This window comes from Pseudopipra pipra, chromosome 9 (assembly GCF_036250125.1).
Source record: "Pseudopipra pipra isolate bDixPip1 chromosome 9, bDixPip1.hap1, whole genome shotgun sequence".
Classification (NCBI taxonomy): Eukaryota; Metazoa; Chordata; class Aves; order Passeriformes; family Pipridae; genus Pseudopipra; species Pseudopipra pipra.
This window is the reverse complement of record NC_087557.1, coordinates 18,206,048-19,319,487: the sequence shown is the minus strand read 5'-3', so window position 1 is coordinate 19,319,487 and position 1,113,440 is coordinate 18,206,048. Positions and strand designations below refer to the sequence as shown.

At 45.3% G+C, this 1,113,440-nt stretch overlaps 24 protein-coding genes and 12 long non-coding RNA genes across 100 annotated transcripts; 20 read left to right on the top strand and 16 right to left on the bottom strand.

Moving 5' to 3' along the window:
- Positions 1 to 6,681: 6,681 nt before the first annotated feature.
- LOC135419018 (uncharacterized) lies at positions 6,682 to 13,233 on the bottom strand. 7 transcript variants are annotated; one of them, XR_010432780.1, is made up of 3 exons: positions 10,701 to 13,233; positions 7,985 to 9,631; positions 6,682 to 7,800 (listed from the first exon to the last, which is right to left on the bottom strand). It is a non-coding gene; the product is annotated as an uncharacterized LOC135419018 (long non-coding RNA). The 7 variants fall into 7 exon arrangements; XR_010432782.1 differs by having other exon boundaries at positions 6,682 to 7,687; XR_010432778.1 differs by having other exon boundaries at positions 6,682 to 8,064; positions 8,622 to 9,631.
- On the top strand, positions 13,103 to 169,626 carry ROR1 (receptor tyrosine kinase like orphan receptor 1). 3 transcript variants are annotated; one of them, XM_064664979.1, is made up of 10 exons: positions 81,259 to 81,428; positions 86,279 to 86,346; positions 119,717 to 119,788; positions 131,225 to 131,512; positions 132,578 to 132,608; positions 154,999 to 155,126; positions 156,253 to 156,570; positions 158,469 to 158,714; positions 162,835 to 163,046; positions 166,662 to 169,626. In XM_064664979.1, the coding sequence occupies exons 3-10, from the start codon at positions 119,746 to 119,748 to the stop codon at positions 168,084 to 168,086; spliced, it is 2,691 nt and encodes an 896-aa protein (XP_064521049.1). In that variant the 5' UTR covers positions 81,259 to 81,428; positions 86,279 to 86,346; positions 119,717 to 119,745; the 3' UTR covers positions 168,087 to 169,626. The 3 variants fall into 3 exon arrangements, with proteins under 3 accessions (XP_064521047.1, XP_064521049.1, XP_064521048.1); XM_064664977.1 differs by lacking the exons at positions 81,259 to 81,428; positions 86,279 to 86,346 and adding an exon at positions 13,103 to 13,343; XM_064664978.1 differs by lacking the exon at positions 86,279 to 86,346.
- A 48,686-nt stretch (positions 169,627 to 218,312) lies between these two features.
- On the top strand, positions 218,313 to 311,555 carry CACHD1 (cache domain containing 1). Of its 3 annotated transcripts, XM_064664963.1 has the most exons (27): positions 218,313 to 218,768; positions 249,893 to 249,955; positions 258,321 to 258,469; positions 268,061 to 268,167; positions 276,727 to 276,853; positions 278,998 to 279,142; positions 280,685 to 280,901; positions 284,477 to 284,626; positions 285,714 to 285,947; positions 288,238 to 288,387; positions 288,914 to 289,037; positions 289,541 to 289,658; positions 290,490 to 290,658; positions 292,965 to 293,107; positions 293,897 to 294,078; positions 295,541 to 295,651; positions 298,615 to 298,737; positions 300,312 to 300,411; positions 300,522 to 300,638; positions 301,931 to 302,091; positions 303,087 to 303,173; positions 303,387 to 303,503; positions 304,618 to 304,769; positions 305,161 to 305,322; positions 306,323 to 306,400; positions 307,568 to 307,669; positions 309,923 to 311,555. In XM_064664963.1, exons 1-27 carry the CDS (start codon positions 218,559 to 218,561, stop codon positions 310,159 to 310,161), a joined length of 3,837 nt encoding a protein of 1,278 aa, XP_064521033.1. In that variant the 5' UTR covers positions 218,313 to 218,558; the 3' UTR covers positions 310,162 to 311,555. The 3 variants fall into 3 exon arrangements, with proteins under 3 accessions (XP_064521033.1, XP_064521034.1, XP_064521035.1); XM_064664964.1 differs by lacking the exon at positions 306,323 to 306,400 and having other exon boundaries at positions 218,317 to 218,768; XM_064664965.1 differs by lacking the exons at positions 307,568 to 307,669; positions 309,923 to 311,555 and having other exon boundaries at positions 218,317 to 218,768; positions 306,293 to 306,327.
- Positions 285,608 to 287,105, bottom strand: LOC135419011 (uncharacterized). The gene is made up of 2 exons (XR_010432775.1): positions 287,043 to 287,105; positions 285,608 to 286,090 (listed from the first exon to the last, which is right to left on the bottom strand). It is a non-coding gene; the product is annotated as an uncharacterized LOC135419011 (long non-coding RNA).
- A 4,085-nt stretch (positions 311,556 to 315,640) lies between the features above and the next one.
- Positions 315,641 to 322,001, bottom strand: LOC135419010 (uncharacterized). The gene is made up of 2 exons (XR_010432774.1): positions 320,860 to 322,001; positions 315,641 to 318,832 (listed from the first exon to the last, which is right to left on the bottom strand). It is a non-coding gene; the product is annotated as an uncharacterized LOC135419010 (long non-coding RNA).
- On the top strand, positions 321,815 to 350,159 carry RAVER2 (ribonucleoprotein, PTB binding 2). Of its 8 annotated transcripts, none has more exons than XM_064664975.1 (14): positions 321,815 to 322,116; positions 331,651 to 331,717; positions 332,703 to 333,172; positions 336,689 to 336,880; positions 337,854 to 337,980; positions 338,937 to 339,019; positions 342,215 to 342,319; positions 342,591 to 342,702; positions 343,758 to 344,005; positions 345,342 to 345,453; positions 345,822 to 345,970; positions 347,401 to 347,487; positions 348,078 to 348,200; positions 348,615 to 350,159. In XM_064664975.1, exons 1-14 carry the CDS (start codon positions 321,961 to 321,963, stop codon positions 348,750 to 348,752), a joined length of 2,169 nt encoding a protein of 722 aa, XP_064521045.1. In that variant the 5' UTR covers positions 321,815 to 321,960; the 3' UTR covers positions 348,753 to 350,159. The 8 variants fall into 8 exon arrangements, with proteins under 8 accessions (XP_064521045.1, XP_064521040.1, XP_064521039.1 ...); XM_064664970.1 differs by having other exon boundaries at positions 321,868 to 322,116; positions 343,785 to 344,005; XM_064664969.1 differs by having other exon boundaries at positions 321,868 to 322,116; positions 343,782 to 344,005.
- Positions 350,160 to 350,321: 162 nt separating this feature from the next.
- Positions 350,322 to 401,876, bottom strand: JAK1 (Janus kinase 1). Its single transcript, XM_064664966.1, has 25 exons — positions 401,732 to 401,876; positions 373,877 to 373,955; positions 372,854 to 373,052; positions 371,169 to 371,292; positions 366,697 to 366,847; positions 365,381 to 365,544; positions 364,956 to 365,289; positions 364,264 to 364,437; positions 363,702 to 363,859; positions 362,982 to 363,105; positions 361,746 to 361,932; positions 360,318 to 360,424; positions 359,051 to 359,197; positions 358,011 to 358,098; positions 357,423 to 357,550; positions 357,059 to 357,194; positions 356,513 to 356,664; positions 354,905 to 355,055; positions 354,304 to 354,398; positions 353,946 to 354,138; positions 353,605 to 353,729; positions 353,015 to 353,187; positions 352,520 to 352,637; positions 352,168 to 352,278; positions 350,322 to 351,693 (listed from the first exon to the last, which is right to left on the bottom strand). The coding sequence occupies exons 2-25, from the start codon at positions 373,880 to 373,882 to the stop codon at positions 351,592 to 351,594; spliced, it is 3,447 nt and encodes a 1,148-aa protein (XP_064521036.1). The 5' UTR covers positions 373,883 to 373,955; positions 401,732 to 401,876; the 3' UTR covers positions 350,322 to 351,591.
- An 11,354-nt stretch (positions 401,877 to 413,230) lies between these two features.
- Positions 413,231 to 416,101, bottom strand: LOC135419006 (uncharacterized). Of its 2 annotated transcripts, none has more exons than XR_010432772.1 (2): positions 416,009 to 416,101; positions 413,231 to 415,593 (listed from the first exon to the last, which is right to left on the bottom strand). It is a non-coding gene; the product is annotated as an uncharacterized LOC135419006 (long non-coding RNA). The 2 variants fall into 2 exon arrangements; XR_010432773.1 differs by lacking the exon at positions 416,009 to 416,101 and adding an exon at positions 415,748 to 415,986.
- Positions 416,102 to 417,186: 1,085 nt separating this feature from the next.
- Positions 417,187 to 429,331, top strand: AK4 (adenylate kinase 4). Of its 4 annotated transcripts, XM_064664962.1 has the most exons (7): positions 417,326 to 417,422; positions 417,683 to 417,789; positions 418,873 to 419,091; positions 423,889 to 424,008; positions 425,282 to 425,481; positions 425,765 to 425,883; positions 426,695 to 429,331. In XM_064664962.1, the coding sequence occupies exons 3-7, from the start codon at positions 418,932 to 418,934 to the stop codon at positions 426,807 to 426,809; spliced, it is 714 nt and encodes a 237-aa protein (XP_064521032.1). In that variant the 5' UTR covers positions 417,326 to 417,422; positions 417,683 to 417,789; positions 418,873 to 418,931; the 3' UTR covers positions 426,810 to 429,331. The 4 variants fall into 4 exon arrangements, with proteins under 4 accessions (XP_064521029.1, XP_064521028.1, XP_064521032.1 ...); XM_064664961.1 differs by having other exon boundaries at positions 417,683 to 419,091; XM_064664959.1 differs by lacking the exons at positions 417,683 to 417,789; positions 418,873 to 419,091 and having other exon boundaries at positions 417,187 to 417,422; positions 425,309 to 425,481.
- Positions 429,332 to 430,940: 1,609 nt separating this feature from the next.
- DNAJC6 (DnaJ heat shock protein family (Hsp40) member C6) lies at positions 430,941 to 475,452 on the top strand. Of its 4 annotated transcripts, XM_064664957.1 has the most exons (20): positions 430,941 to 431,187; positions 440,355 to 440,484; positions 453,659 to 453,809; positions 454,620 to 454,669; positions 454,755 to 454,903; positions 458,589 to 458,711; positions 461,151 to 461,284; positions 461,921 to 462,115; positions 462,468 to 462,585; positions 463,304 to 463,383; positions 463,563 to 463,756; positions 463,850 to 463,930; positions 464,590 to 465,030; positions 466,596 to 466,748; positions 468,184 to 468,252; positions 468,957 to 469,091; positions 470,738 to 470,998; positions 471,489 to 471,634; positions 472,186 to 472,362; positions 473,266 to 475,452. In XM_064664957.1, the coding sequence occupies exons 2-20, from the start codon at positions 440,472 to 440,474 to the stop codon at positions 473,365 to 473,367; spliced, it is 2,772 nt and encodes a 923-aa protein (XP_064521027.1). In that variant the 5' UTR covers positions 430,941 to 431,187; positions 440,355 to 440,471; the 3' UTR covers positions 473,368 to 475,452. The 4 variants fall into 4 exon arrangements, with proteins under 4 accessions (XP_064521027.1, XP_064521026.1, XP_064521024.1 ...); XM_064664956.1 differs by lacking the exon at positions 440,355 to 440,484; XM_064664954.1 differs by lacking the exon at positions 430,941 to 431,187 and having other exon boundaries at positions 440,280 to 440,484.
- Positions 475,453 to 475,867: 415 nt separating this feature from the next.
- On the top strand, positions 475,868 to 481,394 carry LEPROT (leptin receptor overlapping transcript). The gene is made up of 4 exons (XM_064664951.1): positions 475,868 to 475,988; positions 476,262 to 476,337; positions 477,137 to 477,323; positions 478,648 to 481,394. Exons 1-4 carry the CDS (start codon positions 475,973 to 475,975, stop codon positions 478,762 to 478,764), a joined length of 396 nt encoding a protein of 131 aa, XP_064521021.1. The 5' UTR covers positions 475,868 to 475,972; the 3' UTR covers positions 478,765 to 481,394.
- A 132-nt stretch (positions 481,395 to 481,526) lies between these two features.
- Positions 481,527 to 524,269, top strand: LEPR (leptin receptor). 6 transcript variants are annotated; one of them, XM_064664917.1, is made up of 19 exons: positions 481,527 to 485,789; positions 497,885 to 497,943; positions 500,340 to 500,642; positions 501,606 to 501,723; positions 506,618 to 506,823; positions 508,834 to 508,979; positions 509,615 to 509,759; positions 511,768 to 512,064; positions 512,220 to 512,340; positions 514,983 to 515,182; positions 516,028 to 516,176; positions 516,423 to 516,582; positions 516,673 to 516,755; positions 517,326 to 517,542; positions 518,272 to 518,454; positions 518,970 to 519,065; positions 519,451 to 519,553; positions 520,188 to 520,263; positions 521,853 to 524,269. In XM_064664917.1, exons 1-19 carry the CDS (start codon positions 485,758 to 485,760, stop codon positions 522,654 to 522,656), a joined length of 3,498 nt encoding a protein of 1,165 aa, XP_064520987.1. In that variant the 5' UTR covers positions 481,527 to 485,757; the 3' UTR covers positions 522,657 to 524,269. The 6 variants fall into 6 exon arrangements, 4 of the variants coding, with proteins under 4 accessions (XP_064520987.1, XP_064520989.1, XP_064520986.1 ...); XM_064664919.1 differs by lacking the exon at positions 481,527 to 485,789 and adding an exon at positions 485,803 to 494,455; XR_010432764.1 differs by lacking the exon at positions 481,527 to 485,789 and adding an exon at positions 496,657 to 497,783 and having other exon boundaries at positions 520,146 to 520,263; positions 521,853 to 521,907.
- A 621-nt stretch (positions 524,270 to 524,890) lies between these two features.
- Positions 524,891 to 534,523, top strand: LOC135419002 (uncharacterized). The gene is made up of 2 exons (XR_010432770.1): positions 524,891 to 525,551; positions 526,650 to 534,523. It is a non-coding gene; the product is annotated as an uncharacterized LOC135419002 (long non-coding RNA).
- Positions 534,524 to 535,479: 956 nt separating this feature from the next.
- On the top strand, positions 535,480 to 734,282 carry PDE4B (phosphodiesterase 4B). Of its 6 annotated transcripts, XM_064664929.1 has the most exons (17): positions 535,480 to 535,789; positions 560,938 to 561,049; positions 562,847 to 563,082; positions 673,124 to 673,318; positions 675,294 to 675,330; positions 675,416 to 675,486; positions 679,501 to 679,550; positions 705,287 to 705,399; positions 720,996 to 721,089; positions 725,061 to 725,239; positions 725,692 to 725,790; positions 725,929 to 726,093; positions 726,711 to 726,810; positions 727,634 to 727,788; positions 727,888 to 728,010; positions 729,504 to 729,686; positions 732,273 to 734,282. In XM_064664929.1, the coding sequence occupies exons 2-17, from the start codon at positions 561,008 to 561,010 to the stop codon at positions 732,636 to 732,638; spliced, it is 2,208 nt and encodes a 735-aa protein (XP_064520999.1). In that variant the 5' UTR covers positions 535,480 to 535,789; positions 560,938 to 561,007; the 3' UTR covers positions 732,639 to 734,282. The 6 variants fall into 6 exon arrangements, with proteins under 6 accessions (XP_064520999.1, XP_064521001.1, XP_064521000.1 ...); XM_064664931.1 differs by lacking the exons at positions 535,480 to 535,789; positions 560,938 to 561,049 and adding an exon at positions 643,229 to 643,527 and having other exon boundaries at positions 562,999 to 563,082; XM_064664930.1 differs by lacking the exons at positions 535,480 to 535,789; positions 560,938 to 561,049; positions 562,847 to 563,082 and adding an exon at positions 578,961 to 579,599.
- Positions 572,079 to 573,200, bottom strand: LOC135419000 (uncharacterized). The gene is made up of 2 exons (XR_010432768.1): positions 573,053 to 573,200; positions 572,079 to 572,255 (listed from the first exon to the last, which is right to left on the bottom strand). It is a non-coding gene; the product is annotated as an uncharacterized LOC135419000 (long non-coding RNA).
- Positions 652,809 to 658,649, bottom strand: LOC135419001 (uncharacterized). The gene is made up of 3 exons (XR_010432769.1): positions 658,477 to 658,649; positions 655,220 to 655,317; positions 652,809 to 653,381 (listed from the first exon to the last, which is right to left on the bottom strand). It is a non-coding gene; the product is annotated as an uncharacterized LOC135419001 (long non-coding RNA).
- Positions 658,659 to 660,831, top strand: LOC135419003 (uncharacterized). Its single transcript, XR_010432771.1, has 2 exons — positions 658,659 to 658,757; positions 659,997 to 660,831. It is a non-coding gene; the product is annotated as an uncharacterized LOC135419003 (long non-coding RNA).
- Positions 734,283 to 745,726: 11,444 nt separating the features above from the next.
- SGIP1 (SH3GL interacting endocytic adaptor 1) lies at positions 745,727 to 800,486 on the top strand. Of its 8 annotated transcripts, none has more exons than XM_064664909.1 (23): positions 745,727 to 745,894; positions 746,258 to 746,302; positions 759,184 to 759,247; positions 762,152 to 762,176; positions 764,922 to 764,978; positions 765,435 to 765,489; positions 766,401 to 766,576; positions 771,358 to 771,382; positions 771,766 to 771,817; positions 773,138 to 773,223; positions 774,610 to 774,702; positions 775,965 to 776,039; positions 777,896 to 778,339; positions 781,270 to 781,391; positions 782,250 to 782,376; positions 785,771 to 785,830; positions 790,896 to 791,007; positions 791,378 to 791,533; positions 791,904 to 792,036; positions 792,328 to 792,530; positions 793,364 to 793,428; positions 794,504 to 794,668; positions 795,078 to 800,486. In XM_064664909.1, the coding sequence occupies exons 2-23, from the start codon at positions 746,293 to 746,295 to the stop codon at positions 795,098 to 795,100; spliced, it is 2,328 nt and encodes a 775-aa protein (XP_064520979.1). In that variant the 5' UTR covers positions 745,727 to 745,894; positions 746,258 to 746,292; the 3' UTR covers positions 795,101 to 800,486. The 8 variants fall into 8 exon arrangements, with proteins under 8 accessions (XP_064520979.1, XP_064520984.1, XP_064520980.1 ...); XM_064664914.1 differs by lacking the exon at positions 745,727 to 745,894 and adding an exon at positions 784,924 to 784,983 and having other exon boundaries at positions 745,997 to 746,302; XM_064664910.1 differs by lacking the exons at positions 745,727 to 745,894; positions 785,771 to 785,830 and adding an exon at positions 784,924 to 784,983 and having other exon boundaries at positions 745,997 to 746,302.
- A 935-nt stretch (positions 800,487 to 801,421) lies between these two features.
- On the top strand, positions 801,422 to 803,869 carry DYNLT5 (dynein light chain Tctex-type family member 5). Its single transcript, XM_064664950.1, has 2 exons — positions 801,422 to 801,720; positions 802,199 to 803,869. Exons 1-2 carry the CDS (start codon positions 801,478 to 801,480, stop codon positions 802,400 to 802,402), a joined length of 447 nt encoding a protein of 148 aa, XP_064521020.1. The 5' UTR covers positions 801,422 to 801,477; the 3' UTR covers positions 802,403 to 803,869.
- Positions 803,870 to 803,875: 6 nt separating this feature from the next.
- INSL5 (insulin like 5) lies at positions 803,876 to 806,382 on the bottom strand. Its single transcript, XM_064664948.1, is given in 3 exon segments — positions 803,876 to 804,168; positions 805,414 to 805,606; positions 805,608 to 806,382. Coding segments are annotated over 3 exon segments (534 nt in total). The 5' UTR covers positions 805,716 to 806,382; the 3' UTR covers positions 803,876 to 803,935.
- Positions 806,383 to 807,530: 1,148 nt separating this feature from the next.
- On the bottom strand, positions 807,531 to 821,740 carry DNAI4 (dynein axonemal intermediate chain 4). Of its 5 annotated transcripts, XM_064664922.1 has the most exons (17): positions 821,616 to 821,740; positions 820,410 to 820,578; positions 819,411 to 819,484; positions 818,794 to 818,903; positions 818,461 to 818,617; positions 817,125 to 817,264; positions 816,178 to 816,336; positions 815,508 to 815,672; positions 814,475 to 814,719; positions 813,188 to 813,274; positions 812,365 to 812,516; positions 811,579 to 811,736; positions 811,292 to 811,413; positions 810,590 to 810,688; positions 809,919 to 810,145; positions 809,020 to 809,173; positions 807,531 to 807,676 (listed from the first exon to the last, which is right to left on the bottom strand). In XM_064664922.1, the coding sequence occupies exons 1-17, from the start codon at positions 821,723 to 821,725 to the stop codon at positions 807,632 to 807,634; spliced, it is 2,373 nt and encodes a 790-aa protein (XP_064520992.1). In that variant the 5' UTR covers positions 821,726 to 821,740; the 3' UTR covers positions 807,531 to 807,631. The 5 variants fall into 5 exon arrangements, with proteins under 5 accessions (XP_064520992.1, XP_064520991.1, XP_064520993.1 ...); XM_064664921.1 differs by lacking the exon at positions 807,531 to 807,676 and having other exon boundaries at positions 808,856 to 809,173; XM_064664923.1 differs by lacking the exons at positions 807,531 to 807,676; positions 821,616 to 821,740 and adding an exon at positions 821,464 to 821,597 and having other exon boundaries at positions 808,856 to 809,173.
- LOC135418998 (uncharacterized) lies at positions 814,713 to 819,399 on the top strand. Of its 2 annotated transcripts, XR_010432766.1 has the most exons (3): positions 814,713 to 814,990; positions 815,881 to 815,948; positions 818,349 to 819,399. It is a non-coding gene; the product is annotated as an uncharacterized LOC135418998 (long non-coding RNA). The 2 variants fall into 2 exon arrangements; XR_010432765.1 differs by having other exon boundaries at positions 815,881 to 819,399.
- Positions 821,741 to 821,866: 126 nt separating the features above from the next.
- MIER1 (MIER1 transcriptional regulator) lies at positions 821,867 to 857,293 on the top strand. Of its 7 annotated transcripts, none has more exons than XM_064664938.1 (14): positions 821,867 to 822,060; positions 822,204 to 822,296; positions 835,907 to 835,931; positions 836,784 to 836,929; positions 841,730 to 841,897; positions 844,398 to 844,530; positions 846,351 to 846,415; positions 846,724 to 846,796; positions 848,769 to 848,920; positions 849,485 to 849,566; positions 850,345 to 850,439; positions 851,121 to 851,248; positions 852,915 to 853,054; positions 854,201 to 857,293. In XM_064664938.1, exons 4-14 carry the CDS (start codon positions 836,831 to 836,833, stop codon positions 854,524 to 854,526), a joined length of 1,461 nt encoding a protein of 486 aa, XP_064521008.1. In that variant the 5' UTR covers positions 821,867 to 822,060; positions 822,204 to 822,296; positions 835,907 to 835,931; positions 836,784 to 836,830; the 3' UTR covers positions 854,527 to 857,293. The 7 variants fall into 7 exon arrangements, with proteins under 7 accessions (XP_064521008.1, XP_064521006.1, XP_064521010.1 ...); XM_064664936.1 differs by having other exon boundaries at positions 821,867 to 822,119; XM_064664940.1 differs by lacking the exon at positions 836,784 to 836,929 and having other exon boundaries at positions 821,867 to 822,119.
- Positions 857,294 to 857,649: 356 nt separating this feature from the next.
- SLC35D1 (solute carrier family 35 member D1) lies at positions 857,650 to 867,129 on the bottom strand. The gene is made up of 12 exons (XM_064664949.1): positions 866,885 to 867,129; positions 866,452 to 866,485; positions 866,290 to 866,376; positions 865,839 to 865,906; positions 865,293 to 865,364; positions 864,538 to 864,606; positions 864,158 to 864,260; positions 863,496 to 863,588; positions 861,201 to 861,268; positions 860,767 to 860,845; positions 860,483 to 860,565; positions 857,650 to 859,916 (listed from the first exon to the last, which is right to left on the bottom strand). The coding sequence occupies exons 1-12, from the start codon at positions 866,992 to 866,994 to the stop codon at positions 859,808 to 859,810; spliced, it is 975 nt and encodes a 324-aa protein (XP_064521019.1). The 5' UTR covers positions 866,995 to 867,129; the 3' UTR covers positions 857,650 to 859,807.
- LOC135418999 (uncharacterized) lies at positions 864,237 to 864,809 on the top strand. Its single transcript, XR_010432767.1, has 2 exons — positions 864,237 to 864,345; positions 864,505 to 864,809. It is a non-coding gene; the product is annotated as an uncharacterized LOC135418999 (long non-coding RNA).
- A 483-nt stretch (positions 867,130 to 867,612) lies between the features above and the next one.
- IL23R (interleukin 23 receptor) lies at positions 867,613 to 887,763 on the top strand. Of its 2 annotated transcripts, none has more exons than XM_064664926.1 (15): positions 867,613 to 869,571; positions 871,108 to 873,526; positions 874,472 to 874,765; positions 874,879 to 875,002; positions 875,849 to 876,036; positions 876,228 to 876,373; positions 877,047 to 877,206; positions 877,815 to 877,897; positions 878,159 to 878,375; positions 880,004 to 880,201; positions 880,602 to 880,685; positions 882,511 to 882,561; positions 883,154 to 883,250; positions 883,686 to 883,776; positions 884,443 to 887,763. In XM_064664926.1, exons 2-15 carry the CDS (start codon positions 873,469 to 873,471, stop codon positions 885,058 to 885,060), a joined length of 2,409 nt encoding a protein of 802 aa, XP_064520996.1. In that variant the 5' UTR covers positions 867,613 to 869,571; positions 871,108 to 873,468; the 3' UTR covers positions 885,061 to 887,763. The 2 variants fall into 2 exon arrangements, with proteins under 2 accessions (XP_064520996.1, XP_064520998.1); XM_064664928.1 differs by lacking the exon at positions 867,613 to 869,571 and having other exon boundaries at positions 869,604 to 871,718; positions 871,910 to 873,526.
- A 43-nt stretch (positions 887,764 to 887,806) lies between these two features.
- IL12RB2 (interleukin 12 receptor subunit beta 2) lies at positions 887,807 to 911,458 on the top strand. The gene is made up of 16 exons (XM_064664952.1): positions 887,807 to 890,926; positions 894,066 to 894,131; positions 895,161 to 895,484; positions 895,925 to 896,039; positions 896,255 to 896,430; positions 896,627 to 896,766; positions 897,481 to 897,625; positions 899,456 to 899,538; positions 901,822 to 902,038; positions 902,648 to 902,848; positions 903,888 to 903,989; positions 904,068 to 904,223; positions 904,708 to 904,845; positions 905,545 to 905,632; positions 906,259 to 906,358; positions 906,624 to 911,458. Exons 2-16 carry the CDS (start codon positions 894,074 to 894,076, stop codon positions 907,149 to 907,151), a joined length of 2,571 nt encoding a protein of 856 aa, XP_064521022.1. The 5' UTR covers positions 887,807 to 890,926; positions 894,066 to 894,073; the 3' UTR covers positions 907,152 to 911,458.
- A 60-nt stretch (positions 911,459 to 911,518) lies between these two features.
- On the bottom strand, positions 911,519 to 928,197 carry SERBP1 (SERPINE1 mRNA binding protein 1). Of its 4 annotated transcripts, none has more exons than XM_064664943.1 (10): positions 927,731 to 928,197; positions 924,405 to 924,564; positions 923,278 to 923,415; positions 923,066 to 923,161; positions 922,410 to 922,484; positions 920,134 to 920,311; positions 916,959 to 917,006; positions 913,877 to 914,050; positions 912,881 to 912,919; positions 911,519 to 911,947 (listed from the first exon to the last, which is right to left on the bottom strand). In XM_064664943.1, the coding sequence occupies exons 1-10, from the start codon at positions 928,089 to 928,091 to the stop codon at positions 911,891 to 911,893; spliced, it is 1,326 nt and encodes a 441-aa protein (XP_064521013.1). In that variant the 5' UTR covers positions 928,092 to 928,197; the 3' UTR covers positions 911,519 to 911,890. The 4 variants fall into 4 exon arrangements, with proteins under 4 accessions (XP_064521013.1, XP_064521014.1, XP_064521015.1 ...); XM_064664944.1 differs by having other exon boundaries at positions 923,066 to 923,137; XM_064664945.1 differs by lacking the exon at positions 916,959 to 917,006 and having other exon boundaries at positions 927,731 to 928,196.
- Positions 928,198 to 929,209: 1,012 nt separating this feature from the next.
- Positions 929,210 to 934,960, top strand: LOC135418985 (uncharacterized). Its single transcript, XR_010432762.1, has 3 exons — positions 929,210 to 930,641; positions 931,315 to 931,383; positions 932,115 to 934,960. It is a non-coding gene; the product is annotated as an uncharacterized LOC135418985 (long non-coding RNA).
- An 8,995-nt stretch (positions 934,961 to 943,955) lies between these two features.
- GADD45A (growth arrest and DNA damage inducible alpha) lies at positions 943,956 to 945,979 on the top strand. Its single transcript, XM_064664904.1, has 4 exons — positions 943,956 to 944,117; positions 944,198 to 944,299; positions 944,373 to 944,586; positions 945,202 to 945,979. Exons 1-4 carry the CDS (start codon positions 944,074 to 944,076, stop codon positions 945,313 to 945,315), a joined length of 474 nt encoding a protein of 157 aa, XP_064520974.1. The 5' UTR covers positions 943,956 to 944,073; the 3' UTR covers positions 945,316 to 945,979.
- Positions 945,980 to 948,195: 2,216 nt separating this feature from the next.
- On the bottom strand, positions 948,196 to 966,982 carry GNG12 (G protein subunit gamma 12). Of its 2 annotated transcripts, XM_064664906.1 has the most exons (4): positions 966,898 to 966,982; positions 958,706 to 958,763; positions 949,778 to 949,894; positions 948,196 to 949,220 (listed from the first exon to the last, which is right to left on the bottom strand). In XM_064664906.1, exons 3-4 carry the CDS (start codon positions 949,871 to 949,873, stop codon positions 949,095 to 949,097), a joined length of 222 nt encoding a protein of 73 aa, XP_064520976.1. In that variant the 5' UTR covers positions 949,874 to 949,894; positions 958,706 to 958,763; positions 966,898 to 966,982; the 3' UTR covers positions 948,196 to 949,094. The 2 variants fall into 2 exon arrangements, with proteins under 2 accessions (XP_064520976.1, XP_064520975.1); XM_064664905.1 differs by lacking the exon at positions 958,706 to 958,763 and having other exon boundaries at positions 966,898 to 966,969.
- Positions 966,983 to 976,767: 9,785 nt separating this feature from the next.
- DIRAS3 (DIRAS family GTPase 3) lies at positions 976,768 to 978,263 on the bottom strand. 2 transcript variants are annotated; one of them, XM_064664902.1, is made up of 2 exons: positions 978,156 to 978,263; positions 976,768 to 977,661 (listed from the first exon to the last, which is right to left on the bottom strand). In XM_064664902.1, exon 2 carries the CDS (start codon positions 977,574 to 977,576, stop codon positions 976,980 to 976,982), a length of 597 nt encoding a protein of 198 aa, XP_064520972.1. In that variant the 5' UTR covers positions 977,577 to 977,661; positions 978,156 to 978,263; the 3' UTR covers positions 976,768 to 976,979. The 2 variants fall into 2 exon arrangements, with proteins under 2 accessions (XP_064520972.1, XP_064520973.1); XM_064664903.1 differs by lacking the exon at positions 978,156 to 978,263 and adding an exon at positions 977,901 to 978,007.
- Positions 978,264 to 983,575: 5,312 nt separating this feature from the next.
- On the bottom strand, positions 983,576 to 1,011,588 carry WLS (Wnt ligand secretion mediator). Its single transcript, XM_064664901.1, has 12 exons — positions 1,011,391 to 1,011,588; positions 999,669 to 999,941; positions 993,004 to 993,128; positions 992,348 to 992,509; positions 991,370 to 991,506; positions 990,850 to 991,018; positions 990,575 to 990,672; positions 990,011 to 990,074; positions 989,578 to 989,721; positions 988,199 to 988,282; positions 986,638 to 986,791; positions 983,576 to 985,768 (listed from the first exon to the last, which is right to left on the bottom strand). Exons 1-12 carry the CDS (start codon positions 1,011,494 to 1,011,496, stop codon positions 985,659 to 985,661), a joined length of 1,626 nt encoding a protein of 541 aa, XP_064520971.1. The 5' UTR covers positions 1,011,497 to 1,011,588; the 3' UTR covers positions 983,576 to 985,658.
- An 18,687-nt stretch (positions 1,011,589 to 1,030,275) lies between these two features.
- On the bottom strand, positions 1,030,276 to 1,035,161 carry LOC135418980 (uncharacterized). Its single transcript, XR_010432761.1, has 3 exons — positions 1,034,836 to 1,035,161; positions 1,030,945 to 1,033,819; positions 1,030,276 to 1,030,362 (listed from the first exon to the last, which is right to left on the bottom strand). It is a non-coding gene; the product is annotated as an uncharacterized LOC135418980 (long non-coding RNA).
- Positions 1,034,372 to 1,045,866, top strand: LOC135418979 (biotin-dependent 3-methylcrotonyl-coenzyme A carboxylase beta1 subunit-like). Its single transcript, XM_064664898.1, has 13 exons — positions 1,034,372 to 1,034,561; positions 1,035,120 to 1,035,399; positions 1,037,400 to 1,037,596; positions 1,038,474 to 1,038,652; positions 1,039,356 to 1,039,436; positions 1,040,387 to 1,040,565; positions 1,041,292 to 1,041,484; positions 1,042,474 to 1,042,565; positions 1,042,753 to 1,042,909; positions 1,043,672 to 1,043,794; positions 1,044,200 to 1,044,345; positions 1,044,643 to 1,044,724; positions 1,045,659 to 1,045,866. The coding sequence occupies exons 1-13, from the start codon at positions 1,034,387 to 1,034,389 to the stop codon at positions 1,045,740 to 1,045,742; spliced, it is 1,968 nt and encodes a 655-aa protein (XP_064520968.1). The 5' UTR covers positions 1,034,372 to 1,034,386; the 3' UTR covers positions 1,045,743 to 1,045,866.
- A 7-nt stretch (positions 1,045,867 to 1,045,873) lies between these two features.
- LOC135418978 (retinoid isomerohydrolase) lies at positions 1,045,874 to 1,065,800 on the bottom strand. 7 transcript variants are annotated; one of them, XM_064664893.1, is made up of 25 exons: positions 1,065,684 to 1,065,800; positions 1,064,904 to 1,065,169; positions 1,064,045 to 1,064,189; positions 1,063,320 to 1,063,438; positions 1,062,799 to 1,062,929; positions 1,062,120 to 1,062,167; positions 1,061,850 to 1,061,990; positions 1,060,510 to 1,061,376; positions 1,059,741 to 1,059,913; positions 1,058,817 to 1,058,993; positions 1,058,414 to 1,058,599; positions 1,056,588 to 1,056,721; positions 1,052,753 to 1,052,835; positions 1,052,254 to 1,052,404; positions 1,051,854 to 1,051,961; positions 1,051,623 to 1,051,764; positions 1,050,817 to 1,050,964; positions 1,050,467 to 1,050,548; positions 1,050,147 to 1,050,279; positions 1,049,885 to 1,050,024; positions 1,048,872 to 1,049,001; positions 1,047,905 to 1,048,019; positions 1,047,714 to 1,047,808; positions 1,047,514 to 1,047,625; positions 1,045,874 to 1,046,815 (listed from the first exon to the last, which is right to left on the bottom strand). In XM_064664893.1, exons 1-25 carry the CDS (start codon positions 1,065,783 to 1,065,785, stop codon positions 1,046,664 to 1,046,666), a joined length of 4,080 nt encoding a protein of 1,359 aa, XP_064520963.1. In that variant the 5' UTR covers positions 1,065,786 to 1,065,800; the 3' UTR covers positions 1,045,874 to 1,046,663. The 7 variants fall into 7 exon arrangements, with proteins under 7 accessions (XP_064520963.1, XP_064520961.1, XP_064520964.1 ...); XM_064664891.1 differs by having other exon boundaries at positions 1,047,714 to 1,048,019; XM_064664894.1 differs by having other exon boundaries at positions 1,047,714 to 1,048,019; positions 1,061,116 to 1,061,376.
- Positions 1,065,801 to 1,113,440: the final 47,640 nt, after the last annotated feature.

The window sequence follows — 1,113,440 nt, the reverse complement described above, 5'->3', positions numbered from 1 at the left end:
TGAATGTGGACAGTAAGAGCCTTGGAATAATCAGATTTGCAGGCATTAATGTGCAATGTCTTATCCAAGGGCACAGAGAGGGTCACTTTGGAGACAGGTGTAGCTGTTTGATGTTAGCTGTGTGAAAACAATGTAAAGCTGCGATTATTAAACACTCAGAGGGACCACAGAATTTAGATTTGCACCAATGACCATCTGATTTGATCATAAAGAACAACTGGAATTGCAAATAATGGAGTTTGTAAATTGTGTTAGTACCCTAAAGCTGCTCCATAAAATGATCTAGATCAGGGTTAGGGGTAAAGAGAAAAGAGGAGGTGTTAATAAAGGCTAAAAGCTGAGGTAGAACCCGGGAAAAACCTGTGCCTGAGGTTGGGAGAGCCGTGTTTTCCATGCCTGCCCAGCACTTCCCTTGGCAGGATGGTGTCCTGGAGGTTTCCCTACAGCCCAATGCAGAGCAGTAAAGCAGAAAGCTGGATTAGTGGGGGGGAAACAATTTGGCTGCTCTAATTTAACTTTTAAGCATTGGGTGAACAAGTGACCCCAGAGTTTATGGTTGGCCTCTTGTTAAAGCAGGTCAGTCCTGGGCTCCTCCTAATGGAACCATGAGCACTGCTCAGTCAAACTGGGCTAAAAGCTGCTCTCTGCCCCTGCTGGGGCTGACTGCTGCTAACAGCTCTCTGGTGACACCAGCTCTCCTCTCCTGGGGCTCCTGACTTCTTTCAGCACCTTCAGAACAAGAGGCAGAGCACCAGGGGAGGTTCAGGTTGGATATCAGGAGGAATTTCTTCATGGAAAGGGTGGTCAGGCACTGGAAGGGGCTGTCCAGGGCAGTGCTGGAGTGCCCATCCCTGGAGGGATTTAAAAGCCGTGTGGATGCGGCACTTGAGGACATGGGTTAGTGGTGGCATTGGCAGTGCAGGGTTAATGGTTAGACCCCATGATCTTAGAGGGCTTTTCTAACCTTGGTGATTCTGTGATTCCATGGCTGCAGGCCAGAGATCTCTCCTGGGGTAGCCCGGGCGGATTTGCCTGTGGGGTCACTGAGCAGGATGCAGCTCTTGGCAGCTGCCCCAGTGCTAGCAGTCCCTGACCAGACAGAAAGGAAGGGACAGTGGCTGGTGGTTCAGGATAAACAGTGCAGCTTTGGGTACAGGAGACTTCTGAGCTTCAGTTAGTCCTGATTTTCTCAGGAAACCCACTTTCCCAGTCAGTGACTGCAGGAGCGGGAGCGCCGTCAGTCCACGCAGCACTTAATGGGCCACCTTTGCCAAAGCTGTGGCCACAGAGGGTTTGCACAGACCCCTCTGCAGCTGGAAATTTGCATGAAAAATTACTGCTGCTCTTTCCTTGCTTCTCTCCAGGCCAAAGCACAGGACTCGTGTCCCAGAGGAGCCCAATTAGATCCAGATGTGTGTCCAGCCTATGTTTTAAGCTTTACCCCGTGGTTACGTAATGCAGGATCTCATGGCTGCAGTTTCACTACACAGAAAGGAAAAGCCATCACAGGAGCTGTCTGGGAAGAGCAGCCACAGCTGAGCCTGGAGCAGAGCTCAGGGGTTCCTTGTCCCATCCAGGGGTTCACGCAGAGGTGCCATGGCCAGAAGTGGAGCTGGCAGGAACCAGAGTGTCCCAGCACAGGGGGTGATGGTTTTACTGCACACGCACCTTGTGGTCCAGGCAGAAAAGCTCTAAATCCTGATTGTCTGTAGGATCTTCCATCCTAGAAGAGACTCTCTAGATGGCAGCATTGGTAAAGAGTCTCCAGGCTGTCTCCAACCGAGCCAGGGTCTTGGCACATCTCACTCCAGTGTGATTTCACCAGTAATCCAGGGATTCAGTCACAATTCCTGCATCTCTGAAGCACTTGGTGAGTGCACCGGCTGCCCAGCTGAGCCCTAAGTGTGGACTCCACAGCACAAAGCTGAAACCCAGCCTGACAAACCACAGGTCACTTTGAGACTGGCTAGAACAGTTCAGGGAGATGCTGCACAGTGCTGTTATTGGTGGGGTAATTCCATGTCATAAATCCAAAGTCTAATCCCCAGATCTGCAGCATGCAGAGTTTGGGGCAAAATTTCCAGGTACCACTGAAAAAAATGTGTTATTTGGTATGTTCCCATCACAGCACTGAGAGCTGTGCCCAGGCTCAGGTGGGGACAGTGGCTGCAGGTGAGCTAAACAAATTATCAAATCCAATCAACCAATTCTCATTTGTTCCCTCCATGTTTTCACACATTGACCAGGGACATGGGACCATCAGCACATCCCAGTGTCTCTGCACTTTCTCCACCATCAGAAGGGCTGCTCTCATCCCTTCCCTTAGTGTTCCTCTGCACTCCCCACCTCTGTGAGGCTCTGGAAAAATCCCAGAAATGGTGAAGTGGGACCAGCAAGGAGCAGGATCTGGATAAGGAGCAGGTCAGGGAAGCCTGGCAAGAACGGGATGGGATCAGGAGCTGGTGCTGGGATGGAGGTGGGAGCAGTGGGAGGGGTCTGTATGGAGACTGGAAGGGATTAAAGCTCCAAAACAGGGAGGGATTTGGTTTTACTGCCTTTGTTTTCACAGGTTGTGATTCCCAGCCAGAATCAACAGGGATAACAGCCCCATTCCCCAGTCTGGGAAATGGCTTTAGAGGTCAGCACAGAACCTGCTGCTCACAGCATCCCACCTGCACTTCAGTTCTGGAAACTCTCACTCTCCTCTGTGGATGAACACTCAGCTACACACACACAACTTGATTGCAGGGAACAAATTAAGTTTTAATTAAGATGAGGAATCCTAGCAAGGAGCAACAGTCCAGGTCTGAAATTCATCCAGGCTTGTGTGACAGTGTGTGAGAGGAGCCAAGGCTGCAGCTGTTGGGATGGTTCATATGGCATCTGAGTGATGTTGAGATGTTCCAAGGGCTGGAGAACCTCTGCTATGAGAGAGCTGGGGGTGTTCAGCCTGGAGAAGAGAAGGCTCCGGGGAGACCTTAGAGCCCCTTCCAGTGCCTAAAAGGGCATTGGGATGAAATGGGATGTTGAAAAGGAATTCTTGGCTGTGAGGGTGGTGAGGCCCTGGCACAGGTTGCCCAGAGAAGCTGTGGCTGCCCCATCCCTGGAAGCATCCAAGACCAGGTTGGACAGGGCTTGGAGCAACCTGGGATAGTGGAAGGTGTCCCTGCCCATGGCAGGGGGTGGGACTGGATGGGTCTTAAGGCCCCTTCTACTACAAGGCAGAGGCTGGTGAAAAAATCCTTCCTGTCCCCAGGGTCCCTCCTCCACTCTTTCTGGTCGTGGTGAACCTCCTGCATCCACAGCACAAAAGAAAGAAGGTAAGTTGTAGAGGGAATAAAAGGCAAAGAAAGCCCTGTGTCACAGTGAGCAAGTGTGCAGAGCTTTGAATCATTTGACTCCATGTTTATCCAGCGCTCCTGGGAGATGAGGGGAGCTGGAGGGAAGCGGAGGAGTTTAGGAAGTTCACAAGCAGAGTGCTTGTGTTGTTTCTGGCACAAATTCCCAGTCATGTGTGTCCCTTCACAATGCCATTAACCCCCCATGGTGGGGCTGGGAGATCTTCGGGAATGATCAGCTCCACCACATCCATGAGGGAGGACTTGGACAGTTGCTCCTGGGCTGCCCAGAGGAGCTTTGCCTTCTCCTCTGGGGTCAGCTGCCTGCAAAGAGCCTTTCTGGGTAAAAAACTAGAGACAGGGTCTACAAATCTGTCCTGTCCCTGTGCAGCCCCAAGATAAAAGTGTTAAAATGCTCTGTAATTACAGTCAGCCTCAAAGAAAAAGCTTTATGAGGGCAGGAATCAGCAGCTCAGCTCTTACAGTCCGTGGCACAACATGAAAGAATGTGATTTTTAAACAATGTTGTGGTTTAATTTGGCTCAGGTGTTTCTCCCTTTGCAAGAAATTCCAACTGTTTGAGAGTTTGGCCACTGGAATGACAGAGAAAGAAATACATATACATATAGTTAAATTATGGTCCTGCCTAGTTCGGGTACCTACATCACCCAGGGTGAAGCACAGCCTTCTCCAAAGCAAAATGAAAGCATCAGTGATATGCTCCATCTTAGGCTGAAGAAGTTAATTAGTATGTAGGTGTTATTTAAATATCTAAATTGGAGTTTATTGGAATGCTAAAATGAATATAGCCCAGTTAAGTGCCTTTTTCACCTGAGCTCCCACCAGTTCCAAGAGGTCAGAGCACACCCCACACTCACTGGTTTATAGCTTTGAGTGTCCTCCTGATAAAATTGTTGCTTTAGTGGAAGGTGAATTGTTAGGTTTTATGGAGAGTAGAGAAATTCAGTGTAAATTGAAGCCCTTTATTTTCTACTTTATTGCAAAGCAGAAACGTGTGCCACGTCCAGGGGCTGTTCCTCAGTGTCTGGCTCGCAGCAGCAGGTGGGACAGTGCAGCTCCTGGCAGCATTTCAGGCAGTTACTGCTGATAACATTTATGGCAGTATGAGCAATGTAAGACATTTTATTTTTCTGCTTTCTCAAAATAAAAAGAGATGGAATAGATCAGTTCAAATTAAAGAGCAGCAGCAGTGAAAGTAGACATCAGTGGTTTCAGCTCCCCAGCTGCACTGGTGAGCTCTCTATCAGGGGGAATCAAAGTCAGTTTTTAAGCAGCTCTTGGATGTTCAGCTTTGAACTGGCTCTTGTAGGTATCTTATAAAAAGCAGCTGAGCTGCATTTTTCAATTTTAGGTACAGGCCTTGAAAAGCCAGAGTAGCTGAATGTCCCCATGTATGTCTGGGAAACTTACTGTGTGTGGAAGAAGGTACAGCAATAGCTCAGCTCCTGTAGAAATAACATAGTGCTGATTTCTTCTGCCATTACAGCAAATTGCTGCTTGGTGTTTCATGGGAATGGTTTTGTAGATGCAGGGAAATGCAACAGATTCCTCTCACTGTGCACTAATTCCTGCACAATTGTGCCCAATGGTTTGTAGCTCAGCTTGCACACGGGATCCTTCATCTGAACTTCTGGAGTTTCTTCTCTCCTTTTTCCCTTCTTTGTTTCCAGCTTTTCCTCCTTTTCAGCCTCCTTCACAGTTTCCCAACTTGCCACCTCTGTACACAATATGTTTCCCCTCTAGACTTCCTTTCTCTTCTGCAGTACTGTGGGAACTCACGACTTCAGGATCAGTATTTAACATCATCTACGAGCCCTCCTCTGGTCCTTACTTCCAGCACTGATTAAATTCCCTTTGTGGAGCTCCAGTTTGGGTGTCCGAGGAGTTACTGTACAATCAGGTGGAAAAGAAACTCCATAAACCCCAATTTTCAGAGCTGGTAAAAGCAAGTTATAAATGAATCTGAGAAACAAACAAGATTCAAACAGAGAAAAAAAATGGAAGAGGCTCCATCGTGAGCTGGATGGGTTAAACCTCACTTGTGGAGCAGCTCCATGGCCACAACCCTGCACACCCCCCAAAGATCTTCTGAAAAGTTAGTCTCCCTCAAAACAACATTTGAAATGTCCTTCAGAAACAAGTTTTGACACCATTTTTTTCACTTCAATGATGATTACCATTATTTTAAATCTCTGTGGAGAGCCTGTGAGTGATGGCCAAACACAGAAGGTGCTGATGCCAAAACCAGAGAGGATGTATCCGTGGTGGGAGAATACACAGGCAGGAAAATTCCAGGGAATTTTCCTAACAGCAAGAGACTTTGCTAAAAGTTATTTGATGGAATTTTTGCTGGAGTACTCTTGAAGACATCTCTAATTTTTATGCATTTAAAGCTCTGTAGATTTTCACTTTAATTCACTCCATAGAAACTGCTACAAATGTAAAGAATGTTTCAGCAACATCTTTTAGCATAAACGATGCACTGGAAACATTACAAAACGTGAAGTATTCAGTTACATCCCGGGGTCCCATGGCTTTTATTCCACATACAATGAGATGTATGAGGCCTGAGAGGTAAAGGTTAAATTATGGATATGTATTCAGCTTTTCAGAAGGCTGAGAAGCTGTCAGGCCCTGCAGCCCCTCTCACATGAAAGGCTTGTCAGCACGTGTTGCCCAGATCGGTGGGAGATCCACACTGGAGACAAGCAGACATGTCAGGGGCTGAAAGGACAAAGAAGAATAGAACTAGTAGGGTCTATAAACCCAATATAACTTGTGTTTGTTCCCTAACCACTCCAAAACAGAGGCCAACTGTTAACAGAGGCAAAGCCAACTCCATCTTTTGCAGGCTGACAAATGGTCATGTAAGTTACCAAATAACCCAAGACCTCGGGATTAAACTTCTCCAATTGTTTTCACATGATGCAACTTTAAATCTTGCTTTTGAGCAGTATTAAATTTCCTTTCATTCCCATAAACTTCAGAAAAAGTTGACTGCTCTCACATTTCAGACTGTGACCCAGCTAACTTGCACTTTTCCCCTCTGCTAGTCTGGAGAACAGAATAATGAAATTCAGACAACAGTGACCAAATGTTGTTCCGTAGAACTTTCCTTTTACAAAACAGATGAATACTCCTGGGCTCCAAAACACTGCAGGGAACAAAACTTTCAAACCTTATGGAAATAAAATAGTAAGCCTATGCAGTGACTTCATCTCCTTTATCAGATCAGAGGCATTTTCACTGGAATTGAAATGGATTTAAAAAAACCCACCAACTCTAAATAGAGGAAAAGAATTAAAAAATCCCACTGAAGCCATTACTGAAATACTGCTTTATTTAAAAACCCCACACCCATGTGAGAAAAAGCTAAATTTCACAGAGCTGTAGAGGGAAAAATACATCTCCATCATCCTCCTAGTTGACATAATTCTTTGTTGCATATAGAAGTGTGCTTTTAGAACACAGGAAAATAAATATTTCAGAGTTTGTGATTAAAAAGGTGATAAGCAAATGCACTGTGTGCTGTGATTGGGACAAAAGGCTATAGAAAGGGACCACAGACACTGTGGGGAGGTTGGAAGGGTTGGAATTTCTCCCTGGAGGTGCTGAGCAGTCTCGGATCTCACCGAAACCCCACCAAGTGGGTCCCCTCAGCATCCTCCCAGACTGTATTTATACATCCCTGTATTTACACAACCAGAAATACCCACTGTGCTGCTGGTGTGAGTGGAATTGCATTCATTCAAAGCCCATTGCAAATTTAGCCACCAGAGTCAAAATAAAAGGAGCCAAATATATAAATCCAGCAGACGAGGTTTATGGGGGAACTAACCCAAACATTCAACATCAAGATTTAGTGCAGCCAAATGGTTCTAAGTAAAGGGGGTCCCTTACATCATGTTGGGTCCTGGGGGCATAGTCTCAGTTTTAGTGGCCCCCTAAACTCATGCTGATAGCAGTAAAAGTTTTACATGCAAAATGAGTGGAAAATACGAGATGGGAGATAGTACAATATCAGGCTATAAACCCCATACCCAAACCCCATAACTTCCATGCAAATTCCACCCAGGGATCCCCGGTTCAGTTTGTCTTAACTGAGAGTCTTAAGGGTGAATTGAAATGTTGTTGGAATAAAAAGCTGTTTAAGATGCCAAATCCTTCACAAAATCCCTGGGTAGACTGGTAAGTAAATACACTGTAAAGGCAGATGCAGAGGCCACCTTGTGAACCTGTTAAAGCACCAATCTTGGATCTGTTGTTCTCCTGCAAAACTTGATGTTCTCCTTCCTCTAACAACTGAAGGGTTTTACTGCTTCACGTGCCTGGCCACAAAGATGAGAACATTTAGGAGGGTGGTGAAATCTCCCATGTTCATCCTGACGGTGCCTTAGCCCTTCCCTGCAGGACTATTTACTCCCACTTGGGCCGGGGCTGCCTGCAGGTGGTGTGATCATGGATTACTGAGTGGACTATTGTTCAGTTTTCTAAACTATTGCCTTAATAGCCTCCTCCCTGAGTCGGGTTTTTTGAGGATTGGGTTAGTTGATTCCTTTTGGAAAAAGCAAACAAACTCTGCGTGAGGAACTTTGAAGTTAAGGAGGAGTTTCACCTGAAATTACCTGAGACGTTCTGCAAAAGGACAACCAACCCAAACTGAGCTGTAAATCCATTGCCTTCTTTCCAAGGCTTCCCTCTGGAGCTAATGAGAAAGACAGAGATAAAATAACTGTAACTCTTTCCTCCCAAAGGATGACTACAAAGCTCAGCATGTGAAGTGTAAATACCCACACTGTGTGACTTACACACTTCTCCCTCTGACTGCACCACGTCTGCTCGTTAAATTAAGGCCTTCAAAGTGCACAGTGGAGCTCAAATGTAGGGAAATGCTGGAGTGCCAACACACAGTTCCAAAAATAAAGTAATAACAACAACAAAAATAAGGCATAACAAGCGTGCCAATATTTGTATGTGCTATTAAGTAGTTGCTGGTGTTTGTGTCCCATTCTATCACCCTCATTTTTCCAGAAGGGTGACATTACGTGTTATGAAGGTCTGTAATTTAAGGATGTAAAGAACAGAGTCCTCCCAGTGTATATACATATACATACATATATAAAAATAATTCCAGTGTAATACACATATGAAAGAATTGTGGTCTGTTTCAAGGCTTTCCTTTTATATTTTCCATACTCTCCTGCCAATTTTCAAAGTACTCCCAGACCACAGACTGAAGTAGATGATCTGAACAAGGCTGACCTGCACCTCCTGGTGCTCCCTGTGTCATTCCTTCCTTCAGCAGTGCTCTCTGCCATGTTCCCTAAGGCTCCCTGATCCTTTGCTTTCCTCTTAAGGCAAAGGAAAAATGCAGCCTGAGAAAGAGACGGAGCTGTTGCAAAGACTGGCACAAATGCACTGCTCTAACCTGCTGCCCCTGGCAGGGGATGTGTATCCCACTACCTATGGACATACCTTGGGCCACTCCACGATGACCTGCCTGATTCCAGCAGGGAAAGCCACGGACCAGCACTGGATTTAACTCAACTAAACCATCCCACCGAGCACCATCCATTATCTCCCTGTCCTTGGTGTCTTTTCTTAGTCCTGCTGCAAACACAAACACTGAAACCAGCCTTAATTGTTAATGGTGTCCTGTCATATCAACCATTTTTCATGGACCTGTAAACAAAAGGAAAATGATCCTTTTTTTGCTACAGGATAGTGCAAAATTTTTCACATGCACATTGGCCAATATCTGTATTTCTTAAGCTGACTTTTACAGGACACCTATCACACAGCACAAGGCATGTCTGTCTTGTATGTGCCTGTTCTCTATGCCGTGGCTAATTTCTTTTAGGGAATTCAGATTTATGTTCATATCTCCTGTTCATTTTAAAGAAACATGTTATTATTTGTATTGCACTTACTCCTGAAATTCCACTAGAAAATGAAAAACACATCCAGTGGAAAAGTCCTCACCTAAGTTAGAGAGAATCCCTTTTCTAAGGAACTGAGTGTAAGATATGTCTAAATCTTCCATCTTTTAAAAGTAACAGCAATTGTTCTCCATCTTATAATTTAAATATCTACAGTGAAATCAGATTTACACATGGTCTTTTCATGGATGCACAGATTCTAGTAATCCATGGGAAGTTCAGACCTCACTTCAGGTTGCACTCTGGAACCCTGGACACACTGGTGTAATTCCAGTTGAATTTCAAGTGGGCGAAGGATGACTGATATGGCTTCAAATGCTGGAATCAAGAAATCTGGAACAGATTAATAGGAATATTAGTGAAAGATGGAAAAGAAAACAAGGATTCTTTTATAATGTGACATGATACTTAAGAACACACATTGTCAGTAACTACAAATGTGAAATGTTTCTCTTTTATTTTGCTGTACTTCTGACACGATTCTCTTACAATACTTTGCTTATCATCCTCTTGTGAGGTTTATTGTACTTACAAATCATTCCCAGACAGCTTCTTTGCTATCTTTTCATTAAACAAAAAAAAAAAAGAATAAAAAAGTTTTGTGTGTAATACATTTTCCCTGCGGGAACTAATTCCACAAAGATATTGACTACAGGCCTTTCGTTGTTTTAAAATATGTGGACATGGACCAAATGGTTGATTCTTCTCCCCAGAGTCACCTTCTAGAGCTTTATCTGTGCACTCCATCTCCAAAGCCACGTAGGAGAAACCCTGATTTGTCCTCCCAAGCCAGTGCTTGTCCTTACCTTGGCTACTTTTTGCCATCACTAAGGATTCTCTGTGCTATCCATTTTTTGGTGTTCAGGCTGTGTCCACTCTATTCCTTTGTTCAATATATTTTTAGTCCTTCCACTGTGGGCTGACAGACTGCAGCATGTTAAAGCAGGGAGAATATTTGTATTGATTTCCAAAGGCTGCAGATTGAGAGCAGATGTACCATGCGCTCCCCAAACGTATGGTTTAACTTTCATTTCTGTGCTGTGCTGAACAGTCTGAGCCAGGAAGTGATTTAGATTTGCTAATTGCATGGACTTTGGTAGATTTGCAGCTAAAAATAAGTGGCTTGTTTTTTAATTATAAATGATTTATCCTCTCACACTGCATGTAGCTAAATGAAAACTTGGAGAATCTGCTTTTAGTTTCTCCATCTGCCACAGCGTTTTTTGGTATCGTTAGGCCAGGAGTGCCCAACTCAGAGGGATCTGGATCTCATGGACATTTCACTTCATTGCACAACAAACAGAGAGGTGAAGGAAACACTTTTGTGTTGCAGCTGAAGAAGTGTAACAGCAGGTTGCTGCCAAAAGGATAACTGAAGGCCCTGGAGAAGGGTCCCACTTGCCTTTGCTGGCTCCAGCACTCCAGCAGCTGTGGGGAACTGACCCAGCTGGCTCATCTGGAGGAACATCGCTCCTATTTTCTCTCATCACAGGTTTAGTTGAATGGCCTTGCCTGGGTGAACATACAGGAAACAAAAGAGATTTTTCCTTGCTGTTAGATCAGTCAGAAGTAACGTGAAATGTCACTTCAGAGGGTCAGGGCAGGCAAGCCTGGGCTGGTGCTGCAGCAATCCAACCCCAGCTGCACGGCCTGACCTTCCCACTGGCACCAGCTCCGGTATTCCCTGTCTACATGATAAGTGTCAGGACCCTGAGGGCTCTCATTGCTCTTAATGACTGACCACCCTCAGCTGGGGCCTCCAACCCCACCCTTGCCCAGAGGCTCTCTTTAAGCTCAGCTCTGACCCCCCTTAGCTCCTGCCTAGGAGGGGAAGTCTGTCACTCCCTCATCCCTGTGCCTGGCTATGGACCCTACTGGGCTGGACACTGAGGTGTGGATGGGCTTCCCTGCTTGACCTCAGACCTGCCTTATCCCTGCAGACCTGCTGGAATGGATTGTGAGGAGTGGGCCCTGACCTGTAGCTGACTTCTCAGCGTGATGTCAGACCTTGCCTGATGATCCAGACTCTTGGCTGGACCCAGGCCTGCCTTGTTCACCTCAGTTGGGAGTAGTGGTTTAAGGACCTAAATTGGCAGAAACACAGGCACCAGCAGCTGATAGTTCCTTCCATGTGTCATATCAGATCCTAGAACAGTATCCAGTTTGGCTTACCTCTTCCATTTAGTTCATGTCTGTGTATTGGTGAGCTTTCACAAGGAAGTGGATAATCTCTCGTCCTTGCCCTCCCTGGTGTGAGGAGGAATATGTGTATGTGCGAGGAGAAGGTAGTTCCAGATCTCAATCTCCATCACCAACATGCAGCCAGATGCTTATCTGGGTTTCTTCCTCCTCTTGAAACTCTATTAGTGTCTGACAAGAAATACAAGATTCATATGGCACAAGGCAAGCCTAAGGGATCTGATCTATCAGGAAGTGAGAAGGAAATTCCTTTAATCTTGTCCTTGTTTCCACTCTGCTTATGAGCTTTTTATTAAACAGTTGCTGACTTTTGAAATCTTAAACCTAATCTAAGCATCCCGGGAATGTGATCATTCTCCTGAATGGAAAGTAGTTATCACTCCTGGAGCTTCAATGAGCTTTGGCAGTGCCCTGTCTCTTTTTCAGGAAGGGTTAGGAGAAATCAGTCTATTCAATATTGATTTCACTTAGCCAAAATTCCACCTCTGCTCTGGAGACAGGCTGGGAGAGCTGAGGGTGTTCACCTGAGAAGAGAAGGCTCCAGGGAGACCTTGGAGCCTCTTCCAGTGCCTAAAGGGGCTCCAAGAGAGCTGGAGAGGGACTTTGGACAAGGGCCTGCAGGGACAGGACAAGGGGGAATGGCTTCCCACTGCCAGAGGGCAGGGTTAGATGGGATATTGGGTGAGGGTGATGAGGCCCTGGCACAGGTTGCCCAGAGAAGCTGTGGCTGCCTCATCCCTGGAAGTGTCCAAGGCAAAGTTGGGCAGGGCTTGGAGCAACCTGGCATAGTGGAAGGTGTCCCTAGACTTATGAGTTCCTGACTGACTGTAAAAATAGGAGATATCCAGTAAATCTGAAATGTTGCGAGGGGAAAATTAGAAGCTTTTAACTATCAACTCATGTATGAAGAACAGTGGAGAAATCATTTTTCCGCACCGCTGGCTCTCAGTTTCTTTGCCTGTTTCAATGGGAAGACTCTAAAAAGTAGAACACATCCATAGATCTCAGTGGGATAAACTTAAATCATGTAAGACTGATCATCTGCCCTCCCCATAGCCATGGCTGTATCTGGGCAGTGAGTGATGCCCCTTCCAGGATGGAACAAAACTGGATGGACTCTGCCTGGAAAAGTTTAGATTTGTTGGACACTAGGAGAATTTCTTCATGGAAAGGGTCGTTAAGTATCCCTGGGGCTGCCCAGGGAGGTGGTGGAGTCCCCATCCCTGGAGGTGTCCAAGGAACGACTGGACGTGGCACTCAGTGCCCTGGGCTGGGCGTCACGGTGGGGATCGAGCGCAGGCTGGACTCGATCCTGGAGGGCTTTTCCAACCTCAGTGATTCCGTGATTCTGTGAAAAGCGTTTTCCCCGCAAGTGCAACAATCCCACGGACTGCAGTTACTATCTGCGGAGCAGCCCCTTGGGAAGGGATGATATCCCCAAGTGCCGTCTTCCAAGCTCGGCTCCGAGGACGGGCGGCCCCTGCATGGCGCCCCGGCCCCGCCGCTCCGAGGGGGGACAAAATGGCGGCGGCGGCGGCCGAGCGGCGCGGGACAGGAGGGGGCGCTGCGGGCCCGGGCAGCGTGGGGCGGGCGGGCGGTGACAGCGGGAAGGGGCTGAGGGAGGCGGAGGTGGCGGCTCCGCGCTGCCTTCCCCGCCCGCGCTCCCTTCCCCGCCCGCCGGCACAGCGCGGGACGGAGGAGCGGCGGCCCCGCGGTGGATGCGGGAGCAGCGCCGGCTCAGGAATGCAGCAGCCGGGCGGCGCGGACCGGAGCCTCCCGCTGCTGCTCCCGCTGCTCCTGCTGCTGCGCGCGGGCAGCCGCGCCGAGCCCGGGGACGCCACGCAAGGTAAGGGGGCACGGCGGGGATCCCGGGGCGGGATGTGCCGAGCGGCGCCGAGCCCGCGGTGCTGAGGGGCGAGGGCAGCGCAGCCCGGCGGCCCCGCCGCCTCCCGTTGACGAACTCGGGGGCTTATACTCGATCTGGATTTAATTGCTTCGTAAAAAAGCTCTTTCCAAGTGTTCGGGCCGGTAACTATTCCCAGGCGGTCCCGCTTTGCGGTCCGTGATTGATGGTGCCCGAGGTGTGTTATCACACTTGTGACTTGTGCTTTAGATCCAGCTCGGGGGGGGATGTTTTGCCATCTCGCTCCCCTTGTATCCCTCCAAAATGTATGTCTGTTTATTTATCTATTTATTTATTTTTACCGACAGCCTCTTCGGTTTGGTTTTAACGACTGATACTTATCCCGCGATCCCTCTGTTTTATCGGGGTTCTGGTTTCAGCCTTTTTTTGCCAGTGATTTACGTGTAGAGGGTAGCGTAGCACATGCATAAAGGGACCTCGGAGTTGGGATAGCTGGAATTGGGCAAGGACTCAGTCCTCGGGGCCAAGTCAGTAAAAAGTGAGCAGTGTTTTTGGACGCCTGCATGAGAATTTCAGTAAGAGTTGGATGTTCGTGAACTCCGGCTCCTTAAAAGTGTTTTATGGTGGGTACTTAAATCACGAGCCACTTCTGAGAAGTCCTGGGTGATAATATGGTTGTATTTAGTATTTCAGAAGGCGAAAAAGTGAATGCTAAAGAGATAAAGCTGATTGAGTTTCAGTTCAGAACTGAAAAAAAGCCAAAATTTAAGCCAAGGGATATTGCAGATATAGTGGGATAACTGCCTTTAAAAGTTGGTCGTAGCTAACGGATACAACCCTTGTCGTATCCCTGTGCCTGAATTTCGGTGTTTCAGGGTGTCCCTAATGATACCATTACCTGGGACTGTGTGTTAGGAGTGGATGTTTGAATGACTTCCCGATATCCCAGTCTCCTGCTGCAGATTCAATGGCTGGATGAGTTCTGGCTTAGCGTAGGAATTCTTCATGGCATCTCAATGGGAAAGTTTTCAGAAGTTGTTTTCTAGTGTCCCCAGGGAATGCTATGTGTGCTTAACAAATAGCTATATTTTTTAAAGGGAAAAAAAAGTCCTTTCCCCCCCCCGTTTTTCAGATAATTTCAAAACCTTAGGGTCATAATATGAATTTTTGTGGGTTTCTAAGAGTCTGAAAGAGAAAAAAAACCCCATGAACATAAAGCAACTGATCTCATTGGGTCCAGAACTGGCCATTTCTTATTTACTGTGAATTCTGCTGGGAAACATCTTTCATTGTATGAATTCATCTTTATGTGTGACTTAATATAGTCATTGTAGTACAAGTTGCACCAAGAGGGGTTTCAGCTCAACATATGAAAGATTTCCAAGATGAGACTGGATAATCTCAGCTGGGCTCCCTTTCCCTCATGAGGTTGGACAAGGTGATCTTTCCAGTTCCCTTCCAACCTGGACTGTGATCTGTGACTATGTACAGTTACTTTCCACACTGAAGTATTTCCTGTATTTTAAGTAATATCTCTGGCAAATGCTTACAGTGTTGATTCATGGGCAGATCAAGTAATTTATTTTTTAATAGATAGACATCTATCACGTTACAACCACACACTGTGTTTTCCCCCAAACTTGTTAAAGATCTGCATTTTGTGAAAGAATAAGGGGAGCTGAACATCTAACACTAATTAAAAAACAAAGAAAGAGAAAGCCACCATAAAACTTCTTACAAATTTCTTTAAGGTAACTAGAATGGTTGGGTAAACAGATTCTGCAGCAGACATACAGAACCCTTCAGTCCCTGCCTTTTAAGACTGATATTTTTAAAAACAGAATGTGGACCACTGTCTGCTGGTGCTCCCTTTTTGTCCATGAGCAAAACAACCCGAAAAGCGCGTTTTCCCTTGTACGTTCCCACTGTCTTTAATGCTCTTCCCAAGGTGCTCATGGGCTACCCCAAGTGTTCTGAATTAAAGCACAAAGGTAATGTCAATATAAGCAACAGGAACTCTCCACTTGGATGTTTTTTGCAGTATGTGACTCTGGATATTCCCAGTTCAGCATTATTATTATTATTATTCCAGATCATGTAACTTTGTGAGGAGTCACAATGGAAGAATCATTAATAGTATAAAAGCATTTTAAAAGTGTGTAGTAAACCCACAGATCTCTAGATCATGTTTTAGATTATAAGTACTGCTGATTTCCCTGAAACTTGTGAGATAAAGTTCCCCAGCTCTTGATTAGTCCCTGTGGTTAATTGTTTCATCCCTGGGTCACAGGCTGCTGGTTCAGCCACAATCCAGGAACGAGTTTACAAACAAACAAAATGCTTTTGTTGCCTTAAGCCTCTTAGAGGATGAGAGTAGATGTCACTGTTTGAGTTTGTAGTCTGGTATTTTTTGACAAAAGTGGCTTGAAGTATCAGCAAATTATCTTCAGGACACCATTTCTTTGTTTCTGTAATTAACATCTACTGCAACTGCAGTGTTAATTATGTACTCACAGGGATTTAAAGCACTGCAAATGAGAGCTGGGCAGGGGAGTGTTTTAAAGTTTGTGTTTGGATTTAAGTAGGCAAAGAGAGGGGGGGGAAAAAGAGTTTCCCTGAGGTGTGACACTGGATCCCACTCTTTGGAAACAGATGTAGAAATGCAGAAGTCTTCTGAGACTGAAAAGAGCACCTCAGAATTGAAAACTCTTTTAAAACGTCTCTAACTAAATGCAGCTGCTTTGCACACAGCGATTGTCTTGCAAGCCAGAAATATGTAGAAAGTTAACTCGCACAAAAGAAAAAGTGTAAACCTTTTCTTCCCCCAGCCCTGTAAAAAACCCCCTCGGTCATCCTCAGTTGCGAATTTGATGTTCACGGTTGTGCGTGTTTTGAAATGTTGTATCGTAAGGAACAATTTTTAGGACTCTGGCTGACTCTTGAGGGGGAGTTATTTTCTGCTGCAAAGCCCTGAGGTTTATCTGCTGTGTCAGAGTGATGTTCTCACCTTGCTGCGGGTATCCAGGTAATCTGTGCCCGTGCTTCACAGGGGAAATTGCTCCCTGAACCAAAGGAATTTGGGCAGCCCTGGCACAGCTGGAGAGTCTCACACCCAGCCTTGTGGAGGTGGAGGTGTGACAGGGATAACCCAGCTTGAGTTTTGACAGTGACTCCTACGCCTTGGAACACTTAAATGAATATCAGATGAAGTTATTTTATTGTTAAGATGCTGGTTTTGATCCAAATTTCTGCTCTTGAAAATCAGCAAAGTGAGGGCTGTGTCTTAAAACCAGCTCGCTAAAGCTGAGCTTAAAGAAATTAATTTGGGGCTGGGACAGCTCCAGACAGTTGAATAGTTAAGTGACTTCGTAGGGCTTCTTCCATCCTGGTTTCTTTTTCATTCTAATTGTGGAGATATTGAAAGTCAAGGAGTCAATCCATTTTTAAATGGAACAATAGTGAAATGAATGTGAGAGCAGTTGTCTGTGATTCTTTGGAAAGAATAACAAAATCCTGGTGTTAGCTGAAGGATGCTTCTGTAGGTTTGGTGATTGCAGTTTTACACACTTTGTGGTGAAAGAAATGGTGTAAAATACCTGAAATTTTACATTTGGTGTAAAATTTCATTTGGTCAGGTGCTGCAGGAGAAGTTACAATTTTTTCTGTGTGTTTACAAACAGAGTCACTGCTGTCCCTGCCAGGAGTGTGGCATGTGAGAGGCTTGGACATGTTTAAGGTCATTTAATTGGCCTGAAAAGACGATGCACAGGAGGGCTATGGAGTTTGCTAAGGTGGAAAAATAGAATAATTTCAGCTTAAACAGATACCACTGGTGTGTTATATAATAATAAAGCTCTAAATATTACTAGTATTCAATAGTACAGTTCTTTTAGGTCTCCCTGGGAATATAATGTAAAATAAAAGAACTTGCAGATATTTGGAATCTAATGCGATGTGATATTGAAAATGATGCTCTGCCAAAGTCAGGCAGCTTGGGAAAAAGAAGTAGCTTGGGAAAGGAACCCTTTAGTGAGGGAAAGCAATAAGGCAGACTCCTCAGCATACTTCCATGCCAGCATCCCGTAGTGAGGAAGATTGCTTTCCAGGATCTCCTCCTGAAGTGGAGACGTTGGAGTGCCACTGTTTCCAAGTAAATCTGCACAGCACTACATGAAAGGAAATGGCTGGTGGCTCGGGAAGGGAATCCTGTGGCGCGTGTTGGTGGGATGGAGACAGACTTGGAGGCTCATTATTAGATAGGATTTCTGAAGAAATAACGCGGAGTGGTCACCAACAGGGACAGAGAGGCAGGCACTGCCCTGGAGGAGGAGCTGACAGGTACAAATGAGCTGTGGGGCCAGGGCCCTGTTCCAGCAGGGCTGTGTACAGAGCTGGGCTCTTTCTACTGTGTTTCAACAAGTCATTACCTGGAGTTCCTGCCCAAGGCAGAGGCAGAAGAAAGCTCAGGTCAAGTCTGCTTTGTTACATCTTTTGAGTTTCACAGAGTAATTGTGTTTGAGATCCTGCTCTAACAAAGCCCTTTGGAGAGCTGTGTGGAGGCTGTGCCTGTGTGGTCAGAGTGTGCTACAGAGCACCTTCACAGGAGGGCAAGAACAGCAAAGCAGGGGCTCCTGCAGGCAGTGTCCTGTGTCACTGCTGTCAGCAGGGACTGGGCAGTGTGGCCCTGTGGCTGGGGCAGGCCACTTTGGTGCTGCTGGTCCAGGCACAGCTTAACCCAGCCGGGGCTTTCTGAGACTTCTGGTCTCTTCACTCTTGTGACCAGTGACAGGACTCGAGGGTATGGCATGGAGCTGAGCTGGGAGAGGGTTAGGTTGGATATCAGGAAAAGATTCTTCCCCTGCATGGTGGTTGGGCACTGAACAGGCTCCCCAGGACACTGGTCACAGCACCAAGGCTGCCAGAGCTCGAGGAGCGTTTGGACAACGCTCTCAGGGACAAGGGGGGATTGCTGGGGTGTCTGTGCAGGGCCAGGAGCTGGACTGATGATCCTGATGGGCCCCTTCCAACTCAGGATATTTTATCATCCTGTGATGTCACATTGGAGACAGGGATCCTGAACATATTTGTGGTGTTTTGGGAACATTGTAGGCAAAGGAGGTCTATCTGGCCTGGTCAGGGAAAGTTAAAAAAAAAAAAAAAAGGCAAGTCCCTGTATGTGGAGGCAAGGCACACTCCCAAAGAACTGGAGCAGAAGTGCTGATAACTTTGTGCAGATGTTGCATGGTTTTTATAAGCTCTGCTGATGCCCTGATCTGGCCTTACAAAGCTGTGCTTTCACTCACTAACAGATATTTGGGCCCAGCTTTATGTTCAGGCTTTGCCATCCCAACATTCAATGGGGAAGTTTCATAACTAGATGAGTTTTTGAGAAAAGCTAGTGGAGGCTCCAGGGGAAGCCTGCATTTTATTAAAAGCTTTTTTTCAATCTGCTCAGGTCACATGTTGAAACCGATACTGCACAAGGGCTTCCTGTGACCTTGTGCTCCTTTCCTCCAAGGGGTGTCCCTTGTGTGTCCTTCTGTCCCGTTCCCAGATGCTCTGTCTGTCTGCAGCAGAGCTCTGAACATCTGTGGATCCGGGAAGAGCTGGAATGGTGGAGCTCTGTCAGAGCACAGCAGCAGGCCATGGGAAATGGGAAGATGGGAGATAAGCACGGAAAAACGTTCGGCATCTTTATAACCTCCTCACACATTCCCTCCACAGACTGGGAGTATGCTTTTCTTACCCTCAGAATTTGAGATTATCTATGGAAGGAATATGCACTTCCACATTCACAGTGTGAACATTCCTCTTCAAAGACAGCTGTTGTGTCCCCCTCTGAAGGAGGTGGCCCAGTCCCTCCTGAAGATGTTAAGCCAAGCTTTAAAGGACGGATGGTGTGTGATGAGCTGTCTGAGAGTGTCCAGCGTGGCTGGTCAATACAGACCACCGGGGCTACTCCTTCAGGGAAACTGCCTCAGTGTGAGAAACATGCTGGAAAAGGAGGGATTTGGGTTTGTGTGGCCTTAGTTTCAAAACTCATGAGGACCTTTAGCTCTTACCATGTTTATGTCCGTGTTTGTGGAATGTGGAACTTGGAGATGAAATTTTTTTTCTTCCTGTTGAAGTCGGTTTCAGTAATTCTGCCTTCCAAGATAAGGGTCATTGTGAACAGAGCAGCCTCTGAGAGAAAACAGAAGCTTGGCCAAATGATAAAAAAAAATTAAAATCAACGTTAGAACTAAGACTAGATTCATTTTTAATCAAGTGAAGTTCTCTCTGCAAAGCTTCTTTTACCTCACCTCTCTTCATGGAGAGGGATCATCCTCCTCGTGCAGGGAATATCAGTCACCTGTGACACCTCTAGAGAGTTCATGTATATCTGAGCACTGTGGAGTCTACACTGTATTACAAGGGATGTTACCTCTCCCAGTTTTTCCTGTAGTAGGTGAGTTATCATGGGTGAACATCTCTTCTCCAAAATTAACTTGGCTTCAGATAAAAGGAGGTGTCTTTGTAATTGTTTTGTTTACTCTGAAGCAGTTGATGTGCTGTATAAGTAACAAGCGTTCTATGCATTTTCATTTTAGGATTTTTTTTGTATATGTTAATTATTCATTCCATATGTTTTGATTTTTCTTTCTAAAGCACATTATCTCTCTGTGAATTTCCTGCAAATCTGTAGCATGATGGAGACATCCCTTTTTCTCCAGGACGTGCTGAGTGGAGAGAGCACCACGTTGAGCTCTGCTTTCAGTGTGTTTCACCTAAAATGACAAGAGGTCATTTAATTCCCAGTTGATTGTCAGGAAGATGGATTTATATCATTAAATGCTTTCAGGAGGCCAGGGAATATCAGTAGGTGGATCTTTGCTGGCATCTCTGAGCCTGAAACACTTCATGCTCACGATGGGACGTTTTTGAACTGAGGGCCCCTGACTTTTACATTCACTTTTCTTGGCAGCCTGTCAGAGCACAAGTCTGGCAACCTTTGTAAGTGAGATGCAACAAGCCTCACTTATTTTAGCTATTGCTCTGTCACTGTGTTTTTAATTTACTGTAATTTAATAACTGACACAATGCTGGAATAAATAAATGGGCTGTGAACATTCTCATAGACCTTGGAAGTCCAGCTCAGGGCAAGATTTAGCTTTTAATTAACACTGTCCTTGAGATTTATTGTTAAAATTGTATCCTTTTAAATAAGTGAGTCTGAAGTTGATTAAGAGATGAATAATTGAAACCTGGTGTGGGCTAACAGGCTGCATTCTAGTGGATGCAGCAGTGGAGGACCACTGGAGCTCTACACTCCTTTCTCCCAGGTTCTGGGTCATTCCCCTGCCAGACCATGAGTTGGATGTTGTTGTTACCCTTTCTGTGTATGATTTGTTGCTCCGTGTTGAAAACGCGTGTTCTTCATACCAGTAAGAACAGTAGCATCTTACATGTGTGTAAAGTAGGCTTTTAGAACAGCAAAGGGCTTTAGGAAGGGCTTTGAACACCCAGCTAAAAACTGTTGGAGGGGTTTTGCTGCTTTTAGTCCTCACTGCCATGTAAATTCTCCAAAAAGATGCCCAGGCAAGAGAAGAATCTGTAAAAGAATCCTCTCACTATAGAGGAATCTTAGGCATTAGCAAAATTCTATTTCATCAGGGACTAAAAGAAGATGTTCTCCTGCTTTTCTTGCATTACACAGGGAGAAATGATATCTGATTTGCCATTTTTCCTTGGAGAGTCTGTTTGTAGGATGTGATTTATGTTCTCGCATTCTCTGTGATTTTTTTTTTCAAACAATCTTTTTTAAAATTCCAATGAGTATTTCTAACTTACAACTGGTGCTGTAGTGAACCCTGAGCAGTAGTAAAAGGTTCACAAAACTTGGGAGTGTTTTATGTGCCGAACTTGGACATTCCATATGGACTTTTCTCTTAAAATTCGTGATCTCTTACTTTTCATAGCAGCAAATGTGGTCCTGATACGAGGAGCTCTGTGATCAACCCTTCTCATTTCAGGCTGAAAATCTCCAGGGAATGTCAAAGTCAGACTGATTTGGTTTGTTTTGTTGGCTGAGCTATTCAGGGTGAGACAGATTAAGTTGGACATTAAGCAACTGGCCCATTCCTTCCTCCCTGAGCTGATTTTAATGGGGAGCCACATTTATCACTGATCACACTTGTGTCTCTGTGGTTCTGTAGATCTTAATAATTCAAGTTGTTTGATCTGTCTTGCAAATTTAAAAAGTTGATAGCTGGTACTGGGGGGAGGAGGAAATGGTCTTCTCAGTGTCGACAGCAGGTACAGTGAATTTTCAGTGAACTCGCTCAATAAAGGAGCAGAGACCACCTGCAAACTCACTGCTTTTCCTTGCCATAGGCCCTTGGGGGGTGACAGAATCTCATGGTGAGTGCCACAGGTGGGTGGAAGTGGCTTCTGTAAACGTGGGACCTCTACAAGGATTTTTGGGAACCCGAACATCAAAGGCTGCTCTGTTGGCATTTGTGGGGCATGTTCAGTTCTATCATCCCAGGCCATTCTGAAGATTTTGGTCTCTGGCATATTTATCATGAAGTACCTCTGGTATAATGGTCCCATCCAGCTTTAAAAATCCAGAGGTAGCTCCAAGAGCAACCCCTTTTTCAGGAAGATTTTGGCTGAATGCAGCACCAAAGTCTTAACTAGTTGTTCTTCCAGTAGATGAGTGAAGCTGTTGCCTCAGGCATCCCAGACCATCCAGCAGGGTCACAGCAGGGACAGCAATGCTTTGGGAATACCCCAGTTTAGGGTTCTGCAGAGGTTCCTGCATTAGGTGGTGTTTATTTTTTTGTCAGCTCTACAGAAATCCCCTCCCCAAACCCTGTAATTGTCGGATGTTCTGTTATCCTGTTCCTCCTGCCAGTTATTATCTCCCGAGATTATCAAGGGTAACTTCACATGGACTAATTGTAATAACTGAAAGGGCCCGAGGGCAAGAATTCAGTCTCGGTGTTGCAAGAAGGGGATTAGGTGTGTATATGTTCTGTGTAATTTGTGTGAGGTGTCTCTGTAACATCTGTCAGAAGAACTGTAAAATCACTTGAAATGTTGCAAAGGATAGATATGTGGTGATAGGAGGCTCAACTTTCTTCAGCTTTTGTTGCATTATCCCACTGAAGCTGATTTAATACACTTTTTTCTCCCCTTGCCTGTATAAGCTGGTGTCAGGCTCCTTGAGAAGGCACTTATGTTCTTGAAGGATTATTGTGCTAATTTAGCTTTCATTTCATCAGGTATTAAGGCTTGATATTATCCTGCTATTTGTAACTCTGCTCTTACTGTAAATTACTGCCACCAGAGATGGCTGGGGATTACAGTGACTGAGGTGCAGGAAGGAAATACTAATTTTTGATCTACTTGCTTTGTTCTCTTAAAGATCCTACAAGTGGTTATGGGCTCAGTCATTCACTAATGCTGATTAATATAATTTGAGCAGCAGAACCTGGCAGATTTTCTGCTTGGGTCCTTTGAAAATACATGTAATGAATCTTTTAGTAAATGTAATGGTCAGTTGCTTTCAGTCAACTGCAATATTTCCTGTGTGAAGGGATCCCTGCTCCGCTGGACTGGTGATGGGAGGTTCTGTCCTGTCAGAAATAACAGGCTGGATTCATGGCATCTTCTCCTTACAAATATCTTTTTCTCATGATCAGTGTTTTGTGTGACCAGCACTGGATTTGTATGTGTTCTGTAGTATTCCTGGGTTCCAAGTTGTTTCTTCCAAACTGTAGCATAATAAGTAATCCAGGTGTCTGAAGCTAGTCAGCATATCTGCTTTATTTAAATAAGGGGTAAAGGTGAGTTACTTACCCTTTAAAAAAAGTCTTAATTTTGGCCTGAGTAGAATCACTCTATAAGTTTTCTTAGGACTTGTGGGTAAAACAGAGCCACTTTCCATGTGAAAGTGATGATGTGCCCACCTCTTGTGTGGGATATTATTGCTCTAAAAGAACTCAAAGTATGAACTCATTCCTGCTAATGATGGTATTTGCTCCTTATTTTTAAAACCAAATCCACTTTTTCCCATAGAAACTGCTTTTGCTGCTTTGTTTCCAGACACACTTTGTCCAGTAGTGAGCCAGGGGAGTCCCCTTACAGTGCAGAGTGTCCTGGAATATCTTATTCTGCAGATCAGGGGAGTGCAGTTCTTCCCTTTGACTTTACTGGGACTCAAAGTACAGGTGGGGCTTTAAAGACTTTCCAAATGTCTGGTGGTACCATGGAGATGGGTTTTTTATGTGGGAAAATTGGCAAATGGGGCCAGCTTGGAGTTCACGTCCCAGAGATGAGAAATATCTGCTGCAGAACGTGTGAAATTGGAATACTTGGGATTTTGTCTTCAAGCAGGATCTAGTGTTGCCTTTGCTTCCTGCCTCAGGTGCCATGGGAGGAGGGATGGCTTTGATCCCTGCTGTGGTGTGGGGCTGGCTCAGTTTCCAGGGATGAAAGACAAGTGTCACTTCCAGCACGGGCCATGTGAGCTGTTCTTCCACGGAGAAAAACAGTGCTTGGCATGCAGGAAAAGTAGCTGCTCAGAGGGGATTGGATTTCTCCAAACAAAATATTATTTGCATGACTTTCATACCATAATAGGGTTAAAATGACCAGTCAAATGGTTGCACTTGTTCCATATTTGTTCTCGTGCCATCCACCAACCTAATCCATAATATTCTGCTTTTTTCCTCAAAAAATCTATACTGGGAAATTAAAAGGCATCTTATCTGCCTTTTGTATAGAATTCAGTCAAATCCTAATGAAAAGATACTGCTTGTTTCTATGAGAAATATTTCTCAGACTGAATGTGGGACTTGAAATAAATTCCAAATTTTAAGTCCATTTGTACGTCAGGAAAACATTTACAGTATTTGATGAAACCTGTTGCTGTTTGAGACAATATTTGTTCCTGAAGCCCATATTTAGTAACTGCATGTTACTAAATAGATAATAGTTCTCTGAGCAGGAACTTTTCACATTTTGGAGGAATATAAAGAGGTAAAAAAAGGAAGTGGTTAATGCTATGCATTTAAATCAGCTCTGTTGGTTGGGAAACCACTCCTGGTTTAGTCTCTTACGTGGCTTTTTTGGCTTTTATTAGTTTTCTCATCACTGTATAGAGTTCTGCAGTGACTGATTTTTGTCTATGTAGGAGAAGGATTTTATAATCTTCAGGATTTTTCTGTTTTGCCTGAATCTATCAAACATTTATTCAGATGAAGTGAAATGGAAAACAAGTGTCTCTTTCCCCTTGCCCAAAGTCTGATCCTTGCTTGAGCTGGGCAGAATTTACTGGTTTGAGCCAAACTGGGAAACATTTTGGATACTTTGTGTTCATTCATCTTTGATGTTTGGGATTTGGGACTTCAATGGTTTATTTTGGATATAAGCCCAGTGAAAATGTGCTGGAAAAGGGGTGCACCTGGCAGGGGAGCCTCTGACAACCCTTTTCTGATCTGCACTAACAGGTTCTGTCTTGGGCCAGTTTAATCTAAGATATTTCTTGGTTTCCATGGCATTTCTGGATACTGGTGTGTCTGAAGATGCAGGATACAGGAGGGTCACCCCTGGAGAGCACAAACGTTAAATATTTGGGAATTCAATGCTAGTGCTGCTTGCCAGGGTGGATTTTTGTTATTTTCTCGTGTTTTAGTGATGAACTTGCCCTCTGTGGAACGGGATTGTTTAAGACTGGGAGGCCAAACGACCTACACTGGACTTTGGGAGTTACACAATCAGAAATACTGAGAGATTTGAAAGCATCTTCCCACAGCGCAGCTGCTTTTCCACTCACATTCTTTCAGGAGTTGCAGAGCACACTTGGGACTGTGGATCTGCTCTGATGGATCATTCCTATTGGCAGCTCCAAGTCCTGAGGGGTTGTTTGGTTTCAGTGTATTCTTGTGTCAGCCAACAACTGCTCCGAAGGTTTCTATTAACATCCCTTTAATTTTGGGACGTGCTTTGCTTAACTGGGGCTTTGAAGTCCCAGGCAGATATTTTGAGCAAACCTGTTCTTCCTTACGCTGATGGAAATGCAGAATAAATGCATCCTGTGACTGATGCTGGTAATAAATTGTTGGAGAGCCCAAGATTTGAAAGCTTCCAGTTCCTTTGGTTCAGCAAGAGTCCACATTTCTTGACTTTCAAGCACACTGCAGGTCTTGCCTGCTCATCTGAGCTGCTTAATAAAGAGTGGGTGGAGGGCCCACTAATGACAGTGCACTTTCCAATGCTTTTTTTCTTTTTTTCCATTTTTTAGTGAGTGGGGTTATTAAAAAAATAAATAAATCCATCTGGCCCACTTGGAGCAGGATTGCACATGTTCACGTGCCCAACCTCTGGAACGGGATCAGCAAATGAAAAATCTGCAATATTATTTGGTGTGGCGGCTGAAATGATTGACCTGTTTTTCCTTCAAAACCTTTGCTTATATTAGAAGCTTTATATCTCAAATAAAATTAGTTTTATGGGAACTGGAACTATACTTGTGATGGTTTAGTTTAGAAAAGTAATGTCAACACCCCAAAGGATTTCTGGGCTTTGATTTTCCCAGTGTCCAATGGAAGCCTTCGGTAGGGGCTGGATAATGTCTCATTCTGACTCCTGTTGCTGCACACTGAGAAGTGTCTTGACAGCTTCCAAACCAATAATATCTTACTTATGTTTCAATATATGAATAACAGCCCAGGCTTTCTAGAGATTATCTTGTTGTACTGCAGTTCTGTGACATGCTGGAGCCAGATGAATGGAAATCCTGCAGCATTTGGAAGAAGGGGAACGTATCCCTTTTAGAAACTTGTGTTCCAGCAGGGATGTGCAGCGACATTAATTCACTGAGCCAGGGTTGTGTTCTTTTAATTAAGAGGTGCAGTGAGCAGAGCACATGATACTTCTTCCTCTTCATGCTGTTTCTTTCCTCTTTTCTAATCTCTGTTCTCCAGTGGGGTTTTTTCTTCCTGGTCCTTGGGAATATTGTATTTCCAAAGTGATCCCCTGCTGACTGTTCTGAGGTCTGTCTAAGCAGTTTCTTCAGCCCTGATTGAAAAGAAGTTGTTCCCTTTGATTCCTTAAATAATTCCATTGCTGTGTGTGATCAGTGCCTTTGTGGTGGAAGAGCTGCCAGTGTCCATGTGCTGTGGTGATGTCTCATCCAACTGGGATGTGTCCTTGCACATCCCTGGCTTGTCAACCCAGCCCGGGGACTGTGTCAAGGAGTCTTGGCAAGGAGAGACTTCTGGGGAGGCCATTCTGTGCAAACTGGTGCTGGAAAAGCTAGAAAAGGCTCTGCTGCAGATGTTTGGTCATTCCCAGCTCCTGTGGCAAGGTCTGGTGTTTTATCAGCCCCAGCAAGAAGTGAGAACTCCTCCTGTTCATCCTCTCACTGAGGAAAAACACCTCAAGCTGTTACCTCCTCCTTAGGGCTACTTTGTTTTCCCCTCTCCTAAAGGCTCCCTTGGCCCCACTGCCTGTGTTTGCCTTTTTCCCTGGACTGACAGCGAGTGGTGCTAATTTATTCTTGTCTCGAGGAAAACTTCGAAAATAAGAACTCTCCTTTTAATTTAATATCTGCTGGTTCCTGCATTACTGTGGTGGCAGAATGTGAAGTGTTCAAACTGGGGACATCTGTGTTTGTTCAAGAAACAACAGGAGATGCAGAGGATGGAAAATAAATGAAGTTTGTTGAGGCACAAGGCACTGGCAGGATAACTTGAAGAAAGTGTTAAATAACAATCCCTGCTCGAGGCCCCGGTCCAGCAGAGCACTTACACATCCATTGTAACTGTAAACACTGCCGCTGATTTAAGCGGGACTAGTTCTGTGTTTAACGTTGGAGCCTCGCCTGAGTGCCTTCCTGGACCAGGGCCTAAGTGAGTGAGACTTGGAGCTGGTTTTCATTTACAGGAGTGAGACTTGAAAGTGAGACCTGCCCGGTGCTTAGTGGTGTCCTGGGGCATCGGGGAGCTCAGAGAGGCTTTTTCGGACTCTGTCCCTGCTGCTGCTTTTCCTGCCACTTGCAAATGTGCTGCTTTTTCCTGGCTTGTTTTCCTGCTCACAAGTCAAATGTGAATCTGGAAGATGCAAATAATTCCCTGCATGCCAGGGCAGTGGTGGGACTGGGCATGTGTTTCAAGGGCCTCAACCCAACTTGTGTAGTGGAAGAGGGGGAAGGAGCAATAAAAGCAGTGATGTAGAGGCAGCTTTCTACTTTGGTGGCATTAAATACCTGTAAAGTTCTTAGTTTTACCTAAGGACACAGAAAACTCTAGGTAAGGTTTTAAAATACCTAGATAATCTGTATCTTTTTGTGAATCTTCAATCCAGTCTAGAAGAGATTCTTAAGAAAACAGGATTGTTTCAAGCAATTATTTCCATATGACTTTCATTCCTGGGAGGAACTTGCTTAGTGGGCTTGATCCCACAAACTGTTTCTTGCAAGTTTTCTTTGCTCCAGAGAGCTGAGTGCTGGCTCCAGAGGAACCTTCCCTTAGGGAATGCCCCTCTGCTGCAGGTTTGCCATGGATTTACTCCACAACAATCCATCCCCTTCCCAGTCTGTGTGAAGCTGGATAGTAATGTTTACCCACCTGTGTAATACAAGTTCAGATCCTTGAATGAAAGGCCCTACTGTGCAAAACTACAAGGTATCACTATTGAGGGGAGGGGTCATTCTGTACCTGCAGCTTTGGACTATTTACAGGGAATGCAGGGAAGTTTTTGTTAGTGAATAGGTGAGGGGTAGCTTGTTTGCACTGCTGCATGGAATTGCTTTGAAAAGAAACAATATTAAGAATAATGCTACAGTTGTCACTGTCTTAGCATTGGTGAAGATGTGAAGGACAGTTTTCTAATCCTTTAAGTGTGGAAATTCTGCTGCTGCTGTTCCTGTTGCATATTCCTGTTACCGAATATTCTGCTTCTGCCTAAGATGCTGTCTCTTGGATTAATCCACTCCTGGACTGTGTGTCTGTGTCATTTCTGACTCTAAATGGCAACAGCAGGGTGATGAAGGGGAGCTGGAAAAGTAAAAAGGTTGCAAAAGCTGGATGATGAAAAGGAATGAAGATGAGAGTCCAATAATACTTACAGAATAATATAATTTTTATTGTGTTGTACCTGTGGGGCCTGGACAAGGTTTATGCCACACTCCAGGTGGTACAAACACCTGTGAGGAAACAGGCTCCTTTCTCTGGTACCTTCATAGTTTAGGTCTCAGTGGTGGTGATGCCAGTGGTGAAGCTCCTTTGAGTCCAGCAGTGGCAGGAGTTTGCCTCTCTCCTCAATGTACACGCAAGAAAGACGGAGGAAATTTGTGATGAGAACACACAGTGATGGGACAAGGGGGAATGGCTTCAGACTGAGAGTAGGTTTAGATTGGATATGAGAAAGAAATTGTTCCCTGTGAGGTGGTGAGGCCCTGGCACAGATTACCCAGAGAAGCTGTGGCTGCCCCATCCCTGGAAGTGTCCAAGACCAGGTTGGGCAGGGCTTGGAGAAACCTGGTCTAGTGGAAGGTGTCCCTGCCCATGGCAGGGGGTGGATAGAGATGATCTTTAAGGTCCCTTCCAATCCAAACCAGTGTGTGATTCTATGATTTTATATGATGAAGTGTTTGAGGAGGAACAGAAGCCTGGAGCAGAGATTTGACCAAAAGTCACACAACAGGTTAAAAATAAAGCTCAGGCTCTCCCAAGCTCCAGCAGCACTTTATGAGCTGCCCAAAACACTTCTGAAGAAGTCAATGTAACAATACAGAAAATTATGAAATTAGCAGGTCTTCTGTTAATCTTCAGTCATGGACCAGGGAGATGTGTGTGTACAGCACTAAAGACCCCTGGAATTGTTCCTACAGAAGCCTTAGGTCAGGAAATACACCTGACAAAGCCCTAATTTGTAGACCTGTGTAAAACACCTTTTCACAAGGCTTTGTTTCGTATTCCTGTGGCCATATCTTCTGACAAATTCTCCCGGAGCTTTATGTGCACAAACTGTATGGTTGTTTTGGAAAATGCAAGTCTGACCACTGTAAATGGGTTTATATTTCCAACAGGGCAGTTATTTAATTTCCTGTTGGAAGTCTGCAAATGTTGGCACTGTTCACTCCTTGGCAGGGAGCCAGAAGAGAGCACAGTATCATTAACAGGCTGCAGCCCATGTGAGGTTTCTTTTGGTTTCATCCAAACTTTGACTGGACTATAACAAAATATAATTTTTGATTGCACTTCATAAAAGCAGTCAAGGAGGTCAGGGTGAAAAGGGGTGTCAGGATGTTCTCTGGCATGAGAACAGCTTTTGTCCTTCCTTACCTAGTCTTGTGCTAGACTAATCCTCATTTTGCTGCAGATTTAATCTCACTTTGTAGTTCCTCATTAAAGCACCACAATATGAAGGCTGAGGTGTGATCCTGAAATTGGCTCTTTTCATATGAACATATTTCCCAAGGCAGTATCTTCCTTGGGATCCACATACACCATCCCTGTGGAAGGATGAGTGCCAAGGGCTGAGCCTCCAATAGTCACAGTGAAAGTCCTGAAGTCACCCAGGTGCATTCCCGAAGGATTCCTCAGCATCCAGAGGACTGACTGTTTGGAAAGTGCTATCTTTAGAGACAAGTGCTCAGGAATTATTTGGAAAGGAAAGCCTTATAAACAAAAAAGGTATTTTTGTTCAGAGTTTGTTTTAAATACACTGACTTAACTCTGGAGAAATGAATCAGACTAGTTTAGTGTGGAAACACATCATTTATTTTGGGTGCCTGATGGAGGCTCTATAGCTGATGATGCTTCAGGCAGGACCATTTCCTCACATGGACCTTCTGGTGCCCCATTTCTGGTGCCCAGCTGGCTCCTGGAATTCTCCGTGTCAGTGTGGTTTCCACTGGGCCTCGATATCTACAGCTTGAATTAAAGGGAGCCAACTTCAATTTTCCTACTTTGAAAGCAGCAATTTGTTGAAAACAAATGGTCAGATGATGTGGGAGGCTCTTCATCACTGGGAAGCCTTTAAATCAGGGCTGACTTTGGGAACAACGTGCTCCCAGCCGCAGTGGGATGTGCACAAGGATTGCTGGATGTTAGGAATTGCGGCGTGTGTCATGCAGAGGATCAGGGTTAGGATTATTGTGGTCTCTCCCAAATCTCACATAAAGCAGTACTTGAGTGTAATCTGTTTGGATTTACCCTGTTCTGGGCTGGAGCAGCTGGTTTTCCTCAAGGAGCCGGGTATGGAAGAGGAGGCGCTCGTGGAGAAACGTGCACAATTTATACATTAAAGTTAATATTTGCACTTGCTTTTCCTGGCTTAGGGAAGCTGGAGTAGGTAAAGTGTGTGATAGAAAGCAGAAGAAGGATAAAAAGCAGGTTTTGAACACCTGTCATACCTTGGGATTGTTTCTTGACTGATATTCTTGGCTGCTGAGAATATGTAGCTCAGGCCACTGATATGTGTTCAATCAGGATGGGGAGGACCCAAATAAATCTCGGTGTCAGAATATTCTGTTGTTTTTTCTCTGGGTCCTGACAAACCCGCAGAGCAGCTAAAGGAAAAAAGCACATACATACAAACATGTAAAAAATGATGTGCCTGGACTCATGTCCTGCAAACATGTACCTTCATATTTTTGTGATAACTTATTTAATAAGATCTTTAGGGGGTTTTTTTCTTTTTAGTCTTTAAACAGATGAATGCACTTATCTGTATTTCCATCATCTCCAGTCAACCTAGTGAGTGTTCTTTCCATATGGTCCTGGAGCTTCCAGCAGTAATAAGTGTCCAGGGACACGAGACCCTTCTGGTCCTTTACAATTCCTTCTGGGTGTAAAGTTTCATGCAGAAAATATGGTTCCTGTTGCAGTTTGGCAGGCACCAGAAAAAAGCAAATCTTTTCAGTGTTCCATCTAAAAGAAATATAGTGAGCTCAATATTTATTTCTTTGGTGATAGTATGAAGAAGTTGTCAATTTTATTTTAATAGTAGTTTTGATCACGGGATCTCAGAACTGTTTGTAAACAGTTTTTAATTTTTCACTGTCTTGCTGTGAATGACGTATTTTCCCCTTTTAGATCCATGTAGAGGAGCACAGGTTAAATAGTTTGTTTGAGATCCCACAAGAGAACCCATAGCAGGTCTGGGAATAAAAGCTGGGAATCTATTCCTTCACATGCCTCTTTTACCAAAATTTCAAAATCAAAGCATTTTTATTTATTAATTTATTTTAAGGTAGTATGGGACTTTGTCTGTGTGTGACATATGCAGCCATCTCACATCCATTAACCCTTATTCCTGAGCTCAAACTCCTCAACCACTGTCTCCAATCCTGCAAAAGCTTTCTGCCATCCCACCACCCACCTCCCAGGTGTGTGGATTTGGAGAGGGGGGGAGCAGGATGTTGACAAAAAGAAATCATCAATTTGGTTTTGAAGTTGCTAATTATTTCAAAATTGTTACCTTCATAAAATAAATGCATTTTCTGACATTTCCTGAAATTGCTCAACGTGGGATTGAAATGCTCTTTCCTCAAATATAAAATGACCAAGTGCTTATAAATTTGCTGTCTTGACTTTGGAAAGTATTTTAATTAACCATCTTGAATGATGGAGTTCAAAATCCTTAGGAAGTAGGGATAATATAAAGGTATTGTGATTTGGTAAAGACTAAAGTTCATAAATAAGAAAGATCCTATGGGAAGCAAATCTGAAGAGACAAAGTATTCAAGGGAATCTCTAGTTATTTGAAGAGATTATTATTATACTTCTGATGTGAGGAGGTCCTCTTAGGATATGGGAGTGATGGGTGTGAATAAAAGAGAGGTGGAGACCCCAAATAGAAGAGGTTGTCATCTAAATTCCATGAATGAGATTGCCAGAGATGGGTACAAAATTCAGGATGAATACAGCAACAAAGTCAGAAAAGCTGAGGCACAGGATGGAACTAAAGCTCTGAGTGATAATGAGGGAAGCAGAAAAAGAGAAAGCCAAGAGAAATGCTGACTTGGGATTGAGAGCACAGGAAACATCCTGGATAGTGAAACCAAAGGCTTAAATCTCTAATACTCTTTTTTTTTTTTTTTTTGTGCTGCCCTGAGAAACCCAGCAGACACCATGAATGCAAAGATGTAAGGGCTGCAATCTCAGACTAGAATAGGAAAAACCTTTTAGGGAATGCTTGGATAAACTAGATGTTTTAGGATTTCTCCTGACGGGTCTTTAACCTCAGTCCAGGTCAGTCTCACAGTGAGACACTGTGCTGATGGGGGCAAGCCTAGAAAATTGGGAATGGAAAAAGGACAAACATAAAACCTGTTAAAAAGGGAAGTGTGAAGGATTTCAACATCAATCTGCTTAACAACAGATAAATTGTTTGCAAGCAGCTGGAAGGTAACAAGGAGATTAATAGCAAGTTAAAATGATTTTGTCAGGGACAAATCACACTTGATCTCTTTTCCCCTTCCAGCTATCCATGGAGTCCTGTGGGAACACGACATGAGGTATCTGGAGTTCTGTTACCTTCTGATGTCACATCCCCTGTGCCATTCCCACGAGTCAGAGACAGACATGGGGGCTGAGTAAAACTGTGAAAAGGCAGAACTGGAGTCATTCCATGCCAAGGATTGCTCTTGGAGTTTGCAGGAAAATAACTGGAAAGCCTTGGGCCCAGTGATTTGGTGCTTCTGGTGGCAAACTGGGAAAGGGAGGAGCAGTTGTGCTGGAGGGACTGGAGAGGTGTTGGCAGGCAAGTTTCAAAATGGTCTTTCTAAACAGAAGAAATATGCAGAGGTGGAATAAGTGCACTGCATTAAACCTTTGAAGGAGTAATCACAGAACAGGAGTGTGGTTGGGTTGCAGCTCTTCAGAAATGATTTTGGAGTTTTCATGGAGCAGAAGCAGAGCCCAGCCAACAGTGGTGCTCTGTGAGGAGAAGCAAACATTGTGTTCAGCTGCACCGACCGCAGCAGAACTGGGGGGGGACAAGAACTCATCTGTCCCTCTGCTCAGCATGGGAGAGACCTCAGGAAGAGGAATATGGGCCTGGTTTTGGGAGGCATGTCTTGGGAAAAGTGTGGATCAGCTGGGGAAAGGCCAGTGAGAACAGCAAGAATCACAGAGCTAAGAAAACATGACCTGTAAGGATGGATGAACTGTGGTTACATCACCAGAAAGAAAGAGGTGAAGAGAAAAAGGCAGATGATGCAAGTTACTGGGATGTAAGATGTCACAGGGAGGGAAAAAGCAGCTTATTCCCAATGGCACTGATTGCTGGGACAAAATGTATTTGACTTAATTTAAAACAGAATAGATTTAATTTAGATATGAGGGAAAAAACTTGCCAGAGTAAGAAGAATAAAGCCCTTCAAAGTCTTGAGAGGCTGTGAGGGCTGTGTTTTTACAAGAAATTAGGTTTTCATCTGTTAGAACATGTTTTGGGGAGGGATATGGCAAGAGGACTCTGCCCCATCTATAACACCTTGGTTACCTTGGTGACTCCAAAGGGATCCCAGAGAAACCAGCTTCCCTAAGCTCCATTTAATGAATATTTCTTGCACCTATTTATTCAGGCCTTTACAAATATACTCATTAAAAAGCAGTAATAGTATCATACCTAAATTGTTTCTCACTGCAGACCTGAGTATAAAATGTTTTTTGATATGAAAGCTCACAGAAAACAAACATTACTCAGACCTGAACTGTAGTACTTGATCCTGAAACCCTCTTCTGTCCTTGCTCCTGGGAATTCCCATAAAAAAGGGTGTTTGTGCAGAGCACATCTCGTGCTGTGGGTGGGATTCACCTGTGGTGTTTCTCTAAAAGCCTATTCATCTTTCCTCCTAACAAAGTACATTTCTAGTTCTGTCCAAGGAGATGACAAATACGTCTCCTTTATTAATCACATGAGTCACTTGAGAACAGCAAAACATCAAACATTTTGAAAGGATTGAGTCTGTCAGGATCTCTAATGTTTTCTCTGTATCTGTGTAATAGTCTTTGATTCACTTCTGACTTCCCAAGTAGTTCCAAGTCTGCCAAGAAGCCTCATCACTCGACACCAGCCCACAAAACTGGATAGACTTGGGTTCACTGTCGTTTTGAGTTAATGCACCAGTGATGAGTCCAGGCCAAGAGCAGGAAAAAAATGTCTTTTCCAAAGTTGTGTGAGCCATTAAGAGGGGGAGCTCTGCTGGGACTAGTTTACATATAAGTTAAATACCAGATATCGGGGCTGTCTGTACTGAAAAATAAGTAGTCTGTCGTTCTACAGAGAACAGAGGCCTGTTTCTCTCTGTACATGTGTCTAACTCACAATTTAGGCCCCAAAGGATGTGTCTGTTGAAAAGAGAAGGCAGAGATTGCCAAGAAAAAAAGGCATGCCCTGCTCAAATAACAAGTGTTGCTTTCCTCTTTCTCCTTCCCCCCAAAACACATGTAGACACAGATTGCCCTCCCGCCTTTTTTAATACTCAATTTTTTATTCAAGTGGACTGACCTGTGGTCTCGGGGGTCTGAGGGCTATGTTTAGTTTTTCTTCCTTGTTTTGGAAACCCCAGCAAGGTTGTTTTGCCACAGCAACCTCCATCTCACATCACCCTCTTTGTGCTGCTGCTGTTCTGGAAGGATCAAGCTCAGCCTTTGCATATTTATTAATTAGACTTCAGGTGGGAAGTTTTGTATAATGGTGTCAGTCAGTTGTGCCAGCATGTCGTTGTTTTCCAGGATGCAGAATGTCTGGATTTTATAGAATCATGGAATCCTCATAATGCTGCTCCAGGGGACTCGGGGTCACCTGGCCCAACCTCCAGCTTGGAGTCAGACTGTTTTCCCTTCTATATGGTATTGTCACAAAGGAAGGAAAAGGGATTTAGGCAACAACAAATAGATACTTGTTCATAAAAACCACCCAAACCTGGCTTCTGATGTTTGGCTGAAAGGAACCTGAAAATGAATGTACAGAGCCAGGTCAGGGGGCTGTGTGGGAGCACCCCTTTAATATTATGTACAGAGGGCTGTATATATATTATATATATTTTATATATTATATATATTATAGGGAACACACCTATAATGTTATATACTGCTGTGGAAAGGTAATGCTGCAAAAGTTTTCAACAAACTGGGTGAAACCTTAGAGGAAAAAATTGAAAATGGATTCTGTGCTTTTATTTAGGGCAAGAGCAAACCTGTTGCAGTTCAGAGGGGGGATGTTTTGTGACCCCAGCAGGGCCAGGGTGTTAGTCAGAGCAGTGCAAAGGAAGCCATGACTGTAAATAGGAGGGAGCCAGTGCAGACCAGGAAACCTCCAGAGTCTCCTAACAGTCAAATCTGTTGGATGGCCTGAATAATCTTGCAAGAGAGGTTATTGAAGCTGCAGTGCCTGAGGTGTTTAAATTGGACTGGGCAGAACTGGGGGGGATTATGTTTCTGGCAGCAAGTCCTGCTTGGCAGTGCTTGGATGTACAGGTTGGTCCAGCACCTTGGGAAGTCAATGGGAGCCTTTGAGCTCGGTCTGGATCAGACCCTTCCTGACTGAAGATGCATCTTCTGTTCCTGTGGTCTCTGTCTGGTTTAAATGTCAGTGCAGATTTTCAGGTTTCCTTTACTGGAGTTGGGAATGAGAGATAGGGCTAAATTTGCTGCCGTTATTTAATGATCTCAGACCTTAGAGAGTATTTTTTAATATATGATTGATAGAGATGGGAATGTATCTTTTTTCCCTCTCCTGGCTTTTCATAAACATATTCTTAACCTGCACCTATTTCATTAATACTGAAGTTGAAAGATTTTTCTGGTGGGTTTTTTTATGTTTTTTGTTTCTCTGCTTAATGCAAAGTCCCTGTAACAGGAGCCTTGGTGGTCTTGAAAGAACCCCAAATCTGGATTTGGTGGATAATGTGTAACATAAATAGAATTAGTAGCATGTGCTTGTTTGTGTGTTTGTTTTCCTAAGGGAAGAAGGTCTGCAGTGACATAGGGCACACCAAATCCACAGGAACTGTGGTACATCCTTAGGTTTGGTACCTCAGATTGTGTAACTGCCCTTAGTCTTCACATTCCAGAGGAATAAAGAGCTGTATTTTTAGTCTCCCAGATTTAAATAACACAGTATGATCCCCTGATATTGCTCAGTCTCTGTGGGAAACAACTGGGGCATATTGTGTTTTTCCTCCCTCGTTTCCTTGCCATCTGCAGTTAATAGAATAATAGTGGGATGCCTGTGCCTGGATGTGGCCACCACACTGGAGGGGACTTTAAGGGCCTTTGGCTTTGCAGTGCCCATATCTCAGCACATCAGTTCCTTAGACAATGGAGTGAGTTCCTCATGGATCCGTGAATCCCTTCTGCTGGCACGTGGCAGCCGCTTGGCTTCTTGGCATAAAAATCTGCTTCTTAGGTATTTAAAGCTTTCCTCTTAGAAATCAGCTTTTGTTAGAGTTTATAGAAGTCTTTGGTATTAGAGCCCTCTTTCTTTTTTTCTTTTTCGTTAAGAAAAATTACTTCAATCTATAAAACCATATTTGTGTTCCTAGAATTGTTTGGGAAAATAGCAACTGATTTTTTGTTGTTTTGTCGGGTTTTGTTGGTTTCTTTGTCATCCTCTGAGCTTTGGCACTGCTGAGACTTTACTACTTATTTTTGTGGGAAGTGGGAAGACACTTTTTCAGTCCTTGCACAGCACGGTGCAGCTGCACAGAAATGGAGACAGCCTGGACTCCTCTTCTTCTGCCTTCCCAAAATCCACAGGGCACATTTGTGGCCACCATTTTGGATCCTCTCCTGAAAATGAATTCTTTCCCACAGCCATTTAAGCTTTTCTAAATGTGTTTTTCCATTGGAAAGATACATTTGGACACTGAACATGTGCTTAGAGTGTTGTCTTAGCTGAGTATAAAGGAGAGGAAGAAAGTATTTTAACTGGGCACAGCAGGCTCATTTCTTCTTTCCCGGTGGGAGCGTCCTTGGAGGCTCTGTGTGTGTGTGTGTGTGTGTGTGTGTGTGTGTGTGTGTGTGTGTGTGTGTGTGTGTGTGTGTGTGTGTGTGTGTGTGTGTGTTCATCCTCCTGGATGGCACTGGGGAAGCCAAAATCTCTGCATCTCTGAGCATTGGGATGCCATAATGTGACTGCACGGAGCCAAACGGTGGGTCATTCAGAGTTTCAGCCCAGAGGGAAGGTTGTTGTTCAGGGCAGTTCCCTCTCTGTGCGGGTGTTTCTTTGCTCACAGCACAAGGAGGGATGGAGATGCTTTAGTCCCCATCCATCTTATTAAATACTGCTGAGCAGAACCAATGCTGCCCTTCAGAACACTGGGAACTGATTTCCATATTGATTTTTGGATAAGACACCATTTTTTCCCGTCTTCTGGTCCTCACTGTAAATACCCCAAACCCTTATGATCCTTGACATCATTTTCCTCATTAATTCCTTCTGAGGAAGGCAGTTTTTATTGCTATTTTTTTTACTGCTATTTTCTTGTACAGTTGGGAAATGAATACATGGACAAGTTAAATGACTTCGTGTAGGCTGACATTGGACAAAGAGATAATTATGAAAGGATCAAACCTTGAGCTCTCCTTGCTCAGACAGGTACTGGAGCCTAGAGGGATGGCAGAGCTTCTCCTGGTGAAACCATCTCATCCTGCTCTCACCATACTCCAAGCTGCACAAGGACCTCAACCCTGTTCCCTTTCAGGGTGGGTTCAAACTCTGGTTAAGAAATCCTCATGCACATGTTTAGATGACAAATTATCTGGATTTACTTTTTATTGTTTTTTTTTTTAATAAATCTGATTTTAGTTGGAAGCCTTGAATTTTCAGCAACGTCTTTGTTGCAGTACTTTTAGAAGGTACTTGTCCTGACACTGTGTCTGCAGTGTCAGGTACTCAATTCAACTTTTAAGTGTGACATGGCAAAAAATGCTGGGATATATTAAAGTCAAACCATAGACATGAATTAGTGTTTATAGAACGATTTTTAATCAGCTGTTCAGTACTTAACATGCAGCACCAACACCCCAGTCCTTCATGGGCTGTGCTTGAAGCAATTTTTTCCTGCATTTTGGGTTAACTATTCCTGTTTTCAGTACTTTGTGTTTTACATGCAATGCAAAAGCAATGAATTCTTCCCAACTAGTTCTAAGCTGCTCTTACTCTGGCAACACAGAGTGGAAACCCTCATTGTGTTTGTGACTCAACTTTGTGCAGTTCATGTCACTGCACACGCTGTCAGGTAATGCTCTGATTTCTGGGCCAGGTTATCCCAGATTTTAAAATAACTGGCCTGTACATGTCCCAGAGCTTGGAAGTTAATTTTGGCAAGCTTGGCACAGGCAGTGGGTGTTTGTGTCTGTGGCAGCATGAAGGGGGTTAATGCTGGAAGAGTCCACTGGCTGTGGAGGGAACTGACCTGCCCTGGCTGGAACAGCAGGGAACTAATGGAAGTTTTCTGCTCTATTCAGAGCAGGGTAGTCAAGCATCTGAACTTCCCACCAAACTCTGTTTTCTATTGTACTTTTGATGCCAGATTTCTGTAGCACTGGGCTCCAAAAGACAAACATCCCTCCAATTCCAGCCATACAGCATTTAGGCTTAAAAAATTAGAATAATCTGGAAGAATACCAGTTTTACTTAAACAGACTGAGGGAGAGGGGCTTTGCTTTGCAACTAAGACCATTCACTAAGTTTCAGAATAGAGTATGTCAATAAATACAGCACACTTCCACTTGTGTGCTGAGATTATGCTGCTGAGTTAATCTGATCCTGGTTTTCTTTAGGAGTAAAGCTTCCAAGTTTAGACTGGGGGGAATGTAATTTTTATATCTTTAAAGCTCCTGTGGTATTTTGCTGTGCCACAGCAAAAGCAGAGGACCTGATTTCTGCTGTCAGCTTCTCACTGCTGCTGCTCACTTAGTTCAAGCATTTTGCATGAATCTCCCAACCAAAGAGAAAATATTTGACTTCCATGTTACTGAAGCCCCAAGCTCATTTTCCTTAGTGTTGTTTCCCTGTTTGCTGTGTACGCTTCGCTTTCAACCCTAATTTTTTAAAAAATAAAAATAGACAAAGAAATCTGCTATAAATTTGCCATGGAGAGAGGAGGATGAATTCTCTGTGCCTGGATATGGAGCATGGAGGTGCAGGAACATTTTGCCTGGAGCAGGACAACCAGACAGACGCTCCATAAAAACCTATATTGCCTCTGGAGCTCCAAGTAACTCCTACCGCAGCCCAGAGAAGTGATTGACGTGATGGAGGGGGGGATCTGAGCTCAAATACTTGGCAGGAACAAAAACTGCCTTGTCCTGACTTTCTGTGATCCCTCAGTTGGAGTCTTTTGGAAAACCATAAGGATGGAGACCCTGTGTTGAAAGACTGGCTGGTAAGATATTGTTGAAAAGAGGCAGGGGGAGAACAGTTTCTGAAGAATTTGGGGCCCTGTTGATCCACAAACTCTGTTGAAAAAATGAGCCGAAGCAGAAAGTCCCCAAAGGGTTAAATGGAGGCAGGTGTTCAGGGGACATGATAAACCAGATCCTTTCAGCTCTCCAGAAATATCCCATTTCTGCTGTGGAATGGGGAGAGCAATGAGTCTGTGCACCTCTTTATACCTAAATACTTTCAAAGGGCTGATTTAGTTTCCCTGTTAGCTGTTGTAAATATTCTCATTATTAAAAAAGAAAGAAAACAAGCTTTCATCTGAGGGACAAGTCCTTACTGATTAGATGGGGGGGATTTTTTTTATGTAAGGAAGAGTTAATTTGCTTGATAGCAGTGACCCTACATCAGGACAAGCCTGGAGCCTTCCAGATGAGAATATCAGGATACTAATTGTGCTGTGTTTGAATGCACTTCAACAGGAGTGTTTATTTTAGGCTACAGAAAGTTTATCTTCAAGTGAGCATGATAAAAGAATATCCTTTTTTCCTTCCCACCTGAGCTGTCCTCCTTTCCTGGAGCAATGTGCAGGATCTGGGCTGAGTTCACTCTTTCTGTGCTTATTTTACATACAACCTGTTCTCTGTTGTCTCCTTATTCTCCTTCCCCTGTTCCAGGCGTGGAAAACTGAAGGAATCAAATTCAGGCTTGTGAGGGCTTCTCCCTTGTCCTTCCCTGCCCTTAACACGTGTCTCCAAGTTTCACTGGACATCCTGAGAGTTTTGCCACATGGCATGTGGGGGAATGCTGGTGAGGTTAATGGGACGTCAGGAGAAATATTAAAAATCCTGATTTATATTGGAACATCTGGCAAATCTTATTTCCAGAACCTCTTCTGGTCTGTAGGTGAATCCTGAAAAGTCTTAAAACTTGATAGGATGTTCTTTGAACGCTGTGGGATCTGCTCTGTCCTTCACAGTATTGTCTCCCCTGTCTTGGCAATTATTTGGTGCTGTGTACTCAGAGCTGATTTTGGACAGAGCTTGTTTGGGCTTTATCTGACATGACACATTATTTCTGTTGTTTTCCCCTCCCCTTTCATTTCTCCAGCACTTTTAGAGTTGCTTGCATTATTTTCCCTTTTTTAGAGCAGGTAAAAAGACGTAGAACACTCTCATTTTTTTTTTTAAATGGATATAAGATATTTGGAAGGCCTGACTAATTTTTTTTTTATTTTTTTACTGTAATTTATTTAAATGTGAAATATTACTGCACATGTTAACATGAACAAAAGATCTCAGGAATTTTTCATTTACCAGAATGAATTGAATTTATCAAAAGGCCCTGACATCTCGAGGCAAGCACGATGCCTCCTTTGTGTTCCAGCCTCTTGCTGGCTCCGAGCCACGGGGCTCTGAAGGATCGTTTTCACCCGAGGCCTCTTGTAGTTGGAGGAAATCAATCTTGTGTGAGACAAAATGCCTGAGCTGGAGGCTTGTCCATCTCCAGGAACTTCAAACTCCTTCGCTTCCTTTCAGGGACTTGGCTTGGAGGCAAAGGCTGAGCTCTCCTCTTATCCAAGAAAAATGCACAAGCCTTGTAAAGATGCTTTCTCCTCTGCCTGGATGTCTATTGAGCTGGAAGGGTTTGACTTCTCCCTGGAGTAGGGAAGATGTGGGTGGCCCTGAGCGGGGATGAGGCTGCGGAACAATGGGCCCATTGTTGGGGCTGCTCCGGGAGGGAGCTCAGTGTTGCTTTAACATGGTGCTTGTGTGGCTGGTGGGCTGGCCATGCCGAGCCCTGGCTTTTTGTCTTGGAATTATAACAGGATCAGCTGAAGGTTTCTCCCTCACTGCTGTTAATCAGTAACATCCATGTGACAGTGTTCAGGCCGCTCTTCGTGTGCGAGGGGAAGAATCCGTGAAAAACAAGTGTGGGATCAGAAAACCTGTTTTCCTAGGGAGTGAATTTGAGGTATCAGCATTTCAGTGCTCCCTGCATTACGATTAAAAAGGAATAATAACAACAGCAAAAATAAAACATCCACCTTGAGTCTCACAGCCCGTTGCACTCGTGTGAGGCCCTGGTTTGTGCAGCTGATGGTACTGGGGAGCTAGTGCTGGAGAGATGTCCTAGAGACCAGGTAACCCCTTACACCAGAGCCTGGAGTATGGATTCAGATGGGCTTTGCAGAGTGAATTGGCTCAGGCCTTCTGTAGTTACTCCTTTCTCCTTTTTTTCCTTTTTAATTACAACGTATTTAATCTGGGAAATCATTTAATACAGACTTCTGATTGCTATTTGTAATTCCTCTCTGCTGTCGTGTTCTCTGCTCAGGGTACAGGCACAGGGTGGGATTGTTGGGGTGTCCTGTGCAGGGCCAGGAGTTGGACTGGATGATCCTGATGGGTCCCTTCCAACTCAGCACTTGCTGTGATTCTGTGACCCTGTGGTAAGACACTTGACTGAAGGTCTCCATGGAAGAAGCCTTGGGGTTTTTTGTTTTGAGAAAATCTGTACTTTGTTCTGTTTCCTCACAGCTGCTTCTTGCAAAAATTCCTTCTAGTTGGTATTAAAATGAGCAAATACAAAGTCTGGTTTCTTTTTGCTGGTTTAGGTTTTACCTTATAAATCATCTGTTTGGAGCATATGGAATCTGGACTGATGTCCAAGGTGGCACACTGTGTACACATTGCACAGCTGTGAGTCCATGAGAGGGGAAATCTGGATGTCACTGCAGTGCAGGTATCCAGATATCCAGCAGGTCTGAGACTTCACACTTCCTTGCCAAAGTCCTGCTGGATGAGTTGCTCAGTGTTGGGTTTTGGGGGTGTTGCTGTGAGCTGCTCTCTCTGCGTTTGGGTTTTGTTTCTCAAGTTAGGTAAGGCTAAGCAGCTGCTGCTGCTGGAGGCTTTCAGAATGAGTTTGAAGGGGGTAGAGATGGAAAGGATTTTTAAATTAAATATTTTTAAATAGTTCCAATTTGATTAAGAAAAACATACACATAATTTGGAGGTGACTCAGGTAGGTTTGTTATGTTTCCCATAGCAAAAAAGTGAGGACTCATCTCTTCTCCAGTGTTTGTCCTGCTTATTTTTGTTGGACCTGCTGTTGATGACCATATCTGCAGGATAACTGGTGGCTTTTCCCTGTTTGGAGTGGGAAATCACTCAGCTGCAGACTCATTTCTCTGCCTGTTCACTGAACTGATCCTCTTGAACTGTACAGCAGAGTTGTGTCACAGCACCTGCCCACCATGGCTTTTTCTTGGGCTATTTATTTCCAGAAGAAAACAATGGATACACTGGCTAAATGAGCAGGAACATGAACATCAGCAGTGCATTATGTGATCAGGGTTAAATGTGATTGTGTCAGAGCAGTTGGGCACAATGTCATGCACTGGGACCTGTTCTTTCCTTCCTGCCGTTTGCACTTGTCCAGCTGCAGTGCTGGGTTCATAACAACAGAGCCAAGAACTTGCATGGTGAGGTTGCACTTTTTAAGGCGTGTTGGAACTCCAGGTTGAAGCCTTGGAGTGGTGGGTGAGCTCTGGACTTTGCTCCCCACAGCAGAAGGGGAGTGATGGCTTGGCCAGGACAACAAAAGGAGTTGTTGTGCAGCAGCTCCTGCTCCAGGCACATGACACAATTTACCAACACACAGCCTGGTTTTAGCACTTCTAATGTCAAGCATAGATCATCATTAGTCTCACTCCAGCAGCCTATGGATTTTCCTTTCCTTTCTTTTCTCCCTGAAAGCTGTGAGCGGCTCCAGTAATTCTGGAGAATAAATCTCACTCCATCAAAGCCCGGGCAAAAGGCCTGTTTGTCTTTGGAGCCCTGGCTGGGCTTTAATGCCTGCAAGGAGTCAGGAGTGGCTGCATTGTGCTTCCTGCCGTGGGGGCACTGGGATGAGGCACATTCCTGGCATTATTTTCCAGTGATTAGATCTATTAAGCCACGAGGACAGTCCTTGTTTGTTGAGCTGATTCATAACTTTATTCCTTCCCAAGGAGCTCATTGATTTGATGTATTCTGTCAGGAGCACAGGGCTGTGGAAAGAACTTGTAAGCACATGGAATTCCAATGACTTTCCATAAAAATCAAGTGTGTGCTCACAGCCTCTTGGGTGATTCTCCAAGTACTTGTTCCAAAGGATTTGAACTGGGAAGCTCCAGGGGATAGAGATGCCATAAGTTGCCTGTGTGTCTCTATAAAGATGCAAATATGCAAGTGATTTTAAATGTCCCACATTGGGGCTTTTGCTGATGTTGTGTCAATGGGAAAAAATAATTAATAGTTTTTAAAGACAGTATTTTAAAGTGATGCTACAAATGAAAGTAATGACATTGTTTTGAAACTTTTTACCTAATAATGCTACAAATAGTACTGAAGGTGACAGTAGTTACTACCTGTGCTTTTCCTTATTTATTCAATTAAAAAAGTGGCAAGAATTCTGAAATCCTCAGAATGATTTGGACATGCCTTCCTTTCTTGGAAAAAACCAAATTGACGCTTTCAGTTAATTTTTCTTTACATTATTCACATTGAGCTTTCAATGTATAATAATGTGATTTTGTTCCTGTCACTTGATCAATTTGTTATTACAGATGCTTGTATTTAATTATTAACCACTGCTTGGATGTTGTTTGTGTAATTAAGCATAACTAAATCCAGATCTGTTATTAGTTACTGATAAACTCTGGGTAACACACACAGCTTTGTATGAGCCAACAGTCGCAAAATCTGAATTTGTAATGTTCAACTTCATGGAGTTTTCCTCACTTATAAACTGTTTCTTTTCTTTCATAGAGAAAGGAAGATGCGTAAAGTCAGTTAATGCCCAACTCTTATGTTCAGGTTGAATGACTTGCTGTAGATGGTTTAAAGGGAAAGTGAAATATTGAGAGGTTTTTTTTAAGCCAGGAAAGTACCTCTTTATTGTAAAATAAGACATGATGGGAAGGAAGCTATTTTTTAAAAATTATCTTTAAAATATTTCTGTTTTTTAAATTCTCTTTGAAACAAGAATTAATAATACACGATCCCATGACTCCCTGTACAAGTTTCGAGCTGGCTTCCTGCCAAGTCCCCCGAAACTCGACAACAAGGACCCGCCTCCCAGAGAGGGAAAAGAAGAAAAACCAAGCAGCCAAAGCTATAGCAAAAAATTATGTATATATATATATATGTATATTTATATATAAGACAGATACACGAAAGGGGAATACCACACACCGGGGGGGGGAAGGGGGGGGGAGGGGAAAAAAAAGGAGAAGGACAAAAAGGGGCAAGGACCGAACAAGTCAAACAGCCAGTCGAAGGCAAACTAGCAAAAGTCTCACCACTTCCCTTCGAACAGGCAGGATGGCCAGACGCGGTCCTTGGCTCTCCCCTCACGCGTGGCAGATAACGGCAGTCACTGTAGGCCTCGGCTCCAGATAAGCCCAACCGAAACAGGGACCCACCGTTCTCGAACCTCGCCGGAGAGGAAAGAGGGCGAACTCTCTTATCAATGCCTTATTTATACCCTGGGTTACGTAAAGGAATAGCATGGAATACTTCCTTGGTCACCTTCCTAGTTCCTTCCTGGTTACAAGCTGGTTTCCAGGAAGGCCTAGACTGAAACCATCACATTCTCCACCCCTTATTCCATACTATTTCTTTACGTAACACCTGTATATTGTGTTTGTCTCTATCCCGTACATATACACATATATATATATAGTCCATGTTTATTTTTTCTCGAAGGTTGTCGTCTGTCATTGAAGATCAGCACCACCAGCAACTCGATTTGTGTTCTTGGCCCTTTCGTCATAATCACAGTTCCGGTTTAGGGCTGGCTCATTGGTTTGGGCTGTGTCATCATCGGCCATCCTTAGATTCTCGTATCAGCTTTGTTTGGGTCTCTCTTTTTTTTTTTTTTTTCCGTCTGGTGTCTGGTCTCCTGTAAAATACAACTCAAGGCACAGAATTAGTTTTTTCCCAGGCTTAGGTTTCCTTGAGGCACACATTGGACCTCTCCATCCTTCCTCATAACCCACCAAGTATATCCAGGCCCTTGAGCAAAGACAATCCCACGAATGGGTTTGTCTTGGCCTGAGGGAGGAGTGATCCAAACGGCCTTACCTAACATACCTTTTAGATGGATCGCTGGAACTTTGTCTCCATCTACAGTGTGGAGGGACTCTGCTTGGGCAGGACCAGCTCGGTTGACAGAGCCTCGGGTGTTGACTAGCCAGGTGGCCTTGGCTAAATTCTTGTCCCAATTTTTGTAAGTTCCCCCACCTAGTGCCTTTAGAGTCGTCTTCAACAGTCCATTACACCTTTCTACTTTTCCTGCAGCAGGTGCATGATATGGAATGTGATATACCCATTCAATACCATGCTCCTGTGCCCAAGTGGCCACTAGACTGTTTTTGAAATGAGTCCCGTTGTCTGACTCAATTCGCTCTGGAGTGCCATGTCTCCACAGGACCTGCTTCTCAAGGCCTAGGATGGTGTTTCGGGCTGTTGCATGCGGTACCGAATATGTTTCTAACCATCCGGTGGTTGCTTCCACCATGGTAAGCACATAGCGTTTACCTTGGTGGGTCTGTGGCAATGTGATGTAATCAATCTGCCAGGCCTCTCCATACTTATACTTCTCCCAACGTCCACCATACCACAGGGGCTTCAGTCTTTTCGCCTGCTTAATAGCGGCACAGGTCTCGCAATCATGGATAACTTCAGAAATGATATCCATGGTTAAATCCACCCCTCGGTCTCGTGCCCATCTGTGAGTGGCATCTCGGCCTTGATGACCGGAAGCATCATGGGCCCATCGAGCCAGAAACAGCTCTCCCTTCTGCTGCCAGTCTAGGTCTACTTGTGACACCCCTATCTGTGCAGCTCGGTCCGCTTCTCTGTTGTTATTATGTTCTTCATTAGCTTGCTTCTTGGACACATGGGCATCTACATGGTGGACTCTCACATTCAGACTCTTCGCTCTGGCAGCGATGTCCTGCCACAAGTCAGCAGCCCAGATGGGTTTTCCTCCACGCCTCCAGTTCATCTTCTTCCATCGGTCTAACCATCCCCATAGAGCATTGGCTATCATCCACGAGTCTGTGTAGAGGTAGAGTCTCGGCCATCCTTCTCGTTCGGCAATGTCCAGGGCCAATTGGACGGCTTTGAGCTCTGCAAATTGACTCGACCCGCCTTGACCCTCAGTAGCTTCTGCCACTCGTCGGGTGGGACTCCAAACGGCTGCTTTCCACTTCCGGTTCCTTCCTACAATACGGCAAGAACCATCAGTGAAAAGGGCATAACACCTTTCTTCATCTGGCAGCTGATCAAATGGCGGAGCTTCTTCAGCTCGGCTCACTGGCTCTTCTTCTTCTTCTGCCAGACTGAAGTTCCCACCTTCAGGCCAATTTGTGATAACCTCCAGAATTCCAGGGCGATTTGAGTTTCCCAATCGTACACGCTGCGTAATCAAGGCGATCCACTTGCTCCATGTGGCATCAGTGGCATGATGCGTAGGGGGTACCTTCCCTTTGAACATCCAGCTCAAGACTGGTAATCGGGGTGCCAGGAAGAGCTGTGCTTCAGTACCAATTACCTCTGTAGCTGCTCGTATACCTTCATACGCCGCTAAGATTTCCTTTTCCACAGGGGTGTAATTAGCCTCAGAACCTCTGTAGCTTCGGCTCCAGAAACCCAGTGGTCGCCCTCGTGTCTCGCCAGGCACCTTTTGCCAGAGGCTCCAGGAGGGACCTTTATCTCCAGCTGCAGAGTAGAGTACATTCTTTACATCTGGTCCCGTTCTAACTGGTCCAAGAGCCACGGCATGTGCAATTTCTTGCTTGATCTGCCTGAAAGCTTGTTGTTGCTCAGGACCCCACTGGAAGTTGTTCTTTTTACGGGTCACAAAGTAAAGAGGGCTCACAATCTGACTGTATTCTGGGATATGCATCCTCCAGAAACCTATTGCTCCCAGAAAAGCTTGGGTTTCTTTCTTGTTTGTGGGGGGAGCCATTGCTACAATCTTGTTGATTATGTCTGTTGGTATCTGGCGTCGTCCATCTTGCCATTTCACCCCTAGGAATTGGATCTCTCGGGCAGGTCCCTTGACTTTGCTCTTCTTGATAGCGAAACCGGCCTCGAGGAGAATCTGGATGATCGTCTGTCCTTTTTTGAAAACTTCTTCTGCTGTATCCCCCCATACAATGATGTCATCGATGTACTGGATGTGTTCGGGAGCCTTACCCTTCTCTAGTGTGGCCTGGATCAGTCCATGGCAGATGGTTGGACTGTGTTTCCACCCCTGGGGCAGTCGATTCCAGGTGTATTGAATGCCCCTCCAGGTGAAAGCAAACTGTGGCCTGCACTCTGCCGCTAAGGGAATGGAGAAAAACGCGTTGGCTATGTCGATGGTGGCGTACCACTTTGCGGTCTTGGACTCCAACTCGTATTGGAGCTCCAACATATCTGGCACGGCAGCACTCAACGGTGGCGTAACTTCATTTAAGCCACGATAGTCCACAGTCAGTCTCCACTCTCCATCGGATTTACGCACAGGCCAGATGGGGCTGTTGAAGGGTGAATGGGTTCTGCTGACCACCCCTTGGCTCTCCAACTTCCGGATCATTTTGTGGATAGGGATCACAGCATCTCGGTTTGTCCGATACTGTCGTCTGTGCACAGTTGTTGTGGCTATTGGCACTTCTTGATCTTTAACTTGCAGTAATCCTACAATGGAAGGGTCTTCTGAGAGGCCAGGAAGGGCAGACAATTGCTTGGACTCCTCTTCAATCACCGAGGCTATACCAAAAGCCCACCGGTACCCTTTCGGGTCCTTGAAGTATCCTCTCCTTAAGTAGTCCATGCCAAGGATGCTAGGGGCTTCTGGCCCCGTCACAATGGGACGCTTTTCCCATTGGTCTCCCGTCAAGCTCATGTCTGCCTCTACCACTGACAATTCTTGAGACCCTCCGGTCACTCCAGAAATAGTAACAGTCTCGGTACTCTTATACTCCGAAGGCATTACAGTACACTGGGCTCCAGTATCTATCAAGGCCTGGTATCTCTGAGGATCCGATGTGCCAGGCCATCGAACCCACACAGCCCAGTAAACTCGGTTATCTTCTTGGTCCCTCTCCTTCTCCTGGCAGAAGGCAGGGCCCCTCTACTGGTCTTGATCAGAGCATTCGTCGTCAGAGTTTGACTTTGACTTCTTAGACTTTTTACCGTTGTCGAAGCGGACCTCCATCTTCTCGTGTTTCGGCGATCGCAGTTTCTTTTCTAAGAAATCTCCGTCTACTACATAGACAACTTTCTTGTCAGTCTTCTTTCGCTTCAGCTCCCTCACTCTAGCTTCAAGCTTAAAAGTGGGTTCACCATCCCACTTCTTCATGTTTTCTCCTTTACTACGAAGGTATGCCCATAGTTGGTTACGTGGCCAACGCTTAGAGTTCTCTTTCCTTTGACTTGTGAATGACAGGGACCGTGAGCGAGATCGAGACCAGGATCGAGGTCTAGGCCGAGGTCGTCTTTGTCGGTCCCGCCATGATCTTCCCATTGGCCTTTCCTGGTAATCTCTATACCTTCTGTCCTCTCTTTCTCTAAGGTCGTCCTCATATCTGGAATATTCATAATCTCTCTCCATTCTTTCCCTATCATAGGGGTGTCGGTATAGAGGGTCGAAGGGGTCTTCCAGATTTTCCTCTATGCTCCTCATCCAAGCACACATGGTGTCCACACTTGGTTCATCCATCTTTGGATGATATGCGGTTATCAAGCAATACCTATATGGTTTAGGGGCACCTTGAATTACCTTCTTCCACATTGGTTGTGTGCAAGGAACATTCTCGGGAACTTGGATGTCATAATATTCTGGATCAGAGTAGACAATTTCCTGCATGGCCAATTCCCGCAGGTATTGGATGCCTTCTTCCGCAGTCCTCCACCTTCTCGAAGAACTCTTGAGGGACTCCTTAAACGGGTATTTCGCCCTCACAGCATGAAGAATTCGGAGCCAAAGACTGGATGCCGTTTTCTCCCTTCCCATTTCTTGTTCTATCTTAGGGTCTCGGGCAATGGATCCCAGTTGTCGTGCTTCATCACCTTCAATTATGTGACTATCAGCTCCCTTGTCCCAGCATCGCACCAGCCAGGCGAGGATTTGTTCACCAGGCAAGCGCATATAATCTCTCCGTAAATCTCTAAGCTCTCTTGTGGTCAGTGATTGTATAATTTCGCTTTCTCGCATTATTTCTTGTCCATCTCTCCCACGTAGAATCTTTTCTACCTCCCTCTTTACTCTTCCGCTCTTACGTGGAACCGCTCCTGCCTCCTCCCTGTATCTCTCACGTGGAGATGGAGACTGGGCATGCCATGGGGATAAGCTTCTATGTTGTTCATGGCGTGGAGATGGACTTCTACGCCGTTCATACCGTGGGGACGGACTCCTACGTCGTTCACGCCGCGGAGATGAACTTCTACGTCGTTCACGCCGTGGAGATGGACTTCTACGTCGTTCACGCCGTGGAGATGGACTTCTACGTCGTTCACGCCGTGGAGATGGACTTCTACGTCGTTCACGATACCCAGCCGGTGGAGGTAGCGAGTAGTCTCTCGGGTGCCAAGATAAGGGCTTCTTCCAATCATCCACACCTCCAAGAGAAGGTTGGGTCTGGAGGGGTAGAGATAATTCCCCCTCCAATTGAGGGGGATGCTTTGGCTCCTTCTTTGCGTCCTTTGTAACACTGAATTTGTAGTCAGGATATAAATCATCAAGCGACAATATACCACCGGCCATTTGTGCTGTTGCTTTCTTTTCTCTTGGTGCTGTTCTGTATTCCTTTGGGCGTGCCCCTAGTTCTTTTGGACGTGCTCCTTCCCATGTAGCCGTTTCTTCCTCTCTGGTAGCTGCTTCTTCTCTTCCAATCGCTCCTTCCTCAGTCACAACCACTTCTTCCTCTCTTGCAGTCGCGCCTTCATCACTTGCTGTTGCTCCTTCTCCCATTGCTGCCGCTCCTTCGTTCACTACATCCTCTGTTCCTTCTTCTTCTTCTTCTCTTTCTTCTGTGCGTTCTGGTTGCGGAGATGGGTCCGTAAGTTCCTCGATCTCCCTTACCCACGTCTTCTTCTTCTTTATAGGGGCAATGATGATCTTCCGGTTCTTAGCTTGAGTCCCGGTTCTAGTGGACTTAGTAGAAATGTCATTGACTTCAAGTTGTGTTTGGACCCCAACTTCTGTGGACCTAATAGGGACATCACTGGTTTCAAGTGGCGTGGTTTGGGTCTCTGTGTCGACCTTAGCCCTCTGAAGGTGGTCTATGGCAGCTCGATAAGCATTAGCCAGGCCCCAGCACAAAGCGGAGAATTGCATATTCGGATCTTTGTAGGAAAAACACCCTTCTGCCAAACAGTGGGCCATCTCACCAGAATCAAACATTTGTTCTGGTGTGAACTCCCAATTAATGGGGGGTGACACACGTCCTACTAATCTACCGAAATCTCCCCAAGCTCCATGCCACCCGGGGACTGGCCTGTCTGCAGCCCTTTCCAAAGTTCCAGCGAATCCCTTTGAGGTGTGATCTTTCCTACAAGAGGGAGAGCAACGGAACCCCATTCTTCCAAGTTTAAGGAGCACTTCCAGTACCTTTATCAATGACAGTACTGTTGCAATAAGATTTATATAGTAATTAGAGCCGATTTTAACCATGGGGATCTCCTTTACCAAACCTTCGATGTCAAAATTAAAGGATGGAAGCAATTCGTTCCATCCATCCTCAAGGTCTGGACGTCTCCCTATAGAGTAGCCTAACACAGGTGTAAAGACGGCTAGAATTATAAGACAAATTAATGAAATAGCCATTGCTTTTTGTTATTATTTCTTCTTGATCCCAAAACAAACTTTTGTTTTATATAAACAAAGTTTCCTTGGCTGTTTTCCCAGACTCTGGCAGTGTTCCCAGACCTGTTCCCAAAACAATAGATTGGCTTGCAAAACAACACCGAGCTTAGCTGTCTTCCTGGAAAATGTTTATCAAAACAAGCCAAACTTAACCAAAATATCCCACTTCTGACACCAAAAATGTTGTACAAGTTTCGAGCTGGCTTCCTGCCAAGTCCCCCGAAACTCGACAACAAGGACCCGCCTCCCAGAGAGGGAAAAGAAGAAAAACCAAGCAGCCAAAGCTATAGCAAAAAATTATGTATATATATATATATGTATATTTATATATAAGACAGATACACGAAAGGGGAATACCACACACCGGGGGGGGGAAGGGGGGGGGAGGGGAAAAAAAAGGAGAAGGACAAAAAGGGGCAAGGACCGAACAAGTCAAACAGCCAGTCGAAGGCAAACTAGCAAAAGTCTCACCACTTCCCTTCGAACAGGCAGGATGGCCAGACGCGGTCCTTGGCTCTCCCCTCACGCGTGGCAGATAACGGCAGTCACTGTAGGCCTCGGCTCCAGATAAGCCCAACCGAAACAGGGACCCACCGTTCTCGAACCTCGCCGGAGAGGAAAGAGGGCGAACTCTCTTATCAATGCCTTATTTATACCCTGGGTTACGTAAAGGAATAGCATGGAATACTTCCTTGGTCACCTTCCTAGTTCCTTCCTGGTTACAAGCTGGTTTCCAGGAAGGCCTAGACTGAAACCATCACACTCCCAGTGTACAGCTGGCAGTAGCACCAATTTCCTGCTTTAAGGATTGGCATAACTCACCTTTCCCCATGAGCAGTGCAGTGGTTGGAATAACTCAAGCCAAGCTCTTGGATAGACTCATCCTGGATTTCCCTGCCACCGAATCCCAGCAGATGCCTCCTGTGAATGTGTGATCCTGAACTTAGTCTGATCGAGGCATAGAAATTATTTTTCCTGAGTTTTTTGGGAGTCCCTGGGGCACAAAAATTGAATAAATATTTGCCCCACTCCGGGGAGGTTTATTGCAGTTTAGATTGTCTTAACTCTGGGACTCAGGAGACTCCAGTCCAACGAACTGATGATACTTTGAATTAACCTTCTGAGTGTCTGTCAGCAGGCAGAGCCCGGCCAAGGTGGCTTCCCTGGACAGATTCTTTAATTGTGGTCAGTTCTGGATACTTAGGATTTATGATCTGTTCATGAATGCTTTGGGAATGGTGCTCTTTCCTTGGCCTGAGTTTGTCCACATGTATCAATGTTTGGAAGATATAAAATAAATGGTCGAGATGAAGCATCTGCGACGTTCTCTTGGAAGGACAAAGGGGAGCTCTCGTTCACATTGGGGGATGTCTTTAAAGCAGATATTGAGGTTTGCACAGTGGTTATTGCAGCTTGTGCTCCAGGGGCTTTCCAGGAGCCTTTGCTTCTCTTTGAGACAGAATTCCACGGGGAATCTGTCTGTTAAAGGGTTCAGGTTTTGTAGGGATGACCTGAGGGTGGCAGGATGGGAAGGATCTTGTGCTGCTCTAAAAGGAGATGAGCCAGGAGACAGTTTGGGGAATTTCGTGCTGAAAAGGGAAAGCCATAATGTCATTTTTATTTAGCTGTGATCAAGGGAGCAGGTCAGGTCTCCAAAGGGATGGTACCTGGAGCTGCTGCTGTCACTCAGGGAAAGGCCACTCTGGGTTTGTGAATTCAGAGGTGCCAAGGTGCTTCCATGACAAAAGCAGGAGGCTGAGAGTTGTTAATGGGAATGGAAGAGCCCATTTCCCCTCGGTGAGGTCTCTGCACAATGGGTCGTTAGGAGCCTCCGGAAAAGAGGTGGAAACTCCTCCGAGTAGTCTGGGACAGTGGCAGATGTGCTGATCCACATCAGTGGGTGCCAAAGCCAATTCCCTGCTAAGGAGCCGTTCTTCCCTGTGTGTTGGTTGGTTGTGGAATTGGGAGGCAGGCACAGACCTGCCAGACTGGCCCAGGGCCTCACTGAGGGAGGGATGGCCAGGAGACCCCACCTGGGAAACACTGTGAGGGACAGGGTCCTCACAGGGTTAAGAACTCCTTGAGCTGGAAGCAGGTTATTTGTTTTAGGATTTGATGGAAGAAAATCTGGTGCACCAAGAATGAATGAAGGATGCAGGGATACAATACACCCTCTGTAGCAGATCGGGGTGGAAGGGGGCAACTGGTTCTGTTTGGGGAACAGTAAGAGCTGTTGGCTTCCCGATCCATTAATTTGTGCTGGAAAATGATCTCAGCCCGGCAGAAGGACTTTCTGCAGAAGGCATTAAGTGGCTCAGGCTGGATTCCAAAGGCGCTGTTTGACAGAGCCTGACGTGGGGGCTCTGGGAACGAGGTGATGTAAGTGTGACTCAGCCAGGCTGGGCTCTGCAAGGCCTGACCCGAGCGGGGCCTTACAAATGTACAGTAAATTGGCTGCTTTAGGGCTGGAAACAGTTGGGTTTTTCAAAGCAAGAGCTGTTTGTGTAGGATTAGGGCTTTGATATTTCCCAGTTATTCTGTTTTTCTAAGCTTTGAGCATGTAATACCTGCAGAGCCGTGTTTGTGCAGAGCCAATCTGATAGTCATAAACCAACAAATGCAGCAAAGGGAACCCTTTGGTTCCTCGTGCAAGGATATAATATTTCATATAATCTTCATGTGCACTTCCAGGGGAATGGAGGTAGTTAAAGATCAAACTCTTGTCTCCCTCTAATAACCAACACTGATAAATAAGCTCTTAAATTGTAGGGAGGAAAGTAGTTTTTTGTAAGAAATGTGCATTTCATTCAGAACTCTGAGGCCACTGTAGCTAGAGAAGAGATTTCCTTCTAAAGTAGGATTTTCTCTCTTTTATTACCCACACCCTTGGTGTGTTGCAGTCTCTTGGTGGCAATGCCTTGTCTAAACCAGGGATATTTTATTACTTATTTAAAAAAAACTGTCGCTTGAGTTACTGAAGGTATGGCTGGAGTGAGGAGTCACATATTTCATTTGAAGCTGGTTACTTTAACTTTAAAAATATTTGTCTAAGTTTTCATTTGGTTTCTTGCTTATTACATAGAAGTGACAGTAGTTTAATTAGAAAACCCAGTTTGTATTTATGGAAAGTTTTCACGTGGTGTCTTTTGTGAAAGCTGAAGAATTCTAGAAGGAACACAATGTTTCCCACAAACTATACATCTCCACAATTCCCCAGTCTCTCAGCAGCTGGATTAAAAAGGGTTTTCATAGGAATTATGTGTTTAATTAGGGAAGGGAGCCTTGGCAGATCTTCTGACTTTTAGTTCATTTTAAAGTCTTCCAAGAAAAAAAAGAAGGGGAAAAAAAAAAGAAATCAATCCAATTTGGTTTAATTGTCATGTATAAATTAAGAACTCATTTTTTTTTCCACTTCACAAAGATATCTTCTCTGGCCCCTCTTGATGGATTGCACAGGGCAATTACTTCCAAATGAGGAGTGTGGGGTTGGAACCAGGCTGGAATTCTGCAGTGGGTTCTCATGGTCTCCCAGAAGGCCTCACGTGGATCCCCCATCGCAGCCCTGCGGTTTCACTCCCCAAGCTTTGGCCTCTCCAGTTCTCCCACAAGGCCATTGCCCACCCCAGAGGGAACTTCTTCCAAAATCTCCAACCCTCTGGAGCGTGGGCTGCGAGTCAGGAAATACCTCACAGGACATTCCCGCCCGGAGTGTCCATCCTGCACGTTCAGCAGGAGGCAAGGCCAAACTCTTCCAGGCTCTGGTTGGGGGTCCTCCACCACCCTCTGCCCTTTTCCAACTGCTAAATCATTTTGGGGAAGAGAAATATATTCCATTTGTACCAGTTCTGCGTGGGAGAGGATTAGTGTGACAAGATCACAATAAATGGCTTTAAACCACAACAATTTAATGCAAGAGCACAAATTGCCTTCCAGTTCCTTCTATTAAGTTTAAAGTCTTGGTAACAATTCTGAAACAAATTGGGAAGAGAGGAGTTGAGATGTTTTAGTGTCTTCCTGGGGAACCACACGGCAGATTTGAGCTCCAGGATTATGCCATGGCACACTAGACTTAAAAAAATAGATACAGAAATAGAAATAGAAGAACTAGAAAAATAGATATACAGAAATACAGCAGCCTCATTTTCAGCATATAGTGTTGAATACAGCTAAGGGTGGGCAATTCTTCTTATTTTTAATCTAAAATAGAAAAGTTCTAGTGCTTGTGGAGGTTTGTAGCCTCAATTATGAACTTTGCAGCTGCCTCGCTGTCTCCTCTTTGCCCTCAAGGAGCCAAAATGTTCCACTGGTGGATTTTAGTGGATCTGCAGAGCAATTCTCCCTGTCTGTGCTGGATGTCTGACTAAATTTGGTATGTATCTTGTGGGCTGGGGCAAGTGCTGGAAGCGATTAGGAGGCTGAACAAAAAGCTCCATTCAAGGCCCATCGCCTTCCTGCCAGGGGAATCCAAGGATCAGAACTGGAAAATGGGGGGTGGGAGACTGTGGCTGCCACAGCCCAGGACTTTGAAAGGTGTCTAGAACATCCACTCACTTCAAAATGTTGCTTCAGTGGTGTATGATTAATTTGAAAAATGCACCAAGGCAGCCCAATATAACATAGACATCTCTATCCAATTAAATCCAATTGGACACTTTTAATAAAGTGGAGTTGCAAGCTGGTAAAAATTTTCTCTTGTCACTCAAAGTTAGGACAGGAAAACATTTTTCTTTGCCTTGAAATAGCTGTATTTATTATATCTGACCTGTTTAACATTGCTGGTTTTACTTAAGAACTAGAAAGAAACAAACGCTTTTCATCCTTTGGTGCCTTTTTTGTAGCATGAAATTGTTTTACCAAGAAAAATAAGGTAGAAATGGTTTCCAAAACACAGCCCAGAATAATCAAATATTCCTTTTTAAAAAAAAAAAGATAAAAATGAAGCTGGTTAATCCTAATAGTTTGAATCTGTTGCTCTGTTATCTCCACTGGGTCTGTGCACGAAACTGTTGGAAAACTTTCATTTTGTCAAAGTCTTTAGTTGCTACTTCTGTGATATCAACACAAGTGGGAAGATGAAAATTCTAATTTAATCCTGGGAAGTTTTAAGTAGAAAATTATAAGGATTCATTTATAAACTAGAGACTGAAAAATGGGATTGCTTGGCACTAATTTTATATTGAAAATTATAATAAATGAGCAACATACTGATTGTAATAATTCAGTCTGTGACTGCAGGGCTTCTGACAATCTGTTGTAGCTGGAGGGAATCGTTTTTCCCATGGGATGAGCAGCAGAATTTCTAGGAATGTGATCTACTTGCTGGGTGAAAGCACCATGAACATGACATGTGGCAATCGATTTTATAATTGTTAATTATAAATTACAATTGTAATTATTCATGTCCATGAACAATGGTAATTGACTTTAACTTGGATTAGTTTTGTTCTTGTCATTGTTGTCTGTCTGACACCGTGTTTGCTCTGCCAGGGCCACCTTTGCTCCAGGTGTGAATTAGTGAATCTTTAAGTGATCAGTACCTGACCCCACAGTGTTTCTTTAGAACAGACACAGAATATTTTGGTAATTTTAATAATTTTCAGGACGGTGCTGAGGCAGATGGTGGGGTTTGTGTTATTTTTACTTCCGTCTTTTGTGGAAATAATGAAAAACTACTCAGGGAAAGCCCCCTCCTGCTTAAGTGAAAGGTGGGTTTAATTTCTTAACAAGTTAATAATTAATGACTTGGTTTCTGGCTGAGGACTGTTAGTGAAATGTGCTGTGAGGATCTCCCTGACTGCCCACAGCCAAAGCTGGGCTCTGTAATGGGTGTGGAGAAATGAAAAGCATCTGCCTGGTCCTGGATAAGTCAGGCCTGGCTTTAAACTCCAGCACAAGCAAATGATGTTAAAGGGGAGCTCTGGGACCTGCTGATAACCCAGTGCTGAAGCAAATTTCCAGATTTCACTTCTCATGGCAGTGGTATTCCAGGATTGCTTCATGCTTTTTCCATTTGGAAATAAATATATGTTTTCCTGACTGTTCCTGCTCTCAACTTTGGCCAGTTACAAATTTTAATTCCATAATGTGACTGGAGTCACAGAATCCCAAACTGCTTTGGGTTGGAAGGGACCTTGGGGACCATCTTGTTCCACCCCCTGCCATGGGCAGGGACACCTTCCACTACCCCAGGTTGCCCCAAGCCCTGTCCAACCTGGCCTTGGACACTTCCAGGGATGGGGCAGCCACAGCTTCTCTGAGTAACCTGTGCCAGGGCCTCACCACCCTCACAGCCAACAGTTCCTTCCCAGTATCTCATCTAACCCTGCCCTCTGGCAGTGGGAAGCCATTCCCCCTTATCCTGTCCCTCCAGGTCCTTGTGCCAAGTCCCTCTCCAGCTCTCCTGGAGCCCCTTTAGGCACTGGAAGGGCTCTAAGATCTCCCTGGAGCTTTCTCTTCTCCAGGTGAACACCCCCAGCTGTCCCAGCCTGAGCCAGAGATTCCACCAAACATCAGAAATTTGCTATTATCATCCTGAAAACATCCAAATGCCAACACTGGTATTAAGTAAGTGTTTAAAAACTAAGCCTGACCCAAAGTCTGTTGGGTCAACAGGGAAGACTCAGTGAGTTTAGTGGGCTTTGATCAGTAAAGTACAATCCATCAGGGGATTTCCATGCTATTGTTTTTCTCTTCTGTTGGGTTCACAGAGGAAAAAGGGTTTGATAGTGACAGGAATAAATCTGAAAGATGAATGGAGGGGAAAAGTGTACACAGGCTGTGGGATTGCTCCTGTTCCAGCACTGCAGGTGTGGGGCTGGGATCCTGTAGGATCAGCTGGAGGATGGAGAGGGAGGTTCTTTTGTGTATCTGTCATTTGCTCCCATTAAACTGGTTTGAAGACAGTTTAGAAAGAGTTCAGTCCTTGGCAAGAACACTGAAAACCAAACAAACCCAGGAAGCTCCGTTTCCCACTGCCGGTGTCTTGTACTGTCTGTCAGGCCGTGACTCCCGACTGGAATCCTGTGCCAAAGACACATGCAGGGGCAGGTTCTGGAATAATGGAGACTATGCAGTGGAAATCTGTCTGCACATGGGGCAAAAACCAGTGAGAAGAACTGTCTTTTGACTTCTCTTGGTGTACCTGCCGTGTGGTAGGGCTTCTGTGGAAGCACCATTTTTGTGCTTCTCCTTCAAGACTTGCCTGGGAAATGTCTTACTGCAAAATAAAATAAAGCAGCTGATACAGATAAAAAGCTTGAACTAGTGGTTGGGAAGTGTGGAGAGTCTTATTAATGCCTAGCAAGTTGTCACGGATTTTGTCTCCTGTTTCAGGGTGACTTCCTTTAACTCTGTTTAAAACTTTTTAAAAATTATTATTTAACTCCCTTAAATTCTGTTTATTCCTGGAAATATTAATAATAACATCATCTCTTTTTGGGGTGTTCAGGGAATGGCTGGAATGTGTGATACAGGGCAGGTGTGGGCTGGATATCCATTTATATAGGCACCATACAGTGTGTGTATATTTATCTATCTATCTATCTATCTATATATAAAAGTGACTCTGCCTGCAGAGTTACTCATGAGAAGGGATCCACAGGAGCTGTGTTGGCATGCAAGGAAAAGGTATTTTTCCTCTTTCCAAGCTGGCAGCCTTTAGTGACTCACTTCAAAGGGAAAACCAGGTCTTTATTCCTGTATACCATTGCCTTTCATCCCTCTGCTAATCCATAGGTTTGGGAGACTTATCCTATGACTAAACCACACAAACTGGTATATGATACAGAAAAATGCAGAGGAAGGGGGAACAACCACCAAAAAGAGAATTTGAAGGTTGCAGTCCTGTAGGAGGATTTTATTTCTGCCTTGAGATAACTTTTCCTCATTTTGGTTGAAGAATGGAGATGGAAAATATCATGGAAACTTCCTTTGCCTGATAACAGAGCCTTTGATCCGAGCCCCCGTCTGTGCTCAGAGTTCAGTCTGGAGGGGTGAGGTACAATGAATTCCTCATCTTTTTGGGGAGCTGCTGGATCAGGGACTGAGCAGGAGCAGTGACTGACAGGGAGCGACACCCTCCTCACTCACCTTGCAGCTCCTTCCTTGTGTGTCCCTTTCCTGACGTGGTTTTCCTCGTTTCTGCTCCTTTCTCAGAGCTCTTTTTCCTGAGCTTTTCCTGGGGTTTGTGTTTTTCTGTTGGTTCTGCTTTGTTATTTTGTTGTTTTCCGAACGAAACGCTCCATTTCACTGGAGTTAAAAACTCCCTCTTTGCTTTGGGAACAACCACAAGCGGTTCAGACCCTCCCATGGGAAGCAGCACATGGAAAACCACAGTCACTTGCTTTTTTCCACAGCATGAACCTCCTCAATGTCACCTTCAGGGAATCACCCTCGGAATTCCCTGTGGCATTTTACCTTCTCCTGGAGGTCTCACATCAAGGCACTGACCTGACCTGACCTCTGCCACCTTCTTTGACCCCAAACCATCACAGCCTCAGGTGTTGTTATTGCAGGAACACCTGTGACAGGCATTTTTTTTCCTACTGGAAAAAATATTTGGCTTTTTTTTTTCACACCCATTCCATCTAAGCCCCATATTTTCATCATTCCAGAGGTAATGATTTGAAATTACTTAATTTTGCTTCCAAGGATAGCAATCGGGATTTAATAAAGACTCACTTGACAGAATTTACTGCCTCATCATATGGTATTTTTAGGAGAAGTTTAAGTTCCTGTGTAGTCCAAAAAGTACAAGGTGAGGTCATGGCATGTTTTATCCTTGTTCCAACTTGTTAGGAAACTCAGGATTTTAAAGGCTGCTTAGAAGTGTTTCTTATTGTTCTGTGCCTCTTGAAGTTTGCTGGCCAGTAGGGGATCATTATACCTAGTATAATACATTATATTTTTTATATATGTGTAATATATATGTATGCAATGCATGGTGGCAAGGCATTATTAACCCTGACATCTTATTTAGAGTGCCAGTATTTTTTTCCTATACTGAAAACAAGGTAAACAATGAGCAATGTTTGGAAAGTGTATTAAAGGCCTGTGATTTGCATTATCTATACATTCAGTGTCTTTCAATATTTCTGGTGAATAAACCTAAAATCACAGAGCAGCTTGGGCTGAATCATGAATAGTTTGAGTTGAAAGGCTCATAAAGCTCATCCCTGCCATGGGCAGGACACCTGCCACTAGACCAGGTTGCTCCAGCCTGGCCTTGGACACTTCCAGGGAGGGAGAGAGAAGCGAAATCCAGCTTTGCCATTGGATCAGGATGCTCAGAGGTTGAGTACTTTCTGTCTCATGGGCTTTGAGGGGTTAAAATCAATTTGCTGAGTGATAATACTTGAGGTTAATGATATTTCTTGAACCCTCCGTACCGTCAAGGAAACCTTCTGGATGTGTCCCGTGTTTCAGTGCAAGTCCATATTGTCCCTAATCTGCTTCCAATAATACAGCTTTTTCTGCTGACAATGGATTAGGGAGGAAGGAGGCAGCTCCCCAGTGATTAAATGACACTTATTCTCGTGCTCTTTATTCAGCTCTTCCCCTGCTCTGACAAAAGGTGCTTTCTGTGAATGCAGAGCAGCAGCTGTGCAAGTAAAATACTGTAAATTCCTGATGCCTTACAGAGAATCTTGGCTGAAACTTTGGAGTCAGGGAAAAAGTCCACTTCTTCATTAAAAGCAAAGTTTTCTAGGGAATTTTTTTTCCATTTTTCCTTAAAGTTTGTCACTTGGATTTTAAATTCTAATGAAAGACTGAAAACTATTTGGAAAAATTTCCATTATTGCAGGTTATACATGGGAAGAAAAGTGTTTCCTGCCCAGTCACGATTTCAAATTGCACTTCCACAATTTCACAGCAGTCCTTGTTCCCTGAGGATTTTCACCAAGAACTGATGTTTTAATTAGGCATTTGCAAGCACACCAATGTTTGCATCAGTTTTTATCTGCTTCATGAGCAGGAATTCTGCTGGGTTTGTACATTTAAGGTGTGTTTGAAAGCTCTGCTCTTGCCATGGTTGGCACCGTGATTTCCTCAGGGAATGTGCCGGAGCACTGGCTCCCATCTGATCACTGGGACAGTGATTGTGGCTGGAGATAACTGGCAGTATCTTTAATTAAAGGGCACCCTGCCAGTCCCCAGAACAACTGGGGCTGCTGAGAAATCCTGTCTTGGGCTGTGCTTGCCCACACTGTGCTTCCAGGTACGGCTCCTCAGGACCTGTGTTCACAAAGGATGTGGCAACTTTTCCTTGCTCTTCAGCTCTCCTGTGGTTTCCATTCTGCTGTTCTCATTGTAACCCAGGATTTTTATCCTTTTGCAGCAGGCAGGGAGAGTTGTTGCTTTAGTTTCCAGTGCTCCATCAGGCCTGTGACCGTAAATAATCCGTGGTGGAGCAGCAATTACACTGCATTTCCTGGGAAACTCCGGCTGCCTTTGCACTGGACACACATCCTCAGCGCTTGAGGGATTCCTAATTCCAGTCTCTTTTAAAAAGCTGCAAAGAGACAATTTTTTCACTGGTTTGTTGTTGTTATTTAAGTTGATTCCTTATTTAGACTTTTGTGCTTTCAAGGGACTGCAAATTAAAAGCAGTTCGAGTCAGGAATGTGTGTTCGCTGCAGCTTTGGAACACGGATGGAATCCAGAGTTTATGGCTCTGAAAGCATTTGCCCTCTTTCAAATGTTTCTAATAAGATAGAGGGTGGTGATTTACACCTCTGGAGATATTGAACTGCTCTCCAAAAATGCTGTTTGGCTCCTAAAGAAAGTGAGCACTGGTGGGCCCGTTTTTGGGAAAAGGACCAAAAAGCTGCTGTGGTTTCATTGAGACTTGAGCAGTAAGAGAATTGCTGATTTAACACTTTCTCTGCACACCACGATGGATTTGGGATCCACGAGCTGGGAGTGCCTGGAGAGGCCAGAGGAGCAGAGCCCTCGCATGACCCGTTTCTCCTCCCGCTCCAAAGGCGTTGCTGTAGCAGGAAAAGAACATTTGGCTCTGCTCCCAAAGGAGGGATTTTGTCTCTCCACGAGCTGATCACACTCAGCTGCAAATCTGGGGGGCTGAGGCTGTGCCTGGGTCACACAGCTCGGAGGAACCCCTTGATCCCCACCCTGCCTCCATCCCGACACTGCCGGATCGCAGTTCCCACATGGGATAGAAGACCCTTGGAAAGAGTGAGCTGGGATTTTTTCATTTGTTTCTCTATATTCCTATAAAGCAGGGTGTGTAGCCCTGAAGGGCTCAGGGGTGTGGTCCAGCCTAGCTGCGAAAAGGGAAGCAGGGATAGGGAAAGGAGAGAGAGAAGGGAGCAGGATGGAATCTTGTATGCTCATCAGAAGAGGAAGGACTTCGAAAAGGCTGTTTTGGAAGAGCTGCTAGGAATAAGAAACAGTGTCTTGGGAATCTGGGATGTGTTTCTTAGGGTGATATAATGTGTTTTTTTCTGATATATAGTGGAGAGTTGTGATGTTGGTAACCCCATCCCTGTGGGACAGTGCTGCTTCCACCCCACGCTCCTGACTCCTGGAGGTTATCCACTTACATGTGCAAATCCTAGGATGTTTTCCCATTCATTGGACTGGAAGAACTGGGGAGAGGAGGCCTGAAGAGGGCAGGAGGAGGGTCAGGTCTGCCCTGGGAGCGTGGTTCAAGGTTTAGTCAGTGTGATATTTCCTCTTTCTGCGGGCCAGGGAACACCTGTGTTTTCCTTTCAGTATTCCAAGGGACAGCTGATGGGTCCTACTGTTTTTAAGGGAATCTTATTAAAGCCCATCTGCATGCACTGGCTTCAAGGGGTGCACACAGGGCCATGGCTGATAATTTCAAAAAAATTCGGATGAGAACTTTTAACAGAGCATCTGTCCTGGAGAGAACTCAGGGCTGATCTGGAACATCAGCAAGTTTTGTGTCATCAAGTGTTAAAGCACTTCTGGACCTTCAGGGCCAGTCTCTTGTTTGGAGGTTATGTTTCATTTCAAAGGACAAACACTGTTCTTCATTTCATTCTTTGTTTCGTATAAAGCTGGGTTAGAAAGCTGTAAAATTACATCTGTGATTTTCTCTCCTGGATCTTTTTCCACTCCTCAGGACTTTAATGGGAATTGTTGCTCCCAGGGCCATGTTGCAGCTTTGCTGGAGTGTCCCAGCACCTCTTGGCACAGGTTGGGAGCTCTGGAGGTGGGTCAAAGGGAAGCACCACAGGCAGTGCTGTATCCACATCCTGGAAGCAGCTCCATGAAATCTGCAGGGGCACAAACTCAAGCAGAGAATCTCTGTGATCCACAAAACTGGGAATTGCTGACTCCTGCTCTCCCCCCTGGATTGACTTGTTTGTGTTTTTGAAGGATTCAAATTGGAGTTGTGTGGAGAAGGATGATGACCACTGAGGGAGGGCCTTTAAAAGCTGTGGGATTGCTCAGGGTTGCAGGGAAAGCCAAAGCTGTGAAATTCCCTGTAAAGGGAACGGGCCCTGACTCGGGACAAGCTGCCTGGGGGGTGTGTGGAGCCATGGGCTCCTTACGATGCACAGTCCTGGGAATGATGTTTCCAAGCTCTGGGCTGCCCTTTAATCTGCCAGGTGGGCTGAAGGGAAGCCAGGAAACTGGAAGTCTGAGGAGCCACGGCTCCAAAGTGTCTGGCTCAGCTTTGGTTGCAGGCTCTGGCTCCACATCAGCTCCTGGTGGCGAGCCAGGGAGTCCTGCTTCCCATACCCCCGGGAGCTGCCCTGGAGGGGGGCCATCCCGGCACTGGGAGCTGTGGGAACTGCAAGGCACTTTGCCAAGGGGCTGGGATGGAAAGGCAAATCCCCAGTACCATCCCAGGGCTGGAGGGGTTATTGTCAGCAAGGGAGAGTCTGTTCAAATGTTGCAGCACTGAACCATCTCCAGGTGATGTTTGGAGTGTGCAGGTTTGTCATTGTCTGCTGGAAGCTCACTCTCTGAAAGAATTTCTGGTCAGCATTTCTAAAATCCAGGGATTATTTTCCTTTTCAAACAAATTAATTCTGTTGATTAAAGCCTTGCTTTTGTAGGAGTTAAATCACCTTATTTGCTTCCTTTGTGCCATTGTTGCTGTTTGTTATTCAGAATTTCTGGTTAGTTTTCCATAGTAAATGTCCGGGAGGGTGATCAGTACATCTTTCATATGCTGGAGTATAAACTGTCACAACATGAGGAAAACTTGGTTCCCACGGAAGTCAGGACAAATTTCAGACAAATTAACTTTACTGCAGCATACCAGGAATAGAAATTTAGGCCTTGGTCATGTCATCATGTGGCTTTGTAATGGAATTTAGTCCTTTAAAACATGTTGATTGGATTGTGACACGTTCTTCTTGAGCAATGTGGTCCCTGTCTTCCTTTCATGCTCCTTTAGTACCCATCCTGATTTTCCTTTCCTCATAACTAAGCTCTAAATCCCACTTGTGCCCATCATGTCAGTTGGTGTTTCTTGATGGACATTCTTGGTCCAGCCCTTTGGGAGTTTTTTGGTCTCACAGATGCTTTTCCTAAGAACCCTTTTCCTTTGCCTGCTTGTTGTTCCAGGTAGATGGGAATTTTATACTGGATTTCTCTGAGGTAACATTCTGTCCTCTGTGTTTTTTCCCTTTTGGAACACGTGGAGAATATGGAAAAAGGAAGAGAAATGGGAGCGTAGCAAGAATCCAACTGGGATTGTTGCCCAGGCAACAATCTGTGGGCAGGCAGATGAACAGGCAAATGGTGTCCTAGGGTGGGAGCTGATATTAATAGTGGAGCAAGGACAAGACCCCTGGAATTCTCTGCACAGCTGTGGTTTATGGTTCTGGAGACCACCACAGCTCTGGACAGGCTCCTTGGTGAGGCTGCAGACACAGCTTGTTCAGTCAAGCCAGTGGAATGTTACTGCTCTGGATGAATCCAGCAGTTATCCTCAGAAATGCCAGGGAGGCAGGGAATGCGACTGAGGCACAGATTAATGCTGATGCAAAATGAAATTTGTCTAAACTGGCCATCAGCAAACTTCAGTTCATGTTTTCAAAGTGGAAGAGCTGTGAGGCACTGGGATGGCTTTCCAGCGGGAGAAGTTTGGGCAAGACCCGTAATTAGCTCACGATGGCACCGGTTCAGTTCCTCAGCAATAAGGAGACTGTGCCCAACCACCCTCCATCCTCCAGCATTCCCTCCTCCAGAGGTTATCCCTGGCACTCCCAGCATTCCAGCCACAGCATCCCTGGTGCCAGCAGCCCACCATTCCTGGCGCTCCTCAGTGAAAGGACGTTTGTGGGGCTGATTCCCGGCTGTTTTCCCTCTTGGCTCCTTTGTGCAATCCGTGCTCATCCCAGCCAGCAGCTCCTGTCAGATGCCTTGCCAACAGCAATTGTGATCTTAACATTTCATGCCAGGTTCATCTTGCTGTCCTTGCAGGGTAAATGAGCCTTGTGTGCACTCTAGAGTGCATCTTTCCTTTTGTGGGGCCACAATTAATTGCAATTAACAGGCAGCCTTTGTCACATTAATATTATTATTGCTGTGCTCTGCCTGTGCTGGCACTTGGGCAATGGCTGACAAATGTCAGGCAAATACAAGTGTAGCCCATTGCTTACTGGGATTTTTAATGTATTTTAATCACCTGTTTGCCTTGGCAAAAATGTATATTTTAGATATTCAAATCAGTGGGAAAATAAACTGGTAACTTTGTTTAAGTATAATCTGACATCTGTTCCTTTCTTCTTTTCTGTTCAGCTTCCTTCATTATGCTTTTCCACAGCTCCCTTTGTTCTCAAATATGTTAATTTTTTGGGTTGTTTATACCATAGACCTAAAATGGGGATGGTAAAGAGTTGTTTTAGAACTTAAAGTTGCTCTTATTATCCCCAAAGCCAATTCTGCCACCACTTGTACACGTACAAACAGTTTGTGGGCGAGCAGAGTTACCAACTTCAGGCCTTTCCAGACCAGTGGAAGTTTGTGTGGCACATCCAGGGTGACCATCCAAGTGGAATCTCCGTGCTTTTACTGGGAAGCAGGGGCATAGCAGCTGGTGGTCCACAGGCAGCTTCCTTTTCCCAACATCTGTTGGAGCCGTGGTTGGACTGCACTGAGCAGCGATGGCGAGATCCCAGTGTAGGGGTAGAATCACAGAATCCTGGAATGGTTTGGCTTGGAAGGGACCTTAAACATCATCCAGTTCCACCCCATGCCACGGGCAGGGACACCTTCCACTATTCCAGGGTACTCCAAGCCCCGTCCAACCAGGCCTTGAACACTTCCAGGGACAGGGAATCCGCAACTTCTCTGGGCAACCTGTTGCGTACCACCCAGATCCTGTGTGATTTTCCCCACGGAATCATGAGCACAGCTATTTACCTAAAGTTCTATTTAGAACAAAAAGCTCTTTTTATTATTCCTCTTTTAATGTTAGTTAAATAATAAATAAATAATGTTAAGATGGTCTTTCACCATCCAGCAGGAGGATTTCCAAGATACTTAAATTGTTCATAATTTACCACCCTGTATAAAACGAAGTGGGTGTTGCCCTCTTGATCCCAAGTGGGCTTTCCTACCCCTCTGAATGGTGCCTCCTGTAGTTCCCCAAAAGTGCCCCCATTGGAAATAAGTGTTATTTAGGAAGAAAAACCCAGGAAGACCCTTGTGAGTGCAGCCTTCTCGTCTCGGTTGGACACGTGGTCAGGCTGGGGGGACACGGTGCTGAAGGCTGGAGATAGAAAGGATTTCAGTTCCTGTGACTCCTGATGTTCACAAGTACATGTTTCTTTCAAAATTTAGGAGAAGAAAAAGTGCATTTTGCCTCTGGAATGCAATTCCCTCTCCCCCCAAAGAGATATTTATTCAGAAGCTGGAGCGGGTCCAGTTCAAATGTTGAACACTGAGCCCGTACAGAGCCATCCAGCACATGTTCATCCCCGTGCAGGTGCAGGGGGAGAGGGACTTTGGGCTGGAGCTGGGTTGAAATATGACTTTTACCTCCATGTTTGACATTTTCTTGCTCTTTTATAAGGAGTGATGGAAATCTACGTTTTTCCTCCTTTAATAAAACCAACTTCTCGCTCGTTAAAGGTGCCAAACTGACAAGTGTGGAGACTGAGGTCTTGTGTTTACCCAGAGAATAAGCACAGCATGGGAAAGCTCCAGGACAGGCTTCCTTCAGGTGCTACCTAAGCCTTGACCTGGGGAGGAATTCCTCCATTCCCATCACTGCTCCAGCTTTTATATCCAGACACTGCCAGGAGGAGTCAGTTCAGGCGAGTTCTGGTGGTGCTGTTGCTCCTTTAAGAGATTTTTGGACCTGCCCAGACCACCCCACGAGCTCTGGAGGGAGTGCAGGAGGCAGAATAACCTCATCATCTTCTCCTTCACTTTGTACACACAACACTGAGCACGTCTTTGATGGACCCCAGGTGAAAATTCAGGGCTTGCCATGAAAAATAAGGAGCAGGAAAAGATGACTAACTGAGCACATACAGGGAGAAAACCTCAACCGACGCCTCGCTTTCCTCCTCTGCTCCCCATCACTGGTGGATTTGTCCTGCACAATTAGGGAATGTCTGGATGTGTGTGTTTCAGGGCATTAATAAATAGTGCCCTTGCATTAAGTGGGGTCTGGGCTGCATGTCCCAGAAAAAGGGAAGGGGAGAATCTCAGGGTTAAGTCCAAAAGTCTTTGCACTTCTCTCATTTTCACAGCAAGAAAAATTCAGACAGTTTAACTTTGGAGAAATACATGGCACAGAACCTACTGGGTCATCTCCAAAGCCAGTTTGTAATGATTGTCCCACTTCCAAGAGGAGAGATATGCAAACACTCCAGTGCAACAAATCACTTAAGGATATAAATTTATATGTAATAGTAATACTGCTGACCTCAGAAATTTAACTTGGCAGTGAATGTTGCTGTAGACAACATTTTCATCACTGCCCTATCCTATATCCCTTTTTTTTTTTTTGGAATATTACTATTTCTGTGGAGAAATAAAGTCTTGTGATGAAACTGGTAACAGTGAGATTGTAGCATGATAAACAGCAGATTCCTTAAACACAGATTTAGATAAAGTAATACTAGAAATGATTGATTTTGTGGGTTTGCAATAAATAGTGGACTCACCAGCTGCTTTTCTTACTGAAAAACACTCTTTTTTTGGGAACACACCCTGACTGTGCTGTGGGTCCGTGTGAGCACCCTAGTCCTGATACCCTCAGTGAAGCTCAGTCCTACAACTTTCCTGCTAAAGGGACAACTGGGCTGTAAAACCAGATTTTATCCACATTATATTAGGCAGGAAATGCTCTTGGGGAAAATTTGTGTCAAGGAGATCCTGAAGGACAAGAGTCCTGTGCGTAACCTGACACACCTTCTAGGCTTCTCCAGTCAGGGAGGATAATTTGCTTCTGGGAAAAGGTTAAAATGTCAAACTGGGACAGAGAGGACATGCAGAAAGTAGTGAAATATGAAGATGGCTTTTAGAATGCTGAGCTCAGGCTTTTGGTGATGGAGCACAGGATTGTGCTAGTGGGGCAGGAACTTTCAGATAAAGTTTCCAGACGTGATTTCTGCTTTAAGGCGTCGCCAGAACTAACATTAAACAAGCTGAAGGATAGGTCTGGGTTTTGATATCATCTTGATATGTGATGTTATTAACGTAACTCTTAATCTCGTGTCAGAGCAGAGATAAAACCCCTTTGGATCAGGATCCCCAGGAAACTGCTGAGCTGGGGAATTTTAGGTGAGTGACTGTGTCACACTGGGGAAGGGAAAAGCAATTGAGGGTAAGAGGCTGAGACACTTCAGGGCTGTTACAGGTCCCATCTGGTGAGAAATCACTTTTTTGGCAATTTCCAAGAGATAGTACTATGATTTCACTCCTCCATGTCTGTCACCACATCATCCAGTGTGGAGAGCAGCACAGAGGAATGTGAGACATGAATTTAACTGCTGAATTTAGCATGTTCGTGCAAATTAGCTTAAATATACTTTCACTGAAATGGTTGTCTAAGTTCATCTTGGTTTGAAGGTGAATATTGCCCACCTTTTGGTGATTACATGGGAAAAATGTATTTTTTGGTTTGGTTTCTGTGAGTTTCTCTCTGTGTGTGTGTTAGTCACTGCTGGTTCATGTGGCAGTGACCCAGGGGTTTCTTTTCTGTGACACCTGCTTTGTTTGGCTTAGTCTTACCCTTGGAAGGTAAATTGCAGAGATGCACCAGTCTCTCAAATTCTTCTGCATCCAAACATTCACCATGGAAACCATTCCTGCTGCTGCTTAACAGGGAAGAAGGAGGGGAGGGGTCCTTTTAATTAGGAGCCGTAAGGATTCCTGAAGTCACTCATGTCTCCAGAATCCACATATTTTGGGAGAGCACTGGAAAGGCCTTTTCAGTGCCTGGGCAGATGGGAAACACCTTCCAGGGGTGGCATCCAGCAACGTGGGATTGGGATGGCACCTGTGCTGCTTTCAGACGAGCAGAATGGTGACAAACAGGACAGTAGGAACTGAGTAGTTATTCCATGTGAAGTTTGCATTCTGTGGACAGCTGTGTCAGGCATCATCACCACCTCAGTCCCAAGCTGGGAGCAAAGGGTGTCCTCCTGTGAGAAGCAATTCCCAGTAATCCCTGCTAGTACCCCATGTACTGGTGGTGTTTATAGGGTGACACACAGAGGTGGAACTCAGTGACACTCACACTTTGCAGGTACAGGCTGGATTGTCAGTGATGGAGCAATGCAGGGACTTTTCCATCACACTTGAGAGTGTTGCAACAAACTTCAATCCCAGTGATTAAGTTGTTTTCTGTCTTCTGTTACTCAACCCACCTTATTTTACTATATTAGAATATTTAGCTTGAGTAAGTCATACTGAAGGTTAAGAAAAGGTAAGAATATGAATTAAAAGTTACAAAAATGGGATTGTCCATTTCTCAATTTGTACAGAAGTAGAACATCTATAATTTCTTCCTCCCATCAGTTTATATCACCCAAGGAGTAAAATGCAGCATCATGGTTTAGCCTTCACAAATCCTGTTTGATTCAAAATCCTTCACAGAAAATTGCATTTTACTTAGTGTTTGTACAGTGGGCCTCTAGTTGTGTGGGGGGGAATGTGAAGTTCCAAATCAGGAATTCAGCTTCAGCCAACAGGAGCTGTTTTCTTAATTCTCTGTGCAGTAAGTTGGTAATTCCTGCTTTGGTGCCTGGGATATTATCTTCAAAAGATAAGTATTAATGGAAGTATTTATTATGATTTATAATTACTAGGAGCCAAAGGAGAGAAAATGAGTGTTCTTGAAGTGGTTCTTTATTGTACCTCTGGAAGGAGCAGGATGTGGTGGTGGCAGTTCATACTGTGCAGGGAAGAGCCATTTCAAACAGTACAGATAATAGCACAGGATGCTCAGAATTGTTGGATTGAGCTGCACATCAAAGTGTTTGAGCTTTTTCTCTCCCCTGACCAATGGTTCCTGTTCTGCCCAGTTCTGGGGGTCCATTAACCCTGAACACATTTCTCCAGCACCAGTTTCTCCAGCGGTGCCGAGTCTCTGGTGTGACTTGTCCAAACACTCGGCTCTTCCAGTGAACAGCTAGATTGTCACAAGGGCAAGTTGCACAAACTGGGGTCCTGCCACTTCCTAATGATCCTCGGGGTCAGGAGGCTGATTTCTCAAGAGTTTGGACAAAAATGCCCTGCAGAAAAAGGATATTATTTAGAAAGCTCTGCACTTCTGATGTGAGAAAGGAAGATTTTTTAATCCTCTCATATGTGTTTAGTAACCTTATTCAGATTTGTTTCCTGAAGGTTTTTAACTCCACTTTTATGCTTTGTCACTAACAGCTTCTTTCTTATTCCTTCCTAATGCATTTTTTTGAGGGAACTGCACATGAGGATGCTGCACTTGGAATGGGCTCACTTGTGTTTTCCTGGGGAAGAAACAAGTCCTGTGAACAGTCTGGTTCTTGTACTTTGGATATTGATAATTACTGATCGGAGTTTGTTGAACACTTTTTGAGATATCTTTGATGAAAAGATGCTGGAAACCAATGCAGAGATGGGTAAAATAGAGTATTTGGCTGTTTGTTACTAACTAGTCTTTTACTCCTGGATGACTAAGTTATAGAACAGGCTCTCTTGTTTCAGCAGGATCCATGGAGCTCAGGAATCTTTGTGTGCTGGGAGCAGGGAAATCTCATGAACCCAATGTGTGCAGGTCCTGTTTAGGTCCATTTTGCCTTCTAGTGACCTTTCAAAGAATTCCACGCACCAAGTTCCTTTCCACAGCTTTGCCCTGAAGTGCAAAGCCACATGTTTTAGGTGAGGTTAAGCCATCAACAGCTTGTACCCTTAACCCTTGAGTTCCATTTCTGGGACTGGACATTTTTATTGCACTGTGTGTCTTGCTCTACTACCAAAAAGAATTTAAAAGGTCGATACAAGCACCTCTTGAATAGTGTTTTTTTCAGCTTGTTGATTGCTATTTGTTCCAGGTGCAGGTTGGGATTTAATTCGTTATTGAATGCATTTCATAGCCCTGAATGTGGCAAGTGCTTCTCCTGGGGGGGCTTGACCACATTTCAGCCCATCCAAGGAAAAGGCAAGTGCAAGTGCCTGGGATGTGGGATTTCATGGGCCAGTTGCTCTCCAGCTTTTATTTACCAAAATTGTCCTGGTGGTTACTTTCTACCCTGCCAAGCTGCAGCATTTGAGGAGCTGTGCAGTGCCCCTAAGAAAACACAGGGTTTGCTCTAGTCAGTGATTTCCCTGTCTCTGAAGAAGTGCCCTCTCTGGACCTACTCGGAGTAGTAGATCCTACAACTGATGTAAAGCAGTGGCACGAGCTGATTAATGGCAGGGCTCAGCAGAGCTGACGTTTGGGGTTACATTTTTTGAAAGACACTTCTGAAATTGAGCCTCTAATGTTATTTTACAGCCTTTTTTTTATGCCTTGAAATTCCTCGAGCAATACAGAATGTTATTTTTCCTTTTTATCAAATTTTAAGGGTATTTCAGCAATTAAACTTGGTGCACTGCAGCCAAAACACATAGTACAGTTGGGTTCTTTGGCTTGATAGATGGCAATTCTTCCTATGTTAGAACAGAGCAGATATTGCTGTGTTTGGCACCTTGTGAAAAGAAAATTCCAGAAGAAGATGGGAAAAATATGCAAGATTGGGACAATTTTTGACATGTCAGTGGATGGTGAATATAAATTGTTGTTCTGCTGGTGAGGATCCATCTTGTACTTCCAAATACATCCTGGAAGATGTTCCACCAAGTGCCTGCTTTCAAATTCAGTGCTGATCCTGGACTTGCAGATTTGTTGTTCGTGATCTGAAAGAGGAAAGATGGAAATGGAATATACTGGCAGTGATTATCCAGTGTGGCCCCAGAGCCAATCTGTGCATAGATAGCACATGGAATGGGTTTTTTTTCTGGAAGCTTGGAGTTTTCCAGGCAGTAGCTCACTCTATGGGCTAATGCCTTCTGGGTAGTTTGGACAGGGAAAACAATATGAGACTAAGATGCTGTTGTGTTTTTGGGGGAACCATGTGACATTCCTGCTTTTCAGCAAACATTTAATTAGGATTTGTGACTCTCAGGAGCTGCCTAACAAGCCAAATAGTTGCTGGATTTAAGACTCCCTGAATACTCCTTTGAGCCACTGGAACTGCCCCAGTGCTGTGAAACCTGAGGGTCAAAATTGCCTTCAGAAAAGTTCCCAAATGCAGAATTGTTAATGTCCAGTGGTTAATCCCACCTGTTAGGAAATCTCTCCTCATCCATAATTTTCAGGTGATTCCTCTGTTGCATCCTCATGGGCAGTGACAGGTTTGCTGTCAAAGTCAGGGGCAGCATTTGGGCTCCTCAGTGTTGGGAACAGGCAGGAAGCAAAGGGAATTAATGACAGTTTGAGCTCTGAGTAGGAATTCTGTGGCTGGTTTAGTTCCTTGGAGTCCTGCAGCAATGCTCTAACACTGGGTTTAATGTGGATTCAGTACAAAATTTCAACGTGTTCGTTGTCAGAGTATTTAGCTGTAAATTATGATCTCATTTAAAAGGCTCCATTTCATGTGTAGTTCTTAAAAAGCCCCAAAATTGTCTTTAGAAAGCTATTTTTACTTATTGCTTTAAATAACCATGTTTCCATGCTACACTCCATAGATGAAAACCTTACTGAGGAACTCCAACAAGGATTTCACTCCCTGTTACACCTGCATTTAAAAGTATTGTTAAAGGAAGTGTCTGGGGAGCTATCCCTGAGGGATGACTCCTGGAACCACCTTCCAGGTGCTGCCAGGGGGTTTTGGGAAGTAGCTGTTGAGTCTAGTCCAGAGCTGTTGGTGAATCCCAGTTCCTGTGGATGACTGATGACACAAAGTGAGTTTGGAGTTGTCTTAATTCCATGTTTCCTTAAACAGCTCCCATGGCCATGTGGCATTGACCAGACTACCTTTGGGAGCAGGTCTGGAAATGGAGCTTTCATCTTCCTCAGCCCTCCTGGGGAAAAATGAGGATGTTAATGGAGCAGTACTTAACAAAGCTAAACTGCTGCAACTTGTGCTTTTAATCTATCAGGGATAAAAATGTGCCTTTTTTTGGTCAGGACTGAACAGTTTCCCAGAACCAAACTTCAAAAAAGCAAGAGTTTAGCTGTCTAGAAAACAACATATGTATGTTGTTATACAAATATATATAGACTGTTATATAGAACATATAAACATGTAACTTCAGGGAATAACTTCAGTGAATATATGAACATTTATATCTCTGCTTTAATGGAACTGCCAGCAGAAGGAATCGTGAGTTCTCCTTAAAAATCCCACAAACAGAAGGGTAAATTTTAAGGCTAAATTTAAGAGTAAATTTAAAGGTAAAATTTATATTGCCTGAGATATGGGGTACTATAATATCCAATTAAAAGATGTCATGTGTAACATTTTAGGTAGAAATTTCTGGCTAATTGGCAGTGAGTCACTAGAGGATGTTTTCCAGTAATCATCCACAAATTAAACCATTTAGTGATTTTGGGGGTTATATTTATTTTTAAATTTTCAATTTATTTTACTTAATTTTATTTTTATCATTATTTTTAAGGTCAGGCTGCAGTTGGAGCTCTTCCGTGGTTCTGTGCCCAGCACAGCCTGGGTAGGTAGAACTGCAGAGCTCTCCATAAACAAGCTGTCAGGACTGTTTGGATAAGGGCTGGGGAAGGGACAATAATGAACCAAGTGTACAACACAGTATGAAAAGCCAAGTTTTCTCAGACCGTTTATTTTTAATGGGGTTCCCCAGATAGAAGGTGCTTTATTGTCTGTGATGCAAATAAACACAATGAGTTTGCAGGTCTGAGTCATTTACAAAATATAATGAAATATTGGATATTCCTTCAAGAAAATCCAGGAGAAAATTAACTGTATAGGCTCTGATTAAAAGGCTAAATAAAGGCTGGAATTCCCTGTGGTTTCTTTAGGAAGTGGGTAAATACAGCGTTGTGCAGGTGTGAAGGGGATGTGGCATCCCAAGGACATGGGGCTGTTGGGAAAGGCTCCAGCTGCCCTTTCTGCCAGTCCCCCTGAGCTCAGGGCTTGGCAGGTCTGGTTTTTATCATTTCCTCGCGTAGACTAAATAGAAAGAAATCCCAAATTAATGCCATCTTAATCAAAAGAAACAGTAAGAAGTTTGCTGTGTTACTAAAACCAGGCCTTGCTGTTGTGACAAATGACCTGCCCTGAAATCCTGCTGCTTTCAGGAGCCCACAGTGCAGGTGTGGGGCTGGGAATGCCCACGGTGCTGTGGGCAGGTTTGGGCTCCCTTTTCCAGGGCTGCTCTGCAGAACATCTCCAGAAGGTGTGGGGGAACTCTCCAGCCTCTGCTCCTGACCAAGGAGTTTGGCTTCAGGGTCGGTCCTGTAGTGCTCACCTGCTCTCTGTGTTCCTTGTATCCCTGTTTCCTTGCAACTGGTTAAGGAATGAATTTAGCTGAACCAAGTCTAATGCACTGTATATCCACTTTATCCACAATATAACTCCTGGGTGATTTCTGTTTGAATTTGTCCATATTATTTTTCTACTCTCTGGTTGGGTGTTAACAAGGGACTTATAACCCTGTTTGTGGCAGTGCAGCCCCACAAGTGCTTGGCTGTTACTTTCAGTTTTAAAAACGGATGAAGTAAAATAATAATAATAAATATAATCATAGAATCATTAAGGTCGGAAAAGATCTTTAAAATCATCAAGTCCAAGTGTCAACCAACACCACCACCATGTTCACCATTAAACCATGTCCTCAATTGCCACTTCCACATGTTTTATGAACACCACTGCCCTGGGCAGCTGTGCCAGGGCTGGACAACCCTTTCCATGAAGGAATTTTCCCTCATATCCAACCTGAACCTCCCCTGTGCAACTTGAGGCTGTTTCCTCTCATCCTGTCCCTTGTTCCCTGGGAGCAGAGCCTGACCCCCACCTGGCTCCACTCTCCTCTCAGGGAGTTGCAGAGAGCCAGAAGGTCCCCCCTGAACCTCCTTTCCTCCAGGCTGAGCCCCCCCAGCTCCCTCAGCTGCTCCTGGTGCTCCAGACCCTTCCCCAGCTCTGTTTCCTTCCCTGGACACACTCGAGCCCCTCAATGTCTTTTTTGTCATGAGGGGCCCAGAACTAATACAATAATCTTCTAATATTTCTGGGTGGCCAAATGTGAGATGTTTCTTTTGTTTTAAGATGTCTGATTTCTTCTTGGCAATGAGGACCAGTGGTACCAGTGAGCACAAGGGCACGTTGCAGGGACTGTGTTTGGTGGCCGTGGCCCAGGTGTTCATCACACAGAGCCATCTGAGGCATCCAAGTGCTCCTCAAGTACTAAAGATTATGTCCTCAAGCAACCCCAGCACAGAGTATATAAAGGAAAATGCTCCTTTCCACCACCCTCTGCTTCCAAAGGGTTTTGGTTTTGCTGCACAGAGCTGGTCCGTGGAGAGAAGTTGCCCTATCCAGCTTTCAGAGTTGCTGTTCTGTTCCTGCTACACCTTTAACTGCCTTGGAGAGGAGGAGGCTCCAGGGAGCTCATTGCTTCCAGTGCCTTGAGGAGGCTTGGAAAAAGGAGGGAGAGGGACTTATTTGGGCAGAGAGTGACAGGGCAAGGGGCAGTGGTTTTAAAGTGGAAGAAAAAAACGGTTAGGTGGGATACTGGGAAGGAATTCTTGGCTGGGAGGGTGGGGAGGCCCTGGCACAGGTTGCCCAGAGCAGCTGTGGCTGCCCCATCCCTGGAAGTGTCCAAGGCCAGGTTGGACGGGGCTTGGAGCAACCTGGGCTAGTGGAAGGTGTCCCTGCCTATGGCAGGGGGTGCAACAAGATAGGTTTTAAGGCCTCTTCCAACCCAAACCAGTCTGGGATTCCCTGATTCTCTCCAGTCTCTCCATTCTCTCCATCCTACCTTCCTCCATTCCTGTTGGTTCCTCTCCGGTGTCTCAGCCACAGAAAGGATTGAAAGGATGCTGCAGTGGGATGCAGCTCCAATAACAAATCACTTGTGGAGTTTGAGGTTTGGATCTCAGCTTGGATCCCTCATCTTTTTCTTTGAGCAAAGTCCACAGCTGAGAATTGGCATCGAGTAGATTTTTTTAGAGATGTAAAACTTTTAATGTGGAACCAACAGAAATTGTAAAAATAATTGTTAAAACACTGAAAAAAGAGATTCACTTTGACTCAGAGTATTTTATTAGAGCAAACCAAACCATCTTGCTTGGTTCTGGCTGTTTTAAGTTTTCAATTGTGTTCAGCAACAATTCGAAATGAAAGGTCATTTCAGCTGAAATAATGACTCTTTCCCTGAAGCCATTTAAAAAGGATTCAGAATGGTATGAAGCTTTTGTTTTTACATAAACAATTCATTAAGATCAACATGAACCTGCAAAAAAAAAAAAGTGCCATCAATCAACATGTGTTTTTGCTTTAAAAAACAACGAAAAAAAAAAGCCAAGAGATGTGGGTTGATTATTTTGCACCAGCCCAGATTTATGGGTGGCTGTAAATCAGCTTCCCCCTCCCAGGTTGTAAAGGAGTGATAATGCTGCTCTTGTTCAAATTCTGTATTTAGATAGCAAAGGGTCTGCTGCAAGAACTGGATATATCTGAGGGGCCAGGCTGGATCCTGCTCCCAAATATCCATGGATAATGGGAGGAAGCAACACAGCCAGTTCCCTTCGGAGACGGCAACTGCCAGATGACAGAACCCAAAAGAGGCCTTTTGGAGGCTTTATTTAATGAAAACAGTGCAAATGGTGAGAAATGTGGTCTCTCTTGATTCATTGCCTGGGCAGCCTTCAGCTGGGAATTAATTAATAACTTTGGGAGGTTATTTTTATAAGCCTTAAGTAGCAGGATATTATCTGGTCTGTCCCGGGGCTTCACCTCCTCGGAGCAGTAGCCAGGATGTCTGAGAGGGCTCGGAGGGCCTTGTCCCCCCTCTCAGCCCATCTGGTCCCTGGATGAGCTGTGCTGGGAGTGGGCTGGTCTTTGAAGTTTGTTTGGAGTCCTGTCTAGACTCCCAAAAAATTCCTTCCTCCCCAGCTTTGCTTTTCTATTAAGCAAAGCTAAAAACTTTTTAAAACTCTTGCCTCTGAAAAAAAAAGTCATTTCTCATGCCAGTACCAGCTAAACTCTGGGAGACAAAAGCTTTTGGAATTCATGTGATGGCCCCTAAACTGCCTTTTTTTTTTTTATAAACCCACCCTGAAGGACTTCCTTTGCAGGCAGGAATAAAATCTCTGTACCTGTATGAGGGCAACCTGTTTTCTTTGGGTTCTATATGATAAAGAAACACTAAATTTTAGAGTTTTGCTTATTGTTTTTTTAAGATAACATTCGTGGTTAATCTCACAGATACTGGAGGAAGATAAGTTTTATTGCTTTAAAATGTGCACGGACACCCACTCTATGGCATTGCTCAGTCATTGCTCATTTTGTTAAAATTTGTTCACATAGCCAGAGATATTTTGGGTTTTTTAATCATAATGAACTGAAAAATTCAGAGTCAACTGTAGTATTTTCTTTTATAGATGGCTACTGTTGATTTTCCTTTTAATGTTTTTTAGCTTTTATGTGCAGTCATTATTCCTTGAGGTTAAAGCTTTTGGTGTTTATTCTACATTTATGTTTAATCTGAGTTTCAAAGTCCTGCAAATTATGAATGCATTTCTTTCAACTCAGTTTTCTTTCCTAGAGACCTCTGTGCTGCTTGGAGCTGATCTCCAGGCTCACACTCCTTGTTGCAGTGCCCATATTCTTTTTTAAAAAAGGGGTTTTGTGAACAGGCTGTGCAGGTTTTGCTCACTTGAAGAATCGCAGAAACCACGGGGAATTTTGGTAGAGCTTTTTATCAGGCTGATCCACTGATCCAGATTTCTCAGAAGCTCTTTTTGACTTCCAGGATGTGCAGAAATCATGGTAAATTTTTGAAGTTAATTCTATTTGATATCTATTTAAAATGGCTGTGAACATTTCCTGACCCTTCACATGGACCGTGCTTGAAGCTGGCACGAATTTCATCTCAGAAATCCCATAAGAGATTTACTTTTCTTTTCCCCTTCCCTTTTTCTCCCCAGTCCAAACTTGTCCCAGGTCCAAGGACAATGTTACTCCAGTGGAACACAGGATAGAGGATTCTGAAAGCCTAAAGCACGTGCAAGGCCAGTAGATTATTGTTGGTTTTAGTTTCGTTTGCAAAGGTGTAAAAGGCAGCAAAGGGATTGATCCTCATCCCTGCTACCAAAGAGGATCCACAATTTTGTGGTCACCTCTGTGCCTAAATTATTTGGAGAGAACAAGTCCCTAGTGGGGCTGCCTTATGGTGGAAATCTGATCACAGAATCCCACAATTATTTAGGCTGGAAAAGGCTCCAAAATCATCGAGTCCAGCCTGTGCCCGATCCCCATGGTGTCACCCAGCCCAGAGCACTGAGTGCCACGTCCAGTCCTTCCTTGGACACCTCCAGGGATGGGGACTCCACCACCTGGATGCTCCTGTCCCATCTGAAGCGAGGGAGAAAGGAGTTCCCGTCCACAGTGCAGGGTGGGGAACTTCTCCCCAGTGTTTCATACCTGACCTGTCTCCCCTGGGAATGTAACCCTGCCAGGGAATGTAACCCTGCCAGGGAATGTAACCCTGCCAGGGAAGAAATCCTTACTCCAGCATTTTCAAAATTCCCCTTTCAATTAAACTGCTTTTCTTTTCCCCAGTTGACTCCTTATCTTTCCTCCAGCTTCTCTCACACAGACTTCCCAGGTGGCAAAATCTGACTTTCCTCTTAATCTCTGAGGTCAGAACAAAAACAAGGCGACTTCTTATTTTGGGGATGACTCAGTAACTGGAGAGTTACTCAGCTGGAAGTGAACTTGCCAGGGAAAAGCAGTTGAATTCGCTAACTTTGGAAAGGTGTTTTTCGTCATGGAATGGGGGGGGCCAACCCAGCGCTGCCAAGTGGGAAAGAAGTTTTGCCAGAGGGAAAATCTAATGTTTCTCCCAGGTTGGGCTCCCAGCACAGCTCAGGCAGCTCTTCACCTGTGCAGGGAGGGGGAACTCGGGGCAGGATGTGGCACAGCACCCTGGGCAGGACCAAGATCCCATTTCTCCCTCCCTACTTCCAGGGATCTTCCTCTCTGAGGAACCAGTGGACACTGTATCTTTACAGGGGAAGGTACCTGGAGTCATCCTTTATATCCCAAACGCTCCTGTGAGTCCTCAGGGACCAGCTGGGCTGGCCTTACTCCTGCTTAAGAAACTCCTTTTATTGTTGAGAGATACATGGAAAATGGGAGCCTGGCAAACCCAAAACAATCCAAGGGAAAAGAAGGGGTGGGTTAAACCCTACACTTAAGGATAAAAAATTCAAACTTTATTTTTACAAAATAGGACCATTTAAATAAGAATATTTTCATCTTGAAAATCTACAGCATTGAGATTTGTGAGAAAGATTGATTTATTTTCGATTATTTTTGTAAATAACTCCTATAGGTTTGTAGTCTGGCTTATTAAACCGATTCTGTCTGGTTTGATCTTGTAAAAAAAGAAATATAGTAGTAGTAGGACACATTTGTAGTTAAAACAACTGTTTTATGTCTTGCTTTTGGGTAAAATAGAGAGTTTATTAGATGTGTTGTATTTCTGCTTATCTGGTGTGTCAGAGGCAGGGAGTTGTATTTTTGGGTGCATGTAGAGCATGAATTTTCCTTAGGACTGTTTTCCAAATTGCTTTTAAAGAGGTCTCAGAGGTAAATGGGGGGTCCAGCTTTAGCCTGGACTTCCCGGGGGTGGGATTTGGCTCCTCTTTCCCTGCCCTGTGCAGTTTGGTGTCTCAGTGACTGTGGAAGAAGATCCTCCTGCAGCAGCTGCTGACTCAGGGAATCGTGGAACCTGCTCTCAGCGTTGTGCTGATGTGGTGTTCCAGTCATTAAACACAAAGGATTTGGGATAGCAAACACATGGGCCGGAATCTGGAATCTCCCCTGGGTGTCAGACACAATCTCCCTGACATGGAGCGCCCCGGGCTGTTGTGTCAGGTGATGTCACCACCCGGTGACATGATGGGCTGTGACAGCCAGCCCCAGGGAGGCACATGCCAGAGGGGGAGCTTGGGAGGGGGAGCTGGATGGATCCCATTCCTCTCTCTTGGGTGAACTGTGCACGGAAAAGTCTTGGCCAGCGATTTCTGCTGAAAGCTGTGTGGGATCCCAGCCCTGGAGCTCTCTGGGAGCTGCTGTTGCTGTGGGTCACTGAAAGGTATTTTTGGACATATTTTCATCTAAAAGAGCAGTTCTTCTGGAAGAGACATGTGAGATGGGGGTGACACTTGTTCACACAAACACACATCAAAAATCTGTTGTGGCTTTGCCAGGAACTTGGCACTTTGTGCAGTGTCCAAGGTCCAACAAGCAGACCTTGGTTGCTGCTTCATGGAAACACTGGAGGATTAAGAAAAGTGACAGCAGAAGTGTCACATTGCTTGTGGACCGAGCTCTTTCACCCAGACTTTGTTTCTGGTGCCTGTGTAACCTGTACCTTTAGCCTGGAGGAAAGGAGGCTCAGGGGGAACCTCTCACCCTCTTCAACTCCCTGAGAGGAGAGTGGAGCCAGCTGGGGGTTGGGCTCTGCTCCCAGGGAACAAGGGACAGGATGAGAGGAAACGTCCTCAAGCTGTGCTGGAGAGGGTCAGATTGGACATGAGGAGGAATTTCTTCCTGGAAAGGGTGTTCAGGCATTGGAAGGGGCTGCCCAGGGAGGTGGTGGAGTCCCCATCCCTGCAGGTGTCCAAGGAACGACTGGGCGTGGCACTCAGTGCTCTGGGCTGGGTGACAAGGTGGGGATCAGGCACAGGTTGGACTCCATGATCCTGGTGGGCTTTTCCAACCTTAATTATTCTATGATTCTATAATAAAATGATGCACAGAAGGTAGAAATCAGATGAAAATGTAGATGGGAAGGAGCCTCTGGAGGTCACCTCACCTGACCTCCTGTCAAGGCTGACTTCACAGTGGTCTCAAGTGGCCCATGAGTGGTTCTGTCTGGTGTAAAAAAAGATGGAGGTGCTCCAGCCTCTCTGGGCCCCTGTTCAGCCATTCCTGACAGAAAAGATATCCCATTCAACTGCTGAGGAAAAGTGACCTTATGGTTTAAGGGCTGACTCCAGGGATTCCCATCATTCCTCATACAAACGCATCCACCCTGTGACCTGGGTAAGGGTCTTGATTTTCCTGTGCCTCTCTGGTGCATCTGCAAACATGATGACAACACTTCATTCCTTTCTTTGTACCATCCATTAAGCTGCAAGTTTGGGAATTGTGTGTTAATGTGTTCAGACAGTGGCTGGGGCTTCAGCAGGGATCCTCAGGTAGGACTCTGATGTGAAGTGACAGCAAAGGGCCCACAAGACAAAAAGCTGCACAAATATTTCTGAGATGATCTGAAAATACCCCAAGTTGTTCACAAGGTAAATGTCAAATACCTCAACTGCATGTTCTAAATGAACCAAGTTGCTCCTGCTATAGATGTCTAAATATCTTCCTTTTTTTTATCTGTGAAGTTTCATCTCACTGGTGATTATTAGGAGTGTTAATCCTTCTTACTTCCCCTTGCAGCTTTCTAAGGAAGCTGGTGTTCAGGCAAGGAGGGAAAAGATGCAGTGAGCTTCAGGTTATTGGGAATACAATAGTATGGAAGTGGTTTTGCTTTATATAGGGAACTGCTAATTGGGTGTTAGGGGCTGCTAACTTTATAGTCTTGTAAAACTGCTGCAACTGAAGCTGCCACTTGTATAAAGTCTCCAGGGGGAAAGGCAAGTTTTCATGTCACTCCATGGAAAAGGTTAAGAAACAAACAGAAAGAACAGTTGTTTTGGTGTTTGTGCTTCAGCAATTCACTGGTCTGTGATTTAAACAGAATTTCAGGCAACCTTGTGGTGTTTGCAAACTGGTTTTAAGTGCTCATTCTGAAACAGCAGAACAAATTTTAAAATGCCATGGACTTAATTTGCACGTGACCAGACCCAACTCAAGGTTCCCATTCCCTCTCCCTGTTTTCAGAGAGCCAGGAAGTTGAAATTCTGCAGAAAGGTTATTCCAGCAGAACCCAGAGTTTTTATTGTGGGCACAGACATGGGTTCTTCCAGAAGAGGCTGTTTCACAGAATCATGGAATCCTGGAATGGTTTGGGTTGAAAGGGACCTCAAAGCCCATCTCATTCCACCTCCTGCCATGAGCAGGGACACCTTCCACTAGCCCAGGTTGCTCCAAGCCCTGTTCAACTTGGCCTTGGACACTTCCAGGGATGGGGAATCCACATCCACAAAAATCTGTGTGTCTGCCTGGAGCACCCATTTTGCTCATTAGTTGATTCCCAGTGAACTGTCATTCCCAGGAGAGGGCACAGTGGAAGTTCTGCTTGGAAATGCTGTTTCTCATCCTGTCTGGATCCAGTTACTGATGTAAAACAGTGTCAATATTTTCTACCCTCAGAGGTAGAAAGAGCCTGTTGTTTTAAATACAGACCACTCATAGTTTCCCCTCCTTTTTTCTTGCATAAATAACAGGAATAACAGTGAAAGGGTCTTGAGGGTTTTTAGAAATCAGATCTCTCTGAGAAAAAAAAGCATCATTTCCTTAACTTCTGAGATGTGTTAAGAGTGTATAAATCTGTGTATTGGGCCTTGAGGGACTGCACTGCTGGACTTGTGCAGGTGCACACGGTAGGAAAAGCAATAAAACACCCGAAGTGCTCAGTACTCTGGATTTATTCAGATCTATTGCTCTGTTTTCGTGGATGGAAACTGCACCACCAAAGATGACCCACCTCCTTGGAATTGATGGAATGAAGGGCAGTGTGTTTTGTGCGTGCTCAAAATGTGAGGTTGAGAATAAACCATTCCTAGGTTTAACCTTCATTTTTTTCCTGAGACAGACCCTGAAGGTGTCATTTTTATAAATAAAGCAGTATTGTTAGAGGTGTTGAGTGCTTCCCTCTCACTCTGCTTCCAGGGACACTGTGGTTTGATATGGAGTGGCTGATCTTTGCAGCCCTGGAAATGTGATCCAGGTGAATCTTGGTGATTTATGGCCTTGAAGTGACACTGCCAAGTGTCTTACGCTCAGAAAGAGAGAAAATGCCTTTAGAAAATGGGTGTGAGGTGACCAGTGCTCCCCAGGTGACAAATGTCTGTGTGTCCCTTTGCATTTGAGAAATTAGGAACAACTAAATGGTGCTTTGTGTGGTGGTAAAATGGTTTTGTGCATTTTTGGGGGAACTCCCCAAACCATGTGCTGCTTCTGGGCACTGTCCTTGATCCTGGCTCAGGTGTAACCCCCCATTCCAGAGCTGTGGAGGAATGATGCCATGAGCAGATCTCACATCTGTAAGGATGGTCCTTCCAGCCCCTCACATCTGTCTGGCACAGCACACCGGAGGGAGGAGGGAGGTTTCCTGTCCAAGCTGGAGGTGAAAGTGTGCTTTTCCCTTGGTTATCCAAGGATTCCAGTGGGACTGGGAGTTAGGCTCTGCATGACTTAGGTTAGCAGAGCCAGTTTGCCTGCAGCACAAAGTGGAGACACAGCCTTGGCTGGCTCAGGAAGGGTCAAACATCCTGGTCAGGCTGAGTTCCTGGAGCCTCCTGAGCTCCAAATCCCTCTGGAGCTGAGGGAAATTTTCTCTCCATCAGTTCTGCAGGCAACAATAACTTTCCCATCAGAGCCCTCAGCCTCCTTCCCCATCTCTTCCCTGCCTCAGAAGTGCCACTCCTTGGCCTCCTGCCAGATGTCCTGGGAGAAGGAGGGGGGAAATCCCACTAAATGATGCTGGAATTATTCTTAGTCGGGAAGGAAATGAGTGATTAAGTGTACACGGGACTCACGAGTGGCCAACACATTATCAGTGCTGGTATTTCAACTATGTCCAGCACATGGATGGGGAGAGAGAAAGTATTTCCTGATATCTGGCTCTGCCTTTCTTCTGGGCTGATCCAGAGATAAGGGCCGTGCTCTGAGGGATCCCTGGGTGGGAGATACTAAGATTGATTAGGTCTAGGACTGAGGGAAGAGGTCAGAGACTCGCAGTACAAAGCTAAACTTCAACTTTGATAGCTCTCAGGCTATGCTTTTATGTTTCCCCTCCTCAAAAATAGCTTTTATATCTACAAAGAGATATTTAACTCCTTAAGAAAAGCCTATTTGCAAATTCAAGCTGGAAACTCCCCCCCCCCCCCCAGTAACTGTGCTGATGCTTTAGCTACAAATCTTATGGCTTTGTAATGACATTTAGTGACACTTGAATGTCAGCTAAACCACCAAGGTGATGAGCATCCCACAAAGATCTCCTGGTAATGGTGGAATGACAGATTTCCTCTATATTTTTATTTATTTCAAACATTAAACAGAGATAGTTATGTGTTTAAATAATTTAAAGTAAATAATCATTTTAAATAAATTAAACTATGAGGGCCTGTATAAAGATGGGAAAATGGCTCTTCCAGGTCAGTCCTCCAAGTCTTGGGCAATAAAGTGAGTAGATAATTAGTGAGCTCTATTAAGGAATTAATGTGTTTAGTGGAGTTCAGACTTCCTGAGCATTCCCACAGGAATTCTGTGTTGCCATTGTCCAGATGTGTTGTTCCCAGTCCTGCGTGAGCTGGTGATGGCAAAGCCTGGGTTTTAGCAAGTGCTTTTTAACTGACTTTAGGTTTGAATTCACAATTCCAAAAGTAGGTTTGAAGACCGGAGGAGATTTCATAAGTTGACCTGTACATCACTGAGAGACAGTGGAAAACCACTGCCAGCACTGCCCAGATGATATCTCTGGGCTTTTATGGATTTTCTGATACCGAATCCAAGTGTGTTGAGCTGGTTTGTGGTTCCTCAGGACACAGCCTGTGGTGCCAACGTGTCTTGCAGGAATAGTTGTGCCTGATGCAATGCTTTGGCTCCATGTCAGGCTGCACTTCTGAGACATCTAAACCATTGTCAGAATCGACAGGAACCTTTCCTTTGATTTTTGAATGAATAATTCTTAGCAACTCATCAGCAAACCATACTTGTAGTACACAGGGGGCTCTGAGCTGAATTCATGTTGTTGTCATATCTGTCTAGGGAAAGGTTTGATGAAGAGGATCCAAGAAAGTCTATTGGAGAGTAGGAAGTAGTCTACAGCTAATGAGGTTTGGAATCCAGAGCTTTAAATGTGTGTACTGAGTGATGGGAAGTGCCTTCTGTGGACGGGCATGGCTGGAAACGAGGAAAATTACTTTACCAGTGCGAATAATTTCCTGCTGTGCTGCTTATTTTAATATTGTGGAATACTAGGGAGAGTCCTCTACTGTCACTGAAAAGTACCAGGTGATTTGGGAACATTTCTGTGTCAATGGAGCCGAGTTTCCATGGTACAGACACTGCTAATTGCAGTACTTAGAAGCAGGAGTTCCCTCTGGAATACCTGTTCTGGCAGCCCTGGGAATGCCATCGCATCTTGCTTTGGCATCCTTTGGTCTCTTGTGGTTTTGTTTGCTTTGCATCTCACGTGCCTGTTTATTTCCCAGAGCTGTGTAGTTGTTTATCTGGATCATCGGGAATATCCAATCTGTTGACATGTAAATACAGCAGCTGTTATTTGTAGGGCTTTTGTGGTCGGTGATCTACAAGTTATTAGAGGTGATAATCTGTGCTGTTGTGCTCACATGTGTAAACTAGATTTATGTATGGTTTAATGGGTCTTATAGATTAAAAAACCCAGTAGAGATTAGTAATCAAATGATACCTGGTCTAGTGGAAGGTGTCTCTGCCTATGGCAGGGATTTGGAGCTGGATGAGCTTTAAGGTCCCTTCCATCCACCCCATTCTATGACTCCATAATGCAAATAAAAACCAAGTGATCAGATCCCTGACCTGATGCTACTGGAGCTCTGCTCACAAACAAGTGTCACCTGGGAAGGTAATATTTGGGAATATATATCCTTGTGGAATGCAGCAGTCATTTGACTGGAAGTGGTTTGGGATGCTGTTTCCCAGTCCTGAACCCCAACTCATGGTCCCTTCTGGAGTGGTGGCTGTGGCTGTGCTGGGCTTCTGCAGGGAGATGCTGGGAAAGGTGAACCACTCTGACAGAATTGGCTGATAGAATCCTTAGGTTTTGCTGTCCTGCAGCAATCTCTGAAAACAGGGGTACGAATGAGAAGCCCTCGAGTTGAGGTCAGGCCTGCAGAGCGAGGACCAAGTGCTGAACTGCGCTGCTGAAGCCAAGTTTTGTAGGCAGCTTCTCAGCTTTTCCCTTTCATCCATTATCTTTCCCTCGGGGAGATGAGTCAGGGAGGTGGATGCTGCTGATGTGAATCAGGTTTGTGGGACCGGCCCGCAGAGCTGTGTTTGCAGGGCTGTTAAATCCCGGGATCGTTTTGTGGAGCAGCGTTAAGGATCACGTTGTTGCAACATGTTAAATTGCTTTAAATATAATCAGCCTTCACATCATGCCTCGGGTTGATCATTGCCATATTTGTAAAAGCAGAGCTGAAGACATTTTCTTGGCACGTCCCAAACTCCATCGCACAGCCCGTAACACGATCCCGGATTGGAAGGGCTTTAGGACTTTGAGGGAAATGAACCCTTGGAGCCTCAGCACGGGGCTGAAATGGGCAGGGATGTAAAGACTCTTAAAGCAATCTCATGCAGTAATTGCACTTTGTTGAACTAGGTTTAGGTGATTTGGTTTCTCAGACCTTTCAGGTTCCATTCTGATTATTTCAGTGACACAGCAGAGATAACACTAAGTGGCTGCAGTTTACTTTTGCTGTTAAACTCTGCATTTAAAGAGAGCTCACAGGTATGCATTTGTTTTTTTTAACACTTGGCATAGCCAAAAATGCACAGCCTTGATAAAGACAGGATGGCTGAGGTGGCTGTTCATTCTCCAGGTTTCTGTATTTGTTTTTCATCCATCCCTGGCAGATCCTGCAAAGGGAGAGCTCCAGCTGGCTTGGGAAGTTCAGCTGTAAAAGAAAAGGTCTGAGGTGAATACACAAGATTATTGTGCTTGAAAACCTCAAATCTCATTTGTCAGCTAAACACAGTATTAGAATTAAACTATAAAAAATATTGAAAGATAAATATTTCAGCAATATCACTCCACTGAGGGAACCTTTCAAATCCCTCCGTTATTGAACACCACCAATAGGTATTTATAAAATGCCACGTGGATTTAAACAATGAACTCAGTCATTGCATGAGGAGCTTCTGGGATCCCATTGTTCCCAGCCATGACATTATTTTGTAGGTAACTATCAAGTTTCAAAGCTATTAAAGGTTATTCAGCCCCCTCTTCCCTCCCCTCTGCAATTCTCTCAGCAAGTTTGTGCCACTCCACAGTCCCTCTTGATTAGACTCTGTTGAGAAATGTGGAGGTGAATGATCTTTTTGTGTTCCTGGCCACTGGGATGCAGGAGTTGGGAAAGCAGGAATGAAGGCTGATATTGCCCCAGCGGGTTGTTGTTAACTTTCTGAATTCCTGGCTTAGGACAGCGTGGGTTCAGCAGATCCTTTGTGTTTGCTTCTCCTTGGAACTTTGGGATGGAGTCTCTTCCCTGCCTGGGTGAGAGGGCACTTCTGTAGGAATTCTTCTGGCTGCTCGAGCTGCAGCCACTCAGACAGGAGAGTTTCGGATTCCAACCAGTTTAATGTTATTTTTTCCCCTCCTGAAACACATAACAGGATCTTAAAAGGCAGCTTTTTGGTGAGGTCTCAGGCCTTGATTCGAGACTCAGATTAGCAGGTAGATGATGAGCACAGAGGTCTGTATAGGAGGGCACCAACATTTCTAAACTAAATTACAGAAGCGGGAAAGAAAACTGAGATTATATTGTAGTCTTACTAATGCCTTTAGAAATGCCTAAAAGTGATACATATAAACTATAAATAAACATCAGCTATATATATTCTCATCATGCTCTCATGCTTCACATTATACCTTGGGTTGATACCGTGCTATAAATAAATATAAACTATAAATAAAGTGATACATATGAACAATAAACAAACCCCAGGGAATGGTTGGAGCTGTGTCAGGGAAGGTTAGGTTGGATCTTAGAAAAAGGTTCTTCCCCCAGAGGGTGGTTGGGCACTGAACAGGCTCCCCAGGGCAGTGGTCACAGCACCAAGGCTGCCAGAGCTCCAGGAGTGTTTGGATGATCCTCTGGGACACCTGGTGTGACTCTTGGGGATGGTCCTGTGCAGGGCTGAGAGTTGGACTGGATGATCCTTGTGGGTCCCTTCCAACTCAGCATATTCTGTGATTCTATATGTAAAATATCCTGAAACTGATTGCAGAAAACACATTTTTCCTGTTTTTCCTTAAAATCATTTAAAAGACTTCTCCAAACTGCCTGGAAGGTCTGAGAAACTCGTTTGAATGAAGCAGAGCCCCAAAATCAACACCTCTCACTCAGCCTCAAGCACAGGCAGCAAGGGCTCAGAGAGAGGGAAGGGCTGCATTATCTCACAGTATATTTGTAATTATTGTGTTCCAGCCTTTGCTAATAGTTACCACACAGTGTCATTGCAGATGCCACGTTCTCCCCTCCAAGTCTGGAATGGCAAACAGCTCTGTGGGAACTGCTGACTCCCTTGAAGTGGGTGGTGTTGGATAGTAAAGGGGAAAACCAAGAGAAGAGAGGAACTGTTTTAACAGAGAGTCCAAGGGAATGATGGGTGAAACTGAGAAGTGGAAAATACAGAGCAAGAGTGAGGAATGAAATCCTTAGTGCAGGATTTTGTAGCCTCCAGGATTAACTATGAAAGTAAGTGGTGGGAACTCTGTGCTTGGGTCAGCTGCAGTAACATGGAATAAACTTTTCAGGGTGCAGTAGGGAATAGTGTTGGATAGGTAAGAGGCAGGAGTAGATGGAAATGCGAATGTGATTGCCCAGCATAGAGGGGAGAGTTAGACTCAGACTGGTCCACTGAAGTCTCAGTGCTATTTAACTTCATGCTTGTTGCCAGGTTAACCCAGCAATTGTTGATTAAACAAAATAAAAAGTGTTCCTCTGGCCAGGTCTGGCCATGTCACAATTTTGGGGCTTTTTATAAGGTGTTAAATGGGATTCTGACATCGTGTGTCGTGTAGGGCTGATGGGCTGGGAGAGCCTGAGGGTCTGACCTACATCCCTGGTTGTGTCAGGACAGCAGGCTCATGTGTCTTCCAGGCTTTCTGACAATTGGAAGGGCAGTCAGCCTTCCCAAAGAATTAATCTCTGTCCCTCTTTCTCTCTCTTCCCCCTCCCCAAGATTGAAAGAGAAGGGAGCCAAGGAAAAATTTATTAGAGCACAGCAGGCCTGTTTCTTTTTTTTTTTAATGTTAAATAAGCGTTGGATTTAGTTAAAATATGTTTTTGTTAAAATGGAAGGTGATTTAACCTCCTCCTTCCCAGCAGCGAAGGATCGACACAATGCCTGTGCCAGTGCCAGCTGATTTGTTGGTTTTAGGTTAAAAATCACACATTTTCATCTGAAGGTGGAGTGGCTTCAGCCCCAGAACTGCCATTCAAAAGCAGATGAGCTCTTTAGCCAGCAAAAAACAACCGTCAAAGTGGGTGGGAGTCAAACTGTGGAGCATCCAAACCCATGTGGTGGGGGGGGGTCCTGCAGATCAAAGGCTGCTGGAACCCTTGGGACATCAAAAGTCAGCACCTACACCACGGCTCCTCCAAAAGCAGCAGGAAGGAAGCAGGACATGTGCTCCATTCCTTCCCCATTTTTTTGTGGAACAGCGTGTTCCTTGTAGGGAAGTGAAACCAGGATCCCTGTCCTGTGTGCTTTGATCAGGGTTTGCTCATTATATGTCTCTGTGTCATTTCCATGCACAGACAACACTTGGAGGCACATTTTCCATCATTCCTCTCTTTATTGTTAGGCAGGACAAGTGTAGAAACGTCTATTCCACGTAAAACCATATCAAAAGCTGAACAGAAGAGTTGTCACCTGGAGGTTTGCTCCTGAGCTGACAGACAGCCCTGGAATTAATGGGATTGGAGGAACGGACAGGCTCTATGAAAACCAAACCCCCCCCTTCCCCGGCCCCTGCTGTGCTCCAGCTCTCCAGGAATCATCCCTGCCACCAGCAGGTATCTGTGATAAGGACACCAGTGCTCTCTGGCCTCCTTTGGAGCCAGCATTCCCCGTCTCTTGCTGGGTCTCTGCTGGATCCAGGGAATGCACACTGCTCTTCCCTTGCAGTTTCTGACCAGGTTTAACTATTCCCTTCCCCCAAAATTGTGCAGCCTGAGCAATGTGAATAGAACCCAGGACGAGCACATGAGCCAGGGAAACCTGCTTCCCTAGGGATTTATGCCTTACAGCATCCACCGCCAGCTCAAGTGGAATTGAAGTGGAATTGGAATTTCACATCTGGAGCATTTAAAAAGTGCTTTTTGCCATGTAGACCCTGTGGTGGCTGTAAAGGCTGAGCTCAGGGTTCTGCCACAGGATTTCTCCTTTATCCACCCACCTGCAGGGATTTACTCACAGAGCCCTTCTGCTCACTGGGGAACACACACCCAACCCAGAGCCAGCCCAGGAGGGATTCAACAGGGCTCCTTTGAGCAGTACAGGAAAAAGAAATTCAGCTCCATTTTCTCCCTGTGCTTTCAAATGCCTCTTCTTCCTCAGCCATATTCCAGGGAAGCTGCTTCCCTTCCCTAGCCAGCCGTGCTCTGCTCTCTATCCCATTCCCTGGGCTGAGGAGGGCAGGCCCTGCCTTTCACTGGCTCAGCCTTCATCATCTCCTCATCACATTTTCCAGCAAATGACTTTGTGTGTGCTCGTCCCTCTCCCCTCGTGCATGGAAGGAGCTCCCTGTCGGTGTCTAAGGGGCTATTCCAGGAATCCTTCCTTCCAGCTCTGCTGTGCTGGGATCCTGACAAAACCAGCCTTGTTATCAGTGGGGCTGCTGCTGGGCACACTGACCCCACTGTTCCCTGAGGCTCCAGCTCTCCGGGTCACAGGGGCTTCCTAATTCCTGCTGGCAGAGAAGACAAGGAAGATTGGAGCTGCTTAACCCCTCCCCCTTTGGATAAGGCACAGGAGGGAAAAGCAGCAGTGCAGAGGTGGATTATTATGTCCTGTTGTTCCTGGTGGGCACAGAGGAGAAGGGAAAGTGGCCATTTCCTTTGGACGTGTGTTATGGCATCCCATTAATCTGAAAAAAAAAAAAAAGGGAATTTAAGTCAGGAGATGAAGGAGCATTCAGTGTTTGGGGCACTTCTTGGGGAAATAACACTCTGGATTCAATCCTGAAGTCTCAGTGAAACATCTTAATTTTTTCAGTTCTCGTTGACTCAACAAGATATTTAAAAATTGAATTTTTAAAATTACATGAATATATTTTTAAAACTGTCCAGGCCAGATCATTTTGACATGAACAGCCTGCAAGAAGTGGTATTTAACCCAGACTTCTCAAAACCCAAATCAAAACAATTCTCGGCGAGAAAGAGATGAATTGTTATTAATTGCTCTGACTTGTCCTTCTTTTTGACTTGAGTCCCTCTGTGGTGTGGCTTTGCTCCCTAAAATCCAGCATTTTGGAGCAGCCAGAGGAAGCAGCTGCAGGATAGTTTTCCCAATCCAGGAAACAAGTTCAAATAATCTCAATATTTATCAGTCAATGTTAGGAGAAATTTATTGGCAAGTTTAACTTAAATTATGATCGATCCATTCTCTACCTGTTGTTTCTCTTCCTGTACTGTGTGCTTTTTCTTTCCTGAAGGTATTAAATAGCTACATAAATCCTGGTAATCCTTCATTCATGGGATTTAAGGCAAAAAAATCCAGGAAGAAGGTTGTCAGGAGAATGGACAGTTATTTCCAGAGTATGTGCTGCAGAAAGCTCATTGTTAGAGGGTTAGAATGGCTTTTGCCACGTACCAGAATTACCTGAAAAGGTGGTTTATTGTAACAACTTTTGCTGAAACGTTTGACTACCTGATTTGGGTCTCACAGCAAGTTTTTGTCAGGTAGAAAAATAAACATCCTCCTTAGTTAAGGAGAGGTTTCTTTTTCTTAAATGTGAATTATTGCCCACTGGTGTGGGCAGCCTGGAAAGCTCTCTTAGGGTGGAAATTAATGGCCTCAGGAATTTTAGTGATGCTTGACTATTAAAAAAATGATGATACCACTTTTCTGGAAGTTTTGCACATGGCTTGGGTTAACACTGGGATTCTACTTTGGCTGTGCCATTGCTGCAAATCTGGGAAGCACTTGGAATAATGACCAATGGAATTCCTAAGGATGCCTTGCATTAATAGGGCCATTAAGCAAACAAATCTGAATAATTGCAGGAAGCCCATAATGTACTTTATGAACTCTCATAGAATCATGGAATGGTTTGGGTTGGGAGGGACCTTAAAGGCTCATCCCATTCCAACCCCCTGCCATGGTAGTTCTTTCCCAGATTTGTACCCCAAAGATCAGTGATTTAATGAAAAGTCCTTTATCTCTGTAATTATGCTTAAAGTTTACAGAAGGTCAAATTGAAGTCTGGCATTTAGTTTTATTCAAAGAAGCCTCAGAAGGTACTTTAAAAGCCTGACCTGTCACCTAAAGTTGGAGCTGAGCTGCCCTTTTCCCTCTCTGGGACAACCTCAGTTAAAACAGATGCTATAAATAAAGTTATAGCTCTGAGCACTGTAAAGTGTGAAAATAATTCTTCCCATCTCTCTCCTCTGCTGGGCACATTTCAGGGGAAGATTTATTATTCCACAGGTTTTTCCCCCCATAAATCTTTATTTCCTAGAATGTTTGTTGTGTGTACTTCTTTGAAGCTTATGTATGAAATGTGAAGGAAATAATGAATAGAATCCCAGAAAAGTTTAATTGAGTATCTCTGAGCTGTGCATGGGAGGCAGCTTGGACAGAGCTATCCTGATTCCAAGCCAGTCAAAATCCATGGAAAAGCTCCTATGCCTTTGCATCTTGGCTCACAATTCTGGCTTCCCACCTTGTTTCCAGCTGCTAAAGTGCATGAAAAGAAGTTAAAAATACATCAAATAGTTCTCTAACATTATTTTTTCCATGTAAGACGCTGCCTTAGTGGCCATTTGGGGCTGTGGGTGGTCCAAGACTGTGTCTACTGATACCACAGGCTGTGCTGGGGGGAAACTGGGAGGCTCTGGAGTGGATCCTTTCCCATTTAGAGACAAGGGAACTGTTCAAGGAAAAGGAGTGGCGAGTCTCAAGCAGCTGTGACTGGTCTAATTGTGCTAATGTGGAGGGAAGAAAAAGAGGGATATCCTAAAAAGTGAATTTTAACTTTGAAGGACAGAATACAGCTTCAGCAGGTGCTAATGGGTGGAAGGTGTGATGTACTGAACACCTTGTGCAAGGCTCTGTGGGTGGGGTGTTGTCATGGTTTGAGAGGCACCAGCTTGCAAAATACAGATTTCAATTTCAGGGAATCTATTTAAACTGTTGCCCAGAGGAGCTGTGGCTGCCCCATCCCTGGAAGTGTCCAAGGCCAGGTTGGACAGGGCTTGGAGCAACCTGGGCTAGTGGAAGGTGTCCCTGCCCATGGCAGAGGGTGGAACAGGATGAGCTTTAAGGTCTCTTCCAACCCAGACCAGTCTGGGATTCTCTAATTCTCTGAAATTAGTAGAGAATCCTCTGATTTCAGCAGAACTGGGGTAAAACTTCAAATTCCCTTCAGTTTTTGAGGAAGGGGAGTGCTCAGCCCCCCTTGTGCCCTGGGAGAGCTCAGATCAGGAGGGGTAATTGGTGGGCAGTGCTTTTAGGTCCATCATTTTGCTTGAGCACTGCTCCATCCCTTCCCCTTCTGTGTTTTATCCATTCAGATCATGGATTCTGTTAAGCAGGGAGGAATCTTATTCCTTCTCAGCGTGGTCCCTCCAGCCAGCAATTCCTGGTGGGAGCAGCAACAGGGATATTTCTCGAGCCTTGTCTCAGGAAATGCCTGACAAAAGCCAGCTGTGGCAGTTCCCAGCTCACAGGATTTCTGAATCATGTATCAGAACAAAACACAAGGATTTGGGATAACTCTGAACTTTGGAAAAAAGTTTGATTCTGCTCTAAACTTGAGCACTGGTGCTTTACTTTCTGGAATAAAAGCCCTGCCCGTGAGCATCTGTGAACTCTGCACAAGTTCAAAAACCAGAACCAGACCCTCACTTTGTGGCTTCAGCCCATCTTTCATTCATTAATTTCTAAAGTATTTTATGGCCTTGGTTATCTGGCTGCTTCCTGATGCCTTTAACAGCTTCCTCAGAGCAAGTGAAGGTAATAAATTTACAATCACCATTCTTAGGGAAGTCTTAAGCAGAGTCACTTTCTTTAAAATAAAATAAAAAGGAGTGGGGTTCTTTGTTTGATCTTTCTGCTGTCTGGCTGTTGGTAGGGAGACAATGCAAATAATAATTGTGGCTGATGAAATGTATAGGAAGAAAATTTGATAATTGGACATGCAGAGAAATGTATGACCTGGAAGATCCTGGATCAGTCTCAGTGTTGAGCTTGGGAAGCGTATTCCCAGCAGCATTCCCAGCTCAGGGCCCTCATAGCAGCACAACTTGTTAATCATCACACCATCACACTGGCCAGAGTGCAGCCATATAACTCAGGCTTTTGTGCTGCCATGGATGCTATCTAAGCATTCCTGGAACAGTAATTTCCTTTTTGACCTCCATGGAAACAGTCATAAACCAATTCTGAAAATGTCAGGAGAAACTGCATCTAATGGTGGGGCTTCAGCCAAAGAAAACATACTTCAGTTTTGAAGCATTCCCACCAAAACACTGGAATCCTAAAGCTACTAATAGGCTGTGCATCAGTGCCTGAGCACTTTACCATGACATTTAATAAATGTAATTCATATTCCAGCTCTCCTGAAAAATGGGACATCCCTGAATCAATGCCCACAGCAACAGTGGGTGTCCTTGTGTTTGTCTTTTATAATTTGGGAATTTTTTGGCTTTTGGCAGCAGGAAAAGAAGATTCCTTGTGATTTTTCATGGATAAGTATTCTCTTGAATTTCAGGTCTCTTGTGCTTTAGTGAACTTGAGGAAGGGGAGTTGGGACTGTCACATGTGCCAGGGGAACAGTTGTGACTCACTTGGTCACTTACCCAAACCATTCACTGCAGTCGGTTCTTGGTGGCTCAGGAGCCTTTGGGTCTTGTTCCCTTGTGTCCCATTGGATCCAGTGCTCAGTTCTGTGACTCCGTGGAGCAAAGTTTTCATGTTCTATCAAACTGGGTTGCAGTGCTGGGAGCAAATAGGGTCATTCCTGGCCTTGTGCTGGGATTGTACAATGGGGAGAGGTGGCATGGTAACCATGAAATCCTGGAATGGTTTGGGTTGGGAGGGACCTTAAAACTCATCCCATTCCACCCCCTGCCATGGGCAGGGACACCTTCCACTAGCCCAGGTTGCTCCAAGCCCCATCCTACCTGGCCTTAGACACTTCCAGGGATGGGGCAGCCACAGCTTCTCTGGCCAACCTGTGCCAGGGCCTCCCCACCCTCATAGCCAGGGATTCCTTCCCAATATCCCACCTAACCCTGCCCTCTTTCAGTAATGCAGGACACTGCCTGTGCTGGGACATGCTGGGCTTCCTCCACTGCTGTAGAAGTTGGAACATTGGGCTATTGATGGCCTTGGAGTTCTGAAGGTGCTCATTCACTTTCTAGTAGGAAACCCTGTGAGCTGTTCCAGAGCAGTGCCAGGGCTGTGAACAGCTGGATGAGCTGTTGGATGAGCTGTGTCTGCTCCGAGGCGGATGCACATCAATGATCCAGTGGGGCAGACTTCAAACGGCTCAGGGGGAGCTCATGCCAACACTCAGAGTTCAGCTGCTTATGGAAAGCCTATCCAAGCATATCAGATGCATTTGGGCTGGAATTTGGACTGTGGATCTTTCAGGATTAAGCTCTCTTTGGTCTGCTGGAGGACAGTAATTCCTGTTTCCAGCAGTGCTGGAATACCAGGAGAACAGGCGCCTTGGATGTTTGCTGAGATCTGAGTTCCCATCCCAAAGATTATTCCCTGGAATCAAGTTGTGCTGATAGATGAGGGAACAGAGCCCTGAACCACATTTTGTTGGTGCTGGGTATGACTTTTCAAGGTTTTGATTAAAGCCGGAGTCGGGGCTTTATTAGAACCAGCTCCCACAGCTCAGTTTATCAGAGACTGTCCCGTGGGCTCCTGCCCTCACCCAGGTTCCTTCAGTTCCTGGGTGTTTCTCATTGTCTGCATCATCTCATCCTGGAATACTTTATTTTAATTCATACTTGGTCCACAGAGCGTGGAAAGCCTTAAAAAAATTCTACTTGAACCTATTTGGACAATATTTAAACTCCACTTTAAAACCTTCTGGATTTCTTTAAATATTCCACCTTTCTTAAGCTTTTCTGCACTTTGGAACACGCCACCACTTTGAAAGATGCTGCCTATTCATTTTACTTTTATAGTTTTATTTTACTAATATTTTTGTTTAATTGGGACTGAGCTAATTCTCAGTAACTGATACAGATATCATTTAACTCAAGTGGGTGTAAACTTTCCCCCTTAAGACAATTTTAAAATTATATTTCTAATCCTCTTATCTCTCCCCCATATCATCCATCTTGCTTGTAGGTTTTCTGGAGAGAATGATTTAATTGTGAATGAATTCTTTACATTTGGATTTGTTTATTTTGAAGGGAGATAAGTTATCTTTGTCTGCATGAGAGACAGCAATTAAAATGTTTCTAATTATAAATTTGACAGTGGTGCAATTCCAAGGACTTCACTGACTGCTGGGGTAGCAGAAATAGAATTGGTGGAATCTTGTTGGAGAACTGATGAGCCTGTGAATTTGAACATTGTGATGAAGTGATATGGAAGGGAAGAGTAACAGAACTGCAGGAATTGTGGAATAAATTGTGACAGATTGTTGTAATCCTGTGTGTTCACACGGTGGGAAGTAGGAATCTAAATATTCCTTTTTCCCATGTGGATACAGACCTGGTGTCCGTAGGGAGTTGTACCCCATGTCCTTGGCATGGGCATTTTCCACCTCCCAAGGATGAGCCAACGCAGTATTGTGAGGGCCCCACATCAATCTTCTCCCACTTTTCCCACTTTAAGAGCTGTGGTTTCATTGGGAGCCTCTTTTGAGTCCATAAAAGGTTTTTCCATCTGTGCTGCCTTGCTCTGTGCTGCTGGAAGGGGCTGCTCTGGCATTTGGGAGGAAATCCCAGATTTCCAGGTTTCCCTGATGTTCACAGGGAACCAACATCCCACCAGCAGCATTTACAACCAAAAGGTCTGGAACAAAGTGGGAATCTCCAGTGTCCAGTGAAGTCCAGCCCACATCAAGGCTTTCCCTGTGAAATCATGTATTACAACACATTCCTGGCTGTTTCCCTCCAATTTTTCCAAGTTATTTTTCAGCTGTAGACACTGTTTTTTGCTGGTGCCATCATTCCATTAATTCACTGGACACATTCTGATAATCCCTCCGTTCCAAGCTTGGGGAGGGAGCAGCTGGAACAAGGACTGTCCAGCAAAAGGTCTTCCAAGTTTCCATGTTGGCTTCACTAGAAAAGGAGGATAAGCATGACTGCACTGGCAGTTGGGATTTACTACAACGGGAATTTCCAGCCATCTTCTGGAAAAATAACTGCAGGATGTTTTGTCTGCTTTTACTGATGCACCTTTAGGAAACTTTGAGCCTTTCCAAGGGGGTGATATATTAATTACATCCTTAGATACACATGGTTTCTTCCTCCAAAAAAAGAAAACATGGTCAGTATTTGTATCGTTAATGGAAAAGGAATTTAAACAGGAACTTTTTGGACAAACTGTGTGAAGGTCTTCTATAATCAATATTTTTTTACATAAACAAGACCCTAGAAATAACTCCCACTTGTAAATATGAAGAATTTTGGAAGAGAGGCGCTCGCCATTTGTGGCACAGCAGAGAAGGTCCATGAACAACAGCCTTGGATTCACGCATCAAAAATTCAGTGCGTGGGGAAAACCAGGAAGTATTAATGTCAGAGTTTAATGATGCACAAAGTAAATCCTATCTTTTGCCAGTAATCACTTGGTGGGCTCCAACTGCAATGTGCTTCCAAGGGCTGATGCTGAATTTTGCCTCTTCTCACCAATAATTGCAGAACCCTGGAGTGGTTTGGGTTGGAGAGGACCTTAAAGATCATTCAGTCCAACCCCCTGCCATGGGCAGGGACACCTTCCACTATTATTCCACCATTATTTTGATGGATGAGTAGTATGTTTTTATCAAATAGGAAGGGCTGTATATTAATATTTTCAATTCCCATAGTATTTTCATAACAAATACACTGTGAGATGCTCATAAAACAGATAAAGAAGGACAGCAATTCACAGCAATTCTTCCCTTAGAGCTTGGGGACTCGGGATCACCTGGTATCCTTGGCATTTGGGGCTGGGATTTTCTGGTTCTAGTCCTTTTGTGATCTGAACCCTCTTACAGTAAAGCATTTAAGCACAAACTTCAACCTTATTAAAGTTACTGATGTGTTTAAGCAGTAACTGGGCCCTGCAATACATTCAGGAAAAATGGTTTTGAGGCTTTTTTGTTGAAGTTTGCCTGGGTACACAGCACATTAAGAGTGTGTCATGCCCCACTCCATGTAATTAACATTCCTGTTAAGATTCCTTTAAAAGTTCAGCAATATGGGATTCTTCAAAGGACTGGCCTTCAACCTTTGACCCCTCAGAGTGTTTCTAAGGAGCTACAAGGATGGATACACTTCAACTATTCTGAGTTGCTCCTTCCACAGTAAAATGTGTTTTATTGATCTGAGTGGCCCAAGAGAGTCTGTTTTCTGGGAGAAAGAGCATCAAAAGGGACTTTGGTGACTGATAAAAGGCTCTGGGAAGGTTTTTTGGGATAGGTATCTTCCAGCTGGAGGAGGGAAAGGACAGGTCTTCTCACCTTCAGGGTGAAAGACCTTCTGCTTCATCTGTGCTTCAGGGAGTGCCTAAGATTGGGGTAGGGCTGCTATTCCTCGCTTCCAGAAGATCTTCCATCCCTGGAAGTGTTCAAGGCCAGGGTGGAGCAGCCTGGAACAGTGCCCATGGCAGGGGGTGGAACTGGATAAGCTTTAAGGTCCCTCTCAGCCCAAACTGTTCTGGGATTCTGTGATCCTCCTCTCAGTGATGCTGTAGGAAGGTGACATTTCTCTGTGACATGAAGTACTTTTAATGGTTATCATGGCCCTCACGAGGGGTTATGAACTCTCCACATCCTGAAAAATAAGAACAAGCAACTCCAGCACTTCCAGTCTCACAGACTTTTCCCAAAGAACGGTGCTGGAAGGGGCAGTTCCATGGATCTGATGGACTCAAACACATAAAGAGCAGTGGGGTGACATTTTCCTGCATTTGGATAATCCTCCAACACTGGGCTAATCCAATATTTTGGTTCAGATGGCTGAGTTTTTTCCCCTTTCCTATGTGAGCGAATTGAGCCCTTCTTAAATATTGACATTAATCTCCTCAGTTGGAAGCAAACCAAGCTTCTGTATTTCTTATCCTCCCAGATCGTCTGTACTTCAGCTCTGTTTACCAAATTGCATCCCCATAAATCCTGTAATTCCAGTTTGCTGTGATATTAATTTATTAGTGCACATGCATTTTCAACATCAATTAGGCTCTATCTCAACAGACATAATTCTCCCTTCAAAGCATCCAAAGCTGTGCAGCTCTTGGGTTTCCTCATCCCCTCCCCTCCCTCTGCCTCAGCTCAGCTTTGAGGCACCACAACGTGGATCTGTACAGAGGCAAAGAGGGGGATGAGAAGGATCAGGGTTATTTTGGGTTTCCTGATATTTTGCTGAAATGGTCCAGAAAGTGGTTTGTGTTTGTAGGAAGGAGCTTGAAATTATGATGAAAGTGCAAACATCTGACTTGGAGAGCAAAAGAGAGCACTAGCTTTCAAAATGTCATCATTTTAAATCAATTTGAAGATTTTAAGATGGAGAAAGAGCAGTAAGTCTTTACTTTTTTAAACCTGACCAGCAGGAATAAATACCTACAGATGTGCACATCTTCATTTAAACCCCGAGCTTCCCACTCCTCCAGACATTGCCATTAAGGGAAAACCATGCCAAGTCTTTATTTCTTCAAATGGTAAATGGCACAAGACTATTTCATGAAAAAGATCTTCATCCCAGATCTGCTCCCCCTGTCCTCATATTGGAGGGGAAAGTAATGGGAAGGGAGAACTGCTTTAGTGAAAAAGAGTTAAGTGCCTTCATTTGGTTCCTTCCGTTGGGTGGAATATAAGTGGGGCCTTGTAAATGGAAAATAACTTCTTTTTTAGGTGACCTGTTGCAAACTGGAAGTGCTGGTGCAGTTTAAGAAATGCTTGTCACTGATGCAGAGGGGGAAAATGAGAAGCACATGGGACTTGGAGCCGAAATTTGAGCCAGTTTTCCCCCTTTCCACTGTGCCTGGAGGCGCTGGGGTCGCTCCGCAGGCAGGATGTGCTTTCCCATTTTAATGTGGAAGTCGGAACATTTGCCTTGTAATTCTGGCCAGGATTAATTATAATTTAGTAAGATTTATAATAATTCCCCCTGTTTTTTTCACTCAGCATTTCAGAAGTTTTCAGTACTTGGTCGCGGAATGAGAAAGTCCCATTTTCCCATTTTTTCCTTACAAACTGCAATTGAAATCATTTCCACACGTGGTGAGTGAGCCTTGCAAGTGCTGGGAGGGGATTCCAGAGACAGAAAACCCCTAAAATTTTTCTCACTTGCTTTTTTTCCCCCCAGTTACCTACTCAGCTTAGCCAGGGCAGCTCTGGATCCCGTGAAATGATGGAAAGTTTCTTACAGTCCATCACCCCTTGGAGATTTATTCCACAGGAATTCCAGCCTCCCTTTTATTCTTATTTTTCCCTAATTTCCCCCTAATTTCCATATATATTCCCTCTATATATAGTTCTATATATTCTATTTCTAGATATATATTTCTATATTTTTAATTTAAATTTCCCCCTTCTTTTTATGTTATTTTTTACAATAGTTATTCTTTAGTCTTTTATTAATTCAAATGGAAGCAGGGTGATTTTTTAGAAGTCCCTTTCCATTGAGATACCTTTCCATCTTGCCCCACTAAACTGCAGCACAGATGTTAAGCACATTTAACTGCACAGTCAGCCTGTGCATATTTTTAACATAACTTGTCTTGAAAATATTTATTCAAGCCAAGACAACAGAAAATTAGAGTAATTTGATTGCTCAGGCTTAAGGAATAGATTACTACTGTTCCAGATGTAAGGAACAACACACTACTTACCCTCTCTAGGCTGGAAAAAAAGGCTTTGGCTCCTGATTCTGACCATATTTGCTATTATGTTCCCAATAAATCTTTGAAAAATTGAATACCTTGAAGGATTTTCAGTTTCAACTTTTGCCAGCCAGCATTAGGAGAATTTCATCCCCCAAATAAGCTCATTAGGAAGGGGTTCCAAATCCCCCCTGCTCCAAGGGTGCAGTGTTACCAAGCAGAGTTATAAATCATCTTTGCTGGGAAATGAGGGTGCCAGATATCTCTGGGGCTGGCTTGGCATTGGCAACACAGGGCTTTGAGCAGTCAGTGCTGATTAAGTTTGAAAGTGAGGCATTTGGCACAAAACTTGAATAATCTGGTTTGCAGGTTGGGTTTTTTTTCTTCTCATCTTCAACTAACTCTTGTTTAGATTTGCAATTATCACTCAGCCTTTTGGACCTGCTTTTGCCGGGTTTTTTCCCCTCTCTTTGAATGATTTACATGCAATTATGGGTTTTTTCCCCCTCACTTGGTGTGATTTACATGCAACTACCATTTTTATGCTTGTTCTTTGTATCAGTCACTGTGTTTCTGAATGTGTAGAAATATGCAATAGGAAAGCAAGCTGGAAATGCCAACTGCCTTCCCAGGATTTAAAATACATGTTCCCAAAGCTTGTGGTAGGAACTGATTGTACGATCAGTCTCATTTCCTGGGTACCATTTTCATTTAATCTTTTATTTCTGGTGGTATTTGCTGTCAATGATTTGTAAAGGGAGGATCAAGGTGGAAGGTCACTTATTGTTAAAGAAAGGATCATTCTCTGGTGTTTCCCTCCAGTGTGTTCATCCTTTCTCCATAGGCTGCTCTGTTTATTTGGAAGATTATTTTTCAAGGCTTAGCTTTCTCTTTTTTTTTTTTTTCCCCTGACCTTCTTCAACAAAAAATTGTCTGTCAGGGTTTTTTCGGGAACATGTGACTTAATGGATTCTTGTTACAGATCTCCCCTCTCTGTCCCACCAGCTGACTCTGCTCCAGTACATGGAGAAGAAGAGATATAAACCCCTTGGTTCACGGTCTGGTTTTCCTTAAGGACCTTATTAGTTTAGGATGAAGATGAGCATAAGGAAATAGCTTTCAAATTGCTCTTGAACAGCTCCCTGGGTTTGAAATTCCTTCCTTAAACCCATCCTTCTTTTCTATATTCTGGACAGCAAAGAATGCCAGATTTCCACTTCTCTTTCTGCAGTAATGCCATGTATTTCTCCTGTCAGAGTCGAGTGAAGGAGTCATTCAGTGGGGAATTAAAGCACTGATCCCAATCCCTTTTCGACAAACCCTGTGCCTTCCTTAGCCTGGGTGTAACTATGGATATCCTTAAAGCCAGGTTCAGCCATCAGTGTTTGGGAAGAACAGCACTTTGAAATGTGGTTCCCCGAATCTGAAGTCATGAAAGCACAATCTGTAAGTGGATGAATGTTTCTGGGCTGCTGACATGGTGGGAGCTCTAAGAGTGTGTGCACTGGAACTGGAGTCTGGGTGAGTTGTCTGAGATTTCCTTCATTCCTGTCCTTCCACGTTCATCTTGTGAGGAATACAAATGTTTGCGTATAAAGGTCTTGGGGAGCTGAGTTAGTGCTGAAATAGCAGCACCTTGTGTCATTTTTCACATAATAGCTGGGATGGAGCAAAGCACCTTGGAAAGGGAACTTGAGCTCTGCTGCTCAGTGTTAACTGACAGCCCAGTGCAAACAAAGCTCTTCATTTTCCCCATTTGTCTGCTTTCTAAGCTGCCAGAGAGCTCTTACTAGATCTCCAAGCATGCAACAGGGAGAAATGCTGGGATTCTAGAGTTGCTGAGTACACACCCCCGGTGCCACAGTGTCCTTGCCCTGTGCCAAAGCAAATCTCACAGTTCTGGAATTCTTCTCCCCAGTGTTTGCATTGAGGAAAACCTTCAGCGTGGCTGAGCTGCTTCTGAGAGCTCAGAATCTCCACAGGGTCCTGCAGTTTGTCGAGGTGCCACCGGCAAACACCGTGGGCTTGGATTTCATTCCGTATCATCCAACCCTCTGGAGCAGGACTGGCCATTCTGGCTCGTGCCCTGGGGCAGTGTCTGCTGCTGGTTCTGCTGATGTGTGAAATTGGGTTGTGTCTCTTGGGTCAGGCAGAGCTTCTTCATATCAGGAGGTTCTTCATGGGCAGGAAAGCTCCAAACCAAGAGTCAGCCGAAGACCCGGGGCCGTGAGCCCACAGCACCAGAGCAGGTCACTGCTCCAGTTCACAGAATCACAGAATCCCAGGATATGCTGAGCTGGAAGGTCCCACAAGGATCATCAAGTCCAACCCTCAGCCCTGCACAGGACCATCCCCAAGAGTCACACCAGGTGCCTCACAGGATCATCCAAACACTCCTTGAGCTCTGGCAGCCTTGGTGCTGTGACCACTGCCCTGGGGAGCCTGTTCAGTGCCCAACCACCCTCTGGGGGAAGAACCTTTTTCTGAGATCCAACCTAAACCTGCCCTGACACAACTTCAGGCCATTCCCTGGGGTCCTGTCCCTGGTCCCCACAGAGCAGAGATCAGTGCCTGCCCCTCAATTCAGTAAGTCCTGCCTTTATTTTATGTCTGCAATCTGCCAAACTCCCAACTCTTTAGGCCCACAAACGTCAGGAAGGTGACTCTGGTGGCTGCAGAGCAGGGCTTTGCCCCTCTCCTGCATTGTGTAAATAAACATTCCATTTAATTAAAACCTGGAGCCTGATGAAGTGGCTGCAGTGGGTTGTGTGCAGATGAAAGGGGCTGCAGGCTGTCAGCGTGTGATGGTTTAGAAGGGCTTTCAAACATTTCTGCCCCTTTCTTTGCTTTTACTTTGCTCTCTTTATTTTCATTGCTTGTAAGTTGTAGAGCAGTTGGGAGCTAATAGCTTTGTAAGGCACTTGTGCTCCACTTGTGCAGCTCTCAGGAGTGCTCAGCATTTCCTAATTCAGCGGCAGCTTCATGGGGGACTTCAGTGAAGCACCAACAAAACCAAGTGCCTCTTGAAAAACCACACTGCTTTCTCTGGGGTTTGCTCTGTTTAATTCACAGTTCAGAGAATAAAGGAGTAGCATCATCGAGTGATGATTGAAAGAGTTAAAATTTCAGCACATTCCTCGATGTCTGTTTGATCCCGGTGTCACCAGACAGTCCTTTCAAGGGGACATGCAAATATTAATTTGTTGTTAAGAGTTAATTGCTAAGGAGAAATTCCTACTCAAATCAAATACATTCCTGGGGATATTGCTATTTTCTCTTACTGTTTGTGGGTTTTGCTCTGTGTTTAAGCACTCAGGGTAGGGAATCTCCTCCCTCCCTCCAGCCTAGCTCTTTCCCATCCCCACTGACACTTGGTACTGCTGGGACTTTCTTCTCAACCCAGCACATGAGATTCAAATTCTACCCCACTGTTTTCTGCTGCCTTCCAAGTGTTCTGCAGTATTTTTGTATTTATTTGTTTGAAATGTAACCCCACCTGCGCTGCTTTCCGTACCTACATGCTAAGATCTCCCAGATTCCAGTGTTTATCCACTTAGAGCAGAGACCAGGTTCTGAGATCAAGTGTTCAGATGTATTTGGTTTCTTTCTTTTAAGGTCAGACTGGGAAATGTAATGTCCAGGTATCACAGGATACTTGGTTTATTGTGGATTTTTACCTGGTTTATCCCAGGTTTAGCTGGTCCTTGCCCAGAGAGGAGCTCTGTCACCTAACGTCAGTTATTTCCAAATTAATCTCTTGGATTCACACAGCCCACAGCAAGACAAATTAGTGCCCAATTCTATCCCTGTGCCCAGCTTTGAATGAGTATAAAACTGCCCACAGATGCAGAAATATGTTTAATAATTAATTCCTGCCTGGAAGGGATAAAACAGAGGTTCTGCTCATCACTAATAATAAATAACAATTGTATTTATTGCTTTGGATATGACAGTGCAGGTGACTAAAACTCCAGGCTAACCGTGTCTTTGAAGGGCTCAGGTAGAAGTGGATGAAGTTTGGTGCAATAACTCCTTGGTTTTAACTAATTTGAGTTTGAAGGAGCAGCAAAAAAGATGTGATTAGTAAAAATATGTGTTTGTCTGAGTCAGCCATGCAATTGAAATGCAGTTTGTTAGTCAGAGCTTCTGGCCACAAGAAATGCTTCTCAGGGAACACTGAGAACTCCCCACAGGCGAGATGTTTGGGATGTGACCCTGGGTGAGCAGGATTTTGTTTCCCAACCCGACCTCTGGGCCTGTGTGCACATGGTGTCTCTGGGAATATGTTTGTGTACGTATCAAATGCATCCAGAGCTCTAAGGCAGTAATGCCAGGAAACCAAAATCACAGGGCATGATTTGCTCCGTGGTTTGGAGGGAACCACATCTTCTGGGAATTCCCACCTTCCACATTCCAAGCCCAGGCATTGCAAAAAAGACCCGATTTGCTGAGAAATGTGGTGGAAAAAAGGCACTTTTGCACAATTGGTACTTATGGTGTGTCTCAGTTTGCTCTGAGAGGATGTTCCTTTGTACCATCTCATGGCCCCGATGTGGCAGGAGGAATTTGATCAGGATTATAACCAGGATATACCTGTCTGTGGAATCCAGTCCTGCTTTATTCACATCTTTTTGTGAATATGCCTCCTATTGCAGGTCATTTGTCATAAATTGAGAGTACTTATGATCGATTGCAGACTCCTTGTCCCTGGAAGTGTCCAAGGTCAGGTCGAATGGGGCTTGGAGCAACCTGCTCTAGTGGAAGGTGTCTGTCCCCGCCCATGGCAGGGAGTGGAACTGGGTGGGCTTTAAGTCCCTCCCAGCCCAAACCAGTCTGGGATTCTCTGATTATCAATTTGGATTCCTGTGAGAATAGTGAGATTTGCCCCATTCACAAGCTTAGGACTGACCTGAATTTCCCAGTCCCTCCAGACTGAGTTGTTCCTGTTCCAGAGGAGTATTGGCACTGAGAGATCTCTTGGTGGGAGAGAGAGAAACTCAATCCTTTTGCTCTTGGACTTGCCAGGAGGTTTCCTGTGTCTGCTGGTTGTACTCTCTGTGTTTGGCTGCTGGGAGCTGGGCTGAGCTCAAGAAATAAAATGTCATTATCAAATCAGGTAACCCACAAAAAAATAATAAAATCATGGATTGGGTAGGAAAGGACCTTAAAACTCATCCAGTCCCACTCCCTGCCACGGGCAGAGACACCTTCCACTAGCCCAGGTTGCTCCAAGCCCCCTCCAGCCTGGCCTCGGACACTTCCAGGGATGGGGCAGCCACAGCTTCTCTGGGCAACCTGTGCCAGGGCCTCACCATCCTCACAGGGGGGAATTTCTTTCTAATCTCTAATCTAAACCTACTTACTTCTGTTACACCCCTTCTGAGTCTTTAATAGCTGAATTTTTCAAAGATTATTATAATGCTCTAATCTGCCATCCCTGGCCTTACATAAACACAGGGATAACAGCAGCACACAAACCCCCTGTCAGAGTCAATCAGTTTGGGAATTTGGGTAAGAAAATACACAACTTGGCAGTACTGTGTTTCAGGGGGATTAAAGACATGACCAAACCTGAAATAGCATCCAAAATCATTAATTGTTGCTAGATTTTCTGAGTATCTCAGTAAAATCTGGATTAGGTTCAAATATTCCTCAAACATCCATGTTTTAAATAGTGGAAAGTTTTTAGTCTTTTAATGCCACAGGGTAAGTTGGTTACTTTGGTATTTTAATTTAAACTAAGCAGGTGTTAGGTTGTGATATGTGACCAGAATCATGAAAATGATAAGGAAATTGCCAGAATAAAAAAAAATCACTATTTCCAACATTTTTCTCCTGTCTCTGATGGAGTGTTTAGTTTTTGTGTATCAGTGTTCTGTATCTCTTAGGCAGAAACCCTCCTCCCAAAACTGCAGCCACTCCTCAAGAGATAAAAACTGCAGTTGAACATGGTCTGTCTCCATCTTTCATTCACAATCTCCTTTGGTATCATGGAGATTTTGGGGTTTTTTGGTAGAACGGAGTCTAGGACACGATGGTCAGTGGGGCAGAACAGAGGGTGTAGCTCCTGGCAGCATGAGGAAGGGACCTGGGAATGAACTTGAGGAAATTTGAAAAGCTAAACAGCACAAAAATTTGGCTTGACCACAAGGAGTGGTTTGGGAACTCATTACAGATGAGTGGAGAAAAATTGGAGGAGCAGCCTGTAAATACTCGGTGTGAAATGAAGGAGAATTCTCCGGGACATTCCCCTATCCCAATTTCCTGGTGTCATGTTTGCTTAGAAGCTTTCTAGGGGAAACTGTGTTTTCCTTGACTTGTAAATAGTCTGTACAAAATATTTCAAGTGTGTCTGGATGCTCTCAGAGCTGCCTGGTGGTAATGAACCCCCAGGCAAATTTTTCCCTGTAATGAGTATGGGAGCATTTGAACTCAGCAGAATCCCTGTGCTCGGGCTTTCTTTGGCACAGAGTCGCTCTTATCACCTGCTGAGCCTGATATTGCTGCAGTCCTTTGGCCTGGAGAACAAGGAATTAGGAGCAGCCACGCAAAGCCTTGGCACAGCTGGGATTTGCAGCTACTGGGGGAACAGTGGGGCCACTGGAACTTCATGTGGATGTGCCGTGCTCAGCGTGTTTATTTGGATTGCCTTCCCTTTCAGGGGGAACCTGGATCCATTTCCAGGCTGAAAATAGTTCCTTAGAGCAGGCAGTTGCCACGGCTTTGAAACATAATCCCCGTGGCTCTGCAGTAGCGTTACACCAAATGCTGAGCCTCTTGTTTGTTGAGCTAATAAAAAAATCATCAGTGGTTTATCCTTCCATGAGGCTGCAAAAGCAGTTAAAGCCCAACAAGGCAAGCCTGCCCTGCTCCTGTTGATGTTCTATTGTACAGGCTGTTAACTTTTACAGACTGTGGGCTTTGCTTTGTGGCAAAGCCATTCCGGGGTCATGGAGACCACAGACATTTGTGCTGCTGGGGGCAATTAAGGTGAAGGCTCGTGAAGGCTTAATTATGTTGTTTAGAAGTGGCTCTTTAGCACCGGCCTTTCTTCAGCCCTGACTGTGCTTTGGGAAGTGCATAAGGATTGCTGCATAATTTAAGGATTCAGGAGGTTGATTTCATCAAACCTTTGGATTTGGGGGCTCTTATTAAGCTGCCAGCATGAAGCTCGTGGTGCTGAGGGATGCAGGGTGGTTGGCAGTCCCTGGAACATCCTTTGAAATCATGAGAAATCTATTGCAAAACTCTGCTTAAGTCACCGGTGAAGCAATTTTAAGATACTCCCAAGTATAGCAGTGAAAAGTTAATTTTGGATTTAGTTTTTCTTAATGTTAGAGAGTATCAGAATCCTGGAGATCTTGATAAACCTTGGATTCCGGAAACTTTCTTCTAATAAATAAGTTGTAACTAAATCAGTACATTAACTCGTTCCAGCAATGAAGGGATTAAAATAAACCTCTGAAACACTGATGTAAACCTTTTGTGCAGCCTAATTACCTGTATAATTGCTTTTGTTGGCTGCCGTGTGGACAGCCCTGCTGCGGAGTGCCACGAGGGCAGGACAGGGACAGCCTGTGTCGTGTCACCGCTGTGTCTGAAACCCAACCCCGAGCCATGAAAGGGGACTTCAGTCTTCACCTCCAGAGACCTCTCCTGGGGCTGCTAATAAACCCAAATTAGCTGGAGGGTCGTGGTTTGGGTTTGGTCCCTGGAGGATGCTGTGCCTGCGTGTGCCGGAGATGGAGGGATCCGGGTCAGGATCCTGCCCCCGGCGCTTCCCTCGGTGCTCCCGCTGAGACCTGGGCTAAGCCCAGCTCTCCACACGCACGCGGGGCAGCTCTTACAAGTGTCAGCTGGTTGACTTGAAGTAAAATTGAAGAAAACAGCCTTTTAGCAGAAGAAATTAAGTTTTAAATCCACCTTCTAAAAGGCACGGGCTCTAGGCCTGTCTGAGATCAGGCTTGTGTGGGTTTAGACCAGGGTGTAAGTTCCTCTCAAACAATCAATGTAGCTCAGTCCGGACTTGGCCAAAGCATCCAGCTCTGGCATCAGTTAAATATTTACATTCCCCCCTTTTAATATAAATTGTGCCCTATTAGCATACGTCTCACAGTGTGTCCTTGTGTTTCAGCCTCTTTCTGCATTTGGCAGTTTGTACATTAATCAACATCATGTAAAATCCGAGGCATGAGGCTGGAGCCGTCAAAGGGGCAACATTTACTGTTCCATCATGGGCAGCCAATAAGTCATGTTGCAATGTCTGCCTTGTAGCAGGAGGATATGGCATAAAAAGGAGCGTGTTTACACTGGGGAGACTTCTGTGTATTTAAGGAGTAATTGTTTCAGGCCCTTCCATTAATTCATGAGCTGACATGGGGACGTTTTTCGTCACTGCAACAAAAATAATTATCCAGCTCGAAAAGTAGTAATGGATTTGCACATGGCAGAGTTCTGCTGTAATTTTCTGCCCAAGTTATAAGGGTTTAATTGTAGATTGCTGGGAGCCTTGTCCCTCTCAGTCATTCCTGGCCCTGAGGTGCAGGAGTTACGGTGTGCCGCGATTTATGGGGGATGTAAATGATTTCTTGTTTGCCCTCTCTGTGCTTGGCTGGGTTCGCCTTCTTTAAAGCTTTTGTGGGTGGATTTAGTGCAGTGGCACTGATGGAAGCCAGGGACAAGCCAGCAGGTGCAATGCAAAGCCCTGTCCAGGCACTTCATCCTTCGTCTGCAAACACATCTGTCCCCGCTGTGCACTCGTGGGCACTGCTCTGTCTGCTGCTTGGGGAGATAAAGAAATGGGAACCTGTGCCAGTAGGGAGGCAGAGCCCAGAAATCCTTCAGCATGGCATCGATACCTTCAGGAAAGCAAGCTTCCATAGTCACTGTGGGCTGTGGATCACTTGGAGTCACAAGGTCTTTGCAGGAGAGACTCTGCTGGAGGGATCTCGACACTCTTCAGACTCAGGGCCTTTTATGGGGGTTCTTAGGGAAACCTCCATCTCAGACAACCCAGATTGCCCCCTAAAAGTGCCTAACAGGGAGTGCTGCCTCCTTCCATTCCTCCCTGGACCCTTCCTCACCGTCCCTGGCACTGAAGTGTCCTCACTTAACAGTGCCCTGGGACGTCCTTGTCCTTCTTCATACCCTCGTGATATGACGATGGGTTTTTGTGACTCCTCTGTTTCTTGGCACATCCACTTGCCCCAGACTAGTCCCATCCAGGAATTTCTTGCTGTCACTGTTAGTTTTTTGTTTCCTTCTGTTGCAATTTCCTTTGGGTGCTTCCCACTTCCACTTTCCCTCCTGACTTTCCCAGTCTGACATGCCCAGAAGAGAACAGCTTAGAGCATAGAAACAAATCCAGTATTATTTCAGGTAGGTTTGGAGAGATGGGAAATTTGCATTTATTATGCAAATTCCCAACGTTTGTAGGTTTGCATGACAAGCAGCTGTGCTGTGCTTCCTTCCAGGTCATAACTACAAAAAGTCAGTCAGACTCTGATTTCCGTATCCAACAAAACCTGAATAATGGGCAAGAAAACAGTGTGTTCCTCCAGTGTCTTCCTTCCACATCCCTCGTGTTTCAGATTAAGCAGAGTACAAATAATTCTTCCTAGAAGAGCATCGAGGTCCTGTGAGTTTGTGCAGTGCAGGATCGTGCTGGGTCCACCTGAGCAGTGGTTTTCTGCTCCCGAGCTCCACGTCTGCTTGAAGTGCCTTGAAGTGCCATTGTAGCCACATTTCTCCAGTTCAGAAGCACAAAGACCCGACTGTGAGCTCTGAACTGCTGGCATTCATCCAACTGGCCATTTCTTTTCTTCCCTCCCTGTCATTAAAGCCGTGGGTTGCTCCAGGGTGCAGTGTTTTGCTCTTCTTAAGTGGAACTGTTAACGACCCAATTTAGAGCCACGTAAAGTGCACCCAGATTCCACAGTGACTTCTAAATCCGTATAACAGTAATGATAATCTGTAATTAATAGCTGCAATCAAAAGGAATTGTAGTTCAGTAATTAGAAATTTAGGATTAAAGTATTAGCATATAAAAAAGGCCTCTTAAAAAGCTCCTCTTCCAAGAGATGGCTCTGATCCCGCGGGAGAAAACAACTTTTAACTGATATAACCTGAGCCAAAGACCAAGTTACTAAAAATACTGACTTGTGTAGTCACTAGGCTGCTGCCAAAACATCTGAAGGTATTTTAAGAGCTTGCAGACACTCACAGGTAGCAATCACTTAATTTTCTGATGATATTAATATTCCAGAACAAGTCTGAAGAACGATGTGTTCGAGAATTAGTTTAATCCCCCCAGTAGCCTTTTGGGGTGGGGATTACTGGTATCCTGCACAGGAAACTCCAGTGAGTGCCCACCTCTGAGCCAGAAGCTGGTGTATCCTCATGGAATAGAGCAGATCTGCAGGATAAGGTACGGCAGAGGTGTCAGGTGCATGAAGCACTCTTGGCTTTCTGCCCTGAAATCAGGGATTCTTTCTGATGATGCATCATAAATGGGCTAATCCTTCCATTCATCTCCAGCCCTGGGGAGCTTGAGGATTTTAGAAACACTCCCAGGCAGAGGTGGGTGCTGATGAAAGTGCCAATAGTGGTGATGAGGTGCTCTGATAGATGGAACAGGCTGGGATATAAATTAAGTTCCTAACAATTTCCAGTCTTGCACTAAATTAAATCATCCTGCTGCACATCCTGCTGCACATCTCCCTTTTGAAGCTGGAAATTAATGTCTTGTAAATTTGAAATCCACAGAGCTTAGTTGTTCACTGGTATGACAAATTCTCAAATCCAATGCTGATTATTAACCTCTCTGGGCTATCAGTAATGACACACTGCAGGTAAATAACAGGTAGATGTGTTGGAGGGTTTTAAATTCTAAGAATGTGAACAAAATGAACCATTTGAAGGTTATTGGGATCCCACAACATCATCTCTGCGTGGAGCAGCCTGGAGAGCTCCAGAGGGTCCTTTTCCAGCAGAAAGTATGTTTTGGACACCACAGTGACAGTTTTGAACTCTGAGGGAATGATGTACATCCTGTGAGGAGCTGGGGGGGCTCAGCTTGGAGAAAAGGAGGCTCAGGGGGGACCTTGTCTCTCTCTGCAGCTCCCTGACAGGAGGGTGGAGCCGGAGGGGATTGGGCTCTGCTCCCAGGGAACAAGGGACAGGACAAGGGGAAATGGCCTCAAGCTGTGCCAGGGGAGGTTCAGGTTGGACATCAGGAGGAATTTCCTCGTGGAAGGGGTGTTCAAGCATTGGAAGGGGTTTCCCAGAGAGGTGGTGGAGTCCCCATCCCTGGAGGTGTCCAAGGAATGACTGAATGTGGCACTCAGTGCTCTGGGCTGGGTGACAAGGTGGGGATTGGGCACAGGTTGGACTCGATGGGCTGGGAGTCTCTTCCAGCCTCAATGATTCTGGGATTCTGTGGTCTGATAAACCCTTATCTCCTGGGTCTGCCAAGGCAAGGTTTTGGCAGCACAAGCTTTGCCTTTGCTTTTTCAGCCATGGAGTAACCAGGTGGAGCACAGCACTCTGGTGTTAAGCTTTTGAAGGAGAAATGCCATCATGCAGCATCTCATCTTGCTTACCAGGGAGATCGTTATAAAGGCTGTTCTGGGGTAGATTTATTGCCCCAGAATATTGAACTTCGAAATATTTGAAACAACAACTTCACCTGAGCATGGAAGGGGAAGTCTCTTTTCAGAAATATATTTTTAACATGAACTATCTGCTGCAGTATACACATATAAATATATATATATTCTCCTTGAGAGACACCTGCCTTACTCAAAGAGCAGAAATGCTCTCAATTTTTCCCATCTTCCTGCAGTTTTGCCACATTCAACTGATTGAAGTATTCCCAATTCCCACCTCCTTTTGAAGCACATTCTCATGCAGACATGTCTCCTGACACGCTGAGATAATGATGTCATGACAATCCTTTCACACATTAAAGGTATAAGCAGAATTTGAGATAAATTATAGAAATTTCAGGCTGGTGCCAGCTTTGAGACAGACAAGAAAATTAGTAAAATGAGGTAAAATCCATTACAGTCTGCAGAAAGTATGTCTAGATCTCCTTCAGCAGCTCCGGGGTGGGCTGTGGAGAGGCTGTAACTGGTGATTGCAACATGGAATATCTTGAGAGATCAGATGAAAACCTGTGGGGAACTTACAAAGGAACAGTGAAACAGAGACTGCAAAAGGCAGAAAAGGAAGATGAGGCAGATAGGGTGAGAAGAAAAACAGCCTGGAGGCAGATCTGTGGGAAGATCCTGGAAGAGATCAGTCAGGTAGGAACCAGACAGGGAGAGAGATGAAGAGTCGGTCTGGAATGTGCAGAAAAGCAAAAAATACTGTGCACTCGGGATAATTAGCTTTTCTCTGAGTTGTATAACTTTATCAACAATTCCTCTTTTCTTAATGTTCCACCCAAGTAGGATCTCTGTTTCCTAGAGATTTTTCTTCACCTCTTTGAGGGGTGTTGATGTTTCCAGTAGATCTGCTCCCATAAAATGTTTGGCCAAAATAGTTGTGCCCGTGTCCCCTGTTGAGCTGTCCTGCCCTGACCCTTCTGCCAGTGTGGGATAACTCCCCTTTGTGTCTCTAGTGATGTCTTGCCCAATCTTGCTCTCAGCGTCTCAGGAAATTGGGGTTTTATCACTTCCTTAGGCAAATTCCTTCATGGAATAGCAAAACTCACTTAGGGTAGGCTTTCTGCTCAGACTCAGAAAGAGACTTGCAAATGGAAAACTGTTTTTCTGTAGTTTAAACATTCATTTTGGATAGTTTATCTTATTACTCAGACTTTGAACTCCTTTTTTGCTGTTTTGGTTATCCTGTAGTGAGATCTGAATTACATGTGCTGCAATCACATTCATTTTTGTATCAGGAAAAATTAATTACTCCTGATTATATGTATATAATTATAGAATTAGGGTATATAATTAAGGTATAGAATGACCCACTGGTGGGATATAAAGTAAGACAGAGGGAGCCCATTAATAAAACACTATGAATTTTTTATTTGCATGGTTTAAGTGGACTTTTCTTTGACCTTAAAAAGATGAGTTCCTGCAAGCCTGAGGATTTTAATCTCTGCTTCCTTTGCTCTCTGCTTTGTTTCTGTACAGCAGATTTATTCCACATTAAACTCTTCATTCATTTCTGGGTTTGGTGTCATCTCAGTTACCTTCCTTCTTCCCATTTTGGCTAAGACTGCCTTTAGTTCATGTTAAAATACATTGCACAGAGAGGCAGCTTTTTGTAAACTGTATCGAAGTTTATTTAGTCACAAAGGCTTTACAAGGACTGACGTGTGAAATTCACTCCACACTTATGCAATCTGGTCATAAAATCAGCTATTAGCCAACTTCTCTGTGGGGAGTGTGTTTGAATACACTTGACTTGGCTTTTCACAGGGTTCTAATTGTCTGTTGTGACTTCTCATTAACTTAAAACCAATGTTTCTTAACAGTCAGAGAGATTTGAACAGATAATTATCTTTCCAAGTGTTAAGGATAAGAGTCATCATTCATCTGCAATGATTCCATATATAAATAAAATCTTAACGGGATAATGGCTCTCTCTGCTGCTCACATTTCTCAGGTTGACTCTTTTCCCAAACAAGTTCAAGTTCAAGCAGGGCATGAGGGAATTTTTTAAGGATTAAGGCTTAACTTTTAAACTCTTCATTCAAAATTCAGTTGCAATATTAATGGGACAAGAGGAAATGGCCTGTGCCAGGGGAGGTTGAGGCTGGATATCAGGAGGAATTTCTGGACGTGGCACTCAGTGCTCTGGGCTGGGTGACACAGTGGGGATCGAGCACAGGCTGGACTCGATGATCCTGGAGGGCTTTTCCAACCTGGATGATTCTGGGATTCTGGGATTCTAATATTAAGGAGATTTTTTCCTCTATTTTTTACTGGTGACAGCAAATGGACAAGCCTGTTGCAGTGCCCCCAAAACAAGTTGCTGTGTGTAAATGCCGTTTATGGGATTCACAGACTAAAGGGAGCAGTTGGTGGGGGTTTAAAGGTCAAGGGTGTGAGTGAAGTGGGCAGATGGGCCATTGGAGGGATGGATGCTGAGCTCTGCTCCCTCCTCTCCACACCCTGGGTGGAATAGCTGCAGGTGCCTTGCATTCCATGTGACCTTCCTGGTGCTCCAGCTCTTGGACCCACTACACATGGTGAGTCCCAAAAGGGAGAAAAGTCCTACTCATTCCTGGTTTTTTAGACCCATTTTCCTCCTGGAGACATTTACTGAGCGAGGTGGATCACGGATGAGTTTGCTGAGATGAGGCTCTGATCCTTCCCCCATCCATGACTCATCCCTTTCCGTGGCTGGCTGGGAGTCGCCTTCTCACGGAGCGCTTCCTACCTGGCCTGGAGTTACAACAGAGCTTTTCCAAGGAGAGGAGTCACTGCTGTCACTTCCATGCACAGCAGTCCTGAGTCAGCACAGGTAGAGATTAAATCTGGGCATGTCTTGTGGACCTCTTTTCTGGGAGGCTTTTGTGTTCTGCTTTGATTGGGTGATATGTTCCTACACGGTGTAGCTGCTCTGAATGTTCCCTTCAGTCAAATAAAACTTTTACTAAGGGCACAGTAACGCTTTGCTCTTCAGTCTGAGCTTTAATTGAGGGATATCAGAAAATGCCCAGTTGTCAGCCTGGAGAGTTACCTCACAAACAGTGACGTTTGGTTTTCTAATATGGTTTCCTTTGTAGATGAGATGATGGACATCTGCTACGTGAGATTCACTGTGATGTTTTCAAAGCCTGTTTAAGAAAACATCAATTTGAACACTCTGGAGTTTTAAATATCAAAATACCTCTGTGGTCATAGCATTGTTAGTACTTTTGTTTTGGTGAATGTGTTGCCTGTTTGCAGAATATGGTTCTTTTGTGGGCACTTAACACTAAAATATTGCCAGGTGAACAAAAGTACCTATGGAATATATATTGTCCAGTGCCAAATGTGAATGTGTGAGTGGTGGGAATGATGTAACCCATTATTTGTGGGTTTGAGCAGTGCCCTGTGACATAAGGGATGAATCAGTTTGGTTTCAGCAGGGGCAACAGCACCTCAGATCGCTGTCTCTGAGGGGTTTTCTCACAGGCCTATAGGAGCTGCCCCATTTTTGGGTGGGAGAGATGGAAAAATCAGGACGTGGGGAGGCAGGAGACTGAGCATCCAAACCTTGGGTACCAGCATTACACTGACCAGGTCCTGGTCAGTGTTTGGTTCTTTGTCACCTCCCCCCATCTCAGCTTTATCCTCAGAGCAAACCCATAGACCTCGGTGTCCTGGATGATCCTGGTCACCGTGAGGGTGACACTGGCACTGGATCCACGCTGTTTTCCGTGAACCCTGCATGTTTAGCCAAGCATTCAGGTTAGATAAGAAGCTCAGCTGTTAGTTGAAAGTCAAGAACGATGATTAGCTCAGTTGGTCAGAGCATGGTGCCAATAACACCAAGGCTGTGGGTTTGATCCTTGTAGGGCCATTCATTTGAAAGTTGGATTCAGTGGGTCCCTTCCAACCCAGAACGTTCTGTGACTCTGACTGCAAGGTGCTGAGCAGTCAAAGGCTGGACTCCATGATCTTAGAAGTCTTTTCCAATCTAAAGGATTCTGTAACGAGGAGGGATGAACCCAGTGGGCCAAAATCTCAGCTTGTGTGAAGGGGTGTCCCTGGCTGTTCCACTTGACCTGGGCCCAGGATCTGTCCCCAGCAGTGGTTCCTGCCCTGTGTATCTGCACAGGCTGGGCTGTGTTTGGAGGTGAGTTATAGTGCCTTCCAATTGGTGTTTACATTGGAAATGCTTGCCAGAGTGTTAAATAAGCAGTGCTACCAGGTGGGCTTGTAAGCAGGGCCATATTTGTAAGAAGTGTGGTGGCTGTGTCTGAACCGAGCGGCTCCTGCATTTGTAACTTGGTGTTCACAATGTTCTCGGGATTTTTTCATGAGATAGAAAGTTGCTAGTGGGTCAAATAGAGGCAGAACATCTTTGCATATCCTTGCACTGCCACTTTTTGCAAGTGAAATCTGGGAATAAGGTAAAGGGCTGGTGTCAAAGTAAAACGAATACACTTCAAAACATTCCTGGTCTCACCTGACACTCAACCCCCGACTCTCTGTACACCTCTGGGACAAATGAGATCACCCAGCACTGGGGACCAGCCAGGGTGTAGGATTGGGCTGCAGGATGGTGCTTTGTAGTGAATCTTTTCACATTGAGCACTGCTTGATTTTATTTTCAAATTCCCTCTCCTCTCCCACGTTCAGGGCCGTATCCAGCATCGCTCTCCTCATTTTTGAGGTCAGGTTTCCTGGGGCTGGGTGGACACAGGGAATTAGGAGGTGCACTGCTTTTCCATGCCATGGAATATGTGTGCACACCCCTTCTTCCCACTCTTTCCACCATCACTCACTAAAGCTCTTAGATACGGTCATTAATCCCTGGAGCCTGGTGGGATGTGGCAGCTGCCATGGATGGCCACAGTTCCCAGAGTCCTCCATGGGTGTTAGATGAAATCATCCATGTTTGAATACAGGGAGGTGTTTTACCATGACCTAGAGCTGAGGCTGTACATGTGCTGGCAGTTCCCTTAACACCATCCTCCCTGCAGCTTGCTGATTGCATGTTAAAATTAGGTAAAAATACAAGTAAAAACTGAAGTCCCCATTCAGCTTTTGCTTGAAGTAAAGAATTATCACAGCAATGAGCAAATGCTGCTGGTGTTCAGATGAGTCTGTCCAGCCCCTGTTTAAGAGAAGTTTTCATAGATATAGCCCTATTGTGTTCATGGTTTGCAGGATTAAAATTGCTTGTAAATAGTAATAGATAACACTTTGAGAAGCCTCATAGCTTTGGTGTTTTCCTCACACTGCAGAGTCATTCTGCCTCTGTAAAACTCGTGGAGGGATTTTAAGGTGGGCCAAACACATCCCAAGGATTGGCTGCTTAATTAGCACAAGGCCTCCCAGTGAACAGTCTTGCAAAACAAGCTCCAGCACTGGCGCAGTGCCTTTTTCCACTTGGCTGGTCCTGCTGCCCATCTGTCTCAGCCTGCCAGCATTTTAATAGCTGCTGCTCTTCAAATAATGTCCTTACTATGCCAGGAACTTTATTCCTGATCATGTAGGATCGACATATTTAACACCATCTCTTGTTTTTTCTCTTTTTCCCTTCCAGGGGCAAATTCCTCAGTTGTTGCTGATTTCATGCCCACATCATCATGGAACATCTCCAGTGAATTAGATAAAGGTAAGAGGACACAAAATACATAGAAGCACCTGAAATCAGATTGGAAAATCCCAATTCTTGACCAGATCAGCCAACAAAGGGGTGAGGGGGCATTTAAGATAAAGCTCATTTGCCTTGTAATCCTTTGGCATTTAATTACATGTGGTTCTGTGATTTCTGGAGATTGCTGTGTTTGTTTCTTGTATCAGTAAAATGTTCCACATGGCAAAAATATTTCAAGATGTGAGTTCTGTTGGTTTATGAACTGCTTCACTCGTTTTGTCTGGTGGATGTTAGGCTTTGGACTCACAATTCACAAGCACTGGGCAGTCACTTTGCCTTGGTGTGTTTATTGTGAAATTTTGAGGCTTTTATAATAGAGGGAGAAATATCTTTGCAGGTGGGGATTATGTGTGACTCGGAGCTCTGTGAAGGGTATATATTGTAAGAACAGGGATGTATTTCTCATTCCTCTTGATTGTGTAAATGATGCACCACTAATTATTTAAGCCAAATTGCTCAGATTCCTCCAGCCCTTATTGCCAGGCAGTGGGTGCAGCTCCTGAGTCAATGTGGTCTTTGAAATGGTTCTGATGAACCATTCCAGTGGAGTGCAATTTGTCAACCACTCCTTTCATTTGCTTCAAACTTTACCGACCGTTTACTCTTTAGCTGGAGATTTCCCATAGTGGAATTCTGCCACAGATGGTTTTTCCAACTGTTTTTGTCTGTATTTTGTTCATGTTTTTTTGAACATGTGTTCATAATGCTTTATGTTTATGCATAAATATGTTTGCTGTGCTTAAGTATGAAGAGAATATGTGGTTCTGAGTACTTGAGGTTGATTCTTTCACATCTGCCTTCCCACTGGGGAAGGAGCAGGACTTTCTGGTGACCCAGGACACAGTGGAGAAGACAAAAGTCAAAGAGCTGGTGCTTTGTGGTGGGACAGGGAGAAAAGCTTCTAGTCATTAAGCAGAGAATTCCCAAATCACAGCAAATTGCTGAAAGAAGGTGTTGCCAGACTGGAAGTCTTATCCCACTGCAGGGATTCATCCAGGTGCTCGTGGCGGGGCCGGACTGTGCTCAGGGAACATCCCAAAGCTGCAGAGAGGTGAAGGCAGTGGTCTCCCCAGACAGGATCTTGGAATGGTTTGGGTTGGGAGGGACCTTAAAGCTCATCCCCTTCCACCCCCTGCCATGGGCAGGGACACCTTCCACTATGCCAGGTTGCTCCAAGCCCCATCCAACCTGGCCTGGAACACTTCCAGGGATGGGGCAGCCACAGCTTCTCTGGGCAACCTGTGCCAGGGCCTCCTCACCCTCACAGGGTAGAATTCCTTCCCAATATCCCACCTAACCCTGCCCTCTGGCAGTGGGAAGCCATTCCCCCTTGTCCTGTCACTTCATGCCCTTGTAAAAAGCCACATTGGAGAAGAATTTATTCCTAATATCCAATCTTAATCTACCCTCTTTCAGTGTTTCTTTACTTGTTTGGCAGCTTTCTTTGGTTTTTCAAAAAGTAAGAAATAACTAAGTGTCCTAGAAAATGCAAGTTAAGGCCACGAACGCTCCAAATTTGGAAATTGCAGAGAGAAGGCAAAACTTTGGACAGTCAAAGGAGAGCTGACACTTCCTGTGCCAGCTGATCCTGACCTCTCCATTAATAACTGAACCATTTTCCACGTTACTTCCACGGCACCTGTTCCTGAGCTCTGTATATTGTCAGAAACAGGTAAAATGAACTTCCAGGCTCCTAATCCACCTGGAATGCAGCAATTACCTCTGACTGGGCTGAATCCTGCATTCCTGGGGGATTACCAGCCCCTTTGCTGGAGCTGATTAGCATTCAGGCTGCTGTCAGCTCCCACACCTAAACACGAATTTACATATGGGATTAAAATGCAAAAGCTGAGTCAGAGGGCGAGTTCCCCTCCCAGCAAAGTGAGGCACACAGGTTTTGTCTTGTCTGGGAGAGAGCAGGGGCTTTAATGTGGGAGCTGCTGCTTCTGCTGAAGGTCTTGTATAAAGCACATGCTGACCTGGGGAGTTGAAACCTCAGAGGAGAAAATTAGGTGTGCACTTAGTTTCCATTTCTTTTGCAAACAAGCATCTCAAGGAATCAACATCCACTTGTCTTTGCTGCACTCAGCCAGGAGGTCATGCAGTAAAACTCAGTTTAAAGCCTATTAAGTTCACCACATGAAAGTGGTTCCCAGCCAAATTTCCCAATTAAATGGCTGCCTGCACTAAGTGGCTCCAACTCTACCTGCTGCCTTTTGGAAATGAGCATCTCCACTATATCCCATGTGTTTGGGAAGGAGGAACAGCTCAGAGTCTTGATAATAATATTCTGCATTTTGAAATAATGACTTAATCTGCTGCTTTCCCTCGCTCTCAGTGAGTTCTGCACTGATTATCTTACAACTGAGCCCTATTCAGGTTTCAATTTCTATTAAATAAGCCAAATCGACAGCATTAAACAGTTGCCTGTTTATTCTTTTTAGCAGGAAATGAATTTAAAAGAGACGCAGCCACCCGTGAAGAGCTGTTGAAAGCAGCGATTGATGGGAGGGAGGAGGTGGTTTCTCACCAAAACCTTAAAAAAACAAACAAACTGGGCATAAAAAATAAAGAAATAATCACTTTTAAAACAGGGGGGATTTAGCTGTGAGCATTTCTCTCTCTTTTCCCACTGCTAAACCACAGGGTGCAGAGGGAATGCCACGAGGGAAAAAGAGAAATGAAAATATGATTCAAGAGATATTTAATTATATAAGGAAAATTAAGTGAACTTCAGGGGAAAGAGGGGGCTCTGGTGGTAGGAAAAGACCCATTTCAGGGGGTCAGTGGCAGGATGTGAAGCCTTTCACCCCCAAGTTGCTGGTTGAGATTCTCTCAGGCTGAGGGAACCTGCAGCTTCAGATTTACTATTGGCTCTTCTTTTCCTTCTTTAAAAAGGTGAAGAGCCCTTCCTTCAACTGCTTCTCTTCCACAAAAATGATGGTGGAAGGGGAGGCTTTTCCTTCCCTCAGACCTGGGTTTATTTACAAAGAAATAGGCCTGAATTTGAGTGAGAGCCTATTTACGTCTGTACAGTGGAGGAATTGTTTGGGATCTCTCCATCCTTAGGCTAAGATAATATTGGAGTCTTTGCCAAGAAAGAGTCAGCTGTGAAATATTATTTTCTTTTGACTGTGAGTGGGATTCAACTTCAGTGACTGTTGGTTCTGCAGGACTGATAAGAGAACGATGGAGTCGTTCTCCTGGCGGGTTCTTCTGATCCCCCCATTCCCACCTGCAGCCTCCTCTGGAGCTTGTTCCATCATGGCCATGCCCAAGGATGTGTCCTGGAGCTGAGGGCATTGGGGCTGGAGTGCAGCTGGAGTGCTGGTACCTCCTCCTTCTCCTCCTCCTGGCATCTTCACTTGGTCCTTCAGCTTCCAAAGAAAACTATTAGTGTGAAGTTTTGCAGATGCTGCCTGTTTTCCTTTCCCTTCCATGGCCTTTGGCAAACAAGTATAAAACTTTGGAATGGTTCAGGGCTTGGGAGCCATTTCCATTTACAGATATCTGTGATCCCAAGCCCGGGATTTGAGCTCCCAGCACTCCCAGCCTCTCCATGTGGCACAGACCTTGCAGTCAGCACTTGGCAGTCCCATGGTGCTCCAGGAAAGGCAAACATTCCCTGGAGAGCTTGGCAGCAGGAGTCGGGATTTTACAAAATGCACCCCAGATCACTCAGTAGTTTAAGGTTAATCTGGGATTTATCCTTAATATTCAAAGGCATATCAATACAGGGATCACCTATAGCAAGCATCCCCCTGGGATGGTCTGGGCATCCGCAGCAGGAAATAACTGTGGAAGGTCAAAACAAGGAATGGGAGAAGTGCAGCATGTGGGAATGTGTCATTAACTTCCTAGAGATCCTTGTGTGGGCAGAATGTTCCCTGGCAGGGTGGGCTGGACCATGGCTACAGCACAAGGAAGGGTCTGCGGGACATCCAGGTGCTGAGGGACCCTTTGGGTGTGCGATTTCCCAAGGGGAAGCTCTGCCATCCTTCCTGACAAATCCAGGCTAGAGCTGCCCCTTGGAACATCTTTCCAGGCAGAGAAATGACCTGGCTTCGAGTTCTTGTAGGGGAGATCTTTGTGATCTCCCAGGGAGAATTTGACTCTTAGGCAAACTACATCTTAAACAACATAAACAAAACCAAACGTGGAGAAAACCAGGTGGATCGGTGCCTCCTGCCTTTGGCCCCAGCTCTTTGGAGATTTCCAGATTCTCCTTTGAAATCACTGCATGTGAATTCGATCCGTGTGGTGAAAGGGGAAGAATTACAGCTTTCACATTCATGCACAATTTACCTTTTTATTTTCCTTTATTATCTGGGGGATATTGGGTAAATCAAGGTCCCCTGATGGGGCTCAGGATCCTGATTCGATTTGTGGGGTCCCGTTAGTAGCGAGGCAGTAAATTACTGCTACTTTGTTTGAACATTTTTTTAGCCACAGTACATTAGCTCCTTTTGTTTGCTTTTCCACTGACGGAGTGTATGGTTTTATTTGAGAATTTGTGTTTCTTGAATGTCTCATTTATAAATAATACAGGGTGTGAAATTCGAAGGTCACAGAACACAACCCGAAAAAGAAACCCTGAGTTACTTGGGGCATTCATGGCAAAAATCTTTCACAAAAAGCTTCACTTAGGTTGGATTTTTTTCTATAAGCTGTGTGTGTGCAGTGAATATTGACCATTATCCATAAGGTAACTATATATAATAATCTTTTCCTGGCTCATCCAGCTATCTTTGTTTATTTGAAAGATTGATAGATCAGAGGGTCAAGGGACGTGTTTTATTGTACATTTCTGGTCCAAATTTCCTGACATTTTTGGTTTTAAAAAAATAGACCTTTAAAAGGCACAGAAAGGGCTAATAAGAACCAGATCCTAAAGTGATGCTATGTCAAAATGTCAGAAATAACAGCTTTTCTTTGACTCTACAGCATTAATCTTGAGGCACATACCTTTCCATGCACCCTCCCTTTAATGCTGCACTTTTCTACGTGGCTCTTTACTGCAGAGCAGCTTCTAAAGTGACAACAAAATCCCCTGATGGTTTTCAGTAGTTGGGTTTATAGCTGGATGTGGACATTTGTTTACCTATTCCAAATCACTTTTTTGGGGCGATAAAGTTTAGAGGCTTCCTACTTGTGCTATAAAACTGGTTCCTGAGTAAAGAAAAGCTTCATTTCCCCTCTCCAGATTGGAGCGTCAAAGTGACCTCGGAGACATTTGTCCTTAAACCTCAGAGTTTAAGTAAAAGGAGAGGCAGATGCCACCTCTCAGATGCACATGAAGAGTTCACAGTGCCGTGGAGGGGGACGAGTTGTCCAGTTCCCATCAAAGCAATAGAATTCTAGTTCCAGGTCATTTTTTGGAAGTCTGGTTTCCCTCCCTCCCTGTGGCCCAGGGCTGTATCTAAGCTGTTAATTATCAGAAAGCAGCAATTAGTCCTGAGAATCCCAAGCACGGTGAGTGTCACCCCTGGAGATCTGCAAAGCTGGATCGAGCCTCAGGCAGCCTGTTTGGGTTCAGGGAGTTATCCTGGGTGGCTCTGAGGCCTCTGGATATGTTTGGGAAGAGGAAGCCCAGCTTCTGTGTGCATCCCAAATTGAGTCCTGCACACACATACCACTGAGGAAACTCCATGGAAATTTAGCTGGGCAAACAAAGGCATGGAAGGTTTCCTTTTGTCCCAAGACAGTTGTCACTGAATATCCCACACCATTATCTGGACTTCTTTAGTGTTGATATTCTTCATATGGGTCACCAAATCATGGGTTGAGTGTGGCATCTCTTCCTCTGCTTTTATTCATTTAAAATAAGTGAAATTCCAGCTGGAAGTTTTCCTTTTGCCCCTTTGAATAGCAAGGATCTGGTGATCAGACCCACAGATTGGGAGTTGTCTGTGTGTTATAGGCAGATCAAGCAATCAGTGGTCAATCCTTTTTCCAACAAAGAATTATGTGCCCTGTCTATGGCCGCGCTTCCATCAGAAGTCCTGCTGGTTCCTTCTTGAGCTCAAAATTCCAGCAGACTGAACATATGGAACAGCCAGCAAGCCCCTCCAGTGACTTCAGGCTGGATGGGCTTCACGTTGTTGATTTTCTCCAAAGACAACTGGAGATTTTCTAATTCCATACAGAAAATTTCCAACAGGCTGAGCTCAGTGGTGGTGCCGATACTTGTGAGTATGGGACACTTGTAAGTGTAGCATCAGACTGGACTCTTGGGGATAATCCAGAGCGCTGGATGAATGAAAATGCTGCTTTCCAGGCTAAGATATTAAGTGGGACAGAGTGTGTCAGACCTTCCAACATGCCCAAGAGGCTCCTTCCTTTTTTAGATAGAGGTTTTCTAACTAATGATAACTCTTGTGTTATCATTCACTAAACAAATCTGTCTTGCAGTCACTGACTGACACATTTTTTGGCATTTCTTCTTTCCAGTGCATGGTATGACAGAGAACCAGGGAACTGCTAGACCTTTTGGTTCACAAAGTTAATTCAAGGCCAGGTTGGATGAGGCTTGATCAGCCTTGTCTAATGGAAGGTGTCCCTGCCCATGGCAGGGAGTAGAACTGGATGAGCTTTAAGGTCCCTTCCAACCCAGACCATTCCAGGATTCTATAAATGCCATAAGCAGCCTGTTGGACTGGTATCCCACCTGCCTTATTCCAGCCAGGTCAGGTGGTTGCTTTATGTGCTGCAGTGCAGGTTTGAATTTTCAAATCCAGAATTAAACAAGTTCTCCAGTCCAGCAGCTGGAAATGGTTCCCCACAGCTGCAGGTTTGCTTTAGAAAAGGTCTGGAGATGCTCCTTTCCAGGGAGGTGTGTTGTTACCCATCTGTAATGGAACTAACTTGGTACACACCAGTCTCTGGTGCACCTGGATTAAAGCTGTTTTAGGCTTGAACAGAGACTTTAATTTTAACTTTTCTTTGAATATTCTGAAAGATCAGAAGGGCAAAAAGAAAAGGATAAGTGAAACAACAACTCTTCTCATAAAATGACCCTTTCAGGGTCTAATCCTGCATCCCCTTCGTGCTTTAAACACCTTGTGAAATCAGAAACATGCAGCACACACGGTGCTGGGGGGGATAAAGGTCTCCCTGTGGCCAGCAAAATCCCCTGCAAGCAGAGAGGGTGTTACTGCCCTAAGATGTGTCTGTGGTAATTTAAGATAGAGTAACCATGTGGTCACACAGGAGATTAACATTCCTTGGCCAGCCAGGACGAGCTTTTATTTTGAAAGCCACCTGGGTTCCACTTAAAAGTAGTAGAATATTTGAGGATTTATTACACTGGGCAGGCTCCTATTTAACAATGTCAAGACAGAGCTGTGGAAATCCACACACTTTTCTTCTTCTGAGACACGCAACTCTCTCCATTTCATCCTTGCACAGCTGTTGCTGCTCTGTAACATCAAACCAGCAAAAAGTTTGGCCATGAAAGATACCTAATATTTGGGTTTTATATGCAGTGTCTCCAATTTATGTGCTCAGAATCATGAAGATGACTTATGATGTGTTGTGTTTGCCTTGGCAACGGCTCAAACCCAGAAATATATTTCAAGCTTGGCTTTCCAGATATTATCTCAAGTCATTTAAAAGTTCATTATAGGGCACCCGCTAGTGCTGCTCCAGTAAAGGGGCTGTCAGCATTTTTCAAGGGTTTATAACTCAGCCATTAAAAAAAAACTCTCTGTGGGCTGAAACTTGGCATTAGGGGTCTGGGCCCAGCAGTAAATTGTTTTTACAAATTAAAAAAAAATCAGTTGGACTATTATTAAATTATAGGTGGGCTAAATTTTATTTAGAGCTCTTTACTTCTGTAAATTAAATCATTTCCCAAATGTTTTTATAGAGTGCTGCTCTTAAATATGGATGGGCTTTTGTTATGTGCTTGAAACCCTGAGATTTAACTTAAAATATAATAACAGCGCTTATCCCACCATAGCACTTTTCACCTTCAAAGTGCTTTATGAGCATTATCTCATTAATGTCCATAGCAGCCTCCCCATGATGTAAGAGGGATTATTATCCTCGCTTTATAGCTGCAGAGATTGAGCCAAAAGGTTTAAGGCTGTTTTTAAAAGGCCTTGGTTGCATAAATCCCATGTGAGCTTTGATTGGCTTTGGGTGTCTACTTCCCTTTGGCTCCTCTAAAAATCACAGCTGAAGTGATTCACCCAAGACTACTCAGAGCCAGGATTAAACTCAGACTTTCCAAAGGCCAGTGCCGCTGGACTGGTTCATTCTCAGAAGTGCAGCAATTACTTTGTCCATGAGAACCATCTTGTTTCTAAGAAATTATTCTTTAGGTCAGAGGAAGTCAACTCTGGGCATCTGGGGAGCTCCTTGAAGGCAGAGAGACTGTCAGGTGAAATATGGGGAGATAGTTTGGTTGCTCCAAGCCCTGTCCAACCTGGCCTTGGACACTTCCAGGGATGGGGCAGCCAAAGCTGCTCTGGGCAGCCTGTGCCAGGGCCTCACCACCCTCACAGGGAAGAATTTCTCCTTTGATGGGCTTTGGTAGCTGAGAGTTTGACACAATTAATAAAAATAAAACTGGGTTTCTTTTCGGCCCCTCAATGCCAGGGAAGGACAGTGATGGATGTCTTTTGTGCATGCCAGGGAAGGAATGCTCGTAATTCTATATGTCTCAGTAACATCCAAGGGTTTCTGGGAGCTTGTTTTTGATCCCAAAGTTGCTTTATCTGTGAGAAACATCTTCTCATGAAGCTTCCAATGGCTTGAAACCTGCCCTGTTTAAATCTCATCTCAGGTGAGCTGCTTGATCTGATTTATGATTCAGGTGCTGAATTTATGGGTTTGAGGATTAAGCTAAGCTGAATTTAGCAGATGCATTTTGTTTTGGTGTTTCTGTAGTGGCTCAAGGAGAAAGGTGGAGAACAATTAGAGAAGTCAGAAGCTAGAGAGAAGTTGTCCCATAGCTCTTGCATTACAGCCCTTATTTTTCACCGACTTACGGTTGCTACTGATACCTTAAAATCCTTTTCCAGCCTTTGGAAACCTGCCCTACATTCTTACTCCTCTATTTGCCTCTCTTGTATTCCACAAGACCCTTTTCCCTGTTACACTGTGGATGTCTGGAGCAGCCTCTGAAACATTATCAGGAATTATATAAATGGCTGTGGTATAGAAATGTTACATTGGGTAATTAACTGCGGTTCTCCAGTTCCAGGCTGTTAGTGGGACTTTATTAAACCCAGATTGTGGAGGGAACCCAGGCTGACTTAAACTGTGCTTCCCAGGGAGGTTATTAAGATGGCAAGTCAGAAACATTTCTAGCCTTGAGATGGAGCTTGGAGAATGATTCCGGGGAGCTGAAAAGCCAGTCTGACACCCTGGAAAGAGCCATTGAGCCCTGTGGTCTGTCTGCACCCAGGGCTGGGATCTCTGCCCTTTTAACCCCATACACACATTTCCTAACTAACTGGATCCATGGGAGCATAGAAACAGCTGTATTTGCATCGAATCATGGAATTTTTAAGGTTGGAAAAGACTCTCAACCAGCACCACCACGTTCACCACTAACCCATGGCCCCAGGTTCCACATCCACATGGTTTTGGAACACTCCCAGGGATGAGGACTCCACCACTGCCCTGGGCAGCCCGTGCCAATGCTTGACAACCCTTTCCATGAGGAAATTTTCCCTAATATCCAATCGAAACCTCCCCTGGCACAACTTGAGGCCGTTCCCTCTCATCCTGTCACTTGTTACCTGGGAGAAGCAGTTTCATACCTGCACATATATGTGGAAAGAAAATTACGTGGCAAGGCCGGTGTTTGTCCTCAGTGGCTCCTGGGGACCAGCTGAGGACAGGAATGCCCTGTTCAAAGTGCTGTGCAAATCCAGGGAAGCGCTGGCGTGTTCGACAGATGGAATACAAAGGGAAGAGATATTGCTCTACACAAACCATAATGAAGGGAGTAGCTGGTAAAGCCATGATTACAATAAGTAATTAGGGAAGTGGCTTACTCCGGTGAGTTAGTTGGCTGAGCTGGTTCTCTGCATGCTGCAGGGGTTGTGCACACCTTTAGGAAAGCTTGTTGCTGGAGTGAATGGTGGGTGGACCTGAGAACGGCGGAGCGGGAGCAGCACAGCACAAGGTTGTGAACTCCCCACCCCTGGAAGTGCTCAAGACCAGGTTGGAGCAACCTGGTCTAGTGGTCCCTGCCCATGGTAGAGGACGAGAATGATCTTGAAGGTCTCTCCCAACCCAAACCATTCTGGGATTATATGACTCCAAGTTCACTTACTGATACAGGCTTTTCTTGACCTCTTGGGCTGACTCTGAGAGTGCAGGAGCTGGATACAACCTGGATTTCCCATTCCCTGGCTGCCCTGCTGAGACAGCCAGGGTCTGATAATGCTTTGGACCACTAATGACCACTGATAGGTTTGAACCTCTGACATGGAGATGAAAGCCTGAGCGTCCCATTCACCGATCCCAATCCCTCCCACTCTTTGCCTTTAGAGGATTTAATTAAATGTTGAATACAGTTTACTAGAAATAGGCCTCTTCCTGAAGGATGCAGAGTGAAACAGCCCTTGATAGGAGAAGGCAATGCTTGGGAATGGATTAGAAGAGGTTAATTTTGATTTAATATGATATTTTAAAAATCTGATTTAATTTTGCATAATTTTGATTTAATTTGATTTTTTGATCATGAGACCAATTTCAGGTTGAAGATAAAGTTTAGTGCTCTTAGCAATGGACATACTGACTGAGAACAAAGTCTTCTCCTCTTGAATAGGATCCTTATTCCTCATATTTGCAGTTAGTGATTACAAAGTCATTGATAACACACTGTCTGCACTTCTTTGTGAGTCAGTTAAAAATGGCTCCAAGACAGGATCAGAGAATCCTGGAATGGTTTGGGTTGGAAATGACCTTAAAGCTCATCCAGTCCCACCACCTGCCATGGGAAGGGCCACCTTCCACTAGACCAGATCGCTCCAAGCCCTGTCCAACCTGGCCTTGGACACTTCCAGGGATGGGGAATCCACAATCTCTCTGGGCAACAAGATCTTCACTTCTGAGCAATTAATTTCATATATTCCTATATTTTGTGGATCCAAACATGAGCAGAGGCAGGTCTGCATCAGAATGAGCAGCTGGAGCTCTGATACATGTTTTTCACATTTACTGGTTGGCAAAAAGAAAAAATAAAAGCCAAAAGAGAAGCAGTGTTACCTCTTTTTTCTGTGTTAAATGAAGTCAAATTGGATGATGTTGAGAAAGTAGAGGGAAACCTGACAGTGACTTCCTTTGTTTCCCTTCAAAGACGTTCAGAGCTTTCTTCAGAATGACATTCCCTGCTCTGGATCTCTTTATCCACCTTTTTTCCTCTCTGTGTCACAGATTACTTCCTGACGCTGGATGAGCCCATGAACAACATCACCACCACGCTGGGCCAGACGGCAGAGCTGCACTGCAAGGTCTCTGGGAATCCCCCTCCCACGGTCCGGTGGCTGAAGAACGACGCTCCGGTGGTGCAGGAGCCCCGCAGGATCTCCTTCCGTGCCACCAGCTACGGGTCCCGCCTAAGGATACGGAACCTGGACACCACGGACACCGGCTACTTCCAGTGCGTGGCCACCAACGGCAGGAAGACCGTGTCCACCACCGGGGTGCTATTTGTGAAGTTTGGTGAGTTCTCTCTTTGGAAAGCACTGGGAAAGGTGTGTTTGTCCACTGAAAATGAACACACTGATGTACTAGTGTCATGGAATCATTAAGGTTGGAAAAGCCCTCTAAGATCAAGTCCAACCATCAGTCGTGTTCACCACTAATCCATGTCCTCAAGTGCCACATCCACACATTTTTTGAACAGTTCCAGGGTTGGTGACTCCACCACTGCCCTGGGCATCCTGTTCCAACCCTTTCCATGAAGAAATTTTCCAGAATATCCAGTCTAAACCACCCTTGGCACAACTTGAAGCCATTTCCCCTTGTCCAGTCTTTTGTTCCCTGGGAGCAGAGCCCGACCCCCACCTGGCTCCACCTCCTGTCAGGGAGTTGCAGAGAGTGAGAAGGTCCCCCCTGAGCCTCCACTAATATGGTACCTGACTAGATTCAGACCAGAGGGGAGAACATTTTATTCTCAAGTGCCTGAGTGACCTTTGTCCCTCATGAGTGAGAAATTTCAGCTTGCACAACAGACTGAGGGCATGGTACTGAGATACATAGGTACCTGTCAGGTAAAATAAGCACTTTTTCTTCCAAGTATATGTTGAGATAACTGCCTTCAAAGCTGAGAAGATTCCAAACAAGAAACAGGTTTAGTGTGTCTTCTCTTCCACAGTCGGGGGAAATAACTTACTGAGATGAAGATATTTGCACAGAGTGCTGCTAAATTCTCTTAGAAGCGGGACACAATGAATCATCTGTGTGATGAGTTTCGTAGTCTTTTTTCATAAACCTCCCGCATTTTCTAATTTCTGATAAGAAATTAATCCTTAGATGTTCTCCTAAGGCAGTTTGGAATGGGGGCTGAGTTCCTCACCTGTTTATTATCCTCCTCTTGCAGCCCATCAGTGCTGCAGGATCCAGGCTTGTCTGTGGGCCTGAGGAGCTGCCACTCCTCTGCTCAGCTACACGAACCACATCCCACATGACAGACTGTTACTTTTATCTTTTAAAAGCTTTTCAAAAGCTTCCTGTTCCCACCTCACCATAACTCATCCCGCTGTTTTTCTTCTGTCACTTTTCCAGGTCCCCCGCCAACAGCCAGCCCAGGATCCTCGTAAGTTGTTTCATGTCTGTTGTATCTATTCATTAATCTTCCATTTCAGCAGTCAGAAGTTCATTTGTCATCCTGTGTGACAGGAGCACTTTTACATTCTGCTTTAAGTCAGATAGGATGGTAATTTATTATAACTGAATTATCTGTCTCGTAGCTGTATTTTCATATTGTCATGTCAACTCCTATTTCTTATCCTAGACTTCTTAATTTCCAATATTATTGCCTTTAGATCCTCTGGTGCCTTCAGTCCTTGAGCTGATTTCAGTGCACTTCCAGGTGCTTCATGCATGTCACAGCCCAGTATAGAAAATATTTATCGCTACAAGTAGATTTTACTACCAAGGGGCTTCTTACTGATTTTAAGGGGACTGCTGGTCGTAAACTGTGTCTGTATCTATCTGTACCTGCATTAGTAAACTGTCTTAAACCTGACTTTTTAAAGATTGAGTATGTGGGCGGGAGCAGTGGCTGTTGGTACAGCAGCTCCCTGTTTCCTGGAGCTCAGGTTTGGCTCCTGCTGCTGGGGCTGAGCACTTGCCACGTTGTATTTTGGCAGTGGAGCTTCTGTCTTCGGCAGGTTTTGAGAATATACACTTTTATCTCTTGTTTCAAAACACATTATCAAACTTACTCACCTTTTGTAGCCCCTCATTGTGTTTCAAATGTGATTTTCACTTGTCCTGGAGTTTGAAATGAGTTTTGTGATGGTGTGTCCAGCTTATTCACATCTCATGTGTGGAAAAATAATGAAAATCCACCTCTCCTGGTGAGGGTGAGAAATACAGAACCAACTAAAACACAAAATGAAACTCTTAATATAATTACAAGAGATGCAAAAACTTGAGGATTTGAACATTCCTGGCTCCTTATGGAAGATCTTTCCCAAAGCGTTGCAGAGGATATAAATTAGGAGGAGCATCTGACCACAAAAGGACATGCGAGGATGCCCTCTAATGGAACATCAGAAAATGTGGTTTGTCTCCCCTTGTGAAGGTGCCTGACAAGGAGCTGGAGTTTGTTTTGGAAGGGGAGCTCTTTGCTGGGATTTCAGCTCCATTTTGTGATTGTTCTGGGAGGAAATCACGGTGCCTTGGGGAGCGGGGGCTGCTGAGCTCTTCAGCAGTTTGGAGACTTAATGAATGAGGTGAGAAGATGAGAATTTTGTGTCTGCTCCCACCTAGTTTGGGGTTTCTGAAATTTGTGAGGTTGAGCAAGACATCCTTGGTGGTCAGAAACCCACGTGAGCACAGAAAGCAGAGCTGTGCTGGAATTTCACTGTCCGGGCTACTCAGGATTGCCTTGTCTCACTTTTTAAAACAAACTACATTTGGGAGCCTTTTTTCCCATTTTTATTTTCTGGCAGGATTTGAGGGTTGCTTTGCGCCCCTGCAAAAAAATGAAATACCACAACTTAACCAGCTAAAATACAAACACAATGAGAAAAGGTGAAAAGAAAGTGAGATGTCCTCTTTAATTTTGATTTTATAATCGTGCCTTATAATTTTGTAAGCATAAAAGATATTTAGTCACACTTCATTACCCTGGGAGGTTGTGGCTCTGCGTGGTGAGAGGTCACATTGTGCTAAACATTGGAGGGAAATACATCCAGAGAAATGAGCAGAGGGATCTGTTTTACTGAACAGAGAACATTTACATTCCTCTAGAAGCCAATCAGATTTAATCTAGGAAATCAGAGAATCAAGAAGGAGTTTATGACAAAGAAATTACTAACTTGGAACTTGTTTTAAATGAGTGAAAAAACGAGTCCATGTATGTTTTTTGAACCTCATTGATAGCATGAGTGCAAGAGCCTTATGGATACAGGTTAGGCCCAGTTGTGGGAGGGAAAATTGGAAATAAAGGAGGGAAATTACCTCAAAATCTGGTCCCTGCTCTTTGTTGTTCCTTCCATGCGAACAATACCCTGAATATTGGATTTTGTGGCCTTCTCAAGCGTAGCCTTCTCCCTGTACAAGTTCACAAATGAATTTGTAGCTATGCAATTAATTGATCTGCTTTTATCTGTGAAAACCAACCCCAGTTTTCAAGTTCTCAGGTGATAGATTAGTCCCCTCACCATCCTCCCTCCAGGGATGGGGAAATAACTTCCTTCAGGAATTGTCCTGGAAGCTGCGTGATAAAATATCTTCCTGCCATGTTTTTGAAAGTTAAGTCATTAATCCTGGTGCTGTGGCTAAACTGGCTGTGGATCCATGGGTTCAGCTGATTTTCATTCCCTAGAATACATGGATGGGAATCTGTGTCTCCTCCTTGCTGTGCCGGTGGGGCCGGTGCTGCTCGGAGCACATGGACGCTCCCTGTACATCTGGGGACATATCAGAGTGGTTCAGATGAAGGCTAAATCTGGAAAGCACTTCGGAGGATGTTGAGGAAATGAAAACTTGTACTTGCATAGTGTTTGTGCCTTATCAGCATCAGCTCAGAACAAAACTGATGGCAAGTAGCAGCCTTTTCCGTGGGCCTGCTTTTCCCATGTCCTCTTTATCAGCCTGCCAGGAGGGGAAGGTTCTGTTCATTTACAGATTTAATTTGAGGATCATGTTTTAAAAAAAATCCATGTGCTCAGCACTTTTTCTTGGCATAATTTATAGGAGCAGAGCTCTGCACTGATGTGAGAAATAGATGGGCCAAGTGTAGCTTAAAAATGAAAAGGTTAAATGGTGACTTCTGTAAAAGAAGGCAGGCAGTGCTAGATAATCAAATAATTCATGTGTATGTTACATGTTTCTGCTTTTCCTAAGCACTGGTAGAGTTATCCAGAGCCAAAAGTCTGATTTGACAATCAGTCTGAAGCAAATGAAAGAAAATCCAGCAGTGCTGTCCCTGAGAACGTGAGGAACCCAAGGTATTGCTGGGGTGGGAAGCACTGCCTGACCTGAACGTCCTTCCTTTAACTCTCCCGTTTCTGGCAAAGGTCAGCTGTAAACCCTTATCTGGGGGTTATCACATGCCATTAACCTGCTCTGCTGCTCTGACTTAGCTGGAAGAAGCTTCTTTTGCTTTAAAAAAAACCCCAACAACTCCCACTCCTGCTTCATAAATAAATCATTATTTTATCTCGTGTTGTGCCGGAAGGTGCCACAGATCCAGTGCCAGCTCTAAGGAGCTCAGTGAGCTGTGGGGAAAGCAGGAATGCCTCTGTCCTGCACTCCGGATGCATGGCCAGGAACCAGCTCTGGCTCCCAGACTCCTGGAATAGTTTCCATAAAGTGGATGGTGTCAAGGGCACCTCCACAGCAGGCAGGAGTCTGGGAGGGGCACATGGGGCACAGGGCTCTGGCTGAATCTGGGTGTAAAAGGCCACCATCAGCTCAGATACCCCCTTCTTTTATCCATGGGATTTATGAATGTGAACTCCAATTGGATTAATTTAATAATTTGAAGATGATGAAAGAGAGCATTTAGTGGTTAACTCATGTGTACTTGTGCATCTTTCTGTGCATGTCTGTATATTGTGAATACAAATATATTATAGAATGGTTTGGGTTGGAAGGGACTTTAAAGATCATCTTGTTGCAGGGACACCTTCCACTAGCCCAGGAATATGCACCAGTCTAGCCATGGCTTCTAAAAATGTCTTGAAAGATCATAACTTTAACATTATTTTTTAAGTTCTTGTGCTTCACATCATTGTAAAACTCACTTTATATCCATGATATATCCACAGCAAGGTTTGGTCCTTTAAGGACATAGCAGTGTGTATCTTCACCTCAGGTCACAAAACAGATCGAAATCAGAACAGGCTGAGATCAGAGCACAGCAGATTCCTGGAGATGAGAGAATCTGATGTAACAACTGAGATACTTTGGCCTGGGAAATGGTTGTGTGCCCAATCTTTTCCATTATTATTATTTTTGTCTCATTCTATATTGTCTCCTCTTCCTGGAGCGAGGGCCCTGTGCTTGCCCTGAGCTTCACCCACTGCAGGAGAAACTCTGGGCACAAATCACTGAAATTAGAGGTGATGGAGCACAGTTCAAAAACTACCACAAGAGCTATAGTGGGAGAGAAAATTAAACCTGCAGTTTACATGATCTGGTCTAAAAATGAGCTGGAAAAACCCTGCTGGAGCGAGTTCCAGTGGGAAGAGTTCAAGAAAATGATCTCTGTGTTAGAAAACCACACACAGTTTATTGTGTCATGAGCACGTTCCAAGAAGGTTTAACCTGCAGGTGAAGTAGTTCACTCAACAACACAGACTTTTGACTTACTGCAGTGGAAACATCGGAAAATCAGTGTGGCGCGTCTCGGGAGTATGCTGTGAGTTCACAAGGCATGATGTTTTAGGTTTTAAAGGAGAAAAATGACTGGCTCATCAATATTCCTGCTCTTGGATGTGCAGTGGTTGCTGTGCAACAGCGGGAATGTTGATCAAACTGGATGTGGATGTCATGGACTGGCACCTCCCGAGCAGAGAATATAAATTCCTTGTGTCAATATTGCTATGAAACAGTCCTTTTATTCTTAATAGAGCCTCTTGTATATCTATAACCTTTATTTTCTTTATTTAACCACTGGGAATGAGAAGGGGAGGAAAAGAGAAAAGAGGAGATGAGAGGGCTGTAATTTTAAGGGGCACTCGATTCATAAATTCAAATGGGGTTTATGATTCCCAGAAATAGCTTGGAAAACTTGTGAAACCTCAACCCTCCCAGGATTCCCCCATCTTCTTTTTCAGTGATTAGGATTTTTTTTTATTATTTTTTGCTTGTAGTGAAACACATGTGGGTTTTTTAATAAAACAGATCTTTATGCAGTGGCTCTGCGTGGCTGGATGTCACCATGGTCCCTTCAATGAGAAAACACGTAACCACTGGCCAGCATCCAGGAGAGACCTGGCCAACTGTATGACTGTGCATTTCAGAGAGTAACAGAGAAATTTTGGCCATAGAAGTTAAAATTTATAGAAGAAAAAAAGCCAATAAAGAGGCAAGAGCAGACTCATCCTGAGACTGAGCTCCCAGCCCACAGAACCCAAGGCTCTGCCCCCAGGAGGGTGCCAGGCTTGACCCCGAGAATCTTGGAGGTGTTTTCATTTCCAGTCCTGTACCATGTTTTTGACTGTCACAGAAGCTCCCCCCCTGCTGTTCAGTGATGATGGAAATTTTGGATGAGTACTGAACACAATTCCCACGAGTTTTGGTGCAGTATCTTTTATAGCCCCGCTGTGCGTTGGTGCAACAGCTTGTACCTGTGGCCTGTAGGATCTTAGACACAAACTCGAAGTGGGATATTCCATGTGGAGGCCAATATAAATATATTTGGGAAGAAAAAACCCACGTGGTGCAGAGTTGGAGTGTGAGTGGCTGATGCTGACAGAAACCATGTCACATCCTGCTGCATTACTTCATCCCAGTGAAAATAATACTCCCTCAGTTTTGCCAGGGGCTGGGAGTCAGGTTATCTGCTGTGAGCATGTCAGGGTGGAATGGGAATGTTTCCAGGGAAAGCTGGCCTTGTCCTCTTCACTTTGGTCTTTGATCTGGGGCACACTTATCTGTTATGCCACTGTCTCACCTTTTCCCTGGTTCTGATTATTCTGCTGCAGTTTGCTCTGGGACATTCCTGTGGCATCACAGGCAGTGAGGTGGATGCTGAGGCACCAGGGTGTACAGGTTTTTGGGAGTCAAGCTCTTGGACTTTCCTGAGTGAGCAAAAAGAAATAAAACCTCTGGGTAATTGTAGTACAGAATTTAGGAAACCATATTTATGTCTTGTATTAAAGGAATTGGCTCCTATTTTGGTGTATTTTATCTACCTCAGGGTACTTACGTAGCTAAATATACCCACAGTCTGGGAATCCCGGGGTCCTTTGCCTCTTTACCTTCTCTTATCTCCCAGAACACATGTGGGAAACTGAGCCAAAGTGAGATTAAAGGTGTGTTTCTGTGGCCTGGAGTGAAGCTGTTTGTTCTTCTTCAGATGCAACTGAAGTGCCACTGGTCACTTTGGCTGGGTTTGACATCCTGGTGTGATGGGCCCAAACCACTGCATGAGTGGCCTGTAACAAAATAAAGGATAGAATCATGGAGAGGTTTGATTTGGGTTGGAAGGGACCTTAAAGCTCATCTTGTTCCATTCAGGACACCTTCCACTATCCCACATCGCTCCAAGCCCTGTCCAACCTGGCCTTGGACACTTCCAGGGATGGGGCAGCCACAGCTTCTCTGGGCAGCCTGTGCCAGGGCCTCACCATGGCCACAGAATTCCTTCCCAAAATCCAGTTGTTCTTTGCTGTGGCCCTGCACCATCCACATTTCCATGTGAGCAATGCTGCAAACACCCAAGTTCTTTGCCATGGAGCTCTTACTAATAAAGTGGCTTAAATTGTATTTTGTTATGCTGGTAAGTCTGTGGAAAAGAAACTGGCCTGTGGCTTGGGGAAGGATTGACCTTAGAAAGTGCTTTTGACTTTTAAAAGGGTATCTGATAAATATTTTTGCAGATTTTAGCTGAAGTGTTCCCTTATCTGCCTGCAGTGCAAACAGAAAGCCCTTCTGTCTGCATGTGGCACTGTATGGCACAGTGTGGAGGCAGAGTTGTATTATCTGAAAACAAATGAATTACAGCCATGTCAATATTTTTTTAAGTGGGGAGGGAGAAGGGACTGAGGTACATTATACTTGGATATGGGGAGCCAGATTTCCCTAATGCATTTCAGTAACACAAAGGAAAAGACAATGTGCTATTTAAGAACTGGATTTGTTTTCCTTCTGTGCAGGATCACCCATAGCAACTACATATGTGGATAAATGTTTGGTATAGAAATGGCCCTTGTGGAATGCTTCAGTCAGTACTTGAAGGGTATTTGGACTTCTGGTTTTTTGAGATTTTAATACAAGCAGTTGCATAGTCAGTAACCCCTGATGTGGCACATGGGATTTGTGACAAGACCCCGAGAGATTGGGGGAGTTTAGTGCTGAGGGTAACACTGAAAAATGCATTTATATTGTCATTATATCAAGACTTTGCTGCCTTTATTTATATATCAAGACCTTATTGCCATTTTTAACACTGTGGGTGTAAGAACTTTTCAAATCCCACTCAGGATCCTGGTTACTGGTTGGACTTGATGATCTTGGAAGTCTTTTCCAACCTTTAGGATTCTAAGTGGGCTGATACTTAAAGTACAGATAGAGGATAGAGTTTCCTTTCTTTACCTGAATATCTCAGTTATCAGTGTTTCTACAACACTAAAGAAATCCTGTAATTACATAATTTGACATGAGTTACCGACTGTGTGTGTATTTTTCTGGTTTATTTAAAAAGGAGCAAAACAAGGATCATTATGAAGTTTCTCACATTGAAAAAGGAGGGAAAAAATCAGGAAAGTCTGAAAAGTTGCATTGCTTCTGCTGATCATCTCCTTCATGGAGATATTCTTCAACTGTTGTAAAAAATAATATTATTTTCTCAGAAAATTCTCAGCACATTCTCACTTGAAGCGAGGAAGACACTGGCTCTGCTTCAGAGCAGAGGTAGAACCTGGTTTTCCCATATTTCATGTGGTCATTCCAGGTGACAACTGTTTTGAAGCCAACCCAAAAATTCCTTGTGGAGCTGCTAAAACACTGCAGCAGCCATTTGGGCCAAACCACTGGGTTTGTGTGAAACATTCCAGTTTTCATGTTTGCTCTTTGAAACAATTTTGATCAAAAAATTCTCATTTAGCTCTAATCATAAGGGCATTTTTGAGGGGCTTAGACATGTTTTTTGGAGCCCAAAGGCTGTGAGAAAAGATGTGACAATATTACAGTAACAATGAATTTCACCCATCCTGGCCTGGGTCGGGTTTCAGTCCTGTGAACAGAGCTTGGCTTTGTGCTGCTTGATTTTGGAAAGGACTTGTCCTGAATGTGTGTCTTGTCCTCAAATGAAAAAGTGATGGTTTAGAGTGTCCCTGATTTATATGGGATTAGACCTGATTTATGTTATCCTCAAGACACCACCAAATCTTAAAGTTTCTGGCAGAGATCATGGATCTGTTGTTTTATTTGTATACTTATACAACCCAGTACCTTCTTCAATGGCTCCTCACCAAAGAGTTGCTAAAGTAGAGATGGGTGCTGTTATTCTGGGGACAAGGGTCATATTTTACAGTGTAAAATACATCCCAATCCCAGGCTTTTGGAGCTTTCTGTTCTATTTTGGAGGGTTGCTGATCTATCTTAAGTTAAAAAGTAAAACACAACAAAAAGTAAAGGTCTGGAAACCAACTTCCTTGATTTCACAGTCACCCCAAGACTTTGGTGTTGCAGGAGAACACATTGCTGGATTTTCTCTGGTCCCCATTAGCACTATTGTCCAGTGTGTTACTTCTGGGGAGGAGTTGTAAAGGTCTCTGGAGGGAAATAATTCTCTAACCTGTGTCATGTATTTATGGTATAAAGTGATTTCTAGCTGTCTTGGAATGAGTTAAATGTAATTAAGTCAGAAAACTGTCTGGTGAAATTGTGACTCAGTTGTCTTTATTAGGATTTTCTGAAAGAGAAAATTGAACTTCTCTCACACAGAGCAAGTGTGTTTCAGAGTCCTCTGTGGTCTTGTTTCACTTCAAAACCTGCAGCATCTGGTGGCCCAATGTTGTTCTTGTGTTTTTCTGGAGTTGGGAGTTGGTGAGTGTAAGGGGTGGAATAAAGAGCCAGTCACACGTTTCAGAAGCCAGTTAATGTCTGAGCTCATCTCTGAGGTACAGGAGGTTCCCCTGTGCTGTAAAGCCTTTAATTAGAAGGGAAATCCTATTTAAAGGCCCATAATGTTTCTGTGGTCGCAATAAAACATCTTGTGTAATCGGGTAATAAAATCTCAGTGGGCAAATCTCAATCTCGTTCTCATTTTGTTCTTTTGCTTCAGTGCCCAGCTGTTGTTGATATTCCTTAAGCAAATCCTGCTCCTTGCAGTTTGCGCTGATGGGGAACCAAGGAAAAGAAGAGCAATGAGGGATGTGTCAGATCCTAATGGCTCAGCTCTGGGCACAACTTCAAGCAGGTTTTTGGTTTATCTGCCAGCCTGGCTTTTCAGTGGGCTGAAAACGGAATTAAGATGAAATACTTGAAACATTACAGTAGTGCAAGCTCTGGTTGCTTGTGGCAGGAATTATTCAAGAGAACAAAAACTGGTAATAATAATAACAGTTGCAGTCTTGCAAACAAAGTGTGGGTCCTGGCAGGGGAGGCAGTGGCTGTGGCTCCATGGGATGGGGTGGTTTCCTGTCCTGGGCTCTCTTTCACCCACATGAAAAGTCATCTCTGTGTATATGTAACCCCCTTCTTCCCACAACCCCTTTCCCATGGGCAGTTTAGGCTTCTCCTCCCCCTTCAAATGGACTCAGTGCCGAGCCTTTGATTTTTTTCCCTGGTGAGACATTCCAAGGCTGGGATCCAGAGCCGTGTGCTGGAGCACTGCTTGTCCCTCAGCTGGGAGCTGGGCTGCAGAACTTCCTTTTTTCAGAGAATCACAGAACCCCAGAGTGCTTGGGTTGGAAGGGACCTTAAAGGTTATCTCATCCCACCCCCTGCCATGAGCAGGGACACCTTCCACTATCCCACGTTACTCCAACCTGACCTTTGACACTTCCAGGGATGGGGCAGCCACAGCTTCTCTGGGCAACCTGTGCCAGGGCCTCACCACCTTCACAGGGAAGAATTCCTTCCCAATCTCCAACCTAAACTTACTCTTTTTTAATTTGAATCCATTTCCCTTAATCCCCCCTGTGTACCTTTAGATCTTCTGATAAATGTTTCAGTGATTGTGGGCTGTTTCTCCTTTGACTCTGGATAATGTCCCACCTCCCTTGGCCTGGTGTCCTGCTGGGAGCCAGCTCCTCCTCTCCCAGGGGAGGATGAGTGGGGGCATGCTTAAAGGGGTCTGTCTTGTGAAAAACACTTGAAAGTCAGCAATTAAAAGGGACATCTTTGGCAGTCATGTAATCATCCAGTGTCAAGGGTGTTGTGAGCCCCATGATGAGGCAGCTGAGAAAGCCCACGTGAAACTGGAAGGAACAACCCTCATTCCTTCATGAAAGGACATGTCAGTCATCCCAAGCTCAACTTAAGAGTTTACTCCGGGCTTCCACCACCTGTAGGAGAACCAGTGTTGGGGCAAGTGTTTATTCAGTCAAGGAAAAAGATTAAATTTGGGAATAACTCTGTATTGACCCAAGGTGTTTCCATTACTGCAACACAGTGTAAAACCTTGGCAATGAGCTTTCCTATAAGGATAACATCACTGCTCAGCCAACCTGTGTGGAGTTACTACTCACTCCCAGTCTGTGTAACTTCATCACACTGTCATTAAGTGCCAGGGAGAAGATTATTAGGTGTTACATTATTTATCCTGATAATTGAAACCACTCCTGACGTTTCAGCTTTGGCCGTTCAAAGCAATAACCCTTCGACTTCAAATACCAGGAAGGGAGTTAATCAGGGATTTCTGAATGTGTCAAGTTTATTGATCTTGTTAACAGGAAAATATGTGTGGTTACCTGGGTGAGGAAGGAAAGCAGTTATCATCTGAGCTGGGATTGGTTGGGTGCTGTCATTGATGCCTGAGACAACAAAGATCAGTGTTAAACAAAAATTAATGGCAAATGTTTCCCTGCCATAGTTTTCCAGCCAAATTTCTTGTGTGGGTAAATTTACCTTAAACAAATAAATTTCCTCTCAGTCCTGATTTTGCTGGAGGTGAACGGGCACAGTCTTTTGCCACAGTTGTGCCCAGCAATTAGCACCAAGAACACTTTGCAAACCAATCCCCTTTGAAGGTTCACAGCTCATTTAGAGATGGGAGGTTTTAGAGGTGAGGAGTCCACTAGTGCCACTAGAGAGGCTGTAGGGTGTGTCATGTTCCAAATCTGGTGGGTTTGAATTAACTAGAGCACATACTTGGGGGAAAAAAGTGTCATGTTGATTTTGCCTGTCTTTAACTTCTGAACATACTTGTGCAAATGCCTCTAGAAGGTTCTAAATATACAGCCACTGTTATCTTTACAACCCAGCTCTTGACTTCACCAAAGCCAAAGTGCAGCTGAGAGGTCTCTTCTGTAGCCTCCTGGGAATTACTCCCAGCTCTGTTACCACTTGAAATCCTTGTTTGGGCTTCATTTCAGCCATTCCACTGCTTTGTCTTGGATATATAAAGTCATCAGATTTGGAGCCACTTGGGTCTCCTCAGGATGTGTGTGAGTACCAGCAGTGCAGGGGCTGCACGATGGGCGTGAAGAGCTCATGGAGATGTTCTCTTTCACAATTCCTGGATGGAAGCTGCCTTGACCTGCCTATGTTTGAAAGATTTGCCTTTAGTAGGTGCTTTCTAAGGCCTTCTTTAGCTGCTTTTGGAGTAGAAACTCTTTTGTTGTATTTATATGACAAATAAATAAATAAATCCCTTTAATTTCGTGTCATTGGTGACAGTTCAACCACTTCCATCTTGAGACACACAAATACCAATTATAGCAGAAACTCTTAATCTTGGACTTATAAGCATCATAAAGCCTCTTCTGCACTGTTTGGAGCTATGATGAGGAGCTGTGACTGTGTCAGTCTGGTCCCAGCTGTATGGGGATGAACCCAGACTAACTCCATGGGTTTCTGTGGAGCAGCTCTGAATTTTTACCCCAAGAGTAAGACAGGAGTAAGACAGGACTATTAGTCCATCCTTGGCCTATAAGACACTTTTATGACACAAAACAGGCAATCATGGTCTTGCCAAAATGAAGTTCCTTGGCAGGATAGAAGGAGCAGTGGTGTGGAAATGCCAGGATTTCCCTTGATTTTTGACTCACACACGATGCACAAATTGCTTTGCTACATGGATTGTGCCTTTAAATGATGTTTGGCTTAATCCTCATTTGATTGTTTTATGCAGTTGTAAAATACATGTTTTCTATGACAAGCCCATGATAAAAGCGAGTATTGATATGAACCAGCATTTCACCTACTCAGAGATAAAAATATTAATAAAGTACAACTGCCAGGACAGACTTTATTAAAACAAGGTTCTAGAAACAGTTCTGTTATCTTAAATAATATTTTTCTAGTGAGGAAATGCATTAATATCATGCATTTCATGCATTTAAGCTTATCAATACCAATTAATTTCAGATTTACAGCTGAAATGTTGGTGTCACAGCTCAGCCAACCATTCCATGTAGGAAGTCTGGCAGACAACAGTCCCCTGAATATAATTTGCATCAAAGTATCCAAGTAATCCTGTGTAAAATGTCTTAGATATTTGTGAGCCATTCACAGTGGCAAGTTAACATAATTACTTAACATAATGCAAAATTCAATAGAATTACTATTCTCAATTGCTGACTCATTGGAATAATAAAAAAAAAACTAAATAAAGCAATTGGGATAATTTGATGTGTTGGTAAATATCAATAAATTGCATATCCTAATATTTAGGCAGGTCCAGGAAAAAATGGACCTTTCTGCCACGTGAATCGAAAAACGTGGTGCTTGTTATGGGGGCTGAAAAGTGATTTTTTCCCCTTGAATACCAATTATTGGCTGTAAATGAGCTGCAAGGGGATGTTATTTTACATGTTTTTTACAAACACCCCACTGCAAAGAAATTGGGGGTTTCTTCGGGTGGCTTAGAGAAATTATTTAAACTTGTAGAGTTTTGAAGGGGTTGGCTTTGCAAAAATAGATGGTTTCATCTTTATTTACCACAACAAAAAAAGAAAAAGAGGTTAAAATGTCTTTAATAATTCCTTTAATGCTGCTGCCAGAAAACAGGCAGGAAGATGTGTTGCAACATATTCACTCTTTGGGGATAACAGCAGGAACAAGTGGTGACTGCCGTTTTTTTTTTTCCCAGAAACTAAAGTTTTGGAAGGGATTTGGCCCATTTCTGAGCAGAAAACCGCCAATTTTACATAGCAGGATTTGTAAAAGCAGGATTTTTAAAAGCAGGATTTCCAGAATTAAGGGCTTGGCATCCTTCTGAAGGCTGACCAAAATATGAATGTTTGGGCCCTAAATTCTGAATATTACAGCCCAGCATTCTGCAATAGGACTGCTTTGGTCCCAGGGTGGGTACTGAAGTGTGGTCTGTGCAGCCTTGGGAGAGAGGTAAAATGCTTTTAAAGAAAACAAAGAGGTTCTCCCTGCCTTATCCAGTTACTGCCAAGGAATGAAGGCACAGCTCTTCACTTCCACTGGAGCATATTGTCACTTGTGTTTGTTGTCTTAGGAATGAGTTTCTTATCTGCAAAACGATCTTTTTCACCAGCCATTCCCAGTTTAATCTGACTCCTGATGCCCTTTAGCAGACTGGCTGTTCCCAGCTGAGGAGCTGCTATTTATGTGTGTCTGTCAGGAGCACAATTTATGACAGACCTGCGAGTTCTGTGGGCTTGAGATGTTTTCACAGTTGTTAGACCTGACCAGTTATTTCAGTCAGACCAACTGCTTAAATCGGGTTTGGATTTACCCCCAGCCCAAGGTGGAGGTTGATGCTCATAAACCCAGCAACCCCCAGCAGAGAAAACTGCCCTGTTCCCGCCTCGACATCATTCCTAGGAAGGTTGGTTGGAAAAATACACTACATTTTTTAAAGGAGTCTGGAATTCCGTAGAATCATAGGATTGTTACATTGGAAAAGCCCTCTAAGGTCATCAGGTCCAACCATCCCCCAGCCAAGGCCACCACTAACCCATGTCCCCAAGTGCCACATCCACACGGCTTTTAAATCCCTCCAGGGATGGGAACTCCACCACTTCCCTCTTCCAGGACTGGACAACCCTTTCCACGAAAAAAGTTTTCCCTAATATCCAATTTTGGCCCAACTTGAGGCCGTTTCCTCTCATCCTGTCCCTTGTTCCCTGGGAGCAGAGCCCAACTCCCACCTGGCTCCACCCTCCTGTCAGGGAGATCTTTTTGTCTGTGAAATAAAAAGACAAGTAAAACACTAATTTTTGTAAGTTTGGGCTCATGGTAGTTACTGTTATTTTTATAGTAATTGTGGGCTCTGGTAGTTATTGATGGGTGCAAATTTTTGGTCAAATAATGGTTTAACCGAGCTAAAGTTATACATATTATTTTTAATTAACTTGTGCCCAGGCATGTGTTTCACTTTGAATTCAAGTGTCACATTTGGGAAGTCTGTTTCTCATCATGCTTAAGGTTAAAATATTAGGTCACCAGAAGAAAGAACTATTTGAGGCACATAAGACAAATTAAATGTTAGAAGGAAGGAGAGGGGAGGGAGGAACAGAAATAAAGCTGTGACTTCAGAAAATAAGGTAAAGCAGGAAAGAGTTGGTGAGGGATGAAATGGGCTGCAGAAGGTCTGAAACTCATTTTGTAGTGTTCAAAATTACAAGTTTTTGTGTGGGTTTGGAACAGTTCAAAGCTGTACTTGCAGTGTCCCGAGGCCCAGGAAGAAGCAGGATGTTGCTTTCTGGAAGAACTCCTTCCAAAGCAAAGAACAGTCTGCAATAGTTTTAACCAGATCTTTGGAGAATGGGAAGTTTGGATGTTCTTCCATTGGAGAGAAAGAAAAAAAGTGCATAGAATGGAAAAATAGCTTGAAAATAAATATAATTAATATAACAAATAATAAAGATAATATTAATAAAGTTTTACTATATCTACATATTCAAAGATGTAAAGTTGCCCAAATTATATGGTGTAAAGGTGTTTGCATCTTGCTAAGAGCAACTTTAGAACATTAATACTTTTATGTTTCCTTAGACTACATTCACCCTGCTGATGTCAGGTGCCTTTTTTCCCTGGAATTAATACTATTTCAATCAAAAATGAGCATCACAGAAACTGAGAAAACACTTGGGAATACCCACATTTCAATAAATGTGTCACTTAGGTTCAGATTAAATTGTAGAAGCATATAATCTCATACAGTGTAAAATATTTTTTAAAAGGTTTCAGCAAGTCAGTGAATTTGTCATCTTTTTTAATAGTATTTCCTCTCTCTCCCCTGCCTGTCTTGTTTAGTGTCCAAGGTGCAGGACATGGATGTGGATGGGATGTGCTCCAGTCCCATCCATCCTCTCCCAAGGCCCATCAGCCCAACGTCCCTGTGGGGCCAAGGGCTCTGGTATCACTGAGGGCAGAGCTGATTTATGGGGTGAAGCTGATGGTCATTCCATCAAAACCTCTTTATCTGGAGCCTAATGCCCGATGAGAGGTGGATAAAGATGAGAGGTGGATAAAGACCGTGTGTGTGAGATCCCTGCAGCCCCAGGGGGGAATCCAGGAGGAGGGAGTGTGTTTTCCTGGGCAGCACAAAGGTTTGATAGAGGAGGCAGAATTTAGTGCCTGGAATCTTACCCTGCTTGACTCCTCTTCAAAAACATCTCAGAGTTTTTTTCCCTCTGCATCCAAAAACTTGGAGGAGCCGACCTTCCAAAGGTAGCCTTAAAATAGCTTTGTCAAACCAAATATAAGTGTGGGGAGTTTCCTGCCATTTCCAGAACTCTTAGGGGATGATTTGCAGTTCATCTTGAATAATGATGTAAGAAATGTGCCAGGAAAGATCCAAGTGCTTGTCCAGGGTTGTTCCCTAACCAGCTGCAGCTGCTGAGCAGGCACAGCACCCTCTCCTGCAGGGAATGCCCCTCGGCTTTGCAGGAGTTTTCTTAGCAAAGAGATAATTCAAGTGTTTAGGAGGAGAAAACTAGTGAATCTCAGAGCTCATTTATTTAATTTTGATCAGTATTTAGATCAAATATTTAGAACTCAACTCTCCTTAAAGCAACACCCTCCATAATCCTGGGTTTAAGTTGGAAATTTGGAGGTGCATGACTTGGTGTTAGGCAGGACCCTTTGGAGCAACTCTGGAAAAAACACAGGAGTGTCCCTCTGATCCCTGTGGATCCCTGGATGAGCCAGGATGTGGGGACCTGAGCTCTGCTCACACTTCTGTCCTGCACTCCTGGTTTTCCCTGGAGAGAAGAGTATAAAGCACTTGGTTGTGTAAAATTGAGCTTTTCATTCTTGTCATTATTATTTTCTAGGCAGCTCTTTTCTCCCAAAATGAGTTGTTCTGATAGAGACACTAGAACTTCTTAGGATGCCAAAGAAAAATGGGCAGTAATTGCTTGGGATTGTCCTTGCCAAGGGATTCATTGAAGGAGAGATGGATTTTATGGAGCTCCCAGGGCTGTGGATGCTGCCAGGCTGCCAGGACGGGGTTATCCAGCCCTGAGAAATGCTCAGACTGATATGTTTGAGGAACTGTAGGATTTGGAGGGGATCAGGAAATTTCATCTCTCCCAGTTTTAGTGTAGAATGGCCCAAATGGCCTCAGGTCTGGGTTGGGCCACCTGGTGCCAACTCATGTTCTAATCTGTTCAAAACAGCATCCCAAACCCACAGTAATTTTGGATGCTTTATCCATCATGTAAAGCATACATCAGTCTGGAATATGAGGTAACAACTAATTAAAGTAGTTACTGAGGCAGATCATATTTGCATATTGATATTTTTTAATCACAGAGTCCTAAAGTGGTTTGGGTTGGGAGGGGCCTTAAAGCTCATCTCATTCCAACCCCTTGCCATGGGCAGGGCACCTTCCACTAGACCAGGTAATTATTATTGTTGTTGTTGTTGTTGTTGTTATTATTATTATCATCCAGTGGTGCTCATTATGATATCAAAGGACACCATTAGGAATTTTTTACTTTATGCCCCTGCTTTCCTAGTGAACCCTTTCACCTCTGTGACTTTAAAGGGGTGTCAAACAGTAATAGTTTGTATTACCCAGAACTTTCCCTTCAGTTACACAGTGACGTGGAAGTCTGGGCAGTTCTTTTTGCAAAGCCCTCACATTGCTGGGATATTATTATGAACCAGAGCCAATATATTCCCATTTTCAAAGCAAGGCACAAGCTTTTTGCTCTTTGGAAAATATGAGAGAATAATATTCATCTGTTTGCTTTAAGGGATATCTGCCAAGTGAAAACCCTTTCATTTGATTCTGTGTGAAGCTGGAACACAAGTATGGAACAAAATCTAATTTATTTAACAATGTAAGAATAATTTATGCAGCATGAATGGGGATGCATTGGTTATATGTAATCATAAAAATAATTTATTGACACACCTTTTAATTAGTGGCAGAGTTTTCTAGAGTGTGTTTCTTCTCTCTGTGCTGTCACCTCTCAGCATCCGTTAGGAACAAAAATGCCCTGAAGTTACACCCTCCATAACCCACGTTTAGGTTGTAAATTTGGAGTAATTTTGGTGTTAGGCAGGACTCTTTGGATGCAGCTTTGGAGAGGGCACAGGAGAGTCCTTCTGATCCCTGTGATGTGCCGGGGTGTCGGGACCTGAGCTCTGCTCACACTTCTGTCCTGCACTCCTGATTTTCCCTGGAAGAGAAGAGTATAAAGCCTGTGGTTGTCTGAACTAGGCAACATTGGCTCCCTTTTCCCATCAGTCCGTTTTCCCATCAGGACTCTGCTGTTGTATATAAATTATTTAGATTAACAGCTCTGACTAGTTCAGTGCTATGGTACTTTGGGGTCTTTTAAGCAAGACAAAATGCCTTTCACTTTGCAAGTGAAAAGAATGTCTGGAGACTCTTCACACAGAACCAAAGCTTTTCCATCTCCACTTGGTAGATCGTGGAGATGATACAGCATTTATTTGCTTTTGCTCTTCAGATTGGATCATGTCCACAAACCAGCCTGGCTCTGCACACACACCTTAATCCCTGCTGGCTTTAAGGCATCTTCCAGTGCCACTGGGCCATAGGATGTCCTTTCTGTGGCTGATTTTTTTAACCCCTCACATTCCTCTGTTTACATTGCTGTCACTTAGAGATTTACTTAGCAAAATAATGGTGATCCCACCTAACCAACCTGCTGACAGACCTAAGTGGGAGCTTGAGTTCTGGCAGGATGGTGTTGGAACAGGGATCAGAAGGGAGGGCAATGCCCTTGATACTCAAAGCATTTGGGACTTTCTCTTGCCTTGTCCTATTCATTCATTTGTCCATTTTTGCTCAAGATATCAAAATTAGGCCTGTATTCATGATTCTTTCTTGTTGGGTACTCACTCAAATCCTTCTTAAAGCAAAAAGGGGAGAAAAGACAGAAAGAAAGACAGAAAGAGGGAGGAAGGGAAGGAATGAAGGAAGGGAGAAAAACTACACACCACCTCCATGGGGTGTGGTAGAAATGACCACACAATTACACCATCTTTGGAATATGTATTTTTAATATGTTGGATTGCAAAAATAAATACAACATGATCTCACAAGGTTCAGTTTTTCTGTTAATATGTTAAAGCCTGGTTACAAACCTTTTGCTAAATTAAGTTCTAGTTCCTGCCATGGGCAGGGATGCCACTTTCTATTCCAGGTTGCCCCAAGCCCTGTCCAACCTGGCCTTGGACACTTCCTGGGGTGGGATGGGGCAGCCACTGCTTCTCTGGGCAGCAGATCTGTCCTGACATGGCCCTGTCACTGCCTCCTCTGAGATCCCAGTGGAAACTCAGAGGTTTTGGGTGTGGACTCAGTCTTCTGTAAATTTTGTGCAATCAGATACTCAAAGACACCTGAGAATGGTGTAAATTTAATCCTCTGTTCTGTTATTCCATGAAGCCAGAAGTGTTGTCACAGGGGGAACTGCAGTGGGATCCGAGAGCAATGGACAAGCTCCAAGGGAAACATCAAGGCTAGAAATATTTAAAGCATCAAACAGAAAACAGAGTGGAAATCAAATCTTATAGGAAATAATCTTAAAGCCCTACAGTGCTGTATCAGCTGTTGGTCATTAAGATCCAGCACTTTCCTCTGTCTTCTGTAGCCTTCACTGAACGGTCTCCGGGGCTTTGAGGGGTGCAGGCAGCAGGAGAAGTGTAAGTCAGTTGAGGGGCAACACCCAGACCCCAGAAGCTGCACTGTGATTAGGCTGGAATTGTTCCTACAAGCTGGCATCCCTGGTTTTGACCTGCTGACTGCTGTCCTCTCTACTTGAGCCAGAATTTACTCAAGAGATTAAGTCCATCCACAGTCAGAAACCCCTCTGGGCTTGGATTGACTTCCATTTCATTAGGACTTAATCATTAGGACTTAAGCTTGTCTGTAGATGTTAACACAATAATTACTGAATAAAACCTAATCTACATCCTGTTGGAGCCAAAGGGACCCTTCCTTTTGCTGTGGGAAGAACAGGATCAGAACCTGAAGCAGGTACACACTGGAGCAGGGATGCTGTGATTTGCTTACACAAAGCAGGTGAGGGATGCAAAAGATGGACATTGAAAGGAATCTGCAGCTGAGCATTGATCCCAAGAAATTGATATCTGTGTTTAAAGCCAAAGCAGCTGCCTCTTGGCAGCAGGAGGTGGGGAAAGTGTTTAAGCTGTAGGAGCCCCTGCATGCTTCTGTTTGCTGTGTTTGGATGGGACATCTGGTGAGTAGAATCTGTCCAGTGGGAAAGGGTCTTGGAGAGCTGGTGACTGCTCCCCAAAACCAGTGTGTTGTGGGCAGTGGTGGTTCAGGGAGTGCCTGCTGGCAGCTGCACTGGCAGCAGCACTGACTCCAGGGAACAGCTCTGGGTGCCCATCAAGGACCAAAGGGATGCACAGGGAGTCCTGAGATACTAAATCTTAATGTTTCCATCCTGAGCCATGTCATGGAAAACAGTGCAGGCATCAGGGAAACATCAGGAAGAGATGCAGAGGCAACAGGGGATTTCATGAGACCTTCAGCAGCTGACAAAGGGTGACACAGCAAGGGAGCCAGGGAGTGGCCTTTGTTCATTGATGACATTGTGCCAATACCTTCCCCACAGCGATGTGTTACTGGCCTGGATCAGGAGTCCTGATGTGGGAGCTGCTGTTCTGATGCACGTCCCAGCCCAGTACATCCCTTCTTTTATCACCATGACCCAAAGCTCTGGGAGCAGAGACCAGGGGACCACATTCTCTTGGGTCTCAGGGATCCTCCTGTCATACTTTGATGCTCCAGTTCCTTTCCTTTGATTTATCCTTCTGCCCCATTAAGGAACTGATTTCCTAAACAATTCTAAGTAGTGCCTGCTCTGTAGGAGTTCCTAATCTCCTGTTTTCCCTCTGTGAATTCCCCTGGCATGCAGCCCTAGGGCAGAGGTGCTGGAATCCAGGCCCTTCATTTTAAATCTTCACCTTCTGAGGTAATCTGCAAAATCCTGCTCCTCGGGGCATTCCCATCCAGGTAAACTGGTGTCCCAGCTCACTCCTAATCCTTGCTGTGTGCAGCTATTGCAGTTAAACCTCCTTCCGTTCAAAGGTGAGCCTTTGTGTAGTCCCTGAGTTAAATTCCATAATAAATTTAGCCTGGAGAAAATAATAAATGAATAACAAATGAATAATTAATTATATCCTGTTGGGGGATTTGGTGGATGTGGTTTGTGTCCCTGGTTACATCTCAGAGTATCTTTGTTGGCTGAATGCAACACATTAACTGAGGCATCTCAACCCACCATCGGGCTGTTAATGACGAGTTTAATTGGCAGTTAAAGGTTGTGCTTTTGCAATCCGTGTGCTTGGGAACATCTTGGGAACATCATCCAATGAAGCCTGGCCCCCTTCCCATTGATTTCTCAATTGTAAGATGCCTATGGAAGGAGGTTTCCATCTCTCCCATCCCTCTTTCCCACCCCCCTGTCTTCACACTCATAAATTACTGTGGTTAATTCCTGGTGTTTGGCTTCTCCCTATGAACTGGAAAGCGACGCTGCGGGAATCCCACAGGCTGCTCTGGAGCTGGTAGCTCGGGAGTGCTGGGAGATGTCTGGGGTGTCCTGGAAGGCAAGCCTAGCCCTTCTTCCCACTAATCCCATTAGCTGGTCCTGGCTGCTGTGACAGGGACCAGCCGCTGGCTCTGTGAGCCACGCACACAATGAATGGGCCACTTCAAAGAGGATAAATGGAATTTGCATTTCCAAGCTCTCACAGCCAAAATCTTCAGGAGGGGATGAAAGTGCCTTTTGTTAAACTTAATGGCGGAGTTGATTAAAAAAGCTCTGATTTTTCCCTATTAAGGCATAGGGTGATTCCACTGTTCCTGGGGGAGGATGAATTCTGCAAAAAAAAAAAAGCACACAAAGAAAGTAACCTGTTGCCTCCCCAGCTGTCATCATACGTAGGGATATTCCAGTATCCTTTATCCAATTTTGAGAGCCATATAGGAGCTGTCTGGGGTGGGTGTGAATAACAAAGAAATTATCAGCAAATTTTCATTAGGCGTCTCCTTTTGCCGGGACCTCAGCAGAGCCCGGGTGTCTGCCCAGAAAATGGATCCCAAATATCTCAATGCAGAATGCCTCCACCTGGATTCTCAAAGCAAGGAAGTAAAAGGGCTGATTCATGCACCTCAAAACACCCCTAAACCCCTCCATTGAGTGCCAGCACAGAGCTGTGGATTATCTGTTCAAAATAACCAGGTCTTCAGAAGTTTAGTAATTTCCTTTCTTTGCTTTGTTTGAAGAATATTGGCAAATAATTTCACATCTGGATTTATGTATTAAAGGTCTCCTGTATTGCCTAAAACAAAGCACCTAATGAAAGAAATGTGTCCATTTAACTCCTGTCTTAGCCTTGGTTCTGTTTCATCACTAAATGTTACCACACATGGAAGGTTGAGGGAACATTTCCTATTTCAAGGGTATCAGTGCTGGGAGAGTTTGCATTTTCTATACACACTTTAAATTCTGTCTCTGCCTGCCGTATTTATCAATATGAAGTGCAAGTTTGGTTCAAAAATAGAAAACAATGTGTTAGCTGCTTTAAATAAACATAATTTTTTTTTTCAGGCAGTTTATGGTTCTTTTCTAATCAAGGCTGGGTGTATTCTTGAGTAGAACAAGAATTATGCAAAAAACATTAATTTCATACAACATGAATGTATATTTTGGCTGAGCTGAAATGCCACTAATACTTTTTACCAGGCCAATGAAGATTTTTTAAAATAATAAATATTCAAGATCTTGTTGAATATAAGGAAATAATCCTTATTATTTTCAGCATTTCACAAAGAGTTTTCAGTGTCTCACGAAGAGTTTTCAATATCTCGCAAATGAACCTAAAGTTAATAGAAGGAAATAATCCTCATCTTCACTTTGGGCTGGTTGGTGAGACACTAAAAACTACCTGCAGCAGTGTGGGAATGTTTGAATGTTAAACTCTCCAGGGCACAAAGCCCGTGCCAAGCAGTACCTAAAGACCAAATAATCCCCTATCCAAGATCCTTCCTGGAAGGGACGGCGGGTCCAGAACAAATCGTGAGCACAAATCCCGGGAGCCCCTCGCCTCGGCCCCTCCCAATACAAGAGGCAGCTCCCTGGGGGGACATTTTGTTGCAGAGTTGCCTGTGAAATGTTTCAGCCCTTTGTGTTCCTGATTGATTTCAGGGATGAGTATGAAGAGGACGGGTTCTGCCAGCCCTACCGGGGCATTGCCTGCGCGCGGTTCATCGGCAACCGCACCATCTACATGGAGTCCTTGCACATGCAGGGGGAGATAGAGAACCAGATTACAGGTGGGTAAACAGCACATTGGCTTCTTCCCCACAGAGCTGTCTCTTCCCAAAAAACTGCTAGAGTTTTGTAAACAGCAATACCATTTTTATTTGCATTTTATTCCCTCTTGCCATGAGCTTCACCCTGGACTCTGCCTTGCGTGGTGTCCGTGGAGGGGTCACCTGGAGAGTGACAGTCTGAACAACTTTCATGCCTCTACTCCTCCAGATCCCCCAAAAAACCTAAAAACTGATTTTTCAAGGAGAAGGGTCTGTGTATTTACAGCTTCTGGGAGGCTCATAGCCAGGCTACCTTGTTCTGCTGTTACCCAAACAGATTTTGAAAGCAAAGGGAGATCAGAATTAGTTGATTTTATGTGGTTGAGATCATTTAGGTGCTGAAAAAGGCTGCATAAAAAATCCAGCAGGGAGTGTTCTTCCTTTGGATTTAGTAAAGAGCCAGTTTTCATTGTTTTTGTGGGATATGCTGATGGGAAATTCAAAGAGAGGCCTCATAGATATCATGATACATCTATTCTTTTTAATATAATTTACTCCTGGCCAGGTCCCAGCCATGGTAATCATCTTCTCTATATTCAGATTTTTCTCTTGCTGTCAGATTATCCCAAATTTTTCTTCTCCTTGGAATGTTCTTCCTTTGTCCCCAAACACTGTCAGCATCACAAAAAAGGCTTCTGCATTGCCCCCAAGAAAGGCCAATGGTTTTTGTACAGCCAACAGTTCATAATCTCACAGCATTTAGTTTGAAGAGTCTTTTGGGATTGTATGAAAGTTGTCATCTTCCACAAAGGAACTGGTACTGTCATCCTGCAGCCTGCAGGAATTTGGGTTTTACCTGTTGGCCAAGAGGCATCCAAGTATTACAAGAATTTGCAAACTATTAGAAGTTATTCGGAGGGGAAAAAAAAAGAATAATTGGCTTAGCATTAACCCTGGTTGAAAACCAGGTGTATTTTCCTTGTCAGTGAAATTAGCATCATTAATAACTTCTGGTGTAATCCATGATGTGTGTTTCTGGAATCATCACCTGAACCTCTGAGAATAAAAGCTGCAATGGGAAGTGAGGCAAGAGCACAGGAACAGCATTCCCAGCAGTTTAAGTGCAGTCCCTGTGTGTGTTTTTCAGCTGCCTTCACCATGATTGGCACTTCCAGCCATTTGTCAGACAAGTGCTCCCAGTTTGCCATTCCCTCGCTGTGCCACTACGCCTTCCCCTACTGCGACGAGACCTCCTCGGCCCCAAAGCCTCGGGATCTGTGCCGGGATGAGTGTGAGATCCTGGAAAACGTCCTGTGCCAGACAGAGTATATTTTTGCAAGATCCAACCCCATGATTCTGATGAGGTTAAAGCTGCCCAACTGTGAAGATCTTCCCCAGCCAGACAGCCCCGAAGCTGTCAATTGTATCCGGATTGGCATTCCAATGGCAGATCCCATCAATAAAAGTAAGTGAAAAATGTCTAGTTTTCCATGGAAATATAACCTAAAGAACTGGCGGTATAAAAATAAAGATATAATATTATTATGTATTTTATAACATAATTATATTATTTATTGTATAATTATTATATATACTTATATATTTTATAATGTAATCTATAGCATATAACATATAATATATAAATAGAAATATATAATATAAGTAAAATACTGCTGGGTAAAGATTGGCTGTGAGGGTTTGTGCATCCAGGCTGGAGCTGATGCATCCAAGTTGGAGCTGGTACTGGGCTTTGCCAGCTCCCAGGTGCTGTCCTCTCTTAATTCCCAACTCCAGCACTTCTCTGCCAGCTAGTCCAGGGTGTAGGAATTCAGAAAGACTTCTTCAGGTAATTTCTAATTAATATGAAATTTTTCTAATTAATATAAAGTAGGAAACCCTGAAGTGTAAGCATTTGCATGCTGAGGAATGTGGGTGGCTTCATCCTCCCTGGCCTCCCACTGCAGCCCTTGCTTGTCGAGGGGAATGGTTGTAGGGGCTGGATCCATGGCTGTCCCTGCCTAAGCCAGCCTAATTTTAGGCACTGGCTGAGCTCACTCTTTGATCAGGCTGGGCTGCAGCCTGTTCACAACCCTTACACATCTGAATAGTCAAATATAAAACATGGCTCCCACAAATTCTCCACCTTCCTATGAAAATAATGGCTGCAATTCAGGTTCCCACTGTAGTTTTTATTTCTTTTGTGTATCTTATATTAAAAACGCTCGGCATAAGCTGTTTTCATTACAGAAGCATAAGCTTTAAATCCTCCCAGGAATGTGAATGCAAAGCAGGCCCTGCATTAGAGCCGCAGCAAATTGGGAGCCCGTGTTCCCAAACTGGCTTTTCCCGGCCCTGGGCCAGCAGCAGTTTGCTGAGGGATGCTGGCAGCTCATCCCCCCGTGTGCTGCATCCATCTGCCTTTCTAGCATTGTTGGGTTTCTGTGACCAGGTTTTGGTAGCATGGGGGCTACCAAAGCAGCTTCTCTCTTCTCTGAGAAGCTGCTGGAAGATTCCTCCATGTCCTGCAGAGCCAATGCCGGCGGCTCCAGGATGGACCCACCGCTGGCCAAGGCTGAGCCCAGCAGGAATGACGGCAATGCCTCTGGGATAACATAGCTAAGAAGGAAAAAAGTTGTGGGGCAGATGAAGATTGCAGCCAGAGAAGAGCAGAGTGAGAACATGTGACCAACACTGCAGACACCCAGGGGCCAGTGAGAGGCCCCTGCTGGAGCAGGGTCCTAGCAGGGACCTGTGACCCACGGGGAGAGGAGCCCATGCTGGAGCAGGTTTTCCTGGTAGGACCTGTGGCCCTGTGGGGGACCCACACTGGAGCAGCCTGTGCCTGAAGGTCTGACCCCATGGAGAAGTGACCCACACTGCAGCAGTCTAGGGAGAACTGTTACCCATGGGATAGACTCACACTGGAGAAGTTAGGGAAGGACTGTCTCCCGTGGGAGAGACCCCACAGGGAGCAGGGGAAGGACTCCAACTCCTCTCCCTGAGCAGCAGCAGAAAAAAGAAGTGACTGTGATCCCCATTCACATCTCCCTGCACCACTGTGGGGGAGGAGATAGAACTTAGAAGCATGGAAGGGTGGAGGAAGGTGTTTTTAAGGTTTATTTTACTTCTCATTATCCTGCTCTGATCCTGTTAGTAATAAATTTAATTAATATCCCCCCTTTGAATCTGTTTTGCCCATCCCATGATGGTGATCAATGAGTGATCTCTCCCTGTCCTTAACTCATGAATCCTTTGTTGTATTTTCTCTCCTCTGTCCAGTTGCAGAGGGGAGTGAGAGAGTGGCTTTAGGGGGTCAACCCACCACAGCCACCAACCATTGCTTTGGCTTATTTTCCTTTCCAGACCACAAGTGCTACAACAGCACGGGGGTGGATTACCGGGGCACGGTGAGCGTGACGCGCTCGGGGCGGCAGTGCCAGCCCTGGAACTCACAGTACCCCCACACCCACACCTTCACCGCCGTCAGGTACCCCGAGCTCAACGGGGGCCACTCCTACTGCCGCAACCCCGGCAACCAGAAGGATGCCCCGTGGTGCTTCACCTTGGATGAGAACTTTAAGTCCGAGCTCTGTGACGTCCCGGCATGTGGTAAGTGCTGACCTGTTTTATGTTTCATTTTGGGACAGAAAGGGGAATGGTTTTCATAGAATTTTCATAGAATATTCTAAGTTGGAAGGGACCCACAAGGATCAAGCCCAGCTCCTATGTGAGTGGCCCATATGGGGATCAAACTCCTGACCCGGGTGTTATTGGCACCATGCTCTAACCAACTGAGCCAGCCTCAGGGTCACGTCCTGCCAAAGGGGAGGTCAGGGAGATGTGCACAAAGTGTCTTTTTTGAACTCATGAGAAAAGAGGTGTAGGCAAGGCTGACTGCAGTGTTTGTAATTGAAGGCACAACATCCCTGCTCCAAGGAGACCTTTGAGCACTTATTGCTCCTGCAGCTGATAAAGTGGTGCCATGAAAATAATTTCCCAGGGAATACCTGCACATTGGCAGCCCAAGAGTCCCTGACTTTCCAGGTTGCTGTTGCAATCAATGCAACTCCTTAGCCCAAATTAAGTCATAGAATCAAAGAATCCTTTAGGTTGGAAAAACCCTGTAAAGACATCGAGTCCAACCATTCCCAGCACTGCCAAGGCCACCACTAACCCATGTCTCCAAGTGCCACATCCACACGGCTTTTAAATCCCTCCAGAGGTGAGGACTCCAACCTGACCCTCCCCTGGCACACCTTGAGGCCATTTCCTCTCACCCTGTCCCTTGTTTCCTGGGAGCAGAGCTTGACCCCCACCTGACTCCACCCTCCTGTCAGGGAGCTGCAGAGAGCCAGAAGGTCCCCCCTGAGCCTCCTTTTCTCCAGGCTGAGCCCCCCCAGCTCCCTCAGCCACTCCTGGTGCTCCAGACCCTTCCCCTTCCCTTCTCTGGACACTTTCCAGCCCCTCAGTGTCTTTCTGGTGCTGAGGGGCCCAAAAATGAGGAGAGGGTTCGAGATGCATGTGATCCAGCCCAGACTGTCTGCCTCTCCCCTGATCTCCTCTTTCAGTAAGAACATAATTTAGATCCCATTTTGGCATTGATTCCCATCTTTTCATTAATTGGAAAAGACTTTGGAACAGGCTCAGAACATGTCTCACTGCAGGAATGTTCATAACCATAACCAGAAAACATTTAATTTGGTTCTGGCTATAGAGCAGTAACATCAAAGGTATCTCCTTTCCAAGGGGAAAGAGAATATTACTGTGACAATTTGTAGGCAACATAAAATTTTGTGTGAAACTTTTTACTCCGAGTTTCCATAACATTTCTGGATACATTTCTGGCATGTCCATGGAAATATGTGTATTTTTTTCTTGGCATGTTATCAATATTGTTACTTTTACATGCAGATAAAACAATTAGGAACCATTTGTTTAGGTCTTCCATCCACTTCCCCCAGGTCTCTGAAAAGCAGACTCAAATGAGAGCTGAATCTCCAATTTTTGTTCGTTTTGCAAAATCAAAATGCAGGTAGGGCAGTTCTGTAAACACGAACTTAAAATACAGCTTAGAGGGCCTGGCAAGATCACCTCTATTTTTCAAACAAGGTCTGAGCTGTGTTGGCAGTGCTGGTTTAACAATTGGACTCGCTAATCTCTGAGGGCTTTTCCAATCTCAACAATTCTGTGATTCTGCTTTTTGGTTTTAATTATCAAAACCTCTCACCACTGCCTTAACTAGTCCTCATTGTGCAGCTGTTATGTGGCTTTATTATTCTAAAGACAAACAGAGCTGTATCAGGTGAGTAGTAATTTAATTGTTAAGTGCTAATCTGCATATTAAAACCAGAGTCCTGTGTGGGACTTGCATTCTGCTGGCTTTGCACTGGCTGAAAGAGCCATTTCAGGCACATTTTAATCAGCATTGTGCATTCTGCCTCACCAGGACATGCCTAGATGGGAAATGGATTTAATTAGGGTGGCTCCCAAGAAACCTATTAACCTAATGAGGCTTCACGGCGGGGGCTGCTACTTAATAAGAATAATAATTCCCTTTGACTGGAGTAGCCCAGGTGATGAACTGGTGCCCAGGTCTCTGCCTGCCTCGTGCTGCTGCTTTCTTTTCCTTTCTTCAACTGTATCCCACGAGCTGCCATAGATTTGTTTCATATAAGTTTGTCACCCTGATTATAGGGAGATGTGAAACACAGAGTAATTCGAGCATGAGGCTTAGCAAAGAAGGTTTTGAAGGAGGGGGGAAGGGCAGTGATTGTGTGTCTGTGCTGGAGAGCAGCAGCTGCCAAAGAAACCCACGGTGGATCCATGCTGGACTTCCACTGGAGATGGAGTGAGAGCACACTGGGCACAGGGAGAAGGTCATGGGGTCATTAGTCCTCTCCTGTTTCCCAAATGCTGTAGAAATACTTGGTCTACCTCTTCTCTTAATTAAAAAACAGATGGCACAACTTAATCTAAAAAGAAGGGTCCAGGAGGAGTGTGGGAGGAGCAGGACAGTGGGAGCCTGTGAGAGGAGAGGGGGAAGAGGGCTTATGCAAAGTGACATCCAGAACCATTTGAACTTTGCCTCTGTCACAATTTGAGTCAAGCCCAAGCTTCAGATCAAGTTTGTGTTTAATTAAGTGCATAAAAGATATCTGTGTGGGCCGCTGAGCACTTGGACAAATCCACCCTGGAAAACACCAACAAACAAAGTGGAATGACCCTGTAGAATAATAAAACATTCCCCATCGTGTCAGAATCCACTCAGCCTGATGCTGCCACAGGCATTCCCCATCTCCCTCATAAACAACCAGGCTACAGCCACCAGTCCTGCAGCTCAGGGGATCCTCCAAGTTCCCTGGTGTGTTAATCCGTGTGTAATGATACCCTAAGCCTCAGGAATGCTCCTGGGAAGCAGCAGGGCAGGGCAGGCGTCAGCAGAGCGGGCGGTGGAAGGTCTGTCCTTGTCAGCACCAGCGGGTGCTGTGTGAGCTCCTTCCCAAAGCCTCTCCCCTCCTTCCCTCTGAGCAGCATTCCCTGGGAAGCCAGAGCCAGTAGTGCCTGATGTCTTGGGCAGTGGCAGAAGGGGGGTTCATGTTTCTAAAATTAGTCACTGGGAAGAGACCTGAGTGCAGAGGGAGCAAATATTATGTGGAGCATTCACACTATGTCAAATCATCCGGCTTCCCAGCCTCTTCCAGATCCTTCTCCTTTATCCCTGCTCTTGCTTTCCTTTCACCTCACATTGCTGTGTCCTTTATGCCAGTTTTTGCCACCCTGCTCAGCTGACACTCAGTATAGAGTTGGTAGAGGGGTGGGTTTTCCCATTAGCCTGTTAATCCTATTAAGACCAAGTCCTCGGGAAGATTTATTTTAGGATTACACTACAGCTTTTGTCTGTGTTTGGACTTTTTGAACCCCTTTCCTGACTTCCTGGGGTAAACCCCAGGACTGTTTTCTCTATTTCTTGCCATTTCTGTGCATTTCCTCCCACTTCCCGTGTGATCTCCCTTTCTTCTGCTCTGGAGTCCCTTATTGTTCTGCTTCTGCACCTAAAACTAACTAGGAAATCAGTTTTCAGCTGCACATGCTATTTGTTCTGGTGCCCTGGGTGGCCACAGAAATGCTGGGAGGTGCTGAGAACAGGAGGCTGGAAGTACCTAGGGGGATAAAACTATCCTTTTTTAATAGGTCCCCACATTTTTATTGGATTAAGGAAACTATAGCACCAAAACCTAATATACATATTAAAATTAGGAGTCTGCAATCCCACCAGAGGTTTTTTTAGAATTATAGAATGGCCTGAGTTGGAAGGGACCTTAGAGATCATCTAGTTCCAACCCCCTGCCATGCGTAGGGTCACCTTCCACAAGCTTCTTCCATAAACTACTTTAGGAATTAACTTTTCTATGGATCTGTGTTAGGCCAGGACTCTGTTTCACCCCAAGCAATGGCCACCTCACTTCATTCAGCTGCTTCCTGACCATCAGCAGGTTTGACCAGGCCGGCTGCTGGGAAATTGTTCTTGGTCATTTTCGGTCCTTACAGAAATGTTACTCCACCAAATTATTTTTTCTCTTAATATTAAGGAAATAAAACAGCATTCAAGGTGAACTGCAGTAAAATAAACTGGATGTTTTATTTTTTTGAACACTTGAGCCAGGGATGTATTTGACTCTGTGGGGTGTTTCAGCTGTTGTTGGTTTGGGTTTTTTTTTTTCGGAAACAGATTATAAGGATTCCAAGGAAAAGAATAAAATGGAGATCCTGTATATCCTGGTGCCAAGTGTCACCATCCCCCTGGCCATAGCCTTGCTCTTCTTCTTCATCTGCATCTGTCGCAACAACCAGAAGTCGTCGTCCCCTCCGGTGCAGAGGCAGCCGAAACACGTCCGAGGGCAGAACGTGGAGATGTCCATGCTCAACGCCTACAAACCAAAGGTAATTCCTGCTGTCTGGACAGGCAGGGAGGGAAATGCCTCCAAAAACTTGGTGCTGAAATGCTGAGCTGGTTTCCAACTTGTGATTTCTGTGATTTTTGTAAGGGCTTTCCTCAGCAGCAGCATAGCAAGTGTGGGCTGTGGAGCCAATTCCTATGATATTCTTGTTGTAGGAATATAATTCCTGATATAAATCCCATGCTAAATTCCTACAATAAATTCATATATTTATATTATTTATTATTTATATAATTTATATATGTCCTATAATTTATATAATTTCTATTCCTATATTACTTATAATCCTATAATTTATATAATCCCTATATTTATTCAATTATTATTTATTTTTAATTTATTAGTTATTATTTAATTTTTATTTATTGTTCTTAATTATTATATATTTTATTAATTTGTATACTTTATAAAACTCCTACATTAAATTCCTATAATTCCTATATTAAATTCCTGTAATTTGTCCTCATCTGGACAAATAGGAGCTGGAGGGTTTTTTGTGATAAAACAAGCAACCCTTTCCTGAAGCATCTCTAAAATGCCTCATTTAAGTTGGAGAGCAGTGTTGATCAAGACGTGGTTCAGCATTTCCTCAAGAGAGTATTTTCACGGGTCTGCTGCATCCATGTGTCATCTTTCACTCAGCTGAAATCCCTTTGGAAAGACTTGTTCCTTGTTTTTTCAGGCTTTCATTCTCTTAGTTAAAAAGATAAATGACCAAACCAGCTCAAAGCTCTGCCTGCAGCTCTGGCCAACGTGGCTCTTGCTGCTGGTGTTTGGCTTCACTTTAGTCCCAGGTTCAGGAAGAATTTTTTCAAATCATTTCAGATTTAAGCCTGATTAACCTCGTGCTCCTTGTTTAGTGGCAGGATGTGCAAACCTGTGTCACCCTCTCAGGGCTGTAACTGCCTCCTGCCATCTACAGGCAGAATAATGCCCTGGGAGTGTATTCCCCTTGTTTTTCTCACCGTGCCAAGTCTCTTGGACTGGCTGATCCGTGTGGGTCTTTCCAGCTCAGGATATTCTATGGCTCTTCAAGAACTTGATGAACTTTGTTCTTTCAGAGTGAAAAATCTATATTTACAATTAATTAGAATAGAAACTGTGCAGACTGTGGTGTCTGAAACAGTCAGGCATTATTTTTGATAGAGAATGACAAAGCAAAATTAATTCCAATTTGGATTTTATTGAGTTTCAGCAGTGTGAACTCTGACCTTTAAATATTGCTAGAGTTGGTTTTTCTTCAGCAGTTCTAATAATTCAGCATCAGGAAAGGTTACACTTAGAATTACAGAATGGTTTGGGTTGGAAGGGACTTAAAAGCTCATGTCATTCCAGCAGGGATACCTTCCACTAGACCGCGTTGCTCCAAGCCCTGTCCAAGTTTGGTGTTATATTTTAGCTCCTCAGTCTCCCACACATACCAGCCCAGTGAATTGATCCTCATTTTCCTTCAAAGTTCTTAATCTCAACTGTTGTGTACAGCTTGGAGTAGCTTTATATCAAAATGTTGGTAATAATACAAAAAAAACCCCATTTCATAAGTGTCAAAACTACATCTTGCATCCAACTTCCATGGAATATCTCGTTAAATTTGGATTTGCTTCTTGCTCCCTTTTCTAGTAGATATTTTGGAGACAATCCTGGTTAAATTGAAGATAATGGGAATATCAGCATGATTTTAATGAGGTCATAATTCCCACCCATCCTGCTGACAAACACAAAATGGGAAAACAACTTGCCTGGAAATGTTTGCAAATATATAGACCATTTGCTTTTCTTTTTTATTTTTATTTTTAAGTCATGTGCTGCAAAAGTTTTCCATCGTATTTGTGCTAATTCTGGATTTTCCCACTGAGAAACCCAGCTCTCCCTGTCTCCAATGTTTTGATTGCCTTTCAAACAATATTTTAAAATAAAGGAAGTGGAATCTTATTTTTAAATAATATAGTATTAATGTCAACTTTGGGGCAAAACACACTTAGGCTTCGAGCTCCAACTGAGGGAGATGTTTCCTCAGATAAATAGAAATGTTAGCATTTCCTCCAGTTAGAAGGGATTTTAATTGCCTTCAAAAAATATAATAAATTAGGGTTCTCTTGTCATCCAGCTAATGAAGAGGGGGAGGGGTTGGGCTTCCCTCTCCCTGCTCCCCCTTTCCTTTGGCCTCCCGCCTCTTGTGTATTTTACACTTCCCTACATTTTAGACACCCATGGATGACAAATACTTGTCAAACAAAAACTGAGCAGATTTATAATCACTCCACTTGAAATGAGCCCTTCCTGCCAAAACTTTATGACTTCATTTTCTTCCCTAGTTTTCCACTCTGTTGGTTCAAACAGACGAACCCAGGCTCAGGTCAGACAGAGGTCATTTCACTTTCATTACTAAAATATAATTTACAATATACCAGACCTAAACAAGTTTTAGCCTAAAGGATTTGTGTAATATAAACCATCTGTTCCTCAACAATATAGCTAATTTCCTGCCATCAATGTACAGTCTACTGACTGACTGCTTAAATGGCTTTATTATTATCATTATCATTATTATTATTATTAATGTAGCATTTGTCTAAAAGTCATAAGTGATCACTGTGATTTGAATTAATTTATGCTAAAATGTCGTTTTTCTGTGATTATTTTAAATCCCAGTTCTCTCCCATATTGCCACTGTAAACCTGCTGTTATATGATTTGAGGAATGCAGATGCCAATGTTTACACTGATTTACAAACCCCAATTTAGATCCCAAACTCATTAGCCTTAAATTACTACCTGTGGCTTTACTGAGGACCCTAAAGAGTGGGTTTGGGTTTGGGTGTTACAAGTACAAGTGGAAGTTTATGTCTGAGAATAACACAGCTTCTTTATGGCCTGAGAGTGAATATCTGCAAACAGAATAACAACGGTGTTTAGAAGTTTGCCTTTCTTTTTTGACCACTCTCTCAGTTTTCCAGGTGACTCTGTCCTCCATGTTTCAGGATGGAACGTTCGGTCAGGTGTGAACACAAAGAGTCTGTGCTGTACCTGGAAGGGTTAACAGCAAAGTCAAGGGAGAATTGGCTACAAGGACATAGTATAAAAAAAACAGGGTTTTTTTCTGCTAAAACTTTAGGCCCTAGCCCAGAAAACACTTGAGCATGGACCTCTTAAAGTATGGGAATTGCCTCAATTCCTGAAATTAGTCACATTCAATTTGAAGTACAGGAATGCCCAAGGCCAAGTATATAAATGCCAGTGCTGAAACGCTGATGGTTCCTGCATGTATTTGCATCTAATACTTACTTCTTGTACCTGATCCTGTGGGGAGGGTAAGAAGGAAACCTCAATTACTTTTTGGAGCACAGTGCACCGAGGTGAGGTGGTGCTTTCCTGATGCTGGGATCCTGGTGTCCCTCAGGCTGTGCCTGGCCCAGGGCTGATGCTGTTGCCCTGACATCTCACAAGGCCAAGCAGGAACATTGGCAAAAGGGTTTGTGGACCAAGGAGCTCCTGTGTTTGCTTTGGCTTCCAGGCATCTGCACAAAGAGATATTTTACTGAAAAATGTGTTTCCAGTCCTGTTTTCCTGATGTGTTCCTGCTGTGGTTTCTTTACCAGAGCAAAGCCAAGGAGCTGCCTCTCTCAGCCGTTCGCTTCATGGAAGAACTGGGTGAATGTGCCTTTGGGAAGATCTACAAGGGACACCTCTACCTCCCCGGCATGGACCACGCTCAGCTCGTGGCCATCAAGACCCTCAAGGACTTTAACAACCCTCAGCAGTGGGCAGAGTTCCAGCAGGAGGCCTCCCTGATGGCCGAGCTGCACCACCCCAACATCGTGTGCCTGCTGGGCGTGGTGACGCAGGAGCAGCCCGTGTGCCTGCTCTTCGAGTACATGAACCAGGGCGACCTCCACGAGTTCCTCATCATGCGCTCGCCCCACTCCGACGTCGGATGCAGCAGCGACGAGGACGGGACCGTGAAATCCAGCCTGGACCACGGGGACTTCCTGCACATCGCGGTGCAGATCGCGGCAGGCATGGAGTACCTGGCCAGCCACTTCTTCGTCCACAAGGACCTCGCCGCTCGCAACATTCTGATTGGAGAGCAGCTCCACGTGAAGATTTCCGACCTGGGGCTCTCCAGGGAAATCTACTCGGCAGATTATTACAGAGTGCAGAACAAGTCCCTCCTGCCCATCCGCTGGATGCCTCCGGAGGCCATCATGTACGGCAAGTTCTCCTCCGACTCGGATATTTGGTCCTTCGGAGTGGTTTTGTGGGAAATATTCAGCTTTGGGCTTCAGCCTTACTACGGGTTTAGTAACCAGGAGGTCATAGAGATGATCAGGAAGAGGCAGCTGCTGCCATGCTCCGAGGACTGTCCCCCCAGGATGTACAGCCTGATGACGGAATGCTGGCACGACCTGCCGTCCCGGCGGCCGCGCTTCAAGGAGATCCACGCCCGGCTGCGCTCCTGGGAGGGGCTCTCCAGCCACACGAGCTCCACCACCCCCTCCGGTGGGAATGCCACCACCCAAACGACTTCCCTGAGCGCCAGTCCTGTCAGCAACCTCAGCAACTCCAGGTACCCCAACTACATGTTCCCAGCCCAGGGGATACCTCAAGGCCAAATCGCCGGGTTCATCGGCCCCCCGTTACCTCAGAACCAGCGGTACATCCCCATCAACGGATACCCCATCCCACCGGGATATGCTGCTTTCCCAGCCGCCCACTACCCCCCACAGGGCCCTCCCAGGGTGATCCAGCACTGTCCTCCTCCCAAGAGCCGCTCTCCCAGCAGCGCCAGCGGATCCACCAGCACAGGGCACGTCACCAGTTTGCCGTCGTCGGGATCCAACCAGGAAGCAAATATCCCTTTGCTATCCCACATGGCAATTCCTAATCATCCAGGGGGGATCGGGATTACAGTCTTTGGAAATAAAACTCAAAAACCATACAAAATTGACTCCAAGCAGTCTTCCCTGTTGGGAGACTCCAGCATCCATGGACCCAATGAATCCATGATTTCGGCAGAGTTGTAAATAAACGGGGCCTTTGTAAATAGAACTATTTACAGCACAAACTAGAAAGTCGTAGAAAAGATTTATATGCAAATATTTTATTACAGATTCCTCTGGTTGTTGAACAGACATTGCAGGAAGTATCTTCTGTGAAGTTTCACTACTTGACAGGATGGGCAGAAACAACCAGGGACAGATCCTTGTGGTGGGAATACTCAGCCTTGGCAGCGGACGTGTCGTTTCTCCGAGTGCCACTGACAATTCAAAGAGGGGAAGGGGGAATTTTGTTTTTTTCTTTAAATAAAAACATTTTATTATACACTTTTTCACAGCTTTTTAAACCTCCAGTGTGGTTTAAATCACAGAAACTTTTTTTATACTGAAAACATATTTTAATATTTGTCTCTTTTTTTAAGGGATGCAAAGATTTGGAGATCCACTGGGTGTGCAATTTCAGTGCCAATGGGTGGTAAAATATTTGTAAATGTTGCAGTCGAGGATTATGTTTCAAATATGTGATCTGAGAGCTGAATAAATCACTTCAGGTAGGATTTTGGTCCTTCATTAAGTTGGGAGTCTGAGCTCAGATTCAGACCAAAAACCGTCATTTCTCTGACAGCACAAATGCTCGAGTTATCAACTTGCAGCCTACAAAACTCATCTGCTGCTGGCTGCCAAAGACAGATGGAGTTCTAAGGAATTGCCTTAAAGGAAGTGAAGTTAAAGGGTTTTAATTTCAGAACCTGAATCAACTTCTTCAAAAATAACATTTCATAACCTAATCATTCACACAGAAATTTTATCTCCTTTTGTTGCTATGCAACTGTATAATGGAAAAGCTCCCAACCCCAATTTTATAGATGACAATCAGTTTTCCCTGGAATATTTATTGTGTCATTTCAGTGACTCTGACTCCAGTAACCCTGGAAAAAAAGGGAGACTCACATTCCATCAGGCAGCAAATCCATCGATAGCAATTGTGTCTAATAATGTGAATTAGTGTTGACTTTCCACTTAGAAATACATCAGTTGTGTAATTGCTAAAAACCCATTCAGGTACAACCAATCCAGATTCTTCATTTGAAACCACTTTAATGAGTTACACACGTGCTGTGTACGGTACAGTTTTCCACAGACTCTTTTTTTGTACTGAATAGTATTTTTATTGTACACGAAAACAATCTTTTGCTCAGTTGACAATGTTGTATAATATGACTTTGTTTTTATCTTTTTGCACAAGAGTGTGAGGATGTTTTGTACAGCAGAAGTGAAAATACATCTCTGCATTTTATATCTTGGTCTGTTTCTTTTTATTTTTAACCTGATGTAGATGTTCTTGAAATATATTCTGGTGATATTCAGCCACTACCTTATACAAATATCTTTCTTTGTTTTCATTGCATGCTTTTAATCACTGTATTACTTGATGATTGATTTATTAATTATGGGCATTTCAATTAGGCAAGCATGAAAATGTAATAACAAAGGCTATTTTATAATTAAGATATGTGCATTTTTGTATTTCACATGCCAGAGATGATATTAAACACTGATTATTTTATGCTGCTGTTTATTAAAACATTGTTTTACCATAAACATACCGGTATTTCCTCCATCTTGGGGTAAGGTACTTGAAATGTTTTGTGTTCATCAGGGAGTAACATGTACTCACAGGTTAAGAACAGTAGGTAACTGTGTAGTAAGGACTTTGGTGTCTTTTGAGGTATTTTATGATCCTGAGGTATCAGCTTCATAGGGGTTGAATTTACATCTGGATCAGTAATGGAAATATGTTACATGTCAGCTAAAACTTGGGTTTGACTGAAGATTCAGACAAGGACAAGGGGGAATGGGTTCAAACTGAAAGGAAGTAGGTTTAGATTGGATATTAAGAAAAAATACTTGGCTGTGAGGGTGGTGAGGCCCTGGCACAGGTTGCCCAGAGAAGCTGTGGCTGCCCCATCCCTGGAAGTGTCCAAGGCCAGGATGGACGGGGCTTGGAGCAACCTGGGATAGTGGAAGGTGTCCCTGTCCATGGCAGGGGGTGGAACTGGATGAGCTTTAAGGTGCCTCTCAACCCAACCCAGTCTGTGATTCCATGGCTGAAAAAGATGCTGAGATATCAAGATCAGTGATCTCAAAGTACTGGCTCATCCCTGCCAAGGAACAGCCTTCACGGAGTGACTGAAGGGAATGGAAGGATCACCCTCACCTGGCTCCCATGGGATTGACCTGTACCAGGTAAGCTTTGCTGTGTACTTCCATACTTGGTTTTAATGCCCTTGATGGGAAGGAATAACCTCATCCTTCATGGAGCAGCAGTGGGATCATAAAATAGTCCCTCACACGCTTTGTGGTTTTATGTTCAAACCCACTCACAGCTCAGTTTGGGCTTTTCCTTTATTTCAAAGTAAGCTGGGTCCTTAATGTTAAAATATTTTTAGACTCACAGATGTGAACCAGCTCTGAACAACACACCTGCAAACTCCTGGAAAGACCTCTCCCTGCCCTGCCTTCCCTCTCCCAGCAGGCAAAATTTGGGAACTGTGAGGCTGAAATCACAGTCTGGCTCACACCTGATGCACAGGGAGCAACTGCTGACCCAGGAAGGAAGGAATTCATCAGAGAGTGAGGAATTAGAGGGGAAAATCTGAAAAATTGTTAGATGTGGAAAATAAGTATTGCCAGAAATAAAGGAATCACTCCTCAGTTGGGAATGCAGGATGAAAGCTGGTTTTGTGGCAACTGAAGGAGGAGGGAATATTCCATATTTTAATGCTACATACCAGGATCATCATCCCTTCTTCCTTCAAGGGGAGAGGACAGCCAAGGCTGTTGGAAATGCAACAGTCTTGGCTGGATTGAGAAGCTCTGGAGGACTGGAAATAAAGCTGGATAAACACTGTTTAGTGAACCTTCAGTCTGGAGAATCTCATCCCCTCCAGCTCAGTTATGTTTCTGCAAAAGAGAATAAATATTTGCTGATTTAAAGACCACAATGCAGAGCCTGAAATGGAGATTTGGATCCTTTGTTCCCACAAAGGAGTGATTAGGTTGGGTTTCTGCATTCTCTGGATTGAAAGCAGAAGGTAAAGCACAGATCTGCTTGTGCAGAAATTTGGGCTGGAAAACTCAGAAATCATCAGCATATGTTTATCCAGAGCATGAGAAATTGTCCAGAGGGAATCTGTGATTTGCTTTGAATGAATCAGGTTATCCAGGAGGTTGGAAATACTCTGTTACATTTCCTTGTTCTGTAACCTGCATTCACCAGAAGAACCTTAAAATGTCCCCGTAACTCAAACCACTCCTGACAGTGAGGGAGGTGGGATGAAAGCTCTCCAAGTACAAACACATGCTGTTCCCCATGGATCCAGTGCTCTGGAATGTGTGCGTACCTTCAACATCCATTGGTTCCAGTTACTGCTTATTCATCAAAAGGAATTTGGCTCGCTGGCAGGATGCACTTTGAGGTGCCTTCTCAAAGTGGGGTCATGTATCCAAAGTAGACCTGGTTTACAGTTTGGGTTGGGAGGACCTTAAAGCTCATCTCCTTCCACCCCCTGCCATGGGCAGAGACACCTTCCATTATCCCAGTTTGCTCCAAGCCCTGTCCAACCTGGCCTTGGACACTTCCAGGGATGGGGCAGCCACAGCTTCTCTGAGCACCCTCATAGGGAAGAATTCCTTCCCAATATCCCATCTAAATCTACCTTCTGGCAGTTTAAATCTCACTAAAGGCCAAGTTTTGGGGAGAAAATTCTCCTCATGGTTCCTTATGTCTTGGCAGAAACCTGAGCTCCACAGGAGCCTTTGCATTGATTTTCATGGTGCCGGAGCCAGGCTTTGCACCTTCTGGGGAGTTTTTAGGAGTTTTAATGGACTTGATGAACCCCTGAACTTTCAGGCTGGACCTGTGAGGAATTTGGTGGTGCAGCACAAGATGGTTCTGGTGCATCCACAGTGTGTTATAAAACAGGTTCCCAAGACAGTGAAAAGAGACATGCTGAAAAGAGACAGTTGCTCAAAAGAATATTTTTGTACAAAAAGTACAGGCTTTTTTTGAAAAGTACTACATGGAAAAAAAAATCAATTTTTCATTTGCAGAAAATAATTACAGCATCTTTCCTGTATGTTGCAATATTTTAAAGAGCATTTCTTTGTGAATTCATCATTCTGCAGTCAGGGAATGGAATGAGCAGCCCTTTAGCTGCTGCTGCTGCAGAACCTCTGTGGAAAAACCAGGCAACTGGGCTTCTCCCTGCTGCCCAATCCCTGGGCCTGGAACCTCTCAAAGATGTGATGGCTGTGGAATCCAAGAAGCAATTTTGATCTTGCTGTGGGCTATCTTTTATAGGAGGAGCGAATATTGCCCCTGAGTGGGTCACTCTCCAGCCCATCATATTCCTTCCTGTTTGATCTCCCAGAGATTAAAGTTCAGTGTGTTTCAGGGCAGTTTATATTGCTGAGGTAATATAAAATTATTAAAAACAGAGAGAGAGACAATATTGTGACTGCACATCAAAAGCTCTTTAAGACAAAGGAGGGAAAATTGACTTGAAACTGGAATTATTAGAAGCATCTGTGATGTCCTTTATTTCCCATTTAACAGTGCAACACATTGTGGAATGGTGTCAGACTGTTTCTATGCCTTAATTTTCTGATTTTTACCCTAAGCCCTCTGCTTTATCTGCTCCTGCAGAGGGAACAGCAACTGCTGGTTAATGAGTTTTGACCCTAAGACACAAAGGAACGTTCTCCAAACCTATAACCTGTGTGAAGAAGAAGCAGCAGCAGCATATTTTTATGCTCACTTGAGAAATTTAAAGCAGAAATATCTATTAGATTCATAAGGATCACATGAGTTTATAAACCACAAGTGGTGCTTGGAGTAGAATGTGCATCTCTTTGTTCAGACCTGGGGTAATATCTATATAAACCCCAATGGTTTCAGGAGGTATTTCCTACTACTTTAGGTATTTTCCTTACTATTTTAACTATTTCCATAGTTTAAAAAATCCAGTAACATTTTAGAACAGTCACTGACAGGAACCGGGGTAACATTTATTTCCAGTCACCTTTAATGTAAACACCAGGGAGGTTATTTGGGTGAACCCCAAGCTGTGGAAGGCAGAAGTGCTGCCTGCATGGGATGGTCTGTGCTCCATGGATCCCCATGGAAAGAGCAGTGCCAGGTTCCTGGGGTTTGGATGCTCGTTCCCAGCACAGCTGTGGGTGGTTCAGCCCCTGGCCAGGTGGCCAAAGCCACTGGGGAATGAGCAAAACATCTCACCTGGAAAAAGCCACCCTTTAATGTGAGCTCAGCTGCCTTCACTCACATCTTCCTGCACTTGGACTGGGGCAATTCCAGCACAAATCCAGGCTGGGGAGAGAATAAATAGAGAGCAGCCCTGAGGGGAAGGACTTGGGGGTGCTGGTGGATGAGAAGCTTAATGTGCTCTGGCCACGTGTCCTGGGCTGGTCCCACAGTGTGGGCAGCAGGGGAGAGGGGGAATTCTGCCCCACTCAGGTGAGACCACACCTGCAGTGCTGCCTCCAGCTCTGGCAACAGCACAAGAACGTGTGGAGCTGTTGGAGTGAGTCCAGAGGAGGTCAGGGAGATGCTCCAGGGGCTGAAGCCCCTCTGCTCTGGAGCCAGGTTGGGAGAGCTGGGGGTGTTAACCTGGAGAAGAGAAGGCCCCAGGGAGACCTTAGAGCCCTTCCATTGCCTGAAGGGGCTCCAAGAGAGCTGGAAAGGGACTTTGGACAAGGGGGAATGGCTTCCAATGCTGAACTCCAGGTTCCTGCTGGAATGACCATCCCACAAGTTTCCATCTAAACCTTTGCTACTCCATCTCTACTGCTCCTCCCATGTGGTGGCTCACCTGGCTTTGCATGGTTTTGGGCTAAGCATGAATAGAATAGAAGTCCTCTGTTCCTCACAGGATCTATTAGGACAGCCAGGTCTGGGCACTGACTCAAACCTCCACGTTGCTGTAATTCCTCCTGCATCGTGCCGTGATCCATTCGGACTCCTCTGGAAGCAGGTTAGGGGGACAATGGCTGAGCAACGTGAACCTGACCATGGTTTACTGTCAATGTGCTTTTCTGTACATTTGGGCAGCTGTTCTGTTGTTTTCTGTCCTGCAAAATGTCTTTGCCAAGGCGTTAAGGATATTGCAGGACAAGGAGGAGGAGGAAATGAAATAGCTGGGTTTTTAACATGGTTCCACACAGTGATGCGAATTAGTCACTGTGAAATGGGAGATCTTTTTCCTCTGGAAGGTCATTGCCTTTTCTCCTTCTCTTAGAGCAGCTTGTGGAGCCTAATAATTCCAGGAATTCCCATTAGGAGTTCAGGCTGCTCAGAGGGCAGCAGGTCCCAGTGGGAGCAGGAAAACCCCTGTGACCAAGGTCTGTGCTGAGGGTGGCATGGTATAAATCCACCATCAGTCCCAGCTCTAAAACTGTGTGTCTTGTATGCCAAAATTTCAGGAGGATAAAATCCAGGGAAACTAACTTAGGGGTGTGGAGAAGGCACAAATAAACATGGTCTGGACACCATATTATGGTACAATAGGAATCAGTGGCAGAAATGGAATAATTATTCCAAACTAAATTGGCATAAGGTGTGTCCTGAAAGAGGGATATTTTTCCCAAATATAATTGGCATAAAATGGATCAGACATTGCATAAAAGTTAAAATAACTTGTACCCAGTAAAAAAGTAATTTTATGCTGACAAAATTTCTGGTCCCAAGGAAACGCCTCCCTCAGCAGCCAAGCCATGAGGGTTGCACAAGGAGCCATAAATCTGGCATTTCCCAATTTCTGAGAGCTCAGCATTGCAGCTGAAATGCTGCTCCTTTCCAGTAGCACTGTGTGGGCAAGTTCTTCAGGATATAATGTATGGATTTATTTTCTTATCTGGTCATTTATCTCACTCCTGAAAATATGCAGATGGCTCAGCAGAGCAGAATCAGAACTTAACGCTGTTGTTGGTCTGTATCCTACAAAATCTGCTGCTGGGCTGGGGCAAGGGCTGTCAGGGTGCAGTGCTGGATCATCCCGTGCTGGGGCAGAAAGAAGGGATTGTGTCCTGTTTCTCCCATGTTCTGCTATTGCAGCAGCTGGCAGGGGTGTGGGGAGAACCTGCTTTTTTTGCTGCTGTTTTCCCTCTTGAATTTATTCACTGCTGGCAGCTTTGGGAGGGTTTGTGCAGCTCTGAATAAAAATGGTGCTGTTCCAAGTGGCCTGTGGAGGATGACAGGAACCCAGGTGGTGGTGGTGTCCAGCTCTTGGTTTGATCCTGCAGTGATTCCAAGCACTTTGTCTGTCACTGACATGAGATGGGAACTCCTCACCATGGAGGAGAGGAGGACACACTCACCAAACTGTCTTGGCAGTGACCAAAGAGAAAAACAGAACCATTGAGGTTGGAAAATCCCTCTGAGCCCATCAAGTCCAACCATTCCCAGCACTGCCAAGGCCACCACTGACCCATCTCCCCAGATGCCACATCCACATGGCTTTTAAATCCCTCCAGGGATGGGGACTCCAACAGTGCCCTGGGCAGCTGTGCCAGGGCTGGACAACCCTTTCCATGAAAAAATAACATCCCCAATATCCAACCTGACCCTCCCCTGGCACACCTTGAGGCCGTTTTCTCTCACACTGTCCCTTGTTCCCTGGGAGCAGAGCCTGACCCCCACCTGGCTCCAGCCTCCTGTCAGGGAGCTGCAGAGACCCAGAAGGTCCCCCCTGAGCCTCCTTTTCTCCAGGCTGAGCTGGTAACTGGAACCCCAGAGAGGAACAGGTGAATTCCTGGAAAATCAGAATGGAGGAGAATGAGGAAGGAGACAACCATGGGGATGTGACTGTCATGGGTCACCTGGGTAGTGCTGCCATATCTCCCTCTGGGATAAGAAGCAGGGACACCTTCCAGGTAGGACTTGCTCCATGCTGCTGTTTATTTTATCAGTGCATTTGTCATCAGCATTTGCAGGGCTGAGATACAAGAGGCTGGTAGGAACTGTTGAGCTTTGTTCCAGCCTGGCCATTAAATGTCCAAAAGCCTTGAACAAATAGAGAAATTTGAGCAGTTTCTGCCAGGACGGATTTTTTTCTGGGTAGAAAAATGGGAACATATCAGGGAAACCAGGCAAACATCCCATAGATAGGAAGCCTGAAGTTTGAGTTGTTTAAAAATACAAGATACACAGAGCAAACAGGGATGGTCTCTGGTTCCTTTAGTGCCTGGCAACAAAGGTGTCCTCTTTTGGAGTTACACAGGATCTGAATGTTTCCCTTTGTGCCATGGATCAGTTTGGGAGGCCATGGATAGACCTTCAGAAGAGCAAAGAAAAGTAACATTTCACTTGTGATCAGGTAAGGAAATAAATGGAGTTTCCATGTCCTCTGTGCCAGAAAATAAGATATATTTTCTGTAATGGCTGTGACTTTTAGAATACAAACTCCTGGGGCTGTTCCTCTTAGCAAACAGGAATCATTCCTTTCCCCTCCTGCACTTCTTCACCAGTGGCTCTTGGCAGCTCCTTCCCTCTGCTGAAAACAGCTGATGACATGAAGGGCTGGGGCTGGACTTGTCACTGGTGCTAATTTTCAGATAGACCAAGGGAACTGCTTCCTTTGATCTTTGGGATTTACACTCCATTATCTCCTGGAAGTCAGCTGCTCCAGAGGCATGGACCCACCAGCTCTCTGCACTTCAAAAAGGCCTTTAAAGCAGCTGATAATTTTACTTTTAAGTTTTCTGGGCTCTCATATTGTCAAATCTTGATCAGGAGTGTTGGGATGGGTCTTACGATCAGTGATAAAGTGTTGGTTCATTTGCCCCATGGGTCTCCATGGCTTAGGTTTATTTACTGTTTTTACTGTGTTTTTGTTTCTAAGACAAGTTAATTCAGGTATTTTTTTCTTGGAGCACTCTTTGCCTTTCTTTCTGTCCTCATTTCCATCATATTAAATGATACTCTCCTCTCCTATGTCCCCTCAGTGTAGCAGGGTTTTTCCAAACATTTTCATTGTAATTATGATTAAAACAAATTTAAGGTCATATATAATTTATGGTTGTCTACTGGGAATTAGAAAAGAATGAGGGGGGAAATCGAAAAGTTTTTCCCCAAAGTTAAGAGGACATTGTGATTATTCTGACCAGAAAGCAACAAAATAGAGCAGTGTAATTTTAGTAATTAATATGAAATCAGGGATTTGATCCCTTACATAGCCTTGTTCATGTTTCTTTAGGTGATGTTTTCGAATCCAGTCACAGAAAATGCAGAAAATGGACAGAGCAGAAGTGGTGAAAACCAATATACCTTTATACAGGGAAATGGGTTTGAAATGTCTTTGAAAGAGTCTGCACCCAGAAGGTAACACCATTCCTTTTTTATTTATCCATAAATAAATAGTAATATTTTAAAAGTTTATTTAAATATTTTAATAAATAGAATAAACAAATTATTCACAAATAAATGTTAAGAATTATTAAAACTTTCCAAGCAAATTCTAAAACCTGTGAATTTGGATATTGGTTTAATTTTAATGAACAGGAAGTAGAGTTTTGAAAGCAAATATGTGGCAGGCCCTTACAAAGGGTGCAGTGGGGAATGAGACCCAGAGTCCTGGAGAGCTCAGCTGAGAGAAAACAGGGAGCTGGGAAGTTCTGATGTTTTCTCCCTGACACACCAGCTGGTTTCTCCACCCTCCAGTCCAAGCACAGCCCAGCCACTCCAGAAATCCTGGCTTCATTTCAAGGAAACAAACAGAAAACAAACCTCTATCCCGTCAAACCAGGCAAAAAGCCCCATCCAAGTGTCTCCTCCACTGCTCAGATATTTCTGGAATGGAGGAGAAAACCTTCTGTCCCAAAGGGAGGTCCCAAAAAGTCCTCCAGCCCCAGAGAAGCCCATTTCTGCTGTTCCTTCCTGGCTGGCCCTGAAGTCCTGTGGCCAGGAATGCTCTTCCATGGTGATTCCCAGCAGTGCCACACTGGTTCCCAGCACAGGGAGCTCTTCTCCAGGCTCTTTACAGGATGTGTGTGGGCTGATGGATCCCAGAGTTTCTGTTTTACACTGATCAGCTGCCAGAAGGGATGTCCTGGGGGGAAAACCTGGTGCCAGAGGTCTCTGTTTGCTCAGCAGGTGCCAACAGGAAGAGGGAGGAGCACGTGTGGATCCATATGTTTTGTTACAGTGGCACAAAGTGTCCCAAGTCTGGAGATCAGGAAGGTATTGTGAGGGTGGTGAGGCCCTGACACAGGTTGCCCAGAGAAGCTGTGGCTGCCCCATCCCTGGAAGTGTCCAAGGCCAGGTTGGATGGGGCTTGGAGCAACCTGGGCTGGTAGAAGGTGTCCCTGCCCACGGCAGGGGAATGGAACGAGATGGGCTTTGAGGTCCCTTCCAACCCAGGGTTTTATGGTTCTGTGAGGCAACCCAGTAACTTGTCAGTCTGCCTTGACCTTTAGAGGATATTTTCTATGTTCATGTTTCCTGCAACTTTTATTTTTGTAGTGGGGTAAAACAGTTCCTAAGTTTTGTAGTACCCTGTGATAGGAAAGGAGGGCAAGTTCCTTCTCTGTTACAAAGCCAGCACAGCTCCATTGACCAGAAGTAGCTCATGCCAGTGGGATCTGGATGAGAAAAGTCTTAAAAGCCCCTGTTTTCCATTGTAGAACTTCCTGGCATTGGGAAGGTCTGTGTTTCTCCACTGAGGCATCACCAGCCAGCTCAAGGGTCTTCTCTTGGCTGTGCCAGGTGACAAATCACAAGCAACATTCTGCTTTCACTGCCACCATTTCAGAAACACCACCCTAAATCCAGGGTGGCTGGGGCTGTATACCAAAGAGAGCAATTATTTTCTTTTTCCTGTGAATGAATTTTCTCAATTATTTAATTTCCTATGGAGACATTTGGCAAGAGGTTCCCCCCCCCCAGCCACTGCCAGCAACTCTTGTTCCTAAATGAAACAAGTTCTTGGCCTACAGGAGCACAGCCAGGAAATTAGTCATTGTTGGGCCAAGTGATATTTTTATTTGACCTAATCAATGACATTTATTTCAGGCAATACATATTTTAAGGCCATTTATTATATTAATAAACAGCATGGGGAGAGCAATGAATTCACTCTAAGAAAAACAAGATCCTGGGTTGTTTTTATGATGCTTTTCTTTCTGTGCTGCTGGGGTTGGATGTGGCATCACTCCTGAAACATTTCTGAAAGCAACTTCCAAATTAGCAAATGGAGTCACATTTTTGTCCTGGTTCAGTTGCCTTTGCTTCCCTCCCGAATTTGGCAGTCCTTGGCCTGCTGACAGTTTTCTTAAGGACAAGAAGTTCTCAGCCTGGGTAATTCTAGTGCAGTGGATTCCTAACACAGGCTATTTCCAGACCCTTGCAATGGGGATGTGTCTGGGACACTAAGGATAAAATCTTGACCCTTCTGAAGATTAAATCCCAATTCATGTTGATGGAAACGGGATTTTTTGGCAGAATTTTTGCTCAGGTACAGAATCAGTTTGATTGCAAACCCCAAATATCTTCAGTTTATCTTCAAAGTCTGGTTGATCTCTTGTGTTTTTGATGGTCAGGTACAACTTCCATTGGTTTCATCATGAATTCCAAGCATGGAATGGAAGGAAATTGGGGTTTGTAATGGAATTGCTTCCTTTTATGGACACAGCTTTAAATATTGCTAAAAGCAAAAGGCCTCTGGCAAAGAGCTTTTGACATTTTACAGGACTACAATGGCAAGGTTGGAAGGATATCAAAGACACAAAAATGTTGATCACTGAGCTCAAGAGACTGTGTATGTTCATAACTGGTGTCTTCCTCTGCCTTTCATTGTTACTTCCTAAAGGATAATAGACAGGAGTGGGATCACGGGGGATTTTGTAATTCAGACAGTGGGGATTCAATGTTTTGTTGTGTAGAACATTGCTTTGGCCCAATATGTTGTGTTTACACTTTAATCTTCCTCCCCAATCAATTATTTTTATGGAAGCAGGAGTAATAAGGATGAGATAACACAGAGCTCCAGGAGGGCTCCAAGTCAGACAGTGCTGGATGTCCACACGGAGACAGGAGTCCTGGGAGAGTTTGCCAGGTTTCTGGTGGGGGCCAGCAAAGGGGATCCAATTTCTGATTTTCCTCCTTCCCACAAAAACATCCTGCTAAAGAAATGTTCAGGGTTCTGAGTTGTTTCAGAAGTGTGGGATGGTGGCAAGGATTGTTCCAGGTGGGATGAGATGAGCCAATGACTCCTGTCAAAAAAGGGAAGAATTGTAGAATTCCAGACTGGTTTGGGTTGGGAGGGACCTCAAAGCTCATCTCCTTCAACTCCATGCCATGGACAGGGACACCTTCCACTATCCCAGATTGCTCCAAGCCCTGTCCAACCTGGCCCTGGGATGGGGCAGCCTCAGCTTCTCTGGGCAGCCTGTGCCAGGGCCTTACCACCATCACAGCCAAGAATTTCTTCGTAAAATCCAATCTAAATCTCTCTCTCCTCTTTTAATTTAAAACCATCCCCCTTGTTCTGTCACTACCTGCCTGTGTCAAAAGCTGTTCTTCCCCTTTTTTAAAGCCCCCCAAATACTAAAAGGCTGCAATGAGGTCTCCCTGGAGCTTTCCCTTCTCCAGCCGGGATAACCCCAGGGTTGTTCAGCCTGGAGAAAAGCCCATTCCCAGCCCAGGAATGGGCTCCTTCCCATTCCCAGCCCTGGAGAAGGAAGTGGCTCATTCTCTGCTTTGCCTGTGGCTGGAACGAGCTGACAGAAAGATCCCGTGGATGCCAGAAGTGTCCTGAGGGACTGGGATCGTGGGATCGAGACTTTGTGACCAAAGCTGATGGTTGGGGACAGTTTGAACCTCCCGGTCCCGCCCCTTCCCTGCCCGACCCTGCCGTGTCCCGGCTCCGGAAGCCAAACCGGGGGAAACCTATCCTTTTTTTATTTTATTTCCTTGGTTTGCTGATGGCTTCCCTGTCAGTTCTCAGCAGGATCAGATGAACCCCAGGGAGGGATAGGAATGTGTGTGGACAAAAGCAGGAGAGAGGTGAGGTCGTGAGCCCAGTTAGGCTCTTTTTTAGCTTATTTTTAGCTCTTTTTTTCTCATGAAACTGAGAATTGCTTTACTTTACTTAGGTTGTGGTTTCTCCCTCTTGGTTTAGTAAAAGATAACATAGGTATGGAGTGTATCCAAGGCAGGATCCAGGCCTATGGAGTGAGCAGCCTGGGCAGTGATGGGATGAACCACAAAGGAATTATAGTTAAACAGGCCCTTTCCTTCATTTATTTTCAGTGTTTGTGCAGTAACTTTGAAACTAAGGCTGAAAACTCATGCAAAAATACCAAATGGATCTTGCAAAACTCGACTTAATGGCAAAAATATGTCTTCCCTTAGCTTTATAAATGATTTTAAACAGAATTTTATTTTCCTTGGAGTAGAAGGGAAGGGCAGAATATTAAAATAGTCTTTGCTTTTGCTTTTCCCAGCAGTAATGAACAGACAGAGAGATTTCTTGTGGAAGTCATTCCTCTTGGGTTTGTGGGGCTTTGTGTACCCATTTGTTTGTGCCATTTGTCAACTATTAATAATATTAATACTAAAACAATTAAGAGTTTTAAATCAATTTAATTATTTTCTTTAGTGAAACTTATACAAGAGCCTGTGTTAACTAACAAATTGTTTAATGGCCAGAAACTCCTCCCTGCAGCTGAAGATGTGATCAGGGTTCTTAAATTCTACTCCTAAGTTCTCCTGGGGCTTAGTTAGTGAGGAAAAAAAATGTAGGGAAGTTGCAAAGCCAGGGTGCTGCCTTGTGTCTCAGAAGGGATTGGAGTTTTCCTCCTTCTTATTTCCAATGTGGTAACTCTCTAAAAGTTAAAAAAGTCCGTTTTCCCTTTGAATCCCATTTATTTTCAACATCAGTTAGAAAGGAAAGGAGCAATTTATTGGATTTGAAGGACAACACGTCCTGAATTCAATACGGAGTGTGTAGTAGAGCACAGGGTTAATTTTTCTTTGCCATGGCTTCCATGGGTTGATGTCCTTTAACAGAACTCCTTTGTTTGATATGTTTGATAATTGTTTCATTATGCAGTGGCACAGCATCCTACAGGACCCTTGGAAGTGCTGCCCTGTCCCTTTTTGTTCCCAACAGCTCAGGAATCCTGGACCTGCTTTAGGAGTTTGACTTCACCTCCCAGGACAGGGATTATTTTCCTTCCCCCCATTCCATTCCTAAGAAGCAGAGAGGAAATTGCAACTTTCTGATTTTTAGGGTATGAGGCCGTTCCCTGGCGATGGGGAATGGCATCATCTCGGTGCCACCTGGTGGCAGCAGATCATGGGATTTTGGGAGATTCCTGCTTGCCTTTGAACCGCTGAGGGAACAAAGGCAGGTCCCGGCACTCGGTGCAGGTTCAAACACGGGGTTGTCTCGCATTTTTGTGTTGTTTTCATTTCCTCAGTTGCAAACAGCTCACAAAACACGCTTGTTTTTTAAAAGCTTGCGGTCTGCTCTTAACTCCTGGCACGGGATTAGAGAGGAGAGAGGCCAACAATTTGCTGACATAAGTGCAGCAGCAGCAACCTTCATTTCAGGGTTGTAATGAGGCAAATGAGAACACTTAAATGTGTTCTCTTCAGAAAATGAGACCTCTAAATTCAATTACTTCTGTAAAAGAGGGTTGAAATACAGCTTGGTTTGGTATAATATACTGTTCACATTACTGTGAGCACTTTGTTCAGTTTTTACATGTTCACTAATTATGGTGGCACAGAGTCAATTTTTACATCATTAAATCAATGTAAAGCTTCAGGGATGAGTGATTTGGCGTAACAAGCAGTTTGGTGCACATGATCTTTGGAAGAACTGAATATTGTAAAAGAGATGATGGTGAAACACAGGGAATTGGGGATGTGCAAGGTATGAAATACCACGTGGGGAATCACAGGACAAGAAGTGGAGTGGATCTGGAAGTAGCACTTAAGCGGTTACGGTAGAGACTGGAAATTTGGATTTCGATGGTGGAGGACAGAAGTGGGACTGAAACCCACATTTTCAGAGAGCTTCTTGAACAAACTGGGGGGACTGTAGTGCCAGGACAAGGGGGAATGGCTTCCCACTGCCAGAGGGCAGGGTTAGGTGGGATACTGGGAAGGAATTCTTGGCTGTGAGGGTGGTGAGGCCCTGGCACAGGTTGCCCAGAGAAGCTGTGTCTGCCCCATCCCTGGAAATGTCCAAGGCCAAGCTGGACAGAGCTTGGAACAAAAATGTGCAGGGTAGAAATGTATTTATATATTTCAGATATTTTTTAATTTCCCTCTATGGTGTCACTGGAATTCCCAGCGTCCGGAGCCTGCCCTGTGCTCCCTAAACCCTCCAAAGATTGTAAAACACAGGTAGAATTTGACGTGGGGTTTGCTGAATTCCTTAAAAACCAGAGGTGCTGGGATTTTATTGCATGTTCGAAGCTTGTTTGCCATCTTGTGGCTGCCGAGAGAAAGGAGGGACCGGCTGCTCTATTTCAGTGACTCCTTGGCTTCGTTTCATGAGGTGTAAATTAAACATCTCATTAACAACGGGATATTTAGGAACTGTTTTTCTCCGCTACAAAAATTACCATTCCAGGAAGCATGAAAATACAAAATATGCTCTAAAAGTCAAGGCAGAGTGGCAGCCAGTTGCTGGGTTGCCTTATGGAATCCCTGAATGGTTTGGATTGGAAGGGACCTTAAAGACCATCTAATTCCACCCCCTGCCGGGGGCAGGGACACTTTCCACTATCCCAGGTTGCTCCAGCCTGGCAGCAACAGCTGTAGTTTGCATTATATGACATTGTCTGAAAGAAGTGTATTGTATATTGATTTTATCCACCAAGTTTTTATTTACAGATCCCATCTTTCTGCTCATGAGGAACCCCCAAGATTCTTAGAAATGAGCAGGATAAAGCTAAAAAACCACCCATCTCCAGGCAGAGTCAGTGCCACATAAATTAATTTCGCCTATGAATATGTATGACATGATTTCCCCCTCTTTCTTTCACCACTGTAAATCTGCCACAACTTCATTCTCTTTTAATGCTATTGGGGGTCTTGAATCACGTATTTTAATGTTGTCATTTGTGGATTTAAATGTTCTTCCACCAAGGGGAAAAAATCCTGTTGGAAATCATGGACAGAGTCAAATGCCACAGAAGAAAAATCAGTGTTGTTATAAATAAATGTGCAGCTCTCCAATATGTTAGTGATGGTCACAGGTTATTTTTATTACCTATTCAGAAGTGAAAATGTTAACAATTTATTATCATTTCTGCAGTGAGAATTGACCTGCTCTAAACTGTCCTAGTTTGGCTGGAGTTTGTAGGTTTGATTTTTCCCTACTGACAAAAAGGAATTGGTATCAATTTCAATCTCAAATATGTAGAAGCTTTACCTAAATAGAAGCGATTTAAATGAAAGAAGAATTGGGTTCTACATATCACAAGTCAGGAGGTGGGTTACACACTTTTATTTGCATAAGGTTTTACTTTGAAATTTTATTTCATTTTTTTTCCAAGAGAGAAGAAAGAACAGAAATAAAGTTGTCATGTAGAGAAGCTGTTGGAATACAGCTGTTACATATTGATTTTAAATATGTATTACTTCAGGGGAGCACTGGTAATGGCTCTCCAAGCTTTATCTTTGTCTGCTGACAAGGGAATCCTCCTGGTATTTCTGATACAGTTTACTTTGACCCAAACCAACATTGCCACTGTAATGCTAAATAATACAAATTGCACCACACCTGCAAAAAGGATGATCTTGACCCAACTCTTTAGCCTTAACACTACTAAACTTCTCTTATTTTCTTTTTTTTTGCACAGTTTGGGCATACTTGTTGTAACATATATGTGAATGTAAAATCAACATTTTCCCAAACATTTTTAGCAGATAAATCATAATTTCCCCAAAGGTTTTTAGCAGATAACTAGTCTCATGGAGGATGGAAATCTGATTTATTTTTACTCAAAATACTTATAATTTTGCTTGGGAAGCAGCAATCCTTTTTCCTATTTCCTCACCATCTTTTCATTCAGTTTACTGTAAATGTATGTAGCAAGTGTTGGAACTTGATGGACTGGATGCAATATTATAACTCAAACATTGACACAATGAAAATGATATTTTTTGTCAGTACCTTAAAGGGGGGGTTTGGAACTCAGTGATCTTTGAGGTCCATTCCAACCCAAACCATTCCATGTTCTTCATAAGTGCCTTGGGCTGTTGTTTCATAACCTGCAACGTTTCAGCCACATCTGAAAAATATAAGTTTCCTAAGCTCTTTGTTTTCCCTCTCTTTAGTATACAAAGCAAGAGTTTAGTGGTTTGAAGCATTGTGATTTTCTAACATTCAAAGTCCATGACATCATTAACTGGCTGCAAATTAGTCAGAAAAAAACCATTTAAAAATAGCAGCATTTTCTCAATAGGTCTGTTCCTTGTTTGTATTGGAGCATCTGGGCTCACTTACCCGACAAAACCAAATTATAACACTGTTAACACAGCAGAGCCCTCCAGCTATAAAAGAGCAAATGGGAATCCTGCTGACAGAATTGTTAATATTGATAATGCTGGGAGTGGTGGGAGGGAGATTTCACCCACTTGCAGCACAACATTTTCAGTGAGAGCCTTGGAAAGACACTTGATTTGTGACAGGTTAAAAAGCAATTGTCCAGAATAGTTTGGAAGAATCTCTATGGTTTGAATTCAAGTAGATTAGCGGTCAGACTTCAGGCAGAGCTGTCAGACAGATGAAAAATGGAGTTTATTACATTATTCTGCAACTTGTTATACAAATACTTCCCTATTTATAGCACGTGAATCTCCATGTTCCTTGTGTGTTCCTAGCAGATGCAGTTTCATGGATCATGACAAATTTGGACCTGCATTTAAAATGAAAAATATGTTTTGGCTTGGTTTAGAAGCCTCCTTTGTGCCTTTTTCCTGCTGTACTTTGTTTCCTTCAGTCACTGTTGATCTTCCTGGTTTCAAACCATGGATGTGATGTGCCCAAGATCCTCTTGGAAAGGCAAAGAGCCCATGAGGATGGACATGAGAGCCAAGGGCAGTGATGGGGGATGGACATGGACAGTCTGGTAGCCTGGATTAATTGTCTGCCAAAAGATTACAGGATTAAATTTGGGACACTGCACATGAAATTTCCTCTCAGTAACATGTATCTTGGTGATTTTTATGCCTGTGAGGATGGTCCTGAAAGACTAAAAACATTGGACGTGTGTCTGCAACTGCTTGCAACTGGCATCAGTCTCTAGGAGCACAGGATGGGAGGGTGGATAATCTGTCACCTCCTCGTGGCTGTGCCGCTGTGACATGACCATGGGCAAGTTATTTCACCTTTCTGAGACTTCCTCCTCATTGGACCCATCTCTTACCTCTGAGGGCAGTAAAATCTGGGCTATCATTTGTTTCTGGGATGTGCTTGGTGTTCACAGCCAGTCTGAAAATATTGCCCTGTTTCTGAAGCAAAGCAGGACCTTCAGAACCTATCAGTAAACTCACTCTTGCAATACATGAGGAATTATGCCTGGTGTGTTATAACTCCATTGTGGCACCTCCTTAAATGGGAGGAGGGATGATGCTGCATCCTGTACAGACCTACAGAGGTGCATCTCGGAAAACTAATACACATTCTTGGTCTAAAAGAGTCGTTCATGATCAGCCAGCACAGAACAGGAGCCAGGACTGGCCAGGTGGTGGCTGTGCAGGATCGAAGGTCAGGGCACCTTGGATGGTGCCTCTCCAGGAACAGTTCAGAGCCAGGAATCCAAAGAGTCTGTAACTGAGGGGGGGTGGAGTTTGTACTCAGTCTGGCTGCAGGTGATATCACTTTAAAGCTATTAACCATGTGGAAAATTAGCTTCAGCTACAAACGCCTTGCGTCCTTTCCAATGAAAATCCAGCTCTGGATTTTCCCACGTACAGGGCGATGGGACAGAGAACTGCCCTCCTTTAAACTTCCTTCACACTTCTTTACGAGCTCCTATCTGTGACCTTTGCTTCCTAGAACATGTTACAGGCAGAGTGAGCTCCAAACCCTGTGCCTGCAGTGGGGAAAGGCAGCGTTTGTCACACGGGGGGTCATTAATGAAGATTTTTCACTCACTATTTGTCAAATACCTGTAGAAAAATTACCCGGCTGCAGATGCCCTCCGTACCCGGCTCTGATTTACTTGCTGGGATTCCAGGGGGAATTCCTGGCCTTTCCAAGAGCTGCAGAGGGCTGCTGAGGAAGCTTCTCCTTCTCCTTCCTTTTCCCCTAGATGGCCCTGTGGCCCTGCCCGGGACGCTGCTCCCGGCAGGAGAGAGGGATGCTGCCTGCTCTCAGGAGCTCCTGCTTGGAGTGTCAGCTGCCAAAAGCTTAGTTCTGCTTTGAATAGTCTATGGAATCATAGAATCACAGAATTGCTTAGGTGGGAGAAGTCCTTTAAGATCACTGAGTCCAACTGTTCCCCCAGCACTGCCAAGGCCACCACTGACCCGTGTCCCCAAGTGCCACATCCACATGGCTTTTAAATCCCCGCAGAACTCCACCACTGCCCTGGGCAGGTGTGTCAGGGCTGGACAACCCTTTCCAGGAAGAAATTTTTCCTAATATCTAACCTAAACATCCCCTAAAACTCCTCCTAAGAAAACTTCTCAGCTTTTCACCAGGAGATGTGTGGTCTCACCTGAGAAGGAGGAAAAACCCCTTCAACTAACAGTGACATTTCATGTTAAAGACACATTTCAAAATAGCTTAGAAGGAGTTAGTAAAGTGGAGAAGTTTGTAGTGAGACCAGTCTTGGGGTCAAAGATGACAATAAATGGTTTGTTACTCCTGGTAGCAACTTCCACTGCAGAGTGTTTGTCACCCCATGTATTACAGTGCCTGTGTAGGTTCATGAGATGTTCACAACAAAGATGTTCTCCTTTTTATAATTCTGCTTTTCCTAACACTGGAGATGACCCCTCTCAGAGCTTAGGTGACTTCAAAGTGCTGCCTTAGCTCAGCAGAAAATCCCGATGGCAAGGGATTGCTGCAAGGCTTCCTTCCTGCTGATCCTCTTCTCACTGGGGGTGTCCCGTGGTTCAACATCCGACAAGCAGGTTGATCAAAGGTATCCAGTGAGAAACAACGTGACTGGCTCAACCAAGGGGTGAGAGAATGCAAGCTGAAAGATCTCTTTTATCTTGAGCACACTGTAAAATATGTTAATAATTTAGAGCATCCAAGGACAAAAAGATAGCACTTGAAAGGGAGGTGAGAGAATGGCCCAAGTTTATGAGGGTTGTTTGCAGAGCTGCTAAATCAAACAAATCTTTCATTTGACTCTGAGAATAAGAAAGAGGTGTGAAGCAATTCTTAATTAGATTGATGCCCAAGGCAAAGTGCTTTATGCTGAAATTGGGCTGCCTGGCTCTTTTGTGGTTAGGTTTCTTTTTTTTTTTTAAATTATTTCTCTTAAATAGAAAATAAAATAAGGAATCATCCTAAAATCTCGAGGCTGGGTCCCTTGTTTTGCTGGTGTGAATAGCCCTAAAAGTTGCAAGATTTGCCTTGAAGTGAAGCCCAGGCTGTGGGGACTCTGTTCCTCCCCTCCCTCTGCCCCAGCTGAGCAGCAGCAGGGCAGGAGAGGCTGCACTGCTGTTAAGGTGAAGCTCCATTCTTGTGCCAGGGAAACTCTTAATAGAGCTCTGGGGTTGCCAGGAATGCTCCTCAGATGCTCTACAGAAGCCACGTGGCCTTCTTATGGAGGCCCAAGTTTTGGGGCATGACCAGGGAGGCAGTTCTTATGTTTTATTTTGTTTTCCTGAGAATAACATTCCCTATTCTCCTGACAGCAACAGCCTAGTGATTCCCCATATGCCATCCTGAATTGGCTTTTTAGGTCCCCACTCCCCCCCAGATACCTTCCACAGGTGTATCCCTTCTGCAGGAGATGGCTCTGAACCTTTAAATCTGGCCAGTTTAGCAGCTGCAAGCACAGAATGCAGGAGATCTTTCCCTTGCAGAGCTTGCTGTGAATGAAAATACCATCTTTCGGTGTGATGGGTGAGTTAAGAATGATTTTACATCTCCTTTAGCTTTTGTGTGTGTTTACTCATCCCCTGGATATAGATAAAGCTGCTTCTTTGGTGTATTTGAGTGCAGTAGTTTGAACAACCTGACTGCACACACTTCCCATGGTTAATGAAAATCTATATCAGCAAATTTACTGCACATTTATCAGCAAATGTAATACTACAGATATATTGTCCTGAGTAGGGTGGGGGACCAAAACAAGCTGCTCATGGCAGGGCAGATGAGCCTCCCAGATCCCAAGCCTTTGAAAGCTTTCCAGCTATTCTCCCATCCCTGCTGGATGCTGTGGCTCTGATGATTTCCGTGTGTGTGCAGAGCAGGGACAGCTGCAGTTTAAAATGATGGTGCATTAATTGTTAAATAACATCACTGGGCTCAGGAAAGGCGTGTTAGTGCCACACTAAAGCCACGTTAATTTATCGTGATTAATTGCACCAGGAATCTCAAACGAATTATTGATTGGGCTCTCATCACCCCAACAGCTGCCTGTCATTACTGCTCCTGGTGGTTTGTGATAACTATTACCCTTGTCATTCTCTGGGCTAAAGCTCTGTGATGAATCATAATCTACATTCCCACAATGAACAGATGCCAATTTTCCTGCTTTCCATGGTCAAATGAGGAGGTATTAAAGTTCAGTGTAGACATAGACTAAGTAATCAAATAATACTTAATGTGTTGTTAAGGACTGAAGAATTAAGCTGTCCTGAAAGTACAACCAGGCAGGGGGGTGAGTGTACCTATCACACAATGGTTTGGGTTGGAAAGAACCTTAAAGCTCATCTTGTTTCACCCCCTGCCATGGGCAGTAACACTTTCCACTAGACGAGGTTGCTCAGAGCTCTATTCAACCTGGCCTTGGACACTTCCAGAGATGAGGCAGCCACAGTTTCTCTGGGGCTTTTGGAGCGGAAAGGTTCTGCATGTTGAGCTCAGCTTTCATTTTACTTGCCTTGAAGTCAATATTCTGCTGTGTGGATCAAGTCTACACAGTAAGGCACTGCTGGGAACATTCTGATGTAGGATTTGTTTGTGCTTACATCATTCTTTCTCTTTGGAACAAGTTGCAAGAGCCTCTTCTCCCACTCTACTCATTGACAAGTCAAACCTCATGCTCGGAGTGGGCAGAGGAATGTTTTATCTTCACTCAGAGGCACAACAGACACTAGCATACCCTTATTTTTTATCTGTAGGTTTGTAGGTTAATGTTGACTCAAATTTCCTATTCCTGGTGCCTCTTGCCTGGCAGTCACTTCCTCTGGACACTTCTCTGGGGATGTTGGTGAGCGAGCTTTGTTCCAAACACTATAGGAACGACTGGGAGAGATGTGATATGTGGGGATTATAAAGCCCTGAGAGGGTATGACTAATTGCAATGACAGGGCAGAGCTGGTGGATTCATTGCAGAGAAATGAAATAGCACATTCCACCCCACTGTCTGATCAGCTGTCGGCACATACAATGGGAAAGAAAGGCCAGATCCCCTCCACAGCCAACCAGCCATTCATCCTGGGAATTCCACCAGTGTATGTGTGTGCAGCAGGAGAAGCCAAGCTGACAGAATGGCCACTGGTGATTGATTAGTGAAAGGAAAAGAAAAATGCTGGAGTGGGAACAAGGGAAAGCACCTCCTTGGGGCAGGTATTCCTTGTGCCTTGATGGATCCAGCATAGTTTGGCCTGGCCCATCATTCTAAATTGATTTGAAGTAAAACTCATTTAATTCTTGCAAGTCTCAAATTAGAGGGAAAGCTGAAATTTCCAGTGGCAACACATAGGAAAATACTGTATGCTTTGCTAAGGAAAACATCATCGCCAAGGCTGAAGCCAAAGGAGGTGAATTAATTTATGGTCACTGGAAAAATCGAAACCATTACCTAAATGCTGCAGAAATTGACTGTACCAGTGATGGTACCATTCCCAGACTGTCAGTGTCAAACCCAGAGCAACAGAATTACTTGAAGTTTTTGTGTAATGGAATGTAGAGAGTTAGAGCTGCAAGGCTGTGACCCTAGGCAGAAAACAATCAAGATGTTGGGGAAATCAAGAGTAGAGACCAACTTGGCAGCATCTTCCCCTTTCCGTGTCTGACAGGCCAAAAAGAGCTCCTGCTGAGTGCTAACAAGGGGATCAGTGTTTGTGACAGAGCCTCACACAAAGTTTGAAAACATCTAAAAATTGAATGTTATGATAGAAGATAATATTGTTACCTGCAGTGAAAACAAAGGTAAAGGAAAATTCAAATGCAAATATTTTGCTGAAAGATGCAATTTCAGCTTAGCCCAAATGGTTGGTAAATCTGCATTAAATTCAGTGAGTGCAGCCAGTTTTCTGTCAGGATGTTGAGGGGCTGCCATACTCCAGTTAGGAAATAAATGCAGATAAATACAGTAATATCATCCTGCCCAGGGCCATTCAGGTCCGTGAGGGCTGTTGGTTGCAAATCATCTCCATCCTCACTGGCTCCATGTCTTTTCCCCACACCCTGCTTGTGCTCTGGCTTTCGAGACAGTGTGGCTTGGATTAAGAAATAAATCTAATCAGGGATGCTGGAAGGGAACTGTTGGTACTGCAGGAGACACTGGGAAGAGAGCTGGGCATGATGTGCTGGGTGGAAAGTTGGGGCCATGGACACAAACCTGTTACAAACTCTGTTATTCAGCTGTTGCTCACAGTACAACTTGATTTTATTAAGAATTTAATTCCAAGGCGCTTGATTCACTTTTAAAATTTAACTATTTAATTCAGCTATTTCAGTGTATGTGGTTTTGATTTACCATGACAGCTTGATAAATTAAGGAAGCAAACCTCAGTCTCCCATAACTTTTCCCTTCCCACGTAAGCCTGAAAAAAAGGAGGAAATTAAATATCTAAAGCTTTCTGTCTCCTCTGCTGTGCAACAATACTGACACCTGCAAACCCAAATTCTACCCAATGGCAGATATTTTAAAAATTAATTTATATCTGTTGCAGTAACTGGATCCTAATTGGTGTCAATGGCTGTATTTGCATTAACTCCCAGAGCAGTTTCAGTTCTCCCTCTCTGTTTTGGAAGATGCACCGTCATCTCTTAAGGAGAACAGGATATCAAAGAATCCCTGAATGGCTTGGGTTGGAAGGGAACCTTAAAGACCATTTATTTCCACCCCCCGCCATATATTCCTGTGCTCAAAAGCAAATGACAAAGCACAGACCTCTTCTTTTTGCAATCAGCAGCTGGAGGCCAGTTGGTTTCAATGAGAGCCAGATTGTGCCCAGATGTGCTCAGAGAGCTGGAAATGGAGAGTTCTCCTCGCTCACCCTCCACATCACCACGGCAGGGCAGGAGAAGGGTCCTGTGAGCTGAACACCAGAGCTTTCAGGGCTGGAGTCTGTCCTTCTTGCCTCTCTGGCAGGATTTGGCTGGCAGCCCTTGGCTTATCGGCCCCAAGCCCTGTGCCTGGCAGCATTCACTCAGCATTATCCTCACTGCCACAGCTGGATGCTGCTTCCCATCGGGAAGGAAAGGCTCTTACTTTACTTGATGCCTCCAGTTGTCATTATCAGGGACACAGAATCACAGACTGGTTTGGTTTGGGAGGAACCTCAAAGCTCATCCAGTTCCATCCCCTGCCCTGGGCAGGGACACCTTCCACTATCCCAGGTTGTTCCAAGCCCTGTCCAACTGGGCCTTGGACACTTCTAGGGATGGGGCAGCCACAGCTTCTCTGGGCAATCTGTGCCAGGGCCTCACCACCCTCCCAGGGAAGAATTTCCCCCCAGTCTCTAATCTAACCCTGCCCTCTGTCAATTTAAATATCCAGTTGTTTTGATCAGGTTGCCGTGGCCGCCTTCGCCTCTTGATTAAAACCTCGTGCTGCCAGGAGCCCACTCCCCCACCCTGAAAAGGGAATTTGCAGAGCAATCAGAGGAACTTCCACTGGTATCCATCTGTCTGAGACCCAAAGCCTTGCAAAGGAAACCCTCTGTCATGAGCTATCTCCTGTCATTTCAAAGATCCCCCAGATTTATCCAGCTACACCTTCCATCCAGAGATCTGAGAGTGGTTTGTTTTTGGGGAAGAGATTTATAATCTCCTGTGAAAACTGAGATGTGAGCTTTGTGTTGTCATTAAGGAACATGCATGGGAAACCAGGGAGCTGAGAAACTTCCATTCATCTTGCCCTAGCTAATGCTATTTAGTACTAGGCTTAACTAGTTACTCAGACTAATGATAAAACTACATAGAGAAATCTATATAGAGTATTATACATTTTTATCATGCTTTATTTTTTATTGTGGATTTAAAAAATTTAGATTTAGAAATTTAATTTATTTTATTTATTGATAATTTTGAATTACTTAAATATTTAAATCAAGTAATTAATATTTAAATAATATTTAATTCTGGTAGTGAAGTAGCTCTTTTGTAGCTGTATTCGTTAGATGTTACTAACTATACAGTGGACCAGTTGTAGAACAAACTGACTTCTACAGGTTTTCTCACTTGTAAATCAAAGTTTGTTGTGATATCCAAGTATGACAAAAATAATTTGCTAGCAATTAATGTAGAGGTACATTAGGTGATGACATAATAGTTGGACCAAGTCAGATCTATCAGTTTTGTCTTACTATTTCTAGCCTTTAAGGAAGAGCAGTTATTCAAGATTTCATTATCATTTTTTCAAGTCTCTGATCTATTCCTGAATAGATCTGAAAAGTTAGGATTACTTTTGTTTTTGCAAAAGAAATACAGACAAACGCACTTTAATGAAGACACTCCTGTATTTTGAGATGAGCTACTCACTCCTTCAGATCATACTCCACAGTTGTATAGATATTATAACATAATCTGGTATATCTGAGGGGAGTTTGATGCTCCAGGAGCTCAGGCATTGTCCGTGGATTACCCACAGCATTGTCTGTCACTGACAGCCTTGTCTGGGTAAGTGATATTAGGCACTAACAGGGAAAAAATGTATAAAATGAAAAACTATGATTATGCTCTTCATCTCTGAAGTAGTTTAAATAGTATCATTCCAGCCTGAATATGTAATGTGCCATTAAAATCTCATAACAGGATTAACCCATCACTCATAGACCCTGCAAGAATAATTTTAAAGGAAGTTATTTATATGGAGTAGCCAAGACACTGCACTTTTTACAGGCACATAATGGAGACTGGAGGATGATTTATGCCAAATGGAAACAATTCCTCATAATTGCATGAAGTACTTAATATTCCATCTCCGCCCCCACGAACAGGAAACTGTCTGGGTTTCAATTTATGGTTAATTTGTAATAATCAGATATTAAATCTATCATGTGTTGCATTCTGGAATACAATGAAGCCTTTTCCCCTGGGAGTCTCATTCCAAACCCTCACTCACCCCGGCTGTCAGTAGCAAGATTTCCTTTCCTCACATCATGTGCCTCTAATCAATCAGTCTGTAATCAGAAGTTGCACAGTTAATTCAGTTAATATTTGGAAACAAAATCCGTGCATTCCCATCTCCAGCAGAACAAGAATTCCTGAACGTACAGAAGGGGAAAACACTTAGTTTGTGTTGCAAACTGGGAAGTAGCAACAGGTATAGAGCAGGGCACTGGGGGCTGTTGTTCACAGTGTCCTTTTCCAGCAGGATTTTGGTGTTATATCAGAGCAGGAGAGGCTGGATGTGGAGCAGAAAGTGCCAGGTGTGTCTCCAGGCTCCCACTTCCAAGCACGGCTGGAAGCTTCAGGCTGGAAAGGCACGACTTACCCAAAGATCAGTGGGGATCTGTTCTGTATCCAGCATCAGTGTCAGAGGAATTTGCCTGGAAATTGGTTTGTTACAGTGTCACGTTCATTCTCTAAAGCTTAAGGGTCTTGGCTTGAGCTCTGACTGAAATCCCACAAACTTTAATTTACTGGGATGGCCTGAAATTGGGATTCTGCCCTGCAGCAGCCCCTGACATTAACCAGCTCCCCACCATCTCTTCTTACTGATATAATTACAATCTGAAATGCTGCCAGAGCACACGTGCCCAAGAGGGGGCAAGGAACTGATTTTGGAGGCTGTAGAATGTAAATAGTTAGAAATATCAGAGCTGGAAATGCATGGTTTGGGCTCATCATTAAGAGGAGAGGCACAGGCTGGCATTGAGGTCTGTGAATTTATCTTTGCACAAGTGGAGGAAGAAAGCGAAAAGCAAAGATTCTTTCAATGAGATCTGAAAACTAAAAGCCCCGGGAGCTGTGCAGAAGGAAACAAGTCTGCTCTGACCCAAGGCTGACACAACAGGCTTCCTGCACAGGGACACCACGGGGATGTTCCTGCAGACTCTGGATGTTTATTCCAAGCAGAATAAGCATGGAGCCAAGACTGGAAAAATCCACCATAGATGTTTTGTGAGAAATGGAAATCCTTCCAACCTGCTCTGGAGCGAGACTGACTCCCTGCATAGTGAGGATGCTGCAGGGAAAGGGTTAATGTGGGAGGGAGATGAGCAGGGCTGGTTTGAGGTGAAAGAGTTCACAGGAAGGCTTGACCAAACAACAAATCCTTTGTCCTCGAGTAGAAGAAACCCAGAGCTCACTCAAGGCACGTCAGGCTGCTCAACTCCTCCACCAGCACCTGCAGATTATCCCGGTCTGATGGAATGATGATGGTGATCTGTGAGGTGCAGGACAGGGGTTGCATTTTTCCCTTTTCCTCTAAGAGCTGCTAACATCCTGATCACACTGACATGATGCATGCAAGTCAAATAAACCATCCACAGAGACAGGGGGATTTATTTTGGTGAAGTTTAGGAAGAAAAAGGGCAATTCTGCATAAATATCAATTTATGAATGACTCTTGTAGAACCCATCAGAAGACAACCACAGTGTTTTGAACTGCCGCAAAGAGCAAATGTGTCAAATCTCTCCTATACCTTGATTTTTCTAGGTCACAGAAATACAGGCTGAAATCTTAAAGGTCATTCCTGAACTTCCCTTGGAAAAGCCAGACAGAGAGAATGTGCTTGGCCACAGTCAGAGAAGTGATTTGGCTTTTTCAGTGAATTCTCCATGAGCCTGGAGATACCAAAAATGTCTGTATTATTTATAATCCCCTGTGGAATCTAACTAGGCTAAGAAATATTTTCCTCTCATCTTTCGATTCTTCCCTAGAAAGACACTTCCCAGACATTTAAGCAGATTTTGAGGATGACAGCTAACTGCAATCCAGGAGTTGCTGCTAATATTGAAGCACTGCTTGATTTTAGAAAATATCTGAAGGAACTGTTAAAAATCCAGTAAATCTTCTTGCTTTCTCTTGGATTAATGAAATACCTGGAAAAATAGCTTTGCAGCCATGGCTGTGCTTGCAGACAGGCTCTGGCTGCACAGCAGACAGTTTCCCTGTGGCTTTCCAAAGCTTTCTCCAGGCTATTCCATCAGCCCAAAGCCTCCTGCATCCCAGCAGTGGGCTGGGACTTGGAGCAGGATGTATTTTATATTGGCATTGCACAGGAATTAGCAAGAGCAAGTTCGTTAGAGGGAGTCTTATGAAAAGAGCTTGAGATGCAGCTGAATTAGAGCTCCACTACTGAGCACATACACGTTGCAACTCTATTTGCCAGAAATCTGGGGGAATGCTTCCCTCCAAGCACAGAATTCCTGGAAGAGAATGGCTTGCAGTAGGAGCCTGAGCATCAGGAATAAAATGCCCAGGATTGTTGCATCTTTCCTTTATCCCTCCAAGCAACTCCTCTCCCCAGAGACAGGCAAGTGATGCATCTGCAGTATTGATTACATGGGACATGGGGCCTCATTTGTATTGCCTGAATCCAGTAGGAATCCATCAGGATTCATAATAATGTGGTCCTTTTCTCATCCCTCCCTTTGCTGTTGCCCTGGTGACTTTTCCAGCCCTAGTGACTGACCCAGGCTCTGTCCATCTGTTAACATGGTTTCCAAAGGCTCTGGTTGTCCCCAGGAAGGGAAAAGCTGAACATGAATCAGAAATACAGCTGTTGTCAGCAGACAGGACTCATGATGAATGAAAACTTAACTTCTCCCAGATGCTCTCCTATTCTTTCCAGTTTCCCCATCTCCTGTGCTTTGCATTCATCGACCCTTTCATCCTGCTGCTGTTTGAGGTGGTGCCTATGGCCAGGAGAGCTCTCCCAGTTTGGATAATGGATGTTGACAGGGAACTGAACACTCAAGGCAGAGATTGAGCCCACGGCCAGGGCTGGAAGTTTAATGGTTCAAAGGTATCAAGAAGGCCCCTTCACAAGGGGATCATCTGGAAGAAATTACAATCAGAGGTTTAGGCAGCTGGTTGGCATGTTTTAAGCAGGTTGGACAGAGCAGGAGCAGTAGTGTAATGGTAAAATTGCCCTCAAATTTTGGGCTGCTCTTGTAGATGTCAGGGTAGAACCTTCCTGGCCAAAGGGCCTCCTAAGAAACCTCCTCAGAAACCTGCTGTCAGGGTTTAATTCCTCATGAGAGTTCAATAGTAAAGCTTGGAATCAGAGTCAATCTTATTATTTTGTTGATTTATGTTTTTCCATAACACACGCAGAAGCAGTTGCTAGAACAAAGGGTGGTATTTATAAATGGTGGAAATTAAAATATACAGGGATGCATATGTAGCTAATCATGTAAAACATTGGGTTTGTATTAATGTATTATATGATATAGACCAGCGTGTCTATATATATTTCTAGGCAGAAATCCTTCCCTGTGAGGGTGGTGAGGCCCTGGCACAGGTTGCCCAGAGAAGCTGTGGCTGCCCCATCCCTGGAAGTGTCCAAGGCCAGGTTGGACAGGGCTTGGAGCAATCTGGGCTAGTGAAAGGTGTCCCTGCCCATGGCAGGAGATGGAATAAGATGAGCTTGAAGGTCCCTTCCAACCCAAACCCGTCTGTGATTCTATGATTTCTTTCCTTTTTTTCCAACCACTAACCTTTCAGTGATGCTTCCCTTCCCCTGCAACTCTCCCCTTTGCCCTGGCTGATCATGGGCTGCAGGTTGCCTTGTTTCCTTGTGGGGAAATCATGTTTCCAATAAGGAAGGCTGACTGATCCATCAGCTGGGTCTTGTCCTGCCCAGTGGGCTGGCTCTGAGTGCAGCAAAATATCTGAGAGCATTGTGCTGTATTTCTTTTCCCCAGCTTTTTTGCAGATGCACCCAACCCAGAATGTGATCTCAATTATTTTTGTCATCATCAATGACAGTTGTGATTCATCATCCAGTTTTGTTTTCTTGCACATAATAACTTCTCTGGGGCAGAAATGCTCTTCAGCTGCACATCTGTCAGCAAACCATGGCTCTTTAGCCCAGAAAACAAAAGACCTTCATTTATTCTTTCTAACAAAGACATTTTCTAAAATAGGCTGTAAATATTTAGGATGAGTTGTGTTGCTGTGTGATCTTTATACGCCCCCCAAATATCTCTGTCATTATGGTCTCTACTGGAGAACAGATTGAAACACAAGCTCTGTGTGCCATTAAAGAACCAAGTAAGAGCTTCAAAACACTCTGAGGATGTAGAGGGTGGTTGTTCTTAGAGCACTTTAAAAGTTCAACTACTGTAGCTTGACTATAATTGCTGTGTATCTACTCAGATAAATAATAAGCATTTTAATGGACAAAAGAAATGACCTAAAAAAGCCCAGTGTGTTGCCTGGGCTGTTTTATAAGAGCTGGAGTTCCTGAAGGCCTGGCTGGCCAAGCTCACATTGTTTCCAGCCAGCGCCACGTCCCTTCCCTGTGTGTGCTGAGGTCTCAGGACAAGCACAGCCAAGTCCCAGCAGTTTTCCTCCTCCAGCACATCTCTGGGATGGGACGTGGCACTGTTCTGCTCCAGCCACAGTGCCCTCACCCACGTGGTCTGGAAGATTTAATATGTGGGAACTGGAAAAAAACACCCAAAAGTTAATTGGTTTTAAACATGATACTGTAGGAAGAAAAAAACCCCCGTGAATATTCAAAACATGGCAAAAGAACAGGTTGACAGTTTCTATTTAAATAAAATGTTGTGGCTTAAATAATTTGGAGTAAAGTCAATAATGAGACATCAGTGAGTAAATGCTGGGTCTGGGTTAGAGGGAGCAGTAGGATCCTGTGTGGTTTTTGCTGGGTGATGCCACTGACACCCCAGGGACATTAATTTGAGATTGTGGAGAGCAGAGTGGGACTTACTGGATGGGATTTATATGATTTTTTTTTTTTACTGCAGTTGGCAAAGTCAGTCAACTCAAATATTTTCCAGTGGAAATTAGATGTTTTCTTGTCTAAGCAATTTAGAAAAGCCTGTTTTCTATCCATTGGTAATTCTTTTTTTTTAAAGACAAATCAAAATTTTATTTTGGTTTCATTGAAAATGGGAAGGTTTTGTTTGGGAAACACTGCCTCAATCCCACTGGGGAGCTGGAACTGCCATCTTTCCTGTGTCCATCTTCCTGATTGGCCTCCCCATCCCACACTGGTGGCTGTACAGGGAGGAGACCCTGGGGTATCTGACAGCAATACAGCCTAAGTTTACTTACTATGTTTTTTCTAAGTATCTAATATGAATTCCTCTTGCTGTGAATTGAACTGATTTCTTCTAGTTTTTTACTCAGTAGGCACAAAAACCAGTTGATAATGTTCTTATGTAAAGTAACCTCTGAGGGTTGTTACTTTCTTTTATCTGCCTTCCATTTTTTGTGTGCAGCAAAGTCAACATTCCTCAGCTTTCCTCATGGATCTTATTTTAGGAATTTATTATCATTTCTCTGAACCTTTTTCCAGTTGTCTGTGTGGGTGCAGAATAACTCTATCCATAGAGATATGACATTCCCCCTTGGAATTAGATTGGCCTCCTTGGCAGGCCAAGCTCTTGCATAAATATTACAGCAACACTCTGCTCGTGCCTGGCTCAAAAGCGGGATCAGTGAGTAGCTGCTCTCTGTTGCAAAGCTCCCTCCTCCTCCTCCTCTCCAAGATACTCAGAGTCACTTCTGGTCTCTTCATCCTGCGTTTGCCTTTGGGGAAGTGTTTGCACATCAGGAGCAGCCCAGCAGAGGGGGTGCAGATCTCCCTTTTAAAAGAGGGTTAAGGGATGGTTTGCAGCAAAATGCAAATTGCATTTGCATTACTGGCTTTCTGTTCTTGTACTACCAAAGTTTCACTTTATAAAACAGCACTGGATCTTCACACATCACCCAACAGTTGCTGTCACCCATGTGAACATCGAAATATTTGCTTTGTTGATACTGGGAAGCAGAGCAGAGATCCCTCATCAATGTTTAATCAGTGCTTAATGGGGCAATATTCCCTGTGACCTCTGATAGTGCTGCTTGAGCAAGAATTGCAAAATCCAGCCCTCGGAGAAGAGCTCAGTGACAGGGCTGGTTCTTATTGTGTGTCAGTGACATAAAATTTATAAAGCAGCTGAGAGCAGAGGTGAGCCTGAGGGACACGGGCGTTTGGAACCTTTTCCAGAGGCCAAGAAGTAATTGCAGGTTTTGGATACATTCCTCCCAGCAAAATACTCCCAGCAATAGAGCTCGGGTTCTCAAATGTTTCTTCTTTTGTTCCCTGGGAGCAGAGCCCGACCCCCACCTGGCTCCTCCTCCCTCCTGTCAGGGAGTTGCAGAGAGCCAGAAGGTCCCTCCTGAGCCTCCTTTTCTCCAGGCTGAGCCCCTCCAGCTCCCTCAGCCACTCCTGGTGCACCAGACCCTTCCCCAGTTCCGTTCCCTTCTCTGGACACGCTCCAGCCCCTCAGTGTCTTTCTGGTGATGAGGGGCCAAAAAATGACCCCAGGATTTGAGATGTGGCCTCACCAGTAGAGGGGAAATTGCCCACATGCACTGCAAGGATGGTCTGCATCCTCAGCATAGAAATTTAGGGTGTGTCTCCATTTTAAAGGTGGACTTACTGCTCGTTATTTATAATGGTTCCTCTATGGAATGGGAATTCCAAGCTTTCTGCCAGCCAGTAATAACATCTTGCACTTTTAGGGCACCTCTTGTCTGAAGATCCGAAAGTATTTTTAAAACGTTAGGTAATTATATGTGACAACACACCTATCAGGGAGGGAGATGAAGGGATAAAGCAGCAACAAACTTCCCCAGGCACTGGAATCAAACCATGGTTTGGCTGGTGCACAACCAGGCAGGAACTGGGTGTTTAACATGATAGGGAACAAAAACTCCTAAGGATGGAGTTTGAGAGCTGCATGTTAAAATTAAAGTTTATCAGGTGGCTTTGTGACATCTTTAAAGTCGTATTTGCTGTGCTGTTTTCTCCCTCCCAATTAAAAGGAGATAAAGAGATGTCAGGATGGCATCTCCCAACCCTAGTGGGGGCTCAAAGCTTCCTTCCATGAGGAAGACTCTTATTTTTGCACAGAAGAGCTGACTGTGCTCATCCCTCTCTGTGGCTGAGGTAGGTGAGCTTGGGGACTCTCCTCACTGAGCTCCAGTTTGAGAAACCTCCCCCAGACCTTTCCTTATTGCATTAGGAGAGTGACTCTGAATATTATGGAGCTTCACAGGGCTCAGTTCAGATTGAACATTCAGACATGGATCAACTTTGCTTTCCAAAGACATTTCTTACAGAAGGTGTTGCCCCAGCTTACAAAACCCCAAATAAGCAGTTTGGAGCTCTGGGTACTAAGATGGTCCAAAACACACAACACCAAACATAGTGAACACAAAACAGAAATAAAACCCAGCCTCCTCACCCATAATCATAAGCTGTACCAAAACCCACCCCAACCACTGCTCTGCCCCAGCACTTGTTTTCCATCCACATACAGGCTTGGATTCCACTTCCCCAAAATTCCCCATACCCCCCAGACCAGCTCTGCACTGTGGTTGCCTCAGGATTGTGTCTGATTTTTTTTTTTTTGTGTGTGTGTCTGGTTTTTTTTAATTTGTGTCTGTGCTTTTTTATTTGTATGATTTTGTGTGTGTGTATGTGATTTTTATTGTGGGGTTTTTTTATTTGTGTGTAAGATTTTTAATTTGTGTGTCTGATTTTTTTATTCATCCTGCTATTTGTTGCCAGGACCACAGAAACACAGGAATTGGGGACCAGGAGGGACTGTGGGCTCAGGGAGGCCAAGCCCCTGGTTTTGCAAGGACCACATCATCCATCTCAGTGAGCAGGGTTTTCTTCCATTATCCATCCTTTTGGGTAGATATTCCAAAACACCATGTCCTGGTGGCTAGAGATGGTCTAAGCTCCTGTCTAGATGTCTTTGGTCAATTTTTGCCCATATGATCTTTGTTCCCAAACACAAATAACTCTTCTCTCCTGCTCCCTCTTCTTTCCTTGGGTGTCACCTTCTAGATGCTCTTCCTATTTTTATCTGTTGACCTCCTGCAAGTTAGAGCTGAGTATTTTCAATGCATTTACAGCACCTGCTCATGATGTTTTGAGAACTTCAAGGCTTTTTTGGAGAGGCCCTGACATTGTGCCTCCCACGAAGCACATCTGCAGCTTTGCTGTCTTCCCACAGTCATATCAGTTTCTTTCAATAATTTATGGATTTTCTTCCATTTGAAAATGTGACCAATTTGCCTGAAAGTCAGACAGATTAATTTAAAAGTGCCAAGTCTGTATGTGCTCAGGACTGCACTTTGGATGGCCCATGGGGCCACTTCCCAGCACAGGCTGGGTTCCATCTCATTATCATCTCATTGCATCACCTTGGTCAGTAGATGTGCCAGGGGTGATCCAGGCATGTTTTTTTGATCCTTCTTGTTTTCATGGTCTCTGCAGGATATATTTATCTATAATCATAAAGGAACTCTTATGAGGAGTGGCTGAGAGACCTGGTGGGGCTCAGCCTGGAGAAAAGGAGGCTCAGGGGGGACCTTCTGGGTCTCTGCAACTCCCTGACAGGAGGGGGGAGCCAGGTGGGGGTCAGGCTCTGCTCCCAAGGAACAAGAGACAGGATGAGAGGGAACAGTCTCAAGTTGCACTAGGGGAGGTTTAGGATGTAAGGAACCTTAAAGATCATCTAGTTCCACCCTCTGCCATGGGACGGGACACCTTCCACTAGATCTGGTTGCTCCAACCTCATACAACCTGACCTTGAACACTTCCAGAGAGGGGGCAGCCACAGCTTCTCTGGACAACCATCCCCATCTAATTCCTGCTGAGCTCTTTGGTCAGTCCCATGGCTCTGTTTGCTCCAGGACTCAGAAATCTTCCCAAATAGTCTACTCCAGTCAAACCAGATGAGCCAGAAACATGTGGAAACCTCTGGTACCTGCTGCAGGCCTGACCAGATCGTGGCAGGACGCCCCGGCACGGCAGTGACTCCCAGGGGGGCTTTGTTCTCCAAAAAATAGAGCAGAGGGAGGGCTTTGAAGCCACCAAAGCTCAAAATGCAGACTTCATTTTAATGAGATTATATCATCTTCTGTGCTACATGCCTTCAAATGTTGTGACTTTACTTACATACTTTTAAATGAATTTTTCCTCCCCTCTGTGGGGCCACTGACCTCCCCAACCATATTGCCTCCAGATGTCCAGGAGGGAGCAGGGAGGGCAATCCTTGTGAGTTCCTCTGGCAAAGTGCTGGTCCCTCTTGCTATGTTGTATTTTCAGCCAGATTAAATGAGTATCATCACAGCCTCCATCAGAAAGGTGGTCCCACCACCTCCATCCCTGGCTGCTCCTTCCCTTTTCACTTTGAGCCATCTTGTGAAACAAATCAGGATCTAAATAACTTTTTTTTTGTCCCAGTGGTTTAAGTTTAACCCAGAGGGGTTGTTTTAAGTTGGATCTGGGTTATTGAGGTGACCTCCACAACTGCTGGCCATGGCAGGGACCTGCAGGGCAAGGAGAGGTGTGTGGACCCATGTCCTCTGGGCTGGTGGCTCTAGAGCTGCATAAAGCAGGAGAAATGTTGGCTGCCATGCAGAAACCCTCAAAAAGCTTAAAAAAAGAGAAATAGCTTAAAATCCAGCAGGTGAGAGAGCCCTGTGCCTGCTTCCATCCTGCCTTGTGCAACATCCCTGGGTAGCAGAAGTTTGCCAACACAGGGGTTTTCCATGGGGTCTTTTTCTGCATCAGTATTCCTGGTTGCTTTTTTGTTTCCTCCAGATGGGCTACAATAGTTTCCTATCTTCCTTCTTTGGTCTTTTTATCTTTTATTTCAATCCAAACATTTTCTGTGCTTCTTGCCAAACTCTATATTGTATCACATTCTTTCCTCCTTCAGACACAATATCCTCCTTGACCCAGGCTGGCACGTTTCCACCTGCCCTGTTGTGTCTATTCCTTCTACAAATTCTTATTTCAACATTAAAAGCAAAGCCAGAGGGATGTGATATCCTGTTGTCCATCATGCCAGTTACATAAAGCGTCTCTTGGACATCACGGGGACAAATTCCCTTTCCCTAAAGCTCTGCAGTGCCCAGGAGGGCTGGACTGAGACCATCCCTTTATTTTGGTACATATTTTTGTTAAGCATCCCTTTTAAGTGAATCATCTGTTTGCATGTACACTCAATCTCTGTTCCAGGTTGACTCTTGCAGTTGTGTACATCTGGATGTGCCAAAAAGCACATTTTAAACTTCTCAATTGTTTCTGCTGAACAAGCCAGGACAGCATTTAATTGTGTGGCTGCGCCTCTGTCTCCCAACTCCCCTGACTGGAGAGCAAAATTATCCTAATATTTATTCTACTTTGTTATTTCTTATCTTCAATGGCTAGAAAAAAATTGTGAAGACCCTTTTGAGTATTTCTATGCACTTCTTCAATTTTTCTAATGTCATCTCTGCATACTTGGGTCTTTTGAGGTAAAATACATATAACGGTGGTGAGGCCCTGGCACAGGTTGCCCAGAGAAGCTGTGGCTGCCCCATTCCTAGAAATGTCCAAGGCCAGGTTGGATGGAGCTCTGAGCAACCTGGGATAGTGGAAAGTGTCCCTGCCCATGGCAGGGGGTGGAACGAGATGAACTTTAAGCTCCTTTCCAACCCAAACCAGTCTGGGATTCTATACAGAAATAAATGAAGTGAAATCCTGCTTCTGAAGAGTATTTGTGGTACTGATGGTTCTGTCTCACCATCATTTCTCAGCAGATCTGAATTCCAGGTGATGGTCCCATACCACCATGGTCGTTAATTTAACAGATTGTGCTGGATTTGCTCTCAACATTTCTGTTTTCTGGTATTTTTAAAAATGTATTTGACACAGACAACCCAAAAGAGAAATGAAAAGTAAGCAAAGTATTCTATTATCTCCAAGAAAAAAAAAGTGAAAGTCTCTGCTGATAAGTTCAGACTAATTTGACTAATAAGTCAGAACTAATTGAAACAAATCATAAACTGGAGTAATTTACTCTAATTTACTATCATTTCAAAGTGAGTGCAAAGATGCCTTGGAGTAGTTAGTCTGGTCCACAGGCTTGTGAGGGGGTTTTTGAGATTAATGATGTGCAGGGAGGAAGAACCCAGTTTGACTCTTGATATTTATGAATATTAATGAGTTTGCACTGGTATAATTTGGACAACAATTTGATATCTATGTAGCATATCCTTAACATAGAGCTAGTTCCTCTAAGTGAAGATGCACTTAAGCTGTCCTTTTTTGTATAATTATTTAAAACATTTTTACTTTGCACAAGCTAAAATTTTTCTTCCACAGAAGAGCCTTTTTCACCTGGGATAATTTGGGTCTGTTTGGAGTTAGGGAAAATATTTTAATGTTATCTGAGCAGCTTGGAGTCGGGGTCTGATTTTAACAGATACTCTTTCTACAAGAGAAATGCAATTGAAATTTGCTTAATTGCTGAATAATAGATAAGAGAAGTGAAGGAATTAATGCCTTTCTAGACTCAGATCCAAAGAAGCACCAGCTAAAAGATGGACTGTGATCTGTGGCTTTGCTCTGATGTGTCTGAGGCTGTGCTATCCATGGCCCCATCTTAATTCGTCATTCCCACTGGAAAGCAGGCAAAGGGTCTGCTGGGAGATCTTTTCATTGCTGCTGTTAAAAAAGGCCATTTTCTTTGCAAGCCATTTGTCTCTGCCTTGTTTCTAACAGCAGGAGGGGTGGCTGCACATGTCTGTCATATTTTAAAGGGCCACTGGTGATAAGATGATCAAAAGAAGGCAGTTTCCTTGCAAGCACTTGAGTCCAACACGACGTGTCTATCCAGTACAACAAATAAATTATTCTACTTTTTATACCATCATTTCCACTGAGACTGTAGGGTACAAACATATTCTGCAGAATGCTTGCAGTGGTTGTGCAGTGTGTTTGAGTGGATATCAGTTAGTTCTCAGGAACATTTTGTAAATGTCACCTATTCCTCTACCTTTGATGAAACATTAGCAGTCAATTTGCAAGAGGCTTTGTGCAAGTCCCCACCAATTTTCACAGTGCAGAAACATTTATTTCCTCTTCATCTGTTGGTAGGTAGAGACAGGTACCTGGAACTGCCCACTCTTCATGACTCATATAAAATAATCTCATTTTGCTTTGATTAGGGTGAAGATCATCTCCACCAGTGGAGTTCCTGAGCCCCCTCAGTGACAGAATGACATGCTGCGTGGGTGGGGGAAAGCAGCAAATGTGGAAAACAAGAGTTAAAGGAAAAAAATATTTGTGTCTTCAGTCTTTCTATACCTTCTGCAGCATATGAAACATGCAGGTCACAGGGAGCCTAAACTGTGAGCCAGGGGGTTAAATGTAATACAGCTCATCTTTGAATAACAAAAAACTCTTCCATGGTGGATTTCTTATGGCCCTAGTATGATTTTAGGATGGATGGAGAACACAGCATGATTTAGCTCATCAAACATTCACAGCAGGAAATAAGGTAGGTTTTCAAGCTGGGATTGAGACAAACCCACAACCAATCCAGACTTTGTGGTTGCCATAAGGCCACTCTACATCTGTGGTGGCCACACTACAAAACAGAGCCTCTGGGCTGGAAAATAAGGAGTCTTTTCACTTGAATTAACGAGGATGCCACACTGAGCCTACATATCATAGAATCATAGGATAATTTGGGTTGGAAGGGAGCTTTAAAAGTCATCTAGTCCAGCCCCCCTGCAATGAGCAGGGACATCTTCCACTAGACCAGGTTGCTTAAAGCCCCATCCAGCCTTGAACACTTCCAGGGATGGGACATCCACCTCTTTTGGCAACTTGTGCCAGCGTTTTACCACTCTCACAGTAAAAAAAGCTCTTCCTTATATCCAGTCTAAATCCACTCTCTTTTACTTTCATGCCATTACTCCTTGTCCTACTGCAACAGGCCCTGCTAAAACTTTGTCCCCTTCTTTCTTACACGCCCCCTTCAAGCGCTGGAAGGCCACAATAAGGTCTCTGCAGAACCTTTTCTTCTCCAGCCAGAACAATCCCAGCTCTCTCAGCCTTTCCTCCTAGGAGAGGTGCTCCAGCCCTTTAATTATCTTTGTGGCCTCCTTTGGATTTGTATTTTTGGTACATTTTTTATCTTTAATGGTAAAATCCCATATTATTCTTGGATAGGATGTCCTTCCTCCAGGGCCTTCAGACACCTCCACAGCAAACGTAGATGACACTTCCAAGGGAAGAGAAATTATAAGCAAAGTCAAGCTATGATTACAGAATGCATTTGCTGTCAGCAGCCAATCTAACAAATGAACCTTTTAAAATGTTATTATTGATCTTTTCTACCCTCTGACCCTACTTTTGTCTTCTTTCCTAAGAAGGGCTGCAAGTAATTCCGTGGGACACTTAAATGCAATCCTCTGACTAGAGCTGTTTCATATGTGTTAGATCCAACCTTCAGGATGAAGGAAACTGGAAAAAAAAAAAAGGTCTGTTTCTTTACCATATTCAGCTGTTCATTAGGTGATGGAGCAGAAATCTGTGATAAGAATCAGAAGGCAAAGCCAAACTGTTAAGTACTGTAATCCTGATGATGGAAGAAAAAAAAAGAAAACCAGCTGGGATGTTTCAGTCTTTGTTTCTTTAATTAAGTCTAGACTATATTTATTGTGCAGCTCGGGAATATCTGGAAATATTTACCAAATTGCATTCAGACTATGGTGTCAATAATCAAGTTAAAAGAATGAGAGCAGAATGGATTTAGGAAAGAAAAGAAATCTCTGATTGGCAGATCCATGTTGTTTAACAGGACAGCATTAAACTTCAAAGACAGAAAAGTTGTTTCTTCCTAGTTTGCAAAACTTATTCTCACCAGCACTTGTGGTTGCCATGAAACAAGAATTTTACATCCCAAACTCCAGAGAAGTGATGGGGATGAGGAGATTTTATTTCTTGCCCTCTTGGCTTCATTTAAAAGATAGATTACCGAGTTTAGCCTTCAAAAGGATTTCTTCAGCAAATCTCAAATAGTGGAAGGGAAAAACCAACCACAAAGTTTTATGATCTCTGGTCTGAGGTGGATTGTACACAATTTCAGTTTATTCCTACATGTTTTCTTTTAAAGTCTGTCATTAATAAAAACCCTAAAGCTTCAAACCTATAACGACTTGTGAATGTGTCTCACTTCAGGTCAGAGGAGCACTTCAGATGAGTATCCACAGCCCAACAGTGGCAGGATCCGAGTTTTCTGTTGGTACTTGCTGTAACAACAAAGAAATAGCAATGGGCAAAGAGCAAGCCAAAAAAACCTGTGGAGGCGTGGAATTACACCCAGTGTTCATCAGATATGCAGAGATCACTCTCCTCTCTGCTTGTTCATTGACTGCAGCACTTAAAACAACAGTTTTGGATGAGCACTTCCATAGATAGGACCTGGCATCAACACTGACAGTGACATTTACTGCTGTTTTCAAGAGAAAGCTTTAAGAGCAGGTAAGTGACTGGATGCTCTGGATTCATACCAGAGGAGCATGTTTTGACTGTTATTTAACTAGCCTGTAAATGAGCTCTTTAATTAACAGGTAGACCAAGTAATTTAGAATATGCAATTATATTCTGAACACAGACATAAAAACTGCTCTCTTCGTTGGCTTCTTTCTTTTTTTTTTTTTTTTTTTTAATTCAGGGATACTTTTTTAGTTGATCAGCCAAAAATTTTAAAGTCTGAAGTGAGATCAAAATATAGCCAAATTATAGCAAAGAGATATATCATAAAAATGTAGTAAAAGCTGTGACAAACCAAAAGACAGCAATGTAGTCTGAAGAAATAATGACCAAAAAAAGACAGATATATTGATTTTCCTGAATTTTGGTGCTTGTTTTACAATCTGTCACTGATTCACTCTGATAACATTCCCCAGAAGGTAGCAAATTCTACCTTTACTGTCACATCTTGCAAGATAGAGATATTCAAGCCAGTGTTTTCTGGCTATTGGAATATGCATTTCCTTTACTTCTTTAAGTCCTAATGAGTGGCCAGATTCCAAACCACTGAGCTGGATACACTGAAAATGTAACTACCTGCAGATGTTGTCATTTAGGCATTTATTTAGGTGCACATTAGGTATTCCTAAAAATGTAATAAAAGAAAATTTCACTTATTGACTGGCTAATTTCAGTGACTATAACCAGCTCAAGGTGTTCCCAGGGCCATGGTGTGGATCTTGTTGCAGCCCTAAAGAATTCCAGATGTGCTGAGGCAGAGGAGGAGCATGGTGGGGGTTTGATACCAGGCACAGAGGAGGGTATTCATTAGGAGGGAAAGAGCCTTGGATTTTGGCCTTAGTTTTTGGAATTGCATTTTAATTGATGGTTGTTGAAGGTAAAATGCAGAAGAGGAGCAGAGCCTGGTGTCCAGGCTTGGAAACTTGGCTGCTGGGTGATGTCCCTGGCTGAGGTGGACACCTCTGGGTGTCTCCTGAGGAGGTGGTGATGCACCACAGAGTAGATTATCAGTGATTATCGCAGTGAGGGGAGCTCCACCCTGCTGAACTTCAGAAAGGACTTCCCAGAACAGTGGGAGATGGAGAAAGAGACCCAGGTGCTGCTGAACATGCAATCCCCAGTCACAGAAACGCTGCTCAGCGACCTCCTCCATGAGTGGATCCCTCATCCAGGCAGGCTGGTGGAACCTGTTAGACAGCACACCCTCCCTGCTTGCTTACAGCTCTTCCCAAGCTCTGTTTATGTGCTGGATTTGGGAGGTTTAAAGCCCCGGTGTGTGGGGATGGCTGTGGTGGCCAGGAGGGACACACTGCTCCACTCCCAGGAGCACACTGCCTCCCCTGCCTAATTAGAGAGTGTGTTCAGGGAGACAAAGATCTTGTCAGCCTGTTTACAAAGTGCTCCACAAACCATATCAGGAGGTCTAGCAGGAGTTATTCCTTCTCCCTCCAAGCCCTGGGTGTCAGGGATATTAATAGCAGTGCAATACCACGTTTAAAGTGTCTGCTCAGCACGTAGAGGGAAATTCAGATGAGGGACCTCAAGGAATTCCCATGACAGGGACAGCTGTGATATATTCTGTTTCCCAAGAGGCAGGAGAGAGATGGGTGGCTCTCGTGTTCTCCTTGTCACCACTGTTAATACTTCCATCCAACCCATCTCACTGTGACAAAGTGACACTCTTTTGGTCCTGTGGGATATCATCCTCTTATGCCCTTACAAAGTGCTCACGTTTGTGTTCAGTCCTGTGGCAGGACATGGAGAAAGGATAACCACACCTCGTCACAAGCTGTGAGTCCAGGGTGGCATGGATGGTACACCAGAAATTTTGCTTTACTCAAATAATCCAAATCAAACTATTTTAATTTCCAGAATGAAGCCAAAGGAAAAAAATCAGTGCTATAAATTCCATGGCATCAACATGAAGATAAAAGAAGAGATGCAGCAGGAAGATAAAGAGATTAGAGGATCAGAATTATTACAAATATTGCCAGTAGCAGTGCCTGTTCCCAAGGCTCCCTGCCATTTCCCAACGGTAAGATCCAGGTTTTCAGGTTGAGTAGTGTTTCTTTTTTCCCTGTTTGTGCTGGAAAGCTCTGAGCTATTTTTCACTTCGGGCTCCAAGATATTTAGGCTGAAAGGTTCAGCCATTTCTACAAACGAGGTTGCAGAAAACCAAAACCAAAGTTGTTTGGTTGAGAAAAGAGAAAAGCTGAGGTTGTTTAAGTTTTGCCACACTGGCCAAGACTGTGTTCTTTGATCCACTTGTGAAAATCCAAATTTTGCCTACTTATGAGTCTCTGAAAAACTGTTGCTTACAAATAATCAGTAAGTCTTCTCTGGAGTCTGGCAGCTCCAAGGGTGGAAGCATCCTGTAAAAAGTCAGTGATTATCAGAACTAAGGTAGAGGTGCATGTTTTTCACATGACCAGTAAAAAGTTTGATGCTGAATTCAGTGGTCCAATCCTGTACTCTTTGTGACCTGAGACACATGATGTCAACAGCTATTGGAGCCTCGTGAGGGTTCGTGTGGTTCCTGAAGGTTTAATGTGGCATCTGCTGCTGAGGGAAATGTGCACTCAGTCCAGTGCAGGGCACTGAGGATGCAGAATGATATTGAAATTGAAAATAAGTTAAAAAAGATAAGGAGGAGGCATTTGATGCTAGTTTTGGAAACATTTTTCAGATTATCCTAAAATTATAGAAAAAGTACAAGTAACATAGTGTTTTGATTTGAGCAATAATCTCACTAGCAGTACCTTTCTGTTCATATTTGCTCTTTCCATTGCCTGTGTGTAGCTAAAATACAAAATAAGAAGAACCATGGAAGAATGAAGGGATCAAAAATGGGAATTAGAAATTTGTATCCTTTGTTTCACAGCAAGGGCATGTCCTTTCACCCATAAGCATGAAAAAGTGCTTAGTAATCCATATGGTCTTGATTCAGGAGAGAACCATGGGTATCCAAAGAATTCCAGAATATCCAGCGTGTTTCAAATGGAGTTTGCTTCTTGTGGACAGTTTGCTTGGGTTACTGCCTGGTGAACCATGAACCTTTGGAATAATCTCCCCAGGCAAGTGGTGAATTCCCCATGTTGGATGCTGGGCCACCTCGTCTAGACTGTGCTTTTGCCATGAAAGGTTGGACCAGATGATCCTTGAGGTCCCTTCCAACCTGGCATCCTATAATTCTGTGATAATGGAGTTCCCCCCTGAACTGTGCTGCTAAAAGAGGTTATCCCAAATATCATATGGGCAAAGGAGACATGCTGAAGTAAGGAAAGCTCACCAGCAACCAGGATGAGGTGGTGAGCCTGTGGAACCACAATTTCTGGAAAAGGCTCCAGCACACTTTCCTGCTGTGTGGGAAAGCACAGCCAAAACCTTGGTAATGTTCAAATGTGGTACAGCAAGAACAGGATGAACACTGACGTCTGCTGGGGCTGGTGAACTATTAACACCTGAACAGGCTGTCTCTCTCTCAGGTAATTATGTGATTATATAAAGGTCATGACTTACAAATTGTCATGGACTGCTGGACTGGTTTAAAAACTGGTAAAGAAGCCACCATGCCATCTGCTTTTATGGTCATAATAATCTGAAACTGTTGGACTGCAGCTTTCCTGCGCTGTCTAGTCATCATTTCTACACTTGGATAAATTGTGTCTATTGTTTTTTCCTGTATCATGAACTTCTGTTGTAGCACCAATCTCCCACAGTGGTTTTTTTCAGGAGAAACAAGATGTTCTGAGATGCTCTTGTGCCCGGACCCTGAATAACTAACAGGTAAGAAAATGCTGTAATACCAGAAAGCTATACAGGGAGAGATTTCTGGCTTTGTATCCCAATTTCTTTCTCTGAGGTTTTCAGGAGCAGCAAACCAAGATCCTCATGCCCTTCTATCAGCTTTCAACTCCTAACCTACCCCTTCCTCTGGCTGTCTCTTCCTCATGGCAGGGATGCCTCTGCCTCTCCCCATGTTTAGCACTTTCTTAAAAATTTCAGCCCTGCAATGTTGATAGTTCGAAGCTTAGAGTTTGTTTTCTTCCTGACATCATCACTGGTATATTTAGTACAAAATTTCATATAAATTAGAGAGCACAGCAGTTATCCTGTGTTCAGCTCTGCTGCTCACATCAGGCCCCTTCAGCTGAGCTGTGCAGCTGGGCACAATGCTCACTTTGAAATCCCACACCACACACGTGATGGCTTTCATTAAAAATATTATCTGGTGCTGATGGGGCCATGGAAAGAACTCCCTCATAGGCAAACTCACAGACCCGGCTGGGGAGGGAGGAGCCCAAGGCATTTTTTCCATTTTCATTACTGGTTGTAATCTATAGGGGAATGACTGATTAAGTGGGCAGATGTTGCTCTGAGTATGAGATAAAAACTTGGATTTTAGAAACTTATAGATCCTAGCATGTGATACACGGGCACATATAAGGAGTACAGATCTAACAACAGGGTTATACAAATTCACTCCCAACCAGGAATTAGTGAAATATGTTCAAGGAACCATTATTTCTGACATATAACACAATTTGGCATCTGCATACAAGAAAGCAAGGCTTAGAGAAGTGGTTTCCAGACACATTCATCAATTACTACTTGAAATATTCCACACTAAATCAAAGAATGGGAGTTGCTACCCTTGGCTTAATCCTGAAGTGTCAGTGTGCAATATGTAACTCCCAAGAGTGAGCAAAGATCAAACTTATTGGGAAAGCAACATTTGTAGCCAAAACTAACACAAAGATGTAACTTGGAGAGGAAACATTTAAAGGCATAATGAGAGGATTGGGAAACTAAACATGAAAATCAACAAGGGGAAATGAAGCCCTCAGACTTGGCCTGTGTGCTGATGACCACAATCTAATTAAGGCAAAGGGGTCAGATGAGAAAGTAAAACAAAGCACATGAATTGGGAGATACAGGAGGAGGATTGTAGCAAACCAAAACTTCCATTTTCATGCAAACTTTCATTTTCTCTATTTTTAATCTGGATTTCTACCAAAGGATTAAGTTTAGTCTTTGCTTTGAGGTTACACATGAGAGCCACAAAGAGTTTCTCAGTTCCTTTCTTGGTGAGGGACTGGGTGTTGCTCCATCTTTACAAGGGTTACTGGATGTACAGTTTGCACATGACCAGTTAGTGAAGGGCTACAGACTGAGACAGAGGATCAGGCAGAAAGGATGAGACTGCCAAAATTTCTTATAACTATCTTATAACTTCTTGGAGGGTTTTTTGCATTGCTCGCAGCCTTGAAGATCGGTGTCATAGAAGTGCCACTTCCTTCAAGGAGATTTTCCAAAGGTCCAACCATGTGTTTTCAATGTATGGTGCCCCTGATTTGCTGGGAGAGCACAGGGATGTGGCACAGAGTGAAGCAAGAACATCCTGAGGGTACCACAAAACAGACCTCTGTATTCATGTGGATCTGTATATTCAGTTAGATCACTTTGCAGATAAATATTTAATTTATATTTTGAAAAGCAACTTTAGAAGATATATCAATAATGTCCTGATCCAGAGGGAGATACACAATTAATAAACCATGTTGAGTCATACACTACAGAAATAGTGCTTTTCTCTGGGGCCATCACATGCACCAGCTATTCTGGAAACATCTCACTTGTTCTGTTTCTCAGCGTTGCCATATCCTGACCTGCTCGGCATCTCTGTGTGCTGCTGTCAAAGCAAGTTTACTCCCACCATGGTGCTGGGATTTATATCTGACATATGTTCCTCCTCCTTTCATACTCCAGCACTTGAACTCCAGGTTCAGTTTTTCCATGCTCTGTAAAAGAAAAGGGATGTATTTCTAGCGTGGCCACATTTTTGCAAATCAGAGGCTGCATTATTGATGCCTGAAGGCTGTTTGCAGAGCAGAGCCTTCACCTCTTCATCTTATGGATCCTTTCCCTCTCCAGCCTCCGACATGTACACTCCACTTTTGGGGATGCCACAACCCAAGCAAGGGTGATCCTCCTCTTCTCCAAGGCTTATTCCAAAGCAAAACAACAGGATGAGGGGAAATGGCCTCAAGCTGCGCCAGGGGAGGTTTAGGTTAGATTTTAGGAAAAAATTATTCATGGAAAGGGTTGTTAAGCCCTGGCATAGGCTGCTCAGGGCAGTGGTGGAGTCACCATTCCTGGAAGAGTTAAAAAAACATGTGGATGTGGCACTCGAGAACATGGTTTAGTGGTGAACTGGGTTGATGGTTGGACTTGATGATCCTGAAGGTCTTTTCCAACCTAAACAACTCCATGATTCTATGATAAGAGGAGACAGATTTAATCCACAGCTGTGTCAGCTCAGCATGTGAAAGACTAGCCTGGTTTGAGAAGGTGATAAACACTGTGTTGTCTAAATTGGCAGCTTTGACTCATGTCCTGTGACTCCAAAGATCGTAGAATCTGAATTTTGGGGTCTTTTTTTAGACACTCTCTTTTCCCCATGGCACTTTGAAGGGAGCTTTTTCCTCTCTTTCATTAAATATTTTGACATGTGAAAGTGAGCGTGTGTACAACTCATTTAGAAACAGCCCCAGTGGTGGTTGTAACTCTGCATCGGGTCTGCTTCCCACATCACGGAGCAGCTCCTCTGTGCAGCAGGGTGGAAGGAAGGGTTGCTCCTGCTGCTGTGCTGGAAGCTGGTTTGCTCCTCTGGGAAGGCACAAAGCATATGGGAACTCCAGGAGGAGTCCAGGTTTGCCTTGAGGGCTGTAGAATAAATGAGTTCAGGTTGTACATGAAAATGTTAAACCTGTTCAGTCAGTTCCCTCGCCATGAGCAGGATCCTGGGGCTTAGGAACCAGAAGGACAATTGCCTCATTCATTTCCTGAGGTTAGTTTGTTAAAAAACACCGAAGACTATTTGTAGCATTAACCTTGGGATTTCATGATGGGATGCAGGAATGGGGTGACTTGGAAATCCTTGGAGCTGCTAATGCAACTGGCTACTGACTGAGCTCCAGCTGTGACCTTGATGTGATAATTATGTAACAGAGTTTACAGATATGAAGTTCTTTTTTCAAACATGCAGCTATAATTAGAAATATAATACAATTTTTAAAAAGTGTAGTTTAGCCAAGATGTTGAAAAACCACTCGGCTTTTCACTATAATTTAAAACCTTTGTGTCCTGTACTAGTGAATCTAATAAAATAACATAAAATGTAATACGAAAATGACCAGTGCTAAGAGTGAATTTGGCTCAGCTTTGCTTCTCTCTCTCTCTCTCTTGGACCCAGGGAAAATATTCCAACAGAACTCCAAAAGCTTCAGCACAATGGAATGAAAAATCCTTTTCTTTAAGGCAGCAAATGCTGCTTAAACTTTGGAAATATGAGATACCAATTAGGCAGCTTTGAGAGGCATCATTTTGGTTTGGATTGTTTTGGCTAAACCAGAAATCCTCCTCAGAAATACTGAATAAAAATATACTATATTAGACCCATAAATCACCTAAATGAACAAAAGCCAAGGATAAACTGATACAGCTTTCGCATAGTGAGAATTATATTTAATTCACTGAAATCAAATTAAAGAGAGTTTTGCTGATGTCCCTGGGAGATGCCAGTGGATACTCCCTGCCCTGCAGGAGAAGAGTTTCAGGTCTGACCCAGCTCCCATCCTTGACAAAGTGGGATGGGGAATCACTGCTGTCACCAATTGCTGGGAGAAGTCAAAAAATCAACCATTAAAGCAGATAGAAACCACATTTCAAGCAAATAGGAGATGCTTATAATAAATAATATGTTGTGTTAATGCCTGAATGAATTGTTAACTCATGGAATTTACTGCTACAGGACATGAGTGGCTCCAGTAGGAGTGAAGTGGGTATTGAATCCGTCAGAATCTTTGGGTCAGATTTATTTTGAAATGACATACACCCTGCAGGGTTATGACATAAAATAGAGTTAATTACTGAAGAGTAAATCCAGAGGGTATGTATTTTGCACATGCCTGGTATTTGGCTTCTTGGACTTGTTGATTGCTGGGCAGGAACCACTTCCAGGTGCCACATAATGGGAATTAGGCTTTTTTATTCCTCATATGTCTTTCCTAATACAACCCAATGTGCACACAATGCTTCTGTTCTTAACAGTGAGGAGAGAAGGTGTAAGGAAGACAAGGCTGCCCAGAGAAGTGATGGAATTTCATCCCTGGAAGTTTGCAAAAGGTGTGTGGATGTGGCACATGGGGACATGGTTTAGTGGTGATTACAGTGGTGCTGGGTTAATGGTTGCACTCGATTCTATGATTTTAAGATGCTGCTACATGCCACTGGATGCAGGGATTGTCATCTGCTTGCCCGCATGGAGCTTCCAGGGCTGACAGGGTTATGAGCAGAGGTTTGGAATGGGGTTTCTCTGCATCATCCCCAGCATGAAGTGACAGAATGAGGGGGCATGGCTTCCCACTGCCACAGGGTAGGGTCAGGTGGGATACTGGGAAGAAATCCTTCCCTATGAGGGTGGTGAGGCCCTGGCACAGGTTGCCCAGAGAAGCTGTGGCTGCCCCATCCCTGGAAGTGTCTAAGGCCAGTTGGACAGGGCTTGGAGCAACCTGGGCTAGTGGAAGGTGTCCCTGCCTGTGGCAGGGGGGTGGAACAAGATGAGCTTTAGAGAAGTCCTTTCCAACCCAAACTATTCTGTGATCCTTTGATTGTCCTACTCCAAAGGGGATGTTTTTTCAGGGGTCTCAGCTTGTTATCTCCTCTGTGCTGCCCTTCCCTGTATGGACATCTCTGTGTGTGCCATTGGGTGGGTTCAGCTTTGCCAGTTCCTTTCATTTATTTATTTATTGCCCATGTCTGTTGCATGACAAACATTTCCTCAAGGCTCGTTGCTTGACACGAGGCCGAGCTGTGTGGGGCCACCTGGGGATGGATGGCTTTGTGCTCCGGGTTGTGAGAGACAGGGACATTGAGCACCGGTTTAAGATAAAATAAAAATTAATTAAAATTTTAAAAAGGGATAAAAAAAGTTTTTAGAAAAGTAAAAAAAAAAAAACCCAAACCAAAACCAACCCCAACCCCAAAAAAACAACAACAAAAAACCAACAACAAAAACAGTTTAAAGAAAGGAAAAAAAAGAAGGCGGAGCGCTGCCTTTGCGAACACTCTCCCGGCCGATCCAACACGCACCGGTCCGTGTCCCCAGCCCGTGTCCGGGGGGCACCGCGGCCTCCGGGGCGGGGCTGGCGCGGGGGGCCCGGCCCGGCCCCCGCCCGCAGCGCGGCGGCCCCAGACACCTCCTCCCTCCCTCCCTCCCTCCCTCCCTCCCTCCCTCCTTCCCTCCCTCTGCCCGCGGCGCCTCCGCTCCGGCCCCGCCGCTCCCGCTCCTCCTCCGCGCCGCACTTTGCGTCTCTCCTCGGCCGCCGCCGCCGCTCGCAGCCGGGCCGTGTGTGCGGGGCCGTGTCCGCGGAGCGCGGTGTGTGCGGGGCCGTGTGTGCGGGGTCCGCCCGCCCGCCGTGCCCTGCATGGCCGCCCCGCAGCGCTGAGCCGGGGAAGGCGGTGCCGGCGGCGTTCCCGCGGCGCTCCCGCGGCTCTCCCGCAGCATGGCGCGGGGCGGCGGGCGGCTGCAGCCCCGGGCCGCCGCTGCTGCCCCGGGCCGGGGGGGCCGGGGGCCGCTCGGCCTCCTGTGCCTGGCGCTGCTGGGCGCGCTGGGCGCCGCCGAGGCGGAGTTCTCCATCCTGGACGAGGCGCAAGTCCTGGCCAGCCAGATGAGGAAACTCGCCACCGAGGAGCTGAGGGTCGTCACCATGCAGGTATGGCCCGACCCGGCAGGCGGCTCGCCTGGTTTTCCCCCCTTCCTTCCCTCCCTCCCTCCCTCCTGCACACGCTCTTCCCGATTCCTGCCTTGCCGTTTCTCTCTCCATTCCTTTCTTTCTTTTCTCCCCCCCCCACTCCGCCAGTTCTTTTCTTCTTCGCAAACTTTCCCTCCCCCCTGCGCGGGCTGCTCCTTTCCCCTTGGCTCTGCTCCCCCCCGAGCCCGGCTTTCCCAGCCCTGGCTTCCCCGAGCCCGGCTTCCGTCAGCCCGGCTTCCCTCGGCCCCGTCTCCTCCCAGCCCGGCTTCCCCGAGCCCGGCTTCCCCCAGCCCTGCTCCTGCGGCTCCCACAGCCCGGCTTCCCGGCCCGCAGAGCCGCCCGGCCGAAGGGGAGCGGGGCTGGAGCGACGGGGGCGCGGACAGGCTCGTGTGTTATTTGCAGTTTACACAATAGAAACGGCAAAAATCGCCCCCCGCAGCCCCGGAGGAGTCCGAACCCGGCTTGGGGCTGAGCCGCCTCCCGGCCGAGCATCCCGCGGGCAGCTCGGGGAGCCGTGTCCTGCCCGAGAGCTCTGAGCTTCCCGGCCCCAGAGTACGCCCGATAAGTTTATTTAGATGCTGAATTCGCGCCTGAGGTTGGGGGAATGCGGTGTCGAGGAGCTTTTTGTTGTTTCTGGGGTGTTCTGTGAGGGGCTGGTGGGACTTGCAGGGAGTGCTGGTACCTGCGGTACAGCAGCGGCTGCCCACCCTCTCCGAGGGGGGAAAAGTGAAATCGGATCCCAGGCAGCTTTCAGGGGAAGGTATGGTCAGTAGCAAATGCAGTTTTAAAAGCCTCCCAAATTGAAAAGGAGACACTTTCATAGGATCAGCGGGGGTCTCTACCCAAATGGCCTTTTATCTTCTCTAAACTGGCTGCATTCTCTCACCTCTGGACCATCATTGTGCTGGGCGGCCTCCTAGGGCTCGTTTTGTCCTGGGAAACACTGAGCTGTCTCTTGTCCTTGATGCTAAGAAGACAGGGATTTAAATGACTTCACTTAACAAGGTACATTATTGATGTACTGAATTCAAGGAAGTCACTTTTTTCCCCCCTCTGCCGTGCATATACATGTATGTATTTCCTCTCAAAAGATGTAAGCATAATCCTTTGCTTTGGTGGAGTCTCTGTTAATGCAAATCAAGTCAGTATAATTGCATTGCTAAATCTGTTTCTGGTGTTAAAAAAAATCTAATATGATCATCTCAACAGGTATTGTCTTTAAAAAAGTCACTTGTAAAAATATACCTTGTTACTGTGCTTTGATACACAAGCTGACTTTATGATGAGCCAGGTTTTCTTTCCTAGAATTGTACCAGTGATCCAAGTTTGGGAACAATCTGGATGCCAGTGCACGGGGATGCAAATAATGTTAAAACTGTTTACCATTAGCTGAATATTGAGGGCCCCAAAGAAATTTCATGTGGTGAAACTGGTAGTTAAACCCCCTTTCATACTGAGCTCTATTTTTATATGCTTCATATTTTGGCTGTCTGAACTCCCATCACGCTAATGCACAGCCTGTCCTTTGCTCCCCCCTGGAACATTATTACAGCTGTTTAAGATTAAAAACCAGTGGGAACAAATCTCCCCTGATTTTAGAAGCTTCTTTGCTGACCTCCTACAGTAGAACAAAAAATGTTATGATACGTGTCACTGCAGCCCTTAAAAGCACTGGATTTTAAGGCAGAAATTTCCTAAGCCTGCCCAGCAGGGCTAGGTGTAGCTAGCACAGAATTCCCCTTTTTCCCACTTGTTCAGGGCTGTTGGTGAGCGGTGGTGGCCTGGGGGGCACCTGGTGCTGGGTGGTGGGTTACCTGTGCTGCTGGCACAGTGGGGATGCTCAGCATGTCATGATGGGGCAGAAGGGAGGGGTGTGGGATTTTGGAAGGAGAGCAAGGGCACTTTTGGGCTTTACTTAGATGTAAATCCAAGGACGTTTTCCTAGGTTTAGGGGCTAACGTGGGGGCAGGGCCCAAATGAGGATCTAGTGAGAGGAAGTTGCGGTAGCGAGAGGGAGGGTTGGTGTCCAGCCATTAGTGAGCTGCGGTTTTATTTAGCTTCATAAACTGTAGAGGAGGAAGCAGCAGAATTTAATGCTTCCCTTTCGTGCTCTTTTCATGCTTTGGTCCTTGCCAGTTGTGGCTCCCACATCTGCACATCCTGGTAATAGGCAGGAGGTGGTGTCACACACATAACCGTGGGAAAGGGAAACGGAGGAAGGATAGGTCTGAGCCAGAGGTGGGCAGGAAGCATCCAATGAGTGCAGGAGCAGGTGGAAATGCTTAAATAGAGTGAAGGTGGGAGGTTGGTTGGGGTGTGTTTTGAATCTGGAAAAAGAGGGAAATGTGGACGGAGCCTCCAGAAGCGCAGGAAGGGAGGATGAGGTGGAGTTTCCAGTTTGGACACTAGAGGAGCAAGTGGAAGAGGTAAGAGGAGAACCATGGAATCTGTGAGCCTTAAATGCCTGTGAAATGGGGCAGGGAGTAATGACCATGGAAGTTGTGAGATAGAAAATAGATTAGATTTCTGCAGGAGTCGTCAGTGCTATAAATGAGATCCGTCCCCTCTGTGCAGTGTCTACTTCCTGCAATATATTCTTCTTTGACCAGTGCTTCATGTAATTAGTCCAACAGCAATAAGGACTTAGTGTTTCGAGTAAAATCTCATTATTTTTCATTGTTGGGAGGAGTGAAGTACATGTACATCTGTGCTGTAACAGGCTGAAGCTACTGGAAGACTGAGGATGAGAGAGGTTTCTGGTGCCCGCCAGCATCAGTCTGACAGTTGATTTTGGCACTCACACCACTGCTTTCTGTTTACAGGGACTTGCATGAGTGTGGTATCTGACTGTTACCTTTTAAGTAGTGCTTTGTTTTCTTGCCCACAGAAGTGCTCTGATTTCATTTATGAATTTATTCCTTGAATGGTACTGCACAGAGCAGCTGGTAATGTCTAGGTGACAACTCATGAGTTACATCATTTGCTGAATGTGTTGTATAGCAGCTTAACAGTTTCTTATTTAAATTTCCAATTAGAATATGCATATTTGTACCACACAGAGTCTTCACTTAGTGAGGACACATGTCAGGCGCTGCAGTGTGTGGTGGGTTCCTGGGTGTCTCTGTGTTACCGTTCTGGGTGTTATTTCTCCAGGAGTGGTTAAACACAGAAAGTTTATCGATTGTCTGACTTCCTCTGTTGCAGTGATTAATCATCGTTCCCACTCTGTTTGACAGTTCTACCAAATCCGCAGTTAATGATATTTCTGTGTCTTAATATCACCAATTATTTCCTTTCATGCATCAGGGTACGTACACATGCTTGTGTGGGTTTTTGCCAGAAGCAGTCTCACCACAATCTCTTCCTCTTCCCTCTTCCTCCTGTGGGACAGAGCATGCAGGAGAAGGTGCTGGTTCATGGGTTGTGCTGCACCTACAGCCACCTCAAACCATTACCTTCTTTTTTCGGTAGTTAAGCACTTACTGACAGCATCCATATCATTCCAGGGAACACCTTCTGGCAGCAGGCTGCATCCTTGGGATGCAGCATGCAATCACACCTCCTCTTGCCAGCCTGAGCTGCTGCATTCCTTGTCATTCCTCAGTAGGAATGTAGTCACATCTCAAATAGCCCATGGCATCACTTGCCAAGGGCTGGAGCTTGGTCAACGAGCAGCTCTAGTGACAGTCCTGGAATGTGTTCTCCTGGGCAGAGCTGACACACTGCACCAATTAAAAGTTAAGTGTCCTTTTATACTAAAATTATAACTAAATTGGTGGTTGTGGTGTGACCTGATCTGCCAGTGGAGTTTCACCATCCCTGTTACCTGTCTGATCCTGGCCTCTCTGACCTGGGTGGAATTACAGAGCAAGCTGTTGGTTGAAACAACTGAAATTCTTTAGTCGGGAGACAAAGGCAGGAAAAGAATAAATCAGAACTTTTGTGAGTGTTTTGTTTGGTTTTTGGCAAGGTTTACCCTCTAAATCTGCACGGGGTGCCCAAGGTGAGGACTGTTTTTGGATAGTGAGGGGCAGGGTAATGTTTCCATCTCCAAAACAGGGATATAATACTTGCAGCCAGAGTTGAAAGGATTAAGAAATGCTTTGAAGATGAAAAGCATTAAGTGCCTCTATAACTTTCAAAATGCTTGTTGATGTTTCTGTCCAGATAGTAACAAAAGTTGTAGACCCAGAGGGCCTTGAATATTTTTGAAGGCAGCTCTGCCATCTTAATCCTTTACCGAGAAGGAAACATGTTTTCTCATTGTTACTGATCTTGGAGGTTGGAATAAAAAAAAAGAAAAGGCATTTTAAATCTGAAAAACAGCAGTTTTCCGGTAATTTTTTCCCTATATTTCTTAATATTAATACTTTGTATATTAATACTATATATACTATAATAATACATCAGGTGATGTAGTGATGTGTAAAATAACAACCAGCTTAGTACAGACTTCTGGTTGATTGGCAAACATATTATTTATTTATTTATCTTACTAACTGTTTGTCTGGCCATATGTTTTTCAAGAAGAACAGATTGTGCATGACAGGGAGATGGGGACATATCCAGAGGTTTATATAGGGTGAAAAATCCACGTTCTTTGAAGATTTCAGGGTGGTGGCAGAGAGTTGCAGTCACCAGAACTGTCCATTTATTTAATCCCTTTGCAGATGAACGCTGACAGAATACAGTGTTATTTATTTTTTCTAATGGGATGGTTTTCTGGCTAATGACAGTGGATTTAATACTTAGAAGAGTTAAATCCCACTTGAGTTAAATCCCATTGAAATGCCAGAACCGTGGTTCTCCATCTCCAAAATCAAGGGTTTCACACAACTCCCCACTTATTTATATGGATATTTATAAATAAATCCGTTGGTGACTGTGAGGTACTTTCACAGCAAGTGATGTAAAGCACCGGGTATGAAACCTGGACCTTGGGCACCCTCAGCCAAATCACAGCACAAAAAAATATTTCCCTTCTTTTTCCCTATTATTTCCAGCTTTGTTCCCAGCTTGTGAAGCTGAAATACAGTAGAAAAATATAAGTAAAGAGTGCTGGTAAGTGTTTGGCTATACCTTTTTAGTTTTTTTAAATATTATTTGGCAGTAATATGTGCTTTAGTAGTAATTACAGAGCAGAAACCAGCAGAGTAAAACCTCATCTGTTTTCCATGATTATGTCTTAGTTTGAATCCAGCTTCAGCAGCTTTATCCGAGGCCTTCTGAAAGCTCAAGACTGCAGCAGTTTTTCATCCTTTTCCACGTGGATTCCTTTTTTTTCTGGCTTGAAACATTTCAAAGAGGCAGCGAGAGGTCCTGGTGGAAGGGCAGCGGGAATGGGAGAGCAAATCTGAATTTTTAATTAGGCTTTGAGCTGTTCCTTCAAAGTGTGAGGACATCCTTAGTAATGTACGTCTTGTTGCATCAGCAGAGCCTGACATTTCACTTCAAACAGGGAAAATGCAGCTGGCCTGGGCAGATAAAAGTTGCTGAGAGTGGAGCAGCAAGGTGGGTTGGCAGATAATTAGTTGTCCCTTGCTCTGCCTTTCCTAAGGATCCTGCCAGTCCTGGCGTGGGCTGGAGGGGTTTTAGCAACAAGAAATCCAAGGACGCTGGGAAGTGATTGGGAATCTCTCAGCTGTGGCAGGGCTGATAACACGTGTGTTAAGAAGGCACAAAAGTAAATACAGCGTGTGTTAGCTCATTTTTCTTGGCTTAATTCAGCAGAGGAGGAATGGTTAGAGGGGATCTGAGCACAGCAGAGAAGCTGCTCTGCTGCCATTGCCTGGCAAGGGGAGAAAAAGCCTTGCTGTCAAATACTATCAAGAGCTTCATCTTTCAGACAGAAAGGCACAATGTGTTTGAGATGGAAAAAAATGTGAAGTAAAAGATTTGTGTGTGGGTTTCCCAGTGATTCTTTTATATCCATATAATAAAAGGGAGTATTAAGTATAAACAGATTTTTTTTGTTGTTGTTTAACAGTTGGTGGGTTTTGCTTGTCAATTATGGGTGAAAAATTGGCCCAGAAATGCTTGGAGCCTTGGCAGTTCAGTACCCTCATGTGTGGAAGTACCCAGCTATAAGGAAACACCCCAAGTTTTTGTATTTCCATTGTCAGGGCACTCCATAGATTGAACTGGGGTACAGGACTACCCAAGCATGAGCCTGGCTTTGTGTGAATCCTGGAATAGCTCTGAGCTTGTGGGGGCTTTGCTGGGAACTTTAACAAGGGTTGGATAATGTCCCAGGAATTATTTATTTGTATGTAGTTGAATGGAAAAATACTAATTTGTTTTTTGTTTTTTGTTTTTTTTTTCTGTACATGGATAATATAACTTAATAATTGAAATGTAAGTAACTTATCTGATGTGTCAGCCTTTGTTTTATATGTCAAAAATTTTGCTGAGATTTTGACTACTACCTCCTGTATCATAGGCCTAATGCAGAATGAGTGTAAAACCATAAAGTACTGAGGGCCTGCATTCCCATCATTTTCCTGTACTTTACTGTTGTTCAATAACATGGTGTGTAAATGAAATCTGAAAGGATATCCTTCTGCTCTCTTTTCCATGGAAAACAGAGTTTAATAACGTTAGTACTTACCCAGTATTTGTTGTGAAGACTTGCCTTTCTGACATAAAATTAAGCCAAGTCATGGCCTGAATCTCGTGCTATGCATCCTTCCCTGTACAGAAATCTGTACAATTTCTGTACAATAGTTTGTCTAATTTAGCAGGGAAAATCTATGTTGACTTTTGAAATAATCATGGTGCCACAAATCAGTAACACTCATTTCCAACCCCATGAAAAGTGTTAATGAAATCACTTTTATCAACGGCCTCTAAGGTCTCTGTAGAGTCTCCCAAGTGATTTTGCAAAAGTATATTTGCACAATTACAGTAATTAGTAAAAGCAAACTATTCCATCTCCCCTTACCAGCTTCCCAGTCAGAAGCAGCTGATAAAACCAGCTTTTCGTGGTGCTGTTGCCCTTTGAGCACAACTTTGACTGTGTGATTTGAACCAGTAGAGCAGAAAAACCCTAACACCTTTTTGATAAAAAACCTGTAATTTTCCTTTCAGCATGTCTGCAGAACTGTCTAGCCAATGCTCTCTGTCCAGTTTTGACCTTCCTTTGCACATATTCCTGCGATGCAGTAGGAATTTCTGGCTATACTTAGGATCATCACAGGTGGGAATGAGGCCAGGGGAAAAAAAAAAACTTTAAAATAGACACATCTGGAAGTTGCCATAAAAAGTTTCTAGAAGCTGGAAAGCCTTAAGCAGAATTTCTTGTGTGTTCACCCTGGTGGGGTTATAAGAGTATTTGTTTGCCGTTTTTTGTGGATTTCAGACCAAATTACATGTGAAGATAAGTTCAGCTTGACAGAGATGATGTGATGGTACCATACCAAAGAGCTGAGGTGCTGCCACAACCTCTCTGATTCAGTCCCTGCTTCTCCTCCTTTCAGCAAAGGAAGAATTAGAAACATTTCCTCTTTGGCTGTGCTTTCACCTCAAAAGTGCTATCAAACAAAACCTGGGGAGGTGTTTGTGGTGATGGGGAGAAGGGACAGACTCCCAAAAATAGCTATGGTAGGAGCCTGTTGGCCTGACCAGGCTCTGAGCCAAGGTCACAAAGGGCTTACCAGCCCTTGGGAAGACCATATGGAGAGCCAGGAGGGCTTTTATTTGTTGGAAAATAAAGGAACCCCAAATTGTGTGGACCAGGAGCATAGGGTAGGATTTGACAGTGAAATGAATGGCAAGGTAGCAAGAGATCTTGGGTTTAACCAAATCAGAGCACTCTGCAGCAGCTCTTTCCCAGCAGCTGTGCCACCATGAGGATCAGCTGTGTGATCCCTGCGTGCTGGTGGGTATTCTTTGTCCTTCCCCTGTGCCACGTAATGGTGGATGGATGTGAAAACTGGTTGGACAGTGCTACGGCCACAGGGAGAGGTTTCCAGCTGCATCCAGATGATGGTGTAGCCAGGGACCATTCCATGGCTGCTCTGTATCAGGTAGTAGTGCAGCATGGGATGGATCAGCTCCCTGATCCCAAAACCTGGCTGCTTTGTGAACGGGAAAAAGCCCAAGTCCTCAGCATGGACTGGTCATGTTTGACTTGCTACTAGGAAGAGGAAAATGCGTTATGGGATGGGTTTTGGGCTGAAGTGGATGCTGAAATGGTGTATGTGTTGGCAGGTGTCAGGTGAGGAGCCCTTTTTGGGAATACTCTACAACAGGCTCTGTGATATGGCTGCAGAATTGTGTGCTTTGTGGGGGCAAAATCAAGTTTGCCTGAAGTGTTTGCTTTCAGTGGTAGCCTGTCCATTGCAAATCAACATGTGGGAAAATGCTGATGGAAGATTGGTAGAGAAGGAAATCACATCCAGGATATTTTTATTGCCTCCTTCATGGTCAGTGAACAAACATGTTATTTTTCATCTTTTTTTTTTTTTTTTTCTGGTACGGGACTTTTAACTTTTGATTCTGGAGAAGTAAACACTGTTTGGAGGATAAGAAAGAAGCAGGATCTCTCATCATTGCAAGGAGTGTAAAAGGAAGGGGAAAATTCACTTCAACTCCATGGATCCTAAATTGCAGTTCATGTTTTGTTAGTGCTGGAGGCTGAAGCCAGTGTTTGATCTGCAGGTTCAGTTCCCAGTTGCCAACAGCTGATGTGGTCAAACCCTCATGGACCAGTGTATTCCAGAGAGGCCAAACCAACATCTTGGAGACACAATTTTTGTGTTGTATGGAAGGATAAAATAGAAGGATTTGTAATGTGGGGATAATACATTTAGCAGGTTTAACAATGAAAGGATATTTAATTTAAATATGGTGTAGGTGGTTCAACTTCCTTGGGCACATTGTTTCTGTAATATGAATTTCATAGTTGTCTTCTGTTCCTTTTGCCCGTGGCTCTCCAGCACTGCCAGGTGTGATGTGGGATATATTCCCTTGGTCTGGCTTGGTGGAGTTCAGCTACAGAAAAAAGTTTACAGGGAAAACTGGTGCAGGCAGGAAGACAGGAATAAGTACTGGGGATGGTTGTGTGTCACATTATGCAGCAGTGGTCAGGAGTCTGTTTTTAAACCGTAAATTCCAGTCTTTGATCTGTTCCATTAAAATTAGAAAATGTTATTCCTGGATACACAGTCTCTTGTGTCTTCCTTGTAGGAGGAAAAAAAAGGAAAAGAAATTAATACTCAAATATGTTGCAGGAGGAGGATGAAAATTGCAAACTTCTCAAATTTCTTTAGCTTTTGATGAACTTCATCAAGGCTGAGGTTGCAGATACAAAGCTAAGGGCATTTAAGTAGCCAACCTTCTCTTGTGAGTAATTTGGGAAAACATGAAGTCTTATTTTGCATTTTTTTATTTTTGACTGAAATGTAACTATAATTTTAAATTATAAAATTCTGGCTTTTCCTTTTGAATTCTGCTGCTGATCTATTTTATGTAGCCCTAGATCATTTCAGTAGCTACTCTGAGGGATGTGCTTGATGCTCTTAAAGTTGTTAAATTCAGTTAGTTGCTAATCCAGCTGTTCTTGGAAGAGGAAGCTCTGCTGTGCTGAGCTCATGCTGGGAACAAGGATTTTATACCAAAAGTTGTGTTTGGTTTCTAAAATTTTATATACTGACATACTGATGATACTGTATTTTCATTAAAACTACTGGATGCAAAGCCAAAATTAAAATAACCCCAACATAATCATGATAAGAGATAAATGGCTGGTCATTTCTAATAAACAAGTTGTTTCTGTTTGATAAGAAATTGAATCTAATGAATTTTAAAGTATTGATTCACCGTGATGTCCTGTAAATATAATTTTGCTTCCTCCTTTTTATTTATGTATTTATTCAGCAAGTGGTTGACTGTAAGTCTAGAAATACATTTAAAAAAATATGTTCTGGTAATTGCAACCTCAGACTTTGAAATGCTGCTTTTTCCTACATATCCAAGAATAGAAACTCGGCCTCCAAAAATAAATGAAACCCAACATCCATTGCCATGGTTTTCAGTGCTTGAAATGGTGGATTTCTCTTTGAGGAGCAGAGGTGCAGCAGCTATTTCGGGAAGGGAAGATGTGGAGTCAGGATGAAATGAGTGTAGACCTGCTCTGTGAGGGCTCGTCTGAAACATAAGACCTGCTGGGTGTGCTCTCTGCTCCGTGTGAGTCGTCTGGACGATTTAACAGAGCTGAAAATTCATGATAAAGAAGAGGAAAACATAAGTAGCTATAAAGAGATAATGGTAATTAAAAAAAAAATAGTAAGAAATGCATTAATTTGGGATTCTTTGAAAATGTACTGAAAGCTGTTGTCCTTGATGTGCATTTAGTGTGGGTGAATACAGTGTAGGTCAGGCTCATTCCAGGCCCTTACCTGTTTTTTTTAATCCACAAAAAATGTTACTGCATGTTCAAGGCCTTTGACCCCAAACCTTGACTCGTTGGGAAGCACAGGGAATTCCTGTGAAGTTGTACTTCAAACTCTCTTGTGAAGACCAAAGGTGCAGCAGAGCTGGATTTCTGCTGCCTTCCCACACCCCTCCACCATTTCCTGGCCTCTAGTTTGCTCGGTTTTTGTAATTTTTGCCATTCCCTGTCTCCTGGCTTTCCAGTACCATCCATGTCCTGGAGACTATTTCAGCACTGGCTGAGCACTTGGTCCCACTCTGCATGACATGTGTGGGACTGAGGTGGTTTGTTGGCAGCTCTGGTGTGGCAGGTGGCCACAACTCTCTGATCAGCACAAGAAATGGCATGGTTGTAACATCCCCTGAAATTTTGATGGAAGATATCCCAGAGAGACTTTCGTCAAGGACATGGAGTGATAGGAGAAGGGGGAATGGCTTTAAACTAATAGAGGGCAAGGTTAAATGGGATATTGGGAAGGAATTCTTGGCTGTGAGGGTGCTGAGGCCCTGGCACAGGTTGCCCAGAGAAGTTGTGGCTGCTCATCCCTGGAAGTGTCCAAGGCCAGGTTGGATGGGGCTTGGACCAAACTGGGATAATGGAAGGTGTCCCTGCCCATGGCAGGGTGAGGAATGAGATGAGCTTGAAGGTCCCTTCCAACCCAAACCATTCCATGATTCTCTGTGCCTGGCAGGGAGCTGGATGGGCTCCTAAGGCTGTGAGTGTGTAGACCTGAGGATCTGCAGAGCATGGTCTGCATGACAAAACCCAGCAGTTTTGCAACTTTCCACTCTTACTCTGTGTCCAGGAGGAACTGGATTGGAGTTTTGCCACTGCTGCTGGGAGACAACATTTCATTTTGATCCTGAAAATAGATTCGCAGCCTTTTTGGGATTCTTGCTCAGAAATGAAGTTAGAGCCAGTGTTAGCATCGGCCCCAAAGTCCAAAAATATATTTAAAGTATGGAAGGCTTGCTATAGCAAGTCTGTGGCTGCAGTGTGGCTTGAGCCAGCCCCTGCAGAGGCCGGAATGCAAAGCTGGCCCACAGCCATACAGACGCCGGGGAGGATTGTCAACTTGTGGCCTTGCTTTGATGACGCAGAAAGAGAAAAGACAGATTCTTTTTTTTTTTTTTTAAATTTTTTTTTGCCTTTTGGTGGACAGAAAATAACTTTCACAGGGCTGGCAGGAATCTCTATCTACCTTAGTTATTCAAAATCTCAGGAGATGCTGAGCCCCTGTGGGCAAAAGAAAAGAGAGGGAAAAGATGGAGGAGGAGGATAAAGTGGCTATTTACTGCTTTGGTGTTGATAAGAGCAGGAGCAATGCTCAGGAATGGCAGCTCACCTGTTCATCCTGATGCCACAGTGAAAGAGCAGGATCTGCTCTATTATTTTTATTTTTTTTTAACTTTCCCATTTCCAACCCACCAGAGCAGCGATGCCACTCTGCTCTGAGAGATGTTTGGTGCGGGAACACTGTGAGGGCTTGAATCATCCTTTCTGTTTATCCCTGTACAGTGCTGAAGGCAGACTGGTCATGGCCTGAGGTGCCTGTGTGTCACCAAATAAAGAAATTAAAGCATTAAAAAATAGAAAATACACCTTCAGCTGCAGTTGTGGGTACCAGGCCTTGGAGTGTTACTGCAGAGGAGCTGTGAAACATTCCCAGCTACTCATTTCAAACCCCAGTTTTCTAGTAATAGACTTAAAAATCTCATTGTGTAGTTGAGTTAGTGACTGAGTCTTCACTTTATAATCTCTTTATAAAATGTATGCACATTACCAGGACGTATTTAATAGACACACTGCCCCCGTGAAAGGGAGCTTTGTGGGACGAGCCTTTTGTGCCTTTCTGGATCTCTCAGCAATTCCTGTGGAGCTTCCCAAGTCTGGCTGACACCGAGTGGCAGAGGAAAAGACCTTCTCCTTTCAGCTTGAGTGGAGAATAATGGGGAGCACGATGGGAGAGGGGGAGGGACCCTGCTCTGCTGTGGGCACACACCAGCCCGGCATTGAACACTCCAGTTCCTCCTGCCCCCAGCTGGGGCTTTGCATTTCCAATGACCTCGGGGCTTCTCAGGAAGCACAACTGGGTTTGTGGCAACAACAGGACCCCGAGACCACTCTTCTCAGCCCAGGTTGTAACTTTATTTCTAGTTTAGGCTGCAGGTTTGTCTGTAGTGACCGCTTACCACAACAGCATTTTTTAATTTATTATTTTTTAAATTGAGATCTGATGTTGTCTTTCATCTTCTACTTAACCTCTCAGCTAGATTTTGGTGTGCTTTCTTCCTGTCTGTGGTTCTTAGTGGCAAAAAAGGTTTTCATTCTCAAAACTGAGGCTGCAAGGTTGTGGATGTGTTCAATTTGACCTGGCAAACATCTTTACAAGAACAAGAATCTAGAGGACGTATATTTAATTTTCCATTAGCAAAAAGAGTTAAACCTCAACAAAAAAAAAAATCCTGGAGTTCTCTGATAAAGCCATCTTTTGCAGTTGCTGCTAATTCATCTAGTGCTCTGTGGGGTTACAAGCAGAAAGAACTTCACCTCCTGCAAAGACACCAGAAAATGTATTCCAGTTTGGAAACCGTGGAGTAAAGATGAAGTAAGGGAAGATGACTAATTAAAAAAAAAAAAAAGCCACACATTTAATTAGGATTACAAATTGGATAGATGTGAGTCCTTTGGAGTAGGGTTTCTAATTTGGTCAGATCATAGAATCACTGAATCATTAAGGTTGGAAAAGCCCTCCCAGACCATCGAGTCCAGCCTGTGCCCGATCCCCACCGTGTCACCCAGCCCAGAGCACTGAGTGCCATGTCCAGTCATTCCTTGGACACCTCCAGGGATGGGGACTCCACTACCTCCCTGGGCAGCCCCTTCCAATGTCTAATCACCCTTCCTGTGAAGAAATTCCTCCTGATTTCCAGTCTAACCCCCCCCCCGGTCTATCCCTGGTGGGAAAGGTGGTTGTGCTCTGTGTATTATTCCATGCTGGTTGCTGTGCAAATGCTGCTCACGTATTCCTAAGAAAGCATCCAGGTGAGGAAGAGCTCGGAGCTGCTGGTGATTGGGAACCTCCAGACAGATGTGTAGCTCACCTCTGCTCCTTGCCTTGGACACAGCTGCCTGTCTGATCCCAGGTGTGTGCTGATGGTTTTCTAGCTGCTGTCACAGCTGGAGACTCCATCATATCAAGAAAGAGCAAATCAATCTGTCTGGCTTGAGTGGAGCTTCTGCAGGTTCCCCAAGGGTAAAGCAGTTGGTTGTGGGGTGGCTGAGGGTGAAAGCTGAGGGCTGGACTACACTCAGGTACCTTCAAAGGGGTGTGAAGGAAATTAAATTGGAAAATGCTGCCAGAGGAACATCGTGCCCAAAGTTAGAGTGAAACAGGTGAAAGGCAGGGGTATGGGCTCTGTGTGCTTTTCTTGTTTCGGGATAAAACAAGATATTTTGCAGAGATGTCATTAGTCTGATTGAGAATTTCAGCTTAAGAATTGAGAAAAGCTTTTTGAGCCAAATCAACACCATTTTGCCAACAGCCTCAGCATGAGCTCGTAGCATTTCTGTGTTTAAAACTAAATTAAGCCCTTTCTAGGTGTGCTTGTAAAGGGACGTGTTCCAGGTACTCCTCTCAGCAAAAAGAAAGCTCTCACAGAAAGTGATATCCTTGATTTAATTCCTCTCAAATTGTATCTGTCTTTCCCTGTTTACCCCCCATTGCCTCTGTGTTTAATAAAATGGATTAGTTGGGTATATGTGCAGCCTTCTGGTATCTTTTCCCCTCCCTCTTTTTTTTCATCAAAACAGAAGAAAATCTGGCAAAGGACTAAGGCTTTCTTAAGTAATTGAGAGATTTTTATTTCTTTTTAATTACCTTTATTTATGACTCATCTTAAGGATAAAAGCTCCCTGGTTTGTGAACTTTCCCAGTTTCATTTGTTTTTAAAGTTTTGAGTACTATCTTTGGTTCATTAGCTAGAATGAACTTGGAAATTCTAAGAGGTAGAGGGTTAATTTAAAAGGAAGTAGGGATTTGTGTCCTGCAGGGTTCAGAACCGAGATGGCAGCACTGGAATCAGAAAATAGCCATTTTTCCCCATGATGTGGATCTACTGAAATTGGCAGTTTTCTACCACAGAGTGTCCCTTTCCCACATTTCTCCTGATTACAGTTCCTCCAAGCCATGCTGTTAATAAAACGAGCAGTTGTAACTCATTTATTATCTATCTAAATTAATAATCCATTTTATTGTTCCAGCACTGCAAATCCCACCTTTCAGTGACCTTTCCATGCCCACGGGCTCATGGCACAAACGTGATGTTTGTTACCTGTAACCTCAGGCAAGTGGTTGAAATTTGTAATTTTTGTGCATTTGGTGTCTTTCATGAGGTTTTTAGTGGTTTTACCACTGAAGTGCAACTCTTCTGTAACAGTGAAATTCAGTGAGCTTTGAACTGTGGACTTTGAGCTGTGAAAGCAAGAGGGAATTGAGGTTGTTGGTTTTTTAAAGGAGGTATTTGGGGTAGATAAAGCATCTGAAACTCAGTGGTTTGATAACAATCTCCTATATAATTATCTAACACTTTTGTATCCTGCTTGCTTAGTGAAATACTTAGAGAAACACATCGTGGTAGTACTGTGCACTGATTTTTTTTCTTAATAATTCTTCATTATTTCACTGCATATTTGCTGCAGGTTTTGTGTTCTGCACATGATTTTGAGTTTTTTAGGAGAGAGTTAGTTGCACATTGAATTGATAGTCATGTTCCTACTTGGTCAGATGAAGATTTCTCCTGAGGAATAATGTAATTTTCCTTTTCACATAGCTATTGCGTGTTCTGCAGGCTGGGATAACAAATACTCATTTTTTTTCAACAGAAAAAAACCTCACTATTATTGTTATTACTATTTTATTTTTGGTGACTGAAAAACTGAACCAGGAAATGACCCGAGACACAGTTTCCATGACACCCTCTCACTTGAATCCAGTTTTCAAGAAGATGAAAGGCCAAAGCAGTCTTTTGATAGTGAGCAGCTAATTGGGTGGCTGATAGAGGCAGGTTTTTCTCTGGGAAAAAAATAAAGGAGAAAAGAAGTGGAACAGCTGTGTTTTGGTACATGGGTATAATCCCAGATAAAACTCTCCAAGGGCAAGGAAATACAGTAATACCTCAGTGAAAAGAAAATTAAGAATTTTTGGAAGCATAAATGTGGCTTTTTTGGGAAGCTTATGTGTAAAATAAAAATCTACTGGAAGAAGTGCATTAATAAATGATGGATTTGTAAGAATATTTGGATATTTGTAATATATAATATTTGTTATATAATGTATGTGTAATCTCTGCAATGAACAGGCTTCCAAGACATGGCAAAGGGGATAAGTACTTAAATTAAGTAAAATACTTAGCACAAGGACTTTTTTTGATAAATTACTTGAATCTCAGGTCTGTTTTGGATTTGAGGGATAAATCCTGAAGGAATCCTATGAAGTTGAGCTGCAGACTGAGCTGTGACTGCTGAGGGTGCAGTTCCTGAGTTAAGTGGTGGTGTTTGCTTCTTCTCCTGGCTTCATTAGGGTTTTTCTGTCCAGATGAGAAGACAATTACCTTGTGTAGTGCGCTTCTTGCCTCTATTCATGGGTTACCTTTGTTTTCCCCTGAAACTTTGAATACCTGGAAGGGAAAGCTGTAGCAACAGTTTGAGATCACTGCTGTCTTGGGACCTTGTATGCTTTCCATGACCTATTGGTCCTGGAAGTGTTTTCAGCTGATTAGTGCTATTTCCATGCATTGTTTCTCCTTCTAAGGTTTTCGTGCAGAATATGCCATCTAGATTGGCATAATTCAAACTAAGTGAAACAGTTTGGTTTTTAGGTTTAGTAGAGTAGGTTTAGATTAGGTGTTGGGAAAAAATCCTTCCCTGTGAGGGTGGTGAGGCCCTGGCACAGGTTGCCCAGAGAAACTGCAGCTGCCCCATCCCTGGAAGTGTCCAAGGCCAGGTTGGATGGGGCTTGGAGCAACCTGGGCTAGTGGAAGGTGTCCCTGTCCATGGCAGGGGGTGGAATGAGATGAGCTTGAAGGTCCCTTCCAACTCAAACCATTCTGAGATTCTATGAATATGAAAGCAAGCCTTTTTTTGGAATGCAAGAGATTAGGATCTCCCTAATGAAACCTAAGCCAGCAGTCCCTAAACTTCCACAAAGACTTTGGTGGTTTATGAACCTAAAAATTTGCTAAACAACCAATGGAGATGGGTCTGGAGGAGTTGAAAGACCTTTTCACCACACCATGCTGTGCTCATAGCTTCTGCAGTGGTAAGGGAGCAGCTTGTTGTCTGAAGGGCTGCTTCAACCTGAGTCAATAAACCACTCTAAAACCAGCTTGGCTGCTGCTGTCAGGCAGCTCTGTTGGCTTCTCATACGGATATGTATGGACAGACTGGGGAATGAGCTGCTGGAAAGCAGTGCAGGAAGGGAGCTGGGAGTGCAGCTGTACGTGAGTCAGCAGTGCCCTGGCAGCCAGCAGGGCCAGCTGTGTCCTGGGGGGCATCAGGCCCAGCATCAGTGGTCGGGTGAGGGAGGGGATTGTCCTGCTCTGCTCTGCTCTGCTCTGCACTGGGGTGGCCACTTGGTCTGTTCAGCTGGAGGAGACTGAGGGGAGACCTCATTGCAGTTACAGCTTCCTTGGGAGGGGAAGAGGAGGGGCAGGCACTGATCTCTGCTCTGTGGGGACCAGGGACAGGACCCCAGGGAATGGCCTGAAGTTGTGTCAGGGCAGGTTTACATTGGATCTTAGAAAAAGGTTCTTCCCCCAGAGGGTGGTTGGGCACTGAACAGGCTCCCCAGGGCAGTGGTCACAGCACCAAGGCTGCCAGAGCTCAAGGAATGTTTGGATGATCCTCTGGGGCACCTGGTGTGACTCTTGGGGACGGTCCTGTGCAGGGCTAAGGGTGGAACTGGATGATCCCTGTGTGTCCCTTCCACCTCAGCATATTCTGTGATTCTGTGAAGATCTTGTTGGAAACAGCAGCATTCCCACTGCCAGTTTTCCCTGCAGACTGAGCCTGGGGGCTGCTCGTTAACTCCCTGATTGTGAGAGAGGAGCATGTAAAATTAATACATGGAGACAGGGACACGGTCCAGCACTGTGGGAGTGCAGGTGGGATGGAGCAATGGGCGGGAATTTAATGGACATGCTCCTTGGGAATTTAATGGACATCCTCCAGGAGCCTGGCTGTCCTGTGCAATTCCAGAGTTTTCTGCTGTAATGATCCCAGTGGGTTTTCACCGGCTCTCTCTGCTGAGAGAGCCTTTAATATTGTGAGAATTTTGGTGAGTGTCCTGTGTGAATTTTGAGAGAGGTGTTCCTTGCCTTCAGAAATTGGAAGATATTTCATTATTTATGACCAAAATGTGGTGTTTGCTGGTACTCCTGTGAGGCTGTGCAGTGTCAAGAGTGTCATTTCCCAGGAACAGTGCCTGCAGCTGCAGAAACTTCTGTGCACTTGGAAATTTTGAAATTTTCAAATCCAGTCTCATGCCGGTGCTGTCAAAATGGAGCTTTCTTATGGCACTCCTTTTCTTTAAAGGCTGAAATTTTAATATTGATCCCAAAGTATGTTTGCTCCAAAAATAGTCATTCCATGTGCATTTTGAGATGCTGAAATAAAATAAAGTCAATTTGCTGGTGTGCGTGGGAGGCAGAGGGTGGAGTGTTCCTGTGCAGCTGTGACAGCCCTACAGGCTGTCCCTTTCTTGTAACAAATCTCTTTTATCTGAGATTAAATGAAGTCCACCTGAAAGCAAAAAATAATAGCAAGGTGTCTAGAAGCAGTAATTTAATTCTAATTTTGAAATTCATGGCAGTTCTGGAATAGATGCTGTTGCCAGAGCCCTGCTGAAAATGCATTTATTCTCTTAAGTACTTTATATGGAAAATGTTTAGCAGGCAGGAAATATGGAAAATTTTTTTTTGGCACTTTTTTCCTGTTTATCTTCAGAACAGGCAGTACAATAACTGTTTAGTAAGGGTGTTTGTCTTAAATTGAGGTAAAGAAAAATGGTGTTTTAAAACTTGCCAGTTTTAAAGATGGTGATCATTGTGTGCAGTCTCAAAGAATTCATCCTTTAGTGCCTTCTCTCCTTGGAAACATGGAATAAATACTCAGAACTCTTTGGGTTTTTATAACCCAAATGTATGTTTTCATTAGGGCTTTGTCAGCACTTGAAGCTTTCAGGGTTGAATTTTTTTGTTTTACTTGGGTTTTGTTGTTTTGTTTGGGTTTGGTTTGTTTTCCTCCATCTTTCAGGCTTGTTTTAGTGCTTGAACTGGACATGCCAAACTCTTAAAGTAACTTTGTAAGTTGTAAACTTAAAATGCCACTGTCACTTATTGAATGATAATATTATATGATTATATTATCATATATAATATTATGTGATAATTATATTATTACTGAAGCTGCTTATTTTGTCCACTCTTTTGACAAGGAACTCTTAGAAATCTAATTCAGGAACCTTCTTTCCCCCACTTCCTTTTACTCTTTATGCATTTTATAGCTCTATTTTGGGAGTCTCCTGCTCTTTTTTGGTTATTTAAGTGAGAGGATCACTGATAAAATAACAGATTAGAGTAGGAGACAGGTATTACAGCTGGAATTACCTTTTTAACTATTCAGGTGAAAGATGATTTGTGAAGAATATCTTCAAAAATAAAAATGAAAGATGCAAGAGGTCAGTGTTACAGCATCTTTTTTTCATTGCTTTAAAGGAGGTGCATTTTATACAAGAAAAACTAAACCAGAAATTTTGCTGATAACTTTTTTGGGGCTGAGCAGGGAGGATTGTGTTGAGTGAGGTGATTAGAGAGGGTAGTAGGAGGGTGCATATTTAATTTTGGTTTGGGAAAAGGGATCTTTGAGTTGTTGGCACTCTAAGATCAAGCACCTAAACCTTTCAAAACCCTGTAGAGCTGACAAACCAAACCAAACTAGGACTCCATCTGGAAACACTTCATTCTCCGTCTGAACGCTTCATTCTCTGTTTTGCCAATGTAATGAAACAAGAAATTCCAACTCCTTTTAATTGTTAAATTTTGTCCTGTCAATGCATTCTAGACTTTGAAAAGGTTTTGCTCTGATTATCATGCTTTGAAGAAAACCTCTGTGCCCTTCCTTCTCTCAAATCACTTTTCAAACCACTTTTATATCAACGATAGTGGAAACGGGATGCAAATATATGAAAAAATACCAAATTAATATAAGCAATTAGTGATTGCTATGTTTATCAGTTAAAATACCTTCCTAAACTGCTGTAAAGTTCAGTAATTCTCATTTATCTTTGATGATACGTGGCTGACCTGGTTTATGCTGCATGTTTGGGGAGGATTTGGTTGGCATTCCACGTTTTTGTAGGATGATGCAGAGGTCTCCTCCTCGTAATTCTGAACATGTGGAGCAGAACACACATTTTTTGACTGGATAACTTATGTTTTCATTAGATAATGCTCAGACTGGAAACTTCACATTGTGAATAAGAGTGGGAGTGCAGTGGAGGAAGGAGCAGGAGGGAGCCATGTCTGGCACATGGGGACAAGGGGCGTCACAAGGGCAGGGGTGGCACCTGGAAATGTGAAAAAACCAGTGTGAACTGGTGGCAGTAGTTACTTCATACTTAGTGGTATTGTTCTAATTGCCACATCATGATTTGTACTTAATTTTTACTTCAAATTTGATTTCAGTTCTTCCCACTTTTACTTATATACAGCAAGATACAGCAGCTGCTTCTTATTCTTGTATTGCCACTTATTATTCAATTTGCAAGCACAGAGAGAAACAGGAGCTCATCGTATTATTTATAACCCTGATTTAATGTGCTATGAGACACTGGAGAAAGGGCTTTACCCTGCACAGAAAAAGGGCTCTCAGAACTTTCAGAACTTAGTTCTGAGAAATTCGACATTCTGTGACTTCTTCCTACCCCTGAAATTCATGCTCTGACTTTGTCTTATGGTGCTTTATCTCTGTTTGAGGATGAACATCACTTTTTGGGATCTTTTGAACTTTTATATTGCCTGATGCTTTTGATTTTGGAACCTTGTCTTTGTGTCCTTGTTAGGAGTGAAAAGACATAGGAAGAATAAAAATCCAGCTGGGGAGGTGAGACAGGAGCTATTTTCAGTGTAAGTCTCTCAGTTCTCAGGGTTCCTATAGCAAAAACCATGTAGTGAAAACACACATGGAAAACTTTTGGAAATTAAAATACAGATTTCATGCTGAAACAGAGAGTTTAAGTTAATTGGTGGGTATCAGCAATTTATTAAAGTTAAAATTTATTCATTAATTTGTTAAGATCAATTATCAGTATCAGCATAATAAACAATTTTCTGCCCTGTAAGTCTTTTTTTTCCCCCCTTCACTCCCTGACAGTCAAATTTTGACACCAGTGTAGTAGTAACTGTGTGAGACAACAGGAATATTTATTCCCTGAGTAGCATTAATCTCCTTCAATTCTACATTAATGCCTTTATTTCTCCTTGGTGCTTGAACTCGCTAATCCTGATCCCAAAGTGGATTATGGGGTCGTTTCCACGTATTCAGAGGGACGTGCAACACACAGATAATTGCAGAGAAAAGCCAAAGAAAGGGAATTTATTGAGTTGTGGAGCTGGAGGTGGTCTCTACACAGCCTTAAATCCTTAATTCCATTGCAGCTTTGCCACTCGGTCCTGTTGGAATCGTGCACCAGATGATTTTTTAATTTGAAAACTGCTTTGACTGATCCATATTTTATGTGCACTGAAGCATCCTCAAATAGGAGTGGATGGTAGGAAACCTTGAAATACTATGAAACATCGAATTTCTAATTTCCAGTGCAAATATGTGCCTAGAGACTCTTGATTATTTTTAATGAAGATGACACTACACATGATCAGCACAAGAGCTTTTTAAATAAGAGAGTTCATCCAAGTGGGATCTTCTGAAGGAAATCACAGCAGAGGTTTATTTTGAGTAAAGGAGCAGCCTTTTCCCCAGAGGTTCCAAAATACTTTATTTAGACAAAGTTAAACACGACTCGAGATGAAAAAAGAGGTCAAATAATTCTCTTTGTTTTGAAACAGAAATTGGTTTGATTGTGTTCATTTACCAGGAGCAGTGGAGTTTGCTTCATGGTTTGTCAATATTTTGTGAAAAAACAGCTTGTAATAGTATTTATAGAAGGAATGAAAAATAGTAATTGCATCTGTCACTGTTTGAATTTTAACAGTGTGTGTGCAGGAGTCCTTTTTGATCTTCTTAGTGGGTACCACCCAACTGTCAATGACATCACAGGAGGAAAGGAGTTAAAACTACCACTATCAATTTCCTGTTTTGTTTTTTTTTTTTCCTTGAAAAGCTGGTTCCCTCTAGTTATAAATTCCTTTCCTTTATGTGTGGATGTTTTTGATTTTCTCATCAAATGATTAACCTTCTGTACTGAGTATATTTTGCAAAGGCTTCTTATAATAGGTGCTACCACATGGTAGTTAGTGCAGGTCTGCTGGGGCTGGACGTGGTGCATTTCTCTCTTAAAAACTCGAGAATAAATAGTGGGAGATGTGGGATAACCCCAGAAGAACACTCTTCCTGCAGTGACTCTGAGGATGTATGGCTTGAATGGGAAGCCACAGGAATTTGGCCACATGGCCAAGAGTTTCTCTTACATTGAATTAGGTGGAAAAAGCTTTTCCGGTGGCCAAGGAAACTGAAAAAACCCTGCATTGTAACATGAGGTGTCACCTTCAGACAGGTGATATGCCTTTAAAGATTTTTTGAGGGGAATTCTTTCAAATTTCAGCTGCTAATTTGAGGCAAGCATTTCCAGTCACAGAAATCAGTCAGTGTTGTTAATCAGCAGCTCATCAGAAAGAGCACATACTCTGATTTTTAATTAGAGTTCAGTCTAATTTCTTGCCACTCAGTGCGTGAAAGATAAATATATTTATAATAATTTCAGCAAAGCTAATTTTTAGAAGGTTGGAATCTTTGTCTTTAACTAGTTAGGAAATACTCTTGGCTGTTTATTCAGTAATAGTGAATGATACTTGTTTCAATGGTGTATATTTATTATATTTATTTAAGAAGACAAAAAAAGTAGCTAATATTCAAATAATTAGAGCAGCAATTAGAAATTCTGTTTTGTGATTTTTTTCACAAGACTTTAATGCTATTTAATCATCTTTCCTTGAAATATGATTTATGCCAAAGGTGCTGCTGTGGCAAGAGAACAAGCAGGGCCTGAGCCCTCTCCGTCCCAGCAGCCGCCTTGGTGGGACCATCCCATCTCACATGCAAGGACCTCAGAGCCCCCCCGCTTGGCTCTGCAGTTTGTAAAACAATGAGGGGCAAGATAAAGGACCCTGCTTTGCCCAACATCTGATGATTTTTTGCTCCTGAAGGCTGGATTTGAAATTCCTGTGCGATGGCTTGGCACGAGTGCTGCAGAAAGCACTGAGGCGAGGTTTGCTCCTCTTCAGCGCCTTCCCTCATTAAATCTGGAGCTTTCTCTCCCTTTTTGGGGTTGGAATCTACTCTGTGCTTGATTAACACTGGAGGTTTTGTGAGAGTTTCGGTTGTTGGTTGCTTTTTGGGTTTTTTACTTGCTCCTCTTTCATGTAAATGATGTCTTGCTTTTTTTCCTTTTTTAATTAGAAGAATAAATGCTGGCATTCAAGCACAAATTGCTTTGAAGTGCTGCAGGAATTCAATTCATGAGCTTCCTCTAGTCTCAAATCTTTAATTTTTTTTTTTTTTTTACAAACTGATAACATCTAATGGCTCTGCTCATTCCAAAAGATTACATTCGTTTTCTGGGGCTGCCCTACCTCCTCCTGCCTCCTGAGATAACAAGTTAAACATGAGGAAGAGCAGTTAATCACCCAGCTCCCAGTTGAGTGTTTGACCAGGGGTGACTCATGCTGGACTACAGCTCCCTGAAAGGGCCAGGGAAGAATATTCCTGGGGACCAAGTGACTTCCTTCAGCAGGAGCCAAAGGTGGATCTCTGGATGCTGTGGAAAACTGGTTGAGCAGTTTCTTCTGGAGATTATTGCCTTAATTATTTGCTACTTTGCATCCTTACGTTATTTTTTGGGCTCCAGGATGCAGTGTTTGGTTGTGCTGGAGATATGTTTGTTGGTGTTGGTGGTGTCAGGTGGACTTCTGGCTCATGAAACATCACAGGGAGAAGCTTATCCATTGGTGTCCTCACTCCCTGAGTTCATTCCACCCCTGTTTTGGTAGCAAGGGGAAAAATATCCTATTTCCAGCGCTGCTTGAGGGGTAGTTCTCTTTTCATTAGCACTGAAGTATAACAAAATGCTGTTTCCTAAAGCTTACAGAGACTCCCAGGGGATTTCACATTTCAAGGTCAAGAAGAGTGCAGATTAAACTGACTCTTCTCTGCTTTTCTAAGGGATTGGTGATTGACCCGCTGCTTAAATGTGGGGTCACAGCTCTGGCACTGGCATCGTGTCCTCAGGGAATTGGAGAGTGGCAGAGGTGGGACAGGACATCCTGAGGTCCTCAAGCCCTGCTCAGCCAGGACACTTCTCTTGTTATTTCTGGATCATTTTAAGCCTTGGGTCAGTTTGAGATGTAACAGTTATTTGAAAATAACTTTATATCCAGGTTGGAGGGAATGATTAAAATAATTAATGCAAAGTGTTTATCTTCTGGAGTTTATTTTTTTAACTTCGTTTAAAATTCAATTAAGAAATTAAACCTCATAACAATTTAGGAGTGCACACAGAGTTGCTCCCACTTCCTTCTGCTTGGAAAAGGAAGTGTGGGGATTATATCAAAGAAAAATAATGCAAATAAGGTGTGTAAACAAGTGACCTTAAAACTCTTCTACTTATTAATACAAATACTGTCATAGGAGAGTAACCTTGTACTTTTTATTACAGACACTGACTCACACAGGAAGGTAATTATGTCCCGACACTCTTTTTCAGGTTACTACTCATCTATTATTTTCTCTGACAAAAGTGTGTGTGTCTTGGTGGAAACACCTGCAAACTGTGTGTTAAAGCTTTAAACTTTGGTGTCAGTAAGTGCACTGTGAGACAGCTCCTGCTCTGAAGTGCTGCTGCAGTGCTTCTAGGGAAGGCTGATGGGGTATTTATCGTGTGTATGTTGATGGTTCCTGCTGAGAGATCCTGAAAAATGATCCTCTTGGACATTTAAAGAAAACAGTTCTGTGATTACATTACCATCAGCCCATTCATTTTATGCACAGACGTTTAGTGTTGTGATTTATGATCTACAAATCCCTGTATTTAAGATTGTCTTCTTGGATATTGTTTTTTTCTGATTCAAGATCTCTTTATCTCAGTCCAGCCTTAGTGTTCCTGTGTTTCTCCAAATAAAACCCATCACCTTCTGCCTTGGTTGTGTTAAACTGATCAGGAAGTAAAATTAGTGTGTGTGTGTGTGTGTGTGTGTCCCTTTATGTTTTGGGTTTGTGTGTGTGTGTGTCCCTTTATGTTTTGGGTTTTGTTTTTTGACTTGACTGTAAAATTACACAATCCTAGCTGGATAAATTGATCCCTGTTTGTCCTGCATACTTGCTGTATACTGAATTCATGACCAAATTGGACAAGCACAGGAATTTACACTGAAATGGTATCAAGGCCTTCTCACTCCAGGATTGCATCTATTTACAGGTACTTGGGCTGCTGCTTAAACGTTTTCCCCTTTTTAGTCATGAGCTTGAAAGCAAACCAGAAAAATGAAACCAGAATTCTCCCAATAAATGCTCAGATTTCTGTTCTCTTTAAAGGGAAAACAACAAGATGCAGTGACATGAAAACAGTTCAGTAATCAAAGAATTCTCAACCTGAAATAACCCATATAAATATTTTACGTTTCACATCCTAGAGGTTGGAATGAGGAGTAAGTGTAGGGAGAAAAAATCCAATTCCATTGAGAAGCTCATCTGCTTTGTATTTTAGTGTTGGGTAGCATGACTTTCTTTTTTTCTGAAATGCTGCCATATACATTGTCATGAGAATAACCTTAGTCAAGTTACATTGGCTAAATGAATAATCTTTTTACCATGTGGAACTAATTTTCTTGGGGTATTTTCCCCTCTCGCTTTTTTTCCCTTCCTCTTCTCTGGGCCCTTGAAAAAAAGAAGACAAAAAAACCTGCCGGTTCTTGATTGCATTTTTGGCAGTTACTCAGTTTTCCATAGTTTTGTCTCTTTGCAAATGCCTGAAGTTTTCCAAGGGAACAAGTTTATAAGAATTGTGCTCTACTTTGCTCCTTTTCAAGCAGTGTCACACCTATTTATCATCTCCCCTTCCAAAGGCTTTTACCTCCCACAGTCTATATACAAATGCCAAATGTGATGTTTTTTACCATGAAAATTAAGATTAAACCTGAATCCCAGTTCTTCTGTTGTCCTCTGTGATGCACAAAACATCTTCCAGTGCTGCATGTGGCTGAAGGTGATGGCAGCTTGAGTCACAAAATAGGGAGTTGGTAAATAATCTCCATTAAGATAAAAATTGGGAAGAAAGATGGTGTTTTCCTGCTTAAAACCTTAAATATTGGGGAATGTGTGCACCCATAAAGGTGTGTATGAGCATGTGGAGATACATCTCTACAAATGTCTATGTCCTGAGTGCCAACAGATTCTGTGCTCTGTTTATGGAAAAGTTGTGTCTGATGTCTCTGCTTTTTCTCACAAGTGATATTTTTCCACATTCCAAGTAATCTTGTGTAAATTTTATATGTAAAATGAGCAGAATCACCTAAATGAAGCTGCCAAAAGAGGCTTTCAAACGATGGTGTGGTTTAACAACACTCCCACAATGTGGATAACTGAGCACAGCCCAGCTTTGCCCATTAGCAGTGACTGAAGATCTTCTCCCAGCACAATGAAGATGCCAGGAGAGGAACTGGGCCAGGACAGCAGAAATATAAGCTGTATGAGTTTTGGCATTTCCTCACTTTTTAATGGAAGCTGCTGCACGTGGTGCCTGACCCCTCTGAAAGCACTGACCTGAGCTCAGCCTGTGAGCTTGGCATCACATTTCTCCTCGTCTGCCTCTGATACAGGTATCTGTTGCTGCTTGACAAATAATCTAAAGAAAAAAGCATTGATTAGTTAAATCCTTTCTGAAAACATGTTCTTTTTTGAAACCCACAGGAAGAGAAAGCCATTTGCAGTGTGGTGTTGGAATATTCCTTTTGTGCTCATCCCACTGAGTTTGCCTTTCGCTATGTTTTCCTCCAATTTACTTCAGTTTCTTACATGGATAGTGTAAATTCTTGGAGAAAAACATGAAGCATGTCCTCGATCTCCTGGGAACCCACTATTTAATGTTTCTTGGTTTTAGGAAATGGTAACAAAACATAACACGATATGGCTTCAGACACTGCAAAAATAAACTCCAGACAGAAGCCACAGGTTTCCCTGAAAACAATCCCACTCGGTGAGTTTCATCAGAGAAAGGATTTGTTGGATATTTGTTTGCTCACCACTTTTGAAAACATTAACCTTTCAAATAGGAAACAGACCCTGGTTAGGAGCTGCCTGAAGTTTAAGAAAGATCCCAGCCCTGCTGAGCTAATGCTGTATTTTACACATGTATATTTTGCTACTGCACTTCTGTATAACTTTTTAAATATTATTGTTTTTTTTTCATCCTGTCATTACCTAAATATGACAGGTAACAGAAATCTATGCCCTAAACCTGCTGAAAGATGTTTTTTTTTTTTCTTTTTTAAATCTCTTGTAGTATAGATGGTAAAGCAGCTTTGACATATTTACAGCTCAGTGGCTATTTTGCTAATCCTGGATTTGTTTTTCCTGGTTCACTTTGTCTCTAAAAATGTTATTTTTGTCGATGAGGAGATGGATTCATATCTCATCTGGCAAATAAAGTGATGTGCAAATGGTTGACTGCTCTGCAGAGCAGTTGGCACTTGTTTTTTGTTGGGGACCTTGGAGATTTGGGGCTGGTGGCTTTTTCTGTTTGTTTTGATGCTGTGCTGACAGGCAAACTGGAGCTTTTTGAAGTGTTTTCTCACTGCAGTTCTTTGCTGCTGAGTTAATTTTAATCTCAAGCAACTGAGGGAGCAAGCCATTTAATATTTTACTTTTTACACTAAGCTTGGTTTAGAATCATCTCCCAGATCTCAAACTGAGTTGCCTTCAGCTTCAGATGATGAATAAAAGTCTCTTAAGCCTTGTTTTGGGACACCACAAAGCTAAGCCTGAGCTACCCCCTTATCTCTGGCTGGCTGGGAAACCTGACTCCATTCTACCGGGAGATGTGGGTTTGGGTGCTGGGCCCATCCATCACTGTCAGACCCCACCTGTGCAAGGCATTAGACCCTGGTGGACCAAATCTTCCCTGTCCCAGCCCCCTGCCCTTGGATCCTCTCATTGCTTCCTGATGTGTCTCACTTACCAAATATTTGTCCTGTTGTAAAAGCTAAAATTGAGGCTGGTGGCACCAAGAGCAGTTACAGTCATTGAAGGGGATATCGAGGTACCACAGAAGAATATTTTCTAGGAAGTTGCAAGTGCTTTGACTCAGAGAAGTAATTAAAGAGCTTAGGAAAGCAAATGTTGGCAATGTGTGTTTGTAAAACAAAACCCCTGCTTTCTCAGGACTCCATGCAGGCTGTGATCATCCCCTGCAGGCTCACAGGGACACAGCTTGGCTCTCCTCTGTGTGTCCTGGAGCTGTCATGGATCACCAGGAATCCTGTGGCAGTCCCTGCAGATACCATGATTTTGTCTTTTTAGGCTTCTGTTTGTGTAGCTAAACACAAGTGTTGAATGAGGGAAGGGGAGGATTAAGAGCAGGAATTATGTGCCCAGCAAAAAGATTCAGGTGTTGCCAGAGGCACAGAGGCCCTGGGGATGGTGCAGGGCTTTGTGCTCAACCCCTGCCAGCACCACTAAGTTTAAACCTGATATAAAGCTGCAGGTGACAGGTACAGCCAGGAGACAAGTGTTATTTCTCTCCAGTGTTTGAATATTTTAAAAAGAATATCTGTAAAATTATAATAAGCTTAAAAATGTTGTTGATAAAAAATTGAGGGGGGAAATGAAAAAAATGAAGTAAAATGTTGTTCAGGGTTTGAGGTGGTGTGTGATGAGATGTTGGGAGTGATGGTGGGGATGGGGGTGGCTCCATGTCTGGTGGAGCACTAGCTTAGTGGGAAAGGCTGGATGCTGAGCCAGCACAGTGGTTGCAGCCTTTCTGCATTGAGAGAGCGAGTGGTGATGGGTTATGGCAAATAATCCCGGGAAGCATCTCATTAAACACGTGTGGAATTGTTCTGCTGGAGGGAGCTGATCCTGCTGCCATCTGCTCAGCAGAGCCAATTAAACAACGAGGGGTGGGGAGAATGAAGATGCTAATGGGCTGCGTAAATGCAACGGGCAAGATCTAAATATTTAGACTGTTGTAAGTTTGTGGAGCTGACTTTTGGGTCTGTGAAGTTACCTCAGCTTCAGCTGAGGTTGCCACTGATTTTCTGCTTAAAGTTACATCACTTTTTAAGTTGGTGAAATTGCTTAAATACAACAGGGAGGTATTTTTTGTTTTGGGTGTAATTCTGCATTGGAATTCTTGAGTAGGGAGCAGATATCCTGAGTAGGGACTGTACCCGGGCAGGGCTGAGCTCGGGGACCTCAATGGGCGACAGATCACGTTTGGGTGGATTCCAAATCCTTAATTAATTTTAACTGTTGGTTTGCTCATTATCTGTGCTGGCACTTTAACCGAGAGTCTCCTGTCCACCCCCCCCTCCCCCCCCGACATGCACAGTGCTTTTAATTAAAAAAAATATATTGTTTAAAATTGTTTAAAATATATTAGTTGAATTCAGAATCAAGCACAAATAGGTTAAAAACCTTATTAGTCCAGTGGCCAAATAAATTCGTGCTGGCACTGGGACTCTTATATAATGTTCTCTGGCATGATTTTGCAAGTTCATAAACACAGCTACGTGTGAAAGGGGTGGAGGAAGGGTCAGCTTTGTGTTGAGGACAGAAAGCCCCATTCTCAGTAGCTGACAGTCTATTTCCTCCTCATTCCTTTTGATGTCTGGAGATTTAAATGCTGCATGGAGAGAAAAATTCAATTCATTTAAAACATTTTGCATCAAAATGACATGCTTTAATGTATTTTCTTCTGATGTTTAAATTATCTTTTCATCTCATGAGGGAGAAAAAAAAAGCCAACATGTTTGTAGTTAAAGTGCCCAAGCAGAACTTTAAACAAAGGTCTGGATGAAGAGGAAGTCTCAATGTACTAAGAGTAGATGCCTTTTTTTCCTCCCCTGCCCCCCCTTCTTGGCTCTCTGAGACTTGTAAACCAAGGAGATTTATTGCTGCCCTTCCAAAGGCTTCTTCAGAATTAAGAGTTCAAATTTTTGGAATTCCTCAAGTCCACAGGAGGGAGAGGGATAAAGGGAAAGTGATGATGGTAAGTGGGAGCAGAGCACACCAAAGGATTTTCCAGGCTGGTTTGGCCAGTTATAGCTTTAGTAGGAGGAAATCAGCTGAACCTGCTTCAAAAAACCTCTTGGAGTCATGGAGCAGTGATGATTTCACAGCTAAGGGAGAGACTCAACAGGGCCTTTATGAATCACTGTCCTTCGCCAGATGTGATGTCATGTGTTTGACTTAACACTAATAATCCATTCCATCAGTGAAATCCCAGCTCCCCTTGAGTCTGATAGAGAAATGTCTCACAGCCTAAATAACCTCAGGATATTACTGTTGCATTTATTGATAGTGAATAACCAGCACTATTGCTGTTTTGCACGACACTGTTCTCTGAAAACTCTGCTGTATTTTGCAGCTATTAAGACAGATGGCAAAGGAATATTTTAGGGACATTGTATGTTTACCAGTGGGGATAGCCCAAGCTGCCCTTGGAAATGAGAAATCTTGCAAGAGAAACTTAAGTGTATCAGGCAAACTTTTCAGGGATTCCAATCTTATTTTTCAGTCTGGAAGCTGAATATTAACAAGATGTTGAGTGTTTTTTCCTCCACGTACCCAGTGCAAAGTAAACAGAGATGGCAGTGTGGCTGTCACCTGTGGAAGCACTCCTGTCCCTCTGGGAACTGATGGGGAGCTTCCCCAGGGGAGGAAACAGCTCTCACTTCTATCTTCTGATACATCCATTTTTGCCATTAGTGAGGTTGATCTGGTTATATTCAAAATCGGGTCTCATTTTCCTTTTTTCCAGATACCAAATATGTCTAAATTTGGCTCACAGCCTCTTGTGTTAGTTGGAAACAAGTACTTTTAAAAATAGTTGTCTTGGGTTAAATATTCAGCAAGAGAAGGGTCACAGTTTGCACAGCAGTAGCTTTGTGATACTGATTTTAGCACCTTATGTCAGTCTGATAAATAAATGGATGTTTTGGAAAAACCCTGTTATGTGCTTGCCTTTAAAACCAATGCAGATCCACAGATACAGATGGACATGATTCCCCTTGGGTAAACCTGGCATTGGAGACTCCCTAGGTCCTTCTCTGACCTGATTTCCTCCCTCATTTGCCTTTTGGAGCTTGTTTAATGTGGCATTTATAACAAAAAGTCTCTTACACATCCTTTCCGGTTTTTCTTGCAGAGGATATTCAACTCCTTTGTGTACACAGAGAAAATATCGAATGGAGAAAGTGAAGTTCAACAGGTGAGTCCAAAAGTCCCTTCCCAACTCTCACTGTGTCACCAAGGCAGAGTCAGCTTAGGGATTGCAGTTTTGCCTGGATTTGTGGCCCTTTCCTAACATCCAGCACATCAGATAACAATCAATGGAATAAATATAAATGGAGATGGCCTGTGTGGGCTGATGATGCATTTGAGAGTTTTGAATTGCCATGAAAAGGTTTTCCATCTGTTTTTTGTGGGGCTGTCCCTTGGAATCAAAAGGACCCTCATGTAGTATCTCCCATTAATTGACAGGCTTTCGTGTTGAAATTGTCTCTTTTAAAATTGATGTAATTCAGAGCAAAACCACTAATGTCACTGTGAATGTGGAAATGATGTCGATTGCTTTTTGGAAATATGGGACAGCCACAGCCTTGTGCATAACAATTGTGGTTGTGGGGCTTTTTAATTTTGTGAGGGCTTATGAGTACACACTTGAGCATTGAACTCTTCAGTTTAACATTGAGATAATACATCTCAGCACAGGCCTGCTTGCATTTTAATATGTGTGTATTTTTAAAATTAATTTTGGATCCATTTAAAAAAAGATAAATCGATCATCTTATAGGCTTCAGGAAACTGAGGTACTAATTATGTTCACAAGTGCATCCCTTGTGGTAAAGGCGATGGGTTTTGGTCAAAGAGGTGGCTGCTGCCCTGGAACAAAAACCCAGCTTTTCCTTCCAGTTTAAGCCTAGACTCACTTGCACAACCTTCAGCAAGTAACCTGACCCTCCTGGACCCCTATCACACCAGTTTTAATGTTCAGTAAAAACAAAAGTGCCTCAGAGTGGGGCTTTCCCCAGGGAAAAGGGAATTACTCCGCAGCAGTGCAGACAGCCCGATTGTGCATGAGGGGTGTTGCTGGTTTCCAAGAGCAGATCAGTGCATGGCATGTTCATGGGCACTAAAACTGGTCATGTAAAATAGAAAAAAATTACACTCTAAGTTGTGCTTATTGTAAATGGTGAAATTTCCAGTCTTTTTAAATACTTTTACCAAGGAAAAGTCAAAGCAGAGCTGATTCAAATGGGATTGTGAGGGTGGGTTAGGTTGGAAAAGACCTTTAAGGTCATCAAGTCCAACCATTCCCCCAGCACTGCCAAGGCCACCACTGACCCACGTCCCCAGGTGCCACATCCACATGGCTTTTAAATCTCTCCAGGGATGGGGACTCCACCACTGCCCAGGGCAGCTGTGCCAGGGCTGGGAAGCCCTTTCAAGGAAGGAATTTTCCCAAATATCCAATCTAAATGTCCACTGATACAGGTTGAGGCTGTTTCCTCTCATCCTGTCCCTTGTTCCCTGGGAGCAGAGCCTGACCCCACCTGGCTCCACTCTCCTGTCAGGGAGTGGCAGAGAGCCAGAAGGTCCTTCCTGAGGCTCTCTTCTCCAGGCTGAGCCCCCCCAGCTCCCTCAGCCGCTCCTGGTGCTCCAGACTCTTCCCCAGCTCTGTTGCCCTCCAGCTTTGGCTTCCCTGTAATCATGCCCAGGTGGGTGCCAGCATGCAAAGGGACCATGAGATTGTAATTGTCACCTGACTTTAAAAGTTTAAATCCCAAACCATCCTGACATCTTTAAGGAAGGGTTTCCTGGCTTTGTGTCGTGTAGGGCAGCATTTTTCTGGAGTAGTTCTGGGTGGTCTGAGCGCCGCAGAAGGGCCATGTGGGCTGGATTATACGTATCAGATGGCTTTTGAAAGCCAAAAGTGTTTTTGGGAAACCAAGAAACTGGATTAAAACTTCTTTGAAGTCCCAACTATCGATTCTCCACTTAGCAAAAGACTCTGCTTGTTCCCCAGTGCAGATGTCTGTATTCAGCCTAAGTAGATATAAATAGCTGTCTAAACACTGGAGGTTGTGTGATGGATTCGGAGCTGTCAGAGGAGAAAAATGAGGCCCTGGTGAAGCACAATTACTGTGGTTAAAAGCTCAGCAGTGAAATGGATAGAGGAATAATTGAGCACTTCTGTTTCATTAATAACCAGATCTTTTAGCCCTAATGAATCACCAGCAATATAACTGGAGTTTTATGAGTGAGAGTAGGACATGGAACAGGATCGTCTTGAGCGAAGGCAAACAAATGTAAGCAAATGAAATCCCCTGCCTCTCATTCCTGTTTTTGTAATTCATTAACATTTTCTTAGCAACTGATACCCAAAGGCAATTAATTATGGATTTATGTCAGCTGGGATTTTTTCTGGCAGACCAGTGGATTATTGTGGGGGTGGTGTTTTTTTTAATACCAAACTGTGTAAATAATGACTTTCAATTTGTTGAGAAAGTGAAAAACTCCAGCTGTTGGCCTTCAGGCCTAACTGTTCAATACCCTTGGCTTCCTTCGTGCCACACAAGAAGCAGTTTACCTGTTGACATTGAACTGGTTACACTTTTAAGGTCTGCAGTTATTACTATTGTACCTGACAGATAAAACCTTTTTTGCTTTGAATAGGTTATTAAAAATTGTGTGGCCATTGCCAAAAATAACTTGGATTCTTTCCCTGTAAGTTATTTCAATATCAGAGAACTCGCATACAATATGAAAATGTAATGGTGTGAGTTAGTGATCTAAATAAAGTGGAAGAGGGGTAGTTTTCTTAGAGAAAATCTAGATTAGCTGATTTCAAGGAACTGTGTGTTCAGCATCCTGCCAGATGTCTGGTTTCTGTGGTGTGGAGAGTAGGAAATGGGGCTCCATGGAGCAGAAAGGACAGAGAAATGATCTCGAGCAGGAGTAGATTTCCCAGTTTTGGGGAGAGAAGTTGGAGCACAGCAGCAACAATCTCTCTGTGCAGAGAGAGATTTGTAATAACTCCTTGTATTTTTGTCTGTCCCAACAAGGTGCAGGGTGTTCAGACCTGGTTGGTGTACACTGGGTTGGGTTGAATTTTTATTTAGTTTGTTTTGGGTTTGGCAAAGAGCTGTTGAACTCTTTGGAGAGGAAATATATCTGTAATATGCTGAAAAACCTCCATTTGGCTGTTGAGCACATCTTCCCTGGCTGTGAAAAGTGGGATGTTCACACCACGTTGAACTTTACATCGATGTAAAGTGATAAAAGGCAATTACACTGTGTTTAATGTACTTCCAGAATGATTCAGGAATTTGGCCCTTTCTCTAGTTTCTGTTGTGTACCGTGTTTGACATCCTCCTTGGAGTAAGTCTGGGGAAGCTTTGCCAAAGTTACTGGCCAGTAAAAAACCTCAAATGAGTCTTGGTCTCTTTGAAGAAATGCATATTGGAAAGTAGTTTCCTGTATCCTGATTAAGTTTATTTTCAGTATCACTCAGAAAAGTAGGAATGGGGACTTTTCACAAGGGCATGTAGTGATGGGGCAAGGGGGAATGGCTTCAAACTGAAAGAAGGCAGGTTTGGATTAGATGTTAGGGAGAAATTGTTCCCTTTGAGGGTGGTGAGGCCCTGGCACAGATTGCCCAGAGAGGCTGTGGCTGCCCCATTCCTGGAAGTGTCCAAGGCCAGGTTGGACAGGGCTTGGAGCAGCCTGGGCTGGTGGAAGATGTCCCTGCCCATGGAAGGGGGTGGAACAAGATTATCCTTATTGTCCCTTCCAACCCAAACCATTTTAGGATTCTGTGAATGGTTTGAATCTGTTAAAGCAGAGGTGTGGGAAGAAGCTGAAGGTGATTCTGTGATCCTTACTTGAGTCACATTGCTGGTGACCTGCATGCTCTTCGGGAATGGTACAGAAGCAGTGGTTTAAGAGCCTGGCACATTAGGAATAAATATATTAAAATTTTCTAAAAAAGAATCTATGGATGCACAGTTGTGATACAGCAGGAGGAGTGCCAGGTGGGTATTGGAGAGAGGAACTTTTTTCCAGATTTGTCTGGTTGACAGAGGGGATTTAAAACTAAAAATTATAACTAAACTCTTCCATTTATAAGCAATACTTTCTGAGGAGCCTGACAGTGTTAAATCCCTGGCTGTGAGTCCGTTACGGCATCCGTGCCTGTCAACCCCACTGATGCATATTTTATATCCAGTCTTGAAAACATGAAAAATACCTTGGCTTTCAAGCTACAGCCAGAAATAAAACCTAACCTTGGAGCTCTGCTTTCCCTCAGAGCTCCCTGCAAAGGGAAGACTTCAGAGCTGTGGAGCTTCGAGGGGGGAAGAAGCTTTAAAAAAAAAAGCTTGAGGGAACTATGCAAATGAGGCAAATGTCTCTGGGAAAATTAGAGAACCTCAGTGATGTTGTGATGAAAGGTTGTCAGTGGAGATGGTGACAATTGAAGTGCATTACCCATGGGTGCTGCAGTAATAGAACCAGGTGTTACCGTCCAACCTGTCTGCGAAGCCAAAGGCTTTGGCTGCCTGCCAGCTGCCAAAGGAAAGATTGAAAAAATAGGGCTAATGGCTGCATTGTTTGGAGCCAGCACTCATGGCTTATTGTTTTGTTTATTGAAATTAGGAAGAAAATACAGAAATCTGAAAAAAAAAAGAGGAATGCCAAGTGAGGCTTCCCGTGCTTTTGTTTTTAAGGTGAGGTGAATTCACTTTGTGAATCAATCAGAGATGATAACATTTTATGCCAATCTCAAGGTATCCAAATTTATTTAGTCTCCATTAAAATGCGTGAATTGGATCATTTTTGGGGGAGCAGGGAATGTCTGTCACACTTGGTACCCACCCAAGGGTGGGATATCAGCAACCTGCCCCTTGTGTGTGCCTGATTCAGGACACAGCTTTGCATTTTGCCTTAAAAATGTTTTAACAATTACTTTAGAATAGTTTAATAGTTCACTGCTCTGTCCTTTCATTATTTGTTATCTCTTTCTCTCTGCCCCTTTGAGGCTTTGTAACCAGAGTGGGTCTGGCATCCATCAGTATCCAGCGGCTCTTCAGCTCCAGGCAGTTTAAAAAAAGCAGAGTTTATGTTGGATAAAAAGTTTAGGGTTTTATTTAGAAAGAGGAGAAGGTGATTTAAGCCTGCAGCTTTTATTCTGACAGGCTCTAGTAATGAGTGCATCACTTTGCAAGCTGAATAAAGTTTGGGAGGGAATGATGTGAGTGTGCACATGTGCATGTGCAGCCGTGAGGAGCTGGGAAGGATGGATTGTTTTTTGCTGTTGTTTTAATCACTGAGGGCTGGAATGCCTGTTCACTGTCCTGGATTTTGTGCTCCACTGAAGCCCAACTATGGCAGAAAAATTAAGTTAGTTTCGTTAGGCTTCATCTGGATAGCACTTTTCAATTTGATGATTTAGAACCATTTGTTTTTCGTAATTTTAGTAATTTTGTCTGGTTGGTGTGTTACCCTTAGTTTCTTAACATAGTTTATTCATTGTAAGCAATTTTCAGTAGAAAATTGTTTTTGGATCATCTCACCATTGGTGACTTATTTGAGTTTGCTGTTTTTAAGGTTGTTTGGATTGTTGGGAGTATTGTCTTGCTATCAGAGAACAGTATTTTTAGAGTTCTTTAGATTAAACAAACTGAATTCTTCCAACTGTGCTTCTGTCTATGGGCAGGGAATGGATGTCTGTGGAGCTCTGGGAGGCTTCAGGTCCCTCGTTGCTGACATGCACTTGACTCTCTGCCCCGACCAGAGTGTTGGATCCCATTTAATAAAAGTAACGTAACGACTTTGAGCCATTCAGAGGTTTTTCAGTGGGTGATGCAGTTTAGGAACAAAGCATTTGCTTCTTGTCAGCTTCTGAGGTACAGGATCTTCTGAAAAACAGATTTGTCAGATCCTTAGACTCGGCACAGCAGGGTGAAATTCAAAGGCTGGGGGGTGCTTTTATCGTTCAACCTCGAAGGTGAAAAATCATCAACACCGAAACCTCGTCTTGTACAGCCTTCATTTATCAGAGACCAGCCGTGATTCCCAACCAGAGGCCTTTTGTTCTGAGGCTCTGTGTTGGTTTTATTACTGCTAATGATGCTCATATGGGCCTTTTTTCAGCAAAGTTAAGCTCTCTCCCCTTTTCATGATTTCAGGTAGAAAAACCAAGAAAAAAATGTACAGATTCAAATATCTGGTTTACTTTGTGCTTAAGCACAGCCATTTCATTTGCCTAAACTTAGAGAGAGACTTTGTACCCACAAAACTTTAATGGAAATTTAGGAAATTTGGCTTGTGTATGTTTGAGACTCTGCAGAAGAATCTACACATTTGAGTACAGCCAGACAAAAAGAAAGTTTACCGTAAAACAGCTTATTATCTAACAACTGGGAGCAATTTAATAGTGTTAGATGTCTAACATGGAGCAGCCCATTAGTAGTCCTCTGGTGCCTTGGCAATAAATCATTCTACAAAGCTAATTAGGTATAATTCTGCAAGTCATTTGAGCAAGGTCCTATTAAAACCTGTGCTCCCAGGAGACCTGTCATGGAGCTGCAGCATTCCCTGGGAACAATGGAGGCAAAGGCAATGCTGTATCAGAGTGGGCCTCGTTGTTCACATAACAAAGTAAATCATGACAAAATGTCCTGTTAGTAATAGTTAGGAAAGACATTTGTTAGTCCAGGGGATGTGGAAAAACCGACGGCGTTTCTCGGCACTTGTAGTGGCTCCGTTAAATCATCCCTGCAGAGTTTGGGGTGTACAGGGAGCAGGAGAGGGGAGTAGTGTGGAGTAAGGAGCTGACTTAGCTCTGGAGAAGTTTGCAGAATTGCAAAATGCAGTGTTCCTGAATATTCAACACCTCAGTATGTTGCTCAGAGATTATTCTTTTTCATTTAGGATGTGTCTGGCTGATGATTAAATATAATAGAAGTACTGATGTGAAAAGGGTAGAGAATGTGCAGAGCAAAAAAAAAAAGCCTGATCTGTTTTATTAATTTCTCACTTTGATGAAAGACTAGGAGCACAAGTCTCAGTAAATGTTTCTTGTAAAATCTGACGCTTCCTCCTAACTGTGTTTACTGTCACGTTTGCTCAAGGAACAGCCACAGATTTTTCCCTTCCAGTTTTCCCTGGCAGAGTCATTAGTCAGGCTCGTTGGGAAGGGCCTAATGAAGGAGACACCAGTGAGCTCTTATCTGACAGCACAGTGACTTCAATGGGCCTGTGATGTGTCCCAGCAGGCTCTGCCCTTGTTAACACCAGGAGCCTTCCCACTGCTTGGAGTCTGCCTGGCGTGGAGAGAGCTCTGCCTGCAGAAAGTCCTTCAAATCACACACCAGCCAGCTCTGATACTTGGAAATACTTGTTCACAAAAATTTGTTATTTTTACTTTTATATAAATTCTTTTAAGAAATATTAAAAAGAAGGGCTGAAGTACCTAATTTTCTATTTCTAAAGTTTAATTCTTTTAAAAGGCCTGAGAATTGCTGGGGAGGGACGACAGTGTTTGTTTTCACTTTCTGAAAGGAGAGAAATTGGCTCTTACAATAGTGTAACCTCTAAACCTTATCCTTATTTATAAGTGGTTGCCTTCCTCAGAGGGAATTCTGACAGCAGAGGGCTTCAGGAGGAATTTCATTGTTGCGAGACTGTTGTCATTATTTTCTTTCTGTTATATTATAACATCAATTAGAGATTTTTCATTTTGTAGTTGAGGTTTGTAGTTGAAACTGTTGTAGCTTGTGATGAGGCTCACTGAGCTGAGAGATCAATGAAGAAAATCATTCAGGTGATGCTCAGCCAAGAGCCTGTGAAGCCTCCCAGGAAAGCAGCAGGGATTACAGCAGAAAAGCAAGAGCTGGGATGGCTTATTTTGCCCAAATCTACATGAAAGGAGTAATGAAATACATCTGCACAGATCCACCTGATTGAGGAAGCTGTTGATGGACAGAGAAATATTCATGGCAGTATTTGGGATTCCCTGGATCCTGAGGTTGCTCTGTAAACAGATTCAGTGCAATGGGAGATTTGCTGTTGTCTGCTCCTGAAGCAGCAGGAAGGTTCTGTGGAGGTGATTGCTTCTCTAACACTATTATTTGGGCTTTCCTAGAGCTTCATTAAGTTGACCTGTGGCCTGTTTTAGTCTCCATCACATCCTTGTCAGGCCTTGGAGCACTTCAGTGCTAAGCCAGTAGTACAGGCAGAGTCATCTCCAGGTGTCGGTTCTTAATGAAAGGGAAGTTTGATGCAATGGAAAGTACACTTTTCATACATGGAAAACTCTTTAAGTTCAAGCACCCACTTCTAGATAGTAAATGTATTTTATCTTTTTACCTTTACTGCTTTCTGTGGCCAGTATTATTAGTTACTTGATTTGCAGTGCTTGAACCACTGAAATAAAAGTCCAATGAGCAAATCAGACAACTATTACATTTAACACATGCAGCTTTTACTTTCCATTGATGTTGGTTACCAAGAAATGAGTAATATAGAGAAAGTGACTTAATTTTAATATTTCTTTTTACTTCTTTTTGCAGTTGGCAAAAAAAATTCGAGAAAAATTTAACCGTTACTTGGATGTTGTGAATCGTAACAAGCAAGTAGTGGAAGCATCATACACTGCTCATCTCACATCACCCTTGACTGCCATCCAAGACTGCTGTACTATTCCACCATCTATGATGGAGTGAGTATTAAATTCTGAAATTACTTATGCTGTCTCTTAAAAACAAAGAAAAATTACGATTTCTTTGCAAAATAGCCTGTATTTTCTGCTATTTTTGATAACTGAAAAAGGGAGAAGGCAGAACTCCAAAGGTGCCTCTTACCTTGTCCTCAGATTCTTTTACATTTCTACCACATCAGTGTTTAATGAGAAGCTTTAAAGAAGAACTGGGAATCAGCTGGAAACAAAAAAAAAAAAAAAAAAAAAAAAAAGGAAAAAAATTTGTTCAACTCTTCACAGTCTTCTATACAAAATGAGTCTGTCTAAATCCAGGATACCATTTTTGCACTGAGACACTGCTTGCCTTGAATAATTCTTCTCAAGCTGATCATGGGATCATTTTTTTCTCCTTTGAAGCATCCAAAATCATGAGTTGGTCAGTACATCACATGCTAAGAATGCTGCTTTACAGTTAAACAAGTTGACATGCTGCTGTTTGATACAGAGGCTTACAGAAATGGAGCATATTGCTTGGAAACTGGATTTGCTCATGTTAAATTTGTTTTGTTTTTAAATACAGGGGTTTTGAATAGTCTAAATCTGGGCAGTTGGTTGTGTTTAATGATGTTTTATTATACTACCTATTTGCAGAATAGGCACTTAGGTTTCCTAGTTGTAGGAAGGTGTGATAGAAGGTCTGATTTTTCCAATAAAAGGGTAATAATTTTTTCAGTGTTCAACATTTTAAACATTTAGTTCCATATGCTCTTGAAAAGAACAAGAGTAACTTAACATTTCATAGAGTCCTTGAAACGTTTGGGTTCGAAAGGACCTTAAAAATCATTTCATTCCAGACCTTCCACTTTCCCAGGTTGCTCCAAGCCCTGTCCAACCTGGCTTTGGACACTTCCAGGGATGGGGCAGCCACAGCTTCTCAATTTATGGAAAGTTTATGCAAACTTGATTGCAGAGTTTTAAAAGCATCTCCCACCTGGATATTGTGATCATATTTTGAATTCTTCCACGTTTTAATTTGTGGACTAACTTGCTCCAGCTATGAGGAGGCCTGCACGTGTGGGACATTAAATTGGACATGCTATTGCTGATAACAGCTTATCCTTGATGTTTAAAATGGGTGTTTTAGTTGGGCAGAAGAGTGCTGGCGTTAGAGCAACGGTAATTATAATATTTTGCTTTGGAGCATTTGTCAGCTGCTGCTACAGAAGAGGTCACATGGAAAAAGATTTGTCTGTGCTATTTGCTGTTTTCATGGGATACTTTGCTTTAGATTGTGCCTTGAAAATGTGTATGTCCTTAGGGCTGTGACTTTCCTTCAGGGGGGTTGTGAAATACTTGTGTTACAACTCCTTAACTGTGTGTTCTTTTTCTTGGTGTTTTGTCATGTGGCCTCTTCACTTGAGCAAACACTTGGGGCAAGAACAGTGTCAGGAGCACGTTGTCTTCAGGGTGTATTTTTAAGGTAGATTCGAGGGCCTGTCCCACAGTGTTTAAGGCTGTTTTTCACATGGTGTTCAGCCTCTAAAAGAAACATTTGAAAATCTGATGGCACTTCATGCTGCCAGGTGATTGTTCCATCGGCCTTTTACATTGCTGTCCAACTTATTGACATTCCATAGGGAATGCTGCAAGTTTGGATTGGTTTTGGAAAAATTAACTTGTGAGGGAGATGCTGAACTATTCTGTAGAGAAAGGAATTTTTCTTCAGGTTTTTTTTTAATGGCTTGTTATCTTCAGTTTGTATTTGTTGTTACCATTAACAAAATTATCCATTTGTGGCCTTGTCTTTGCTTGTCTTTATCTTGAAAATCCAAGCATTGGCTTCAAAGAAGGTTTGCCTTGTTGCTTGAGATAAACTGTGAGACTTTGACACCTGGTGACTGTAAATAAATGATACAAAATAAGACCTAACAAAGCACCAACTGGGTTATAACATGAACCTGGTATTTGACTTGCTTGTTTAGTTGAGTAGTAAGATATGACATGGAAAGCAATATTTATGTTATTGCCATTATGTGGTGCTGGATTTACAGTGAAAAGCCCAAATAAATAAGTTTTCATGTGACTGATTGCAGTCCACAGTGATTAGTTCTGGATTAAAATTACCAGCCTGACCGTGTTTTGGTTGCTATATTGTACCCAACATATACTGGTTTATGTAGTGTAAGTACAGCAGTTGTGTATGTGTTCCCCCACCAGGGCAGGTTTGTGCAATGAAACTGCCTTGTTTTGGACAGTGGTGAAAAGAAATAAATTAGAATATGCAACACCAGCTAGATGAGGCAGTGCAGTTGGTGGCTGTTGAGTGGTTTTGGCAAGGGACTATTCCCTAGGCCGTAATTCCACAAACATTTAATCATACAATTATGCTCATCTGGTTTACCAAAGAGTCTGAATATGTGCTTGGGTAAAGGAAAATTAATCACACGCCTAAGTACATGTGCAGGGGAGGTCAACAGAGCAGGGACTGTGTGTTCCTCTCTAGATTTTGCTGATCCTTTCTTCAGATGTATCAGTTTGCATTTTCAGTTCTACTTAATCAAGGTTTGGGAGTGGCAAACCATGGTGACGTGGAGGGAGAGCAGAGCTTTGAGACATCTCAGAGTGGTTGGTTCAGAGATCTGGTACCTGCCAAAGCATCTGGGCTATATTTGTGTCCAGGTTGGAGCCTGGCTCCTTTTCCCAGGGAAGTGCTCAGAGCAGTTGGGAGGAGGCACTGCTCCAGCCAGCCAGACTTAATATGGATCAAGTGCTCCAGGCTCTTAGCAAAACTGATGGAAGATAAGGAAAATGGATGTCAAGTGACATGCATCTTCTAATCCTCCAAGAAATCTCTGCTGGAAAAATAAGGCTCTGTGTCTCCTCAGTAACAAAGGCTGCTGAAGGAGCCATGAGAAACGGATTTCATGCTGTCTCCAGACATTCCCTATCATGATTGAATTGGGTGGTCATTTACAAGACAATGTTTTAATTAAAGTGTCTTCCTCCTTAAGAGGATAAATACCTTTGTGCACAAGATGGTGTCTCCTGGTTTTCATGCCTAAAAGCCCTTAGTAGGTATTCAGGAAATCTTGGAACTGAGATGGGCTAATGTGCAGATGGGGCTGTGACAGAGTGTCAGCAAGAGGGCAGGGAAAAGAATAAAGAGTGTTTATTTATCAGAGGTCCTGAGCACCTGCAGCTTCCCTGCACCTGCAGTGGGAACTTATGGGATACATGTCAGTTGTGAGAAGTGTCTACATAAGGATTTAAGAAATGAGTTTTGGGAAACAAGTTTGGAAGCATTAGCTTTGCATGGTCTGACATGTGAGTGACAGCTGAAGTAGCTTTATTCTTAAATATGGTGTTGGCCTGGATGACAACAAGTAGATAAATGGGTGTTGTATATCAAACATTTGCAGAAGAAATAAAATAAAACTCTTTCCACACAAAGGGTAAGTCTGACACGTGGGTAATGTTTGAGTCATCTACCTGTTACACAAAATGCCTTATTTAGGAAAATCTGTGATTGGTGCTAACTGGCTCTTTTAGGAGGCTTCCAGAAGTAGCAGGTTATAGTTCCAGTTTGCCAGGTAAGTCCAAGTTGTGTTTGCATCATAAGTACCTGTGAAGATACAGTTGCACATATGCCCTTTACAGAACTGGGACCGTACAGGACAAACCAGTGGTTTCTCAGCATAGCAAAGCCCTGCATGGCTGCAGTGAAATTGCCTTCCCCCAAAAAAAAGAGGATTTAAGTTATTAATCAGATGCATTTGTAAGGAAACATAGAACTGCCTATGCAGCTTTTCCAACAAAAAAACAGACAATGCTTTAAAGGAAGACAAAACATTTTCCCTAACCCAGCCTCGATCCTTCTCCTCTCCTGCCCAGTTTTGAGACACATTGCTCTGATGGGCTTCAGCATTTCATGTCCGTGGTGTCCTTGGTGAGAGAAGGCAGGAAATCCAGTTTGCTTAAGTTGCCTTCGACTTGGATTTGAACAGGGAGAGAAGGACAGAGTGGCAGCTCTGGAAAGCCACCCCCTGTGTTGTCACTGCTGTGAGAGGGGGCAAATAAAGCTGTACCTCCACACTGGACATGGATACACCTTTGTACTGGTGGAAACATCCTCTGTACTCTTTGCTTCTACCCTGAAGGACAGAAATGAATTTCACTGCTGGTTTTTTATGGGAAGTTGTCACAGGTCTCCAAACCCATCTATTTAGAGTCTCATTGGCATCATCAGTGTTCCTGCTCTTGCTCTAAATATCCACGTTTCAAGGCAGCTGGAAATCTATTTTTGCTTTTATTTAACTATGCTGATAAGAGCTCAGGGAATGCATTTATCTAAATTTCTGAAAGGAAATGGAATAGAGAAATGTTTGTTGGTAAAACAGGCTCCTTGGCAGTGTTGCATTGCAAACATTAATAGGGCTGTTTGAATAAGTGAGTTTACAAACCTATATTTGAAAATCATTTACTCCCTGACTGTGATACTGCCTTCAAAAGTGGTCTGGTATTTTCTTTCTTTTTTTTTTTTTTTTTAAACAGATGGTTAAATATTTGCTAATGCAGTTCAATTTTATCACAGCTCTTTCTGTGTTTATCTTTCCTCTCCCGAGCAGTTAAGTGGGAGATAACGGGAATCCCATTCAGTTCCTTCTGTTGCTGCAATATCTGAAGAGCTGCACTTCCAAAGGAGAAGTGGGTGGGCCACTCTGAATGAAATTTAAGATGTATTTGCTGTTCTTGCAGAGTATCAGGCTGCAGTAGAAGATGTAGGGAGTGTACATAGTCTTGGCAGGACCTTGATTTGTCCATAAACTGCAGCAGGTATTTAGGAAATTGCTCTTCTGGACTGTTGCTTTACTTCTAATGTAGCCAAAAGCCTCATGAAAAGGTGGGTTTCGGAATAGTTTCTGTTACTGGGTTGAATCCTTCTTCCAATAATACACTTTATTTACTCCTGAGAGCAAGAATGTTTGGAGTTTTTCAAGAATAGTTGAAATAATTGAAGCAACTTTAATGCCTTGCCAGAAGAAATTGGTTAACTGAACCATCAGTAGCTTTTTTGCCCAATTTATTAATAAAAACATTGTTTTCCAGCATTCTGTTTAGATGCAGTGGGGACCATATATTGAAGTATTTATGTAAAATAGGAGGTAAAATCTTACCCTGCAATCAAGCAAACAGGCCTAGTTGTGGATTTCAAAGGAACTGCTGAATTTTGAACCAACTTACATAATTTCATTTGCATACTGATGGCAGCTTAAAGGGAAAAGGGAAAGGGGGGAAAGAAATGAGTGTTAAAACAACGTGAACCCCTCAGCAGCTGCTCAAGTGCCATTTTTATGCACAGCTCGCTAAACTGAAACTGTACAAAAGAGGCTGATTTACAGTGTAAATTCAGGCCGAGCACAATCCAATTGGAGCTCACTCGAGCCCTGGTTTGATGTGAGATTCAAAGCCCCTGCAAATTTATTTTATCTCCTCCACTTGCTGATCTCCTGCCCGTAAATCCTGTTGAAGGAGAATAAAAATGAGCGCGGCCTGATGGGAATTGAGTGTGTGAAGTTCAAAGCAGTTTGTACATCAGAGCCAACGTCAATCACATGAACATCTTGCGAGCCAGGCAGGGAGCGGGTTCTCCATGGGGAAGAGATCAAAGTGGGAGTCGCAGCTCTGTTTGCTCCCTCGGGATGCGCCTTCGATCGGGTCTTCATTAAAGCGAATCCAGAAGGAAGGGCTTGGAGAGAGGCAGGGAAAGGGGGATGGGGTGAGCAGGCCTGGCTTGGAAGTGAATTTCAGCCAATGTCTTCTGCTTGGGTTTAAATAAGTACGAAATTATATATAAATGCAAGGGTTTGTTGTGTTTTCATTGGGAAGATTCTGGAGTTCCCAAGTGTTGGATGTGGTGTTGTCACCTAGAACACTTTGGGCCAAATCTCAGAGAAGACCTTGGTCAGCCATCGCTATTTTCGTCCACCTTGTAGTCGTGCTCCTTGCAAAAGTGGTGGACGCTGGTAAAATTTAGGGAGACACTGGTGAAAAATGAGGGAAGACACTGGTAAAAAATTACAGAGACATTGGTAAAAATGAGGGAAGACACTGGCAGAAATTTAGGGAAACACTGGTAAAAATTAAGGGAGACGCTGGTAAAAGTTTAGGGAGACAGTGATAAAAATTTAGGCAGACAGTGGTAAAAATTAAGAGAGACAGGTGAAAAATGAGGGAAGACACTGGTAAAAATTGTCTCTGAGCAGAGAAAGGGTGCTGAGCAATGCTTTTCTTCAAATATTAAAATACATAAATTTATGGGCTTTTTAACTTCTTCCAAAGCTAGTGATGGGAAGGTTTCTATGGTTTGAAATTAGTGTGGAAAATGTGCAAGGTATGAATATGTTGTAAAGGTAAAATCGGTAGTTACAGCCAAAACTATAAACATTTGCTGTAAGTGCAACTTGGCAGTGCTGGGGCTTTAGTTTTAATTGTGAATTTAATGGGGAAGATGCTCAAATATATTATTCTGAATTAAAACAACTTAGAAGCACCCAAAAGAAAAACATGGAAAATTCTCCAGTGTAATTAAAATGATGGCAAATATTACAATGTAAGCTTGCCACAGCGCTGCCTCTGCCCAGTTCCTGGTCTTGTTTTTCTAAGGATGTGCACTTGTGATGGGAACTGATCTCCTCTCAAGGTCCAGTGGCAATTTAAAAATACACTTCATTGCAAGGTGCAAAAAGTCAATTTTAAGGCAAACTGCACCTGAAAAGAAGTTTGAAGTAGATATCCCACCTTAGCTCAGTCTGGAGCAGCCCTTGCTCTTGGATGACAGGTCTGTCTGAGGGCTAGTCTTTAATTTATGTGGCTTAAAACAATTCTTCATATTTTATTTATACCACTTTCTCATTAACTGTATTTCCTTTTGCTACTCGTGTGCTGTAACAAGAAGGAGGAATGAGATGTGCTGCAATAATTTTCTGCTCCCTTTTCCCAACTCTGCTGCAGATTATTTAGGCATCCATGTCTTCATCTTCCTGAGGGGTAACACAAAACTTGCTTATGAGAAAAGCTGAGGACTTTGTTGATTTTTGCATTAAAATGCTCCAATGAAGAAATGCAATGTAAATGGGGGGTTTATACCTAAAACTCTGATCCTCTTGGCCTGTGGTGAGGGGTTTGGGGCTGCAGGAGCTCCAATGGAAGGGAAGTTGGGGGTGATAACTTTATTTTTGCCTTCCTAGAAGGCATGGCAGAGTCAAACCTGATGATTTTGAATTCAACCCCAGTATTTACTGCCCATGCTCTGAGACATGAATAATGTTAGTTGCTAACAAGGTATCGTGTTGCCATTGCTAATGGATTTTGATGGGAGCACTGGGACAATTTGCTTACATCCTGAAAAGTCATTATTTTTCCCTCAGAGTTTGTTCTTTAGTGTTGCTTAGAAATATTTCTTTAGCATGGAGATGTTTAATTCACAGGTTTTTTGGTTTTGCCCCAAGATAAACACGCTTTTTGTGAAACCCATCCATTATCAATCAATCTCAGGCTGGAGATTCTTTAGCCAACAAAACATCAGCAGTTTTGCTCGCTTGGTAAGAGCTGCGATTTTTTTGAAGTGGTTGCATTTTAATGGGGATGGGAAAAGCCATAGCCTGGCTCTGAGCACTGCCTTCCTGCAAAATGTCGAGGCTTTTCCTCGATGGAGAGGACTTGGGAGAGCTCTCAGGGAGCAGGTGCCAATAATGTCAACAAGCAGTTCCCAGTGGAGTGATGGGCCCGTGCAGAGCTCAAAGGCATCACAGTTTGGCTGCTTTTGGTGTCTGACAGAGGATCATTCCTGATCTCACATCCTGGGAGAGGGGGTGCTGGTCAGGAGGGTCTGTTTCTCACTCTCTCTTCCTTGCTGTGAAGAGCCAGGATAATGCAGAAGATGAAAAGGGACTATTTAGAAGAGCATGCAGGACAAAGAGGAATGGCTTTAAGCCGAAGGAGGGCAGGGTTAGATGGGATATTAAGAAGTTGTTCCCTGTGAGGGTGGGGAGGCCCTGGCACAGGTTGCCCAGAGAAGCTGTGGCTGCCCCATCCCTGGAAGTGTCCAAGGCCAGGTTGGACGGGGCTTGGAGCAACCTGGTCTAGTGGAAGGTGTCCCTGCCTGTGGCGGGGGGTGGAACAAGATGAGCTTTAAAGAAGTCCTTTCCAACCCAAACTATTCTGTGATTCTTTGATTGTCCTACTCCAAAGGGGATGTTTCTTCAGGGTTCTCAGCTTGTTATCTCCTCTGTGCTGCCCTTCCCTGTATGGACATCTCTGTGTGTGCCATTGGGTGGGTTCAGCTTTGCCAGTTCCTTTCATTTATTTATATATTGTCCATGTCTGTTGCATGACAAACATTTCCTCAAGGCTCGTTGCTTGACACGAGGCCGAGCTGGTGTGGGGCTGCTCAGCCACGTCCCTGCAGAACGAAATGATTCTGAATTGGGCTGAAAGAAAGTCTTTTGAATTAGGAGAGGTTTAGTTTGCTTAAGAAGACTCTCTTCATGTGGTTACAACTTGAAATTTCCTTGTGGTAACCAGTTCCATCTGTCTGTGGGGTTTGTTCCTGCTAATTGTTGTTTCAAGGGGACGATTTAGAAGTGAATCGTTTTATTGTCTGTGACTACAAACCAGCCCTTACAACAACCACTCTAAGGGCAGAACCAGATAATCAGTGTCTTCCCATCCTTACCAGGCACCATATTGGTTGAAGTAGTTGGAACTCACTGGTTTTGTCTTGATGGTATTGAACAAACCCCTACTCTGCCCATTTTCTCTCCAAGACTTGTTTATTATCAGCTTTCACACCACAAAGGCTGGTTAGAACTCTTTGTCCAGAACAGGATGTTATGCAGACTTCAATTTGTTGTCATTTCATAGGAACAGAAAAAATGGCAGAAAAATTCTTTGGTTACAAATAAATAGGTTTTTTGAAGTACAAGAGTAATCACACTGTCTAATGTCATCAGAATATTCAAGGTCACAGAAATGTTATCAAATAAAATTTGCCTATGTAAATGACACAAAACTGCATTTAAGTCCTTGTAAGCTTTAGAAGTTTTCCCAGTTATAAATAACCCTTTTTATTTAAATTTTTTAAGGCATTGGTTTAATGATATTTTATAGTTTTCTTGTTAAAACTATGCACTAGAATACTTTTTGCATTAGAGTTATGAATGTATTGAATTATTTAACCAAAACAAAACTTCAGACTGTAAAATTCCTTCTGCTGTTTGGAATGTAAATCCTCAAGTTTTTGTACAGAAAACAGGTTTAAAATTGTTCTGTAGAATCCCAGACTGGTTTGGGTTGGGAGGGACCTTAATCTCATTCCTCACCCTGCCATGGGCAAGGACACCTTCCACTAGACCAGGTTGCTCCAGCCTGGCCTTGAACTCTTCCGGGAATGGGGCTGCCACAGTTTTTCCTGGACCCTTAAAATATACATAATGCTGGAGTTTCTGAAGTACTTATTTTCATTAAAATATTAAAAATAAATGCTTCCTTTGTAAATACTGTGTAGGTTTAATAGCTAGAGTTCAGTTGGTAATCCTGTTGTTGTCTTTTCAGATTTGATGGAAATTTCAACACCAACGTTTCCAGGACCATCAGCTGTGACAGACTTTCAACCACTGTCAACAGCAGAGCCTTCAACCCTGGACGGGACTTAAATTCTGGTAAGTAGGAGACTTTGGGTTTTTTTCCTTCTGTTGTAAGGGGGTGTTTTTTTCCATTAGACTTGAACATTTCCTTGGCACAGAGAATTTGCATTGATTGCCATAGCAACAAGCTTTTATTTCCCCTTCAAACTGTCACCCTGCTCTTAATTTGAGATTTCATGATTGAAAGATGATACCTCAAGTAATGCCCTTAGTCTGAGTACTTGATAGAAATGTCATGAAGATTTGATTCCAGCCCACCATGGATAATTTTGTTGTGGTTTATGCACATTTTAGTTCTTCCTTCTTTTTTTTTCCAAGGCATTTTTCCTTCCTAGGCCTGTCTGCTTTGGCATCAGCAGTGTCAGCTGCTGGAGGGGCCATGCCAGGAAGTTTCTCTGATCTTCTTAGCTGAGTTCAGCTAATGTGAGGCTGCATTTGCAGTGATATGCAAAAACTACAAAATACAGGGACATCTTAAAATATTTCCTTTCTTTGTCTTGTCAGGGTGTTTCTTGACACATTTACAGAGCTAGAAATATGCTTAGACTCAAAATACCTATGACTTATCCCTGAAAAATTCAGCCTTTGGTCCTCTGGTGCAGCAAGGTTTGCTTTTTTTGCATCTTAATCAGCCTGGATTAATACAGGGATTTGAGTTGGTTTTAGTCATACTTTTGTCCAGCTTTTTCATCTTACTTTTCAACTTTTTATGGTGCCTAAGGGCTGTAAATTAGAGAACACTAATAGACTTTGGTTGTGGATTTAATTTTGGGAGGTTTTGTCTGTTAATTGTTGGGGGGGAAGTAATGCAGACTTGGGATGTTTTTATTTTATTTTAATTTTCATGCGTCTTTTGGAATAAACTTGACTGATGAAGTGGCAGAGCTGCCATTCCACCCTCACCAAGCACAGAGCATTTACATATTTTGCAACAAATTGGGTGAAAAAACCCCAAAATTTTATAACCTCCCTTACTGTGTCCCTTCTTATAGCTTTGCTTTTTGGATTTTTAATGAAATGTAAAAAGAAGTAAAAACCAAAAGCAAAATGAACAGATTCTTTTCCATCCCACCCACTGAATTCCACATCTTGGATGCAGGTGCTGGCCAGGCTGATTTCCTGACATGCATCTCATCCCCATGATTTGTGTGGTGTTTTCCACCCTAAAGACAGGCAGTCTTTGTTCACTCCCTCTGATTTGCTGGGCTTTGTTTTACCCATCTCTTAATTAAAAAAACAAACCCAAACAACTTATTAAAATAATGTATAAAATCCCATGCAGTGATTAATCAAAATAATATCTGAAAGCAAGTTTACAGGCACTGTTGTAAAAGCAAAGCATTGAATGAATCACTTAATGTTTTTTATTAAATAAAAATCTTTTTCTACTGCAGGAGATGGATGTAAAAAAAATATTCAAGAAATATTTCTTATTTTTGAGTGGTGAAAAACAAATAAGTCATAGTTTCCTGTAACCATTTTTTACATTTCTGGTTTGAATTCTTACATAAATAGAGTATGTATTTAAGTTTCTTGCTGTCCTGGCTCTACAGTGAGACTCAAGTGCCTCCTCTTCCCTTGCCTCTGGCTTGAAAGCTTCCTGATGAAAGGAGAAGCTTCAAAAAATGGCATTGGCAGGAAAGGGCAACAGAAGAGAAGAGGGAATTGGAGGGAGAGTAAGAACAGGGAAGTGCTTCAGGATTTATTGACAGCAGACTCTCCTCCAGCTTTACTGTTACAGAAACACAGCCCTGGAGGGAGATTTATATTAGTGAGAAAATGCCTGGGATGGAAGGAGTGGATTGATGCAGAAAAATGAGATGGAAACAGGGTTTTTTGAGAAACCAAAGTTGATCCTGGGTACACATTCAGTGAAATGAGAAGTGAAGTTTTCTGTAGGTGAGGTACAATACCCTTAGGCCTCATCTCCTTATTGAAGGTGTTTGAAAGTCCGTGAGATCATCACAGAGTCACAGACTGGTTTGGGTTGGGAGGGATCCTAAAGCTGATTCCACCCCTTGCCATGGACAGGGACACCTTCCACTAGCCCAGGTTGCTCTAAGCCCTGTCCAGCCTGGCTGTGGACACTACCACAGCACCGCTGTGGTTGATGACAGTTCCCACCTTCCCTTCCCTGGTCCTCTGTTGAGAACATCTCAACCATGTGAGCTCCACCAGCCTGTCCCAGAGCAGGGACTGGTGTGGCTTCAGAGGCAGCTGCTGCCAGGAGAGTCAAGCAGAATGAAGCTGGTGTGGAGCTGGACATTGCCCATATCCGGAGCACTGTCCCTGTGTGACTGCAGAAATATTTGGGGTTTGGGATGAACTGGATGTGGGAAGGTTTCGGGAAGTGAGGTTCAGTGTTTGTTTTGTGGGTCAAGGATATTTTGTTGATTGTATCTGTAGCTCTTGCTTATGTAGCCATGGGCCAGGACCTGCTGTGCCAAAAAATCAGTCTCTTCCCAAAGGAATTCTTGGTCTGAGATAACAGTTGGTTTGGGGCACACTGTGGATATAAACAGATGGGGGAGCAATTTTGGTTAGAAGGATGGAGTGCTGTCAGTGCAGCAGCATCCTCACAGCTGGGGAGATGTTGCTAAGTTAGAAATGCTTTCAAAAGTACTTACTTAGTGTCATCTATCTCTTGAAACTCTTAATTTTATCTTAATTCATCAGTGCCCCAGTTCTGTGGAACCACTTACCTTTCAGGGTCCACTTGGGGCAGAGCCCTGGGTCTGCACAGGACCTGTTTCTCAATAAATCTATCGACATACGCACATTAAACTAAAACAACCTGTGAAAGAAAATTACAATAAACAGGAAAGAAGTTCCTCTAATCCCATATTTTTCTTTCTTCTCTTTAAAGTGTCTGCATGCAGAGCTGGTGAGGAATATTTTTATGCTCTAAAAAGCCCAAGAGTTGTGGCACATCTGGGTGTTTTTATTGTGTATTTTTTCTCCTGCCTTGCTTTGCTTGTTTTGACTTAGAGGCAGGATGGGAAGCCACAACTTCCCCAAAATGATATCATACAGTCCTTCCCACTGGATGCAGCGTGGTGGGGAGGACCCCACATGCATCATCTCCTAAAGAAGGGGTTTGAAATCCTTCTGCTCCTCCAGCCCAGAAACAGGAGCTCTTCTCTAGCTTTCTTACAGTTTCCAAACCAGCCTGGCCTGCCCATCATCCAGGCTGTCTTCCTGAATGAGTTGATCACTTCATTCTTACTTCCTGAATGAGTTGATCACTTCATTCTTAACGGGAAAGAAAAAATTCCCAGGAGTCTCTCTCTCTTCCCACACAAGTTTTGCAGTTTAAATAATCCAGCCTCTAAAAAGCTCTGGGCAAAACATAAATTTAAACCTTGCTCTGCTCAACCTCCACCTCAATTCTTGAAATGTTAATCTTGGCTCAGCCTGTGCTCACTGTAAGAAAGTGGGAGCAGAGTGGTGAAGTTGTAGGTGTTGGAAGGGAATGGAATTTGCACCGCAGACTCTGGGCAAGCCACAGGAGCAGAGCCTGGGAGAGCCCTTGGTGAGGACAGCAACCCCCAATTCTAGTCTGAACACTGTGTTAAGAAGGGTGAGTGGAGTTTATGAAACTTTCCAAGATCATTTTTTTTTGCAGCACTGTTGTATTTATTATAATAAAAAGAAAATAAACACTTGTGGGTCTCTTCCAGCTCAGAATATTCTGTGACTTGGATTAATTTTAGGGAAGGGATGGAGAAGGAAGAAGTAGATATCTCTTTTCAACCTTTAAAAAATGCTTTTAACACTGTTTTTTCTTTATATTAGGTAGCTTTTTTTTAATGTCTCAGAAAGGTTTTATCTCGGTTTAAGTTCTGCATTCGGATTACTTTTAGCCATTACAACAAAGTAGATAAGGGGAAAGTCTTTATTCTTCAGATGGAATCACAGGCTTTGGTTAGTTAAAGAGATCTGGGATGAATAGTCCTTTATTTATTAAGGGACAAAATCTTACCCAGAGCCCCAGTGCATTATGTTATCAGATTCCTTTGGAGTTTTTTTCTTTTTGAATGAACAAGAAACCAGTAAATCTTTCTCCTTCTCATCCTTAAGAGTGCTGATAGGTCTGTTCCAAGCCAGGCAGCTTCAGCAGAGTGCTCCTCCCCAGCAATATGCAGAGATGGCACCAAGTTGCCCAATAAATTTTGTCTGTGTTTTATTTGAGGTGTTGATCATTTAAAATCTTAGAATCATAAAATTCCCAGAGATGGAAGGGATCCACAGGGATCATTGACTCCAGAACAAGCAAAGCCTTGGTCATGTTCCTTATATTGCTGTACTTTAAACTGATTTTGGGTGAGTTAAAATAGCTGGGAGGTATTTGAGCAGAGGAGTTAATACCCCTCTTCCAAACCCTTTTAATCAAGGAATCTGGTCTCATTCCTTAAAATGAAAGGTTTTTTTATTACTTTTCCCTTCAGAGCTCCTAAGAATTGAGCTGGGCTCTGTCCTAGCTCATGCCATCAGCAGAATGTTAATTGTGTTTGAGCTGCAGAGCTTTTATTCCTGGTGAAAACATATGAGCTGGAATAAGGTTTGACTCGGAAAATCCTGGATGAGATTTGTAGGTCTGGAGAGTTAGAGAATGTTTTTACTTGTACAATAAACTGTTGTTTCTGGGGAGCACTGAAGTATCTTCATGATGATGGTTTCTAATGGAGATACTTGTCAGAGGAGAATGGACAATTAAACTTTCCTGTTTTTTGTGGGATGAGAACCGTGGGGTCAGCAGCTCATCAAATGTAATGCTGAAGAGGAGGGCTCTAAGAAACTCTTTTATAATGAGCAATTATGTTCAGTAGTTCCCTTTTTTTTTTTCCCCTGACTGTTTGTGCTGTTCTTTGAAGATTAATTAGTTAATGATTTGACTGTGCTTTGAAGATGTAAAGTGGTATCTAGAAGTGCTAAGTGTTATCATATCGCATTCCCTTTGAAGTTTTATAAACTCTATCACACAGAGCTTTCTTCCTAAAAGTCCTTTTCGCCTTGTGAGATATTTATAATTAGAGAGAATGATCTTTTCAACTGCTGTCATGTTAATACTTTCCAACTTTTCAAGTCTGCAGTAGGATTTGGGGTCAGATAGTGCTGCATTGGAAGTGGAGGGGACAGAGGTTTCTGAGTGACTTGGCAATGCCAGCTTATGGGCAGTCTGTATCCAGAACTGAGGAATTCCATTAAGATTTCTGTGTTTATAATGCTGAGACTCTTGGGTTCCTCCAGGTGGTGTGAGGTCAAGGCTGGGTCTTTATTTAGTGGTGATGCTTCACTTTAGAAAAGCAAAATGATCGTATGTGCTCAGTAATACAAAATCACAGAGTCATAACCACAGAATCCCAGACAGGTTTACGTTGGGAGGGACCTTAAAACTCATCTCATTCCACCCCCTGCCATGGACAGGGACACTTTCCACTAGCCCAGGTTGCTCCAAGCCCTGTCCAACCTGGCCTTGGACACTTCCAGGGATGGGGCAGCCACAGCTTCTCTGGGCAACCTGTACCAGGGCCTCACCACCCTCACAGCCAAGAATTCCTTCCCAGTATCCCACCTAACCCTGCCCTCTGGCAGTGGGAAGCCATTCCCCCTTGTCCTGTCCCTGCAGGCCCTTGTCCAAAGTCCCTCTCCAGCTCTCTTGGAGCCCCTTTAGGCACTGGAAGGGGCTCTAAGGTCCCCCTGGAGCCTTCTCTTCTCCAGGTGAACACCCTCAGCTCTCCCAGCTTGTCTCCAGAGCAGAGGGGCTCCAGCCCTTGGAGCATCTCTATGACCTCCTCTGGACTTGTTCCAATGTGTCCACATCTTTCCTGTGTTGGGGGCCCAAGATGTACTTTGGATTAGAATAGGGAGGTGGGTACCTTATCATACTTGCACAAATGAACCTGACCAGAAAATGAAAAATAAAATTACTCTTTGAGTTAAGATGAGAACTAAAGGTTTTTCAGCCATGGCTTATCTGCTGTGCTCATAGGAAAAAGAGAAAAAAGAGAAAAACAAGCAGAGTTAGGATAAAATTGGTGGTCTCTGGGGAGGGTGTTACTGAACTAACATACTCAGTGAAGGAAATACGAGCAGAACTGTGTGAAAAGGTAGAACAGCAGAGAGAGGCACTGAGGCTATAAAGAGTTTGAGTTTCAAATCCAGTTGTTTTATGGGGAAAATGAACACTTTTAAATCCAGATACTGTCGTGGGGAAATAATACAGGTTGTGGCCTTGTGGGAATGACAAGTTTATCTTAATATAGCAAGGATTAAAAAAATTAAACCTCTTAAATTATAAACTCCTTTATTTTAATACTGTTGGTAAAATTCCACTGGACAAGTTATTTCATCCAGGCGTGAGTGTTCACGTGTCAGATTTGAAAATACATTTTTCAAGTTCTGTAACTCATAACAAAAACTTAAATGCCAGAAATTCAGCCTCTTTATACAAAAACAACTGCCAGACTTCACCTCTAGAACTATGAAATCCTGGTGACTGGACATAAAAAGGAGAATTTAAATGGTTTATAGTCTCATGGCCCTCCTGCCTGCAAGGCATTGCCATCCTGTGAACCAGCAGTTCAGATGAAAACAGGATGAGCGCTTTTAGGGGGGGAACGTGGAGAGGAATCTCTGCTAGTCCTTGGTCCATCAAGGCACAAAATTCTTCAAAGCCACGCTCAAGTGAAGCTGCATTTTTGCACAGAACCCTACAGTCCCAGCCCAGGACTTCCACTGGGACTTGTAGGCACTGTGGGAATACAAAATTACTGTGGCAAAGAGGAGTGGGGAAACCCCAAGACAGTGGTTTTTCCAGAGTAATTCCCCTGAGCTGAATGTGGTGAGAACATCGTGGCCACAGCCAGTCTGGGAAACCTGAGTAAGTGCTAAACTGTTGGGGGTGTTGAACTGAGACTGTACTCAGTGTGGATATTTTGTTGTAGAGTGTCTGGCTAAGGTTTGAAATGTGCCCTGCAGTCATTTCCAACCCAAATATTGGCATATTTGATAATGCAAGAGATCCAGGAGATGAAACTGGCCTATTTTCAGTTTAAGTCCCAAGGGGAATGCTCAGCAAAAGGTGAAGCGCTGGAAATCAGAGCCCCCCTCTGCCAGTTCTCTAGTTCTGTAATCAAAGAACATGAGAGGAGAAGTGGCAAGGAAATATTTTTTTTTAATGCATTTGAAGCTGATGGGATGATGATCCACTTTAACTGTTAGCTTAAAACTAAAAAATTCAAACATTTAGGCTTTATTTTCATTTTGCTGCAAGCAGAGATGGTATTTTGCCCTGAGTGGAATATAATCCTGTTACTGCCGTGGTGGGAGAGGGTTTGTACCTCCCATGCTAATGACTTCCCATTCCCTCTCTCCTGGATGTGTTTTTCCTTTTGTTTTAAGGGACTCAGCAAACCTAGTATCACTGGTGATCCCATGGGAAGAACACCAATCCCTTCATGTCTCCAGACTGGCAGGGAGAGCAGACAAGGTCCATGCTCCAGGTGGCAGCTGGGACATTCCCATCGCATTATGAGGCAGAAATCCCAGTGCCCATGGGATTTATTCCCTGAAAATGGCAGGGGAGTGGAACAAGATGGTCTTTATGGTCCTTCCCAACCCAAACCATTCTGGAATTTTCTGCCACCTCTGCCTCAAGTGATTCAAATGTGACTGACCCCATCTGGGCTGCAAGTGCTCGGGATTTTTGCAGTATCTGAACACTCTGTTGGCCTCATTTGGTGTATTAATTATTATCTTTTTAAGTTCTTAGTGCACGTGGTCTTGGCCCTGGGGTAGGTGCCTTATTTTGTTGTTGGGTTTGATGGTGTTTTGTGTTTTTACTAATCCAGTCAGTTTTGTCATATTAGTAATATGTATTTTTTAAATTTCTTCTATTGATTGTGTTAATTGGTGCTTCCTCAGAGATTATTTTAATAAGAAAGCACATTTTAAAGGTAATGAACGTGGCCTATAAACAATAGGAGTGTTTGAGATCTCCACCCTGTGATTGTATTCTGAGCTTGGTTTCTACTTGACTGCACAACTTGGGAACATTTTTGCTAAGTGTCCATGTAGACGTTTTCAAACAGAACTCAGAATATATAATGTCAACAGGTTGGGTTATGTTTTGGAGCTATTTCAGTATAAAGAACACATGATTTTTTTAACATTAGGGCAGGGGGGTTTTCAGGGAAACTATATTGACAATGTATTTATCATTACATGTAGATGTAGGTGTTTACACATATTATGTATAATGGCCTTAATCTCTTCCTTCCTTGCGTTGGCCTTCTTGGAACACAGTTAAACTGCAGAGATTCAGGAACTGTCATCACATATTAAGCAAAATCTGTCAAATCCAGTGTTTAGTTTCCAAAAGCCTTCAACTGTTTGCAAATTGGATGTGAAGCTTTATCAGTCCTCAAGTAGAGCAACTTTTATTCCACGTTGTGATCCTGATTATCCTTTTCCAAGCACATACAAGAGAGGCCAGGAATAACAATAACAATACCTTCAAGTTTTGCCTTTGTCACTCTACTTAGTTTTTAATTTTTCCTCTCCAACCTCCAGTTCTTGCAGATAACCTGAAGTCTAACCCAGGAATTAAATGGCAGTATTTCAGCTCAGAAGAAGGGATTTTCACTGTTTTCCCAGCCCACAAGTTCCGGTGCAAAGGCAATTACGAACACCGCAGCAGGTACGGTCTGTCTCCTTCCAATTTCCTGGGAAAAGCACTCAAATTGGATTCCTCAGGCACTGATTTTATTCCAGCATTGTGCTTTGCCAAGTTGACAACATTCATGAGTAACTTCTAATGGAGTCCCTTGGGTTTTCTTAGGTTTGTTTTTTAAAGCACAAGTTTTCACTTCTAAGAAGCTTTGAAGTAAAATAAAATTACAGGTTCCTCACCTCTCCCAAATCAAATAAGCTGTAAATAGCAGTGACTTGGAAAATGTAGGTCAGCCTGTAGGGAAAATTTGACTTATATTTGACTCATACTTGACCCCTGATAATAAAGTAGCGAACATGTATTCTGCTGATTTGGCAGGTGCATCGCTTTGGGGAGGGGGGTAGAAGGATGAGAGACAGGAAAGGAGCATTTTTCCAGTCTCCACCCCAGGCTCAGGTGGCACATCATGGATAGCAGGGAAGCAGCAATATTGGAAACTTCCTTTTTCTACTAAAAAAATGTCAAAAAAAGGATGGCAGGGTTTTCCTGCTTGGGGGAATACTTCTGTTCTGTACACAGGATGCCAAGCAGTTGAGGTGCAGTATTTTTCCCTAGTTTTTACTGTCAGTACCATGGGACTGATAAAGGCTCAAGGCAGGAATCTTCTGAGAAGGTGAGGTGGTTTTAGTATCTCTGGTCACACATTAGCCAATTGTACTAGTTAATCAGTCTGTGCAGAGGAAGAATCAGGACATCCAGGGACATTTCCATACCAGGAGTGCACAGAGACTAAGGAGAATTTTGGTTACATGTCAGGGTTGAGCAGTCAAATGTTTACAGATGGTATTTTTATGTGCCATCAAAGCTCAAAGTGTCTGAGCTTGATCAGGTTTTCTGTGGCCTTGGAAATGTGCAATCCTTTGATGTGAGAATGGAGGTGCCCCAGTCTTGGTCAGAATTTAGACACTAAAACCATTTTACCCAAGTCACTTAGTGTGGGTTGTAGTTTTTCCATAGCTAAATAAGGGATATCTTTTTGGTAATATTTACTTCAGAGGGTAGTTGGGGTGAATTAATTAGTTAATGCTCCACTGCTTTGAAGATCAAAGGCCCTGTTTCAGTTCTAGGTATGAATACAGTGTAGAGCTGCAGGCTGTTTTACAGTTAAGAACTGATTTGTGCCACTTGTTTGTAGCAGTGCCTTGTCTAAAGTCTTTTGCATTTCCTTACCTCCTAATAAGATTTCTGTGGCTGCCTTTGATATAATAAAATTTAGATCCCCAAACTCGCACTTGACTGTAACAAGTTTTGAGTCTGGACTAAAGAGGAAAGAGGCTCATCTTTCTTTGTGAATCCTTCCTCCGTGCTGAGGATCTTCCTAATTTATTCCCGGTTGGAAGCTTGGCATGAGAGCTTGCGAACGCTTTCACACATCTCTCAATATTGAACTGGATCTGAGCACCACTTCCCTGAAAACATGGGTTTTGATGTTAGCACAGACACGTGGCAGCACCAAGAGCCCTCTCCAGTGTTAACTCACATTGGCCATGGGGTGTAAAACTGGGCAGATCCAAGGGGCTGTGGAGCATGGCCTATGTAAGAGTCATTCCAGGGTACCAGGAGAAACCCCTTCCTTGGCCAGAGGCATTCCCTTGTTACAACAAACCAAACACCCTGGGCTAATGAACTCCTCACAGTTGCACAGGTTTTTACTTGTCATGGAACCAGCACATACCCACTATTGTACTTACTTTCACGTGTGAGTGAAGTTCCCAGCACCCGGGATTTATCAGGAGGCTTTTCTTCCTTGTCAAAGCTTAATTCAAAACTTGATGTGAACTGCTGCAAACAGTGATCCCAAACACTGCTGCTGCTTCAGCAAAATTGCTTATTCCTGGCTGAAAGCACTTGCTGTGACAAAGGGAGATGGACCTCATTTAGATTAAAAAATCAGGAAGAAATCAGAAGGAGGGTGAGAGCGAGGGCCATTTCTGTGTGTTCATGTTCTCAGTTGGTTTCCCCATAGAAGTTTTCATAAAGGCAAAAATTCCTGTTCTAATTCATTGTTTCTTCATTGTTCTTTGGGTTTTTTTTAAAATTCTTGACTGTTTTCACTTTAGTGGAAATGGCAAGGTGTCTGATGACAGTGGTTGGATTGTGTTCTCCCTCAGGCCCGTCTATGTCTCGACTGTCCGCCCTCAGTCCAAGCACATCGTTGTCATCGTGGACCACGGGGCCTCTGTCACAGAGACACAGCTCCAGATTGCCAAGGATGCTGCCCAGGTCATCCTGAGCTCCATAGATGAACATGACAAGGTGAGGCTTCTCCAGGCAAGGAATCTTCCTTGGTTTCAGCCATGCTCCGAGTTCTTGGTTGTCATCCAAAATGGTGATTTTAACTCTATGTCCATGGTCTCCTTGTGTCTGTGGTCTGCCTCTGATGGGTGATGGAGGCTTGAGCTCACCTCTGGAAACCTGTCTACTGCAGGGGAAATACTTGGGGATCCACAGGGTGGGAAAAAGGTGAAAAGCCACTGATCTAAGGCAAAATCTTGTATCTGAGTAAGCTTTAAAGGCTCCTTCATCTCAGCAGAGACTTTAGGTAACGGTCAGTGGTGTGATATAGTGAGGAGGACCATGCTCTGAGCCTGATGACTTGTGAAGTTCTAGATTGCTTTGAGCAACTCATTTTACCTCTGAACCTGTATTTTTTTTTTAATTGAAATTATTTATTCTGCTGTGATACTGGGGTGAGCTGAACATAATTAGGGCCAAGAAATCTGGATTTTATTTCTTGCTCTGCCACAGATACTCACTTGGCAATGAAAAAGTCACTTCACCTGTACTTTTTTTCAATACAAATTACAGCCAGGGGCCTAACAGGTGCTTCTGTAGGACCACAAGAAGTCTCCAGTTTAGTTTTACTTTTAGTAATTCTCTGCTGGTGGGACCTTGATCATTCTTTCTGCTTGGGTTTTCTTTTTGGAGTAGGAAGGGAGTTTCAGTCAAATCAAGTTGAAGAACAAGTGATGATAATCTTGGCCTCAAGTCTTCTCATTAACAGTATGGGAAAATCACTTGTAACTTGTGCTTTTTGAGGGATTTAATATTGTAAAATAATGCTTATGGTTCAGCAGAATTAATAGCACTTAAGTGTCAAAAGTGTTTGCCTTCATACAGACAATACACTTAAGACACAGATTACTGGGTCAGTAGCTCAGTGGTTATGAAACCTGTTACACAGGTATATAATTAATGCTTAATTCTGGGACTGTCTTGCATCAGTCATAATTTATAATGAATTATTCCACTGAATTAATAAGACTGGTGTGTTATACGTATATTAATGCAAGTGTTACCACTACATGCCTTAAATTATTTACAGGATAAAAACTGATGGCAGAGTTGGCTTGCTTGGATTGAAATGTTAAAACAGCAAAATGCTTTGCCTGTGAAAAGTTCTTAAGGGGGTTGTTTTTTTTTTTTTCATCTTCTCTATGCACTCCACTTTTCTCCAGGCACTCCAGGCTTTCCTGAAAATAGCTTTCTGCTGGCTTTCCTTTCAGTTATCCCTGGCTCACTCAGGCTCCTGCCCAGAACAGTGTATTAACTATTGTGTAGGAGCAGAGCCAAGCTGACTTCGCCAGAGAAACAAAGAGCAAAGTCTCTTTTCCTTGAATCCACCATAAGTCTAATCCTTTTCAAATTTGATGGATTTATGCCTCAAGCATTTATTTCCTAACAATTGGGTTTTAAACCCACGGAATCTCTTCAGTTGGCTTATCATTGTGTTCTCTATATCAGTGCTTTAAGAATCCTAAAAGGAAGGTAATCCCATCGAGTCTCTTCTCTTTCAAGATCTCCGTGTTGACCGTGGCAGACACAGTCAGGACCTGCTCCCTGGATCAGTGCTATAAGACATTCCTGTCTCCTGCCACCAGTGAGACAAAGAGGAAGATGTCCACCTTCGTTAGCAGTATAAAGTCATCTGACAGCTCCACACAGCACGCTGTGGGATTCCAGAAGGCTTTCCAGTTGATTCGGAACACGAACAATGGCACAAAACTCCAAGGAAGTAAGTCCCTTGTTGTGCAATCCTGATTATTTCTGAGGCTTGCAAATATCACATTCTCACTTTGACTGAGGCCAAAGGAGTGTAGTGTGCTGAATATTAAAATAAAAAGGGGAGGGAAGCACGTGTTTTTGTTAAGTGGCATTTCCTTGATCTGGAATCCGCATGAGCTGAATGTGGCCATTCCCTTTTCATGTGTGCCACTTGCTGACTTGCTTTTCCTTTGAACTGAAATATGGAAATGCAGGATTGAATTGTCTGACAGCTGAATTATTTCCCAAATGTGTATTTTGGGGGGTCAGGGGTCATTTCAAGGAAACTTCCTGCTTCTGCAGGTTCATTTAATTATTGCTGGAACGTATGTCTATAGATAATGTGCTCAACTGGAATCCTATGGAAGTGGCCCTTTCTTCTCAGGGAAATGGGTTTTTTTTGAGGATACCAACTATGGGGTTTATTTTATGGAATACCAAGTTGTCCTGGCTAAATTTTCCTTCATCACAGAATACCCTCGTGAACTTTGCGTACTCATTATGAGCTTTCTCCTTCCCGTTCCCAAGATGGGGTTTTTCTGTGTGTTTTTTGTAATGGGGATGTGGTGAAAGATGTGGAAAAGATGGATGTGGAATTGAGTGCCACATATGCTTGCCAGGAAGCTGTGGAAGGCAAATTCTGTGCTCCAAGTGCTCCTTGGAGCTGAGTAACATTAGCAGTGCCACAGTGGGGTGGGGGAAGCAGCCAGATCTCCATGGGGATAGTCAGTTTAGATCCCACAGCCTGGTGTTGTGCCTGCTCCAGTGAGTGCAGATCCTTCAGTTTCCCAGAGGACACCAGCCCAGATGCTGTACAGAACAGGAGAAAGAGGAAAAGTCCAGGAATTAAAGTGTTTTGGAAAGAATGAGGAAATGCGCTCCCAATCCATGTGATTTTCTTTCTGTTTGTGAAACAGTGTTTTTGCTACAGTTCAGCCAAATGCTGAACTTCAGGCCATTGGTACAGTGAGACCTTTATCTCACTGGGCACTACTTCTAACTGAAGGGTAGGGCTGGCAAGGGTAGGATTTTACCATCCTCTGGGAAAATGGTGAAAGGGGAGCAACTCTGTCAAATAGAAAATAAACAATCCGAAGCTGGCTGGGATAGGATGCTTTAGTCAGCAGGAGTTATTCCAAGAACATCAGCTGTAGAGTCTTGCAGCATCCTCCTACATATCTACATATCTCCTATATATCCCCCATCCCTGAAAGTGTTGCCCCACTCCTGGAAGTGTCCAAGGCCAGGTTGGACAGGGCAACCCGGTCTCATGAAAGGTGTCCCTGCCCATGGCAGAGAGTGGCACAACAGGAACCTTAAGGTCTCTCTGAGCCCAAACCATTCCATGATTCCATGTTTGTCACTGTTTATATATTATGATTAGAAGGTTTTGGCATATTCTTCATTAAGTGAAAACACACATTATTCTGGGGCACAAGTACAGAAAGTTAAATGCAAATGATTTGGATTTAGGTTTTCTCTACATGTGAAAGATTGTGAAGACCTAATATGCATATAGCACGTTTCAGAATTCCTAGGGTGAGGCACAATAGGTTTGAGAAGAGGATGTTTATAACACATGTCTCATTTTCTGGTAAATAATCTTTACATCTTTTTTAAAAAAGAAAAATAAACCCAGAAAAAAATATCATTCATTTGCCCGCTAATTTTCTAACATCCTGTTCCCAGAGAACAATGTGTGGGTGTGTCAGGGAAGCTGTTGAGATACAGCCTCAATCCCAAATTCACACTGGAAAAATTAGAAGGGAACAACTAGTGTGAGATGGGAGAATTGTGCTGTTGAACACATCTGGATTTCTTGCGTTATTCCAGTTCCTATTGCAGTCCTGCTCAGCCAACCCTCATCCCAAAGTGTGAGAAAATGCTCTGCCACGAGTGCCAGCATTCCCTGAAAACTCTTAAGTAAATGAGATGTGTCTGTTGCATATGTACATATATATATATATTTAATTACATTTTATATACAATATATATATTTATATAAATATAATGGTGCTCTGAATATAAGGGCCTTTTCCAGCTCTCAGAAGTGCAGTGTATCAAATAGCACAAGATGATCAGCTGTGGAATGATAAGATGCCCAGTTGACTCTGGTCCGTAATGCAGACTTAGGACTGGTTTATGTTACTCCTCCTAGCAGAGCTTTGAGACTGCAGCATCATGCCTGACTGCAGATCCAATATCTATGTTGTAACCTAGGAAACACAGCAACAATTTTCCTTAAACTCCAGGCAAAGCTGTTTTAATACGTGACTTTGCTTTTTTTCTCTAGTTATAGCCCTTAAAAAATTAAGGTAGAAATTCCCCCAAATTAACGGCACCTCTTGTTTATATCAGAATCCAGTTCTGGCTGAAATTCTTTTGAAGTCATGACGACAAAATGCGCAAGTCAAAGCATTCTTACCTATTTAAAAACCAACACAGCAAACCCACCAAAGAACCCAGATGAGACAACAAAGTTGAGATATGACCAACTAACCCAGTGCTTTGGATTATATGTGGTGCATGATCCCTACCATTAATTATATGCACAAACCACTTTTAATCCTGAGCTGTATGTGATGAAACAGGTTGGGGTGTAAGCAGGGATTTGAATTGACGTGTTCAAAGGCTCTGAGGCAGGACTTTGGCCAAGAACATCCTCAGCCTGAAAAACGTGTTCCAGTTCATGTGCAAGGAGCCAGGTCACATTCCCAAGTGTTCCGCTCTAACCTACTCCATAGGAAGGCACTGGGTGAGCAGCTCCAGGCTTTAGGATTCCAGGGTGGGAGGAGAAAAGGGGGCAGGAGAGGAAACTTGCAGGGTTTTTGCTTTTGTGAAGCTGGACTTGCACGCTCCTGCCTGGTGGCAGCCAGGCTGTCCAGCCTGGAGAAGAGAAGGCTCCAGGGATACCTTAGAGCCCCTTCCAGTGCCTAAAGGGGCTCCAGGAGAGCTGGAGAGGGACTTTAGACAAGGGCCTGGAGGGACAGGACAAAGGGGAATGACTTTCCATTGCCAGAGGGCAGGGTTAGGTGGGATATTGGGAAAAAATTCTTCCCCTGTGAGGGTGGTGAGGCCCTGGCACAGGTTGCCCAGAGAAACTGTGGCTGCTCCACCCCTGAAAGTGTCCAAGACCAGGTTGGATGGGGCTTGGAGCAACCTTGGATAGTGAAAGGTGTCCCTGTCCATGGCAGGGGATGGAACTGGATGATCCATCCAAGGCCCCTCCCAACCCAACCCATTCTATGACTCTAAGCCAGAAGGTGCCTGTGGGGTCTGCTCAGGAGAAACAAACCCCAGTGCTCCTGGGTGGCTGGAAGGCACCAAACCAAACAGATGTTTGGTAAGTGCTAAGAATGAAAGTTTAATAATTAATGCTGTAATTCATAAGGCTGCTGGGTGTTTATCCACTGTAGATCGCCGTGACTCTCACACATGAAGCTGTTGGCACTGTGTGGCTGGGAGCAGATTAAGGGCTCTTAGCACATGTCTTGCCTGAGTTAAAAACCTAATGCACTTTCTGCTGTATCTGTGATTCTCTTTTAGATACTGACATGGTCATCATTTATCTCTCAGCTGGGATTACATCAAAAGACTCCTCTGAAGATGATAAAAAAGCTACTCTACGTGTCATCAATGAAGAGAACAGTTTCCTCAATAACTCAGTCATGATTCTTACTTATGCTCTTATGAATGGTGAGAAATGGTTGTGATTTCCAGTGGATGAACATTCCCTGTCCTTGCACAGCTTGTTTATGAAACTCATTCAAATGTAATCCCAGGCCTTATTGGGAGCAGTTTGTTATGGATTTTGGCACTTAGAATCTAGAGGCTGAATCCAGATGTTCCTACTTTGGTATATATATATGTGCCACTATATGCTTATGTATCCCAGTGCAGCTGCTCAGGATATAAAATATGGTTGCCTGAATTGTCTGGTGGCAACCAGACTGAGTTAAATTTGATAATTATTGCAACTGTAAACCTTCCTGCCACTGCCCTGGTTCCTGGTGCAGCAGAACGGAAATACTTGTGACTTCTGTTTAAGTCCTTAGCCAGGGAGCATAAATGTGACATCAGACATAATCTGAAATGCTTTAATAACCTGGGACCCAATTTAAGAGTGAAGTTAAGTATGAAAATCACATTCCCAGTAGTTTGGCATCCTGTGCTTCTTCCAGGAAAGCATTTTCAGCACAAAGGCTGTTTGTTATATTTGCACATGGACTCTAACCAAGGAAACTAAAGCTTAAGCTAATGTATGATTTGATTGTAAATTTAAATACTCATTTGAGACTCCTACGTGCAAAAGGCTTTGATTTGTGCAGGAATTGAGCCTGGGACTTGTGTAAAATGTGAAACTTTAATGTTTAAGCTGAAGAACAAAGCCTGTTATCTCCAAGGGTGGGTGAGACGCTCCTGGTCCTTTCTGTGGGCGAGCCACCGGTGGAGAACAAAGAGCTGTCCTGTGGATTTATGTGGCACATAAGTCTTTGTTAAAAGATCTTTGTTTAAAGTGGGGATGTGAACAGCATGGTAAATTTTTTCACTGTGCAACAGCACATGAGAGGCAGTCTTATTTAATTTTGTGTTATCTAATTACTCTTCCTAAAACCAGTCTTTAGGCACTTTACCTTATCACTTAAATAGTGATTATATAGTATTTTCAGTCCTACAGGATGTATAACTTTGCTTTTATTTACAGTTATTTGGAGTAAGATACAGAAGCCTTGATGGAAATTCTTTTGTCTGCTTCCTTCTGTTTCTTGCATCTGTGTTTCAGAGGGGGTGACAGGGTTGAAGGAACTGGCCTTTCTGAGGGACCTGGCAGAGCAGAACTCGGTGAAATATGGGGTGCCAGACAGAACAGCCCTTCCTGTGACCAAGGGCAGCATGATGGTCCTGAACCAGCTGAGCAATCTGGAGACCACAGTTGGGAGGTTCTACACCAACCTCCCCAACCGGATGATCGACGAGGCCGTTTTCAGTCTGCCCTTCTCGGATGAAATGGGAGATGGTGAGTGCTGACATTGGATTTGGGTATAAAAACAGAAGGGATCAGCTTCCCTTGGCTTACATCTTCTCAAATAGTGTCACCAAGTGATGTGCTCAGGTGTGTTTCAAAGCCTTTTTCCAGTAGGATTTTCATCTGCAGAAGGTCTAGTTATGAAAAAAATTTTTGATTCTCAGGGTGAAATTTGTTCTTATGTATGTGTACATACACAGCATTAGTAATTTAATTTGTGGAGAGAAATTCTTTGTACTTGAAGGAAACAGTCTTGTGAGATTGAAATTACATCCATCACACCCTGTACCATTGCAGGGTTCAATATTTCAGTACTTGTGTATGGCTTGGGGTCTCACAGGTAGATTTAGGGGATTGCACAAATCCCCAAATCCCTATAGTGGAAGAGACAAAATGTTGTTATTGTTGGAGCTTCCCTTTCCTATGGAGCCATCAACATGACTTTGGAGTCACCCTTCCTGCTGGAGTTCCCTTTATTCTGTCTTTGCACCCCAAGCAGTGGCTCTTCACAACCAATTTATCATCCATTCCCTGTGTCCAGGCTGTGGAGATGGGAATGCTGGGTATTGGCTGTCACATTATGTAAGAGTGGGATGGAAACCAGCTTAGCGAATGGCACAAGGAGAGATTATTAATTATTGTCCAAAACTGGCCATCCTTAGCCCTTCCTTTAGCTCCAGCACACTTGGTCTGCCCCCAGCGCTGGGCAGAGGAGGAAGCCCGAGCTGGCTGGTGCTATCATGGCATCTAATTTTCAAGTAAAAGGAAAGATCCATACCTTAAAATTAGATGCCATGATAACAAAAACTGTGTGTTCCACCACTCGTCCAGTGATCTCACCACTACATCCAGTAATGGAGAGACTGAAGGCGTAGATAATTGTAGAGACTTCTGGGAGTGGACCAGCAGGTGGGGGGTGACGTGTAGAAACGCAGAAATTAGACAGTTTAATTAATGCTGAGGGTTAGCCTGCACTGCAGGGTGATTGTTTTTGGGTTCAGGAGGTTCAGCAGCTCCCATGGTGCTGGCAGAGCTCCCTTGACTGTACACACCCCCAGCCATGGGTCCCACTGCCTGAGCTAATACCTGCTGAATTGCCATCCCTTTCCCTTTGGGACTGGTGCCCTTCCTGCAGCTCAGTGGAAGGTCAGAGTTTTAGGGTGTACCCCTGCTAGTTCTAGGGCAGCTCACCTGACCCTTTTCTAGCACTGCTCCAGTGCTCTGGGAAGAGATGTGACGTCACAGGGATGTCTGGAAATCCATCAGTGATTTTATATTGCTTTGACAATTGAACAAATTCAGTATTTCTTCATTCAGGACTTTGTATATTCTTAGTCTTGTCTTGTATTTAGGATTAGTTGAGGTTATGCTGAATAGTTTTCAAGGGCTGCTGAGTTTAGGTTCTGTTGAGTCCCAAAACAGACTTAAGACTATTCTTCTGAGTCAGAACTCCTGCTCCTTCCTGCATTTCCTAACCTGAGTTATTAAGCTGTATTGTTGCCCTCTCCCAAAGCCATATCCAAGCATAATTGAAAATTTGAGCAACCGAAGGATTAGAAATGGTGCAACAGAGAAGGTTTGTCTTGCAAAGATTTCCAACTTAAAAGCTTATACATGCAAATGAATTTTATATTGGGTTGAGGGAAGAGTTGCTGAGTTTCCAAACAGCAGTGGTGTAGGAAAGAAGAGTAGTAAGGTATTGCAAAGTACCTCAGCCGTGAGATACATCCCAAAACATTGTGTAATTATGGGTATGATTCCCAGTACAATGGCGATACTGGAATTTAGTTAAGCAGAGCAGGTTTAATATTCTGAATATGCAATTAGATGAGCAATAATTCATTCCTATTGTTGCTTTACAAGCACAAATTTTCTTCCTTCTTCCTCCCCCTATTTTTTAAATTACTTTAAATGATGTTAAAGGAACAAAATGCCATCTTGGCTTTTCATGCAAATGTATCTTATCTGTAAGGAATCCACTTGTAATCCACTGTCAAAGCCCCCCAAACATTAATTGTGGTGTGTGTTTTAATAAATTGATTAAATGTACTTTAGGTCACTATCAGAAACACAGAAATTATCTAATTAAGGAGAATGGTTATCAACAGCCAGACATGACAGACAACCTGCTGAGCTTCCCTGTCCATATTCCAGCAAGGAATACCACATCAAATTTAATTGTGTAACATTTGGAAATTTTAAAGTCCCTGCTCTGTTCCCTCTAAAAATAATTAACTAGATAATATTGCTGATGGTTTTATGTTGTTTCTGTCATTCCAAGGCTTGATAATGACTGTCAGCAAACCGTGTTACTTTGGGAACCTGCTGCTGGGGATTGTTGGAGTGGATGTTAATCTTGCCTATATCTTGGAAGACGTCACCTATTACCAAGACTCCTTGGGTTCCTACACGTTCCTCATTGATAATAAAGGTAATTTGGCTCAGATAATCCCTTCTAGTCCCACTGAGGTCATTAACCACTGAAAGGAAACTCTGAATCCTCATGTCTCCAAATAGTCTATAAGTACTGAATGATAATACTTATTGACAGATTAATTGTATGTTGTTGGTTAGTTTTGCCTGAGAGTTGCTGGAGACTTCAGGTGGTTTCACAACTTGAAATGTCTGTCCTGGAGTTTGATGCAGAAACACTTGATGAGATTTTCTACATGTGTGACATCCAAGTTTTTCTGTATGTGCAGGGAAGGAGGAAGAACTGGTGTATATGTGTGTTCAGCTCATTTCCTCTCATCCAACCTCATTTTATGGCTTAGTTCTTTGAGCCGTGTTTCATTTGCAACTTCTTTGATGATAACATTGCTTGGCCACTGACATTTGTTAAATGCAAAACCTCTGTGTAGTTACTGTATATTCTTTTTTTTCCCCCTACAAATACCCATCCTGGGCTTAGTTGTTTTACTGCATTCAACATTTGGGTTTGTATCTTTATTTTTTAGGCTACACTCTGATGCACCCATCCCTGACCAGGCCCTACCTGCTCTCCGAGCCCCCTCTCCACACGGATATTATCCATTATGAGAACATCCCCAAATTTGAGCTGGTGCGCCAGAACATCCTCAGGTGAGGAACTGGGATGCAAATCCAAACATGAGCAGTGCTCAGAAGTATTGCTGGAGGAATTTTAAGAGAATGGAGGGCAGAGTTGCTTTTCCTACAGTATCTGAATACTTGGATGGAATTTTTTTGTTCCCCAATAGTTCTGGTTTGGTTTTTCCTCCAACTTTTTCATTTATCTTTGGGTGTGTAGGCAGCGATTCCCACATCTGATCTGGGGGATACTCCTTCTAATCTCTCCCTTCCATGTCAGGAAGATTTTTCACTGTTTTATCCGGGTTTTTCTTTATCCTTTGCCTGATCAGAGTATGTGTGAGCTCAAAATGTGGGGGTACACGAGTGCATTTTCAGCACACATACACTTTTCTTCACCAAGGACAAATAACAGTTAATTCCTTCAATTCTTATGATATTTTTATAAATATACAGCTGAAGGGTTTTCCTTAAGTGGTAACAGTTTTGCTCAGTGTTTAATAATAAAATGCTGAATGTTTTATCTCCCACTGCAGCATTCCCCTGGGCAGCCAGATCATCACAGTTCCTGTGAACTCCTCACTGTCTTGGCATGTCAACAAGCTGAGAGAGATTGGAAAAGAAGCCTATAATGTCAGCTATGCCTGGAAAATGGTAAGGGAAAAAAACTAGGATGGCACAGAGTCAGTTTATAGCTCTATTACCAGTTGTAAGAGCTTTAGGAGAGCTCCTAGCCTTCCTTTCTTCAGCTTGGAACATATCTGAACACTAATGTTGACCTTGGGATTAAAATGGAATTTTAAGGTTAAATATAATCCAGGTGAATTTCACCGATGCCAGAAATAATTGGCTGTTTCTTTGTGCCAACAAACTCAAGAGAGTACTTGTGGATCATTTCACAGCATTAAGTTAAATCCAACCTAAAAGATTAGGCTGAGCAGTTTTAAGAGATTAAATCTGTCATTGTTTAACAGAAATTCACACAGGAGGGTATCTGGACCTAATTTTCTAATATTGTAATGTTGCATTTAATATCAAACACCCTTTGCAGAGCAGCTGGAACACTCCAGGCTTTGCTAGTCTGGTTATTGTAGGGTCCTTAAAATACACAAACCAGTAAAACATGTGGCACATGCAACACATGGAGTGGAAAGGATAAAATCTTACTTTTGGGAGTTCATTTGTCTGTACTGTCCATAAAGGGAATACCAGTGTGTGTTTATCCACTGTGAACCTGCAGTCTCTCCTCTGTTAACGATACTTCAAAAAATATCCATAAAACAGTGTTACAAATTATTCATTGAGCAACAAAAGGAAGGTCTTATTTAGTTTTCTGGAAAAAAAAAAAAAAAGATTACAGTATTTTTATTTGGTGTGTTAACTATGGCAAAGTGGGTTTTGTACAACTTAGTGGCTCCAATACATACAAGTTCTGTACATCCTCCACATTTTGTTTCTGTTTGATGACTTGCTCATGTTTTCCAGGTCCAGGACACGTCCTTTATCCTGTGTGTGGTGGTGATACAGCCAGAAATCCCTGTTAAGCAGCTGAAGAACCTCAACACAGTGCCCAGCAGCAAACTGCTCTATCACCGGCTGGACCTGCTGGGCCAGCCCAACGCCTGCCTGCACTTCAAGCAGCTGGCTACCCTAGGTAAGGCTCTTCAAGTGGTCTTGACCACCTCAGAATCCCAGAATTACTTAGGAAAACACCTGCAAGATCAAGTCCAACCTGTGCCCGATCCCCTCCTTGTCACCCAGCTCAGAGCACTGAGTGCCACGTCCAGTCATTCCTTGGACACCTCCAGGAATGGGGACTCCACTACCTCCCTGGACAGCCCCTTCCAGTGCCTGATCATCCTTTCCATGAAGAAATTCCTCCTGATGTCCAACCTGACCCTCCCCTGGCACAAATGGAGGCCGTGTCCTCTTGTCTTATCACACATGGATGTTTCTGCAGAGTGTGGCAGCAGAAAGTAAAACTCTTCTCACAAAACACTGGAAGTACTCTCCTCTTGAGAGGCTTTTATTTCCAAGGCTGGCTGTCCAATCAGCTGTTACCTTCTTATAGCTCTTCCTTGATCATAGTTGCCTGCTCAATGCTGAGCACTTACATGGATGAATGAGTGGGGCAGATCATCAGAGTATGAGATAAATGCACCGTGAGTTTTGCTCAGAGTTCCCAGAAATTGGAGTGGGGACAGTGAGAGATGTCTCACCAAGCTTAAGCTAAGTCCCCTTCTCTTGGCTGTAAAGCACCTTACTGACAAGTAACATAAGTAGGATGAAGCCCTGGCCTGTTGTGCGGGACTGACATTCTTTTGACTTTGGATTTATTGAAGTTTTTCACTGCCAAAAGCATTTAATGCCATTGAAGTCAGAAGTTAAGCCTGTTGGGGGAAATGAGGACTTCAGTGGTGTGATGGATTCCAGACCCTCCTTACCTGCTTAAAAATTCCCAGGTTACTGGAACATTCCTGCTTTTGATAAGCTGAAGTGGTTGGTTCTGCTCTACCTGAGTCATTTCATTGCTGGAAAGAGGGAGGGTCTCCATGGCAGTTCTAATGTCTGGGAAGGATAGAGAAATTAAAAACCAGAATTTATATTAAGAACATAGAGGATTTTTTATATAAACATCCTAAGTTGCAAACTTTAATATTTAGGTATTAATCTTGGGAGGTTTGCTAAAATCTGTGCTGTATTATAAGAAATTCTGAATTAAGTGCTTTTGTTTGTAGCAGGGTTTGAAGGTCTCCTGGTGGATTAGTGGCACAGTTGTGAGACTTTCCTTAGCTATTTGTGGCCCTGCAATATAACTGAGATTAGACTGGAGGAGTTATGGAGGGACTTGACAAACCTATGGAAATTGCTTTGCCACTTGTTTAAGATGCAGAGATTTCATTTTCTTTAATGTGGTGCCTAGTCTTGATTATCTTATATCCAGAAAGATATAAATGGAAAATCTCCAAAAAATGCAGTACTAAGCTGTCAAGTGGAAAAACTTCATGCAAGCAAAACGCAACCCCATCAGAATATTTGATCTGGGAAGCAGATGAAGGAGCAAAGCAGAAGTTTGTAAGTGATGGCTGCAGCACACATGGCTGCTGGATGGGGCTATGTTTTAGAGGAATGTGACTAAAAGCAGAACATTTCACAGACCGCACTGAAATTTTTCCTCTAGATACCATTCCTCACAGGGAATTCGGGTTCCATGGGTCAAATATTCATAAAAGACCTTCTCAACCTTCAGCCCTGCATTGTCATGACCATTTCTCCTTTTAAAAAGAAAAAGCTGCCTAGTTTTGCAGATTTTGCGCAATGAAAGTTTGCCTTCTAATTTGTTCTGAAAATCACTCCAGGCAGCTGCACTTTTATTGGGGAGCTGCCTCTTCTGCACTTGTAATTCTCCAGTTGTTCATTGTCTGGGACTGAAAATGCTCATTTTCGTTTTCCTCTGCTATATGTAACCTAAACACAGATAATTACTGTCTTCTTCTTTAGCATAAAATCTTTCCTTAAGGGAAAGATTACAGCTTCTGTAATCTTTCCAAAAGTAGGAATTCAGAAGCTGTTTAGACTTTGAGAACAAGGGCACTGAAATACCAGATAACACACGGAGATCAGAGTAAGTGGACTAATGTTGTGACTTCTGTATTTTGAAGCAGGAAAGTTAGTTCATGTGCAACTCAAGTGACTGGGGAGACAACTGTGCTAGGAAGTGCTCTGGTTTGGGTGGAAAACTTCACATTTCCTGCCTTCACTCACAGTCCACAATGACCTGAGAGTGGAGGAGCAGGCGGAGGAGTGGACAGTGCATCAGTATAACTCCTTCCACACGTCCTCAGCTGGGACACCACATCAGAGACCCTTTTGTGGTACCAATGTCTTCACTATGCAACATGTGCAATGCAACATGTGTAATGCATCATCCTTAAATTTCTCATGCTTTGATGTTTTTAGAAAGCCCTACAGTGATGCTCTCTGCAGGCAGCTTCTCCTCCCCCTACGAGCACCTGAGCCAGCCCGAGACGAAGCGGATGGTGGAGCACTACACGGCCTATCTGAGCGACAACACGCGGCTCATCGCCAACCCCGGCCTCAAGGTACAGCCTTGGGGTCACCACTCTGGGCAGACCTGGGTCACCATGTCCCACACCTTTATATAATCACAGAATCTCAGACTGGGTTGGGTTGGAAGGGACCTTAAAGCCCATCTCATTCCACCCCTTGCCGTGGGCAGGGACACTTCCACTAGACCAGGTTGCTCCAACCTGGCCTTGGACACTTCCAGGGATGGGGCAGCCACAGCTTCTCTGGGCAACCTGTCCCAGAGCCTTACCACCCTCACAGGGAAGAATTTCTTCCCAGTATCCCATCTAACCTTGCTCTCTGGCAGTGGGAAACACAGGTTGGTGCCAGGGCCTCACCACCCTCACAGGGAGGAATTTATTTCCAGCATCTCATCTAAGAATGGAGAGAGGAGGAAGAGGACTTATTCACCAGGAGGAGCGAGTGTGAAAATTTGATAAGCAGCTCTTGAAACAAACCCTAGAAAAACTAAAGCCACAGTAAATTTTTAGCAGAAATATCTTTGTATTCTTAAGCATATAAACGAGAAGTTTCCTATTTTATGTGCAAGCAGAGCATTATTTATATTTACTTGAAATGAGAAAACAAACTCTAAAAGCCACAGAGATAACGACAACAATATTTCATAATAACAAGCTTTTCCTTTGCTTGGAATGTGCCGGATCCGTGTGGTGTGAGAAGACTTTAACCAAGTAATTGAGTTTAGATGATCTCCGATGGCTCTTGGGGAAGCCCCGCCAGCAGCTTATTATCTTTTCATGCAAGTCTTGGAGGAACCCTGCCAGCTCTCCTTTGTTTTGCAGTTCTCTGTCAGGAATGAAGTAATGGCAACCAGTCACGGCACCGATGAATGGATGACACAGATGGAGATCAGTGGCCTCAACAGTTACATTGTGCGCCGTTACATAGCAACCCCCAATGGGGTGCTCCGCATTTACCCCGGCTCCCTCATGGACAAAGCATTTGATCCCACCAGGAGACAATGGTGAGTTTTTAGGGTCCCTTTATCAAAGCTTTGCAGGGCAATAACGAAAATATTTGGAATTGATTTCGTAGCCTGAGGGGTTTTTTTTTTTTTTCATTTCACTCGAAATGTTTCCATCGTGTACTTAAGCACTTTGCTTAAGTGCAGCCAGTTAAAACATTTATTGGTTCTAATTTCAACCCTTTTTATTTTAGGTGGTAGTTTGTGTTGCAGATCCCAGCTATGGCAGATGGGAACATAAATATTCAGCAAATGAGCAACCCCTTCAGGGATTAGCTGATTCGGGAGTGTTTTTGGCTCCTTGGGCCATTTTTGGTTGTAAATATTTTAGTCTTTTTGTTTGTTTATAGTGGGTTTCCTCACTGATTTAAAGGAGGGATTTGCTCTGGGTGTTAATTATGCACCAGCATCTGATTAGGGCAAATAGTTGTGTACATTGGGATGGGAGCCTGAGACCGGAGAGGGCTTGGAGAGTGTTCCAGCATGTGGGATTTGTGGGAAAGACCTGGCCAGGTGCTGCCACAGTGTGACAGTAGGAAAACACAAGCCACCACCAAGTCCCAACCCTCTGGCAGCTCTCCTGACCTGTATTTTCCCTGAAATAATCCTGCCCATAGTTCCTGATGAGCTTTTCTTCAGGTTATTTACCTTTGCAATCCCTTGTCTCCATTTTAAAAGCTCCCAAATTATTTTCATTATTGTTTTGGGATTTGGTTTGAATTGGATTTTCTTTTACATGTCACTGACTTTCTTAATCCATGGTTTGAAAAAACTCTGTCTGCAGCATGAAATGGTGTCTTGGGTTTTATATAAAGCCAAATTTGTAGTGTTTTGGAAAGAAGATGCAAGGAAAACACTGGGAATAAAGTAGAAGTGAGTTAAGCTGCTCATGGATTGATGCACTAGGGTAGAGAAAAGCTAAGTAATCACTTTTTCATACACAGAAGTGTTTCCAGCAGTTGTATAAACTTTCTTATGACAGTAGGAAGATATTTGATGTGATTGTGGCTTATTTTGTGCTGACAGTGAGTTTTAAAAGAGATTGTAATTTGTAATCACTGTCTGACATATTTCTGCATTTTCTTGCATCAATTCTGTCATTTCTCTTCATTTTGCAATATAATAATTTTGCCAGTGTTTGCTTTGAGTGTGAGACTCTGCTGGCACTAAGTCAGATGTTGTTCTGGGGAACAAATGTCTAAAATTACATTAATATTTGCATGCAGAACTAAATCGAGCTTTTTTTAATGCAGTTGGATGTACTGGGGAACCATTTGGTCTGGTTTAGGTACTAATTGTGCTTAAATACTTATTTAATATTAAGAAACATTAATTTGGTGGGACATTGTTCACAGTGTGAAGAATTCAGTGTCTGTTTACTTTGGCAAAATAAAAGATACTGTCCTAAAGTTACAGTAATCATTTTTCACTTATTATGAACATTTCTTTTGGCTTCTCTTAGGTACTTGCATGCAGTGGCTAATCCAGGACTGATTACCTTTACTGGGCCCTACTTGGATGTTGGAGGGGCTGGTTATGTTGTTACCATCAGCCACACAGTCCATTCCTCCAGGTAAATGGTGTTGGAGGTTTTGTAAGGCAAGAAGATTCCCAATTATCAAGATTTGACTTGGGTAGGAGAGAAAAATACTGGGTGACTCCTGTGTGTTCAAGAACTGAATAAAGGGCTTTTGGTGCAATATAGTCTGACCTTGTATAGATCCAGTGTCAATAGTATATTGAAATACTGTGAAAAATACATCCTATATGAATATATAAATTCTGTAGCTTTATTGATATACATATAATATACAGCATAATACAGAATAATAACAGCCTACAGAAAAAAGGGATTGATTAGTGAGAACATGCTCGTGGATGAACATGAGATAAGATACCACGTGTGCATGACCAAGAACTGGGAGGAGAAGAAGGATTGCTTTCCTTAGGCAGTTTGGAATGTGTTCCCTCTCTGCTGGTAGTTAAATGCTTCTCCATCAGGGCTGCTAATCTCTAAATTTCCTGAAGTTACTCACACTTACACTTCTGAAGTTGTAAATACCAGGGTGATGTTTGGAAAGGAATAAGAAGTGAAAGCAGATCCAAAAGGAAAGAGAAGTCAGGCCACAAATGGGCTTAATTAAAAAGCTGTCCATACTCCAGAAATTGGGGAGCTCTACCTGGGCTGTTTAAATCCAGGACTTTCTGAACAGGGTGCCTTTGGGGTCAAACCCCACATACAGCTGAAGGACCATCACAACAGATGTTGATAAGTTAATTTTGGCAGGAGAAGTGGGGTCAGTCCAGGAGTTGGACTGGAGGATCCTTGTGGTATCAACTCAGGATACTCTGTGATTCTCTGAAATGACCTTTTCCTGGAGGACCAGACTGGTTTTGTCCCAGTTTCCTCCTGGCCCTAAGGCTGAGGTTTGGGATGTAGGATGTTTAAAGGAGGCCAGTTTACAGAACGTGTACCAAACATTTCTATCATAAACTCTGCCAAGTTTCAGGAAGAGTAGTTAATTTTGATTTTTACACGTTGTTTCTTGTAAGACTTTCACTGTGGCTTCTGCACACACCCCATCCAAAGCCCACAAGTACAAAGTACTTCTAATGTACTGGCAAACACAGATCTCAAAGCCAGCAGAGCATGGGACATTGCCTCTCTACTCTTCCCAGAGATTCCTCTGCCCTCTGTGGGATTTCCCACCACGGGACATCTGCCTGTGTGTTTTGGCAGGAGCATTATCAACTCCAAAGCCCTCGTGGTGCTTCTCACAGAGGAATTTACTGAGGGGAAATAAGCACTTTTGGAAGTAGAGAAATGCAATTAATCACAATTCTGATTTTTATCTAACAGGAGATGGTTTACTTGGCTTTAAGTACTTAAAGCTCATGTGGGTTATTAGAACATGATTAAAGAACGGTTAAACAAAGTTTGGCAGATGTGAGTGTGATTCCTGGGTAAATATGACCTCTGAAGCTTATAGTCACATGCAGTTCTAATCCCCAAAGAGGCCTGAGTTAAAAATCCAGAGGGGTGGGGGAGAAATCCATGGCGTTAACAGGCATTTTGGCATGAGAGACTGCTGGGAGGGTTTAAATACCAACATCAGTGTGTCTGGAGCTGACACTTACCTCTCATTCCCGTGTCATGTATATCTTACTTCTTTTTTTAGAGGCTTGGAATAGAAGATTTATGTAAGAAGTTGTTTAATACAGTTGGTATCAGCAAACCAGAAGGACTTAATGGTTAAAAATGAAGCTCAAATATTTACAACCTTCCTTATGGCTTTACGTCTGTCAGGACAGAGCAGGAACTTGAGAGCTTGATGCCCTGTCACATACAGTTAAATGTATCTGTGCTGCTTCCTGTCATCCTTTTCCCTTTCCTTCTCCACGAAATGGGTTATGTTAACAATAAATTAAATGCAGGTTTTTAAAATCTATGTTTATATACCTACAAATTAGATCTGACTACATCTCCACTGTACCTCTTGAAAAGCAAACAAACTCCAGTCCAGTAAACAGAGCTGGGTTTACATGGATAAGGGGTTGCCAGAACTCTGCTTTGTATAGTCCAGCAGTGCCTTTCAACATCATCTTTTTCAGAACGTTTTTATTCCTGTCTTCAGAGTTAAAATTATGTAGAAAAGGAAATTTTGAAAAGTAGCAAGTCTCCTTGGTCATCAGTGTAAGGTCCACAGAGGTGCAAATATTATGCCCTGAGATTTGAGGAGGAGCTGATCCTTTTGTGTCCTTCAGGGATGAGAGGGGACTTGGTCTGGCTGTGTCCTCTGAGTCCTGCAGGGAGAAAAATTGGAGAATTTGGGTGCTGAAAATGGAGGAGAGAGAAATTCCCTCCTCACTCAGTCCAGCTGCAGGTTGCTGCACATAACCCCATTGTATGATCATTTTCATAACCTGCCCTAATAAGTATTATTTTCCTTTATTTTCTGCCTAAGATTCATAATCCCTCTTACACTTTGGAGTTTTAGGGATTTAGCACAATGTCTATGGCAGCTTCACATTCAGGTCCTCACCTGGGGGCTGAGTAGAGAGGAGGGTGCAGGTAACCCCCCCAGCTGGTGGGGATTTGGGTACTGGGAATGCAGGAACTGTGTCCTGCCTTCATTTGTGAGGGTGGGCAATTTTTAATCCTAACTTATGTTCCTAAATATTAAATGTCTGTAGGTGGTAGGGGGTGTATGTTGAGTGGAGGGAGAACAGCCTGTGGGGAGAAGGGTGTGATCCAGTCCCGGGCTGTCTCCTGCCTACTCCCCGTGCTGGTTGTATGAAGAGGAATTTATGTGGAGAAACTTGAGGATTTGCAGCAAATTCCCAGATTCTCACTGTTCCCTCCTTCACAGCTGCTCCAACTGTCCATTCCAACATGAGCAGGGTGAGCTCATCCACCACGGAGGTGTGGATGTGCCAGGGAAGCCAGTCCCCTTTCAAGCAGAGCACTAATTAATTAAAACATTAATTAATACAGCCCTGAAAGCCTTTCCCCCTTTTTTCCTCCCCTCTCTGCAGTGCACAGATGTCCTCAGGACATTCGGTGGCAGTGATGGGCATTGACTTCACCCTGAGATACTTCTACAAAGTCCTCATGGACCTGCTGCCTGTTTGTAACCAAGATGGGGGGAACAAAATCAGGTAAAGCTGTTCCTGCCAGGCAGGAAATATCTAAAGTATTCATTTTCTTTTTCTTTAACCAGATGACCCAGAGGTTCTTTCCAACTTAATTTATTCAAAGATTCTGTTACTTTCAGTATGTGTTCTCTGATTTTGAGTAAAACTTGTACTTGTCCTTCTCATAAAGATTACATGGATGCTTTTGTTATTCAAGATCAAACTGCCATCAGCTAAGTAAACAGTCTGCAGGATTATAAAAGCAGAAGATAACTGATTTTATTTTTTTTTTGGTTATATTTAGACTTCACTGAAATTCTGGGGGAAAAAAAACATTCTTTATTAAATGAACACACTTCCCAGTTCTTCTGTTTGTTTTAATTTTACCTATTTAGTTACTGTGAGCATGTAATAATGATACAGTATCTTTAGTTATTTTAACTATAGTTATTAAAATATACTTTTGTTAGCTTTTCCTCAGAAATACATAGCACAGCACTAGTCAGAAGAGGTCTGATTTCATCTGGAGTATCTAATTTCATTCAGATCCCTGTGTATCTTAGTTGTTCCTTTCTATCCTTTTTTGAAAAATCACGTGGGGGGGGGTGGGGTAGACTCTGGTTTGGCTCTGGAGTGATTTGATAACATGGTTTGGACATTGTTGTTGGTTCTTTGTTTGCTTTTAAACCTTAAATTTGGGAAGGGAAGTGGTTTTCTGTCATCCTCCCAGTTCTTTTCTGGTTTGGGTATTTTTTTATATACTTTATGGTGTATAAGAAAAATAAACCAGGATTTCTGGTTTGGCATTCCTCCCTCCCAGTAAAAAACAACTGGTAATCAACAAGATCAGATCTTTATTCTGTTCCTACATTCCCTAAATGAGGAATTTCGAGCATATTGTTCAATGTTAGACCATCCTAATATAGATCTAATGCTTCTGGCCTCTGGGTGAATGCAGGTGTTTGGGTTTTTTAGAGTATCTCTACTAAGCTTTTTCTCTCTGCAGAGTTCTGGGGTCACCATGAGCCCAGTCATTCTCCTGTTTCCTACAGCATCTTCCAGGAAAAAGGGAAAACACACCATTACTACGTGCTTTCTAATGCAAACCCCCCCCAAAAAACCCAACTCCAAGTTTTCCTGACTGCTCTGTACACTTAAGGAGTGATTTATCTCCCCCTTAAATTGAATTCTGAAGCAGGAGGTCATTAAAGGGGAGTGTGAAAGCTCTGTTTAATTAGTCACATAGTAGATTAATAAACTGTTAAAGCTTTCCAAGTTTGTTATGCTTCATTTCTTTCTGGATCTTCCCCAATCAGACAATCCACTGATGGGTTTTCCTTTCTGGTTTTAATCAGCTTCATTTCCAAGTGTGATGGTCCAGGCTCGCTGGAAGAGTAACAGATGGAAAAGCTTCAGGGAAATACCCGACACACTCTTTAGAGACACTTTGCAGTGAATTTGTTTGATGACCCTGTTCTTTTCATACATGGAAGCCTTTAAAAGTTCCTCCTCTGGCTGTAAATTGAGGATCATGTTTTATTTCACCCTGTTTCTCTGAAGGCCTCATGGGGGGCTCTCACTGTGTTCATTGTGGACAGGTGCTTCATCATGGAGGACAGGGGGTACCTCGTGGCACATCCCACCCTCATCGATCCCAAAGGACATGCGCCTGTGGAGCAGCAGCACATCACACACAAGGTCTGGCTCCTTTTCCTCGGTTTATTCCCATAATTTCTAATTTCTGAGCTGCAGAGCAGCTGCTGTTTGTGTCTGATTCCAAGGCATAAAGTCCCACATTTCCCTCTTAGGAGCCTCTGGTAGCAAACGACATCCTGAACCACCCAAACTTCGTCAAGAAAAACCTCTGCAACAGCTTCAGTGACAGGACAGTTCAGCGGTTTTATAAATTCAATACCAGCTTAGTGGTAAGTGTGTTTTTCTATTTTATTTTGCTTTTGAATGTACTTTGGTTGGGTTGGGTTTCTTTTGGTGGAAACAAAGCCTTGCCAGGATCAGCAGGCGGGGCCGGGAGCCAGCCTTCCGTGTGGATTGGCCTCTGCTCCCCTCTCCAAACACAAACCCAGCGCAACTGTGCTCACACGAGGAGCCTGTTGACACACAGGGCTTATGGATGTGATCCTTGGCCAGCTGTGGTTGGTGTCTGCACAATCTCAGCCAGCATCATGAAAATAAGGGCAATTCTCTGTTGCTGGGTGAGGATTTTCCACCAATAATTTGGATTTTTTTGCTTTGCATCCTCTGACTTGACCTCTGGCTTCCAGCTCTGACTAGTGTCACATCCTCCTGTGAGGTCTTTATTAACTTATCTTTTTGTTAGGGGTCCAAATAAATCCATTTACTGGTGCAATGTAGGTAAGCATTCACAGAGTATCATTTATGAGTCTGAATCCTGAATGTTTTGTGGTCCCTGTGAGTTGTGTGTGAGCTTTCTCTTGTGCTCAGCCACACTGAGGGGTCTAAACCAGGGTCTGTCATCCCTCACAGCACCACACATCCATGCTGGCAAAGTCACTCCAGAATTATTCCAAAGATGTTAAGCTCTGTGGGAGAAGCTGCTCTTGAAATAATGCCTTTCAGTTGTTACCGAGAGAAGGTGGTGGGAAATAAGTGTCAAAAATATTTGAAAATCATGTCAAATACACTGATTTATGTCAGCTAGGCTTAAACATTTTCAGATAGGCTTAAACGTTTTCCCCACACTTGAAATGCAAAGTAGGAAGTGTGTTATTGTGAAGGAAATTGCGGAGGTTGGTACAAAAACTTCAGACAGTGGCATGGAAAAAGGAATCAGGAATGAGTCTGATCCCAGCAGGACAGTGCTGGGGTATAGTTTTTATGGCACATGTGCCAGGAAGTTTTCAGCATGTGGTGGTGGTACCTCCCTGTCACAGCAGAGCCTCTGTGGAGGTCACCCAGCCATGGCTGGTGCAGTGGGGACAGGTTGGCAAACGATGGGAGGGAGTGAAATGTCACCTGCTGATGCCATATCTTGTAATCTTCACAAGGAAATCATATTCTTTTCTATCTTCAGCAAAGTCTTTTCACCCAGTAGTACCTTGGAAGCAAAACTCAACAGGTTGATGAACACTTTTATGAAGCTGACACTCCCACACATTTGTGTTTCCTTGGAAGAGGGAGAGTCTTCAGCTCCCTAAACCAACGTTTTACACCACTGACACTCTTTGTTTTTCTCCAGGGTGACCTGACAAACCTTGTGCACGGCAGTCACTGCTCCAAGTACAGGCTGACAAGGATCCCAGGCACTAATGCCTTCGTGGGAATCGTCAATGAGACCTGTGACTCTCTGGCTTTCTGTGCCTGCAGCATGGTGGACAGGCTCTGCCTCAACTGCCACAGGTGAGCAGGGCATGGAAGGAACAGGCTGGTCCAGGAATTCACTTCTTCCCTCCTCCTTGATTCAAGGTTTACAAAAACTCATTTATTTTATAAGCTAAATCAGTGCAAAACTGAAGGCAAAATAAAATAGTTGCTTTGCCTGTGCTCTTTGTAAGAGGCACAAGGACTTGGGGTACCTCTAATCCTTACCAGGTTGTCAGAGTATTTAAACCAGGGTAGTCTGTTCTTGAGATCACAGAATCACAGAATATATGAGTTTGAAGGGACCCATAAGGACCATCGAGTCCAACTCTCAGCCCTGCACAGGACCATCCCCAAGAGTCACACCACGTGCCCCAGCGGATCATCCAAACACTCCTTGAGCTCTGGCAGCCTTGGTGCTGTGACCACTGCCCTGGGGAGCCTGTTCAGTGCCCAACCACCCTCTGGGGAAAGAATCTTTTGCTGAGATCCAACCTAAACCTGCCCTGACACAACTTCAGGCCATTCCCTGGGGTCCTGTCCCTGGTCCCCACAGAGCAGAGATCAGTGCCTGTCCCTCCTCTTCCTTTCACGAGGAATTTGGGATGTTTGGATAGGTAATGTTAAAAGACCTTGAGAAATTTAGTGGTTCAGAGGCAGTTTCCTGTTGGCCAGGCCCTTTCTTCTGGCATATTAATGTCCATGATTTTATGTGGACTGACATAGTTTTTCTTTAAGGGGATCCAGAAGATTTTGCCTACACTATCATTACATGTTTGTTGCACTGGCAAGAGGGATCCTTCCATCTAGATCTGAGGCTTGGCCAGGGGTTTCCTGCTTTTGGAATTCCAGAGGCAATTGTCATGACGTTGTCCTCAGTCCCAGTGCAGAACAGAGCAATCCCTGTTCCTGGGGAAGGAGAAGGGTTACTTAACAGCCTTCTCCATGGGAACTGCTGTTCCAGAGCTGTGCTGCGGGGTTAAAATCCTGATGCAGTGTCTGATGGGGTTTCTGCGTGTTTTCTGCCCCTGAAGGATGGAGCAGAACGAGTGTGAGTGTCCCTGTGAGTGCCCACTGGAGGTGAACGAGTGCACCGGCAACCTGACCAACGCTGAGAGCAGGTGAGAGCAGATCCCCAACCATGGACAGCAGGGACCACCTTAATTAACAAATCACTGCCGTGTCCTGCTGACTTACAGGTGACACAGCATCTAACAGGCAGTATTTTTAGTATAATTAAGCAGATGATATACAACTGGAAAAGGAGGTGTTTTTAACTGATTATACTTTGCCTGCTTTTGTGATACATGGCTTTGCTTCTTGCCCCACTCCAGAAACCCGAGCTGTGAAGTCCATCAGGAGCCCATGACGTTCACAGCCATCGACCCGAGCCTGCAGGATGCCCTCCCACAGTGTATCAACACCCAGTGCAACCAGAGGACAGAGAGTGGGTAAGCTGGCCTTCTCCATCCCTCAAAACACACTGCTGTGGAAATAATCCAGTGGAAATAGCTCTTCCTCACATGTTTTAAAGAAAACAAAAAGAGAAAGTGTCCTGGTTTTAGCCAGGTAGAGTTAATTTCTCCTCAGTAGCTGTTCCAGTGCTGTGTGGATTTGGAATGAGAATGGTGTTGATAAGACTGATGGTTTGGGTTTTGCTAAGTTGTGTTTACCCCAAGTCAAGGAACTTTTTCTTGTCTCATGCCCTGCCAGTGGGAGGGGGCATAGCTGGGACAGGTGACCTGAGCTGACCACAGGGATATTCCACACCATGGAACCTCCTGCCCTGGAAGGCACCGAGCTGGGTTGGGAAAGGGAGGGGTCTGGTGTCAGTCAGCGGGTGGTGAGCAATTGCACTGTGCATCACCTCTTTCCTTTTTATTATCATTATTATTATTTACCATAATGATTGTATTTGACTTTATTTTCAATTATTAAACTGTTCTTATCTCAACATACAAGTTTTACTTTGATTCTCCTCCCCATTCCACTGCAGGGGGGGCTGAGGGGGCAGCTGCATCGAGATTAATTTCCTTCTGAGCTTAAACCATGACAGAAGGAAATAAAAAGTAGGATGCCAGAATGAGGTTCTGCTCCTGGCATTGTGTGGAGAAGTTTGAGGGCTTATTTTTGCTACTTCTGAGTAGTCTCCAGGCACCTGAGATGGCCAGAACACGTCATGCTCTGACCAGACTTCCCAAATCCTTTCTTCCATCCTCCAAAGGCTGCAGAAAAAAATTGGCCAGACTTCACCACACTGAGAAATGTTTTATTGCAGGAGTTACAAGGAGGAGTTCTCCCTTTGCTCAGGCTGAGTGATGGAAGAAAAAAACAAAGCAGACAGACTTGAAGGTGCATGTTGGAGATGCAGCTTCCCTGTGTAACTTCCCTTGTGATACTTGAGCATTTCCATGGAAGTTTTTTCTGGCTAAACATTACGTACATGAGGGTTTTGGGGTGATTTTGGTCTCCCTCTGTCTCGTGATTCCCAAACAGGCTGAGCTTTGCAAACAAGAGGCGTTGGATTGGAAAGTAACTGTCTCTTCTTTGGTTTCTAATGCTCAGGGATTGCTTTGGAGTGTTGGACTGCGAGTGGTGTATGGTGGACAGCGATGGGAAGACCCACCTGGACAAGTCCTACTGTGCCCCTCAGAAGGAGTGTTTTGGTGGCATTGTAGGAGCCAAGAGCCCGTATGTGGATGACTTGGGAGCAATAGGTAACTTGGCCTTTCTGAGCAGGTGCTGCCTTTAACTGCTTGTATTCCATAACATGCACTGTCAGTGCAGAACATGCTTCACATGACATTTATATCTTGGGCCAGTGATAAATCAGCATAAAAAATGCCTCAGGCAGTAAAGAAGCAGCAATCAGGCCTGTTGTTGGTATTACATTTTTGAAAATACTGATGTGTAGCTACAGGTGCCTGTCTTTAGGATGTATCCTTTAAGATGTATCCTCTCTGAATTTCTTCTCCTATTCCAAGTGTGTGCAGCTGAGCACCCAGAAGCCCTTTCAGAGCTTCTCTAATCTTTCATGCTGTTGATTTAAACCTTTGTGCAGAGCATTTATGGTGGGGGGGTTTCTCTGTTTTGTCCCTTTTGCTTTAGGAGATGAAGTCATCACTCTGAACATGATCAAGAGTGCCCCAGTGGGCCCAGTGGCTGGGGGCATTATGGGCTGCATCATGGTGCTTGTCCTGGCCGTGTACGCGTACCGGCACCAGATCCACCGCCGGAGCCACCAGCACATGTCCCCGCTGGCTGCCCAGGGTGAGCACTCAGGAGACACAAATAGCAGGCTGGGAATTGAAAAAAACCCAACACAACAAAAACCCATCCAAAAAAGCAATCCCCGAGCTCTTCCCTTGGTTTCGGTTCGATGTTTCACCCTGTTTTATTTCACTTTTGGAGCCCATGGAGAAGCCAGGCCTGGCCCTGGGTGCTGTGTATTGCTGCCCTCTCCTGGGTGCAGCCAGACCTGCTGCTGCCCAAGGAGTGCTCAAAGCCCTCAACATGCAGTTCTGCTCAGGGAGATAAATTAAGCTTCTTCCGGAGCTCAAATGCTAATCCCACCTTCCCAACTCTCTGCCCCTTGTCACAGCAGACCCATTGCACATATTTAGTTCTGCCCAACAGTGCTGCTTTTGGAAGTGACACAGTTTTCACACCCTTTTGCTTGGTCTGTTTGGGATGTATCTTTTTTCACTTGTGTCTCCTGCTTCTGGTCTGTGTGATGCTCATGGAATGTCTGTGCGTAGATAGATAAAACCACTGAAGTCTGAGAGAAAACTGTGTTGGGAGAAGGGATACTGGTGGAAAGATAAGATATAAGGGTGAGAACACCTCCCTGGAAGTGTTCAAGGCCAGGTTGGATGGGGCTTGGAGCAACCTGGTCAAGTGGAAGGTGTCCCTGCCTATGGCAGGGCATTGGAAGGAGGTGATCTTTAAGGTCCCTCCCAACCCAAACCATTTTGTGATTCTAAGTGTGATCAGGGCTCATTACCTCTATATTTGATTATGCCCCAGCTCTGTTTTAAATCAGACAACTTTCTTCAGAACTTCAAAGCTGGTTCCTTTCAGGGGGAGGTGGGGTGTGTCATTTTCCTGGTATTCCCAGCCCCATCTGTATTGGAAAAAGAGCACCCCCAGCTCAGACCATCTCTTCACACACAAAGTGCTCCCACTCTGTTGCCAGGGTGACAGTTGGTAGTAAGATGATCCAAAATTTTTCTCTTAACAGTTGCATTTTTCTGTTTGTAATGGTGTGTAGAAATGTCAGTGCGTATGTCCAACCTGGAAAATGATAGGGACGAGAGGGACGATGACAGCCATGAAGACAGAGGAATCAGTAAGTACCAAACCACTCTGCTGTAAAAAAATGTTAAACTAAAGGAGCCATTTGTTTTTTAATACTCTAGAATTAAAAATATATGAGGAAGCCCTGTGCTGAGCCACAGTAGTAATGACAGAACAGTGTTTTAACTCAAACTGTAACATCCAGTGCACCTTTAGTCTCTTGCTGAAAAATGACATTTTTCACTTTTAAAAGATTATTCTCCATTATGTGTGGAGGAGCTTTGCCCCTTACACCCCCTGGTCATGACCACTTCCAGAAGTAACTCTGATCAGCTTAAAAATTGCCATTGTGACAGCACAGGGCATGGAAAACTCTCCTTGTTCAGCCTTGGAAAGCAGAAGCCAAGTCTGGCAAGTATGGCCAACAAACCTGGCAGTAAATCTTCTTTGCATTGATTTTGGATGCCCAAAGCTTTTTGCCATTTAGTCAAAATGGCACTTTACATGATCCTGGTATGCTGTAAGCTGAGCTGGTCCACCTAAACTCCAGGAGAGCTCCAAGGTCAGACCAGATTCCTCTCTCTGGGCCCTCACTAAAACAGTACTCAAGATTTGAAACTGTGTCAACACTCAAAGATGGAAAAATAAGGATTCTGAGCTTCATGGCTTGCATCTACTGCTTCTCCACGTCCCTTTTAGTTTTGTTTTGAGTCAGCTTTCAGTGCTGTCACAGGTTCTTAAGCATTGGCACAGTAATTCTCTAAATTCTGTTAATCCAAGGTGAATGAGTTTGGCTAGATCTTGATCTGTTCCACATTTAAACACCACTCTTTACTCCTCCTCTGTCAGTGACCAGTGACTGGACCCCAGGGAATGGCCTGAAGTTGTGTCAGGGAGGGTTAGGTTGGATCTCAGAAAAAGGTTCTTCCCCCAGAGGGTGATTGGGCACTGAACAGGCTCCCCAGGGCAGTGGTCACAGCACCAAGGCTGCCAGAGCTCCAGGAGTGTTTGGATGATCCTCTGGGGCACCTGGTGTGACTCTTGGGGATGGTCCTGTGCAGGGCTGAGGGTTGGACTTGATGATCCTTATGGGTCCCTTCCAGCTCAGCAGATTCTGTGATTCTTTTAAGAAGTACTGCAGAAGAATTAGTTACAGAAAGTGCGTTCCCTGCTCAGTGAGACCCTTGGTTTACGCCCGGCTGTGTCTGTGTGTCCGCAGTCAGCAACACGCGGTTCATCGCGGCAGTGATCGAGCGTCACGCGCACAGCCCCGAGCGCCGGCGACGCTACTGGGGCCGATCCGGCACCGAGAGCGACCACGGTAAGGCCTTGGATCACTGCCCTGGCCCCACAGAAATCACTGGGGTGACCTGGGTTCCTTCAGGTGTCTGGCACATTGCAGATAAGGCAGCCAAAACTCAAACCAAACAAAAATCATTCTGCTGTGTTGCTTCACGGTTAAACAGTTCTGACACTTGGTCTGTTCAGCCCAGGGAAGAGAAGGTTCTGTGGAGATCTGACAGCACCTTCCAGTATCTGAAGGGGCTACAGGGAAGCTGGAGAGGGAACCTTTATCAGGAACTGTAGTGATAGGACAAGGGGAATGGCTTAGATGGGATATTAGAGAGAAATCGTTTCCTATGAGGGTGGTGAGGCCCTGGCACAGGTTGCCCAGAGAAGCTGTGGCTGCCCCATCCCTGAAAGTGTCCAAGGCCAGGTTGGACAGGGCTTGGAGTAACCTGGGATAGTGGAAGGTGTCCCTGCCCATGTCAGGGAATTGGAACAAGATGAGCTTTAAGGTCCTTCCAACCCAAATCATTCCATAATTCTAAGATCTTCCAGCACCTTTAAGCAAATACTGATCACCGTTAGGTTCAGGGAGTCTGGGTATGTCCCTGCTGCCCTGAGACTAAGTCTCTTTAAATCTGGAAAGCTGTTAGAAGGGTGTAATGCTGTTGACTCATGAGGAGGCTTAACAGAAATTAAGAGGAGGGTTAGACAAGTCTGCACAGCTGTCACCTCTAGCTGGGAGCCATAGTGGCTGGGTATGTGACAGCAGACCTGTTCCAGTATTAAACAGTGGTTGCACTAATGGAATTGCTGAGGGACAGGAAATCCAAAGGCCAAAGCCTTGGAATGTGGATGAACAGATGTCTGTGAGCCAATCTTGCTGTAGGAGGAATTACCCTGGATTTGGGGCCAGATTACCTGTGCTGAGGCAGATTTGCCAGATTAATGCTCCCTTTGCTCCATTTCTTGCAGCCCTAGGAAATCCTTCCCATCTTTTAGTCCTCCTGTCAGGGTCAGCAGGGGAACTGTCCTACCTCCATCTGAAATGTGTGCCGCTATTTTTAGTTCCTGTAATTCCATCTTCTTCAAAGGGCTGCCCAGTCTCCTTCCCCAATTCCTCCCTGCCAGTTAGAAGCCATGACTCAGAGCATGGGAAATGAGAGCCAGCTTTGGGTGCTCAGCCTGCTATTTTTAACGCTCTTCTTTTAGGTGTCTCCAGCTGAAAACCTGACCAAGATGCTCAGAAGCACCAGTGGTTCCTCAGTTTTTGAGAAGGATTATTTTTCTGTTTAAAGCAAGATATATTTCCGTTTAAATTGCACTTGTGTTTCTCCATTTAGAGATACTGAGGTGGATTTGTTTGTACTGCAGGCTGGAAATAGCTGGTTTCAGTGATAAATCCAAATCTCCCAGTAACTTGAAGCACCTGTTTCAAAGGAAAGGGACCTGTTAGGAAACAGTTTCCTGGCTGAGCCTGCAAGGGTTAGCTGTTAGCTGCCTTTCCAATGACATCATTTCCTTAGGATATCCCAGGGAATGGATGTCTCACCACTCCTGATCTGTTTCTTTTAACTTTTTAGACTCCAGTAGCAGATATTTTAGCCAAAAGAGAGCCCTGAGTTAATTGCACCACGTGCATGAGTTCAGTGGGAAGTGTCAGTACAGTTTGGCTTAATGGACCTGCTGTTTGAAACCCTTCCCAGGAGGATTCCATAGATTTCCTTAAGTATGGAAAGCTCCCCAGCATTAAACACACGTGCTTGGATTTTGCCAACCGACCCTCACAGGTGAAAGGTGCTCTCATCCTTTTAAAAATTAAATACTAAGATTATAAAACACAATGATGTGAAGAGATTCTGCTGCTTCCAGATACAGTAACTGGCAATCCAGGAAAGGTGTAGATGGTAGGAACAGAGGTATGTGGGAGTGGATCCCACTTATTTCTTGTCTGTTTAAAAATCCAAGTAATGTCTAAGAGATTTTTTTGGGGTGGTATCTTATGTTTTGGTTTTGAAATCGGTGCCAACAATTCTGCTGTAACAAATTGCTGAACACATGGTTCTTGTTACTGTTTCGGGTGGTACAGACCCAAAGATGGTGGCAGGGAAAGGGACCCATTATAGACTTACAGGAGGGGAAGGTTTTGTTTTTGTTTTTCTGTTTATTAAGGAAAGTAGTTTTATTGTCTCTGTAAAGCACTCTGTGTCTGGTTCCATGAAGGGTGCAGCAGTCAGACCTTTTAGTCTCGCTTTTAACCCTCCGTGCTGCCGATTCATTTCCTTAGGCTACAGCACGATGAGCCCTCAGGAGGACAGCGAGAACCCTCCGTGCAACAACGACCCGCTGTCGGCCGGCGTTGACGTCGGGAACCACGACGAAGACCTGGACCTGGACACCCCCCCCCAGACAGCCGCCCTGCTGAGCCACAAGTTCCACCACTACCGGTTGCACCACCCAACCCTCCACCACAGCCACCACCTGCAGGCTGCGGTCACGGTACACACTGTGGATGCCGAGTGCTGATGGCCGACGGCGCGAGGGACGGGACCGCTGAGCAGCTCAGGGGCTGTGCTGCTCCCCTGGGACAACTTCACTGACTTCCCCAGTAAACTTAGGCATCAAAGCTTTACATTTTTATAAATGTAAGGTTGGCTCTGAACTGGAGACGTGCTTGATGAATGGACCTGCCAAAACATTGAATGGAATGGAGCAGGAGGCACGTTAGACCTCCAGGAGCGGGGCCGTGAGTTTATACAGCAGCTGGAGCTTTGTGCTGAGCCAAGAGGAGAGAGAGAGCGCTTAAAAGAGCCAGAGATGATTTGGTTTCCTTAACTGGAAGAGCAGAAATCTGTGCAGCTGAAGGCTACAGAAGTGCCAGACAGAGCAGGGGGGAGGGCTGTTGGTTTCTCTGCGCGTGGAAAGTTCCCTGCTCCGACATTGCTGTATGGAACCTGGGACAATGCATCTCAAGATTTTTAAGTAAAGGATTATTTTTCTACTATTTATTGAACTTCAGACTTTGGGGGGAGGGAGGGAGAAAATGTGTTAGCAATTCTCAACAAGCACCACATGCATCCTGTGATGGTGAAGTGGTTCTTCTAAAGGAGACACATCTGTTCCTTATTAGCTGATGTTCATCCAGTGCCCCACTCTGCAATGGGAAAATGAAGAAGTCCTTTCTGACTCGGTGTTTACATTAGGAATGCTTTCTTTTCCACAATGGTTTTCTGTAAATATTCCAACCTGATTCTTATTACAGTATTGTCTTCCGATTTGCAGAGGAGAAATCCTGTACTCCATAACTAAAATTCTGAAAGTTCTGCCCATAAATCTCTCCAGCTTTACCTCTTTGATCATCCTTAAAGGATTCCTGTGTGGAAGTAATAAAGAATTTATTTAGCATTAGTTGCCAGATAATCCCAGATGGAATCTGTGCCATTCTCCTGTTTCTTTAGGACACTGTTGAGACCAGAAGTAGGGATAAACCAGTGTTTTGTAAAACTTGGGTTACTGTGGAAGAAATCTTGAAATCATCATGAGAAGCTGCTGCTGTTTGTCTGGAATTTTAACATTGCTTGGTAATTCAAACAAAGATTAATCAATGTCTACAACACAGGGCATCGTAATTATGAATTAGTTTGAAATCAGTGTTGTATTTTAGATTCACATTTTGTGATTATGAGGATATAAAAACACTCTTGCACTGTGCATATGATAAACATCCATTTATATGTAGGTTTTTTTTAAAAATCACTTGTTTTAATTAATATGGTACTTAATACTGTATTATGTAAAAATTGGTTCTTAAACAGTACAGTAAAATAACTATATGTGTGATACCAGGATACCCCTTTATACTATGTATAAAATTAAAATCTCTAGTGAAATAAACTGTATATAAAGTATAGATCTGTGAATAGTGGCTACATGGAAATGATTCTGTCTCAGTTTCCTTTTCTGGCTGAAAAAGTGCTGTAACAGGACTGAAAATTCACTCAGGTTCCTCTACTTTTACCAACAGCCTTGAGAGATCTAAACTTTGCATATAAATGACAATATCGATGTAAGTTTTAAAGCCTTTTTTTTTAGCTTGTTGGTCATTATTTAGGAAGCGAACATTTCTGGAAGTGGTCAGCCACTGCACAGACTCACCAAAGCCAAGAATTTCAGGGTTTTCTTTTCTTATCTGCTCCTGAAAGCTCCGTGGCTCTGGATTTGCCATTCTGTGTTTGTATAGGATTAGGTGGAGGATTTTTGCTGACCAGGCAGCTGCAGAAATCTATTGAGCTCTGCTTTGTGCTCTCAGAGCTCTGCATCTGATGCCCTGTGTGTCAATCTCTAGACCCAGCTTGCTAGAATTTCTAATTTTATGTCCAAAATCATACTGGATGGTGGATAGTGAACAAAGTGGCTGTTTTGTCAGGTTTGCCTTCAGAAGAAAATGCATGATTTTAATCTTGCTGCTAGACAAAGAACAACAAACACAGCCAGGATGCGGAATGTTTAAGCATGAAGGGAAAATTGCTTTCAGCATAGAAACGGTTCACCTCTGAGTTTTAATAAGAGTTTGAGTGAAACATCAAACAAGACGTTTTGTGGGTTCTTTTTGTCCTGCAGAACTCATAAAGTTGTTCTCTCTAAAATTCAGGCATAAATCAGGGAAGTTCTAGCAAGGACATTATTTGTTCAGCTCTGTGAACCACAGGAGGTGGAATTCAGCCCAAAGCTGTTCCCACATCACAGAAGTGTCTGTGGCAGGTGAAGCCCAATTTAAGTTATATTTTGCCCATCTACAGACAGATGAATGAGTTTCACTCTGCAGATGAAGTTCTTCAACTTAAGTATTTGCTCCCCAGTTGCAACTTATGTCATGCACAGAAAATACAAACTGAGGAAAGAAGAACACACCTTTGGCTTGGTCTGTTCCAGTGCTGATGTTGATTCCAACCAGGTAAGTCTGTGGAGCACATTCATAGTGAGAAGCAGGTCATTAAGTCCAGCTCTAATTAAACTGCACTGTTAAATATATATGTATAACCTGTGTTTGTTCATCCACATTGGCATATTATATCTCTGCTATGTTTTCTAGTGGGACAAGTAATTTTTGACCAAAATGTATCAGAAATATTATCAATAATGATGGACTTGGTGATCCTTGTGGGTCCCTTCCAACTCAGAATATTCTGTGACTCTACACTGGAAAATGGCATAATATTAATTACTTTAGCTACTACAATACTGTATCAGTAGAGATATTTTTTCGTGGTTCTTCACATTCCATGCCAGCAGAAGGTGCTTGCAGGGTTCTGTTGCAGCTCTGCCAGAAATGCAGCAGGTTGCAGAACCTCTTGGAAGTCACAGCAATAAATCCCCCCTTTTCCCTTAAAAGCTTTTCTGGAGCTGCTCCTCGCTGCTCTTTGGTCACTTTTCCTCTAGGACATACAAACTGGATCTGAGGGGTCTGACAACTCTGCTTAAACTTGAAGGTCATGAGAAGAGCCAAACCTCTTGCTGTTAAAGAGTAATTACAGGGAAAACTGATTTAGAGGTGTGCCAAATCCCATCTCCAAATGCTGACAGCTGACCTTGTCCCAGCAGGAATGCTGGGAAAGATATGATTGTTCATTTAAACCAAAACCTGATAATGGGTGTAATTAGCGTTATAAGAAGCTGCATGATGGCTCTTCATTTTTATTGCCTGTGTTGCTGCCATGGCCTTCCCTCCCCATCATTATTTTACTGTGTTGACTGAGGAGCAAGATCATAAAACAAGCAGTTAAACCCTGAATCCTCCTTCCCTATAACTGTTCAGATTTTATAACCATTAATTTTCCACTTATTTCATTTTTGCAGCATAGATGTATTAATTTCCTGTAGGTTTTCTCTTATTCTTGTTGAAAAAAAGGTTCTTTTGAAATGAAAACAAAAATTGCCTTTGATTCGTGATCATTAATGTTAAATTGACTCGATGCTTTCCGTATTTGAGCACTGAAAGTGTATTGATTTTTCCCATATTCAAGTAACCTGCTGCCTGCCCATGGAGAAGCTGTTTATATGGGCAGAATACATTGCTTGGAAATGGATTGAGAGGATTTGATCATTTGAGATGATTTTTTATTTGTTTATGCCCTTGCCTGGATAAAAAATGTGATTTGGAAAGATGAGTCTGTTACAAATTGCCCATGAACATTTTATAAGGCCACTTAAGCCATGAAATATTATCTTTACCCTTGCCCTTGGCAAGGAGAGAGAAGATGGATAAGAATTCAGGAGAGGTTCACATGCAGCAAGAGTTGTGACTATAACTGGTCAAAAGGAGACCTCGGGCTTTCAAAGGCTTTATTCTGTACGGTGACCCAGAAATGGGGATGAGGAGAGAAAGTGCATTTGTCAGAGGACAAATTATGAGAGTAAACTGGCAGCAAATATGGAAAAGGGAGAAAAAAATAGGATGCAAAAGTCCTGGATCAAGTTAAGAGAGTGCAGGTAATCCAAAAGGCTGTTTGCAAGTGCAAAGATTAATTTGCAGTGTTCATAGCTCTTGGCTACCCATTTAATTTGTTTTTAAAAGAGAATTCCAGCTATGGCTGGGATTTTCAAAGGAGCCTGCACTGGGCTGTCAGTGATGTTTGGAATATTAATTCCCACAGCAGTTAACTCGGTAACTGTTGCGTTGTTTTGCTGTACAAACCCCCCCTTTGCCAGGCACCAAAACTGTGAGAAGGGAACATAAGTGCCATGGAATATTTCATATTCCTTATTTGCAGCCCTCTGGCGCGATGAGAGGTAATTATTTTCTCTGCTTTGTGCTTGAACTGAGTCACGGAAGGACCTTGGCCCAGAAGGGCTGGTGTTCCTGAAGCCAAGGCTGCAGTGGAATTTCGACACTCAAGTCCAAGAGTGAAGTCCTCCAAGCCCTGCCTCGTTAGTGAGGTGCCAAACACAACTGCTGTGGGTGCCAGAGCCTGCGCAGAACCGGTTCCACCTCGGGAGAAGAGCCCCATGGAACAGTGGATACCACTTTGGATACCACTTTGACTTGAGCAGAACAGAAGCAGGAATTTGATGGCAGAAGTGGAACGTCTGAGATCTGGAAGTTTCTGCCTTCAGCTCAGAGTGGCCTCATCTAAATGCTGTGGGAAAATTCACTGTTATCCCTGGGCTGGTTTCCTTGGTGGCAGCAGTGGATGGGCTCGCTCTGGGAACTGGGAGCCATCAGGAACAATCCTGCTTGGCTCTGGTTTATTGTCAATTTTTATAGCTGACACTGGCAATTGCACCAGGTTCCTGGAGCAAGTGCTCTCCGCTGTGATTGTCTCTGATGGAACAACAGGATTGATAGCAGGGAAGAGAAACTGCTGACCAAAAAGCCAGGGCAGGAACCTTATACCTCACCCCTCACCTGGCAGGAGTGCAACAGCTGCTCCACGTACAAAGGGAACCTTGGCCTCCAAGAATGTTGAGTCAGCAGTTTGCATGAAAAAAGGTATAGAATCACAGGAGATGCTGAGTTGGAAGGGACCTACACGGATCATCGAGTCCAACCCTCAGCCCTGCACAGGACCATCCCCGAGAGTCCCACCAGGTGCCCCAGAGGATCATCCAAACACTCCTGGAGCTCTGGCAGCCTTGGTGCTGTGACCACTGCCCTGGGGAGCCTGTTCAGTGCCCAACCACCCTCTGGGGGAAGAACCTTTTTCTAAGATCCAATGTAAACCTGCCCTGACACAACTTCAGGCCATTCCCTGGGGTCCTGTCCCTGGTCCCCACAGAGAACACAGAAAGGGGTTTGCCACATCCTTATAAAGCTGATGGTCTGTCTCTCCTCTAAACCCAGGCACTGTTGCACCACTTGAACAACTGGCTCAGACTGCCAAGTATTTCCAGTTTGGCCAACACTGATGGATTTTGCTAATTTTAAAACTCTTCCACTGCACTCAGAGGTAATGAAACTAGGCAGACACCCCAAGATGACCTGGCACTGAGAACAGGAAACTGGGAATGCAGTCAAATAGTTTTAATACACTTATTTTCACTTTTCCAGCATTCTGACACTTTGATTCCTTTGCTCCCAATATCAATTCTCTTGGCATAATGTATGCAAATCACATGCAACTGGGTGAGATTAAGGGTTGAGTAATTAAACAGCATTATCTAATAGCTGCAAATAATAATAACCTCGTTAAGTGTGTTTATTTCCATTGCAGCAGAACCAAGGAAATCTCCAAAAACAAGGCAAAATGGGTTGCTGCCGTAACCTCAGCCAGGGAACCTGGAAAACAGGAAGGGGATGGATTTATTTTGCTCCCATGAACATGGAGAAGTCAGACACTTCAGTGAGTGTGTTTATGGCAAAAAGGCATATTGGATGACAGTCTCTATGGAAACCTTTTTATAACTGAAGGGCAGAACATTTGAAAATCTCATATATTTTTTGGGAAGGTTTCACTTGCATTCCCTCCTTTAGGCCAGTTTTCCATATTTAACAAGTTTTTCCGTATTTAATAAGTTAGAGCGTTTTTAAGGACAAAATATTGTGGGGGTGTTTGAAATTCCAACCTCTGCTGGCAGGGATAAATCATGTACTGGTTTATCTTATCCAAATTAATTGCTGCACACTCCCAGGACATCCCAGCTACTCAGTTTTCACAGCAAATTTTCTCCAAGTTTATAATTAGCCAGATCCAAGGAGTTGTAAATGAGATAGTAATTGAGATGTATTTATTTACCCTAAGGAATGCTTTAACCCATTATTATAATTTCCCTATATTTTAATGTGAAATGATTTTACAACTCCCTGTGAACTATCACTATCAGTTTCCATTTCCTAGAAAACTGGCCCTCTTAGGGAATCTGAGACAGAATGGTTTGAAACTACCCTTTGCAGCACATTATTGGGCTGGCCAATAAAAATACTTTGGGTAGGAATGTGGGGCTGTACTTGCTTTTGCCAGAAATCCAAGGAACATTTTAATTTTTTTGAAATAGCAAAATTGCCAAAGTGCACTTTGTGCCAATAAGTTATGACTAAATTTGAAGTTGAATGAAGAAAAATAAAGCCTATGAGGGAGGAATGGTGATTTAAAGCAGGGAGGGCATTGATTTAGGAGAAAGAACCCAGAGGTTCCCTTAGGCCATTCATTGAAGAGAACTGTACTTAAAATATTTGTTTGATCTCCTTTTCCTTTGTTCTCAGTTGTTATTCAAGAATTTGGCTTCGATTTGTGGTGGTTTGTTTTAATATTTACTCTCATTTTGCTGCCTTTAAATACAACCACAGAGATTTGCTAATGATGCCTTAGGCAACAAAGGTCATAAATTGTACTGCAAAGACCACGAGTCCCAAAATAGCCCATTACAGTATGGCCCAGTGTAATGATTTCCTTGGAATAGTTACTCACTTTGCAAGTTATAGCTCTTACCTCCTCCATCTCTTTATTATTTACTCACAGACCACTGAGTTACAGGATGGAACCTGAGAAGAAGTTCCCAACCAGGCTGTTCCTGAGATAATCCATCATTCCTAACACTTAGGAGCAGTGTTATGGCGAATTAAAAGCTGTCAGGTTCCACTTTAAAAGAAAATGTTTGGCTCTGGGCACAGTCACTTGAAGTGTTTTTGTATGGAGGAAAACCGCAGGAGTAAAGAAGCATCCCATGTTTGGGCATGTTACTGCACTATGGAATGGTGCACTGAGATGTCAAATGTATTGAAATTTGTTGGGAAAATGGGCAAAGGAACTTGTTTTGGCACCTCTGGTGTATGCATTTGTGAGATGACTGAGCATCTGGAGGATCATCACCCAACTAATTACTGGTGTTGACAACTGAATCTACATCTGTTGGGTTCAAAATTTCAGTGTCTTTATGAAACAAAAGGAGCAGCTGGAGCAGGAAACAGTGGGCACAGTATAAAGAGAATGGGATTGTTTATGTTTTGTTGACATGAAGTGGTGCTGGTAATCCATGATTTTTATGGAATATACAGCAACTGATGGATTCCACACCCTCACTGCAGGAAACACCAATCCATGTGGTTTCAGATTATATGAAATTGTTTAATTTCTCTTTCATATAAGCAATCACTTACCTAAAGAGCCCACAGATACATTCCCTGTATCTCAAATACATGGGAACATCAGGCTGGGTCTTAGATCCAGCAGATGTTCTCAATTTTTGGCTTTTATTTTATCTGTACAGATCTGAACTTGTTTGTACTTTTGAAGACAGAATCATAGAATCCCAGACTGGTTTGAGTTGGGAGGGTCCTTAAAGCTCATCTCGTTCCACCCCCTGCCACGGGCAGGAACATCTTCCACTAGACCAACCTGGACAATGATGCCTGACTGCACCTTTAATTCCAAAAGAACATTTGTGACACAATTCTAACATACTCATTCCATAAAAATTTATATATATATATAAACGGCTTTTATGACTTCAAGGCTGCAGAAGCAGGAGGAAATTAATCTTTAGCTTAGAAGAGCTACAAGAGCAACTGCTGTGGTTAATTAACAAGGAATTTAGTGAATTGAATTAAATTAAATTAAATTACTACAAAGTGGCTTATCTGTGTAACAGCATCAGGTCAGTAGCACAACTAAAGTTACATTTGCTGTTCTGCTGGAGTGTTCTGCTATTTTTTCAATAGTGCTTTTTTGCTTTTGCTCTCTCCAGGTACAGCTCTTTTTTTTGGAGACCTGCATTTCATCCTGAGTCCCACCATCTCAGCATCTTCCTGAAGGTGTTTCCCACTCCTGCAGGTGTAGCAGCACATGGGTGTATGTGAGAGGTTCCCTAACCTGTGTCAGTTCTCACAGCATGGGTTAGCAAGGACTCTTTAACCTTACCAATTTAATTGTGTATAAAGTATTTAATTGTGTATAAAGTATTTTACTTTATGGTTTCCTAATTTTGATTGTTCTTATATTCAGGTAGCTACTTGAGGGTAGTGCAGGTCAAAACAGGGCTGATATTTGGGTTCAAGAGGGAATATTTCCTCAGGCCACTTGGGTATTGGTGCCTGATTTTGGGTGCCATGAGGTGGTGGTGGCTCACCTCCTTCTCCATCTTCATGAGTTACCTCCATGGACAGTGGGAATATCCTGGATATTTCCTGCTCTCTTCACACAGCACTTTGTAGCTGCCTTTTAGTGCAGGCAATTCCTTTATTGACTTGTGGAATGTCAACCACCTGTAAACAGAACAGAATGTGAACATTAGGAGGAGAAACAAATTAATACTTTGACCTACCAAATACAATCTTTTTAAGTATATATCTCTAAGCAAAAAAAAAATTACATTTCTTTGAGTATATTCTTATTTTCTATAGTTTCTCTGGAACTCTTTACAAATCATATTGCACGAGTTTTAGTTTTGCCATTAATATCAAACTATTCATTTCTGAACTATTTTTTTTAGCAACACACTTTATCTTTGCTGGCTTTCATTTAGGACCTGCAGCCCATAAAAAAAGACCAGAAAAGGCAGTTTTTGAGAGGGTAATTGCTGTGGGTAGGATTAATGATCAGTGGTGTACAGGTGAAGCAGTGTCCACCTTCAAACTGGAAAAATTAATGGTAAAATTAATTATTCTGCTTTAATTCTTTCATTAGCTTCACTAAATTTGATGATGTTTGAGTAGATTCGTGATTTGCACTGGAATAGCTTAGTCTGATTATTATTTTTGGGGAGATAGTTACATGCTTCAGTATTTCTAGGAGAGGAGTATTCCTTTTTTGTGATCCCAGAATAATTTACATGACGTAATTGATGATAAGCTTCAGACAAGTTTTGAGGAGACAGTGTATAGCATCTCTACTTAAATTTCATCGCTCGACCTGAAAATCAGTTTGTAAAGTTACTAGCAGGTATGTCATAGTTTTAAAATGCATATCTTCACCTGAAATTTTTAAAAATAGCAGGTATATACATATTTTTCAGTCACATTTCTCAAAGAATGGTGACCTATAAAAATCTTGGTTTTCTAAAAATACAAAATTATCTTTATATCAGATCTCCACTAATAATTTGTGATTATAACTTTTTCTGGTTTTGGTTTAATTTTGAAGGTGAAGCTGATATTGTTCAGGACAGGCTGAATTTAGCAGTTTTCAAATTCTCCTGTGACAAACACATGAACTCTTTACAAATGTCCTGCACACCTCTAATTTCAAAAAAATCATTAAAAAGAATGCAAATATTGAAGGAGGAGGGACATAACCTGTTAAAAAATCATGGAAAAGGAATCCCTTGATTAGAAGCTTGTCAGCTGACAATTTTTTTAATAATACACCAAAAAGTACTTCGATTATTGTTTGCTCAGCAGTTTTAAATTAATTTTAGAACTAATGCAGGTCCAAGATAATTCGTAGTCTTAACTTGCTTTGTTTTGGGCTAAAGCAATTTCTAAAACCACTTATTTGGTGGAGTTTTTTAATCTGCAACTGATAATTATGTCTTTGAAATGGCACTTTAAACCTAATCAAGAATTATCCTTCGGAATTAGATTTTCGTGATAAGAACTCAGTCACATGCACTCAATTTAACTCCGCATTTTTTTCCAATTTCCTTTATCAGACTTATTATTTTTCAGGTCTGGATTCTCTTTTGCCTGTTCTTTGTGGTCGGCCTCATGTCTAAAAATGGATACAAATATTTAAATTATTTTTTATTCCTTTATAGCAATGATGACAACGTTAAGAGCTAAATTTACTGTATTGTAAATGACAAACGAGTAACTGTGCTAAAGGAGAAATGGATTTTCCAACAGAACAACCTATTTTATTTTTTAAAGGGAGTGCTGACTAATGTACTGAAATGTTTCTACAGACGAAGATGGGAAAACTTATTTTATAGTGATTCCCAGAAATATTGCCCTTCTCTTGGGACATTGGGCTCCTTTTCATCACAGGTCACAGCCCTGTGCCTGCCCAGCCACCAGGACATTGGGCTGTGCCACACGAGGGGGACTTGGGCCACTAGGTTTTGGTTTACTCATTTTGATGGATTTTAATTAGTTTGGTACGTTTCTGATGAAGAATAAAATTAGGACAAGATCATCTTGGGCCATTGTGCCTCCTGACCTCTGATGGAGCACTTGGGTTCATTTGGGATTAGAAGTTGGACTAGATCTGAGGTCTTCTCCAGCCTAACTGATTTTGTAGGATCTGCTCAATTTTGTTGTAAATCCATATTTCAGTCCTTCAGGTGGATCAGTACCTAAGGAAGGTGTCAGTGATGGGGATTTGGGGAATGATTCCTGCTGGGTGAGGTGACCCAGATCGAGCCTCAGTGAAGGAGAGGGACAGTGCCCTGGTCTTGGCCTCCATCAGGATGGATCTTAGGGCAATTCCTCTCATAACAGAGCCTCAACATTCCTCCAGAGCACTCGAGTTGCTCCCTAAAATCCATGTGAAGATGTGTTACTGTGGGGGTGGAATGAAGAGAAGGTCCTGGTGGACAACCAGCTGCCCCTGAGCCAGCAGTGTGTCCTGGGGGCCAAGCAGGGCAACAGAATCCTGGAGTGCATTAGGAAGAGCATTGCCAGCAGGTCAGGGAGGTGATCCTGCCCTCTGCTCAGTGCTGTGAGGCACATCTGGAGTGCTGTGTCCAGTTCTGGGCTACTCAGGACAGTGGGGATGTGGAGCTCCTGGAGCAGATCCAGTGGAGGCTACAGAGATGAAGGGACTGGAGCATGTCTGTGACGAGGAAAGGCTGAGGGAGCTGGGGCTGCTCAGCCTCGAGAGCAGCCACTGAGAGGGGACCTCATTAATGTGTATAAATATCTAAAGGGAGGTATCAGAAGATGGACCAGGCTCTGCTCGGCGGTGCCCAGCAACAGGACGAGGGGCAGGAACTGATGCCCAGGAAGTTCCACCTGGACATGAGGAAGAACTTCTTTGCTGTGCAGTGACTGAGCACTGAACAAACAGTCCAGAGAGGGTGTGGAGTCTCCCTTAGTGGAGATATTCCAGAACCCTCTGGACACAGTCCTGTGCCATGTGCTCTGGGATGACCCTGCTGGAGCAGGGAGGTGGGACCAGACGAGTCACTGTGGTCACTTTCAACCTGACGCATCCTGTGCTTCTGTGAAATTCCCGTTTATCCGCATACACCCCCGGGAGCTCCGTTACAGACAGCGCCAAGCTCGCCTGGAGCCTCCCCCCGCTGCCCCGCGTCGCTCCCTCCTCAGGGGGCCCCGCGGCCCCGGCGGGGGTCGGGCCGGCCCTGCCGGGGTGGGCGGCGGGGGCTTCCTCAGGCTCCCCGGGCGGGGCAGGGCGAGGGCGGCTCCGGCCCCGCGCTCCCCCCGCTCGCTGCAAGATGGCGGCGGGAGCCGAGCGCGGCGCGGGGTTGCCCGCGGAGCCGCCGCCGCTGTGCCCCGAGGAGGTGGCGAGGCGGCTGGAGAGCACCCGCCGCGAGCTCAGCAACCGCCGCAAGATCCTGCTGAGGAACCTGCCGGCCGAGAGCAGCAGCCAGGTACGGCCGGGCTCCCCGCAGCCGGACCGCGGCGCGGGGGAGGGAGCCGCGGGGCTGCCGCTGCTCCCCGCGGGGCTCGTGGGCTGCGGGTCGCGCCAGAGCTTTCCGGCGCCGGCTGTGCCGGGGCTTTGTTACCGCCCGTGCCTGCGGGGAGCGGCTCCGGCTCGGATCCGCCGCCAAAACCGGAGGGCGACGCCGGGCTGGCCGGGCGCGACCCGCCGGGGAGAGCCGGATCCGCGCCCCGGGGCGTAAGGGAGCGACCCCGCGGGGCTCGGTGTGAGGCGAGCCGGGTGACGGAGCACCTGCCGCCGCCAGGTGGGGCACTGCAGCACGGCCGCCCGCTGGGCGAAAGCGATGCTGAAAGCCTTCAAGTCTGGCTTTTTTTTCTTTCTTTTTTCTTTTTTTTTCTTCCATTGTGGGGTGAGCCATGTGTAGTCAGGGAAAGCGGTTTTCCGCAGTCTGATGGTGGTTTAGGAAAATTCCGCTCGAATTACTGCTGTCCGTAGGAGAAGATCGCTGAACTCTTCAACCGAGTGCTGTGAGTCAGATGTTGAGGTGATTTAGCTGCACAGTCACTTTACCAGTTCCAAATACACAACTTGATGCACAAGTATATAAAAAAAAAAGTAAGTGCAGCTTTTGTTCTGTCTGCTCCTCGTGTCTCTCCCTGCTCTCTAAAGCACAGGTGGTTTTCCTACCTGCGGGTAAGAGCAGCACGTGCAGACTATCGGTTTCTCCATAACTCCGGGAGAAAGGGACTATTCATCTGGGAGAGAATCTTTCAGCAGTCGGTGTAATCCAACCCACAGTACCCAGCTTGCACTTAATGATGTTTAGTTCTCTGGCTGTGCTGTAGTGTGGTGGTAGGCGTTGAGAGCTTTAGGTTATGACAGTTTTGTTAGGATGTTTTAGTCACCTCTATTTATAGCAACCTAATGACCTGATCAATAGCAAACTCACAACGTGGAGAACCCTGATAATCTTCATCGTCTCTGCAAGAAGCCATTGCGTGTCATGGTGTTGACAGAGAGGACTTACTGATGTGTCACCAGATGCTTGCTGTGGATATTCAGGGCAGGCTCACTCTGTGACACTCCAGAAATTCTGTTACTTGCTCCCATTGCACACAGAAGGTACTTCATGGGTTGGTTAAAGGCACATCTCACCTGTATGAAAGTCGCTGAGTTTGGCATTGCTTGATCAGACAAAAAAACCCCAACATTAAGATCAAATTTGCCAGCCACATGGTTTTCTGGAAGTTTCCCGTTTTGTTTTGGTGACTTAAAAGCAGCACTTAGATGTCTTTTTCTACAAATGTAGGGTTCTAATGTTGCCTTGTAGAACAGTACCACCATGTAGAGATCCTGAAAAACAGTTTAAAAGATGTTATTTTAGTTTTTAACATTGTTGAGCGACTGGTGTTGGCGCATAAAGGCAGAAGAGTTGTGCTGTAGCGAGAAAGTTTCTGTCCTGGAGCAGTTTTGGGAATGAGAGGTATGTTTGTGGTCAGGCACGTTAAGTCTACCTGTGTATTTGGCTGTCATGCATTTCCAAAAATTACCATGAAATTTAACACTTGTTGCAAATTAACACCCTTGGTAAACACTGTTTTGTCTTCTGTTTTCTTCTGGAAATGATTGGTGAGCCAAGTGAAATCAGTGAAACTATTTCTGACCTGGCCAGTTTATTCACCGTCAGGAGGGAGATGAACATGGTTGAAATGCAGCCAAGTCTCCCAGAATAGGTTTTCATAAATGTAGCTATTCATCTCTAATCCTTGGGGTGTTGGCTTTGCTGCCATTCGCTGTTGTTATGTGAAAAGTAAGGCCAAGATTTACCACAATAGTTTTCAAGTGAGAAGTTACTGTTCTGCTCATAGAGATTGGTGTAGATACTCAGTTTTGTAAGAAAAACCCCATGCTTTTTATCATATAAAATTATATAACAAATAAACTCCTCTGCCAGTTGTAGCTACATATTAACTTTATTTATTACTGTACTTGCAATCTTCAATTACCTTTGGAGTTCCGCCCGTGTTAAACTGAATTAAAAAACGTCTTAAGGCCATGGAAGAAATGTACCTTAGCAGTGAAGTTTGTGACCCAGAAACAGGGTTCCACAGGTTTGTAATCTTAGAAACCAAAGAGAGAGATCTCGAAGTGTCAGAAGTGTTCAGTGCTTTAGGTGCAGGTGACTTGTTGAGGGACAGAGGTTGCCCATGTTTGAGTCTTGGCAAGTGGGATTTCTCCCTAAACGCATTTGGCAACATGTATGTTCCTAAGAAAATCCTAAGGAAGGACAGCCTGAAGAAAGCACTTTGCAGTCTGTCACACTACTAAGTCAGTCAATGTTCCCTTAGGAGCTATTTTCCCTCAGGAGCTATGAGTGTCAGTATGGAACAAATCCAAAGGGAGAACAAATTAAGTCTAACTATGTCAAGAGCATTCTTCGTTGGGCTTTATAGCTCAACCTGCAAATATGAGTTGCAGGATTAGTGTTTGTTGAGGCATTTCTCTCATTACAACCCCGGAAAGGTTCTTTTGTGACAAATCTGTGGTAGACATTGTTACATCTTCATTGTTATTGAAGGCAAAGTCTCCATTTGCTGTTTAGTTGGCAAGTCAATCGATTTTGTACTGAGCTATTATAGTGAAGTCTTCAGAGTTGTGAGTTATTTCCCCAGACTCACCCTCATGAGATTCTCCAGCACAGTACCTGAACTGTGTGGTGTGATAATGATCTGGGAATGCTCATAGGCTGGTGCTGACCTCCCTAAATCTCGAGATGAAGCCCTGTTGGTGTCTGTAGCAGTGACTACTGTCTTAAAACCAGAGTTCAGTACTGAGTGTGGAGTAGGCTGTGTGGAGGGTCACAACAGGCTTTCCTGTTTCTCCATGGAGCTTCAAGAACGTTGCTCTGCATTCCAGCCTTCACGCTCTGGAGCAATGATCCTCTCTCCTCCCACAGCCTTTGCACAACACGCTCCTCCAATTTGCAGTTCTTCTGGCGAGGGTGGGGAAGTGTCTTGTGCTCTCAGCAGTCATTGTTTTATGGCTTCATTAGGGCAGGGCAGTGATATGTGATGTTTTACAGTTAGACAGACGTTGTCCTGTTGGTGTTAGTCTTTTTGAAAATATAAGATAGTGGGTCTGTTCTTGTTAGCATTAATATCCTCTGATGTGGTGTTGTGGTAAGGCTGATGTTTGTATCAGGAATCTTTGCCAAGAGACTTAAAAGTAAACATGGTTGTAGTAGTTCCTTTTATTCTGATCAGCGCTTGGCAATGAATCAGCAAGCTCTTGGTTGGGAGTCTCTTGGATTCCCTTGTTGTGTGAGCATCTCCCTGAGCCATCATCTCTGATCAATCATCTAATGAATTCCAATAGCGAAGCAGTCACATATGATGTTGAAAGTGCAGAAATTGCAAACAGAAGGTCCTTGGAACTATCACAAAACTGCTCTGAGTGCTCTGGAGGCAGAAGGACTGCTCTGGGCAGAGGGAGGGAAGGAAATAATACCTTCTTCTCTCCTTCACTGGTATAGAGATGCCAAGAACCTCAGGATGACCAGAGTCAGTGAAGTTGTACCTCACTAAACTGGAAGTTTCATTTTGCTGGAGTTTGTATGGCTGCAGTGGTTTTACCAGCTCGTTCACTCCCCCACTGCCCTGATGGGGAGGAGAATGGGGCCAAAGCAAAGCTCATGAGTTAAGAACAGTTCAACTATTGAAATAAAATAAAACATAATATATATAAAATTAATCTAAGACTAATAATCAGCTTCTGTTTCTTTTGTTTGTTTGTTTGTTTTTTGTAATTACCCCAGTGTGTTAGAAGAATTGCTTTTGGTTTTCCCCAAGTAATTTTTTTCAGTGTTAGTGGTTCCTTATTTGTGGCTGATGAACTTCATAGGAGCAGTGGCTCATCCCTGCGGTGCAATCAGCAGGGTGGTACCTTGGCATACCAGTTCCTATCCCATGGACTTCCTGTTAGAAAAACTAGACCTTGGGGGTATCTGTTTTGCTTATCATTACTGAGATTTATATCAAAATCACCAGTGTTCTGTGCTAAGGGCTGTTTGCTTTTTGCATCCCCTCTTTGCAGCTGAGAAGCCAGTAAAAGATGCACTTGCTCCCAACCTTTTTTTTCTGTGCTTGATTATCCCTAAATGCCACTGTGTTACATTTGTTCTTTAAGCTGAGGCTAGAAAATAAATCTTATGGGGAGGATGCTCTACTTTAATGTAGGACATGAAACAAAATAGGGCTGGTTAATTATTTTAATACCCTGTGGTTCTCCTTGGGCATGACAGAATCTATAGAATGAGGGAATATTGAGGTGTTGATAAGAAATTGGTGCAGTCCACCTGGGATAGGGATTTATTTTGTGTTTTGGAACCTGATGTACCCATCCAGTGTTTTCATGGGTGTCTGTTCCTGATCAAAAGACAAATCACCACTTAGAATGACGCTATTTCTGCTGGGGCTTTGGGGTTTTTTCTCGCTTTCTCCCAGGATTAACCATGATTTTTCCTTGTTCCGTTTTGATGGAAAGCCTTTAATGAAGTGTGATGATTTGAGGAAGTGCTGTCTCCCAACCTGTTGTAAGCCAGACCCTCGAGTAGAAGGAACCTTTGTGTTTTCGTTACTCCTCCGTCACACTGACTGAACACGAAAGGCACACTTGGTGCAGAGTGAGCAGCTCTCCTGCCTTAGGATGTACATACTTTTTGATTTTCTTGCTTGCTTTGCTTTGCTTTGAGCCCTTGCTGTCTCATGTTACCTCTTTCATTATCTTTTTCCTTTTTCATTTAGCTCAGTATACCCAGGATGATGGAATTAATTTCCAGTCCCATAGTGTTCCTCTTACCAACACTAATATGTCTCTGGAAGATCAGAGAAATAAGTTTTTCATTCCACGTCCATCATAAGTTTATTGAGAAACTGTTGATCTTCTGTCCTAATGTTTTCTTCTATTACTTTACTGAAGATCTTTGAGGGTTATGATCTTACAAAAGTCAAATCAATTCTCAAACAAAAAGTTTTGCCTTAAAGGCAGTTTATGGCCTGGAATTCCAAGCTTGAATTTATTTCAGGTTTCATATTTTGGGACTGTGAAAATGGAGGGGGAATATGCTGAGGTGGAACTGGGTGCCTGGGCAGGTTGACATCTGCTGCACCTCTTAGACTTGATCCTACAGCCATTGCTCCTCTGAGAACTTCAACAGTGAAAAACATTTGACGATTTGTGAAGGAACAAAGTATACTGTATGGTTTGGTGAGCCCAATCTTTGAAAGGTTTCTTCTTAGGAGCAAGAGAGGGTTTATCCAGCAGTTGATGCCTAGGTGAAATTTTGAGACCTTCCTCTGCGGTCAAGAGATGGTTAAAACTGCACTTTATATCCATCCTTCTGCCTTGTTATTAACCCTCTTGGTGCTGTGTGCTCCACTTCTTGTCTCCAACAGAGTCTCTTGAGTTTTCCCCACAGTAACAGATTATTATTTTAAACTGTGTTGATGTTCTCATGCTTGCTACCTGTTTTTTATTTTATATTTTTATATCTGCAGTAAAATCCATGTGTCATGTCCTGGACTCAAGATTTTGTGGTCTAAAATTTGAATTAAATGAACACCCCATTATATCATTTGTAAATGTAAAGCTTTTTTTTTTTTTCCTGAGAACTTCTCCTTTCCTGCCCTGCCTGCACAAATGAAAACAAGGTCTTTTTCAGTTCTGAGATGATTTAAAACTTCTTGGTTGGCCAAATAGCTACTTAAGACTTAATTGATTCTCATTTCAAGAATATGCATGTGAAGTTTAGGCCTGTAGCTACTCAGTGAGAGCCAAGTTATAGACCAGGCTTGTCCAGTGTTTATATTGGAAACTTCCCTAAAGTTCACTGCACAAATCTGGCTAGGCACTCTTAGAATTGTTAAATATTTTGTTGCCAGAATAACACAATTATTACATTTAGTATTACGTCTAGTTTTACATCTAGAGAGAGAAAAATGCTTGGCTTTAGGGTGCTGTAGGCTTTATATAATGGTTTATTGTTCCAGGTGAGGACTGAGAATTTCTGGAATATTTTCCTCTTGCACTGTGAGATCCTGGGTAGGAAAAGCTGGTTTTATTAGAAATAATACACTGAGCTTTGCTAATTTGATAAATAGGGCACATGTGCCTGTGAATGACTCCCTTTCTCATTTGTGTTTAAAACAATGCAGGTCCTAAAGCACAAAGATCCTCTCTAAGGAAGGAATTCTTTCCATTTCAGAGATGAAAGTTTCAAATTGAGAGTGTGTGGTGAAAACTCACGTTGCCAGTTTTTCTGTCCAAGACAAGACAGGACAGGCCAAGAACCGAAGTGTTTCAGGATCACATTCACAGTAGTAAATAATTAATTTTTTTAAAGTATGTTCATCTTATATTTGCTAGTAATTTCTCTTAAACTCCCTTTAATATATTTGGGTTTACTTTTTCTGCTAATTTTAATGTATGAACTGAATATATTTTCTAGTTAGGATTTTAATTTTTGCTGATTATAAGATTATCTGCTTTTAAGAACTGTGAAGTTTTAAGGGGCTGTATAGTAGTTAAGCATTATTGGTTATATTTCTGTTCCACGATCACAGAATCCCAGACTGGTTTGGGCTGGGAGAGACTTTAAAGCCCATCTCATTTCACACCCTGCCATGGGCAGAGACACCTTCCGCTATCCCAGGTTGCTCCAAGCCCTGTGCAAACTGGCCTTATTTGTTGTAGAAACTCCATAGGATCTGTGACTGCAGTATATCTACCAGATAGCTTAACATATTTGCTGTCAAATTATTATATATTATATATATATTTTGTATAATATATATATGTCCAGTGTGTGGCACCCAGCGCAGCTGAGCCTTCAGCCCATCGTAGGCTTCAGCCCAACGTGTTGGTAGATGTTTTGATTAGACTTAATAAGATGCAGTTAAATCAGTGTTATTGTGGCAGTTATCAGTCAGTTTTTGTAGATTAGTAGATTCATTCATTTACTGAAGAGGAAAAAATCCTTTAGGAGAAGCAGTTTTGCAAACAGAAGGTTCAGATGTGGGCACTGCGAGCGTGGACAAGGTGGTGGCACTGGGGATGGCTCACTTGTGGTACCACCACTGGTGTCACTCCTGCTTTCCTAAACCTCAGGAGTTAAGGCAAGGCAAGTGCTCCCCGTTGTTTCCTGGGGGTGCGGAGCCGGGATCCTTGGAGGAGAAGGTAGGAGCTGCCGGGAGGTTGGGGAACGGGAACCGCGGCTGTTTGTTTGTGCTGTTCTCAGGGAAACAGCCCTGTGCTTACATTCCTTGCAAGTTAATAGGGTCGCACCAGAGAGTACACCTGACTTGGATGACCCTTTTCTCCTCCCAGAGTAAACATTCCCTCCTAGCCCAAGTTTGGATCAGAGGGATCAGCTGTGTTGAGTACTGAACCTGGATTGGAGCAGGGTGAAGTGTTCCTGTTCCTTTCCCTGACAGTACTCTGAGCTGTGGGGAACAGGACCTGAGAACATCTACCAGACCTGAGTGTTGGGAGATATTGGAGGTTTAAGTTTACAGAAATGCCTGAGTTCAAAAGCCAGCTCAGCGAGTAGAAGGACCTCAGTCTAACGCAGATATTTACATCTGTTTAATTTAAGGAGTACACATTTGCCTAAGAGCTGGCAATGATGTGTTTTACTTCTGTAAATTGTCACAAACGGTGTTTATGTGAAAAATGCTTTCACTGAAGCACTGCACAAACCCAGTTCCACAGGTGAAGGTCTGAGCCCTGCCAAGGGCCCAGGAAAGCACAGGAACAAGCACCTTCCTGGGAGAGCCCTTTGCACAAACCTGGCAGTGTTTGCAACTACCTGTGGAAAATGCTGTTGAAATCTTTACTGAAATGTGTTTGCTTAAATTAGGTTTTCATTTTAAATCTTCCTTATGTTCTCATCATTTTTTACATGAAACCTCATAATTATCCCCAAAGAAATGTTCAATACAGACTTTTCTTCCTCTCAAAGTTTCAGGCAGTAACTGGGAAATCATGTGGAATCATCTGATTCACAGATGACTTTCAAAACAGTGTTCAGAGCTGTTTGAAATAGTATTTCCTGCTACCTAATCATCATAAAAAACTACCAGTGTTACTCTTGTAAAATAATACAGGAAATGCAAAAGGCAAATATGTTCCTCTTCTAAGTAGGACAGAAATAACTTTTTTTGAGTTTTCAGTGCCACAGTACAGCTGAGCTGCACAAAACAGCACAGAAAGTGTCTTCTTAGTTTCTCATGACCAAGAATGAACCATCTAATTCTCTTTAGGGAAATGTACACAGTCAAATCCCCTACCTGGCTTGAATCTTTGGCATATTTTGCTTTTCAGAAACCACATCTTTATCACCCCTGATTAGAGGAGGTCTGGTAGCTGGAGAAGTGCTGCCATATTTTATTAATGTAGTATTTGACAGCTGTTAACTAGTGAAACCAGAGATAGGTGCTCGCTTGACTAAAAGGTGTGCACCTGATACCCGTCACAGAGAACCCAATTAACCTTTAGGCTCCATATATTGAATTACCAACCTGGCTGCTGGAAATTGGCTGCAAATAAACTTTCAGACAAAGCTGGTTTTGCTTGCTCAAATGGTCTTTTGCTATTGTGTGTGGAATTTATCAAACTAAATATATATATATAAATATGTAAATATATATCTCCAGGTTACTCCTCATGGTTTGTCCTTGGGGGTAAAGAATGTTCATCTCTGCTTTCTCACCACTAAACTGACAATCATTTGTGAGTTTTGTGGGGCATGTACACCTTGGTTTTGTTGGGAATAGCTGTAGCAAGCTGGTACACACCTCTTACACTTGCTTTACCCATCCCTCCCACTCCTCTCTCCCCATTAAATAGTGGGAGCAAATAACACTCTTGGGATCGATTCTCCACTGAGCATCTGCACAGTAACTGATAGAGGATACTTTCCAGGGGGTATTCTGGGCACAATTATCGGCTGGGTGAAAGAATATCTATTATTAAAAGAGTGAAAATCTGTTGAAGTGAACTTGAGCAGTCACAGGAAACTAAAGCAACTGTTGGATTTTGGGCCAGCGTTGCCAACCTTCAGTAAACCGTGTGATGTGATGCTGCCGGTATTTCTTGTCTGTGTGGTATTTTAGCTATGCCAGTTGTACTCCAGAGAAACTGAGGGGGTTTTGCTATTTAATGAACTGTGATGTTATTTGTCTTTAGCAAAAGACAGTTGACAGGACGCCCTTTTGTGTTTATGTGACCTCACAGAGTGAAAAGTAAATTAATCAAATTCAGTAAGCCAGTTTTTTATGGGAGATAAAAACATTGCTGCAGTAGTATAACCAGCTCTTCTAGAAACAAATATTTGATAGTGTTTCTATGGTGAGATTTTCTGTTTGTTGGGAAAGTTTTTGATTTTGTTTGAAATGCAGATGAATTTATACACTTGTTTGGTCTGGTGACTTGTTTACCTGATGCCACTTGTACTTTTCTCTTGCAGGAAATCCACGACTTGTTTAAAGATTATGAAATCAAGTATTGTTATGTAGACAGAAATAAAAGAACAGGTAAGAACTTAAAAACTTCCAATGATAGATGCTTAAATTCTGTGAGGAACATCGTCTGCAGTGTATGAAGTCATCAGCTTCTCTCCTGTCAATCACTTGGGCTCTTTGTCCCTCAGGGCCTCTGTTGGTGGCTCAGTTTGTCACCTTTCACCGAAGGCTGTGGGAAGTTGGAAATTTAGTGATGTTGGCCAGAAGTGAGTTGGTTCACTATGGTCTCCCTTAGTGAGTGTCTCTTTGGGACAAAACTAGCACCAGCTGTCTGAATTCCCTTGGAAAACTGATCCTGAGGCTTCTCTTGGGACAAACCATGTGTGCCTGAGGGGAAAACATACCCAGATGCTTTTGCAATTTGCCCGTGTCAGAAAACACTTTTTCCCTGTGAGGGTCACCAGGTTGCCCAGAGAGCTGGTGGAGTCTCCATCCTTTGAGATAACAAGAACCCATCTGGACGTGGTCTTTTGGTGGTTGATCCTCTTTGAGGAAGGGGTTGGACAAGATGACCCTGCCAACCTCATCCAGTCTGTGATTGTGTGAAGTGTTTTATGGGCTGAAAACCCAAAAAGGATCTAATAACCTCAAAGTGAGAACTGGAGGATGTTGTCAGCAAAGATATTCAGTAGTATCTGTAATGTGCTGACTTCAGTAGAATATTTAGTAGTAAATAATAGCAAATAACAGTCTAATAGTAGAATAGTAAATAATAGACTAATAGTAGAACATCTAATTTAGTTCCCCAAGTATAAAATTTTGTTGGGTTACATGTAGTGGTGTTTGTGTTTCTGTAGCCACTTTTTGAGTTAATTGCTCTTGATGTTCAATTGATAATTCCAGCCTTTAGACAGATAAGCTGTAATATATATTTATCTATTGCATCTTTGGGGTAAACCTCAAACTCTTATTCCTTTTGGGGCTTTCAGGGGGAGGGAGAGGTGTAGTAAGTGCCTCTAAAGCTATGGGAGGTATAACCTGTGTTGGTCTCTTGCAGCATTCGTTACTCTGTTGAATGGAGAGCAGGCTCAGAGCGCCATTCGGAAATTCCACCAGTATTCCCTGCGTGGAAAAGAGATATCTGTGCAGCTCCAACCCACGGATGCCTTGCTGTGCATCACTAATTTGCCCATTTCATTCACCTTGGAAGAGTTTGAAGAACTTGTGCGTGCCTATGGCAACGTGGAGAGGTGTTTCTTGGTGTACAGTGAGGTCACTGGCCATTCCAAGGGCTATGGCTTTGTGGAATACATGAAGAAGGACTCTGCTGCAAAGGCCAGGCTGGAACTTCTGGGGAAGCAGTTAGAGGAGAGCACTCTGTTTGCACAGTGGATGGATGTGAACCAGCTGACCACAAACCTTATTCACTCCAAGTGCCTTTGTGTAGATAAATTACAAAAAGACTGTGCTGACTCAAAAGAACTGATTCAAGCTTTCTCCCTGAAGTACAAACCTGTGTTCTGCCAGGTGGGTTGGGTTTCTATCTTATGCAAAATCAAGGTTTCACTCTTGCTGTCTTTGGCTTTTGTTTTTCATAGAACTGGTGAATAGTTGTGCATCCGCAGTGTGAGATGTGATACAAATGCTTTACTGGTATGGGTTTGCAGTGATGCATATTTGGGAATTCTGCAGGATACCACTCCCATGAAGTGCCAGTAAAATGTTAGTAAGACATTCCCTCCTCATGTAATTTATTGAAAATAATTTTATTTTTGAGAGCTTTAAAAGTGATGGTTTTATTGCTTTTTAAAGCCAGAGTGTATGAAATAGTTTACCTGATGAAATATATATATGTATATATGGATTTAATGAATATATTAAGAAACGTCTGCAGATATTTAACCTGTGTTTTCCCTAACTGAGGAGGATACAGACTTGGCACCTCATAGTGCTGGGCTTGCCAGGTGTGGAAGTGGTACATCTGTAGGAAAGTTTGCAGGTACAGAAGAGGTAGATCCTTACAGGCCTTTGTAGTGTAAATACTTTCTTCTTATCCTCACGGCTTGCGAGATACGAGACCACAAATAAATGTTGTGGTGCAGACAGAGTACCAGAAAGAGGCAGTGGAAAGAAAGCTTTCCTTGTAGTCACACAGTTGTGATTTCCATTACTGGGTTGCTTTTGTTGGTTTTTTTTTTTTCCTTAAGTCTCTCGGAAGGCTGCTCAGGGATTGGGAGGCTGCTCAGGAATTAAGGGATAAGAACCCAGAGATTCCCAGTCTGAGAACAGAAGGACCATCAGGCTGTCTGGCCTGACCACCTGCAGGCCACCACATCCTCCTTAGTGCTCTTTTCGAGCCCCAATAATTTGTAGTTGGCCAGAGTAAATATCCTTAGACTTGCTCGATCCAAATATACCAGGAGATCAATAAATTGAAGGTAACTCTTTCCAGAAACTGCCCATCCTGTGCTATTTTGAACTCATGTCTCTTTTCTCAGTTGGATGTATCTGGCTTCAGCTTCACCTCACTGATAACTAAATTGAGGAGCTTTTACTCCCTATTATTTTCTTCCTGTAAGAAGGTATTAAATGCTGCAATCAAGTCTCTTGCTCAATCTTTGTTTAATTAGCTAAACAGATTGATCTCTTTAAGTCTTTTACTTCAGGGCTTTTTTTCCAGCTGTCAGATAATCTGTTATCAGCTCCTCCAACAAATTTCCAACATCCTTTTAAAAATTCTGAATTTCAAAGAATACCAGGCTTCTCTGATAAAGGTGGGTTTCACTAACAGGATTCTGCTGTGCAGTTAGAGGCACTTAAAAATTGATTTTTACCTCCATAGTAATACTTGGGTCACACCTGCAGTAGGTAAGAAGAGTCAGTTTGTGTCTGCATCAATAAATGGCACTAAATACATATTTGTGTAAAATCAGGAGGGAGGAGATAGGAAATAAATAGTTCAAATTTGATAGATGCAAAAGGGAAGAGGGTGGATGAATTCTCATCACCAGTGCTAATTAATTATGAGTGAGGTGACCCAGAAATTAAGGACAAAGAAAAGAGGAGGAGGAAGACTCAAGAAAGTGTGAAAAAAGCAAGGAGGGGGATGTAACATGAAGGGTAGAGATATAAGGGGAAAATTAGGAGAGGACAGAGCAGCAGAAACCTTGGTGGGGAGGGAATTTCAATAGAAAATGACTGGGAGAAGTGTTTTTGTCTGGAAAACTCCTTAGCATACCTCTTGTGCTGCTTTCATGGCTTAGTTCTGCTCATAACTCTGATCAGTATTTCATCATGTAAATACAATCTTTTACCTGAAATATTTAGCTGACCTCACAGAAAAAACTCTGGTTTATTTAATTTAATTTAATCTTATTCATTTTATTTCATAAACTCTGGTTTGTTTCATCTTATTCCACAGTTACCATTTATTTCTATATCAGTTTGATTTTTCCTCTATTGACAATAGAAATATTCAGTCAGGAAGAGCTGAAGCCAGACACTTACACGTGGATATTAGGGAAAATGGCTTTTCCTAAGACTTACAGGAAAGTGTTTTGTCCTTTGCTTCAACAAAATGGACCAGAAAACCTTTCAAGAAGGTCTCCACTGTTATCTGATAGGGGCAGGGGTTTTTTTCTTCAGTCCTGTTTGCTTGGGAAGTTTAAAAATTCCTGAATTCTTTGCAAGAATATTGGTAGCTGCAGTTCCACATGTTAAGGGAGTTTTTAACTGTGTTTCAGTTTCACTGAAAGCAAAATATGTATGTTCCGTGGCTTCAAACCTGTCTTTTCACAAGTACCTCAGGTCTTTACCAGTGCATCTAAACTGATATTGAAGTAAAATACAAATATAAAATATAGACACACTCACATTTATTTAGCATAAACACATCTGTGTGTGTATTTATGTATCAATATGTGTATTCTCCAGAGCTCTGGCTTTAACAGTGCCAATAAACATCTGACCACCCCCTTTTTCTTCAAAAGCTTTGAAATTTAATTTTCAGCTCTTAGTGTAAGTTTGTAGGGCTTCACAACTGGGAACAGGTTGTTTTCATCCAATGAAATCTAGAGATTTCCTCTCTTCCCCATCAGAGCTGGTGTCAGGGTATCATTTCTATTTGTTTTGGGACTGGAGATTTTGGCCTAAGCTTCATCCCTCCCTTGTCACCCTCTTTTTTTGTTGAATTTAAATCTGCTCATTCTGCTATAAAACTCTACTAACAAAGGCCAGAGCACTGTGTGACACGTAAGCCTGTTTCCAGTCTGCTTGATTGATCAGTCTGGCATCTTCTCTTGGCAGTAGACACAACCACAGACTTCATATTCTCCTAAAAGGCACCAGATACTGGTGGAATTTGCATTGTTGCATGTTTCAGCAGCTGCCCCGGAGCTTGATGAATGACATTTTGATTATTGCAGGCTTCAAAACTGAAGAATAATGAGTTTATAATTCTTACCCTGCAGAATAAAAATTGGTGCAGCATCCAGCTGTATTTACAGTTTGCTTCTGATTCCTCCTTTGTTCTCTATATATGTGTTAAATACATTTTTTAGCTGAGGTTCTCCGTGAGACCACAGAATCAGCTAGGTTGGAAAAGACCCCTGAGATCATCAAGTCCAACCTTTGACATGACACCACCTTGTCAACTAGACCATGGCACCGAGTGCCACATCCAGTCTCTTCTTAAACACCTCCAGGGACAGTGACTCCACCACCTCCCTGGGCAGCCCCTTCCAACGTCTGATCACTCTCTCTGTAGAGAATTTCTTGCTAATGTCTAACCTAAATCTCCCCTGGCACAGGTTAAGACTGTGCCATTTAGATTGGAGCGGAGGTGGGAATTGAAGTAGATAAGTATGAATGCCAAATGTCCTATGAAAACATGGAATTCAAGTTACAAGAAACACTTTTGAGACAGGAACGTCCTGGTTTGGGTGGGCATTGATCTCGGTATCAGCTGGGAAAGGTTTTGGAAGAGGTAAGTGGAAATGCTGCAGGGCAGTCCCTGGAATTGGCCCTTTTGCTCTGTTGTTGCAGTTTGCCCAGGATGAGGACGGTGGCACCGGCGACTTCGCCGTGGTCGAGTACGAGAGCGCAGAGCAGGCGGAGAAGGTCCGGGAGCTCACGGATGGAATGACCCTCAAAGGGAGGAGAGTCCAGGTGTCCTACTGTGCCCCCGGAGCACCGGGAAGGAGCACCTTGGCAGCACTTATAGCAGCACAGAGGATGGTGAGATACCTGCACACCTCTCCTCAGGATGGGTTGGACACTGGATTTGGGACACGGGGATTCAGCTGCTTTGCTTCAGGAAAGGGAGCCAAGCTTTCGGAAGCGTCAACATTTTGAGTTGCTTGGAGCAACCTGGTCTAGTGGAAGGTGTCCCTGCCAATGCAAAGGAGTAAAATGAGATGATCTTTAGGTCTCTCCCAACCCAAATCATTCCCTGATTCCATAATTCTGTATAGTCAGTCCAGTTCAGGCTCTTTCCAGGGCAAAGCATGGACACATAGTGCCAGGAAGAAGGACAAAATATGGCCATAAGATATCACAAAGTTACACCTACATATCTCTGGGATTTTAGTAAATTTAATTTTCTGTGAGAGGAATCATTCCAGTTCAAAACAAAACTAACTGGAAGTGCAGTTGTTTGACAAGCTAAAACTTGGTTTAAAACAGAGAGGAAGAATTTGTCAGTTTTAAGATAAATTTCAAGGTAGTAGAAGAAATAGTTTAATTTCATGCTCAGTATAAAAGAAAGCTTTTTGCACCCACGTCTTATCAAATTATTTCCTAGAGAATTGGCTGTGATAAGTGTTACATGGAGGTGTCTTAAATGCAGAGACACAGTTTCATCACTTCAGCCAAGTCTAAACCACTTCTTTATAAGGAGATGAGTAGTCTGCTATAAGTGAGTATATGATATTCATGCCAACAGTGCCTCTCTTACTCTCCTTTGTTGATAACTCCATTTCGGTTTAAGGAAAAAAAAAAGGTATGTCAGGAGAAATAATATGCTTGAAGTTCTCTTGAAATAGTTTGTTAGGTGTTTCATTGGAAGGAAAAAGAGCAGGAAATAGGGAAGGAAATGTTTTCTTCTGTGTCAAATGAAATGTGTACACTGACATCACAAAAGTTTGAGGGATTTACATATATTCTTTGTTTTCTCCTGCCTCTAACATTTTTGTATCTCTCTTCATTGGAGATGAGGAACAATAGGAAAGGCTTACTCCCAGAGCCAAATCCAGTGCAGATCATGAAGAGTTTTAATAATCCAGCAATGTTGCAGATGCTGCTGCAGCCCCAATTGCGTGGCCACGCTGTTAAACCTGGTGAGTTGTTTTAAAACAGAATTCAAAACAGAAACCCTGTTCTTAGTGGTACAAGGCTTTCAGCAGAGAAGTAGAAATTCTGTTTAAAACCTGTGCAGACTGTTTCAGTGTGTTTGAATAGACAGTTTCACATTTTATGAAAGCAAAAGCAAGAGGTGGTTTGCTATGCTCTTGTGTTTGGGTAGAATTTAGTGTTACCTACAGATGTCTTTGTATTAAATCTGTGACCTCTGAATGTTTATAGCAGAAATGGGTTTAGAAAGGAATATCCTCTGCAAGACTTTGGTGAGTTGAAATCTGATTCTAGATTGAATTTTGCAGCCCGAGTCTTTCTGCTGTTATTCCCAGCGTAAAGCTTTATTCACCTGGATGGTGCCATAGCTGTGCAGAGCATTTCATAACAGCATTAGCCAAAAACATTTCTGTCTTCTCATTAGAGGGGTGTGAATAAACACATAAAACCCAACATAATTGCATTTTAAATGGTGAAAATATTAGAAACAGGACCAGGTAATTAAAAGAGTCAAGTGGGGGTCAGCTAAGAGTATGTGACACAATCTACTGACAGAAGATACACAGAAAGGGTGTGTGAAGTGACCACTTCAGTGAAGGAACACTTCAGCTAATGCTGAATTTCAGAGCACTTCAGATAATGCTGTGGCCCTGCAATGAGCTCAGGCCTTGCTGCATCTTCCAGGGAAACTCATCTCTGGAGGAGCACCTGGAGAGCACCTTTGAGCTCTCAAATGCTGGGAATTGCAGATCAAAGCTGGGGGTATTGAAAAGTTTCATAACCCTTTCCAGCCTAAATGAGTCTGTGATTCTATTATAGTGACCTTTGGTACACAGGAAAATTTCATGGAAACCAAATTTAAAATTACAGAATAACTCTTACAAAGATTTTTCTTGCCTAACTTGTAAAATACTGCAATTTTTTTTGTGTGTTTGTGAAACAGTTCTTGGAGCATCTGCAGCTTTACCTCACCTTATAAATTCGGCAGTTGGCCCCCCTTTTTTGCAGCTGAACAAAGTTCATCAGGTATGTGACAAAAGAACTTTCATCCAAATAGGTATTTGGGAAGATCTCAGCATGAAAAATCCTCTGCGAGTTGTAAGAACTTACACCTAAACTCAGGTGTTCTCATCAAAGCTGTAAGGAAAGCTCTGTGTTTTGAGGTGGGCGTGTAAGAGCAGGCTGTGCTTACTATCCAAAAGTGAGTTATTTAGTCCTAACTGAGCTTCTGATTTATTAACACCTGCAAAGGAAGAGAAAATTTGTCATTAGTGACAAAAACTCCTCTTTAAATTTGATCTCGAGGAGTTTGGCACATCCCTTTCTTTTGCAACTGCTCATACATCCTTCCTGTAGAGACTTGATTATTTTATCTTATTCAAACCAACAAGTTTATCTTCATTTTAAAGCTTGCAGGGACCAAAATGTGCTACATATGCCATAAAAATAGTGAATTGCAGATGTTGCTTCTTAGTCATAACCCTCCCTAATGTTATAAGCTGTTTAAAGTGTTCAGAGTGCCTGGAATTCCAGATGAACACCAGAATTTCTGAAAGTTGCTGTGAAGGATATTTGGGATGAGTTTGCCCTGGAAACTGGAGATGGGAATATGCATCCACACCAGAACTCCTCCTTGCTGGGTGCACTTGGCCTTGAGCTGAGGTTCTGTCAGGGATTTCTCCAGCTCTGCCAGAAGCCAAAATTCAAATTTAATATTCATGGCAGAGATTTTCATAAATGTCTACAAGGGGTTGGAGTTCAATTGCTTTGACTTACTATTTCTGATGTTTCAGAAGTTCACATTTAAAAACTAGAATCCCCACAAACATTAGTTATTTCTGCTGTTTTTTTGGCAAACACAGGCTTACAGATCTTAAAAAGACCAAACTAAAATGCAGAGATATTCCTTATATTAAGTATATTTAGCCTTTCTATTTTTTCTGCTAAAAGCTGGTAGGTGAGTGTATTACTTCTGAATAAATGCTACTTAATTTTGCTCCATCAGCTGAGCTGCTTTTGTGCATATTAAAAATAGATAATTCTTTCGGGTTTTTTTTTTATTAAAATGACATTTTCAGTTGGTGTGTTTAGTTACTGCTGCTCTGTCTTCAGCCTTGGAGAGTCTGTGCTTCCTTGGAAGGCAATGTGAGTGTTTGCTGCTCACAGCTGGAGACAGGCCTGTTTTACACAGTTAACAGTGGGATTGATGATGATCCAGTGGTTTTTGGCTCTGGAGTTGTGCAGCCAAACAACTCAGTATTTTCTCTGTACGGAGACTTACAAGTCTAATTCTCATCCCGGGAGCTTCCTGTCATTTAATCAGCTCCAAACCTGCTCTGGTAGCCTGAGTTTTATTGTCAGTGGTTTGATTATCCCAATTTCTTCTATTAGACACATTTTTCTGGTTTTAGGTGGACTTATTTTGGACTATTCTCTAAAGCCAGAGAACCAAGTCACTGTTTTTATTGTCTTTAAGTGTTGTCACAAACTAGAGGAACAGGCACCTTTCCAGACACACTGATTCAGCTTCCTGCATGTCTTGGGTTTGTATTTTGTATTCGAGGTTTTATAAAGAAGAAACGGTAATTTAGGATGATTATGCCAAAACATTTAAAAAATAATTAATAAAAATGATTCAGCAGAGGGGATTTGAAGGTTATTCATCCAGTAATCTTTCGACTCAAGGTAGCCTTTCAGCTTATTTAATTTGTCTTAGTTATAAATAATATTGCCAAAATAATACATTTTAAGCTTTCTCAATGGTGTTTTCCTCAGTCATCCAGCAGTTTTTAAATCTTTGTTAACCCAGAGACTTTCCTTTGAGGATTCTGACCAAACTTATTTTTCCACTCTTGTGTTTCTCAAAGTTTTACAATTGGAGTGATAAATTTTCTTTGTTACGTAGCCAAGTTTAGAAGGAACAGTCACTGGCATTGGAGACAATAAGCAGCCCTGGATAATTCCTACTGGAATTCACTAAGACAATTAAAATAGCAGCTGCATAACTAATCTAGATATGGCACATCTCTTTTTTAAAAGGCACATTTCTGAGTCCAGACGACCATATTAAGGGTTTTTCCCAAGGGATTTAACCCTTCCATACAGAGACACAACCTAGGATTGAAAATACTGGTGAGGTGTTACGCAGGAGCTGCCTTCTTTTGGGGTTCCACCTTCATTCCCTGGTTTTGGTGATCTTTCCTATGTAGGAGACTTGATAAAAAATGAGGGAAGCTGTGCTTGTCCTGGTTTGACACAGTCAGTGTCCCATAAATCTATTTTTGCACCACTGTACAAAAAGGTTTGTAGAACAACCTATATTTTACCTGGCAAATCATGCTCAGGAGCTGCTGCCAGAAGGACAATTTCAATAAAAAGCATACATCATTTTGTCTTTTCAGGTTTATTTTAAGCCACTGTGCTAGTCAGGGCACATAATGCTGAATATATCAGTAGCAGAGTCTAAACATGATGCCACAAAATTATTAATTAAGTGGGTCAATTCTGGTGAGAAACTGACCCAGAATATTTTGAATTAAAAATATTGATATTTTATGGAGTTTCCAATCTGTAAGCACTGTGATTTGTAAGCTTTCTAATGGCTTTGGAGCAGGATTTCATGTAGAGAGTTGCCAGTAAAAAAGGGAGGGGGAGAAACGTATCTGGATATTCCTCTTTGGAGGTAAAGATACTGTGAAGCAGGGGGTGAAAGTCACTCCCAGTCCCAGCAGAGGCCTGTGAAGGTGGAGGTTGTGGATTAGAATTGCAGTGCAGGGCACAAAGCAAATGCTATGAGACAATGAAGCCCTTTTTCACAGAGCTCAGAACTCCCTGAGCTCCTCCAGGCTCATCTTACTGGCACTGGAGGTAACTCCAGTCCATCCAGTCAGGCTGTGGGGGCTTCAGACACACTGAGCCCTCCCTGTTGGCTTTCCCAGGGGCTGCACTGGGGTCTGGGCTGTGTTTGGAGATACTTTGAGCCTTTAGAAGCCATCCAGTGGTTGTGAGGTGAAAAAAAAGGCTGGGTGGTCGAGAGCTTAAACCAACTTGAAATAACTTTCTATGAGTGAAGCAAAACTAGTTGTGTGGAGGGAATTGTTATTTTCCTTTGCTGAATTAACTCAAAACTTAAATTCCTTCAAGTAGTAACATCTGAAAATGTTTCAAGAGTGTTCTGTTCTCCATGACTGTCATCTAACACTTGTTTTAATCATTTCTCAGAGCTCAGTTCTGGGGAGCACATCCAACCTGCTGCTGCAGAGCCCTGCCCACCTGCCACTGCCCCAGCAGCAGCTCCTGAAGATGGAAAACATCCAGGCTAACAGTGTAAGGTCATCACTGGAACTTTGACTCTTTGGACAGTCTTAAAACTGCTGAAACAAATAATTTTTTCATTGAGTGTCCCTGCCTATGAGAGGGGGTTGGAACTCGATTATCCTTAAGGTCCCTTCCAACCCAACTCCTTCTTTGTGTCTATGATCCAATATAATTGAACAGTTTAGTGTAGCTGAAAAGATTAACTGAATGTGAAAGGTATAAGAAATAGCTGTGGACAGATTATTTTATCATTTACATAGTTTTTTATTCTTCCTTATAGAAACCAGGTTTGCTGGGAGAACCTCCAACAATGCTCCTCCAGACAGTGCTGGGAATAGGGATGATGCCAGCAGTGAGCTCAGGAATGGGAACCCGAGGAGAAGCTCTGAAGTGTAAATAGCATTTTGTTTTGTACCAAATCAGTAGAAATGCTCAGCTTGAAATGATGCATCTGACTGGCTCCCTCTGGACCAAAAGCAACGGAGTTTTAACATTCAGTCTGTGACAGATGTCAGTTTTAAATGCAAATTTCTGTGCCAGTGATGCCCTTTATTTTCATGAGGAAAGCCCAGTTGTGATACTGAGGGTGTTCAGACTGGAGAAGAGGAAGCTTCAAGGAGACTTAGAGCCCCTTCCAGTGCCTAAAGGGGCTCCAAGAGAGCTGGAGAGGGATGTTTGGCAAGGGTCTGGAGGGACAGGACAAGGGGGAATGACTTCCCACTGTCAGAGGGTGGGGTTAGATGCGATAATGGGAAGAAATTCTTCCCTGTGAGGGTGGTGAGGCCCAGCACAGGTTGCCCAGAGAAGCTGTGGCTGCTCCACCCCTGAAAGTGTCCAAGGCCAGGTTGGATGGGGCTTGGAGCAAGCTGGGTTAGTGGAAGGTGTCCCTGCTCATAGCAGGGGATGGAATGAGAATGAGCTTTAATGTCTCTTCCAAACCATTCCAGGATGCCATGATCTCTTTTGTTTCCTCCACTGAGCCCTGTATTGTGCAGTCCTAGATGTGATCTGAGTAATGGTCATAACCAGGAGCAAGGAAAAGGTTGCAAGGTGGGGAGGAGGCCTCTTCTGAATATCTAGATTTTAATTTTGGAGAATACTTTCCAGCTCTTTAGTTAAAAGAATTTTTACTGGTGCCAATTGAGGTGGGGTTTCCCCCTCTATTCCAATAGAGGATCCTCTAGGATGTTGTTCCCAGTTTTTCTGAAAGTGAAAGGAAACACAAATTATCACAGTGAATGTTTAGAAGAGCTATTTATTTTATTAAATAGAGTTGTTTTCTTCTGGGATGGTAAAAGAATAAAAACTACCCTCACAATCCATGTCCTGGGACAGCTGGGAAATAGATCTGTAGCTGGTCTTCCCATCACTTGGTAAAACCCCCAAACAAAACGTGCTGATAAATCTCGTGTAACAGCAAAGTTTCTCCATTTATGGTTGGCTGCAGCATCTAATCTGCCTCCAATTCCAGCAGCAGCAGGGATGGGCATGCTGCCATTCTTCCCGAATCAGCACATTGTTGGACAAGCCATCCCAGGGCAAAATAATGCTCCAGACAAACCCTCTCCGGGCGAAGCCGTTGTGTCGGGATCACAGCCTTATCCTCAGACCTTGACAACCCTTCCTGCTGGAGCTGTGAGGGCTGGACACACCAAACAACAGAACCAGCTCAAAAGCACTGACACAAATCTGGGGGTAAGGAAGATTGAACACAAATATTTTCTTTCTTTCTTGCATATGGATTTTCTCTTTATTTTAAGAGTTAAAGGCAACTTAGTGCAGTTCTTCACCAGATCACAGGATCATCCATGAGACATCTTAAGGTCATTTCAGTAATGAAGAATAGGGAGAGAACAATGATGCTCTTTGGTGGTCCAAGTGACTTAACAAAGGAATCTTCACAGTGCTGGAGGGTTTTTTTTTCCATGGGTTTGCCTCACAGTATTTGATGATGAAATTTATCTCGAGGGCAGTGTCTCTTTTAAAGGCTGAAAACTGAACTTGTGGTTGAATTTCGTGGCTAATCAGGAGCAATTCTAGTGTGTGTGTGTGTTTGCATACATATAGAGAAATATAGATATATTTGTGTGTGTATGTAAATTTTCCACTTCTAATCCTTTCCTCCTTAGCCCCAACTGACATATTTTTAGTCTGTATTAGTTTTTTTATATATTATTTATTCCCTTGGAGAACAATGGGATTCAAGTTGAACCAGAATGGTCTGGTTATTTCAGAAGTTTTTTTTCTGCCATTAACAGAATTTACTTTTTTATAATATACATAAATACTTTGACATTTATGGGGAAATATATTTGTAACTCAGATTATATCCAGTGTCGGTATCTGTTAGGCAGCTTTGACAGGTTTGTTCCTATTTTAGAAAATACACTTTTCATTTTTGAAATCATTTTTTACTGTAATGAAGTGGAAATTTATATAGGTTTAGATACAAAATATAGGGTGTATGAGTATACATATAGAAAATCGGTGTTTTATTTCAGCATTTCATTTGGTTCAAAGGAAATGTGAGCCAGTCCTGACACTTCATTTCCACTCATAAACATTTTCCCCTTTTAAGTCCAGGCTTACAAATGGACTGATCAGTGGGATGTGTTGTAATGGCAGATTTCAGACAACATCATCTCTCCAGGGCTCATTTGTCCTTTATTTCCCTGTGTCTCCAAGTGAAAAGAGTTGATTTTGTTTTGGCTGTCTTTAATGCTCACTCCCAGCATCTGGAGTTGTTATGATGATTATTATTCCCTTACTTGCATATAAAAGGTTTTCTGTTGTTTGTTTGTTTTGTAATGTCCTTTAAGAACTTGCAGTCTGAAGAGAAACATTCCTACAAAATAATTTGGAAGGAAAAAGCATAGGCAATGTGTCCAGATCGTTGTCTCCAGGATTTATTTTAAAAGTTTTATTTCATAGGGCTAAGTTTTTTTTTTCCAAACCCTTTTGGGACATTTACCTTATTTCTGACAAATTTGATAAAATATAATGCAAACTGCCCTGTCCACTTGTTTCACAGACTCCCTTGAAAAAACAGACTTCACTGCTTGGGGAACCACCAAAAGAAATTCGTCTGAGCACCAACCCCTACTTGAATTTGGCAAGTGTGTTGCCTGGGATGTGCCTGCCAGGTAAGCACATGTTTCATGGCTTTAATTGCAAGTTTCCACAGCCAGAGTGTGGCAAATGTTTACTCTGTTTGGCTGGTAAATCCAGTGACCACAAAATTTGTCCTCAAGGGAATCTTGCAGTCTGTATTAAAATTTCAGTATCCTGATAGTTAATATTTCGTTTGGGAAGGGTAAATTCTCAGAGGTAATGGGCTTCCTGGTGCAGACAAACTTGTAGAAGCCTTTCACTTCATAGTAGCACTGATTAGTTTGGAGTACAGCCTAATGTGAAGAGGCAAATTTCTGGCTTAATCCCAGAATACAACCTAATTTGTGTGTTTTATACAGCCCGTGTGTTTGTACAAACTGTGTGTTCTTTGTGTTCCCAGCAGCAATTGCCAGCAAAGCCTCCAATCCACAGCAGCAGACTGGCCTTCCAAACAATGTGGTGGATGCTGCTGTGTCTCAGGGAACTGCATCACAACATGCAATGGAGAACTATTTCAGTTACTCTCAGCAGCCTGGGGAGTACACACAGGTACGTGTTTTGCAGCCTGGTTTGTCCCTTGGAGCTCAGCCAGCAGGAATTCTGGCAGACATCCCTGAGATCCCTCCCAGAGCTCCTCATTGTTTTCTCTGTGTGCTCCTGATGCACTTCTTGGCACACGTGTGGCCTGACAGCCCTGAGTGCAGCTGGACAGCTCTGCCCAGCATCATGAACCACTCCTGGGCTCCCTGCACCCAAACCCACCCTCCTCTTGAGACTGAACCTTTTCACTGGCACTTCATCTCTGTCAGTGTTCAGGATAGATTTAGCACAAAGTACATTCCCTGATGAAATCATAACCCTTGGAAAATTGCTTCTTGAGAGCCTGGGCTCAGGGCAGTCACTACAAAAATGACTTCTTATGACTTCTACCTTGGCTTTTGTCTGTCTTCAAAACTCTGAAGTTTTTCTCTTTCCCTTCCTGAGAAGCTTTTAAATCTTTTTGAGCTTTGGCTGGATCCCAGAGAGGAGTGTTCTGCCTTCCAGCAGTTCCTGCACAGCCTGGGGAATTTTTGCAGTCTCTCCAGCTGGTTTCATTGCATGGGGTGTCTTCCCATGTGCCCCAGAGCATGGCCATAAGGGGGGGAGTCTGGGGAGTGTTGCAGGCTGAGAGCAAGTTCCACAGGCATTGGGACACTGATGACCAGACCTGCCTGGTCATCTGGTGGCCTAAAGGGGCTCCAGGAGAGCTGGAAAGGGATGTTTGGCAAGGGTCTGGAGGGACAGGACAAGGAGGAATGGCTTCCCACTGCCAGAGGGCAGGGTTAGATGGGATATTGGGCAGAATTTCTTCCCTGTGAGGGTGGTGAGGCCCAGCACAGGTTGCCCAGAGAAACTGTGGCTACCTGGAAGTGTCCAAGGCCAGGTTGGACAGGGCTTGGAGCAACCTGGGCTAGTGGAAGGTGTTCTCCCCATCCCTCCAAGCAGGGGGCTTGGAACTGGATAGTCTCAAAGGTCTTTCCAACCCAAACCATTCTGTGATTCTATGATTCTGTGAACATTTTGTTTTAACCTGATTATGGGCTTTAAATTTATTTATGTCTCCTGGAGGTAGTTTCTAAGCCCAAATCTGTAAACTACTATCCAAAAAAATCAGCAGTACCGTACTGTTAGTGTTATCAGTGTTACCTTGACTACCACGAAGGACTCAAATGGTGTCACATTGCTGCAAAAATGCCACATGTCACCATCCAGCCCTATTGCACTGTCTGCTCCTTCCATGTAACAGGAATTATTACACTGTACCTGCATTACTGCCAGGGCAGTGGTGCCTTGTGTGTCTTTTAAGCACTTAATCACAGTTTTAAATGTTTGATTTGAGCTTTATCACTTGTATTAAATGTGTTTTGATGCATCTTGGAGAGGTTTGAGGCTGTAAGAATTGTAGACAGCCACGGGAGAGGATTTTTCCTCCTTTATAGGAGGCTGTTCAGCAGTGGTATCATTATGCTCAGGCACATCACTCTACCCAGGCCAGAGTGGATGGGTTTGAAAATGAAGCCTCTGAGGTGAGAAATACCTTTATTTTCTTGCTGTTTCCACTGGCTGTTTCTCCCATGAGCTGTGAGGCTGCTTTAGACACTGCTTTGTGTGCTGGGAGTGGCTGCTGCCCTGGGGACCCCAGGAATGGGGGGCTGGAGAGCGTGGGATGAGGGGTGCTGCATGGTCACCTGCTGCAGGGCAGCCCTGCACTCCCTGGGATTCATACTCAGATCATCCCCTCTAAAAGCCTACAATCCAGTTAGCTGTAAATTCAGGAATATAAAAATACTCCCACCAAGAAACAGCCCACTATAATGGTATTCCCAGTGTTGAATTTCTGAATATTGAAGGACTGTTTCTTGCCCCAGCTGAGGTTTCTGTGACCAAGGAGAAGGGCACTCTTTTAAGGAATTATGTAAAGTAAACTATCCCCAAATCCCACATTTTGCTCAAGGAATCACTGCACACCCAAGCTGCTGTGAATGGCACCTCCTCTTAGTGGGACTCAGGTATTTTCATACCTGCTGAGTGCTCATCACTATAGCAAGTAAAAATGAACGATTAAACTTATTTTCTTTCCACTCCTGGTTGATCCTGGATCCCATTCTGCATTTAGGAATCTACAGGTGGATCTTACCCAGACTACAGTACCTGCTTGCAGGTTGTGCCTCCCCTTTTGAGTGGAGCCCAGGGATCCCAGCAGGCATCCCAGCTTCCTCCCCCAAATCTGTTCCCTAAGGTGAGAGGAGATGGAGCGGAACGGCTGCAGATGCTTCTTACTTGTCTTGTGCTGCCACCGAGTGGACTTCGGCCCACAGCAATCCCAGGCAGAGCTTTCCCACTGCATTCCTGCTCCTGAGTTGCTCAGGATTACACACAGTTCCTGGTGGGTGTGATAAGGGGTTGGGCAGGATGTGCCAGTGTCAGACCCCCTTATAGCCCCCAGGTGCAGGGGATCAGTGCATTTATGAGCGGTGGCTCTTTTTAGGGAAAGGGCACAAGCACTGACTCAGGAGCTGGACCTTAAAGCCGATGGAGTCAGGCCTTGGGAGTCGCTTCCCAGCTCTTGGTCCTTGGTAATTCCCAGCCTGGAGTGTTATTTATTGACAGTGTTTGCTGTGGCTCATGTCACTTGTTCTCTTCTTGCCCTCAGGTGACTCCAGCCCGGAGTGAGAAGCGCAGCTCCTCGTACCTCATTTCCTCCCCGGAGCCCGGCCCTGTGGAATTCCCGGCTCCGGGATCCACAGTGCGTTACACAGAGTCCTCCCTCAAAAAAAAACGTGTGTATTGAGCCTGGAACCCTCCCTCCTGCCTGGAGGGGACAAGGCAGGCCTGGACCTCTGCTATTTATTGCTGCCTTAACTCCACACACGTCATCCTGCTCCCTGGGTGGTTGTGGTGGCCCAGGAGGAGCCCCCTCTGTCACGGCACATCCAAGGACACGGTACGTATGTGAGGGATGGCTGGTCCTTGGTGGTCTCACTTTCCCTTGGGACAAGAGGGGACAGTGTTGGCTTTGTCACCTGCCCCACAGAGCAGCTGAGGGCCAGAGCACAGTGACTTGGGAGCTGTGGCAGCTCCACCAGCTGAAAGCAATAAATCCCTGAGGAAGGAAAGCTGATCCTTTCTCCAGCCCTCAGGCTGAGGAACTTAAAAGAGGAAGTCTTGATAGTAATTATTTTGTATTTTTTTAACTCAGAATGTGTGGGTTTTTTCCAACCTGACTTTTTCCAGGATTAAGAGTTCTGCATTTACAGCCTTGGCATTTTTAATATTTCCTCTCAGTCCTGGAATGGAGCGATACCAAATGTACTCCCAGAGCCTCGGTGATGTTCTCAATAAATGGCTGGTAAAAGGAAGATGTAATACTGTGCTGCCTTGGAATTTTCAGTGGCATTTGGATAGGTGACAGTTGGACAGTGGAGTAACTTTTATCTGCTTTTAGGCTGAGAATCTGCAGCTTTTCCTGGGAGGCAGTGATTTCCAGTGTGTGGATGTACCCGTCTAACACAGGGGGTGTGGTGAAGCCCCTCCTCCTTCCACAGGTGTGTGGGACAGCTGAGCCAGGTGTGTCCCAGCTCTTCCAGGGCCACCCACAGCCATTGTTTCCCAGATTGAGTGTATTTTCCTTTTTCCCTTCTTTTTTTTTAAGACTTCTTATATTTTTAGCTTATTCATTAAGAATTGTTCTTTTCTGCTGTCAGTCTTTATAGTTAAAGATTAGCAATCCGTACTTTTGCAGTCGGTGTTGAGAGGTAAAGGAGGAGCCAGCCCTCATTCCAAGGAATCCTTGGAATCCCTTGCCTTGGAATCATGCAGCAAATCCATTTGGACTGAGTTCACCGAGGCCACAACCTTCCCTACTCTTCCTAGTTAATACTGAAGCCATTTTTCAATAGTGATTTTTTTTAAATAAAAAAAAAAAGTTTTAAACTTTGCCTTCCAGGCTTTGGGATGTGATCAGGATCCGTATTTTCAAAGCTTAAAAACAAAAAATTCCAGTCACAATCCCTCCTCCCTCAGCTGCTGGGCTCTGGAACTGGCCCACCCTTTGTGCACAAACAGAGAACAGGAGCCTTTCTGGGATTCTACCTGTATGTATTGATAAATTCACTTGTAATATTTTGTTCCAACTGTTTGTATATGCAACTTTCTCAACTTGTTACACTTTTCAATGAAAATAAATTGTCGGTACATATTTAAAGTGGTTTTCTGTGGGAGAAAAACTGTCCTGGACTACTTCAGTCAGGTTAGGTAGGGAAAGGTTGTTTTTAAACATGTTCTGACCACTATTCATGTGGAAGTTTTATTTGAAAAGCTCTTTCTCTTTTTAATTTATGATTAAAAAGGTAGGCACATGGAGAAAAAAAAAAGTTCTTTAATAATTTGTTTGTATAAAGAGTAACAAAGTGCTTACAGATTTAACTCAGCTTCCTACGTGACATACAGAAACAACAGGTAACACTGTAAAAATAAATCTGACCTCGTTGGAGCTCATAATTACAATTTGATATGTATATATTTATATATATATAAAGACATCTTCCTATTATTGCCAGAACTGAGTATCTCCTCAAAGCATTTTCAAACTGTGGTAGGAAAACATTATAGCCCAAATTTAGGGTCAGCAGAAGGTTCCAGTTAAACCACTGTTGGATGAAGCCTGAGGGGTCACAGCCAAGAGCTGCTCAGAGGGAAATGGTCCCATGGGCTCTCCTTGGGTACCTGCACATGGGCTTGGGCTGGGAGTCAAATGGTGGTTAAGGAATATGTGTCCCAGGTGTTCCCGGGGTGCTCAGGCCTCTCTTTTCCTTTAGACAATGACCCTCAGGTTCTGCACATGGATTTGTTTCTTTTCCATCCCCAAGTGTGTCATTAATCCCTTCCCTTCCTGTCCTTCACCCACAGCATGAGCTGAGGAGCAGCATCACGCAGCTTCAGTGGGCAAGGTGTGTAATGGGGAGGGGAGACAGGAAAAGCAAATCTGTTTATCCAAAAACTTCACTGAAATGCACAGCTGTACCCACCCCTCCACTCTGTCTTGGTTGGTATTTTTGAACACAACACTTTTTTTTTAAATACATGTAAGAGCTCAGAACTGTGGCCTGGTGGGTTAAGATGAGCTGAGAATTTTAGCTTTGCATTTTTATGCCAGTTGTTTTTTTGTTACTAACATTTAAGTAAGTGCACATGAAGAATATTTGTCAGGCAGACTTTAAAACTGCCTCAAAACTCTGTAAAATTATTAAATGGCTGTATTGTGCCTTCTTATATGCACTGGCTCAGGTTTGAGATGTGAGAGCTGGCACTGAGAACTGCAGTGGGTTTTCTCCCCACACAGTTCACACCATCACATCAATCAGGGCAGTCCCAATTGTGGCACAACCATCATCAGATAAGGATAAAACTGCCCTGCAATAAAAGCAGCAAAGGAGCTGCAGCTCTTGTTCCTCCCAGACCTTTAAATCCATTTGATCCAACTAAAATTCAAAGGAAAACTGTTGGCAAAAGAATCCTTTCCCCACATGGGCCCAGTCAGAGTACAAATTACAGTAGTTAAAAAAAATGAAGAGCCTTGGCCATACGTATTTTTGATGCACATTAAGTACTGACAGTATAAAAGAAATTAATTACATTTTACTCATAATTGTTTCAAATCCTTGGATCAAGTTGTGGAAGGTCGTGCGCTCATCGTGTTTGTATATCCAGCACTTCCTCATCAGCTGGTCCACCTGGAACAGGGACAGGGACATTTTTAAAGGAGAGGAACATCTCATTGGGTTTTCCAGTAAAGAAAGAGGAGCAGATTCCCACTGCTATGAACAGAAACACCTTGGGTTGGTCAGGATCAGTAAGGACCCAAACCACAGGGGTAAGCTGAGGTCTTAACAGCTTCACTTACAGGTGTGCTACACACCCAGAAAGGCTGTATTGCAAAAATTAGAAGGATTCCAACTGAATTTTCACGGATACAGGTATTACAGCAACTCCTTAACCCCTCTGAAGGGACATCACCAACTTGGGTATGTTAATATCAAAAACCATCTTAAAATAATGCTTCCAAACCTTGGAAATGCCTTTTTCACAGCATAGCTGAAGGTTTTCCTACCAGAGTGGCCAGGCCTAGTTAACCATGGACCTCTGGTGTTAATTCAGTGTCCAAGGACATGGCTGTGGCTCCAGGCGCATCCGTATCTGTCCCTTACCTCCTCTGGGCAGGTGGGTGGTCGTGGCAAACGCTTGTCGTCCTGCAGGACACGCACCAGCCGTGCCACCGTCATCTGGCCCTGCGTGGGGCCGATCATCTTCAGGAATTCCTGTGGGAAAAGTAAGAGTCAGCTGGGCATCCCTCAGCCAGCACAAAAAAAGAACCACAAGGGTGGTTTTCCTAAGATAAATCAGTCCAGTGGAAGGTGTCCCTACCCATGGAAGGGGGAATGATGAGCTTTAAGGTCCCTCCCAACCCAAGCCGGTCTGGGATTCTACAATTCCACCTTTTTTTTCCCAAAAATATTAAAATTATGGGATTTCAGCAGCCATTCTGTCACAAGCACTTACTGCCATGGGACTGGACTCAGAGTCACAGTAGGTGAGCAGTTCATAGAGTGTCACCCCAAAGGACCAGACATCTGAGGCAATGTAGAACTTGCTCTGCAGCAAACACTCCGGGGCATACCTGGGGATCCAAGGGACAGCATTATTAAAGCCAGCTCTGGAGGCACATTCCATGTTTGTAGAGTCCTTGTACCTTAGTTAATGTGGGATGCCAAGTAAATAGTAAAACGTAGCAAATAAGGTACAATTGTTACAACTCACTGTGAAACTAAAGGAAACGAAAACCAAAACAGTGGGAAAATTAAGTGCAGGAAAAAATAAATGGCACAAGAGTACAGTCTACCAGGTGCCTTTTCCATGTTCTCATGGTGTATCTTTACTTGGGCCTGTTATAAAAACAGGAAGAACCCTGAGGATGCCCAAAGCCTGAGGGCACAGGAGCAGAGCAGGCGGTGCCCTGCCCAGCGTGGCTGCAGGAGGGGGGTTGTGGGGCAGTACCAGAACACGGGGCTGTCGCGGTCGTCCTTGACCGTGTAATATTCCTTGTCGGTCTCAATGGCCTTGGTGAGCCCGAAGTCCCCAATCTTCACCCTGTTCTCACTTTCCACAAGGACATTTCTCGCTGCCAGGTCACGGTGCACGTACTGACAGGAGCCCAAGTAGTCCATTCCCTGAGAGAAGAAAGAAAGCCTGTCATCCTTGGTCCTCCAATATTTTAATCCCTGTTTTTCTGCACTTTGTGCTTCACATGGTCTGACCACGCTCTGCACTCACGTCTCTTCCTCCCTTTAGACTTGCACCTTGCTCCTTCCCTCTTGCCAACCCACACTCCAAGTGCTGCCCTCCCTCCTAATACTCCAAATTCTGCAGCAGGAACAACTTTTCAAAACAACTTTTAAGCAAGGGAACGTTCTAATTATTCCTCCTCTGATCTTTGTGCCAGTAGCACCCATAGCAGGGGAGAGACTGCTTTAGGATTCAGGTCCTTGGGGACAGAAAAGGAGAATGGGTTTGTTCCTGACCTCTTTTCCTCTTCACTCTGTTAAATTAGATATTAAACTGATCCAACAGCTCTGGTCCCAGCTCACCTTGCAGATCTGAACCGCGTATCTGAGCAGCTGCTTGAGATTGATTTTGTTCTTGTTCCGTGGGAGATACTCCTTTAGGCTCCCAGAGGGAAGAAATTCCATGATGAGCTTAATCCCGCTTCCTCCTAAAACCAGAGCATGTTTAGTTTGCACACATGTGACGCTTCTCAGGCCATGAATACCAACAGCTTTTGAACAAGCCTGCAGCACTGGTAGCTAAATCCCATCACTCTACCAATCCAGGAGAACCCATTCCTGGCAGGACATTTAAAAAATGCTTTATTTTCAAAGGAAAACCCTTATGCTTTCAGTGTATGCTTTTAATATTCTACACAATTTACCATCTTCTGTGCAGATGCCCTTGTATTTGACGATGTTGTCATGATAGAGATTCCTCAGGATTTCTATTTCCTTCTTGAGGTCAGCAATGTGGTTCCCTCCACTCTCTGGCTTTAGGGATTTCACTGCCACTTGCTCCCCTGTGTTGTCACCTTCTGGGTCGTATCTGCAGAGTTCAACCTTGCCAAAGTGGCCCTGATTGGGAGAGAAAAGAGCATTATTGGGAACACTGTTCACTGACAGCAACACTAAAGCACTATTTTAGGTGTTTATGATCCACATCTCCTATGACACAGCACATGGCTGTGGGGACATACACATACACACTGATCTGTGTTCTGTGTCTGACATTCCTCTTACCTCTCCCAAATCCCGGATTCTTTTCAAGAATCGTTTCTCAAAGAGAGTGGGATCGACCTCAGTAACGGGCTTCTTCTCTGACACAATATCAGGATCTAGGAGTGGAAAAACATGGTCAGAAAAAATCTGGACAGAAAAAAATGGTTAGACAGATTCCTGCATGGACACCTCGGTCTCAACACCCCAAGGCATCCTTGCTCACTTCAGTCTACTGCTGTTACTGTGCCTATCCCACTGTCACAATTTTCCTGCTTTCTGACAGGGAATTCCTCCATACCTACAGTCCAGTCTATCCCTTGCTGATCCTCCCTCACTTTGTGGGTTGGTTGCTGGGTCTGCTTCCAGATCAAGTTTTCTCTGGGTGTACTTCCCACCCTGTAGTAGTTACTCGGCTTCCCTGAGTATTTACTACATCTACAGACATGGTTAGTCCCTGTTGCAGGGACACAACACAGCTGTCAGCACAGCCAACAGGGAAGACAGAAGTCAGGTGTCCAGTTTAACCAAATAAATCAGCCTTGGGTTGGAATGAGATGATCCTTAAGGTCCCTCCCAACCCAAACCATTCCAGGATTCCATTATCCCTACCCCGATGCCTTACTTTGCTCCTCCAGTTTGTTGATGTCCCTCATGATGGCCCTGAAGAAGGGTCTCTGGTGGGGGTCATAGTTCATGCACTGTTTCATCAGGTCTGCCAGCTCCTTGCATGACGGCGTGGCCAGCACAAAGTGCCCCTCGTAGAACCTCTCCTTCTGCGGGCACAAACAGACACTCCTGAGTGAATTGTAGCCTCAAAACCTCAGGATTCTGAGCTGGGAGAATGCTTGGACTCAGGGATCTAAGAGGTATATTCCAACCTAAATGATTCTGTGATTCTACGTTCTGCATCAGAAGACCATTAAATCCTTAACTTGTCGTGAACTTTGCCAAGGAAATCCCCCTTTTCAGCTGGAACTCTGATCTCCTACCAGTAGAGAATTACTGTTGTGCTGCATCTGGTGGTGTTTGGAGCAACCACTTAACACACATGAAGTTTTTACGCTTTTTTAAAAGATTTCACCTTTCAGAAGTTATTTTCTGCCAGGTTTGCCATGTTCCTCATGTACCAGGACAAATGGCCAAGGGGAAACACTTGCCAAGGACACACTGGCTGCTCCTCAGGAGGTACCAGCGCCAGGGCAGGGGGAATGAAGGGTGGTTTTGTGCATTCCCAAGCTCTGTGGAGCTATCCCACATGCAGGAAGGGGGCTGGAGCCAGGGCAGGGAGTTCCTGATCCAGCCTGGGCAGTGACTCAGGCACTCGGACATTTCCTTCTCTGCCTTGCTCCATCACATTCCCAGCACAGCAAAACTTCCAGAGGCAGAAAGCACATTTGGAACAGATGCAATGAACAAAAACTGCCAGCAGAACAGCACAAGATATTTCAATTATTTAGGATTCAGAGTGAACCACAGTGGTGTCCCACAGGAGACCACCCGGAACTGGTGTCTGAAAGAAACAGGAGCAGAACTACAGAGCTGACTGGGAGAACCTCACTCAGCTTCCAGCTGGGCACAGGGGTTAGAAAAGGCTGGGAGAGCTGGGGGTGTTCATCTGGAGAAGAGAAGGCTCCAGAGAGACCTTAGAGCCCCTTCCAGTGCCTAAAGGGGCTCCAGGAGAGCTGGAGAGGGACTTGGGACAAGGGAGAATGGCTTCCCACTGCAAGAGGGCAGGGTTAGATGGGATATTGGGAAGGAATTCTTGGCTGGGAGGGTGGTAAGGCCCTGGCACAGGCTGCCCAGAGAAGCTGTGACTGCCCCACCCCTGGAAGTGTCCAAAGCCAGGTTGGACGGGGCTTGGAGCAACCTGGGCTAGTGGAAGGTGTCCCTGCCCATGGCAGGGGGTGGAACTGGATGAGCTTTGAGGTCCCTTCCAACCCCAAACAGTCAGGGATTCTGTGAAAAGAACCAGTGTGAGCACATCAGAAGTTGTGTTCAATCGTTGCTGTGCTCCAACAAGGTCAGGCTGAAGCAATAATTAGCAATTTTTGATGTAAGGACAAGAATTCCTGCTGCAACCTGTGGCAATCCAGATGGGATCAGCCCCTTATCCAGTCCAGCTGAGCTGGTTTCCTGTGAGCTAAAAGAACTCAAACGAGGTTTGGAAACTGAAGTGCCAAAGGGGATGGATCTGAAATGCCAAAGCAAAGTTTGTGTAACATGGTTTTACCTCTGCCAGTGTCTTGTCTTTCAGTGGAATTTCTCCATTGTAGCAGATTTCCCACAGGGTTGTACCAAAGCTCCACTTATCTGCTGCAATGCTGAGATTTTTGGAGTCTTCAACACACTCAGGTGCAATCCAGGGAATTCGCTCAACACGTTCTTGGATAAAACACAGGATCCACATTGTGGGGTGAGTATCAGGAGTGGAAAACCAGCCTTCAACTGAATTAGTCTAACAGCTGCTTAACTAAAATAAACTGAAGCTGCAGTATTTGTCCAGTTTTGGGGAAATGTTGATTCTCAAATCCCTGTTCCCAGAAGGATGTTCCTATGGCTTTTACAAGGAGCCATCCAGAAACAGATTCCTTCTGTCCTATCTCATGGGATGTAACATGTTTTTTTAAGAGAAATTGATACTCTAAGCACCCACTGTGTAGTTTTCAGATCCATAAAAGCTGATAACTTCTATTCTAGAGCCAGTTCTGGCTGGTATAAATGATATTTCTTCCTTTCCCCTTCCCCACCACACTAGAGATCCCATTCCTGGCCATACCTTGCCTGGACAGCACTGTGATGGGTATTCCTGGGTCGCTCAGCTTTATGAAAGGACCATATTCAGTATCAATCCCCTCTCTTGCCAGAAGGATGTTTTTAGTGCACACATTCCCATGGACCAAATCCTTATCCTCCTACAGAAAAGTTGGAAAAGAACAGTGAGTGCTCCAGCATATCCAACCATGAGGGATCACTGTAATATACTCCAAACTGAAATCCAAGAAGCTTGGAAAAAACTGGAGGAAAAAAAGGAAATGAGAAGTAGGGAAACATACTGTTCACACTTAAGCACTTGTATTTTCCTGGGTGGAAAATCAGGCTGCAGCAGCCCCCGGCAATGCCTTTGCCAAGGTGCCTCTTACCAGGTAGCTCAGGGCACTTGCGAGTTGTTTGGCGACTTTGAATTTCCAAGGAGTTGTCAGGACTTCACTTTTCCGACGCATGAACAGATCCAGAGGCCCAAACTCCACAAACTCTTCAACCATGATATCTGCAAAGTCAGGGGCACCAAGTCAGTACTGCAATAACCAGTGTCTGGAGTCATTTCATGGGCCTGTCACCGTGTCCCCTCTGCTTTCAGTGCCCAGAGTCCACATTAAAAGCCTGAGTGGCTTCATGTAGTAAATGAACAGTAAACCCAAACAAAGCATTTCAAAGCCCACAGGGCAGAGCCTTCCCAGGGAAAAACCTCCTACCAAAAGGCTGGTTTGTATCGACACTGTCACTGTCCCTCTGGCATTCCAGCCTTAGAGAATCACCCGTATTCAAAGACAGTGTTGGAAGGGGAGACTTTTTAACAGAAAGGACTTTGCAGCTGCTTTGCTGTTCCAATTCCACTCTTGAAAACTCAAGAGGCAGAGCTGCCAAGCCCATCTCCCCTGTGCCAGGGCCAAGCTCAAAGACTGCCCTGTCCTTCCCAAACTGCTCCTGGGAATGTTTCCTGGACTCACTTTCCACATCCCGGATGCAGACGCCGTGGAGGAGCACGATGTGCTTGTGGGACACCTGCCTCATCATGCTGGCTGTCTCAAAGAAGGCCTGTGGGAAGGGGACAGAGGTCAGCACTGAACTGCTGCTCCTGGTGCCAGCATTCCAGGAGTTTAACGAATCCAGAGCATCAGGGAACAAAACCTTGTATAAAATCACTGTTTTTAGCCACATGAACAGTGGTGGGGATGTGCCATCCCACTGCCTAAAACCACGAGCTGTGCCTTCAGCATTTTCCCACCCCCAACCTCTTTTTTAAAGACTTTTCAGAGTTATCCACTGTTGGAAATGATATAACTTTCCTAATCAATTTTTTTAATTACTGGTTTAAATTAACTTTTTAATTAATTGTTTTAATTAACCGTAAACAGTGTATTCATCATAAGCAGTGTAATTTTCCACTTTAGGCAGCACATAGCTAAAGTTTTTTTCATAGCTATTGTTGAAGTTTGATTGGAAAATCCGTGGAATTTTAATTTTGCTAAACTAACCCAGATAAGCTCCAATGAACAAAGCCTGGGGGAGCTGAAAGCTGGACACCTGGAATGCAGAATTTATAGCCCTCCAAGGATATGTTGCAGTAACCAGAAGATAAAGAAGAGACTTAACAAAGACTAACAGAGACTAACAATTCAGCGTGTGCTGGAAACTCCCTATCTGGGAAAAAGATAATAAAAAGAAAGAAAATGTGGACTAATTAGCAGGAGAAGTGAGAAATCAATAAGCAATAGAAGATAGAATGCTAATTAATAAAGAGAATTATGTCATTTAGAAGCAATAAACACTCATTTCTTTGTTTGCTAAAAAGGTGTAAATAGGTGAAAAGTTCTGAAAGTCTTGTGCATGTAAGTGGAGCCACTTCCTAAGTACCCAAGCCTGGAGTAAAGTCATACTAGTTCTAATTTCTAATCCTAAAAAAAAAATAGAGTTTGATTTATCCTGATGTTTTCAGCGACAACACAAGGCCCAGTATTTGCAGGACACACAAAAAGGAACAACTTGCCAAGGAAATATCTCTGTGGCTGGGGTCCAAGACTTTGAGCAGGACTTTAATCTCTTTTTCATTTTGATATCCTTCGTTCTCATCATCCTTGAGGTTGAGCATCCCTGAGTAAATCTGTGTTCTCGTCCCTCTTCCAAGGTGTTCACCCTGAGACACAACACACCAAAAGTTTCTCAGACACGGAGCAAACAAGGGTAGTTTTAAACAAATATTTGAATCTGCACTTTACTCTGTCTCTCCAATTGATTGAGCTACATCCAGACTTAAAATTATAACAGTGAGAACCCAATGTCAGTTCAGTTATTCTGTACTTGAATGATCTCTGAGCATCCTCACCACCTAAACTCCTGGGATATTCTACCTCCAGAAACATCAAACAGGTTGCCTGTGATTTAACCTTACCAGACTAAACAAATGAATAAATAACAACTGGCCTCTTATTCACAATGAGCTGCTGTTGAGGTTATCTTTAATGTGTTTCCAAAAGTTAGAGGAAGTAATATTTCAATGGAATGCTTTGTTTAGGTAAGTAATTTCCTCCTCAGTAACAGAGGATTCCACTTGAGGGTATTTTTGCAGGAAGCCTGAATGCTGACTGTAAATATAGCCATCCAAAAACAATCACCACCATTTCTATCCTGCACACTCAGTGATGCAACTAAAAAAACCCCCAAACCTTTTTATTTAACAGAAGAAGACAATGGGATGATTGAAGAGCTCTTTTTAGAAACATTAAATCTGATTTGTGCACTCAAGCCACTGTGTGTTTGCTGAGGTTTATTCAGGTGGATCTGCATCACTGACAGTGAACAACAATCAGAAAATTTGGGGAAATTTAGAACACAAAAATCTGAATGCTCAGATTGTCCAGAGATTTTGAATACTTCACCTTTTTTACTGTGGGACGTTGTCTTAAACCTCAAGTTGCCCGTTTCTCTGATAAGTCAGACTTTAAAGAAATACAGCCACATTTAGCAACAAAACAGCTCTTAAAACTTTCGTGAAATGACCTTAGAAACACCTGTTTTACATTAGAAAACCGCTCAAATATCAAGTTGATTTCTAGTGAAAGGTCATTTTTTTTTTCACACGAGGACATACAAAAATTTGGATTCTGCAATCAGAGGATTTAATAAAGATTCCAGTGAAGTTTTGCTGAGGAGAAATAGGAGTGGCAGAACCAACCACGATGGGGTGACTTTGTGTCACGTGACTGGGACCAGTGGCTGCCACAATCCAGGATTCCAGGAGCAGCCCAGACACCCACCTGCAGGATTTCTTCCTTGCGGATCCAGTGGAAACTCAGCTGCCCCATGGAATAAGCAGGCTGCCATTCTTGTGCCTTCTTGGTTGCAACCAGCAGGTTGGAGATTTCTGGAGGGAAAAAAGAAACTTTGACCTGACTTCTGCTCATCATTCAATAGAGAATTCACTAAAGCACAGCTACATATTTATAGTATAAACACAGTGTTAATATTTGCAATATTGGGGCTGAAAAAAGCAACTGAATAGTGTTTTCTGCACAAAGAAAGACTGAGAGAGGCAAAATCTCTGCTGTCCATGAAGTAAAATATCCCCCACACTCCGTCCTGCCAACAGGTACATCTCCTTTCCAGTGTGTAAGGAGTAGCTGGAGTCTCCTCTCTTTACCCTCATCAAAATTCCTTGTGCTCTGAGAAACGCTCACAGTCTGTTCCCAGAGCACTGGAATTAAACTGGGGAATGGGAAATGAACAGAAGGAAAGGGCTCAAAAACCCAGTGCTTCCTCCCCACTGCTTCTGGTCAGGGTAGATGCAGAAGTTTTGCACATGAATTTTGACCTCCAGGCATTATTTATTATGAGATGATGGATTTGGATGTGTGTTTGCATCCAGCATTCCCACTGCTGGGAGCAGAGCATGGGTGCTGGGGCTAAACCATCACCTGGCACTTTGAAACCATCAATAATAACCACACACTGCAAAAGCTGCTTTATTTCTGCATCCCCTAAACTTCTTAGTGAATAACCAATTAAATATATTCAAAAAGAAGGAAAAAAAAACAGGGAAGAGAGAAAAAAGGAACAGCACTAAATCCTGCTGTACTTAATGTCAATGAAAAGCTGAAGTGGGCACTCAACTCCCTGACCCATTTTATTATATATTATTCCAAACACAGTCATCAAAATGTAACCAAAATGTCAAATGTCAAAATGTACAATTTCCCCCTGCTCCAGATAATTCCCCATGTTCTTCATGTGCTCAGTGTCTCTGCAAACCCCTCAGAACATCAGGTATTACCGTGGCTCAGTTCTTCCCCTGGTTCTAACAGGAAACCATTATCTGATCAACACAATCACACCACTGTGTTTCCTCTTTCACACAAAATTCAGCTGCAAGACACTGGTAGTTCAGAGCAAACAGCTTCAGTAAGTGTTGGCATCAAGAGTTCAACAAGTGCACGATTGTCCCAGCCCCTAAAATGTGGCCTCACAGATGATTTCCTGCCACAAGGCTGTTCTTGCCATCACTTGCAGACCAAAAGCTGCTTCATGAAGATGAATTGAGTGAACAGCAGCTCATAACGAGAGCAAACAGCTCCAAACCAAGGGTTACAACCCTCCTTTGCCACAGCACAAACTGAACACACTAAGAATCTCTCCTGTTCCTGGAGGTTATTTTCTTGCAACAAAAAAATTCTTGAAGGCCAGGTTACCTCTTGGTCTGGGTTGGCAGCACCTCTTCAGTGTAAAGCTGATGTTGTCTGTCCGAAGGATTTGTCCTTTCAGGTGATCCATCAGCTCTTTTAAGGATGCAAAAGACTTGTTTGAGCCGTGGAGGAAGTACCCTCCTTTCTTCACCTCAATCTGGAAGTTCTTGTACTGCCCTGAGTTATTTATCACCTGGGATTAGTGAGAAAAAGGGAAAAAAAGAAAGCAAATATGTTTGTAAAGGCATAAAAGCTTCCCCAAACCTGTGCAATCACAAGTAGGAGCAGTTAATCACTTGCTCCTAAGGCAGGGTCCTCTAATCAAAGTGCAACAAAGCAGGACAAGACCTAAAATTCCTGTAATCTTCCAGTCCCAGGAAGGCTCATAACAACAGAGCAGAGCAGCAACATATAGATGCAAGCCCCTCACAAACCCAAATTATAGCTTTGGTGTTTTAGAGCCCAAGAATATGCAGAAGTTCTGCCTCTTTTGGAGGAACTTTCTCTTCACTTGGTCAAGAATTGCAGAACCTGGACCACAGTTTCAAAATCTCAACTTAAAAATAGCAGAAGTCCCTTTCACAACCCACACTGTTCAACCACTGAAACAAGATTTCAGGCTGTTTTTTGAGACCTTCCAGTTTCATTCAAAGGTGGTGAGGAAGAAAAACTTAACTTTTGGACTAGCCCATCTCAAGACTTTTCAAGGTCTCCCCCCTACACCTGCTCCCTCACCTCTCCCCTCCCAAAGCTTCACAATGAGCCTGAATGTTTTCCAAGACAAAATTCCTTTCCTGCCTCACTGCCTCACTGCCCTGTCTGTTGGAAGACTGTGCTGATCAGCTGGTTTTTTTGCAAATATCATCAGGAGATGAACCCACTATCAAATATCCCTTCTTGACCTCAATTAACATTTTTCCCTAAGAGCTTATGTGCATTTTTACAATTATTATTCTTGTGTGAACACTCTAAATATTCTCCCAAAATATTGAGTCAGGCTCCCAGCTGAGGCCAGTGTGGGAACAGAAATAAATCCATATAATTAAGTCCATGTTCAAGAAGGTTCTCAAGGGAATTGGAACCATTCAAGGTAAGTTGCAGTGACAAATTCTCTATGTCATTCTCACACCATATGAGTTTTAAATGCTTAATTTCCATCATGTTTTATTGCTGAAAGTGGAGATGTTCTGGAGTCTTCAGCTCATTATCAGATTCCTGCTGGGAATGCCACATCTGACTTACCTCTGAGCCTTCCAAACAAGTCACTGTCATGAGGATGTGGTTGAAGTTCGTGCAGCTCCATCTCAACACGTATGTTCCCACCTCATTCCCTTCCTGGCGCAGTTTGTTGATGGCATATTCCGTGCTGGAAGGGAATGTTCCATGAGGAAAAACAACAAATGAGCATCCAAAATATATTATTATTATTATTATTATTATTATTATTATTACAGAATCAAACCAGTTGGAAAAGACCTCTGAGCTGCACGGAGGAAAGATTTATCAAGGGGAAATTCTGCAACCAACATATGGTGCATATGGTTTTCTACATCTTGCATCTTAAACATAAAAGGAAAAGCCAAAAGGTCGGTAGAAGGGAAGACAATTCTTTTAGGTATTTAAAAAACCCAAGGCTTTGTTCATTCTTCCAAGGACTGCCAGGGTCAGTGTAGACACACTTCAGCTGTACCTAAAATATTCCCATCTGTTCATAGCCACTGGTGAAATAAGTCACAAAATATGCCCTTGGTGAGGAAGATTTGGTTTTATAGATGAATAAATTTCTGTGGAGAGAAAGAGTGAATTTTTTCCATATAATCCTTAACAAAACCAAGTTGCTCTACAACCTTCTGGCAATGACCAACCATCCAAATACCAGATTTCCTCCACGGATTCCCTATGCAGCAGCATTAGAGGACTAATTATCCAAGTGGAAAAATAAAAGTGGCACATTTTACTGACCAGATGGGCCCATGGCAGCCGTTTTTGATGTTGTGCTCAATGAGTGGAGGAGCCACATCTGTGCACAGGTAGTGGTGGGCGTCTGCTGTGAGCCTGAAGTAGCCGTCGATGAGGGACGTGAAGGACAGGGCCTCGTCGTGGGAGGACAGCTTCAGTTCCTACAACACAGAGATAGCCTTGGAAAGAATCCTTACAGCTCTCTTAAAGCGTTGCAGGAATGTTTAACAGCCAGATTTTTGGCTAAAAATTGTTCTCTTCAAGGAGCCAACACTGATCATTCCCTATCCTCCCCACTTGTTACAGGCTGGAAACTTCCATTCTCCAGCATCCCAAGTTCTCCTCTAATCCACAAGATCTGGAAGGGAAACTCTTGTGCCAGTGTAGAGAAACAACTGTACTCACCAACTTCTCATGGGCACTTTTGCATCTGTCCAGTGTTAAGGGCAACATATTTCAGTGTCATTTACACTAAAAAATGTTCCTCAAGGATGTGTTCACCTGCTGCCCAACCACCCCTATGGCTCCCCATGGAAGAGAAACCCATCCCCGGTGTGGTTCTTACCATCCTTTTGTTGTCCTGTTTGTTGATGCTGACTGTAGACTCCTTAATGACAATGTGGGTGATTTCAGGAAAATAGGAAAAATTGTTCCATGACTCCCGAAGTTTGTGTTTTTCTTCATCCTTTTTGGTTTTGCCATCAGATTTTTTCTTCTTCTCTTTCTCTGTCTGTACAGACTGCAAATACATTTTGGATAAAAGTATAATAAGAAAAGTGGGGTTTTTTGTTGCTTTTTGTTTTTACTCTAAAACAAAACTTCATTACAAATTCATTACATAATTATATAATAATTTATAATATATGGAATATAATATAGAATATAATCCATTCAAATATATCTAATAAAGCTATTTAATTTTTTAATGCTTTTTGAGCTGTGTCTGGTCTGGCAGATAAAGTAGAGTCTTTAATTTTCCTGGTAAACAGGTTGCCCACCAAGGTTGTTCAGGGTCCATCCTTGGAATTTTTCAACACCTGGATGAATAAAGCCCTGAGCAAAGGTCTGATCTCAAAGCTAACCCTCAACAGGGGGTTAGACTGGACACTTCCTGAGGTTCTCCCAACCAGTATAACCCTCTAATCCTATAGAAGTCCTTTCAATAAAAAGTTGATCTGCAGTGTCTGAAGATAATTTTTAACAGTTGTTATGCCCCCAAAAGAATCCTCTAATTCCCAGTTATCACAGGGTACTTACACTTGGCTTGAGCCTCCACTGAATTCCATTGTTTCCTGTTACCATGACTTCATACTTCTCATTGTCTCCACAATTAAATCTATTTATTTCATTCTCAGAAGAAATCAGCAAAAATGAAGTCTCAAAAATCTCTGCTCCGTAATGTTTAGTCAAGGTCTCCATTGTGGATAAATATTTCACTTTCAGGTCCCGTGGGGACACGCTGCTGTCACAAATGGTTTTGTTGTTAAACTCTTTAAGGAAATGCTTGAAAACATTATTTATCCGAATCCTGGTTAAGAAATTCCTCTGTCTGATGGTCTTGTTCAAACTTTCAGGAATATACTGCTTGTAACTAGAAGGAAAAACAATACTAGGAGTTAAAACCCCTCCTGGAAGAGAAAAACAGCAGCACCAACAGTAACAAAGAATTTATCCAAGCTCACCTGATATCCTTGGGAAGCTCTGGAAGCTTCACCTTCTTGTTGATGGCATAGTGGGAGATTGCCAGGACAGCCATGCCCAGACATTCATTCTCAATTTCATGAACCTCTTGTTCATTTCTGGGGTCCCGGATCGGTGCCAGGCCTTTCACTAAGTCATACTGACCCTGAATAGGAACAAAAAGAGTAAGTTTCCAGCTTTGCTCTTTGCCACTTTGTCCATGAGCCAGCAAAAGGTCAGAGATCTCCCTGAGCAACAAGAGCCTCCCAAGACTCAAACCCATCCCCTTCGCTTATACATCAGCCCACAAAAAATCCCCTTTTTTTTCAATTAACCAAAGAAATCACCACCTCTGTCCTCTTCCAGCCCCTTCAACATTTGCTTTCTTGTCTCCAGTAACTACTTTGTGTCTCTGCTTTATCACTGCCCTTCCCTATCCAAGGTCTCCATGGACCTCATGGGCTCATCTCTAAGCCACATAAAAGCCAAGCCTGCAAAGTCTGTGCTCTGCTTTGCTCTGGGACAGCCTGAAATGGATTCGGTTACCAAAGAGCAAAGATATTTCTGTTGCCTTATTGCATTAGTGTTCCTCTGGTATTTTCTTTCATTGTGGTTTCACAACTACATAACAAGGATTCACTGGAGCAGCTTCATGTTGTCCCTTTTTTTGAAGGATAAGATCAGGTTTCAGAGTCTGAAAATTCTGCAGTAACTACACTCAGAATTAACAGTACATGAGTTATGTACATCAGTGCATTCAATTTACTTATTTCATAAGCCTCCATCAACTTGAATCTTCCCATTTTTTTGTGAAACCAGTTTTTGGTTTGCAAAACCACTTGGGACAAGAGAAGAAAAGTAAAACTGCACATAATCAGGCAGTGGGACATTGGGATTATCAGTCAGTTTTTATCTATGTTTTAACACCCCACAAGAAAAAAGACTCATTAAAAGGACACAGTACTGCCAGATGTATTTTAGCTTTATGATTTAATGCTGCTGCTGTTCCTCTATAGGACTACAAGTATTAAAGTTACATGTAGATGTTTCACAAAAGGTAACTGAATTTATATCCAAAATTACTTACTATTAAAAGAAAGTACCTATAAAAATATAGACATTTTTTTCATACATTCTGCCTATCAATGGATTGTTCTTCATGCAGCAAATTCTCTTCTCCCCACCACACAGAAGCACAGAAAACTCTTATCAACACTAACAGGTACATTATATGTATTTTAGAAGTTTGAAAATAGGTCTTTCAAGCAGTCCCACAGTTTTTGTACAATGTCAGAGATACCTGCAAGTGACCCCTTACCTGTGCAAAGATGTATTCCAGGGAGAATCCATCAAGAATTGGGGTTCCTTCTGGAGCCAGCTTCTTCTCGTAGGCCTTTGCCTTCCTTGGGCAATGTCTCCACACCGAGGGCTCGCTCTCACTGGTCCCGTGCCAGTTGGTGAAGTAGTATCTGGCAAGAAAAGAGAAATAAACTTTGCAAACTCCTGGGGAAGCCCTTCTTTTACACTAGATACAGATTTTGAACTTTGAAAAGAAAATCAGTTAAAAGGCAAAATCTGTCAATCTTCTGTTTAAATGTCACCTTAAGTGCTCCAGAGCCTGGCCTGAGGAACTGGGGAGAAATGATCATATATCTATATAATTATTATTAGAGGAATGGAGCACCTCTCCTATGAGAAAAGGCTGAGAAAATTAGGATTGTTCAGTCTGGAAAAATGAAGGCTTTGAGGTGACCTAATTGTGCCCTCCCAGTGACTAAAGGGGTTCCAAGAGAGCTGGAGAGGGACTTTGGACAAGGGCCTGGAGGGACAGGATAAGGAAGGACAACCCTTCCCACTTCAAGAGGGCAGGGTTAGATGGGATACTGGGAAGGAATTCTTGGCTGTGAGGGTGGTGAGGCCCTGGCACAGGTTGCCCAGAGAAGCTGTGGCTGCCCCATCCCTGGGAGTGTCCAAGGCCAGGTGGGAGCAACTTGGTTTAGTGGAAGGTGTCCCTGCCCATGGCAGGGGATGGGACTGGATGGGCTTTGAAGTCCCTCTCAACCCAAGCCACTCCATGATTGAGACAGACAGCAAGACAGGCAGATAGATAGACAAATAGATATAAAATGCTTTAATACAAAGTGAGGCCTGAAATCAATGTTTACAAATAGGAGAAGTCACATGCAAACATGTTTTAAAATATGTGACTGTATTTTAGTGACTTGTGTCTGACCAGAATTGGAGTTCATGGATAAAGCTCCAGTTCTGGAGTGGTCAAGGCTGGTGTGTATCAGCCTCAGTGCAGAGTCAGGATCTTAAAAGCAGAAACACGATTAGTACTTTTAGTTAAGCACTTGTTAGGGAGAAATACCAACACACAGTTGTGCCAAAAAACTCCTGACAAGGACTTTAAAAGCCTTCAGAACTCCTTTGATTGAAGCCTGAAAAGCAGAGCAAAGCAAATCCTTCTGCCTCCAGGAAATAACTTTGTTTCCATATCTCCTGTGTAAGATGAGTGATAATTAATAACTCCAATGCTTTTGTTATTTCCTGAAAATAATTATGGGCATGGTATTGTGTATTGTTTGTAACTGAGAGGAGGATTTGATCCTTTTCCTATTAAACTGCACTGATTGAGACAACTCTTACAAGTTACAAAAACAATTAGAGCCCCATTGTTTGAGGAACTGTATAAAGGAGAATCTCTTCCTTGAGGAGACCAATGGATTTGCGGTGAGGAGGGGACAGACTATTGCTATTCCACTTCCAGAAACAGGAACAGGAGCACAAGTTTTCCAATTCCAAAGTCCTGGAAACGAGCTGGAAAGGAGACTGTGTGCTCCTGAATTTCAGGAGCAGGGCTCAGCCCTCCTTTAGAGCATTTTAGTCCAGGGCACGGGTGAAAGCCTGGAAGAGGGATTTCAGGACTCAGTCCAGGAGGGTCACCCCTGGGAAGGTGCAGCTTTGCACCTGGCCAAGGAGTGGTGGAAATGCTGGAAGAGGGACCTGCTGTTCTCTCTCACCTACAGCAGCTCTGATAGTCCTTCTTCCAAGAGTTTCCAGAAACATGGAGTGGTTTGGGGTGGAAGGGACCTTAAAGTTCATCTCATTCCAACTATTCTGCCACCTTCCACTAGAAAGGAATAAGATCCCTTCTCCACACCAAGAAACACCATCCAGCTATGGAACAGTTAAACTCCTCCTCCATCAGCTCTGTGCTGATTAAAGCAGGATATTACAAAATACTGTAGTTTCTCATGCTGTAGCTTTTTTTTTTCTTTTTTAATTCGAGGCAAGTGTAAAAAATACAGGCAAGTTACAAAGTATAAAGCAAGTCCTTTTAAAATATTATCAGAAGTGTAGCAGTGTAGCAGCAGCTGACACTGATTTGAGGAGGATGGGAAGTTCACACCATCAGAAAACAATAAGCTTTCAGCAGTGTGGGAAAATCAAACATCTAAAAGCATTTCAAACGAGTCACAAACATTCATTTTAGAGATATAATTTCAATAGGACAAGACTAGAGCAAATTTATCAATGTACTGAAATTACAGAAATGAGGCTGCCAATTTAGTTTCTAAATTATTCTATACATTTAATACACTGCACTGTTAAATAAGCCCACATCATTTTTCTTTTTCAGAGGAATTCTGCCTCTGGCAGAGCTCAGAACAAACAAGATTCATTTAGAGAACAGTTTCACAACCCTGTTGCTCACAATCTTGCAGCACTGCCCTGCTCTCAGTTCAGATGCCCAAGCCAAGACACACAATAAATGAGAAAAGAAAGAAAGGAAAACACCACTTCACCACTACACTACAGTGTTTATTCCTGAGGAGATAAGAATCTTTAGATTTTGGTGCTTAACTCTTTCTTAAATGCATATGAAATGATGTAAAATACATATTTTTGGCCCAAATTTTGCCAGTTTTGACACATGGAGTACAAGGGACAAAAGAGATTTCCCTGCCAAACTTTAAATCCCAACTGCAAAGCTTAAAAAAATAAACCACCAGAACTTTTAATTATAAAAACCAAAGTATTTTCCACAGCTTCATCCTACAAAATGGTACAACAGAAAATTTTCCAGAAAATTATAAAATGGTACAGCAAAAAAACTGTCAAAAAAAATAAAGCTCAGCATAGACTAATTTTGTCCATGTACCCATAATTATTTTCAGGGAATAACAAAAGAACTGGTATTATTAATTATCACTCATCTTTGGGTTACGAACAGCCAAAGATTTACAAGAGGGAGCTGTTTAAGCAGTTTTAAGAAAGGTGGTATTACCTGCTCTCATCACTCACCCACAGCTGGAACATATCAATACCAAACACCACCAAACACAGCAAAACCTGGTTTTTAAACCAGAATTACAAAGTGCATCATACTTCTCATGAGTGGATTAAATCCCCACAACTACACTTTTAAAACAACACCTTTTTTACTGAGAAAAACAAGGAGTTTCAGGGGAAAACACTCCAGGTTCACATGACACCAGAAATGTTGTATTATTCAGTCTATTGTTAAAGTGAGTGATCTCAAAGTAAGAAAGGGCTCTCAATGCTCTCTAAGAGGCCATTAGAGTCCTCAGAACCTCATTTAGAGTCACTCAATTCCATTATTGTGTGGTGTTTATCTGCCCAACTTAATCAGAGCTGTTTAAATCCGAGATTAGCCAAGGTTAAGTCATTAATAGCACTGATAGACTGTGCTAGAGAAAAAAGAAAAGACTACGGTGTCCTCTTCCTCTTCCAGAAATAAGGACTGGGATTATGATTATTTGAAAAGCAAAGACCTTTGATGACTGTCAGTAATTTTTCCTTGGAGCAGTTCATCCAACAATAACAATTCCAGTCTGGCAGAGATAAATGGAAACACCTACAGTCCAAGGATCAGCAAAGCCTTCAGTTTGTATCTCCCTGTATCCCAAATTGACCCTGGGTGTGAGGATTACATTTTAAGGCACAGAGGGAATATTATTGAAAAGTTTATTTTCTTACAGTTGTGTCTTGAAGAATTGACAAAAATTATCTGTTGACTTGCTTTAGGAAAATGGGTAAAGTTTCTAAATTAATTATTCCTGTAAGCAAAGTTTATTTTATATATTTTTCTCCTATGTTATACACTCAAAGCTCAAATTGATGCAAGAGGAAAAGTCAGAATAAAAACAATATTTTTATTATTTTTAAATGTAAAAAAGGAAGCATAATGTGCTAGTAAATAAATAATAATAAAATTAATAATAATATAAATAACATAATATAAAAATAATAGATTGTGATTATATAATATATAAACACATGTATATCACTATGTATAAGATATAATATAGATTATATACAAATATTAGTGAGTAATAGTAAATATAAATAGTAAATCGATATAGCAAAATAAGTAAACATTAGTAAAATTCCCATCTCCTTCACCAGGAATACTGTTCACTTGGAGCACTTCAAATGGAAACCAAAACATGAAAACACTGACATAAAAACCCCAATGCTTTTGAGCCAATTTTTCAATTTAGCTTTTAGCTTGTTCACTCCCAGCTTTGTGAATACGAGTTCTTGTCCTTTTTCAACTCCTGGGCCTTTTTTCAAGGTTAGACAGCAAAGATGAAAAGAAATCAGGAGATATTTTAACCTTCTGCTGTTCACCTCTTATCTAAGCCGTGCAAAACAAGTGGCTGCTTTTGGTTTTGCTTTCCTGCTCCTTCAGGGAGCTCAGGAAGAAGAGTTTGGAGCATTTAAATGTGGTTGAGGATCATTTTTCAGGTGGTTTTCTCTTACCTCATGCGATAGTGGAGCCTGTAGGATGTTTTCTCATCGATTTTAAAGACCTGGTTTGGTGCATACCAGAGCCTTTTGTTCTCATCATACAGTGCAAAGAGGTTGTGGCACAGAGGAGACACAGCTGGCACAGAAAAATACACAAATGGGTGAATCACAAGGCCACAATGCACACACACACCCAAAATCCAAATGCAGAAAGCAAATATTTCAGGTCGAAAAGAAACTGAGACTAGTATATTAGAATATTCTAATATATTAGAAAGTTAAGGTTGAAGCAGAACCTGCACATTGGTTCAATCCTTCTGTTTTATTGTGTATTAAACAGCTACTTCCAATATGAAACTGATTCTGAAATTCTGATTTTGCCCTGAATTTGAGAGGAAATTACTTTTCCCACATCACAGAAATAGGTATTTTAACAAAACCACTCAGCAACAGACCCACTTTGTTTTATGAATGAATTTTGCCCCCATAGTTCAGAGAGGTTTTAGCAAACAAGCAGAATGTGCCATTGTCACATTCTTTGCTCACTCAACAGAGGGATTTCCACAAAGAACAGACTTTGACTTGTATGTCCAGGCTGACCTGCTTTAACCTTTGCATTTACATCATCCCAGAGAAAAACAGGCTGTGGAGTGTTTACAGGTCTGTTGTTTGAATTCCTTGCTCCTGTTTCCTGCAGCATCCACTGAAACTATTTCCATTGTGAACTGGGGAGAAGAGAAGCCAAGGAAATAAAATCTGAGCCTAATTACAAAGTTCACAGAAGGTGAGGTTGGGCAGCCACTGACTTGTGCAGGTAACAAGCAGGATACAGGTGCCATCATAACATTCCAGTTGGGATTTCAGCAGGGACCAGCATCACAGCCCTGCTCAAATGGGCAAGAATTTGTACTTCACTGCTGTGTGCAGTGGCATTAGTGAAAAACAAGAGAAGGTAGAAAGAATTCCTTTAAGAAAAGGTCATTTTAAGTAACTTCTATAAAGTTTTTAAACTTCTGGCAGAAATTACTGGGAGCAGCTGCACAGTACATGGGCTCCTCCATGCTGACAGAAATAGGTGGGTGGTTAAATACCCTTAACTTCAATTAAAACTATTTAAAAAACCACATCAGTACTTATTTGATGAGGTTTGTCCTGCAGATTCCACTCATTTTCGCCTTTCCAATGAAAGAGCGGCAATTAGGCAACTGAACTGAAGGGTATTCAATGTTCCAAGAATCCAGGTGACTTGGGAAAAGAAATCATTTTAAAGCTGCAGGAAAACTCCTGCCCAGTTCACCTGTTTACACAGCCAGATTCACCACTCCCATGTTAGCTGAATAACATTTAGTGTTCCATGGGGACACAAAATTGGCTTCAGGGCAGGAATTAACCTCAGAATTGCAAATATAAAAGTACAGTGGGTTGTGAGATAAACATAGATTTAATCCACTATTTCCTGGAGAATTACATATATTTTTGAGTATTTTGCTGAGTCACAGACCAGAGTGACACAACACAGGAGAGATCCTGTTTAAGAACTGACCAAACAGCCCCTCGGCAAAAGTTTTCATCCTAGGCCACAAAAAATGCACACTGCTTGTTTGTACAAACACTGACTCAAATGCAGAGGATGCATCACTTTCGATACTGGGAATAAAATCACATCAAATCAAATCAAATGAAATCCAGGTACTCACAACACCTCTGGGCAGCTTCAATGCACAGCTCCTCCGAGGTGAACTCCCCGCTGGTGTAACAAATGGGGTCTTTATCTTGCAGGTAGAAGAGGATTTCTAAGCCCTGATGCTGAACTTCCAGGTTTACTTCACTCTTCTTTGTGCTCCTCATCTTTGCACAGAAAGCCATGGCTTTGCAATCTTCTTTTACGTTTAGATACTGAAAGCAGAGGAAAAATAGTTAAGGAAAGGGTGAAGGAGAGTTTGAATGTTTAGCAGAACACAAATCCATCACTTAGTGAGGCCACTTCTTACTCTGATGGGCCAGGCACCACATTTCTCAAAATCTTCACATTGGGAACCTGATTATTCCAAACCAATGAGATGAAAAGTGAAAAATCAAATGTCACTGATTATTCTGTTTCTGGGAACTCTGCTCCAAATAATTCCCTTCTCTTCTGGTGGTTCCACAACTGTTTTAGAAGGTTTCTTTCTTACCATAAAGCACAAATAACTTTCACATCCTTAGGCACCTAATTGGCTAAAAAACAGCACTTGAGACTGGATAATATAAACAGTTCTATTTATGTTTCCTTTTTTAAAAAGTCAGCTTCTATTTTTACAGTCCCCTTAACAGCTAAATATTTCTCATTGTTTTGTCCCCTTTCACCCTTTGTGTTTTAAATTCCTGATACTTAATGAGTCATGGTGAAATAAGCTTTATTGCAGTTATTTTTTATTACTTCTCTCTCTCTCCAGAATGAAAAAGTATCACTACTAAGTAGACTTAAAGCAAAAGCTTTTAGACTGCCAAGAATGCATAAGAAGACATCTCTGACACAAAAGAAAATGCATTTTGCATTTTATATCTAGTGCTTAAATAGAAAGAGCCAAAAGGAAACAGATGATTTGGGGTCTGTGTTCCATGTTTTACTAAGTATTAGCTCAATTAACAACAAAAGCCCAAACCACCAATTCTACAGTTTATGACATTAATCCTCCCACTGAAAAACAAACAAAACCCAAACATCAAAACCAACACACCTGCATTTATGTGACTGTGGGATCCTCCACCCAACTGAAATGGACTGTCTGCACCTCTCCAGGAGCAACTTGATTCTGACTGAAAAAAAAAAGGGAACAATTAAAATTGTCAGGAATGGCTTTGTACAGTTTGAGGCACAAATTAAATGATCAGGTTGATAAAATGCCCTATGCAATCCAAGGGATCTTTACATTATTATGATTGAGATCTGGATCTAGTCTCAACCAAAGGTAGTCACAACAAGAATACACTGATTTCTTTTCACTCGTTGCGGGCACTGGCTGAGTTACAAACAAAAACCACATGGAAAGCCTTGGTTATCCATTGGCTTTTTTCCATATTTTCAGTTTGAGGTCACACTCATTGCAACCATCAGCTGGGACACCACGGGAACATTCTCCTCTCTGCTTTACCTCCTTCATGGCTTCCAAAGTCACTCCATTCTTCACATTTTCACCTACATATTACTAATGTAGGTCTTTCCTAGTGTCTATTGTTTCTTCCCCTTCCAGATTATCACTTAAATAATGTGTTTAAAATAAGCCTGACAGTACTGCTGGTTTGGTATCACTCATGTGAGGCTGAAAGATTCCTCCATTTCTAGTCTCCATCCCCCCTTTTTTCCTTCTCCCCTATCTCTGCCAAAATGTACTTAAAACTAAATGTGTTTTGTTTTTGCTTCAACAGTGTAAAGCCTTTAATCTGATAGAACAGACTTCAACAAATATTGCTTCAAAAGCCTTAGGCTCAGTCTGGAGAAACTCTGACACTGCCACAAAAGCTTTCCCTGTGTTTGGGAAGTGACCAAAAAACGTGATATTATCATAGAAAAAAATAACATTTAAGCACAGCACACATTCACAATTAAACTGCATGTTCCTTCCATCCTTGCCACTTGAATGCTAAATTTGAGTTTCCAGACACATCCCCTTGGCAATAATATGGGGAAGAAATAATTGAGAGCATGATTACTGGAACGTACAGACAAGACAGTAATTATTTCTGCACACCACCATGAAATTTAAATGCAAAAGGTTAAAGATATTAACTTTAATCTAATTGAAAACACCCCCTTTTAAATGACATATAAGTGAAGCTCTATATATTTTGATGTCTGTGTGGGCATAATATTAAAAAGATTGTCCAGATGTTTTAAAATGTGAGGGGAATATAAAACCAGTGCCTTCTTGCAAATTCATAAATCAAACATGCTGCTTTTCAACAGAGCCATCTTTGGTTTGGTTAATAGTTCCTACTCTTGTTTTTAATCACAGCAATTCCCATAGTCCTAAAAAAATCCTTAAATACTGCTTCATTTACAAAACACTTTGTGGGATGAACCAAACAAACCAACATCCAATCTCTGACTTATTATTTACTAACGAGTTTTCCAGATATTCCCATGCTCAGTGTCAGGAATTCCCATTTTAAAAATGCATCTCCATTTTCCAAAATGTCTCTTTTGACCAGGACAAATTCCTGCTGTCTCTCAGCATCCCTCACCAGACCTACACAGTAATATTATGGTATGGACAGGTTGAGGCCAGAAGAGCACTAGGGCAGCTCCTCCAGACTCTGTTGCAGCATCCAACAGGTAGAAATGTTATACAGATAGAAAATTAATTTTCATTGCTTTGCCTATGGAAAACATACTTAACTCAGGATGAAAACATACTTAACTCAGCCAAAAATATTCATAAAATGGTAAAACTGTCTTTACTTAAGATCTAATTTTTTGGAACTGGATGAATGTGGGCATTGTTTCATTGAGTACAGCTTTAGGGGTAGTTGTCTCCTATAGCATTTGTATATGAACTCATTCCCCACTGCCAGCAGTGAAAGGGCTTTTGCTCAGATGTAGAAGCTCACAGTATTGAGACCTTTTGCCCAGTATATTCATATATACATTAATCATAATTACTCCACTGGTCAATTCAGTACAAGCTTTGAGAACTTGTAAATAGTTTTTTTTAAGTGATTGAGAATTTTCTGACTCACTAAACTGTTTAATCTTAATAGAAGTGATACAGAGAACGTGGATGGCAGAGTGAGCAAATCCCCAGCCCAGGGCACCAGCAGATGGGGATGATGGTTCATCTTCAACAAGGGTTACAACCACAAAATCAGTGATTTGGGGCACAAACACAAAACCAGGCACCCACGACTGCCAAAACTCACATCTAATTCCTTTGGATGATGCCAATGAACAGATCTGGAGCCCACAGGCATTTTTCCTCACACACAGACAAAGACCTCACAGATTTTTGGTATCAAGGATGAAAAGTTACAAAATAGGGAGAGGAAGTTCTAAAGGCGGGTTGTTCTAAGTCAGTTTGGTTATTAAACTATTAAGACTTAATGAAATATTTGGCAGAGAATAATATTTGGTAAAAACTCAAGTTCCTGCCTATGACTTGCCATGGCCAAGATGTCCTTAGTAAAGGAAGAGTGGTTAAAGCCTAGGAGCTCCAGCATCTTTAAGCAAAAAACCAAATGCACAACACTATTAAATAACCCCTTTAAAATTTTGCATGCCTTGAAAACTAAGAAAAAGCAGATGGAGATATTAAATACTTCTGAAACTATTTGCAAATCTTCCTTGAACCAGAAGGAAGGAGCTAAGCTGCTGCTTGGAAGGAGGAGCCCTGGAAAGCCAGCCTTGGCTCCCAGGCCTCCAGTGAAGCTCAGACATTTCCACAAGAGAGAGAGTCCTCTCCACAAAAATACCCCACAACACAAAAAGAACTTGGCTTTAATAAGGAAACAGAGGATAAACTCATCAGCTGGGAGATACTGCAAATTGTCAGCTAGCTGAGCTCAAGCGAGGGCGCACAGTTCAGGATCCCCACCTGAGCACACAAAAAGATTTGTTGGGATTTTGTCCCAACCCAGCTTTCTTGCTCTGAGGACACAGTTAAATTTTTCCACACTTCCCAAAAGAAGGGCACTGTGAGGTAGAGCAGATTCAAGTAGAGCCTGCCAGGAGCAGGACCACCAGACCCCACAGACCCAACACCCTTTGGTCTCCCTTCATGAAACATTTTAACGGGCAGAGAAAAAATACAAAACACCCACAGGTTTTGAGAAGAACCCCCCAGCTGAGACCTGCTTGGATTTCAAATGCAGGTTTTGCTTCCTGCTTATTTTGGGGAGTTCTGCCACAAAAACAATACCTGACCCCCCACAGCAGCCCTGCTCCACCTCCATCACACTTCCACCATAAACAAAGCCCATGGAACCAAAAGGCAAAGATGGAAGGTCCATTTCAAGGGCAAAAGTCCCTAAAATACGAGTAGAGGAAAATCCCAGATAAAATCTGACCAAACCAAAACTCACTTTGAAGCACCATTTGCAAGTTCTTCCTCTTTTTTGCCCTCTCAGCCAATATAGTTTCTGGTTTCGTGACAGGGACACGGCCTGGGGATGTTTGTGATTGCTCAGGCTCAGACAGTAACAGACAAACTTTCCTTAGGCATGTACGGAATGTCATTTTTGTGCTATTCATACTTTATGTCAGCCCAAAAGCTCTCAATTCTTATTTTTTCAAACACCCTGCTCAAGAAACTTGTCATAGCCTTTACAGCACAGCACATGCATCTAATCCAGCATAACCTATTGGAGACTTATTGAAAATTTATATATATGATCACAAGCTATTTGTTTTCTACAGGACTATTACCAAATGTACAATTTATTTATTTTATTATTGTATTTACTTTATTCTTTTAGTCAGAGTGATCTCACCACATACTGTTCACCTCTGCCCCAAAACCAGAATTACTAATTCCTCTTGGGTTTTTCTATAGAATTCAGACTGTGATATGGCTGATCTATGTCATAAAATTTTATTTTAAAACGGGGCTGAGAGGGCATGGAATGGAAATTTTCATCAAAAATAGTTAATGTGCAGTAAAGTTCTTAAGAACTGAAAAACAGGGTGCACATGGTCGGGTGTTTCAGCCGCCTTCGTTGTATTAACAGATATTCTATATTTCCATTTTTAGCTCTGAAAAGCAGAGGAGGCAGAGTCCTGGTGTGTTCACTGACTTTGTACCAGCTTTACAAACCCACTCAGCTCACTGCTGCTCTATGAGAACTGACCCTGCTCGTTTCCTGTGCTTTTCCAACACAGTTTCAGCTCCTTCTCTGAATTTCGTGACGTGTCACCCGTGTGGGAAGAAGTTTTTCAGCCCTCTCAGAAAGCTGCATGTTAATGTGCCACCTTTAATGTCCTGGTGCAGAGGCAGCAACACGCACACAAACACAAAATCACATTTTCCTCTCTATTACTTGACCTTTCCAGACTGTTCTTCCTTTGGATATGGACTGGGCTTCTCTAGTGATCAACAATTTTTCATAGACTTGTAGAATGGGTTGGGTTGGAAGGGACCTTTAAAGGTCCAACCCCCTGCAATGAACACATCAACTAGATTTTTATAACCTGCTTCTAAGTTATAAATGTGTACTTAACTGTCTTTTATTCACAATTTCTGGTGCAATAGCAACTTCAAATGATACAATTCTTGAGCCACTTACAACCCTATCCAGGTAACAGTAACCAATCCTCAGCTAAAACAGTATCAATTTCCTTGAAGGCAAAGGTATCAAGCCTCAAGCCATCATGGAAACCTTCCAACAATGACATGATTTTTATGTAATTAGTTTTTCTTCACAAGCCAATTATCTAAAAAACAGAGCTTTATTACGAAGACTGAAGGGAGATTCCAGTTTTAAAGTCATTTACATGGACAATTTGTTTTTATTCCTGCCTGGACACTGCATTAATGATCCTTTTCCTTCCTTTATGTTCTCCTCATCCCTGTGCTGCACGCAAGGAGCAGTTTGCACCTCTGAGAAGGGATGGAAGTTCTCTGGCACAGAGCCATGTCATCTTCCCAGCAATGAAGCAGATCTTCAGGAAACGCGGCCTCTTCCCGGTGCCACCACACTGATTTAAGGGGTTTCCTGATGTTCAGCTCAGACGTGTGGAAAAACTTTCAGGAAAATCAGTCATTGTGGCAAGCACCTCCAAATCCATGTTTTCTTGCAAAAAAAGGGTTGGGGAAAGCTTGTTCCTTCTGGGCTTCCCCAAAGGTCACTAGAGCAGGATGTGGCAGGACTACACACATGCTCTGTGTACCACGTAAAAGCAAAAATTCCATAGAAGTGAATATAATGTTCCTCACTGGGAACTGGGGCACACAGGGAGTGAATACGGGGTCACACCCCAGCTCTGCTAACACACAGTAACTCTTTCAACTCAAGAGTTAAGCACAGTACTCAGGTCTATGAGGAGGTGCTGAAGCCCAGGGAATGGCTCTACCTTTGCCAAGGGAGGAAAACACGCTGTAGTTGTTGTACAGATCCATCAGAGAGGAAGGAGTGGAAAAGAACACAGAATGGAAGAAAAACCACTTCAACATATGAGACATTCTCTGCCCACTGGAGGACCAGAGCGGGCCAACGTCATCACACAACTCCCCATGCACGGACGTGGCAAGAGCAGCCACGTGGCTAGGACAGTGCTGGGGTTTAGGAGCACAAGGGGGATTCACTGTCCAACACTGTGATAGGACTTCCACATCTACCTTCCTCCTCCACAAAACCACCTCATAAGTCAAGGTCCCCTTGTTTCCTGAATACTTGGGAACTATCAGCAGTTTTCCTAAGCAGGAAAAGCCACCAGGAGGGAGGTGGAGCAGCTTCATCGTTCACACCTTCCAGATGAAGGTCTGTAACTGCAGAACAACTCCTCTCTTGAACCAGACTGGAATAAGAGAGGTCACCTCATTCTGTTCTCCCAAGCCTTAAAATCTCAGAGATCCCACCATGCTGAAATGTTTGATGAAGAAACTTGATCTCTGGGGCCTCGCTATGCATCTACAGGCTCCTGGAGCTCCAAGTTCTCCTCAAAACCCAAGTTTTATAAGCTACAGTTCATCCCACCTCCACCTTATTCACTTAACTGATTCCATTTGCTCCACAGGCTGTGCATGTGGAGAAGAGCTGAACTCCAGGTCCCATCCTGGCACCAAACTGTTCCACACTCCTTTATGCTGGGTAATTACTTAGAGTGTACCTGGGAGGGGGCTGTTTGTACCCCCCTGCTGCAAAACAGACACAATGAGCACCTCAATGATCCACTGGTGCTCCTCAAGAAGGAAATCCTACATTTTACTTGCTTTTAAGGAAAAAGCAAGCACAGATTTACTACGACAGCACCCGGATTTCCGATTGTGTCTTAGATCTTTAGTGAGAAACAAACCAAAACAAGCAACCAGCTGATATCTAGCAAAGCCAAGACTGGTGGGACAGCACAAGAAACATTATGAACACGTCTCTTCTGCAAATGAGTAGAGAAGAGATTAAATGAGTTGCTCACTTACCCAGGAAATCAGCAGCGGCAGCTAGCCTGGGTCTCCCACATCGCACTCTGCAGCCTCCAGCTCGACAGGTAGAAACAAGTTCCTCCAAACACCGAGTAGGAGAACTTCTCAGAGGCTTCAGCTTTCTAGTTTGGGGGTATGTAAAACGTGCAAAGGGGCTGAGACCTGTTGGTGACCACAGAGCCGCTGCACAGCTCCCCCACTCCGAGACTCGGCGGCTGCTCACAGCCCCCTCTACCAGAGCTCCCAGCTCAGCAACCACACACGGTCACTTCCCTCCTGCTTGGCCCTGTAGCCACTTCCTTGAGAGCAGCTAAAGATGTTCTGAACCTTTTTCATTTTCAACATGTAGCATAAAACGGAGACTCTTGTCCCGGTTGTCTCCACCCCCTCTTCCTCCTCCCCAGAGCTGGGCAGCACCAACTGCACACTACAATGGTGGCAGCGAAGAGGGGCTGCAAACAAGCTCCACCTCACCCCCTACACTACCCTCACCATAGAATCACAGACTTGTTTGGGTTGCAAGGGACCTTAAAATCATCTAGTTGCTATGCCATCAGCCACCACACATATGGAAGCCTCAAAGAAGGAACAAGCAACAGGGGAGGTTTTGCTACATTAAAATTTCTTTAACCCAGAGAGGGAACTTGCCCAGCATCATCCTGCTCTGGAGATGAGCTGCCAGAAGCAGTGCTGGCACCTCACGCAGAGCAGGAATTACTGAGGGCAAAGAGCAACTTCAGGTTGATCACAGCAGCTCTCAGAAGAACAAACTGAAATAGTGGCACTTCTTTGTGCTGGATCTGGTTTAACAAGAAGTGTCACTAAGCCGCTGCCATTTAGATCACTTCAAAAGGTCTTAAGGAGGTTCGAGCTATGTGGTCAACATCTACTGTGCACATGGCACAGGTCTTGAATCCCCCAGATGGCTTCTGGTAGTCTTGTGCTTCCTGTGGTGGCTTTGCACTTTGGTAAGTGTTTTTTGATGGTTTGCCTTTTTCTTTTTCTTTTTTAATGTGGTGAGAAGATATTGTTAAAGTTCACTCTTAAGGGCTTGCCATTTAAAACAAGTCCCAAATAAAAGTAAAAAAAACTTAATCAGGTATCTTTGTCCTGCTCAGAGCAAACCACCAACAAAGATATCCCCTACCTAAACACTCCTTTTATAACATAGTTGAAAACCACACAATTCCATAAGAAATTCATGGGCTTTGGACAGCAAGAGAAATTTGATCTTCAGAGTCTCTTACCCTCTCTGTGCTCTCTGCTCCTCTTTTATTAAAATCATCCTGCTACAAGGTTAATGATAGTGACTTGACTAAAAATATATTTTTTTTTTTGGATGCAACACAGTAAAAAGCTGAGATTTGAACTGCAGAAATCTGTAACGTAGCAGGTGCTCTGGTAGGGAAGGAGGTGCTGATTGTAACTGTGTAGTCCCATAAATCACCATGCAAAAACATCTCTGAAGGCCATCACTCATCTTTAAAGATCATCACACATCTCTAGAGGCCATCACACGAGGTAAAACAGAACAGGAATGGTGCTACAAGAAAGATTTCCATGGAACTTCACACCCAAGCTCAGATCACCTCTGGTCTTACCCCCAGGGCTTCAGGTTCATTTGGTTCAGCAAAAGACTTGTCTTACAAGTTTTACAGCTACCAAACAAAAGGGACCAACCTCCTCCTGTCCTCACCTGACCTCTCCAGGCCCCTGCAGAAGAAGCACCTTTCCTTCAGTCAGCTCATCCCAGGTCTCTGCTGTTGGGTGGCTGTGCTGTTGCCAACACAACTGCTGAAACCAAGAAACAAAAACATCCATCCTAGCAATGAATGACTTCCGTGTGGCACCTCTGTCCTCCAGGCACAACCTAATTCCTGGAAAACCTGCCACCTGGCTCAGTGAAACAGTAAGAGGAAGAAACGGGGTTTACATTTAGTTTTTCTCTCTCCTTCCTTTCTCCCAGTATCTGCAAAAGGGAAAATATGGCAATACCAACTATCTGCACTCGGTGTTCCTTGACTAAGGAGGAATCAAGGAGACTCCAGCCGGTCTCTCTGCACAGTGTGAAGCCCTACCATAGTCAAAAAAACACCCACTCAACTAGCTGTGCTTCCAGGTCTAGAAAACTAGAAGTGCTGGTCCAAAGAGCAGCTTTAACTCTTCCTCTGCAGCTGCATTATGATTTCTGCTGCACTGTGCAAACCACCACCTACATGTGGTAACAGACTGTAGCTCTCCTTTCCACGACTGCAGGAGTGACTCCAGCTTTCCCTGCCCATCCCACTGCCCACACCGTGCAGGCCACCACAGCATCCTGGACAGGGAGCTACTGATACCTGTGATTGTGGGGAAACTGCTCCTTCCTATGAATGGATCAATTTTTGTTGCTCGGGAGATCGTTTATACACAAACGTTCTCTTGCAAAAGAGCTGCCATGGAAAGCCACAACATCTGAGACCAATTTACAGAACAAAATGAGCTCTACAGCAGCGACACCAATGCCACCCAGAGCTTTGGAAATCACACACACTGACCTCCAACTAAAACCTGTTTGCTGGAAAACTAATGAAGGAGAGTTAGTACTAAATTACTGTATTTATTTACTGTTAACTACTGTATTTAGAGGAAGGTTTTGCTTTCTTAGATACTTGGCTTCATTCTTCTCACTATAGCAAATGGAAGTATGTCTGGAAATAAATAAAAGTTGCACCACTGTTCTCCAATGCTGAAGCAAGTGATAAATTGAATGTAAATGTTCTAACAATGGTGGATGTAGCAAGGAGGTACTATTATTGAAAAACTGGAAGCATTCAGATTAATTAACACTCTAATAAACAGTAAAGCAAAAAATAAATAAATTTATCTTTAACCACATAAGTGCACAAAAGACATGCTCAGTGGAAAGGGAACAATATGGAGTTTTCCAACCCAAAAAGTTCTCAGGGAGAGTTATTGGCCTACACTGGCTCAGTGTGTAAAGAAAAAATGTTTTAAGTTTAGAAAAGTGGGAACAGAGGAAGCAGCTCAGCACTTCATGGCAAGAAATGGACATCCCAAGGAAGAATCATAGAATCATGGAATCATTTAGATGGAAAAGACCTTTAAAATCATCGAGTCCAAATCTTCCAGCACTGCCAAGGTCACTACTGATCCATGTACCCAAGCATCGGATTCACACGGCTTTTAAATCCCTTCAGGGATGGGGACTCCAACACTGCCCTGGGCAGCTGTGCCAGGGCTGGACAGCCCTTTCAAGGAAGAAAATTTTCCTAGAATTCAATCTAAGCCTCCCTTGACACAACTTGAGGGCGTTTCTTCTTGTCCTGTCCCTTGTTCCCTGGAAGCAGAGCCCAACCCCCATGTGGCTCCACCCTCCTGTCAGGGAGTTGCAGAGACCAAGAAGGTCCTTCTTGATCTTCCTTTTCTCCAGACTGAGCCCCCCCAGCTCCCTCAGCCGCTCCTGGTGCTCCAGACCCTTCCCCAGCTCCGTAACCTTCTCTGGACTCACTCCAGCCCCCCAAGAGGCCCCTGACAGTTCCACCTCTGCCTCCACGTGTGACACCTGGGGACAAGATTGCTACACTGGGACACTAGAGCTGCACACTCACAGTGGACCTGTTCCCCACTGTGCTGCACCAGCAGCCTGACAGCTGCTTTCTCACATTTCACCACCCAATTAAATCCATTAAATAAATTAAATGCATTTAAAAGCACTAAATGCATTGAAAGTTCATCTCCTATTGGCCCTTGCCACCATTATGGAGACCAGAAAGCAGATCAGCCCCCAGAAAGGAAACCCAAAGTCAAATTGTGACATTGCTATTTGAAGCTAATTGTATTTTCAAGCTTTTAATTTAAGCAGCTACTTCTCAACAGCACAGTATCCACTGGCATGTTCGTACGTCTGTGCATTTTACAGAGAATGTGTGTGACTGGAGATGAGAAATATTTGCTGCCAGTGAGACATAATTTTTAATACAAGTGGGAAATGCAGTTCTTTATTGTCTGTCTGTTGGGATAAATACACCCAGCAATTACCTTTTGTTATTGACTGATCACCAGAGAACCCCTGTATTCATGGGTAGCTGTAAAGACATTTATCCCTATTAGCCAGAGGAAGGAACTGGGACTACTTAATTGACTTGTTTGAAGCAAAATGAGAGCAACACTCAAGTCCCTCTTTGAAGTCCATTTTATGGATTTTTTGGGCTTGTTATCTTCTCTGCTCACCATGCCCCTAAGGTTGGAGCTTCCTGGGGCAGGCAGAGGGTCAGCTCATCCACAAGGTCCCTGCAAGGACTGCTGTGCCTTGCTGGAGCCTCATCCCTAAGGACTTCATGTGCTTCAAACCCAAAGGTTTGAGGTGGCTGCAAATGTGTGGAAGAGAGAATAATATGGAGAATGGTGTTTAAATGGACATTTAGAGAAAAAGGATCACAGTGATAAAACCTGAAATCAGTCTATTTTTAGTCTCTGAAAAGCAATGAGGCACACAGTGATCTTTTCAAAGAGCAAAGCACCTCTTCTCTCAGGAATAAGCAGTATGGGAACACCTGCATTAGGAGCTTGCACTGCCCCGGGCTCACCTTGGCCTCAGGTAAAAGGGTTGTTCAAAAAGAAGTGGTGTTCAAAACAGGTTTTCCAGCCAGAGCTGAGAGAGGACCCTGGCAGTACCTGCACGTTGCCATGTTCCCACACATCTGGCTAAAGGCAGATGTTTGCCTTTGAGCAAGAGACTGTGTCCTCCTCTCACTGCCAATCCAGACAATTAACTCCAAGAATGCATTTTATCTTATCCTGAGACAGAAGTCTGAAGTAGGGCAGATGAGGTTTCCAAGTCTGTTCTCTGCCCGAGCAGGGATCTCACATCTGCATCTAAACTTGTCTCTTTAAACTGCAGATTCAAATCTGGAGAAGTGAACTCTCCTCCAGGATATACTTTGGTTTGCTTGCAATGACTTTTATATTTTCAGGCTTTAATGAATCCTTATTTTGCCTACTCTGAATCCTCATATTGTCTATCTTTAAAAACAGGAGCTAAGCCTAAATATTATCTGTAAAGATGATAAAGAAATGACATGGTACAGATTCTTTTTCTCTGATCTCAACTGCAACAAAAATTGGGAAAAAAAAAAAAATCACAATTTCTCACAGCTGCAGGCTCTTTTCTTCCCAAAAATCAAATACAAGTATTTGATATTCAGGCAGAAGCCACTTGAAACAAAGGAAGGCAGTTGATGAAAGCCAAATAAAGCTATTTAGAAGGTAGTCCCAGTCAACAACTTGAGCTCTGCCAATAACCAGGATCCTTTGGTGACCCAAAAGCAGAGCCTGAATTGGCTCCTTTGGACACTAAGAGAGCCCACATTCTCCATGGTTTCACATGGATTCTCCTTCAGAACACGGAACAGCCTGATGTTCTGGAGCCCCAGCTGCCAACTGCTGCAGTTGAAGTCTTATCTAAGACTTGTTTTCTGCTTGAAACAGAGGAACACCCTGTTGTTGTTCTGGTATCAGTTTTATCTCCTGAGACAACCAAAGCAACTGACAATTTAGTATTTAAGCACAGCAGACTCTGCCACAAGCAGCTTGTTCTGCAGGAAGGAACCTGAAAATCCAGTCCTGTCCTCCACCACCACCACCACGAAATAGTATTTCCCCAGCCTGCACATACTTGAGCTGATGATCTGAGCCCAGCACACGGTGCTTCAAGACACCATATACACAATTATGGATTTTTTTCAACCACCCAAAGCTCTAACAATTATTTCCAGCCAGTAAATTTTCACTGGCCAGTTTAAGTGTGGATGCTCTGGCTTGGAGTGGTGCGGTTGCTACAATTAAGAGGATTGCTGATGTGAGTCTTCTGTCAACTATGAGCTGTATCCCAGTATTGCCCTGTCAAGCAAACCAAATATTTACACTCAATTCATTCAATCTCTTGGACAAATACATATGCTATTTTTAACTAGGCTAAATAGGAGTAAATTTTACATATTTGCCTCAGAGAATTGTGTCAACAGTGGTTCAAAGGTGCTGAGACACGTCAGTGACTTCAGAGTACAATGGTGAGCAGTGGGACTTTGCTTTCATTTCCCTGGGGAGTCCTGCAGGGTTATGGATTTGAGAGTTTGTACTGCAGATTGCACAAATACCCTGTTGCTGATGGTTTGGTCCCATACCCAGACAGACTCTACTACACTTCCCATCTGACACAGAGGTGTGGTAACCACGGGATCTCGCCCTGAACAACTCCAACCTGGCACTCGAAGGACTTTCCTGCTCTAGAAAGTCTTACCCCTCTTCCAGTTTAACAATCCAACTTATCTCTTTACAAAATTCTGGCAGGGCTGAATCATCCCATGTTTATTTACAATTCACTGATTTCTCTCTTTTTAGAAAACATTTGCCAGTGCCATTTCTGCAGTTGCTGCCTGGTAACTTCGTGGTCTTTAACACCAGAATCATCCTCCTGTGAGTCTTACACAATGCATGGAAGCTGCAAAATACCCCAATTTCCAACATATACTCTTTATTTCAGAATAAGGCCTGGTCAAAGTAAAAAATTATGAGAGGAATACCTTTCCAGGTGTCTACCTCCATTCCCAGTACTGTCTTTATATTAGGAAAATTGACAGGAGCTCACTGTTTCTCAATTTCCAACTTTGGGCAAGAGCAGTTTCATAAATGTTTGTGGCCATTCCACTTCTCAGTCCAGTTATAATTTGATTTCAGCTCCCTAGAAGCTCAGAGCATATTGCTCAGCTGCAGCTCTCCCTCCCTCTCTCCCAAGAGCAGCTTTGGATGCAGGACCATTAAACTGCTGCTGTGACTCAATGTCAACAGATCTTTGGGCCTCTCCTGCTCTGAGGAGTGCCAGGATACCAGCTGCACGTGCCACAGCTCAGCCTTTCTTCCCACAGGGCTGATAACACAACTCCTCTCAGCTTCCACAGCTCCAGCAGGCTCAGTTTATCCACACTCAACCAAACAACCTCTGGGCTGAAGAACCAGGACCCCAAACCACCCTTCCCAGCTCAGGTGACAACAAGAAGCTCAAGGAACTTGGCTGTGAGCAGGAAATTTTTCAGCAGCAGGAAAAGTGACTTCCAGCCAGCAAATGGATTCCACTGCAAACATCCCAACCCACGGCTGCAGTGAATCCACAAGCCACTCTTGCATCTTCTCCTGCTCCTCACTCAGCAGCAGTAAACAGGAAGCCACCACTGAACTCCATCACACACACACCCCAACCTGCTAAACTTCCTTCTCCTTCAAACACAGCTGGAAATGTCTGTAAATAAGTAAAGAATACCTGTAAAGAAGGCAATATAAAGAAACGTAAAGAAAGGAGACAGGGCTGTACCTCACTGGCCATCAGAGCTCCATGTGCTGTTCTGGGAAGGGCAGCACCCTAAGGACTATGTAAATAATATAATATATATTATAACATATTAAATATCATTATATAATTATATATTATAATATAGTATATATTGTCATACATAATATAAACAATATATGTGCATTTGAAAACAGGGTTTTACAACACAAAAGCTGGGACTTGGATATTCCCTTGTGGCTAAACCTCTGGAATATTTTATTCATATATTAAATCACAGCCCTTATGAAATTATTGTGAACTCCTTCATTAAGATGATGAATAAAGATACCAGTTCTCAGGCAAAAGAGACAATTGAGGGGTGAATAATGAATGAGCTTTTTGGCTGACAAGGAACAAACCCTTTAATATATATTTAAATTATTCACTTCCTACAGGAACAAATAAAATCTACCTATATTATATTGGACCTGAACTTCGCAGCATTTCTTGAAGAGTCTGTAAGAATTTGTGTTAATAATCTGAAAAGAGAACCAGAGCGTGGACATTAATTACTGCATATCTGCAAAATATTTATTGCCTATGAAACAGACTTCCTGGTGAGGTAGAAAAGCACATTTAGGTACTACCAAGCTGCTCCTCACCACTTCAGATCTGGTTGTAAGGCCCGGCCCTGATGCCAATTTATCCCTGTAGGTCCAGAGGCAATGATGTGAATATTGGACTGCAGCACTTCTGGGAGCATCAAGCACACCAAGAATTATGCTAAGACCTTAAAAGCTCAGAAAAAGCAGGGCTGAAGACATCACTCCAAATCAATTGAATAAACTGCTGCCACAAAAAGTGGCTTTAAGAGCTTACTACAGCTTTTAACTACCTTTCCTGTAAAGAGCTTAGTACAGTAAATGTGAGTAAGCGAATATTAAAAATAGCTAAGCTGGGACAGTCTTGTTCAATGGCTTTTAGCACTGACTCAGACGTGTCTGACTCACCCAAAGCCCTCCTGGCTTTACTTTCCCAGTCTGGCTGTGACAGCTCCAGCTTTACACACTGGACACCACTGCCAGTCTCGAGACCTCTGGGTCATCACAATTCTCTACACGTCCTTTCAAACTTCAGTGATCATTTTTAAGAAAATGAGTCATAAGACTATGCTACAAAAGGGTCGAAAGCCAATATTAGAAAGGGCTAAAAATTAAGGATTTATCACTCTCTGAAAGTTCCACTGGCCATTACCAAGCATCTCACTTCAGAAACACTTTCTTACCCTCTCTCCCTCTCAGCCGTGGCCACACTGACTTACTGAGTTGCCCCTAAAACATCGAGTTACTGAGTTGCCCCCTAAGACACGGAGTTGCTGAGTTGCCCATTCTCCTTGGAAACCCAAAAGTTGTGCAGACAGTCTCTCTGAATGCAGTATCTCTGTCATTCTTCGTTCAACCTCCCCAAAAACCAGAGAAAAACCCTCCTAAAGCAAGTCTTCATCTTATTTACAGGATTTACAGGAACTAGTGGTCACATATAGGGAATTTCCACATAGTTAAGTTAGTAACTTTTATACTTTGACTGTACATTTACAGTCACAACAGAGAAGAACAGAAAAACCATTACAAAACCTTCAGAACAGATGTACAATTTAATCAAGACTAATCAAGCTAAGCAGATAGCAATTATAATCTGTTTAATATAACATGTATAGACACTATAGGTGGCAATATGTGATCCTGTATATTTTCTATATCTAAGTAGACCTCCAGAACTATTTATGTGCTCAAAAATCATATAAACCAAAGTCTTTGCCAGATTTGCAGCAATATCCCCCAACCCAAATAACTTAATTTTGATGCTTATGCCTTAAAAGAGATCTTAAGGAAATGACAAAGGGAAGAAGAGAGGCCAGTGGTAACAAATCATAGAGTTAATGTTATAACCTTATAGTTAATCATCACTTATATCCTTCAGAAGTTATGTCAGGTTTTTATTACACTGACAAAATACCAACAGTATGTTTTTTTGGGGTTGAGTGGCTTTTTTGGACATCAAGGGAAAAGAAAACACAGGAGGAGAATAACTCTCCTGAAACCTTTAAGAAAAATACTTCATATTTTATGGAAGTCACAGGTTGTTGAGTCTTGAACTACTCTATTAGGTACCTTATGCATGAATTATAATAATTTTTTCTCTGTCATACTGGGTTAGCCTTAAAAAAATACCCCTCTCTGCTCTCCTTTGCCAGAAAAAGCATAACATGACCAGTTTGGGTGAAGTTTTCACCGTAACTCAGAAGAAAGAGAGGACAGAGAAAAGTTATGCCCAGTCTAACCCATTTGCTAAACTATCAAACAGTATTTGCCTGCTTCCAAAACTAACAAAAGCCAGCAGCAATAAAGTCTGAGCTCAAACTGTCAAGTCGGAAAAACAGGAACTGTGCTCTAAAATTGGGGTTTCGTATTTCCCCTTTCGAACTTGATACCAGAACTAACAAAGACATTTTGTGTCTAAGAGACCATGAGACACAAAATTTTCTAAATTTTTTTTTCTGGTGGGGGGGGAGGGAGGTAAACTTAGAATCCGGTATTTGCTGCAAAGACTTGGTTCTAATTTAATTTTTCTTGTATTTCTACAAATGAGAAAATGCAGAGGAGTGAAAACAGCTGGAAAAGAAGGGCTGTGAGGGAGGTCCTCCTGTGAACCCCACAGTCAGGAAATTTGGAAAGACAGAGTGGGGAAGAAAAAGAGAAGGAGAGAGTCAAGTCTGAGGCACTTCAAATCACACCTCTCCCCCTTTTTTATACACTGTGATGAAATTGGCTGTTTTACAATTACAATTCCAAAGCCTTGAATTTCCAAAGCAAGAACTATGGAGAAAAGGAACTTTTATAAAGCATCTGGACATTTCATGATTTGCTCCAAGTCTGCAGCCAATTTGCAAATACCACAGTGCAGCTATTCTGGACAATAAATATTTAACTGCAGTAGGGAACACTCCATACAAATTCTACTCGGGGAAAAAAGCTTTGAGGAGCAAATCTGGCTGTTAAAGCACATGCAATTCAGGAGAAAATAATGAGAAATAAAAGCAGAAGGTGCACAGTGCATACACTTAATGCTGAGGACACCACAGCCCAGCTGTCCAAAATGGCTCTTAACTCTAAATTCTCTTCTCCATAAAGCACTTCCTTTTTTCTGTCCTTAAAAGCAATTAAATTTCTGAGTTAACATGCAGGAATCTTAAGAACAAAAGCTCTTTCCAATTTCACCATGTTGTTGGTTTATCCCCAGTCTTCAACTGTTCAGCCCTTACAATAACCAGCAATCCCACATCAGGAGTCACTCCTCATTTACAGAAGCCTCTGGATTTTAGGGAGGCTAAAACCCACTGCCCTGTCACTGTAATTGCCAGAACCTTGTTATCCCATGAAAAACCAACTCAAAATGCATCAGCATATTAAAAAAAAATAGTGCTTGAATAGTTTCAGAATTTAAAGGCCAGTCAAAAAAACTTGTTTTTTAACCTCACACATTGAAAGACTTTTAGTTAATATGAAATAAATATTAGTTTCACAAAGCAGATCTGTATTGAAAAGTTATCTTCGGACAGAACTCACAAAAATTAGTTACAAGTCATCTCTACTACTTGGTTTTTTTTTTTCTTTTTGAGAACAAATTATCTGTAATTCCTATGGTAACTTGGACATATCAACCCCCCAGCACTTCTCTGAAGCAATCTGGGAATTACCACATGAACTACCTGTTTTTCAAACTAGTAATCAAAATATTTCTGTGTCTTACAACCTGGAAATCTGGCTGCAACCAAACTGCATTTTTGTCTTGATATTTCTGTCCCAAGGTAAGATTGGTTCATTCTCTCAAATGGCTCAATCCACCCCAGTTGTACTTAACCAGAAATTAGAAAGCCAACACTTAATTTTATGTATGTGATTTCTGTGCATATGCAGTGATTATGTTTATATACAATGTTGTTTGCAGTTAAAAACCATCTTCTGCATCTCTCCATACCATCCTAGACACATGTAAAGAGAAGGAAAATAATTTCCCTCATTCTTAAGGGGAAATAAATTTTAAAAATATAGCGTGCTGTTGGTCTATTGTCTATTTTTATCCCCCCTTCAGTGTTCACTGTACAATTCATCTCTAGTAAATCTGAAATTCTAGTGGAACAAGACATGTAAAAAACATTCTCATGAGCAAATTCACCTGAATTTGAGCAAAAAGGCCACAAAGCTTTTCCACAAAATCACCATGAGTAGCATTCAATTCCTAAGACCTGCAAAGAGAGGGAAGTCTGTGTGGCACTATTTCCAATATCTAAGTACCCTTAGATATTCAAGAGAGATTCAGAAAAATTGCTCTGAATTTTTTTCCTTTGATGATACTAAAAGATCTGATTTGTTAAGTGTTAAACACACCAGAAATACCACACTGCTTTTTATTTTTGTCCCAAGAAGCTCTGAGCTAATGGATTGTGACCAGAAGTCACTGAAACCAGAGCAAAGGACTTCATTTAGGCTGCTTTAAACTTTGTTTTCTGCTAGTTCTCATCACATGCTTAAACTAAAATCCTGAATTATACAATCCCAGAGTGGTTTGGGTTGGAACGGACCTTAAAGTTCATCTCATTCCAACCCCCTGCTGTGGGCAGGAACATCTTCCACAAATGAAAAATGCCTTTGACAAAAACTCTGAGAGAGCCACCCTGCCATTTTAGCTGGGAATGATGAAAGCTTAATTAAGAATTATAGAAGACAAACTCACAATTTTTAAATCTTGGAGGTTCTTTTCTGTTTACTGTAATATGAGAGCAAACAGATGTGGCAAGAGAAACAGAGTAAGAATTCCAGATATTCCAGTAACAGCCATTTCTTTCTAGTTATTATCAACAGGACTGAATTCAATCTGGCAATAAATCCAACTATAGATACAAGTTAAAAGGTGCTAATTTTATTAAAATTTATTTATTACTAAAGCATTGCATCAAAAATACTCAAGCCTCTTAATCATGAAAGAACTGTTTGGCATACAAATTATTTGTTTTCTTAAGCATAAGATGACCTTTTGACTTATAAAAACCACACTGAGATCAAATTACCACTTTTCTTTTCCTCAAGGCAGTGCCTGTGACTTAAAACAAGACAGAGCCACAAAATGAAAGAAGAAAGAACACAGAACACAGAATTATTGCAAAATTAATTGGTCTGAGCCCCTCCATCACTCATGAAAAAAATACACCAGGTAATTTTTTTTAACTTCTGGAAATTATCAGGATCAAATGCAAATTAAAGCAGGAGACAAAGCCCAGCTGTAAACTAAGAAAATTCTGTGAGGCTCAGTATGCAAATTCCAAGCAGAGGCAAGTCTACAACAGCTTTGAGTCACCAGTTCATTGCAGAGCTCTGACACCTGGAGAACATCCACCACACTGGGCTCACTGACTTCTCACAAGGTACCTTCTCCTCCCAAACCTTTAAAAGACATTTTCTATCTCACTCCTAATTATGGATGAAACTGAGACAGAGGGGGGAAAGGGAATTACCTCATTTTAGCACATTTTGGAATGGGAGCAGAGTGCCATATCACCTACCCTTAAGGGTTTCATTCTAAATTAAGCCCTAAAAATTTAAGCGCTATTAACATAGAGATATAAGAGAGATATTAAGTTGTTTCTTAAGCCTTTGGTTGGGGATCAGCAAATTATACCTTAGTGCTTGTACACACCATGTAGAACAGCTTTATAGGACCATAAGCGTGCATTTGTTTAAAAGATACGGGTCATTGTAGCAGTTTTGCCTGCTAATTAACTACTCTCAGCTTTCCCTGTCTCTTAAAACTGAGCAACAACAGCAAACACCCTGAAATGGTGTGGGAAAGGTCATTTCTTCTAACCATACTGAAGAGAGAGGATTTTCATTTAAAGCATAACTCAGTCATTAGGAGAGACCCTAAAACATTTCTCAAGTGGCTTTGGCTGTGAGCAGATGCACATGCTTTGTACAGCAGAGCCTGGTGAAGATGGTACTGTTTTACTGGTGGTCATCAGTCTTCACCAGGAAAAAAAGGAAGCACACATGGTTTGGTTGTGGGGAGAGTGCAAATACCACCCAAATGGAACATCTCAAGTGGTCATGTGCATATCTGCCAGCTGTCTTGGCCCTAAATGCAGAACTAGTTCAGATTAAATTGCTTCCAAAATGTGAGCTGAAACATGTGTTAGGTCTTATTTTGCATGGTTCTGCCTGGCAAAAGTTGCAGTTCTGATAGAAAACCTTTGACTTTCAGCAAAATTATCAGGAAGAGTGGTTTGCATCTCAGCTGTACTTCCAAGGCTGAACTCACCAGAAAGCTTGGACAAATTCAGTTCTTTATGTAATTACTCAATGTCACTGATAGGTACCAATTTGTCTGTGCAAAACTGAACTTGTACAGAACTCTGGAGATAAAGCATATATGTGCACAAACAAGCACAGCAGTTTAACTGCTAGTTAAACTTTATCAAGCAAGAAATTTTTAATGGATTGAAGAAGGCCTGAGAAATTTGTTCATCAGAACAAAGCATGAAACAATCCCGAGAGGGGTTGTAATGCAGCATCCAGTTTCTCTCCCTACAGAGGCAGTCTTGCCACAGATTTACAGGTTGGCAGGTCCTGCCCCTGTCATGTAAAATAAACTCTCTAAGTACACAGAGAGGGTGGTTCTACATAAATGTCTCTCTGAGTGATAAATGACGCACAAAGCACATCAACAGGTACAGCCTGTGGTGCAAGGCAGGAGAAATGTTCTGTGTTGTACACTGGGTGATATCATGAGGTTAAGCTGCTTCCACTTTGATGAATATTAGTGTTCCTTAACACAGGATTTTCACAGCACAGTGTCCAAGTTCACACATCCCTGCAGGAAGCTGATGGGAGTCCCTCAGAGGAGCTGAGATGTCCCTCAGAGCTGGTTGCTCAACCCAAGGGGTGACGTGCCACGACACCCCGGCCACACTGCTGCCTCCTCCCTCTACACACACACCACAGACCAAGAAAAACTTTGGCTTATTTTTCACTTAATTCCACAGTAAACTTCTAAGAACGTGGTGTGATTAAACCTGGAGGTACCACAGGCTTTAAATGGAAGGTAAACATTCAGCTGATACCAACAAAAGGTGAAGAGTCAATCAGTCGAGTTAATTACACAGCCAAGTTAATATGATCAGCACCTCAGGTTTTAGCTGTTTAAGGCTGTGCTGGCACATGGTGAGCATTCAGGATTTAGAAGCTGCCTTTTTTTAAGCCAGGTCTGTTTGCTGATGTATCTTGCTTATATAGCTGTAACTTGGCGGGTTGTAAGTCACATGGACAGGAAGCTGAAAGGACTAAAACCCACAGGACTTTTTTTTTTTTTAAACTTGGCAGAAGATAGCTGTTTCTTTAGTAAAAATGCAGCTCCAAGTCAGCTATCCCCATATGTCCTTTCTCTTTACCCCATGTGGCTGTGACAGTGAAATCAAACCCAGGCTCTCCCCTATTAATCAATCCCACAACTGTATGAAAGTTGTTCAAGGACAGGAATTACTACTAAAACAATTGCTGGTATAAAACAACACAAGATGATTTTTTTCCACTTGATGCTGGTGGTAAAACAAAGGTTTCCAGGGGAGATTCCCAGCTGGCAAAGCTCATGCCAGTTCACTTGACTTTGGGTACAACATCCCCAGGGGTTTATCCTGTATCATCAATAACCACAACCTCAATTTTCCCTTCATGAGGGTGATGATGCAGCAGAAAGAATGCAAGGACAAGTTTGGCAATGACCAAAAACCAGGGATCGGACAGGCTCCTTCTCTCTGACCAGACAGCACTTTCCAGAATCTGGATGAACTCCTGACTATTCCCTGTCTTCAGGAGGGAGACTTCTGAGGCTTCTTACAGAGAAGTTATAAGGTTATAACACCATATCAGAAGCACATGGTGTCCATTACAGCCTGCAGAACTCAAATAGACTTGTCCATTAGAAAAAGTGGAAGGTGGCATGTACTGAGTGTGGCAATTACAGCTGTTACTTCAATAACTCCAGTACTTCAAATGCACCTTTCTCTTCCTTCAGCTTAAGTATTGAGAGCAAGAAAGAACGGTAGAAGATCCAAATTTAAAAAAAAACAGAATTTAATACAAATGCAACACAAACCAATAGCAGGAAAAAACAAACTGTAATATTTTGTTTTCAGAGAGGATAATTCCTGCAGAACAGAGTGTTCCAGCCCACGAGACAGAGCTGTAAAGGGTGAGAACACAGGCTGATACATAAAGGTGTGATGCACACAGGTCAGGCTTGCTGATCATTCTGGTTCCTCTTGAACTTTTAAACTCTCTAAACACACAGGCCCTGGTAATTTCAAAATTATTAGTGTCTGTTTTGCCAGGCTTTGAGGAAAAGTGAAATACAGAAATGTTCAGGAAGTGAAAGGTTATTTCTTGTGCATCTTCAGTAAACACGAAACACTGAGTGTACAAGACCTTATATAAAGCGAACTGCAAGTGCCAGCTTAGAGTTGGTTTTGATCAAAAACCTCAGAACTGAGGGTGGCCACACTTTTTCCACACAGGAGTTAAGATGTAAGAGCTTGACACCATAGGGTCAAAAAAACCAACCCATGCAAAACAGCAGATTCAAATATAAAAGCCAGAGCCTAAGGCAGCACTTAAATTAGGCTGTACCTTTAATTTTTTTTAAACATCTAATGCCCTAAAAATAATATATTAATAGAAAAAAACCCAACAAACAACACCAGTACAAAAAAAAAACCAACACCAAAACCAACCAAACAAAAAAAGAAAGCCAAAAAAACACAGAAACAAAATTCCTGCTTTGAATTTCTTATCATACTTTAATAAAATCCAGAGGAGTGCAGAGACAGGTATTTATGGATGGCAAGCAACAGGAAGTCATTTAGACTGCACAAATGCCAAAGTTTTTAAGGTTTGTTTTGTTTAATATATCTCTTTGTGCTGCTGGTGTCTCAAAATGAACAGAAAAGCTACTTCTGCCAAATTCACTTCCTGAAAAACTGAGTCCATACATATACAAACAAACCACTTGCAAGTGTTCCCTCTGCTCCCTCCCCTGTCCCAGTCATGGATCTGCTTCATTTTCCTTATCTAAAAGAGTAGAAGGCTTAGATCTGTCTTTAGATTGTCCTCAGGACAAGAAAGGTGGAAGGGTTTTTTCCCAGATGTAGCTTGAACAACAATTTTTTCCTGTTCCAAATAACATGAGTCAGTATTACCTCAATCTCATCTTCCAGCCAGTAAAATGAAGTAGTTTTAAAGATCTGAAGTGAAAGACAAATGAAGTTATTTTGCTACAATATACCCCAGATTGAAGGGCAATTATTAAGGGTATTTAGTATTTCAATACCCTGCTAAGCTGCAACTTAGCCTCCTGATGAGCAAACCAGATTCCACTCAGTCCTGGAATAGCTGGAAATGACAAGAAACACTGAAGGTACAGCTTAAACAGCACTTGGACTCCAGAACTGCTAAAATTTTGAACAATATTCATACAGTGGTGCCTCAAAAGCCAAAGCTCCTCTCAGATCCGCTTTGCAAACAAGGGACATTGTGTACCACAGTCTGAGGAAGGTGCAAATCGTCCTTTAGGGGTTTTCTCCTGGAAGCAAGAATAGCAGTTGTCAGGTTTTGCATTTCAAAGGGAATTAAGCCTTTGGAGACAGGGGATGGAATATAGCATCTGAGAGTGAGAAACTTGCTGAGGGAATAAAGAGACTGTGTAGACAAAGTGAGGCCCTGGCCAGTGACACAGCTGAGGTTAAACAGCTCCAAGGCTTCTGAGCCCATCTCGTGCAGCTTCATGTGCTTATCCCCCTGCAGACTGCTTCCTTACTTTTGTGTCCCCTCCTCCACTGCACACACAGGCGACCAAAGTCTGGACTCCTGGCATTAAATACTGAATTTATTTCATTTATTAGCAGTATCTCCTTTATGCAGCAGCCCCACTTCAAAGGATTACAAGTCCAAAATACGTCATAAAGCAAAGCAACCAGACACATGGATTTATGACTGATGAGTGTCTTGAAGCCTTGTAAAGGTTTATTCTTTACTAGCAAGCCCTTGGTGTTGCTCTGGGAGCTCCAGAGCTACAGCAGAGCAGTGATGTTGTATTTCCAGAAGGCTGTTTATGATCAGATCATCTGATCAATAACAACACCTAATTGCAAACAATTTTCCCACTCTTTGGCAGCTATAACTGCACTTGTTCACAATCTTACTCTGCAGGTTAGTTCCTCCTCAAACAAAAAATCCAGTTTCATTTTTCCCAGGCTTTCACCACCGTTCAGGGTTTCCATTGACTTCCAGTTGTTTTCCTCTAATCACTATCTTAGCTTTTACATTTCATAGGGGGGAAAAAGGAGTCTAACAGAATAATTCTATGTGCCAGCAGTTTCAAAGCATAATCCTAATCACAGAACATTCATGTCACTGCCATCAAACATCTCACCCCCTGTAAAAGGTATTGATATGCAGAGTAACTGGTACAGACTTTATCTGCCATGTTGACGCTGCTCTTCCAGTTTCCTGTAGCTCAGTTTTTCTGTAAGTTATGCAACTTATATTACATTTATATAACCAGCTCAAGAGAAAACCCCAAGAATTACTGGAGCCAGCAAAATTTTGTAGTTTTACAAGCGTGAAGAAAACTGTCAGGACCTGTTCCTTAAAAACCCACCTGTTTGCAACAGGCCATGACAATAAAACCACTAAATTGTACTTCCTCCCTTCTCCAATTTCAGTCAAGAGAAATTGCAACCATTTTGCCCAAGAAAAGCATCAGAAATCTCTTTTTCCAGTAGTTTGCAGCATTGTTTCAGTTTTTTTAAAGGGTCAGGTGACCGTGTAAAACAAATCCTGGATGGGATACCTAAAGTGCTGCTAAAGACAAGGGAACAGAAAAATCCCCCTCATCTGTCACTTCCTGTACTGCACAGAAACTGCAGCAATAGGTGGATGTGACAATTTAGCTGCCAAAAATCCCAAAATGCTGGTTTTTTGAGACTCCACTTCTCTTCTTGATGAAGTTCAAGCATATCTGCCTCACCCCACGAGCAAAACGGAGCAGTATCAGCCCATGAAAAAGCTTTACTGCAGAGCATTAACTGCATGAATTATATACTTGAACTGCCAAAGCCATTTTCTATCAATCCAGCAAGTGTTTGCCATTACCAACACCTGAAACCTAATTGCACTTTAAGTGCTTTAAAGATCGAGAGCAGCTCGTGTGTTTACAGGAATAATGCCCGATCTTTGTGGAATTGCAAACTCTTGGATGGGCTACAAAAGAACAACATTAATATTGCCAGTTTTTCATCCAGACAAAAACATTTTGTCATTTTTAATTGCTGTTGGAAACGAGACAAGCCAGGAACCAAGACCCAGCTCAGTCTTCCCTCCACAACCTCCCTTCCCAGCCTGATTTCTGGTTCAGAGATTCTCATAACAACCCTTTTCACGCCTCAGTACAAACCAGTCCTTAGGGTTTGCTTTTATGTGTGAAAGCTTTGACCTCTCAGACAATGCAAACACCTTCCTCTTTATGTAAACATAGAGCAGCTCTTTCTGCTGCAATTCACACCCAACACAGCTAGGGAGTCCAGGATTCTCCATGTGGGTTCCTGCTGTATTTTGAGCATAGGGAGTCCAGGATTCTCCATGTGGGTTCCTGCTGTATTTTGAGCATCTCTTCCTCGTGCCAAATCAGGCACCAGCAAGGCACCACAAAACCTGAGGGCAGTCCTGCAGGTGAAAAAGGTGTTTCACCCCCAAAGCCAGGGAGGATTGGGAGTAAAGCAGTAGGAAAGAGGTGAAGCTCTTCACAGGCATCACTGTCAGGATGCTGCCTGCGAAAACAGAAAGATTTTTCCGCTCTACACAAAAAAGGGAAGCTGGTTTCTCTGAATTCAGTCTTTATTTGCAAGAATAAACTACTCCAGAAATGTCTGTCTAAACTTACAGAATTAGTACCACTTATTCTTCCAGTCAAGAACTCTGGCTTACTCCCAGCCCCACCAAAAGGTAAGGCAAAAGAATTAAAGTGAAAATCGCAGACTCTGTCTGACAGAGGGAAAAATGAGTTTAAAAAGAACGTTGATTTTACCGTCTGAGTTTGGCCTGTGGCTGTTCAGGTGCACTTCAGCTTTTTGCTTTCCAAAGCTTTTGTACTAGATATTCTCTCCAGATCTTGCTTCCCATTTGTTTTTTTTAAATAAATTCATTGAACAGACAATTTGGGCACACAGAAACAGTTCAGGATTTACCTCTCAGAAAGGCCACTTTGCAATTAATTCTGATATATTTTCTCAGTGCAGAGCCTTCCAGGAGTTAAGTTGTTCTAGTTCTGTGTTTGTATTCTAGTGCAAATTTAAACCCCCTCGCCCTAGATTTTACAAGCTTTTCACTCAACCTTTCTCAAAGGCCAAATATTTGCAGCTTTGTGGTGTATGAGCATATTATAGTCTCTGTGCCATTGGGCTTTGGGGCAAACAGCTTGCAGATACTTTGATAAATAAGATATTTAACAACTGAATCACTAAACATGTACTGACAAAAATGGTTGTAAAATCAGCCTGTGATCACTAACTTTTAAGATCACAAATGACAGCAAGAGCCTGATGTGATCTGTTGTTGGCTCAGAAAGAGCAGCATGTCCCCAGCTGGCATTGCATTTCAAAGCACCTGTCTCGGTGTCACCTAAGGCATACCCAGATCAAGGTGCAACTTCCTGTGTGTTTTAAAAACAAGTGCCAGGAGGAAATGCCTCCCAGTCCCCTTATAAGGTCAAAACTCAACTTAATACTGAGCTGCAGCAGCCCAAATAAAGGGGTACCAAAGCACATCCATCCTGCTCAAGAATAAAACTACAGGGAATCTTCTACGAGCAAAATTGGGTCAACTGGAGTGAAGTTTAAAAAGCGACACAACTCTGAATTATTGCCATCTCCTGCCCAGTAAAAGAATCACAAAAAAGCCCCCCAAACTTTCTTGCACTACACTTATCTTCCTTCCAGATATACCTCAAAATATAACCCCTCCATCCCTAATTCATCAGAATAGCCACCCCCTTAATCCTCCTAAGCACAGACTCCATGTTTGTTTAAACAGAGCTGGGTCCATCCCCTCCTGCCACGCTGAGCCACTGCCATGTTGTCTTTCTGCCATCAATCTCCATTATTATTGAAGTGCTTCAGACTTTTGTGTCCTGGTTGTTTTGGGTTCGAAGGAACCTTAAAGATCCAACTCCCTGTCATCATCCAACACTGCAATGTTTCCACACATTCACACACAGAGCAGAATTTCAGGTGTCGGTAGAAGGTGTAAAGCTGGTTATCTGCTCCCCATCCCTGCGTGTCCCTCGGGGTGACGGATATCCAGCCCTGCATCGTGGCTGTCACCTCCCTTGGGGGTAAAAGATGTCCCAGAAGCGTCCCTTACAGAGGAACAGCTGCCAGACCGACAGCTGGACACCATCAACATTTCAAGCCCGCAGCTTGCCCAGCAGTGGGAGGCAGCGGGATCTCCCCTGGCACAGGGAGCTCGGGGGTCCGCGCTCACCCACGACCACCAGAGGACTTTTGAACTTCTTCCAACGCACCGGCGGCCACAACCGGAGCTGTTTCATTGCGGTTCCTCCTGTCACCGACCCGGCCTCCCCCGCCCGGCCGCGAAACGTGGCTCTGACACCCCTTCCCGGCCCGGCGCTGCCCGCACGGCCCCGCACCCTCCGGCCAAGGGGGAGCAGCGGCTCCGCAGCCGCATCGGCCCCCCGGGATCAGGGGAACCAGTGGCCCCGCACCCTCCGGCCAAGGGGAACCAGCGGCCCCGCACCGGCCCCTCTCCGATAAGGCGAACCCGGTGACTCCGGCCCCACTCCAGCCCCTCTGGCCACGGGGACCCAGCGCCTCCTGACTCCGGACGCGGCCGCCGGGAAAGCCCCGCACCGCCCCCGCGGCCATCGCGGAGCCTCTCCGGGGAGCGCGCCTGCCGCCCGCCCCGCCCTCCCTGCCCGGCTGCCCCCTGCCCGGCTGCCCCCTGCCCGGACCCACTCACCGTTCCGTGTGTCCCGGCGGGGCGGCCCGGCCGCGGCCCCGCGGGAGTCGGAGCGCTGCGGGATCGGGAGCGGGATCGGGAGCGGCCCGAGGCGCTGGGACGGAGGGCGGCGGTCCCGGCGCGGCGGCACCGCCCGCGGAGCATGCGCGGGGCAGGGCCCGCCCGGGGGAGGCGCCTCGGGCCGGCTGAGGGAGCGGCGGGAGGGAGTGTGGGTGTGAGGGGGTTTGTGTGTGGGGTCAGCACAGAGCCCGGGACGGCACCCGGGGGTTCGACAGGAGGTATCTAAAAACACACGGCAGTCAATACACTCATCCAGAGAAGCTGTGGCTGCCTCATCCCTGGACGTGTACAAGGCCAGCTTGGACGGGGCATAGCAGAAGGTGTCCCTGCCCATGGCAGGGGATGAAACTGGATGAGCTTTAAGGTTTCTCCCAGTACACACCATTCTGGGATTCTATGATACATATTTTGACAGTGCTTAGACAGTGCCAGATTTAGAATCATAAAATCATTAAATATCCTGGCTTGGAAGGAGGCACAGGGATCATTCAGTCCAGCTCCTGGCCCTGCACAGGATACCCCAACAGTACCACATGTCCCTGAGGGCATTGTCCAAATGCTTCTTGAGCTCTGTCAGCCTTGGTGCTGTGACCACTGCCCTGGGGAGCCTGTTCAGTGCCCAACCACCCTCCAGGGGAAGAACCTTTCTCTAATAGTCAACCTAACCCTCCCTTGACACAGCTCCAGCTGTTCCCTCGGGTCCTGTCACAGTCACCAGACTGAAGAGATCAGTACTTGTCCCTCCACTACCCCTCGTGAGGATATTGAAGACCCCAGTGAGGTCTCCCCTCAGTCTCCTCCAGGCTGAACAAACCAAGCGCCCTCAGCCGCTCCTCAAACGGCTTCCCCTCCAGAGCCATCCCCATCCTTGCAGCCCCCCATTGGACACTCTCTAATAATATAGGTTAATGTCTTTCTGCAGGGTTGTCTTTCTTACCCCAGTGCCAAGGCCATAGCTGTCATCTCCACAGATGCCCAGCGTCTGCTGTGTGGTCTGAGCTACCGGTGTGCTCAGATCATCTGTAAAACCCCACAACCCCATCTCCAGCCTCGAGCCGATGTGACAAGCTGGTGTAAACAAGTTGGTGTTTACGCCAAAACCAGGAGACACTCACAATCCTCCTGTCTGCACAGAAAAGAAACCAGTTTCTTCACTGTGGTTTCAAACTCTTGTCAAAGTCACAGGAAACGGCACAAGTGGAAGTAAAATCAGTCAGAAAATGATTCAGTTCAATGAAATCATCCCACCCCCTTCTCACACACGCACACATATCTGGCATTTTCTTCTGACAGAAGAGCCAATCTGCCACTGCCTTTTGGGGGAATTGTCCTAATAACTGAATCAGTCTTTAAAAAAACCCACCCTGATAAACGTGACTCTTCCCTATGTAGTGGTGGCTTCATGTAATTCAGACTAAGCACATTGATAACATCTTTTTATCAAGATCTTCCTGTGCTGGCAGCATAACGGTGTGAAAGGCCCTTTGCTGTTCTGAAGTGTTTACACTTCGATACAGCCACTCTGCCCCAGCTCATCTCCCTTGTGCCTCAGCAGTCCCGAGATTTGACCCTTTTCTCCAGGAAATCAACCCAAAGCTTTTCACCTCCCCCAAAGGAGCTGGGAGTTGGGTGCTGGTGGTGTGTGAGTGCATGTGTCCAGATGGTTGTAGTTTACAAATTAAGGATAGATAAGCATTGGTTACGTTTCCCTCCTCCCAAGAGAAATCAAACCAGCCCTTCCCCACGTGTTTCCACAGCTGTCAGGGAACCAGCAGAGCGTAACTTGGGTGATTTTGCACCATGTTTACCTTTTTCCTCAGCTACATGACATTGGGTCTGGATTAACCATGCGCTGTGGGAAAACACCAGAGTCTCACCCTGTTTCCATCCCTGTCATGACTGTAATTCAAGTTGGAAAAGAAGCTGAGGTTGGAAGGAGAGAGGTCAAACCCTGCAGATCATAGAATGATAGAATGGTCTGGGTTGGAAGGGACCTTAAAGCTCATCCAGTTCCACCCCCTGCTATGGGCAGGGACACCTTCCACTAGACCAAGTTGCTCCAAGCCCCATCTAACCTGGCCTTGGATACTTCCAGGAATGGGGCAGCCACAGCTTCTCTGGGCATCCTGGGCCTGGGCCTCACCACCCTCACAGGGAAGGATGTTTTCCTAACATCTAAGATATGTGTGGCTGTGCCACTGCTCCCAGGCCTGACCTTTTCTTCATCCCTCTCCCCCATAATCTGCCTGCAGAGGCTGCTTCCCTCGATTATCACAGAATTACAGAATCAGCTGGGTTGAAAGGGACCTCTGAGATCATCAAGTCCAACTCTTGATCCAACACCGCCGTGGTTACTAGACCATGGCACTAAGTGCCACATCCAGTCTCATCTTAAAAACCCCCAGGGATGGTGAATCCACCACTTCCCTGGACAGCCCACTCCAATGCCTGATTACCCTCTCTGTAAAGAATTTCTTCCTAATATCTAACGTAAACCTCCCCTGCCACAGCTTAAGACCATGCCTTCTTGTCTTGCTGATAGCTGCCTGGGAGAAGAGACCAACCCCCGCCTGGCTACAAACTCCTTTCAGGTAGTTGTAGAGAGTGATGAGGGCTCCCCTGAGCCTCCTCTTCTCCAGGCTGAACAATCCCAGTTCCCTCAGCCTCTCCTCATAGGACTTGTACTCAAGTCCCTTCACCAGCCTTTTTGCTCTCCTCTGGACCTGCTCCAGCACCTCAATATTCTTCCTGAAATTATTCTTGCCAGCCCTTTCCATGGCTGATAAAATCAGTTTTTCTTGGTGGGTTTTCATGCCCAGTAACACAGCGGAACCTTATTATTTATGCCTTACAGGCAGGATTCCTTTCCCAGCACAGCAACTGCTGTTGTGAATGGCCTTAAATCCTGAAGCTCAGCACTGGGAAGCCAAGCCAGGCCAATGAGGCGGCTGTGATGGAAGGATTGCATAACGGGCTTAGCTTGGGGCTGCTCGTGGTGCAGCTTTACCTCTGCCTCCATCTAAATCCAGAGCCCAGGACCACGCCCAGGAATGACCCAGGCTCCCAAAGGCCACATCGTTCAGTAAGAATTGAATTCTCACATGCCTCACTCTAAAAAACAGGGGCTGAGCTTCTCTGGCACTGAAATTGCATGTTCAGTCTCCCAGTCCTGACTGTTATGTGAGTTTTCCCTTCTTTTCCTTAATTTCTGGTGCCTGCTGATTTTTCCTAGTTCTTCTGTGACTTGTAACTGGGATGAAATCAATGCACTTCTAAAAATTACTCCAAAAACTATGTTAATAACAGGGGAGGATTTCCAACCTATACCCAAAATGGTCTGTGTTTAACACAACATTCCATGCTATGGGAAGGATGTAATTTTGCATTAAACCCCTTAAAGTAGTTTTCTCTAAGGAATTAATTGGATGTGTTTGTAGCTGAGTTTGTTTTCTTGCTTAGAAAGAGAGCAGGCTTGCAAAGTGTTGCAGAAAAGGCCTTGGATGCAAAATAAATCTTTATTTCCCCTCTAAGTACCATTCTGGGGTGTAGTGACAGATCTGAAGAATTATTTTGTATCTTACATATTTCTTTATTTTACAAATTTCAGGATGCACTTATGTACTCCATCAAAAACATGGCAAAATACAGAAGACTAGACCTGACTGTCTCGGTATTTGTAAATTAAAAATCAAATTAAATTTGAATTAACTTCCTCCTGTAGCCCTCTTTAAAGAAGGAGTAAGGATGGATGCACAGATTATCCCTTACTTTCCTGCTCTGCAGTTTGGTTTGCAAGCTTCCCCTTTGCCTCTGAAATGGAATGTTTCCACACTACTTTACACAGTATAAATGTTTAAAGGCTTTTTTTCCATGGCATTTCAAGGTACAGTGAGAGACCCTGCATACGGTAAAGTGCTTTAAATCACCGATGGCATCAGCTTGGGATTGACTAGACCTTTACAAAAACATGATTTAACACTATCTAAGTGGTTCCAGTTTGTCATTGATTTGTTCCTGGCAGTAATTCTGGGGCCTGGTTCTTCTCACTCATACCAGGGAAAATCAGGAGCAGGCAATGAAGTCAGAGGCACTGTGTGATGAGTAAAATAGGATGTAAAATTCCTTAACCTGTAGTAGTATTTAAAAGTATTCTGAGGATGACTCTGTGCTCTTTTATGCTTCTGCAGAGTGCCAGGTCAGTGCTGTTGAAATGAGAATTTATTTTTTAAATTATTTTTTTCATTCTCCCTGTGGAATGTGGGGAGCAGGAGGAGAAGCTCTGGGGCAGCACAGGGTCGGGTCAGGTGAAGGGGGTCACACAGCCACAACCTTGGGTGCTCCAAAGCATCCACTGAGTGAGTGCCCATTACTGGGTGTTGTTGGTCTTCCCATCAGCAAAGTGGATCCTGCTGTAGACCATCACCATGGAATATCTTAGAGCCTGTGAGGCCCCTGGGTACTGCAGCGGTGGGCCTTGCCACAGGAGCTGTATAAATAGACACAATAGTGCAAAAGTTCTTTCATCTGATCTGCTGCTGAATTTATCTTAAACTTCCTGTGCTCACAGAACACACATGAAACTGTGTTGGTGACACCAATTTCAGAGGGCTTGTCCCTGCTTGGAAAAGCAAGTGAGAGAATTTATTTTGAGACATCAGGAAGGTGTGAATTTCATCTTCACAATTAACTACGTCTAAATACGGTGCTCAACCCTTTTTTTAAGCTAAGTGGGATTTCTAATAATCTCAGTTTGGGGAAGGAGAGGTACTTCATGTCGATATTCCAAATGTACTCTGCAAAAAAAAGATTAGATTTTGCCCATCCAAAGCAGCCCTTGTTCCAAGGGTGCCGTGGAAGCTGCTGAAAGCCAGGCTGGAGGGGGATTTCCTGCGCAAGCACAGCGAGCTGGCACAGCCGTGTGGAGGAGGTGTGACATGGAGCTCCGTTCCCGACATCCGTGGCCAGGGGGATGGAATTCACTCAATTTGCTCCAAGCTGGGGAGCGTGAAGATGCTGTTGCCATGTCTCAACCTTGCATCAGGCGTGTTCATGTTGCTGCTTGTCTTCATCGCCTGTTTTTCCCATTGCCATCTTTCTGGTTCTTCATTGTCCTCATAACAAACCAAACCAACAGCTCTATTTTCATTTTTTTCCTCAGATTTCTCTGCTGAAAAATATCCCTTTAGTTCCCTTGCTGTGAAACAGAAACTGGGCTTGTGTAAAGAGCTGTAGAGCAGCTGCAAAGGATGGTGGTGGTGGTTGTGGTGGTGACTGTCCAGCTCCAAATCCTACTTCTGACTCTCTCTCCCCCGAAGTCTGACTCGTTCAGTGAGCACATTTTTGTTGTGCTTCAAGCAGACTAATAAAATACACAAAACAAATCAATTCTGCCCAGAACCTCAAATGCATTTTCTTCAGCTCATTCCCAGCATAGCCGTCTCCAGAAGGATGAGTTTGGAGTTGGCACAGTTCACAGGTACCCACTTGCTGCCTGGCTGCCTGCCAGTCACACCACTAGAGCCAGACAACGCTCTTGCTTATGTACTAACTCCATATATATATATGGATATTTATGGATATATATGGATATTTTTAGATATGGATATTTTCTCTGGGAGATATATACATCCCAGAAAAAGCTGTATGTGCAACAGTTGACTTTGACAAGGGCAAGTCTAGCACTGACTGATCTGGAGGTGGGTCTGCTGGTGGGCAGGGATGAAGCAGAGGAAGAGACGAAGCAGAGCAGTGACCTCACCCAGAGCAATAATGAAATGTTTTAGGATTGGAAATGCCATGTTTGGCATCAAAGTGTCCATCTTTCTGTAATAATGCACAATATTGATCAGGTCCCTCTTGGTCCACAGACCACAGAGCTTGTGTACATGGCTGGGGACATTTCCCAGGTCAGTGCCCGGCATCCCAGCGGGTGTCCTGTCTCATTCATGGGAACACACGTAACCCAGAGCACACAGCATTTCTGAAATCTTTAATCAATTACTAGAAATACAGCCTTGCTTGGACAACTTCCAAAGTTCATTCTCTGCTGCAGTTTCTCTCACATGCACTTTTGGAAATTACAATTCCTTGGTCTGGGTTACAAAGCTGCATTCTGATGTGGCGTTTGCCATATTCCTGCTCTCTCTGTCGTAAGGAGATAGAGAATTAGGGTTGTGTTTCCAGGAAGAGTTGCTCATAATGGCCCAGAGAGTTCAGAAATAAAAGCAAGATGGCAAACAAGCTACAAATCTGGAGAAAAGTGGACTTTTTTTCCCATTAAGAACAAGCAATATCACCACTAGGAAACCTATGGAGGTGAAGAGCAGTGTAGGGTTTTCTCTCATTTTATGTAACTCTGTTTTTTCTCATTTCCTCTGAAGCGAAACTGTATTTCATGCAGTTGTTTTAGAAGGCTGTGACATGTTTCTTTTAATTTAGCTGAGTTAAAGGGGTGAAAAAGTGAAAAGTGCATAGACTAAGAAGGCACTAAACAGACAATGTGTTACTCTAATAATTTTCAGATAAAACATCCACTATGGATTGTGATTAAAATGAGTTTTCCTTTAATGGAGATGCAAATGCAATTGCAGAAGCTTGGTACATTTACATCCAAAATTAATTAGGCTTCATTAGCAATAAGCCTCTGGAAATTTTAATTTAGAGAGTCCCCTGGAGCACTACATTTCAAACCAGAATGCAACAAGGCTTTGGATGCTTGAGGGGTGGTGTCGCATATTGTCTGGAGATGTGGTTGTTCTGCAGCAGGAGGAAATTATTCTCCAACATGATTTTTTTTATCACTCTGGGAATGTGAGCCAACACGTTTAAGGAAACTGCTTGCATATGAAATATGCCAGATCAGCAGGTAATTGTGACCACACATGAAAAACATGATCATGGAGCTTCTGACGTTGTCTCTGCTGATCTGTGTCCATCTACACCAGCACAGCCTTTATCCGCGTGCTTCCACAGGAAAATTACTGAGTCCTTCTCATCTACTTCCCTCTGGAACAATCGTTTCTGCTCTGGTGCTCCAAAACACTGACACCTTTTTGTTTGTGTGTTTTTGTTAAAGTCATGCTCTTTTTATTAAAAAAAAAAAAAAAAGCAGGAGGTGAGACTCCCAGTTATGGGAAACAGCCACATCTGTAACATTTAAACCACTAGTGCTCAGATCTGTTACTGACCTCACCTGCTTTTCAACCAGCCCTTTCTCCAAGGCTCTTTGCTACTACTAGACCCAAACTGCCTGTGCTGGTGCTGCCCTTGTGTGTGCAGCCCTCACCTAATTTTCATGAACTTCCCACCAGCATCAGCCCCAGGTTGGTCCCAGCAGCAAGGACAAGACCCATGGATGGTGTCTTCTTGGGTGTTGGGATGGGGTCCATGGCTGTTGTCCATCCACCAACACCTCTAACAGGAATCATTTGCTCTCTCACAGACTTATTTTTAGGTAGGAGGAATCTGAAGCTTGTGCAAATGTTTAAACACATGTCTCTCCTGCATTATTCAGTGTACTTTGCCTGCTTCTGGAGTTAATTAAAACGGAGGGCAGTCGATAGTGAGTTCTCACTTCACCGTGGGGAGGAGGCAGCAGGCTGTGCAGAGGGAGCACTGATAACCACCTGCCAAGGAACAGCCCCAGCAACCTCATCTCTTTCTTCCTTGTTTTCTGCTATGGCTGGAAGAGGCTTTTCCCACTCCCTGTGCATCAAAAATCTCCAGACTAAGCACAGAGGGGTCCTTCCTCTGGCTCTAGCAGTGTTTGGTCCCAGAAAGGCTGTAACATTTGCCCAACAATAAATGATCTTGTATAAGGGTATATTAATCCACACATAGATCCATGCCCTGCTCCTACTCCCGTGAAATGTTATGAAGAGCAAATTATGCACCAAGTTGCGCAACCTTGAGTTTCTCATCTGCCCATTTACAGAAGTGATTGCAGAAACTTTGGTACTGCACTACACTGAAACACTCATCTCCTAATGAGAACCTTTGTCCCTGATTACACACCAAATACAGTCACAGTTTCTCTTGGTGAATCAACCTAATGACAAAAATGCAGGGTTTACAAATAATCCAACAACTCAGTGAGTAGTTTTCTCCAGAATATGAGAAACAGGCAGAAATAGTTTATGCAGAAAGGAGAAGGGACTGTGTGTCCCCCTATTCACACAGGACTCCTGGGCACTATTTTTCCCAGTAACAGACAGGTGCACTTGCCATTAGTGTTACTGCAGGGAGTGTGAAAGGGCCCCTCACCTGGAAACAGGAACAGGAATGTCACCACAGTGCTCCCCTGAGAACAGTGAGTGGGAATGCAGCTCCAACACATGGAGCTGATTTTACTCCAAGAAAGTGAAAATATCCCCACAGGTGAGCTGAGCATATTTGTAATGAACGAGTATTGCAGAATTCTCGTTAAGCTCATGACATTTTGCAAGGTGCTCTAACTGAGCAGGTTTGGGAGCTGGAACACCAAAAATATACCTTTGCACCTGGAGAAAAGAATGTCACATGGCTGAGCTGGTGACATTTCTGATCACACAGACTCCATCACAGTCTTCATTTCACTTTGTCCAACATCTCCAGGCTCACACCGAGAAATTGCTTACCCTGACCTAAACTCAAGTTACATTCTGGTACATCTAATATTTGCACGAGTGGGCTGCTTGCTTTGTAAAGATGTTTAAACAAGAAGGTCTGAGTTAAAGTTCAAGTTCAAGTGTCTGCACTAAGCTGGAGACAGCAACTAAAATACAGTCTGATTTATAAGAGGCACTGTTGTACTTTGAAATGATGACTGAGTGCTTGAAGGTCTTTGGGAAGGATTCTTTTTATTTTAGTACAAATAAAACGAGGGTTGTTTTTTGTTGTTTTGGGGTTTTTTTAAGCATTTTGGGAAAGGCAATATCCTTACCTGGTTTCAAGGCTGAGTGCTGCCAGACAGTGGATGCCTTTTATCCTGCTGTTGTCAGAAGCTGATAGTGGCTGGCCAGCTCTGTTCCCAGCCAGCACAAACTTCGATCCTTAAAAGGCAGATTTGTGGATGAGAGCCAGGAACAGAACAGCCATTCCTGTCTGCAGCCCCAAGGAGACAGCGCAGGAGCACAACTGCTGCTCTTCTCATGCAAAATGTGGGTGGGAAGGTGACAGCCTCCAGATGGGAAAAGGGACTTTCCTGATGAAAGCGCCTGAGAACCGCTGGGTTAGAACAAACCCATCTGGAATGACAGCTGAGACGTGCCAAAAGAAAACTGCCTTGCCTTGGGATCAATCCCATAAATTACAGCAAGTTTTATCAGAAAACGGATGGTCCTCAGGGACCTTATTTCTGAGCCTGTATCACTGGATGCAGGTTGTTTATGTCTTGCTTTAACACGTTTGTGGGAGGAAGTGCTCTGCTGCCAAAACACACTTCGATACTTGCACTGTTCGTGTGCAGCAATATTTAGACGTAGCAAAACCACCAGTCTGCCCCTTCCCATATCAGTGGGAAGCTACAGGACAAAGAGATGGATTCTATGTCCACTGTGCTGGAGAGGGAGATAAATGGTAAATGTGAGTGGAGAGCTGTTGTTTTCAGGAACAGCCAGTGTTTCAGTTCCTGTCCCATGCCAGAGCTCGAGGCTGTGCTTGTTGTGACAGGAAACAAGAATCACGATGTGAAGCCAGGGGCACATGTCACCCCAGCAGGCTCTTTGCTCTCCCTCAGCAGCACCAGGGTGTGTTCAGTGCACAGAGCAGCTGTGCTAAACGTCCCTCCAAGCGAGAGGATTGGTCATTAACTTCAAACCTGATCCATAGCCTGGCAGGTGAGGGACCGTATTCCTTGGACCTGATCCATAACAAACCTTCTCTCTGCCTCTGAGCAGTTATCTTGTTTCTCATGGGAAGGAAAAGGATTTTCTGGTTTCTAGTAGGAGTCAGCACCCTGACTATTTCATCAGTGAACACCCAAAGCTGTCCCTGGGACGGCACCACAAGGACCTGGCTGGATGTCATGCTGCTTCCCGCTCAAAACCCCATGGTACCTGCTTTTCTTCCAGGAAAGGGGATGCCTATTTCCTGAGGGCCTGCTGGATCCAAAGCCAACAGCAGACACAGGCAGAAAGAGATGAAACCCAGACCTGGGCAGCCTGCAAGCTTACAAATGCTCCCAATCCAAAATTCCAGAGTTCCTCTTTTTTCCTATTCATCTTGTAACTGGAATGAGACCATGGGACATGGAGGAGGAGCACAGGCATGTTGCTGTTGTACAGCCAAATGTAGAGATGACCAGCTTTAATTTTCGGGATAAGCACATCCCTGCTCTGGTCAAGGGGTGCCTGCAGCCTTCAGAAAAAGGAAGCTGAGGGTTGACTCTTCTCAGATTTTAATCTAGAACTTAAACTCTTGGTAGCAGGATGTCTCTTTTATCATTTGCAGTTTCTGGTGTGACAGAGCCCTCCTCCAGAACCAGACTCGAACCACTCTCATAATACCAGTAATATTTTCCCCCCTCTAAGTGACGCATGTTGGCAAAATGTTCCATCACAGCTGCACAGCCTCGACCCCACAGGGCCCACAGGAACAGCCCCCAGCACGGGCTGCCCCCAACACCTTCCAGTGAAGAGCAGAGAAATAACAAACCAGCTCATTTCATCTTGCAGCTAATCCCTGTCCTCTCCCAGGAGCAGCAGCTGGGGCTGCACAGGGTAAAGCCCTGGAGGGTGATGAATCACCCAGCCCACAAGGAAGAGTTTTCTAAACACCACTGGGTCAATGACCACCTTAAACGTCGGGATGGGGAATAAATTGTGACCTCTAGAAGTTGCTGCACCAGCCCTGGCAGCCTGAGGGCCACCAGTTCATCGGGGAGGGGCGGGAAGCTGGGAAACAGAAACCGCATTAACGTCTCTGCAGGTCTCTTGATTACTTTATGCAAAAAACTTGGGATTTCACACTCCCACCACAACCCGGCCCGCGGGGCCCCTCTGCCGTCGTGTCCCAGCACTGCAGAGTTAATTCACGCAGCACAAACATCAGTCAGCAGCACAGGCTCCCTGGACAACTACTCCTTTCCAGGGATTTTGATGACATCGCTACAGAAATGACCCGGGAAATTCAGTCTCCCACTTACAGGTCAGAGAAGCCCCGAGCAAGGGACTGTCCCAGCTCCATCACTGAGACTCTGAAATAACCCAGGCCCCACCACATAGATATGTAAGAGTTACAGTAGCCAGCCAAGACATATTAAAAAGTACCTAAATAGGGCTCAGTTTTCTGTATTGCTACAGAGTAATTAATTCTGCTACCAAGTATCACCCACTGAGCTGCCCTTCTGCACTTTAATATTCACCACAGCACAGGACCCTGCTTTGGGAACCATTTTTGCAGACTCCCCAAGCACAGCATTTCTGGAAGACCTCCCAAGACAAAGTAGTCAATAAACAGGCAAACTGTGTAATATTTTATTCAGATAAATTGTATTTTTATGCCCAAGGACACAGGTAAAAGGAGCACACTCCAGGTGAGCAGGCTGTCGTTCCCGGGATCCCGTGAAGCTCAGATGGCTGCCATCCTTCAGTTATCACAGTACTGTACCTTTACAAGAGACAGCATCAGCACTGTGATAACTGAGCCAGGGCAGCCTGTCAGTCACTGCAGCCCCTCCGTGGCACTGCCAAGCCCAACAGGCATGTCCTCCACCTCCTCATCCCTCACGTCTCCCAAAAACCCCACATCACCCCTCAGGGGAAAGCATTTCACAGAGGCTTTGCAGCTGAGGTGTACTCCAGAAAATTATCCACATGACTGAGGTTTACTCCAGAAAATCATCCAGATAATTAGTGTTATCTTAATGACCAGGTTGGATTCCACAACACAGCTCAAAGTGTTTTAAGTAGCAGCTCCTTCTGGCCAAATCCACCCACGCTGGATTTAATGGAGACAGTGTAACCACACCTCTACAAAACAACAGGGGCACCCCTCTCTTCCACCTTAAATCCACTGGAGCCACACAGCAGCATTTGGCTTATGCTACTCAAGTATTGAATGTCATGGACCAGACAGGCAGGGAGTACCATGGCAGCCAGCCAGGTAAGTTGGCAATTTTAGGTCATAGGATCCACATTTAAAATTGGGAAATACACAATCCCACTGCAAAGTAGCTAAATTACAAGCTTCTATCAACCTATACTTTATCCTGCTTTGTTTTTTTTCTTCCCTAAAAACAGGCATTGCTGAAAACAACATGGAACAACTTCTACACCCCCCACTTTGCCTAAGGGAATCAGATACCTTAAGTTCTGAAATGGGTTTATAAAACAACAACAGTTTTACATTGTAAAAGTTAATATGTTACTAAGTTTCTTATAAAAGTTCATTTATGATGTGGATGGACTTGACCAGCACAAGTCGCTTTAATGTTTCCACCAGGAGGAAGCAGAAACTCCAGGAGTGGTTTTTTTAACACTAAATAACTCACCTGGCAAAGAACATGTCCTGAGACCATCATAAAGACTGTTTTTAAGAGAGAAATACGTAACATTTGCTGGATCCAGCCACCAAAATGGTGCCTTACAAGTCTGTAACTCCAGAGGGCAATGGAGAGACAAACATGGAATATCCAAGGAGCAGCACGCAGGGGAAAAAAAATATTTGTACATTTTAAAACAAACTCCAAACATACATTACATAAAAAGGGGACAGTCAACAGATTATGCAATACTGACGTAAGATGACACAGATGACTTAAACATGCATCCCAAAACTTGCAGATTTGCCACAGTTTGTGGATTAATCATTAAGGAATTGGCTGTTGGTAGGGAAAAACAACAAAGAATCTGCTAAAAACGATAATAAATTCTGTACATACAACTGTGAGTTCTGAAAAGGAAAGAAGCTGCATAGCTAATGAACCATTTGCTCTCACTTTGAGATGTTTTTACAACACCATTGGTATTCCAGGTGAAAAATTCTAATGATTTCAGTGGAATGGCACAAATGTAGGATTGGGAATCCTACATTTCACAGGCTGAGGTGATGAGAGAAGAGTCACTATTCTACAATTTAACTATGCTTTGATCACTGTATTCAGATTTTCCTCCGTGATCCAGCAGTTCCTATCACATCATTTAAAAGAAGGTGAACAATCCCAGCACCTTCTGGCACAACTACTGCTGGAGTTACACATGTATTCCAAGGGCTGGTGCCATTTTCTCTAGAGGATCCAGCTCTTACACCAATACAAACAGTTTGTTGTCTTGCATCTAACACACGCACACACACATACACTGATTTTTGCTTTGCTTCAGCCAAACTAAAGCTACACAAACCTGATGCAGAAAGGTTATGTAGGTTCTCCATTATTATCTGAAAAAAACACCCTTTTCAGCAAAACCCACATTAGTTTTGGAGTCTAGCACACATTTTTGTTCTTGTTATTGCTAAGGCATTGCATATTTCCATATGCTTTTTTTAAAAAAAAATCCTCTAGTTTCCAGTGTTTGCTGCCAGTTCTTGCCTTTGAAACCCTCCTAAGTTGGCCTGGCTGGGTTTTAAACTCCAGCTCCACCTCCTGCCCCTTTGGGGCTGGCGATTATACCTGTTTTTTCCACTTGTTTCACACGAACCAAAATTCCTTCAGCACCACACCGCTGGGATTGTGGATGCTCCCTGGCCACAGCCCCGAGGCTCGTCCCTCCCCACCCCTACGCACAGCTCGAGGATCCTCCAGCTGCTCTCACCCTGCAGAAGCTCGGGTAGAAAACCTGATTTCCATCTCGGTCAGCGCGATCTTAACACAAATCTCTGCGAGCCTGAAGAGGAGAGAAAACAAACAGCTCGTTACGAGCGAAGACGGTGACACGGCCGCGGCGGCGGGGCTACGAGGGGTGAGGGACCCCGGCAGGTCCCCGGGCCGCCACCGCCGCTCCCTCCCAAGTTTCCTTCCACGGCGCTTCCTGAGGTTACCTGGAGCCTTGGAACAGCCGCGGGACAGGACGGGACGGGATGGTACAAGAAGCGGCGCAGCCCCAGCCCCGCTCCCCTCGCCCCTCGCCAGCGCCGGCCGGGACCCACCCGGGGCAGGGGGGGCGGCGGCCCCGCCCGCGCCCACACCGAGAGCGCGAGTGCAGCGCGGGGCAGCTGCGCGGGCCGGCCCCAGTGGCCCCGCGGCCCCCCCGCCCGGCCCCCCGCCCCGCTCCAGCCGTGCGGGCGCCGGGCCGGACCCACCTGCGGGCCGGCGGGGCCGGGGCGCGCCATGACGCAGCACGGGCGGCGGGAGCGTGAGCGCCGCCATCTTCCCGTGTTTATGGCAGCGCCGCGCGCGCACGTGACCCGCGCCCGCTTCCGGGGGCGGCGCGGGGGCGCGCGCAGGAGGGGGGGGAGGAGGAGGGGTGTGTGCGGTGCGCGCCCCCGCGCGCGAGCACGGGGGCACCGCGGGAGCGCGGCCACGGCACGGCCCCGGCACGGCCACGGCACGGCCTCCGCGGTGTCCGCGGCAGCGGCGCCCACGAGTGTGACACGCGTGTGCACGGGCATGGCTGTGCACAGACACGGGGGAGAGCCCACCCGGACAGAGCAGGGAGTGACACAAACACGGAGTGACACAGACACACAGGGAGTGACACAAACACACACACTGGGAGTGACACACAGGGAGTGACACAAACACACACACTGGGAGTGACACACGGGGAGTGACACGGACACATGGAGTCAAACACACACACACGCCGGGAGTGACACACACACACGGAATGACACAGAGACACACCGGGAATGGCACACACACACGGAGTCACACACACCACCCGCGGTGGTCACACACACCAGCCCCTGAGCACCGCGGGCTGTACTTTGCGGTCTCTGTCTGGGCTGTGCGTGTGCGGCCGCGATCGCGCGCCGTGTATGTGCGACCATTTTCAGCCTGTTTACACGCTGTGCATCCTCTGCGGGCTGTGCATCCACAGGTTGTGCCTTCCCCGGCTGCGTGTTTGCCGGCTGTTTGCAGGCTGTACCTCCACAGGTTGTACCGGTACCATCGCGGGCTGCAGTTGCCGGCCGTGTCCGCAGCCCGTGCGCTCCCGCTCCGCTGTGTCCGCCCCGGTGGTCGCGGTCCCCCGCGGCCCCCCCGGCTCCCTGCGGGCACGGCCGTGCCGGGCGTGCGGGACGTGCCCTGGGATCCCGCGGAGCCGCTTCCATGGGCGGCGCGGCTCCGGGACCTCCCGCCGCTGTGCCCGCCCCGCGCCGAGCCCAGCTGAGCCGAGCCCAGCCGGGCAGAGCCGCGGGGGCCCCGTCGGGCCGCGGGGCTGCGCGGGCGGCTGCGGGACTACAAGTCCCAGGGTGCCGCGGCCCGAGGGGGCGGGCGGGCGGCGGGAGCGGAGCGGCCGCGGGGCTCCCCCCGCCCTGCTGATGTGTACGGGCGGTGCGGGGGGAGCGGCGGGCGCGGGGCCGGGGAGGCTGACGCGTGTACTGCCCCGCACGGCTCCGGCAGCCGGAATGGCCTCCAAGCTGCTGCGGGCCGTGGTGCTGGGGCCCCCCGGCTCGGGCAAGGGGACGGTGTGCGAGAGAATCGCCCGCAGCTTCGGGCTCCAGCACCTCTCCAGCGGGCAATTCCTGCGGGAGAGCCTCGGCGGCGGCGACGGTGAGTGCCCGCGGGGCCGCCCCGTCGCGGGGAGCGGCGGGACCGGGATGTTCCTGCCCCGCGCATCTTCGACGGGGCAGCGATGGCGATGGGATGGGGATGAGGACAGGGTAGGGATGGGGATGAAGATGGGAGTGGGATGGAGATGGGGATGGAGATGGGATGGGATCCACATCCCCCCCACACACACCCCGGATCGACCACAGGTTGTTTTCTTTCCGTGAATTTGGCATAGCTTATTCATCGCCTTCTCCCTCCAGCCTGAGCTGACGGAGCTGCCCGATAAAAGTGGGGTCTGATGCCGCGGGTGCCGTGGGTGTGCGACGGTTTTATCCCTGTCCCAGGTGATTAAGCTCCGGAGAGATCGGTAGGAATAACCCACCTGCCCGTGCACTGATGGTTAACGGCGGCGTGTATGTGTTATTAATAACTTCATCCTGCCTCAGGTGGCTGTTCAGGGATGGGGGAAAAACCTAAAGCGGTGGATGGCAGATGGCTGGAATGCTGGTGCACGCTGTGCCCGCACAACACCCACGGTGGGAGGGATGCATTGGGCACACGCATTTGTCCACAGGAGAAACCCTGCTGGGAATATTGCTTCGTGTCGTGGGGTGCTGTGGCCAGGGGCTGTGCTGTGCTGTGCCCTGTGGCTGGGGGTGTTACAGGCTGCTGGTGTGTGCTCCCCACTCCTTATGAAACTCCTTTCCAGAGGCAGGGAGTTGGAGGAGGTGGGTGTCAGTGCCCACCCCTGCACAGGTTACCCCCTCGAGACTTTTTTTTAGGGCTGGCAGCAATCCTGCCTATCCCGTGTCTGACATCCAAGTGCAAACCCCGTGGGAGATGGGATGTGCTGTTCCCGTGTCCCAGGCTGCTGAGGTGCTCTTGGTTCTGGTGAGGCTCTGGAGCAGCCGTGCTGCCCCCCAGCTCCTGCTCGAGTTCCTCTGCAGCTGCCATTAGGCAATCCCAGTATATTTCTTTTTCCAGCAGTTCCTTCTCTCCTTTGCTAATGTGTGAAAGACCGACCCGGGGGGGGAAGCTGACTCACTGGGCAGAGGAACGGTGAAACGGTGTGGAGACAAAACAAGCCAGAGAACATAGAAGTGATTTCCCTTTTTAGAAGGGTGATGAAAACAAGGAGAAAAATTAGGGAGGGTGAAGTTTTGGAGAGGTACGTGGTGCAAGGGCGTTGCACACAGCCCTGTGCTGGTCACTCATGTAAAAATATCCAGATTTCCTTTGGTAAATAAAAAGGACAATAATATTTCCTTTGGAGGGAGGTTGAAAAGTTGGAAAATCTCGATGAGGGCTTTGGCTGAAGCACAGAAAGATGGGGTGAAAAGCCAGCAGAGGTGCAGCGTGTGGAGAGGCGCAGCGTGGTGAGACCGTGCCCATCTGGGAACTTCCACAATCAAGTTCCGAATGAGTCACTGTCTTGAATTTTATATTTCAGTTAGTGCTCTTGCTGTAGAGCTTCTCTGGGGACACTGGAGAAGGAAGAAGGGGCTGTGAATGGAGTTAGCTGAAGGTGTTTCCCAAAGTGTCTCGCGTATATTCAGTATCCCAAAGGAAACAACACAGAGAAGTGCAGGGAAAATTACTCAGAAGGAAACCAGCCGTACGTGTGACATTTGGGTCCCACCTTTGACTCAGCCTCTGCTTACAGCTCTCAGTAAGCTCCAGCTATTTGCTATTTTTTTTTGCTATTTGCTTTGGACAAGCTGTTACATGACTGTGCTGCTGTGTGCCAGCTCTGGGGGAAACCAGGTGGAAGTAGATTCTCTTCCCAAGTTTATCAACTGTTCCACTGGCTTTGCATTGTGGGGGAGCTGGGGCTCTGCAATACCAACAGAATCATTACAGGCTCATCATCCCAGAGGGAGCCATGAATCCAGTGTTTTTAGAGAGTCAATGCACCAGGGATTTTCCTGCTTGCCAGTGCCAGACATAAAGTGGCCGTGGCTGAGGGTTCAGGCTGAGGGGGCACAAAGGGTTCCAGCTGCCAGAAGAAGCTGGAGAACCCAGCATGGAGAGCATTCCAGGCCCACTGCTGGTGTCCATGTTGGCATTCTCAGGGAACAAGGACTTCACAGCCAGGCAAAGCTGCTGAATGCGTGGCTGCTCCTGAAGGGCTCTAAGGTGTGCTACAGCAACCCTGAAGTGCATCCGCTCCTGCCCATGTGTCTCTTAATTAGAGTCTCTCAGTGAGTGGCTGCTCTGCTGTAGGAAAAGGCCTTTTCAACATTTTGGAAGTCTTAGAGGCTGTGTTTTTGGTGCTAGGCAGGGCTGCTGGAGGGTGGTGAGCTGTTTCCTTGGCCAGTACTTGCCCCGGAACCTTAGTGGTTGTCTCTGGTGCTAGTGGCATTCCAGGCTCCAGGACTGCAGTTAATTTGGAAAACAACTTAATTGGCTTTGGCTGAGAGTCTGTGAGTCTTATGTCTGCCCTACTGCTCCCTTTCAGGTGCTTTGTTGGAGGCAGAAGTGGTTCCTATCCCTTCCTCGTGATGGATTTCATTTGTTAGCATCCACCAAGGTACACACAAAACAAAATTCCAAGGGGGATGTGGGCTGGCCCCACAGTCCTTCTCCCACCTTTCCCAGTTTTTTTTGCTGGCAGAGCCACACTGTCCTGGTTGGTGGTCAAAGCTGAGCTCAGGGGATGCAGCCTGCTAGCCCTCTGCTTTTCCTTGGGGTCCCTGATATATCCCTGTGTGTGGGAGCAGCTGCAGTGCTCTGGCCATGGGGTCTCCCCCAGCACTGGCTGCTGCCCTCCAGGCAGATCCTGCTCTCCATCCAGTGTCATGGCCTGAATTTGGGGCCGCTCCAGGATCCAGCTCCCCAAAATGACATCCCGATGCTGAGGACAGGGTTGGAACAAGGCCCTGGATTCAGTATCTGTGTCAGGAAAAAGGTCCTGGGGTCCCAAAACTGGGGTGACATCTGGTGTGGCTTAACTGGAAAAAGGTCCTGGGGTCCCAAAACTGGGGTGACATCTGGTGTGGCTTAACTGGAAAAAGGTCCTGGGGTCCCAAAACTGGGGTGACATCTGGTGTGGCTTAACTGCAGTGGAGCACAGACAACTGTCACTGCCCTGTTCACACCCAAGGTTTCTCCTCTCTGTTAGTCCAGATCATGTTGCTGTAGCCTAAATAATAGGAAAAAAAACATGCTAAAGATTTTGCCATAGGGCAGAAAGTCCGGGGTTATCATGCAGGGTCTGGAGGCTGCCGAGTGCTGTGTTTGGGAACAGCCTCTCCTCCAGCCTGTCCTTCCTGGCCCTGGGAGGCTGCTGTGTGGATCGTGGCCTCGGGAGTGGGACACGTCCCTCAGGGCTGTGACTGTGTTGCTGTGATAAAGAGGGACAGATCAGGGCCACGTGGGGGAAACCACTGAGAGCTGGAAGTCCCACGAGTTAAAGGGCAGATTAAACCCATGGTCATTAGATTAATGGGATTAATCTCATGGGTTAAAAGGCTAGGTTTGAGCTCAGCACAAACAGCACCTAAGGAGCCCTTTGCTACCTGGAGTAACCGCAGAGTAATGCCTGCACCCCCTCTATGCACCCAGCCACAGCAATGGGGATTGGGTGCTGTGCTGTTCCACAGGGGTGAGTCCCAGCTCCTCGTGTTGAGGGACTGCGATTTTCCACCCTGCTTGGGAAGGACTGCCCAAACCCTGCTTCCCTGTGGCCTGAGGCTGGGGAGGGCTGCATCGGGGTGGTCTTACCTGGAGCAGGCTGGGCTTCAGGACTGACAGCTGGTGGACTGGGAAGGGGATAGCAACTGTTCAGCTTGGAGTTAAAGGCTGCCTGGAAGAAACTCCAAGGGCTGTGGCTGCTGGGATAATGCATTCCAGCACATCCTGGGTATTGGGGGTCTGGAGACTGGGCAGCTCTGCAGGTCCTTCATGTAAAATCCATGCCTGTTCCTCCTTAGAGAGGGAAGGGGTGGCAGTGCTGCCTGTGCTTTGGAGGAGGGAGAAGCTCCAGGAGCTTTCTGGAAGCAGTCAGCACTCTGTGCTGGTGTGTGGACCCCCACGGTAATGCATTCCATGTCCTCGTGCTGGTGTGTCCCCCCAGCACACACGGCAGGCACAGAGGAGCAGCATTCCCAACAGCAGGAATTGTCCATCACAGAGCAGTGGAGAGCTGACCACCCATATCAGGGGCGTGGGAAAGCTGCAGCCTCTGGGATGCAGGACTGTGGGCCTGTATTCCCAGACTGTATTCCCAGCCCCAACTGGGGCTCGGCGTGTTTTGGTTTGCAGCTCCAGGCCCAGCTCCAGCAGCCCTGCCGAGCCACAGCCGGTCCCTCGGATGGCCACCCCTCCTCGGGGTGACAACCAGACCTTCTGTGGCAGCTGCAGCTCTGTGGTCACCGGCTCTGCCCCAGGAGCAACCCTGCCCCGAGGACATTCCTGCCCTGGGAACATCCCTGCCCCCGGGATCAGCCCTGCCCTGCCAGGGAGCACGTTCCCTGCGAGCCTCTGGCACTGTGCAGACCATGTGAATAAATATCAAACCATGTAGGCAGATGCAATACTATTTCTGCCCTTGCAGGTCTCCATGCCGGTTGCATAAATGTATCATTTCCATCCGTGAGTCCTTTGCTTTCCCGAGCAGGATCACTGCCGGCAGCGCCGGTGACGTCTGGGCAGTGACAGAGAACTTGTCATTGAGAAAAGGTGTTTTCTGCCCTCAGTTCCTGGCAATCACTGTGGCCCTGAGCAAAGAGCTGCTCAGCAGGGCGAGCTGGAATGCCTTTGTGGATCAGAGGGAGTGGGATGTGATCCCGGTCCCTGCGGTGACTCAGCCTCGCAGGCCGGTGAGTCAGCGCCGGCTGCCTGCCCGTTCTGAGGCAGGTTGGATTCTGGATTCCAAAATTCTTGATTCTTGGCCTCTGGTCCAAGAGGAAAGGGGCTGGACCTCTTCTGGTGTCAGGAGAAGGACTTGTCACGCACAGTGGGAAAGAATATTTGCATTTTCCCAGCAGTTTCTTTGGATTTTGGATTCAACCCAGGAGCCCCACCTGCCCTGCTTTCCAGCCAGGCATCCTCTGTAGATCATTTTGGGAGTTCACAAGGTTTCCTGCACACACCCAACCCCACACTCCCAGGGGGATCTGTTTGGGCTGGTTTCTCCCTTAGATCAGATGAATTCTCTCCAAGAACTGTATAGCTTGCAAAAACCCCCTCTTGTAGCTCAGGAATTCATCCCACAGCCAGGTGCACGTGCTGCCCGCTTTGACATCTTGCTGCAGCCTGGAAAACCAGAGCCTGCCTCAAAATGCAGGATTCTGTGGCTTATTTTTAGAGAGGACTCATACTTTGAGAGGACTAAAATGTGCTGTCCTCACCAGAAATCGTGCACCAAACAGATTGCAAAATTGTTCATTTCTGGTGACAGCTGCTGTGGGAAGAAGAGAAGGTGTCTGTCACGTCCTGGTCCAAGGGGAAAGAGGCTGGACTTCTCCTGGTGGCAGGAGCAGGACTTATCACACATGGGGGCAAAGAATATTTGCATTCCCCAAACAGTTTCCTTGTGTCTCCGAGTGGCTCCAAGAAAATCACAGGCAAACTGTAATCATGGAATGGTTTGGGTTGGAAGACCATCTAAACTGGGGAGGTTGGAACAAGGTCCCTTCCAACCCAAACCAGTCTGTGATTCTATGATCTTCTAGTTCCACCCCCTGCCATGGGCAGGGACACATTTCCCGAGCCGAGATTGCTCCAAGCCCTGTCTAACCTGGCCTTGGACACTTCAGGGACGAGGCATCCAGGGCTTCTCTGGGCAAACCATACCAGGGCCTCCCCACCCTCACAGGTAGGAATTTCTTCCCAATTTCCCATCTAATCCTGCCCTCTGGCAGTGGAAGCCATTCCCCTTGTCCTGTCACTCCAGGCCCTTGTCCAAAGTCCCTCTTCAGCTTCTAGGAGCAGCTGAAGCCGAGTGATGCAGGAGCCAGGCAGAAGCCCAGGAAGGAGTGTTTACCTTGCAATTATACATCAATTATGTTCTCAAGGATTTGCTTTTGGGAATAACTTTCTTATGGGAGCATATCTTAAGTAGAGGCTCTGAAATCTTCAAGCCCTGTGGGTGGGAAGCAGGTTCAGTGTCTTCAGGACATTTCATACCTGTGCCAGTGTCATCTGTAACTGCACTGGATCCATTTCCTGAACCAAAGGAGCTCCATGTGTTGGCACATCCAGCTGGTGCCAGTGCCCCTTGCTCTGTCAGCCAAAGGCTTGGCTGGGATCACCATGTTCCTGCTCTCAGGTATCTCAGGTATTTCCATTTCTCCAGCACCAAAATGACCATGTGGCCCCAGCTACCAAGAGCAGCTGTGAGCAGAGCGATGGATGAGCCATTTGAGAGGACAGGCAGGATTTGAGGGGGAGCGATATTTTTTAACTGGAAATGTCATGGGGTTTTTTTATTGCTCTTGGGTTTTTTATTTCTTCTCTTCAACAGAAGTTGGTATCTTGGCAAAGCAGTACCTTGAGCAAGGCCTTCTGGTGCCCGACCACGTCATCACCCGCGTGATGATGACGGAGCTGGAGAAGCGGCAGGAGCAGCACTGGCTGCTCGATGGTGAGTCCCCTCTGGACAGGAAAATGCCAGCCCCCCTCAAAACATCATCTTGCTGCTAATGGTTTGGCAATACCAGGAGAGAGAAAAGCCAGAAGGTGCCTTTGCTGGTGGGGGGAGGGGAGGCAGGAGCCGACCTGCTGGCAGGGACATCTGCCTGCGGGTCTCTCTTCCCCCTGCCTTTGGCAGTAGCACGTGCATGTCCAGCTGAGCCTTTGGCACGCGGCCGGGAAAGGGAAAGGCAGGGAAACGGGATGGGTTGTTCATGAAGCAGAGCCAGAGAGCAGAGCAGAGCTGGAGACATGCCAAGGAAAACCTCTTACTGCCTCAACATGTGTGTGAAGTGGTTCCTCAAAGCCAAAAGCCACCTGAGGTGGAGGGGGAGGAGATGCTGAGAGCAAACAGGTAAGGCCAGGTGTCCTTTTCCATGGCAGCAGGGTTGGAACTGGAATCAAACAATCACAGAATCCCAGAAGGGTTTGGGTTGGGAGAAACCTTAAAGCTCATCTTGTTCCACCCATTGCCATGGGTGGGCACACCTTCCAGTAGCTCAGGTTGCTCCAAGCCCCATCCAACCTGACCTTGAACACTTCCAGGGATTTGGCAGCCACAGCTTCTCTGGGCAACCTGTCCTCAGAGGGAAGAATTTCTTCCCAATATCCCACCTAACCCTGCCCTCTGGCAGTAGGAAGCCATTCCCCCTTGTCCTGTTCCTCCAGGCCCTTGTAAAAAGTCCCTCTCCATTTTTCTTGTTGGCTCCCTTCAGGTCTTTAAGGTCCCTTCCAACCCAAACCATCTTGGGATTCTATGATTCTGAGCTCCTAGCTACTCACTGGCTTTTCCAAAGCAAAGGTACCACCCACCACCTTCAGAGGACAGGACCATTTGATCACAGTGTCCTTGATGCCCTCCATGTAAACCAGCAGCTTGTCCCTTATCTATGTACAGCACTTTGTTTCCTTCAGGTTTTTGCTTGTAATTCCAGCATTTCTTCCTGTTTTGCTGTTGCCTGTTCCCTCCTACTTGCCCCCAGCCCCCATGCAGGGACACCAGACACGTCTTTGCAGGAAAATCTGAGCCCACAACGACCTATGTGTCATATTTCAGGAGCTGGTGCTGTGGGAGCTATTTTTTATTGTAGCCATATGGTGGTGTCTGCCTTTCACACCACTTGTGCTACAGCACAGGGAGGAGCTGCAGTGGGTTTTGCAGCTCTGGAGCTGCGTGATGGATGGGTTTGGTTCCATTCTTGCTGCTTTCCTACCTCTCATTCCAGCCCCTTTACATTGTGGTGACTGCACAGGTTTTCCTCGCACACTGGGACAAGCCAAGGCTCTGGACAGGATCTGTGAGCTGGACCTGGTGATCAGCTTGAACATTCCCTTCGAGACGCTGAAAGATCGTCTGAGCGCCCGCTGGGTCCACCCGGGCAGTGGGAGGGTCTACAACATGGACTTCAACCCCCCCCATGTCCAGGTAAGAGCCCATGGAGCCAGCTGGGAATGATCCATGAAAGGAAAAGATCAGACAACCTTTTCTCTTCATGAGCTGGGATCCTGAAAAAAGCATTGAGAGAGCAATCCCAGGTAGCAGCACTGAGCACCAATTTGCCTGATGAGTTATGCTAAAGGTTAATAGGAATAAGGGATTTATGCTAAATGCTGTCCGAGATGGTGGATGGATGCAGAGCAGGATGAGGGAGCTCCAGTTGGATGATGGGGTGGTGGCCACATCCACTGATGGTGTTTCCCTCCTGCAGGGCATCGATGACCTGACGGGAGAGCCCCTGGTGCAGCGCGAGGATGACAGACCCGAGGCTGTGGCTGCCAGGCTCAGAAAGTACAAAGATGCTGCAAAGCCTGTAATAGAGTTGTACAAGTGAGTTGGACCATGAGAAAAAAATCACAGCATGCCTGCAAAAACAGGCCCAAGTGCTGTTTCACCAGCCCAGTCCTGTGCCCACATCCCCACAGCCCCAGGAGCCCCGGCACAGCCCCGGCAGATTTTTGGGATGCAGATCACTGTGCTCAGCAGCACAAGCCCAGCCTTTCATTGCAGCCAAGCCCTGGCCCTGAAGGGGCCTCCCTTGGAGGGAGTAGGTTGATCTAAAGGAATTCACAACTCCTGTTTGTCTTGCTGGGCTCCATGAAGAGCTTTGCCAGGGCTGGCAATGGGAGGGATATATTGGCTGTAGCAGAAGGCACAGATCCAGAGTGGTCCATGCCATGCAAAAATCAGTCCAGGGCCCTGAGGGGTTTGAGAGGAACATGGGGTGGTTGGCAAGAGGGCAGGAGAAGGACAAGACTCTGGCGCTGGCTCAGATGGGTCTGCTGGGAGCAGAGGAGTGTTTCAGGGCTTGTCCCCTGGTAGGTTGGGGCAGTTGTGCCCTGGCCAACTTGGGAATAGATGGATTCACATAGGGTGACAATCCACTGCTGAAAAGGTGCGAGATCCTGGGAGTGGTTTTAAGTGCAGAAATGGTCCTTGAGGGGCCAAAATCACCCTTGCAGGAGAGGGGGGAGAATCACAGAATCCTGGAATGGTTTGGGTTGGAAGGAACCTTAAAGATCATCTTGTTCCATCAGCAGGACACCTTCCACTAGGTTGCTCCAAGCCCCATCCGACCTGCCTCTGGATACCCCTGTCCGCGGGAAGGCCGGTGCTGACCTCTTCTCCCATCTCTTTCCAGGAGCAGAGGCATCCTTCACTCCTTCTCGGGCACTGAGACCAACAAAATCTGGCCCTATGTGTACACCCTGCTGTCCAGCAAGATCCCACCTGTTCTCTCGGACGAGGAGAACTAAACACTTCTGCCAAGGACCAGGAGTTCACTCCACCATGGATTTGGTTCCTCTGTGCAGTGCCAGGGCTGTGCTCAGATTAGGTGATGGTGTACTGGATGCCATGGGGGGGTGCCAGTATAGCCAGTGTCAGGGTGAAAAGATCTTTGTTTATAAGGTCAGATTTGTTAGAATAAGGGGTTTTTTCCTCTTTTGAGACTATAAATTATTCCTGCCTATGGTCCATCATGGATCAGTGATGCAGACCCAGGTAATGATCATTCCAGGTTTACACAGCTTGCCATGGTGTCCTTGCCACCCCCTTCCAACCCCCAGTCCCTGTTTGAGCCTACAATGTGCCATCCTGTTGCTCCACAGGACTATTTACTGCTGAGTACTCTCTAGGCTGAGTTTTCTTTCCTATAAATTATTTTATATTAAATTTATTTCTTAGAGAAATAAAGCTCTAGAAAGCAACACTTAGCCCAGTGGGAACTGGGGAGGAACATGGAAAATGTGTATACTACAAAGCTCAGAGATGTGAAGATCACATTTCCAGCATTAATATACATAAAAGAGGGAAAACATTGGAGGAAAAACACACACTTGTACTCCTTCCATAGAGAGAGATGAATTCCATGTTATAAAAAACTGCTGTACAGTCTGGTTTTTTGGAATGCTGTGAGACTGAGCAGGATCTGGACTGGGAATGAGTAGCACTCCTTTGTGCTTACCTTGTTTATAGCTTTTAATACTACAAGATAGTCATGTTATAAGAGTTTCTCCTGAAGATTTATGTGTGCTTCAGTTTTGGGGAGAAATCAACTCATTCCATCTTCTGTGCTGCCTTCATCCCTGAGGTCTCCTGGCCATGGGGGTTCCCTAAGCTGTTCCTGCTGTGGCTGCAGCATCCCTGGCTAAATGACTCCCTATCCATAAAATCCCAGAGATCCTTCCTTTCTTGGGATGCATCCAGGGGCTGCTGAGGTGTTTCCCCATGATTTACAGCACCATTGGAGTGTGTTGGGGCCGGGCAGAGTCACTTTTCTCAACTGGAAGTACTGTCACCCTCTTTGGTGGTGGGATGCAGTACCTAAGCAATGGGGACATTCCCCTTGTCTCCTCGAGTTGCCTTATTTTATAGCCTATATATTTAAGAAAAAAAAAAAGCAAGATGTGTATTTTTAAAGGTTTAAAACAAACAAAAAGCGCTGAATTTTAGCATTGTCATTTGGGATCTCTGCAGGGAGCTGCTGGATCTGCAGGACGAGCTGTCTGCCAGGGGTGCTCATAGGAGGGCACAAACCTGTCACTCCCTGCCACCTCTTTGATTAATTAGAGCAGCCTGGGCGTGTTTCTGCTGCTGGACTGTCACTGGGTTTACTTTTGCTTGGAGAGTGGCCCTGCAGCAGGAGAGGGGGAGTGGTTTTTTAGGGATGCATGGGCTCCACGCGTGAAACTTCAGCACACTCCCAGGTTTATTTATCGCAGCTGAGCCTCCTCTATCCTTGTGCTGTTGGAAGAGCTCCTGATGTTTGCTCTCTCTGTCAGAGCCAGCTTTGTCCTGGTGCTCTCCCACCAATGGAGCCAGAAGGGGCATCTTCCAAACACCATCACTGCCCATGTGCCACCTGCTCATCACCTGCCTGTGGGTGAAAGCAGTGCCAGGGGAGTGCTCCCACCCCACTCTGGGTGGGAATTTTCCAGATGGGAGCAAAGGGATTGTCAGGTTTCACTGCTGTCCCCAGGGGCCTTTCCTTTTCCCTGGAGCTCCCCTGCTGGGAGGCCACAAATCTTCCACCCCCCAATGAAATCCTCTTTAAGAAAGATTTTAGATTTTCCCATGACCCTCAGACGAAGGTCTGGGCTGGTTTTAACACAAATCTAGAAATAGCCAAAATGTGTGTGCTGTTTTCTTTCTAACAGCATTGGGCACGAGGGGAGGAGATGATGGGGGGTGGGGAGGAGTTTTTTAGGCTATAAAAGCAGCCTTGCCATGGTCTGTGGCTCTGCCAGGGCTGAATGCTGGGCAGAGGAGCTGCTCCCTCTTTTGCATTGCCCACCTTTTGTGTCTCATCCTTCCCTCCTGCAAAATTCCTCCTGAAGAGAGACTTCTCCCATGCAATGCCCAGTGGCAGGACAGTGTTCGCAGATGCCTTTGCCCCAGGAGAGCCACCTGAGTGCTTCTTTTCCAGGCTCTGAGGCCTATAGTAGGTATAGAAATCCCGTGACTGTGCATGTCCAGCCCTCGGGATGGATTTTTCTACCAGACCTGTTGTACGATGCATTTTCATAGACCAAATTCCAGCAGGGATGGGGTCCCATCCCTCCCATCCCCCTCACCCTCCCCTTTGGTACTTAACTGTGAATCTTAGACCTTTTGTAAAGTGACAGCAATTTTGTACTGACCTGAGATACTGTGTGGTGGGAGGAGGGTCTCCCCCCTGGAATGTCAAGCTGAGTTTTCTTCCTGGAGTTTCTTCCCGGTGAATCGCTGCAGCTCTGCTACTGCTCAAACGATGTAAATAAAGGTTTTCTCCTGCTGATCCCTGTGCTGGCAGTGTTTGTGTGTGAGTTATACCTTCACAAGGCTGGGTTTCTTTGTAGGAGCTGAGGAGGAGGAGCATCCCCACTGGAACATGGAAAATCCCCCCAGTTTTGGGCTTGGGAGCAATGCTGCTCTTTGAGTCCTGTCTTACAGCCAGGATACATTATTTGATATAATTTGATATACATTATTTGATATTATTTGATACAATTTGATATACATTATTCGATATAATCAAAAATATTGGTTAAAAATCCAATTCTGACAAAGCAGATGATGCCACTTCCTCCTGCCCTTCCATCCTGATCATAGAATCATGGAATCCCATATTGGCTTGGACTGGGAGAGACCTTAAAGCCCACCTCATTCCACTCCCCTGCTGTGGGCAGGGACACCTTGTTGCATAAAAAGTCAGGGTTTTTTTCCTATTTAACTTCTCCCAATAAAGTCCTGTAGAGCATTAGGCCCAGGGAGGCTCTGGCTGTTGCCTGTGCCCCGTGTAATCTGTCACGTGTGGTTGGGACTGGGAATTAGACACCCTAAGCTGAAGTGCCTCCTCCCAGCGCCACCAGTTCGCAGATCCCAGTGCCTTTTGCTTTTTCCTTTCATTCCCAAACAGCAGCTTGGGGCTCTCAGTTCCCTGTTTGGAGGAAGCAGAGACTCAGGAATGATTAGGAGAGTAAAACAACAGGGTGATAAGCAGTGAAGCTGCTGCCTGGGAGGTGAGAGAGCAGAGGCACAGCTGAGTCAGCCTTGGTGTCCCTGGGTGAAGGAGCCAGAGCCAGCAGGAGGGGTGTGGGTGAAGCCAGGGTTAAGGATCGTGGCAATCCAGAGGCAGAGGAGGGATATGTTGCCTCCATGCAGGTCTGCCTTAAGGTGTAAGGGCAGACAAACACAAGGAGGAAAAAGCTATATAAGCTAGAAAATGAACTCAGTCTAAAAACAAAAGTTTGGAGGTCAAAAAGCAGAGGAATATGCGCAGAGTCCCAAAATCTGGCTGGGACCAAAGCCTTGTTGTCAGGGGAGCTGGGGGCACAAGGGATGTGTCTCCATCTCTACAGCCTGACCTGCAGCATATGCTGGAATGCCTCTGGCCAGTCATCACCATCAATTGCTCCAGGGGAGCTTCAGGTTGGATATTAGGCAAAATTTCTTCATGGAAAGGGTTATCCAGCCCTGGCACAGCTTCCCAGGGCAGTGGTGGAGTCCCCATCCCTGGAGAGATTTAGAAGCCCCGTGGTTATGCCACTTGGGAGGTTCAGTGTTGGCCTCAGCAGTGCTGGGGGAACAGTTGGACTCTTATGGTCTCAAAGGGCTTTTCCAACCTAAATGATTCCATAATTCTATTTCCAACTGTATGTTTACAGCATCACTTACTGCTTGCCTGCCTGGAAGTGCCCGAGGTGTGCTTTGATCAGCACACTGCCCTTTTCCCAGCTCTGCAAAGCTTTAACGTGCCACATCTCTGCTGAATCCACTCAGCATGTAACCTTCTCCAAAAAAAAAAAAAAAAATTAGAGAAAAGGAAAAAAAAAAAAGCTGGCTGAGGTTTGTGCTGGGTGGCTCAGACCTGCAGACTCCAGATCCCAATCCATGCCACATTTTAGACGATGTGATATGTCTGCCTCCATCCTCATCCTTTCCTGAGTCTCTGTAATCCCAAAAATAACCCAGCAGGGCCCCGTAGCGTCGCGCAGTTCCCAGGCAGCAGCAGCGTCCCAACCCATGGCCGTCGCCCCGTGACCCGGGATTGCCGCGGGATGACGAGCGGAAAACCGGCGTGCGGGACGCGGCCGGGCTCCCCATCGCTGTGCAGGAGCCGGGAGAGGAGGATGCACGGGGCTGAGGAACAAGGTAAGCAAAGCTTCCATGAGATTTCCATGGAAGACCAGCGAGACGGGGCGCGAGCAAATTTGGGGATGTTGTTTACGGCACATTTGTGCTGAGTAATCACCGAGAAGACACGGTGGGATCCCGCAGCTCTGGATAAAGCAAAAAACCCCCCTGCTTTAAAGCCTGATTATATAATAGGGTTGAGGGAAGGAATTGCACAGAAAACTGCTTCTGCTGGCAGGGCAGCACCTGCTGGGAAGGCGCTGAAATTTGGGAAGGTACACCTGGGCATGGAGGGTTTGATAACCCTGAATGCCGCTGGCTCCGCAGACCTCGATAGGAACATGAGCATCTCTTCTTGCACCCCAAAATAGGGGTTAATGCATTTAGGGCTGTGAGAGCTATTTAGGCTGATTGAATTAAAAAAAGGTGATTTTTCAGGCTTAAAATAAGAAGTGTAATGGATTATTACTTATATAGCTTCTATGTGGACAGAACTGTCCCTCTTGCAGGAGAGAGGTTGGTGGGGATGTCGGTACAGAAATGCCTTTCGCTGCGAATCCCCCGCGAAGCTGACCTTCAACCCCCCCATTTTGTTATGCTGAGGCAAGCACGGAGCTGCATTGCCTTTAAAAACCCCTTTTCAGGCCAAAAAAAGAGATTAAATATGTAGCTAAATGCAGACATCCCTGCCTTTGCTGTGGTCCTGCTGAGCCAGCCCCAGCCGGGTGCTCTGGGAGGGGACAGAAGGGACAGGGTGGCTGTGGGGGCTTTCTGCCCCCTGCAGCTCCAGGTAGGTGTTTATCCCCCTTGGCATCACCACGGGAGCACTGTGACTTTAAACCAGGACATATTTCATGTCTTGCTGGTGTACTTGTGCCTGTTGTTACTATAGTCTTGTTTTGGATACTGCCGAGGAGAGGAGGAGGAGGAGGAGGAGAGGGAGGAGGAGGAGGAAGGTGAGGGATATTTCGATCAGGTGTGCAAACTCCAGACTTTATTCTCCTGCTTTTGGACCAGGGCCTCCATCTTCTGCTATCCCTCCAGCCGCATATTTCTGTTCGTCATAGCCATCCCTAAGGAAAAAAAAATAAAATCAGCGTACCCAGCAATTCCGGTGGCACAGGCGGCACGGCGGCCACCCGGGTGGCACTATATTTAGCCAGCCGTGACACAACCGCCTTGTTTGTGATCCCAGAAATGCTCCCAGCTGATAGATGCAGCATTTTGGAGTGCCTGCAGCCATTAAGGAGGAACTGATTTTGTCCTTGAGCCCGGTTTTTGCCGGCAGCGTAAGTGCCAATGTTTAATTGCTGACCCAACTAATCTGCCGTGCCGACGGCTTTGCCCTGCTGCAGCCTAATCCCGGGGCCTCTCACTGCACCCGTGGCCTGCCAGTGCTCAGAGCTGGGTTTTTGGGGCAGGATTTGCTGAAATCCATCCTGCTTTGCTGTAAAAATATGGTAGCAGCCTGTGGAGTACGAGGAAGAGGGAATCGTTGGATCGTGGGGATGGAGAGATTGGTACCCAGATGTGCCACCTAGGTTTTGGGGTGAAAATTGGGCTGTTGGGGCTTGACACTGTGGGTTTTACCAGAGCCCCAGCTCTGATCAGGTGGCTGAAAATCACCTTGTGAAGGGAATTAGCACCGTCAGCATGAGAGGGATGTAGGAAAGGATATAACCCATCCACAATGAACAGCTGGACCCAAAGGGGTGGCTACTCCTCTCCCAGAATCACAGAAATCATTCAGGGTGGAAGAGACCTATAAGATCATTGAGTCCAACCATCAGCCCAGCCCTGCCAAAGCTCCAGAGATGATGGGATGCTCCAAAGATTAGGAGATATCAGAAGCTGCTACAGAGCTTCTCATGGGGAGTCTGATCATTGCTGGATGTGTGGCATCTCATTGTGCTCAGATTTGGGGGAACAAGGTCTGGAAATCCCAGCTGTGCCTGTACCAGACAGAGATATTGTAATTCCCATCTGCCATAAAAATTAGATTATAGAAGATTCTTCAGGGATGGAGAAAGCAGCCGTGGGAAGCTCTCCACATTAAAATGCTATAAATAGTAGTTTATTATTTATATGAAAGTATAAATAATTAATGCATTATGCTAATATGTATATTAAGTTAATATTTTATAGTATTTTTAGTATTTTATCATAATTTTAAATATTATTATACTGAACTATAAACAATATTTTATGAGCCCTTACAGTAGTTTACATCCCAATAGTGTACGAGGCCCTGTTTGATAGGCACTTTAAATGACATATGGATTTCTTTCTACTGAATAAATCCTTGTCTCCAGTAGCCAGAAATAATGAGGATGGGAAATTATATCATTTACATCCCTGAATTATGGCTGGGAAGCAGAGATATGGAGAAATTGGGTATGCAGAACAAAGTCAGACAGGGAGACTGAGGCAAGGACCAGGATTTGCTCCAAACCCTCTGAAATGGGATTTTTGCCATGCAGGAAACTTGGGAATTTATTCCCTTTCCCTAATCATGTGTAAAGCAAAAAAGAAATGACCCAACACCCACTTGAATTCCTTTTCCAAGTAATAGTTTTCATAGAAAACTTTACAGATAGAGCAGTTTGCTCTCAACTAGCAGAGGTTTCCTTGTGGTTTGATGTCTGTGTGGGGGTCTCTTATCCAGGCATGGTGGGGTGGGATGCACCAGGCTCTCCTATTTCCTCTCGGCACACATTTCCTCCTGGAATTTCTTTTCCACCCTGACAGATTTTTGCAGGTATTTAAACTGAAGCACAACCACACACAACTCCCAGCCTGGGAGCCACACGGTGTAATTATTCCAAAGCCACGTGGTGCAGACCAGCCCCTGCAATATTGCTTTCTGCTGAGTCAGCATGATTCATCTGCGTGTCCATGGAGCTTTTGTGTCTTGAAGGCATTCCAGGAGTGCACTCCCAGATGAGAGACCAAGCTGTGGGATCCACAAGAGCCTGATTCAGTCAGTGCTGTGGGAAACAGCAAAGTGGGGTTTGTTACCTGTCCTGGTGTAAATGGGTCACCAGGAGAAGGATGAAGGTGTCCATCCCCAGCCTTATCCTTGCCTGGCTCCAAGGGGTTGTGATGTCCCTGAGGACCAGACTTCTGGCATCCTGTATCCAAAGCCATAGAAACCTGGAATGGTTTGGGTTGGAAAGGACCTTAAAGTTCATCTCATTCCACCCCCTGCCCTGGGCAGGGACACCTTCCACTATCCCAGGTTCCTCCAAGCCCTGTCCAACCTGGCCTTGGATACTTCCAGGGATAGGGCAGAGACAGCTTCTCCTGGCAACCTGTGCCAGTTGCAATCTATTCACACTCCAATGCAACTGGGTGTCTCTCCCCTTGAACCACATCCCAAACTGCAGAGAACCACGTGGATTGAACCACCACCGTGGGCGACAGCACATCAGCCTTGTGGAGTCTGCTTGAGTATCACTCTGGAAACCATGAGTGTTATAAATCTGAACCTGAACTGCCTCAGGATGGTGGAGATTGCATGAGCTGAGACAGACATAATTTTTAAATGTTTTATATTGCAGCCAGAACTACAAAGCCCCAATAATATAATTTTTCCCTTTAGTATTAGATAAAAATTGTGCTATCAAATTCTGGCAGATGGTAGAACCACATTAATAGGGAGGTGTTGGGTTTCTGGCCAACCCTCCTGTGCCATCAGATTCACCTGTACCTCCCCACCCTGTCCCTTATGACCTCTCTTCCGTATCCATCCAAGACAATCTGTCCCATTGAAACCTGGAGTAAGGATGTTTCCCCTGGCCCATTCCTCCCCTGGAAACTCTCATCCCATACATCCTAAAGTGCAATAACCATGGGAGTGGGTGAGGTGGGTGACAGTCTTCAGCATGTGTAGGCAGTGCCAGCTGTGATTTCCCTCTGTTTTCATGGAAAAACTCCTTTCGTTGAGGGATCCTTGTTTGGAGCTACCTGAGAGCCACGACCTGACCATTTTCATTGCTATTTGCTGCTGGAGCCTGACCCTGAGCACAGCAGCTGGAGCTGATGCAACCCCAGGACGACACTTGGTTGTATAATTTTTCTCCCTGTTTTTACCAACGGCTATTTTCCAATGCAAACAACACCCAATGCTCAGATTTTTCTTAGGATTTAACCACTTACCTCACAGTGAATGGGAAATGATGAATAAATGATAGTTAGGCCACAAAATATCTGATTTTTACCGAAATACCTGATTTTTGAATGGTTATACAGCCTCTAATTTTCCAACAGGGACTTCTTGAGCCAACAGTTCCTATTTAACGGCCTCTTATAGATCCATTTCCCATACATTTATCCTCTTTGTGAACCATGTACATTTTTAGCATCTCCAACAGCCCTTGGCAAGCAGTTCTGCAGCTCAGCATTGCTGAGGAGCCACGAAAATCCTTGAATACTCCAAAACAAAGTCTTGGGCTGGAATGAGTAAGTTGTGTATCATCCCTGACAGCACTTTAACAAGACTAAAAGCAGGAAATAAAAAATGTGCTGACACAGCACTACACTTGATGGTGTGGGCTCTCACGGAGAGGAGAGGATGGGAGAGAAGAGAGAGAGAGAGCTGAACACTTGTCACGTCCTAAGTCATCCTCAGTGGGGACACTTGAGCAGCTGAAGCTCCAGCTGCCAGCCAGGCACTGACATTGTGCTGGGTTTCACTGCAGCAAAGGCTCGAGGCTTCCTCTAATGAAGGAAAACAAAGGTTAAATTGAGTCTAATGCTTAAAACCAACTCAAACCATCTCAGAGGCCTGTTTGCTTTTTGTTAGAGATGAACAAGACAGGAAGACCCAGATTGGAAGTTCCTGAACATCATGGTAGGTTAATGAGGGATTAGGTCATTTAACCCACCTTCATTTCCACATGAATCCCCACACACCAGCCCTGTTTGCCCCTGGCACACCACATCCCACCTGGGAACACTGCACTGCTCACGGGCAGGCTGTGACAGCTTCTTATTCCTCCAGCAAAGCCAGGCAGGGACATATTCCTACATCCAGAGAAAGGGACCACATGGCCATCCTTGATTCCAGTCCAGATAATACTTATTATCCCCAGCACAAGTCCAGACACTGGTTTGAAATCATATTTCTGGCCCAGTACCAAGAGCCTGGACCCATTTTGCTGTCATATACCTGTTCCCAGAGGAGTGCAGGGGGATCGATGCTCATGGCACTGCCCAATCATGAATGGAGCCTCCAGATGAGAGGCAAGGAAATGTGATCCTTGCTGTACAGCTCACAAAACACATGGAAGGTGTCCCTGCCCATGGCAGGGGGTGGAATAAGATGAGCTTTAAGGTCCCTTCCAACCCAGACCAGTCTGTGATTCTGTGAGTCTGTAACTCTGAGGCTCTGAGGGCTCTGAGCAACCTGGTCTAGTGGAAGGTGTCCCTGCCCATGGCAGAGGTTTGGAATTAGATGATCTTTAAGGTTCCTTTCCCATTCAAACCATTCCATGATCCTGTGATTCTATGACTCTATGCACATACACCTGGACTTCTTGCAGAAACACCTTGCACAGGGAGAGTTCAGCACTCACAGTGGGATATCTTTGGAACAAGTGTTCACTATATCGAGTTTTAAAGGCATTGCTCCAGATATTAAATTAATTTTCAAGCTGTATTTTTAATTCTAACAACAGCCCCCCAGCTTAATTGTGTTCACAAAGAATTAAGAGTGTAATATTTCACCTGAACTGTTCAGCTAATTGGAGGAGAGGTGGAGAAAATGAAATTGCACCTCAGTACAGTTGATGCTTGATTACAGCTATGAAGAGAGACTGTACCCAGGAGAGGCTGCAACCCAGACAGAGCAAAACAGCGAGGTAGAGGTTGGCAAATCAATTTTTTCCAAGGTCAGTAACAGGGAGGGTTTGTATCTCTTGAGACCTGAGCAACACATAATCCTCCTTAGCATGTCCTTAATGTCTCCCCCAGCCCTCGTGGCCCCTGCCAGCCCTGCCACTCAATCATGGCTCATCTATAGTCTGTCGTGGCATCAGCCACCAATCAATATATCTGCAAGGAGGGCAATGAATAATTCTGAGGAGCTGATTCCCTACCTCTTCCTTCCTCACTTTTGAAAGTCATGTGCAGTTCAACACGTACTTTGATTGTGGTTTGGGTTCTTTTGCTGTAGCATTTTTTATACTGTAGATCTCTGAGAGAGAGAAACCACGTGGCCCTTCATGAGCCCAACTTAAAGGGAGAAATGGGGGAGAGAGGAATGTTGCTTTATATGTTCTCTTCAGCTAAACTTCCCATAAGGCTAGAAAACACATGGATAAGCACAGCTTCCACTGAATCTCACCCAACAAGCTTCCCTAATCCCATCTCCTTGTGTTTGTAGCAATGGCAATTACAAGCAAGGGTGTGACTTTGAGGTCTGTTTCCTTCTCCCTCCTCTGTCCCAAGGTCCCCCAGAGAGGCTGCTCTGTCCCCGTTTGGTGCTTTCAGAATCCCCTTTCTCCAGGCTGGAGCTTCAGGCTATGGCAGTGATTCCTATTTGGGGCTCCTTGGAAGGAAAGACAGCCATGACTCCCCAAAATCTGGGGCAAATGTGTAAGGAAATGAATTAATAATGGATTCAACAAGGAGTAACATTTTTTCTTTTTAAGTATAACTGTGCTCTGCCTCTCAGACATGATGGTGGCACGAACATTGGGTCAGGAAGGTTGAGCCAGATGTGCTGTGAGGCTCATCGTCAGTTGGGTACTGACAACAAGACTGTGGCTGGAGGAGTAAAAATTCCAGACCTCTTATGGTCCTCAGAGAAGGATGAGCTGTAATTTCTGCTGAAATGAACCTCTCCTCTTTCCTGTACCCTTATTCCATGAGAACATTTTCAGTTGGACTTTCCTTTTGCTGCCCAGTGCAGACAGACCCTTCCTGCTCACCAGTGAGAGATGATTTCTGGATTCAGGATACTGAGTTCTGCCTAAGCTGAGCTTCTGGAGCTGGTGGATAGAGGCAGAAGAGCATGCTGGAGACCATAGGTGATGGTTTAAGATGGGATAGGTTGTGCAAGGTTTGTGTTGTGCCAGATTCCCCAAGTCATTCCCTCTAACAGGCTGCTCTTCCTTCCAGTGCAAGTGGGCTTGGGTGCTCATGGAAATTTTACCCAGCCTTCACGTGCCTCCTGTTTTGAGAGGCTATTTTGTTGTGTTTAGGCTGTTATCTGCACAAGTAAAATGCATGAAAATCCTCCTGAACCCCCAAATTTCCCATTTTTAGCCCAGAGCACAGGAATTGTCATATCCTGAATTGACCAGTAGAGACAAACAGAGATGATCTCTAGTAAAAATCACAGAATTCTAGTATGGTTTGGGTTGAACCTTAAAGACCTTGTTCCAAACCCCTGCCATGGGCAGGGACACCTTCCAGTAGAGCAAGTTGCTTCGAATATAGAAAATAGCTCAGAAAATACCTGTGATTTCATTTTTTCTTTATTAGCTTGCTGCATGTGGGTGCCAAGAGGGAGTCAGACCCATTCCTACTATTAAGTGTTGCAATCCATGTTTTGCTCTGTACAGACTAAGGTATTGAGCCTGGTAATAAGGGGTAGAAAACTAAGAATCCCAACCTTGAGTTCAAGCTGTTACTGCTCCTGACTGCAAACATTTACGTCAGGTTAGTTCATTTCAGTTTGCTGCTTGTAAATCTGCTCGGGCTTTTCTGGGAAAATTCTGGGTCACAGATGTACCTTGTCTGCTCCGCAACACAAGATCTCAGGAGTTACATAAACAATAGCACATGACAAGGTATGGCTGGACCAGATGTCCACTGCCTCACAGGGTTAAGCAGAAAAGTTTAAGCCAAGTGTCAGTGATATTTCAAGTTATGGGTATTGCTACACGAGTGCTTAGAATCACAGAATCATGGTTTGGGTTGAAAGGGACCTTATTTGGTTGGACTTATTCCAATCCCCTGCCATAGGCAGGGACACCTTCCACTAGACCAGGTTGCTCCAAGCCCTGTCCAACCTGGCCTTGTTTATTGTTGTTATTATTTTAGAAGCAAATCCACAGTATTTTTCTCAGCAAAGGACTTTCCTTTCTGCAAGAGACTGATGGCATGCTCATGTCTAGATGCCAGGGCTTCCTTTAGCCTTTATTTTTCCTTATATTAAAACAAAATCCATTTAGAAGAGTTTAATAGTGGCCATTTCCTTTGGAGCATCACTTAGTTCCTCTGTTCCATGCAAAATGAAATTATGATCTACAAGCTCTGGCTGCAAAATGCAAACAAGCAAGATACAACTCATCAGTTGTCCAAAGCCACACTCTGTGTTAGTCTAGAATCTGTTTGCATGTGAACAACTAAAAATAGGTTGGTGAGAACAACAAAAATGGCTTAGCAGAAGGTGGTAGCTTCTTCAGCTGGGTGACACCAGTTTGAAGCCAGCAGTGGCACAGGCTGGGGCTCAGGATGCTGATGCATCATCCCATGTAGCCCATCATGATACAGCGCTGTGGTCCAGGACCCTCTCTGGTTACTCATCCAGCCGTGTTGTTAAACTGGACCAGGGATGCTCTTTAGGATTTTGAAGGCTCAGTGTAACACTGCTGTGCCATCCCTCCTTCTTCAGACTGCAGAACTGGCTGTGTCAGCCCGGAGCTCAGTGACCTTGGCCCGCTCCCAGGGAACGCACCTTTCCCTGGTGTGGCAGAAAGCTCTTAATGACGATCCCAGCTTGAGAACCTCCCCGTGCCAGCTGTGCAGCCCAAGGACCGCTCCGGGGAGCGGGCTGTGCGTGCCAGAACGCAGGGATAACCGCCCGAAGAAGGAAATGGTGTCAGCCCCGCACTTTTCCTTTCACCGATGGCTCGCAGCAGCTGGCGGTGGGGGAGGACGCGGCCGCTCCATCCATCGCAAGATGCTTCTCCCTGGAGCCGCGTCCTCCCCGCCCGCTTCCGGCGGGGCGGGGGGTGCGGGGGGGTCCGGTCCCGCCCTTCCCCTCCCATAGGGGCGGCCGGAGCGCTCTCCGTCCCCTCCCTCCATCCCTCCATCCCTCCTCCCTCCCTCCCTCCATCCCTCCCTCCCTGCTTGCCCGCGGCGCCGGAGCAGCTCCCGGCGCGCCCGGCTCGCCCATGAGCCTGCTCGGGAGCTACCGGAAAAAGCCGGGCGGTGACGGCTATGAATCCTTGCAGCTCGTGGACAGCGGTGCTGAGCGCGGCGGGGCCAGCGCGGCGGGGCCGGGGCCGGGCCGGAGCCCCGGGCGGCAGCAGCAGCAGCAGCCGCAGCCCCGCGCCGAGGGCGGCAGCACCATGGACAGCTCAGGTACGGGCGGGGCGGGCTCTGTCGCGATAGTGGGGGGGCCCCGCCGGCCTGGGGGTGGCGGCCGGGGACAATAGAGGGCCCTTTGTCCACGCGCGGGCGGTGGGATGGAGGGATCCAGCGCCTCACCCCCTGCCAAGGGACAAAGCTTGTTCCGAAGCTAAAATGGATGGGGTGCTTTGGGATCTTTCCCCAACTGACTTATTTCCCAGAATCATCCTTACTTTTTTTCTTTTTTTCTTTTTTTTTTTTTTTGCCCCCCTCCTCTGAAAAGCACTCGTCAAACTGAGTTGGATTAATTCTGGTAGATGATGCACTGCATGCACCATTTTTTTTAATCAGGGAGTAAAGGGACCAGATGGTCTTTATGGCTGGTAATGGGATAGAGAGCTCTTCACCTCTAAATCACAGGTTCAAATTTGCCTGGATGGCCAGGAATCGAGAGTACCCATCTGATGGATTTGAAGTGGTCCCTCGGAAGGAACTGGCTCTGGTCCTGGTTCATTGGCTGTGCATATCTCCATGAGCATTCACAGCCTTTGCAGAGAACTTCTAAATCTCAGACTCATCCAAGGAAACACCCTGTTTGGTTGTGGGAGACCACATATGATGTCCACTAGTTAGAGCAGGGTGATCTTGCAGCATGGAATCATAGAATCCTGGAGTGGTTTGGGTTGGACCTTAAAGCCCATCTTGTTCCAGTCCCTGCCATGGGCAGGGACACCTTCCACCAGCCCAGGTTGCTCCAAGCCCCGTCCAGCCTGGCCTTGGACGCTTCCAGGGATGGGGCAGCCACAGCTTCTCTGGGCAACCTGTGCCAGGGCCCCACCACCCTCACAGGGTTTGACCCCATTGCTCTTTACCCTATCACTACAGTTCCCGATAAAAGCTCCTGTACTATTCCATGAAGGACAGGGTGGGCCCAAGGCACTCCACAAGCACATCATCTTTGTTTTAATGTGATAACCTCTTCTCCAGGGAATAAAAAACCCTAATGAGTCGTGGCTGGGCTTAGGCGGGGAGAGTCTTACTTTGATTTTTGTTTTAATTTCTCTGTGATAAGACTCAGAATCTCAGACTGGTTTGGGCTGGAATGGACCTTAAAGCTCATCTCATTCCAACCCATGGCAGGGATGCCTTCCACTAGTCCAGGTTGCTTCAAGCCTCATCCAGCCTGTCCATGAACACTTGCAGGGTGGAGAGTCATGTTTTCCTCCCTCCCCACCCTTGCCATTTGAATTTGTTTTCAAGATTCTTTTAGGGCTTGTCTTTGTTTTTTTAACTTTTTTTACTCCTGGACTTCAGAAATCTGTTTGAATTTGCTGCCACAATATCTCTGCTGCAATTGCTCGTAATCACAGGATGTGCCAGCAGCTCCTTACTCACAGTAGGCTGCTGTGTTCCAGTGGTTTGGATTCTTCCATCTGCTGGGATGGTTAGATGTTGTGGGCAGTTTAATACCTATCATCAAAGCCATTATCTGGATGAGTTCTTAGAAGTGCAGGGACCGGAGACAGGAGTGTTGTGGGAGGGAGTGTTCACACCCAGGCAGGTGTCAAGCCAAGGCTTTGTCTCACATCATCTTGGTGTATAATCTCACTGTAGCTATTGCAGTCATTCTCTTTGCTTTCTTCAAGCCTGTCCTCTCCCTGCTGAGCAAAAAAAAAAGTGCTCATGGACAGCCAGAAAATACCTTTATTTACAGGTTTTGTGCAATATTAGGATTTCCACAATCCAGCTACTACGATTCTGTCCCAGAGCATTAATTGTATTAATGGCCTCTATCAATTTCTAGGATGTTCTTCCCTTAAACACAGGAGCTTGATCAAGGACTGTCTGTGGGATCTGGAAGCTGATGGTTTAGAGATCTGTATTAATCAGAGTTTGCTTCTTTTAATTCACTCTCACTGCCTAAATTTTACAGGTGCTGGAAACAACACCATTGACATTTAAGCAGCAACAAACGTGAGGCCTTAATGTGGCCCTTGATTTGTGTTTACAGGATACTTTTTAATACCTTCTTTTTTTAATAAGGACTTTTTGGTGGGGGTTCCTAAATCTTCACAAGAAATTAAAAAAACCTCTATGTTGAGTGTGATGCTCTGAACTCCATCCTTGTGTCTGCCTTGTTCATCTGAACACTTTATGCTGATAAATGTCTAATTTCTATCAGTTCACCGCAAAGCCATTTTTCTTTGCCAAGTATGAAATCACAAAAGCTTAAAGAACCACATCCACCCCTCAGGTGGGCTTGTGAATTCCAGTGATTTGGTAATTGAAGTTGCTCATGAGTGGTGGGACATGATTTATCTTTCATGCAGTCTGAAGATGGATGGTTGGAGTGGGAGGGGGATTAGGGAGCAGTCTGAAGATGGATAGTTGAGGGGGGGATTAGGGAGCAGTGTAAGAGAAAGACAGGAAAATAAGATGGCTGGGATTTTGGCTTAATAGAAGAAAGGAAAAACCAACACCAACCCCTGTGTTTTGTTGGTTTTTCTTTCAAGTAGAGAATAGATTCATATTATAAATACTTCAGAATCCTCCCACAAATGATGCCAAAGTTGAAACACCCAAAATGGGCAATGGTAGAGCACATTTCAGTTGGAAAAAGAGATCTGAATTCCTTGTGAAGGAGAAGGAGATAAACTGGTGACACAACAGTGGAGGGGAACTGTACTTCTGGGTTTTCGTGGGCAAGGGAGCCTCCTCTGAGTAGTTAGGGGTCAGACCCTGAAGGTGAAATTCTTGAGGTGCCCTGGCCAAATCTGAGCTCTTTATGTCCTTCCCAGTTGCCTGACTGTCCTTATGTTTATTTTTTCCCCCTGATTTTAACTAATGGTTTCCTGTGGGGTGGAACAGCTGCTGCCTGAGCTATCAAAGTGGCTGTTGGCAACTGAGGAGTGGAACAGTCTGGAGGTACAACTGTGTCACCAGAGGATGGGGGACATTGAGACCATCAAGCCCAATCATTCCCCAGCACTGCCAAGGCCACCACTGACCCATGTCCCCAGGTGCCACATCCACATGGCTTTTAAATCCCTTCAGGGATGCGGACTCCAACACTGCCCTGGGCAGCTGTGCCAGGGCTGGACAGCCATTTCGAGGAAGAAAATTTCCCTGATATCCAATCTGAACCTCCTTGGGTACAACTTGAGGCCTTTTCCTTTTGTCCTGTCCCCTGTTCCCTGGGAGCAGAACCCAACCCCCACCTGGCTCCCCCCTCCTGTCAGGGAGTTGCAGAGACCAAAAAGGTCCTCCTGAGCCTCCTTTTCTCCAGGCTGAACTGCCCCAGCTCCCTCAGCTGCTCCTGGTGCTCCAGACCCTTCCCCAGCTCTGTTCCCTTCCCTGGACATGCTCCAGCCCCTCAGTGTCTCTCCTGTTGTGAGGGGCCCAGAATTGATCCCAGGATTCAATGTGGCCTCACCAGTGCCAGGGACAGGGGGATGGTCACTGTCCTGGTCCTGCTGGTCACATCTCTGCAGTTAAAGACCATCCTCAGTGAAGTTAAAGAGTTGGACAATCAAACCTTCCTCTTCTCTCCCCACATGTTAAATTCCCTCTGCACCTGGGTGTTGCTCTCTGGGCACAGGAAACCGCCCTTTGCTGTGTGGGAGATGTGTGTGTAGGTTAATAGTGAGCAACTAGAGATGTTGGCTGGATGAGGATTTGTGCTGAAGGCCAAGTACTGGCAATTCTGGGGCAATTTGCTGCTGGTTTAGCAAATGTGGCTATATTTGCTGTCTCTGCAGTGACAGTACCTCACATGAGCTGAGAAAGTGGGCTCACGTTGGGTTTTTCTATTAATTTCTTTAAGCTAATGCAGAGTATTAGACCTTAAAGCATCCTCTCTTAATGCAGACTCACAGTGTCATAAACAGCTTCTTACAAGGAAAATAATCAGAGGTTACAGCTTTGCTATAACTTCCCAGTGCTTCTGATTATTGGCATAATATCCTTTTGGATTGGTCTTGCTTTGTGTGGAGAGGGAAAAGAAACAAAAGCCAGGAACCAAGAGGATGGTCTGTGTGGGAGGGGCTCACTGCTGGAAGGCAGGATCTCCTCATGGCTGGACAGGGAGCTGGCCCAGAGGGGCTCTGACCCTGCCATAGAATCTCAGAATGGTTTGGGTTGGGAGGGACTTCAAAGCTCATCTCATTACACCCCTGCCATGAGCAGGGAGACCTTCCACTATCCCAGGTTGCTCCAAGCCCTTTCCAACCTGAACTTGGACACTTCCAGGGATGGGGCAGCCACAACTTCTCTGGAAATTCCATCCCAGCCCCTCACTGCCCTCACAGGGAGGAATTTCTTTCCAATATCCCATCTAACCCTGCTCTCTGGCAGTGGGAAGCCATTCCCCCTTGTCCTGTCCCTCCAGGCCTTTCTCCAAAGTCCTTCTCTGGCTCTCTTGGAGCCCCTTTAGGCACTGAAAGGGGCTCTAAGGTCTCCCCCAGGTCGTGTCCAGTGGCTGTCTGGGAAATTCCATGGACTATGCTAGATGCAGTATAGGAACAGGATCACAGCACATGTTACTGTGTGTTACTGGTAACTGCCAGTTCCTCCAGAAAATGTGCTGGACTTGGGTTGAAGGTTTGAGAATGGAGGGAAGGGAGGATCAAAGAGAGACTTAAATTGAAGCTGAAGCTCACAGGACACAAAACACTGTGAGTTCAAAAAGCAGATTCCAAGAAGAGCACCAGTGTAGCACTGCTTTTGTCTCTTTATTTTCAAGTTGCTGGAAGTGCTCACAAGATGAGAAACAGGCAGTGAAGAAGCAATTTATTTGGGTTTTTGCTGTGGCATTCAATACTTTCTTAGCATTCTTCCAGCTTTCTTAGCAGCTGGCTGAGCACTGAAAGAAGAAGAGGTTCTAGGAAATAAGACATAAAAGTAACAGCAAGAATAGATGTTATGAAAGGGAAAAAATCTCTTTCTGTGCTCTTCTGTGGTGTTTATAATCTAGATAATATAGAAAATAGCTGTTGAACACTTGGGGGACAGACTTGCTTATGCTTCCTCAGGCAGAGTAGCTGCAAAAGAAAAGCATTTGAAATAAATTGCAGGTGTTGAAGTTGAGATTTCTTCAACTGTTTTACACTTGCAAACATAATCTCTTGTACTCTGGTGATTCCTTTTCACTGAGTCAGAAGAGAGACATCTCCATGTCACTGGCACAGAGACAAAGAGCGGCGCTGACAATGTTGTCTTGTGTTCTCTCCTCGCTGCATTTTCAAATGGGGAGGTTCAGTTTAACAACTCTTTTGTTTGCTTGGTGTGTTTTGGACACTTGAATGATTTGGTGTTGGCAGGAGTCTTGTCTTTTTTTAGTTGTTTTGACAGGGAGGAGAAGCAGAGAGAATGTCGATCAAACTCAAAGACTGATTTCATGGTTTGTGCTGGTGGCCCTGCCTGCAGTTTGTTCACTGTAGTACGAGCTTCACAGGGGCAAATACATAACAAATGGAACAAATTTGGCAGATACTGGGGGTAATTCCCTTACTCCCTCCCCTCTCAATATCACTGCTCTTCTAAAAAAGGGAGAAAATCCCCCTCTTTTTGTAAATCCTCTGCATTGTTTGGTTGATAGCACAAGCAGCACTCCTTAGTTACTATTTCTCAAGTAAAAGCAGAAATACCTTAATTCTTCACATTTCCATGAGATTTACATTTAAGCAGTCTCCAATGAACCTTTGAATAAAAAGCCTTGGGCTCATGCAATATTAGTTCTACAGTTTTGTCATAGCAAAGCACAAAAAGAGATTCCTGAGCTCCTCTACCCTGCGATGTGCTGCCAGCGGCTCCCAGCGCTTCCCAAGGGAGGTCTAGGACCCCATGTTGCCCAACAGCAGAAGGAACACACAGAACCATGGAATTGCTCACATTGGAAAAGCCCTCTGAGACTACCAAGTTCAACCCAGGACTGCCAAGGCCACTACTGACCCATGTTCCCAAGTGTCATATCCACATGGCTTTTAAATCCCTCCAGGGATGGGGATTCCACCACTGTCCTGGGCAGCTGGGCCAGGGCTGGACAGCCCTTTCCATGGAGAAATTTTCCCAATATCCAACCTAAACCTGCCTGTTTTGAGGCTGTTTCCATCTACTCCAGGCAAAAGGCCTGGATAGAGCAGTACCAGCTAATTGCTGGAAAGCTGCAGTAAAAAAACCAAACCCAAACAACAACAAAAAAACCAAACCCAAACAACAACAAAAAAAGCCCCAACTACTTCCTCAGTTGAATAAATTATTTAAGATGTGATGCCAGGGATGTGTCTTGTGCTGATTGCCAGCTTAGGATGGGCTTTAAGGTCCCTCCCAACCCAAACCATTCTGGGATTCTTTTCTACACTCTTCTGTTGGAGCTGGCTGCGTTCTGGGGGACTCACCTCTGGTGAATCCAGCTTTTCCCTCCTGCTCAAGAACTGCCGGGTCTTGTCTTCATCAGCTGCACTCTTAATACACTTCCTGCTAAACAGCCAAACCACACAGGGTTTGGGGATGAGAGATAGCACTGGTTTATAATCTCATGTGATTTGGGATCTGATGAGCCCTTATCTTGCATTAGGCTCCTTGGCTCATGATGCATCTTCTGCTTCCCTGTGCCCCTAGAGAGTCCAAACATCATTATAACCTGATCTTAAGCTTGTCTTTGTCCACGCTGAAATCAATTCCAGGAGCTTTAACCTTTTTTCTTGGGGATTACACTCCCTAAAGCAGCCTTCCACTTGCACAGTGGTTCCTTAAAGTGTCAGGATGAGTGAAACCTGGGCTTGGGGGTCTCGGTGATGGGATTATTCAATGATTGGAGGCTGTTCTGTTGCTGTTGTCCTGCAGTCCTACTCTGCATGTGTTTGGATGTTTGTTTTTATGGAATAACACTTCAAGATATCTGTGCTCAGCCTTGTAGGGAATCTAACTCTACTAGGAATCTGGGACAGTGGTGGAGGAGGGGACAGATGAGACTGGTAGCTAAAAAATAGGAAAAAAATGAGTCTTCAGGGGGGATGTGAGTCTGAGGAACTTTCCAAGTAATTTCTGCAGGTAGAAGAGGTTTCTTTTCCTGTGAATGCCCCTTAATTGCTGTTTTAGCAGCCTCTGCTGCTGCTGATTTCTCCCCAGTCCCTTTGCAAAACACCACCAAGTGACTGTTAAAGAGTTGATGTAATTATGACACTTGGGCAACGTCTGATCTAAGAAAGGATTCAAATGCCTGTAACAGCATAGATGGTTTGGAGAATTTGATTAAATATGATAAATCTTAGCTGTCCAGATGAGAGGTATGAGCTGGAAGGAAGGTTTGGGCTTCAGGACACTGAAGTTGTGCTCTTAAAACATAGTTAGAATCAGGGAATCACTGCTCTGGATTGGGAGGGACCTTAAAACTCATCCAGTTCCACCCCCTGCCATGGGCAGGGACACTAGATCAGGTTACTCCAAGCCTAGCTGGCAAATGAAGCCCTTGGATCTCACTGGATCCAAGGAGCCAGCTGCCCAGAGATTTGCAGTTAGAAACTCCTGCCACCCTGCCCCTGGACACAGGAGTTTAAACTCCTCCAGTGACGTCTGGATTGTTTTGCAATCCCCTGAGAGATGGAATGTGGGGAATGGCAGGAGTTGGGAATGCTGAGAGTACCCAGGAATCTGTGACTGTTGCTCTGCCTGGGTCGTTTTGGCTGTTTCTCCATTTTTTGCACACAATATCCCCCCATACATGAGGTACCTACACGAGGATCCTCCAATAACGGTTGCTGCAGGAATTCCTGCCCCAGGGCTTCTCCTCCTCCCCTCCTCACACTGCAATGCCAAGGGAAAGCCCACAAATATGATGATGGGGTTGTAGCAGCTTTCTATCCCTTAATGCTGGTGGGAAAGCACATCCCACATTCCCAGCTCTGCTGGGAGAGCTGCGTGTGGGAGGAACGTGAGCTGTGCTGCTTCTCCGCTGGCTGGCGGGGCTGATGGGGGAGGCAGAGGCACAAATAGTATCTTTTTTTTTGTTGAATGTTCCTTAAAAACAATCCAGGCTTTGTTGTTAAGGCCACAACAACAGCAGCCTCGACTTCTTTCAGCTCAGGGAACTTTAAAAGGGCCATTTCTGCCAAGGCACAGGGTGATCTCCACTGTGCTGCCCTCTCACACTGTGCCTGGGTAAGAGTCTCAGGGGATAAAACAAGCAAATAACCATTCCTTCCTCCCAAAAATAATTGTGAGGAGGGAGATTACTGCAGAGAGTAGCTAAAAACTTCCAGAAATGTGGAATTTGGGACATATAGACAGTAGCAAACAAGTTTTTTCTCATCGTAGTGTCAGGATCTTGTGGTACCACTGGAAGAGAATACAGAGGGGTATTTAATACTCCTGAACCACTATTTTGGGAGAGCAGGAGGTGAAGGCTTTAATGCTTTTCTACATGGCAGTGGGTGTTGGAATGAGGTGGGCTTTAAGGTCCCTTCCAACCCAAACCATTCTATGATTTTAAGGTAAGGAACAGGGAATTTTTATCTCTTTCCTCACTCCATCCCTAAAGAAAGCACAGGCAGTAGCTCTCTGAGCAAAAATATATAATTTGACATTGAAGGTACTGTTACATATAGTTTGGGCAGACTGAGGGAAACCTGCTTCCTTTCCTATGGTTTCATGTCTGCTTTTTGTCTGCCCTTTACAGGCAAAAAAGGTCTGTTTGCTCTTGCTAAGTAACCTGTGAAACACAGTCTTTCTCTGCTGATCTTCAATTTCTAGACGTCTTGCTTTCACCTCCCTGCTCTCAAGCTCAGAATTGCTTCATCAGCATAAATATTCAGACTGACAGAGTCTTAAATGCCTTTTAAATGTCGGCTCATTTCCTCCCTGGTTCTCTGGAGAGCTGGAATTCATTCCCTGTGGTTGGTAGGGTTTGTGGGTTGCCTGGGGCGTGGTTGGTGCTCAGGTACCTCCTCAGACAGACGAGGACCACAGTGTGCAGATTTTGCAGGGAAAGCTTCAAAATTAGGAGCTTCTCACTTGTTCCAACCAGTGAGCATCTCCATCAGCTGGTGGCAGTGTGTGACCCTTTGGTTCTGGTCCCTCTGTGGTCCCCTGCAAAATCTCTGGCTGCAGGTGATGGTGGCGGGGCCGAAATATTCCCCATCACTCAGAGTCACACCTGCTCCATTCACCCATTTCTGGCCCCAAACCCCAGTATTTAAAGCTGGACTGGCCCCAAATCCCAGGATTGAAAGCTGGACTGGTTTAAGTGTCTTTTCTTTTGAGGATAAGCACAAACACTACTCATCAGACTGCAGCAAGGGGATTTGAGGTGAGAGTTCCTCTGTGGGGGTAGGGAGGAGGTGGGTATTTCCCCTCTGAATACAGCACAATTTCTTTCCCTCTTCCTGTGCAGAAGATGCATTTCCTAGTCTGGCTGATACATACACTGATGGATTGGCCCTATTAAGGGAAGACAGCTGACAGTGGGTCTCTTTTGACAATAACAACAAGTATCAGGCTCTGTAAGCTCCCAACACCTCAGAGCTGTCCTGGGGAAGCACTGCAGGTGCTGGTGTAGCACCTGTGTCTTTGGTGAGCAGGTCATGGTAGGACAGCAGGCAGGGGAACCACCCTCAGCCATTCCGTACAGGAGCACCTCCCTCTGCACTCCCCTGGTGATCACAGCCTTCTCCTCTGGAGCTTTCTCTGCCCTGGGAAGAGATGTTCTCCTCCTGCACTGCACATCCTTGCCCTGGTACTCTGTAAAATCAGCCAGGAGAGCACTCAAGTGCTTTAATTAAGATTTCTATGCTCTCCAGCTCCCATCCTGTACAACACAAGGCTGATGCTGTCAGCAAGGGTTCTTTTAGCTGGAATCCCATCCCTTGGCTGCTGTTGAGGAAGGAGCATGCCAGGATGCTGCTATAGGATGTTTTAGTTTGTAAGGAAATGCAGCAGGTTGTTGCTGTATTTGGTGGCTACTGGAGGTTTATTCTGAACACAGAATAGTCTCTTCTCAGGGGAGGCATTGGGTCACAGCAAGTCCTTCCACCAGAACAAATCTAAACTTCACCTCATCAACCCAATGGATGAAGTTGCCTCTTGTCCACATCGCCCCAGTGACTTGAAGCACCTCAATGATGTCATCCTTGCCATCACTGAACAGGGCTGGTCAGGAAGAGGCCTCTTCGCAGTAGAACCCCCAGGTTAAAAGTTCTTGGGTTAAAAAGGAAAAGGCTGCTATCAGTAAGTGATCCCACTGAAATGTGTGCTACAAATACAGGTCAGAAGCACAGCTCTCACTGAGCCTTTTGAGGAGCATCCAACAACTGGGTGAACAAAGGGTTCTTGTTCTGCAAGGAACAAGGTGCCTCTCATTTACATAGAGGCTGATTCTCCATAGTGAGTCTTCCAGGCAGCAACTTCAACTCCTGTGGCAGCTCCTGCATTGATAACTTGCAGCAAACTATCTCCATGCAGATAAGATTATGAGCTCCTCTTCCTGACCTACCAGAGCCACAGAATCCTGGAGTGGTTTGGGTTGGAAGGACCTTAAATCTCATCCAGTCCCACCCCTTACCACAGACAAGGACTCCTTTCACTATCCCAGGTTGCTCCAAACCCTGTCCAACCTGGCCTGGAACACTTTCAGGGATGGGGCAGCCACAGCTGCTCTCGGCAACTTGTGCCAGGGCCTCACCTCCCTCACAGCCAACAATTCCTTCCCAATATCCCATGTAACCCTGCCCTCTGGCAGTTGGAAGCCATTCCCCTTTGTCCTGTCCCTCCATCCCCTGTCAAAGTCCCTCTCCAGCTCTCTTGGAGCCCCTTTAGGTGCTGGAAGGTGCTCTAAGTTCTCCTTGAGAGATGCTTCTGGGGCCTGTGTGGGGTCTGTGAGTTTTAATTTTGGCTTTGGTCACAGCATAAACAAATAAGCACCTGGGATGCAGTTCCTGGTGGGATGAAGGAGAAGGAGGGGGTGTCATGTGCCTTGGGCACTTCATTTCAATATATAATGTGCCCTTTGCTTTTGTGCTGAGGGAAAGAATTGTTTCCCTCTTCTGGGTCTGGTAGGAAGATTTTTCTGAGCAGGGAAATGCTGTTGAGCTGCTCACTCACCACCTGACCAAGCTCCTGGTGATCACCTTATCTGCAAGAGAAACCTGACCCTCCTTCCTGCTCCTCCAGAGAGGGAGCAGCCACTGGATCATCCCTTCCACCTCAGGGAGTGTCCATGGTTCTTCTTGTGCCACAGGTCACAGTCTCTGCAGGTTGGCCAGGGGTTCAGGGACAACTCAGCTGCTCTTTTCTCAGGACTTTCATTCTCAATAAGAGCAAACAAAGCTGTCACTGAGCACGGCTCGGGGAAGTGCAGTGGCAGTGGTGGTGATGCCTGTGAGGTGGCTGGTGTCCAAGGAAGATGTGTGGGATGTGGGGCTCAGCCCTCCCTGTTCTGGTGCCATCTTTCTTCATTAGCCATCCTTTCTGTTCCTCTGCTTTAGTGTGCACAGGAAACTTGCAATTAATGGATTCTTTTAGAAATGCAGTGACATTTTAATTCTCCCTGTTTCTCCTCCTCTCTCCCTTTTTTTAAATCTTCAGATGGATTTCTAAAGATTCTAGGTTTTCAGTACTCTTGAAGCCTTTCTGTCCTTTCCTACAGCACTTCCAACTGTAAGAATTTGTCCAGAGCCATCAGCCCTCTGATCCCTTTGTCCCCTGTTCCCTGTTCCAAGGTACCACCTTTCTGCCTTCCTTTCTGTTAAAAGTTGACCTGCAGAACTGAAAGTGCCTTTTGAACATCTCCTCCTCCTTCCATCCCTGGCTCTTCTAACACAGAGTAACATGAAAACAAACTTTTTGAGGAGAGATCTAACACTGATTCCATACTTCCAAGACGAGTTAGTTTGATTTTTTCTTTCTCTTTTTTTTTAATCACATTTGAAGTGAATACTTGCAAGTACTTTGGCAAAAGACATATCACTGTGCCTTGAGAAGGTATCTTCTGTTCTGAAGCTGGCAGAGTGCAGAGGAAAAGAGGTGGCCTCTAAATTTACCAGTCTAGCACAGGGGTGAAGTGCATGTGGATCATGACATCAGAGTGCATTAAGCACTGGGGAATAAATAACATCACTTTGCCCATGAATCTCCAGTTTAAGGATTTATTGATATCTCACTGCAGGTTTGAAAGGGTAAATGCCATTTAAATGGGTCTGGTAATCTACAGAGTAAATCAGTAGGAGCATTTTTAACGGGATTTTTTCATGTTTCTTAACATTCTGAATGCCTCTAGAATATTTCTTTTGGTGATGATGATTATTCGAACAATATTTCAGTAGTGTGTATCTAACAACGCTCACGGACCTGCTCTAGAACCAGACATAATGAGGTAACAAATGTATATAACTAATGTAGTTAAAATTTGTTAAAATCAAAATAGTTGAGGCCTAGTAAACAGACAGCAATTTTTTTAAGTAGTCAAGAGCTTAATTTGTAGTTGATAAGCAATTAAAATATCATTTTATCATAGAATGATTTGGGTTGGACAACCTTCAGTCATCCAGCTGCAGTCAAATGTATATTTGTATATACATAGTGTTGTATAAACTAGTGAGGGCCTTTTTCTTGTCCCTGTGGAGGTGGTTGTTGGTTTGGTCTTGGTTGTGACCAACAAATCAGCTTCATGCTGAAGAGCTACTCTTACGTTGGGTTGTCTGGAGAGGTGAGGGAGCTTAGAATCAGAGACTGGCTTGGGTTTGAAGGGATCTTAAAGGTCACAGAGTCACAGAATCAATTAGGTCAGAAAAGACCTCTGAGATCATCAAGTCCAACCTATGACCCAACACCACCTTGTCAAGCAGACCATGGCATTGAGTGCCACATCCAGTCATTCCTTGAACACCTCCAGGCTCTACCACCTTCCTGGACAGCTCCTTCCAATGTCTAATCACCCTTTCTGTGAAGAATTTCTTCCTGAAGTCCAACCTAAATCACCTCTGGTGCATCTTAAGACTGTTTTCTAAGCTCAACTGGCAAGAATGTGCCATCCCTCATCTCTGGGAAATCTTGACTTTGATGAGTAAACCCACTTTTCCCCTTGCTTGACAGAGCCCCTGTGAATATGTTGAGTCTGACCAGAGTAATGGGATTGTTGGCTCTGTGGGTTTGTTCCAATCAAGTGATGTTGCCTTTGATTTTGTTGTACTTGAAGGTGCCTCATCACCAGACATGGAGTCCAGCTATGGGGGAGGCTTGCTAGATATGGTGAAAGGAGGAGCAGGGAGACTCTTCAGCAATTTGAAGGATAACCTGAAGGATACCCTGAAAGACACATCTTCCAAGGTCATGCAGTCTGTTGCCAGGTACAGTACAGCTGAAGCAGGTAAAACCACTGGCTGCAAAGTGCCAGTCCCAGCTGCCACCTGAATAGCACAGCACAACTCCCAGGGAACACAATGAAGGAAGGAGGTGAAAATCACAAGTGGCTTCTTTGATTCTGTCTCATAATTGGTATTTGACCTCAAGGAAGCAGGAAATACAAAGTAAAACAATCTAAGCTTCATAGTAGATGAGCACCCCCTTCCCAGTGCAAGTGGAGCACTTGGTCTCCAATTCCTGGAGGATTCCCTGCGGGGTCCTACTCAACTACCACTTGAATATTTTGTCACTGAAAAGTGGCTCATATCGATGCCCTCCCTTGAGGCTCTACTTGCTGATGTTCCCATCACTAAATCCACCTTTTGAATCTAAGAAAGGGCTGAGGTGACTTTGGTGACTCTGCTGGCATGCTCCCCTGTGCTTGGCTCTCTGCCCACCTCCAAGGGATACGGGGCTATAAGAAATTAAAGAAACTTAATGCATGCAAGACTTCAGAGGCTTTGAGGGATCTGCAAAGTGGCAAACTACCAGAGATTTCTCCTGAAAACTGGCACTGAAAATTAATGACAAAAGGGAAAAGGGACCTTTTTTGCAAGTCCTTCAGTCAGTTAATTGCATGTGTAGAGAGGAAGGCTGGGTCACTGTCTGCAGGAAGCCATTTGCTCCTTCTTCTTAAGAGTTATTTTTAAGATCATTTTTCCTTGTTTGATAAGCAGATTTTTGTGGGAAAACACTTCTGGTTCCTCTAATGTGCTGCTTTTGTAATGTCTGTCTCCTGATTTGTCTTCTTTTAGCTACACTAAGGGGGAGCTGGATATTTCTTACATTACCTCAAGAATCATAGGTAAGTGCTGCTTAGTGAATAAATACAACCTGTGGTACCCCAGAATTACATAAAGACTCAGCCTGGCTTCTCCTTGCTTTCCTAGTGATGTCTTTTCCGGCTGAAGGCGTGGAGCTGGGATTCAGGAACCACATTGAAGATGTGAGGACGTTTTTGGATTCCAGACATCCCGACCACTACACCGTCTTCAACTTGTCCCCCAAATATTATCGCAGTGCCAAGTTCCACAACAGGGTGAGTGTCTCCCAAGAGTTTAACAGGAGGAAGGGGTGAAACTCCTTGGGAAAAGGGGCACCAGGTCCTGTTTCTGAGCACGGCAGAATGTAAGAAGATGATTAAGGAGTTAGAGGTGTTTTTAAGCTGCTGTGGTGGTTTTGGGGTTTTAGCTGATGCCTGGGATCACAGGGATTAAAGAGCTGGAAAGTTCAGGGCATAATTCTCATGTCAGAAAGAGGCACTGAGTGGAGTTTGCACTGCTCTGATCTCATACAGAGCTGTTAGAAGCTGCTGAAGAGAAATAAAGAATAAAATGAAAGGCCTTTGAAAGAAATTACCAGTATAAGAAGGTAGATTATTTTCATGTTGAACAATCCTGTGCTTTAAACAAGTAGGAGCCCTTAGCAGGCAAAGCACAGGACTGGAAACTAGTTCTAAGGGACATTTTGGCTCTTGTGACTTTAAAAACCCACCTCCACTCTGTGGCCCAGTTTCCCTCTCTAAAACCAGAGCAGCATTATGGGAGCATTGCGAGGCTCTGGTTCATTAATGGCTTTTAGAGGAAATCTCTATGAAATGCTACTGGTGAAATGCAAGATTAGATTTAATCTTTCCAAAAACTTCCTGTTCTTTCCTTCTCCCAGAAGGGACTGATGTGTTTTGGTTTTTGTTTTTGGTTTTTTTTTAAATTTCTAACTTTTTGTTGCCTTCAACAAAAAAGCCAAAAGCAGTTGCCAGGCTTAACCCTCAGTCAGGATAAATTAATCTAACCTATAAGCCTAATTTAATTTTAATTTGAGGTATAGCTGAATTTACCTTCAGCAATTGCTCTGATCACCAGAAATCACTCACTCATGAAGCAAATTTCTCAGAGACCTTCAGTAAACAGCCATGACTTCAAAGATGAATAAATGAAAAGGAAAGACTAATTAAAAGATATTAAGGGCTCTGAATCTTCAGTCTTGATTGGTTCTGGTGCAACACTTGCTGTTGGTGGGTGAAGGAAGATCCAACTACTTCTGAAAGCCCAGCTTTAAACTTCTATTGTTATATGATCTGTCTATAACTCCTCCAATCCTAAATATTACCTACTCAAAATCTTAGCAGGTGACTTTGTACATCACTCTCAAAACATGACCTGGTGTTTTGGAACCATTGCCTTGATTCTCACAGGAAAAAAAATGATGCATCTTTTAATAAAATATTGTACTTTCAAGTTATGAGCTAGGAAGTACTGATTCCAAGTATTTTACATGAAAATGAAGGTGCATAGCACAACACATGAAACATTTATAAGGTTGGACTTCATATATATTGTAAAAGATACTAATGGGCCATCAAGGAGGTGAAATCACCTTCAGAGTGTTTTCTGCTGTGGGTGAAGATGTCAGGATGAAACTTTTGAATTCCTACACTCTTTAAAACTGTTTTGTTCCTAAGATCAAAGTAGGTCACTCTGCTGCGTAGTGGCACAGGAGGGAGATGAATTAATGTCCTGCTGGGCTATTTTCCTGCCTGGATGTGGCTGAGTGGATCACAAAGCCCCAGGTGCCCAGTCTATCAAGGAGGACAAGGGACTATGAGTGGTTAGTGAGGCACTGGGAAAGGCTGTCCAGAGAAGCTGTGGCTGCTCCATCCTTGGGAATGTCCAAGGCCAGGTTGGATGGGGCTTGGAGAAACCTGGGCTAGTGGAAGGTGTCCCTGCCCATGGCAGGGGGTGGAATGAGATAACTTTAAGTTCTCTCCCAAACCAACCCATTTTATGACTCCTCACACTGAGACCTTGCTGTGCTCTGTTCTCTCTGTGTCCCCAACAGGAAAGGAGAGGAGAGCTCACATCTGCCTGAGGAAGCCTGAGCAGTTTCAAAACATGTAACACAAATATAACATTAAACAAACTCAAACTTCAAAGTCCCTGATGGGTCACATTCTTGGCACTTGCTGCCCTACTGTTCAAGTAAAACAAGCTCTGGCTGCTCATTCCCAGAGCTCTAGAAGAATTCCTGTTACTTTTCCCCAAGGTTGTGTGTCATGAGTGGTGGGGAGGTTATGTTTGATGTAAACAAAATGCTACATAGAGCGGATTTAATTTCCTAATTGCCAACCAACAGGCAGATGTGTAATTATAGGCAACATAAATATATAATTATGGACTGTTGGGAAATGTATATTATTTACTAGACAAGTGATAATGACTTTTCCAGATGCTTGACAGTGTGTTGGTGTGAGGTTTGTTCAGAAGATCATCAGTGAAAGGGTCATTGGTCATACTAATTCTAAAAGCGAAAATGAAGGATGTACAACAGCAGGAGTGAGACAAACCACAACTCTTGAGACAGGAGAGGGTGGGGGATGAGTATAATGCTGCAGAGAGGGTAAACAGGGAATGGCTATTCCCTGCCTTCCAAACTTCGAGCATGGTTTGACTCATTGGGTGGTTTCTACAACACAAACCTGCACTTGGTCACCAAGGGCACAGCTGAACTTTGGGATATTCTGGAGACCAAAAGCTTTCATGAGTCTAAAAAGTGATTAGATGAATATCTAGATATTAAATTAGGCAAAAGTCTATCAAATGTTAAGCAGAGCTCTGCCAGCAGGATGGATGCCTGGGTTAAGCAGTCCTGCCAGCTTGGCCTATCCCTGCATCCTCTGGGAGTCCTTGGAGCTGTCACTTGACACAACACACAGCTTAGTGGTTCTCTGGTTTGAGTCAGGATGCCTGGTTCTGCTCCAAGATGTTGTGCAGGTGTAAGACAGAACCTTGAGCACAAGTTTTATGAAACCTGGAGCTCTTCCTTCCTCTGAGAGATAAAACAGGTATGGGAACCATATGTGTGTTTAAGAACATCTGGGCAGATCATCTCCTTCCTTCCCTGTTCTCATTAAGCAGGATCCAAATGTCAGCCGAGAGAGAAAACCAGTTCTTTGTCTGAGGACAAGCCTCATGACATTTCTCCTTTAAATTTCTTCTAGCCAGAAATGCCTTTAAAAAAAAAGATATTTTGATTAAAACCAGATGAAAGGGAGGTGTCTGTCTAAGGCTATTTGATGTGCTGCTTGAGACTGCAAGGACTGTTCTAGAGATAAGTGTTATGACTCAGAACTAGTACATTGATGAATAGTAACTAGATATACTTTAGGATTTGTGGTTTTTCAGCTCTAAGGAGTCATTCATTTTTCTGGCTCATGTATTAACTATACTTACTCAGATATGATTTTTTTTTTTAACAGAAGATTCCCTTTCATCAGCTTAATATCTGTCACATTAGGGCTTGGGAATCCTACGACACAAAACGACTGAGAACAACAGATGCTCAGTACCCTTTGCAAATCAGAGCAGTAGTTTTTAGGGACACGTTGTACAAAGGCTTTAGATATGGCAGACATCAATGTGAGACTGGAGCATTATGAAAGGGCCACTCGAGATAATCTGACGTGGAATGTAAATTTTTAAAAATGTGCAGTCAGGACCAACACATCAGTTTTATGTTATTTGACTGAGAATGCTTTTTTGTTTGCCTCCTCATCATTCATGGAAATCACGTCGCAGAATTATGCGTGGGGAGAGATGGAGCAGGTTTCAAGCACATAACTGTAGGTTGTAAAAGGGAAGTAGGTTTCTGGGGAGAAAGCATTTGTAAAGCAGGCCTGGCTTAATGCTCTTACAAAGCTGTTTTTGTTGCTGGTGCCCTTCCTGCAGGTGTCTGAATGTAGCTGGCCAGTCCGACAGGCACCCAGTCTGCACAACCTCTACGCTGTCTGCAAGAACATGCACAACTGGCTGCAGCAGAACCCCAAAAATGTCTGTGTCATCCACTGCATGGTATGTACAGAGTGACCAAAAAGTCACCACATGATGAGCCATAAGTCATATTGCATGTTTGGAGTCTGTGTGCAAGGAGGGAGACAGCTTCTAAAAGAAAAAGGGATGTAATAAAACTCATAGAGAGGGACATCATCTTCCATGTGCAGCTGTAGAGATAAGCTGGGAGGGGTAACACTGAACAAGAAGCAGGAATGCAAAGCTGGAGAGGTTACAATTGTTCTAGCAGTGAACTGTAGAGGTGATGAGGAGCAAAAACGTTTGAATTTCACCTGAGAACCTACTCTAAGAGTTGTCAGGCTGCTGTGATTTGCCCAGTTGAACAGGTTGTCCAGAGCAGCTTTGGCTGCCCCATCCCTGGAAATGTTCAAGGCCAGGTTGGAGCAACCTGATCTAGTGGGTGGTGTCTCTGCCCATGGCAGGGGGTGGGACTGGATGGGCTTTAAGGTTCCTCCCAGCCCAAACCACTCTGGGATTCTATGACTTCACACTTTATTTTAAGTAGTCGCAGGAGAAAACGGAGCCTCCAGACTGAAGGCTGATGGAAATTGGGCAGAACACACATAGATGGCAATTCTGTCAGACTGTGAATCTGAGAATGTGGAAGTCTCTTGCTATCAGTACTTGTCAGGCCTGGCTGAAGCAGCCCAGCTGCCTTCTGCTGCTCTTTGTGCAGCGCAGCTGAAATGGTAAATCCCTCACAAGGGTTATTCAGCACAGGGCAAAGTGTAGATGGGCTGCAGGAGAGTGGTGTGATTCTGTAGGACTAATCTGTAATTTACCCCGTACAGCCTTTCATACTGACAGACAGCAATGCCCAAAAGCAGAGTTGTGTTCTGCTCCTGGAGCCTAAATTAAATCCAGGAGGCTGTCAGCCCTGATCAGCATAAACTGGGAGGAACGGAGGAAATGACTGATCCCAAATTGCATAGACCTCACATATGAGTCTGGCATTTCTGCCTTGCACAGCACAGCCAGAGGCTACCAGATGTAAATTCCCTTCAAACAGAGAGGATAGAGCACTTGATGCCTCCAGTCCTGGAAATTAGCTCAAGAATCAAATTCCTTTACTGTCCTTTGAGCAATGAATATCAGGATAATGCTGTAAAGTATAGGGAGTCCTTTCCAACACTAACAAGTCTGCAGAAGCCCACTTGGTTTATGTGAATCTGAGAGATCTTGTCAGAAGCAATTGAAGGGGCTAAACCTTAAAAAAGGGAACAGCCTGTTAATGTCAAGCAGGTTCCCAGGGTCTGGGTCAGCTCTAGCATGGCAAATCCTACAGAAAATGGCTGGAATGCCTAAAAGGTGCCTGAAATAAGAAATTGGTGAGGCCCTGGCACAGGTTGTCCAGAGAAGCTGTGGCTGCCCCATCCCTGGAAGTGTTCAAGGCCAGGTTGGACGGGGCTTGGAGCAACCTGGTCTAATGTAAGGTGTCCCTGCCCATGGCAGGAGGTGGGACTGGATAGGCCTTAAGGTCCCTCCCAGCCCAAACCAGTCTGGGATTTTATGATTCTGTATAACTTTTAACTTGTGTCAGACTTTGAGGGGGACTGCTTGCCTGATGGGGCAGTAGCTTTCCTACTTCTTCCTTGGAAATGAGTTTTGAGTTCTGGGATCTTCTGTCCCCTCTGACACGAGGGGGACATGAGCTGGGTGTCATGGTACTCTGGCAGGACTGAGCAGGTTCTCATATCCATCACTGTGCCATGAATATCCAGACCTGGATTTTGGTGGAAGGGCTTTTTCTTTTTGTTTGGTTCACCAGAGCTGGGATAGAGTCCACATGACTCATCACCTCCTACATTCCTGAGTATAGGAGGGACTCAGGGCACTGGGGATACACTGATTTTTTCCTGCTCTTTCTGTATTTTTGGTCCATCAATCTGACTCATCCTACTCATCATACTTTCATCCCTAATCACCCTGAAAAGCCCCATAGACCTGTTAAGGAACATTCTGTAGCTTGAGGGCTGTGGAGGTGTTTGGGTGAGGGAGCCTCTGGCTGGATTTTTTTTTATGAACTCTTCCAGGATAATTCTCTTAGACAAGTACCTGCACATGTGGGATGGGTGTACACTGATCCCTGTAGTCACTTCCAGGCTTATGTTTGAAATAATTGTAATATTACAGTTTGAGAGCAGCCATGAAACACCAACATTTGCAGATAAAATGTACTTATGGGCTTTAAAACCAAGCCTAAACCATCCTCAGCTTTGGCTGCTCCTTGGATATTACCTTAACTTTGATCCAGGCCAGTGTCACTCACTGAAGTCCTGGATATTAAACAAATGACACAAAACAGAAAAATCCTCATCAGCTGGTGGTCTCAATCCTAGTCGTTCTGGACAAATGATTTTTTATGATTTAAGGAAGAGCTGAAATTCTAAGGATTTGTCTGATACTCACACACTTTTCTCTCCCTGCCCCTTCTGACAGGACGGCCGTGCAGCCTCAGCAGTTCTGGTCAGCGCCATGTTCTGTTTCTGTCACCTCTTCTCTAGTCCTGGCCCTGCCATGCAGCTGCTGAACACAAAGAGACCTGGAATTGTACTGTGGCCATCTCACAGGAGGTACAGGATCCTGACTAAACTCTATGACGTGTATTCTTCATGGTAAAAACTGCCCAAGTCCCTGTCGTGTGTTTTGGCACTGTGTGCTCAGCCCCAGGCTGAGACAGACATTCAGACTCCACTTTGCTCCTCAGAAATAAGCAGTGAAGTGGTGAATGCATGCTGGAATAGGTTGTCCAGAATGGCTGTGGGATTGCTGTCCTTGGAGATTCCTGGTTGGGTATTACCCCAGCATATAATCCAGTTCTGAGATAGAGTTGGGAAGCTGGTCCTGCCCTGAGCAAAGAGCTGGAAAGGTGAACTTCAGCTGTCTCTTCCAACCTGATTTATCCTATTATTTCAGTTGAAGATGTCCCTGCCTGTTGCAGGGGGTTGGACTAGATGACCATTAAAGGTCCATTCTAACCCAAACCTTCCTGTGATGAACCTGTGGTTAACAGGGCCTGGGTGAATCCCTCTCCTGCGTCAGCCGCATCCTTACAGAAACAGAGGTGTGGGTTTTGTGCCAGCTGCAAGGATGCTGGAGTACATGGAGTACAATGGCACTTTCACTGGATTGCAAGGTAGACTTTGAGTATGAAATGGAAATTGGTCACCCGGGATGGCGATTTCAGCACTGGCTTTCTCTGCCTGCAGGTACATAGGATATATTTGTGATCTAATAGCAGACAAGCCCATCATTCCTCACTGCAAACCACTCACTATCAAGTCAGTCACCCTCAGCCCTGTCCCCTGTTTCAACAAGCAACGCAACGGCTGCCGGCCCTTCTGTGACATCCTCAGCGGAGAGACCAGGATCCTCACCACTGCCCAGGAGTATGAGAGGATGAAGTGAGTTCTGTGACCTCCTCCCATACGTAGGAGCTTCATTTTGCTGGAATATGTCTAATAAATTTGTCAGGCTGACTGATAAATGAAGATATTAATCAAAATTAATTGAAAGTTAGTGCTTAGTGTTGAAATAAAAAGCCAGAGTGAGTCTGAGGTTGTCATGTGGTGGGATTGTTCAGTGCTGTGTTGGTTTCCCCCCTGAAATAATTTTGTTTTAACTCACCCTAACACCAAGCAGAGCACTGAATGCTCCTTCTCCCTGCTTGCCCTGAAGGAGATGACAGTTTTATGTTGAGCCTGATGATGGGTGGGAGGGACCTTAACTGTGGATTTCCTTCTCTTCCCCTCAAAGAGAATACCGTGTGCAAGAAGGGAAAGTCCTAATTCCACTGGGAGCCACTGTCCATGGAGATGTCGTTGTTTCTGTCTACCACATGAGATCCACCATTGGGGGACGTCTTCAAGCCAAAGTAGGAGCTTGTTTAACTTCTCTTGTGTGGTAGAGGCAATGTGAGGAACCAAGAGGTGGCTAAACATAGGACCTTGATAATTTGCCTGATTATATGTTGGAAACCTTAATATTCAAGTGGCAGAGTGACCAGCGAATGTTTTTGTCTTCCTCATTTGTTACTGGTGCTGGTTGCTGTAGAGATAATATTTTCCTGAAGCCTCTACTGCAAGTGAAAGGCTCTTGTGTTTTCCTGGGGTACAAACCTGTTGCTCCCAAACCTATTTAAATTTAATTATTTATATTAATAACTAATAAAATTTACTTTATTTATTTCTTTTGTTTATAAATAAATAAAATAACAAATAAATAATTTCATTAAATGAAACTGTGGAAACAGCTTCATTTAATTGCAAAACTAATGAGTGGATCCCAGAAATAAAGGGAAGCAGGGACCTGAAGGCTATGAAGGCTTTCTGCTATGTGGAGGCTGCAGCAGCTGGGTTTAAGGCAGATGGAAATATTTGGAATATTTGGGAATATTGAGAAGGAAAAGCTCTGCTGCCTGTAGAACAAGCAGAATGAATTAGCTTATGCAGCAGTTAAGAATAGTCTATGTAGTAGCTGGTAGTAGGGTATACTTAACTAACTGCATATAAACAGCTATTTTAGTTTCAGAAATTTAAGCACTTGTTCAATCTGGTGCTCTGCAGGTTGGTTTTTTGTTTGTTTTTTTTCAGATGACCAACACACAAATATTCCAAATTCAATTTCATACTGGATTCATAGCCCTGGGAACAACCACTCTAAAATTCACCAAGTGAGTATCTGAAGTTGAACATTAATCATACCTGACACATAAAAGCCTTATGAAGGCTGAGGGAGAACAGTCACAGATGAAATATGAGAAGTCTCTGTGCCTGCATATATTGAAAGACTTTATATAGCTTACCAGAAATGTTCTTCCCTTTAAAACTCTACCACTCTTGTCCCCTTTAGGCCTGAATTGGATGCCTGTGACTCTCCAGACAAATATCCTCAGCTCTTTCATGTTATACTGGACATAGAAATACAGTCCACAGATAGACAAACTGAACTAACTCCCCCATGGGAGAACTTCACAACAAAAGACATCAATCCATCCATCCTCTTCTCCTCTCACCAGGAGCACCAGGACACTCTTGCTTTGGCAGGTAAGGGCAGCAGAGATTTATCCATTTACATGCTTACCTACAGGCTGAGCTTGGTTTAGCTTGATTGTATGTCTCTGGTGCTCTGTGCTGCAGGCAGAGGTCCCACGGATTCACCCCAGGATAACATCAGGAATGTTGGGCAGAGTGCATTCTTCTCCTCTCTCAGCTGGCAAGGTACACAGGCTTGGTCTTCAAAGTAAAATCTGCTTTGAACAAGATAAACAGCTTTTTTCCCCCCTCCTTGGAGCACAGAGTCAGGCTGAAGGATCCCATTGTAGCATGGCTTTCCCATTAGATCACAGTGTTGTAGCTGGGCACACCCTTATGTTGCAATTGAGTGGGAATTAATTTCCTGCAATGTCCTCTTCAAACATCGCTGGCCTGTGCTGCTGGCCTATGATGATTATGATTATAGTTCTAGTGTGAAGCTTCACCTGAGGCCTCTTTGATGCTAAAACTTTAAATAAACCTTGATGATAAAATTTAGGTTAATCTTTGCAAAGGAATCGTGGAATCATTTAGGCTGGAAAAGACCTTTAAGGTCATCAAGTCCAACCGTTCTCCAGCGCTGCCAAGGCTGCCACTCATGTCCCCAAGTGCCACATTAACACGGCTTTTAAACCCCTCTAGGGATGGGGACTCAGCCACTGCCCTCAGCAGCCTGTGCCAGGGCTGGACACCCCTTTTGGGGTGATATTCTCAGTAGCTTTTGGGGTGATATCCTGCTGTGATATTCTCAGTAGCTTTGTGTTCTGCTTGTAAGCTGACTTTTATGGGACCTTTGTGATGACACAACTAACAGATACCTAATTTTATTTTTAATCATCATTTAGATCAGAAATCTGACAAAAGTAGCTCTCACCCCACCTCAGAGGATCGAGCAGCGTTGGTGCATGAGGAAAGCGAACAGTCAGATGACGAACTCTTGTCCCTTTCCAGTCAGCACAGTAATGCCAGCGGTGACAAGCCCCACGGGACACCAAAACACAGCAAAAAGCAACAAGAACCTCCAGCACCACCCCCTCCTGAAGATGTGGACCTGCTGGGCCTGGATGGCAGCCCTATGAGCAAGAACTTTCCCTCACAGCCCACGGCTGCCCCCTCTAACTCAGACTTGCTGAGTGATTTGTTTGGAGGGCCGAGTGCCCCGAGTCAGAGTGGACAGCCTGCTGCTGAGGAGGTTTTCCATGTGGGGGGACCTGGATCTGTGCAGTCAACTCCTCGGCGTTCCGCGGCCTCAGCATCCCCATCCCCATCCCCAAGGGTGGGAGAAGGTAATGGTGGCTGTGCCACGTGGGACCTGGGGCATGTGCTTTGAGAACCCACTGGGTGAGAGGCTCTGGCCTCTTGTTTTCCTCTTGGGTACCCCCATTTCATGAAAATTAGGAGCTGTGGGGGATGCCAAGAGACCAGCCTTGGTGGTGCACCTTCGCAGTCAAGAACATGAACCAGTTTGTTCCCTAAAGTCTCTACTGGAGCACACCCAAATGTTTGGCGGCTCCTTACACCAACAGCCACTGGAGATCCTCAGTTTTCTCTTCCTATGTGTCCAATAATGCATATGAGGACCTTGTTAGTTTAAAAAAAAAAATCCTCTCAGGTTTTGGGTAGACCCATAGCACTTTGAATTTAATTTCTCTTTTAACTTAGTGGGTATGGAGCTTGTGATACTGATCCTGGACTAGGAAACACAGAACTTTTGTTTCTTCCAAGATAGACCAGGACCAGGCAGGCAGAAGGAACGGCTGGATAGATATTAGAAAGAGGGATCTTTCGGAGGGTTAAGTGAACAGAGGAAGGGAAAAGAGAGCAGAGAAGAATACAAGTTTCAGCGGAAGAAACTGGGTTGCTTTTACCTGGAGAAGGTTCATCTTGCTGTGGCTGTTGTAGGCTCAATCTGGGGCATTTGCCCAGGGGTGGGAAGGTCGTGCAGACACATCTCACAAGGCAGAGGTGCAGTAACAGATCAGGAAAATATTTATGGATATTGTCGTTGTGCTTTGTAGAGCCAGGATCACACAGCGAAATTGTTCCAAGCCAAGAAAGCAAGAATAAGAGCATGTGAGATGAGAGTAGTAATTGATTGAGAAACAGAAGTAATGAGTAGCATCATTAACACAGTGCACAGCTTGTATGGATTGTATCTCTCTTACAGTAGCATATATTTCATCTCTGTTCAGGATGCTTTTTACCTTAAATTTGTTGTCAAGTAAGAACCTGAGTGACTTTATAGGAGTTTGTTTTGGTCGGGTTTGTTGGGGTTTTCACATGAAAGAGAGATGACTGAAAAAACTGATAAAAAATGGAGTTTGAGAAGAACTGGATTTTTGTAACAAGTGATGCTCTGTAGAAAAGATACCAGTTATTTTCTAAAGCATTTCTAAAATTTTACCCTTTTACCCCCAACATTTGTAACCTTTGCCAGCCTGAAATCATCTTGAATTGCATTCAGCTCTTGAGAGGAAGCAGGAATTGCATCAGGGCACTAACTCCAAGCTCCAGGCTGTCCCTCACCATCCATTTATGTACTGGCAGTTTGTGCAAGTTGAAGTGTCTGAGTACTTAAATACTCACTTTGCTTGCTCCTAAATTCAACCCCTCTCTTTGGAAACTAAAGATGGGATCAGTGTGTTGCCATGACCAAGTCACGGGGCCCTCTAGGATCCCAGAATTTGGCTGGGGTACTGACACCCTCCAGTTGTTCCCCCACAGACTCACACTGCCTCCTGTTTGCTCTCTGCAGGTATTAGGTTTTATTCTCCATGTCCCAGTGTCTTTCCCCTGAAGCCAATTCATTGTACAAGTTAATAATTTAGTTTTCTCAAATGTGTTTTTACAGCCACTGCCTTTGATCCATTTGGAAGTAGCCCCAAGCAAGCTGGTCCCGACCTCCTAGGTTCCTTCCTTGGTTCATCTGCTGTCCCTGGGGATCCTTTCCTTCAAGCCACAAGAAGCCCTTCACCAACTGTGCACAGTGATCCCTTTCACATGGGTAAGAAAGAGAGGTTATTCTATATTTAAATAAATGTGAAATGCTGCTTTTAAATAGCCATGGAGCCATTAAGTACAAACTGATGCTCACCATAAAACAGCTCAAAACCACAGAAACCCCACTAAACCGGAAAGAGATTTTTTCTTCAGACTTAAAGCATATTCATCATTTTAAGTGTGGTAGGATGAGCCTAGTTTTGCTCAAGTCTTAGACTTAATTAATAAGCTATTTATACAAATGAAAAAAAAAGAGACCATGAAGAATGTCTGCTCTCATATTCCTGTGGCTATAAGGTCTCACTTGAACCAAACTACCATTAATTGACTAAATACAGCATGGTCTGCTAGAGAAAACACATATCCTTTGGTGATTTTAGTTACAGGCATCTACTTTCTTTAGATTCTATAGTAACCCTGACCAAATTCACAGATGAATTTGACTCTTATGTGAAGAGAAGGAATTTTTTTCCTTTACTGGACTTTCTTATCTTCGTTTGAAATGTTCCTTAGTTGTAACCTTCTCCCCTATGCCAAAATTTAATGTTATAACCTTCTCTGAAACACATTCAGAAATGGATTTGTTTGTGTCTAATCATCTAACACATGTCCTTTGGGTGAAACCATCTCCCTGGAAAGCTGGAATGTCCAAGGAGGCAGGTAGTGTGCTGCTGGCACTGCTCACATCCTTGCTTTTCCAGATTTGGGTACTCGATATTCACTCTGTGATTAAGACATGGGGTCACACTTGGAGCTGGCTGCACTAATGAAGGGAATTTCAATGGCATCTCAGCATGGTGAAGTATTAAATGACACTGCTGATATCTGTGGATAATGAAATGCTGCCAGGGTGAATGCCTTAGACATCCAGGCTTTATGTGAGACAGGGTTAAAGGATGGGCTGTGTGTGTCCTTTTTGGTTTATATCTGTGTGGGCTGCTTTACTTTGTTTGTTTTCTCTTGCCATTTTCATGTAGAATATTTCCTTGGTTTGAGATGTATTCAGCAACACAACCCCCCATGTGTTAGTTTGGTAGGAAAGATTTTATAAATAAGTATATAAAGGCTCTGACCAAAGTTATCATAATATAAGCACTGTAAATCTGTGTCCTTCCCCACTTACTTCTGGATAGCATGAGATCAGAAAAAAAACATTAAAATTGTAATGCCCATCATGGGGGAGAACTTCACAAGGGTGGACACAATACTGTGTCTCCTGCTCTTTGTCCCCTGCTCTTGGACTCATAGAATCCTAGAAGGGTTAAGGTAGGAAGGGACCTGAAACATCATCCAGTTCCAGTCCCCTGCCCTATTCAGGACACCTTCCACTAGAGGTTCATAGACCTTGCTCATAGAGTTCAAGTATCTTTTAGCAGACACTGGATTATGTTGGTTTTCCTGTACTACTTTGAGATATTTATATTAACCATTCTCCTCAGCTTCTAGCACTCCAACAGTTTCCATACAACCAGATGTTTCCAGTGGTTGGGACTGGCCCAACAAAGCAGGTATGTATCACAAAAATTCAGGGTGTTTAGCAAAACCAAACCCTAAGGAGCCCTGAGAGAGGTGGGGCAGAGAACAGGCTCCCTCTTTCTGCTGCTTAAAGCTTTGAGGAACACACCAAAACCTCAATGAATATGTCAGTTATGTCAGCTGAACTGCAGCAGGTTTGCTGTACCTGTTGTCCTGGTCTCCCAGCCATCCAGGTGAGGATCTGGCTAAAGACTTCTAAACTCCCTCTGTTCAAAAAAATCTGGGTTTGTTTCCTCAAAGCCAGGTAGGTGCTTGGTGAGGGTGTACATAGGTGTGTTTCATTCCAGTGCAGAGCCACCAGAAGGACCTGGGAAGTGCTGTGCATTCCTGGGATGCCACTAAATAGTTGCATGATTCTTTCTAATCTTGGGATTTGGTATGTCCTACCAAGGTTGCTTCCTGAAAGCTTTTAGTTCTTAAAATATATCCTTTTGTCATAATTACTCTGTCACTGCAGACAGTCTAGGGAACATTCCTGTGCTGAGCCTAATTGTGAGGGGGTGTGCAACTAGTCTGGGCCAACGCTGAGCTGAGGCTGCTTAGGAACCTGCCTCAGTTTTAATAGTCTACTAACATCATGTGATTGAGCACTGGGTAAGAGCTGCACTCGTGTCAAACAGGGGTAAAAAATGAGTTATGTTTTGTTTTATACATATATATGTCTTTTCCCTTTAAGGTGGCCTAGGAATGGGAAGTAAGTCTGCTGCCACCAGTCCTACAGGATCCCTCCACAGCACTCCCACGCATCAGCCTAAACCCCAAACACTGGATCCGTTTGCTGACCTGGGGACTCTTGGAGCAAGTTTAGCAGGTTTGCATCTCTTACTAAGTAAATAAAAGAATAAATTACCAGCATTCTTTTAGAGAAATAGGCTGAACAGCCTGGTATGTTAGGATCCTCTCAACCTACCTGCACACCAGTGCTGCTGTCAAGCTTTGCCTTCTGCCTGATTCTCTGGAAGCTCTCACAGATCTGCGGTTTTCTTGATCCTCTGTCAAAAAATCTGATGGCAATGTGCTGGGACCTCAGCTGGGACCTCCATGAATTGCAAAGCATAACTTCTGATGAGTCTAAAACACACTGGCTAAGGATGCTCTGTGTTCAACTCTGACTGGAGAACTGCTACTAACAGGCATAGGAGGAGAATTTGGCTGTTCAAAGCTACTGGGGTTCTAGAGGAATTGTTTCTTTCTAGACTTGACTCATTTTTGTGCTTTGTGAGGAAACCTGCGGAACCTCATTAATCTGCCTCTAATTTGCAGTATTTTTTAAAGGTGGAGTATTTGCACCTGGCTACAAAGGGCTGTTTGCTTGGTCGCTCAGACAAGCCTTTCTCCCTTGTTTTATCACATAAAACAATCAGCAAACCCTCAACTCCAGAGTTAAAAAGGCAGTTCTGAGAAATTATTGAAGTTTTCTTTAAGCCCCAGCATGTCAGCTTCTCTGACTCTGGTAAATAGATTTTTCTTCCCTTTGTCACTGCCCTCAGCTCTTTGGAGCCGTTGTGGTTTTGTCTGATGTTTGTTTTCCCCTTTGCGTCAGTACCAGCATGGTTCTGGAATTAGGTTTCCCAGTTCCCTCTGCTGGATCTCAAGCTGCTCTGCAGGAGCAAAATAAAAAGTCTGCCAAGACCCATGTTGGAGCCATTGAGGTGCTTTTAAAGCATGGATTCTGTAGGAAAGTTGGGGGGTTTAAAAACAAATGGCTTGGCATCCCCAGGACATTTAACCACATTTTGTTGTTCGTGACTAAGTCTAAAGCACTTAATGCAGTTTCCATGACACATTTCAGAGCTCAGAGTCGAGCGTGGATGTCAGTCTCAAATAATAAAACATTAACACTGGGTACCTCCCACCCCAAACAGAGCCAGAGAAGCATCCCCTAAGTAATAAGGTGCTGAAACACACAACTCTGTGGGATGGCATTACATCAGCACAGCATGAGGAGATAGAATTTCAACACGTCAGCTGGATGTTGGCACTGGCACAGGTTGCCCAGAGAAGCTGTGGCTGCCCCATTCCTGGTAGTGTTCAAGGCTTAGCTGGATGGGGCTCTGAGCAACGTGGTCTAGTGGAAGGTGTCCATGCCCACGGCAGGGGGGTTTGGAACCAGATGATCTTTAAGGTCCCTTCCAACCCAAACCATTCTGTGATTCTGTGTTGCCACCATGCACACAGAGCTTGACTCCTCGTTAGCTACACACAGCTTTCCCTGTGTTTCTGCAGCCACCCACTCCTCCAATTCCTGTACAATCCTCAAAGGCAGGTGCTTTCCTTTAACCAGCTCACTGAGCAATGACAGGGAATTTGAAGGGCTTTGCTTGATGTTGCAAAACCAAGTTTGTGGCAGAGCTGAAACCAGACACCTGGGGGATTTTGCTTAGATTCCCTTTTGGGAAGGCAAGTCAGTACCCTATTGGTAACACCCACCATCCCTCCTTTCCCTGTTCCCTGCAGGTGGCCCTTCCTTTGCCAGCAAGCCGACCACTCCGACGGGCATGGGCGGGGGGTTCCCGCCGTCACCGCAGAAGCCGTCGCCGCAGCCCATGGGCGGGAGTGGTTGGCAGCAGGGAGCTGGGTACACCTGGCAGCAGGCTCAGCCCAAAGCCCAGCCCAGCGTGCCCCACGCTTCCCCTCAGAACAAACCCAACTACAACGTGAGCTTCTCAGCCATGCCTGGAGCACAGGGCGAACGGGGGAAAGGACCCGCTAATGTTGGTAAGGGCCACGGAGTTCCACCCCACAGGTTAGCTCCTCATGTTGATATAATGCTCAAACACCTTTGCAGGTTACTTAAGCAAGTAAGTCATGTTGATCACTTGATGATATATCCTGTCCTAGACTCTAAAGTGTGCTGTTATTTAGGAAATCCTGTATTCCAAATGGCCTTCAATAATAATCCTGGAAATGTTCAAGGCCAGCTTGGATGGGGTGTGGAGCAAACCGACCCACGGGAAGATATCCTTGCCCATGGCAGGGTTTGGACTAGATGAGCTTTAAGGACCCTTCCAACACAGACCATTCTCTGATTCTGTGATACAATAATAATAATTCAAAAGTAAAATTAACCTAAAGATCTTCTATGGGAATCCACATGCTCATTAGCACTGGGAGATTTTTAATGTGATTGAGGGAGGTAGCCTGGGTAGAAAATCTGAGTTAAATACACCCATATTGTGATAACAACTTCAAATCTTGTTTTTTTAAGATTCAAAGCCAAAAGTGTCTGCAGATTTCGAAGATCTATTATCTGGTCAAGGCTTTAATGCTCACAAGGACAAGAAGGGCCCCAAAACAATAGCTGAGATGAGAAAAGAAGAAATGGCGAAGGAGATGGACCCTGAAAAACTAAAAGTAAGCAAAATTCTTGATGATGGTTTTACAGTCAATGTGTCATTCATCCTGAATAGATTTAAAACTTCAAGGTTACATTTCTGTCCTCAACCAGACCACATCAACAGTGCCTTACTCAGTGTTACTGTCTGGGCTGCTGGTCTTCAACATCACTCCAGCCCTGATTAGCAAGTACAGCTTATTGAACTAATCCTCTGCCTCATTAATCTTGCCTGCTTTGGAATTCTCTCATCTCTCCTCAATAAATTGCCAAACTGCAGATCTATTGAGAAGGGAAGGAAATTCAGTCTGTCCTGCTCTATGTTTGAAATATGAAACCACAACTTCTGACTATTCCATCTAATGACTGAAGTGTTACCAAGTCAGTATTTTTAGCAGGGACATAAAAATTAATGATCAATTAGAGACAGACAAATGTCTTCCAAAGGTTTTCTAAAGCATGGAAAGAAATGTAAGCTTCTCCTTGGAGTCATTGCTATTCAAATGAAGAAACTCTGTCCTAGTGGAATATCTAACGTAAGGCATAAATTGAGACACATTCCTTTCTCCAGGTTCTGGAATGGATTGAAGGGAAGGAGAGGAATATAAGAGCCCTGCTGTCCACAATGCACACAGTATTGTGGGCAGGGGAGACCAGGTGGAAACCTGTGAGTATGGCAGACCTTGTGACACCAGAGCAGGTGAAGAAGGTGTATCGACGGGCAGTGCTCGTCGTTCATCCTGACAAGGTAAGGCTCTCCTACTTTCACTTGTTCAGACATTGCTGTTGTTATAAAGTGTGGGGTATATTGCTTAATTTATTGTGCAAACAGCTTAGGAAAAGGCAGCCCATTATTTTTGATGATTTCTGAAAGCTGAGGACTCTCACCCCATCCCTGGAGGTGTCCAAGGCCAGGAACAAGATGAGCTTTAAAGCCCTTTCCAGCCCAAACCAGTCTGTGATTCTCTAACCACTCCCAGCCCCAAGATTGCTTGGTACCTGCTGCTCCAAGCAGCAGAGACTCAAATCTTCAGGTTTTGTCACCCTCACTTCGACTCTCAGCCATTCTTCTGGTGGACAACAGCCCACAATACCGTGCCTGCGAAAGGAGATTCAAATCAAACTCCTAAAATGGAACAGTCAGGTTATCTGATCACCCAGTTTGTGGTCTTGCTGCTTACACTTGCTGATCAGAGTGCAATGACTCCACCTGGGACAACCTATGGTGAGGACTTTTAAGGAAAGTAAGACCCTGAGAGTTTCAGGACAGTGGGCGAGGCTTGGGAAGATGTAGGCTGCCCCAAGGCTTGCAGGAATACTGGTTTTATCAAGGAACTGTGTCAGGTGGCAACTCTTCACCTTCAGTGCAGGTAAAAGGCCTCCTGCAATGCCTCTGTTACATTTACTATGCCCTTGGGGCAGTGCTTTGTCACACCTGGGGGGTTGTGAGCTTTGAGGACCAGAAGAGCCAAGATATTCTTCAGGTGTAAAGAAGGTAAGCAGCCCTCCAGAGTAGCTCATTTTTGTCAGGGAGTAAGTGTAAATTTGTGGAAAGTGAACAGTAACTGCTTGGGAATCTCCCTGCTCACATGTCAGCTGTGTGTGGTTGGATTTGGTAGCTGTGATATCCGTCTCTCTGTTTTTATTCCAGGCTACTGGACAGCCATATGAACAATATGCAAAGATGATATTTATGGAGCTAAATGATGCCTGGTCAGAATTTGAAAACCAAGGACAAAAACCCTTGTATTAGGTACTTTCTCAGTCTCCACTACAGACCCGTGCTAGTGCTTATATAGTCTTTTGTCACAAGTATCACAGAACAACCAAACTCCAGCTGGAAATTCAGAAGTTTCAGAAAACCAAGAGCCTAATACTTATCATGAAGAACAAGAGAAAGGTTTCCTAACACTTGTCTCAAGAATCCTGAGCTCAGAGGAAATCTGGCCACCTGGCTCACCCTACGAGAGCCTCGGGGTTACAGTTTCTTGTAACTTTCATATTTTTCTTTGGATTCCAGTGGGAAGAGAGAACACATACTGGGAAAAGGTGGAATTGTTCTGTCTCTGATACAGTGTAGCTGGTGAATTTCCTACTTTTTTTTTTTTTTTTTTGGTGATATGTGACATGGCAACACTTCAGTTGAGTTCAACAACTGATGGTGAAGCCCAAATTTCGATGTACTTTTTTTTTTCTTGGGTTTGGATCAAACTTCATCAAATTTAAGTGCTCAGATGTGGTTTAGACACACTTCTAACAGTCACCATTTGCTGCTTAATTGCTCATATAGTGTAGTCTACCTGAATAGAGCCAAAGCTGAATCCTGGGTTAGGTCAGCGTGGCAGCTGCCCACTGCTTTATGCATTAATCCTGTACTTCACCTCACAGTCCAGCAGTAAAAGAAGAAATTCCTCAGCAAGTGTCTTTTAAAGCAAGCAAAAAGTCATTGATGTTAAACAGCACCTGGTTTGTTAAACAGCAGATTTGGGGGGGAAGGGTGACCCCATGTTTGTAAAAGTGAGGAATGAGCATGTACTGCATTTCCCACCAGCAGCTTGAAACCATCAAACAAAAAAATATCAACAAATTAAAGCTCTGCTGCAAAGTTTTAGAAACTCCCTAGTCTATAGGTAACATTTCCCCTTCCTGAGGATTCAGAAGACTTTTCCCAGCCCCCTTGTATCACCTTTATGCCTTTATCAGCTTCAGAGCACTTGGCCAAGGCTCTTGGCAGGCTGCAACCTGTTGCAACTTCACCTTTCAGATCGTGGTGACCAGGTCTGATTTTTGAGGTAAATATAGTGCAAATTGATTCTCTTAAAAGTTTATATTGGACCAAAGCAGTAACATCACAAGGAAATATCTCTGATGCTAAAGCTGAAGCAGCTTTCCTAGTTAAAAAGCAAGTTCAAATTCAAACTTCACCCCAAATTCTGGCATTCTTTTGTAGAGTTACTAAAGGTAGCAGTTTATTTACCAACATGTTGTATCTGTATTTGAGGGATATTCAGCAGATGGGCAGGAAATTGTATTTACTGCTTCAGGAACAGGTTGCCATCTGATGTGAGTCTTTAAAGTTGGTGGTTTTTCAAGACAATCCACTACTTGTTGCACTTACATTTTCAAGTGGCAAAGCTATTACTGCAAAGACAGTGTGTCAAAGTACATTGCTTTCTGTATAAAACTCATCCTTTTGTTGTATTGGTCCATTATTTACTACCATTAACTGAAAATGTGAAACCAACACATAGGTCTCCTTTTATATAAAAGACCTTAAGATAATAGTAACAAACTGGATGTTATTTATTAATGTTTTGATCCAGTATGTGCTTGTCTTATTTAAAGAGATAACTGGAATGTGAATCATGTTCCTGTGATTTGTTGGTTTACTGTTTCTCATTCACATTTGTAGATATTGTGACCTATGCCTATATAATAAAAAGGATCTCATTACTATAACGTACTTTTTTAATGATGAAAACAACATTAGCTTTGTATGGAGTTTGTCATGGCACATAACTCTGGATACTCATCCCTTCACAACATACAAATCCATCATTAAACTTTATCTACCAAAAAAACCTCTCTGCCACTTAAGCTTTGATTACTTCCATCCCTAATGTTTTTATGGATGCATGAAAGTATTAGGACGTATGTATATCAAAATAGTTAACTAAAAAAAAAGTTCTTGTCATATCTGGTAGTGACAGAGGTTATCAATGTTCAGGTTTACTGTTTGACTCAATTATTGTAATTTTTGTAAATACGGTATATACTCAATGAAATTGTGACTGGTCTAAAACATTTGTACATACATTAAAGAGCTCAAATTAACATATTCAGGTATGTTTTGTGCTTGTGACCAGCCCAAAAGGTTAAAGTCCTACAACAGCTCCTGTGTGAGGGGTGGTGTGCCCTGGACAGGGGCAGTATTGCTGCTGTAAGTGGTCATTAATGCCTGTGGTTATCCATAGGTTGGCATTCCAAGTGCTTTTCCCAATTTAAGATGTTTTGGAAACAACTTGTCATTGCTGTACTTATGCTACTGTGCTCCAGAGACCCATAGTCAGGCAAGTCAGCAACCCCAAAATTTTCACTTGAAGCATTCAGCTGCTTAAGCCTGCTTTAATTAGCCTTCTTGGCTCAAAACTATTTAAAATTAACAATGAAAAACGGGAAAAAATCTGTATCAAAAGGGCCGCTCTCCTCTAAGCCCCTCGCAGGGGCCGCTCCCTCAGCAGACCCCGCCCCTTGTCGCGAGGGCGGGAACTTCTTGCCCCGCCCCTCCGCCTGGTTAACGCGGCGGTCACGTGACGGGGGCGTGGCCAGAAGGCGGAAGTCACCTCCGGAGGCCGGACATGGCGGGCGTCAAAGGTACCGAGAGCTTCTTCCCTCCCTCCTTCCCAAGGCTTCCCGCTCAGGGAGCGTCCACGCATCGCCTCAGCGCGGGAGCTGGCGGCCGGGAATGCGGGAAGGGATGCCCGGTCCCCGGGGAGGCGGTTCCCGGTCCCCTGTGAGGTGGTACCCGGTCCCGCGGGAGGGATGCCCGTCCCCGCTGAGGTGGTACCCGGTCCCCGGGGGGAAGATGCCCGGTCCCCGGGGGGGATGCCCGGCCGCCGCCTCACCGCCCGCCCTGTACCGTTGCAGCTCTCGTGGCCCTGTCCTTCAGCGGAGCCATCGGGCTGACGTTCCTCATGCTGGGCTGCGCCCTGGAGTACTACGGGTGAGCGGGCCGGCTGACTTCCCAAAGTTTCTCCTGCTTCGAATCTATTAATTGAGATGTTACTCTCGTTTAACTGAGCTGTTTGGCTCTTCCAGCAGTCCGCCACTTCCTGGCTCTTGACACGTGGCGGTTTGTTGTTATTAAAGGCCACTTCCTTAGCCGATATTTGCACTTCCATTAAAAAAAAAAATTATTGCAGACAGCTCTGTGCTGTCTCTGGAAACGCGGTGCCAGGTTGCTAAACAGCGATTTTTAACCTCGCACAGTCCTTTCCCTTAATTTTCTGTTTTTCTAAACCATCCTCCCACAAGGCTCCAGTTGGGATGTCCCCGCCCATGGAGGTTGGAACTAGATGAGCTTTTGAGTCTTTTCCAACCCAAACTGTTCTAGAATTCTGTGATTCTGTGTCTGTAACACTTGAAAACGCAGAGGAGGCTCCTGGGAGCCCTGACACAGAGATGGGAGTGCCGGGGTGTGCCTTCAGCCAGTTGGGTTATCCCTCTAATTTGGGAAGGCTGCTCCTATCCTGCTCACCTTCCTCTTCCCTCTGTGGTGAGGCTTGAATCAGCAAAGTGATGCAAATGTCAAACAAATTAACACTTGGTCGTGTGAGAGGGGTGGTTTCTGCTCTGTGAGTGCTTGTGCCAGGGAAAGTGAGGTGGGATTGCCACTTTTTGGGTGAAATCTTGTGGGTGATCCCCTTTTCAAACTATAAAGTGGGATTAGAGCTATTGCAATAATTTTTCTGACTGAAGCATCCATTTAACTGATTATACATTTCCTTTTTCCCCCTTCCCAGTGTGTACTGGCCTCTGTTTGTGTTGATATTTTACTTCATCTGCCCCATTCCCCACTTCATTGCCAGAAGAGTGAGTGATGACAGTGATGCTGCCAGCAGTGCCTGCAGAGAACTGGCCTATTTCTTCACCACAGGAATTGTTGTCTCAGCTTTTGGATTTCCAATAATCCTTGCACGGGTTGAAGCAGTAAGTTCTTGCTAATTTTTATTTTTAGACACCAGTTGCTGAGAATAATCTTTAAATGCACTGTTGCTGCCTGTAAATCCTGTCTTTAATTTTATTACTTGATGTCTCCAGATGAAAACAATCTGCTGAAGTTGTGTCAGTGCTGCTTTTTGACCCGAATGAAGGACTTGCATGACTGAAAATTTTTTAGCTGTTTTTCTTTGCCCTGGATCCGTTTTGGTCTAATACAAGATAACATCTCCTCTTCCATCTCATGCCTCTGTATCTCATGACCCTTTGCACCAGCTTCCTTATTTTTGTCTTGGAATGTCTGCTTTCTCCATTTAGGATGCTGAAAACTCGGTGACTGGAGTCCATTGTCAGTTAAAAGATAAAAGGCCAAACTTCCAGAACTGCCCTTCCTAGTTTTCAAAGCATTTCCCAAGCTCTTGCTTTGTCCCCTCAGAGTCTGAGGAAACTCTACTTAACTCCTGTTCTCTTTGCTTTCTGAGCTGCTCTTCAGGAGTGAGATTTTTGTCACATTTATTTGCCAGGCAAAGAATTCCTTTGTCCCATCTCCCAAACTACCCAGTGACTTTTTTGTTGTGTTGTTTTTCCCCTTCAGTCTTTGAGTTTTTCTTGAAACTTGTACGCTGAGTTTGAGTTTATTTTTAATGTCCAATTTCCCTGACACTTTTGAAATTGTGGATCTGGCAGCAGGAGCTGCCAGATAGAAGCAGAATGACCACGAGAGGGAACTCTAATTCACAGCTGTACCTTTTAGTGTTAAATGTTGCTTATTTGAGTAAAATCAGTTGGACAAATTGTTAAAAGAAAGGCTATTTACTTTTAAGACCATTTTTTTAATGCTTGTTAGTTATTTGAAAGGAGATCTTTTATTTTATTGCATGGCAATTAAAGGAGAGCACTAATTTCATAACATTTCTCTCTGATTTAGGTATGTTTTAATGATCTCTATGGCAAGTGGTTTTTTATTATTATTTTTAAAATTATTTTAGTTATTTTACTTTATTATATTTGTATTTTTATATTATTTATATTATGTATAGATTATTTATATTATTTATATATTTATATGATTTTCATTATTATTTTATTATTTTTATTTTGTTCTGCATCATAGCATTAGCCTGTTGAAGTGTTGTATTAGCAGTATGAGTGGCTGCTAATTGAATAATTAGCCACATAAATTGAATTATTTATTATTTGTCTTTTTCTGTATGCTTTTAGCACCTTCCTGTAGTGTTTTTAGTTTCTCTAATGCATAGAAATATCTGCCCTGGACTTTGATTTGCTTTGATTGTTCCATTTCCTTGCATTTCAGATCAAATGGGGAGCCTGTGGCCTGGTGCTGGCTGGCAATGCAGTCATTTTCCTTACTATTTTAGGCTTTTTCCTTGTGTTTGGGAGAGGAGATGACTTTAGCTGGGAGCAGTGGTAGGACTTCACTCTGGTGCTGGTAACATTTGCTATTTTACAGCCTTTCTTACCATACTCTGTGTAAATGTATAGATATTATAACATGTGGTGCATAAACATGTAGCTTTATCAGTCCATAATGTGCTTTTTTATGATGCACTTCAGCCAAAGGGACAGTGGTGACAGTTGGCTTAAAGTATTCAGTCAAATCTGGAATTACTATCACAAATTTGTCCTCTAAGTTTACAAAACAAGGAGTTTTACCTGTTTTTTCACTATCAATGCATTAACTTTTGGGTTAATTGGTATTAACTGATATCACATTGATACATGTGACACTGGTCAACATTCCTGTTGGGTTTTGAACCATGTAATCAAAGTAGAACAGTATAAAGATTATCCTAATTGATACTGTTCAACTTGATCAATCTTTCTGCCTCGATTAGGGATGAGTTAATATTTAATTTCATCTGATGGATTGTAATTTTGGTTTTTGTCTTGATAACATTAAATGAAACATAAGTTATGCCAACTCTCTTACTACCTAATGAAAGCAAAAGGAAATAACCCTGGTTAAAAATCCTTCTTTCCATTTGTGATGTTTATTTAAAAGATATTTTTCTCCCCACCAAGATACTCTGTGTCCCTATTCAGCGTAACAAATGGGGATATATTTGGGGAACAATATATTTTAGCGCTCAGAGCTGACATTACTTCTCTTATGAAGGTTCACAAAAGGAGAAACTGCTCTCAGGACACTTAAAATTACAATCTTGTGTTCAGTTCTTTATTTTTATGTGTGAAATGCCTGAATTGCAAAGAATTGAGTGTTCTGAGTAGGACTTCTTCTCATTGCTTTTAAAACAGACTTATTCAATTACTATTTTTTTGTCTGTAAAAAAAATGATTGTTACATAAAACACTATATTTTCAAATAGCTTTATGCTGATAAAGAGTCACATCATCACACTTAGAAAAGTAAGTTTTATTACTGTAGTTTTGTGAGAATAGATTTTGATACAACCCAGAGCAAAGGTTCAAAATGGATGGATTTTCTGTGAACACTCAGATACTGGGGACAGAAATCATTCTGTGGTCCAAGTACTGGAATATGGCTCAAGTAGGAATGGAAAATCAGGTTTCAGGAAGGTTAATTCCATGTTCTAAATTGAAATATCAGCTGTGTGTGAGGGGAACAGTTCAGTGCTGGGGAATGCTGTGTTTTATACTGAAGGGTGTCCAGGCTGTTGTTCTGGTAAAAGAAGAATTAACATGAAAGGACAGTTTCTCCTGGATGTTAATGGTACATTGGAGATATAGCAGGATATACTTGTCCAGATATATCTTAGTGTCTTCTTCCTGGCTCTGGAGGAAATCTGCTGGACCCTACTCCCATGGGAATTATTTGGCCTAATTAAAAGCCAAGTTCTTTGGAGTAAACATCATTTCCATGTCTAAGCCCTGCTTTGATTTTTGAAGAAGTTACCTTTTTTTCCTATAAAATGGCATTTTTTGCTCAAATTAATGAAGTGAAACAGCAACAATAATACCCAATTTAAGTGCCTGATCCTATAAATGCCCAATGCCATTGCTAACAATTCTATTTAACTCCTGGTGGATTAGAGTTGAACTTTGGAGTGGTTTTACTCCTTAGCATTTACCTACCAAAGGCTGCAAAACTACTCAATTACTAAGTTTTGCTTTCACAGTGGGGGGGAAAACCAGCTGAGATGATTTTTTCTTTCAATTAGAGAATGATTATTTGTGGAATGTGTTGTAGATGTCTTAAATATCAGTGTGCTGGTGGCACAGGGGGGCACAGGAAGGAAACAGGGACAATCTGAACTGAACAGGAGGAGCAGAAAGTGCAGCTCTGAAGAGAAATTGCTTTTTGCCAAATTATCCTGCTGTACTGTATTCCCTTGGTCTGGCTGGGGTTGGTGGGGACCTCATGAAACAGCAGGTGAAGGCTGAATGGAGAAGGCCATTGCTTTTTATTTTTATTCTTTTTGAAACAGTTACATGCACTAATCCTTAATGTGAACTTCATGCAGTTTTCACATGGACTTCTTACATTTAAAATTGTTTTTATCAGTGTTTAAATCATGGAAATCTTCCTTGGCCTCTGTAAGAGTAAATTTGCTTGAATCAAATAGGGTAAAAAAAAAAAATATTTCATTGCTTTTTTTTTTTTTAACCAGAACTTCACTCACTCACCCAACCCTGGTGCTCTGCTGGTCTGTACTGGGCATACTGTCACCATCCTCCAGTAGCAATTTACTGTGGTTTCTCTGAAATTGTTTTCCTATTTGGAAGTGAATACTATGTATCCAAAGTGCCTTAATTTCCATACTGTGCCGATTTTTTTGTGAATGTGTATCCATGGCTATATCACTGTGTTTCATAATGAGCTGAAAATCTGTGGCTGCATTTTATAAAGCTTCCTTGTCCTCTAATCCTGTTTCCTGTAGCTGGGAATGCAGTGCAGCTTTTGGAACTTTTGTAAACACTGTTTTTATCTTCTGTGATTGCCACGTTCTTGAGATCATGAAGTATTAAAACATGGACATTAAAATACATTCTACTTTTCTTTTTGAGTTGTCTAATAAAACTGACTTTTCGAGTTGTCTAATAAACATATCTGATGCTTAAGTGTTTGTCTGTCTTAAATTTCAAGAGGTGAGCAGAAAGATAAAATGTATCCAGTGGTGCTTTCCTGATGGTATAAGTGACAAACTTCAGAAGCCATGAAGGTGGAATTACTGTAGGATGTGTTGTAGAGGCTCTATTTAAATATGCAGGTAAATTATCATCACTTATCTCTTACTACATGGTAAATCTGTGAGTTTTTTAAAAGCCTTCCATAAAAAACATGGGATGTAAGGTAGTACTTGACCTCTTCCACTTTCCAGTCTGGACCCTGCCAGCACTGGTATGCAGGGATGCAGAGGGCATCAAAGCTCTCTTTCATTTCCAGGTCAGTTCTCCTGCAATTAAGGTGGTGAATATATTAAATTGGGTGATTTTGATCCCACCAGAGCTTGTGAAGGTGGAGCTTGCTCAGTTTTTCATCAGTTTCTGAGGTCCCCACCATCAGGAGAAGGCTGTGTCTGTTCTCAATAGCTGGAGCTTTCTGTTCCCAGCAGTACCTCGAGCAACCAGGCTTTGGAGAAGGTGAGTGTATTGTTTTTCACATCAGCAAGCTGCTGGATTGGTCCTGGTTTGGAAAAGGAATGTCTGGGAATACTGTTCTGAACTGCCCAGCTCACGTTTGGCACAGAGAGTCACTTCAGGCTCTAGGCTTGGTTCCTGAGCTCCCTTATTTAACCTGCTGCTGGATTTGTGAGTATTATCTTTGTGGTGTAACTTTTATTTCCTATCCCTCCCACCCTTGTTGTAGCTGCTTGTTTTTGTACTTAACAGAGATGTTTATTGAAAACATATGTTTAGCTGAAGGGAAAAAACTGTATAAGGGGGTGCTGGTCAGGCTGGCACTGGTTTTGAAGGCTCTTCGTTCCTCTAAGAAAGCTGGTAACCTTCCTAACTAGTTGTTATGACCTCAGGTAACTTCCTAAACCCTTTAAACAGACTTCAATCCCATAAAATGAATGTAAACTCATTAATACCCAGGAGTTACCCAAACAAACTGTCCTGGTAAACCACATATCAAATTGTATTGTTAAACTGACAACGATGTAAAGCTCTAAAATGATCTCTAACCCTGATCTCAATCCTTAACACAGCAGGACTTCTAAGATCCTACATCTTTCACTCTGCAGGGATTGTTTCTAGTCTCTGATAACGGATGAACAGACTATTTCATTAAGCCAGATGCTCACCAGGTACTAATGATTTGTTTAAGTGGCCCCTGCAATACATGACCAGTGTGTACTGGAGGGCTTTACAGGGAAGTGTCTCCCAATAAAATAGGTAAGGAAGCTCTGGCTGGTGAATTGTGATTAAATTTTAAAGATCAGCTGGGACACTCTTAGAGAAACATTTTCTCCAATGCCTTGTCCTTGTATTTATCTTGTCTTATTGTTTTGCTTTTGTCCTTTATGCTGAGGTTTGTTTGAGCTGTTTCTGGGTTATATTAAAAAATGGGTCACAGTTGTTTATTCCCCATGACCAGTATTTCAGCAGGAGGTTTTCTGCTTTTGGGGGGGGGGGGGAATTTTACTTCCTGTAGACTAATTCTAGATTGTAACAAATAGTCTGGATACTTCTCTTTCTAATGGACTGGTTGGTTGGTCCCTGCTTCCTCTCCCAGGAGGATGATCATTCCTTGTCTCCGTGTGCAGGAGACTCTTCCCACTGGCCCTAAACACCTGGAAGTGTAGATACTGCTGGGGAGAGGAGAGGAATTCTAAAAACATACCTGTTTTCTCCCAGAAAATTGTTGGGGAATAGGAAGAAGATTGTCTTCGAACTGAGACTCAACCCATGGCTTTGTTTAATAGAGAAATTTATGTGTATTGAACATAATTGTGCAAAATTACACATAGAACAGCCTTGCTTTTGGATGGTTGGATATAGGGAAGACCTTACTGTGGAATACTTAGAACAGGGCTGTCTGTTGAAATGGGGAATTTCAAATATGTAGTTCCAGCAGTGCTCCCAGCTGTGGTGCTCTGAAACCCTGAGATCTTCTTAGTTTTTTGCTTGCTGACAGCTAAACTGGCATTCACTGCCTGTGTTATATTGTATTTTCAATTACATGTTTTCCTGGAGAATGCTGATAAAATTAACTACTCACTTTTGTGGAGTTAAAAAGACAAACCACGTGCACAAAACCCCAGAAATCATATTCATGCTCAAGTTTCGTAGAGTTAATCTGAAATCTTTAAATGGAGTGCTGAGACAAAAGCAGGGGTGTTAGCATCTGGTAGATTCAAGAGTTCAGCTGAGGCTCTCAATGCCAGCGAATTTTGATTTTTATCACCTGCTTTGAGCTTCATTTTCCACTATACTGACTGGTGCTTTCATTTTCTTGGTCAATATGAATAACTGACAGCTGCTGCTTGGATGTTTTTGTTTGCTTGAGGATTTGGGAACAAGTTAAACTGTATTTATTGTGCCTTACAAAGCATATGCTTGGAACAGGAGGATTGATGGTGACATTTGTATGTCTTGCTTACCCTTTGTTGGGACTGTTTGATCTGGGCTTGGGATTTTGTTCCTCATTTTGTTGTGCCCAAGCCTGGGTCATATTGGGCATCCCAATATAACAGGAGCTTTTGTTACTGGTTTTCCATCTTTAAAAGGAAAAAAAAAGCCTTTCTACCACACAGAAACAAAAGCTGCAATAGTTGTTGCGATGGCTGCTGATCGAGTTTGGAAGTTGATGGGAATTTGGGATCACTGGGGTGGGGAAGGAGGGATGAAAGGCCTAATCCAGTTGTGTGCTGAACCCTGTAATGTGTGAGGACAATCTGAGTGTGCTCATGAGTCACTGTGGGACACACTGGCCCTCTTGTCTGGGGATCTCCTGGCTGTGTCTCACAGGATGTTGGATACACAAATCCCTATCTTAAACACAGGACACTTCACCCAGGAGAGGATTTAACAGCTTGTCCTTGTTTCCAGTAACACAACTCAGTGTCACCCTGTGTGGCCAGTTTTTTTATCACTAAATAGTGATTGCAAGGAGACGTTAAGATGTTTCAAACAACTGCATAATGATAAAACCATTTCCCATGGAATAAGTCCCAAAAGAGAACTCTGCTCTTAGTTTCATTTTAAAATATTAAGAAATACAGCATATTTTTCATGCATACAGGAAGTAAATTTTACCTTTTGAGTCAGGTAATAGAAACTGTAGCCAGTCCAGAACATGCTCTCTTTTCTCCCCATTCCTTCAAAGAAGATTGTATTTCTAACAAATATTTTACTGTTTAATTAAAATCTACAGCAGAAAATATCTTAGTTTTCAAGGATCTCGTAATAGCTGGACAGATAATCATTAGAAATAATTTCAAAATGCACAGCCTTTGGGAGTCTCAGAAGTGATGAATGTGCAAAGTTAATTAGGATTCAGCAAATATCCTCAGGGTTGGGATTATTCAACTCCCTTTGGTCACCTAAAGATCAACACAGGTATCTTTGTCCCTGTCTTCTTTTAAAGTGTTGTGCCCCATCATAGCTCTGTTCTCTTCATCTCCTTTTAGTAGTTTTAGCCCTGCAAGGGAAGCACAGAAGGTCCCAGCTCCAAGTGTTGAGCTGCAGCTCTGCCCTGACTCCAGCCCTCACCTGAACTCTTGGGGTTGCCCTTGGAACCCTCAGATCCCTGAACAAACCCTGGCTACAGTAGGGCCTAAGGGTCCCCTCCCTGCTCCTCCTTTAGCTAGTTCCACCAAAAACCAACCCAAAGCAACTGGTTGTCACTTCCCAGGTCCTCCGGAATAGGAGAGTTAATTTTAAGCTCTGCCAGTCAGTAATTCCACCATCCCAGCTTCCCTGCCCTGATGAGACTGAGCTGTTGTTACCTCTGGGTGTCAAGAGGAGCTGAGCCAAAGGCCAGCCCTGCATTCAGAACTCACAAACAGTGATTTCTGGATGGTATTAATGAGGCGGAAGGAGGGGAGGGCAAGTGGCAATTTAGAAAGAACTATGTCATAAAATCCTCATTAGTTCTGGATTGGAATTGATGACTGACTTCCAGTTTCTAATTACTTAAAACTGGTTTTTAACAAAAAGAGCCTCAAAATATTCAGTGTTCTTCTGTAAGGACTGACTTCCTCAGCTGCATCAAGAAACCCCTCTGAGATGAGTTTCCTTAACCAGGGAGTTGGGCAATTCCATTTCCTCCTTTGGAGTACTCTTGTCTTGATTGCCATGTCCTCCTTTGCCTTTTGGTGTCTTTGCTGTTAAAATCAGGACTTTTTTGTATCATAGAATCCCAGAATGGTTTGGGTTGGCAGGGACCTTGAAGCTCATCTCATTCCACCCCTGCCATGGGCAGGGACACCTTCCATTAGACCAGGTTGTTCCAACCTGGCCTTGAACACTTCAAGGGATGGGACAGCCACAACCTATAGCAGCATATAAGTAAGTGCTTCTTTTATATGTTGGTTTGTTGGTTTGGGTTTTTTTTAACACAACCTGGTTTAAGGATAAATTTGAGTTTGCATTTTATAACCACAGCACTGCCTAACTGTTAAAACTTAATCTCTCATCCAAGGGGGAGGCTTGGCCTTGAATTTGGGGTTGTGTTGAGGTGCTGGATGCAGAATTGTGTTGTTTGTAGCCACTTTTCTGTCAAACGCACAAGTGAAAGCAGAGGGCTTGGCTGGAAGGACAAATTCGTTCCACCTTGGAGTGTAGTGAGGATTATCCAGAGCCTAAGGAGAACAGGTGTATGGACAGCCTTGAGATTGAGTCCTTATTTCCTGAGGAATTGGCACATGCTCTTAAGGAATGTGCCTTTTGACATTGTGTATTAATTCTGATACAAATCCAGCATTACTAGATAAGGCCAGTAATCACACACCAGGATGCATCTCATTCATCTCCCAGTGCAACTGTCACAGCAGAAGCATCTGGATTATATCCCTGATTTGCCCCTGTGTAGAGAAAAATGTTAAAAATTCACCATTTATCTTCACTTAAAAGCTTAACCCCAAATCCCCTAAAAATCAGCAAAAAGCCTCCTGGTGGTTTCAGTGAATTCTGTCTGAGATCCTGCTCAGATGTGAACATGGAACAAAATATCTGACTAAAAATCATTGTGTCTACATTAAACAGAAAATTCTGTTTTCCTGCAGCAATTCACCTAAAAGACTGAAAAAACCAGAATATCTTACAGAAAAACTTTGCTCTTGGAAATCAGTTGTTTGAGGGTTGAATTGGACTAACTGATAGTGGTAGATTGATCATGATTAGTGAGAGGACTCCAGCATCGATAAATCAGTCAATCCTGAACTACACAGTGAGTTCCTTGTGCTAAATCTTAAAGGCTCTGTTAATTTTTAAAAGAGTTTTAAACTTTTCCCCTAGCTCTGATTTGGCATATTTGGATGGTTTTTAATGTTCTGTTTTAAATAGAAACTCTCAGTTGTGTCTTAAGCTCTGTACAGGGTAGAACAATTGTTATTAAATATAAAACCCTAAAGTCTGCTTATTAATTCTTGAAAGTAAGTGCTCTGGAAGGGTTTGTTCAAAAACAGTTTCTCAAAATTTGTGTACCTTGGAAAATGGCCCAGTTAGTTGAATTTTAGTTTCATCTTCTGTTCATACAGTGATTGATTCTGACAAGTGATGGAAGTCACAGTTAATGACAGCACTGATCCCTCTGCACCCTCCTTTTCCTTTAGTGACGAGAATAATTACACCTAAAACAGAAATAAAGCCAATTTTGGGGGATCATTTACAAACAGATCCTGAACTTTATGATTCTCTGCAGAAGGCTTTGTGTGAGTAAATCAAAGGGTAAAACCATCATTCTTCCACCTGTCTGTCTGATATTGCAGTGCCTGATGTTATTGTACCCAGCTCTTCTCAGTTTTGTGTGAGGTGGTACAGGTTACTGGAGATAATTGCATTTTCTGGTCTGCAGTAGGCAGGTAATGAGGAATTTTGTGGGTAAACTTGTTTTGAGGGTCAGTCAGTGCCTGTTTTCCTGTAGCACTTTAAGTAATCATGTTAAGTTGATAACAGTTACCTTTCAAATTGCAGTAATAGGTCATTCCTTGTGGCTGTATTTTTATTTGGAGCAGGATTTAGTCTATTTTGTTCCCATTTAGACATCAAAACTTCTGACCCAAAATGAAACCTTTTGGAGTTACTTTTATGAATCATGTTTGATAGTAATTTTTTTCTCCTTTAAGCCACATACAAAGAAACTGGAATTGAGGGAGTAAAAAGTGAGTATGTGGAGGGGGGAAAACTGATGCTTAGCTGGGTTTTTCATGGGTACCATATTATTAGTTCATGGGTGCCATATTATTAGTAGCCATTCAGATATCCTGTGGCCAGATCCATGATGGAATAACGCCAGATTCCCTTTCTGAAGGGAAAGCCTGTCTGAACAGAGTAATCAGATTTGTGTTTGACACTCTTCAAGTGGAGACGTTTTGGCTCAAATACCTAATCAATAAGGGAGACTCTTCATGTTTGGACATGGAGAGTATCTGTAAATGTACAAAACTGTGACATTTTAAACAGAGTGCAAGGCCTGGGATATGAGTGAAAGACTGGAGTATGTTCTGAATCGTTTCTGCTCTTGTCTAGTCTTGAGGTGAAATGAAAGTTCTGCATCCAGCAGGGCGTTTGTGTGTGTGGAAGGACTGAAATTTGTGTCTGCTCCCCTTGAGAGCCAGACTTCAAAGGTCTGGTGTTTGGTGGCGTCCTTGCCAAAGAACCCAGAGTGACAGAGCTGATCCCTTCCCTGCTTGTTCTTCTCACCTCCTCCAACATCAGCACTGACTTAGCCTTCACCTGCTTGTGCAGGAGCATGAGGCAAAGGGGGGTGGGACTGTCTGAGGAGTCGTTTCCCATGGGGAATTCATGTGGGAATTAAGCCATACAGAACACCTTCTCCATGTGCTACTCCCAGGCTAATCCACATGGCACCAAAAACTGAGGCTGTTATAACAGGGAGCAGCTGTCCCAGGCATTACTTGAGTGTGGTGCCCCTGCCTTACTGCTCCCATTTCTCTGCCAAGGAGAGGGCAATATTTTCAAAATCCAGTGTCCAAGTGCTCTCACCAGCCCCTAAGCCTGAGGGTCTGGCACCCATCCTGCTGGCAGCACCATCCTCTCCACAGGGACTTCACCCCTCTTTCGTGGGGACTCTGTCCCTGTTGACCCTTTCCCTCCTGTCGGAATCCCATGATCATCCCTTTGGTCACACTTCTTCTGTGCCAGCACTATCTGGACACATCATTTCCACCCTGGCAGGGTCCATTTGCTTGTTGTTCTTGCCTTTTCCCATATCTGCCCCTTCCTAACCCATTTTTTCCTGTTTTCTCACCACACACTCTATAACCTTTTACTTTTCTCCCATGCTGTTCCTTCTCACGCATTACTGTTTGTCCAGAAAATAAGTCATGCAGAATGTCAACATCTCACCATATGGATCCAGCCATTCCCCACCTTTTTTCCCCACTCTGTTTTTCTGATTTCCTTCCAAAACAATTGGCCACTTGCGTTGGAATATTCCCTGATGTTTTGAAATTGGGATCTGGCTCTGAGAAGTTACTGAGACAGAAGTGTCTTTGCTGCTGCACATGATGTCTCATCACTGCAGTGCATCTGGTTTTGGGATGTGTGTAAGATGTGCTTTCTAATAGGTCTTGATCACAGTGCATCTTATTAGGGATGAAATACTGCCAAGATTTTGGAGACTGAAACCCAGATTCTCCAGGGTTGATGCTGAATTACCTAAAATTAGTGCCTAAACTTGTGGTTAGTAGTAGCTGAAAACTGGGCACACTATGGTAGGACTTTGCTTCATTTTTAGGTAAAATGATCTGATTTTAGAGAAGAACAATGCATCTGAAAACAACCATGAAAGATGTGTGATGTTCTCTTATTTAGGATTTTTTTCCCTTTTAGAGTGGCTGGACTAGGTAGATGAGGATCCTTGTCCCCATTCTCTTAAGTTCACCAGTTTTCATGAAAAAATGGTGGCTTTTTTCCATCAAGTAGATGATCTTTAAGGTCTCTTCCACCCCCAACCATTCCATGGTTTTATATATATTATGGGCATGAAGTATCTAAAGTTTCTTTTTGGTGTTGACTGAAACTCATCACTGATATGAAGTAAAATCCTGTTTCCATAGCCAAAAGCACAAAAGTTTGAATTACACCATTTTATTGGGTGTTTTTTTCTCTGAGTGCATGAATGTCACAAGCTGAACTTCTGCCAGGTTTAGAAACATCTAAGTTGCTAAAAGGCCTAGGTTTTTTTTTCTTGAAGGCATTTATTCAAAATACCTTCTCATTTTCTCCCCCATTTATCTCTCTTGCCAGTTCTGTTCTGTGAATTCATCTCCTCTGGGCTCGATGACACACTTGAGAAGCTCAGATTGGTGCCAGGTTTTAGAAAGTGCTTCTGCAAATAGATTTCCACCACGACCCCCTTGGGGAAAAAGTAGTGGTATTTACTTTCTTCTCACTGTGTCTGAGTGGTGCTCTCATCCTGGTAGGGATTGTAGGGCTAACAGACTAAACAAGGCTCTTCTTTGGAATTAAAAGCAAATCCTGGTTTTCTCATGGTTATGACATCAGCAAAGCATAACTTTCCATGACCAGCAGCATTTGGGCTGTGCCACAGTCCCATCCATGCAGGTTTTCACTACAATCTGATTTAAGTGTGTGTTCAGCAGGAGGAAAAATAGAAGGAAAAAGCAAGTCAACCCACTGGAGAGGTGTCTGAGTTACCTTCACTCTTTGTTATCTTCTGCTCCCTGTATTTTCCAGCTGTAATTCCTGTGAGGTCCAGGCATGATCTCAGTTTAGTGGAATTGAGAACCCTGGGTGTTTTCATTTCTCCATCTGCCCCAAAGGGTCATGTTTTGCTATGTAAATACCTTCCTTCTTTAGAGTAAGAACAGAGTTTAACCATGAAAACCTCATGGAAAGTGTGGTAGGTCTTCCAGCACTAAACCAGGGCTCTGCAAGCTCAGGAGCATTAGGAGCTCTGTCTTGTTTACTTATTGTAGGGTTCATAAAGTAAACAAAAGGGTGGAAATAAAGCAGAGATACAGAAGCATTTCATAACAAATATACTGATAAGAGGCTGGAATAAAAATGGAAGAGGCAGCAGAGGAGAACTTGGAATGAGCTGTGATGCTTTGCCATTCTAACAGGCTAAAATAAAAGGTGTGGAGGGGACTGTTTGTCCAAGGAAGTAATAATAATCTGTCATTTTACCATGATTCCTACAGGAGAAAACTAAATTACAGCAGGACTAGAAAAGCAAAATTTGTCTTATTTCCTAGACTTGCAGACTGGTTTGGGTTGGAAGGAACCTTAAAGCCCATCCAGTTCCACCCACTGCCATGGGCAGGGACACCTTCCACTAGACCAGGTCGCTCCAAGCCCCAACCAGCCTGGCCTTGGACACTTCCACTGTTCTTTTTACATCCTGTTCTCCCTGGAACCAGGAGTCATGTTCCCACACACAGGGCTTAGTCATTTAAAAGAAAATTAGATCAAATGTACTTTAATTTCTAAGCTGAGAAGGAAAATATTTAGGAAAAAAAAGTTTATTAGAAAACAGGATTGTCATTTAAAATATTGCAGGAGTGAAGTACAAAGGTGAATGGAGCAGATGGGTTTTCTGTACCTCAGAGGCAGCAGAAGTACAATCTCTGATGTAAATGTTACTATAGTAACTGGTGTTTTTATTTAAAAGCCCAGTAAATAGATATGTCAAAATGGAAGTTAAACTACAGAGCCTGCTACTTGAAGGACCACTTTTTTTTTGTCCAACTTGTATTTTTGCTGCAATTTCCCCCTTGAATGCACTCAGCATCTTCTTCTTGCCAAATTACACTTCAGCCTTTGGGAAATAGGCCTCACTAATGGTGACAGCACTAATTACCTGGGACCTCTCCTGCAGCCATGAGAAGGCTTAAAAAGGGATGAAAATCCCCTGTAATGAATTTTCTATAGATCATTCCCTTCTGCCTCCTTTGAAAGCTTGTTTCTAGCAGCTAGAGCTATCTAACCATAAAAAGAATTAGGAATATGTTGTGAAATATTAGATTTTCCTTCTGCCTATTCCACTGGTGCAGCTGAATGGGAGAGAAGTGTCCCTTGGAACACTTGGAAAGCCAAGGGTGTTTAGTGCCACTAAGTTTTCCTCCCTTTCTTCCTTCCTCCCACTCCATGAGCAGCTGCTGTGGAGCTCCCAACCCAGTGCTGTTCCCTGGGGTGGCAGTTCTGCCTTCTCAAATTATACTTGGATTATAAAGTAATTACAGATCTGCATAAATGAAGAGTCATATCTTTATGAATATCAAGGTTTTATGCTTTTTATGCTCATCCTTTCCATTTGGAAAACTTCCCTGGGCTTGCTGTGGCATAAACTTGTGTTGGTTACTTAAAAGATGAGTAATTTTGACAAGGGCCTGGAGTGACAGGATGAGGGGGAATGGCTTCACACTGGAAGAAAGTAGGTTTAGATGAGATATTGGGAAAGAATTTGGCTGTGAGGGTGGTGAGGCCCTGGCACAGGTTGCCCAGAGCAGCTGTGGCTGCCCCATCCCTGGAAGTGTCCAAGGCCGGGTTTGGTGGGGCTTGGAGCGACCTGGAATAGTGGAAGGTGTCCCTGCTCATGGCCAGGGGTGGAACAGACTGGGCTTTAAGGTCCTTCCCACCCAAACCATTCCATGATTCTATGATCCCTGCATGCTTTTTGGAAGAGGGAACGTCCCCTCATAGCAAATTTGGAAAGTATCTAAACCAAGAAGTTCACTGGAGAAATGGTTTAAGGTTAATACAGTTCTGCAATATGAGGCAGGTTTTTCATTAATACTAAATTTAACCCCAAGGGCAGAAAAAGGAGAAGATCTTCTCATATTACACCTTGTTCTTGATGATGACAGAAAGTGAGTCAATGTATTGATATCCCTGTCTTGCTGCAGCACCTCTGCTGTTAAATGATGGGATTCGTTCCTTTGTGCCTCTAAGGTGAATCACTGTCAACAAGGTTTGGACACCTAACAAGGACTGATTCTGTCCTGGAAGGTAAAGGTGTGTGCTCTGAGAGTTTCTCCAGCCAAAGCAACACTTAAACCTTTTGTCCTTTCATGAAACGAGTCCACAGAGAACTTCTGAATACTGGGGAGGAATTAATCCTGCTCTAAATCAGACAGGTGGATTATTTTTGTTAAATGAATAGACTTACACCCCCACCTGGCTCTACCCTCCTGTCAGGGAGTTGTAGAAGAGTGATAAGATCAGCCTTAGTAGGTCTCCAGAAAAGATGATCTATGAAGACAGAAAGAACTGGACCTTAAGTTTGCACAAAGGATGATTGGTATGAGACAACAATGTAAGACACATGAAAGAATTCTGAAACGAGGAAATACCTGTCTTCCTATGTCTATGAAAAGAGGATTAAACTTTAGGAAGATTTAGTTTAGATATTAAGGGAGGAAAAAACCCTTTAAAAATAAATAAATATGCATGAGTGGAGGCTGCGTAGGGGTTTTTTTTCTGGTTCACTGAACTCTGTGGTACACAGGGAAGTGAAAAAAAACTTGCTCTGTGAAATGTTTAAGATGTTCTAACCTAAATAAAAAGGGGTTTTCTAGTGGTAGCTTTTGACAGCTTTTGCTTGTGCTGTGTAAGTCTGGGACACAAAAACTTCAGTGGTTTCCTAACCTCAGGCACAAGTTGTATGTGGTCAGATTTCCCAAACTGAGGTATTAGAACACAGAAACATTTTAAAAATAGAATTTATCAATTAAGAGATGGTGGTCATTTTAACAAGGAGCGAAATTGGCTGATGCTGCTTTGAGGAAATGGATCATGAATTACAGAAAGTCAATAAATAAATTAAAGCCAAGCAGTGGTTTTGTTCCAAGAACTGTTTACACCATTCAAAAAATAGTTACAGTCTGGTTGCTTGAGAAGAGCTTGCAGTAGGTAAATATAAATATTTTTCTCCATACCTCATGAAGCAGAGATACTGGTTTTGCATTTCTTTTAAAATAATATTGCTGAAAAGAAAAAAAAGTTTAAAAACCCCCTCAGCTGCACCCATCTGGGACTTATCAGTCTGTGCTTTGCTAGTTCTAAACTCTTGCTGTCTTTTCCAAAAGGATGAGCACAAGAAAGATTAAAGGTGCATTGAATCATTAAGGTTAGAAAAGACCTCCAAGATCATTGAGTCCGTCTTTTCTAGCAGGGCTCAGTCCTCGACTTTAAGTTCCTTGAAATAACTTCTGGGTGTTGTTTTTTAATTGCAAGTTCCTGTTAAATACGTGGTATTGCTTTACATGTATCAACCCTTTATTCATCAGGACAAACACTGAAGTACAGAAGGGCCAAAATGCATGTCCCACCGCAGTGCCTGGCAGCTCTTTGAAGGCTGGAACTTTATTTTCTTCAGTGAAGTGCTGTGCTCTGAAGGGGACAGGTGTTCAGGGAATCACAGAATGGTTTAAGTTGGAAAAGTGCTCCAAGTCCAAGTACTGCCAAGGCCCCATCAAGACGGCAGGGACTCCACCACTGCCCTGGGCAGTAATTTTCGCAATACCCAACCTGACCCTCCCCTGGCACACCTTGAGGCCATTTCCTCTCATCCTGTCCCTTGTTCCCTGGGAGCAGAGCCTGACCCCCACCTGGCTCCACCCTCCTGTCGGGGAGTTGCAGAGAGCCAGAAGGTCCCCCCTGAGCCTCCTTTTCTCCAGCCTGAGCCCCCCCAGCTCCCTCAGCCGCTCCTGGTGCTCCAGACCCTTCGCCAGCCCCGACGCTCCTTCCCCCGGCCCCCCGTGTGTGTGTGAGGAGCCGTGAGGGGGAGCGGGGCGGGCGGGGCTCCGGGCGAGGCGGGGCGGCTGAAGGGAGCGGGGCTGGGAGAGGTTGAGGGAGCTGGGCTGAGGGGACCAGGGAGAAGCTGAAGGGAGCCGGGGGAGGCCGAGGGAGCTGGCACTGAGCGATCGGGGTTGAGGGGAGCGCCCGGCCGGGGCTGGGCAGCGGAGCGGTGGCGGCGTCACTTCGGCTGTCGCTCGGTCGGTCGGGACTCCGGGAGCGAAGAGCAGGTCGGTGAATTTACTTTTTCCCCCTCTTGTTTCCCTAAACATCCCCCTGAGATTACCCTTGATCGCTGCCGGCGGGGGAGCGTTGCCTTCCTCTGGCAGAATCCAGATTTTAGAGGCAGGCACGGTGAACCCAAACCGGCCCTTTCCCTCCGTCTATTCCCCGAGATTCAATTCCGAAGCAAAAGAAAAAATCTCAGTGGATGTGGGCTGTGAATTCCTGATGCCGCAGGAGCTGTGATAGCCCGCTCTCATAGAAGAACACTTTGGAAACTTAATTAGTGATACAGCATTTATAAGCAGAGTTTATAATGAGAGCCCTTAGCTACCAAGTGTGGCTGTAACGTGGTATAACCCCAAAGCGCCAGGTAAGCGCAGGAGCTCTGCTTACAGCAGCACATAAGAAAAGACAGATACATGTGAAAAACCACGAGGGAAAGTTTTTATGAAAGTGAAGTCTCTCAGATTGTGTGTTGTGACTGTGTGCAAACTTCAGTGCTGTGGAGTGAAGATGCAGGAGCAAATGCTGCTGGATCTTGGGCTGGTGATGGGAACCTGCCTGTGAGCAGCATGAGTATCTGTGACGGGTATTTTTGGTACAAACAAGAGAAATTGTACAATCTGGAGAAACTCTTTGTAGTTTGGGACATTTTACTATTGAGTCTCAGGGGAGAGGCTCCACCAGCACTCTTGGGGCCTGATTTTGCAGCTGTACTTTTGCCTAGCTTGGGTTGCCTTGGTTAAAGTTTTAGTATTAGAGAGCAAAATTCTTCAGTGCAAGTCATACACATTTCTACTTTGTATGTTCCACTTACTGCAAACTCTTTATTAATAATGATATCTGATGTACTCAATGGCAGACAAGAGCAATGAAATTCCATACCAGGAGGGTCTTGCCCAAATCAACAAGACTGGGAAGCCCTCAGCACCCTTAAAGAGCAGATCAGAAGATGCTATGCAGAGACCATTATTGCTAAAATATTTTTATGCTTTATAGCGATTTTTTAAAATATTTAAAAACAGCTGTGGTGCAGCGCTTGCAAAAACAGTTTGTATGACTGCAGTGTTATGTTCCTGTTTGCCATTAACAGTCAGCTGTTGGTTTTTGGGAGGGTGGGAATGAGAAAAAGAGAGCTCTAGACCCTGTATGTGTATGTTACATTAGTTGGGGAAAAATAGGAGATCCTGGAAATTAGGTTTCTATACATTTCTGTAGGCTTTGAAATTCATCATTGGCTCATTGCAACACTTCTCATGTGATCTCTGTGTCCCTGTAAAAGTTGGTGAGGATTTTACAGCTGAGTTCAGTGGTGTTGGGGCTGTGCTGCTCTACTGTGTCTGGGATGGGTTGTAGGGATCCACCAGTGCCACCCTCAGTTCAAACTGGACAGGTAGACCTGCCTGGTTCTGCAATCCCCTCCTCACCTCGACCCTCTTCCTGAGGTTCAGAAAGGAGACATGCAGAAATGTGAGTTGTTGAGACAAGAACCTGAAGAAAAAGGCAGCTCCAGAAGGAAAAAAAAACTTTCAGTATATTTTCCGTGCCCAGTGCAGGTGTTTGTGGGTCCTGCTTGTTTCAGGCTATGCTGAAAATGTTTCCCATGTTGAAATGACAGTGGATTCTATGACTTCTCACTCGACCTGTAAAGAAAAATGATCTTATTTTGTTGCTGTTCTCCTTGCCTGCTTTTTGGTGTTAATCCAGTGTTTTTGTCAAGGCGGGGACTCTGCTTGCTGAAATGTTTTGTGCAGTGGTTGGCACAGAGAAGAACACACTATTTACATAAGAAATTGGAAAATTTCTTATACACAGCAGCAAAGTCAGTGGTTCTGGAACACAGTATTTTAAGATATATGTGTTAAAACAGACTCTGATTCCTTCCTTTTTATGAACACTTTCCCAGTTATGCATAAAATGGTTTGTTCTTGCTGTGTTAACTTACTCTCTCTGGGATAAAGCTATAGTTACAAGTTTTAATAAGTCTCCTTATTTAGCTCTCTGTTCCCTGTAACTGTTCTTGTAAAACTTGTATTCTTTCTTAGAGTGAAGTTAGAAATTCTGGCCAGTTCAATATTCTCACTGGAAAAGATTTTGGGAAGCCCTCTGTGGTGCAGTAATACATTTATTCTGGCCTGGGATTTATCTGTAGATATCTCTTTTTACCCAATTCCCCTGTAAAGTTTACACAAGTAAGATGGATCCCCACCTTGTCACCCAGCCCAGAGCACTGAGTGCCACATCCAGTTGTTCCTTGGACACCTCCAGGGATGGGGACTCCACCACCTCCCTGGGCAGCCCCTTCCAGTGCCTGAGCACCCTTTGAGCTTTCCTCTTTAATTGCTGAAAATGTAGCTTAAATGTACCCTGACTATAACCTGGTGAGTGGGAAGAAAAGTGGATGGGACTGAGTCATCTTGCAGACCCCAGTGCAGATGGTCTGTGCTGGAGAAATGGCTCAGCTCTGGCTCCCCCCTCCTTCAGCTGGAGGGGGGAGACAAGAATCAAGGGGGAGACAAGAATCCTGGAATATTGTCACTTCACTGGTCAGTTGTCTGCATATATATATATAATATTTATATATATATAACAGTACATGCAGCCCCAAACTGGAAGGCCAGTGGATTACATAACCTTGGCACTGACTCTTTTGGCTACATTGATGTTCTCAAGGAAACTGTTCTCAGAAATATTTAAGGAATGGAATACTTTGGAGGGATTCCCTCAATATAATTTCTTGCCCTGGCATTTGCTGTCTGACTTGAGCTGTAGATTTTACTCATCACTCAGTTCTGGTTAAATACAACAGCAGCCAAACTCTGTTTTATTCTGATATCTTCTATGGAGCTTTAAGCATAAAAATGCTTATATTTAGATTTTAACATAATTTATATAGCTATTGGATGAAAATAAAAAAGAACAAAGTATCTGAAATGAAAGAACAATATTGAAATAGTACTGTAAAATTTAGTGAAGTCTTCAGGGTTGAAATGGGTGCCCAAGTGCTTTTGTCTGCGCTGCACTTGGAAAATTAGGTATCCCTTGGACATTTTGGTTGTTTGGGTTTGTAGTGCCTTTCAGACCAAACCCAGAAGGTGAACAATAATCAGCAAAAGCCTGGAGGATTGAGGGCTCTAATGGTGAAAGAGCTGTGTTGGTATATAATTGATATTCTAAGCAAAGTTTTTTCCCTCAAATGACTTTCTGGCCTGTTCTTCCTTTCCCTGGTCCAGTGGAAGGTGTCCCTGCCCATGGCAGGGGGTGGAATGAGATAATCTTCAAGGTCCCTTCCAACCCAAACCGTTCTGGAATTCTGCGATTCTGTTTACAAAGGTGTGAGTGTCAAATTAACTGAAGTGCACCAAAATGAAACCCTAATGAAATAATAGACTGATAATTGTCAGCTCTCAGTTAATTTTCTGTGTGTTTTTCAGATCAGCTCTACAAAACAAGATGTATTGGCAAATCATTCTGACCATTCTTGTGCTGTTGGGTAAGTTCCTACAAGGATCAGTCTGTTGGAAGTTGTGTAGAATAAAGAGAATCACATTTCTGTTTCACAGTGGTGTCTCAAGTCATGCTACTGGATTAGTATCTTATCACAACATGCATCTAGAATGTACAAAGAACCTGATGTTGTCATTGTGTGGGATTGAAATGTTGACCCTCTCAGGGTTGTGCCTGTGTCTCTTACCCCAAAAAAGCAGTGAACTGACTTTTAAGCTCAGGAAACATCAGTAGAAAGTATGTGATAAGTCAAGAGACATTCAGATAAATGCCCCAGTCAGAATTTGCTAAGAGAGAAATTTGTGGGTGATTTGTTTTGTTACCCAAATAGGTCCAAAAGCATAAGGAAAGATCCCTTTTCCACCAGAACTGCAAAGTTTCAGTGTAGCCGAGGTGTCACTGAGTCTGAGCTCTGCCTTTTTAGGAGGCTGACATTCCTGCTTCCATGGGCACAGGGCTGTTAAAGGGTGCTCAGCTAACTGCAAATGTTGGATTTAATAAACCAGTTTTCTAACTGGGAAATGTCTGTAACAATATTGGCAGATGCTGTTCAGGGACAGCTGGTATTTGCCTCTCATTTTTTTACTAAAATAAGAACTTTTTGAAGACTTGACGATCATGCTCAGGGAGAAAGAAGACTTTAATCCAGTGAAGTTAATCTCAAAATTTGTGTCATCTTATATCCTTATAAAAGATGAATAAATCATTAGATTTCTGTATCTTTTCTTTATACATGTTTTTTATATATATACATCTTTTTTATCTTGCTATATATGTACTTTTATCCACTCAGTATCAAATACTGCATTGTTGACATTCTTTTAAATACTTTATGTGATCTGAACATATTGTGTACCTTTAATTGACAAACTTGGATGCCTCAGGGAGTTTTCCTGAGGTTTCCAAGCAGTTTGTCCTCTCTGATGGCCTGGAATGACTGAAAATCAGTGTATATGGGTTGACCATAAGCAGATAACCACAGCTGGCATCTTTAGCCCTGTTAACTCAGATATGCTGCTGTTCTGGGCTTCTTCTGGCTCATTTTAACTTTATTTTTTACATTTCTAAAGAAGTGGGAAGGAGCTGCACACATTTTGACTTGATAAGATTTAATTAATCCCTTGGGGTGTGATATGTGAGGGGGAAGTTGTTCCTTGGAAGGGGAGCTGACAGGCTGTGAATTGAGTGGTGTGTTGGTTGTTTGTCCTGCTTCATGGCACTTGTTTGTCCTTTTTAAATCATATATTAGGGACTAAGAGTCTGTTTGCTCTGCTGCATCCTCCCCATGCAGCCAGGAGGCATGTTGAAGCTGCTATTTACAGAGGCACAAACTCTGTTAAATGGGAGAGGAGGAAAGAACAGGGCCCTCCAAGAGTGTGGCAGCACAAAATCTGTGGAGAGAGAAAACTAAACACTTTAACACTCTGCATAATAACACACTGCATCTACTATTTTTTAAAACTTTTGTACTTTTATATTGTTTAGCTCATGTTTCTGTGCTATTAATCGAACAGTGCTAGAGAAATTCTGTTCTTTTCTTATTTTGGCCCTTGCAAGCATAGAGCATCAATTAATTTCTGTCTAATGAACTGCTTAAAATATTTATGCCCTTACTGAGCAAACAGCTAAGTGCAAAGTGCACAAATGACCCACATGCCTTTCTGTAACTAGGGTTTAATCTTTGAAATCATAGTGTTTTACAGTAAGCTGTTTCCAAAACCCACACTCTCATCATTCTCAAAATCCTTGGGAGTGGAATTCAAGTTCTGACTTACCAACAAGAGCTGCAAATGTGGTCAGAGCAATTTCATTTTGAAGGATCTGATGGAAAAAATTTTTCTTTTTTCTGCATCTCATTTCCCAGATAATGCACCCAGTCATACATCCTTGTAACACTATCCTCTGGTATTTAACAGTTCCAGTGTGATTATGTCTTATATTTACAACAGGATTTTTTTTTTTTCCTACAGAAATGGAGCTGTGTTATAGGAGCTGGAGTGAATGTGTTCCAGCACTCAGGGGAGATGAGACTCACACCTGTAAAGTGTGTGAACTTGGGTATAGGATTCACCATGTTTTGGATCAATATAAGCCATTTTAACCCAAAGAGGTTCTTCCCCTACAATCTTGGCCTTATTTCAAGAGGCTGAGAAATCCAAAGTTTAGGTGTTGTGAGTTTAAGCAGAAAGGCTGACATCTGTCAGCTGTGGCACCAGTTCAGAGGGGATGTTTTTAGTAATTGTGTCTGCAACTCATAGAATAGCCCCTGGAAACAGCCTGATTTTTATGTTGTGTGTTTCTGTATAACACCAACCAGTCCCTTTTCACTGACAAAATCAACTTTTTAATTTATTTCCCATATCTTTGCCTTTATGTTTGCAGACTTCCTTCAAATGGCAGTTGCCCATTGTATGGTCCATCCAGTTCCTCCCAGGAACTTTACATTACCCTGTGTGCTGCTGAATGAGACATCTTTGAGCCCTTTCTCTGCCGGAGTTGAGAGTTGGTTTGGTTTGAGGAGAGACCATCGTAGGACATCTGAAATCAAGCCTCTAATGAATGAAGAAAGTTTTCTGTGTTGCCTTTGGAGTGACAACAACATTGATTGTTCTTTGTACAGAGCGAGCCTGCAGGCAAGGAAGTTTATTCCTTCAGAAATAAATATCTCTGCTTCTCAAGAAATAGGTGGGTTTGGCATTCAAGGGCAGAAGTTACTTCTTCAAAAACAGGTTGGGTTTTTTTGTTGTTTGGGAGGAGAGGGGTGGGTTGTATTAGTGGGGATTCATTTTTATCCTGGGCACACAACACAGTGTGGTAAAATCCTTCCTCACAGAGTCTGTAGTGGAAGATGAAGGAAATTGTAGAGCACAGTTTCAAGGGGGAAAAAAAAGTTAGCTGCCTTTCTAGGGGAGTTCTGAATAAAATATGTAGCACTGCATATGAGGATATAAGCCCAGAACTTCAAAGGAGTTTACACACTATGAGAAATATTTTTTATATTTTTTAAGGATATGGGCTTTAAACTCCTTTAGGAGGTGGGGGAGATGGAGAGTGAATGGCATAATTTCTGCATGAACTGTGATGCATTAGTAAGTGTCTGTACATGGACTAGAATTATTTTTTCCAAGACTGTTTTTCTCCTGTAAACCCCAGTCTCAGAGGAACATACTGGCCTGCAGGAATCTCGTTGAGCTCAGTAGAGTAGAATTTCATTTTCCAAGAACTTCCCCATGGAACAAAAGACTCTCTGTTAAAGTGTGTCCCACGTGTTGCAGTTGTATGTGCACAAACCCGCAGCACAGCCACAGAGAGCTGTGCCCCTTCACAGCAGCAACACAGCAACCAGCAGCAGCAGCTTCATTTTTCTCCACCCTGCAACCTTGTCCATAAAGCCAGGTAAAAAACAGTCCTTCTTTAGTAATGCCAGTGCAGCAGTACTGCAGACTGGGAGCCTTGCAAGTGTCAAAGGGCATCTAATTCAATACAGATTATTCATAAACATTTGCACATTTGTGGTGCAACCTCACCTTCATGGAATATCTGTTACTTGTCCTCTCTTTGGGAGTGAATTTTATCCTGGCTCTTCAGTTGTGGTTTTATTTTGTTTTAATATAGGTCAGGGATGGGTAATCCCTTTCTTTTGTTTAGGTTCAAACTGGAACATGGAATGTTGGATTAAAGGCAAGCTGGACCTGTTAGTTTGTAACCTGCGGGTTTTGAGATTGTATTTGAGAGAGGACTTGAAGGTTAATCTTTTTTATGCTGGGTAAGTACAGACTCTGTTAAATTTAGCACTATTGACATTGGAAATCTGAAAGCATTTTCTAAAATATCAGCATTCCAGGTTGCAGCACAGTGGTAGCCCGAGTTTAGAAAGCAGATTATGTTATGTACCTTTGTCTTGTCTAAAAGTAATCTTAGGCAATATGGAAAATTTAGGTTTCTTTAAATGAGAAATGGTTGGAATGAAGAGTCTTCCTCCTCTGTGTTTTCTGTGTTTCTTAAAATGCTTTAGTGAAATCAGTGTTGACTTGTTAAAGTTTCTTTGCTGCTACAGTTTCTTACTTTTAAGGCTGCCCTCTTGGTTCTGCCTTTTATTTGCCTTTGACCATGATATTGTCTCTCTTGAAGTAATTATGGTGCTTAACCTGTAATACAGTGCCAAATGCTACTCTAATCCCAACAATGCCTCTGAGAGACACTCACCTGTGCAACTGTCACTGTGGTAAATATTCCCTGGAATGGTGATAGATGGAATCATCCTGGCTGTGGGTGGGCAGGTCTTGTGCATATGACCTGACTGATTTGGTTATAAAAGATCTGTGTGATTCCATGAAACCACACAGTTTCTTCTGAATTACTGATGGATTGGAAAGAATGGCATAAACACAGACACTTAATTTCTTTAGGAAGCAGGATAAACTTAAATAGCTGATTTAGTTGAATTTACAGGTGATATCTCTTACTTAACAAAACAGTGTCTTGCCACAAATGTCTTGCCACAAATCATCCCTGTAATCAGGGTAGAAAGCAAATGTATTAACTAGGAATAAGTATGGTTGGTTAGCTGACAGAATACTCTGAAGTTGAAATCAAATTTTGATTAATTTGGTTCTTCATTGCTTTGATTTCTGAAATACCATTACACGGGTGTTTATGGGAGTAAATCTGACTTTGCCTCTCTTCCATCCAGTCCCAACTGCAATGGGATAATCTTTGCCAGTGATCCCAGGGCAGTAATCTCTGTATTGAATTTTTTTGGTATGCCAAACATCCATGGAACAACAAATTGGAGTCCCAGCTGGGATGAAGAGGTTCTTTGTGTTATGAAGGGAATTCAGTAAGTGCCATGCAATTTAGGAGAGCAGGCCCTAAGGACTCACCAGAGTCCTCCTGGCATTTCTCTGTTTGATTCCTCTTTGCTGCAAAGGTGAGATACAGAGCAGTCCCTGACATTGGAGAACTTGTTTCACTCCCCAGATTCTGTATTTATATTTTTCCTTTAGGATCCCTGTGTGCTGGGAGAGCAGCTAGTAAAGCATTTCAGACTTTGGTGAGGTGACAGCTTTCCCTGTTGGCTTGCTGATACCTTAACATTTTATTCACATGAGCCAAAATACCTTGAAAACATGCCCAGTTTTAAAAATATGCATTCCTGGCATGTGTTTCTCCCTGGGAGTCAGGAGACCAAGCCAGAATTCTCATATACAGGACAGGCAGTGCACAGAAATAATGACCTAGAAGAATCCACAATAAAAAAACTTGGGTCCTTCCCAGCTTTTATCTTTTCCAGCATTAAAGAAATACCCTCTTATTTTGCACATCCACAGTATTCCTGCTTGTAAATGGTATCATTGGAATAGAAATATTTTGTTCTGCCCAAACCAGTGCCGTGTTCTGGGAGAGGCTCAAGCAAAGGTGATGATGGAGCTTTACCTTCCCCTTGGCTTGGATTTGGGAGAGGAAAGATTATTCCAAATTAGATAATTTAGATTAATTGTCTACCAAAAGTGATTGATCTTTCTAGGAATGCTGTAAACCCCAGTGGTTAATTCCATGAGCTGAAATGCCTTAGCCTTAGGGATCCCTTTGGAGTGACACAGATAAATGTTCACTTGGAGCACGGATTATCACTTGCCCTTTCAACAGATGGTGGTGTATAGAATGCATTCATATTTCTGACTTATTTGAAATACCTGTGGGGCTCTCCTTTAGTTCTGGGACTAGACTCCCATATTTTTGAAGGATAAACCATCCAACTAGCCCCAAGACTGGTGTCTTAGTTGAGTGCATCAGTCATACACTGAGCCTTCTTCAGCCAGGGAATATCAACCTTTCATTACAGATTTATCCTCCCATGAGCTCAGCAGCCATCAGATGTTCTGCAGTTTAACAGGGCAGCTTCTTCAAAGAAGGATTTTGCTAGAGCTGTTATGTATCAAATACACTGGAATATTTTTATGGAAAGTCCTTGAACCTTGGACAGCTCCACTGATTCCTATTAAAGGTGGCGCTTGCACAAACAGTATATAGAAATACTGAGAGCAGAATTACAATAGTACCTTTATTTCATAGCTACCTGCATGGGATGTACCTTTCCTGGAATTAGAGGGACTGTAGAAGTTCATGTATTTCTTCCTAAAATAGTTTTGACTTTTTATTTTCAGTTCATTTTTCCAATTGCAAGAATATGATTGAAATTCAGTCAAGACATTTAAAGTCTAAAAGTTTGCCATGGGGCCACAGCTTAATGTAGCATAAGTAAAATCACCTTCTGAAGTAGGGTTGAATAGTGCACCAAAATATAAAATATTTAGGAGGTGTTAAGGTGGTGACTAAATCTGTGACAGGGTTTGGAGTGGAGGAGGAAAGCAAGCCTTGGGCACGTGCCCTTGCTGCAGTATTAATTATTTCTGTGGTTCAGGGTATGCAGTATTTCATTCTTTTCCTTCTTCTTATGCTTTAATCCCATGTTTCCAGCTGAAAGTCACACTGCCTTTCACTTGTTTGAAGTTTGCCCCAAATTTCTCCTCTCACTCTACTGTGTGAGGGCACTGACCTCTCCTGAACTTGTGAGGGTTGATGAGTCAGTAGTACTGACTCTGGCACAACAGGGAGAAAAACTCTTTACCATTTTTCCTCCTGTACACCACTTTTTGGGTGCAAATAAGTTCATTTTGATGGTTAAAAATTGAAATAATGATTAGGAAAGATTAGAGGGTGGGGTGGTGGTAACCAGTTTCCAGATAGATCAGATCAAAGACATGGTTTGATGAAAAGACTACATTCTTATGAATTGATTGTGGCTTTTTTGAGACTAATAAAATCAGTGAGAAACATTAGAAAGCAGAGAAACTTAAAAGAAAATTCTGCAAAGTCTTTGAAAGAAGATTCAGGAGAAAAAAGCAGAGCCACAACTATAAAAACAAAATAATTCCAAGTAATTTCAAAGCTCTACGTCTGCCAGATGCCATCAGCATAATTCTTGTGTCCTGAAGTCTGTGAGCCCTGCTGAAAATGATTTTGGGAATGTCAGGGCTGGCTGGAGCATTAATAAACATAAACTACATCTTCATAGGAACTTGCATAACTTCTGGGCTGGTTACTGCAGAGCACAGTGCTGTGAGGGCAGAGTGGTGCTAAAAATCCTTGCTCCCAGCCTTAGAATGTCCTAAACCCAAGGGGGATGCACCCTGTGTGTGCTGATCAGTGCAGGATGGGGGGATGAGGCCCTGACTCCAGATGAGCCAGGAGTGACCCTGGTGGGGTTCCTGCAGGCCCAGTCTGGGCTTTGCATGTGCTCTTCCCATAATCCATAATTCTTCTGTTTTGGCCTTTTCCTTTTTAAGTAGGGCAGAGAATGGTAAGAGAAGCAGTGAATCATGCCCAGTCCCCTGTGCTTTGCACTCAAATAAAAGTACTAGATAGCAAATTGACTAAAACCAAAAAAAGCACAGAAAATCTTGTCCTTTCTTTTAGTTCTCTGCCCTCCCTGAATTCAAGTGTTCCAATGAGTCATGCCAGCTATAAAACTATTTAAAAAATGTACAGAAAGGTTCTTTTCTCTGAACTTCAATTTCTTTCTGTGAATTAGTAAAACAAAACCCTTACTGTACAGAAATTATTCCAAAATTACTTTGGAACAATTCAAAACAGAAGCTTTTTTTTTTTTTTTTTTTTTTTTAAGGATGAAAAGTCAAAAGCAGGAAAGAATCCAAAGTGGTTTAACTGTCAGGATTTGTCTTGGCTTTGCTGCTGTGAGAAGTTTGGCCACAAACTATTCACAGTCTTAAATCTCCTACCTTAGTGAGGCCTGTGCCACTGAATACCTGCAGGACTCCATAAACATGGAGCTGTGTTTGGAAGAGACTGAAGGATATCTATGGAGGAGAAATGAGAATAAAGAATACTTTGGGAACTGCTGGTTCCAAGGAGAGTAGGCTTAGATGGGATATTGGGAAGGAATTCCTGGCTGTGAGGGTGGGGAGGCCCTGGCACAGGTTGCCCAGGGAAGCTGTGGCTGCCCCATCCCTGGAAGTGTCCAAGGCCAGGTTGGAGCAACCTGGGATAGTGGAAGATGTCCCTGCTCATGGCAGGGGGTGGGACTGGGTGGGCTTTGAGGTCCCTTCCCACCCAAACCATTCCATGATTATTTTATTACTTGTAATGCTTAATTGTAGCAGAAGCTGGAAGGAATATGAAATTGTTTCAATATTATTTCAGTGCCTCATGAAGAGGAATTAGAACATAATCTCGAAGGAGAGGGTGCAGGGAGCTGCCAATTAGTCCACTGGAAAGTGAACTAACTTTGTGTGCTTGAGAAGGATCTAGGAATGAGACCTTCAGGGATCAGGAGCTAGTCTGACTAAACTACAGGTATCATCTAGTGTTGTAACACATTTGCTTTAAAGCCAAGCCTTAGGAATACTTTTAATGAAATCATGTTAACTACTTTACTTGGAAACCATTTCAAAAGAGAGAAGGAGCAAAGTCAAAGCCATTAGTTACAATTTTTACTTTTTTACTTTTTTCATCAATTAATATTATTTTTTATAAATAAACCTTATCTAGATGGACAAACCTCTTGAGATATAGAAAAAATACTGGTTTGTTTTGGTTCATGGTCTGTTTTGGTTCATGGTTTGTTTTCCCCTTTGTAGCTCAGAGCTGTCCCTGGGAAATGTGTCCACGAGCTCTCTCCAGGGGACTGTGAGGATTGCTCAGTGTGAGTGCACTGAGGATGACACATGTGAGTGTCTTGTGCCCTCTCTGAGGCTCAACCACACCTACATCATGTGGCTGAAGGTGCTGGTTGGTGTGACACCTCTGTGGTCACCTTTGATGTCAGTCAACCCCGTTGACATAGGTGAGTGTGACCTATATTTTCAATTGTTCTCAATGGGCAACAGCAGCAGGATGTCTCTCCTGGAAAAGAAGGGCACAGACAGGACAGGAAAAAGCTTCCTGGGATTTCTCAGCTCCTAATGCCTGTCTGGGCTCCAGTACAAACCAAAGTGAGCAGAGGCCAGGCAGTCAATGTACTTGTTATTTCTAATTCTTTCCTTTCTAATCAGGGCCTCTCTGTGTTTCATTGTGGGGCTGTGAGGGAGCTTTTCTGTCCATGTAGCTGAGGACTTAAAAACTGAGGGGAGAAAAAAGCTGCTCCAAAAGTTACTTAACAGATAACCCCACCTCTTTTCACAAGCAGCTTTGTTGTCCTGCTGCTTCCCTTCCTTATACATTCAACACCATCATTGTCCAAGTTGGAAAACATTCCTCTGTGTTTGATCAAGTTAAACTGTACTGACATTGTGAATTTGATATGTGTTGCTGTCCAATATGCCCAGTTACTGCAGATTTGGATGAATTCCATAAAGGCAAGGAGTCTGTCAGCTGTGTGGGGGGAAAACTGAAGTTTTATAAACTTCTTATTAATTTAAAAACTTATGAGTTTTATAAACTTCTTCCCAACTGATGTGCTTTGCAGACAGGATCAGTACAAAGTCTCTGGGTAAGCTAGTTTTGAAGAGGAGAGGTTGTGTTTTTCATCTGCTGCTTTTAAATTATGCTACAGGAAAAAATTAAAAATTCAAACTTGAGTCTGCCAGTATTTAAAATGACATAATTAGTTAGTTCTGCTTAGTGAAGTATGTTTTAAAAATGCATAATATTAGTATATGTTCTGCCAAGATTCAGCTCAATTAAAATTATTTTGAATGTAAAACTATGAATGCTTGTGTAATGTTTATTTTATTTGCTTATAGTAGAGCAGTGGCATCAGCAGAATAGAAATCATTATCTGTGTTCAGAAAGTGTGATCTGATTCATAAGAGTGTGATGTAAAAGCCTCTGACTTTGGTTTTCAAAGCTCTGCCTCCTCCCAAATCACTCCCTGCTGGGCTTCATGAATTTAATTGCTTTGAGATGGTTTATAAGTAATAATTAAATAAGATCTGACTTAGTGGAGTGGATTTATACTGAAAATAAGAACAGGTTTGTGGTATAACTGAGTGAGATTCCAGTAATACTGCTTATATGAGACACTCTAGAGAGCTGGAAACCCAGTGCAGATGGAACTGGAAGGGAACACATCCCCACTGCCCAATGGGAATGTTTTGGAAATGTTTTCTCTTCAGTTTTGCACTTGCTGCTCACCCTGCAGTGTTTTGTAGGAGCGAAACTGTGAATGAGGACAAGGCCAACCAAAAGACTGGTGATCTGTAAAGGTCTGAGAAACAGATAGAAGTAGGATCTGGGGTCCTTGCCTTTGTCTGAGGAAGTGGGACTACAATCCTAGTGATCATTCCCAATTACCCATCCCTTCCCCTCTCCAGAGAGTTCTCTCCATCCTCGTGGGAAATTTCCAAACCCTCCATTTTACTTTGCCCTAAGGTAGCTCTCCTAGAGACCTTCTTTCAGAACCATAATCACTGTGGAAGGATGGGAATATTTTCTAAATATATAGAGTATGTATGTATGTATGTATACAGTCTTTGTATGAGGACATTATTTTCTGTCTTCTGAGGAGCAGATTGATTTGCTCAGCTCTCCCATCCCTCTCTTACCCATCCCATCTTTTCAGCCAGGCAGGCTGGTGCTTGGTTGCTGGGAAGAGTCATGGCCCAAGGCAAGGAATTCATGTAGATTTAAGGCAAACACCAGGTGAAACAGCATTTTGTGATCACCAGCTATATAACAGTGGCAGGGCACGCTTTTCCAGTGATGCTACACATCATCAGTGTCACATAACAGCTGTAGAGCAGCTTGTGAAAACTGAGTTTAAAGAGAAGGTGTGAGAGGGAGTTTTGGCTCAGTAAAACCCAGCAATCATAGGCAATGAGGTTGGAGCTGAACTTATCAATGAATTTGTCTGCAGTAAAGCCTGAACCTCCTTTGAACCTGCATCTGGAAATGACAGAGGGAGGTCAGGTGAAGATGTGCTGGTCTGAGCCTGCACTGCTGCCATACCCTGTGCAGTACCAAGTGAGGATCTCTGCAAAGCCAGGGCACAGCACTTGGCAGGTGAGGCAGCTCCGTGCTCTTGGATTTCCCACAGTTTTCCCATGAAGCAGGGCAGATCAGGGGGCTCTCCCAGAGCCCAGCATTTCTCACAACCCTCCTTGTCTTTGAGTAGAAACTCTGGTGGGTTGAGGAACATGACAGGTCTGGTGGAGCTGGGTGTGGCACATTGCCTTTCCCTCAGCTGGGAAAGCTGGACTTTACATCTGTAAAGAGCCATTACACAGGGATGAAAGGCCCAATTCCTGCTGGGTCTTACAACAAACTTCCATCTTTCTGTTTGGATGAAATCCTAGATTCTGTGAAGTCTGAAGGCAAAGCCTTTGGCTTTCAGCAACCCCCAAATTCTATGATACATGTGTGTATGTTTAATATTTATAGATTTTATTAGTGAGTTGCTTTTTCTACCACACAACTGGCTCTGGAATAAAAAGCAGCCATTAACTGGCAATCCATAATGAAATAACTTGTTTTCCACAGAGTTATGCAACTTCTACCAGAATCAAATTCACAGTAAATTTAAAGAAGAAAGCTTTTTTACCCAACTTGCTACCTAAAAACTACTCTCTAGACTAATTTGTGTCTTTCTCTTTTCCTGTTTCATTATACAACAATAATGGCTTGTGATAATCCAACAGATGGTTCAAGTTGCTCTGGAAGCCTCACTGGCCATTGACAATACCCTACTTGATTCCTCTTACTTGGTTCAAGTGAGGTGCAGGAATCACCAGGGTCTGGGGTTCTGGAGTGACTGGAGCACACCATATGATCTCAGTTTGGGAGGTAGGTCACGTGCAGTGAGTAGTCTTTTGGAACAGAACAGATGTCCCAGTTTGTTTGTTTGTGGAATGAGTGGAATGTTTTGTGGTGTTATGGGCTGAAAAATCCTGTGGAAGCACTTTCTCCTTCTGCTCCTCTTTTGCCTGGCTTTGCCTGAGGCTCAGCTCTTTTCTCTGTGCCAGACTTGCATTAGGAGTTCTGGATAACATGTGCAGACTGCAGTGGCAGCTCGTGACACCTCCATGTCTGTGCCTTGCTCACCCAGCACCTGTTCAGACCCAGGAAAAGCTTTTTCCAAGAGGTTTTCCATTTCAAAAGACAGTTGGCAGTGCTGAATCTCTACTCGCTGCAAGATTTTTCTTCTAATGCTTTCTCTCACTTTGTAGCTGAACTGAACACCCAGAACAGAGCTCAATGTACATTTAACAACCCATTTAGGTGTGTAATGCTATGCATAAATTGACTTTCTGATTTTTTTTTGTTGGATTTTTCCATGCTTTGCTTAGGATTAACTGGAGATGTTTTGGCCTGTGCTGTCACAAGAATCCTCTGAACCATTCCATGCCAGAACTAATGCTTTACCTGAGCCCTTACATGGACATCTCTTACTGTGGCTAAACATGCCATGTGTGTGCTTAGACCAAGTACTGAGGAAAGAATTAGACTTTTGAAATGGAGCTTTTTCCCAGGAAAACTGAAAATACACAGACCCTTAAGGCAAATAAACATGATACACAGGATGCCTGATTATAGGTCTAGAGGCCTAACTGGCCCTTAATGTTTTGGATTTACATTTATATAGACATATAAATTAAAAAAAAAAAAAAAATATATATATATACTGGCTGACTGCTAAGGTAGGTTTTGTTTAAACTGTCTTCACAACTATGAATATAATGAGTGTACTACTGGGTAGGAAGCTTGGAATAATATATATATATATATATAACTTTGAGAATTTTTTAGGGGCGAATACACATTTTCTCTCTCTCACATATGTATATACTGATAATTTTCAGAGGTTTATGAGTGTATTGAGAAATACAGATTTAAAAGAGGTGCAGTAGTTACTGTTAGATTATTTTTTATTAATCCCATTTATGGGATGTGTAATTCTATTAAAAATACGTCTCATCAGCAGAATAATCCCAATGTGACAACCTGATGGCAGCAGGGAGGGGTTAATTTCTTCATGCAGGGAGTTCTAGTTTTTTACAGCTGACCAGCCTCATGTTCTGATTTATATTTAACATGAAAATCCTTGACAGTGACGATATCCTAAGTGTGCTGTGCTTTCTGAGCAGGCCTGTATTTGGGGGAAATTCTACAAATCTCTGAAGTGGTTCCTCAGCTGTGGAAAGTAAACCTGACCTTTTAAGGATTTTCATGCTGGCTTTGAGATGATCCTGGGCAAACTGCTCCATTCCAGCAGGTGTTCAGCACCTGTACCTCTCCTGAGTCCCTGACTGATGGAGGCTCAGCTTACACGTCTTTACATCCTTGGGAAATTCAGTGTCTTTATGCCTGGGTGAATTTTTGTACTGCTGCCACCATTTGGTGTTAATTACACTGCTGAGATTGTAAAACAAGTTTTTGAGACTTTAATCTGCTGACTTCAGTAGGAGCAGGAGCAGCAACTCCTGGAAAGATTTGTTAATTTTCTTATGTTTCCCTTGTGCTGCTGTGTGTTGCTTCCACTGTACCCTCCAGTGATTTTCTGCTCATTTCACTCATGTTTGCCTGGGGATATTAAAGTTTATTTTTATCAGAATTTACAAACATCAGTTATGGAGAGAGACAGTCCAAGGGTAATTTCTGCTCCTCTGCATTGTAGTTGTTAACAGTGATTAAGAAGTTAGAAGTATAACTGGATGATGATGATGATAATGATAATAATAATAATGGTGATGATAATAATAACTGTAATCGCTATTTTCTAGCTTTTATGTTTTCTTTTTGTTCAATTTCTAATCTCAACAGCTTTTTTTCCCCTTTCTTCCCTTTTCTGCAGCTGAAGTCCTGTACTTCCCTCCTCAGATCCTGGCCAGTGCTGGTTCTAATGTTTCATTTCACTGCATCTATAAAAACAAAAGCAAGATTGTAGAGCCCCAGGAGGTTGTTTGGTGGCTGAATTTAGCAGAAGAAATCCCAGCCAGTCTTTATACCCTTGTGAGCGATCGCGTAAGCAAAGTTACTCTTTTCAACTTGAAAGCAACCAAACCTAGAGGAAGTTTCTTCTATGACACATTGTACTGTTGTCACCAAAGTAGGGAATGTCATCCTAGATACGCTGAATTATATGTAGTAGGTAAGATTCCAGCTGGATTTTAAATTCTCCTTTTGGTGCATTTTAATAGTAAGGTCAGAATATTTCCATTTGAACTCCAATAGCTTTTATTGAGCATTGTTTTTTGTATAAACCATTGTATCTTTATTAATAAGCTTTCAATGTGTTTTAATTAGATATGAATATTAATATCACCTGTGAAACAGATGGATACTTGACTAAAATGACTTGCAGTTGGTCTGCAAACCCAAACATGTTACTACTCCCTGGGAGTTCCTTGCAGTTAAGATACTACAGGTATGTAGAGCTTTTAATTCTCTCTTTGTGATAGGAAAGCATTGCTCAAAATATGCCAGCAAAGAATTCTGAATACATGCAATTAGAAAATTCCAGTTTCTGTAAGCTGGATTTCTTCCAACTGGAACTCCAAAGGTGTAACTGTGTGTGCAGAAGGGAACCATAGATACCTGAGTATGTAACATACATCTGTTTACGTTTTTCAGCATTTTAAAAGCTGTAGATGCACTTTGGGAGCCGGCTCTCTTCAAGTAGTTTGCTTGGATCAGTTATAAAAATTATTCTGGTTGCTCATATTAACAAATTGTAAAGAAATAAGGGAAAAGCCCATTCACAGAGTGTCTGAGCACTGGAGCAATGGCCTGGGGGGCTGTAGAATCTCTGTCCCTGGAGACTCTCAGATCCTGACTGGATGGGGCCCTGGGCAACTCCATCTGTCTTTGAATTTAACCCTGCTCTGAGTTGGATGTAGGACCTGGGACCTCTTGAGGTCTCCATATAATCTTTGATTTTTCTATAATTCTGTTATCTTTTTTTCTATATGCAGACAGATAAAAATATAGGATGAAATAAATTCCTTTCAGATGGAAAAAATCTTGCTTAGAGAATCAAATCTTAGTTCATGAAGTGGATATTGCATCTTTGACTACAGCAATTCATAGAATCCTAGAATCCCAGAACGGTTTGGGTTGGAAGGGACCTCAAAACTTGTCTCATTCCAGCCCCCTGCCATGGGCAGGGACACCTTCCTCTAGACCAGGTTGCTCCAAGCCCTGTCCAACCTGGCCTTGAACAATTTCAGAGATGGGGAGTTCTCAGTTTTCCTCATGTTTTGTTTTCAGATAGTTTAATTTTGTCTGTCTTTTAGACAGAGCAGGAGAACTGGGATGTTGTGTGCAGCAAACACATTATTGTTTGCAAAATACAAACCTGATTATGAAATCAGTGGTACCATCACACTTACCTTCATTCATCTGCACAAATGTTGCTCCTGGTAGTGTTGTTTTACCATGAAACTAAAGAATCCCTTTGAGTTACTGATATATTGAGCTTGAGAGTTTCCTAGAACCACTTTAGTCTTTATATAAACAAGACAGACAGACAGACAACCCTTCCTGAGAGAAAAAATCTCCAATCTTACTGCTCTGTTGGACTGGATATGCAGAAATTTTGGCAAACTGCTGAGGGCCTAATCCTTTGGAAAGCCAAACTGTCTTCTCTGTTGGAGATAGGCTGAAATTTTGAAGTATCCTGTACCAAGGTGAATATTTCACAGGGTTTTCTGGACTAAAGAAATAACTGGAATGCTTAAAATTTCAAGTGAAGGCTTTTCAGGTAGGATTAGTGACTGGCTGACTGCTAAGGTAGGTTTTGTTTAAACTGTCTTCACAACTATGAATATAGTGAGTGTACTACTGGGCAGGGAGCTTGGAATAAAACCCATGCTGCTCTTGCCATGTTTTTTATTCCCACCTTTTCACTGTTCAGGTCTAGCTAAAAATGTTATTTTCTAGTAGGAGGTGATAATCTGTACATTTGTTAGTGTTCCTGCTAGATCAAAGAGTGACTTTAAGACTGCTTGCAAATGCTTCCCAAATGCTGGTGCTTACTGTGATCCTTCTTTTTGTTCTTTGTTTTTTTTGTTGTTTGCTCATAGTAGGATCTGAAAGAGGAGAAAATAAAATAAAAAAATCTTCTGAGTTACTGCTGCTGTTAGATTTTGCAGCTGAAATGCAGCCCTGCAGTGATGTGTGTGATGGTTTGGCTGCTGGAGTTTTGTTTTGCTTGGGTTGTTACTACATCTTCCTCTACAGTCAGTGCTGCCAACAGAAACAGCTCCGAAAGGATCATTGTGGGAGAACAGGGAATGCCAAGCTAAACCTCCAAAGCACAAGGCACTGCTTTAATCAGTATTAAACTGGACAGGAAGAGGAGAGATTCAACCAAGTGTAACTCTTGTGGTTCAGTTGAGTAACTAATACCCTCTCTGGCCCCTCTCACCACACCCTCTGAGCTGTGCACAAGCTGAGGAGAAATTTGAAAACTTTCCATTTCCAACAAGTTATCCAGGGCCATTTTATCCAGAAGCCAGTCTCCTCTCTTCTGTTGCCAGATGTGATAACCGTATTTTAAAAGCAGCCTCCAGAACTGATATTTTATGGGATTTCCATCTCCTGGAGACCTCACTGTACATGTCTGACTGGTCTGTGTGGCAGCTTTCCCCTGATTTCCAGTTGGTATTTTGGAAGTCATTCCTGACTGGAGTGAATTCTTGGCAGGAGATCTGCCTTGCTGTGTTTATTGCTAACACCTCAAATCACATGATTGATGAGTTTATGGAGCTGCTCTTGCTGTACCTGTTTCTTCTTGTCAGTCTCCTATCAAAACATTTTGCACTGGGGAGAGCCTTCATGTCCTGCTTTTTCCAGGCAAAGAGCCAAAGCTTTGAGGAGTGACACTGCAGTGCTATTTAGCCATTTAGTGCAGATTCAAGATCTGCCCAAATAATCATCAAACCCCCCAGGATGGTTCCAGTGACACTATTTGTTTTAATTACCTCCAGACTTCTGTTTTGTTGTTGCCATGAGCAGCTTAGAATTGCAATGTATCAACTGAATGTGGGGTTTTTTCTCTCTTTTAAGGAGCCAGATTTATTGTTCTGAGTTTCCAAGCCCATCTCCAGAATCAGAGGTGAAAGAATGCCATTTGCAGAAGAATCATTCCTACGAGTGCACATTTCAGCCTATTTTCCTTTTATCTGGATATACTCTGTGGATAGAGTTCAAGCACTTCCTAGGAACACTTGAATCCTCCCCAGCCTGTGTCATTCCAGCAGATGTGGGTAGGTTGAGGTTCATGCACATCTCTCTTCACTTGTGACTTTGGATTTCAGTCCTTAGATGGTGTAGTTAAAGTTTTCCACAGCATTTAAAATAACTTAAAGAACATAAAAACTTTGATATTGTCTTGGATTACATGTTATTTCCATACATTTTGCTTGGCACAGGAGCAAATTGTAACTGCACCAAATACCTGTAAAATTAAACATCCAGTTTTGCATGTTTATTTTCCCTACACAAAATACAAATGTTATATTGAAAAAGGCAGCTCGTTTTTTAATTAGGTAATTTTTGGTTATCTAACTTTTCATACCTCCTATGCCTTCAATTAGTTTCTATTTTGATAAGTAGGGCACTATATGTATTATTTACACAGTTATATGTTTATTTAAGATCATGGGGACTGTTCATGCTCTTTCATACTTACGCAAAGTTTCTTTTGTGACACACACAGCACTTAAATTTGTATAAATCAAGAGGCAGGAGCAGTGTTTGAGTGTTTTCAAAGACTCAAAAATGTGCAAATCACGGTTTATAATCTGTTCTGTGACTCAGAGCATTCATTGGGTATTTTTTAGACACAAATGTGAACATCTTTAGTTGTTTGTCCCAGGGCAGGGATGAATGCTGAATGCCAGCACCAAAATAACCTGTTGTGCCTTAAATTAAAATGAAACACAAGGATTATGTGTTTGCAGCACAGTCCTTCTTTCCTTGGAATTGCAGAGGCCACAACACGTTACCTGCTACCCCCAGGATGAGGAAAAAGTAATCCATGATGATTGGATTTAATGAGGAATGTCAGTGCAGATATTACAGCCATTTTTTTTCTCTTCCAATTTTCCAGTGAAGCCGCTTCCCCCTTCCAATATCAGAGCAGAACTCACCAGGAATGTGGGGCTGCTGAACGTGAGCTGGACAAACCCTGTGTTTACAAACAGTGATCTGAAATTCCAGATCCGGTACGCAGTGAACAGGGAAGACATTCCATGGGAGGTACTGTCTTTTTTAGTCTGAATTGGAGCAGGAATCACTGCAGTGTTGTCATTTACTGTGTAGCTGCTTTTTGTGGAATATTTGGCATGGAAGAAATCACAGGCATAAGCATTTGCAGTATCTAGCAAAGGAATATTACTGATTGTCTCACTTTCTCATTGGATTAATTTTCAGGGATTTTGACTCCAAGAGCTGCCTAAACAGACTTTTGCTCTTATTCTACATTTTTTTAACCTTCTGTCACAGCTCTATGAAGTCTCAAACACCCCAAGCAGCTCAGCTGTGATAGAAGTTGAGGAGCTCTGTGTGGAGTACGTTGTCCAGGTGCGGTGCAGGGAGCTGGATGGATCCGGGTACTGGAGCGATTGGAGCAGACCAGCCCAAACACTTGTACAGGACATCAGAGGTCTGTGTCCTTCCAGGGGCACTTTGAGATCTGGGCCAGTGTTTTCCAGACTGAGGAGTGACACTGTTCTTCCAAACTGTCATTTTGCAGCTCCCTTGCAAGGCCCTGAATTTTGGAGAATCGTTACCGAAGATCCAGCAAGGAGGCAGAAGAACGTTACACTCGTGTGGAAGGTGAGAGCAGCCACCATTTTGATCCAAAAAATGGCAAGAAATGCCAAAAAGGGAGTCTGACAACCACATGCTTCCCTGTGAGGCAAACTCAGGCAGTCATTGCTCATGGGACTTGGGATCTGCCTCTTGCTTGGCTAATCCTGGTGAATACTGGTTATACTACTGGGATGCAGTTGGAGATGGTTTTTCCTTCTTGGCTTTTAAAGGCTGAGGCAGGACAGAGGAAAAAGTCCCTCAGTGCCTGCTCACTCCTCTTTGCCCATGTTGTGTGCAGTTGGCTGCTCTGGGTTTTGAACCCTAAAAAATGTGTGAAACAGTGAATTGCTGTAGGAATCTAAAAGTTTGTCTTTCCTTGTTCTGGGAAGAGAGGGAATAAGTGTCAGCTCTCTGAGAGGCACAGAAGGAATTAAGTCTTTACATGGACTCCAGTGCCTTGGCTAAAAGGACAGGAGCCAGGCTACAGAATATATATATATTGGGTCATATTTTCTTAAAATTGGCACTGCCCAAATAACATTTGCTTTGGAAATGAGAGCCAGGGGAATGAATTAATGCCCATTTTTGCGACAGCCACTGATGAAGAACCACTCGTTGTGCAGCGTGAGCCGATACATCATAAAGCACCAGACACCAGGGAACACCTCCTGGGTGGAATATGTTGATCATGGCACCACCTGGTCTTTTCCGTGGACTGAGCACACTCACACCATCACAGTTTTAGCCATGAATTCTATTGGAGTTTCTTCAGTTAATTTTAATTTAACTCTCTCACAGCAAATGAGCACAGGTAAGAACAGCCATTTTGAGAATCACAAGGAATCATTGTGATGCTGTTTCTTTGTAATAAAATTCCCTCTGTCAGAATAAGAAATGTTTTATGGAGATACATTCAGGACCAAGAGAGCTGTTTGAAAACTGAAATTTCCATTGTATGAAAATCCTAATGATTTTTGGGTTGGGAAAAGAGTTGTCTGTCACTGGGCTGACTTCCCTCCTAACAGAATATAAAGTAATTAGTCAAAGAAAAATGAAATCCTACTGTAGAACTAATCTTTCATCTACTTTGTCTTGGGAACACCCAACATTCCTGCTGGGGAATGTTTTGTTGTTTCCAAAATGAAATGTGGTTGCGTTTCTGGCTGCTCACCTGACAGGCTGCCAGGGTGCAGAGTTCTCAGAGGTTTGGCTTGACTTCCTGAGTAGCAATTCATGGATTTGACTGCACTCTGCTGTGTTTAGTCCTGACAGTTCAGTATTTGCTGATAATTTTTGGTTAAGGATAAATAAGGAGGTGCACATGAGAATCGGGATATTTGATGTCTAAGAAATTTGATGTATTTAGCATTTGGGACTGGTTGGTGTAAACTGAACTTAGAGAGAAACATATCTGCTGATGTCAACTGAAGATCAGGCTTTATTAGGTAGGAGATAACTAAACAAGTGTTCAAGTGCTGAAATTTAGCAGTCCTGTATGTTTTATGGGATGTTGATCGTGGCTGTTCCCCCTGTTCCTCAGTGGATGCCGTGCGGTCGCTGAGCGCTTACCCCGTGAACAGCACCTGTGTCATTGTGGTCTGGACTCTCTCACCCCAAATCTATATGATAACATCCTTTGTTATTGAGTGGAAGAACCTTAACAAAGAAGAGGAGACAAAATGGGTGCGAGTTCCTCCAAATATGAGTAAATATTACATTTATGGTGAGTGTGCACTTGAAAATATAACGCATAATATGTTATTTTGCTGAGCTTTTGGAGTCCTGTTTTTATTTCTGATGTCTTTCATGGTAAGGACCAATAGACAAATTTTTGATGATCATTAGAGGATTGACTGTTTTAATAATCAGGTTAACAGAGTGAGGCTCAGGAGTGTGTTCATTTTGTGGCAATACAATAAAATTAGTTCTGGAATATTGAGTACAGAAGCTAATTAGTTTAGTATGTGCTTTTCATTTGCATTTTGGCTTTAACCTTAAAAGTTTTTACAGTAGATCCATGAAGATGTTAATTCCATGACAGAATAATGCTGGATTATCCAGGATGGATTAATAGTTTTAATCTTATGATATTAAAGTAGGGATCTATAAAGGATTATTTCCCTTATTGCCTTCTCTGGGTTGATCTGAACTCTGAACTGTGACCAGAGCCTCTGTGGAGGGAATTGTCTAAAAGTTGGATAATATTTTGGATTCAAATGTCTGATTTCCTCTTTCCAGATTACTTTATTCTGATTGAGAAGTACCAGTTCAGCCTGTACCCTGTGTTTGCTGGAGGAGTTGGCAGAGCCAGAGCAACAGATCAGTTTAGCAAAGGTGACTGACAGGATCTTTGTCCTTGTCTTTTATAAAATAGGAGCTTATAAAAGTGACCTTTAAATGCAAAAGTCTCTGTCTTACCAGAAAAAAATATCAGTAATGAAGCAATTGTAATGTAACTATAAACAGACTTCAGTAGCTTTAATTTGAAAACTCTGTGGGATTAGTTCAGTGAGAAACTAAATTCCTATTTAAAGTGATTCCCTCCTTTTTGTCTCTTTATTCTCAAGGGAAAGGTTTGTTGATTTGCAATGACACTGTTTATCAAGGCTTTTTTCCATTTAAGCAGTTGTTTCTATTGTGTGTTATTTCCCTGTTGCAAACTCTTTGTTCACAGACAAATTATTTTTCTGCATTATTATCTGAACTCCTTTATTTCCAGGTGGATTTGAAAATGAGAATAATGGCAGCCTCTCCGTGGTTCTGCCAATAGTTATTTCAACCTCTGTTTTGTTGCTGGGAGTGTTGCTGGTTTCACACCAAAGGTATGTTTTTTGTTGTCATCTATAAGTTCCAGGTGGTGCAGCTTCACTGGTCCCAGTCTGCTGAACTGGTTTCACAGAATCCCAGACTGGTTTGGGTTGGGAGGAATATTAAAGCTCATCCAGTTCCACCCCCTCCCATGGGCAGGGACACCTTCCACTATCCCAGGTTGCTCCAAGCCCCGTCCAACCTGGCCTTGGACACTTCCAGGGATGGGGCAGCCACAGCCTCTCTGGGCAGCCTGTGCCAGGGCCTCACCACCCTCACAGGGGAGAATTCCTTCCCACTATCCCACCTAACCCTGCCCTCTGGCAGTGGGAAGCTATTCCCCCTTGTCCTGTCCCTCCAGGCCTTTGCCCAAAGTCTCTCTCCAGCTCTCTTGGAGCCCCTTCAGGCATTGGTGAGTTGGGGTCATCCAGCACAGACTGTCTGTACCTTTGATAATTTGCAAAACTGCCACCTGCTATGTCACTTTTTTATTTCTTTATATTTTGCATTAAATTTCAGCCATCTATAATATCTAAAATGAATGTTTCATGGTCATAGTGCTCTGGATAAATAAAATTGCAGAGGTTCCTTTTCTGTACAGTACAGCCCCTATGACGTACCAACTCCAGCATTTACCTGACATTTCAGAATGAAGAAGCTGCTTTGGGAGGATGTTCCAAACCCCAAGAATTGCTCGTGGGCACAAGGAGTTAATTTTCAGCAGGTGTGTATTTCCCTGGTAATGCTGCTTCCCCCAGCCCGGGGATTCTGGCTGCTGTGAGTTCAGGACTGGGCTCTACCTGTGGGTTAGGCCAGACCCTGCCTAACTTCTGAAGGAAGAACTTGGAGCCTCTGGAGTCAGCAATACAGAGAGCTGAGAGCTGGAAAAGAGTCAGGACCAGACCCCAAGAGCTCTTTTGAATGTTTAAATTTTACACCAATTAGTGAATCAGTTGTAGAATCCCATGGGTGTAACGTTTATGCACCTTCGTTTGTATCAGCAAACAAAGTTTCTCCTGGTCCCAGAGTATCATCACTGAGACAATAATCCAAATTTAGGTCTGGTAATTCCAAAAGAGCACCTTTGGGCCATGCTTGAGCTTCCCTGTGGGTTTGGTTCTAGTTCCATCTGGTCAGCAAAGTCTGGGAGCTGGTGACCTGAGGCTGACTTTTCTCCTGAGTTTTATGGAGCAACTTTGCCTGTTGTTTAATGCAGTTTGCACCTAGCTCACACCATACATGCATCTAGAAATCCAGCTGTGTCCTGGCTGATACTCCAGAGGATTCCATTTCCCCAGACAATGGATTATGCATTGTATTTGATAAATATCTGACAGGCTTTAATGAGTGATGTGTCAGAGCTGACAGATGGTGGCCTTTGCCACACAACACCCCTGGTCCTTGGATGTGGTGGGTTTAATCTCTGTGGGCAACTCTATCTGTGTTTGCTGTGGTGCCCAGAGAGCAGATCCCGGGGGCTGGGATGAGGGAAGGAATATAAACATCTGTGTTCAGGATAAACCACCTGCCTCAGGCGAGCAGGTGTATGAGGGGGACACAAGGTTTTTTGGTTGTTCAAAAGCTCCCTGTTAATTTTGGTGATGGACTTGTGTGACAAGTACTGAAATCACAAGAAATCAGTCCTGTCACGCGAGGGCCGAGGCAACACTGATAGCGAGTTTGGAGTGGCTGGAAGCCCAAGATACATGAGTTGTACACTCTTTGCTATAATTGCACACTCCTCTGAGTATTTTGACATGTTCCTCATTGTTTTGGCAGCTTCCCTGCTGTAAAACATGGTTTGTTGATATACATAAAACCTGGTTTAGTCTGTTTTGTCCCGAATTCATTAGGAAATACATGTTTTTCAAGTGAGTTTTCCTTTGTAGCTCTCGGAGTGCTGGTGTTGCTGTCAGTTCATCCTGCTGTACACTCACCTGTATTAAGTAGTAGTAAATCCTATATTTCTCTGAAGTAAAGGTGTTTCTCTTCACTGCTGCTTAGATGGAGGTGTTCCAAAAATACTATGGACAGGCTGAATTTGACCCTGAATAATACAATCCTAGCAAGGAAAGTTACTTCAGCTGCCATATAAATTATTAAATCTGTTGAGGAAATATATTGTAGAGGATTTTCAACTATATGCTCTTGAAAAACAATGTGGGAACTTGATGTGGCAAAACTCCAGGGTCCTCAGAGTGCCCTGGGAATGCACTCAGGTGTTTGGATTTGTGATCCATAAAATCAGTACCTTGATACTGCAATAAAACTTTTAAGCAAGAGATGAACATTAAAATATCTCTTTTCTTCCAGCCTGAAACTTTTGAGCATCTTTTTACCAAGCACCCTGAAGCCACCTCATTTGAACCTCTCCTAGATGCAGAGATAGTGCTGGAAGACATCAGTGTCACCAAAGCCTCAGAAAAAGAAGACACACAAGATTTTTTAGGAATTGCTTCCACATTTCCAAACCCCCAAGACTCTGAACGTGACTCTGCTTGCTCGAGCAGCCACTTCAACAGCAGCAGCTCCTCCCAGAGCTCCCAGGAGGTGCAGGGCAGTGGAGGAATTGACCTCAAATATGCGACTGTTGTCGGCAACTCCCGATCCGATGGGCTTTGCGAGTGGAAAATGAATCCAAGGAGTTGTTTTGATCGATGCTTCTTAGCAGAAGATTCCACGGTTTCAGGTGCCTTCTCCAGTAGCACTTGGGAGGTGGGAAGTGGAGTGTTTCTGGTGTTCCCTGGCTCACCGGGCAGGCAGCCCAGCAAGACCCTGTCCCTTATCTCTTCAGAGGGATTTTCAGAGCCTTCTGACCATGACGATGCTTTCACGGACAGTCTTGAGCGGAGCCTGTGTTACCTTGGGATAACACCATTGGAAAAAAGAGAAAATGGTATTTTTCTAACAGAAAGTTCTGAGATGCTGTGTCAGTTCCATACAAGGAATCTGCTCACAGACACGGGAGTTCTTCAGCACACACCGACGGATGTCCATGGGTTTATCCAAAGTAGCCTCAAGCCCAAAGCCATGGTGCCATATGTGCCACAGTTTGGGATGGCTGCTGCCAAGGGAAAGGAGGCCACAGAGAAAAACTCTGCTGTCATCACACCATAATTTGAGACTACTAGTGGTTTTTTAGGTGTTGATGCATTCCCCTGTTTTTCCCTCTCCTGACTTCCTCCAGGAGCTCTCCTCTCTTGGAGCTGGGTTCTATATTTAAGTGCCAGGATTTAAGTAGGAAAAAATTCCATTCCTTGACCTGATTTTCAAATGTGAGGCCTTCCTTTAGAGATCTGATTTTCCAAGTTACCTCAGGTACCATGTTACCTGTTGCTGGTGCCTGTTAGAGGTGTTATGTCTGACGACTCCAGTGAAGAATTGGACTTGAAATCAGATTGGGTGCTGTAGACATTGAGGTGAGAGGCTTTGGGAGATTCCCAAACACTCCTCAAGGGCTCAGAAGGATTCAACACCATCCACCAAATGAACCCAATGCCTTTCTTGTACAGTCACTGACTGTCCTTTTGTCTTGGTGTGGGTTCCATCCAGTTCTGTAGCCTTGGGCTTCTCTCCATTTCTTGTTGTCCAACAGTTTTCCCCTGGGGAGAGCACGTGTATTGGCAGCACAGACCCATGCACACATCTTCTCTCTGTTTAGGAGTGAAGTGTCTCCTCAAACTGCATTCAGAGAGCTTGTTCTGGTTTTAGGGTTCACCTGGGGACCCCAAGGATGAGGGAGCAAGGAGTGACCTAATATGTAGACTGAAATATTTATATGGGAGGTGGTTTTGGGGGGGGAAGCTTCATTTCACTGGGAATGACTTGTGACACCAAGTTGAGCTGGATGTGGTTGGAAGGAAGGGGTCAAGCAGTGAAAGGCTCAGGGAAGCCTCAAGAAGAGGAAGAGAATAAAAATTCTTAAGTTTCCATTAGTTGTGGGTGTTACCTGGATAAACTGATGTTTGGAAGTTAAACATCCACACTTTTGTTGTTGAACACGAGATTCCAGTACAAATGGTACTACCATAAAACTGACATCTCTCCCAACCACTTTCCTAAGATTCTGCAGTAGAAAAGACGGGAATTTGATCCAAGGACCCTGTATTTTTGATCTTGTCTGAACTAACCTGTCTGTATGGACTTGGAGAAGTCAGTTTGCCTCCACAACCCTGCTCCACTCAGCCAGAAATCTCCAGGTGGGAGAAAAATCAGGTCTTGGAGAAGTCAGTTTGCCTCCACAGCCCTACTACAGTCAGTGGGAAAGCTCCAGGTGGGAGGAAAATCAGGTCTTGCATTCTGGCTGTATTTTCTGAGATAACCAGGTAAAAAAGCCCATACCTATTTGCAAGCCAAATCTGTTGTTTTTGGTTTTTTTTACTTCATAGTTGGTAAATATTTTTGTACATGTGCCTTTTCAGAGAACTATTTTGAGGAGCTAAGAAGTATGAATTTATTGTGTATTCCAAAGCTAAATCTCTGTGAAACTTAACAGAGGCAAAACCAAAAGTGCAAAACCCAGTGTCAATAGTAAAAACCAAAGTGAGTGTGAATTTAAGACCAGCTTAACACAAAACCCAGCTGCTGGTTTTTTTGGACAAGCTGCTGACCTGGCTCTTGTGGGCTGCTTTGTTTCTAATGTTGACTGTGATGCAGATCTGATGTTCTGGTTTCAAAAATATTGTGTGTGGCGAGGGATTAAAAGATGTTTTCTGTTGAGGACCCCAAAACTCGCTTTCACTGTGATTGGGGGCTGTGGGACAAACCTGCAGGTTCCTGCAGCATTCCAGGGGTAAAGCTGTGACAAGCACTGAGGGAACTGCTGACTTAGGATTTATCTGAGAGAAGGAATTCCCTCCTGCCGGCATGGGAACTTGATGTGGCACAACTCCAGGGTCCTGGGAATGGGCTCGGCTTTGGATTCTGCCTCTCCAGGGGGTTTGTCCACCAGATCCAACATCCCCTGGAGTGTGAAGATGTGGGAGGTGAGTGTCTGGAAAAATAATTTAGCTGTGTTTGAAGATCTTCCTTCTCAAGACGTGAAAAGCTCACGTTGATTTTAGCGCCCTCAGTCCTTACCCAGTAACTCTGTAAGGACAAGAGTAGCATTAGCTGTGGGAAGGATCAGCTGGGGGAACCAGGGAAGGCTTTCCTGGGAATGTGGGAAAATACAGGAGTTAACCTTCTGTCCCTGTCATGCAGGACTGTGCCTCCAGCTGTGCTCAGGAATTGCTCTGTTAGGAGGAGTGCATGAGGTCTTCCCTCGATGGATGGTGGTATCAGCACTTTTGGGAGTCCAGCCTGTCCTCCCACTGCTATCCCATGTTTTTTCCAAATGGCCAGACCAAATTCATCTGCTCTACAGAAATCCTGCTGTGGATGTCAGAAATACAGCAAATGTGAGCTGGTCTCTTCTGCTTCAGCAAAAAGAGATTTTCAGTGTAATTAGTGTAGAACCAAGTGACAGAATCCCTTCCTGGGGTTCCTGGTCGTGCAGGTGAACCCAGGTCCTGACCCACAGCTGAGGCCACAGCTGTACCAGTTTATCCCATAAATAATTCCTGAAACTGCTTCTCAGTCTGGCATTTTCATCCGGATCAAACGGACATTCGATCCCTCTCTTCACCTCTCTCTGCTCACATATAAAGCCAAAATCTGCATATTCTGAACCCACCATCTGCTGCGTCTGCCTTGCCCTGGCTCCTGTTACAGTTTCAGCTCCGGCTGCTCCTGCAGGCAGCAGCTGCCTTTGGGAGAGGAAATTAGGAGCTGGGACAAGTTATCTTGTTATTTTCCACCATTATTTTTTCCCCTCAACTTCATGTCAGTTTATTTGTGTAACACAGCTGAGTCCTTCCCGTGCTGTGGCGGATCACAGGGGTTTATTCCATGTTTCCAGCCAGCTCCTTCTGCCACGATGCAGCCACTACATGTGTTTGAGGCAGGAGCAAAATATCGTGGGAGAGATGGAGATGGGAAGGTGCAGTGCCTGGGCAAAGGTGGTTTTGGAAGGTAAGGTGATTTTTGTTATAGTCAGAATAGAAGCTCTCACTCATTTCAAAACAACTGTCCATGGGGCCCAAGGGACAGAGGAAGGAGCTGAAAGGAGCTCTGTAGCAGGAGCTGTCCTTGAAACTGGAGTGGAACAGAGCCGGGAGTTAGTGCTCACTGCCTCTCTTGGCAGGAGACCTGAGAAGTCTCTGCCAAGAAACAGGGAGAAAGTAGGGAACAGGGTCATGCTGGGATCTGCATCCAAGGAACAGGGTTCCTGGGGACAAAATGGGTTTCAGCTGATGCCCTTCACCCCTGGTCTGATGGGGTCTCCTCTGTCAGTGGCTGTCACTGGTGAGCAGGTGTTTGCCTGTCACAGTGAGCCATCACCTGGTGTGGGAGCCAGTCCTGCCCCAGGGTTTCCCACTGGAAAACTCGCTCATCGACATGTTGTTTTTTTTTTTAATTTGGGAAAACCCTTAGAGTTATACTTTATAGGGCTGGACCTGAGGAGCCCAGAGCTGCTGCCTGAGACACATTTTTCTCAGCTGTCTCTGGAAGTGTGAGATCCTGTTGTCCTGCAGTGCCCCACACTGTGCAACCGGGCACAGGGAGAGCTCAGAGGATCAGGGGCAGGTGTCTCTGCTTTTGCTTGGCTGGATGATCTCAAGGGTCTTTTCCAACCGAAATGACTCTGGAATTCTCTGATCTGGCTCATTTGTTGCACACACACCTGGTCCTGCTGTGTCCATGTGTGCAGGTGCAGCAGTAACTGATGGAAGAGCAGATTTCCTGCCCAAATCTTCCTCCATTGGTGCTGCTGGCACAGCACGAACCGCATGGAGTCGGCTCCGGGCTTGACATTTTCCTCCTGGATTTGAGTGGGATACTCCTGTGCTCAGACTCTGCAAGGTCTCCCTGTTATTTGGAGTGAGCTGAGGCATCGCTGTGAGCAGCTCCTGCTGCCCACAGTCACAGTTCAGGGACTGAAATGGCAACACAAAGCCTTTGAGTGCCCTGAAAAGCCACCCAGTCCCACGGGATGGGTTGTCCCTACCTCCCCTTCCCTGCTCCTGGGGAAGGACCCCCCATGTCCCCACTCTTTAATCATCCCTCTAGGCACTGCAGAGCCTGGGGGACAGGCCAGGCATGGCCACCTCTGCACTGGGAAGTGTGAAGGATCAATGGATCACTTATTTTGGGACACATGAGGAAAAGTCCTGTGATGCAAGTGGGCTTTGCAGCTGGACACTGGATGGGGAGAGAGATCAATGGAGGTGAGCAGTGAACACATGGAAAGTTGAGGTTTTTTCCAAGGAATACCCAGGTGGGTTGGTGTGGGCTGGTGGGGGTTTTTTTTGTGTTTATTTAAATAAACACAGAAGTAAGAAAATTACCCCTTTAGATATCTTTTTTATAGCCACCATCTCCATGACACCTCTATGAGCAAGGCCTGAAATCCTCACCTGCCTCCCCCCTCTGCATCACCCACTGCTGGGCTCACCCTGACCAGCTCCTGGGGAACCTGCTTGGAACTGGGAAGCCAATGGATAGCTGGGGATGGAGAGGCAGAAACAGGACACACTCGTTTTGTGTGTCCTTCTATAAAAAAACCCCTGATCAAACTCAGAAATTAATGTGCTGGGGTAAGAGTATTAATTTTTGGAAACTGCTAAGGTTGTCTGTAAAAATACTTCAGTATGATGCACTTCTGGAGGGAGTTTCTATAGTTATTTGAATACATATATGCAAATATTATGATACTCAAATATTATTTAAATAATAATATAATATACAAAACAGTTGCTTTTATTATCCCACTTTGTTATAATTTTACTGCAGTGAACCACCACTAACAAGTTATCCCTGCTTCTCTCTGGGACACAGGGACTCACTTGCTGTTGCTCTCCATTAACTCTCAGTGTGCCTCCTCAGTCAGGGTTTTATGATAATAACACAAAACTGCTTTTATGTCAGGGAGTTGGAACTAGATGACCTTTAAGGTCCCTTCCAACCCAGGATTCCATAATTTTAAAGCATGGAAGTGAGTGATACATCCTTCAAGTCATTACCCTGTGATTTTTGCTGTGGATGTTCCACATTATGTGTTCTCTGTTGCAGAAAAGATAATTAAAATGCAGGTTTCTGGTAGGAATTTCTGCAAGAGGAAGGATCCCGTTCTTCCAGTCCTCCTTCTGCTGAGAAAGCAATAGGAATTACTTTTATCAAGGTTTGAATTAAGTCCATAGGCCGTGTCGTGCATCCAGATTATTCCAACATGCCGCAATCAAACTCTGGGATTTCAGTGCTGACCCAGTGCCCAGATGCTGCAGTTGACAAGGACGTGGTGGCAGCGCTGTGGCTCTCACAGCAGAGCTCTGCAGTGCTGGCACCCAGCCCCAGCAACACCAAAAGGACCAAAAAATAGCTGCCTTTCAAGAAGAGCCAAACTGGAAAGACACAGAATCCTTGTGGATGGAAAACCAGGAGGTTTTGGCAGGTGCCATTCTGTTCACTAATGATTCCAAACAAAAGAAAAGGGAATTGTCTGTGTGAGACTCTAATTAATTACTACCCATCAGGAGCTGCTTATGCAAGAGCTGTCATCAGCAAAGCAGGGCCAGGCACTGAGAGACTCTCCCTAGGAGAGCTGAAAATCAGTCTTGATGGCTTCTGAAATAATGCAGCGTCCTGCTGGGAGGGAATGAATGGAAAAACAAATTACGAAGAGAGATGGAGGAAAGGAGATCCGGGGGGGGGGGGCTTTGAATGTGGATGGAAAGATGTGGCCAGCGAGGCCTCTGGGCTGTGTGGGGCCTGTGTGTGATAAAGGTCATGACAGTGCCCACCTCTGCAGTTCATATCTAATTAGAGGGTCTTGTTCGGCCTTTCTCACTGCCAGTGAAGTGCAGCCCCCCTCTTTCCATAGTCCTGGGTGGGCCCTTTCTGGATGCAAATGAAGCTCATTTGCTATCACTGAAAATTACTTCAAAAGCATCCATTTGTGCCTTCAAAGCTGAGAGGAGCATTAAGAACAGGTAACAAGCACAGAACTGCCTCGTGCTACTTCTACAAAGCTGTTTCTCAGCAGAGAAACTCATTTCCATATGGCACCAGCTGTGTCACTTGGCAAAGGAGAAGGAGCGACCTGGGCTGGTGGAAGGTGTCCCTGCCCAGGGAACGGGGGTGGAACTGATGGGCTTTAAGGTCTTTTCCAACCCAGACCAGTCTGGGATTCTATAATTCAATGAATGGACAGGGTTGGAAAACCAAGGACTAGAGTCCCTGTTAGTTCTCTCAAATCCAAGCTGGCAAGGCACATACACAGGTGGGCAGGATACCCAGTACAGGCTGTAAAGAAGCACTCAGAGACTTATTTCAAGCTTCAACTGATGACTAAAGAGCTGGGCTGGAAGAGCCTGGCACTGAAAGGATTATTTAGTCTTGTGGCTGCCTAATGTCAAAAGAGACCTGCTGCTGTTTGCATGAACAGCTTGTCATCCCTCTGCTCCAGCTGGGTGGGCATGAAAACACCAGCTGAGGGGCTGCTGCCTCAGTGGGGACCAACCTACTCCTCAACACTGGGACCCTGAGGGACCTGTGAGGGGCTCAGCCCTGATCCCTGTTTCTGCACCAGGTACCTTCCCACATACCCTGGAAATTCTTTCTGGCCTGGAGCAGGGACAGAGGTAGCTGCAGAGAGGTTTCTTCCAACAGCTCTTCCTGTTGGGTTTCTTTGTTGGGTTTCTTTTTGTTTTCAATCCACAGGATTTTGAAATGCACTCTGAAAGTACAGACAATGATTTATTTGCTGCTTTGTCTTGTAATGGTGCGGGTGAAGATTCTGGGGCACCAGGAGTGGCTGAGGGAGCTGGGGGGGCTCAGCCCTGAGAAAAGGAGGCTCAGGGGGGACCTTCTGGCTCTCTACAACTCCTTGACAGGAGGGTGGAGCCAGGTGGGGGTCGGGCTCTGCTCCCAGGGAACAAGGGACAAGGGGAAACTGCCTCAAGTCACACCAGGGGAGGTTCAGGTTGAATACTGGGAAAATTCCTTCCCATAAAGTGTTGTCCAACCCTAGCACAGCCACCCAGGGCAGAGAGTCCCCAGCCCTGGAGGGATTTTAAAACTATGTGGATGTGTCTCTTGGGGACATGGTTTAATGGTGGCCTTGGCAATGCTTGGAAATGGTTGGACTCAATGGTCTCAGAGGGTTTTTCTAAGCTTAATTATTCCATGATCTGTAATATTGTAACTGTGGGTCCTTTATTCTCTTTTCCTCATCAGTTGGATATGAAAATAGACATTGAATTAGGAGGGGGTGGAACACGATGAGCTTTAAGATCCCTGACAGCCCAAACCATTCCAGGATTCTATTCCATGCAGAATTCAAGCTTTAATGTCATGACTCAATTCCTTTTGTCTGTTACGTGTATTACTTGAGTTCGGATCACTTTATTAGATGAAACTTCAGCTGATTCCTTCATAAAATACCAGGACCTTTGCTGTTATGCAAGACAAGAACTGGAAAATATTGTTAGTGGCTGTTTTTTCACAGAATTCATCAACATCTAGACACAGACCCTCCTACGGTTTTATAAACTGGGCTGGGTACAACACTCGAGTTCCAGGCTGGCAGCCAGAGAGTCCTCACTGCCAGCAGGAGAATATTCACCAGCAACTCCCTCTGCAAGTGTCAGCTGGGACCCCCAGCACCACCTTAATCCTCTCAGGGATTGGGATCCTCCCAAAGAGCTCAGGGGAATGAATCAGCTCCGTGTCTGCCAGTCTTGTGGCTGAGGAGGAGGAAGAGGAGTGAAGTGCTTGTACTGATCCAAGGCTGTGGGGAAGCTGCAAATTGACATAAGCTTTTTCCTTCCTCAATTCTTTGCCTGGAAAAACCCACTTATCTTGTCTTCCCTGATAAAGTCAACACCTGATCCTTTCTGGGCACCTTTTGGGCCTGCCATGAAAGCTGTGGAACCCTGAGCTGAATCAGTGGAATGTCCACCTTCTCCAGAGCAGGGCACAAAACAATCCACCTATTTTTTCTGCTCTGTTGCATGTATTTTCCAGGACATCCAGCACTTCCCAGCTATGTCTGTGATGATACCCATGGCTAAGGATTCTCCTAATGCCCTTCCTCCCTCTTAGAACCCAGCCTGTAGAGAAAATTGGGAATCTGAGATCTCAGGAAGTGCTGTAATTCTGCACGGTTGTCTTTAACCAAAATATTCTGGTTTCCAAACTTATTTCAGAAGGACTAGTCATCCATGTAGTAATCCTTATTGACTTAGGACTATGATAAAACCTTTCATGCCACCACTGCTTCCCATCTCCAGTCATCCTGATGGCTGCAAGCTGCACCTCCATGCTGGTTTAGGAATGAGGAATTCCGGTGGTTGCATTCTGTCCTTGGCATTACTTTAGGGCTGCAGGGGAGTGCCTGTATTTAAAAGCTGCACAGCATTTTAGAAGATATTAAAATTAATAAATTGAGCTTCAGTGGTTTCCTAAGCTTTCCCTTTTCCCAGGTAAAGCTGGTTGGTCTTTGTTAGGGAAGCCAGTCTGGAGGCTGCCTGGACTGCTGTATTTATCCATTTACATACATGATTTGGGAATCCACAGCAGCCTCCTCATCCTGAGGAGAGGTGAGAGTGAACAGCCTTATTAGCAGCCTCTCAAATGAACTTTTGAAAGGGTAGGAAGTGCATCTTTCCCAGCACAGCTGGCTGCTCCGTGCATTTCTCCCAAATAAGTCCCTAATAATGCTTCAGGAAGCTAAGGAGGGCTGGAGTGCCTGCCCTGCACCTCATCCCTCCTTGCTCAGCTCTTCTCTCTCTCTTGAAAGCAAAAGCAACAATTCTTCTACTGCTGGTATGAAATGTGGAGGGTAAATCTCCTTGCCTGATCACAGCATCTGTTATTAATTTAATAAAATTATTTTAATTCAATTCTCTTCTATTTGATATATGTGAGCTTCTTCAGCCACTTCGGCTGCAGTGGAAGGACAGAGAGGGGAGCACAAACATTCCTTAATTCTGCCCAATGAATTAATTCATTGATCTCTTACAGTATCCAAGGTCTTTGTTTCCTTTCTCTGTTTCCATACTGTCCTTTTAATCCCTTAACACTCTGCAGCCTCCCACCAGTTTTCACCTGAATCCCCTTTTCTGGTACCAAAACTTTACCAGAAGAGGAGAGAAGATGACAAAGCCATTTGGGTTTGCTGAACTGAGGACACAGAGGGAAGCTGTGTGTGTGTGGGGGGGTACTTGCTGTCTTTGCTTGGTGTTGGCAGCACCAAGAAATCTCCTGATCCTCTCTGAAAAGAGGGATTTTGGAGAGAGGAGGACACAAAATGAAGAGAAAACCCAGAAAATTTTGCAAAAAACCACAAAATGGTGTCAGTGGAGGTTCTGGGGCTGCACTGCCTGTTGGGGTGGGGTGGGGTGGTGGAGGGTACAGGAACTTCCTTCTGCCTAAAATCAGCCATTATCATTCCAAACACATTTGCTTTTGCTTCCTTTCTCTTTTAATGGGAAATGTATCTTTGTACTGTTTTGACAGGGCCTCACTGAAGCCATTTATTCTATTCTGTACAAGCTCTCCTACCACATATTTCTCCAAAGGATCTCAGTGCATTAAGCAAAACGACAGACATCTGCCAGGTTATTTTTTTTCTCTCAGTCTCCTCAGGAAGAAAATAAAATGAATGCAATAGTGTCCTATTTTAGTAAGTTGGACTTTTACCCCGTCCTCTTTCACATATGCATTTCTTTATTTTTTTATAACAGAGAAAGCAAAGCCCAAGGGATGTACACTTCCCACGGAGCAATAATTGGTGACACAGTTATTACTAATATTTACTTCTTGGCTCACTCTACATCCTCAGGTTTGATCCAGAGGTAGTTCTACTTTCTGGACACAAAGCTGTACTATCCCTCCACTGAGGAGCAGGAAGGAAGGTATCACCAATATTCTTCATCCTACTAGGCAGCTTTTTGGGTTGCAACACAGCAGATTGAGAATCCTGCACCATAACGGGGCAGAAATGGTACTGATGGAAATGGTAACCTGGAAATGATGAAAAGCATCGCTTGGGTTGGTAAGTGAGAACTCCAGGTCAACAATGCATCCAAAAATACTCCTGAGTTACTGCCTGAACTGATCCCTTGGGCATCACCTCTACGGTGTTGGCACTTAAAGAATGGTTTGGGTTGAAAGAGATCTTAAAGCTCATCTAAACCATGATCTTAAAGACCATTTGCCTGACTATTGTGTATCTGAGAGCTCATTAGATGTCTATGGGGAATGACAAAGGCACTGACTGCACAGCATTGGTCAGTGTAAGTAACTGAGAAGTGACCTTTTCCCAAGGCTGGGAGGATCTCAGGCAGATTTATGGCCATTAAGTCCTTTAGGATGTTTAGAGCTTCTTGACAATGAAAAATTTGTGCTCCTGAGTGGCATTTGATAATTGTAGCACAGCAGTGTCAGAACTGTGAGCGCTGCAGATTTCAGTGTTCAGTTCTAGTGTGGATTATGAGTGCTCAGGGCCTGTGGAATGTCTTAATGCCAGGGATGACTTCTTGGAGTTGACTTGGCAGATCAGTGGAGGGATATAAGAATAACACGAGCCTGTGATACAATCACAGCATGAGCTCTGAGGAGTTTTTTAATTTCATCCTCCTGGTATCAGCCCTCGCTACCAAGTTTCCAAGAGGATGTCAGGCAGCCAGAGGGCTGGAAAGAGAGGAGGAACACTTAGGGCTGCTGCTGCCAGCTCACAGGCAGCAGTAACAAGCAGGTCCTCCCCACCAGGGTGAAGCTCTGCTGTCTGTTCTCAGGCTTTGGAATTTCATCCATGACCATAAATCGTTGTCTAAACCAGGATTACTGATGTCTCGTTGCCAGGGAGTTAAAATCTGGGATGTGCTGCCTGGAGGCTGTGCAGGATGAAAAGCAAGACTTTCATTTTCCTGGCTTTGTAGTCTAGAAGAATTTCTTTTAACCATTTGAAAATTCTGTCCCTTAACTTGTATTGTTTGGTGCTTACAGTTAAGAGACAACTCTCCTAAATATTCCATACCCAACAACCAAGGACCTGCCTGAATCTAAACCCCAAAGGTTAAACCTGGAATCTAGGGAATGATTGCTGAACTGACTTCTCTATGGAGTTTCACAAAGTTTGACACTGTTGCACACCAGACTCTCAACCACATTTCTCACACCTGACTCTGTCCAAGGCAGCAAACAGAGCAGGGGAAAATATCACCGCTGCTCCTTCAAGTCATTGAAATGCTACAAATGGAGGGAAATGTTGGGAGTTATATTTTATTGGCAAAGGAAAGGATGAGGTGATTAAGTTATAACAGTGCAAAACATTCAGGAGAAATACTTTTCATGGCTGTAAAGATTCCAGCACTTCAGCATCATGTGCTCATGGAGGTTGTCCTTCTTCTGTACCCTTGTTTGTAATATGAAGTAATAAAGGAAATTCAGTATATACCTGAAATCATCATTTGAATTAGAGTTGTTGGCAGTCTTACACATTTTTTTACACATGTACAGAAATAAATTTGCCTTTGGGAGGGGGAATTGAAATTTGATTGATAATTACTTTTACATTTTGTGTATGCAAAAAGAAACTCCTGTATATTATAGAGATCTATCAAGCAGTTATTAACTCTTAGTTTTATTGAGCTGGACAGCAGGACAGACAATCTTTTCTCCTCTTTATGTTGTACAAAACTTTCATTCAATATTGTCCTTTTACTGCATAAAGACTGGTTTATCAGGGTCTGGTATGGTCTGGACTGTGGGTCTGTGGGATACAAGGCCATAGGATGGTACTTGAGCAGGAATTACAACACAGCAGCCCTTCTGTTCAGTTTTCAGAGCCTGCAGTCATTAATCCCTGGAAAAAATCAAGGGGCTGTGTGTCATCCACAAATAACCAGTTTAACTCTTAATTTAAAAGGTTTTATAATGAATGGATTTTATTTTTCTGTTCTGGACTCTGAGGTTTTGGGAGCTGGGGTGGGTTCTTTAAGCCTTTTAAATGCTGCTCCTCAGCCACAGAGACTGGAAACTTCCTCTTTTAACATGTGAACCAAGTTCTTCACATTATTACTCCAGAAACTTGCCCTTTGATGAAGACATCAAACACCCAAAGATCTCGCATGACAGTGAGGATCAAACAGGAGTTCCTGCCATAACGAAACCATATGAGTTCTCCTTATCTCCCACATCAGGGATGTTTGGGGGTGGTGTGACCATCACATACAGACATGGCACGCTCTGCCATTGCATCTTAAAGGTACAAGCAGCTCCTGTTCGCCAGCCTGGCCCAGCTGTGCCATCACGAGTGTCCTGTCGTTTGTACCTTGCAGGGGGCTGGTGGTCCCTCTGTGTGTGGGGTGTCCTCTGTCCCTGCCTTTGAGCATTGCCTAAGGAGAGCCCTCAGAGCTGCTCCCTCCCCTGCTCTGCCCCTACGGATGCACATATACTGATACATTTGTGCTTTATTCCTGAGTGATTCCATAGCACCACAGACTGATTTAGTTTGGAAGGGACCTCAATGTGGACGTCGTTCCCCCCTCTGCCACGGGCAGCGATGCCACCCACTAGACCAGGTTGCTCCAAGCGCCATCCAGCCCGGAATTGTGCTGGATTTGCTGCAGCCCGTGTGACAGAACTCACCTTGGCCCAGCGGGCTGCGGGCCAAACTCGGCCGGCGGCCGGAAGGGGGTCCCTGGACTGAGGGGAGGACACGGGGCGGGCGGGGCCGGGGCCGGACCCCACCCGGGGCAGGGCCAGAGACTGCGGCGGGGGAGGGACGGAGAGAGCGGGGAGGGAAGGGAAGGAGCGGTGTGGGGTGGGAAGGAGAGGAGCAGAGAGGGAAGGAGCGGGAAGGGAAGAGAAGGAGCAGAGCGGGGAGGAGCGGAGCCGAGAGAGACGGAGCGGTGCAGGGAAGGACTGACAGAGCGGAGCAGGGAAGGAAGGAGCGGAGCGGGAAGGGAAGGGAAGGAAAGGAAAGGAGCGAGGAGGGAAGGGAAGGAGCAGAGCGGTGCGAGAAGGAGCGGATCGAGGAGGGAAGAGAAGGAGCGGATCGTGGCTGAGCCGAGCCGCCGGCGCAGCCCCGCGGTGCCGGCCCCGATCGCGCCTTGGAGCCGCCGCTCCGCTGCCATTCCCGCGCCATGGAGCGCTGAGGGGCTGCGGAACCTGCGGCCGAGCCACGGACACGCCGCCGGGCCGAGGTAAGCGCTGCCGGGGCTGGGGGGCCCTGCCCGGCCCTGCCCGGGGGTCCCGGCGGGTCCCGGGGGTCCCGGTACCTGTTACGTGCCCGGGGTTGGGGAGCGCCCCCGGCGCGGGGCCGATGGAGGAAAACGACTGAGTCACTTGTGGGGTGTTTCGGTGATTCCAGTAAGTTTGGTCCTATAGAATCACATGGCGTTAAGAACTGATAGTTTGAGGGGGAAAAAAAGGGGGGGCCGAGGGGGGGGCTTGTGGTTTTCTGGAGAGCGAAGATGTACTTATTTGTTGATTTTACATTATTTTATTTCTAGTCTTTCTACATTTAACGGATATTTTAGCTGTACCTCTATATTCCTTCTGTTTCTTTCTATAAGCTTTCTATTCCAAATTTCTGTTGGAATTGCTCATTTTATCCTGAACCTGTTAAGGTCCATTGAATCGTGTGCCCAGGATTTGTGTCCTCCAGCACATGGGCTGGGGGCTGCCATGGCCGGGTTCCACCTCCAAAACAGGTCAGCCCTCGCCCAAAGCTCCCGAGCGATCTGCAGCCTTGGGTCCTCCTGAATCCTGGTGGGATCAGCCCTCCCGATGTTCATCTCCCGGAGACATTTCCCCTCCCAGGCTCTCCAGCTCTGCATCATGTTCTCTGACATGTGCTTTGAGTCAGTTTGTTTTTTCTGCTTCTCCTTTTCTCAGTTCGGTGCCTGGTGGGAGTTGTGAGTTTAGGGAGGATGTGGAAGTTGAGTGTTTCCTTGGTGTAACTCCACATCAGCTCCACGGCAGCAGCTGCCTGCAAGCCCATGGAGCAAGGAGAGCTGCTCCTTTCCCCCCTTGGGGTGCAGGTTGAGGAGTGATAACTCAGTTCTGATGTGCAACAAGCTATTCACTGTAGATCTCTCGGGGTAGGATGTAACCATGAAGGTATTGGGTTGCTTTGTGTGGTGCTCAGCATGTGTTGCAATAGGAAACGTCCCAAGAGATCACCTACACTGGGGAGAGAATTCTTGAGGGATTTGTAAATTTTTAGCAGAATTCATACAATGCTTTTTATCTTTTTCCTCTGAAATTCTGATGTCAGCAGCCAATAAGGTGAATTTGCGTGTTGTAAAGCCAATGAAACACAGAACTTTTTAGACCAATTTGAGAAAGATGCTCGTTTGCTGTGTTCCTCACTGGTCCAGAAAGGGTGGCTGGGTTATAAGTAAATCTGTGATATATAAATCATCTGGAATCTAAAGCTTTTTCATACGAGTGCTTTTCTAGTGCACTTTTTAGGTGTACTGGCTGCATATGGCAAATTATTCATTGTAATTATGTTTCTCTTATCATCTAATCTGTTTTAATAATTTTCCATGTGCCTCCTCAGCTACTCCACGTACAGCTATATCACCCTTTATCCTCATCTTTAGACATTTTAGATTCCAGTAAATAATTTTCAATGTAATGCTTTAATGGGAACCTGAAGTAAAATGTGAGATTCAGCCTTGTTTGCTGCTTCTTCCAAAATCATATTCAGGTTTTTCCTCAACCAACCCTGTATTTACTCCCCAGCTCTTTTCACGTCACATGGAAACCTCTCCTTATTCAGCATTCAAATCCTTGCTCCAGAGCCTGACTTATCCAGCAGGAAGCTTAGACCAGATTAGCTGACTAATCGTCTCTGGGAACACCAGTCTCGTTTAAAAAGTCATTACAATCAACTCTCTTGAATTCCCATATTTGAAATGAATAACCATGGATAGATTTGTGAAATCCTTCCTAAAATGGCAATTTTAAGTGCTGATAAGTTTGTTTTACCCAAACACCCCTTCCTTGGGGTGATCTGCCCTGGTATAGATGTGGGAAGTCCTTACAAAGTGAGGAAAATGGTGAGAAAACAATGCTTAGAAATACCTTTAGTCGTTTATATTAAATGCCTCTTATGCAAATAAAGCATGTAAGACTTTACACTGGTTCCATCAGTAAGTAAAATAGTAAATTAGGGCAGTAGGATAAATCCAACCTTAGTAGATGGAAAAAAAAGTATTAGAAAGGTGTAGGACAAATAATGATGGGAAAGCACTCCCATAACCTTAATGACTGTTGCAAACAGATGTGTGTCTACTTTAAATATTACTTCTAAAGCGAAGGGATATTAATCTGCTGTTATTACTCATGCTCTGGGTGGTTTTTTTTTGCCCCTGTATTTCCCTGAGTTGAGAGAATTAAAATAATTTGTCAGCTTCACTCTCAGCTTCTTGCTGCTGCAATGTTTTGGTTTCAGGCAATGCAGAGGAATGGTTTAAGTGGTGTAGGTAAAACATTTTAGCTGGATTTCTTTAATTATGAAAACAGCTTTCAGCTTGAAAAGCTTGTTTTTACAAGAGAAGAACAAATTGATAGGATCATGTTCCTTGCTAAAAACATCTAGGAAAGGCTAGTTTCTCTTTCCTCTTAGTTCTCTGAGTGTAAAATGCAATTGGTTCCATTAATCTAGGAGGCCTTCATGCCAGTACATTCCAAATAGTTTAAGGATATAGCCCTTATTCAGGTTAACAAGTTAGAGAGAATATCATGAATGATACAGAGAAAGTAAGTTAAGAACCTTTTCCCTGGTCATGCAATAGAAAAACAAGTAGGTGTGCAGCATTCAAGACTTTTAATTTAATTTTTTAACTTAATTTAATTTTTCATTAGATGTCCAATTAGACCAAGGGAATACTTCCCAGAGAGCTCCTCAAGCACAGAGCTTGAATCCAAAATAATTACTGTAAATCACAGAGGTGTCCAGAAGTCTGAGAAACTTTGCAAATACTAAAAAGAAAATTTTGGAGAACAGTAATAATAATAAAAAAGATGTAACTGGTTATCCCTCATAGCTTAAGCCACTGTCTGAGAAATAAGACTTGGAGGAAACTTTCTGGGAGAGCAGATTATTCCATGTCTGCCTGCAGTGGGATTTCTTGCACATCTGGTGTTACTGTGTTGCAGCATCTGGTGTTGCTGTGAGTGATGAGGGAATAGATGAGTGGATGGGGAGGGATTAGATCTGTGCCTCTTCAGGTGCTTACAAAGTGTAATTCTGGAAGTGCACATGTGCACTCTGAGTTTGGCACTTCCTTGTGTTTGGCCACTTAATGGTACACTTTGTTTATTCATAAATCAGGGGAGAAAGAGCCAGAAAATCCCCCTACAGTTGTCTTTGTTCTCCCTTTTTTTTTCTGTCCATGTGGGGGTTTTGTGTGTGTGGATTGAGGGATTTTTTTTCCTCCCCTCCATCCATCTCTTTCCTGAAATTTCTCTCCTCTTTGGAGGCCAAGCAAAGAAGGTTATGGATATTTTTACCCATGAGGAACCAAGGCCTGGAAGAAGTAAGGACAGTCTTGGTGGTACTGAAAATGTAGGTTGGGAATTGGGACAGTGTAGAGCAAAGGTATTGTTTAGAGTGAGTTTTTTTATGTAGTAAAAAAGTAGCTTATTTGGGGTAGAATTATAAAACTTGGTACCTTATGGGCTGAACATCTTTACTGTTAAGTTGTTAAAGAGTTGAGAGACGGGTAAAAGTTGTGCCAGCACAAACAAATGGCTTGTGATGGGCTGTGGGATAGTGGGTGAGGCTGGGCTGGGTTTGGTGTTGGAGCTCAGGAGGATGTGAGTGGGTGATACAGAGTTACCTTTGACTCCTGTGAAGTTACAGTAGGTTCTGGTGGGGTGGAAGGAGCTCAGAGGTGCAATATGGCATAAAAAGCCACTGGGAAAGGGATGGGATCTGTCACAAGTTTAGGTGTTTCTCCCCATGTGTGGAAGTGCTACATGTAGTAGTGTGGCTAAAATTAGGGCTGGCAAGCTGTGGGTTGATGACTGTTCATTTCTGTAACACCAGTAAGGGCTGATACTAACAGGGGGGTGCCTTGAAGGAGAAGTCTTGACTAGAGGGTAGTTAAAGCCACAGCCCACTCAGGTTGAGTTTCTCAGCATGGATTTGGAAATGAGAGCACCAATCACACCAGAAGAGCTGAGTTATGGTCTTTAAACTGTGGCTGAAGCCAAGCAGGCAAAATGCCTTTTGATGGGCTCTGAGGATGAGCAGCCTTGCTGAGCTGGAGTTAAGATCCAGGTTTCCTTTAAAACTTGCTGTGGTTCTATGATTCCCTGTTAGACACTCAGCTTTGTGAGCAGTGATGTAGAGGCTGCTTTCCTGCCAGCAGGAAAGGTTTTAAGAGCCTTCACTCCAGGAAAGATTCCATCCCATACTGACCCTTTCTTGACAGTAAACTGAGCCATTTGTCCCTTGTCTTTCTGGTGTTACCTTTTGTAATAATTGTGTGTCAGCCCCTTTAGTGCCCTACTCTAGAAATTCCTTCAAACCAAGCTGTGGAGGCCATCCTGGGGTATCCAGAGCCCAAGGAATATCCTGTCTGGGTGCTTACAGGAAAGAGGAAAAAGGATCAAAAAGAGCTGCAGGCTTGAATTTTTGTATCACTGAAGGCTCTAAATCCTTATTATTGCCCTTCTGAGGTATTTTCCTCGCTGTTTGCATTCCATGCTCTGAAAATGAAAGTACTAAGCTGACCGAGATTTTTGAAGTTTCTTTTTATAATTGAAACACCAGTTAACTCAAAGGAGATTTCCTTCTCAGGTGCTTAAAGCCTCTGAGATTTCACTGTGGCTTGACCAAGAAATCTTGTAGCATTTCTGTTTTCTTGTGGGCTTCAGGTGATTGGATGAAGTGCCAGTATTCCAGTGTATAATGTACTCTCTCATATATTACATTAGTTTCTGGTAGCAGAAAAGCAATGGAGGCCACCAGGATCTTTTGCATCAGAGAAGCTGAGGTAACTGGTGTCCTCTTTGTTCCTTGGAATGTCAGGAGTGTTGCCTGGAAGAGGATGGAAAACCTTCTGTGGAAGGTCTGGGCCGTGTTCCAATGGGAGCACGAGGATGCAAACTGTGAGATGACATTTTTGAGGAATACTTTGAATGTTGTTTGCTGCAATGCACCTCATTTGCCAACAGCTGCCTGTTGAGAACGTTCAGCTGACCTGCCCCAGCTGCTAAATGGTTAATATGTACCCATTTGCTCTCTAATTAATTTGCTCTCTGATAATACCCTATGTTTGACCTGATTTAAGCAGCAGATTTTGCAGGGAGTGGTGGCTGTTTGTGGCACGATCTTTGCCACAGGGTTGGGGAGCAGCACAGGACTAGAATGACACAGAACAGGTAATAAAAGGCTGACCAGAAGAGTAACCACACAGCAGGTACTAATACCTGCTTTATCAAATAATTTTCAGCTCTCAGGAACTAGGACAGGGATTGTTCGTGTGATGTTTGCAATGAAAGAATGGTTTTCACAAGGTATTCAATGCAGAGCTTGTGAGACAACACCCTGTTCTACAAGTGAAGAAGTAGGAAGAGAGAAAAGGGGAAAGAAAGGTCAACTAAAATAAATCCAAGGGAACGATATGGTCTGGAGGCCTACACAGAGCCAGGCAAAACAGCAGAATGGGGAGCAGCAAATAAGGTGATGCCACGGCATGGGTTGGTAAGTCATGTCTGCAAGAGAAGTCAGCTCTGCTCTCCTAAACCCAGGAATAAGCTCAACCTGTTGTAGAGCCAATATTCATGAGGTGGTTGTGTGTTTTTGACAGAGGTACCTCAGGGCAGGTGCACACGGCAGCCACAGAGAGCTCACAGAGGATTTTCTCCTCAGTATTCTTTCATATGTTTTTCTTTCATTACAGTGTTTCTAAACTTGTAAACAAGAAGCTGACCCTTTCCTTTCCTAGAATAGATAACCATCATATTTTCAGTTTTGATTTTCCCTGGAGTCCTGGTGAACTCAGGTGCCACTGACACATAAAACCAACAGTGTTTTTCCTGGGAACCAAGTCAAATAAAGTGACTGCCTGCAGTACAGAAGAAATCTGGGAGTTGTTGGGAGCTGTGGTGTTTTCTCACTGACGTGCAAAAATCAGGTTTGGTACCTGTGGCACGTCAAGAAAAATGAGGAGAAATTTCCCTTGATGGAGGAACCTTCTTGTTGCTAAACAAAGATCACCCTCTGAGACACACAGATTGATCTGGATTGAATGTTTTCTGCCTGTCAGATGGGCACCCAGGGACAAATTACTCCTGAGCATTGGGGGAAGGATTAGTACCATGCTCAGCTCAGAAAATAAATTCTTGCAATTGATTTTTGTTTCATTCATGCTTTTGTAATTCAGTAATTGCTCAAGGAAGCAATAGGCTACATCCCACTTGAATAAACAGCACCAAGAAATCTTCTGAAATTGCCAGAGCACTCGTTAAATGTGAAAGATAAATCTGGAGTGGAGCTCCTTGCAAGGGGGATACTTTCAAGAGTGCTTATAAATAGTGAGAACAGGAACTTCAGGAGGAGAGGAATCCAAAATGATTAATCCTCGGGAGTAACCACTGCTGAAACTCCAAGCCTAAATAAGAAGCAGAAAATAATCCAACAGCACAAGAGCTCTTGAGAAGAAAATAAGTATAAGACATATGGAAACCTTCAGGGTGAAGCTGCTCTGTTTGATGGGATTCTGTTCAAAGCAAATCATATTCTCAGGATGCACAGTGTGCTCAGGAATACTAATCACAAATCTCCCAGTGCCTGAGTGTGGTGCAGGAGCTGAACTCACTGCTGCCTATTTTGGTCATGCCACTGGAAGAAAAGATGTCCATGGAGAACATTTGCAATCCCTTGGAATCAGCTTCAGCTTCAACTTCCCTTGCATCAGCTTGGAAAATTGTCACTGCAATAGCACAGGATTCTCCCATTTTTCATCTGGGAATAGGTGGTCATGGTCTGAGTTCACCAGCCATGCTTGGGCAGGAGCAAAGCACATTTGGAAGGGGTATATTAAGTGTCATTTGGAGCAGCTGAGGGCACTTAGTGTGTTCAGCTGGAGAAGAGCAGACTGAGGGGAGACCTCATTGCAGTTACAACTTCCTTGGGAGGGGAAGAGGAGGGGCAGGCACTGATCTCTGCTCTGTGGGGACCAGGGACAAGACCCCAGGGAATGGCCTGAAGTTGTGTCAGGGCAGGTTTAGGTTGGATCTCAGAAAAAGGTTCTTCCCCCAGAGGGTGTTTGGACACTGAACAGGCTCCCCAGGGCAGTGGTCACAGCACCAAGGCTGCCAGAGCTCAAGGAGTGTTTGGATGATCCTCTGGGGCACCTGGTGTGACTCTTGGGGATGGTCCTGTGCAGGGCTGAGGGTTGGACTGGATAATCCTTATGGGTCCCTTCCAACTCAGCATATTTTGGGATTCTGTGATTCTTCCAGAACTTCTCATCTTCCCACTGAGGAAAACTCTCTCAGTACATCTTTTGGGATTCTCAAAGGAGAGCAGAAAACTTATCCCAGGTTGTCATCCTTGATAGTTTTAGCAGCTTCTTGAGGAGCCTTAATGATGAGGTGCCAAGTAAGAAGAGCAGAGCTGGGGGATCCCGTCCTTGGCTGCTGATCCTGAGGATTTCATGGCAGGTTCTTAGCTGAGATAACTCCAAACCAGGTACATCATAGGAAGCTCTAGACCAAGGATCTATTGCTACCATTACAATGAATATAATAGTTGTTAGGATTCCCTTCCCACTGATTCTTCCCAGGTGTGCCAGGCTGGGAGAAGTCAATGTGCCTCAGCTGGTTTTGTGTCACTTTTCTTCTTCCCTTCGTTCCTTTGTCTGCCTCAATTCTGCATTTCCTTTCTAGAATTCATCCCAGAATTTCTATCCTAAGACCTCTTCACTGCACCTTCCTAATGAATTATGTATGTATGGAACTTACAGACCTTTGGGTGAAAAGCATTTACTAAAGGGAAATACTTGGAAAAGCAGGATGATTAGAAGCCTGGCACTTCTATAGCTCCTATTTTCTCATTCTGAGCTTGTCCTTTGCTTTCAGCATATACAGGATATTTTGGGATTCTGAAATCCCCTGCTGCTTTTGGTAGAGTTTGAGGTGTTATTTGTGTGTCCAGTGTTCCCCCTGTTCCGTAGGTGAATTGTTCCCGTGTATTTTTTCCATTTTTCTTATTTCTGGCAGAGCCATGGGACCATTGTGGTTTTTTTCAAGCTGCTTGTGGGTCACTGATGAATCAATTAAATTCTAAATGGAAGATTTTAACTGCCTTTTCTCAGAAAGGCAAGAACAAGGCAGTGTTCAAATAAAGTCAGGCACAAGAACTGTAAAAATAAATCATTGTTTACTTAATGCTTGGTTTCCTTCTGGAGCCAATTGGCATATTCACAGAAAACCAGATATTTTTAAAAAAGGAAAAATGACTAGAAGGAAGTAAAAAGACACATTCTTTAGTATCTTCCTTGTTTCTTAATCATCCACTATTAGTGTAAAACTATTTTATACTGTCCTGGTGTGTGACTCCTGTCATGGAATATTTGGAATGAAATTAATTCCTTAGTTCAGTTATGTGTAGTAAAATTTAGGAAGAATTTGGTAAGCAAAAGATAAGGTATTTGTTTATACTCATGTAAAATAGAGAAGCTTTATGATTAAAAAATAGTAACTTAGCTCTGAGTAGACCCTTACTGACTTTGTGCACATCAATAGAATATACTGGTGAATTTTCCTAAATTAAATATTGCTGTTCTTCCGTGCCCTGAGGTGTTCCTGTGGTGGACTTCGCTTGTTGCTCTCACTATCAGGAGGAATTGATGCTGACTGTGAGCATCATGGGTTATTTATAAAACAAGGACCAAGCAGGAGACACCTTCCAAACTCCTCCCGTGGAATGGCTCATGCTTCCACGTCTCTCTTTACCCGGAGGAAGCACATGCTCCTCTTCTGCTTCACCTTAGGGCAGTGGAAATGATGCCTCATAAAGATGAGGTACCTCCTTATCCTTAAGGAAACTCATTTTCCATGCTGGGATTGATGCATTAGAAAAGGCATTTGCAGTCAGCCCCCCCCAGCAAATTCCCTTCTTCCTTCCCATAATTCACTCTATATTTAGGCTGCAATGAGGTGCAACCCCTGGAGTAATTTTTGCTCTTGCTTTTTCCATTTTACTCTACAGAGATCTGTAATCATTTCTTTATTTGATAGGTCTTGTGACTGCTTAATGGATCCAAGACCTGCTGGTGTTGGTGGACACCAGCACTTGCTTCCCAGTTTAGCACTGTAAAACCAGTAAGTGAACTGAAATGGGAGTGTTTGGATCAGAGTTCAGCTGTTGGGTCTGGGCTCAGCTTTTTTTGCGTGGGTTAGGCTGGGCAAAGCTTTGAATTTGGTTTTTCAGTGCTGTAGCTCTGCCGAGCTGCTGTTTGGTACTGACACAGTGCAGGGAATTTTCCTGGTCTGCAGATTGGCTGTGGGTTTGGGAAAACATAAGTGATAGTTATAAAACTAGGGATAATTAGAATCTCTAGTGGAAGGTTCCCTGCTCATGGCAGGGGGTGGAATGAGATGGTCTTTAAGGGCCCTTCCAACCCAAACCAGTCTGGGACTCTGTCATAAAACCATCTTAAGGTCTATGATTCCATTATAAAACCAGCTTAGCTCTACCTGCCCCATCCCAGATCCATGGCACTCCCATCTCTAATACTTCAGGATAAATACATCCATGTTTTATTGATTATTCCCATCGCTTTTAATCCAGAGCACATTCAGTCTCTCTCTACATTAGTTCCAGCTACTTTGTGGTTACATAAACCAGATTTTCTTTGAGAAATCTTATACTTTTCAGGAAACAAAGCCTATTTTGAGTTTCATTATTGATGTTGTGCCTTTGGGAGCGAACAAGTTGTGCCTGGATTAAGTGAAATGCAGTCCTGTGGCACCCACAGCTACTTTATACTGGTTTTGACATCAGACATATGAATTTTTTGTAAGTGTGGTTACAATGATTGGTTCTTAAAGGGTACTCGTAGGTGTCTAAGAACTGCACTTCTTAATCAGAGTAATTAAATTCATAAAAATTAGTCATTTGAGATTAAAAAAAATGCAGACAGCATAAAATCGTTCCCCCCGTGTTCTTGTATTTACCTGTGCATCCTTGGTGACTAAAGCACAGGGCATGTTTTTACACTGTAAATATAATCAAAGTTATAATTTCCACAATTTTTTTTTTTTATATAAAATAGCTGGAGAAGATTTCTTTCCCTGTTGGAAGTCTGTGGGCTCAGATCATCTCTCCTTTTTCTGCAGAGGAGGGTGAAAGGAGTGTTCTCCATATGTCTGGGGGGTTAAAATTATCCCGAGTGCTGTGTGGTGATGGTTCTGCAGATGAGCTCAGTTCTGCAATCCACACCTAAAATTGGGAAGTCTAAATGGAGAAAGCAGCAGGAATGTTTCATTCCTGAGTGGTTCAAGCTGTAGGAAGTTCAGGTTCTCCGTTGCACCCTGTTGTCTTCATATTTATGGTCTAGCCCTTTGAAATGGGACTTTTTTCTTTCAGTGAGCAGGAGACAGTTTCTAAAAATAAGTGTTTAAAGTGATATTGTAATTTTCATTTATTGACTCTCTGGCTATCTGCCAAAACTTCAGTCAGAGACCTGCAGTCATTTTTAAGGATTCACAGACTGTCTTTCAAGCCTGTGAGAGGGAGAAGATGTGTTGGCTCCTGTTGCCTCAAACTGTGGAGGAAGGAAAATAGCCCACACCTAATACCTGCTCCTATATGGACATACAGCAATAAATTTGGGAGAAATTCCTTACTGTGAGGGTAAAATTCAGGTTGCCCAGAGAAGCTGTGGCTGCCCCATCCCTGGAAGTGTCCAAGGCTGGGTTGGATGGGGCTTGGAGCAACCTGGGATAGTGAAAGGTGTCCTTGCCCATGGGGATGAGATAAGCTTTAAGGCCCCTTCTGACCCAAAGTATTCTGGAATTCTGTGATTCTGTGAGGCCAGTGCTGTTTAATCCCTGTGTGAATGGAACAGGCAAGTGCCCTCCTTCCCTGCCATCCAGACTGAGGAAGCTTTTCCATCCTCCCCATCCCACGGTGCCCCCAGGGGAAGTGAAGTCTCCTCTTTTCTCCTCTCTTGGGTAGAGGTGGCACTTGTGATCTCCAGCTCCACAGCCAATACAACAGAAAATGAAAGGGGCTCGTTCTACTCACTGCAACACATCAGGACCTTGGGATTTTCCTTGAGTTCCTTGCATTTTCCTGCCGCAGAGGTCTGGTCATACCCTGAGGCTGTGAAATGCAGACCTAATAAATTAGATTCTGATTCTCCTTTACTCAGGCTCTCAGTGGCTTTGCTTGCAAAGGGCTCAGTCTCTCTCTTATGGGATGTGTTAGAAATGCTGCTCCCAGCCAGGTTCTGAGCTGTTCTGTGCTCTGTGTGTACTGTAGGAAAACAGCTGAGGGGACATATTTCGCAGTTTTATTTTGGGCATCTTGTTTGTTTTGAGGAAAAAACCCCATTTCCTTCTATTCTGAGTTCTCAAAGGAAGGAATATGAGCATTTCCTTATCTCAGTGGAAGCAGATTTATAAGGGGAGCACCTGAATGTTGGAGCTGGTTAGGAATGAAAGAGCCTTTGGAAAGAAGAAGAGAAGCAGTGATATAGAGCCTCCCCCCAAGTCCTGTATGAACAGATTAAACTGAATGTAATTAATAAGAGAAGAAATCCATTAAGTTGTTATAGTAACTGGGGAGCTAAGGTTGAAAATGTATGATCTGAGTGACTCAGCTCTGGGGGAAGGGATCTGAAAGCCCACACAGAGCTGGCAGCTTGCCTTTCCTGGGGCCCCTCTCTGTCCAGGCCCCAGGAAGCTCCTGTGGAGGCACCTTGCATGGTCAACGCTCTTCCCAAACCCTTAAGACAAGCTTATTCTCCCTGCTGCACCCTACACCTCTTGTTTATCTGCCTCTCTGGTGATCCTTGAAGAAAGTTGGCAAAACTCACCCAAAAGAAGTGATAGTGGGAGCAGTGCCAGGTCTTTCCAAGAGGCTCTTCCTAGTGGGGAATAAGGAATCTGTGGGTTCTTGTGTCCTGCAGAGTAGCACCACCTCATTTCTGGAGATCCCTTGGAAGGAGGACATCTACTGAATTTATTCCCTATAATTTATGTGGGACCTTACACAAAAAAGTACATTGATTTGGTTGACCTCATTAAAAACTCCTCGTGTAGAATGTGGGAAAGGGTTGATTTATTTGTGTATCTGTGTATTTTCATTATTTGCAGCCCGTGTTTTCTCAGGATGCAGCTGCTTCCCCAGCAGTTCATAAACATTTACCTGCTTCCCTCCAGGTGTTTATGTCAGGGAATGACGTGGGTGAATGGAGAGCAGTACAGAAATCTGGGATGTTTATTTTAGCTTGGTGGGAAGATGTCTCTAGTGAAAGATGTCTCCCCCAGCCCATGGGGCTTGGAAGGAGATGATCTTTAAGGACCGTCCCAAACCATTCTGTGATTCTGTGTTTCCCAATATATCTGGTTCTCAATATTTAGTTCTGCATCCAAAATTAATAATAAACCTTTGCAATAGCAAAGGCTTGTTTTTTCATAGTTCTCATGATTGTGTGTAGCCTCTGCCTTAGGAATAACCAAGGTTTTGTTGAGCAATTAATTGCCTAATGGCATCTCTAAAGCTGGAAGTAATTTGCTAACGTTATGCTCTGTGTTGATCTGAAAATCATTAGGAAATGACTAGTGGTTTATTGCATCTGTTCAGTTAAAAATTAGTATTAAAAAGGGTAAGAATTTGGATTTATTAAAAAAAAATACAGAGGTAAGAAGCTGACTGTTGAACAACCTGTGGAGATTTCTCTGTACGTGTTTGGTCCGATTTCTCAGCTTCAGTTACTTCAGGTTTATGTAGGATTTATGTGCTGTAGGTAGATGTTCATTTCTGGTGAAATTTAAGGATGTCCAGCTACTTAATTTTGATCCAAACCTAACGTTTTATCTACCAGCAATTAAGATGAAAAGTAATCAGGCTCCATTTACTCACTAGAAAGGTCTGTTATCACTGAATTATCTTAAGGTCCCTTCCTACCCAAAAGCATTCTATGATTCTGTATTCATACAAGATAAATGCATGTATATTTAACTGTGCCAAAATTGCAGGTGAATATTTGGTTGTAGTAAAGAGTTCAAGAAAATACTCTTGTTCCTTGTATGATATGGGATTCTTTGATCTGCTCCTCACAGAGTGACAAGGACAAGGCGAAAAGCTGATACTTTTTTTTTTTCCTTAATAATTATATTCTCCAACTGTAAGAAAGATGATGATATTTTGCTTTAAATTTGGTAGAGAGAATAATCCCTGCTGTAAACCTGGTCTAGTGGAAGGTGTCTCTGCCCAGGGCAGGTGGTGGAACCAGATGGGCATTAAGGTCATTTCCATCCCAAACCAGTCTGAGATTCTATAATTTTGTAGATTGTTTGTCTTGTGGCATAAAAAGATCATTTCATGTCCACATCATGCTGTTGTTTTGCACTGGAACAAGCTAAACTATCATATTTTTCTACTCTAAACAAAGGCTACTTTAAAAAAAATAATGTACTGAATACCAAGTATTTTATTTCTGGAAAGAAGATACATGAGGGAATACATGAGCATCTATGGCCAAGAGAATTGCCTGTTTTAAAAAGAACTCAAATAATTCAAATACATTCTTTTGCTTTGTGGCAGCAAAGGTGAGGAACTGCCTTTTACCACCAAATTTTCAAATCTTTTTAGAAGAGGAATATTAATTGGAGTTTCCAGCCTCCTCTTCAGCAGTGGTTGAGCTTCTCTTGCTTTATAGGCCAAAGACAATTATTGCATCTACAGATACCAGTATGCTGACTTTGCACAGAATCATGGTTTGGGTTGGAAGGGACCCTAAAGCCCATCTAGTTCCACCCCCTGCCATGGACAGGGATGCCTTCCATTATCCCAGGTTGCTCCAAGCCCCGTCCAACCTGGCTTTGGACACTTCCAGGGATGGGGCAACCACAGCTTCTCTGGGCAACCTGTGCCAGGGCTTCACCCCCCTCACAGCCAGGAATTCATTCCCAATATTCAATCCAAATCTATCCTCTTTCAGCTTAAAGTAATTTTGACATTAAGACTCCCTTTTCAGTTGCTGTAATTGCTGAAAATTGCCCTCTGCGTGCAGAGAAATAGGAATTTTCTGGATGTGACCAGGTTGGGATTCCTCTGACCACGCTTCGAACAACCTGGGACTGTCATACATCCCTATATTTTGGACTTTCCAGTTCTGCAGCTCCCTTTGCACCTTTACCATTGAATAATTTGGACATATATTTGAATTTTGATGATAATTTGAAAAAAAAAAAAAAAGCGCCAGACTTTTTGTGGGGGCACAAAAAAGGACTGAGACATGGAGCTCATCCCTGTGAAATGATAATTCCTTGCTCCAGAGCACTGAGATGCTGCAAGAAGGGGTTACTGAACAGGGCTCTCTTCATTAATTGCCCTCTTTGAAGTGTTTGAATTGGATAAAAACTTTCTAAAGTGTTCAGCAAGAGGCAGACACCGAGTGCTGGCAGTATCACCCCCCCATAATTAAAGGTTTGAAGAGTTTTTAATAACCAGGGAAAAATTACAATGAGAAGTTTGAAGCAAATGTTCACTTTCACCTCAGTTAACAGCACTTGATTTTGGAGCAAATTGCAGAGTGAGCTGAAGTATTCTTTCATTTCTTTAAAAAAATGCTGATAATTTCAGCCTGGAATCTAAGATAATGCAAATATTTTCCCAACAAGCAAAATATCAGATACTGACGAAAAGAAAACAGCAGTAATGTAAGGAAACAGTAACATCTGCTTTGGCTACAAGTAAAATCCTGGAATAAGAAAGCTTAAATATTCCTATAAATAAATTTTTTTCCATAAACCTCCTGTTATAAATTAGTGTTGTCATAGATGCCTCTTAAAATATATGAAGTGATATATTGTAACAGATGTGGTCTTAACCAGTGGCTGGTAGAAAATGTGTGTGTTTGCAGAAAATGTGTGTGCAGAAGACCAAATGCTTTTCCTTTTAGTCTTCATTTTCTTTTTTTATTGGATGGGCAGACAGAAATTTCTTTCTGGAAATTGCAAGCGTGGAAAAAAACCCAGGATAAATCAAGTTTGTAGTTGATCATCATGCCTTTAATACTCCCAATGGCTTTGCCTTTGCAGGTGAGATGTGGAGTTGAATTGGAATTATTCTCTGCTCCTGGATGAAAAGGGGCCTTTCTTTAAAGGGATGATGTGCATGTTCCAGGGTATTTTATAAAATTTATAGAATTTTTGAGCCAATGCACCAGAGCAGGGAATGATTATTCCTGTACTTAATAACAGAGCTATTGCTGCACAAAATCTGTGATCTAAGAAAAGAAATCCTTCGTATTTCATTAACAGAAATGCTACTGCAGACAGGCAGTGTTAGAACAATAAATTGTGTGTGGCTGGGTGCTGTTACTCTACAAGTAACCTCATTTTGTCCTCATTTAGCAGCACACAGAGGTCTCTCCCTGATTCCGATTTCCCCGTTCCTTGGACTCCTTAGAGGGCTGTCTTTCATGAGCAGTCTAGGATGAAGGATTTATGGAAATGCAGTTTATCAGCTGCAGAATCCTTGTTCCTGGGGAAGGGGGGACAGGTGAAAACCACCAGCATCTGTTTGCCCTGGCACAGAGCCCCGTTTTTCCCATTTATTTGGTTTTTGTGTGTGCCTGTGGTCAGAAGAGCTGGTTACCTGGTCTCTGTGAAAGCATTTACTCTAATTGGCCATGGGATAGGTTTGGCCCCTGGCAATGAAATTGTTTGTTGGGTGGTGTTTCCTGGCCCACAGGGCTGTGTTTCTGAGGACCTACCTGAGCATCACTGTCTTGGACAGAAAACCACGGGGCTGCTTCATGGAGAGCTCCTTTCCCAGGTGCTGTTTGAAGATGCTGCTGTGTCCTGCTTGTTCAGCCCCTCATATCCCGTTTTATAAGTCATCTGCAAATCATGGAATGGTTTGGAAGGGACCTTAAAGCCCATCTCGCTCCACCCCTTGCCATGGGCAGGGACAACTAGACCAGGTCACTCTTTTGCAGATCTCAGCTTTAATTTGGTTCTCCAGGGACCTCTTGCTGTCCTGATTTTTCATTTCATCTTTCCCCACTATTCTTTAGTGTTTTTTTCAAAATCAAAGGCAAGGTTGGGAATATTCCTGTGTTACAAGGCTTCTGGAGGATGTGTTCTTCCAAGGATGGTCTCTATTTGTAGGCTTGATTCTGCTCTTCTGAGCTTGGAGTCATTGTGTGTCTTTGCTGCACGGCTCTAATATTAGAAAGAAAAGTGAAAGGAAAAGAATCCTTCTTGCTGCCTATTTGAACTTTCCTCTTCCCATAAAAACCGCAGGGGAAAGAGAGATCTGAGGATCTGAGAACATTTCCTCTTGGAGCAGAGCAACTTCTGGGTGAGTTTAGAAAGAAAAGAAGTAAATCAGGGGCAGGAAATCAAGTAAATCAAGGACTGCATTAGCTGGTGGTAACATGGTAAGTTTCCCCACACTGTTGATCCAGCTAATCCCAAGGGATCTGCAGCATTTCCCTTATCTGTGGAGCCCAGCAAGGCTTTGTGCATTATACTCCTTTCCCAATAAAAACACAGAGGGAACATGAAGTCTGTTTTTTAAAAAATCAGCTTAAAAATCTAAAGGGGGAAAATTTGCCTGGCGTGCATTTTCTGGGGGTTTATTTTTAAACTGATTTTTTTTTTAAGCATCATAATAATTGTTCTTTGCTCTCTGAGTGCTGTTCAGCTGCTTTCCGAGGAGTGGGAGGCTCTGCCAGTCGTTTGCACAGGGAACAAGGAAGATATAAATTGCATCCTTTAATAGTCTGCTTCACTTTTCTCAGTAATTACCTTGAAAATCCTTCTATGGTAGGTAACACTATTAAATGAGCCCTTTGGTGCTGTCAGAACTGATTTTTAATTTAATTTCATTTGACCACAGTAGTAGAACTGTTTTAGATATATAAGATCTAAAAATTACTAATACAGTCAGGAAATCAGAATAATGTTTCCTGAAATCCTTTCTTCTATTAATATTTGCCTAGAAGCTTCCTAAAAATATATGATCATATTTTCCAGGGAAAAATACTGCTTGTATCTCAGGTGGGTTCTGCAGAGGCCTAACAAAAGCAAAATATTGATTTTCCTGTTGTAACTGAAATAAATGAAGAGCAATGACAACCTGGATAACCCTCTACTGGAAATCGAAGAGTTACTGCAATTTCTGGAACAGATTGACTTAGTTATTCTCAGCTTTACTGATTAGGTTGCCAGAGAAAAGATGAGTCTTTGCAATCCTCTTAACCTTAGTGATATCTCGGTAAGGAACCTCCTAATGAAAGTTAAGACACTGTTTTAATAAGGATAATTTACCCAGTGGTAACATTGGAGTTTTAAAGGTGATTTTTTTGGTCCTGCACAACTTTGACAGAGCTTTCTCAAGTATCTACAAAGAGTGTCCTGCCTATTACATTCACCTTTATAATAAAAGAACTGGTTTAATTTAATATTGTAGATAAATTTGCAACTTTATCCCATGGCACAGATGCCTGATGGCTTAAACCAGCAAACTAATTTAGACTTGGTTTGCATGGTCAGCCTGTAATTCACAGGTTGGCAATTAGGACAAAGCTCAGAACAGCCTTGGAAGAAGACACATTGGAGGAATCAGTTCTCCAGCTGGATAATGTTGGTAGGTCTGAGTTAGCAAAGTTATTTTATAGGAGAATTGCAGTGATAAGAAATAAAGCTGGTTACACCTCTCAGGGCAAATCTGCCTCCAGCTCTGGTCGCAGCACAGGAAGGACATGGAACTGTTGGAGTGAGTCCAGGGGAGGCACCAAGATGCTCAGAGGGCTGGAGCCCCTCTGCTGTGAGGGAAGGCTGAAAGAATTGGGATTGGTCAGCCTGGGGAAGAGAAGCTTTGGGGCGACCTAATCGTGGCCTTCCAGTACCTGAAGAGAGCCTGAAGAAAAGATGGAGACAGACTATTTCCAAGGGCCTAGAGTGACAGAACAAGGAGAATGGCTTCCCACTGCCAGAAGGCAGGGTTAGATGGGATATTGGAAGGAAATTCTTGGCTGTGAGGGTGGTGAGGCCCTGGCACATGTTACCCAGAGAAGCTGTGGCTGCCCCATCCCTGGAAGTGTCCAAGGCCAGGTTGGATGGGGCTTGGAGCAACCTGGGCTAGTGGAAGGTGTCCCTGCCCATGGCAGGGGGTGGAAGGGTCCCTCCCAACCCAGAGCATTCCATGATTCTATGAAATCCTTATTTTCTGAGACAGTTTTCCTGGGTTACAAGCAGTTGTGCTAATAGATGCCCTTGCTTTTGTTTTGCATAGTGCTGTGAATTCTTCTCAGCTTTTTATGAAAATTAGAACAGATTGGGTTTGCTGAGGAGGAGTGATTTTCTCGGAGCTGCCATAAGCTCTGCAGACCAGTTTAGTTGTTCCTGTTCACAAGAAATGGGGAAAGGTCACTGAAAAAACACAACTGTTTCTTCATGAAATAAGTAGTAAAAAGGGACTGTTTGGGAAATTCTTAGGTATGTATTTTTGGGAGGCTGTGTCCAAGAAATTGGACAGAATAAGGGTGTTTGAGCAGCTGGGGGGGCTCCTTCTGGAGAAAAGGAGGCTCAAGGGGGACCTTCTCACTCTCTGCAACTCCCTGACAGGAGGGTAGAGCCAGGTGAGGGTTGGGCTCTGCTCCCAGGGAACAAGGGACAGGACGTCAAACTGTACCAGGGGAGGTTTAGATAATTCAAAAAACAATTTCACTGCACGAGTGGTCAGGCTTTTGAATAAGTTGCCCAGGGAGGTGGTGGAGTCACCATCTCTGGAAGCATTCAGGGGACATCTAGATTTGGCCCTTGGGGACATGGTTTAGGGGTGATTATGGTGGTGCTGGGTTGATGGTTGGACTGGATGGTCTTGGAGGTCTCTTCAAACCATGATTCTGTAGTTCTGTGGTCACAGAGCTAAACATTTAGGGCTTAATACCAAAATTGGTGAAAGGAAAAAAGGTGCAGATAATTCTTCTGTGGCTCAAGATGTGTGTGCCTGTGGTGTAAAAAGAAAAGGGTGAAATCCCTAGAACTAGTTTTTCAGGGGGATGTAACTTGTGCAGAAACATTTGCCTGGGATTTCTTTGAAGTTTTATTTGTTGGATGTGCAGCTTGTGAAGGTGCTGCCTGTCTGTCCCTGCTGTGCCCATGCCACACTGGCCATGACCTCCATTCCTTTTTTGTAGCAAACTGACCACCTGAGCCATCTGAGGGCCAAGAATTGCTCTCATATTTTGTATGTGCTGGTTTTGTTTAAGGTAAAATACAAACTGTTCGGGTACCAGTTGCTGTTTATACCTCGACTTGCCTTTGACCAAGTGTCAAATCCATGTCAAATCCATTTTTCTTTCAAGGAACTATATGAAATTTCCAAGCTTTTCCTTCCTTTCTTGTTGCCCAGGGAAGCTGTGGCTGCCCAGTCCCTGGAAATGTTCAAGGCCAGGCTGGACAGGGCTGGGAGCAACGTGGGATAGTGGAAGGTGTCCCTGTCCATGGCAGAGGGTGGGACTGGATGAGCTTTAAGGTCCCTTCCAACCAAACCATTCCATGTTTCTGTGTTAAGTAGGAGCCCATATATTTTGTTTGGGAGAGCTAAACCTGAGATTGTAATTTTTTTTGAAGACTGTCACCCTGTCTGAGTATGTGCTTCACCCTGTGAAGTTTCGATGACCTTTAAGAAGAATCCAGTTGTTTGAATCCCAGCTCACAAATTATGTAATTCTCTGTGTGATCAGATAATCTCCCTCATGCCAGCCTTCCCTTAGCAAAGCTTCTCTAATCTTTCACCATTCAGGTGTCTGGGTTTATCTCTGATCATCCTCAGGTTCTGCAGAACCTGTAAGAATCAGCATTTTGTTGGTAGGAAAAAAGTCCTGCCCCAAGAATGTGTGTTGTGGCCCTGGCAGTGAGGAAGAAGCAGGTGTGGGACTGCAGGAAGTGCTGTGTCATCTGAATTTCACTGGGGTTTGTTTTGTTTTTCACTATCTTTCAGTCTTTGTGCCTTGCCTTCTTGAAAAGTGGGAGGAAATGAATTTAGAGTCTGAAAGGAGACAGAGAAACAGCTCTGCTTGCCAAAACCTTCTGTTAATCTGAAGACCCAGCACTACAGGAGCAGCAAAATGTAAACCTGGCCATGTCTTGCCTGTGTTTCATGGGAGAGGAGGATCTCTAGGGATGAGAGGGTCAATCAGCTCCTTGTACCACTCTGTGGCTTTAAACCTGCCCATGCAGAAGCCCAAATGTGTGGGAAAACAGCCACGTGGTGAAATGTGTGTCTCCCATTCCAAACCATACCAGAACTTGCACATTAAGATGCCTTTTAGGAATTTCTTTAAATAGTGGATTTCACACTGGATGAGGCTAAATAGCTATTTTTTAACCAGTGTGTAGGAAAAGCAAGCTCTATCTCATGCATCCCTGTGTCTTTATCCTCACCCCTGTCCACTGCCCATTTTTAACCCTGTTAATTCATACCTTGGCTATCAGGCTTTATCACTCTGGAACTGCTGGAGTATTTACCAGCAGTTTTGAAACACACAGTCATAGAACACAAAAAACTTGAGGTGGAAGAACTTGGTGTAAAAAGAAATCTCATACCCTGCCTATATTCCAGCAAAATGGATTAGACCCAAGTGCAGCACTGAAAGAATATTTTTCTTTGCAATTTAATAACAAATTCAAAGCTTTGCTGCTTCTCAGCATTCCCTGTTACCCACATATAACCAGCCACTGGGATACAGTTTATTTTTGGAGGTTTTGGGTGGTGGAGAGCAACTCTGTCATAAAAGATTGCGTGAATTACAAAATGTACAGGAGAAAAACAACTCCGAGTGAGGCTCTCTGGAGTGTTTTTATTTGGTTTATTTTCCCTTGTCCCAGGTGTCAGATCTTTTATGTAAAGGCACAAGAAAGAGTGAGTCAGATTTTAATAGTAACTTAGTCATGACTAAAGGAAGTGTTCAATTTTCTTGGTGGGCTCTTCAGAAGTGCAATCTACAGAACAAAACAAAAGATGGCTTGTAGAATTATTCATATTCTGGTTAAATTTGCTTTGGCAAATCGATAAATATTTATAAAGGGAAGGAAGTTGTGGTATGAGAGGACTCAGGCTTTCACAGAAATTATCTGCAAGTCAGTCTGGTCCATCTCTCTATCTCTCATGTCCTGGTGTTGGTTCTAATACTAAAGTTCAGCAAAATTTAGGAGACATTCTTAGACTCTTATTCTTTCGGATTTGTTTTCCCAGAGAATGTGTGGATGTGGCACTTGAAGACATGGTTTAGTGGTGAACATGGTGGTGGATTGATGGTTGGACTCATTGGTCTTAAAAGTCTTTTCCTACCCTAACGAATCTGTGATCCTAAGAAGTTTTCTTGAATACTTATGAGTGTTTTTTCACTTCATTAGGTATTTACTGATTTATTGATGTTACTTTGTGAACTGACATCTATTCAGGAGGCAGATACAGTGTGAGCTGGTTTGTGTTGGAATCCCAATGTCTGCACAGTTGAACACTCAAACTCGTGCTTTATTAAGCACAAATCAGTTGTGTGCTTCATTCTGCTGTTGATGTAACTGCCTTTTTTTTTTTGTTCTTTCTATGAATTTTCTCCACATATTACAGGGGAATATGTATTTATTCTTGTCATGTTGTCTGTGCATACATACCACTGTCATTGTCATCTTTACCTGCACGATATCTGGGACAGTATCATCCAATTCATTTTATAGCAGGGCTTTTTAGTTTCTCCTAGCTGTTGAAGATTGATAAAATCATTAAACTTATTCTAGAATTTTATTCTGCTGATGTAGCATGACTTTTATGCTGCTAATAGGACAGTGACTCTTGGAGGCAGAAGGCAAATGTTTCACAATGAGAACAATCAACCACTGGAATAATTTTCCCAGGGAAGCAATGAATTCCCAACACTGGACACTTTTAAGGTTCAGCTGGAGAGGGTGCTGGGCCATCTTGTCTAGACAGTGCTTTTGCCAAAAGAGGTTGGACCAGGTGATCCTTGAGGTCCCATCCAACTTGGCATTCTGTAATTCCATGCCTTTTCTCACACCTGTGAGGTCATCTCATTGTACTGTCGATCTAAACCATGGGAGGTTTGCAGAGATGTAACATTGCCATGCTCTGTGCTGCCACATGTCAGGGTTTTAACAGCCCTTCCACTGCTGCAAGATCTAAACCCACCCTGAGTGCTTAGAGAGTGTCCAGAGGAGGGCAGTGGAGATGGGGAAGGGCCTTGAGCGGAATAACAACAAAGATGGGGAAGGGCTCTGAGGGGAGCTGTGTGAGGAGAGGCTGAGGGCACTTGGTCTGTTCAGCTGGAGAAGAGGAGACTGAGGGGAGACCTCATTGCAGTTACAACTTCCTTGGGAGGGGAAGAGAAGGGGCAGGCACTGATCTCTGCTCTGTGGGGACCAGGGACAGGACCCCAGGGAATGGCCTGAAGTTGTGTCAGGACAGGTTTAGGTTTGATCTCAGAAGAAGGTTCTTCCCCCAGAGGGTGGTTGGGCACTGAACAGGCTCCCCAGGGCAGTGGTCACAGCACCAAGGCTGCCAGAGCTCCAGGAGTGTTTGGATGATCCTCTGGGGCACCTGGTGTGACTCTTGGGGATGTGCAGGCTGAGTGTTGGACTGGATGATCCTTGTGGGTCCTTTCCAACTCAGCAAATATGGTATTCTGTGAGATGTGTGGAGGCTGTTGTTGGAAGGAGAGGGCTCTGTCAGACCATAAATCTGTTTTTCCAACTCTGGCTCTGGTGAGTCAGGGATGGATGCTGGGGGGAGATAGCCCTGGGGGGAAGTGTTGCAGAGTCCTTGTTACCTGTCCTTTGCTCCCTTTTGTGGATCCTTTTGTGGAGGGAAGCTGATCCTTTTGTGGAGGGAAGCTGTTGGAGTGCTTTAGAAGACAAATCCCTCAGCTCTTTTCCTTTGAATCCTCCAGCTCTGTGTGCTGGCACTGCTGAAATGGCAGTGAGTTTTGTCTGGCATGGATCTGAGCACTGGGAATACTTTGGCTGGGATATGAGTGTGTTGGATGGGTGAACCCTAAGGAAATGAAAACAACTGGAGGTGCCTGTGCTGCAGCCAGAACTGCAGGAAGACAGCTACAGCAGTGTTAGAGCTTTGTGTTAGAGTTTCCTTTGAGTTTGTTTTGTGTCCTATGTTTTCTCCCTTTTTTTCTCTCTGCTTTCAAGGGAATCAGGTTTGTTGTGGCACATGGAAGAGCGGATGAGCAGTTGGCTCCTTGAGACTGTGGTGTCCTCAGACTCAGGGGCTGTGCCTGAGAATTATAGTGAGCTTTGTCCTGATGCCTTTTTTTAATTTGAAGAGGTAGAGGTGCAAAATAGATGGTGTTTACCCTGGACACAGGCAGAATTTGTACCCTTGGTGGCCCAGTTGTGTTGTCCTGGAAGCCAAGCCAAGCTGCCATGTTTGAGTGTTCAGACTCCTGAGTTCATTGTGGGGTGGGAAGGTTTTGTGCAACCAGCATTTGCTGTGTAAGATGCTTTCAGTACCTGCTGCCAGGGCTTTGAACCTCATAGGAAAAGCAGGTGGTGCAGGTTCTCTGCTTTCCAGGACCCTGGCTGCTGGCAGTGGCAGGGAAGACGATTAGGTGCCTTAATGTTCATGCTATGTCTGCTCCTCATCAGCTGATGGTGGCCAGGGTCTGGCAGCCCTGTCTTGCAGGAGGTCTGAATTGCTTGTTGCTCTCCTGAAATTGCACTGCATGGAGAGGTGAATGGAATACAGAAAAAGAGTTAAACCTCTGTCCAGGGAGGTTGTGGACTCCCCATCCCTGGAAGTGTTCAAGGCCAGGCTAGATGGATCTCTGAGTGACCTGGTCTGGTGGGAGTTGTTGCTGCCCATGGCAGGGGCTGGAATGGAATGGGCTTTAAGGTCCCTCCCAGCCCAAACCATTCCATGATTCTACAAAACCCCTTGGTTTCTCAAAGTGAACAGCGTGTTAGAAATCTGACATCACCAAACCTGAAACTGTTGCACAGCTTTTTGTGGTGGCTTCAGCAATGATGTTTATGAACAGGGGCCCTTCATCCGTCTTCAACCTCAAATAAGAGATTTCCAAGAGGTTTTTCCCCTTCCAAACAGGAGAGAACATAAACCAGCACACAAAAAGTGGCACTCCAGCTCTACCTGTTCTTTGGGGGAAAAAAGGAAAATACAACTCTGTGTTCTCTCTATATAATCTTGAATGCTGCTTTTTTCTTAGCACTAAACCACAGCAATAAAAAGAAAGGGCCTGGGAACACTCCAAGGGAGGTTATTCCCATGTGCTGCTTTCTCCTGCTGCTTCAGCTGCTCGGCTGAGCTTTATTCCCCTTCTCATTCCTGCTTTGTTCAAGGTGGCTGCAGTGTCACCTCTGCAGAAGGCTGTGATTTAGTGGCTGGAGTGTGTGTGGCAGTGTAATAATAAATAATGTTTGGGAGTTGTCATTGAATTTTAGAATCACATTACAAGTGCAAATTTCTTCTGTGAGAGCCACCTTGAGCTGTTCTTGGAGACCTTCTGTGCTGTACCTCTGAAAAGGGGTCAATTAAAGACATTTTAGAGAAAAACCTGTTAGCTTTGATCCCAGATTACTGGGCTGGTCTCAAGGCTGGCTTAGATTGCAGAGCCTTAGGAATGCTGGTTGCTCTCAACATGATTTTGCTAAATATTGAATTGGCCTTTCACAGTTACAGAGCTGCACTTGCAGAACATCTGCTGCCTGTGTTTTATGGAAAACCAGTCAGACAAGAGGAAACAGCCTCAACTTGCACCAGTGGAAGTTAAGATTAAATATTATGGAAAGTTTTTTCATGGAAAGGGTTGTAAAGCACTGGAACAGGATGCCCAGGGAAGCTGTGGAGTCACCATTGCTGGACGTGTTCAAAACATGTGGATGTGGCACTTGAGGACATGGTTTAGTGATGAACATGGTGGTACTGGGTTGAGGGTTGGACTTGATGATCTTAAAGGTCTTTTCCAACCTTAACAATTCCATGATTCTGTGAAAATGGGCAGCAAGTTATAAATCAGCTGTGATGGTGATGGTTAGTTTGTCATCAAAGCCAGTTTGTTATTCAGAAATATGTTTTTTCTTTCAGATTGCCCGTCTGAAGAAACTGGATTTAACAACACGAGCTTTTTATAACGGGGTGCACTTCAATCTTGATAATGAAGAAAAGCAGAAGTGTCATGACAGTAACTGCAGATGAGGTGAGTTTCTTCTGAAGATGTTTCATTTTCCCCAGTACTTCATGAAAACGATAAAAAAGCTGTTTTTGTCTTATTTCAGAAATATGAGCTGATTCTGCTTTGAGCGCTCTTTGATAATCCTGGAGGATTATTATTTAATAAGCAGAAAATAAGCATAGCATATTTAAAAATGAACAAACCAACCCCCATGACAGGTTTAGAGGAGTCTTACATACCATATACTCTGTCTTTGGTCAGTGTAGTGTGGGCAGCCAGCTGGGAATGTTGGTGTGACTTACAGAATATCTGTTCTGGATCCCACCTTTACTCATATGCTGCACTTACATGCTTATGAGTGTTCCACTGTCTCTCCCCACTGCAGTTGCTGAACACTTAATGTGATGATAAATGTGTTATTCCATCTCTACGCTTTCTAATCATCATGGTAATCCCCTATTAATTAAACTCCAGTTCCCATTCTCTGGAGAAATGTATCACTTTGTAATGATGGCCTGATAAACAGTCTTAATTGGCCTGTTTGTCACAGCTGAGGCTCTCAAAAAACAGGAAATCACGTGGAATGTAAAGGAAAACACAGTGGAGGAGCTGAACCTAAGAGTTAGAGTAACCTGTAGCACTCCTCCAGTAAATAAGTGTTTATTTTGCACTCTTAGAGCATGTCTTGCACTGCTCATAGTCAGTTTACCTGAGCATGAGGCTGAGTTTGCTCAGTCCTCACTGACTTTAATGAAAACAGGCATCTGAAATCTAATGGGAAGCTGAAAAACTCCTCTGGACACTTCTTGAATAAAAAAAAATAATTAAATAGTCCTATGAAGACTATTAATAAGGGCAGGTTGAGTCAGATCCTCATACAGAAGGCAAGGCTTTCCTTTCTGGAATTCCTAAGAGTGTTTTTGACCTGATTTTGTGCAGTGGAAGAACCTGTGAGGCAACAGAGGCCTTTGCAGTTCATAGAACCACAGAATCATTTAGGTTGGAAAAGACTGCCAAGATCAAGTCCAACAAGCTGTTCCTGGAAAATTAAACCTCACTCATTTTCTCTGTAGTCCCCCAGTTCTGGCTGGAAGAGCACAGTTTGTGGGGAAAATGAACCAAGGGATTTGGGGAGATGGTAAAGTGGGTTTGGAAAGGTCTGTGGAGAGTGGAAAGAGCAGGGTGGAGATCAAAATTCAGAGGGAGGTAGAAAAAGAAGATAAATGTGGCCATAAATATATAAATATATGTATATATATATATATATACACATATACACCGATCAAAATAACCCTCCAGCTTCTATTGATAGCTCATCACATGGAATACAGAAATAGTCTCGTTTATATTGGACAGCTATATTTGAGTAGCTAAATTCTCTGGGTGAGACCAAAACTGACAACCAGCCCTCTTGCAGCTCTGTTCTGCTGCAACTTCTCGCTGCGTTTGAGGAGACTGACAGCTAGCTCTGTGATCATGGGGATGCTTTTAAATAAAAACCTGTAGAAACTAGAAGAGGAAAAACTGCTTCAGTTGATCAAAACCTTTTTTGGAGACTATTTCTACCAGCAATGTCAGACATAGGGCAGAGTGCTTTTCTCTGAAGGGGAAGTGTTTAATTACATTAGAATGAAATGTTGAATTTAGTTGAGACAAGTTCTGAATGAATTTTCAAGTGCACTCACAACTTGATAAAATAACACAGGGCTCTCAGACTCTGCCAAGCCTTCAGAAGAACAACTGGAGAAAAATTGCATGTGTTTTATCTTCATGGAGGAAAACATTTGTTTGCAGAACTTCAACGACTTCTTGTCTCTACAGAACTCTCTGGATTACCTGGAGTGTGGGCTGAGTAAGTCCTACAGCACTTCCACCCACGCTCTGGGCATTGACCTGTGGAGAGGGAGAAGATGCTGCTCTGGTAATTTGCAGTTACCACCATTGTCCCAGAGACAGACAGAGAAGGCCAGGACACCTGACAGAGACATTGTCTGTAGACCGACAACTCTGCCTCTGCTGACACCTCCAAGTATTGCAATCACCACTTACCAAGACTGGTAAGTTATTTTCTCTTGTAAATCTCATGTAATTGTGGTTTTATTACCTTTTTAAATTTTTTTTTCCCCTGGAGTTGGCTTCTTTCATTATTTTTTTTAAGATAGATAATTATCTATGTTAATCAGTACTGTTGAACTCTACCAGTTGGTTTGTCATCCATGTAACTTTACAAAGTTATTGCTTTATCTTTGAAATTCTACTTCTGTTAAAATCCCTGGTGAAACTTTTGTGTCATAAATTCTGATCTTGGCCAGAGGATTGTGTTACTAATTTTCCACCCACACAAGAGTTCAGGATGGTGAAAGATAACAGATTGAGGAAAAAGGCTTTAACTCTGGCTATTTCCTGTCCATGTGTTCGAAAAAAGACTTGAAAAAAACCCATTTGAATCTAATGTTAAACTCAAGTCCCAAAGAAACCATCAGAGAGCTGATTACAGGGGACTTGCTAAGAAGTGAGTTCTTAAATAGGAACTGGTGTTAAGTGCCAAAAAAAAGGAAATTAATCTGGAGTCAGGAGAGGAGGCAAAGCCCTGAGTGTCCATGTGTTGGAATTGCAAGGATGGATTTAATGGCAAAATAAGGTTGGCTGTCCTGCTTGTCATACAAATCTTGAAATGACATTAATGCAGCCTTACAACCTGTAGTTTCAGCTTCAGGTGAGCTTTAGATTCTAGTTTATAAATTTTCCACTCTCAGTTTTGTTTTCTGATTGCAAGACATGTTCACATCATTATTTCCAACTTGGAATCTGGTTTTAGCTTCTGTGAAGCTCAGCACTTTTCAGTATGTGTTTGAACAATTACAGAGGACATCCCAAATTCATTTGTTAGAGTCCTTTAAAAAGAATGTTCCTGTTGAAAATAGGATTTATAAACTCTGCACTTGAATGAATAGCTGAGGTACAGAAATCAGGGAGGAATTAGCAGGAGCTTTTTTTTTGTTCAGGTTTTGTGCTTAATTGCTGTGATAAATTTAACCAAATGAGTTATCTAATTTTAGATGGATTGTGAATTTTGACGATAAAAGGGTTGGTTTACCTTTGGGAGCATTGTCCAAGTGTTCCCTTGTGTGTGTGTGCAGCAATTTGCAATCCTGACAGTGAGGCCATTGAGAGCCTCTTTACAAGGTGGGATGGGAAGAATAAGATCTTTGAATACACATTAGTCCCTGATTTAGGAGAAATGCAAGCGAATTGCAATGGATTTATCATTAATTTCCTTGGAACACAAGGGGGCATTGCTGCTCCTCTTTTTCAGTACAGCAGAATCGATGGATGAGGATCTTTTCTTGAGCTGGGTGTGCTCCAGTCCCAGAGAAACCCCTGATAACACATTCTCAGGTTATTGCTATTTCTTCACTGTAAAAATCCCAGTTTACTGAAGGGACTGGGAGTTGCTGGTCAGTGTGACTGGTGATTCAGAGCTGTTCCAACAGGACCTCACCTGGAATATTGGGGCAGTTTGCGGCACCACAATATAGGGAAGATATGAAGCCATTAGAGAGTGTCCAGAGGAGGGCAATGGAGATGGGGAAGGGCTCTGAGGGGAAGCCGTGTGAGGAGCAGCTGAGGGCACTTGGTCTGTTCAGCTGGAGGAGACTGAGGGGAGACCTCATTGCAGTTACAACTTCCTTGGGAGGGGAAGAGGAGGGGCAGGCACTGATCTCTGCTCTGTGGGGACCAGGGACAGGACCCCAGGGAATGGCCTGAAGTTGTGTCAGGGCAGGTTTAGGTTGGATCTTAGAAGAAGGTTCTTCCCCCAGAGGGTGGTTGGGCACTGAACAGGCTCCCCAGGGCAGTGGTCACAGCACCAAGGCTGCCAGAGCTCCAGGAGTGTTTGGATGATCCTCTGGGCACCTGGTGTGACTCTTGTTACACCGTGTCCTGTGCAGGGCTGAGGGTTGGACTTGATGATCCTTGTGATTCCAACTCACATATTCTGGGATTCTGTGGTTCTGTTTTTGCATCGCCCTCACCATTCTGACCAGTGAGATTGGCTGCTCTTACAGCTGGGCAGGAGACTGGTCTGAACTTTTCCATTTTCTGTTTAAGTTCTAGTCATTGAGGGTTTTTCCCTAGTTTAGCGCTGATCCCTACCCATGCCAGGCAGTTCCTTCCCTATGCAATTCCCAGTTATTTGGGGCCTCACCAGACTCTCAGGGAGCACAGTCATAGAACCACAGAATTGTCAAAGTTGGAAAAGACCTTTAGTATCATCAAGTCCAACCTTTAACCAGCATCACCATTAACCCATATCCCCAAGTGCCACATCCACATGTTTTTTGACCCCTCCAGGGATGGTGACTCCACCACTGCCCTGAGTAGCTGTGCCAAGGCTGGACAACAGTTCTCATCAAGAAATTTTCCCTAATAACCAACTTAAACCTCCCCTGGCACAGTTTGAGGCCATTGCCTCTCATCCTGCCCCTTGTTCCCTGGGAGCAAAGCCTGACCCCCACCTGGCTCCACCCTCCTGTCAGGGAGTTGGAGAGAGTGAGAAGGTCCCCCCCCTTATGACTGAGATGTTTTTGGAGCAGGATCTGGTCCCCAAACTCTTTGGGTTTCTACATCATGGCTCAGTTCTGCATGAAGTACACCCCAGACACAGGTTAAATTTGTATAATCCCGGTATTTGTGGTTGCCTTGGAACAGCTTTGGAATGAGATGAGCATTAAGAGACTGAGTGAGTGGGCAATAAAGGAAAATTTCAGTGTGGATAAATATAAAGTGATATCACTGAGCAGGAAAGAATTGGAGCTGAAAACCAATGTTGCCCTGCAGGAACAAGATCCTGGATGTGGGATAGAAGTCCAATAGATGTGCAGTTTGACAATCTGAATGGAGAAGACTTATAAGCTTCTTTTGCCCAAATTTTGTTCATATTTTCATAAAACTTGTTAAAATGTTTTCCACCATCCTGCTCCATATTTGATAACTAAAGCTTTGTGATAAGAAATCTGGGCAAGAGTGAAGAGAGAGGGTGTGAAGAATATATTTGTAGCTACACTTAGAGCATCCAAAATAGTTCTCTTCCCTATTTTTTTTGATACTTTCCAGCTCCTGGGATGGGTTTGAGAGCTGGAGGCTCATTTCCACTCTTTCCACACATTTTATTCAGGTGTGTGGAGATATTTTGACAGTTTTGCAGCAAGTTTCTCTGTTGAAACAAAAATAAATTCTGTGATGTGTCCCAAAGCATAAGGAAATAAAGGCTTTAAGAGTTATATGAAGAGTTGATATGGTTAATATTAAATATTGGAGTTTTTCAAAGCTTAGAGGTTCTGTTAAATATTTAGACTGTGGTATTAAATGCTTTATTAAATACATGTTTGTGTGACTGTGAATTTGCCATTTGTCCATGAGCAGATCTACGGCTTGTCTCTTCTGAAAGAATTTTATTGGGCAGGTCAGAATTTAAGAGGAAAATACTAAAGGATTGATCCTATTCTCCACATCCACCTCAAAACCTTCCTGGAGTGTGTTTTTCAGGTGTGCAAGTGGATTATGACGAGGGTTGATGTATTGAGTGGCAGCTCTGCTCTTGTATCTGCTCCTGTAGTACTGCTCCTTGTTCTCCAGATGGTGATCGTGGGCAGCAAATTAAATGCAACGTCAGAAACTAAATAAAACAAAAAGTCAGTGTAATTTTGGGCAACTGAAACCTTCAGCAAAAATGCTGAGTTCAGCCAGAGCCGGCACGTAGTCCCTGGGAAACTGTTGGTAATTAATTGAGGGATAGATAAGATGGGAATTAATTGAGGGATAGATAAGGTGGGAATTAATTAAGGGGTAGATAAGGAAAGTTAGAATGATAAATTGGTGGAGATTTGCATGGAGAATTAAAAGGATGACAAAATTATTATTGCTAGTAAACCAAGCAGAAGGTAATTTGCCCAAATATTCCTTTACATATTTGAAACCTGTAAATCCCATGGGATAAAAGGAAATATTTGGGATAATAGGAAGCTTTAACAGGAATGGTGGGATGAATCCCAGGAGTTCAGAAGGAGATGATGCTTTGGAGAAGTATGGGGCTTTTTTTTTAATTTTGTTTTGTGTTTTAGATGTTGTTTCAGACCGTGGGATAGCACCCTGTGAAATAGGTTAAAGTCTTATTTCTTAGATAATTGCAAATTCAACTAGAGAAGAACTGAAGGAATATCCTGCAAGCTTGGAATAGAAAAAAAAATAATAGATGAGCTGGCTTCCCATATGATATGAAAAATAAAAACTAGAGGAAAAAATACTTAAACCCACATTTTTAGGTTTTATACCGATATTTGAAATTATTTAAAACACAGAATGGTTGAAGTTGGAAGGGACTTCTGGACATCACCTGCTTCAAAATGTTAATTATTTCCATAAATCCCATCAGTTTTCATGGTAATGAAGCAGGATCAATTATTCTGATTGAACACACTTCATGGATTTCAAAAGCCTGCATCACATTTCTGTGGGGCATTTCCTTACCTTGGAAAAGGAGGTCAGCTCTGCTCGTCAGAACATCTCATTTATTCTGTGGGGGAAAAAGGTTTTAATTATGCTGTGCATAATTAAAATAATATACATTATGGTGGAAAATGTATATGAAACCTTTGTTTTGAAAAAGGCTTACTGTGATTTGTCCTAACGATATAAAAGGTGTCTTTGAAGAGATCTTGAAACAGCCCTAAAGGATTTTGCTTGCTCAGTGACTTTTTTATGGTTTTAGTAGGTAAAAATATTACCTGGTCCATTTAGGGATGGTGAAAATATTACCTGGTCCATTTAAGTATGGCTTACTCCTGGTGCTGGACACTGGATTTGGTGGGAGCTTGGAGTGCTGGGGATCCCTCAAGATAATCCCTGAAAGCTGAAAATGTTCTGTTTGGAGGTTGTTCCTACGTTGTCTGCAGGTGGATCAAAGAAGTTACATAAAGAGGCTTAAATCTGTTTGAGCCCACCAAGGTGGGAAAGGAAAATCCCTTGACTTTATTGTCAGTCATTTTAATACCTCCCAAAGATGTGGCAGAGGAAATGCCAATTTAGAGAAATATCTTCTCTAAAATATTGCTATTTTTTCCCTTGGTAAGATGTAACCCACTAGAGAATATCCCATCCTTGCTGACTTTTTGGATTAGTGGTTCTTCCTGATGAGGATCAGTCAAAGAAATCCAACTAAACCATGGTGGTGTTGGCACCCCCGGGGAGCTACTCCCCTGGCTCTGGTTTGGGGGGTCACTACTGGACCCCCAACCCCATCTAATATTATGCAACAAATCCTGGAGATCTGTTTATTAAAATAAATCCCAGGAATCCTTTCTGTTGGGAAAAAATAGTGGGCAACCCAAATATCCAGAGGTCAGTGCTTGCCCATTGTGGGGGTGGTCAGTACAAATGCCAACCTGTCCAAAAAGGGGCTGCTGCACAGATAATTTGTGCATCTCTGACTTAGCCCTGGAGTTATTTTCTGAGCTAAAAATACCCAGATAAGTGTTTTGTCTGCCTATATTTAGACATTGTCTGTTGCCATCAGTTTTTGAAGCTCTCGGATCTTCTTCTCTGTTGGCACATTTTTTTATTTTCCTGTTTTCTTGAAAGCCTAAATAGAATAACTATTATTTGTATGGGATGTAGTTAGTATAGAGGAATTTTGTTAATGTTGGATTTGTCACAGGTTTTGAATTAAAATTATAATTATTCGATAAATGTCTTTTTGTACACAATTTATATTTTATTCCTGTAATATTATCCTTGAATTCATTTCCGCTTCTTTTAGTCAAAATTATAACATCCCCCTTTGGTGTGAATTGCAAGGTGAGCCCAGTAATTTTATTGAGGATGATTCTGAAGTTTGGTGCTGCAAGGTTTGCCTGGAGATGCAAGTCTTCAAAACAGAGGTAGCTGTAGGCACACAAAAAAGGCTTTTCATGATTAAATTATAATTATATACCTCAATCCAAAATGCGACAAGACAGCTTGAAATGTATGTGGAATGGAAAAAAATGAATCACTCTTAATCAGCAAAAGAAAAAGAAGCTTCTGAAATATTATGTTCAAACTTCATCCTCCCAAGAATATAAAATAAATGAAGATTATGGAAATACCGTTGATAGAAAAGCTGAATCAGACAATAATTTGACATGATTTTCTTTTAAGCTTCTGACTAATGATAACTTCATTTGAAAGGCAAGATCTGACACAGTTTGTTGTGTTACCTGGAGAGCTCCAGGTGGTTCTCAGCTGATCCGTGACATTCCATCCCTATAAATGTCCAAGGCCAGGTTGGATGGGCTTGGAGCAACCTGGGCTAGTGGAAGGTGTCCCTGCCCATGGCAGGGGATGGAACTGGAAGAGCTTTAAGGTCCCTCCCAACCCAAACCATTCTATGATTAGATAAGTTTTTGTTCAGTATTTGGACTCATTCCTCCAGAATAACAAGTGACAGGACAAGAGGAAAAGGCTTCAGGTTGCACCAGGGGAGTTTTAAATTGGATATTAGGGAAATTTTTTTATGGAAGGGGTTGTTCAGCCCTGACATGGGCTGCCCAGGACAGTGGTGGAGTCCTCATCCCTGGAGGTGTTAAAACCATGTAGATGTGGCACCTGAGGACAGGATTTAGTGGTGAACATAGTGGTGGTGCTGGTTGATGGTTAGACTTAATGATCTTAGAGGTCTTTTCTGACTCTTAACAGTTCTGTGATTCTGTGATTTCCCTGGAAAAAATTCAACCAAATTCACTTATAAATCACGTTTCTAAATAGTTGTAACCAAACTACTGACTCAGTTTACCAGATTACTCATGATCTGTATCCACCAGGCACTGGGGGGGTCAGATGCCTTTAGACCTTCTGTTACATGTTTTCAGCAGCTATGTCAAGACTTCCTGGAATATTTTTAAACTTCCATTTTGTAGCAATTCCCTCCTGGGTCCTTTGAGCACAGACCCTGCAAACACTGAGAGTGTCACTGGGATGAATTAGGGGGACGAGAACATGGTGTTGACCAAGGCCAACAGCAGAGGACGTGTTCTTGCCCTGACTGCTGCTCCATGGGCTCGTTACCCATTGTTGGACACTCTTTCCATGAAGAAAAACATGAGACTTGTTATAAACTTGGCCACAACCACCTCCTCTCTGACCCTGTTTTTATTGGCACTGGCAGTGAGCTGCTTTCTAGGATTTTTGGCTGGGATTTTATTCCTTTAATTAAGCCGTAATGGACAAAGCTATGTGGGAATCCTGACAATTGAGCAACTGCATTTTCTGTTCTTTCCCAGCACCAAAACCTGAGGCACCTGGCAAAGCTGGAGGTTCCAACCCTGCTGTTGAACAGGAGATGGAGTGAGCTTTACCTGTCTTTGTCAGGAGTTCCTTAGGGAAAAATAACTATAAATAAATGAACCTTGTAAACATGGTACTGTTTAACCTGAGAGAGATGATAAGGTGTAGTTGGTCTGAAACACAAAGAAATCCAAATAACTGGCATATAAACTGTTTTGTGAGTCAACTGCTGCAGAACTAAGAGGCTGGAAGAGCAAAATACAAAACCTAAGCAGACTTGGATTAATGTGGACTTTTCTGTTCCTGCTCAGCCACCACAGGTGAGACCAATATCAGAGAAATATGTGGGCTCATGAAAATGATTTAAATCCTTTTGCTGAAAGGAAGAGGGCAGTCCAAGGCTAAGCATTCCTTTTTGTCCCCTTTCCATTGCCTGTGTGAGTGGGGGTGCTGCCAACCAACCCAAACTGTAGCTTTTCATGGGAGTGTGTGGCAGGATGCAAAAATGACCTCATAAAGTGGGAGCCTGAATTGCTTCTACAGGATTATCGTGCAGCAGTGAGAACATTGCTCTGCCAGAGCAATATTGATTTTTTTTCTTACTTGTCACTGTTTTACAGAATCACAGAATCATTCAGGTTGGAAAAACCTCTCAAACCATCGAGTCCAACCATGCCCCAGCACTGCCAATCCCACCACCAACCCATGTCCCCAAGTGCCACATTCACATGGCTTTTAAATCCCACCAGGGATGGGGACTCCCACTGCCCTGGGCAGGCTGGACAACCCTTTTGGAGAAGAAATTTTCCCCAATATCCAACCTAAACCTCCACTGGCACAACTTGAGGCCATTTTCCCTTGTTCTGTCGTTTGTTACCTGGGAGAAGACATCAACACCCATTTTCATTTTACATGAAAATTACAGATAAATTTGTAATTTTATAACATCTGTTATAATGTTTGCATTTTTTATTTAGCAAGGACTAAGTTACACTGGGTGATATTGGCCAGTAGCTGTGGTGCCCATAGTTGCCTCTGGCTATGGGCACAGAGTGACTCAGCACTGTGGAGAGCAAAGCCCTGATCAGGTGAGCAAAGCCCTTATTTCACAGAATCACAGAATGTTCTGAGTTGAAAGGGATCCACAAGGATCATCAAGTCCAACTCTTAAGTGAATGGCCCGTGAGATGATGAAGCCCACAACCTTGGTGTTATTAGCACCAGGCTATAACCAACTGAGCTTATCTCAGGCCCTGACTTGGTGAGCAGAGCCCTGATCCTGATCTCTGCTCTGTGGGGACCAGGGACAGGACCCCAGGGAATGGCCTGAAGTTGTGTCAGGGCAGGTTTAGGTTGGATCTCAGAAGAAGGTTCTTCCCCCAGAGGGTGGTTGGGCACTGAACAGGCTCCCCAGGGCAGTGGTCACAGCACCAAGGCTGCCAGAGCTCCAGGAGTGTTTGGATGATCCTCTGGGGCACCTGGTGTGACTCTTGGGGATGGTCCTGTGCAGGGCTGAGGGTTGGACTGAATGATCCTTGTGGGTCCCTTCCAACTCAGCATATTCTGGGATTCTGTGATCTGGTGAGCAAAGCCCTAATCCTGGCTGTCAAATGCAGGTGACTCATGGGAGATGAGGTGTTTAGTCACAGGCAAATTCCTGGCAGAGGCAGGTGCACCTGCTGCTGATCACAGTCACAGAAGTGAGTAAAATGAATAATAACACACTGACAAATCAAACAACAGCCTGGGGAGAGCTGAGCCAGCCTGTCCAGGCCAATATATTTTTAGAGATTCCTTCATACTGCATCTCTGTAGGAACATAAAGCCTCTTCTCAGCAGGATGGGTGAAATTTTAACACTTTTTTCCATTGGCTTCTCTTTTCTCAGGAGTCACCCCGAAGGTCTCTGCCTGTGAGGAATAAATTGGCTTATTGAATTAATTTGTAAAATATTAATCTATAGCTGGGAAATGAGAAAATAATCATAAGTAATACAGATTGGTCTGACATATGTGATTACTCACTATGGATAATATAGAAGGCATTTAAATGTTCTCTGAGAATAAATCAAGCACAATTAAAGTTGCTAAGCAAATTCCCATCTTACATCATGCCTCTTTGGCTTATATAATTTTATAATAAGTGTAAAAAAATATACATTTGTAAATATATAAATGATAGAAATATAAGTTTAAATATAAAATATAAAAAGTATAAGTGAAATATTTTATTTTCTCAGATGTATCTACTAAGAAGTAACAGTATAAATACCTGTAAGAAAAAGTAGCCCAGTAAGAATTTGTATTTTTTTTGTTTAAATACTAAAAAGTGCAAGGAAGCCAGATCAATCTTGTCTTGTGTGCGGTGTGATTTACTATGGAAAAACTGTACCAAATCCAGTTTAGGACTAAACAGCACGTGAAAGGCACCAGGTTTACTGTTATTACTGACTCTTTCATGCGTGTTCTGAATGCAAATAATTTTCCTGTGGGAGAGAACACCTTGTAGAGCTCTGCTCAAACAGTGCAGTGACCTGGTTGACGTAGATGACAGAGTCAGTGTGAACAGATGAGCATCCAACCACTCAAAACTCTCAAGGTGTCTTTCCTAAAGATGGAATTCAGTTTTTGTGACTAAACTTAAAAGTATTCTGGAGTTTCTTGACCTTGTTAGAGGTAGGGAATGTTTTAAAGGGCTAAAAACTTACAGAATCATATACAGAGGCTGCAAGTACTGGTTGTTAAACCAGAAATTAATATACAAGCTGCCTATTAAATGAGGAATAGTCTTGTTTAACGGCAACTGGATGCTATGGAATGGGAAGAGCTCAAAAGGTGGCCTTTTATTTAGAGTGAGTCCTGTCCAACCTCTGCTGAGCTCATAGGGGTGGGTAATGTCATAGAATCACAGATTGGTTTGGGTTGGGAGGGATCTTAAAGCTCATCTCATTCCACCCCCTGCCATAGGCAGGGACACCTTCCACTATCCCAGGTTGCTCCAAGCCCCGTCCAACCTGGCCTTGGACTCTTCCAGGGATGGGGCAGCTGCAGCCTCTCTGGACAACAACATCAGCATCTCTTCACAGCTTCAGATAATGTTCCTTTGCTGTTCCATTTAACCCCTGAGTTTGTATTGTGTGTTTTGGAAGGTTGATCTTCATGCTGTGTTGTGGCTTTCCTTTACTGCCTTGTAGAAAGATGTGGCTGATCAAAAGCATCTCCAATTACAATGGTGAATTCTTATTATTCAGGTTAAATTACTATTTTAATGCCTCACAGTTTGGGATGATAGTTTAAAATGCCAGTCATAGTTCTGTATTTAAGTCAATGCTTTAAGCAAATTTGCTGCTACTCTGAGGGAACTAAAAGTGAAAATGGGACTAGGATGGGGTAGAATTAACTAACACTGACTTTGCCCCTCATGGAATTAGTAGCACTCACTGGTGGGATGAACATAATGTATCTCTTGGTTGTGATGGAAAGGAAATCAAGAAGGCCGGAAGTATGTTTTGTGTTGTTTTCTCTTGTGTCTGTTCTTCAGCTCGTGCTCCTTACCCTTCTTTTCCTTTTTCCTCCGCTTCTGTTGTGTCTAGAAAGCTACTCCATCACTGCAAAGATTTAAGTTCTCTGCCACAAACACATCCTTCTGTATAGGACTGCCTGTACAGCTGCTTTTTATTTTCTTGGAATCTCCTCCATGTTTTAACAATGCTGCATCCAGCTCTCCTTTTCTTATCATTGTCACCTTCTCAGCTCTTTCTTACCAGCCATTGCTCTGACTGAAAGCCTTGCCTGTCATTCCCTATCCTGACATTTTAATCCACCGTGACTTCTGTTTTCATATTAAAGCACCATTCCTTGGCATCTGTTTTCCTGGCTGCTTCCCTTTCTACAGCTTCCAGTTCACTGATGTATTTTTTTGTGTTGCTCTAGACATTTCTGTGTTGTTTGATTCCCTGCTCCCCCCTCACATCTTTGCCTGTCTCCCATTCCCTGGGTTGCTCTTATTTTTTCCCAGTGCTGGCTCATCTTGGCAATTACATCTTCTGCCTTAGGCATTGAACCAGAGATCACATCTATGTCAGTCCTGTGACATTTCCACTGCAAATTTATTCCCTCCTCTACTGCTGTCTTTGTAACCGAGTTATTTTCCAGTACAAATGACTTTTCCAGTACAAATGACTTTTCCCATGTTCTCGAATCTGTGTTCTACTTTCTCATTTCCTTTGCTTTGTCCAGTCACATTGGTTTAGTCCAAGAGAAAATTGTTAATTCATAGCTTTTTTCTCCCTTACTTGGTTTACTTTTCCCTTTTCCTCAAAATCATGTTCTTCTGCCCTTTCACAAAACCAGACATTCCTCAACTCCTCTTTTCCTCTAAACTCATCACTTGCTTCAGTGACCCAGTTCCAATTTCTGGTCTCCTGCATGGCCACACCTACTCTGACCAACCTTTTTATTTCCTAATGGAAATGTGCTTTAGGTGACCCATTGGAGAGGAACAGTGATTTCATTGCCTCTTCTTTAGGATCATGTTCATCTCTCTCTGAGCTAATGGAGCTACTTGGCTTCTAGAGTTTCTCTCCTGGATGTCCATTCATAGATCTTTCCCGATACATCTTCTGTCTGGTACATTTGGCAGAAATCCATGTTAAGTAGGGACAGTGCTGTGAAATTCCATAATGTTGCTGGCTTAATAGTGGTTTTTTTCACATCAAATGTGTTTAAATTATAGTCTAAAAGAAAAATATTGGCTTCGAAGAGACTGAATCCTTCCCTTGTGCATCTTCAACTATAATTAAAGATGTCCATCTCTCCCAAGTGACTTTTACAATCCTGTGCCTGACTTAAGCCAAACAAACACTGACATGGATGAGGGACCATCAAAGTCCTTCCGGGACTAACAAGTACAACGGAACAGACCCTATTTCTTCAGGGCCACTTGTTAGATGACAGAAAATTGCTTGAAAAATTAAAAATATGCAGAGGGGATCTATGTGCTATATTTTATAATGATTAGCAAGTGTAATAATCCTTATTTTCATATTGTTTGAAAGTTTGATGAAGATCTTTATTTTTGCTTTTGAAGAGGAAATACTGAAAGCCAGGATTCCTGAAAAGGAGACTCTGTACTTGATTAAAAATATGTTTCCCTTGGGTTTCCTTCCTTGGAAAAAGAAATACAAGTAGCACCAGCAAACGGCAATCCCTTGAAATAATTTTCCTAATTAATTTACTGTCAGTTTAGTGTTATCTTTTTGGGTTGCCTTGCTAATGTGGATGGATGGAACAATTGCCTAAATAACAGAGGGGAGCTTCCTAACTGCTCTTATCTAAATGTGCTTCGAGAGAGTGTGCTGTGAGGAACAATTGTCCAATTACTCTGCCACCAACTGAAAGTGCTGTGAAAAGTCCTCTAAGAGCTTTTCCTTTCCTATTAAAGCATGCAGGACACTCAGAGTTCCCTCTTCCCTGGCATTCTATTTTCTCCTGGCTATTACGACTTAAAACCAGGTAACTAATGGTGCTACTGTAAAGAAAAGGTATGGATTCTCGTTGCTTAGCAATTCTCCCAACACAGTGAAGATCAGCTTTTGATGAGGGGTTGCACTCTTGAGAATGTTGTTTACCACCTCCATCAGTTATTTTAATAAAATATATTAAAACCTTCTGCAGTTCTAGACACTTCAGGGAGGTAGGAAGTGTGTGTTAAACCTCACCCAAGTAAACTTTAACTTTTGAAAGTTTCCTTAATTGTCCTTGTTCTTCCAAGTGGTCTCATTTTCCTGCCAGTGCTGGCAGGCACTTTCTTTCAATCATCTTTTCCCCCTCCTCAACTTTTTCTTTGTATTGCTGATCCCTTCGTTGATGTGATGAAATTGTTACTCTTGAACTACTGATCTATTGCAGACAATAATCTGTATTGATAAACAAATTATTGCATTGCAGTGGGTTACTGGGGTGTTACAGAGTTCAGGAAAGAGCGAGATGCCTGTTGACCAGTTCCTTTGTGTATCAGGGCAACGTCAGTAACTCTGTCCTTGCACCCCTGGGATCAATCCAGGCTTGGAGATGGACAGATGAAGCAGCCCTGGAGAAGGACTTGGGGGTGCTGGTGGGTGAGAGGCTATTTACAAGGACCTGGAGGGACAGGACAAGGGGGAATGGCTTCAAACTGCCAGAAGGCAGGGTTAGATGGGATATTGGGAAGGAATTGTTGGCTGTGAGGGTGGTGAGGCCCTGGCACAGGTTGCCCAGAGAAGCTGTGGCTGCCCCTTCTCTGGGAGTGTCCAAGGCCGGGTTGGACAGGGCTGGAAGCAACCTGGTCTAGTGGAAGGTGCCCCTGCCCATGGCAGGGGGTGGAACAGGCTAGGCTTTAAGGTCACTTCCAACCCAAACCAGTCTGGGATTCTGTGAACCTTTCCAAGGCTCTGGTGCCCTATATGCTCTGTCTGCCATTTCTCCTGTTGCTCAGCAAATACAGCAAAATTAATTATTTAGAACTATTGCCAGGTTTTTCCAGGTATCAAGCTTTCATGCCAGTTAGCTCAAGTCTCTTGAAATGTTCTTGTTCTCACCTTTTCTTGGCTTATCCTGGAGTAAAGCAGCGTGTCTTGCCAGAATTCCAGTGCTACAACTCAGTGGAAACTTTACAGACGTTGGCTGCAGGATCCTCTGTGTGTGAAACACCACAAGTTGGCAGCATAAAGGGTGGTAGTTGGAACACCAAGAGAGCTGCTCCACAACCTTCGTCAGGTCACTGTGGCTCCCACTGTCACAAGATCTGGAAGGTATTTGAACCTTGAAGAAGAAATATCCTGTGTTCATGGTGAGCCTTCAAAGTGCTCTCAGCTTAGGGAAGCACCTGAAGCAATGGCTGGCACTTTGTATTTCCATTCATTATGCTTTCCCAAGGGAATGGAGCTCTGCTTCCCCCCACAGTCTCCTTTTCCCTTCTCATTAGCTTAGTCTTGCATTTCTTTGCCCATGTTACTGCAGGACCTTCTCCAGGCTGTGGGGCTGAGAGCTCATTGCTAATTTATGGATGTCCAAATGATGAGAAGTACTCCCTTAATGGACACTGTTCTGCACTGTCTCTGAATTCAGGGAAGGACAGCACCCACTCAGCATGAGCAGCATGCCCTTGTACAGCATCTTTTATTGCTTTCAAAAGGTGATTTCCTGCTGTTCTCCTTGCCCTTTGAATAGCTTTAGGAAAAGGCATGGATATACTGGTTCTCTAATATCAGATATATTATCAAAAAAACCCTCCAATATCCCATTTGCTTCCTGGTGAGTTAGGAAGTTAATTTTTTCTTTCTCTGTGCAATTCCAGATTGAAAGCATTTGTGTGGATTTTGTTTCTCATTCAGCAAAGCTCTCAAGCTTCCCTTTGTCTCTCACTGCCTGTCAGTGCAGTCGAGTAACAGCTCACAGTCTAACACGTCATAATTCCTAAAGCATTAAATATTCCTGTTGTGCTACTGCCTGAACCTCTCAGTAATAAATCACACTGCATTTCCAGTGTCCTCAGGTTAGGCTCAGGCTCTGTGTTTGTTTGTTTATTTTGGTTTTTAATAAATGTGAATGGTGAATATTATAGGGCAGGTTAGGGAGAATGTCTGGAAACTCCCCTATAGGCTCTGCTATAGGGAAGCTCTCTCTTGCAAGCCTCTGAAGTTGAGGAGGGCATGCTGATGATTTTGTAAAGTGTTTTGGGATATTTGGATGAAAAACGACTGGAAGGGACAGGGACTGGTGGGGATTTGTTGTGTAATTGATGCCTGTACTGTGCAATCAGATCTTTGGCCACAGGCCAGCTGGGTTTGCTCTTCCCTGTCTTCTCCTCCTTTAAAAAGATTTATTGTATTTACATTTAAAGTGACATACTTTTGACTAGTTAAAAAGATGCTCTGCCCCTCCCTGCAGTATTTATTATGTTCTTACCATCAGCATCAAATCTTGTCTTTTAACTTCCTTACCTTGATGTTGTTTTTTTTAGCCTTGCAAATGCAGAAGTTGCTTTCATGGTGTTTATATCCAGAAAAAAAAATAAAGAGGATTGTTTTTTTTTAATTTAAGTTAATTTTTTTAATTTAAGCATTAAGATATAATGCTTAAATTAATTTCAATTAACTTACATTATCTTTGTAGGAAGGGGTCAAGTCTCCCATCTTTTGGGGTTTTGGCAGGGATTTTGCCCTTTGACTGTGTGCAGATCCTAGGACAGTGGAACATGCTGCTCCAGCAGCGTTCATGGATTCTTGCATGCTTTGTTCCTACAGAATACCATCCTTGCCTTTTTTTTCCCCTACTAGACCTTTTTTCCTGTCCCCTCTTAGTGCTGCTCACACCTCTCCCAGAGCCAGCGCTGCCATCCCGGGGGTCCCTTCCGGGGATGTGCCAGGTGATGCCCAGGAACAATGTCAGGGTATTAAAATGTCCTGAGAATCCCACACACTCCTCACGCAAGACAGGGCAGAACAGAGTCCAGTTGTCAAAATAATCCCGAGCCAATAAGCACGTCCTGGGTGGAGCTCCTGCGGCTTGGGGAAAACTAATTCTCAATGAAGACCTTTTATTAAACCCCCGGAATGAAGCCGGTTGCGCAGGCTGGGGAATTCCTTGATTTTATTCGTGCACGCGAAAAATCCGCCGGTTTTCAGTTCGGTAGGTGAAGGCAAAATGCTGGAGGGAAAGGATTGATGTGGAGCTGGTGGTGATGAATTTTTCATGAGCTGCTGTGCGGGGCTTGAATGGCTCCGGCGCGTCGGTGGCGACCACGGAGCTGACACACCAACACCACCCCGGCGCATTTTCAGGGGGAGAGGTGGGCTCAGAAGGGCTTTTCTGACAGCCCTGGCTTACCATCCTTCGATTCGTGCTGCTGCTGCTGCTTCAGGCAGCCTTTCCTGTGGAGCCCAGCCTTGTGAATGAGCGGGGTTTAACAGCGCTTTGACTCCGCTGCGTTTTTGTTGCGTTTTCTGAATGGTGAGAGGGCTCCCACATCATCTGAGCTATGACAGCAAAAGAGGCTTCTAGGGAACTTGCTACTCCCGAGTCCGAGATTTACATCAGGACTTTCAAAGAACAAATGCATTTAGAGCTCGAGCCCCCCAAGCTGCCCGGGAACAGACCCACGTCTCCAAAGATTTCTCCTCGCAGCTCCCCCAGGAACTCTCCCTGCTTTTTCAGAAAGTTGCTGGTGAATAAAAGCATCCGCCAGCGTCGTCGCTTCACGGTGGCACATACATGGTAAGCTCTGGGTACCAGTGCGGGTTTAAAACCAGTGTGTGTAGCTGTGCTTTGAACAGGGGAAAACGAGCTGAGATTTATTCACGAGTGTTAAATGAATCGAGAAGGAGGCAGCCAAAGGATGTTTAATGCAGTGCCTCGACAATTGTCATTCAGTGTCTGTTGTCCAGGATAAATCCAGCCCATTATTCCTGTGTGCCGGGTTAATCTGTAGGAACAAAGGCAGCAGCCGGTAACTTTCCCAGCCGTTGTGTTGTTGTGGGTTGAATACACGAATTCATTTCAGAACCTTCAAAATGTGTTTTCTTTGCCCTCTCAGCTCGGTCTCACAGCACAGCACAGACCGGGTGGTTCAGACAGGGCACTCTTGGAGATAAACGCTGCAAAGGGCTTTAACTTCACTCTGAGGGGCTTTTAAACAGTTTTTCCTGGCTACAAATATCCCTCCTTTCAGCCATTTTTTGCAAGGAAACTCTGTCTGAGAGTCTTCTTTTCCCTCCCTACAAATTACTAACCCCAAATAGTCAATTTGTGTGCTATTACAGTCGATTGGAGCTGCCTCTGACTCAGTTATCTGGTTAATCCATGCCATAAACAGAAATCAAAATATATAATTCAGGAAAATCTCTGAGAATCTCACTTTCTAAATTTAGTCTGTATGTGTCTTGCAGGATCCACTTTTTAAATTCCAGGAGTCTCCATTAATATTCACTAGTTGTCTGTGGGAATTAAACCAGAAAACTTTCAGGAATGTGAATTTTTTAAACTCTGCTCACACAGTGCCATGTCCATTACTTTCCCATTCCATAGATTGAATCAGAGGAGAGGGGATGAAACTCTCTGTATGGGCTGGCTATTTCGGGGTATCTGAAACACCCATCCTTATCTGCTACTTTTTAACACAGAACATTGTGTTAAAATGGTTTATGTGAGTTATGCTAAAATATAAAGCTGTATTTACTTTTGAAGTGAATTACTAATATCTGAGAGTGAATTTGTAGCTCTTACAGTTGTTTTGTCTCGTTAAACAGTAAGAAAAATAAGAGAGAAAACTGCAAACTTGGATACCAGGGAATTGTACTGGGTAGAACTGAGATAACTGATGTTTTAATTTTGCTTTAAACACAGTTTGAAATGCATTTAGGGTGTAGCAATTCAATTCAAATTAGAATTCTAGAATCATGCAGACTTTCTGCTTCTCTTTTTTTGTTGTTGTTTTTAATCCAAGCAGAAGTAAAAACCTCAAACTGGTTACAAGCTGTAACGGCTTCAGTATGTTCTTCAGCATTTTAATTGGTTGTAGTCACTCATGTTTAGGTTTATACACATTAATTCCCTGGAACATCTGTCATATGTGCCAGCGTTGAAATGACAGGATGCTGCTTGTCTTACCCCCACTAGTCTGTTTGGAGAAATGGGTGCTGTGGAAAGATGGTCCTGCTGGGAATTAGGCGAGTAGAATGTGGCCAGACTTGGCACAGGGTATCTGGATTGTTTGGAGAAAAACCATAAAAATATGTATTTATAGAAGTAACTAATAATCTCTTCTTGAATCAACTCACAAAAGAGGTGGGATCCCTCTGGGTTCATTTTTTAATGGCAAGAGAGAAGGTTCTCAAATCAATTTTTAAAAGTTTTTAGTATCAGGTGATTTTGAACTGCACATCTGTGTTTTAACCTGAGATAAGAAGGAAACTATTGTAGAAACAAAGAAAATCTCCCTTTAGAAAGGTTTCAGAGCTGTTTGTGTGTGAGCATATGCTTAACATGTCAAACCATACAACAAAACCAGACATCTTTTCATGTTGTACACATGCTAAAACACAATTCGAATTATTAGAGTGTGATACAACATTTCAGTAGAATGTCTGGAGGGCTGTGTATGTGTGTTGCAGGCAGTTATTTCAGCTGCGTACCTGAATTTCCTTCTCAGTTGTGAATTTGTTGTGCAGTGCATGGAAACACCCTCACCTGTGCTAAGCAAAATGCCACTTACATAAGGTGCTCTTTTGTGGGGAGCTGGGAAGTAGTAGCTGGGTAGAAAATTACCTCAGGAGTAAATGTCCAAGAAATACCAACTACACAGTAATAGTAGCAAGGAAATGAATTCATGCTGTTGGATTTCATAGAATGTATAACTTTCAGAGCCTCATAAGCAGGGAACTTCCTCAGTTTGGGGTTTGGGGTTGGTGGTGTGGTAAATCATCATCTTTCACCACCTCTGTCATCATTGTTGTCTTTACTTGGTGGTTCTTCTTCTATGCCCCTTATTTTCAAGTTTCTGTCTTCCCTTGCTCTCCTTTCCTTTTTCACTAATTGCCTTTCCCAGGCATTTTCCTTCTTTTGTGGCTGAATGCATTGCAACTTCTTTCTCCTGATTATGCTGATGAAATCCGTGTCGTCACCCGTCTGCTCTGATATCCAGTCAGCAGACCTTACCCAGAAAGAAAAGGGAAAGCAAATTTTCAGACTTTTTTTTTTTTTTTTAAAGGCCATGACTCAAATGCTTCTGTGCTGCAATTTGTTCTTTTCCTCAGGGTTGAGTTCTCACTGGACATGGCCAACATGTCATCACAGTTCCCTCCAAACATCTGTCAGTCTGATCCCTGCCTGCTCCAAACCCCTTAAACAGTTTCCCACGGCTGCTGTCGCTCTGTCCAGTCTTCAAAATGCCTCATTCATATAAAATAACAGCACAAAACCTCGATAGCCTCCAGGCTTTTTCCTCCACCAGAATCCACAAGTCTCATTCCTCTCTTGCATCTGTCATTTTTGCCTTGGAGATTCTGGAAGCCCATATGCTGCTGCTTCCTTTCTTAAAGTTCCCCTGATATCATGTGTGTTTTGGGGGGTTTTGTGAGGAACAGAGCAGGCAGAAGATGATATGATTTGGAATCCCTTCAGAGGCATCTAAGTTTTGGACATGCAGTGCTCCCTTGGGTGCAAAGTTTCCTTTGGAGTCACTGGAGAGAGGAAGACATCTCCTGAAGATAGTCCTCAGCACTTTCTCCTGTCAGCCAGGAAACAGGACATTCCCTCTCCACGGTCCACAGTCTGTTCTCCCTCACCCTATCCTTACCTTGAGGACTGCCAAAGCAATAGCTTTAAAGATAGCTTTTATTTTCCACAGGTCTGCCATCTTATTTTTATCAAATAATAATTCCTAATATCATCAGGTTTACACCCATAGCAAGGACCTTCTCAGCAAGATCCCAAATGTTTTATCAATGAAAGTCAATATTTTATAAATTAACTCTGCTGCTTATAACACAGTTTTCTTTGCCTTGCAATATTTATCCTCGAGATTATAAATATTTCTTCAAGGCCAGGTTGGACAGGGCTTGGAGCAGCCTGCTCTAGTGGAAGGTGTCCCTGCTTATGGCATGAGATGAGCTTTAAGGTCCTTTCCAACCCATACCGTGTGATTCTATGAATATTTATACCATTTACATCACTTATTCAATTTCTTAATATACAGGCAGTCACTGGCTATGCTGTGTGAGGAGCATGAGCTTTTTAATGAAGGGATTTCCAGAGTAGGAGGTTCATTGTCTTTTCTTAATTAAGATTTTCATGGGTTTTTTTTCCAATTTAATTCACATATAGCTTTCATCATTTTAGTGATTACCTGTTACCTCGTTTATGAAGAAAATACAGGGCAGAACAGAAATGAAATACTAGGAAATTTTGCTCTGGATTTTCTCTTGGTTATCCTTCAGCTGAAATACATTCATGCATTTGCTTTTTGATATATAATGTAAAATGCAAATCATATGCTAGCCTTAATTTTTTTGAAAACATGATCTGTTGTCATTACACAACAATCTTCCGTGGTGGGATTGAGTAAGTTAAATAATATGGCACAATCCAGTCACGGGGGGAGCATTTGAGTTGTTTCCAAGCCTGGTGAATAACAACTGATCTGCTTAATTACTTGAAGCTGTAAAATGTACTATAGGCAGAGGAAAATTATCAAAAGATGTCAGGTTTGATTTTGCTTTCTGATCGTGGAACCAAATAAGAAAGACTTAAGTGGCAGCCCCCATTTGGAGTGGTGCTTCAGAAAGCTCAATTTTTGGAAACTATGTGCTTGAAATCGCTGAGGAGAACAGTAATTTATAAGAGCCATAAATTTCTCCAGTGGTTTGATCACGGTGGAGGAACTCAGAAGGTAGAGTGGAGCTCCTAGTCCCATGTCCTGTTGGAGTCCCTCTCAGCACCAGCTGTGTGTCCAGCTGTGCTGAGGTGGCTCCTGCCCTGTGCTGGCACCCCATGAACCAGAATCCCAGATCTGAGCTCTCCTGGCCACCTTCACCCAGTACTTGGACTGGGGGAAATGACTTCTGCTTGTGAGATAAAACAAGTATGTGTCACAACAGCCTGCCCCCTGAATGTGCTGTATGGTGATGACTCCATGATCTCGGAGGTCTTTTCCAAACTAAATGATTCTGTGATTTTTTTATGATGTGCTTTTGGACCTGGTTCCACTTTGCTCTGTGTACAGCAGGATGCTTTTCCATAGTTCCACTCTTGAAAACACCCTTGTCTTTACTTTGATGACCTGATCTGTTTGTGCTTCTCACCGGTTGTTGATGTGATTTCCAGCTTCTTGTTCTGTTTTGGAGAAATAGGATGATTCTCCTACTTTCTGCAGCTTCTCTTTTGACCTGGGACTGGTATTGGACACACTGTGTTGCTCAGTTATCTCCTGAAAGTCCTAGGCGAAACAAACTGAAGTGAGGAGGGAAAAGGATGGGGAAAAACCAGAAGGTTCCTCTCTTTTTCTCTGCTGAGTATGTTCTCCCATCTGTCTCCATCTCCCAAGGAGAATTCCTGAGCATTTGCAGTGAGTGGCAGGAAAGATTGCAAAGGATGTGAAGGTGAGGAGGAAATAGAAATAGGCCCCCATACACAACAAACACAGAACCAGCTGTGTCATCCCTACATCTGTTCTGTCCATATATCCCCTCCAAACCCTGTCTACAACTGTGGAAAACAGAAAGGAGCAACTTCTTTCATCCCCCGGCCACATATGTGGAAAAAGATGGTGTTAAAATACTCACCAGCTGTTAAAGATTCAAGTGAAGTACAACAGATCATTATATTAATGGTAATTTGATTTTGATAGATTCGGCCATTTTTCTGACGGGGGAGGAAGAATCTGATTGATTCTGTGATTCTGTGAAAGACAGTGGATTCCTTCTCAGAGAAATAAGCTATTTCTGGAGTTTTTAATGCCTTTAAATAAGTTTTTAATGGCACAGTGTGCCAGTCTATGAGGAACAGAGAGTCCCAGAGGTTTCATGACTTGCTGAGGTGGCTGAGACCTTCCTAAAGTATCCATGACCTCCAACCCTCATACCCAGGCTTAACTATTAAGTTAAATTTTCTGTGCCAAAATGGTTTCTCAAAGAAGCTCTCCTGTTGAATTTAGCTTTGTTGAGAGCTCTGTTGATGTGTGAAGCTTGCCATTGTGATAGCATCTACAAATTAGGGCTGTGTGTTTCCAGGAGGTACAGTTGGCTTCTTACGGGCTCGAGTTGGTTGCCAGGACAGACTGTGGCAGACACATTTGTGGTTTATCCTAATTTATGCAGTGTAGCTTGGCTTCACTGCAGATCTATACATTCTCTGTTCCATTCCTGCTATTTTTTTATCTTTTTCAGCTTTTTTGTTTTTGAATAGCCAGTGTTTTACTTCTATTGGCTGGTGTTACCTTATGAGAACATCACATGGGTTCCACAGGGATCATAGGATTGTAAAATCATAGAATCATAGAGTGGCTTGGGTTGGAAGGGACCTTAAAGCTCATCTGCCATGGGCAGGGACACCTTCCACTAGCCCAGGTTGCTCCAAGCCCTGTCCCTCCTGGCCTTGGACACTTCCAGGGATGGGGCAGCCACAGCTTCTCTGGGCAACCTGTGCCAGGACCTCACCACCCTCACAGCCAAGAATCATTCAGACTGGAAAAGACCTCTAAGATAATCGAGTCCCATCATTTATCCAGCACCACTGGTGTGTGTTTGTCTCTTGGAACAAGTTTGAGGGTGGTTTGACACGTTGGGTTTGTAGGATCTTCCATGATGATCATGGTATGGACATTCTGCAATAGCCACAAACTAGTTGAGGTTACAACATGATGTGCAAGTGCCACAGAACATGCTCTGCTCATTCTGTGATGGGTGGATTTGGAGAAGTAGGAAGGAGAGAGCAGATTTGGGAAGCTAAAACAGGAAAATTACATTTCCTCCCAGTTTCCTGTGGGACTGCCTGACCGGGTCTGAGAGACAAGGTGTAAATAAACCTGAACTCTGCCCATGGGAGGCTGTGACTTTTACCAAGTTTATGAATCAATAGGCAGTGCTGTTGACACGTGTGAGTTCCTGTCTCAGCACTATGTGAGGCTATAACTGCTGATAAATCATAGACATGTCTGTAATGCACTGAAACAGTGACACACAAACACAACGCTAGACTGATACAACAGCAGCTGATTATTTGATCGGGTAAAGTATTGCCATAACAGCCCATGGAAAGGGTTATTACTGTAAACTAGGTTTTATTTTCCAAGACATACGTGCATAGATTCAGTCTTTTCTTTTGGATAGACCTGGGAAACACGGGAAGTAAAGTAAATATTCAGTTTTTAAGTTTCTCACATTGTTTTGTTCTCTCAGGGCAACGAATAGATGTGGCTGAGGGGCAGAGTAGAGATTAAGTAATGTAAGAATAAGACTTTGGAGAAATAACAATATATTAGATTATTTCTTTTCCTCTTATGGTAAAAAAACCTACTTTTTTTTGTGTGTATTTGACTAAACGCTTCAGTGATTTCCTAGTGTCTCCTGATAAACTCCTTGTGGTATGGTACTTTATGGCATCCTCACATTGTCCATGTTTCCAGGATGGTGCACTCAAATTGGAATCAGGTTTGATCAGATTACTTTGAGTTTTGGCTATTTCCAACAAAACTAATTGACGAATAACTGTGCAAAGACTTTCTGCTTTTTTTCACAACAAGCAAGTTGCATTTTCTCATGGTAGAGCAATTTATTGCAGCTTTTTTCACAGCAGATTTGAATGCTATGAGGGCCAAACATCTGCACGACACTTAATGGAATTAAATAGGAACTGTTTTCTCAATTTGCCCTGAATCAGTGTGTACTCACATGGGGAAAGAGGTTTTGTTGCACTTCCAGTAGCAACATGTGCCCACCTATTGCTGGGATGATGCTTTTCATTGCATGGTTGTGTACAGTCTGTGATGCGGATCTCAAAAAGGAATCTTGTTCTGAATAAAAATGTCCTGCAAGTAGTTTCTTCCATCTGCATATACTGAATAATTTTCCTCTCATTCCATATTTGTCTTGGTACAGTAACTCCTTGGGTTCCCGCTGTACTGATTTCTGAGATAGGTTGTGGAAAAGGGAGCACATTGTACCCTCTGAAGGCTGAGACAAGAGGAGACATTCATCTCATTTTATCAGTTAAAAAAAACACAACCCAGAAATCAATTGATTTTCCTCCAGGCTCAGGCAGAGCTTTACAGATACAGATTAACAAGTGCAACAAAAATGTTTAAGAAATTACCTCCTTTTATTATTTTAGCTTGTAGTTCTAACCATAGAATCATAGAATTGTTAAGGCTGGAAAAGCCTTTAAGGGTCCAGTGCAGCCATCATCCAGCATCACCATTAAACTATGTCCTCAAGTGCCACATCCACAAGTTTTTTGAACACTTCCAGGGATAGGAACTCCACCCCTGTCCTGGGCAGCTGTGCCAGGGCTGACAACCCTTTCCATGAAGCAGTTTTCCCAATATCCAACCTGACCCTTCCCTTGCACAACTTGAGGCTGTTTCCTCCTGTCCTCTCCCTTGTTCCCTGGGAGCAGAGCCTGACCCCCACCTGCCTCCACCCTCCAGGGAGTTGTGGAGAGCAACAAGGTCCCCCCTGAGCCTCCTTTTCTCCATGGTATCACAGTATTTTTTGTATGTTCTTAAAATGTGCAGAATATAGTTTGTAAATGAGCAGTTCCTTGCTCCCTTTTCAATATATAAAGAACCATATGAAGCCCTACTTGAAAATTAGAAACATTTTGTGCTGCTACTTGGTTTCCAAAAGCATTAATGCCCCCTGCTGACACTGTGCATATGCAGGTAGGAATTGCAGAATGATGGACAACTTCATTAGGTGAGAGGGAAAGTTTTCTTTCATAACAATAATGCAAAATTAGCTTTTCCATTTTATTAGTTTCATTATTACTGAGCTAATTGGAGAACTTGTACTGAGCCTGGTGCTTTGTGGAGCTCATTCCACAGAAATGAGGTCTGAGGGAGCTCAGCAACATTCAGAAGACATCCCGTCCTTTTAGGTTCAAGGGTGTTTTCAGATCTCAGTTCCTTAAAACAGTATAGTAAGTAGAATTATGTATTACTTTTCAAATCGTGGCTAGGCTTCGCGAACGAAGATTCAGGAAGGCTCTATCCACGTATTACTTTTAGGGTTACAGTTAATGGGCCAAGGCCCAGGAACATGGACATCGCTCCCAGCCACAGGGTGGGATTCTGGGATTTGTCCTGGGCAGGGCCAGGAGTTGGACTGGATCATTGTGGGTTCTGTCCAGCTCAGGATATTCTATGATTCCATCTTGCTTAAATAAACAGTCCTCTTACTTAGCTATGGATTATTTTATTTTGGACTTTTTCTAAGGGGGATGGGGAAAGAATGAGAAAGTATCAAATATGTGGAAACTCAAGAAGAGGTTGGCAAGGAACATAAAGCCAAGGCAAAGAAAGGGAGAAGAAGAGATGGACAGGGTGAGCTGAGCAGCACATGAATCGTGCAGGAAACAGCTCCTGGATGACCCAGCGTGGATTCTGATTGATACAATCATTGTTTGTCACTCGTGTGTCAGGCTGTCCTTGGGCTGTTACAGCTCCGAGAGTCAGCAGCTGGAATTAAACCTCTTGGAAGAGGCAAGTCTTTGAAGACCTCAGGCAGAGTTCCTTCTCAGCCTTCCAGTTCTGACCTCTGAAACTCCCTTTGGATCAGGCTTTGGGGGAGATTTGGTCTGTTCCTCTGAGGTTAGTAACCCACACACTTAGTGCCTCCAGGGTCTGCTCTGCAGTTAGACTCCTGTGCCAGCTTTCAAATCTTCATAAAACCATCCCTAAGAGATTTGAATGTGTTTTTCCCAGACTTACAAACATCTCTGCAGACTGTCAGTGTTCAATGCATTTACCTGGTGGAGGAAGTCAAATCAAGTAAATCCAGGTCGTGATGCTGCTCATACATTGTAAAACTTCTGGGAAAATAACCAAACTACACAGCATGAGACACCTCTGTTCCTAGTCCTTGCTTAGCTTCTAAAACTGGCATTCTATCCTGGAAATTGCTTGGTGGATATTGGAGTAAGTGGACAGCACTCTGTATTTGAGTGGTTCCGTATTTTTAGTGGTTGACTTAAGGAGAAAAGTTTTCAAAGTGGTAATTACAGGCATCTCTTAACTGTGATTACTATAAATTAATGATGGCAAGCCACAACCACTCTAAACTTTTGAAATCTGAGTATGACTGTTTTCCAAAAGCTTTCTCTTTCTCCTTAGGGAATGTGTCCTTTTAAATTAGCCAAAGTCTGTATTGCCCCTTAACAAACTATTCTGTTGAGCTGCTGGAGGTCAGGGGTGGGACATGAGAACAAATGTGGTGTCCCTCAGTGTTTATGGATTTGGCTGCCTCCAGCTGGTGTTGGAATTGCTGATTTGCTTTTCCAACAGTTTGCTGATAGATTAGGCCAGTGTATCCATTCAGTAAACACCCTCATCAAGAGGTCACCGTGTATTCATAAATTCTGGCCAGGCAGCCCTTTTTGTTTGATGCCATTTGGTATCAATTTCAGCTGGAGCTCTTTCAGTTCCAGAGGAAACTGATGGAAGCTGCAAATGCATTTCTGAGTCTTAGCCAGAGACATCATTTATTTATTTGGTTTTGCTCTCAAAGGCAGATGGTAACATACGACAAACAATGTCCTTACCACAAAAAAAACCACTTCCCAACCCCTTCCCAAAAAAATCAGACAACTCCACTGTCACGTAACTGATGTTTGTAAGACAAATATTCTTAAATGTTCAGATGAATGTACGAGGAACAATCCTACTGTCATCATGTTGGTGCTGAAGTGCAGGTGATTATATTGGTGTAATGGCAAAGAAGGAAAAAGAGAGAGAAGACGGACCTGGCTGGAGAAGGTGACACTGGAAGATGCACATGGAAAGAGACGTTGGTGTGATGAGAAGCCCACAGTTTGTACGAACATGATCTGAAATGAGCTTCTCTGGAGTACAATATCTTGGCAATCTCTGTAAGTCTCAATCCATACTGAGCTGCTGCCTTTTCTTCTACCTTCTGAAGTGTGAATCTTTACCATCCCCGTAGACATAAGGTTGTCTTCTCCCACTCTGCCCGCAACTAAAACATCTTCCTGAATCACCATGACCCGAGGCTTTGCTCTGTTTCCAAGAAGAGACTGACGAAAATCTGCACTTCTGTGCTTGAAACCTGCCTCCAGAAGGAAGGAGAAAAATCTTTAAATGTCAGGCTTTGCTATTTTTGCAGCCTATCCCAGAAAGCAGCTCCTGCCTTGCCGTCTGCATCCATGGTTGCAATACACGGCGTGCTTGGCACGGCCAATTATTGCTGTTTGTCTTGTACTTGTCAGTTGTTATTTTACAATGAAAAAAACTCCTGTAGCAAGTTGTAAATGCTTCCAGTTGGTCAGCCTGTCGTGAACTGAATGTGAATCTTCTTCGGCCGTGCTTGGAAAGCATTGAGGGTTTTGAGAATAGTCTTCGTACTTTGGGTTGGGATTTCATGTATTCATATTGTGTGAATCATGTAATAGTTTGGGTTGGAAGGGATCTTAAAACTCATCTTGTTCCAACCCCTGTGCCATGGGCAGGGACACCTTCCACTGCACCAGGTTGCCCAGTGCAACCTGGCCTTGAACACTTCCAGGGCTGGGGAGTCCACACCCTGTAGGACTCTGCTCCACGATGATGAGGCATCCACAGAAGACTAAGTAAAAAATGTCAGGACTCTGCTCTGTAGGATAGAAATGCCTTCTGATAGGTTGTTTGTTGTGTTCAGAGCATATTTGTATTCTTGAGGATTCACAGAACATTCACCACTAACAACATTTGACAGTGAGCTCCCTTTGCAAGGTACTCACTTGGAAGAGCCTCGAGGTGGACTTGGGAAAGTGGTTTGGTTTTAACAGTGGGTTAAAAGAATTTAGAATTCATTAAAAGGACTTAAATTGATGTTAATTCACAAAGTGAAATTGGAAAAATATTATGAATTAAGATCAGGGATCTTTTCTGTAATAATAGATGTGGGAAAATTTAAAAATTCTCCCTGCAGCCTGAGATGACAATTGGATTTGTCAGAGTATTTCTGTCCATCCTGATCTGAATCACTCACTCACCATCACCTCTGTCACTGGGCATCATTCAGCCTCAAACATCATTCAGCCTCAAATATGAGACCTGGCTTTTTACTCAGTCTTGCTGTTAGTTGACTTGTTCTCACTTGTTATTTAAATATCAAGAGCAATAAAATGAGAAACCAGGATCTTGCATCAGTGCTGAAGGGATGAGAGAAGAGCAGTTGGAACTAGGTAATCTTACAGGTCTTTTCCAACCTTTATGATTCTGTGATTTTGAGAAGCAACAGAACATGGCAGGGCATAGTCAAACACAATATTGAGAGTTGTGTTATTAATGATGTAAATAACAAGTGTGGAAGTGAGCTCAAAAATACAGGGTTGATGTTTTAAACACTCATTTCGAGTTGTTTAGAGGATAATATAACACAAATATCCCCAGATCTTCAAGTGATGCAATTTATGCATCACATTGGCCAAAATTTGCAGAACCAACGACTAGACACTGGAAAATGGTGTCAAGAGGAGAACAACTGGGCCCTCAAACTGGAGACAACTGGAGAAGTCAACCCAGAGGTCCAAGTCCCAGACATTTAGTTCTTAAGGTTTTTTGATTTATTTAGTGATTCTCATCCAAACAAACAGTGTATTTTAATGTTACAAATCCAATTTCCAAGTGGTTAAGGATAAATTGCTCTCATAAGACAGTCTTGATTAATTTCTGGTTTCTCTTGTTAATGTGTAATGAAGGTAAAGAGAAATAAATTAGAATTATTCCGAGACTTTAAGGCAAATATTTCCTGTGTAATAAACACCACAGGTTTATTCATTCAAATGTACTGGGGTGGAAAGTGATTTCTTGGTGAAAGAGCAATTGCTTGTTGTGAGTGAGTGGCACAATTATTGTCAAATCCCAGTTCCTTCCTTTGTGACCGGAATGGTCCTGGGGAGCAGTGATCCAAACTGGAAATGGCATTGCCTCAGGCAAATAATACCCTGTCTAATGTATTTGATTTTGCAAAGATAACAAGCTGGGTTACATCTTTGCTTTCGCTTCCATTAATGGTTCAAGGAAAGGGAGGACAAGAAAATGAAACAGATTATTAAAACTGCCTTTTAGTGTGGTGTCACTTCAGGCAAAAGCGAGCGATGCCTTAAGAAATCTTTGGAAAAATGTAGTATTTATGCTATGTAGAGAAAAGTAGAATTTATAATGTATTTTTGTTCAGTTTACTGGGGGTTTAGTAGAGAATTTGCTTAAGTATCGAATGAATAATTTAGGGTCACTAATTTGTCGTATAGACTAAAAAACATTCCTGGCCGTAGACAAAGAGAATAAAAACACAGCCTTTAACTACACAACAACCAAACTGAGAGGTCAGTGTGGAGGGAGGGATGTTGGGACAAGCCTGTGAACCTTTGAAGGGCACCAGCTCTTGGCTGGAAAAGGGAATGATTTAATTCTGATCGATTTTTTTAATAGTCAATATTAAAATCTCTCACCAGAAGCAGTAATTCTAATTGAATAATATTATATTATTAAAACACTAAGTTGTATAAGCAGAACAGTTCTGATACAAGCACACAGGGGAACTTCAAGACCTTTATGTCTAGACTCTATGAAATGGTTTTGTTGAAGCAAATATCTGATGCATTTTTGATGCTGTACTTCTGCCAGGCGTGATATGGAACTGGAAAACAAAGGGGAGGATGTTTCCCTAGTGAGCTTGCAGTCTTAATTAACAAGACTTAACAAATACAATTACCACAGATAAAGGTTAAAAAGAGATAGGAGAGATAAAAGCAAATCTCAAACAGGGACAAGAATTAAAGCAGATATATTGGTGTTCAAGAATCCTTTGCCTCCACTGAGAACAGCAGACACTAATACAGATGCTTTTCAGAGCTGCAAATGGCCTATTTTCCTCCTGGATCTCTTGATCTGCATTTTCAGAAATTTAAATGCTGGATTTCAAAGCCAAAGGAAGAATTTCAGAGACTTAAAGAACACTGTTTTATAACATATGTCACCTTTCCAAGTAGATGCCTTTTGAAGGCATTTGGGGTTTAGAGTAAAGCAGAAATCTCTGGAAACAGCAGTTTGCTGCTATCAGAAATAACCCTTTATTTTTCATTTCAGTGTGACCCTGGTGTAGGGAATTATCTGATGCTTCAATTTGACATAAAGGGCCTGGGTTGGGAATCTTGTAGCTTGTAACAATTGAGTAGATTTGCCCACTCCAAGGGAGAACTGCTCCCAAAAAATACAGGTAATTTTACCTGAGTCAGAAGAAATAGCAGGATCACTTGGAGCTTTAGAGCTGTCCCCTTTAGTCACCCTTTTCTTGTGGCAGATGTCTTCTTCAAGCAACTACTTTTTGCTTGATAAGTGCTGCTCCAGTAGTGGTTTTGGGGTAGAATTTTGTTTATTTGTTTATTTATAAGAGAGAGGTGTTGGGGTGTTTTTTGATGTTGATTTGGTATTTCACAGGGCTTTACTGAGTCTCTTTGGATCCAGGAACCAGGAAACTGTGATGGGGAAATTTTGTGATGTTGGAAAATCGATCTCTGCAGCTTCAAGCACTGAAGTTAAATTGATGTGATAACTGTGACTGGTTTTGTCACCAATAATTCCTGCCTTGAGCAGGATATTAAAGAGGACAAATGAATTAAAAACAGACCCACTACTGACTACACATTTTTATTTGACTTCCTAATGTTAAATTAATTGTTGACAGAGATTATTTAGGTAGATTGGGTTTGTGCTGTACTTTAAATTAAGCAGTTGCGGTTTTACTTTGCATGCAGGAAAGATCCTTCCAAATTTTGAAAAGGTCACCACTGTTAATCATTTCAGGAAGGCAAGAAAAGATGCTAATAATGACTCAACTGAAGGGAATAACCAGGATTAAAAGCTTCTTAGTGCTTAATAAGTATAAGTGTGATCTTGATTAATTCATGTTATCAACCCTGTGACAAAGGGTTCACTAAGCATGTGGTATAGCTGAAGAATATAGCTTTTTTGGGGAGAGCGTTATTTGGTTTTAGGGATTTTGGCTTTCTCCTGCAATTAAAAAATTGGAGATTGATGATGGGTTAGATTTTGGATGCCTCAGGTGTCAGAGGGGTTTGCTGTAGGAGGTATTTGTGGTTAAGTTTGGTTCTGCAGTGCTGCAGAGCTCCCAGTGACTCCACTGTGAATAAAGTGGGAAACTTCTGTGTATTGAGACTCTTCTCATTGTGCAGCTGGGTACCCCAAAATGGGATCAAACTTTACTTTTTACAAGGGTCTGGAGTGACAGGACAAGGGGGAATAGCCTGAACTCAGGTTACCAGAAGGTTTAAAACTCTCAAATGGAGAAGAGAAGACTCCAGGGAGACCTTAGAGCCCCTTCCAGTGCCTAAAGGGGCTCCAAGAGAGCTGGAGAGGGACTTGGGACAAGGGCCTGGAGGGACAGGACAAGGGGCATGGTTTCCCACTGCCAGAGGGCAGGGTTAGATGGGATAGTGGGAAGAAATCCTTCCCTGTGAGGGTGATGAGGCACAGGTTGCCCAGAGAAGCTGTGGCTGCTTCATCCCTGGAAGTGTCCAAGGCCAGGCTGGACAGGGCTTGGAGCAACCTGGGATGGTGGAAGGTGTCCCTGCCAATGGCAGGGGGTGGAACAAGATGGGCATTAAGGTCCCTTCCAACCCAAACCAGTCTGGGATTCTATGATTCTGTGATTTATGCATTTTTAAGGGTTTCATCAGTATTATTTGTATGTCTTTTGTGCTGCTGGAAATGTCATTCACTTTGGTGAGGACAAGTCAGTGCAGACCAGAAGAAGGGCTGAGCACATATAGAATTATAGGTACCTGATAGGGAACCAGTCCTGTTTAAGAATCATTGCAAATATATTTTTCAGGAGATAATTTCTGTATTGAAAAACTGTCACAGGTCTTGCAGGAACGAGATCCTATTTTCATTTTAAGGCTGCTTTATTTGTCATCCTTTTTAGTCATCCTTTCAGCACCACAAAGTGATTTTGGAAAGAATCCACTGGCCTTCTCTACAGCTTGGTATTTATGTTAAATAGGATGTATAGATACAGTACAAACAAAGAACTGATAAACTAGGAAGGAACTCAGACTTAATTGTTTATCCACAACGTCTTCCTTCCCCTCACCCCCAAAGTCTGTGACTCCTAATTAATGAGGAGTTCTTTTAGTTGACAACACAGGAGCAGAATAAATATTGAAGGATTTACCATAATAATATGATTTATTGTATTTTTGAATACTTTGTGTTTAATTGTATTTTTTATACCAAATGATCAGAACTATTCATATTTAGTAAATATTGTGGTTCTTCTAATAACCTACACTTCTATTCTGCATTTCATCCCATTATTCTTCATAATACTTTTATCTTTTAACACTCCGGGTTTTTTCTTTTTGTATTAATACCTGAAAACAAATGTTGACAACCAGCACAACTATTTTAGCTAAAAGATGACTGTTTTTGTATTTTAATCTTTCTTTATCCTAATCCCATGGGGCTTTTTAGGCTTGTTTTCTATTTTCTCTCAAACCTATCTGTTTTTTCACATACACACTCTCATTCCAGGTGTGAGCCCTGGGTTTGATTTTCTCTGCCTGGAGTATCCCTGTTGTGCTAATTTTTCCTGATAAACAAGAGAATTTCTAATGCTTTCGACATATGATCTAAAGAATCCAATTTCATCTGAATGTCCTGCTGTTCTTGCATCTCTCAGGCTAATGCATTTTCCTGTAGACAATTTGTTTAGCTGAGGATTTAATCAGCTGTAGCATCTATTTTTGTTCCCGCTTTTCCCAATCCCTGCCTCGTAGGGAGCGTATGAATCCACATTCCAGCTCAGGGGAAATATATTGACTTCACATTTCTAATCTAGCATTTAATTTTTAGAAGCCCAGGCCACATCTTCATATCTTTCAATATTTTTAAGATACTGGCTTTAGCTTTTAAAGCATTTTTTCCTCATTGTGCTGCAGTAATCCTTCACTGAACTGGTTGGGTTGAGCTGTTTTGATTGGTGTGACACGTGTGGGCCTCCTGCTGCTATACTTGGATTTACGTTTTATGCGGAAGATTAATCTCCAGGTCATCAAGTTTAAATCTTCTGAGGACAGAGCAGAAGGAATTTTCTGTGCTGGATGTTACTGAGTTACTGTTTGTAGAGCGTCCAGGTAGAGCCTCTCCTTGCTCTTCACTTGTTCTTTCAATTTGCAATAGGCAAAGCCACGGTAGTGAATTCCCACCTGGACAAGGCTGTGCTTGTGTGTCCCTGGTGTCCCAGTGGGAAGTGGTGACAGTGGTCTGCACTGACAATGGAAAGCAGCAGTACTGGAAGTGGAATTAGAGTGGATTGGAAGTGGCTCTTTTCTCCTGTGGACCTTCATCTCACAGCTTGAAAGGTGGTCGGTGAACACCATGGCCGGGTGTGAGGAGTGGACTTATCACTCAGGCTTGTGTTGTGATATTTGGGGAGCTTGGATGATTTCAGGGCCTTGAAGTGTGGAAGCAAGACCATTAGTCACTCTGGATGCTTGGTGAGGAGCAGGCGTGGATGAGCTTGTGTCCAGAGGGCCATTGTGAGAGGAGGCAGGCTGATGGCACATGGGCGGAGCCAGAAGTTATATATGAAAGAAGTCACCTTCTTTAGTTTGGGAGCAGCTCTGCTTCTGCTTCTTTAGTCCAAGAGAGCCCCTTCTGGGCAGTGTGTGTGTCCTGTTTTCCAGAGGAGCCCCTCACTGTCCTGTCTGTCTGTCTGTCTCAGGAAGCAGCCTGGCATCAGCCACATGTGTGGCTTCTGGAGCACTGAGTTGGAAGGGACCCGCAAGGATCATGGAGTCCAGCCCTCAGCCCCGCACAGGTCCATCCCCAAGAGTCACACCCCAGAGGATCATCCAAACACTCCTTGAGCTCTGGCAGCCTTGGTGCTGTGACCACTGCCCTGGGGAGCCTGTTCAGTGCCCAACCACCCTCTGGGGGAAGAACCTTTTTCTGAGATCCAACCTAAACCTGCCCTGACACAACTTCAGACCATTCCCTGGGGTCCTGTCCCTGGTCTCTACAGAGCAGAGATCAGTGCCTGCCCCTCCTCTTCCCCTCCCAAGGAAGTTGTAACTGCAATGAGGTCTCCCCTCAGTCTCCTCTCCTCCAGCTGAACAGGCTTTCAAACAACAGAAAGAGGATTTTCCTGTATCAGAACTGAATGTCTGGGCCCCTGGGTTATTACTTATGCAGAGGAATTCCTCCACCTCTGGTTTCCAAAAAGTCTGCCTGGGACTGAAGCAATCTTCAGCCAACAAAACATCCCTGAAACTGGTAGATGTAGAATGGAATAATTGGTGTAGGCTCTGCACAGCCTTCCTTTCTCTGCTGGAAGCTCTGAGCTGGCTGTGTGAGGCACCGGGAGAGACCTCAGGTACCCTCCTGCAGCATCATTTTCAGGCTTGGAGTAATGAACGTACAAATTCTCCTGTGGCTGGGGCGAGTCCCGGAATGCGAGAGGCTCCGGGATGTGCATCTGCGGGAGCTTGTGTTGTGACAACTCCCATATGTTCCCACCTACACAAGGAAATGTGATTTCTGCCTGATCAGCCTTAATCCTTCCTCGGCGATAATGGGAATGTTTCGGGAGGCGCGTCACTGCTGACCAACCTTCCCCAACCTGCTCCCGCTTTCCAGATCCGTCATGGCAGCTCGGGGCTCTGGGAGGGCATTTACAGGGTTGAGGTCTCTGCTCTTCAACATACACCAGAACCACATATGTTTTCCAGGAATGTTTAACCTGCAGTGTGTTGACAGGAGGTTTGGGAAGGTCTCTTATGAAGAGCAGGAAACCATCCTTCAGGGAGTACCTGGACAATACATGTTGTCTCCTCACCCACCCCCTTCTCTGCACTGAAGGTTTCATTTGAGTCACCAAGAGATTATCCCAAAGTGCAAATTAGATCTGTGAGAAGAGATTAAATTTACTTTGTCTATTTATTTATTTATTTAGGAGCTGACCTTATCCCAGGTTTTGATTGTGGTGTTTGTTTTGGGTTTTCTTTTGCTTTTTACTTTTTCCCTTTTAAAATACTATAGGACAACATGCTGGGATTGAAACAGTAGTAAACCCAATCTGGTAGCTAGCCCAATTGCTATTTAGGTTCATCTACTAGTTTTAATTGGGTTTCAGTCTCTTAATAAGCTATCTGGTGTCCTGTGGATTGTGCTGGGAAGGAGTGCAGTGTGAATACTTCATTCCTCCATTCTCAAAATGTCTGTATATAAAACCACCACAGTTAAACCCACAGTCCCTGACAGTGTGTTGGATTTTGAGGAGCTGGGTTTTATGAGTTTTTGGAAAACAATTTGCTTTCAGTACAAGTAGACCCTCAGTTAATACATTAACAGCTGAAAATATCCATGGAGTGTCCTGATGAAGTTTTAATTTCAGTTTTCTTGTTGAAGTAAGAACTGGAAATTAGGCCAGTCCAAAATTTGAGATGCTGTGCCATTGTGGACAGTTGATCTCTGATAAAAACAAGGCTGGAAAACAGAAGGTTGCAACGTAAATCCCATTTCTTTCTTCTGCTTCCAACACAAATTGACCAAGCTGCTGCCTCGTTTCACTTGGGCTGATTTTGGTGCTTATGGGTGAGCTTTTAACTCAGCACAGCATGAGAGGAACCTGCAGTTTCCACCATGTATTTCATCTCTAGGGCTTTTATTTCAGAGGTTCATAGTCATCTCATAAATTCTTTTCTGAATTTTAGTAGATTTTCACCAAATAGAAATTCAGCAGATTTTCACATAATTAGTTATACTGAAGATACAAATTGTTTGTATCTGTGTGACTTGGGTTAGTGAATGTCCTGCTCAGGATTTATGGCCATCAAATGTTGACCTCTAGTTGAAACCATGGAAAAAAAGTTTGATGAAGGTTCTCCTTGACCAAACCACAATTAGCAATTTCCACCATTAATTCACCGTATATGATGAGAAAAGAGAGGGAGAGGATATGGATATTGGAGACTTCTGTCTTGGCTGCTGAGTGATACCCAGGGAAGCAGATTTCCTCTTCTTGGAGGAGTGACCATCCCATTGTTATTTTTCATGGCTACCTCAGGGTTCTGGGACTATTTGCAGATACCTGTCAGATGGATTATGTGTCACCTGATAAATCCCGGTGACCCTCCATCACCCACCTGGAAGCTGTGGAGCATTTGGGAAGCGAAGAGTCACGAGAGATTTTTTTTCATTATTTAAATGTATTACTGAGTGATTTTCCCTTCGAGAAGCATGACTGTTCAGATGATTCACGGTTGCTTTCTCGTAGGCATTTCAGCAAGCAAACACAATAGAATAGACTCATGTTGCAGCTTGTTTACTTGAGAAAATATCCAGAACACAAATTGTAATTCATTAATCTGGGGGCATCTTCCCAACTATAATTGTTAAATTAATTTTAGAGTGGTTTTAGCCAATTTCATGGTGATGAGCTGCATGTCAGGTCTGTGTGTTCACATCACACTTGAAGAATACCGCCTGTACTTGCGCTGAAAAGCTGCTTTAATATTGAAATTTTGATATTAGGCCAACAGAGTGGATGGATACTTTTGCCTCCAGCAGTAGAAATGAATTGTTTTGTGCTTTGTAATCTGTTACAATAACAATTTTCTTGCTCTTGCAATACATATCTCTATTTGGATGGCTGAGCAATTTTTTGCTTGTAACCTCTGTGTCCAGAAAGGCAGGTGTAACATTTAGAGAAGCCTGAGGAAACATTCTCAGAGCAAATCACTTGCATTTTCACAGGTTGATTTTAGGAGATGCTACGGAATTTTGCTGTGAAAGAGTGTGGTAGACAGAAAGAACCAAAGTAGGATATTCACCAGAAAAGAAAATGGCAAACAGTGCCCATCAGGGAAGATTTAAAAATTGGTGTTATTTACTCTTGAGGCGTGTGCTTTCTTGAAGTTCTATAAGAATTTCAGAAGGAACCTTCTTTCCACATCTGCTGCAATAGGGCAAGAAATAATTAGCAATGCCTGCAGCAAGGGAGACAACCAGGCTCTCAACATTCAGAAAAGTTTGGTGAAGAATGATGAGGAACTGAACTCTATTGCTTGGGCAGGCTGGGAGATCTTCAGCCTGAATTGTTTGTTGAGTGAGGCTGGAAAGTTTTGGATTTAGTTGAATGTACTTTGGACTGTGGGAAGAGACCAGATGACTTCTAGAAATCCCTCACAGTGTTGTCTTTCTGTTCGTGACAGAGGTGTGTGGATATTCAAGGGAACTTCTGAGACAATACTGAAAGAGGTCACAGAATCCTGGAATGGTTTGGGTTGGAAGGGACCTTAAAGCTTGTCTCATTCCACCCCTTGCTGGGGTGGAGACACCTTCCACTAGTCCAGGTTGCTCCAAGCTCTGTCCAGCATGGCCTTGGACATTTCCAGGGATGGGGCAGCCACATCTTCCCTGGGAATTACATCCCAGCCCCTCACCACCCTCTCAGGGAAGAAATTCTTCCCAATATCCCATCTAACCTTGCCCTCTGGCAGTGGGAAGCCATTCTCCCTTGTCCCTCCAGGCCCTCCTACAAAATCCCTCTCCAGCTCTCTTGGAGCCCCTTTAGGCGCTGAAAGGGGCCCCGTGACAATGTAGAACGTGTAGTAAAATAACAGGTCTGAACATAAAAGAACATGTGTTTTAAAAAACATTACTCATTTACCTATTTAAAGCCTCTTTTTTAATGCAGGCAGGTAGATGAGTACAAACTTGGTTCTGCTCCATCAAACCGGGAGGAAGGAGACCTCTGCTAACACTGCCACGGCGTTCTCTGCTGTGAGTCGTCGTACTACACCTCCCACCCTTTGCCTTCCTCTGTGTGTTGGTACACATGACTGTGAGGGATAAAGGCTAGATCTAGACTGAAAAGAAGCAGCAGAAGGTGTGTAGTGCAGTGGAAAGGGAGCAGCCACATCACTGCTTTTAGCTGAGGCTTTTCCTTAAAAACCTCTGTGTTCGATGCACTGTTGGTCTTACAGTGCTAAGTACAGGGCTCCTTAGTCATTGTAATTAAAGTATGGCCCTCCCTGGGAAGGAATAAGTCACCTCCCATCTGTGTCTGTTGTTTTGAACCACGGGTCAGAGAGGGAAATAATTGCTGGGAAGATTGATGACTGCACTTACGTAAAACAGCACAGGTCACAGATCTCATTTTAGTCGTCCCTGCAGTCACACTCTGGGGGTGTTAAATGTGTTGGACATGGTACCAGGGTAAAACAGCAGGTGAGGGGGTTCTGCCCCTCTACCTGCTCAGGTGAGACCTCACCTACAGTGCTGCCTCCAGCTCTGGGGTCCCAGCACAGAAAGGACATGGAGCTGCTGGAGCGAGTCCAGAGGCACCAGGATGATCAGAGGGATGGAGCAGCTCTGCCTGTGAGGAAAGGCTGAAAGAATTGGGATTGTTCGGCCTGGGGAAGAGAAGCTTTGGGGTGACCTAATTGTGGCCATCCAGTACCCTAAGGGGCCAACAGGAAAGGTGGAAAGACTATTTACAAGGGCCTGGAGGGGCGGGAAAAGGGGGAATGGCTTCCCACTGCCAGAGGGCAGGGTTAGATGGGATACTGGGAAGAAATCCTTCCCTGTGAGGGTGGTGAGGCCCTGGCGCAGGTTGCCCAGAGAAGCTGTGACTGGCCCATCCCTGGAAGTGTCCAAGACCAGGTTGGATGGGGCTTGGAGCAACCTGGGATAGTGGAAGGTATCCCTGCCCATGGCAGAGGGTGGGACTGGGTGGGCTTTAAAGATTTTTGATTGTGATCACTTCAAGCAGGAGGGGTAGGAACCAGAGTTTGTCCAGGTGGATCAGTGGGGATCTGAGTGCCTTGCAGGGTCTAGTCCATCATCCGTATTTATTCTTCCTCACAATTAACTTCAAGGGGTTTTGTGATAAACAGAGTGTGAAAACCCATGTCATGAATTAGGAGGTTCAGGTTGGACATCAGGAGGAAATTCTTCATGGAAAGGGTTGATAGGCATTGAAAGGGGCTGCGCAGGGAGGGGGTGGAGTCCCCATCCCTGGAGGTGTCCAAAGAACGACTGGACGTGGCACTCAGTGCCCTGGGCTGGGTGACAAGGTGGGGACTGGGCACAGGTTGGACTCGATGGGCTGGGAGGGCTTTTCCAACCTCAAAGATCCTTGGATTCCGTGAATTGCCTCAAGAATAATAATATAATAAGATGAGGTGCTTGGCTACAAATCCCCTACTACCTCGTTACTATGACAGTTAATCAAGGGACCATGGAAACAATACAGTCAGTATTTTGTGGTTGGTTGTGTAGTTGTCACCTTTACCTGGAGTGGGGAGAACCCCCAACAGTGAAATCTTCCTAATAGTCTTGTCCCCCTAAATTATATTCATGATTTTTATGTAACAAGAATGAAATTTTTAAAAAATCCATTGTCTTGTCTAGCACTTGAGTGAGAATGACATTGCTTTACTTGAATTATTTAAATGATGGTCTGTGAGATCCAGGTAATTATTTAATTACATTTTTTTGATTGAATTGAGGAACTGGCAAATGGTGCAACTCTCCCACAGGAGTTTTCACCTGCATTCACTGCTGGGAAATAATTTCAGTTAATGCCTGTATTCCTAAACTCTCTCTGTATCTCCAAACTCTCTGATGCCAAAACCCACCAGGATTTTCATGGGTAGGATTTAATTTTGTAGTTCTTTCTTACTGAAGTATAAATCTTTGTATTGTTAATCTAATTCTTTGGTCTCTTCTTGTCTTACACAATAGAATAAAGGCAGCCCTTTATGGTAGCCAGGAACCCTGTCTACAAGGTTAATTATAATTTTGTGGATAATCCCTCACTCTGATTCCAGCTGTTCTGGACAGAATTGGATATACCTACCCAGAATTTGAATTACATCCTTAATAAGCTTTTATTTTGTTTATGAAGCATTTGAGTGGCAATTGGCAGCCTGGATGAATATACCCACTTAGGTACCAGCCTCAGCAGTGTATTTCTTGATTGTTTTATTTTTAATTTAGCAGGACATTACTTTCTGTCCCTCACTCTTAACAGCTGCTTTGCTTCATGGGACACATTGTGTGTTCCTTCACCTACGAGTTTGTTCAGTGAGATGAAGTCATGCAATTTTCACTAAAAAAAAATAATATTTTCTGTTAAGTATGTTGTGCAAGTTACCAAACATTTTCAAGGATTAAAACAAAGATTATTTCTTTTAGCTGTCGGCGTCTCTTCTTAGAAATCTCTTAATGTCATTTATGTTATGGAGAGTTGTGAGGATGTAATTTCACAGTATCACCATGGGATTTCACAGTAGTGTAATCCTTGAACCATGGGATGGTTTGGGTTGGGAGGGATCTTAAAGCCCATCTCGTTCCAACCCCTGCCATGGGCAGGGACACCTTCCACTATCCCAGGTTGCTCCAAGCCCTGTTCAACCTGGCCTTGGACACTTACAGAGATGGGGCAGCCACAGGACAAGGGCCTGGAGGGCCAGGACAAGGGGGAATGGCTTCCCACTGCCAGAGGGCAGGGTTAGATGGGATACTGGGAAGAAATCCTTGCCTGTGAGGGTGGTGAGGCCCTGGCACATGTTGCCCAGAGAAGCTGTGGCTGCCCCATCCCTGGAAGTGTCCAAGGCCAGGTTGGCCGGGGCTTGGAGCAGCCTGGGATAGTGGAAGGTGTCCCTGCCCATGGCAGGGGGTGGGACAAAGTGGGCTTTAGGGTCCCTCCAAACCCCAGCCATTCTGTGATGTTCATGTATCTTTGACCTAGTTAATTTATAAACAGAGTGAATTCTGTCCTGTTCCTGGGAGATTCTGCTTTGCTCCAGAGAGTCACTGAGTGCTGTGAATTTGCTGTCCCAGTGATGGGGATCCTTTCTGTGGGGTCTGCCTTTACGTGTTTTCTGCTTGTGGATGCAGATCCTTATTTTTAAACAAATTATATCATTCTCAGATTGGCAAGACCTTGTTGTTTGTATATGTAGCAAAGTTTAGTGCAAACAAATCAAGGACAATAGGAAATGATTGCATATTTCTCTGGCTTAGCAATAACGAGAACTAATGCAAGGTGGTTATTTGTTCTGGAGATTGAATTATGACTTATTCCATTTCATTGAAGTGGATTCTCTACAAAGAGCAATTTCTGAGTGTCCCCTTCTTCATTAAGCAACAATTCTTATCACAGGCTTAGGGAAAACACCTAAGCCCAGAGACACACAGAACAGGATTTTTAGTGTTATTTGTAGTACTTTAGAAGAGCGAGCATTGGGAGTTTTGGCCTTTAAATATATACTTTTTGAGTCTTTTTGATATTTAAATTGAAACCATGTTCTTCCTTTTCATGGCTCAGTGTTACACACACACTAAATAAGGTGCCAGCACCCAGCTCCTGTTAAGTTGTAGATGCAGTAAGAAAGAAATACTGGTTTTTCTGAGTTATCCCAAGGAGGGTTTTGCATGCAGGGAAAACAACCTTGTGGGGGAATGGAATCAGCAGAGCCTAATAAATGAAAATAAATGCCTACCAATAAAATAATTCGTTTTTTCCTAAGTATTTTGGAGGGTGGAAATTTCCATCCTGTCCTGCACTTTGATGTGTTTGCACTCTCAGACTTTCAGGTGACTTTGTGAAATGCCAGAAATTATTCAAACACTGAAAACACTTAAAACTCGTCAGAAATCAGTATGTTGTACCTTGTGGCAAGACTTAAAAGTCCAACAACATTCATTTCTGGCAGGTATTTTTCTTGCATAAGATCTCATGCTTGGACTTGATCTTAGAGGTCTCTTCCAGCCTAAACGATTCTGTGATTCTGCTGGAATCTTAAAACACGTTTTGTAGTAACTGTTCAGGTTTCAAGTGAGGAATGTGGATGCTGTAGCTATCCTGGGATGTTTTGTCTTCAAGGAATCTGATTGTCCTTGCTTTTATTTTAGGCAGTCTTGCCTTCCTCACTGCATGCACTGATTTACTGATAAGGAAATCATGAGAGAAAATCAAGGAAGCACAAAGTTAGTAAAAAAAGTCTTGGAAAAATTTGGAGTCAAGTAAACACATTCTCTGCATAAATACCTGGCTATTCCATCAGTCATATTTGGAGGGAAGAGCAAAGCTCTACAGCAATGCCCAGGTGAGCTGATCTTGCTGGTACAGGATCCTGCTCCCTCCAGACTGTCCATGATTGAAATTCAAAGGAGCTCATGACATACTTCAAGTATTTCATGTTCTATTGGCTGCTTGAAACTTTGGAATTCAAGCAGAGTTTACCAGGAACTGGGGTTTTTCCTTTGGGCTGGTTTAATTTGGGTGATTATGCCAAAGAAGGAGCATCTTTGACTGCAAACATGTGCCCAGCTGATGGATCAAAAGAAAAATAAAAGGGGGAAAGGGCAAAACCAGCTGAAAACAGAGTGTTGTGTTTGGCCTTTTCAAACTTATTTTAATTGGTTTGAACTCTGGGGATGCTGTGGCAGAGAAGGTGGCCAGACTTGCTGAAATAGGTTCAGTCACAAGTCATTTGCCATTGTTGCCAGTTCTCTGTGCTGACATTTAGTGGTTGTCACTTGCTTGTCACTTTAAAAACAGTGGTGGAGGGGAAAATGGGAGTCTGATAATGGGAAAGCAATGGTTGTGTCAAGAAAATGTTTGAAATTCTGGAGCTTAATTATTGCCTTCTTCCATGAAAGACACAGGTGGGAGTCATTAACTCAAAAATAACCCCCCAAAAAAACAACAGACCCCAAAGCAACCTCTCCTTCAAGTCTGATTTGAAAACAGATAATAGTGAAATTACAAGAGTATTCAGTAATGTTAAAAATGAGAAAATTGCATAATAAGGAAAAGATTGACAAGAGTAATCTTCTTCTCAGGAAGGACCAACAGGTAATAGAAAATGGGGTATCTTTTGAAATTCAAATGAAGATTTAAACTTGCATACAAGGCTCGAGATACAAAATATTGGGGAAAAAAAGCACTGCAAAGCCCAGTCGTGGAGATTTATTCCTGAATAAGGTTTTCTTATTTGCACTCCAGGTGTGTTATTTGGTTATTAAGGTTGGTAATGTTTTGGTGAGATGAAAAATTAGTTACTTTGTGTTTGTAAATGGGAGAAAATAGGCTGAAATTCCACCTCTCAGGGAAAAAGGGTCAAAGGCCTCTCCTGGAGCTCCCAGGGATTACTGAGTTGGGAATATTGCTGGGAATATTGTTCTTTGTTGCATGAAATCGGGGTTCTGACAAATGACAGGGTAATAAGCACAGCTCAGAGTCGGCTCAGGAGCCTTCACAAGTGCTGAGTAACTTTTTTAATAATCAAAGACCATTAAAATATAATGAGGAGATGAGGGTTGTGTTCGGTACATCCTGTTAACTGCTGCTGCACCGAGGGCCTGGGGCAAATTTGCCTTCCATTCTTCCCTTGATGTTAAAAAAGCAGCTCCAGACCCCTCACACTTCTTGTAGGTCCCCTCCAACCCACCGGGATGTGGGATTCATCCCTTGGGAAGGGGGGGAGCCTTTGAGGGGGAAGGGAGCTGGCGATGGCTCAGCTGTTCATCAGCGGGGAGAGGGAGAGCGATGCTTTCCTGCAGCATTGTTGTAACCATGACACTAAGGACGTCATCCCGTGAAAATAGCAGTGGGAACATTTGTGGAACAAAGCTGGAGCGGCTCCGCTTCCCCGCACGAGGGTCCTCGGCAGAGCGGAGCCATATGCACGCCGTTCATTTGCATATAGATTAACTCCGCTCGCAGCCACTTGCTGGGCTTTAAAAAGCAGGCGAGGAATTAGGGTTGGAATTGCAAAGTGAGCCACGGGCTCAAAGAATCATTGCAGTTTTCAGAAAGGGATGAGCAGCCTCACAGAATCACAGAATTGGAAGGACTCTCGAGGATCATGGAGTCCAACCCTTATCCCCGCACAGGACGTGCTGCTGATGCTTCCAGAGGGGTGTTGGGATGGGGAGAGGGCGGATTCCTTCTCAGCTTTGCTTTGAGTGGCAACTCTGCAGATTCAACAGCCTCGAACTTATTTGGTTCTACCCTAACCTGAATAAAACTGATGGAAGTCAGAGCCAGCTGTGCTGTGGTGGGGAAGGATTAGTGCCCTGGGAATGCTGGTAAAGTAATTTTTATGGCTGTGTTGAACCCCAGGCGACCCTGTAAATAAAAACACGGTGAAGGGAGGGCAGCAGATGGAAAAACAGCCTAAAGGTAAAAGAAAGGGATGAAGTAATGCCATTGGAGAGGCAAATGCGTGGAGGGGAAGGACAAAAGGGATGGAGGCTGGAGGAGGAGCGAGGAAGGAGGGAGACAAAGCGGGGCAGGGGGTCAGCAGGGCTGACGTCACCGAGCTCAGCCACCACTGCCTGACCTGCTTCCTCTTCCCCCTTCCCATCAGTGGTTCTTTCTGCAGCATCTCTGCTGGCTGGATTTGAGTCTAAAAGCTGCGAATTGAGTAGGGACATAGCTCCAAAGAGCATCCCAGAGACATGGTCCTCTCTGAGTTATCCATGTGAATCCCTCTGCTCCTGGGAAAGTGGGGCATCATCCTCACCTGGGGAGAGCTGAAGTAATGCTCCCCCTCCCCTTCCTGGCCACTTCCATTCCATAGTTGTGGTATTTTCCACCTGGGAGAGTAACAAAGTACAGGGATTGCACCTAAGGGCTGTCGTGCATGTCAGGCCTGTGCTGCTGCATCAGGGTTTGTCACAAAAACACTTGCAGCTGAGGGGTTTTTGGCTTTTCTGGTTTATACCAAGACCTGTCAGTTCTGCTTGAGTTTCCCCTGGAGTGGCATGAAAACAATAATGGGATTATACAGGAATAATCACATTTGTAATGCTAGAAAAAGAAATCCTTCATTGTTTGTAACAGACTTGTTTGGCAGGAGGTCATAGCAACAAGGCATGAGGAAGGCAAATCATCCCAAGGGAATCTCAGGTGTGTTTCCAGGCTTCCCTGGAGATTTGCAGAATCTGCAAGCCACTTGCAAGGAGCAGGGGTTTTTTTCCCCCATGAAAATTGAAAATTTATGGATAATTAACAAAATCAATGAATAGGAAGATTAATTGTAATTGTGGACATTTGACCTTTTCAAAAAGACTTGAGTTATTCATGTTTGTAGCTAACTATTGTTCATAGTTTTTTTCTTGCTTACAATTAATTGTCAAGTAATAAACTTTATGTCAAATATTTTCATCTCTACTATGAAGTGAGAGAAAAACGAGCTACAAGATTTGAGTCATTTTCAGACTTTTTTTTTACAACTCGGAGAAGCTGAGGAAAAATTTACTTCAGGGAATAAATTCAGCAGAAATGCTAGAGAAATTGAGATTTCTTTTAATTCCTGTGGCTTTTCCAGCCTAGACTTTCCTTATCACTTTCCTGTTCAGAGATATTCCTGCATTCAGGGTTGTGCAATCTTTTAAGCAAAAGGTGCATTTTTTCCCAGTGAATATATGTTGGGAAAATCCACTAATTCATAAAGCAGTTATATTTCATACCATATTCCGGGAGGCTGCTGCTGTTGTGATTTTCCCAGATGAAAGAGGCATTTAGGTAGTTTTTCCCTGTGTACTTGAGGGCTTCTGTATCATCTCCAATACTTCAAAGTCCCTCTCGCTGCCTCTTCCTGGAGTGATAGGTCTGACTCATCTTCAGCTTCAACTTAGTCATTCTTAATATTGAAACATTCTTCAAAGGAAGGAGATCTGGAAAAACTTTTCACTCCTGGCAACACCCACAACAAAGGCTTGAGTCAATATATTCAACCCAAAATAATTGACATAAAAGGATTCAAAATTTTGTTTGGCAAAAGAAGTTTTGACCTGGGAAGAAAAGTGCCTCCCACCAGTGACAGCACAGCCAGGTCAGCCTTCCCCAAACCCATCGATCGCCTGCATCAAAGACATTTTACCTGGTGCCATGTCCTCGGATCGAAGTTTACTCTTTCCATAATTTATCTTCGCTGGAAATCGTTGATGAGTTTTCCATCAATTCCCTTGCACTCCGCAAAATCCTGAAGGTGATGTTGGGAATGAACCACAGGGAGGAAGCAGGAAGAGAAGATGGGAGGAATGAGCTCACCCAAGACCTTTAGAAGTGAAATAAGTGGCTGTTGCAGTGATTCTCTTCCATGGGTTGGTCTGGTGCAGCCTGGCATTTGTATTGTATATCCTTATCCAAAGGATAAGGCTGCCTGGAGGGGGCTGTTAGAGTGAGGAACATCCTCAGTGCAGCTTGAACACAGTCATGGAATGATTTGGGTTGGGAGGGACCCTAAAGCTCATCGTTTCACCTCTCCCATGGGCAGGGACACCTTCCACTAGACCAGGTTGCTCCAAGCCCCATCCAACCTGGCCTTGGACACTTCCAGGGATGGAGCAGCCACAGCTTCTCTGGGTAACCTGTGCCAGGGCCTCACTACCCTCACAGACAAGGATTTCTTCCCAGTATCCCATCTAACCCTGCCCTCTGTCAGTGGGAAGCCATTCCCCCTTGTCCTGTTCCTCCAGGCCCTTGTCCCAAGTCCCTCTCCAGCTCTCTTGGAGCTCTTTAGGCACTGGAAGGGCTCTAAGGTCTCCCTGGAGCCTTCTCTTCTCCAGGTGAACACCCCCAGCTCTCCCAGCCTGTCTTCAGAGCAGAGGGGCTCCAGCCCTCGGAGCATCTCCATGGCCTCCTCTGGACTTGCTCCAGCAGCTCCATGTCCTTCCTGTGCTCTGGGGACCCCAGAGCTGGAGGCAGCACTGCAGGTGGGGTCTCATGAGGGCAGAGGTTTAAAATCACCTCCCTCAACCTACTGGCCACATGTTTGAGGTCTTTGTGTCAAGCAGCAGGATGTACAAGAGCAGAAATGCCTTGATGGCTCCTTGATCATCAGCACGGGAAGCAAGTCCCAAACTGCACAGAGTTTTCTGAGCTGCCAGATTTTCTAGCCATGTCTGGATTAGTACAATATTTAATAAAGACAGCAGTTCTTCAGCTTTAGCTTTTGGCTGAACATCCTGGGTTGGAAGTTTCTCTTATTTTCTATCAGTGTTGAATATTTCCAGTCTTGGTCTTCAACTTGGACAAACTCTTGACTAAAATACAACGTATATTTTAGGATGTTGAGCATTTCCCATGACTTGTGGCATGGCAGCAAAGTCAGTAATCATCACCTTGCTCTACGTGATGCAGTATCATCCTGCTGACCACTTGCATACAGAATTCACATCCTGGTTAGTATTTATTCCTGTTAAATATGTGTGTACACCTGTATGTCATCAGTTCCCAAACCTACTCTCACTGCTGTGTGGCTGTCAGTATGTACATTTATTCACCCATTTCTCCTCATGTTTCCGGTATCTGCAGCTTTAAAATGAGCTTTATTCACTGAAATCCTTTCCCAAGGATATGTTGAAGTGTGATTTGTGCTACTCCCATCTGCTACCTGAGGAGGAGGAAGAGAAATGCACTTTAATAACGAGAACTTTAAGAAGACAAGCATATGTACTTCAGAATTTGATTGATTTCTTTTTAATGGTTTTGAGCTATCAGAGTGGGGCTGAAAGCGTTATGGTTCCCAGGAAAAAGACACTGGGAACATCTCCCTAATTGGACCTGAACAAGATGATGTTAATATAAAACAGGGTGTACTGAAATAGCTTTGTGTGGTAGATTCTCCATCAACGGAGTTTTACAGGAGTTCTTCCCTCTTAAATACACAATTTAAGATAAAAACCCAGGCAATTTCTTGGCTGGCTTTTTAAGTGTAACATGATTGTATAAATTTGGGAAAAAAATGAAACAACTGGGGGCTTTCAGCGTGGTTAGAAAACTACCACACTGTGCTATTTTTATTGCATGTGAAAGTGAAGTACAGCTACACTGAGGGGGTTTTGATCCAGAACAGACCCATTGGGTAGATTTATTTCTTGCTCATAGCTGTAGATTTTCCCAGCCTTCCACCTTTCCAAAAAAAAGTCTCTTTGGATCGCAGGTTGCACACGGCATCTCCTCTCCCTTCTGGGGAGAACCTCCTGATTCTTCTACTCAAACAAATCATACTTCCCACCTCAAAGTTTCCAGGGTTTTGCTTCCCTTTTCTGGATTTTGTGCAGAAATTTCTGAGTTTCCTCAAGGATTTTAAATCAAACTTTTAATTAAATGTAAATAATGCAGGAGAGTTAATTTTAATTCAGATTTTAAGAATTCATGTGCTATCCGTTCCCAGTATAGGAGAACCACAGCAGTGTTGCCACGGTATCTCAGTGGTGCTTCTTATATATTTAACCTCTTCAAACCTGTATTTTTAAGGATACCCTCTGACCCATAGGCACAAAAAGAACTAAACTTCAATGTTTTATTCTACTTCTGAAAGTTTTTAAATGGTTTTGGAAAAGAGCTTTGCCATAAATTATTCCCAATATACTTGGGAAGTGTCCATGGCCAGGTTGGATGGGGCTTGGAGCAACCTGGGATGGTGGAAGGTGACCCTGCTCATAGCAGGGAGGTGGAACTGGATGAGTTTTAAGGTCCCTCCCAACCAAAACCACTCTGTGGAATACAGATTTTGTCTTTTCATGATAAAGGTGAAATAAATGTTTTCATTGATTTTATATATTTGGTATTTTTCCAAATTTCCTACATTTATGGAGAAGTTTCTAATTGCCAGCTATGGGCTTGTGTGATGAAAAGTTCTTTGCCAAAGAAGTCAGTAAAATTGGAGTCTAATAAGTAGATAGGTACTTTTTTATTTAAGATAGGTACTTTATTATTTATTTATATTTTATTTATATATATGTGTATACATATATATAAAATACAAAAATATGCGTATAAATATATGTATATATAAGATATAAAATACTGAACTGACAAACAACACGAACATTTCTACAGCCAGGTTGCAACTGTTTCAGAAAAGCACCTCTCAATCACAGAAGGAATTGAGGAAACAAATTCTGTGCCATTTTTAGTCTGTTGTCTCCAGAGAAAGGCTCATAAAATGTGCATGAATTTAGTCACAAAAATGGCTCCCGGTTTTCGTCCTGCCCGCGTTGTTTTTGGTTGGAATGTTGCGTTCTGCACATCTCAGGCAGAGTTCAGGAGGGTCAGCCCTTCCAGCAGCTCCACCAGCTGATGGATTGGACTTGGCAGCTCCGTGTCCTCAGGGGTGCCTTGGTGACTTCACTGGAGGAGCAGGTGCCCTGTTGTTAAAGCAGAATTAGCCTTTTGTGTGCCTCCTGGAGTTTTCCCCCGGAAGTTTCCCCTGCCTTTGCATTTTTCTGGATTATCTGGTGGTTTAAAACATTCATCATCGTTCTCAAGTGATGTAAAATGCAGAGCAGCTGGTGCCCTGCTTCATACACCAGGTCAAACATGTCCTTGGATGTCCCCGCCAACGCCAGGGGAGGTGGCACTGGGGGTTCCTTGGGCTCATACAGGTCTATAATTGGCTTTATTATGATGTTCTTTGGGCAGGGAGGGCCAGTCTGGGAGTTGTCACAGTTTGTGGTTCTGAGGGGACATCAGTGTTGTCTGAGGGCTCCCTGCTGTCCCTCTGCTCTCTGGTAATGCCACCAGGTAATCCCTGGCCTGAACTCGGGCTGCTGTAGGGTTTAAACCTCTGGACTGGAGAAGAGAAGGCTCCAGAGAGACACTAAAGTCCTTTCCAGTGCCTAAATTTGCTCCAAGAGAGCTGGAGAGGGATTTGGACATGGAGTGACAGGACAAAGGGGGAATCGCTTCCCACTGCCAGAGGGCAGAGTTAGATGGGACAGTGGGAAGAAATCCTTCCCTGAGAGGGTAGGGAGGCCCTGGCACAGGTTGCCCAGAGAAGCTGTGGCTGCCCCATCCCTGGAAGTGTCCAAGACCAGGTTGGATGGGGCTTGGAGCAACCTGGGATAGTGGAAGGTGTCCCTGCCCATGGCAGGGGTTGGAATGAGATGGGCCTTAAGGTCCCTTCCAAGCCAAACCAGTCTGGGATTCTGGGATGCACAGCTAAGATGAGTGCCACATTCCATTTCTCTCGATATTTTAACCAGAAAATAAATGTGAGTGTTTAAAACAGGTGGAGAAGGATCCAGATCCAGCCAATGTGGAGTTTTGGAGCTGCTGCATTTTCCTGGCAGAGGTTTATTGGAAGCGAGCGCCGACACCATCACACTGCCATGGGAACAGCACTCAGATAATGCTTTTTAATCTACTGTAATCAAGTACATAATCAACATAATTAATTTCTATACTGTTGCTCTCCTTGGTTCACATGGAAAACCATCCCAAATTGCTAAATTGGTCCTAATTCAGGGGGAGTATTTTCCTTAAGTATTCCAGGTAATTTCCTTTTTAGCTGGGTGCTAATTGCTAGTCTCTATATTGATGACATTTGTTGTACCTGTTGTTACCTTTTCCCTGCTGCTTTGAGATTTAACTGTGTGAAAATAGTGCATTGGGAGTGATGTCTCTTTCTTTACATAAATTTAAAACCAGAAACGGATCCTACTGAAGGTACAACTTTACATGGCTGTGATGGAGGACTTTCCACTGTCATCTGAGGCTGAAATACCAACCCATGTGAAGCCTGAAGTTTGCATTCTCACTTATTTTATGATTTATTTTAGTTGAATGGTAATGAACACTTAATTATCATTTTTGAGAGATAATGGCTAAGATAATGGACTCGGGGCTGTTCTCTGCGGTGCCCCAAGGGTGATACCCAGCATTTCTGCATGTCCTCTGGGTGATGGGGTTGGATGCAGCTCCAGTGTGGAAATAAAACCCTCCTTCCCCCCAGCTCTGATTATCTGAGGGGCAGCAGAGGGGCAGCCACTGATCTTTTCTCTTTGTGACCCGTGACAGGACCCAAGAGAATGGCTGGAGCTGTGCCAGGGGAGAGTTAGGTTGGATATCAGGAAACAGTTCTTCCCCCAGAGGGTGGTTGGGCACTGAACAGGCTCCCCAGGGCAGTGGGCACAGGACCAAGGCTACCAGAGCTCAAGGAGTGTTTGGATGATACTCTCAGGGACAAGGTGGGATTGTTGGGGTGTCCTGGGCAAGGCCAGGAGTTGGACTGGATGTGAGTCCCTTCCAACCCAGCATATTCCATTTTTCTTGCACATATTGCACATATGGATACTGGCCAATTTTTCTGTGGTGATCCAAAAGCTCCACCAAAATCTCAGACATGAAGATCTGAAAACCTCAGAGGCTTCACAACTCAAAAGAGCTTCTCTAGGGGTGAGTTGGCTCAGTTGAAAGATTATTCCTGAACTTGGGAGAGCAGCAACTTGGACTGAACCTGATTTTTCTCTAAGTCCTCTTTTCTCTGGTCTGTTCCAACTCAGGATAGTCTGTGATTCTATTTATTTTGTCACTAATGATTCCTTCTTGCCCTTTCTTTTGTCCCTGATGTTCTGGACTGGCACCATCTTGTTCTTGTCCCTCTCCTCCTCCACGTGGTGCCAGGATAAGGAAGGAATGCTGAAAGGCAGCCAGACCCTGTGGCTATTCCTTCACACCATGGGAATTCAGCTCTGAAGGCTCTGGTTGATTTTTCCTGCTGACCTTGGTTGCGCAGGATTGAGCCCGACTTTGCATCTCATCTTCAAATTCCCAGTGAAATTTCCCCCAAACTGGTGAACTCCATCTGGCTTAATTAAGGCCAGATTTTCAAGATAAAGGAGCACATTCTGCTGTCAGTGCTGCAGACTCAGGCTGCCTTTCCAAGTTGGTTTGTTGTTGCTTTTATACGTTGCTTTTCCACTGAAAAAGGGGATTGTTATAGTTGCAATTACCATGGAAACAATTACCATAAAGTATTGATCGACCAAGATAGATTAGGAAGCATGAAAGGATACAGGTTGTCTCTATGGAAACATGGACATTTAGAGCTTTTTTTTTTTCCTTAAGAAAATGAACTATTGTTTCTTTCCTTGAACAAGTTTCTAGTCCGGTTTACAATCACTTTGTAGTTTTAATTGAAATGGTTTATATAATCTATAGTGCATTTTAATAGCATTCATTTTCTTTATATCACAAGAAAATCTCCGAAATGGCCTTTTAAAAAAAAATAAAGGACTTGCATCATTTGCACGGCATTTTTTCGTATTACAAAGTAGCTGAACTGTATCATTAATTGTCAGTGAAAAACAGGTGAACAGAATAAGCCATTGGCTTCTGAAATTTAGTGTTTAGTGGGGTTTTGTGTTAATGGGTTGACAAAGGAATCATTAACCTGTTCCTGCTTTGAGTGGCACAGGGAGTTCAGATTTCAGTAGTGCTTTGGAGTGTTGGCTGTTGGTCATTCCAGCACCTGATACTGGATCCAGGTGAGCATTTGTATCCAGTTCACTAAGAAGTGGAACTCAAATACTAATCACTCAGAAGCACATCCTCCTCTTTCTCCAGCAGATGTTGATTGTGCTCTTCCCATGGCTGCAATGACTCTCACTCCTTGAGTTTAGGGTTTGGCACCAAAGTGAGTCCAAACAGTTTTGCCAGGTGATCACTCCTGTCAAGTATGACCATGTTTAGTAAAAGCTGAAGTTGAACTTCTGATATAGAATATTTAGTTATTCATCCTGGGAATATGCAACACTTCAGTTGCTGGAGATGTATTTAGTCAATTCTTAAATTCTTCTAATGAAATGAACTGACTTTGGGGTCTGTCATTGTTTCAGAAATGGTTTTGATGCACAAACCTGTAAACACAGAATCAGAGAATCCCAGACACTTTCCACTATCCCAAGCTCCAAGCCCTGTCCAGCCTGGCCTTGGACACTTCCAGGGATGGGGCAGCCACAGCTTCTCTGGGCAGCCTGTGCCAGGGCTGCACCACCCTCACAGGCAAGGATTTCTCCCCAGTATCTCACCTAACCCTGCCCTCTGCCAGTGGGAAGCCATTCCTCCTTGTCCTGTCCCTCCAGGCCCTTGTCCCAAGTCCCTCTCCAGCTCTCCTGGAGCCTCTTTAGGCACTGGAAGGGGCCCTGAGCTCTCCTTGGAGCCTTCTCTTCTCTAGGCTGAACACCCTCCCAGCCTGTCTCCAGAGCAGAGGGGCTCCAGCCCTGGAAGCAGCTCCGTAGCCTCTTCTGGACTTACTCTAGCAGCTCCACATCCTTCCTATGCTGAGGGACCCAGAGCTAACACAGTATTTACTTCTGTGTCAGATTCTTTACAAATAGCTGGTTTCAGTAGTGCAAGTGGTTTGTAATGTTTCTTGCCATAATTTGAGCTTGAATTTCTTTTCCCAGCTGTTTGTGCAGGTTTACAAATTCAAGGGACATATGGAATATTTATGCCCTCTTGGGGGAAGTGGAGATTTTAAGCTTTATGTCAAAAATGAAAATGGTTTTCTAACATCCTTCTTCCTGATAAATTCCACGTGTCATGTAGATGTGAATTACTGGAATTTCATGACAATCTAAATATAAAACTCAGAGAAGGGGCAAGTGGAAAAAAAAAGTGAAATACCCAGGCTTGTGTTCTCTAACGAGGTTCAGGGAAGTGAGAAACGTAGAAAGGTCTCATTACAGTTGGAAAGGGCTTAGCTGGGGTCGTGGGATGGGAAGTGGGTACTGGGATTGCCCAAGCATGAGGATATAGGGAACATACCTCCTGCCCTGACCTAGTGGGCACTGTCCTCCTGACTCTTTATCACCCATTGGGTGATAAAGTTGCCAAAGCCAACTTCATAGGGATTCTGGGATAGGTTTGGCTGCCAAATAATCCTTATGTGGGACATGGCTTTGAACATGTCTTAGTGGCCAGTTTCTCGTTCCAGAAGCCTGGATTCCAGCAGAATTTACCTTTTATATTTCTTTTGAGTTTCCAAGAGGAGTTTCTGTGGCATGACAAAGGCCCAGAGCAGGAAGGGTGACACTTGATTACTCCAGGTTGGGTGGGGACTCCCACTCTGATTCTGTTCACATTCCCTGGAGCTGAGGGTACACAGGCAAAGCCCTCTGATACAAAAACCAGCCATAAACCCCTCAGCTTTCTTTCCCAGTGACCTGCAGTGACCCCATCACTACCCTTCCCCACATTAATAATAATTGTTTTAGAAGCCAACTGTAAGCTGGGCTCAAATTCCTCACTTTAATCTGTTCCAGGGCTTTCAGCATATCAGGCTGAGACAGATGTATCCTTCTAAAGGAATGCTACTCACCTCTGATTAAATGAGTGCCTCTTAATTGGAAAACCAGAAACTCTCCCTGAAAAATATTGCCTGGAAATTGATTTTTATATTTAGCTAAATACTCTTAAAAGGTTATTTTGACTTTTATGTTGTTTTCTCTATTTTTCATACTGAAGACTCAAGTGATTCTTTCATATATCCCTTTTTAAAATCAAAGGTAACATAGTCCAGAGCTCTCCTCACTGACAGATGCTGCTTCTCATTGTGCTCTGCATCATTCATTACGTTTATATCCCAATTATTTCAAGCAAATACAATATTATTCTTGTTTGCACTCTCACAAAAACATTTGCTTTCTGTACCGTGCCTTTGTGGTCTGGTTCCCTTCACTATCACAAGAGATGATAAATATTTGGTGTGATATAAATAAGCACCTTGATACTACGTTAAACATTCCATCAATTAAATTTCATACTAATTGAAGAGAGCTTACAAAAAAACTTGTCAGTCTGAAGGGAAATAAGTCCATTAAGGTAGGAAAAGTGGCATTTTTAAGAATGAATGGGATTGTTTTGTCAGCTACAAAACAGTTTCAGGTTTCCGACTGGATGTAATTATTTTATACTCTTTTTAAGCTCATCTCCATACAAATTGAGGATGATTTCTTCCTGAGGATTCCCCTACCAGCATCCAAGAGGAACGTGCAAACCTCCTCCTTTTCAGCATGAAACAATCAGGCTATTGAGACGAAACAAAGATTTTTTTATATATATATTTTTCATTCCAGGGTGTCTTTTTTGCCTTTTAGACTCTGATATCATCAGTTGTCTGGTTTTTGTAACTAGGAGTCATTTGATTGGCGTTGGTTCTACTTAGGCTTGAATTTGTGTGGTCAATCCCTGCTTTAGAATTACAGAATTCCAGACTGGTTTGAGTTGGAAGGGACATTAAAAATGATCCAGTTCCACCAGAGACACATTCCACTAGACCAGGGTGCTCCAGGCCTTGAACACCAATGTATATAACCAGTAGTATTCTGTCTGTTTAATTTTGGAAATGAGGGAAGAAGCGGAAATTACACAGCAGAGTGATCTGATGGAGCAAAGAGGAAGGGGGGAGTGATATGATCCAGGAAAAAGCTGAATATGAGGAGCAGATGAAAGCCAGGAGGGGTGTGCAGAAGCTACGTTGGTGTGTGGGCTGCCAGTAAATGTATCTCAGTAGGAGACAGAATCCTGTGTCTGGGGCAGGGGTGGCAGGATGACAAGGCAGGTATTTAAAGCTGAAAGATGAGACTCGTGGAGAGATTTTCCTCCCAGATTCTTGTTTTAGTGCACTGTTGCCATCAGAAAGAGTAGAGCTGCTTACGTGTAGCTGGAAGGAGAGCTTGTCCCTGCAGATCTGCAGGAAATATCAGAAAGTTTGTGATGGGGACAGAGAACATGAAGTGAAGGACTTGGAGATGTCAGAGTGAGTCCAACAGTTTGGCTTCATGTTCTTCTTCCTAGAAGAAAGCAAACAAATCAGGCCTGGGGAGCACACAGAAGGTTTTCTGTAGTGGGGTACGAGGATGCTTCAGGCTGATGAGTTCCCTGGTGTTGAGTCAGTGAAGGCACCAGCCTTGGAAATCAGGATGTTCCTGCTGCTTGTTTGTGCTGTAGGTAATGAGCTCAGCCCACACTGCCACTTCTGCCCATATTGATGAGTTTGTTTCCTTCTGGTGTCCAAACAAGGACAGTGAGAGCTGAACCTCTGCCCACCCCAAGAAGAGGAAGAGCACTAGAAAAACTTCATATTTATAATTTTGTTGCTGACCTTACCCTGTTCAATACAGTCTGTTGAGGCTGGTGGTGGTTGGGAAGGACCTGTTAGTAACACCAGGGACTCCCATCATGTGTCTCCCTCACGTTTATTCTAAAAGAAGTCTGAAGTGGGTATCAGAAAAATTAGGTCCTGAAATAATCTGCCCCTTGAAAGTGAAAGAAGCATAAAGAATTGATTATGTTGTTATTTTTGATGGGATCCTGTTCAATACCATGAATTATACCCCTAATTTAGGGTGAGTTTTCTGCCCAGTGCTTTTTTATGTAATTTTTATGTAATTCTTGGTGGCCTTGGGAAGTATCTTCTCTGGCAATTGGTACAGTTAGAGCCTTTCCATCACACAATGGTTTGGGTTTGGAGGGACCTTAAAGCCCATCTTCTCCCATCTTCATAGAACATTCCATAGAATGTTCAGCAGAAAAAACCTGTTTATGCAGAAATTCCTGTTCTTTTTCGATGTGCAGCATTCTGAGGGGCTTGTCAAGAAGTGAGAGGTGGATGGGGCAGATTTGTAGGTGGAAACACCAGGACCCAGGAATAAGAATTATTGAGCCTTGAAGTGTAAGGGAGAAATCATATTGACAAGTGTTTGTGCCTGATACTTGTTATCATATAAATCAGGGTTGTGTTTCAGTAATACCCCTTTGAAGGTTTTATTTTCTCCTGCCTTGCTTAGTTCAATTCTTATAAATAAAAACACATTAACTTTGAGTTATAAAAGTATTATTCTAATTTATTATTCCAAACAAAATGCCTCTTTCCTGAAGAAATGCATGGCATCCTTTTGGAAGTAATATTAGAGAGGTGAATTTCAGGTTTTAATTTGTTTTATTGCAGCTACAGGGAATAAATTTCATAAAATGAGAGTTTATTCCTGTGAAATACTTCCTGATTTTTCCATCCATCTCTTTCAGCTGGAGTTTAAATGCAGTGGGGTTTAAATACAAGGTAGTTTTAAAAATGGAACTTTCATCTAAAGAAAAAAGGGACATGGAGTGATAGGACAAAGGGGGATGGTTGTATACTAAAAGAGGGAAGATTTAGACGGGATATTGGGAAGAAATTCCTCCCTGTGAGAGTGGTGAGGCCCTGGCACAGGTTGCCCAGAGCAACCTGTTGTGTTTGTGGCAGCTGTGGCTGCCCCATCCCTGGAAATGTGCAAGGCCAGGTTGGAGCAACCTGATCTAGTGGAAGGTGTCCCTGCCTATGGCAGAGGTTGGAATGAGATGGGCTTTAAGATCCCTCCCAACCCAAACCAGTGTGGGATTCCAGGATCCTTTACAAAAATAAATGAAGGCTGCACAAATGCCTCTTGCCCAAATCTGACATTATTGACCATGGGTCATGGGCCAAGTCAGGGCACTGAGACACGTTCATTCCTTGGATTTTGCCATTTCAGGATCTAATCTGATAATCAGAAAGTGAGGGAACAAAGACTGTCACAGAATCATGGAATCATTGAGGCTGGAAAAGCCCTCCCAGACCATTAAGTCCAACCTGTGCCCATGGCACCCCCAGCTCAGAGCACTGAGTGCCATGTCCAGTCATTCCTTGGACACCTCCAGGGATGGGGACTCCACCACCTCCCTGGGCAGCCCCTTCCAATGCCTGAACACCCTTTCCAGGAAGAAATTCCTCCTGTGGAGCAAAGGGCAGGTATTGCCTGTTTGTAGGAGATTCCCACAGAGTGTAGGTCTCTCAGTGATGTTGTTCATGCAGAGCCTTGGAAATTTAATGTTTCAGCTCAAACTGATTATTTAATACATTCAAAGGGCAAATAACCTCTTCCCTGTATACCAATCCATTATTCATAGATCCTTCTTGGAATTACCTGGTGGCAACACTGGAAGAATCAATTTCTTTTTTAAAGCCAAATCTCCATATTGTGTTTTTGAAGGGTATGGAATTTTAATAAGTCTAATGCGAATGGTCACTAAGCCGTTGGTATTTTTGAAAGTCAGTGTTTCTCCAGATGCACATTTACCTTATGAAAAATGCATGTGTTTTGATAGCATAAATTATCCTTAAGCTTCAGTTGGAATGAAAATCAGTTCTGATGATGCAGTGAATATTTAAAAAGTCTGTTGTTTGTCCATAAACAGCTGATGGGAATGATGAGAATACTTTTAAAACAGCAATGATTTCTGGAATGAACTAATGTTGTCATCAGGTTGACATGGTGCATCAGCAGAGACTGAGAAAACTGGGTTTGTCCTTCTTAGAATGTGGGAATTCTGATTTGATATAAGGAAGATAAGATTTGACTTGGGAGGGTGTCAAAGCCTAGGACAGGGGCCAGAGGATCTGTGGGATCACCATCCTTAGGGATGCACAGAACTGGCCGAAACCTTGAGCAATCTGGTCTACTTGGAATCGCTTTGGATGAGACTCTTCCAGAGGTCCCTTCTAATCCAAACTGAGTCATTTCTGTGGTCCAGAAGGATTTGAGCCCTTTCCTGCATATTAGACAGCTCAGATATCTCAGGAAAAAAATGTAGATACCTTGCAGCTGTGGAATAACCTGATTTCCCGCTCGACACCAGCTGGAACACTTGCAGGTTCCTGCCTATTGCTGCAGGGGAAGATCTTCTTAGGGCACCACCATGGAAAAAGGAGGAGAAAAGAGAGGAGAAAAGGGAAAAGAACTGGGATGAAGCAGAAAGCAGGTGGAAATGGTGAACATGTGTTAAATACTCTGTAGCTCTGCTGTAACCAACATAATTCTGTGTAGCAAAGGTTTCAATTGGATGTGTGTCAAATGCAAGATTTTCAGCAGGTGATGAAGGAGGGAGTCTTGGTAAAAACTAGGCAAAAAGTTGATTAGTTTCCACACTTGTATTGGGGTTTCCTTTATCCCAGGTATTTTATGGTGTCCTGGAGAATCCCTGGCTATGGAATAGCTTATCCCTACTCTAGTTTCCACCTTCAGTCTGGGAGGAAAAGCACAGTAGATCCCAATCGTTTTAATTTACACATAAAAAGCAAGATAAATAATATACTCCTACTATTCTACATGAAACTAAATGTTATATAAAATTACCATCTATTGTAAGAATATGTAATTATTTAGAGGATCTTTCCAAATGAAAAATGCCATCAAAGAGACCTTTATTCGGGTAGTAACTGATACCTCCTTGGAAAAATACAGAAGCCAGAAAAAAAATCTCATCCACTTTAATCTTGATGTTATTTTAATTTCTTTGTGTTCTTTGTGAGAAGACTGTTTTCAGAGAAGCTTTACAATTTAATTTGCTGCCTCCCACACATAGCACAATGCTATTGCCTCCCAAATGCAGCAGGTTAATGTGTAACCTGGAGCAAATCAGACTGTAATAAAAAAAATGAGACATTTTGTTTTGCTTGGGACCTAATGCTGTTATCTGAGTTGCCAGCGAGGGTATCAGAATGTCTTCCACTGTCTTTTGACTTTTGGATTAGATTTACCTCCAGTAAGAGGATATAAATAAATTTTATATGTTGGTTCCTAGAAATTAATATCTCTTTTAAAGCCTCTTTCTGCCACCTGGGCTGCAGTTGATGTGAAAATAACTTGTGTAGCTCATAGCAACAGCATTCTAATGGTTCCCAGCCTGGAGTTTGCCCAACAGCTTAGAATTCAGGGTTGACTTTGTGTTTGCCTGGTGGCAACTCTTGCTCTTGAGCATGTTTGGCAATCAGGGTAGGGAGAGTGACTCAGTGTTCTGAGGGCGTCCTTCGGTGACCTCAAGCTGGAGCTGCATCGTGTCCTCAAGGAGGACATGATGGAGTAGTTGGAAGGAAGTAGTTTTCCTTCTTTCATTATCCACTGGAGCAAAGAGCCAAGCAGGAATCCCATCCCAGCCATGACCTTGGCTAATGTAGGACAGCAAGAAGAGCCATCAGATTCAGTGTTTTGCACAGACTGTCCCAAAGTGCCCAAACCCATCTTCAACTCCCTTTAACAAACATAATGTGCTGTAAAGGGCAGAAGCTGCATCTGTGTTTTCATAGAATCACAGACTGGTTTGGGAGGGATCTCAAAGCTCGTTTTGTTCCACTCCCCTGCTATCACAGAATCCTTGAGGTTGAAAAAGCCCTCCCAGACCATTGAGTCCAGCTTGTGCCCAGTCCCCACCTTGTCACCCAGCCCAGAGCACTGAGTGCCACGTCCAGTCCTTCCTTGGGCACCTCCAGGGATGGGGACTCCACCACCTCCCTGGGCAGCCCCTTTCAGTGCCTGACCACCCTTTCCAGGAAGAAATTCTTCCTGAAATGCAGTTTAAAAATTAAATACAAGAACTCCTAGATTTTTAGCATGACATTATCATGCATTTGGGGGGGAGGGGGAACCCTGAATGCATTTAATTCTTGGTTTGGAAAATTTGCAGTCAAGTAGAAAAAATAAAATCCTAGAGGGAGTATTAAATGGCTGCTGTCAAATCCTGCTGCATACAAAAAATGAGGGAGTATTGCTGTGGAATATTCCATCACCCTGCTGTTTGTAAAAGCTTTCCATCAATTTAATAAATGTCACAGCTATGGCCATGGACAGAATTGTTTCAGTCTAGTTCACACCTCTTCCCCAGAAAAAGGGCTTGAGTGAGGATGTTTGAGGGTCTAAAAGTGTCACAAGTCTGGCCTGGGTGTTGTTCCTCTTCGAATAAAAGGAACAGAGTTTATCACATCTCCTTTCACAGCTGTGGGGTGCTCCATGTCAGTGATGATGCAGGTTCGTGGTCATGATGAGCTGGGCTGAGTTCTCACCAGAGGGGACAGTCACATGTTCCCAGTGCCACCTCATGGTCAGCCACACCACAGCTGATCCAGGAGAAAATTAACTGGCAAAACAAACAAAAATCCCTGTTTCTGTGCAGCTCCACAAGGTGAAAAGCTCAGAGAGCAGCAGGAGGGAGAGGGCTAAAACCCTCCAGATTTTTGCACCCAAAGAGGACAGTTTTGTGATGGCACCCATTGCATTTGTGCAGAGGAGACCTGAACAGCTGTGAATAAAATATGCAAATCTAGCAAAGGGACCCCTGACAGTCACAACTCTTGTCTGGGCAGCAATAGATGGAAATTCCAGAGTCTTCCTCACCTGGAGTTGTTGCCATGGATGTAAGGAAAAGTTCTGTCAAGTTCCCCAATCCCAGGACGAAAAAGGTCCCACAAGCTCAGCCTTGGATCAAACCAGGGATTTATCTTCTTCCTCTCTCTTTGGGTCTTACATTTTCTTTCAATCAATGACAATATAGTAGAATTCCAGTTTTTGAAATATTCCATGGGAATATGTTTCTGAGCTGCACATAGCAGGAAACTGCAGAAAGTGGAGTTTCTTTTTCATCTTCATGTTTTGTTTTAATTACAGTTTTGGTATCTGTTGTGCACATTGAGCTTTGGGCCAGCAGAAAGTTCCATGACTGTATCTTGATTGTGTTGAGAATTCTGATTGTGTAATGCAATCCTATGGCCAATGCAGTAATTCCATGGAAAAATAATTACAGCACCTATGTACAAAAATTAAGATGTATTTTTCCATCTCTTCTGGAAGCTCCTTGTTGTGCTTTGAAGCCTCATTTTGGCAGTTGAGTTTCTTGTGGTTTTATCACCATGGTGTTAATTCCGATACATCCCAGTTGCTTGTTTTGTTTTGCATTTCTTTTGATTTGAACGAGGGGAAGCCAGGCACCAGCTCTAAAGAATTTCTTTAAAAATAACCCATAAAACCCCAATTTAGATTTTCACTGGGTAAATCTAACCACCACTGCTGCTCAACAGTGTATTTTTATCCGAGAGCTCTGTCTCTGCAGGTACCTGTGGGGGGTAGGCACAGTAATACAGGTTTTATGGCTTCCTGGTGGAATCCCACCAAATCTCAGAACTCACTTCCCAACAGCAAATTCCCTGTTCAACAGTCTCTGTTGGAGGCATGTGGAGAGATCTTTGGAAGGGATTTTATTTACCAAGTGTGTGAGGACACCCACACAGATGTCACTGCGGGTTTCTCGGGGAATGCCATATTTAGAATGTTCAGACTGGGTGTTACTTGGCTGCCTGGGTGCAAATGGCTCATTTTCAGCCATTGTTGCTGCTGCTTAGACTGTACCAGTCACTCTTTTAAAACTTTAGAGACAGTAAACAAAGATACGAAGATTTTATGGAATGGTTTCCATAGGATGGACCTGCCCTCTCTGCTGGGTGGCTGTGCTGGGGTTGGGATGAACCACTGACTGGTGCTATCAGATGTTCTGAATGGAATGGGGCATTGTTAAGTTCTGGGCCTTAAAGATGAGTAATTATGAATCTACTTTAAATTGCACTAATTGGTAAAATAAAATTTCTTTTGAAAGGGGATGTTAACTCACCCACAGGCTGGACTTCCTCAATAAAGCTCCCCTCCTAAGACACCTCCCCCCTCTTGAACATACTCTTCTTTCTGGACTTGAGACTGGTAATATCAGATATGTTTTCCTAAGCAAATGAAGTTCTTGGAGGTGTGTGACAAAAGGGAGAAGAAAGCTGTGGGTATTCATGGAATCACAGAACTGTTCAGGTTGGAAAAGATGTTTATGATCATTAATTCCAACCATTCCCCCAGCACTGCCAAGGCCACCACTGACCCATGTCCCCAAGTGCCACATCTGCATCGCTTTTAAATCCCTCCGAGGATGGGGACTCCACCACTGCCCTGGGCAACCTGTGGGCTGCACAACCCTTTCCATGAAGAAATTTTCCCTAATATCCAGCATAAACCCCTCCTGGTGCAACTTGAAGCCCTTTTCTCTTGTCCTGTCACTTGTACCTGGCAGAGGAGACTGACCCCCACCTCATTCTAGCCTGTCTTCTTGGAAAACTGGCTGCTGGGTCTCCTGCCACTTGGGAAGGATAGATTTTCCAACAACTGCTTTGCCTCTTGCTACTCCCAGGCACTGCTGGTGTTCCCTTGGAGCACCGTATGTGACAACTGCCTATGTCCCCCAGGCTCTTCCCAAAAGCTTCCTTTGATTTATCTCTGTTGAAGGCCAAGTTGAGGACCAGGGTTGGTATTTTTTTAATGCCAAACCACCACCAGACATTGCTTAACGTTCTCAGCAGTATTACTGTCTTTAAAATTAAAGCTTCAAAGGTCATTGATCCCTGTTTCCTTTCAAAGAGCAGTGGAGTATACAAATAAAAGTTTGCGTTTTCCTCAACCTGGGGTTGTCCAGGCACTGCTCTGTCCTCACAATCCTTAACGTTATTTCCTACTGCCTTATTTTTGCTGCGGTAACAGAGATGAAAATATGTTGTTCTGCAGAGAAAATCTTTCTTTTGTACAACCCTGCAATGTTCCAACCTCAGAATTTACTGTTTAGGCATCAGAGAAAGCAGTCAAACCTTGAAGAAATAATTTCAGAGGTCTGGAAGCTTTAATTTGATTCACTTTTGAGCTGGCTCAATGTGCTGAATCCTTGCTCAAGTCAAGTCCACTCTTTCTTCTTCCATGACCTGTGCTCATGAAAAATAAATGTGAACTGTAAAAGAATCTGAATGTTTGTCTTACAAAGTTTGTCTTGCTTGGAATAACAATGTAGTGCCATGAATTCAAGAGCAGCAGGGATGCTTGGAAAAGTTTAAGGAAGTTGATGCATCTTCCTTTAATATGCAGGAAATGGCTGTTCATTCCCACTGAAGCTGGGTGTTCAGGCTTCTCCAGAAAATCACTGGATTGCCTGGTTTCACCGTACACTGATGAAGTCTTTAGTTTTTCATTTCATAACTCTGATTAGGTGCTGATTTGGAAAATATTTTGTTACTATAAGGGAAACTACTCAACAGAGAAAAGGCAGCTTTGTACCCTGTCAGCTTGAGGAGCACTTTTGTGACACGTCAAATGAATTCCCACCACTTGTTATTCAACTGCCTTAACTCACACCAACATTTTAGGAACTCTTCAATATTGCTTGGCACTTATTAAATAGGATTGCCTGAAGTTCTGGCTGTGTTCATTCATAGGTATTAATGAATTTTAAATGCAGCACACATTAGGATAGTTAATTTTTGTTGCAATAAACCAATTCCTCACCTTACATCAACTCACATCTTTGTGTATTTCCAGCTGTTTTATTAATATTTATGCTTTCCCATATCATATAGAGTTTATTTTAAGGATTAAAGTGTTGTTTAATTCTTGTTTTACCTCACACCTTCCAGTTCACATTAAATGCTAGTTTACATGTCATTTGCTGCAATGGAAAAGAGTAAGAGCTTTACTTCATGATAAAAGAACAGGGTCTAGTTTTAGGAGTTATGCCTTTGCTGCTGCTGTCATTTTGATGCTTTCCTAATGTGATTCTAATATTTGTGTATTACTCATGTTTGAAATAATGAATGTTAATACCACTAAATTGCCACAAACAAAAAATAGAAGAGGTTACAGTTCATTATCGTGTTTGTTTGATTGAAGATTTTATTCAAGATTTTACTGAAATACCTGTTAATGTTGTTAAAGTGTAGCTATAGCAAATTGCTTTCCAGTTTTCAAGGATTATCTGATTAGGATGCAGGGAGCTGATCCCTGTTTTGAAGTCTTCCATCATGGGCCTTGTGGCTTTGGGCAAGTTGATCTCTGTGGTTCCCCCATGTGGAGGGGAGAGGTGCAGGAATTCCATAAGGAAAATACATCTTGGAATCATGGAATCCAAGATTAGTTTGAGCTGGGAGGGACCTTAAGGACCATCTTATTCCATCCCTGCCATGGTTAGGGATGCCTTACACTATCCCAGGTTGCTCCAAACCCTACCCAACCTGGCCTTGGACACTTCCAGGGATGGGGCAACCACAGCTTCCCTGGGCAACCTGTGCCAGGGCCTCCCCACCCTCACAGGGAACAATTTCTCTCTAATATCCCATCTCACCCTGCCCTCTGGCAGTTTGAAGCCATTCCCCCTTGTCCTGTCCCTCCAGGCTTCCAGCTCTTTATGGAACTCCTTCCGTAGGGGGGACAATTAGGACACACTGGCCCACACAGTGGGTCTCCAGCTCCAGGCTGGGGTTTCCCTGTTAGGTGTGGGTGACTGTCACATTCAGTGGGATCCATGTGTTGAGCTTTCCTGAGAGGAGCTGCCAGATTGGAGAAGCCCAATTTGTGGACCCCAGCAGGGTGGGAACTATGTCCAGTGTTCTTGGATGGATGCAAAAATAGAACAAGAGGCAGGTGAAAACATTTCCAGTGAAAGAGAAATTGCAAACTGGCAGATTTGTGTGGATCAGTTGCTTGGAGTTGAGTCTTCTGAATTTACATTCTTTTTAGGACCTGTTCTTAGTAACATTTTTAATATTCATATTTCGTTTTATGTATTAAAGAACAGTAACATTTTATGGATGCTAAATTTTTAGCTTCATGAAATTCCTAATGAACTTCTTAATGAGCTACCAGGGCAATTAACAAAAACAGGGCTTTAAAATGATTTGTGTCTCTGGGAAGATGGATTTCATGTGTGTGGGTGGGAAAGTTGGTCTTGGTGAGTTAGATTTTCAAAAGTAGAACTAGGCTTTTATTACCAAGTGTTTCAATGCTCCAGTGTGTCCTACTTCTGCTGGCTGGGGTGCTGGAGACATGGATCCAGTTCAGTTTCATTATATTTTAGAAAAATATGAGTTTATCCCAGCAATTGCCTTCAGCCAGATCTTGCTGATGGATCAGTTTTTCTGGAATAGATTTCCAGATACTTACACTAAAAGATGGTAGGGTTAGATGGGATATTGAGAAGAAATCCTTCCCTGTGAGGGTGATGAAGCCTTGGCACAGGTTGCCCAGAGAAGCTGGGGGGTGGAACGAGATGGGCTTTGAGGTCCCTTCCAACTCAAAGCATTCCAGGATTCCATGATATTCTAACAAGATCTCATTGAAGTCAAAGGCAACTCGATGCACTAGCTTCCCTCAGATAAAGAAAGAGTTAAAAATTAGTGTGCCATGAGAGTAATATAACTGGAAGCACAATAAATTACCTGGCTCAGTTTTGAACGCAGGGAGGAGAAAGTTCATAATAAAAATTTGGAATAAAATCCATATTAAGCATTTTTTTTTAAAACAACTGAATTATTCATGGGAAGCTGAAATCCCATGGAGGGGCTACTGCGAGATTAATAACCCACTCAGCCTTGCTAATGTCACTCGAAGCCCCCTCAGTAGAATTACTGTCATGTACAATTAGCTGAACATTAATCTATATGTTACTGTTTTCTTGAGCAGAAATGACATTCAACTTGTTTGTTGCTGATTCTGTTAACGTGATACAATTTCCAGCTAATAGCAGACAGAACATTGCCAGTTGCTCTTTAAATTAAAAAAAATGTACATTCACTGGCCTAGAAACCATTTTGTCCAGTTCTTCCAGAATTGGAAGAACATTCTTCCAGATATGCTTCTTATGTGGGGGGACTCAGAGAAAATCAGGTTCAGTCCACGTTTCTGTTCTGCCAAGTTCAGAGATAATCTTGCAACTGAGTCTTGTCACCCCTGGAAATGCTCTTTTGAGTAGAGAAACCTCCAAATTTTGAGATTTTAGTGGAGCTTTTGGATCACCACAGAAAAATTGGCCAGATGTGCAAGAGCCATGTAATATGCTGAGTTGGAAGGGACCCACAAGGATCATGGAGTCCAACTCCTGTCCCTGCCCAGGACACCCCAGCAATGCTACCATGTCCCTGAGAGTGTTGTCCAAAAGCTCCCTGAGCTCTGGCAGCCTTGGTGCTATGACCACTGCCCTGGGAAGCCTGTTCGGTGCCCAACCACCCTCTGGGGAAAGAACCTTTTCCTGATATCTGGAAGAGAAGCAACTCCAGTTGCTTAACCATTGTGAGACAGACTGGTTTTGCTCCTTGTGCTCCCACAAGCGATGGCTCTGTGGTCCACATTGCCCTCCACTACAAATACATGACTTTGACTTCCAATATGACCTCCCTTCATTTTCATCCATAATGTGAAATCAGCTGTGGCAGCAAAGAATCAGATATTCCCTAGAGACTGGAGGAATGACAACTATTAAGCAGCTCAGCATCCCATCATTCACAACAAGATGGTTTTCACACCAGCTGCTTCCCAGCCTATGTAATTCGGTGACAACTGGGGCAATTTTCTGTCTCAGCAGGTAGATCGTGCCTGTGCAGTGTGCAGAGCTGTGTACAGCCGTTGTTTAGGAGGAGATGGAGAGAGGAGACAGGATATTAGGATCCAACTCCACTCTAAATAAGAGGATCTTTTCTCTGTGAACAGTGGGAGCTATGCTGCACATCTAATGAAGCATTCCTTAGGCAGCCAAAGGAGTGTCATCTATCAGCCCTGAATTGTCTCCTTTAGGGGACTAGAACCATCTCTGAATTTTCTGTTGTTGTGCCAGTTGCTTTCAGAATGGAAAGAGAATTTAATATCAAAGCTGGTCTTTGGGGGAAAGTAGTGATATATCCCACAGTGCAGCAATAATTGGGATTTCAGCTGGGCTCTGTGTGTGGGGGTGACACCTGTATGGTCACATCTGAGCATTTGGGAAGGTCATCACTTTGGGTTACCTGCCACTTCTTGCTTCAAGCAGTGAGATCCCAGCACACTGTACGTAAAGCAGGACTGTAACATGAAGATGGGGAAGGGCTCTGAGGGGAAGCCATGTGAGGAGCAGCTGAGGGCACTTGGTCTGTTCAGCTGGAGGAGACTGAGGGGAGACCTCATTGCAGTTACAACTTCCTTGGGAGGGGAAGAGGAGGAGCAGGCTCTGATCTCTGCTCTGTGGGGACCAGGGACAGGACCCCAGGGAATGGCCTGGAGTTGTGTCAGGGCAGGTTTAGGTTGCATCTTAGAAAAAGGTTATTCCCCAGAGGGTGGTTGGGCACTCCAGTCTAATAGATGATCTGCTTCTGATTTTATGTGAATAATTCAAGAGCACATGTTCCAGTTACAGCACAGTTACTTCCTTTTAAAGTACAGTCTGGACACATAAGAAAATGTAATAGTACAGAACTTTGCATTCTCAAATGGTCATTCCAGATTTATCCACTGACTCCTCTCCATAGCTATGATTCTTCTCAAAGCAGTGCATTGGTCACAAAGAGATTAAAACTCTGTTTCAGTGAGAAATTTAAGTGCATATTCAACATTAAACACAATTATCTTTATCCATAAAAGCCTTAACATTCCCTTTTCTGTGATGTACCTCTGTTTGCTCAACTGGTTCAACTCACAAGTGTTGTGACACTTCCTTTTCTTGAAAATCACTCTATTTATGGTGGAAAAAAACCCCTGCAGTGTAATGTTTAATCCAAAAGATGTGGTGGTCAGAGAATAAATCTTTCTCATTTGGAAACATTTATACAAGTAAAAGGAAAATCTATCCAAAGCCAGTGAGAGAATATCCAGAGAACAAATATGAATTAAGGGCTGCGAAGCAGTTTCACTCCTGGGTTCAGTTTTGCTGTTTGAAACATGAGATTAGGATTTTGTAAGTCTTGTTTTTAAGGATTTTTTTATCTTCTTTTTAATTTTGTTTTTAATGTTGTTTTTCATTTTGGAAATCTTGTTTTTAAAGATTTATTTCCCCAATAGCCCAGTAGTAGAATTTACAGAAATAATATTTTTATGTTGAGTGCACAGCAAAAATACCCCATAATTTATAAAAGTATAAAACTTAACAATAGAATTAGAGAATGATGTAAAATTACAGATTTATGGAAGAAATAATTCCATAATTCTTTAAAATATTTCTTAGGAAAAAAATAGCAGTTTTACAGTAAGATTTAATCAATAACTATTTTCCATTTATATTTTCAGGTTTTTTTTCTGTAGAATTCAATTGGCTTCTTTTTAATTGAAAGGATATAGAGATTTTCTGTAGTTAAAACCACCGAGGAATCATAAGAAGAATAGATCTGGCCAATGTGTTTTCAGTGAAACTGTCCAATTTCTTCTATCTCAGTTCCTCAGGCCATATTTATATTTCTAGTGAGAGAATCTACCTACTTTCTCTGACTGTGGGGTTTTGGTTCTCAAACTTTTCACATTGTGGATGGAGTCATGGAATCATTTAGGTTGGAAAATCCCTCTGGGACCGTGGAATCCAACCATTCCCCAGCACTGCCAAGGCCACCACTGACCCATGTGCTACATCCACATGGCTTTAAAATCCCTCTAGGGAAAGGTCTATCAATCAAGGAATGTTATGTTGAGTTTAATGCAAGGATTTATTGAAGAGCAAACAGTATTTGGCCAAAAGTTGGTGCTAATTATGGAGCTGGAGTAAAGTCCTTACAAGGTACTTGCAGGTGCTTCAGCCTTTGAAGCCGAATGTTGTTTACAAGAGGTGCCAACACCATGTTAATGGTTATTCAAGGTTTTAAACTCTCCTAAATTATAGAATCATTAAGGTTAGGAAAAACCTCCAAGATCAAGTCCAACCCTCAGTGAATGAATAAATGTTACCTCCTGATTGTTTCAGGTTTGTTTGACACTTAGAGGTTTTCTTTTAACCCTGATGCAGAGCATAACTGCATCCAAATCTACCAATTTATATTCTTTTTAAATGGCCAAGCAATTACATATCTTAGCACAATTCAGTGGGTTTATTGTTTGGGTTGATACAAAGACTTACTGCTCCGATAATTGAGACAAATGTGTTTTCACTGGGTTCTATTACTAATAAAATAGTTGTGATTTAACATCTTACTGGCTAAAAATAACCAGACCTTGGGCCTAATTACAGAGTTTTCTTTTGCTTAAGATTGTGTGCACGATGGAGGTTGAAAGGGTTTGTTTCCAAGGAAACAAATGCACTGCACTTCTCTTGCATCCAATGTTTTCTGTAAGAGAATGCCATCACCAGGCTCCCGGGAGAGAGAAGTGTTGGGAGGTGGAACCTTTTTCTAACAACACCTGGGTTCACGTATTCCTGAAACTGGGAAAAACTTGCGATTTTCTCAAATTGCTGTTGGGGTTCATGGAATTTGTAGTGTCAGTGTACCAGTTGTGGTGTCTCAGGTGTTATCACCCTGGCTCAGTGGGGCCACTTTGGTGCAGGTGTCACAAGTGTTCCTGGTAGAAGACGTGGTGCTGCAGCAGCAGCATCTGCAGGTATAATCATACACCTGCTAATTCATATTGCAGCTCTACTTTTACATGGAGCTTTTGTTTCCAAGTTAGATAAAGAAAGTCAGTGTGGTTTTACACTTTTTAAATGGGCAGATAATGAGAGGACAAGGGCTGGTGGTTTTAAACTGAAAGAGGGAAGGTTTAGATGGGATATTGGGAACTCTTGGATGTGAGGGTGGTGAGGCCCTGGCACAGGTTGCCCAGAGAAGCTGTGGCTGCCTCAACCCTGGAAGTGTCCCAAGGTTGGATGGGGCTTGGAGCAACCTGGGATAGTGGAAAATGTCCCTGCCCATGGCAGAGGGTGGAAAAAGATGAGCTTTAGGGTCCCTTCCAAGCCAAACCAGTCCAGGATGTCACAATTTTGGGTAGATATATTTTTATGGGTCTCTGCTGTCAAGTGTAACAAGTCTGCCTTTAGCAGATGAGATATGAAGAAGGGCAGAGCCGTGCCAAGGGGAGATTTTTTCTTAATTCCTTGCCCATTTCTCTGAAAATTAGTTTTGTCAGAGAAATGGGAACAATAAAAATTGGCTTGAAAACTGTACTAATGGGCAAGAAAATTGGAAAGAGTCCAGATGCCAAAGTCCAAAAGTTTTTTGTGTGACTGGAGGGGGTTTTGGAAACCTTTAGAAAGAGCTTGTCTTCTCCCTGTTCCTGAGATGATATTTAGAGGGTAGGGAACGTAAGTGATAAGGAGTAACAGTTAAATATATCCACTCACGATGCCGAGCTGCGACGGGGACTATTCTGAGATACATGAGTAAGTCTCTCAAAGGACTTCAAACTGTTCTTCTTCATCATATACCACAGGTCATCCGGGAAGCCCTGAAGGGACTCCGTAAGACCTGGAGAGGGACTTTGTAAAGTCATTATTATTTTTTATTTTTTAAGTTTATTGTCTGGATTGAACCTACTTGGAAAACAGGTATAACCAGACAGAATTTGAAGGAATATCTACTTTTATTCCCAGCAGAGCAGTTTCAAAGACAGAATGAGGATCAGCTTCAGGTGAGCAGGTGCCCCCACCTGCCATTTAGAGGAGCCCTGAAGGCTTTTCCATCATGTGCAGTACAGAAGGTGTTTGCCCAGGTAATGCTCATTTCCCTGCCGTTATTTCCAGCAGTGGAAAAGCATCGAATTCCCAGGGTAGGCCAGCCTTGGGGGATGCCAGTGTGTGTTACAGCACCAACACACTTCACCCACCTCACTGGTTCTCCCAGGGGGTTGGACTCAGGATTTAACAATCCCCAAAGCATCACTCTCTCTGAACAAGGTGAAATTTGTGAGTTTTCCCAGTAAAGGCTTTGCAGACAACCAGGGAATCTCGCTATCCAAGAGTGTGAGCTCTGCCAAAGCCCCACAGAAAACATGCATTTATGCTACTGAAGTTTGGCATTATGACAACATTTTGAAAAAGAAATGACATTGCACATAGTTTAATACATACATACCCATTTCATAGATGCATAGAATCCCCGAATGGGATTGGAAGGGACCTTCAAAATCTTCTAGTTTCACCCCCTGCCATGGGCAGGGACACCTTCCACTAGACCAGGTTGCACCAAAGCCCCATCCAACCTGGCTTTGGACACCTCCAGAGATGGGGCAGCCACAGCTTCTCTGGGAAACCTATGCCAGGGCCTCACCATTGTCACAGGGAAGAATTCCTTCCCAATATCCCACCTAACCCTGCCCTCTGGCAGTGGGAAGCCATTCCCCCTTGTTCTGTCTCTCCAGGACCTTGTAAATAGTCTCTCTCCATCTTTCTTGTTGGCCCCTTCAGGTCCTGAAAGGCCACAATTAGGTGACCCAAAGCTTCTCTTCTCCAGGCTGAACAATCCCAACTCTCACATCCTTCCCTCAGAGCAGAGCTTCTCCATCCCTCTGATCATCTTACTGCTTCCTCTGGACTCACTCCAACATGTCCATGTCCGTCCTAAAAAGAGATAGAAGTACCCACAGCAAACCTGAGCCCCCCTGGAGCTTACCCTGGTCCTGGCTCAGAGCAAACTATTGCCCTGTGCTGCTGCCTGTATTTCTGTGAGCTGTTCTCTGTCACAGGCTTTTAATGGCAAAGCCATTAAATGGACAGCTGACTTTGGGAAATGTTCTGGCACATTTGCTGTTTTCAAATTATTTAAAAATTAGAGCAGTTCTGAATTCACAATTTTGAGCAGGCCAGCATCTCCTGGCTTGGATGGGTGCATAGAGATGTGTGTTAGTCTGCTGCTGGAAGTCGAAATGAGAGTTATATCAATATGAAAAAATAACTATTGTCAATATAAGTTACTTTTTGTTACAGAAATGTAATAGATAATTGAGAGGGGAGTTTCAGTATTCCAAAGAAATAGAATCACAGACTGGTTTGGGTTGGGAATGACCTTACAGCTCATCTTGTCCTACCTCATACCATGGGCAGGGACACCTCCCACTAGACAAGTTGCTCCAAGCCTCATCCAACCTCATCATCCAAATGATGTATTAAACAAAATCTCAACATTGGTCAGTTTTCAGTGTTGTTTTAGATGTCTTAGTTTTCAGAAGGGGTTGGAGAAACTGAAGATTCTCAACCTTTCATGGTTCAAGACATTGTATTATCATCTTTAGAGTGAAAATCAGGGACTGTAGTATTTGCTAAGGGTAGATGAAGAGCTTTGTCCTTAGATTTGTAGACCCTTCCCTCTGTCCTGCCCCAGGTGGTTGTGTCCTTGTGTTCCCTCTGTTTGGCTGCTCCAAGAATGTGACACCTGGAGACGGGTGAGAGGCTGTGCTGGGACCAGCCAGCTTTCAGGAGCTGGTAGTGGCCATTTCACCTCCAAACAAGTGCTAAGTGGTACATTTGCAAAGATTTGGAAGCTTCTCCTGATGGGGTTCACTTGGGATTGTCATGGTCATGGTGGATGTAGAGCACTTGCTTAAGTGAGGAAGCCTGTGGAGAATGTGATTAAATTTTCCTGCCTGTTCTGGGTCTTTCTCCCTGTCATGAAATCAGATGTAATAGGAAATATTTTAAAATATTTTCATGCAGATGGATTTGTACTCAAAGGAACTTGAGAGCATGATGGGAGTTAACATTAGGGGAGAGAGCAGAAAGGAGCAATCTGAGTGCCTGAGGAAACTGCTGCTTCCCCTGTCTCCTGTCAGGAAATAGCTCCTTAAGTACTGTGCTGAAATTGTCATCTGCTTGTTTTAACACAAAATGCCATCATGTAAAAATACCCCTTCTTCACTCAAGGAGATGTGAAAGCTCTTGAGAACTACGGTTTCAAGGGTTGGAGACACGGAAAAAATGTTGAGTCAGGGTATTATAACCTTTGTCACAGAGGCAGTTATTTCATTCCTTATAAACCAGTGCTGTGGATGAAGTCTAGGGAAGCCAAGAAGGCTCATGGCTGTTGAGTGCCTTCCCACCCATCACTCTGATCCTTGGATCACGTCTGGAGATCCGTTTCTTTATGGATCCGAGTCCAGTTTTAGATGCTGACAGCTAAAAGCACCACGTCAGAGCCCAGGGCTGCGTTTGTGGGGGTTTATTACTCATCCAGGAAACACCAAGCCTGGTGTGGGGCTCAGATTTTCTCCTGGCCTGCAGCAGGGAGTGGGAAGATGGAAGAGCATGCCCGTGTTGGGCGTTTGTTCGACATCTGCTTTTCCAGATGGCTGCACTGATGGAGGGGGGACCCAGAGTCACAGCTTGGAAAGCTTGAGAAGCCTCACGATGCTCCATGTGTTACTCTGAGATGTCTCATCTCTAATAATTAGTCTGCTTACAGGTGATGGTATTCTGATCCACAAGGAATTTGTAACCCGGGGAATAGGAGGCTCAGGGGGGACCTTCTTGCTCTCTCCAACTCTCTGACAGGAGGGTGGATCCAGGTGGGGGTCGGGCTCTGCTCCCAGGGAAAAAGGGACAGGACAAGTGGAAGTAGCCTCAAGCTGTGCCAGGGGAGGTTCAGATTGGACATCAGGAGGAATTTCTTCACAGAAGGGGTGGTTAGACATTGGAAGGGGCTGCCCAGGCAGGTAGTGGAGTCCCCATTCCTGGAGGTGTCCAAGGAACGACTGGACGTGGCACTCAGTGCTCTGGGCTGGGGATCAGGCACAGGTTGAACATGATGATCTTGGAAGCCTTTTCCAACCTGAATGATTCTGTGATTCTATGAATTACAGCACTTTTCCCCTGTTACTTCATTTAGTTTCATCCAGAGAGGAGCCATCAGTGCTCCTTCCCTAACTGAGGTAATACAGCAACTGCTTTCCAAAAATGTGGAGCATCAAGAGTAAATAAATTTCCTTTCAGGGATAAAGTTTCTGGTAGTTTGTGTTTCCATCAGATAAATGGTGCTGAGGTTTGCTGTAGTCACTTGCTGTGGGAACTCACATCCCCTGCAGCAGCTTCTGCACAAATTGCTTTGCAAAAGCTTTAGAGGTTGGAAGTAGCCAAAGTGGAACATAAAATTAAACCTCCCTAAAGATGCAATAAAATGGGAGATCAAAATCTAATCCAGATGGAAACCTGCTCGGTGCAGGCACTTCTGTGTGCGGCTCCTTTCCAGCGCTGGGATTTTGGTGTGCTCCCCATAAATGTGTATTGTAAAGATGTCATCATATATATGCTGTTGATATAAAATAGATAAAAACTCTCCCACTAATTAATTGCCAACTAAGTGAGTGCTGAGACCCCTTGGAGATGGTTGTGGAGAAGGCGGCGCTCGGTTTGCTCAAACCAGCTGCTGTTGTTGATTCATTTTGTTATGTTCTGTGTTCTGTTGGAAACTTGTCAGGAGCGTTCGCTGGGAAGTTGCAGGGTGGATGGAGGATCGGCAAGATGATTTTCCTTCTTTTTTTTCCTTGTTTCAGTTTCCTCTGCTTCTTGTACAGGCTCTCTCTGTGACTCTCTCCCACTTACCCACCCCAGTCTGGTACATCGCTGGTGGCTCTCTGGGCTCTGTCTCTCGTATTTAGCCCCTTTGTGTGAACTGTTTGCTTTGAAACGCCTCCTCTTCCACATTAAGTTCTTTGGCTTGAGCGGTACCCGTCTGAAAACATGGTTTTATTTATGGGAAGAGGATAAGGAAAGTGTTGGTGAGAAAGATGGAGGTGAAGTGTCTGCTTTGAAAAGACGAATCGTCCTGGAGGGCACTTCAGGTTTGTGTTTGTGGAGGACAGACTGAGGGTAAGTTGAGAGCATCGCTCCAGAAACTGCAGTTTCCTGCTGCCAAATGACTTTTAGTGATGCCATTTTTGGAAAACATCAAGTGTTTGTGCCATCTCCATGCAGTATTTACCCAGAGCTCTGTAGACTGAGACCAGTGTGACTGTAAGACAACACGAGGAAGCCCATCATTCTGGAGCGAGTCCAGAGGGGCCATGGAGATGCTCTGAGGGCTGGAGCCCCTCTGCTCTGGAGATAGGCTGGGAGAGCTGTGGGTATTCATCTGGAGAAGGCTCCAGGGACAATTTAGAGCCCTTCCAGTGCCTAAAGAGGCTCCAAGAGAGCTGGAGAGGGACTTTGGACAAGGGCCTGGAGGGACAGAACACAGGGAATGGCTTCCCACTGCCAGAGGGCAGAGTTAGGTGGGATATTGGGAAGAAATCCTTGCCTGTGAGGGTAGTGAGGCCCTGGCACAGGTTACCCAGAGAAGCTGTGAAGCTGTGGCTGCTCCATCCCTGGAAGTGTCCAAGGCCAGGTTGGACAGGGCTTGGAGCAACCTGGGCTAGTGGAAGGTGTCCCTGCCTGTGGCAGGGGGTGGAACGAGATGAGCTTTAGGGTCCCTTCCAACCCAAACCCTTCTGGGATTCAATGATTCAATGACTCACTTTCAGCATCTCTAAAACACCCCTGGCAGAGGGGCAGGGACTGCACCAGGGGGAAAATGAGGCCCCAGTAGTTGAGTTGACAATGAAACAGCCTCATCTGCATTGGCAGGAGGTTCTGTGATCCTGTCCCAAATGAACACATACCTTCTGCAGTCCAACACCTGGCTCATCCTACCCTGGTATCCCTGAGAGGTCTCTGGCACATACATTTTGCAGAAGAGTCTGCAGGAGACCCAGGTTTTGGAGCCGGTAATTTCCCGGCACCCCAAATTTCCTGAAGGTTTCAAGTCACCTTAGAGCAAGGACAGCTTATTATTTGCTGAATAGAATTCCAGAATTCAGGAAAAATAGATTATCTGAAAATTTTGTTTGGTGAGCTAATTATGTCGAGTGGGTCTCTGTTTTATGATCTCATTTCTTAATTAAGTGTATTTTTCAGTATTAGATGGAAAATAGTGTTGTTTAATGTAAAGGTTGGCAATTTAATGCTCCTGGAGCTCTTGGGCAGCTTGTTTGGGAGGGGGAAGGAAATCAGAATTGCAAATTAGTATTTGATCATTCTGAATCAGTGTGGCCAGAGAGAAGGAATGAATGAAAAGCTGCTGCATGGCTGAGGAGCTGCTTTGGAGCATAAGCAATGCATCCCTCCCAAATCAATAAATACCTTTGTGCTCCACAGAGCAGCCTGTGGCTGTGGCATGTGACAAAAAACCCCAACAATTTAAATACTGGGGAAAGGGTCGATGCTGCTGTACAAAACAGACAATAAGATCCCATGAACAGCATGGGGGAAGTCCTTTTTGAGGTGGTTTTCATGCTTTTCGATTATCAGCTGGGATGTTTGCAGGTTATACTGATTATTTCACTAGTAGCAAGGAGGAGAGAGACAAATTATGCCTCTGAACATTTAGTGCTTATTTATTTGGGGTGAAACCCCCAAAATCCTCTTGTATAAGTGTAGAGTCTTAAAACTGGAAAGAGAGAGCACCCAACATGATTATTTTTATACACCGCACTTCTGGTTTGTCTCAAAATATCCAAAATATCAGCTGATATTTTTCAGGCTGTGCCTTCCAAGGGCAGGGAACATTCCTGAGCCTTCACAGCAACCTGCTGTTGATTGAGGGAATAAAGGTACCGAGGTGCTGAAGGGCCTGGAGTGTTTCAAGGCAGCAGGAGAGCAGGGTCGGCTGCGCAGGAGCTGCATTATGTAACTTTGCTGAAAGATGTGGAAAAAAATAAACGTTCTGGGCTGGTTTTCCAGTTTTTTGAAGAGTCTCTGCAATCTTTCACAAAACAGTTGAAGTTTCCCTGGAGGAGCATCAGTACTGGGGCTGCCAGGAGGGCCCGGTGGGAGTAGGGCTAATCATTAGTAGGGCTTGCAAAGCCATTTTAGCCGCTAATTAATAAATACATTAAATATGCAGATGTGGCTGAAGATCAAAATGAACAATTTGATGGTTTTTTGAAGTGTGTGGGAGTAGGAGGGAGGGTGCTCAGTGGTGCACAGGCCCAGAAGTGAGGGAGCAGTGGGTTCTGATCACAGCCCTGAGAGTTACATTCATTTATGTCATGTTGATACTGCAATTGCTGGTTTTTCAGTTGGGTCTTTAGTGGAGGATAATTATTCAACTGTCTGAGAAGCTCTAGGAGAAAAAACCAAGAGAATGAGTTATTATCCTTCCCACCCAGCCACTGTTTGATTACTGCCTTGTTCCCTGCAATTAACCACATCAAGTTCAGGATGCTGGATGAAGGGAAAGGTCACACTCGTGAAGGGAGACGCCATAAAAATGGGAATGGGGAGGGAAAATGCACAGTCTCAGTGTGGTGGGATAGAAAAGAAGCAACAGTGCCCAGAACTGTCTGTTACCAAATTAGCAGGGAATTAATTTTGATTTTTTCACCAAGAAGAATGCCGATGATGTTTGTGGCCAGCATGGCAGATATTCATTCCAGAGGGACATCCTGGGGTTTTTTTTGTCCCAGTCATGGAGAGGGGAGTGCCAGGACAAGGGGGAATGGCTTCCCACTGCCAGAGGGCAGGGTTAGATGGGATATTGGGAAGAGATTCTTCCCTGTGAGGGTGGTGAGGCCCTGGCACAGGCTGCCCAGAGAAGCTGTGGCTGCCCCATCCCTGGAGGTGTCCAAGGCCAGGTTGGACGGGGCTTGGAACAACTTGGGATAGTGGAAGGTGTCCCTGCCTGTGGCAGTGGGTGGAACGAGATGAGCTTTAGGGTCCCTTCAAACCCAAACCAGTTTGGGTTTCTATGATTTGCATGTCTGTGTATGTATATATTTATGTCCATCCATGTATGTTTGGGGACCTTTTTCTTATATAAGATGCATCATTCTGTGGTCTACACAATCATTTGCCACTCTGTGTAAAACTGGGTCCTTTCAAACCAAATTACCACAAGTGGAGGTGCAGCAAAGCAAATGAGAGGTGCAAACTGTCAGTGTATTGGTTATCTGTACTCTGGCTTCACTTTCTTCTTATACTTCTAGGTTGCCCCCTTTTTTATTCTTTTTTTTTATTTATGTCAATAGAATACAAATATGGTTTCATGTTTCATCTACAATTACAGAAGAGAAGCTCATAGTTCTTTCAGTCTGGAAGACTCTTTTCTCAGCTCTGACTGTCAGTGCAGGTGACAGGAGTTTGAGTTTGGATGGAATGATGCTGCCAGTCTCCCCCTTTCCATGTATTTTGAAATTGGATTTGACATCTTAATTACTAAAACAGTTCCTCATTCCCTTTCCAGTTGGGAGTTAACTGCAGGGTGGGGTGGGCTGGCAGGTTTCAGGTCTTGGTCTGTGGATCCTCAGAGAGCTGTGGGATGCAATTCCCTGCTCTGTGCCCTGGGCTGCTGGTCCTGTGCTGGCCCCTCCTGCTGCTTTGGGCACCCTCTCCCTGTGGGTAGGGAATGTTATGCATCACTTATACCTCTGATAAAATGTAAAGCCCATTTTACACCTATAGAAATCCCACTTATACCTCACCTATAGAAATCCCACTTATACCTCACCTATAGAAATCCCATTTATACCTCACCTATAGAAATCCCATTTATAGGTTTGCCGATGCCTTTGATTTCAGCTGATGGTAAAATCCCTTCCCTTGGTTGTCAAGGTGAAATGTCTGGAGACTTCAGCGGCAGGAAAAAAAATCCAGTGAAGGCAAAATTTGCCGGTCCCTCCTGCGCATTCCTTGACATTGAACTTTTTGTTTCCCAAGCAGAAGGAAGTGCCGCATCCAGCCCGGCCCCATTAGCGTCCCCCTCCCTCGCCCCCGCAAGGTGCGGGTGGGCGGAGGTGCAGCCTGGGCAGGGACGTGTGGGCAGATCCCTTCCAGCCTTCCCAATCCATGGCACTGTCGCCGCTGGAAGCGCTTTCATTCTCCTCTGTTTCTCCAGCCCTCCCTTTATCCCTGGATCCCCTCCCCGGCTGCGCGTCCCCAGCTCGGGCTCCGGCGGAGGTGCGTGGTGGGGGCAGGATTTTGGGAGCTGCTCCCTGTCTTCCCACCACCCACCCCCTGACGTCGGGATGCACCAGGGAGCTGTGCCGGGTTTGATGTTTAGCGGCGGGATTTAGATGTAAATCTTGTAAAATTCCATTTTATGCAGAGATTCACAAATCTGCTGTCGCTCATCGGGGCGAGGTCGCAGCTGCGGAGGTACCTGCTCCGAGGATTCTCCTGCAGGCACAGCACCTCGAGCCGGGCTAGGGAGGGCTGGAGAGGCAGTAGGGATCCCACCCAGGGACACAGCCCCAGTCCCGAGTGGCGGGAGTAGCGCAGAGCACTCCCCTCTCCGTGCAGAATGACCCCTGGCAGGGAGCTGGAAACCCTCGGAGAGCTTTGCTGCTGCTTCTGGTTTGGTGGGATGGATAAGCCAGGCCTTTTTCCACAGCGACCTGCTCCCTCCTGCCTGTAACCCCTCAGCTGGATGGGGACCTGTGTCCCCACGTAGCTGCCTGCACCCCTGTCACCCCAGGAATACCATCCCTGGGTTACACAGGAGGGACCCGGGAGCGGAGTTTCTGCAGCATCAGAAAACTTTGATTCAGCTGTGAAGGTGCTGAATGAACGAGGGATATGACCTGGAAAGGATAAACAGGAAAAAGGGGATGTTTCTCCAGCTTTGAAAAGCCTTGCCTTTCCCCCCCCCCCCTCCCCGTCTCAGGATCACTGGAAGGGATTATACAAATGAGAGCAGGAAACTGCAGTCAGGGTTTTGCCAGAAATAGATTTATTTTTTCTTTCTTCTGCTAGAAATGAAGAAATATGGGAGTCCGTAGAGGCTGTTCCACATGCACCCTCACATTTTGATTGCCAAGTCATTTGCATTCGTATATAAAGTGACATCCACCCTGCAATGGGAGTTGACATGTAATCACAAAGAATAAAAACTCCTGGAAACATCTCCGTGCCACTGATACAACTTCAGAAAGATACAAGTTTGGAATAAGCAGGAAATGTACTGAATATTTTCGGACAAGTAGAAGAGAAGTCTCATCTTGGAAGATGTTAAATATTAATATTTTACCTAATCGCCGTCATTCGTGGATTTGGTGAGTATTCCATGGGTTTGTCCGGATCAGAGCAGTTCTGGTGGGCAGAAGAGCTTGAAAGTGGTGATTTTACCTTGGTCAAAAGCAGCTGCTGAATGGGAGCATTAAGGGGATGCATGTTCCTGGAGCTGTGGCATTGTCAGGTTGTTTAGTGAATATTTTCTTTTCTGATCTTTCCCGGTCAGATTTCGATCTGACAACGCACCCTCACGACACTTGGTAATTGGGGCTGTGGGGAAAGGGAGGGGAAAGAATGGAAAATTTGGTATTGTGCTTGATTGTTTTCATTCTAAGGTGTGCATGAACTGAAATTTTCATTTAAAAATTGATGAGTCCCTAAAACGTTCTTTCGCTTGAGTGATTTCATGGTGCTACCTCTGCACCTTCTCCAGTCTGTTGTCAACTACTGTTGCATTTTAATAAGCAGATGGAGCTGCTGCTGCCTCTGCTCTGATCTGGCCATGGTAGGGCAGAGGGAGGGGAGAGGGAAACTCCAGAGTCGTGTTCTACCACGGATGGCACAGGATTGGGTTTGATAGATGACACCAAAACGGGTTTAATTTTATAGGTAAAGACCTGCTGTTTGAGTTCAGGGATGAAGCCATTGGGTAGTGTGATAGAAATGGTCTTCTAGTGTGGATAATCTATGTTGTCCTTAAGGATACAGAATATAGAGATAACTTTATATCCTAGATATTCAAATGCTGATTCTGTAATCGTACCTATACACAGAAATATTCTGCTCTTACATAGAATTTATTCTTCGTAATCTCATTATTGCTTATAATCATTTAACCTCTACTTTAGTCTCTGGGATGAACCTATAGCTGAGTATTTGTATATATTAATGAAAATATGGAGGCTCTGAGCCTTTAAAGGCGCTGTGGAGTGACAGGGTGAGATTCCCTTCTCCAGAGCACAGCCTGCTCCTTGAGGAGAGCCGTGTGTGGTGTTTCAGGGACAGGAGAATGGAAAGGTAAATATTTAGAGAAGAGCAAAAATGCCTTATTATATTGTTGGAAGACCTCTGGTGACAGCAAATGTTCAGAAAGGAAGCCACGGGAGGCCCCTGGAGACAAGGAGGTGGCAGGAAGAGGAAGGATGGAAGGTCCCACTGGTTGCTTGAGTTCTCTGTGCGTGGTGCTGGGTGTCCTCCCTTCCCAAGGGCCCTTCACGGTGGTGTGAGCTTTTCTTGGTTGAAACCCTAACAGTGTCTGTCATTACCCTGCATAAAATGTGGGCTGTGTCTTGCTGATGGATCCTTGGATAGCTGAGGTGAGCGATCGCTCTTCCTCCACCGCGCCGTGGGCTGGGGTGGATGGCAGGGTCCTTCTTCCTTCTGCTGGTGGTGCCAGCCTGTGGAGCCACGGCAGTGCCACTGCCCAGAGACCCCCTGTCCTTCTGCAGGACAGACCTGGTGGCACGTGCCCCGTCGCTGGCTCGTGTGGCTGCTCTGTGCTCGGCAGAGTGTTGACAGCACCGGTTCCTCCCCGGCCAAAGAGGTCCCGCACGTGCCAGGTCTGAAGGACAGAGATAAATGAGGACTCACGTGGCTGTGCCTGACACAGCAGCAGGTGTTGCTGCACTTTAGCAGAGCCTGTGTCAGAATCATGGAATCCTGGGATGGTTTGTGTTGAAGGGAACTCAAAGCTCATCTCGTTCCACCCCCTGCCATGGGCAGGGACACCTTCCAGTAGACCAGGTTGCTCCAAGCCCTGTCCAACCTGGCCTTGGACACTTCCAGGGATAGGGCAGCCACAGCTTCTCTGGGCAACCTGTGCCAGGGCCTCAACCCCTCACAGGGAAGAATTTCTCCCTAATCTCTAATCTAAACCAACCTGTCTTGGAATTTTCACCATGGCTTTCCCTTAATGTTTTGCAGGGGGAGTTGGTTTGATTTAGAAAGTTCATCTTGAGGAGGAACTCTAGTAAGCTGAGACAGAGGAATAGGGGACCAGGAGGAAAGGGGTGGGAAGTGTTAATCGATTTGCCAGACTTACAAATGAAAGGAAGAGGAGAGACTGTGCACATTTGTTATGGACAGTGTGAATGTCTGTGCAGAGCAGAGGGAGTTATGGAAATATGTGTTTCGTTTGGGGAAAGGAGAAATACATTCTGTAGTTTCAAGAGCAATATAAATAATTTCAGCTCTAGAAATGAACTGAAATGAACTGAACAGCACCCTAATCCTAAGAGGGAGGGTTATTAGGGATGGGCCCTGGGGACAGGTCAGTGCCATCTGACCAATCAGTGAAGTTTTAGGTAATTAAAAGCGGACAGCTCAAGGGGAGCCTTGTCAGAATATGAATTTATGAAGGAGGGGATAGGGATTATCCTATAAAATTCACTTCACCTGTGCACAGGTGGAAATAAAGCATATTTCTCACCCCGTGCTGGCCTAGCTAGTGTTAGACTGAGTCTTGCTAATCCTGACCTGTGTAGCCTCTTGGTTGCTTGTTCAGGGCACACATCGTGGCTGAGGCTCTTTAGTTACTGTTACACATTTGCACTGCATCTTCAGGCATTTTTTTTTCCTCTCGGATAAACTTTTGGGCTTCCTCTGAGCTTCTCCTTCTGCTGTCCCACCATGCATAAGCAAACTCTTTTAACTAGAGCTTCACCCTGATCTAGTGGAAGGTGTCCCTGCCCATGACAGGGGATGGAGGGATGTGATGAACCCCATGAAGGGTCCCTTCCAGATCAAACCATTCCATGATTCCGTGGATGGCCTTTTGCTTCAGAGCACCATGTTCTCCTCCAAGTTCAACAGAGGATCTAGTGGTTCCTATCCACACCTGGACAATGTGGGACTTTGATCACTGTTGATTTTTGGGGGCAGAGAGGAGAGCTCTGTGCTTGTGCTCTGCCTGGTATGGGATGTTGGAATGTGTTTTGGGGCAATGGAAAATGGTTATGTGCAGTTGGGATTGCACCAGCACATCAGTTCCTGTAAATGCCTGGTGGGGAAATAGAGGAATTCGTGGTTGGTGCTTGTTTGTGGGGATGATTTCAAACTCTTGAATTCAGACTGAACGTTGTGTTGGTGGGGGAGCAGAAACTGTCATGGTGTGAAGTGGTGGAACAAAAACCCAGGACTCTGCTTCCAGCTGCCAACACAGGGATCTCAGAGGTGCTCCACAGCTCCCAGCTCAGTGCAGCCAGAGTGACAGGTCCTCTTGGCATATCTTTGTGTTGGAATAGAAACATGTTTATCAGAGGGGTGATAACCACAGGATGCAGAACAGCCACCCTGACCTTAATTCTTTCAGCTCACTTGATTCAAGCTGAGATGTTTTTAGTTGGATGTGAGGCTGGAGGCGTTTTTCATAGTGTGGTATCATTCAGGATCATGGAATCATTTAGGTTGGAAAAGCCCACTGAGACTGTTCCCCCAGCACTGCCAAGGCCACGACTGCCCCATGTCCCCAAGTGCCACATACACAGGGCTTTTAAATCCCTCCAGGGATGGAGACTCCACCACCTCCCTGGGCAAGTGTGCCAGGGCTGGACAGCCCTTTCCAGGGAGAAATATTCCCAAATATCCAAGCTAAACCTCCCCTGGTGCAACTTGAAGCTGTTTCCTCTTGTCCTGTCCCTTGTTACCTGCAAGAAGAGACTGACCCCCACCTCACTTCACTGACATGAACTGACTTTGATTTTGATATTGAGTTTCAGAATACTCAAGGTTTGATCTGCAATTGACACTCTCCAATGACGTGGGTTAAAATCTGCTCTACCTTCAAGTTACCTGATTTTCCTGGGTTTTAGCTGTAACTTCAGATCTACTTCAAACATTTTGGTTGTCTTCATGTATTAATTCCATAGCCTTCTATAAATAGGCAGAATTTCCAACAAAGAAATGATTTATATGCAGAAGGTAGATTTGAGAGACATAACTCAGAAATCTGTAGGCACAATTCAGAAAGAGAAGGCCAAATATTTCTCCTGTGCTCACAAATGCCTGTAGGAAGCACAAAGAACCCACTGTTGAGATGTGTCTGCAGCAGAGACAATGCCTGGCTGAAACAGAATTTTTAACAATAAAATAATGGGAATTTAATTGGCTCTGAGCAGTGCAGTGTTTACTTTGGCTGTTTGGGAAGCTGGTTACAGAGGGATTCCGGTGGAGGAATGGGGTTGGTATTTAGTGACCTTTCCCTTCTCTTCATGCTGTATCTTTTCAAGTTGTTCCTGGCTGGATTTTCATGCTGGTCTTGCAAGGCAGAAGATAAGAGTTAAAGTGTTTGAGGCCGCTCTTGACGTATTTACATTACCATATTTCCATTCATTATCTTAACTTCCAGGGAAATAATCTGTGTAACTTCACTTGGATAGGAGACTCTTTTTAGCCAAGTTCATGTGCATCTCTATCTGTCACACACATGAAGTTGTTTTTCCAGTCTATTACTCGTCCTCCTCCTCCCTAGCTTGTCCAAGTCCCAACAGTCTGAGTCCTTCCTGGCTGCAGACACCCCCCATGTGCCAGTCCCGTCGGGATGAGCCTGGATGGAGGAGCAGCCCTGGTGGGTCAGCAGCTGATGCTTCCCAGGCTGGCTTTGGTGGTGTCCATGAACACCCTTTGGGGTAGGTCATCCAGGGATAACCAGGAAGCCATGTGCTGACTTGCTCAGAGTTCATATGAGTCCAGAAGGATGTGGAGCTGCTGGAGCGAGTCCAGAGGGGCCACAGAGATGCTCCAAGGGCCTGAGCCCCTCCGCTCTGAAGACAGGCTGGGAGAACTGGGGATGTTCACCTGGAGAAAAGGAGGCTCCAGAGACAGCTTAGAGCCCCTTCCAATGCCTTAAAGGGGCTCCAAGAGAGCTGGAGAGGGGCTTTGGACAAGGGCCTGGAGGGACAGGACATAGGGAATGGCTTCCCACTGCCAGAGGGCAGGGTTAGATGGGATATTGGGAAGGAATTGTCCCCTGTGAGGGTGGAGAGGCCCTGGCACAGGTTACCCAGAGCAACTGTGTCTGCCCCATCCCTGGAAGTGTCCAAGGCCAGGTTGGACAGGGCTTGGAGCAACCTGGTCTAGTGTAAGGTGTCCCTGCCCAGGGCAGGCAGTTGGAATTAGGTGAGCTTTGAGGTCCTTTCCAGCCTAAACCATTCTGAGATTCTCTGAATGCAAAAAGAGGTCTCAGCATTTTCTAAGAAGTTCTAGGGCTTTTTCCACTCTTGCATCTTAGCAGGCTTAGAAATGCAGATTCCTGTTTCTAAAGCTTTATCAGGATTTCCTTCATAAACCTCTTCTCCAGAGGCTAATAACTGGGATACAGATTTCTTTTAGCTTCAAACTCACTGGCAGATTAGGCAATCTCAGACAGTCAGCTGGTACAGGGAACAACACAATGGAAAAGGGGTTTCTTCTCTACAGAAGAAATAAGTGAAATTTAATAAGTGAAATTTCGGGTTTCTACTGACCTGGAATTTGTTACAGACAAAGAATTCCAAAAGTTGAGTGATTTTTTTTTTTACAGCCTCAACAGCTTGTGATTTACAGTTCTGCCATCCTGAGAACAGCTCCCCACTCCCCTGAGCCAGTCCCCTGCAATTTATCCCCTTTGCTGATGGGAATAATGAAAGAGCTATTACAGGGGCCATGCAACATGCCCATCAAGTTACTCTGCCCAAGTCGCTTCTGCACAGAATAAACCCGGGTGCACCCTGTGTTGGAGCTCCCTTCCCAACACAGAGCAGGACAGATGAATGTTGGGCACTGTCCTCTGCTCCCCAGGTCCAAAGCTCAGCTGGAATTTAACCCTGAGAACTAAACAAAGGCTTTTCCTGTAGGATTCCCTGTCCTTGCTGACATCCTGCTCAGCCCTGGGTAACACAGGATTGTCACCAGCAGCCGTGGTGTTTACTCTTTATGCAGACAAAACTCCTCAGAAGGACTTTCCATGATTAAAAATCTTTCTCCACAAGCTGCAAAAACAAATCTATAACCATTATCCACCTCCTGTTCCCACTGGCTCTGTCCTGGGAGCTCTGGATTATGGCAGATGGATGTCAGTGCTTGGCTGCCACCAGAGCAGAGCTGTCTCAAACCAGACACTGCTCAGGGAGCATCTTTGCTGCTCATTTTCAGGACAGCCATGTAAAAAAGAAAGATTCTGAAGCCTTCCATCATAGAATCATGGAATAATAGAATCACAGAACTGTGGAATCACAGAATCATGGAATAACAGAATCACAGAGTCATAAAGCCATGGCATAATAGAATCACAGAATCATGGAATAATAGAATCATAGAGTCATGAAATCACAGAATATCCTGAGTTGGAAGTGACCCACAGGATCACCAAGTCCAGCTTGTAACACAGAACATCCCATTCCATGGAATATGACACTGTTGAAAACATGGGGGTTTTTATAAAGATTGGAAAATTAAGCCCTAAACTGTCTGAATTAGAGCAAAACGAGCCATTCTTTTACCTTTGGAAGCACAAAGAGTATTTCCTTCCTCGGTATTTTTATTGTCTTTGTTCAATTTATCACAGATCATAGAATCACAGACTGGTTTGGGTTGGAAAGGACCTTAAAGATCTCCTCATTCCCCCCCCTGCCATGGGCAGGGCTGATCCCTGATGCAGATTATAATCACAGTTCATTGATTTAAACACAAACTCGATAAAGGGCACGAAAAGAGGAATAAAACAGCAAAGGTTTTATGAGAGAGAAAAAAAAAAAACCCTCATTTTCATTCTGGTGAATGAGCTGCGGGTTTTTCATTCTCCCAGTTCTGTGGAGTTCACCAGACGTGCGGGGCTGGTTTGAAAGCTCACAGTGACGTCAATGGAGCAGTGAAATGAGAGCAGCACCCGGCACAGGGCGACAGCTCCGGCACAGCCATCCATCCCCACCCTGGCACCGCTCCAACCCCGCCGCTGCCAGTGCCAACACCTCCTCAGGACTCGGGGAATAATTATTTTCCTTCGTTACAATTAACAAATAGTGAGATTAAAACCTGCAGCTGGCAAATGTATTAAAGAGCTGAAGCTCTTTGCTAAATTCTGGAAGTTTCAAAATCAAATTGCAAAGTAACACGATTTTTGTTTGGCTTATAAAGGGATTTATCAATCATTTTACAGGGCCTGTTTCTCCCCCACCCTGATTACTTGTATGGTTTTGTTGCTTTTTTTATGTAGCTTTCAGTATAAATTCTAGGACATAAAATGCCTGCAAGCTTTAATAGCAGTTTATCTTTTTTTAGCTTTTTTTTTTTTTTAGGAAAGCATACGAAAATGTGTTAATTGTATCAATCCAACTGTTAAAGCTGAAAACAGTAGGAAATCAACCCATGACACTGAGCCGACAAATTCCTGCTGCGTGCTGGGAAGCCACATGTCCTCATGCCACAGCACCTTTGGTTTACAGGGATTGTCCCAGTTCATCCAGCCCTTCTTGTTCCAGATGTTAAATCTGGCTGCGTGAGCACAGGACAGCATCTCCTCAGCCCCCGTGGAGCACAGGAGGGGCAGATACTGGGAGAAACAGGAATCAGGGTGGAAACCTGGTGATGGCCAGGCCAAGGTCTCAGGACATGGCAGGGAAGGGGAGGATTTATGTAGGAAAAAATAAAATAATCTTAACTCTCTGTAGCACTATTAAAAACTAAACTCTCAAGCTTCTACACATTGCTGATGGGGGAAGTACAAAAAGCAGAGACACAGAACTGTGCTCAGAGGTTGGAGAGCAGGGAATGGCATCAGGAGACCTCTGCAAGCCAGGGGAGCACCCAGTGGATTCCCACCTCCTTAGGATGGACACCACTGCCTTCCCCTCTGAAAGCATTCGAGGAGAATCATGGAATCCTGGAATGGTTTGGGTTGTGAATGACCTCAAAGCCCACCTCATTCCACCCCCTGCCATGGGCAGGGACACCTTCCACTAGACCAGGTTGCTCCTGGCTTTCCGCTGGGGCTCCTTGTGTGATTCCTCTGGGACTGAGAACAGCCCAGCCCTAAAAAGGCTCCAATTAGTGCCCCATGTGCTTGGATTTGCTTTCAAAAGACCATCAGTGAGTCAATTGTGAGTGTTTGTCTCCGGAAAAGGCTGATCCCTGACTAACACTGCCTGGGCACTCCTGCCAAGTTTAAAATGAAACCTTTAAAGCAAGAGCTTGAAACAGAAAACAAAAGTGAAAACCAAACCCAGCCCCCTGCAGCCAGAGACAGAGCAGGTGTTACTGTGGGCACAACAGCTTTTCCACAGTTTCATTCTTGAAATCAGCTCAGTAGTTTTTGCAAGAACAGATTCCATCCTGAGCAAGGTGAGCTTGGCCCAGCTGTGGCCAAATCTGATCCCTGGTTTTTCAGTGGGAAATTATAAGAAATTTTTGCTGTGTGTCTCCCTCCAAGGTGTTAACCCCAAATAAACTTTAGCAATTAATGCAAGCAGTAACAACAACAAAATTAAACTTGGCTAATTCTGTAATGTTTAACATAATTTTGAAACTTTATAAAAACTCCCACAATTTCTCTTTTATAATTTAAGACTCCCTATATTTCCTTTCTCTGTCTGTTTATGTGTTTGCCTGGATTAAAAATGAGCATGAAACTTGTGTTTGTAATGCAAGTGTCAGATGTGGACTTTGGTATTGAGATGATTCCCTTCCACCTCTCACTTAGCTTTCCAGGGAGCTGCTGGACCACTCACAGCATCTCCAGCAGGGATTGGGGGGGCTCTGTTTAATGCCCCATGCTATGCCCCCATGTTTGCTGTGAAAAAGTGATACTCAGGTGTTCCCTAATCCCTGAAAGCTCGAGGATATTCCAACCTCACATTCGTCCATATGTTTTCTTAGATGAAAGCAATAGGTGTAGGTCTGTTGGTGGAATAAGAGTGAATTGATCCAAAGGGCTTGATTTCTTTAGAAAATATTTTTTGAAGCCATGGATAAAACATAATAGCTCAATAATATAAACTCCTGGAATTAATGTATCGTTTGATGATTTAAGTAATGCGGTTTTGGGGTAGGAATATAGCCAAAGCAGAGGACTGGAAAAAGCCAATCAATATGTGCTGGTAAAAATGTTCAGATAGTAGTATGGACTATTGCCTCCACAGGATTAAAATCTGTCATGGACAGCAGCCAATTAAAAGCAGATTTGTCCCATTTAAAGCAGCAGATTCCATGTTCTCTCTCCTGGCTCGGGAGCATTTGGATTTCAGAGGTTTGGCCCACTCTCAAAAGCACCAGCATGAGCAAAACACAGCAGATGTGATTGGTGGGTTTGTTTATAGGAGTAAGAGAATTAGGAGAGGAACTGGATTTGATAGACAGTATATATTTGGCTTTTAGGAGAGCATGAAATACAACTTGGAGTATTCCAGTTGACTCTCATGATGGGGGAACTCTAATCTGGCCACAAACTGGCTGGGAGCTGAGGAGGAGAGTGGGCGGTCCAGAAGCATCCATAGAATCCGACAAGGACAGGCTGCTCCAGGGAGCCTATTATTACTTAGCCTGGAGGAATTAATATCTGCAGAGAGATGAGCACAACTCTTGATGTCTAAAGGCTGGAAAAATGACAAATAAATCCTTGGTTTCCTGCATGTTATTCTCAGAGAAGGAGAGGGAGCTGGGAAGGGCAGACAGAGTATGGAGGTGCTCTGGGTGGGCTGGCAGGAAAGGGGGAATGAGGATGAACCCAGAGATGCTGAGAATAACAGGAGAAATAGTCTGGTAGTCACTGTGCAGTGTGGAAAGGACTGTTTGGTGGAGCAGCCTCGGTATCTAGGGCAGCACTGACGTATTTCCAAGGAAGTCACAGCAGTTTTCAGGAGTTCAGGGTCTGAAGCAGCAGACGAGGCAGATTCAGCTTGACACAGTGGAGAGGGCTGGAGGGGACCTGCAGGAGCAGGATTGGACACAGTGCTCCCTGTTACTGCCCACAGATTCCACCAGTTCTTGGCCTCAGAGAACCTGGAACCAAGTCTGGAATTCCATACATGTATATTCAGTGATTGTGATTTCCAGCCCAGCTCCAGGGACTCGAGCACATGGCTTTCTTTACCTGTGAGTTTTTGGAAGGAGATTGTGCTGCGAGATGAGCGTGGAAGTGCTGGACATGGAGCAGGCAGAGCCTTGAGGGAGTCAGAGGGGAGCCCCGGGACACATCCTGACTGGGGAGGGAATTGCTCATGAGCTCAACGTGCCCTGGCCCTGTCTACTGGCACCCAGAAACACCCCGTGCCCTGGGCTGACCCCCAGCATGGGCTGCAGGCATGGGGGGAATTCTGTTCCACTGCCCCACTCAGGTGAGACCCCACCTGCAGAGCTGCCTCCAGCCCTGGGGAACAACAGCAGAAGGACATGGAGCTTCTGGAGTGAGTCCAGAGGAGGCCACGGAGATGCTCTGAGGGCTGGAGCCTCTCTTCTCTGGAGACAGGCTGGGAGAGCTGGGAGTGTTCAGCCTGGAGAAGAGAAGGCTCCAGGGACAACTTAGAGCCCCTTCCAGTGCCTAAAGAGGCTCCAGGAGAGCTGGAGAGGGACTTTGGACAAGGGCCTGCAGGGACAGGACAAGGGGGAATGGCTTCCCACTGCCAGAGGGCAGGGTTAGGTGAGATACTGGGGAGAAATCCTTGCCTGTGAGGGTGGTAAGGCCCTGGCACAGGTTGCCCAGAGCAGCTGTGGCTGCCCCATCCCTGGAAGTGTCCAAGGCCAGGCTGGATGGGGCTTGGAGCAACCTGGTCTAGTGGAAGGTGTCCCTGCCCATGGCAGGAGGTGGGACTGGATGACTTTTAAAGGTCTCTTCCAACCCAAACCCTTCTGGGATTCTATGATAATGCATAAGGAGAGGGTTTTTATTCAGCCAAAAAGTAAACTTTTGATGTTGTTAATATTCTTTCAGTGAAAATGTTGTGAAGGTAAAGGCTGCAGATGTACTTTGAGATGTGCATAAATACCAGAAGATGAAAGAACAGAACACTTTTGGAAATGAGGTTGTGAAGTCAGATGGGGAAAGTCCTTTCTTAGTCCTGTCAGTCACCTCCATGTCTTACGTGGGGCTCTGCCCTACAATTCCAAAGATTTTGGGTATTCACTTAAAATGGCAAACACCACTTTGGTGTGGCACATAAGCACAGACAACACCTATATAATGTGATTAACTATTTTTTGGAGGAAACTGTTGGTGTTTCTTGGAGGGTAATGGAGTAATAGCAGGGCATTTCTATTGTTTCATACTACTTTTTTGTGCTTTTTGAATTAAATTCTACCAAACTGATGCACCCTTCTGCTCTAGCTGGTAAGGGATGTATATTTTAATTAACTCATAGAATCACAGACTGATTTGGCTTGGCAGGGACTTTAAAGCCCATCCCATTCCACTCCCTGCCATGGGCAGGGACACCTTCCACTAGACCAGGTTGCTCCAAGCCCCATCCAACCTGGCCTTGGACGCTTCCAGAGATGGGGCAGCCACAGCTTCTCTGGGCAACCTGTGCCAGGGCCTCTCCACCTTCATAGGGAAGAATTCTTTTCCAGTATCCCACCTAACACTTGCCCTCTGGCAGTGGGAAGCCATTCCCTGTGTTCTATCCCTTCCAGGCTCTTGTCCAAAGTCCTTCTCCAGCTCTTCTGTAGCCTCTTCAGGCAGTGGAAGGGGCTCTAAGTTGTCCCTGGAGCCTTCTCCAGGTGAACACCCTCAGCTCTCCCAACCTAGACAATCTTTTTCTTTTTGGTTACCTGTATCTGATCCCTGGACTTGTTCCCTTATGTTTCTGTGATTCCAGCTGTATTTGTCTCTCTCAGTGGTTTTAGCTGCTGTCTGCAGGAGGACTGTTCTCTGTTGCCAGGACCAAAAGTGTGTGATAGGGAATTGTTAACTGAAAACCCCCAGGTTTAGAATATGCTGATTCTAATTCTGATTCTGTGGGATGGGGATCAGAGGCCTTCAGGTTGGGTGTGTCACATTCACTGCATTCCGGTAAAACACTGAGCAGCTTTTGTTTTTATGATATGACCACATAAACCCTGACCCCCTAAATCTGTTTTGTTTAATAGTAAGCCCCTGATGGCTAATTTTGCATGCAGTACACAGAGGAGCATGACTATTCTGGGATATGATCCCAGTAACAGTGGTGAGTCATCAGCTGCAGCAGCAGCAATGATATGAGGAGCTATTTATTACGGCCTCTCTAAGCTGTGAAGTCTTCTAAGCAGTGAGTTCATGTAGAAATTATGTAATTATTCCTCCTGGATGATTTCTCTTATTGGTTTGTAATTACAAAATATTCTCAGAACACTTTTGTATTTTAAAATTAAGTCCTCAGAATGACTTAATGAGAGAAGAACCGAGAGATTATATCTCACCTTGTTTATGTTTGTTTTATTTGACTTATCAGTGATACAGTTTTCTACTATTGTTGCACTAAGTTCACCTTCCTTTGCGAAGTGATCATTTACTGGTTTGTACATTTATAAACAAGTGTTTGGGGTAAAATCATCTGGTCTTGGAAACTGGCAGGAGGGGAATTCCATGTAGGAGTTTCACAGATTGTTTCTTGGGTGGGAGAACAGCTGGATTGAGATGGGCTTTAAGGTCCCTTCCAACCCAAATCATTCTGGGATTCTGTGATTCAGTGATATCTGGAATTTTTTACAAACCTGGAGAAAACAGCTTTCTTCACTTTCTGAATGAGCAAGCCATGTGCCATATCCTGGAGCAGGACTTATTTCCTTGTAGTACCTGGCTTGTTTCTGGTCACATCAGCCAGAGCTTGTTAGTGATGACTTCAGGTGAAAGGAGACATCTGAATTCACTTGGGTAATGGTTTGATCCCCTGCTATGTTTCTAAGACTCAGTCCTTGTGCTTTATGTGTGTCTTTGGAACACCAGGGAATTTGTTTTGACATTGTCATACATGGGGTACACAAAGGCAAAAGGTCTTGATCCCTGCACAGTCTATCACAGGATCACAGACTGGTGTGGGTTAGGAGGGACTTCAAGCTCATGTCATTCCAACCCCCTGCCATGGGCAGGGACACCTTCCACTAGACCAGGTTGCTCCAAGTGCCATCCAGCTTGGTCATATTGCCCCCACTGTCTCTGCCCACCTGAAATGTTGAGGTGCAGTTGTTAATTGGTAGCTGGGTGACAGCCTTGTCCATGCAAAGCTGCCACAGCATTGAGATGGGTTTTCTTGTCTTTGCCTAGAGCTGAAAAGTGAAAAAAAAAAGCCTCACGCTAGACTTCAAAGCAGCCTGTGTTCCTGTTGGTACCTCTGGGAACAGGAGATGCTTTCATGCTGCCCCACCTGAAATCCTCTTGTGAGCTGAGCCACAGCATATCCAAGAAGTACATTTTGAGGTGTAGACAGGGACCTTCCCAACTAAAATTTTATTGGCAGTTTTGTCACCCACAGGGAGCAGGTCTGGGGTGTTTTGGCATAATCTGACTGCATACAAAGTGGAGCAGGAAGTAGTTTCCCTGTAGATTAGTGTCTTTGGTACAGAATATATTTTGCAGTGATTCAAAGGCTGTAGATTAAAAAGAAAACTAAAGAAATAAACCTGTTATGTCTTGCACAGATGCTGAGGGGAGGCAGAGGCAGCTGGGTGCCAACAGGACACCTAGTCAATGAGGTTGCAGAATTTGGCCCCAAAATTCCCCTGAGACTGGAGGAAGGAGTCATGGTGCAGCACTCTGCTAATCAGAGACTCCACACTCTTGGTTTTCTGAGGGGTTAGATAAATATGTCTTAGATTTGATCACTATTTAAAAGAGAAAAAAGCCATGCCCTTCTATTTATAATCTTTTCCTTAGAACTGTGCCATAAACTCATCATAGCCTGAATGTTTCAAAAGTTATACAGAAGGTGAGCTAGCAAGGCTCTTGAAAAATTCTAAACCACACTTTATTGTCCAGTTATCTTATGTAAGTCTATTGTATTTACACTGATCTTATATAATATTGTTTTAATCTTTATTATATGAAATTCCTGTTCAGTTTTTAGCTCTCCTTTAGGAATAGACATTTGAAGATGATTTAGCAGTAAGTTTGAAAGGAGAGATTAATTAAAAATACGAAGGTGGTGGTGAAACAGGTCTGTTTCTTAGGTACATCATTTGAGCTCCTATCGGATATTAGAAATTAGACAACATTTTTTTTCCAAGATCAAGAAGAATCACAGAATCATTAAGATTGGAAAAGCCCTGTGAGACCATCGAGTCCAGCCACTCCCCAGCACTGGCAAGGCCACCACTGCCCTATGTTCTCAAGTGCCACATCCACACAGCTTTTAAATCCCTCCAAGGATGGGGACTCCACCACCTGCCTGGGCAGCCTCTTCCAATGCCTGACCACCCTTTCTCTGAAGAAATTCCTCCTCATGTCCAACCTGAACCTCCCCTAGCACAACATAAGGCTGTTTCCTCTTGTCCTGTCCCTTGTTCCCTGGGAGCAGAGCCCGACCCCCACCTGGCTCCACCCTCCTGTCAGGGAGTTGCAGAGTGAGAAGGTCCCCCCTGAGCCTCCTTTTCTCCAGGCTGAGCCCCCCCAGCTCCCTGAGCCACTCCTGGTGCTCCAGACCCTTCCCCAGCTCCATTCTCTTCTCTGGAAAGTTATTGCAGCAGATTTCTGTATCAAAGCCTTCAGCGTGGTGCCACAGTAAGGTGTAAGCTGGAGGTCTGGATTGCAACAGTATCTATAGGGTGAATAAGGAATGAGCTCTCCCAGTCCTGATGGTCTCAGAATCCCTGATCCCGGCTCTTGTTCTTTCGGGAGCCGTTCCATCCACAAGCCCCTTATGCAGCATGCAGAGTCTGACCGTGGGATCAATGGCTCAGTGTCCCCTGCCCATCTGTGTCCCTGCAGTGGGGCCAGCTCAGCTCCATAAATCCCTGGAACACCTGCCTTGCTCGGCCTCGGATGAACACTGTGCCGAGTGGGAGCAGGGAGGGGGAGAGGGCCCATCCGTGGGAGGGCTGAGCCCTGGAAAAACTTTACTGTAAAAACACCCAGGGAAAGATACTGAAGCAGCTGGAGGAAGTGCAGGCAGGGATTTCTTATAAATCATCTCTGTGTCTGCTAAAAGGAGAATTCCCGCACACGTCAACTGTTCCCGACTCTGGTGAGAGCCCCGGGGGCGTTGGAGCTGGGTGACATCACAAGGAGAAGGAATGAATTCACATGGAGGGTGACGCCAGGGAACTAAATTCCTGGGTTTCCCGGCTGAGTTGTGCCTGGCAAAGCAGAGCAGGGAAAGGCAGAGCACCAGGAGAGGTTTGATAAGTGTCTTAGTTGTGATCTGAATCCCATTTTGGGGCCAAGAGCTTCCTGGTGTCCTAAACAAATGTTTCCTGTTAACCCTTTCTGAGGATGAGGAGCAGAAGGGAAGGCGCTGGTTTTGTGCACTGTCCACACCAGTCCTGGTGTTGGGCCAAGTTGTCCAGTCCCCTGTGACCACCTTGGTAGGGCCATTGAGCTCCCAGTGTTATACAAGACCATAACTGGGGAGAGCAGCTTGATTCCATCTGTTTGCAGTTAGAGACACTTATGAGAACAGAGATTTACTGGGGAAAGTGGCAGTGAAGGAGATGCTGTAGCTCACCATGTAAAGTGCACAAAAGGACTTTCTGGGAAGAGAATAAATATTGGCTGAAGGAATAGACATCTGTGAGTGAAGGTTTGAAGTGGGTCTATATTGACTGTCCTAGTTTCACTCACATCACAAAAGGCTCCCTACATTTTTTCATCCATAAAGATAGTAAATTGTTTGGAGTGGAATTTGGAAGAACAAGCTGACCCTCTTTTGCTTTACTACATTAAAATTATATGGTGTTTTAAGAACTGTTCTATTAAACTCTACACTCACTGCTGCTCTCCAGCCCACTTTTAGCTCCAGTAAATCTAATAACTCATGCAATATTATACATTTATTTCAGATTAAAAGTACTAGGAACTAGATTCTAGGAAAAAGTCTGTTTTCATGAGGAAATGCAGAAAATTGTGAAAGTCCTAGCGAAGATATCACCTTCCACATGTCAGTACAACAATGTGTGGAAGGATGAATAGTGTGCAGCTAATGTATGTCAGAACATTCCTAATGCAGGCTGGAAGGTGCTGGGGCTGCAGGGATGCGCAGGCAGAGGGGAACGTTTCATAGAGTTGTGGAATGGTTTAGGTTGGCAGGGACCTTAAAGACCATCTTGTCCCATCACCCTGCCATGAATGGGGACCTTTCCACTAGACCAAGTTGCTCCAAGCCCCGTCCAACCTGGCCTTGGACACTTCCAGGGATGGGGCAGCCACAGCTTCTCTGGGCAACCTGTGCCAGGGCATCTCTACAGATGAGAATTCCTTCCCAATATCCCATCTATCCCTGCCCCCTGGCAATGGGAAGCCAATCTCCCTTGTCCTGTTCCTCCAGGCACTTGTCCAAAGTCCCTCTCCAGCTCTCCTGGAGCCTCTTTAGGCACTGGAAGGGGCTCTAAGTTGTCCCTGAAGCCTTCTCTTCTCCAGGTGAACACCCCCAGCTCTCCCAGCCTGTCTCCAGAGCAGAGGGGCTCCAGCCCTTGGAGCATCTCCATGGCCTTTTATAGAATATGAGATGGAGTTTGTGAGTATCGACCAGCCCCCTCACATAACACTTTCCTGTCCTTGTCAGCACTCCCATTCATCCATCAATAACTCTGCAATTCCATCCTCCTCCTCAGAAGAGGTGTAATTTGTCAGGACTGGTGCTGCAGAGCTGAGTCCAAGGTAGCAAGCTCCCGTGCCAGGGAGCCAAGGCCATGGCACAGCTCCTGCAAGCTCACAGCTGGGGACTGCACAGCAGCCAAGATTTCCAGCCCAAATTCTGTATCTCTTTGCTTCTCTGAGTTTAAGTCGTGAACTTACCAGTCGCACATTTTTATGTAATTTAATATCTTTTCCGTGGCTTCATTTTCTCTTCTGATATTAAAAAAAGAAAAGGAAAAGCTCTCCTGGGCATGAATGAGGATTTATGTAATAGGTTGCAATGGCTCCATCAAAGCCATTGTGCTCTGTCTTGTGAATATCTATTTAATCAGTGGTTTTAAAAGACCTTATTTGTGCTAAGTGATTTTTCTTTCTTAGACTGCAGCAAGAATCTCCTACTCTTCTGGAGACAGAGTGCAGCCAGTGCAGCTACTCTGGGCTTGAATGGCACTATTGAACCAGCTTTGTGCTGGCAAGAGGTTCAAGTACCAGAGATGCTATTCAGATGATTATGGAGCTGGTGCAGGAGTTAGGGAAAGAGCACTGCAGGATGCTGCTTCTCTGATGAAGTGCTGGGGTGTATTGACTGATCTATTACACTCAAGTCAATAAGGAACTTGGTTGTGCTTGCATTTTCTACACTACAGATTTGCTGGAGAAGCTGTATGGGTGACCTCTGTAATTTAGAAGTTAGGCCAGCTCTTGATGTCTTGGCACCCAGGAGGTTTCAGCCCCTGCTCCCAGGGAGAACTTTACTCCATCAGCCCTCAAAGAGCTGCCCTCACTGTGCAGGTCAGAGCACTGTGCAGTGAAGCCACCACTGGGCCAGAGTGTGGGAGAGTCATGGGGGGATGAGGCTCACCAGCGTGTCCATAGTTGTGTTCTCAGTTCTCAGGCTGTCTCGGTGGTCACTGACTTTTTGCTTCCACATCACCCAAGGCAATGAAAAGGGCTGAGAGTTCATTCTAGCTTTGCTCACTGGGACAAGTGGAACCCACAAGTATAAATTCAGGCAGAATTTGGGGTTTGTGTGTGGCGAGTTAACAGCATGCACAGAAACGTTGATGTTTTTAGCTTAAATCACAGAACATTTTTTAAAACAGTAAAGTAAAAAGCCATTGTGGATAAGATGTTCTGACCCATAATAACTCTTTGCACCTCAGCAGGGTGACTCCTGCACGGCCTCACAGCCTGGCACAGGCTGTTTTCTCCTCTGCTCCGTGTCACTGAACATGCTGCACAGTCTTGCCCAATTAAAGCAGAACTTTGGCAGAAAGCAAAAATCACCAACCATTTAGGGCTGACTGCTCAGCACAGAAGGGCTTGACACTGGGGTTTTGTTCCCTGTTGCCTCCCCTGCCACCCTGCTATCTTGTTTGCTCTTCACATGACTGGCCATCAGGCCCTTGATATCTGTGTGGCATTTGATGTCCCCTCGGTCAGATGTTGTGCTGGGTGACGCCAGGGCACTATTATAGGGTGTCACATTTTATCCTGGCTGAGCCATATCCAGAGAATACCCGTTGTTTGCCTCCCACTCTGGCTCTGTGATCTTGATCGTTCCCAGACGCTGCCGGAGGCTGGCAGACGGGTGGCACACAGGACCTCGCTCTGGGACTGATTGGTTTCTTGGCCATCATCCAGTTCCAAGCACATCAACACATTTGCAGAAAGATTTTCCTAACCCAAAAACTCAGGGCTGCCCTGAGCTCTTCCATGAAGGACGGAAGGAGACGGATTTCTGCTGGAGTTCAGTAAAAGCCCAGATGGGGAAAAGTTTCAGGAGCTGCATCTTGGCTTGGGCTAGAGAAGACAAGAGGCCTGAGGTGGGGTGGGAGGGGGTGCACTGGAGCTAAGTCTCCTTCTAGGTTCCTGCTGGGATTTAATCTCAGCTCGAACAGGCTAATTTTAAATTCATCTTTCCAACTGAAATGATACGGTTGGCAGCGATTTAGCCTGGGATGCTTTGCTGCAAGCAGACAAAGGGTTAAACACCCTGTTGGGTGCTGTTGCAGTAAAAAGGCTTCCTTCTGCAGCTTGTAGAGTTATTGACCTGAAAAGCAGTATTGAGCACACACCACTGGGCTCAGCCCCGCAGGAGGTGTTGGTGTGCACAGGGTGTTTGTTCAGAGCCCTGGCATCGCTGGGCCCTGGGGTGCTGCAGCCCTGCCTGCCCTGCCTGCCCTGCCTGCCACCCCTGTGTCCCCCCATCCGGCCCCTCATCAGGGCTTTCAGCAGCTCCTCAATAGTTTTGGGTGTTTTCACAGAAACATAGAATCATTAGGGTTGGAAGGGACCTCTGGAGATCATCCGATCCAACCCCCCTGCCCAGGCAGAGTCACCTGGAAAAGGTGACACAGGAACATGTCCAGGTGGGATTGGAATGTCTCCAGAGAGGGAGGCTCCACGCCCTACCTGGGCAGCTGTTCCTGTGCTCTGCGACCCTCTATGGAAAGAAGTTCTTACTTCTGTTGAGGTGGTACTGCTTGTGTTTTAGTTTATGGCCATTGCTTCTTGTCCTGTCATTGGGCACCACTGAACAGAGCCTGGCACCATCTATTTCAGCAGCTCCTCACTGACTTCAGGTGTTCTCAGCAGCTCCTCACTAGTTCCAGGTAATTTCAGCAGCTTCTCACTAATTTCAGTTGTTTTTAGCAAGTCCTCTCTAGTTTCAGGTGTTTTCTCTCCCCTGTTTCATCCATGAAATCAAACATTTCTTCCTTCCCCTTGGAGTAACCCATCACTGTGTACTCTTCCCAGGTTTTGCCACAGTGAATGTTTTCACACAATGAGTCAATATTTTTAAATGGATCCATTTTGCCCATTGATCACCTCTGCCCACTCATACTTTGTTAGCTCAGGCCAAACCTTTATCAATACCCTGAAATACCCAGGATGTCTCAATTCTATTAGCTCAAGAATGGAGCTTTTACTGTGATGACGCGAATCTTTAACTACTATCAGATGTAATGATTTTGTGCCAGGCCTACACATTTGTGCTTATTCACACTGAAAACTTCACCTTCTCTGTTATTAAATGGTAATCAATTGTGGCAAGTGCTCTGCTCATATTTCTTCCAAATCTCCCAGTCACTGTGGCTGCATTTTTGATGCTCCTGGACTTGTTGACTTATAGCTGCATTTCAGATATTGATAGTTTTGAGCTGAAGTTTGCTCAGTGCCCCCATGTCTCTATTTCTTTTGAACAGTGCAGCTTTATGGTTTGTAGTGACTCCAAAACGGTGTTTCCAGCAAGTGATTTTCAACATGAGACAGTTTCTAAGGGATCCTTAATCAAAATGAGCCCTGAAGCAGGTCTTGATAAGATTTGCAGGTTTAGGGAACATAACAGTTATTAAATGATATTTTGGGTGCCAACAGTGCACTATCTGCTTTCACATCAGAGAAATCATTTATTCCCAAGAGACTTTTAGAAGCACAGCACAGAGCAGCTGGTTGAGGTGCAGGAGCCTTTCCGAAGGGCTTCACAGCATGATGATCACCTGAGGTAGGGCTTGAGCAGGGAGGTAATTTAGCAGTGAGAAGACACAGACTGTTACAAGCACAAACACGCTCTAGAGGAGTCACATGATGGTTGTGAAACTCTGTGTAGAGGAAGTGGCAAACTGAGTGTTTCAGCTGCATGTTGGGAACCAGGGATGGAGCAGAGATTCCTGCACTGTGTTGGTGAGAGTGGAAAAACTGGGATGGTGTTGATCCAGGCTCCCAACAAGGGATGACCTGTGTGGACACACCAGGGTTTGGAAGACTTGTTTTGGATGGAGAAGCAAGCTGGAAGGATGCTGGAAAAGTTCAGGGGAAATAAAAACAGATAATGGATATCATATGTGCTGAGTGATAGTGTTTCCCTCCTTCCTGAAGTATCCTGTGCTCAGTAGCTGGCAGTCCTGCAAGGACTCCACCACACCTGGAAAAGCTGAAGCCTTGTGTCTGCTGCATGACCTCACCATTTGGCATAAGCTATGTGAGATATGCTGCAGGACTTTTGTCCTGCCTGGCTTTTTGGGCTTGTAGTCACCACTTTAGAAAGTTTTATTCTTGCTGCCCACCATCTCTATCTTCTCTTCATGTGGAAGGTTTCCCTTCTGCTAAATCCAGTTTGCTGTCCTGAATGATTAAAGCTTATTGCAGAGCATGTGACTTAATGGCAGAAAATATAAATCTGTGGTTTAACTTCACCCTCTTCTTCCCCCTGTTGTCAAACAGCCAGAGGAGGAAGGGAGGGAGTGTGGGCAGGCAGAGCGTGTCCCTGCCGGTCCCTGCCGAGGCTGCTCAGGGGTCCCTTCCAGCTCACTGTCATTAGTAAAAATGCAAATTTATGGAAACGCTGTGTGGTGCACGCCCAGGGATGGCAGGCTTTGTATTCACTGCCTCTGCCTGTGCCTCAGCTGAGCCACGGGGTCATCAAAGTCACAGGAATGGCAGTGGGGGCAGAGGCCAGGCAGGAGAGTTCTCTACTGGGGTGGTGCAACATGATTTTAACACCAGTCCCTTGCTTGGATTTTATTTAGACCACAGAACCCCGGACTGGTTTGGGTTGGAAGGGACCTTAAAGTCATCCAGTTCCGCCCCCTGCCATGGGCAGGGAAACCTTCTGCTAGCCCAGGTTGCTCCAAGCCTCGTCCAACCTGGCCTTGGACACTTCCAGGGATGGGGCAGCCACAGTTTCTCTGGGCAATCTGTGCCAGGGCCTCACCACCCTCACAGGGGAGAATTCCTTCCCAATATCCCACCTAACCCTGTCCTCTGTCAGCAGGAAGCCATTCCCCCTTGTCCTGTTCCTCCAGGCACTTGTCCAAAGTCCCTCTCCATCTCTCTTGGAGCCCCTTTAGGCACTGGAAGGGGCTCTAAGGTCTCCCCAAGAGCAATGTTTAGTGAATTACTCCATTAGTTCCACCAGCAATAACATCAAGTCAGTGTTTACCCCCCAGCACTCCCACAGGAAAGCTGTTTAGTGATCTGTCTACTCTCAAGGCAAAAATTTTTTCTCTGATTTCCAACCTCAGTTTATTTATGTCCATTTTATGCCCATTTGTTCTTATGTCAGCTTGAAGATCCCTTCTTCTCCTCTGGCCTTTGCTTTTGGCTCACATGTGGGCAGGGCATCACCCTTCCACAGGGGGAGCAGCAGGTTCCTGACCCCCCTTCTGGTCCATGTGCGAAACCCCTCAGACACAGCAAACACAGGACTTTCTGTCAAAGGGCCAGGTTTTTCCATCCTTGATATTTTTCCCTCAAATAGTACCAGTTGGCAGATGCTCATGATTTGGATGAGGCAACTTTTGCATTGAGCTTTTGCTGGGCCTGAAATGATCAATAAGAGCTATAAAAAAGATTGCCCTTGGAATCACATCAGTGTGCTCTGACATTTGCTATTGCAGTGTCCTTTCCTATGGATATAAAAGATGGAGAGTGCAGACATTTGAAAGATGTGAAGCAAGTAAAATTTTGCTGAAATGTACCCAGCTGGATTAATTATTTTAGGGGGCCTGAGTCTGCAAAGGATTTAATGATCTCAATACCATCTTAGGACATTTCACTGTCTTTTTGCTGACAGGCCACACAGATCCCAATTATGGATATAAATCCAAAAACCAGGTCAAATAATTATTCAAGTGGGAAGACTGGGTGCATTTCTGAGCACAGCAGCTTTCCACATGCCCACCATTGGGTGCTGTGGATGGGCTGAGGGGAGTTTAAAACATTAGTGCAGAAAAACTGTGAGTCTTCCAGCTCAAAGGCTGTCTGTGCTCCCCATTCAGCTCAGGTAAAATGGAAAACCCTGTGGTCTGTATAAGTGGTTAAAATGGTTGTCACTTTATCCCTGTCCCCAGCTTGTGTGACAGCAGGTGAGAACAGCTCTGTGATGTGCAGCTGGTGCCTGTGTGGCAGAGCTGTGGTGGAGCAAAGCAACTCACTCTATGAGCTTCCCAGCCTGTTTGAAAAGGCAAAAGTGCCTCTTGGCATCATGCCAGGAGATCCTCTCTTTAAGGGGAGGCTGAAGTAAAGCATGACTCTGGCTGACAGGCTTCTGATGCTCTGGTTCCATACAGATACGGGAATGCTTTCCTGCTGGAAGCAGAGGTCATTTGCTGGACTGGGCCCTTGAGAGCCGTGCTGATGGTCTGCCTTTGCCATCAGGGCACTGTGTGCTTTGGGAAGAGAGTTAAGTGCAGATTACACTTAAAAGGTATATGAAATACTTGAAGACACATCGATAAAAGATGCAATATAGGACTGTAATTCCCCTTTTGTTACCAGTAATATCCTGGTGGAGAATAGGCAAGGCTGGACCCTGTGTCCCCACTTGCTGGGTGGAATTGCCCACCCCAAGATGGTTCAGGGCAGGGAGCAAGGCTTGTCCATAGGCACAAGTGCTGTAGGGTGTCCTGGGGCCCCACCAGAGGCACTGGGGTCACCTACAGCCCTGCACTGGGGTCTCCATCACATGAACCAGGCTGCTGAGGGCAGCCTCCTCCATGGGAGGCAACATCCATGTGCTGTGCATTGGAAAAGAGAGTCTGTAGAATGTTATGGGGCTTGGATGGAGCTGTAAAAGCTGAACTGATGCTGAACAGAGCAGAACAGCCGGGCCAGACTGGAATAAACACTGTCCCATAACTTAAATGTAAACATCTGCATGTAAACTTGAATGTAAAGCTCTGTGTTTCACAGAGCAGGTGATGCCAAAATCCAGTGACTGTCTGGAGCACCGTGCTGTCCCTGTGCCACCTCTACCACTGGCCACAAGCACGTGACTGTCCAGCACCTTCTCAGCAGGGAAAAAGTGGCAGTTATCCCCTTGGCAAGACCCAGCCGGGCCCTTCAGCACAGCAGAACCACAGCCCATGTGCCAGATGTTTGGTCCTGGTGAGCTGTGGGCAGGTAGAGGATGCTGGGCAGGAACACCTGGAAGGTGAGGAGAAGAGCTGTGTAAGTGCTTCACAGGGAGGGTTATCATGGAATCCTGGAATGGGCTGGATTGGAAGGGACCTTAAAGCTCAACTCATTCCGCCCGCTGCCATGGGCAGGGAAACCTTCTGCTAGACCAGGTTGCTCCAAGCCCTGTCCAACCTGGCCTTGGACACTTCCAGGGATGGGGCAGCCACAGCTTCTCTGGGTAACCTGTGCCAGTAATGGCTTGTTAATACCTTGGCTGGGGCAGAAGTGGTAAGAAGGAAAGCAGCTACTCCAGCAATTGTTAGCTGGAATATTTTCAGAAGGAAAAAGCCCTTAGGAAGTGGCATTGCTCTCTGTGCTGGGAGTGATCACTCGCACACCCATCTGTGTTCCCAAGCTCTGGAAGAAAAAATAGAGTGGGGTATCTGCTGTGTTTGACTATGCCTTGCATTTTCCAGAGATTAATGGCAGTGAACCATAGGAAGAGGACAAACTAGCCCAGGATGTACGTTTGGAAAATTAACAACTGGTTTATAGAATTCAGGAATTCTTCTCTGGGGGACTTAAACAACCCCACAATGTTAGCTTGTTACAGGATAACGTCAAGCTACTTATCTGTAGTAAACATGAAAAGGATTAAATTTGTTGGAACCTTTCATGCTAAAAGAAAATCCCAACTCATTTTTACCTCCCTCTGTACTTTTCCAATCATCTCCCGGAGGCTGTTCCGACATGGCACGAGGTGCAGCTGGCACAGCACAGTGCTGGATGCTGTCCTTGACATTTGCTGCTGTGCAAACCGTGAGCCTCCCCAGGGTGCTGCTGATGAGTTCTGCTAGAGAGCTGGGAGGGCTCTGGCTCTGGATACTCATTGTTATCTTTGAGCTATGCTGAGGATGGATCTGGGGTTGCAAAGGGAGTACCACCAGCTCTCAGGTCTGTTTTGGGCTCTGAGTGTTGAAGTCAGGCAAACCGGCATTCAAAGGCAAGGGCAAGGTAATGATTGTGGCCATGGTTATTCTGCCTCCTTTATATGCACTGAACAGGGGAGCTGCTAGAAAAAGTGGACCATAGAATCACAGAATGGTTTGATTTGGAAGAGACCTTAAAAACGACCTCATTCCACCCCCCTGCCATGGGCAGGGACACCTTCCAGTAGACTGGATTGCTCCAAGCCCTGTCCAACCTGGCCTTGAACTTTTATATTTGGAGATTACAAAGTCAAGTAAACATATACTTTTGCTTTTTGATACATGCAGAGGCTTAATTACATGTTTAGCAGCGGATGACAGTTTATGTTACAAACACTTCAGAAGCTCTGCTGTGTTCTGTGCCAGACAGCTGTGATACAGTGCTGGGGAGGGGCTGCAGGGGGCTGGTGGCTCTACATTGGGCGGCTCAGGGGTTCATGCTCTGGAGATCACAGAATCCCAGAGTGGTTTGGGTTGGAAGGGCCCTTAAAGATCAACTCATTCCACCCCCTGCCATGGGCAGGGACACCTTCCACTATCCCAGGTTGCTCCAAGCCCCATCCAACCTGGCCTTGGACACTTCCAGGGATGGAGCAGCCACAGCTTCTCTGGGTAACCTGTGCCAGGGCCTCACCACCCTCACAGGGAAGGATTCCTTCCCAATATCCCACCTAACCCTGCCCTCTGGCAGTGGGAAGCCATTCCCCTTTGTCCTGTCCCTCCAGGCCCTTGTCCAAAGTCCCTCTCCAGCTCTCTTGGAGCCCCTTTAGGCACTGGAAGAGGGTCTAAGGTCTCCCTGGAGCCTTCTCCAGGTGAACATCCCCAGCTCTCCCAGCCTGTCTCCAGAGTAGAGGGGCTCCAGCCCTTGGAGCATCTCTGTGGCCTCCTCTGGACTCACTCCAGCAGCTCCACATCCTTCTGGTGTTGTTCCCCAGAGCTGGAGGCAGCACTGCAGGTGGGGTCTCACCTGGATAAAAACGTTAGGAACAACATGATAGACAAACCTAGCAGAGGGATTTGAGCACTTTTGAGTGGCTCTTGAGAGCAACAAGGTTTTCCTCTCGATAGGAGAAGCTCAGGAGGGGAAGCAGGTCACTGATACCTGGGGAGCCCTGTACCTGTGCCAGGCTCCAGCATGCCAATGATGTGTCCAACCCTGCTTTATTAAGTGCTGATGTTTTCAAGCACAGGCCTTTCCACGTGGAAGATTATTTAGAAAAAGCACCAAGCTGTTCTCATAATGGGGAACAGGGGCACAGCATTACATAGCAGGGCCAAGCAGTCATGCCTGGTAATGGTGATAAGAATCCTGGTGGATGTCTTGGTGACATACAAGGCTCCAGTGATTGTGAAAGGATCTTTATAATTATCAGTCTGCCCAAACCTCTGTATTTTGGAAACCTATTTGAAACCATCGTAAGGGTGGTAGTGTAGTTAGAAGATTGGGAGTAATGTCCTCAGGAATGAGTCTGGGAAGGCAAAGCAGATGGTGAGCCCTCTTGGAGAGTCAGTGCTGTCATCTGCAGGAAAAGTGTCGATTCTCAACATAAACAAGAAAACCACAAGCCTGCCTTGTCTGATGGGCTGAAATGTGTTTGTGTTTCATACTACAGAGCAAACTGTGGGGCTGCACAGCTCTCGTGGAAACCATTTGACTTGCAATGATTATTCAAATGACTCTGAATTACATCCAAATCACAGCACAATCCTATTTTGCAATCTTTTTGCCAAATTTTGCCACATTCCAAGACTACTTGTGGGCAATGGTAATCCAGAGACAGTATGTTCCCGATGCTGGTGAAGAGTCTGGAGGGAAAGCCATGAGAGGAACAGCTGAGGACACTTGGCTTGTTCATCCTGGAGGAGAGTGAGGGGAGACCTCATGAGGAGCTGCAGCTTCCTGTCAAGGGGAAGTAAAGGGGCAGCACTGATTTATTCTCTTGAATGACCAGTGACAGGACCAGAGGGAATGGCCTGAAGTTGTGTCAAGAGAGGGTTAGGCTGGATCTTAGGAAAAGGTTCTTCCCCCAGAGAGTGGCTGGGCACTGAACAGGCTCCCCAGGGCAGTGATCACAGCACCAAGGCTGACAGAGCTCAAGGAGTGTTTGGACACCACTCTCAGGGACAGGCTGGGATTGTTGGGGTGTCCTGTGCAGGGCCAGGAGTTGGACTGGATGATCCCTCTGGGTTTCTCCAAGCTCAGGATATCCCATGATTCTATGATATTGTAACTGTTACAGTAAAACTGCAGAATTTGGACAGTTGGGGGTTGCTTTTATTAGTTTCCTTTGTTTTGCAGAGTGACTCAGGAAAAACCTCGCTGTGTTTTGCAGTGATTTCTCCTGGCTCGCCATTGTGTGTCTGTTCATTACCGTTCATTACCGTGTTCACTGTTCATCACTGTGTCTCAGTCACAGCTTTCCCCATGTCCAAGGCCAGTGTCCCCTCGCTGCCTGTCAGAGCCAGCTGCAGCTAACTCCTGCCACCTGCTGTCACCTCCTTTCCTCTTCAACTCGTTAACATCCTGGTTTATTTAAAAATGCAGAAGGAAAAAGGAGATGGAGCTGTGCCTTTGACCCAGCTCACAGAGCAACAGGGTCCTTCCTATGCCTCTAGCTACTAAAGTGTTCATGCCCTCCAAAGATACTGAAAATCCCCGTGACTTAGGTGGGACTTTCTGCAAGTGTGACTCAGGATAGGCCTAGACTAGCAAAGAGCTTGTTTTTATGTTAACGGAGGGAAAGAGAAGAGGTTTTGAGTATCTTCCACCTATCTCAAGGCACAGAGGCCGTGCTCCCCTCTTCCTAAACTTACTTTGCTGCAGAGTAGTTGTCTTTGCAAAGATCCCTCATCAGCCTTGCTCCCTGCCTCCCGTCTTCACCTCTTACACACTTTTTAAATCTCTAAATTGTGGACTTTTCCTCCCAAACCAGTTGCTGATGCCCACCAGTGAGCAGCAGGTATCAAACATCCAGTAGAAGCTCTGCTTGGCTAAATTCTCACGTTTAGTTCAGAGCTGAATTTCCATTTGTGTCAGTAAACTGAATGTTCCCAACTGATGGTTTTGCAACAATGTTTTGAGTAATCAGAGTTAATTTTCTGAATAGGTATGGAATAATTACTATCTGGCTGTTGTTTGTAGATGCCATAGTTACAGGGCTGAGTTTCTTCTGTTGAGTACTCTGTGGGTACAAATAAAGTGTACTCAGCCTGCCTTTGGTGAAAGGGCAGATAACAAAGAGTAAAAGCAAAGAACATTAATTGAGCCATTACCAGTTTCAAGATGCACTTCAGCAGCTGGGTAAGTAAACACTCCAGTGAGGGGTGGGATGTAGGAATCTCTTCAATTTGTACTGTGTTACACTGGTGTCCTACCTTTGCATTTCGAAAGGATCTAAAAATCCTTGCCGGTGTGCTCATGCATTTTTTAATTGCATTACTTAAATGCATGTTCTCATGCATTTCTTAATTCTGGAGGAACCACATGTGGGACCAAATAGCATGAGACCAAAGTAGTCACCATCTGTTTGCAACCACAAGGAGCAGAGTAACCTCCAGCAGAGCTGGTCTGTCATTGCTGTCACCGGTTGTTATTTTTTAATACTAATATTTTTTTTAAGCTAATACTTTATCTGCTCCTCCTGCAGCAGTTAAAGCAGAGCTGCAAAGCAGAGGGAGAGCCAGGGCCTTCCCTGCCACTGTGCTGAGGAGATCTCCTAGATTAAAGCACTGGAGGAGGCAGCAGTGGGGAGGGATGGAGAAATTCATGGCAGGGACCACAGCTTGGTATCATAGCCAGGACCCAGCAGGAGCAATAAATTGGAGAACATTAGGAATGGGGAGTGGTCTGTGGCATTGAGAAGCAAGAACTGAGCTCTCACTGAGAGGTGAAGCCTCAAAGTTCCAAAGGCAAGAAAATTCATCCTGAATGCAGCCTTATTTCATTTGGCTTCACTGGGGCATGGTCACACATCTGGTATTTATATCAGGGCCAAATGCCCAAGCAAAGGAGGCCAACCTGCTTATTTTCAGGGTTTATGAGGGGTGTCACTCGTTAAAGTATCCAGGGTGATTTCAGCCACAGATTACAGCAGCCAAGTTATGAAACCTTAAGAAAGTGGGTGTATAATGGAAACGGTGACGGGAGATTTGGAGTTTTTCTTTTTAATTTATTTTTAATCCCAGCTGTTTAAAATTCACTGAACTAATACCTTGAATGGCTAAAACGTGAGCTGTGGCTGGGAAGAGACTTGGGCATCCATCTCACACAACTGCCAAGTTCTTGCCAACTTTGCAAGATTTCAAAAGTTTGTTCCAGAGTGGATGGGGACAGGGCTGGGCTGTAGGGGGGGTGTCGTGTTGTAGTGTCTTTAGTGCCTGTTATGCTTGTAAGGCTTGGAGTGAGATTTGGCAGATGGAACCCCCTGACTTGTGCAAACATCCATGAGGGTGGAGTGTGGAGAGCTCCAGAGATTGGTGATGTTGTTTAGAATAATGGAATTCTGGAATGGTTTGGTTGGAAGCTCATCTCGTTACACCCCCCTGCCATGGGCAGGAACACCTTCCACTAGACCAGGTTGCTCCAAGCCTCATCCAACCTGGCCTTGGACACTTCCAGGGATGGGGCAGCCACAGCTTCTCTGGGCAACCTGTGCCAGGGCCTCACCACCCTCACAGGGAGGAATTTCTCCCTAATCTCTAACCTAACCCTGCCCTCTTCAGCTGCTGTGTGTTCATGCTGAGAGCCACAGAAGCTGTGCTGAGCCGAGAGAAATTCAGGCCAAAGGAAGCCTGAGCAGATGCAGCCAGGAAAGAGCCCTCCGGTGTAAATGTTTTATTGTCACGCAGAGTCCTGCTTGATACAATAGAAACATGCCAGCGGGAGGCTGCAGTAAATGCAGCCCTGCATCTCCTGTACTGAGCAAATGACATGGTGTGAGCAATGCAAATGTAACACAGGCACTGAAACACCTGTTTTGGCAGACGTGTGACACGCGGTATGTGCTTTGTTCACAGCTTCGATGTGGAAAATGGCCCGTCCCCAGGTCGCAGCCCGCTGGACCCACAGGCCAGCTCCTCGTCAGGACTCGTATTGCACACGACATTCCCAGGCCACAGCCAGCGCCGGGAGTCGTTCCTGTACAGATCCGACAGCGACTACGACTTATCACCAAAGACCATGTCCAGGAACTCTTCTCTCCCAAGTGAACAGTAAGCAGAAATTTGGCTCACTAAGAACTTTACGTGGCTGCTATAATCCTCAGAGCTCTGTTAAGAGGACTTATGGGTGGTACACTCATATTTCACAGCCGGAGCACCCAAGATGGGTGGTTTTACAGTCTGCCAAGGCACATCCAACAGCCTCCTCCCATCCCATCCTTAAAACATTCCCATTTTCTCCATAATTTAGCAGAAGAGCTTTCAAATCCATATCCTGAAATAACAGAGAAGTTGTACTGTACTTATATTTACAGTATAGCTCTTCCCCATCCTGTTTAGTGTTAGCAGCTGCTTGCTAGAACTGAGCGCAAAATGAGCCAAGACAGATGGCTGAACTCAAGAGGATCAATACACACAGAGCCTGGAGCTTAAATGAGTGCCCTGGATTTGCAGCTCTTTATTTTGAAAGGCACAGTTTAAAGTTTTAAAGTGACCATTAAGCTATAGAAAAGATGCTCGTAAAAAAAATTGAGCTGTTGCGAAAAAGCCCTTAAAGTTCTGTCACAAAATGGAGAACTAAATATTAGCAAGATCCATGAGAATTCTCCTGAAAGAGAATATCCCTGCTGTGAGTTAACGGGTAGTAAATGTTTACCAAAGTAACCACTCCAGATTATGCAAATGCCATGTTTGGTGTAAACGGTGGATTTAAACAATTGCCCCCTGTTCCCAGCAGTGTGCTGGGGTGGGGGAATCCCATCATTTCTCCCAAACTCATGGCTCCCTTTAGTCAAGTTATCCATTCCCTGCAGGCATCGAGGCTCCAGCAGCACTTGGGGAAACCAGCACCCCCACACCAACTTGATTTTGACATTAGTGTTAAGACAATTTTAATTAAAATGTAGACTTAGCAGCACTGATACTGACAGGGGATGAGCTCTGCGGCAGCACAGGCAGGGACAATACTCCTTTGGAGGAGTCAAGCAGTGGTGGACACATCTCCAGAGGTGCCCATGGCAGCCTGCAGCCTGTTCTGCCCTTGTTCGGGGGAGGGGGGGGGGGAGGATCCTGTTGTTCTATGGGATTAATCACATAATTGGTTACAACATTGCTTCAGGAAGACCTCAGAGCCCCTTCCAATATCTAAAGGGGCTCCAAGAGAGCCCCTCGTTTAGGTTGGAAGAGACCTCTAAGATCACCAGGTCCCACTCAGCATTGCCTGACGAGGAGTGACAGGACAAGGGGGAATGGCTTCCCACTGCCAGAGGGCAGGGCTAGATGGAACAGTGGGAAGGAATTCTTCCCTGTGAGGGTGGGGAGGCCCTGGCACAGGTTTCCCAGAGAAGCTGTGGCTGCCCCATCCCTGGAAGTGTCCAAGGCCAGCTTGGAGTAACCTGGTCTAGTGGAAGGTGTCCCTGCCCATGGCAGGGGGTGGGACTGGATGGGCTTTAAGGTCCCTTCCAACCCAAATCATTCCATGATTTGGTTATTCTATACCCCACCATCGCTCAGATAGGTAAATCATACTGGATTTTCCATACACACACAAGTACTATATATAATATCACAAAAAAAAATTCTCTCTTATCAATGGTAGTGATATATTTTGCTCAGAACTTCTGCTCAAATCTTCCATGATGAAAACATTCAGACAAAACCCGGCGTCTGAATAACATTAAAGACTGCGACAGAGATCAACAAAAGCCAGGAAATTCAAAGGTGACCTTTCCCCACACCATTATGTTTTTTTTTCCACCACGGTGCAAGCGAGAGCCTTAACTTTTGAATTTCCTGGCTTTTATTGCCTGGTGTTCCCAATCCGAACACTCACTCCAGCCGGGTTGTTTTGGATATACACTGTGACCTTTCCATTAGGAGCAACGTTTTATGTAGTGTTAAATAAACGCTGCGTGGGTTTGTGTGTTTTTGTGGCATGAGGAAAACACTCATTCCCGGAGGTAAATTTTGCTCTTTTTGAGGGTAAATTTATACATCAATTTATACAATTTCTCCATTTTTTTATTAGGCACGGCGACGACCTGATTGTCACACCTTTCGCCCAGGTGAGTTGGTGGCGTATTGGCCTCTAAAATTGTTTTTAAAGCACTAAAGTGGAGAAGGTGACGCCTGTGGTTTTGTCTCCCTCAGGTGCTGGCCAGCCTAAGAAGCGTGAGGAACAACTTCACGCTCCTCACCAATTTACACGGCACCTCCAACAAGTAAGCCTGGCTTTTTAAGTTCCCTTTTTAAGTTCCCTTAAGTTCGCGCGGAGGAGGAGCCGGGGGGCCCGGGTGGGGGCCGGGGAACGCTGGGGAACGCTGGGGAACGCTGGGGAACGCTGTTCCTGAGGGCTCCTCCATCGCCCCCGCCCGGCTCGCCCGCCGCGGTTTGCGGGGACGCCAGGGGGCGCCATGTCCTCTCCCCTAGTGGCGTCCATCCCCTCAGCCCCTCATGGCGTCCGTCCCTCAGCCCCTCATGGTCCTCACCTCCTCCCCGAGCAGGGAGCGAAGTGTTTCGGCTTGTGTGCTCTGTCTGTTGTGCACCTCCAATCTTGGGTTCATTTTTAGGCCCCCCCTCACCATAAAAAAAGACAATGAGGGGCTGGAGTATGTCCAGAGAAGGGAACGGAGCTGAGGAAGGGTCTGGAGCACCAGGAGTGGCTGAGAGAGCTGGAGGGGCTCAGCCTGGAGGAAAGGAGGCTCAGGGGGGACCTTCTCACTCTCTGCAACTCCCTGACAGGAGGGGGGAGGGGGGGAGCCAGGCGGGGGTTGGGCTCTGCTCCCAGGGAACAAGGGACAGGACAGGGGGAAACGGCCTCAAGGCATGCCAGGAGAGGTTTATTTTAATATCAGGAAGAATTTCTTCACATAAAGTTTTGCCCATCCCTGGCACAGCTGCCCACGGCAGTGGTGGAGTCCCTGTCCCTGGGGGAATTTAAAAGACGTGTGGATGTGGCTCTTGGGGACATGGTTTAATGGTGGCCTTGGCAATGCTGGGTGGGACCTGGTGATCTTAGAGGTCTCTTCCAACCTAAACAATTCCATGATCTTCCTCACTTTGCCACCTTGGCTGTCCCAAGTGTTCCACAGGTGCCCAGCTAAGAGCAGAGACATCATCGCTGTTCAGTCAAGCCATGGTCCTGCCCTGCATTTCCACCACTGATTCACAAGGGAGTTGTTCATGGCAGATGCCAAGGATGAAGACCCCATGCATAAGGCTCTGGGGACAGCAAGAATTTTCTGGCAGGGCAGGCAGCAGTGTCCTGCAGCTCGGCTCCACGGGGGCTGCCCAGGGAACTGGCCTGTGCCACCTACAGCCAGGGATGCCACATCGCTTCCTTTGCTCTGAGTGGGGAAGGTGATGCTCTCAGAGAAGAATGTTGGGTTTTGTACCTGCTGAACAGGAGAAACCAAACAAACCCTTTTTTATGCCTTTGTCCGGAACCACTGTTTCCCCTTGCCTATTTATACTGAGCCAGTCATCATCATCATCTGGCCTGTTTTGCCCCAAGAGAGCTGTTTTGCGTGAAACCAACATCATTCATTCCTGGTGATGTTGCCTGCACACCCACCCATCCCATTTATCCCATCCTGAGACTGGCAGGCACTGCTCACTCCAAGCATCCTGCTGGCTCCAGAAGCAAAGGATGAGGTGCAAAAATCCATTCCAGGGGGACACCACGGTCTTGCTTCACTGTTGCAGGTGTGAGTGGCATCACCTGGATGTCCTCCACGAGCTCTGCATTCTCCCTTCCAACTCACTATTGTATTTTGCATAAAGCCCAGCATTTTATCCAGGCTTTCCTCCTGTTGATTTCTGTTTGCAAATTTTGATGGGAAGGAACCACCACATTCCAAGATGGAGGTTAATAGAAAAACAGATGGCTGAAATAGATTCCTTTTTTTTTTTTTAAGCTTTGCTTTTTTGAACAGCTCGAGCATTTCAGCAGTTCCTAATGAGGAATCTGAAATTGGACGGGGCCGGAAGGAAGCGAGGGCGTAACCTGTAGGACACACAGGCATCTTACAGTGTCCTTTTGAAAACATTCCCAGATTTGATTGAGGTATAAAGTCGTTTGCCCAGCCAAAGTAAAAGTCGCTAAATGTTTAAACCATTATATGCCAAACATCCAAATCTGTGGTGGAATGTGCTTCCAGGCACTGAGGAGCTTCCCGCACAGTTTCCAAACAGCTCTGCTGGGTCACAGCCGTGCTGCCAGCTCATGATTTTATCATATGTCTCATGATATGTGATATTTTACTTAAACTTCTGCACTGGGGATCATGAGAATCTCAGCTTTTCTTTAACCCTTCCTCTCCCCTGTTTTTTCTTCCTCCTCCACCCATTCTGGCCTGAGAAAGAAAAAAGAGGATGCTCTCCCACATATTTACTGGAAAATATGAATGTTAAGGGCTGGAGGAAAAAAAAACAACCAGCAGTCGTATTTTTTGGACTTTAACGTCAGGATTCTTAAGGCAGTTTCCTGATTGGAAAAGAGGAGAGTGTGATTAATGGGTTTGGAGTGCTGGAGTTTGGCAGTTGTGGCCCAGGACATGGTCAGAAAGCATCCGGCGCCTGCTCTTCATGCCCACCAGCAAGAGGGAAGGAGCGGGAAGGGGGAGCTGTGAACACTTGAGCGGAGTGATGGCCAGGAAGAGATGTTGCTGTCAAAAGCTACATCTCTGGGTCTCTGTTGCCTGTACCCTGGTTGCCACAAAAACAGGATGGGCACGGCCATAAACTGGAGGATGCCGGGAGCAGTTGTTCCCTTTCCAGGCTTTGGAGCGGGGAATACCCTCCTGACTAGCAGTTCATGCCTCCCCGCCCCCCCAAAGGCATGTCTGTGCAGCTCAGGGTTTGGAGATACCTGGAGCACATCTCCCCCGATACTGGAAGCGCTGCAGCCGCAGCATCGTGTCCCTATTGGGGAGTTTCTGTTTTTGAGAGATTTCAAGATTTGCCTTTTCAAAGGCTCAGCAGAGGCAGGTCAGGGCAGATTTTCAGAGAATTGTGTGCCCTGTGCTGAACCCTTCGAAGAATCTGGGTCCTGCACATCCCTCCAGAACAGCCAAGCCTTTGAAATCCCAGGGAGCCTGCTGGTGGGAGCAGACTGTGGAGGCCGGCCAGCCCCACGCTGCTGGTGGGTCCAGAGGCCGGGATCAAGGGTGGAACCAGAGATCTCACCTGGGCAGCAAGGCCTTCCTGGAGCACGTCTGAAGAACCCCCCGGAGCTACAATTGCAGCAGAATTGAGCTGCTCGCCTCCTTTGATTTTAGCTTCAAAGGAGAGCTGGCGAATAATGGATGTTCAGTTCAGTGGCTGACTCAAAAAATTGGGGTTAGGAGGCTGGCAAAGAGAGTGTGGGGAAATCTGGCTGCAGTTAAAATGTATCTGAAACTTCTTAGGGAAGCAGAAGCCCAAAGTTTCATTTTTGGTCAGCCTGAAGTACTGCCTTCAATCTAAACTGAAGTATCTTGATTTTGGTGTCAACTCTTTTTAACTCCTTTAAAAAAGAAGTCTCTGATGATGGTTTCAACTTGAAAAAGTAACAGCTTTATTTGGCAAATCTCACAGGGAACTATGTTGACATTTGGAGAGATACTGCACCTTTTTCCACTCCGACCCTCTTGGCTTGACTTGAACCAGTTTTTCAAATAGATTTTGGTCCTTCTGAAATCCAGGCTTTGCTGATGACATTTTTGCTCCCAGTGAAAAAAATGTCCTTCAGCTGTTTCAGAGCTTAACACTGGTGACTGCAGCATCTTTTTACTTCAGGAGCAATTCAAACGTTACCTCCAGGGTTTAAAGACACATTTCTGACCTTACCTACGGCATTGCCTTACAACAATTCAATATTACTTCAGGGTCCATTCCAGTCTCTGTAGGGAAAAGCTTTCTGGGAGAAGGCCTTGACCCTGGGGAAGCCACTGACCCTTTCAGCCACAGAGACAGGCCCTTGCTGACTTCCAGGTGTATTTTCAGCAGAAAGTGGCAAAGGCATCATGGGATGATGGCACATTTCCAGCATGTGTGTGTGCCTAGCCAGGGGACATACATCTTTGGGTTTCCCTAACAGGTCGGCCTATAGTGCTCAACAAGTCATGGTAAAGTGTTTTGGGCTTCTTTGTGAGAGTGAAAGAAGGATTTTTAACAGGGAGAGTAGACAGAACTGCCAGCAGGGTTTGGAATGATAAAATAATACCTATTGACAGAGTATTCTCTATCTCTCGTAGGAGATCTCCAGCCACCAGTCAGCCACCTGTGTCCAGGGTTAACCTGCAAGGTACGTGTGGGACTTTGGAAATCACCTGCAAATCACCTGCCAAATGCAGACTACACATATTGCACAGTTTTACTCCCAGCTGCTTCTCTGCCCCCTCCCCTGGTGCAATTCTGGGCTCACAGAGCTTCTTCTGGGTTAATCCTGCAAAACCAATATGAGAGACTCGTCAGGTTCAAAATATTGTTAGTTTAATAGTTTGGTTTGGGGTTTATCCTTGTATATTAGCTTAGGAGATGAACATGATTTTGGTTTGATAGTCATGGCCACAGTGACTGCTGTTCTGAGTCCCTGTGTGCACAAGCCTGGACAAGCCCCAGCCTACAAGCCTTGAACAGGCTCAGACACAGCTGGTTTTTGGTTTGGTTTTTTTTTTATCCTGTTTATTTCAGTTTGTTTCCATGTGATCTGTGTAAAAATGGCAATCCCCAAAAACCTTTCTGAGGGGAAACTTCCTCTGCTTCCTCCTGGATGACCACGGGACTCCCGAAGGGGCTCAGCACCAAGGCAGGGTGGGGCGGGCAGCGGTGTGAGGGCTGCTCAGGCAGGGTGGAGTACTGAGAATGAGGAGCAGAAGTAGCTGCTGATGACTTAGGACAGGCTTCTTTATTTTAACACCTGGTTTAGCCATGCAGTGCTGAGGGTCTGAGGGACCCCACTCAGGATCAGAGCTGGCCCTTCTTGCGCTAATTCAAAGGTTGTTCCCACAAAGAAGGAGATAAGATTTGGACCAGTGCCCATCTCTAAGGTTTAATCTCAGCCTTTCCAATAATTATGTGCTTGGAGGGACTAATAAACCTTAATTTTTACAGCGTGTGAAGCCTGGATAACTATCATTTCCTCTCATGCTGTGTATTATTTATTCTCAGGGGACATGTAGAGTCCTGGAGACTTCCAGATTAGGTTCCACCAAACTTGTTAATGGGATGTGGAAACCTCTGATGCAGAAACAGAACTGGACAACATGATCTTAAACTTCTCCTTTACTCCCTGTCTGTGAACAGTATGGAGTCAGAACTAGCAGGAATGCAATTCATCACCTTATTTGAAGTTGGTTTTAGCAAGACTTTGATTTTGTGCACATGTGAAAAAAAATAATGGAAAATTTCATAAGCTTTCCACAGCTCTGTTTATATAAGTTACAGAATATAATAAAAGGGAGAGAATGCCCTTCCAGGAATTTTTAGGTTAATTTTCTTAGCACTTTTTGTGGAAAAAATTGCTTTCAAATTTTTTAACACTTTTGGGACATTTTTCTACAGTATTTCCAACATGAGTATGATGCTTGTTACTTCTTAGCTGACCCAAGCTTCTAATACTGAGAACACATGAAAGTTCCTTTGGGACTTGAAGGTTTGATACACATAATTTTAGAGCAAGTTTTCTGTTGCCCTGCAAAGGCTGGATTCCTGGGCCCTCAAGTAAGTGGGTTCTTAACCATCAATCTTAACTGCTTTTAGATGAAGTCTTCCCATGAAAGAAGAAAAAAAAAAGGTCAGTTGTATCATTACAAACTAATTAAATTGTGGCACTTTGTAGGTAGGAAGAAGAAAGGGTTTTGAGATTGATGGGAAATTGTGTTATTTCCTACATGAAAGCAGTCAATACTGACATTATTAGCAATCATAACACTTTACTTTCGAAGGAAGTTTCCATTTAAATGCAGCAAGAACAGAGATTTTTAGATTTTTTTTTTTTTCAGTGTTTTCAGCTTTTTTTTCCCTTGATGGCTTCTGATTTGGAAATTATGAACAGAAGAAGAGATTTTCCTATCTGAACACTTCCAGTTCAGTGCCAATGGCTCCTGTGGCTGAAAGGATGCAGAGTTTTTCCTGAAAGTTTTGCAGAAGGAAGCAGTCGTGTTTTGATTGGGACCAGGCTGCGTTACATCCCTCTAGATAAAAGAATGTGTTTTGGAAAGAAATGGGTTTGTATTCTCTAGGTCGGTTAGTCGGCAAAGCTTGGAATTTTATTTTAGCTCTCTCATGTCCCACATTGATTCATGGATTTACCACAATGCATTGACATCACTGTGAGCACCTCATATATGTCTCCTTTTATTTGTCATTAGTGGAGTGATTTATATCCTGTTCTGAGAAGAGCAGAACTTGGGGTTTAAAGCAAACAAGCCTGCATTAATAAAATCACCCTGGAGGGAGACAAATTACATCCAGCATTTGCACTGCAAGGAATACATGCCAGCTGTTTACTCCCGCTGGAATATTTCAGGATTTGTCCGTTGTTTCAAACCAAGAGCAGCCAAATATGTTGCTGGTGTTACATCACTGAGGACCCAGGCCCGTGGTGAAATAAATGAGCTGTGGAGAAATGAGGAAATTCTTTTTCTTTTATGCTTTCATTTTCTTGAAAGTGTGAAAACTTCTGGCCAGGTCTTTCATGGGACAAAGTGCCTTGAAAACCACTACTGGTGTCACTGTGAACTTCAGCGCTTTCTTAACCTTGTAACCACAGCCAGAGAAGGAAGAGGAATATATATTGAACATCCTGTGTTTTGTCCTTGGTATCAGCTGAAGTAAATCTGGCAGATTTTTCCTGTTATTTTGTTATAAGTGCAGATCACAGGAATGAGCAAAATGGCTTTTATGAATTAACCGAGAATCCATAACACGGAAATATGGAACTGTAGCTAAATCCTTAATTAGCTGGTGAACTCCACACAAGAGGATAATGGGAATACTGTGGGGTGTAACATCACCGAGTGTAGCTGTGCAGGGCCAGGGTCATGAACAAGTGCTACAGAAGCAATCGTGCAAACACATTGTCACAGAAGTGGCTGTGACAATTTCTTTCTCGTATTCCCCCTTTGTTTCTTTTAAATGCCACCTCTGCCACAGTTATGTTCATTGACCTTGAGGGGAGACCTCACTGCAGTTACAACTTCCTTAGGAGGCGAACAGGAGGGGTAGGCACTGATCTCTGCTCTGTGGGGACCAGTAACAGAGCCCAAGGGAGTGGCCTGAAGTTGTGTCAGGGCATCTTAGAAAAAGGTTCTTCCCCCAGAGGGTGGTTGGGCACTGAACAGGCTCCCCAGGGCAGTGGTCACAGCACCAAGGCTGCCAGAGCTCAAGGAGTGTTTGGATGATCCTCTGGAGCACATGGTGTGACTCTTGAGGATGGTCCTGTACAGGGCTGAGGGTTGGACTGGATGATCCTTGTGGGTCCCTTCCAACTCAGCATATTCTGTGATTCTGTGCTACCTTGGGCTCAGCAAATCCATCAGCACCTTCTCGGTTCAGCTCTCCCCTCCCCTGGCATCACTGAAAGGTCTGCAGTTCCCATCCAACAGGTTCAACTAATAACATCTTTAACCAGCACAAGTCTGGCCATTCCTACTTAATTTTGTTCTTTCTTCCACATTTATTTACATCACTGACCCATCTTCCCTCTGAATGAAATCATCTTTCACTGACTGTCACCTTCAGTCTAAGACTCCCATTCTTCCAGCCTTTTTGGTACAAACTTTTCCCCATCTGTTTTTTTCCCTTCGTTTTATTCCCAGGACTCTTTCGTATTTTACCCCGTTCTTTCTCTCAGCTCAGCACAGGATCGGTGCTGTTTCCTTGGCTTGACAGTGGTTGTGTAGCTGGTTTTCACCTGGACTAGTACAGGCTCCTCATGCTATCACCTCACCTTGGCCACTGAGGTACCTGAGCCCCCTCCTCCCTGTTGCAGAGGTTGTGGAGAAAGCACTGTCCTAGTCATGATACAACTGGGACTGAGAAGCCTCTTGAATGACCAGGCACACGAGGGAGAGGTGGCACATAAATGAGGGGTTGGCAGAGACTCTTCTCAGCAGCAGGCAGTGCCCCTTGGACACTCTCAGCACAGAGTAATTATAGTCTGTCCTCACAATTAATTATATACCCAACAATATAATAAACCCTGCACCCCTTGTGCAGTCTGAGGCGTGGGGGGTGTAGCATTTTTGGGATATGTCACACATGGGCTTTCCAGGGCTCACAGGATTAAAGCTTTGTTAAAATTCCTCTCTGGGGATGGGAGTAAAGGATTGATGTTTTTCTTGCTTGTGCCTTAGCCTCTGCTTTCCTGTACATCTGCACGTTTGTCTGCACTTCTCACATGCCTTTACACGACCTCAAAACTTGTACTCTTTCATTTTTCCTGTGGGTGTAAGATGTACACAGACTCGTGCACGAACATTTGTATAAAGCATAAACAAAGACTGGATAATGCTGGTGCTTGTGCTAATGAGACCCCCAACTTTTTGTAGGAGTTAGCAAGCCCCATGCATCAAAGTCAGCTCTAGGTTACAAATATCTATAAATCCCAGGTAATTAGCATGGAGCTGGTGCTCTTGCACCACCCTCCCTCTGCTTGGCGTGCAGAGAATGCTCTGGGCACACAAAATAGAGGATTCATTTTGAAATTCTGTTGTTCTGCTGTGAGTTTGGCTGAAGATTTGACCTTTTGATTTTGAGAGCGATTGTAAAAGTCAAGTAGATGTGGTGCTTTGCGCTTTTACAAGAGTGCAGAGGAACCACGTGTTACCAAGCAGTGAGCTAAAGAGTAACTGGTTGTGTGCGCAACAAATTCGGTGGTGCTGTAGCCCTCCCATAAATATTATCACCCACAAATATTATTTTTAAAGGATGCAGTGCTAGGATGATGCAGATTATTCACAAACTAAACAAAACTGTGAAAGAAATCAGATAGATAATCAGATTAATGACGTGACTGAGTGAAATGAGGGCTGTTGAATGATGAAGTGGTTCTTGCTGCTTGGGAGATTAAAAATCTCCCAAGCATTTCCAAGTGAACTTTCAAAGTTACCTGCAGGAAAAGCTAGCGGAGCTGAGCCAGCGGGGGGAGTCCCGAGGCCCTTCCCGGCTCTCCAGGGGGAGTCCGTTCCTGCCGAGAGTCCGTTTCGCGTGTTGCGCCCGCCTGCAAACACACACCCCCTGAAAGTTGGACTCATGCATCTTAGTAAGTATTTCAGTTATGCTATTGACGTCAATGCAGTCATTAAATAGATTGCCGGCCCTCCCATCAGCAAACCTGTGCCAAAGACCTAGAGGCAGACACATTTTAAAAGAGGAACATCAGGTTTTCTTTTAGCGTTTGGAGAGAATAAGAGAAGTTTCTTCTGAAGTCACTGTACTTTGCAATAAGGGTGGTTTTTTCCTTAATTTTCTAAGGCTCATTTTCTGCGAAGATAATTGCTGTGTTTTATTGAACACACGTTTGGTACGTTACTGTGCACAGAAACAGCTCCAAATGAGACTAAAGAGTAATTTTTGTGATCAGCTCTGGCTGAAAAATGACACTGGTTTTAGGTCTCCCAGCTAGATTTATTTGTGTATTGAGTGACAGAAGGTATTCAGGCAAACCTGCTTAGCCTTTGACTCCCGAAATTCTGCAAGGATTGATTTCATGACATCTATATAAGAAAATAGCCTTCATTTCTCCTCGGCAGGCTCTGAAGACATACAAGCTAATCATGACTCCATAGCAACGGATAAAAACTGTTTTCCCCTCCACCCCACCTGTGGATGTCACATGAAGATGCTACACGTGCTGCTGCCATCAAGAGCCTGTCACTCCCTGGGGCCCAGCTGCCATCTGTGGTGGGGCCAGCGGGTGCCAGCAGGACTCCCTGTGTGTGCTTCCACTGTCCTGCTGTATTCCTGAGGCAGGCTGGGCTCTCCTGGGCTGACCAGGACAGCCATTCATCCCCCGGGAGAGATACCTGCCTCCTGGAGCTGCCAGCCTGCCCAGTGCTGGAGGCAGCTCTGAGCTGTGCAGTTCCCCTTTCCCGGTGTCAGGAATGGCTCTGGACAGAGGTTCCAAAGGGGCTGCGAGCTGAGAACCTGAGGACACACATAGATGGCTTCCTCACCCAGGTGGAGGGGGTACCTTTCCTTTGACAAGAGGAGCAGGTATGTTGTAACAGCAGCAGCAACACGTTTTGAAAGAACAGCCGAGGAGCCAAACCTCTGGGGTTTTTGTTGAGGTTGTCACTTCACTGATGATCCCACAGGATAAAGCCATAAAAACAGTCATTAGTTATTAACAGTGCTCTGTCTGATGGGTGGGTTCCTTTGGAATGACCCAGGCAGCTTTAGACCCAAGGTGGCAATGAAGAGACCTTCGGAGTGGCACCGTCCCGTTGTGTCCCCATATCCACTCTGCTCTTTAACACAGGTCAGGCCCTGGCAGCTCTGTGTTGCTTTGCTCACTCCCATCCCGTTGGATTGCGTCAGGCCTCTGCGGAGACAATGAGGCTTTGCCCTTGCTAATATCAGAGTCGATACAATCTGTGTTTCCTTTGTTTTCTGCACAGAATGAGAATAGTTGCTGTGGGTGAGATTTTGACAGCGCAGTCTTCAGCGCCCTGAATCAGTTCCATATGAGAATGAGAAATGTGTACTCAATCGGAGTGAAAAAACAGCCCAAAACAAACAAAACCACCCAAACCAAACTTCTGGCAGGCAGAGTTAGTTTTTTAGGTCGCGGGGCACAGTCTGTGCATGCCTTAGTGATGAACAGGGTTCTTCATTGTCCCACTGCTTTGAGCCCCTTCAACTTCCATGTCATCAGCACTTTCCAGCCGGGGGGAGCTGAAACAGACTCTCAAAAGCACCCACCAGCTTGTCCCCACTGCAGCTATATATAAGTTTCTCCTTCCTCCCCTGAGGTTGAGCTCAGTGCACCAGCACTGTGTCCCAGACACAGCTGGCCATGGGAGTGTGAGAGGCTGCGTCCACGTATCCATGCAGAGACATTCCCAGGGTAATGCACCGCACAAATCCCAGAGCCATCAGCCTGTCCTTGAGTAGTCCCAATATCCAAAACTTTGTCCTCCTGCAGGATCTGATTCCAAGTGTAAGTTGCTTTCTTGTTGTGTTTTAAAAAGTATTCATAAGGTTGTGTTTTGATTCTCAGCAGCCAAATCATTTGGTTTGTAAGTGGGCAGGAATTCCCAAATACTTTTTTTGTATTTATTAGTCTTGGTGGGAGCGGGGTTTGGTCCTAGTTTGGAGGGTCATGTATAGAGGGTAAAGCACTGATCCTGAAACACAGAACTGGAATTCTCTGCCCTCTGTAGGGACATTTTGCCCACCAAACTTGACTCTACAATTATAACAATTATAAAGATTAAAACTTTAAGAGCTTTCAAAATCAATATATAATTTGGTAGAATTAAAAGAGGGGCTCATGCACTTTTCCCTCTATTCCATATGGAATTGCATCCATCCTGATGTGGTTCAGACTCACCAATTGCCAAACAGTGTTGCTGAACAGTGAAATATTGATTGTTTCGATGTTCAAATCACCCAGAAATGCTCTGGTTTTATTATCATTATCTTGTCATCTCCTGATTAGCTAAAAATGATTTCTGTAGTCAAGCATGGTGTGCTAATTAATGCAACTATCAGGTCACTGTGCAACTGGTGGAGAATGTTGCACTAAGAGTTAACGAAACATTTTATTGTAATATTGTTTTCTCTAAGAAGTGACTGTGAGTGACAGCCTTAAGGATGGTATAATTGCAATAGTTTTTTTGGCAGAAGGGAGAGACAACTGTTAATTATTGGTGATTACTAATCAGACATACCAGTTTATTTAAAGTTCATTCAGTTCACTGGAAATATATATGATTAAAAAGATTTAAATTTTTTTAAGCAGTAGCCTTTAAAAAACATCTGAATATGCCTGTCCCTGTGGGATATATTTTCACATCTAAAGGTATCATTGGTTTGCTTTGGTGTGCATTTAAGGCACTTAATCATTTTAGGAATTCAGAATTTAAAAACAAAAGGGAAAAACCTCCAAAATCTCGCAGGATGTTGATTTGACAATTAGTGTCTTTTGATTTTATGTTCAGTTCTGTGCCTGTGGAAGAATACTGATAAACCTCAGCCAGGAGCAGGATCAGACCCCAGGTCAGACACTGGGTTCTGGTGAAGCAGGATCAGTGGCCATTATTCAGTACTAAGGAATTACATAGTCAAATTTCATTTTGAAGGAACTATGCATTTTAATGTAGATATTCTAGTATAAATATCCTACTTTTTAATGTAGACAGTTCAATATAAATATCCTGCTGTCATAAATATACCTTTCCAAGAGGAAATTAATCATCTGTGCATACTAAACTCCTCTACCACACTTTCACACTCTTCAAAAGCTTTCTTAAACAGACGTTTTTGCCTTTTACCTGAAAGACTTCAAGTTCCAGGTGTTCGGAGCAAGGCTTTGAATCCAGCTTGCCAGGTCCCTTGGAGCATATTCCAGACACCCCAATGTTTTCATTTAAAGTGAGTTGGATCCAGTTAGACCTTTCATACCACCAGCATGTGTTAAGCTTAGCATTTAATACCAAAATGGCTCTAAAATGTCACATTTTACAAGCAATGTATTTTACTTTAAATACCATATATTAGGTTGACAAAAGCAGGAGATGGGCAGAGCAATCACTGTGTTCTCTGAAAAACCGGTGTTTTCTGAGAAGTGAAAAAGCCAGCCTGTCTTCCTGCTCCCCTTCCCTCCCTCCCTGCCTCCTTCCCTCTCTGAGTTTCAGAGAATTGACTGAAATCGTGGCCCTGCTGTTACTGACTCAAGTACAGGACATTTGGATGCACACTGGGACAGCCTGAAAGGATGTGGGATACGTGTCTGCTCTGTGGGGACTGTCACCCACTGCACTGAGCACAGCGTGGGGTCAGTCCTGCCAGAAAAAATTCCAAGAAGTAAACATACACAAGTGCAGGATTTGCTGGAAATCAGCCTTACTGGCATCTGACAGCTGTGAAATGTTTTCCTCCCTTTCTTCCCAAAGATACTCTTGAAGAAGAGAAATCCAGATACAAGTTTCCAGTGTAACTGGAGTGTTTTCTGCTTTAGCAGTAATACTTTATGGGACATGGTCTCCATCCAGCTCCTAGTCAAATACGTGTGCTGGGCCTTCGTCTGAATTCCAGTTCTTTGGGCAGGGTATTTCCCAAAATTCCTGTTACTGAAATGTCACGAACAGTTTGCAGCTTCCTGAGTTTCACTGTATTGCGTGAAGCTTTGAAATATTTCCACCCCCTTCCAGTGGGAACATACTGTTCAGGTAAAAGCCAAGGAGCTGTTACTCACACTCTATAGATCAGGAAGAAGAAAGTGGAACCCAAGCAGAGATGCTGCTCACACCACATTTGTCAGCAGCAGCTGCTCCCTCCAAGCCACCCTTTGTAACACTCCCAAATGTGGTCGGCTCAGCTCACTGCTAGAATGGCTTTTAGAGCACGTTGCCTCAAGTGGCAAGTCATGTGCTGCCTGAAATCAGATGTTTCACAGAAATTGTCTGAATTGCATTGAATTGACTGCACATAACGAATGACAGTGTGAATGACAGTGCAGAGACGTTGGCCAAGGTTAACATGAGTTGCCTCTGCTGTGCTGCTAAATGTAAGAAATTCTGAAAGGTGCCACAAAGCATAAAACTTAGAGCACAAAAAGCAATCCCTGGAATAATCCACTGCAGGCCAACCCATAGCTGACCTTCAGTGGGGAACATTTCCATTTCCATTTCCATGTCCATTTAATCTGATATTTGAACTGAGATTGTTAAGAAGGGGTGCCTTTAATGCTGACATTTTGATTTCCTTGAACTCGGATTGAGGTGCTTAAATAAATGTGTTTTGAGGGCTTTAATTAAATGTATTTCGAGACTGAAAGGCTGTTCTTACCTCTGCTGGCTGTAACCATTTCAGGAGTGATTACACCTCCAAGTCTGCCTATCATTGCTGGGGTCAAGTTTATCCCCATTTGCCCCTTCAAGACACTTCTCCAGTGTGAACAGCCTGATTCAGGACTAAGAGCCCAGGTTAAGGAAAGGACAGGAAGTCATATATGACCTAGACCTCCAGCTTTAATCACCTTTTGGCTAAAATGATTCAGATACAGAAAGAACCCCACAAATACATTATTATCTGGTGTTCTATAATATCAATTTCTGATTATGGATAACCAGGAAATTAATCTGATGTTGTCCCTCTGGCAGTATTGAGGAAATTATGGTCCAGTTCTGCCCCATGTCCCAAATACACCTTTTAAAAAGCTGGTAAGCAGGATGTGATGGCCTGAGCTTGCAGGTGACACAGAGGCGCAGTGGAGATCAGCACGTGGAAGGATTAATATGGAATATTAAAAGCTGTCAAAACAAATGATGCTGGTTTGTAGGATCCTGACATCTCCCTCTTCCTCCCCACCCTGTTCCCCGTGGGACTCACTGTGTGATTTTAAACAGATTATTCTGAAAGGCTGTACGTGCACTTTGGTAAACATAAAGCACAGTGAGTCACAGCACGAACAGCTGAAGTTGTGCTGAGGGAGATTAATACAGATGATTAGCACAGGGGATGTTTTAGCTCTGCTGTCAGCTACTGCAGGCCTCAGGAGTTGGAGTTCTGTGACTTGAGGCTCACTGTGAGTGCCCAGAGCATGTGGACATACGAAAAGTGAATCCACGTGTCTTGGGGTGCTACCACAGAGCTCTCTGGTCACTGGCTTCACATGTGAAACATTCTGCATTTTCAAAAGAGGATCATGAATTAAGAAACAGCTTTTTTAATTGCCTGTGCTCTGAGATAATTCAAGCTCTTTCTGCTGGTTCTGCTCTCTGATCCGCAGTGAGCAACACTCTGACTTCCCACAGTGTCCTGCGGTGCAATCGCAGATCAGTCGATAGGGCTTACTCACAGTACCACTGCACAACAAAATATGTCAAAACAGGCCATTTTTTGCAACATGCTGCATTCTTGAGTGACTCTGCTCAGTGCAAATATCTCTGGGTTTCAGCTGTGGGATGACAGTCCCAGTCATTTCTTTGAGAGGCAAAATAAGGGCAGAAAGTTCAAATGAGGTAAATCAGTGAGGTTGACATTTACCCCTTGGGTACGTAAAAGATCTATTGTAGGAAAACAGATTAAAATTCCAAACTAAATCAGGTTTTTAAGCTTCCATCCTAAAGGATAATGCTTTCAAGTAATTACATTTAGCCATGAAAAAACCACCATTTAATTATATTTTATAATTAATATAATTTAAATGACTGGCATGGTGGCTCAAAACATAAGGGATGACTCTATGTCCTGTCTCTCTATGTCTGCAAACACAAAGGGTGATAATGTATCTTAAAGAATTCCTATGGATTATGGTCGGGATGCTTCCAGGAACCACATTTTTAACTTTCATTTTGAAGAACTTCAGGAAATTAAATTGAGAGGAAATGTAGGACAATTTTGTGTTAAGTTGTGACCTTTTAACCTTCCCAGGAGCCAAGGAAGCTGATTTAAACAGGTCTGACATTCTACCAGTGTCCTGTTCTACATGGCTGTGGTGACATGGGTGGCCTTGTTGTGACCCTTGTTTAACATTTCTGAATAATTTTCCTCATGAAGAGCTAAGGATTGTTAATAAACTTTGTCTTTCCATCTAATGCCAGTGGCCAAGTGGAGCTTTTCAGGTAGATCGGCATCATGCTTTGAACTTCCAGGATTCATCCCTGAGGTTCCTCTTCCATTTCCTACTCCAGTATTTGTTTCACCACAGGGGACTTTCACTCTTGACTGGCTATTTAGACCCTAAGTTTTATTATCTCCAAGGTAACCCTGTTCAAAACCTGATTTCGTGGCTCCAGATAGGCATGTGGATGAAAGCAACACCTGGATTCTGGGGCAGATCCAAGCACAGACCTTCTTGCTTTTGGTTTGCAAAGCTCTTGTGAAGCAGTGACACAGAGTACGCTTAGTGCTTTGCACCTTTCATGCTTTGAGGTTGTTTTTTCCTCTTGTTGAACTAAAATCGTTGCTGTGGTCTGTCTGGAGAGTTCCTCCCGTGTCACACGCCTGTTGTGAAAGTCAGCTCACGGTTTCGGAAGGAGGAGTTTTCTGTGCAGCAGCAGAGGTGCAGGCACGTGGTTTTGCACGGATATGTGCACAGAGGGAGCTCGAGATGGGCACTGAGTGGCTCTGGGGGCTGACGTGGGCAGAGCCCCTGCACTGGCATCGCAGCCTAGCAGGAGTAGCGCTGTGCAGGAGTGAGTCCTTGGATGGGCTGTTGGATGAGCCAGCTCCAGAACCGGAAGCTGTCTAGCCACAACAGCACAGCATGGTGCCCCACCTAATTAAGCCTGTTGAAAGGCTGGGCTAATTAGTTTAGGTGGAGTGCCTTGTTAGCACAAGGATGTTGCTTCCAGGATTCAAGTTGGTTTCCCTGCACGTGGAAGCTCCCCAATCCTCTCAGAGCCAGGCCGCATGTATGAAGGGAGATAATGCCTGGCGTGGCACAGGTAAATCCTAGGTGGATAGCTGGGTCATTTCATAATCATATCCTGCTTTTTCTGTGTCTTTCTCACACTCGTGCATTCACATGCGCTCGGGAAGAAAACACTTCTACTCACACAATAAAATGTTCTTGCTGTGACCCAGCCTGGCCTTGTTTAGCTAGAGAAACAAAAACACAGTCCAGGCACCCCGTGATTGGCAGGAAATTGGGGTTGGGATTTACAATCCTTAGGCTCAGCTCTTACTTCCTTCTGCAGCCTGTCCAAGTGAATGGGCATCGCCATCCCAGCTCTCTGTGCTGTTTTCACTGCACTTTGAGGACCATGTTGAGTAAAGTCATGATGGGGATTCATTTAAGTTAAAAATTCACCATGACCTTGAAAATTGTGATCTGTCTTCAGAAACGTGTTCAAAGCGTGTGTTTATTTCCTCACAAAACATCATCTGACAAATCATTTTCAGTGTTCTCCTTGCAGATCTCTCATTTGCATGCACTGTCCATCTTCTACACTCTTTGTCAGACTCTTTGTAGGAGAGGAAGTCTCTTGCATTGTATTTTTCCTCCTGTCTTGTGATTAAGGCAAGAATCCTACAGGACAACAAGGAATCAAGCCTGGTCAGTAAAACAATAATGTGCCAAACCTTATGTTCGCTCCCTGAGAGAACGATGGAACTGAGGAATCTTTCCCGTTCATTTGACAGGCCAAGATTAGATTCTGCCCTTCTTGCCATTTCTGTTTCTCCCTCTCTGTGGACCAAGGAATTCCTACTATGCAGGCAAATCCCATTCCCAGATTCCCCGGTGATATCTCTGCTAAGTGACATCTGACGAGATGCTTCCTGCATTTTGTTACTTCCATTTGGCACCATAAAAACACTGTCACTTACCCTTCTGATTTGTGGCAGCTCTGCTGCATTGTTCCCTGCACGTGGCTGCTGTGGGGGGAAGGACACTGGGAAACACTGGGAAACAGGGACTGCCTTGTGGTAAAACACTCCATCCCACCCTACAGGAGATGGTATCTCCAATCTAAATCCTTCCTCAGAACTTCTCCAGTTTTCCTCCTCGTTAGCATTTCAGATTAAACCTTTAGGCTTATCTCCAGATCAGAAATTACCTTTCTGGGAAGCTTCATAAGATTCTATCAGCCACCTTAAGGTGTTCTTAGTGTTTACACCTCATTTTTGCACCTCATTGTCATGCAAAAGGTGCAGTGTTAACTTTGCTTTGGGAATCTGCATCTTTCATCTCTGTACTGTAGAGTCTTCAAAGCTGATGTAGAATGTAATCAGACACATGAAAACTCACAAAATAGATATAAGAGTGCTTTTTTAGTTTTTATTAGCTGACTTTTTATTAGCTAGTCCTTTCCAGGTGTTTTTGATGCTCTATCTCAGTTGAAGAGAGATATTAGTATTATTTATTCCATGGAAACAAAGATTCATGCTGCAACATCTTCTGTGCTCCACTGCAATGCCCACTGAAGCTCTTGTCCCAGTAACATTTGGGAAATCCAGTTCTTTGCAAGGCAATACTTGAGTAGCATCATCTCTCTGTTTTCTTTGCTCTTTTTCAGTCTGTTTTTAAGGTGTCTGTGGGGGTAGTTCGTAGCTGGGGTTATCTGACTGCTGGTTGCCTCTGCTATGTCATCCTCCTCTCCTAGAAGGAGAATCCCATGTCACTATCCTCTCCTAGAAGGAGCTGTGCTGTTGGCACTCCTGGTACCAGGGAACACTGACCGCTGCCCCTGGAGGCCTGACTGTGCTGGGAAGTGCTACCTGTGGGCAGCCACAGCCATTCCCACAAAGCCTGGCAAAACTGAGTGCCTTGTCCAGCTCTGGCAGTAATCAACCACAATCACCCTGTCCTGCACTAATTGCTGAGCAATTGCCTGGTTCCTGCTAACAGTCAGTGGGCTGCTCAGTGAGTTGCCAGCCTGTGGCAGTCCTCGGTGACCTGATTCTCATGACCTGGGTGGTGATTCACCCCAACCAGTGCTGGTGGGTACAATCAGGACTTCTGCAGGTTTGTCCAGTTCTGCCTTAACTGGCTTCATCAGGGCTTGGCTCATGCTCCGGGCTGACCTCTTGGTATGAGCTTCCTTGAAATGCTTCATTTTTGCTTCAAAACAGTGGCTGGGCCCCCATGACTGATCGCCTGCCGCTCACCTTGGGGTGTGTTACAGGAACTGGGATGAAAGCAGACTGGGAGGGGGCAAACTGGCCAGCACCAGGGCTCTGCACAAACTCATCTGCTGCTGAGGGCTTCCGTTACTGCTTGGTCTCAAGACTCTGTCATTATCATAAGATTCATTTCACCCCACTTCAGCCACCTAAAAATTATAGACCAATCTTAAGTGATGGCTGCTTTTTGAAGAAAACAAATTGCAAGCTCAGGAGCAAACTATCCTGTTGTGCAGGAAGATCAGGAATTTCAGCAGAAGCCAACTTGGTGAAGTGAGGAGCTTCTTAGCGAGTCAAAGTGCAAAAAAGATCAGGCAAAGATTGAAAAGGACTGGGAGCAAGGGAGGCATGGGAAAGTGTTTGGGCATGTGGGGTGAGTTGGACTGACCAAGGGCTGATGGAGCTATGACTAGTGAGAGGACTCCAACGTGGGTATGGAGTAGGGAAAGAAAGATCAGTAGAAGTGTTGATCTGTGGATGAAACAGCCTTGTGACAAGTCATACATGAAAGGCCGAAGTACTCAGTGTCTTTTTTGTCTCAGTCTTCCCTGAGTCCTCACCCAGGCCCTGGTGACCCTCCAGCCTGCTTGGGAAGGAGAGGGATAGAGGGCAGTGAGGGAGCAGCGGGTTAGGAGCAGCCTAGAGGAGGTGGATGTGTTCAAGTCTATAGCACTAGACAAGATTCAGGCTGGAAGAGGTGGGTCATGTGACTGTAAGGTCAATGTGTGTCATTCAGGAAAATTTTGGTGCTTGGGAAGATCTGTGTCAACAAGAAAAAGGTCCATCTTTGAGAAAGGTGAAGGGAATCTGGGGAACTATGGACTACTCAGACTCTTCTCATCACTGGAGAGGTCACTGAGGGTGTCCACTGGAGTCTGTTTCCAAACACAGAGAGGACAAGAAAGTCAATTAGGAATGGTAGATGCAGATTTTCCAAGGGTAAATAGGACCTGAAAACTCCGACCTCCTCCTCCAAGGGCTGTGAGGATGGCCTGGCTGTGGGGACATGGACAGCTGTGGGTGGGTGTACCTGCTGCAGTGAGCACTTTGGCACCATTTCTCTCAGCATTCCCACATGGCAGTGAAGTGGCATTGCCAGACAGACGGGCTGTTGACAGGGCTGGATATTGCTGGACCACCAGGCTCCAAGGATGGTGATGAAGGCTGCGTGTCCAGTTGGTGGCTGATGACAGGGAGGGTGTAGGGTATCCAACAGTGCCCTACAGCTACTTGAGCACTGGTGGTGCTGATGATTAGCTGGAGATCGTCCTGCAGAGGGTGGGAGAGCAGGTGACCTCTGGAGGTCCCTACCAGCCAGTTCCTGTGACTAGGGTAGAGAGGTGCCTTCTACAGTTAGTGGAGAGTGACAGGCACCTCCAGGGGGGTAATTCAGCCCATCACAGCAGTGTGCTGAGAATAGACCAGGATCACCCCTTGGAGGTCCCAGCCACTTTCCACTGACTGTGCGGGGAGCTTAGGTGATTAACTTTGAGATGGCTAAAGATAGCTGCAATGGGCCCCCCCCCCCGCAGTGACATTTCTCCAGCCTGCAACTGGGGGTGCTCAGGTTACACTGCAGCTGGCTTGGGGCTGGTTGGTGTTGACTCAGAAACATCACTGCTACTATGGCAGTGGGGTGACTCGCAGACGTCTGCTGCTCTTCACGTCGCAGCCGAGTCACGCTGCAAGCATTCCTCCCGTCACCAGCAGCCCCTGCCTCGGCAGAGACATGAGCTGTGCCTTCTTCCTTCTTGGGACGGCGTGAAGTCTTTTGGTTTTGTGTCATTCCCTGCAGACAGGAGGTTTTCCTTTCTCCCTTTCATCCTGCTTTCCATAGTCCCTGTGCCTTCACTTGGTAAGGCATCTCTGCTTTCTCCCCAGAGTCTTCCAATTTGAACCTGGATGTGTCCTCGGTGTTCTTGGCAAGTGCTGGCTTAATCACTGCCTTGACGTCTTCAGCAGTTTTGGAGCCGTTTTACTTGGGACTAAGTTTTCCCAGCAGCCTTTCTGGGCAGCTGAAATGGTGTGTCCCAGAAAGGACCTGTCTTTAATTAGGGAACTTAGAATGCCAGGCTTCTCAGCGGTGCAACACAAGAGTTTATTTCTCCTGCTCCTTGTTTTGAAAATAAAAGCAGAAATTAAAAATGCCCACCAAATCTTGGCCATATTTTGCCAAAGGCTGTAGCTCCTGTCAAACACTCTCATCACCAATTTCAGTCTCACACATTCCTGGCAGCACTATCTCACTCATTTCCTGGCATTTTTCGCAATTAGCAGTAGAAAGCTTTCACTTCAGTTTTTTGTCTCTATCTTCCTCTGTCATCTCTGAATGCAGCCTGAATACAGGCTTCATTGTTTCTGCTGCTTTTGAGCCCCTGTTAGGATTTTGTCCGCGTTTACCCACAGCTGGATCTTCTCCAGTGCCACCTCCTCAGTGTACCCCTACCAGTGGCTTTGCCAGTTAATCCTGTCACCTCCCTCTACAGGGATTTCATTCGCAGGCCTATCTGACCACATCTCATGTATCAGCGCTGGGTAACAAGAAAACCCTAGGTTTCTAAAGTATTTTTTTTGTTCAAAGTGTTACTTTGAGCCAGCTCCCTGTTCATTTGCATGCAGTGCCCGTGCCGGTTCCGGCTGCAGCCAGCCTGTCTCCTGCCGCGCTCTGGCTCCCGCCAGCCCCGCTCCATGGCTCTCCCTGTGCCCACTGTGCCGGGCACCCAGCAAGAACCCTTTGCTCTTACTCCTGCCTCCCCTGCAGGCCAGATGAAAGCTGCAGGTGTGAGAAATGTGAGAGGGGGCAGCTAGAGTTACTGGTTGGACCAGAGTCCCAAAAATACGATGGGGCAAGGGGAGAAGGGCAGGCTCGTCCATTTGTTCGGGAATTGCTCAAGAACGGACTGGCTCCACCTGTTCCGTGGGTGCTGGGGCTTTGTGCCTTTCTTAGCACATCTGCACTTATCTTTGCAAAAGATATAATTAGTTTCATTGCACACAATGAAGTGGTGGGGAGGAGGGGAAGCGTATCTAAATGCTCTGGTGTTCCCATGATTTTAGATTACTCCTAATTCCAGCCCCGTGGTCCAGCGGACTGGGAGTGTGCAAATGTCCGTAGACCTACAAGAGGGAACATGTTCAGGCTCTGGCAGCATTGCCAGCATGTGTGGCATTGGGTGGTTCTGCTGGATACATCTTGCTTTCAAATAACACCTTGTTTTAGGTGCATGTGTAGCTTTTATGCTTGAAAAAGAAATTGGAAATCTGTTCCATAGACTCCCTGAATATTGGAAGATTCACAGGATATCTATAAAAGAAACCTGTAATTACAGGATACAGGGGTTTTTCAGTGCTTGCAGTTTGTGAGTTGGTACTATCAGACCTTTTCATTACAGATTTTAAGTGAATCCTGGCAGTTGTGCTCTGTGCCTTCGATTTTGTTTCTTGTGCATTTTCAAACCCATCTATGGAACAATTTTCTCAGATCTCTTTGCTGGATCTGTTAGAACAATGGTTTAACTCAAGGAAGTAGCTCTCTGCTCACGGGTAGTCATGAATGCACTAACAGGATACATTAAACAAATAAATCAGTTGGTGTCAGTTATTCCCTTGGCATTGTCAAGGATAAATATGTAAACATGTCCACACGATCTGTAAGCAACCGCAGATCCATTAGGGAAGGCAAAGGGTAAATGGCTGACAGCCTGCACAAGGCCCTATTCTGTCAAGTTTTGGCATGTCCTGTGTTGATAAACCTGTTTTACTGAACATGCTCCTGGGTTTTGGAGTGATGCTACACGCTGGCTGATAATTATTGCAGGGCAATATTAGTTATAATGAATCTTGCTTTCTGAGGTTAAAATAGCCATTTTCTGTTGTTGAAAGGCAGGGAGCACCTTTGGCCATCTGGATCTGTGGTCCTTTTATCTAAGTCAGGACCACATGGGTGCCTTGTTAAATCATGCAGACCACCATTCCTTCTCCTTCTCCTTCTCCTTCTCCTTCTCCTTCTCCTTCTCCTTCTCCTTCTCCTTCTCCTTCTCCTTCTCCTTCTCCTTCTCCTTCTCCTTCTCCTGCTTCTTCCCCATCTCTTCTCCTTCTTTCTCCTTCCTTTTTCTGTCCTCTAACCTTCATCAGGATTTAAGTTCAAGCAAGTCTCAGCTGAAGCACAGGTGGGTTCAGCTGATGGATCAGCTGGGATGTGAGGCTCCCACAGAGAGGGCTTCTGCCACCCTCCTTAGACAGGAGCTCTAGTCAGTAGTCAAGGAGTAAGAAACATAAATGAAGCCTTCAGTAACATTAATAATAACTATCCACTCACCAAATAATAATCTGCCATTCCCATGATTAACTAGAGAATCTGCCTTCTCAATCTTTTTTGTCATCTCTAATAATGACAACAGTTATGATAATCTGGAATAAATATATTATCATTAGAAATGAGTTGTCTTCAGGTCTTCTGATAAATGCTAATTCTGGGCTTAGTCCTCTATAGTCCTTAATGCTGAGTCTTCTGGCTTCACCTGAGAATTAGGTACATTTTAAAATTGCACTCTTAATGTATTTTCCAGTTGGGAGTGTGGGAGCTTCTTGCCAGACATTTCCTAAAGCATAGTTTTCAGTGCCTGCAAGTGGTTTCATGCATCAGGATAAACATTTACATGTTCCCATACAAGGACATGAGGACCCCAAAAGCCCCAGCTCTCCTAAGAGTGGTGGTGGAGCTCGGTCACCAAATCTGCTCATTATTGACCTAATTCCCTGGCACTAGTGAGAGGTAGGAAGCATTTTCTCCTGCAATACTTATATTTTCATCTTTTGTTTTTTATGAGTGTTAATCTGTTTCAGGCTTTAAACAAGTGGCTGTGCATGTGGAATAGGATGGATATACTGTGCTAAAGTTTGGAACACTGCTGGAAGCTGCAGTGCCTTGCTTTTAGTCTTCCTTGTAAAAGTTTCTCTTGGAATTTTTCATCAGCCCTTTTTGACAGAGACTATTAGAGGTTTTTTTAAGTCTTAAACTCCACATGCCTAAGGTTTACAAGGAAAGTTGTGATCCATTAGAAGTAACTGTTCCTTTTCTTTGCAGAATTAGAAATTAAGTCTTTTACCAGCACAGTCAGTCCATAATTTGATCTTTAAGAATTGAGAAGAGCTTAGTTTATACAGATATTGGCAAATATTTGTATTCAACATTTCTCATCCACCAAATTGGACAATCTGTCCCCAGTATTGAATCCTCTTGGGAATAGTAACCTCTAGATCATGGAAAGCTTACATATTTTGTCACTTGCAGTATTTTGTTGAGCAAAAAGAATTGCAACTCCTCTCCAATTTTTTTAACTTACCTCTTTGGGATGTGGTATTTTGACAACTCTTAAAGCTTTTAAAACTTTTTAGCCTTTATACTTTCTGCCAGAAGCAAGACATGGCACATCTTAAAGTCTTTACTTAAAGGGACTGGGATGGCAAGAGACAATCATAAGGGAATCAGGAGAGAGAAAACAAACCCCACTTTAAATTTGGGCATTTGGATCTAGTTTCAAAACGTTTCCTAACTTGGGTCAGCTCCTGTATCAGTTGAGGGCAAAGCCATCATTCCCTCCCACAGCTTGGGGGCTGGAGTCTGCCCCACCATCTCACCGTGCTGCCACATGGCCATGTGGCATTTGGTCACCGGATGGGGACAGTGGTTTGTGGGATAAGAGAGGAACCAGGCTGCAGCTGCAGATAACATTGCCCTCGTGCTCAGAGATTTCCTGGCCAGCTCTGAGCTGGGAGAAGGATGGCACAGACGGGGTTGGTGGGAGAGTGTTGGGCAAGAGTTTGTCATATTAACCCCCCTTCTCATCTGCAACACTTCATGGGGCTCCTGATGAAGTGTGTGTTTGCTCTTGTACTGAACTACTCCCAGAAAAGAGAATGATCTCCAAATCCTTTCACTTTCCCAATATTCAAGAGGAAAAAAGCCTCAAGTTCATATTTATTAACATCTCTCACTCTTTCTATTTTTACTGAGCACTGGTGAGGCCACTCCTCAAATCCTGGGGTCAGTGTTGGGCCCCTCACAACAAGAAAGACACTGGGGGGCTGGAGCATATCCAGAGAAGGGAATGGAGCTGGAGAAGGGTCTGGAGCACCAGGAGTGGCTGAGGGAGCTGGGGGGGGCTCAGCCTGGAGAAAAGGAGGCTCAGGGGGGACCTTCTTGCTCTCTCCAACTCCCTGACAGGAGGGTGGAGCCAGGTAGGGGTTGGGCTCTGCTCCAAGGGAACAAGGGACAGGACAAGAGGAAATGGCCTTAAGCTGTACCAGGGGAGGTTCAGGTTGGACATAAGGAGGAATTTCTTCCTGGAAAGGGTTGTCCAGCCCTGGCACAGCTGCCCAGGGAGGTGGTGGAGTCCCCATCCCTTCAGGGATTTAAAAACCATGTGTATGTGGCACTTAGAGACATGGGTTAATGATGGCCTTGGGAGTGCTGGTGGAAGGGTTGGACTCAATGATCTTAAAGGCTTTTCCAACCTAAATGATTATGAGAGAAAAATGAGAGAACGGACAAGTCAGTAAATGGGAAAAAGCTTCTAAAAACGGTCTGCTAAGTCACTTCTCTAGTGAGAGATACTGTGTCTTCCATCACCTTACAGAGCTGAAAAAGAAATAGATGGCAAAAAATACCGAAAATGCAGTTGTTGCAAAATACTGGCACATAACTGAGTTGCATTTCAGTACATCAGAGCGTTCCAAGTGCCACTGGAGAACATGAAGTGGTGTGCTGCTTCTGAAGGATCAGCCAGTCTGTCCTCAGAGGGACTGGCAGAAAGTCAGGTCTTGTGATGAAATGTCACCTCAGTTCCTGCTAGATTGCCACCATGACCAAAAGGCCTGCACAAACACCATTTAAAAACTGAAACTACCTCCTTTCATTACTTAGTTCCCTATTCTGTCTCAGAAATGATTTCACAGTAAGGCCCTAGAAAAAAATGACAAAACAACAGTTATAACTTTAGGGGTTAGGGCTTGGTTATGCAACACCCAAATATAAACTGAAACGTGATACACTTGAAGAGGCATCATGTAGGATTCCAGGAGACCATATCCAGAAATTGCAGGGCTGTTTCTGTGAGTGACCGTGTGCCTCAGCTGTACCGGGAAGGTTATCAAAGTCTGTGAGTGAAGAAGGTTTAGGAGTGTTTCTGGCAGAGGCCGTTGCACTGCTGATGTCAGTGTGATGCTCACATTGGATTCAGGGAAAGAACATGTCATGTAGCATCTAAACTTCTGTTTACTGTTTATGTGAATCACTGTAGCAACACAGATGCCACTCGGTGAGAGAATCCCAGGGCACTTCATCTTTGTCCTCTTCTCTGGAGCCAGGCTAGGAGAGCTGGGAGTGTTCAGCCTGGAGAAGAGAAGGATCCAGGGAGACCTTAGATCCCTTCGAGTGCCTAAATGGGCTCCAAGAGAGCTGGAGAGGGACTTTGGGCAAGGGCCTGGAGGGACAAGACAAGGAGGAATGGCTTCCCACTGCCAGAGGGCAGGGTTAGATGGGATAGTGGGAAGGAATTCTTAGCGAGGTTGGACAGGGCTTGGAGCAACCTGGTCTAGTGCAAGGTGTCCCTGCCCATGGCAGGGCGTTGGAACAAGATGAGCTTTAAAGTACCTTCCAACCCAAACAATTTTATGATATCCATGAATATTAAATATTAAGAAAGCTAGAAAATGTTCGTTATTCCCTTTTAAGATCATTTCCACACAAAACTTTTACATTTGTAGAAGAACAACTTCTAACTAGCCTTATACCTGCCTGTTATTTTTGGGTAGCTGTGTATCTTACAACATTTCCCGGGGATTTGGAGTATGTATTTTAATTTTACGTCCTGTTTTGGAAAAAGCATCTACTGCTTAGCCTTATGAGTGGAATCCTAGAGTGTCCTTTCACAGTTTATTTGTAAACAGTCACAACAAGTTAACAGAGAGTTAGTGGAGCTGCACTAGCCAGGGAGGGCTGGCTTGATAAGAATTGGGGTTTGGGTTTCCGGGTTGATTGTCTCAAACTGCGTCACTTGGTGACTTTGGGGGACAGTTACAGAGTTTCTAAGAAGGAGTGAACTTGGGCTCTCTTCCTGCTGTCAAGGAGGATAGTGTTTCTTCTTCTGCCTGCTTGTCTAATTTCTTGAAATGGGTGGGAATGTGGTATCTGTGACGTATTTACTGACCAAGCAACTGGAGCCAAAATCAGCAGCAGGTTTAGAAATGACTGACTGATGACCACGGAGGGCAGGGAGGGAGGAGATGCTGGAAGGCACTTGCACATCTTTAGAGCACCATTTCACCAGTCTTGTTTGCTTAAGAAAATGAGTGAAAATAAATAAATATTTGGATAAGTCGAAACCAAAAGACGCCTAAGAAGGGCTACCCAGGGATGCAGGTGGTGCATTTCTGCTGGGTCCCAAGACCCAGAGGGAGCTGTGGGCAGGCTGGCCACTGTCAGAAAAAAAAGCAAGTTCTGAAATAAAATGTTCACGGTGCTTTTATGTGGAAATCCACTTCTGGACTGGGACAGCAGCAGAATTCACCCTTTTTTCCCCTTAAAATGATATTTCGTAAGAACTGTTTGCTCTCACTTTAGTGTGACTTTGCTATTGACATGAGATATTTTAAGTGGAAGTTTTTGTCTGCATTTAAATCGTTAATCTATTGGCCTCTAAATGTTTTTAAGGAAAAGGCCCAGGCAAATGATAATGCTCATGTTTTACATTACTAAACCAGGCTGCAGCCTCAAGGGACCCCCACTGTTCACAGAAGGAAGGAGAGTTCTTCTGCACAAGTGTCCTGATACACTCTGCTAAAAATTCTGAAAAACATTGCAAATATATACCGTGTTCACTCTATATTTGTTTCATCTTCTGAAAGCCAAAAATAAATATAAAGTGTTTAGAGTCAAACCCTCTTGCTCTATACCTAAGCCTCGAAGTTTCCTAATTCATATTGATCTCCTTAGAATGTAATAGCTTTCCTTGGTTTGTTTTTTTTTTCTTTTATTACAAAAAACTCATATTACAAAGTAAGGGAATCTCCTGAACCATTTTTCAGCTCTGGGGAACACAGATCCTTTGATATCAATTGTAAATTTTTATTCCTGGTCTTGCTTTGTCCTGATGGTTCTTTTGGAGGTGAAGATTTGAAGCAAAGTGACAAGGGCAGTGAGTACTGCAACCCCAGCCCTGGGCAAGGCTGGAAATCCCCCAAAAGACTAATATTAGGGTCTTGTGCCACAGTCTCTGTGAACCTGTTCCTTCTCCTCCTCAGGAATGCACAAATGTTGTGGTTCTTCTTCCTGGGGAGTCTCAGAGCAGGAGAACACAGGAAGATAACACAGTATGGTTCAGTATTTAAACATATGGTCTATAGTTTGTCTGAGGAGATGTGTTTTTTTCCTATTCCCAAACTCATGATTTAGCCTGTTTAGTTTTATCGATCTAAACATTTTCTGTAACAAGGAATTTGAGTCCTTCGAGTTCAACACGATAAAGTAGCTGATAGAAAATATGCCTGTTAGAAAGGAAAACACACCGAGTTCTGTATGTTTTGGCCATTTCCACTTGCTTTTTAATACATGCAGCACAGAAATATGCACGGGGGCAGGAGTGAGATGACTTGTCGTGTTTGGAGCTCTGTGAGCACAGAAAAAAACCCATTAACTTTCAATGCCAAAAAGATTTGGATTTACAGAACCTTTAAAACATGTCTGTGCCAAGTTTATTGCTGAATTATCCTTTGGCAGCATTTATTTTTAATATTTAATGTATAGTCTCTACCCAGTGATGCCCATTGCTTTATGGTGAATGATGGAGGGGATGTGTCCTTAGGAAGGCAGATACCAGCACAAAGTGTGGTTCCTTCTCCCAGGAACTCGAGGGTTTGGTAGGGAAGGCAGGGGTGCGCATGTCTGGAGCTACAGTGTGTGTGCTATAGAGCAGATCCTTCACTGAGTGTGTATCTTAACAATTCTGACCTCTGATGTCACTGTTACCTGCTCAGCCAGTGCCATTAGAAATGCTGAATCCATTAACTTTGACAGATTTATGGGGTAAGCATATGTCACCAGCATTATGAGAAGCAGTTACATTCATGGGGAGATTTTATGATTCACTGTATCCGCTTATGTAAACCTTAACTTTTACGCCGAGAGCTGCTCGGGAGCATGTTGTCCTGCTGGCAGGGTCAGGGAGCACAGCTCGGTGGGAGCAGGGAGCAGGAGCAGGGTCAGGGTGTGGGGCCTGCTGGGGAGCACAGCAGAAAGTGGGACCAGTGGGGTGTGGGGCTGATGGGCAAAGCTGGGAGGGAACAAGGCCAGCAGAGCTGGGGAGCCAGCGCTGACAGGGAGCAGGGCCAGGCAGGGTTGGGAAGCAGGGCTGCTGGGACTGGGGAGTGGGACCAGGCAGGGCTGGAGAGGTTGGGGAATGGGACTAGTTGGGATTGGGAAGCAGGGCTGATGAGGAGCAGAACCAGGCGGGGTTAGGGAGCAGGACTATTGAGGTGCAGGGCTGTTGGGAAGCACGACTGTTATTGGAGAGCAGGACTGTTGGAGAGCAGGGCTGTTCATGAGCAGGACTGTTGGGATTCTGGGCTGTTGTTGGAGAGCAGGGCTGTTCATGAGCAGGACTGTTGGGGTTCTGGGCTGTTGTTGGAGAGCAGGGCTGTTGGAGAGCAGGGCTGTTCAGGAGCAGGACTGTTGGGGTTCGAGGCTGTTGTTGGGGAGCAGGGCTGTTCAGGAGCAGGACTGTTGGGGAGCAGTGCTGTCGTTGAGGCTCAGTGCTGTTGGGGTGCAGGCTCTGGCAGCTGCAGGTCCCGGCCGGGCGGGGAGCGGGGCTGGCTCAGAACCATCATCCCGGGCGCGGGCAGCGCGGAGCGGCGGGGGCGGCCCCAGCCCCGCAGCAGCCGGGCCGGGGGGGCCGGGACTGACGCTCCCCGAGCCCTGCCCGGCCCTGCCCGGGGGGCGCGCTGTTCCCCCCGTGCCGCGGGGGCAGGGCCGGGGCGGGCCGGGGCGGGGGCCGGGGCCGGGGCCGGGCCGGTGCCAGCGGCGGGCGGGGACTCGCTGCCGGCGGCCGGGACAGCGCAGCGGCGGCCGCGTGATGAGGGAGCGGAGCGGCACCTCCGGCGGTGCTGGGGGCGGCTCGGGCGGCCCCGCCATGGACAGGCGGCCGCAGCGCCAACCCGAATACATGTCCGTGTGCCTCTTCGCAGAGGAGCCCTACCAGAAGCTGGCCATGGAGACGCTGGAGGAGCTCGACTGGTGCCTGGATCAGCTGGAGACCATCCAGACCTACCGCTCCGTCAGCGAGATGGCATCCAACAAGGTGAGCCCATATGCGGGACGGGGATGCGCAGTGGGCATGCAGGACAGGGATGCGGTGCGGTGCGGGGCACGGCAGCCCGATGCCCAACCAGTCTGCGCGTCTGTCCAGGACGGCAACTCCAAGTTAGTGTCGGGAAAGGGGGTGCGTGGAGGCACGGCCAGGAAAAACTTGCAGCGGGCGGCGTGGAGAGAGCGATCCGGGGCGGTGAGGGGAGAGCGATCCGGGGTGGCATGGGGAGGGCAGTACGGGGTGGCGTGGAGAGAGAAGAGTGATCGCTGCCGCAGGCTCATTTCTGAGAATTAAAGAGGTTTCAGTTATCGCTGGTCCCTTGGAGCCGACATGACCAGGAACACTGTGCAAACGCATTTACCAGCTTACCACTCCAAAAGTCAATTAACTTCATTGTTGTCTGTCCGTAATAACGGCGAACTGTCAACATTGTGGTCCGGGATTTTATGGCTGTTTTGGCTTTCGGTAGCGTTTTAATTTGGTTTTTAATGCGCTGGGCTGGCTCGGCATCACTTGGCAGCCCATGTTGAGGGTGCGAAGGGAAGGATGGTGCACAGGGAATGATCTCTGAGGACAGCAGCTCTTTCGGGGTTTCTAATGTGAGCGAAAGGGGAGTTGTGAGTTTTTTTGCGAGGAGTAAAGTGCTGAAGTGTGTTTAAAGTCAGGAGGAGAGCAGAGTCCCAGGAGTGTCCTGAGAAGCAGCAGAGAAGGGAGGAAAGCGAAACGCAAGGTCTGAGCGCCTGTATGCAACTTCTGGGAGCTGGTGTTCCAGCCCCGCTCCCCGCTGGATCCGGGCTCCCCCGCATCAGCCCAGCTTCGCTCCCGCATCTCCCCGAGCCCGCCCGTCCCTCGCGGGGCGGCCGCTGCGGGCAGACTGCTCTCCCTGCCCCGGGGCCTGGCCGCCTCCCCGCCGCTGCCCGGGGCTGCCAGCAGAGCCGGCACACCCGCGGGACGGGCTGGCAGCTCCCAGCCCTGTGCCTGCCTCTTCCAAGGATCCAAGACAGCGGTTCCAGCCCCGTGTTATCCGCTAAAGCGGTCACGGTCCCGCATTCCCAGCCCGATCCCGCTCTGGCTGTGGGATTCAGAATGCGGTTTATGCCCGCTGCCTCCACGTCTTTGCCCAACTGCCGTGGTTTTAAACCCAGTTCTGCACGAACCCCATGTTATTATTATTTTTTTTCTTAATTGGAAATTACTGAAATCAGAAATGCTGAATCATAAACTGAGTTTTTGGAAAATAGTTAAGCAAATAAATCACATGTTGTTTTAGCTTCCTCCTCTGGTAGTGATTACCATGATGTGCAGGGGCAAAGGAAGCAGTAAAAGTTTTATAGCTTTCAAGAAAGGAATATTATTTTTTTGTTTGAGTTTGTGTTGAAGGAAGGCTGGATGAAAGTTGAGAAGGGTTTAGGCTGCACCTCCAATATGGACACTGATGCCCTTCAGTTTGAGGTTACTTATTTTTGCTGAGTGACAAATCTGGACTTGTGAAGGTGAAAGATTTAACTAAATTGCTTATGTAGCAATTAAAAGTTGTGGTCTCTCTTTGTGCAGATGACTTACAGCTAGGTCAAGCTAAAGGTTCCTGAAACTTTGTTCTTTCATAACCCATTTCTGAAATGTTTGCGCTTTTTGGTCAACTTCCAGTTTCACAGTTTTCATCTGTGAAAGAGAAGCATAAAGTGGCCTCACACCTTGCTTCCCTTTCCTCAGCAGCAGTAAATATTGACACAATTCATGGTATGGTTTGGGTTGGAAGGGACCATAAAGATCATCTCGTTTCAACCCCCCATAATTTGAGGGGTTTGTGGTTTTTGGGGTTTGGTGGCAGACTCTGCAGTCTGACAGTCTGACAGTGCGAGGTTGGAAACCTGCATCTTCATGAGAAGGCTGCAACTGTCCTCCATCAGGCAGGTCTTTCCCTATGCCAAGTATCCCACTGCCAGCTTCACTCAAAGGCATTTCAATTTGTCACCGGTAAATAGCAAAACAGTCAGATGTTTTGAAAACAGGATGCTTGGGCTCCACATTATTAAAGAAAAACGGAAGGAGAAACAGTATAGATAGGAAGAAAGCAAATAGCCTCGGCATGCTCCCAAGTGCAGGAGCAGTATAAACAGTGACCTATCTTCCTGACCTCCGCTCTCGCCAGTTCCTGGCCCCGCGCCACCCAAGCCAAACTACGTCATTTGAGACTGATAGTAGGCATGGCACAGCTGTTGCAAGTGTGACTCGAATTTCCTGTCTCCTTCCTGACAGACGTAGTTTAGAAAATCCAGAGTTGCAACAACAGCAGAGAGAGAGGGAGGATCTCAGCATACGTGTTCGCAGGGTGATTCTCAGAAGCCCTGCACAAGAAAGGAATCGGTGGCTGGGGCGAAGCACCATGCAGGACGGCATCCTGGCTTTGAGCTGATGGGTTTCGGAAAGCAGCGGTTAAAACATGTGCGTATACTTTTTTAAGCTGTGAGTTAATGACAGGAGGAGTGAGGAAATGAGCAGCCAATCTTCCAGTGAGCTAACGAGCCGATTGCGCTGACATCAGTGCGAGCAGAGGGAGCACTGCCGCTTGCACAGCGGGACCTGCAGTCCCACGAGCTGGGATCCGACAGAAAACTGGCAAAGAGGGAACTCTGTGCCCTGGAGTGCTGTCAGTGTTCCTGAGCCCTGACGCATTATCCCAGCAGTGCTTGATCTGCAAACCAGCCCAAGCCCTCGCGGCTCCAGCTGCAGGACTGACTGTGCACAGTGCCCTTACCTTTCTAAAGTAGAGGAAAAAAAATTACCTGCAAAATTACCTGGTTGCAACTGACATGAAGGGAATTTATTCTCCTAACGCTATACTGATCTTTTGCTGTGAGCTGATGTGGCCCTGCAGCTTTGCAATGAAACAAAATTACCTGTAAGAAGCTCTGCAGGCACTCAGTGCTGCCTGAGGAAGCAGACCACACTTATTTATGTTATTGTAACATATATATTCTTTTATTCCTGCATTATCACCCTCTCCAGCTCCCAGCTCAAGCAACTGCTATTTCTCAGAAGGGTTTGTGACTCAAGATCCTGATGATGAGGAAGGGGGTATTTTCTCTCTTGGTGGCCACCCTGTAACGTTGTGTTTGGCATTGGGCAGCTGTCCCCAGCCTCACTTGTCCTGCAGACAGAAATGCAGGACCTGCTCAGCTCTGTTCCCTAATATAGCATTTGAGATCTGAGGGAGGATGTGCTCAGTGCATCCCCTGATTCATAAGAAGGAACAAGTATCTTTCCCAGATGAAGTGCTGGTCTTGCCAGCTCCAAGTTTTTATGGAGCCATAATGTGATAAAATTGAGGAATGAAGTAAATATATTGATTCTCAGGAGCTACCTCCCTGTCCGTGCAGGATACACCCAAAAGGTGCTAAGCAGCACCTTTCCATCTCCTTAAATTAGACCAGTCTCATTTAGAGCTTTTTGCAGTCCATCAAGTCCAGATAATGTCATTTGTGGTCTGTGGGAATATTCAAAGTTTAGGTGGACAGAGATGGTGTAATGAGAGTTCCTGCTGTGTGCTCTCCGACTTTGAAAACCCACTTCTCTTCCCAGGCTGTTCGTGCAGCTACACCCACTGCAGAGTAAATCCTTAAATTATCTTATTTCGTCTTTAAAGACATCTCTGTTACTCCCAAGTGCTGGATAGCACAACTCAAATCTTGCCACCGAGGGCCGTGTCCAGCCAGCAGCTCGGAGCAGCAGCACAACGGGGCTCCGCTCTTGTATCTTGGTAGCTCGTGAGCCAGAAGCAACTAAGATAAACAGAACTGATTTCGTTTTGCTTGTGTTTCAAAGGGCATTTCGGTCAGAAAAGAGGAGCAAGGCCGCACCTCGCTTTCAGGAGAGAGTGGCTAAATAAACATCTGGACACTAATGTAAACTGCTGAGGTCCGCGGTGGAGGTCGAGGGCGGCGCGGGGCCAAGTGCCAGCGGTGTATGTGCCGGGCTGCACAACGTCCCCGCTCGTCCTCCTCCCTCCTGCCAGTCTGTCAGCCGCCAATATCGTCCCCTTCCTACGTGATGTTTCCCTTAAGTGGTGCCGAGCTGTTTAGTCTTTCCCTTGCTTTTCGCTGTAACTTCCTTTGTTTAATAAGCTTTAAAATAGCCGAGCGCCGCACAAAGAGAGGTCTGTTCGCTGGTGCAGCAGCCGGAGAAACAAAGAGACTTCCACGTCTCCTGTTTTCACAAGCCGGGATGAATCACTGAGCTCCGCACGCGGTTCCCCGGCCGCACGCCGGTATTCCCCTCGCCCGGGGACACTGGCGGTACGGAAGCGGGGGCTGGAAAGCTGGGAGAGCTGTGCTCCCGGAGCAGCCCCTGGCACTGCTCCCCGCGGTCCCGCAGAGCCGGTCCCCGCAGAGCCCCGCGCACGTCGTGCCGCTTTGACGTCGGCGCTCCGTTAACTGTTTCGTTCACGTCCAGCTGCGGGCGGCGGAGCGGGACACCACACCAGCGGGATGCTCCAGGAGGTAGGAGCTCTTTAGGGCTGAGGATGGGAGTGTTATCTCCATCTTTGTGCTGTTTGATGGGGTTTCATTCGTGGTGAGGATGTCCTTGTCCTAGAGGACAGGGGACTGCGTTTCTACAGTGATGCGGAAGCCAGGGTTTGTCACAGAGACACTCAGGAGTGATGAACAAGAGGTTCCAGAGAAGGCTGCTGGGTGAGGAGGGAACTGGCTCTGACCCAGTCTGTGAAAACCCTCAAAGCTCCTCATGGATGTTCAGGATTTGGAAAGCTTGGTCCGAGTCAGCTCCTCTGTGTCAGTTCTCATCATCATGATATATGGACTTCTAGAGTAGCTGTCTCTGTATCCATCATATTCTTCCTCCTTTGCTCTTTGGCCTCTAAAATATATATCATTCTGGTTGTATCAGTTAGCTTATAGGTGCATAAAAATCAGGAGTTGGACTCGATGATCCTGATGGGTCCCTTCCAACTCAGCGTATTCTATGATTCTATGAAATATGCCATAAAAGTGGGGTGCGGATAGTTGGGGCCATATGCATTTAACAATCTAATATTTTGCTCTTGCCAGCCCTCTGGGCTGTCAGATATCCTAGTTAAACCGATTCAAATATTTAAAAAATGAAATATTGGAAATCTGCAGCGTTGGCTGTGGGAAGTGTGGGTACAGGATTAGGAGTCAGTGCCACTGTTTCAGATATCCTCCTAGAGCAAAGGGACTCTGAGTGGTGGATGCTTTCTCATCTTCTGGGACTGATGTGGTAAATGTGTGGGAAAAGCCCATCTGAGGGAGATCCCACAGCCACACGCAGCATATGTGCTGCTGATGCAGAGATGAAGACTTTGGGGGTAGAAATTTGGTTCAAATTTCTCTTCCCAGGAGCCTTTGTGGGGACCTGTCATCCCTCCTCCCAGACACAACGGTGCCCAGGACCTTCTGGCATGTCCTTTAAACAATCCTGCTTTTACTAGGACATGATGGGTTTTAAGAGTTCTGCATTCTCAGACTTCTACGTTATAACATATTAGGGTGGGGCTTAAATAAATAGTAGCTCAAAGGCAGGTTCTAAATGAATCATGATCTGAGGGCAGAACTAGAGAGTGACTAACTGTTCAGAGCAGGGACCTCTCTGGAGTGAAGCAAGGATACTGGAGACATGTGACATCCCAGAAGAGAAGCATCCCTTAAAATGAAGGTGAGCTATGAAGGGTTTCAAAGCAGGGCTTAATACTTGGAGCAGTCCTACTTTTGATCCTGATTTTGTGGACCGGGCCAGTTTCCATAATCTGACTCCAAGTCCTTAATTTTTCACCCAGTTGCAGAGCAACTGCATTCACTGGGGTACTTGGTGATCCAAATATTTGCACTAAGTGAAACCTAATTGAAAGATGGTGTGTTATCAAAGGCAGGACATGTTGTGGAGATTTAGTGCGTTGAAGACTCATCATCAGAGCTCTTTAGAGGGAGAGATTCCTCCGATTAAAGCCTTTGCTCAGTGTTTAAAGCCAACAAACCAGAAGTGCCTCACCTTGCTGCTGGTTTAGCATAGCTAAATGATGTGCTGGTTTAGCACAGAAAAATGATTCTGCAGTGCATTTGCCTATCTCTATGTGAGAAGGATTTTTCATTTAAATGTATTTACATTAATTAGTGCCTTCTGTATGGTTTTGATGCTTGGATTAGGCTCATTTTCATTTTGGCAGGACCAACTACCACATTTGGGGGGGGATACTGTATTGTAGAGCTATCCTGACTTCTTGCCAGGACTTTAACTGACTTCTTCCCAGGACTCACTCTTTTGTCCCGTGTTTTCTGAAGCAAACAGACTTCTGTCGATTAAAAATTGCCAGAGTTTTTTTCATCGTGGGCATCTTTGAAAAGTCATCTCAGGGCACAAAGTTATTTGAATTTTCCAGAGCCTGTTCTCCTACTCAGGTAAAACCCCAGCTGAATTTGCCTAAATGATGACTGCAGAGCTTGATTCAAATTTAAATTAAATTTAAATTGCTACTTCATACGATTAACAAAATCCTGTGTTTAATTGCATTGCTCTCTTGTTAAATGACAAATGCTCTTCCCTCTCAGTTGTTTGTTGTTTGTTTGATTTGGTTTGGGTTTTTTTTCTGAAGATTGAGACTCTAATCCAGGTTATTTAATCCAAATGTCCGGCATCTCCTGATTCCACGGAAGAGTAGGGATGGCTCTGCCTGCTCCCTGCAAGTGGCTGGGTGGTTTGTGGGCTCTCCTTACGTAGTTGTTTGGCTTCCTCTGGCACTGAAGGCCTCAGCAGTGTGGTTTGCATGGGTGTGACTGACACAAGATTTTGGTCTGAGATCTGCAGCCTCCTGCAGCACTATCTGCTCTCCAGGCCACAGATGTTGTCAGCTGCATCAGGTCTTTCTTTAATCAACTTTGTGTCAACAAACAAGCTGCTGTAGGTTTTAATTTTGCTGGTGCTTCCTTGCCTTCAGCATGGGCTGGTTCTCATCACCTCTCCTTCCCAATTCTCCTTTTGCAGTTAACACAACGAACATTTTTCCACCTAGTAAAACTCTAAAAATGATTTTGCAGAATGAACGTTCTTGCTTGTTTCTGCTCTTTTTTTGTCACCTCTTATTTGAGTAAAGAATAAAGGCAGTGCTAGGATGAGAAACTGGTATGAACACTCACCCCACTGCATTCAGCTGGTGATGGGTACCACCTTTCTCAGGAAAGGTGACACTGCTCTCAGCAGTTACCCCTTAGCTGTGATGTGCCACTTGTGTGGCTCTTCCTCCCAACAGCGCAATTTGTTTTATAAAATGAACCTTTCAATGATGGACAGAGAGTGCCATTCTGTGGAGATCATTGCTGAGCTTCTGGTGGTTCTTGCCCTGTGTAGTTTGGTATTAATGGGGAGGAAATCCATAGAAAATCCAGTAAGATGAGATGTAGACTCCAGATATTAATTAAGTCTGTATTAATTGGCTAGAAGAGGCCTAGTCTTCATGTAGGAAGAGCATTTTGGATGACGCAGAAATCAACCCAAGCTTCTTCCAAAGAAACCCAAAGCTTCAGTTCAAGCTTCAGGCTGGACCAAACCCCACTGACGTGTTTTTTCCACCCAAGGAGACACACAGTGTGTGCCTTGTCACATCACACGGGGAGAAATAAGTATTGGATGGGGCTCGGAGCAAGCTGGTCTAGTGGAAGGTCTCCCTACCCATGGCAGGGGGCTGGAATGAGATGTTCTTCGAGGTCCCCTGCCAATCCAAACCATTCTAGGATTCTGTGAAATCTTAAACTCTCCCAGTCCTAGTATTTCATATCAATCCAAATGTAAATCTAACCCAGGGTCTGTTGGATCCCAAATGTAAACCTAAGCCAAGATCTGTTGGATCCCAGGTGCGTCCATGGTGTTGGATACACCGAGGCTGGCATTCCTGGGCCGGAGCTGCTGCGGGACTGCCCGCCGGAGGAGGCAGCAAGCAGATTTGGCCCTGCAGGCATTCCTCCGTGTGCCAACACAAACCCAGGCAGGCACACCTTATAAACACATGACACATTCATTTTCAGGAAAGCAAAGGGGGTGGTTTCTCCATGACCTTACCCATTCCCCCGCAGCGGGTGGAGGGGTTTTTCCTCTGCCTTACCCGTTCCCAGCAAGTGAGTAACATGCCCCGAGCCTGCTTTGAAATGAACAAATTCAGTATGGTTTCGAAGCAGCGCTAATCCACAGTGCTTTCCTTGGGCAGGATCCTATAGGGAGTTTTTTCTTTCCGGCATTCGAATGCAATTTGCATATTTCAAGTCTCATTTGGCTGGAAATGAGCTGGAAAGGCACACTCCGCTTCAGGTTCCAATTCATCACTTTTTTAAACCCCGTGTTGCGTAAATCCGTCCCACCCAAGGGAGGTTCTGCTGCTCTCAGAAATGCTAAACTTCACGGGTAAAATCTGAATATTGTTCTGTCTACATCAGATATATGTTATTGCTTTCATGAGCAGCCACATGCTGATTTATGGCAACATGCTATTTATTTATCAACATTTACATTGTGGATTTTTAAATTATTCTAATAACATCAGGCCAACAAGTTGGTCATGATGTTGCTCCTTTAAAGTCTTCCTTTGAACATATATATAAATCAACTCTGCTTTGATGTGAAATTGGAGATTTCATAACCGTGTGTTTACTTTTTGGTTTAAAAAATAAGCTGAAGGGAAAACAAAAAAACCCCAAAAAACAAATAGTACTTTGTATCTCATTAAAAATAGTTTCTAGCACATTAAACATGATATTGTTTTAGGAAACAAGAACTAGAAAGAGTTGCAAAAACATTTGATTTTTTTAATGACTGATAGTTGACTGCAACCATTCCACTTTTCTTCAGGCACTGAAATACAGCTGAAAACTTTTTCCTTTAGTGCTGATTAGGGTGAAACAGGCTTGTTTTTTTTATTTAAGCGTTTAGATGCACCTTCCCATCACCCTCCATGTGAGTGCCTAGAAAGGAAAATCAGTAGGAATTATGAAGTAACAAGGACTGCTGCAAATTTGTTTGACACAGTCCTTTCTGTAAGTGATGTAAGAGCAAGAAAACACAAATAAGCAGGGTTACTGCTCCTACAAATTAAAGAATTTTAACTCTTGACTTGCAAACTTGCCAAGAAACAACAAAAGAAGTGGTCCGTACTTTGAAAATCCAGGAGTTTGGTCTGCTTAAGGATTCGGTCTCTGTGCAATACAGGAATGAGAGGGCTGGGTATAACAGGCTTCAACCTTCTCAAGCACGGGGATAATATTAATCCCATATTTTTTAAAATCTGCAGTAGACTGTCCCATCCATCCCTTCTGATCACCCAGAGGTCCAGACAGAAGCATCCCACTCTGGCTGTCTGACCCGGTTGCCGTACACACGAATGAGTAATTTCCCTCCTGTGTGTAAATAATTTCCGATGGGACTATCGTTCCCGCTCCGTCACACGGGCAGGTGAGCGTCAGCTCCTCCCAGCTCCCAGAGCTGGGCATCCAACTATTCCCAGGAGTAGAGCTGTTAAATGGAGTTGCACCAAAGTTTAATTGCGCCTCTGGACCTGCAGTAATTTACCTGAGTAATTAAGTGAGGAGGATTCAGCCCAGCTGCTTCTGTGCGGAATCAAAGGCGAAAGTAACCCTCGTACCACAAATCCTTTTGTTCTGGGGATTTCTAGGAGCGGTGGAGGAGCGAGGGATGTAACGTTTGCGTCAGAAGGGTGGGTCACCGGGAAGGGAGTTTATAAACACTTTAACACACTGGAGATCTGCACCAAGATTCCTCCATCAAAGTGTGGGGTGGGACCCCTCTCTCCATAGGTACTCCAGGACGGAGCCCCACAGCATCTGAGCAGCTCTTTTATCTTGGAATTGCCCTCAGCTCCTGCAAATGACTAAAACTTTTTTAAGCAGCCTCTTTGCATAAGGACTCTTGGCCTCAGGGAACCCCAGCTGGTATAAATTGACTTCAAAGGATTTACATCAGCAGCAGATACATCCTCCTGTCTTTATTCTGCCTGTGATGCACCAGGAACACCTCTGCTGCTGTACTCCAAAGGGGAATAGGAACAGGAATAACAGCAGGATTTGTCACTGGAGCCAGTGCGGGACTGAAAAGGCCAAGAACTGTCTGTCCTTCTTCATGGCTTTCCCTAAGAGAGAAATAGAGTTGCTCCTTCCATAACGAGCCAGAAGAGTGGGAATTTCCATACTGAAGCACCAGGGACATTTCCCCATTCCCATCTGAGTCATACCATAGAATCATGGAATAGTTTGGGTTGGAAGGCACCTTAAAGCTCATCCTGTTCCACCCCCTGCCATGGGCAGGGACATCTTCCACTAGCCCAGGTTGCTCCAAGCCCTGTCCAACCTGGCCATGGACACTTCCAAGGATGGGGCAGCCACAGCTTCTCTGGGAAACCTGTGCCAGGGCCTCACCACCCTCACAGCCAACAATTCCTTCCCAATATCCCATCTAACCCTGCCCTCTGGCAGTGGGAAGCCATTCCCCCTTGTCCTGTCCCTGCAGGCCCTTGTCCCAAGTCCCTCTCCATCTCTCTTGGAGCCCCCTTAGACACGGGAAGGCCACAGTAAGGTCACCCTGTGTCACACACAGTGAGCCCAGGGCCAGAGCCCTCTCAATGCAGTTGGGCTCCTACATCTGGCAAATTCTATCTTAAATTAGGCCAAAGTTTCTTCTTCTGCCCCACACTCCAGTGAAGGAGTAAATACAAATATTGCAACTTCTGGTGGAGAAAAATCCTAAGCAGTGAGGGTTTGGTGTGGGCAGGCAAGAGGGGAACTGTGAGTGAACTTTCCCAATGGTAATCAAGGAAATTACCGCCCGCACGCATGACTGGAAAGCTGGAAAGAAACTGTGGATTCCCTCAACCAGAGGATGCCTGGGATAGGGTCACTGCTGGTAATCAAAGAATGATTCAATTCTTGTAGACCTAATTTGGTGCAGATGACTTCTGCAGTTACTTCAGAGCATGCAAAACAGGAAAGCTCCATGCAATGCTGTGGCTGTTTCTCACACAACCCTCCAGATGGTTCCAGAGTGTGGTGACTCGCTGGGAAGGTCGGCTGTACCTCCATGTGTCTTTGGATATGGAAAATTGCAGTTGGGCTTCATCTTATTTCCATTGTCTGCACTCTTCTCATCAGCTGATTGTGTTAATTGCATGGTCCTGTAGTTGGAGTTTCGGGTAGAGGGAAGGGAGCACTGAGCCCTTTTCCTGATTTTAATTCTTTTTAAGGGAAGCACCCTTAAAAGTCATTCCCTCCTGTGTCCACCCTTGTGCATGCACGTGCCTCAGTTCCCATCTGTGCACCAAGGCTATCAGTGCTAAATTCCTTTGGAAAAGGCACTGAGATGATTATTAATAATGAAAATCGCAGCACAGGTCCACATGCTCCTGATGGGCATTACCGTAATTGCCCATGTTGCTGATGGGCATTACCATAATTATGAGAGGAGAGCATGAGCTCTCTGAAGCCTCATCCCCGTGTTTGCCTGGCATGGAGCAGTTGGCATTTTCTCATCACTACCTGCAATCTGTTTGTTTTACCCTTTGCTGTCGCATCGATTTAAGGACCTGATCGTTACAGAGGTTTGCTCATGACATCAGCCATTGATCCCTGCAGAGGCAGCAAACTGCTTGCTCCGTGCAGGCAAGTGGCAGAGCACTTGCCAGGGCATCCTGACATCAAGGGTAGCTCAGGAAAACTCCCAAATACACCCCATGAGCAGTGAAGACAGACAGCATGCCTTGGTCCATGCTGGACTGTATGTTTTTGAAAGGGCATCATGTTATTAAGTAAATCTTGCTTAGGTGCCAGCATCGTTCAGATGGCAAATCATAATAAACTTTGCAAATCCTGTGAGAATTCCCACAGCTCCATGGGTGTCTCAGCTAGGTTTGGCCCTGATAGTTCTTCTAGCAGTGCTTTGATTCTGCTGCCTGTGTTTATAAAAGGTTGCTGATTAAAAGTCTGGAAAAGTGAAGGAGATTAAGGCTGTTGGAGGAGCTGTGGGGGACAGATTCCCTGTTACAGATCGGATATGAGGATCCTGAGGTCGTTTATCTGTCCTCATCTCTGCTGCAGATGGCTTGGGTGACCTTGTGCAGACCATTTAATTGTTCTGTGCTGCTGTGAAAAGGGAGCAGCTGCCCTTTTTGTGCTTTATGGAGCCAGTTGTGAGGTAAAGGCATTTTTATCAGATGTTTGTCCATCACTTGGGATCATTTAACTGAAAGGAGTGATTGTATAGAAAACCCGACTGATTCAGCGGTGCTTAAAAGTCATTTGTGTGATCATCTGATTACGGTGTTTTCCTTGTAAAGATAAAGGCCTCGATCCAGAGAGTGTTTCAGCACATGCTTGGCTGTCAGGCTGTGGGAGTGCTCACGTGTCACTGGCTGGTGCTTGTGACCAGTGAAAATACGTCACTGTGAGGAGTGATGGGGTCAGAGCCCTCCTCCCCTCCCACGGCCTTTCTCTGCCTTGGTTTTCATCCTTGCTGCCACTCATCCTCCAGCACTAAGGCTCCTCTTGGGAGTTTCAAAAACGCTTTTGTCCCTCTTGGTTGGCACTGAGTGTAGAGGAGACCCTGTGAGTAAAAGCCCATGGCCCAGTACTGTGGAATGTCCTCCTGAGCAGCCAGCATCCTTCACATCCTCCTCCTGCCCATATCCCATGAGATATTCACCTTCACATCCTGTTCCTTCTTGTATCATGAGACAATATTTAAGCTGTTTGAGTAACCTGGAAAGTGAGGCCTCACTGTGTGACATTGAGAGTAGGTTTGGATTAGAGATTGGGAGGGAATTCTGGGCTGTGAGGGTGGGGAGGCCCTGGCACAGGTTACCCAGGGAAGCTGTGGCTGCCCCATCCCTGGGAGAGTTCAAGGCCAGGTTGGATAGGACGTGGAGCAACTTGGTGTAGTGGAAGATGTCCCTGTCCATGGCAGGGGGTGGAATGAGATGAGCTTTAAGATCCTTCCCAGTCCAAATCATTCCATGATTCTACGACACTGGCAGGGCAAGGCAGAGAATGCTGCAAGAGAATCATGGTTTGGGTTGGAAGGGGACCTTGAAGATCATCCAGTTTCAACCCCCTTGCTATGGACAGGGACACCTTCCACTATCCCAGGTTGCTCCGGGCCCTGTCCAACCTGGCCTTGGAGACTCCCAGGGATGGGGCAGCCACAGCTCTTCTGGACAACTTGTGCTAGGGCCTCCCCACTCTCACAGGGAAGAATTTTTTCCTGATGGGAAAATAGTTAAAATTTCCTGAGAGGAGAGAGCAGGGATGATGATGGCAGTGTCCCCAGCAGGTAGCACCCATCTTTGGTCTGCACAGACAGCCACAGGGTAAAAGGGAGGTACCATCAGCTTCCCACCTCTGATAATAATGAATTTAAGGAGAGAAGAAGGTGGGTCACAGCTTCCTTTGCTCCGTGTGCTTCTTGTAGCTGAAGGCTGAGCTGGAGTCCCATCTGGATGTTCTGGAGCCATGCCTTCTCCAGCCTGGGCAAACAGGGAGCAGGAACCAGGGGCACAGGCTGCCCCCATGCCCCACATATCCCACAGCACATGAGGAAGCCTCGTGCCATCCTGCCAAGCCAGGCTGGTAGCAGTGAAGGTGGCTAGAGATAGAAAAACATCTCAGAGCAAAGATGGCCCTTTTATTTTGGGAATCCTGGGCACTGTTGTGCGGAGTGTTCCAGGCAGAAATCACCAAGGACGTCCTGGAGCAGCAGGAGAGCTGCACATCCCGGTGATTCCATGCTGGGGGCTGTGTCACACGCACAGCACAATGGGCTTTTCTTTTGATTCCATGCTAAAAGGACAGCTCCAGCTTCCTAATAAAGGGATTGCTTTTCAGTTTGAAACGAAAATTGTAGAAATCATTAAATCTTGAAGTTTAGATTGTGACTCACAGAATGGTTAGGGTTGGAGGAGACTTTAAAGCTCATCTCGTTCCACCCCCCTGCCATGGGCAGGGACACTTACAAGAATATATTCTTGTGAGGAAGAATTTATGAATTGCATTTGTTACAGATTTAAGGTTATTATTAGTTTATACCTCTTACCTGGAAGAAATTTCCAGTTTGTAAGGGTACATTTTGCTATGCTGTTACATTTTGCCTTTTACCTCATAGGAGAAAAAAAATCCCACTGAAAATGTGAAAATGATGCTTTTAAAAATCCATATAGGACTACCTGCTTTGAAAATCAGTCTCTGTAAGGATGAGGATTAAACAAAGCAGGAATGGAGAAGAGATTGCTGCCTACTTTTGCCTTATTTAAATATTCCCCGAGCTTCCTCCATTTTAATCTCCCTTAAAAAGATGGCTGTTACTAAAGCTGGCAGCCCCTCCGAAAGCAGCATCATTTTTCTGGCGTGATGTTCAGCTGAGGGAGCCTAATGTGGAGTGGGGACCCCCTTCAGCCAACTGAGCAACCGGGATGATTCCCAATTCCCCAGTGCTTCCAGCCATCCGGCTGAATCCACTCGGATCTGTCCTCGCTCCTTTGTGCAATCCCTGATTTCATTCCTCTCTCCTGCGAGCACATCCACCCACGGGCAGGCTCGGCAAGGATGCGATGCCAGGCTTGGCTTTGTCTGGGATTAGCAGCTGCTGGGCTTTGGGGGATCGCTGGCTTTGCTGAACGCTGATTTTTTTCCTGGACTGGGGAAGGGGGTGTCCGTGTTCCCAAGGAGCTCTCCTGTCTGACCGGTGATTTCTCCAGGAGGATTTGTGGACGGTAGCGAGGAGTTTTCCAAAATGCCTGAAGCAAACTATTTGTTATCTGTATCTTGGGGTTATATTAAGGTGGGTTTAATTCCTGAAGGACTATTAATGGCTAGTTCATTTTGTGCTGTGTTGCTTGGATAAAACCTCTATCAGGAAAAAAATGCTTTTTAAATGGTTATTTGTGTGTATTTTGGCAAGAGCTTGACATGTGTGTAGCGTGCATGCAGATTACATGTATGGAATTTTTTTATCCCTTTGGGAATTCAGTGTTGCAGGATAAAATGATGCGGCAATGAAAATGTTTGATTATAAAATCAGGAGGATTATAGCATGTATATGTGGGGGAATAATGTCTGAATCCTACATTTTACTGTAACGAGCTGAGCAGATCTTCAGATTTATGGCATATTTCTCCTCTGGATATGCAGTTGTCTTTTCCTTGCATAATACAAAATGGAGAAAACTTACAAAATCCAGAACAGGAGAAGGTTATAGGATGGAGAATTCTAACCCCGACAAGAATTTGAGCTTTCAGAGCTGAAACGTTATTTCCTCATTTGTGACAGTAACAACTAATGTGCATCTTTGGAGGAAATTAATGGTGTAGTTTAGTGGATTGAAAAGAAATATCCAGTCATGATGATGCTGAACAGTATCTAAATGAAACCAAACCATGGCTCTGACTCCATTCCAAATATTCCTAGAATTTTCCTCTTAACATTTTGTTTGTGGACTAACCTGTGCTAACATTGGGTTGATTTGGAAAAGGATTCAGAAAAATGCCATCTTTGTCTGTGCTCTTCCCCTCCCAGTTCAAGAGGATGCTGAACCGGGAGCTGACACACCTCTCCGAGATGAGCCGCTCCGGCAACCAGGTGTCTGAGTACATTTCCAACACTTTCCTGGGTAAGGAATCACATCCCAAGCTTTCGGGTGACTCAGAGAAAGATTAATGGCAACCTAATCACTGTTTGTGCCCAGCTTTCCTTTGGGGCAGAGCATTACTGAAATATGCTGGGGTTTTCACTTTCAAATGGATATGGGGAGGAAAATGATAGTGTTTGAGTAAGTCTATTCACAGAGGAATTCCTTCTCTAAACCATTGGATTTTGCTGTGCAGATTGAATGAGGCAGTTGGTAGCTGCTTTATGCAATACTTGATTTTTGTGTTGACCTTATGTAAAGGACAAAGTCACACGAGCCCAGCTTGCAACTACTGCCTCGTTCAGCTGCATCTTCCCCTTCAGAGACAGGGTTCAAATTAGACTCAGCCCAGACATTCTATATATTACTTTGTGTAAATTTGCTCATTTTGCACCAAAAGTCAGAATAAAGACTAAAGAGAATATTTTGCATTTCATTAGTTTTGCTGGAGCCCACAGCACTACTGACATGAATGAATCCTCTGTGTCAACAAATATATTTATTACGAGAAATAGAATCTTCTGTGGAAGCAGCTTTAGAATTTGTGATCATTTGCATGTAAAATGATATGTAGCAAAGTACCCTCATACATATCTCTGAGTCCAGCAGCTCCAAACAATGAGAGATTTGGGATACTGGAGCTCGCGGAGAATTGTGCCCTGGGGTTAAGATGATCCTGAATGCATTCACCGCATGACACACAATTATTTCCATTAAGGGATTTTAAAGTGATTCCAATGGCCAGTTGCAACTGCAACTGCTGTCTGCAATTTAGGACACATCACATCATTAATAATCCATGGAAGTCTGGAGCTGCTTTGTGGGATCCAATGACCCTGTCTTAGTCCTCAGCTTTACCATGACATCCAGAATATGAATTAAAACAAGTAATTAGGAGCAAGGCTGTCCAGCTGCCAGCCAGCAGCCACTGCTTGGAGAGCCTGGGATACACACCACAGCCACAGTGGCATGTTCAGGGAGCTGGTTGGTCATCAGCTCTTCCCATTAGGTGCAAGTCTGTGGAGCAGGATGGGCCTCAGCTGGAATTGCTTATGTGGCCACCAAAAATAAACCACACATACACTAAAGTCAGTGGAGTCTGTAATTCAGCAGGGGCTGATTAGCTGGAGCTGCTGCTGGTGCTAATGGGGTTGTGTTATTCATGGAATCCTGGAATCCCAGACTGGTTTGGCTTGGGGGTGACTTCAAAGACCATTCAGTTCCACCCCCTGCCATGGGCAGGGACACCTTCCACTAGCCCAGGTTGCTCCAAGCCCTGTCCAACCTGGCCGTGGACACTTCCAGGAATGGGGCAGCCACAACTTCTCTGGGAAACCTGTGCCAGGGCCTCACCACCCTCATAGGAAGAATATCCCATCTATCCCTGTCATCTGGCAGTGGGAAGCCATTCCCCCTTGTCCTGTCCCTGCAGGCCCTTGTCTCCCTGGAGCCTTCTCCAGGTGAACACCTCCAGTTCTCCCAGCCTGTCTCCAGAGCAGAGGGGCTCAGGCCCTTGGAGCAGCGCCGTGGCCTCCTCTGGACCTGCTCTAACAGGTCTATGTTTTTCAATTCTTTCCATTCCCTTACTCAGACTGGGTCAGGCAACTGCATTTCCCTTTGCAGGTCTGGACAATGGTCTGTTCATTCCTGTTCTGCTGCTCCTCCCGTCCTCCGTGACAGTGACGTCCCCATGTTCTGTGGCAGTGTGAGGCCACTCAGCCACTCAGCCTGTGTTTTGTGGCAGTGTGAGGGCCGTGGTGGTGCTGAGTGGTGCAGGCTCTCCAGACTGGGCCAGATTGCAGCCTGATTGCTCACATTAAAAAAAAAAAAAAAAAATGAGTAAAGCTTTTAAAAGGATCATCAAGCTATTTTGGGAAGTCATGCTGTTACATTTTTTATGAATTACTTTGTCCCCTCTAAAATTTGGTTTAAAATTAAATGAACACACAAAATAACAGGAGCCTACAGCTGAGGAGGTTGAACAAACAAACAAAAAAAGATATATGTGGGTAGGACATTCATTTATCTCTAAGCAGCATTTGTTAGATTGGGATAACTTACAGATATTAAAACCAGATCATGTGATCTCATTCAGTCTCTTAATTTTATTAGAGCCTGCAGTGACAGGACAAGGGGGAATGGCTTGCCACTGCCAGAGGGCAGGGTTAGATGGGATATTGGGAAGGAATTCTTGGCTGTGAGGGTGGTGAGGCCCTGGCACAGGTTGCCCAGAGAAGCTGTGGCTGCCCCATCCCTGGAAGTGTCCAAGGCCAGGTTGGGTGGGACTTGGAGCAACCTGGGCTAGTGGAAGGTGTCCCTGCCTGTCATGGCAGGGGATGGATCTGGGTGACCTTCAAGGTCCCTCCCAACTCAAACCATTCTGTGATTCCATGATTAAATGAGCTGAGAAGGCACCAAGAAGTGATGTCCTCTGCAGAGGGTCCAGTCCTGCAGTCACTGGGCACAGCTTTAGATCCATGTGAAGGTCAAAGATGACAAAGAGTGGTTTTATTATTGGCCCCATCACATAAACAGGGAAGATCATGGGGCCCTTTTGGGACAAGTTCTACCTAAGGGCTGAGGGGTGTTGCTGCCACCACTGGGGACACTTGATTTAACAAATCAGAGATTTCTGTCCAAGAATGTCCATTTTACACTGCCTTAATGTTAGTCATTGCTAAGGAGATTATGTAGAGGAAAGTCCTTCAGTGGTTCAGCAAAAACACGCAAGGGAAACACCCACTGATGTCAGCCAGGCTGTTGCTGTGAATAATGGCTTCTTTCTTAATTGCAGTGCTGCAGATACACTGGTAGTTCTGATTTCAGAGGGTTTTAATTAAGCCAAGGCAAAAGTAACTAATGCCTACAGGCCTTGTCCCTCTGAAGGTCCTCAGGGATGCAAAGGTGCAAAGGGATTATTGTAGCCTTTTCTACGAGTCCATGAAAAATTATTTGTATGGAAGTAATGAGCAACTGTATCTCCACTTTAATGCAGCAGATAAATCAGCTGTAAGGGCAGTAAATAACATATGCAGAGATATTTATTTATTTATTTATTTATTTATTTATTTATTTATTTATTTGACACATCTCCACAGCCAAGTTTGTGCCTATTTCGTGTGGACTAATATTGTTATTATCTCTGAGAATGGCAAGAAGAATATGGCCTGTGCTTTTTATGTTATTCTCTACATATTTGTAAAGGACAAACCTTTAATAAATCAGTGTCACAAATTTGTTACTGGGTTAGTGCTGTAAGAGCAGGGGATGTTGACACTAATAATTACCAACATAGGGAATGGGAAAATACAAACTTTTTAAGCTTTAATGAGGAAAAATGTGTTGTTGGGATACGTATATTTCCCTTAAAATAGGTAATAAAAATTAATTGGGATTTAGCCATGAACAAAACCTGGTGCCCTTCAGGCATGGAGAATCACAGAACCATTTAGGTTGGAAAGCCTTCTTAGACTAGTAAGTCCAACCATCCCCAGCACTGCCAAGGCCACCACTGACCCATGTGCCCAAGTGCCACATCCTCACATAGAGACACATTCCTGGACATGTGCTGTGTCCCCAGGCCGTGCACCGTGAAAATGGCTACAAGGAAAGCAGCCTGGTCTTAAACAATCATAGAATATGCCCAGATAGAAGGGACCCATCAGGATCATCGTGTCCAACTCCTGGCCTGGCACAGGACACCCCAAAAATCACACCAAGTGTCCCAGCAGGGCTCAGTGGCAGGTTCAGTCTTTCAGAGATGAACCAGAGGTTGTGTCACTGTTTTGCTTTGGCTTTTGGGTCCCAAAATACAAGACCCCCAGCAGGAACACCTGGGTTTGAACTGGCATGTGGAGCCACTTAGTGAGCAAAGCCAAGGGTTGATTTTGGGGGGTGTGACCAGTGCTTGTGCTGCAAACGGTGTTGGCTCATTTCACCTTGATTTGTTACAGACAAGCAGAATGATGTGGAGATTCCTTCTCCCACCCAGAAAGACAGAGAGAAGAAGAAAAAACAGCAGCTCATGACACAGATCAGCGGAGTGAAAAAATTAATGCATAGTTCAAGCTTAAATAACACCAGCATTTCACGGTTTGGTGTGAAAACTGAAAAGGAAGATCATCTGGCCAAGGTATGACAGATTCTTGCCATTTTGGGGGAAGCTGGAAGCTGGGAAAGGACTGGATGAATGACTGCCCCCCTTGTAAAACTGTAATCAGTAATCCTGAAGTGATGTGGCCATTAAAAATGTTGTAATTAATGGTAGCAGGCCCTAACAGCATATTCTATGTTTATAAATACTTATAATTATCCCTAAAATAATAAGAAGAAAAGTGATGAAGGCTGAGGAGAGCAATTATCAAACACAAAATCAGCCCTTCACAGTTACTCTGCGTTCCTGTACTTTATTAAGTACACATATTCATGCACTTACATGATTATAATAATTATTAAATTTGCATATTTTGGAACTTTTGGGGAAGTTCAAAGATAGAACTTCACACCAGAAGATGTGGTGCAAGTGAGAAATGCAGAATTGTCTGGAAAAATAATGTAACTATTCTTTTTTTGTCCTCTCAAAAGGAACTGGAAGATCTGAATAAATGGGGTCTGAACATATTTAACGTGGCCAGGTATTCCCACAACAGGCCCCTCACCTGCATCATGTACGCCATATTCCAGGTTTGTCACTTCCTGCCCAAATTTGCTATTCTTTTATGGCACTACTTTAATTTCTTATTGCTTTCAGATTTGTTGTCTTCTCCAGCATGACCTTCTTACTTGATACATGCCTGTATGTTTGTATCTTTTATTACACAGGAGCGAGATCTCCTGAAAACATTCAAGATCTCCTCGGACACGTTCGTGACGTACATGATGACACTGGAAGATCACTACCACTCGGATGTGGCCTACCACAACAGCCTCCATGCTGCTGATGTTGCCCAGTCCACCCATGTTCTGCTCTCTACCCCTGCCCTGGATGTGAGTTACCTTGTTTGAGCTGAGTTGTGCTGGGCAGGGTTGTGTTTGAAGGTGGGAGGGGCACTTCCTGCTCTTCCGAGGGCTCAGTTTGCTGCCAAGGACTCCTTCAGGCACTGATCTCTGCTCTGTGGGGACCAGGGACAGGATCCCAAGGGAATGGCCTGAAGTTGTGTCAGGGCAGGTTTAGGTTGGATCTTAGAAAAAGGTTCTTCCCTGAGGGTGGTTGGGCACTGAACAGGCTCCTCAGGGCAGTGGTCACAGCACCAAGGCTGCCAGAGCTCAAGGAGTGTTTGGATGATCCTCTGGGGCACACGGTGTGACTCTTGGGAGTGGGTCTTTGCAGGGCTGAGGGTTGGAATGGATGATCCTTGTGGGTCCCTTCCAACTCAGTATATCCTCTGGTTCTGTGATTAAGAAATCTCAGCAGCAGCCCTGCCTGAAATCGCTGTTTCATCTTCAGGAGCACAAGCTGCTTGCAGACCTTTCTTATGAGTCAGTGGCTTGTCCTCAGAAAACTAATTTTAAAAAGCACAATTTGTTTCTCTAAATCAGCCTCCCAAACTGTTGAGGGATAAAACCTAAGGACCTCTCTGACAAATTCTTTCTTTCCTTTATAGGCTGTCTTCACGGATTTGGAAATCCTCGCTGCAATTTTTGCAGCTGCAATTCATGATGTGGATCACCCTGGGGTCTCCAATCAATTTCTTATTAATACAAGTGAGTTTTGTTTGGAATACAATCATAACTTCATCCACAAATTTGGAAACTTGTGGAAATGCTTTTTCCATTACATAAATGATGACTTGCAGACTGAATTGCCTTCTCAAAATATTGTGCAGTAAATGAGGGAGACATTTGGAAATAAAGCAATAATTAAAATGAAATTCCTAACAAAGGGAGCTATTGTAGTACAATTTGTAAAGTAGCCTTGTGAATATTACTACTCGCTAACATGTAATAATTCTTCCAGTCCCGAGTGCAAATTTTACCATTACTATAAGAGAAATAATGCTATTGCTATTGACAACCATAAAGCTAAATATTGTGGCTCATATTGTGTTCTGCAACAGGCTGAGCATGTATCTTGATTCCAAAATATGGGTATTGTTCTGTTTTGGAAAGAGTGTTTGCAGGATTCTGTTGTCAGTGACTCTGAAGCCGTAACTAAGTCAACTGAGTATTATTTTGTTCACTAAGACTGAGCAAAGGCTGTTTGTATTATAAACATACATTCTGGGATTATCAAACCACAGGCTCTTGTCACTCATGGAGCAAAAAACAATCACAGAATCCTGGAATTATTTCCTTTTACTGCCTGCCATGGGCAGGGACACCTCCCACTACCCCAAGTTGCTCCAACCCCCGTCCAACACGGCCTTGAACACTTCCAGGGGTGGGACATCCACAACCTCCCTGGCCAAGGAAACCCTCCCTGATTTATTGCACACAGATGAAACATTGCAGTGCCTAGGACAAGTGTTTGCTGTTTGAAGTCACCCATTTCACATGCTGGAGTCACATATCTGTGTTCCTTTGCTAGATTCCGAGCTGGCCCTGATGTACAATGACGAGTCCGTCCTGGAGAACCACCACCTTGCTGTGGGTTTCAAACTGCTTCAGGAGGAGCACTGTGACATCTTCCAGAACCTGACCAAGAAGCAGCGTCAGACGCTCAGGAAGATGGTGATTGACATGGTATGAGCTGTGCACACTCTGCTCCTCTTCCTCACCCAAAAACTGGCTTACTTGTGTGGCTGCCCCTGCTGACATCCTGTTTTTTCCACCTCTGTGAAGGTGTTGGCTACTGATATGTCCAAGCATATGAGTCTGTTAGCTGATCTGAAGACTATGGTGGAAACTAAGAAGGTGACCAGTTCTGGAGTTCTCCTTCTGGACAACTACACAGACAGAATACAGGTATGGCAGCCAAATTTCCTGAATTTTGTGTATTTTGTTCAGGATGAAGAAACCACATTCCTGTTTTTATTGTGACTGTTAAATTGAACATATATAGAAGCTACTGACCTAAATTTTCAGCAGTCATTTTCTTCTGTAATAAGAATGGGTGCAAGGTGGTCCCATATATTTTAGGTGAAGAGGATTATGGTTTTTGTAACACTTAAGAGTATCTAAGTTCAAACATGCACATTCTTCTGAGGTTAGTCCATAAGGCTGAGTTTTTGAGGGCCCTCAAATTTCTGTGCTGCTTTCTCCCATTTGTTTCTTCTGCTATAGCATTGCAAGAATTTTAATTTATGGCTCCATACCTAGAAGCAACTCCCAGTGAGCTGAAATTAGTGATGTGCAGTCTGTCCCCTGTATAAATTCTTGATTTACAGAAATGACAAAGCAGTGCTGGAACAGGGTTACATAGTGAGCAGGACAAGATACATTCCGATCTGCTCTGCACTTTGATGACCAACTTCTTAAGTACAGGCTCATGGCAAAAACTCCTTCAGTTTTTATTTAAGATTGATGATGTTAAGACAGGTCACTTTGCTGCTGTCTCAGTCCTTCTGGCCAGTTAGTCAGGCACGTCTTGTGTGTGTCTGGAAGGGATATTACTCATTTAATAGTAGGAGCATTTAACCTACTTCCATGAGAGCATGGAAATGAATTTTGAATGGTGGGAAGCACCTGCATTTAAAAACAAACCTGTATGATGTCATTAACATTGTCACAACTGCACCCCTTGTAAGTCTTGAGTTGTCTGAACACCAGAGAGCATGTGTTGCCTCTGAAGGGACTGTGGCAGCTGGGCTTATCTGTGGATATATACAATCAGAGAATCACAGTCTGTTTTGGGTTGGGTGTGACTTTAAAGCTCATTTAGTCCAACCCCTGCCATGGGCAGGGACACCTTCCACTAGAACAGGTTGCTCTAAGCCCTGTCCAACCTGGCCTTAGACACTTCCAGGGATGAGGCAGCCACAGCTTCTCTGGGCAACCTGTGCCAGGGCCTCACCACCCTCACAGGGAAGAATTCCTTCCCACTGTTCCATCTAACCCTGCCCTCTGGCAGTGGGAAGCCATTGCCCCTTGTCCTGTCCCTCCAGGCCTTTGCCCCAAGTACCTCTCCAGCTCTCTTGGAGTCCCTTTAGGCACTGGAAGGGGCTCTAAGGTGTCCTGGAGCCTTTTCTTCCCCAGGTGAACACCCTCAGCTCTCCCAGCCTGTCTCCAGAGCAGAGGGGCTCCAGCCCTTGGAGCATCTCTGTGGCCTCCTCTGGACTCGCTCCAACAGGTCCATGTCTTTAACGTGGTATGATGGAACAATGTTAATATTTTTATGGGCTGTTTCATAATCAAGGAGTCTTGTGGTCAAATGTTCTGCAATAAGTGAGCAGATACAGCTTGAAACCATCTCCTTTTTCCATTTGATTTTATGCGTTTTCTTATTAATGTAATTGCAGGTTCTCCGAAATATGGTACATTGTGCAGACCTGAGTAATCCCACAAAGTCTCTGGAGCTGTACCGGCAGTGGACAGACAGGATCATGGAAGAGTTCTTCCAGCAGGGAGACAAGGAGAGAGAAAGAGGAATGGAAATCAGCCCGATGTGTGACAAACACACCGCTTCGGTGGAGAAATCACAGGTGATTGACCCTAAGCTGCAGTTCTTACTGCCTGAGCTTGTAGTTTTAAAGCAGAGACAAAATTCATCTGCTCTCTCCAGCACAATTAGGCAATGAGCCAACTGTTCAGAGGGTTGGTTCTGATCGACCCTGACATCCAGCTGTGCCTGGAGCTCACACAGACTGATGAGGCTGCTCAGGCTCCTCTCTGTGCCCCTTGGCGTCTCCTCATTTCCAAACGCGTGTTCATCTTGCCCTGTTCGTGTCCCAGTTTCCAGGAGGAGTTGGTTTCCTTTTGTTCCCTAGTCTTGAAAAGTGCAATTCTGCTCTCCACATCCTCCTGCCGGGTCTTTCCTGCTTTCACAGCCTCTGTTAATTAGCACCTCCTAAACGTACTGACATTGTACCCTGGGTTAGACATTTATAGCAGTGCCAGCCCCACTGAACTGCAGGGTTAGGAGCTTCTCCCAGCTGAGATCCACTTCAGGACACTGGACAATATTCAGGACAGTTTTGTAGTGCATGATCCATCTGGTGAAGTTAGAGGACTGCTGGAACTGCTGTGTGCAGGGTGAAGGCACAGAAATAGTCATTTATGTCAATACAAACCTTAAAAGGAGCTGGATTTGCCCCATTTTTTGAGATGGACTGGCTCATCCCTTGTTCTGATTCATAAATTAAATGGCTTCAAGCTCAGATTTTGTTCTGACCTTTGTAGTACAGGCCATAAAATTTCACCCAGATAGTCTGTAGTGAAACCAGTAATTTATGTTTGCCTAAACATATTCCAACTTTTATATAATGGTGTCTTGGTTGTTGTTTTTGAATGACTAGAGCAAGTCATCATTGAGGTTTTTCAGCTTGAATAAGTAACAAAATTGATGATAATTATTTCCAAATGTCCTCTCAGGCTAAGCCAAGTGGTTTCAAAATTATTCACTCAACCGCATGGTGATTTTGTTGGAAAAATCTGTCTTATTTGTTAACCTAACAAGAAATGAGTCCTTCAGCCAGGCTCAGCCAGAAAATGCCCATGTGCTCTGCATGTGAGCTCCAATTCATTATTTGTTTCACATATGCACTTCACGGAGGCTTCAAAATGGCATTTTTGCTATGCAAAAGGGACAGGAATTGCTCAAAATGGCCCTCATGGAAATCCTAAAGGAGAAAGGGAGGTGGCATGTCTGTGCTGGAGGGAAAGAAGGAGCTGACTGGAAAAGAGTATGCAAGTATTGCAAAGCTTGAGATGTCACCTCTTTACATCAAAATTTTTTAGGATCAATGCTGAACCATGTGGTTATTCCATGTTATTCCAGTTTTTCCACGATCTGGGATGTTTATAAAGAAACAATAACCCTATTAATGAGTGCCAATCTTTGCCCATTGCTGCTGTAGAGCCCTTGAGCATTTTGGGTGGCAGCAAAGCCATGAGCTAACCATAGAGAATCCTTTTTTTTTTCCCCCCTTTAAAAGTGCTCCGGAACATGTGCTGCAGGAAATTTTCATCACCTTTTTGTTTGAGCTGCCTCAACTGTATGTTACAATTGAATGTTAATGGTTCTATTGACATCCTGTTGTGTCTGAAGGAGCCATGTGTGATTTCCAAAGCAAACATCTGCATGTTGGGGCTGGCTCCTCGGAGAGCCATTTTCCTGCTGCACAGAAACCTTGTCCAGCAGAGCGAGGAGAAGTGACACATTCTGCCAAGAGGGAAGAATTTCAATCCTCTTTATGGCCATTCAGTTTTCTCCATCCTGGACGTACGTCCTCTCTTAGTCAGACAATTGAAGGATGATTTAGCTCAGAGCTTACGCCGGCGGAAGGACTGACGGACTCAGCCACAGCCCTCACTCTTTCCATCGCTGACACGTCACTCCAGGGGGGTCGGACAGCAGTGGCCTGTCCTCTTCATGCAGGAGGAGGATTCTTGGGATGAGCTGACCTGCTTTCTGGGTTCTTTCCAAAACAAAATGAAAGGAAAGAGAGTCTCTAGCTGGGCCAGCTCCTCAGAGAAACGCAGTAGCTGCTTTGGCAGAGTGGAGGAGAAAAACTGAAATGTTTGAAGCTGCAGGAGCATTAAACAGTTCAGAATAGGCACAAACTACACACTGTACTAAAATACACCTAAAGCTTGAACTGCAGTCCATAAGGCAGGGACATTCCATCTTAGGATGGCTGCTTGCCTTGGGAGCACTGGTGTATTCCCAGCTCTCAGCCAAGCGTGTACCCTGGGTAAGGGCACAGAGGCCATAAATGCACCAGCCTTGTCACCAGGGAATTCTGAGAGGAGCAGGGGTATTTAAAATCCCACGTGCTGCCAGGGATGGAATTGACAGTTCTATCTCTTGAATTTCCTGTTGGCTCCTGCTTTTAGTTAAACTTCAATCTAAGGTTTGATTTTGGACAGCAACCTAACTCAAGGTTGTAGGTGGAGTTCTGGGTATCAGATGATTTTGTCCGTGATTATGCTGTGCTGGTTTGGAGACTTGCTCTGGGGTGGGTGTTTTGCTTGTAAAAATCAGGTATTACCATAAATTGAACTTTTTAGACACCTACCTTCTCCTAGTCATTCCCTTCCCCTAAGTGTGAGTGTTCCTGTGTTCCCAGGTGGGATTCATTGACTACATCGTCCATCCACTCTGGGAGACATGGGCTGACCTGGTGCAGCCCGATGCCCAGGACATCCTGGACACACTGGAGGACAACAGGAACTGGTACCAGAGCATGATACCTCAGAGCCCGTCCCCTCCCCTGGAGGAGCGGGGCCAGGACTGCCAGGGCCTCATGGAGAAGTTCCAGTTTGAACTGACACTGGAGGAGGAGGACTCGGATGGGCCAGAGAAGGACGGCGAGAGCATCGGCTACTTCAGCAATACACAGACACTCTGCGTGGCCGAGCCGGGGGAGGAGGAGCCCCAGAGGGAAGCAAACATAGAGATTGTGACAGAAGACACATCTCCTGTCGACACATAATGTCCTGGACCCATGTGAGTGGATTTTAACACTTAAGGAGCATGCAAGCAGTCTCACGGACAGCCTGCAGCGGGGTCTGAGGCCTCTGTCCCACAGTGGCTTAAAGACCCTCCCAGCTACTTGAGATTGGAGTCAGGGTTAAAGATCGTGTAGTGAATGATTGCTCAGGAAATTACCAGGTGATTTACGTTGCGGTTTGAGCCTTGTCAGCCAAGAGCATCATGTTGTCCTGGAGCTGGCTTGGGTCGGGACTGAGGCGTCAATGACACACAACTGAGAGATTTTATACTGTTAGTTTTGGAATTTATACCAGTTAGACTGATAGAAACTACTGATTAATAACTCTCCATATAAAACCTGTCCACCCAACCACCTGTCTGCAGACCTGTGTGCCTTCTTTGTAAACACTTTCATGTCTTTTCAAGAGTCTCTTAATTAAATACACAGAGTTTAGTATTCAAAAGCGACACAAAGTGTTTCAGAATTGACGGATACTTTTTTGATTCTTCCTGTTACAAGAAGCAGTCTTCCTTTTTTTCATGGGCAATACCTGTCACTTTATTGCAGTTAATCACTTTGACAGACTAAACAGAAGGGGAAACCCTCTGGTTTGCATTACTGCACCTTTAATTGTCTTCTTAATACCCCTGGTGACCTGTTTTAAGTCACTTCATGCCATCATGCACCGTCTCTGTTCTCTTGCTTGGAACAACAGTATTTTTTCCTCACAGGGTTTGGTTTTGTGGTGAGCAGGACAGAGGACAGGTTGTTTCCATGGCACAGTGCAGTACACACATGAGTAAGGCAGTGTGTGACACATGTTCCCCCTCGGCAGCTCCTTGGAATTTGCACGCTCGGATATTTGTGTTTCTCTCGCCTCTCGTCCACGTTTCCTAGGTTTAGGCCCACCATCCTCCTCCTGCACTGCCTCGAGCTCTAACACCTCCATTACTGTTTATAACAGTGTATTTATTACGTAATGTATATACTGTAATGTTTTGTAAGTTATTAATTTATATGAATTAGCATTGCCTGTCGGCGGCGATGTTAACGGTGTAGAAAACTCGGAATAAGAGTTGCCTTTTTTTCTTGTAACCTTTTGTATTGCATAAAGTACAAGAACCTGAACATAGCTGGAGAGACAGACGCAACCCAGGAAGGGCATTCGGGTGGCAGCCGCCCGTGGGAGGGGTGACACCAGACCCCAGGGCAGTTGGGAGTGAACAGAGGGACGGGGAAGCGAACAAAGAAACCCCCCGAGAACGGGCTGGCTTTTAAATGTCACGTTCCAATTTCTGAACAACCCAATGTGAATTTCTATGACAAAAATGTGAACTGATGTAATAATTGTGCTGTGAAACTTCCTCTGACAAAGCTTGTCCGGCATCGTGAGCGGTGTCAATCTCAGTTTGTAAAATATGTTTCAAGCTTTTTGGTCCAACTTGTGACTAACTAGTTAATGACAATAGCACAGTTGTGCATGATCAATGGGTTTGTTTGTCTGTTGAACACTGCATTGTTCCAGGTGGTTATTTTATTGTTTCCAAAAGTTTCACACAATGTATGTTATAGTATTATATATTGTGTTCAGATGCATTCTTAAGAGATTTTTATATGAAGTGAATAAATGAAAGCATGACCCTGCCTGTGGCTCTTCATGATGCTTTTGTCAACAAGTCAGCATGAGCTGTGTCACCACCACTTAGGGGAGAGCAAAATGGAACCCTCCAAGCCCAGAACATGCCCATGCCCCAAATCCAGAACATGCCTGTGTCTGAAACCCAGAACCCTTTCTTGGCCAAAACCCAGAACCATCCCATAGCCAAAACCCAGGACCTCCCACAGCTGAACCCCAGAACCTCCTACAGCCAAAACTCAGGACCTTCCCACAGTCAACCCCAAAACTGTCCCATAGCCAAAACCAGGACCTCCCACAGCTGAAACCCAGAACCCTCCTACAGCCAAAACCCAGAACTATCTTGTGGCTCCAACACCAAAACCCAGAACCCTCCTACAGCCAAAACCAGAACCATCTTGTGGCTCAAATGCAGGATCCTCCCACAGCCAAAGCTAGAACCCTCACATGGCCAAAACCCAGAACCAGTGGACACGGAGGAGCCCTTGCCTTACGCACGGGAAGAGGAGGGTTCCTGTGTCCGGAGGGCACGGCCACCCTCCATGGTGGGCTGGAGCCCGTGGCCTTCCTGGCGGGGCCGGTGTGGCGGCGACAGGAAGTCGCGCACAGACAGGAAGCGATGGCTGCGCACCAGGACGGCCCCCAGGCCACTTTCATGTCCTGGCCTGACCCAAAACAACCAACTTTCCAGTAAAAAAACATCCTGCTGACAGGCACTTGAGGGGACACGGGGACTCTGTGCTGCCCTCGCTGTGGCAAGGCCGGCGGTGCTCCCACTGTGGCACCGTGTGAGCCTCCACAAGCTTTTCCTGGATTCGCTGGCTCCAGAGTGAAGCCACATGGAAGTAAGTGTGGATCCCTCATCCCACATCTGTTTTCCTGCCCAGCACTCCATGGCTGCAGCAACTGCCAACCCACCTTCCTGCAAATCCCTCCTATCCCAGCGGAAGGAGCTTCAGCCTCAGCTCACCCTGGGCTTGGCAGCCGATGCCAGCACCTCTCAGGGGATTCTCCCAGCACCATGCCAGGAGGTTAATAGTACTTTCTCTCCCAATGAATTCATGGAATCCCAGAATGGTTTGGGTTGGAAGGGACCTCAAAACTCATCAGTTCCACCTCCTGCCATGGACAGGGACACCTCCCACTATCCCAGGTTGCTCCAAGCCCCGTCCACCTGGCCTTGGACACTTCCAGGCATGAGGCAGCCGCAGCTTCTCTGGGCAACCTGTGCCAGGGCCTCCCCACCCTCACAGGGAAGAACTTCCTCCTAATCTCTAATTCAAATCTCTCCTCTTTTAGTTTAAAACCATTCCCCTCTTCACATCCTTTCCATGCTCCTTTGCTGTGCTGGCTGTGTCCTGCTGTGGCCAGCACTGTGCCCACAGCTCCCAGCAATGTGCAGAGATGGGAAATGGGTTATTGGGCTGGAAACACATTGGCAGTTCTGGGTGGGGAAGGTGCCTAAGCAGGATGGACAGCAGAGCTGGGGCTGCAGGTGAAGCACCCGCCCCGCATCCAGAGGTGTGTTAGGGGAGATGATGTGCCCAATGGTGTCCATGGTTGCAGGGCCAGCAGGGAGTTCTGCCCTGGCCCACTCCCCTCTGCCCACACCCCCTCCCCTCCAGCCTTCCCTTACTTTATTCCTGTCTGTTTTCCATGACCTAGTTCTGCCAGGCAGTACTTCCTCGTGAACAGGGGAACGCAGCAGTGCAGTTCTGGTGCTGCGAGCAGACGCCTTTCCCTGCTCCTTCCCAGCAGCAGCAGAAAAATGCTCCTGTGGCCTTTATGCTGCAAAACCAACCCAGATTCCTTCTGTTTCCCTTCCATTTTTGGGGTGGGAAATCCCGGTTCAGGTAGGAGGTGGTTTGCTGGCTCAGTTTCCTCAGTTCCTGGGGGGATGATGATGATGCCTTGGCTCTGCTTCCCCATCCTCACATCCAGAGCTCCTGTGGGGTTTGCATGGTTTTGCTCAGCACGGGAAGCACGTCTGTGTGGAGGCAGCAATGCTGTGCTCCCTCCTTGCTCCAGAGTGGCCTGGATAGACAGGGCTGATGGATCCTGCTCCCCCTCCCTGGTGGTCCCCCCAGTCACTTCCAGCAACCCCCCAGCAGGTCCTGGAGGGGCTGAGGTGCACAGGGTAGATGGTGTGGAGGGGCTCAGGACCTCCAGCCTCCCGGGACACAGATGCACACCCTGTCCCCTCCATGCTGCCAGTGTCAATGATGGATGTTCCCCACAGCCCCCGAGTGGCAGCTGTCCTTGTCCCCAAGGACATAGTTTCCTGCTGAGGCCATGGAGCTGGGATTTCAGGGGGATTTCCACCACCCACAGGCGTCAATCCTGGGGATGAGCACTGGGAGCAGAGCTGGTCCTTTCCAGCTGCCCAGGGCGCGGGGACAAGGGTCCCGCAGAGCCCCCGGCGCTGCCAGGAAACTTCTGACCTGGAGGTCGGAGTTGTTCATGGAAACCATGATGCAGAGAAATAAAATAATAAACCAGCCTTGTTGCTGTTTCCCATGGAGCACAGGCTGCACTACTGGAGGTGGGGCTGGATTTCCATGGGCTTTTTCCCCCCAGTCCATAGGAATTAGGGATGAGTGTGGGTGTTCCCACCTGCCCAGTGATGTAAGACAGAGCTGGAACAAAGGACAAGTGACAAGACAAGAGGAAATGGCCTCAAGTTGCACCGGGGAGGTTTAGTTTGGATAATAGGGAAAATTTCCCCATGAAAAGGACTGTCCAGAACAGTGATGGAGTCCCCCATCCCTGGAGGGCTTTAAAAGCCCTGTGGATGTGGCACTTGAGGGCATGGGGTAGTGGTGGCCTTGGCAGTGCTGGGGGGGAACGATTGGATTTGATGGACTCAGAGGGCTTTTCCTACCTAAACAATTCAGTGATTCTATGATTCTCTGCCCGTGATCCACAGCCCCATGTCCCTCTGTGTGCCAGCCAGCAGGACAGAGCATTTCCCAGGTTATAAATCCAACCATAAGGATTTGCGAAGTGCCGGAAGTGGTTTGCTCACCGAGGATATTTGGGTACCACTGGTGCAGAGTTCACCTAAAGGTCCTACAGATGAAAAAAGAGAAATGAAAATGCAAAGCACTGACAGTTTTGCAGTCAAAAACAGGAAGGAGCTGGGGGCTGGTGCACAAAGAGCAGATTTTATCGGGTCTGCGGCGCTGGAACGGAGCCGAGTTCTCCCAGCACCGGCACCTTCGTGTGAAGCCTGGAGCTGGGACTGGCACGGGGACAGCAGTGGGATCCAGGGCTGGCCACGAAGGACAGGGCAGGTTGTGGTCCAGCTGATATGGTTCAAGATGTGTTTAGGTGTTTTAGCTCTCCCAAATATCCCTTTTGGGGTGACACAAGGAGCCCAATCCCAAGGTCTCCCAATTCCCAAGGGCTCCCTGTCCCCAGGGTCTCCTTGTCCCCAAGGGCTTCCTGTCCTCAGGTGCTCCCTTCCCCAGAGGCACCCTAAGCCCTGCTCTTGCTGCATGGTTTTTGCTCTGTGGGGGGTATTTCTGTCATCTCTGTTTGATGACAGTGCTGGGGACATTTGAGATCACAGAGCTCTGGCTCACAAGGGGCTGTGGGATGACCCCCCTCTTGCGGGGGCAGGATGGGCTCTGCAGCCTCCATATCAGTCCAGAGTGGGGTCTCCTGGGACACTCCTTGGTGTTATGGGGTTGCCCATGCTGTGATTTACTGCTGGGAGCACTGGGATTCACATGCTGGGAACTGGGCAGAACTTGTCCTGGTGGCACAGTCATGCAAGAGGGGCCAAACGCTCTCCTTGCTCCTGACCGCTGGTGCAGCTGTGGTTTGGCACTGTTTTGGGGGCTGCAGGGGTGCTGGGGCAGGGACGACACATGAGGGACAGCAGGATCAGCTGTGCATGTGCTGCCTGCACATCTGTACAGCCCCGTCCTGCCCGTACACATCTGTACAGCCCCATCCTGTCCATGCACAGCTGCACAGCTCCATCTGCTGAGCTCCCGACCGCTGCACAGCGCAGAGCACCGGGAAACTCCACCGCCGGGATATGCACGGCGGGAATGGGGAGTGTCTGCTGTAGGGACATGCCCTGCAAGGACACACAGAGCAGGGACATGCTCTGCAGGGACACACACGCAGTCAGGGTGCGGCTCACCTGGCGCCATGCACAACTGGAGCCCCCAGACAGCTGGAACGGTTTGTGGCGGGGCCCCAAACAGCTGGAGACGTGTCCAGCTGCAGTCCCACACAGCCAGGGTTGTGCACAGCTGGAATGGTGCACAGCTGGAGTTCTGCACAGCTGGGTGCTGAGCATAGGTGGTGCTGGTGCACAGCTGGATCCTCACATAAGTGAGTGCCTGCACAGCTGGAGCTGTGCAGAGCTGGATTCTTGCATATTGTAACCATTCATGGCTGGATTCCTGCACAACTGGAACCCTGCACAGCTGGAGGCAGTGGCTCCAGGACTGTGTTGGGGTGCTCACCTTTGAGAATCCCTCTGCCTTCGCTGCCTCATTGAGTAGATGCTTCCCAGCACAGCTCCTCGCCCTCTCCCCACTCCGGCACACTCAGGCATCGCTCCCTCCAGCTCCCTGGGAGCTCATGGATTCACCTTCACCTGGATGACGTGCAGCTGGTGGGGTCCCACCTGCCCTGCCTGGCCCACCCTCAGCCTCAGCCCAACTCCTTTGTTCCCCATCACATCCAACACCACCTCCAGCTCCCACGCATTTTTTATGGAATTTTACCATCTGGGTCTTGCAGGAAATCCTTTTATTTACGTGGGAGGGATAAATGGTTTTCCCTGGCAATGTGGGGCAGGATGGCAGACCAAACACATGAAGGGCATCTAAGGTGCTTGACCAAATGTAGTGTTGCCACCACATCACATGTGAGGAGTCACAAGGCTTGAGGTCACACATTGTAGCCACAGCAAGGGTTTGATTTCCATCTGCCTTGAAAATCAGCTCTCCACGAAGTGTCTTCCCACCCTGGAAGGGCAAAGGAGACCCCAGCAAGGACTGTGCCCTTCACAGGAGGTTGGAGAGCATCTTCTTGGGGTTTGGGGACCACTGGGGGCAAACTCTTTTCCTCCTGCCTGTCTTTGCTAAAGCCCCCTCTGCCTCAGGGTGACCTGTGCCCCTGTAGACCCTGTGTCAGGCTTTTGGGCAAGGTTGGCATTGTGCCAGTGGAGCAGCTGGGGGATCACCCGTAAGAGCCCCTGAATGCCTGAGAAATGGCTCTTCCACAGCAAAATACAGGTAGATCCTTGTAGCACACCAAAGTCCACTTGTAGGGCTGGGAGGGGGGACAGAGGTGGGAGAGTTTTGCAGCAGAAGAGTGGGAAGAATATTTCCACTGTTAAAAATATATTTTTTTCTCCATAACTTCATTCTCAGCTATTTGGGTTGAAATCTCCCCATTTTCCAAAAAAAAAGTCAGTCTGAGGTGGGAAAATGTCAGCAAGAGGCAGCGTGAGGGGTGCTGGCTGGGGAGGGGAGTGGGGTGTGCACCTCGAGGGGGCCTGTGCCAACGAAATCCTGGGCAAACTGCACCCACCCATGTGCAAAACGGGGCTCTCGCCTGTCCTTGGGCTGTGTTGGACCTGAATTGGGCTGATTTCATTCCCATGAGGATGCAGCCGAGCCCTGGTACTCTCCAGGACAGGAACATATGTGCTCCCGCATGGTCAGAGCAGTCGGGTTTTTAAACTGTTTGTAGTTAATCAGCCATCACACCTCGAGGGAAACACATATTTGGAATAGGGTTGGATTTGGACCAGGGCAAAAATTCCCAGTTTATCTTCCAGTGGGGCTTCCCATCATAATGGGAAGGGCACCCGGGGGCACCCAGGGCTGGGTTCACCCCCTCCCCCAGCACTCCAGGGAGAAGCCCCCCGAGATTAAATTTTCCTTGAAATCCCCACAGCCAACACTGTTCCTCCAGAATTTATTTTCCATTCGGAAGCTGGCACCAGCTTGGCCCCTGTGTGCCACCGACTCCCACTTTCCTGCTTGGGGTGCAGCCTTTCCAATGAAATTAATGCCGTTTGGGGTTGAATTGAATGAAATGGTATTTTTGGGGCTCCTCTGTCCGTGAATGCTCGGGGGATATACTGAGTTCCTGTTCTCCAGTGGGATGGGGACACTGGATTCACAGTGGGATTCCCACAGCCAGGTGAGGTGCCAGGAGCCAAGGTGCAGTGGTGACCCCACACCTGGACTTGGGAGCACACGGAGGGGCCATTCCCATCCTGAAAACACTGATGCCCTCAGTGATCCGATCCTAAACTGGCTAAATAATATTTAGGATAAGACATGTGGTGTGGAAAAGAGGTGCTGGCTGCAACCCCCCATGCCTGTGAGGCATATGAGGACTTTGTCATTGTTCCTGAATTCCTTCTTTGTGGAAAAAAAAAGTAATCAATTAACAATACTCTGGAGCATCCCAGGGCAGCTGCACCTTGTCCCCATCAGGGTGTGGTGCTGAGGTGCTGGTGATTTACCTGATTAGCCCCCAGTTATCCAGGGAGGGGCAGGAGAAGGTTCTGGTGTAGGAGGTACTGTTGAGAGGAAGAGGAGGAGCAGAGGAAGGCGGGTGTTTGTGTGGAGCCTGCAGGGATGTCCTGCTGAGCTGGTGGAGGTGGGTTTTGGTGGCTGCTGGTAGAGGGATGTTTCTGGATGTGGTGCCTTGTTGCCATGAGATTTGTGGTGATGGGGAGCAGGAATTTGGTAGTGCTGGCAGGAGCAGCTCCCAGCATGTGTGGAGGGTTCCCATCCTGTCTTTGCACCCTGGGGCACAGTCCCATTACCTCCACTTCCATGAAAGCTGGCAAGTAAGGCAGAGCTGGCTCTGGTGGTGTTAAACCCCTCCTGTGTGTGCTCATTGTGTCTCCACTCCACCAGCAACTCTGTGCCATGGGGGCACATGGCTGCCACCTGGCAGAGGAGCCCTGCTTGCCAAAATGTGAGTTTTGGGGGGCACTTAACAGGGCTGTTGGCACAGGGGTGGGTGCGACCCTTCCTGCCCCACGTCCTGCCTGGTCAATAGTGGATACTGTTGGTCCCACAAGATGCTGTACTTGGTTTTGGTGGACCTACTGCCCTTCTCCTGCCATGGAGAAGGGCACAACCCTGTTGTGACTGTGCCATGGCCTTCGTTAGGGGATTTCTCGTGTCAGGTATGGTTTGGGGTCCTGTGGGATGCTGCTGTGCTGGGTCTCAGCGTGGGCTGGGCTCTTCAGGGGTGCGTGGTGAGGTCTAGAGCATTTTGGGGGTGAAAAGCACCTTGTAGGGTGCCCCATGGGGCTGTTTCCCGGGGGCAGGTGCTGGGGGGAAGGGGGACAGCATATGCCTGTTCTGTGCTCGGTCTGTGTTGCTTCCCTGGAGAGCTCATTCCATGATGGAATTTTGCTGCTCTCTGTATTCAGAGAACAGCCTGGTGCACTGAGTCTCCCTTCAAATGTATGATAAATTTATTTTTCCCAGTGCTGTTGGAAAAGCAGGAACCCCATCTAGGTCTCCTCCTCTCCCTCATATGTCCCAGGGGTGAGGGCTTGCTCCTACATCCCTTGCATCTCTCCTTGGAGCAGCTCACTGAGGTGGGAAGGGCTCAGTGGGAAAACTGAGGGTGAATAGAGCAAAAAACTACTACAGCAGAAGGTAACAGGCTCCATCGTGGAACTAGGAGCAGCTGCATCCTGAGAGGGCTCTGTGACTGGTCAGGGAACGTGGGATATGCTCCATTCCTCCTTCCAGCACTGAGCATCCACAGTCCTTCCTGTTCCCCCTGGGATGAGCAGGGTGGGATGAGATGGGGGCTGGCAGGGCTTGTTCCCATGAGCTCCTCAGGCTGGTCCAGCCCCGCTCCTGTCAGGAGATATGGGATGCACATGCAGTGCTCTGGCTATGCAAAACAAGTATGGGGTGGTCCCAGGAGCATCTCCAGATGGAGCTTCTTTGGGTTCTGCTTCACAGGCAGTGGCATCTGAGGGGTATGTGCAGGGGCGTTTGGTGCTCAGGACCTGGGTGATGGGATGATCCACCTCCATGCCCTCCTGAGCTCCTGGAGACTTGGATGAGGTGCTCCTGGTGATGCCTTATGTCTCACAGCCTTCTTCTTTGTGGGGAGATATGTTTTGAGTAAGGAATCCTGTAAATAGGCTACAGCGAGACCTTAAAGCCCCTTCCACTGCCTAAAGGGGCTCCAAGAGAGCTGGAGAGGGACTTGGGACAAGGGCCTGCAGGGACAGGACAAGGGGGAATGGCTTCCCACTGCCAGAGGACAGGGATAGATGGGATATTGGGAAGAAATTCTTGGCTGTGAGGGTGGTGAGGCCCTGGCACAGGTTTCCCAGAGAAGCTGTGGCTGCCCCATCCCTGGAAGTGTTCAAGGCCAGGTTGGCTGGGGCTTGGAGCAACCTGGGATAGTGGAAGGTGTCCCTGCCCATGGCTCCTATAAACTCGGTTTTATAGGAAAAGAAGCAAATGGCTGACCTTTTCTGGAAAGCCTATTTTGCAGGTGAGGGGGGAGCAGTCCTCAATACTCTGGTGATGGGAGCTCTCAGTAAGGAAGGGCTGGGGGTCTGTCCCCAGCATTCCCACCAGGAGCAGACAAAGGATGAGCTTATTCTTAGTAAAGGTTTAATTACGGGTTAGCGAAGGGGTTGTGGGGCCATGTATGGGGAGATGTAAACAACCCCCTGGCTGTCCTTAATGCCAGGGGATTTGCCAAGGCCAGATCCTGGGTGAGGATGAGGCTGGAGGATTGGGGTTTTATTTAGCAAATCCCCCTCCACGCTGCTCGCCCGCCCCGGGGCCACCGTGTCCCTGCGGCCGGGGGCCAAGCCGGGCTCCTCCGCTCCGCTGTCACATGGACCTCCAGCATGACTGTGCTGGGATATGAGTAATGCACTCCGGTGACTCATTTGCTGCCTCTTTATTTTTTATTTTTTTTTAATCTTAAGGCCCTTGGCTTCATCTGTTGCTGTTTGCTGGCAGTTTCCTGACGTGTCTGCTTCAGGAGCTGCCCGAGATTGCCAGTGTTTTTGCTGAGAATTGTCCTTGTGTCAGCTAGAAGGGTTGGAAATAATTTGGAAATCTGTAAATATCAGTTTTACCTTGAGCAGAGAGGGGCTTGCTGGCACACTGCCCTCCCTGGGGACATGGGTGTGCTCTGCCAGGGACCTGGCTGTCCCTGTGCCACCTGCCTTTGGGAAGAGCCCGTGCCAGGAGCAGGTTTGTGGTGTCCTTAGTTTGGGGTTAATTTTGCCCTGAGGAAGGTGAGTTTCGGTCTTGCTACATGACAGGAGGGCTTTCATAAGGCCAAGAACATCCTGCAGAGCCAAGGAGAGCTGGAGCTGCACTGGGATGAGCAGTAGCCGAGGGATCTCAGCTGTGCTCAGGCAGCAGGTGCCAGTGGCAAACCTGCCCAAACCCAGCACTGAGTGGGGCAGTTTGGTAAAAAAACTTATTGACCCATTGCCCAGCCTGGGAGGGCATTTGTAGGGGGGTATCATGGTTCTTCTTACTTGGTTAAGGAATATCAGCCCTGCGGAGCATCACAGGAGCTGTGATGCTGTGGGTCTGTCCTGGCTGGCAGTGGAGCCACTGGGATGTGGGATCATAGAATTCCAGATTGGTTTGGGCTGTAAGGGACCTTAAAGCTCCTCTTTTTCCACCCTCTGCCATGGGCAGGAACACCTTCCACTATTCCAGGTTGCTCCAAGCCCCATCCAACCTGGCCTTGGACACTTCCAGAGATGGGGATACAGGGACTGTGCCCTGCTGTGCAGCAGCTGTATGAAGTTTTGGAAGATAAGTTATTTTGGTGTGTCCAGGAGGGGTTTGGACACTGCAGGTGTGTGCTCATCACTGGGGCATCCTGCCATGTGTGCCAGCCTGGCTCCTTGGGGAGTTCTGGAGTTGGGCTCAGGGGATAGCAGGCTGACATTCAGTGCTTTTTGCTTGCCCTGGGATTACAACTGGAATTCCTGAAAGCACTGGGCACCCTTCCCTGTGCTGGAAGCACAGGCAGTGCAGGCAGGTCACAGGAGCTCCTTGTGTGGATTAAGGAACCATCTGTTAAATAATCCCATCCCTTTTCCGGGTGCTGTGGCATTTCTCACCAGCTGGGGTGGGTGAGGGCTGTGCTGGAGACACTTGATCTGGAGACCCTGTTGTGGTGCTGAAGCACATCTCCTCACCCTTGGAGGTGCTTGGCTTTTAGATTAATTTTTAAAGGTGGAAAAATATTTAGGGTTTTTTTAATTGCAGAAAAATGTGCGGGGTGATGGGGGGGAACTGATTTTTTTTTAATGCAGTTTTTTGTTTTAATGGGGAAAATTATGTGAGTATTGCTCTCCCTGTTTGTGAGTGAAGCCCTGAGAAACACATGTGGCTGACTGGGACGATCCTAAAGATGCTGATGTGCAGTGAGAGGCAGAAGTGAAGTTTCCATTACTGATACAAGGTCACGTTGAAAAGCCACATTTGAGTGCGCTGAAACGGGCTGGTTGTCCCTAAAACGCCACTGTTGTGCCCAGCAGGCAGCAGAGAGGGGGAGGCAGCTCATCCATCAGGCAGGTTGGTGTTGATGGTCCTAATCCCGGGTTTTGCCGGGCGCCAGAATGCGGTAGTGCCCTCGGAGAGAGATCCTGGTTGTCCCCTGGGATGAGGCTTTCCCTGCTGTCCCTTGCAGCAGTGGGTGCTCTTTGGGATAAGGATGCCAAAGATGCACCTTCTGCTCCTGCAGCCAAGAGTGGGAACTGCTTCAGGACAAGAGTGAGTTTTACAGTATCTTTCCTGCCAGCAAAAAAACCAAACAAAACCACAAAAACAATAACAAAAAAAAAAAGGGGGGAAAAATCCAAAACCCAAAACAAACAAACAAGAAAAAACTCAAAAAACCCAATCAAACAAAAAAAGCTTGGACTCTTGGAGTTGGTTAAAGATCTTGCATTTCCTTGGATAATCCCGGTAGTGTCCCAATAACTCCTACATTGGCATTGCCCGTGCCTCCAGCCGGGCTCCCCCTGCTCCTGCAGCAGCTCTGAGAACTGTTTTGAAGGTGGCGAGGGTCGCACACCCCGTCGGGGCTGGCAGGGGCTCGGGGAGGCTGGATGCTGTGGCTGGCAGAGAAATGGGGTGGCAGGGTGGTGCTGGGTGGCATCTCCTCGTCTGATGAGGGGACATGGAGGGTCCCCAGGCAGAGCCTGGCTCGGCTCTTGCAGCCCCCCCCGCTCCCTCCCCAGCCGCTTTTGTTCCTCGCTCCGGAGATGCTTAGGCTTCTCTTCATGCGAAATTAATTCCCGGGCGCTGTTAGGAGGCAGTCGGGGAGAAATTTCTTCCCGCATCATCCTTTCGGGGCTAATTGCTGGCGATGTGACGTCAGCCGATGGATTTCTCCCTTGAATGGCTGCGGGAGAGGCGAGGAGGGCCCAGCACCCGCGCTCACAGCCCTTGTGCCGGAGCGAGCTCCGCTGCCTTATCCAGCCGGGATTGATTTATTCTCCCCCTATTCCCAGCCGGGCTCCCCGCACGCTCCTAATCTGACAGCGCCCGGTAATTAATCTGGCTCCCCCGGCCGCTGCAATAGGATTAAGGGAGGGGAAGTGCGTCACGAGGTAGGAGAGGGGTTATGCTTTTGGTGAAAGTGGGGGGGAAAAATATGGGAAATAGGTTGGTGTGTTCCCGGGGGGTGTGTCGGGAGCGAGCGCGCATGTGAGGAGGTGCGGGGCGGGAGGCATCGGCTGCGCCGGAGCCGAGCCCGGCTCGTCCTCCCTTTCTCTCAGCATCCTCCGTGATGCGATCCTGGAGGTGATACAGGCACAGCAGCATCCATGGCCTGCCCTTAGCGCCAGCATTCCTGCTTTATCCTCCGTGATATTCTGGCAGCGAACCGAGCCCGGCGTCGGAGGCGTTTGGTTGGCGAAGGGCTGACGTTGAGTGGCTGGTAACCGGGATCGTATTCTCCTGTATTTTTTCAGGCTCCTTGGAAATTGAGGAATGCAATTCTGCCACCATGATGGAAGGTAGGTGATGAGCTGAGCGTGTCTTTTGGGATGGCTGGAGTTTGTGAAGCCACGGTGGAGGATGCACTGAACCTGTGCATGAGGATCCTTTCTCTTTCCTAAATAAAATAATAATAATAATAATAATAAAAATTAAATCCTCCCCTCCCCCTAATCCCAGCCCAGCCAGAGCTCCCTGCCTGCTGCCGGGGAGCTGGCGGATGGTGATATAATATCAAGCCCATCAGATTATTTGCAATTCCATCCCCAGCCCTGTGTAGGCAGCTCAGGGTGTGCAAAGACTCAGTTATCCATGGACCTGCTGGTTCCTCCAGAGCCCAGATCAGGGTGGGTTGGCCGGAATTGGGGATCCTGTAAGGATTATTTTATCCTCTGCCTGGAAACCCTGGTTCTCAGCCTGACGTGATGCACAGAGGATGAATTTGGGTGTTTTCAGACCTGGCTGTGCATCCTGATGGAGTTTGGTGTTTTTAGCTGGATGGAGGAGCATCATTTCAGTAGGAAACAAGGAAATTGGAAGTTAAAGTGATTTTTGCAATGTCGTGGCACTGGTTTGGAGATGCAGGCTCTGGGGAAGGGGGGTGGGTGTTGGGTTGAGGCTTATTGGAATAAAAAAGGAAATGTGAAGGAAATATGGGCTCAGGCACAAGATGCTTCAGGGAGCGTTGGGAGACTGTGTCTGATCCTGTGTGGGAAAAGCCTCTGGGCATTACAGGAATTTTATCCAATGCCGTCTGTCTCGACCGTATGTAAAGCTCTTTTTTTTTTTATCATTTTTTTTTAATGCCTTATGGAGTAAAATGCAGGAAGGGATTACTTTAATTGCATTTTTTTTTTAGTAGAATAGATACTTCAGGGCCAAGGAGATCAGAATATCTATATTTTTTTGGTTTTATGGCCCGTTGGTGGCAGCAGCAGGGCCTGTCTCGGCAGAACCACATCCAACCTCGGGCTTGCGGCGCTGCCAGCACATGAACCAGGCAGCTCCCGGCCTTCCCGAGATGACAGGCAGAAATCGGGCTGCCTCTTGGTGTGCCCCTGGAAATCAGGGTCTGCTGCCCTGCTCGAATTAACCTGGAAAGGCGTCAGGCTTCACGAAACCAGGACTTATTGTATTGGTTTAAAATATTTACCTAATCTTGGGAATTCGGGTGTAGTCATGGCCATGTGTGGACACACAGGAATGGCTTCTCCCTGGGTTTTTTTTTTTGTCTTAAGAAAATGAGTTTGGTTGTCCTTTGATATGAGGAAGTGCCTTCAGTGTCTTCTCTAATACTGATTAGCAAAAGAGATTTTAATCTTAGCCCGTGCTATCAAACTCATCCTACCGTGCCGACAGACACGGCACGTTGGGAACCAGGCACAGCCTGGGCAAGAACAGGGTATTGTAGAGAATATGTCATTAACAACGTGGCTTCTCTCAAAAATTCCTGTATTTATGAAGGAATTAATGCAGATAAATTGAAATTGGTCTGTTATAACCTTGTTTTGGGTTATTTAATTAGTTCTGAGGCTGGTTGGGGGAAGTCACTTGGTCTTTTTAGGTTCTTTTGGGATTTGGGTGTTTTGTTTTGGGGTGGGGTTTTTTGTTGTCTTTTTGTTTGTTTGTTTGTTTTATTTTTATTCCTTGAGGATTTTTGCCTTGCTTATGGAATGCCCACAATGTGCTGCTGTGCAGGAGCTTTGGCCACCGTAGCTGAGGCAGGTGGGGGCTGGCAGGAGGTGCCCAGCCCCATAGTGGAGGTGGCATCCAGCTTGTTGTGCTCTGGCAGAGGTGGAATCACCTTTCATGAACCAGTCTTGCACTTGGAAAAAAAAAAATACTAGTCATAAAAACTGACTTATTAAACTGCTTGAGATGTTGTTCCTCAACTACTTGATGCATACGAGAACCTAGAATGGAAATGAGAAAATTAGAAGAAATGATTACTGCTTTTGATGAGTTTTAAATGGTTGGAAGCTGGTTGTATTTGTGGAAGAGTGGAACTTCTATCCAAGATCCTACTGAACCAATGCACTTCTCAGAGGTGATTTATTTTAATATAAGAATGGTTTTAACATGCTCAGTTTAATTTGATCTGAAACTTTTAAACCCATACAAAATGCTGGGAGTTCCCTACAGTAAATATCTTAAAGGGGTTTTATTATTATAATGAATTATTTAAATTACTTGTCTGGCCAAAATGTTGGACACTGTGCTGGAAGTGCAGGGTGGAGCTAGACTGTGATAGTGCAGGGTGTGAGGCCACTCAGCATCACCCAGGGCCAGCAGGATGAACCTGGCTCAGCTGGTTTTGGATCCTCTTCTTTGGAAAGAAGGTGATTTGGCTCATTGGGAATGGTGCAGAATGAGCAATTTTTACTGGATATGGTCCTTATACTCATTTATATGGAATATTTCTTCGTTCTCTTGGTAGATGGGGGGAAAGAGTACGTTTTTCACTTTATGATTAAAAATCACAACGATATCTAAAATAACTGTGGATGCTGTTTTAAGAACCCAGTCCTTGCTGGGAGGAAACCAAACCTGTGCTGTGTGGTGTCTGAGCCACCAGAAGAGGATGGTCCTCCCCCTCCATGTCCCGGGGGTGAATGAGTGTTGCCATTGCCCACCATCTGCACTGGGGATAGGCTTTCTGTGCTTGGCCTTGCCTGAACACATGGAAAGAAGGTTTTGGGCATGGGGATTAAACCCCATCATGTGCTGGGAGAGGCCCCTGCATGTGTGGCTGTAGATGTGAGAGGTGTTTAGATGTTCCCTTTGATTAAAAAACAACTCTCCAGTCCTCGGAAATGCGCTGGGTGTGTCATCGAGGTGAACAGCCGAGCACAAGAACAAGTTTGTCTCCTTTTTTAATCCCTCTGTTGCTTCTCCAGTGTACTGAAGGCATTTACACAGCTTAATTAAGTTTTGAAATCACTGCTGCACCATGTCACTCAGCCAGAAGCTCCACAATGTGTGGAGAAATTAGACAATGACGTGGCAAATGGGAGCAGCCAAGGGTATTTTGGAGAGGGTGGTTTCTTCTTCCATGGGAGATGGTCCCTGTGTTTTTCCAGACCCCAAACCAGATCTCTGCTGGGGAGAAGCCTTCTCAGAGTGGGAATTTCTCTGTAACTCTCTTCTTCAGGCTCTTCGCACCTCTTTCTGGGAAGTTTGGTCACTCAGGATGTCCCATCCCTGGAAGTGTCCAAGGCCAGGTTGGACAGGGCTTGGAGCAATCTGGGATAGTGGAAGGTGTCCCTGCCCATGGCAGGAGGTGGAATAAGATGAGCTTTAAGGTCCTTCCCAACCTAAACCATTCTGGGGTTCTATGACTGGTCACATCCAAAATGATAAAAACCTTCTTGAATCACCTTTTAGCACCGGTTGTCTCCAGCCTTTTATTTTCATTGTGCTGAACAGATAGAATTGGGACCAGGGGCATCTAATGTCACATTAAAAAGTCTTTTTCTTGATTAGGCAAGAAAATTGACTTTATTATATTTTAGGTGATCTTGTTTCAGTAAATGGTGTATTTGAATGTGCTCAGTGTTGTCTGTGGGACTCAGTAAGGAAATGACCTGGTAGAAAAATTTGGTTTTTGAGAATGCCTCAAACCTTCTGCTGGCTGTGAACAAAAATTCAGGCATGGTTGACAAAATCACCCTGGAAAATACATGGAGCCCATAAACACTAAATTAGGACCTGTATTTTTCAACATGCTTTTTGAGCAGAAACCCATGACTGAGCTTGAGCTTGCAAAGAAAGTCAGGACTGTGGTGTGGTTGGGCATCTCCATCTCTGTCCTCTGAGGTGGAAGGGGGATCTGCTGGAACCTTCTGCTGAACTGACAGGCCTGGCATTGGTGAGGAAAGTAGTTTTTTGTGGATGCAGGAGAAGATTTTTTGACCCTTCTGTCATGCCCAGCAAAGGGTGATGCTGAGGCTAAGCCAGTGGCTTAGCTCCCCTTGTAGCCCAAAGTGGGCAAAGGGATGACATCCCACCACTTCTCAAGTTCAAAGATGTGCATGAAGCCTTTTGGGTTGTGTTTGAAGGGCTGACGCAGGGGGCGTTGAGTTCCCAAGGATGAGATATGTGGAAATGGGGGCTTGGGAAGTAAAAAGTTGGAACAGGAATGAGAGGGAGCTCTGTAGCTCTTGGTTTTGAGGGTTCAATAGCAGGACACAGGGCCAGTGTGTCCAGCCCAGAGCTGCTCAGGGGATGGTGATGTGCTCCCACACCATGTTGTGGTGCTCCCAGAGATGTCTTGTACACTCTGGGATAGGCCTGGGCCAGAAGAGCATCCCAATCAACACAGGTTGAATTTGTTCATCAACCTCTATTTAATTGGGGGAAAGAAACCCAAATAATTCCTTTTTTCAGGCATTCAAACCCTTCCCACTGAGCTGGTTTGGGTTTTTCAGCTCTAGTCCACTGGCAGTATGTCCCTTCCTGCTAAGGGAGAGGAAGGAGCAATGGCTGCCGTGCAAAATTCACAAAGGCCCCACCCAAACCCTCTGAATTTGGAAAATGTTTTGTACTGGGGCTGGTGGTACTTGCCAGTTAAAACCCGGATGGTGCCAACGTGGTGGTGTTGAGAGTTTAAACCAAAACATGGGCAAGGTGGCAAAACCTGAGGTTTCCCTTGCACCTGAAATGTTCAGTGGAATGGAGGGGTGGAAGCAAAATGCCAACAGAGTTTTATTTTGAGAAGAAAGGATAGAAAATATGGGAAAACTCAACTGCTTCATGTGATGCAGGTCTGCAAAACTCCTCCTTGAAGTGAGCCCCAGTTTAAAATGTGCCCTTGGGCATCTCGAACTGCTGCCCAAACATAGTAATTTGGGTTTCTCTGCCAAGGCAGAAACTTTCTGCATGATTCATTGGCCTTACTCAGATTTTAAAGACATTGTAGAAAAAAACCACAGGTTAAATCAGGTGTTTAGTCACCTTGAACCTCCATTCCAGGGTATTCTGTTAAAGGTGGAAAAACATGGTTGGTGGACCCCGACCCACCACTGGGATGGGAGAGGAGCAACGTGCAGGAAAAAGTGGAAAGGAGGGGAAGGCAGAGCTCCACCCTAAACCAGTGACCTGGAACTGTTTGGATGCCCAAAACCTGTCACTAAGGATCCATCTGCCTTTGGGAAGCGATGGGGGTGGGATGCTGGCCATCTCCCTGCCTGGACTGCCAGCAAAGCTCATGTCTGGTAGCATTCCCATTTTCCCTGCTAGCCAGTTATTTTCTTTCTTTTTTTTTTTTTTTTTTTAATTTCATTCAGTATATTTAAATTTTTACATGTTTGGTAGGAAAAAGGCAATCTCTGGATGCTGTGCAGGTGGTTTATTAGAGGAGCGAGTTGCTCACGTGCAGTGCAGGAGCACAAAGTGGGGCCCTGTTTGCCTTGCCAGCTATTGAGTAGCATCAGCTCTTTGTTTTTAACCAAAATTCACTTGCAGACTGATGTTTCTGGGGGCTTCCAAATGTTCTTTTGCTTCATCTGTGTGAATGGAAGAGGATCAAGGCTGGCAGTAGTTACAGCTGCTGGTTTTTTGCACTTGCAGCCTCACAGAATGATTTATTTTTAATCTCCAGTTTAGTTGTAGGTGGTTTTTTATTTTAGAGTGTGTGCTTTCCTGAGAGCCAGAGATTTTGGGATGGTCCTTCAGGAGCAGGCATGGAATTCCTACCCTGTCCTATAAATCCCCATCCCCTCCCCTGGCGCCAGTGGGCTTTGCTGCAGGGGTGGGAAGGGGAAATTCCCTCCCACGTCCCTGTTTACACTGATAATGATGATAATGTTTGAAAGCAGTGAGATACCAGTGCTGAAAAAATCCTCCTGTATTATCTGAGAGCCGTTCCTTGCCTATCCCAGCCTTGGAAAAGCACTCATAACACTGGCACATCTTTCTTGGTGTTTAAGCTATGATTCTTTTTGTGTGTATTTTGAGGGGTTTGTTTAGTGATGTATTGGGGGGAAAAAAAATCTCTTAAAGTTCTCCACCCACGTATTGCAGGGAATTTAAAACATCAGCTAGAGATTAGTATCACGTGTAGTATGCCTGGAAATAATCTTGCAGGGAGGTTTAGGGTGGGTTGGGATGAGGAGAATGGAGTTTCACATCCTGCCCTTGTCACCTGCTTCAGGTGCCTCAAGGATTTCATGCAGCCCCACAAATATATTGGGTTTTCTACAGTTGGATTTGTAGAAATCATTGAAGATGCACCTTGTTATTAGAGCTGATCAATAATCCTAGAATGGTTTGGGTTGGGAGGGACCTTAAAGCTCATCTTGTTCCATCTTCCACTAGTCCAAGATGCTCCAAGCCCGATCCAACCTGACTTTGAGTGCTTAAGGAGACTGTTTAAGTTTATTAATAAGAAGATAATTTATACTGCATAAGTAATTAATAGTAAGGTCATTTCTGCTTCATGTTTACCTGGCTCCTTTCACCTGGGGACCTCAAGCTCCTCTGCAGGGACACAGACAGGTGGAAGAAGCTCTGTCAGTTTTTTTTCAAGCCCTGCCTGGAAATTAAACCTTTCTTTGGGTCATGTCTCCTGCTTCTATTTTTAGTTCCACGGTTAATCACTGCTTTAAAATCAAGGTGCTCATTTGGCAGATCGTGGGAGGAACAGGACAGTAAGGGAACTGGAGAGAAGTGTCTTGTCAGGCTTCATTTTGGGTGTAAATCCTCATCATATGCAAATGTGAATATTGCAAATTTTGGGTTGGAGAAGCAAATTCAGGGCAAGTGATACTTTTCCCTGGTAGCTTGCCCAGAGTTGTACCTTGTCCCCAAGGAAGTGGCTCCTTCATCACACAAGTGACAAAAGCCACCCTGACAGCCCAGGTCTCCCGTTTTCCTCCTGGGAAATTGGGAGTGGGAGTTGGAGGGTCACAGATGTCCCTGCAGTGGGGTGGCTGAACAGTTGTTTTAGTGTCACACCCAGGCAAGGGTTTAGGTGGGTTTAATAAGTCCTTGTGTTCTGCATAAACAGTACAACACCGAAGTTGGTGGGTTTTCCATAAATATTGTCACAGTAGTTGCTGGGAGTCTGTGGTGTGTGTGGAGGTGATGGATTTTAAGAAGATGCCTTTTACAACTGGGCTGTGAGATAGGACAGGCTGTTGGCTGAGGAGCAGATGGAACGGCAAAGCCTCATGAAGAAAAGGAGAAGTTTACAGTGAGATTTTTTTCTTCGGGGGGAATACCAACATGGGGTATTCATATTTAGCTATATTTAAAAATGTATTAATATATATTTGTACATATAATGTATGCGGGTTCCCCCGGATGTGCTGTGTGAGCCCAGTGCCCTCCTGCCTCTGCAAGGAGCACTGTCACCTCCCTTTCTTTATACACCAAAATCCCCCTAAAAATAGAAATCTAAGTGTCATTTGGGAGGGAGAGCCTGTCCTGGACAGCTTCTTAAATAGCACAGCAACCTTTGGAGGCGCATCTGGTGTTCCTGTGTCTGTGCCAGCCAGGAATGAAAGCCACAACTGTCTCCAGCTTTAATTCCTTGATAGTATTGGAGGAGATGTTTGTCCCGTGGCCCTCAGTTGCTGCACACTCGGGATCTCAGAGCTGATATTAAAAATCTAATCTTTGGGGAAAGTAGGCGGTGAGAGATTCCTGCAGCTGCTTCACTGAGGTTGGTGAGTAACCTGTGAGCACCAATTTGCAGCCTTCTGATATTAAACAGTTCTGGGATGCTCAGCTCCTTTGCAGGAGGATGAATTGATGCCCTGTTTATTGGGATGCATCCTGCTGATGCTGCCCTCGATTTTAAGGACAGCCTTTAGCTGCTGGCCCAGCAAAGCTTTGCTTTGGGCTTGGGCCTTGCTCTGTGATATTTATTCCATTTATATATGGAATATAAGTACATTTCCATGGTTTGGGGTGTATTCCCACATCCTGAGGCTGCAGTTAGGGGCTGGGGTCTAGTTCCTGAGCTGCAGGTACATGAGGTATTTGAACTGCCTGAGAAATGAAGGGGTTGGACTAATGCCCAGGCAAAGGTTTTTTTTATCTGGGTATATTGAAATGCGAGGAAGGTTCAGGTTGGATATTAGGAAAAATTTCTTTGCTAAAAGGGTTGTCAAGTGTTGGAACAGCTGCCCAGGGCAGTGGTGGAGTCCCCATCCCTGGAGGGATTTAAAAGCCATGTGGATGTGGCGCTTGGGGACATGGGTTAGTGGTGGCCTTGGCAGTGCTGGGGGAATGGTTGGACTTTATCTTGGAGGGATTTTCCAACCTAAATGGTTCTGTGATTCCAAATCAGCCAGTGTGTTCTCCCTCACTGTGCTGAGGGTCTGCAAAGAGTGGGTTTTGACTCCAGGGCTCTGGCATTTTGAACTCCTGGCCCCAACTACTGCAAATGGGTATTTGGAGAGTTTGCAAAGGGAAGGAAGTGCAGACCCACAGGAAGGGGCAAGATGTGCAGGTCTTGGGAGCTCGAACCCCTGTTGGTACATTGGGATGGACACTGGACACATGTCAGCAGCCACAAACCCAGAAGTGGCCACAGGACTTCCTCTAATTACTTCACATCTCATAGCTGGAATATGGTGTTTGTTTTTAGAAATGTGTTGGCTGTTAATTCAAAATCTCCTTAGGCAAAGTTTGCCACAACCTGATCAGAGACTTAATTACTGTCACATTGGAAATCTGACTGTATTTTTGAGTCAACCACAGGATCTTGTGTTGCATCTGTCCTTTGGAGTGGAGATCCCTCACCACTGCATTTCCATTCCTGGGTAGGCACTTGGACCCCAACATAGCTGTTCTAGATGTCCATCCAGCACAGCTCCAAATCCACAATCTCCTGCAGGTGCCCATCTCCATCTGCTCCAGCTTCCTGGCTGCCCTGGTCCCTCTCCCATCAGCCACGTGCCAGCCCAGGAGTCACCCCAGGCTGAGCAGGAACAAGACTGAGTGTGGTGCCAACTCTCTGTTCCTCCTTGGCATGACTCTGCTTGATGGTGGGGCTTGGCTTTACTACAAAACTTTGGATCTCCTTGATGTGACTAAGACCACCATAGCTGGACTCCTCAGTGGTTGGTGACATGTACTGCATCTCAAAATTCTGTTATTTACAAGGCTCGACCTCCTGGGACTTTGACCCAGGACCAAACAGTCCTATTGTAGGAGAAAACAATCCCAGAGCAGTAACTTATGATGTTTTATTTTGTTCAGGCTTATTTGTGATTTTGTTTTAGGCTCTCAAACACTGCCAGTCCTCCAGTGTCTCCCAACTGAAATTTCTGATAAGGACCAAATTTTTCAGCATATATTTAAAAACAAAAAACAAACAAAACCAATGACCAAGTCCACAATTGTTGTTGCTCACTTTTGTTTTCAAGTATTTCTCTTTTCCTGAGAGCCACAGCAAGATGCCAACAATGTTCTACTCTGGCAGCGAGCGATAGAACTGTAGTGGGGCCACCACCCCTTTTCCCTCACTATTTTTTTTTTATTTCCCTAAAGGGGAGAAACTGTTGTGAGCATGTGGAGGACTGTAATCATAGAATCATCAAATGGTTTGCATTGGAAGGGACCTCAAAGCCCATCCAGTCCCACCCCCTGCCATGGGCAGGGACAGGTTGCTCCAAGCCCTGTCCAACCTGGCCTTGGACACTTCCAGGGATGGGGCAGCCACAGCTTCTCTGGGAAACCTGCGCCAGGGCCTCACCACCCTCACAGGGAAGAATTCCTTTCCAATATCCCATCTAACCCTGCCCTCTGGCAGTGGGAAGCCATTCCCTGTGTTCTGTCCCTCCAGGCCCTTGTCCAAAGTCCCTCTCCAGCTCTTCTGGAGCCTCTTTAGGCACTGGAAGGGGCTCTAAGGTTTTTCTTCTCCAGGCTGAACAATCCCAAATTTCAAGGTGATGGCTTTGTTGCTGGAGCCTGGTGGCACCACAGCAGGCACAGGGAGCAGCAGCAGAGCTTGTCTCCTGAAGGATTTGTGCTACAACCCTTTCTGTGGTCTGCAGGGCTGGGCTGGTGCAGGATGAGCCCTTCGGCTGCCACAGGAGTGGTGCCATCACTGCCCAACTGCCACTTGCTGGTGTCCCTCGGTTTCTTCTCCAGAATAAGGTCTGTAATTAGACTTGTAAATGGAAGTGGTTGAAATATTCATGACTTTATCAAGGCTGTGTGCAGAGGGCTCCGTTTTTCACTGCATTATTGAGGCCACTGAAAGGCTGGTACCGTGCTTAATGCAGAGGTTGGTATAGGTAAAGCATTTTATGTTATGAAGACATATAATAATTACAGATAAAGTGGACAAAAACAAAAATAACATGAACTGAAGCAGTGTGGCTTTTCTGCTGCAGAGGATGAAGCAATTGGGAATCTCTGGGTTTGTAATGGACCAAAATGCCTGTTTTCATGTCAAATACACCACTGGTGGTAGATTCAGGCTGCTACATTTGAGACACGGCTGTTTGGGTATTTGTTTGGGGCTTGATGTGGTTATACCCTCACTTCTGAAAACTTAATTTACTGTTCAATTTTTCCTCTGGATGTGGCTCAGAAGTTTTCAGTAGTTTTCTCTTACCTTTGGTTCTGTCTTGCTGAGCAGAGAGGGCTGTTATTTCTTTAGTAAAGTGGGCCAAAACCTGAGTCCTTTGGCTATGGAACAGCACATCTCTGGACTCAGCAAAGAGATTTGGTAGGAGCTGCAGGTTTGTGTGTGGTGGGGAAAGCAGGTTGTTCAAATCCAGCTCTGAAAAACCCACACACAACCAAACCAAAAGAAAATCAAACTTAATAGTGACTATTTCTTATTCCCTTACCCTATTCTTCTCCCTTCCTTCTTTCCCCCTCCCCACAGGTACTTTGGTCTTGAGTCTCTGCCATGGCTATAGATAATATTTTTCTCTACACAGATGAAGTAGAATCATAATTTCGAGCATTTTTTTCTTTAGTTTTCCTAGAAGAGCATTTACACTGTCTCTCCTCTTGGAGAGGCGTGTTGCTTATGAGTTCCATCCTCCTGAGCAAGTAACTCTTTCTCCATGGACCCCCCCCTCAATATTTGGGGCTCCAGAGGCAGCAGCTGCTCCCACTGCATGGGGATGGAGGGCAAGGGACTGGATTTGGGAGAACAGGGTTGTTTTTCTTCTAGAGGTGTGAAGTCTTTGGTGTAGAAAATAAGATGCTGGTAATTCTCAAGAAAACACTATGAAGCTTTACATATTTTGAAGTAGTAGTTCCTGTTTCTCAGATCCCAATTCTTGGTTATACCAAGGAAAAAAAAAAATAGTAAATTAAATATGAATTATACCCCATATGGATATATATACTCTGTTTTCTTTCATGCTTTCTTCCATGCTTTCAGCCTTTCTGCTGCTTCCCTGACTCTTCTCTGCTGTCTGTCCCACTTACCATCACTTTTTCTCTTCCGTCAGTGGATCTCTTGTCCTGTGAGGTTCCAATGAATCCGTAGTATCTCCATGTAGCATTCCCTCCATGGACAAGATCTTATTATTATTTTTAAAATAATTGCCTTGCCAGGACAGGTTTTATCATCCTTCAGCTACTAAAAACAGCTGAAAGGAGATTTGAGGCCCAGAGTGTGCAGTACCTTTCTGTGCACAGCTCTCGGCTCAGCCCCTGCACCACTGGATGGGGCATTTCACCATGTCAGGGGAGACACGAGCTCTTCTGAGCTGCAGCCACTGAAATTCTGGGAAAATTCTACTCCTGGAAAATCACTGTGTCATACCCCACTGACCTGAAGACCTTTCTGATTTCACTATCAGGGCAGTCAGTGGCATGCCCTGCGGTGACAGTGGGGTTTGGTGGGGGACCTGCTCCCACTGGCTCCCAACAGCCATCTCCAAAGGAAAATGTCATTTTTGTTCTCCCTTTCCTAAATATCCCTTTTCCCCCTCAATCATAACCACTTCAAGCAGATGGTGGGCCTATTATATAACTGAGCAGAAGGCTGTGTTACAAAATTTAGCCACATTGGGTGCTGCTTCAGATAAGACTAAACAACTCATTTCTGGGGGTTTTGGCCTTCCCTGTTCTATTTTGAGTTTGGAGGATGAAGTTATTCCGGGGGGAGATTAATGGGAATGTTCCTCTGTTATTAATGACTCATCTGAGTCCTGAAGAAAGTAGGAAAGATGAAAGGCATGGATATAGTAACACCGAAACTGTCCATGAAGGTGCAGGATGAGTCTGTGGGTTCCAGCTGCTTGTGTTGCCCTTGGCAGCTGGGATGTATGGATCCCATAGGCTGGGGGTGTATGAGCAACCTGGACTAGTGGAAGGTGTCCCTGCCTAGGAATGAAATAAGCTTTAAGATCCCTTCCAACCCAAACCAGTCTGGGATTCTGTAAAAAGAGGGAGAAGCTTGGAGAAACCCACTCTCCTCCATCTGGCTTCCAAGTGTTGTGGTGGTGGCTGGTGCCCTGATGGGCTCTGGGGCTTCCAGGACTTCCCACTTCCCATCTGGCTCCAGCATTACTGGTACCAGGCATCATTTTAAGCACTGTGCAGATCAAGAATCACCACAGAAGATAACCAGCCTCATGGTTGAAACCGTTTTTTAGCACCAAAGAGGGGTTTCCCCTCCATGCATTAGAGCCCACACGCAGCACGAGGGCGTGATTAAGACAGAAAGCTTAGAAATATTAACTGTGAAATACAGCCCCACACGCTGGGATCAAGTTAATAAGTGTTAAGTGAACAAATAAATGGCATAAGCAAATGTACACACAACCTGCAAAGTCCTGCTGGCAGCTTCTGGGGTTTGGCTCTTTCCTTGTTTAACCTTATTTATGGATTACAGCCAGCAAGGGAATAAGGAACTTTTTGGAGGATTTACTTGAAGTGTTGTATTAATATTGCATTTCTTTTGTGTTCCTTCTGCCCACAGGATTGAAAAAACGTACCAGGAAGGCCTTTGGTATACGGAAGAAAGAAAAGGACACTGATTCCACGTGAGTCCATGAGACATAAACCACATTAATGTATAATGATGCCAGGGAGGAGTGGATGCCACTGTATCAGGACAGGCAGGAAGCTGGGCCATCCCAGGCATTTATTAGATCAAGTGTTTAATAACAAATACATTGAAGCTGCTTCCCCTTGTACATCCAGGGGCCAACAAATCAGGGGTTTCCTCGGTGTTGCTGCAGAGATGATCAAGCAGGTTCTCTGTGTGTTTGCGGTTTACAGTGACAGTGAGTGGTGATCAGAGGAAAACTACTCCTCTGAGAGTTTCAGCAGATAAATCTCTGCCCAAACTACTAATTTGCCTTGTCTGCTGAGCTCTTTATAGATGCCAATTCAATTTAAACAGATGCTTGTGCAGGCAGTGGGGCTGTGTGGTTGGGGCAGGCTTGGGATGATGTGGAGTAGGGGGTTGGTGGAGCACAAGATCTTTTGCCTCTGCTGTGAGAGACAATTTTTCTTTCCAGGAAAATATGTGGGGGGGGATCTTCCAGTGTCTGGCAGGGGATACTCTGTGCGGGTGCAGAGCTGTTGGTGGGGTGCTGATACCAGTCCAGGGATTGTTCTGGAGAAGGGTCTGGAGCACCAGGAGTGGCTGAGGGAGCTGGGGGGGCTCAGCCTGAAGAAAAGGAGGCTCAGGGGGGACCTTCTCACTCTCTGCAACTCCCTGACAGGAGGGTGGAGCCAGGTAGGGGTTGGGCTCTGCTCCCAGGGAACAAGGGACAGGATGAGAGAAAATAGCATTATCTCAGACCAGGAGAAGCTTAAGTTGGATATTAGGGGAAATCTCTTTGTGGAAAGAGCTGTCAGGTATTGGAACAGGCTGCCCAGGGCAGTGATGGAGTGGCCATCCCTGGAGAGATTTAAAAGCTGTGTGGATGTGGCACCTGGGGACATGGGTTAGTGGTGGCATGTGGTTAGTTAGTGGCAGTGCTGGGAATGGTTGGACTTGATGGTCTGGGAGGGCTTTTCCAACCTCAGTGATTGGCCACCACTGCTGTGGCTTTGGGGTAGATGTCCCAAAGCATTGTGACAAAGGAGCCTGTGCTACCCATAGCCTGGGAACAGAGCAGGAGGAAGGCAGCAGGGAGCCCCATTCCTGCATCTGCAGCATCATTCAGGTGCTTAATGTCTGGCACAGCAGACACTTCAAGGTTTTTTTTTATTTCATTTGGATTTGTTTTCCTGAGCTGTTTTATGTCTTGGTGGCTGGGGGTTTGGAGGTTTCTTGTGCAAGGGACATCTGCAAGGCCTGGCCATGCAGCTGGGGCCATGGTGTGTCTGGTGCAGGGCTTTGTCTGCTGCAAAGAGGGGACCAAAAATAGGCAGACATGGAGCACATCTCAAAAGAGGGTTGTGCAGCACTGAGCTGTTCTCTGGCTGGCAGAGAGTGGCTTGTCACCGGGAATGGTGGCATCCATCCACCAGCCAGGCAATCAGTGGGACAACCAGGAGCTCCAGCCATGTATGGGTTCACCTATAATTTATCAGAAGGATGGGCAGGAATCAGCCTGCTTTGATTTTCCACAAGAAGGGGAAACAGCTGGGTCTCCCTCCTGCCTTACCCAGTACCACACTTTCCATGCCTGCTCTGTCCTGCCCTTCTGAGCGGCTGTAGGAGCCGGTGGCATGGGAGATAAGGAATCCTGGGGTGCTGGGGGTGGGAACGAGTTCGCAGAGAGGCCACTGTGGAGGACACTGCAATTAGCACAGCAGTGATTAGCAGGCGCGGGGTCACGGCACGGTCACAGCCCCGGACGGCTCCGAGCGCTCTCCAAATCCCCCATTGGGGCTGGGGGGGGCACTGGGAGAGTAGCGGGCACTGACAGGCCCCCGTCACCCTCTGCCATGGCCAGGCCACCACGGCCCCCAGTCCTGGTGGTGGGCACTGTGGTGGTGGTGGCTCCAGAGGTGCTGCCTGGTCCTGGAGAGATGTGGGATCTGCTGGAGCTGCAACACTGTAGTGTTGCACCTCTTCCCTCTTGCACCTCTTCCCTCCACCTGAAGAGCAATGATAATCTCCACAGGAATTCCAGCCAGGATATGACCAGGTGACATCCCCTACACTGGGAGGAAACACAGACGCAGAAGAGATTTTTGCTTCTCCCAAAGAGTTTCAAAGGCCTTCGTGCAAAGAGATTAAGCAGAAGATTGGAGAGATGGGATGCAGATATGTTTGAGTTGGAGGAGTCCAAGGAAAGGCGTTATTCCCTGCTAAAACAAACAGCTCCTGACAGGGTTACTAGGATGCCCTGAGTCAGACAGGAATTGGTGGCAAATCCCATAGATTTGCAATGCATAAGACTCGGGAGCACATGGGAGGTAGAGAAGCCTGTCTGGATTCCATAAACATTTGTCTTCGCTAAATAACTTGGCACCCCTGGGCAGTGTTGAAATGTGGTTGTGGAGCTGCTGTGACGGAGCCCAAATCCCATAATCAGTTGGGGATTAGGATCCCTGAGGAGCCTCATCAGTTTTCAAATCCATTCCAAAGAGAAGGGACTGTCCTTCTGGCAGAAGAAAATTCTCAAAATTACTGTAGAAATGGTTTTTGTCTTCTGCAAAAGGATGTAGAGCTGGAGCAGAGGTGTGGCCATGGGATGGGTGCAAGGAGCCAGCCCAACTCCTCAGTCAGGACAGACCACCAGCAGGAGCACTTTATCACTAAAAAACATAAAATTTGTCATTTGATAACGAGAGGACGAGGGTTCTGAGACCACTGGGTGGGTTTCACAAGGAGCATGTGGGACAGTTAATTCAGGTTTGCTGATAATTTCATAATTACAACCGTTGCTGCTGTGGATTCATTAAGAAAACCATTTCCAGAAGTTAATTAAGCATTGGTGTGGTTTGGGCACTAACACAGCTCTGTTTCTTTCTGCTCTTTGCAGGGGTTCACCAGACAGGGATGGCATCGTAAGTACTGCCCAGACCCCAGTCCCACTCCTACTGTGGCCCCTAAAGTGTCACTTCCCCCACCTGCCACCATCAGCATTTTGTGAACAGTCTCCTCATTTCTGTTTAATATAGAAAACAAAAAGAACGTCTCTTTGAAACAATGACCTATTCCAGATTTCCTGCAAAATGAACACAAAGAAAATAACAATACAGGGAGACCTGAGGAGCTCCAGGGGCAGAGGGACCAGGTGTCCTACTAAAACCCTCAGCTCCTCATCCTTGTTTCCACTCCTGCTAATTGGCTTGGGTCAGATTTGCTGTGTGAGGAGTTAAGGGGAAATTGTCAGAGCAGCTGCTTCCAATATCTATTTTTATTTTCTATATTAACCTGAAAACAAGGAGATACTTGAGGTTTTTTTAATTATTGCTGCTTTTATTTCTTGTGTTAGGCAGAAATATCCCTGCTAGGTCTGGGTAGTAGATGGGCCCTGTCTCCTTTAGCCATTTGATATCAATAAGTCAGATTAGGAGTGTGCTGGCTTTATGTCTCAAACAAATGATGTTAAAATTTCACCTTAAAAACAAGCCCCTTGGGAGGCTCAGCAGGGAGAGCAGTGCTGGGGTGTCTTTTCAAAGCCATACGAAAGTTAAGGTACCAAGCTGCTCCTTCCAAGGGATCACTTTTTTCCCCCATCTAACCCCAAATCCTTGGCTTTAGGCTTGCCCTGTGTCTGTAAACTTGTTTAGAAATAGAGATAAAAAAATCAGCAGCTCGGGCAACACTTTAACCAAGGCTCTATTCAGCAGTGGTAAATGAATAAATGACATTAACAGGTTCAGGTTCAGCTGTGTCAGGGAGGTTCAGGTTGGACATCAGGAGGAATTTCTTTCTGGAAAGGGTGGTCAGGCACTGGAAGGGGCTGCCCAGGGAGCTGGTGGACTCGTCCATCCCTGGAGGTGTCCAAGGAATGACTGGACGTGGCACTCAGTGCTCTGGGCTGGGTGACAAGGTGGGGATTGGGCACAGGTTGGACTCAATCTTGGAGGGCTTTTCCAACCTTAATGACTCCGTGAACATGCGGAGAACAGCCCAGAGCTGTTCCCTCTGCCACAGAAATGCCTTGGGCAGCTTTTCTTGCCAGATGGGGGTGCAGGGACTTCAGGTGAGCTCAGGTGCCCTCTCCATGGGGCTCCTACTCATGTTTTCCAAGTGGCTTGTTGTTTGAGGGGGGTGCAGGGCAGGGTCTACCAGCAAGCTGAAGGATGCAGAAATGCAACTTTTGGGGGGTATAATGAAGCTGCTGAATGTATTTGAAGCAGGGGAATTGGAGATGAAGACACTGAATATAATTTTTCCTCCTAAAACGTGTTCTCCCCATAATGTTTGCAGCCACTGGAGTAGCCAAGAGGCAAATCCTCCAACTGCTGAATAGAGCCCCCAGTAAAAACTGCTTAATCCTGATGGAGCCACAGCTGAGCCCTCCTTTCTTCATAAATCAGTGTTTGCTAGTCCCTTGTAGTTTATTTTTGTGTATTTAAAAAACCAACAACCAAGGAGCAGAGACTTTTAACCCTTTTTCTGCCACCCCCCATCCCTTGCAGCAGCCCAGCCCTCATCCCAATGATCCATCTTGCAATAGCAAACCCGAGAGTGCGCGGGAAGGAGGAAATAACTCGGTAAGGAAAGCAGAGCTCGGTTCACAGCTACCAAAGTGTCCTTAAAAACAGTGAGTCCTTCTTGGTTTGAAATCCAGAATACAGAAAAATACTCTTTAGGTTCAGCCAGGATGTATGTGGGTTGGTAGAAATGGGGTTAAATGGAAACGGATGGGGGAAAAGCAGGAGTGCCAAGGAACAGCATCCAGAAGTCCCACAGAACAGCATCCAGAGGATGTTTCTTCATCCTTGAGCCTCTCAGGAAGCTGCTCCATCCTTGGGCAGCATCTTGAGGTCTGATGGGTAAGATACGGAGGGTGAGGGTGCTGGGTCCAGCCCCAGGCCAGTGCATTGTGTCACACCCTTGGCAGGGTGCTGGGGTGAGGATGCTCCCTCTGGCAGCTCAAGGGAACTGGATTATCCAATTTAGGTGTCCAAAATTGAGCCCAGCCTAAGGTGGGTCCCCACTGACATGGCTGTTCATTGGCTGTGGTGGCCAGTGGGAGCTGGTGGGTTCTGGGTGCCCAGAGGAGACCAGCAAAGAGTCCCCCAGGTGATGGGTGCCCAAAGCCTCCTTCCAAACCAGATTCCCTTGATCCAAAGCAGCAATAACCTCTGTGTTTGTTGGTGTGTCATGACATGCACTAACTCATCATCCCAGACACCTGTAACTGCTCCATCCTGGCATCACCGTGGGCTGGGGCCATAAATCCTGGTATGTTGGGTAACAGAATCTGAATCCTTTGTGGGGGAGGTGTTTGTCTCCTGATAAGTTGTGATGTTACCTCTTGCAGGCATCGGGAGCCCCCACTGCCACCAGCTCTCCCCATGGGCTGGAACATCCCAGCACATGGAGAAATGGTGTCATTTGGTGCTTTTCCTTAAGAAATGTTGTATTTTCAGCTAATGATGTTCCAAAAACACTCTTTCATCTCTCTGGTATGGGAGACCTTCCAGAAACGGGGAATGGTGATGTATCTCACTGATGTGCACGTGTGGAAGTTCCACAGTGGCATCCCAGCCATGCCAAGGCACAACTACAAGATATGATGTCTTCTTGTTTCCTTCATTTAAAACATGGAAATTTTCTTTTCCAATGTGTTGCAGAAGAAGACAAATGGAGCCCCGAATGGATTTTACGCGGAGATTGACTGGGACAGATACGTAAGTGTCCCGCAGAGCTTCCCGTCATCCAGCACGTGTACAGATCCTTGTGGGGAACTCAGGCTGTTCCCACGCCCTGATTTGGGGCTTTTTGGGTGATGTCTGGGTGTCAATTGTGTCCAGATTTCCATTTCATATCTGCAAGTCAATCAGGTTGTATAAAACTGCCCAGAAATGAGGTGGCTCTGGAGAGCTCTGTCCTGGCCAACAGGATGTTGTACTTTATCCAAAGAAAACCTTGGTTTACAACCAAGAATTAAAAATGCTTTCCTGCAAAAATTGAGCACTACAAAATTAATTATGAACTTTGAAGGCTGTGCCATAGCACAGGTTGCCTTTGCTCTGTGTAGCCCCAGGGGCTTGAGTTTTGCTGGACATCACTTGCCACAGGAGGAAAGAGCTGCTCCAGCTTTCCAGGAACAGAATTAATATTCCTAATTCTATATTCCTACTCAGAACTCACCTGAGCTTGATGAGGAGGGATACAGCATCCGACCTGAGGAACCAGGCTATATCCTTTATTGTTGGCTTTGTCTCTTGGGTTACAAATTGTAAGATGAGCTGGGGTTCACAGTCAGGCCACTGGCTATCTTTATTTCATTTTTATTATTTATCATAATTTATTTCCTAATTTTTATTTTCATTTTGAGCTATCATTCCACAGCTAAAACTAAATTCCAGAGGGAATTACCTGAGGCATTAGAACAGAAGGTGATTTTAATTGCCTTTGCTCCACTGGTGTGGAGTGAGGAAGTGTGAGGAATGTGGGAGCATCTCAGTGGAATGCCCCCTGGAAACCACCATGTCCACCATTAGCCTGGAGAAAAGGAGGCTCAAGGGGGACCTTCTGGCTCTCTGCAACTCCCTGACAGCAGAGTGGAGCCAGGTGGGGGTCAGGCTCTGCTCCCAGGGAACAAGGGACAGCACAAAAGGAAATGGCTTCAAGTTGTGCCCAAGGAGGTTCAGGTTGGATATTGGGAAAATTTCTTCCTGGAAAGGGCTGTCCAGCCCTGGAACAGTTGCCCAGGCCAGTGGTGGAGTGATTTAGATGCCATGTGGATGTGGCGCTTGGGGACATGGGTCAGTGGTGTCCTTGGCAGTGCTGGGGAGGGTTGGACTTGGTGATCTTAGAGGGATTTTCCAACCTGAACAATTCTGTGAAATCCAGATGTGGATACAAACCCCTGTTGGACTAAACCAGGGCTGGAATTACCCCTGTGAACACCACTCCCATGTCCTCTGCCCACACATGGATGAAGCAGTGAATGATCGCAGCAGTGACAGGCACAGCAGGAGGATTCACTCCTGCTCTTGGGCATTTGGGATAAGCATTTGGGGAACACCTGAATCCTGCTCTCCAGGGAGGCTTCAGCCTTGGAGTGCCCAGGAAGCAGAAGGAATCTTTCTTTAACTGTGCTCTACCTACCAAAGGAAAGCACTTCTACTCTTCAAGTGAATCCGAGGAGGAAGAGGAGGCACACAAGAAGTTCAACATCAAGATCAAGCCCCTGCAGGCCAAGGATGTCCTGAGGAGCGCGGCCACTGTGGATGAGCTGAAGGCCTCCATAGGCAACATTGCACTTTCTCCTTCCCCTGTGGTGAGTCCTGTGTGTTTCCCTCTCTCCTGCAATTCCAAGAGCAGTGGTGTTCCACAGGGAATCATCCCAGGCACGTGGGAAGCTCTGCTTTCCATGCTGATGCTCCATGAAATGTTGAGGTGGAGCCTCCTCTCTGCCTGGGTGAGAGGGCACTTTTGTAGGAATTCTTCTGGCTGCTTGAGCTGCAGCCACTAAGGCAGAAGAGTTTCGGATTCCAACCAATTTAATGTTTTTTTTCCCCTCCTGAAACACATAACAGGATCTTAAAAGGCAGCTTTTTGATGAGGTCTCAGGCCTTGATTTGGGAGTCGGCTTAGCAGGTAGTTGATGAGGTCTGTCACAAAAATATCTCAGCTAAATTATGGAGGAGGGAAGGAAAAATGACATTATACTGTAGTCTTACTAGTGCCTTTGGAAATGTGTAAAAGTGCTACATATAAACTATAAATGAACATGAACTGTATATATTCGTATCATGCTATTGTGGCTTCACATCATGCTTTGGGTTGATACTATGCTATAAATGAATATAAACTATAAATGAAGTGTTACATATAAACCATAAACCCAAGGGAATGACTGGAGCTGAGTCAGGGGAGGTTTAGGGTGGACGACTGAGATCAGGATATGTTATTCCTTTTTTTCCCTTTTCCCTCACTTTTTAATGTAATCATCATTCAGAAGATAAAACAGAAGGGTCTTGTCCTGATTCCCAGGACAAGGAAAGTGTCTGGGGGTTTTCACACTGCCATAGGATGTCAGAGGGACATTTCTCATCCTGGGGGTGAATCCTAGTTCCTGGAAGGAAAGATCATCTCTTCTTAGTCCCTCCTGGTATAAATACCATCGCTCTCTGCTTTTCCTAAGGCTTGTTAAGATTTCTGTTGTCTCACCTCAATCTGTTCAGCCATGAAAAGACTGGGTTTTGGTCTTTCAGTGGTTTTTAGTGTGGGCTTTAATGTCTTTCCAGATGATGCTTCCCATGATTTATAAATAACCTGTATCTGAAGTGTGAATGAATCTCAAACCCGAAGCAAAGATGAAAGAAAATCAGTGTATTTTATTTCTTCTTCCTTTTCTGTCTGTTGGCATTCAAGGGTTAGAAATTGCAGTTGGATGCTTTGAGAAGCACAAAAAAAAGGGGGGGGGGGAAACAACCCCAAACCCAACAATTAAAATAATAATAATAAAGCAGCAAATGCAGCAAAATGGGAGAGTTTGAGACTGGCAATTATTTGCCAAATAGGCAAATAATGATTGCAAGATAATTATACTAAATATAGGACTAATTTATTGTGAAACCAAGCAAATTCTGGCTTTGCAGAGTGATGACCTCAGCATTTTGTTGCACATGTGTATGTATATAATGTAGGTGACATTGGGAGGAGAGAGGAAAAAGTGCAGTATTTTAAAAATTGGATAAGGAAGGCAAAGAGAATTTATTTAAGGGGCCGAGTCTGTTTGTTGCTTAGATTTCTGAATCCCTTGCAGGGATGCTGCAGGTTGGGAAGGTGTCCCTGCCCGTGGCAGTGGGGTGGGAACAAGATGAGCTTTAAGGTCCCTCCCAACCCAAACCATTCTGGGATTGAAAGATTTATTGAGAAAAATTTGTGTGGCCACACAAAGGTTCTGGCAGCGCAAAGATTCTTGGTGGTTTTAATTCTCATTGATTAAATACTTGAAGAGTTTTGCACTGATATAGGAGGATTAGGCTGTTGTGATCAGCATCTCCTCTGCCCTTCACTTTCTCCAGGAAAACCAAATTCCCACAGAATGTGAATTTTGCTAAATAGGATTTTTGTCTCCTTTTTTCCATGGTGTTTTTTCTGCTGAGGTGGAGGGATTTTGCCATAATTTAAGAAGGGTTTAGCCCCTGGGGAGGAGGATGCCTGTGTGATGTGGTCCGAAGGCTTTGGGTGCTGGGTTAGGACACTGTGTTGTGCCTTGGGATAATCCTTGTCCCTGGCAGAGCTCGGCCTTGGGCTGGAGCCTGTTCTTCCCTGTAAAGCAGTGCAGACGTGCTCAGGGAAAAGCCCTGTGCCAGGCTGGACAGAAGGATCCATGCTGCTCACCCATGTGGGGATCCAAAATCCAGTGCAGGGAGCCAAAGTGTGCAGATGGGGAGTGAGCAGTGTCGCTGCCAGGCACTCCTGCTCTCCGGATCCTGGCACATGGCACTGCCCTCACTGCCCAGGAAAGCACCACTGCCCCAGGCAGAAGCTAGCTGAAGGAGTTTCTCATCCACAGGAGTTCCATGCTTGCCTGTCAGGTCCTTGTCCTGGCCTTGTCTTCCCTCCAAAACCAGCTGCAAAGCCCTGCTCTGGCATTGCATCCTCCTGGAATAGAGCAGTGGGATGGTAGACTGTGGAATCTCAGACTGGTTGGGTTGGAAGGGACCTTAAAGCTCATCTCATTCCAGCCCCTGCCACGGGCAGGGACACCTTCCACTATCCCAGGTTGCTCCAAGCCCCGTCCAACCTGGCCTTGGACACTTCCAGGGGTGGGGCAGCCACAGCTTCTCTGGGCAGCCTGTGTCTGTAGTCACTGTCCTCCCCATGCCTTTGGGATGTGAATTCTTGCGCTTTAAAACTTAGAAACAAGAAGAAAACTGGAGATGCTGGTGTAAACTGGTGTCAGATGCTCCCTCTGTTTGAAGCCCAACAGCTCAAGGTCCATTTCTGGTGCAGAAGATCACAGGTGCTGGTGGCATAACCTGCTTGTGCCATGTGCCCTGCCAGCACAGCCCAGACGCTTCAGACCTCCCACCTGCACCTCTGCTCCTGCTGGCTTTGCTCTTGGCTCCATGAAAACTCAGACCCAGGAACAAGGACTTTGTGGGAAAAACAGTGACTGGCTTAAAATGATGAGTAACAGCCTTAAACTTAAGCACTTAAAACCAACATTTCTGCCCCTTTGACTTTTCTCCCACACGGACCCTTCCAAGGAATGAAGTAGGCTGGGAATGGCTGTTGCCTATAGCCAGTGGGGCCTGTTAATGATAAAACAAGTGAATTGCTTCTATAGGATGGCTCAGACAAAAGTTTTATATTTCCATATGCTCTCCTTCTATCCAGTCTCCCAGCTGGATGGGTGACAGCCTGGCTGGTGCACTCGTGACCCTCTGCTTTGCCATGTCTTTAACCTGATGCTTTGGTCATAATACAAATCCTTAATTTCTCTGTTACCCTTTTGAGAAAATATCTTATATTCTCGTTCTTTTTTTTTTTTTTCTCTTTCTGCATTCTTTTAGAGGAAAAGTCCGGTAAGAAACACAATTTTTATCTCCCTAATACTTTAACCCAGCCTTGTATCCTCTGGTCACACAGTGCCTGTTCTGCACATCTCTAGAGCTGAAATGGAAAATGTAAATAACAAATCCTGCCCTTCTAGAATGATGTTTAATTTCCTTTATTGTTGACTTAGAACATTTAAAAATAGAGCATTTAAAAATAGAGCTAAGCTGTCTTTGCTTTGAGTGTTCAGTCTGGGGGTGTAGTTTGGGTGAAAGGTGTTTGGACAAGATGCGTAAGGGCACTCTTATCTGGGGATTGTGGCACATCCAAAGGTGTGAGAAGGCAGAAAACCCATCTGTGATCTATCACTTCTGTGGTTCCTGTGTGCAGAGGAGTTGGTTTCCCCAAGAGGACTGAGCTGCCAACTGTTCCGAGCCCAAAATGGGGAAATTCACCCAATTTCCAGGGTTTGGGTTACCTCTGGGTGACCGGGTGACCCACGGGGTGTTGTGCTCCAGTGGTGGAGGCTGTGTGGAGGAGAAGTCCACCCGGTGCAGTGGTGACAGAGGGGTATGATGGGCTCTGGGGGACTTGGGGTGCTGACCTGTCACTCTCTGACCAGGTGTCTCTTCTCTCTTCCTTCTCGCTGACCGCAGCGGCGCAGCCCGGTAAGGACCCACTCCTTTCCCCTTCCTCCTCTACTGGGAATGGGAGTTGCTGCAGGGAGCTAAGTCAGTGCTTGATGGGAATAGGGAATGGGGACTGGGTGCCAGTGCCACTACCCACCCTGCTCTGTGACCCCAGGTGATGGTGGGATCAAGGAGATTGCATTAATAATGCAAAGGGGCCCTCAGTGATAGGTGTTCTCCAAGGCTCATCCCGCATCCTTGCAACCTCCTGGAGATCCTGCTTGTGGTCCAAGGATGTCCCCACTGACCCCCTCTTGTGGGGCTCCTTCTCCTCTCTCTGCTGCACAGCTCCAATTCCTCTGACTGGGGGGGATTTGGCTTTGGAACAAGCTTCCCAAGGCCAGTGCTGGGGTCCCCATCCCTGGAGGGATTGAAAAGGTGTGTGGATGTGGCATTTGGGGTCATGGGTCAGTGGTGCCCTTGGCAGCGCTGGGAGATGGTTGGACTCGATGATGTTACATGGCTTTTCTAACCTAAATTATTGTGTGTGGGGAGGTGTGTGTGATGTGGCAAGAGCAAGGACTTAAATTTACTAAAATACATTATTAGATTGATTTGCAGCCATCAAACATAAGGATTTGGGGCTTATGCCATTATTAATGGGGTGAGGGTGTAACTGACCTCCCCCTCAGGCACTGGTTAGCTGGGATGTCTTCAAAAGCAGAGCTGCCAATGATGGCTTCAAGTGGGTCAGAAACCTCCTGGCGGGGTTGTCTGCTCTCTGTATTTCGGCCACATACAGTAAATGTCACTTTAGACAATTCCTGCCACGTCTGCTGGGCTGTTTTGCTTCTGGGTGACAATTGGCATGTGCCTATGTCCCCGTGCATTCCACTTACCTCTGTGTTTCTGTTTCCAGGGGACAATTAAAAGGAATTTATCCAGTAAGTATCTTCTGCAGCCTGGAAAAACAGTCAGCGCAGTTGGTGGAGGTGTTTGGGGTAGGGGGGGAAGGGAGTGGGGAAGGTTTGCTTTAAAGTGGTCCTGGCAGAAATGATGACACCCAAAAGTTTTCCTTAAAATGCCATGTGGGACATTCTTGGGGTACCTGGAGTGTACTACAGGGAGTATAGTGTGCTATAGCAGTGCAGCTCCCTAGTTCAGTGCTCTACAGAAATGAATCTAAATTAAAAAGCAGATTCTTTGCTGGAGTGGGATGTGTGCCATGCTGGTGGCACACTGGGTGTGAGCCCTCCTGCCAGCACAGGGTCTGGGAGGAGTGGGCAGGGAATGACTCTCACCCTGTGCTGTCTGTCCTGTGCCACAGGTGAGGAGATCACGCGGCCCCGGCGCTCCACACCAACACCAGACCCTGCCAGGTCAGTACAGAGCCCCTCAGTGGGATTATCCAACGTATCCATGTCCAGGCACATCATCCCAATATGGGTTTTGAGCATTCCATGGGCAGGTGAACATTTAGACTTGGCTGAATGTGTTCTCGTCCAGGTTTTGATCCTTTATCATCTACATCAAGGTAGGGCAAACCCAGAATAAAGAGCAAATTCACTGAGTATTTGCTACCCTACAACTGTTACCAACCCATCAGTGAGCTGAGCTGCTCCAGTTTGGCTCATTAAAGGCACCACTGCAGCAACATCACTTTTATAACCTTTTAGGCTCCTGAGACAGCTGAACATCTGTGTTTGGCTTTAAATACACTGAGAAAATGCAGGATGCAGCAGGCCCAGGGAGATTTGGGTCCATGGGCTCTCTGTTGGATTCTAGAGAAGATAAGGCTCCCGAGAGACCTTAAAGCCCCTTCCAGTGCCTAAAGAGGCTCCAGGAGAGCTGGAGAGGGACTTTGACAAGGAATGACAGGACAAGGGGGAATGGCTTGACGCTGACAGAGGGCAGGGTTAGATGGGATATTGGAAGGAATTCTTCCCTGTGAGGGTGGTGAGGCCCTGGCACAGGTTGCCCAGAGAAGCTGTGGCTGCCCCATCCCTGGAGGTGTCCAAAGCTGGGTTGGATGGGGCTTGGAGCAACCTGTTCTAGTCGAATGTGTCCCTGCCCATGGCAGGGGGTGGAATGGGATGGGCTTTAAGGTTCTCCAAACCCAAACCAGTCTGTGATTCTGGCAGAATTGAGAGGCTGTGATGGTAGTGGTGCCCCCAGTTTCAGATGCACAGTGTCCATCCTTGTACTCCTACAAGAGCAGCAAGGACATCCACTCCTGGAAGCCACCTTGAGCCTGATCAATAGGGAGAGCTGACAAACGTTGTGCTGGGGGGATATATTGATTTAGAAAAGCAAACACACAAGTTTATATGGAGTAAAGCCAAGTGTTACTGTGAATGTGCCCCAGGTAGCTGCAGGGCTCGACTCAAGGTGTGTTGGACCAGAGCGTGGTCCAGACCTTGACTAATTTTTATTAATCCTTTCCCATGCAGTTTTGACTAATTTTGAACCAACTTGAACTGTCCCAGCAGCTGCTCTGGCACTACAGGGTTGGCATCACAGTGCTATAGCCAGTGCTACCACTGTCCTTCCCTTTTCACTGCCCAAACCCCCGTGTTTGCCCAGGTCCTTGTTAGTCTGAAATGTAAACACTCTCTGAAAATATTCGTATTTGCTTCAAACTCTTGGTTTGAGCACAAACCTGACCCTCATGGCTCCTCTGTGCTTGTCTCATCCTGCAGCAAGAAAACAGGGGAGGATCCTGCTGCACTGGCTCCACTCTTCGGGCCCCCCTTGGAGTCGGCGTTCGAGGAGCAGAAGCTGGACGGTGGGCTGGGGACATGGGTGGCATCTTCTGGCAGTGCCTTGGGGACAGCTGGCAGCATCCAACTCTGCCAGCAAGCAGGGCAGTGATAGGACAAGAGGAAATAATCTCAAGTTGTGCCCAAGGAAGTTTAGGTTTGATATTGGGGAAAATTTCTTGATGTCCAGCCCTGGCACAGCTGCCCAGGGCAGTGGTGGAGGGATTTAAAAGCCATGTGGATGTGGCACTTGGGAACATGCTGGATTGGACTTGATGTTCTTAGAGAGCTTTTCCAACCTAAGCAATTCCCTGATCAGGTTCCTAACCCTTCTCTTAAAGAAGGAAAAAGACAAAGCTAAAGCTGAAGGCGAAGGGCAGGTGACAGGGTTCCCAGTCTGGGGTTAATACGGGTTAGATGGAAACAGAGCAAGTGTTTAAGTCAATTAGTTAATTATGTGGTCTGGGACAGATCCTGACAGGGAACAGCTAATGAATATCAAAATTATTGACTCTCAAATCAAACCATGGTTATACCAAGCCCCTCGATGCTCCCCAGAGTGTGGGGAGGAATTTAACACCACTCCAACACCTCAGATCTGCCTTCAATGAAATAGCAGGATGCTGGATGGAGCTGTTGGACAATGCCTCCATTCTCAGGAAGATACTATCTCAATAATGTCATTTTTTCCCCAAAACCAGTGTTTGCTTGGCAGAGACACTTTGCTCCTCCCCAGGCTTGATTTTTCCCAGCTTTCCCAAAGTGCAGTGATCTTGCAAGGCTTGTTTTCCTCAAAGAACAACCCCATTCACCCTCTGGAGCAGATTGTTCCCAGAGAGATCTCCTCCTCCTTCTCCCAGAGCCGGCAGACTCTGCTCCCAGGGAATGGCCACTGCCCTTGTAGCCTCGTTATGTCTTGTCATTTATGACTCCAGTTAATTCTTTTAATCAAAGCTATGTTTGTTTGCAGTTCTCTGCACACAGCCCCTCCAAAAAGTACAATAAATTTAATTTACTTAGAAATTTTTTTCCCTACAACCTCTGTGAATATATTTGTATCTTTTCATTTTAATACTCGATGGGTTTTTTTGCATATCCTAAAATATCAGACAATTTTTGCAATTAATACAATGTTTCCCTCCATGCAATAAGCCTCTAAATCCATCAATGGCATTGTTTTGTTTGTCAAGCAGCATGAGTGTCAAACTAATTGCATGTCCTGTTTCAAAATCAGGCAAGCTTTTAATTATTCACCATTATAGAACCCCCTGTCTTTAATTAATGAGAGATTTGTGTCACTGTTTGGTTCCTCTTTTCCCAAGCCTCACATGAAGGTGTTTTGGTGTTCAGAAGAAGATGGTTAGTTTTCTCATTGCTTTAAAAGGTTTATTTATTTATTTTTGATTTTTCAGCTGCTCTAGATCAGCCTGAGATCTGGGGTTCAGTCCAGCCCATCAACACAAGTGTAGAGTCCCCAAAACTTCCGAGACCTTTTCCAACTGGAAGTAAGTGACTGTGCAGGTTGTCAATCAAAAAATAATATATACAGAAATCAGGACAAATATTTGACTTTTCCTCATGTAGACTGTGCGATTCCATAACGTTTTATGTTTGAGGGGTTTTTTTCCCCCTGGCTTGACTTGAGCTGCAGTACTGCAGGATGGAAGAAGGAATGGGATTGGGTGAGGGATGGGATGGACGGTACTTGGGATGGGAAAGAAGGGTGGACGGTACTTGGAGTGTGAGAGGTTATGCACAGCCTCCCTTAGGATATGTGCTGCTGCCACGAGAGCTGGGTTTCCAAGGTGAAACCTCTCCAGCCAGGACAAATGTCGTGCTTGGAAGCTGTTGTAAAAGCCACGCTGCCTTCAGAGGCCAGGAATACCAGATCATGCATGTTAATGATCTGGCTGGAGAGGTTGGAAACACCGGGTTTTTTTGTCTGGGTTAACATATGGAAGATCAGCACAACCCCAAATCCCTGATTTTTATTGCAGCTTTCCCCATTGCCTGAGGCAGCTGGGGAACTGCAGCTTTTCCACCTCCCAAGCCGCAAGGTCATTTTTTCCTTCTTTTCCTACTCTTCCCGCCTCACTAGCCATGAGCCCAATGGATTTCATGCCAAACCCACCCCTGGCCCTGGTGCTGATGTGCCAAGGTCAAGGCAACTTCTGGGCACATCTCCACCTTCCAAGGGGACTGGGACACTGATGATGGAAACCACAGTACCTCACGGGCTGCTCCTCCAAGGAGGTTTGGCCTTGGATCTGATTTGCATCTGCTTGGCAAAAATGCCTCTGTAAAGCAGTACTGGTCAGTTAGCCACTGTTAATTAGCCAGTGTTCCTGTTCCCCTGTGTGCATCCTGGCTCCATGTGGGATGGGCACATGAGAAACACAGAGGCAGATCTGTGCCTCAGAGGCTACAGGTTTAATTAAAACGGTAATTCAGGAGTTTAAAATGGGTGAGTACAGTCTGAGAATTAAAAGTGGGGGAAATAAAATTCATAAAACCCAGTATAAATGGCATTACACTGACAGAGGGCAGAGATAGATGGGATATCGGGAAGATATTGTTCCCTGAGTGTGGTGAGGCCCTGGCACAGGTTGCCCAGAGAAGCTGTGGCTGCACCATCCCTGGAATTGTTCAAGGCCAGGTTGGACGGGGCTTGGAGTAACCTCATCACTGTCATATTCCCCATTCCCAGTAAAACTGTGTTTCCTAAGACATTGTAACTGAATTTATTCCCCTCTCTGCTCTCTTGCAGCTCCTCCACCGCTCCCACCGAAGAACATCCCGGCCACGCCGCCGCGCACCGGCTCCCCCCTGCCTGTGGGAATAGGTAAAACTCAGTGTGTGCCAGGGCACAGCCTGGGAGACTGATCTAGAGCCTCCAGGGGTGGTGCTGGGTGGGGGGTGGTTCCCCATGGCTGTGTTTGGGACACAGATTTGGTCCTTGTGTATCCTCTTCCCTTTGTGTTTGTAGAATTCCAGACTGATTTAGGTTGGAAGGGACCTTAAAGTTCATCTTGTTCCAGCCCCTGCCATGGGCAGGGACACCTTCCACTAGAGCAGGTTGCTCCAAGCCCTGTCCAACCTGGCCTTGGACACTTCCAGAGATGGGGCAGCCACAGCTTTGTGGATGCTGCAGTTGGGGTGATGCTGTAGAAGCAGCACAAAGATGCCTTTGGCCCCCAGGTTTGTGTCATGCTGCTGAAATTAATGTTTTCTCCACTCTACCTGACTTTGGGGTCAGTCACTCTGGAAATGCAATGCAGCATAAGCCTTAATATCCTGGACAAAATTGGGAATATATAGAACCCTGTTACCACCTGAAGCAGCCCTGAATGGTCTGTGCTTATGGAGTAACAGGGCAGTGTCTGCCTGTGTCAGGGAGCTGCTCCTGCACTCCCTGTCCCCCAGATTCCTACTGCTGCCAGGGAATGTGGGAAAAGCCCCTCCTGGTCTCACAGCCTGGGCTAGAGAAGAGAGAATGGAATGGTGCTGGGAATGAAGGACAACCTGAGGACAGGGAGGGAAAGGGATTGGTTGCAGCCAGAGAACATAAAGTGCTTATAAGTATATAATTCATGGTGCTGGCAGGGTGCCGTCTGATGGAGCAGCAGGATTTGAGGAGGGGATACAGTGCCTGGCCTTTGGATAGGGCACTGCATGGGGACAGACAGAGCACCTGGGGATGAAATTACCTTTCCGTGAAGAAATCCCCTGCTCTGACCTCACTGCTCTATCCATCAACATCTCATTCATGCTCCCATATCTTGATTTTTTTCCTATTTATTGGAGCAGCCAGGCTGGCAGAGTGTCCATCTCCATACATTGATTCATCCCCAGGAGCAAATGTCAAGCCCAGCCATATGTGTCGGGCCATTTGCTGGGCTCTGTCTTGTGCATCATGTAAAGCAAGAGGCTGAGGTCTACATTGTTGGTTTGAGAAAAATTCTATTTTATCCCAAATGTAGAACAGCAGATGGCTCCCCCAAACACGGGAGCAGAGGTGGGGTGATGCTGACACAAGGAGTCCAGAGGGGGCACGTTAGTTTTAGGATCTCCCTTCCCTGGATATGTAACGTTTGGCTGATGGATCATCTCTGTGTTGGTCATGGAGTCAGATGGGAATGTTGGTGTGTGGTGGCTTGGTTAGTGAGCAGAGCTCTGAAATCCCCTGATCTGCTGCTGCTTGTGACTGAAGAACATTCACCCTGTCTGCATCCTGTGCTGCAAACCAGCATGTTCAAGTATATATATTTATACGTGTGTGTTTATAAATATATATATATATATATATATATATAGTGTGGGGTGTGCCAGAGCGCTGAGTGCATAAGTTTAATATCTGCTGATAATCCAGAGTGATGGTAAGGACATGCTGTCATTTAGAGGACATGTAAAGGCTGTAATTTTTGGGATGATATAGTACTGTTGGATGTGAGTGATGGAGGAGCAGGGCTTGGCTCATGGTGCATGTTTACTCATCCAGCCTTTCGACCCAGTGTGGTTCATTATATGTTGCACATGGCCTGATGTAGAACTTTGTTGCACATGAATTATATTCCCCAGCAGCTTATAAGAAACCGTGTTTTTAGAGCATCTCCTCTAGAAGTAGCTGGCACAGAGTCCGTAGAGAGTAGTGCAGCCCTCGCTTAATGCCAAGTGTAAAATAACCTCCTCTGACCACAGGAGGGGACCAGGCAGCAGCAGAGCCCAAAAGGGACAAACTCCCGTCCATCAATGACTTGGACAGCATTTTTGGCCCTGTGCCGTCCCCCAAATCTGCTGCTGCAAACGCAGAAGACAAGTGGGTCAATTTTTCTGATCAATCCCCTGAAAACGCGGCTCCAGAGTTGACGCCCCGGGAAAAAGCGGGATCCCCGCCGGCGGCAGCGGCCGGTCCAGCCAATGCTCCCGCGGCGGAGCCCTCCCGCCCGCTGCCCTCGCCGCTGCACCTGGAGGAGGTTCACAAGAAGGTTTCTGAGCACCTGAAGGATGAGAACGTGGAGCCGGTGGCCTCTCCCAAAGATTTTGGGCCGGGACAGAGAGCGACCCCGCCGCCCCCTCCGCCGCCCACCTACCGCACGGTGGTCTCGTCCCCCGGACCGGGCGCCAGCGCGGGCAGCACCAGCGGTACGTCCCGCGGCCGTGGCTGTGCTTCGGGGGGGCCCTGAGCGCCTCCGGCGTCCCCTCCCGCCTGGCTGTGCCTGCGCCCGGGCCCGTCTCGTGCTTCCACGTCCGTCGTCTGCCCTCCGCCTCCTGTGTCCTCCCCCTGCTCCTCGCTGCCTGTCTCGTGGTGGGATGGGGCTGATGATCTTTCCCCAAAGCTCCCGAGAGCCGCCCTTCCCACCTCTGCCGTGCACAGAATTTGGGATGGGGTTGCCATTGCTGCAGCTCTGTCCTCAGTAGGTTTGAGTAAACATAGTCAGAAACATTTCAGGCAAATAATCTGAGCAAGCCTCAGCTCCAGGGTCCTTTAAATCTGTTGCAGACAGGTCACCACACACTGTCACCCACCCAGCTCAGAGGTAACACAGGTTTGGACAGTGCTTGGTCCTTTTTGGCTCTGAGTGTGAAGAGCCAGGAGAAATGTCTTCCAGGGTGAGCCTCTCCCAGGGCAGAACCTGATTGGTCTGTCTGGCATGTGCTGGCTGCCTGCTTAATTATAAATTATTATTATTAATTATAAATTATTATTATTAATTATAAATGTCAGTGCCCATTAGGGCAAATGAGCTTGGTGCTGGTCAACTTACACACACTTTCTGAGAGTGTTTGAGGGGGTGCAACCTGAGCCTGTTGTTTTAGGGGCTGACCCCCAAGGGTACTTACTGGACACCTGTGCTGCCATCCTGCATCCACCAGAAGTTATTTTTGAGGGAATTACCCCCTCAGGGCCCTGAAGAACCTCCACCCAGGTGGTGGAGGTGAGGGGTGTGTTGGGTGTGCAGCCCCCAGACCTGTCCCCCAACATGTGACACCAGTCTCATGGAAGCTTGGAAGAAGTGTCATTCCTCTGGGTTGTCACCTCCATGGAAGGGGGGTGGAGGGGCTGCTGCGGGTGTCCTACCATGTGAGGCTGGTGCTGCAAGTGTGGCTTTGCTTCAGTGATGGTGGCTTTTCTGTGCTGGGAGGGTGGGAATCCATGTGGGGGCTGCTAGTGGCAGTGGTTGGAGCTGGGCCTTCTGGAGTTTGGCAGCAGGAAACAGCAAGATTCTTCCACCATGCTCTCCAACCTCATGCCAACTGAGTAGCTCCTTGTGGGAGTGAAGAGCCACAGGATGGGGACATGCCAGGGCTCCCCATGTAGGGATGGATGGAGGAGCTGTTGTTTCCAAGAAGATCCGTGTCTCTTCTTCAGGAATTGCCTCCTGTCTCAGTCTGGACTGCTTTACATCCCACTGTCACCTCAGCCTTCCCCAGTGCAGCAAGCTGGAAAATGCAAAGTGTTAACATACCCACAGAAAAATTGTGCAAATATTCCAAAAGCTGCATCCCCTGGCAGATGGATCCAGCATCCCTCACACTCCTCTCCACCTTTCCAAGGCCCCTGGTGCTGCATTTGGTCCTGGGCCTGTCCAGTTTTTGGATGCTGTGGAGCAGAGCCATCCCAGGATGCTCTCCTGCTTTCACATCCCGTGGGAGCCTGGGCTTGTGGGTGTCACTGAATCAGGGCTGGGGATGGGTGTAGACTCATCGTGGAATGGTTTGGGTTGGAAGGGATCTCAAAGATCATCTCATTCCAACTCCTTGCCATGGGCAGGGACACCTTCCACCAGACCAAGTTGTGCCAAGCCCAGCATCCCAGCAGGCTTCCGATCTCATGCTTATTTCCACACACTGCCACAGTTTCTTGTGGCAGGAAATACCTATTCTGGGATGGAAGCCAATGTCTGGCAGGTCTTTGGCTACCTGGCGGTCACAGAACACTCCCTTGAAGGCTCCGTCCTGCCACACTCATTCAGTGCCACAAGGCTACTTTCCCCGAATAATTCCTATTTTATCAGGCTTTTATTGGGATAAGTAAGGAAAAATTCAGACTGATTCCCAAATTAGGCTTTTAATTAAAAATGCTTGTACTTTGAAGTTGTGCCAAAGAATGACTGGAATTTACTCCGTTTAAACAAGCCCCTCTCTTGGCTTAGCCTGCTCTCCTTTACCTCCTGGTCTCATTTCTATAGATCTAGCTTTGGTCTTTCCTTAATCTGAACTATCACCCAAAAAATGTAGGAAATTATTCTCTTGTAAGTTGGAAAAATAAAGCCAAAGTCCTTGTCTTATCATCAGTCTGAGCCAAGCATGGAGCTGCTGAACTCCATGGAGACTAGTGGCAAATGCTGTGTCAGTTGTCCTGGGAATGGGGTCTGAATTTCCTCCCACTCCTTGTGCCCCTCATGTCATGGTGCCGTCTCTGACTGCTCTGTACAACACCAGTTATTGCTGAACTTCTTCGGGAAGGAATTTCTCTGCATGGAGCAAAAGTCTCCTGGATATTCTGTAAAGCATTGGTCAAAATTTCCATCTGATTACAAAACTTCCCCTACACAGCAGGACAGCAACAGCTGGGGACCATGTGAACCCTGAGATCAACACCACTTGTTCTGCAAGACTCTTCCAGAGGGTTGGGAGAGGTTACACTCCCAGCAAAACTCATAACCTTTCTGTTCTGCCCTCTCCCCTCTTGCTGGGACAAGGCTTTGCCCCTACTACCCATCCTTTCCACCAGTTGTGCCAGCCCTAGAGCTGTGGCACCAGCACCAGCTGCTGCAGGGCTTCAGCACCATATTCCTCTTGCCTATATCTGTTTTTTGGGAAAGCTGTAAGTCTCCTCTGATAACAATTTTGCCTAAAGCTCCCTGGCTGATGGAGCAGGATACTGGGCAGCCCTTGTGAGGAATTCTTCAGCATCAGCAGTCCTGGAATGCTCTGTGCCCTGGTGTGGGGCTGTGGTCACGGGGAGCTGTGTGGGGTGTGCATGGGCACCCCTGGGTGGGTGGAGGATCTGGGGTGGGGAGCGCTGGGGGCACTGTCTGTGCGGTGCTCACGGCTCCCGTTTGTTGCAGGTTCCTCGTCGCCGGCTCGCCCTGGAACGCCACTGGCCACCTGTGGCACCCCCCCGCCACCGCCCCCCCGGCCTCCCTCCCGGCCCAAGCTGCCCCCCGGCAAGCCCCCCGTCGCTGACGTGGTATGTTGGGAGGGAGCGGGGGGTGGTGGGTGGCATTCTCAGTCCTGACATGGATAACGGAACAAGTGACTGGCGGGGGCTGCCAGGGCAGGTTGGGGTTTTCTAGGATTTGTCCACTGAGGTAGGTTCCACCTGGGAAGGGCTGTAACTGCTTCTGGTTGTCCATATTACGTATCTGGTTATCAAGCACGTGGTTATCAGGTAGCCCAGCCTGGTAATGCCAAGCGCAGGGAAACCATGGTCTGCAGTCATGACAAAAGGCAGAGAATGGGGTAGGGCAGGAGTGGGAAGGGTTTGGGGGTAAAGAAGTGTGGATCCAGCTGTCCTGGGAATGGTAGCTGACTCAGGGGGATGTGACAATCTTTGGTGGGACTGCCCAGCAATCTTAGGTGGGGTGTTCACCACCGCACCATCTGGGCTGTGACATTCTGTCCTGCTACTCCAGGCTGCTTCAGGTAGGTTGGGAGAGCTTTTGGATTCAAGATTTGAATAAAAAAATCGTCCCTAAGGGACCCATAAGGATCTGATAAGCTGCTCCCTGGTGAGATGGCACCAGATGGCACCGCTCCCTTCCCAATGCGAAGTGCATTCCATCCATCCCGCAGCCTCTGGAGGTCCCATCCTCAGTGTGGATGGGAACTTCAAACACCCAGGCCCACGTGATGGTGGGAATCACCTCTCATTTTTCCAGGTCTTAGCTCTAAAAGAACTAAAGTCATTCCCTCTACTCCTCTGGGATGCCAGCAGAGCAGCTGGCTGGAGTTCCTGAGGTTCACGGCTTCAGGGAAAAGCTTGTTTGTTTGATGCAAACGTGTCTGTGTTTTCTTTAACCTTGTGTTATTTTATGTTTTTCTACAGTCCAGGCCTTTTAGCCCTCCTATCCACTCATCCAGCCCTCCTCCGATAGCACCTTTAGCCCGTGCTGAAAGTACTTCTTCCATATCTTCCACCAATTCCCTGAGTGCAGCCACCACTCCCACCGTTGGTAAAAACATACAGCTCTGCTGTTCTTTCACCTTTCCTACCTCTAAATGTCCTTAAATGATTCTTGAAGCCTTTTGATTTGCTAGATTATTCTTTGGGTTCACATTAATTACTTTTCATCAGGTTTTTTAAGTGCAAAAAGGGATTTGAGGGGGTATGATGCATCAGGAGGGTGATGCTGTCAGGCAAGCTTTGGGGCAGCTCCAAATCTTGTGGAAAATGGATGTTTGGTGGAAGTCAAGGTTATCACCAAGGGAAATATATCATAAAATACGGTTATGGTCTGTAAATTTGAGCAAAATAAGGTTTTTTTGCAGGAGATGCTTGTGCCGGGAGGGGGGCTGGAAGCCAGACCTTGGGATCTGGAAGACAATTTTAAATCTTTTTGAATGTCTTAATTTTGCACTTTCCTTTAAAGTGGTAGTGGGAAATGGGATCTTGGAAAAGGCTCTTCCAAACCATTTAGCTTGGCACATCCTAAGGCAGAATAAAGTACTGCAGTTTTCTTTTGGAGGAATGTCCTGAAAAACATGGGGTTTGCCAAACCCCCCGGGTGCCTGAGACAAGCAATGGGGATAAAGTCTGGCTGGCAGCTCCCAGGCTCCAGGCGCTGGGTCCCCCTGTGCCTCCCTCCTCCATTCCCTCTGTCCCCACCTCCCTTCCATCCTGGTTGCTGGCACTCCGTCTTCTGCCATCACTGCCATCCCACCTGGCTGCCAGCTCTACTGTTCCTCGCTTCCTGCAGCTCCATCTTCTCCAGGATCTCCTCCCTCCTTTTTCTTTTCTTTCCAACCCCCCAAAAACCCAGCCTGGCTGGTTGGTGTGTACTTAGCCGCTGGCCTGGCTGTGGCATTTGTCACCAGCTGTCACCTCACAAGTGGTGGCATCACCACGTGTGATGGCTGGAAGGTGCTGGCTGTCCTGAGCCGTGTGCCAGGCGCTGTCCCCGCGGTGCCAGTGGCACCGAGCCCTCCCTGTGGGTTTGCTGGAGTCTCCAACCTGCGTCTCCATCCTGTTGTTTGCTTCACTCTCAAGGTGTCGTAAGGTGCTTGTACTTGTTCGCCGGCTGTTGGTCACTGTCACAGCGTGTTGCTGGAAAACAAAACACCTGGAGAAAGGGGCAGCCAGCCCTGAGCATTCCCAGTGTGTTGGTCCTGTTTGTGCCCGCTGTCCCCCACGATGCCAGTGGGATTGGCACAGTGCCTGCTGGCACAGTGGCCACGGGGCACCTGGGACTACGGTTTTGGTGGGGGGACCAGCCAGGCTGAGGACAGGGATGGTTGTGGGGGCTGCAGGAGGGTGGGAAAGGGGACATGTGTGGAGGATGCATGCTGGTCCTGTCAGCTGAGCAGGTCCCTCAGGCTGTCATATAAATTTATTTTTTTCTCTCTGGCGCGTATGTTTTTATGAACAAAAACTGCTGCTTGATGTTTTTAATGACATACCCATGCTGAGCAGTGGGCATGACATTGCTGGGGGGGTGAGAAGCTGTGCCCGGTGGCACTAGCCTCTCCCACCCTCTCCATGGGGGATTTTCCTTGCAAGACAGCTGAAATCAGGGCTCTGGGGTCACCCCTGGACTTGGGAACTCCAAATGGGGCAGCCAGGAGGAGCACCTCAGATTGCAGCTGTTGTAATTCTAGCTCCATACAGACTAAATCATAGAATTCTGGAATATCTTTCGTTAGAAGGGACCCATCAGGATCATTGAGTCCAACTCCTGGCCCTGCACAGGACACCCCAACCCATGTGCCTCATAGTATTTTCCAAACACCTTTTGAGCTCTGGCAGCCTTGGTGCTGTGACCACTGCCCTCAGGAGCCTGTTTCAGTGCCCAACCACCCTCCTGGTAAAGAATCTTTACCTAATATCCAACATAAATCAAGCAGCGGATGCCACATTGGCAGGATTTGGCTTGGGAAAAACTGGTTGGGGTAAGGCAGGAGCAGATGGGGGTTGGGATCCACTCAGGGAAAGTCCAAGCATCTCCTTGTCCCCACCAAGGCGAGGGTGGGCATTGGTGCTGGGTGAGCATCCATGAAAATCCATAGTGAAGGAGGGAGCACTTCTGATTCCTGGGGATTTTTGTGGAAAGAGGAAAAGCTGAAGTGGAAGGTGTGCAAGGTTGGGCAGGTCAAGGACCACTGTGGGTCCTGGGGGGCTGGGACAACCCAACCCAGCTGGGGCTGCCTGCAGCCCTGTGCTTACTACAGGGTCTATCTCCAACACTCTCCCCGTCTTCTGTTTCCTGTGGCAAAGTCTGATGGAGTTTGTCCAAGAGCATGTGAAGGGTTGCTCCATTTCCATGTTGTCCATGCTGCTCTGGTGTGCTTTTCCCGTGGTTGCATGTCAGTCTGAATAATTTCGGGCAAAGAAAGAAGCTGTTGCTCCTGTGTCAGTGCCCCTTCCCTCATTTCTCTCGTTAGATCACCTCTCTGTCTCTCCATTGATACAACGCGCTGCTTGGTTTCAGTTGGGATCCGTGTTCTCATTCTTTGTGTTTGTTTTTTTTTTCTTTCCTTTGCGTTTCTTCTGCTTGTGTTATCAGAGGATGATGCTTTTATTGACAAACTGCCCGCGTTTGAAAGGCGCAGTGAAATGCCGGCAGGTACTGTACTGGCAGGGAGCTTTCCAGACAATCCGCCTTTGGAGCGGGCGACACCCACCGCTCGCATCACCTTGCATGACAGTTTCTCAGTGACCAAAAGGACTTTGAGGTGGAAGGTTGTCACCTCCTGAATTCAAAGAGCTTAATTTAACAGCTCCAAAAGCTGTTTCCCCCCACACGCCCCGAGTTATTTCAGCAGTACCTGGAGTCCAACGTGGCTTTTGAGGCGGTGTGAGAGCAGGGAGCTGGTGGTTGTGATGGGAAAAGGAAGATTCCAGCTAGGCAGCTGCTGCTCTGTGTGCGTGTGTCTGGTTATCTGCAAGTGTAATGTCCTGAAATGCAACAGAGAACACTCCATTTCACTGTCACTGATTGTGCACACCGGTGTGGCATGTGGAGCAGCATCCCACCGGGAATGCTGGCGGAGACGACGCCGGAGGCGAGGAGGACACGGCATGTTTGCCCAGATCAGCGCAGTTAGAACATGCTGATGGAGTGCATGAGCCGACAAGCCTCTTCTACTGTAGCCAAAAAAAGAGAAAACCTCTCAAAACTCCTTACCAAGCAAAAGGACTCTTCCATCTGGGCTTCCATAGCTTTGCTTTCTGCTTTCTGTCTCCCAAGCCAACGCCCAAGTTTAAAGCCCCTGTCCCTGCACGTGAACGGCTTGCAGCGCCTCGCCCCCTCCCCGTAGTGAGATAAATGACCTGCTCTGTGACTCACACTGTGTCCTTCTCTCTCCCTCTCCTTAACCTGTCCCATCCCGCTTCAACTCCTGGCCATACAGAGAATGAACAGCCTTCCCTCGTTTGGTTTGACAGAGGAAAGTTTTATTTGACTTTCGAAGGTAAGTAGTGCATAGCATACCCTGTAACGACTCGCTCCCCTGCTCTCGCTCTCTCACTCCCGGGGTTCCCTCCCAAGGCTCCATCCAGTCCGACTTTCCATGCGAAATGCTATGGCTACTTAGATGACATCGCAAGTTCAACCAGAACAATTTTGATTTGATTTGTGCCATTTGTCCCCGTGATCTCTTTCCTCATTTATTTATTTTCTAAAAAAATCCAACCCAAACAAAGCAAGACCCAAAAGAACATTCTGAATATTCCCGTACAGAGGCTGCGGTGAAAACCAGAGAGCAGAACCGCTTGCACTGCCAAGGAACTTGACTCTGTCAACCAGAGCTTCTCTCTACTCTCCCTCACAAGCTGCTCGTTACCCTGAGTGGGCTGGGCCACGTGCTGTTAATTAACATCCAAAGGATGATGGGTTCTCTGCCAAGCTGGGGCCTCCTCCCCACCTCCCTCCGGGTTTTTTGGCAGTGAAGGGTTGGGAGCTGAAACACCATCAGGTTGTGCTGCTGGGGTGGCTGCTTGAAGGTCTTGGGGCTTCTGGGGTCCCCCGTAGATGAGAAGGATGCAGGGAAGGGAAAAACTTGTTGTTTGTTCTCCAAGCAGCATCAACTCCCAGGTAGGGCAGAGCTGTAGGTGGCTGGGCAGCCAGTCCCACTCCGAGAGCACCAAGGCTTTGGGGGAAGCCTCATCTCACATTTTGCTTTTTAAAAACAGAAATAAAAGCAGGAGGTTTGCTTGCAGCAGGAATAGGTGCTTTTAATCGCCAAGCAAGCAGTTTGGAGCTGTTGTAGTGCTTGCAGGCAGGGCTGGGGTGAGCTGGAGAATGCTGTTGGCACAGGACGTGCCAGAGCACTGTTTCCACATGTGAGTCTCAAAGTGTGTCCATCCCAGAAAAATGCCAAGTGGCCTGGGATGGGTACTGCCAGGCCACTGAGGATGGGCTTGGAATCACGGAGCAAAGCCCATCCTGGTGAGAGTGATGGAGTAGCAGCAGCAGAAGGCAGGAATTGAGGTAGCATTGACCAGGGAGTTGGTTCCTTCCTTTCCTCCCTTTTTCTTGGCCCAAGGTCCTTGCTCCAACAGTCCCTGCTTTGATGGTCCTAACTCCAACAGCAGCTCCCAGCTTAGATCCAGGGGGAGCTGCTTCTTCCTGGTGCTCATTGCCATTTTGCTGTTCCCTGCAAAAAACTCTTCCTGGGTTTCCCAGGTGCCACCTGCCTGTCCAGAGCTCCAGAAAGAGCTGAGGACAGCAGGGACAATGTTATCCCTCAGCACAAGTATTCCAGCACTGTGCATCCCCCTGCTCTGTGCTTCCTCCTCCCCTCGCTCAGTCCAGCACCAGCCCTGCGAGCACATCCACCTCTTGGGGGTTTTCTTGTGGTTTTGAGTATTGAAGTTATTGGAATTCTTTGACTTGGTTCTAGCAGTGTGAATGGTGTGGAGAAGGGAGTGGGTTTGTCCTGGAATGCCAGCACAGCAGCAGGCCTGCAGGAGTATGGCACTGCCTCTGGGCTCAGGTCATGTTCCAGAAAGGAGTTATCTCACTTTCACACACTGTATTTCCTGATTTATTTCTAAATATCTATGTTCAACTTCTAAAAAAACCCCGAACTTCAATGCTCATCTACAGGGAAGTGAGAGGAGACCTTTTGTGTTTGGCATCTGAAACTCTCAGGACATGGAGGCCAGAAGAGTAATAATAGTTTCTTTCTGAATTTTGAGGTTTTTTTGTGACAAGATCTGTGTATTTGCTGAACATGGGGTAGTTTATTTGTGTGTGAAAAGATTTGGTGATGCTCTCCTGGCCAGGATTGCTGTCACTCATGTCTCCTTATTCCACAGCTGTATTTTCCACTTTTGTGTAGGGAAAAATAAGGCAAATGAACCTAGTTTGCTGCTTATGGCTGGATTCAAAGCGCCATAAAATGGATTTGGGTTTTTTTCTCCATTATTGTCAGGTCATTTGCCCAAATGAAAAGTTTCTAAAAATTACTTTTGAATCAGTCACTAAAAAGCCAGGTTTTGGGTGGACGTGTGCCATGGTAACTGAATTTGTCTCGTGTTTCTGGAAAATCATGTCATTGCTTCAAATAGATTATACTTTTCTTTTTTAGTAAAAACCTTAGTGTCAAAGCTTATTTATTCTCTGAAGCCATTAAGAGAAGAATATGCAGGTTCATGAAGAAAGTGGAGGGAATCAAGAACCTCAATTCCATCCACATGATTTTTATTCAAAGCTGGATTAGAAATGAGGATGTTTTGTTGCAGTTGCTGCTCAGGTGAATTCAGATTCCCACAGCCTGGCTGAGCCTGGTAATGGGGATCCATGAGACCAGCCCATTTGTTCCTGTAGAGATGATTTTTCATTCTGGAGAATAAAGGAATCTTATATATGTGCAGAGGAACATGGGGAAAAAGAGATGAGAAATCAGGGAAAAGGTGCATTGGTATGAGAGACACCTGCCCCTCATTCCATGCTCTGGTGCAGGGTCCAGGCTAGACTCAGCTGCCATTATGAGGTGGTTTTAGTCCTCTCCCAAGGAATAATGATTATATTGCTAGGGATTGCATGTGGGCAGCTAAAACCCTTCTCATCTTCCCTATGAGACAAGCCTGATGCTCCTCTGCTGGGTGTCACCTCCGGTTTCCCCCCTCCATAACCAGCCTGCACTGACACTTTTGAATCCCATCTGTATTTCTGAGTGGATGTGATGGGAATATCCCACTGGATTTGGCTGGAGGTCATTGCTGAGGGTGTGGGGAGCAAGAATCACCCAATAGTGGTATTATGGAAAGAATTTATCTAAAATATGTTACCCCAGCAGTCCATGGTGCTGCTGCTGCATGTTCTCTCTGTCACAGAGCCAGGATATCAGCGTGTCCCATGGGTTTGGGGAGCTGCCCATGCTCTCACACATGGCTGGCACTGGCATGACCACTCTTCAGCGGGATGTTCATCCTAATGGATAGCTCGGGGCTGTGGCCCCAGGAGCAGAAGGCTTGGGGAGCCACAGGCTGCCCCGCTGGGCTCATTAGGATAATTAATGTGTGTGTGGTGATGGGTCTGTTGTGTGTGGATGAGATGCTCCGGCTGCCCATCCCATGTGCTAGGACACTCAGATACCATTCCTGATTATCCTCATTCTGGGCTGCAGCTGGAATCACTTATTCCCCTGAGCCTCTTAAGATGCATGACTGAGGTATAGACATGGCTACATGAATTTTTTACACCTTTTTACACTACATTAGAGATTTGAAGGGAAAACCCCATCACTGGAAGGGCTCATCTGTGCCTCTAGGAGAGAGCACTTGGGGTTTATCCATTAACGCACAGGTGCCTGGGTAAGGTGTTAGGAATCCTCCTTGTTGGCAAATATCACAATTTTTTCAATTAATATATCGAAATTCAAAGTGTGATTGAAGTGATGAAAATGTTTTCCCCAGGAGATGTTATGAACCCCAATTTTCTGCACCCAAACCCTGTTATTTACTCGCAGTGGTGGGAAGTAGCAGATAAAGAAGGGGAGGGATAATTTTGGAGGATAGCCCAAGCAGAAGAGCAGGAGCTCATCAGGAACATGCCACATTTCGCTTTGCTTTCCCCTGGCCTTGCCGCCTGTGGAGGTGCTGCCCTTTCCCGGGCTGGCATTGGAATTCCTGCAGCTTTGGCTGGAGCTGGCACGTGCTTGCATGTTCCAAACAAACTCCGAGCTGGATTCATCACCCCTTTCACCTGCCTGACTCAGACCCTGGCGATGAAGGTGACGGAGTGAGGGGTGTTGTGGTCCCTGGGTAAGGTGCCCCTCTGGAGACCTTTGTCATTCCTGGTTTGGGGCAGAATAATCCTCGTGCTTAACCTGATGTACAGAATGTGATGTAAACAAAAAGGTCCCAAAACGGTGCATTGCAGGAAATAGATGAGGCTGAGCCGCCAGTGCCAGGGCAGGGGCGTGACCTCTCCAGGATTTTTTGGGTGTACACGGGTTTAGCACCTTGTACATTGGGTAGGTGACCTGACACTAACCCTGGGCTGATCTTTGGACACTTTCCCTGGGGAAAAGGTGACGACTTTGCTGTGCCAAAAGTACCTTAGACTCCCCTGGTGGTGGGCACAGGGAGCAGGATGTTGTCTCCCATGCAGGGTTTCCAGCACACTTGGGGCTTCTGAGGTGCACTTGCAGTGAAGATTTCATCTTCAAATTCTTTTGGAGACAAGAATTCCTGGTCAGCAAAGGGAAACCTGCGAGTGATCCTGCAGGGCTAATTATTTTAGAGTCTGGCGGGTGTCCGTGGATGCACAGCATGACCAAAGCAAACTTTTCCCCTTTATTTTAATCATGGAATCCTAGAATGGTTTGGGATGTCAGGGACCTCAAAGCCCATCTTGCTCCAGCCCCTGCCATGGGCAGGGACACCTTCCACTAGACCAGGTTGCTCCAAGCCCATCCAACCTGGCCTTGAACACTTCCATGGATGGGGCAGACACAACTACACTGGCCAGCCTGTGCCTCTGTAGTTTCAGATTTTTGATGATTTGCAGATTTTCTGTGGGGTACTGTGGGATTTGTGGAGTGAGCAAGGAGTGGGGGTCCTCTTGACTCACTGGGCAGGAGAGGAGAGGGGATTGCAGGAGTCTCCGAAGGTTGGGGTTCAGGCATCATGAGACTGCTGACACCCCACTTTCCCACAGGCAGCCTGAGCTCTCCGGTGAAGAGACAATGAACCCCCCTAGCCCCTTTTTCCGGGGCTCAGAGACCAACTGCAAAAACTGTCATGCAAAGCCTGCCGTGTGGCAGCCCCCACGCCGGGGGGCCACGGCCCTGCATGCTGCTCCTGCCTGGGGCTCCTCCATCATTTTCTTTGCTTGCTTTTGGAGGGGGAGGGAAAGATAATTTAAAACTGTTTTTAAAGCCTCATCCAAAGCCTGGGGGATTTTTTGTTATTATTTGCCCATGAAGTGAGACTGGGGTTCCTGGTGAGCACCCCCTCGCCCTGGGCCGGGGAGAGTGGGGCTGTTCATCTCTGTGGTCCCAAGTGGGGGTGTCTGCTCTGTTGCAGGGTCATCACGGGGGCCCAGCCCCCTCACCATGGGGGCACAGGACACCCTGCCTGTCGCTGCCGCCTTCACAGAAACAGTCAATGCGTATTTCAAAGGGGCCGACCCCAACAAGTAGGTGCTTACCAATGGGGTCTGGATGTTGATATGGGGGTTCTGGGACTGCAACGGCTTGGGTGCATCCTGAGGGTTTGGGAGGGAGGACAGGAGGTGCTCTGGGCTCAGCACGTGCACGTTGGGGTGTCATTGCACTCCACCAGGTGGGGGTCCAGCATCAGGACACTCCTGCAGTGCCCCATGACCATTGTCCCTGGCAGGCTGTCAGCCTTTGTGCTTCTTCTGCTCACTCTGAGAACGCAACAGTGTCATTACCTGGGGTGGGAACTGGGGGGCTGTCACCACCATCCTTGGTGCAAGCCCTCCCCTCGTGCTTCATTTTGAACCTCCCTTTCCTGACCCTCCGTCTCTGTGTCTGGCACTGCAGGTGTATCGTGAAGATTACGGGGGAGATGGTGCTGTCATTTCCAGCAGGCATCACCCGACACTTTGCCAACAATCCCTCTCCAGCGGTGCTCACCTTCCGTGTGCTGAACTACAACAGGCTGGAGCATGTCCTGCCAAACCCCCAGCTCCTCTGCTGGTAAGGACCCACCTTGCCAGCGTCCCAAATGAAGGCGGGTTTCCAGAAAACTAGGGGACTTTATAAAAAAACACAGACCCATGCCAGGTAGAAGAGCACCAGCAGTGAGGAGCCAAGTGCTTTGTTTGTCCTTTGCTCTGCTCATTAAACCTCCTCTTTGCAAAATGAGATGACCTATGGGTTATATTTGCTGTGCCTCCCTGGAGGCAGCTGAGGACAAGCCAGAGATGTGTGGGAGGCAGCCAGTATTCCCATAGATGTGGGATTGAGTGCAGTCACTCACAGCTGGTGGCTGCTGTCCCATGTGCTTTGTAGAACAGCTTTCTCCTGCCAAGGCAGGTTCTGTAAAGGGTTAACTCTCTGTCTGCAGTGACAGCGTGCAGAGTGACACCAACTCGAAGGAGTTCTGGGTCAACATGCCAAATCTGATGACTCACCTAAAGAAGGTATCGGAACAGAAACCGCAAGCCACCTATTACAATGTGGATATGCTCAAATACCAGGTAGGGGTTTTTTGTAAGATAAAACTGTGCCAAAAAAACCTCTGCTGAATTATAGACGTAAAAGCTGGTGTTTCCCTAGTGCAGAGTGTAGCTAATGTGAGGTGGGGGCATGTTATCCCTTTAGTCCCTTCTTGTGGCACTAGTTTGTCTGGCTTTGAGCCTAGTACGGAGTTTTGGTGGGAGCACAAGGTATTGCCTCCTCTGAAACCGAATGTGATGAGCGCGGCTGTAAAACGGGACTTCTCCCTTCACCCCTATGGAAACTAAATGTTTTTTCTGTCATTTTGGAAGGTATCTGCCCAGGGTATTCAGTCTACTCCATTAAACCTTGCAGTGAGCTGGCGGTGTGACCCTGCAAGCACTGACCTCCGCATCGACTACAAATACAATACAGAGGCAATGACCACACCGGTAGCTCTAAACAACGTCCAGTTCCTCGTCCCCGTCGATGGAGGAGTAACCAAACTTCAAGCTGTGCTTCCTCCTGCTGTCTGGTAGGGATTGAGCTCCTTCCCTCTCTCTGCTGTGTCCCTGCCTAGAACTGCAGGAGCAGGCTCGATTCAGGAGGGTCTGTGGGTGGGAGCTGGGGGCACGCTAGGAACCGAAACCTTCCCTCCTCTTGCAGGAGGAAGGCTGCAACCCCACTGTGATTTATTTTTTCTTGCCATTCCCACAAGAAAATGGTCAGAGATGAATGCATGTGTGTGGGCAGCAGAGCATCAGCCCTTATTTTGTGTTATGGCTGCTTTTTCTGGGGCTCAGAGGGGTGCAGGGCCATCACTGCCATACGCCCTGGCACAGGTTGCCCAGAGAAGCTGTGGCTGCCTGCCTCATCCCTGGAAGCATCCAAGGCCAGGTTGGACAGGCCTTGGAGAAACCTGATCTTGTGGAAGGTGTCCCTGTCCATGGCAGGGAGTGGAATGAGATGAGCTTTGAGGTCCCTTCCAACCAACCCAGTCTGGGATGCTGTGATCCTATGGAGATATGCACAGCTGTTGCTCCCATAGGCAGTGGCATGAACATTTCCAGGAGGGCACAGCACTGCCTCTTGCCCATCGCTCACCTGCAACACAAGGACAGCATTTTCCTGCTCAGCTCATACAATCATAGAATTATATTGGTTGGAAAAGCCTTCTAAGACTATCAAGTCCAGCCATTAACCCAGCTCTGCCAAACCCAAATCCAAGCTCCCAGAATTGCAGCTCCAGAGAGCAGCACCGGAGCAGGTCGCCCCCACCGCCAGCCCACACAGCCTTTAGCAAAATTCAAATGACTTCTTGGCAATTTCTTGTTTCCTACAGAAATGCTCTTCTTCATTTGTTTTCAGGAATGCTGAACAGCAAAGGATATTGTGGAAGATCCCTGATATCTCTCAGAAGTCAGAAAATGGAGGTAATCCTCAAAATATGCATGTTATTAACTCTGAATCCTTAAATCAGACACTGACCCGTTTATCATGCCGGCACACAAGCCCAGACACACAGATTCCTGCTGGGGCTTGCCAGGGAGAATGCTATTTAAAGCAGAGCTTAGAAAAGCAGGGCTACGTGCCACTGGTGCTGCTTTGCCAAGTGCCTTGGCATCACAGGAGGGTATTAACACACCAGGTTTGGACGTGGTGGTTTGCCAAGTCCTTTTTCCCTTGACCTTCTCTATTTGAAGGCTGAGGCCCCACATTGTGTCCCCATTGAGGTGACCACAGTCTCGCACAAGTGGCTTCTCCATGTGTAACCCACATACTCAGCTGCTCCTTATTGCTGGGGTGTCTGAAAAGTCAAATTCTGCTGGGACGATGAGAGGAGTTTGCCTCCTGCCCCAGGGATGCTGGGGGGTTGGGGAGCCCCATGAGACTGGGCTTCACTTGTGATGCTTTGGGCATCTCACAGAATCACAGAATATGTGAGTTGGAAGGATCATCAAGTCCAACCCTTAGCCCTGCACGGGATCCCCAAGAGTCACACCAGGTGCCCCAGAGTATCATCCAAATACTCCTTGAGCTCTCTCAGCCTTTGTGCTGTGACCACTGCCCTGGGGAGCCTGTTCAGTGCCCAATCACCCCCTCGGGGGAAGAACCTTTTTCTAAGATCCAACTTAAACCTTCCCTGACACAATTTCAGGCCATTCCCTGCTACTGGTCCCCACAGAGCAGAGATCAGTGCCTGCCCCTCCTCTTCCCCTCCCAAGGAAGCTGTAACTGCAATGAGGTCTCCCCTCATTCTCTTCTTCTCCAGCTTAACAGACCAAGTGCCCTCAGCCGCTCCTCACACAACTTCCCCTTAAGGCCCTTCCCCATCTCCGTTGCCCTCCTTTGAACACTCTCTAATAGTTTCGTGTATTTCTTATATCATGGGGCCCAATATAAGAAACCTTTTAAGCCATTAGAGAGCTTTGCTGGCAAACCCAGTGCTGGGGTGCTCCGTGTGCCTCTCCAGGCTTGTGAAGGTTTCATGTGGCACTTCCATTGCAGGTGTGGGGTCTCTGCTGGCCCGGTTCCAGCTGTCAGAGGGGCCGAGCAGCCCGGCCCCACTGGCCGTGCAGTTCACCAGCGAGGGCAGCACCCTGTCCAGCTGCGACATTGAGCTCGTGGGCGCCGGGTACCGCTTCTCCCTCATCAAGAAAAGGTTTGCAGCAGGTAGGTGCCTCGCCAGTGGCTCCTCTCTGCCTGTGCTGGGATGCTGGGAATGCTCCTGCTGTGTATTTGTTGGCTGCTCAAGCCCAGAGCTCCTGCCACAGCTCAGCGTGATGGGGCTGGCTGGGGACAGAGGGGCAACAGCTCCACTGCATGACATAAATCCTGCTGCCACTTATGGGAGCCTGGAATTTCATGGGCTCTTTCCTGCTCAGGTGTTCCTCCATGAAAGGCAAGGTCTGGGATCTGCTGCAGAGAAATACAGGGATTCTTCCATGTATTACATTGCTGCAGAGAAATACAAGGATTTTCCCATGTGCCCTGTGGGAGCGGGGCTGGTGGAGGTGGGCAACCATCCCTTAGGAACCAGGGCTGCTCCCTCCCCTCAGTTGATTTCTGATCCCATTTCTAGGTAAATACTTGGCTGATAACTGATGGAAGCTTATGCAAGTCTGTGGAAAATTCTATGGAAAATACCCAAGGACTGCTGTGTGTGGAACGGGTTTTAACTACAGTTTAAGGAAAATGAACTAAATCCTGCACTTGGGACATTTCTGTTGGAAGTGTCGACAACTTTCAGCATTTTTTTTCCTTGGAAAACACCGTCTTGACCAGTCCTACAGTATTTACTTCTAGATGTAACATTGTTAATGGTTTTAAAATGTAATTATTGTATTTGTAAATTGTACTCATTCCAGTAAGGCTGTATTTTGGCAGTTAGACACTTGAGTTTTAGCATTTTACCATTCATGAAATGGATGTAATTTAAACTGTGGTATATAAATCTAATAGTAGTACTGTTGAATGGCACAATGCTTACAGAGGTAGATTACATTTTGTCAATATATACAATTTAAATACAATACTGGTAGCTGTTATGAAGGGGGTGCCTCATCAAAAGAGAGTTCAGTAGAGCCCACATGCTGATTTACTTTCCCTTCAGTCTTTAGTACGTCTCACAGCGATGAATAAAAGCTTAATCTTCAGGTTTAGCTGGTTTAACTCCAGAGAAATATCGCTGTAAAGGTGGAGGTTCCTACCATAGTCTCCCAGGAAAAAAATCTACAAGGAGTATTTACTCCAAATTCCCAACCTGCCCCGTGTTCTCTTACAGCTGCAGACTCCCTGTCAGGAGTCCCGGCAGCATGTAGGTGACCAACGTTTCTCTTTACCCCACGTCCATATATTTTGCAGGGATTCAGATAAGGAAATAAGCAGCAAAGAGACTGGGTGGTAAATCTGAGCTCACAGCGCTGTCAGGAAATGTTCCTGCTGTTTTTAAGGATGTGTTTTCTGAGCTGCGTCCAGATTTTTGGTTGCATTTTTACGTTCCTTTGCTCGGTTTTCTGCCTTTCCCCCCATTTTTGAAAGCCCTATGGGTTTAGAAAATGTTTTAAAGACATGCAGCCCCCCAAGGCCTTTCCATTTTACCACTAAGGCAGGAAAGTGTGTATGGACTGGGAAGCAACTCCCTGGGGAGCTGCCAAAATACAGTGGGGCAAGAGCCAGCCTTGCTGGCACTGGGAGCAGCTCTCTCCTGGAGATGGGAAAATACATGAAAGTACTAAACGGGAGGCTGGGGATCAAAAAATTATCCCTCTGTGTTTTTCCTGGGAGCTGGTGTCCTGCTGCTCATCCCTGTGCAGCGTTTGGGATCTTGTTGACGTTGGTCTCATCCTACTTCTGGCAACATGGTGATAGCATTGGTGGCATTAATGGCACAGCATCTGCTGAGATGTGGAGCTTGTTTAATGGGAGAATTTGGCAATATTGGGAAAGAAAAGAAGGGCTCTTTACAAAATTAAACACAGTTGCAGTTCAGATGCACAGAGAAGCTCAGGAGCATCCCCTGAACTGGATGCCTGTGGAGACTTCAGGAATGTGTAAGATGACAAATAGTTCTGATTTTACAGTCACAAATGTTGCCAGGATTAGGCTTGTGTATTTGCATAGGAAAACTTAGACTGAGCATGTTAGGATGTGCTTGATTATTGAGCAGTTTGGTTTGATGTAGAAAAACAGAGAGCGGTGCCCATCTGAAAAAAAATAAGGAAATTTGGAGATATTTCAGGTCTGAGGTGACTCCCAGGCTGTGATTTGTAAGATTGAGGGGTGAGCTGTGTGTGTGCATTCACAAAAGGCAGCAACAGGGAAGATAAAGCACAATTTGGTTCTGCAACTTCCCACATCTTGGCAGATTTTGGAAGTACACTCAGCAGTGCTCCTGGGTGGAGTGTCCCACTCCATTAATGATTTTCCCCCTGAACTGGAAATATGTATAAAGTGTGTAACCCACCCCTTTCTGACACAGGAATACAGGGCAAACCCTAAGAATCTGTTACAAACTCATTCTTCCAAAAGAGATCTATGGCATAGGCCCAAAATTAAGGGGTTTATTGTGTAAATATTCCCAGAACATAGAGATTTTACTTTATATTTCATTCAAGAGACAAGGTGTTTACATAGCATTGGGTTTTTGAATGCTTTTTAAACAGAAAAACCCATAACCCAAAGCTTCCAAGCTCGTCCCATTTGTGCTGTGGCACAAAATGGAGTCACTTTTTTGGGATGCAGCTCCTGTGGCCTAGGTAGAGAGATGGGACAATTCTGTGCACTTTCTGGGGTGAATTGGCTGGCAGGGCTGTGTCCAATGTGCTATCACACTTCCAGCCCCACAGGGATATGGTTTCCCCTCCAGCCATGGGCAGGTGACACCAAACTGACAACACCGGGACCAAAACCAGCAGTTTGGGACAGAGGACAGGTTCCTTCCATACTGCTTTGGCCAGTTTTTTTGCACAGTGTTTTAGCAGAGTGCCACAGGGATGCTGGTTTTGCTGGGCGTTTGTCTTCTTGCATGTATGAATGTGGCACCCCAGTGTTACCCAGTGCAGGGAACACAGCTGTTGTTCCCGAGTCCAAAGTGCAGGAGCCTGGTCTTCCTGCCTGGCTTTGAGAAGGTCTCAGCAGAAAAAGGTTATGGGCAGCAGCTTAGGTTGGTCTGAGTGTTTGATATAGAGCGTCAAATAGGAGAATGTATAGGGATGTATATCGCTCACAGCCAAGAATTACTTCCCAATATCCCATCTAACCCTACCCTCTGACAGTGGGAAGCCATTCCCCCTTGTCCTATCACTCCAAGCCCTTGCCCCAAGTCCCTCTCCAAGTCCCCTTCCAGTGCCCCAAGATCTCCCTGGAGCCTTTTCTTCTCCAGGATGAATACCCCCAGCTTTCTCAGCCTGTCTCCAGAGCAGAGGGGCTCCAGCCCTGGGAGCACTCCTAGCGGGAAGCACCACTGCTCTGTTTCCCAGCATGTGGTCCAGCAGGTCTTTTGCCAAGTCAGACTGAGGCTGGAAAGGGGGCTCAGCCCTCTGGCACTGCCCAGCTCTAGCACTCCTGAGCTCAGCAGCACTCTGATCTATCTGAGTGAAAAAAAGGACAAATAAAGGAGGCATTAAATAAAAATATATGGATGCATGCATAGAAAGGCTTTAGCTCAGTTACTCCCATGGACCCTTCCCTTTAGATTCAGCAACCTCTCCCAGAGGAATTTTCCCCTGGGAATTTCAGCAGCCCACACCTGCAGAGTCAAAGTTCCTCTGATGGAGCAGGAGGGTTTTCCCCCACAGACACCCGAAGACTTGGGTTTTTAGATGTCAAGAGCAGGAAGTAAATTTTTTTGGTAATTTTTCTCCTGTTTGTCATAAGCAGTCAGGATTCTCAGTCAGCTTATGGTGCTCCTCACAGGAGACCTTTCAGACCAATTTTCTACTTTAACAGTATTTCTTAATAACTATGAAATCACTCACTAGTATGAAATACTACCAAATAATGAGCTTTTCATTTGGTGCCTGCATTTGGTGCCTCTTAAATATCACTCTCCTGTTCAATAATTCTTATTTTTGCTGTCATTCAGGATTTCATTTAAATTACTTTGCCTTTGATCTGCCCTTTCAGGTTTTATCTATTAAAAGTTTTTTAAAACATAGATGGGAAAAACCTAGAAATTTCTGTTGGAATGTCATCCTGTTTTAGCCAGGCAGGAAGAGGATGGAGAGGGAAGGCTGCAGCCACCCAAGATTCCTCCAGCACAAGTATCACATAAAGAGTTACCACTTCCCTTTCTCCCAGCAGAGGCATTTTAAAAGACTGGAGTGCACTGAGAAGATTTTTAGAAGACTTAAGAAGGAATCAAACATCTTTTACTAAAAACATTCAGACCTCATCCTTGGCTACCAATCTCTGTCAGCAACTGTTTCCAGGCCCACTGGGCACCTGGGGCAGTTTTGGGTCACAGAGGAATCCTGCTCCATTCCACCTTTTTTTTTGACATACAGCCCATGGATCTGTTACCCAAACACCCAACATCTCAAAAAAACCTCACATCCATACACTAAGTATGGAGTGGTTTTTCCCCTACTCTTCTGTTGGTTCTATGTGAAAACATCTTGGTTAAACCACTTAATTTTGAAGCTTGACATATTTTATATGTAACATCACGTCATACTTTCCTGATAAGAAATTACTGCCTCAAAGATTTCATTTCATAGCCAGAATTCTTCTGTTCTTCTTTTTCTCACCATTTCCCAAGGAAAGTAATCCTTGCAGAGCTGGGGAGGTTTTATGATAATCAGGATTTTAGTTCTTATTTCAATCAGGATTTTAATTCTTATTTCACTGCAAGGCTAGGAAAAGATTTGCAGGAATACACCCTGCTTCTGCCTTCCCTTTCCCTTTAGGAGGGATGCTGCTGCTGGCAATGGTTCTTGAAACCATGAGAGTTAAAGTGGTGATGCTCTTCCAAGGTTTTCAGACAAGCAGGACTCTGCAACAGGCCATGCAGGATGTGGTGAAACACAACAGGTTTTAGTGAGGCATTTGGGATATCTTGTTCCTCCATTAGAAATCCCACTCTTTCTGGGTACAGCCGTCCTGCTGTCAGGTTTCTCATCCACACAGGGATGGGCTTTTCCACTCCAAAATGTTTTAAGGTTGATGAAATCACCTGGTTGCTTGGATTATATAAAACATGTGGAGATGTTCGTTGCAGTGAGCGAGGAATCCCATTGGGATGTGTTGTGAAGCTCCTCTCCTGCAGCCAGGGCTGGTGGGTGGAGGGCATGGAATGCAGGAGAACCTCACCAGGACACCCCAGCAGTGAATCAGATTTCCCCAGGTATCACCCTGTATCATTTTATTAACTCCCTCATGTATAAAATGTTTATAAATATTTGTGGATTAAGATACACAGGTCTATTTTTAAGATTTAAGTTAAATAAGTTAATGAATGGCTGGCCTTTTTTGCCTAAACGTGCAATGAGATATATTATACCTTTAGTCTATGATGGCCTAGGTACTGCTTAGTCTGTGATGAAAACTTTGCTGCTTTCCTACTGTTCTCAGAGAAAAAAAAAAAACTGTAAAAGACGTACAGGTTTGTTGCACAGGGACTACTGCAGCGAAGCTTTGTATTTGACCACTGGTAATATGAATGTGTTGTATTGACTTGTTGAAGATAATCATGAAACAACATATTTTAAATGTTACTTGCCTTATAGATTAGAGTACAACTATGTGGATATCATTTTTGTAAATACTGTTTTTTATAAATGTCTCTCCTCCATTCTCCCTGTCACCCATTTCACCGAATCTCGAATATGCAATTATTTACCACGCATAACGTTGCGACAGATAAATCCCCATGTCAGAACAAAGTTTATTAATTCTATACATAAGATCCACATTAAATACCCAATTGAGTTGCAATTTAAATGTGATTATTATTTTTTCCTTGAAAATAAACAAAACCAGTAAAACAATACTTTTTCTGAGTGAGCTTTGCTTCCATAAGCAAGAGAAGCCAGAGGAGATGGGCAGAGGTATCGGGGGCTGGCCCAAAAAAGGGTCCCTTGCCCAGAAAAAATCATCTCTGGTCCAAAACCTGCCATCACTGCTGGAGTTATGCACAGCGTCCCACATGGGGACAGGTCAGGGTTGGCATGTGGGGACATTGGGAATCCACAGGGACCACAGGGACGGATGGAGCTCGAGAGGATCCATGGAGGCCATGAGCGTATGTCAGGACTGTAGGGACATGTGGGGTCTATGTGGATCCACAAGGGTCATAGGAATCTGTGAGGGCTATAGGAACCCATGGAGACCCACGGGGGGACCATAGGGACGTTTGGGGGGGCTGTGTGGACCTGTGGGAGCCACAGGGACCTGGGACTTTTAGGTGTACGTGGGAACCTGTGGATACTGTGGGGACCTTGGGGGAGTCTGTGGGAACATGTGGAAGTCGTGGGGACATGTGGAAGTTGTGAGGACATGCAGGGACCTGTGGACTCTGGGGACCTGTGGGGGCTGTGAGGGAATACAGCAACCTGTGGAAGCCATGGGGACCTGAGGGGGCTGTGGGGACATGCAAGGACCTGTGGAGACTGTGGGAGCCATGGGAAACCTGTGGGGGATGTAAGGGGACACCAGGACCTGTGAAAGCCATGGGGACCTAGGGGGCTGTAAGTGCACACAGGGACCTATGGAAGCTGTGGTGACTTGTGTTAGCCATGGGCACCTGTGGGAGGTTATACGGACACACAGGGACTGGTGGAAGCTATGGGGACCCAGGGCAGCCGTAGGAATACAGAGTCCCCCGGGAGGCTGCGAGCACACAGGCGGAGGCCGGGAACGCAGGGGCCAGGAACGCGGAGGGAGACTTCCCCCTCCCGGCGGACGCAGGGCGGCACTGGCGGCACTGGCCGCCGCCCTTCCGCCTCCCTCCGCGCCGAGGGGGTGGAGGAGCGCTGAGGGGGATGGAGGGCGGTGCGGCCATGAGCGACCCCCGCTCGGGGGGGTCTGGGTACGACTGCACCTCCAAACCGCCTTCCGCCCGGCAGCTTTTTCCTCATAAGACCGAGCTTTGCCTCACAGGTCCTTCCAAGCGCTTCCCGGGGGCAGCAGTGGATGAGATCCTGAGGGATGTGGTGGAGAGTTACTTGAGGGAGCAGCGCTACGAGCCGGCACGGTGCAGGGAGGTGGCGAAGGACATCGCTGAGGTAGGAGGGAGCAGGTGGATATTCTGCCCTCATGGTTCGATGGGGTGTGAGGGAGGTGGCTGCTGGGGAGCTCCCCAGATATCCCCCAAAATACCTATAAAGTGTGAAATAAAGGGTGGAGGAGGGTTGCTCTGAGGAGGGTGCACGTGGATACGAGTTAATAGAATGGTTTGGGTTAGAAGGGACCTTAAAGCTTATCTTGTTCCACTCCCTGCCATGGGCAGAGACACCTTCCACTATCCCGGGTTGCTCCAAGCCCTGTCCAACCTGGCCTTGGACACTTCCAGGGATGGGGCAGCCACAGCTTCTCTGGGCAACCTGTGCCAGGGCCCCACCACCCTCACAGGGAAGAATTCCTTCCCAATATCCAGTCTAACCCCATCCTCTGTCAGTTTAATACTATTTCCCCTTGTCCTGCCCTGCTAAACATCTGTCTCCATCTTTGAACACATGGACTAAACTTGTTTTTCTCCTGCAGATGGTTAAAGCGCGGGTGAAAGACCTTGTGATCCCACGGTACAAGATTGTGGTGGTGACACACATTGGGCAGCTGGATGAGCAGAGCATGCAGATTGGGAGCAGGTGCCTGTGGGATCCTGTGAGCGACACTGTTTCATCGTATGTGTTCAAGAACACTTCCCTGTTTGCTGTTGCAAATGTCTATGGTGTGTATTTTGAATAGGGAGGTAGTTGAGCTTAACAGCAGAAGAAATGGAAGTTCAGCCTAACTCTTCCTGTTTCTGTTGTTGAAAACATTTGTGAAGGACCAAAGTGCTCTCACCTGTTTTGAAATGTGGCTACTGTGAGCCTTTGGGTAAATGTAATTAACTGTTTCCCAGAGCTTTCTCTGGGAAGTGGTTCTCTCTGACACACTGTTTTGCACCTAATTCTCGCTACTTTCAGAACTTTTCCTGCAGGGAAAATAATATTTTAAGAATATTCCCTATAATGTTTTTATCTCCCTGAATTTGCCTTCATTCCATGATCCCCGAGCAGAAACCACAGAGGGTTTTTTGGAGAGTAAAACAAGAGCATTTTAAGACAATCTCTGTTAATGATGTTTGCAGGCATTCAGTGCATGCCAGGCCTGAGCACAGAAAAGGTGGCTGAGAGAAGGTAGCTAGTTCTGCTTGAGTCATAGAATCCCAGATTGCTTTGGGTTGGAAGGGATCTTAAAGCTCATCCAGTTCCACCCCCTGCCATGGGCAGGGACATCTTCCACTAGACCAGGTTGCCCCAAGCCCTGTCCAACTTGGCCTTGGACACTTCCAGGGAGGGGTAGCCACAGCTTCTCTGGGCAGCCTGTGCCAGGGCCTCACCACCCTCACGAGAAAGAATTTCTTCCCAATTTCCAATCTAACCCTGCCATCTTTCAGTTTGCTACCATTCCCCCTTGTCCTGCCACTCCATGGCCTTGTCAGTCCCTCTCCATCTAGGAAGAAGAAGACCAGTGAAATGAAGTGAAAATTGTCTTTAAATGATACTATGTTTAGAGTATATAAATCTTGCATATCTGGGCCCTTCTAGTGAAAGTGCTTGAATTGAGAATACTGAATTTCAGCTGAGGTTCTCAGCCAATACCTGCCCTCAGATAAGAGATGCAATACAGCCCTCAGCTCAGAAGTGTGTTCAGTCTCCCTGGGTGCAAATTAACTGTCTGTTGAATTGGACTTAAGGGAAATGTTATTGAAAGCAGCTGGATTAGGAGATAACTGTGGGTTTATGCCCATCCAGTTTAGAGGCTGGGGCTGATGGTCCCAGGTCTCTCCTGGTGCAGCCGTTCCCCACTGGTTGGGGTCTGGCTGACCTTGCAGTGTGACAGAGCTTCCTGTGCCTTGCTCTGATTCTGAAATCAGACTTTTTGCTTCTCCTGTTTCCCAGCTGAAACCTGCTGTTGGATTTTCCTGAGTAAGAGAACAAACCTATCAAAAATTGCTTATTTTATTACATTTTACATGCAAAGCTGAAACTAGAAGAGTAGTTAGTTAGAAAGAAATATTTGTACTCATGAATGAGTTTAACTAAACCTCTTGTAAACCCTGTGAAATCCAGTCAACCTGAACTGTCACTGCAACCACTTGCTAGTGTGCACTATGACATTTAACACTCAAAAGAGTAAAGCTACAATTAAAGAACACAACTGAACTAATTGTGGTTTATGTCATGATTATTTTAATCTATGGAAGGTGTGATATTGAGCCTCAGCAGCCCCGTTTCAGCACAGGGAGCTGATCTCCCTCCTGCTGCAGCCCACGTTGCAGCAGGATGTGGTGAGCAGCTTGGCTGCCTCACGCTTGCTTAGCACAGACATTTTGCTGATGTGCAAGTCTTGCTCTGGCTTGGACTTGACCTCGTGGGTTTCTTCGCGGTCGGTCCCCAGTCTCTGGTCTGTGTAGGTTGAGGAGTCGGCGTCACCGTTGTGTGGGAAAGGCTGGGGGTTTTCACTCTCTGTGGCATAAAAATTAGAAGCTAAGAGTTAGAAGTCACGGAAAGATGAGTAATTTAAGTATTTATCTTTACTAGAAAGACACACCAACCTACAGCCAGGGAGGGAAACACTCCATGTTTCTGATGTGAGCAACCAACATGTACCAGATCACTGACTTGCTCACAGCCTGAGCAATGTGTTTAAAAACCCAGTAATTCATGGATTTATATTTAAGAGTATTCTTTGTTGCCTTGTCAGTCTTACACTGATATATTTGCTTCCAAGGGAAAAACGGTGGTTAGATGTGTAAATGGCACTTGACTGGCACATTAACTTGGGCCTGCCTGTGGGATTCCTGATATGCAAGTTTTGCATTAAGGCATCACCTACACCACAATTTCATAGTCCTGGGTGTTCCCACTTCAATTACACTCGCATTTCAGCTGCATTTTAAACACTTTTGGACATCTGGGCACTGCCTTCTGGAGTTTGTAAAGGTGTAGTAGTTCTTGCTTAGTTTAGCACCAGACTCTCACGAAGGGTGTTGTGGGTGGCATTTCTTTTTGTATTTGTTTAGAGCTGCTGCTATAAGAAGTTTTCCAAAAATGCAGGTGTGGGAAGTGCAGAAAGTCTCTATTCCTGTCATCTGCCTCAGTTATTTTCTTGTTTTCTATTTATTTTAATCTGTCAGAGTGCAAATTCCTAGCAGTGCATTTAATGGCTGAATTTTCTTGCTATCCAAAAATGCACTAATGAGTATAGATATATACGACAGCTTGTGAAGATACTTAAATTGCAGAGTAAATATTCAACATGCTTTATTTATAATATTCTTAAGTTGTGATAAAGTTTCTGGTTTCTAGTGGGGAAAGTGCAGGCAGCAGTAAGACACTTGCATTGCCTGCAGCAAAGCTCACCGCTGGCACTTGAAACGAGATGGCAGAGAGATTTTCAATGATAGCCTTGGTTTTGCTCCTGTTCCTCAGGTGGACTTGAAAAATCTTGAGCTAGATGGTTTTTTTTTTTTAGCAAAATAGCACAGGGAGCTAAGCTAGGCAAGCTGGAAGGAGAGAGAACACGTGGAGCTGCAGTGCTTCGCTTACTGTCTCCCAGCACAACCCGTGCTGCTGGCGCTGGAGCTATTGAGGGGAACAGTGGGAGTGGAGGGCTCCCGAGGCACAGCCTGCAGGGACTGTGCTGCTTCTGAGTCCCCTTGGAGCTGGATGCACTGGGGATGAGCCTGTGATGCTTCAATTGGTACTTACCCAAGAGATAGCGATGATCAGTCAGATGCCTCTTCCAGCGCGAGCCGCCACAGGTGAACACGACAGCTCTGACAAAGTCTCTCCCACAGAGCCTCACAGTGTTTCCTTCCCCTTGTCCTCCTTGTGCCACGATCAGGAGAGTTAGACAGGCCAGTGCCAGTGCTGTGCCCTTCATGGTGCTGAGGGTTCTTCGTGCCTGGTGTGGGCAGGGCAGGAGGGACCAGCCACACCGAGTGCGAAGCTCTGCTGGAACCTTCCCATTTATACCCACAGCCCGTGCGCTCCACTGGGTAATGGCCCATTCTGGGGGTGACTTCATGTTTGCTAAAAACACGTTAATCACTTGTTTCCGGTCATGTTTGAAGTGCTTTGGGATCTTGGTCAAGTATTAAACACTTCTTAAGGCTCCGTAACTGGTTTACTAGGAACACGTGAGGTATAACATGTTTATGGGGTACAGGCTCAGGTGGATGCTGTTAATGTGTGTCCTGCAAGAGCAAAAGGGTGTTTATGACATGATCTGTAGGTAATGGGTTCTGTGTCTGTTCCCCACAGAGGTGTGCTGAGCAGCCTGTTACCTAGTCCTGCCTGTTATCACAGTTTAAGCAAGGGGGTCTTTCAGTGTTAGTGATCCCAAAGAAAAAGGGAGTTAACTCCTTCCCATGATGTCTGCAGTTGTGCACCTCTTCATTCCCCGCCTTATTCACAAGCCAAGCTGGTGACTGAGGATGACTGGGAGGAAAAACCTGCCAGTTCCAGGCCCCCATGAGAAAATCAGGTATTGAGGGGGTTTGAGGGCTGTGAGGCCTGTAGTTGTGGCCCTTGTCCAAAAAGGCATAGAAAAGAGGGGGAGATGGCACTGAAGAAAGCACAGGATAGCTACAGGTCAGCATCCTGGCCATCCTTTGATTTTTGGTAACACCTGAAAGACAGAAGTGGGTCCACTAAAGCAGTGTGGAGCTGCTCTGGAACCAGATATCAGTAAACTGGTTATAAACACAGCCCCTTCCTAATGCTTGGGATATTATTGGCTGCAGTTGCTGTAAGCTTCTGTAAAAAATTCTTGCAATGAAATGCCTGAAGGAGAAAATCTATCAAATACAAGGTTGGAAATTCCATGTTTAACAAAAATTACAGGGGGAACCTTGAAGATCTTGAGCCCTTCCTAACACCACAAGGGTTTTCCAGCACCATAATGTTACAGTTAATTAGCTTTCACTGTGTGCAGGGTGGGTTAGGATGTGTTACAGCCTTGATAGAAAGCTTGTTTTGTGGCTGCAGCATTGGTAAGCAAACAGATGATGGAAAATACATGGTGTATTTTGTTCAGATTTGTAATAATGATTAACACATGATTCATCTTAATGGGTGTCTGTCTTTGAAGTGCACAAAGATTTATTTTATGTCGGGTAAGGTTGCATGTTCCCTGTTGGATGTGCAGCACACAGAAGTAAGTGAATGTTAATGCGTCACAAATGATCCTTAACTTCAGTGATGTGTTAAATGTTGGATGTTTATTGTCAGGGTAATCAGAGAGGCTGAACGTTCTATATCTATAAAATACACATCTCCACACATAATGTGCTCGCTGGGCAGCAGGGCTACGACTTGTGCTTGATCACTGCTCTGTGGGGTTTTTAGTATTTTCTGTGGGCAGGAAGTCCCTGAAAATCTTTTTTTTCTGTTTCTTCTGCTCTGCCCCCCCAAAATCCAGCCTAGGCAGCCAAACTCTGCCTGTTTCCAACCAGCATGCAGGCTGAGCAAGTTCCCTGCCTGACATCACTCAAAACTCAGCATTCACCTTTGGTGGTGGGTTATGGGAGAAGATGGAACTGATGGAAAGTCCATTTATTTACTGGGTGATTTCACTGGGAAGGTACAGATACATCTAGTAAGGGCTGAGGTTGTAGCATGGAGGTGATTTTTGGTTTTGAATAACCCAAGGAGAAAAGACCTTGGGGGAAAAAAAAGGATAAAGACTAAAGGAGAAAAGACTATGGAGACTTTCCCATTATCTGTATTACAGAGAAGGCCATCCATGTATTAACACTGTTTGTCTAAGGACGGGGACTTCTGGGGGAAAAGTTAGGGCATTTGAAAGCAATTTCTAACCGGTGTGGTTTCAAAGAGAAACTTTAATTATTGCAAAGGAATAAATGTTCATACTACATCGTGTCTTTCCTGCTGTTTCCCAACAGAGAAGGGGCAGCAGTTACTGTTAAACAGCTCCAACTGGACAAACGATGTCATGCAAGTTACCAACCTGTAAAACAAGAGGAAAAAGAACTGGTTCTTCCTTGGAATTCTGTTACTGCTATGGTTACATCTAAGAGTACTCCTGGAAAACAGCACTTTTTTGGCAGACTTGGTTGGATTGCATTTGTACTGTCATGTTTGACAGCATACACAGATATATCTTGTTTATAAAAGAAGTTAATTTTCAAGATGATACATGTATAGTAGCTGCACTTAGATGTGATTGTCCCTAAGTAATTACCTGCCCTGAGCATTAGCTGTAGTATGGCTGTAGTATGGTCATGCTAAGCCTTGTCCATACCCAAGCCTAGGGAGACTTTGCTGCTACAAGAAAAGGGAGTGACAGACATGGGTGATGCTGGAAAGTGGTGCTCCCTCTGGATAATGTGACCAGTTATGCTACATGCCCAAAGCCTATGAAGTGAAGCACTTTCAGTTCTGTTCTGGTGACATACCCAGGAAATTATCCCTGTACTGAATAACTGATGAACTCTGCTCAGAGGACTCAGGCAGCTTCATGGTGGTTTGTGGGAGTGTAGTGGTAGTTTGTGGGAGGGGGGATGGAGCCAGGGAATTGGATTTTGGGGCTATCTCAAACCATGACAGGGAGAAAAACCCACTAATTTTATTTTCTGAGTTTAACAATAGCCTCCCTCACTTTCTGTTTTTAAGGGAAATATCGTTGTGGTTTACAGCACTTGGCAAATGAGGCTGGTAATTACCAGGATTTCTACCTGCAATGCTGACAGTTGTGAATTATTGATCCATAATATCCTAAGAATGAAGGTTAGATTGACGTCAGCATTTTCCTTCTCTCCAGCTTCAGTGTTTTGCGCCGTGTAATCTGAAGGGATTTATAAAAAGCAGCAGTCCCCCTTTATAAACTGGCCACAGTTACAAGGGTCTGCTGGGTCTGACACCCACATGGTGAGACATTGTGTTGGTGGCCAGGGGAGGACACGTTGTGTCTGTGGTGGAGCAGGTGAGGGCATTCAGCCCAATAGAGTCTCCTGCAGACTGTTTAGATGGAGTGTCACCTCCCTGCCCTTGCGTCCCAAATCCAGCTCTGTGGTGTACCTCTGGATTTGCAACCAAGTGAAACCTGCAGTTGACCTTCACTTGCAGTCAAGTGAACCCAACATTGACTGAACTGTTCCTGAAGTTTCTAGTGGTATGGCAGCAGAAGAGCAGGAACAACCTCAGGTTTAATCTGGTTATAGAATTGTATGTGATTCCACCTATTTCAGTATTCATTATTTGGATCTTTCACAGTAGCTCCTTCCTGAGGAATGAGGCCCCAGAGCAGCAGTCAGCCCCTGAGCACACCGCCGTTCTCCAAGCGTGTCGTACCTTGTTGCTGCCAGGAGCATCCAAGTTGAACAGCTCCCACACCCCAACTCCACCAAGGCTGTCTCCCAGCAGAAGGCAGTTGGTGTTCTTGGCAAAGAGGATGGATGTGAGATTGGCTTCTGGGTTGGCAGTGTGGGAGATCACGGGGTTGAAGCTGCAACCCAGACAAGGCAGGAATTAATGGGTACCGTGCACTGACCTGAGTGCAGTGTCCTGTCAGTACAGCAGCCTGAGAAATGCTGCACGTTTCACTTCTTGTGTTCTAGATTAACTCAAAAACTAGGAAGTGAGGCAATATTTTGTTTGGTCTCTGCCAGAACAAAATTTCCAGCTGCTATTAACTGAGATATCCTGGTTGCCTAAAACCTGTCCTATTGCCTGATCTGGGGGGTGGCGGGTAATATGGATATTATATTAATAACTTGCATTATGCTACTGCAGGATTTGGGGGCCTCTGGATCCACCGTGGGTTTGACGCCATCAGTAATAAATACAGACCACCTGTGCAAGGCCACAGATAACTGAGCCACCCATGATTTGTGCATGTGGTGCACAGGAGTGGGAAAACATGAGAGGTATCTCAGCTTCAGACCATCGTATTTTATAAAAGTAGCTCAGTTTTGATGTTTTGTCCTTTAACTATGGCAGTGGTAAAATCTCTGATTTCTGCAGAAAAACCAGGCAGTTTTACCCTTTATCAGCTCCATGAGGCATCCAGCTCCTGTTCTAACTCCATTTCTCTGGTAATAGCATCTGCTTTTACAAAATGAGTATTTCAAGATGCAATGCTTTCAATAGCTGAATAAGCTGTCCTGATCTGATAGTTTTGATTAGGCAATAATTTGTAGCCTTCATGCCATAAGGTTTCAGAATTTTCTTTGAGAAAAGTAATTACTTACATGCTGACACTCAGATCCCAGATTTCTACCCTGCTTTCCTTCACTGCTGCAAATATGAAGGCTGATTTTGGAGACCACATGATGTCATGAACAAAAGCTTTGACAGAACTGAAAGTTAAAAGGGGCGTCTGTGAGTCCCGGTTCCATAAAATGGTGCTCCAGTCTGCAGAGCAGCTTAGGAACATGTCTGTGCTGGATGGATTCCAGGCCACTCTGTACACAGGACCCTTGGAGTTTGGGGAGAAACAAAAAACAACTTGGTGTTACTGTAGAGCTACAGAATCTCTTGTAGAGCTACCCATCTTTCTGTCAGAAATAAGACTATTTAACTGTACAGGACAGTCACATTACTGATTATTTTCTTAAGCCAGGACTAAAGCTTTAAACCAGTTTATAGAAGTTTTAATAAAGTACCTAAAAAAATCCTTATAGTGTAGAAAGTAATCCTGTAAGACTGTGATGCTTCATGCCAGGGGAATTCATTCTTAATATAAGAAGAGAACTTTAGGTTTCTTTTGTTGCAGATGTTACATTTATAATGTTACATTTATATATACATATATATATAATTATATATTATTAGACATTATAATATAAGCAAAGAAACTGTTACATTTTTGAACTTAATTGAATGGTTTCTGCTGTCATTATGTTTTCTGTGCATCACTCACTTTATGGCCTCTGTATGTTCCCAGAATCTGCTCTTTGCCTGAGCAAGAGCACTGGTAGATGTGGCCCTCATCTGTTCCAGCAAGATAAATATCCGTATCCTGAAAGAAAGGTAAAAAAAGCCTCAGTTGGATTAACCGATTTATCGCTTATCTAGAAATCGTAAAGGGCTGGATGAGTATGGCAGAGACAGGCTCTGAAGAGCTGAGGTGGAGCTGCTTTGTTGGGCCGGGGTGTGTGAGGTGAGTATAGAGGGGTCAGAATGTAGCACATTTCCTGTATGTGTTCTCTCAATCAATGCAGAACTTATGCTGGGATTTTTGACTCCTGAAAACCTTGGACGTTCAGCAGTCCGTGTGGAAAAGGCATAAATTCTTCAAGTGCTCTGCGGAAGAAAAACTCAGCTGGATAAAGAGAAGCACAGCACCCTATGTCCTGGACTTGGGAGATGTTGAACAAATCCTCACAGACTTGGTGAACACAGAGAGGGAAACTGCCCCAGGGTCTGCCCAAGGAAATGTGAGTAGCGTGGCTGAGAGGACAGAGCTTGGTTTACCATTTCATCCTTTTGGGGTAAAACTTAGGCTTCAAATCCCAGTGTCAAGTCCCCGACTAGTATTGAGGTAGCTCCAGCTGAGGATCCCACCTCTGCTATGTAGTTTTCCTGGGCAAAACTTTAGCCAGGATGGACTTTCTGAGCCTACCTCTGGGTGGAAGTCAAAGCACATTCCAGCTGCCTGTTGAGATATCGGAGCTTCACTTTTCCTTTCTTTCTCACCTGGTAATTTCTTCTTCTCCCTTTCTGTTCGCCTTAGTTTCATCAGATCTGTGCAAATAGAAGGAGTTTTTGTCAAACAGGTGTGTGACAGCCCTGTGAGTAACTCATGCTGCTCTGGAATGCCGAACTTAAATCTTTTGTGTATGATAACTGGTGTAAAGAATGTCACCTGAAATTAAACAAAGCAATTTCAGGTATTTTTGCTCTGCTCACCAATGCAGTCCAGTCTTTGCTGGATGAGCCACTCAGTTACTCGCCCATCTGCTGAGATACACATCAGTCTCTCTTTTTTGTCACCTTCTGTTGCACCTCTCTCCTGTTCCACCCACCTCAGCTGCCACACAGCACCTGTATGTTTATTTAAGGATGCACTGGAACACAAGATGCACATGGTAAATCATATCTGAACAAAGACAAGGCAATATATTTGAAAAATAATTAATCTTCCACTTTGTAATGAGTGTCAGATCTTATGATAGAAATGTTTAGCTTTTCTTTAAAAAAAATAGTCTGAACATTGGTTGTTTTCTCCAGGAAAATTTTTTCTCTATTAAACATGTTTGATACTTAGTTTCAGGGCACTATTTATGTGCTGATACCTTTCAGTGACACCTGAACCACGAAATCAATCTGTACCTTGTAGGAGAGAGCCCAGATCTGGGGAGCTGCCCTTAGGGCAAATGTCTCCCTCATCACCTTCCTCTCTCTCTCATTTTCTTCTTAATTCCTGCTCACTCCTCACCTGTTCTGATGTTCTCTGCATTTCTGGCAAGTGGAATCAGGGAGAAAGCACCAAAAGATACCACTGGTCACACCAAAGGATTTATTATCTGGGGCAGGATTGTCTTAGATAGGACATGGAGTATAAATGATATATGGTGGTAACTTGCTGCATTTTCTTAAAACTTCAAAGAACAGGACTCCTTTGTTTCACCTTTCCAAAGTGTTATTTGGTGAGAGATGCCTGGAGTGGGAGGAGATGGGAGGTCACAGCCTCACCTGCTGTCCAAGAACGCGGCGTTGTTCCGACTCCGCACATCATAGACTGCAACAGATCCACTAGATGTTCCAACTGCTAAAAGGTTTGGACTTGCCAGGGAAAAATCCACAGCAGTAACACCATGGTCACACTGGAAAATGCGCTCTGGCCACTGACCAGGAGAAAAATACCAAGCATGTTTTAAGGTAGTTTCTTAATTTACCTCCATCTTCTCAGCACTGGGCACTGAATTGCTCTGCTGGAAAACTCAAGTGACCATAGTGACTTCTAGATAGAAATCAGGTACTGTGTTCTAAACTGCTCCATTTATTTCTTGCTGCAGCTGATAAAATTAGGAAAAAATAAAGATTGTGCAGAAATATGACACTGTAAAATAAGTTAGATTGGGTTACTCCAAACCAAATATCTAGAAGGGTGTATGGTGGCATCGGGGAATCACTAGAGTATTTGATTGTTGTTGATGTGGTAAAGATGCATCACAGATTTGAATATTCATGGCTTAAATTAGTCTAATACACAGTTTTGACAAAGTAAAATTTGTAGAAGAAATCAAACTGAAGTTGTGTAATTTGATGGCAATCAGATGGTTTTTACTGTGACACTTCATAACTGAGATTTCCAAGATTTTTTTAAAATGGCTAATTTTAAAAGGATTCCTTTCCAGATAGATCTGTGAAGTATATATGTTATATCTATGCAATCTACTTTCTTTTTGGAACTATTGTGAGAAGTTAGATTAGATAATTATAGTTAAAAAGGAAATAAAGAAGAAATAGTACAGAGAAAAACACATTGAAGAAAAGCAAACTGGCTGCTCATTACCATGGGGTTCTTCAGTGACCAACAGCAAGCCAAGCCTTTCTTCTGATCTTTAGAATCAAACTCTCCGTAACCAATGGCTAAAAGATCCTGAAAGCACAAATTAACAGAAATCTCTCAGTTTAACTTGAATTTTAGTGGTGTATTTCCAAACAACAGTTTTGTGTTAGCAGTGACCGTCAGGGCAAAGTCTGGAAAAACAACGCTCATGTCATATGCAGGTGGAATAACAAACAAGATGAACATTGTTCTATAACTGTATTTGATGTGCAATATTTAATGGAATGCATAATAATACTTCTGGTTTTCTCTCTCAGGGTTACTTATAAAAGAAGCTTCAGTGAGCACCACAAACTCCTGGCTTTTAGCTTTTTACAGTGGGGTCCAATGAATTCCCTTAATTCCTTTCCATGGGCAGAAGTGAAAAACAGCAGCAAGACTTCAGTCTTCAGCTCCATTAATTTCTCTTTTCCTACACTTTCAAAGTAGGTGTTTGTTTGCCCTGTGTTCTAAGACTGGGGCCTCTAAATGTGGCAGCTTTATAATATCTGGGGATCTGGTGTACTAACAGTATGAAATGGTCTTTGTTTTCTGTCTTTTTTTGCCCTTACTGGTTTTCTGTTTCTTGTCCTCACCTGCTTTTTACTTTCCTTCCATTCATTATTTTTGTGGTGTGGGGAAAACTGAGCCTTACATGACTGAGTATGGAGATGTCTGAGTCATTCTCACTTCCACTGAAACCAAATTAAACAAACTTGGGCTGACTTCTTAGAAATCTGTGCTGTTATTATTTATCTTATCCTTAAAGTTTGATGATTGCTGCTTTTTTGGGGAGATTACTGTTAAAGCCAAAGATGTGTTTTCTAAACTATCATGAATAAACTCCATCACTGGTGATAAAGTTTAGTAGTAGGAGTTTGAATTTCAACTGCCAGTTCTATCACAGATCAAATTTATTAATGTCGTTGTTCAGGTGACTGCCCAGGGTAAACTTTGCCCTGAGGGTCACTGCTAGCAGAAAATTGCCTTTTGGAAATACACTGCTAAAGTTCAGTTAAATTTTGGACCAATTAAAGCTGTTGTGATACATGTGTAGGAAAGCCTGGTGCTGCTGTTCAACCTGTAGATTAAGGGAACAAGGTTGTTATGTGGAAGGCCAAAAACAATCCACATGATTGCAGGGATGGATCCATCTCTCTGAGATCCCTCCCAGCAAAGCACACCAAAATCAGGAGTTTGTTTACACCACCACTTGCTTGTAAAGAGCTCAGGAGTGACTTGTTAACTCACAGGATTCACTTTGTTCCAGGCCATGCTGCTCACGCTGTGGCCGCTGGTTAAATCACACGTGTAAGACCACAGCTGTTCCAGCCTGGGAGCTGCATCTTCTTCTGGGGTTTTATTTATTGTCATTGATGGGTCAATTAATCCTTTTCCTTCTTTTCCCTCATCCTTCTTTTCCTTATCATGCTCTTCCTCTTCATCTTCTTCCGTGGCTGTTGCTGTATCACCCCCGTCCGAGGTAATGTCAGGCTCTGAAATGCACAGATATGGTGAAGTCTGAGTAGGAACATTTCACTCATCTCACTCCAGTAGTTCCCATCAGAAGAAAAAATTTGCCCTTTCAGCAGATATTTTGCAGCAAAAAAAAAAGTGCAGTGAAGATTTGAGGAATTAAGACATCCTAACTTCTAAAACTGTGGCTGAAATATTGCTGGGGACAGAGAAAACAACTCGACAAGGCTGTGGTGTGCCAGGTCTGTACTACAGGTGTGAAACGAGCGTATTTAGCTACCCAGCAACAAGGTAGGAATTTATGTCCACCCCCCACCAGGAATGTTTCTAATCTCATGTATTTAAAAATGTATTTAAATAGATTGTTTTCAAGTTAGATGCCAAATTTTAAAGCACCACACTACACATCAATGCTGTAACACCACAGCTGAGTTGCACAATGCTGTGATAAGTCTCCTTCTAAAATTAAATTAAAAAAAAAAAAAAAAGAGATATTCCAATGCAAAAAGTGGTGAGAGAAGTAGCAGAATTTATCTTCTATCTCTAGGAAACAAGTTTGACTAATATTTTGAATAAGTCTCAATTTGTGGTATAAGCTCAGAGTTAATTTGTTCAGTTCTTCCACTGAGCCTGTTAAAGTGCATGTAAAACTCTGAAGTTTATGTTGGCATCTCAAAAACTCTCCTCTCTTTGGTCTATTTAATTGACTTGTCATCTGTAAAGACATCCAGTGAGGGACATAACTCCCTGACTTCCAATAGGACGTAAAGCCTTGTGCTGGAAACGGGATACTCAGTAAGGAACAAACCTATAAGGACAGGAATCTGCCGATAAGCTGCAAGTTTGGGTTGAAAAATATTCTCCATTAAAATCCTCTCCATGATAACTAAATCCTGCTTTAAGTTTTCTGATGTTAATATAGCTTCTGAATGGCATTTCTCCTCTTCCTGGCTCCTGACAGGAACAGCGCTTTCTGAAATCATTAGAGAAGAAGTTGTGATGCCTGATAACAGATAATATGGGAAATAAATGGTTTTAACACAATAAAACTTTGCACATAAAAGTTGAGAGATAAGAATTCTCCTCCACCTGCAAAAAGCATAGAAGAATCTGTAAGGATCAAAGAATACTTCCACTATGAGTTTTTTCTTGCTTTAATTTTGTTTTCTTTTATTGCTCAGATACTCAGTATGATGAGATATTCTGGAATTTTTCACAAATGGCGTTCTGCTTCTACTGTCACAAGTGAGTGAGTGAGTACCAGCAAGCCTTGTCCCTGACTATTTATCTTTATTTAAGGTAATTTCTGATGGCAGTGGACAGCAAAGGCCTCAGTGCAGCCCTATCCAAGATTCTTTAGCAAACTCTCTTTCAGGCACCAGTCAGGCCAAGCACGTTCTTCAGGTAGCTTCCCCATACAGCATTGTGATGTGCCTGTTTTAGAAGGATGAAAACAGGGCAGAAATGTAAAATGTTACCTCTGTCAGAAGAGACAGACACATTCTGCTCCTGCTCTTTTGTTGTGGGAGATTTGCTGCTTCCCTCTGTTGTGGCTCCCAATCCTTCTGCCTGTGACGTAGGTTCTATTTCTGATGCATCCAGTGAATTGTCCAAGTCCCAGGAAGTGACCATTGTCCCTGGCAATGAATTTCACTGCGTTATACACGTCTCTCATTTTGGTACATTATTACAAGGGCCTTGAGCAGGGCCAGCTCCTGCCCAAACCTCACCTTTATATGCTCAGCTCTTCAAACAGGGGTTGGAACAAGCCCTGCTGATGCTCAAGGCACTCAAAAAAAGTGGCAAATACGTTTTCAAATCAGATTATCTACTTCTTTTATTTTTTCCCTCATTTTACATGCACTAACAAACACAAAGGAAAAATGTTTTAGACAGCATTTCCCATAGTTTTCTTTGGCCTCCTACACACAAAAGGCACATTTTTTTTAGAGCGCTGAGGTTGTACATTCTGTAAAATTGCATCGATCTTGTGAGACTGCCAAGATTTCCTGCTTTCCCCAAGGTTTTAAATCTCATAACAGAGGTTCCCTTCTTTGCATTAAGACAAACAGAAATAGAAACCAGCGTCACTGAAAAGTTAAAGGGGGAAAAGGAAGCTGTGTCCTTTCATGTTTCAAGGGAAGAGCTGAGGATTAGCTGGAGAAGCTCTGCTTGCAAAGTGCTGAGGCAGGCAGGGCACAGCAGCTCTCATTTAGTGTTCATGACTGTTTTATTGCAATGGATACAGTGTTCCAGCAACAAGTTCACATTTTAGGAGGGCCAGAAAAGGCCACCACAAATCACACTGCCCTATCTGAACTCAAAGCTCTGGAAGTGAAAGTTGAGGAAACATCCCAAGATGGAAGAAATAAAAAAGCCCTTTTCTCAGTGTTCTGCCAGCTGCAGGGAGTGTTTTGAGTTTTACCTTTATCTTCCATGATAATTGTCTCACATTGCACTTCCTTGTTTTTGGCAGCCCCAGCCAGGGTTTGCACCATTCTCTCTTCAAAGCGTTCGCTGCTAGCTTTGGCTTTGCACATGTCAGCGTAAATCTTATTCCGCTCCCTCGAAAACAAAGAAGACAGTGTTTGGCAACTCTCTGAAAAACTTCTGCATTCAAATTCTCAGTGTCTTTGAACAGGAGAGGACACTCCATTTTTTACATTTATTGCTTGGATGTTTTTGGATTGCTACATGTTATTTCAGTGTTTGTATTTCTCTCAGCAGCTGTTTCTGACCTTTGTGATGCTGTTCTAAAACAGGAATGGCTTGTAGAGAGCAGGACCAGCAAAAATCCCTACCCCAACTACCTGTAAATTTTGGGGGAATTCAGAGGAGTTCAGAAATACGTAGCTCTCTTCACTTGGGAGTGAAAGGCAGAGCATCCAAGACACAGAAAGGAAACTGCTCCATTTCTATTACCCCCAGCCCTCAAGTTCTGTAGGGATGTCAGTGGGAATTATGAACATTTATTATTTTGGTTTCACTATTTGAGCAGATGACGTGGGTCATACCCCACCCCTGCTGTGCTCAGGAAGAATTACTGTTCCTGTACAGCTGGCCATACCCTCTGTGCACACCAGCGAAGCCTGATTTGTTGGATGCTCATCCTCTTATTCTTCCCAAAAAGCCCACCAGTGTGATTGACAAACATTGGGGTTGGAGTCCTACCATGAACTTGGTGTGGACACAAGCAGAAAGAGCTTGCTTAGAGGAGTTGTTTGACTTGTCAGCTGCAGCTTTGGGGCTTTGTGTTTCCAAAAGCTGTGTGACAGGTCTGTCACATGGAGAGAACTTTGCTGCTCTCTGTCCCAGTCAGCTCCTGGGAATAAGCCAAAAACCTGGGTTAACTCCCCACCAAAGCTCATGGGAGTCCAGGGAGGACTCTGAAGTGGGAATACTAAGGGGAGACACAATATTATGGTTCCTTCTAACTAGAAGCACTGTGAGGAGCTTCAGAGGAAGCCAACACTTAGTATGTTTATCTCTTCTTTATTAATAAATAATTAGCTGTAAAGCTACACACAAAGATGAATGCAGAGGTTTGTGATTTCCTACTGTTTTCATGAAAATTTAGTCATGTAATTCCTTATCACATGCTTCTCTTTCCCTTACCCTCTGCTTTTCCTAACCTGCCTTAATTTTTCAGTGAAAGACAAAATGAATTTCATCAACGTGATGGAGTTGCAAGAAATTTAGCCTTGTCAAAGAGAGACCCAAGGCTTTGAACACAGATGAAATGGGGGCCAATCTATACCTACAGAACTCTCCCAGCATCTTCTGCTTCCACAGACACCATGACAGAGGGCATATCAAACATCCAGAGTGTGTCTGTCTCTGAGAGGTAAATATCCACTCTCTGATCCAGGTCTGCCTCTGTTAATTCTTCTTCCATCTCCTCCTGCCCCACCTGCACAGCTGAAAAATGAGGTGAACAAGTGCTTTTCTGCTCTGAATTTAAAAGAAGACAAATTAATTCTTAAAGTATTGTAAAGCACCGAGTTCCTTTGAAGTGCTGGGCTGACTCAGTGTCTCACAAATCCCAGTGCTCCAAAGAACAGTTTAAATCTATAATTATAGTGTCTGTTCTTTACCAGATAAGCTCAAAGTTGGGTCTTGTCCAGAGCCAGGTTCTGCTGTTCCCTCGAGGCCAGACTTGGTTGTTGATTTGTTTGATATCCAAGTGCTGCTGCTTCCATATGTCCTTCAGTGACAAGAAATAAGCAGAAATTGTCTCAAAAAAAGAGATGTCTTATTTTCAGGAGATACTTTATATTTTTTAAGTCATTTTTTGTCTATATTTGCTCCTGGTTGATATCCCAGCCTCTGGGATTATGTGTTGTAACAGCCAGCCTGGGAAACATGACAGAAGGATGGTCCTCAAAGAGCAATTTCTTTATCTTAAAAATCACAACTGCAGTTATTTATTGCATTTTGATGCAGTGATGTGGCTCATGATTTTTCCTTTTAAACACAAATAGTTATTTACCTTCTTTTTGTATGACTTAATTGAATTTGTCATTTGGATGCACATAATCACCCAGAGGTAACTGGTTTAAATTAGTAAAAGAGAGAATGTTAACAAGATTTGTATATTTTTAATAATTTAATATTTGAATTTATATATTTTACATTTTTGCAAAAAAGATTGTCTGTACTTAATAAGTATTATCAACACAGATAAAATACTTGAAAATAAAGTTTGCCTTGCCTGGGTGTGGCAGTATTTGGGTCTGACTGGAAGAGGGGATGCGGTGTCACATTCTTCCCATCTTCATCAAAAACCTGAAGAAATATTTAAATAATTAAGATAATGTCACTGTGTTCCCAAGGAACAGGGATGACACTTGTGAAGGGGTTTGCATTCCTTCAGGGATCAGCTCAAGAGGGCTGATCAAAGTCACCTTTGCCTGGGACTTCTTTGGAACCCTCTTTAATGGCTGGAAATAGCTGGAAAACCCCATTTCTCTTTGGTCAACCCTTGTGGCTTTTTCAGCTCATTTATTCTCTAATGACCTCCAGGAGTGACTGAACTGTTGAAGTCCAATTAAAAGTGCAGCCAAAGTAATGAGATAATTATCCATCTTTTTAATTATAGTGTTCAAGGTATTTTATTGTAGGAAGGTCAGCCACGTCTTTAAATGCAGTTCCTGACCCAGCCTGAGTGCGGGAATAGAAAGAATTGAAAGCCATGGAGCTGTTAGAGCAGGTCCAGAAGAGGCCACGGAGCTGCTCCCAGGGCTGGAACCCCTTTGCTCTGGAGACAGGCTGGGAGAGCTGGAGGTGTTCACCTGGAGAAGAGAAGGCTCCAGGGACAACTTAGAGCCCTTCCAGTGCCTAAAGGGGCTCCAAGAGAGCTGGAGAGGGACTTGGGACAAGGGCCTGCAGGGACAGAACAAGGGGGAATGGCTTCCCACTGCCAGAGGGCAGGGTTAGATGGGATATTGGGAAGAAATTCTTCCCTTTGAGGGTGGTGAGGAGCTGGGATGGAATTCCCAGAGCAGCTGTGGCTGTCCCATCCCTGAAGTGTCCATGGCCAGGTTGGATGGGGCTTGGAGCAACCTGGCCTAGTGGAAGGTGTCCTGCCCATGGCAGGGGGTGGGACAGGATGAGCTTTATGTCCCTCCCAACCATTCCGTGGTTCTGTGATCATTCCTGCAGGTCAGTTTTGGACAGCGACCATCGTTCCGGAGGTGTCCCTGGCTCTCACCTGCAGGGGCCCCTGGATGCCAACGAGGCCCCCCCTGCGCACTGGCCGTCCCTCGGAGGCCATGGAGGTCCTGTGGGAGCTGCTCACGGTGCTGCCCCGTCTGGGGGAGACAAGGACCCCCCCGGTTCCTGCTCCTGCTCCTGCTGCTCCTTCTGCTCCGGCCCTGGCCCTGCAACACCCACAGAGGCTCCTCCTCAACCAGCACAACACCCAAAACAACACAGCACCCTCAAGTTCCAGCAGTGCTTTACACGATTGAAAGGTTTAAATAGAAAGGATTGCTTAAAACATAGAGGATTATATTAAATAAAAATGTATCAGATTATGAAATAGAAATGATTATTGAATCTAAAGGATTAAAAGGGTTATCATGTCATTGTTAACCCTACACAATTGGCCCAGCCCTTGCGAGACAGGGCTTAATATTATAAAATATCATAAATGGTAATAAAGGATTTTTACCATTTATTTATTATATTTTATTATTAGACTACTGTATATCACATATCAATTATTTTAAAGGATATAAACCATTTACAATTAAGTATTTTTATCATTTCATTATAATTTATTATATATAATGAATTATATATTATCAATTACTTTAAAGATTTAAACCATTTACAATAAGGTATTTCACCATTTATTCTAATTTATTATATATTCTAATTTATTATATGTATGTTCTAATGTATTATATGTTACCAACTATTTTAAAGGATTTAAACAATTTAGAATAAAATATTTTATTATTTATTATAATTTACCATGTATTATAATTTTTATTTATTATATATTCTAATGATTATATATTACCAATTATTTTAATGTATGTAAGCCATTTATAATAAAGGATTTTTACCATTTATTTATTGTAATTAATTATATATTTTAATTTATTACACATTATAATATATCATATAATTCCCAATTATTTCAAAGATGTAATGAAGGATTTTTACCATTTATTATCTATTCTAATTTATTATCTCTGCTATTATATATTCCCAGTTATTTTAAGGGATTTAAAACATTTATAATAAAGGAATCTTACCACTTATTTATTATAACTCACTTTACATTACAACTTATTATTATTCTAATTTCTCCTATATTCCCGGTGATTTTGAAGGCTCTGAGCCATTTTTAACATTAAGTAATATTTGGATGTTTGGAAGGTTTAAAGCCCCTCCCGGTCCCACTCACGGCGGAGGCCGCGGCCCGGCGGGGTCCGGCATGGCGGCGTCCTCCGTTACCACGGCAACACCGCCCAACACGCCGCGCGGGGATTGGCCGCCAGCACCGGCACCGCCCATAGGCGGGTGCGCGCGCGCGGGCCGCGCTGTCCCCGCTCCGCAGCCCCGGGACGGCCTCGGGTTCGGGTCCCGCCCCCGCCGGCACAGCGGGAGCCGCACTGGGAGCCGCAGCGCCGGGGGGCTGTTCCGCCCTGAGTCAGCGCAGACCCCCGCGGGTGCTGCTGTGAGCGCTGGGCATGCGGCTCCTCGCCTGTGCCTGACCCGCGCGGTTCGGGCGCGGCGGGGGCTCCCCGGGCCGGGGCGGTAACAGCCCGGGGCGCGGTGTCCGCGCTTTGACAGCCATGCCCGCCGAGCGCGGCCCCGCGCCCGCCGGGGCACGGCGCTGAGCCGGGCAGGTGAGGCACCGGGGGCTGCGGGGAGACGCGAGGAACGGGACCAGACAGCTGCATTTGGGGTGGGTTGCCTTTTTTGGGGGATGGTTTTCCTGGTTTTTTGAGTGTTTTTTTAACCTCGAGCTGTTCTTCTTGTGCCACCCAAGAGCCTCACGCACGGCAGGAGCCCCCGTTCCCCGAGGACACTCCGTTCGCTGCACGGCCGATGAGACCCGCTCCGCCCCTCTGCGGCTCCGCGCGTGAGTACGGCAGCGGGGCCGGGGGAAGGGAGCGGCACCAGCACCGTCCCTGGAGCGGGAGCGGCGCGGGGCGGTGGTGCCGGTGCCGCGGAGTCAATGGGGCGGGGCCGGGCCCTCAGCGCTGTGGGGGCGCGGCCTGTGCCTTGAGTGACAGGCGGGGCATGGCCTGTGCATTGAGTGACAGGCGGGGCATGGCCTGTGCATTGAGGTCTGCTGGGGGGCGTGGTCTGTGTATTGAGTGACACCTAAGGGGGCGTGGCTTATACACTGAGTGACAGATAAGGGGTGGGGCGTGAGAGACGGCGGCGGGATGCGCTTCAGAGCTGAGGGGGGCGTGAACTTGAGATTGAGTGACAGGCGAGGGGGCGTGGCCTGCACCCGGTAGCATGTGAGGAAGCGTATCCTGCGCTCTGAGTGACAGGCAGATCCCGCACCCTGACTAACAAGCGGGTGCGTGACCTTGTGCTCCGAGTGACAGGCGGGGGCATGACCGATGCCCTGAGTGACAGATCATGGGGCGTGGCCTGTGCTTTGAGTGACAATAAAGGGGCTCGGCCCCAGTTCACAGGCCTGGTCTTTGAGTGACAGGCTGATGAAGGCGTGGCTTTGCGCCCTGAGTGACAGGCAAGGGGGCGTGGTCGTGCGCTCTGAGTGACATGTGTGGGCGTGGCCTTGCTATTTCAGTGGGACGCGATGGGCGTGGCCTGGGCCCTGATTAACATATAGGGGTGTGGCCTAAGCCCTGAGTGACAGGCCAATCCCCTGAGTGACATGTGAGAGCTTGACCAACACCCTGAGTGACAAGCGGGACCCGCTGCCTCAAACACCAGGCTCGGGGGGCGTGGCCCTCAGCGCCTGCCGGGGGGGCGTGGCCCGCGCCGTGATTGACAGCCGCGGTGCGCGGTGACGTCGTGCGCAGCGCGGCCCCGCCCCCTCCCGCCGCCGCCGCTGCCGCTCCCGGAGCCGCTCCCGCCCCGCTTCCCCCTCCCGGGACCGACGGCTCCTCCCGGCGATGTGACCCTTCCCCGCGCCCTCAGCGACCATGGCCGAGGTGAGACCGTCAGGGGGGCGCACGGGGAACTTGTTGCGCGGGGCTGCAAGTTTGTTGCGGGGAGCGGAGGCCCGTGAGCACCGGAGGTCCCGCCCGCTCCCCCCCTCAGGGGCCTTCAGCCCCCGGGACGGCCCGAACAGGCCGTCCCGGGGGCTGAAGGCCCCTGAAGGGAGTGAGCGGGCGGGACCCAGGGCGGCGCCTCCCGCTTTTTGTAGCACCACGTCTATTTATTTGCTTTAAATATCTTTTTTTAGTCGTTAGGACAAAGGGGGGTTGGTTCAGAGGTAGGGCAGTGGTCCTGCGAGGGGAGAGCCTTCTCCTGGGACATGCAGGGTTTCCAAGGAATTATTTGGGGGTAATCAGTTGTGTTCTGTTAATGGGGATAGCATAAAATAATGAAAGGGTAATAATGGGGTAATTAAAACAAAAATAAACCCAAAAACACACCTCTTTTTTGAAGCATGGAGTCATTGGCGGGGTGGGTTTGTCCATCCCAGTGGGATCTGGGGGAGCAGCTCCTTCCCCTGCTCAGGAGGAGAGCTGGGACAGATGGATGGGTGTTTCATTAAGTTTTCTTCGAATTAGCCCCAGATGCCAATCTCTTGGCGTTGGAAATGCTGAGTTGAGAAGTACCTGTTGGGAAAATGAAACCTGTGGGACAGGCGTCACTTCCAGGGGAGTTGGAACTGTCAGGATTAGGATATTTTATACATGAGGCTTCTTCCCTTGGAATTCCTGAATAAACACGGATTTTCCCTTAAATTATTTTATCTTTTCCTCCCAAATGAGAACTGTGATGGAGCATTCTTCCTGTTGTTGAGACAACATGTCCTGAGCTAATCTTAGGAGTTAGAAGAACCTGCCTGTTTGGTTTTTTTATCTTGAGAGGGAGAGAACCACAGCTCTGATCCTAAAAAATGTGAATATTAAAGTCCTCCTATCTCCAGAGCTGGAGAGACAGTGGGGCCTTTGCTCTGGGCATCACAGGATTTGGGATTTGTCTCTCACGGAATTCAGGATTTCTGTCTTGAGTTTCACCAACTGCCTGGAAGTTTTGTCATTTTTTTTAATTAACTGCCAAATCCTGTGATCTGAACCCCAGTATCCTCTCAGTGCTGTGTCCTGGGGGGCTGAGCCTTTTCCTGATGCTGAGGAACTTCCTACTCCATGTCACGTCCTCGGCACTCTGAGGGCTGGGGAAGGCTGTGCTGCCCAGAGCAGCAAAAACGCACTGGAATGTGGAGCTTGGGTTTTCCCTTCATGGATTTTCCAACAGCCGGGGCCTTTATTGGTCTTGATATTTGTCTAAGAAAGGAAAAGGGTTTTCTTCATCTTTGCCATTTTGAAGGTGAATTCTTTGTGCTGTTTTGGCGTCTTTATTTGAGCAGAAGGAGTAGGAGGAGCAGAAAGGGCTGGGAGAGCTTGGTCTACCTGAGAGAGCTTGGATCCACCTGTGGATGAGTTCATGAGCACGTGGTGTTCATTCCCAGTCGAGTTGTGCAGGGAACTGTTGTATCTGAATTGAGACAAAATTAATACTTTCAGTGATTTAAACCAGGAGAAATGTTCTGAATATGGTTTGTGTCCCTGCCCATGGCAGGGGGTTGGAACTGGATAGTCTTTCAGGTCCCTTCCAACCCAAACCACTCTAGTATTCTATGAATTTAGGGAATATACAGGGACTAGGTTGGGAATCCTCCTTAGCATGGCATTTCCTCTTAGCTCTGGTATCGAACTAAAGGAACTGAGGGTGATGAAAATGTGGGTGGAAAGGCTGTGAGGTCTGAGACTGCTGTTGTGCCTCTTGCCCTCTTCCCCATCCTTCCTTCCCCAGTGGAAAATTGTTTGTGACTGTTCTGAAGGAATGCACAGGAGCTCATCCCTCAGGCAGGAATGATCCTAAAAGGTTGTGTTCTAGAGAATCAGCTCCAGATCTAAACCTCAAAACCCAATGTAACTATGAAACTTGATGGGTTAGACAGGAAGGCTCTTCAGAAAGCAGCACCCAGCATGGTTAGTGAGAGAACAAGTCCAGAAAGTGAAACTAAAGTGACAAAAATGCTGCTTCACTTTTGCAGAAGCAATTTGAATACAGGACAGACAGAAAAAAAAAAAGGCTTTAGAATATATATTAAACTGAGTTTAGACTTGGGGTTAATAACCTGTGTTAGGGTTCTTTTTACATGTTCACGTGACTCCTCATGTTCCAACATGTTAGAAGTTTGTTCCAGGCATAAACCAGAAAGAAAACACCTCTAACTTAAGATCAGCTGAAGCTTTGTGACTGTTACAATATCCTGCATTAAGCTGCTTACTGAGTGTTTGTGGTGGAGGAAATGCTGATACACAAATTTTCTCCAAATACAAGTATTTTAATGCCTCCTGAGAAGAAAAGATTGGGACCGAAAAGCTCGATTAGCAGCTGAAAGAGAATGTTTTTGTTTATTCAGCCATTATAATGTTTGAATAAAATCTAAGTGAGAGAATGAGATTTTCTGATCCCAAAACTGGAAGAGCTGGGCTTGGACTTTTGTGTTGAAAAGAGGCAGCTCAATCAATACCTACTGCAATTTCCAGAAGTGCCAAATTCCTGCTGTTGTTCCATGATAGGATGCACATTTACAGGGATGCTACAGGATACTGAACAGGGAAAAATAAAGGGAAAATGACAAGGTTTGTGGTTGGTTTGGGATTTTTTCCTAATTCACTGAAGAATAGAAGTATCAGGGCTGCTGTGTGGGGAAGAGGGTGGTTGTGTTTGGTCAGAGGTGGGTTGGGAGCATTGGGAACAAAATATCCCTGATTTTTGATTTGCATATTTTGGTTCTAACCAGTTTAATTATGGGTTGGGGTGATCTAACAGTTCCTGGCTGCTCCAAGGGGGAGATCCTGCTCCTCCTGCTGCTTTTGAATGGGTGCCCCTGAACTTCTCCTGTGGGTTGATCCCTCTCACTGGCTTAGAAAGGAACCTAAAAGCTTCCTGCAGGGCAGGTGTCAGCTGATGGAAAGATCCTGCAGGGACTGGACCTGGAGTGGGGATGGGGTGGGACAGCAGATCCTCGGGAGGCTCCAAGGGGACCTTCTTGCTCTCTGCAACTCCTTGACAGGAGGGTAGAGCCAGGTGGGGGTCGGGCTCTGCTCCCAGGGAACAAGGGACAGGGTGAGAGGAAATGGCCTCAAGCTGTGTCAGGGGAGGTTCAGGTTGGATACTGCCCAGGGCAGTGATGGAGTCCCCCTCCCTGGGGGGATTTAAAAGCCGTGTGGATGTGGCCCTTGGGGACATGGGTCAGTGGTGGCCTTGGCAGTGCTGGGGAGTGGTTGGGCTTGATGGTCTGGGAGGGCTTTTCTAACCTAAACCATTCTATGAATCTCTTCATGTTGCTGGGACATTTGTTTCTCCCAAAGCTTGACCAGCTCCTTGTGTTTCTCACCCATCACTGAGGTTATTCAATCTTGTGACCCACTGGAGTAACAATTTAAACTTTTCTTCTTCAGAGGGAATTTCTGTGGGGCAAGTATGGGAAGAGGCAGGAGCTGCTTGTCCTGGAGCAGGACCACTCCTCTTGTGGTGTCAGTGGACAATTAAACGGTTCAACCTAATTTCTTTGAAGGCGCTTTAATGTTGTCTGAGTTTCTGAAAGTTTAGTTGGTTTTGACCAAAAAATCAGTTTATTAACATCGTGTGACAGTGCTCTAATAAGTCATCTTTAAATTCCTATTGTGTGGAAAAATTTTCCTTTCATCTCAATGCTGTGCTTTTTTCAATTGAAGAATTTTGAACTTTGTGAATGTAACCGCATTCTATTTTCATATTTTGAAACAGCTTCAGGACAGATGTTGAAGAAATACGTGATCTAATAACCATTTTTAGTAACCTTTTTTACATTTTTAATATTTGTGTTTTTACTAAGCTTGGCTATTGCTTTAAATCAATCTGCATAAAGCTGTAGTAGGAAGCAGTAGTTAAGTTCACACAGTCACTAATGTGGTTGCAAATTGAGTTGTTTGAATAGTCAGGGGGGTCAGAGCTTTTGAGTAACACCTGGATACAAAACAAGGTGAAAACAGATTAAATCCAGGTTTCCTACTGACTGATCTAAACCATGATTAAAGTTGGTGATTCACATCAGTCTGTTCTTTGAGAACAATTATATTTTTTTCTTGTTTCATCTTCATGTAACTAATTGTCTTTTTTGTGTCATTCTGGAGCAGCGTTTGTAGAATGCTTTACAGAGATATTTGTGAATGTAATGTACATCTGGGAATTCAGTTTTTTCAATTCCTTGGTAAGGGAATAAACCCCAAAGTGATTAGGTTTAGCCACTGTTTGTATTTCCTCAGTTTTGATATGAGGAAAGGGAAAGCACAAGGGAATGGCAGGGAAAACAATGGCATTCTGCATTTCTAATCTGCAAAAAGGGGATGGCTCTGGGGTGTTTTTGTCATAATAGAAGAGATTTGTGAACATTTTTTGCATGTGATAAAATCTTGATGTTTCTGGGTTTACAGCTCAGGACTTAAAGTTCTTCCTAACACAAGGATTGAGGCAGACAGTGGAATTGTTGTAAAGTTCCATTTCTTTCTGTGCTTTTTCCTGGCCAGAAGCTCCAAGTTGTATTAATATTCCCCTTTTAATCCATTAACGTCACAAATTATCCATAAGAATGTTTTCTTGTGGTGCTTGGCATATGACTGTAGGTGGTTTCATCTGAAATCCTATGGCAGGATGCAATCATTCCATAGACTCTCAATTTTCCTTAGCAAGATATCTTAGATTATTACAAGAAGTCAAGGCTGGTACTGTATTTTGTCATGGAAATGGGCATTAAATAATTAGAAAATGTTTATTTGAAGTGTGTGCTTCATGCAAGACAGAGATGGTGTGTTCTGGTGGGCTGTTATGGTTGTGTTCCCCAGTACTCCTTGGAATGGGAAGTTCTCTAGGGAGCATCATGTCCTGTCAACCAGGACATGCTCTGGTACAGCTGCCTCCATCCAGCAGCTTCCTTCAGCCTGGAGCATCTCCTGAGGACTCAGTCCTTTAGGAAATTCCCTGCGCATTGGTTATTGGGATACAACTGGTGAGTGGGTCCTGGTTCCAGCCATCGACTCTGCTCAGACCAGAAGATTGGGTTCCACTTTGTTTTACAGAAGTCAGTGTGTGATTTCAGCAGTGTCTTCATGAGCTGTTGGACAGAAGCTCCTTTCACCACCCTGAACTTTGCTGTTCCTTCCTGGGACTTGGAACCCCGAGAACTACAGCTCCAACTGCTCTGCAGGACTTCCAGATCTTTGTGCTCAGCTTGGGGAGTGAGTGTTCAGGCTGGGATGGCCCTGATCCCCCAGTCCCAGGGCGGGGATTGGCTGCTGCCCTAACACTCATCTGTCGTTGTCACCTGTCCTGCCTTGTTGTCCCCACTGGAGACCTCAGAGCCCCTCCCAGTGCCTAAAGGGGCTCCAGGAGAGCTGGAGAGGGACTTGGGACAAGGACACAGAGTGACAGGACAAGGAGGAATGGCTTCCCACTGTCAGAGGGTAGAGTTAGATGGGATACTGGGAAGGAATTCTTCTCTGTGAGGGTGGTGAGGCCCTGGCACAGGTTGCCCAGAGAAACTGTGGCTGCCCCATCCCTGGAAGTGTCCAAGGCCAGGTTGGACAGGGCTTGGAGCAACCTGGGACAGTGGAAGATGCCTCTGCCTGTGGCAGGGGGTGGGACTGGGTGATCTTTGAGGTCCCTCCTGTCACAAACCATTCCATGATTTTCAGGGTACTATTTCCTCTTGCTGGAGGCTGCTCTCACAGCAGTGGTTGGCAGAGAGGAAAGTATGACATTGTCACTCATGGAAGCCTGTAAATCCATATGGGTTTGGGTGCACCTTCACGGTGTGGTAACCCCTGACAGTGGTGTGGAGCAGGTAACAGGCTGGGAAAACGTAAACACCCCGGGAAGATTCATCACCTGACGCCCTTCAGCCTCTGCCTTCCCCTTAAGCACTGATGGTTTTTTTCTTGACTTTTTTTAAAATTGCTATTGCTACTTTTGTTAGTGTTGCAGCTGAAACACCTTCCTTTTTAGGGCTTTTCATTACAATGTTGATGTCCCCAGGGGATACAGTGTCTTCACTGCCAAAACTAAGTTAAAAAGGCTACTTAAGAGAGTCGTGATGTGTAGGGGATGTCTGAAAGATCCACAGAAACAATATCCCTTCTGAAATATTCTGCATAGTCTGCTTTCTGACTTTTCCTGGTGAAGGGATTTAAGTAGGTTGGTACAGGACTGAGTCAGTTGCATTAAAACTGGCCTGTGGTTCTTGCCAGCTGGGCCCTCTGGAACTGGTCCGGCAGCTTCTCCACAAACACTGACACTGCTGGGTTTTAGGTTTGTTTGGTTGGGTTTTTTTCAGTTCAGAGAATCCCAGAACAGTCTGGGTTGGAAGGAATCTCAGAGCTTGTTCCAGCCCCTGCCACAGGCACGGACACCTTCCACTAACCCAGATTGCTCCAAGCCCTGTCCAACCTGGCCTTGGACACTTCCAGGGATGGGGCAGCCACAGCTGCTCTGGGCAACCTGTGCCAGGGCCTCCCCACCCTCACAGGGAAGAATTCCTTCCCAGTATCCCATCTAACCTTGCCCTCTGGCAGTGGGAAGCTATTCCCCTTTGTCCTGTCACTCTGTGTCCTTGTCCCAAGTCCCTCTTCAGCTCTCTTGGAGCCCCTTTGGGCACTGGAAGGGGCTCTAAGTTGTCCCTGGAGCCTTCTCTTCTCCAGGCTGAACAATCCCAGCTCTGTCAAAAATGTCAAAACAGCATTATGAGATAATTTGGGGTGGAAAGGAGCTCAGGAGGTCTCTGATCCAACCTTCTGCTCACAGCAGGATCTGCTCTGAGGTCTCCCTGGCTTGCTGATGGCTATCTCCAGTCTGGTCTTGAAAACTTCCAAGGAAAGAGGTTGGGAAAAAGTCATCTTTATAGAGGAATCAAGTCTCAGAAAGAGATGGCCAAGCCAAGGGGACCTTTGCTGAGGTGGCAGTTTCAAGGCTTAGATGTTTGGGATCTGTGAGTTCAAATATTGCACTCAATCCTTGTGTTCTGGAAGTACAAGAGTTTTGTCATTTACCAATCAAACTAAGAAAGTAAAATTCCATGTATATAAAGGCTTCCATTTCAGGGATGTCACTGCAGTTTGGGCTGTAGAAGCGTTCACATGTAGAACTGTTAAATGAGGACCAACAGTATTTTTCTTTTTTCCTTACTTCAATATGTTGCTATTTTCTTCATGAGGTAAAAATGCGGCTTTTCCATTTTCTAACACAAGCTAATTTGATATACAAATCGAATATATATTGATTATATTGAGAGAGGGAACAGGCCTTCCGCTGACATACATACCTGGTTATGGAAAGGGACACATTCCCTCTTGAGCAAAGGATGCTCTTCTCCATTTAAACCAGTCCTTTTCTCTAGGCCATCATTTAGCTCAGCTCAAGAGAGTTTATTAACTTTAGGGTATTTTCCTGTCACAGAGTTCAAAAGACCTGAGCAAATTGATGGGTTTGTCAGACATATTGCTGTGAATATAGAGAGAATTTAATCCAAGATTTTAACTGGTTTATGTAACAGTTAAAGAGCTGTTAAAGGTAACTGAGTCAGTTTGAACAGGATGTATATTTGTCGTGTAGATACTGCTGATTTTGGGATGTTTCATTATTACTTGTTTATATTAAACAGTGTGAAAGATGGTAGCAAAGACAACAGTAGTTTTGTGGGCAGAAATGAAAGTCTGTAGTGTCCTGTCAGTCCTGTTCAGGTGGTTTTGCTGTAGGAGAAATGTGAAGAGAGAAAACTCAGTGCATTCCTTCCACAGTTTGGAGTATCCCATTCCAGTCTAAGCACCTCTGAAGTGTTGGAATAAAACCTGGACATCTCCTGCCAGCATCCAGCACCGGGCATTGCCTGGAATAAACTGTGCACAACTGGTGTCTCCTGAAGGCTGTTTGCATTAAATAAACTGTCACAATGCCAGTTTGGTTTTAGTTTATCTTCCATCACAATTGACGGTGATCCAGACACTTCCCAAAGTCCAGGCAGTTGTTGTTGTCAGAGTAACACTGTGGATGTTTCCATGTCTGGCACGTGTTGCTGCATTCACCACTTGGCAGTCAGAGGTGTCTGGCCAACTTCAGTCCCATGTATTCCTGTATCCACGTGCTGGAGGATGTATTGGATATGATCTTTTGGCTGGTTCTTGCTGCAAGTGTCTCTAAGCTTCTGAAAACATGTACTCAGCCTGGCTTTCCTGAGACTCCAAAAAATACACATGGAATAAAAACAGTGACATTCTTTTAGTGCTGATGTTTCATGGTTCAGTGTCTTTTCTTCTCTTTACCGTGAGGTTTGTTTTCTTCATACCTCAGAGTTGGTATTTCCTTCTTGTTGCTCAGATGGAACTTGAACAAATGTGCTCCTTGGTGTATCAGGACTCCTTGGCCACTTGAGTTTTTCCTCATTGTCCGTGGATTAGGAGTTCATGAATGTTTTTTCATTCTTTTGAACCCACAACAGAGATTCACTGTTATCTTTTCTGATGGTACAATGCATAGAAAATTGGAGTCTGTCAGCCTGTATATTGTCAGTATCCTACAGTTTTTCTCTCTTGGGCCTTGGATACCATTATCCATTGATAGGTAGCAGCTCTTTGTTCCCTTGAGTGCCCTTGAGGCAAAACACTGCTTTGTGCTTCTCTCTGAATGGCTGCAGCAGAAAATGAAAAGCCACTGAAGTACAAGGGTGTCCTTTTCACAGGAACTCCTGTTCCATTGCCATGCCATAGCTTAGGAATTAGGATCTGCTGATGCCAATGCAGCCATATGATCTTTAACCACTGCCAGGAAATTTTTATAATCAAATGCCCCCAAAGCCATCTGTCCTACCCTGGCCAGAGTCACCATCACTTGGAGGCACGAAATAGGACTGATTCGTCCAGCCTTGCAGTAATTGCCTTGCAACAACTCTTAATCAGAGGGTGCTCTTTCCCCTCCTGTGTGATGCTGACAGACTGTCACTGAAGGGTTTTCTAGGCCTCCCACCACATTCCCATCTCCAGGTGTTCAGCTCCAAGCTCGTGCTGGGGACTGTTTGCAGCACATCTGGCAATCACAGAGGCCCCAGATAAAGTCCTTTGGCTCATGGATAGAATGGAAAAGTGGTGTCGGTCATCTCTGAGATGGGGCCACTGAACCAGCATGTGCTGCAGCTTCCAGTTGACTGGGCCTGGCACAAATGGCAGAGACATGGAGTGGTGGGAAGAGGTCAGGACTACCTTTGGCAGCAGCTGCTCATTAATGCAGATGGGTTGTAATTGGACACTGTATGTACCTAGAAATAGAAGGAGGAAATGATTGGCAGTGCATCACACAGACTGGAAACATATAAAATGCAGAGAGAACAATCCACACATGAGGCAGATGTGGTTGGCAAAGCTTGGGAAAAAGGAATAGAGAGCCAGAGGCTGCTCTCCCAAAAGCTGCCTGTGGAGTCTGTGGCAAAGAACGGACTAGAACCTCTCAAGGATGGAAATGGTGTTTCTGCAGGTGGCTGGATTCTTACAGATTTCCTGGTTTGACGTTTGTATCTATTTTCTCCTATAGGCTGGGATTGTACTGGTTCTATGTTTTGGAGTTTTTAAAGTCCCTTAGCAGCATTTCAGGCTGTAGGGAAGGTTGTTTCCTTCTTGAGCTGTCAGGCCTTATCCGTGCCATTCCAGAATATTGGGAGCTGAACATCGTTCCTTCAAGTGTGCTTGACTTTTCTGAGATCTTTTCATGCCCCACTGTGGGTTTTGTCCCCTCTCAGCAGGGAAATCCTTCATTGTGCTCAGCTCCATTGCAGTCTGTATTGGAGCACTTTAGTTCCAGAAGCGTTGGAGTTGGAAGGAACATCTGGAGATCATTCAGACCAAGCCATGGCTCAGGGCTGGCTCAGCAAGAGCAGGTTCCCAGTGCCAGTCTGGTTTTGTACACCTCGAGAGCAGACACCACAACTTCTGGGGGCAGCATGTTCCCACATTTCATCCCTTTTACAGGGAAAAAAGCTTTTCCTAGTGTTTAAACATATTCCAGTTTGTTCCCACTGACTCCTGTCACGGGATGCCATTGAGAAGTGACTGGCTCAGTCTTCTGTTCACCCTTCTGTCAGAGATTTATGCACATGAATCTGATCCTCCTGAGCCATCTCTTCTCCAGGCTGAACATCCCAGGCTCTCCCAGCCTCCCACCTCTTTGGAATCCCCTCTACATGAGGCTCGTGGGCCAAGACCTTCTCCAGCTCTTGTTGGCAAGTCCTGAACTGTGGCTGAAAGCAAGGCTGTGCTTTTGGGGTTGGATTTTGGAGTCATGGCTCCCTGAACTCCTGCTATTCCTGATTTATATGCTATTGTTCCTTCCCTTCCACTTCCCCTTTCCCTTCCCCTTCCCTTCTCCTTTTCCTTCCCCTTCCCTTCCCCTTCCCTTTTCCTTCTCTTTCCCCTTCTCTTTCTTTCCTGTCCCCTCCCAATGGATTGCAACCCTTTCCATGAAGAAAAGGGAAGGGTCTTCATGGTTTCCTTCCTGGCCTGGCAATATTGAATTTATTTGCTTTTCCACCTGTGATTGCTGCAATAAATACACTGAAGGTTTGTTAACTCACACTAATAATCGTGTATTACATATTTTAAATCACCCAGTTTTGCAAGTTTATCAAACAAAACGCACCAAATAGAGGTCAGTTCTCGCTGGCTGATCTTGTACTCAGCTCAGTATGTGCAGGAATACTGGACTCTGGAATTTGTTAGCATAATCTTTGCAAATAAAGACTTTTCTGGATGTAGTGATTTGCAAAACTTCCTCTGGCATTGTGCAATATTTTGCAAAAATGTTTTTAGTTCTTACCCACTTCATGTGAGTTTGTCCAGGGAGACCTCAGAGCCCCTTCCAGTGCCTAGAGAAGTTCCAAGAGAGCTGGAGAGGGACTTGGGACAAGGGCCTGGAGGGACAGAACAAGGAGGGGGAAGGGCAGGGTTAGATGAGATATTAGGAAGGAATTCTTCCCTGTGAGGGTGGTGAGGGGCTGGGATGGAATTCTCAGAGAAACTGTGGCTGCCCCATCCCTGGAAGTGTCCAAGGCCAGGCTGGACAGGGCTTGGAGCAACCTGGGATGGTGGAAGGTGTCCCTGCCCATGGCAAGTGGTGGGACTGGATGGGCTTTAAGGTCCCTCCCAGCCCAACCCATTCCATTATGTGATCCTATAATTCAATATTGTCCAGGTATGATTTTCCTTGGCTTTTAAAGCTAATCCTGCCTTAGATACCATTTCTCCAAGTCAGCAGGGATGCTCCCCAAAAACTAAAAATATATTTGGATGTTAATAAATGTGGAAAAATCCACCTGTGGTGGCTCTCCCTGAAGTCAGTGGATATATGCTGTATTTTCTTCAGGCTCTGCAGTGTTAGGAGAGCACAGCTTCTTCTCTTGTATTTTCTCTCCTCCCTCCAGGCACCTTCTCCACCCTTTCTGCTTGACACAGGGAAATACATTTTGAGGTTCTGCAGCTCTGAAGGAAAAAGTCTGTTTTCCTAACTCGGAAAAACCCATTTCACTAGGTCTGTGCCTGAAAAGAGTTGAAACATTTGCTTGAATTATCAAAACAAATGAGGTTTGAATGTCTGACATGCAAATGTCATCCCAGGAGCTTAAAGATTGGCAAAGGTATAACCAAGGGAAAGCAGAATGTTGTTTGTTCACATTATAAATATCAGGTTATCAAATATGCTGGGCCAGAAGGTGACTCTGTTACATGGATTATCGGGGAAGACTCATTTTCTTCCTATGTCTCAAAAAAATTATTAGTTTTGTAGCCTGCATCCATATTAATTTGTGTTTTAAATGTACTCAGGAAGAAAGTCTGGTTTGTAAAATATTTTTTTTTCTGTTTGTTTGGTTTCTGGTGGGTTCTTTGTTTGTTGGGCGGGTTTATTTTGGTTTGGTGAGGGGGTTTTGTGGGGTTTTTATTGATTTTTTTGTTGTTCATTTTGGTTTGTTTTTTTGGTTGTTTTTTTTTTGTTTGTCTGTTTGGTTTGTTTGTTTGATTGTTTGTTTTTGTTGGTTGGTATTTTTCCTCACAGCTGGGTCAGAGATTTAAGATTAAAGATTGCTTTTCCCTTTGTCCCCTGAGGAATTCTCAGAGTGATTTGGGATTACCTTTAAAAAATGTGGCCCTGTATTGAAATAGAACTGGGAATTTGTGTTCAGCTTCAAATGGGAAGAATGATTTCTCTTCCACTGTGCTTCCCTTCCCTGTAATCTGGGATATACCTGGGGTATATTTGGGATATCCCTTCCAATCTGGGATATACCTAGGTTGTGGAAAGGGGATTTAGTTCCTGGAGTTAGAACAGAGCTGGATCTTTACCTTGGAGCTTTATTTATCAATATGTTTTTTATAGTGACTTGCTTCATATCAGCTGAATTATTGAATTGACTTTGTACAAATTAGCAAAAATAATTTCCTTTCTTTTCTTTTTTAGCCCTCTGTTGAGTCTTCAAGCCCAGGTAAATATTTTTTATGATTTCCAAGGTTTTATTGGCATCCTACTAGTGGAAAAGCTTTCCAGGAGCTACTTGAGCTGGTGTTATCTCTTGAGCTTTTATTTCTTTCGGAGAAATAATTTATTGCTTTTAAGTTAAACCTCGTAGTCACATCCTTAGTGTGAGTACAAGCTTTGGAAAATGAAATTTAAATTGTCCAAGAATGCAGGTGGAAAAATATGAGCAGGGTTGGAATTAAAACTCAGGTATTGCTGAAGGACATCTGCCAAACCATTCATCCATCCATTTCTTTTTCATTGTCACAAAATATAACCAGACCTCTCTACAAAGAACTGTGAAAAATAAAGGCATGGGGGAAAATAACTCAGAAATAAAATCTGCATAACTCTGAAGCTTGTTTAATGTAAATTTTGGAGAAGTCATTAATCTGTCTTTGTAGCTGTAAACAAAGAAGCTTCCAAAGAATAAAGGGAACGACTGCCCGGAGTTTGTATTTTATGAGTATTTCTGCTCCCAGTAGAACTCGATTTAGGCAGGTTTATGATTATTAAGAGTAAAGTGTTCAAAACCTGAACATTTTCCAGACATTTAACTAGGGCCTGATGTCCAGGGCTAGGGAACTGGGCGGTCTGGCTAGTTATTCACCCTCCTGGTTCCTTCTGCCAGGACCTCTCCCTATCCAAAGCTTTCCCTGAATAACAGGCCTGCCTTTCCCTAAGATAAAGGATCGAGGCAAAAGATTTGGATTTCTGAGTATAATCTACGCATTAAAATGTCATCAAAATAATAAAAATAAATTAAACTCTGCGAGGCCATGATGTAACTAAAAACATTGTTTAAAATGTTTCCCATCAGGAGGTTCAGCAACATCTGATGACCATGAGTTTGACCCATCAGCTGATATGCTGGTGCATGACTTTGATGATGAACGGACATTAGAAGAGGAGGAAATGATGGAAGGAGAGACAAACATCAGATCTGAAATAGAGGATCTTAACAGGGTAGGTGGCCTTAAGTAGTCCTAAAGCAGAACCACAGCCTCACACAAAACATATGCAGGGTTTTAGCCCTTATATTTGGAATTTTAAAAAATAATCACCCCAAAACTATTAATAGGTAAATAATAGAGAGGAGGGGGAAAAGGGGCTGAACTAAATGTCTCAAAAATTGCGGAAAAGAAACCATTACATAAATACCTCATATATATATATATATAAAATAACTACTTAATAAACATATTTTATATATAAATACTTAATATAGAGATACTATATAGTATACATATACTGTGTATATTATATATGCACTTTAGATATATTTCATATATATAATATACACATACTGGTACAGAAATACTTTATATATAACATAAATAATATACATATTTTATATATAAATACTTAATATACATATGATATATATTATATACACTATGTATACTGTATATACATTTTAGATATATATATAATATGCACATACTGGGACATAAATACTTTTTATATATAAAATAAACACTTAATATACATATGCTGTATATATAAAATACACATATACTGTGTATAATGTATATACATTTTAGATATATATTATAGATATAATGTACATATACTGATACATAAATACTTAATACTGGTACATAAATACTTAATACTGGTGCATAAATACATAAATACTTAATAAATGTATAAAGCTGTTCTTCTTTAGTTTCTTTTTCCTTATTTTTATTGTATAGGTTTTGCATTTTAGAGATTGCATTTTGAGTTAATATAAGTTAAAATATCCTCTGACTAGACTTGTATATTCCACCTGGTTAGTGCAAGTTATTATTTTATAAAGCACTTGCACTTATATGTAAAAAACACGAACCTCATAATTTTGCTTATCTTTTGCATTTTTATACAAATATCTCTATATAATACAGTGGAGCATATAGGAATATCATCATTTTAAAGGAAAATGCAGAGAAAATTATGTATAAATCCTATTTAACCTAAGTGATTATGCCCATATGACTTTAAACTAATTTGGTGCATTTAATCTGTAGTTCCAATGTAAATGATAATTTCTTTCTGGTGATTTCAGGTTATGGTGTCACTTATGTATTGTCTTCAATTATTTCTCAGGCAGGAATAATATCCTTAAATTACCAAGTAGGTTTATTATAAATGCAGAGTAATTTGGGTACTGTCTGTGGCCTCGTTGTCTGCAAAGGCCTCCAGAACAGCTCACTAATGATTCACAGATGCATATTCAATGTACAAATCCTATTTAGCATAGGTAATTATGCCAATATGACTTTTAATTAATTAGTGCATTTAATCTATATTTCCAGTGTAAATGATTATTTCTTTCTGGTAATTTCCAGGTTGATATTAAATGGTAAACATAAAGCTAAATAAATAGTTGGTTAATCTAAATATGCTTCATCAAGATCAAATGAGAAATGGAGCTCCACATGTGTGTCATGTGGATTTTAAGTTGAAAATATGGCTTTTTTCCCATGATATTTTGTGTAATTTTATCACCACATTACAACTCTTCAGTTTATCTCCTCATATCCAGTGCTTACCTCTAGTTGTGGGATAGCAAGTTTATGTATATATATATATATATAAGGTTATATATATATATATAAGGTTATATATATATATATATAACTTTATCTTTTTTAAGTCCTGGGTGACAGGCCATCTAAATCTCAAAACTACTGTCAGGACAAGTGCTATCCTCTCATTTTCCCCCAAAATTTACATGTATTATTTCAGATTTCCCCAGGCTGGGAATGTTCCTGATTGACCAGTTCAGTTGGGTTTTGCAAAAGCATTTTTGAACTTCAGTAGTTTCACTTCTGATTGTCATAAAAATTCCCCCTTCCCTTGAGGGTCGGGGTCTTTTCTACTCATGAGTTTAAGCTCTGGTGCATCTCCAATGTGTTGGTCCTTGAGGAGCCAGACTGGGAAAGATGGGGGTGTTCACCTGGAGAAGAGAAGGCTCCAGGGAGACCTTAGAGCCCCTTCCAGTGCCTAAAGGAGCTTCAAGAGAGCTGGAGAGAGACTTTGGACAAGGAATAGAGGGACAGGACAAGGGGGAATGGTATTAAACTGAAAGAGGAACGGGTTTAGATGGGATATTGGGAAGGAATTCATGGCTATGAGGGTGGTGAGGGGCTGGGATGGAATTCCCAGAGAAGCTGTGGCTGCCCCATCCCTGGAAGTGTCCAAGGCCAGATTGGACAGGGCTTGGAGCAACCTGGGATAGTGGAAGATGTCCCTGCCCTTGGCAGGGAGTAGAACTGGATGAGCTTTAAGGTCCCTTCCATCCCAAACCATTCCAAGATTCCATGACTCTACGAGGTTGAGCGGCACCCCGTGCTTCTCTTTGCATTTGTTTAAAGGCAGTAGAATATCGGCGTCTGCAGACCAGGAGTCACCCTCTGCTACTCTAGTGTGGGAAACAACACAGTTCCCTAAGAGCAGAGTAGTAGGAAGGGGATCCAACTATTGGATTTGGTGGTTCTCAGTGATACATCTTGAAAGTTCAGGTTTTTTGAGCAGGAAAGCCCTGCAAGGTGGTACAGCAAATTATCCTTGATCATACCCAGACAAGTATTCCATAATCCCATTTTTGTGTGTAGGAGTGTCTGTACCAGATGTGAGCAAGTCTCCCTCACCTACTTCTGCTCCAGACATGAGTTATAATCCATTCCTTATGGAATCAGGGAATGGTTTGGGTTGGGAGGGCCGTTAAAGCTCATCCAGTCCCACCCCCTGCCATGGGCGGGGACACCTTCCACTAGACCAGGTTGCTCCAAGCCCCGTCCAGGTTGGCCTTGGACACTTCTTCCACATAAGGATTTTTGATGTCTTGGATAATCGCTGTGATCTTTTCAACCTTTTCTGTTTTTGCAATCCCAAAGCAACAGAGAAATCACATTTTGTATTTTCTCTGGGAGAGTTGTTGGTCCTTGGGGCTTTTTGAATTGTAATGAACTATTTGAAGTTAGGAGGCTCTACCCAAGAAAAATGTTGTAAATACAAAACCCCTTTCCTGGGTAACATACAGTCAGTAATATTCCTATTGCATAGTTCACACATAACTGCAAATTGCAGTAAAAGTTCTTTTTAATTCTCAGTTGCCTTTACAAATAGGATAGGGGTGCTTAAAGAAAGTATATTACTTTCCAAAATGTACTGGAGAACATTTGTATAACTAGGAATAGGATTTTTCTGCAAACTGTGCCAGATTTTAATTAAGACCACAGTCCTTTCATGTTGTCTATGTCAGTAAAATATTAATTCTCCACTTCTAAGAGTTCTTTCCATTAAATGATACGATGGGAACCAAAAAATCAAGAGGGAAGGGGAGGACATTTAAGGACATTTAAGTCCACATGGTCTGTGTGTAAGGCTTAACCAAAGAGTAGAGCAGTAAGTGGCAGAATGGCTTAGTTCTTTGAAGTAAAATAAAATAAAATACACAGACAACAAGTACTGGGAACCCCTGTGTTACTCTTATTTTTACAGAGCAGAACTAACTCCCCTTGCCTTTTATAACTGGTATTTTTAGGGTGTTTCCAGAAACTAGAAATCTGTTGATCAGTGAAAGCCCTTAGGAAAGGTCAGCCAATACTAAAAATATCTGATTCACATTAAATAGTAAGAAAAACTATTTAGAGCAAGCAAACACCTCCAAATAATAAACAGAGGATTTGATCTTGTGAGAAAGAGAATTTTAAAATGCTCTCTGAAAGCTTGTGCTCTGAAAAATCTCCTTAGGGATATCACATACTGCCCCTGAAGGCTGGATACTGAATATTAAAAGTAATAAAAGAAGCAATGTGCAGACCCAGCTATTAATAATTTTTATTAATAAAGTGAATGCATTAGGTATCAGTTTGGGAGCCACTAAATTTGAGAACATTTGAAATGTCCCTTCAGAGGGGACCAGCTTTCTAAATATCAATATTTTTAAATGTGTACCTATATTAGCAGATTTGCTTCCAGCTGTGGATGGATTTGTAAAGAACCAGCTTAAAATATATGTAAGTCTGTAAACATTAGTATCTTTACCTGGATATCAGGTGATCCCTCACCCCCATCCAAACCCTCATTTTTTGTTTTGCTCAGAAACAGGAGAGGTACAGAGAGATAGAGAGGTGCATATTTTGGCTGTAATTTTGTATTCAAAACCAGGGTTGTAGAACACTGTAGAATTCTTCCTGCAGCACAACTTCCCAGCAGAGACTTAATTCCACATTGCAACCAGGTACTGCAAGTTCTGGGCCTCATTGTACTGAATTCTTGGAGTCACTGCAGAAATTCCTGCCTTGCACTAGGACAAGTTTCTACCTCTTACTGTCTCAGCTGCCCGTGTGAAGCAGTTGCTGCTGACACACAACTTATCCATTTCTTCCACAAATGTGTACTAAATACCATCATTTTTTCCACTTGTTTTTGGGCAGCAGAGGGAATATCAACATATATTCCAATAAGGAGTGTGTTTGCTCTGGGTACTGAAGGGAGATGATAAAACCAAGCCCTTTTAATGAGCCTTGTGAGATTGTTAGTACGTGGGGTCTGCTGTAAATTTATAAAGATTTGGGAAATAAAGTTATCTGCGTAAAAATAACCACCGCATATTTTTCATAGGAGCCTAAACTTCAGATTTTGCCTGCCCGTTCCTTTTGGAGTGGCCATCTTGGTGTGTTGCTGTTATAAAGTGCTCACCTTTGTGCTGTGGAGCAGATGTGGGATGTGGAATATGCGTGTTAAAATCCCAAACTTTGTTTGGATGTTCCTCAGGAGAGTGATATGCCAATCCAGGAGCTGCTCAGCCGCTACGGCTACGACGGCACCATCCCACCGCAGGAGGAGGAGGACGATGAAGAGGAGGAGGAGGATGAGGAGGAGGGAGAAGATGATGATGATGTTGATAACGATGACAACAGTGGCTGTAGTGGGGAAAACAAGGTAAGTGTTTATCCTCTTTTGCATACACATGATTTGCTTACTGTTCAACCATTCAAGATCCCAGGTCGTGGCAGAATATTTTGTAATAAAGTTGATTTCAGATGCTTTGTGTACTGAACTCTTAAGGTTTATTCTTAATTACCCATCTGTATTTCTCTTTAATTGCTCTTAATTCCATTTCTGTCATCCTAAACTGTTGCTGAGGCAAATTAAAATACATGAATACCTACAACATTGTGTAAGAAGGGATTGTAATTGCACTTCAAAACTGACATTTTAAATGCCTGCAGACACCTTAATAGATGTGGCTGAATACTTGTTTCGAGGTGAAAAGCTGATTACTGAAACTCCTCAGTGTAGAATTGAATTAAATGTGGCTCTGAGTGTTGCAGATCCTGCAAGTTTTGCAGCTTGAGCATTGTATTTTTCAGCCTGGCAGCCCTGGTTGTACTTAAATTAACTAAACCTAATGCTTCGAGTACCTTTGCAAACTGTTTAGTTTTGAGCTTAGCATCTTTAAAATCCCATTCTGTGTGCTCTTAAAGGAATTTTCTGATTTTAGAAGTCTTTTCTACTTGGAATGTCCTATATATTTGTAACAATTCTGTCACAGGCACAGCTGTAACTTCTCCATTACTGCTGCCTCCTGAATTCCATTAAAATACAAATTCCTTTGAATTGTCAGTAAATAAAAAAGCTCAGGCATTAGTGAAAGTTGCATTGCCTAATCTGGCTTTAAAAAGGATGCATTTTGCTTTTTTGATACCCATTTTAGAATCTCTGGAATGTGACAGAGAGACGAGGAATGATCCACCTGATTCAGAAAGTGAAGTTCTTGGGATTTACAAGCTCTCTTGACAGATGCTGTAAAAGATTGTTATTTGTGTGGGTTGAATAGTTCAGAAGGAAGATCCATAGTTAGATTACATAGGGAAAGGTTTAGGAAGCTGGATAGAGGGGAAAACTTATGTAACATGAAGGATGCAGGAATAATTTTGGGAAGAGTTCTTCGAGGAATAATTTCTTCCTGGAAAGGGTGTTCAGGCATTGGAAGGGGCTGCCCAGGGAGGTGGTGGAGTCCCCATCCCTGGAGGGGACTGGACATTGCACTCAGTGCTCTGGGCTGGGTGACAAAGTGGGGATCAGTCACAAGTTGGACTCTGATCTTGGAGGGCTTTTCCAACCTCAAGTATTCTGTGCAGAATCAAAATAAGACACTCAAGTGTTTATTTTGTTGTGCATGGTGAAGTCTCACTTGCTCCTTGTGCCTGTCCTTCTTAATTCCTTCCTGACACAACTTCAGTGTTCTGCAGTAGCTGATTTAAGACCTTGCCTATCTTTTCACTAGATGACTTGTCCCTGTGTCCCTGCTGTGAGGAGCCACCTTGTCCCTTTGCAGGGCTCAGACCCTCTGTAGGATGATGCAGAGCCGGCGCCTTCCTCCCGTCAGCACCCACAGCTCAGGGTCTGCCCAGTGACCACCAGCAGTTCAGCCTAATCCCAGTTTGGCACCTGGGAGCAGGTGTTCACCAGTCCCACCCCAGTTTGGATCAGGCTGGAGCCAGGGTGGTGGGGAGTGAGCACGGGATATGGGATGGGAGCTCTGAGGTGCTGCAGGCTCTGGAGTGGAGAGGCAGAAAATACAGCTGTGGGGGTGGAATAATTGTATAAATCATTCAAGCTTTCTCTGCAAGTGCTCATCTTTGTACAGCCTATTTAGCTCTTCTGCACTTAGCTGGGTTCTATTTTTAATCTGCTTTAAGCTGCACATGTGACAATACTCTGGTTGCTGGTAAAGGTGCACATCAATGTGTGCTGGGCCTGATGCTTCTGGGTTAGAAGTAGCAATAAAATACAGAAAAGATACAAACAACATGCATTGAAATAGAAAGCATGGATTTTTTTCTAAAAAATATTTATAGTTTAAATTTTCCCTGATTGTAATAATTCCCATAGTTGTTGTGGTTTATCTTCTCATAAAGAAGCTTGTCCTAATTTTTGATCTTGACTCGACTCTACTGATGTGCTGTTTCTGTGGGGTTGAACCACTCTATTGACGTTAATTTTTATGGAAGGTACCATTTCCATGTAAATAATTCCTCCCCTTTTTGTTGAAAATTCATTAGAAAGGGTTTTAAAGACCAAATTAAAATTTGAAATTAAATGAAATTAAATGAAAACCAGAAGGATTTGCTTGACTGATTAAAAAAATTAAAGATTAAGATTGATTTGAGGTTTATATTTGTGATTTGTATGGTAGAGTCTGAGTGTTTGTTATATTGATCTGCTTAAAATGCTGGTCAAAAAATAACCTGATGATGTGTTTACACATTTGTGGTGGCTCAGCCTGGACAGGCCACAATCCATCCAGTCACTTCAAGTCAGATAAAAGCTACTTGGATTTGATATATTAATAATCCTGGAAAAATATCTTGCTAAAATAGTGTTTGTCGCATACAAAGGAGTAACTGATCTGCTCTTTGGTTTTTTTGTGTGCAAGGAGGAGGCCATAAAAGATTCATCAGGGCAGGAAGACGAGACACAGTCGTCGAACGACGACCCAGCACCATCTGTTGCATCTCAAGATCCCCAGGAGATAATTCGCCCTCGTCGGTGTAAATATTTTGATACAAGTATGTCCAGTTTAATGCTCAGCACAGCAATCTCGCTGTGATTGACCTGATTCCTAAAAACATTGGGTTTTCTTGTTCATTCTGCTCTTGGTTAGCGTCACGCTCAAAAATAGGAAAACGAACTCTTGGTTTTAGCCGAATGCTAACTCTGCTCTGCTGACTCTCTATAAGGCCAGGAAATAGACTTTCCTTAAAAGAAAGCATGAAATTTCTGGGGAAATTTAAATTTTACAGTTTTAAAAAGCAGGCTCTCAGTCCAGTTTGTCCTGCAAATTGGTTTGTAAGGATGTGCCTTCAGAAAAATTACCTTGCACATGAGTCTGGGTGTAGTAAGTGACTATTTAGTATGGAATTACTTTGCCATCCTGGTGTCAGCTGCCAGTTCACATTAAGGATGGAGGTAAAAATATTTGCAAAAATATTTACAAGTAGGAAATGCTCTGTTCCAGCCAGATAATTGCTATGCAGCATGTGGTTATCGTGCCAAGGCTGGGTTTTGTCCTCATCCAAAGGGGCTGAGAGTCCAACTGAAGGGAAAAGTAAAAACTGAAATTTTCTACAAATAGAACCCAGATTTCTTCAAGCAGTAAAATCTGGAAAAGGCCAAGAATGGTTTACCCTGAAATACCAAAGTGGGAGGTCACAATGACAAAAATTTGCTTCAAGAATTCCACAGTTGTTACTGTTGTCAGCATTGAACTGATCATTTTCTCTCTTGTTTTGATTAAAAACTGGTTTTGCATCCCTTTGAGACTGTTGGCTGTTGTAGCTGTCCCTTCAGACAACTCCTATTTCCATGGAATCTTTCCTGATGGGACCTGAGCCTTTAGAGTTGGCAGCAGGGCCCTACGGACAGCAGATATTTTACCTTTCTTTAATGAAAGTGACTGTTGAATTCCTATTGCTCTGGGTTTTAACAACACTAATTTCCTTACCATACCTTATTCTTGATGCTTACTAATCATGACATTGTAAAAATGCAATTTTCTAATCTGTACTTTATTTTAATCCAAAGTGGCCAAGGAATCTCAGTAGCTGTGCAGAGGATTGCAAATATCTTAAATAAATTCCCATTTTTAAGCATAGCAACTGTATTACATTAGGTTTGGGGTTTTTTACAGTGTTCAGCTGTGTATAAAATGTAATTTAATATATAAATAATTTTAGTACTGCTATATCACATCCTATGCATAAACCAGTACGTTGGGAAAGGCAACTGGGCTATATCATAAAGAGCTTAACATTTCTGGCAATCCTTATCCCAAATAATCTATTTTAAATGCTTCTGTACCTCTCTGAGCTGTACATCCAAGGCTCCTAAATCCCAAGAAGACACACTTACAGATTCTCACACCTTGTGCTGAGATGTCCCTTAAATTCAGTGCCAGCTGCTTTAAGGGAAAAAGAACAACAGGAACTAAGCCAGGAGCTCATGGAAAAGGGTGTTGAAACCCACATGTGGGTGCTGAACATCCACAAAAAATACTTCCAGAAACTTTAGAGTGACTTTGGATATGGATCACTCAAAGCTGGGTGAGGGAAAGGAAATTTTATTTTAATAGCAAAATTTATTTGTGCCTTAAGTTTTCAGAGCCTGTTGTGTATCTTAACCCAAATGTGAACATTGGGTGGGTCAATTTTTAATCTCGTCAATACTGAAATATTTATGTTGACCCTAAAAGTGCTGTTAGCAGTGGTGTGGGATGAGATAAGGGGGGAGGGAGGAGAGCAGGGCTGGAGCCTGGTGGGGTGACAGGCTGGGCTCCTGTCCCCTGCCACCCTTACTGTTTTTGGCTAAATGTCTCAACAATTTCTTGTAGATAGTGAAATAGAGGAGGAATCTGAAGAAGATGAAGATTATATTCCCTCAGAAGACTGGAAAAAGGTAAATACTAAGCCTATATTTCATAAATAATAAGTTGATGTATTACCTAATAACTCTGAGCTCTGTAGAGCATCCAAGTCCTCTCCAGTTTTTCCCCATAAATAGAGTTTTGATAATGAGAAATGTTGAAGACCTCCTCAAGCAGTTAAAAATCCATTTCCATATAGTGCCTGTTGACTGTGTTTTTAGATTTTAAACAAGTCTAAAGTTTAAAGTGGGGGGGGAAGATGTTGTCATCCTTGTGTTTGCTAACAAAAACCAGCAGGGATATGGTTGCTTAACTTCTTGTTTCTGGTATTTCAAAACAGGAAATCATGGTGGGCTCCATGTTTCAAGCTGAAATTCCAGCTGGCACCTGCAAATACAAAGAGAATGAAAAAGGTGAGATTTGGCACTGTGACCATTATTGCTGTGTTTGTGATTGTTGTCTGTTAGGGAGAAGTAAAAGGTTTGATTGATGTCATGTGTCTTGTGAAATAAATGAGGTCCTTCAAGTGAAAACTCTGGTCTCAAACTGTACTTCATCCTATACTTGACCATCAGAGCTTGAGGCTGGGAAGGGGAAAAGAAGGATTATATTGCTGGCCTGGTGCCTCTTGAACTCTTGGATTAGTGATGCAGACCAGGTTTAACATCTTATTTATTTACTTTATGTAAAACCTAATAGCTAATGGGGAAATTGTGTCTCTGGAATTGGATTAACACATTGAAAAGGCAAAATGGTGCCAGCAGCTTTGGCTTTCAACCTTTTAAAGGTCTTCAATCAATAACAAAAAAGTTTTGGTTTTGGGTTTTTTCCCCTCCTTGCAACCAGAGCCTTTGGTGTCCTGCGTAGGGCCAGGAGTTGGACTCCACCGTCCCTGTGGGTCCTTTCCAGCTCAGGATATTCCATGATTCCATTGACTTCAAGCAGGGTTACACATTCTGGACTTTGTAGCCAGAGAGGTTGCACAGAGTGTAATTTATATAAGTCAGGAGCTTCCACTAAAAACAGAAAGTGGCAAATTAGAAAACATCTGCTTTTTAGCTGGGAAGAAGCTGCTCTTTGCAGGCTTTCCTGCTTCTGACTGGAAATAGAGCTGGAACTATGGATTTGCCTGAGGTGCAGTACATTATGCTTTACTGGTCACCTGCTTTTCCAGGTATTTACTCAGCTCTAAATGGCTTCTGGCCTTCAACAATAAAACAGAAATAGCTGCTCTGTGCATTGCAGTACCCAATATAAACCATTTTTTTATCATCTTGCTCACTGCTGTTTGCAGGGCAGAGAACCTGCTTCAGGGGCAGGAACCACTGAGGGGAAAATTAAACTGTCACTAATGGTGCTGTTGCCCAGAGAAGCTGTGGCTGCCCCACCCCTGGAAGTCTTCAAGACCAGGTTGGATGGGACTTGGAGCAACCTGGTCTAGTGGAAAGTGTCCCTGCCCATAGCAGAGGATGGGACTGGATGAGCTTTAAGGTCCCTCCCAACCCAAACCATTCAAGGATTATATTTCTATGACGATTTCCCAGATTTTTTTCCCTAAATAAGCAACCAAACAACAGATTAGTTCCAGCCTTTGAAACAAAAAGCTCCCAGAAAACTCTTGAGAGCTCTTTCCAAACTGTGTGTCATCAGTGAAATGAAGCTCCTTTCTTTGCAAGATGATCATTTTCCTTACCAATTTTGGGCTTTTATTTGTATTTACTTTCCTGTTAAAATACTTTTCTTTGAGTAGAAATGTATCTATTAACCCTCTGGCCTTCTCCCCTACAGGGAATGCTGCTGTATCTTCCCTTCCTGTGCTGACCCTGCTTTCCCAAGGGCTCCCTTCTTCCTCTTGTCTCACAGAGCAAATGGAATCAGTGTTAAAATTCCTTTCTTACTGGTTTTTGTATGGTTGTTAAAGACCACAAACAAGATCTGGATACTTTCCTGATTCTAGTTTTTTTAAAAGCCTGAATTCCACTTGATTTTGATATACTAATATTTTAATTCAAAGCTTGCAGATTCTTCCGAAATCAAACTGGGAGGTAATTCAGAGGATATATCATTTGCCTGTTTTTCCCATTGATTTCAGTTCGTCATGGCTTTCCTGGTCTGAAATATCCTGTAAAAGGTCTGGAAAAAATGGAGATTTTGTAGTATTAGTATTCTGGAGTTTCATAATGGATCCTGGGATCTAGAGAACAGGCTATGCCAGAGATCTGAGGGCAGTCTAAAGTATAACATCCAAATCTTACTCTTTTATCTGTCCCTCCGTGTGTTCAGGATTAATGTCAGTGCTCCAGTGACCTTCCAGGGTTTCAGAACCCCTTTATCAGAGAGAATAAATGTCTCTGTCATTGTTTTATCTTGCTTGTGTTCATTCAGTGTATGAAAATGATGACCAGCTCCTCTGGAATCCTGACTTCCTACCAGAGGATAAAGTGATTGAGTTCCTAAATGAGGCCTCAAGGCGGACGGGTGAGGAGAAAGGCCTGGATGCAATTCCTGAGGGATCACATATTAAAGACAATGAGCAGGTATAGAAAAATAAGTAGGATTTGTAGCTTAATATTAGAGAATTAATCATCCCTTTATTTTGTTTTACTGCCAAGAATTAAAATTGTGTTTGAAACAGTTTTATTATTCCTTGTGGAAATAGAAATCTGATGGATTTTTTACCTCTCAATGAATATTAAACTGTTAACTTTGCTGTATATAAAATAAAATGCACCAGTGCTTTATATAACATATAAATGTGTGTGAATTAATTCTTTCAGTTATAGAATTTTTAAAGCTGTATGAATGCACACTTATTTTTTTCTTCATACCCAGAAAAACCCCACATCAATTTTACAAATGTATGTAGTGGGTATAAATATTAAAACACTTTGCCTGGATATATTCTTGGTTATGTAATTAGAGCTTTGGAGATTTAAACACAGGAAATATGTCTTTGTGCTGACTTAAATTTTATTAAATTCATTCAAAGCGTTTATTTTTAATCTTAATAGGTGTCAGTGATTTTCTAAATATGCTGCTGTGGCACAGCATAAATCAGGTGGTCTCTGGAATGTTAAATGTGTGTGTTTTCATCTCTTCAGGCATTGTATGAACTGGTTAAGTGCAATTTTGATACTGAGGAATCGTTACGAAGGCTGAGGTTTAATGTCAAAGCAGCCAGAGGTGAGCAGACACTGAAAGGGGAGGTTCTATTCCTGACTTTTCATTTTATTTGTTACACAGGTCTTGGGGTTTGCCCAGAGCTTAATTTAAATGCAGCCCTCAGTGAATCTCTCATTGTTCTCTGAGAGAATGGAATTAGCAGATGTGTAAATTCACTTCCTGTCCATAGAGCTTCATATAAATATCTGTGACTTCAGCCAGCACATTAAAATTGAAACTTACTTCTTAGCAGCTCAGTTGTGCATTTCTCGAGCATTTTGTCTGTGTTCTTTTAGGCCACTTCAGTCATCAAAGTGAATGCAACAAACATGAAATATAAAATAATTCAGAGTTATAAATAAAGGAGAAAGAGCATCTAAAACTTCTATTTAGCAAAGTGTAACACTAAAACCTCCTGTTTTTAAAGGTGCTTTTGGAGCCTTGAGCATTTCCTAGTCTATTATTGATCTTTGTGCTCAAAGGAACAAGAAACTAAGAGAAGACATGAGTTATTTTCCTACACATCGATCTGTTGGTTCTGCTTCCAAACCTCTCCTGAGTTCCCTGTGCAAATCACAAGACAGGAATGATCACATAAAGAAGATTAGTTTGTTCTCCCACTATTTTAAACCTTATTTACTTGTGACCTTTAAAATCAATGAGGCCAAATTATATTAAGTTTATAACAGTCCCTACCAAGTAGCTCCTCCAACGTGTTTTCTGTCACTTCAGTTGTCTTTTATTGATTGGCTTTTTGGTTAAGTATTTTCTTTATTGCTTTTTTTTTTCTTTTCTGTAGAAGAATTATCTGTTTGGACAGAAGAAGAATGTAGGAACTTTGAACAAGGGCTGAAAGTCTATGGCAAAGATTTTCACGTGATTCAGGCAAATAAGGTAAACGCTGAGTTTAAGTGAAGTTCACATTTTTTATATTTTAAAGCAAAGTAATTATAAATAATTTCTTATCCTGATTTCCTTAATAAATTACTATATTTACTTCTTTTATTTTTTACTATGGAATCACAGAATCACAGACTGTTTGGGTTGGGAGGGACTTTAAACCCATCCAGTTCCATCCCCTGCCATGGACAGGGACACTTTCCACTAGACCACGCTGCTCCAGCCTGGCCTTGAACACTTCCAGGGATGGGGCATCCCTGGAATAATCTGTTCCAGGGTCTCACCACCCTCACAGGGAAGGATTTCTCCCTATATTTATGCTCAAATTGTTTTCTCAAAGTCCAGAATTCTCTGTGACTGTGGCTGTGAACCCAAAGTGCAGAAATCCTGCAAAAGTCCTCTGAGAAGAGCTGCCTCCTCTGAAAAGACTGTGAGACAGACTTGGAATATTCCCCTAGAGCTGTTCCTTGCAGCACCTCACAATATCTCCAGTATTTTTAGAAACACTGTTGACCTTACATCTCAATTCCAGGCCTCTGAAATTTGGAGCCAGGAGTTTCTGTTGTCCAAAGCAGCATTGACTTGGAATTTCACACCTTTTGATTTGAATGCTGGGGGGTTATGGCAAAAAAATGCTTTTAAATTAATGCAGACTTGCCTGGCATTGTTTCCTAGGTCCGGACACGCTCCGTGGGGGAATGTGTAGCATTTTATTACATGTGGAAGAAGTCGGAGCGTTACGATTTCTTTGCCCAGCAAACCCGCTTTGGAAAGAAGAAATACAACCTGCACCCTGGTGTCACGTAAGATGGGCATCATTTCATGTGTATTGGGTCTAAATCTTTATTTTATTCTGCTCAGAGCTGAAATGGAATGAAAACCAAGGGATTGCAGAGTCCCAGTTTGCAGCAGGAAAACAGCCAAGGTGTCAGAAAATTGCACTAGTGTGTATAATGTGATGTCTTAAATAAATTTATTTGGAATAAGGGCAACAATTTGCATTGAGCAGCTGTTGAATTTAGTTTGTTTTCTTTCTAAATGTTTCACATTTCTGGATATAGGGGTGGTTTTAATCCTCGTTTTATTTTAAATATGTTTTATAAATGTTTTATACAATGGCATCAGTCACATGTTTCAGGTGGGATTTGCAGTACGTTGGCAAGAATTCTGGCCAGCACAGCATCCTGCCCCAGGGCTTTCTTAGGTGCCCATGGCTCCTTTTCCCCTTTCATATCCCTGCTGGGGAAGGAGGGAATGTCTGAGCAGAACTGCACCCCCTCAGCTCTGAGCCAGCATGTTCTCCTGCCCCTCATTCCAATGCTCTGATTTTATGTCCCACTCTTTCCGCTGATTCTTGCCAAGCCTTTTTACTATTATTTTCATTTCTCATTTGTTCCTGGCTTCTCTGTTGATCCTTCTTTGGATTATTATTGTTTCTCCAAACATTTTAGAGCTGTGTGTTGGACCACTGCAGTGAACTCACAGGGTGACAGTCAGAGTTGCCATCTGTGGCTTTGGAGAGTGTTACAGAGAGTTTCTTAACTGCTTGTCAGGGTCTGTCTGTCTCCCCTTCTTCTTCCATCTGGTGGTGGGGGTTTTTTCCCCTCTTTTTTTCCCAAATCAGTAGACATTTTTGGTGGTTAATCACTCAAAACACTCTCTTTTTGCAGTTGGCTGCATATGGGGATCAGCAGCAGTGGCATTCAGGATTGTGCTTGTCTGTTCTTGAATGATTTTGCAGATAAATGTGGGAATTCAGGGTGCAGTGTCAATTCCAGCAGAATTATGTGTGAGGATATGCTGTTCCTGGAGTTAATCCAGACTTAACACCATTGGTACAAGGGCTTTACCAACCAGCTTTCTTTGTTTAAATCTTTCATAGGAGATTTACCATTAGTGACCTAAATTGGAGGACTGGAATAGATGGCAGATATGGGAATGTCCTTAACTCTGGAGTTCTTAATTTGCTTTTAACTTTACCCGTTTGGGGTTTTTTTTGTGCACCAATGTTATTTACTTTAATGGTTTGTTATTGCTGATGCAGCAAATTGCAAGAGCTTAATGGAAATCTGCCAGAAAGCATCACCTTGAAATCACAGCCCACAACACAGAGCATATGGAATCAGGGAATGGTTTGGAATGGGAGGGACATAAAGCTCATTCGGTTCCACCTCCTGCCATGGGCAGGGACATCTTCCACTAGACCAGGTTGTTCCAAACTGGCCTTGGACACTTCCAGGGATGGGGCAGCCACAGCTTCTCTGGGCAACCTGTGCCAGGGCCTCACCACCCTCACAGGGAAGAATTTCTTCCCAACACCCGAACTAAACCTGCTCTCTGTCAGCTGAAAGCCTTTCCCACATAGAATGTGAATTGGCCACACTTGCAGTGTGTGCAGTGAGTATTTTTTCACCAATAACACCAACACTTCCCACAGCCAGGGCTGAATGAGCTGTATCTGTTGTCTAGAGATTACATGGACCGGCTCCTGGATGAGAGTGAAAGTGCTGCTTCCAGCAGAGCTCCGTCCCCTCCTCCCACAACCTCCAACAGCAGCACCAGCCAGTCGGAGAGGGAGGACAGCACGACCAGCAGCAGCAACCAGAATGGTGAGTGTGTGCCCTGTGCCCCCTGAAGGGCTGCCAAATCCTCACAGAATCCCAGAATGGTTTGGGTTGGGAGGAACCTTAAAGCTCATCCCGTTCCACCCCCTGCCATGGGCAGGGACACCTTCCACTATCCCAGGTTGCTCCAAGCCCCATCCAGCCTGGCCTTGGACACTTCCAGGGATGGGGCAGCCACAGCTTCTCTGGGCAACCTGTGCCAGGGCCTCACCACTCTCACAGCCAAGAATTCCTTCCAAGTATCCCATCTAATCCTGCCCTCTGGCAGTGGGAAGCCATTCCCCCTTGTCCTATCCCTCTATCCCTTGTCCCAAGTCCCTCTCCAGCTCTCTTGGAGCCCCTTTGGGCACTGGAAGGGGCTCTAAGGTCTCCCTGGAGCCTTCTCTTTGCCAGGTGAACACCCCCAGACACAAACAGCCTACTTTCCCAAGGTGTGAGCAGCTCTCAAGTAAAACTGGTTTTTAAAACAAGATATATGTTTGCTTTTAGACATTGGTCATGTATGGAAGATAAATCTCCACTGGAATTTCCTTTTAATTGGAATTTATGTGTTCTTGTTTCCTCTGTGCTGGTATAGAGGTGTAATGTTAATGCAGTGAGGAGTCCTGTGCAGGATATTTAAACATCTAGGGTGGGAATTGGGCTGTGATGGAGCACACTGGTGCTCCTCAGGGACACCAGGAGCTACTCCTCCCAGCCAGGGGCATGGAAGGGAGTTGGGAATGGGAGAGGAGCCAGGGCACACTCCCTGTGAAGGAAGAAAATCCCAAAAGTGAGCAGAGCTGTGCTCTGCTCAAGGAGCAAGAGGAGGGAGGAGCTGGGGACTGAATCAGGTTGTGGAAATCAAGAGCAAGCTCCAGAAACTGCTCAGGTGAGGAGAGTCCACCTGTAGCTTGTGGAGTTACTGGACTCTGGGACATTTTCTGTTGCTTTTAAGGGCTGCCATAAACTCCATCATGGTAAGTCTGTCATTTGTGTGCACATAAATCACTAGTTCAGTAAGGATAAGAACAATACTGGCTTTTTAGTTCAGTGGGACTAATTAAAACTGTGCTTTACTGACCTGTCACAGACTGTTCTGTTCCTCCTGATGCTCCTGTGCCTTTCTGATGCTGTCTCTCTCTCACACAGGTGTCTCTGCCAATGGCCCAGGGGAGGCACCAAGCAAAGAGGAAGCAAAACTCGAGGGATTGCACGTAAATGGACCTTCCAGTGGGAAGAAAACACCTCACACGGAGCTGGATACAAATGGGTATGAACCTGAAAACCTTGCCATTGACCCCAAACTGGCTCATTCAGCCTCAAGAAACGACAATGATTTGGAAGAGAAAAGTGAAAGACCTCTAAAAAGAAGAAGAATTAACAGCAGTGGGAAGGAGAGTCCGGGGGCTTCAGAGTTCTTCCAGGAAGCAAACTCCCATGGGAAGCTTGAGGAACTGGAAACTTTGGATGACTGAGTGCAAGGAGCTGGTTTTATTCCTTGGAGTAAATTTTGGGTGTCTGAAATTTTCAGGGTTGATGGGTTACCTTACAAAATCCAGTTCCATAAACAATCTGCTGAGATTTTTTTGTTTTGTTTTCCAGATACCTTTTAGTTGGCTCTAAAAATCTGATTATTTGATTTTTTTCAGTGCTGAAAAGCAGCAGGAGAATATTGAATTTCTCAGAGCTGGCAGCTGCAGTTCTGGGCTAAGAGGCTCTTAAATATTTGAGGAACAAATCAGTGAGTTTCTGCAAAAATACTCCCAGCCTAATACATTAAAGAATGTGTTAATACACCTTTTAATGTATAATACACCTTTTAATCATTGGCAAAGTGAACAAAGCATCCTATTTGCAGCAGGGGCTGGTGCAGATGTTGCAGGAAGTTAAAATAAAACAGAGAAAGCCAAGACAGAGTAGACACAGAAATTTCCACTCCTGCTGGTGAGAGGAAAATGTCATCCCATCACTAAGGAACCCTCATGAATCCTGAAAGTTATGAGCACAACTATTTTTATATATAGAAGTTTTAAAAGGTAAATAAATAAACCAAGTCAGGTTTGTCTATGTAAAATTGTTGACATCAATGATGTCTTTCCATATTCTTTATCTGGGCTAAAGAAATACATTCTGTATTTTTCCAGATTTCTTTGTAGCCTTTGAAAGATTTTTACAGTACTTATGTCTTGATTGAACTGTCCTTTCTTAAAACAAAAGCTTGTATAATTTTCTTACCTTGTACAGTTGGTAAACTTTTATGAGAGAGTTGATACCCTGAGTCTAATGTCAGCTTCCTTTTATTTTGCTGAAGTCTTTTCTAAAAAAAAACCCAACAAAAATAACCCCAAACCAAACAAATTGACTTAAAAATCAATCACCAACATGTTATTTTCTTCCCAGAAACTGGCAAATAATTAACATAAGAATGGTTAGGAGTCATTTGATTTTGGAAACATGTTTTTTTTTCTTCTGTTTTATGGCAAATAGTGATGCTAAAAAATTTGTTACTCATGCTGCTTGCACTGCACACATTTCCTTGCTTTCTTTTCTCACTTTATTTTGAACTTAGATAATTTTCACAGCAGCCAAATGCTTGAGTTTACTAAACCTTCTTCACCCAGTTCAGGTGTTAATGATCCACTGATATATTTTTCAGTCTGTGTCTCACCTGCCACATTTCACAGAGCACAGGAAAGGGTCCAGTCTGGCTGTACTGGGTAGAAATGGATGTACAGCTGGAATCTGGTGCTGGACTGGAATTTCTGAGGACCATAGGGATGGTTTCAATGGGAGCAGGGACAGCACATACAGGTATTGGCACCCAGGGACACCTGGGAGAAGGGAGAGGAGGAATGGATAACTAATTAAAGATTAAAGTATGGTCAACTAATTTAAGAATAAAGTGTGAGAAACAAAAATTCCTGATAAATAAGTGTGGAGGGGGTCATGTTCACCCTCCCACCAGCACAATTTGGAAGTTGTGGAAATAGAATTTACCATCCATTTTTAATCCAAATTAATTTGGTTTTGTTTGTTTTTATTTTTAAGCCACTTTTTTTGGTTTTATTTAAGCTGTATTTCTACTCTGTTAAAATTAGAGAAATGGTTCATTTGTATAATTTATAACTCTGTGTTCTCCTCCTTACAGATGTGCTGTTAATTCTTACTTGGTTATTTTAATTTAAGGTTCATAAGTCTTTTTGATTCCGGTTTAAATGAATGGTCCTATGGTTTGAAATTCATGAATGCACCCAAAACCCACCTGCTGAGGGGTTGGGTTGTTTTCTCCTCCAATGACCTGTACTTGGACTTTATGATGATTAATGATCCAGATTTGGCCTGGATATGTTACGGATGTAGGAACTTGTTCCCAGAAATGTGGGGAATGATCCACATTTGGATCACTGGAATAATGCTCTGCCTGGTTTAGAGGGTGACACCTGCCAGGAATCAGCCAGCCCTGTACCTGGAGAGACTCTGGGTGAGGTTTGTTAATTAAAACCTGTATGAATTAAGGAATTAAGTGATTAATCCCAAGGCATAGGTTGCTGTTAACTCTCCCCTCTGGATCAGTAACAGAAACCCAAAGTTTCAGCCTTAGATCAAAGACGGTCACGAGACGGTTCCAGACAACCAGAGCCCTATTTTCAGTTTTATTTTTATGCATTTTTTTGTTTGTTTGCAAGTTGGAAATACTTCCAAAAATTTATAGGAAAGTTTCTAAGTGAATTGTCTCAGGCCTGTGTGTGAAATCCAGCACTGTGTATGTTTTCAGGAATGTTGCTTTGTTTTTTATCTTACCTTTTTTTTGGTGATATGTAGAAGAGACCTGACATTCCATAATCAACTATGTAATGCTCAGCTAGACTTTAAGAATATTTAATTATTATTTACCTTTTGTTTATGCTGGTGTTTTATACAATACTTTGTTCATGTTTCAAACTGCAGCCACTATAACTCGGTAAGTCATTGCACTACTAAAGCTATTTAAAATCCTGGAAATCTGGTAACTTTGGTTTCATTTTCAAAGCCTTCAGTACAGTTTGGAATCCAGTTCAACAGAGGAAATCCTTGGTGGGCTTCCCAAAAGGTTAAATGTGAATAAAAATCCAACCACACACACACAAACTTACAGATTAGTTGTATCCATTTTTCTGCAGAGTATTTTGCACTGTTAGTAATTCCCTCCTCTTATCCCCACTCCCCCTCTGCAAAAAGCTTATTAAAATATTTTTAAATGTACTGTCTGCATTAAAAATTCCTGAGTTTTTTGCTGGAGTTTTCCTGCTCAGAGAATATGAAGCCCCAGCAACTCTGTTACTGCTGCCGTGAAACATGGAAACAAAATACCCTTTTGGGTTCAACTTTGAACTGCTTCTTTCATTCCCTCAAAACAGGGTTGTGCTCCCACATCCCTCTTCCCTTCCCAAGGAATATTTAAAGCTGGAAAACCCAGATCCCCTCAACCCCCACTTCCTCCACTGGGCAGAGCACCCCTGCGCCCCTGTTTTATTCACCCCCCAGCCATCTCCATCCTCTCCAGCCTTTTCCTGCTGTTCCAGAGAAGTGAGGGATTAGGCAGGAGCAGGCAGGGCAGGTTTGGTTCATTGGTTTATTCGAAGCAAATACAAAAATACAGAGGCAAATCCTTTCTGCTCTCATTACTGACATCCAAAGCCTGCCATACATTCAAATCAAAAGGTTGCCCTTTTCATCACTAAAATGCTCATTTTGTAAATAGATTCTACATAGAAAACATTTTTTTTTAGTCAATTAATAGCATAGAAAATACTGTTAGAGGAGCTCTTGGCTTTCCCAGTGTTTTGGATCCCATCCCAACCCTGGCACACACAAAATAACCTTTAAAAATACTTTACCGTTAGGACACCAAATCTAACCAGTAGATTCAAAAATAAACATAAAATCATAAAAATCTCCTTTGACAGAATCAACATCCTGACTGTGGACACAGCAGAGTCAGAGCACATGTGGAAAACAGGGATTTGGGAATGTTGCAGCGAGAGGAAGATCCACCAGCCCCAGCACCACCTGGCTACTGGGAGCCAGCACAGCACCAGTAACCCCATGCTGGGGAGAGTCTGGGCAGCTCTGGGGCTTCTGCACAGCAGGAATTGTTCATCACCTTCCCTCTCCTGGCAGCAAAGCCGAGGATTTACCAGAATTTGGGAAGAGACAAAAATAATCAGGGATTTTTTATTTTTGTTTTAATTTCTCCAATTCTGTGCTCTGAGGGGGAACCTGCTGAGGGGCTGCTCCAGGACACCCTGACTCAGCCCTCAGTTACCACACCAATTCCAAAGAAAAGGGAATTTCCTGGTTCTGGAAAAGCTCCAGGAGGAGGATGATGCTGGCAGACTCATTTCACACCTTTACCAGCACCTCAGGCTGTTGCAGCATCATCCCAGAAAGTCTCTTTCATATCTAAAAACTTCCAATAAACTCCAACAAATGCAGCTTTGCCAAACAGCAGTCACAGTTTTAGCAAATATCTCCCAAATATCTCTCAGTGTCTAGAGCAGCTGTTTGCATGGATACAAAAAAACCTCTAAATACATTGTTTTACCAAAATTTTTTTACCCAAACTTATAAACAATTCTTTTTAAACCAAAAGGCAATCCAGGGAGACCTAGAAAGAAGTGCTGTGCAAGAGAACCTTTAAAAATCAGCAAACTTATTAAACTGCCCAACTTATAAAAAATCCCATTCTTTTAATGGGTCACAGACCCATAATGACTTATTCCATGAAAAACACAAATTGTGGGATAGGGCTTGGCCCCCCTTCACTTGCCAAAAGGTGATTTCAGTCCCTGTGCCTCTTCCAGGTGTGTGCAGGTGGGTGGGATGGGGATTCCAGGGGCAGGAGCAGCAGCTTTTGCTTGGCACATTTCCTGGACCATGCTCTGTGTGCCAGGTGGGATGAAGTCCTGTGAATCCTGCAGCTTCTCCCTGTTGGATTCAAACTGCCCAGCGAGGTCAGTAGCTTTCCCAAATCCAAAAGTTTCTGCCCCCGGGGTGGTTTGAGGGAGGCTGCCAGCTCTGCCAAGCTTACCAGTGGCAGGTAAAACCTTCCTGTTGGAAATATCCCTGAGCCTTGAAAAGCAGGAAAGAGAGGGGTGAACGTTTGCAGGGCTCTAATAAACCAGCAGGGCAAACCCAGCTTTAGAAGTGGGTTAATGAAACAAAAAATAAACCCAGAAAACAACTAAAATTTCAGTTCAGAGAGCACTGAACATTCATCCAAGAGGTTTTAGCCCAAATCAGGAGCATCCTGCATCCTCCAGGGGAACACCTTCCATGGTCACCTGCCCTCGGAGCCGGATCCCACAGCCTCCCCTTCCTGCAGCAGCCAGAGGGACCAGGCTGGGGGTTACAGAGCAGAGGCAGAGGCAGCCCCAGCATCCCAATCCAGGCTGAGCAGATCCATGGAGCAGATCCAGCCAAGGATCCCCTGACACCTCCTCCTCTACTTGGCGCCGCCTGCTGCTCGTGCCAATCTCAGCTGCCAGATCTCAGCTTGATTAGAAACCTGTTAATTCCTCATGATCAGACTTAATTAGATGCATTCCTCCCCGTGCAGGCAGTTCCCTTCCCAAGGATTTGCAAAGGCAGCAATCGAGGCTGTGCAAATTAAGAGCATCACGGTGGCTCCTGGCAGGCGCCCCGGATTCCTTCCCGCATTCTGCCCGGGATCAGCCGAACAGAAAGAGGTTGTTTCCAAAAAAAGCCTCTCCCTGGTCACACAGAGCTTTTTCCTTTAATATCCAGCTTGCTGCCAGCATCAGACTCCTTGCTCATTTGCTCCTCGGTGAAAGTGATGTAGGAATACACCAGGCTTCCAGCAATACTGCAAAAAACAGTTGGGGATGAGATACAAGGATCAGCCACACAGCCCTGCCCACCAGCTGCCAAGGAAAAGCCGGAACCATGGGACTGAGATCTGCTGAAAGCATCAGTTTGCATGAAAAGTCCCTGTTTTCCTCCTAAATCCAGGTGTTTTGTGTAATTCCTGCCGAAACACTTCCTAGCCTGGTCCCAAACCTAATGCTAGATCTGTTCCACCCCCAAAGGGATCCTGCTGAAGGACAGGGAATGAACTTTCACAATAGGAACACACACAGAGAAGAAAGGAGACTGTTAAAAAAGCTAAATAAACAAAAAAAAATACTTTTTTGCCGCCTTAATTCCCTGACTCTGGTTGGCAACTCTGAGAAAACTCAAGTTTGCTGATAAAATACTCCTGTGAGTCCTCCTAGCTTTAAAACAAGCTGAGTCTGGGAGTTCCCCATAAATACCACTTCCATGCTTTTTTTTTTCTTTTTTGAAAAAAAACCCATTGAATCAGTCAAACCAGTTTCATCCCAATTTCCACTGACAAATCATAAATAAACAGCCAAGGCCTGACGTTCTTACCTGATATTCAGACCAATGAAGTTCATCCATGTAAAAATATAGTCTCCTCCAAGAAACATCCCAATATAGGTTATTAAAATATTCTGCAAAAGAATAAGATTTGAGGAACAAGAGCACAAGTCTGAGACAAGGGAATGCTCATGCATGGAAATGGGAAACCCTTGGATGCAGAGTGTGGGATACGGAGGAATGGGGGCTGCAGCAGCTGGTTAACACGATTCCCAAGGAATAATGAGTGAGGTGCTCACCTGACATTTCCCCTGGGATCAGGGAAAGCCACTCACCTTAATGCAGCCAACTATTGTAGTTGTAAGAGCAGAGTTATACTGAGTGCAAAGAACCGTGGAATACATCAAAATAAATCTGCAGAGGAAGATCCAACATCATCCCATCAACCTGGGCTATGGAAGGAGTCCCAGCCCAGAGCACGGGCTTGGAACAAGGTGAGCTTTAAGGTCCCTCCCAACCCAAACCATTCCAGGATTCCATGATCCCTTCCCCTCCTTTCTCCAGCAGTATTTATACCATCCCTTTTTTGGCTAAACCTGCACTGAAGGAGGGTAGGAGATAATTCCCACCTGCCACAGCTCTCAGAAATAGGGTCCTTATCAGGACTGAAGGTTTATTATTAATTTTTAATAGTAATAGGGCACCAAAATTCCCTATTTCTGGAACAGAGATGCCTGCCCTGCTCCCATCCCAGCACCCAGATCCTTACCCCATCACACATGACAGCATGAACTGCACGAGGAAGAATGTGTCTGCCCAGCCCTGGTATTCCATTGCCTGCAGGAAATACCAGCCTTTAGAGAAGGAAGCACAGGAATTCCCAGCAAGACAAGGAACAATCCCCCAGCCTTGGCTTTCATGTCACAGCAGGAAAAACCAACCCAAATCTGAGCCTGGTGTGATATCCTGGGCTGAGGAAGGCTGGATCCACACGAGCATCACCTCCAGCTGCAGCACCCAGCTCATCCCTCCTGAAAAAAGCAGGGACTAACGGTGCCACAAGCCAGAGGAACCAGAAGAGACATTCCCTGCTGGTTATTACCCAGAACTGGACAATTTTGGAATTCATTCATTGCAAACCACAACACTCAGACAGCACATCTCAAGGGAATTGTAACCTCTGGAGATGGTGCTGACTACATGACTAAAGGCAGCCTGGAATTCATGAAAGGGTTTTTGCCTTGTGCTTTTGGTTTTTTGGAATACCTGGAGTGCTGGGTCCAGCACTGGGCTCCCCGGTGCCAGAGACAGGGACAGACTGGGTGAAGTCCAGAGGGGTCACTAAGATCCTGCAGGGAGTGGAGCATCTCCTTGAGGAGAGGCTGGGAGAGCTGGGACTGCTTGGCTAGAGCAGAGCAGGCTTGGGGGATCCCACACAGGTGTACAAACACCTGTGGGAGGGAGCTAAGGGGATGGAGTCCAGTTCTTCCAGAGGTGCTCAGAGGCCACAGGCACACAAGGACACACAGGAGGGTCCCTCTGGATGTCAGGAGACACCTTGTGAGGGTGACTGAGTGCTGGCAGAGGTTGCCCAGGGCAGTGCCAGAGTATCCATCCCTGGAGATACCCAGAACCCAGCTGGAGTACTCACGTGCTCCAGGGGGACCAGAGGAACTCCAGAGATCCCTGCCAGCCTTAACCAGGAGGCAAAGGCAGAGCAGGTTGAGAACTGGCTCACCCATTCCCTTCCCAGCTGGACAGGGCTGCCAAGCTCCCGGGGATCCTGGCAGGCAGCTGGGAAAGCACTTCCCACCAGAGACACGAAATGCTAGCCTAGGAGGGCCCTTCCTGCAGGTCATCCATCCCTGTCACCCCAGGAATTACTTGCAGGGCACACCCATTTCTTCTCTCACAAAGCAGCACATTGTTACCTTGGATGCTGCTGAATGAATACGAGACTTCCCAAATCCACAGGCATGGGAAAGGGTCCCAGCACCCCCCACCCAGGACGGAGCCCCCAGCCCCGGCCACAGGCCCCTCACAAGGGGGTTTTCATGGAGCTGCACACGCGGAGTTTCCTGGCGGCAGCCCCGGCACAGAGCAGAGCTTTGTCCAGCACCACAGCCGGGAGCTCAGCCCGGAGAAAGAAGTTTATTCAGGGAAAAAAAAAAAAAAAAAAAGGCCATTTCTCTCTCTGGGCTGAACAGAGGCTGCACAGAGCACACAGAGCAACGTTTTGCTGCCCCTGCGCCAGCTCCTGCTTCTAAATGAGCACTTTATCCCCAAATCCTGCCCTCAGAACTGCTTGCTGGGAAGGGCAGGTCTCAGCTACCTTCAGCCCCTACCATCCCTTCTCCTTGCAAATCCCAGTCCATTATTCCAGGGCATTAAGCTCACAATGAGGACAAAGTCACCAGGCTCTGCAGGGTGGGGATGGACAGCAGGGGGGCTGCCAGGGCCCCCACAGGGTCACCCATGGGGTAGGTGACACCTCCAGCCTTTGCCATCTTAATTCCCTCCACAGGAAGAGGGAGATGCCCAACGAACAGGCATGAAAAAGGAGTCTCTTGCTCAGCAGGGCCAGCCCAGTACAGCTGTACATCAGGGAGTGCAAAAAAAATACAAATAAACAAAAAAATAATAGTAATAGCAATAGTAAGAATAAGAGTAATTTCACAAATACAGGACCACAGGTAAATCAACCCTCACAGAGCAGCACAGGCAAACTGACTCTCAGAGCAACTCAACAAAACCACCTCAGCAGAGGGAAGGACAGAAAAAAGTTTAAAGAAACTCATTTTTTTCCAAAAATACTTAAACTTCTTTAAATAATATTTGGTTTTGCTTATTGCTCTCCACTTCCCCATTCCTCAGGCATTACAAAAATGCTTGAATGGAGCAACTCTGTGGATTTAAGTCCAATGTAAGGCTTGCAGTTACTTGCTGCTGACGTGGTTTTGGGGTAGTGACCCCATCATCCCTTCCTCCACCTCCTCCTCATTATCCCATTCTCTTCATATGACATTGTGCCACAAAAAGCATGGATTTTGGACAGGAATCCTACCTTCTGCGCGTCTCCAGTGAAGTAGGCAATGGTCAGGGTGGGGAGGATCATGAACAGTGCATTGTAATAGAGCAGACCATATTTTCCCAGCTCCTGGAATCAAGAAATATCCATGTATTTAACTTGGAACATAAAATCTTATTCATATTGCTACTGAGAGTGGGGCTTGTGAGGTAAATCCAAATTCTCCAAGACAGAGGAGTTGAAGGGTGGGGGTTTTTATATATATCAGAGAATCCCAGAATGGTTTGGGTTGGAAAGGACCTTAAAGCTCATCTATGCCACCCCCTGCCATAGTGGAAGGCAGGGACACCTTCCACTAGCCCAGGTTGCTCCAAGCCCCATCCAGCCTGGCCTTGGACACTTCCAGGGATGGGGCAGCCACAGCTTCTCTGGGCAACCTGTGCCAGGACCTCACCACCCTCACAGGGAAGAATTTCTTCCCAATATCCCATCTAAGCCTGCCCTCTTGCAGTGGGAAGCCATTCCCCCTTGTCCTGTCCCTCCAGGCCCTTGTCCAAAGTCCCTCCCAAACTCTGGACAGGAGATTTTGGGAGAGCAATAAGGTGTCACCAGGAAAGCCTCACTCCTTTGCCCTCTCAGATGCAGGTTGGTGGCAAATGAAGCCCAGCCCCGAAATGCCAGAGGGAAGGTCATCCTACCTTTGAATCCAGCTTCTGTTTCACATAGGCACCATTTGCAGCTGTTAAGGCATCGTTAATAAGGATAAAAATATATCCTTCCAGGTCGAATGCCAAGTCAGCACTGGGAAAGGGGAAAACCAGAAGTTAAAGCTCTAAGCTGGGCAGAGACAACGCTTGGAAGATTCCTTCCACCTCCTGTTGAGCCAGTAAGTTGTCAGGAAAAGTTAATCATGGGAGGAGGGGTGGGGATTTGGTTCAGTAAAACATTCTTTCCTACTAGAGAGCACGTCTAGGGGGGGGGGGAAGTTAGTGTTTAATCTGCCTTCTTGGGACATTGGATTCTCTTTAGCTTGGACCCTTTGCAGACACAGGATGGGGACAGCAAACTGGGAGCTCACCTGGCAGCTACGAAGGCGCCAAAGATCATAGCAAATACTGTCATCTGAATGCTCCAGGAAAACTTCTTCCTGGAAAAGAGAGGCCGGAGGACATGGCCGTCAGCCACAGTTCAGTCCTCGGGGAAGTACTGCCAGGGCTTTGGAGAGGAACAAGGGACACATATGGAAAGGGGGAGAAAACCCCAAGGAAACCAACCCGTGCAAGAGCCATGAGTAAAAGACACTTTTAGACAATTCTCTCTGTAATTTAAAAATAAATAACTTGGTCTCGATGAGGTGTGAGTTTATGGAGAGCTGAAACCCTGCCTGGTGCAGAGAAGAGCTCAGCTAGGCATGGAGCAGCTCCCAGCCCCATGGAGCCAGTCCTGGGAAAAGGGCTGTTGGCACATGGTGGGAGCAGTATGGGGGTCCCTGCAGGCACCAAGGGCTGGTACAACACCCTCCAGATCCAAAACAGTGCTGCACAGCCAGGATGCAGCAAGTGGAGACAGAGCACAAACCTCTGCCCCGCCTGGCAGCTCCGCAGGGCCCCGCGTGTCTCCCAGCTCCCTCCGGGCACGGGAAAGGGCTGTGCAGATCAAGGCAAGTAGCTCCCTGTATCACTTCCTCCGCCCACCCTCACTCCCAAAACCCAGCCCGGAGCCAAAACCCCTGGCCACACAACAGCTCCCTCACACTGGGCATCATCCCAACACCTCCCAGCTTCTGTAACTAACCAGGATCTGTCACCGGGAGAAGGGGCTGGAAAGACTCACTTGAGTAAGAATCCTTCGGCAAACATCGTAAACAGGATGGAAAACCTTCGCAGGACAGTGAACATGGGCAGGCTGCAGGAGGAAGAGGCAGCAGGGTGAGAGGTTGTTCCTCCCTCCCCGCTGCAAAATGCAGCTCTGTGGCCACTCTGGAGCGGGTGCCAGGATATGGGCTCTGGAGAAAAGAGCATGGGCAAGCCTTGCCTGTTCTCTTATGAAAATGGCATTACTCTCCTCCCCAAAAGGTATCACTTCTATCAGACCCTGTCAGGGCAGGGTGCCCTGGGGACACCTCCACACCCTCACCCACAGTGGGCGAGGGCCAGACCAATGTCCCTCCGTGCCCGCTGGCTGTGGGAAGCAATTGAGAACATGCACGTGGCACATATTGGCATGGGCAGAGAAGGAAGAGCATCACCCCGAGTGGCTCCTGCCAGGGTCACCCACAGCCTTGCACAGCCCCAGGGCCCAGCAGCAGCTGCCTGGGGTTCTTGGGGACCCCACAAGGACCCCATTAAACACACTCCCCCATACAAAAAAAATCCATACTTCAGTTTCTTTGTGCTGAACAGTCCTGTGATCTGGTTCCCGAAATACAGAAGAGGTAGAGGAAATGTCTAGAAATAAGAGGGATAAAGCTGAGTGAGCAACCACAGGAAGCTGGGGAGCTCCCAGAGCACCCTCAGAGGATAAATATAGATATGAAGTTATTCCCACCCGGCCATGGAAACGTTCACACACACACACGTGTGTGGCTCCTCAGCCCAGAGCTGCTCGGTGGCCACAGGATCCCAGGAACACAGACACAGGGATTCCACTGCCAAACAGCCCGTGGTGCCACCGGGGGTGAGGGGATGGGGCAGAGACACTCGGCTGGCCCTGAGGCAGAGGAGAGGTGCCCAGGGAGGGGAGTTGGGTGCCCAAGGAGGGGAATTGGGTGCCCAGGGAGGGGAGTTGGGTGCCCAGGGAGGGGAGTTGGGTGCCCAGGGAGGGGTCTTACCCGCCGTGGGACATGTCTGTCGAGGTCAGGGAACTTCACCACCCGCAGCGCTTTGCCCGCCCAGAGCACGGCCACTGTCGCCAGCATCTGCAAGAGAGGGGGGGTGTCACCTCACAGCCCCCCAAATGGGAGGTCTGGGGGGGACAGGGGCATCCTACTCACCTGGCCCAGCCCTACGCATAGCGAGGAGGGGAACCTGCAGGCAGAAAGCAGAGATTAGGGGGGGTCCCCACACTGGGGGGCACCCACACCGGGGGTCCCAGAGGCCACACTCCCCACTGTGTGTGTGTGTAGGGGGACAGCCCCACACTAGGGGGTGCATAGGGGGTGTCAGGGGCTGTGCAGGACCCCAGGGCGGGGGGCGCGTTCATGGGGGTCCCCGGCCCCCAAGGACGAGGGGAGCGCATGGCGGGGTCCCCATGCTGGTCCCCCGGGAGGGGGGTGTCCAATGCCCAATCCCCGGGGGGGGCTCCGCGATGCCGATTCCGTAGAGAGTCCCCACGCCGAGCCCCCGAGGGAGGTCCCAAAGCCGATCCCCCCGAGTGGGGGGGTCCCGACACCGCTCCCCGGGGGGGTCCCGCCGGCCCGGCCGTACCCGTAGGTGGTGAGGACGCTCTTGTTGACCACGACGATGAGGAAGGAGCTGAGGCCGTAGAAGGCGGCGGCCATGAGGCGCAGGCAGAGCGGCGGGGCCGGCGCCGCCATGCCCCGCTCCGCATCGCCGGGCGCGGGGGCTCCGGCGGGGGCTCCCCCCCTCGGCCGCCCCCTCGGGCGCCCCCCCGGCACCGGCTGCGGGGCGTCTGCGCGACTCGACCGACATGGCTGGGGCGGGACCGGGGCGGGAGCGGGCGGGCGGGCAGCGCGGGGAGGGGCCGCGCAGGCGCCGCGGAACGGGGGGAGCGGGGGCAGAGAGTGGGGGGGCATCGGGCCGGGGGCTGGTGTGGGGGAGGTCCAGTGTGGGGGGGGGCTGGTATGGGAGGGGCGCCCGGCGCAGCGGGGCATTGCACGGGAGTGTGGTATGGGGGAGCACTGGCGGAGGGGGTGATCGCACAGGGGGCTGGTATGGGGGGGTCTGGTATCGAGGGGTCCGGCACGGGAGGGCATCGCACGGGGGGCTGGTATGAGGAGGGCTGGTAGCGGGGGCATTGACGGGGGGCATAGAATGAGGGGGTTGTAGGGGGGCATTGCAAGAGGGGCAGGGGTCTGGCGCGGGGGCGCTTCTGGTATCGGGGGCACAGCACGAGGGGGCGTGGCATTGCATAGGGGTGGTTTGTGGGGGGACATAGCACAGGGGTCTGGTATGGGGGGCATTGACGTGGAGGCTCCCGGGGGGCATTGTGGGGGGGCCTGGGAGGGGGACCATTGCCGAGGAGGGCACCGGGCACGGCAGTGGGCTGGCGGCACTGCAGGGACAAGGGGACACCAAAACCACCTGTCCTCTCTCTGGGCAGGGGACGACGGTCCTTCCCTCCCTCTCCACAGCAGAATCGGGGGCAGGGGAATCAGACCCACTCTGGCACTGCTGTCCCAGACACTGTGGCTATGGGGGCCCAGCACCCTGCTGGGTGTTGCCCTCGGGTGACCCCACACGCAGGATTTTGGCACTAGCCCTTCCCTTTCCGAGATTAAATCTTCCCCTCCAGGCCATGCTCTACCAAGTGGAAAAATCCCTAAACAAGCCAGCTTGAAGCACAAAACCACCTCCGTCCTACAGGGTTATAGTGGAGAGAACGGATTTTACTGGGAAACAGGACTGACACACTCACCTCAATCTGTCACTGCTGGGGAATCCGCTTCCCATCATCCTGATCCAAGCCAAGGAGTCAGATCCTACCGAGCACCAGCTCATGGTCCCCATGGGGCAGTTCAGGGGGTCTGTGTCCTGCAGCCCCTGAAGGGATAGGACAGAGATGGAGGGACAAAGCTGCAGCAATGGAGATGCTGCAGTGGGTGGCTGTGGAGGAGATGGAGGGTGGGCGTGGGGGCTTGATGCAGGGGGGATGTGGGATGAGCCCCAGTTCGGCAGCCACAGCACTTCCATGGGATCTTAGGTTGGAAAAGACCATGAAGTCCAACTGCTCCCTCAGCACTAACAAGGCCACCACTAGCCCATGTCCTCAGTTCCACACCCAGACATCTGTTAAATCCCTCCAGGGTCATTTTTGGGGTCTTTCCCAATGTGAGGAGGGAAGGCAGCACTGAGACATTCATTGCCTGTGGCCATGACGGTGTTTACAGAGGAAACAGCCCTTTTTGGAGAGCTTTATTGCCAATTATCTCCCTGCCACGACCTGCCTGGGCACAGCCAAACCATGCAGCCTCCAGTGGAAAATGGGGTGTCGTGGCCCCACAGGCACAAGCTGCCGCTCGTCCCGGCACACTCAGCTCACCCTCCCCTTGCAGCGAAAAGTAAACTCTTTGCCCAAACTTTCTTTTTCCTGGCTGATTCATGTCCCTGTTGCTGCCCCACTCATGGGGAAGGAGCAGGAGCAGGAGCTGTTCCCTGGCATGGCTCACAGGAAGGACAAGCTGACTTTAAAGTCCAGGAGCAATTTCTCCATATCTTGGGTGTCCTTTTGCCCTGGCCAAAAATCACAGTCAAAACCTCTTTCTCATTGGCATCAGCTTCCTTGTTCCTGCACTGAGCCCTATCCGTCCTTATCAACCTGCTGTGCGGGCTTGGACTTGGGAGTATTTATTCCTCCAGCAGCAGAGAGGAACCTAATCCTGCACGGACGCCAGTGCCAGCGGAATTGACGCAAGCAGCACTGATTCCCAGGGCTGCCCTCCCTCTGGCACAGCCGTGTCCCCCAGGGAGCCCCATTGGGGTGCAGAGAAGCCCCCATGAGTGCAGCGTCCACAGCGCAGATGCCACTGTGGTGGTTTCAAGGTCAAATATTTGAATGTCACCCCCACAACGGAGCCAGCACGGCGAGAAGGGGACGAGCCTGCACTCCCAGGATGGCCATATCTGTGCCACCTACATCCTTGGCGTCCCCCGTATCCCCCATGCCAAGCACAACTCTGAGTATGACACAAGTGCTCCACTTTTAGCAGCAGAGCCGGGTCTGTCCCGACCTTTCCTTCCTGCTGATCTCAGCCTCTGAGTCAGGGCAGGAATCCGAGCGTGCCCACCAAAAATAACAAATGTTAAATTAATCCAGTTTAATCTTAATCTCATTTGACAACCAGCTCAGCCGGGGGTGCTCCCCGGTGTCCAACTGACCAGGACTCCGGGATGGGGGGAAAGGAAAAGGGCTCCGGAGCCCGGCACCCCACACGGTATGGGGACAGAGGGAAGTATGGGGGGCACGGGGGCGGTGGCGGGAGCCAGCAGCTCCCGGTGACAGTGGCAATGGGGGTGGCACAGGGGCCAGGCGGGGCTGGTCCCGGCACAGCGAGGAAGTCACGGTGAGATCCCTATCGCCTGCGCGGGGGCGGCCGGGAAAGGCACGGTACAGCGGGGGCGGGAGTGGGGCCGCCTGAATTCAGGGCTGACAGTGCCCCCAAAACCTGGGTCCTGCTGTGCGGGGGGAAGAGGTAACTAACCCCAACCCTGACTAGTGTGCCAGACTGGGGAGCACCTGGATCCCGAGGGAAAGAGGCACTAAGGGCTGTAGGCACTGTCCTGGGTGTGCTGGGAGAAGCCTCCACGGCTAGGCTGTGCCATGCCAGCCCCTGGAGGGACTCTCTGTATGGCATTTCCACTTCTGGACATAGAATCACAGAATCCTGGAATGCTTTGGGTTGGAAGGAACCTTAAAGATCACACAGTCCCACCCTCTGTCATGGGCAGGGACACCTTCCACTATCCCAAGGTTGCTCCAAGCCCCATCCAACCTTGAACACTTCCAGGGATGGGGCAGCCACAGCTTCTCTGGGCAACATGTGCCAGGGCCTCACCACCCTTACAGCCAAGAATTTCTCCCTAAATCCAATCTAACCCTCCCCCCTCAGTCTAAAGCCTTATATCTGGCTGTAAGGAATATCTAAACAAACCACAAAGAGCCCTGAATGAACAAGAGGCGTGATGGGGTTTGGAATGATGGAGAAGTGTAGCTGCCTCAGAGGAAGGCGATAGCAACTGAGAATCCTCAGCATGGGAAGGATAAATCCATGGAAAAGAGTCTGGCATGAGGGCTCACTCTGCTTCCGCCCTGCTACGCACTGAGCTGCAGCTCGACATGACTGCTCAGGAAGAGATAAGGAGACATCAGTTTAACCAGCACCAGAAGGAACCAGCAGCTCAGAGGGGCTGTGACACCTGTCCTGGGAAGGCACACTGCTCCACATGCCACTGCTCTGTGCTGGCTCCAGATGTGCTGCCCTGGCTCCAGATGTGCTTGTCCTTGGGGCTGCCCCAGCCCCAGATGACTTAAACGGGCTCCAGATGTGCACACTTACCATCCTCTCCCAGCTGTGCAGCCCCGGCCCCAGCTGTGTGTCCCCACACACCCAGAACATGCCAAAATGAAAATTCCCACTGAAACCCTCCCAGTCCTGCTCCTGACTATACATTACCATAGCCATATAGATGCGTTATATACATTACTATAACCACACGTTATAGTTTCATCACCCAGTGAGGTTTTACTCCCACTGTGCTGCCAGCAGGCTCATGCTCTCACTTCCACTAAAAAGTCCCCATGGATCAGACAAAACCTAGAGCAGCTGGTACTTGCTGGCAGAGGAAGGCTCTGTCTTGCCCTGGGGGAGAAAAATTCTGTTCCCCAACATTTCCCTCTTCGAGGCAGAGCTGGGAGCTGTGCGGTATTTCCTGTGGTTGCAGCCTCTAATGAGGTTAACACTGTTTTTGAGGTTTAACTCTTCAACCGACATGAGAAAGGAAGCCACAGGCTCTGCAGAGTCAGGGTTTGGGAGCAGCAGGGAGCCAGTGGGATGGAGGGCACTGGAGCATCCCTGGAGCCTTGGACCTCTCAACCCTGGGAGTCTGCAGCTTGGAGCATCCTTGGATGAGCTGGTGGCCAGCACAAGCAGAGGGGGTGACACTCACTGCTGGTGAAAACAACCTCACTCATTAAGGACTCCTCATTCCACGCTTCTGGGATTAGCAGGAAAATGTCCTTTCCCTGATGCAGCTCAGCCCAGCACACTCTGCTGTGCTCCTGTCACCTTGTACACAGCAACGCAACCATAAAAATCCATTTGGGATGGATTTAACTTTGTTGGGGTGTCTCCAAATTCTGTAAGAACTTTCAGAAGACACTCCTTCCCCCGAGGCTGCTCCTTTAAGGGATGCTGGGTTTTCCCATGGACTGACTCAGACTGGAAACTCTCCATTTTTGGTGCTGTTATCTGGGTCAGCCCCACTGCTCACCTCGCTCACACTCACCGATGCTTCTTGCTGCGCTTGGCAGCTCCGGCCGCAGCAGGAGGAGGATCCCAGCAGGATCCTGAGGACAGCCAAGGTAAGAACCCTCTACTCTGCCCAGCTTCCAGACCCCTACATTTAAATACAAAATATGCCAGCTCATTGTCCTCACCTGCTGCTCCCATGTGTTATCCCCTCCTGGCACAGCAGCCGGTGAAGATTCCACCTGGTTTGGGCTTGAACAACAGGACAGCTTTTTCCTTCTTTTTTTACTTCCCATTTCTTTAGCACTAATGCATGAGGAGACTTTAACAGAGACAAGATCAAAGCCCAGCATCTGCCAGCAAGGGAAACAGTCTTGTTCCTTTGGCTTTGGAGTCTGCAAATGCCTATAAATTGGAATAAAAATATGAATGTGATTCCCAGGGGAGGCAGAGCCTGCAGTCCCTTGTAAAGCTGCCAGTGGGCAGATTTAGTGTGTTTTCAGCTCTTTTCATAGAATACGAGTTGTATTTTTTCATTTGCTCTGACTTGCAGAAGGTTCATCTGCTTCTCTTAGTAGGTCAGGTAATAGGGAGGCACTTGAAATTTGACTCACTAGTGATGAGTATTTGAACATCCCTTAAACCAAACAAGGTCAGTTCACACGGCAGGAGAAATACCGAAATACTTGCTGCTGCTGGTGGCCTGGTTTGGGTTGAAAAACAGCATTTTGAAGCTTTCACTGTGGACTCTGCTGTCTCTCCAGGGAAAACTTGCCATTCCTGACTTCAGGTACTGCATGGGGTTATTTGAAAAGAAAATGAGGGAGCTGTGGGGCTTTTCTGGATGTTCAACCCTGGGTAGGGGAATGGGGTGTCAGGTCAGGGTCTGCTCCCAGGAGGATGTTTTTCATGAAAAAGAGCAATTTTCCCCCAGGGAGTTGCATTTCCTTGCACTTCAGTCCGTGCCTTGGTTGTTTCAAAGCTGACCCATCCCCACATCCCAAATCCCACAGGGCTGGTGAGATTAGGCTTCCCGTCTGGAGAGGGTTTGTCCTGGCAGGATGCATCCAAAGAAGCTGGGGAGGAAGTCAAAGGGAACAGGGAAGAATTTAGGCAAGACTGTGGGATGCAGACACAAGAGTGGCTCCTTGGGGAGAGGTGGGAAACCCTGGCCTGAGGTTTTGGGGCTGTCTCGGGGGGTTCACTGCTTGCAAGAGCCATTGTTCAGCTTGGACAGGACCTGTGGGAAAGATCTTATGGAAATGGAAGTTTTGTCCCACAAAACCATGTCTGAGCATCCCAAGAGATGGAGACTGTATGGTGAGCCCTGCTGTGTGGTCAGCATTAAAGAGCTTTTTCTTATGTTTAGCCGGAATTTTCTGATTTCCAGTGTGAGTCCATTGCCTCCTGTCCTTTCACTGGGCAATGCTGGGAGGAGTTTGGCTCCCTCATCTTTACTTCCTTGTCTATACCCAAGGATTTAAGCCTCTTTGAGCCCCTCCTCTCCAGCAGCTCTCCCAACCCTTCCACATTTCCCAGGTGCTCCCGACCCTCAGGCATTTTTGCTGGACTCCAATCTGTCCATGTCTCTCCTGTCCTCAGGGGAGCCCAGCCCTGATCCCAGCATTCCAGATGTGTCTCCTCAGTGCTGAGCAGAGGGACACCATCCCCCTGACCCACCAAACCTGTCTCTTTCAAGGAAGGTTTTCAGCCTTGATTTCCCTGCTGTAAATCCACGTTTTCCTGCTCCCATCGCCTCCTGGTGCTCCTGCCTGTGCTGGAGCTGGTTTCCAGGAGGATTCCCTCCATCCCCTTTCCTTCCACAGACTATGCCATGCGTGGGCAGTGGCTGCAGCCCAGGCCATGGCAGGGTCTGGCAATGCTTTGGTGCTCCACATCCTGGTCTGCTGCCTGTGCCAAGGTAAGTGGCCACCACATGGCTCAGCACGGCCACCATGGCCTTGCTGACTACCAGAGCATACCCTGTGGTCCTACAGGGGATTTAGGGTGAGAACAGGACAGTTGTAGAGCTACAGCTGTGGGTTTTGGGGGGAGCACTGCACTAGCATTGCAAAGGGATCCCATGTCCTGCGGCACCCTCTGTTTCCCACTGACATCCTTGGAGCAGGACCATGTCCAGCCTCATTGCAGTGGCTGTGCTAAGCAGTGGGACGTGCTTCCACAGGCACAGCCGGAGCATAGCCTTGCCCTTTCCAGGAAGGCCAGATGGAGTCTGATAGTGGCTGTGAGCCCGGGCTCCCTGGGCTAGTGCAGAGCTCCATCTGATAGCGCAGGGCAGCGCACGCCTCCGCCACCCTAATCAGGGGATCAGAGTTCTCGAGACTGTGGGTTATTTCCCTGCACTCATTTAAACATTAGAGCAAAACCTAAAATTGTCTGTTTCTGATCTGCTGGGATGAGTCACTGGGTGCCGGGGCATTGCTGCAGGCAGGGGTTGGTTTCATCACAGATTCAAAGACTGGTCTGAGTTGGGAGGGACCTTAAAGCTCATCTTGTTTCACCCCCTGCCATGGACAGGGACACCTTTCACTATCCCAGGTTGCTCCAAGCCCTGGCCAACCTGGCCTTGGACACTTCCAGGGATGGGGCAGCCACAGCTTCTCTGGGCAACCTGTGCCAGGGCCTCACCACCCTCACAGCCATGAATTCCTTCCCAATATCACTCATGACCCCTAGTTTCTCCCTATCCCATGGGGTTCAAGGTGGCTGGGGGTGCTGGCATCCCCTTGCTGCAGGGTCCAGCCATGCTGCTGCTGCATCCCCTGTGGAGTGGTGCAGCCCACAGGCATCCCCTCCTGTGGGACACCCACCCAGAGCCACCCTGACCCAGCGGGTATTGGCACAGGTGCTGCAAACATCAAGTGCTCAGGGCACGTCTGGGTCGACCCCGCGCCCGTAGTGCAGATGGGCTCCAACATCTCCATCAACTGCCTCTCCACCCTCGGCTGCCCCTCAGCCAAGTTCATCATCCTCCTCAACTACAACCGCACTGAGGGTCCCCTGCACCCCCTCAACAGCAGTTCCGTCCAGCTCCGGCTGCACGATTTCCAGCTGCCCTTCGGGGCCATCGTCTGCTTTGCCCGCTGCCCCAACAGCGGAAGGGACCAGCTGGTGTGTGGCACTGAGGTCCGGGCCGGCTGTGAGTACCTTGGAGGGGGGGCTTGAGGGCTTTTGCTGAGCACCGAGGAGTTGGGGCGTGCAGTGCGTGGTTTGGGGGGATGTCCATACTTTCACCTGTCCTTGCCCCTGCAGACCCTCCAGACCCCCCCAGCAACCTGAGCTGTGCCATTGCCGAGGGCTCGGAGCACCTGGAGTGCAGGTGGGATGCAGGGAGGCCGCCCCACCTGCTCACCCACCACACCCTCCACCTGCGCAGGTGAGGCCCCCAGGGAGCAAGGGGGCTGCAGGGATGAGAGGGAGCGCGGGACCGGCACATGGCAGCCACAGAGCCGGGTGACAGCAGGGCTGCTGTGAGCGGGTGCCATGCCCTAGTTACACTTCCTACTCACGTTTGCTCATCTTCTGCTCGAAAACCACACGTTCCACCACCGGTTGAGTTCTGCATGAGTAACCTCCCGCACTCAGTGCTGTTACTGACCTGGCACACATTCCATGGTGCCGCGGCACATGGAAGCAGCACGTTGTTTTCAGGTGCTTGGACTCTCTCTGAGCTAAAGAGAGGGTGAACCTAATGCTGCCCAAATCCCAAAACTGAAACTCCAACCTGAAGCAGAGGTTCTGGCTGCTACATGGTGTGCCACAGCCCATCCTGCCCATCCCAGGATGCTCCCTGCTACTGAAGTCCCCATGGCACTAGCCTGGTGTGTCACAGTCCATCCTGGGATGCTCCCTGCCACTGAAGTCCCCATGGCACCAACCTGGCAGGCTTTCAGTTACTCTGACTCAATTATTGAAGACATTAAATTCCATCATACTTGGCTTTATGAAGAGAAGGGATAAACCTCCTGTCTAAATTTGCTTGGGATCAAACTGAACCATGCAGCCAGAAAGAAAATTCCCTTCCTGTCATGAAAATGTGAATTCCCAGTAAAAATGTCAGGAACTGAAGGGAATAACTTTCCAGTTTGCTTTAGGAGTGACAAACTCCAGGTTTGGGGATGACCATGCCCTGGTCACAAGCTGCGACACCTCGGGAGTGTCACCATCCCAGTGGATGTGTGGTGCTGGGATGGGCACTGACAGGCTGCCTTCTGCTTCCCAGGTTGGTGGCAGAAGAGGAGGAGGATGCTGAGGAGGAGGAAGAAGAAGAGGAGAAGGTGTTCCCTGCAGACTCACCAGTGCCCCTGAGTGCGCTGTGCAACAGGAGCCACTATTCGGTGTGGGTGCAGGCCAGGAATGCATTGGGCACTGCCCACTCGGCCCCACAGCTCCTCAGCCTGCAGGACATTGGTATGTCTGCCCACCCATCCATCTGCCCACCCATCCCTCTATCCACCCGTGAGCAGCACAGAGTGCTGGGGCTGTGCATGGCCACACCCACTGCCCTGCCCTGAGGTGTCACTTTAGGGGCCCTCCTGAGCTGCACAGTGAGGTGCACGAGGGCAGCCCCCCACCCCACCCGTTTCTGGCTCTCCCCACAGTAATCCCCACTCTGCCCCTGGTCACTGGTGCTGAGACAACAGAGGCATCCTCTCCCACCACCACGATCCACTGGAGCAGTCAGACAAAGCTGGAGAACGTGCACTGCGAAGAGCGACACCAAGCCAAGGGCTCTCCAGCATGGCATGTGAGACCCCCAGGACTCCCCAAACCTCCCCCCATGTGCAGCATCAGGCCCTGTTAGGAGAGGTGCAAGTCCTAGTCCTGCTGGAAACCCTCTTAAAAATGGGAGCATTTGGGGTCATTCAAAACCTACCCATTTGCTCTGGTACGGGTGGGGAAGGTGCACCCCAGCCACAGGCAGCTCTGCTTTTGGGGTGCAGGAGAGCTGGTGCCATCTGGGAGAACAGGTGGCCATCTGGGCAGGGTTATCTCAGCTTTACAAGCAAAAGGGCAAAATTCAAAATGTTTCCAAACATTATCTGCTCTGCAAGGACAAGACACAAAATCCTCTGGGATGCTCAGTGCAGACCCACAGATACAACTACACTAGGGCAGCTCCACCTGAGTCCCTTTGGAAACATCCCTGGGTGCTGGCAGGGGCTGAGCTGGATCCCAGTCCCCATAGGAGCCCCAAAAATCCCTGTGGTGTCAGAAGCCCAGCAGAGAAGTGGGATGGGGGTTCTCTCTATGGCTCCACAGCTTGCCCAGTGCATTTGTAGAGGGGACAGTGTGGACTCTGCCCATCCCCACCCATGCAGACGAGAAAGGCAGTGACCACCACTGTGTCTGGGGGCTGGTGGTGGCAGTGGGGGCCCAGCTGGGTCCCGCTTCCCCCCAAGACCCTGCTTCCCTTGCAGGTGGAGGTGTGGGACAGTGCAGCACAGGATGGGCCCCGCTGGCAGCACAGCCTGCAGAGTGACACCCAGTACCTGTTCCAGGTCAGGTGCAGGCTCAGCATCCCCAACAGTCCCTGGAGTGCCTGGAGCCCCCCCTTTCTCTACACCACCCCCGAGGCAGGTAGGCTCAGCTTCAGAGACACCCCTGGACATGGCATTTCCAGAGTGCCCAGAGCAATGGTGGAGTCCCTATCCCTGCCTTTTAAATCCCAGAGATTTAAAAGCCATGTGGATTTGGCGCTTGGTGGCATGGGTTAATAGTGACCATCCCCCAGTGCTGGGGGAGTGGCTGGACTTGGTCATTTAGAGGGCTTTTCCAACCTAAACAATTCCATGATTCCACAATCATTGGTAGCCTCTTGCCCTGGGTGGAAAAATCACACCAGTCATGGTCTCACACGAGCCACAAATATCTGTCACCTCGTACCAGCTTCCCCCTTTTCATCCTGGCTGCTAACACCACGATGAGGTTGGAAAGGGCCGGCTCAGTCATCCTGGCCAGCAGCGGGACGAGATGCCCGAGGAGCGTTGCCCTCACATCCCGGCTGTAGTGAGGAAGCCGTGGACGTGCTCGCCTCAAAAAGCAGCGCCCGCTGCTGTTTCCTCTCACGGCGGCAGAGACCCGGCCAGGCAGGGCTTCCTGCTAGGGCTGTGTGTGTTGGGGGGAGCCCCGTCGGTGGGTGTCCCCCGGTGCCTCAACCCCCATCCCACGCTCTCTCCGTCCCGCAGCCCCCGCCGCGGCTCCCGACGTCTGGCGGCGCCTGGGCCCGGCGTTCCCCAACGGCAGCCACGAGGTGACGGTCTTGATCAAGGTAAAGTGGGTTTTGGCAGCCTCTGTGAAATTCTGGCGTGCTCTGCTCCTCCCCGAGCAGAGAAGGGAACGCCCTCCCTGAGAAGCCCTTCGACCAAAGGGATGGGCGGGGAAGTGACACCCCAACGTGAAGTAAAATCTCTCCATCTTTGTAAAATCCACGTGTGTGTCACCCAGCCAAGGGCACATCTGTGGGATGTGTCTCAGCGTCACATCCCACACCCGTACCCACGGGACGGACTGTCTGGCTTGCCGTTCACAGCCGCTGCCCCCCCGGGACGCCCGCGGGAGGATCCTGGGCTATGCCGTGGCTGCCGAGACCCCCGGAGGAATGCTGGTCCTCTGCAACACCTCCAGCACGGAGTGCGATATCACTGTGCAACCGGGAACCCACACCCTCCTCATCACTGCTCACAACTCCAAGGGGGCTTCCAGCCCGGCCAGGATCACTCTTGGCCAGGGTGCCAGCAGCCAGGAAGGTAGGATGTCACTTACAGGTGTAAGGATGTCACAGGCCACTTGCAGGTGTAACAGAGACTGGCTTTTATCAGGGTTGCAGGAGAAAAATGCTGAACTGTGCAAGGGAAAATCTTGGCAAATATTTTCCCTCAGCAGCCCGCTCTGCTGAGGGAACACAGCATCCCCCAGACAATTCCAGCATTCCCTGGAGATGGAGATGCTACACAGGTGCATATAGAACCATGGAATCCGGGAGTGGTTTGGGTTGGAAGGAATCTTTTTAAAGCCCATCCAGTCCCACCCCCTGCCATAGGCAGGGACACCTTCCACTATCCCAGGCTGCTCCAAGCCCCATCCAGCCTGGCCTTGGACACTTCCAGGGATGGGGCAGCCACAGCTTCTCTGGGCAACCTGTGCCAGGGCCTCACCACCCTCACAGCCAAGAATTCCTTTCCGCTACCCATCTAAGCCTGCCCTCTTGCAGTGGGAAGTCATTCCCCCTTGTCCTGGCACTCTGCGTCCTTGTCCCAAGTCCCTCTCCAGTTATCTTGGAGCCCCTTTAGGCACTGGAATATCAGCCCTTCACCACCTAAGGCTGTAGTACCTTGGCTGGCAGAGCAAAGGGTGCAAGGCTCCCTGCCCCCCAAAATAGCTCCTGCAGCCTCTGCCAGGGAGTCAGCCCCTGCTGTGAGCTGGGTCCTTGCAAACAGAAAAGAAGTCCTTTCTGAGCCACAGGCTATGGTTTTCCCCACAACCATGCTTTCCTATTTCTGAAAAATGTCTCTTTTAATGAGCAATGGAAGGGGAAAGTCCCATTCAAACTGAGGACAAATACATGACTAAAAAGAAACTGAAGAGAATTGAAGTGGAAAAAAACTCTCTAAGCTCTCAGTTACCTGAATCATGTGCATTTCTTGTAAGAAATGACAGGTAAAGCATTTCAGGGACATGACAAAGCTGACAATGTGTTTTTGTAACACATGTACATAAACACAGGGGAGGGAACGGAGCTGGGGAAGGATCTGGAGCTCCAGAAGCAGCTGAGGGAGCTGGGGGGGCTCAACCTGGAGAAAAAGAGGCTCAGGGGGACCTTCTTGCTCTCTGCAACTCCCTGACAGCAGGGTGGAGCCAGGTGGGAGTCAGGTTCTGCTCCCAGGGAACAAGGGACAGGACAAACAGAAACAGCCTCAAGTTGTACCAGGGGATGCTCAGGTTGGATATTGGGAAAATTCCTTCCTGAAAAGAGTTGTCCAGCCCTGACACAGCTGCTTGGGGCAGTGGTGGAGTCCCCATCCCTGAAGGGATTCATAAGTGGATGTAACACCTAGGGACATGGGTTAGTGGTGGCCTTGGCAGTGCTGGGGGAATGGTTAAACTCAATCTTTAAGGTCTTTTCCAATCTAAATAGTTCTATGAAATATAGAAAGTTACATATAAATATATATAAAAATCCATCTTTGTATATTTTATGTGTTTATAGATATTTATATATAAACCCCTGTATTCTATAATTTCTTGTTCCCTCTTCAGTTTTAAAAAACTTCCTGGAAAGACACATTTTGCCTGGGCTTAGCTGACCCTTCCCAGTCTCCTACTCTCCAAAGATGAGTCTGTTGGGTGACACTTCCCTTGCCATCTCTCTCGGCAGAATTCCCAGCACCAGTGGCTCTGGAGGTCAAGCCTGACAACCAGAGCAGGGTCTTGGTTCACTGGCAGCCCCCCCAGCACAGCAAGAGCCCCCCACTCTGGTTCATAGTGGAGTGGGTTTCCACCTCCCAGTATCACCAGGAGGAGCACTATTTTTGGAAGAAAGTCCCATCCCAGGAAACACACACATACATCCAAGGTAAGATATTCCAGAAGTCCTTTTGCTACTTGGTGCAGTTCATCAGGACATTATAAATCCAAAATAGATTATAAATGTAGTTTCATTTGAAGCTGAGCCCCCACCCACTTGTTTTTGGGGAGTGGTACAAAGAGCCCTTAGGGAACAAGGAGAAGTGAAGAAACAGGAGATGTGATGACAGTCAGTGGGATTTGGTTCCCTGGGTGAAGGTCACAGGGAAAGAATGAAGCGACAGGTGAGCTGGCAGCCAGGGAACCACACTAGACCTGTGGAGGCCTGTGCAAGCACAGGAGATGCTCCATCTGCTTCCACCACTCAGCAACATGCCCTTGAACAAACCTAGAGCCTTCACAGGAGGTTACAAACACATATTAAAGGCAAATCTTGTTTTTTTCCCCAGAAGAGGCAGCAGCTGGGTTTCGCATCAATGTGTCTGTGTACGCGGTCTACACGGGCGGAGTCAGCAAACCCAGCTCTGGCAAAGGTAAGCCTGGGGGGTGGAGATGCTGCTGCTTCTTCCCACAATCTGACAGTTTGGTAGAATTACTTAGTCTTAAACAGAAGATGAAAACCCCTCCCATTGACTCAAGGAAAGCAGAGCTCTAGATGGAATCCTCTTGACTACAAGATATGAAAATAGAAGTTTTTGTCAATATGTCTCTATTAAAGCCTTCTCTAGGTGGTCTTTGCTCCTGTGCAAAGATCTAATGCATTCAAGAACCACGTCTTACTTTACAAGATACACCAATGGACTCGTTCCCCCTTAAGAAAGAATGAATTTGCTGCTTTGCACATTTCACAAGTGGTTCAGATAAACCAAAACACAGAAAACAGCTTCTACAGAGACCAACTGGCCCAGCCACAGCTCACCCCTCCTTACCTGGAGTGGGAACCATGGAACACTTGGAGTTGGAAGGGACCTTCTAAAATCATGTAATCCAATCCCTCTGCAATGAGCAGGGATATCTTCAACTCCACCAGCAAGCTTCAGTTCTGGAAATTGTTTTAGGTAAGAGCATGAGCCAACTTGCAGAGGAACATCATCATCTCCAGCATTGTGGCCTGGCTTTGGTTGTCCTCAAGAGCTGGGCAGGTCCCTGAAGACAAGAGAGGGATGACATCAAGTCATAAATTCAGACCAGAAATTTGACCTCCAGAGCCCCTCTAGCACAGCCTAAGTGGAGACTGAGGGCCCAGACTGAGCTTAAATAGAGCCCCTGGGCAGGGGTGTGGGTGGAGGTCCCAGGTGAGGCTGGTCAGGGTCATTAAGACCTGTCAATGCTCTCGGTGCCCCGACAGAGCTGGATGTACCTGCAGGAAGCACCTGAGGATGTTGTTCACCGTCCTGGGCTGTGATGCCATTTTAGATGGGTTATCTGAAGCTGCTCGGATACTTTCCCTATGACAAACCAGCTCCCTGTTTCTGTTTGACACCTCTCATGGCTTAGAGAAGGGCAGTTATTCAATTTTTTTGCCAAGAAATGGAAACAAATATTCCTGACCAGTTCATCTCAGGCTATTCACAGTCATTAGCTTTGTCCTCACGGACACACTTTGGCTCTGGGCAGGACCCCTTTTCTGTAGCAGCAATGGCACCACCTGTCTGTTAAGGAGAAGAGACCCCAAGGGAATTGCTGAATTTGGCCTGGACGGAAGCTTGCTGCTTATTGGAGCAGAAATACCCTTCTTACCATGGCAGGCTCATTAGCTGCAGATCTTCCCTCACCACACAGCCTGCCACACAAATAAATTATTAGAAATTCATTCCCATGGGGTTCAGGCAGTTTGGGAAATCACAGAGTCCTGGAATGGAAGGGACCTTAAAGATCATCTTGTCCCACCCCCTGCCATGAGCAGGGACACCTTCCACTACCTCAGGTTGCTCCAATCTCTGTCTATCCTGGCCTTGGACACTTCCAGGGATAGGGCAGCCGCAGCTTCTCTGGGAAACCTGTTGAATAACCTGTAGGTGCTCATGAAAAAGGATGTGCAGTTCCCCAGCCAGAATAAATTCTTGTTTCAGGTGCTGAGGGGAGCAATGTGTGTGGAAGATGTTTTGTAGTTGTTGATATATGTTAAATCAACGTCTCATTCAATTGGATCTCTGAGAAACAGGATATTGTCCATTGTCCGGCCAGAGCTGGAGTTATTAATTACTTCAGGGATTATTACTTCAGCTTATTTTTTCTCATTACACCATTATTTATGTTTCTAAATAATATCAACAAAATAAAACCCAGACATAGCTTCTGTGTCACCCACAGTCCTCTAAGTGAAATTATGGACATTTTTTCCCTTCTCTGTTTCAGTCCCTCCAGACGAGCCGCTCCTGGGCAGCATCTACAGTGAGAATCCCCATGGTAAGAAGACCTTGGGTAGCTCAGACTTATTAAGCCAGGCTTTCTCCTTGGCCAGCAGTGGAAGGTTTAACCCAAGAAGCACCTGCAGCATTTGGGCATGCTTGCATCAGTGAGCTCGTGTACATTTGGAGAGATCAGAGCCAAAAAAATGACCTTTCCACTCGGTGGGGACATGACCCACCTGGAGGGAAGGCTGCAGTGATCTCACATAATGCAAGCCTGGAGTTTTGCTTTCTTATGAGACTTATAATGTACATTACAATTAGGAGGTGAGAAAACAAGGAAAACATAATATCAACATATATCACAACAGCAAGAGACTGTTTCCATCTTGCAGTTTGAACCAGGGACTCATTTAAGCACTTCCCACCCATTTTTCTAACGTTGGTGATGCTCTGGTTTGCACATCTTCTGGTAGAGGTCACGTTATGATCTGTTGCAACACTTAAACCAAAAGCAAAACCAACATAAGCTGAAGAATTCACTTCAGCATTTCTGTAAGGGAAGGTAAGGCCGTGTAGGAAATGGTTACTGACTGAATCACTTGACTGAATCCCCTGGTATGACCTCTTCCCTCTCCATCCTTTTTCAGATGATGACATCAGAGTTTTCCTGGGACTGGGCATCAGCATGGTCATATTATCAGTTGGTTTTGCAATTCTGATGTTTAAGAAATCAGTCAGGAAAAGGTATTATTTTCTCTTCCACACATTTTTTCCTTATTTCTAGCTCATATCTTTTTTAGTATGTATTTTTAGTATGTAGAAGAAATTTCTTCTAGGATATTTTAAAATCAACTCCAGAAGCCAGTCTTTTCAATGCAGCCTTTTCACTGAGGGCAGCATCACCCATTCACCAGGTTGTTGTATGAAAAGACATTTGTGTGCTCTACAGTAAGGCAGAGACCAACAAAAAAACCCAAAACATAGAATCATAGGATTGGTAAAATCATAGAAAGGGGAAACCCACCTGTATGGGGTAAACCTGCAGCTTCCAAGCCACCCTCAAAGTCTGGATGCACTTTGTGTTCCCTCCTGCCAGGACAGTTTCATGCTGCATGAGGAATAACTGATTGATAAAATGGACTGATATCTTGGGGTTTATTTTTTTTCTTTTTGCTAAAGTATTAAAGTCACCACTGTGCAGCTTTTGCCAAAATGGCTGTTTGAAGAGTTTCCCCACATGGAAAACAGCAACGTGGTAAAGTCCCTCCAGGTAAGTGCAGCAGTATCTCCTTTTGCTTCACCTCAGATTAAAGCTTAGAATCACAGAGTCACAGGACTGTTTAGGCTGGAAAATCCCTCTAAGTTGAGGAATCGAGTCCAACCATCCCCCAGCATTGCCAAGGCTACCACTGACCCATGTCCCCAAGTGCCACATGCACATGACTTTTAAATTCCTCCAGGGATGGGGACTCCCCCACTGCCCTGGGCAAGTGTGCCAGGGCTGGACAGCCCATTGCAAGAAGGAATTTTCACTAATATCCAACCTAATACTCCCCTGGCAGAACTTGAGGCCATTTCCTCTTGTCCTGTCACTTGTCACTTCGAAGAAGGCAACTTGCTCTGTTGCTGTGAAAAACATGGATGGGAAGAGGATTAAGCTCTAAGGGACCGGAAACTGCTCAGGATTCATTTCCCAAGCATTCGCAAGGTGCATGACAGCCCAGATTAGCTGAAGTCTTTAAATCTTTCCTCAATATAGTCTGTATTTAGTGCCCACAGCTGTCTCAAGCTGGAAGGGACCTTAAAGCTCATTCTGTTCCATCCCCTGTCATGGGCAGGGATCCTTCCACTGAAGCAGACTGCTCCAAGCTCTAATGACAGATCTCCTGTTAATAAAATTTTCCAGTTTGTTACTACAGTCCTCATTTTTTTCCAGAACAAGAGTGATTTAACGAGTGACAGTTTCCAGGATCCACTCCTGGACACCAGCGACCCCACAGTTATGGAAGTCGAGGAGGTGCCGGCGCATGAGGCACACGAGAGTGTGGCCACCCCAAGGAAGCCCAGCAGAGAGGTCACTGAGGATGGGGAGAACCCAGGGGCCGTGGCTCCTGCCAGCACCACAATCCTGGAGCAGATCAGTGACTACAAACCCCAGATATCCAATGGGAACACACTGGGATACATCGCTGCCAACATTTACCAGACGCAGCCCCCCACAGTCCTCCCAGAACCAGAGATGAGCATCTCTGGAGACTACACGAGCCCTGTTCCACACCTGTGGGATGGGGAGGGAGGGGCACCCCAAGTCTGTCTGCTGGAGAAGATCAACCTCATCCTAAACGACAGTCGGAGCGGGCAAAGCCAGATGTTTGTCCCAGCCCAGGGGGGACACGCGTCCCTCCCAGAGAACCAGTGGGGACAGAGCCTGCCCAGCCATGACCAAGAGCAAATGCTGGTCCCCAAGGAGCTACTCTCCTGCCTCAGATCCATGAACAGGGACTCAGCGGATATAAAGCCCTACTTTCCACAAAGCATTGGAGGATTATTTTGAGAGGAATTGTACTTGTGGTTAAAACCCCATAAGTGGTGACCAAGGCAGGTATCAGATATTTGAGATCACCAACAGCAGAGCTGGAGCAAAACTCCCAGTCAGAAATTTGCCCTCTTGCTCACTACAAGTTCTTGTGGCTGCCTGGAAAACTTGGGCCAGTAAATCACAATTTTAAACTTATCTTGTATTGACACAAGCAAAAGAACTGTAAAACCTGGATTCCTGTAGGAACTGAAATGCCAAGCAGGTGATTCTTGCAAAGTGCAATGTGTTTTAATTATTATTCAACATCATTCTCTTGTTAAATATTTGGAGCATTTCGTCCTTGGAGGTGATTGTGGTTACCATTGATAAAAAAAATCCCTCAGACATCCTGCCAGAGGTGTGTAAAATATTTTGGGATTACTCCTGATGAAGAGACACTGCACCAAGAAGGATTTATGTATCATACATAGGTGCCAACAACTCTTCTGTTTGACAGAATAACCCAATTTCATTTTCCTCCCATTCCATAATAAAAACCCAATGAGGTAAGAACAAGCCTTCATTGCCTGCCAGGCTGATTTAAAATCCCTCTGAATTGGTCCCTGGCCTAATCCTTCACTTTGGGTGAGGGATTTATCACCTCAGAGCACTTTTGTCAGTGCCTCAGCTTGCTGTGTGAAGCACAGTGTGGCACAGCAAAATGGGATTTTTTTAGGCATGTGACTGGGAATTTGGATCTTCTGACATCCAGAAGGTGAAATGCAGGAGTCTTCTTCCTGCTGAGCAGTCATGAAACCATTTACAAGTTTTCCTGGGACTTACAAAACATTCCCAAAGTATATTTCTTTCAATTTTTCCTAGGCACTGTATGCATTTCTCTATCAGCTGTTGCACAAATGGATCAATTTTGTTGTTTATCCTGGATACTTCCAAACCAACATCATTGTGGGCTGTGCTTGTTTTCTTCTAACACCCCAAGAGATCTGTCACTGATATTTCTGGAGTAGTAGATACCTGGCTAAGTGGGGTAGGATTATTCTTCAGAAGCAGCAAACTGTTTCCAAGGCAGAAATGTGACTGTTTCATGTAGGTGAGTCTAAAATTAGTGACTGCTGCCTGAGCAGGAAGGAAATTGTAGAAGAACAGCTACATACCATCAGTGTGAGATGGGGAAGGTATTTTTTTCAATGTCCACATCCTGAAACTTGTGCTGAACTTTGTCACCTGAACTACCAAAGCTCACAGGGGAAAATGCTTCTTTTGTCAGCAAATAAGGCTGAAAGCTTGGTCTTACCTTTCAGGCTCTTGCTGGTTGAATTTCCAGCCCTAATAACTCCCTCCAGCGTGGATCCCTGCAAATATATCCACGGCCAGGGGAGCACAGGGATGAAACATTGCCCAGATCACACCATGGATATTTGCCTCAGCAGTGCCAATGCTCCCACTGATTTCTTAGATGCTGAAGGAAATATTTCTCCTTTTCATGGGTGTGGGGGTGCATCTGGTAAATTTGGGCTGGTTACTGGAGGAAATGGAAAGAGAGGGGCACAAATATATATTTACATAGTGCTTCACCATATATATATGTCGATACGGTGAGGCCCTGGCACAGGTTGCCCAGAGAAGCTGTGCCTGCCCCGCCCTTGGAAGTGTCCAAGGCCAAGTTGGACAGGGTTTGGAGCAACCTGGAATAGTTGAAGGTGTCCCTGCCCATGGCAGCAGTGGAACTGAATGATCTTTAGGGTTTCTTCCAACCCAAACCAGTCTGGGATTCCGTGATTCAAAACACTGGGCCAGGTTGTTCCAAGGCCCGTTAAACCTGGCCTTGGACACTTCCAGAGATGGGGCATCCCATGAACCAAATCATGATGTCACTCTCAGTAGATTTATTTTAACATCTCAGATTCCCTCCCTCCCTCCCTCAAATATTACATACTCCCTAATCCTTGATATCAGTATTTTCTAACGTTTGGTTTTACTGTTGGCAGTTGGATCTTGTGCCAGCGATTTCTACTAGTCATTTATCAGCTCAGGAATGAATTTTATGGGTTGTTCAGTGCCATCACAACCTGGGTTTATGTACCTGGGAGGCACTTAAAGGAAGGGTACACTGAATAATGTCTCTGCCCACAGAGAGGGAGCACCAAAAACAATGACTCGTGTAACTCACTGATTGCAAACTCCTCTGTCCATGATCCCCTGCGAGTGACATCTGTGTGTCAATACTTAATGATGAGACATCCTTTGTTCTGAATGAGTAACATGGAGCAGTGTTCTTACACGTTACTTACACCTACGTGTACTGTAATAACTACCAAAGCAGAATAGCTGATGACCCACAGAGATGCACCGCAACACGGTGTCCCATCGCTACCCAAAGTTCTAACACAACCTCCCTAAAACAGATATTTTTATAGAAATAGAAGGAGAGAACAGATGAAAAAGAAATAAGAAATTGGGTGTTCAAAGCTTCAGTGGGTTTGGAGAACAGCAGAGTCATCCACTCCTGCTCTTATCTCCATCCCCTCCATAGAGCAGGGTGTATCTACTGGGTGTATCAAGTGTGACCTTGAGGCAATAGAAGTTATCAGCACCACTCCCTGTGGGACTTGTTTACCACCCTTCTTCAAAGAGTAGAGTTGGAGATTAATTAAACCAAATGCAGAATGCAGAGATTATAAATAAATTTGACATGTAATAAATTATGCATCAAATGTACATCAATAGCTACAATGTTATATCATTTATGCCTCTTCTCTGCCCCTGTTATCATGCAGGAGGACATGGAATTCATTCTGGTTTGAGGTTTGAAGCACAAGAGAGCTGGGTTTAGTCACAGCTTAGTCACCAACTCACCGTGTGACCTTCACCAAGCGCTTTGCCTTCATTTCTTATCCACAGAGTCTGGATAGTAACAACTACCACTGGTAAAGACTCAGGATCTGAGGTCAAAAGCGCCTTAAACTCTTTGGTAACAGGAACAAGAAGATCATTGAAACATCTTCTGAGTAATACTGTGCAGCTTGATTTTATTCTGTGTCGCATTTACAAACCCACCCCAGGCTGGAAGGTTTGCAAGGGCTTGGCTGTCAGTAAACTGTGGGAGAGATTCAGTGGCAGATAAAGATGCTGCAGAGGTTAAAATTGAATTACAAACTTGAGCATTTCACAGAGCTAAGTAACACCCGTCGACCTCCGGGGATTTCTGGGTGCACAGACCGAAGATCAAAGCCCAGATTGTGACCAAGGCTTGTGCAAAGCTGCAAAGAAGTGCCTGGATCAGCAAAAACCTTCTGGAAACGTGGCAAGGGGGAAACGGTCGCAGATGGAATGACCTGACAACAAAAGTGGGAATATCCATTAAAAATTATGCTATTTGGTGTAACCTCTTCCACCCTGAGCTTTGGGGGGTTAGTTCTTATGGAGGGAGGATGAGGAGTTGTGCTCAGGGTGGCAGGGCTGAGAACAGCGGCAGAGACTGAAACCAAACTGGCATTTCAGAGAAGAGGATGTGAGAGGTGAGGCTGTGGTTTGGGTCTCATCGGGCTCCACTGAATGCCACCTTCACAGGGAAAATCACGTGAGAATGGCTCTTGCAAAGCCTTTGGAGCAGGGCTTGGATTCAGGAGAAAAGGAACCTTGAAAACAGCAGAAAGAAAACAAGCTACAGAGGTGATCTAGTACAGGGGATTTCATGATTGCTGCTTACCAACCCAATCAAGCCTTTCCTGAACAGAGAGGAATTAATCTTGCCACAAGAATATTAGAAAAACCCAGTATTCTTAACCTCAAAAGGACCCAGGTGTTGATGTATCTTGTGCATAATCTGTATGATTTCCTAGAGCGTGTGATTTCCACACTCTCCCTGTGGATCAAGCCTTCCTTGGCTTTCATATGTGCAAGAGGAGACAGAACAATTACCTTTACCAAACTAAGTGACTCATTTCATCCTGCTGGATGAAGGCCAATTCAATGAGAGTCACTGGCACACAGAGCAGATGGAAAACTAACAGAGCCAGAGCAGAGGGGACCTGCAGTGCTGAAAACAGACACCCCTGCACTGAGTTATTGCTCATTCTGCTGCTGCAGCTGTAACTTCAATAGTGCTGGGGGCTGGGTGCCACAACTCCACTGTCCAGGCTCCAAGGAACCAAATACCTGAGCAGCTCAAAGTCATTAACATGAGAAGGAAGCTATAGACCTCTTGGAGTGAGTTCAGAGGAGGACACGGAGCTGCTCCAAGGACCGGAGCACCTCTGCTCTGGAGACAGGCTGGGAGAGCTGGGGGGTGTTCACCTGGAGAAGAGAAGGCTCCAGGGACAGCTTAGAGCCCCTTCCAGTGCCTAAAGGGGGAGCCTAAAGAGAGCTGGAGAGGGACTTTGGACCAGGGCCTGCGGGGACAGGCCAAGGGGAATGGCTTTCCCACTGCCAGAGGGCAGGGTTAGATGGGATATTGAGAAGGAGTTTTTGACTGTGAGGGTGGTGAGGCCCTGGCACAGGTTTCCCAGAGAAGCTGTGGCTGCTCCATCTGTGGAAGTGTCCAAGGTAGCACAGGGCTTGGAGCAACCTGGGCTAGTGGAAGGTGTCTCTGCCCATGGCAGAGGTGGAACTGGATGGGCTTTAAGGTCCCTTCCACCCAAGCAAGTCTGTGATTCTGTAATTCTCAACAAGCCCTCTCAGCTCTTACATTTACATGTCTCTTGATGTCTGCTCAATTCACATACAAGTTCACCCCGTGCAGTCACTACAGACCAGGAGGGCTGGGGCTGGTGGAGCTCGGCCAGCACGGCTTCCCCTGAGCTCTGTGAGGTGACACTGCAACCACCAGTGTCCTCTTGCTTTGTCCTCCCCCCATATGCAGCCTCTGTGCCTCACACACGGCTCCCTCTGCCACTGCCATCACCCAACAGCACCAAATATCACACCCTTCTGTCAGGGTGCTTTCCCCAGCTCCGCTTTCAGACTCACAGACACCCCCTCCCCCTAGAGAACGGATTACTCTGTACTTTCCTTGACATCACCCCATGCCAGGGGCACCAGGGAGGGTGGCACAGCATCTTCAGGGCACCGGCAGCTCCATTGGCAGCAGGACCTCGGACTCTGTTTCCCTTTGGCTGTGGTGAGTACCACATGCTCAGCAGAAGTCAATGAAAAAAGAATTGTAGGAAGAAGCAGAATTTGGTGCTAAAAAATAAGAGAAAGGGAAAAGGAAAAAAGCAAAGGGAAAAACGGAAAAGGAGAAAGCAAAAAGGAAAAAAAACAGGAAGAAGGAAAAAATAAGAAAAAAAAAGGAAAAAATAAAAAAGATAAAGGCAACAAATAAAAAAGAAGAAAAGAGGAAACAAAAAAAGAAGAGAAAGGAAAAATATCAAATATAAAATAAAGGGGAAAAGGTAAATTACAAAAGAAAATTAAAAAGGATTAAGTACAAAAGAAAGGAAAAAAGGTAAAACAAAGTCTGAAAGCAAAAAGAGAAGAAAAATAAAATAAGAAAAAATAGAAGAAAGAAATAAAAAAGGAAGCAACTTCATTTTATAGAGGGTAATGGACTGGGGATTTTTGGTTTAGCTGCCTCTCACTAAAACACAAAACTCACCTGGACCATCTGATCAGCATCTTCCCTTAAATATATATTGGATGAGCGAGACAGCCCCATTCCACTGCTCCCAGCTGAGCTCAGGGTGTGAAGAGTGATGGAGAAATCAACACATGGGACTTCAGCAAGAAACACGGATTAGATTCCGTATAACTCCTATTGGTGTCCTGGTTTAAAATCAGCTGAATCCTGGTCTGGCCACGTGGAGCTGGAGCTGTGCTGGGAAGGGCTCTGTGAAAAGGCAAAGTGTAACGTGAACTGATGAAGACAGAGGAGAAAGAAGAGGTAAAAGAAGATGTTGATATTTGGGATTTTGTGGGGTTCTGGCTCACCCAGCTCACTCTTGGCATGTTAATGATATGATGGCAGCTCTGGAAAGGAGCACAAATGTTGCTCCAGGCTTTGGGAGGAGGAGAAGCAGATGGAGGCTCAAAGGCAAAATTTGAGACTCTTGGAAGCTGCAAATGTTGTTCTCCCTCTGCCCCTTCATTTCAACAGCTGCCCCTGAAATACCTATGCTGTGGTTACAGGTAGGAAAATGTGATTGTAATCAGTGAGGAAAACTGAGTTGATGTTAAAAGAGAAGGAACAATAGCAATAAGATACTCACTCATTGAAAGCTCTCTTAAACGTAGTGGCAGGTTGTGGGAGTGCTGAAAAAAATGAGAGAAAGCAAAAATCCTGTTAAAGAGAAGATAAAAATCAGTGTGGGTGCATCTCTGGACAAGCCCCTTGCTCCTGTCAAGGGAGGCTGGAATTTCTTTTATTTTTCTTTCTTTTCTTTTTTCTCTTTTCTTTTCTTTTCTTTTCTTTTCTTTTCTTTTCTTTTCTTTTCTTTTCTTTTCTTTTCTTTTCTTTTCTTTTCTTTTCTTTTCTTTTCTTTTCTTTTCTTTTCTTTTCTTTTCTTTTCTTTTCTTTTCTTTTCTTTTCTTTTCTTTTCTTTTCTTTCTCTTGCCTTGCCTTGCTTTCCCCTTTCCCCCCCGCCTTTCCCCTCCTGTCCCGTTCCCGGATCCCTGGGCGGGGGCGGGTCGGGCCGTTCCGTGCCCTCCGCGCACACGCGGGATCCGCCGCGCCGGGAGCGGCCGCGGGGCTGGGGGTGAGTAACCCCCGCTCGGGGGGCGGGGGGGCTGCGGGACGGGCATCCCCGAGGGTACCGAGGGTGGGGATCACTCCTGAGGAGCGATATCCCGCTTCGGGCAGCAGTATAGCGGCGCGCTGGGAAAGGTGACATCCCACGAATGGATGCCCCGGGATGCTGCTGCCTCGGGATGCTGCTGCCCCGGGATACTCCCTGCCTCGGGATACCCACTGCCCCGAGATGCTGTTGCTGCAGGGTGCTGCTGCCTCGGGATGCTCTCTGCCTCGGAATACTCCCTGCGGGATGTTCACTGTCCTGGGATGCTGCTGCGCTGGGATGCTCCTTTTCCCGGGGATTATGTTGCACTGGGATACTCCCTGCCCCGGGATTCTGCTGCCTCGGCATGTTCACTGCCCCGGGATGCTGCTTCCCTGGGATGTTCACTGCTCTGGGGTGCCACTGCACTTTTCTCTTTCTCGCGGGGATGCTGCTGCACCGGGACGATTCCCTGCCCCAGGATGCTGCTCTCCTTGAATGATCGTTATCCTGGGATGCTGCTGTCCAGGGATGCTCCTACCCGGGGATGCTGCCCATCTGGGCACACCACCTGCCCTGGAATGCTCACTATCCCAGGATACCTCCTGAACTCTAGGATAGAGCTGCCTGAGGAGCACAGAGCCCATCCTCTAGGAGCAACTCCCTTTCCTTCATCCCAAGAGGTCTGATTAAATTCCTCGCTCTTGGTAGCTTTGGGAAGAGCCACCAGCCCTAGGCAAGATATTCCCAAGGCTGTGGGATGATCCGGGTGCCACTGTCCTCAAAGGGCCTGGGAAGCCAGGACAGCCGGGGGGGGGGAAAGTTTCCTTAAAACGCAGCCAGTGATAGTTGTCAGTAATAGCTGGGGCACAAATAGTGGGTTTTTCTGGGTGAAATACAACACCACAAAATGCTCCTGTTTCCACTGGTTGTTCCTGTGAGTTCTTGGAACACACAATGAGCTTTGCATGGAGCTTTTTTTAGGGAGAGGTGGGGACAAGGGCGTAAAAGGTTGGTTCAAGGCCAACTCCCAGGCTGTTGTGCTTCACAACTGGTTTCATTTCAGAGCTCAAGTTACAGCTTGTGTCACTGTGGCACATCCACGGGGTCACAGACTGTGTGGCCCTGGTGCTTTCAGCTGAGATTTCAAAGATAAGAGCATAAAGAGGCACCACCTCAACCCCCACAGACTTCTCATGTACTTCCTTCCACCTTTACTCCAGGACAACGTCCTTTGTATTTCTGTACTCTATGTGTAGCAATAGCAATTTTTCTCATTGCTGTGGAATATGGGTTTTTTCCTCTTAATTTTTTCCCCATATATCTCTATCCTGAGCTTAAGGTTGTTTCTAATTTATTTATCATCATTTACTCAATCATGGTTTACGTCTCACACTTCCCCAACCAAACCACTGATTAAATTATTTGAAGCCAGACTGTTTTTGCCTGTTGACTCAAATATTTTGGGTAGTTTTGCTGTCAGAAGAAGCTGTCTGAAGGGTGTTTACACAGTCACCAGGCAATTTCAGTTTATTGGAAGGCAGAGCATTTACTTGAAGAACCTTGGGGTGCTGTGTTTGCTCATCCTGGCAGTTACTAATCATCTACAGAAGGCACCACATGAAGAGGCTTTGGGGAAGCTGAGGCACTGCAGCAAGGCTGAAAGTTACAGCCTGAGGAACATCTGGATTTAGTTTAAAAACATTATTTATAAAACCTGGCTTATTGCCACAATATGCATTTTGGCAAATCTTATGTATTTTACATTCAATTTGAATATTGGGTCATTTAAAAACCATCCATTTCATTATCTAAAAACAACCTGAAATAACCATTATTGTTGTTTTTGTATTAATATTCACATGGCAAAGACTATGCTGTGCATGGAAATGCCCCTGGCATGAAAGTCAGCCAAGATTTAAAGTAGTAATACTGGGATAAAACTACTTTCAAGCAGTTTGTTTCTGGTATGGCATCAGGTTACAGAAAGTGCTTGTTGGTGTATTCACTTCTGAAGTATCCAATGTATTCCCACTGCTCCTATAGTTCTGCAGGTGAAGGATAAAAAAGGGAATATTTGTTAATGCTTGTTGTAAAAAGTATTTGAAAATACTGAGCTCAGTTCAGGTTGAGCTTGAATAATTTGTGTGAAACATTTGTGTTCAGAACTTCCTGCATTGTGTCCATTAGAAAGATCTCCTGAAATGAGCATTTGGGATTTTCTGAAGTTGTAAATTAATAAAACATGAAGGTCTGTAAATTATATCCCCACTCCTTAAGAACTGTTAACGGGAACTCATTTCTCTATAGGCAGCAAAATGCCATTTGCATGGATCGTGCCCTCAGCAATTTGGCTCGTGATGCACTTCACAGCAGGTAAGATAAATTTTTTCCCTTCAGAAAAATGGTCACTTCAAAAGAAGCACCCAGGCTAAAAAGGGTGGGTTTTTTCAGCTTCTGTGTAGAGTGCTAGTGAACATCTTCCTTACTGGAGAGCAAAGAGTTGCTAATTAGTTATGCAGGGAGGTTATTAAGTTTATTTCAAGGTAGAACTGCTGGTTACATGAGAAAACAGCTCCACAATGGGCTCCACTGAGACTGGCAGAGCTCAAGAACAGGGAGAAGTGGTGCTCCAGCACTTTCACAGAACCATAGAATGGTTTGGGATGGAAGGGACTTTAAACATCATTCAGTTCCACCCCTGCCATGGGCAGGGACACCTTCCACTATCCCAGGTTGCCCCAAGCCCCATCCAACCTGGCCTTGGACACTTCCAGGGATGGGGCAGCCACAGCTTCTCTGGGCAACCTCTTCCAGGGCCTCACCACCCCCACAACCAACAATTCCTTCCCAATATCCCACCTAAGCCTGCCCTCTGGCAGTGGGAAGCCATTCCCCTTTGTCCTGTCCCTGCAGGCCCTGGTCCAAAGTCCCTCTCCAGCTCTCTTTAGGCTCCCCCTTTAGGCACTGGAAGGGCTCTAAGTTGTCCCTGGAGCCTTCTCTTCTCCAGGTGAACACCCCCAGCTCTCCCAGCCTGTCTCCAGAGCAGAGGGGCTCCAGCCTTTGGAGCATCTCCATGGCCCCTCTCGACTTGCTCCAGTAGCTTCACATCCTTCCTGTGCTGCCTGCCACAACTTTCCTGACACACAGACACATTCTTAACCCAAAATGAAACAAGAGTTCTGGTAGATTTTCCCTGGGGTCGTGCTGGTTCGTTGGTGACTGTGATCCCGTGGTTGCTGATCCCAGTTAATCAGACTGGGCACAGCAACATCCCACAGGTAACCATGCAGAGGCAGGAATTCTTGGATAAGACATTTGGGGAAACTCTTCCTTGAGCAAAATATGTTGTGGAAGACAAGGGATGGGTTCCTGTGAAACTTTTGTTTTCCAATTCTGTTGCAGAAGCCTGCAGGAAAGGGATCATGACTTCCAGCAAAGCTCCCCGTGGCACTGAGGAAATCTGTGACAAAGGGAGAATGACGGCCAACACTGCCAGTGCCATCCAGCCTGGGACCAACGTCACCCTGTCCTGCTACCTGGGAGACTTGCAGACACCTAAGTGCAGGATAGGGATTTTCCTTAATAACTCTGAACAAGCTAAAAATTCTGGCCGTTCAGTAAGCAAAACATTTCCAGTCAATACCTACGGCAGACACACCTTCACATGCAAAACGATTTGTGGAGGAAGGAAAAAACTCATTTGTGGAATCGATATCAAGTGTGGAAGTAAGCAGCATTGATTATTAATTATTCCTGGTTCTCAAACCTTTTCTGTGGCACCTCTGAGCCACACGGTAGAGACTGGCAGTGAGTGCCCTTGTCCAGGACAGGTGTTGTCTTAGAGGGGCTCTTTGTATTTAAAATATTCCTGGCTAGAACTGTGCAACTCTGTTATTCCTGAAGGGAGAGATGCTAAATCAAACTGCCCACCCAGAGCAAATAACATCCTCTCTCCCAAGCATTTCCTAAAATGTTTTGTAACATCTTTAAGGAAGAAACATTGAAAGCCAGGCTGGACAGAGCTCTGAGCAACCTGGGCTGGGTGATGTCCCTGCCCATGGCAGGGGGTTGGACTGAATGCCTTTTAGAGGTCCAACCCAAACCAGTCTGTGATGTTAAGACTATATCTGTTTAAGATCTAAGATGCTAAGAAATATCTGTTTAAGATCCTCCAGATGAGCCAGGAAATGTGTCATGCATCCAGATTGGAACAGACAGCCACCCCGTCTGCACCTGGGATAAGGGAAGGCTCACATACCTTGACACCACGTATGTGATACAGTGAGTAATGTGGGGATATAGATGCTTCAACACCTCTAATTACATCTTGGAGCAGTTAAAATCCCTTTTCTGGTCATGCACCACAGCAGGTTGGCCCCAGTTGGGTTCAGAAGGTAAAGAGGGAATGCCAAGACACCCCTTTGGAATGGGATCCATGTCCCCACACACCCAGGTCTACAGAAGAGCAATAACCAAAAATCTTCCTTCTGTTCCAGGCTCTCAAATGGGACACATGACTTGTGCTTTTCAGAAGAAAGTCTGAATAAGACATTTGGCTTGCTGGCTCTGAGAAAGTTGAATTTTGACTCCAATTACACCGTTGTGGTTTCTGCCTCCAATAAGTTGGGAAGTGCTTCTTCACAGCCATTCACCTTCACATTAATAGACATAGGTAAAGCAGGACCTTCCACCTCTCAGTCAGCCCTAGCCCTTTGGGAAGACCGGAGACATTCTGAGCACTTTCTTTTTTAAACCTCTTGGGAAGATCATCCATCCAGCCTAAACTAATAACTGTTTTCCATCCGACCCCCATTCCAAGTTGTGTTGTGTTTCTGAGCATCCTCTGCTTCTTTCTGTTTTGCTGCCAGTGAAGCCACATCCTCCTGACTTTTTAGTGGAATTTGACAGTTCTTCTGCGACCAACTGCACTCTTTTTTGGCACAGTGAAGCACAAGCACAGCACTGCAGGCTGAGATACCGTCCCCTCACCAGGCACTCCTGGAGCACGGTAATTGTCTTTGGGATAAAGGAAGTTATGGACTTGCTGGAGAAGAGAAGGCCTTAGGGAGAGACCTTAGAGCCCCTTCCAGTGCCTAAAGGGGGAGCCTAAAGAGAGCTGGAGAGGGACTTTGGACCAGGGCCTGCAGGGACAGGACAAAGGGGAATGGCTTCCCACTGCCAGAGGGCAGGCTTAGGTGGGATATTGGGAAGGAATTGTTGGCTGTGGGGGTGGTGAGGCCCTGGCACAGGTTGCCCAGAGAAGCTGTGGCTGCTCCATCTGTGGAAGTGTCCAAGGCCAGGTTGGAAGGGGCTTGGAGCAACCTGGGATAGTGGAAGGTGTCCCTGCCCATGGTAGGGGGTGGAACTGGGCTTTAAGCTCCCTCTCAACCCAAACCAGTCTGGGATTCTGGGATTCTGGGATTCTACAAAGTCTTTGCTCTTATTTTAAGTGGCAAAAGAAACCTATTGCTGGAAGTTGAGTCAAATCACACAAACAGAGATTTTGCTATTGTCACATAATTAAATGAGGGGATTTTCAGATGAAGCCCTGCGAGCCTGATGATTCATTGCATCATTCTTTGAGTTATTACAGCCACCTCAAATCAGGGTTTCCCTGTTGTTTTTTAAAGCTTCACATGGACACTTGTGATTCAGCTGCCACCGCCTTCAACCTTTGTCTCCTCGTGAGTTTAATATTACATGCTCTTCATCTCCATTAAAGGTTGAAATCTTCAGCAGTGAACAATACCACCTTCATGGGCTGGAGCCTGACACAGCCTATGAGTTCCAGGTCAGCTGTAAAATTCACCCCGAGCGAGGGCTGTGGAGCGACTGGAAAATGAACCAAACCCGGACTCCAGAAGCAGGTAACACAAACCTGCACTAAACCTGCACTAAACCTGTGCCTAACAGTTGCATTCAATGGGTAACTTCAGCTAATGAAGTCAAACTGCTGCTGGTTCGTTTGTGGAGACTCTGTGGATCCAGACCCGGACCAAGAGAGAAGTAGCTCCTGTAAGAGAATTGCTTTTTTAACGAACAAAGATGAAGCTGTTTGAGTTTCTTGCAAAACAAGAATTTCAAGAGTTCACTGAGAAGAGCTGAAGGATAAAGGGGTTGGAATAAAATGATTTTTAAGGTCTTTTCCAGGCCAAACGATTCTGTGATTCTCTGATCTCCTACTTGGCTTTGGTTGCTCTTTTTTGTGAATTACTACAAGCCCTCCAGGCTTGGGCTGTTATTACTCATCCCATTTACCACTGTGAGAGCACCAGTTTCTGTAAGAAGCATTGATTGATGCATGAGATGTGAACTTTTCCTTCCCTCCCCCACCTTCCTCTCAACAGTTTTCTCCACTTCTTGTTGCACCCTGACGTTTGTGGTCATCACCCCTCTCCCCAGCCCTGCTGCACAATGAGAATGAGAATGTTTTTAGCTGATCAAGGAACACTTTGTGTCACCAGATGGGGTGACTGCAAGGGGAGGTTGCAGACTAGAAGATCTGGTACATCATGTTTAGTCTTTGTTGAAGGAACTGAAGTTTTATGCGTGAACTGACTTGTTGCAAATCCAGAATTACACCTTTTCAACGGGATGTTCCTTTTCCTGTTCCTTTAAGTGTGACCTGCCACGAAAGCTGCCTTATGCAAGCCCTGTTCATTAGTGAGCATATCTTTTTCTTTCCAGCCAATTCACGTGGTTCATGAACTTTCAGATCCAGTCTGGAGGCCAGCAGATGCAATCCCATATCCTACTTTTTCTGCTCCCTTCTGAGGGAGCTCACCCCTTCCTCCCTCACTCACAGCTGGTGAGCTCTGGTTTTATTTCTGCTGTTGCTCCTGCTTCTTGTTTCTGTTCCAGTCACTATTTGCAGCTAATACAGGACAAACTGCTCCAAACATCACTGACATGGAGGGGTTTTGTGTCTTTGAATACAGCAAAGAGCAGGCAGCCCTGTCCTTGCTGGGTTCTCCATCAGCTGCCTCCTGCTCTGACTGTTAGCAGCAATTAATATTTGAATTTCATGAGTTTATGTTGGTCAGGGACCCTGAGGAACCAAGCTCTGTCACATCAGCTTTCTTGACACATGTATCTCTGGTTCTGAATTTTTGGAGCTCATTCACCAGCCAGAACTCAGCTTTTGTGTTATTTTGTGAGGTTTATTCAGAATATCGTGAGTTTCCAGTCAGTCTGTGACTAAAAATTGTGGAAAGAATGGGGGATTTAAGGTTCCTCCAACAAGGTCCTACCCAGCAGTTAAAGACAATTATTGCCTAGAGCCAAACAGCAAAATTCTACAGATCCCACAAACCCCATCATCCTGTTGTTCCAGGATTGATTTAGCCAACCCCAAGGACCTTAATAAGCCTCAGATTTTGCAAAGACAAGAGATAACACTGTCTATTTGATGTGTGGGTTTCCTTGGGAGCCATTCCAGTTATCAAGGGCAGAATAAAGTCATCAGAAGAGCAAAACTCCCTCCCTGGTTTATGACTTGTTGTCCTCACGATCCCCATCCTCAATGAGCTGAACTCAAGAGCAAACATGGACTATCATATATTGCATCATTTCAGGGACATCTTAAAACTGAAATTTTCATTTTCTCAGGGTTTTTACCCCCTTTACCTACTCGTTGTCTTGTTTGTTTGCTTCAAACCATGGACACTCATGCTGCTCACCTTTTCCTTCCACCCCAGAGCCGACTGGGATCCTGGATGTCTGGTACCGGCAGGAGCAGGACCTGGGCTCTCAGCAGCAGAACATCTCACTCTTTTGGAAGGTAAGTTAAGTGAAACCTAAGCAGAGGCAGCAATAACCAACAAGGTTAAAGGGGAAACCAGTTTATGTGGTTTTGGGAAAGGACTGAACCCTGTGAGAGCACAAGGCCAGGGCCAGGGCCACGGACCAAGGCTCACCTCCCCCGGGAGGAGATTCAGCAACACTTTTCTACCTACAGTTTCTTAGAATGTCAGGACAATTTGGATTGAACAGGATCTCGGACATCCAACCATCTTGTTCCAAACCCCCTGCCATGGACAGGGACACCTTCCACTATTCCAGGTTGCTCCAAGCCCCATCCAACCTGGCCTTGAACACTTCCAGGGATGGAGCAGCCACAGCTTCTCTGGGCAACCTGTGCCAGGGCCTCACCACCCCCACAGGGAAGAATTTCTTCCCAATATCCCACCTAACCCTGCCCTCTGGCAGTGGGAAGCCATTCCCCCTTGTCCTGTCCCTGCAGGCCCTGGTCCAAAGTCCCTCTCCAGCTCTCTTTAGGCTCCCCCTTTAGGCACTGGAAGGGGCTCTAAGTTGTCCCTGGAGTCTTCTCTTCTCCAGATGAATAATGGACAACCTCATAGACTTCCTAATTTGTTTTCTAGTGAGTATCTCCCTCTCCTCATTCTCCATCTTGTTGTTTTCCATGGTTGCCATATGTGGTCAGGACAGGAGCTCGGGGGGGCAGGTGGACACCATGGCTCATGTTCTCATATGCACTTACCTTGGGTGTCTGCTGCCTTCAGAGCTATTTCAGCTCTGCTTTGCTTATATGAATCACAGAATCATTTAGATGGAAAAGCCCTCTCAGACCATTGAATCCAACTGTCCCTCCACCACTGCCCAGGCCACCACTGACCCATGTCCCTAAAAGAAGAGCAGAGCAATGAAAAATGGAGGAGGCTGAAAGGGCAATTTTTTATAACAACCCCTTAAAATGACTGAACTCCCCAAAATCTAAGAGCTGGATATAGTTTAGGCAGTGGAAGGGGTCCCGTAGGGTCACTGCTGTGTGGAGGGATGGGGTCAGAGATGTTGTTGTACAGCAGGAAGAGGGGCTTTCTCCACAGGTGTAGAACCACACAAACAAGGGTTTCTAATACTAAAGCTGCAGATCTGAAGCTGGACAAAGAGTGAAAAAAGCTGGGGTATCTTCCCCCCACACCAACAAGCACCAGGCTAAAAGTGAAAGCAGAAACTCTCATGTGATTCTGTGACCCCAGACGTTGTGGCTTTAACTTGAAGACCTTTATCTTGCAGCACTTTCTTTATCAGAACTGACTTCCTGCAGCATCATTCATAAAACGGGGCAATGAACTGCCTCTATAGTTGTCACAAAAGCTACAAAGCAAAAGGCTGAAAGTACAACATCCTACCAAGAAATGTGCTCCTATTTTCAGACAAATACCCAAAAAAGGGCTGCAAATTTAATTTCAGCAGTTCCTCAGAGAGGTTCCAGTGCTGTGTCTGTCCTGAGCCACTGCCAAAGCACCTGTAACACTACCTTTTCCTATTTTTGAAAGTGCTTTGTTTTGTTATGACAGAAATCAGGCAAACAAATGAATTCACATTATAGAAACATCAGGAAACTGTGAAACTGAGAGTACAACTGCAGATACCCAGAGGGGAGGAAAAACCAGCGTGAGGTGTTAATGGGATAGCACAGACTGTCAGAGATGTGTTCTAAGTGTTTCAATTTAAATAGTTTTTTATCATGGCTTTAAGTAAAATCCATATTTTCCCCCTAAATCAAAAATAGCTCATTTTAAAAAATTCAGGTGCAGTTAATACTCTTTTTTTCAACCCTTGGGAAAAACTTGGCTTGAATTCAGCCTCAGGACAGGAGAGGGATGAGTGTTTCACTGTCTCCAGCTCTGCTGCTGCTGGGAAAATCAGCAGCTCACAGCAAAAGTGCTTCACTAAACTGGAATTAAACGGGAAAAATTAATTGTGGGATGGTTTGGGTTGAGAAGAAGCTTAAAGATCACCCAGTCCCACCCCTGCCATGGGCAGAGACACCTTCCACTATCCCAGGTTGCTCCAAGCCTCGTCCACCTGGCCTTGAACACTTCCAGGGATGGGGCAGCCACAGCTTCTCTGGGAATTCAGTCCCAGCACCTCACCACCCTCACTGGGAAGAATTCCTTCCATCCCTGCCCTCTGGCAGTGGGAAGCCATTCCCCCTTGTCCTGTCCCTCCAGGCTCTTATCCAAAGCCCCTCTCCAGCTTTCCCAGCTGACAGCATTTTTTCCAGAAGAAGACAGTAACACATGCACTTTCCTCACAGGCTCTGAGCAAGTCAGAGGCAGGAGGAAGAATCCTGGGGTACAGAGTGACCTTTGAAGCCCTGGACCGTCGGAACCCCCCCCCAGAATCCCACCAAACCACCCACACCAGCTACTCCAAAGTCACACCAAGGGTGGACTACAGGATCACAGTCACTGCTCACAACTCTCGGGGCAGGTCCCCCCCTGCATCCATCCTGACCAACCTGGGCATCCAGGGTAAGGCTTCTGCTGAGTCTGGATCACTGGGAAAAACACCAGTGCTCTGTGTTGTGCCACACACTGTGGATCTGTTCTGGTCGCACCACCTCGTGCCCATCAACGTCCACCTCAATGGATCTTCGGGCATCTACAGATCCAGTTTTCCCTGAGGTCTCCCTGGAGCCTTCTCTTATCCAGGCAAACACTCCCAGCTCTCCCAGCCTGGCTCCAGAGCAGAGGGGCTCCAGCACCAAGAGCATCTCTGTGGCCTCCTCTGGACTTGCTCCAGCAGCTCCACATCCTGCCTTATGGCTCCAACATAGCAGTGGGATTTGGGGATGTGCTGTGACATCATCTTCTCAGGGTTTGGGGATGGCACAACCAAGCAGTACTGTGGGTGTTCAATCCAATCTGCTAAACCATAAGACAAAAAAAGAATGTGACTGTTCCTATCAGCATAAACCTTACTCTCCCATAATGACATTTTCTTTCAATTATAGTTTATTTTTATGCTCCACATGGTGCCAGACTGGACAAGACACAATAAAACATATCTTAAAACTTAATGGTTCCACTTGAGGTTACAGCAAGTTTGTGCTGACAGTGTCTTTTTGTTTGGTGTTTAAGATCTACCACCTCCTCAGCAAGTCTCTGCCGTGGCCATGGGGAACAGCAGCATCCTGGTCAGCTGGAAACCACCCCTCAGATCTGCTGTGCCCATCAGTGGGTACGTGGTGGAGTGGGCAGAGACAGGGAGGAACCCACACCTGGAGCCCCATCACACCTGGGCAAAGCTTCCCGCGACCAACCTGTCCACAGTGATAGCAGGTAAATATACCCCAAGGCTGGATACAACCAAAGTACCAGTTTATTTTGGAAATATTTTAAGGAACAAGTCAGATTGGAATTTTGCCTCCAAGACCAGGTTGGATGGGGCTTGGAGCAACCTAGTGGAAGGTGTCACTGCCTGTGGCAGGGGGTGGAATGACATGAGCTTTAAGGTCCCTTACAAACCAAAGACTCTGTGATTCCATCATTATTACTAATTCAGCATAAGAAATTATGGCATTGAAAGCTTTTTGTATAGGAGAGAAAACAACTGGTGGCTGCCCTGGGCTGAGCTCTGCAACTGCTCTCAGCTGAGCTTTGTATCTGAAAGTAAAATGTCTCTGAAAAACCAATCTCTCCAATATGAAACAAGCCAGATAGAGGTACCAGAGATCAAAGGCCTAAGAAAATGCTATTTCCTTTCTACTAATTTTGGTTACTAACCCCAAGCAGCACGACATGTCAGTGCTCTGCACAGTGATAGCTGTGAAGTTACAACAGGGGTGATCGTGAGAACCCTCGTTAGTCTTCCCTATCCTCTGTCCTGGTGCTGTGTCTCTATCCTCTCATATCCCTGCTCCAAATGAGCTGGAAAAAGCAGCATATTCCATAGACACCCAGACTGGTTTGGGTTGCAAGGAACCTTAAAGCCCATCCCATTCCACCCTCTGACATGGGCAGGGACACCTTCCACTATCCCAGGTTGCTCCAAGCCCCGTCCAACCTGGCCTTGGACACTTCCTGGGATGGGGCAGCCACAGCTTCTCTGGGCAACCTGTGCCAGGGCCTCACCACCTTCACAGGAGAGAGTTCCTCCCTAATCTCCAGTCTAATCCTGGTAGTGGGAAGCCACTAATTTTCAGTTTAATACCCAGTAAGACTCTGCCTAGATCACAGAGAAGGTTTCTTTCCCTTCTTTATGAAAGACCTATAAATAATCAGAGGATCCATCTCAGATTTAAGCAGCTGATGCAGACACTTCGGCCAGTAGTGCAAATACTATAAAAGGTAACTATCCACTTTTAATTCCTTTATCTAGAGCACATCAAAGATAACATGTGCTACCAGATCCATGTGTTTGCTCTCTACCAGGACAGAGCTGGACAGGCAGTGTCAGTCAGAGGATACTCCACAGCACAAGGTAAATCACAGTAATGATCTTCCAGATGTTTTCAAGCTCCTTAAGCTCAGCTTTCAAAGCCAGTCCTATGTCTTGCAGCCCCATCAGCTGGGCCCCAGATGTTCACAATCCCGCGGGCCACCGGCGTCTTGGTGTCATGGGAGGAAATCCCTGTTCCCCAGCAGAGGGGCTGCATCACAGGGTACCACGTGTACCTGCAGACCAAGGACAGCCAGGGAGACCCCCAGGTCTATGGTGGGTGTCTGGGAGCTGGAAATGCTTCTCCTGCTCCCATTTAATTACTGAAGGTTTCTAGTGGGATCATTCCAAGCTCCTTTGAGTGTGGAACTATCAGATTTCTTTCTGCTTCTTCCTCTTCTTCTTCCTCTTCCTCCTCTTATTATTCCTATTCCTCATCTTCATCTTATTCCTCTTCTTCTTCTTCTTTTTCTTCTTCCTTTTCCTCCTCTTGTTCATCTTCCTCGTTTTATTTCTCTTCTTCCTCTTCTTTTTTGTCCTCTTCTTCTGCTTCTTCTTTTTCCTCTTTTTCCTTCATTTCTTGCTCTTCTTCTTCCTCCACCTCTTCTTCTTGCTCTTTCCTCTTCTTCTTCATCCTCCTCCTCTTCTTCCTCTTCTTCTTCCTCATTTTTCCTTGACTTCATTCAGAACTTCATTCCAGCTGAACACAGTAAAACCCTGGTGCAGGTGCTTCATGTCCTTCTCCTCCTTTTCCCCGCAGCCATTCCCAGTGGGACGGCCCCGGGGTCCCTGTACATCCCGGACCTGCGGCCAGGGGAGCTCTACGACCTGTGGGTGACAGGGTCCACTGCGGCCGGGGAGGGGCCGCCGGGCAACAGCGACCGGCTCCGCCTGGAAAGTAATGACACTGTGCCGGGGTGGGGCCAGGAGGGTCCTGGTAATGTTTTTCTTGCTCCTCTTTAATTACCAAAGATCTCCAGGAGACCTCTTTATATTCTTCAAATGCTGAATATTTCTAATTTCAGCTAATTTTAAGATGTAGCATTTCTTTCTTTGCCTTCGAGCTCCCAGTTCTGTACCAAGATATTTTCTTGGAGTCAAAGGGCAGTAGGGTGGTTTATTCATAGAATCACAGAACAGGCTGGGTTGGGAGGGACCTTAAAGTCCATTCCTTGCCACCCCCTGCCATGGGCAGGGACATCTTCCACTAGACCAGGTTGCTCCAAGCCCCCTCTAACCTGGCCTTGGACACTTCCAGAGATGGGGAAATCCCTCTCCACATTGTGGGAGCAGGGCTGCTCTGGAGGCAGACTTCTCCCATTAACTGGGGGACAAATCCAGGGCGGTGACCAGGAAAGGAAATTAAAGAAAACAGGGCACCTTAAAAGAAAAAGGCTTCCTGGTATAAAATCTGGATTTGGGACAATTACATTTTAAGCAGACAGTGCAAGGGCAGTAAAGAAAAAAACATGCTGGTATGTTTTGTGAGTGCAAACACCAGTCAGGCCATGACTTCTTATTGACCAACTTGAACTAGTGTATTTAAATTTTTTAATTCTTTTTGATGAAGCTGAATGAAGGGTGCTCTGTATTTCAGGTGCCAGGGGCTGGGTGACTCCGGTGCTCACCTGCAGCTTCTTCATCTTCTCAGCCTGTGTTTGTTCTGTGCCTCCAGCTAGAAAAGCGTGAGTGGATCCATTTGTTAAATAAAACTGGAATAGTTATTAGAAGGGGTTAACCCAGACTGGTTTGGGTTGGAAGGGATCTTAAAGCTCATCCAGTTCCATCCCCTGCCATAGGCAGGGACACCTTCCACTCAACCAGGTTGCTCTAAGCCCATCCAACCTGGCCTTGGACACTTCCTGGGATGGGGCAGCCACAGCTTCTCTGGGCAACCTGTGCCAGTGCATTGTAATCATCTTCTTCCTAATAACAAATCTAAATTTATCCTCTTTTAATTTAATACCATTCTCATTCGTCCTATGGGATGGTCATGTCCTCTCACGTCACCTGGGAAACAGTGAGGGTTGTTTGGAATGCAGGTTTCAGAGCACATGAATTATAATAAAAACACCCACTGAGATTATAATATGGCAGTAGTTCACAGATATTGTGAATTTTTAACCCAGATCTTAAGGTCTGCTTCCATCAAAACCAAACTGAAGGGGTACAAGCCTTGGGAATTAACCCCACCCAGCTGGGGGTGGATCCATGATCACACCAAGCTCCTGGGTTAATCCCACCCCAAGGAGCACATGGGTGCTGCAGGTATCCCTGTTCATGCCTTTAATTGCATTTCTCCCCCCTGCAGGTTCCACTGGCTCCTCTCTGTGCTCCTGCCACAGTGGCAGAACAAAGCCATTCCCGACCCAGCTAACGCCACGTGGGCCAAAAGCTTCATGGTTACCAAGGTAAATTACAGGGCTTTTGCATTCTAATCCCACAACCTTCAAAAAAACAGCGACTGGAGCCATGCAAGCCAGTAATCTCCTCAAGCAGCAAATCCAGCAATCTCTGGCAGTGGATAATCCCCATGCTCGCGCTAGACCAGAGGAAGTGCTGAGCAAATTAGATTCAAGAAGAATGCAGAGATCTTTGGTTTTAGCAGGATGAGCTGCTGTGGGGAGGGATGTCTCAGGATATTCACCACAGAATTAATTCCATGTCCCTCCACAGGCAGAGCTGAGCTCATCCTCTATCCTGTTCCTGCCCAGCACCATCGGCTTTGAAGAGCCTGAACCAACCCCCGTGGAGGAAGCTTTCATGCAGCCTGATCCCCCGGACCCAGGGGACAAGCTGCTGGTGGGCAGCGCTGGCAGCAGGAGGCATGGGGACTGGACACAGGAGAGCTCAAGTTCGGAGCCGGGGGAGGAGCAGCAGCTCCCTGAGCTGTACCAGAGGCTGGTGGTGGAAGCGATGGAGCACCTGCAGCCTGTGCCCGAGTACATCACCAACCCCGGCCCCACTGACCTGCCCCCACCTCCAGACACCACCAGGGACCACCCCATGGACCTGCCCGAGTACATCACCAGCCCCAGCCCCACAGACCTGCCCCCGCCCGCAGACACTCCCATGGACCACCCCGAGCTCGAGTGCCACCTGCTGTCCATCTTCCCAACCACCTTTTTGGCACCCACCCTCTGCTGTGAAGGGAATCTCACTTTGGACAGAGTGAAGCTCAACTGTAGCTCCTTCCCAAGGTAGGTAGGGGGTGGGTGATGGGAGCCTGGCCTGGTGTTTTGCACTTTATGAAGCATTTCAGTGTGGACAGACAGACCAGTCACTTGTACGTGACACCTGTAGGTGACACAATCCCCGACCCACAAACCTTTCCAAGTCTCACCTCACTGTTCAACGTGGCATCTCTTCACCCACAGCACTCAGGCACAGCTTGGGATGGCGGAGCTGGCTTGGGGAGAGGATCATTAATTACTCGGGTTGCCTCGAGCCCTGTCCCACTGCCTGGTCACGAATGGCCCATCCTGGCTGGGTCCACCCCAGGAATCAGAGCTGTGCTTAACATCATTTCAACCCAGAAAGAGCAAGGGGACTACAAGACGGAAGGATGAAAGAGCTCAGCATCCAGCCAAGCAGGACATGGGCTGCAGCCCTTGCTCCTCCGCTGGCACAAAATCGGAGCTCCCAGTGACACCAGTCCCATGGGGGCACTGAGGGACACGGCTGGGACTTCCTGGCTCAGTTCAGAAAAGGAGAATTCCTCCCCAGAAACAAAAGCAGCAGGCAGCACGTGTACTCAGCCAAATGGACTGTCAAGAGGAATTATAATCATTTATTGAAGTATTCTAATTACAGGTTTGAAGTGTGTTACACATTTAATGACTTTGTTTATGAGATGTGTGTGTATATAAATAAAATGTTGGAAATCTGAAATTGGTTTCCTGTTGTTTTCTCTGGTCAAGCTCCAGGGCTATGCTGCAGCTTTACACAGAACAAGGTGTCTTTAAAAACAAAAATAAAGCCAAAACACTGCTGCTAGAGATGTAGTCCAGGTCTGAACTTACCTGGAGCACCCTCCTCTTCCTCCCCAGGCTCAGGTGGCCACTCTCCATCCACTGACAGCTACACGAGCAGTGGCAAAACTGCTGACGAAACCCTTCTGTGACACCACCATCCCAGAACACCTCCACGGACAGCCATTATCCCACCTGGCAGGAACAGCAAAGGTCTCCTGGCAGAGCTGTGACAGAGATGCACCTGCACCACGAGGTTGATACAGCAAGGCTGGGGCTCTCCACACTGTCTCGTGTGTGAAGAGACAAGCAAATCCCCAGGGCCGGGTTTGGGGGACCTTTCTCAGTCTGTTCCCTGTTTTCATTCCAGTTGTGGCTGGGTTACCTTCTACAGAAAGCCCCAGTGCTCCCATGTTCAAAGGCACTGCAGAACAGGCTCATGCCTGTCAATACCCACACGCTGCCCCTGGAGACAGTAACAGCCCGGGGTTATGCTGATTACTCAGCTCCATCTGGACTGTGACACCAGTTTCCTGCTCTCCACACCTCACCTGGCAACCTCCCTGCCAAGAGGACTGGCTGGGCATCATATCACAAATCAGTACCTCAAGTCGGCTGCGTACAACCAAATTAGACACCCAGAAAGGCAAATCAGAAGCCAAAAAAGTGGGTTTTTTAAAAAACATTATTTTGTCATTCATCCACTTCTGCGTGTCGATCTTCTACTTCAACATATAAACATAACACTGGAGCCCTCATTCTGCACGTCTCCAGATAAAACTTCCACACAGAGCACTTTAAATCAAGTGTTAAGTCAAGAATCATTAGTAGGACAATGATCAGACTTTTTAAACTCCAACCTGGAAGTGTTCCAGGAAAGGACCTGAGTCTCCCAGTAAGGGCAAAGGAACCATTTTCCCCCAATCAGGTCACCCATCCCAGGGCAGCGCCCACCTCAGGGACCCTGCCTGAGACACCCAGCCCTGCTCAAACCCCCTGAGCCTGGTCCCTAGGGATGGCAGAGCAGCCCAGGAGTACAAAGGGAAGGCAGCGTGGTCCTTGGAATGATTTTAGGAAAGAAGCAAGTTGGCACGTGCTGGGAAGTGGCAGCTTTAGGTCCAATTCTTGCCTTTATTAAACCAGAGGTGTGGCTACGCAAACCCATCACCGTGGGCAGAGTTGTTACAGGTCAGGGTGGTCTGAGCTCCTCCAGTTGCAAACACCATGTATTCCCACCAATTTCTGACATTCCAGGAGAATCCATGTCCTTTCCCACACCCTGCTAATCCTTGCATTGGTTCATCACTCTTGTTCCCTCCCAGCACCACAGCCATGCACTGGCAGCACTGCAAGATGAACTTTCATGCTCCAACCTAGCCAGTGTTACATTCCAAAGCCAATTTGCACCGCGTGTTTCTGACTTTTTCCGTTTGACCATCTTTTCCAATGGATCAGATTTTAAAAGATCTAGTCCTCTAGATCTGGTCTGACAGCAGAAGCAGGAAGAGGACAGAAAATGTTCCTAAGAGCAAGCTCCTTACTCATAAGCTACTTGGGTTTTCCCAAGGCAAAGTCCATCCTGGGAATGGGAATGCCTGGGCACCACCACAGGCAGGCTGGACCTCTTGAGGCAGAACCTAGATGAGACACTATTAACCTAAGTGGTTTCATTTCCATGTGTTTTCAGGACATTTTTTTAAAAGAGCATGAAAATAAACTTTTATTTCAGTTAACACCCACCAATATTAAAGATAAATGTTCACAGTTTTAGTTCTTGACACAAATGGACTGAAAGAGGCAAATTTACATCTGTCAGAACAGCAGAAGGACCATGTGTAAGTACAAGCTGTCTTGAAAATCACACATGAGGTGCTGTTTGGGACTGTTCTGTGCTACATGGCAGGAGAAGGGAAAGCCACTGGCTAAATCCAGCTTGCAGGGTCCTAAATCCCTGCCCAGAATCATCTGGAAAAAAGCAGAATGGCAACTGGAATGGCAAACACACAGTTTGGATAAGGGGAAGGAAGCCTATACTCCAGAGAAAGCTTTGCTCTAAGTGCTTCTGCATAAAAGTATTAGTTGTGTTATCCAAGATGTTCCCAGTGCTGGAACTGCAACACATCCCATCAAACCACAACGGCAGGGGGAAGAGGAACAACTCCATGTTGGACCTGCCCCACACTGAGTACAAGGTCAAGAGAGCTGAACCAAGAGATTTTACCACCCTCCTCCTCACACCCTGGAGCTTTAAATACAGGCGAGTGCACTGAACAACCAGATCAATGATTATCCACAGTGGTTCACAACACAAGCGCTTGTAGAAAATTGCTCAGGAAAAGCAAGCCAGCCACTAACATCACAACTGAGGAGGTTGGGATTTCATATTCAAAGGTCTCCAACACTTCTTGCCAGTCCTGTACAGTTTTTAAAAAAATAGGGTGTTACCTTTAGTTTTCTATCTACCTAGTTAAGAAACTACAAATATGTTCTAAGCTGTCCAAAGAGTAAAACATGAAATAAAGTGGGAAATCTGCTCCTGATCTCCTAACAAATGCTGCAGATAAAAACCCTAAGAAATCCTCTTTCTTAGTCATTTGTCCAACTCCTTTTGTGTGTGGTGATGTTCCTGCTCACAGGGATGAAAGTAAACCTACGGTGAACTTTCAGAGGAGGAGAAGGGGTTTCTTACAATCACTCTCAGAAAAACATTCACGGTGATCTGCCAAACAGATCTTGAGCACTGCACAAAGCCAGGGCTAAATTCTGATGGACAGCTGAAGTGCTGGGAGACGATGAGCCAAAAATCCCTCCTGCCAGAGCCAGCAAAGGCCTGGGGTTCCTTCCCCAGAAGACCTGGGAGCAGTGCTGGGAGTACAGCAGGTACTGATGTACCTGTGTGCCAGACAGTGCTGCTCAATCCCACATCCCACCTGAGTCCATGTGGACTACAGAGCCACAGCTACTGCCTTCCCCCCACCTCCCAGCTCCAATGACAGCAATTACCCCCATCTCAGGCTATCCCAGCTCCCACAACAGGAATTACCCCAATCTCAGGGTATCCTCTCAAGCAAAAGCAAAGGTAATTTAAAAACTCTTCTTTTTTTTTTTTTTTGCCAACAAAGCATCTTGTTCTGTTGAAGGAAGGAGGAGGGAATAAAGGTCAGAAGGGTGAGTGAAGGTGGGATACATTAATTTTAAAAACCTGGTTTTCAGACCAATTACCCACACATCATTCTGGATCAATACAGGTATTGAACTACAAACCAATGTGCTTTCGATCTTGATTTCAAGTATCTGGTATCAATTTTGTATAAAGGTTTTGTGTAAACAAACTACCTAACAGAGATGAAAAATTACTGGTTTTCCATGTTTGAAATTAAGCATTAAAACTAAAGTACTCCAGGAGTTCATTCCATACAGCACTAACAGTCTGCCAAATTCGTATTCCACATATTCCAAAAGACCACGGGCTGAGAAAAATCTGCTAAACAGAAATTAAGGAAATGGAAATAGTGTGCAATACTTAAAACCCAGTTTGGAGTTGGGAGAAAAAAGTCTAAAATCCTGAATTAAAAAAATGAACACAAATGAAGGGAAAGCTTTTAACTGGTACACACTGTTCACACCTATATTTCAAGTTTGGAAACGCATATTTTCAAGCAGCAATACAAAAAAGTATCCATGAAGAATGCATAATCTCTGAAAAAATTATGAAAACATCCCTGCTACCATTACATTTCTAAATACAAAACTGACTACCATATTGTTGCTTCTGTGTAGCGAGAGAAGTTCATTTTCAAAACAGATAAAATTCAGTCTTTAGGTGTGAATGGTATGAATGACAGTCTCTTTTTTTTTTTTTTTTTTTTGTTTTGTTTTTTTTTAAGTTTCTTAGTTGTTTTAGGATCCTTAAGCATGCAAGCCTCGGAGAGGAGAGCCCGACCAGGGCAGGGTTGGCTTATGACATCCAGTTTAGGACAGAGCTGGGAAAGCCTCTGGGTCATCTACATCAGGAGCAGAAGCACTTGACTGAAAGAGAAACATCAGAGTTATTACCTTGGTTTGGAGGTGCACAGCAGAGTGAGAAGTCTGGGGCTGGACAATGTAGTACAAAAGCAATTTTTTAAGTCTATTTCAAGGACCAGAAATAGTCCTTATACTTCTTCTGGAATCAAAACTATCTGAAGAGGAATTGTAGGCAATCAGACTGTGCTTGCACATCATTATTGCACAAGGTTCCAAGTGCAACTCTTCTTCCATCATAGAATCCTGGAATGGTTTGGGTTGGAAGGGACCTTAAAGACCATCTCCTTCCAACCCCCTGCCATGGGCAGATCCTTACCTGTGAGCTCATGTAATTTTACTGGCACAGAGCCATCAATTCTTCCTGAGGGACATGACTGAAGTGTTACAGAAAAGGCCTGTTTGTAGCACAAATTAAGTTTTCCGCTTTTAATTCTTCCCAAGTCACAAACTACACGTTGATAGAAAGAATTTTTGTGCCAACCTAGCCCTAAACATTCGTACATTAGCCAAGAATGTCCTGAGTATGCCCCAAAAGAGTTTTTTAAAAGGCTCTGAACCACATGTAAAAGCCAGTGCTGCAGTGAAATGCAGAAATTAAGTATTTCAGGACACTCTTCATTTTGTCCATGAGGGATATGGATGAGTAGAGTAGGAAGAACCAATATAGTGGAATTTCCTGTCATGGTATTAATTTATCAAGGAATACATTTAAACCATTTCAATAAAAGTTGTATCAACACCTATAGACAAGACTAAGATTCTGTCTTGCCTAGCTAAGACTCTGTGGGCCACAAACCAGAATTGAAAAGTAACAGCAGGGTTTTAAGCTACAGCCCCAGCATCTCCTGTTGCTCAGCACACAACAGAAAGCCAGGCAATAAAAATGAGGGGTTTGGGTCCTTGACCAGAGGGAACACACGTGCAGAGATCACCAACCTGGTTGGGCGTGTGGATCACGTCAAACTCCTTAACCAACTGGAAGGAAATAAAGGCAACATAAAATCAGGTGCAGAAAAGCTTTGAACTACTTAGTGTCAGCATTCTTTAAGAATATTAGTGAAACAACTGAGAGCAAACCACCGCTGTTTAATTTAAATTCTTTAAAATACTCTTATATTGGTATCATGAAGGAGTTTCCCAACTAATAAGCCTAAAACTTACAGAAAAAAGTCTGTGTCTCCTGTAAGAGACAAAAATGAGCAAGTCTGACCTGTGTGAAGCCACGGCACACAGACTGAGCTCATTTTCTAATTAGTAACAATTTGATTAGATGCCTTTGAGCCAAATAAGTGATCCATATTAAATCAAATCTTCTCTGTAGTTACACTACAGTACCTCAACTTCATATATTTCTTTCCCAAACCCCAGTCAGTACTTTTCCAGGGTACTTCCTCAGTGCTTTAGCACCAGAGAAGGAAAAGTATTACCGAAGGTTAGAGAAAAAACAATGAGTCTTATTTCCCCATGAAAAAAATCTAAATTCCTCAAATTCAAGATATGACATGCAGCTGTAAAACCAGTCTGTCACCCCCAACAGGTCACAATGCACAGAAAGTGTCCTGACTGTGTCTGAAAATAACCACTCCAGCACGTGGGGTTCTGCTCTGGCACAAACTGAAGCAGCTCATGGTACATTCAGGTCTGTCCATCCTGGGAAGTCGTTTTTCAGGTTCCAACACAAAGATAGGTGCTTTTTTTAATTCAGCCTACTCCCTGCCCTCCTTTTTTTGTGTTTAATGACAACTCCCTCAAACATTCAATAACCTTGTTTAAAGTAAGCTTGTAAGAAAAGACACTTTAGCTGGTTTAGAAATGTGCTGTTTTCTGTCAGGGGCATTTCCCCCGGGAATAAGGAAAACTCCTAAAACTACCTGTAGGAAAATCCCAACAAGAGGAACTCAACGCCCGTGTGGGTGAAGCTGCAGCTCTCACCTTGTCAGTCCTGCCTCCACGGCTGGCCCTGCCTCCGCGCCCTCGGCCCCCCCGGCCCCCTCTGCCACCGCGGCCGGGGCGGCCCAGGTCTCCAAAGTTGATCTCCAGCTGCGATGTGATGTCATTCGCGGGCTTGCGGAAGTGATGATCCATTACAGAGTCCTCAGCGTGAGCCTGGAACGAGGGTTTCTCCATGAGCAAGAAAAATCACCAAAAATCACCACCTTTTCTGCACCTGTAGCTGCGCTCGTGCCACCACAGCCCGTGCTCACCTCCAATCCCACTGGAAAACTGATCATCCACTTCTCCGAGTGATCCAAGAAACTTGGAATTTCTCATCAGAAATCAAGTCATACCACTTGTGCAGACCATGAAACTCCACACAGGGAAGCAAGCAAGCACTAGAGCAAAGGTGTTTTGCACTTCCAAGGTATTTCAGGAGCACCCAGAACACTGAGGTTGGAAAAGCCCTCCCAGCCCATTGAGTCCAACCTGTGCCTGATCCCCACCTTATCACCCAGCCCAGAGCACTGAGTGCCACGCCCAGTCCTTCCTTGGACATCTCCAGGGATGGGGACTCCACCAGCTCCCTGGGCAGCCCCTTCCAGTGTCTGACCACCCTTTTCAGGAAGAAATTCCTCTTGGAATTCCATCAGAAGAACATGTTTAGGCTTATCCAAGACCAAACTGACTATCACCAAGCCACTACACAACCTCATGCTCTAGCAATTCTCACTTTGTATCCTGAAGAATGTTCTGGTTCTATCAATTCATTCCACTCTTTTTCAATACTTGGTCACTTATCCTTATTTTGCTCCATGAGGATTTACACTTTGTTAGTCCTAGTATAAATATTTAAAACCAGGGAGTTGCTGGGAATTCCTCATTGCTTTGCATTCACTGTAACAGCAAACGAGGCACAAAGAGCTCAAACACACATAACTAGAGGAGATAAAACAGAGATAATGACTCTCACCAATGACACTGGAAAATATGGCTCTTGGCACCTTTGCCATGATATTCTCTGACTGGTTTGTTCCCCGTGCATTTAGGGGGAAACCTGAGCATCAGGGAACAAGTGATTGTCCCAAGAGAGACATCAAATCCCATCAATGTGATTATTCAGCACGTTTGAGTATTTCAATTGCACACTGAACTCAATCAGTGTTTTAAAAAGCAATTATTTTTTTCTTTTTTTGTATAAAACACTTTTCCATGTGCAAGTCAGTTTTTGGCACTTAGGACAATACACAGAATCTAAAACTCTGCCTATCACAAGGCCCAACCATCATGTTTTGGTAACATGACAACATACAATGTTTTCTTGCCCTCTAAGCCCCCAACTCCTGGCACAGCAATTACCATTTACTCTGTTTCCCTACACAAGTGCCATGTGCAAGCTCAGGTCTCCCAACTCCAATTTACTTCTCTGGTGTAGTTACACAACATTATGACTTTCAAAGGCAACACATTGTGCAATTAAGGTCTGTACACTTCCATTACCATTTGTGGAGCCTTCACAAGGCTGCCAAGGGATGGAGCAGTCTGGAGTCAAAGCCACTGTCAGGGATTCCACAGGTCAGTCACAAGCACCTCTATGGACAGAGCCTTAATGACCCTTCTCCATCCCCACTCTCACAATCCCTCTTCCTGCCCAGCTGTACATTTGCCCCCCCAATATCCTACAGTGCACGGCACTGCCATTTCATGGAATCATCACAGAATGGCCTGGATTGGGAGAGATCTTAAAGCTCATCCCATTCCACCCCCTGCCATGGGCAGGGACACCTTCCACTAGCCCAGGTTGCTCCAAGCCCCATCCAACCTGGTCTTGGACATTTCCAGGGATGGGGCAGTCACAACTTCTCTGGGCAACCTGTGCCAGGGCCTCATCACCCTCACAGGGAAGAATTTCTCCCCAGTAACCCACCTAAGCCTGCCCTCTGGCAGGAGGAAGCCATTCCCCCTTGTCCTGTCCCTCCAGGCCGTTGCAAACAGTCTCTCTCCAATTTAATTAGGCACAATGAGAAATACCCTCCATGCTGCTTTATTTTCAATACATTCCACTGGGATGGATTCTACATAACAATTAGTCCCCACTCCACTCCTGATTTTATAGGTTTCATTGTACACCCTTCCCTCAGAGATCTCTGCCAGCCTTAGGAAGTTTGCCTGAGCAGTTATTTCCCAGAGAAAAGTCATTCCACACCTCAGCCTGACAAGGCACTACTCAAACCAAAGTACATCAATGCTTTGTAAAACAGTACAAAATACCTCAGTTATGTTTTTTATTCCTTTCTTACTACTTCATTTTTTATCTACAGTATTAATCACTGCAGAGTACTGACATTTTATTTTCATCTACTGGTAGCCATGTGACATTCTCTTTTCTGAGCGATAATGTCAATGGATTTCTACAGTAATTCTGTGATTTTCTTCCCTAGGCTGTTTTTGTTTAAAAACAAATCACTACAGTTTACCAAAAAACACTCTATTTTCACAACTTTAACCACTGAACCAACAAAAAGCAAATTCCACACATAACCTATTTCTCTATCCAGAGTAACTAAAGCTTATTTAAAACACCAATAAAAGACTTGGCACATTCTCCTCGGGCTCTTCAATCACTTAGGTGACAAAAGACACAGACATACTGAACAAATTGCTTATCCTGAATAATCTTTGGAAACATAATTTCTATGTAGTGGCAACTCTCTATAGTGCTCTGATCTCATAACCAGTGCTGCACTTAAGGGCCTTGGGGAAGGCTGACAAAAATTAAGAACAAATTACCAAGAGGGTCAAAGCAGGCAGTGAGAGATGCAAAAACACCAGCAACAAAAAAATAAAGACTCATGACAGAAGCATTTCTGGTCAGGTTTGAAACTGGGTGAACGAGGAGCAAGGGGACTAATCATGAAGGGTGCTGTGCACAGTGAGACAACAGGCACGGACAGAAGAGCTCCATAGTGAATCCACTTGTGTTCTCTATTTTGGTGAGTTTTTACTGCGCAAACTTTCCCTTCTGGAGGGGCTCATGTTAACACACAGGTATCCCCAGTTAGATAGAAAGGATCAGTACCTCATTTGAATCCAGCAGACTCCCCTGCATTTCTGTCATCGCCTTTGTCTGATGAAAGTTGCGTGTCCACGCCAAAGTGACAAAAGAACAAAGGGAGAAAACAAAAGGAAGAAATGAGACTCAACTACATACAGAAACAACAGGTAATCAGGTCACATGAACTCGCTGGGTACAGATGTCACTGAGCACACAAAGCAGCAAAGGGATGAGATGAAGCTGTGCAAGCACCCAAAGAGATTTAGAGGATGGATGTGCCACAGCGGTGGAGACAAGAGAAAGCTCAGATGGACACCAGGAAGGTTCACCAGGAGCTACTGGGAGCTCTGGCACAGACCACACATGCAGGCTGGTCTCCAGCACCATGGGGAGATGGGCAGGGAAGAGCGGGATGTTAAAATCACTGTTAATGGAAAAGCTTCCTGCAGAGCCTCCAGCCAAGAGTTGTTCCTCCAGGTTTTGAGAAGATGAACTATTCTTTTACAAAATGTATTTCTCAGTCTCCCACTGCAACCTCCTCTAAGGAAGTGATTGGATTAGTGAGAAGCTTTGAAGGCACACAAAGAGGCACAGCAGGTACAGAGAGCAACAACTGATTAGTGTATCAGTCTTTCCAGAAGTCCAGCCTTCAACTTTTGGAATAAATTTTAAGATCTGTCCACAATGTAACTCCTTCCTGGTTTGGTTTTGTTTGTTTTTTTTTTTTTTTTTTTTTTGTTTTTGTTTGTTTGTTTTTTGTGTAGAAATTAAAGACTCAAGCCCTAAACCAGCTGCAGAGAAGTTAAAAAGAAGATCTCTCTTTTATGGCATAACCCAATCTCCTGGAAAGACGCTCATCAGACCAGGGCTGCCAATGTCCATGGAATTCAGATTAAACCAGCAAGAATCTGAGACAGTATTGAGAATTCATTTTATCCAAAGTATCACTTTCTAGTAACTGCAGAGAAAAAATGGAAAAGAGGAAAGACCTCAGACATGGTCAAGCATTTCACCCCTCAGTGAGGAGCATGAGTAGGAAAGCTCTTTCCCAAGACTAAGGCAGATGAAAAGCACTAGATCCTCAGGCTCCCTTTTCCCACAGACTCCTATGGCAATTTTCCAGTAGTTCTCAACTATAGGAATGAGGGAGCTCACTCAATAGGTCAATCCAAATTTCTGAGAAAATCTACTGGGACACATGGTGGTTTTCAGTCATAAGAATACAGAAGATTTGGGGCTGAAACCCACAATTTACCTATAAACCAAATCACTTCCACACATCATCTCCCTTCTTACAAATAAGAATCACAGAAACCTTCGAGCAACCTAAATTTTGTGACTCATAAGTAAGTCCAAGAGGACAAAGAGAGGAAACAGCAGGTGACTGGTATGTTTTCTGAATATTCCACCTTCACAAACGAGCTGCAGCAAAGGCTTTCCTAACAGAAAGCTATTACAGAGCTATTCTTCAATAATCCAGGGAGAAAATCCCCACACTGTTTCCCATGGGATCAGGGAACAATGGATAAGTGAGATGGGGAGACACATCTGCTGGACAGACAATAAAGCAGGCTAAAAGCATCTAAATTTAAAGGCAGATTTGTTAATACCTCACTTTCATGCTTACAAAGCAAGAGGCTGTTAACTTCTTATGTGACAGTGCTAAAAATATCCAACTTATTTATCTGAAGAAAAGTTAACCTCTCAAATAGAACAATCTACTAATCATGTCAGTTCTTCCACAGAAGTAAATTGATTATTCTAATTGGTTTGGTTTGGATTTGTCCGTTCTTTGGGGGTTTTTTCCTTGGTTTTTTTTCATTAAGCGCTGATTCAGTTTTCAAATGGAAAATACAGTATGGATCTTTCTAGTCTCTAAATCGCTCATGATCATCTTATACTATCATACATGCTCATGTGTTAAAAAAGACTGTCCTCAGCTGATGAAATGTCAAATAAACCCGATTCAGAAAGATTGAGGGAACTTGAAGGACTATGGGCTTAGTAAATTTCAGTAAAGTACATAAATTCTTAGTACCCAGCAACATTAAGTGCAATTCAAATTCCCTTTTCTACACGTGCCAGAGAAAACAGCATTTAATGAACACTCCATTAAACAGCTTAAGGAAAACAGACATGCAATCATTTAAAGAACTGAACTACCTCACACAGCAAGAAAATAGCCTGACTGTGACCAAGTCAAACTCAGAATGAGTTCAATGAGAACAGAAATTGAGTTTTCATTGGAAAACTGGAAAATACCTCCCCATCTGTATTATGACCCAGCTCACAGAATAAGAACCGGCAAGGTGTGAAAAGGCAAGAATACATATTAGGCGACCAAGCAGTATATTACATATTATCTAGTTACTTCAAAGGAGCCATAACCGTCTGTATACAAAGTTGCACCCACCAATCTCTTAAGTGAGCTACTTAACATATTACAGAGTGTTAAAAGCAAAGATTAAAACCAAAGATTAAGGCAGCCCTGCATTACAAAAGAGAGCTCTCAACACTTCCCTCCCTTGTACATCTCTCCTTGCCACCCTTGGAACAGAATAATTAACATTTTGCAATGTCTGAAATGAGTATGTTTGAGAAAACTTCGATTTTAAAACAATTCTATAGGAACTATGCTGAGTATCACTGAAGCATACAAATGTATTTCAACTGGTTTCCCAAAAGCTTGTCGGTATATCACAAAATGAGAAGACACCCATGTTAGAAATTTAAGGTACACAGCTGAGGTATTAAGGTCTCTGAGGCATAACCAGTCTTCCCTCAATCTTACACTGTGTTTAGCAAGCACCATAACTCTGTGTATTGCTTAACAGAGACGCTAAATAGCATTAAATTTCCTTTATTAGCAAGAAAACCTGACAACCTTTCTCTAAAATCCTCACCGAGAGGCAGTTCTTACAGAGTTACCTGCCTAGGTGCAGCAGTAATCCAGGCTTATCTCTAGGTTATACCAGACTATGTGCCAGCCTAAGGGTACAGCTCACCCAAAACAACCACAGTCAGAATGGCCACTTGTGCTACTGCAGAACTTCAACTCTGCTAAAAGAATGTTGTTGCACTTTATAAACTTCCAGCTGCAGGTCAGTGTCTCACACAATGGTGCTTCCACTCCAAGAAATGCCTATCAATAACAAAGTTTTTATAAACTGGATACTACAAGCATGGAAAGTCACTTTACCTCCTCGCTCTTTGACTTGTGAAGAACAAATCCTTTTTTCCACTGTCCATCAGCCCCCTCGTTTGGTTTACGGATGTTGAACTCAACTTTTGCACGATCCTTGCTCTGAATGGCTTTCCACTCGTCCAGGGTCATTTCCTTGGGGCCTTCTTCCTTAACTTCTTCAACCTCATTCTCTCTGCAGTAAATTCACGGATATTATGACCATGACCTAGAATTTATACTCCAAATACAACTCCAAAATCATCTGCTAGTTAGCTGGCACCAGATTATAAATTCAATTATAAACATACATTTGTCAAGTATTTAGAAGTTAAGAGCTGTATGTATATAAACACACACTTGCACCACAGGAAAATTCATCTCCTTTAGCCAGAGTACAAAATCAAAAAAAATTACACCCAGTCACCTTGGAGCAACTAAATAGTGAGCACAGCAAAACGTTAAAATTAAAACTGACCTGTGCCATCAATTCTCCACATTAATGACAATTTTATTTATAAATATTAAAGACTAACTTCTGCAATGGACATGTTTGGAGCTTTACCCGTTTTTAGGTTTTTTTTAAAACAGAATTTAATAAAAATTGGAGAGCTTGCTTCCTTTATTAAACTAAAGACAATTATTTCAAACAAGTTTTACTTTCAGCTTATTTGACAAAAACAACAGCACACAACTTACTTGTGAGATACATCACCTCTGCCTTCTGCCAAAGAGCTATTTCTAAGTAAAACACACAACCACTATGCCCAGTAATAGACATTTTCCAGCTACACAGGAGGACAAGCCTCTGGACACTGTTCAGTGTGTTCATGCAACTAAATTTCTGATTTATAGAAAACGAGAGCAGCAAAAAGATCATGAAAGCCTCAACCTCAAAGGTCTTTATTTGGTAGCCATTAATTCTGATGTAATAATGCAGAGATTTTATGTCAAAATTACTGTATTTCTTTTCTCATTGTGTAGGACAGAGTGATTTTTGACACCATATGTAATCCCAGGAATTTGTTTTGTTCAAGGCAAAGGTATTACCTGCACATTTTACTGCAGAAAAACATCCTACAATTCTGCTGAAACATTTAGGGTAGAGATGACACCAAACCAGCCAATTTGAAAAGTAACCCATGTAAAAATGCTTTCCTATAAAGACAACTAATGATTACAACAGATGTTTTATGCTTGAAACTGAGAATTTTCTGCAGATTTGATGAAGAAAAAAAAACATCCAAAGAGCTGCAGAGTTGTGCAGGTAACTGATCTGCACATGGATGGGTCAGTATCTGGTCAAGCACCAGGCACTGCTACTACTAAAGATCCAGGGAATACTGTAGATAAAGCAAATTTAATATATCCAGATTTCTAATACATAGAATTTTTTTAAGGACTAGCTAGCCTGCATTTTCTGACCAATGCCCAAGTTTTAAGTCCTTAAAAATGTCCTTAACCTGGATCACAACACTGGAGAAGTAAGAATGTTTAGTCTTTTTTCAGTTAAACTAAATCCATTTCTTACTTTCTAGGCAGTAACTGGACCTTCTTTGCCAAAGTTATTAGTGAGGAAATCAAGGTACAGCAAACTCCAGATTAGAAATCAAAATTCTGTCTTATCCATTTGCCATTATTTTTGAATCCACTATAAAGCACATTCCTCATTAAAATACAGTATTTTATTGTACTGTGCTACCATAAAAATTTTCATCATATTTTCACACCAACTCAGTAACACTTGTTCTGCTTCTCTGGTTACTCTTTCACTCACCCAGTCACTGGTTCCTTCTGTAACAGTGTCCAAATGAAATGGAAAGAGATCCAGACAACTCTGAAAACTGCCTGCACACACAGAGGCTGGAGAATTAGAGATACAACCTTTCTCCTATAGCCAGTGACACAGTCTCAAAGCTATTTAGAAAAACTAAGGTTAAAAAAGTTGCCTTCCACTGGTATTTTGTCCCTTTTGCTTGGTGGTTCTACCCAGTTCTGAGCACAGGTGCTTTTGGATTTGGAATCAGGAGTTGCAATCTTGAGACGTAAAGTGCATTAGAAATTATTATTAATAAATAAATCTGAAAGTGACCCAAGAGCCTGCAGGACACCAAGGAACATTTTCAAGACCACAATTTTCAGACATGAAGTTTTTAACATGACAGTGGTTCAGCAGCATTGTGGATCATCTACTGACAAATCTGAATTTGGCAAAACTGATGGGGGAATAAATGTCAGAGGTTAAAGGCAAAGCACTTGTACCTCTGGAGCAACCAAAGAGGGGTGGTACTCACTTATTTTCAGAATCAGCAGGCGGATGCTCCTCTCCCTCCGGCGTCTCCTCAGTTACAGCTGACTGATCCAATTCACTGCAATTACATAACGGGTGGAGTTTGGGCTTTTTACAAGTTCATCCCTCTTTAAAGCTACATGAGATTAACAATCAAGATCTATAGAGGATTTACTATTTTATTAAGGATTGGTGCTGTCTGTGTCTTTCAAATTCTATGCTTTTCACCCAACTAAAGGTTTTCCCCAACTCTTCCTTGAACCCCTCCTGAAAGCCTCCCATTGTCCCTCTGACACAAAATGGATTTGGGTCATTAAACTATTAAAACTATTAAAAATAGTTTTCAATGTAACACTTGAATTTTTATAATAGGAAAAGCATGCTTAACCCGATCTAAAAACTGTTCAAGTTTCTAGTAAAAGAATTGTTCAAAGATCAGCACAAGACCTCCCAATCTAAACTTCCCCAAAATTCCAGTTTAACAGTGAAGCCATCTCTTAAAAGTTACAAGAAATTGCTAATTTTTTAATTCTGCAGAAGAGCAGTAAAATTATCAAAATCAAAGGTCAAAAGGCAGGTAAATCTGTGCATTCTGTAAGCTCTAATTAGGACTGATTGACACCCTGCTAATATTTTAGTGAGCAAGGACAGAGTACTCACGTGAGCTCGTCTTTGACGGTTCCCCAGTTGTGTGAGCCGCTGCCACCGCGCTTGTCCTCGTGCTTTAGGCCGCTGAAATGTGAATGTGAAACAGAACTAACAAAACTGAGTTAACATCATAGTGTCCAGACACAGAGATTCAAAGAGCAATTTTCAATTGCGTAAGAATTGTAAAGAAAAGCCAAATAATTTAGAAAAAGTTAAAGACTTACGATCTATCGCTGCCACTGTGTCTGTCAAATTCCCGTTTGCCACGGGAGTCAAACCCATCTCCTCGGCCCATCCCACGGCCGCGGCCACGGCCCCGGCCCAGTCCACCACGTCCACGCATGGGTCGGTCAATGATGGGCCTGGCATGGACAGACAAATGTGAGTGACTCACCCCCAAAAATCTACAGCATGGTTTTTACTGCTCTTGTCCTCTTTGCGAATTTTACTTACTTATTTTTCCTTCGTAACTGGGTCAAAGCTTTAGTTTCAAAACAGACACTTGTACTCCCCATCCCTGGAAGTGTTCAAAGCCAGGTTGGGGCTTGGAGCACCCTGGTCTAGTGTAAAGTGTTCCTGCCCATGGCAGGAGGTTGGAACTGGATCATCTTCAAGGTCTGTTCCAACCCAAACCATTCTGTGATTCTGAGATTTTAGAATCCGGAAACAAATGCTCGGGATTATTGTTTGTTTGCATTCTCTGGCATTAAGTTCCAAAATTTAGTGTTTGTATTCTTCTACAGAACTGGCTGATACTTCAATTCCAACTTAACTCACTTTTATCCAATTTATTTTTAAAAGGATTTTAATTCTGGCTGCTAAAATTTTAATATTTGAACATTACTTGAATTATGGATCCCTCAAATACTCGAGCCACTTTAAACCTCACATTGGCCTAAGATGACTTCACTTCTTCCAGGTCTGAACCCACTGCAGCCGAGGTGTAAGCACCTACGTGGACAAACTTTTGCTGGCTTTGAGTCAGCTGTACAGATTAAAGCCACAGCTGTGACAGCAAACAAATCTCATCCTGCAGGAAACAGTTTCAGTTCCTTTCCTGAGCTATCTGCTACAGATTTAGAGAGATATGGTGGATATCTTGATTTAAACCACAATTTCAGTTACACCTATGAAGCTATTTATGTAGATCACTCCCAGCCTAAAACTTAAGTTTGCAAACAAAATCACAGAAAGGGAAAGAATTGTATGACATCTGCTCTTCTTTTGCATGACAAAAATTTAATCAACTTAATTATGATTCAATCAGCTTTTTTAACTTTACAGCAGAAGGCAGGGCAGCCCTGTCCTGTCAGAAGTAGGAAAGCTCCTTATCCTACAAGACGAAACTTACTTATCGACAGAGAACTCTCCCCCTTCTCCCTTCTCCTCGGCAGGTTTCTCGAAGCGGCGTTCCCGGGGAGGTCGTCGTTCAGGTCTCCGGTCGATGGGTTTGCCATCCCCCTGCTGCTGCTGCTGCTGCTGCTCAGGCCTCCTGCCAATCCTCCTTATCCCTGAAACATCAGGCCAGACACATCAACGGAATGTGGAGCTGCTCCAGGACAGATATCGACCCCCAGCACCCTAAAAACAAGCTGCTTCTACAAAGTCTGAGCAACTCCACCTTCATAAAAAAGTCACTGTAGAGCATCTCACTCTTCACATTTTTACCCAGGATTTCAATCAAATTGTGTTTGACTGAAAATACTGGTAATCTGTGCTGAAATGACAAAGTCAACTTTCAAACAAGGATCAAGGTAAGCGAGATTTTTTAGTATTTTTCTTTCTCTGAAAGGTCCTTTTCAGGTAAAAAAAAGGGGGGGTTTATTTTGATGAACACTAAAACAAAGTGAGTATCACGTCACTGGGTCCTAAGACAGTCAACTCTGTGCTCCCTAGGACAGTGACCCTGTGCTGTTCTAAAGGCTGGACTCATGGATCTTGGAAGTCTTTTCCAACCTAAACCCGGGATTCTGTTCTTGGAAACTCTTTTGGACAGCAGTACAATCCAGGCAGGTCCACCTGTACCAGACAAGTGCCATCTGCATCCCAGTACTGCAGGTACTGAACTGGTGCCCCCATCCACATGGATCCTCCCAGTCCAACAGACATTCCCTGACAAAGATTCTCTTCCTTGCTCACTGCTTAAAATAGCTTAAGAATCCTGTGCCCTGGAGCTGCCCAGTGTCCTTCCTCCCTCCCTAGGCCTTCTGAGAGGGTTTTTATTTTAAATAAAAACCTCCCGTGGGCACTCTCTTCTTCACTAAGCTATCTGAAGGATCTAACACAGTTTTCTTTTCCACTCAAGTGAAAGGCCTTGTTTACTCTTCTTTAGAAAGATCTGCACAAACATATTGCTGCTTTGTTATACCATTTTCTTGCCAAAACACTGGCTCGAGAATTATGAACTAGCTTTTAAATTAAAAGCTGATTTTTGAATTTTTTTAAATAACTAAGCTCCTGCTTAACAAGCAATGTCAAATTTGGGTGGGGCTACAGAAGTTACAGTTGTAATGATATCCAAGCCAACACACCCAGATGAACAATGACTCCCTCACCTTACAGGCTGTACTTAACATGAAGTTTGCATGACATTCATAGTTTCTTAAGCATTCCTCACTCACTGAGGAAACAAGGGGTTAATCTCAGCCTGCACTTGGAAAAGGGCTCTCCAAGGAGGACAAGCATTCCCTGTGAGGAGGGGAAGCAGGGAAAGGAGCAGGCCGGTGGCACAGAGGAGGTATGCTGCAGAACTGGAATGGAACAGCCACGGCTTTTGAATTTCCACTTCAACGCCCTGTGCTCAGCAAAACCCGGTTCCTGCTGAAGCCTAACCCAAAATACGAGTTATTTCTCAGTATCACCAAGCTTTGAACTGCTAATTCACCAGTCAAATCACCTGCAGCTTCGTGGAGTAGTGGAACACTTTTAAATACATTCGCACAGGAAACAAACCTCGGCACTAGGCACCTTTATAATGCCAGAAGTGCAAAAACAGTCACACACAAAAATAGACGTTTTCAAACTGGAAAGTGACTTTGTTTACCACACTGCTCCACGGCCACTGCTTCAACAGCAGCCCCGACTTTCTCTGTTTCATTACTATAATAAGCCACGAAAATATTTATTTTTCACACTCTTCTTGAAAACAAGATGTGAAAACTATGAGGTAAACACGGCCTGCCAGCCCTGCCCAAACCCCTCAGTGTCCTGCTGAGGTGCCAAAGGCACTGCCATGTTCCAGGTGTACCTCGTGGGGGACACCACCAGAATCTACACCTGACCAACACTTCCAGAGGACACTGGCTTAGCAAATTGTGAGTGGGGACAAATCCTTGCATCCTTCACACTGAAAACACTCTCGAGTGTTAGGGAACAAGAGATCCATAAGCAAAGACAACTGCAACATAGTTCCTAAATTTGTCTTTTTACAAGGCGTTTTCAAATAACATTTAGAAGACCCAGTTTCCAAAACAACTATATTAAAACTATTTCTTTCTCAAAAAGCATAAAACACAGTGCAGAATCATTCTGCAACCCAAATGCTGAAGCATTAAGATGCTGTCACGTAACATCAAGATTTCTGAAAAGCTCGTTTAAACTGCAGTTAACATGTTATCCCCTCACCCCCACATCACCTGCTGTCACCACATTTTGCTGCATTTCAAGGATTCCTTTTAATCCTAGTCCTGATCCACCTGACGAGCGCTGAAGTTTGGGCGCGGTACAACATGGGCTGGGGACGCCATGTGTCCACATCTATCCCTCTCCATGCGTGACCCTGTCCTACTAATTGCTCTGTACACACCATATTCCTTTAACCTATTTATACTTGGATTTCTTTTTTCCAAGTTTTCCCGTGTGGGATGTCTTAGGGATTTACACAAACAGAGCTGAGAACCCATACGAGCTATTATTTAAATATATGAAGACACGCAGATGATTGCTATCGATGCTGTTCCCTAGAAAAACGACCCGAGTGGATTTTGGAAAGCCCAGGGACTGCCAGATATCCCGTCAAATCCGTTGGGCCACCCAAAACACGATTCAAGTTCAAGATGCCAGGTCGGACTGGATTTGGAGCAACCTGGTCTGGTGGAAAGTGTCCCTGCACATGGCAGGGTGGTGGAACGAGACAACCTTTCAGGTCCTTTCCAAACCAAAGGATTCCAGGATTCCATGTGCTGGTTCAGACTGCAAACTAGGAAGAAATTATTCCCTGTGAGGGTGGTGAGGCCCTGGTACAGGTTGCCCAGAGAAACTGTGGCTGCCCCATCCCTGAGGTGTCCAAGGCCAGGCTGGACGGGGCTTGGAGCAACCTGGGCTAGTGGAAGGTGTCCCTGCCCATGGCAGGGGGTTGGAACGGGATGAGCTTTAAGGTCTCTCCCAGCCCGAACCACTCCACGATCCTATACACTGCCAGGATTTCCCATTTCACGTCAGTTCTCTCCCTCTGCCGGGCCCGGGCCAGCCCCGGGCGCCCCCCGCACGCCCGACTCCATTTTGCGCGGGACACGTGTGGCCGGGCGGGCCCGCGGCCGCCGCTCCCGCTCCCTCTGCCCGGGCGGGCTCCCGGGCGGCTCCGCCATGCGCGGCCCCACGTGCGGCCCGGCCCTGCCCGGGGCCCCTTTGTGCGGGCCGGGCCGCTCTCCCTTCCCCGCGGCCCCCGGCCCCGCTCACCCTCCTTCCGCAGCGGCGCTCCGGGCTGGCCCCCGCCGTCCTCCCGGCGGTCCCCGCCGGCGAAGGGCGGCAGCGGGTTCTTGCGCTCCTTCTGCGACTCCCTGCGCAGCTGCTTAGCCGCGCTACCCGCGCCGCCGCCCGCCTGGCCCGCGCCACCGGCCCCGCCGGAGGAGCCGCTCTGCGCGCCCGCCGGGCCGCGGGCCCCACCGCCCGCTTGGCTCCCGCCGCCGCCGCCGCCGCTCTCCTTCCTCCGGCTCTCCGCCGCGCGCAGCACCTCGAAAGGGTCGGACTCGTCATCGAAGAGCTGGTCGAAGCGGTTGGTGACGACGCACCCGAAGCCCTCCTGCAGGTGTCCGGGCATGATGGGCCCCCGTCGGCGGGATCCTGCGCGGATGCTACCGGGGCCCCCCGCGCCCTGCTCGCTGCCGCACAAGATGGCGGGCCCTAGGCAGACGCGCTTCTCTTCCGGCGCGGCCGCATCCGGGCCCCTCGGCGGGGCGGGCGCTGCAGCGCCGCCCGCGGCAGCGCCGGGAACTGCGCCCGCTTTGTGTGCGAGCCGGGAGCGGGGTTTCCCGCCGCGGGCTGTACCACTGGCAGGGAGGGGGGAAAGTGGGTCGACGGGGCAGGCGGGGGGGGACGCGGGGCGGGGCGAAGCCCCGCCCCGCGCCCCCCTCGCCTGCCCCGTCGACCCCCGCGCCTCGCGCATGGATGGTCCCTCCCGTTTCCCTCACAAATAAACCCGAAATTATATACTAATATATATGAAAATATGATAATGTATTCATATACCAGTGTCTCAATAGATCGGTCTATTGACGTGTAATTGTATCACTACAATAATATTAATATGGAAACATTGATATATTAATATGCGGTATGTGATATAATGATTTTAATGTAAAATATTAATTATTTAATATATTATATATAATGTATGTTATCATACACTGTATATTATCATCGATACAATAATATACTATATATTGCATATGATAACATATGGTAATATATGATATATATTTATGCTATATGTTGTATATAAATATATTAATACTAATAGATTGATGTAATTATATTATATATGATTTTATATATAATTATATAGATGATTATAGCGACAATTATCATTGATACGATAATATACTATATATTGCATATGGTAACATATGGTAATATATGATATATATTCATGCTGTATGTTGTATATTAATATGTTAATACTAATAGATTGATATAATTATATGATACATGATTTTATATATAATTATATTGATGATAACATATAGTATATGATAATGTCCTATATATCCTATATATACTATATATATATGAAAATATACTATATATGATAATATACTATATATTATCATCAATACAATAATATACTATATATTGCATATGATAATATATGGTAATATATGATATATATGCTATATGTTATATATTAATATATTAATGCTAATAGACTGATATATTTATATTATATATATGATTTTATATATAATTATATCCATGATAATATATAATGTATGGTAATATACCTTATATATAATACCATACTTAATGAGTATTTTACATTAATATCGTTATACTGCATATTGCATATTAATACATTAATGTTTCCATATTAATATTATTCTAGTGATGCAATTACATGCTAATAGACCGATCTACTGAGACACTGGTATATGAATACATTATAATATTTTCATATATGTTAGTATCCAGTTATAGCCAGAGTGGATTACGTTAAGAGGTTAAAAAATATTAAACAGGCACAGATTTGACATGTTCTTCAAAACACAATTTCCTATGCTCACAGTTTATATCCCTAAGTTGTAATTAAATGAAAATCGTAACAGAATTTCACACTTCCATGGACATTTCCACTCATCTAATTAGCTGATCTACGCAATTACCAGGCACTATCAAGTTAATGTGATAAATATTAATATATATTAACATATATATATATTAATATAAAACATATATCATTATATATTTTTATATAGTAGTATCTAGTTATAGCCAGAGGGGGGATTATATCAAGACATTAAAACATATTAAACAGGCACAGATTTGACATGTCTGTGAAAACACAATTTGAATGCTCACACTTTAAATCTGTAATTTTTCAGAAACTTTTGCTACATATTATAAAATTAACTTTGTGCTCAGCAAGGATAATATTTCTAATATTTGCTTTGCCTGCTCCACGAAGCCTGAAATAATTGCTTTAAAAAGTAATTTAATTACATTTGTTCAGTTTTTGAATGTGTGTTGCTCATAAACTGAAGACTCCAAAACCAACTGGTTCGGAAAACTCCATAGTTTAGGTTTTTTGGGAGAAACTGAAAATTATTTTGGTTGCTTGGATTGTTCTTCATCAGGTTTCCCTGCAATCCCACAGCTCTTTTTTGGGAAGGTCTTCGAGGAAACCCCTCCTGCGGTGGGTCTGAGGGGGATTAGAGCAGCTCACCCCCTTCTTGGGATATTAATAATCACCACAAATTACACCCTAAGAACTCAAAACATTGTTTTCTCAAAGCCTTTTTGCTTTTGGGATGAATCAAATGCCACCAAGCAACACTTAATTAAAACTCTTTGTGTTTACAAGGCAGGTATTTCCAGGAAAAGCCTTGATGCCCAGTCACACACTCTGAGGCCATGTTGCATCACACACATTTGATGAATAAAATCCAAACGTTTCCTACTCGGATCCCTGACGTGCTCCTCGCCAGATGGCACAGGCAGCTTTAAAGGAGGAGATTTGCTCACGGAAATGGACATCTCGGCTGCCTGTCTCCGAGGCTTGGGATTTGTCACTCCGAGGGAAGACAGAGCTTCTCCCTTTTGTTGCTTTGAAAGGACTGTGCATGTTCAGCTCCCCTGTGCTGCACTCAAAGCTGGTGTACGTTCAGTATTCCAAAATTTTCCAAATGCAGACATGTTATAATGGGTTTGGGTGACATCTTGAATTAAACACACGTAAAACACATGTAAAACACATAGTAACAGGACAAGGGGGAATGGCTTCCCACTGACAAAGGGCAGGATTAGGTGGAATATTGGGAAGAAATTCTTGGCTGTTAGGGTGATGAGGTCCTGGCACAGGTTGCCCAGAGAAGCTGTGGCTGCCCCGTTCCTGGAAGTGTCCAAGGCCACCAGGTTGGAGCAACCTGGGATAGTGGAAGGTGCCCCTGCCCATGGCAGTGGGTGGAACAAGATGAACTTTAAGGTCCCACCCCAACCCAAACCACTCTGTGGTTCTATGGTGAAAACATGTATTTTAATATAAACAGGGAAATCGATCATCATGTGAATACAATCACCAGAGCTGTGCATTCCCTGTGGCAGGAAGCAGGAATTGGAGCCTGCAGGAAGCTCCAGCTCCTCTCCAGACTGTCGCACATTAGTTTGCATTAAAGACCCCCACAATCAGCCACACAGGTCAAAAGGCCAAATGACAGTGTTGTCCACTGAATATCATCAACAGTTTTCAGGGACTTCTGGCCATAAGACAACATTTCCATTCCTAACATTAAAAAGGGGGTATTAAAATATTTAAATTAACTTCCTTGCAGGAATCGCAGCCCACACTGGATCAGGACATAGATCATACTGCAATTGCCAAGGGAAGGATGGATGGCAAGGTCTGGGGCTTTGCTGCTCTCCAAATGTTGGCAAAATTTCCTACCAGAGAATCGTTCATGCATGGTCATCACTACCTAATCAGTCCTGAAGATCTGAACCGCAGACAACCATTGCTTGTGAATTAAATAGCCAAGGACTATTCAAGACTCAGCACTTCTGCTCCTAATCAGAGACATACTTTTATATTACGTCTTCCAAATCCCCAAAACCCCACACGTGGGTCTCAAGGCAGCCATCTCATTAGCGCTGCTGCTGATTGCACTCATTAGGCACCAGCAGACAGTGAGGGAGTAATTAAAAAATCCACATAACTCTTCCAGGAGCTGCCACCAAGAGCTGGACTGGCTGCTGCCATCCTCCTGCACGAGAGACACTTGTGTTCTCCTTTCCCACTGGAGTAAAACCAGCATTTCCACAGGCCAAAGGAGCAGCTTGCTGTGCTATTTGTGGCCGGGACACGCAGAGATCCTTGGCCAAAGCTGGCCTATAGATAACCTGCCTCAGGAGCTGCTCCCAGGCTGCTGCCCAAAAGAGGCCTGGAGAGCTTTTGGACACGCTACACTTCTCTGCTATTCCCTAGCTTTGCCAGCAGCTGTCGGCTGCCTGCTTAATAAGCAGGAATAGGAAATACAGCAAGTTCAGGACACAGGGAAAAGTATTCATCCGGGTCCTTGCTCTGTTCCCAAAACCTGATTTTCCTAATTTTTAACTTCATAATTTTTTTTTGCAGGTTATCTCCAGATGCATGTGGTACTCTGCTGTCAGAATGGACAGTATATGGACAAGGAGGGGTTTTTTTTGAGATGGACTTTTTCCTAGCTTGGACTCAATGTCTTTTCCAACCTTAATGATTCTGTGATTCTGGGCCATAGGAAATACAGGGATTTCTTGTACAGAAAATATTTGCTTCCAACTAAAGCCAAGTATGGCCACGACTTCTGAGTAAGAAAAAATTCAGGTGCATCACAAAGAAATTTAGCAACTTCTTGTCCAGTTTGCATCCAGACATGGATCCCTTATGAGAAGAACTCCCAGAATTAACCACTACACAGGGAGACAGCACGAATGAGCAGGAGTAGTCAGAGGTGACGAGGAGATACACGATCTGCACCACAGAGCTTAATCCTCCCACATATCCTGCTCATTTCAGCACAGCACTACATTTTTTTTTAATCTGCCAGAAAACCCAGCAGTTTCATTATGAGGAGGGCAGTAAACATGTGAATAACAACTGTTTTTCTACAGTAAGTACGTGCAGTAAAACTAACCACCCCCAGTACTGCTCTGTGCTTTTAAATGTGCACAGACAAGTGAAGCAAATCATGCAGACACAAAACTTGGCATGTAAATTAAAGCAGACTAATTGAGCTCTGCCTGAACTTTCTTCCCCTGAATCCTAAACAACCTGCTGAGCAAGTGTTCTTCCTTACAGCAGTCAAAGTAAGAGGTATTTTTAGTCTGGAAAACCAGCACTGGAGCAGTACAAAGCAGAAGGTTGGGTACACCAACCATGAGGTATGGACTCATAAAATCACAAAATAGTTTGGGTTAGAAGGGACCCAAACCTCATTTTGTTCCAACCCTCTGCCACGTCCAGGGACACTTTCCAATAGACCAGGTTGCTCCAACATGGCCTTGAACACTTCCAGGGATGGGTACACAGGAGCCTCCTCAGCTGCAGCAATCAAACAGCACCCTTGGGAACAGCCCAGGAGCACAGAAGCTTTGCTGCCTTCCTAATCTGAAAAGACGAAGAAGAGGGGAAAAAATGTTTCCCCTTCCTAAAAGGCTCAGCAGAGCTCAGGGGCACTGGGATCTGGGTGCTGTGGGACCTAGAGGAACCTCCCTCCCAGCACCCACCACCACTGGGATCAGCTCCCTGAGGGCACTGAGCCCCTACAGCTGCCACCTCCAGCACCCATGGCAGCTCTTCCCAGGGTTATTACTGGGAGAAATTAGGGATGAAAAACAGAAGGTGTCTCCATGAAACAGCCACTAGCCATGTGCAGCAGACTGAGAACACTGGGACATGTCCACCTGAAACCTGCTGGGCCGGCTGGTAACTGAGCCGAAAGCTGCTCCTCCCTGCCAGCTAAAGCTGCCTCCTGCTTCCATGGGCAGGTTCCTGTCCCGGCTGCCTCTACCATGGCCGCTTTCTGCCTGCTGCCACCTCCCACGTGCCACTGTCACCACTGCTGTGCTGACACAGCGCCTGCAGGAATGCACTGGCAACTGGAGCAGGGCCCCAGCCTGCCTGGAAAAAAGAAAAGGTGCCGTGTTTTCCCCCTGTGTTATTTCATTTCAGGCTGGCTGGGTTTGTCCCACGGTGGGTGGCAAGAAAGGGAACACGTTAAACCGCGATTGCAGCCCAGTGCGGGGCAGCCCGTGGTTGTGTGTTCAGTGTTGGGAGAGGTGTTTCCTCCACTCTTTCTCCACTGCCTTTCTTGGAGCAGCTCAGCTGCCTCCTCCAGGCTCACTGCTGACCCTGACCCACAGCCATGGGCTTTGGTGCTGAGGGAATCAAGTCCCCATGGGATCATGCCACCCTGAGAGGGAATTTGGGGATGCCGGTGATGACTGGGACTCCCTCACACATGGAATGTGCACAGGAGCCCAGGTACCTGTGAGAGACATCTTTGCAGCAAGATGACTCACTGCCCCGTATGCCGAATGGATGGACAGCCAAAATCTGGACCAGCACCAGTCTGTGAGGCACTGAAAACCCCTGGGGTACAAGTGTCAATATGCCCCACACTGCCACTGGCTCTGAGGCTGTCCAGGAGACCCTCATCCGGACACGGTCCCACTGGGGACGGAGCTGTGCTGGGGATGGAACTGTGCTGCCTCCAAGCCCTGCCAGAGCCAGGCCCGACTTGTTCTCTCCGTGTTGAAAACCAGCCCGTCCTGTTTGCGCACCCAGCTCCGAGTCGGATGGGCTGGAAGGTGTGGAGAGCAGCCAGGGGAGCACTGGGCTGGGCTGCTGAGCTGGCAGCTCTGCTGGGACACACAGGAGAAGTGAGAGAGCAGGAGAGAGCACTCTGAGTCACCTGACATTGCCTCTGCCCTCATTCTGCCTGCACACCTTCATCATCCTCAGCCTGCCAGCTTTCCTTGCTCCCTGTCCACCAGGGCTCAGCCTGCCTGCCCCTCCTGCTGCCACACAAATAAAAAGGGCCTTTTTGTTTTATGGAGCACAGTGCAGAGCAGTGAATAAGCACAGGTTTATTTTGGGGCACAGCCAAGTTAGTGCTGAGTTAAGGAAGACAGGGCTTCCCACCTGGCAGCAGCAGAGCAAGGATCAGGAGTGAGATCTGTGAGCTGGCAGCTTGGCCAATCTCCCTGCTGCACCAGCAGAACCCTCAGCCCTGTGGCACTGGGATAACCTGTCCTGGAGCATGGGATGGGCCTTCCCAACATGCACAGGAACCCCACGCATGTCCACTACCGCCAGGCACTTGTGGAAGCAGCAACACTTCTGGGCTGACAAGGAAATGCAGCAATCAAGAAAAAGAAAATTTCTACTGTATCGGAGTATTATTAAAAAAAATACATTTTGATTCATCTGTAACTGCAATAATAAAGATATATAGGTGTATATTTATACTACATAATACATCTATATTTAAATATAAATATACATATAATAGATATACCTTTATAACCTGCTGGCTTACTCGTGGTTATGTTGAGGGTGTTACAAACCTCAGTTCCCAGGAAGTCACCAGCTTAATGGGATAGAGAAGACTTGGTACCCTAAACCCAGCTCTCCCAGACATCTGTCCCACAGTTTGCTCTCTCTCCACCACCAAAGTCTAACAAGGATCAGTGTAACCCATTCTAGGACCTCTGTCCTGCCAATCCCATGCTCATTTGCTTCTCCCCACGTGAGGGACCTGTTCCAAACACGACCCAACCTTTGGTTTTTCTTGTCCTTGCAGATGCATTTGAAACAAAACCAATCTGAGCCAAACCCTCTGTGCCAGCAGCCCAGCCCAGGAGCACCTGGCCATGGCTGTTTGCAGATGGGGCAGGGCCCCCAGCTCCCCTTGCCCTGCCTGATTCTCCTGCCTGTTTGGGTTCCAGGAGGAGCAGGAGCCCTGCAGGATCCTTGGGAGAGGGGAGATGCCCTCAGGAGGTGTGCAGCACATGGGGTGACCCCGTCACCAGCTCCCCAGCCCTCAGCTGAGGCTTTTATTTGCTCTGCTGTGCTTGATTTAAACAAGCTTGGGGCAAACTAGAGGAACTCCACGGGATTCTGGGCAGAGTGGGATGCACAGGAGCAGCAGCTCCGTGCAGTTACGTGTATTACGGCGCCTCCTTCACTGGCGTGATGTCAGGTTTGGGCAATCATCCATTCCTGCTGGTGCTGTCAGTCACTCAGGAGGCACGTATTCCCAGGAGGTGAGCAGGGCACAGGCAGAAAGTCCCTGGGTGCTGGCAGTGAGCCCGAGAGAACATGGGCTCAGCCAACCCTCAGACCACGTGTGCTCGACCGGAGCTGCTGTGGCAGCGGGCTGGGCCCAGCAAGGAAGGACAGGAATAGCCAGATCAAACACGCCGAAAGCAGGTCACAGAACTGCCTCTGCTGCAGCAGGGCAAGGCACCTACTCATTAGGGTGATTACAGGCACCCAGCTCTCTGCTAACGAGTGGCTTGGGCTGCCTGACCTGCAGGTCTCAAACAAGCCCCAGGGCTGTTGTTGCACGTTCAGCTCAGCTGGTGGCTTGGGAGGTGTTCCCACTGCTCTGGTCTGTCTCAGTCCACTGCCCTCCAAAGGGGACCTCAGCAGCACTGGTATCCCAATTCCTGGTAGTTACAGTGCACCCAGGGCAGGCTCACTGTGTGCCCTCTGTGGAGCAGGGCTGGGGTGCTTCCTCAGCCTGTAGCTGATGTACATCCAGGAATACTGAGGTGCAAAGACCACCCTTCCCATGGATAGTGCGAGGGGACAAAGGGGCTGGACCTCAGTCAGGGCCGTTGGTAAGGCCACAAGGAGCACAGAGGAAGCTGTTCAAATCAGAGCATCCAGAGTCTGGCTCTCCATCACACAGGGTCCTCAAGGCATTGGCCTCAAAATGCCAGAGGATGTGCAATGGCTCTGGATGTGTTTGTGTGAGATCCCAAGTGCCCTCAGCTCCTGCCCAGGCAGCGAACCTTTTGCCTGGCCACCCATCCTGCCTGGCTCCCACACATCCTGTCTGGCTCCTATCCACCCCACCTGGCTCTTGAGGTGCAGGCACATGCCAGCACATCAGACCAATGAAAGGTGCTCAGCCCAGGACCTGCAGTAAGACCCCTGACCCTTCTCCATGCTGTGGGTTTAACCTAGAGTGCTCCACTGTGTGCTTTGTATCACTCACGGACTGTCCCAGTGCTGATATCCCACAGGGCCCCTGTGGCTGCTGGGTTAGATAAGGAGACAAACGAGCAGGGAGCCACAGGGCTGACGGTTCTGATAAGGCACCATGGGAAGCACGGTCCCCAGGCTGGTGGGGTGGTGGATATCCCATCCTATTCATGGTCAAGGTCACTGAATCACAGAGCCACAGAATGGTTTGTGCAGGAAGGGACATCATCTTGCTCCAGCAAATTCTAATTTTAATGAGAAAATTATGCATATTTTAAAAAATAAATTTATGTTTCCTTAACAAAAATAAATCACCCTTGTTACAAGTTCATGTAAAAGGATTGGCCTGACAGGTGCTGCTCTAGGTACCTCCACAGGAAACAAGGGCAGGTCCTCATCCCCCCATGGCAGGTGGGAAGTGGTGTCACCCACATCCCTGATGACATGGCTGTGTTTGGGGATGCTGGGAGCCTCTGGCCCTACTCCTGCCCCGCAGAACATTGCTGCTCCATGAGGCCAGCCAGGAAGCAACTCCTTGCAGATGCCCTGGAGCATGTGCTGCTGCATTTTTCTACTCGTTTCATCCCCTCTAATTGCTCCTAAAGAGCTTCTGGGCTGGGGGACAGAAGCCTTACATTCCCCCAGGGATGCAACCGTTCCCTGCGCCGCTGGGGGAGAGGTTTGGTGGGGAGATGCCATCCCATGCTGCTCCCTCTGCTCCTGCAGCCGCTGCCTCCATCCTTCTGGCATGGGATGGTTTCTCACCCTTTTTTCTCTGGTTTTGCAGCCCAAGTGACACCCTGGGATGTGAGTGGCTCCCAGCCTGCAGCCCCATGGAGGAGCAGGGGAGTTGACACAAACAGATCCCAATCCCATTGCTCCTGCAGGCTGAGCCAGTGTCCATGGGGACCCCGTTGGGGTCATTGCCTTCATTCCCTTCAAAAGGCTGTTCAGACCTGCTGTGAGCCCCAGGACAGGTTGCCCAGAGAAGCTGTGGCTGTTTCATCCCTGGAAGTGTCCAAGGCCAGATTGGACAGGGCTTGGAGCAACCTGGGCTGGTGGAAGATGTCCCTGCCCAGGGCAGCAGGTGAAACTGGATGATTTCTAAGGTCCCTTCCAACCCAAACCATGTCAGGATTGCATGATTAAAGGCTGGACTGATGCGTTGCTATGTGTTGCTCCTTGGGTCATTTTTCCTTATTGCAAAACTACTTTTTTTTTTTTTAACCGCCTTTTTCCTGCCGTGCGGACCCCGCCATGTCCCGGGTTGAGCGCCAGAGGGCGCCGGAGCGACGGCGCCGCGTCCGCCCGGGGCCGTGACTGGGCAGGGACCCGGAACCCCGCACGGGGCTGATCCAACCCCGTCCGGACTGGGACACTTCCAGGGGGATGGGGCAGCCACAGCTTCTCTGGGCAACCTGTGCCACGGCCTCACCACCCTCACAGTCAAAAACTCCTCAATATCCCATCTAAGCCTGCCCTCTGGCAGTGGGAAGCCGTTCCCCTTGGCCTGTCCCTGCAGGCCCTGGCCCAAAGTCCCTCTCCAGCTCTCTTTAGGCTCCCCCTTTAGGCACTGGAAGAGGTTCTAAGTTGTCCCTGGAGCCTTCTCTTCTCCAGGTGAACCCCCCTAGCTCTCCCAGCCTGTCTCCAGCCCTGAGAGCATCTCCGTGGCCTCCTATGGACTCACTCCAACAGCTCCACATCCTTCTGCTGTTGGACCACCAGAGCAGCACTGCAGGTGGGGTCTCATGCATTTTATATTTTATACTAATATTTATATTTTTAAATCTACTTTCAAATAAACACCCTGGTTTCATCATCTCCTACTGCAACAGTTGTTACTGCAATGACCATCAAACTCAGGGCTTCATTCCAAGTCCTTCCCTTTTTCTTTCCAAACACTCCCCCCTTCCATGCATTTATAGGAGACAAAATTAAATTGCATTAAAGATTTAATGTCTCCCCTGAGATCCCTGCTACCCACAGGAACACCAGTACAGGTGACTGTAACTGAAAGGCTGAACCAACCCAGTTCTCTGTTTCCATGTGTGTGGCTGGGGGATGGTTTTGAGGAGGGTCCAGCCCTCTGCTCATACCAGGCCTCTCTTTCAGGCATGGGGAAAGCAAAGTGCTTGGGAGCAGGGAGCATCCCGTGGGAGGCAGGACTGGGGGCTGATGAAGCTGATTCTTTGCAGAGCGAGTGCTCAGGGCAGGAGGGTTCACTCACACCAGTGCCACCTGTGTGCTGTTTTATGGCTCCGTGCTGATATTAAATGGGATAAAGTTTGTTTTTACATTTTACTGCAGGTCTGACTGTCCCGATCCCGGACTTCGCTCAGCGCTGCCAGAGGGATGGTTCCCACTAGCACCCAGGGCTGCCACGTGTGCCTGGCCTGCCCGGGGATGTGCACAAGATGGGAAAAATGCCTTCTTCATCCAGAGAGAAGGGATGTAGGGATGCACCCAGGGCCAGGGACAGCAGTGGGAAGGGGCAGGCAGAGGGAGTGTCACTGCCAGGAGCAGCAGCAGCCCTCTCCAGCACATTTCAGGAAGCAGCACAGGTTTCTGCTACACTGAATTCACAGGTATGAGGAGCTGCCGGCAGCGGAGCTGAGACTTGCAGCACATCATGGACTGCCCGACTTCTTCTGAGGAAGGAAAAGACATTCCAGCAGCTACCCAGGGAGGTGTGACATAGGTGAAGCATAAAATCACAGAATCATAGAATCCTGGAAGGGTTTGGGCTGCTGGAAGAGACCTTAGAGCTCATCTCGTGAGCAGGGACTCCTTCCACCACCCCAGGTTGCTCCAAGCCCTGTCAAACCTGGCCTTGAACACTTCCAGGGATGAGGTATCCACAGCTTCACTGGACAAACTGTGACAGTGTTTTACCACCCTCACAGCCAAGAATTTCTTCCCAATTTCTAATCTAAATCTCCCCTCATTCAGTTTAAATCAATTAAAGCACTCCCAGGCTCCCACCTGTGTTCCCTGTTTGTGGGGTTCCTGTTGCTGAGCCCCAGCGTGTGCAGCTGGTGAGACCCAGCTCCCTTTCAGTGATATTTCAGCAGCACTGACAGAAGGAATGTGCTGAGTTTGGCAAACCCAATGGCATAAGCACATCCCAGATCCCCTGGACCCCCAGTTCCCTGCCCTCCCACCTTTGGGAGAGGTAATCCTGGGTCAGGAGTCTGCACAAGCACTGCAAAGTAGCTTGGGCCAGGCTGCTCTCTGCCAGGGAAGTCCCATCACTGCTCCATGCTGCCTGTGAAGCACCACCGAGCTGGGCTCTGGGCCACACTCCTGTGACCTGGGAGGTTGGGAAAGCCGCTGGCACAGTGCCTGGCTTCGGAGCCAAACCCATCTGTGTCCAGACTCCCCGGCTGCCCCGTGCACTCCCAGGTCTGGCCAAAGTCAAACCGTGAATGCCAGCAGGGATTGCTCCAGCTGAACCCTGCTTTAGTTCCATCAAGGATGGAGAAACTGCAAGCAAAATGGGGAAAATATCTTTTTGTCCTTGTTTTGCTGCCAGTGCTGGCAGGAACATGGTGCCCATCCAGGGGCTTACACTGATGGTGCTGAGGAAGCCGGGTCCTGGGGCAATCCCAGGATCTTCCCTTCTCCACAAGGAGGCAAAGCCAAAGTTTGCTGAGCATTAGAGTCCAGAGAATCTGCTCCTGCAGGGCTCCAGGGCAGGATGCCCTGGCCTGAGAAGGTGGATGTGCCTGGATCCAGCAGCCAGCTGGTGCTCTGGGGTCAGCTCAGTGACACGGGACTGGTGCCTCTGGGAAAACACAGCGACTGTTGGAACAGAGGCTGCCCCTGGAATGTGCAAGCTGGCGTTTGCTTTGCAGAGGCACTCGCTGCCCTCGTCCAGCAGATCCAAAGGGGAGTGGGAACACTCAGGCGGAACGCGCGGCCCCGGCACAGCAGCATGGCCGGGGTGCTGGGCTGCACAGGGCACGGGTGTGTGTCCCAGCACATGGATAGAGCAGGACCTTCACAGAGCAGCAGGATGGACAGGAGCCAGTGGGGCTGGACACAGGTTCCACTGGGACAAAGCAAGGCAAGGAACCAAGGAGCGGAGTAGGGACACCCAAACACAGGGACAGCACAGAGCCAAGTGGAAAGGGAGCAAAATGTTCCCAGCAACTGCTCTGTGGGACTCAGGGTCCAGGACCACCCAGTGGGCAGCTACCCGGGAAGGGGCTTGGCCAGCTGCCAGCTGTTTCAGCAGGGACGAAGCTTTGTCACCTCTCCCTGACACTGTTTGATGGTTGGTTTCATTCCCAAAAACTTAAATTAAACAACTTGATCCTCTTACGTGCAGGAAACACCTCTCCAGCTGGCCCAGAATGTCCTCCAACAGTGGCAGCTCCCATCGAGAGCTCCCATGGGCAGCTCCCACATCCTTGTGTGTTAACCCACTGCTCACCAAGCTGCCTCCAACCACAAGTAGCCAAACCTCAGTGCCTCAGGAAACATTTGGGATGAGGGTCTGCCAGTGTGGGGGGGAAGAGCTGAGCCCCCTGGCTGAGCCTGAGCCCCCCAGCTGGGCCTGACACAGCTCCTGGCCCCCTGTCTCTGCAATGCTGAACACAGAGGGGATGGCAGGCACAGCCTGGGGAATTATGAAAGTCAGGATTAAAGGGCAGGGGGGGAGCAAAACGCCCTGGATGCTTTTTGGCAGGCGATGAAAGGAAGGTTTAGCAGCAGCTGCCAGCTGGGAGCTGATGGAAGGACAACTGTGGGTCCGGCTCCATGCCGGGCTCCCCAGCTCAGCAGCCATGGTGCATCCTCAGCACAGCCACTGACTCTCCCTGCAGCAGAGCAGAGGGACTCACGCACCTCCTGAGCATCCCTGCTGCTCCTCTGGGCAAAGGGAGGGATGGAAAACTGCTCCCAGATGGGAAACCTGCAGGGAAAGCACCGCTTTAGAGCAGTGCCTGCTGGGTCTGGGAGCTGCTGCCGCCCAGGAGAGAGAAAAGATGCTTCAGCTGCTTCCCAGCTGCCTCCCAGACAGATTTAGCTCTGGGGCCGGCACAGATGGGGCTGCAGGGCTGGACCTCCTGTGAGCCACAATTGGAGCCCTCTCAGCAGAGCCAGGGCCTGCAGTTGCTAATAGAGATAGAGCAAATTAACCGAACTTAATTCGGAGGGTCACCACACAATGCTCCCACCTGTTTTGCTGTGCTCCAGCCATCTGCCACCCCTCCACCTGATGCAAAAGGGGCTTTTTTCCCTTTCTCCTGATGCCAGGGGCTTTGTTCAGTCGTGTTGTCAGGCTGCAGAAGCAGCACGGTGGCAGCAAGAGCTGAGCTGGGGGGCACATGCAAACTCCTGGGAGGTTTCCTCACTGGAGCCAGTGCAATCGAGGGGCTACTTAAATCACTCTGTATTCCACCATGAAAAACAGTTTCATATGCCCCATCCCTGGAAGTGTCCAAGGCCAGGTTGGATGGGGCTTGGAGCAACCTGGGATAGTGGAAGGTGTCCCTGCCCATGGAAAGGAGTGGAATTGGATAGACTTTAAGGTCCCTCCACACCTAAACTGTTCTAAAATTCCATGATTCTATAATATCTTGTTTTCCAAATGGTAATTAAATTATTCTGCAAGTGGTGCATGGAAGGTGGTTCTGCATCACTCTCACAGCACTCAAAGCTGTGCTTCTGCAAACACTGCCTTGAAAAACGGCTCCTGCTGTTCTGGAGCCAAAGTAAAACACCGACGCGAGCAAAGCTTTGACGCACACATTGCCAAAGCCCTGTGAGGGACCCCAAAGGGTCCCAGCTGCAGCCCTGCTCCTCCAGAGCCAGTGGGACTGAGCCAGCTCACAGCCGGGTTGGGAAAGAGTTTTGGCATCAGCCACGGGAGGATGGAGGTTTTTAGGGGCAACAGCTGACAAAGCTTTGACATCATGCTCGTCAGAAGACATCCTCCCCAGAGGTCTGCAGGGCTGAGAGAGGCCAGATGGTGCAGAGGCAACTTCCCGGAGAAACACCAAGTTCTTGGAAACCTGCAAAAGGCCTGGCGAGGGTGAGATCACAGAACTACAGAGTGGACAGGGACACCTTCCACTAGACCAGGTTGCTTCAAGCCCCGTCCAAACCGGCCTTGGACAATGCCAGGGATGGGGCAGCCACAGCTTCTCTGGGCAGCCTGTGCCAGGGCCTCACCACCCTCACAGGGAAGAATATCTTCCCAATATCCAATCTAAATCTACCCCCCTGTGGAAGTGGGGTCCAGGCTGTCTGTGGGTCACTCCCACCTCACCAGCTCACTTTTGGCAGAACTGCAGCTGTGCTGGCGCTGTCAGAAGCTGCTAAGTCCTGCTGGTACCATTGTGCTGATCCCTGGAGCACATTCCTGGTGAAAACCACGTCAAGAGATTGTTTACTTTCCCCACTGCCGGTGCCACAGACTGCACTGGGTGTTTCCTAGCAGTGTGTGTGGAGGATTCAAAGGTTAGTGAGGTTGTGTTCTGACAGCGCTGGTGTTCACTAGAAGGGGAATGGCAAGAGTGCAATCCCTGTGGAGACAGGGAAAACAGACAACTGCATCCATCCACGGAGGGATTCTGGTCCTCTGCCCTGCTCAGGTGAGATCCCACCTGCAGTGCTGCCTCCAGCTCTGGGGAACAACAGCAGAAGGGTGTGGAACAAGTCCAGAGGAGGCCACAGAGATGCTCTGAGCGCTGGAGCCCCTCTGCTCTGGAGAGAGCTGGGGGTGTTCACCCGGAGAAGAGAAGGCTCCAGGGACAACTTAGAGCCCCTGCCAGTGCCTAAAGGGGCTCCAAGAGAGCTGGAGAGGGACTTTGGAGAATGGCCTGCACGGACAGGCCAAGGGGAAATGGCTTCCCACTGCCAGAGGACAAGGTCAGATGGGATATTGGGAAGGAATTGTTTGTGAGGGTGGTGAGGCCGTGGCACAGGTTGCTCTGAGAAGCTGTGGCTGCCCCATCCTTGGAAGTGTCCAAGGCCAGGTTGGAGCAACCTGGGACAGTGGAAGGTGTCCCTGCCCACGGCAGGGGGTAGAACGAGTCGGTCTCAGGTCCCTCCCATGCCAAACTATTCCCTGTCCCGGCTCCCGGCGCCGAGCGGGGTCAGGCCCGGCCGGGCTCGGCAACGCGTGGGCGGGGCCTCATTTGCATAACCCAATAGGAGGGCGATATGCAAATCGGGGCGGTGCGGGTTGGCCGGGGCGCGGCAGGGGCAGCGCGCGCGGGGCGCCTTTGTCCGGCACGGGCGGCAGGGCCGGAGCGGCCGCAGCGACGCCGGGGACGGGGCTGTCCCTGTCGCCGTGTCCGTGTCCCCGTGTCCGTCCCTGCCCCGCGGCCCCGTGATGACTCTGGAGGAGCTGCCCGGGGAGCGCCGTGCCGCCGGGAGGTGAGGCCGGGGGGGGCGGAGGGAGGTGCGGGGATCGCTGCGGTGCGGGGTCCCCGTGACGGGCGTTTGTCCCGGCGCAGGATGGAGCAGGCGGGGGACGCGCTGGAGGAGGTGCTGAGCAAGGCGCTGAGCCAGCGGAGCCTCACCCTCGGCGTCTACGAAGCGGCCAAGCTGCTCAACGTGTGAGTGACCTCCCCTTTGCCCCCGTTCCCCCTTGCCCGGTGTCCCCTCCGGGTGACGGCGGTTTCCCCTCAGGGACCCCGATAACGTGGTGCTGTGCCTGCTGGCGGCCGAGGAGGAGGAGGCGGGGGACGCGGCGCTGCAGATCCACTTCACGCTGCTGCGGGCCTTCTGCTGCGAGAACGACATCAACATCCTGCGCGTCAGCAACCCGGCGCGCCTGGCGCAGCTGCTGCTGCCCGCCGCGGGCCCCGACCCGCCCGCGGACCTGCACTGCGTGCTCGTCACGGTGAGCACGGGGGGCACGGACGGACAGTCGGGACCCCCCGCAACTCGCCGTGCCCGGGGCTCGAACCCGCGGACTCAGCGCGCCCGCACCGGGAGCTGCGCGGTGCTTCCCACGCCCCAGGGAAAACGGGGTCCTTCTTCCCTCTCCTTTATTTTCCCCTCTTTCTCCTTTGTTTCCCCCTCTTTCTCCTTTTAGTTTGTTCTTTCTTTCCCTCTTTTTTCTTCCTTTTCTTTTTTCCCCATTTCTTTCCCGATTCCCCCCTTTTTCTTTCCCCCTTTTCCCCCTTTCTTTCCCTCTTTACCCCCTTTTTCTTTCTCCCTCCTCCCCCCTTTATTCCCTTCTTCCCCCCTTTTTCTTCCCTACTTTTTTCCCCTTTTTCTTTCCATTTCTTCCCCTTTTCTTGCCATCTTTTTTTTTCCTTTCCCTCCGCTGCCCCAGAGTCCAAAACTACAAAACTCCTCACATGCTTCCCGGCTTGACTTGTTTGTTTGCCTCGGTAGCAATTTAAGATGATTCACACTCCTGGACTTTCTGCTGTGCTTTTTTTTTTCCCCTACTGCCCTGCGCGGGCTGTTTTTGCTGCCGTGTCCAAGCCTTCCCCCATTCCCATTCCAGAACCCCCAGGCCTCGCAGTGGAAGGATCCAGCGCTGAGTCAGCTGATGTGTTTCTGCCGGGAGAGCCGGTACCTGGATCAGTGGGTGCCGGTGATCAACCTCCCGGAGCGGTGACCGCTGGAGCCCATCCCGATCCCGATTGCACTGGAGTGTTGCAAGACTTTCGCAGTTGCTCAGGAAGTAACTCCCTGCCCTGGCACTGGGATTCCGGGGGAGGAAAAATAAAACCCAACAAAAAAAATAAAAGCTAAAACTGACGTCGGGGGGGGTTTGGCTGCAGTGGAGCGACGTGTTGTGTGGGGCTGGAGCAGAGCGATGCCAGAGCGGTGGAAATGAGTGAGGAAGTGAAGGAAAAGTTGCAGGATGAGCCCAGCCTGACATGCCGGGGGTGCTCATGTCCCTCGCCGAAAATACCCTTCACTTTCTATCCTTAAGTGCAACTTAAAATTCCTGTTTTAAACACCTTAAAGAGCAAAAATCGAGGCATTTTGCCAACAATGTTATTGTATTTTTGGGATGTTAATTCTCATGTTTTTATGCTAAGATATATAATAATTATAATAATAAGTTATTTTCTGATATCGATGGGAAAATTATTTATACTTGGAGGTTTGAGAACCGAAATGCCCTTAAGCCGTTGGTCTGCAACCACAAATCTCTTACCAGTTGGCTGCAAAAGCAGCATTAATATAATTGTTTGAAATTTGAGTGTTCTTTGGGGGGGTTTGGTGTTTCTGTTTTGTGTTTTCTTTTTTTTGAAATAAAGTTTCCAATCAAACCTTTGGCCCAGGGTTTTATTTCCTTGCTCCATTAGTGCACAGGCAAAAGGGCTCAGCAGCAGCTGCTTCCTTGTCCTGGCAGTGGGCAAGGTCCTGTTGTGCTGCTCCGTGTGGGTTTATTCCCAGCTCCTCCCAAGCCATTAAATGCCAAAGCAGCTGATGTGCTGCAGGAAATGTTGGGAATGTTATTTATTTATTTTGCTTGAATGCTGCAACAACAGGAGCTAAGAAAAAGAGAGGCAGCTTTATTGCAGAGACTCCAACCCTCCTGCAGCACCTGAGTCTTCTTGGAAGGGGGGGGGAAACCTGATTCCTTGGTGGAGGAAAACTTGACCTGATGTTTCCTTGCACCACAGACTCTGCAAATGCTCCTGGATTTTTTCCCTATGCACCCTCAGCACAGCCCGTGCCCACCAGGGTTGGGAGGTCTCTGTGCCAGGCTTCTCTGTAATTACAACTCCAGGCTGGCACACAGCAGGGATTTCTCCATGTGGCAGAACAGCCTCTCCTGCCCACGCTGCCAGCAGTGCCCGGAGGGCAGGCCACGGGGACACCACTGACCCACATTGGACATCCCTAACGGCACGTGTGTGACCCCACAGCAGTGGCACCAGGGGGTCAGTGTCCCCAGCCCCAGCAGGATCGGTGCCAGCCTAGCCAGGTGGTGAGGCTGGACCAGTTCTCCCACTCCCGGACACTCTGGCCCAAGGCCACTCATCCCTATCCATGTCCGGCACGTAGCTCAGGACCAGGCAGGTGCCATCCTGTGCCCTGGGACGCTGCAGGAGCAACATCACCATATTTGCTGTTTCTCCAAGCTCAAACTCAATCCAACCCCCCCGAACCCCTGATTTCTCTCAGTCACCCCTCCAGCCCCTGTCCCCAGACTACAAACTGGCCAAGACCTCTGGGTGGACCTGGGGGAACATGGCCCAGCACACAGCCATCCACCCAAATGCTTGGTTTTTTTCCCCAAAATCTTGGCCAAGGGGAGAGAGGGGCAGCATGACAATGCACCATGGTGGGGTGGCACGGCAATGCGGCACGGTGGGGCATGCCCATGGCACCCCACAGGTTTCTCTCAGCACCTGTGGATAGCCTCATTTCTCCTTTTTTAGAAAATTCTACAAGAACAGAGGCTGTATTTCCCCTAAATTTTACAATTCCTGGGTTTTGTCCTGGGAATACTTACAGCAAAAAGCGAAACGCAAACGTAACAGCTCCAGATTTCACGTGTCCCTATATATTATATATAAAAATTAGTGAGTTTACCGGATATCTATAGATTAAATGCTGTCAGATGCAAGCTGATGTGCTGGATCACCAGAGTCTCACAGCTGGATTTCTGGCTGGATCACACAGCTGGATCACCATCCAGAGCCTCACGGCTGGATCACCCACCAGGGCCCCACATCTGGATCACCATCCAGGGTCCCAGAGCTGGATCACCACCCAGCCCTCATGGTGAGCTTTATTCATGGGCAAACACAAAGAAGGCAGACACAAAGAGCCCCCCTGCAGCCACAATGGGGAGCGGGTTTTGGGTTGGGAGCAGGGATCTCTAACCAAATAAACCTGCAGATTCCTGTGGGAACACCAGATTGCTGGGAAGACAATAATCAGGCAACAGTATGAGGTTCTTTCCCTCCCTGCACCCCATGTACCTGCCTGGCTACCTCTGGGCACAGCTGGAATTCTCAACAGCTACAGCCTTGCAGCCCCAAACTGAGTAATTAACTGAGCTCATTAATTCTACCTATGTGTGTGATAAAATGATAGACACAAACACAATAAAAAAGAATCAGTGTGGAGCTACATTATTGTTTTCTTCAATTGCCTCTAGAAAAATACTCTATAAAAATAATCTGCACGTAAGCACAGGATAAGCAGCACAATTCTCTGTCAGGCTGATTTTGGAGCTCTTTGTCAAAGAGGCTTGTTAAACAAAGATATAGGTTCTTAATATATATCAATAGTGAGTCTATAATTTCATACAGAAATGACAAATATGCAACATAAATGACAAGTAGTTAATAAAGTCTGTAAATATCCTAACAGAAATGCACAGTTATGGCAGACCAAAACTTCAGCAGGATGCAGAAAAGAACATTTGCAGCCAACTGAAGTCAGTATTATTTTCAAACCCTTCCAAATTTGCTGTTAATATGCAATATTTGCATAAGTACAAAGTTTATGTATATATACATACACAGGCACACGAAGAAAGACTTTTTTATTATGTGTATATATAAAATATATACTTGATGAAAAGGCCCTCCATTTATAAATGCAGAACCACAAGCTGAATATAATTTGGCATTTTTCCCCTTTAAAAATGAATTTTTTTTTAAAAAAGAGTCAAATTCTGACTCCCTGCACAGAATGTGACAGGGATTGCGAGTGAGGGCAGCGTTCTTTCCTGCCAGGGCAGTTCCAGACTTCCATTCTTTTGACAGGATGGTTTTTATACTAACAGGGATTTTAAATTAGAGAGGCAAATGCAGAGCAGCAGAATCCAAGCTGAAAATTCTGCTTTTTCAACTCTTAAAAAGCAGAAAAAGCAATCTGCAGGTCTCTGATTCTCAACTCTCCACTGGGAAGAGAGGCCAGCAGGAGGAAGGCTGTGGCACAGCTCCCTGGAGCTCCTCAGCAGCTGCTACAATAATTTTGCAAGGTAGTTTTTTTGCTAGAAAATGCACTTTAAGCATACCTGTGCACGAACTGGTGCTGCCAGCACAGGCACACCCCCCCTCCCCCCCAAAAAAAAATTAATCATTTAAAAAAATGTAAACCCAGTGATGTTTCATCAGGTCTCTACGACTTGGCCTCTGCTTTATCAGCAAAGCTCAGGCAACTTTGGTCTTGTTTGACTTGGCAAATGCAACCAGGACCCCCCTGTGCAGAGACCCCAGTGCTGCTCCCATTCCCTTGTCCAGGAAAGACATGAATTCAGCTTCCTAATAAAGATAAGGATCAGAAGGAATGCTTTGGAAAGCTTAAGGACTTAGACACATGGTAAAAGAGCAGCCGCTCCGAGCCAGGGAACGGCTGGGACCTTACAGAGTGTTGGTGCTTGGCCTTGCCTAGGTGGGCTGGGGAGGAGCTGCCCCTCTCCTATAACAAAATGCAGGTTTTCTTGTCCTTGAAAGGGTTCTCAGAAGCAGGAATGCCCATGAGCAACGGGTCCTTCTTGGCGTGTTCCTCACAGTACAGCATCAGGTCTGCCGAGGCTTTGGACACCTGCAGGAGACAGGGAAAAATAAACAGAGAACAGGGTTTCCCATGGGAACAGGATCAAAGGTGCTGAGAGCTGTGATGGGTACAGAGTCCCTATCAGGGATGGGAGAGGTACTTGGAGACAGACACATTCTGTCTCCTTGCTTCATCCTCAGGGAGGAGGAAAGGATGGACCCTGCTGCTCTTTGGGATTCATTTGTGACACCAGGTAAAGGTTCCACCTGGCTTCTCCACAGAAAACTGGGAATAAACAGAAGGGGGTTCAAAATAATACAGTGGGTTGTAAGGAGGAATTTCTCATCTATCCTGCAGTGACAGGGAAGAAAACGGGGGAGAAGGTTCCTGCTGCCAGAGGGCAGGGTTAGATGGGATATTGGGCCGCAAGAACTGGATTTATTTACATTTGCTGAGCTGAAATGTTGATGTCACATTTTGAGATGGGGAAAAAATCACTGAGCTGTGGGTGCACAGACACACACACACTCTGTTATGTTGTCCTACAGCTGGAAGGGGAAAAAAACAAGGAAAGAAAGGAGGGGTGAGGAAGGATGTGCTGTCACCTTTATCCTCTCTATTGAGGCTTCTATCCTGAGCTGCTGCACAGTCCTTCGGGCCTGAGCAATGTTGTTGGTCGTGGTGGCTGTTTTGCCAGACATTTTCAGTGGAGCAGGGAAGTTCTGTTTGAAAAGACAGTGGGTTATTTTTCCAGAAGGTGGCACAGCACCTTAAACAGCTTTTACACAGAGGCATCCACGACACACTGCAAAAAGGGCATTTTTTTTTTTTTTGTTATTAAGACACCCAACAGGAACAGGCAGTTGCGAAACAGCTCTGGAAGTAAAACATCCTCCAAAAAAAAGCATGGAGCTTCTGTGCAGGTTTTTGCCCCTTGGCGGAGCCAGTGGCAGTGAGGAAGATGGGCAGAGCCATGGCTGGTCTGGCAAAAATTCTAGCACAGCTTTGGCAGCTTGATTCCCATTTGCAGCTCCCCATGGGCTTCCAGGAGAGCCCAGTGTGACCAGGATCCATGTGCTTCCCTGAGCACATGGAAGGAGACTTGCTCCTGAGCCCACCAAAGAGCAAGGAGTGAGCCAGGACAGAACCATGGAATCATTTAGGTTGGAAAAGCCCTCTCAGATCATCGAGTTCAACTGTCCTCCAGCACTGCCAAGGCTACCACTGACCCATGTCCCCATGTGTCACATCCATACAGCTTTTAAATCCCTCCAGGGATGGGGACACCACCACTGCCCTGGGCAGCTGTGCCAGGGCCAGACAGCCATTTCTGTGAAGAAATAATATTCATGGCACAGGCTGATCTCAGCATCCCTGACTGTTTCATAGAGGCTCATGGTGGAGCAGACACCCACCTGCAGCCCATGGAGGGACTGAGGACTGTGCAGCAATGCATTCCCAAGGATATCCCTACAGGCATCGCAGCAGCCAAGAGCTTAATGCTAAATTAGCCCAGTGCTAAATGTCCAAGGCCAGGCTGGACAGGGCTTGGAGCAACCTGGTCTAGTGGAAGGTGTCCCTGCCCACAGCAGGGGGTAAACAAGAGGAGCTTTAAGGTCCCTCCCAACCCAAACCAGCTGGTGATTCCAAGTTATTCAGGTCTCCAGGTACCCAAAGAGCCTGTTTGGACCAGCCCTGCCCGTGTCACTGTCCTGTGTCACAGTCTCTAGAGGACTCTGCACAAACCCTGCCGCTTGTCTTCCACAGGTCCACAAGGAAAATTGGCTCCATGGGGCTGTGCTTGAATCATTTATGGCAATACAGTGACCTGAGTCCAACATGACTCTGTGTGACCTTTCCAAGCGCTGCCCACAGCGGTTCCTGCAGGATTCAGGTTTCTCTCACCTCAGCCTGGGGAGCAGGGGTGTTTTCCAGGCAGTGCCCATGCCCGCCCAGCTAGCTGGGAACAGCATTATCCTGCTCTGAGTCCCCATTTTGGGGGAAAAATTCTTGGAAAAGCTTTGGGCAGAGGAATTGCTAAGTGACAGGTAACACCACCTGCTCAGGCTCAGGTAGGAGGGACATTCACACCTGACGTTTGGTATCAATAAAAACTTATTTCCTAAAGCAAATATTAAGAACATGCTCCTGCAGATCCATGTGGATCCATGGATGTTCCGCCTCTGTAACAACCTGACCCCTGGTCTGTGTCAGTCCTGTGCTGCCCCAGCTCCCCACAAACACCTCACAGCCCAAAAATATCCCTCAGGTTGTGCTCCAGAGAGGTCACCTATGGAGTGAGTCACACAGGATTCACTGCTCACCACCCGTGGGAGGGAATTCATGCAAAATTCAAAAAGCCAACAGAATTTTTCCTCTGGAGCGTTCCCGCTATGGCACGGGCTTAGCCCAGGACACAGGACTCGTGGAATCACAGGATCCCAACTACTTTGGGTTGGGAGGGACCTTAAAGCTCATCCAGTTCCACCCCCTCCCATGGGCAGGGACACCTTCCACTAGACCAGGTTGCTCCAAGCCCTGTCCAGCTTGGCCTTGGACATTTAGCACTGGGCTAATTTAGTCCCTGCAGTTTTCACTTACTATATTGAAAAACTGTGGTGTGAAAAACCCAACCCAAAGCAATTAATTTTTATCAAGTAATGCATGCATCTCTGAGGAGATAGCTCAGGATTTTCTAATTCCTGCCATTTTAGTACTTTTATAAAAAAAACAGACATAAGGTTTAAAAAATTATTGCAAAATTAAAAGATAAACCATTCTCCTCTTGTTTTACTGGAGCAAGACCAGTGTTCCCTTCCCCAGCCTCAAACCCCTTTTTTCAACTGGAGAGGTTTGAATCTCTGGATCCCTTTCCAATCTCCATGGATGACCTCCTTAGGAAAGTTCCAGTGCTTATTTTCCCAGCTGGTTAGCTTTGTTAATAAATTAGATGTTTTAAAAAAAAAGAGAAAATGCAACCCAAACCATAACATTTGAAAATTAAATTGCTGCATTTCCCCATCTTCAAACAAACACAAGCCTTAATACTCCTCCTAAGATCACTAAATCTCTTCTACAGAGAGATTTACAAACAACTAGGTCAGCACCCAATAATACTGTTTTCCCTCTGAGTTCCTGGCAACTGATCCGAGCTGCTGTGGCCTCCTGGAGCCACCGGATTTCTCCCAGGATGCACTGGACTTCAGAAAACTCCTCAGATTTAAATTGGTGGTGTCCACAGCTCTGCAGAACTCGGGTGTTTGTGCCCTTGGAGCCGTGGGCAAGGTTTTCTGAGGTAGGGAAGTCTCCCAAGAGAATGAAGTCACTCTCTAAAGAAATGACCGTGCGGTCGGAGAGGGCACCGCTCCGATTTCTAGGAAGCGAATCCTCATGCTCAGCAGGCTGAGCCAAAAGCAAAGATATCCCAAGAGCCTGACTCATTCCAACACTTTCCCATCAGGATTTCTCCTGTTCCAGCACTCACAGTCATGACTATTCATTCTGTGTTAAATGGACCAAAATAAATTTCCAATAAGTTTTTCCACTCACCACCTAAGACAAAACACAGCTGGTGCTCAAGGCCAGGTTGGACAAGGCTTGGAGCAACCTGGGATAGTGGAAGGTGTCCCTGCCCATGGCAGAGGTGGAACTGGATGGGCTTTAAGGTCCCTTCCAACCCAAACCATTCCATGATTTTATGGTGACAAAGCTGAACGAAGGTTTGCTGGATCCAAGGTTGGTGGTGACAGAGATTCCTAAACCCCAGAGCAGCTGTGGGCATGGCTGCAATTCTCACTTGTCTCTGACTCACAAACTAAAATGAGACAAAAGAATCAGTCCACCCAACAGCTTCTCTGGCCATCACCCCCTGCCATGGGCAGGGATACCTTCTACTATCCCAGGTTGCTCCAAGCCCCGCCCAACCCAGCCTTGGACACCTCCAGGGATGGGGCAGCCACAGCTTCTCTGGGCAACCTGTGCCAGGGCCTCACCAGTCCCACAGGGAAGAATTTCTTCCTAATTTATCCATGGAAAACTGAGACCAGTGTTTGTTCAGATGAGGTGGATGCTCACCAACTGCACTTTGCCAGTGAAAGGGAAAAACACACGAATCCTCCAGTGTAATTCCTGCAGGCCACACACCTGCACTTTTTCCTTCCTTGAAATACCTGCAAATGGGTGGAGCTGCCCCTCTTCCCTAGAAAACCCCTGTTTTTCCAGGCCTTGTCCTGTTTCTTTCCACAGGCTTTAGGTAATGAGATGACCATGCAGCAGGTCCCCAAATCCACCTTGTCTGGGCTTTGAACTTTAGCTCCAATGGGATTATTAAACCTCAATCTATCTTTTTAACTCTTTTAGATCCAGGACTTACACAGCCCCTGCAGAGTGACAGGTAATTAAATCACCACTGATAAAGCATGGCCGAGAATCTCCCAGCAGCTCTGCCTGGCAAACAGCTCCCAGTTTGCTCCAGTTATGTAAAGTCAGCCCATACTGGAGCGCCAAAGGCTCAAAAGGGTGAAAAGGTGTCTTGTTACTGTTTCTCTTGAAATAAAACAGCTTTTAAGGTGAATAACTCAAAACTGTAAACCCACAGAGTGGATTGGACAAAACATAAACTGACAACTACAGCACGTACAAGGTACTCCATCAGCTGCTGGTTTTCCAGCCTCCGGTTTTCCAAAGTGTCAGCCCACAGCTGGGGGTAGCATGGATCTAAAGTTACAGCTAATCTGTAAATGCAGATTTCAAAGGCCTCTCTCCATTTTCAGAGCCACAGTCCTGCTTGTGGAGGACACAGGGCAGTGAGGTGGAAATGCCTCTGGGCTGGGCAGGCTCCAAATTCAGCAAGGAAACAGCAGGAAAAGAAGGACACGAGGTGTTCCAAATCCTCGTTTGGAAGGACATGAGCCTTCAGGATGACTCCCTGACCCCACTGTGATCCCTCCTCACCCTTGGTTCGGGTGCCTTGCCCATGGGACAGGGAGGGAGCACCCCAGGGAGTCACCACTGCTGCTGCTCCCACATGGAATGTTTGGATGATGCTGCCCACTTGAGCCTGTTGGATAAACCAGAAGCAAGTACCACCATGGAAATTGTTCTGCTTTTCCTAAAAACACAGGAACAGGGGAAAAAAAGAAGGAAAAAAGCAGTCGGACAAGTCCAGAACTGCTGCTCCAGCTCATTCCCTGCCCTGAGCTGGGGGGGAAGCTCATGCCAGGCATGGCTGCTGCTCTATTCCCAACACAGGGAAGCAAACACTTCCTAAGGAGCTGCTCAGAGGTGCTAGTTGGCATTTCTGCTGCAAACCCACCATGACATGGTATCTCAGGACATTGTGTTTAGGGTTTCAGCGATTCCACAAAGAACTCTGCTGGCTTACAAGTGAAACTGTTCCCAGTCCTGCAACCTCCCTGGTCTTTGCTGGAAGGATTTTAAGCTGTATCTGATTTGTGTATCACCACCACTAGTACAGGCTCTGCTTGATGCCTCACAGCCCTGCCTGAAAACCATTTTAACCCCACACCATCCTCCCTCACATCCCTTCCCCACTCTGCCTTCAGCTGGGACCTTGCAAACAATCTGGGAATAAAACACCATGGAACCCCAAGTCCAGCTGCCTCTTCTTATTGGCTCACACTCCCCAGAGCTCTCAGGAATAAAAAGCCAGAAGTTTTGAAGTCAATTTTGCTTCTGAAAATGCAGAGATTTGTTGGGCAGGAAGGTGGTTGGAAGGAGGAAGAGGGGCTGCAAACAGCATGAAGAGGCACCAGACAAGGCCAGTCCTCATGGAGAGCAGGGAAGAAGAGCCACGATGGCCCCTGGAGGGGTGCCATAAGGAGGGGCTGACGCCAGAGCCCCTCTCCAGCACCTCTCCCATGTGCAGGGGCAGGACATGAGGTAAAGTTTTAGTTGGTTCCTGCACGTGCCACTTTCCCAGGAGCTTGTGTGGGAGCAGGAGGGCTGGAGGCTGGTTGGGACTTGAATGGTGGAGGTTGGTTTTACTACAGGGTGCTTGGGAGCAGGTTTGTTACAACTTGCAGAACCCAAAAACTCTCCCAGTCCAAGCCAAGAGGCCAATGCTGACATTAAAGGCAGGTGCAGAAATAAACCAATCCATTCTGAGGGCACATCAGAGCACAACCAGGTACAGCAACGGATGAAAGAGCTGCACACAAGCATCAAAATAATCTGTATTTGTGATACTTTCTGGCCTTGATTTTTAAATATTTAGGTCCCCAATGGAAGAATGTGTCAGAGGAATCTCAGTGTGCCTGGTACTGCCTTCTGCCAACATGTGCCGCAGAGCATTTGGCATCCCAGCAAGTGCTGACATGTCCCCTCCCAGATCCTGCACACCCCGGAACACAGTGGCACCTGGCACAAGGTGACCCACAGGGAGGGTGGGAGAGGCACAGGGTCCCTGATGGTAGCAGTAGGTGAGAGGGAGAAGTATCTAGGGATGCCTCTACCCACCTGAAACCCAAACCCTCAGGGTGTGCTGCTTCCCACCCAACATGGACAGAGTCAGGAGCTGAAGGAGGTACCTCGGCCTGGCAGGACAGGCAGCAGGCCCAAGGGTTTTGCAAAGGACTTGGGAAGTCCAGATGTGCAGTAAGTGTGGAAAAGAAGTGGAAGGGTTGGCATGGAGGCAGCAGGGTGAGCAGCCCTGACCTGTCACCCACCGACCCTGCACGTGTGTCCCCCCAGCCACTCTCTGAGAACGCTCCTTATCACACCCACACCTTCCATGTAAACACCATAAATACTACAAAAGCTCTTCACGCTGCTCTGCCAGAACCAGGGACCCACTGTCCCAGCTGTAACCCTAATTAGAGAGCACAGGAACGAGCCAGGCACGTTCCACACTCCTCCTGCTCCAACCGGTTGCTCTGCTCCGAGAAGGAAAGAGCATTTCCAGCGAAACAGCCCCTTCCCGGCTCACTCAGCCTTGGCGCCTGCGCAGGGTGAGCCCATCCTCGAAAACCCTGCTCTGGAAATGCAGCCAACCTCGTTTTTCCAGTGGTGGGTGCAGCCAAAGGGAAAGTCCAGGGCTGGCAGGGCTCTGCTGGCCCAATCCCTGCATGGGGCCGTGCTGACACCCAGTGGAAACACCGGTGCTGGAATCATTTGCCACACTACCAAGGAGAATGGAAAATAAACCTGGGCAGCTGGAAAACACCAGAATCCTGCCCTCTGCAGGAAAATAGAACTGAGTGGTAAAATGAAAGAGGAATTAGAGATGCTTTTGGGTCATTTCTCTTTGTAGGAAACTCCATGCCTGGAAGTGTCCAAGGCCAGGTTGGATGGGGCTTGGAGCAAGCTGGGATAGTGGCAGGTGTCCCTGCCCATGGCAGAGAGTAGAATCAGATGGGCTTTAAGGTCCCTCCCAACCCAAACCATTCTGTGATTCCATGATCCTTATACCCCACACGATGGACGGACAAGGTGGTGGGATACACCAGAGTTTCCCAGGAGGACCTGGAACCACTTGAGCACTTTGCAGACTGAACACAGCACCCACAGTGCAAACCTCCCAGGAAAAGCAGTGGCAGGGATCACCCATAACTTCCCCACTGGCTCCAGGGGTAGCAGCCCCCTGCTCCCTTGTCCTCCCTCAGCACAGCCCCAGCCAAGGCCGTGGCTCTGGTGCCTGCAGGAGCTGCTCCCATCACAGGGATGGATCATCTGTGGCTAGGAGAAGCTTTCTGCTCCTACTCCACACCTACCACAAACCAAACTGTGAGGAGTAGCTCCCTGGTTCCTGGCAGGTGAGAGGGACTGGATTTTTAAATAGGTATCAAGCAAGAGTTAAAATCACAGCACAAATATTTTATACACAGTAGAAAGAGTATGGGTTAGGTAAAAGAAAACACGATCCTCCCCAGACAAAACTAACTGCTTCACGTACTGGAGAGTCCACACTATGACACAGGGAACCTAAAACATGTGGCAGCTGCAGGACTTGGGGAAAGATGTGAGTGCTTTGGGATGCACACCGTGCACAGCACCACAGCCAAAGGGATCAGGGGCCCCAGATTTCAAACCCATTTTTACAGCAGAAAAGCTACAGCAAGGACAAACTCTGCTTCCATGCTCCTCTCAGAAGAGGTGCAGGACTCAGGGCTGGGTTAGCAATGGGAAGTCTGGACACAGATACACCTGGTTTACACAGAGGTTAGCAGCCCATCAGTGCAAATGGAGAATAAAAGCCCCTTAGAACACAGAACACCCCCTTCTGATGTTTCCTTTTTCAGAGAATTTACACTTGGGAATACTGAGAGATTTTACAGTGGAGATCTTTTTTTCAGTTACAAACAATGCTGCCAGTGTCTTAATTAATCCTTTTGAAACACATTAAAAAACATAAAATACTGTGAAATGTAAGGAAACAGACAACTCCCAAGACGATCAACTGGATTTGGTATTCTAGGTGTTTAATTAAGGTTGTGTTCCTTCATAACCTCCATCCCACAAGTTACTGCAGTACCATCCTGCTGATCAAACCTGGGCTACAGCTCTGTTTGATTTTCAAAGTCCGCCTTCATTATGTGATTCTGTCAAACCCAATGTACATGTTGGGAGATGAGTAGTGGAAAAACCTGCTTTTATTTTCCTCTGCATTTTTTTCTGACTTAACTTTTTGTATCTTTGGTACACATGAAAGCCATGAAAAGTGACTTCTAGATCAAGGTTCCTTTGAAAAACATCTGAGCAATATTATTTTAAAGACATCAGCCTGAAGCCATTGGAAAAGACAACGAACCGCAGGGCAGTTTATCCACAGAAGGTCCTTGTTTTTCCCCACAGGGCACTCCCCAGCTAAATCCCACCAGAAAAGACACACAAACTACTAAGAGACATTTGCAAAGACACTTTTAGCTGTATCAAAATCATCTCCTCTTACAGCATGTAAAGCAGGACTGGTCTGTGATTAAAGCTCCAGACTGAAAGTCACGGGATGCAGTTTGGCCTCAGGTTCTGTGACCTTCAGCAAATTCCTTCGTCTGCAAGAGATAAAGCCGAGGACGCAGGCGGGAGATGCTCTGGGAAGAACTCTGTGGGGCTCAGCTCAGAGAAATGGAAGGGTACAAAGGATTTTGCCAGCTTCTTGGCTACAAGAATTTATCAAAGCACCTATTTTTCAGGATGGGGTGAATATAGGAAGAATTTGTATGATGATATGGTCAAACAAAATGCATGTAACACAGCAGAGGCAGAAATGATGAAGACTTGCATGTTGCCCCTTCCTTACTGGGGGAATAAACAAGAAAAAGCCTAATTTCCATGGGAGAAGCAAGTATTTTTACCCCATAAATTCAAGTCAGTTAAAAACCCAAGGTGAATAGTATGAGCAACCAGTACTGCCAGTACCAAGCTGGTGTTGCCCTTGTAGCTCTCCTCCACAAAGTTGCCAAGTATTTTTTATTTGTTTTGCTCTAGAAGAAAATTAAATCGCTGGAGTCTGGGACTTGTTGTGCTGCTTTATATTTTGCATGAAAGGAAGGAACAAGAGTGGACTGGAAACTCACCTACATAGGCAGACTTGCTACCTGTCCGGCTTGCTCTGATTTTATCGATGTAATGATCCTGAAACAGAGTAAAATAAAAATTATAAGGACTTCATAGTGCAAAAAAGCCAAAGCTAAGGGGGTTTGGCACTTGTGGTTTAATTCTAGTCACAAAAACTACAGTATTTTGAGATTGGCCTGGCTGGAAAATCTACCTCAGACCTTTCTTATTGCCAGTTTCCCTACTTCCCTTCTCAAAGACACGGCCACGGGCGCCCAACTCCCTCCGGCCCCCTCCCAGATGGGAATGAAGGGAACAAGTTTACACAGATTTGGGTGCTGCCGGCATGGCTCCTGCTGGAGCCCACGCTCTGAGGGACAGGTCCCACCCAGACCTGGGGCAGGTGAGTCTAGAGGCAGCTACTGGAAAAGCCACTGCCTTTAAAACGAGTTTAACTACTCAAAGTAAAAGTCAGAGCAGGTTTAGTTAAGCACCACTGTAGCCAGTGTTGAGAACACGTAAAACCTGTGGCTGCCTCCATCCCTGGAAAAGTTCAGGGCCAGGTTGGATGAGGCTTGGAGCAACCTGGTCTAATGCAAAGTGTCCCAGCCCACGGCACGGGGTGGAACAGGATGAGTTTTGAGGCCCCCTGCAGCCCAAACCATTCCAGGATTACTTTGCCCCTGGAGACTTCTCTGACCTGTAAACCTCCACTGAGATATTCCAGCAGCTGGGCTTAATTCCCTGGAGAAACAAATCTGACAGTCCACGTTCCCTATAGAGGCCTTTACACACCCAGAAAAAAACCTGGAATTATAACAGTCCAAAAACCTACAAGTTCTGCTACCAGATCCTGTTCACTGTTGCAAGACTGGCAAATCCAGAGCACACCATATTTAACAACCTTCCTAAGTTTTTATTGTAAAAAATTATAATTTTGAACTATAATAATTCAACAACAATTCAATGAAGGCAGCAATTTTTTAGGAGTGTTGGCCATGAATGACAGTGGAATTGGGCACCTGACAAGCACAACTTGGCATTGCCAAAACCAGAAACCAGCAACTGAAGAGATCTGAGAGATCCAAAGGGTTATTTATTTAAACCATCCACCTACAACACAAACACAGATCAAGTTGGCTGCCTTGATGCTACAGGTGAAAGAGAATTATGGAACGGTTTGGGTTGGAAGGGGCCTTTAAAGTCCATCCAGTTCCACCCCCTGACGTGGGCAGGGACACCTTCCACTATCCCAGGTTGCTCCAAACCCATCCAGACTGGCCTTGGACACTTCCAGGGATCTGGGGGCAGCCACAGCTTCCCTGGGAAACCTGTGCCAGGGCCTCACCACCCTCACAGCCAACAATTCCTTCCCAATATCCCATCCAACCTTGACCTCTGGCAGTGGGAAGCCAATCCCCTTGTCCTGTCCCTCCAGGCCCTTGTCCCAAGTCCCTCTCCAGCTCTCTTGGAGCCCCTTTAGGCACTGGAAGGGGCTCTAAGTTGTCCCTGGAGCCTTCTCTTCTCCAGATGAACATTCTCAGCTCCCAGTTTGTGAAGGTAATAAAAACTATAAGGTGATGGGAATTCTGTGGGAACTGGAGCAGGGACTGTGTTTACAAGTAAAATTATCTTTCCTTATTATCCTCTCCTGGCTGTGCTGCTGCTGGAAGCCCATTCACTGCAATCCCCACACAGGTGTGCAAGTATACACAGCAGGTTCTAAATCCAGTGACTGATAATCCAAAATGGGCTGGCAATTTCTCTGTTCCCCTTTCCTGGAATTCCTACTGCACATTCACACACCTCTGTGCCCCTGAAGATACACCCACTGTCCCTGCACTGCGGAGCTCGGATTGGAGGCTCCGGGCATTTACTGAGCTGGCAGAGGAGCCAGGGCATGGATACCTCATTAAGCAGGGCATGGCAGGATCCAGGATTGCTACGGACACTCTTGGGAGGGAAAGCAACCATCAGTTGCCAAGGACTGGTGGAGCTCTGGCACCAAGCCCTGGCACCACTCCACACCTGCCCAAGTCACACCACGAGCTACGACGGGCTCAGAGAAGCCACAGCAACACAGCTCCCTCATTCCCAGGAAACGAGGAGGAAAGAAAACCACCAAAAGTTCCCAAGGGATGGTCCTTAGCAAGGCAGGGAGGTGGCGGGCAGCACAGACAGTGTCCCCTTTATAATCACATGCCACTTCCTGTGCTGGAAACAGGATCACAGTTTTAATAGGTGCTGTTAAAGTCACTGTATGGAGGAGGAAAATAAATTGTGTTAAAAGAGAGACTGTCTTGCCACAGCCAGTCCTTGTCCCTGTGCCAGGCTTGTCCAGTTCACATCCAGCAAGGAAACAAAAATAAATGTCACACGTAAACTCCTTCACAGACGTGTGACTGCTGCATAAAATCAAAGTTTAATGGAAAAACTGCTGCTTTGCTTATCTGTGCAAGTTCTCATTCTGCTCACTCACCCTGAAAATTGTTAAGGAAAAATAAGAAAAAATTCAATACTGACTTGTGCATCCTGAGGGAGATCAAAACACAGTCAAAACAATCACAGATCACAGGGAATGGTTTGGGCTGGGAGAGACCTTCAGGGATCCAGTCCAACTCCAGCTTTAAATGCATCTGAAAACTAACTCTGGCTCCCGGGGTCACTTCCCTCCTCAGAGCCCCGGAGACTCCATATTCCTGCCTAATCAAAGCTCCAATCAAACTAGTCATAAAAACCCACAAACTCAACATTGCTGGCATAGTTTGAGGCTGGCGTAATGCACCCCTCCAAAATCCTGCATTCAGAGGTCAGGCCATGCTCGGGAAGGAATAAATCAGAGAAGGACATGTGGGAGAGAGATGAGAAAATTCCATGGCTGGACAGTTCCCAGTCCCTCCAGCCAAGGCTGGCAGCATCAACCTGAGTCCTCCTGCTCCGTGGGCCCTGGCAGGCAGCTCCAGCTGGAGCATCCCTGCTGTGCAGGATGGATACCTTGTTGTTTACTGCAACATAAACCTTATGTTGTTTACAGCAACATAAACCACAGTCAGCCAGGAAAAAGATGGTCCATCTTCCAAAATCATCAGTGACACTTTCTGCTTATCCCAGCTCGAAGCTTAGACCAAAAAGTCTGACTTGAAGCTACAAACAGAGATGAAGATGTAATTTGGGATCTGCTCAAACTTACAGCAACCACAGAATCCCAGACCGGATTAAGAGGAAGCTCAAAATTCATCTCATTCAATCCCCCTGCCATGGGTAAGGACACTTTCCACTATCCCACATTGCTCCAAGCCCCGTCCAACCTAGCCTTGGACACTTCCAGGGATGGGGCAGCCACAGCTTCTCTGGGCAACCTGTGCCAGGGCCTCCCCACCCTCCCAGGGAAGAAATTTACCCCTGATATCTCATCCAAACCTGCCCTGGAACTGAATTTCTTGCACTTCACTGCAGTATGGCAGCACAAAAATTAGCACAAATGCCTTTGGTGTCTGCTTGATTTTAACAAACAGAAAGGAAATCTTCTTCTGGAAATACTCTGGCTAATCATCAATATGGTTAATAACACAGAAAAGAACCTTTTTTTCATCTATGAACTGGGAAGATACTCACAGATACATCAAATATCTCAGTCACTGAGCAAACTGAAGCCCGAACAACAACAGAGGACAGACATCTAAACATATCCAGTGAGGGACTGACAGCCCAGGAAAGGCCTGCTGGAGACATTGCAATCAACTTCAAATTAAAACTTCAATGTGTAAACAATCAGAATGTTCAGCTGTTTCTGCTGAACAAGGCCTCTCCTCTTAGGGCCACCCCCTGTCATCATCAAGTCCTCCTTGCAGAGCTTCCCAATCCTTCCTGCGGCAGTTCCTGCTCCACAAGCCAGACCTGCAGCTTCCATAGGCACAGCAGTTTTTCCTGGTTCTCAGCCCATATTTTTCCCTTCCTATGATACCCACCAGTCCCTCCTGAGAACATCCCTCATCACCTCTGGTTCAGGCAGCGAGGGCAGTGCTGGGTCCTAGGGCATCCCCTTATCACAATGACGAAAACTAGGAGGGAGGATTTTGCTCTCCTCAGCTTAAACCACCAGAAAACTTCCTGGTTTTGTGCTCTGAGGGAGCTTTGGCACAAGGAAAGCCATCATTTAGAGAGGAAAATCAGGCAAAATCTCCCCCATGTGCTCCCACTGCCCCTGCTCAAGGAATGGTTACAGATAACAAAGGGGTGATTCCACAGAGCATCAACAGGATTGGATTGGGGGCTGCCAGAGCAGCCTGGACTGGGGAAACAAGCTGGGGAAGCAGGCTGCTCCCTTCCCAGCAGAACAAACATGGGCTTTTCCACCTCCAAACACTTTGGAGAGCTGGTGTTGGAGGATCAGTACCCACACAGTGAGCAAGGGCTCGGAGCTCATGGCATGTGTCAGAGTGGACAAAGGTTCAGATCATGTGTATGTCCCAAACCAGACAGTACCAAAAAGTGACCTGTCCCTGTACAGAAGGTTTGGAAAGACACAGGAGAAGGGATGGGGGAAAAAATGCTGTAAACAAAGGGGGAGCAAGTCTGGTTCCTGCTTGAGTTGAGCTGAATGTTTAAACAAGATGATCCCAGCAGCCACATCCTGCCGTCGACAGCGGCTGGAATACAAATAATCCTCATAACACACTTTTTTCCTTTTCCCTCCTCCCTCTGTAACTCTATCACATGCCAAGACACTGATACGGACACAGGAAGCTGAATATAAACACATTGCCTGTTTTACCAAATATTCAAAGGAACACAACTAAAAATAGACAGCTGCTGGTGTCCATGAACATCCTAAAGTTCTGATCCACCCATGCTGGCTGGGGCCTCAGGAACCAAGGAGCTTGTATTTGGGGTACACTGCAGCCCAGGTCTGTTTTCACAGAATTTCAGACTGGTTTGGGTTGGAAGGGACCTTAAAGCCCATCCAGTCCCATCCCATGCCATGGGCAGGGACATCTCCACTATCCCAAGTTGCTCCAAGCCCTGACCAACCTGGCCTTGGACACTTCCAGGGATGGGGCAGCCACAGCTTCTCCAAGCAACAGGTGCCAGGGAATGGATGTACCCTCACCATGCCCCTACCTCCCCTGGGTACCCTGACTGCTCCCTTCACCTTCCTGCTTCTACCTACCTCCATAAAACACCATGGAGAATTCTACCATAACCCAGTCACCACAGGACTTCTGTCACTGCCTCTGCTCTTTCTGCTACTTTTCATCAACTCCTGTAAAACACGGAGTGAAAACTTTTTGCTTCTCTCACCAGTATTTTCTCTTCTCCTTCCCTTCCAAGTTTCCCCCCAGGTTATTCCTGGGAGCAAGAATTGATGTCAATCCCGAAGAGCCCCCAGCACTGACCATGTGATGAACACTGAGGTTTAGAAAACCGAGAGCCAGTTGTGTAATATTGCAAAATTCAGCTAAGAGCTGCCCAATTCCAGCAGTGATTAATGTGGAGCAAATCCCGAGGGTCACCAAACATCTGCAGCTTCCATTTCCCAAGAAACGGCGAGTCCACAACAACCCTAAGGATCTGGGGGGACTTGCTTCCCATTTCATCCCAGCTAATGCAAGTGTCACTACAACTCCTACCTCTGCACAAGGGTATTTCTGTGCGAGGACACGAGACCTGCAGCCTTCACCCACTCCCATGGTTTGTGTAAGCACACATGAAGTTGCAGCAACACAATCCTCCCTGGAATACCCCTCTAAGCCTCGGCCAGGGCTGTGGTGGTGTTTCCCATGCTAACTATACACCCCTTGGGAAGTATTCCCTCTGTTCCCTGCAATGATCTCTGCTCTGGCAAAGGGGACAAAGGGAAAGGGCTGAGGGGAGGATTTATGGGGCTGTACCATGGATTTCTGGAGCAATTTGGACTTGCTTTTGCAACAGATTCTATCAGAGGGTTATGAATTGGGATTTGGGAAGCTGTGTCTGGGGAGGAAGGACATTCCCACCATGCAGAGCCGTTGTGTTCAGCATCTTCCACTCAACATTCCAGCAACATTTGCAGGGAAAGCAGAGCCATATAGAAAGGAGTGACAAGGACTTCTTAAAGGGGCAGATAGTGCCAGGATAAGTGGGAATGGCTTCCCACTGCCAGAGGGCAGGGTCGGATGGGATATTGGGAGGAAATCCTTCCCTGGGAGGGTGGTGAGGCCCTGGCACAGGTTGCCCAGAGAAGCTGTGGATGTGGATGCCTGGAAGTGTCCAAGGCCAGGTTGGACAGGGATTAGAGCAACCTGGTTCAGTGGAAGGTGTCCCTGCTCATGGCAGGAGGTGGGACTGGATGAACTTTAAGGTCCCTTCCAACCCAAACCATTCTGGGATTCCATAATTCATCCCAGGCTTTGCTACAGAGAACTTGTTGTGAATCTGGCTCAAATATTCCAAGTCTTTTGAGGAACAGAGCCTAGGAAATCAAGAACTTTTAGTACTCATTTAAAAAGTTACTATATGGCCAAAGAGACATTATATTTTAAATAAGAGAAGTATCTGAAACCTACAGCACAATTCAATATTTGGATTTAACACCACCAAGAGATGAGAGATGTGGAAGTGACTCTGCTGTCTGGGAGCCCAAGAAACTCCTCCAGGATGACAGGAGAGGTTTGTTTTTAAAGGAAAAATCATCCATTGGCTGAGTGATTAGGAAACAAGCTCATCCCCAGCACCAGACCTCATCCATTGCTCTCTCTGGAGTTTATTGTTGCTTTAGTCCTCAATTAAAGATATCCAGCAGTCCATCCCACGCCGGGATGAAATACGGGATTGAGAAGTCATTAACTTCATACTAATCCCTCAATCTCATTTAGTGGCACTGGAGTACCATCAAACATCAAATCCTCCCACTGTCCACTACTCATCCTTTACTCACAGAAATGTATTTCTAACCCAATTTACAGCCCAGATAAACACAAACAAGTGACATGTCCCTGATGCTGTGACCTCTAAGCTAATAAAAACACCAGATAATCCCCTGGCAAATCGCTGTGAATTCCATTTGAGGTGCCACACTAATCAAATCATGGAATATATTGAGTTGGAAGGGACCCACAAGGACTATCCAGTCCGACCCCTGGCCTGCCCAGGACACCCCAACGATCCCATCCTCTCCCTGAGAGCATTGTCCAAATGCTCCTTGAGCTCTGTCAGCCTTGATGCTGTGACCACTGCCCTGGGGAGCCTGTTCAGTGCCCAACCACCCTGTGGGGGAAGAACCTTTTCCTGATATTCCCCCTTGACACAGCTTCAGCCATTCCTGCTGGCTCCGCCTTTCCAAAAGCGCCAGGCTAAAATCACAATATCCACTCAAAAAACCCTTTCCTCCCCCCCAAAAAGTACAGAATTTAAGCTTGGAACAAAGTATTGCAATTTAAAAGTTACTAAATTTCCAGGAGCTGGACTCAATGATCTGTGTGGGTCCCTTCCAGCTGAGGAGATTCTGCAATTCCCTGATTCTCAGTAAACTTGTTACTGCAACTGGGTGTGTAATCTCAGTATCAACACGAAACCTCCTCGACTAATGACGCTTCCCACTAATTAACCTCCTTCCCACACTCATCCCACAACTCCCCACAGGTGGGAAACTTCCTCCGTCAAGCAGAGCTCTGTGATTCCAAGGAAAACTCATCACCTGATGGCTGGGAATACTAAAATTGGTAAAATTTAAAGGATTTATCTGAAAGCTGTGGCTGCTCTGGTACAGTTGGAGCTGCCAGCTCTGGGTATCCATCAGTGCCATGGGGAAGGGCTGGATGGAGGGAAGGAGGCAGGAAGGCCGTGCGACGCCGTCCTCGAGAAAAACGCCTATTTTAGTACTATTTTTACATAATTAAGCAGATTCGTTTTTACATAATTAAGCATATTTCGACCCATTCCGGAACCGCAAGCAACTTGTTGAACTACAGCACAACTGCGCGCTGCCTCCCACCGGGAATTCCCCACTGGACAGAGGGAAAAGGGGGGGGGAACATAAAAATCAAACAAACAAAAAAACCTTAAAAACACTCAGGCACCGCTCGGGCCCAGCCTGCCCCGCCAGGCCCAGCAGCAAAAAAGGGGTCAGGCCGCCGCTTCCCGCTGCTCCGCCGGCTCCGCGCAGCCCGTCCACGGCGGCAGAGCTCGGTATTCCCGGCGGGAACCCCCTCTGTCCCGGTGTCCCGGTACTCACCCACCGCCGCTCCCGGTGTCTCCACGGGCGACGGCAGCGGGCGCGGAAGCCCCGCCCATCGCGACGAGGCCCCGCCCACATCCACCCACGGACCCGCCCACTCCGGCCCGGCCCTGGCCCGCCCCAATGGGGCGGGGCCGGGAGAACGGTGGGCGTGGCCACTTGGGGGGCGAGCGCGCCTCGTGTATCCCTAATCGAGGCGGAATTCCAAACCGGTTTATCTTGTTCCAAGGTGGATTCAGGCGTGCCAGTGGTGTTTGGGAAGGGGTTGAGGTAGGGAAAGTGTGTGCGCGAGGGACTGGAGCGATGGTGGAGAATCCCTGGTGGTGGAGCGGTTGGAGAATCGCCGTTCCCCCTATCCTGGGAATTTTAGGAGGTAGGAGCAGGGCTGGCATCTGCAAGGGCTTGTCTGCTGCCCAAACGGGCCTGGCGTGCCTCGGCTTGTGGGGCTTTGATCCTGGAGTCACTTGGGCATACATTTGTCTCCAGAGGGAGGGGAGGGCGTGGATTAAAATTTAAATACAGGTTCCTGGGAGCTGCAGGAGGGAGAAGAGTTGGAAAATGAGGGTGGAAAAACACTGGCACAGGTTGCCCAGAGAAGCTGTGCCTGCCCCATCCCTGGAAGTGGCCAAGGCCAGGTTGAACGGGCTTGGAGCAGCTAGTCTAGTGGAAGGTGTCCCTGCCCATGGCAGGGGGTGGAACTGGATGAACTTTAAGGTCCCTTCGAAAATAAACTAAATTGGGGAAGCTGTTGTACCCATCACTCCAGCCCCAGTGTGCCCTGACAGAGCATCTCTGTCCTGCAGCAGCTCTGAGAGTACCAGGAACACCCTTTCTCACTTTTTTCCATGGCCATCCTTTGTCCAACATCACCACAGCTGTGTTGTTGCTGTGCTCGGCACAGCCAGGTCCCCCCGGCCACCAGCCTGGCTCCGCAGGCAGGTTGTATGGGAGAGAAGATGGGATTACCAGCCTGTTCGTCTCCTCTTTATTGCGTATCTCCCGCGTTCCAGCCGGTAACATAGGGATGCACAGGAGGACGTTGTCAGGCATTACGCCCCAGTGAGAAAACAACCAACCCAAACCTTCAGGAAAACTGTCCAAAGAGAAGGAATTCCTCTTGCAATTCCTAATTAAAAACAGAGAAAGCCACTTTTCCCAAGCGTGGCCACCAACTGGGTGGGAAGCATTGCCCTCTCGTGGGCTAAAGCAGCAGCTTCCCATCATTCACTTCTAATCGTGAGCTTAATTAAGCTGAGTTAATTAACTACCTGTGGCCTCACAGTGCAGCCCTCCTGGGCGAGCAGCCTTGACCCAGGCAGGAGCTTGTCAAGGATTCCCAGGAGCTTGTTGAGGGATTCCGAGGAGTTTGTTGGGGCTCCCTTCCCGTCCCAGCCAGTTTGCCACAGAGTGTGCACTGGACACACTGGGAGGACACATTGGGTGAACTGGAGTGTGCACTGGAGCATATAGACGGGGAACACTGGGTGGGCCCACTGGGCACACTAGTTTGAACTTTGTATTTTCTCTATTAGACATTTATTTTCCTTTTTACCAGATCCTGGACTCAGACTCAGGATGACGAGATCCCTTGGTTTTCCTTCCTTTTTTTCTGTCCCAGACATTTACTCAGTGGCTGCCTCACCCTTGTCTGAAGGCAGGACCAAGTTCTTCAGATCTCAGTGATTCAACCACAGGTTTTCCTTTCTCCTCCAAACACATATATATAAATGTTAAACATTATCATTAGCGTGTAGTAGTAGCCTAGATCAGAGCATTCACTCAAACATTAGAAAGAAATCCTTCCCTGTGAGGGTGGTGAGGCCCTGGCACAGGTTGCCCAGAGAAGCTGTGGCTGCCCCATCCCTGGAGGTGCCAGATTGGAGAGGGCTTGGAGCAACCTGGGATAGTGGAAGGTGTCCCTGCCTATGGCAGGGGATGGGACTGGATGGGCTTTAAGGTCCCTTCCAACCCAAACCAGTCTGGAATTCTCTGATAAAATTGGAAAAACACTTTTGTTAATTAATTCATTTATTTTGCTGCCCTTGCCCCACAGCACAGCATGTGAGCACTGGCTGAAGGTGAGGTACTGGCAACAGCCCACATCAGTGGGACTCAGAGCAGTACCCAGGGTGTCCTCCTGCCCACCTGTCTCCAGGAACCCTCATTATTTCCTGCATAACGAGGTTTAGAGTTACACACCTCCTGTGTTCCCAGGAGACAGAGAACAATTTTTGCTCTCCACCCCAGGAGTCCGGTGGGCACCTTCAGGCTGCCCCGGCTTGCTTTGCGCTGGGTGACCTCCCTGTAAGCAGGGCTGGGTCTTTGCTGTGCTGTTGTTGGCCTTTAGCCATCGTGCTCCTTTGGTTGCCCAGAGAGTGGGGCAACCCTGTAAGGAGAGTGAGAGCCCCCGTTTCTGCACCTGAGGGGGGAAATGGAGCTCTCATGACCCCCAGCCCACCCTGTAAGCAGGGTAGGGTATTTTCCCTTGGCACTTTTGTGTGTGCTGGCGGCCCCTGCACAGAATGACCCCCTGCAGTCAGGGTGTACCACAGCCTTTGTGCTTTGGCCAGCCACGAAGCCCCTCAGCGTGTTGAAGCCCCTCTGGCCCCTGTGCAGCCTGGGGGTGGGTCTGAGGCTCTGCTCTCCTGCTCAGCAGTAGGGATGGCTCCCCACACATTGGCTGCACAGAGCTTGCTCCCTCTTCTGGGACATTCTTTCCCCCTTTGTATCTTCGTCCTTGTCTTTGTCAGTGTGAGTGAGCAAGTGGGCTTGTCCTTTAGCCCCTGTAGAAATGAGGGTAGTGTAGTTTAGACTTTCCAGGAGGCAGACAGGGGCTCTGTGCAGCAGCATGGGGGTGCCCTCTAAACCCATGGGTGGAGACAGGGTCTGGCCTTGCCCCTTCTTCCTGAGGATGGAGCGAAGCCCCTTAGTGGTGGTGTGGGCACTGTAACCCACCTGTAGCCAGGGCCTGAGTGTTTGCCTGTGCTGTGGGGCTGCCTGTCCTGCTGGTGACATGCCAGCGTGTGCCCCCCTGTCCTCAGGGCTGGGGCCCTGTCCCCCCGGCCTTAGGCCATGAGGCCATTGTTGGGAGTGCCGGGCCTTGGGGGGCGGCCCCGTCCGTGGGGCTTTGTGTGTCCCCCCTGCTTGGCGGGAAGTTGGAGGGACCCCCTGTACTCAGGCGGGTATCCCGTGGGGTCCCTGGTCTTCCACAGGCATTGGGCTGGGCGTGTGCCCTCCCTGTCCTCACGGCCCACCAACCTTGGGCCATGAGCTCCACTGCCTGGCAGTTGAGTCCGGTTCCTGTTGCTGTGGGGGAAGGCCGAGCTCTGTGGCTCCCTGGGTGTCGACCCATTCATAAGCAGGGTCTGGGTCTGGGAGCCTTTGTGTTCTCCCTCAGCTAGCAGCCTATGCTCTGAAGGTGCAGGAACACCCGGCGAGGTCTCCACAAGAGCTGTCGTGTTACAGGTTATGGTTGGGCTCATGCTGGGCCTGTCTTGGGTGACAGCAGGGTGGAAAAAGCCTTAAACAGCCACATTTTCAGGCATTGTACCAGTGTCAGAAACACTCCGTGCTACAGCATGAATTAAATTATTACACGGCATTTGCTGGAGGGCTTCCATAATAGTGGTGCTTGTAGCAACTTGGTAAGTGTATTGCAGAGCCCTCCCACCACCAGTGCTTGGGGTGCCTGGGTAACTTCTCACTACTACAATCCTGGTATTTTTTTCCCCCTCTTTCATTTCTAACTTTTTTTTGAACGTGCTTGGTGCTTCTCCTTACTGAAGCTCAGTGCTTCCTTCTGTCAGTGCTGCCTTTATCCACGATCTCTCCTAGGCTAGTATTTCAAATCAGACGGTTGGCCTCGACCAAAAGAAAACGAAGTAATTTCTTAGGATGTGTTTTTGTGTGGCAGCACTGCTGCACAGGGATATGAAGTGACTCACCTGCTGTCCCTGGAGGAGACAGTAGAAGGGATGGGGATCTGCTCCATCCCCTGCCAGGGATGCTCCGAGCAGTCAGGAGGATGTGGGCAGCCGGCATGGCTGAAGAGACCTTTTCAACGCCCTCACCCCAGATGAGATCTTGGTCTTGGTCCAGGCACTTTATGTGATGGATGGATATTTCCCTCCAAGGAGGGATTTTCACTGCCTGTGTGTGAGCTGCTAATCCCTTGCCAGCCGGGCGCCCACAGGCAGCCTGAGGCAGATAATGGATACAGGGCTTGGAAGAAGACATGTAGGAATAAAGGAAAACCATAACATAGAAGAGTCTTTGTATCTCCATCCTTAGACATTTTTAGTCTGAAAGGCACAAATGCATCACTGAGATATAAAAGGAAAGCTCCTGCTGCTCCCTGGACCAGAGGCTCCAGCATGGTGCTCTGACTGATTCCCACCCTGTTCAGACATGGCAGGGTGGAAGCAGGGATTCTCCAGGAGCCCAGTTAGGAGAGGAACAGCCCAGCACAGGCCTCCCTGCTCAGGGACCAACTTTGTCTGTTCTCCCCTGGGAGAAGAGGGTTTTGATTTCTGCTGCCCAGCTCTCCCCATCGTGGTGTCCAGGACATGATGGTGCCCCAGGGCTATGTCCCACCACTGCTTGTCCCGAACACGTCCTACCCCCATCTCCCACCCAAAGGGGCTGCAGGAGGTACCTGTGGGCACCTCTATCCAAGGGTAGGAAAACTGTGTCCCTTGAGCTGGAGGAGAAATCACAGGCTCAGCTGGTGAGATGCAGGGGTCTCATCACGGGTGTGATAATAGCATATAATAATAATAAATACATTAAACAGTTTAAATTTCAGTCATTAATAATGGATCCAATAACTTCTGGTAGGAGACTTTTCCCAACTTGGTACACATACACACACACTTTTCTCTGTATTTACTCACAGCAGCAATGAGGCTACTTCTGCCTGCAGCTGCTCTTGGAGGTCCCAAGTGCTTAACTCTCACTGGAGCCAAATAGGAGTTGGGCTCCAACAGACATAAAATCATAGAGTCTTGGAATGGTTTGGATTGGGAGGGACCTTAAAGCTCATCTCATTCCAACCTCCTGCTATGGACAGGGACACCTTCCACTATCCCAGGTTGCTCCAAGCCCCATCCAACCTGGCCTTGGACACTTCCAGGGATGGGACAGCCACAGCTTCTCTGGGCAACCTGTGCCAGTGTTTTATCATCCTTAGTAAAGGCCTCACACAGAACAAAACCAAGTGAGCCATGGCAGGGCTGGCACTGGGGCCTTCCCCTCCTTCCTCCACTCATCTACATCTCATCATTTTTCCCAAAGGGGAAAGAAAGGAAACAATTAGGACTGGCAGGTCTAACCCGGCACGGAGCAGCATGATTAACCAGGAGGCTGCTACGTGCCATTCATTTTGAGCCTCTTTAGAATTTTCATTAGCTCTTAGAAGCTTTTGATGTCTCTAATTTAGGCCACAGAACACTGCACAGGATGACAAGCAATGATTAAGATGAGCTTTTACTCTTCCAGAGCATGCTGGGCACCTCAAGGCTGTGGACCCTGCATATAAAGCAATATTGCTTATTATTCTGAGCTGTTTGTTCTATTAATCGTGTGCCTGCTTTGCTCTGGGAAGAGGAATTGGAATATAGCAATATTCTGTCTTCTTGTTTTTAAAATAGATGTGTGGGTGGACACTCTAGCTACTGCTCACATTTTTCTCTTGCAAGAAGAGCTGTTTGTGATTCTCCTCCCCGGTGTTTTCTCTTGACACTGATTTTCTTGGTTGGACTCGGGAAGGAAGATGCCTCAAGCCAGTCAACAAGTGCTGCATGGAAATAATAGGTATTAATTGAGAAATATTTGAACTTCAGGATTGCAGAGAGGAAGTCTTGGAACAGCTTTAAAATTAAAGGTGTTATTATTCCTTCAGAAAAAATCAGGCCTGCAGTGCTATTATTTTTGTCCATTAGAATACTTCTGATTTGACAACTTCTAATCTAAATATTCATATGATCATACAATAGCTGATAGTAGATAAACACATACAAAATGTGTTTATCCCAAAAAAATGTTATGGAGGCATTAACAGCAACTCAACAAGTTGTGCCAGCATCTTCCATAACCTTGTCTCTCCACATCTGACCTCATGAAGAGCCTTTCAGAAAACCAGCAAGGTCTGGGGTTGAACAAAACTTGACTGAATGAGGGGGGGGGGAAAAGGAGAAAAACAACTTGAGAATTAGTGAGTTCCTGTCCTGCTCACCAGGCACGAGCAGTGTCAGGGCATGTCTGCAAGCTGAAGGGTTTACAGGATGCATAAACAGCTCCATAAAAAAGATGTTATCACCAGCTCCTGGAAAAGCACAGTGCTGGAAAATGGTAAGTAAGACCAACACCTGTAGTGCAAGGCCAGACCAGCTCCATCAGAGAGCAGAACCGCTTCTTCACTGCTGACAGATGATTTCACGTCGATGTCTTTCATCAAATCTACTTAAAAAAACAAACCAAAGATCTGTTCACTTTTTTAAACTGCACTTATTCAAATAAGGTGGGAGCATTTCCTTCCAACATATACTCCTCACGCTACAAAGCCCAGCATCCCAGCAGCATCCACTCCAATAAAATAAATTTCCCTTGTAAGAACAAGAGATTACACACACACAGACACACACGCGACCCCAGATTGGTTCAGTTTATATCGAAACACAATTACATATTTATTGACATGCTTTTAATTTACAATCAAATTGAGCTGGCACACCCAAGACATGGTTTATTTATAGAGCATGAAGGGCAGCCACAGCAGGTGTTACTTGTTCCCCATCTGGTCTAGGTTCCTAAACCGGGATGCTCCCAGGAGCACCCCAGCACCTGCACCCTGGCCTCTCCATGGCCACATGTCCTATGGAACCTCCTCCCATGGCCACCAAAGGCAGCTTTGAACGATGGAATCATTCAGGTTAGAAAAGCCCTCCAACATCAAGTCCGACCGTTCCCCCAGCACTGCCAAGGCCACCACTGACCCATGTCCCCAAGTGCCACATCCACATGGCTTTTAAATCCCCCCAGGGATGGGACTCCAACACTGCCCTGGGTAGGTGTGCCACAGCTGGACAACCCTTTCCATGAAGGAATTTTCCCCAATATAAAAACTAAACCTCCCCTAGCACAACTTGAGGCTGTTTCCTCTCGCCCTGTCCCTTGTTCCCTGGGAGCAGTGTCCGACCACCCCTGGCTCCACCCTCCTGTCAGGGAGTTGCAGATAGCCAGAAGGTCCCCCCTGAGCCTCCTTTTCTCCAGGCTGAGCCCTCCCAGCTCCCTCAGAGTTCCTCCCAGGTGCAGGTGGGTCTGAACCTATTTTGTTCCCATGAGTTGTCCCTCTGCTCTGACAGATCCCAGCCCTTGGAGATCTCCACACCCCGCACAGGGAATACCACAGCGATAATGACACATTCCAGAACATCCTGGCTCGGTGAGTAATTGCAGATCCTTAGCACAGGCATCTCCATGAAGGCAGTGGGAGTTGTAGAGACATTATTAGGTCTCCTGACATTTTAAAAAGGCTTAGACAGAAAATGTCTTCGAGGGGTTTCGAAGGCTGCAATGGAACTGAAATTGGTTTTGTAATAATAACAAAACCACTCACAAGGAGCTTTGCATAACTTTGCCAGAACCACAGGTCCTGCACTGGGAGCTTGTGGGGTGCCTTCTCCAATAGGGAAAATCAGAAGCAGAGCCTTTGTGCCGATGCTGGCAAGTAAGCACAACCTTCAACCTTCTGCCAGCTCCAAACCCTTCTGCAGAACTTCCGTGGCTTTCTGAAATCAGAATGAATAAGATTTTCTGCTGACTCAAATGGTGTGAGGGCTCCAGCTGGAACAGGGACAAACTGCCTGGGCACACACAGAGCCAACTGACCCTATATGTGTGTAGAGACAGCCTGAGGAGACTGGGAAAGCAGCTCAGGAACAGACACAGGAGACAAGAGCACCAGGCACCACCACCAATTTTAAGAGTTGTTCAAGTATGTGAGATACTCACATGGATACAAACTTCATGGCTTTGTGCATTAGTCTGCAACAGGAACAAATGAGAGCTGGGAGAAAAGGCCTTTCTCCATCACCTTACACTGAAACCCAGCAGTGATTAAGAGAATCACAGAATCCCTGAATGGTTTGAGTTGGGAGGGACATTAAAGCCCATCCAGTTCCATCCCCTGCCATGGGCAGGGACACCTTCCACTAGACCAGGTTGCTTCAAGCCCTCTCCAACCTGGCCTTGGACACTTCCAGGGATGGGGCAGCCACAGCTTCTCTGGGCAACCTGGGCCAGGGCCTCACCACCCTCACAGCCAAGAATTTCTTCCCAATATCCCATCTAACCCTGCCCTCTGGCAGTGGGAAGTCATTCCCCCTTGTCCTGGCACTCCATGCCCTTCCAAAAAGTCTCTCCCCATCTTTCTTGCAGCCTCCCCTTGGCTCATACTAGACATGAAGACCTTCCAACTAAGGGCCTGAAACCCCTAGGTGCACTCTTCAGCACCTTCTGTTCCATACTGTGTTCATCTTCAACAATAAAATCACTTCACTAGAAAAGTGCTATAAAAAGATGCAATTTCTCTCTTCTCAGTCTCCTGCATCAAGACCCTTTTTGCTGTGTAAAAATGAAATTTACAGACCAACGCTGAGGTCTTACAGTCTTCTCAGGCTACTACACACCCAAAGGAGGGCTAATGTGCACCCAAAGTAGGAGACAAAATTATGGAATGGTTTAGGCTGGAGAAGCCCCCTCAGACCACTGAGTGCAAGCTTTCCCCCAGCACTGCCAAGGCCACCACTGATCCCTGTTTCCAAGTGCCACATCCATGTGGCTTTTAAATCCCTCCAGGGATGGGGACTCCAGCCCTGGGCAGCTGTACCCAGGATGGACAGCCCTCTCCAGGAAGGAGTAAGATCCATGGCAGATGCTGATAGCAAATACTTGCATTTATTTTCTTGAACTCTCAACCATGCACTGCAGATGAGACTTAATCAAGCTCAGCTCTTTTTAACAACAGCCAAAAAACCCAGACTGGGGGAGTGAGATAAGAGACGGACTAAGCCCATGCCTCCAATCCTTTCATATGTGGAAAATGTCTGGTAAAAGCTCTCATCAGAGAGGAGTTTCCTTGAAACATGCACCTTCCAGGTTTCTTCCCCAGGCAGTGTTACCTGAACTGACGTGTCTCAAGTCTGACCTAAACCCGGGTAACTTGGATGGAATAAAGAGGGGAAAACAAATATCTAAGAATTCCAGGAAGACTAGAAAAGGAGCCTCGGACTGAAAACAAGTGATGGTTATCTTGGCAATTCCCTATCCTTGCCCAACCATCAGTCTAGTATTTACAACCACAGTTACCTTCATCAGGGAGGCAGCTCTTGCTTAAGGACACCAAGAATCACCCCTGGATTTGGAGCCAGAGCACGTGGAATGTCCTGCCTCAGTGAACAGGGTAAGTCAGAGAACAGTGGGAAAAAAAGGCAAACAGCCTGATTATAACCTGGTAAAGCTGTAACTCCCAGAAATGCAGGAGTCTCAGGAACCGCACAGCACATGGGAAATCCTAATTTCTACCACGGAAAAATCACATCTTTGGTCTGTCAGTCAAAAATTTAAGCAGTCAGAGCCACATAAATGTTCATTTTTAGTGCAGATGCCTCACTTTGCTAGAGATTTTCTCTGGTCAACAGATTACTGAAAACAGTTTTTGAAGTCTACACATTAAAGATGATTTCCTTCAAGCTAAGAGGCTGGAGATATTTAAAAACTGGTGTGTACTCACAGGAATAGAGATGTTTGTTCTGACAGACATTTTTCTCCTCTGTAAAACTTCTTGTATTAAAAACTTCTAGTCAGAGGTAATTGTTAACATGGAACATTTATTGGTTTAAAAAAATAAACATGCAGAAGGCATCCTCTTTAAAACCAACATGTAAAATAATCCAGTGGGGGTTTTAGAGAAAAGCAACAGCTCTGTAAGGCATGGATTCCTCCAAATCATCCGGCAGAAATGTGTTTTCCATGGGAATCCACGCTCCGACTACACTGTGCACGAGTAGAGCCAAAGGCAATCACATAACAGAGCACTTGCCTTGCAGTTTATCTTTCTTTTTCTGCTGCTTGGATTTCTTTCCGTCCACCTGGAGACTGATAGTTCTCCTCTGCTCCAGATTCAGGAGCTCCTGGAACAGCTCCTGCACGTTGTAGTTCATTTTGGCCGATGTCTCCATGAAAGCACACTTCCACTTGCTGGCCAGAGCTTGCCCCTCGCTGGCATCCAGCTCCCTCTGCGTGTCATCACTTTTGTTCCCCACCAACATTATGGGGATTTTTTGGATGTCCCCTTTAATCTGACATATCTGGTCGAAGATGGGATGAAGATCTTCCATGGATTGCCTGTTGGTGACGGAGTACACCAAGATGAAGGCATGCCCCTTGGATATAGAGAGGCGCTGCATAGCAGGGAACTGGTGGCTGCCCGTGGTGTCCGTGATCTGAAGCGTGCAGATGCTCTTGTCACAGTTGATCACCTGCCGGTACGTGTCCTCGATGGTGGGGATATAGGTTTCCCGGAAAGTCCCCCTTACAAAACGCAGGACCAAGGAGCTTTTGCCAACCCCGGCTGCTCCGAACACCACCACCCTGTAATCGTTGCTCTGCTCGGGCATCTTGGCTGCACGGCGATGCGAGTGAAGGTCTGCACTGAAAATACCCGAGTTCCTCCAAGTTTACACAGCCCTACGCAGAGGTGGGCTGTGGAGAGGGAGAGGGAGGGGGGAAAGGGGGGAGAGGGAGGGGAAAAGGGAGAGGGAGGGGGAAAGGGGGAAGAGAGAAAGAAAAATGAACCCTTCATACCATCCCGGTAATGTTACGGTACGTTACTGAGATAAGCAATTAGAAGTCACTCCCCTCCCATCCTTTTTCCTTGAAATAAGCCACTATCACTCCGTCTCCCCCAGCCATATATCGCATGAAAGCGAAAAGGTATTCACCTGTAGCCATCAGCTCCACTGAGCAGCGAAACGGGACTGGAATCGCCTGCCAGCCCCGGGAAAGCGGTATTCCAGCCCCGGGAAGGTGTATTCCGGCCCCGGGAAAGTGTATTCCAGCCCCGGGAAGGTGTGTTCCAACCTCAGGGAAGCGGCGCCCCCCGCCCGGAGCTCCGCCGCCGCGGAAGGGAGGGGAGGCTCCGTGCCTCCATATATCCAGCCTTCCCCTCCAAACCCCCATGAAAAGAAATAAATTACCAGCACGACCACTTGAGTTACAGCCGCTGGAGCCGAGTTCTGCTGCTCCATCCCTCCCACTCCACGCACAAAGGCGCGTCTCCTCAGCCCCCCTCGCCGCAGACGCCCAAGCACTGACAGGCTCTGCCGGCTTTAAGTCACCCTTAGCATCTCCCGGCTTAAGTCTGATTGTGTTTTAAAACACTTAATACAGCTCTGCTTTCCGCCCCCGCTGTCATTAAGCGGGGCAGGGATGCCCTGACAGGGCTCCTCAGCCCTCCCCGGGGAAATCACCGAGCCCTGGGGCCATGGCCATCAAGGTCCACTCCATGTCCGCGCGAGTCCCTTCCAACTCGGAATATTCTAAGATTCCATGACTTTGTCTCCCTCACACTGACGGATAAAACAGAGTCGTTGTGTATCACAATCACGAGTCGCGTGTCTCCCGGTTTATTAGGAATTTCCTCAAACGCCGCCTCTCCGCACGTTCTCTCTGCGGGCAGAGTGCAGCACGCACAGCCCGGTGCTTGACAGGAGAAGGCGGCCGTGGGTTGAGAGCCACCCCCGGCTCCTCTTCGCCCCGTTCCGCCACAGCCGCCGCCGTGGGCTCGGCTCTCCCTCACAACCCTTTCCTGCCCGCAGGGCCCCGCCATGGGCTCGGCTCTCCCTCACGGCCCGTTCCCGCCCAGGCGCCGCCCGCCCTCACGCCCCAAAATGGCCGCCGGCGCCTGTGGAGGGCGCTCAAAAATTAACGCATTTCATGAACTGTTCATGGTTGGGGTAATATGTGGCTTTCTTACAACCTGGTCATATTGCAAAACGTGCAATGTGTAAAATTTTCTTCAGAACTGATGTTCTCTGTTGTTTAATCTTTGCATACTTTCAAGCCTAATCAACAAGAAGGGAGATTTAATCCATGAAACAGCAACTAACGAGCTCTAAGTGATGTTCAGGTGTTAGAAAAACAAATTGTGGGTAGAATTGCTTTGTTAAGGTTTAGGGCTCCACATGTTCCAGTGATCTCAGACCTTGGGTTGAGGTTAACAAAGCTTAGGAAGAAGGATTTCCACTGATAGCGGATGCAAAGAATGCAGAATTTACGGGCCACAGCGACATTTGGCAGAACTCCCAAGATAAGGAAGAAACTAATAAAGCCAACTCGGCAATTGTGCTGAAATCCGCTCTGATGGGGTAAAAGGTGATTCTGGCAGGGGAAATCATGACCAGTGACCCAAGAAACCCACTGACCTAAAATGTATAAGTAGTAAAAAGTTTTGATAGTTGGGGTGCTGGATTTGTGAAATTACACTGGGCACTCAACTCTGAAATAAATCACCAGTGTCTCTTCTCTCATTATTGGCTTGTTGCACACCGGGCAACAAAACCAATTTTTGCAGACATTATCATTCCTATTTGTGTTTCTGTCTCTGAGTTAAGGAATTTCTCCAGTCAAAGCACTTTTGGAGGAAACACTTCTCAGTCCTTCCCCAAGCTCATTCTTCCCAAACCATTTGTGGTTTTCCAGGTTATCATGTCTTAATTTCTCCAATCCTTGCTGCATCACTGACTCTGTGGTGTTCTCCCACCTTTTTTAAATCCACTTCTATCAGCCTTGTAATGTTTCCCCCTCCTATCCTAGACCAACAAAAAGTGTCTCTTTAGACCTACTTCATACTGATGTGGATTTTTTTGTCTAATCATTATGTCATACCTTTACTGTTCCTGTCTCTCCAGGCAGAATGACTTGTTTGTGGCAAGGCTCATAACCTGCAAGTCATTCACTTTACCTGAATCCCATAATTAATGTGGATTTTCAGAGCTGATTTACAAACCATCATTTCTGGTGTTTATGAGGTATTTATAAACTATCATTTTTGGTGTTTATGGGGTATTTATTAGCCACAATGAAATCCTAACTAGGAATGACTAGCTAATTCACTCTGTTTACTCAAAGGCAGTTACTTATTTTCAGATATTTTCTAAGATTTCCAATACTTGTCTCTAAGAGGTATTTAAATAATATCTCTTTCTAAGAGATAATTGTTGCATAAGTGACATGAGAAGCCAAGAGGCTTCTGTGTTCAGGGAAGGATTCATGACCCTCCTCCAGTCAGAAAGCAGGAAAGAAGCTGTGAGTCAACAGAGGTAAAAGAATGACTCTGGCTTCCTTAAAGAAGGGATGGAGAGCCGTGTCCTAGACAGTATAGTATCTCTGTCTTGGGAGGGACACAGCCATGAGATGCTGGCTCAGTGTCCCACTGTTGGTCAGGATTTGCTTGGGATGGAGCTGACAACGGCCAGAAAAATTCCAAAAGGAAATGTTAAATGGAAATCAGCTGTCTGGGAGAGCCCCTCAGGGAAGCAGAGCACAGAGGGAGTGGGGATTGAGGCCTGCTCCTGCTGCTGCTCTGGAAAATTGTCTGGGAAATTCCCGGAGCTGTGAGGTGCTGGACAGCACTGGGGACCCACAGGAGGGATGGGTGACAATAACAAGATCTCTTTTCTGTGGGGACTTTGCCAGGGATTGTTTCTGTTCTGTCAGGACTCCCGTGGGACTTGCAGAGATTGTGTAATTTCCCTGAGGAAATGAGGCACAGCACAGCACCAACAGCCTCCAAAGGCTCCCAGGGTTCGGCAGGGGGGTATCCAAGTGACTGGGGATACAGCAGGGAGAGTCAGGGATGGGCACCCATCCTGCTCTGTCTTCATTGGGCTCCATTTCCACTGCTTTTCCTCTGGAGGATTTCTATTCCATGTGGGAGATGGAGCTGGATCTTCACAGCCATTCCATCCATCTCCTTAATATTGCTTTGAATGTCACGATTTCTTGTGGAAAGGTATGAGGCAGCAGGTGAAGACAGAAAAAGGATTTTCCTCTGGAATTGCATAAATTGTTATTAAACCAGAGGCTGTATGTCAGTGGTGCATTTGCTTACCGGACAGGATGTTTCTTCCCAGCAATGCCGAGACTTGGGAGTGCAGTCCAGCCTGTACAATATTCATTGGGAAATGTACCAGAGTGGCTTAGCTATTGCTAAGCCATCACATCCATCTCATGAATGAGGGCTGTACTTGGAAGAGTGCCCTTCCTCTGGAAACTCTGGAGGGCTTTAAGCACAACAAAATGAGGACAGAAAAATAGGAGAAAACACAAATTCCACCTATTATAATGGATATAAACTTCCCTTGGCGTGAAATAATGAAACAGCTAAAGGATGGGACACTATTTAAACCATTTCATCAAGGAATTCGTTGCATGGAGCCACCACACATCAGTTCAGCTGAGCCAGAAACAAACACCCAACCTGCAGCCTGCCATGGGGAGCAGGGCTCTGATATCCCAGTGCTTGGCATGGCAGTGAGGAGGGACCAGCATGGACAGCCAGAGTCAGCTGAGCCTCTGCCCCTGCCACACTTACACTTCAGAGATGGAGAGGCACAAGGTGCCAGTAATCATAACCATGAGGAGAGCTCATATTTTATTTAAACCGCTACACCTAAAGCCTGAAGCTCGGATTGATTTCCTATAATAGAGGGAGAAACTCCCAAGAGCCACCGGCTCTTGTGCAATGCGGTGTCAGGTGCTAAGTGGGAAGCAGACCCGTGACATGTTTGTGTGCCCACCACAGAGCAAAACGTTCCAAAAATAAACCTGTCGCTGCTTAGTGCGTATTTTACCCCCCCAAAAAGTGCACTGACTATGCCATCGTTGAGGGCAGGAGTGAGTCATTACAACAGGAACCGGAGCTCGTCTCCTGCCCTTCTGTCCCCAGCAATCCTTTATTTCCATCGTACCAAAATCCAGAAAATAGCCTTGGGCTATTGTAGCCTTGGGCTACAGAATGTGGGGTGGGAAAGGGAACATGTTTCAGTGTCCCACAATGTTCTGATAGTCTGCGGGCTGCTGAGAGCAGCTTTGAAGAGGACAACAAGGAAACGCCAGCACCTCCCTCTCCTCATCCAGTGCCAACAGCACCATCAGACCTGGGCACCATCTCGGATCCCTGCTGGGATCTCACCCAGTCACAAGTTGTCTCCTATTTTTAAGCTGGGACACGCAGGCTGGCTCCATCCAGCAGGCACACGGTGAGACACAGCCACAGAACCTTCACTCACATCACCCTTCCCTGAGCATTTCCAAGCTGTAACGCTCCCTCCCTTTCAGGGGGATGGGCATCGGGGTCCAAGCCCAGTTCTCCCAGTGCCTCCCAGTCTCAGATTTCTAAGGAAACACAGAATCATGGAAACTCCCACATTGGAAGAGACCCAAGGACCACTGAGTTCAGTTCCTGCCCCTGCAGAAAATAATCCAATAAGGAAAACAAATTGTTCCAACCAAAGACCCTTTTCTGACCTCAGAACTTGTGGTCCCCAGCTCACCCAGAAAAGTCTTCCACAACCCATTTTCCCTTTGCTAATGTTGGTTGCTCAACAGCCACCCCAGCCAGACTTTAAAGCTACTCTCAGGTGGCTTTTCCCATTCCTGCCAGTTCCCAGTGTGTCCCTGCACAGCAGCACAGACACACAAAGCTCCCAGACCCCGAGCAGCACCTCTCTGGCAATGGGAGCTTCTACACATCAGCCAATTTCCCACATTTTAGAGATGAGGGATCGATGGTTTGTGTTCAGTCCAGCGGGAGCAGGTTCTGGTGGCAGCAGGTGGCAGCAGAGCTCTGCCAGGGCAGGACGCGCCTGGGCAGCGACACCCGGGAGAGGAGTGTGTGGGAGGGGGCGGCGGTTCTACAGTCGTTGGGAATTCATTAATTTGCATTGTTGCCGTTCATTAGGTCCCACAGTGCCGCACGGCCTCCGGTCTGTCTGGGAGCAGCCCGAGTTCCTCGCCGTGCAGGGCAGCTGGAGCTGCAGAGGGAATAGAGCCACAGGCTATGCCTAAAGCTCAGCTCTCAGATTCCCTCTCAGGTCCGATTTATCTGGGCAGCCCTTCCTGCAAGGGGACTTCAGGCTCTTGATACTGAACTTAATCTGTTTTCATCAAATTTTCCACTACTCCTTAAGCGCAAGTCACAGAATCATGAAATTGTTTAGGTTGGAAAAGCCCCCTGAGCCCATCGAGTCCAGTCGTTCCTCAGCACTGCCAAGGCCACTGCTAACCCATGTCCCCAGGTGTCACATCCACATGGCTTTTAAATCCCTCCAGGGATGGGAAATCAGCCACTGTCCTGGGTAGCCTGTGGGCTGGACGACCCTTACCTGAAGAATTTTTCCTTAATATCCAACCTGAACCTCCCCTGGTGCAACTTGAAGCCGTTTCCTCTTGTCCTGTCCCTTGTTCCCTGGGAGCAGAGCCTGACACCCACCTGGCTCCCTGCTCCTGTCAGGGAGTTGGAGAGAGCAAGAAGGGGGAAAGGGTTCACACTGACAGAGGGCAGGGTGAGATTATGGAGAAATTCCAACAACAAATTCCCGTGGCCAACAACAAATCCACAATATTGTATATTTTATTTAAATTAACAAAACTACAGGTTTTCCAGGTTGCTTAAAGCATTCTGTAAAAACTGAACTCAACCTAAACAAAAAAAGGATATATTTTAATAAGACCCACGGACTATTTCCAAGACGTATGAGTAGGGCTTAGGGATGAAAAAATAAAAAACCCACACACGCACACACACACGTCCACACGCCCCGTAAACAAACTGTTAGTGTTGGACACAGAATTTGGTTTGAAAGCTGTGGGTCCCAATTCATGAAGAGCCTTTACAAAACAGAATCCTAGAGACTAAGCTGGAAAAGAAACCATGGACACACCTATGGGAACAACATAAATATCACGTAAGGACCCAAGGGAAAAGGGATGTTAAAGTTGCAAAGTCGAGCGCTCAGCCAGGAACGTGCTGGAGTTACGTTGATGTGCATTGATTTAATTCACTTTGCAATGGAATAAATACTCCAAGCAGGAACACCTACTCAGCTGTGACCCTGCTGGGATGCTCCAGGGGCCGGGGGAGCTCGGGATCTCGGAGAGGGTGAACACAACAAACAGAATTACTTCCTTTTAAGAAAAGCCTGTAATAGCTCCAATCAATACAAAGGAAGCAGCCCTTTGGCAAAGGGGTCTGCTCAGTGTGTCACATTGTAACCAGAGGTACAGCTGGGGGTGCCCGGCAACCTAAAGGATGCAAGATGATCTTTTGATTCACCCTCTCTTTTTACCAAGTGTTGAGCTTTAATAAACGGATAGGAATAAATTTTGGGTGGGAATCATGATGGTACCTGGGCTGACAGCCTGGCAGCAGCTTTGGGAGCTTCTCTTCCTCATCTCTGACCCTTCAGCCACATACAGCAGCAGCAGACCCTGATCTTTTAGGGACAAAACTGGGAGGGTGGATTACATGTTACTAGCAGTTAACACTGCTTATTTACTACTACTACATTTACTATTGCCAGCTCATGAGGCTCTCTGGATGCTCCAGGCCCTGGGAGGTGTGTCCTGAGCAGCACAGACCCTTCTGGCCGCAGTTCTTCCCCCCCACCATTCACTGCTCTTAACTGGTCCCAGCACAGTCCAGTTCAAGCCTCCACCCCGATCAGTTCCCACTTCCCTTGCAGTGCCAGCAGCCTCCCAGCGTGGGGCTGAGCAAGCTCAGTGCCTGTGTTTGCTCTGGAAAAGCGAATATCGAAGATCCACATTAGTGCGTGACCAGCTGATTCTTTCAAGTCTGATAATCCCTGGAGGAATCCAGCTCTGCCAAGTGTGCTCCAGCCCAGCAGTGCATGGAGGAGCAGGACTGCCCAGCTCACAGGGATGCCCCACAACAAAAGGGAAAGATGGAGGAAGCTACAAAAGCCCACGAGCTGGCTGTGGGATCAGCACCCCTGGAAACTGTGTCAGGAGTGCTCTGTTCTCCTGCAACTCAGCTCAGCATCAAGGTTGGACATTCCCTGTATTCAACAAACAGCTGTAAACCCTACTGAGAATGCACGTTGCTGCTTCTACAAAAACCTTATAACAGCCTACTCCTCTCCCAGCTGTGCTTCATTCAAGGACAGAGGGTGGCTGCAGGGCTGCACTAAAGACTCAAACTTGGGTTGATACAGTTACAAATGGTGGAATTAAATGTTTTTACAACGAGGATTTAGTCCCTCTCCCCACCAGCACCTTGTGTAAGTTGCACACAGGAGAAAACTTGGACTACTGAGTATGTGCTGCCAGCTGAGCTCCCTGCAGCACCTTTTTATGCACCAGCACACACGGCCAAATAAAACCAGCCCCACGGCAGCTCTGCCCCATCCCGACGTCCAAACGCACGACTTTGCAACCCTAATGCCTTTCCAGCAGGGTTTTACGTGCCCGAGTGGAACACAATATACACATCCCTCCCCCCAGGAATAACTACACCATAGTAAAGAGTTACAAATGTTCTGCTCGGTGTCACTGCTCTGAGAACACACCAGGGACGGGGCGCTCAAGGAGCGAATTCGGCCGCAGAGGTCTCCTGCCAGAGGGACTTGTGTGTCCTCTGCTCCCACCCCAGGCCAGGGCCCCACTGAGGCACCTCTGTGTCACTCCTGAGCCTCCTTCCGAGCCAGCTTGTAAACCTCCGTGGGCCCGTCCACGTGGGTGATGGTGGTGGTGAGCTGGAGCTCCTCCCCGCTGTTCACCCCCAGGTCACCTGAGAAACAAAGTTGTTCTGTTAGGGGGTCTCACAGGAAATACTGGACAATTAGAAAGTGAAAGATCCGGTTTATTCTCTCCAGGCTTTCAGGAGCTGCCTGAGCTACAGACCAGGCAACAATTCTATAAATGCTTTTATTTACAGTTATTTAAATAGAAAGAAAAGAGAGACATTGAGAAGCTGGAGTGTGTTCAGGGGAGGAAATGGAGCTGGAGAAGAATCTGGAGCACCAGGAGTGGCTGAGGGAGCTGGGGTGGCTCAGCCTGGAGAGAAGGAGCCTCAGGGGGGACCTCACTCTCTGCAATTCCCTGACAGAAGGGTGGAGCCAGGTGGGGGTCAGGCTCTGCTCGCAGGGAACAAGGGACAGGACAAGGGGAAATGGCCTCAAGGGGTGCCAAGGGAGGTTTAAATTGGATATTGGAAAAATTTCTTCACAAAAAGGGTTGTCCAGCCCCGGCACACCTGCCCAGGGCAGGGGTGTAGTCCCCATCCCTGGAGGGATTTAAAAGCTGTGTGGATGTGGCACTTGGGGACATGGGTCAGTGGTGGCCTTGGCAGTGCTGGGGAATGGTTGGACTTGACGGTCTTAAAGGTCTTTTCCAACATAAATAATTCCATGATTCTGTATCAGCAAACAATGATTTCTGTACTACTGAGGACTACTGATAACAGAATCCAACAGTGCTGCCATTCCCCACTTGCCCAGACTTCAAAGAATCCCAAAATGGTTTGAGTTGGAAGGGACTTAAAATATCACCCAGTTCCAACCCCCTGCCATGGGCTGGAATGCCATGCAGAAGGCATGTGCAGAAGGCATCCCCCACTTTCTATCTCTTTCCCCCCTTAGGTCACTCAGAGGCACTCACCATTGGACTGGTCCTCGCCGTAGTTCTTGTGGGACGGCGCGTACAGGAACATGAGGGCAAACACGTAGAGGTTCCACATCCCGTAGATGCCCGTGAAGAAGGCGCTGTTCACCTGTATCGTTATGTCCCCCCACTTCCAGTGGCCTTCTGTCACCTGCCCAGGAGAAAGAGCAAATTCTGTACTTTGAGTAAATCAGCGAGAACAGCATCAATTCAACAAGATGGAGTAAATGGAGTGGAACAGGTTCAGTGAGGCAGAAGCCAGGCTGGGATTCTCCTCTTCAGCCTCAATCTGCAGGGAAAAAATGATCCTGACAAAATGATTCCATCAGGATTTCTTTAGCTTTGATGTCTCATTTAATGTGACCAAACTGCTCTGTTCTGGATACACCCGCTGCAACCATGTGCTCAGCACACAAAGGGCAATACGTGAGGACAAGCAGTGACATCCACAAACATCCAACTGCTAAAAATAGTACTTTTATAGCAGGAAAACCAGCGTGGATAATATGAGAGCTGATGTGCTGAGCACGGCCTCTTGCAGCTGTCTGAGGAGGGGGGGCTGACAGCACCAGCCTGAGACACACTGAGGTTTGTCAGCATCCAGGAAAATACCATCAATGTTAATGTTACTAGAAAATACACAGACTGCTCATACTGAAATGCTGCTTTCTGTTAAAGAAAGACATAACAGGGAAGAAAAAAGCTAAACTAGCTTAAAAAGAGAGCCATGGAGATGCTCCAAGGGCTGCTCTGCTCTGGAGCCAGGCTGGGAGAGCTGGGGGTATTCAGCCTGAAGAAGAGAAGGCTCCAGGGAGAGCTTAGCACCTAAAGGGGCTCCAAGAGAGTTGGAGAGGGACTTTGGACAAGGGCCTGGAGTGCCAGGACAAGAGGGAATGGCTTTCCACTGCCAGAGGACAGTGTTAGATGGGATATTGGGAAGAAATTCTTGGCTGTGAGGGTGGTGAGGCCCTGGCACAGGTTGCCCAGAGAAGCTGTGGCTGCCCCATCCCTCGAGGTGCCAGATTGGAGAGGGTTTGGAGCAACCTGGGATAGTGGAAGGTGTCCCTGCTCATGGCAGGAGGTGGAACTGGATGGGTCCCTCCCAACCCAAACCAGTCTGAAATTCCATGATTTCAGCAGCAACAGAAGCTCATTAGTACAGAGACAGTGTTGGAGCTCAGGATAAACAGGTACAGCTACTGCTGGGAACAGTCAGCCCAGGGAAGGCTGGATTCTGTCATGTCTCTGTGGGCACACAAAGCCACCAGAGTGTTTCAGTGTGAACAGAACGTTTTCCCCTTGCTGAGTTCTCAGAAATGACTAACCCGTGTTGGCCCATGTTCTGCCCAGCACAGCCCCAATGCTTTGGGAGCCAACAGCCTTTGTGCGGCTCCAGCCTGAGACATTTCATGGCAGAGCTTCAAACAAATGAAAACAACTTCTTAAAAAGCAACTTGCTGTCAAATGTGCTTGTAACAAGCTTGTCTTGTCTGACCAGAGCTGGCGTCAGGAGTGGCTCAGGAAGTGGCTTCCCAGGAAGCCCAGTCCTATGGCTCACCTGGCTCACAATGAAGAAGATGACAGTCATGGCTGCACAGGCCAGGGTGATGAGCATCAGGAACTTGAACCTAAAAATCAGCCCCTGTTTAGAGAGAAATGTCACTGGTCACATTAACAGAATCCACAAAACCCTTTTTTGGTTTTAGGATAGACAAGACATGAGTATAAAAAATGAAAGAGAAAAAAAGGGTCCAACCCACGAAACCCCAAAGCAAAACAACCTCCACCCACTCCTGTGCCGTGCTCAGCACAGCCCATATCCTCCGCTCCCCACACGTCTGCGCTGCTCCGGATGCTCCGCGCGGGCTGGGATGTCTGGACAGCGCTGCCTTTCCATGACATTTGCTCTGGTGACTGATTGACCAGGAGTTAATTGACGTGGGAGAGGCGGCGGGTCGGTGTGAGCTGGGTCCCAGCCTGACAGCTCATGGGTCTTGTAAAACAAACATGGGGGGAGTCGGTGTCTCAGCACGGGCTCTGGTCCCACCACACTCATCCTCACCCTCAGCCTGGCTGGGAGGAAGCTGCAGCAATTCCAGTGCCTGGCAAACCCACGCTGGCTCCACAGAACAGAGATCCCGAGACAACCTCAGGCTCAGGATCTATCCCACTCCTCACCGTCCCTGCTTTCACTAGTTTTACATTTTTATTTACAAATGCTTTTGGTTTTGTGTGAGTGTGTTGGGGTTTTTAACCTGTTTTTGGAATTTAGGTGGAAATGTCAGTGTCTGTGTAATGACTGTGCCACACCACAACAACAGATGACTATTAATTTAACTCTTCCACACTAGATCCATGCTCACCAGATGTTTGGATGTCAAGCGTGGCAGCAGCAGCTCTGCACCACGAGCTGAAGGCCTGTGCCTCCTGCTAGAGGGAAAAACACTCAATATCTGCTTCAAATTCTCTCAAGTCTGATTTTCTAATTTTTTCTGTGCATTCACAGTGGGTGATCATGACTTGTGTAAATCAGAAGTGACCATGGTTTAACAGAACAACTTTGAGGATAAATATTTACACCCCCCCTGTGGAAACAGCTTAAGCACTGAGAGCGAGTTCCTTGAGTTTGACAGCTGGTAGAGGCAGGTAGGACAAGAACACATACAAAATCATGGGCTAAAAACAGGGATAATGAGCTGAATGTGTTGTGTTTTGATCCCTGTTTCCCTCTAGCAACTTGTTTAGGAAATGACAACACCAAAATTCTGAATTTACACCATGGAAAACCAGGTGGTCTTGGCAACACTTCCCACTAAACACAAAAATTATTCTTAAAGGTGGGGAAATGGAGGTGTGGGGAGATTATGGGTAGAGGAGTCTCAGCACAGACTTCGAGGTCCAAAAATAAAGAATCCATGCTCCAAGGAGGGCAGTTACCTCATAGTGAAGGCGACGAGCCTTGCTCATGGCAGGGAGGCTTGACTGCTTCCCACTGATGTTTCTGAACACTTGGAAGACCATGAAACACAGGAAGAGAAAATAGAGGCACAGGCAGATCCCTGCGACTATAATAAAGGCCATCTGGCCAGAGAGAGAGTTAAGGGAAAATTGTACAAATTAAAAAGAAATACCAGAAAACATTATTCAGGTGATGCACATATTCCATTCCCCAGTGACTTCCCCTCACACAGCACCAGTCCCCTGAGGTGTCCAGCTCCAAACCTGCCAGGACTGCTCCTTCCTAAGGACACTGGCATCTGCAGCGCCTGAGCCACCCCTGGCCTTCCAAAATCAGGGTGGAAGTTTCCCCACACTAGGAGGGGAACATCTCCCTCTCCTACTGACCCAGCCTGAGGCAGGGGAAGGATACAGCCAGCTCCGTGCCCACCTCGGTGGTCCAGATGCTGTAGAAGGGATTCTTGAGTTGCACCCCCCTGCAGAGGACAGAAAACACCAACTGTCAGAGGCCAACAAGCTCAGAGGGCCCCATATCCACTCTGCAGCCTGGGAATCACAGAATCATAGAATATCCTGAGCTGGAAGGGACCCACAAGGATCACAAATCCAACTCATGGCACTGCACAGACACCCCAACAGTCCCACCCTGTGCGTTGTTCAAATGTTCCTGCAGCTCTGGCAGCCTTGGGGCCATGACCACTGCCCTGGGGAGTCTGTTCAGTGCCCAACCACCTTCTGGGGGTAGAACCTTTCCCTAAGGTTTCACATGGGAATGGCCAGCTGCGCTGCTTTGCCCTGTGTGTGAGGCAGAGGTGAGGTGGGAGGTGTTTCCCTGCTGTGACATTCCAGCACACTTCAGAGCATCCACAGGAGCCTCTCCAGGCTCCAGGAGATGGGGCTGTGCATCCAGCCACGGGCTGAAACTGCTGATCCCTGCTGGGGGAGGTGACCAGGAGCCTGGGATTGCTGCACCCACCTCTCGCACATGTCAAAGATGAAGAGGCAGAAGGAGCCCACAGCTATGGGTCCAACTTGCTTCCAGTATCCCGAGAGCCGATTCCGCTCGCTTTGGTCCTAATCAGGTCAAGAGGTTTGGAGGAAGAGAAAAAGGGAAAGCAATTTAGCCTGAAGTGCCCTCACCTGGTGCAAGTCCCCACAGCATCATTTCCAACTCTCAACAAGTACAAGGGAGCTGCCAGGTATTGCTAGGATCAGAGCTGGAAACCCCCTTCCCATCGGTGTGATACCCACCATCATGTGCTCCCCACAGAAGATGATCCAAAACGAGAGCAGCATGGCATAGAAAATTCCTTGCCGAATGTCTCCGAAGAGCAGCATCCAAGTCCAGTCAAAACCGATGGAAAACCACTCTACAGGGATGTTAATGAACGTCATGGAAATTCCCAGAGCAAAGATGACCCTGGAGAAGCAGATACACCATCTCTTTCCAGTGTTCAAGGGAAGAACAGAGCCCCAAAATGCAAAGCTGTGCACAGAATGCAACAGAAGGAAATCCAGCTCTTTGGGAAGTGTCACCTCCTGCCACCAAACCCTCTAGGACTGATTGACTCCAAGTAGTTCCTCATTCTCCATGGGTTCAATGGGAAAGAAAAGAGAAGCTATGGAGCTCTCCTGCTCCCAGTGTGCCTGGGCAGAGGGAGGGGATGGAGAAGAGACAATTCCTGTCTCCCCAACCATGGGCTCTGCCATGGGGAGCAACAACCACCTCAGGGAGTCCCCTTGCTTGAGGGTCACCTGGGCCCCAACTCACTTCTCCAGCAGGACGGGAGCACGTGTCATCAGCGTGATCCTCCTCCAGTACCACACCATGATAATCAGAATGCTGGGGGTCAGGAAGGTCTTCATGGCAAACCACACCTTGGTGAAGCCTCCGTTTTGATGGATGCCCTAAGGAAAACCAAGGTGGAAGGTGACTGCTATACAGGGTTTAATGTCATCATTCTGTGCTTCTCCTTACAGGAGTGGCAGGAGAGGCACAGGCATGGCAGTGCATCCCAAAACATGGGCTGGCCAACACCAGAAAGGGAGCAGGTGCCCACTAAGCCCCCAGGCCGCCTAGGCAGGTTCCAGAAGGTCTGAAAACAAATACCAGCAGACACGAGGCAGGAGAGGGGATTCTGACACAGCATGGAAAAAGCTGGCAGAATTACTCCCAGACAAGTAACGGGACACTCATGGAGCCAAGTCATCGCTGGTGGGAAGAGCATTGGCCAAATGAACATGTTTCTCCAGTCATGCGCCCTCCCACCACTGTCTGCAGCCACCACAGCCCTGGCTCCCTGCTCCGCTGACAGGGACGGTGTGGGGAGGGCTTCCAGGTGGGAGAAGCATCCACGCGCACCAAGCCTCAAGGGAGAGCAGGAGCAAGGATTGCTGACAGCCATCCCAGACATCTGCATGGCCACAACCAACTCCAAGATCCAAATCCCCTTCAAACCCTGCTGTTCTGCTCCTCCTTAACTCGTACCCATGAGAGGGAGGACTCTGCATCCCAGCCAGACTGTGGTGGGGAGGGGAGAGCACAGGGGAATTCTCGGAGCCACGGAAAGAGCCCAGCATTGGAGGTGGTCACAGGGCTTGAGGCTTGGGGAGGGCTCCTCAGAAGAGCAAAGAGGGCATCCCTCAGGAAGGAGGACAGTCCCATGTGAGGCTGGAGCGGGACCAAAGGAGCTCAGGACAGGAAATAGGCCGGGCAGCCACCCTGGTGGGAAGCGGGACGGACACTCACCACGAGGCGGATGTCCTTGATCTCGCCGATGCCCACGTTGATGCCCTTCCTCTCGTTGACAGGCAGGCGGATGTTGATGAGGTAGTACTTGTGTGCCACGCTGCCGATCTCCATGAAGGGCAGGAAGTCGCAGTCGTAGTGCCGGCCCTCGGACTCCAGAGTCTGGAGAAAGGGCAGGGAGCAAAACCATGGCTGTCAGTCCCCAGGGACCACCACACCCCCCCACAGGGAGGGTCTGCAAGAGCCCTCAAACTGGGAGCACCAAAAGCCTGTTTGCCAGTTCCTGGGGAGAGCCTGTGCGAGACAGTGGCTTGGGGACATTTATCCTCGTTTTTATTGGCTTGGGTCATTGAATCAATAAGTTTGACCTCAAGGAGGTTCACATTTCAGGCTCTTTAACAGTCTTAAAGTCAAGGGAGCCTTCCAAGATGAACCTTTTACAACTCCCTGACAGGACGGTGCAGCCAGATGGGATTCAGCCTCTTCTCCCAGAGAGCAAGTGACAAGAGGAAACAGCCTCAGGTTGTGCCAGGGGAGGTTTAGGTTGGATATTGGGGATCTTCACAGAAAGAGTGATTCTATGATTCTATGATTCTATGACAGGAAGAGGACAACTCCCACCCATCCCCACTGCCAGCATTGCCCAAGCTCCTTACTTTCGGTGAGCCAAAGGTGCACTTCAGCTTCCTGTTCTCTATGGCATGAGCTATTTCTTCCCAGTCACTGAATGTGTCATCACGATAGGCCAGCGACACATCCAGCGTGATCTCTGCATTCTCCTCTGTAAAAGGGAGGAAACATGAGGCTTGTTATGTTCCCAGAGTAACCAGAAAGCACCATGTTCCTTTATAAAGAAAATTAAGGTGGTGAAGTTGAGCTATCCTGGCCTTGCTGGAAAAAACCTCAGAAACAACCACACACATGATGGCATTGATGTTTTTTATACATCTGATTTGGCTTAAGTTGTTCTCCAGAAGACTTTTGGAGCCCTCCCCTCCTTGCCCACACCTGCATTGACTTGTCTGTGCCTTTGCAGACGCCCCAACTCGCCCGTCAGTCACACAGGTGGAGCTCATGCCCCAGCAAGGTCACACCTCAGGATGGGCATCGGCCCCCCCAGACGTGTTCATAGGGAGAGGATGAGCTACAGCTGCTTGTAAATGTGCTCTTGCCAGGACACTGCAAGGAGGTCATTGCTGCAAGGAGGAAATGAGGCTGGAACAGGCTTATTTAGGTGCTGTAACTGAGCATGTTCATGAAATGAAGAGTTGCAGCTGAAGCTGCCAAGGAGTAACACATCAACATGTTTAAAAACCCGAAGCAAGTCTGTACCAGCTCCACCAGATGTAAAATCCTCCTGTTTACCAGGAACAGATCCCAGGGAAGGCTCTGAATGAGAAACACTCCAAAATGAGCATGTTCATGTTACAGCCCAGCCTCTTTTTATAGAGCACCAAATTCTCAGAGCCACAGCTGTTGTAAAAGCTACAGAGGATGGCTATAGAACTATCTGCCATGGAGAAGTTGGGGGGGAGTGTTGATCTGCTGGAAGGCAGGAGGGCTCTTCAGAGGGACCTGGACAAGCTGGAGAGATGGTCTGATTCCAATAGGATGAGGTTCAAGAAGGCCAAGTACCAGGTCCTGCACTTTGGCCACAACAACCCCATGCAGCGCTACAGGCCGAGGACAGAGTGGCTGGAGAGCAGCCAGGCAGAAAGGGACCTGGGAGTCTGAATTGACAGGAAACTGAACATAAGCCAGCAGTGTGCCCAGGTGGCCAAGAAGGCCAATGGCAGCCCAGCCTGGATCAGGAACAGTGTGGCCAGCAGGACCAAGGCAGCAATTCCTCCCCTGTACTCAGCGCTGGTGAGGCCACACCTGGAGTGCTGTGTCCAGTTCTGGGCCTCTCAGTTCAGGAAGGATATTGAGGTGCTGGAGCAGGTCCAGAGAAGAGCAACGAGCTTGGTGAAGGAACTGGAGCACAAGTCCTGTGAGGAGAGGCTGAGGGAGCTGGGGGTGTTTAGCCTGGAGAAGAGGAGGCTCAGGGGAGACCTCATCACTCTCTCCAACTCCCTGAAAGGAGGTTGTAGCCAGGTGGGGGTTGGTCTCTTCTCCCAGGCAACCAATAGCAGGACAAGAGTACATGATCTTAAGCTCTGCCAGGGGATGTTTAGGTTGGATATTAGGAAGAAATTTTTTACAGAGGGATTAATCAGACAATGGAATGGGCTGGCAAGGGAGGTGGTGGATTCACCGTCCCTGGAGATTTTTAAGATGAGACTGGATGTGGCATTTAGTGCCGTGGTCTAGCAACTGTGGCAGTGTTGGATCAAGGGTTGGACTTGATGATCTGGGAGGTCTTTTCCAGCCCAGTTGATTCTATGAAGTGTTGGGAGATGGCTATGGAACCATCCGCCATGGAGAAGGGCTGGGAGATGGCTATGGAACTATCTGCCACGGAGAAGTAGGAGATGGCTACACAACCCATCAGTTATATTTTTGTTGGGAATACGTGGTGGCACACTCATCCAAACTGATGGGAAGGGGCGTGGATGGGATCTGTGGTTGGGAGCTGCTATTTATATGTCATTTGGAGGTGGATGGGTTGTGCATCTGATGTGGGGGCATCAAATTTTTCTGAGCATTTTTTGGCACACATGATCTACACCATCCTGATCCATATCCAGTTCCTTTCCAGAGCTGCCACGAGTTGGGTTTCCATGAAACATGAATTTGCCATCTCAGATCTGCTGTTTAGGAGACCAGCAAAACAGATAAATGGGAACATAAGGTTGAACTTGGCCCAGCTAAAAAGAACTACAAACTCCATTTCAGAAGCCATAAAACCAACTGGAATGCTTGGGATTAAATCCAACAAAAACAGCTTTCAGTATTTCATCTTTGCAGTCCAAGTGTTGCTGCTGCCATCACGTATGAAAACCAGAAGGCAGAAGATGACTGCTTTGTGCTTTCCCAGGCCAATGGATTAGAGGCTCCCTCTGGATTTCCATCAGTCTCTGCATTGGGGTGACACCTCCCATTGGAAAAGAGTTTTGTGCAAAGACCCTTCAAGGCTGTCAACATAAAATATAGATATATACGTATACATACAGACGTACACATGTATTCAGCACATCAGACTGATGGCAGGGCTGGGTTAGTGGTTGGACTCAATCTTAAAGGTCTTTTCCAACCTAAATGATTCCACGATTCCCTGATAGTCCTATGCCAGCTCACTCTCAGCTTTCCACCAGCAACTCCCACTGTCCCTGAGGAACAAGTAAGGACATTGATACTGTCTAGCACAAAAGTGAATTTTAAGATTGGTGCTTTAGTCACATTAATATCAAAATGTCAGATGGTGAAGAGACAATTTTGGGGAGGGGGGATTGTCCTTTTCCTGCACAGCATTAAACAGCTTCCCACTGCCAGAGGGTAGGATTAGATGGGATATTGGGAAGAAATTCTTTCTTGTGAGGGTGGTGAGGCCCTGGCACAGGTTGCCCAGAGAAGCTGTGGCTGCCCCACCCCTGGAAGTGTCCAAGGCCAGGTTGGACAGGGCTTGGAGCAACCTGGTCTAGTGGAAGGTGTCCCTGTCCATGGCAGGGGGTGGGAATGAGATGAGCTTTAAGGTCCCTCCCAACCCAGTCCTTTCCAGTTATTCAGTTCTTCCACTCATGTTAATCAAAGCTCTCCAGAATTTCACAACAGTTAAAGGTAGAAATTTGTCTTATTCAGCACCAAGAGATGAAGTTACCCCTGCCAGGGACCCTTATCTCACAAGGACCACACCAGACACCTTCCCACAGCATCTCCAGCTCGGCCTTGTCTACACAGGTCTTGTAGATGATGTGTGGTTAATCTGGAGCCTGGTAAATCCATTTGGGAGGAGCAGCTGTGTGGCACTATGTGCCAACCTCACTCTGCCACAGGACTGGATTAACAACCCTACAGCACTAACACAGGGTCATTTAGAGGATCACTCATTCCAGGGCTGCCCAACAAGGAAAAGACATGCTCCTGTGGGCGTCCCAGCTTTGAGCCCTGTCCCTGATTCTCCCTTCCCAGGATTATGGGATGCTCCAAAGCTGGTCAGAGCTGTGACTCCCCCACAGTGAGGGACTCACGGTAATTCTTCCCATTGGCATTTTCCTGCCTGGGATCTTTTCCATGATTCACTTTAGTGTGATCCTTGCCCAGGATATCTTCACTCACATTACAATAGCCTAAAAATAGCAGAGTTGTTTCAGGAGGCGGCTCTGGGCCAGATGCACACTGACACAGCTGGCTGGAGAGAAGCCTAGGGCAGGCACACAGAAATGCTGGAATGATTCGCATTACACTTCCATGCTTCACCAGCTCCCTAAAATTACAAATCCTACCAAGGAGCCCAGAGCTGGATGAATTAGAGCAGGAGGCTGCAGCACTTGGCCCTCTGACTGTACACAATTGCATTCCAACTGCAAAGAAATTCCATCTCATTCCGGCCTTTCCCTTTCCCAGTTTTGGGAAGGGGTTTTAATAATTGAGTGCACAATGCATCAAAAAAAGATAGGACAGCTTGGGCACAGAAATAGCCTCTTCCTTGGAGGAACAGTCTGATTCTCTTCCAGCTTTCTATGAAGGATAAACACGGGGAAGTATCTCAGCTTTTAAACATCTACGTTCCAAAAACATCTGTATTTCAAAAACAGTGAAAGTCCAGAGCGAGTTCCCAAGGTGAAGTGATTAGAGCTGGTTGCTGGTGCAGATCCCAGGGGCATTCCAGGATGCTCAGCCCCTGCCAGGCTCTCCCGGGGCACCTTACCAGGGACTCCCTCCCCTATGTCCTGGGACAATCCTTGCTGGCTGGCTGAGCAGGGCTGACACAGACATGACTCCTGCTCTGCAGAGATGAGGAGTCAGCCATGAGTCACCAATGTCTCCTTACAGGCACAGCCTGACTGCCCTTGTCCTGGAGCATCCCTTTCCCAGCAGGGCTGCAGCACTCAGCATTCCTGGAAAAGCCAAATGCCAGTTTATTCTGTATGCTGGCCTTGCTTATGGATTGCAGAGGAAGAGGATGACCAAGTGCCCTTGGGGACAAAAGAGGGTGACAGTTTGATGTGGCTCAGCAACATCCCTTGAAGACGAAGGGGAACTCAGCAGAGCCCAGGACTCTGCACAGCACCTTCAGACCATGCTGTGGGGCTTCAGGAGCAGGGAGAGCAGGATGTTTCCTCAGGCATCAGCTTTCCAGAAGGATAACATCTGTGCAGTTGCCAGGCAGTGCTGCTTTCCTGGATGATCTGAGGCAGCTCCAAGACAGTCCTTACAACAGTGCCCAGCGGAGGCTTCACCAGCCACAGTGCCTTCCAGGAGTGTCCCTGGTTTGGCACCAGCCCCTGCTGGCATCAGCCACAGCACAACAGTGCTAGCCTTGAGGGCTCAGAGCTTGAGAGAGAAAAAACTTGAATTGTTGCTTTAAAAGAAATGAGGTTACTTCACATCCTCACCATCCCCTTTACAGGAGCTGATCCCAGTCACCTGCTGAAATGGGGCTCTTACACTAGTTCCAGGTTAACAGCAGGATACAGACACATTATGCGATTATTTCACCTTAGCGAGATTTGTTCTTTTTTCTTTAAGATCTGTTACAACACAGTCTAGCAAGCAAGAAATGTGTTACTCACTAGTTTCTTAGATCTTAAATTTATGTCTGCCTTCAGCTTGGCACAAAGTATTGGAAAACAGCTTTTAAAATATTTCTTCAATGAAACAAAACCTTCAGGATGTGCCAAACAAGCTCACACCATAAGAAGTATTAATGTCCCTCATCTTCAAATGCTTCTTATAAAGAAAGCCAGCAGCTCCTGAACGCCAAATGGCAGGACCTGAGCAGTGACAGCAGTGACACTGCTCACCCCAGACCTCCCTTTTACTACCCAAGAGGTGGCCCAAGATGAGCTTTTCTGCTTTTAGATCTCAAAAAAGCTTCCCACCTTTGCAGGACTCGGTCACTGAAGGGCAGACAATGACCTGAAGCAAAGGCTCTGCTCTTCCAGCAAAAATGCTGCCAGAAGCTTGTTTAGCATTCCAGCAGCCTGCTCCAGGTGCTCAGCCATTCCTGACTCCAGCTCAGTGGTTCGACTTGAAAAGCCTCAGAACAAAGCGGTGTTTCCCTAATGCAACCATCTATTTCAGACTGAGCAGTTGAGGCCTTAAAGTCACAAAGCTGCTCTCTCTGAATTTCAGAGATAATTACAGGGATAAGAATACACATGTCAGCTTTCTACAGTCTCAGTTTTAACTTAATGATGATGCATTAAATGTAATCCCCGCCCCACACCTGGAAGGGTCCAAGCCCAGGTTGGACAGGGCTTGGACAACCTGGTCTAGTGGAAGGTGTCCCTGCCATGGCAGGGGTGGAACTGGATGGGCTTTAATGTCCTTCCCAACTCAAACCAGTCTGGGATTCTATGATTCCATGATAAATAGCTGGCAGGAACAGGTCCATGCTGAGGGAGCAAGTAGTGAAGGAAACAAAGCTGGCATGGAAACTCAGCAGATCAGCAGTGACCTCGCTGCTCCTATTTGCTGGTCCACATCCCCAGCTCCTAAACCAGATTTACTCCCTGAACTGATCCACCACACAGATCCAACCCAACCAGGCTGCAGCCAGGGTAAGAGCTACAGACACTCCAGTTCAACCAGTCTGAAAACCAAATTGTTTATTCAGTGTAGGTTAGGGTTGTTGGAAAGGGACTTTCTCCAAACACTAAAACATGCACACGCATGTACAACTTCTTCCAGGAAGGGGCAGAGCAGTCCTGCCCTTGCTGCTCCCAACATCATTTTGCAGATTTTAGTGCAGCATTATTTTTGAGTTTGGTATTTTTTCTTCTGTTTTGGGGGATTTTGTATATTTTTATTTGTGTATTTGTTTTGTATATATACAATAGCTTCTAACTGAAAGAGAGCAGGTTAAGATGGGATACTGAGAAGAAGTTGTTCCCTGTGAAAGTGGTGAGGCCCTGGCACAGGTTGCCCAGAGAAGCTGTGGCTGCCCCACCCCTGGAAGTGTCCAAGGCCAGGTTGGATGGGGCTTGAAGCAACCTGGGATAATGGAAGGTGTCTGTGCCCATGGCAGGGGGATGGAATGAGATGAGCTTTAGGGTTCCTTCCCAACCTAAACCATTCCATGGTTATTATTCCCACCTTCAGAACATTCCTGCACTACCTCACTGTGCAGGACACCAGCAGCCAACACGTGGCCCAAGGTAAAAGCAGCTTTAAGGGAAACACTATGGGAAATGAGACCCCAGGGGACAGAGCCACTCACTCAGGTCATTGTCCATCTTGAAGGCGATGTCCAGCTGCATGATGAAGAGCATGAACTGGAACCAGGGGCTCATCTCCTTGGTGGGCAGCGGGACATGCACAGCAAACACGATGTCGTTGGCCTCGATCTGCCGACTCACCGCCTCATCAAAGTCCTTCAGCTTCTTGCAGTGGTTGGGTCCCCAGGGCATCAGCCACTTGGTTTTGTGGTGGTTCTTCCTTACGTCAATGCACTTCACTGACATGTAAGGAACAGCTGTAGTGGGGCTGGGAGCTGTGAAGGGAAGAGAACCACATTTGTAGCATCTTCAGATATCTTAGACAGTGGTTTCCCCATCAAAATACACAGCTCCCCATTCAACTCTTTGAAGGCAATTTAAAACAAATGCACCCAATGCTGCTCCTTCACAGCTCCTTGATCTCACAGTCAAGTAATTAAGGTTATTACATCTACAGACATGTTACTGACTTTGTAGTGGGTTCAGATGAGGATTAGCTGAAGAGCCAGTATCTGCCAGTTCAGTCTCAGATACCTCATCACCCAAAATCATCCTGTGTTACTGAAAGCTTTTCCTATGCAAACACCCTTCCCATGTGCTCACTCAAGCAAATCCACAGACAAAGCATGTGCCCAGATAAACCCGGATGGATAAACTAATCCTATGTAATACAAAGTTGTGAAGTGAAATTTATTAACCCCCCTCCCTCCCAAAAGTTCAGCTCTTTTTAAAATGAAAGCCAGGCTTGAAATTCCAAAAATTAGGTGCAAATTTAACCTAGTAAAGTAAAACATGAGGAAATTTAGTTTAGGATGATGAAAGGGAGTTTGGCTTTATATCAGGAGAGATTTTCCCAGGACTCAGTAGGGAAAAACATATGAAACAGTGGGACTGACTGTGAGTGATAAGCATTAGAGTGTCTCTAAACTATGGATTAAAAGAGAAGCAGCACACAGATTAAGGGACATTCAGATGTATAGAATAAGAGATACTTGATGTCAAAGTCCTCAGAAAAAGGACACCACGGTGCTCATGTGAAACTGGGGAGAAGGTGCCCAGGCCAGGAGCTCCTGCAGAAGGTGATTTTCATGTTGTCACCATCCAGGTTCTGACAGATGGTCCAGGACTTCCCAAGCAGATCCTAGCCCACCAAAAAACTCCAATATTCAAATGAGAGAAACACCCCCAAGCTGAGCATCGCCCTCCCACCCCCCAGCCCCAGGTTCCCAGCCCTGCATGCGCTGCTACATCCAGATGATTCAGCCCTGGCTCCTGTGTAATTTGGACACAGTAAGATCATCCCAGCAGCTCTGGAGCTGGTTGGGATCCCAGCCAGGAACCCTGTGGAGCACCTTCCCCAAGTGCCACCTCGTCACACGGTGACATCCGCGCTCCTTCCCACGGTGGGGAGGTGACTCAGTGAGGGCTGCAGGAAGTTATTCAAAAGCCTTGTTTATAAACTGCATTTTTTCCATTTTTTGACAGCACTGAGTCTGTTTCAGCTGCAAAGTCGCAGTGATGCCACACAAGGGTGGGCTCAAGGGGATTTGCATTGCTGGGTTAATGGTTGAGCTCAACAGCCTTGGAGTGCTTTTCCAACCTAAAGGATTACATGAATACTTGTGGAATCCAACCTAAATTATCCCATTCATACCTGCTCCTGATCTCAACCCACAGTGTATACATTGCACTGCTGCATCCCAAGCTCTCGCTGCATCCAGTGGTCCCCCAGGAACCACACAATGCTCATGCATCAAAACAGCCCCCCCCAGCCAAGATATTGAGATATCAGAAAGAAACAGCAAAATAGAATAAAATAGAATATAACAAAGCATTCAACAAACAAACAAAAATCAAGCCAAAGTCCAGGGTAACAGAACACTTTTGTGACATGCCCATAGTGCATAAAACACTGCAATAAATGTTGATTCCTTCATTGTGCCTCAATGCAGAACACAGCAACCACTGCTAAAACTGCAGCTGGAAGGGAATATCAGGAATCTTGTTGTGAAATAAGGCAGACATTCCAGCCAAGCTCTGAGCTTTTCAGCTCTGATAGATTCTGTGTGATTTCGAAGTAGGTATTTCTGAATTAAGAGACATTGTTCCTTCTACAGAGAAGCCGAATGTTTCTTGCTTTGATGCAACTCATTATAGCCATAAATACATGTTTTCATCACTGCCTGATTATGATTTTAAACACTTGGCGTGCTCCCTCCAGCCTCCCCTCTGCCAAAGTTACAGCTTTGAGGAGCAAGAGACAATTACTATATATATTCCTCATCAGGAACTGTGCACCAAACAAACGTCGGCACTTGGCTTCCATCACTGATTTGGCTCCTGTCCCATTAAATTCGAGTGAGTGTTGAACCAAGTGGAAAAAAATGCTTTGTGAAGCTGCAGCCAAGTCAACTAACAGTATTACAAAGTGCTATGCAAAACAAAGCTCGCACCAAGGGATTTGGGCTGTGCAGCGGTGCCAAGGCGGCTGCTCCCAGCCCTGCTGCCTTTGGCTGGGGGAGGCTCCATGTATTCCATGATATATGTTAGCCTGTAAATAATTAAATAGCTCTTGGTGCATAATACAGTGGAGAAGCCTCAGCCCGTGTTCCAGCTGCTCGCTGTGGGAATGCAGGTACCACCTGAAGTAACCGAGGAGCAGGGCTGCCATCACAGAGGTTTGGGAGATGCCAGTCAGGAGCGCAGCTCTCCGGGAACCAGCCCTTCGAGCCAGGGCTGCCCAGGGAGACCCCAGGAAAGAGTCCTGGCTCCAGAGGGCAGGAGCAGCCATGGGGCAGAGACCCCTCATGCCAAGGAGTTCAATACCAGCAGTGCCAGATGCCAAAAGCTGTAGGCAGGAGGCTGCTGGACCTGCCAGGACTGCCAGAGGTTTGGAATGGTTTGGGTCGGAAGGGTTCTTAAATCCCATCTCATTCTACCCCCTGCCATGGGCAGGGACACCTTCCACTAGAACAGGTTGCTCCAAGCCCCATCCAACCTGGCCTTGGACACTTCCAGGGATGGGGCAGCCACAGCTTCTCTGGGCAACCTGTGCCAGGGCCTCCCCACCCTCACAGGGAGGAATTTCTTCCCAATATATCTGACCTAAATTTCCCCTCTTTCAGTTTAAGCCCATTACTCCTTGCCCTATCACTACAGTTCCTGAGAAAGAACCCCTTTCCAGCTTCCCCCTCCAGCATGGATGGTATAAACACATTTGTCTTAAAGGTACGAGGCAACCAGCATGTGCTGCTGGGAAACGGGGCAGCTCTCTCTGCATCGTCTCCAGCAGAGCATGTGGAGTTGCTCTGCTCACTGGAGAAGCCCCAGGATATCCCAAATTCCAGGGGCACAGCTGATCATGCTGCTCCGTGTGATGGTTTTAGCCAGGGAATACCTGGAAAGCCAGACACCTTCAGCAGTGTGGCCACCACTGCCCAGGGGAGGGCTTTGATGGACTGTCAGAGCCACCCGAGCAGTGTCTCACAGACTAAAGCAACTCCTGCACAGAACTTCATATTTTCCATTCAGCCAGGAGGTCAGAGCAGGGCACTCAGGGTCTGATCCCTCCAGAAAACAAGACCCAAGGGTCTTAACTCAGGAGCAAAAAAAACCAAACAATAAACAAAAACAAACAAACAAAACAAAAGAAAACCAAAACCCAAACAAAACAAAAAACCCACACTGTTTTTCTAGTTCTAGACTTAAATCTTTAGAGAAAAAATGTCTATAAATGAGCTCAATTTTTCAGCCTTTTTGTTTTAGAGTATTACATACCCCTACAGTTGGGTAAGAGCCACCATCACTCAGTATTTTAATTTGAATAATTAAGTAGCTCCCCCAAAAGCTCCTGTGATGAGGCCTCAAATAATTCCTTCCTCCTGCACACAAGTTACACGCAAATATCCCCCCCTCCCCAGCCCACACCTCTGTGATCCACATTTTGCACCTTCTCATCCCGAGCACCTCCAGCACTTCCATTAACCACCGACCCTTGCTCCCGCCCCATAAACAAGCCCTTTGGAAACTCTCAATTGCATTGTGTCCACATTGATTAAAGCCTGAATCCCCCTGACCTCGGGGGGATTTAACTTCTCCCGGCCCCGGGAGCATTCTGCTTTTCTACTCAATTACCCCCTTCCGCGCCAGCCAGCACTTCCCAGCGAGCACACACAAAGGGCTTCTGCTTCATTACCCTAACGACTGCAGGGTAGGAATAAACAAGCTAATTTATCATGGGCAGACCCGGCTTTGCCGACTGAAACAAGCACAATCTGAATAGCATCACATATACCCTTATTTTATATATATATATATTATATATATATATATTTACTGCAACATGAAACTTTTCCATCTCCCTCTTCCCTGACCTCAGTCCCACCAGTTTAATATATTTGAGTGGCACACAGATCGCTATTTTTTATTGCTAGTTACTGTTTCACAAAGCCTTTTTCTGAACACTGCAGCAGCTTTTATATGCAGAGCTACTGTATATTTAAATAATTCATCTTTAAAAAAATAAACCACAAAAAAAAAACCCCACTGCCTACTAGAGGCCCACTCCCCTTTGGAATGTTATTTCTTTGTCACCATTTAGCTTCAAGTTTTATCCAGACCAAAATACTTTCATAGCCTCAGGGCACCAATTCCATCATTATTTACAGAGAGAGTTCCCAGACATCCTACTGCAGCTGAACACCCTCATTCCTGTTGTCTCCAATAGATTTTCCAACACAAGTTTCTCTGTCTTGTTTCATTTCAGGCCATAAAAATGAACCTGTCCAAACTGTCAAAGTAGAGTTTGGGAGATTCCCAGCTCAACTCCATTGGATCAGACCAGAAACACTGTGGATGCCCATGACTGGAAGTGTTCAAGGCCAGGTTGGATGGGGCTTAGAGCAACCTGGTGGAAGGTGTCCCTGCCCGTGGCAGGGCATGGAATGAGATGGGATTTAAGGTCCTTTCCAACCCAAACCCTCCCAGGATTCTGTGACTCCATAACCACAGAACCACATATTCTTGTGTGCACAATCATGGTCAGAGGGGTGGCTGGTTGTGTTTTTCCTCAAGGACAATGCTTCTCCAAAGCTACTTTTTCAGCTTTGAACTGTGCTATCAGAAAAAAAAACCCTTCAGAGGAGCCCAAACTGGAGATTCTCCCCCCACAATCAGTTCCCAAGGAGCCACAGGAACAGCCATGCCAAGAGCCTTTAGAGCAGGGGGGTCCCAACACCCTGTGAAGCTGCTGCCACCCAACAGCAGCCAAAGGGCTCTAGGGGAACAGCCCTGATCCTGGAGATAAGGGATTATTCCCTCAGCCCCAGGCAAGTCACAAAGCCAGAAAATCCCAGGAGGCACAACTACATTTGCTGGGAGAACTGACTGAATGATCTCCATAATTCACATATATATGAAATAGCAGCAACTAAAGCAAATGAAGTGAGTGCTAGTGGAGTTCCCTAAATGCAGAAATACATATTCAAAAATATTTTATTTAAAAGAAGAAGAAAAAAGGGAGGTAGAACTGTTTTACTAATTGCAACAGACAGTCTGATCTTCTTCCAAATTGTCCTGTGTCAGGTTTCCACTGGGATAAAATGCACTTCCTGCAACGCCCAGCCAAGGTATGAAATCCCTGCAGAGGTCTAGGAGAACAGGAAGAGCTGTTGTTATCCAGCAGTTTTTCTCCTGAGCCTGAAACTCCCCAAGTTTACAGATAAGACACTTTGGAAACAGCCAATACTCAGATATGTAAAGGAATTCCATCTCCATGTGAATAGGCAGGCCCAGGTCCTGGCCCTTCCCCAGGGACACCTTGTGTCCTTCAAAGGCTTTCCCAGGCTATCAGAGAGTTATAACCCGACTTCAAAGGCCATAAATGTTATTTACTAAGGAAAAGACTTCCTGTTTAATGGCTTTCCCTTGCAAAGGGCAGAGAGACAGCAGGGTAAGTGCTCAGGTCATGTTTAAGTCCCATATCAACACAACACAACAGAGAAGCAGGAGGACCATCCCTGTCACCTGAGCTACAAGGCACAGAGTTCCCTAATGCATCTATCCCAAGTTGACTTAGTTTAGAAGTGATGCAGCTGCAAGAAGAGATAAAAAACAGCACCTGAGAGGATTCCCAGCTCCTCAGGCCCCTGGCACTACAGTTCCTGCCTGGGAACTCTCCATTTCTACCACTTCTGCCCATTCAGCTACAGTTACAGCTCTTAAAAAGAAGAATTGAGCAGACCTAAACTAAATAGACATGACCTTTCGTGTCTGCTTTTTCTTCAGCTCCCAGTGCTTCTGCCAAGGCTGCAGCACTGCAGGAATGTGTCTATACAGAGAATCTATTGGCATTCATGGCCACGGAGCAGCACCGACCATCTCCTGGAGGGGCCCAGGATGAAAGGAAGTCAGGCACACAAAAATGCTCTTTGTCCCTGTCTGCAGACACTCTTTCCTTGCAGGCTGCACCACATACCTTGGAAATCCGAGTGCCTCCCCTGTCAAAAGATCAGTTCAGCCCTAAGAAGGTAATGAAATCCCAGGAAAGAAAATTAAATCCTGGAAACTCGGCACTCAGGAGCCAAATCAGACATTTAGATAATGAGCTGGGATTGTGGAGAGCTGCTCAGCCATGGCCACACATGACTCATTATCTCTCCAGGCGAGACACACAAGGAAGTTTGAGTTGCTCCAGTCACAACAATTGTGTCTTTCAAGCCTAAGCCTAGGGAAGGGAGCAGTGAACCTGCACTTTTTTAAACGCATCCCCCTAGGCCCAGAGGACTCGTGCTACATAAATACCTCCACTTTTCCAATCAGTTAAATTTCTAAAGTGTACAGTTGGGCACCAGACTTTCAGCTCTTTTAATCACAGAGAGTTCTCCACTCCCTGGGCTTGTCTGAACCAAAATAAGATAATCTCTGACTTGGGATGAGGCATCTTTGGAGTCATAGAACAGTTTGGGTGGAAAGCACCTTGAAAATAACTCACAGAAAATAAATTACTGAAAATCACCTTTTCAATTAAAAAAACCCAGATTTTTGAAGCAGGGATGTTGCTGCACAGAGCTCCGGGCTTTTTTCCTCTTTAAAATACTGTATATATAAAAGAATTCCAGGATGTGCAAAGGGATTAGAAAGAGGGACACCATAACTTCCAGAAGATACACAGAGGAAGGTAATTTGTAATCAAAAGCTTTGCTTTCAAAACAACCAGGATCAACACTAAATCAAGTCAGATTTCATACACACAACTTCCGCCACCTCACCAGCCGCCAGGAGAGGACACAGGTGTCCCAGCTCAGCTTTAGCCTGAAGCAGTTCTGGTGTGACCTCCATGGGAACATACTGGTCAAAATCCCCAGTAACAAGCACGGCCAGATGGATGCTGCAGCTGGTCCAGCTGTGGGAATCATGGAATTGTTTAGGCTGGAAAAGTCCTCTCAGACCATTGAGTCCAACCATTCCCCAGCACTGCCAAGGCCACCACTAATCCATGTCCCCAAGTGCCACATCCACACAGCTTTTAAATCCCTCCAGGGATGAGGACTACACCCCTGCCCTGGGCAGCTGTGCCAGGATTGGACAACTTTTCCATGAAAAAATGTTCCCAATATCCCATCTAAGCCTCCCCTGCCACAACTTGAGGCTGTTTCCTCTTCTCCTGTCCCTTGTTCCCTGGGAGCAGAGCCTGACCCCCACCTGGCTCCACTCTGCTGTCAGGGAGTTGCAGGGAGCCAGAAGGTCCCTCCTGAGCCTCCTTTTCTCCAGACTGAGCACCCCCTGCTCCCTCAGGTACTCCTGGTGTTCCAGACCCTTCCCCAGCTCTATTCCCTTCTCTGGACTCACTCCAGCCTCTCAATGTCTTTCTTGTTGTGAGGGGCCCAGAACGGACCCCAGGATTTGAGGTTCAAGGTTTGTCCGCGTGCCGAGTCCAAGGCTGTCACAGCTCCCAGGCCTGGTGGCACCCGGGAACAGCCACACCATACCCAGAGAAGGCAGAACACGTGAGGGCTCCTGGGAACACTGTGACTGTAAATCAGCATCAGCCTCATTTCTCACAAACGATAACAGGAAACATTCCTGTTGATCCCAGTCCCCTGTAATTTATGCATGCCATCATTCATAGCAGGATAGTGAAGACAAGGCTGCATTATGACAATTTTATGGATCATGTTCTATCTCCTACTGATACATCCCAACTGAACACATCACACACAGCCCAGAAGCGTGACCTTCAAACAAGATGTTTTCCACGAACGGAGCAGACACGAGGAATTCTGTGGGGTTTGAAGCAGTGACAGCCCCACTTGTCTGGAGCCAACAGCTCATTACCACAGCACAACAATACAGAAACAATCAACAAAATGATCTTTTGAGGTCTTTTCTCCCTCTCTGGCTTTGCAAAGCTCCCTTAGAAGGCCAGAGGAGCTTCACCCCACCAAGGGAATGACTCCTTTACATATCCATCTCATGCTTTGCCGACAGCTCTAACCAAAACCCACACGAGAGCTGATAAGATTGCTGCTGCTAAATAAAAGAGCTGTTGGAAATGTGGAAGTCATATTAAAACTGGCATTTTGCAGGTGACTGTTCAAAAACAAGCTGGGGAACCACCAGCGGCAGAACCCCCTGATTTCAGGCAAACAAAGCTTTGTCATGGTTGTTTTATCAGGTACCAACATGCTGCATTTGGGTATTTTGGACTTGCACTAGTAATCTGTTAAAATAGAGCACTTAGTCATTGTTTTGAAACATGACCTAAGTGCCTGTGAAGGGAAAGGCTTTGCAGCCCTGTCTCACTCGTGTACGTATTTTGGTTTGTCTAGACCTGAACAAACTAAAATAAGTAGATTTTGGTGTCTGTTCGGTGGATCAAACCAGACCAGGACATTATTTCAGCGACACCTCTGCTCCCATCCCGCCCTGTGTCACCTCTGGAGCGGTCACACCATGTCCCTGCTGCTGGAGCTGGTGGCACAGCCAGCTTCACTCCCCTCAAGACATCGGCCACTGGCCCCTCCTCACCAGGTGCCTCTTAGGAAACACTACGTGCTCAGAACTAACTAAAGGGGCAGGACCCCACTGCTGCAAGCCCAGGGTCAGTCACTGGATCAGTTTCCAGGGATACAGGGAGCCCAACAAGATGTGATCCAAGGTGGTTTCCTAGGAAGAGCTGCACGCAGACCCCCAGGCTTCGATGCTTTGCTGTGTCTCACCCTGCCAGATGTTGGGAACCACACCTAATTTACACACAGAACTTAGTGTTGCACAAGCACCAAATATCCTTGGGCTTCCAGCTCCCACAAGGGCTGGCTGGGAGCTGTTGGAGCCTGAAGAGAGGGAGGAGGCTCTAAACTCCTTGAATGCATCAGGAGTGGTAAATACTGTGGAGGAAAAACCAGTTTGGGTGATTGATTAGAGCAGTTTGATCTGATAGAAGACCAGAAGTTGGGATTTCCAGTAATTAAAGAACTTTCTCCTGCAGTAACTCCTTAGGACATGGCAGCAAATAGAAGATGCACTTATTCCAACAGGATGAGGTGCCTGAGTTTGTGCAGGACACTGAACTCAGCCCAAATCACTGTCTCTGACGGCAGAAGAGCTCCTTGGCCCCAGCCCAGCCAACCTGTCCATGCAGTTTTCCAGCTCCAGCATGAGCTGGGACCCCCATCCATGATGGGGGAACCCAAGGTGGATGGCCAGCAGCAGCAGCAGCCAGTAAGGCAGGGAATAAACCAGATGGAAAACTGAACTAACAGCATATAAATTCTTCAGTCTTTGAATCCCTACACACCTGAACAGAAACATTTGTCTTTTCCCTTATAAAGGCAACTATAAACATCTGTTTATCACATCTGTCCCCAGATGCCAGCACAAACAGGGCTTTCTGATCCACACATGCCTTTGGAACAAGCAGCTTTTTTAAACTTAGTAGCGAGAAACTACTAGAAAAGATGAAGTCTGGCTTCTCTGCACAGCACAGGCCAAGGCATTTTATCTCATGAATCAGTGGTGGGTTCAGTAACCTGCTCTTGAACCAGCTCTTAAAGAGAAAAAGAAAGGAAAAAAGCCAATCCTGATAAACTTCATATAGGTTCAGGCCTGCAAAACCAGAAAAACTGGGTTTTTTTCAGTTTGTGCCAGAGATTCCTTTGTGATAAAGAAGAAAGAGAATGAGGGAAACTGAAGTTTTCCAAAATTATGTTTAGTGGAATTTCTGTGGTTATTAGAAGCTGATAATTAGAGAGGCCACAAAGGCAAAGCACTGACAGGCACCAGGAACACCGAGTCTGCTTCCTGAGGAATGGCTGAAGGAATTCCTTCAATCTTTTTCAAATAGCCTAACTTTATTCTCCCAAAGAAGCACAACAAATTTTCAGAATGATGTGACTGGCTATCCACGGTCCTTCCCCAAGACCCCAACAGATGAGGGGAAGGGGATGAATCCCGGGGAACTGGCCCTGCTCCGGGAAGTGGGGGTTTGGATGGGGGACCCCCCGCAGTGCAGGACAGTCCTTCCCGGCCAGAGCAGGGCAACATTCCCACCCTGGAAATGGCCAAAGCAGCCAGATCCATACAACCATCGTTACAAGGAGCTGGCGCACAACTCAGCTGCTTTCTAGTAAAAAAAAAAAAAAAAAACCAAACCCCAGGACTGCCCCAAACCCGCTCTCCTCCATTTTCCTTCCTCCATCCCTCAGGGAAAGCTCCCTCCCGGAGGCAGCGAGAGGCAGCCCCCCATCGCAGGGCTGTGTCCCAATTCACATCCCTGCCTCCGGGAATGCTCAGGGATAAACACAATCTGGGCTTTAAAGTTCCCGGCGCGGAGGTTCGCGTGCGGAGCCTTGGGGAGGGCCCGGGAACGAAGCTCCGGGGGGGACGGAGCTCGGGGGTGTCGGGGGTGTCGGGGGTGGGAGGGAGGGATAAACCCCCTCCCCCAGCAGCCACGCGGGTTTTCCGTGAGCAGGAACAAACCAAGGCCAAGCTTACAAGGATTTGAGCTCCTCCGGGAAGGGGATCGAAGGGGAGATCCCCCTGGAAGAGGATCGGGGGGTGGCCGGGGGGTCCCTCTTGGAAAGGGATCGGGGAGTGAGGGGGTGTCCCTCCTAGACGAGGATCGGAGGGCAAAGAGGGGAAACGAGCCCGGACAAAGCGCGCGTGGAGCGGCGGCGCGGGGGGACCCAGAGCCGGGAAAACCCCCACAGTCATTCCTCTTTTTCTTTTCTTCCCCCCCCCCCCCCCTTTTTCTCCCTCTAAATTTTTATTATTATTTTTTGTTCTCCTCCTGGCAAGGGGGAGGTTTCCTCCCGCGGCCAGTTCGGAGGCCGAGGCACGGGGAGGGGCAGAGCCAAGAGCGGCGGAAAAACCCTTTAAAAAATAAATTATTATTATTATTTTTGAAGACAACTTTGAAACGCGAGGCTCCCTGCGCGATCCGTCGCCATACTGAAGCTTTCCCCCTTCCCTCTTTCTTTAAGTGCGGGCTGAAACCAAGCCAAAAAAAAAAAAAAAAAAAAAAAGAGAGGAACCAACACAAAAACTTTTCCCTGCCCGTCTCCCCCCGCAGCACCCGCGGGACGGGCACAAAGGGCCCCGAGCCGGGATCGCTTCGCTACAAAAGCGGGTAATGAGATCATGGGCGCGAGTCAGCGATACTGTAACAAGCACTAAACAAGAGCGGAGCGAGGAGGAGGAGGAAGGAAAGTGGCCCCCGGCACTCACCGATGAGCCCTCCCACCAGGAAGGCGATGACTTGGAACACGAGCAGGATGCCCCCGACGATGCAGAGCTTGCGGGTGCTCATGTTCTCGATGATAGCCCCGGCCATGCTGGCGGGGCGGGGGGCCCGGGGCGGGCTGTGCTGCGCTGTGCCCGGGCCGCGGGCAGCGGCAGCGGCCCCGCTCCGCCGCCCCAGCCGTGATTGTGCCGCCGCCCGCCGCCGGTGGCCCTTTAAAGGGGCTGCGGCGTCACGTGGCACCGCCGCCCCTCCCCGCGGCCTCGGCCCGCCCGGCACCGGGAACGGGAGAGGGACCGGCACCGGGAGAGCACCGGGGACGGCGGAGGGACCGCCACCGGCACCGGGAACGGGAGAGAGCGGGACCGGGATCGGGAACGGGACCGCGGGGACCGCCGCTCTCAGAGCCGGGAACGGCCCCGCCGGGGGAGCTCAGAGATCTCACAGTGCCACCCCTGCCATGGGCACGGACACCTTCCACTATCCCCGTCCAACCTGGCTTTGGACACTTCCCGGGATGGGGCAGCCACAACTTCTCCGGAAATTCCATCCCAGCCCCTCACCACCCTCTCAGGGAAGAATTCCTTCCCAATATCCCATCTAACCCTGCCCTCTGGCAGTGGGAAGCCATTCCTCCTTCTTCTGTCCCTCCAGGCCCTTGTCCCAAGTCCCTCTCCAGCTCTCTTGGAGCCCCTTTAGGCACTGGAAGGGGCTCTAGGGTCTTCCCAGAACCTTCTCTTCTCCAGGCTGAACAACCCAAAAAACACTATCACATTTTCTCCAATTTTCTTCCACCCTGTAGCTCTGAGCAATGCTTCATCAATCCTTCAGCATTACTGAGATTCATCCCAGTTGTTCACACCAAGCAGTTTACTCAGTTTTGCTCCCCTCCATTCATCCCCATCTCCCAGACATGGATGCTGTGTACCCATTCCACCCTCTGGAAAATGCTGGTCTCCTGCACTGAGCTCTGTTTACTCACATGTTCCTCTACATGACCCAGAACAAGCTCACCACCCCATGCTATCACCTGGTAGCAACAGGACAAGGGAAAATGGTTTTAAACTGAAGAAGGCTCCATCTAGATTAGATATAAGGGAGTTTTTTACAGTAAGGGTGGTGAGGCCCTGGCACAGGTTGCCCAGAGGAGCTGTGGCTGCCCCATCCCTGGAAGTGTCCAAGGCCAGGTTGGATGGGGCTTGGAGCAACCTGGGATAGTGGAAGGTGTCCCTGCCTGTGGCAGGGGGTGGAATGGGATGAGCTTTGAGGTCCATTTCAACCCAAACCATTCTGTGATTCTATGGGTTTTAGCATTAATGCCTTCCAGCAATTTACTGGATACCACAAACACCTATGTTACACTTTACAGTTACATGTGGAATGATGGATGCAGAATATCATCCTGTATGACTGAAACTAGATGAGGAGTTGACAAAAACACTCCTTGAGGACAAATAAGCCATGAAAGGAAACAACTGGTGACAAAAATATGGACAGGAATTATCAAAATAAAAGAGGGGTCAAATATTAAGAATCACAAACCATTAATGAACTGAAGCAAATAACAAAAAAAAAAAAAAGTTTAGAAGAAACAAATGCAAAACCCCAACAGACATCACAGTGAGATTGGAGCAGTGTTGGCAACCCTGTGTGGTGACCCCGTAGCTGAAACTCCCAGGCTTCATGTTCAGTTTTTCCAGGACACAGAGAACTCCTGTGTGCTGACCTGCCTTGCCCAGCCTCATGGGAGCCTTGTATCCACTCTGACACAGGCCAACAGCACCAAAAATGAACATAGGAATTCAGGAAAGAGCAGGGAAACAGAGGACACAGGGCTTGGCTTTTTGGGAAAGACCCCACCAGACCTTGACCAGTCAACATAGGAGCACTAGAACTGTCCATGCTCGGTGTTTTGTTGATAGAAGCTTGGGAATAATATAAGTTGGGATAAAGGCACCAGGGATAACTGCAGGGACAGTTTAATCTCTTAGGGTATTGCAAGTTTAATGGTTTTTTTACTTAGTTTTAGCTTTACTTTCACATTACAGTTCTGACTTCATTGTTAAAAATAGCTCTTAATGGCCGAGTCCTTGCAGCCATTATGAACCCGCTCGGATCAGTCACATGGACGTGCTTCCAAAAATCAAAGCCTCTTAGTGGCTTTTTGCCAACACAATTAAAGACTTAAAATACCAAATACTTTATACTGAAATAAAATAAAAAAATCCCACATGGAACAATTGCTATTATAAAGGCTTCTTTTGAAACATCTAATAATAATTTTTTGGATGCCTGTCTAACACAGTGTTGATTCTGAGTGATGATTTTTGCTATTTTCTCTGTTGGGAATGGGACAAGCTTTTGAATTATGTTTGTTCCCTCACAGTCTATAACCACTGCCGACAAGGAGAGAGTCATACAAGTCCAGGCCACTCTTTGAGGTCCCAGTTATCCAAATGCAGGGAGCTGTGTGACCCCAAACATAGAATCATGGAATGGTTTGGGTTGGAAGAGACCTTAAAACTCATTTCATTCCATTAGACCAGGTTGCTCCAAGCCCCACCCAACCCGGCTTTGAACACTTCCAGGGATGGGGCAGCCACAGCTTCTCTGGGCAACATCTTTGGAGCCACAAGTGCCACTAAATCCAATCTGCCTTAATGACTCTACAAAAGTTACACGGGGCAATATTCTGTGAAATGTCCCATTTGTTCTAAGCAATTTATTTCTGGGACAAAAATGTAAGAGGTAGGGCTCAGATCCTGCCATCAGAAAAAAAAATCTGAAGTGAAAAAAGCAAAATAAGTAAACCACAGGAAACAATTCTTCACATTTATAAGGCACTTTCCATTTCTACTCCCTTCCTACATCTTTAATACTACAAAGTTTGGAGACATTAATCACATGTGACTTTTGACACGTGTTCAAGGGGCGTAGAGAGCACATTCCAAGGTGACCACACACAGAATGGCACCAGAGAGGAACCAGCCATGCTTTCCAGCTGTTCACAAATCAGAATTCCTGTCTCTGAAAGGTCTCCAGAATCAACCGTCTGGGAACTCATCCACTTGCTGCTTCTGACATTATTTTTCCTGCCTGCTTTAGGCTGTTTGGAAAGCTCAGCTTTTAAAATAGCTGTGCCAGGGTCAGCCCCAGGCAGGAGGAGGAGCTTTCCACACAGAACTTTTGGCAGGGCTGGGCCTAGAGCCCAGATTTTCAAAGGGCTTTTGCTGCCTAAAGCTGTGGGTAAGGGCTCAGTGGGAATTCCACAAGCTCCTAAGGTTTGGTGCTGCATGTCTGTACTACAAGTTACTGGAGAACTTCTGAGGAAACTTTCTTTGGATGCTCAGTTTGCACACAGAACTACCTCTCGAAGTTTTGCTATTTCTTCTCCTCTTGTCCATGTCACTTGGATGGTTATTAGGAATAATTTGGGAAAAAAAAGTCAGAAATTAACGATCTTTTCCAAATACAACTGTAAAAGGATATATGGACTCTGGTTTTCAGGGTGTTGCTTGATGCTACAACTGCAGGTTCTTGTTTGGTTTGGGATACACCCGAAACATTACAAAATTCCTCATAATAGTAAATAAGGTGCAGTTTAAAAATTATTGAAAGTATTCAAAAGCCCTGTTTATTTCTCAGTATTAACTGCTTTTAAAGGTAAATTCCTAGTTCTGTTCTCCTGCAAATACTGATAACACGGAAAATGTTCTCACCGAGCAGGAAAAGGGCGTTTTTTGTTATTTCCAGCACACGGATGGTGAAGAACATTTTCTCTTTGTAAGAAAAGCCTTTTCCATGGTTTATTAAGGTACCCAAATGTAAAGCTTAGTGCAAACAGATCAAAACCAGTGTGTGGGGGTTGAGATTGGTGAGAGGGCAGAGATATACAACTTGTAAGTGCCCACTGTGGTTGGGATTAGGAAGAAAATCGACAGGAATGCAGTGTTTCATCTCAAGCAGCCCCACTCTAGAGTGCAAATATTGTGAGTGATTTCCAAGCCTCATTGTAGTTCAAGGCAAACATTAATTCACTGATTAGGAACCAGGAAAGCTAAATTTTGCCACTGTTCCTACATCTGGGAACTCAGAGCTAGACTTAATATTTCATAGAATCACAGAATTCTTCAGGTTGGAAAAGCCCTCCCAGACCATCGAGTCCAACCTGTGCCTGATCCCCACCTTGTCACCCAGCCCAGAGCACTGAGTGCCACGTCCAGTCATTCCTTGGACACCTCCAGGGGTGGGGACTCCACCACCTCCCTGGGCAGCCCCTCCAATGCCTGAACACCCTTTCCAGGAAGAAATTCTTCCTGAAGTCCAATCTGAACCTCCCCAGGTGCAGCTTGAGGCCATGTCCTCTTGTCCTGTCACTTGTTACCCAGCATGAGACCTTTTACTGAAGTGCCACACATCCTGCAAGGTCTGAGATTTCATGCTGCTCTTCAGGCATTAAATATGCAGCCCAAAGCTCCATCTCTGCCAGGAGTCACAGACTCCTCACATAATTTCTTTGATAACAATATGGCAAGAGCGAAAAGAACACTTTGTAAGGGAACTACCTAGCCACCCTGATTTTAATCATAGAATCACAGACTGCTTTGGGTTAGAAGTGACCTTAAAGATCATCTCATTCCAGCCCCCTGCCATGGGCAGGGAACCTTCCACTAGAATCTGAATCTTTAATCTGAAAGCACACAATGACCACAAACAGTTGAGAACAGAAGACCTACACAGAACTCCCCAAACGCACACTCCCCATCATTCTGCACTTACTGGACTCCTCAGCAGAACTGGGAGGGTGACACTGTCCAGCTTAGGTCCTTCAGAGCCACTGTCTCCACTCCACAGTCCCTGTCCTGGGCTTCCTCAGTGAGGAACTGGGCAAGCAAAGCTACAGCTCATCAGGTGTGGACCAGCATCTAAAAAACATTGAAAGAACAGTCCCTGACAACTCTCCTGATGGCTTTTCTCTGATATGCTTTCCATCAGGTGACAAAGCTTTTCTCACATAAGGATGAAGCTTCAGTAGAGTCATAGAATGGTTTAGTTGGAAAGGACCTGTGAGACCATCAACTTCAGCCATTCCCCCAGCACTGCCAAGGCCACCACTAACCCATGTCCCAAAGTGCCACATCAACAAATAGAGGCATCAAGGCTTCCACTCAGTATGTGAGAAAAAAGCAAACTGATGATTTGACAGAGCACATTTCAGCCTGACAGTCTGAAAGTGCAGACTTGTGATATCCTGAAGGAGAGCCCAATAACAGCGCATTAAAATAATTTATTAAAGACTGTTCAAACTAGATTTTAAAGTTTTATTTATAGTCTTTACAATTACCATGTGGTTAAATAGCTCAACCCCTCCAAATCTGTGGAAGTCTTTTATTCAAGTCTGCCAAGATGTCTTTTTCAACCATTACTGCAATCATCAACAGGCAGAGTTCCTGCAATGGGATATCTGACAACTACAGGGAAGATTCATCATTAATCAATCACTAAATTTCCAAGTTCTTCCATCCAAACCTCTTCCATAACATACTGATTATCTGGCAGTAAGAACAGCTCTACTTGAATCCTTCTATTTGATTGAGTAATCATCTGGAGGCCCAAAAGACTGCTCTCACCAAAACCACTCCTAACAGCTCCCACCCTCCCATGGCTCCCTCCCACCTCTACAAAATCAATTTATAAAAAGCCACAGCTCCAAAGCCACAGAACTCAGGTGACTCAGAAGGTTTTGCTAATCCACAGACAGGGGCTGACAATGCTCCATGTTGGCCTGGACTAAACTTGTGCCAGATCAAAGGTTTAGGTTTGGGTGGTCAGTGTACAACCAGCCAAAGATGTGCTCAGCCTCTCACAACCTTTTTTGTGGACCATTTTTCCATTTGCTTCTCCTCAGTTCTCATGGTAATGCAAGCTTGAAGCTCTGCTCTTTTGTTTTCCATCCAGACTGTCACTGTAGCTGGGCCTCTCCTCAGACTGAGTCTCCCACCTTGCACCAAACTTCTGTGATGACTTTTACCACGGTCACCCCACCTCTCACAGGGCTTCTTGCCTCGTGTTGAACCTCCACATCAAACCCGACCCAAACCTTGTCTGGCATCTGCATCCCTCATGGCTTTCCTTTCCAAACACCATTCCTATCTGGCATTTCTCTACCTACTTGTTTGTGTTTCCATCCCCTCCAGTGATGGACGTCACCGTTACCAGCTCAGACACAGCACGGTTGGATTAAGAGGCTCCAAGGCATTGAATATCCCAGTAGGCACCACACATGGGAGCATGGAATATTGAGATGGCTTCAAGCATCTATCCAGGCTGAAGGCTGCTTTTTCTGGTGCGTGACCTCCTCAAAAGAAAGCAGAGAAGGCTGTATTACTAACAGATATGGAGACTTTATTATTAAAAATGACGCCCAGCATCCTATCTTGGCACAATAGGATTAGCAAAGGTAAATTCCTTTTAAAGCCTGAATTGTACAATTGTTTGTAGCAAAATCTTCGTGGTTCAATTGCTCCTATCAGTGTTCAGAATACAACAAATTCCAGGGTTTGACAGCTTCCTGTAATTTCTCTGTTAAGCTTTTATATTCCCATGAATCCAAACCATCCCAAATTTAGCACTGAAAATCAAATTAGCAGATGCTAAATTTAAAAAAAAAAATTTAAAAAGTGCCATTTTTTCATATTCCCATAATAAGTGAACAAATGCACATGGGTTGACTGTTGATACTGGTGATACCTGCTTTAGAATTGTAACACCAAGCAACATGCTCTAATTCAATTTTAGTGAAGGCTGGTATCAGTTAATTAAGGCATGAGAGATTTAATCAAATTCCAGTGGTAACAGTCTTGTCTGTGTTCAGATGAAAAAGTTGACCAATATGAACCAGCTTTTTCATTTTATTCCTCTGTTATGTTAAATAACATGCATTTTGTGGGTCGGTGTTTTGGATTTGGTAAGAAATTATTTGAAAGGCTCAACATTTGCACTGTATGTACACACAGAATTATCAGTTAATGCAATCTGAAGCCTCATAATTATTGAGAAATTAGAAATTTAAAGTTAAACCAAAGCAATATATGCTCTCGTTGGGATGCATGCCCAAAGTGCCACCTAAACCCAAACATAAAGCATGGATTAGGTTTAAGGGTCTCCTAGAAAGAGAAATCTGTTTTGGAACAGTCACAAAGGGCTATCGCCAAAACTATCCTGTAATAGTTATGAGCTGTGATTTGACATTTTAGATACACACTCCTCTTGCCAAGCAATATTGCATTTTGGCTCTTGCCAGAGAAAATAAAGAGAAGGATCTATCCAGGATGAGTAATTTAGGACGATGTAATCAAGGCAAGCTGCCCCACAGACTGGGGACTGAATTAAAATTAGCAAGTTAAGGGGTTTTATCCTCTTAAATAAAAGTCTGAGTACAAGGAAAAAAATTAGAAAGAAAAATGGTTTTCTCGTTAATCATATTTTCCCTCTGAGCCAAGTGTAGGTTTTTACTCGAAGAGCAGATGATTTGAGGTGGGGTGGCTAAAGCAATTATTGCTGTGAGCTGTGTTCCTTGGAGGTTTCCATCCCTTGACATCCTGGTCAAGGAGCCTCCTGCTCCTCAGCTGTCCCAGTTCCCCACCCAGCACATTTGTGTTCTGATTCCCTGAATTCCCTGATTTCAGGTTGCATCACAACATTGGGCTGTACATGGAGCTGACCAAGGAGCACAGACAGATCCCAAACCTCGAGGAGGTGACCCGTGGCAGAAGAGTGCAGCTGGCACGAGTAAGTGCCTCTGTTGTCACAGATTAATCCACCTGTAATTAGGATTTCCTATGACTCTGTGTCCCTGGGTGCCTTGTAACTGCAGCAGTAAATTGCTGTCCCTGTGGCACCGACTATTCCAGCACCATTTAACTGAGCTAAATAAGGCAAACAGAGTGGTGCAAGGACTTTGCATTGCTGAATCTTGCCATCCTCATTTTACTCAGTCTGAAAGAGTTAATGAGGCAGATGTCCAATTTAGGGGGAGATAATCTGTGGCCTCCAATCTCCAGGCAGTTATTCACATTCCTATCCAGCAGTTTGGTGATTACTCACCCTCTGCCTTGCTGCTCCCAAATGCAGGGTTGGCAGAGTGGCTCCACCTCAGCTGCCCCAAGTCACAGCTCCTTATTTAGGGGTCTTTTCCAGCCTAAATGATTCCACGACTTTGGTGCAAACCCACCTCCACCAGCTGTAGGGCAAGTTCATGTTACACTCTGATGGAGGAATTCACTCAAGCTTGTCTCTCAGTTTCTGTGATGGCTCTGCTCTCATTGCATGAAGAAATGACCCAGATACTTTTTATTATTGCCTTCTCTCACACTCTTTTTTTACATTTGAATCATTTCCTTAGTTTGCTGTCAGGCATTTCTTTAAAGGAAAAGCAATCAGTAAAAGCCCATGTTGTGAACTCTGACATGGACTTTATATGTTATTTAAGCATTCATTCAGTTTTGTAGGCAGCAGATGTATTTGTTAAACAGAATATTATTTTTAAGAAGTCATATAGTATATTAAAAATGCATCAATACAAGCAAAGGAAGATTAGTAATGAAATTATTTAAATATTTAAATTAACTTGTGCCACAATGAAGCTAACCTTTCCCAAGTGCTATACCACATGCTGGTGCAAATCACTGTAGTTTTTTTACAATAAATCACAGCTGGAAAAGACTAATTAGCTGATCTTGTGTGTTGCTGTCACTGCAAATTTTTATCCAAGTGTATTTACCAGGTCAAGCAATGGAAAACAATGAGCTGAAAGGATGAGAAAAGTAAACTCTCTTCCTTAAATCCAGTGTTGCTCATGGTTTAAGGGAATGAATGAATTTTTAGAGAGATCTTTGCTCTCAAAACAGCCAAAACGATGCTCATCTCCTATCAAGGACTCAAGATGGTGGTATATTTTCAGGAGATCTGATTCTGTAATAGCAATAAACCCTAAAAGAATAATGCAGAGTGTGTCACAGTCAAGCCACATTTCCTCTTAAGGCAAAAGAGAAACCTGGAATCATTGTCCTGGAATGCACCAAAACCTCTTAGCAGGAGCTCCTGAAATATTCATGAACATTAAGAAAATAGCAAACCTTTGGAGAGTGTGTTATTTAGATGTAACTTGCTATGTAAGTGCCATCCTCTAAGCTCTAAAAATATCACGAGAAGGCTTTTTGCAGAAAGTAAATGAAGTAACGGGGACTTGGGAATTTTATCTCCTGTCTGCCACAGACCACACAATGCTGATTAATTCAGCTCCTTCATTACTCAACCAACTGGGAAAATTCTTATGTGTAGATCACTGGGGAGTTCAGGATTTTAAGATAAGATTTACTAAGTGTGTAAATTATTAGTAAACAGCAGATGAAACGCCAAGCTCTCATATACCAGCTGAATTTACATTAACTGAATGACTAAATTTACATTAACCAGCTGATTTACATGAATTTCCCCAACTTCTGCATTTTTACTCCTTTTGGAAAGTTCAGAGGCAAACACTTTTTAAACATCAAATTCTTATGTTAAACAATGTGGAGAAGGAGGAGGGAGGAAAAAAGGAAGGAAAAGAGGAATAAGGAACTTCAGCTGCAGGTATGGAACATGCAGCAGTGCAGCCATCCCATCACCACTTCCCATCCCTCCTCTTCGTGGGTTTGTGTCTGGGGCTCTGTGCCTCTGGTGAGGCAAGTCAGGAGCTCCCCCAGAGTGAATTTGTCATATTGAAGGAGGTTTAGGAGCATGGAAACAGCAACTTCACATGGAGTGCTGGAAATAAGAGACCACTGTTGAAATGTTTATGTGTTTAGCAAAGACATAAATATTTGGAGAATAGCAAAGGACAGTGCTTGGCATGGGCAGACTGAAATCATTTACCTGATTAGTTGGCCCCAGTTCCAAAGACATTTCCTTGGCAGCAGCCCCAGCTCTCCCCAGCCCTGGGCACAGGAATTATCCCTGCTCCGTGCTTGTTGTGCTGTATAGGGAAACCAAGCAAAAGGCAGCTGCAGGGAGAGAGAGAGGGGATAAAGGGATGGAGAGCAAATTGTTTCCAGGTGTAGCCTCAGACTGTCTCGCATTCCCAGGCTGTGTTGCTTCAGGCATAACTCAGACAGCACTTTGTCCTGTCTCCACACGGCACAGTACAGACTGAGGAATCATCTGGCTGGGAGATCCTTTTTTTTGCAGGAATGGAGATGTAGGTTTTTGCTTTTCCAGCTGGATTGATCTCCCATCCGGTTCATCAAGAGGCTGTGCAAATTCTTGTACAAATGGAGTGGACTGGATGAGGAATTCATCCTTGTTCAAAATAAACAGAGGGTGTTAGTGATTTTAGTGCTTCTGACCTGATTTACAGCTCAGCTATACAAACGGTTTTACTGATACAGAAACATGGGACAGGACAGGAGCAAACATTGTGCCAGGGAAGGTTCAGCTTGGATATTGGGAAAATTTCTTCCTGGAAAGGGTTGTGAAGCATTGGAACAGGCTGCCCAGGGCAGTGGTGGAGTCCCCATCACTGGAAGGATTTAAAAGCAGTGTGGATGTGGCACTTGGGGATGTGGGTCAGTGGCCTTGGCAGTGCTGAGGAACAGTTGGACTCAATGGTCTGGGAGGGCTTTTCCAACCTAAACAATTCCATGATTCTGTGACCCTTCTGTGGGGATCATCCTGCCTCAAGGGGCCCACTGTTGCTGAGAAGATGAAGGTGAAGTGACAATTTGCCAGTCTGCTCCAGACAGAATAATCTCAGTCCCCCTCTCCCAGAGCTATTGCTGAGGACTTGCACCCTCCAGGTTCCTCCTCAGCAGCCCTGCAGACAGTATGGCAGATGGACTCAGACAGAGTTCTCCACTGAGTCAAGAAGCTTTGCTTATTCTGTGTGTACTTGAAGATAAATCCAGCAGAAATTTTGCAGAAGGACTGGGGCATGACCTGTTCTGAGCCAGCAGGAAGCGAATGCCGTGTACATTTCCCATGGCAGGACTATTTCTAGCAACACTCTCCCAGCTATTGATCACAAGTCTAATGTTGTGAATAACGTTCTGATCTGGAGTCTGTCTGGAACTGCTATTTTTATAGATGTAGCAACCTATTTTGGATTCAGTTATTTAGAAAAACAGCAGCCAAACTTCCTACATGTGCTTAATCAAATTATTTGAATATGTATATATAAAGTCAAGTTACATCATTGTATGGTTTCTGAGAGTTTGTTACTGCCTCAGAGTGATCAGTTGATTAGAATGTACAATGAGAAGTGATCGAGGCCAGCTTGGACGGGACTTGGAGCAACCTGGTCTAGTGGAAGGTGTCCCTGCCAATGGCAGGGGGTGGAATGAGATGGGCTTTAAAGTCCCTCCCAACCCAAACCATTCCAGGATTCTGTGATTCTTTGACAACTGCTGTTCGTGCAGCAGGAAGCAAGAACTGGTCATGGACCAGGACTCCATATGATAGAAAATTCACAGAAAAAAATGTCCCTTCTTGTGCAGTGACAGTTCTAATGAATTTTGCTTTCCTGTTCAGCTATATTCACTCCTGGTGACACTGTACGGTTCATCAGGAATAAATCTTCTTTGAGAAGATTTATTCTCAAATCAAACTCAGCACTAATCTTTAACCCAAACTTCTCATTTATACCACATGTGATGTATGCAAAAGAAATAGGAATAAGGGTATTTGTTTCTTTAGATACATTTTAATGCTACGACATTTAGTCATAGGCTTCTTCTCCTGAGACTGTTTTCAATACCCCTCTCGGTCAACAGGAAGAAGGAAAATGAATGTCTACAGTGGACGTTCATCATCTTTAAAAGAGAACTGTCATTAAGACAGACCCCTGCCAAGATAGCTGACATTTAATGTACTTAAGATTCATAAAACTGTCATAAGGAAAGAGATACGATAAGAGGTCTGTCAGAGAAGGAGAAATCAGAACCTCCTGGCCCATTTGCACCCTCAGTTATGTTTCTGGGGTTGTTACAGCTTGCTGGTCCCTCACCCTGCACCAGCACCTGAGTTTGAAAGCCTGTTCAGTTTTAACTGACCTGCTGCCTGTTCAATTTTGGAACATGGTGGGAGGTTCAGGGTGAAGTTACAGGAGCTGATCTGATACATGTCTGATCCTTACAGGGAAAGGAACCATTGCTTCTCCTCCTCCACACATTCCTGAAGCTTATCATGTGCTGGCTCTGATGCTTGTTGGGCCCCTTCAGCTGCAAACCAAGCAGAAAACACACATTTATCTCACACAGCTAATAGGTCCTTGCCACCTTCCACCAGACCAGGCTGCTCCAAGCCCCATCCAACCCGGCCTTCGACACTTCCAGGCATGGGGCAGCCACAGCTTCTCTGGGCAACTTGTGCCAGGGCCTCACCACCCTCACAGGGAAGGATTTTTGTCTAATATCTAGTCCAACATGCAGCTTTCCCGCCAGCTAAGGATAGTCAGTGCTGCAAAGAGATTAAAATACCTTCAACCAAAATACTTTAAACAGGGGTTCAAATCCTGATTTTGGTTCCTTGTAAGACAGACACAGACACAGCTCTAGGATGGGAACATGCTGTGAGCAGTCCTGATGAGGTTATGAGGAATTTGTGCTGCTCCCACCTCAGAACACATCACAAAGTCCAAACTCCACATTTTCAGCCCCTCTGTTCCTGTGCTTTGGCAAAGAACAGAAACATGACTTTAAAGCAGCTTTTCTATTCCTATGTGCTGTGCCACACAAGGGTGTGAGGCTGCTGGAACTACACTTAAGCCTGAGGCACAAGAGACTGCAGGGTTTTCTGGATACCTCTGTTCCTGTAACCAGCAGTGCAGGACTGTCACAAATGCCTTACATGAGCTTTGTTGGACTGAGAAAGCTTCTGGCACAATTGGTATTCTCAAGTTGTGGTTCCCACCCAATGCAAAACCCAGATGGTTTCGATTACAGGACGCCTTGTTTGTGCCAGAGGTCTGGAACCTCCATCCCCTGCCCTCAGGAATGGGACCTGAGCAGGGCAGGTCCCCAGCACACCACGATCCATGTGGCCTCAGGCATCAAGCAGTGCTGACTAGGGAAAATGCTCCCAGCAGGCAGAGCCTTTAGAGGAATGGAGGAGAAAGAAAAAGCACAATAAGTGTTGCCTCTGCCCGTGGTTTTAACAATGCAGGGATCTCTGATTGTTCCTCAAAACCACCACAAACAGCCCCCCTAGACTCATGCCAAGGGCTGCAGAGGGGTGATCTGAGAGCCCCTGACTGCAGACTGGCTGAGCAGCCAAACCAACCTGCTCTGGTTTTTTTTCACCATTTCTTATCAAAATACTGACCTGATACAGGGAGGCTCTTACAAAACATAATAAAGTCTGCTGCTGCCAAGGAATGATTGCTGCTAGCATTTATTTTTCCACAATTATATTCAGGGTTGTCCTTTCGAGACAGACCAGATCAAGGAGTGGTGCGTGCAGTACATCATCCCAGGATAAATCCGGGGAGGCTCTATGACTCAGGAGTGACTCACTGCTCCTCCTCTGTTCCTTCCAGACTCTTGGGGGTGTACTAATTTATTGTCAGTCTGTATCTGCAGTAAATAATTCCTCCACTGTGCAGAAGGAGTTGCATGTTCTGATCATTCCTCACCTCTCCAGAGGAGTAAACAGGTGAGCAGTGTTCACCTGCACCCCGAGACCCCAGGGCTTGGTAACCTGTGCGTAGAGGAAAGCAGAGAAATGGGGGAGGTATTTTTCCTTCCTTGAACAACATGTTGTCCAGGTTAATTATTTGAAACTAGATTGTTCCTACCAAACCCCCAAAATCCCAATTACTAAAGTAAGATTGACCTTTCAGAGAGTTATTTCGAAGAACTTGGATAAAATAAGATGGTATGACTCAAACAACAGTGTCTGCAGCACAGTTAAGCCACACAAATTTGTTTCACTGTCAGAATCAAGTATTCTAAAAAAACAAAAACCAAGAATGATTAATCTTTTTTTCTCTTTAGCAAGACAGATTGAAGTGTCCCCGTGGAGCAAGACGGGAAGTGTTTAAACAATGCCTGCTTAGTCTCCAGCATGTCCTCACTAGTAGGAACACAAGCCTTAGGACAGAAAGTAAAAAATAACTAGAATAAGAAGTTTTTACATATGCATGTACAAGATAAATATATTCAGGAACACCGAAGAAAGCACAAAAAGATAATGAACAGCAAACAGGCCTGTTCCGTTCTTCCCAGCCAAAAAGTTCAGGAGCCTCAGGACACTGAGGATACAGCAGAAATGCACAAAACCAGGATTTTTCCAGTGGCAATGCTGATTCAAAAATCTCTTCCCCCATGTCATTCATCTCATCCCAATGCTCATTTTTCCTCCCCCCAGATTGTGTTTCATGAGACAGTTTCCAACGGCAGCAGTGGGTACAACACCTTTACATCTCCAGCTGCTCATCCCCAGCCTTGTGCCACCCTGGCACAAGGGGCTGGGTGGTAAATGTTCTGTTCTGCAAAGACTGGTGCTGAAGGGGCCCTGAAATGGCCTTTTAAATCAAAGACAGAAAGAAAAAATAGCTGCAGAGTGACAAAATAGCAATGAAATATAATTTTGGAATTACATATGTTAAAATGTAAACAAATCTTCAAATCTCAAATGTATAGAATTGTAGACTCATAGAATGGTTTGGGTAGGGAGGGACCTTAAAGCCCATCCAGTCCCACCCCCTGTCATGGGCAGGGACACTTTCCACTATCCCAGGCTGCTCCAAGCCCCATCCAACCTGGCCTTGGACACTTCCAGGGATGGAGCAGCCACAGCTTCTCTGGGCAACCCGTGCCAGTGTTCCAGTAACTGAGCACTGACATCCTAAAGAAAACAGAATTCCCTATGAAAAGCCCTTTAAGAATAGCTTCCCTGTTACATCATGGAAATCTCAGTTAGAAAATTGAAGATCAGAAAAAGAACAACTCCAAAGTGGCAAGATGATGGGCTGTCAATAAATACTCCCATCCCTGGGGTCTGTGATGCTGTGGCCTAGCATTCAAAAACAGCTCAATTCTAGCTCTGTCTCAGAGAATTTGGTAACTCCAAAAAACAGATTGAAAGTTAGAAAAGTGAGGTGTATGGAATTTGGACTCCTCCTGTGTCTAACCTGGCAGAGGGAAGCGGCACCCGAGGACCAACTGAGGCCAGTCCGTGCCCTGGAATGCAGCTGGAGCCAGGCTGCTGGGAGCTGACAGCCCTGCTTTCATCTGGCAGTGGCCCCGCCACCAGCTGCGCCCAGCAAAGAAAGAGAGCGCAGGAATTCACAGCATTCCCCCTCGGATTAATTCCCGGCGGTCCCGCTGCGCCTGAATGAACTGGACTGGGGATTCGTAGCTCTGCTGGAGGAGATTTGCTCATTCCTCTGAGCTCCTGGGGAGGAGTGATACAGAGAGCAAATAAGCAGCGGCAGTGCCGCAGTGAGGCCATGGGCCAGGCACGGAGCCCTCCCGTCTGTCCCACCCGCTGCCCGGGGCTGTTCTCACACAGGTGACTCAGGAGGGACAGGAAGGGCCACGGGCTCTTCCAGCCGCAGCCCTGGTGCCACCCCAAACCCTCCGCCCTGGTGCCCTTCGTAGAAGACAGGTTCTGATCATGCTGTGGCAAGGAAAGAAATAAAAATGCATCATTTTAAGTACTGTTATAACTGAAATTTATGTACAGACACACCGTGTAAGCTACCTGCTACATTTCCTCTTTTTTAAACATATTGGTATTTTTAGATTCAGATTTAATAATATTTTTCACGAATTTTTTTACCTTTCCATACGTTTCTCCTGAGTTCTGTAAAATCAGAATTCAGTCCTACAATAAGCATTCCTGCCACTCCTGCAGTTCATAATTATTACTCTGGCATTAATGAACCTGTTAATTACACCTCTACTCTTCTGCTGAGACCAGAGGATAATGGTCAGAGACCTGAAAATGAGAGAGTTGGATTACATTTTCCAAGCTAAAAACATGACAACTGGAAATCTCTTGGAGATTTTAGTGGAAAAATTCCCTCTGCTAAATTCTTATCTCAGCCATGGTTTCTGGGCTTTCTATAACATCTCTCTTTGAATGTTCCAAAGTTCCTTGTTTGTTCCCTGGGTCACCAGGTTGGGCTGGATTTACTGGGAGGGCAAAGAGAACTGCCCAGTCAGTGCCCCAGCCTCAAGTGCCACGGGAAGCTCTCATTGACACCTGCCAGCAGCAAAACTGTTGTTCCATCTTGTTTTTCCCATATCATGGATATATTCAGCCTTACTCATAGATATTCCTCATCCAGCACCAAAACCAGCAGAAACCAAGACAAAGTGATTAAGTGATGGGCCAGGTCTGGAAACAGCAAGTTGCCATCTCCAGCTACAGAGTTCTTGCTCTCACAGTCCTGATTTTACTGGATTAAAGTAACTTGTCATGATAACACTGAAATTTCCTTCCCTTTCATTAGCACTGCTCGGCCAGTTTTCCAGAACAGCTTCTTAAAAGTACCCGGTTGCTTCCAGTTTGAAAGCCTGTGTTCATTTTTTTTACTTCATTTCTAACAATACCAGCTAAAAATGACTCCATTAGAATTGAGAACCCATTGTCAGGTCTTTTTGTCACGTTAAATGATTAAATTGTGGCCATGTAGGCTGACTGCTGAAAAAAGGATCCTGTCAGACAGAAGGGGAGAAATTCGAAGGCCTCTTTTATGCAACAGCGAGGCTGAGAGCTGCAATAGGTGACTCTAGTTCAAAAAGATTTTGAATCAAAAGACCTACCCAGTGCCTGAGGGGTTTCAAGAAGGCTTTATCCAGCTCTGTGTGTTGAGGGCTGGATTGAGGAGCCTGGAGAATCCCAGAGCCCTCCCTCTCCAGCCCAGCTGAAGGGCTCCCCTGCGGCGCCGGCGCCTGCAGTTGTTGAACAAGTGTTTCTCACACTACAGCTCAATTAAGTCAAGGACATCAGGGAGAAGATGATCCAAGTAGCCTGGAGAGTAGAGGTAACCCACAGGAGGCTGGAGAATTCAAGCCCTTCCATCAGTCTCTTAAAGACTTAAGACTCTGCAGGGTGTTGTGACTGATTTTCATTCTTTTTCTGCCGTCACTAATTGTTCACTGTGTTTCACAGTCAATATCATGAACCACAGACTTAATTTTTAGTGCACCAAACTAAGCTAAACATGTTACCAATAACTAAAATTATAACAAGTGTATAATATTGCAAGGGAGTACATGCAAACCAAGGATAAAACAATTCCAGTATAAAGATATGACAGAATTTTCACAAAAATATAACAATTATTAATTTTTTACCATGATTACATCTGAGCTGTAAATACTCATATAGGTGGTTACTGGCAGGACTAACATAAGCTACTTGATGTGGGTTTCCAGCCCTGATGTTTGCCAGAGATTGAAATGCTGAAGTGATTTTCCAGAACCCCATTTCTCAGTGTGGTTTGTGCACTCTGTTCTGTCAGTGCAAAGTGTTAATTCACATGGTACCAATTACTGGATCTTTGACACAACAAGTAGCAGCGAGAAGAAACCCCTGTGGTTTTTATGAGGATAATAAGTAGAAGTCAAGAAGACATTTTATGCCAAGTGGATCAGGAAAGCAGGAACTGGAGAAGGATTTTATGGTATCACTGCAGCATCTTGTCTGTGTTGGTATCCAGCTCCTTACGAAGCTGATGGTTCCATATGCCCAAGGATCACAAAGATGGCTTGGGTTGGAAGGAATCTTGAAGATCATAATCATCATCCAGGATGGCTCAGGCTGCCTGGAGGCTGCTGGATAAGGAGGTGTCCGAGTCCCCATAAGGAGCATAAGGTTCTTCAAGTAGATTTAGTGTATCCACCAAGAACCTGGAAAAGTGCAAAAGACAGGACAAAAGACTACTTGCAGGGCTTTTCTTCCTGTTTTTGGTACTATATCACTCTGGCATCTTTATGTGGCAAGCAAATCACAGTAAATAGTGTTTTTATCCTTTCATATATTACATGGTTGCAAAAATTGCTGACAGAAACTGCCAACACACTGCACTAATAACTATAATACTGTTTCACTGGCATAAATGTCTTTTTGCTTTAACCCAGACCATCTGCTTTAGGGGCTTTTGATGATGCAATTACACTGATATTTACAGCAAAGGAAAATTTTCTGGTATGACCCCAGAGTGGGGGATCCAATTCTAAGGGGATACGTAAGAAGAAGGGGGGTATGTTAAACTAGCAACTGGTTGAGAGTCTAAAGGAGACAAGATAGGGATGAGGAAGGTGTGGAGCTGCAAATTTGGAAATACACATTTAGCCTCAATTCCTCTTTCAAGTAACATTTTCCTGAGAGCAGGAAACAAACACGTCACATCCCCCCAACGTGCTGTGCGTAACAGCAGCTCCTACAGCATCGATAGTGTATTTACTCAGTGATTCATCCCCTCCCTCCATGTGTTTATCTGACTGCCCTGACCACATCCACTCCCCAATTACTAGCTAGCAATGGCCTTACAAAACCATGTTCAAGGCACTCCAAACAGTCGGACACAGGCTGAGGCTTTGGTGTCACCACTCAGTGCAAAGCGCTCGCACAGGGGAATAAATCTATCAGCACTTTCCTAGAATCATCCACCAGGGTTTGCAGCTCCTCTAACCTACAAAAAGCTTTCTGATGACTTCAGAAGACTCTTGGTTAGGCCTTTTAAACAGAGGAAGAAACGGATCTTCACACAGTTGTTGCATACTGCAGCTGTACAAGTTTTTCAGCAGCCACTCAGTGATTGCACCTACCTGCACAGGTAAAACCAACAGGTGATCTGGCTCTGGAAGTTATTTTTTTTCTCATTTGGGTATCACCAGTTACCTGCATTCTTAGAATGGAATTCTGCTCTCTTCAGCTTGTAGCAGTGCAATTCAGGACAGACTCTGGCCCTGCAACAGGGAATTGTACACACTATTAATTATGTACGCACTATTAATTATCTCTTAATCAGAAGATAGTTCTGCTCTTTTTGTTCTGTGCATTTTTTGCAGGAGTAAGACAAACCAGAAACTCCCATTTTTCAGTAATGTAAGCAAGTGTACACACTCTTTGTCTTCTCCAAATCAGCTGTGTTTCCACAATTGGAATTATTATGCAATTATACATGGGTTTGTCAGGTCTTTGTGGCAACAGACTGGGAACCTGGGAAGGCTAAACTACAGGCAAAAAATACTGTGATACTATGTTAAATGGTGTGAAAAATAAATGTGGATAAGGGTTTGACGCTAATAGGTATTTTTATAGGTGTTGTAATACATCAGCTGTCTCATACAGCTGTACTTGAAGAAATGTGCAGAAAACTTCCATGACTCAGCTGCTCACCCTCATCTTTTGGCACAGTTTGCAAAGGCCTACCTGGCTCTGCACATCTCTCTATGTGGGGATTTATAAAACTTTAAGCCATCCAAAATAAGAAGCTAAATTGTATGGGAGCATCTGATACATCCTCAGTGGAAATTAAATTTACTTACTGAGGATCAGGCTCCCAACTTCTCTTGCATTTGATCTCCCATCTTCCAACTGGTTCATTTAATTCCTCATGTTCTCTCATATTTTCCTGCAACTAAAATAAACTTCTTACTATTTCATATCAAATGCAGTTCAGCACACCTCACAAAGCTGAGCTTTTCCTTTGGAATAGATGCAAACACACCAAGTGGAAGTTACTTCATTATCAAATTTGTTTTGAATCTATTAAATCTATTTTAGAATGATGTAAGCCCTGAAAATGCAGTGGGACTGTCTGAGTCTGTTAGCACTTCTAAGTAAACAAACAAAACCTGTTTTAATTTAGCCCAATTTCCAGGCCCCCATTGTCAGAACACCACTAAAAGCTTTTTGGGTATTAAAAAACAAAATCTAAATAAGAAACAGAAGCTCCACAAGGAGGAGGGCTTTGTGGGAACCTTTCTGCCTTTGGTCTGACAATCCAGAAAGTGTGTTCTGGTTTCCCCCAGCATCCGGTGCACTCCAGCAAGTTTCTAAATCCAGCTGAGTTCAAACTTCCCTCAAAGCTTCGGTGTTCCTTAAATGGCACATTTCAGCTTTGCTGGCAGAGCTGCAGCTCATGGTAAAGGAAGCCACCACCACATTAGCATTTTCCCTAAAAGCTGCTCTATATATTCTCAATGCTCAGCTCGAAAGTCACTAAAATAAGCTCCTAAAATAACAACTTCAAACACTTGCACATGGCTACAGCCTCTCAGAAGGGCTGTTTTTTCCTCCCTCACTCGATTCCCCCTCAGTGTTTGTTAAACAAAGGATGCTCCATGCCATAGCAAGAGAGAAAGGCTGATCCCAGTTTAAGGACTAAAATAAGTCAATTAGGATCTGTTGGCTTTTAATTAGAGGATTTGTTATTTATACCAAGCTGTCTCCCAGTATAAACTGGTGGCTGATACCTTCTGTCTGTGATAAGCATCCACTCACATATATATGGGGGCTGAAATGCAGGGAAAAGCGTTTCTTTATCCTTTAATCTGTGCAAAGAGCATCCAGCTTTCATGAGAATGAAATTAAATTACTCATTTAAGACTGAGTAAAAGGCACCTGAGTTAAATACAGCAAATCCTGCCTGTGAACACTGATTCTATCAACTGGAAAACCTGTACAATAATAAAGAATCACAGAATCATTTAGGCTGGAAAAGAGCTTTGAGATCATCAAGTCTAACTGTTAAGCCAGCACTGCCAAGGCCACCACAATATAAGCAATAAAAAATTAACTGCAAGAGGTATTTAAAAAAAAATCTTCAAATTAAAATCACATGAGATGGAATTGCCACACAACACTAGCAGTTTAGAGATAGTGTCTCTTATGGAAGCCACATACTTAATTATGGAAAATGAAATAAGAACTGTAAAAATTATAATGGAACAGAAGTCACTGACACATCCACAGAACTGAGTAGGAAAAAATCTTACTAATTCATGAAATGATATATGGGTCAGCTTTAAAAAAAAGCTCAGAAATAACAGGAAGCCCAAATCTCACTTGGAATACATATCCAAGCATTTGCACCTGCAATTCCTTCTCCAGCAAGCCGAACACGAGCATGCAGCGTTTTCACTGCTACCAACACCTCTTTGAAATTCACACCTCCTCAAATGTATTCTGCTGCTTTACATGGATTTCTGTCACCACTCTTTCCTTCCCCATTATCACCTGCACCACACAGAGCACAAAAATTCACATTAAATCCCATGGGAAATGCAAGATCTATGCAAATCTGCATAATTACTTCTGTCTCTCCTCTTCAGCTGTTCACAAGTTTCTCAAACTGTTGAGAGAAAAGAGTCTGACTACACCAGGGAAGGAGGGAAGATGTGAACTAAAATGAGCAACAACCCAAGGCACAAATGCCCCAAACCAGCCCAAATGATGCAGCAGCTGCTGAATTCATCCATGGGTTCCATCAGGAACTTCTCATGGCTGCATCAGTGCCACAACACGTGTCCAGATTAGTGTGCTTGTTAATAGTTTCATTATTCAGTTGAGAGGGGGCCACGAGGATGTTCTCAGGGCTGGAGCCCCTCTGCTCTGGAGACAGGCTGGGAGAGCTGAGGGTGTTCACCTGGAGAAGAAAAGGCTCCAGGGGGACCTTAGAGCCCCTTCCAGTGCCTAAAGGGGCTCCAAGAGAGCTGGAGAGGGACTTTGGACAAGGGCTTGAAGGGGCAGGACAAGGGGGAATGGCTTCCCACTGCCAGAGGGCAGGGTCAGATGGGATATTGGGAAGGAATTCTTGGCTGTGATGGTGGTGAGGCCCTGGCATGGGTTGCCCAGAGAAGCTGTGGCTGCAGCATCCCTGGAAGTATCCAAGGCCAGGCTGGATGGGGCTTGGAGCAACCTGGGATAATGGAAGGTGTCCCTGCCCATGGCAGGGAGTGGAATGAGGTGCACTGGTCCCTTCCAACAAAAACCAGTCTGGGATTCTGTGATTACCGGTAACAAATGCCCACCACTTGCCTTGTTTTGACTCATCCAGAATTAATGAGCATTTTAGGAAAATGCAAATCAGATCTGGGACTCTATTTTTTTAAAGAGATTATTTACATGTGCAGACATACCACTTCAGACTTAGCCTGACCCTCTGCAGTGTCTATGTTATCCTTGAGTGCTAAATTTTCTCTGACAGAGGATCTCTGCCCCATGCTCCCTGGGCTCTCTCCAGGTCCAGCACAGACCTTCATCTCCCTGTCACAGGGTTTGGGACAGCAGGAGGGACTCTGGCACTTCCCAAGGGACAGCTGAAGCCACCCAAGGCAGTGATGTCACTTCCCACAGCTCCATCTGCATCAAGTTTCTGATACAAGGGAGCACAACACCAGACTGTCCTGTCTGCTCTAACTGTGGAAAGACAAAAATTTTTAATTAGAATAGCTCAGCAAATCTTAATTATTATCCTCAAAATTTTTTAATAACATATATAACTTATTTACCTACAAATTCCAGGCTATGCTGGATACTTTCACTCACGAACATATTAGTCATCACTTAATTATCACAACCCAGCCTTATTAATATGTATAACATGGATAAAGAGCTCTCTGGCAGGGATGCATTTTAATGAAGGCGCTGAAAGGCAACACACAGTAATTTCTAGAAGGTTATGACATGACTGACAGTAGCAAACTGAAGCAGCCCAGGGATGGGATGGGGCATGGAAGGAGAAAAATAAAACGAACTAGTTTTAATATTTTAATGATAAATTTAATTGGAGAGAGGACACCCAGGGAACAGGACACTGGGGGCACAGGACACCCGGGCAAAGGACACACATGGCACAGGACAGCGGGCACAGGACACCTGAGTACAGGACACCTGGGACACAGGGCACACACACACATGGCACAGGAAACCCAGGGAACAGGATTCTTGGGACAAGGGACACCTAGGGGACAGGACACCTAAGGAATGGGACAACCAGGGGTCAGGACACGTGTGGCACAGGACACCCGGGGCACGGGACACTCGGGGCTGAGGATACCAAGGACACAGGGCACACATGGCACAGGACACCCGGGGCACAGGACACCGGGGCGGGCCGCTCCGCGGAGCCGCCCCGTGAGGCGGGCCCGGACAGGACGGGGTAAGTCAGGGCGGTGGGACAGACACGGCCGGGCCGCGGCGGGCGCGGAGCGGAGCCAGCGGCGGGCAGAGGGCCAGGCCAGGCCGGGGGGCCCCGCCGGAGGGGCCGCAGCCCCGCGCTCCCTGCCCGGCACGGCCCCGGCCCCGCCGCGTTCCGCAGGCCCGGCGGGGCCCGCCCGGCCCGGGGGCGCAGGGGGAGTCGCGGCATCCACTCACGACCTCCGTGGGAACAGGAGGTGTCCCCTTACGACCCCCCTGGCGGGGCAGGAACTTACGGTGTCTCCTCACGACCCCCGTGGAAGGGCGGAAAGAGGGGTGTTCCCTCACGACCGACTGGAGTCAGGATGTCCCTTCACGACCCTCGGAGAAGGGAGGGAACAGTGGCTGTCCCTTCACGGTCCCTGTCTATCAGGGGGTGTCCCCGCAGGGCCCACATGGCAGGGCAGGCACCGGGGCTGTCCCCTCACGGCCCCCCCGAGGCGAGGGGGCCGCGTTTCCCCTCAGCCGAGAGAATCCACGCTGTAATTCCCGTCACTAAGCGCTGTTTGTTGTCTCCCAGCTCTCGGGACCATGTGGAGCACGGCCCCTCTGTGCGCCCTGGGCAGGAGCCGCCCAGGGCCCTCCCTGACCCGCCTGCTCCAGAGGGAATATCGGGATCTCCTGGTGCATGGCCAGGGCTGGGGAAGGACACACCACCTGCCCCCACGACGATTTGTGAGTAATAAGTCAAAATGCAGGCGGCACCCCCGAACGTACCCAGTTCTGGACGGACGTGTCCTCGCTGTGCACCGACATGTGTTCGAACAGAATTTAAGGAACAGCGAGGCTGTGGTTAAAAGGTAATAAACCGGTTTTGTGGGGGTTTAAAAGTGTTGCTGCTTGTAGCACGGTGTGAGAATTACTTACAGGCACTTCAACATATGGACAGTGGTTGCCCCATCCTTGGAAGTGTCCAAGGCCTGGTTGGACGGGGCTTGGAGCAACCTGGGATAGTGGAAGGTGTCCCTGCCCATGGCAGGGATTAGAATGGGATGATCTTTAAGGTCCCTCCTAACCTAACCCTTTTGTGAAATGTTGACTGAAATGCCCAAATCGAAGTGCAAACTTTATTTAACATAGTGCCATGTGTTGTTTTGCATATATTGCTAAGAAGTATTTTTTTTTAGACCTTCATAACATTTGTTTCGCGTTGGATTTTGAATGCAAAGACATAAATGGTGACTCACACACTCCTGACAGAGTAGGAGACAGTTACTGCAGTCAGTCGTGATTCAGTGATAAAAGCAGGAAAATGCATTTTATGTATTAGTCCTGAAAGATCAGATGGCAAAAATGCAAAGGCCTTTGTTCAGGGAGTGATCCGTGAGCTGGAAGGAAAGCTACAGAAAACACACTGTGCCCTCCTGTGGTGGCATTTAGGACTTTAACAAAATCCTTAGCTTTTTCCTTCAGAGCTTTTCCGACCTCCACGGTCTGCAGGGAGCCACACTAAGATAATGGAGTCACACACGGAATGCTGTGTGAGTAGTTGTGTCAAACAGCATTTATAGTTAAAGATGATGCATCTGGGGGAAAAACGTTGTGCTTGAAATAAAGGAAAAACCTGGTTTATTTAAGACCAAAATTATTTGAGATACCACATTTGTTTACAGTTTATTCAATTCTTTATCTAAACTTGAGGCTTCCCTGACAATAACATTTGGTAATCACTTCCTTCCACTGCAATGTTCACTACTGTTAGTGTATCTTCCATGCAGTAGAGTGTGCTTCTAGATTTAGTAATTTATTCTAATTATCAGTTACTGATTTTTGTCAGATAAACTAGTTAAAGGGAGTTGACAGAGGAAGCCTTTGTTTGGCTTCTTCCCTAGAGTAGTTAGAAATGGAGATTCATGCTGAGATAGGATGAGCACATTGTTAGACTTATTTTTATATATTATATTATCGCCTTTATTAGACAGTTTTTGAATAAGGAAAGTAAAATGCTTGCTTTACATAACAGATCTTTGCTTTTTATTACACTTCGTAAGAAAAAATAATCCAAAAATGTGAGTTCATCTTCTTTCTCCTGCCATTTATATGAAAACTGTGCAATATATTTTACTATGTTCAGTCTACTAAAAGGTAACTTATAATGAATCATAGAGTCATTAAATGGTTTGGGTTGGGAGGGATCTTAAATCCCATCTCGTTCCACCCCCTGCAGGGACACCTTGCACTATCCCAGATTGCTCCAAGCCCTGTCCAACCTGGCCTTGGACACTTCCAGGGATGGGGCAGCCACAGCTTCTCTGGGCAACCTGTGCCAGGGCCTCACCACCATCACATGGAAGAATTCCTTCCCAATATCCCATCTAAGCCTGCCCTTTGTCAGTGGGAAGCCATTCCCTGTGTCCTGTCCCTCCAGGCCCTTGTCCCAAGTCCCTGTCCAGCTCTCTTGGGGCCCCTTTAGGCACTGGAAGGGGCTCTAAGCTCTCCTTGGAGCCTTCTCTTCTCCAGGTGAACACCCCCAGCTCTCCCAGCCCGTCTCCAGAGCAGAAGGGCTCCAGACCTGGAAGCATCTCTGTGGCCTTCTCTAGATGGGACATGTTGAGCTTCTCATCCACCAACACCCCAAGTCTTCTCCCCAGGGCTGCTCCCAATCCATTCCTCGCTGAGCCTGGATTTGTGCTCAGGATTGCCCAGACCCGGGGCAGCACCTGCACTTGGCCTTGTTGAAGTTCCCCCAGGCCCAGGTCTGCAGCCTGTTGAGATACCTCTGGATGCCATCCCTCCCCTCCAGCGTGACCGCACCACACAGCTTTGTTTCCATTAACTGAAACTTTGTTTTTTCCATTAGATACTTGGAATTGTTGGAGAGGGTGAGGAAAGGAGGGGGAGAAAACGCTATCCTGCGCCACACTCAGCGCAATAAGAAGCTGTTTGTTCGGGAGCGCCTGAAGCTGCTGCTGGATGATGAGTCTTTCCTGGAGCTGTCCCCTCTGGCAGGGCTCAACATGCCCTATGGGGATGTCCCTGCTGCTGGATGCCTCACTGGTAATGGAAAACGGAATGGCAAAGGAAAAAGGAAAGGAAAAAGGGTGCATGTCATAAGGTTTATGGAATATTTTAGTATCTGTGCGTTCCTAGGAAAGGTGAACATCAGTTCTATCCAGGAGCAGCTCCCAACAGGGAAGAGTTCAGCCCTGCTGTATTATTATGTGATTTTTTGGGGGAAAATTTGAGAGAAACCTTTTTTAAAAAAGTCTTTTATTTCTTCCAGTTTTAATAATTTATTCTACTTACCAGTTATTGATTTTTGTCTCAAAAAATTTAGGGTGATGTATCAAATCAGCTGTTGCCTGTTGAAGGAGAGGGTACAAAGTAACTGTGAGACACAGGAGCTGTGATGGTTATTTTGTAGTGTTTTTCTAATCGTAGACAATTGCATTGTCTGTGCAAACATTGTCTTTTTAAACTGGAACAACTCTTCAAAATTCATTTTAAAATAAAAAAAACACTTCAAAATTTCTTTTTAAAAAGAACTTAAAAGAACTGAGTATGAAATCCTTCTTTTATCACAGATTGTTACCTTTTTTGGTTTTATAGGGGTAATTTTTAATTGCCTCCCCTTTTTTATCTCAAGGGTTGGGAGTCAAAGTATGTAAGTTTTTCTCTTTCATTGTTACCAGGAGTACGCAAGTTTATTTGAAGTTCTGTCTTCTGTCATTTGGATTACTTTTTTAATGTCAGGGTTATTCCAGAGAAGAGGGATAGATTTCTTTCCTTTGTGGTATTTTCAAGTTGATTTGGATCTTCTTGAGACAGTATTACTGAAAAAAACCTCTTGGCTATAATTTGGCCCCCTTGTTTTGTGTGTTATTTTAAAGAGCCACGATAAGTATCTGTGGAACTGATTTGAATTGAATTACAGGAATTGGCAAAATCTGTGGAATCTGGTGTGTCTTCGTGGCAAGTGATGCCACTGTGAAAGGAGGAACTATTTACCCAATTGGAGTGAAAAAACAGTTAAGAGCCCAAGAAATTGCCATGGAGAACAGGCTGCTGTCTGTGCACCTTGTGGACAGCGGGGGAGCATTCCTACCACTGCAGGTAATGCTGGCATCACTGCAGAGGAGAAAACATCTGTGTTATTTCATCCCTTTGGCTAATCTTGCATCTACTCACAGTTTAGAAACTTGAATGAGTGTGCAGAGCTGCTTTTTTGTCTTTAATAAACCAGTACCTAGTGTGAGAGGCTTCAGAATCTATAGTTTTCTCTGTTTTATTGCCTCGTTTGTGCTAGCAATGCACCGATGTCCATGGCCTTTAAAAGTGCAATTTTTGCAATTCTTAATACAAAAGGAGAATTTGCACAGATTCCTTTCCAATGGAAAAGGTCATCCTATCACAGAGATTGTGGTTGTTCCCTCTCCACACTGAAAGCAAACACACAGCAAAAGGTTTTACCTGACTTAAGGAGTTGTATCAAAAACTGAACAAAAAGGGAAACTGCTGAAGGCATTTTACAGATAAAGTAGGAACATGAGCCTCCACTTCTCCATGTTTACAGTTTCAGTTTGTTTAGAATAAATTAGTTTCACAAAAAATCATGAAAGACATGGGTGTATTTTTGGGATTTCACAATGGAAGAAATATCATAGTGCATGCTGTATATGAAAGGTTCAGGTGTGATTGTGAGTGAGGACCTTCCCAGGTTCAGTTACAACATATTTGGGAATGAATGGAGTGAAGAGGAGGCACCAGCTTTTATAGTTAATATTAAAATTCATTTTTTCTTTTCTCTGTACGTCAGTCAGAGCTGTTTCCTGACAAGCTGCACGGTGGCAGGATTTTCTACAATGAAGCAGTCATGTCTGCCATGGGAATCCCTCAGGTACAATGTCATGGGGAGGGCAAGTGAGGGTGGTCTGTGTGATCAATTGAGTTCTGAAAAAAAATATTTGTTCCAATACAATTTCTAGGAACAACTCTCAAACGTGCAGAAAAATTCCTAAATTTATTTGTGGGGAAGGGAGACTCAAATAGTATCAAATCATGGAATTGTTTAGGTTGGAAAAGATCTCTAAGATCACCAAGACTAACCATCAATCCAGCACCACCACCATGTTCACCACTAAACCATGTTCCCAAGTGTCATATCCACGATTTTTGAAAACTTCCAGCAATGGTGGCTCCACCACTTTCCTGAGAAGTCTGTTCCAATGCTTTAAACCCTTTCTGTGAAAAACATTTCACCAATATCCAATCTAAACCTCCCCTGCTGCAGCTTAAGGCCATTTCCCCCTGTCCTGTCCCTTGTTCCCTGGGAGCAGAGCCCGACCCCCACCTGGCTCCACCCTCCTGTCAGGGAGTTGCAGAGAGCAAGAAGGTCCCTCCTGAGCCTTCTTTTCCTCCAGGCTGAGCCCCCCCAGCTCCCTCAGCTGCTCCTGATGCTCCAGACCCTTCCCCAGCTCTGTTCCCTTCCCTGGACACACTCTAGCCCCTCAATGGCTTTCTTGGTGAGAAGGGCTCAGAACTGGACACAGGACTGGAGGTGGGGCCTCCCCAGTGCCAGGTACATTATCTCACATAAGGGAACATTTCAGCCTTAAGGATCTTCTGTTTCCTGACTGACTGTGATGGAAAAGCATCAAATCACTGGGTTATTTCAGGGTAAACATTGAACTCTCCAAACCAGCATTGTTGTTCCTGCTGGTTTTATATCTCCAGTTCATTGTTCCCCAAGCTGTGGTTTAGCACCTTGAGCATTTCTGGAACAACTTTGGGCTTTGGCTTTTCCTCTCCCCTCTCCAGCACTGTCTGTTGTGGTTTCTGTGCCCGCAGGTGGCTGTGGTGTGTGGCTCCTGTGTTGCTGGAGGTGCCTACGTGCCCACCATGGCCGAGGAAGCTGTGATCATAGATAAAATTGGGACACTGTTCCTGGCTGGCCCACCACTTGTAAAAGCTGCTACAGGAGAATATGTGTCTCCTGAGGACCTTGGAGGAGCCAAACTTCACTCACAGTATGTGGAATATTCTCAAAAATAGTAGAGAATTCAGCACACTCAGCTTTACAGGAGCATGGCATTGTCATTTCAGAGCAGGGCCAAAAGGGGAACCTGTGATTACACTGGTTTTCCTTCTCAGATTCAGGGGTTTTGGTTAAATCAGCCAAATGGAAGTAAAATTACATGTTGTTATGGGGTGAGGCAGAGACTGGATCAATTGGATTTGGATTCCCATTGTTCCGCATACTTCCTGAACAACTTCAGGCAAGTCAGTTCCTCTGTGCCTCAGAGGGACCAGCTCAGAAGAGAGATGCTATCACCTGTTTTCATAGTGTTTTCCAGGATACATATATTTAATTAACTACATGTCTTATGTACTTTTTATCCAGGCTGGAACCGCTTATTTTGAAACAATTCCTAATGTTTGTTTTCCATTTTCCCTTTTCAGTATTGTTTGTAACAACAGCCTCATGAAAATACATCCAAAGGTCTTTCTTTAATCCAGATAAACACAAAAGTCACAGGGAAGAACTTCTCCTTACTGTGAATTTGGGTTAGATTGCATGGAAATTTCCTTGAGCTACTGCTTTCAACTCATTCATCCAGAACAAAATCACACAGGATTTGCAGGGAGTTTGGAGAGCCACAGTACAGATTAAGGTTTTTTCCTTTGGTTTGGGCTTTCTGTCAGAGTTTACATTTGATGCATTCAATGCTAATCAATGTTGCTCTCTATCCTAGAGTCAGTGGCTGTACTGACCATTTTGCACCTTCAGAAAAGGAGGCCTATGAATGTATTCGCAATGTTATCTCTACGTTAAACTATGACCCAGTGCCAGAGGAGGGCACAGAGCACGACAGTCCCCTGTACAGCTCTGAGGAGCTCTTGGGACTGGCACCACAGGACTATAGGTGTACTCTTCCTGTCAAACTGGTAAGGGGACAGGGACTACATTCCTTCATCCCTCTGTCTGCTCTGTCTCATAGCTCCAGATTAACAGACTGCTCTCTCTTGAAGAATATGTATTTTTACCTCATCCATTGCCAGCCTGTCTTGAGTCTGCAACAAAGCAGGATGGCAAGAGTTCTGTAGAATTATAGAAAATATTTAAATTGAAATCCTGCTGGAGATAAGATACATTCTAGATAGTTCTAGATTATGCCAGCTGATCCCCATCTGTTTCCACGCACTGTTGAGATGCTGTTGTGTCAGCATGGCTTGTACTGTGTTGGCTGCCTTGAGAACATGCACCCCTTTAAAGTCTGGTTTTCCCCTCCTCCTCTTTTTTGTTTTTTTTTTACCCCAGGCAATCAAGACTGTCATGCAACAGAAATGCCTGACTGAAAAAACAACACAGCTCAAATTAAACTTGTTTGAGGTTGGGACAGACACTAATACTTAAGCAGAGACAATGCAGAGCTGCCCACGCTATTTTCATTGTGTTCTAGATGAGATTTAGTCTCCAAGGATGTGAATCCAGTATCTTTTCCAGTGGTAAATTTTTGCAGTTAAGGGGATTGACTGTAGAAAGCAGAGTAGCTTTGGAAACGGGTTTTAATTTTATTGGAAAAAAGCCTGAGCAATACGCAACAGAGTGTTTCTTATGCACAAAATCTGTAACTGCACATGCTGGGGTTTTTTACATTTTTATGCACATGAACAACTGTGCTTTGAAACACTGAAATAATTTTTGAGTTGGACTTGGCTCAAAATACATGGTTGGTAATTAAACTAAACACAAATTGAATGTTTTGTGCATATTGAGTATTTAGCAAGACACCAAAAGACCTTCTGTGTTCATTGAGGTGGATTTCTTGCACAACACAGGTCTCCTACTATTTGAACAGAGCATTTCTTTTAGCAGAATTATCCTATTTCACTTCAATTTCTGTAGTAAAGTAAATCTGTGTGTTTCTTTGCAGATTCTGAGCCGTGTGGTGGATGGAAGCAGATTCCAGGAATTCAAGGCTAATTTTGGAACAACATTAGTAACAGGATTTGGCCATGTGGAAGGGTAAGGCTGTGAACATTCACTATCAAAATGAATGGACGCATGTGTCTGAATAGCTTTTGGATCACCATCAGGTTTTACAATATTTCAATAATTTCTAGGGTTCAAAAGTGAAAATCATGGAATGGTTAAGGTTGGAAAAGACCCCTAAGATGATCGAGTCCAACTCTCCATGTGTCTTGTTCTGTAGGCACTTGGTGGGGATTGTGGCCAACAACGGGGAGCTGGCTCACGACGCTGCTCTCAAGGGCAGCCACTTCATCCAGCTCTGTGGCCAGCGGGGAATTCCCATCCTCTTCCTCCAAAATACTGCTCCGCAGCCAGCAGAGCCAACAAGCATCTCACAGGTATGGCAGGTCTGCTTCCATATACTTAAACAATTCCTAGTTCTTCTTGTGCCTAAAGTTACCTTTTCACAGTTATTAATTGTTAGGAAAATTGTTCTTTTTTAAACCACTTTTGATGGTTTAAATCATGAAGCTTCATAATGACTTTATTCTTAAATCTCTCCATTCTCCCTTGAATTTTAAGCAGGCCTGTATGCCTGTATAAAATTATAGTGGTCAGCTGGCAATGCAGGCTGTAAAACCTATAATTTAAAGTGCTTTTTACATTGAAATACAGTTTATTGATTCTTCTGACACCACTGCACTCCGGAAAATTAGCTATTTCTCTTTTAGAAAAGTGTAGACATTAAAGTACAGTAGGTTTTGTCCTGAGCTGGGGGAAGCCTCCTAGTAAAACCTCTGCAAGATTCCCGGATCTGTTTCTGCAGTCTTGGTTCCTCCCAAGGTCACCAGCCCTTAGACAAAGCCTGGCACAAATGAGTTGCTCAGTGTTGGAGGCATTTGCACCTGGTTGTAATTGTTGTACTGATTTAAGTATTAAAATAAGTGCTTAATGGGCTTATGAGTTAATGATATGAGTTATTTATGATATGTATGAGTTAATGATACCAGTCAGTTAATGATGCTGCATTTCTAGTGTGGAAGAAATGATCACACAGAATTGTAAATAATAAATAGATGTTTAGAAATACAAGTTTGGTGGGAGCAAAGGGGATCTAGAATAAAGTCTTAAAGGATCTAAAATGTCTCTTTTTATTCCAGGCAGAGGCTCATTCCAACAGGCTGAAAGCCCAGGCCTCCATGATGGCTGCTGTTGCTTGTGCTGCTGTTCCCAAAATCACCATCGTCATCGGGGGCTGCTATGGGAGCGACAGCTACATCATGGTAGGGGTGGGATCTGCCCAAGGGCTTGGGGGACACCTTTCACACTGTGCTAAAACTTCACAGCCCTGCAGTTTTAAAACAGTCGGTTACCTCGATCTGTCACCTGCTTTTTAAGTAAGAAATGCAGCACAGGACATGAATACTGAAAATTAAACATGTAAGAATGAAACATGTAGGTCCTTGGAGTTAAAACTCAAAAACCAAAATAGCAATATTGAAGGCAGTGGGGATGGTTTTTGGTGGTTCCTACTGCTGGGTGTCTGTGCTGATACAGGAGCTGTGTCCTTAATGCTTTACAAATCCAAGTGTGTTCCATTCTGCCTTGATCTTCATTGTGCCATCCCACAGATACCTTTTGTGATTGACTTCAGTGAATTTCACTGTGCTTTTGTTTTTTCTTTGTAGTGTGGAAGATCCTTCAGTCCAAACTTTCTGTTCCTGTGGCCTAATGCAAGAGTTGCTCTTGTGGATTCAAGACATTTCTCCACAGTCCCACAAGCTGGGGACAGTGACTCTATGGATGAATCAGAGCTGAAGCAGCTGAAGACAAAGTAAGGACATTAATTGCCTACTCTTGTTCATCTTACAGAGCACCATATCCCAAGCTAATAAAGCAAACCTGAACCTACTGAAAAATATTTTAAATTTCCATGTAATTTTATGTCTCTCTGTTAGGATCTTCTCAAGCTGGTCTGTGCTGCAGAATGGTCAGATCTGTTGTGTTATTTTCTGCATTCAGATTCATTTTAACAGCAGTACTGCATGGAACTATTTGCTCGTTTCACCTATGACTTTTTCACTGCCCTGATGTTTTCATCATGCTTTTAAGCCTGTTCTGTGCTCTCCAGGCTCGAGGAAGAAAGCAGTGCATTTTACTCCTCTGCCAGACTCTGGGATGATGGAATCATTCTACCTCAAAACACTAGAAAGGTGGGTTTTCCTTTTAGTAGATCTTTTTCCCAGATCTCACAAGGATCTGGCAGCAAATGTATAAGCCCATGACTCACTCAAGATCAGCAGCATGTTGATTCCAGACCTGGGGCTCCCACTGCTCACTCCTGTTACTGTGGAATTTAGCTCTGTAATTCTCATCCTTTCTTTTTCCCCATTAGTTTATCCACAAAGTTTCTGTTGAATTCTGGTTACTTGACCAGAACATTTCCTCACTGAGCATCTCCATTGAGTTTACCCTTTGATTCTGTATCTGAATCCTTTTTTTTTTTTCATATAATCACCCATATCTTCAACTCTCTGAAGTTCAGGCTCCTCACCATCCCCATTGTTTCCATTCTTTTGTCCTAGGATGTTGCTTTTTGCAACTTTCTCTTCTTTCTTGTAATTTGCTGTGTCCATTTGGGATGCCCCCCTGGCTTTGTATTTATTTGAAGTTGGCAGACATCTCTTCATTCTTTCTAAAAGCCACTGCCTTTGTTCTTCTATTTTTCCTTCATTAGCAATAAAAATGTTCTTTGCACTTCTGAAATTTGTTCACATGAAGATCACAAATACTTGAAGATCTCAATCTGTCCTGGTTTCAGCTGGGGTTAAACCACAACACAACCCTTCTAAGTATGGTACATATTTATGGAACTATGTGGATTTAAAATATTTTTTGTGGAGTTTATGGGAACTTTGATAATGGGGGAACACCAAGAAGTGTTTTTTAGTCCTAGAGCCCTGAAATTCCCTTCTCTGGGAGCTACACATGAAAAGAAAATATGTGAGAGTTGAACTGTTCATTTTAGCATGTTCAGTGCTTCACAAAAAGAAGGAACAAATAAGTGCAGAACTGGTAAGTTTTACTGTTTGGGTTTTTTTTATTAAGGCTCATTGCTTATATTGGTTTTTTTTTGTTTTTAATTAGGTGATTGCCCAGTGCTTGGACATCATGGAACAGCAGAAGTACCAGGCTGTGTCTCCGTGTCGCTATCCCATCATCAGGATGTAATCTTCACCCTCAAACCAGCAGCCCTGCAGAGCCAGCACCACCTGCCAGAACTCTTAGTGTAAAGGATTTTCTAATTCTTTGATACTATTAATAAAAATGTTGAACAATTGAAGACAAACAAGAAGGACAGATTTTAAGTCTATTAGCAGGAAGTTTTTATTTTCAACTAGAGCCTCTTTTAACATCATCTGAAAGTTTATTTTGTGAGAAGGAAGGATAAAGCTGAGCATCTGTAGCACTCTAAGGAAGCAAAATCAGCCCAAGGGATAACAATTGCTTGATTTTTTTCATGTTTATGTTTTAGCATGAAATACAGAAATCAAGAAAATGCACTTTGGCAAAAGAAAGGAGAAAGAGCAAACACACAAGGGAGTGTGTGCAGTTTGCAGCCTTACTGAAGAACAAAACTCTACCTGCCACCAGCCCTGGGCCACCCAGTTCAGGTTCCCAAAGCAGCTGTGGAAAGGCTCCACTTGGATTGCTCTGAGGATACTAAAGCAGTGACCAGGAGGGGATTTAAATCCATAATACTTCAGTATAGGCTAAAAATTCTCAAACATGTAATGGAGCAGAGACTGTTATACATAATGTTACCACATGTACAAGTGCTGAGGTTACACTCTGCTCTTTCAGGCATCTTTCACTCTGCTGCAGCTACAAGGATTAAATTTATAAAAATGGAACCACCACCACACCAAACTTGTGGTGTTTTAACTGGAAATTATGGCAAAGGTTGTATTTAAAAAATACCTGATCAAGCATATTGAAGAATCATGGCCAAAATTGAAGTGCTCAATGTGAATGAAGCAGCCACAGAAACGAAAGGGGACGTCAAAGGATTGTAGGTCACTGGAGTGGCTGTAAATGGAGACTGCCCCTTTGGGAGCTGGAACAGACCCACGTGAGGCATGGCTGGCAGGGTCATGCTCTCTTGAAGCACCCATGGAAGGTCACAGGGATGTTCACCTCCACCTCGGCCCGGGCCACCTCGCTCATGTCCTTGGCACTGAGGATGAGCAGGTAGGCGGGCTTGGGCCCCGTGCCTGGGCTGACCACGATGCTCAGCACAACCCCTGCAGTGAAAACACAAAGGGGATGTCCCAGGTGAGTGTGGGAAGTGTCTGTCCCTGGGGCTGGGCATGGGAGAGCAGCCACTTGCACTCAGAACACCGTAAATCCCATTGGAATTGTGTGATCAATGGTGCTGAGGGAGGTGGTGAGTGACACTGGCTCAGGCTGTCCAGAGAAGTTGTGGCTGCCCTGTCCCTGGAAGTGTCCAAGGCCAGGTTGGACGGGGCTTGGAGCAACCTGGGATAGTGGAAGGTGTCCCTGTCCACGGCAGGGGGCTGGAATTAAATGATCATTAAGATCCCTTCCAACCCAAACCATTCCATGATTCTATGATTGTATATTTATTTCTCATACTATTTGGGCTCTTGACACTGCTGGCTTTGCCAGCCTGTGGTGCTGTGGCACAGCAACTCCTATAATTCCTTTTAAAACTGTGAGAAAATTGCCAAAAAGCTAAAAAATTAAGACAACAGTTCACCTAGACCTTGAGGTCTTTCTCCTCTGTTTTCATTCAGTCTTAATTTTCCTGTATTTCCTCAGAAACTTCCCACCACCGTTAGTACCTGGCACATCTGGTCCAGGAGCTGCCTGCAGGCTCTGCCCCTGCCCACCTCTGGGCCAGCCCTGCAGCCAGCTTGGTGCCAGCTGACAGAAACCTTCCCACTCCCAATGCCACGGACCCAAACCCCATGAGCATTACCATCATCTTCCTCCAGAGCATCCGGATGTGAAACAAAGATGGGCTCCGACGGGTACGAATCTGGCTCCTGCCACACCCAGGTCTCCTTGGTCTTAACATTCAGCTTGCAAAGCTAAAGGAGGGGAAAACCAAAAACCCTAGCTCAGAAATATTCTTTGTTGTCCTCAAACTGAACCCATCACCCATTCTTTGACAGTTACCCTGTCTGGGACAAAGTGATTCAGCCCCAGCCCATACGTGTACGTGTATGGCTTCCCACTGTATTTCTTGTAGTTGATCTGTGGGAACTCAAAGGCTACAATAAAAAATAAATATATAAAAGTGTGAGGATCAGTGGGACAGGGAGTGCAGGCAGTACTTGTGCTGTTGGGATTTGGGGTCTCATTTGTACCGTGACGTGGCCCCGAGAAAATCACTTCAGGCTCCAGCCAGATTGTCTCGTCGCTGTGCAGCGTCGCTGTGGCTGTCGTGTAGGGCAGGGTGACCAGATTCTTCCCTGTGTCAGCCTGGCACAAAGAGAAACACCCAGGACATTGGAGGAACACATTTTTGAGTCTCTTTGCACAGATCTGTTGCAAACATCAACCAGGGAAGGCAGCAGGACATAGCAGAGCCTCAGGAGCTGCAGGGAGGCAACCGCTGCCGTGTTCTTGGCAGTGGTGCAGAACTGTCTTGCTCCTCAGCCATCACTGTGCTCGTAAACACAACTTTCTTCCCCTCCTTGGGGCATTCAGAGGTTTTCATTAAGCACTGCCACGTGGGCTTGCCCTTCTCACTTGATCCGCAGCCCAATGAGCTCCATGGGCGGCTCAGCTGAGCACAGCCCTGGCAGCCCCTGGCCCACCCACTGGGGACCAAGAGAGCTGGAAAGGAACCCAACAGCTGCCAGCCAGTGAGCTCTGTGCCAGGCTGGCAGCTCCAGGGACCTCACACCGAGAGCTAGAGGATTGAACCACACATGTTCCTTCTCTGCCCCCTTCTCTGCTCCCAGGAGCAGTACCTTCCAGGATTAACTGCTGCCCCACAGCCTCTGCTATGAACAGAAATGTATGGAATCATCAAAGGGTTTGGTTTAGGAGGGACCTCAAAGCCCATCTCTTTCCATCCCCTGCCATGGGCAGGGACACCTTCCACTAGACCGGGTTGCTCCAAGCCCCGTCCAAACTGGACTTGAACACTTGCAGGGCTGGAGCAGCCACAACCGCTCTCAGCAGTTGTATGGTGAATAAATCAGAATAACACTGATGAGCTAAAGCAAAAATAAAGTTTCTCTGAGGACCCCTACTTTAAGTTTCCTCTTCTCATTAAAATGTTGAATTTGAACCAGGCAGAGCCCTGTGCTGGCCCAGAGCGGGTACCTTGTCAATGTTGAGGGGCAGGACATATCTGCGGGCCTCGGGCTGCGGGGCCTTCTCTGCGTGGCGCTTCACCTCGTCCCAGTTTGCCCGGAGGTTGACCAAGTACAAGTAATTGTAAATAAACTCAAACCTGCAGGGAAACAGCATCACAGAGAGAAACAGAGATGGGTTTGCAAGTGGGAGTTGAAGTGCAGATGTTTTTTTCCTAAAATTCAGTAGATTCATAGATTGGTTTGGGTTGGAAGGGACCTTAAAAAGCTCATCCAGTTCCACCCCCTGCCATGGGCAGGAACACCTTCCACTAGCCCAGGTTGCTCTAAGCCCTGTCCAACCTGGCCTTGGACACTTCCAGGGACAGGCCAGCCACAGCTTCTCTGGGCACACAGAGTAACATGAGTCCTAGTCCAGCCCCTTGGCAGAGCTGAACTGTGTGTGCACCATTTCCCCTGGGAGGAAAACCAGCAATTTCTGGTGCTCAGCACAAGCACAGGATGGGGCTTGGAACAACCTGGTCTAGTGGAAGGTGTCCCTGTCCATGGCAGGGGGTGGAACGAGATGAACTTTAAGGTCCCTCCCAACCCAAACCACTCTGGGATCCTATGATTTTATGCCAGGATCAGCTCAACTCAAGGTGTCCTGCATATGCAGCCAACACAGGGTTGGGCATCATCATTTCAGAGCCACATTTCTGTGTTTACACAAAGAGCAGCATTCAAATCTCACCCAGACCCTGCTCAGTGCAGCCCCAGCCAAAATAGCATCAGCCTTCAGCAGTCACTGACATTTGTTAAAGTAAATAAAAGATAGAAATATTTTTTCTCTTGGAAAATGAATGTTAAATAGGCTCCTTGCACCTCTGGATAACTCCATGCTGTGTAGTCTGCATGTGTTAGTGTTTAGATCAGTTGGTGCCAAGTGCCAGAGGTGATTCCAACAGTGTCTTGTGCAGGGCTCCACTGCCCCCCCCAGCTCGTGCAGGGGAAGTTGTGGTGCCCAGGGCCCCTCGGACTCACCCCTTCCATGTGCAAAGGTCGACGATCAGGAACCCGTTGTCCTCGTAGGTGTTGATGTGGTGGAAGAGGTTGAAGGCCGAGGTGCGGTACTTGAGGTTGAGGAGCCGGCCCTTCTTCTTCTCAGCCACGTGGATCCACACCTGAGGACCAACCAGCAGCTTTGCTTAGGCTCAGGGAAATGAAGGTGAGACCAATACCATGGACCTCCCAGTGTCGGGCTGGCTGCCCAGGCCAGCCCATTTGGGGACGACCCTCTGCTTACCCCCATGGTTTCGTTGGACTCAAAGCAGTCCATGTAGTTGGCTCCCCAGAGGCTCCAGGAGGAGAGGAACTTGAGGAGGTTGATTTTCACTGGTGTTTCCACAAACACGATGTAGTTTGGGGTCAGCCCAAAGCTGTTTAGAAATGCAGGGGGGCACATCAGGCTCACCGGCTTAGTTTGGACAACAACCACGAAGTGCTTCATCTTATCACATGGATCATCCCCTACAATTACCCTGATTTTGGTAAATCACCTAGTTTTTGTTGCTGATTATGTGTGAGAACAAGTCCCTGGTTCCAGCTGACCCCATGGAATGTTACCTGTGGACATAGGACGGCTTAAACCTGTCACTGCAAGGGAACTGCACCACCACCTGTGACTTGTTGATCGGGTCCTCCTTATCTGGAATGGGACAGGTGAGGGGTTAACAGAAGGTCTCACATAGTCTGTGCTTATTTACCCAGTAAATGTCTGCCTTCAACACAAAGGAAATTCATGGTTTAGAAACCACTTGAAAGTGTTTCAAATACAAGACTTAAAAAGTAAATAAAATCTAAGGAAGCTTGAAAAAAAAAACAACAAACCAACCCTCAATGGCAAAACTCATTTACAGGATAAAGAGGTGATTCCTAAGATTTTCCCAGGTGGCTCAGAGGCGGGATTGACTGACCTGCCTGCAGTGGAGGAATCCGGATGATGTTGTAGGCCAGGGCAAAGTTTTTTCCAAAGCAATTCCCAATGTTGTAAACAGTCCCATCATTCTCAATGTGGGGATGAGCCGTTACCCCGTTAATGGACACATATTTACAGAGATCCACCTGGAGAACAAAATGGAGACAATCAGGAGCTTCCCTGGCAGGAGATGGGGAGTCACTGGCTCTGCAAGTTGTCATGAGTCAACACATTCTTGCATTGGATGTGAGAAGTTCTTTTCTAAGGCTGCAATTGAGCTCCAATTTGCAAACTTCAGCCAAGCATGAACATGGAGCTGGAGCTCCAAGGGCTGGAGCTTTTCTGCTCTGGAGACGGGCTGGGAGAGCTGGGGGTGTTCACCTGGAGAAGAGAAGGCTCCAGGGAGATCTTAGAGCCCCTTCCAGTGCCTAAAGGGGCTCCAAGAGAGCTGGAGAGGGACTTTGGACAAGGATCTGGAGGGACAGGACAAGGGGGAATGGCTTCCCACTGCCAGAGGGCAGGATTAGATGGGATATTGGGAAGGAATTCTTGGCTGTGAGGGTGGTGAGGCCCTGGCACAGGTTGTCCAGAGAAGCTGTGGCTGCCCCATCCCTGGAAGTGTCAGAGACCAGGTAGGATGGGGCTTGGAGCAACCTGGGCTAGTGGAAGGTGTCCCTGCCCATGGCAGGGGGTGGAATGAGATGAGCTTTAAGGTCCCTTTCAACCCAAACCAGTATGTGATTACATGATTTTCATTTTAGGTTTACTGCTCCATAACTTTTTCAGCCCAGGACAAAACCCCACCTGCTTAATTGTCTCTAAGGTGTCTGGGTTAATCCTGGTTATGAAGTTGGTCTCAGTGCAGGCATAGTAATCCTCACCCACAGGGTAGACATTAACCAGGGCATTGTCCGTGACCTCCACACCTTTGAAGTAGGAGAAGAACCTGAGCAGAGAGAATGGACAGGCAGTCAGGGCCTCTGGGAAGCAGGAGCTCTGTGGGACATGGCAGCAGTGGCTGCAGGACCCCAGTACCTGGAGAAGATGTTCTTGCAGGGGTCTGGGTACGCGTAGGTGCCAAACTCCGTTATGACAATCCTTTTCTCTGTCATTGCTCGCACATAACAGTCAGTCCTGATAAACCTGGGACGGTGAGGAGGAGAAATCCCCTTACACGTAAAACCACAACAGGCTGTGCAGTTAAATATGAATAAATATGAATAAATATGAATATTCCTGTGATAAAGCTCATGAGAGCCCCGGGTCCCCACAGCCTCATGTTTCATCTGGAGCTGGTTTAATGATATCACTGATACAGCTCTTCCAATAATCCCATGGACTAAAAATAACCGGTGCCTTCCAGAGCCTGTCCCCAGCACTCGCAGTCAAGCAACTGCTTCCTGATTTATTTGTTTCTTGGAAAACCACCACGTACCTTCTGTGGTAGGTGACGTGCCCCTCCTTGAAGTCAAACTTGTGGAGCAATGCCTGGCCATCAAAGAGGTGGTAATAGGGCTCCGAGCCCACCTCGAACAAGCCAGGACCACACCTCAGGAGGCTTCCTCGCAGCCAGGTGGGAATCCTGCCTGTGGGAGAGGCAGTGTTGGGATGCACACGGCAAATCAGACCAAGGAATTTTTATGGTGAAAACAAAAAGAACAAAACTTTGAATTAATTTTTTTAAGGCTTATGCAACTTATTTAAACACACGTGAGGTCTTGAAACTGTTTTCTTCCCCTCCACACCTGCTGTAGACCAAGACATTCAGTACTGAAATATCTAAAGGTTCTCCCATCCAATCTGTCCTTCCTCCACCCCAAATCCCTAGCCCTGTGAGGTCCTTTACTTCCAGCCCTTGTAAAGTCTCTGAGCCCTGGAGGCCCCTGAGCTCTGAGAACAAAGCCAGGCAGGAGGAGATCAGGGACCAGACCAACCTGTGACGTGGGTGGTCACTGGAGAGGACAGTTCCTCCACCGTCTCAAAGAGCTTCTTGTAGCCCCCGGCTGGATGCTCCACTCTGGAAGGGCAAAGCTGGGTTAGCCCGAGGTGGGCAGTGCTGGGAACCCCCTGCCAGGGAGGGGCAGTTCTTCTGGACACACTGAGCCACGACTTGCAAAGAACTTGAGGCATCAGGAGGGAAGAGCACTAGAACTTCATGGGGGGAAAGGCTGAGTATGTGGAGGGAGAGGGAACACCGAGGGGAAAGCCCACACCACAGCCCTGCAGCAAACACTTCCATCCACTGATAAATCCAGGATAGTCCAGATCATTAGGAAGCAGAATCCAGCTTTTATCTCCCAGGTCTTGGAGAAGCATTTTTTTGCCTTTTTTCTTTCTTTTTCTTTAAGCAAAGAATTAATTGTTGGGTTCCAATTTTATCACTGCAAAGCCCATGAAGACACAGCAGACAGACCAGTGTGCTCTGCCCAGAGCAGCTGTGGCTGCCCCATCCTTGGAAGTGTCCAAGGCCAGGTGGAACAGGGCTTGGAGCAACCTGGTCTAGTGGAAAGGGAGTGGAATGAGATGGGATTTAAAGTCCCTTCCAACCCAAACCCATTTGGGATTCTATGATTCTACTCCAAATTCTGGACTATCCCCTGGAACCCAGAGGTGAGCCTATCCTCCTGGATCAGAACCACACCTTGGAATGGGAAGTACCAGCATTCACACTGACACATGGAGACCGTCCCCCTCCTCCTCCTGCCCCCTGAACCACACTGACCCCCGACCTCACATCTGCCCCAGCCAATGCTCCATCAACATGGTGATCCATGATCCTCTCCCATAGAGAGGAGCTTCAGGAATACTCACTGGCTGTACATCCTCTCCCCGATGAAGGGCCTGAGCCTCCAGCAGCCAAGCTCAGAGCAGAGCCTTGTGCAGGGTATTTATGGGGTGCTGAGCCCTGCCCAGGGAAGCCCCTGCCAGTGAGAGCCCCCTGGGAACAGAGCCGGCTTTCACCACCCAAATCCTCCCGGGTTTGGGAGCTTTTGTCCTGCCCTCCACACAAAAAAGGGCTTTGACTGCTTTTGTGAGACCTAAATTCTTCCCAAGCAGAAGTGATTACAAAGAAAAAAATCCCAAGGAGTGAAACGGAGCGTGCTGGAGCCATGCCAGGCGTTGGCACTGGCACTGGGCCCTGCTCTGGCACCACAGGGCACAGGAGACCTGCCTGGATCCAACATGGACCCAGGGCAGCACGGAACGGCTCTTCCAGAGCCTCCCCTTGGAGTGACAGGACAGAGACATCCAGAGATAAGGAGATGCCAGTGTCAAACATCCTGGAATATCCTGAGTTGGAAGGGTCCCACAGGGATCATTGAGTCCAATCTCTGGACCTGCCCAGGACACCCCAACAATCCCCCCCGTCCCTGAGAGCACTGTTCAAATGCTGCTTGAGCTCTGGCAGCCTTGGGGCCGTGATCACTGCCCTGGGGAGCCTGTTCAGTGCCCGACCACCCTCTGCAGGAAGAACCTTTTTGTGATATCCAAACTATATATCCCCTGGCATAGCTCCAGCCATTCCCTGGTCCTGTCTCTGGTCACCAGAGCAGAGATCGGAGCTGCCCCTCAGGAGGAGCTGCAGACCCCAAGGTCTCTCTCAGACTCCTTCTCCAGGCTCGTCATCAGGAACCACCTGTAGCAAGAGTCAACATTTATGAAAACAATAGTGCTGTAAAGAGTGATTTCAAAGATTAACGAAATCAGAGAGTTTAGTGCTGTCCCCTCACAGGCAGCTCATGGCAGAGGATGAAGATGTTCCATAATACCATGTACATTTGGGTGCTCCTCCCATATAGATGGAAACAGTGATCAAAGCTGGGGTGAAAGGAGAAAAATAGACTTTAAACATCCCTCTGTTTGATCTGCTGCCACAACCATCACGTGAAGCTTGGCTTCCTTCCCTGGTTTTGTTTGTTTGCTCCCTCTTTTCAAGGCAGTGTTCCCATTTGGATTGAGGGTTCATTTAAGGCTTCTCACTGAAGGCACTGAGCCTTCAGGAGCTGTGACTGAGGCCTCCCATTAACTCTTTGGATTAATAACCATAATTATATGGTAATTTCTCAGTGGAAGTCTCCTGGCAATAAATAATATAAACCTGAGTGCAAACTCAAGGCCTCTCAGCATTGCAAGTCATGTGGAGACTTTTAATTAATTCCAGGACTCAAAACAGCATCTTAATGTTTGATGTCATGAAAATTCCATGTTTCCATGGTGACAGCATCTTCCCAGGCCCCATCCTTCTCCAGGCAGAGATCCCAAAACATCTCTGGTCCCACACACCAGCAGCCAAGTTCTCCTCCTGAATCTTACCTGACCAGGCAACTCTTCTGGTGTGACATTGACACCAGAACAGCACAGGACAGCAGACAACCTACAAACTCATTACAGAACTGCTCTTCCTTGCAATTAATACCATTAGAAAGGAGTTATTGGTGCTAATTAGCAAAAGATGTGCTCTGAGGCACAAGCACCAGCAACTCCGCCTGCTTTTCTCTGAAGGAAAAGGAGGGAACAGTTATTGACCTCTGTCCATTTCAAGTGGATTAAAATACTCCAAGGCTGTAAAAAGGAAGGTGTGAGTAGCCTTAAGTTCCATATATGGAATTTTGGTCATTGATTTGTAATGTTTTATTGTCCCACAGTGAGTCAATTTGTCCATTTATTCCCATTTTTGTTAAGCTCTGTCAAAAACTTAGAAGGGAACATTAAATAACCTGGATCAAGAACTGGGAAAAATGAGGGCAGGCCTTTAAAAGCCAAATCCTGCAAAATGTGAGCTGCTCACCTAATCAGTTACTTAACTGGAACACATAAACAAAGCATTTACACAACAGGGAACAGGTTGGGAAGTGTTGGAATCAAGTTCAGGCAGGTACTGGAGTGCTAAAAGGAGTTGACTGCAGGTGTTACAAGGGAGAAACATCTTGCACCTGCCCTGCAAGTGGAAAGTTATCTACAGGACATTGAAGCATCATTAAAATAGGTTAAATGGGGCTAATTTGGGTTTCTCACTTACAAAACCTTCAACAAAAGAGCAAAAGGATATATTTTGGGAGAAAACTGAAGCCCAGCCTCATGGTCACAGATGTAGAAGTGTACCCACTTGCTGTATCATCCATCACTCCTATTATTTTGAGAATCACACCAATAGATCCAAAATAAATTTTCCATGAAAATATCAGAAATATACTTAAAGACTTTTAATATAAATAAATATAGAAAAGTTAATGAGAGTTTTACAGATGAGATAAACACAAGCATTTCAGGGAGGCAGATAATAATTCATGGTGAACTTTTGGCTCTCCTGGTCCTGAACTCACAGAACTTCTTTTGTTTAAAGACAAATATTTTGAGAATAGAGAAGGCACTTAGTCACAATACACAGACATTAAAACCTACACAAACTACAATAAATGGCACAAATTCCTGACCAGACATTAAAAGGTTACAAGAGGCAGGTCATTAGTTTCCCATAGAAAACCATATATAAATTTTTGGTTAACAACAGCTTTGTGCTTATTTTCACATTTTCCTACATACATTATATTGTAATAATTTGTAAACAGATAAATATTTCTCTCTTAGAAGTTATTCAAAATATCTGCATAAAAAAAAGGGTATTTTGGCACCTTTCAGCACCTTATCCATGTAAACATTTCTTCCTTCTACACAGAGCCAGCATCAAATTCCTGCAGCAATTCCTCTGGTGAATCATTCAGACTCACATCCAGGAGATAAATGCCTCAAGTGTGGTGACATTAATACCTCAGGCTCCGAAACCTGGGCTTCCTCAGGCTGAGCATGGGCTGCTTGATGGTGGGTTTGTTCTCCAGCAGCATCGCTTCGCTCTCTGTCGTTGGAAACCTGTTCTGGTAGATCTGGGGGTATTCCCTCTGGAACTGAGCATACACAAGCAGCAATCACAATAAAATCCCACGCTCCACCAAAAAACTCCAGCTAAAAATCTTGGGAGCCAAGATTCACCTGCTCTGGAGCGGTTCTCCCAGAAAACCTTACTTACGACTCTGATTCCATCTCATTTCAACTCCTGCAGATATACAGCTAAAGGAAAATACCTGGAATCAGAGGCATATTTGTGACATTTGGCCTGTTCCCTGTGTCAGGCCTTGGGAAGAGATGACTAAATAAATAATCTATACAGTAAATACACCTGAACATCAGCCAAACCTTTCCACTGCTGGATTCAACCTACCCCAAGTACCCAAAGCTGAACAATCATTGCAAAAGTTGTGACTTATCACACCATGGCTATCCCAGCTCAAATGGCAGGACTCTAATGATATGGTTCTGTGAAATTTAAAAGTCAGCTTTGCTCACTTGTGGCTCTCACAGTACAATCTGCTTTTGGACTTTGTGAGAATTCATTAAAAATTTAAGTATCTACTTTAAGTTTTACTATTAAAAGATTTTAGTTTATTTCCTTCCTCCTCTTTCACCTGTTGCTGTGAATCACATCTTAGCGCTCACTTATTCCAAGTTTTAATCAACTCTAATTAACTCTTTTTTACAGGCAGGAAGTTTTAATGATCTTGAACCAAAGTCCAGCCTCACTTTTACAGTCCAAGAAAGTTTCTACAACACACATGAAACTCAGTGTGGCAGGAGCTGGAGGAGGGGCACCAAAGAGTTCCTGCTCTGAAAAGCTGCTTGTTCAAATTTGAGTCACAAGATTTGCTTAGGAGATTCCAGGACAAGTACAAAGCTATTCCATTGGGCAGAAGAACTTGCCAAAGGTTTTTCCGCAAAAGAAAAACCCCTCCAGGATTAAATCCTGCCAGAACTGCTGTGTTTTAGCTTTAGTATTAGGCAAGATATTAGTAGGCCAGAGAAGTGCAAGATAATCTTGAGGAACATAAACGTTACAAAACACAAAGCCAAGGCCACAAAAAGAACGATTCAGGATTGCAAACAGATAAGAGGTTGGTCTCTGGTCTCCTAAAGCAAAAAATTATTGCTGTTAACACCTATTGGTTTTAAGCCCACTTATGGCATGTTAATGGTGACTTGTTGGCCAGTGCACCACAGGAAACCAGGCTATAATTCCATCAGGTATTATTTAATGGAGAGCAGGATCTCAGAGTAACTTCATACTAGTTTTAAGCCATTATTTGAACACCCCTACAGCCAGTGTCAAATGCTGTATGTTATCATGGAAGGTTTGGGTTGGGAAGGACCTTAAAGCTGACTTTGTTCCACCCCCCACCACAGACAGGGACACCTTCCACTATCCCAGGTTGCTCCAAGCCCCATCCAACCTGGCCTTGGACACTTTCCAGGATAGGGCAGCCACAGCTGCTCTGGGCAACCTGTGCCAGGGCCTCACCACCCTCACAGGGAAGAATTCCTTCCCAATTTCCCATCTATCCCTGCCCTCTGGTAGTGGGAAGCCATTCCTCCCAGTATCAGACACTGTCTTTAAAATCCCAACCAGAGCACACAAAACATCCAACAGCTCTTCTGAGCAAGTATTTCTCACCAAACACTCTCTTCCCCCCCTCTTCTGCACCAGGCTCTGTTGACTGAGCCCTTCCCTCACAAAGGCATTTCAGAAGCAGGTGAAAGTTCCTCACCTGCTTTAACTTTTTCTTTTTGTCCTTCACAGACAAGTTTTTATCCTTGATAATGTTCTCCAAGAGCTCTGTCACTGCAGCTTGAGAGGTAGAAACCTTTTGTTCCTCGAACTCCTGAGGAGTGATTTGTTTGCAGTAGGAATACGTTGGCAATATGGCACAAATTTCTTCCTTGGGACATTTGCACTGGAAGAAAAAGAGGTCTGTAAATACTCATCTGCTTCTGTACTATTTCAGTAAGAACTCACAAACATCCACACCCACTAACTTACAGTGGCATTACAGCTGCAAAACATTATAATTAATATCTATACACTGAAACCATATTGGTTTTATTTGCATTTTCCCATCCAACCTTCAGAACAATTAGCAAATGAATTTGAACTCCCCTAGTACCACCAACCTGAGCCACCCTCGCGTATTCAAGGTGGTCTCGCACAGCGACCTGCAGGTGAGTTGGGACCTGGAATATTTCCTGCTGATGGTCCATCAGAAATGAAACCAGTCGTGTAGAAAGCAGCTCATCCAGGTCCACTTCCTCTGCACAGCGCAGCACACAGCGGGAAAACGTCTGGATCAGCTGGGAGAGTCCAGTACATCAGTAAGTACACACAGTTGTGGATTTATTTGCCTTCTCTCCACTCTACACAGTGGCACAATAAATTCTTCACACCAATTTTCACTGCAATTTTTCTTGCCTGCACCACTGGTCAAGCAAGGAAGGAAACTGATTTTAGGGTTTTTTAAAGTAACTTCTTATAACCTAAGACTTCTACTTTTCTTGAACTGAACAGCACCTTCAATTAAGAAATACACATTATAAAGAACCTATAGAAACCTACAGAAAAATGTACATCTTCACAGAATCACAGACTGGTTTGGGTTGGGAGGGACCTTAAAGCCCATCCAGTTCCACCCCCTGCCATGACCAGGGACACCTTCCACTAGACCAGGCTGCTCCACGCCCCATCCAACCTGGCCTTGGACACTTCCAGGGATGGGGCAGCCACAGCTTCTCTTCAATGTTATAATTCTAAATGGCACTCGGGTGAGAAATCAGACTAAAGTATTCTTTTAAGTGATTTCTCTTCTCCCCCCAACATAAACAAAAGCAATGTGAATATTTGAAGTCTCTCAGGATGGAGACAAGAAAGTGCTTGTTCAAGTCAGATTTTTGTGCATATTCTGGAGGTGAAAAATCTGCCTGTTAATACTTGCAGCATGCTGAACTTGAGGTTCTTGTCTCACTGCTTTAAACAGTGATTCTGAGCATAACTTCAGCGATACTCTTACAATAACAGGCATACTGCCCTTGTGGCTCTCTTACCAAGGACCTGTTGCCCATGGCATTGTGCAGCCGTGGCATGTCAACATTCCCACTGATCCGGGTGATCATCCGCATCAGGAGCTGGAGCCTCCTACGGTTTGGGGGTGGGAGCAGCAAACAGCAGATCTGCAGAGCTTCCACAGCAATCCTTTCCAAGTGAGGCTGCAGGAGATCTGCAAGTCAATTGCAAAGACAGCTGGCATTAAGATTTGAATCAACTCTCAGTGTATTTTTTACAACAGTACCAGAAATCTCTTATTTTACCAAGGTCATTATCAATGTTTCAGAGAAATCTGCTGTAATGCGGTAGATAAGGTAAGGACCTTTGTTGGTGTGGTCATCTTCAACTTGCTTCATTAGGAGAAATTGCTGGGGCAATAAAGATCGTAATACAATTAAAGAATGACACTGAATAACATTTTCTGGGAATAACATTAAAGACCATAAAAATACATCATCTCCAACAAACAGGTCTGTGCTAATTCTCATTCTCAGTGTCTGGGGCGGGATCTCTTATCACTTACCTGAGCAGAAAGGTCAGTTACCGACACGTCAATTCTTACTCAAAAGACACTACATGTTACTATTTGTTAGCAGAGCTACAGCAATTTAAAAAATGCTATTCAGCAACCAGATTTTTTTAAAAAAACTCACAAATCCATGTTCTATGCATTTCAACAAACCTAGCAACAGTGTCAGAGGTGGAGGAAGCAGAGATTAGTCAGGCCATACAACAAGCAGTACAACATGCTGTAGAAAGCCATCTTACTTTGCGTGCCAGTCAACACACAAGGGGAGGGGGTGAAAGAGCTTTCTGAGAGTTCTGTGCTGCTTCTGCAGAGTCTCTTTTTGATGGTGATTTCGGAATCCTCAGTCCTGATGTCCACTGAAGCAGCCACCCCAGGGGGATCTGGTTTTCCTTGCCCCCAGAGCTGAGCCCTTGGCATTACTATGATTTCAGCAACTGGTCTGTTAATGACTGTGCAGCTTCTGCAGTTCCTCCTGCCCAGTGAACTCAGAGAGTGGCGCATCTGCTTCGACCCGTGAGTGTCATCCAACAGCTCGTCCTGCAGAGCTGAGGCAGACACTCTCTTGATGCCCTGGGTTTGTGTTTGACAGATGTTATCACAGCCCACCTCCAACACAGATTTAGCTTTGTGCTCACACAGCAGTGACTGGTCTCCATTTCTTGTGATAGTGCTCACACCACCTTCCCTGAGGGAATCACATCCTCCTTTACTACATACACTTGAAGGAGGAGCTCCGATTCTTTCCAAGGAGTAACATCTTGTCCTAAATGCTCCAGGTGGAGCTTGTTTGTTCCTGAAACCTGAAAGATTCTGACAGCTTCCTCCTATCAGATTACCAGCACTACCTTGCTGATGTCTCAGTTTATATTGCTGCCCTTTCTTTGTATGTTGGTTTTGGACAGTCAGCTCTTCTGAAGAAAACCTCCTGGAAGCTTCATCTTTCTTTTTCTTGTCAGGCTCTTTGTGGATCAGACTTAGGAGAAGACACTCAGTTGACTTGAAAGAGTTCAAGTGAAGAGTTTTTGAAGGCTGTGGGTCACATTTCTCATCTTGGACAGAACGTTTTCCACTGCACAGATCTGGAATTGTGATGTAGCCACACATAACTATCAGAAAATGAAATAGAAGTTAAGATGCAAGTGGTATGAAAATGGACCAGCTCTGAAAGCTGCTACCTGAGCAGAGAAGACAACAAAGGGAAGATATTAATTTATAGTTGACTGTTAGTAAAACCTAAGAAGAATTTAGCTCAGTCCAAAAGCAATTTAACAAGATAATTGCAACCAACATGCAAGAATAAAAAAGGTAACGCACTGCAGTAGTGAGGACAGACAGAATGAGCTGTATTTTTAAGTTCCTGAATATTTAGAATGTGCGCTCAGACAGCAATTTAAATAGAAATCACGAGACAGAACTACATTTCAATTAATACTTTAATACAGAGTGAGAGCAGTGATGATCCTCCTCAGATTCAAGCTGCCACACAGATTACGGACCAAGGTCTGCTTTGATTTACAGATTTGTTCCCCAGCTGATATGAACTTACAGTTTTACTGATCCTTTCTGAATTCATACTTACCTAAAATATTAACAAAAAGTTCATAGTATTCAAAAGTAAGTAATGGCTCAGGGAGACTGAGAAAATAATCAGCAACTGTTCTGAACACGTCCCGTTCAAACCCACTGTAAGTTGCTTGGCTCATGTCATTGTTTCTGGGCCCTGAAAAAGAGGTGAAGAAAGAAAATTCACACAAATTTCACAACTGCATTATAAAACAAATAATAATGAATATTTACTTTCAACACTCAAAATAGGTTTCTGTAACTTAAAAGCTCTTCAGTGACTTACAGTATGCGAGGCACTTCATAGCTGACAGCACCCAGTGAGGGAGGTCTTCTAAAATATAAACAAACAATGACATTATTTGTACATAAGCCCAAAGATTTAATGACTAATACAAACAATGGCACACATATTAAATAACACCTCAATTACAAAATACCAGATTTTAAATTAATTTTAAATATTGCTATACATGTAATTTTGACAGGATAAGGGGGAATGGCTTTCAGTGGAAGGAAGGCAGGTTTAGATTAGATATTAGGGAGAAATTCTTGGCTGTGAGGGCGGTGAGGCCCTGGCACAGGTTGCCCAGAGAAGCTGTGGCTGCCCCATCCCTGGAAGCATCGAAGGCTAGGTTGGACAGGGCTTGGAGCAACTTGGGATAGTGGAAAGTGTCCTACTATCCTAGCTCCATTTCCCACCCAGGGAGGGTTACAAACCAAGGCAGGGGGTGGGACTGGATGAGCTTTAAGGTTCCTCCTAACCCAAAATATTCCAGGATTCTGTGACTATCTCGTTGTATAAAGAGTGAATGCAATATACCTACAAATCTTCTAGACAAAAATACTGAACTGTACTGTGGTTTGGGAAAAAACTGTAAAAAGACAGACCACGAAATATATTAATTACTGTTGTAATTACATCACATAGAATCCTGAAGCGAAACCAGGGAAATCCATCTTACCTGACTTGTTCTGCAGAATCACCACCCCGTGTTTGCTGGTGTTGCTCATGTTGTACATGACGTGCTCAGGGACCACCTGTGCTGGCTGCAGAACCTCCTCCAGCGACGGGAGGCCCAGGATGGTCTGCAAACTGTGGGGAGCAAGAGCATGGGGTGTCTAGGTTTGTAATAATGAAGGAAAAATCAGTTCTTTCCCTATCTATTCAAAACCAGGTGCTTAAAAAGCTCATCTGCTGTTTGTTTAATAAATTCTCACTTTCAGGAGAACAACTTGAGGACATGCTCTTCTCTGGGACAAACAGCAACAACCAGTAAGGAAGAGCATCTGTGGTACTCAAATATACTTCAGCAACAGCAAATAATCAAGAATTCCTTAAATGCAACAATTCAATGTTAGTAAACACACTAGGAAGCCTATGTAGAGAATAGTCAGTAAAAATCTTCAGCTTAAAAAGGTTGATGGGCTATTTCACACCCAAAGCACTTGTATGAGAAGGTGCTATTTATGATTTATTACTTACTGTATCAGAATGATATTTCTCCAAGTTTCTTGCACATATTGCTGGCTTATTTCTTTCCTTTGTAGTGTGTCTTCCTTGTTCTCTTTTATCACATCAGGTTTTGTTTTTTCTAGGTTTTCCTGAAAATGAGAGGTTTATAATGTAAGATAAATGAGACTCAAGATAATTCAAAATTAAGTAATTAAAAAACTGGAATCAGAAGTATAGGGAATTCTGTGGAACAATAAATTCCATATGGTATTTCAGCTTTAGCACTGAAATGTAAGCACACACAACTAAAAAGCAAAAGAGGATACTGAAAAAAGACCTGATCGATCCTGAAAGTAGCAATTTAAAAGGTAGAAACATCTCACATCCAAATGTATTTGTAAACGATTTATCCTCCTTTAGGATTGGAATCTAAATTCAGAATTTATGCACATACACAAATTTCAAATGAATAAAGGGACACACATTCAACCTTTTCCAAAAAGCTGACCAGTTAAATAATTTGTATCTTTTATTTGTCCCTCCCAATACTTCCAGAAGCAAACAAAAATCCTCCCATACCAATTTATTTCTTAATACTTCTCAATTTCTTAACTACCAAATTACTTCTCAAGCTGAAAGGGGAGATGCCACAACAGAACAGTGACACCAAAAGGTGACTGCTTCTAGTTTTATGTTTTTGAAGAATGAAGACAAAACAAGACAACTGCAATGACGTAAGAAACAGAAGTTATTACCAGGGACTGCAGTAACTCGTGTTTTTTCAAAGTCCTCTTGGATAAATGGGGCAGTTTAAAAAGTTTTTCTTTGTCCGTAGGGAAGTTTTCCAAGTTCTCTCTTGGTGGGCTTGGTAGAGGTTTAACTGGAGATGTTGAAGGAAATCTGTAATGGGTGGGAGAGATGAGTGAAATAGATTCAGAATAGATTAGAAATGTCATAGCTGGGCTTCGGGAACGAAGATTTGGGAAAGGTCTCTACCCATGTTTGTCACAAGTGCGCTGGCGGCTAAAATTAGAAATAAAATAAGTTACTTAAGCAAAACAATACCCTGTGACTCCATACCAGTGTGACTCTAAAATTCTGAAGAGATTCAGGAAAATAAGAAGGAAAACACTGATTTTTCTTTTTCTTTATCATATGATAGATTAACTTTGGGCTATTATTCATGATGCCAAAGTCACGCTGAAGATGCTCAGATGTTTACAGAGCACTGAGCCCAGAATTTGAGAAGTGAAGGCCATTACCACCTTTCATTTTAGAGCTTTTTGGCTCCATTTCCCATTTAGACTTTCTGTAAAAGGTACAGGAGAAATAAGCGCATCAGGGAGCTACTACAAACCACTCCTTGGCTCCCCTTCAAAGCACTGGAGTGCAGAATGTATTCCAATGAAAAACTTGGATAGACAAGAGCATGGAAACAACCCAGAGCAGATAAGATGTATGGTCTATACTGAGAATCAGAACAAAGTAAAACAGTGAAAGGAGCAAAACAATGCTAATAATTAAATTTTTGGCCCAACTGCTCAGCCTAAATCTGAGTATTTTAAAATCAAATTCTCAACCTGAAGAGCCATTAAATAATTTTCATCTCAATACCTGTACAAGGCACCATTGTCTTCCAGGTTTTCAGCTCCCCACCTCCCTTTTATATCCTCAATGACGTGGTTCTTGAGAAATTTCCTCAGTAACTGCACCGTTTGCTGCCTGGTCACCTCGGGACCGAAGTTGCTGTTATTTCTGAGGACCTCATGGAGCCAATCCACAGCTTCCGAGGCAGTGAAACAGCTCCCGTGCTTCCTGAAGTGCTGCCTGTGTTTCCTCAGGGGCATTCCCGCTCGGAAGTACTTGGTGATCTCGTTCCACTGCACGGGAAACAAAACAGCCAAAACTGGAAAATTAAAGCCTCAAGCTGAGCACTGCGAATATCAGCGGCACGGCGTAGGGGGGCCCAGCGCACCCGCATATCGTGACAGTGGGCAGGGGTTGTTCCAGGGCACCCACATGTCACGACAGCAGGTGGATGGCCCTAAGGCACCTACATGTCGTGACAGGAGTCACAGGATGGGAGGTAGCAAGGTACCCATATATCGTGATAGCAGGCACGGGGAGAGTGTCCCTGGGCACCCACACGTCGTGACAGTGGGCATGAGACACCAGGGCACCCACACGCCGTGGAAGGGGTTGTCCCAGGGCACCCACATGTCCCGACAAGGGCAGGGGGTCCCAGGGCACCCACGTGTCACGACAGCACCTAGGAGGGGCAGAGTCGCCTCCTGCCCAGCAGCGCTTCCACGGGTGACACTGGCAGCCCGTTCCCCCGGCAGCCGCCCGCTCCCCTGGCGCAGCCCCCGCCGCGCCCCGCTCCCCGGTGCTCACCAGGCGGGTGGCGCGGTACGGCCCCGGCCCCGGCCCCGGCCCCGGCCCCGGCCCCGGCCCCGGCCCCGGCCCCGGCCCCGGCCCCGGCCCCGGCCCCGCCATCGCGGCCCCTCCGCCGGCCCAGGCCGGGCACAGCGCCCCCTATCGGCCCACAGGCCACCAACGGCCGCCGCCGTTCGAATCCGCCGGCGGCCGCGGATTGGGCGATCCATGGGGCACGTGACGCGTGACGTCAGGGCGGGCCGGCCCGAGGGACAGTGTGGCCGCGGGTTCGGTTCCCGCCCCGAGCGGGTCCTGAGCAGCGTTACAGGCGTTAATTACCTAACAGCGATGAGCAGGAATCAATTAATCCCAGCTAATTACTTAACATTAATTACCATGCTATGACACCTGGCCCCACCTCATTTCCGAGCCGCTCCAGAGGTGAAGGTGTGGCTTGGCAGCACCTCAGGAGGATGAGTGGATGTCAATAAAACTTGTTCTGTTTGTGAAACTTTGACCTCATTGTCAGGGGAGATTGAGATAAAAACCTACATGAAATGTTACCTTTTGCACAGAATCTCAGAATGATTCAGGCTGGGAAGGACTTGAAAGCTCATCCAATCCCACCCCTTCCATGGGCAGGGACACCTTCCACTATCCCAGGTTGCTCCAAGCCCCGTCCAACCTGGCCTTGGACACTTCCAGGGATGGGGCAGCCACAGCTTCTCTGGACAACCTGTGCCAGGGCCTCACCACCCTCACAGACGAGAATTTTTTCCTAACATCCAGACTACATTTCCCCTCTCCCAGTTCGAACACATTACTCCTTGTCCTGCCATTCCAGCTCCTGATGAACAGTCTCTCTCCAGTTCCCTATAGCCCCTTCAGACACTGGAAGGGGCTCCGAGGTCTCCACGCAACCCTCTCCTCTCCAGGCTGACCAGCCCCAGACTCTCTCCATAGGGAAGGTGCTCCACTCCTCTTATCAACTTCATGACTTTCTCTGGACTTGTGCCAACAGTTCCATATCCTTCCCATGTTGGGGACACCAAAACTGTACCCAGTGACCCAGGTCAGGTCTCACAAGAGCAGAGCAGAGGGGGAGAATCATCTCCAACCTAGTGGCACGCTCCTTTGGATGCAGCCCAGGATTCAGAGCATCTTCCCAGACAACACTTGGAGAGGCAGGTGGGGCTGACACACCTCTTAGATCCCATGGGATCAGTACAGAGCTTACATGCAACATTAACTGCTCTAAAAAATGTGTCCTTTCAGCTTCCCTCTTCATCCTGGGCATTTCCTACAGATACAGGTACTCTAGAGACCACTCTCCCCAAAAAAACCCCAAACCAACCCCAACAGGATGGCTTTCATCGTTTGGCTTTTAAGCTCAGATCCCCTAGACCAAATATATTTGTAACCTGGGAGATATAAATACCCCACGAGTGCTTTATTTCACCTTGATGCAGCCATCCATTGCTCAGATGCTTTAGTCACACCACTTAAACTTCTTTTATAGTCAATAAAGACACACAAATACCTCAGACACTTTTATAAGAAAGAATAAAACCATCACTGCAGTGAGAAAACACACCAACATAACAAATAGACTGAAGCAATGGATGGCTGTATCAGACTCAAAGCTACAGCCCAGGGAAAATAATAGAAATAAAAATCCAAAACACACAGACATCTAAGTGGTGCCTCCCAGCATAACCAGGGCTCAAACACCCCTGGGAAAACTGGTTTCCCAACTATATAACCAGTATAGAAAAGGGCTGGCTGTGCTGCTTTTATGTGCTTGCAAAAGGATTTGCAGGTGCCACTCAGAGCTGGTTTCTGGTAACTTCTCTCAGGTGTTTGAGCTGTGGCACCTGCTGAAGACCATTCAAAACTCAGTGAAGATGTATTAATTACTGATTAGAATAAGAAAGATCTGTGTTCTCTTATTAAATTCAAAAACTTCAGGGATCTTTTTCATCACTTACATTACAACCACTCACCTCCTGTTTTCCTTTCTCATTAAACTGAGAACAAACCAAGACACAAATGCTGATTTTCCCACTAACCCAGGCTCTGAACCTATGCAAGGGTATAAATCAATTTAGTGATTATCTTAGGGAAATCCCCCCATGAGTAAAGCCTGCAGAAAGTGATGACTCCAACTGTTTTACAGTGGATTAAATGGATTACTTCCCATACTCCTTCTCTCAGGTCATTTAAAAATGTAATGCTTGATGTATTTACATCCAACTTCCTGCTTACAAATGATGTAATACATTTTGTAAACCTTCATCTCTTGGAGCGAGTAAAGAGATTTTAGGGACATGTCTGTAAAAGTGTGGTGTATTTTTATCCCCCCACACTCATGAATAGATGCAATCAACTGGAAATATAGTCAGCCTTAAAAATGATTGGAGGGCACCTTCAGGTCACTAAAAATATTCCTAGAGCCAGTTTTTATGGTTTTACAATGAGATTTCCTTATGCTTCAGTGTTTTTCTTTCCTTTATTCTCATTAGAGAATTACAAATACCTACCTGGGTATCAATCCACACTGAGAGCATCAATGGGACTCTTCCCATACGAAGGTCAGCAAAACACAGAAAGGGAAGTAATGGGAAGAGTAAAGCTTTATTTTCTGCTTCTCATTTATAATTATTTGATGGCGTCTACTACCAGCAACAGTGGAAGGGCAAATAAAGAAAGATTAATAGAGTTCATTTGGAATATCAACCTTATGGCCGTGCCTCTGGATTGTTTTTCACTGTGTGAGCTGAACATGCTGTAGGTCTTTGTTCTAGTGGGCTTTAGACATAGGAATAAAGCTAATTGGAAACACTTAATATTGATCTCCTGATGTTTAGTGCAGCTGAATTAACATCCTTGGCCTTAAGTTCAAATAGGGACTGATTTAAAAACATAAAGGAATTTAGATTATGGACTGTCCCCTGGGGAAGCTGTGGCTGGACACTTCCCTGGAAGTGTCCAAGACCAGGTTGGATGGGGCTTGGAGCAACCTGGGACAGTGGAAGGTGTCCCTACCCATGCCAGGAGTGGAATTGGATGGGCTTTAAGGTCTCTCCCAACCCAAACCAGTCTGGGATTTTGTGATTTTGTGTTTCTTTACAACAACCAAGTGTTGGGTTTGATCTCTAGTAAGGCCAAGCACATACAACTGTAGTAACAGCTATGACAGTTCTGCTGCTGGGACAACCAGGAGCAATGATGGAAAACTGAAATATTTGGATTTTTGGTGTAAGCACAGTGAGTAGGAAAGCTAAGAGTGGGGCCCAGCAGTGCTGTGAAGGGTGCTGGAGGTTTCAGGCTATGGAGGTTTCAGGCTTTGTTACTGTGCTGCTGCTACTCTTTTATGCACATCTCTTTAAGTTGTGACTGGGGGCATTGCTTCTATATTCAGAGTAGGTGAAACAAATTGCCTGATATTTAGTGCAATGAAACAAACAGCATAAACATGTGTAACAGCTGAAAGATATGTGAGTCCTTAATGCAAAGTTCTCATTGAGATAACCAGGTAGGAACTCAGCTGTACATTGATGAAACATTTAAGCAATTCTTTGCCCCTGAGAACATTATGCATCATTTTTTGAGGATATTAAAAATTGAGAGCTGGATTTTACTTTTTTCAATTTTTTAATACAGACTGTAAAAGAGCAACATTTTGTAGACAAAGAACCTATTCTGGGCTGGATGTGACTGGGGGAAAATGTGCATCGGAGACAAACTGCAGCAATTGCCACCATTTCATTGCAATGAAGTTTTTTTCTTAGAAAAGCAATTCTGTGGAATTTCGCAGCTTCCAGCTCTCAACATTTCAGCTGATTTGCTGCTTTCTGGAGATGGAATGACTGTACTTGTCATTCCACAGGCACTTTTCAGAAGGATTGGTGTGGGAACAAAAACAGAGGCGAATGCCTATGAAGGTGATCATGAAAATTGTGTGGGAATTTAAGAAGAAAGAAGAATCTTGGTTTGGAACCATATATTTTTCTACTCCTGCTGAACTTTACCCCCTGTAGAGTCAGTAGTTTGTACAAAAAGCCACTTAGAGGGGAGGTTTTATGCAATGGTGTAGAAAAACCAAATGAAATAAGTAAGATAAATCCTGTAGGACCTGAGGGAACACCTGGAGCTGTGTTGGGGGAGGGTTAGGTTGGATCTCAGGAAAAAATTCTTCCCCCAGAGGGTGGTTGGGCACTGACCAGGCTCCCCAAGGCAGTGGTCACAGCACCAAGGCTGACAGAGCTCAAGGTGCATTTAGACAATGCCCTCAGGGACAGGGGGGGATTGTTGGCGTGTCCTGGGCAGGGCCAGGAGCTGGACTCATGATCCTTGTGGGTCCTTCCAACTCAGGATATTCCATGATTCTCTGTTGTCATTCAGCCTTGAATGATTACCTGAGATCTCTTGCTCTCCTCCTCAGTAACTCAGGATCCCCAAGCACTTTCCTTTCTCCCACAAAAGTTAAGGAATTCTGTACATCTCCCTCCTTTAAACTCGAGCAACCTGAGCACTGCTTTACTTTTTTTCCCTTGTCCTGCTGCACCTGGGACAGTGAGGAACACCCTGCTCCTTTCCTCACTCAGTTTTTATGTAAATGAATGTATTTACCCAGCTCCCAACTCCTCCTGCCTTAATGAGTTAACAAGAGTGGCCTGAGCTGGTCAGGATCTGCCCTTCAGCCCCATCCTCTGCTGATTAATTTGGATCCACCTGCTGAGGGGTGAGGTCACTTCCCCCCAGGGTGTTGGTTGATATAAGTAACCTCCAGATGATGATGTATGTTTTCTGTCCTGGACCTTTTTGGGTGCTCCCAACAGAATTCTTCTATCTGGAGGTCTGGTAGTGGTCCCTGAGATAAGAATCTATCCTGAAATCTGGTAGGAAAATGTTGCTTTATTTCCTCACTGTTCTTAGTCCTGTTTCTCCAATATGAGGTTCTGAGTGGCTCTTTTCCAGTAGCTTATAAAAATGTGTGAATGTGCTGAAGTTTTGTAGAAGCTATAAAGGAAAGCCTTGAAATCTTGAATAATATAATTTTTTTTATGGCTGCACAATCCTTTAACCTTGTAGGAGTTTAATTTGTATATTATTACTTCAAGGTTGTAAATATTTCTTAAAGTGTAAATAGCTCTAAATTTTGAGCTGAATAAACATGTCAAGAAGGAAAGTTTGGAACAGTTAGTGTAGAAATAATTCACAGCATTCTACTTATTAACAGTTATAAGAGGGAGAAAACTATCAAGTGGATGAGAGGATGAGATGTAGCTGTAGCAGGAATAGTTGTAACATGAACGTTATCCTGCTAGAGGGTGATGTGCACAAAGAGCATTTTGGAAGAGAAAATTCCTGTGATGTTAAATATATTCAAACAATTAAAATGCGGGTGAAGTCGTGTGATCTATAACTATTTGGGAACACTGAGCTTAGTTTATTTGGGTTAGTTTCAAGCACAGTTTCAAAGTCTTGGAGGAATGTTTAATCTATAATTAAAAACTAGTGCTTGAAACAGTCTTGGTGGCTGAAGGCTGTGCCTTTAATGAAAACCTGCTTTATTTTTAATAGGATTCAAAGATGCCAAGTAGAAAAATGCCATGGAAATACTGATTTCAGCTGCTATACCTGAGATTAAGTATTGATATTAACTCAGTCTCTGAAGCTCTGGCTTTAGGGAAAGCCTTTGCATGTATAGACATGAGCTGTCCTAGCTTCAAACACACTTAATTAATACAGCCAGAGTGAGCTGGAGGTATTTTTGAGCCAATCCTAAATTAGAGTCCTTTTACTTTGCCTTTGGTATATTATTTATTAGCCTGTCAAAGGGTTTTTATATCCTGTGTCATGATATGTTAATTAACTTGTGCTTTTTCTCCCCGAGTCATTTGGCTTAAGATTTAATTAAATAGTGGATGTTAAGTGTAATTTAGTAAAGGGAAACAGCTGAGTTTGCTTCTTGCTGGTTTGGCTGAATTCTGAAGTCACTCACTCTGTGGTACTACTTCCTTCCATAGTGTGGGATCCAGCCTGAAACAGGAGAAAATTCCTCTGGAGATTTAGCTTTTATCTCTGGAAAAAAAATTATTAAATAATTTTGGTTACAGCTATAATAATAAAAACAGTTATTTAGGTGTTTTATGGACTTATCAGTGCTTGTTGTTCTTGCTTGTGCTAATCTAAGAAGGCTTGGAAAATATGTGATGGAAACTGTCAGTGCCTCAAATTATCCAACAGCTTCATCCAGGAAGGGTGGACAACTTTTTACTTTATGAGTGAAGTAAAATAGATGAAAATGGAGGGAAACCAGCTAATTCCCTGGGGATTTAATCAGATTTTCTTTCTGAGAGGGAATTAGGATGAATAGAATGTGTGACCTGTGATTCCTGTACTCTGTGACTTCCACTCTTGAGATGGTTTTTAGAAGGAAAGATGCAAAGTGTGGGTTCCTATTGGGTGTAACAGGAAAATAAAGCTTTCTGTGGTAATTTAATATCTGTACTTGCTATGTAAAGAGTTTAGAACTATGGTATTTCTTTGGAAAAAAATGTGAAATTTGCCTTCCATGTGTCTACCTGTTCATACAGTTTTGACTGAACCGGACTGAATTACTCCTGTACTATGAAAGGAAATGAATTTTCTGACTCTGTAACACAAACCTTTAACAAGCAGTTACTTCAGATGTAGGTGTTTTCTGTCTTGTTCCCTTGTCCACAAAACTAGTTAATTTAAAAAAAAACAACCCAGACCCACCTCTATGCAGTTTTAGTGGAGCTGGGCTGAAAAATGATCCTTTTGTGCGGTTGCACCCAATGTGTTGCTTTTCAGTGTGAGCTGAGCACAGCTGTGCCCAGTTACCTCACAAATGAGTCCACCAGCTCTATTCCACAAATGTGGAGCAGCTGCTGCTCAAATCCAGCCTGATTTCACTTGCCCTTCCAGCTTTACTCAATTGGTTTACTCCAAACATTTTGTAACTAAATCATTCATTTGGTTGTAACCATCTGTACAAAATCCATTAAAATGCCTCGAGTGCAGTAATTTGGAAGGCACTTGCTCAAAGGATGGGATACATTGGAGGATGGAGCTCTTACCATGTGTGTTCTCAACTCCTGGCTGTTAGGAAAAGGGAATTAAAAGGGGAGAATGCCCAGGGGAGGGCTTTCATTGTGGTGCTACTTGGGAGCAGTGAGGGAACGTGAATATTGTCCATATTTGAGGCATTTATCTCGGTTCTTGGTGCTTCACTTGTTCTCTGAAAGTCTCTGAAATGCAGATGGTCCTCCAATAGAAGGTGGCAGCTGTAGGCCTGGGAATGTTTGCAGGAACCAAGGAAAAGGCTGATTTTTTTTCACTAGGAAATACAGCTAAACATTCACAAAGATATAGTTCCAGGATTTTCCTGGTTATTCTGTAGTGCCTAAATGACTCCAGCCAGAGTGAGCAGGTTTTGCATGTTCTGGTTGTTACTGCTGCTGTTTGCTGTCCTGCTTCCTTCAGCTGAGGCTGCACTGTTTAAACTAAAAATGTTAAATACGGTTCTCTCCTAACTTACTAAAAAGGCTTGGAAGACCCAAACAGCTTAAAAAAAAGACAGTAAGAGAAATATATATCAAGAAAATACAAAGCACAAATTGTTGTTGGGAATAGTTCGTGGTCTGTTCAAATACTGCGAGTTTCTGGGAAGGTAATTTCCTAACTGTTTCCTTATTCCCTGGGTGTGAGCTGTGGCTTCCACCCTGTTCATGGAATGTTGTTTGAAGGAAAGCTTTAAAAATAGCCTGTTTCTACCTGGCTGCTTGGAATAATGGGATCAATATCAAAACCACCTGGAGGTTTATAAAAAGGAGGGAAAGGGACTTTTCGTACAGGCAGACAGTGACAGGACAAGGGGGAATTTGGGACTCTACTGCCGGATGTCATAAGAAACAGGCCTTTGCTTTCCTGGATTCAAATTCTGACCTCGTTTCCCCTCCCTGCCATGTGGTTGATCGCTCCACACGGTGGCGGTGTTGCTTTTTTCCTAGAGGTTATCCCGAGAAGTTATTTCCAGGACCAGCTGGAGAAACAAGAACAGCTTGATTTATTAAATGCAGCTGAATGACAACATGTTGATTGTGATAAATGTTCATGCAATTTTCATGTCAGGATGTAATGATATCATGGCATCAATATTTGTGTAGAGTAGCAAGGCTACTGTTGCCAGCTTCCTAGGCATTGCAGCTAATATTTTCCCCAGAATTTTCCCCAGAATTTTCCCCAGAATTTTCCCCAGAATTTTCCCCAGAATTTTCCCCAGAATTTTCCCCAGAATTTTCCCCAGAATTTTCCCCAGAATTTTCCCCAGAATTTTCCCCAGAATTTTCCCCAGAATTTTCCCCAGAATTTTCCCCAGAATTTTCCCCAGAATTTTCCCCAGAATTTTCCCCAGAATTTTCCCCAGAATTTTCCCCTAATGTAGTCCAGTGGAAAGTGTCTCTGCCCACAGCAGGGTATGGGACTGGAGGAGCTTTAAGGTCCCTCCTATCCCAACCCATTCCATGATCTTCCTGACATATGTGCTAGTTGTCGTGCTGGAATGAAGCACTGTGCAATTGATGCTGCTGTTGGTGTGTACTCTGTGGCATTAACGTGAAATTTAATTTCAATATGCATTAAAAAAAAGGGCCATTCTGTGGAACTTCAGTGTTTGGGGTCGGGGCAGCACTGCTCTCAGTGCACACTCTACTTCTGACACTATTTTTCCATGAGCTGTCTGTCAGTGCAACTCTTGTGTATTTACCACAGGCTCATAGCAATGCTACAGTGGATTTTACTATGAATAGGCTTTGAATTCATTGTGTGGAGTTAAACTTTCTCCAGTTTTTGTACTTAATTTTTTTGTAAGGTATGGACAAAAATGTCAGTAACTTTAATTTTTTTTCTAGGTCACCATACACTATTATGAGCTGGTCTCCTTTCTATCAGATTACAACAATTCAGTTTCTACCCAACAGTTTTTTAAAATAAATATTCACCAAGTGAGAAAGGGATGATATTCTAAAATTGTTAGAGATCGTTGTTAAAAATGACCTTTGTGCAATAGTAGGTTATTTTATTTAAATAGAAGGCTTAAAAATAAGTTCTTCATTTCAGCAGAGCAGATTTTGAGAGACTGAGAGAATCGCTTGACCATTTACTGAGCTGGTGAGCTTGGGAACAGGAAGGAATTCCAGGACTGCTCCAGGTTTGGTGCCAGTTGTTGGGGCAGCCAAGAAGGAGGCAAAGGGCTTGGTCCTTTCTGTGTGAATAATTGGGTTGGGGAGAATCTTGTGAGTAACCAGAGAGCCAGGGAAGGATGGAAGAAGGAGAGATCAAAGTGACCAAAATGATGGACCTGGGCACTGCTCCAGAGAACAAGAGAACTCCTAGTCTTGTGTTGGACCACACTTGATGGTGTTTCCTAATACCAACCTTTGTGTCTATCTCTGAAATCTGGTTCCTCTCACCTTAGACATGTGCCTCAAGTGCATCTTTTCCTTTCAAAATTCTGTTGTTCACTCTCTGTGTTCATCCAGGCTGAGATATTCATGCCCTGGCTTCTCTTCAGCTTCTGTTTCTGAGCTGGTGAATATTTATGAGCAATAAAACATCCTGTCCAGAATAGCTAATAGCAGAGGGATCATGGTAGAGGGAGGTCATGTCCTCGCTCTACCCAGGAGCTCTCAGCCATCTCATCCAAGTGCCTGAACTCCAGGTTAAATGCTGCTTCAGGAAAGTGAAGCTTTTTTTTTTCCCCTCTGGGCTTGTATTTAAGAATTATAGGCAATCTCTTTTCTACCTGTAGTAGAATGGGAACAGTAATGAAATACCAAAGGTTTTCTCCTGAGAGACTCCTCCAAAAGAGCCAGTGCTGAGCAATCTCACCAACAGGAAATCCAACCAGCCCCATCTGTAATTAGCTTGGCATCCATTCTTTTCAGCCAGTTTCCACCCCCCCTCAATACCACACTTCCAACACCTCTAATTTTAGACTGGGTCTGTGTATGGAGATTGAGGAGTGCCAAGAGTGTAGTAATGTGCTGAGGACTGATTTGATGGAAACGTGACTGATGCTGATGGAAACATGCCCAACTACCCACACTTGGAGCCACAGTGGAATCTGGGGGAGTGGTGGATTAGCATTGCCAGTTAGGTGGATTTTCAGCCCCAATGTCTGTCACAGGTGTCCGGGGGCTGCTCACGACACTGAGCTCTGCTTTCACCTAATGGGGCCAGTTCTCAATTTGGACAGCAGTTTGGTCATGTTTTGGGTGGGAATGTTGGTCTGCTGGAGGGCAGAAAGCTCTGCAGGCTGGATCCATGGGCTGAGACCAACAGGGTGAGGATCAACAAGGCCAAGTGCTGGGTCTTGCACTTGGGTCACAACAACCCCATGGGATGCTCCAGGCTAGACCAGAGGGGCTGGAAAAGGCCTTGGGAGTGCTGGTGACAGTGGCTGAATGTGAGCCCAGATGGGCAAGAAGCCAATGGTACCTGGCTTGGATCAGCCATAGTGTGGGCACAGGCCCAGGGCAGTGCCTGTCCCTGTGCTGGGCACTCGTGAGGCCACACCTCAAATGCTGGGTGCAGCTCTGGGCCCCTCATGACAAAAAAGATATTGAGGGGATGGAGCATGTCCAGAGAAGGGAACAATGCTGGGGAAGGGTCTGGAGCACCAGGAGGAGCTGAGGTGGCTCAGGGGGGACCTTCTTGGTCTCTGCAACTCCCTGACAGGACGGTGGAGCCAGGTGGGGGTCAGACTCTGCTCCCAGGGAACAAGGGACAGGACAGGAGGAAACAGCCTCAAGCTGTGCCAGGGGAGGTTTAAATTTGATATTAGGAAAAAATCCTTTCTGGAAAGGGTGTTCGGGCATTGGAAAGGGTTAGGGTTAGGGAAGCTGGTTGAGACCAGGAAGCTGGTTGAGACACCACTGGAGGTGTCCAAGGAATGACTGGACGTGGCACTCAGTGCTTTGGGCTGGGTGACAGGGTGGGGATCGGGCACAGGTTGGACTCGATGGTCATGGAAGGGCTTTTCCAACCTCAATGCTTCTGGAATTTGGTGATAAACGTGCTTGCTTGCAGGGCATTAACTTTGCTGTGAATGGGGGCTGTGTGGAGGAGGAGCCAAAAATGCTCCTTAAATCCATAATCTGAATTCGGGCTGGAGAGAAGCTCCGTGGAGTGTTAAGCACTTCCTCACTTGAGATCAGACAAAGCCACCCAGAATTTACACTAATCCTGCACTCTCAGAGCACGTGCAGGGCTTTGGCTTCAGTTCCTCTTGATCTCAGTGCGAGTTAAACTCTGGGCAACACTTTGAACTTTTCTTCTTAGAAATTTGGGCACTTCAGCTTCTAAAACCTTCTGATTGTATAGATGAAATATATAGCCCAGGATGGACTTGCCATTCCTGGAAGTGTCCAAGGCTGGGTTGGAGAGGGCTTGGAGCAACCTGGTGTAGTGGAAGGTGTCCCTGCCCATGGCAGGAGGTAGGATGAGCTTTAAGGTTCTTCCCAACCAAAGCCAGTCTGTGATTCTATAAATTTTTAAAAAATAGGAAGCTGCTCCATGAAGGCTTCCCCCCAGCAGAGTGGCAGTTCCTAAATAGGTGCTACCTACAATCCTGTAAACTCTGGATAAATGAGTATAGTTTAACTAATGCCAGCACTTGCTTGTTTGGCTGATAAAAAGCTTTTCTGGTTGGGCTGTTTATGAAAAAATCCCTCTTCCCTTGGCACATGAGCATTTTAAAGGTAGTTTACTGTGTTTTAAAATAGGGGTAACTATAGTCTGTTTTTCCTGAAGGCTTTGTTTAGATCCTGTCCCTCTGTGGCAGCAGTGGAGTCCAGCTCAAACCTGGGTTTTGAACACTGGAAATCTGAGCTCCTGAGTAGATCCAGGTTTTACTGCTGCATATTTAAAAATGGGCACAGAGACAAAATTGGGTCTAAATTCAAATACTGACTTGGAATTTTGCAGGATTTCAGAAATGCCTCAATTCCAACTTGGTATTGGGCTTAAATCCATCTTATTAAAAAAAAAAAAAAAACCCAAAAAAGTTTCACTGGAAGTTTCAGATGATGATAATCATAAATGGAATTAATGTAACTTGGTTTCTTGTATAAGGACTCCTTGAGAGTTCTGGCAGAGACTGAAGCAAGTGGGCTCATGACCAAATGATCTCCCAGCTCTCCAACCTGCTCCTTTATCATCTGTGCTATTTCTCTGCTCTGATATGGGCAGGATGAATAAAAAAAATCAATGGATCCCTGCCAGACTTACCTGTCTGTCACCTATAGACAGAGTTCAGTTTCTCCATATGTTCTCTAATTAAAATCAGGGAAGTATTTTAGCGATGTTTAAAGTGCCCAGAAAATTTTAGAGGAGCTGTGGCTACGGATTAGATTCAGAGTATGGGTTTAAACTGGTGTTTAATTTGGGGCTAAGACTCAGCTACAGCTTTGGGGATATAACATTTAATTCTCTGCTCTTATAAAATGGGAAAAACTTTTTGCAGTTCAGTGAAATTCATGACATGATTTCTGATGTCTCAAGGAACAGGCATAATCTGCATCCCATAATCACTTACAGTGGGGTGAATCATGCAGCACAAACCAGGCTTTAAAAAAGGGCATTCTGCAAACCTGCTTCATTATCTAATAATGCTCAGGGATTCCTAGGGCCCTGTCCTACAAGATATTGAACAATTTTAACTTGAGAAATACAAAAAGCTGATTTATAATGAGCAACCTGTATTTGCTGACAGTTTTGGATAATAGTGCTCAAACACACTTTTCTTGACAATTCTAAAGCCAAGGGGTAGTTATTTAGAGAATTAAACTTGCCATAAAAGTACAAATTAAATTAAAAGAAACACTTCATTAGTTTTTGATCACTCAAGAGGTGTTTTTTTTTTTATTTCTTATTTTCTTTCTTGACTCCCTAAATTCTCCCTAAGTTTAAAGGGTTCCCCTTGGGAATTGTAGTTATGGTAAATTTATACTACCTGTCACGCAGATACATTACCTGCTGACATTAAAGTCTTCTGAAATTAAAATGGACAAGGGCAGATGTTGCCAGGTTTAAAAATAAAATTAAAACAACAGCAGCAGTGCAGCAGCTCATCCAAATTCCTCAGCACTCAGGGCTTAATTCCATGGTACTGTACTGGTATCTGTCAACCATTCATGCAATTAAGAGAAAATATCTCCCAAGGTTTCCATGGTGCTGAAGCACTCCAGGAGAACAGCCAGCCCACACGGGCCCCAGGAGCCATGAAATATTAATTCAGTACAAGCACATGTTCAATAATCTCAACATTTAATACAGGCTCTAGTAATTCAGTCCCAGCAAATTATTCAGTTAAACAGAGCAGAGCCAGATAGGATCCTACTTGGCAATGACTTTATTTGCAAAAAAGGGCCTATTTATTGGGGAATTAGGGTGGGGATGTGAAAGTGGTGGTTTTATGTGAGCAGTGCAGATATTGTGGCTGCTGGGGCATGACCCAGGCTGAGCAGCTCCAGCCCAGGTGAGCGTGGAAAGCTCAGGTTTTAAGGTTATTTAGGGTTGGAAGGGACCTCTGGAGATCATCTGCCCACATGGCAATAGCTGACAGTTCCCCAAACCCCACAGGAATGTTAAGTCCGTACTTAGAAGATGTTACTACCAAGCATAACTTGGAGATGAAGCCCAGAAGAAAAGAGAGTTTGAAATGCTGCATCAAGCAGAGAATGATGAATTTACTCCATGGCTCTGAGATCATGGAATCGTAGAAATTGTGGAAGGGTTTGGATTTGAAGGGACCTCGAAGCTCATCCAGTTCTACCTGCTGCCATGGACAGGGACACCTTCCACTATCCCAGGTTGCTCCAAGCCCCATTCAACTTGACCTTTGAACATTTCTGAGGTGGGGCAGCCACAGCTTCTCCTGGAATTCCATCCCAGTCCCTCACCACCCTCACAGGGAGGAATTCTTCTCCAATATCCCATCTAACGCTGCCCTCTGGCAGTGGGAAGCCATTCCCTCTTATCCCGGCACTGAAGCTGACGGAGGACAGGTAGATCCCAAATGGAACTGGTCTCTGTGTCTGTTGCAAGGAATTGTGTGTTGCAGAGTGGATTGTGGGGGAAGCTATGCCTCCTCCATCAGTACCAGTGCTCATCCCATGCAGCACAATCCTCTCCACTTGCCTGTTTGCTGGACTTGTGCTTGAAGTTAAAAGAAACATTTCCTGATGCTTGGGAATGCCCAATGGACTTTACTAAGGGCACAGGGAGAAGTTATGCCTGGTAGTAGTGTCTTCTAATTATGGACTTGACACTCATGTAGGGTTTGGGGGCCTGCCAGCTGTTCCCATGTGGACAGATGATTTCCAGAGGTCACTTCCAACCCTTACTGCTCTGTGATTCTGTGACGCAAAGTTGTAGTGAAATCGTGGTTTCAAATTCCTGTGGGATACAGCCAGGGATGAGCCCTGCAGAGCTGAGTCCGGAGCTAGGGGATGGAGAGGGCTTTTATTTTCTCATTTCTAGGTGGGTCCTGCCTGCCCAGTTGTCACTTTGCCATTTCCTTTCGGCAGGCAGCACGACGTGCAGGAACAGCTGGGATAAACCTGGATTAGCTGGAGTTAGTTACGCCAGAGCAGCATCTTCTCTCTCAAAGTAAATCCCGTCCTGACTTAAGCTTTTCAGAAGAAAACTTTCTCTAGAGAAAGGTCTTCAAGGGTGATGCAACTTGTTCCCAACTCCAGCCTAAAGTACCTCAAGGTCTCTGCTGCTGCTCTTGTTTCCAACCTGGAGCTGCTATGGAGGTTTTGGGAGGAATCAGAATTATTTGTCCTAGAGATATTTTTAAGACCTGCAGATGAAAGGGCTGTGTCAGCCCCTCTGTCTTCCTTTCATCTCTTCGTTATAACACGATGCTGGTTTTTGTTGTTCATGTTGTTGTTGGGAAGGGAGAAGGGCTGGAAGTTGTGAAGGGACAGTCACACAATGAGTTTTTAGAACCCAATTGTCCAATTAGCTGAATAACTTATCACTTGCCTTGCACTAGAAAGGACAGATCACAGCCTGAAATGCTATCAGTCCAAGGTGGTTTTCCAAGAGTTGATGAGATTTCCAACACAAGCAAAAGGTTGTGAGAATGGATGTTTATCCTGACAAATCATAGGAAAATTGAGAATTATAATCTCTTGCTCAATTTCTAAATATCCTAAATAGGGCTCTGTTTGCCCCCTGAAGTTAGACCAGGTAATGGATTAGATATTGGCAGCTGGAAAAAGGCTTTAAGGGACTGATCTGTATTTATTTTAAACTTCTTAGGTGTCTGATCTACAAAAACCTGAGAAAATATGTGCAGATAAAGTTTCAAGAAGAAAGGGAGTGAAAACTCTGCTTGAAAGGGAAAAGTTGAGAGGGAAATATCAAGGTTTTCTGCTTTTTCCCTTTTTTCCTAATTTTTCCACTTCAGATGCTAATTAACATTTCAGAGAAAGGAAGTCTTTGCTAAAAATCCAACATCTTTCCTTAAGGCTTGCCTTACAAGGAATTCAAGAATAGTCTCAAAAAACAGGCTAATATTGGCATTCCAAATATTTTAAGGACAAACTAAAGAACAAATCAAGCAAAGCCATTCTAGACAGTCTTTCAACCCCACATAAAGAAACAGATTCAGGCAAAAGTGTTTTTAAATACTTTGCAGCTCATCTTTCAATCCTTTTCCCTTGTTTTTCTGAATGAGATGTCCTAGGTAGTTGGTCCATTCAGGTATTTATGGAGTGACTTCCCCCATTGCTGGTCACACAAGTTGCTGCACACAGTGGTGGCAGCTCAAAGTAGTGAATTCTTTAATACACTGACAATGTTAAATTTCAGTTTATTGCCTCTGAACCCACAGTTTGTCCCTTTGCAATGAGCTGGTGACTACAAAAAACAGGAAGTGGTGGTTGCAGGTCTGGAGGCAGAAGGTGGAATGAAATTGGTCAGGCTCAGAGCAGAACCTGGGCCTTGGATCTGGGAATGACTGAGGGCAATCCACCATCTCCAAGTCTGACTTAGGAAAAGAAACCAGCTTTCTGGTGCTTGGGCCTGTCCAACCTGGCCTTGGACACTTCCAGGGATGGGGCAGCCACAGCTTCTCTGGGCAACCTGTGCCAGGGCCTCACCACCCTCACAGGGAACAATTCCTTCCCAATATCCCATCTAACCCTGCCCTTTGGCAGTGGGAAGCCAATCCCCTTGTCCTGTCCCTCCAGGCCCTTGTCCCAAGTCCCTCTCCAGCTCTCTTGGAGCCCCTTTAGGCACTGGAAGGGGCTCTAAGATCTCCCTGGAGCCTTCTCTTCTCCAAGTGAACACCCCCAGCTCTCCCAGCCTGTCTCTAGAGCAGAGGGGCTCCAGTCCTTGGAGCATCTTCATGGCCCCAAAATGGTTTTCAGCAGAAAAATCAGCTACTCTGTTGTTGTCCAGATCACATTTGCTTGATTTAGTCATCAGTAAAAATCTTACTAGACAATTCATCAGTCTTTATTTACTTCCTTGTGATATGACACAGAAGTAGTAGTTATTTTGTTTAATGACTAAAGGAATTGTCTTGAAAAAAATTAACTAATGGTTTTCCCATTTTCCTTGCTTTAGTGAGAACATTTATTTTTTGTTAAGTTGGGCACTGTAATCTTCCCAAGATTTATTTTTTGCATTGTGTCTTGCTGCTAAAACAAAACAAATCTCCAATGAAAATCCTGCAGAAGACAAATCCCACACCCAGTGGCATCCTCTGGTATGAGACGGACAGCACTGCTGAAAAATTGCCACTTGAACCTTATTTATGTGAAATTCTTCAGAAACCATTTATCACCACTTATCTGCAAAATGTTTTTCCCTTTGTAGCCAATAAGATATTTCACCCCTAAGACCTTTCAAACTTTCAGTCATATGTTAATGTGGCAGCTGGGAGTGAACTTCTAATGTGACGCTAAATTAATTTTGCTTGTGACAGCACAGAGATCCATGAGTTTGTTCTGGATTTCCGTCTTCTGGGCATGTGTTTTTGCCTCTTATTGTATCTCCTGATATTTTTCCAGATGGGATTTGAAAAGTATTTTGCTGCTGAAACAAAGGGCATTTTTCTACTTATTGAGGGAAAAATTCTGTTTCCTAGTTGTCCAAGTATGATTTTTGGTCCTCTATTTCTGGCTTCCAGCTTTCTTTACAGACATTTTAATTTTGCCTTCTCTTTCTGCCAAGGGCAAATCTTTTTTTTTTTTTTTCTTTTTTTTGGCCCCTGCTGTAGCTCTGTGCTGCTTGGCCAGGGTGGGGGGGTGCACCTGGCTTCGGAGGGGCCTCTGTCTTGGCCAAGCTCTTGGAGGCCATAGTGGAGCTGGAATACCAAGATGAGGATTACTTGTGGTTGTGATGGTGAAATCACTGATGGATAAAGGACTTTATATTGAAAGCTGTGTGTGCTGGCTTAGCCGTAGGAACTCACCTATGGCTTTGAGTTTTGTTTTCCCCACTAATCCACTCCTAAGGAAAGAGCAGAATTGAGTGCCTGTTTTTGTAAAGTTCAAGTGAACTCCTAAAAGCAGTGCTGAGTCTGGGATCATTCCTGATGTCCTGACCCCACTTAACCCAAATACTCCCTGGATTTCAACCATTCAGCCCTTTCTGTGCTATTTTTCTGCTTTGCTTCTGTTTCCTCACTCCATCTGTCTCCTTTTGCTGCCTCATCAGGGAGAAGCCATGGGTCACATCCAAAGGCCACCTACTTGTGTGAGGCTCCCACAGTGTCTCTCAGTTAACAGGATTGGAACAGGAAGCCTGCATTTAATATTTATATGTTGCTTCTTGTTATCTCTGGAGCCTCTCCTGCTCACTGCAGTGAAGTTAGGGTGAACCTCACCTCACCTGGTGGGGATGGGAGTGTTTTGTCTCCATGCATTTGTACTGAGCAGAATTTGTTTTAAATGTCCTCCCCAGCAGCTTTTGGCACAAATCTGTCCCTGACTTCTTTTCTGTTAGTAAATAATTTCTGATGTATCACACCAGTACTCCCTGCAATGGGATGTCTGTGAAGGAAAGAGGCTCCTGCAGGGCAGAGTCTGGCTGTGCCCACCAGTCCTTGCCCTGGAAGGGGTGGCTGCTCTCTGGGCTTTTTGCATTTGTAGCTGTGGTTTTCCTTCCCTCTGTGCTTCTGTTCAGGCACGGAATGAGGTTACAACTCTTGAGTAAGAGCTGGAAGCCTTCAAACACATCATGAGCTCTTTGGGATAGTTTTAAATACAATTTTGGAGTAAACTGATGCATCAGGACAAGAGGAAACGACCTCAAGCTGTGCCAGGAGAGGTTCAGGTTGGATGTCAGGAAGAATTTCTTCCTGGAAAGGCTGATCAGGCATTGGAAGGGGCTGTCCAGGGAGGTGGTGGAGTCCCCATCCCTGGAGGTGTCCAAGGAATGATTGGACGTGGCACTCAGTGCTCTAGGTTGGGTGACAAGGTGGGGATCGGGCACAGGTTGGACTCGATGGGCTGGGAGGGCTTTTCCAACCTCAGTGATTCTGTGATCTTTAAAGATGTTTGCAATGTGTGAAATCAGATTATATAAAGTGTCTTCCTCTTGCTAATGCTGCCCACTGACAGTCCTGACCTGGGTGTGTCTCCAGCCCATGGGTTCCTTCCCTGAGTTTCTTCAGTGCCAAGGGGTGGTGGGAATGAGCAGCCACATCTCATGTCCTTTGCAATTCCCACTAGACCTTTTGCATCTTGGATTTCTCTGGTTTTATTTTCACTGCTTCTGTTGTGCCCAGGCTCATCCATTAACATACTCTCCTGGCTCTTAATTAGGTGTATTAATTCTGTATTTACAGAATTACGTGTTTACAGAATTACTTATGCAGATGTTTAAGTTCAATTCATAGTCCTTAACAGAATTTGAATAAAGAAAAACCTGTTTAAAGAGCATGTATTCCTTTTTCCTGCTGATCTAGGGTGTATTTTTGCCTGTATATGCAGGGCAGTGTAATATGATATTGAATAGAACATAAAAGAGGTCAGGGAAACAATCTGAACTGCCATATATTATGATGTAAATACAACACAGGTAATACTTTACAGATGAAATGGAGCATAGACTGCCCTGCTGGCTGAGAGGTCCAGCCCACCTCATTGATTAATTGAGAAAAATGGATTATTAAGCCTTCCTTGTCATGCTTTCAATGGAAATTCTCCTATGTATCTGTCTATCTTCCTTCTCTCATCCCTCCCAATTTGGATCTAAATTTGTTGTGCCTTTTATTCCTCTAGGGTTAGACCTCCATCCTCTATGGGTTTGGATGCTCCTGCCCTGAATCCCTGCATCCAAACCTCTGCCCTCCTAGCAAACCAGCCCTACAGCCCATGCTTGTCTCCAGCCTCACAAAAAAATTAACTCATTAGACTCTTTTTTTGCTTTAGCAAAACCCAACCCTTCATTCTCCTTGACCTTAGCTCTGTGGAGATTTCCAGTGGGAACATGGCAAATGGCCCAGCCAGAGGGTCTCCTGTGGGAAGAGCCCCACCGCAGCCTTGGTGCTCCCTGCCCACCTTTGTCCTGCCCCTGGCCACGGGTTTCCTTTTCTGTAGCTCATGAATGTGTTGGAGGAAGTCCTGAAGCTTCTCCCTGTGCACATACAGAGGAAAAATGGGAGCAAGTTATATTTCTCCAGAATTTTAGGACTTTAGATTCCAAAGTGTAGCCCTGAGACAGGAGCAAAACTTAACACAAACTGTGTGGCTCTTGCATCTGCTGGGTCAGAAGGGGTGGGTTTGGTGGTTCAATAGGGATCTTCTCACCTAATCTGTGCCTTGTATTCTAGTTTGAAAAGCTCAGACCGTGAGAAGAGAAAATAAACTGGGCTTGAGTTCCCCCAGTTTTACAGGCAGAATGTCAATGTTGTATTTCAAGCAGTGCCTGTGCCATGAAGGTACTGAGAGAAGCACAAACTCTGATTTCCCTGCCTGGCAACTCTGATGCTCTTGGTTTCTGTAAATCTCTTTATTCTCCAATCTGTGGTTGGGAAAGGCCACCTTGCTAATGAGAAAAGCCCCAGTGGGAGACACCAATAATGGGTGCTTAGTGTCCAGCTTTATCTAAAGCTCTTTTGTGATTTAAAAAACCAAGCTGCTTTTATTATTTTTGTGAGTTTTATCTCTTCAGCTGGTCTGGAGACAGTGTATTAGTCAGATGTGGGGGTTGCGAATTCCCCATGATGTCAAACCCTGTGTTTTAATTAAAAATCCATGCTTTTGACATATTAAGCATCCATTAAAAGCATGGTTTGTCTGGGGAGGCACTGAGGGCTGGCTTGGAGCGAGCAAGACTGGGCAGATTAAATGTAAAATCGAATTGTTGCTTTGGATTATTATTATTATTATTTTGTTTATCTCCCAAACAATAGATCTGGAGGGCTTGGCTGGCTAGGGGTTTCCCCATTCTGAGTCTGACCATTTTTCACTGGTAAAATGGTGTGGTTTTATTTGATTAACATGGTGGGTGTTGATCAGTGTCTCCTAAATGCTGCTGGGCTTTCAAGGAGATTATAAATTGTATTTTTAAAACTTTGTGATACTGCTAAAAGGAACAAGATTTGTTTCCTCCGGACTGTATTTACAGGTGTGTTTGAATATGTTTGCAGGGCTGTGGTGTTTACTTAGAACTGAAGGGCTTCATTTATTTAAGAAGGAGGTATTAAGCACACCTGAATCATGCAAAATACATCAAGATGTTATTTATCAGCACAAAAAGAAGCGACCATGTCCCTGGCCTTGGTCCAGGAACACTGTGTGCACCTGAAAGTCTGTCGTGGGTGGCTGGTTCCTGAAGCAGAGGAATTTGCATCCTGGAAGGATGTTTCTCTGCTTTACTCCTGGATTTCAAGATCCTTAGTTTCTTTCCTTGCCAGAAGTGCTACATTTGTTGTTCAGGGACCCCAGTAGTGGGGTTTGGGTGCTGGCCTCCCACTCCTGCTCTCCCTGGCAGGTATCATGTGAGCAGAGTGTACTCTTGGAGGCTGGATTGATGAGGACATCTGAACATCTGTAACAAAGGTGTGGTTTTCTTATTTTTCAGAGAAAAATCATGGAGTAAAAGGAAATCTTTAAAATAAAACCCAGAACAAAGAGGGACACTGAATTGTAATTGCCCAGTAAAGGGTTGTCTTGTTCTCCATCAATCAAACCCAAGCACTAACACACCTCTGTTCAAAGCAGCTTTCACAGAGAAGCTGTGGCTGCCCCATCCCTGGAAGTTCAGAATTCGCAGAATATTTTGAATTGGAAGGGACCAAGGCCAGGTTGGACGGGGCTTGGAGCAACCTGGTCTTGTGGAAGGTGTCCCTGCCCATGGCAGAGAGTGGAATGGGATGAACTTTAAGCTCCCTCTCAACCCAAACCATTTCAGGATTCCATCTTTCAGTTATACCAAGGAAAATAGTAACACTGGGAAAGCATATATACTACAGAGAGGCTGTTGCTCTGCTGTATGGCTGCCTTTTCCTTGGGATCACTATGGGCAACTATAGATTTCTTTAATTTTGAAACCTAATAGAAAACAGGCAAAACATTTTATTAATATGGGTAAATCTGAGTAGTCTGTGACTTTTCCTTTAAATCTGATTTTAGTTTTGATGAGAAGTTGAGTCCTGAGTGTTTCCCCAGCTCTGAGGAAGAGCACAGAGCTGTACATTGGTATGCAGGAGCTGCAGGGCTGCATTCCTGCCAGGCTATTTAAAACCTGCAGAAGGAGCCTCCTGAAACAAGGTTATGCTCTTCGTTTGCCATTCAGGTACTGACTGGATATGCTGCCTCCTGAAAGGAAACAAACCTTACCACACTTTGAGTTTGTTCATAATGATTCTGAAGCAAATTTGTTTAATTTGGGTGCTGCCTTTCAATGGATGTGTTGATAAAATATCAAGACTTAGTGTATAACTGATTTAACTCAAAATGGACTGTGTTTATCCACTGAAATGCAGTGTTGTATAGATGAGGCCACTGTGTTTTATACTTAATATATCCAGAGTGAATTTGGGGAAGAAATGCTTTTTGAATTGCAAAACTTTGTATCACTTCAATTGGCATATTTGTATGTGGGAGCTCTGGAAATTTAGTTGCGTATCTCATTGAATATGTTAAAATTAGGTAGTTTTTTGTAGTTTAAAAGCAAGACAATACCAGCACCATTGAGGGTCACTAACTCTGCTAGTGGTGTGTTGGATGTGGGGGAGCCTGATGTGCTATGTCATAGTCTCAGATTTTAGAGAAAGCTCTCAAAAATAGCATTAAAGTAGGGCAGCTTGTTACCTCCCCTTCCTGCTCTTCCTAGATTTCTTCCCTCTTGTACAGGCAAGTGCTGCTGGATGTGGTGCTGTTGGGATGTGAGAAGCAACTCTGTGTCTGAGCAGGCTCTGGGAGGGATTTGGGAGGCTGCATGTGCTGGGCAGGGGATGCACATAATGAGCCTTGGTTTGGGATCCACAGGGATGCTCTGACAGCCCAGGAGGCCAAGGACAGGAACAGCCAAATCCTGTTGTCTCCTTCCTGTAACCAGATCAGGAAATGTGTTTTTGTAGAATTTCCTATAACTTTTAGTAATACACACTTGGCTGAGGAATCCCTGGAGGAACAGGGAGGTTTTCTTGCTGGCTGTGGAGGAACATGAGGTTCTCTGTAGCCTTTCAGCTTCCTCTGTATTTTTAAGGCTTAGGTTTCTTTAACTTCTGAGACATTTACTCACAGAATCATGTAATATCCTGAGGTAGGAGGGACCCACAAGGATCATCAAGTCCAACTCCTGGCCCTGCATGGGACACCCCAACAATCCCATCACATCCCTGAGTGTTGTCCAAATGCTTCTTGAGCTCAGACTTGGTGCTTGTGGCCACTTCCCTGGAAAGATTTGGGTAACTGGAGCCTCAAGACTTGGATCTCAAGCATTTTCACCAGGTCCTCAGTGTCTGGAAGCTCCCCACAAAGGTGAAGCCAGAGGTGGTGACCCCCTTCTGTGTCAGTGAAGTATTTCCTGTCGTGTTTGTGCAGAAAGGCTGCACTGGGATGCCTTGTGTGATCACCTGTCCATGCTTGACCCTGAGTTTGTGTAATCCAGCCCACTGCTAATGCTGTAAATGCATAAACCTGTTGATGGTGTGAATCAAAACAGTTTCTGAAGTCTGTAGTAGGGAAAGTTATTTTTTGTCTTACAACCAACATTATTACATTGGTATTATTTTATTTGAATGCTTTGCAAACCCTTTTGACATTGTTACAATTGTAATTAGGATTAGATGAAAATGAGAGACAATTGAGAAGGTAAGAATATGTAAGAAGACAAAAATACTTAGGAGGAAAAAAAAGGAAAGTCTCAAGAAGAAACACTTGCTAATATAAGATTTACAGCAGTGCCATAAAAAAGGCATCATGCCATAAATAGTCATGATTTTGTCTTAAAGACAAATCACTTCACGAGAAGAAAAAGTATCAAATGGTCAATAACATGTACAAGTGCAGAGTGAGCTAGTTCTAGGTTAGGGGAATATTGGGAATTCACTGTGTTTAAGTTGTATTTTTAAAATGGGGTGGGGTTTGAGGTAGTGTATCAGTGGCTTTCAGCAGGAATGTTTTCCTTACTGCTATCTCTGGGAATACCCCCTGAGCTCTGGGAGCAAACTCCAGCTCGAGCCATTAATAAAACCTGTGACACTTTAATTTCAGCAGCAGTGGCTTTATGGTGACCTCTAGGCAGAGCAGACCTTTCAGCCTTGACTCTGTGAAAACCACAGAGTCTGGGGAAATAAAACTCAGTGGAACTTATTTTTGTCACCGGTGTCAGCAGAGAGCACTTTGAAGGTGTGCAGGGAGCAGACCTGCTGAGTCAGGTACAGCCTCTGTACAAAATCACTTCTCAGAGGAAAAAGTGTTTTGAGAAGATACAAGAGTTCATGAACATCCAAACTTCAGGGTGAAATTCAACCAGAAGAAAATATGCAGTAGAAAGACAGAAGTGAAATGCGATGGGATTCCCAGCATGACGAGAGGCAAAAATGCAAGAGCCAGAATGATTTTGGAAGCTGTTTGAGTGCAGGGGAGAGCTGCTGCCTTCCAAACTGCTGCATTCCTTGGGAAAGGCCCCTATGGTGTGTGGTGTGAGGAGGTGCATACTGCTGGAAGGGTTGGTGTTGGAGAAGAGAAGCTTTGGGGTGACATAATTGTGGCCTTCCAGGACCTGGAGGGAACCTATAGAGATGAAGAGAGACTTTGGACAAGGGCCTGAAGGGACAGGACACAGGGGGAATGGCTTCCCACTGCCAGAGGGCAGCATTAGATGGGATATTGGGAAGGAGTTCTTGGCTGTGAGGGTGGTGAGGCCCTGGCCCAGGTTGCCCAGAGAAGCTGTGGCTGCCCCATCCCTGGAAGTGTCCAAGGCCAGGTTGGAGAGGCTTGGAGCAACCTGGGCTAGTGGAAGGTGTCCCTGCCTGTGGCAGGGGTAGGGCAGGATGGGCTTTGAGGTCCCTCCCAACCCAAACTATTCTGGGATTCTGTGATCCCTTTTCCTGTAGTTGAATTTAGAGTGTAGTGAGTGAGGAGGAGGACACTGATAAGGAAATGAAGTGTTGGAAGTCTGACTCAAGCACTACAGACACTTTTACCAGCGCAGGGAAATGAAGCTGTGAAGCACTTGGGTGAGTGGACTGTAGGTCATCTGGACTGGAATGGTTTTAGGTTTAGCATCAAAAGAGAACTTGAGGGCAGATTCAGATAAAAGGCAGTGAAGAGGAGCGGCATCAAAGGGCTTTCCATGTCCGCTCTGTCAACAGCTCTGCAGGAACATGGAAGCTCTCTGGAAGGAGCACAGGGCGTTGAGGGGGCCTGGCTGGTGTTTGACATGGCAGGTGATGCTGTGTGTCATCCCTTGGGGGTTTTTTTGAGCCCAGGGCTGTTGCTGCAGAGTGCTGGGCTTGGGCCACTCCTGGCCCTTCCCTGCTTGTTCCTGTGCTTCCCTGGCCCCAAACCAACTGGCACAACAGATGGATTTGGCTTAATAAACAACCATCCACCCCTACCCCTAAAGAATCCAGACAATGCCATGAGGATTTCAGCTCCAGGGGGTCCCCTGAGAGGAGCTCCACAGTGAGGTGTTGGATCAGGAAGAAGAAAAACAGGGAGCTGGACCTGCAGGAGTTAACCAGCATTCCAAGGAGGCAGCTCAGGGAATGGAGAAGGGAAGCGCTGCCAGCACTTGTTGCATCATTGTGGCTGTGAGAGACAGGGTTGCTTAGCAATGAGCAGCAGAATAAATAACGTTCTCATAGCGACAACCGTCACCACTTCCCTTCTCAGAGGCTTTAGCTCCATCTGAAGGCACCACATTGCTCTGGGAATTGAAGGGCCATCCTGAAGGACTTGACACTGTTGGATACAGCAGAGCTCAGGAAGCACCTGAGGGGACCCTGCCTGTGGCACCTTCTCAGACCCCTGTGCTCACCCCCACAGCCATCACATGGGGGCTGGTGGGAGCTACTCTTGCCCAGAGCAGCTGTGGCTGCCCCATCCCTGGAAGTGTTCATGGCCAGGCTGGATGGCGCTTGGAGCAAGCTGGGATAGTGGAAGGTGTCCCTGCTCATTGCAGGGAGACTGGGCTAGATGACCCTTAAAAGGTCCCTTCCAACTCAGTTCTATGATTCCCTTTAGGCACCCATGGACCCCATGGAAGGCCTCATTTCCGTCTCTTCCAGGTGTTTGGTGTTTTGTTTCCCTGGTGGCTGCAGGAAGAATTTCTCCATGGAAAGGGTGGTCAGGCATTGGAAAGGGCTGCCCAGGGAGGTGATGGAGTCCCCATCCCTGGAGGTGTCCAAGGAATGACTGGATGTGGCACTCAGTGCTCTGGGCTGGGTGACAAGGTGGGGATTGGGCACAGGCTGGACTCGATGGTCTGGGAGGACTTTTCCAAGCTCAAGGATTCTGTGATGCCTGGTTTTTTTCACTGAATAAATCTCAGACATCAGCAGCACCCATTTGAAGTGTCCTTTAAATACTTCTGTGATGAAAAGCCAGTGCCTGGGTGCTTGTACAGTGTGGCATTTCCATGAAGCTTTGGAGCATCTGGAATTGGGGCAATTTAGGATCACCAATATCCCTTCCTGCTTAACAGTCCGTTTCTCCAGTGTATCACACAGACTGTGGACGGTGTTTGGGTGAATTGCTGTTTGTAAGCTGTTACACTTATATTATTGAGATGTGAGTATGAAACTGCAACCTTTGTTTTTCTTGTGTTGTAGCAGAGATGGTAATGGCTCCCCAGTGTCCTTGGAGCTGTAGAAAATCTAATTAAAGGAAAAATACTCTGCCGTGCCTGTTCAAGGTTCCCAGCTTAATGTCTCAGTGTTTAGGTTTTGCTTTCCTGATGCTTGACAGTGCCTGAGCCACTGGAGAGACCCTTTTCCACCCCAGGGCGGGGTGGGCTGCAAGAGCCCCTTTAGCAAAGAGCTGTTGCTGCTGCTTTCATACCTAATCCTGATGAACTTCCTTGGGAGTGGTTCTTTGTGTGCTGCAGCAGAATATTTAAAGAGATGTAATTAAAGAACCTCTGGACTGATGATGTGCTTAAAGTGAAGTGTATCATCCACCACCTTCTCCCAGAGATGATCGGGGTATTGGGGGTTATCAGAGGCTGCCTGGGCTTGGACAAGGAACTTGGGGGTGGGAGAAAATCGTTTAAACCCCCCAGGTTATGAGAAAATATAAAGGGAAGCCCAGAGATGGTGGAACAGGGGCAGAGAGTAAGCTGGGGCGAGAGTTTTTGGCTGAATATGGGTTGAGCCTGAGAGATGATGTGTCCAGGGGAAACATTTGAGAATTGAAGATGCCATCAGAGCTGCACCTTCCTGTCATACAGTGAGGACTGAAACAAACAGATTTTGATGTATAAATGTGTCTTGAGGAGTTATTCAGATGTAATCAATGTCTTGACAGAATATACTGAATCCATATCGGATACACTCAAGGTGTGCTGTCACCTTGGCTGAGGTTGTGTAATGTGACCAGATGATCTTCCTCTCAGGTATCTGGGAGAAGGGCCAAGTTTTCTGCAGGGACAGCTGTGCAAAGCCAGTGGCTCCCAAATTCCAATAAAACAGCTGGTTAGTCTTGGAAAGAGGTCTGGTAGTGTCCAAGGAGTGTTACCGGTGTCAGTAGGAGGATGTGCAGGAGGACACCTGAAGGTTGCCACTCCTGATGAGGGAAGCTCAGGAGAAAAGGATAAACATTGTCTGATCCTGAAAATAGGATGCTGTTTGTTTGGATGAAGTGTTAAATCTTGATCTTTTCTGCATGGAAATGCCTGTGGAATTTTCCCCTGTTTCAGGGTAGTTTAAAAAAAAGATAATCAAAGTTTGTACCTGTGGTTTAACCTGCTGGATTGCAGAGCTAATTCGAGTTATTAATATTGACAAATGAGCAGTGGGGAAGCTGGATCCAATCCCAGCCCCACACTTTGTCAGTTATTTATGTGTAAAGGATGATACAGGTGTGATTTAACCTTTTATACAGCTTTGTCCTGCAGGATCAAGGATGGCAAATCAGATATACTTATAGAAATATATGATTTATTGTGATCCTGATTAGACAAAAAGATCTAAATCAGTTATTTATTACACTGTATAGGAGCCATAACTATTATAATATAGTGTACTAGGAAGCAATTTTGAAGCAACTGTATTAAAGTAATTGCATTAAAGCAATTGTATTAAAGAAAAATCAGTTATTAAGGAGAGATTGATGTCACTCACCCAAACCAACTACCATGGGCAAATCTCTTTAGCTCAGCCATGAAGAGTGACCTTGAGCGGCATCCCTGCTCCAGGGAGGAATCTCCAGCACACACACACACGCCCAGGAAGGGATATCTCAGAAGATCCTGCTCTTAAAATTTGGCACTGCTCTTTTATGGTAGAAAGTGCTGGACAGTCAGTCAGGGGTGCCCAGGCTGTGCCAGCTCAGCAGCTTTGGAGAAGTTCTCAGCGGTGCCACTTGTTTGTTCCTTTACTGGGTATTTTCCCAGCTCTGCCCCATCTTCCCCTCCCTCTTGGGATGTTTCACTTTGGGATTGATGAGTCAGTCTGGTTCCAGCTTTGTTCAAACCCAAAAGCAACAGGACCCCCCTTTATTTACCACTGATAACTTTGCAAATAGGGCATCGTTGGAGTTGTTTTCCTTATTCCAGGCAGAGCATCCTGCGGCAAGAGCCCACACTGCCACCCTGGGATTGGGGACATCATCCCAGGGACACCCTTGGCATCAGCCCTGGTGTTTCAGACTCACTTTGGGGCTCAGTGTGAGTAAAACAACTGAATGTTCCCAGTGAGTCTCAGTTAAGAGTTGGAACAAGAAAACCTTTGCTTAATATTTACATATCATAGAATATGAAGAATTTCTTCCTGAAAAGGGTGGTCAAGAACTGGAAGGGGCTGCCCAGGGAGGTGGTGGAGTCCCCATCCCTGGAGGTGTCCAAGGAATGACTGGGCGTGGCACTCAGTGCTCTGGGCTGGGTGACAAGGTGGGGATCAGGCACAGGTTGGACTCGATGGTCTGGGAGGGTTTTTCCAACCTCAAGGATTCTGGGGTTCTGTAATCTTTGAAACACACACAATGGGCGATTGCACGGAAACAAAGAGCTGGAGTGAGGGTGGCTCTGGGAAGAGCTGTGCCACACACAGGGTTGGGAAAGGAGCTAAATTTAAGAATGAAGTGTGAAGCTGAACTTCTGCTTGTGTGATGCCTTGAGGAGCTGTCAAGCCCTGAGTAGTACAATGGCTCTGGAAAATGGATTTGGCCATTTCCTTGCTGTAAGTAGAATCTTTGCTGCAATTCAGTTTTTTGCTGTACAGAATACATCTTCCCTAATTCCTTTCCTTCCAAGATGGCACTATTTTTAAATGAGGCTTTTAATTTCCTAATTAACCATGTAATCATTGCCTTTCTATTTCTCAGTCGTGTTGGTACATTTGAAGGCATCTCATTTACGTTTTGTGTCTGCTCTGGCTTTCCTGCAGCTTCCAGAATTCCAGCCAACTTTTCACAGCTGATGTAGTTTTACTGCTGAAGTTTTCTCCTTGAAAATAAGTCAGTTAAAATTTACCTGTGCAGCATTTGTATGGAATACAGCTGGCAGGTCTGATGGCTCCTGAGATGGCTGATCAGCACTTGGAGCAACCTGCTCTAGTGGAAGGTGCATGGAATGAGAGGGTCTTTAAGATCCCTCTCAACCCAAACCACTCTGAGATCCTATGCTGGAAAAACAGAGTCAGGAGGAATGGTGGTGTGGGGGTCCTTGCTGTGGTGGTACTCAGTAGAATTAACTGTGGGCAGCTTTTCCCCACCTTGGCTTGCTGGGGGGCCACTTGGAGCTGTCCTGCCCTCTGGACCTGGGAGTCTGGGAGGTGACATCCAGCAGGGACACAGTGCTGTTATGTGTGGTGGGCTGGTGTCCCCACTGGTGTACAGTGGCCGTTTGTCTCCTTGTTGTCAGATGGCTTGGCATTTTGAGAAGAAATTGCACTTCCCTTTGGCAGGAAGGGGTGTATAACTGGAGGAGAAGTCTATGAAAGCTTCTGTATTTTAAATCTGAAGTACTAAACACAAGAAACCACTTGCAGACACTGTGATGCTGCTGTTCAGACATGGTGAGATCAACCCCCGCACGAGGATGAGCAAAGTGGTGGGATACATCATCTGTGGGGATGGAATTGCTCCTTGGATCTTGAGGGAACAACCTTGGACAGCACAGTGAGAGCTGTGACAACGTGGAAAACAGAAAGGGATGATACTTGTTGAATGAGGTGATCTCCAGGGTCTGGTCCTTGGTGGGCTTTGGCAGTGCATCGAGGAGGAGCTGGGACTACCAAAAGTAACCTGAACCCAGGAAGGTGTTTTAAATTTCCAGAGCAGCTGGGTAACAAGAAGTACCCAGTCCAGCCCAGGCTTCAGCTGTTTGTTTGGTGCTCCAGCCAGAACTGGCTTCGTTAGTCCAAATGAGCTCCTGTAGGCGTTTAATACCAAAGCCACCAGGGATCCTGAGCAAAATGGCAGCACGAGGCAGACACAGCAGTGTGGGAGCTGCTGTTGCCATGCCAACCCCTTAATTTAAAGCTATTTCAGAGTAGATGCCATTGCATCATAAATAGAGGTTTACCTTGTAGTAACGATGCTGTTCTAGACATTGAGTTTGTGTGGAGGAATGTTTGGGACCCGAATAAATCAGAGGACTGTGATTAGCTGTATTTATCTTCCATGAAATAGCAATGAGGCTTCCTCAGACTTGTTGATTTGCATGGAAAATAGCAGATTCCAGGGTTTTATCGAGAACATACCTTTGCCTGTTGCTCAGCGGTGCTGCCCCTCCTGCAGCAGCGTGGTCTGTGCCACCCACTGCTGCCCGTCACTCACTCGGCTCCTTGGTGGCATCACTTGCATGTTTTTTGTTGTTTGACAGGTTTTCTGTAAGTCAGGCTGACAGCCTGTGTTTGAGGTGTGTTTGTGAGGCAGAGCTGCAAATAGACACCCTGACTGTGAGAGGGAGAGCGTGGGACAAGCTCAGAGCTCCTGCTGCCAGGGCCTGGGGAGCTCCAGACATGCCCTGGGAAAACTGCTTATTATTCTGACTTCACTTCAATTGTTTCTTGGCCTGAGATGGCATTTTGGGTGTGAAAAGGCATTGGGACACACTTGAGATTTTAAAGAAGTAAATCAAATTCCCCATCCTGAGAGGAATGGCCGTGACTGGGAGGTCTGGGAAGGACATCATATTCCTTTTATTCCTTTTGGAGTTGCTTTTGCAGTTCACAGATAGAGTTATGTATAAAAATATTTGGAAAAAAAGTTGCCCAACTGCAAAAAAAAATTTTGGAGGAGGTCCAGAAGGTCTTTTTTTAGGAAAAAGTGATGAAAGTGTCAATTTGTACATTTAATGTGTAAGCAGCAGCAGGGATCAGGGGATGGGATGTGCTCTGGGAATGCTCTGTCACAATCCAGCCCTTCAGAAGTTCCTTACAAGTAATTCATTGTTTCTTAATAATTTGCAAACTCTACACACCCTGGAAGCCCAGAAGCCTCCCCATGGGACCCTTTCTCACTAATGACTGTTGGAAATCAGCTATTTTATCCAGAAATGCTCAGTTTTTTCAGGAAATTTGTTCCTCACTGTGAGATACTCCATATTTTTGGCATTGCTGGTATTTATAAGGTGTAGTTGAAAAATTGTGGGGAATATTAAAGTACCAAAAGGTATTAAGAAAATTATTCTGCTTCCCAGTTGTGTTGAGGTACCAGCTCATTTCCAACAGCTCCAACTACTGCTCATCCCAAACCAGGCCATATGTGGTTTGTTTCTAACACTATTGCAAAAGTATATATTTATTGTGCTGCCACATTTAATTTTGCCAGCTTTTTAAAAAAACACATGATCAAAAAGTCCTCTTAGCCAGCATAGATAGGGGAGGGGGGAAGTGCTTAAAAATTCAGCTTGTTTGGAGTAATTCTTAATTTCTCTCCCTAATTATTTAACCACTGAAGGAGTGCTGAGGATGTGTCATAAATAATGCTCCGTTTCTCCTTCCCTGGTGAGCTGCTTTCTTGGCTGAGGCACAATACACGGAGGCAGAGCTCCTTCATCTTTTATTCTGATTGATCTGAATTCACATTACCCAGTAACACCAAAGCAATGTGGAAAGCAAACCAAAGGTACTGTTATATTTTCACTTGCTTTAACAAACAATGTTCTAGTGAGTCATGGCCATGTGGGCTTTCACCTGGCTGTGTACAAATGCCTTGGATCGCCTTGTTCTCCATAGAATTTTTGTTGTAAATGAAGAATTTGTCAATAAATGAAGCAGAGTCACACCAGGGTGTGATGAATGAGGTGGAAATGTGCTGTTTGTTGAGCAGCACGTGGGTAGGTCGGGGTGAGATGCTCCCTTATAGCACTGTTGGTGTTGCCTGGGTTCTTCCCTGTGCCCTTGGAAGAGTGATGAGCTGTGTCTGCCTCTTCCATGTTTAGCCAGAAGCGCTTAGAGAGGGAATAGTAAATATGGGCAGTTTTGGAGAATGAGCCCAAGTCAGGAATTCTCCAGCTCTAGGATCACTCTTACAACACAGAGCAGTGTCTGCATCCCTGGGAGATGCCAAAACCCCTCCTGAGCTGGTCCCCAGGGGAGCTGGGGGGAGGTCACAGGACTCCCACCCCCAGCAGGAATGGGGTCCAGCTGCTCCCCAGTGCATCCCAGGTGGATCTTGTGTTGCAAATCCTCTGGCTGGGGCTGAGCCTGAGCCCATACTTGGTGCAAGTTGACTTGAACAAGCCAAGCTGAACCCAAGAGCCCAAGGCTGAGATTTGCTCAGGGCTTGAGGATAAAAAAGAAAAGCAAATTTGGGCATATGGTAACTTTCAGGATCCTCCCATGGGTGTCCTGCAGAGATCCAGGCTGTGTGTGTGAGCTGTGCTGTCCCACTGCCCCTTCAATACAGGTGGGCTCTTGCCTGGCATTGCTCTTTACTCTGAGGTCCTTCTGCTGTCACTGGGGTACTGTGAGACTTTTAAGTATATATCTTATATACTTTATTATATATCTATTTTCTCTCTCCATACATATCTTTATATGCTTTGTACGAAGCATGTGAAAAGCACTGACGACACTAATTCCAGGACCATAAATAATTGCCTAAATGTAATTCTCACAGGGATACTTGGGGGGGGGGGGGTAAGAAGCCAAATTCTTTTGCAGGATCAATGCTCTAAACACTGGGTTTGTGACCTTCTCTGCCAGTGAATTCAGCAGCAATGGTGGTCCATAGAAAGGGAATGAGGGCATAGAGTTGGGATCTGTCTGTTGAACCCAGAAGGACATAACTGTATCTCCAGTTACTCCAGAGATGTTTTTGGTGCAGAAAACCTAATTTTCCCCCTTTTAAACTCGGTGTGGTGTGTGTTTGCAGTGTTGGCACAAAGCAGACACGGTTACAGTGGGAGCTCTGGGCAAAGATGAAGCGACAGCACGTGCAGTTGCACTGCCAGGAATTAATCTTTCTCAGAGCTATTCATGAACACTTTAAATTTTGCATGAAGGGCTCAGGCATCAATAGAATTTTCATCCAAATTTTTCTCTGCATTTCTTAGTGAGATGTACAGGATCTGGGTGCTGAAATCCAGGTTAAATTTGTCTCCAACTCCATAACCTGGAGTAGGAGAAAACTGCCAGATAAACTGAGGATGTGGGGAGTGTTGTCCAACATCCCAGTGCAGGGTCAAGGGAAGGAGCTACAACATATTGGGATTTGGAAATATTTCCTCCTTCTGGGTAACAGGTGGCTGGAAAGGGCAGCTCCCAAGAGTCTATGTGCAGGTGCCCCATGGCCATGTCCCAGTGCAGGATTAGGGGTGGATGGCAGGATAAGTGTGCGTTTTTCCCCTACCCCTTCCTGGCTCCAGTCTCCTGGTGAGGAACCAGACAACAATAATTTTCTCTCAGAGCTGCTTTACCACCCAGGTATCTGCTTTCCAGGAATGCAAGTGAAACCAGGGCAAGGCAAGTGTGTCAGATTAATGGGAAGAGTGCATGGCATGGATCCAATCTTTTCTTATAGGAGCCATAATTCCCTTATCAAATGCAGTGGCCATCCTGTGTTAAGGATGCTCATCCATTTTGTCACTGCAAGCTGGGCTGGACTTTGGGTGTATAGGGGGTGGGATTTATGGCATAGCTTGGATTTGCCTCTGGAGACCAGGAAGAAAGGAAAAGGCTGCTGTGAGGAACTGCCCTGCCAAAGAGGGAAACTCTGTTGTTCTTTATTAATCATTCCTGAAAATCAATTAGCTGGCAGAGGCAACCCAGCAAGTCCCTGTAGCTATGGAGACAGACCAGGGAGAAAAGTACAGTTTATTCAAGAAAAGTCCAAATTTCATGCTCTGATGTTTTTAACCTTTCAGAGACAATTATAAATATTTTAGTTAGTAATGTTTATGACCTGCTGGAGAACACTGCTGGCTGGACAGAAGGAGCTGTCCGTGCCTTTCTTGGCCCCCTCCCCAGACCCTCACTCATCCTGCTTGGAGTTACATATGGAATGTGCTGAGCTACTTTCAGTTCCTATGAAAATAACATTTTTTCACGGGAAGCCAAATAAGCAAAGCTGATGATTTAAGCAAGGAGTGCAATAATTAGTGCCAGGCTCATGTTGTGTTTGGCGAAGACCCTTTGCATTCCCAGAGTCTGGCACCAGCTCCAGGTGTTTGGTGGGCAGGGTTTGCAGGTAGCACTGCCTTTTCTTCAGGTTAACTGATTCTTCCCATTTTCCAGCTGCTGGGCTGGGAATAAAGGTCTGCACTGTGCTGGTGCCTTGGACGAGGGGATGGTTTGTTCAGGCTGTCTATAAGAAAAGTGGATGTAACTTTCCCCAGCGTGGTGCTGGGCTTTTTTTTGGAGTGGAGAAGTGGCACAAAGACAGAATTATACCTCAGTTATACCCTGAATGCGTCCCTGCGGTGGGCACACACTTGGCAATATTAAAGAGGGGGTGGAATGTGCTTCTTGAGGTGGAACATAGAGGGTTCCTCAGGGTTCCTTTCCTGGCATCAACTCCAGCACTGAACGGTCCAGCTGCTCTCTCAGCAGCTTTCTTGTAGCCTCCTGGCCAGAAGAGATCACAGCTCCTTCAGCCAGGGCCTGTGGTTTGCACATCTCAGTTTTTTTCTAGCACTTCCCAAAAGGAGGAAATCTGGGACATTTTGTTTCAACATGGCAAAAAAAAATCTTTACAAAATCTTCCATACAAAAAGAATTTAAAAGGAAGCTGCTTCACTTTGAAAACTCTCCTGTAGAGAACTTCAGAATTTTGCCTTTAAAGGGGTCTGGATTTTATTCTCTTTGATACTTTGCTTGGAATGCAGTGCATGGCAATAGAGCTGGGATCCATCTGAACCATGGGAACCTCGTTCACAGCATCCATGAGGGCAGAGGGATGTGTGGAATGATGGGGAGAGGTGGCTGACCCTGACCTAGGGGACCAGGAGGTGTCATTTTTTTGGAAGGTATCAATGGGGTTGCACTTGGAAATACCCTTGGAATGAGTGATGGTGGACCTGGCTGCTGGAAGGGATGCTTGGATTGCAGGTTCTGCTGGGTGTTGGGATGTAAATCCACATGGGAGGATGTCCTGGGCTGTCCCCATGGCTCAGAGCCCAGCCTGCAGCAGGGCCCAAGCCAGCTGCAGATCCACATGTAAAGGTGTTTGAATTCTCCCCACTCCCCTGTGCAATCATCACCCTCTGTGCTGTGGGGGGGATGGAGCAGAGGTGACCCCCCCCCCCCTCCAGGGTCCTGGTCCCTGTGTGGGTGGGGGGACACAGCAGATGGAGCCCCTGCCTCCAAGTGTAAAAAACCCAGTTTACATCCAGAAATACCATGACCTTCAAACTGAAGCCAGAGCAGAGTGGTGGTAAAGGTGACATCTCGGGGTCCTGGAATTATTCATCCTGTGATTTCTACATCCCATCCCACTGCTTTGAAAGGCAGAGCAAGTTTTTCTAGCAGCTCTCTCTCTGTTTGAACCTGGCCATGAAAAATGAAGATATCTCATCACACTTCCACCTCTTCACCAGCCACATCCCTGGTAGGAGCCGGAGCAAGTGACAGTTTTGTTGCAAATGTAGGGAAGCCCCAGCACGGAGTTCACTGTGCAGATCCAGGTCCTGGAGCTATTTGTGGTTGCAGAGCAGTGTCAATCAGGAATAACAGCCTCAGGCAGCAAGTGCAGCCCCCAGGGAGTTTTTTCACAGTGAGCAAGGTCAAAGCTTAAACCCATATTTGTTTCTGTGGAGCTAAAAGTGGCAGATTTTGCCTTGTGGAAAGGAGTGATCCAGATCCCTGGGAAGCAAGTACGTGTGTGTGTCCAAGAGGAGAACTAGAGCCTGGTTTTTATCAGGTAATTGCCCAAATTGACTCCTGAAAACCTCCTTAAAAATTATCTGAATTAGCACATGCTGCAATGTGTTGCCATAGGGGAGAATAATCATTTTAATCAGGATGAAATAAAAAAGGGGGAAAAACTCACTTCCTTCCCAGTTTGTAGAGTGCCCCTGCCCCAGCTGCCCCACAGGAGCTTTGGGCTGTTTGGAGGAAAACTTAGATTGCTTGGCTCCAGAATATCACAGGTATATGGTGTTTAGAGAAAATTCTGATTTTATTCCCCCCCCAGTTTTGAACAGTCTCCTTTGCTATTTCTGTAGTGACTGGTGCCAAACTTGGGACAAGGGCCTGGAGTGACAGAACAAGGGGAAATGGCTTCCCACTGCCAGAGGGCTGGGTTAGATGGGATACTGGTAAGGAATCCTTTCCTGTGAGGGTGAAATGAGATGGGCTTTGAGGTCCTTTCCAACCCAAACCATTCCAGGATTCTATGATAAAAAGACCTTACAAAAAGTCTGGTTTGCCAATTTAAAACCACACTCCCTTGTCCTATCACTACAAAATTCTCTTTCTCTCTAGATACTTTGTGGGCTGCCCTTAGGACTAGAAGTCCCCCTGCACTGTGGTGGGCAGGAGATGCTCATCTGGCCGAAAACACAAACCCTGCTCTGCTTAGAGAGTGCTCAGACCTGCAGCAAAGCACAGCTTATGCTTCTCCTGGAGGGTGTTGGATGCAGGAGGGTATCAGCCACAGGGATATTGCTCTACAATGCTAAAACTGGGTTATACTGTAACTGGAGTTGGAATTCAATAAAAATATCTCTAGAAAGCAGTAACAGTGTTTAGGTCAACAGTAGCAAAGCAAGGACTAATTAAAATGAGCCTTTCTCCATTCCTTCCTGAGAGGATCTGATGACTATTTTAATCTGAAGTGACGAGGCCACTCTGTCTCTGTCAGCACATTCTGTATCACACCATGCTCTTGGCTGTGATGCCAAAGGGGGAGTGGTGGCTGCTGCTGGGACATGTCCAGGATTCCATGAATGCTGTGGTCCATTTTCCAAAATATTTTGAGTGAAGTTAGTCAACTATTCCTCCTCACATCTCCATCTGCAGAGAGCAGGTGCCTAAGAAACCCTGAAGATGATGAGTATAGTGGGTAATTAAGTGCCTTTTATATAGCATTAGCTATATAATAGCAGGAAGCTGGACAAAAGGAACCAGTACCTCTTGATCTATCATCCCACAGCTTTTGTTCCCTTCAGCCCCGTTTGTAGCTGCTGTTCCATCATGTGGTGTTTAATTTGCACCCCCAGCATTTGGGTGCTCAGACACTTATCTGAGCATGAAAATTTGGACCTGAATTCATGGTGGAAGAACTCCCTCAGCTCATCACAGAGCCCTGCTAATAGTCCTTATTTTGCCTGGGCTTGCTGGAAAATATGTGTAGGATCTTCATAAAAGGCAATCAGGGATTTAGGATAAAATTATTCCCTTTTAAAAACAGACTTTGAGTCTTGGAAAAGGAGAAAGTGACTTTGGGCACATCCCTGAGGCAGGTCTGACCCATTGCTGGATTGGTGAGATCATCTCTCCCAAAATCCCTGAAATTCCTGTCTGTGTTACACAGTCCTGGGAATAAACTGCAGTGGGCTAACAGCAGCCTCAGGAAGGGAGAAAGAATAGAAGAAAAAAAACTTCTCAGGTGTAATTACTTTTCACTAAAAGCAATTAAATGCTGAATTTGTCCCAGAAAACTGAATCCTTGTGGGACAAATGCTTCATGTTTCAGTCTGGCAGCTCCTGCCTGGTCTCGTTCCATGTCCCAGCCTTGTTTTGTGGTTCTGCCTGACAGACCTCTCCAAAGTTAAATACAGGTCATGCATGAGACCATTTATTAAGTGAAAAGAGGATGAGCTGGAAGCATCTTCCTCCCTTTGTAAAGAATAGGATTTGCTACAAAGCCCTGAATTGTCAGATTGTGGTTTTGCACATATATCCACTATTGTGCGAGCCTTTCTAACCTTGTTATCTTATTTCTTTTTCTTCCAGCTCAAATAAAATTCCATTTCTCTCTGCCTGTCCATTAATGTTTTCTTACAGTAAGGAAGCCAAAGGGCTGTTGGGCAGGTACAGGGCTGATGATTGCTTAAAAAAGAAAAACCAACCAAAACCAAAAAAATGCCCTTTTCACATCTTTGGAGCAAGCTGGGCATGCAGTTTGTTGTGGGAAAGTAAGAGGGGCCTTAGAAAAATAAAGGTGAAAATCCTCAACTAACGTGTCAAAGCTGGTCTTGTGCTTGCCAAGATGAAAAGCTGGTAAGAAGAGAAGCCAAAGGTGGTGTTTGTGTTCTCTAATTGGTGATACATATTGAAGTCAGGGCACATGTGTTTTGTATCTGCAGTTTCCCCCCTTGCAGAGCTGCTCCTTCCATCCCTTGTCCTTCCCAGGCTTCAACTCCAGCTCTTTTTCAGGATCTTTCTTCCACCTGTGTTATTTTATATTTATCTACATTGAATTTCATCTCATGTTTTGCTATTAACAGTCTGGACACAAGAGACTCCAGATGAGATGCCTATGGAACCTGTTTGGAACCACAAGGTGCTTTCCCAGCTGTTTCAGTGCCTTTCCTTGGAACAAAAAGCTGTGGAGCTGAACTTCTTGGGTTTTCACACACAGCCAGCCACTGATCTCAGAATGAGTTTTTCCTCTTCCCCTTTATCAAGCAGTGTCATCTCTGCAGCATTTCCAGTGCTCCATAGAAACCCCATGTCTGCACATGGCAGCTGGAGAAGGTGCTCTCCAACATGTGCCTCATTCCAATGCTTTCCAGATCTCCAAACTGCTCCCTGTTCTCTGTCTGCCCTCAGCATAACAGTCCTTGTGTCACAACTGAATCCTGACAGCTGGTTTTTCAAGGCTGCAGATAATAAGCAGAAATTGCTTGATCATTGCCTTCAGAGATGGTGCTCAGTCTGCAAAGCATCTCGGAGCTGCCTGTGTGGTGAATCCCTGGAACACCAGGCATGGGTTTTAATCCCAAGGGAGAGCATTTGATTGTAGCTTTGGGCTGAAGGGAAGCATCACCTGGATTTTAAATTTCTTCCAGCTATCCTCAGGCTTTCATTTCCCCTCCAGGTTTATAAAATAAAAAGGATGTGGGGTTCTGTCTCACTGGCAGTAATTACCCACTCCTGGTCCTTTTTCCACAGCAGGTCCATGCAGGAAGCACCACCTTCCCTTCAAGGTGGTGGAGGGAGAGCATGTTTGTGTGCATGGGCTGTTTTCACTTGAATGTAAAAACTCCATTTTCTCTGTTTGCTTTTAATCCTGTAAGTCCAAGGAATTCCTATGCAAATTTAGGATCAGGCTCTGACTTTGTAGAAAATGGCATAAACTCTTGTGTTTGACTTTCACATTATCTTAATGCTCAGCAAGATGTTTTATGAGAAATATATATATATATATACATATCTATAGTCTGTCTGTGTCTCACCACTGAGGGAAATCAAAAGGCAAGGAGTGAGGATAAGGATTTCTTATTCAATACTCAGACTTCTCATCCAGGGCTTTCCTGGGACACTGTGCTCAGACTCTGCTCCACCAGGGCTTTTCTGAGACACCATATCCAAGCCCACATCTTCATGCAGGCACAGTGCTGTGCTTTATTCCCATCTCTTCCCAGGATGGTAAAGGAACACCATGTACTAGTGGGGTTCATCCACTTGGTTTTGTTTCAGAGGCAGGAGAGGTTGGGCAGCATCTTCAAACCTTCTGGCTGACCTATTTTGTAACTCCATCATATCATAAATTTATGAGCAAATAGGATTTCTTTTCAGGAACTCCAAGGAGAGAGGATGTGACAGTATCACGGGCAGTATTTTCCCTAATCCATGTAGTCCTGCAATATTAATGCCAAAAGACCACCAAGGAGAGCTCCCTGTTATACCATGGACAGCACTGGGAATATCGGCCCACATGGAACCCCTCATGTGGGTTTTGCTGGAGAATTTGGAAATTTTTGGGGAAATTTCCTTCCTTGAGCAACCCCTGTAACATTGTCCTTGCAGCAGTTGCCTCAGTGGGTTGCAGAGCCATGTCTGCCCTGTGCCACTGCAAGGGACAGTGGTGGGATGAGTTTTTATCCCATTGGGTTGATGTCTCTCCTTTCCAGCTCCTGGTAGTGTTTTGCAGCTCAGAATTGGCCCTGGCTGCTCTCCTGCTTGGATTATCCTCAGCAGATTCACCATGGGCACCCAGCAGGAAAAACGAGTGGATCTGATCCTGCCTTTTGGAACCTTCTTGTTGCAGAACAGGCATGGAAAAACAAATAGAAATATTTCAGTCTTAGCTCTAAAAAGATTTTTTTGGAGGGACAGGAAATCTTTTTGTTTACACTCTGTGACCGTGGTGCTGTTTTCTTGTCTTCATCCCACACCTTGTTCTTGCTTAGCTCTAAGGATGACTGGTGCTATTTGCTTGTGTCCTTCACCTTGAGATCTCAGGATGGTGCTGGGCTGGTACCAGGCTCCTGCAGCAGATGGAGGTGGAAATGCTGGTCAGCTGGGTTTAGACTTTGACTGGGGCACTAAATTAATGGGCAGTGGGTGTGTGGGAGCCTTGTGTACCCCCAGGAGACTGTTTAGGGCGGGAACCCTGCTCACCCCATCCCTTGTGTTCCTGGAGCTCACCCCTGGCAGCTGAGTTGTGCTGTACTTAGAGCTCCTGAGTGGAAATTCAGGGGAAAAGTGGAGGAAGCATTATTTGTATCCAGGGAGTCTGTCCTTTATCCAGATGCAGATAAATCTGCTCTTTATCAAGGACCCAGATTTGCAGAGAGGCTGAGAGTCCCTCCATGCCTTAAGCTGAGCTGCTGCCGCAGCTTTTGTGGCGTCCTCCTCTATCACCAGCTCTGCACCAAAGAGGCTCCGAGGTACTTGGGGAGATTAAAAGGATGATTAAAAAGGAAGAACAAAACCAGATCCAGCAGTCTTTTAAAAGGGGATTTATTTGTAATCACAGAAAGAGGAAAATGAGGTCCTGACCTGCTGTGTCCAAAGTGGGAGAGTCGTGTTAAGGCCTTGAGCTGGATCCTGGTTCACTTATGATTTTCTACAGCTGTAATTAAATATAAGTTTATCTGGGCAGGATCTATCTGCTTATTCCACTCTGAAAAATAAAACGGAAGGGTTTTTGCTTGATTCTTTCTGGGGTTTGTGTAACTTCTAAACTCTGTGAGGCGCTGCGGGAACACAGCACAGTGGGAGCATTCCTGGGGCTGCCCCAAGGTCACTGAACTCCCTGGATAAGGTCATGTTTCAGGATAAGCCCTGGGTAACAGCAATCATGTGAAAGGTTTGCTTTTTTTAAAAAAAATTAGTTTTCCCTCAAAATTTTGGCCTGCCTTAGTCAAAATGGTAGAAAGGAATGGAAACCTTCCATTAGGAATGTTTGTCCTTCTTGCCTTTGAATGCAAGGAACACGTTTTAATTCTGGTTTTGGTGTTTTCTAGGAAAATGATTTCTAAAGGGAATAATCATATAACACACCTCCAGTTTTCCTCACAAACCTTTGAAGCAAATGAAGACAGAATATTTTTTGCCTCTGAAGGTGTTGTGGTCCTGACTGAAGCCTGAGCTCAGGCCCTGCCCCTGAGGGGAGTGCTGGAGGCCTCTACTTGCAATTAATTTTATATAGAAGATTTCTGTAAACAGGTGTAAGTACTGCACACAAGTCAATACTTTGGTCTGTAGTGCCCAAATTATGAGGAGGTTCTTGCAGCTGTTTATGAGCTCAGGTGTTGTCTCAAATTTGAAGTGTGCTGTTGGAACAAGGGGCCCGGGCAGCCACAGCCCTCCAGGAGCTCTTGGCAGGATGTGGGCTCAGATTTACCAGGCCTGGTTTTTATCTCCAGCAGTTGACACTCATAAATTCTGCTCAGTCTATTAAATAATTTCTCATTAGGAATAATTTATTGATAGTATTGGGGAGGATCGTCAGACATGAAGGAGCTGCAGCACAGCAAGGCAGAGCCACGGGGCTATTTGTGTGTCCTGTTTGCAGGAGGGATGTGGCTCCTGCCCCCTCCTTGTGCTGCCTCTCCAGAACCACATGAACCACTGCTAATGGAGGCCTGGAAGGGCAGTCGAGTATATAATTCCCAATTATTGCAACTGCTGAGAAAATATAAACTTGTGTTGATGTCAGAGATGCACGAAAGTGAGGTGTAGCATCATGTTCAGGTGGTGAGAGAGCCAAGGGTGTCCTGGCCTGGATCAGCCATGGTGTGGCCACAGGCCCAGGGCAGTGCCCATTCCCTGTGCTGGGCACTACTGGGGCACCACCAGTCCTGGGGGCAGTTCTGGGCCCCTCAGGACACGAAAGACATTGAGGGGCTGGAGCGTGTCCAGAGAGGGGAACAGAGCTGGGGAAGGGTCTGGAGCACCAGGAGCAGCTGAAGGAGCTGGAGGGGCTCAGCCTGGAGAAAAGGAGGCTCAGTGGCACTTTCTTATTCTCTGCAACTCCCTGACAGGAGAGTTATTGGCAGTCCCTGTGGTGCCCATCTGTGGGTCATGTGGAGCTCAGAGCCGTGTGAGAGTCATTACTGCTTCCCAAGCTTGTAGGGGGTTATTTTTTTTAGTCAAATCTATTTCTGGATCTTTCATATCTCTGAGAGAGGGAGACACTTCTGTGCTGGACAGAGTGTAAATGTCTTCTCAGAGCAACACCTGCCTGAGGTGGGGCTGGGGTTGGACCGGGGGAGGCTGCAGGGGATGGATGCCTGTGCGGGACAGGCTGTGGAAAACAAAAGTCCCCAAATCAGCAAAGCACAAAGAACCTGGCACAAGTTTTTCCTACCCAACTTAATTAAACATCTTTGAGCTGGGACTTTGTCAAACTTACTGTCTTTTCAAGGCAGTTCTGGTCTCTAATTGGAGTATTTGAGGAATAGTATTTGGAATATTCAAACCCATCTCTGATGATGGTATCACATCGTCCTTTACTCTTTCTCACTCACATTTCTGCACAAATAAATTCCAGAGTCTTGCATACCCAGAACGTTACTTTTCGTTTTATTTCTTTTGTACTGGGGGATGCTGGAGTTGGACTTTGATGATCCTTGTGGATCCCCTCCAGCTTAGGATATTCTATGATTCTGTGATGCAGGGCCAATCCACAGGACAGAGAGAGCAGCCTTTTCCCAGAAAAACAGATCATTGGGGATGCAGAGATCAGCTGTGAGTGGCAGGTTGGATGAGAGTAAATCACTTAACGGACCCTCGCTAATATTTATAAATCATGTGGAGAGTCCAGGAATTTCACTGAGCTCATCTATTGGAGCTTGTCACAGATGCTGTAATACATCATTGCAATGTCTGAACAGCATAAAATAACTCAAAGAGGAACCAAAGGCCACATCTGGCGTGTCTAGACTCAGAAAATAGGTTATGTTTGGAAATGTGAGCTCTTCCCCAGAGACGCTCACCACCAGTTAACATATTTTTGACAGTATTTAATTGCATTTGCACCAGAAGCAAGATCATGTTTAAATTGCTATTAACTAAGACATTTTCAAGTGTGGCCTATTTTTGCTCCTTGAGAAGTGGCTGTTTTGAGCAGAGCTGTCACCAACATGAGAGGGTACATGTGATGTGTGAGGAGGTAGGAAAAGTTAAGGGGGGATTTTTTATTATCCCCAATATTTGATTTGGGTTTATTTCAACTTTTGGCTGCAGACTTCTGTAACTGACTTTTCTGCAACTGGTTTGTGCCTCTTGGAAAGGAAGGGGGGAGTGGGTTGGGGAATGGGGGGTTCTTGGGTTAGGTGCATCTCTAACTCATCTCACAGAGCTGTTAAGCTGAGGAAGTCTCTGGTGTTGAGTCTCTCTGTCCTCCTCTGTTCTCATGAGAAGCTTTTTGTATTGTTTGCTGGAAAATTTGCAAGGTGGGAATTACTAAGCCTCTTTTTCTGTCTGTCCATTGTCTCAATGTCTTTGAGATGTTCATCCTTACTGGGTCCAGCTGGGGTCTTTTTTTCTGTTGTTTTCCATGAGAATTACGTTTCCTTTAATCACTTCTCTGTTAATTATTCACATTAGACTAACAATTTCTATGTCTAAGGTGGTCAGAGGTTCAGGGCAGAGCCAATCACCACTTGCTCCTACACTGCTGCTCACATGCAGCTGCTTCCCTCAGAGCAGATTATCCAAAACCTGCTGAGGGAATGTGAGCTCCACAAGGAGCCTCCAAGTCAGAAATCAAAGGGCAAAGATTCTCCAGACAAGAGGTCAGTCACATGTGCTGGTGCACATATTACTCTCTGCTGAGAGTGGAATGTCCAGGCAGGTGGGCAGCAGTGCCTAGCTCCCAACAGGGATGTCCTTGGGAATCATCCAAGGAATGAATAGACTAGTGCTCTGGTCTAGTTGACAAGGTGGGGATCGGTCACATGTTGGACTCGATGATCTTGGAGATGTTTTCCAACCTAAACAACTCTGTGATTCTGTTCTATAATTCTATGATCAGCCTTGTACTGTCATGGATGTGATTTTTCTTTCCAGTGTCTCTTTTTTCAACCTGCATATCATGCTCAGGAGTTGTCCAAGGCATTAACTGTGCTATAGAAAGTAGAGGTGGGAAATCTTAGAAGAGCCCAACCTGCACTGGTAGTGAAGAGTTCAGCAGCTCAATTTGACCTCATCAGGCAAAGGGTAAAAACCCTTTCAGTCACCTTAACGGGAACTGAGAGCTGTCAGAGGATGAAGAATTGCAGGCCTGGTGTGTTGTCCATGGCTCAAATCGACCGAGCAAACTCATCCCATCCAGGAGCTGAAGCTGCCCTGGCCCCTGCAGAGGCTGCACATGTCCTGCAGAGCCACCACAGAGCACCACAGCTCTGCTGCCTGGGGAACCCTGCATGTTAAATAACCCTTTTCTCATTCCTCTGTTTCAAAATGAGGGTGAGAATTAGTTAGGAATGGATCCTCGAGCTTTAGTTAATCTCGGTCTATCCAGTTCTCTTTCAGCAGTGCCTATTTTTAGCTGCTGCTCGTGATGATAGTTTGGTGGGTTTATTAATAGTTGAAGGGAATTTTTGTGCTCCACTGTTAGGGACTGGAAAATGAAATGTGGGGAAATTTGGGAACAGGACATGCAGCAGAGCTGGGGGTCCCTCCTTGGGAGGAGCTTGACCAAAGCTGTCCTAGGGAGAGCTGGGGGACACTTGTGGTTTGATATTGGTGAGGTCAGTGCTTGGTGCCATTGTAAGACCAGGGCCTTCTGTAATGTCTGTGCTAATGGTCCTGAGGTCAGTGTGGCTCAAGACTCCAGACATTGGTTGGATTATTTTAATTGCAACTTTTCTCTTTACAAGCAAAGGGCTCGAGCAACCTGGGACAAGAGGGGGCTGTTCACAACAGCCTCTGTGCCCCAAAAGCAAGGGGTGATCTGCTTCCCCCATGCTTTGTCTCTGGAAGAAGCTCGATGCCACTTCTGCTCCTCTGCTCAAACCCTGCAGCTGTTTTTGTGCTTCAAAATCCACTGCATGGGGACATGGGCAGCTAGAGACATCCATGCCCTAGTTAGGGAAGGATTTAGATTGTGTTGAAAATCTTGAGGAGATCAATAGATGTGTTTAACGATCTCCTGGTGAAGGATGGCTGGAGCTACAGCAACTATTGACTGGGCTGGAACACCAATAAAGGAATGAGAACTGGCATCCCAGGCACCTCCTGCAGCTCTGCTTGGAGGTGTCACAGGAACAACTTGCTGTTAATCACAGTTTCCTACACATCCATTACCCCGAGCTGGGTGCAGGCACCTGGATGTGGTGGGTGACATCCAGCCTCCAGCAAGGCTTTAAGGAGTTTTATCTCCAGCTCTGGTCATGGCCAGGGTGGGGGGTGCCAGGGCTGATGTGTGGGATCATGCAGGACACAGCTTCTGGGGACACCAAGGAAAGTCTGTGCTCTGTGTTTTGCACAAACATCAGCAAATCTGGTCAGACTTAATGGTTTTACAGGTCTTTCCCAACCTTGAGGATGCTGTGATTCTATTAAACATCAGCCTGGGATGCACCCGTGGAATGCTGCAGTCAGTAGGGCAGGGTGGAGGTGGTGTCCTGGTGGAGGAGGGATGCATTTGGTGGTTCCAAAGTTCCCCTGTCCTCACACTGTGTGATGCTGCCTCTCCAGGGAAATCACACAGAAACATCTCTGCGTGTCCAGATTTGCAAACCTCTGTCTGCAGTAGGATGTCAAGTCTGCAAAATCCAGTAACTATGGATTTCATCCCTCCTCCCTGAAATACCACTTTCCCGGATTCCAGATAGTTGATTAAGTTTAATTTTATTTGATTATTTTTGTTATTGATTCAATTCTTTTGAATCGATAGTCCAAGAAAGAAAATAAATATTTTTGCAAGATTAATATGAACTTGTTAAGCAAACTGGGAGTGAAGTCATCCACAGCTCCTTTTTTAGCTCTTTTATTCCCCATTCCATGTTGTGACAGAGCTATTCCTTCCGCTCAGCTAAGAATAGCCAAAGTCTCTCAGGAGCAGGCTCAACCATGTGCTTCCTGGGGCTTCATAGGAAGAGTCAACTTTGCAGGAGTGTGTGAGAGGAAAACCACCCCAGCAAGTTGGCTTTGTGTCTTTACTGGTCAGGACTGTTTTTTGTCTGCTGTAGGAAGTAGCTGGAATAAAACAGTAGAATTCAGCTTCAGTTAGGGGAGGAATTAAATTGAATAAATGAATTAAATGCAGCTGCAGTTGGGCGATGGATTCAGCCTTAATTCAAAGCTTTCTGTACCTGATGTAGAGATCTGTTGTATCAATCTCGGTGGCTTTTAATACAGGAGAGCTTTTCCTTGTGTTCCCTTCTCTGTGCAGACTCCCTGGGAGCAGAGAGGGGCAGGGGAAGGCAGGTTGCTGTGCCTGGCTGAGATCCCCTTCCCCACGGGGCTGGGGCTGGGATTGGCTGCAGGCTCCAACCCCGTAGGAAGCAGTTGTTGTATCAAGGAACAGTCATGGATTCATGGCAAAGTCTGTAGCTGATGGCAGGGAAAGCAGTGACACAGAGGGCACAGATGGGACGCTTGTGCAACATCAGAGTGTCACAGACTCATTATTGTTGGAAAAGCTCTCCCAGACTGTTGAGTCCAACCTGTGCCTGATCCCCACCTTCTCATCCAGCTCAGACCACTGAGTGCCACCCCCAGTCGTTCCTTGGACACCTCCAGGGATGGGAACTCCACCGCCTCCCTGGGCAGCCCCTTCCAATGCCTGAACACCTTTTCCGTGGAAAAATGAGTCCTGAGACATGTCCCAGACGTGGAGGTTACCTCTACACTTTGCCCCAGCCAGGAGCTGAGTCCCACTAACTCATGACATCCCAGGTGAGGTGTCCTGACCAAGCAAACCATCTCGGCCACCATGTCCTTGTTGGCATCTGGAGTTCATACAGGGGTTTGGAACCCATTGAGCTGCTCACTATCACCATCACACCACATAACCCCAGACTACCTTGATCAGAAAATGGCTCTTATTTATTTTATTTGCATTCAATCTGCGTTTGCTGCACTAGGACGAGAAGTGGGCTCCTTGTCAGAGCTCCTCGTGAGGACTTCACCACAATCAGCAGTGTTTCCACCCCACACATTCCAGAGAGGTTGGAAAAGCAGCAATTTCATTACAGGAAATTCAACTCATTCTTGACACAGCCATTATATTGATTAGCTGAAATCATTTTGCA

What these genes read in the sequence shown, in the direction of transcription:
- ROR1 (XM_064664977.1), top strand. Translation starts at nt 13,241, where the DNA reads ATGCAGCAGCCGGGCGGCGCGGACCGGAGCCTCCCGCTGCTGCTCCCG. An exon ending in CTGTGACGTCCCGGCATGTG is followed by an intron (nt 158,715 to 162,834) that starts GTAAGTGCTGAC and finishes TTTCGGAAACAG; the next exon opens with ATTATAAGGATTCCAAGGAA. An exon ending in TCAACGCCTACAAACCAAAG is followed by an intron (nt 163,047 to 166,661) that starts GTAATTCCTGCT and finishes TTTCTTTACCAG; the next exon opens with AGCAAAGCCAAGGAGCTGCC.
- CACHD1 (XM_064664963.1), top strand. Translation starts at nt 218,559, where the DNA reads ATGGCGCGGGGCGGCGGGCGGCTGCAGCCCCGGGCCGCCGCTGCTGCC. An exon ending in GTGCGCCAGAACATCCTCAG is followed by an intron (nt 289,038 to 289,540) that starts GTGAGGAACTGG and finishes CTCCCACTGCAG; the next exon opens with CATTCCCCTGGGCAGCCAGA. An exon ending in CACACAGTCCATTCCTCCAG is followed by an intron (nt 295,652 to 298,614) that starts GTAAATGGTGTT and finishes CCCTCTCTGCAG; the next exon opens with TGCACAGATGTCCTCAGGAC.
- RAVER2 (XM_064664975.1), top strand. Translation starts at nt 321,961, where the DNA reads ATGGCGGCGGGAGCCGAGCGCGGCGCGGGGTTGCCCGCGGAGCCGCCG. An exon ending in CGGCCGAGAGCAGCAGCCAG is followed by an intron (nt 322,117 to 331,650) that starts GTACGGCCGGGC and finishes TTTCTCTTGCAG; the next exon opens with GAAATCCACGACTTGTTTAA. An exon ending in GCACTGACACAAATCTGGGG is followed by an intron (nt 344,006 to 345,341) that starts GTAAGGAAGATT and finishes CTTGTTTCACAG; the next exon opens with ACTCCCTTGAAAAAACAGAC.
- JAK1 (XM_064664966.1), bottom strand. An exon ending in GCCACAGAGATATTTCCTTG is followed by an intron (nt 358,099 to 359,050) that starts GCAAGTTGTTCC and finishes CCCTTCCCACAG; the next exon opens with GCCTTCTTTGAGACAGCCAG. An exon ending in GAATCCGGGATTTGGGAGAG is followed by an intron (nt 354,139 to 354,303) that starts GTAAGAGGAATG and finishes TCTCCCAATCAG; the next exon opens with GGCCACTTTGGCAAGGTTGA.
- AK4 (XM_064664959.1), top strand. Translation starts at nt 417,191, where the DNA reads ATGTGTACGGGCGGTGCGGGGGGAGCGGCGGGCGCGGGGCCGGGGAGG. An exon ending in GCAGCACTGGCTGCTCGATG is followed by an intron (nt 424,009 to 425,308) that starts GTGAGTCCCCTC and finishes GTGACTGCACAG; the next exon opens with GTTTTCCTCGCACACTGGGA. An exon ending in TCAACCCCCCCCATGTCCAG is followed by an intron (nt 425,482 to 425,764) that starts GTAAGAGCCCAT and finishes TCCCTCCTGCAG; the next exon opens with GGCATCGATGACCTGACGGG.
- DNAJC6 (XM_064664954.1), top strand. Translation starts at nt 440,295, where the DNA reads ATGAGCCTGCTCGGGAGCTACCGGAAAAAGCCGGGCGGTGACGGCTAT. An exon ending in GTCATGCAGTCTGTTGCCAG is followed by an intron (nt 453,810 to 454,619) that starts GTACAGTACAGC and finishes GTCTTCTTTTAG; the next exon opens with CTACACTAAGGGGGAGCTGG. An exon ending in CAGTGATCCCTTTCACATGG is followed by an intron (nt 466,749 to 468,183) that starts GTAAGAAAGAGA and finishes CATTCTCCTCAG; the next exon opens with CTTCTAGCACTCCAACAGTT.
- LEPROT (XM_064664951.1), top strand. An exon ending in TGCGCCCTGGAGTACTACGG is followed by an intron (nt 476,338 to 477,136) that starts GTGAGCGGGCCG and finishes CCCCCTTCCCAG; the next exon opens with TGTGTACTGGCCTCTGTTTG. An exon ending in TCCTTGCACGGGTTGAAGCA is followed by an intron (nt 477,324 to 478,647) that starts GTAAGTTCTTGC and finishes CTTGCATTTCAG; the next exon opens with ATCAAATGGGGAGCCTGTGG.
- LEPR (XM_064664916.1), top strand. Translation starts at nt 497,647, where the DNA reads ATGACTTTCTGGCCTGTTCTTCCTTTCCCTGGTCCAGTGGAAGGTGTC. An exon ending in AGTCAACCCCGTTGACATAG is followed by an intron (nt 506,824 to 508,833) that starts GTGAGTGTGACC and finishes ATTTGTCTGCAG; the next exon opens with TAAAGCCTGAACCTCCTTTG. An exon ending in GAGTAAATATTACATTTATG is followed by an intron (nt 518,455 to 518,969) that starts GTGAGTGTGCAC and finishes TCCTCTTTCCAG; the next exon opens with ATTACTTTATTCTGATTGAG.
- PDE4B (XM_064664929.1), top strand. Translation starts at nt 561,008, where the DNA reads ATGAAGAAAAGCAGAAGTGTCATGACAGTAACTGCAGATGAG. An exon ending in TCATGTACGCCATATTCCAG is followed by an intron (nt 725,791 to 725,928) that starts GTTTGTCACTTC and finishes TTTATTACACAG; the next exon opens with GAGCGAGATCTCCTGAAAAC. An exon ending in GGAAGATGGTGATTGACATG is followed by an intron (nt 727,789 to 727,887) that starts GTATGAGCTGTG and finishes ACCTCTGTGAAG; the next exon opens with GTGTTGGCTACTGATATGTC.
- SGIP1 (XM_064664914.1), top strand. An exon ending in GAAAAGGACACTGATTCCAC is followed by an intron (nt 759,248 to 762,151) that starts GTGAGTCCATGA and finishes TGCTCTTTGCAG; the next exon opens with GGGTTCACCAGACAGGGATG. An exon ending in CAGCGCGGGCAGCACCAGCG is followed by an intron (nt 778,340 to 781,269) that starts GTACGTCCCGCG and finishes CGTTTGTTGCAG; the next exon opens with GTTCCTCGTCGCCGGCTCGC.
- DYNLT5 (XM_064664950.1), top strand. Translation starts at nt 801,478, where the DNA reads ATGGAGGGCGGTGCGGCCATGAGCGACCCCCGCTCGGGGGGGTCTGGG. An exon ending in TGGCGAAGGACATCGCTGAG is followed by an intron (nt 801,721 to 802,198) that starts GTAGGAGGGAGC and finishes TTTCTCCTGCAG; the next exon opens with ATGGTTAAAGCGCGGGTGAA.
- DNAI4 (XM_064664921.1), bottom strand. Translation starts at nt 821,725, where the DNA reads ATGGGCGGTGCCGGTGCTGGCGGCCAATCCCCGCGCGGCGTGTTGGGC. An exon ending in GAAGATGCTGGGAGAGTTCT is followed by an intron (nt 817,265 to 818,460) that starts GTAGGTATAGAT and finishes TTTGTTTTCGAG; the next exon opens with GGAGCGGAATAAGATTTACG. An exon ending in GCAAAGACTGGACTGCATTG is followed by an intron (nt 811,414 to 811,578) that starts GTGAGCAGAGCA and finishes CTATTTGCACAG; the next exon opens with ATCTGATGAAACTAAGGCGA.
- MIER1 (XM_064664935.1), top strand. An exon ending in GCTGTAGTGGGGAAAACAAG is followed by an intron (nt 841,898 to 844,397) that starts GTAAGTGTTTAT and finishes TTTGTGTGCAAG; the next exon opens with GAGGAGGCCATAAAAGATTC. An exon ending in CCTCAGAAGACTGGAAAAAG is followed by an intron (nt 846,416 to 846,723) that starts GTAAATACTAAG and finishes ATTTCAAAACAG; the next exon opens with GAAATCATGGTGGGCTCCAT.
- SLC35D1 (XM_064664949.1), bottom strand. Translation starts at nt 866,994, where the DNA reads ATGGCGGCGCCGGCCCCGCCGCTCTGCCTGCGCCTCATGGCCGCCGCC. An exon ending in AGCGTCCTCACCACCTACGG is followed by an intron (nt 866,486 to 866,884) that starts GTACGGCCGGGC and finishes TTCTGCCTGCAG; the next exon opens with GTTCCCCTCCTCGCTATGCG. An exon ending in GCCGAAGGATTCTTACTCAA is followed by an intron (nt 864,607 to 865,292) that starts GTGAGTCTTTCC and finishes TCTCTTTTCCAG; the next exon opens with GAAGAAGTTTTCCTGGAGCA.
- IL23R (XM_064664926.1), top strand. Translation starts at nt 873,469, where the DNA reads ATGGCAGGGTCTGGCAATGCTTTGGTGCTCCACATCCTGGTCTGCTGC. An exon ending in GGTCTGCTGCCTGTGCCAAG is followed by an intron (nt 873,527 to 874,471) that starts GTAAGTGGCCAC and finishes GTATTGGCACAG; the next exon opens with GTGCTGCAAACATCAAGTGC. An exon ending in CACTGAGGTCCGGGCCGGCT is followed by an intron (nt 874,766 to 874,878) that starts GTGAGTACCTTG and finishes TTGCCCCTGCAG; the next exon opens with ACCCTCCAGACCCCCCCAGC.
- IL12RB2 (XM_064664952.1), top strand. Translation starts at nt 894,074, where the DNA reads ATGCCATTTGCATGGATCGTGCCCTCAGCAATTTGGCTCGTGATGCAC. An exon ending in AACCCGGACTCCAGAAGCAG is followed by an intron (nt 897,626 to 899,455) that starts GTAACACAAACC and finishes CTTCCACCCCAG; the next exon opens with AGCCGACTGGGATCCTGGAT. An exon ending in CGACCGGCTCCGCCTGGAAA is followed by an intron (nt 904,846 to 905,544) that starts GTAATGACACTG and finishes TCTGTATTTCAG; the next exon opens with GTGCCAGGGGCTGGGTGACT.
- SERBP1 (XM_064664943.1), bottom strand. Translation starts at nt 928,091, where the DNA reads ATGCCCGGACACCTGCAGGAGGGCTTCGGGTGCGTCGTCACCAACCGC. An exon ending in GGAGAGTTCTCTGTCGATAA is followed by an intron (nt 923,416 to 924,404) that starts GTAAGTTTCGTC and finishes TGTCCATGCCAG; the next exon opens with GCCCATCATTGACCGACCCA. An exon ending in CCTGCTGATTCTGAAAATAA is followed by an intron (nt 920,312 to 922,409) that starts GTGAGTACCACC and finishes AATTTACTGCAG; the next exon opens with AGAGAATGAGGTTGAAGAAG.
- GADD45A (XM_064664904.1), top strand. Translation starts at nt 944,074, where the DNA reads ATGACTCTGGAGGAGCTGCCCGGGGAGCGCCGTGCCGCCGGGAG. An exon ending in GCGGCCAAGCTGCTCAACGT is followed by an intron (nt 944,300 to 944,372) that starts GTGAGTGACCTC and finishes GTTTCCCCTCAG; the next exon opens with GGACCCCGATAACGTGGTGC. An exon ending in TGCACTGCGTGCTCGTCACG is followed by an intron (nt 944,587 to 945,201) that starts GTGAGCACGGGG and finishes TTCCCATTCCAG; the next exon opens with AACCCCCAGGCCTCGCAGTG.
- GNG12 (XM_064664906.1), bottom strand. Translation starts at nt 949,873, where the DNA reads ATGTCTGGCAAAACAGCCACCACGACCAACAACATTGCTCAGGCCCGA. An exon ending in CCTCAATAGAGAGGATAAAG is followed by an intron (nt 949,221 to 949,777) that starts GTGACAGCACAT and finishes TGTCTCCTGCAG; the next exon opens with GTGTCCAAAGCCTCGGCAGA.
- DIRAS3 (XM_064664902.1), bottom strand. Translation starts at nt 977,576, where the DNA reads ATGCCCGAGCAGAGCAACGATTACAGGGTGGTGGTGTTCGGAGCAGCC.
- WLS (XM_064664901.1), bottom strand. Translation starts at nt 1,011,496, where the DNA reads ATGGCCGGGGCTATCATCGAGAACATGAGCACCCGCAAGCTCTGCATC. An exon ending in CCTGGTGGGAGGGCTCATCG is followed by an intron (nt 999,942 to 1,011,390) that starts GTGAGTGCCGGG and finishes TTCCCTTCACAG; the next exon opens with CTCCCAGCCCCACTACAGCT. An exon ending in TCAAGGACATCCGCCTCGTG is followed by an intron (nt 991,507 to 992,347) that starts GTGAGTGTCCGT and finishes GGTTTTCCTTAG; the next exon opens with GGCATCCATCAAAACGGAGG.
- LOC135418979 (XM_064664898.1), top strand. Translation starts at nt 1,034,387, where the DNA reads ATGGGACAACCAGGGGTCAGGACACGTGTGGCACAGGACACCCGGGGC. An exon ending in GCGGGCCCGGACAGGACGGG is followed by an intron (nt 1,034,562 to 1,035,119) that starts GTAAGTCAGGGC and finishes GTTGTCTCCCAG; the next exon opens with CTCTCGGGACCATGTGGAGC. An exon ending in GAGCATTCCTACCACTGCAG is followed by an intron (nt 1,038,653 to 1,039,355) that starts GTAATGCTGGCA and finishes TCTGTACGTCAG; the next exon opens with TCAGAGCTGTTTCCTGACAA.
- LOC135418978 (XM_064664891.1), bottom strand. Translation starts at nt 1,065,785, where the DNA reads ATGGCGGGGCCGGGGCCGGGGCCGGGGCCGGGGCCGGGGCCGGGGCCG. An exon ending in CCTTAGAGACAATTAAGCAG is followed by an intron (nt 1,050,965 to 1,051,622) that starts GTGGGGTTTTGT and finishes TTTGTTCTCCAG; the next exon opens with GTGGATCTCTGTAAATATGT. An exon ending in AAGCCGTCCTATGTCCACAG is followed by an intron (nt 1,050,280 to 1,050,466) that starts GTAACATTCCAT and finishes ATTTCTAAACAG; the next exon opens with CTTTGGGCTGACCCCAAACT.